The sequence below is a fragment of the Lissotriton helveticus genome, chromosome 11, assembly GCF_964261635.1.
Source record: "Lissotriton helveticus chromosome 11, aLisHel1.1, whole genome shotgun sequence".
Lineage (NCBI taxonomy): Eukaryota > Metazoa > Chordata > Amphibia > Caudata > Salamandridae > Lissotriton > Lissotriton helveticus.
In genome coordinates this window covers 1,030,030,630-1,031,036,657 of record NC_136072.1, presented here as the reverse complement: position 1 = coordinate 1,031,036,657, position 1,006,028 = coordinate 1,030,030,630, and the positions used below count along the sequence as shown (strand labels likewise).

Here is a 1,006,028-nt window from a genome sequence, read left to right as displayed (position 1 = left end):
GGAAAGTAGGATCTGTTTTTATAGTTACCCCCACTTTTTGCCTAATGCTATGCTGTTTCTGACTAGTCTGACTGGGATCATGCTAATTAGAACCCAAATCTCGGTGCTTCTTCCCTAAATTGGTTATGGTAAGTACGAATGTACCTCCTAGATTGGATACTGGTGTACCCTTATAAGTCCCTAGTATATGCTACTGAGGTACCCAGGGGATAGGTACCCCAGGGGTCCCCCATGGGCTGAAGCATGTATTATGCCATCCCTGGGAGACCACTCAAACTGTAACTACAGACCTGCCATTGCAGCCTGTATAAGCTGGTGCCAGCACCACTTACGAAAGATCTCGTTTTCCTATATCTGAAGTCACTGCACTTAAAATCTATGTCACCCCTAAAGCAGGCCTTCTAATCCTGAAGCAGGGTGCTCGGTTCTAAGTGTGAAGTGTACATGAGCAGGACACTCCTTCAACTTTCGGGGTCTATTCTCCCGGAAGTGCATCAGCCATTACGATACATAGAGTGGCCATGCGTCATTACGGTGATGAGACACAAGATAGAGTTTTAAATATTGACTTGCATAAATATTGAGCCACAAATATCGTGAGTGAGAAATATCGACAGCAAGAATATTATGGTCAAGAATATCAAAGTGTTTAATATCGTTGGCAAAAATAAACTTGCTAAAAATATCGATTTTTTAAATCAATCTTATGTATTTTAGTATATATTTTAAATTTATGTGATGTATGTTTTTTGGATATGAATTGTTTATATTTTTTAATATATGTTACATTTTTAGTAGTTATTAAAAATAATGTATTTGAATTTTGCGATTTTTTGTTCCTTAGCGGGTTGTGGGTTTATAGGGGAATAGGGTGGGAAGTAATTTGATTATATTAAATTAATGATTATTTTTTTATTTATTAATATTTATTTAATTGAGATGTTATAGTGTTAAATATGTGAATTAATTTATTATTAATTAACTTGTTTTTAGTATTAATTAATTGGTAATTAATTATTTATACAACAATTTATTAATTACACAACCGTCAAGTGAAAGGGCCGGAGAGACTAAACAGAGAGGAGTTATGCTTTAGAAAAGAGCCATGTTTTTAGGCTCTTTCTGAACTCAGGGAATTAATCTGTCTGATGCTCTGTGGCAGCTCATTCCAAAGATGAGCAGCAGCCACGCTGAAGGCCCTCGCCCCCATCCTAGAACGCTTGAATCTAGGAATTACCAGCAGGCTAGCACTAGAGGAACGAAGCTGCCTTTTAGGGAGATAACAAGCAAACCTTTCCTGTAATGGGACTGGGCCCAGTTCATGTACCACTCTATGCACCAAACAGAGTGATTTAAAATGAACCCTTTCCTTGATAGGCAGCCAGTGGAGATCTCTCAAAGCGAGCGTAGTACAGGAGCCGCGTTGCCTATTTAGCCCCAATTTTGCCGCTGCCGACTGGACTTTCTGCAACCCCTTAAAGATATACTGTGGAGCACCCAAATACAAGGAGTTGCAGTAGTCCAGTCTGCTCAGCACAGTGCTTCTTACTACAAAGGAACGCGAGTCCTTAGGTAGTATTGGAAGTATCCGACGCAACATACGCATCAGACCAAAGCACACGCTGGCTGTCTTGTTTGCCTGCGATTCCATTTGGGGATTCTTATCTATCAGTACCCTTAAATTACGTTAATTGTTATTAATTAAATTAAAATTAATTATGGTAATTGCGCAATTGATTTTAGGTGTGTGTTATAGTGTTTATAGGGGTTAAGGATGGGGAGTAATTTGTGTTTAATTCATATATAGTTAATTAATGTGAATTATTGGATTTTTATTTTGGCTAATTGTTTATTTTTTTGTGTGTTTTTACTTTCAAATGGTAACGGGTGGGTATTGAATACATTTTACTTACTTTATAATTAGTTGTTTAATAGAAATAGTGTGTAGTTTGAAAATAGGTTTTAATTGTGTAATTTATTATTTTACAGTTTAATTTAGTTGTATTGTGGGGATTATAGGGTTAAATTGATAATTAATTATGTTAATTATAGAAGTATATTTTTTTCCAAAATTTAGAAGTGTGTTGTGATTTGTGTGGTGTTATAGAGTAGGAAATAAAATAAATACATTAATGTTTTTGTTTGTAAATATTTTCTAGTTTAAAATATTTATTTTTAGGAATTTTTATTTTATATAATATTTGTAGGTATTTGTTATATGTAATTAATATTATAATATGTTTTCTTTTATATATTAAATATATTGGTATTTTAATTTTGAACTTATTTATTTATTAATTCTTATACTATATATATTTTTTACATTTTTTTTGTTTTTATCTTTGAACTGACTGAAGTATGAATAGTAATATTGTCTCTTTGCTATCCAACACTTTCTCTGCTGTTGCACTTATTGTAGTTGGTATAGTAGTTTTTACCCCTCTGCTATCCAACACTTTCCCTACTATTGCACTCACTGGAGTTGGAATAGTAAATGTAATCCCTCCACTGTACAAAACTTACCCTACTGTTGCATTCACTGGAGTGGGAATAGTAATTTTTACCCCTCCGCTATCCAACACTTTCCCTACTGTTGCACTCACTGGAGTTGGAATAGTAAATTTAATCCCTCCGCTATCCAACATTCAATCAATCAATCAATCAATCAGGACACTTGTAAAGCGCACTACATACCCGTGAGGGTCTCAAGGCGCTGGGGGGGGGGGGGAGCTGCTACTGATCGAAGAGCCAGGTCTTGAGTAGTCTTCTGAAGGCCAGTAGGTCTTGGGTCTGCCGGAGGTTGGTGGGGAGGGTATTCCAGGTCTTGGCGGCGAGGAGGGAGAAGGATCTGCCTCCGGCTGTCGTTCTTTGGATGCGGGGGACCGCGACGAGGTCGGATGAGCGGAGCTGGCTGGCTGGCTGTTGCAATCATTGGATTTGGAATAGTAATTTTTACCCCTTCGCTATCCAACACTTTCCCCACTGTTGTAGTTATTGAAGCGGGAATAATAGTTTTTACCTCTCCGCTATTCAGCACTTTTCCTACTTTGCACTAACTGTATTGGGAAATTTAAATGTGAATATTTTTTAATAGTTTAATGTTTTAATTTATCATAGAATGTTTTTTTCTTATATTTTGAATTATTAACATATATATTTTTTATATATATTTTTAATGTTTTAAAATGAATTAAAAATAAAAATAATAGTTTATTAATTGTTTTAAAGTAAAGTAAATATATATATATTTATATATAATTTATTATGTTTGTTGTTTATCTTTTTTTAATTACGTTTATTTGTTATATTTTGTTAAAATGTATATTAAAATTAATTTTAATATTTAATATATATTATTTACTAATATATATATATGGGCTCAGGAGTGGCATGTGAGCAGCTACTTGCCCATAGAACATGTGAGGAGACCCGGTTGATTATTGGATATAGTAATCAGCACAAAAGTATCCAAAAAATTATCAAGGATAACTGGTCCCTAATAGCTAGTGATCCTGTCATTGGTTCCACCATGCCCAAATATCCCAGTATCACATATCGCAAAGCACGCTCAATGCAAGACAGCTTGGTTTCCAGTAGCCCTGAGGTACCTATGGTTTCTTGGTTAGAAGGCAGCAAGGGATTCATTAGGTGTTCCACCTGTAAAGCTTGTAAACATGGTGTTAGTAAAAGTGAGTTTAACACACCACTTTCTCCTTTTCCTATTAAAATCAAACAGAAACTCAACTGTAAATCTGAGTTTGATGTGTATGTTTTAGAGTGCCCTTGTGGGCTTAGATATGTGGGCAGTACTAGGCCACAAGTCCACAAGCGAATTCTTCAACATCTGCGTGCTATCACCAATGCAGATGCGGCTTACCCAGTAGCCAGGCACTTCGAGAAAACACATGGGAAAGATGCTTCTCTATTAAAGTACTATGTGATAGATTGTGTTCCTCCCCAGAGGAGGGGAGGAGATAGAGAGTCCCTGTTACGCAGATTAGAGACCCGTTATATCATAACACTTGACACCAAGTCACCGCAGGGGCTCAACATTGGGGAGGACTGCCACACCTATCTGTAGTACTTTGTTTAATGCCAGGTACGCGCTTTGCACTTTTCTTATCAGTACTGTGATTGCTTTGTTTTGCACTGCATTTGGATCTGAGATATGAAATTGAAATTTTAACTTGCATCCTGGACCCTCCTTGACCTAAAGTTTATAAATTGATCTTTTTTTAGATCTATGAAATGACTTTTTTTGCACTTCTGTTTTTGGTAGCACTTTAATGCCACACAGTTAGTTTTTTGCACTCTTTGCTCATTTGCACATGATAGCAGGCACTTTTTCAACCTCAGTGTTAATACAATAGCTCATTTGAGCTTTAAACCTACTTAAGGTATTGAATCCATGACAACAGGGATTTAGAGATATGTTCTGGTGTAATTTCCGCAGATATTTGTTGTTAATTATATACATAACTGTGGCTTTTGGATTTTTAGGCATTAATATGATTATTTATATTTATTCGGCTTTTTAACTTTTATATGAATTTTTAGAAGTTTTCTCTAGCCGTTGCCATGAATATTTATTCAAATTACTCTTTATTCACTGGGGTTTCATAATTTGTGTCTGTAATATGTATTTCATTGATATTATACTATGACTGCTTTTGCTGTTATGTTGTATGTGCAAACACGGGCATTTATGCCGTGATTTTTAACCCCATGGCTGCTCAGCATATTCCCCTGCTGTGCTGAGAAATCTGAAATCCCACACAAGATGACGAGCTGGGCTCGTCATGAGCGTGTGAGGAGGCTACTTCATGACGAGCCCAGCTCGTCATGAGTGTGGAAGGGGTTAAGAGGCATTGAAATCAAGAGTATTTCTTTGATTTCTATGACATGTGATGGCACTCTTGCACTTTAAATGGGTGGTCAGCCCCTTTGACGCTGACATGTGATCAAGGCTATCCTTAGCCGAAACGCGTCATGGCGGACTGGTGCTGGGCTATATTTAAATAAAGAAAATTTTGCACCTTCGAGGGTCTCGCTGGTTCCTGCTTGCGTGCGTGGCTGCCTTGCTGCGTTTGCCGGTTTTGGGAATCCAACATACCTCATATATATATATATATATATTCACTGAAAAAACCATAGGTTATAGACCATATATAGTTAGGAATTAGCATTTAAAAAACCTTATTTTACTCACACAAAACCATTGAAATTCCATATATAGTTAGTTGCACTAACTATATATCGCGCACCCGCAATCCACTGCTGATCATGTCACATATTACATCATTCATGACATGGTCAGTGACATCACTGATGACATCACTGATGACATCTCAAATGACATCACTGATGACATCACTGATGACAACATCCAGTGACTGTATGTTTCTGTAAAGTTAAAATATGTCTTACATATTGAAGAATGAGTGGATGTATAAGTGTCTGGATGAAGGATTTAGTAGGTGCGTGACTGACTGTATGAGTGAGTGATTAAATGTGTCTCACTGAATGCATGGGTTAGTGACTAAACTGTCTTAATTTGTGCATCATTATGTCTGTTGTGATGTAAACTGCTGCATGTGTTGATCATTAGCTATACGAGAGGCTATATGTGTTATTCATTGGTTGCCCAAGTATTTCTATGGGAGATTGAGTTTGTGTGGGGGTGGCTGGAAGGTGTGTGACTCTATGCATAGATGTGTGAGCAGTTTATTCACTAGGTGTATGAGTTCAAGACTGCATGTGGCAACAGCTACATGGGCAGTTGACTGTGTGCATGAGTGTATTGATGAGTGAATGGATATCTCAATGCTACATGTCATAGTAAGTACATATGTTAAACACAGTACATGTGAGAGTTGGCATATATAAATAACTGTGCATGAGAGCCACTGAATGAGTGAGTGGTTGTATCGATCATTGTGAACTTGTATCAGGGATTGTATAAGAGAGTAAATATGTGTTAGTATATGTTTCAATAAGTAAGGTGTGTTTAACTGTATAGTTGAAGAAATGGAGGTGAGATTGTTTCTTTGCATGACTGACTGGGTGTGTGAGTAACTCCATGGATGAGTGGCAGTGTGTGAGTGTCTGTATACACTGAGTGTATCTAAGGTTATATTAGAGTCTGAAGAGGTTTATCGTATTAGCACAAGAATGATGTCAAATGAGATGTCATCAGTGATGTCATCAGTGATGTCATTTGAGATGTCATCAGTGATGTCATCAGTGATGTCACTGACCATGTCATGAATGATGTAATATGTGACATGATCAGCAGTGGATTGCGGGTGCGCGATATATAGTTAGTGCAACTAACTATATATGGAATTTCAATGGTTTTGTGTGAGTAAAATAAGGTTTTTTAAATGCTAATTCCTAACTATATATGGTCTATAACCTATGGTTTTTTCAGTGAATTTCAATGGTTTTTTAATAGCAAATATCATAAGCTGTCGAATGTCAAGTACGTGGTAAGTAAAAACATTTTCGTGTTTATGCACACTGATCTGCTTTGAATGCTGCCCCCCACCCCTCATTTCTATTAGGAGTACTCTCTCTTTGCAGATAGTGAAGGGTAGTTAACGCAGGCCTTTGCCCCCGTTGTAATCCGTCGTGCCTGCTTCTCTCTCCATTTGATTGATTGATTGTTCTCTTTGGTTCATTCTCTATTTACAAACAAGCACAGAGTCGCAATACTCTGTTTAGTCTTTGCAGATAGCGAAAAATCGTGTAAAAAAACAAAAGGAATCGAGCAAAATCAGTAGGCCACTAATGGGATCTCTTTTTGACCTCCCTAAAATAGAAACATTAGGAACAACCTGTTGATAATACCAATGTGTATGTACATAAGCGGCGTTCATTTGTGTTCACAGTACCCCTTGTTGATTGTTTGAATCGAGCATTGAATTGTTCGAAGTTGATTCTCTTAAGAATCTTCTCTGCCTGCAAACGAGGAAGAATAGGAATATTCTCTCTCCCTTTGCAGATAGTGAAGGGTAGGTAACGCAAACCTTTAACACGTCGTGCCTATTTCGTTCCTCATTGATTGATTGTTTCCCCAAACATTGACTGTTTGGGAATTGGTTCTTTTTGGAGGTATTCCCTGTTTGCAAATATACGTAGGAAAATCTTTGCAAATAGTGAAAGGGTACGTAATGCGGACCTTTCTCCCCCGTTGTAATCTGTCATGCCTATCTACTCCCCACTGATTGATGCACCTGTTTCACCCGGACCATTTACTAGAGATACGTCATCTGGCCCGACCAGAGAGCACCCCTAGTGAAAAGGACATATGCAATAATAACGAAGTGATCACTGTATCCTGTTAACAGAAACTTTAGCATGAAACAACCTGGAAAGAAAAGAATAGGAAAACGAAAATCAGTAGGCCACTGATGAACATGAACTTTTATTAAACAACGAACAAAGAAACGATAACATAACGTAATGATAAAACCTATTAATGTCCTAGAAACAAGAAAACGTTAAAATATGCCAGTGGTGAGAGACCAGAAAAACAGTAAGAGAAACCAAATCACCCCTCGCTGTCCCACCGCCTGCCACGCCAAAAAAATCGATAGACTAGGGAAAATGCAAGTCAGTAGAACATCCGCCCCCACTCTGGAAACTTCCAAGGTGGGGCAGGGTTGCGGCTACGCCCAGCCGGGGGCAGCCCATATAAGGCGGGTCCTGCTGCCACGCCTCGGCCAGGAGATCCTAACGTAGGGTGTAGCCGGAGGAGAGGCCGAGGCCAGCGGGACCCGGCCAGGGGATTGCCTTTACAACGCTGAACAGTTGCAGGGGGGGGGAATGTCTCCTCGACCCTCCCCTCTCTCTCCCAGTCCGGCCGCGGTGGCCCTTGACAGTTTCAGGTAGTCCCGCCACATGCTCTTCCGGTCCGGCCACCAACGGTCGGGGGGCCGAGGCCGACAGGATCCGGCTGCAGCCGATAAACCAAGAAACCTGTTCATAGGGCCAGAGCCAGGGGCGTCCGGCCGACATCTACCGGAAGCCCGGCCCGAAGACGGACGGGACACTTCTTCTTTCTTGAATAATGGCTGCGACAACACTGGGGGGGGATGTCTTGCACATGCCTCCGACCCCCCCCCCTCGTCCTCATCGCCTGGTCCGGCCATAACAAATCTCAAGCGAGACGCCGTGGGGTGCACTGGGAGGGAGAGACGGTGCGAACAGGCCTCTCCCGCCTCCCCAGGTGGAGGCTTCCCAGCTGCACCCTCAGCGCTCCAGGCGCCCGGAAAAGGGTTCTTCCACTGTGGCCATGCTGCAACGTCTCGCCCGGCAGGGTGGAGCCCGTCCGCTCATTTGACCCCGCGATCGCCAGTAGCTACCGAACTCTCAAAATGGCGGTCGACCTGGCAAGAGCGGGCCCAGCATAAAGAAATGGCCCGGTCACTGGTTGACTCCACCACCGTAGTCCTCCACGACCTTGAAGATTCTAGAGGAGCCGCGGGAGTCTCCGACCCCCGATGGGGAATGACTGCCATGATCGCCCGTGGAGTGACGAAACTGTATCCGCGGGACGTCGGCGCTCCCATGCTGGCGCCAGCCTCACTTTGAATTACTAGAATCCTGCAGACCTCAGTTCCGGTGAAAGCACAGTGTGACCCGGTAGGAAAAATTGTTGCACCCCCTCCCCTTTTTGACTGATAGTTCAAACCACCGATCCTTTCCTTTGCCCTTTTAACGGAACTTTGGACTGCCTCCCCCTCTTTTACATTTTCTAGAGAAAACAAAACATTAACCACTACATTAGCATAGCAGTTGACACCAGAACTGTATTCAAATTGAAAACCAACAACATCTTCAACAGAATCCTTTTTGTTTCTGCTGTGACCCTGCTACAGCACAGGCATTGTCCCCAGCAGTAATTCTGCAATGCCGGTAAGAATAGCTGTGGTGCCTACTGGACTCACTCACCCCCGCGGCGCCCCACGCCGTTATTTGCTGGGCGGCAACTTACTAGACATCACTTTCGTGCCATCTAGATTTCAGCGCGTTCTGCTGCCTTGGAACTATTCGCACAACAGACTGCTACTGACGACCCACCCCCAGGCAACATCTTCTGAATTTTCATAATTTGAAAGAACTAGTAACATGTCCTCATCAGGAATTCAAAAGAAATTGCCACGGTCTCTTCGTTGTTTAAATGTTTTTACTGTTTTTGTTTTGTATATATTTATGTTATTAAAGTTTTATATTCCTACTACTTTGTTGGAGTGCTATATATTTTTAATGTGACACATAATTGTAAAAACTTTGATGTACAAAGAGTCATTCCTGGAATCTTCCGCTTCAGGCTCGGTCCCCTCCCCAATCACAATACAGGATGGTTTTCAGATAGTAGGAACACGTGTGGTGTGACGGATCTCATCGGGTGTGGGCCTTGATCTACTATAACTCCTTTGAAGAGGGGTGATTCTTTACAGCTGGGGCCATAAACTACATCTGCAGGGCTAGGTGATAGCCTGGACAATCGGACACAGAGGAAGAGGAGTGTCAGAGGGTGCGGTAGTGAATAGGGCGAAAGGGAGGTGGCGGGCGGGCACAGAGTGTGATTTTCAGGGAAGAGCAGCGCAGATGGGGGGAGGTTTATTGCCGATGCATAAGACAGAGAGCGGGGGTGACCAGTGCCTGGGGAAGATGCTTGCGAGGGTGGGGAGCCATGCTACGAATCGACAGCGTGCAGAGAGTGGGTCTGGTCAAGGCATCTAAAATGGCTGCCGTGCACGACAAAAGTGTGGCATTTCAAAAAAGGCAAGATGGCGCAGACAATGTTTTTCAACACTTCCTCATTTCCTTCGAATCGAACGTTAACAGACGTTGGTGCATATTACCAAAGTTAAGCGATATTTATCGCTAACGATGCTTACCAACGAATTTTTTACCGCTAAGCATCGTCAGAAATTATCGAAGATAAACCTTGCTATTATCAAGGTTTATCGCAAATGCGATAATAAACGGCCGCAATGCATGAATATCGCTAAAAAGTCAGCGATATTCATGCATTACCGAGCTAATGCTCTTAGCCATGTTATCCACCTCCCATTGGATAACATGGCTAAGAACTGCTCAGGGCAGGTGTTACTTTTTGGAGATATTCGCGCTTAGCGCGAATATCTCAAAGTTGGTAATAGGAGATAGATATCTTGCATGTTGTAATGCAAATTATTGTGGTATATGGAACTCATACCATAATCTCTCAGGAAAGCAGAAACTGATCCTTTTGGGACCGCCTAAAAAGGCCTAGGGGGTGAGGGGTACTCTACTTTGCCCCCTTTTCACGTTCCGAACTATTTTATTTTACTCTCTTCTGTAATTACACAAAATAGCAGCGATAAGATGCATCGGAGACACACAGTGAGAGAAAGGAGGCCGGAGATGAAGAAGAGATGTCAAATACACATTGGAGATAATATAGTGGCAGAAGGGAAGTAAATATGAGTAAACTTACCATGTAACATAAAAATGTTGCACTCTATACTATAAGTCTCATTTTATACTACAATCACTTCGCTACAACCTCATAAATTAAAAATAAAAATGAATAATGTCTCAAACAATTTTTGATTTCTAAATATAAATTTATTCTTCAGAATTTTCTAAATTTGAAAGAACTAGTAACATGTCCTCATCAGCAATTTCCTCATGAAAAGTCTGCAATGATGATTCTTGTAACTCTATGGTCTCCAAACATTCGATAAATTCGCCGTCAACAGATTGATCAAAAAAATCATTCAAGTCATCTCCTCCTTGTGACAATATTTCATTATTGGTGCTGTCAATTTCAATCAATGTAGTGGAATCATTCAAGTCATCTCCTCGTGACAATATTTCATTATTGGTGCTCTCAATTTCAATCAATGTAGTGGAATCATTCAAGTCATCTCCTCCTTGTGACAATATTTCATTATTGGTGCTGTCCATTTCAATCAATCTAATGGAATCATACAAGCCATCTCCTCCTTGTGACAATATTTCATTATTGGTGCTCTCAATTTCAATCAATGTAGTGGAATCATTCAAGTCATCTCCTTGTGACAATATTTCATTATTGGTGCTGTCCATTTCAATCAATCTAATGGAATCATACAAGTCATCTCCTCCTTGTGACAATATTTCATTATTGGTGCTCTCAATTTCAATCAATGTAGTGGACAATTCAAAAGAAATTGCCACGGTCTCTTCATTGTGAGCCATTTTATTTTGAAATTGCTTGCTGTAAATTGCAGAAAAAAATAATCACTTTCATTTATCGTTTTTAGTAATACATAATATAAAACTAACTTTATCAAGTATTTAGTATAACAGAAGGACTGCAAATAAATAACAAAACATTTTTCAAATTATCTTCAAGTGTACAACATAGTTCCCCTTACAAATTAACAACTCACCTTTTTAAAAGTAGGAGAAGTGTTAGTACTGTGTAAATCAAACACCAGAAATTCACCACCAAAAATTCCTCACAAATGTACCTCAGACAGTAGTATCACAAAATGGCTGTGGTTTCCTCTCATTTGACATATATACATAACCAATTAACTTTCATCACACACAAATACAAAACCAAAGTAACATTTTAATTGGTTCTAAATTTCAACACTTTCAAATGTGTTTTCCCCATGCAATTTTCCATAGGACATTTACATACGTCTACAGCCTGAATGGCTGAACGGAATTACACCAAACTTGGCAAAATGGTACATCAAACCTAAGAGGTCAGGAAGGATCTACTATGCCCCCTTATGGTCATTTCCCCCTTCGCTTTGGCCTCCTCTTGTCTCTCAATCCTACCGAGAGACAAGATGGCGGCCGCTACGGACTGTTTGGAATGTTGACAGACGCCGGAGAACCAATCAGCTTCGCAAAGCTCCGTAACGCGAAAAGTACGCGAAGCGGAGCGCTGTTACAGATATATATCTTTTTTTGAACGTTAATTTCTCAAAATCCACTGGAGCACACATATTGAGACCTAGCAAAGGCACATCGGGCTACCAGTCCCTAATATTTGACCAAGTTTCGTGCAAATCCATTCAGCCGTTCTATTATTATTATTATTATTTTTTTTTGCCCCGCGGGGCCCTTTTAAAACCTCCACATCAAACCTAGGGGGTCAGCGAGGATCTACTATGCCCCCTTATGGTCATTTGCCCCTTCGCTTTGGCCTCCTCTTGTCTCTCGATCCTACCGAGAGACAAGATGGCGGCCGCTACGGACTGTTTGGAATGTTTACAGACGCCGGAGAACCAATCAGCTTCGCTTCACAAAGCTCCGTTGCGCGAAAAGTACGCGTACTGGAGCGCTGCCCGGTCCGCTGTTACAGATATATATCTTTTTTTAAACGTTAATTTCTCAAAATCCACTGTAGCACATATATTGAGACCTACAAAAGGCACATCGGGCTACCAGTCCCTACAATTTTGCCAAGTTTCGTGCAAATCCATTCAGCCGTTCGGGCTAAAAGTGAGGCCAACCGCCCTACGGAAAACTCAATGTTAAAAACACGTTTTGGGACCCCCCTTTTTTCTCGACCCCCCCTGGACGAACCCCCCCCCAATTTTCAGGGGCTGCTCAGAAACAAAATGTGCCATTTTCCTGAAAATTTCAGCCAATTCCGTCCACAAACGCCAAAGTTATTTGACATAGAAATTTCAAAAATCCCATAGAGAAAAAATCCTAACTATATATACCTACTGGCGACCTCCAGTAGGTAATATATATAGCTCAATATTCTCTACATCTATATTTTTTACATCGATGTTTGTGACATTGATTTAGTGTCAGTGAACCCGTCACTAAGCGATGACCATCTATAAGCTGGATGTAGCGAACCCTGTCATGTTTGGTATCAATGTAAAGATCCTCCGGGAGGCCCTCGGTGCTCCTGGTACCAGTCTTTTAGACCCGGACAGAACAACATGGCTGCTGCCAATAAGAATACATTTTACTTACTTTATAATTAGTTGTTTAATAGAAATAGTGTGTAATTTGAAAATAGGTTTTAATTGTGTAATTTATTATTTTACAGTTTAATTTAGTTGTATTGTGGGGATTATAGGGTTAAATTGATATTTAATTATGTTAATTATAGAAGTATATTTTTTTCCAACATTTAGAAGTGTGTTGTGATTTGTGTGGTGTTATAGAGTAGGAAATAAAATAAATACATTAATGTTTTTGTTTGTAAATATTTTCTAGTTTAAAATATTTATTTTTAGGAATTTTTATTTTATATAATATTTGTAGGTATTAGTTATATGTAATTAATATTATAATATGTTTTCTTTTATATATTAAATATATTGGTATTTTAATTTTGAACGTATTTATTTATTAATTCTTATACTATATATATTTTTTACATTTTTTTGTTTTTATCTTTGAACTGACTGAAGTATGAATAGTAATGTTGTCTCTTTGCTATCCAAAACTTTCTCTGCTGTTGCACTTATTGTAGTGGGTATAGTAGTTTTTACCCCTCTGCTATCCAACACTTTCCCTACTATTGCACTCACTGGAGTTGGAATAGTAAATGTAATCCCTCCACTGTACAAAACTTACCCTACGGTTGCATTCACTGGAGTGGGAATAGTAATTTTTACCCCTCCGCTATCCAACACTTTCCCTACTGTTGCACTCACTGGAGTTGGAATAGTAAATTTAATCCCTCCGCTATCCAACATTCAATCAATCAATCAATCAATCAGGACACTTGTAAAGAGCACTAAATACCCGTGAGGGTCTCAAGGCGCTGGGGGGGGGAGCTGCTACTGATCGAAGAGCCAGGTCTTGAGTAGTCTTCTGAAGGCCAGTAGGTCTTGGGTCTGCCGGAGGTTGGTGGGGAGGGTATTCCAGGTCTTGGCGGCGAGGTGGGAGAAGGATCTGCCTCCGGCTGTCGTTCTTTGGATGCGGGGGACCGTGACGAGGTCGGATGAGCGGAGCTGGCTGGCTGGCTGTTGCAATCATTGGATTTGGAATAGTAATTTTTACCCCTTCGCTATCCAACACTTTCCCCACTGTTGTAGTTATTGAAGCGGGAATAATAGTTTTTACCTCTCCGCTATTCAGCACTTTTCCTACTTTGCACTAAATGTATTGGGAAATTTAAATGTGAATATTTTTTAATAGTTTAATGTTTTAATTTATCATAGAATATTTTTTTTCTTATATTTTGAATTATTAACATATATATTTTTTATATATATTTTTAATGTTTTAAAATGAATTAAAAATAAAAATAATAGTTTAATTGTTTTAAAGTAAAGTAAATATATATATATATATTTATTTATATATAATTTATTATGTTTGTTGTTTATCTTTTTTTAATTACGTTTATGTTATATTTTGTTAAAATGTATATTAACATTAATTTTAATATTTAATATATATTATTTACTAATATATATATATATATATATATATATATATCAATATTCTCTACATCTATATTTTTTACATCGATGTTTGTAACATTGATTTAGTGTCAGTGAACCCGTCACTACACGATGACCATCTATAAGCTGGATGTAGCAAACCCTGTCATGTTTGGTATCAATGTAAAGATCCTCCGGGAGGCCCTCGGTGCTCCTGGTACCTTTTAGACCCGGACAGAACAACATGGCTGCTGCCAATCAGAAACACGATTCTGCCATCCTGCTGCTGCGCCAAGTTCGAGCTGGGGAAGGCAGAACAATAGGTATCCTGTCACAGGGAGGTGTGACCACCTCCCAGACAGGGTTTGGTGTATTGGGGCCAGGTGGGAGCGCTTGAGGGTCACATTTAGTGCCATCCTTGCATAGTCAAGTTCAAACCAGCTCAGAAAGGCTTAGCTCCCACTCTGGCGTGAAACTGGACAAAGCACATGGAAGTATCCTCCCCCCTGCCTGACCCCTCTCCTGGGAGGGAACCCTGAATCGTCCCAACCCTTTCCTTAGGGTACTTAAGGGCTTACCTGAGGGTGGGTCACTCGATTAATTTTGGGACAAGATTAATTTCAAGATGCCAATTCTTCTTCGACCGTCTGGGCACTCTGGACTTCGCTGGACTTCACTCTGGACATCAAGACTCCAACTGGAAAGACTCCTGCTGCTCCTGGTCTCGTTGCCATGCTCGCCTGCTGCAACGTCTGTGCCTGTGCTCCATACATGAACCTTCCAAAGCGTGTAGACATCCAAGACACCTGTAAGAATCGCCCTTGAAGTGAAGGAGTTACTTCCCTGCATCTGCAGGCACCACAGCAAAGCTGATTGGTCTACTGATCCTGGGCTCCCACGCACTCCGAAAGGCTCAGCAACACAGGTGGTGGTTCTTCACTTCCCTTGAGGCTTGCCCTGTCCCCTCACCAAGTTTGAGGCCTGCATCCCTCGTCGGATGCAAAAACAACAGTTGATGGACAGAATGCAGAACAATGTCATACATTCACCCCAGTACAGAGATCTGGGCCTAAATCCATCGTTTTTTTGCCCTCCATGTCCTTCCAGTTTGAACCCAGCCATATGCAAATCAGTCTTGACCCTGTACCCCATGGGAACAGTCCAGCCCGAACTGCTAAGCCAGGTCCTCCCTGGTCTGGAAACAAGCATCCTAGGACCGGTTTCGGGCTTTCAGCCCTCATCAGCCAGGATGTCTTGACCCTGTGCCCCATGGGAACAGTCCAGCCCGAACTGTCAAGCCAGGTCCTCATTGGACCAGAAACAAGCATTCTAGGGCCGGTTTCGGGCTTTCAGCCCTCATCAGCCAGGATAGCTTGATTCCAGTGGCATGGAGAGCACAGGAATCACGTCTGAGCATACCCGTCCCACTCGGGGTGACAAAGGCAAAAACAACAGTTGATGGACAGAATGCAGAACAATGTCATACATTCACCCCCGTACAGAGATCTGGGCCTAATTCCATCATTTCTTTGCTCGCCATGCCATTCCAGTTTGAACCCAGCCATATGCAAATCAGTCTTGACCCTGTGCCCTATGGGAACAGTCCAGCCCGAACTGCCAAGCCAGGTCCTCCCTGGACTGGAAACAAGCATCCTAGGACCAGTTTCGGGCTTTCAGCCCTCATCAGCCAGGATAGCTTGATTCCAGTGGCAATGAGAGCACGGGACTCACGTCTGAGCATACCTGTCCCACTCTGGGTGACAAATGCAAAAACAACAGTTGATGGACAGAATGCAGAACAATGTCATTCATTCACCCCAGTATGGAGCCGCAGGAACCGAACCCCGTGCACCTCATTGACTTGCTGTTGCAAAAGCTTTTTGGCTTCCTCCCTCGAAGATCTTCGGGTGCCAAGTAGCCCCAACCTCAAGCATCTCCTGTGACCAATATCTTCGTCCTCACTGCATTACTTGGATCGTGGGCCTACATCTTTGGTGAGTTGCTAGAGTTCCTCTTGTGACTCCAGTGCCTCCGGCCTGTGGGTTCTCTTGAGGGTCTTTTTTTATTTCAGTGGGCTCCCTAATTGCTCGGCGTGATCTGACTCCCCCGCTTGTGGTGAGTCACCAGGACCTTGCTGTTCCATACACTGCATCTTCTTTGCTTTCCATGTCGTTTGCAGTTGCCAAGGCTTGTTGGTGCCCCCAACGGACACAAACCCCTCAACTTTTGACATCCAACGTGGTATAGCTTGTGAACAGCTCCTGGCCTTTCACAGTATCGCCTGGTCCGCACAGCTGCAGCTCTAAGGTCATCGTCAGCTCTCCTGCAACACTCAACATCGGTGGGATTTCGTCTTCCATGCCTCGTATTCAGTCCTGAGTGGCATAGACTCTATCCCCTCTGCTTGCAGGTACTTCTCGTCTTTGGGTTCTAGCGGACACTTTCACCTTCTCCAGAAGGGGCATCTTCCTGAAGTTTTCCATTGAGTTTGACAGCAGTTTCCGATGCCGCTTTGCACCTATGGACCCAGCTTCCCTGGTGTAGGTGTCCTGGTTCCTGGGGTATCCACAGGTGAGGTGGCTCTCTAATCTTCTGTCTTCCACAGGGTTTCTTCAGGGTCCACTGGTAAGAGTCCATCTTCTTTAAAATCGCAACCGCAACTTACCCATTGACTTGTATTGAGCCAGCAGTCGGGTTTCCACTCGGCACACAGCCTCCGTGGGGTTCGTGGTTACTTCCATCAGAAGGTTAATTGGGACCACCACACTTCCATAAGCGAGCACCATATACTAAGCCAACTTCTCATACCATATATCAGGTAAACTTACCAAAAATACGTGAACAATGCTGAAGGGAAAAGTTGGCACCAATCTTGCTTCCAAAATGATGGAATATTTGGACAGAAAAATAACCAGTGCATGAGGTCAGAATCATTAACAGTACAAGACCTGCTTTTGCTAAGAATTTTTAAGTAAAAAGCAAACAATCATATCAAAAGTGTAATGTGTGAGTAGTAATTGCAGCTCTGGATGTTGTTAGTAATTTGGACCACATTTTGTCCCATAAGGAAACAAACCAAGAGGTATTGAGATACTTTTCCCAGGCTAGCTCTACTTCAGATTTATGTTTAACAGAATATGGAGTCACATGACATTTAGGAATAAGTAAGGCTTTAGGATTAGAGAATATCGGTAAACCGTTTTCCTCCTGTGAACTGTGAGAAGACTTGTTATTTAACAATAGAGAATAAGTCATTATTTTTGTTGAGAAAAAAAAAGTTTTGATTGGAAACTATTAGGGCAGTGTGATTTTTGATGAAAATAAAAAAAAGTTATAATATTAGAGTTTTGAATAAATTGATGGACCCCACAACACTTCTCTATTTTTCCAGGAGTGCCGGATAATGGATTTGTGGTTGATTTTGACATCTTAAATATACCAAGTGGATGAATGGAGGAAGAAATCTTTTGGTGATTTTCTATACTTCAAATAAAATTCAAGAAGTTAGCAGGCACATTTAAAATTAAAAGTAGAAAAACAAGGAGGCCTAGATGAAAAAGTTAAAACTTCTTCAAATGTAAATGGGTGAATAAAAGATTTTTCAATATCTACCCACAATGGGAAAAAAGGTGTGTGAGCATCGGCTAGCCAAATGAAAGCTTGTTTTAAAATGAAAGCCTTATGATATAAATGGAAATCTGGGAATTTAATGCCATCCAATGAGCGGTCTCTTTGGAGCTTTGCAATAGCAAGTCTGGGATTTTTTGTTATTCCATATTAACAGTGAGAGAATAGAATATATATTTTTGTAAATAAGGGGAAAGTATGTTAATTGGCAGCAAAGAGGTGCGGTACAAAATTAAAGGAAAAGGCATCATTTTAATTGAGGAACAAGGGATTCCAACTGCTGGTAAGGGATTCTGATCTTATAAAAAATGCTTTAAAGTTGATATGAACAGTTTCTTTAATCGTTTTGGCAATCTATAAACCTGAATATTTAATCCTATGGGGGCCCAACAAGAATTCGAGGAATCAAACATATCTTTGGTGCAGTATTTATTTAGTGGTAAAACTTCGGTTTTATCAGGGTTAAAACCAGTAAAAATTGGTTGATTTCTCAAATCAAAATAGAGGTAAAGTGGATTCAGTATGCGAGGTAAATAAAAGGATGTTGTCCATGTATGCGGCCAATTTTAACTGATTAGATCCATATTTAAAACCAGAAATGTGAAGATTGTCTCTTGAGTCTCAATAAAAAGGGCTCTAATACGATAAGGAATAGAGGAACAATGAATAGGTCTCACCTGCAACGAATTTGGGTTCGTTCTGTGGAACGGATGGTGATCAGGCGAACTGGTCATTCATTTGCAAGGAAGCGGATGTGGGCTTGTGAGTTCATTCGTTAGGTGAGTTCTTGTTTGCCGTTCGCGTATGCGGTTGTGGGTACGGTTCTACAGTCGGTGAAATATTGCGATCAAGATCAGAAGCAAGGAAGAGCTGTGGTCAGGTGTATTTGAGTCCAGATGCGCTGCTGGTTGTTGTTGGAGGCAGGAGAGAGGACCTGACGTCGCATTGCTGTGGGACTCCATGTCTCGGGGCCACAGGACACGCCCGCACCTGAGCCGCATTGCCCACTGCCTATTTAGTGCATCACCACCCACGCTTTGCGGGACGCGCGTGGGTGCGCGCCGGGCGAAGCTCGGGTGAAGGGCAGGCCCGTTTGAGCCCGTTCGAGCCTGTTCGAGACCGGTTGAGACTGGGCTGCCCCCCCCCCCCCCTTAGCTGTCCAGCTACCTAAGGTTAGTCTCCTTTATGCTTTGTGACATTTGGGCTGTCGGCAAACGATCCAAGAGCTATCGAGTTTTGTTTATAATGACTTCACGAGAGGGGAAGTGGCGGCCTGCCTTCACGGGTGAGAGTGTTGTCTGGACTTTGGACCAATTAATTCTGAGAGCTTCCTCGGTACTTGCTCATGAAATCGCCATGACTGAACGGCGGTTATCACTTGATCCCCAGCAAAATAAACGGTCATCATTGGGTGGTTTAATGCATGTACGCTCACCAGAAGGTTGCCTGACCATAGGCTCAGATTCACTGAATTCGGTAGGGGGTTGTAGCCAAATTCCCTCATTACCGCTGGATAATCCAACTACAGCGGAGCAACCAACTAGCTCTACCCCGCATGATCCGGTGCAATCGAGCCCAGCAATCCCCACAGTGCATCGAGTGACCACTAGGTCTGTGCCCCAATCAAAAACTCTAGTGTTGGAAAATTTACCAGAACCGGCCTCAAAGAAAACTGGTGGGTTGACGCCTTTATCAATACCACCTTTACCGGAGTCTCAGCCCACCACTTCTACAGCAGGGATTCAGAATGTGGCTACCCCCAGAACTTTGATGGGTGAAAATGAAGAGAGTCTATGGACTAGACTGGGGGCCTTTTTAACAGCATCATTCTCGCCAATTCTTGAAAAACTGACTGCAAAAGAGGAGAAAGTAACCAACCTTGAACTTTTAGTTGTTTCCAATCATGCGACGGCCATAGTTTTACTGGGGGAGAAAACTGGGCTACTGAAACTGGGTTTAATGTGATTACCAATCCTATAATCCCAAACTCACTACCTGATATTTCACAGCCATCTAACTCTATACCCACTATACGATCTAGTAATAGGGGGATGGCAACCGCTTCTGAAAACGCCATAGGGGTCCAGGAAGGTGGATGGAGTGAGGAAGTAAATACATCTGGGGAGTTTGCCCAGCTCATTCCATGTACACCTTGGGTGGAGGGAGATGGTACCCTTGGTAGGACTACTAGGCGCATTGTAGGTAATAAAGGCTGGATTAGACAACCAACTAATCCTTGCCCTTGGGATCAATAGACATGCCCCAACTGTACTCAATCATGAGCAGGGAAATAGTTTACCTAAACATGACCACAGGGTAGTAAACCTCCCTCCTGCTGCTGCACCACTGGTAGTAGTTTTGGGGAATGTACCTACTTTGCAGGAAGGCCAGGAGGAATCCACACAACAGTTAATGGCAAAAACTATGCACTGGCTGAATGTTAAACTGAAAAGGAGGGGGGGTTGGGGCTGGGACATCTGTAAACAACTTATAATGACTAGACGCTCCTCTTGGGTTGGTTACTCTTTGAAGAATGGAGGGGGAGATTGTGTGGTGGCTAATTTCAATAATGCGCGAGTAGTTAGACTTATATTGGACTGTCTGGGAGATAGGAATGAAGGATTTTGTTCTGCTAAAATCTCCATGCTCCCCCTAGGGTTTTTCTACAGTCCCTATCACAACTCCGTACTAGGAGCGAGGGCTAACAGTGACAATCATAGTAACCACTATGGAGCTTTGGCATATCCGCCTGGTCTTAATTTAGCAAATAGATTTGCTCCATTGTCTGGTCTAGATGGATGTGATTGACTGCCACTTGCTGTCACACGTATGAACGCAGAGACCCCTAATTCTTCTGACACCCTCCATCAGTTGGATTCACATCCTAATCCAATAAATCCCAATGGGGACCAGGGTACTGAGAATATGTCTATGTTTGGACAAAGGATGGACTTGGGCAAGTGTTCATCTACTATAATATCCTGGAATACTGCGGGCGGCTTATGAAGACCAGATCCGAGGACTGGTCTAACTTTATTGACAACCATGTCTCAACTTTATTGAGACATGGTTGCGTTCCAAGAAACCTGGGCTATGGATACGATCTTTCGGACAGGCTTTTTGGCATTCGGCAAGCCGGCAACTCCTCGTAGTAAAGGGCGCCCATCTGGTGGGTTACTGTTATGTGCAAGATAAGAAACTGGTATTCAGGTTAAGGAGTTAGTGATTGATAACCCAGACATCCAGGCTATCAGAATAACTTCTATGTATGAGTCTGAGTGTATACTTCTAAACATCTATGGCAGAGGGCAGGCAGGCGGAAAGTCCTCCTCGATCATTTCTAGATTGGATTCTTTTCTGAAAACCTTAAAGGGGTCCTCCAATAAGATAATTGCGGGGGATTTTAATTGCACGTTTGAGCCTCTTGGTTATGAGGACGGGAATCTAACCAGTGACGAAGATGCGGTTTGGGGCGTCCCGTCATTATCACTTGACCCAGTTAAGAAATGGACTGAAGCTGTGCTTCAGCTTAAAAGTCTTACAATGGAGTGTGGGCTCCGTGCAGTAAATGGTAGATCAAAAATTAGACACAAAAGGCAACTTCACCTTCAGTAATGGGGCAAGGAAAAGTAGGATTGATTATTTTCTCATTAATCTAGAACTCTAGCACAGGTTGAGGGATATGGAGGTCATGAACAGACCAGAGAGCGATCATGAACCTCTTTTTCTGACACTAGATGTGATCTGCACCCAGAACGGAAGTGGTATCCCGGACCCGGTACCATCAGATGTGATTATGTCCAATGACTCGCGCAGGTTAAAATGGGCGCAGGTCGCTGCGGATGAGGTCACTGTAACCCAAATCAAGCAAACGCTAGCAGATTCCTTGGTAGCCCTTTCCCAACTAGATCTTAATGAGGACACCTTATTAGCCCTTACAGCACATCATGAGGCCCTGTTCACCAAGCTTGGATCCTATCTGGTAAAACCTAGAGCGCGGAGCAATAGGGGCCCAGGGTATAAAGCAGCCAAATGGTACGAAGGGGCTTGCAGGAAGGCTTACAGGACTCTGTCCAGCACAATCATAGAAGACTCTGTCCAGGAGGTAAGGATTAGGAGGTCTGAATACAAGACTATCCAACATCGGGCAAAAAAGGCCCATGATGAGAATCGATGGAAGGACCTGTTAGTAGCATGTAATGGTAAAAACTGGTGTAGTTCCTGTCATTTAATTAAGTGACAATGCGGGCCCGGTTACATACTTTCAGTCCCAATTCTCCTCCAACATGCACGACTCAGAAAAGTTTAAGTGTATTGCTTCAGAGGAGATATTATCATTTACCCCGCTAGAAATAGAATGTGCACTTGATGGGGTGGCTGCAGGTAGACCCCCGGGGCTGGATGGCATTCCGGCAGACGTATTTAAATCTGACCTGGAGAATTGGCTGAAATACATCTTCATTCTTGCCAATGGCCTAGCTAGAGGTGCCCCATCCCAGAATCATGGCATGGGGCGGAGATTATCCCCATATACTAAAAAGGGGACCGAGCCTCCCCATCCAACTACCGGCCCATCAGTCTTATTGATACTATGCAAAAGTTGGTGGCTAGATTGGTGCGTAGTAGGGTAAATAGGTGGATTATTTTATTATTATTTTTTTTTTTTAAATCGGAAAACCTTAATTAGTAATTCGAAAGAATACAAGTATGGGCCTACAACCGCCAGGGCCGGCCGCTAATCAGGATACTTCTCAGCAATTCAGTCATGACCCGTCTCGGCAGCTCGTGAATCGGAGGCATTAAAGATTCAGTGAAAACTTGTTATTGAGTGCAACAACCAAATTACAGGATTCAAAAAAGGGCTCCATTTTATAATATAAGAATGAGAGGATCAGGTGCCATACAGTAAAGCAGTCACACGAAATGCGAACAGAATAGTAAAACACCCACAGTCAGAACGATCGCAATTAGAACAATGGCGCTAGTGCAGATGATTCAGGATAAGCAAGCATATAGCCACAGTTCGCACGAGTTAAGCGCCTGCCCATTGATACCGATAATACCGTAGGAAATACAAACATCGAAAAAATAACGATAATACACCCAAAGCGGGCCCACTACGCTGACCCGAAGAATGAAGAAACAAAAGAAAAGGAAGAGAAAGAAACAAATGAGAGAAAAAGGGCCATAGAAACAAAAAAAGGGCAAAACGAAAAATCCCTTCCCCCAACCCCCCTCCCTGCACCTCTGCAGATGGCTACGGCCAACCCCCCCTAGCAGCGTGCCTGACGCCCCAAATAACTGAAACCCGGAATATAGAGAGAGCTAAGAGATAGAAAAAATAACTAAAAACTAACAATAATGTATGGAGGAGGGCCTTCGTACAGGCTCCCGGCCCCTCCCCCGCCCGCTTAAAAGTAGGAAATGGAGGAGGGCCTTCGAACAGGCTCCCGGCCTCTCCCTCCCGCTAGCTCAGTGCTCCCCTGAGTGTACAAACCTAGAAACAAGCAGTCAATCAATCAAGAGTCAGGGGGATTCATTATTTGCCTATAGCACCTTTCGTTACCATCGTTATAAAGTGTGCCCCGCCTAGTCACCAGCCGAGTAAATGTCCTCAAATGATAAAGCAACCTCAGCCTTGGCCCGTCCGAGCAAGCATATGAATGGGTTCCAGCGAGATAGCTGCCGCAGAAGATGATATAGAGGGTCGGAATGACCAGGATAGGTTGTTCAGGTGCTCACCGAAGCCAGTTGGAAACAACAAAATACAAACAAACCCATTGTTACAGAGTCCAATCCACGGCCATAAGATCCCAAAACGTGACTTCCAATCCAGTTGTATAGGGTCCGGGAAGGGAAAGAGGGTCTCATTGCCAAGCCGCGTTTGAGTCATTGCATAGGTCATCGGGAGCACAGTACAGCGCAGAGTTCCCTCCGTCTGCGTAGATATTAAGCATATCGGTTCACCCGGGAGGTCCAATACTCGAATATCAGTAATTTTACGGTACGGAACATCCAGTGTGGCTAGCGTCTCGGGTTCAACCGCATTACTTTGTTTGGGTGGCAAATACGTCATTATGGCGTGTGATTGAAGAAAGGCTGGCCTCATCTGCTCCAGTGTAAACGTAATTGTGTCCAGTGTCTTCTCTAGGGCCCGGGCACGAACATCCAGGGAAGAAAATAGGTCACCGATAGCCACCATAAGATCACCGACGGTTGGTGTTGCCCTGGACTCTGCCTCCGCCTCACCCATCATTCCGACATGTAGTCCCACATTCAAAGACCCCTTAAAAAGGATATCTGGTCTCAAGTATTGCGCTTGATCTTTTCCCATCACTTCAGAGGAGTGGGACCGAGCCATACACAAGTCAATACTGGGTGCCATGTCGTCCCCTGCGGACACGATCTTTCCCTCGAATTTGTGGAAGCGGATCCAGTAAAACCATAAAATGACGACCCACCGTTGAGCTCGTCGGCGTGCGAGGATGTTCCGAGCGACGTTCCGGGAGATGCCGCAATCATAGAGTCGCGTTGTGAACAACACCCGAGCCGCTCACAGTCCAGGCTCCGACTAGTGCAGAAACGACTCAAATCCGCGGTGCCATCAACGCGCCCCACTTACGCCGCTAGGTGGTTCAGATGTTCACCGCAAGAAGCAAGCAGGGCAAAGTCCCTTCCATGCGGGTTGACCGACCCCTCTCGGACTCCAGTAGCCGATGTTGTTCAATTAGGAGCCGGCTGCTCCCGTACTCGGGTCCCCGGTTTCAGAGCCGAGACAGGCCGCAGACTGAAAGACGATGTTTCTCCTGCATCGTAGCAGGTGGAGCACTCGGGAACACACGATTCGGCATCATTTTGGTTCATCTTTGCGAGAACGTTGCGTAGGCACAGGATTAATGACAGGATTCCATAGCGGGATGAGGAGGTCTCCGGAGCCGGGAGCCTAAGCGGCCATCTTGGTTGCCAGCTTGGCTCCTCCCCTTAATAGGTGGATTATTGATAATGAGATACTATCCACCTATGAAGCAGGATTTTGTTCCCATGTCAGCACTATAGACCAAGTCTTTAGATTTATGATGTTATATTGGAACACTATGATCTTAGCTGGGGGCACCCTCTATGCAGCCTTTATAGATCTTAAGTCTGCATTTGACTTAGTGCCCCCTAATAAACTCTGGGACACTCTTAACAAAGCTGGGATGCCCGCAGAGATCCTCTCATTCATCATTAAACTACACGACTCTACTTATGCCCGAGTAAGATGGGGACAACAAGGGGAGACAATAGAAGAACGTTTTATGGTTAACAAGGGAGTGCAGCAGGGGTGCGTTTTAGCCCCTACCCTCTTCTCCCTGTTTATCAATAATGTGGTTTCATATTACTCTGACTATCCCAGGGATGCTCCGACTCTCGCTGGTTCGAGGGTTCCTCTATTAATGTTTGCGGACGATACTTTAATTCTGTCAAAAACTAAAGTTGGTCTGCAAAGAGCTCCCGATCGATTCATCTTGTTTTGCGATGACCATGAACTTATAGTTAATGTCACCATGACTAAATTCATGGTTTTGCATACAAGTAAATCAGTGAAAGCAAGAGTAGTAATGAATAATGTCCCCCTTGAACAAACTGATTCTTTTACCTATCTAGGGGTCACTTTGGGCAAAATATTGAATTGGAAGCCACAGATGGATCTACTGGTTGCAAAGCACAATCAACTAGCAGGGGCCCTCCTGAAAGAACATCGTCTATCCTTAACCAAACCAGTGGCTCCGGCAATGTCTATTTATCAAGGAAAGGTTAGAGCCTCAATAATCTATGGCGCAGAACTCTGGGGTTCGAATATTTATCTTTTTTAGTCCAAGCTCAGAACAAGTTCCTGAGGGCACTGACTGGTCTCCCAATGTCAACACCTTTAAAGCCGTTATTGATGGACCTTGGGTGTATTTCCCTTGAAGAGGAAGTGGGTGCCTATTGCTGACGGCTTTGGACCACCCCGGAGTTGGCAGACTATGCGCAGGCTCTCAAGAAAATTAGAGAGGCTGATGAATCCAAAAAGATTACATGGTTAAACAAGATTAAGGTGGTTCTTTCAAGTATGGGTCTTACCCATTTATGGCGGGACCCAGAAGGGAACTCGTTTCCCACAAAAGCGGAATTCAAGGGAGATGATCTGGCAGAAATCTTTTTCTCAGGTATACGGAGATTCCTTAACAGGCCTCTTTCTGTCCCACAAAATTGAGCATAGTATGGAGGCCTATTGGGACATGATTACTAGCTTTGGAGACAGGAAGCTTTACCACCAATTTAGAGTGGGAAGCCTCCCTATAAAATCATTTACTAAAAACTGGGGGCCTTTTCAAGACTCACTCTGTCACTCCTGTTTATGTGGGGAAGAGACTCTGTCGCATAGCTTAGTCGTCTGCCCTGCATACAGGGCGCCTCGTAAAAAATGTCTCAAGCCAGTTTGCAGCAAAATGGGAACAAGATCCTCCCAAATGGCTTTGCGTATTATAAAATCTGACACCATCGAAGTCGTAGTGGTGGCTATTGCAAAATTTTGGAGCTGGACAGGGGCCATAAGAAGGATCAGGATGCAGGGCACTACGTAACTATGTAATTATGTATTAATGTTATCACCTTAAAAGTGTATCTTCGAGGGGGCGTGGCCGAGACAGCGATGTGACCTGACGTGTCCCGAGTGAGCTCCGCCGCCCCGCTGCATTGATCGGCCTGTTACAGCGTAGTTCTTGGGGGGCATCCGCTCCTGGGGACCCCCCTGCTATCCTGACCCTGCTGGTGCTCTCTCAAGCGGCGATCCACGGCTGTGAGCACGCCCGCGGCCCCTGTTCCAAGCTCCGGGGCTCCCGGGCTCAACTGCTGGCCGCCATCTTTTGGCAGGATCCTCTGCCGCGCCGCCTGAACTGCCCGCCAAGAGGGGGACCACTGCTGCGGACTGGGAGAGGCTCTTCGTCGCTCCTCTACCTCCGGCGGCTGCACTCCATCGGCGGACTGTGACTGCAAGCGCGCCCGAGGCCCCTGCCCTGAGCTCCGGGGCTTCCGTGCTCTACTGTTGGCCGCCATCTTAGAGCCGGGCCCTCGGCCGCGCCGCCTGACCTGCCTGCCTGACCTGCCTGCCAGCCACGAGAGGGACCGCTGCAGCGGGCTGGGTGAGGCGCCACATCGCTGCTGCCCCTCCGGCGGCTGCATCACATCGGCGGAGCCCGGTTGACGTCGGCGGAGCCGTGCTGGAACTGCTGGGGTTGGGCGATCATCAGCGGCCTGGGTACTGCCCCTACGCGAGTCCCCGGCTTTGGAGGCGACGACGGGCCCCCGACCGGAGGGGTTGCTGAGGATCCCCCTGCCCGCGAGCCTGGGCCACGACTCCTCCGCCCACCGCTGGACGCCCTGGTGTGCCGAGGTGAGACGCCCCCCCTCCCCTGCCGCCTCTCTGCGGGGGCCCGGCGCCTGCGGGGCCTGCCTACTGACCGGCCCGCCATTTTGCCCTTCTGGTGGGGGGCAGCTTTCCGCGCTTTGGCGGCCGCCGCTTGAGCGCTCCCTGCAGCCTGGGGCGCGCGGGTGGAGACCTGGGGAGTGACCCTGAAGCTGCGTGTGGGTCGGTCCGGTACCCTGGGGGCCTGAACTTTGTTGGACGCATCCCCTGGCCGACCTGCCACCCCAGTCCAGAAGATCCTACTGAGCGCCGGCGTGGACACTAGGGGCTCCCGCCTTCTGCCCCCCCTGGCCCTGGGCTCTTCGCTGCTGGACGACTCGGGGGGACTCGCCTGGACGCGGCCCCCTGGACATCGCGCTGGGGGTGGATCCTAGCCCCGGCGGGACCACGAGACTGTGCCGGGCCTCCGCTTGTGGGATCTCTTCCCGACCTGCCGTGGAGCACCCGCGACCGTCACCTCCTTGACGCCTCCCCGGCCTACGCGCCACCTTGTCTTCCGGGCTAAGCCTCATCACGGCCCGGATCTCTGCTGGACAACAATTGCCTACACGCACCCCGTGCCCTGTCGGAGAACACACCGCCGACCCCGGCCCTGGGATCTTGTGCTACTGACCGTGGAACCTGGGCTTGATCACCGAGGCGCCAGCACACCCCCCCCTGCACTACCCCGCGCCGCTGACCAGGAGTTGTACACAGCGGCAGACGCAGGCCCCCGCTGCCCTTCGACGCCCTGAGTGGACCATGACCCGTGGTAAAGGGAACAGACCGGACCCCCCATCCACGACGACCAGGAGGGCGTCGGTGGCCTCCATGTGGGGCAAGGCGGGCTCGCCATCCTCCTCCGGGGGCCCCCCGCCGACATCCGAGGGGAAACCCCCAACGCAGGCTGACTCCCCCCCGGTGACGCAGGCCTTCATGTCCTCCTTCATGGCCGATCTGAAAACCGAGATTGGATCCCTCAGGACGGAGGTCCATACGTGCGTCACAGAGCTACGCAGAGAAGTCACCGACCTTGGCGACCGGGTCGACGGCCTGGAACGAACAGTGGATTCCCGCACCGAGGACCTGGAGCAGATCTGGCAGAGAGTGGCGACCCTTGAAGAGCAGCACATCCAGCTCCAGATTAAGCAGGAGGATTTGGAGAACAGAGGACGCCGCAACAACCTCCGCATTCGGGGCGTGCCACTCGGAGAAGAGGGGACTAATACCATGGCCTACGTGGCCCTACTCCTGCAAGAGGTGTGGGGCGAGGAGGACGCCCCCCCGCCGCGCCTTGACCGCGCGCACCGAGTCTTTGGAGCGGGAGGGAAAGCGGGCCTCCTTCCCGACATCGTCACTAGACTGCATTATTTTACTGAAAAAGAGGCCATCCTGAAGGCGGCTAGAGACAACCCTGACTTGCAGTACGAGGGTCACAAGATCCAGATCTTCCAGGATCTGGCCCCCACCACACTCCACAGGCGGAGGGTCTTCCGTCCGATCACAGAGAAGCTCCGGTCCCTGAACATTTCGTACCAGTGGGGCCACCCCTTCGCGCTCATCTTCAAATGGGAGGGCAAGCGCAGGGCCCTCCGGTCCTACCGAGAGGCGGCACAACTATTAGGCATGCCGGAATCCCCGGACCACAGCCCGGCTCGTCCTCCCCGCTCGGGGAAGGCACCTCCACGCCCGGAATGGTCCACTGTGCGCAGAAGTCGACGATCTCCTCCGGTGGACGCACTCACTGTCTCGCAGGCCAAGCAGGACATCATCGCCCACATCCGCTCCCTTGAGGGCGACCGCGAGGGGCAGGCCTCCCAGCTCCTCGCTTCTGGCTCGGAGGGTGGGGATCGCCCCTCAACGCCGGATGGCTGCTGATCGCTGCTGTTGTGTCCCGTGCTACCCTGGGCGTTTGCTTGCCGACTGGGCGCTTGGTCTCACCCTCTTCCATCACGGTGGCCTGACCCCACTGCCCTAGACATGGACACCACCTTTTGCTTCTTCCAGGCCGAGCACCGCATCGCCGAGCTCCAGCGCCCTGTGGGTGCCTGACCGGGCCGAATGGACCCCACGACCCGGCGCAACCCCCCCGAACTACCTTGAAGCAGCGGGGTAGGCGGGCTCTGAGACGTCTTGTTTGAACACTACCTTCCCAGATCTCCGCTCCCTCCCTTTGTCCCGTAGGAAGTGACATTCCTGAGTTCATCCTAACCCTCGGGTGGAGGATGTCCGATGCCTGGGACACTGTACACTGGGCCCGTTGGCCTGATTTGGTTCTCTTCCCCCTCTGCACCTTTTCTTCTTTCTTTCTCTCCTCTCTTCCTACTTCCCCCTTACACATCCCCCTCTTCCTGTTCCTTCCCCGCGCTTGCGGAGGGGTGGCAGGGTGGGTCCTGCGGGAGTTGCCGCGCTTGCGACGGGTTGCCGCTTCTGCTGTCCCGCTCGCGGGGAGGTCTACTAGGCCGGGATCTGTGCGACTCCAAACCCCCTTAGCACTATGACAGCAAACATCCCTGCGCCCTTGAAGGTCCTTTCCCTTAACGTCAAGGGGCTCAACTCTCCCAACAAGCGAAGACAGGTATGGCGCTATCTCCTGCACCACTCCCCCGACATTGTTCTCCTCCAGGAGACACACCTCCTCAGGGGAGACGTCAAACGCATGACACACCCTAGATACCCCACACAGTTCTGGGCATCCTCTGACACCAAGACAGCGGGGGTGGCGATCCTCTGTAGGGCTGGCATTAGGCGGGGACCCGTGAAACCCTTTAAAAGCACTGATGGGCGCTTCCTCCGAACCACGGTACAGATAGGCTGTACACAGTTCACTCTGGGGTGTGTGTACGCACCCAACCAGTCGCAGGACAAGTACCTCCAGACATTATTGCGGGAACACTTCCCACTGGGCGCCGCTAATACAATACTGGGCGGTGATTTCAATCTTGTTTGGGACCCCGAGCTGGACCGCGCGGGCGCCCCCTTTAACGGCGCGGGAGCGATGTCTTCTACCCTCAAGACGCAGCTTCTGGACTTGGGCCTCGTGGACATATGGCGCTACCATAACCCGGGGTCCCGAGATTACTCCTTTTACTCGCATTCCCACCGGACGTACTCCCGTATCGACTATCTGTTTACCTCTCTTGAACTGACCCGAGACTCCTTAGCAGCTGCTATATCCGACATCTCCCTGTCGGACCACGCCCACGTGGAGCTGTTACTGCAGGACCCCCAGGCTCGGGCCGCTCGCGAACGAAGGTGGGTGCTCCCGCCGGGAATCCTTCGAGACCCGGACGACGTTGCCAGCATCCGTGACGCCATAGACTCGTATTTCACCGTTAACGACACCCCCGACATGCCCTTTCACACAGTGTGGGACGCCTTCAAGGCCACCATTCGGGGCCACATCACTTCCTTGGCGGCGGCACGGAGGAAAGAGGTGTTCAAGTTGGAAACAGACCTGGCCAGCGAGATCAAGCTGGCGGAGGCCCAGGATCGAGACGCCCCCACTCGGGCGACTAAGAGAGCCCTTGCCAACCTTAGGGGACAACTTCGTGCACTGCGCACTAACAAGGCGGAATTCTCCTTGCTGGCGCTCAAGCAACGGTATTATGAGGGTGGGGACAAAGTGGGTCGCCTGCTGGCAGGCAGACTGCGGGCGCGAGCCGCTAGGGCCCACATCGCTAATGTCAGGCGGCAGGATGGCACTTGTGTCACCTCTGAGAGGGCCAAACAGGACGCGTTCCTTGAGTATTACTCCTCGCTCTACGCCGAGGCACCCACTTCTGCGGAGGCGCGGGAGGCCGTGCTCGCGGACTTTGAGGGTTCCCCACTGTCCCCGGCGTGTGCAGCCACGATGGAGGACCCCCTGCGGGAAGAGGAAGTGACAGAGGCCATAGGGGACCTCCCCGTGGGGAAAACCCCGGGGCCGGATGGCCTGCCGTTGGCCTTCTATCGCCTGTTCCTGACTCAGCTCCGCCCACATCTATTGCGCCTTTATGGATCCTTCTCTGATGCTACCGGCCCGTCCCCCGATATGGGCATGGCGGAAATAGCCTTGATCCCCAAACCTGGGAAGGACCCCGACTTGTGTGCTTCTTATCGCCCCATCGCCCTCCTTAACACTGATCTTAAGATTTATACTAAGATCCTGGCCAAGCGGCTGGATCCACATATGCCGGGCCTGGTGAACCCGGACCAGGTGGGTTTTATACGAGACCGCCAGGGGGCCGATAATGTTCGCAGGTTGGCACACTTGGTAGGAAAGGTCCACCATTGGAAAATCCCGGCCTGCCTCCTCTCGCTAGACGCGGAAAAGGCCTTCGACCGGGTCGACTGGACCTTCCTGAGGGCGGTCCTTGAGAAGCTGGGCCTTGGTCCTACCATGATCTCCAGGTGCATGGCCCCTTACATTGGACCGCAAGCTAGGATCCGGGTCAACGGCCAACTGTCACCACCGCTCTCGATCCACAGGGGTACGAGGCAGGGATGCCCGCTCTCGCCGCTCCTGTTCGCCCTGGCGGTCGAGCCGCTGGCGGAGTTGATTAGGCGTACCCCTGACATCCATGGCATCCCCCACGGGGGGCGTGCTAACAAAGTAGCGCTGTTTGCGGACGACCTGATCCTCACTCTCACGAACCCTCGAGTCTCGCTCCCAGCGGTACACGACGCCCTCGCACTGTTCGAGCGGGCGTCTGGCCTTAAAATTAACCACACCAAATCTTGGGCACTTAACCTCACCATCCCCGAGGAGGAGGTCTGCCTGCTGAGGGAGGACACGCCTTACCGTTGGGCGGATGACCACATCAAATATCTGGGTCTGGACCTCACTCCTCGCCTCGACTCGTGGTCCTCAAAAAACTGGGCTGCTTGCCGGAAGGATGCCCTGGCGGACCTGCGGAAATGGAAACCCTTGATGGTCTCCTGGTTAGGGCGGCTAAACGCGGTCAAGATGTCGATCCTCCCCCGCATTCTATATGTCTTCCAGTGCCTCCCCACCCCGATACCGACTCACTGCATCAAGACCCTCCAACGCGACCTCACGTCTTTCATATGGGGAGGCAAACGACCCCGGTTCTCACAAAAAGTCCTCATGGAGCCGAGGGACAGGGGCGGCCTAGCCTGCCCGAATCTTCTCCACTACTACTGGGCGGCGCATCTCCGGTTCGTGATAGAATGGGGTGCACGCGAAAGCGACAAGCACTGGTTCCACATGGACCGAACGGTTACGGGGCGCACCATATGGGACCTGCCCTGGTTGCCGCGGGTGGCGCGCTCCAGAAGTGCGTACATGGCGGTCCCCACGAGGACGGTTCTCGAAGTATGGGACAGAGTGGCAGTGTCCAAAGGGCTGACCACGTTCCCCTCTCCGCATACCCCCATTGCCGGCAATCCGCACTTTCCCCCTGCTGCTCAGACCCGGGCGTTCGAGAGCTGGACTCTAGGAGACTGCAGAGTTGCAGGGGATCTTTTTCTTTGCGGGTCGCCTAAATCGTGGCTGGACTGCAAAGAGGAGTTTAACCTCCCCTCGACTGCTAGCCTGCAGTACGCGCAGCTGCGCCACTGGACTTCGGGAGATGACATGCATCAGGCCGCCTCCAGGGCGCACACTCCATTTGAAAAGTTGGCACGCTCCCTCGGGGGACTGAAACGACTCATCTCCCAAATCTACAACATCTTGCAGCATCCCATCACTCCGCCTGCGCATCCCTACCAAAGGCAGTGGCAGACGGCAACTGGCACTGAGATCACGCCATCTCAGTGGTCTAGGCTCTGGAATGACATCCCCAAATCCTACCGCAGCATCCCGCAGAGGGAAAATGCATACAAGATGTTAACACAATGGTACTACACCCCCCTGCGTCTGAGCAAAATGTTCCCTGCCTCCTCACCGCTGTGCTGGAGGTGCGGCACTGCGACTGGCGATTTCATACACATCTGGTGGTCGTGTCCTGCCCTGGCTGTCTTTTGGAAGGAGGTCCTCAGTCACATTAAAGAGGTGTTGGGTTTTCCCCTCCCTGAGGAGGTTTGCACACTATTGCTGGGTATACGACCCCCCACACTTAAAGCACTCACGCGCAGCGACTGGATCCTCACCCTCCACATGCTAGGCGCTGCCAAACAACTCATTGCAGTATATTGGAAGCGGACTGAGGCACCGCCGATAGCCTCCTGGTTTGTGCGCCTCTGGCAGGTCCTGACCATGGAGCTGCTCACGGCACGGATACAATCAAGGGGGGTGCGATTCAAGGCAGTGTGGGAACCCCTCGTGCGTCACCTGTGCTCCATAAGATATGCCCGCCGCATGCCTCCCAGGCTTCGCGCTTTGCAATTGTTCGAGGATGCCCTCCTCCCCGCCGACCCAGGTAGACTAGGCTCATAGTCACTTCCCCGTCTTCTGCCTCTTGTGGGCGACCGCAGATACACCTCCCTGACCCCTCTCCACCTCTCCCCTGCTTTTCCCCTTCCGACTTTCTCTTTTTCCTTGTCTTGCCACTCTGGCTTTCGTCCCCCTTTTTGGGGCAGTTTGGCCCCTGTTGGGCCTTTGTTAATGTGACACCGCTGCTCTCCTTTCCATACGCGCCTCCCCCGTACTAAGGCACACTGCCAGCACATGGCCACCTCTTGCTTTCTACTCCCTTAGGCCACGCGGCCGGCCCCTTGGGGGTTGTAGGCAAGGCGCTGTGTTTAAGAATTCCACCCCACGTGGCTACCTACTCCTATTATTGGTTTCTATCTGCGCGGCCGGCCCCGATGAGGGGTTGTAGGCTTACCGCTGTGTTCACAATAAAAACAGATTTGAACAAAAAGTGTATCTTCTATCTTGTACCAGGGTGCTGAATTCGGTATTTCAGTACTCTTTAATATCAATAGGTTAATATGTGCTTATTCCTTGCGAATTTCCTGTTGCATTTAATTGTGGATCTATCTTTTGGTTTCGACCCTATTTACCCTTGACGGTAGAATTTTTTGTATATACTGAGATAAGATTTGAATATGGATTTTATTGATTTTATTCTTGATATTTTATGTTTTACCAGCCAATTTGTTTTTTTTAAATGTCTTTTTGTACATGTGTCTTTTATGATTGTTTATAATCGATTAAAGACTGATTGACCTGAAGTAATAGAGGAATAAAGGACAACCTTGACAGAGTCCTCTATGTAACAGAAAATAAGGGGACATCGGACCACTAACACAAACACATGCTCTTGGCGAATTATATTACAAAGAGGCTGAAGCGATACCATTTTAACGATGCAAAAATAAAATTCCCCTCAACTCTGTTAAAAGCTTTTTCTGCATCAATAGTAATAGGCGCCAAAGATTTTTGGAAAGATGCTTTAGTTAAAACATTAAGGAACAGGCTTGTGTTGTCAAACAATAATCTACCTTTAATATAACCTGATTGTTCATTTCCAATAAGCTTGAAATAAGAGAGGAACTGATCACAATGACAGAGTATTTGCAGATATTTTATAGTCAATATTACCTAGTGAAATGGGGCTATAATATTTACAAAGTGAGGGGTCTTTACCATCTTTGTGAAAAAGACAAATAATTACCTCTTGAAATGTACTGTTAAACATAACATGTGAATTTGTAAAGCACACATTCACCACTACGGATATCTTGGCGCTGAATAACAGATATTAAACGAACCACTGGAGAGAATATGTTGATATTGTTCCAATAATTTAGGAAGCAACATATCAGAACAGTTAGAGTAAAATTCCATAGTAAAACCATCTGGACCAGGTACCTTTGCTTTTTTAAAGAGAGAAATTGATCAGGCAATATCAGATATGGAGATATTATGTTCTAAAGAGGAGAAATCAACTTGGTCAGTAGAAGGCTTCCAAGTTGTGCCTAAAAATCTTTGCATATCTTCAGATAATTTCCTCATCTTAAAAAATAGAAGAGACCGAACTATCTAACAAAGTCTGTATTTTCATTTGTTCTTTTTTATGCTTCAGGTAGTTCACCAAAAGTATGCCAGCTCCATAATATCTAGCATTAGATTTAAGAATGTAAATTAGCAGCATTATGGGAATAAGACATGTTAAAGGCAATCTTTGCTTTAACCAAATCCTCTAACACCTGTTTGGAGCTTGATGTGAAAAATGTATGTTCTAAAGACTTTATTTTGTTTAAGGATAATTGAGAATCCAAAAGCATTTTCTTTTTCTGTTTGGAGACAAAATGCATTATAAAATTATGTGCTGATGCTTTAAATATATCCCATAATATGTGCATAACGGAACCAATGGATTCATGGATATTAACAATTCTGATATAAACTATGTAAAAGAAATAATAAATTGGGATTTTTCCAGTAAACCGTGTTTACAGCTCTATCAATTATATTATTTTTATATGTTATAAAATCTATATCTGTAATCACAGTGATATGGTCTGAAATCAGTATGTATCCAATCTCAGAACTAACTAAATGTTGTAGTAAAGGGAAGCTTTGAAAAATATAGTCCTGTCAGGAATGGGAATTATGAGTAGGGGGAAAAGGAATATTCTCTCAAGAGAGGATTATTGAGTCTCCAGGAGTCGGCTAGAGATAATTGATTGATGGCAGATCGAAACTGTGCATTTTGTTGGGAATAAAGTGCACCGTAGAAATTCTATCTGTGAAGGATCCATAACTTGATTGCAGGCACCCACCAGCAAGAAATATTTATTATTAAACTCTAAACACTTCTTAACTATATGCTGCCAGAAAGTGTGGTGAGGTTGTGTAAGAGCATGAACATTAAAAGCAGGTATAGGAATATTATTGAACAATAAGTCAGTTGCTATCCAGCATCCATCAGTATCTGTTTGTTGTGAAGTTACAGTAACATTTAAATGTTTATTACACAGTATAATGACTCAATTTTTCTTAGTAATTGCTGGGGAACCAAGAACTTTCACTACCCATTGTTTCTAATGGGGCCAATGTATGTGACTCCAAGTAAGATAAATGGGTTTCTTGAAGAAGAGCAAGATCTGGTTTAAGTCTGGCCAGATGAGACATGACTCTCTGTCTTTAAAAAGGATTGTTCAAACCTTTAACGTTTCATGAGACCACTCTGAATCATACAAATTCAAGTACTACAGATAGAAAGGTTGATTGGTAAATAACACACATGTAGAAAAACAGAGTATTGTTATAATAAGAGAAAGGAAACAGGAGGTAAATAGACCCAGGAAAAGATATGCAAGGAAAAAAGCAAGGAAATTATTAAAGAAAGTAGACAGACAGTACATACCAAGAGACTGGTAAAACGTACCTGAAGTAGAACATAAAGGTGGGGATTGAAATAGCACAGAACAAGAATGACACATCCATGGAGCTACAGGAGTGACAACATAATGGCACAATCTTACAGCACAACAAGGAATTGAACAGACAACACCTCAAAGGAAAAAAACACAAGTTACTATAAACTACAGTATCCACTTAGTAACTACATTAAAACCTAAAATAATAACTTTATTGTGAAGAAAAAGGCTTAGAGACATCCATTATTTCTTCCCTATGATCATCAATACATTTTTGAACTTCTCCAGATCCTCGTATGATATTGTCTTATCTTTAAAAGTTACTTTAAAGAAGCATGGATGGATCAGACCATATCAGGCATTCATCAAATAGAGAGGGTCAGAAAACCAGAAAGGCTGTATGTCTAGATGCAGTCTCCCCTGACATATCCTGGTTATGAAAGATACTGTGACCCATCCAAGTGAAGTTGCATTTTGGATCTTGCAGCATTGAGGACCTTAAGTAGACCAAGATATTCATGGAAAAAAGGATAACACCTCTTGCTTTAGAAGAAAGGAATCCTGTCCGAGGACCCAGGCTATGTGGTCTTTGAATATTGAGTTTTTGGAGGATTGCAAATCCAACAGCTTTGAAAGAAATGAGGAAAAGAATTAATTTAAGTCTGTGCCTTCAGAGTGTTCTGTTAGACTATAAATTCTTAAATTGTTTCTTCTATTCCTGTTTTCAAACTCCTCTTCAACCTGTCTAGCTTAGAAAGTTCTTGTTGCTTAGAGTCAATTCTAGCAATGGATTCCTAAAGATCACTGATTTGTTCCACTTCAGAAATCTGTTTATCAAGAAAATCTGCAGCCTTTTATTAGTCTTTTCCATATGAGGACAAAGAGCACGACTTTCATCAAGTTAAATCTCCATTGAGATAGAAGAAGAAGTTTTGGGTCCGATTAGGATGGCGGACGGAGGAAAACAACTATTTGATGGTCAAAATTAGTGAAGATTCTCCACTATGTTACATATTGGGGAATTTACTTATTATCATTGATGAGGTTCCTTAATGTGACTGAAGATTTTTCTTTTTAAATACTGGGACCCTAGTAGTAGCTTATTTCTGCCTGCTCAGGCAAGCTTAGAAGTGTTGCTTGGACCTGCTCAGGCTCTTTTGAGAGCAAGGTAGAGAAGGAGCAGTGATGTCTGCCACATCTGACCTAGTGCTTCAGCCTGGGCATCCATGACTAACAAAAGAGTTATGGGGAGATTAGCTGCCAGACCAAAGCATGTGACTGTAGCACAATCACCCATTCATCTTTGGAAATGAAAGGAGGAGACACTACAAGAATACAGAGATCAGATGTAGAGGCACCAGAGACTAGACACTTAGCCATAAAGTGATACTTGATTCTTGTAAGCTTAGCACCCTATGCACTCATATTTGCTTTGTGGCCATCTTTCAGAATGGGCAATCGCGAGACAACTTGGAATTCTAAAACCATTTTGCTGTTTGCATCCGTAAGAGATTTGAGATTTTCATGTGAGGAAAAGCAAGGTCTGTACACCTTTTTTTGATCTGGCTCTTGTGTGGAGGGACTGGTTTTCTAGGATGAAGGCCCTCTTCTATGGGGTACCCATTACCTGCCAGCTGACTCTTACACTGGGACTTATTTAAAGTTATTGATCACTCGAACGTACACCAGAGGTGGCTGTAGGACCACAGGTTTGCAGACTGTCACTGAACCTTAGTCTAAGGAATGTGTGTACCTCGACTGGAACCTGCTAGAAGTACCAGACCATTAGTCTTATTTCCGAGGTTCTCTCAGGATATTGCATACAGTTCATGGAGTTTTATGAGGGGTCGTCACAGTGTTTTTACTAGCATAAGCCTAAACTTGTCTCTGCTACTTTTTTTTCTTGTCCTGACTTAGACACCACATGACAAGATGGCTTCAACCTATTTTATTTTAGTGCTTTTGCAAAGCACTGATGTGACAAATGGAGACTACAGAGTGCCCTAGGGATACACAAGGAGAGTAAAAGCTGCATTCCAGTAAAGCTCATTAAAGTGAAACCCAGTGGTGAAAGAGGTGCCTATTTTGGCATTTCCAGAACGATCTGATGTTGTTACCTAGATGTGAGTCTGATGGAAGAGAGTTTCAGAGAGAGAAGCCTTGTTGGTGTATAGACTTTAACTACAACCATCAAAATGTAAAGGTTTTGGGAGAGAGACGGTGATATGATGCCAGCTTTAGGCATCTGGCCAGGTCGTAGAGTGATAGGATGGGGCTAAGTGTTGAAGGGCTTTACATACCAGGCCAAGGATTATACATGTAGTCTATTTTTTGACAGGCAGCCAGTCAAGACACTCTAAGGCTGTGGTGATGTGATCTAAGCCCTTCAAATTAATGAAACAAGCAGCACAGGTTTGTGATCATTGCAGATTAGTCAAGGTTTCGGTTGGGAGTTCAGAATGTACTCTGTTGCAGTACTGATGTTCCAGAGGCACACTGATATGTTGAGTAAAATATGATTATGAGTTTTTAGTGTGGGGAGGATCCAATGGAAGAGATGGGGGTAGAAGAAAATGCTTCAAGTGTCAGAATTTACTTAAGTGGGAAAGGATACCAAAATAACTTCGATTTGGATGTGGGAAGGAGGGCCTTAAGGGTTCGATTTGGTTAGCAGTCAATTAGTGTTGATTCCCAAGAAGGCCTCATTCTCTGAGTAAAACACACCCCAAAAAAGATCTTAGGAACAATATGAAAAAAAATCTGTTTGTGACTTATAGGCTGCATGGTGACTATCCCCTTTGCGTCCCCGGGTCCATCTGCTGAAGCGAAGCCTTGGTCACTAAGGACCTGTGGGTTGCCTTGGATGTCTCAGTAGACCAGACTTATTATTTGTGTCCCCCTATTATGTTTTGGCCCCTGAGACTGAACTTCAAAATGTCCATGCCGACCATGTGGTTGATGGTAAATCAAGTGGGTCCATTCTGAAACCCCAACATCTCATGAACATTTTCTGGGAACACAGCCAAACAAGGCCTCCTTCAAGATGATCTCTATCTGCAACTTTCAAATTTGCCGGGAATATTTTGGGGGGTTCTGTTGGGTTCTGGTTTTACAATTTGGGCGTGCACCTGCAAGCTGTCAGCTTCTTTCATCTTCTTTATGTTCTGGACTCTTTCCTCTAAAGTACTGGCAATCCTGTGGATTCTTCGTGAATCTGTGCCGGTCTCGATGCAATATCTGTTCGCTTCACAATTTTTAGATATACGTGAGGAGTCCAATTATGAATGGCTTCTTTGTCAAGTTCGTACCCAGGAGTATGTCCTTCTTCCCTCCATGGACTGACCCTTCCTGTGTACCATTCGGTGTAGAGTCCTCCTTGCTCCGTGAGCGACGCCATGGTCCCCTTTGGTCTTGTAGCAGCAGAACCATCAGCTGTGAAAAATGTGTTGTGTGTTATTCTGGGGTGAATGCTAAAGATTGTCTGTCAATATGTTTGATGTGGTTCATGATCCCTTTGCTGGAGTCTGAAGTGGATCTCTTAGTTTGCTTCTCTGGAGTATAACTAGCGTCTCTGGAAGGAGAAGGCATGGCCAAGGCAGATTGTGGCTCTGGTGGTGGGTTGGCCAGGATGGGCAGTGGTGCTCAAGACTGTCATCTTCCCAATCACATTGCTCCCCGGTGTTTTATAAGTAGGATATGTGCATTCACTGCTGAATATTATTTGTGTACATGTCTTCATTCATAAGGGTCATGTTCTGCCTTGATACACACTTATGGCGGACACACTAGTATGGCCCTTTTAATTCTGACAGGGTAGGAATCCATGCCCCCTAACAAATGGGCTATATTGGGTTGAAGACTAGAGTGACTGTTCCCTCATGCTATTTCCTGAGGCAGTGCTTGAGAGCTGTGGTGGATCAGAGGACTCTGGCTGTTTGGAACTTGAGTCTCTGTCTCTTCTGCAGGTTGTGAGATCATCTTCCCAGTGTCTCTGTGGTATGAGATTGGAGACCACCTTCACTTCTAGTCTCCTCTAGGATCACTTGAGTTAACCTGCTGACACCTAGCGAGCTAGCCCCACATTTTAGTTGCAGCCAGGGGACCCCCAGAATAAAGCGAATTCCGGTACCCCTTGCTACATTTTAAATCTCCCAATCACAATAACACACCATCCTGCCCACACACCCCCACCTCATCATAAGGCTGTTGGATAAAAAGATCTCCGCCAAAGAGCTCCTCTTTGAGGTGAGCCCGTCGGGGGTTGCACCGCCTCCCCGACGAGGAGCAAACGCCGATGATGAAGCATGACACCCTTCTGGGTGTGTGAGGCAAATACATCCAACATAATGGATGCCCTGGGGTGTCACACGAACACCTTTGGTCACGCCAGATAAAAACCTCCCTATCTCTCCATAGGAACAGTTCAGCAACCCCTCTTTTGCTTGCTCAGTAATTGGAGACTTCCACCCACAAATGGAACTGGCTGATATTGCTGCGCTTAGAGACATGGTTGGAGCAATATAGTGAGTGGGACTGCTTGCTAGAATACAAAGCAGCCTTGTTTATCAGTACATTGGAACTATAGAACTTAAGGGACAACTGCCCGATGGCCGCATTGCTCAAACTGTACCAAGCAAAAAGCGTGGCTGGTGCCTGCTATGGGAGTGAGCTTTGGGGTTACCGTAAGAGTAAAGACCTAGTGGTCACAGAAAATAACTTTCTAAAAAAGATCCTGAGACTTCCCAGGGGTATTGGGAACTTCTCGGTTCATGAGGAGCTAGGGATTCCCCACTTAGATGACAGAATAGCAGTAAGCCCTGTTATATGCTGGCTGAATTGCTGGCTGAACAATGATATTCCATTAACACATGCCATAATGAAAGAAGTCTTACAGCTTGATGGGAGGTTCAAAATACCGTGGGTGAAGTACATAAAGGACAGCCTAACGGCAATTGACCGACGGGATCTGTTTTATGCCCCAAATTTAATTACAAAAACAGATGTCAGCTTGGTTAAGAACGCTATATTACTGTTAAGAGGTACCGACAGAGAAGAGGTCGAGATGCAGAAGGCCAGTGTTAGGAAACATTTTCTACTAAAAACTTGCTTGAACACGGAACCTTACCTGACTTGGCCTATGTCCAGTTATGAAAGATTTCTGTTAATAAGGTTCCGCTTTGACCTCTTCCATCTTTTATTGGCAGTCCCCAGTGGGGCTCAACGGGGAGAAGTGTTGCCAGCTTGTGGCTGCGACGGAAAGTCTCCACAAGACCTGGCACACTTCCTTTTCATTTGCCCCTATTATTTGATCCCACGGAAATTATACCTCAAACCGTGCCTCAAAAAGCTGAGTTTTTCACAAATTAAACCTGCACTTTATTACTTACAACTACTGAATAGCGATTGCACTTTATTTGTTTGTAACTTTCTTAAAAAAGCCATCAGCTTTAGGAAAAGCATGGATGGCTAATTACACTGCATCTCTTTTAGGCGTTTTTAATACCACAGTTATTTATATTTTTAATCATATGTTGCCCATGCTCGTACTGCCTAATATATTGTACTGTATACTGTGTCTTTATTTGCCAACTGAAATGAATTGTTTTTAATGTTATTTTTATTGTGTGTTTAAAAATTGCACTTTTATGATTGTAAAACCTACAATCGAATAAAGATTTTGACTTGACTTGACTTAAGGGAAGAAGTTCATGACCAAAGAACTGGGTTTACTAAGAAGGGCAAGATTGTGGCGGGTGGGTAGTGAGTGCATCTCCAGGCGCTGAGAGTAGGTGTGTACTAATAGTCTGTTCTTGTTCCATGTCTACCCATGTTTTAGTTCCTCCTGTTGGCCCTGTCTAACCTTTCCCACTGGTTCTGTCACAGATTGCCTTGCAAATATCATAGGAACAGGGTCAGAGTCATTCATGGTGGCTTTTTTTTCCCCCTGAGATAAAGAATGACAGGGTCCTGACAATTTGGAAGGACTGAGCTGGGAAGAGCAGCTACTCGTTCTTGTGCTGGGGTCTTCATTGCAATAGAATCTCTTAAAGTTCTTAGACTGTGAGGCCAAATAACTACAATTGTCAACGAGTGGCTGAAGTAGCACCATCTACCAGTCATAATGGATTATTAGTACTTTCTCTGCGCTGGTATAGTGAGTGTACTGGGTTCCTCTGTGATCTCTACTGGGCATGAAATTGTTAGCGAGCAAGCAGAGAGCCTGTGGCAGGCAGCATTATATTGTATTTAACTGGGAAGGATTATGGGTAATCATCACAACTTGTGTCCCTTGCGCCAGCTTGGCACTAGCACCATGGGGCATTATTATCTGGGCTTTGTCCCCTGATTCTGCAAAGTACAACACATTACCAGTGGGGAATGACACAAATTTCGAAGGGATCCTGATTTGAGTCCAAATGTAAAGTTCAATAGCTATCATGACATTCCTGCAAAAATTGAATATTACTCTACAAGAGCCTCCAACGCATGCTGTACTGCAAACAATCTATACGATGGGTCGTGGGCACAAATTGATAACCTGGCTCTATACATCCCTACTTGAAGACACAGGCACCTCCCGGCAGGCCCTGGGGGACAAATGGGAGAAATTAGTGAGCCACGTATTCCATGAAAAGGAATGGCAAAGAGTGCTGGGAATACCCAATAAAGGTCTTGCGCAATATGCGATTTAGGTTTATCCAGTTCAACGTATTGTGTAAACCATATCTTATAGCCTTAGAGACCATTGTAGCAGGTTCTACTGGCCCTTTAAGGCCCAAGGGAGTGGGTCTTTAATGACCAATAGAGCCTGCTTCAGAGGGCTCTAAGGCTATTAGAACATTCTGGTCCTAAAGGGCAGAATTTTCTAATTTGTAAAACAAAGGCCTCACAGAGGCTGAGGGTGTTGACATCGCCTCGGCTCCGTGAGGCCTTTGTTCACAGCAACTTAGGGCCAGAATGTTCTAATTTGTAAAACAAAGGCCTCACAGAGCCTGAGGGGGTTGAAATCGCCTCTGCTCCGTGAGGCCTTTGTTCACAGCAACAACCGTGAACAAAAAATTGAATGTTGATGCTCTAAACTTCTACCGGCCATTAGAAGCAGAGCACTCCATTGTCTTCAAAGAAGCGCTCAACATTTCAATGTTCTAAAACACCTTATAAGATAAACAAAATCTACCCTAACGCAATGGCAGATTGCTCCAGATGTAGAACGGTAGCAGTCAACTTGCTACATACGATATGGGATTGTCCCATGTTACAGGAAAACTGGAGCGAGACTCAAGGGATTATTGAAAATGACCTATTAGGAATGAACTTCCGAGTGAGAAGACTAATGTAACCACAACATTTGCAGACCTAGCGTTGTTGTTAGCCACGTGAGTAATTACAATAAGGTGGAAGGCACACCGGCCGCCTACAGTAGAGGACTGGTCGCAAGACGTAGTATACTGGGCGAAGGCAGAAAGTAGAGCACTTAAGAGGGAGGGAAAAAAGAGAATTGAGGAAAGTGCCTATCTCAACCATGTGATAAAACATAGTATTTAGTAACTAGTTAGTAGCAATCATGGACTAAAGAAAAATAGAAAGTACTGAAGAGGTCAAAGTATAATAAATGGGGTAGCTCAAGTACCAGTGCTCCACACAGGCAATAATGCAAAATTTGTCCCATAATGCAGGAAATAAACTTAAATGAGGTAAGTAGTCCTCCGTGAGAACAACAAGGAGGCTCTAAGCTTGCAATAGTTGCAATGCAGATTCCAATGGTGAGTAAGTTCTTGGGTTTGAGGGGGATGATATTAAAGATAGTTGATGTGCTGATGTGGAACAAAGACAGTAACATGGCAGTGTAAACAGATTAGCGAACGTAAGACAGAAGTACCATGTGTTATGTAATATAATGGCAAATGACAGCATAAACCCTATACATGTAGACAAAAATCTGATGTTCAGAACTGCTAGATTGTGAAATACTTGAAAATGGCACTAAAATTGTTAAAAAAATATAGATAGCCAGCGTGATTCCCCGGCAGTTCGTCGATGCTCCATAAGTACTTTTCAGCATCCCTCACTGTTTCCTCTTTTGTCGTTGGTGTTCTCAGGGGTGAGGGTAAACACAGCCGCCCTGCTCCTGCAGAGAAAACCCAACTTCTGCCACAAAAGAACGCTCCCACTATCTTTCTAACGGAGCTCATTGGATATATTTCGGCCCATAAATCCCCCGCTTCTTTCAATGAACTTTTGTGAAATCAGGGGAGCATATTTATGAAATTTGTGGCGCAGGGCAGCACAGCAAGCTGCCCTATGTCACAGGGAAAGAGCAGTAATGCGCCAATTTTACTCAATACACCGCATTCCAGTCCTTTTCCCTTGACCTAGACCAGTGGTTCCCAAACTTTTGAATCCCGAGGACCCCCATTGAGTCACCACTGGAAGCTGGGGACCCCCAAGCAATTTGTAGGCGTTAAATTTCAAATATCAAAACAGTAATTCGAAAAAAATACACACGTGTGCACACAAGACAAATACTCAAAGTACGAAGGATTTTGGGGCCAGATGTACGACAATTTCATTTAGCGCCTCGCAATTGGCAACACATTGCGAGTGGCAAATTGCGAGTCGCTAAATGAAATGTACAACAGTGTGTTTAACACTGTTTGGGATTCCCAATGGGGTCGCAAATTGCGAGGTTCATTAATATTAATGAGCCTCTCTCAATTTGCGAACCCATTGGGAATGCTAGCCCTCCCAGGTATAGTGGCTTGATGGGCTCTGCAGGCCACCATGTCTGGGACTGCTTTTAAATAAAGCAGTTTAAAAAACAAATGCAGCCCGTTTACCATGCTTTTTAAAAAATAAAAAAATGAAACGTTTTTGTTTCATTTTCTAAGGACAGGCAGAGGTGCCTCGGACCACTGCCTGCCCTTAAAAAAATAATTTTGCATGCTTTTGCAAAGGGGAAGGGGTCCCCTGGGGACCTCTTCCCATTTGCGTATGCATTACCATCTACTTGAAGTAGGTGGTAATTGCGAGTGTTTTGTGACCGCAAAACATTTGTACGTGGTTTTGAGACGTGGTTTTGAACCTGTTTAGCGAGTCGCAAACAAATTGCGACTCGCAAAATAGGCAATGTACATGGCCCAATAGGTTTTTGCATGCACAAACGGGTTCGCAAACCCGTTTGCGCATATAAAAAACGGATCGTACATCTGGCCCTTAGTATTTTATATTGAAGCCCCTCTGTCATATGTATTTCACTTTATTTTATAGCACCTCTCATACCATTGTAGGATGTCAGAGCACTTTACATCACACACACATAGAGACATTGAATCATACATGTAAATCAGTGTGTATATAAAATGTTCAAAGAGTGCTTGGTCTGAAAAACACAAACTCAGGATTCAGAACATAACACAGTGGCTAGCACTGACTTAAACATAAAAAATGTATTTCCACCCAAGTAAATCTTTCTAGCAGCATCAGGATAATGAATAACTGGGAAAAAACATAAGTTACTAACTGGTACCATGCAGTTTGCAAGCAGCTATTTGATGACAGTTTATAGGTCCCTCTGCTACATTACGATTGTCACTTATGAAGTGCACAGTAACGAAAGAATCTCTGTGACAAAAGCAGTAACCACAAACCTATGCACATAAAATACTGCTTTTTAAAATGCATGTTACACGTTCTTTGCAGTAGGCACATTAACCCTCTGTGCTACATGAGTTAAGTCAAAGCTGCCACTGAACAAAACTCTCCTCTCGCTCCAGCAGGTACATTAATCACTGGTATTATCTTGACACTTTTATTGTTGCTGGAAAGCTGCTAATTATACAAGAAACGTTTCTGTGCTTTTACAACTGTTTCCTGCGGACCCCCTGGGAATGTGTCACGGACCCCTGGGGGTCCGCGGACCCCAGTTTGGGAAACACTGACCTAGACTATATTTTGGCAGCGCCAACGCAGGCACCTTTGCACCACACGGTGCACGGGTGCCTGTTTTGTATGCAGGATTGTTTCTGTGCCAGAAGGGGCACCTTCCTGTGCAAAAACAATCCTTACAGGAAGAGGAAATAATGAGAAGAAATCATGATATTGCTCCTTGTTGCAACTCACTAGGGGAGGCGTATCTTTTTGGTTTATTCCCAGGTTTACTAGGTCTTGTAAATCTGGGAATACATCAAAAACTATGGGAGTTGCCTCAGAACACCAACATAATGCCCATGGAATGCCTACCCAGGGCTTTACTCCAGATTTTTGGAGCCACTCAAATCCAGGCAAAGTGGGTTTGCATGGCGTCAAAAATCTGACTTCTGGTTTGCAACGCTCTTGCACTACATCGCGTGGTGCAAGAGCGACGTAAACCGGGTCATAAATATTGCCCCAAGTGTTTTTGTGCACATTTTAAGCGACAAACTGTTAAGGATTTTTTTTTGTCTCATTTCACCATCACACACCTGCGTAGAAGAGAAATCAACTTCTATTGGATTACAGAGGCTGGACCAGCAAACGCATCCACGCATTGGTCAAAGTTAGCCCATAGAATATTTTACTCATACTGTCACCTGCTGATAGTGGGCATATTGCGGGCTTCTCACCCCAGACATACTATCCTCCTTGCTGCCCTATCCACTGGCACTTCCCTTCGTCCCCCACAAAGGCCACTATACAAATGGTTGGTCTTCACTGTGTAGTTTTATTACTTCTCACATAATATCACCATTATTGTTGATGCACTATCAACATTAGACCAACTTTATTCATTTATTACATCAAACCAATACACATAGGTAAACATAGGGTTGTACAGTATTCATTTCGACCGCAAGTTATAATTGTATTTACAATTCAGTACCTCCGGCACCACATTGGATGTGTGTAGTGCCAGCAGGCAGCAACACCCATCTCCACTACCATTCTGTACTTCCACCACACCTGATGCGGGTTGTGCCAGCAGGCAGCAACACCCATCTGAATTGTTTCCATTCGGAGGTGACTACCCACCGTCTACCCCCTAGACTCAACCACTAGGGCACTGCCTTGCGCCTTGCTTACGCACTAGCTCTTACACCAATTGCTTCCTCCAAGCACCGGCATCGCGGGTAGGGCCAGAGGGTCCAGGACCACCAGCAGGACGGTCCCCTCTCCCGCCAGCCCGGTGCACCATTGACTGTCCTCCCTGCTCAAGGATCTGACAGTCCCCGCTACTAAGGAATCCCCTATCATTCCTCTTGGCCAGGACCCCACCACAGGGCAGAGAGCCCACTGGCTCCTTTGCCCTCCCCAACCCGCCCCTTCATGTTACACTCCCATAGCTATTGCTCCCAATATTGTGAGCACAAACAATTCCATGCCTGCGTGCAACAGATGTATCCCATCTGCCGAATACCATTCCGACTTAGACGCCTGTATCAGATTATGCCTGTTGACATGTATTGGTGAACATGCTAACAATTTCCTCACCTCTTGGGTCAACTTTCTAACTGACTTGTTCACTGTGCTCGGTGGCGCATTGGCACCCCAGACTTGGCGCCGGAAGAGCTTCCGACCAAAATATAGTGGGACCCAGCAAGGACTTCCTTAAACATGTAAGTGCAGAGAACAGAGTCTCCTTCACCACTCTCCTGCCCGTCGGTATCATGTTGTTACCCCCTGAATGAATCACCAGTACATCCGGAACTGGCAAGCCATCCTCCAGTGCCCCCATCAACTGGCCTGCGAGCTCCCCCAACCGTTTCCCTTCAAACCCTACCCAATGATGGTCCACTCCTTTATCTGTTTGTGCTGTTTCTTCACCAGATTCGACAAAGTACTACCCTGCTCTGCATATAAACGAATCACCACACCCACATATCTGCGTCCGATGCCTTGCCACCACTGGATAAACATGAAAGGGGGACAAAAGCAATAAAACAAATAAGGGAACACACCATTAGACCGCCGACAACTTAATTAAATTTAAAGCAGCTGTGGTCTGACATGACGTTCAAAACAAGATGAATGCCATCTGCCCACCCTCTTGATTGTGTCCGTAGATAGACCCAGGGTGGCCGCTGTCGTAGCCGCCCCAAAGCGGAATGAATGGGACGTGAAATGGGCAGTTTCCTCCCCTAGCAAACCTAAGGCACGTTTGCATAACCGTGTGAACTGAAATCTTGTCAAAGGCGTTCTGTCTGCATGCAATAACAGTCTAACGTCACCTTTGTCCGGCCGCATCCGCATGAAATTTACACACAAGGCCACTGGGCAATAAACCGCTCCATGCACTGCCCTTAGCTGGACCCAAACACCTTTGCCCAACACATCTGTCTTTGACCTCCTCACTATGACCTGGAGCAACTCGCCCAATAGGAACACATCCATCATGTTGATTCCTCCTCTCTCTACTGTTTTTGAGGCTGGAACCAGTTCTGATATGCGGAAGGCCCCGAAAAATCCCAAAGAGTAAGCTAATCTCAGCAGGTGCACTTCATATGATGATGAGCATACTTGTGGCAACACCCCCAATATGTTAGCCAGTCTACTGGCGTCTATGGGCCTTCGAAGGTCCTTGGCCCCCGGAAACATGAGCTCCCACCCTTTTATTGCACACCTGACCCGAGGGTCCTTAATTGGATCCGGCACCCCTTGCAACCCCGCAAAGAATGCAATTGCTGACAACTGCTGCCTAATCAGAGACAGTGACCGCCCCTCCTTCTGATGCACTATGAACATAAGCACCCCTTGTGGTGAGAATTCATCCACCTTCCCAGCTCCCTCTACGACCGTTACATATACCTGCCATGTCTTCTCATACATACACTTAGTCTTGGGTGAAATAGAAGCTGCTATCAGGTCAGGAGCAATGGGGCACCAATCCTCCACAGGTTTTCCGGGAAGGACGTCATCTGATCATCCGCTTGGGGCCATCTTGCCCTGACTTCTGTTAACTTAAAATGAGATAAGACGTCAGCTACCATGTTGTCCACCCCGGGTACGTGCTTTGCTACAAAATACACATTGCGTCTAAGACACTCCTTGACCAAGTCTTTAAGCAAACGCAACACCCATAGACATTTAGCCTTTTGATTGTTCACAGCCATTACTACTGCCATATTGTCTGACCAAAACACAATGCGCTTGTTTTCTAGCAGCGCACCCCACAAATGCACCGCCACAAGGATGGGGAATAATTCCAAAAACGTTATGCTGCCTGTCAAACCTGACTCCACCCACTCTTTTGGCCATTGCTGCATACACCACCCTGATCCTAGCACTGCCCTAAAACCCACACTGCCCACTGCGTCCGTGTGAAGCTTAAGTTCTATGCTTGTTTAAGGTGGTTGCTGCCAGATCACTGTCCCCTTGAACCTTGTCAGGAATTCCTTCCACGTACCCAAATCTTCCCTCACTTCAGCCGACAGCCTAGTGTGATGGTGTCTCGCTTTTAAACCTGACATTGCCCTGGCAATATTGCTGGAAAAGGCCCTGCCCATGGGAATAACCCGAAGTGCAAGTTAAGTTGCCCCACCAAGACTTGCAATTGGTGCAACGTGACCTTAAGTGCCGCTAAACACTGAGTTATAGTTGATTCAAAAGCTTTCACCTTCTCCACCGGGAGTCTGCACACCCCCTGCACCGTGTCAATCTCAATGCCAAGGAACGTTAATCAAATTGTTGGGCCCTCCGTTTTGTCTTCAGCGAGAGGTACTCCTAATTCCTCCGCCACCCGCTGGAAGCCCTGTAGGGTCTCCCTGCAAGCTGACGAGCTATGCAGACCCATAAACAGGAAATCATCCAAATAATGCACCACATCTTGTGTAGCCATCACGTCTTTCACTGCCCATTCCAAGAAGCGACTGAAAGTTTCAAACACTGCACATGCGATCGAACACCCCATCGGCATTCATAGGTCCACAAAGAAATTCCCCTCAAACGTAAAACCAGGCAACCTTATATCGTCCGGATACACCGGCAGGAGTCGAAAGGCAGCCTCTATATCAGATTTTGATTAGGGCTCCCTCTCCTAAACTCTGCAGCTTCTGAATGGCAGTATCAAAAGCGGTGTACTGTACTGCACATATCTCCCGATCTAAACCGTCATTGACGGACACTCCAGGCGGACTTGAAAGGTTATGAATCAGGCAAAATGTTCCCACTTCCTTCTTGGGCACCAGGCCCAACGGCGAACACACCAAGTCCTTCCTTGGTAAGTGTTGAAACGGCCCCGCCACCCTTCCCAAAGCTACTTCTTTCATGATGTTTTCCCTGGCCACCCCCGGATTCAGCAACACTGACCATTGATTGCGCGGGGGGCAATGGAGGTGGGGCACTAGACAGGACATGGAAGCCAAATTTAAGCCCTTGAAACAAGAAATGAGCCTCTTGCCGGTCATGATATCTGCTGAGAAGGCGGGCCAGCACATGCAAGCATATTAGAGTGGGCAAGTTGTTATGAGGACTGGGCCGGCCACGCCTTGCTCTGGGCACTAACCAGTGCGATGGTGCGCTGTTCCTTGGGTTTCCCTCCCTTACTATAACATTTGTTCTCTGTGTGACCTTGCTTTCCGCCGAAGGAACATATATGTCTGAATTTGCATGCTGCTCCCCTGCTGCATTTGTTCTTGTTGATCTGCCAGCACGCTTGCTTCTTGTCGCCTGCCACTTTGCCCCCCCGAAAGGAATGAGTAGGCTTGCTGATTGGCACCACCATATAGAACCCTGCATGCCATATATTGATCTCCCGCTGGTCCAAGCCACTTCCAACCTTACCGCCTTCATCTGCCTGAATTTGGTGTCATATTGCAACCAGACAGTGCCCTGCAACTCAGAATCTGCCCCATGAATCAATGACATGCAACTTATAAACTGTGCCGCCAGCGCTGGGAACCGCTCGACCATAATGGCCGCGTGAATAGCAAAACCTGTCACCCAGTTCTTAATTGAGCAATCCACCCAAACTTTCTTATGTTTCCATTCTCCCTCCTTGCTTGACCTGCTCTTCCCTGGAACCACCCCCGCATTGATCAGATCAAATACATCGACATACTCCCCCTTGAAAATCTTTTCCCGGGTTTCCGCTGGCACGTGCCATGTGATACTCGCTGACGGGGCCACTGCCAAAGATGCGGACCCATACAGTAAAGGGGTCTGTGAGATGGGAACTTGTCCTGCTGCCCTGACCCCTGAGATTATGGATGGCGCTGCTGTGGTAGACCCCCTCCAGTGAACCCATGTTATGGATTGGGCCCTGTGACGTGGCCGCCACGACCAATGGGGATTGCGCCACTCCTCCTGACTGCACCCATACCTGCGCCACCCCGCCGTCCATATGTGCTACCACTGGTACGGGAGCTTGTGTTGTGTGTGGCGCGGTGAACACTCCCGCCCCTGCACTGTTGTACATTGGTGCATATGTGCCACTGCCGGCATATTCAACCCAGTGGGAGCTTGTTGCAGATCCCCACCTGTGGCCAGTTCTACCTCTGTCTGAACATTGTGCACAGCAGCGCCAGCAACCGGGCCAATGTCTGTACACAACAGGGGCTGGCACAAGGCCACCGCCTCACCTGAAGTGCTTGTCTTTGGTACTGCAACCTGTTTGGTCTTCTCCTGTTGCCCATCCTTAAAACGATCGGGCACCCGCCTTGTGCGCTTAGCCAATGGGGCCTCCGGCTGAAGATTTGTTCCTGACCCTTGCGATAAGGTCTTCAGCGCCCAATCGATTCTGCCTTTCTGTGCCACCTCCCACAGTGCTGACAAGGATCGAAAGTCTTCTGCAGACGCCGGGGCCTTCTTGCCCCCCCTTGCCCGCTTTGGTTTCATCCTGCCAACTAGAGAGATAGAAATTAGCGTTAAAAGCTGGCCCCCGTTTCTCCTCGCACTGGGGCGACAGGACGTGTGACCGCGCGCCTCCTTTATCCCCATGCCATGCGTATATTCGTGTCAACCGCCGAGCAATAGGAATACTCACCACCCCATTGCCCCCTTGATAACTACGTCATGCAACATAAGCACCCCACCCCCCCCCCCGGACACCTAGCATACCTACTTAACTGACGTCCCAGTAAAACATGTTCACCAAAAACACACACCCCCAGAGACATGCGCATCCCCCCGCGACATTCAGCATACCTACTGACCGAATGTCCCGGCCAAACATGCTCCTCATGTTGTCCAGCCCACCCGCCCACATGCCATACTCCTCTTTGCCTCATGCATGCAGACATGTGTAAGCCCAACAATGTGAGTTCTGAAGTGGAAACATTTCACATGCAGGTAACATCATGCTCCCCCCTTTCTATGGAAAAGCATCAGGGCAGAAACAGTAGGGCACCCTGCGATACCTACCACCCACCGGGTAAATACACCACCTGTGACCACACTACAGGCAATATCGTGGGGCATCCTGCCATTCTCGGGGTGTAAATCGCTGCCGTAGCGCCGCATTTCCCCACCCATAAAAACTAAGGCAAGCGCGGTAAATGGCACCCGGCAGCTGAAGGCTCTGCATTTTAATTACCTGCAGCAGCCATGCCCTCTCGCTCGCCCATCAATGCGGGCCTCGCGCACTTCAAAGGCCTTTTGCGCCTACCGAGCGCTACCCTCAGGGGCCCGATATTCTGGATGGGCCATTACCATTTTCTCCGCTTCCATGCCGCCCCCGTCCCCGCCCCTGCGGGCCTCGTGTACTCGCAAGCTCATCTCCGAATACAGTGGTCCCAAACTTTTTCGACCTGTGGCTCCCTTGACCTAATTGGCAGTTGGCCGTGGCTCCCCATCATGTCACTTTTCTTACCAGTGGTAAAATTTCAAGGTAATGTCGCTTAAATGCTTTGTATGTGTGTTCTTCCTTGAATAGGATACAAGGTAGACCTAGGTGAAATTTAGATTTTGATGCCGTAATTTGCATAATTTTGAGAATTTCACGTTACATTTTTTACGTGAATATTCCAAAATGATGCCGCTTCTCATAATTATATGCCAGTTACTGTAAAACTTTACATGGAAGCAACAAAACGCGCCCAGCTGTTTATGGTGCTTTTGTGTTTTTTAGCGCAAAATGTGTTGTTGAGTCACAAATTGATGCGAGGAAGCGTTTTGCTAAACAATAGCACACAACTATGCATTTGCATGATTTTGAGTTGTTTTCTTGAGATTTCATTTAATTACATAAAAGCAAATAACCCAATGTTTGCACACCTCTTACATAAGGTGCAGCAGTTACTGGTTCTGCAGTTAGGATAGAAGCACCACGATTGTTTCCCTTAAGGCTGGGTAGGTATCTCTGTCACATGTATCACAAGTTGATCATGACATTTTCTCAATCTTGTTTACTGTATTGCCACCTAAACACACACAGTAGGAGTGCTTTGATAAGGAAAGAGGTTTAAGAAACACCAAGATTTTTTGAAGATATGTATCTTCTACCAGGTATGTCCCCCTTCATCATGCACTATGGTCATATTGTATTGTATTGTATTGTATTGTAATTGCATTTATATAGCGCTTACTACCCCTGACGAGGCGTCGAAGCGCTTTTTCGGCGGGTAGCACGCTACTCCGGGACCCACAGAGGATTAGTGTTGAATTAGTATAGTGAAACATGCAAGTAGATTTTAAGTGGTGGATAGGTTAGTCAGTTATTTGGATTTGGGATTATAGCAGAAGGATAGATGAAATATGAGGTAATTTCAGTGGTGTATATTAGTCTGTTACTTGGAGTGAGAAGGATAGCGGATGGATAAAAGGAGAAGAAAGATTTGCATTCATATAGCACTTGTTACCCCTGATGGGTGTTGAAGCGCTTTTTGGCGAGTAGCACGCCACTTCGGAACCCATAAAGGATTAGTGTTGAAAATTAGTATAGTATAAATATGAAGTAATTTGAGTAGTAGATATGTTAATCAGTTATTTGGGCAGTATATTAGTATAGTTGAATATGGAACATGGAATTTGAGAAGTGAACATGTTAGTCTGTTAATTTTTATAGAAAAAAAGGATAGTGGAGGGATAAAAGAGTGAAGGTTTTTTTTTATCAGAAAAAGGGCAGCATTTCTGTCCCTAGTCCCGATCAGTCTCGAACAGGCCCAAACAGGCAACTACCCTTGTCCTCTCCGCCCTTAACAGGCCCAAACAGGCAACTACCCTTGTCCTCTCCGCCCTCAACAGGCCCAAACAGGCAACTACCCTTGTCCTCTCCGCCCTTAGCCTCGACGCCCGGGCTGAGACGCCCTAAGCCTGGCCTTTTTTGTAGCCCTAGTAATCAGGTGACCCCTTCAGCCAATGGGAACCCTAGCCCTAACATTACCCAATCACAACATTAGCCCTAACTTCTAGAACCAATAGGAGACCAGGACCTTGCAGCCAATCTTAACCCTAGTCCAAGCACCCAATCAGTTCAAAAACCCTGATCTGTACGTCCAGTAAAGGCCCTAGCCCTACCACTAGTCCCAATCCAAGTCCAAGCAGCCAATGGTACAGGTAGCCCTAGTCTCTATTTCTAATAGCAAGCCTAACCCTACTCTTAGTCCCACACCTGGTCCAACAACCAATCACACCAGAAGCACTAAATAGCTACTTCCAATTGAAGGTCTAACCCTAGCCCTAGTCCCACCCTACTCCCAACAACCAATAACATAGGAAGCCCTAGTCCCTACTTCCTATAGAAATCCGAACCCTATCCCTAGTCCCAACCCTGCAATGATTGAATCACAGACCGAGAAACCAGTCAGAACCCTCAAATACCCAACCAATGAGGACATTAACCCTAACCCAATAGAAACACCAGATACAACCACCAATCAGTGTACACATGTGCCAACCACCAGCACACCATATAAGGTCCCAGCAACCTCAGACAAGGTTTGCTGGCCAGGGAGTTGGAAGCTGCTTGCTCCTGTTCAGAATCTCCTAGGAGACAGACAGGCTCAATCCACAACTTTGGACTTCAGCAGGTAAAGGCTTCACTAACTCGAAATCTAACAATACTGTTTGAATAAAGCTTTACTCCCCCTGCTGGCCAAAAAACGAAGTGCACAGGCCCCAGTAAATACAGCTCACAGAGGTTGGACTGCAAATCCCACAATTCAACACACTAAATGAAGGCAATCATGGGCAGGGAAAACCACACATTTAAAACACAACATAGGTGATAAAATATGCAATTACAGGCAGGATAAAACTACAATTTTTAACTGTAACAACCACAGGCATAGACAGTAAACACAGAAAGTGAAAATCGTTTTTTAAACAACTTTTTGTCTTGGGAAGAGACAGCACCAGTCTGTCTCCTTACCACTTCCTGGACTCTGCTCAAAGCAATCTGGGGCACATGTGGGCTGCAACTCACAAGATGGAGGAGATATGCTCTGTCTGTAGTGTAAAAAACGGGCCCTCTCTAGTAATTACCTCAAGCTGTCTACTTTACCAACATTTTGCATTTCATCTTCAATTTGCAACTTATCGCATTGATGTTTTCCTGGCTCTATGGGTGGCTTTGATGCATATCCCTCAAATTTGTCACCTAAAAAGCTTCTGACTCGAGTCCATCCTGAAGTTGGAGGGCATTCCCATGTTCTGTACTTTTTTTAAATTTCTTTTGTGTTTCCAAATACTGGGTAACAGGAGGAGCAAAGTATTCAGGTGAAATGAAAATCACTCCTTGCCAGACTGCTGTGCATAAGGGGAGGCTACTTGAAAGCTCGTCGTTAGCATGTCGTTCCAGATTTACAAAGGTGGCATTTGTAACTCCTCCTGCACCATGGGCGGCTGGGTGTTAAAAAGATTTACTGACTTCAAGCTGACCGCATCATTTGTTAATTGCGCACGTTAATTGCTACATTAGAAGCTCCCTCAGCAAAGTCACAGGCTATATTTCACACAACGTGCGCGACGCCCCTGGCTACTCCTAACGGCGCACTGGGGTGCCGCGGCGCACAGTTTGGGAACCACTGTCCGAATACAAGGCCCTCCACGCCTAACAAGCGATATCCCCGGAGGTCTGATATATGCTGGATGGGCCATTAACCATTATACCTGCTTCCATGCCGCACCCCCTGCGCGCCTCGCACCCTCGCAAGCTCATCGCCGAACACAATGCCCTTCGCGCCTAACGAGCGCTATCCTCAGAGGCCCGATGTCCTAGATGGGCCATTAACCCCTTCGCTGCGGCGGCAATTCTGCCGCAGCGCTAGGGGGGAGGGGATCCGCGCGGCGCTCACATGCTCGTGACGGAACCACTCCGTCACGAGGCTCGGGTGGGCTGTGCTTGTGACGGAGCGGTTCCGTCACAGCCCCGCCTGCTCAATAGAACGCGCCGCACAGGCGCATAATCAGCGCCACACAGGCGCATAATCAGCGCCACGCAGGCGGGCCGTGACGGAACTGCTCCGTCACCAGCACAGCCCACCCGAGGCTCGTGACGGAGCGGTTCCGTCACGAGCATGGGAGGGGTTAAACATTATCTCACCCCCTGCGGGCCTCGTGCACTCGCAGCTCATCGTGGCTAACAGCTGCACCCCAGGAAGCGCAAACCTAGCCCATAATAGCCAGCATACCAAGCGCCCCACTCACGTACGGAGCTCCTGTACTGTACGTAAATAACTCACCTGCTACTCTTCTACGCTGTGAGGCCCCCTCACCCCGGCACCCGAGGACACTCGCTTCTGGCTGCGTCCCGCTGGGCGCCCCGGGCGAGAGAACAAAGAGGGCTACCTCCTCGCGGCCAGGCCTTTTATCTCCTCCCTCGAGGGACCGCCCGTGCACCTCAGGGACGCTTGCATCTGGCATTCCTAGCGACCCCTCCCAGCCTTCTTCCATTACCGTGGCGTGGCACCATGGCTCGCGCCCGAAATGCCACTAGAGGCGCCCCGCCCCTTGGCGCGGGGGCGCCTTCTATCTTAATTGCACTATTACCTGTAGCAGTGTTGATGGTCAAGGCCACAATTGAGGAATGAAGGCACTATCTGATAGAAGCCATTAGGATGCATAATGACCACAGGAACCTTCAATTTCTCAAGGTGTCTGCGCACTGCTAAGAAGCTGCCTTAACCATTGTTTACGGAGGGACATTGATTTGTTATCATGTTTTGCCTCAGGATGAAACAAGGGTAAGATCAATACTTTGTCATACAAACATAAGTTAAGTCCTTGTTATTTGCAGGTAACTCATTAAATCGAAATCACACTATAGATTCACGCGAGTTGCTCACAGTGCTGATATTCCGTTGATTAATAAATTACAATGATTTATTGAAATGTATACAACATTATACCATAAGGCCAGGACTGAGAGACTTCTAAGGTAGTAGCCTCACACCAAGACCAGACCTTTATTAAAGAAATACTCTAGAAGGCCTTCCATGGTCAGTACAATAAAAACCTGCATCGAGAAATGCTCTCTCACCAATACCTGACGAATAAATGAGTCCTTTTTCAATTAACTTTATTACTGATATCCTGGTGCAATTTTAGTGTCACTCTGACAGTTGATGATAAGCCTACCAAGATGGATTGCTTCATCCCCTCGAAGGGCCTACACACAAACCAAAGCTTGCCTGTTCTCTGCCTATAGAGAATTTGTCAAATTATATGGATTACCACAGAAAAGTATCAAATTATATGGGTTGCCTGCCTCCAAAGTGTCAATTTAAGGACCATAGTTTGTTACAAACTTCCTGATAGTGAATTGTTCTTCATTGATAAATTAACCTCTGGGTGCCACAGTCAAAGGGTCACACAAACAAAACACATTTAGCAGGTAGTAGAACAGTAAATGATGTAGTTCATGGAGCTCCAGCAATGTCCACTTTGTTGTTGTGGTTTTAATTGTATATAAATTGTTCTTAAATCCTGCATAATTTTTAACGAACTTTTTATACCTTGTATATCTTGTTTTTTTAATTCCCTTTTCTACTGTATGTATGACAAAACGATACCTTTTCCTTTTATAACCCTGATGAATGAACTGTGTACACTTTTATGATATTTGTATATCGAATAAAGTCATACAACAACGAATTGTTCTTCATTGATAAATTGACCTCTAGGTCCTGATGAATGAACTGTGTACACTTTTATGATATTTGTATATCGAATAAAGTCATACAACAACGAATTGTTCTTCATTGATAAATTGACCTCTAGGTGCCACAGAAACAAAACACATTTAGCAGGTAGTAGAACAGTAAAAGGATCACTTTGCCTTATCATATAACCAGAATTGGGTAAGTCACTTGTGGTTTGGTGAGTTCTCTTCCAAGAATACACAAGTTATCTGTAGCTGTATGTGATTCTGGAAAACCTGAAGAATATTTATCAATTAACCTGTTTACTTGAATTGTTCTAATTGAACTTCATTTCCAAGATGTTGATTCCATTCCAACTTTGAAAACTATGAATGTCTTTCCATTTTATTTGCTGCAAAGACTTAGTATTGAACAGAGTTTGTCCTTGAAAGTTTAATGGTTATATTTGAAAGTTCCTTTATTTTTGATTTTCAAGCATGTATGTTTGTATGTGTGTGGTTTTTCTATAGCCAAACCTAGCGAAAAGGCAATAGAGCACTGTATAGGATCAAAGACAGCAAAAGGTCAGCGAGTGATGGGAGAGGTAGCAGATTTGTGGGCTGTTAATGAATTGTACAAACAAATCCTATCACACCAACATATGTATATTATGTCCAATTAGTATCATGTCATATCACATGTCATAGCGCTTTTGCTAGCATCCATACGTGGAGTAGAGCAATAATAAAATATACGATTTACGGATATCAATGCAATCTAGAATCTAAAATCGGATGATAAAATTTGAAGGATTTTTTCCGTGAAGATTACGGACGTTTTCTTCCACACTCTGGGGTAAGCCTATTTATCAAAATGTACGATAGGACATATAGTATGGTGCCATTATGACCAGATGAAACGTAGCGATATGCATGAATATAAGAGCATAAAGGAATAGCTCTCTGGTGATTAATGTTGAAATAACACCGTGGTTGCTCATAAATCTGATAGGTATCCCTACATATATTTTTTCTTTACAGAAATAACTGGGTTTAGGAAAGATAGAAATCGACAAGAATACATACCCAGCCATATTTAGGTTGGGTCGGAATTATAACCAACCAGAAGGTACGTGAATTAACCTTGGTAATCGGAATAGTAGAGGTATAAATCAACGTCATATGGATCACTAAAATGCATTAACCTCTTTTAGGCATATAAGAAGAGACAAAACCATACTAGGTAGGCCTGAGCAATGTGCTCAGTATATAACTATAATCGTGTTGTAATCACTCGTGGGCTTCCTACACATTGATTCCTGTGCACAGGTTTATCCTTGGAACAACTCTGGATGCTATGACATAGTGTGGAACAAACTCTTAGCTATATGAAACGTTCCTACCGATTAGGAGAATAATTTTGATATGTGATTTTAACCCTACACTTGACTAATGATATCCCCTACTCCACAAGGGACCTCTATTCCCATTCTATGCTCACCCTTTTTCTCTACGAACACTACCCTGATGGTGGTGGGATCTGAATATGTGATTCAGTCTTTTAAAGGAAGTTGTCACTTATGCATGGATTAGATCCACTATTATTAACCTGTTACAATACCCGATGTACTATGGGATTACATGATGTTTTTGTATACTTTGTTTCCCAGCCCTGAGGAAGTCGTGGGTTTTGATCCCTGACGACGAAACACGTGTTGGCAGGACCTGGAGAAGAATATTATAATTAAAATACTCTTGTTGTATTTAATATGTTCTACCTTTCTGTGATATGACATGATACTAATTGGACATAATATACATATGTTGGTGTGATAGGATTTGTTTGTACTATAGTGATCTGCGGATCAAATTTGGGGTTTTGAATGATTGCCTCTTCCTAAGCACCCAACGATTAGCATATTTGAAGTAGACACACAATTGCCGTGATATCTGTGAGCGCCATCTACATCCGAAAATAATCATTCCTTTTTTGTTAATGAATTGTGATGTTGATGTAGTATTCTCTAAACATGTGCGTCTTCAATTTGTTGCTAAATCGGAACACTGTTGGGGTGGTCTTGATGGATACGAAGATGCTGTTCCAGATCGTGGGTTCTCAATCTCAATAAAACAAGTAGCAAAACTCTGATCTAAATGTGCCCTAGAAGCTTCTATTCTTGAGAATTAAGTCCTGAATATTTCTAGATTCTCTATGCACTATGACTCTGCTCACGTACTTGTTTTTGTTACAGAAAGACAAAGAGTTCTTATGGATCCGAATCCCCAAAGTATAATGTCAGAAACAAGGACCCCCGGCTACTAATGTAGGTTCCTAGGGCAGGGATAATGCAATCATTGATGAAAAAATCCCTAGGCAACTCATTCAAATCCCCAAAGTCCTTGTGCTCTAGTTCTTCCTTTTCAACTCAGGAGCCAAAGTTTCATGCCTTCATGTGGATCTTGTAGGGATTTGGCTGATTTCCGTAAGATCTGTAAAATCTTGGTGCCTAGCTTCAGTACGTGCTAGAATGTGGTTTTAGGATAACTCTTAGTACACAGAAGTCCTCCTGGTGTTAGAAATAGCCATATGTAATGGCTTGCAATGACTAAGATAACCTCGTGTTGTGGTAGATTCCAGGCCTGAAAGGTAATGCCAAAACCTAGTCATGTAAACATGCCATCAGCAATTGGAATACCTAAGCATAGTGGTTATTAAAATAGGCCATTTATTTTCTAGCCCATGTGTGCTCATGAACCAACAGAGGTTCTACATTTATACAATCTTGCTCACCTGTTCCTTCACTGACTGGCTCTGGAGCACAACCTATTGCCATCCACTTTCTCAGGTGGGGGACACGTGTACCATGAACTTCAAGGTTGACAGTGTATCTTAAAATACACAATAGTTTACAATGCCCAATCTCCCCTCTCCTGTTCCTTCACTTCTTAGGGCAGTGTGATGCCTAGCTCATAACCTGTACTGTCGTCTAATGCAACCGATGGACAAACATCAAGGAAGTCAGGGCGGGGACAAGTGATCCATCAAGCCTTTGAAGTAACATATAAGTAACAAGCAAGTTGTTTGAAGGTCACAAGGAACAATAAGATTTCTTAAAGGTCTGTAAAAAGGCTTGGCTGAGTAAGATGTAACTGCTATTATGACAGTGGCCAAAAGGGAATAGATGTCCAGGAGGACTTCATACAAGAGATGTCTATCATATTGTGTTAAAGTACGTTGAAGGTTAAATGTAAATTTTCAAGCAACCTTTGTTGTAGACGAATCTAGGACTCTAGTTAAATATTCCCGATTCCTGCCCTTATGTGGTTATATCAAATCATATCCTTATATAGGCATAAGAATCATACCCATATTAAGACATAGCCAATGCAGTCCAAATACGGCAAGGCTACTCCCATAGACTCCTAGAAAGCACAAACCAAGCCTCCAGCAGCCCGGGAATTCCCCCTGCTTCTGTATTGATTTGTCCTAGAACTCCCGGAGTCCTGAAAGAACTGCGAGTTCTAAGTGACGTCTTATGTCCAACCTTACGTCAAACTCGGCACCTTCAAGGTATAAATATACCAGCATCTGCTCTAGCAAAACACACAGTGGTTTGGAGCAGATCGACTATCTATTTGCCTGACGCTCTGCTGCAGCAAGTGCCGAAGGAAGCCGACCCTCCCGCTGACGCACTGAGAGATACGCTGTCTTTTCTCAGAGAAATCCAGCTCCAGTGTTTCCCTGTCACCCTTGCGGGTTGCTGGGAGATCGAGTCCTGAGAGAGAGATACAAGACCTCCTTCATTCTATAAGCAAGGTACGGAGCTGATTAGACCCTTAGAGAATTATGGATTTAGATTCTTGGCAGAAACTATCTTAACTCAAACTACAGTTCACTTACTCCTTCCCTGTACTAGGCTTAGGTTAGGTACACCGGGGTAGGCGTATCTTAGAAGCACCAGTTGAGTACGTTTAGTCATGATTTTATCATTGTACATATGTGATCTATTTTAAACACCGTATGGCTCAGAAACCATACCATGCTTTTACAGTATTATTTTATAATACTTCTTTTAATGTACGCACTTTACTTTATGACAAGAATTGCGATTGTAGTAATTCACTTCTCTTGCATGAGAAAGAAGACTGTTCAATAAATAACCTCTTTTATTAAAAACGCCCGTCTCTCTGTTTCTCTGCACTTCTGGTGAAACTAAGCATGCAAGATTGACTGAGTAAAATAGCTATCTATTGTTTCCGCGACTCTGGAGGTATACTCCTTATTCTGGAGGGAGCAAAGTTGTCATGTTTATGCGGTTGTCAGAAACTAATCCCTTCTTGTGAATTCGAGAAAGTTTCTTGTGACCTCTGAGCTAGCTGGCATTCATAATTAAGTCTAACATATTCAATAGAGACCTAGTCGACCTATGTCCTACGTCTAAACTATCGTTTATGTTATTCCAATGCGCAGAGCCTATTGGGAATATAGGAACTACACTACACCTTAACTCTACCCAGTGGACGTACGTCACATAACATATTCAAAATGATATAATCAGGGGGATAGCCACATCCAGAGGAGACCATCTTCAGCCACCCACGTCTAACTCAATTGCAATGCATTAAGTTTCTTAATCTTTAGCAAGAAGAAAATATCAGGTCTGTGCTCAACCATGGAATTGCTGTTGGCTGCTGAGAATGCAGACATTTTGTGTTGGGGTTGTGCAAGGGTAGGATGAAAATAACATGACTCCACATGAGAAACTGTAATCAGTCAAGGGCGGTCAAGCTTGGATGGATGCCAAGAAATGCAGAATGAACCTAGAAGTCCTCAAAAGACAGTTAATTGAAAGGGTAAGAAACTCCAAGGGTGCATCTAAAATTATTGGAAAAGCTCTCTAGAAACTACATACAACTCCAGGTTACTCTTTCAGGCTAGACTGATTGAAATACAATAATTAATGCTTCACTTGCTAGTACTTTCTATCAAAAATATTCAGCATCACCATATGCTAATCAGCACCTATTCAACTGCGCATAGACACATTAGAAATTTCAATTGAAGTATTATGTCATCCTGATTTCACTAAAATCAGAAGGGTAGAAAGGGTAAATGAGAAGAAAAATTGGGACAACTACTACAGGATATAAAAGAAGACAAACGAAGATTGGATGAGTAAGAGAGGGTAAGATGCGGTAACTGTTGAATGGGGTAAGAGAAGAAATGGTAGGATGAATTAAAGAGTAAGAGAAAGGAAGGGTTAAACAAGTGCTTGAAGAGGTAAGAGAGTGACCAAGATGTGTGAGAAGTAATGATGGGGAAAGGAAAGTGTGGCAGGTGTTTAAAGAGAGACGAAATAATGGAAGGAAAGACAACTGTTGTCCGACAGAAGGGAAGGGTAGAAATATGTTGGAAAAACTAAAAGAAAAAGAAATGGATCGACATGTGATGGGATGGGTATGTAAGAAGGAAAGGTGAAACAAGAATTGGAAGATATAAAAGAGAATGGGATGGGGAATGAGGATTGGAACAGGTAAAAAATAAAGGGTATGAAGGAGTAAGAGAAAGTAAGAGTCATTAGGGATTGTAAGAGAAAAATGGGAAAAGAAGCCACGGACAAATATGAAAGGTTTGAGAGAAGGAAATTGATTGTTACAATCACTGTGTTGTTTAACGACGTGTGTCTTCAACTCTTTCCTATATTGGAGAAGAGTTGGGCGATGCTTTTAGGGGATGTTGTACCAGATCTTTTATTATGAAAAAGGCCCACGCCCTTGTAATTTGGTGAGAAAGTGCAGCAAGTTAAGGAACACCTGGGAAAAGGAAAGTGCTGCACAGTCGTCAGACGGAGTGAACGAGAAGGGGAAATGAGTTGACTGATGGACCTGGAGGATGTGAGGGGAAGGGTAGGACGACGCTAAAAGGGGTGAGATGGAAGTAGAAGGCAGAGTGGAACGTGTGACGTGAAAAGCAAGCACAAAGAGGATCAGGGCAAGTGTTGAAAGGGAAGAAAGACTGACACGGTGTAACACGTTTGGTAAGGTGTGGGACAACAGAAGTTGGGGCAAATGGAAGCTGTAAGAGAGAAGGGATTCTGAGAAATGTTGGAAGATGACAAGGGGAGAGGTTGGGGCGACAGAGTGGGGTTGGGTGCCACATATTTTGGTAAGCGTGAAGTGAGAACAGAACCAGTGATGAAAGAGGAGAGAGTCGGGGAGATGAAATAAGTGTTGGAAATGGTAGGGGCTATAAGGGGCTCTATCTGGAAGAGCTATGGTGAAAGAGAGGACGGACAAGCATTGGATAAGGCATTCCTCGGTCTGGCTTTGCGTCTCGCAAAACGTCAAATGGCAATGAATTGGAAAGCAGTGCGAGCCCTACGGTGCCTAAATGGGAAACCAAGCTTATCAAACGGACAACCTATGAATGGATAAATATTCTGAGGGGTGCCGGGAGAAGACAGGGATCGCCAGAGGGTGCAAGAGCCCTGCGGGCGATGAAGGCAGAATAAGAGCTGTAGGTATCTAGTTACCCCACATCCACCGTTCAAACGATAAGCCCCTGAGGATTCATAATAGGACTGGAGTCGCACCACACTGAATAAACTGATCAACCATTAATGTTATGTTTTCAGGTATGACCTGTATATTGTCAGAAAGCATGTGTTGTACCAGACTGTTCACGTCAAATGTAGCACGGCGGGGGAGGGTCTAACTACCCAGACATTGCATATCTACTGGAATATTAAGAATCGACTGTGAAAACCACTGCTGTGTGTGATGGGTCGAAAGTCTCACCTGCAGTAGCCCTTTTCCATGCTGCTCCTACTTTTCTCATTTTGGCAGAGTTGGCATGTTTTTGTGTGCTGAGGACTCGGGTCATATGACAAGTACTCGATGTGTTTTGCTCGTTGCCCACATAGTGCTAGACTTAAGGTGATAGGGATCAGCCCAACCTGGTACTGCTTTTATCATGGGTGGCCACCTTCACCAAGACCAGACAATGACATGTATTATGGTTTGGCTACTGATAAATAATTGGTCCCCTGTGTTGGATAGAGGCCATTTGCCTTTACTCTAGTGGTAAAACTGCCTACCAGCTCTCTCCGTATAAGTCTATTTAGTGTGTTATGACTGGGCCCCATGCTCCCACCTGATCATACTAGGTGTTTGAAGTAGTGCTTGGGTACATGAGTGGTGGAAACCCTTAGGTTGGGTTCCCCCTTCGTGTGCGTAGAACCTAATGCTGTGATGTACACCATAGAGCTTAGAGATGGCTAGAGCTGCTGTCTTCCTTCACTCTCCCCTCTCTAAGGGCCCGATGTAGGTCACCAAACACCGGTCGGTAACGGCTGAATTCGGCCGTTACCGACCGGTATTTGGTGATTGAGATGTAGGGGCCAATATTTTGCACAATCGGTAAATTTACCGATTCTATAAAATACCGAATCGATAATTTTACCGATTCGGTAAATTCCAGATGTAGGTTGCACTGTTTACAGTGCTACAGGCCTTCAGAATTCGGTATTTTACCACCCAATGCAATTGGGTGGTAAAATACCGAATCCAGGTGTGCATGCACATGTGTGCATGCACACCTATGCCATGTGACAGACAGACATGCCCTTAGGGCATGTCTGTGTGCCACATGGCACACATGCCTGGATTTGGGGTGCTAGAGGGTGTCAAAGTGACACCCCCTGCACCCTTGCTGCAATCGGTATTTACCGAATCGGTAAATACCGATTCGGTAATGCCCATTGATTCCTATGGGCTTCAATGCCCATAGGAATCAATGGGCATTACCGAATCGGTATTTACAGAATTGGTAAAAACCGAATCGCAACAATTCAGTATTTACAGATTCTGAAATACCTACATCCCCCCCCCTCCATTTCACCACTTCTTAAATACCAAATCGGTATGATTCGGTATTTAAGAAGTGGTAAAATTAAATTACCTACATCGGGCCCTTAGTGTGGAAACCACTGAAAGCTCAGTATGCCTGGTTTGAAACATTCAAGAAATAGGAAGGATCCTGTGTGTTCACCTTGCCTGGACCACACTCATTGCAGCAGGCTAGCATGGAGTTTGAAACGTGAAAACCCAGAAGAAATGATTGTGATGAAGGGCCTAGCCAAAGCTGCAGGCAATGGCCTTACGTTCCATCCTATGTCTCGCTCACCATGACCCACTGACGGTCCCTTATTGGACAGAAGTATTCTGTTTCCAAGTGAGACGTCACCTTTCTACTGGTAGTTATGGAGCTGCACCACACTTAAGGGTAATGCATTTTTGAACGTTTGGTTTCTTCCAAAAGGTTTAGGGCAACTTTAAATCCGAGTGATCACCACTTGGGTAGAGCCACTGCTTGGGTTCATTCAGAGACCACCTTTAGATCTGGTGTTCCTCAGGTTCACACCTGTGAAGAGAAAGGCTGGTATCAGAGGGGTTAAACTGGAGTTATCTCCCCTAAAGGAGTTGGAAACATACCTAATGTCTGACGAAAAGACACTGCTGCAATCTAAACAAAAGAAGGCGGCTCACTCGCGGGCATGGATAGAAACCTGCCTTGTCTCCTTTAATGCTATCCTGAGTCATGTCTCCTTCAATGCTTTCCTGAGTCATGTCTCCTTTAATGCTACCCTGAGTCATGTCTCCTTCAATGCTATCCTGAGACATGTCTCCTTTAATACTATCCTGAGTCAAGTCTCCTTTAATGCTACCCTGAGTCATGTTTCCTTTAATGCTATCCTGAGTCACGCCTACTTTAATGCTATCCTGAGTGATGTGTCCTTTAATGCTATCCTGAGTCATGCCTCCTTTAATGATACCCTGAGTCATGTCTCCATCAATGCTATCCTGAGACATGTTTCCTTTAATGCTATCCTGAGTCATGTCTCCTTTAATGGTATCCTGAGTCAAGTCTCCTTTAATGCTACCCTGAGTCATGTTTCCTTTAATGCTATCCTGAGTCACGCCTACTTTAATGCTATCCTGAGTGATGTGTCCTTTAATGCTATCCTGAGTCATGCCTCCTTTAATGATACCCTGAGTCATGTCTCCATCAATGCTATCCTGAGACATGTTTCCTTTAATGCTATCCTGAGTCATGTCTCCTTTAATGGTATCCTGAGTCAAGTCTCCTTTAATGCTACCCTGAGTCATGTTTCCTTTAATGCTATCCTGAGTCACGCCTACTTTAATGCTATCCTGAGTGATGTGTCCTTTAATGCTATGCTGAGTCATGTCTCCTTTAATGATACCCCGAGTCAAGTCTTCATCAATGCTATCCTGAGTCATGTCTCCTTTAATGCTGTCCTAAATCATGTCTCCTTTAATGTTATCCCCAGGACTAATAGCCTCTGGCCTGAACATGAGGGCCTATAAGTCATGTCTCCTTTAATACTACCCTGAGTCATGTCTCCTTTAATGCTATCTTGAGCCATGTCTCCTTTAATGCTGTTCCCCAATGAGAGGTGCTGAACTGATCGTGAGGATGTGCGCACCTCTGTGCCGGCAACCTTCCTACACCCCACTCAGCCCCATAGTCACACAACTTAACTCTGTGCCCTGCACCGACTTTGTCATGTGCGAGGACTGTTTGCATTGCTCATTGTCACGAAGTCTAAAGACTGCTTTCCTGGTCATCCCTGAAAAGAGGGAGAAAGAGATGCCTGCACAACACTGATAGTGTCCATACATTAGCGGCCTGCAGAAGAGTTCAGGAAGTGAGTTAAACTTGCATTTAATCTTGTACCCTTGCAACAAATGCAGGCAGAACCCTGCGATATGGTTTATCCACAACACATTGCTTAGGACATTTATTAATGCTGCGCGGCTTCCATAAGTTACTAAACATATTTCTACTTAACATGAATAAAATCTTGCTTCTTTTTCAGAAAGCATAACATCTGTTGCTCTCCTACGCGGTTCACATGATACTGAAGCCACCATTTACATATATGCAGCACCGCATGAACATTACATTTATTTGTCGTGGTACCAGTGGTAACTGAACTAGGCATTCCACCTCACGCCAACTACTTGAGTAAACCTTGAAAGATTGACCCTGATATGACTGAAAGCCAACGCCTAAAAAATGAGGGTGTTGGCAATTCAGTGAACTTGCAGTAGTAACTAGAATCTGTGGATCCAGGGTCAATGGCAGAACTTGTCACAAAGATTGAGATTGACCACATGCCTTTGAGTTCCAAAATGGAACTGTCTTGTTAGTGGGAAGGGCTGAAAAGTGAAGGAAGTATGTGAGAAGCAATGGGAGGTGAGAGAGAAGCAAAGTATTGACAGCTGCTGGAAAGGGTGAGACGGAAGGGTGAATTAGGTGTCAGAAACTGAGAGCGATGGGAAGGTGGGGGAGGTATTAAAAGGAGCAAAAGAGAAGAGGAATTTGGGGCAGGTTTTGGAAGGAACAAGAGATAGAAAAGATGGTGGGCAGTTGTTGAAAGGGGTAAGAAAATATGGAAGGCTGGAAAGGTGTTGGAAGATGTCAGAGAAGGGAAAGTTAAGATAGCTGCTAGAAGAGAGAAGAAGGCCAGATGAGTACTGGAAGGAGATGGGATAAAGAGATGGATGGCACAAAGGTTTAAATGGGTGCGATGTACATGAAGAGTGAATCAGTGTTGGAATGGGTGGGAGGTGAGGAGATGAGTCAAGTGGGAGAAGGAAAGAGTGGGACAAGTGTTGGAAGATGTAAGGGAGGATTAAGAACCCCATACACTCTTCTTCATCCATTTCAAGCTTGATTCATGCTGGTAAAGGATACTTAACATTTGATGTGTGGTTGCAGGTTGTTGGCAGCGGTGTCAAAGCATTGATCTCCCATTATCCCTCTGATGACTTTGCCACATTCGGTCACCCCCTTATTCTCCAGAGACTCACTTAGTATGGAATCCACGAAACGGATGTAAGCTTCTTCCAGTCTTTTTAGCCTGACCGATAGCAGTTTGTTATGCGGCCCCCATCTGAGTCTCCTCAAAGACCGATGTTATGGGGGTAGCTACAGGTTTCGGCACGTTATTGTACCATTATTACATCACTGATGGATCTTCTTCATTTTTATAATGCTAGGTTATTTACATATGGCAATGGTACGCGGGTTTGCATCAGTGTGAAATATATGTCTGGTGCATGACTTTCAATAATCGGATAATGAATGCCTACTAATTTTGAAAACCTCAATCCAAGTATGAAGAGAGTGCTATCCATCAACTTGTACAATGCGCCTTTAGGATGGCTCAGCTTGATTCAAACTAAAGAACATTGACTGATTTTTCAATTAATACTGGCTTTTTATAGAGAGAGTGCTCTATTGAACCATTGCTTTCTTCAATTAAAAGTAGTCAAAAACATATTTCTATACCTTGATTTACACAATTGCCTAATGGTGGCAAATACATATGTGCAGATCTGACGGCACTGTATCAATAGCATTTATTTAGCGACATCTTTTAAAGCAAGTCATTGGCTTCTTTGAGAACAAAATGCTACTGTTTACTAGTATTAGGGGCGGAAGAAGATTGACCATGATTCACCAGCCCTGTTATCTCTGCATTAGCTCCTTGAGGCAAAGACAGTTATCTTCAAATCCATCCTCTTGGTCTATAGGACACTTCATACAGATCTTTCATGATTCCTACAAATTAAATGTTGGTGGTATAAACTCCTCTGTGCCTAAAAATCTGAACTTTGAGATAAAATGTATGTGCCTTAGTCCAAACTAGTCTGAGTAACAGGGAAAGTCATCCGAGCGGCAGCAGTAGAACAAGAACATAACACCACAATTACTTACCAGGAATCTGTTTTACTTCAAGTCAAGATGCCCCTCATCACAGTCCTCTCCCAAAGTAAAGTGTACAGGCTGCTTTTTCACCTCCCTAACAATACATCTCGAGGTGAGATGAGGCTTGAATTTGGGTTCATGGACCAGCAGGTAGTACTGAAGGGCTGATTAATCAAGTACATTTTCGCTTTGGTAAATGCAAAGGATGGTAGACTTAAAGCATACATATAGAAAGAGATGCAGATTGGGACCTCACGAAATCCCTGGATTACAAAACTGCATCAGCTTTGAAAGACCTCAAAGTACATAACAAACGGTACCAATAGCAAGTATTTAACACTTTTAACTGATGGTAAATAGGCAATTAGATGGTACGTATTCCTGGGAGACAAAGAAAACTTCAGGTACAGAAGCCACACTTCAATGTCCATCAATTCATATATGCGACTTCAGCGTCAAAAATATCTAGCAGAAAGTTCAAATCGATATTTCAAAATAAGCTGATGCAATTATAATTTTTTTTTTTGGCTCACTAGACCTTTTAACAAAATGGGCGGATGCGCCGCTAGTGAACAGTTGCAGACTGTGGCCCTGATTTAGATCTTGTCTGGACTACCGTCGTCCTGCCGTAGTGGCAGTTCAAAGTACTCCATCAAGCAGACGGCAGTCCGCCTGCCGTATTTAGATGTTGCGACAGGCAGTCCGCCTGCCGTATTTAGATGTTGCGACAATAGACAGTTGACCACGGCGGTCTTCTCTGCTGGCTCACAGTACTCCAACGTCATCATGCTGGCGGGTTCGCTCTGACCCGATTTAAATGTTCCCATTGTGCTGGCGGTGGAGTCCTGACGGAGTGAGGCCATGGCGGTGTGGAGACAGGTAAGCACTAATAATTATTATTTTACTACATATATATGTTGTGAATGTGTCATAATGTATGTGTAGGTAATGTGAGATGCTCTTTTTTTTACATATAGCATTGCACACCAACGACATACACACACTATTGAAGGTACACCCACATGCATCTGCACCACAAGCCCAACACCCACATTCAGCACCACCCAAAAATATTTATTATGTGCGAATACAGCTGTGTTCATTTAACTATGATAATTTGTAGATGAACACTTTTATAAGTGAAAAATAACAAAATTGCATGTTAGAGCAATGTTAAAACATACAAGGCCAAATCACATGTTAGCACACAAATCATAGTGAGACAAGTGACATAGAAGCCTACCGTAGATTCTGGTGACAATGGGGTTGCTGAGCGTCACGGTGAAGTCACTGCAACACAGGAAGCACCTGGACAATGGGGTTCAAGACTGAAAACGGCAGTGGAAACTGAAAAGAGGTACTTTTTCACCTCTTTTTCTTCCATTACGCCAACTTGAGTTTGGAGGATTACGCGCCACAGTTGCCTCAACGGAAAGGCACAAGATAATCCGGACAGCAGGAATCTTGACTGGACTACTTCCGACAGCTGCTTCTGCCTCTGACATTGGAGAAAGATTCTGGCGGAGGCGGCAGGACTCTGATGAACTTTCCTCCAACATCTAAATAGAGCAGGTGGAGTACCAAGTCAGCGGGAGGGAAGACCATTGAAAAAGTGATGGCGGGAACCAACATCTAAATCAGGCCCTGTCTGCTTCAGCGGGAAACTGCCCTTATATCTTGCCAGAACGTAGATATTGGCTGCCGCCAGTATTTCTTCAGTTCGGTATAAAAACATGTTGTCACGCAATAATTTTCTGATTGAGAGGTGACTTTCCAATGGTGTCTGGCTATTATTGGAAAGGAGTCAGTCAGAAGTGGTGAAAGGAGACTGTGTAAATCACATACAGCTGAATTTTTTGATAGAAACATTTTACCCTGAAACTATATTTTATAACGCGCTGGATTGCATTTAAGTATTTTTTTTAACACAATCATATTAGTGGGCATGGCTAAAGACTGTCTCTAGGGTGTATGCCTAACCTTTGGGTTTCTTAGGCTGGTATCCTTCCTTTTCTGTAAAATATGAATTGAAGAAATGTAGATTGGATATTTTACAACCCTGTGGAAATCAGGGGAAAGACAGTTTTGGTGCCTCAAGGGGGCATGAACGCAATGAAGAGAGAATGCTTTTGTATTGTGGGTCAACTCTGGGGAGGGTTTTCCACATTTGCACATTTTAAATGTGGATGATTTTTATTATTTGAAAATAAATTACTTACTTCCAGTCTTTGCCATGTTAGGGTTAGCTGTCTAGGCACAGAAAATCAATAATGGTTGCCATGCCCTAATTTGGATATGAGAACTGTAACTGTGATCCAGCAGCCAATTGGCAGCCAGGCCACGAGGTCAAGGGTTTCTGTTGGTGTAAGCAGCTGAGACTCAACCAAAGTAAACCATTTCCATTTAGATATTCAGAAATCTTAGGAAACCCTCCGTCAAAGCATCAAACTTACAAGACCCTGGAGGAAGGTAGCCCCCTCCACTTTCCTCCATCTTCACTCCCCCTACCATAACGGACTATGAAGACAGCAATCCCGCTCTAAAAGCCTTTGAAGATTCTCTTACAAAGGCCTTAGCCACCACTGCCCCGTTAAAAAGATTAAAACTGAAAAGGGAACCACCCCGCCCCTGGTACTCTGAATCTCTAAAGAAGGAGAAATCCATAGTTAGGAAATCAGAACGTAAATGGAGGAAATCTAAATCAGAGGAGGGAAGACTTGCCTATAAAATAGCTCTAAGGAAATATTTACAATATTGTAACACTGCCAGAAGAACTCACATAGCTGAGAGAATTAATGAGCAAAAAACTCTTCTAAAGAGCTCTTTAAAATCCTTAAGGAACTCATGAACCGGAGCAGTTGCAATCTTATAATACCCTTTTTGCAAACACATTGCACAACCTCGCTGTACACTTTGAACAAAAGATTAATAATATCTCTGATTCTTTTGCAAATAATACGATATCTATGACTCTGGAACCTTAGAATGCCAAGGCTTACTCTTAGTCCTCCAACCTGGAATTTTTCACTCCTGTTACAGAGGATCAAATACAGGTTCGATTAAACCCTATAAAAACTGGTTCCCCGTCAGACCTTGCCCCCTCTTACATGATTACAACTCTGAATTCTATTTTGCTTACTCCAATCACAGATCTATGCAATCTTTCCTTACAGTCGGCCACCATTCCTCTAAAATGGAAGACAGCATGCATTAAACCCCTTCTAAAAAAAAGCAATGGCAGATCGCCTGGCTATGGTAAATTACAGACATATATCCGTACTTCCTTTCTTATCTAAAATCCTAGAGTCCTTAGTAAATTTCCAACTAGTCTCCTACCTTGAATCAAATCGCCTTCTGGACACCTCTGAGTCAGGTTTCCGTGCCTCTAATAGCATAGCATCTGCCTTAGTAGAGGTAACTGATACTGTCAAACTAGCTTTAGACCAGGGAACCTCAGCTATGCTGGTTCTCTTGGATCTGTCAGCAGCATTCAATACCATCTCCCATCAAATCTTAGTACAAAGATTGGGGGAGGTTGGTTTCACCGGTAAAGTTCTGGAATGGATGAAGAACTTCCTGTCGGAATGTACCCATTTGGTTCAGCTGGTCGACTATTCATCTACATCTATGGCCCTGGACAAAGGGGTGCCCCGGGTTCACTTCTGACCCCACCCTTTTTAATGTTTATGTGGCTCCCCTGGCAAAACTCATCAGGTCATGCGGTTTTGAAACCATCTCTTATGACGATGACACACAATTGGTCATCACTATGGACCATAACTCGACTCTTACCAAAGTTGAATTCAAGGACTGTTTGCAAAGAATTTCCACATGGATGGCCAAGATCTTTCTCCGGCTCTTTACAAATAAAACGGAAATCCTTTTATTCGGAAAAGCCCATTCAGTTTGGTCAGCCAACTGGTGGCAATCGGAGGTGGGTCCACCACCTACGCCTAAAAATATGTAAAGAACCTAGGAGTTCTCGTAGATGATAATCTCTCCATGAGTGAGCACGTCAAAACCATCTCCGGAACCTGTTTTGGCCTTATGCACATGCTCAAGAAAGTGTTCCAGTCGACCCCACTACAGGCCAGGAAAACCCTAGTTCAAGCCCTGACAATAAGTCTCATTGATTATGGGAATGCCTTATTGGTGGGAATGAATGCAATCCTCCTTGCTAGGCTCCAGGTGCTGCAAAATTTAGCTGCACGCCTTGCCCCGAACCTCCCTCCTCGTTCTCCATCGGAGTCCATGCTACGTTCCCTCCATTGGCTATGATCAAACAGCGCACCCTTTTTAAACTTCTTTGTCCAGTCTGTAAAAATCTTCATGGATATGGCCAGTTTTACCTTAGAAACAAATTACAGCCATACATTACTGTCCATCAGCTCATATCTAGTGATCTATTACTATTACGCTCCAAATGTATTCGAACAACCAGGTTTGGGCGAGCCGCTACTTCTCATTCTTGGCCCCTCCTCACTGGAATCAGCTGCCCTTGTCCATCCATGTCTGTTCTGATCTCACTCTCTTTAAAAAACTCTTGAAAACTTGGTTATTCACCTATAACTTTACCATTGTACAGTATAATATCCCCTGCTGCCAGGGCACCTAGAGATCCCCTCAGGGATGATTCGTGCGTCTAATAAATAAATAAACCCTCTGGTTCCCACGAGATTGGCAGATGGGGCATTCACCCCTTGTATCAGCTGTCTCATATCTGCCAACCTCCAAATGAGTTCCCTTCTTTTCTCAAAATGCTAGTGTTAGACCTGACAGCCTTGGGGTGATATTCCCTGAAACTGTTTGCCTGCTTCCCTCCAATTTTTGTTGAACTCTTTTTGTTGGCTTTAGGACTCCGAGCACTTTACCACTGCCAACCAGTGCTAAAGTGCATGTGCTTCTCCTCGAAAACATGGTTTGACTGACTTATCCACAATTGATATATTTAATTTACCTATAAGTAACTAGAAGAGTGCACTGCATGTGCCCAGGGCCTGTAAATTAAAAAACTACTAGTGGGCCGACAGCACAGATTGTGCCACCCACACAAGTAGCACTTTAAACATCTCTCAGGCTAGCCATTGCAGAGCCTCTGTGTTGTGTGTCCCAGGTACTTTTCAGTGGTCCAAGGCTGGTCCCTATATCTAACCCACGCTCTGTTGCGGTCAACCTGAACTTTTGGATTTACACCGGTTACGTGCGACCAGATGTCCCAGGTTGGGATTTAAGCTTTTAAGCACTATGGAGCATATTTACACGCCTCTTTCGCCACCAGAACGTTACTTATTTTGATGCCCGGATGACATAGCACCATTTTCAATATATTTACAAGGTGGCACTAAGCCACCTTGTAAATATGCCCCTTTATGCCGCAGTCCCCTGCGGCAAAGGGGCATGCACTGGGTGCTGCTGTGGATGTTCCACCGCAGTACCCATTGCTTTTTGACGCCGCCTCAGATTTACAAGGAGGTGTAAATCTGTGGCAGCGCCAAAAACTAAAGCCAAGAACAGGCGTTAGAATGGCACACGAGAGGAAATTGTTTTATTTCTCTTTGTTTTTGCTTTTTCCATGTGTTTTGCATTCTATAGCACACATAGTAAGCGCAAAAAGCCATTAATGATTGTTTATGTGCAGGAAGGTATCCCTTCCTGCATGTAAACAATCATTAAATAATGACAATTTACTACTTTTATGTGTGTTGCAGAATGCAGCTCATATAGAAGTAACAAATAGCCATTAAGGACACCTTCCTGCACATAAACAATCATTCCCTGAAACGTAGGCACATTTGCACTATGGTGCAAAGGTGCCTCTGTTGGTGCTATGTAATTCATTTTAGCACCAGGGCTATAGAAAACACAGGGGTGCGCGGTATTGTAGTAAATACGGCGCATCCCTATTCTTTGAAAATGTCAGAGCGCAGCACTGGAAAATTTGGTTTTGCTCCGCGCGCTGACATTTTCTAGTGAATATGCCCCTATATTTCCATTTATTCTTTAAAACATCATGTTATATTTGTTCAATTTTTGTTCTTTTGGTCTTATATTTTTCATTAAAATATGAGCTATTGTTCTAACTTGGTGTGGAGTCTTTTTGTGGCGTTTTCACTGTGTTACTGTTTGAAGACTAGCACAATATACTTTACGCATTGCCTCTTAAGTTAAGCCTGCTTACACTGTGCCAAGTTACCGGAGGGTGAGCACAGGTTAATTTAAGGTGTGCATCTGACTTACCCTGACTAGGATTGTGGTTCCTGCTTGGATAGGGTGCATACCTCTGCCAACCCGAAACCCAATTTCTAACAGCTAGGCATAAGCCGTTTTCTTTGTTTATATCTTCTATAATCCCTGCATATCCCTGGAACAGCTTGCCCTTTTGCTCGCACATATTTCGTACTCTGACAGGGATGCCCCAACAATGTGGCAATGCCACTACATTTAAGGAGAGAACTGCATATGAAAATTATGAAATGCTCAATACCTGGCTGTTTATGGTGTATTAGGAGCCAAAATATTGCTGTCCTGGCATAACATAATGCACCCTTAATATATCTAGTTCCAATAAACGTTGGTGAATGTACACTATTTTATGAATGTACAGTAAGATACAAGAGATGCGAAAGTGGGATAAGTGTTGGAAAGTTCGAAAGAGATGGGAAAGGTGCAAAATATTTTAGAATGAATTTTATTTAATGCAATTTTCTATAGCGAGAACATTACCCGAAGGTGTCAGAGCGCTTTACAAAAGAACTAGTTGCGATACATAAGGACTTAAGATTACATGAGTTACATAAAAGATACAAACAGGAACAAACATTGCAAATGTACAAGTTGTAAAGTCACTCAAGGAAGAGATACAAATGGATAAACTCTAAAAATCACATAGGAATGGTAGTGAGTACAAAGGTCTACTACATATACTAGTGGTTAGAGTTATCTCTATATACACATATATATATATATATATACATATATATATATACATATATATATACACATATATATATATATATATATATATACACACATATATATATATATATACACATATATATATATATATATATATATATATATATATATATATATATATATATATATATATATATATATATATATATATATATATATATATATATATATATAAAAAAATAAATAGTAGATTTTCCCAGGATTCCATTTTACCAGCGATTCGGCTTGGACAAGTATATATCACATATTTACAGAGTGAAAAGAGAAATAAAAATTAAAAAAATACAATAAAATTAAAATAAAAGGGGTAGAGAGTGGTATATGGGGGAGAAGAGTTGGAGGCAGAGATTGGTGAGAGGAGAGAGGAGGACCTGAGGGGGAGAAAGAGATAAGGCAGTCCAGCGTAAGAGAAATGTCTGAAGGTCAGCAGGATGGAATCCAAGGGACCAAAGGAAAGGACAAAAATCAACAAAATGGCAGACCCGGGTTGTGGGCATCGATGGAAACCATCTCAACATGGCAAGATGCACCCAGGGCAAGAGCAACAACAAGAGAGGGTACTAAAATGGCGGGGCGCACACAAGTTCCAGTCCAAAAGTTACGAGAGGCAAGTCCAAAGAAAGCCAGGGAGCCGACCCAACAGAGGAAGAACAAGAGGGGAAAAGGAGCCAGACAGTCAAAAGGAGGAGCATCTTCCGTATTTTCACCTCCTTTCACCACTGCTGCACACATATGATCCCTGGTCTAAATGCTCCCACGCTCCTGTACTGGGCACCACAGTCCACCCGTGTCAGTAGCTGGAGGGATGGTAAAACAAATCCCCAGGTCTCCACCCAGCTTTCATGCTCGACAAAAAGCTGATGTCTATCTTGGCTCTCCCAGGGGGGCGTTAGCGGCTTCGTCATATGTAGGAGGTGAGCGCTGTAATTAAAATCCTCTCCCGGTCGTGTAACCTCTCCCGCTAGTCCGCTGTGGCCATGGGCCCCCATCCACACACTGCGGGCCACACAGGCGGATGGAGGCTGCAGATCCGGCGATCACGGGCTGCACCAGCTGCGGGCGCCCGCCGGGGAAGATGATGTCACGGCCTCAGCATTGTTACCTCATAACGTGAGTCAGTTTCGCCGCGGCGTCAACCCTTGTACCTCCTTCACCTCAGGCGCCATCTTGAGGTGTTATCGCCATGGGTGGATATTGCCGATATCACGGCAGAGCATCCGCTGGAAGTATCGGCAGCCCCAGCGGCAGACGCTACAGATCGTCCGATTTCGGCATTTGTCCCTTACAGATAATTTAGTGGGGCTTGGAGGGCCACGTTAGGATGCTGTGCGTGGGTTTTCCACGGAGCTGAAGCTCCGGGCAGCCATGTTCTACAGCTCCCGCAAAGACAAACTTCCTCTTGTGCCGCTTCAAGAAACTCCACACGGACAGCATCTTCCGTGCGGCACAGAAGCAAAACCGGGATGAGGTTTGGGAGAAGTGACACAAAAGGGAATGGCGTAACTTGTGTTGCAAGAAATGGAAGAGTGAAAGATAAGTTGGAATGAGGGAGTGAAATGGAGGAACCAACTGTTGTTAGTAGGGACACAATAGTCCGGAAGGTGCAACAAGCATTGGAATGGCACCGGAAGGAGAAGAGTGGAGGGTGTAAAATATGTGGAAAGGTGTGACGGATTGCGACGTTGTGAGCTCAGTGGCAGAACCATGAAGCAGACCGAGACAGTGGGCATGTTGTTTGCATCTGATGGGTGAGACTAAGAAGGTGTTTTTTAATAGCTTTATTGCTCACATTCTATTGGACGTGGCTATTTATCAATTGTCCTTCAACCATTATGCCTCCTTGCCATAGAGACAAATAACATTAGTTATCACCTCTAATGATGTGTAACCAATGTTAACACTTTCCTCCCAATTACTGTCGAAATTGTCCAAACTGATACTGACTAATGTAATAGTGGGTCTGTTGTCCAAAATATGAATTTTATCCATGAGGACCAGAAAATCCAATCAGGGGGGTATTTATAACTAAGGATCGTACACAGGCAGACAACTCACCGTTTCGAGGAAAACATGTAATAATTTCTATTTTTACGAGCTTAGAGAGACAGTTGCCTGGACAATAATGTGGGCGAAGGAGGCATTGCCAGGAATAATTAAGTCATTTTGAACACCGCTCATTAGCAGGCAAACAATTAATATTTAACCTTCATGCTGTCGAGAACGAAAAAGCAAGCCAATTTATGTTGCTATTATTATAAATAGATTATATCAAAAACAAGGGTATACCGTGGGATAGATATGAACATGCGGTCGTTAAGTATTTTTCAGGGAACATTAAAAATATTTGCCAAGTAAGATGAAGTCATAAAATATTTATTTAATCCGTTCTTAAACTTTCCTATGCTTTGACAAAAGTGAAAGGTAACCTCAAAAAGAACATTACCTTGCCTGTGCAGTCTCGCTACAGACCGCTTCAGTTGTCTGTCACAGAAAGTATAGCATTAAATACTATACAGAGTGGGCTTTGGGTCAGTATCAAGCTTCTTAAAGGATGGATTACTTGTCTATCTGAGGGCCCTGTTCTTTATTGGATGGCTTTCCGCCCTATTCTTCAATGCCTTTTAGCCAAATGAAATATTTTCTAGCTTACGCGTCAATCATTTTTAATTGTATTAAGGACACAGAGCCAAAGATTATTCTTCTCTTTTCTTTACTACCAACATTTCTGAAGCTAATCACTATAAAATAAACAAAACTACATTGCCCATGTACCCGTGTACATCACATACCACATGCTCCAAGCATAGGCGAGCAACCCACATGAGTACAGATGCCACCATTTTGTGTCCTCTTTCTTTGTAATCTAAGATCATTAGTAAAGAACACTTCAACGGGAAACAAAGCAATAGTCACCAAAGTCCAAATAAATCTAAACGTGGACTTAACAGCTTCCAGATGATCCAACAGGGATGTTCAACAACCAATCAGGGCCAGTGACAGATCTCTCAACTGGACCTGCTGGAGTGAAGAAAGCAACAAGCCATACACAATTTCCTCTCAAGGGAACTCAGCCATCTCATCCACCTGGATAACATAGCTGAGGAAACTGGTCTAAAGGGATGTATGTCAGTACAACGCGATCTTTTAGATCGCGGTACTTAACAACGCGGTTATTACAACGGCTTGCGTTGGAGGGCGCGGATTGAGGAATATTATAATTTTATATTCCAACACCAGTCCACGTAACAGTAGGGAAGGTGTTGGAATATAAAATTACAATATTCCTTAACCAACAGCGCTATGCAGCGCAAGTCGTAGTAGCGACTTGCGTTGTAATGGCAGCGTGGTAAAGGTCGTGCGGTGTAAACACTGCGTTGTAAACAACGTTTACCATCTAAAGTGTTACTGTAAAGCAATGAGCAGTTGGCCATCAGACTTATGTCTCACATCACTAGTAAAAGCCTCATAGTCTTATAAACATTGAACAACACATAACTCTGTATTTTCTGGAAAATTTGGGTAGGTTATCAACCTGGAATTAGATTTGGTATGAACAGTGCTAGTGAATGTAACACCTTCTGGGGAAACAACCCTGCCTGCCAAATCCAGAGAATGAACATCAGATACCCTCACATGATATTAGGCATAACAGCATAGTGAGTTTAGCCAAAAGCTGTTTGCGCGAAAAATAACTGTTTGCCAGCCATTGCTCCAGGAATCCAAATGGATGAGTACTTGGGTCTTGGAGGATTGGACATACGAACGCCCCTAATTAATTTGCAGACTAAAGGGTGATCACCCACCGGTTTACTTTTGACCGGAAGTTGTCCTGCGGAAATCGCAGACCTAAAATTATTCTTAGTCCTGTATGCCAAACCAGAAGAAGCCAGATCAGAAAGGAAATGTATCACCATGCAACACTCTGCCTCCATGGGATCAGTACCCCATTTGTTGCATCAAGTACACCATCTCCTCCAAGCTGAGGGATACCGTTTGTGGGAGTTACTTGACCATGCTTGTCTGATGAAAACAGCAGCTTGTTGCAGAATGCTTAGAGTATACCATCTTTTCCTGAAACTATCCAAGCCATCAACTTCAGTTGACCGGACAGGACTAAGGGATGGGGCGCTGAGTGACAACAGAACATTACTCTGCCATCTCCTTTACCACCCACCAGGAAACACCTCCTCTTTCGGTGAACACCTCTCCGACCTGATAACTCAATGCTCACTCTGTGACTCCAACAATATTATTCTCAGCGATCTCAGTCTACACTGGAATGAGGAAAACAACATGCTAATCAAAACCTTAAATCTCACCCAACACTGCACAGAGAAAACTCACACCAGAGGATCAATCTTCAAAGCCATTATCGCTCAAACAGACTTGGTCTCCACTGTCCACACCTTGCCTGTTGACTGGTCTGATCACCATATCATTCTGTTCCACATGAACCAAAGGATTCAATCCCAGCCCCGCTCAAAGTACCCCCCCCACACACCCGCTGGGCGAGAAACCTAAGTCAGATTCCCCTTGCAGACCTGGAAGTAAAGGTAAGCTCCCTCTTCCCCATCCACACTGGTGAGCTCTCCAGTACAGAATGCACCTCTTACTAAAACACAACTATGACTTCCATTATGGACCAAATAGCACCCCTGAAACTGAAAAGAGTCAGGAACTTACCATCTATATTGTGGTTCAATACAGACATAAACGCTGAAAGAAGAGAACTAAGAGCGGCAGAAAGACTCTGGCAAAACAAAATGTCCTCAATCCTACGTGCTAGACTCAAATCAATACGAAGGAAATACAATATTCACATAAAGAATGAAAAAACTTCCTTTTTCTGTAAGGCCCTGGGCAACGCTAAAAACAGACCTAAAGAACTCTTCTCTCTCATCAGACAACAAGATAGAACTCTAATTAGACGTTCAAAACAGTCCCCAGACAGCAAATCACCCCCAGGGACAGAAGATGCCACACCCAAGCACGCCACAATTTATGGAAATCTTTCAATCCTATCTCTGAAGCTGAGGTCATCAAAATGATTTCCACCACCAAGCCCTCAGCATACGTCTTGGATCCCATACCTTCACAATGGCCAAAAAGCTCAAACTCTCCCTAGGCCCACACTGGACCAAGATCATTAACAGCTCCTTGAGTACCGGAGTCATGCCGGACTGTCTCAAAAGTGGCCAGGTCACACCTCTACTGATATAAAACGGGCTCAGACACTGACGATCTGAATAATTTCAGACCTGTCTCCAACCTCCATCTCCTAGTGAAAATCCTAGAAAGATGTGTTCTCCTCCAACTTACTCAACACCTGGACAGCATCAGCCTCCTAGACCCTCACCAATCAGGTTTCAGAAAAGGCTGCAGTACAGAGACAGCGATTCTAAATGTAATAGGTGACATGCACAAATCTCTTGATACAGGCCAATACTGCCTACTCGTACTCCTGGACTTATCGGCAGCCTTCGACACAGTCGACCAGAAACTGCTCTTTAAGGCACTTCAAGAAAGGGCCGGAACAGAAGAAATGGTATCACAGTGGTTCACCTCTTTTCTACAGAACCGCACCCAAAGTATAAAAATCAAAAACTTCTCGTCTGACATACTCCCCGTGAGCAGGGGTGCCCCCCAAGGATCAGTACTCTCCCTTCAACTTTTCAACATCTATATGGACCCCTTACCATCATACTCAAAAGATCCAACATTCCCTTCCACCTCTATGCAGACGACGCCCAGATCTATCTGGAAACCTCCTCCATTGAAGGCATTCAGAGACTAAACAATACTATAAGAGAAGTCCTACACTGGCTATCATGCAACCACCTAAAACTCAATCAAGACAAGATGGAAATCCTCCTCATCTCCAACGATGAGAAGAACCCCCAAATCACAGAATGGCTAAAAGCTATTGATGCGCTCAACTACAATCCCACCTTAGCTGATTCTGCAAAAATGCTGGGAATCACCCTGGACCCCAAATTAGACATGAGAAAACACATCAAGAACACCGCAAAGAACTCCTTCCTCAACCTTAAACTACTCAACAAAATAAAACCCTTCATCCCTCCAAATGACCTCAAACAAGCCATTTAATCCCTGGTGCTATCCAGACTGGACTATGGTATTGGAACCCTTATAGGAGCAGCAAAATCTCACCTAGCTCCCCTCAGATCAATTCTGAATGCAGCAGCCAGAATGGTCACCGGAGTAAAGAGATATGATCACATCTCCCCTGCACTCAGAGAGCTAAAATGGCTCCCAATCAAAATGCGGGCCAACTCCAGAACTGCCTGCCTCACGCACAAAGCTTTGCACACAGGAAAACCTGCCTACCTGGCCGCCAAACTCCAGAAGGCCGGTCAGACAAGAAGCCTAAGGAGTTCCAACCCCCTACTCCTTATCCCTCCGAGAACTCGCAAACAAAAAACCACATCCCGATCCTTCGCAGGAAATATTCCCAAAATGTGTAACTCCATACCAGTCCATATCAGGACTAACCCCTCATACCTACTATTCAAAAGCTAGCTCAAAGACCTCCTACACAATCGATCTCTCCTGAATGGATAGCAACAACCTAACCGCCTATGCCTACCCACAGCAGCACACAGACACGTTGACAATAACACCTCTACCTCAATCTCCTTTTGACTATCTCCTAAATCCCCCTCCCTGGTCCAATCTTGCAATGAATCATTGTGCCTTTTATGACGACACTTCGCGAAGATCCACAAGTCTTTGTACATACTACTATGATAACTTACCCCACGAGTGACAATATGTTCTCTACAATGATATTATGCGATGCTTCTTGAGTCATTGTACATACTAATATGTTTATGTATCTTACGAGTGATCATGTTGTAAAGTGCTCCAATACCTTTGGGTCTGGCTAGCACTATATAAAACTCTTAAATAAATAATAAATAAATAAATAAAGATCCGGACGGGCCAGAAGTTAAACCAAATGAGCACCTTCTAGAGATATGGCTATCGGGAACCAAGGCTGAACTGTCCAATTTAAAGTCACGAGAATGATCTCTGACATTTGAGTTGCGTCATGACTCTGGATATCATAAGGAATGGGGGAAAGGCGTAACCCTGAAACTGAGGCCAGTCCTGGGGGAACGCGTTGTGGCCTGGGCTTCCAGATCTGGTTGCCAACTGAAAACATTGCAAGTTGACGATTGAGTCGAGATCAAACAAGTCCAATCTACCCGAACCCCACAACATCTGAAGGCATTGGAACTCAGAGTGATTCTCAATCAATCAATCAATCAATTTATTCAAGTGTTCGGTCTTTTGAAAAACCATTATTCCAAAGCAACATGCTTTACAGCATAGAAACATCCTAATAAAAATCATTTAAAACAATAAATCCTTGTTCTACATTTGATGGACATTAAGTAAAATTTCTGTTAAAAATGAAAAAACACATCTCATAATAAAAGCAGCAAATAAGACTGTAATTCTATAACAGCTCATTATCTTTACAAGTTTTTGTTGTTTTCTGGTAATTTTGAAGATCTTTTTAGAATTCCACAGGATTTCGACCTAGTTCATTTAAATACAAATGTGAAAATTTTACCCCCCCCCCTATAAACTAGGGGGATTGAGGTCCCACCTAGCCAGGTAATTACGGCTTCTCTCCTTGTTCGAATGTTCATGTTGTTAAATATTCCTTTTGATAATAAATGTTTTTCTTTTAATAACTTTGGGCATGCACAGAAAATATTTTGGAGAGATTCATATTTATAATCACACAGTCTGCAGTCTCGGTTATGCCTTTGATCTTTCCAGGAAGGGATGAGCTCCTTTGTTTCCCACATGCCAAAATATAATCTCATAAATTGATGTTTTAAAGCCGCTGAAAAATAAGCTAATAAATATTCCCGGAGGCTTCCTTGTACCATATGAGCTGATCACCGTCCAGGAGTGACGTCTTTGTAGTAAAATGTTCTCGTCTGTTGAATGGGACAGAAGTTTTATTGTTGAGTTGATTGCATTGTTATAGGCCTTTTTCCCAATGTTGGAGTTCCAAATATCTTGAACGTACAGGTCCTCTATCACCTGGTTTAGATAACAACCCCAGGATCCTTGAATATTCTTTTCTTTTTTCCTTCCCATTTCTTTCCAGCACAGATTTTCGATAGAACCAGTTTCAGATGCACACAGCCTCTCACATAATTTAATGAATGCGCTTTCTTCCGGAATATTTGGTTGGACAAACCAAACTCAAGTCGGCATTGACAGGGGCGTAGCTAGAGCTTGTGGCGCCCGGGGCTACCCCTCAGAGTGCCGCCCGTTGGAGTGGGGGGGGGGGGTGCTGGGGAAAAAGGACTGTGAGCACTTGAAAGATGTCCGCTTTACAATTTGAGGCAAAGGTAACAAATCAGAACATTAGTCTAACATGGGGAATCTAATGGGCATTGAGATGTTTACACCCTTTGATAACCCCTGCTCAACCCTGTGGTAACGTAGCACGAGCAGCTAGGCTTATCTCAGAGGCAGTGTGTAAAGCATTTATGATCATACACAGTAACACAATGAAGAACACTACAAAGGGACACCACACAAGTAGTTATAAAAAAGACGTATCTTTATGCATAGACTTAACACAAGAACAATAACCATAAAAAGCCACAATACTGTAAACTAGGGATACTCTTGAGATGATGGAAAAATAGTTCAAAGTGTGCAAAAATTCACATACATGACACGGTCAAAGGCTAGACAGTTGAATAGACCGGTGACTGGCAGTACAAAAGAGAACACACAGACTGCATGATCTATCTGGGGACTCAGAAAAACCACATGTGACATCCATCAGAGAGCTGTGGGCATCAGAGCAAATGGACAAAAGAGCCTGCCAAGGGCGATAGCGATGACACATGATGAACCCCTCAAAAAAGTTGACAAGGCACCTCCCTACACAGCGCCTCTGGAGCCTGGCAAAGAAAAGGTATGAATGGGTCTGCAGGAAGATTAGGTCAACTTTCAAAACTAGGGGCCACGGTACATGGAGGAAATGTTTAGGAGCTCATTGTCCAGAGAAAAAAGTTTCTACCCTTAGTTAAGAAGCTGCCAGTGCATGGAAGGAACATGTATATCCAGGAGGCTTCAGGGTAGGTAAGTAAAAAGTACACTCAATTGACTACAGCCCAGAAGCCAACTATGCTGGGAAGCCTCTTACCCCTATTGATTACGGCCCAGTAGCCGACATAGAGAAATAGCGTTACCAATTACACCATTGACATGTCGAGAGCTGCACTGAAGACAATGGAGTGGCTCCGGGCCGATAGTGACTTGTATGGGCCTTTTGCTCCAACGTTTCTCCCTGCTCAATTTAAAACTTTCTACCCTCAGTGGTTGCAATGTTCCACTAGCATTATAGCCTCCTCGCTTCAGGCTATATCAGGTTGTTAAAGGCCCTCTCCTGTGTTATAAGCCCTCACCTGTGCCTCATATCTATAAATTGGGTAGGGGTTCTTTAGTGACTAGTATAGCCCTTCACAGCAGACCATAATGCTCTATTAAGGTTAGGGAGCTTGTGGGCAGAGAAGGAAGTTCCAGTCAGGATTCCACACAGATATGAGGAAGCCCCGTCCTCTACAGAGGCCGGAGTTCAGGATGCGAAGTACCATACCATTACTGACTGGGGTCACGTACCTCATAGTGACTGGAATTCAGAAGTTCACAGAGACTCAAAGACCCCCCCTGCTTGGCGAAGTCCAAACTGAACACTAATCTGAGTTTGTAAGATGGCTGCTTTTCCCATCATCATCTGCAGTATTGCAGGTTGTGCAAGCCTCAGAACTGTTGTAAACATTTAAAAATGTGTCTGGATGTTGTGGGTTCAAAATCTTGTGTCTGCTGCCTTTACAAGATGAAGACAGTATGGGAAACGTTTCGTGTACCATGTGCTGCAGAAAAAAATTACAAGCTTCATGTAGGAGTGAGAGGCGCACAACCAACCCTGTGGTGAATCGGTGGAAGCCCAGAGTGGTGTGAAAATGTGTTTTAAAATAAACAAAATAAAATTCAAAATGTGCAGGTCTGCACTCCAATGATCACAGACTTGTGCAACAAAATCAAATACATGCTTGTGAGTCGCAAAAATAATACTGTGATCACTGGCAGGTTACAAAAACGATTTGGATCAGTAGTTGGCCAGACAAAGAATGACTACAGCGAGTAATAGGTTGCCACAAGGTTACTGAATGCATCAGTAGTTGTTTATGAACTGTGCGGCGCCGTAAACCATTTAAGATTATTTCTGGTTGTGAACAATTCGCAAACTTCAAAAATGTTAATTTAAAAGTAGAGTACTAACCTAGCAGATTACTGAGGTGAGGAGGACAGGCCGATATAAAAGGCCACTTCCTCGGCGCTGTGCCAGCTGGCCACATGGCTACAGGCTGTGTTCAACGGTTACTTTGGGCAGGAGCCAAAGTTTATCATGAAAAATTAGAACAATTCACTGAAAAACCTTTGGCCAGGCGAAGATAGGAATAATTACTTAAAAGACAAAATATCGTGTGTAATAAAAATAATATTCTCACCTCAAATCAATTAGCTGTTTTATCGCCTGTCGAGCAGAGTGCCGCCCGCCTGCCCGCAGCCACAGCCAGCCCACAGAGAGACAGTACTGTAAAGCCAGCTGAGCAGCACAGGGCCAGGCAATAAGAATGGTGGTGGTCTCCTCCACACTCCTCGACAGGATGGGAGGGGCGCTGGGGCGGTGAGGTGAGCGCGCAGCGCGTAACGCGTCACACTACGGTGCGGCAGCAAGAGGGCTGGCACAAAAAATGTTACAGGGCCGTCATTGGTTAAGGCTGTGCGCACCGCGTACGCTACCACTGATTGACAGTCCTGTGAGCGAGGCTGGAAGGAGGTGGGGGCCCCCAACAACGGTAGGCTGCACACTAGTATGATTCGGAAGTCGGAACCGACATTTATAAATGATTTATTGTGTTCTTTGCTTATGCTTACTGCTTATCCTCCTTAGTGCTATAATCACTTAAGCGCCACGGCCACGGGCCACCACACCGCTGACCGCCCTACAACTCACTGTCCTGACTCACACGGGCCTCCGCGGCCGCAACGGGCCTCGGCCGGGCGGCCTCCTCAGCTCAGTCAGTCAGTCAGTCAGTCAGTCAGTGAGTGAGTGAGTGAGTAAGTGAGTGCCTGTGTCAGCTCGCCCACGCGGCCGCCTCAAAAAAGGTGCCACCTGGGGCGGACCGCCCCCCCAACCACCCCCACCCCCCCTAGCTACGCGGCTGGGCATTGAGCCGGTGATGCACATTGCTGAATGTGGAAGACATTTTTGTAAACTTTTGTTTGTAAATTGTTTTTTCAGAGCTGAGATTTCTCGACCGCTCATTATTTTTGTTCCATAGGTCACTGATGGCATTAGCTGTGCGAGCATAACGGATAGTAGGTTGCCATGGGATGGATAGCTTAGTTTCTTTTTTCGTAGTTTGAAGCCATATATAACATTTTGGGCTTTGGCCCGCATTGCTGTGAGCTGTGATTTATAACTCAGCTTTTGTTCAACCTTGAATCCGAGATATGTATATGAAGCAACTGCCTCTACTGCATCCAGTATGGTTCTGCACATGCTTGCTGTGGTGCTATTCAGAGCTATAGAAATTGGACTACACTTGTCCGAGACGGCTGTGGTCCACTCCCACTCCACTGAGGCTCACACTGGCATCAGAGGCAGTCGGCCTACATGCTGCCACAAGGAAGAAGAAGGTGTGGTTGCGGGTACTTACATCTCACGCTGCAGCTCACCCCTGTAAAAACACACAGCAGTGATTTGAGGCGTCCCAATCAGCCTCGTAATGCAGCAAAGCAGTCAGCGAAGAGTTTAAAAGACGTTCACACAGTGTCGGAGTAGCATAGCACAAGTAATGACCAGTAATTAACCACAATCATCAACCATAAAGAATAAAAGCTACTTATCTGGTTGCGAAGCAGCAAAGAAAGAGGACAGAAAATGGTGGCATCTGTACTTCTGTTGGCTGCTCGCCTATGATTGGAGCATGTGATATGTGACTTACAGGGGGGTACATGGGTGATGTTGTTTTGTTTATTTTAAGGTGATTGGCTGCTGACATTCTGGTAGTAAAGGAACGAGAATCATAATCGGAGCATTCGGTCCTGACATAGAATCTCGTTCTTTCCCTCACTCCTTCCAACTACTCCCACCCTCATTTTCTGTCCCACTTTCCTTCCGAGTTTTCTACTGGGATCACTGCTTTGGCTTTGTGTTGTCGCTGTCTCTCTCTCTGCCTTCCTCTACTTCTCTCTCTTCTCCTCCACATCTTTGCTGCCTCCCCCATCTTTCTCCGACCACCCCTCTCCCGTAGCCTCTCTTGCCTGCTCAATGCTGTCCGCCACTACTAGTGTTGCAATGTTGGATGCTTGTGAAATACACCAGCACTGGCATTGCCAATATTGGTGACTTGACATCTTGAAAGTGTATTTGTTATACCTTCGATTAGCCTCGACATTGCTGGACGCAGTAGGGTATGATACATTCTGAGGCCATCATGAAAGTACAGAAAATAATTTTTCCATTCTTTTAAGATGGTTGTGACATTTTGTAACACAACATGGCGTGATGCAATATTATTTTTTTATACTTTCAAGATGGCTGCCATTTGGCTTCACACCATGTTGCATCATGCAATGTAGTTGCTATATTAAAAGTATAGCAAAAACACTTTCATGTGGCCATCGTTGGCATTGCCATTCACAATTCATGTTAGAAGCATCCAGCATTGGAAAAACCAATAGCGGCGATCAAATAGCATTGGCAAAGCAAGACCAGTGCTTGTTTATGTAGTACTTCTTGCCACAGTTGTGCTGTACATTTATTATCCAATTTAATTTAATTGTACTCCATTTTTAAACCATGGAAAGATGAAGCACTTCTCAGAAACGAGCAGGTACTCTGGGTACCAGCACTTCTATTTTTCCAATTCAAGCACAGCTGGTGCCCCTTCACAGTTGCAAACAGAGCACTGATGCCCTTGTCACGTGGCCTCCTCTTCACTGAAAAGAAAGAGGGCGAAGTGGAGGACTGGCACAGGTAACAGCAGCATCAGTGTCCTCTTTGCAGTTGCAAAAGAGGTACTGGGCAGCTTTCGGTGACGTCCAACATTTTTTCCCCTCCAGGCTGTCTGTTTCTTTGGTTGAGGAAATTCTGCCCTTGGATATTTTCTCCCAATTCTTCACTTCCTCCAGAAACTGAAGTATGTTCTGTTACTATCCAACGCTGTCTCTCGCCTCTTAGTCTCTTGTTGGTTTTTAACACAGATGGTGTGAATGGCAAGTCCTGGCCTGTTTACTAAAGGTTTACTTAATTTCCTCTGGGCAATGGTGGGAAACGTGCCTAGGTTATAGTAACGATATACTTACCTTACAATGCAATAGCAGGTCGATGTAGTGGATGCATTGTTGTTGTTTTGTGATATATACCATGCGGTATAGTGATCCACCCCCGCCAATCACATTTTGCCAAATTTGTTCCCACAGAGATGCTCGTCATCTTCCCTACTGCAGCATCTTTATGCAGACTTATTATGTGCAGGCATGTGTGTGCTTGGGATATTTGCCGGGAGTATTGAAAAGATGCCGTGTTTGACTGCAGCACTGACCTAGTACGAGGCCTGTCTAAAGATTCCTACAAGTCGCCTAGATGGAATCCACTGCCTCTTTTTCTAAATAGCTCATGACTGCAGTTTGTGAAGTGCATTGAATCAGCCATAGTACGACCCTCCATTTCATTTGTTGCAGAAGTGGCCTTTAATCCCTGGAAGCTTGATTGTACAGTAACCTAGCAACCAGGACACAGACAGCAGTTCCAAGCCTCATGCTACAAGAAAGAGAAAGCCAACCACACAGACCCTTGTAATATGCAGATACCTAAGTAGGAACTCAGCAAGAGACTTAAATGAGGCCTTCTACACGCTGTGGCAGATAACAGAATGGCATATGTTCACTTACTGCCTCCTTTTCAAAAGTGGTCTCTGGAAACTGGTACACAACATAGCAGGGGCACTGGCATGTCCTAGATCACACCTGAGGTCATGTTAGCACCAGAACGACCTAATCGGTCCGAAACTATATTTAAAGGTTGTAGCCAATCACATGCCCGCAACCAAGGCCGGCTCTAACGCCTGTTGCCCCCTTCCCCCAATCATTTTTGGCCCCCGCTTTCCCCTCCCTCTGAATGACCTCCTTCTCCACTGATTCCCTAACTACCACCCTCCAAAATTGTCCATCATCTCTCCATAGGCCCTCTCTCACTTACATTTCATTTGTTTTATAGTGTTACTCATACCAATTTAGGTGTCAGAGCACTTTATATCACAGACACATTATACAGAGACAATGAATCATATATGTGTAATCAGTCTATAGGAAATGTATTTATTTATTTAATGCATTTTTATATAGCGCAGACTTTACCCAAAGGTGTTAGAGCACTTTACAATAGAACCAAGTACGTTACATGAGGAGAATATTACATATTTACACGTTACAGAAGCAGATGAGAAACAAGAAAAGGTAAAATAAAACAATAGATGGGATTCACACCAAAAACACAATAGGATGAAGATTGCATAGGCATAGGTTAAAAATGTACTATAATGATAGTACTTCCTTGAGGGAAATGAAAAGGGGTGTATTAGTTCTGGAAGAGATTTGAGGTCGAATTTGAAGGTCCCAGTAGAGGTGGTGAGACGGAGTAGTGGAGGAAGCGAGTTCCGGATTCTCACCGCATTGCCAGAGAAGGATTGAGCCATTGATCTTTCCCTTTTGAAGGTGGGGGCTCAAGCAGTAAATTTTCCACAGTACGAGACGGTCTAGAGCCTCCAGAAATGTTCAGTTTATTCACCAGGTATCGAGGGGAGGAAGTGTGCAAGGCTTTGTGAGCGATACAGGCAGTCTTGTAAATTGATCTTGCCTCGATGGGAAGCCATCGAAGAGAAGACAAAATGGGTGTGATGTGGTCACGTCTTTTGGCCCCAAATATAAAACGAGCCGCTGAATGGAGAACAGATTTAAGAGAGGAAAGGTGGGATTTGGGGAGGCCAGAAAGAAGAGAATTGTAATAGTCCAATCTAGAGAGAACCAGAGATTGGACCAAGGTGTTTAGGTCTTGCTCCGGAAAGAAACGTTGAATCCCCCAGGGAAGGCGCAGTTTGGTATTGTGCATTCTTTGCAATGGAATTGATGTGGGAGAGTAGATTGAGCCTCGATGCGATGCGACAATTCAGTGCGATGCGGCAAGATGGCGCCCTTGATGCGACGACGTGAAGACGATGCGCTCGCGCCTGCCGGCTGTGCGGCGAACTCTGTAGCTTTAGAGCCGCGACAGTCCCTGTGACACGCTTCTCCGGTGATACGACAGCGACCTTGCGGCGGCGACCTGCTTCTCCGGGGATGCGTCGGGTAACAGCTTTGACGAAGGCACGCTTCTCTGATGATGCGGCGGAGACCTCTGCGGCGTGACACGCTTCTCCGGTGATGCGACGGCAACAGCTGCGACTGCGACACGCTTCGCGCTTCCAGCTCCCAGTGATACGCAGGCTTCTGCAGACAGAATTCCCAGAAAGGAAATTCAGAGGGGATCTGGTGGTGAAGTCTTTTGTCCCTGAGACTTCAGCAGGAGGCAAGCACAAGTTCAAGCCCTTGGAGTAATATTCTGCAAGATGATGAAAGTTCTTTGAAAATTACTTCTTCTTTCCTTGGCAATAAAGAAACCACTGCAGGCCAACCCAGCAACACAGAACACTGGCAGGGGGGCAATCCAAACTCCTGCAGCTTCCTTGGTTCTTCTCCTTGGCAAAGGTTTGTCTTGTTGTTCCAGAAGTGATCTAAAATCTTGGGGTCTGGGTCCCCATATTTATACTGGAAAATCCTTTGTCCTCTGAAGGCAGAGGGGCCTTGGCCTAGTCCGAACCAGTTCTGGTCAGTCTTGGAGTACCTTGTTGACAAGACTCCTTCTTTCATTTCACAGTGTAGGCCAGGGACATCAGACACACAACAGGAGGTGGAGCCAGCATTGTGGAGGGAAGGCACATCCCTATTTAGGTCCCAGGTACAACTCCTCTCACCCATCTACATGTAGATCTCTCTATTCAGCCCTGTGCTGACTCACCCTGTCTCCTGGAATCCCCCAGCCCCTGTCACTCAAACTCCAGACAAGGAATACACAACCTAGCAGAGGCAGGCTTGGATAGTTAGGCAAGAAAATACCTAGTTTCTAAAAGTGGTATTTTCAACCACAGAATGTTAAAACCAACTTTTCTAAAAGTTGTATTTTATCTTTCAGGCATACTAAATTCGAATTTCTACCATGTTCCCTGAGTCAGTTAGGATTATAAGATGTTATAATCAAACTGCCCATTTTGGCCCATGGGGAACAGGTAGCCTTGCAATAGTGAAACATTAAAAGGGCATGTCCTACCTTATAATTACAATGCACCCTGCCGTTGGGCCTACCTTATGGGTGTCTGATATTAAGAAAAGGGAAGGTTTAGGAACTGGCAAGTGGGTGCAATTACCAATTCAACATGGCAGTACTAGACTGCACACAGGCTCTTCAATGGCAGGCTTGTGACACGCTTTACAAGCTGCTTCTGTGGGTGGCACAACCAGCGCTGCAAGCCCACTAGCAGCATTTGATTTACAAGCCCTGGGCACACATGGTGCACTGTACTAGGGTCTGACAAGTAAATCAAATAACCCAATCATGGAGTCACTAATCAATGCATTGATTTAACATAGGGAGCACTTGCACTGTGGCACTGAATAGCAGTGGCACAGTGCCCAAAGCATCTAACCAGCAAAACAGATCAAAAACAGAGGAGGCAATCAGTAAGAAATGGAAGGAAGACTCACGCCAATGATACCAGGTCTAACGGGGGGGGGGGGGGGGGGGGAGGGGGAAAGTATGAAAAGTTAACCGGGAGATCAGGTAGTAGAAAAGGTGGATTAAATAAGGGGGTGGTGGGCAGGGTTAGGGAGAAGAGGTAACATTGGAATACCGGGAAGGTGCTGAGTGGAAATAGAGAGTGTTAGCCAGAGGTATGGCTGACATGTTGAGGGGAAGTTCACATTGGGACGGGGGGAAGAATTGGAGAGGAGGTAGCAGGGGAAGGGGGGGCAGAGGGTCTGACTGCCTCCCGAGAGAGCGGCCTATTGGAGTATAGAGGGGTCAGGGGAGGAGATAGGGAGTAAAGGGTGGCGCTAGATGAAGAATCAAGTGAGATCACAGTTGCAGGCGTGGTGAGAAGGGAAGGGAAAGGTGGTCAAAGAGAGAGAGACAAGTGACTTTAGCTTCAATCTAGACAGTACCATTGTTATAAAGTGAAATAGTGAGAGAGCCATTAAAACAAGTCGAGGTGGAATTTTTTAGCTGCTGCCCATGTGGGATAGATGAGGAGGAGTTGACGTTCAAGGAGTTATAGAAGCTGGTGGACCAGGAAGGGATGTTGCGAGTGAAAAAAATTAAGTCATTTTTGAGCCTCCCATAACGACCGTTGTGGAATGTTACATGAGACAATGAGGTTTACAAGGTGTAGGAATCGCATGTCATCCTTACTAGTAGGCAGAATATTTGAAGAGGGTTTGTTCTGGTGAAGTACAAACTCAGAATTTAAAACATAACAAATTGATTGGCATTACTAATGAGAATGTTTTTCAAACCAAACAAACCATTTCTAGCAATATTAGGACAATTAAAGATGGGAAAAAAGATAACATTCTAACCTGTACCATGCAGTTTACATGAATGTCTTTGATGACAGTTCATAGGTCACAGTGCTATATTAGGATTGTAATTTATGAACTGCAAGTGACAGAATGGGGTTTCCCATATCTTAATGTTCAGGTGTAATCATTAACCCCTTCCATGCGTCGGACGCGCAGGAGCAGTCCGACGTATAAGTGCTCGTGCGTCAGACGGTTCCCGCGCGACCAAAGCCATGGCACTGGGAATCCCTCTGGCGGGGCACCAGAGGGTTTCCCTCAACCCACCCCCCCAACAGCCTCCGGAGCTGGGGAAGAGTTTTCCCAGCTCCAGAGGCTGTATTGTATTTTTGGCTTCTATGAAATGACGATCAGGGCAAACATCACACTGACTTCATTTCATAGAAACCGAAACTGAAATGAGCCGATAGGCTCATTTCAGTTTCACTTTCTATGTGCTCAGGGGGCTATCTCTGAGCACGTAGAAAGTCAGGAGAGGTATCGTTGGAAAGGGGAGAATCTCCCCTTTCCAATGGTTCCCTTCATTAGTGGATCCCTGTTTGGGGATTGCCCCAGGAGGGCAATCCTCAAGCAGGGATCCATCCACTAGCAACCAGGGATGGGGTAGCGGCCCCTTGGGCAAGGACCTTTGCTCTCCCCAATTACTTTTGGCATATTCAGTCTTTCTGCCCTCCCCCTGCATATGGGGGCAGTAGCCCCCAATCTGACTCCTGGGGGGGGGGGGGGCGCAAAGCCCACTAGATACCAGGGATTTTATTGGCATTTTGAATTAGGCGTGGGGGCTGCCCAATACGGGCATGCCAATGCCCCCACCGCTCACAAAATAAGTCTTTATGTGCCCCCCTTGGGGGGAAAAGGGCCAGTAACCCCCAATCTGCCCCCAGGGGGGCAGAAAGCCCATTAGATGAAAGGGATTTCCCCCCATTGAATTTAGGGCAGTAACCCCCAATCTGCCTCCCTAGGGGGGTAGAAAGCCCACTAGACGCCAGGGATTTTTTAAAAATTGAATTTAGGGTTGGGGGCTGCCATAAATAGGCAGGACAATGCCGCCCCCCCAAACTCCCACAGTCTTTCTGCCCCCTGAGGCAGATGGGGGCCCCTAGTCTGCCCCCCGGGGGCATAAAGCCCACTAGGCCTTAGGGATTGGTTTTTTTTATACATAGAGGTCGGGGCTGCCCAAAATGGGCATGTCAATGCCTCCACCCTCCCCCCAAAAGCTGCCACAGTCTTTTTGCCTCCCCAGGGAAGCTAAAGGGGGCAATAGTCCCTAATCTGCCCCCCCGGGGCGGAAAGCCCACTAGGAGCCAGGGATTTTGTTATTTTATTTATACATTGGGGCGCTTGGCTGGCGGTGTGTGTGGGTGGCGCTTGGCTGTCGGTGTGTATGGATGGCGCTTGGCTGGGGGTATGTGTGGATGGTTGTGTGCATGTACTGACTCTTAGCTGGTGGTGTGGCTTGCATGGGCCCCCCCAGTGTTTTCTTACCCAGAATCTCCTGAAAACCTCAGATTTACTTACAAAATCAAATTTCCTCACATTTCTGTGTGGGTAAGTTGTAAGATCACCGTGCAGGCACAAATTTCCTACTACCCAGCATTCCCCTTGGTCTCCCGAGAAAAATGATACCTCACTTGTTTGGATGCCTAAAATAGCGTCAACCGAAAAACATATAAACCAACTGCCCTTTTATACCTGCTTTGGGCCCCCCTCAATTTCTATACATTTTTGGGCCTTCTATGTCATAGGACTTGACCCATCGAAGAAAAGTAATATAAGAGTTTTACCGGGAGACTGAGAGGAATGCTGGGTAGTAGTAAATTTGTGCCGTGCGGTGATCTCACAGCTTTCCCATACAGATATTCAAAGAAAATTTGACATTTTAGCTAAATTTGAGGTTAGCAGCAAATTTTTGGAAGGAAAATGTTGGGGATCAACGTAAGCCACACCTCCCTGGATTGCCACGGTTGTCTAGTTTTCAGAAATGTCTAGGTTTTTTAGGTTCCCCTAGATGTCTGCAAACCCGTCGTTAAAATCTAGATTGCGACGTAAACATTATCGGCGCCATCTTGTCCCCTTTTAGCTCAAACATGCGCGTAAATAGCAGCCATTTTGAACACCATGGCCTCTCTGCCCACTACCGATAGCTCGCGCATCTCTCTCTCTCTCTGACCCCGCCAGCATCCCCCGCGCGCTGACAGCCCACGTTCTCACATGCTTGGGCCATAAACCACCCCTTCAGCGCGGCCTTGCCTCGGAGCCACATTCCGCACCCGACTAACACCTCCCACCGTCCCTTTAATGATCACGCATCCTTTGATGAACCCCCTTCCTCTGTGCCCGATTGTCCCGCCCGATCCCAGGCCATCACCTAGCCCCGCGGATACAGTTTATTGCCCCTTACAGTAGGAAGCTGTCCTTCTTCGAAGAATCTATGAATGATAAAGGCCCCCACCCCATGAGATCCGATCAGCCGCGCACATTCCGGGCGCCGGAGGGATATCCAGCTGCGCGATAGTCATCACCTACTGAGATCAGGGTGGGACTTTTACTGTAAACATGTGTGGGAACGGGTTTGGAGCAGAGATTCCGAGGATGCCTTTCCGTACATCAAAGCATTAACAAGAATGTGTTTTATGTAGTAAAGCAATAAACCTGTGTATAAGAGGCCAGGCCCCAAGGATGCGTTTAGAGCACCTCGAGAAGATACCCTGTTGTCTGATTTGACGTGTTCTGCTCCGTCGGAATAAACTCCTGTTTCCTGCCTTCTGTCTCCAGCGCCTGCCTCTTTGTTTGGTATTCTCGAATGGTATGAGAGGCGGCTAACGCCGGGCAAATACTGAAGGGTTCTTGGTCGAATACGGCCCTACCTTTCAGCACCGGGACCAAAAACACAGGTGCCCACCTATCTATCACAAAACTACCTGGTTTTTCAAGGGTGTCACCTGCGTTTTTGGTCTCGGGCTCAGCGGCCTACCAAACCCGCACATTTTTGAAAACAAGACACCCATGGGAGTCCTGGAAGGTATGGCTTGCCTGGACCCACCAAGGTTTTCCTACACAGAATCCCCTGCAAACCACAAATTTAGCTGAAAAAATGACTTTTTCTCAAATTTCTGTGTGGGAAAGTTGTGGGATCACTGGGCTGACACAAATTTCCTACCACCCAACATTCCCCCAGGTCTCTTGATAAAAATAGTACTTCACTCGTGTGGGTGGCCCAAGTACCCGTGACAGGCAAGGGTCCAAAACATATTGAGGAGACATCAAAATGACCTATCACAAAACGAGCTGGTTTTGTAATGGGGGTAACCTGGGTTTTTGGGCCTGGGCTCGGAGGCCATCCAGGGAAACTTACCAAACCCACACATTTCTGAAAACTAGACACCCAGGGGAGTCCAGGGAGATATGGTTTGCATGGACCCCCCCAACGTTTCCTACCCAACTGCTTTCAAACATCTTAGAAGAAGTTATAGGTGAAAACGTTGGCACAAATGGCTGCTTTTTTATCTCATTTTCAATTTGTCTGATTTTCAACTGTTGATTTCTATTAAAAAAAAAAACCTTGAAGGATCTACACAAATTACCCCTTGGTGCATTCAGAATTTTGTCTACTTTTCCAAAATGTATAGCTTTCCGGGATCCATTATTGCTTTCACATCCATTTCTACCTCTAACTGGAAGGAGGTTCAAAGCACAAAAAGTAAAAAAAAAAATGGCTATGTCCCAGTAAAATGCCAGAACTGTGTAAAAAGGTTTGGTTTTCTGACAAAAGTCTGTTGTCTCTGAAAGCTGGGAAGATGATGATTACAGCACCACAACCCCTTTTGTCAGACCCTCCAGGATATCGCGATTTCGAGATTTCGTGATTTGCAGCGAAATCGGCAATTTTGAAAAAATGCCGCAATTTTTACAAACGTGCCCGCGAAATCGGCATTTTTCTAGAAATCGCGGCATTTTTACAAAAGCCACTATATCCTGGTATCCTGGGGGGTCTGCTTTAAGTGGCTATCGCCTATGGATTGGGTAATTTACCGTAGCTGGCGTGTTTGTGGCTGTCTGGCTGCCTCTCCAGCCAACCTACAAGCCGTCACCACCGCCTGCTGGTTTGCACATTGGTCAAAGCTAAGGCCGCCTGCTGTTTCTGCACTGATGGCTCGAGCTAAGGACGCCTGCTCTTATCCCCCGGTACTGACGGCCAGGTGCTGGCTCTTTCGACAGGCCTTCCTTCCTTTCTTCGTGATGTTCACGAAGGGGGAGAGGTGCTGATCTCCGAGGCACATATGATACCCGCTAACTCCCTGATGGTTTTATGAGAAATATATACAGGGCTGTTATGTTTCTCGTTACAAGGTTTCAGAGAGATTAATCAAACGGCATTCTTAACACAAGGTTATAAATCAGTGGAGGGGGAGATCTTGAGGGGGCGGGGGCGTTGTGTAAACGACTCAATAAACAAACCCTTTTAGTGCCTCTTGAGCCTTGAGTAGTGATGTACTGTTATGCCACAGTGCCTCTCTTTGCAGGTGCCCAATTAAAAGCCTCTCTGGTAAACAATTAATTGTGCGGTGCATTTAATGTTAAAACCAAGCATTGATTGGTAAAGAATAACGATCTCATCTTTACGCTTTTGTTGAGGAGCAGCAATTTCTTTTTGGGATTCACTTGTTTTTGTTGAATTTTCTCAAACACAAATATTTAAAACTTTCTCGAGTGGTTTTCCACCGTTTCCTTCGTGACAACACTCTGCGATCTGCTGCACCACCAACTGTAGTGTGTTATCTAGGAAACCTGAATCGATATTCCTATTTCATGCCCTTGTCCGGCTATAATCAATAATATCCATACAACGGCATAATAATCATATCCAGAATTCAGTCGTAGCACATGCTGTCACATTAAGCAAGACTACTCCTCCAGCCCCCTAGTAAGCACACCGAGTTCTATAAACAAAACCAAGCCTCCAGCAACCTGGGAAATCCCCCTTGCTATTGTTTTGATTTCGTCCTAGAACTCCTGTAAAGCACTGTAAGAACGGCCAGTTCTCAGTGACATCTTTATTGACGTCTTATGTCCAACCTTACGTCAAACCCAGGCACCTTTCAGGTATAAATATACCAACGTTGCCTTAAGCAAACACACGGTGGTGAATCTGGAGCAGAGCAGCTATCTACTTCCGAGAGCCCAGCTGATGCGAGAGCCCAAGGACGATGCCCCTCCTCCTTGACGCGCTGAGAAAGACGCTGTCTTTTCTCCTGCCGAGAAATCCAGCTCCGGCGTTTCCAGCCTATCTTTGCGGGTTGCTGGGATATCGAGTCCCGAGAGAGAGATACCAGACCTCCTGCTTTCTATTACCCAGGTACGGAACTGACTAAACCCTTACAGAGAATTCTTGAGTCAGATTCTTGGCGAAACAAACTTAACTTAAACTGCTACTTACTTACTCCCTCCCACGTATTAGGCTTAGGTCAGGTATACCGGGGTAGGCGTATTTAGAAGCACCAGTTGAGTACGATTAGTCAATGTATGTATATATGTGTGTACATATTTTATCTATTTTTAAAGTATCATATGGCTAAGAAACCATATCAATGCTTTTACAGTATTATTTTATAATCCTCCTTTTACTGTACGCACTTTACTTTACCATGAGCATTACAATCGTGGCAATTCATTTCTCTTGTATGAGGAAGAAAACTGCTCAATAAATAACACCTTTTATTAAAAACGCCCGTCTCTCTTTTCTCTGCATTCTGTGAAACTAAGTACGCACATTTTGACTGAGTGAAATAGCTGTCTTTTGTTTTCACACGACTCTAGAGATATACTCTTAATCAGGGAGAGCAAAGTTGTCATGTTTTATGGTTGTCAGAAACTAAATCCCTTCTTGTCTATCCAGGGAGGTTAAACTCCTCCTCGCTTATTCGAGAAAGTTTCTAGTGACCTCTGAGCTAGCTGGCAAAAACTTAAGTCTAATATAGTCAGTAGAGACCTAGTTAACCTCAGTCCTACGTCTACACTGCTGAATATATTATTCCAATGCGCAGAGCCTATTGGGACTATAGGAACTACACTACATGGCGCCCAACGTTTGGTAAGGCGATAAATCTAACGCAAGACGTTAGAGTAACTCAGTCGTGCTTTTTCACACAGACCCTTTCTCCCGTAAATACTCCAAAGACGTCTGGAGTGGGTCAAAGGCAAAAATCCGCCGGAACTTAGAAGGAAGAGATTTCTATGTATAGTTTTTGGTTTATTCAACGTTGAAGGATACAGTGTTCCAAAATATTGTGCTACTAATCTTTGTTTCCTTGAAACCTGATCTGCAACAAAAACCTTTCTGTCAGTAAAAATGTCAGAAAATGAAGAAGAAAGGGAGACAGCTAGAATAGCAGCTCGACTCCTAGAGGATGACACAAGTCTCCTGCAGACCGACCCGAATGCAATACTCATTCCGATCAACATAAGAAAAACTATAACTCTTAAACTAATAGAGAATGGACTAACATCGAGAGGTGGTATAGTCGTATTTGTAATTGAGGCACATGAATATCGGCAGACAGAGGTATTCTATTCATGGATAAACTTTCCAGCAGCAAATACTGTCACACACGAATTCCACTATTACAAAATAGAGGAACCTCCGGATGAGTACACTCCTTTCGAGGAGGTGGAAATCCCATTAAAATACCAAGAGCACCTGCTCTGGTTTAAAGGCGCCCTAAAACACAATAATCACATCACCAGGCTCGGTCCACTAGGTAGACCAGGAGCAACGTGGCCGGCTCTAGCCAGCTACACACCACATCCAGACATTGAAAAAATGTCAATACCAGAACTTTTCAGAAAAGGGGGTGGTGATGAACAGAGTGTCTGAATTAAGCAGACCACTCTTACCCAGTCCAAAGATCAGGGCTTGATCCATCACCGTTATTTAGCTCACTGCCCCATCCCAGCTCAGAACCTGGCTATATGCAAATTAGTCTGTCCCTGGCCCAGTGCATCATGGGAACAGGGCAGACCAAACTACCAAGCCAATTCTTCACCAGAAAGGATACAAGCTTCCGGGGACCGGTTTCTGGCATTTCAGCCTCGTCGGCCCGGCTTGCTTGAATCCTGATGGAGCAGTGAGCAAGGGACTCATGTCTGAGTATACCCTGCCACACCTATAGTGGCCAAACACGATTCAGAAAAGGGGGTGGTGATGAACAGAGTGTCTGAATTAAGCAGACCACTCTTACGCAGTCCAAAGATCAGGGCTTGATCCATCACCATTATTTAGCTCACTGTCCCTTGCTCATTGCACCATCAGGATTCAAGCAAGCCGGGCCGACGACGCCTGAAATGGCAGAAACCGGTCCCCGGAAGCTTGTTTCCTTCCCAGTGTAAGAATTGGCTTGGTAGTTTGGTTTGCCCTGTTCCCATCATGCACTGGGACAGGAACAGACTAATTTGCATATAGCCAGGTTCTGAACTGGGATGGTGCAGTGAGCTAAAAAACGGTGTTGGATCTAGCCCTGATCTCTTGACTGGGTGAGAGTATTCTGCTTAATTCAGAAACTCGGTCCATCACCACCCCTTGTTGTTAAATATTTTGTCCACCCTAAGCATGGAAGGGTATACTCAGATGTGAGTCCCTTGCTCATTGCACCATCAGGATTCAAGCAAGCCGGGCCGACGACGCCTGAAATGGCAGAAACCGGTCCCCGGAAGCTTGTTTCCTTCCCAGTGTAAGAATTGGCTTGGTAGTTTGGTTTGCCCTGTTCCCATCATGCACTGGGACAGGAACAGACTAATTTGCATATAGCCAGGTTCTGAACTGGGATGGTGCAGTGAGCTAAAAAAAGGTGTTGGATCTAGCCCTGATCTCTTGACTGGGTGAGAGTATTCTGCTTAATTCAGAAACTCTGTCCATCACCACCCCTTGTTGTTAAATATTTTGTCCACCCTAAGCGTGGAAGGGTATACTCAGATGTGAGTCCCTTGCTCATTGCACCATCAGGATTCAAGCAAGCCGGGCCGACGACGCCTGAAATGGCAGAAACCGGTCCCCGGAAGCTTGTTTCCTTCCCAGTGTAAGAATTGGCTTGGTAGTTTGGTTTGCCCTGTTCCCATCATGCACTGGGACAGGAACAGACTAATTTGCATATAGCCAGGTTCTGAACTGGGATGGTGCAGTGAGCTAAAAAACGGTGTTGGATCTAGCCCTGATCTCTTGACTGGGTGAGAGTATTCTGCTTAATTCAGAAACTCTGTCCATCACCACCCCTTGTTGTTAAATATTTTGTCCACCCCAAGCGTGGAAGGGTATACTCAGATGTGAGTCCCTTGCTCATTGCACCATCAGGATTCAAGCAAGCCGGGCCGACGACGCCTGAAATGGCAGAAACCGGTCCCCGGAAGCTTGTTTCCTTCCCAGTGTAAGAATTGGCTTGGTAGTTTGGTTTGCCCTGTTCCCATCATGCACTGGGACAGGAACAGACTAATTTGCATATAGCCAGGTTCTGAACTGGGATGGTGCAGTGAGCTAAAAAACGGTGTTGGATCTAGCCCTGATCTCTTGACTGGGTGAGAGTATTCTGCTTAATTCAGAAACTCTGTCCATCACCACCCCTTGTTGTTAAATATTTTGTCCACCCTAAGCGTGGAAGGGTATACTCAGATGTGAGTCCCTTGCTCATTGCACCATCAGGATTCAAGCAAGCCGGGCCGACGACGCCTGAAATGGCAGAAACCGGTCCCCGGAAGCTTGTTTCCTTCCCAGTGTAAGAATTGGCTTGGTAGTTTGGTTTGCCCTGTTCCCATCATGCACTGGGACAGGAACAGACTAATTTGCATATAGCCAGGTTCTGAACTGGGATGGTGCAGTGAGCTAAAAAACGGTGTTGGATCTAGCCCTGATCTCTTGACTGGGTGAGAGTATTCTGCTTAATTCAGAAACTCTGTCCATCACCACCCCTTGTTGTTAAATATTTTGTCCACCCTAAGCGTGGAAGGGTATACTCAGATGTGAGTCCCTTGCTCATTGCACCATCAGGATTCAAGCAAGCCGGGCCGACGACGCCTGAAATGGCAGAAACCGGTCCCCGGAAGCTTGTTTCCTTCCCAGTGTAAGAATTGGCTTGGTAGTTTGGTTTGCCCTGTTCCCACCATGCACTGGGACAGGAACAGACTAATTTGCATATAGCCAGGTTCTGAACTGGGATGGTGCAGTGAGCTAAAAAACGGTGTTGGATCTAGCCCTGATCTCTTGACTGGGTGAGAGTATTCTGCTTAATTCAGAAACTCTGTCCATCACCACCCCTTGTTGTTAAATATTTTGTCCACCCTAAGCGTGGAAGGGTATACTCAGATGTGAGTCCCTTGCTCATTGCACCATCAGGATTCAAGCAAGCCGGGCCGACGACGCCTGAAATGGCAGAAACCGGTCCCCGGAAGCTTGTTTCCTTCCCAGTGTAAGAATTGGCTTGGTAGTTTGGTTTGCCCTGTTCCCATCATGCACTGGGACAGGAACAGACTAATTTGCATATAGCGAGGTTCTGAACTGGGATGGTGCAGTGAGCTAAAAAACGGTGTTGGATCTAGCCCTGATCTCTTGACTGGGTGAGAGTATTCTGCTTAATTCAGAAACTCTGTCCATCACCACCCCTTGTTGTTAAATATTTTGTCCACCCTAAGCGTGGAAGGGTATACTCAGATGTGAGTCCCTTGCTCATTGCACCATCAGGATTCAAGCAAGCCGGGCCGACGACGCCTGAAATGGCAGAAACCGGTCCCCGGAAGCTTGTTTCCTTCCCAGTGTAAGAATTGGCTTGGTAGTTTGGTTTGCCCTGTTCCCATCATGCACTGGGACAGGAACAGACTAATTTGCATATAGCCAGGTTCTGAACTGGGATGGTGCAGTGAGCTAAAAAACGGTGTTGGATCTAGCCCTGATCTCTTGACTGGGTGAGAGTATTCTGCTTAATTCAGAAACTCTGTCCATCACCACCCCTTGTTGTTAAATATTTTGTCCACCCTAAGCGTGGAAGGGTATACTCAGATGTGAGTCCCTTGCTCATTGCACCATCAGGATTCAAGCAAGCCGGGCCGACGACGCCTGAAATGGCAGAAACCGGTCCCCGGAAGCTTGTTTCCTTCCCAGTGTAAGAATTGGCTTGGTAGTTTGGTTTGCCCTGTTCCCATCATGCACTGGGACAGGAACAGACTAATTTGCATATAGCCAGGTTCTGAACTGGGATGGTGCAGTGAGCTAAAAAACGGTGTTGGATCTAGCCCTGATCTCTTGACTGGGTGAGAGTATTCTGCTTAATTCAGAAACTCTGTCCATCACCACCCCTTGTTGTTAAATATTTTGTCCACCCCAAGCGTGGAAGGGTATACTCAGATGTGAGTCCCTTGCTCATTGCACCATCAGGATTCAAGCAAGCCGGGCCGACGACGCCTGAAATGGCAGAAACCGGTCCCCGGAAGCTTGTTTCCTTCCCAGTGTAAGAATTGGCTTGGTAGTTTGGTTTGCCCTGTTCCCATCATGCACTGGGACAGGAACAGACTAATTTGCATATAGCCAGGTTCTGAACTGGGATGGTGCAGTGAGCTAAAAAACGGTGTTGGATCTAGCCCTGATCTCTTGACTGGGTGAGAGTATTCTGCTTAATTCAGAAACTCTGTCCATCACCACCCCTTGTTGTTAAATATTTTGTCCACCCTAAGCGTGGAAGGGTATACTCAGATGTGAGTCCCTTGCTCATTGCACCATCAGGATTCAAGCAAGCCGGGCCGACGACGCCTGAAATGGCAGAAACCGGTCCCCGGAAGCTTGTTTCCTTCCCAGTGTAAGAATTGGCTTGGTAGTTTGGTTTGCCCTGTTCCCATCATGCACTGGGACAGGAACAGACTAATTTGCATATAGCCAGGTTCTGAACTGGGATGGTGCAGTGAGCTAAAAAACGGTGTTGGATCTAGCCCTGATCTCTTGACTGGGTGAGAGTATTCTGCTTAATTCAGAAACTCTGTCCATCACCACCCCTTGTTGTTAAATATTTTGTCCACCCTAAGCGTGGAAGGGTATACTCAGATGTGAGTCCCTTGCTCATTGCACCATCAGGATTCAAGCAAGCCGGGCCGACGACGCCTGAAATGGCAGAAACCGGTCCCCGGAAGCTTGTTTCCTTCCCAGTGTAAGAATTGGCTTGGTAGTTTGGTTTGCCCTGTTCCCACCATGCACTGGGACAGGAACAGACTAATTTGCATATAGCCAGGTTCTGAACTGGGATGGTGCAGTGAGCTAAAAAACGGTGTTGGATCTAGCCCTGATCTCTTGACTGGGTGAGAGTATTCTGCTTAATTCAGAAACTCTGTCCATCACCACCCCTTGTTGTTAAATATTTTGTCCACCCTAAGCGTGGAAGGGTATACTCAGATGTGAGTCCCTTGCTCATTGCACCATCAGGATTCAAGCAAGCCGGGCCGACGACGCCTGAAATGGCAGAAACCGGTCCCCGGAAGCTTGTTTCCTTCCCAGTGTAAGAATTGGCTTGGTAGTTTGGTTTGCCCTGTTCCCATCATGCACTGGGACAGGAACAGACTAATTTGCATATAGCGAGGTTCTGAACTGGGATGGTGCAGTGAGCTAAAAAACGGTGTTGGATCTAGCCCTGATCTCTTGACTGGGTGAGAGTATTCTGCTTAATTCAGAAACTCTGTCCATCACCACCCCTTGTTGTTAAATATTTTGTCCACCCTAAGCGTGGAAGGGTATACTCAGATGTGAGTCCCTTGCTCATTGCACCATCAGGATTCAAGCAAGCCGGGCCGACGACGCCTGAAATGGCAGAAACCGGTCCCCGGAAGCTTGTTTCCTTCCCAGTGTAAGAATTGGCTTGGTAGTTTGGTTTGCCCTGTTCCCATCATGCACTGGGACAGGAACAGACTAATTTGCATATAGCCAGGTTCTGAACTGGGATGGTGCAGTGAGCTAAAAAACGGTGTTGGATCTAGCCCTGATCTCTTGACTGGGTGAGAGTATTCTGCTTAATTCAGAAACTCTGTCCATCACCACCCCTTGTTGTTAAATATTTTGTCCACCCTAAGCGTGGAAGGGTATACTCAGATGTGAGTCCCTTGCTCATTGCACCATCAGGATTCAAGCAAGCCGGGCCGACGACGCCTGAAATGGCAGAAACCGGTCCCCGGAAGCTTGTTTCCTTCCCAGTGTAAGAATTGGCTTGGTAGTTTGGTTTGCCCTGTTCCCATCATGCACTGGGACAGGAACAGACTAATTTGCATATAGCCAGGTTCTGAACTGGGATGGTGCAGTGAGCTAAAAAACGGTGTTGGATCTAGCCCTGATCTCTTGACTGGGTGAGAGTATTCTGCTTAATTCAGAAACTCTGTCCATCACCACCCCTTGTTGTTAAATATTTTGTCCACCCTAAGCGTGGAAGGGTATACTCAGATGTGAGTCCCTTGCTCATTGCACCATCAGGATTCAAGCAAGCCGGGACGACGACGCCTGAAATGGCAGAAACCGGTCCCCGGAAGCTTGTTTCCTTCCCAGTGTAAGAATTGGCTTGGTAGTTTGGTTTGCCCTGTTCCCACCATGCACTGGGACAGGAACAGACTAATTTGCATATAGCCAGGTTCTGAACTGGGATGGTGCAGTGAGCTAAAAAACGGTGTTGGATCTAGCCCTGATCTCTTGACTGGGTGAGAGTATTCTGCTTAATTCAGAAACTCTGTCCATCACCACCCCTTGTTGTTAAATATTTTGTCCACCCTAAGCGTGGAAGGGTATACTCAGATGTGAGTCCCTTGCTCATTGCACCATCAGGATTCAAGCAAGCCGGGCCGACGACGCCTGAAATGGCAGAAACCGGTCCCCGGAAGCTTGTTTCCTTCCCAGTGTAAGAATTGGCTTGGTAGTTTGGTTTGCCCTGTTCCCATCATGCACTGGGACAGGAACAGACTAATTTGCATATAGCGAGGTTCTGAACTGGGATGGTGCAGTGAGCTAAAAAACGGTGTTGGATCTAGCCCTGATCTCTTGACTGGGTGAGAGTATTCTGCTTAATTCAGAAACTCTGTCCATCACCACCCCTTGTTGTTAAATATTTTGTCCACCCTAAGCATGGAAGGGTATACTCAGATGTGAGTCCCTTGCTCATTGAACCATCAGGATTCAAGCAAGCCGGGCCGACGACGCCTGAAATGGCAGAAACCGGTCCCCGGAAGCTTGTTTCCTTCCCAGTGTAAGAATTGGCTTGGTAGTTTGGTTTGCCCTGTTCCCATCATGCACTGGGACAGGAACAGACTAATTTGCATATAGCCAGGTTCTGAACTGGGATGGTGCAGTGAGCTAAAAAACGGTGTTGGATCTAGCCCTGATCTCTTGACTGGGTGAGAGTATTCTGCTTAATTCAGAAACTCTGTCCATCACCACCCCTTGTTGTTAAATATTTTGTCCACCCTAAGCGTGGAAGGGTATACTCAGATGTGAGTCCCTTGCTCATTGCACCATCAGGATTCAAGCAAGCCGGGCCGACGACGCCTGAAATGGCAGAAACCGGTCCCCGGAAGCTTGTTTCCTTCCCAGTGTAAGAATTGGCTTGGTAGTTTGGTTTGCCCTGTTCCCATCATGCACTGGGACAGGAACAGACTAATTTGCATATAGCCAGGTTCTGAACTGGGATGGTGCAGTGAGCTAAAAAACGGTGTTGGATCTAGCCCTGATCTCTTGACTGGGTGAGAGTATTCTGCTTAATTCAGAAACTCTGTCCATCACCACCCCTTGTTGTTAAATATTTTGTCCACCCCAAGCGTGGAAGGGTATACTCAGATGTGAGTCCCTTGCTCATTGCACCATCAGGATTCAAGCAAGCCGGGCCGACGACGCCTGAAATGGCAGAAACCGGTCCCCGGAAGCTTGTTTCCTTCCCAGTGTAAGAATTGGCTTGGTAGTTTGGTTTGCCCTGTTCCCATCATGCACTGGGACAGGAACAGACTAATTTGCATATAGCCAGGTTCTGAACTGGGATGGTGCAGTGAGCTAAAAAACGGTGTTGGATCTAGCCCTGATCTCTTGACTGGGTGAGAGTATTCTGCTTAATTCAGAAACTCTGTCCATCACCACCCCTTGTTGTTAAATATTTTGTCCACCCTAAGCGTGGAAGGGTATACTCAGATGTGAGTCCCTTGCTCATTGCACCATCAGGATTCAAGCAAGCCGGGCCGACGACGCCTGAAATGGCAGAAACCGGTCCCCGGAAGCTTGTTTCCTTCCCAGTGTAAGAATTGGCTTGGTAGTTTGGTTTGCCCTGTTCCCATCATGCACTGGGACAGGAACAGACTAATTTGCATATAGCCAGGTTCTGAACTGGGATGGTGCAGTGAGCTAAAAAACGGTGTTGGATCTAGCCCTGATCTCTTGACTGGGTGAGAGTATTCTGCTTAATTCAGAAACTCTGTCCATCACCACCCCTTGTTGTTAAATATTTTGTCCACCCTAAGCGTGGAAGGGTATACTCAGATGTGAGTCCCTTGCTCATTGCACCATCAGGATTCAAGCAAGCCGGGCCGACGACGCCTGAAATGGCAGAAACCGGTCCCCGGAAGCTTGTTTCCTTCCCAGTGTAAGAATTGGCTTGGTAATTTGGTTTGCCCTGTTCCCATCATGCACTGGGACAGGAACAGACTAATTTGCATATAGCCAGGTTCTGAACTGGGATGGTGCAGTGAGCTAAAAAACGGTGTTGGATCTAGCCCTGATCTCTTGACTGGGTGAGAGTATTCTGCTTAATTCAGAAACTCTGTCCATCACCACCCCTTGTTGTTAAATATTTTGTCCACCCCAAGCGTGGAAGGGTATACTCAGATGTGAGTCCCTTGCTCATTGCACCATCAGGATTCAAGCAAGCCGGGCCGACGACGCCTGAAATGGCAGAAACCGGTCCCCGGAAGCTTGTTTCCTTCCCAGTGTAAGAATTGGCTTGGTAGTTTGGTTTGCCCTGTTCCCATCATGCACTGGGACAGGAACAGACTAATTTGCATATAGCCAGGTTCTGAACTGGGATGGTGCAGTGAGCTAAAAAACGGTGTTGGATCTAGCCCTGATCTCTTGACTGGGTGAGAGTATTCTGCTTAATTCAGAAACTCTGTCCATCACCACCCCTTGTTGTTAAATATTTTGTCCACCCTAAGCGTGGAAGGGTATACTCAGATGTGAGTCCCTTGCTCATTGCACCATCAGGATTCAAGCAAGCCGGGCCGACGACGCCTGAAATGGCAGAAACCGGTCCCCGGAAGCTTGTTTCCTTCCCAGTGTAAGAATTGGCTTGGTAGTTTGGTTTGCCCTGTTCCCATCATGCACTGGGACAGGAACGGACTAATTTGCATATAGCCAGGTTCTGAACTGGGATGGTGCAGTGAGCTAAAAAACGGTGTTGGATCTAGCCCTGATCTCTTGACTGGGTGAGAGTATTCTGCTTAATTCAGAAACTCTGTCCATCACCACCCCTTGTTGTTAAATATTTTGTCCACCCTAAGCGTGGAAGGGTATACTCAGATGTGAGTCCCTTGCTCATTGCACCATCAGGATTCAAGCAAGCCGGGCCGACGACGCCTGAAATGGCAGAAACCGGTTCCCGGAAGCTTGTTTCCTTCCCAGTGTAAGAATTGGCTTGGTAGTTTGGTTTGCCCTGTTCCCATCATGCACTGGGACAGGAACAGACTAATTTGCATATAGCCAGGTTCTGAACTGGGATGGTGCAGTGAGCTAAAAAACGGTGTTGGATCTAGCCCTGATCTCTTGACTGGGTGAGAGTATTCTGCTTAATTCAGAAACTCTGTCCATCACCACCCCTTGTTATTAAATATTTTGTCCACCCTAAGCGTGGAAGGGTATACTCAGATGTGAGTCCCCTGCTCATTGCACCATCAGGATTCAAGCAAGCCGGGCCGACGACGCCTGAAATGGCAGAAACCGGTCACCGGAAGCTTGTTTCCTTCCCAGTGTAAGAATTGGCTTGGTAGTTTGGTTTGCCCTGTTCCCATCATGCACTGGGACAGGAACAGACTAATTTGCATATAGCCAGGTTCTGAACTGGGATGGTGCAGTGAGCTAAAAACGGTGTTGGATCTAGCCCTGATCTCTTGACTGGGTGAGAGTATTCTGCTTAATTCAGAAACTCTGTCCATCACCACCCCTTGTTGTTAAATACCAGAACTTTTAGCACAGCTAAAACAACTGATTAAAATTCATAGACAATTAGTCCAATATGTAATGCGGACTTCAACAGTCCAACCAGCTATTAACATTCCACAGCTGACCCCTCATCAGGGGAACACAAACAAAATTACACCACAGAACATACAATCATGTCTGGGTAAAGTACCAATAAAACGGGAACAAATTCCATTCTGGTTAGCACAAAAAATCACTCAAATAGAGGCAGTATTTCCGGATACTACCCCTACTGAGAAACACAGAATTCTGACTATCTGTCTTCCAATGGGGATCGCACCACATGTAGAGGACTGTGACACTTGGGGCACAGTCTTTGCTTCCATTTACACAAAAACACATGGTGTTCCGTCCATGGCGGTTATACCAGATGTGCTAAGATAGATTCAAAATGAATATGGTCCAGAACCTGCTTTAACTCTGGGTATGAAATTACTGAAAGACTTCAAGCAGGTCTCAGCTTTATTATTATCCAACATAAAAGGGGAAGCAGCATCTGTGGCGATCCACCAGAAATTGAAAGAAACAGATATAGCAGAACAACCATTTGAACTTGCCAGAATCATAGAAAAATCCTATGAAGAACTAGGAAGAGATAGTTTGGGTGGGAAACCAGTAAAACACCAACTAACTGAAAATCCTGAAAAAATATTTATTAAAAATAATTTGAACACTCCAAAAAAGAGCTGGGATGGAAATAAACAATCCACTCCCAAAGAAAAAAAATTCCAGTCCAGAGGAAGGTCTCCTCGACGGAGAGAAAGATCTCCGGACCAAGGCCACAAGTCTCACCAGAGGGAGCCCTCTGAGAAAAGATACAACCTTAGAAATAGGGATAATCTGAAGAAACCTGATAGATATCAAGACATTGATACACGTCCCTCTCGATCTTTTCAGACTTCCTCGCAGAAATCAGAAAGAAGAGGACGGTCAGAACAAAGGGAAGAGCACCTCAAGTCCAAAGACAAAGAACCTGCTCATCAAAGTAAAAAATTACAATTTCAAAAAAAGAAGGTAGCCAGCATTAAAATAGTCAAACATGCCGAGGATCCTGAGGACACAGCTGAAAAACGGAGAGTGGGCCCAGACAGCGCTAGACAGCGCAGCAGAAGTGACCATAGCTCGCAAGATCCTGATGAATCATCTGGAGACAGTGGACACAAATGAATACATTCAAGTGGAAACTGCAGACAGCAGAGTTAGCAAACCTCATAAAATATATGAGATAACATTACGTATAGAGGGAGATAAGACTAGGAAAGTAAGGGGTCTATTTTGGGATAACCTTTCCAAAGGCTATGACATCCTTTTAGCTGAAAAGGACTGGCCACCAGAGTTTGTCAGGGAGTGCCCTCATGGCGAAGAAATGATTATGCCTGCCTTCTCAAATCACATTCCAATTCATAAAAAATATACACTTGCAAGAAAGTGCGCAGTAGCCCAATCTCCTGCATTATATAAAAATCATGTAGGATGGGATGAGGACTCTCCTCCTCACAAAATCCAGTTAAAATGTCAACCAACTGCACAAAGGCAGTACCCAATTAAGCAAGAAGCTAAAAAACAGGTCAGGGAGATCTTAGATCAACTTGAATACCAGGGGGTGATTGAAACATGCACCTCACAAATGAACAATTCTTTGTTTCCTGTCTCCAAGCCAGACGATTCATATCGTCTAGTTTTGGACTACAGACACCTTAAATTATGTTGCAAGACATTTGCAGTACAAAACTCACACAGTGCAGCACTAATGAATAACATCGTGCGCAAAAAATGCAAAACAACATTAGACATCTCTAATGGATTCTTTTGTCAAAGCATTGCACCTGAAAGCAGGTATTTGACCGCTTTCTCAATAATGGGCTCGCAGAAAATTTCTGTCGACTCCCACAGGGGTTCAAGAACAGTCCAGGATTATTCTCAGCAAGAGTAACAGAGTTACTACAACTGTATGATGATGAGGCATTATCTTATGTCGATGACATCTATCTAACAGATGATGACTTGGATACTCACTTGAAAAGAGTGAACACCATAATACTTGGGTTCGCAGCAGAGGGTTACAAATTCAACTTTAAAAAGTCACGAATTGCCCATCTAACTGTCCTGTTTTTAGGATATGAATTATCAAGTGAAGGCAAATGCCTAGCGGACCATTTCTTAGAGAAATGTGCTGTAACCCAAGCACCAAAAACGCTGAAAAACTTACAATCAATTGTAGGTTTCCTGAATTTCTGAAGAACTTACATTCTAAATTATGCAGAGAGGGTTAAACCTCTCTATGAATTAATAAAACCAGATTTTAAACCGATCAATTGGACTCAAAAACACACAGAAATTTTGAGATCATTGCAAACAGACATGTTAGCAAAAACAAAATTGCAAACTCGCGACAATACACGCAACCTTGTAATCCGAGTCATCCCAGGAAGATGCGGATTCACGTACCTGACCTCTAATGAGGGAGAAAAAGTACCAATAGCATACAAATCACACTTGTACTCATAAGCTGAAAAAACATTCAGTCTTGCGAAAAATGTTGTAAATGCGGTTCAAACAGCTGTAGCAAAAGAAAGTGCACAAGCCGAAGGCAGACGGATTACTGTCTTAACAGCAGAATCAGCCTTCGAGTCATTAACAAGCCCATGTAATTTAACTACCGTGGCATTAGATCCAAAATGGATACAATGGGAAAATTCTCTTGCTACAGGAAAAGTGAAATACTATTTTGACCCGGAATTTTTTTTTAAAATATCTAACATATGAGAAAGAATATCCTCTGTAAGTATCAATGGGGGCTAGTTAGCTTTAGAGGGGGAAGGTAAAGGGTGACTCAGGTACGTCAGACAATACAAGGAAAAAAGCAATATTTTCCTTTGAAAGCCCTCACCCACCGACCTAGTCGGTGGCATGCTTCATCATCGGGCCCACCACAGTGGCACCGAATGTGCCCCGGGTGTGCTGCAACGCCAGGAGACTGCGGAGCTGGTATATTGCTGCGTGTGCAGTGAAGGAGTGAGATGTGAAAGATTAAAAAGCTATACAGGCGGTCCCAGCACCCGAGGGTTAACAAGTATTTAATCAACTGGGCCTCCGTTAGCTGTTTAAAAAGGCGAATGGACAAAGTGGAGTAATTAATGATCTCCCATGTCCAGTGTGGTCTACATGTTTCTGCCAGTGCCTTTTCTATTATAAGCTGGCTTTCCTCAGGACCAAAGAGTTAAGTGAAAAAAGTGCAATTAAATAATAAGCTAGTAAACTATATTAAGTGATTGTGTTATTTGTTGGCTATGTGTCGCGCTCGCTAAGGCGCTGTAGCTGTTAGAGGGGGATTCCCTCAAGCTTTTCTACATAAAACACATAGGACAAAGACAGGACGTACAGGGGAGAGTCATATTAGGTTGGCATTTTTTAGAACTCATGGTGGCCGGCTCATAGGGTGGTGTACGACTTAAAACCGGCTAGGGTGAGCTCATAACGATTGTATGAGACTGGTGAGAGTATAAAAACAACCGTAGGTGGGTAGTGGTGGGCTAGAAAACGAAATCACAAGGTGAGGTACAGGAAAGTATTAGTTCTGGGTCCTCACTCTGTTATTTCTTTGTAAAAAGCCTCATGGGTCGCCTGGCAGAGAAAGAGACCCTGTGGAGATAAATGAGGTTCACAAGGCTGTCTAACCTGTAAGGAAAGAAGAGTTTTTGGCTTACCCCATGTTGTTGGACAAGCGGTTTTACTCACGAGTAGTTCGGTCAGGTTCCTCCTTGGACCTATTCGTCCTTCCGCGGCGCCCGGTGTGAGCTGACAGGGCCGCCTCGCTCTCTATTTATATGGTTTGGTAGACTCGATGCACCTGTTCAGGTTAGAAAGAGGGAGGGGTGCGCGGTAAACGCTGTCTCATGTAGAGTCTGCATGCGCATGTGCGGAGGAGTAGTGCGCATGGGTAGCGCATGCGCGGTAGGCTGCTGTAGCGGTCTAGAGATTGCGCATGCGCTGTAGCGGAAGCTCTTTCGAACTAGTTCTGAGGGTTGTAGGCTGCTGTAGCGGTCTAGAAATCGCGCATGCGCGGTAGCGGAAGCTCTTTCGAACTAGTTCTAAGGGTTGCCGATGCTCTGAAATGGCAATATTTAGCTGTATTAGCTTAGTTCAAGTGGCTGAGTCAGCAAAAGTATGTTACTGCCGCATGGGACAGTCTTTATTGGAGAAGAATGGGCTAGGGAGGTGGACGTTCATGTAGGAGCATGGTGGCACTGGTACCTCATGAGTTTGACAAGAGTGTCTAAGTGGCCAGACTGTTCCACGGGATGGAATCATTAAGGCCTATGGTATGGGTGGAAAGACGGTAAATCCAGCGTTGTTCTTTTTGTAATAGGCGTTTCTCATCCCTGAAGTTGTCAAATTTCTCAATGACGGTCCATGTGAAGTCATTGGGTGTGTGGTTGTGGGTCAGAAAGTGGTCTGTGAGCTTACTGATGTTTTTCCCACATCTTATGGTGCTTCTGTGTTCCGTCATTCTAGTGCGTACTTTTCTGGTCGTCATTCCAACGTACCGGAGGCCACATCTGCAGGTGATCAGGTATACTAGATTTGCGGAGTTACAGTTTGTAAACTGTCGTTGTGTCCAGGTCTTACCCGGTTCCAAGCTCAATGTTTTTGAGGGGGATGTCAGGTGGCATACACTGCAGTTGTTGCAGGGTTGGTGACCAGTAATCCTTGGCAAGCCCCATGCATTGGTGATGGTGTTGTCTTTATCTTGAGTTTTGGGGCGCGGTCTGGTACTCACAAGCTGGTCTCTTAGGTTGGTTGCTCTTTTGTAGGCAAAACGAGGCTTTTCCCACTGCCTGGTGCCAGAGTTTATAATTTTCCAATTACGGTTGATGATGTTAGACACTTGGTTAGATGCTGTGTTGTACGTTGTTACGCAGGTGAGTACAGGATCTTCTTTGGGTTTTTGGACTGTGTCTAGGAGAGCGTCCCTGTTTTGGTTTCTTGCTCTTTTACAGGTTTTGTTGATTATCCTTGAGGGATAACCACGGTCCCTTAGTTTGTGCACCAAGTCACTGGATTGTTGTTTGTAGTCTTTTATACTGCTACAGTTGCGCCTGATGCGCAGAAATTGCCCATAGGGCAAGTTTTCCCTCAGGTGTCGGGGGTGAAAACTATCAAACCTGAGCAGGGAGTTTCTTGCTGTGGGCTTGTAGAAGGTGGTGGTGGAGAGTCCTCCATTCTCTGGTCTGATGTTAAGGTCTAGGAAGGGTAGCTCCAGGGCACTGCTGGTGCATGTGAAGCGTAGGTGCGGGTCTAGTTGGTTGACCCATAGCATGAATCTGTCAAGTGACTCCTGGTTGCCATTCCATACAATGAGGATGTCGTCAATGTAGTGACGCCATACTCTAATGTTGGTGGAGAAGGGGTTGGTTGGGTGTTGTATGTGTGTCTCCTCGAAGTGGGCCACATAAAGTCCGGCCACACTGGGAGCAAAGACACTGCCCATCGATGTACCATTCGTCTGGAGGTAAAAGGTGCCCTCATATTCAAAATAGTTCTCTTTGAGAGCTAGTGCTGCGCAGTCTAAGATGAAGCTGCGGGGCGTGTTGTAAGTCCAAGTATTGGTCATGAGGACATCATGCAGTACCTTGAGCGTGGCGTCTTGTGGGAGGCTAGTGTATAGGGATTCTATGTCTAGTCCCACGAGTAATTCAGTACTTGGATCAAAGCTGATTTCCTTGATTACATTTAGTAAATGTTTAGTGTCCTTAAGGTAGGTAGGGGTCTTCTGGACTAGGGGATTGAGGAAGAAATCACAGAAACGTGATAGCGGTTCTAGCAAAGACTTGATACCCGACACAATGGGTCTCCCTGGTGGTGGAAAGGTGCCTTTGTGCACTTTGGGGACCGTGTAGAAGTAGGGAGTCTTTATTTCTTTGGGACATAAGTAGTCCGACTCTTGCTGTGATATATGATCATGGTCTTTGGCATGTTTTACCATTTGCGTGATGGTGGTCTGTAGTTGCTCAGTAGGGTCTCTTTGGAGGCGCTTATAATTCCTAGAGTCACTGAGGAGCCTCTTGCACTCCTGGTCATAGTCTGTCTTATTCATCAAGACTATGCCTCCACCTTTGTCCGCTGGTTTTATGACAAGTTTGGGATCATGTTGGAGGCGTTCTGTCCTTGTTGGACAGGTTGTTGAAAGTGTCTCTCTGTTGGAGTTGTTCTACTTCCGTGTAGACTGCCTGTTCGAAGGTCAGGATTTCTACCGGGATGCTACCTGGTGGGGGGGTGAAGGTAGATTTTGTCCTCATTCCCGTCTCATTGGGTGTTCCTTCCGCTTGTGTGGTGGTATTGTCCTTTTTCTCGAAGAAGGCCTTTAATTTGAGCTTTCTAAAGAATTCTGCCAATTCCACATGTAATTTAAACACGTCCAGTCTTGGCGTTGGGACAAATGAGAGGCCCTTATTCAGTACTCCCATTTCGTCTGGTGTAAGTTGTGTGTCGGACAGGTTAAACACGAGGGGGGTGGGTGGTGTCACTTGCTGGTTCCCGCTTGTTCCTTGGTTTTGTTTCTCGTGTTGGAGCTCACCGGTTCTGCTTCGGGTGCCCATTGCACTTGGCCTGGGTTCCGTCTCTTGCCCCTGCCTCTCCTGCCTTGGGATAAAAAAGGGTATTGCTGCTGTTGGTTTCCTTGAAAGGGGGGCATGTTGCCTTGAGGGTACATCTGTGGGTATCCGAAGTATGGGGGTGGTAAGTGCCCGAAAAAAGGCGGTGGTTGGCCAAAGTTGTGGTTCTGGGGACCTTGCCATGGTTGTTGCCAACGTTGTCCGCGCCTGCCTCTCCCTCTCGGGGTATTCGGTCCTGTGCTTGAGTTACTTGAAGCGCTTGAGATGGAGCTGTTGTCTGAATTGTCAGATGATTTCTTGGCGGGGGTGTAGTCGTCTTCTGAGTACGGGTAGGTTTTAGAGTAACTGAATCTCTTCAGATCCTTTTCAAATTTTTTGATTTTTGTCTGGGTTAAGTAGTCTTTGTATTCAGCTATTTCGCGATTCTGATCATCAAGTTTCTTTTTGATCCCCGTCACTGTGGTTTTAAAGTGTGACTCCGTTGCCTGGATTTCAATCAAAATTGCGTCTGATAGGCGCTTTGCAGTTTTAATGATAAGGACTAACCAGTCCCTGGTGCAATGCCAGGCGATCTGGGCCCAGTCCTTCCGGAATGCTGCATCATCTAAGAAGATCCTGGGGGCGTTGGTGACCAGGAGGCCAGTGGGGGCTGTGTTGGTTCGTAGGTATTGTGCCAGGATGACTCCATGTAGAACAGTCCGAATCCTGTTCCTCTTCTTCTCCGTGAGTGAATCCCAGTCAGTGGATTGGGCTACAGTTGCTGAAATGTTGAAATCTGCCAGGAGCGAGGGATCAGCTAGGATTTCGCTGATGTCCTCAGCAGTATAGGTTAGGCCCATATTCTCGGCCATATTGAGGGTAGTGGGAGCTCTCACAGCTGCGCGCTGCTTAGTATTATTCAGATCAAAGAGAGAGAGAGGACTAGGTAAGCTAGCCCGTATCCCCTGTGTTAATATGTAAGTATCAATGGGGGCTAGTTAGCTTTAGAGGGGGAAGGTAAAGGGTGACTCAGGTACGTCAGACAATACAAGGAAAAAAGCAATATTTTCCTTTGAAAGCCCTCACCCACCGACCTAGTCGGTGGCATGCTTCATCATCGGGCCCACCACAGTGGCACCGAATGTGCCCCGGGTGTGCTGCAACGCCAGGAGACTGCGGAGCTGGTATATTGCTGCGTGTGCAGTGAAGGAGTGAGATGTGAAAGATTAAAAAGCTATACAGGCGGTCCCAGCACCCGAGGGTTAACAAGTATTTAATCAACTGGGCCTCCGTTAGCTGTTTAAAAAGGCGAATGGACAAAGTGGAGTAATTAATGATCTCCCATGTCCAGTGTGGTCTACATGTTTCTGCCAGTGCCTTTTCTATTATAAGCTGGCTTTCCTCAGGACCAAAGAGTTAAGTGAAAAAAGTGCAATTAAATAATAAGCTAGTAAACTATATTAAGTGATTGTGTTATTTGTTGGCTATGTGTCGCGCTCGCTAAGGCGCTGTAGCTGTTAGAGGGGGATTCCCTCAAGCTTTTCTACATAAAACACATAGGACAAAGACAGGACGTACAGGGGAGAGTCATATTAGGTTGGCATTTTTTAGAACTCATAACGAGCTCACCCTAGCCGGTTTTAAGTCGTACACCACCCTATGAGCCGGCCACCATGAGTTCTAAAAAATTGTGGATCGCGAATTCCCGACACTAATAGTGTGCGATTTGCATTCCTGCGTCAAATCATACAACGAAGACTTGCAGAAATGGGTTGAAAACGATTACAAAGATGACATAGGTGCCACAATTAAGCAAAAATCGCTTTGGGGACAAGTAGTTCTTGTAAAGAAAGAACTACAAAAGACTCACGTGATACATACACTGAGTCATCAGCGTGATGGCGTTCACGCTGCAGGGAATTCATTGGCTGAAACAGCCACAGCGGAAGCAACTAAGCCGGCTTCCGTAGCCACAAAAAAGTGTTCAGAAAAATACATAGACGGGGAAACCATGCTGGCGGTAAAAACGTCTTCAAAAGGCGACTGTGCAGCATTACCCGTGAACTATCCACTCAATTATACATACTTAATCGATGCAAACTCCGTTCCTTTTGCTCGAATCCCTGGAGTGGGGGATAGAGTGATTCCAAACACGAACAGGAGAAACTTATTAATAGCAGACGCACACATGGGTGAAGGTCTAGGGCATCGAGGGATCTTGAAATCTCTAAGAGAATTACAATCAGAATACTGGTGGCCGGGAATGAGCCTGCAAAACTACAAATTTGCATTTAACTGTCAGAACTGCAACAGAGATCGCAGTGGCGAACTGCCCGGTGTATTGCCAGGACCCTTCTTTTAGATAAGAATATCAATACAAAAAACCCAGAAAAAAGCGTCCCATTAATATGATTTAAGACTAGATTCACTTAAAATGTAGACACCAGTGCTCGGCTGACGCCAATACTGTTATAAAAGATTTGCGAGTCTATATCGACACATACGCAATTGGCATGCTACATTCTGACCAGGGTCCTGCTTTTAGCTCTCGAGCTTATAAGGAGGCCATGACCAGCATGGGCATTGCATTGCGGTATTCTTGTCCCTTCCATCCTGAGGGAAACGGGATTGTGGAAAGAAAAAACCGAGACATAAAGCAATCTATAACGGCAAGGGTATTCGGTACGGGTACTGGGTGGGTCCAACATTTAACAAGTGTCCAACGTAGTCTTAACAATCTGCCAAGAAATTCTCTAAAAGGTTTCAGTCCGTATGAACTATTGTTCGGGACTAGAATGCATATTCAGGACCTCGATAGTCAGACTTCAGTGGTAGAAGAAAAATGCTTTGATATCAAAGATCGTTTGGCTATTTTACAGGACTTAAATGAAACAAGAAAAGACCTGAGCAACATAAAGCTAAAACAACAGCCAACAGCCACTGAAGAGAAACCACCTGTCCCAGCAAGGCCTGTCTGGATTCCAAAGATTGGGGATCTGGTCAGAGAGAAGATCGCGGTAAAGAAGGAATTTGGGCCTTCTTACAGAAAAGCAGTACCTGTCTTAGCTGTCAACGGAACAAGATCAGTTGTACTACCGCCCCTTGCTGGTAAAAAGGAGAACCGAGTTGTATCCATCGACCTGGTTAAACCACAATCATGTGGCCAATAATAAGTAGTAGGCCCAGTGGACTCCCAAGATGTAGCAGAAGACCAAACCTTGCTACAATCCAAGAGGTTCAAACTGAGAGACTAATCACATTTGAAGAACCTGCAGTGATTATTAAAGGACTATGCAATAATGCCATGGAACTTGTGCCTCTTGAAGCCCAAATTGCAACAGTTCGTCAAGAAACACCTGTCTACAACGATGTAGCCTCAGACTATGCTAATGAAACAAAGAAAATTCCAAAAGCAAATAAAAATCCGGAAGCAATTCCAACAATTGACAGAACTGCATCAGGCTACTTCATCAATTTCGATTACTTTTCTGAGGATCCAAGCGAACCTGTGGAACAGCCAACAGAAACAAATACTTTTAAAGACAAAGCAAAAGAACTCCTTCATCAACTCAAAGAAACCTATCTGATTTCTCCATGGATTGAATTTTGGATTGTGTTAGGTGTACTTTTCCTCCTGCTTTGGCTCATCATGCTTCTTTGTTTGGGAAAATTCATTGAGGGAAAATATAGTACAATGGACACAGCAAGTCAGAACATCAACTTGGTCCTAAAGCCACACAAGTCATCTCACATGGAGAAAAGAGAACTATCATCCGTGAATGTCACAGCCAATCCAATACCCGGTGGGGTAGCTTGGGACAAAACAGATTACGATATTTATGGCCCGGTCGAGCTATTGAAGTATCCACATCAATTCAAGGTTTCATTAAGTGACTTTGTAAAACCGAGCACATTCTCTGATGATTGGGACTTTGAAAGTATTCATGATATGATGTCAGATTTAGTTATGTCAGCAAAATTTACAGAACATGATTATTTACAGGGTTCATCTAATTATGAACAGATGTACTGCTACAATCACTATGCTAATCATTATTTGCATAAATCTGCTCAACCTAGAAATGTTTTTAATTATAATTAATGGGAACATTGTGCAACTCCACCAAAAGGCAGTTCAAAAACATTTTTTGATAAATTCCCATACTTCTCAGGGTTTAACACAAGTGATGCAGAAACGTTTTATTTCACACTGTTAAATAAGACAGGAATGAAAACCATACTGACAAACACTAAATTAATCTATTCAGAAACATTTTTTGAAAAAATTACTACATTTGGTTTTGATTTTTGGAAAAACAATATTGAAACAAAAACCGTCTGGGGTACCAACGATTGGCAGGTCCAAGGTATAGAATCATTATTTAGAGCCTGCATGATCCCAGAACAAATGATATTCTTGAATGATACCATTCAACAGACAACCTGTCTTGGCCTAGCCAAAATTAAAGACTTAAACAAACCGTCTATTCCAAAACCAACACCTGACAGTAACAGCACTACAGATGTTGAGATAGACGTATCCCAAAACAGAACACATCCTGATTGGAAGAAATGGTTGATCTGGCCCACAGACACAAATAACTGTCAAGATAGATTCCTGAACAAAATACAGGGGTTCAAATTGACCAGGCCAGACCCTAGATACTCCCAGAGACAACATCCAGGGATAGTAACAACATACAGTGTAGGAAAACTCTGCCTCGAATGGCTACAGACATCCACACTGGCAGAAATTAAGCAACACTTACTTGACTTTACTTAAAGAAGGTGCTGACTTGCGCGATTTCATAATGGGACCACACAAACAGCGTCAAAAACGTTTCATAGCGGCCAGTATATATGCGGCATACAACGAAGCTTGGAAAGAAACACAAATTGAAACAGCAGAAAAAATACGAGAAATTGACCGTATTCATTTGGAAAAATCTCTTTCTGTTGTGGACAATGGGTTAATGACTCTGTCTTCAAGAATATATTCACTGGACAGTATTGTATCATCTGCAATTGATATAATAGAACAGGACTTACTAATGCCACAACACGGTCAGTCCCAACTACGTTCTATTGTACAGCTTGGCTGGACGTTACAAAATCTGCGTTCAGGCTACGTGCCTTGGCGTTTAATCAACACAACGTCATTATTCTCTATCTTTAACCTTACTGATACACAAATCAGCTTGGCACAAAAAGGAGCGGAATATACAATTCTGAGCATTGAAAAACTTGAGAGATTACCATTGACAATGTCAGAACGACCTGTCATTGAATGGATAATACACGGAATCATAACTATTCCGATAACTACTTTCCAATTTAAATACTGCCAAGAGTATATACAAGCAGGCCAGTATGAAAGGTTGGGTAAAGAATACATTAAGTCATCATGGAAATTACCTTACACACACTCATGTTATAGTGAAAAAGGACAGAATGTATTTCTTAGTGGTGATAATTATAAAAGGTCACTAAGTGGTATACTTCTGTGTCAGGGTATAAACCTACATGGGGCCTGTGAGGGGACTTCAAATAACCTTTCATGCCACCAGCATGGCACACCTGCAACTCGAATAGAGCCATTTTTTAGACGGCTTTCTAACGGGAGCTACATTCTAATAGTGGACCACAGATGTTGTGGCTTGGTGCCAGGAAAAGCTTATCTAGTAAGCGTCTCTTCCATGGTCACTTGCTGTATGCAAGTATTGTTTCCGAACAACACTCCAGACAGGGAGGAAAACATTTGGCCCATTTTGAATATCTCTTCTATTCGAATTGATACTTTAAGCAGAATAAAGTTTGTCCTTTTGCAGACAAATGTGCCCTTGACGTCATCAAAAGAAACGTATGATCTGCAAGTTGCAAGGACAACGGCAGAGATACATAGCCTTTTATCAGCAAATTGCCCCCTACATTTTGCGGAAATGCTAAGCCAAATCCTAAACATGTCCGATACGAATGGTATCCCGCATGTATTTAAGACAATTTTTTCGGGACTGTTAACACCCTTCACAACAGTTCTGGGCATTTTTCCTAACTTTGTCCTTTCTGTCTTTGGCGGCCTACCACTCCTGTTGGGACTCATAGCAGGCATTTTATTTTTGATTCTCCTGCTTCGTTATGGCAAGCCATGTCACAGACAAGACTCCAGCAACAATGGAAGAAACGATCCTAGCTATACGCTATCGGGACCGCATAACTAAAGTCCTTGGATTAGCCCGGCTAAGAGATCTGAATATGACCTGGTTTCTTTCATTCAGACCCATCTGGCAGAAATGTATCTTACCTGTGTTAAGATGTATGCTGTGCGGAGAGGAATGCGTGTTAGACGTCTGTCTCACACTACAATCAGAAGTACCATTGGATACAGATACTTTGCTAAGTCCTGTAACGGCTCATGCATCGTGTTGTCCCCAGCGGTTACCCATCCTGATGACGGCATTCGTGGGGACTTCACCACTGCGATTAAAGGGTAGTGAAGTGCAAGATGAGAGCAGCATCAACCAGGTACGACCTTCAGTGAGCAATGCTGATCAATACATCGATGAAAGCAATCATTCTCACGACTGCACAGTTGCGGCATTTTCCAACTTGGTCGAACTTTTACCTGAAGCGGTAAACTGCTTTTTTGAAAGTCTGTCTGAAATGATGTTTTCCCCCGAGCAAAAAGAATAACTTTTAAGCAAACTAGTACACAGCGTTCCCTGAACTCTGAATTCGACCTTCGGCTTTGATAACAAAAGCTACTGAACATATTTGGAACAATATTTTTTTTTCTCTCTCCCCTGAAAGCTAAATTATTTTTTTTCCCCGATTCCAAAATATTTACCTTTTTTTGGCAAATGTACTCTGCTTGAAGTAGAACTATTCTTAGAGAACAGAGCTTCTATTTTAGGAACTCTAGAGACAATATATTACCACAGCCTCTAGCATATTTACAAATAACTGTATTTATATGTGATGGAATGGTCTCGACCCTTTTTTCTGTATTAAGAGCCATTTCATGTGTAAATTTCGCAAATCATTCATGCTGATATATATATGCATCCTTTTTTAATGAATGATTACACTGCTTGAAACGCGTACGGTACCTATTATCATTTTCATGTATTTTGCATACACCATTTCAAATGCAAAAATGTATTTTGGGGTGGGTTGAGATACACGTGCACCTTTTATGTTTTCTATTGCTTAGTTTTAGTAATGATGGACATTAATTTGTGGAGTGGGTGTAGTGTGTTATCTAGGAAACCTGAATCGATATTCCTATTTCATGCCCTTGTCCGGCTATAATCAATAATATCCATACAACGGCATAATACTCATATCCATAATTCAGTCGTAGCACATGCTGTCACATTAAGCAAGACTACTCCTCCGGCCCCCTAGTAAGCACACCGAGTTCTCTAAACAAAACCAAGCCTCCAGCAACCTGGGAAATCCCCCTTGCTATTGTTTTGATTTCGTCCTAGAACTCCTGTAAAGCACTGTAAGAACGGCCAGTTCTTAGTGACATCTTTATTGACGTCTTATGTCCAACCTTACGTCAAACCCAGGCACCTTTCAGGTATAAATATACCAACGTTGCCTTAAGCAAACACACGGTGGTGAATCTGGAGCAGAGCAGCTATCTACTTCCGAGAGCCCAGCTGATGCGAGAGCCCAAGGACGCTGCCCCTCCTCCTTGATGTGCTGAGAAAGACGCTGTCTTTTCTCCTGCCGAGAAATCCAGCTCCGGCGTTTCCAGCCTACCTTTGCGGGTTGCTGGGATATCGAGTCCCGAGAGAGAGATACCAGACCTCCTGCTTTCTATTACCCAGGTACGGAACTGACTAAACCCTTACAGAGAATTCTTGAGTCAGATTCTTGGCAAAACAAACTTAACTTAAACTGCTACTTACTTACTCCCTCCCACGTATTAGGCTTAGGTCAGGTACACCGGGGTAGGCGTATTTAGAAGCACCAGTTGAGGACGATTAGTCAATGTATATATGTATGTATATATTTTATCTATTTTAAAGTATCATATGGCTACGAAACCATATCAATGCTTTTACAGTATTATTTTATAATCCTCCTTTTACTGTACACACTTTACTTTACCATGAGCATTACAATCGTGGCAATTCATTTCTCTTGTATGAGGAAGAAGACTGCTCAATAAATAACACCTTTTATTGAAAACGCCCGTCTGTCTTTTCTCTGCATTCTGGTGAAACTAAGTACGCACATTTTGACTGAGTGAAATAGCTGTCTTTTGTTTTCACACGACTCTAGAGATATACTCTTAATCAGGGAGAGCAAAGTTGTCATGTTTTATGGTTGTCAGAAACTAAATCCCTTCTTGTCTATCCAGGGAGGTTAAACTCCTCCTCGCTTATTCTAGAAAGTTTCTAGTGACCTCTGAGCTAGCTGGCAAAAACTTAAGTCTAATATAGTCAGTAGAGACCTAGTTAACCTCAGTCCTACGTCTACACTGCTGAATATATTATTCCAATGCGCAGAGCCTATTGGGACTTTAGGAACTACACTACACAACAAGCAGTGTCCTCTGGAACAGAAAGTACGCGCTGGCGCCAAAATAATAGTGGCCTCTATTCGCAAATAAAACAGCATAACTGTCAAGGCTTCAGATTGCTATGTGTGACATACTTTCAGTGTGAATATGAGTTACATTTCAACGATTATGAATGACACTTTCTCACAAGCAAATCAAGCAATGAAGACGAGGGAAACATAAATATCAGAAATTACACCCATTTAAGCAATGAGAAACTTATGGGCCGATTCCCAAAGGTAATCTTAGACAAAGGTCTAACTTTATGACTTTTAGTATTTACAGAGATCGTTTGCGAGTCGTATCTTTACATCCGCAGTTGGGCCGGAATCTGTGCACATGGGCCGTACTATCCGCACCCTGGCCGTACTCTCCGGCGTCACGTTGTAAATACCCCGCACCATGGTGCATCTTTTGCGCCGCCGCTGCGTCACAAAAGTGACGCAACGGCGCCGTAAAAGCAGCGCAAGGGGTTTGTAAATCTGCCCCAAAGTGTCTACATTGTAAAGAAACCAAATATAAATAGCTTCATGTTGTTAAATAACTAAAAAAACTAAGATATCTGTGTTTGTTGTAGGAAAAATGGCCACATAAAATGCCGCAAAATTGCCGCTAAATTTCCATATTTGTGCTGCTAAATTTCCATTTTTGTGCCGCTAAATTTGCTAATCCATGCTGCTATATCCTGGGGGGTCTGAAAAATACCATTTGCAGTGGAAAAACCATATGCTTTCTTCTGCAGCCCTTTCCCCCCTTTTCCCCACAAAAAAACCAATTTAGCTGCCTTTTGGCTAATTTCTGGGTCCACTCCAGTGGAATCCACAAACCTGGATACCTTTAAAATTCCTATGATGTTGAAAGAAAAGGGTGCAAATTTGCTGTGGATACCTTATGTGTACAAAAAGTTGCACGGGCCTAAGCACGAACTACTCCAAATATTAAAAAAAGGCTAAGCACAGGGGGGTGGGGGGATGCCTAACAGCAAAGGGTTAAATAACCCCTGCCATTGGTGGTATGGACCTTTGTTTGTCAACAAGGAGAAGTTAAATTATCTACATCAAACCCATATCAATGATAAAACTATTTAAAGACTTAAGTTCAGTCAATAAAGAGAATTTGTGTGAGATGGACTTAAATGTTCAATATCATTAGAACATCAACATGCTCATGAAGGAAAATTAGGGTAAATGCATGTTCAACATCACTGGGTTGGTTTAGAGGTGGATTAAACTGCGCCTGATAGTAGGACAAATAGTGTTAATGAAGATGGTCATCCTTCCTAAACTGCTCTATCTTTTCCAGAATAGTCCCATCCCCCTCAATAAGACCTTCTTCAGACAACTGGACTCCATTGTACTCTGCACTACTGCCCAGGCATGTCTCCCCAAACAATGGAGTGCAACAAATGGGCATGGTCTAGAATATCCACACTAACAAACACCAATATATTGTACTCGCCACATACACTGCTAGTCCATCATTTGTGACTTCCAATGCCATTGAAACCTCGGATGATCAAATACCTGAAGACTTTGGGAGATCTATTTCCGATGGGCCACTTTCTATCATATGCTTAATTCCTTGTCGATAATCACAGCACTCTAACCGATTGAGAAGTGTTGATTGAGAGTGGTTCCCTATGAGGCCGAAACAGCCTCTCAAGTGGGAGCTACTCACTCTTATTATCACAACTCCCAGTAAAGCCCGCCTGGTCACAATAATGTATAACTGCAGGATAAATAGGTTACTCCAAGGTGAATTGATTATGAAGAGTAAATGGGAACAAGATTTCCGACACATCCATGGATGCCCAGTGGACGTGTTGCTGCAAACACATCAAATAAATTTCCCCTATGACAAATTCAGATTGATCCACCTGAAATTCATTCAAACAGCATGCTAGACACCTCACAACATGCTAAAATATTTATAACAAAAAAATTGCAAACTGCTGCAGATGTGTCACCCCTAATGCACACCTCCTACATATAGTGTGTCTCCGCCCCTCAAACCAAGCATATTGGATAAAGGTATGGAAAAGGGTTTGTGAAATCATGCACAATAAAATTCAGATTTCCCCTCCAAATCGTAATGCTAGGGTACGTAAAAGAAATCCCTACAACATTTGACTGCAATGGCGCTCCAATTCTGCAACCATAGAATGTCCATGAGGTAGCTGAATAAGCCTGCACCTACCTACCTACTGCTGGCTGGCGTGAATACTCAGCTCTATATAATGATATCTTGCCACGCCTGAGCAACATATGATCACCTTTGTATGATTACCTCGTAGATCTCACCTCATAACCCAATTCAATGTTGAATTGTACAAGGATTAACTTTGGATAATTTGTATTATGAGAGTTGGTGGGGGACGGGCAAGTCAAGGAATATCTCATGAATGATGCCTCAGTCTCACACTGTGTAATAACAGATTGTTATTCTATGATTACACTCATGTCATCTAACATACCACTTTGTTTGAGTTGGAAATTTTAAAATAAAGAAATAAAAATGATAAATAATGAATCATCAGAAACAACATCACATAGAGATAAGAAGTAATTGAAGAACATGCACATATCCAGGAAACAAGAGTTGTAGCTCAGTGTTGGGAAAAAGTGCCCTGACCCTACTTTACACTGGAATTCCACAAACATAGCTTGCTTCTTCTCTTTCCCAATGTTGTACTGCATAACTCCTATTTTATACTTGACTGACTTTTCCTGACACCCTTCTTTCCACACGTCATACCATTCACCATCCTCTGCTTTATCAGTAATTGGGCCAACACATTTCATGTTGCAAATGGAGCTCATCTAAACACCACATGTAGCTGAATGACAACTACCCTCCAACTGTGTTTCCGCGGGTAGACCTGATGGAGCAGATTTCATCTGCAGTCAGGCATTGTTTTATTGTTTGTGCATCAGACTGCATTTAAATTGCCACTCACATTTTGGTGCTAGTTAAAAACATGGCACATGAAAAACAATGAAAGTGAGGCCTATTCAGTCTGAAATGCTTTTGCTGAATTAACATGTGTTTTTTCCAATGTAGAGAAAAGTGGCCTTTTTACCTTTGAAGATTAATAGAATGTGTTTCTCTCTTCCCAGCTCATCCCATATTTCTGTCTTAAAGGACTTTGACTTGTTGCATATTTTGATAAATATTTTCAGTTAAATAACACCTCTTTTTATAATGTGTGTGAATTAACAAATGTGCCAAACACTACACAGGGGACTAAATGCTTTTTGCATGAAAAGCTATCTAAAACACTAATGCATGTTGCTGTGTGCACTATATTAATTGTGCGTGCTTTTAAATTTTACACTAAATGCATGAAAATGGTATGTTGCACATTTCACATTTATTTTGCATGTTGTCATAAATAATAGAAAAGCTGCTTTTCACTAATAGCTTGGCTAGGTAAACATTTATAAGGGGTATTAGTATGAGAGAGGGAAACATAATGGGCTGATTTACATGCAATTAATATTATCTTTGTGTTTGTTTTATTTTTGGGGCCTACAATTAAATGGCTGCCTGTGAATCCAGCAAGGCTATGGCTTCCATTAAAGAGAAGAGAGCATGCGCAGACTGTACCAGCTTTCCTAAAGGAGTTAAGGACACTTTGAACTTTGTACATTCTTGTGATTGTGCCAATGTACCAGTGTTAGTTAAAGTGTCCATCTGACTGCGCTGTGGAAGGAAGAGAATTAGAATGAAACATTTTTCCTAGTAAATGTTGCAAATGTTTATAAATGTAGTTATTCATGTATGCTTCTTTTGTTAAAACTGGTAAAGTCAGGATTTTAGAATGAGTCAGGGGAGTGACAACTCATGCCATCATGACTGACCAATCACGTACAGGTTTTCCTGAAAGATGCTACATCTTTGTGTAGTCTGCCAATAATTAGGGTATAAAATAATGTCCTCTCTGGATGGGGGCTGGCTTTCTCATCTCAGCTGGCTTCTGGGCTCATTAGGGGTTGTGTGAGCTCTTGAGAGAAGGAACAGATTAGGCCAGACATCCTATGGGTTAGGTACGAGATCGTCACGGGTGCAGCCTTGGGCGTCCGAGGAGATTCAGGGGGAGGTTTCTTGCTTCCACGTCATATCTTGGCACATCAGGCCACATTCCTTTGAGGTCTTGTGAAGGGCGGGCTGTCTCCCTCCTTTTTGCTCTTTAGACACAGAGATGCACATGAGCAGCAACAGATAGAAAGGCTCTTTAGATTTAGATGCTAAACTTTAAGTTTATGCTTTGTCTAATTAATTAGGTCTGAAAAGATTTATTTGACTTATGCATTTATTTCTCTTAATGGGAGATTTTTGCCAACTATTTAATCATTGATTAGCTTTGCAAGACTATTTTTCTTACAAACTCTTTAAGAATTGTGCGCCACATTTTCATAACTACATGTAATGCTTATATGCAGACTGTAATGTGTTCTGTATTATTGATATTTTTCCTGTTCTCCAAATTCTGTAACCTGATTGATATTTTACTAATGAATAAAGGGTCAGAGAAAAATTTACTTTTGAATAGAAAATAAAACCCTTTAAATACTCAACAACTCTCTTTATTGGCTTGAATAATAAATTGCATTTTTGACTGTTCAGGTTTATTTAAAGTCTCCTGAAGGTAATACATGGTGTGAAGGGCCCAACACCTTTTGAGCGGTAAATTAGAGGTAGCATGAAGGTTTTACATTGAGAAATTACCAGAAGAAATTACCGCCCCATCAGTTTTTGGTAAGCAGAGGATGGTCATTATTGATTAGTTTGGTGATTCATGATTATTGATTTCACCATCAACTATTCAACTAATGGATCATTGACCTTAAGAGGGGAGTAAAATAATTGCCCAAGTTAGATAAATGCCCAAGTCCTGATTCCTGACTCCAATGCTCAGAACCTGAAGACTGGCAAAGCAGTACTGGCAGGTGATGCAAGAAGTGGTGTGAGTATCAATAGGGTTGTGAAATGTTGTTAATATGCTAGCATGTATTTTTGAAGTGTTGAAAATATTAAGTTTTTTTATTGTTTGTGAAATATTCTCATTTTGAATTGATGGTGTTATTGATTATATTGGTAATTTCATAGGACATACTTTTTTTGGTTACTGATTACATGTTTTAACTCTTCATGTTAAGTTAGTGTCTTGTTCTATGTTGTCTGGAACACGCAGGTATGCACACCTGTGGAATCCCGGGAAGGAATAGCGGGTGGTAAATGGAAGCCACACTGCACTGAGGTTACTCGTCTGTTGGAATAACACTGAGAAGCTAGGTAGGGCTGGCAGTGTTAAATTAGGACTATTTCTGTGTGAGTGATTGATAGCAAAGAGTTCGCTGGTGAAACTTTGGTCTGATATCACATAGAAAGGGTCATACCAAAGGAGTAGCAGGTTCTTCTGAGCTTGATTGACAGCAAAAGGGTTCGCTGGTGAAACTTTGGCCTAAGATATATCCTGAAGGATAAGTCCAAAGGAGTAGCAGGTTTTTCTGAGCTTGTGTGAAAGGTAAGCGGAAGGGATTTACCTGTAGTGTTTTAAGAGTAAACGGAAGGTCTTACTTTGTGAAGGGTAAGCGGAATGTGTTACTCGCAGTGAATATAAATCTATCCTTTATTTAGCACAACAGACAGAGTAGCGAATGTATTTATGTTGTTACTAATAGAGTTATTGATTAAGAAAATATTGCAGTAAGGATTTGTGGAGGGTCAGTGGTAGGAGTGAAACTGACTAAAATTGAGACTGACAGCTTTGGAAAAAAGAAATTGCATTGAACTATTGCAAAAATGAAAATGTTTGAAGGTTTAAAGAAGCTGTTAGGAGGTAAAGTGAAAAAATCGTTTTTTATTGGTGATGCTCCTGAAGGAACACCTGTGCATTTTATGTCTACCAATTTGGGGCAAAATACATGTATGTGGGTTCAACAATGGTGCAAGATTACTGAAAAAGAAGGTGCTTTGAGGTTTCCAAAAGATGGTACTTTTGAATTGCAAATTATTGACAAATTAAGGGAAGTGTTATGTGAAATAAAGACACCATCTAAAGCTGCACAATTTGAGGCCTTAAGCATGTGGGAAAAGACAGCAAGAGAGAAAGCAAGTGAGGATAAAAAGGTAAAGCACCAGATACAAGAGAAGGGAATTAGTGATGATAAAGAGCTTCAAATAAATAATGATTCAGGGAATGAAATAATGGATGCATTGATAACTGAGTGTCCACCACTTTATGTGGTTCCCATGAAAAATACTGAAAATAGTGCACCAGTAAATACTACAGGGGCTACTGCCTCTGTTAAACAGAGAGAAACACAGATTGAGAAAACTGTGCAAACAATTGACCCATTACCTGTAGATTCAGTACTGACAGTGATACCTCCAGGGTGTCGATTCCGATCCGGTAAAAAGCGCTCCGAATTGCTGTTCGGAGCGTTTTTCCCCGTACGAATCGCACCTGTAGGCGTCCCCGTACGATTCAGCAAGTACGATCACAAAAGAAAGCGTCACTCCGTACGACTCGTAAAAAACACCGTACAAATCGGAAATCCATACGAATTGCAGTCGGCTGACGCACCACGCAGCTTCCGTACGTAAATAGACCGCGCCTTCCGACCCAGGAAGTACGATCCGTGTTGAACACACTCCGTACGGCTCTTTTGCTACGAGAGCTCCAAACTACCGTAAACCCACACTCCGGCAAAACCGGCACCCGGTACACGACAAGCAGGACATGAACGCCATCGTCCGTGTCATCCCTATCCTGTACGCCCACCACCTCGTATTTAGAAACTGACGACGGCGCAGAAGGTGAGTACAACGAACTCCAACATACCTGTACGTGTTGCCACACGGGCACATCTCCATTGCACGACTGTCATGTCTGGGTACGTTGCACCACACACTCCCGCACTCCACCAGTGTAATACGGAGACGTACCGCACCTACGTCATCGACTTCGGGGTACGGTACATCACCGCACTCCACCAGTGTTATACGTGCCGCATGTACGTCATCCAGCTCGGGGTACGGTACGTCACCGCACAACACCAGTGTAATACGGAGACGTACCGCACCTACGTCATCGACTTCGGGGTACGGTAAGTCACCGCACTCTACCAGTGTTATACGTGCCGCATGTACGTCATCCAGTTCAGGGTACGGTACGTCACCGCACAACACCAGTGTAATACGGAGACGTACCGCACCTACGTCATCGACTTCGGGGTACGGTACGTCACCGCACTCCACCAGTGTAATACGGAGACGTACCGCACCTACGTCATCGACTTCGGGGTACGGTACGTCACCGCACTCCACCAGTGTAATACGGAGACGTACCGCACCTACGTCATCGACTTCGGGGTACGGTAAGTCACCGCACTCCACCAGTGTTATACGTGCCGCATGTACGTCATCCAGCTCGGGGTACGGTACGTCACCGCACAACACCAGTGTAATACGGAGACGTACCGCACCTACGTCATCGACTTCGGGGTACGGTAAGTCACCGCACTCTACCAGTGTTATACGTGCCGCATGTACGTCATCCAGTTCGGGGTACGGTACGTCACCGCACAACACCAGTGTAATACGGAGACGTACCGCACCTACGTCATCGACTTCGGGGTACGGTAATGCACCGCATAACACCAGTGCCCAGCATCAGAGTGCCCACCAGTGCCCAGCATCAGAGTGCCCACCAGTGCCCAGCATCAGAGTGTGTGTGTGGCTAAGACCCCCACCAGTGCCCACCAGTGCCCAGCATCAGAGTGTGTGTGTGGCTAAGACCCCCACCAGTGCCCACCAGTGCCCAGCATCAGAGTGTGTGTGTGGCTGAGACCCCCACCAGTGCCCACCAGTGCCCAGCATCAGAGTGCCCACCAGTGCCCAGCATCAGTGTGTGTGTGGCTAAGACCCCCACCAGTGCCCAGCATCAGAGTGTGTGTGTGGCTAAGACCCCCACCAGTGCCCACCAGTGCCCACCAGTTCCCAGCATCAGAGTGTGTGTGTGGCTGAGACCCCCACCAGTGCCCACCAGTGCCCAGCATCAGAGTGCCCACCAGTGCCCAGCATCAGAGTGTGTGTGTGGCTAAGACCCCCACCAGTGCCCACCAGTGCCCACCAGTGCCCAGCATCAGAGTGTGTGTGTGGCTAAGACCCCCACCAGTGCCCACCAGTGCCCACCAGTGCCCAGCATCAGAGTGTGTGTGTGGCTGAGACCCCCACCAGTGCCCACCAGTGCCCAGCATCAGAGTGCCCACCAGTGCCCAGCATCAGAGTGCCCACCAGTGCCCAGCATCAGAGTGTGTGTGTGGCTGAGACCCCCACCAGTGCCCACCAGTGCCCACCAGTGCCCAGCATCAGAGTGTGTGTGTGGCTGAGACCCCCACCAGTGCCCACCAGTGCCCAGCATCAGAGTGCCCACCAGTGCCCAGCATCAGAGTGCCCACCAGTGCCCAGCATCAGAGTGTGTGTGTGTGGCTGAGACCCCCACCAGTGCCCACCAGTGCCCAGCATCAGAGTGTGTGTGTGGCTAAGACCCCCACCAGTGCCCACCAGTGCCCAGCATCAGAGTGTGTGTGTGGCTGAGACCCCCACCAGTGCCCACCAGTGCCCAGCATCAGAGTGCCCACCAGTGCCCAGCATCAGAGTGCCCACCAGTGCCCAGCATCAGAGTGCCCACCAGTGCCCAGCTCGTACATCAAAAACATACCATTGCAACCTCATTACCCTCAGGAGATAGACTCATTTTAGTAGACCTAAATGTGAACATCACACCAGCTCCCAGGCACCCAGCAGTCACAGACATCATCACACAAACTACAAATCTGAAAATGAAAATATTAGCTTTATTCAGCGGAATCACAAAAGAAAAGCAAATGAGAGTCCTCGCTCATTAAAGGCCAATGGCCAGTCCTATAGAGTCTCTGCAACAGTTTGTGCCTCCATGGGTGTCATCTCACCCAAACCTGCCTGCACATGGCGTTTAATCAGCTGTGCTGACTATGGGGGCACCATCTGTGGAATGCTCCGGCACCGCATGGACAGGAGAGGGAAGGACAGGTGGAGTGGGTGCAGGTGTAGTGGAATCATCCACACTGGTTGGGGCTTCGCCGAAAGTAGATTAAAAAACCTGGCTGCACACCTCAGCCAGGGCGGAAAAACTACCACCTGAACCCGGGGACACATTGGGGGTGGAGGTACAGGGCTGTGAGTCTGTCCTACTGGGTGTGTGGATGCGTGTGTGAGGTGTCTCCTCTCTCCCTGTGGGTGTGCCTACTTGCCCTTGAGACTGTGTGCATGGAGCTTTGAGCTTCTTATGCTGTGTGTGTGCGCTGGGTGTGTCTGACCTGTGGCGTGTGCGCGTATGCTGTGTAGGTATGTGAGAGGCAGAGGTGGATGGCTCTGAAGGAGGGGGGGGGGGGACAGATGCTGCTGGGTGTAGAGAGGTGCCGTCAGTGTTGATTCAATGGCAGCCACACTCCGACGCAGATCAGACATGGCTGATGACATGCCCTCCATGAACGACACCACCTGTGTCATCAGTTGTGTATGTCCATGGAGGACAGACAGCATGGATGTCTGACCTACAGCAATCTGCCGGAGTCTCAACACTGAGGGCAGCAGGGGACACAGGGGCAGGGGCTGCGGTGCCGGGAACAAAGGAGACACGGGGGCTAGCACGGACCCTAGGCACACCAAGGACTGGGAGGTTGGAGATGGGACTGGAGGAGGGGAGGGCAGCCGAAGATGAATGAGTGACCATTGCTGCATATTCCCCCCCCTCCTGAGAGTCTGTCTCGGATTCGTCGGCATGGTAAGATGTGTCAGTCACATGTCGTCCGGCCTGCAGACTCTCCTCCCACTCTGTGCCACTGCCTCCCTCTGACACCTCAAAGCAGGTGGCACTGTCGGTGTGTCCCTCCGCCTGGTCCGCGCCTGTGTCTCCTCCAGATTCAGATGATGATGCTGTGAGCAAGGAGAAGAATGAAAACATATCAGTCACCTGTACACATCAGACATATCAGCTGCAAATCATTTGGCCTCATTCCTCAACATGGCATGCATCATGAGTCACATGACACATAACTCTTCCTAATGACAATTCTACTTGTGGAGAAATGTCATAGACACAAAGCTCAATGTAAGGTAGGAGACAAGGTATAGGCAAGGAAAATACTTGTATGAGAGACACAATGATGATCCACTGCCTGACAACAGGATAGCTGATGATGCATAACAGTTCATTAGCCAACCCTGCCACCCAAATCAAGACCTGGTCATGTTTGATTCCCTTTGACTCTGTGCCACATTAGAAAAGTCCTGGGCGAACTGCCATGTGATGCCATCCTGGGACCTGAAACAAGTCTTCCATCACCTCACACTGCCATCACCGCTTTGTACATCCAAAGTCACATTGTGTGGCAAACCATCAATACTATGTACAAAGAACATGCCACAGATGTTGAGAATATGCACACACGCACTGCCCAGTGTGAGTATGCAGAAGCCCAAAATATAGCACATGTACATTGTGCACCTGTAGCTAACACAAGATAATTAGAAAGTGTACCATGGACAAAGGCCACTGAGGCTGACTTGTGCATAAAACACTTGTTGAGACTCAAGAACAGTGCCACAATATGAAGAGTCAAGCTAGCCGGGCTGAAGAGAGGTGTTACCTCGAAACCGGTCCGGTCCTCGGATGCTTGATTCCGGTCTGGGAAAGATATGGCTGTTGTAGTTCGGACTGGACTGTTCCCATGGGGCAACAGGGTCAGAGCTGATTTGCATAAAGCCATTATCTGACCCAGGGTGGTGTGGAGTGCAAAAAAACGATGGATTTGGGCCCAGATCTTTTGACTGGGGGAGTGTGTGACATTGATCCGCATTCAGTCCATCACTTGTTGTTTTTTGCAATTGCCGCCCTAAGTGCGCTGGGGATGCCCAGACGTGGGTCCCAGGCACTCCATACCACTTGGAGTCAAGCTAGCCGGGCTGAAGAGAGGTGTTACCTCGAAACCGGTCCGGTCCTCGGATGCTTGATTCCGGTCTGGGAAAGATATGGCTGTTGTAGTTCGGACTGGACTGTTCCCATGGGGCAACAGGGTCAGAGCTGATTTGCATAAAGCCATTATCTGACCCAGGGTGGTGTGGAGTGCAAAAAAACGATGGATTTGGGCCCAGATCTTTTGACTGGGGGAGTGTGTGACATTGATCCGCATTCAGTCCATCACTTGTTGTTTTTTGCAATTGCCGCCCTAAGTGCGCTGGGGATGCCCAGACGTGGGTCCCAGGCACTCCATACCACTTGGAGTCAAGCTAGCCGGGCTGAAGAGAGGTGTTACCTCGAAACCGGTCCGGTCCTCGGATGCTTGATTCCAGTCTGGGAAAGATATGGCTGTTGTAGTTCGGACTGGACTGTTCCCATGGGGCAACAGGGTCAGAGCTGATTTGCATAAAGCCATTATCTGACCCAGGGTGGTGTGGAGTGCAAAAAAACGATGGATTTGGGCCCAGATCTTTTGACTGGGGGAGTGTGTGACATTGATCCGCATTCAGTCCATCACTTGTTGTTTTTTGCAATTGCCGCCCTAAGTGCGCTGGGGATGCCCAGACGTGGGTCCCAGGCACTCCATACCACTTGGAGTCAAGCTAGCCGGGCTGAAGAGAGGTGTTACCTCGAAACCGGTCCGGTCCTCGGATGCTTGATTCCGGTCTGGGAAAGATATGGCTGTTGTAGTTCGGACTGGACTGTTCCCATGGGGCAACAGGGTCAGAGCTGATTTGCATAAAGCCATTATCTGACCCAGGGTGGTGTGGAGTGCAAAAAAACGATGGATTTGGGCCCAGATCTTTTGACTGGGGGAGTGTGTGACATTGATCCGCATTCAGTCCATCACTTGTTGTTTTTTACAATATGAAGAAGGGCAGACATAGTGCACATGTGGTGCTACATTTAAGGTACGAACAGGTGTCACATACCCCCCTACAACATGATGATGTGCAAAGGAAGATGCAATCTGAGACACTGCACCATAGGAGTACATGTCAAAAACAAGCATTAGCCAAAGCAAACCTCTACTGTGGAGTAGGGCAAGGCATGTAAAGAAGCAGCTGCTGACAGAGGGACAATCGAATTCCAATGCATGAACTGCCTGTCTGACCACACCACTCAAACTATGGGAGTGTGACCATGCCTTAGAGCTCTTCAGGTACCATTTCACACACACATGACTACAAACAGACATGTACCTACCCCCTTCGTGCTGCTGTCCCTCCTGCAACTGCCTATGGAGGTCTGGGAACACCACTTCCAGGACCCGGAGCATGTTGGGGGTGAGTTGGCGGCTGCCGCCATGCCGGCGTGGAGCTTCCAGCTTCAGCTGGACTCGGGCGATGCGGCGGCTCCAGCACCGGATGTCCTGCCACCTCTTCTTTATGTTTCGAAGCCTCCTGCGAGGCCCCCCCTCTCTCCGGACAGCCCTGGCGATGTCCACCCAGATTTCACCCTTCTCATAGGCAGATACCTGTCACAAATGTAAAGTTGCAGAACATCAGTATACCTGGTGCATGTTCCCAAGACACCCATATGTGCACAAAATACATGAGGACAACAGGGCAACGTATGGCACACACATTAGCATCATTGTCCAGGAGTATGTGGCCTGTGTGCTAACACAACTGCTTTGCATGACATTGAAAATCAACAGATTACATGAGGGTTGTAAAACACTATTTGAGCATGACACTCACTGAACAATATATGCTATATCTGGGTGCAATGCAGCACGTGACATGCTGTCACACACCACACTACAACAAATAACTCTCTTCTAACAACACTGTGCACCCTGGCACTCACTCACAACAAAATTGCATCTATCCACTATTACTACACAGTGGCTATGATGTCACACACACAACAGGTGCACACTCCAAGGTATTGCACACATCACTCACCTGATCCTCTGGTCTCCCATACAGCTTGCTGAAGTTTGGCAGGAGGGCATCCAGCAGGGCCTTGTTCTCACTATCAGTGAATGCAGGTGCCCTCTCCATGTTCAGCTGATCAGGGTCCAGAGGATTCAGAGACAGCAGCTGTGGTTAGCACACCAATGTTGTGCAGGCAAGTGCCCTCCCACAGCCACATGCAGCCTTATATCTGTGCTGCAGAGGGTATGTGAGTCCAAGGAGTAGTGTGTGATAGGCCACCATAATTTGCATCCTATGTTCCATCCAATCACATCACACCTAAGCCCATTACACACATATGCATGGTTTGAAAATAGAGCCAGAGCAGAACAACAACTTTCGCAACATTGTATACTTTTTGCTAACTGATTCTTCCAGGACACCTGTAGGAGTTTAAAAAAACTCTGTATCCATGACAACCTGGTTGCATTTTGAACAGTACACTGTTCCCCTAGTTGTTCTCTATGCATTTTTTAAAATCCACACACAAGTATGGTGACATTGCCATTGCCAATGCTACACATTGAATGGTGTAACGATGCGTACACACGCACGTACCATTGGGGTACGCTTAGCTCGCGTAGAGCCTAAAGGCGATAGGGAAACGATGCGTGCACACACACGTACCATTGGGGTACGCTTAGCTCGCGTAGAGCCTAAATGCGATAGGGAAACGATGCGTACACACGCACGTACCATTGGGGTACGCTTAGCTCGCGTAGAGCCTAAAGGCGATAGGGAAACGATGCGTGCACACACACGTACCATTGGGGTACGCTTAGCTCGCGTAGAGCCTAAATGCGATAGGGAAACGATGCGTACACACGCACGTACCATTGGGGTACGCTTAGCTCGCGTAGAGCCTAAAGGCGATAGGGAAACGATGCGTGCACACACACGTACCATTGGGGTACGCTTAGCTCGCGTAGAGCCTAAATGCGATAGGGAAACGATGCATACACACGCACATACCATTGGGGTACGCTTAGCTCGCGTAGAGCCTAAAGGCGATAGGGAAACGATGCGTACACACGCACGTACCATTGGGGTACGCTTAGCTCGCGTAGAGCCTAAAGGCGATAGGGAAACGATGCGTACACACGCACGTACCATTGGGGTACCTTAGCTCGCGTAGAGCCTAAATGCGATAGGGAAACGATGCGTACACACGCACGTACCATTGGGGTACGCTTAGCTCGCGTAGAGCCTAAAGGCGATAGGGAAACGATGCGTGCACACACACGTACCATTGGGGTACGCTTAGCTCGCGTAGAGCCTAAATGCGATAGGGAAACGATGCGTACACACGCACGTACCATTGGGGTACGCTTAGCTCGCGTAGAGCCTAAAGGCGATAGGGAAACGATGCGTGCACACACACGTACCATTGGGGTACGCTTAGCTCGCGTAGAGCCTAAATGCGATAGGGAAACGATGCATACACACGCACATACCATTGGGGTACGCTTAGCTCGCGTAGAGCCTAAAGGCGATAGGGAAACGATGCGTACACACGCACGTACCATTGGGGTACGCTTAGCTCGCGTAGAGCCTAAAGGCGATAGGGAAACGATGCGTACACACGCACGTACCATTGGGGTACCTTAGCTCGCGTAGAGCCTAAATGCGATAGGGAAAGGATGCGTACACACGCACGTACCATTGGGGTACGCTTAGCTCGCGTAGAGCCTAAAGGCGATAGGGAAACGATGCGTACACACGCACGTACCATTGGGGTACCTTAGCTCGCGTAGAGCCTAAATGCGATAGGGAAACGATGCGTACACACGCACGTACCATTGGGGTACGCTTAGCTCGCGTAGAGCCTAAAGGCGATAGGGAAACGATGCGTACACACGCACGTACCATTGGGGTACGCTTAGCTCGCGTAGAGCCTAAAGGCGATAGGGAAACGATGCGTACATTGCGTCAGACATGGTCAAGTGAACGATTGTGTAGGCTGCGTCCCTGTCCACCTTCATGTCACCATTGGGAGAGTCACACCAGGAAATCACACAGCAGGGATGTAGTCTACACTCATGTCAACCATGTGGATGCATACATCAGCATGGCACACATACATCAGTATGTGCCAGGTTTGGCAGACAGTGAAGAAGCACAGGGGTTGTGACCCTGTGCCTCAGTTGATGTGTGAATAGCTTGCACAACATGTCATCAATCATGATGCACATGTGCATCACATGCATTCAACAATTTCAACACGATTAACGTCTGCAACATGTAGCGAGGCACATGAACACTCAAATGGGCCACAATTCAGTACAGGGAACTGGCACATGATGACAGGAACATGCCCACTGTCACAGAGGTGTCATAGCCGCACAGCATGACCCTGTGTGACCACGTCATGTGTGTGCCATGTGCTACATTGTGCATGCTGTTAGCATATGCCATGAACAGGTCAGTAAAGTATTACTCACCTCATAATATCCCCACATGTCATCCTGGACATGGCAATTTCCGTAATACCGTACACTTGTGTGTTGGTGTGTAAATCCTCTGGCTCTGCAAGTATCCTTGGCGTTGTGTGTGCCCTGATGACGTTATCTGAGTAGTCATATGTCACCTCTGCGTCCACACGTCAGGTCCTCTGTCTGTTTCTCAACACCAACGCAGGTCCGGTCTAAGTTAAAGCTTACACATTTTGTACCCTAAATCATTGTACTAACACTTCTGAACATTTACCTTTTATTGTCATACTGTGGTATATAAATAAATAATACAGGATCTATTTTTGAATGAATAAATGAATAACAGATAGCTCAATAAATAAGAGTCAAGATTCGAGGTAGTAGGAGTTTCTGCAGGTTTATTACAGCATAAAGGACAGGAACAGGACAACCTGCATAGGAATAGGATGACAGGGCCCAGCAGCTGCTGGGGCTGGATCTGGGATGAGCGCGCTGACTTTTAATAACAATACATGAGCATATATACATAACGCAAACACATAGCATTACATTGCAGTAGGCGTAGCAGTGGGTGGAGCAGAAGGCGTGACGCGTAGCAGTCGCGAAAGATAAGGGTAAAAGTAGGTGTAACAGGGCGTATACATAGACATGTGATGCAAACGTAACAGAATATGTCATGAATGGGGCGGAAACCATGGAGGGGGCTACCCTAAGGAGCCGGGACCTCTAACCTGATGGTGCGCGCAAACTGGCAATGACGTGTTACTAGGAGAAGCTGGGGGCTATGAACTCTGTGCTAGGAGCAGAGACTGAAGTCTGGAGAGTCAGGGCGACATGTACCTAAACAGTATCTAGTATCTGATGTTTAGAGAACATGTTGATATAAACTAGAAGTTAGGGGAGGAAAGGCTAACTTGATTCTAAGACTGGACCATGCATTATTCTACATGTAGTGCGTGATGAAGAATATTAAATGACCATTAAATGCAGTATTTCTCTAACGTGGAGACGTGAAGGCTAGACAATGACGGAAACTATTGATGCAGTTCAGTAGCTTAGGAATGCAGAGAAGGAGGACTGAACTGATAACTGGAATCATAACATATTCTTGGCAGACTCAGAGACTGAGCCAGGCTGGGCCGGGCACTGCGAGACAGGAAGTAAGTGAAGGGTCGAGGATACAGGTGGGGGCTGTATCGCTCCTCAGCGAGGTTTCTGGAGACAGGAGCTGAATCTGGTGTCCAGGCCCTTCTGAGGCCTAGAAACGGGGACTTTATAATGGAATAACGTGCACACTGAGAAACGTGGCAACGTAGCTTTACATAGGCCTGATATTCGTAGTATTCACGAGGACTAGAAACTGGCATACTAGAGGTGGACACAACTATAATTGCGTCATTAATCGAACATGGGGAGTACATATGCATATTTAATCATGCACACATAACATATGATGGAGGAGGCGTAGGGACACAGAACATGGCAAAATTTACTTTTCCACATTCCCTCCTTGTCACTACGTTTCCATCAGGAAACATCAATATTCATGATACCATCTATCATTTCATACAGTATCATTTGCTCGTCTCGAATTATCCTGGAACGGGATTTAGAACGGGGCTTGGGACTAGGAATACAAGAGGTAGCACAAATGCCGCAAATCGCAGGGCCACATTGTATACAGAGACAGCAGCTGAATATGATCGCTACTGCAATACCTAGGAAGGACAATATTTTCCATCCCCATGCGGAAATTATATTCCAAAACCAACCGGACCATGTCCAGGTGCCTGGGTCTTGGTGTATCATATGGGCAATTTTATGGAGTCTGGTTATAGCTGAATAAACAGACGGCGCGTTATTTGGAATGAAAATGCAGCAACTAGATCCGATGACTCTACAGGCCCCGCCCCTATCGGCCAGTATGACGTCAAGGACGAGACGATTCTGTAAAACGACAAATCTCATAGCAGATTGCTCTTCGGTTAAGTTACCTAGAGCAGAGGCAGTCTCATTTACTACAGCTTCAAGGGTTCTGGTTAACCTACGGATCAGTTTACTATTCTGGATAGGTCCTATAAAGAAAAAGAAACCTCTGTTGAAATCTGTATACTGTTCTAGAGCAGTTTCAGTATAATCGACAATTGGGGACTCCCTTCTATGCCTAATGTGTACTAGATGTGTATTCCTATGATAATCAGGTGGGGCTAGGAAAACAGGTGGCAGTAGGAAGGCAATGTAACAGGTTCCCTCCCAATCGAGGGGCAGACGAACATATGCGGTTTGACCACAAATAAAATAAGAATGACGTGAAGCTTTAAAGACAGATTTCCCACTGTCACTATACTTGACAATAGTAGTACAATCACTATGTCCTACATGTACAGAACCATAATTACGGACACATAATTCGCCTTTGACTGGTAGTACTGAAATAGCAGGTAAGTCTGGAGTAGTATCAGACTGAACATTCAGGACCATAAAATTCGACGAATAATTACCTAAATTATACACTTCATTTTCTAGATCTAACCCGGTTCTGTGGGGAAGACCTTGCTTGTCTGGAAAACATGTACTGTTAAGAAAAGACATATCTGTTGAGGATGACGTTAACGTGGACCATGCTCCACACGAACCATTATGTGAGAATGGATAAGGAAAAAGTGGCAGAACTCCCTTCGGTGTCTGGAAAGGGGGGAGTCGACCACACACCCAACAATTAGTGGCATTGCTGGTCTGGTGTGAGTAATGTAACATACGGATAAATGAGTTATTTCGCATAGCGAGGCGGTAAGAGAGTTCATGAGGAGGCAGATCACTAAACGTGTGCTCTACTGTAGCATTAGCAGACTTATTTACATGAAGAACTGGGAAATACAGGAAAAATGCATAACTGGTGCAGGAAATCATAATGCTGAGAAACAATATGAAACATAGAAAAACGATACATCGGATTGAGTTTTGACTAACTCTCTCACTATGGGGGTCTATTTTATACATGTCAGAAACAGTCTAACCGTTTCACCTAGGGGAGGACTTAGACAATCAAACTGGCTGACTTATTTTACTAGACCGGAGTTTTAGCTTGTACTCCTGTTGCGGAGTTTTCTCTAACAGGGGAGGGGTTGTAGCAATGTCTTTTGCGGGACAGTCCTTGAGAACAATGCTTTGGCAATCCTTCAAATCCTGGGAAATGTTCTTTAAGACGGGTTTCAGTCCATTAAAAAGTTTAATATGAGAAAGGTGCACCCAGCCTTTGCGTCCTTCCAACTTCACGGCTGTACGGGTGGTGAGGAGGACCTGTCGGGGCTCTTTCCAACGAGGCTCCAGCGGACTTGATCTGTCAAAATTGCGGACCATCACCATGGATCCTGGAACGATTTCGTGCGGTGCCACCTCGGTATTGTCTGGAAATGCGGCAGCAACCTGTGAACGACATGAGTTGAGGGCAGACATCAAGGAAGCTAGGTAATCTGTCAGCATATTACTTGAAACATCGGTAATACTTCGGGGTCTAGGAGTACCCCACATATTTGGGGGGCGGCCGAAAACGACCTCATACGGGGACAGACCTGATCTGGAATGTGCGACCATGCGCATATAAAATAAAGCGACTGGTAGAGCTATTAGCCAGTCCACACCTTTTTCTTTACACACTTTTGCAATACGGATTTTCAGAGTCTGGTTAAGTCTCTCTACGAGACCGGCTGCTTCAGGATGGCGTACACAATGGAACTTCCACTGGTACCCTAGCAACAGGGAAACATGCTTCATGAGTTCAGATGAGAATGGCTGGCCGTTGTCAGAATATACGACTCTAGGGAGTCCATAACGGGGGAAGAACTCACGAACCAACTGCTTGGCAGTGGTCGCGGCTGTGTAATCTGGGACTGGATATGCTTCTGTCCACCTGGACAAAGCGCATACAACTACAAGGACATACTTGAAACCTCGACATCGCTCCATCTGAATATAATCCATCTGGAGGACTTCAAAAGGGTGGTCAGGGGGCTGGAATCCACCTTGTTCCACCGGGACACTTTTACCTGGATTAAACTGACAACATATCATACAGGTACGGACTTTCTGCTTGGCTGCAGCTCGTAAATGCTTGTTGAACCAAATGTTCTGGATACTGTCTAACATAGCTTTTTCTCCTAAATGTGCTGGACTATGTGCGGTATTAATAATGACTTGAACCATAGAGTCGGGGAGAAACCATGTGGCTCTACCCTTCGTTAACCATCCTTGATCTGTCTGGACCCCTCCTTGTTCGGACCATTTCTTGATTTCTTCGGGAGTAGCATGTAACTGTATGTCTATGACATCTTGTGTAGGGTCCTTAACTGTCATGCATGTAATCGGATCTGAAGTATGTGTCTGTGTCGGACTAACTTGAATGTTTGGAGTCTGTGCTGTAAGCTTGGCTGTGCGATCTGCTAGATCATTACCTTGGGAAATGGTGTCAGTAACTTTCGTATGTGCTTTGCACTTCATGATAGCGATAGATGTCGGCAAATGTATGGCATCTAACAGTGTAAAAGGCTTACTGTAGTTCGGTGTTGCTAGAACTGGAGCTTGGCATAGGGCTTTCTTTAACTCATTGAAACTAAGTGTATGTTCAGATGTCCAAGGGAGGACAGTCGATACGGCTGCCTCCTGTGTCGTTAACTGTATCAGTGGTTTGGCTAGAAATGCATACTGAGGAATCCATTGTCTGCAGTAAGAAGTAAGGCCGATAAAAGCACGTACCTCCTTCTGGGTCTTGGGCTGAGGAAGACTCACTATCAACTGGATACGGTCTGGTGTCAACTGCCTACCCCTCTTGGACAGTAAGTGTCCTAAGTAGACCACTTGCTGGACACAGAATTGAAGCTTAGAAGGGGACACCTTGTGCCCCATCTCGGCTAGGAAATACAAAACTGTAAGGGATGCTCGCTCGCAAGCACGTTCGGAACGGGCTGTGATCAGTAGATCATCGACATACTGGAGCAGGGCAGTGTCAGTTGGCATGTGAATGTTGTCTAGTTGTCTCTTGAGTGCTTGACTGTAAATACTAGGGCTTTCTGTGAAACCTTGAGGAGCTCGTGTGAACATATAGCTCCTTCCATTTAAACAAAATCCGAAAAGGAACTGGCTGTCTGGATGAATAGGAACACTGAAAAATGCGTTCTTGAGGTCTATGACAGTGAAGAACGTGGCTTCGGAATCAATGGCTGTCAATAGGGAAGAGATGTCTGGGACAACTGGGTACTGCGGAATAATACATTTATTAAGCTCTCGTAGGTCAATCACTAATCGATATACTGGGGGTGCATTCGGATCAGTACGTTTCATGACTGGAATGATCGGAGAATTGCATACATTGGAGTCAATTTCTACAACCACTCCTTGAGCCATGAGCTCGTCAATAATTTTGGATAAGGCTGCTACAGCCTCAGGTGGCAATCTGTACTGTCTGATTCGTGGTAACACTACACCTGGCTTGAGAGTCACACGATAGGGTGTGATTTGCATGTAACCTACATCAGTTGGACCTTGCGCCCATAAGTGCTGCGGAACATTAGACAGTCTTGAATCAAAATCTCGTAATACATAGTGACCCTTAAAGTCACGTAGGAACAGTCGTATTCCCTCTGGGGAACAGCATATAACTGCACCTAACTCTTTCAGTGTCTTAATGCCTAATAGGTTTTCTGGACATGACTTAGTAAGTAACAGATCAGTAGTGCGGGACAATGGACCTACTCCTAGAGTAACTGGCTTTGATATCTCATTTACGATAGGTTTTCCTGAAAATCCAAGGGAAACATTTCTTGAGCCTGAGAGCGGAGCCCCTGGAACTTCGGCGTGACTAATTGTGGTCCTACTTGCCCCTGTATCAATCAAAAACTTTCTGTCTTTCCCTAATACTTGACTGTGAACATAGGGACCTTCTTGATCTACAGGTATCTCGATGAGAGGCAAGCCTACCTCCCTCTCTAGGCTGTTTCATGAATACTGCTGGTACTCTGGATACTCAGACTGTGCATACTGGTACATCTGCGATGTAACATGCTGTGTTGCAGCAATAGGCTGCGGTGCTGTAACTGTCTGCGGTGCATTCTGTGGCTGAGGAATCTGTGAAACTTGTTCTTGTCTAGGCGGACGTGGTCTTTCTTTAGTCTTACCGGTAGCTATGTTGTGTTTCAGAACTGCACACTCATTTATAAAATGACCTGGCTGTTTACAATAATTGCAATTCCCTTTAACGGGAGCTGCAGGATGACTGGCTTGATTCGGACCCCTCTTCTGGCTGTCTTGAGGAACAGATTGTGCAACTAGTACTTTCATTTTCGTATCTTTCATACGTTTTCTTTCGTGTTCTTGTTCTTCTCTGATTCTATTCTGGTGGTATTGAAGCATCTGCAACATCTGGGACGGGGTATTAGCTTGCCAGGTACTTTCGACTTTCAAAACTCGATTTTTAATTTGTGGGCTTGAATTCTCGACTAATTTAGTAACAAAAAGGTGAGGGTATGATTCACTACTTGTCTTGAGGCCACTGTTGATACTAAAACATTTTTCAAATCTAGAATAAAAATCACTAATATCTTCGTCTTGCTTCTGTTTACAGGCTGAGATTGCATCCCAGTCTTCTTTTCTCGTTGTCAATAATCTGGGTAAAACTTGTATTAATAATTCCGGTAATTCTTTACATTTATCTCCAAGACCGGTACCTGGTACTCGTGCCTTGTCTTCAGCTTCTAGGACTGCCCAATCGATCTTTTTCTCTCCCACCTCCCATTCTTTTTCCTTGAGCTTTTCATACACCCCTGCGGGCAGCAGAACCTTTAACATTTTAATTATATCTGGATATGTGTATTCTCCCATACGGAGCATGTCTTTTAATTCTCTATGGAACCCTGCTGGATCTTTGTCATGACAGGGAATTAATTTCTTCATCTCGAGGAGTTCCATCTTTGTTATCGGAGTGTAAACAAACACTCGCTGCATTTCGCCACCCGTTCCTTTAACTGGGTGGACTTCTCGTAACGGATTCTGTCTCTCCATGTAAAATGGTTTACTTTCTGGGGGCGAGGCATGAACAAAATGCGGGTTCAGAAACGTTCTATATTTGTGACGCTGTTCTAGAATGACACTAATTAAGTCGGTACCTAGACCTTTCCATCTATACTGGAGTAACTCGTTCAGGACATCATGTAACGGGCCTGGATCAGAGTGCTGACCCTCATACAAAGTAATGAGGTGCTGAATCATATACATACCCACCAGTCGTTGTTCGGCTGGGGGCATTTTCAGAAACATTTGTGCCACTATTTCGTCTGGAAAAGTGGTAGAATCAGTAATCCATCGGACTGCTGATCGGGCTAGTTCTTGTTCATGCATGGTACTTAACTCACTGTAACCGATTCGTGATTTCAGAATGTGATCGGTAGCTTGGAATACTTGTTCTAGTGAACCTTGTTCTGGTGCTGGATGATGGAAAATAGACTTGTGTTCTAGGCGTAAATGGTGATCTGGAAATCTAGATTTTCCTACATACGCTATTCTGGCGGGATTCTCGTCCTCTACCTCTTCAGTATCAGAGTTACTTTCTTTCTCGCTTACTTGTGCTGCTTTACGTTGTTCGTGTATCTTTATTATTTCTCTACGGATTTTCTTGTACATACTTTCCACAGCACCGACGGTCTTGTGCTTACCCTCGGCTATATTATCACTCCACCTTGTCAGGGTTCTCATTTCGGCCGGATCTTTAGACGGGTAATCTTGTTCTCTTATTAGACAATTGATCAGAAACTTTAATATCATGAGCTGGATCTCGGCTTTCCTTTGAGACATGGCCTCGCTAATGCTTTCTGGATCATCCCCTGTACGGATGAAACGATATATTCTGTCTAGATCTTCTTTCATATTCGGTAAGGTGACTAGATACTCGGCCACCTTTCTTACGCGGAATGAATATAAAACCATATTATCCTCGCCTGGGACTGGATCATAGCCGCATTCGGCAAGGGATTTTCTTATTTCTGCTACAGTCTGATGTCTAGGCGTACGCTGTGATGCTTGTGCATGTAACTCGGCTGTCGTTAAACGCTTGTGTGGCGGCGGGGTTTGAGGAGTACCTCCCCCTGCGGCCCCTAAACTAGAGTCTAGGTCTACTGAGGCTCTTCGTCCTGGCAGAGTGGGAAATGGAAATGCAGGCTGGACTTGTATGGCGGGCTGGACCAGGGGTACGGTAACAGGTACTCCGGTGTCTGGAGGAGCGGGAAGTGCCTGATTTACAGGGACTGGCGGAGCGCGAACAGGATTTGCATATTCTGGGATTGTGTCATCCAAATAGGACGAAATAAAAATATCAGCTGCGTCCTGTTTGTGACGTAGCTTGGTCGGAACTAATGGTGGCGGGAAATTACTGGATGCCTCTGGGGTCGCTTTTGGCAAGCCCTCGGCAAGGAGAGGATACATACCCCTAATAAGGGCATGCCTCTGTCTGTCTGACTGTTCGGCTTTGACTTGTTCACCTATCTCGATTAGTTCTTTTTCTTGTGCTCGTTCTAAGGATTCTCTACTTAATTCTGACTTTCTGATTTCCTTTTCAGTTCTTTTATGAGCTTCTTTGCGCCATAACTCGATGGCATCTTTCTGTGACTGTCTGGCTTTCTTTTTCCATAATGCTTCTTCTACTCGCATGATGCATTCGGCATCCCATGTACCCGATACGGGCCATCTATACTTTTCTTCTAACTGTTTGGTATACTCTACCCATAAATCTAGATACAATATGGCGCTTATGCCATGCTTCTGATACATAAAGTGACCTGGGCTGTCCCTCGGCGGAACAGGAACTGCTTCTTCTAACAAACCCTTTCTAGTTCTTAGCTGACGTAATCTCGAAAAGAGAGACATTGTAAACTTGAATCGGAACACAATACAATACACGAGGAACAATAACAATTGGGAGAACAATTCAGGCATACCACGACATTGGAAATACATTGAACAACATCATAACATAACAGTTCGGACAGAATATTACCTGGAATACTGAAAAACAGAAACACAAGAATTTCTCGAGAACGGAACAGACTAGAGTTACTGGATGCACTGCTGAAACAGTACGGAACATACCGGTCCCATAAAGGGACGCATCAAGACCCGTATCCACCTAGGTGAACACTTCGTTTGTGAGTCTGTGTACCACCAACCCACGGACCAGAGTCAATTCAGATTGACCCTGTCTAGATACTACCCCAGTAATGGTACTCACCGGGCAGCAAGAACGGAAAGCTTCGGACTGGACTGGACTGCTACGACGACGGACGACGAACTTCGGACTTCAGTTACGGGTGGGCCTCCGGATACCTCGGACCTTGAACTCTCTGCTTGGGCTCTGGTCGGGACTCGCCGCGTTCCTCCACCGTCTCGTTTGGATGCTGGACCGCCTCCTCCGTCTCCTCCGGGGGCCTGAGGGATACTTGAAGCAGAAATATCTGCCGGTGCACAGAAGAGTTCCGTCACGACTGCAGAGGGTCAGGGGGTCGGCGTGGCTTCACCGACGCGTGGGGAAAGGGCAAGTCCCTATTCGGGCGCCATTATGTGGTATATAAATAAATAATACCGGATCTATTTTTGAATGAATAAATGAATAACAGATAGCTCAATAAATAAGAGTCAAGATTCGAGGTAGTAGGAGTTTCTGCAGGTTTATTACAGCATAAAGGACAGGAACAGGACAACCTGCATAGGAATAGGATGACAGGGCCCAGCAGCTGCTGGGGCTGGATCTGGGATGAGCGCGCTGACTTTTAATAACAATACATGAGCATATATACATAACGCAAACACATAGCATTACATTGCAGTAGGCGTAGCAGTGGGTGGAGCAGAAGGCGTGACGCGTAGCAGTCGCGAAAGATAAGGGTAAAAGTAGGTGTAACAGGGCGTATACATAGACATGTGATGCAAACGTAACAGAATATGTCATGAATGGGGCGGAAACCATGGAGGGGGCTACCCTAAGGAGCCGGGACCTCTAACCTGATGGTGCGCGCAAACTGGCAATGACGTGTTACTAGGAGAAGCTGGGGGCTATGAACTCTGTGCTAGGAGCAGAGACTGAAGTCTGGAGAGTCAGGGCGACATGTACCTAAACAGTATCTAGTATCTGATGTTTAGAGAACATGTTGATATAAACTAGAAGTTAGGGGAGGAAAGGCTAACTTGATTCTAAGACTGGACCATGCATTATTCTACATGTAGTGCGTGATGAAGAATATTAAATGACCATTAAATGCAGTATTTCTCTAACGTGGAGACGTGAAGGCTAGACAATGACGGAAACTATTGATGCAGTTCAGTAGCTTAGGAATGCAGAGAAGGAGGACTGAACTGATAACTGGAATCATAACATATTCTTGGCAGACTCAGAGACTGAGCCAGGCTGGGCCGGGCACTGCGAGACAGGAAGTAAGTGAAGGGTCGAGGATACAGGTGGGGGCTGTATCGCTCCTCAGCGAGGTTTCTGGAGACAGGAGCTGAATCTGGTGTCCAGGCCCTTCTGAGGCCTAGAAACGGGGACTTTATAATGGAATAACGTGCACACTGAGAAACGTGGCAACGTAGCTTTACATAGGCCTGATATTCGTAGTATTCACGAGGACTAGAAACTGGCATACTAGAGGTGGACACAACTATAATTGCGTCATTAATCGAACATGGGGAGTACATATGCATATTTAATCATGCACACATAACATATGATGGAGGAGGCGTAGGGACACAGAACATGGCAAAATTTACTTTTCCACAATACTCAAGACCGTGCCAATAGGGATGTCACTTACAAAGCCTGTGAGGAATGAAAAGGCCTCATGTTGGTGAGTGACCCTCACCGTCTGTGTCTCCACGGTTTTCACGTCAGGCACAACAACAAGAGCTGCTCCAATTGCGGGGACCTGACATATGAATCCAGGTGTGATATGTCCCACAAGCCACTCAGACTCCAGCAGTTGGCACAGCACCACAATAGCTCATGGTTGGGATGTAGGACCAGTGCATGTGTGTGGGTGTGGAGACATGTGAGCCCCTTATTAGTACATCATTCCCCAGGCCAAACTCGTCAGGTAAACAAAAGAAGTCAGAGATGTGTAATTGCATTAACAAATAACCACGATGCAAGTGCAATGCTGCATGGGATTAGGGTGACAGCGACCACACGGCTCCATCAGAATACCAGCCATCGTAGCCAGCACCACGACCTACGGTCCCAGCCCTGCATGTGACACAGGAGGAGTAAGTGCACTTCCTCATGTCCATGATGTCCCTCACCCCGCCCACTGACTCCGCATCAGCTTCTGGCCCACCGTACCCGTCAGGGGGCAGTTGCGCCTCTGTTGATATGCCCCTGACGCCATCACTCGCTGAGTGACGGACGCAGGCGGTGCATACGTCCCAGAACCACTGTGACAGACATGATCGGAATGTTCATCCTGATCCCCGCTGGTTCAACTCACAACCTCACTGCCAGATCTCCCCCAGGTGTCAGCCGTGGCGCCATTCTGGGGTGGTGCTGGCCCCGATACCACACACTGTACGGCTCCGCTGTGGTAACTGTGTGGCAGAACACCGCTCTTAATGCTGCATGGGAATGTAAACATCAATGAGCTGGCCACACCTCATTACAATTGGCGCAAATGAGTATTGGGAGGGTCAAGAAGACCCAGTGGCACGTGAGTGTCAGTCCCAAGACCACAGCACAGGTGGACTGGGGGATGCGAGTGTTGTGGACACCTAGCCAGACACAGGTGAGGTCTCAACTCAAAAGATGTATTTGGATGATTGGGCAACGTTCAGTGTAGTGTTTATGTGGGCGGTTGGAACCATGGCCCTTCATCTCCCTGTTGCTGCGGTGAGGACCAACTTGTCACTCAGGTCCTTCAACTACACTAACGCTACGCTGAGCCTCTGCAGGCCTATCTTGATGAAAGTACTGTATGTATATTGGCAAGCATGTACAGTCACGCAGCACGTTTGTCTGTACATAGGCACGTTGTCAGACCCCCACTGCCCTACCCGGACTGACCATGTTCCCTGTCCTACCACCCCATCCCAGGAAGCATCTGCATGCAGGCCTCAAAACCACAGAACACATTCCCGTTTGCTACGCTGTAGAGGGTATCCAAGAGGTACAGGCACTACGCAAAGATGTCACCATCCTCCCTGACTCTGGGAGTGATGTTTAGCTACTTGACATGCATCTTTGCCTGCTACCCACACTCTCTGTGGGATATGTTTGTGTAACAGCTGCCAGTGTATGCGTTGTAGGTACGGCCAAAACGTGGCCACGCACTTGTCGGATGCCAATCTACAACACTGGTTTTGTTCCGGTGTGGCCTGGATTGCCACCACTCACTGGTCAGATCGATGGCACCCAGGGAGGCTAATGAGTCCTAAGCTATGTATGTATTGAAATGTGATACTTTGCTACTGCCTACTGTTCCTTACAGATATTGGTTTACAAAAGGTAAGTAACTAGTCCTTGAAAGTACTGTGCATCTGCTGTAGGAGCATCTATGTTGTGTCCTTGTTGTGATGGCAGGGTGACTAATGTACACACACCATGCCACGTGTGTGAATGACCCGTTCACATGTGTGATGGCATCACAGACCATCAGTGACAAATGTAATTATCATGCTGTATGATGATGGTCATGTGATTGTCACTGAAAGTACACACCGCAACATGACTAAGGCTGAACAGTGCAAATGATTGCACTTGTGGTGTGTGTGTGTATTGCAGTCAGCCCTCTGGATGTGCAGACAACCTCCTACTGACATTGACATGACGTGTCTCACTGACATGATACATTGTCATGGTCACTAAGACCTTTACATCTGATCGTTTGTATGCATGTCACATCCATTCCACACACTACAGGTATTTACCTTTGCCACGGAGGAGTGTGTGGGAGCTGGCATCAGTGTGTATCCCACGCCACACTCCAAATTGTCTGCATTATTTGAAGCAGTGTTGCTTGTGCCATGTACATTGTTATAGTCTTAGTCAGACAGTTGAAGACATTTCCTTAAAATTGTGTCTTGCAGGGCACCCCCTCTGGAAAGGCCGTTGCCTGACTTGGAAGCCATGAGGGAGCGCAACTGCATCCGTCGATATAGGTTCGGGAGACAGTTGATCAAGGACCTGACGGGCAGGCTTGAGGCTCACCTACAACCACGCCACAGGTATCCTACTGCACTGACACCCAAGGCAAAGGTGATGGCAGCCCTCCATTTCTTTGCCACAGGTACCTTCCAATTTACCATAGCTGATGTGGGAGGGATGTCTCAGACCATGTTTAGCCGGGTATTGGGTGATGTTTTGGGAGCAATGTTGCTCCACCTTGATGAATTCATTACATTCCCTACTCCAGAAGAGTTGACAGATGTCAAGGGGGAATTCTATGCCCTGGGCCGCATGCCACATGTAATTGGTGCAATTGATGGTACACATGTTACTCTTGTCCCACCACAGGCTCAGGAGCAAGCGTATCGCAACAGGAAACACTACCACTCGATAAATGCCCTGGTGGTGTGTCTTGCCAACATGATTATCTCACATGTTTGTGCACATTATCCAGGATCGTGCCACGATGCTTTCATCATGAGGCGTAGCAGGGTACCACAGATGATGCTGCAGCTGCACAACCACCGGGCATGTCTAGTTGGTGAGTATACACTGTGAGCTCTGTATGTCAGTATGTCACAACTTCATGATCTGCATCATATGATTCACTCTTGTACATGATGTCAAATTGCAGGAGACGCTGGATATCCAAACATGCCGTGGCTAATGACTCCGCTACGCAACCCCAGGACAGCTGCAGACCAGCGTTACAACAATGCTCATGTGAAGACCAGGCAGGTGATCGAACGGACCTTTGGACTCCTGAAGAGCCGGTTCAGGTGCCTGGACAAGACAGGCGGAGCCCTCCAATACAGCCCACGCAAGGTGTGTGACATCTTCACCGTGTGCTGCATGCTACACAACATGGCAGTGGAGAAGGCTGTGCCACTCTACCTGGATCCTGATGAGCTGGAACATCCGCCCATTGAGGATGAAGGCCTTGGCCAGGATGCCAGTGACGAGGAGGGTGAAGATGATATCCGCGGTCACCTCATCCGCAACTTCTTTTCATGATGGTGAGTCATTTCATCTGTTATGTAAGAGATGGACTATAGAGTTGCATGGGTAGCATGCTGTGTATGCAACAGACTGTAAGCAAGATCACTTGGATGTGTGTTGTGCTGTGTCACATGTTCAGTTGTAATGCTACACACATACGTGCTATGTGTGCACTTGGAATGTACAGGTGTCATACTACATCTGGCTATTCAACAGACATTGACAAAATGACATTATACAGAACTTGACCCCTTGTGTGCCACTCTCATCCACAGCTCGCCCTGCCTGTTGTCCGTTGGGGTACATCGTGGTCATCCTGCTACTGCTCATTATGATTGCAACGTCAGCCACATCAACGGAGCATGCTTGGACATGTTGAGAAGTCAATTTGGGTAAGGACTCATATGAGGCTGTTTACCGTTGGTATGTGTAGAAACGTGTGGTACATGTTCATGTGCATGTAGTGTCACCTTGCATACATGCTACTCCATTATGTACCTTATGACATGTATGGCCACTCCCATGACAGGATAGTCACCCCTTCTGTCATCTGTTGTACTTTGATACTCTGGTGAATGCATCAATGTGTGTAGACATTGCCACAGCAACATTGCACATACCATGGCATGACATTGTGTCAGAGGTCACAACCACGGACTCTGTGGGGGATTGCAGCCTCACTGTGTGCATTAGAATGTGACTGGATCCTCACCTCCAGCTTGTGGGGCAGTCCAGTGTGATTACCATAAAACCATGTGGTGTTGGTGTTGCCCAGTGTATGTTCCACATCTTAAGACAACTGTCCTGTGAATCAGTTAACATGGATGCATTGCCCCTTGCAGCAGTATATCATGTCACTGTCATGTCGTTACCTCAGTGCCGGTTGAGAATACTGCTACGCCAGCCTTCACAGTGAGTAGCAGTGATGTTTAGATGCACATGATGCCATGTATGTTTATCATGACTAAGTAAAAAGTGTGAAAGATGCATATGTGAATTTTTGTGTTGCACCAGTGGAGTGCGGTCATTCACATGAATCTCTGGTCGCCGGCACCATTACTGTGCTATGGTAGGGTCTGATTATGTAGCTTGGATGGACATCACTTGCACTTAATATATATTGTACCTGCATATCATGTTTAGCATTGTGATGCATACTTGACACACCAAAAGACTGGCTACAGAGTGCCTTCATTGCATGTCGATCATTAGCTTCCTCATCATATGTGATACTAACAGCTGTAGTGGATTTGCTCAAGTTAGCCTACATGGCCCTTATGGCTATCCAATATCAGATACAGACTTTAGAGTTAGCGGTTGTTGGATTTCCATATGTTTCCATTTGTTACTGAGGTCCACCTCATCTGTGCCTGGGAATGTGTTTATACTACATAGATCTTTTAGCATGGGTGCTCACTTGTGAGCGTTATACATGACTCTAATGGATGACAGACTGTCCCAGTTTTTATGTGTCTGTGTCACAGCATCGTATCTGATGTGATGGCATGATTAATCATCATTATTTTTCACCAGACAGTACACTTCACAGGTGTGACTGGTACAGTGTAGCTAATGAGGTATTTGAAGTGTCTGTGACATGAGAATGTTGTCCTAATGCTTAATTGCCTCTGTTTCAGGTCTCCCTCCCAGCCGTTCCCATCCTCTCCTTCCCTCGCCTGATCACCCTTTTGTGTCTGTTGTTTGTACTCAGACCAATGGGCTATTTGGAGGTGGAACCCTTAGAGCATCACACCAGTCTGATGAAGAAAGGTACGGCCAGTCGTTGACAGCCTTGTAGGTATTCGTAAAGCGGCATTACAGGTGACATCATGATTAGTGTAAATTGGACTTATTGACAGTGCACATGTATGATTGTGAAAGCTCCATGGGCTCACAATGTAGATTATCATGTTGTGCATGACGTCAGACTCCTACAGAATATAGTGCCTGCTTGTGGCTCAACACACATGTCCGTCTAATGTGCACATATACAATTTTGAACGTAGTTACCTCATGCTTCTTAGGTGTGTAACTGTATATTGACCACACGCATGGGGTGGGTGAAGGCTAGAATACTATGTTGTGTGTGAGGTACATGTCTTTGTTGGTGCAGTTTTGATTTGAACATACTAGCTCTTGTATACACATGCTGACGCTGTGTGTCTTGTGCCCCACTTGACCGTAAGGGCCCTGATCCAGTGACTGTGATGTGTGGTGATTACTGTGCCATTTTGTTGTCAGTGATCCTGAGTGAGGCAGACACTCCTGCCTTCACATCCACATGTCACTTTGTGCATTGCGGGTGCCCTTGTGTTATGTGTTTGTTTAGCAATTAGTCACACCCCTCCTGCCGTCATGTCTTCACTCATTGCTGCAGCTGCATACACAGCCAACATGCAGCGCACACTATCCAGGAACACAGACACCTACAGGATGACCCTCCTTCCATCCATTAATAGAGCATGCTCCAGCCACCCTACACACAGACAACACCAGACATTCACCCTCGTGCTATAAAAATGCTTTGTACTCAGCCATAGCTGCTGCTATGCGTGTGTGTGCAACACATACTGGCACGACTATGCAGATTCACATGACATTGGGTCTACGTACCACCAGGTCATGTGGCGTGTCCAACACACACACACCTTACATAGGCACAATATTGTACAGTGTTAGCTTGTCAACACCACTAGATCAGAAAACAGTTAGCTTACAGTCACGTGCCAGAACACAACATGCTCACACCACTTCAACATTGCTGTCACAGTCAGTCAAGTTGGCACATGGGACACACACCATGACCCTGTCTCTTGGGTGTGGTGTGATTTGGCCGTTCCGGGGTTGGTATTTGTCTGATGTGTGTCGTTGTTCTGTATGCGTTGCTCCCATTACAGTAGTATAGTACTTGTAGCTCTATAGGGGTAGGTCACCTAATCAGGTGTGCTTGTCTAGAGTGCTCCAGCCCATTGCCCACAGTCTGTCCTGCCACCGTTATTCTGTGCGGCATTAATCACATACACAGTAATGCATCATGCTGATGGTAGCTCACATACCTGAGGACACAGTTGTAGGTACTCCCTACATGGACTACTACTTTTGTGACACTGACATGTACTCCTCAAAGTGACTCTCCTGGGCCTGCCTGTGCTAGCAGTATTGGGATTCAATCCCCCCTCCAGCATTGACTGTCCCACACAGGTGTGTCTTACCATCCATGTATGTAGTTTGTGGAAATTTCTGACCAATGTGTGTCCTCACTCAGATTCTGATCCAAGTGTGTGGATGACTGCTGTTTGTTGTATACCTTGCATTTATGACATTTGCAGACACATATACATGTATGCTGTTTCAAAGATTACTCACCAAATGCGTATGACGTTTACATTATTTATTGGGTGCTCTAGTGCATGAAACGTGAATAGGTGCTGTACAGAAAGGGGGGGAATCCAAAATTCACAGCTGGAGATGAGATGCCTTACTGTTTCAGTCAACAGAGTCCAGCCCACAGTGCCTGACATCATTGGGCAGACTGGGACCAGCAAGTCCATGTGGGAGAGTCTCATAGGGGATGCTGTTGCACCCAGGGGCTATATGCCAGGTCCAGTGTCCTGGGAGAAGTCCATGGGCCACAGGCCCTCAACGTCTTCGCCGTGGACGACCCACCTTCCTTGGGGGACCCTCATGTGCAGGCATGGACGGTGCATGGGACGCTACGTCAGAGGGTTCCTCCTCCTCCCTCTCTGTGGCTGGTGTTGCACTTTGCCGTGATGTTGCTGGCCTTGTGACACAGGGAGGGGGCTGCATGTTGGCAGCCATCTGACGTAGCACATGGACAATGTCCCTATGCACCATCAAGAGCTGAGCCTGGTGTGCCTCCACCCGTCCATAATGCAGGTCTTGCCTGGCTATTAGCTCTGCCTGCTGTTCTTTGACCTGGTTGAGGGTCTCCGCAAGCTGGCTTACCTCACTGGTGTCCCGCCGGTATGCCTCAAGGATGTTACCGAGTTCAGCCATACCGGTCCCTGCAGCTGACTGCCCAGATTCTCGCCTCCGCCTTGCGCCACTCCCACCACCCTGACCCACATGAGCACGGCCTGCGCTTGTGGGCACATTCGATCGACGGGCCCCCCGAGTGCTGGGAGGGTGGAGGTTGTCACCAACCTCAGGGGCGCCCGCCAAAGGGTGTCCCTCATTTTCAGACTGGCTCTCTTGTGAATCATGGGCAGGGCTCTGACCTGTCTGCTGGGATGTGGTGGGAATAGGTCCGGTGGTTGGCAGAGATGTAGCTGGTACAGTTGCTGCAGGGGTTTGGGATCCAGAGGAGCCAGGTTGGTTGGGGTCATCCACAGTGCGTTGAGGGACGGCGCTGCCGGTGGGGTCTGGGTCCTGCTGAGCCTGGGACTGGGATCCTTGGCCCCCCTGTCTGGGGGGGAGATCCGCACGTTGCCCTGTGTGTGGGAGAGACAGACACTGTTAAGGCAATATCAAGTGACATGTGGTTTGGTTATCCATTATCAGCATCACTGTTCCACAAGCTATACATTGTTGACATTGTACAGTTGTGTATTTAGTGGTAGAAAAAACAATTGTACAATGTGGTATTTACATTCTTCCAATCTCTTGACAATGACTGACACAGCCATTGCTGTGTCTTGTGTTGCCGGCACCACACGTGTAAAGCATTTGTAAGTTACACGCAACATCCTGGATATGGTGAAAATTCTTATGTGTGCGTCAAGCATGCACAGACTTTAGATGCAGCATGTTGATGTAAGAGACAGAGCATCATTATTTAGCATGTCAGCTACTACTATGGATGTCTTTTGCTGTTCCATGCTGTCCAAACAATGCCAACACCGCTGGACCTGTACACCCACTTCTAGATCATGGCTTTAGAACTTGGCACTTCTCTAAGACGCATCACCTTGTCAATACCCATGTCCATGTTGGTACTTATGTACATCCACAAAGGTAATGAGATGGGGCACAAGCTTTTTTAGAGGGGCACAATGGACTGGAGCTTCTGTTATGTGCATGTATGAGTTGTATGCATATTCATATGAGTACGTGTTTTGTTGTGGTACATGGCAATTGGGACAGTGTTGCAATACAACGCCTGTCCCCCGGGGATGAGTTTCTGTAAGGGGTGTGTACAACAGGCCATGCTATTACTTTGTTTGAGAATTGCAAGCGTCCATTGTTCATGATTTGGCTGTCCCCTCATGTGGCATGCTGCCATAATGGTGGCTTTGTGTTGGTGCACAGGATGTGTGACCTTGTCCTGATGTTTGTGTTAGCAATGAGCACAGGAGGGACTTGTGCTGCCTACACCTGTGCCCATTGTGTACTATAGAGCTTTCTGAAATGTGTGTCCTGACACAGTACAGTGTTGACAGCAAATGGTGGGTGTCTTACAGGCACATAGCAGATGTTTGCTGGTACTTGTGAGACATCCCTTAACATTCAGCTCTATGGAGTTTGTGAGGCCTGTGCAGTGCTTGTGTGCAACTGTGTGTGTGCCCCAGGGATGTGCGTTGAGGTGACCGAGGGACAAACACTGACTGATGGAGACAGAGGGAGAGGGCGACAGAGGGAGAGGGCGACAGACACAGAGGGAGACAGAGGGAGAGGGCGACAGAGGGAGAGGGCGACAGAGGGAGACAGAGACAGAGGGCGAGACAGGGATGGAGACAGGTAGATTGTGCTTGCTCTCTTGCTACACTGCCTTACTTTGTCACAAAATGATGCATCTCTGTAAGGTGTGTCAGCAAATAGTAAATATTTAGAAGATGTGGTGTTGTATCTTGTGTGATATTTACCTATCCCTGTGCATTGGTCATTATGCTTGTGTGTGTCCCTGGGACATATGGCATGAGAGCAGCCTCTTACCCTACACATTGCACCCTATGTGCCTCCCCCTTGCAACTACCACCATTTGGTTGTGTACTGCTTGGAGTCATGGCCACCCACCCCATGCTGCTGGGCACTGTTGTTAGTCTACCCATGTAACTTGTGTTTTTTGTACACTCACCAGACTCAATGGCTCCTTCTATTCCATGTACTCCCACCGCTGGCAGTAGGACCATGACCTTCTCCTCCCAGGGCTGGTATACAGGAGGTCTGCGGGGACCACCGCCTCCAGTGTGGTGTGCATTGGCGTAATCCTGTGCCATCTTTTTCTTCACCATCCTCCGCAGATCGTACCACCTGGACTGGCAATCATCCCTGGTGCGTCTGATGGGTGCAACAGCATTGACCCGGTCTACAATCCTCTCCCACAGGCGTGTTCTTTCTGCCACGCTGGTCTGTCTGACCAATGCGCCAAACAGCTGCGGCTCGACTCTGATGACTTCATCAGTAAGTATCTCCATCTCCGGGTTAGTGAATTTTGGATTCTTGGGTGTGGTCATGGTGTGAGGTGTATGTGATTGAGGGTGTGATGGTGTGTATGGATGAGGGTGTGTGTTTGTGATTGTGAAGGGGGTGGTGTTGGTGTAGATGTGATAGGGTGTCTGTGTGAAGGTATGTGGCTGCAATTGTTGGTGTGCTCTCTGTTTCCTCGCAAGAATGGGTATGTTGCAAAGGATGATGGGTTGTATGTGTGGTCCCTTTTATTGGTCAATTGGTGGGTGTGGCTTAATGTGAATTGTTGGGGTGGGTGTTATATGGGGTGGGTGTTGGTGTTGTCATCTGTTTGGCTGCTTGGCTGTGACCAGGACATTGATTGTCAAAGGTGTGTACACAGGAGACATGTTCAGTGTGGTAGTGAGACTCGTTAGCAAGGTCCTTGTGGTCGTTTTGGTGTTGGCGTTATGTGTGCTTGCGGTACTTGTGCGTGCGTTTGAGTAGTACGGGCCGTTGGCGGGTGGGGGTGTTTGCGTACGCTTGTTGGGGGGGTGTGCGTGTCGTACTTGTGCGTGCGAGTGAGTGGTACGGGCCGTTGGCGGGTGGGGGTGTTCGCGTAGGCTTGTTGGGGGGGTGTGCGTGTCGTACTTGTGCGTGCGAGTGAGTAGTACGGGCCGTTGGCGGGTGGGGGTGTTCGCGTAGGCTTGTTGGGGGGGTGTGCGTGTCGTACTTGTGCGTGCGAGTGAGTGGTACGGGCCGTTGGCGGGTGGGGGTGTTCGCGTAGGCTTGGCCGAGGGGTGTGCGTGTCGTACTTGTGCGTGCGAGTGAGTGGTACGGGCCGTTGGCGGGTGGGGGTGTTCGCGTACGCTTGTTGGGGGGGTGTGCGTGTCGTACTTGTGCGTGCGAGTGAGTGGTACGGGCCGTTGGCGGGTGGGGGTGTTCGCGTAGGCTTGTTGGGGGGGTGTGCGTGTCGTACTTGTGCGTGCGAGTGAGTAGTACGGGCCGTTGGCGGGTGGGGGTGTTCGCGTAGGCTTGTTGGGGAGGTGTGCGTGTCGTACTTGTGCGTGCGAGTGAGTGGTACGGGCCGTTGGCGGGTGGGGGTGTTCGCGTAGGCTTGGCCGAGGGGTGTGCGTGTCATACTTGTGCGTGCGAGTGAGTGGTACGGGCCGTTGGCGGGTGGGGGTGTTCGCGTACGCTTGTTGGGGGGGGTGTGCGTGTCGTACTTGTGCGTGCGAGTGAGTGGTACGGGCCGTTGGCGGGTGGGGGTGTTCGCGTACGCTTGTTGGGGGGGTGTGCGTGTCGTACTTGTGCGTGCGAGTGAGTAGTACGGGCCGTTGGCGGGTGGGGGTGTTCGCGTAGGCTTGTTGGGGGGGTGTGCGTGTCGTACTTGTGCGTGCGAGTGAGTGGTACGGGCCGTTGGCGGGTGGGGGTGTTCGCGTAGGCTTGTTGGGGGGGTGTGCGTGTCGTACTTGTGCGTGCGAGTGAGTAGTACGGGCCGTTGGCGGGTGGGGGTGTTCGCATAGGCTTGTTGGGGGGTGTGCGTGTCGTACTTGTGCGTGCGAGTGAGTGGTACGGGCCGTTGGCGGGTGGGGGTGTTCGTGTAGGCTTTGCCGAGGGGTGTGCGTGTCGTACTTGTGCGTGCGAGTGAGTGGTACGGGCTGTTGGCGGGTGGGGGTGTTCGCGTAGGCTTGTTGGGGGGGTGTGCGTGTCGTACTTGTGCGTGCGAGTGAGTGGTACGGGCCGTTGGCGGGTGGGGGTGTTCGCGTAGGCTTGGCCGAGGGGTGTGCGTGTCGTACTTGTGCGTGCGAGTGAGTGGTACGGGCCGTTGGCGGGTGGGGGTGTTCGCGTAGGCTTGGCCGAGGGGTGTGCGTGTCGTACTTGTGCGTGCGAGTGAGTGGTACGGGCCGTTGGCGGGTGGGGGTGTTCGCGTAGGCTTGGCCGAGGGGTGTGCGTGTAGTATGTATTGGTGGAGCGTGCAGTGAGGCGAATGTCCCGTACGAATCAATGTAGAAGCGTGAATACTTTGGCCCGTACGTATCTCGCTCAGGCATTTCGTTCCGAATCGGAATAGTGAGTTTGTACGGACTGATGACGATTCGTACGGTGGTCTGCACGAGGCTTATTCGTACGGGTAAACGAATGTCATTCGTACGGGTCGTTGCAAATCGTACGGAAATCAATGGAAACGGATCGGAATTCGCTGGTCGGACGGTAGTTTCCCATTCGTACGGAATCTGCTACGAATACGAATCGTACGCCGGATTATTTTACTGGATCGGAATCGACCCCTAGGTGTTACTGCTTCAAATGTGCCTGATTCAGTTCAAGAATTACAAACTGCAGATGCACAGATAATGCCTAGAAAAATTATGACTGTCCCAATTAATATGGTCCCTACTGAAAAGGCTCAAAGAGCTGCAGAATCAGTGATTATGGCAGGGTTTATTTCAGAAACTCAGAATACACAGATTATTGAACAGAAAGTACACCAAGCACTGAAAGGTGAGGGGAAAATGGTATTTACAACATCTGCAGCCCAGGATAAAATGAATATATTTGAAAATGGGATTTTTCAAACCTGCTTTGATGAAGCAGCAGTGATTAAAAAGATAGAAAACATGGGGGAACATATTAACACAGGCCCTGAAAAAGAGAAACAGCTTAATGTTTTACATTCAGCATTTGAACATGGGGAAAATTACAGTCCTTGCTGTTTAAATCATGAAAATGTGAACCAGTGTCAGGAAAAAGTATTAATTTCCCTGAGTAAGGAAACGGCTGCATGTGCATTAACTACACATAATGGACTGACAGATTTGGCTCAAAAATATGAAACTGATGTTTCAGGAAGTTTTCTATTTCAGAAAGGTTTCAGGGTACACATGCATGAGGAAGCAAATGAGAAAATGTGTTCTTCAGGAATGCAATTGCACATTGCAGAAATAAAATATATTTTCAAATACAATGAGTTTGAGAACTTAGGAGAGAAATGGGCAAGAAAACATGAGAAGAAAAAGAAACCACCAGACCTAGAAAGGAAACTGGATAAGGAAAAGAAGCCACCAGATATAATTGAGAAAAATAATAAACAGAATGAGGGAGAAGCTTTTGCTTACTCACTGAGAGAAAAGGTGGGAGAAGTGCATGTTCCTATGCCACAGAATAAAAGTGAACTTGCAGCATTTCTGAACTTAATCCCACAATTGAGAGACACATTTATGCTGTGGTACCCCCAAGTAGATGGATTTGATGACTTTTTAAAAGAGTTGTGCACTAATTTGGAAATGTTCTTTTATATTGCCATGCTGACTAAATTGTGGTTTGAATCTAAAGTTGTTGTTCAAGTGCCAGGTGAAGAGACAATGAAAAGGGTTTGCATGAATGCACCATCATTTTCTGTTGTTATGGAGGAAAATATAGCAGTGATTTATTTCCTAAAGGGCAGAGTGCCAGCAAAGGATGTTGATTGGGTACAGATTAAAAGAACACAGGATGGTAGTAAAGGTGTTTTGGGTAGTGCAAATTCAGGTATGGATGTTGTACTGCTGGAAAATGCGTCATTTTGCCATCTTCATAACAGATTTGAGCATTGGAAGAAGAAAAATAAATTTAAACATGATGCACAAAAACATGGAGAGATGCAGGTGCAAAATATGCCAGCTAAGCAAATGCAAATGTCAGTTCAGAAACAGGTACCTATGGCAGGAATTTTTCAAGCACAGATGGTCCCACAAAATATGGAAAATGCTAAAATTATTTTAAATAAGGTGTCCAGAGCAAATGTAAATTATTTCCAGAGACAAAAACAGAACCCAGTCCAACAGGTTACTATGTTTGCAAATGAGAGTTTTAACACTCACAATTCTGAATCTACCAAGTCCATTGTGAAGGCAGTGGAAAGTCCAGATTTAGTTGCAGAAGTTTTAAAGAAAGAAATTACAAACCCAGTTTTAGAAAAATGTGCACCAAAAATAGGCCCTTTTGAGGAAAATTGCAAAACTGTTGTCTGTGACTCAGGCCTAGCAGGAAAACAAGTATTTTGCAAATTAATCAGCACAGATTACTGTACATCAGATAATGTTCATTTTCAGATTCCTGAGGAGGATGTACATTTTAAAATGGCCCTACAAGAGACAGCTGTACCATTATTTTCAGAAACGACAGTTGAAAAATTACCTTCTGCTTTTGAAAAAATAATAAACACAGAAATAAGAGAGTTCACAGAGAAAGATGCCAGATTAATAAAATGTTCAGAACATGTCTTATTAAAATTAGAACCAGATGACATGTATTCAGGAATACCATCAGTTGCAGGAATTTTACCAATAAAAGGATTTTTGATGGAATTGATTGGAAGTTTGTGTAACTTTCTGATCACAGTTTCACAGAAAATAAATGAAAAGAATAGAATAGTGCAGGAGATTAAAAGCATATTTTTTCCATGTTGTCCTGTGGTACCGAATCCAGCCAATATATTTTTTCACATTCCATGTGCTGAAGAATGGCTTACATTTATTAATTTTTGCAAAAGTCATGTCACAGTGCCATTGCATGAGAATAGTCAGGAGTACTGTCAAAAAGAAGATGAATGTCTGGGACACAAAATTGGAAAGGGAGGTAGAAAGGTGTCACCAGAGAAGGTGGAAATAATTTCCAGGATGAATACACCTCAAATTCAGAAAGAAGTCAGGATATTTTTGGGAATGGTTAGCTACTGTAGAGAGTGGTTACTAAACCTTTCCCTAGTGGCTAAGCCTTTACTGAGGCTGACACACTCAGGTGTGTCTGATCCGCTTCCATTGGACAACAACTGCACAAAAGCATTCCTAGAGTTGAAAGAGAAAAATGTCGCGCCCCAGCACTAGGAATGAAAGTTTATTTGAAAGAAAATACACTAATTTGCAGTGAGAGGGAGGGCTGCGCTCTCTCATTGCCTATTGAAAAAGATGACTGCGTTCAAAGGTCTGTGATGTATTGCCCAATGACCTTTGACCCTAACTTCACAGAAATGTCAGCAAATGAATTGGATTGTGATGAAACTGAATATGAGTGTCTAAATATCATGAAAATATGCATAAAGCCAAATTCAGACTTTTTTTTTTTTTTTTTTTTTATTGGCAAATTCAAACGCAATACAAGTTCCCGAAGACAAATAGGATAAAAAAAAGAAGAAGAAAAAGAATTATCAATTCATGTCATAGCTTGAATAATACAAATAAAGTAAGAAGCATTTAAGATATCACTGGCAAAATAGCTGTATACAGGAGGGAAAAGCAGGGTAAACAGAAAAATATATCACATTAGTTAATCGCTGATAGATTCTGAATAACCCCTCTCATTGGTATACCATCTAACAATGGGGTCCCAAATCTGTGCTCCGACTACTCTTGCTTTTCTACCTCTAGAAGCATATATTGCAATTTCTTGTTTATAAATTGAAAGGAATCGACTTAGCCACATACGAAAAGTGGGGGGTTCCGGATCTTTCCAGCGAGCTGCCAGAATGATACGAAAAACAGCATATCCCAGAAAAACAACCGCTTGTTCCTCGCTATTATGATCCAGAGAGTCATCATGGCCTAATATATATAGAGTTAATGAATCTCTTATCTGATGTCCGAAGACCTGGGCCCAAAACTCCAGTATCATAGTCTTTAACCTTGTAAGTTCCGAGCATTCTGAAAACAAATGTACAAGGTTAGCCAGTGGTTGTTTACATCTTGGGCAGTTATCATCGGCCCGAAGGCCCCAAGTGAATAATTTTGCCGGTGTGTAGTATAAATTATATATGACTCTATAATATTGCGCTTTTAAATTGGAAGCTATAAAGTATTTTGCGGAAAGAGCAAGTGAAAGATCAATATCCACATTGGGGTTTGTTAGTTTTACAGCCCAGGATTGTTCGATTCGTTCAAGATCATCAGGGGTTTTATCCATCAGCATCTGATATAGAGCCCCTATTCTTGTAGTTTTTTTGCCTATAGTATCGAGAAGTGGCAAGTTATCTAATACTGTTGTTATTGGTATGACGTTACGAATGCTCAGCAATATTTGAAAATATTTGAGGAAATCATACGTGGGAATGGGGTATTTTTCTTGGAAAGATTCAAAAGAGATGGGGATATTATGTCCTAGAAAGTCACCGACTGTGTTGATGCCTAAACGCTCCCACCTCTGTGAGGTAGTATCATTAAGAGATGGGGAAATAATCTTACTATGCCACAAAGGGGTATATTTTGTAAAAGTGGGAATAGATAGGTATTTAGAGATAGCTTTCCACACAGCCCATTCATCTAGAACTGTCTTCAATTTAATTTTTTTGTAATACGATGACTCTACCTGCCTTAAAAATAAACCCTTGCACTTATCACCAAGGCTAAGCTCATAGATCGAAGGAATATATGAGTCTGGGGGCAGTGACGTAATTTTTTTACCAGTTAGTAGAGGGTCCATAGATTGAATTAATGTTGCCCACAGATATAGTTCTAGATTAGGAATAGCTAGTCCTCCCCTGTCCTGTGGTAGCGACATCCAACAGAGGGCTCTTCTTATCTTACCATAACTCCACATAAATTTAGAGATGGTAGAGTTAATGGTCTTAATGAAGTTAGCTTCAGCTAACAACGGAATTGCTCTAAAAAGATAGAGAACCCGCGGAAAGATATTCATTTTTATATAGTTTGCCCTTCCAATTATAGATAGATGTAGGTTGTCTATTCTTTTAAGATCTTTTTTAATTTTATCGATGAGGGGGGTATAATTTAGATAATTAATTTTATCCACTTCAGTAGTAAGACATATTCCTAGGTATTTAGCCTCTTTAACTTTAAGAGGACTCTCATATTGAATATTTTTAGTAGCTAACACCATAGTTTTATCATTATTTAGAGAGTATCCTGAATAGGTGCCAAAGGCCTGGGTAACTGATTCAATCTCACGGATTGCACTGGCAGGATTGATGGTTATGACGGCCACATCATCTGCGTATGCCATGACTTTGGTGGAATATGTGCCAACTTTAACTGGTTGGATTGAGGGTGACAAAAAGAGTTTTTGAATGAGGGGATCAATGTATAAGGCGAATAAAATCGGGGAACATGGACATCCCTGCCTTGTACCTCTTTGCACCTCAATAAATTCTGACTCAGCGCTGCCTATAGAAATTTTTGCCCTAGGGTTGGAATATATGGCTTGAATAAAGTTGTTCCCAAAGTTCTTTCGTTCCAAGATGTTCCATAGAAACTGCCATGATACTCGATCGAAAGCCTTTTCGGCGTCGAGGAGAATCATCGCCATCTCACCCCCCTTGGTGCCCATGATATCAAAAAGGGTAATGGCTCTCCGGGTATGATCTGTAGTGCCCTTTCCGGGGATAAAGCCATGTTGACACGGTGATACAAGTTGTTTGATGACCCTACTCAGCCGATTAGCTAGTATTTTGGCATACAGCTTTGAGTCAGAATTTATCAAGGATATCGGCCTATATGATGAGGGAAGATGAGATGGTTTTCCTTTTTTGTGAAAAATTACTATATTCGTTTGTTTCCAGGAGTCAGGTGGGACTGAGTGATACTGTACTCCGAGAAACAAATCTAATAAAAAGGGTAATATTTGACTACCTAAGATTTTATATAATTCTAGGGGAATTTTGTCAGGACCTGCCGCTTTACCATTGGCGAGTTCGGATAGGGCAATCTCCACCTCCGTAAGCGTAATTTCTCTGTCTAGGTTTGCTTTTACATTATCATCAATCATAGTACTTGAAGCTTGATCTGGGAGCCAACTGTTCAAAAATGTTGTGATATCAGCATCAGAATATAACACCTCACTATGATAGAGTTTCTGATAATATATTTGGAATACCTTTACAATATCCTGCGTGGATGTATATTCCTTGCCCTCGAATTCGATCATTTTTATGCTACTATATGATTGTTTTTGGCGTGTTCGTAAAGCTAGCTGCTTACCAACATTTTCCCCTGATTCGTATACCTTGGTTTTATTTGCCTGATAGGTTTCAGCGGCTTTCTGGATTAAGGAATTATTAATTTCATTCTTTAGAATCAGTATTTTCTTAATGGTTTCTGAAGTTGAGTCGCCCTGACCTATCTGGGTGGCATGATGGGTCTCGAGGTCAGAAAGTTCTTGCATCAGTTGTGCATTGATATTTTCTTCATTCTTCCTTTTATTGGCTACGAATGAGATAGTTTCTCCCCTTAATGAGGCTTTAAAACAGTCCCAGACCATTATTCTTGACGCACTGAACCGGTTACAGTCAAAATAACTTTGAGCCCAGCTTTTAATATGAGTTATATATCCCTGATTGACCAAGAGTCTCCTATCAAAGGTCCATTTGGTTTTTGGTTTTACTGAGCCAAATTCAGACTTTAAGGATCAATGTCTGAGTCAGCCCAACAATGTCCATTTTGTAGATGGCCCATGTTTGAAAGATGACACATTAAAAGCAGCACATACTGTGCTCCTTATGCATTATGTTGTCAAAGCTTCATGGCTTTCAGTAGTTACCCCAGCCCAAAATTCGAAATTGATTGCCCTTACCCTAACATGCAGTATATCTGCTCAATTGAGAGTCACTGTTGTCATGGGAGAGAGAAATGCTAATTCAGTTGCACAAAATTGTGTTCTGTTAGCATATACATTCAATGGAATCTTCACAGTTGAATTAAAAGAGGCTCAAGAAAATGTTTTTGAAGCAGCACAACAGGGTTGTATCAGAACTGTTTTTGAGAAAAGTGACAACTGAATAGTGGCAAATGTGTTATTGCAAAGACTGATGCCCAGGTATAGATTGCCAGTTTCTCTGAAATCAGATCATAATGTGGTCTCAAAGATAATGAGTGCAGAACAACAGATTGGACAAGGAATGGATTGTAGCTATCTGCCTGAAGTGTCAAGCATAATAAAGCAACACAATGGCAGCACAGAGTTACCTTTTGCAAAAGACTGTGTTTCAGCAACACTAAAGTGGCTTGAAAATGCATATGCAAATGCACTTGTGGAAAACACTGATGAAAACACTAGCCATTGCTGTGTAGGTATGGTTGATGTACAGTGTGCAGTTTCTCACCAGATTGCAGCTGCTACACCAGATCTGCATAATGAATGGTGCAACGGCTTTGATCTGAGAGATGCTGGGGTGAAACATCTGAATCTGAACAAAGTGAAAACAAGAGTGAAAGGCCTTGGTTGAAAAAGTGCAAAAGGATTGATGGTGCTCTGTCAGAATTTTTCAGCACCTAAGTAGTCTAATTTGCATGGAAAAAGTACAGAAAGCCACACTGTATGAGCCTTTCTGATGGCAAGCTGATGACAAAGAGCAAAGAAATGCTGAAACTGTCCTGTTGAATTCTCATTTTATTTTTTTAGTTACTTGTTTTAAAGAAGACTAACTGTTCCAAGAAGCTACTTATAGAACTCTGCACTAAAACATTTGAACTTGGCTATATATGATCTGATTACAGACCAGACTTGTGTTTGCCTTAGAAATAGAAGTAACATTGTTGTATGCTCAGCTTTTGCAATAAGAAATGTCACTAGTGAAATTAAATATGTGTGATGAGTTATAAATCATGTTATTATGATTTGAATCATCAGAAGGGTGGATTGATGGAGCAGATTTCATCTGCAGTCAGGCATTGTTTTATTGTTTGTGCATCAGACTGCATTTAAATTGCCACACACATTTTGGTGCTAGTTAAAAACATGGCACATGAAAAACAATGAAAGTGAGGCCTATTCAGTCTGAAATGCTTTTGCTGAATTAACATGTGTTTTTTCCAATGTAGAGAAAAGTGGCCTTTTTACCTTTGAAGATTAATAGAATGTGTTTCTCTCTTCCCAGCTCATCCCATATTTCTGTCTTAAAGGACTTTGACTTGTTGCATATTTTGATAAATATTTTCAGTTAAATAACACCTCTTTTTATAATGTGTGTGAATTAACAAATGTGCCAAACACTACACAGGGGACTAAATGCTTTTTGCATGAAAAGCTATCTAAAACACTAATGCATGTTGCTGTGTGCACTATATTAATTGTGCGTGCTTTAAAATTTTACACTAAATGCATGAAAATGGTATGTTGCACATTTCACATTTATTTTGCATGTTGTCATAAATAATAGAAAAGCTGCTTTTCACTAATAGCTTGGCTAGGTAAACATTTATAAGGGGTATTAGTATGAGAGAGGGAAACATAATGGGCTGATTTACATGAAATTAATATTATCTTTGTGTTTGTTTTATTTTTGGGGCCTACAATTAAATGGCTGCCTGTGAATCCAGCAAGGCTATGGCTTGCATTAAAGAGAAGAGAGCATGCGCAGACTGTACCAGCTTTCCTAAAGGAGTCAAGGACACTTTGAACTTTGTACATTCTTGTGATTGTGCCAATGTACCAGTGTTAGTTAAAGTGTCCATCTGACTGCGCTGTGGAAGGAAGAGAATTAGAATGAAACATTTTTCCTAGTAAATGTTGCAAATGTTTATAAATGTAGTTATTCATGTATGCTTCTTTTGTTAAAACTGGTAAAGTCAGGATTTTAGAATGAGTCAGGGGAGTGAAAACTCATGCCATCATGACTGACCAATCACGTACAGGTTTTCCTGAAAGATGCTACATCTTTGTGTAGTCTGCCAATAATTAGGGTAGAAAATAATGTCCTCTCTGGATGGGGGCTGGCTTTCTCATCTCAGCTGGCTTCTAGGCTCATTAGGGGGGTGTGTGAGCTCTTGAGAGAAGGAACAGATTAGGCCAGACATCCTATGGGTTAGGTACGAGATCGTCACGGGTGCAGCTTTGGGCGTCCGAGGAGATTCAGGGGGAGGTTTCTTGCTTCCACGTCATATCTTGGCACATCAGGCCACATTCCTTTGAGGTCTTGTGAAGGGCGGGCTGTCTCCCTCCTTTTTGCTCTTTAGACATAGAGATGCACATGAGCAGCAACAGATAGAAAGGCTCTTTAGATTTTAGATGCTAAACTTTAAGTTTATGCTTTGACTAATTAATTAGGTCTGAAAAGATTTATTTGACTTATGCATTTATTTCTCTTAATGGGAGATTTTTGCCAACTATTTAATCATTGATTAGCTTTGCAAGACTATTTTTCTTGCAAACTCTTTAAGAATTGTGCGCCACATTTTCATAACTACATGTAATGCTTATTTGCAGACTGTAATGTGTTCTGTATTATTGATATTTTTCCTGTTCTCCAAATTCTGTAACCTGATTGATATTTTACTAATGAATAAAGGGTCAGAGAAAAATTTACTTTTGAATAGAAAATAAAACCCTTTAAATACTCAACAACTCTCTTTATTGGCTTGAATAATAAATTGCATTTTTGACTGTTCAGGTTTATTTAAAGTCTCCTGAAGGTAATACATGGTGTGAAGGGCCCAACACCTTTTGAGCGGTAAATTAGAGGTAGCATGAAGGTTTTACATTGAGAAATTACCAGAAAAAATTACCGCCCCATCAGACCTACAGAGTGCCTATCCACCAGAACAGATGGCAACCTCCAAAAACTGTTATCAGCCATCCTTGTTTGCTTGGTGAAATATGTTCACATACAGTAGTGAGTAAAAAAGAGGTTTATTGGGTTTGGCCCAAGGAACTCCAGTTTCAACCAGAGCAATCATTCAACCTTTATGGTGTGGTTCCTGGGTGAGCAATAAAACACAGTGTCAACCATGTCATACGTTCCGTGAACGTGATGATGTAGTAAAGAGAGGAGGTGAAAGAGGTGTGCGTTTAGAAAGAAAAAGAAGCAGTCCCAGAGGCAACGGGAGTTTTTAACAATAAATTGATACACATGGTTCGACAAAAACTGTTCAATAGCCCATCGTAAATTGATGGCAGCATTGAAATCTAACCCTCCTGATAAAGCCAAAGTAGCCGTGTTCAGGAACTCATATAAATTGGCACAAAAAAAGCGGAAAAATTAAATCAGGGAGGAGGCCTGGAACGAGCTATTATTCATTGACGTAATCAAAAATAGTGCTACATTTTGGTCCGTGGTTAATAAGCCCTTCTTCCAGGAAAATTGCAACAGTGAGCTGGATTGTGGCATCCAGGAACAAGAATGGTACAGTCATTTTAAACATGTCTATGATAGAGAAGAAATGCCGGCAGGTCCAGTACTAAATATGGACAATTATACTCTGTCATTCACAGAGCTAGAGGTAATGCAAGCCATAATGCAAATGACGAGTAATAAGGCTCCGGGGCCAGATGGAGTCCCGGCAGACCTATTTAAAGCTGACCCAAAGACCTGGGCAAAGATACTGTATAATGTTTTTGTTAATGCCGGTCAATTGGGTTTGCCTCCTACATGGGCAAGATCTGTCATTATTCCAATATATAAGAAAGGGAATAGAGGTGACCCGAGTTGCTACCGCCCGATATCCTTAATTGACTCCTCAGTAAAAGTACTTGGTAGGGTGGTCTTAAGACAACTGACTAGTTGGCTTGAGGAAACGGCAGCACTTTCTGTAGCCCAGTACGGCTTCAGAAAAGGGATGGGCACAATAGATCAATGCCTAAACCTGCAACTATTGATAGGCAAATACACGGTAGCAAAGAAGGGAGCACTATTTTTGGCCTTTATGGACCTGTCCTCGGCTTTCGACTGAGTTAACAGGTCAAAGCTGTGGTCCAATCTTCTAGTCCTAGGCGTAGACAAAAACATCGTCTATTTTTTAGCGGACCTGCACAGGAATTTATCTGCAACAGTGAGGTATGATCATCGGGGTAATTGTACAGAAGGAATCCCCATTTCAAATGGAGTCAGACAGGGGTGCATTCTAGCACCACTGCTTTTTTCACTATATATTAACAACTTAGATACCACCCTAACTGCCTCCTGCAAAGATATCCCCCGTGCAGGGAAACGGATGATTCCCGCACTTTTATATGCGAATGACGCCGCTCTCTTAGCAAGAACTGCAGTGGGACTACAGTCACTACTAGATTTTTTTTCGGCCTTTATGAAGTCACTAGACTTAAGTGTAAACTTTTTTAAATCACACATAATGGCCATTGGTCAGAAATCTCTAAAGGTCAAAACCCTATATTGCGAGGGACATTTACTAACTAGGGTTTCATCATTCCCATACCTTGGAGTATTATTTGACGATCATGGATCCTGGGGCACCCAGATCACAGCAAAAAAAACTGTTTTGATCAGAGCTACATCCGCGGTGTTGGGTTTCGCCAGGAAGTTAGGAGCCAGGCCTATGAAGGCCTTGATTCAAATATACAGAGCAAAGTGCATTTCTCTTGCCATGTATGGGGCTGATCTGTGGGGTATTAAAAACACGAAGGCCATACAGATCATTGAAGATAGGTTTCTAAAGAACCTCCTAACCGTCCCTAAAACAACAGCAAATTACATTGTTCATCAGGAATGTGGTATTGGCTTTGTTGAAGACCCAATTGCTGTGGCACCCCTACAAAAATGGATAGCAACCTAGTTAAATCCTGATTTAGTGTTAAATCACGACATCTTGAAAGAGTGTATGTCACTTGACCATGGGCTGTCCATACCCTGGCTCAAATATGTTCAGAAGTTATCAGTTAGGCTAGGTAGACCAGAATTGTATAACTACCCAGAAACACTAGAGAAGGGAGATATAAAATGGTCCAAGGAAACATACCTACGTCTAGCTACCATGGATAGAGAAGAGAGAGAGCTGGTAAAGGTGACGGTAAGGGCCCACCAGCTATGTAAAACAAAGCTATCCATGGAACCATATTTAGGTTATGTAACAAATAGCAATCACCGTTTCCTACTGACCCGTTTCAGATTGAATCAATTTCACTTTCTTCTTGGTGAACAGAAGGGCTGGAAGAAGGTAGATGATCTTGGGCCCTGTACCTGCGACAGCTTTTCGGAACAGGATATTATACACTTCCTTTTTTTCTGTGAGCACCTTAACGTCATTAGGAAACGTTTTATCCATCCAATTTTAATTAACAAAGGTTTTATGCAAGTGAGACCTGCCTTTCACTATCTGCAAATGTTGACCGATGTATGGGAAACTGTCAATATTGCTAACTTTTTATCTGCAGCTGTGAGAATCCTGAGGAAAATAACCTAATATTTTAAAATCATGTACAGTTTTTGTGTGTTAAAATGAAATCACTTTTGTATTGCTTTTACCCATCGATGTTATATGTATTCATGAACTTTGATAGTGTTTTTTATAAATAAGGGACTTTCTGCTGTTGATATAATCTGTTTTTAGAATGCTTTTATGGTTTGCACATAAACCGAATAAAGATATTTGACTGACTGACTGATACACAAACAAGGAAATATGTAAGTGAGATAGTAGGAGAGGGAATGCCGAAATATCACACGTTTTGAGGAAAATGACAAGGCAGATGCACGCTACAGAGTGAGATACGTGATGACACCTTTACTCAGTCCTTTCCCTTAAGTATGTTTAACTGAGCGTGAATAAAAACCAAAAAGAAGCACTTCTATTTCCAACATAAGAACCGTTCCTCTACCTTTTTTCAATAATAAATATATTGTTCCATGACACTTCTACCAACAGGAAAAGTATAGACAGTCAGGAAGACACAGGACTTCATAGGGCTACATTTTCCTCATGTTCCGTCAACCACAGGAAAAAAGATCTAGCTATGCATAAGTAGTTAATTGTCACAGGAGGAGCGGAGGGCCAACTTTCTGTCTCCGCACCCATTTTTGACACGGGTGAGGTGACCAGATTGTCAAAACTACATTCATCAACATGGAAAAGGGAATTCAACGAGGCTTGCGAGCCTAAGATCTGCATTTTTCTGGTAATAACCAGTACTGGTAATAACACAGGGAAAGTTAATGCATATTTTACCCACAATCATATGTATTGTGTAAACTGCTTAGTAATTGAGCTGTTTATCCATCTGAGTTGTGTCCATGCATTACAAGGAAGCAGGCCCACTGTACAAAAATGATGTTTAAGCAGGGCATCATGGGCTGGAAACAAAAACAATATACAACTTAAATTAAGATAAACTGTGTCCGAATACCTGGACAATCTGGGCCATATCACTACAGCATCAGAAGGACTCTCAGGCAAGGCGATCAGGTGACCCTATCCAGTGCTTAATCTGTAAAAGGAATGAGTGAGAGGGCCCACAGCTGTGCTCCAAAGGCCTCAAATGGTGCTATTAAATGTCTATGCACTGAATACCAAGGCTGCGTAGTCCAGAATTAATCTCAGGTCTCTTTAATCTCCTCCCAGACACTACCTGCCTCTTTAGCTCACTGTTGTTGGTACCTGCATTCTCCCTTTGTCACTTTTTCCATATTTATTTGACTTCTCCTGTACCGTTTGTGAATTTTTCCTCTCATTTGCTCTCGCCGGGAGCCACTATGTCAATATCAAATGAGGAAAAGCAAGTGCCTGGTTCAAATTAAGCACTGTTATTTCACAGGAATATAACTTTTTCACCCTTTAACAGATCATGTTTATCAGGGTATGTTGGAAATCTAGTTCATACGCCCAGCTGACATTATTTATTTATTTATTTATTTATTGTAGAGTTTTGTATAGCGCTAGCCAGACCCGAGGGTATCGGAGCGCTTCACAACATGGGTTAAAGCAGCATCAATAGGAGGATATACATACATTGATTCAAGGCATAATAGGAGGTCTTAAGTGGTTAGAAATAAATACAGGTCAAGGAGCCACCAAGTCACAATAATGAGCATATGCCAGGAGGGAAAGAGGTAAACGTTTTGGTGAGGTGGTGATTCTGACCAGTCGAGTGCAGGATAGGGCTTTTCAGCCGAGATTAACCGTTCGGGAGAGACAAGTTAAGGAAGTAGTCTTTGAGTTGTCTTTTGAATTGTAAGAAGGAGGAAGTAGTTCTGATATGGACTTGGATGGAGTCCCAAATTGTGGGGGCATTTCCAGAGAAGGATCGTGACGCGGTTTTTTGTTTGCGGATTTTCGGCGGGATGAGGAGTAGAGTGTTGGAGCTTCTAAGGCATCTTGTCTAGCCTGCCTTCTTGAGTTTGGCGGCCAGGGAGGCTGGTTTTCCTGTGTGGAGGGCTTTGTGAGTGAGGCAGGCCGTTCTGAAATTAGCACGCATTTCAATTGGGAGCCATTTTAGCTCTTTGAGTGCTGGCGAGATGTGGTCAAACTTCTTTACTCCGGTGACCATTCTGGCTGCTGCGTTGAGTGTGGATCTGAGAGGTGCTAGGTGAGATTTTGCTGCACCTGTCAGGGCTGAATTATCGTAGTCTAGTCTTGAGAGCACCAGGGACTGAGTGGCTAGTTTGAGGTCGTTAGGCGGGATGAAGGGATTCATTATGTTGAGAAGCTTCAGGTTAAGGAAGGCGCTCTTGGCAGAGTTCTTAATGTGTTTGGTCATGTCAAGTTTGGGGTCGAGGGTGATTCTGAGCGATCCAGGTCACATCAAAAATTGATTGAAGGTTTGAATATTCTATATTCTTTATCATGCTCTCGATAAAATATGCCAAAGTATTGTAACAAACTCAAGAATGTGTCCTAGGTAAAACAAGGGCACTGTTAGCACTGACTGCATAAAAAGCAAAATTGAACTAAAACTAAACGTTGGAAACAAAAAACACATGTAACACCAACACCTTCTCTATCAGTTATGTAAAGAACTTCAAATAGGTCTATGGATATTGGGTATTTTACCCCTGTGGGGGACAGCAAAATGGGTGACAGAGGAAGATGTAAACTTCATATTTTGGGGGTTTCACTGCAGTGTGTGGTTAAACAACAGAACTGCTTTACTGGGGACGTTGAAGGGAGGGCAATAGTACTGATTTCCTATCCCACCCTGCAGTTTGATCAAGCAACTAAAGCAAATGTTCCTCTTCTCCGTTTCGATGCTGACCACTTGCCCAGGGTCACTATGAATCCTGCTTGCAGCTTCGGCGCACACTCTCCCCTTCACGGGCCCCAGTGCACCACTACCCCAGAGCTGCCAGTCTGTGCTATGGTCGCACCATCCAACCAGCTGTGTGGATGGCAGGGTTCGATGCTTACTTTGTGGGACAACCCCAGGGAGGAGAGGAGAATGCCAGCGAAGGAGACCAGTGACAGGACGGCTCCCAAGGGCCACTGGGGAGAACAGGTATTCAAATACTGAAATTTGACACGGATAAACAGTACTTCAGATGTAAGTCAAGGTATACATAGGCAAGAATACAGACGGAAAGGGGTTAAGGTCCTGCCCTTCCAGCCTCCTGACCCGGAGATTGCACACGCAACATGATTGCTCAGATTCGGTTCATACCAACCACCACGGTGACCACCTGAAGATAAAACAGTGTTGGTTTTTGTTACTTACTGGGTAACTGCCTTTAATAAGAAGAGGCCTGCTGCTGTACACTGCACGACATGCTGGCTGCTTCAAATACTAGTGATGTTGACGTCATTCTGAAGTGCCGGTGAGTTGTGACTCGTGTGTGTGCGCGTGCGCCGGAGCATAGAATTTAAAAAAGGTTACGCACGCTGCCACGGCTGCTGCAACCCCACAGAACCAAATCTAGCCCAGTCAGTGGCCCGATCACCAGTTACACTGACTTCACTGAAGTCAAATTGACATGGATGTATTATTGGCTCAGTGACAATCTTCACTGGGGACTGGGTAGACATATTGTGAATACTGCAGGCAATCATATTTTTTTGACACATGACGTGCAGTCGTTGATGTGCGTTGGCACTCAGGTGGACACCTGGCCCTGATAAATAAGTGCCAGTGCTGAGCAACGGAAAGCACTGGCACAAATTAAGCACTGCACCAGCCTATTTTTCTATGACATCAGCATCGTTATAGCTATAGCATGAAATATGTGATATTCCTGTAACTCGAAACTGTTGCATTATATGGAACCGCATCAATATAGAATACACCCCCTGTAAATCCAGATAGATGGGAGGGAAGTCATATTGGCAATATGTTAAGGGTGGGATAATCCTTGCCTCCACGTCCTTAACAGAATTGAAATTTTCCTTTATGTTAGCTAGAAAAATTTTCATTCTATTTCTGGACTGGAGGTGAGGATTTTGCATGTTCAAAGCTTACTCACTACCAGAGATGCGGCGTCATGAATTGGTTTGAAATAAAACCTTTTGAAAGTGGATTCCGAAGACCAATCCGCTGCATTCATAATGTCCTCCAGCCTGCTGCTTACCTGAACGGCCTTGGATGCCATAGCACCTCTGGTTGAGTGGGCTCTAAAAAGGTGAGGATAGATCAGGCTGCAGTCATAATCCATCTGACCCACCCGGCAATGGAATGAGATGAAACTGCCTTTAATGGTTTCTTGATGGCGATCAACAGTTGTGTCTCACTTGGTGGCCTAACCCCCTGCCGTCATCTCCGTGTAGGCATTAAGGCATCGCTCCACACAAAGCTTGGGAAAACGCTTAAAAGTTAGATGAGTCGCTGACCTGGGATTTGTTTTGGTTACTTCGAGGTATAGTGAAGGTAACCTCTTCATGGGGATAACATCGGAAACTCTCTTACAAGATATAACGCATAGCAATATGGCCAATTTCCCTGAAATCTCCTTCCTAGAGAGATACTGATTATCCTGCCAAATGGAGAGAAGTTGTAGAACCTGACTGACATCCCATGACCCAGAGTATCTGGGTTCCGGGGGCGAGACATTCTCATGCCCTTAAGCAGTTTACACAACTATGGGTGTTCCCTCACTGAGGTTTATTGATGGGGTGATGCCCCACTGAGATTGCAGATCAGAAAGAATTCACTGTGCAATAGGCATGCCCAAGCTAGACAGTTCTGTAAGAAGATTCAATATGTCGGTAACCGGCTACCCTACGGGATCCAGGTGTCTCCCCACACACCAATTAACCCATCTTCTCCAGGCCAATCTGTACTGTTTGGCTGTTCCTGAGACCCATGACTGCTGGATAAGTCTCTCTGCTTAGTCAGAAAGTCTAGAAGAAAACAAAGGAGGGAGTGGAGAGTTGGTGTTCTATACAAACACCTGGGGTGGATTCGGCCTCCCCTTACAATTACTAGTAAACAAAAACATCCACCCAAGGAGGATTGCAATTAAATGAAGGTTGATCATAGGACCAGTGTGTTTCCTACATTGGTAGGGAGCACATCGTGTTTCTTAAATACCCCTCACACACCAAAAGGGCCCTTGGTGTCATGCTTCATCATAGGGGTCTTCGCATCCCTCTACGGAACGCGGCGTGCTACTACCAATGAATATGTGGGAGCCCTGATGTAATCTCTATGTGTGGTGTGAGAGAGGTGGTGAGACGTAGGATCAGGAGTGAGTGGTAAGTGAATGTTTAAAAATACCTAGCATCATAGGAGTAAAAAAAAAAAATAAGCCTTGGTGGCGGTATTATTAAAATGGTGTGGAGTGGAGGTGTGTTGTATTAATGTACAAAACCTCCTGCGTGTGCCAACATGTTTCAAAGCATGCTGCTTCTTCTTCAGGACAGGTACACAGATCCCTACGCTACTCATATGTGTGGTGTGACAATGTCAACTGTACCACTATTATGTGTAAACTGAGGCTACAAAAAAGGGGACACAATGGTCTCAATATTATAAGTAAAAAGGAAATTCCTCATTCACAATTTGTTGTTTTAGAAGCCAATGGCCTCATGAGCCTTAAAATGAAAGGGACCCTGTGCACATTGCACTAAGTACCGAATTGCTGCCTCGCATGAAAGTCCCCTCGCGGCTCGGAGCAGCGTCAAAGGAGTCAGATTAACTAACTAATCTAACACCAGTTTAAGCAAAAGTGGAGCCCGTCGGCCAGTCAGAGGTGGCTCATAATCCCAAAAGGAGGGCCTTTCCGCCCTTGGGATTACGATGCATGGTTTCCGACATGGTTTCCAAGCCGGCTGTCCGACATGGAAACCATGTCGGAAATTGTGTTTGGGGATCCCCAGCAGGGCACCATTGTGCGTGTGGCCTCTGGTTGGGGGCCGAAGGGGCCCCTATGGTGCCCCACTGTTGATCCCTGCACCTTGAGGTGCCTGCCACTGGGTGCAGGGGTGAACAACACCCCTCATTTCTCAATGGGAACTTGTGTTGCGGCAGGTTTAAGGCCGTAACACAAGCTCCCATTGAGAAATGAAAGTATGCGACTGAACAGTGTTTGGTCGCATTGCAATTAGCTGGTCTGGACCACCGACCGGAGGTCGGTCAGTCCCAGGACAATGACGGTGTCAGGCAGACACAAGAGCACCCGGCATCGTAATCAGGCCCTAAATAGGATTCATCAACCTGTGTTATGGGAGGGGACATTAGGTACAGCTTTAGTGAGGATTTTAGTCAACTTGATTCCTCTCTCTCACACACAACCTTCGCTAAAAAGATTTCTTTAATTCTTGACTTGGACATAGTCAAACAAGTGGATGGGTTGGAATATAACTCTTCCAAACCCAAAGCTCTCCAAGTGCACTTCACATATTGCAACCAAGGAAACGTATGTGGGTGGAATAGGGATAGGCAGTCCCTGATGATATTTTGGGTCAGGTTGACAGTGTCCCTCTTCCAGATCAAGTGCCATAGCAATATGGGGGCTAACAGAAGAATATTCAGAAAGATGGGGGGCACCAAGTTCAATATGGCAATTATAATTTGTGCAGCCGCAAGAAAGAGTGAGTAGCCTTTTATAAAAATCATCCCCTACTTTTTGTAAAGGATCTATAGCCATCATCCCCCATACCCCTGCACCATACGTCGCAGTGGAAATGGTTAGATTCACTCAGCCTGGGAAGAAGGGAGCAGGCCCAGTCTTTCTTCTCAGAGAGAGCATGGCAGGCCTTCTTCTGTAGTGTCCACAGGTTCAGGAGTGTACTCCAGAGTTTGTCTGAGGGTCCAAATTTTTATACCCGGTGTCAGTGGGAGAAACTTCTAGATTTCCTCTCACATCTGATTTGGGAATTTCCTTCCTTCCCCAGCCCTGGCTCCAAGGGGTCTAGGGTGACAATAGACTAGAGTTAATTATTTTGTGGGTATGCTAAGGCAGCTCCTTTGAAGTGCAAATGGGGTGGGTGACAGCTCTGCTTCCACCCAGCCTGTCAGAGTGACCCATCTTGCCCACATCTTTGTGATAGTGTCTGGGAATAAAATGCCAACTTTCTAAAAGTGTCATTTTCAGAATTGAGACTTAAATACAACTTTACCATTAAAGAGTGTTTTAAATTACAATTTCTTTGAGTGTAAAAATGATATTTCTTCCTGTTCTCAATAAAAAATAATGATCACTTATTAAATGTAATAAAGTAACCGAATTTTACTCTAAGGGAGTGTAAAGCCTTATAGTAGCGAAAAACAAATGTAAGAGTTTTTCACTACCAGGACATGTAATACGTAAAAGTACCTGTCCAACTTTTTTAATACACTGCACCTTGTCCTATGGGCTGGTTATGGCCTGCATTAGGGGTGACTTATGTGTATTATAAAGGAAAATTATGGCCGGGCAAAAGGCTTATTTTACCAGGTCGAAATGGCAGTTTAAAACTACACACAGGCTGCAATGGCAGACCTGCGACATATTTAAGAAGGCTACTTATTACTATTATGGAGTGTGGATTACTTAATTTTCATTTAGATGCAACCTCCGAATAGAAGGCGGGCCGTTGAGGTTAGGGCCATATATTTTTAGTATTGTGATGCATGTGCGACCTAGGATTCTTTACATTAAGGTAACCCGCCCATGTGTGGCATCTTAGAATAAACATATCTCAACTGTTCACTTCTTCGGATCAATATGGCAACTCCTCCGGAACAAGTTAAAAAAAAAGTAGAAAAGTAACAGTAGGTACTTCAGTAGCCAGCCAAGCTACTGGATCTGGTAGAGAGGAGTAGTTGGGTTTCCTTAATTATTACAATGTCTATGGCATGTTGTTTTAAATAGGCTAATATTTGATGGGCTTTACATGTTATATATTTTTATTTTATTTATAAGTTTTGTATAGCGCAAGCTGGACCCAAGTACAATTATGCGCCTTACGGGCAAAGGCAGAATCCACAGCTTATAAACTTAAGAGCATTATATACATAATTACCATACAGTTCTTGTGGTCACACAGGAGGGTTGAAGCTGAGGGGTGTGATACAGAGGAATTAGTTTGCTGATAGTGAGAGGGGTGTCTATCAAACAGGACGAGGTATGGTGGGAGATCCCGGCGATTATAGTTCTAAGATGACTGTTTTTCGACCAAATCGAGGTTGTGGTACGGTGTCGAACTCTTTCCAGAGGATCTTGTGTTCTTCTCGTTAAGTTCCAGAGCGCTCTAGGAAGAGGGCTTTGAGTAAGATCTTGTATTTCGGGAAAGAGGTGGTCGTTGTAATGTGGGGGGGATGGAGTTCCAGATCTTAGGAGCATTTCCCGTAAAGGATTTAGTTGCGGTTTTGTGTTTCCGAGATTTCAATGGGATGAGAAGGAGCGAGTTGGAACCTCTGAGATTCCTGGACTGGCCGGCCCTTTTGAGTTTGGCGGCCAGGTATTCTGGTTTGCCTGTGTGAAGGGCTTTGTGCGTAAGGCATGCTGTTCGGAAGCTGGCTCGTTGTTCAATTGGGAGCCACTTAAGCTCCTTGAGTGCGGGAGAGATGTGCTTGAATTTCTTGGTTCTTGTGACCATTTTTGCTGCGGCATTGAGGGTGGTTTTCAGGGGACCTAGGTGAGATTTAGCTGTCCCGGTCAAGGCTGCGATTCCATAGTCAATTCTGGAGGGATGTATGACATTACAACGCATGCTTTTACCACGCATGCCTTTACAACGCGGTTTTTACAACGCAAACCTTTACAACGCATATCGCTTTGGGGTGCTGGACAGTGAATAGTTTAATTTACTATTCCTACTCCAGTCCCCGTGGACACTAGGGAAGGTGTTGGATAGTAAATTAAACTTATTCCCTATCCTAGAACGCCCCCCAGCGCAATGTGTTGTAATGGTTTGCGTTGTAAAAGTTGCGTCGTAAAGGCACTGCGTGGTAAAAGTTGCGTTGTAAAGGATGTTTCCCATTCTGGAGAGCACCAGTGCCTGGGTGGCCTGTTGAAAGTCTTTCTAGGGAAGGAAGGGTTTTATTTTGTATAGAAGTTTCAGATTGAGAACCGCGCTTTTGGCGGATCTTGAGATGTGTTTTTTCATGTCCAGTTTGGGTGATACCTAGAGATTTCACCGAGTCCGTTGGACTAGTCTGATCAATTTACAGTGTAAACTTTACAAAACATTCACATAAATTGATACCTCTTGGCATCTACTAAGTAGTTACTGCAGGAAGGCTGAGTAGGTTCAATCAACATTTGGGTGTAGGTGTGTCGAGTAGAGTACAACATTGAACGCTTGGTATGTAAGTACCCTGACAATCAGGCCCTATATGTATAAGTCTTAGTCCCAGAATTGTCAATAAGCAGCATATTGTTGCTGTGCTATTCAACTTCATCAAATTGCCTCACTGTAGAGGCAGGCGGGCCATCACTCTGCATCGACGTTCGCTTCATATAGGTGTTGGCATCTTCTGGTTGGGTGGAGACTCGTGCTTTGCCATTGTGCAAAAATCTAGCCTTGCGGGATACAACATAGCGTACTGGATGCCAAGATCTTTCAGTTTCTTTTTGGTTGGTAGAAATGTTCTCCTGGCCTCTTGGACAGCCAGTATAAAGTCTAAAAAAAGGAAACCGTGGCCCCAACATACTTTATCTGCGATTTGTCCCAAAGCCAGGTAAAGTACAGTATCTCTATCTCTGTAGATGAGCAGTTTAGTGAATATTGGGTGTGATAGGGCTCCCGAGACAGGTCCAGGTGCCAATGATCTATGCATTCCTTCAGTTAAAAATGCAAAGGACAAACTTTCCCGACCTAAATTGTCCAGAAACACTGACTCCTTGAATAATCCTTGGCACTCCCAATGTTTACTGACTCGTGGACCCCCACGATTCTAAAGTTATTGCAGCAAGAGCAAGCTTCAAAATTTTCATTTTCGAATTTCCCCTTTGCATGTTCAGAGTTCATGTCTTTAAAGGAGCTTGGTTTGTTGACTGGCATAATCGCCAATGTCTAATATGCGCCTTTCTGCTGCATCTATTCTTACATGTTGCCTATCCAGTTGGTATTTCATATCATTTAGCCGACTGGTGAGTGTGTTAATTTTAGCATCTATTGTGACTAAACTGCCCCTCACTTCCAGAAGTAATGTCTTCATATCAACATCCTCTAGGCCAGAAGTTGTTGCTGTTGTTTGGGGGTCAGAAGTCTCTGTACTCGAGTTGCTGTCTTGATCTAGGCTTCCCTTTTATTACAGTCAACCATGAATGTGGATTGTTTCACATCCGCCTTTCCCATTTTGAAGACGAGGGGGTACAGAAGGTAATTTGCATAGATGTGTCTGAGGAGCAACGCGCAGCCCCACCCATCGGCAGTCAACCACATGTCAATCTCAGTTACTCTTGGGTCTCTGCCAAGCACGAGTGATATATTTTGATGGTTTCAGTTCCAGAAAAAGAAATCATTGAACTACCCACTCACAGCTGTGTCAGGCTAAAAAAAGTCCAAGAATCACCACATGGGCGCCAGGCAGCACAACTCTACAACTAAGGGGCACGTGTATAGTATTAGAGCTCACTTAACATAACTGCAGATGTGAAAATGAGTATGCATCACCAGCCATCCAGATAATCAATGGCAGTACCCATGTACTAGGGGCTGTCATGTTTTGTGTGTGGCCCCAGCATTTTGCACCACTATGGTATGACTGTTATGGCACAGTGTTTAGCCCCCTACTTCTTGCACGCAGCAAGTTTGGCTATGTATGCTGGAGTCCCCAATCAATTACCGCCTTCTACACAAGACCTCCAGCAGCGGGTGGGCCTCAGAACGCTGTACACCCAACTGCTGAACTCAGGCTCGCATTTCCCACAGTCAGCATGGTGGTGCCAAGTTGTAAAATTGCCACAACACCATCCGATGTTTACGTCACAGTATCTCCAAATATCGGCAACCGCCAATTCCAGGCTGCAGCCTCTCCACCACTAGGTGCATCCTGGAACCAGCAGGGCTTTGAGTCTTAATGTTGGTACCTCTCCAGTTCCATTTTAGTGGTGCCGGTAGCACAGCATTATCAACCAGCCATTAACTATTGTAATCACAGCCTCAGATCTGGGGAATAGTGATCCCAGGTGCCCACCAATCAGTCCTCCAACCAACCCTCTCCCGCTGAAGTGCTGCCAAGCAGGTCCGCTGCAAGGTAGATTCCACGTATGCCCCAGGTGAATCGACAGCACTTGTGGGAATCAGCCGAGGATCACAGCATGGGCCATATATGTCTCTGACTGTTGTGCATGGCTGATGACCTCTGCCACTATCTTACCGACAGTCGTGCAGCTTACCCAGGAGTGGCAGTCAGTGTGGCACATCCCTGTCATATACATGACAATAGACCCGATTTAGGCAGGAACCTTGCATTTTTTTAATCCATAAATGTCTTTATTTTGACTGCCTACCGCCTGAAATTGTCTCTGCTTCAATGGAAGTCAATGCGGGAATATATTCTCCCAATTCTTTTTTTTTAAGCTCCCACTTTCCGCTTCTTCAATGTTGGCATGTATGGTGCGAGACCAGCTCTCCCTCACGCCTCAAGCCTGTCACACTCATGTAGCCATGGAGAGTTGCTGCCACCAAGACCAGGCCTGCCTCCGCTCTTCATCCTCCAGCGCAGTCTGTGCTTGATCATGGGCTCGCACACCTCAGCAATAAGGAGGTCATTGTGTTCACCAGAGTTTTCTGCACCAGATTTTGGTTAGCTTAGCTGCTGATGTATAATTTAAAAGGATAATTGTTAAAGATGTTAAGCTCCAGCCATTGGGGCTAAATGTTCAGGTGGCTTAATCGTCTTCCCCCGACCAGGAGAATGCAAATAAACACGCCATGCATGGAGCTCTGTAACAGACGTCTTTATTCCTCAGCATACAACTACACACTGCACGCATTGTGTCATAAGCCACACCTTAACACCTCCCCACAGATTATATAATTCTTGTATATTGCCCTCCCCCCGACAGATGCTGTATAAGAAGATGAAAATAATGTATTGGGTATTATGTATATACACACCTAATAGACGTTCCCATTTGTTTTATAAACTTGTCCAAATCCTTTGGGATTCTATCTGGTGCGAAGATTATTTTGAATGTTCGTTTTAATGTACTCTGTAGTGATAACATTAACAGGTTCTCTGTTATGCTCTTGGGTGGCTTAAATTCAATAGGTTTGTATATAACAAATCCTAGGCAATCACAACAGCAGCATGGGACAAGGTTGCAATAAAAGAAAACATGTATTCAATTAGATTTAAATAAATTGCCACTTTTTGATATTTACTAAGTGTTTTCAAATTGAAGTCTTGGTAATTTTGTTGTCCCATGCCATTATAGTTTTATTTTTATTGTATATTTATTAGTATGTATTATGTTATATGATTTATATTTGTAACATGGATGTTTATTAAAATACAACATACATTTTTATAATAGAGTGTATTCTTTCATGTCCCCTCCTTTTATTGCAACCTTGTCCCATGCTGCTGTTGTGATTGCCTAGGATTCTTATATACAAACTGTTTTTCCCTGTCCTATGAATTATATCAGTTCTCTATCAGGGGTTCCTTGTTGTTCTCATATTAAATCCAATAGGTAAATGTTTACAAAATGTGCTCAAGATTTCACAAGAATGATGTATGTAATACATGTAACCCACTGTGCATAATTTTTCTTAATGTCAGAACGATTAATAATTAAAAATAAGTCAGTTAATAGCTAGTGAATTGGTATTTACCATCATGGTAGTGTGACATTGCAACTGCTTCATGAAAAAGCAGTGAATCATTAATTGAAGTGGTGAAGAACACTGGACTGCTTGCATAATAGAGAATTGATTACATCCATCTCATACACAGCAAAGGACAGTCTGTAGATCTTTGGACATTGGAGGATTGGAGGATGCATATACGACCTGTAGGTGTCTATAAAGGTTATACTAATTTGTCTAGAAATAAATCAATTCGGAAATTCGAAAAATCAGTTGTAGAAAGGGTAGAAATTATACCTTATTGAAAATACTACTGAAATATACGGGCATTTGAAAAACTAAGAAATTAGCTGCATACATTATTATGTTTAGAGGTTGAAGTAAATGCTTTCTACAAACAATAGCTTTGCTGGGAAAAGGGAGAGAAATCTAGCAAGTGTCAGGAAATATGGCTGGAGACATCGCTTACAGCTTAAAACTCAGATGACTTGGAGGAGCGTATCTCCAAACCCACTTGTGCTGAGTCCATCTCAGGCAAGAAAATGCTGGTGGTTCATACAGAGTGTTAGAGCTGTCTCAAAAGAGGCTTTGTGTGTTTGTGGAGAACGAACATCCTGCCAGCAACCCGGTGACAAACTACATTTCCCAACAGCCCTGAACTCCAGGGTAGGTAGTAGATGGAGTAGCCCTCTTGGACTTTTGGTCGTAACTTTCCTGGCTCACTTAGTCATTTCTAGGCAATCATGATGCTATATGTTGCTGTTACCAGGACCTTGCTAGGTGGATCTAAGATTTCCTTTAGCAAGAACTGTTGCTTTCTTTTGCAGTTGTTTTGAAGCACATGAAGCTGCAGAGTAGTAGTCTGCAAGTCGCGCCATGTTATGAACACAAACGTTGAACTATTTTGAATATTTAAATTGAACTTTTCTAAAGATTGTGGGATTGTCATTTTACACTTAAGGTTATCCTGTGAAGGAACAGTAAGGATTAAGACATAACTATATCGCACATGCTGTGTTTTTATGATAATGTATAAGGTATTCAGAGTGTAAATACGTTTATACGATGCCAAGTTAGCAATCACAGGCTATAAATATTGTATAATTACTTTACACGTACATAAGAGTGAAAATTAACTTATTTTCCACAGAGAAATACATACCGATAAAGCTTGAGGCAGTCATTCTACTCATAGAAAGAAGTGTTGATGCACCTATACTTAAGGTCACCAATACCAAGTTCCACAGCACAGTATAGAAAGTTGGTCACACAGTTATTCACTGAGGTATATCCATTCACTAATACAGTTAACTTTAGGGCTTTTTATGGCCAGATACTAAAGATCTCTCTTATTGCCTTTAGGCAAGCCACTATGTTTTCCCTAATATTCCATTCCGCTTTCCCATTTCTTCAATCAGCTCTCGTATTCTTGTGCATTTGGTCACTGGTTGAAGAGGTGAGAGACATAAGTGTGCATTGCTCTCCTTGGATCCTGAGTACAATGTTAGGGCTCCCTGATAGTAAGGCTACAAACATATTAAAAACGCAAAGATATTAGGAACAAAGATAAATAATCATGTCTGGTTAGGATATGAATATTTTATTTGGTGAGTATTATAGCAGTATATATGATTGAGATTTACACACCTCAGAAGAGGATTTGTTATATGAGAATACTATAGTGTTTTAATATTTAAGGGGTAATTTGCAAACTTAAATGTAATACAACTCCAGGTCTATACAGTTTCACAACAGAGTTCTGCCAGACGTTTGCTTCAGAGCTAACTCCTATTTTGTGTATTGTTTAATAATACCTACATTCATGATGCCAGGGTGTTGTATTATATGCATGTATTCTATGGAGGAGGCTATAATCCCTGCCATAAAAAAACCCTCAAAAGGATACCTCCAATTGTGACAATTTCTGGTTGATTAGAGGGCTCACTGGTACTGATTATATATTTATCATCTGTTAAATATAATTGTTCTAAAAAAAAGGTAGCATGGTACCTAATGCTTTAATGTCTCGTGATTCAGAAAGAGTATTCAATAGTTAATGAGTGCTCTTTGAAATTTGTATTATGTAAATTTGTATTTGGTGAGAGTTTTCTAAAAGTACTTAAAACCTTGTATACAAACACTGGATTTCTGCCTACCGAATTATTTCAGATAGCTTTGACCTATAAAGCAGCATCAGGCAAAGATTCTGTCTATACCCTTTTTTTCTTCCATCTAGCCGTAAAGCCTTTATCATTCTCTATCCAACACAAGTACATTTATTCAATAATCTAAACAGACGCTTTTGTCTGGATGATATGTTGCTGGTATTTTGCAATCACAAACACACATGTTAGGACTGGCCATTGGAGTTGAAGAATCGTTTCGTCATGCTATCAGGGATGACTTCTTTACACAATGTGCAGGAATGCACCATCATACAAGGATTGTGGAAGGGAATAGAATGCACCGCCTTCGAGGTAATACGGAACAAGATCACACACTCTCATATTAGAGCATTTCGACATAAATAGACATCAATGCCTGTGTATAAGACTGGGACTGATATCAGCAAAACAAGACATCACACAAATGTGGAGAGCAGACGAAGGGTCACATCAAACTCAGTGGGAGAGAAGACTGAAACTATGTAGAATTATGGAGAAGCCAATATATAGCTCACAAGGATGTCTATGATAGAAGAGCCTGCATTTAAACTCATGGGGCAGGTTTAATGCAATTTAAATGAGTATGTTGCCTAAAATAAAGTTTCTCTTGCAAAACCTAGCACCGACATTAGTGATGGTTGTTTTCCAACCCTTTTCATATACTTATATTTATCAGCTAAATGCAAAAAATACTAAGTTCCATGGACTTTGGCAAACAGATAGAAAATGCAGAGTATTTTCGATTTCCTTCTCTTCAAACTCTCACAAAGCCTCTTTGATTAAAGGAAGATGGCTCCGCAATATCTTACTAATTCTATATTGAAGAACCCCCTCTAAATCATATCGTCAGTCAAATGTATTATTACTCCATGCTAATAAGTATTTTACTGCAACAATACTTCATTTTCTATGTATAAACATACTTTCTTATGGTACTATCCAGTAGTGAAAATGAACAACAAAGGCCTTATTTGGAAATCCTGGATGTTGGTGGGAATTTAAGTGACCAAAGATGTATGGCGACAAAAAACACAAGAGTTTCTGTAAAAATACCTGAAATGTAAATATAAGATCATGACGAAGGAGCTCACAAACTACAACGTTAGTTTCTTTTTATTTCCTGTATTTAATTATTGTGTTGTTTAGTATAAAACAAGTGTAAAAAAATAGCAGCTGTTTCTAAACCTGATTATGGCCCTTAGCTATATAATTCAGAAATGATGGAGCTGCGTTACACCTGAGGTGGACACTTGGTTGAAGAACTGGTGCATTGCAGAGAAAGTACAATATACAAGGAGAGAGGATGCTCAAAACATTTGGAAGAATAATAGGGATCATGGATCAATCACACTTATTTTTGGCTGAAGACCCCTTGAGTCACTTTCGGCATGCACTTCTGCCCACAAAATGTGGTGTCTATAATGGTTTCATTATATGTGGCCATGTTCTTTAAGATTGCAGTTGTTTCCTCCCATCTAGCTATGATTGTCAGATTACACTTTACTATTGTTGCTTGCTCTCACACTTGTTCTCACACTGCCATATATAGATTGTATATCTATAATTACTTGATCGTAGTTTGATGTTCTCTTTTTTTTATAGTTCTTTAAATTAAAACAAGGCTTCAAACAAAAGGACACAGTACAGAAGAGTCACATTATAATCTGCATTACAGTTTCAGAGGGGGGGAGAAGAACCAAATTCCATACATATCAGAGACATCACGGGGACGGGGGAACATCAAAAACTGAATCTTTAGGTGGCACACAGATCTCCCCTCTATATTTATTCCACAAACCCCAAATAGACGCCAATTTTCGAGGACGGCCTCTCGCAATATATACAGTCTTCTCTCGAAACATACTCCAGTCTAAATCGTTTTTTCCACTTCCTGAGGGTAGGAGGTAACTCGGAACCCCACTGCTGGGCAATATTCCTTTTCGCTATCATAAAGCCCAGCATGGTCCACTGTATCTGTGCAGAGTTAAGGTCAGTAGGTTCCCATATATTAAGAAGGCATCTCCGCGCCTCCGGTAGCAAGGAGACCCCCAAGACCTCGTGCATAGTGTTATGAATCTTACCCCAGTACTCGGCTATATATCGACACTCCCAGATGATATGAAGGAATGTACCCACAAGACCACATTTCCGTCTACACAATCCGACATCCAATAACCCCATCTGTACAAGGCGGGGCCAGTAATATAAACCCTGTGTAGTATTTTTAACTGGACAAGCCGCAGTCGTGCCGGAATGGCAACCACTTTTGGGGAGGACACAGCCGATTGCCAGTCCTCATCATCCAATTCTATTCCATCCCATGTCCACTTATCTCTCAACTCCCTAAGTAGATCTGCTCTATGATTAATTAGTTTCTTGTAAATCAGGGAGACCGTTTTTTCGGGGAGATGACCATCCAAGATTATATCCTCAAGGGGCGATGCCTCCGGCAAGTCTACTTCCTCAGGTAGGGCTGCCTGTAGAGAATGCCGAATCTGAGCATAGCGAAAGTACTCGGAGCTTGACAGCTTGAATTCGACCTGCATTTCTTCAAACGATTTAAGCCGCCCCTTGCCCCATATGTCTTTAATGGTTGAGATCCCTATCAGATCCCACTTATCAAATCCCTTTGTATTCCACAGCTTACCCAGTCGTTCCGAATCAAAAAGTGGGGTGGCTAGCGTCAATTTGTCCCTCCATCCTAAATAACTTGTGGCATCATGCCAAATCCTCACTGCATGTTTGGTCGGTCCTGTCAAGCCCAGTTTAAGTGGCTTAACCCCTTCCATGCTGATGACGGCCCCAGCTGTCATGCACTACATTGCTTGTGTGCTGATGACGGCTGGGGGCCGTCATGACCGCACCCGCGCTGAAATCTTCAGCACAGGAGCAGAATCGGCCCAGCATGGAAGGGGTTAAAATACAGTGCCCTGTTGTAACTACCCCCTGGGAGGAGCCACCTGTCCATAGCGTAGCCGGGATCGGCTACGGGCTCATACGTTCCATGGTTAATTGCAGCCAGCTGGGAAGCCCAGTTGTATCGTTTAATATCTGGGAGGGCAATACCTCCGTCATACCAAGGGAGCGTCAGCTTGGCTAGAGCAATACGTGGTCTTCCCTCCCATAACAGACTACGCTGCAACCCTTCCACTTCACGGCAATCTGAAGGGCGTAAAGGAAACGAAGGAAACGAGGCAGAGACGTCATTTTGAAGAGGGCCGCTCGCCCCAACAGGGGATATCGGGAGCCTCCTCTAGATTAGATTAGAATACTTGTAAAGTGCATGGCTGCCTCGGCAAGGAGGCGTCCCAGCACTGGAGCAGGACTAAGCGGGGAGTAAACGAGGAGTTAAAGCTGAGCGATAAGCCATATGTGCTAATATCCCAATAAAACATATTTGAAATAAATAAGGCAGTCACAAGGTATAAGACACTTGATGCTTCTACTCCACTTAATGTCTCCAGTGATCTGTTAAATCTTCTAAACTCTTTTATCGTATTTTCAAGGATAACCAGATCATTGGGTCACAACTGGCAGAATGTTCCCCTTCTTCTGAGTAAGGAGGTAAAGTCAATTAAATTTAAGACCAGGTGATAGGTTTTTTCGGTGGTCATCAGTGTATATATGGGAATTGACAGTTCTAAATTTGACTTAAATCTCAAATTCATATAACAGAAGCTAACATTCCATTTATATTTGAGACTAGTATGGATGGAACCTAGTGGGTTTATCTACTTTTCATCATTGCTCACCCAATACCACAGAACAAGAGTCCTCGTCCATAGAATTTGGAAATACATTAAAATTAAATAAGACTGATTTGGTTGTTAAGCAAACTTTAAATAGTTCTCTTATCTGTGCATTTATTGCCATTGTCTTTGGGTTTAGAAAGTGTTCAGTAATATTGCTTGTTCCATGGGTATTTGATTGGTAAAAAGTGACCTTTAAGCATTGGAAACTAAAGGCTTCCGTCTCTGCAGAGGATTCATCAAAGGTAGATAATTGTTGCCTAAACATGAACAGATTATATCATCTAATTTTACTCGTAAGAATTGGTATACTAATATATAGTGATTTCAGTGACAAATATGCTTATGTATTTTATTATATTTTAATAATGGGAGTTTTTTCCTCTATGGTTTCCTTTCTTACTCTTCCTTCTGTGCCTGTCTTTTTATTTATCAAATGTTCTTATTCATTGTAAAGTAGCTACATAACTAGAATTAGTTGCATTTAGGGCATTTTACTATGGTTTGTTGTATGCTGGGTGCTGCTTTATATGTAGCTAAAACTAGAAACAACCTATATGGTATCAATTTCTTCTGGTGGCTTAAGTGGAAAGGTTTTTGATAAACATGTTTAAAAAATAAAGGTGTAGTTTTACACTGGATAAGGCAAGGAATATTGAAATTGCAGCTCCTCAAGAATTGAATCTTGAGTCACACAAACTAATAACGGCTGTTATTATTTAACCCAAATTAGTTGTCTCTGTGATTGTCTTCCCTGGTCAATGCCTGGGACATCAATGGTTGGCTAAGCCTTTTGGTAGACCAGAGAGGCCTTAGCAAATATTTGGAATTACACTGGCTTCTTGGGGTTGGCATCGGTGCAGCAGTAATACAGGGTGACATGGGATACATATGTTACAGTCAAGCTCTGACTTCGCAAGCCCTAACTTATAGAAAACATTTCATACATTCTCCCTTAGGATATGGCATTTGTTTTACTCCAGTATTTGAACAGATAAATTATGACTGGACCAGTGCTTAATTTGTAAACAAAGAAGTGCCAAGGCTCATGCCAGGAGGCCACTGCAGCATGCACCACACGTTGCCCCTCCTATGCTGCCATGATAGCAACAACACAACTACTAACCATTACACTCCTACAAGTGTGACAATTCAAACAATTTTAGGCCCCCAACGCTATAAGAATGGCCTCGGCGGCAGGTAATAGTCCTTTTTAATTTATATATTGAATAAATAATTAACTGTTGTTGTGGTCATCTCCAAATTAGCCAGACAGCGCCACCTTTTGACAGACTGTCACAAGCGCTGGCATTGACAATTAAGTGCTGATGCCGAGCCCTGGAAACCACTGGCTGAAATTCAGCACTAGGCTAGACTCAAGAAGTACAGGATACCCCTCTACGATCCAAACATATTGGGAGACGTTTTAGCTTCAGATGAACAGAACTTGTAACCATCCATAAGTATCTCCAGAATAAATAAAAGAATATACCTATGAAAACCCAGAACAGGGTAAATACAACAAAACAGCAAGGATGTGCATGGCATGCAACACTATGTCAGAGAGAATCTTACAACCGAAGTAGTTCTAAGGCATAAATTCCATTTTATTGCCACTTCTTATGTTGCACAGGAAGGAAATATCCTAAGACCAGAGACCTGTTTTGCAGGTGGTCTGCAATTGGTTCTCCTCTGAAGATGACCCTAGGGAGACCCACCTTTTCAGTCCCAACCTCTTGTGAGGCCTTCTAGGGCCCACTTTGCTTCTCCGTTTTAGTTTTACAACCTAAACGTTTTAGGTTGACATCGTTTTAGCAATGTTCTTTTTACATGCTTTTGCTTGCACAATATTATTCTGAGAAGGCTCTGGGTGTGCTGCTTGTTATTAAAAGCCTTTCTCATCATATAATCTGCACAAGCTGTTCAAGACTAGGAACACAGACCAAAATATCCTAGTGCTTGTGTTCCCCATTCAGAGACAGCTTCTGACATCTAGATTCATTACAGTACACTGGCCTTCAGAGGTCAGAGAGGAGCACCCTGCTCACAACTGTCCTGGAATGAATTCTGTGTTTGACATGCAGCTCTGTTTACGCTGATGTTCTATCCTGCAGAGAGGGATTGCCAATCCTATTCCAGGCTGATTCACCGGTACAGCTATCCAGGTATGGGTGCTCAGGCTGAACTAAGAGATTAGACTGAGGGTACACCCACGATGCCCTCAGAGTAGGGGCACTGATAGGTAGAAATATATAGAAAGCCAACTGACATGGTTGGACGGTTTATTCTATTCAGTATGTTCATAATGCTGGTTACATTGCTTTGTTTTACCTGCCTAATATTCGCAGCTCATTCTTTCTATGCAAGACTACGATTGTTTTAATAAATTCACTGAACACTTTGTTTGTATTTTTCTTGTGTTTACCATAGGAATGCATAAGTAAACCACAAAAGTGGGAAAATCGGTTTCCACGATTCCCTTGGGTGTCATGTTTCAAATTCAGCCTGCCAACATCATCAGCCACCCCAGGAAGTTTAGGGGTAAGAGCGAGGCACTGTGGGCGAGCTAGGATTTGGGCCGAAAGTCTCCGATGGTGTAGATGGACTCAGTCCCTGCAATCTGAAATTCTGTTGTCCTAATATGCAGTCTTACTTTTTTTAGTGGGAACCGTATAACAAGAACGCACCTGCCCATTTTCTACAGTTTCCAACAAATCCCTTGCCTGCTTCCTAAGCATGTGTCTTTTCCTAAAGTTAGAAGTTGGGTGCCTTCATTGTTTACCCATTTCTGCCCTTTGTTTATTCCATGCCGTAATCCTTACATCATAGTCACGAGTGTCACAAGGCATATGTGGACATATAACCCTTAATTACAAGGATGCTGAGAATACTAATGCATGTCATTTTGCACTTCACTCAGGCTTCAATTGGAAGCCACTGAAGAATTTTCTGAACCAGGGTTATGTGACCAAACTATCTCTTCCCAAATAGTAGTCTTGCAGGCAAATGTAGCGCAGCTTTAAGGGATATCAATGTGGTTTACGGAGCCTGCTCAATGCTTCTTTTCCATAATATAGACGTGAAACCACGAGCAAAAGTAAAACTGAGTGAAAGTCTCTATAGAGTTTAGAAATGGTTTTAATGTTTTTATTGATTGTACTACAGCTGTGACACTTTTCAGCGAATGATGAATTTCGGCACAATATTAAAATACGGACTGTTCAATCAAAAAAAAAATACATTTTATCTTAAAAGAAAGGCTTAACGTGCAACCTTTTTCTTCAAGCTTTGAAGGCAGTACTAGGTTGAAGATTTGTTTAGTTAAAAGAAAAAATCCAGACTCTCTGGAAAAGACTGGGAAATGTAGCTGCCACCCCGTTCTGAAGCTTCTGAATGCATGATCTAGGTAAGTGAATATTGTAAATGGAGGCAATTTTCAATTTAATTTGAGTCTTGTCTACATATTGGTGGATGGAAGTAATGAACCCCTCCGTCAAGACCATCAGGTACTTGATTTACAAGTTGGACAGAGAATGGAATCCTAAGGGACACTGCATGTAGCCAGGGCTGGGTCACATGGAAGTTTCCCCATTCTTACAAGTTGTTCATGAGTAGAACATTGGTCCTGACAACCATGCACATTTCTGGAATATGCTGCAATACTTTGAAGGTTAACTATATTGAGGGCTGCTGAGAGCTACAGAAGACTCAGGAGGTAAGTGCCACATTTTCCCCAAAATGCAGTGAATCTCACCAAGCATTTTCAAAGTGTGGTATATTTTATGAAAACCAGACTGATAGGCGCTAGTAGTTCATTGCTTTTCAGGAAGCAGCTGAGCAGTTCCAAAATACATTTTCAATCACTTCACTTGGGGCCTAATTTATATGGTACTCAGTTGCTTTGGCGACAGAGTGCCCTTTCTGCCAAAATAGTGGTCTGCCCACCTGATTTAAATTCAGGTGGACCTTTGGTGTAATAAAGGAGGAGGCTACTCCATCTCCCTCGTGGTTATACCCCTCTGACAGCCTAATGGACTAAGGGTACTATTAGGTGGATGTATGTCCACCCACCTTATTTAGATGGGTGGATATACAGGTCAATTTCACTGCCTGTCACTTCCAGGAAAACCCTGGTGGTAAGGGACAGTGAAAACCACAAGATGCATCCCTCATCCCTTTGCAAGTTGTTTTTTATTGCTATTGCAGGGATGATGTCTATATAACAAAATGTTGGCGTGAATTGTTTGACTATCTTTGCTAACTGTTTTTCATTCATGTATAAGAAATTGTTGAGAAATTAGAGATCGGAGTGCATGGAGTACAGTGTGTCCCTTTGTTGTGTTTAATGGTTTCTTGGTGGAGATGGTTTTATTGAGAATCTTCAGCTTTATTTAGAATATACTGCATCTTCTCTTGAAGAAACTTAGACTTAGGGGAGAGAGTGTCTTACTTAAATGTTTTCCTGGCTGGCTTGAGGATTGTAGGACTTTTGCTTGATCTTCACTTTCTTTGCATGTTATGGAATATTCATGTTATTCCCCAAATATTTGTGATATGTGTGCTTTATTTGCAACCAATATATAGTACTTTCATCCTGACAAACTCGGAATCAGACCCTATTTAACTTCTGTGAAGGGTTCTTGGAGCTATTATGTATTTCCTATCAACAACTATCTTCAATATTATTCAACAATTACTTTCAACATGACTGGTATATAAATTGCAACATAATAAATGCACCTTAGTAATAGATTACCCACCTAACAACTAGCCACCATTTTCCCATCTAAATCAATACCTTAATACTATATATGTCTTGAAGGAAATCTTATCAAAGTATGTGCAAGATTAGAATCCTTTTCTCTCCTTTCATGGGTAAAAACAAGTGCAAACAGAGTCCATAATCCTGAAAGGATGACTCCTATGAATAATGTTTGATTGCACAGTTTAGGGGCCTGATTTAAAGTTTGGTCAACAAGGTACAGCACCACACATGTGGCCGAGTACCCTGTCTTCCAAACTGATGGTCCTCCCTACCCTATTTAGAGTAGAGCAGACTGTTATGTTTACTGGTGTTCCTGAACAGAAAAATAGCAGAATGACCCCCCTCCCAAACCTCGAAAGAAAACTCACAGGGTGTCAGGGTCATTTATTTTCTATTTGCAAAAACAAACTCCCAGATTGGGCGTTTGTTTTTGGAAAACAAAAATGTTTGGTGAGCGGCACCTGAAAGATGGCGACTGCTCACCAAACTTTCAGCGCCTTCAGAGAAGATGTACACACAACAGCTACTGTAAAGGCCCAGGGATCTCTACAGGGCCAGTCTCTTAAAATGGTGGTAGGTATTCCAGCCAGGGTGGCGGAGTAAAGACCTCTGCTAATCTCTCGGACTGTGGGCCGTTTGCCAAAGTATAAATCGGGCCCCAAATCCTTAAACACAAGTGCCCTAGAAAACTTTTCTTTATCCAGTTCAGTACACAAAGCTATGCATGGGCGAAATCTGCGAAACCGCGGTCCTCGAAATCGTGCGAAAGCGAATTCGCGATCCGCATCATTTGCGAATTTGTGCAAAATTGCGATTTTTTGGGTTTTTGCGTGTTCGCAGGGCTTTTTGCGTGTTCGCTGGACTTTTTGCGTGTTCGCGGGCCGCTTGCATGGCGAAGTTACCCATGCGGTCGTGTATGGGCACAGCACCCTCTGGTTCATCACTGCCACCCTCCGGTTCATCACTGCCACCCTCTGGTTCATCACAGCACCCTCTGGTTCACCACTGCCACCCTCCGGTCCACCACTGACACCCTCTGGTTCAGCACTGCCCCCCTCTGGTTCACCCCTGCCACCCTCAGTTTCAGCACTCACTACTGCCACCCTCTGGTTCATCACAGCACCCTCTGGTTCCCCCCTGCTGCCACCCTCTGGTTCAGCACTCACCACTGCCACCCTCTGGTTCATCACAGCACCCTCTGATTCACCACTGTCACCCTCTGGTTCACCACTACCACCCTCTTGTTCACCACTGCCACCCTCTGGTTCATCACTGCCACCCTCTGGTTCATTACTGCCACCCTCTGGTTCACCACTGCCACCCTCAGGATCATCACTGCCACCCTCTGGTTCATCACTGCCACCCTCTGGTTCACCACTGCCACCCTCTGGTTCACCACTGCCACCCTCTGGTTCATCGCAGCACCCTCTGGTTCACCACTGACACCCTCTGGTTCACCCCTGCCACCCTCAGGTTCAGCACTCACTACTGCCACCCTCTGGTTCATCAAAGCACCCTCTGGTTCACCACTGTCACCCTCTGGTTCACCACTACCACCCTCTTGTTCACCACTGCCACCCTCTGGTTCATCACTGCCACCCTCTGGTTCATTACTGCCACCCTCTGGTTCACCACTGCCACCCTCAGGATCATCACTGCCACCCTCTGGTTCATCACTGTCACCCTCTGGTTCACCACTGCCACCCTCTGGTTCACCACTGCCACCCTCTGGTTCATCACTGCCACCCTCTGGTTCATCACTGTCACCCTCTGGTTCACCACTGCCACCCTCTGGTTCACCACTGCCACCCTCTGGTTCATCACAGCACCCTCTGGTTCACCACTGACACCCTCTGGTTCACCCCTGCCACCCTCAGGTTCAGCACTCACTACTGCCACCCACTGGTTCATCACAGCACCCTCTGGTTCACCACTGTCACCCTCTGGTTCGCCACTGCCACCCCCAGGATCATCACTGCCACCCTCTGGTTCATCACTGTCACCCTCTGGTTCACCACTGCCACACTCTGGTTCACCACTGCCACCCTCTGGTTCATCACAGCACCCTCTGGTTCACCACTGACACCCTCTGGTTCACCCCTGCCACCCTCAGGTTCAGCACTCACTACTGTCACCCACTGGTTCATCACAGCACCCTCTGGTTCACCACTGTCACCCTCTGGTTCACCACTACCACCCTCTTGTTCATCACTGCCACCCTCTGGTTCATTACTGCCACCCTCTGGTTCGCCACTGCCACCCTCAGAATCATCACTGCCACCCTCTGGTTCACCACTGCCACCCTCTGGTTCACCACTGCCACCCTGGTTCATCACAGCACCCTCTGGTTCACCCCTGCTGCCACCCTCTGGTTCAGCACTCACCACTGCCACCCTCCTCTGGTTCATCACAACACCCTCTGGTTCACCACTGCCACCCTCTGGAACATTACTACCACCCTCTTGTTCACCACTGCCACCCTCTGGTTCATCACTGCCACCCTCTGGTTCATTACTGCCACCCTCTGGTTCGCCACTGCCACCCTCAGGATCATCACTGCCACCCTCTGGTTCATCACTGCCACCCTCTGGTTCACCACTACCATCTGGTTCACCACTGCCACCCTCTGGGTCATCACAGCACCCTCTGGTTCACCACTGACACCCTCTGGTTCACCCCTGCCACCCTCAGGTTCAGCACTCACTACTGCCACCCTCTGGTTCATCACAGCACCCTCTGGTTCACCACTGCTGCCACCCTCTGGTTCAGCACTCACGTCTGCCACCCTCTGGTTCATCACAGCACCCTCTGGTTCACCACTGTCACCCTCTGGTTCACCACTACCACCCTCTTGTTCACCACTGCCACCCTCTGGTTCATCACTGCCACCCTCTGGTTCGCCACTGCCACCCTCAGGATCATCACTGCCACCCTCTGGTTCATCACTGTCACCCTCTGGTTCACCACTGCCACCCTCTGGTTCACCACTGCCACCCTCTGGTTCATCACAGCACCCTCTGGTTCACCACTGACACCCTCTGATTCACCCCTGCCACCCTCAGGTTCAGCACTCACTACTGCCACCCACTGGTTCATCACAGCACCCTCTGGTTCACCACTGTCACCCTCTGGTTCACCATTACCACCCTCTTGTTCACCACTGCCACCCTCTGGTTCATCACTGCCACCCTCTGGTTCATTACTGCCACCCTCTGGTTCGCCACTGCCACCCTCAGGATCATCACTGCCACCCTCTGGTTCATCACTGCCACCCTCTGGTTCACCACTGCCACCCTCTGGTTCACCACTGCCACCCTCTGGTTCATCACAGCACCCTCTGGTTCACCCCTGCTGCCACCCTCTGGTTCAGCACTCACCACTGCCACCCTCTGGTTCATCACAGCACCCGCTGGTTCACCACTGCCTCCCTCTGGATCATCACTGTCCCCCTCTGGTTCATCACTGCCACCCTCTGGTTCATCACACCACCCTCAGGATCATCACTGCCACCCTCTGGTTCATCACTGCCACCCTCTGGTTCACCACTATGACCCTCTGGTTCACCCCTGCTGCCACCCTCTGGTTCAGCACTCACCACTGCCACCCTCTGGTTCATCACAGCACCCTCTGGTTCACCACTGCCACCCTCTGGATCATCACTGTCCCCCTCTGGTTTATCACTGCCACCCTCTGGTTCACCACTACCACCATCTTGTTCACCACTGTAGATTATGGGGGGAAAGCACACCTGCCCAGCCTCAACTTAGATGAATTAATTTGGGGCTGGTTAATGTGTCACTGAATTTGTGCTTCAAGTCTGGCACCTGCTTCCTTAGCTGTAAGTGCTTCCTGTTGCAGTTATTTTTTTTACAGGAGCATTGTGCCATACTTGTAACTATTCTCTGACCCTGCTTTGAGGGTCAGAGCAGGGTCAGAGAATAGTTGCAAGTAGGCAACTGAACTCTGGAGGGGCCCCTCAGGAAGCACTACAGGGAATGGTTACAAATTAGCTTGAACTTTTGCACCTGCTAAGTGCTTTCAGTTTTCCAAAATTCGTTTTTCTGCCATTTCGCAAGATTCGCGGCCTTTGCAAATTATTTACAGTGAGTGGCTCTAGGATAGGTGACAACGTGGTATCACACTACATAATTTTTTTTTGATTCGTTGTTGAGCCACAGGAATGGAGTACGCCAGTTAATACGCTGTTAGGTCGACGGCGTTTCGATCTCAGTAAATTTGGATCGTCATCAGGACTAGGTTGTCTGAATCAGGGAGTGCTACAACGAAGGAAAGAGGGAAGTCAATGGGAGGTGGAGGAGTGGGCAGGGGGGGGCGGAAAGGGGGAGGGGGTGGGGTGGTAGTGCCACGGTATTAGGTGCCATGGTGCGGTTAAGTATACCTTGGTATTTTCGTATGTGGGGAGCTCATACATGGTTATGGCTGTCCCATCCTTCGGTAGGGGGGCTTGTGGATCGCCCTAGTTCTCCGAGGTGGCCTGAAGGCACTGCAAGAGAAGAGGGGAAGAATGGTGTTGCCCGTAATGTTTGCCCAATTAGCGATGCATTAGCGTCAAATTGACCATGCTGCCGGTCAACTGTGGTTGAATTGAGCATACAGGGACATACCTGGTCTGTTCAATCCTTGGGGCGGCCGTCCGTGATACCACGGCTGATCAGGCCACCTCGGAGAACTAGGGCGATCCACAAGCCCATGGCACCTAATACCGTGGCACTACCACGAAACGCCGTCGACCTAACAGCGTATTAACTGGCGTACTCCATTCCTGTGGCTCAACAACGAATCAAAAAAAAATTCTGTAGTGTGATACCACGTTGTCACCTATCCTAGAGCCACTCACTGTAAATAATTTGCACTTTGTCACAGTGCGCCGTCCTTGCTGTTCACTCATTTCACTTGCGCCGCCACCTTCACTATATTCACTTACAAGCACCAAGTGTTTTTTGGTTGTCTTAAATTTATTTTATACAGTGCTGCCTTAACTGTATTTTCTATGACCATGACTTTTGTGATAATATAAAGATGATTAACTATCTTTGTTGAATCAATGTGGTTTCTCCTTCGTTCCCTTGCTAGTAATGCTGTTTGCATGCGCAACTAATTGTCCATACATTCTTACCTATCAGGACACTGTTTCTTTATGCACGCGTCATATGCAGCTCACGATTACGTGTTCGTGGGCGTTTTTGCGTGCTCGCTGGCGAAATATCACGCGAACTTACCCACGTGGTCCACTATGGGCGCGGCCATCTTGTTTTTCATTCACTGCTATGGTTTTGGGCATGCTACCTTTCTATCCATCTTACATCTTTGTAATCTATGTTTTTCTGACCTTTTTTTTGTTTTTTTTTGCTTATTATCTCTCTCTTCAATTTCCTACATCTATATTTTGTGTTTTTTTAAAACTTTTTGTTACTTTATTACCTACTTTATTTCTTTCGCTCTCTCTCTTATTTTTTTCACACCTATTCTTCTTTCCTTCTTCTTGTGCCCAGGACCATGGCTAAGGGAGGCGACAAGGGCAAGGGGAAGGGCCCAGCACCCCGTACCCGGCTCCCTTGCGGGTGTTTGAGGGGGGAGGAAGTAGGGAGGAAGTCCAGGCCAGGGAGATCTTTTCTGCAGTGGAGGTGGCCGCCTTGATGGTTTTTGTCCAAGTCCACCTCCCTAAGACCGTGGCAGCAGGTGGGCGGATTGCTTCCGGTTACGGCCTCCGGGAGCGTCGCCAGCTGTGGGAGAAGGTGTGCCGGCGCATGTATAAGGAGTCTGGGGTCCGGCGCACCTACCAGCAAGTGACGCACCGGTGGAGTGACATCTTGGACCGGGAGCATGACATGCTCGACCTGCTAGGATTGGAGATCCCTGGCCTTGGTAAGTAGCTGTTTAATAACTACTTTTTTTCATTCTGCTCTGTTATATTGCTAATCTATTTTTTTCCTGAAGAGTACGAATGCTGCTGATTCGATTACATTGCAGGTAAATTAATGTTTAAATAGCTTCTGTCATTGCAGGTGCTCGCCTGGTTATTGGCGTTGCTACTATGCTTACTTGTTTGCAACTTTTTAGTCATTTGAGAGCATTACTGCATAATGCTAGAGACAGTAGACTCAAGTCTAGTCCTTCTTTGTACTCCTGCTGCTGCCACTTTGAAGAGATAGTGGTGGATTGATACGTTGAGTATATTATTTATTACTTCTTATAGGACATTTGTTAGTGGTCTGCAAACATGATGACGGACTATGTCTGTCACACGAAGTCTCGTGCTGCTGAGTGATGGCAGTCGTAGTAGAACCTTTTTGTTGTTGATGTAGTTAGTGAATTACATAACTTTCCTATTAGACGGTCTGCGAATCCTGCAATACTGTACTACTATCCTCCTAGTTGACCAGATCAGATGCAATTGATGTTAATTTGTTTCCCCGACACAATTTGAGATTGAGTACAAAGAAATCAAATATTTCCCAAAAAACAATCATCCATGTTGTGTTTCTTTATTTCATGATCACCAGGACCTCCCAGGGGCAAGGCGCCGGCGGCGACAGAGACTCCGGTGGCAGAAGGTGGACAGGAGCAGTCCCTTGCAGGCTCTTCTGCTGGCCCCAGTAAGTTGTTCTACTGTTATATTAATACTTATACTTCCCTAACTTTTACAGCTCCTATTCATTACAAACTGGTTCCTAATAATTCTATGTTTTACAAAATAGTCTTTGATCTTCTTCTAATGTAGGCTACTTTCTACATTCTTATCCTGCCTCTACCATCACTCTCCGTGCTACTACTATTTACAATTATGAGTCGGTCTGTGTAGGTAGCTAAGCTTGCCCATTCGGCAAACGGTGTGAAACAAAACTCTGATACAGCAATAGCTCTAGGCACTGAGTGCAGTCCTCTGGGTTGCCCTTGCTGTCTATTCCAGTCTTCTTAATGTAAGTGCTTTGACAATTTCCAACAACAAAATGTCATTGTTTACACCAAGTAAAAGGTAGCAGTTGCCTTTTTGATTTGGTAGGAGCACATCCCATACCGCTAGTGTTTCAGGGACTATTCTGCACACAAAGAAGTATGGACAAGATAAATAAGACATTGTTGATGATAGGTGCAGTTCGACTTTCGACATACCTCAGTCCGAACAGAAGTTGAACCCCCAATCACCTGACCGACTATCTAGAATGTCTGACCAATGATTTTACGACCCAGAAGAACAGAAGAAGACTACCTCTGAGTCCCGGCCTATCTGAGTCACTGAAACATGACTGCCAAGTGCAGTAGTTCAAACCTTTCCGCTCATTTACTCGTAAACAAAAACCACACAGTGTTTGTTAGTTTTAAAGTTTTATTTTCAATTAAGAAATGAAAACATTATTTCTTTATTTTTAATAGCGTAGTATTCTGATGGATGAAGATGACGTTAAAGTTTAAACAACATTCCCATGAATGAAATTAGTATGACTCAAACTTAATAATAGTTAACAGACACATGAAATTATTAGAATAACTGTGCGGGAGCCCCCACCTTCTTTAAAGTACTTAAAGTACTGCTGGTGATGACTTACTAGTAGTTGGTGAATCATCTGGCAGAAGGGCAATGGAATCTTCTTTCTGTAATGAGAAAAATGGTGCACGTTAAGCAAGCATTCATCAGTTGTCATAAGAAGAAGTGTAGCATTGAATGGAATAAGCATATAAAAGGTTAACACCCTCCCCAAAACCGTTACTTTTTTTCAATCCCAGTAATAAAAAATGTGTTATGTAACATTTTCTTCCATTACGAGACAAAATAGGGGGTTGTGTATCGCATCTGAAAATATGACATGTTTTTCCTAGACGTCACAACATCTGATGCGGCACAGATGACCACCAGTGCCGGGGCCAGCAGTGCGGAGGGGTCCACTCTGGATGCGGTGGTGCCAATAGGAGGAGCTGGGGGGGAAGACTCAGCGGCGGCGGATGGTGGTAAGTTATTATACTCCTTACTTATTGAATTTTTTTTGAGTAGGCTCGCAAAGGAGTGTATGATGTACTGTACAGTAGTACACAGTACACTAGTATAAGTACACTGTACTGTCAAGAACATTTACTAATTTAGAACTACTTTTTGGGCTATCATGGAGAAGACAGTCAACCTTGACTTTTAATAGCATTAGCGGCGGTACTTCTCTGGTAACCAATGGCCCCCTCTATTTCACTTCAACTCAGCTGGCAAATTTTTATTGTGAAGCCAAGTCATATCAGATGTAGTTTAGGTATGTGAAGAACGAAAAGTTAAAGAAGGGTGAAACGAAGGACGAGCGAGTCTTAATATTTATGACTGTAAAGAATGGTTTTGTTGAATGCAATTCAATAGAAGAAAGAAGACGGTGGTTTCCAAAATATAATGAAAAGGGTGTTAGGTGGTTGTTGACAAAAATAAATGTTGGTACATTTGAGACATTAAGAAGAATCATAGACGTACTTTGGAAGCCTGGATGTTATCTTCTTTATCCTCCTCGTCGATAGCAGAGGTGTATGATGTAGTAGAGCAGACGCTGAGTAGATGAAGTATGGCCAGTGGCAGTGTCACCCCTATAGAAAAGTAAGACATTCCTATCCCCACCTGCATGTACTGCTTAAAGTACTGCGAGTCTGCATCATCATGGCCTGTGTCTGTATTTCTTGGGTGAAAGCTGAGTGAGCTGCCATTATGGCGGCTACCACAAGTTCACGTACCAGTAATTTCTTTTGCAAAACAAGAGAAAAAAAGTAAAAAAGGCCTTTTTTTAGTACTCTCTGACTATGTATGACCTTACAGGACTACAAATCCCAGAAGTCCTGGCGCTGCTAACTCCTCCCACTTAGGACGGACGACGCCCATGATCAAATAAATATGTGTTTGAACATTGTAAGGTGAACTTGGCATTTTCTTTCATCAGTCCATGATTAAGGGGCGTGTTCAGGCCCCGAAACGCGTCGGACTTATCTCTTCTACTTAGGAGGGAATCGAGGCTCTGCACTGGGTGCCACACAGAGGCCGGAGGCTCGGGCCGCTGTGGTGAGCCCTCATCAAAGCGCTTGCGCTCTTGCTGAAACATTTACTAAACGGCCCGCCATGGCCGGGATGAGGAGCTCCACTCCGAGGGCGGATCAAGGGTTCTCTGCCACTGGAGGCTGAGGCGAGGAAACGACAGTCGCCTGTCAGCACAACGACCCCTGAATTGATATCAGAGCTGGAGATTTCCTTCGCCACCTACTCAAGGTTTCAAAGGACAGCTAAACACGAAGGAATGCCAAACCTACTCAAGGGCATAACGCATTACTCACCTTACAGGACTACAAATCCCAGAAGTCCTGGCGCTGCTAACTCCTCCCACTTAGGGCGGACGACGCCCATGATCAAATAAATATGTGTTTGAACATTGTAAGGTGAACTTGGCATTTTCTTTCATCAGTCCATGATTAAGGGGCGTGTTCAGGCCCCGAAACGCGTCGGACTTATCTCTTCTACTTAGGAGGGAATCGAGGCTCTGCACTGGGTGCCACACAGAGGCCGGAGGCTCGGGCCGCTGTGGTGAGCCCTCATCAAAGCGCTTGCGCTCTTGCTGAAACATTTACTAAACGGCCCGCCATGGCCGGGATGAGGAGCTCCACTCCGAGGGCGGATCAAGGGTTCTCTGCCACTGGAGGCTGAGGCGAGGAAACGACAGTCGCCTGTCAGCACAACGACCCCTGAATTGATAGCAGAGCTGGAGATTTCCTTCGCCACCTACTCAAGGTTTCAAAGGACAGCTAAACACGAAGGAATGCCAAACCTACTCAAGGGCATAACGCATTACTCACCTTACAGGACTACAAATCCCAGAAGTCCTGGCGCTGCTAACTCCTCCCACTTAGGGCGGACGACGCCCATGATCAAATAAATATGTGTTTGAACATTGTAAGGTGAACTTGGCATTTTCTTTCATCAGTCCATGATTAAGGGGCGTGTTCAGGCCCCGAAACGCGTCGGACTTATCTCTTCTACTTAGGAGGGAATCGAGGCTCTGCACTGGGTGCCACACAGAGGCCGGAGGCTCGGGCCGCTGTGGTGAGCCCTCATCAAAGCGCTTGCGCTCTTGCTGAAACATTTACTAAACGGCCCGCCATGGCCGGGATGAGGAGCTCCACTCCGAGGGCGGATCAAGGGTTCTCTGCCACTGGAGGCTGAGGCGAGGAAACGACAGTCGCCTGTCAGCACAACGACCCCTGAATTGATAGCAGAGCTGGAGATTTCCTTCGCCACCTACTCAAGGTTTCAAAGGACAGCTAAACACGAAGGAATGCCAAACCTACTCAAGGGCATAACGCATTACTCACCTTACAGGACTACAAATCCCAGAAGTCCTGGCGCTGCTAACTCCTCCCACTTAGGGCGGACGACGCCCATGATCAAATAAATATGTGTTTGAACATTGTAAGGTGAACTTGGCATTTTCTTTCATCAGTCCATGATTAAGGGGCGTGTTCAGGCCCCGAAACGCGTCGGACTTATCTCTTCTACTTAGGAGGGAATCGAGGCTCTGCACTGGGTGCCACACAGAGGCCGGAGGCTCGGGCCGCTGTGGTGAGCCCTCATCAAAGCGCTTGCGCTCTTGCTGAAACGTATGTAGTAGTGAGTCCACCTATAGTGCTACTAGTGGAATTCCTGAAACTCACAGTGTCACAGGCTTACAAAGACGGCGGAAAGATAAATGCCAAAATGTTATACTGTGTTTGCTACTTGCTGGTGTTACTGAGTGTCAACCTTCCGTTTAATTATTTTGACTTTATGTTAAAAGTCCACATTTGTAAAGCGCACAATCACCCGTAAGGGTCTCTAGGCGCTGGGGGCCGTCGGGAAGATTAAGCGAGCTATTGCCCAGAGTCACATGGTGCTGGGCTAACCTGCCGCCGGAGCCGGGGATCGAACCCTGATCCCCAGATTCCAGCGTCAGTCGCCCTGGCCGCGGCGCCACACCTCTCCCCTATTATATATATATATATATATATATTATATATATATAAAGACTATTGGCTACAGTATTTTTCTTTCTTTCTTCATAGATGCTACTCCCAAAAAGCTCACCCGTAAGGAGATGGCTGTCCGGGCCAGGGCCCGTAAGCTGGAGGCTATTTGTGCCGAGTATCGGCGGTTGTGGGCTCGGGAGCATGAGGAGACATCAACATCTACATCCTCCTCCACTGCCCCCGGGTCCACCAGCCAGAAGCCTCAAGCCAAATGGAGCCGTGGCCCGACAGCCTCCCACCGCCGCCGCACAGCAGCAACAACATCAGCGCCCCCCCCCCCAGATCCTGGATGGTTCGTGTGCGCCGGCTACGCAGAAGAGTGAACTACCTGGAGCGGTTGGCCAAAAAACATCAGCGCCAGCTCCGGGACCTCCGTAAAGAGCAGCGGGACATGCAGCAACAGCTTGCCAAACTACGCCACCAGAGGAAGTGACTGTCCCTTGCCCCTTTTTTAAAGACTGTTGGGGGGTGGGAATTGGGTGTTTGGGAAAGGGGACTTTTGGACTTTTTGACATTGGTTGGGTTCGGGAGGGGGGGTGAGTTCGGGTAATTTATTTTATTGTTGTGCTGAAAAAAACACGAATATATACTTTTTAATAATTATTTTTCTTACAAAAACACAGTATACGCGTTCATATATTATTTTGTGTGGGGGTTGGCGGGGGTTACTGGACGTTTGTTTTCTTCAAACTTACCAGCATGAAGGAAACATCTAGTCCTGAAATGTACCAAAATGCAAGTAACCTAGTAGGTAAATTTAGTAGCCCTACTACTGTACTTTACTAGTAGTACTGTCAGGCTCTGCTCTCCTCCCAACTTAGTCCTCCTAGCCCATTATTCTACTACCTCTCCAATATGCTTATCTTACCTGTGATTTGTGTTTGAGAATCGGGGTAGCCCCATGGCTGGCTGCATTGCAAATGGTGATTAAGGTTGGTTGTTGACTTGAATCCTCGACGGATGCAATATCCTTGTGCTGGTAGCAGTAGTGGTACACACTGGCAGTATCACCATATGAAAAAAAGAGGAAATTAAACATTGAGTGGCCTGAGCGTAGCATTAGAAACAGTACAATAGATAGTACGGTACAGAACAGTGCCCTAAATTGTAGCCTAAGCAGTGCCAACGTAAGGTAAGCATTAAGCATTTGATTGTTCACGTCGTGTAGGAGGAGGATGTTCTTATCAATCCACGATGGCGCACATGAACTTCTGGTTGCTTTGACCTTATCCTCCCCAGCAAGTGTGTGGAATTTATTGTTGTTGTCAGTCACACCTCAATGAAATACCACACAGCCCGGGGGAAGAGGGTTAGGGTTTGAAAATTGGATGGGAATGTTTTTTTTTTGTAAAGTTTGGTAGAAAGGAAAAAAACACAGCATGGACAGTCAAATAACAAATGAAGAGAAACAAATCTTTGGATTTGAAGATATTGATAAATCTTTAAAGGGACATAAAGGAAGTGCACTACTGCATGCCACAAGTTGTTTACTAAATGGATGGTTAGCTTACTGAAAAGTAGTACTACTACTTACTGCAACTTACTAGTAACTACGAAGAAACAAGTTGACAGTACAGGGCTGCAGTCATTACGCAATTTCACTTGCCTCTCTGCCCTCAGAGAGAATAAACACTTAGGGCCAGATGTAGGAGCCAAAATACCGGTCGGTAACGGCCGAATTCGGCCGTTACCGACCGGTATTTGGGTTTTCAGATGTAGGGGCATATATTTTACAGAATCGGTAAATTTACCGATTCGGTAAATTTACAGATTCTGTAAAATACCGAATCGGTATTTTTACCGATTTGGTATATCCAAATGTAGGTGGCACTCCTGAGAGTGCCACAGGCCTTACAGATTCGGTATTTTACCACCCAATCCAATTGGGTGGTAAAATACCGAATCCAGGTGTGCATGCACATGTGTGCATGCACACCTAGCCATGTGACAGACAGACATGCCCTTAGGGCATGTCTGTGTGCCACATGGCTCACATGCCCGTCTTTGGGGTGCTAGAGGGTGTCAAAGTGACACCCCCTGCACCCTTGCTAAAATCGGAATTTACCGATTCTGTAATTACAGAATCGGTATTTCCCATTGATTCCTATGGGCTTCAAAGCCCATAGGAATCAATGGGAAATACCGAATCTGTAAATACAGAATCGGTAAATACCAAATCTTAACGATTCGGTATTTACAGAATCTGTAATACCTACATCTCCCCCTTCATATTTACCGACTCTTAAATACCGAATCGGTAAAATTCGGTATTTAAGAGTCGGTAAATATGAATTACCTACATCTGGCCCGTAGAACATTAAATTAGTGTTAAACATAGCAAAGACGTATCAAATAGCTGGAGGGATGAATTTGAAGCAGAGATCAAACAAACACACAGAGTCACACTCGTAGAAGTAAGTTCAAGTTCACAAGAATATCATTTAAAAGATAAGGAGAATTTTGGATACTGTTACTGTTTTTTGTCTTTGTCCCGTTGAATTTGTGAAGTTGATGCATCCAGCCATTCCTCTTATTCGCGGTACTCCTTCATTCCATCGGATGCTCCGTCGATCAATCCTGGTGACCAGGCACACTGTCCACTGCCTGCCTGATGCGGATTTGCGGATCGCTAATTGTAAGCCTGAGTAGTACATCGATGGCACAGGGTAAAAGCCTGCCTGTAATTGATGATGGAAAAACAGTAAGTGTTAAAGACACCTCGGAGAAAAAAATATATAAGGCACGCTGTGTAGTGCAAAAATTATACTGTCACTTTCAGAGATGACAATCCCCAAAATCTAGAACACCCCACATTACCCTCCCAAAAACGTGCGGAATACTGCTGCTACCTCGCAGAGGCCTAATTTCAAATTGTGCCAAAACGCACTCAGAAAGTATGCCCAAAACCCCCCTTTCCCACCATGGATTTTCTTCAAACCACTTGCAATCAAAATTAGACATTCCAACAAGTGTTCCAAGACCCCACCCAGTCGTAAAAATCTAGAACCCCCGCCCAAACACATGCAATACAATACTGCTAACCCTAACGAGCCCTAAGTTAAGAATAGTGGCAAACGCTTTCTTTAACTATGCCAAATCCCCCCTTTCCCACCATGGATTATCTTCAAACCACTTGCAACCAAAATTACACATTCCCACGGGTGCTCTAAGACCCCAGAACCCAGTTGCCAAAATCTAGAACACCCCAAACACATGCAATACTGCTGCTAACCCTAACAAGCCCTAAGTTTAAAAAAGTGCCAAAACGCTTTTCAGCATGGATTTTCTCCAAACCACTTTTATCCGGTATTAGACCTTCCCAGCAATGCCCCAAGACCCGCCAACCTACCCGCAAAAAAGCAGAACACCCCCAAACAGGCAAAAAGCAAAAAATGGAAAATCTCATACTTAGAATATTTTCGGCCTTCTTTCAATTCTGTCCAAACGCGCTGTGCAGCTAGGTCATAACTCCACTTTTCCACCTTGGATTTGCTGAAAAACAAATGCAATCAACATGCAAGACCCCAAAACCCACCCCCAAACACCTGGAACCTTCCCAAACAGCACCCCAAAGACAAGCAAGTGAGCAAAAACGCAAACACTTTTTCACCTCCGATTTTCTCCAAAACACTTTTATCCGGTATTAGACCTTCCCAGCAATGCCCCCAGACCCGTCAACCCAGGCGGAAACAAGTAGAAGACCCCCAAACAGCCAAAAAGCAAAAACTACAAAAAATGGGGACTTTGAAATTTGTAGGCACATTTCCATAATCACTCCGTGCACGCTCTGCAGCTAGGCCCTAACTGCCCTTTGCCACCATGGATTTGCTTCATACCTCTTGCAATCAAAAGTATTCATACCCAGCGTTGCTCCAATACACCAAAACCCACCCACAAACACCAGGAACCCCCCAAACAGGCCCCCGAAAACGCTAAAGTGACCGAAATGCCTGAAAACGCAAACACTTTTTCACCTCTGATTTGATCCAAACCACTTTTATCCGGTATTAGACCTTCCCAGCAATGCCCCCAGACCCGTCAACCCAGGCGGAAAAAAGTAGAAGACCCCCAAACAGGCAAAAAGCAAAACCGGAAAAACTCACACTTAGAAATATTTAGGCCTCATTCCAAAATGACTCCAAGCGTGCTGTGCAGCTAGGCCATAACTCCCGTTTTCCACCATGGATTTCCTGAAAAACAAATGCAATCAAAATTAGACTGTGCCAGCAGTGCTCCCAGACCCCAAAACCCACCCCCAAACACCAGGAACCCCCCCAAACAGCACCCCAAAGACAAGCAAGTGAGCAAAAACGCAAAAACTTTTTCACCTCCGATTTTCTCCAAACCACTTTTATCCGGTATTAGACCTTCCCAGCAATGCCCCCAGACCCGTCAACCCAGGCAGAAACAAGTAGAAGACCCCCAAACAGCTAAAAAGCAAAAATACAAAAATGGGGACTTAAAAATGTTTAGGCAAATTTCCAAAATCACTCCATGCGCGCTCTGCAGCTAGGCCCTAATTCTCCTTTGACACCATGGATTTTCTTCAAACCACTTGCAATCAAAAGTATCCATACCCAGCGTTGCTCCAAGCCCCCCCAACCACCCCCCCAAACACCAGGAACCCCCCAAGCAGGCCCCCGAAAACACAAAAGTGAGCAAAAACTCTGTAAAGTGAAAAACTTTTTCACCACGTATTTTATCCAAACCACTTTTATCCGGTATTAGACCTTCCCAGCAATGCCCCCAGACCCGTCAACCCAGGCGGAAAAAAGTAGAAGACCCCCAAACAGGCAAAAAGCAAAACCGGAAAAACTCACACTTACAAATATTTAAGCCTCATTCCAAAATCACTCCAAGCGTGCTGTGCAGCTAGGCCATAACTCCCGTTTTCCACCATGGATTTCCTGAAAAACAAATGCAATCAAAATTAGACTGTGCCAGCAGAGCTCCCAGACCCTAAAACCCACCCCCAAACACCAGGAACCCCCCCCCAAACAGCACCCCAAAGACCAGCAAGTGAGCAAAAACGCAAAAACTTTTTCACCTCCGATTTTCTCCAAACCACTTTTATCCGGTATTAGACCTTCCTAGCAATGCCCCCAGACCCGTCAACCCAGGCGGAAACAAGTTTAACACCCCCCAAACAGCCAAAAAGCAAAACCTTAAAAAGTGAGACTTAGCAAATTTCGGTCCAACCTGGAATTCAGTCCAAATGCGCTGTGCAGCTAGGCCCTAACTCCCCTTTTCCACCATGGATTTCCTGAAAAACAAATGCAATCAACATTAGACTGTGCCAGCAGTGCTCCCAGACCCCCCGACCCAGCACCGCAAATCTAGAACACCCCCAAAGAAACCCCCAAAAACCTGCAATACTGGTATATTTAAAACATGGCAAATTGCGCTGTTCACAAAAAACAAACAGCAATTGGTTTCAGCAGAGACAGACAGCCATTGCTGTCCACTGCATGCCATCTTCTCATTATTCATTACCTGTTCTACTTTTTGACCGCATCTTCTTCGGAAAGTGAGGGCCCACAGGGCAGCCTCTCCTGTAATTTTCAAAAGAGGTCTGTCAACAATCAGCAAGCATGTAGTCAGTCAGTTATTTCAGTCCCACTTGAGGGGACTCGTCTACGAAGACAAAGTTGTTTTTTCTCCATAATCCATCCATCTGCCTTGAGGGAAATGGATAGGGGGAGTCTGGAGGAGGAGGATAGAGGAGCATGATTGAGTTGTGAACTTGTGAACATCTGAATGCAGACTGCGGCACCTTCAAATCAATAAGGAAAATAAGATGAAGACAGTGCTGATGATGGACTTGTTGTGATTAGGTGATTAGAGTTTTGTTGTGGTAAAAGTAGAAAACAAAGTAAGACACACAGGAATAAAAGTGAATAAGTACGGAAAAAAAGGAAGTGATTTTCAGGCCTCGGTGTCAGGGAAGCAGAGCTCATCCTCCAAGTCTACGAATTGAGACGGGATTAGGTCTGGTGACCGAGAAGAACTTCCGTTGGTGTCACCTAAGTCGGTGTCCTCTTCTGCCTGCGTGCATTCACGTATTTTGTAATCGGTGGTATGAAGTGCTGATTCATCTTGATTATTGTTAACCTCTCCACATTTTTGGGCAAAAGGCGGGTCCTTTTTGAAGTAACAATGGCACCAGCAGCACTGAAAACACGTTCAGAAGACACGTTTGCGAGTGGGCAAGACAAATAATTTAGAGCCAGGTTGGTGATCAGTCGCCATACAGAGCTTTTCGTATACCAATATTCCAATGGGTTCTCATTATGACAGACCTCTGTTGGGTCATCTAGATAGGCCTGCACCACCGACTCAAGGTTCTCCAGGGTTGATCCACTTTGCGTACCATCTGCGACCTTTTCATCAGTGGACCGAGCAAACCCTTGCTGAGTTAGCCAATCCCCTTCCGACAATATTTGTTTGCCGCCTGGTGCAGGTGAGGATGATGATATGGTTGCTGGTGTCATTAACGGCTGTGAGGGAAAGTGACTCCCTTCAGCCACGGATTGAGAAGTGGAACTTGACGCCGGATGGCCTGCTGATTCAGTTGTACTTGTGCTGCCTCCTTGAAGGTTCTGCCGCTCTTTTTCGAACCGAGTGGCTGACACAGCTAGCCAATGTTTGGACTTTGAAACATCTGCTTCATCAAAAGGAATGAATGCTTTGCAAGCCACTGCCTTTTTGTACCGTGGATCCAGAATAGTGGCACAAATGTAATGTTGTTCTGTATGTATCTTTGTAAGCCTTTCATTGCGAAGTAGGCTCCTTAATAACTTCTCCGCCAAATCATATGCTTCTCGCTTTTCACCATCATCTCGGAACGTTGAAGACACTTCCTTCAGTTGGTGCTCTAGCATGCGCAACAATGGGATAGCTTTGCTCAAAGAACAGTCCTGCCTGCTGACTTCACGCGTGAAGAGCTCAAAAGGACGAAGCATGTCTGTAGGCTTGCAATTAGCTTCCATTCCTCCAACTCTAGCCTCATCTCTTTGTGAGTAGAACCCAGTTTATAGACATACTCATTTATTACCTCCCACTGCTCAGACAGACGCTCAAGCATGTAAAAGGTTGAGTGCCAACGTGTTGCCACCTCCTGGATTAGTCCTTTGACTGGCAGTTTACGTTCATATTGAAGGCTCCTCAGCTGCTTCTGGGCCTTAAAAGAATGGCTGAAATGTGTGCAGATTCTTCGGCAGATGGTCAGTAATTTGACAACTGGCGCTTCTGTTTTCAAGAAAGCTTGCACCACGATGTTAATACTGTGCGCCAAACAATGCACTCTAAAATAGCCACCGTGCTCCATGGCCTTAACTATATTAACCAACTGTGCGATTTCTTGGATGCAGCCATTCATTGACTTTCCTGTTAAACTCCTCCAAAAGATTAGGTGCAGTGTGAGATTTCTCCATGGCAAACATGCCTACTGTTGCATGTTTGCGAGTAGCTCAAAAAACTTCCTCCGTGTCAACATCTTTGTGTTTTAACTGTTTTTCGACCCCTGCAAAAGAGACCCAGTCTGCAGTGATGCACATGTAATCAAGGGCTTGGCAACTGGTCCACATGTCTGTTGTCATGTGGATAGTGTGAACAGCACTCTTCAGAATAGCTGCGCCAATCACCTCCAGCACATCTTGATGTAGTGCTGGAACAGCAACCCTTGCAAAATAGGACCGGCTAGGAACCTTCCATTTAGGGCAGACTGTTGCCACCAATTCACGAAAACCCACACCTTCCACGAAAGAGAAAGGGAGAAGCACTAGCATTTTAGCCAGCTTTGCGTTATACAGACGTACCGTTGGGTGGTTGCGTTCAAATGGTGCATCCGACCAAAACATGCTGCTAATGGTGGGCTGGACCGTTTTACGTGATGATGATGATGATGATGATGCAGACTTCAAACCAGTTAGGCTCATTGATTTAGTTTTTTGCATTGGTGCTGTCCCAGACTATTATTGTGCTTCATACATGTTGCAGGGGTAGAGGGTGTGGGCGCTACCACTGCAGTGCTGCTGCCAGGGGTACTGGGTGTACCAGAAAAAATGTCCGTCGCTTCTTCACTTCCCCCCTGCACGATCAGCCTCTCGTCATCATCAGATGCAATATCAAGGGATACATTTGGATTTGTTTTCGTTTTGGCTTCCTCGATCTCACTTAGGTGCTTATACCACTGGATAGGGTGGTGTTTTTTGAGATGACTTCTCTGGCCTCCGGTACCATAGTTGGTACCAAGCTTACCCCGACTAACTGATACTTTACAAATCGAACAAACGACCATGTTTTCCGCCTTTTTGCTAACAGTAAAGAAGTCCCAAACTGGGGACTGGAGATGTCTGCTGGTGGTGGAGGTGCTACTTTGATTTTCAATGCCAGATGAAGTAGAGGATGGGCGTGGCTGAATTTGTTTCTGTTGTTCACTTACAGCACCACTACTTGAGGTAATGGAGGTCGAGCTGGATGGAGATCCCTGCCGGCCCTTCTGACGAGAAAATATGGAAGCTGTAGGTCATTTTGGTGTTGTAGTTAACTGCGTTGGTGGTGGTACCAGTGCCACGCCGCCCACATGATCGTCCCGCTCAGCAGCCATTCGGGATAGGGTGAAAATGTTAGTCTGCTGCATGCCCGCTGGGGCTGGAGTGACGTCTGTGATGACTGGGTCGTCATCAGACTGTTCAGCAGCAGCAGAAGACACCACTTCTTGTTCGTCGTCATCACCCATAAGTCGAAGCCTTGCGGGAACCTTCCTTTTAGGCTTAGCTACCTTTGTCGGCTCATGGCGTGTGTTAGGCTAGTCCCCTTTTCATGACCATGCTCCTGATATCACATGACTTACCTGTGGAGATATAAGCTGGGTCCGCCCTTTCCACGGTGCTTGGTATCTTTCTATGTTGGTTTCAGGTCCCGGGCTCTGGCCGTTTTTTGGATCTAGTCAGCTGTTGCTCACGGGCTAGTGAGCATTTTCCTGGACATTTCCCTTGTTCCTGATTTCCCTGATCCTTCCTTGTTGGTCCCTCCTTCTTCCTCATTGTTCCTTGTGGTGTTTCCTGGCGTTACTCGTGGCGCTGCTGCGCTTGGACTGACAGGGGGTGCTGGGGCTCCAGTTCCCTCATTGTGCACGGGGACCTTGTATGTCAGACGAAATTGGAGTGCTTACTGTGGAGTACAGGGAATAGCACGATAGCACGAACTGAGACGCGCTTTACTTCCGCGTAGTTTTGGATCCTATCAGCTTTGTTGTGCCGGTTTGGACGTTTTCGGTACTTCCGGGTTGACACGGAGAACGCGCTGGGAGTCCCTTTCTTGCTGTGGCCTTGCTCCCTGCATTTCCGATTATTCTTTATTTCAAACAAAGTGTAAGGGTTTTTTATGTCGCTTATTCGACTTTTCCCCCTGATTGCGGGTTTTTGTCCTTATGGGAAGATTGCTTCTTGTTTATACTACTTTGAGTTGACCTTTCCTCTGGATATCGTGTTAACACATCGGATTCCTCCACAAGACGCATCCTGCATTGAAATTCGGTAAGGAGGTCATTGTGTAGTGGTGGGGCATGGTCATGGGTCAAGGTGGATGAGGGTTGATATAGCCTAAGAGCAGACAAGTAAAGGAGTGTCTTGTTTTATAGGTGCAGAGACGTTGAGGCAAAGAACCCCCTGGCCTTTCCTACTCGGGTGGAAGCAATCACTTTGTACTTTTCCCTTGTTATTTTTTCCCGCCCCCTCCCCTTTGCTCATGTGTTTACTCATTGTCTACCATCTAGTGAGTGACACTTGGGCAGGGGTAGTGGATTGGGCCATACATCGTTCCTGCAGTGTACGGGTATTGGAGGTGGAAACTAACAGCGTGCCTCACTGTCAGACTGCATTGATGGGTTCCAATCACGATCAAGGTCATCAGAATGAAGGGGGCTTGAAGAAGAACTTGTAGTAGTAGTAGTAGCAGCAGCCCTCCTTGACCTTTTTCTTGCTGGGGATCTGGAAGACAATGGTTCATCCTCAGGAGGAGTGGCTTCCTCGGATGATACCTCCACTGAAATATCAATTTCCTGATGTGCCCCTACTTCTGGAGAAACAAGCGTTGTAGGCAGTTGTGCCGCTCCATGAACCTCTAGTTGCACCTCTCCATGCACCTCTACTTGCGCCTCTCCTTGTGCATGTACTTGCGCCTCTCCTTGCCCATGTACTTGCGCCTCTCCTTGCAAATGTACCTGCGCCTCTCCTTGCCCATGTACTTGCGCCTTTCCTTGCCCATGTACTTGCGCCTCTCCTTGCCCATGTACTTGCGCCTCTCCTTGTCCATGTACTTGCGCCTCTCCTTGCCCATGTACTTTTTTTTTTTGAATTATTTTTATTGCCTCCGTTCGATCAAAGTAGCATAGTACATTCACAAAGTCCATATAAATACATCCGGAGATTTCTTGTCCAATAGATTGATTCCAGCTTACAAAAATTACTTTAATTCAATTAATTACATAATAGATAGCTCAGCAATTATTTCTCTATATAATCTTTAAGTGCCCCCATGTCAATAAACCAATCTTTTTTTTCCTTGCCCCTTTTAAAGCATATAAATTCCATTCTAATTCATATATATTAAATAATTTTCTTCTCCAAAACTCAAACATAGGTGCTCCAGGTTGTAGCCATTCAGTAGCAATACAGAGCCGAGCTATAATCATTAACACAAAAAAAAAAATCTTAAATTTACACAGATCCGCATTATCATTAATAGATTGGCTCACCCCAGTTAACATAAGAGCTGGGGATATTTTTAAAGGATAATGAATAACTTCAGCTATAAATCTTTCTATACTAGAAATGAAAGGCAGCAATTTGGAGCAGTTGTAAAAAATATGTATTATATCTGCCTCTTCCCCTCCACACCGGAAGCATTTTCCATCCTATTGTGGACCCCATGTGGCCATTCGTTTAGGAGTATAGTATAATCTGAACATAGTTTTATACACCTGTGCCTTCATGTTAGCTGACAAGCATAATTCTTTAGCCATCAAAATGGTATCTACGATATTCCAGTCATTTTCTGCCAGCTGATTCTGCCAATATGTATTATGTTTAATCAAATCATCAGGTTTGTATTCCAACAATAACCGATATATCAGGCCAATCTTTTTCTTTGATTGAATTGCCTCTATTAATCTATTGGAGGCCGGTTTATTTAATTTCTTTGAACAAAAATCTCTGAGTTGAAGGTATTTAAAGAAACTAAAGTGGAGTATTTGATATTTACTATTCATATAAGAAAAAGCTCTGAACGTTCCATCCGTCTCAAACAAATCTCCAATTCTAACCACCCCTTTCTTGTTCCATTCCTTGGCCACATGGTCCCAAAATATAGAGGGAAGTATCTTCTCAGCTGAAAACGGGGTATAGTATGTAATTTTCTCTAGCTTCATTAGGATCCTAACTTTTCTCCAAACTTTATATACTGAATCAATCACCTTAAATCGGGTATGCTTGTAATAGTTCTCTTCCAATTCTTTTAATAAACAGCCCGTTGAATGTTCTCCCAATAATAAATAAAATATTGAAGGGGACTCAGCCGGGTCCTCTATTTGTTCTCCAGTCAGGAAAATTTGCATTCTTTGTAAGAAACATACATAATAATAAAATAAAAAATCCGGGATCCCCCGTCCTCTTCTCACTATCGGGAGTGTTAGCCATTTCATAGCACGCCTAGTTTTCCCAGGTGCCCATAAAAATTTAGTACATAAATATTGCAGTTTAGATATGTGACTACTGGGAATTTCTAGGGGAATGCTACGAAATATGTATAATATTTTGACTAATACGTTCATCTTAATGATGTTGCCTCTACCGATTATGGAGAGTTGAAGTCGCCTCCACCTACCTAAGGATTGCTGAATTTGATTTATTGTACTAACCCAGTTAGATTCCACTATCTCTTTTGTATGTGATTTGATAATGATTCCTAAATATGTCACCTCCGATGTTACCCTATTATCCTTGCCCATGTACTTGCGCCTCTCCTTGCCCATGTACTTGCGCCTCTCCTTGCCCATGTACTTGCGCCTCTCCTTGCCCATGTACTTGCGCCTCTCCTTGCCCATGTACTTGCGCCTCTCCTTGCCCATGTACTTGCGCCTCTCCTTGTCCATGTACTTGCGCCTCTCCTTGCCCATGTACTTGCGCCTCTCCTTGCCCATGTACTTGCGCTTGTACTAGTTGCACTTGTGGTTGTCGTTGCGGCTGTGGTTGTTGAACACTCGTCAGCTGAGTTACACCCGGCGTTGATTGATGGTACTTTCTTGTGATGAGCCAACATCACTGGTCGATGGTGATTAAACAACCAAAGTGGCTGCCTTTGCGGCGCTCATGGGCTTGGGCCTAACTCGGCGTGGTGGCACTGAGCCCAATGAAGCGGAGGTGCTGCTTCCAGCTTGGTCCCCGGCGGACACCGCTGCTGCTGCAGGCGTAGTTTTTTTTCTCCCAAAAAAGGTGTCGGTGGGCACACCAGTCTCCTTGGTAGGTGGTGCCACTTGCTTCTTCTGCTCCTTCTTACTGGCAGTGGCACTGGCAACTTTCTTCGCTGAGGCGCTACGGCCACCTTTCTTTGGGCCCATCTTCTTCAGATGTCAGAACAGCAGGCCGCAGTTGCACGAGTTGCAGAGTTGTCTTGTCTGTGGCCACACGTGACAATGGCGTGACGTTGTGCTGCACACACCGCTGCAGGACTTCTTCCTGGCACTGGTGGTTCTCTTGTGCACCTAAAAGCAATGGAAGGCAGAGGAACATCAGTTATACACCCCAAAAAGTAAAAATACACATAGAAATCACCACAATCCCATGCCATCCATGCCCTCAATGATGTTTAAATTCAAGACACCCCACAGAAAGAGTAGGCCCATGCACCACTGAGTACCCCTGGGCATAATGGATCAAAGCTAGGCAAAATGGGTGCAGGCCTGAGCACACTGCCTGCCTTCAAAATGGCCCCTTGACACCCAGCACATGGCCAGGCCCTGCCTGTACCAGCACTCAAAATGGCCCCCACCCACATGGCCAGTCCCCAACAACACCCCAAAAAATCGAAAAACACATAACAATCACCACAATCCCATGCCATCCATGCCCTCAATGATGATTAAATTCAAGACACCCCACAGAAAGACTAGGCCCATGCACCACTGAGTACCCCTGGGCATAATGGATGGCTAGGCAAAATGGGTGCAGGCCTGAGCACACTGCCTGCCTTCAAAATGGCCCCTTGACCCCCAGCACATGGCCAGGTCCTGCCTGTACCAGCCCTCAAAATGGCCCCCATCCACATGGCCAGTCCCCAACAACACCCCAAAAAATCGAAAAACACATAAAAATCACCAAAATCCCATGTCATCCATGCCCTCAATGATGTTTAAAGTCAAGACACCCCACAGAAAGACTAGGCCCATGCACCACTGAGTACCCCTGGGCATAATGGATGAAAGCTAGGCAAAATGGGTGCAGGCCTGAGCACACTGCCTGCCTTCAAAATGGCCCCTTGACCCCCAGCACATGGCCAGGCCCTGCCTGTACCAGCCCTCAAAATGACCCCCACCCACATGGCCAGTCCCTAACAACACCCCCAAAAATCGAAAAACACATAAAAATCACCACAATCCCATGCCATCCATGCCCTCAATGATGTTTAAATTCAAGACACCCCACAGAAAGAGTAGGCCCATGCACCACTGAGTACCCCTGGGCATAATGGATGAAAGCTAGGCAAAATGGGTGCAGGCCTGAGCACACTGCCTGCCTTCAAAATGGCCCCTTGACCCCCAGCACATGGCCAGGCCCTGCCTGTACCAGCCCTCAAAATGGCCCCACCCACATGGCCAGTCCCCAACAACACGCCAAAAAAATCGAAAAACACATATAAATCACCACAATCCCATGCCATCCATGCCCTCAATGATGATTAAATTCAAGACACCCCACAGAAAGACTAGGCCCATGCACCACTGAGGACCCCTGGGCATAATGGATGAAAGCTAGGCAAAATGGGTGCCGGCCTGAGCACACTGCCTGCCTTCAAAATAGCCCCTTGACGCCCAGCACATGGCCAGGCCCTGCCTGTACCAGCCCTCAAAATGGCCCCCACCCACATGGCCAGTCCCCAACAACATCCCAAAAACATCGAAAAACACATAAAAATCACCACTATCCCATGCCATCCATGCCCTCAATGATGTTTAAATTCAAGACACCCCACAGAAAGACTTGGTCCATGCACCACTCACTACCCCTGGGCCTACTGGCTAGTGAGGCTTTACAGGCACCCCAAAATTTAAAAAAACACAACATATAACAGTGAGCTAAAATTCCATGACATAAATGAGAATTAAGTTTAAAAAAATCAGATAAACAGTTGTATCATGCACCCATGACTAACCCTGGGCCTACTGGATACTACCCACCACAATATATATTTTGTTAAAGTTGTGAAAAAAGTTTTAGAACTGGAGTTGCCTCAACTGCAATTCCCCAAACAAACAACACCAACTTACTTGTAAAATCTCAAGTCCAAAAGTGATCCAAACTCCAAAAAATCCTCAAATACAAAAATCCACCAGTGCAAGAAAAAGTAATCCTTCCAGCTACACAGCCAAATGAAAAGTGACCAGGACATGGACAAAGCACTGGGAGGAGCCTGCTGGACAGGAACATGAAGTTGGAGACTCTGGGGCACTTCCTTCCTCCCACCCCACCCCAAAAAAATGGATTCCTGCACCAAAAAGTGCAGCCAAATGTCAATCGGAGGAGTTATTCTGATCAAAATCATCATTTTCACAAGGTTTATGCTTCCTGCGGTGGATTTCTTGTGCAGAATTGCAATTTTTGCAATTTCGGGAACGCGAGCTGTTCAAACCTCCCCCCGGAAGTCAGCTGTGCGCCGTCGCGGGCATTTATGACGTACTCGCGTTGTCAAACTCTCGCCGTGCAAGATGGCAAGCCGCGATGACGTAATTGCGTTCGAAAAACTCTCGCGCGATCACGCAGCAAGATCGAAAATGGTGCTGTACACGCAAAACCGGGAGAAAAACAACTCGGCAGGCTGAGAGTAAACGCCGCGCGCGCGATATTGTATTTTTCAAGCGCGACCAAGCAAAATAATTCGTAGCTTGCGAATTTGCGGATTATTGGGCAATTTTGCGCGATTCGCGGATCGCGAAATCGTCAAAAATCCGGATTTTACGCCCACACTTACACAATGCATACTGATGGCATGGCCTTGACTTACACATTGAGAGAGCTTTAAAGTGATATACTAACAACTTTTTAGACTGCTAACTCTGCTATTTGTAAAACATTACAGAGTTTGCAAGTGCAAAATGAAATTTTAGTATCTTCTAAACCCCTTCTGCTATTCAGAAGAGCATTTCTGAATCACAAAAGTGGTTTTGCAACTAATTCCAAATCACCATTAGCTTCTGGGGCGTTTTCACCCCAAGTGCTGAGCCCTTTTCTTTTGCTATTTGGGGTAGTTCTTCCATACGCCTTCACAGCGTTTTTTCCACATAAGGTATTCACAGCAAATTTGAGTCCTTTCTTCGCACTATAATGGGGATTCTAGAGGTAGCCATGGTTTGGGGATTCCCCTGGAAGGAACAGAGAAAAAAGTCAAAATATAACTACATGTTGGGTTTTGGGGGGGGAAATGTGAAAAAGATGGTCTCCTAAAACTGTCTGGTTTCTTTCTCCTAAAAATGACACCAATGAAAGGTTTGCTGAGCTAAAATAACTATCTTTCCCAGCTTTCAGGATCATGCACAGTTGAATCAAAACATCTATTTGTTAACCACTGTTTTGGCATTTCCTATGAGGTAGCACAATTTTCCTAATTTTTTATGCTTTCACCCTACTTCCAGTTTGTGGTGGAAACAGGTGTGAACCCAAAGGTGATGCCAGAAAGCTATACGTTTCTTAAAAGTACACACAATTCAGAATTTAGCAAACGGCCATTTGTGTAAATTCCCTCAAGGTTTTCCCAAAGAAACTAACTATTGAAATAAAAACAACGAAAATTAACAGGAAAAAACAGACATGACAAATGTTTCATCTGCAACTTCTTGTCACAATGGCCAGTTTATTACAGCAATATAGCATTACTTCGATTTGATCCTCCTGGTCATGGGGATATATAAGGTTAGCAGGTTCTTCAAGAACCTGAGGTACCTAAAGCCAACAACTGAGCTGTACCTTACAATGGTTTTTTATTGTGTACCGAGTATAGAGAAATTCTTATAGGAAAATATAAAGAGTGAAAATGGGTATGAAGGTAACCTATGTACTTCTGAAATGTACACCAATTACTGAGTTTAGGAGCAATGGTTATTTGTACATTTCAGATTTTTTTTTATTGAGCATTTTTGTCACTACAACATTGAGTCTTACATACAAATTTCATACAACCCCATCGCGCAACAATAAAACTGTACTTTCAACTTGTAACATTTCTGAATCTATGGTTTCAAAACGAGCCTGTGATTCTGAGGACATTTTGCAAAAATGCCTTCTTTCTTGTACACTGGCTTATATTTGGAAGTTAAAAATGAAGAGAAATCCAATAGTTAATAACAAAGGTTCTACTATACGGTGTTCCAAAACATCTGGAAAAAATGGTTCCTCACTTGTGTGGTTGGGCCTAGCGCCTGCGACACAATGCACTGCAAAACGTGACTTGGATACATTATATTTTACGCAACAGAATCTATGTTTTTTCAAAATGGTTGTTGGGGAGGGAGGGAGGCTTGTATTTATTGATTCTCAGTTCGACACGAGTACGACCACAGCCAAAACATCCAGAAGGGTGAGTTAATGATTGAACACTCACGAACAGTTATTGAGTCACGTGCAATATTGGATAATGCGACATAGATTTGATGAGCGGATATTGGGTAATGGAACGACTATTCCCTATGGAGTGTGAAACACATCGCATACTCAATCTTTAGCTGAAACGGAAAAATATCTCCTGTGGGAGAGAGGATTTATTAATCCCAAAAGTAGTGTACAACACGTGGTATTTAAGAAAAACACCTTAGATAGCCAATCTGAATAAGTAAGAGGAAGGCTGTTGTTGTGATTTGTGCTTTTCTCTTATACAGAGTGTGACAACAGGGAGATGCTCCCACTTGCACTCCAATTTGAGTTATTTTTCCAATGAAACTTGGTGAGTGACAGCTTGATTATTTGTTTTATACCCTTTCGTAACAATCAGCAGTGATGCTTCACGTTCCTTTTAAATTGGTTTCTAATCATACCCTAGTGTGAGTAGTTTGGCATTGTGACCATGTTGCAGCTTGCTCTATAGATGATGGACATGGGATTTTCATGATACAGCTGACATAGGATTATGATTAATGATAACTGAGGGCCCTTTTTCCCTCCAAATTGATATACATATACATGATTAAATGTAAAGCTCCTGGGGGAACAAGAAAAAATGTATATGTGTGTTTTGGAAAACGTTTGGTAATGTATTTATGTTTAGTGTTTGTCTTTTCTGAAATACCCATAAGTGTCTACATAGAAAATGGCAAGCAATATGCAATAAGTCCTGGTTTTTTAACACAGTTTTTTTATAAATGTTTTCTGTACAATACAGCTTTGCATATTCCAGCTGTACATACATGTGGTCCAACCCCATGCTTCAATACTTTCACATCAAGAAATATATATCCATCCTCGCATCACACTGTATGTTTTTTTTTGCAGAGTTTTATATAGCGCGAACTAGACCCGAACCGAATCAGGTATCAGAGCGCTTTACATATTTTCCAGTTACGTTACATGAGGACACACTTTCATTTTAGGAACGGGGAGATTAATTGATTTGCCCAGAATCACAGGAGGTTTTGGCGTAGTTACCGAGACTCGAACCCAGATCCCCAGGTCTGAGGTCGAGCGCCCTAGCCATTAGGCCAACTCCTCTCCCAATGTGCATGTAAATATGTAAATGTGCATCAGCTTATTACAATATTTGTGATGCTCGTAGTACAGTACATGACATGGTTGATCAGTACGCATCAATTTTGCTCGCATATCTATCTAACATTACAATAAAAGCCTAAGCATCATATTGTGTTCATCCAAAAACAGGAGAAACAAAAACTGACCCAACTTCCCTATAACCCCTCCCTCTCCTTCCCTGGACTCTGATATTCAAGCATGTATCCTTGTTGGTCATCAGCCTTGTAGTTGATAGTTAGCAGCAAGACACAGCCTCAGTGGATAGGTCCTCTAAACAGTTCATACTGTATCACATCCCATGGCCTTCAACACTGCTATATAGCTATGCCAGCAATTGTAACACATTATTTATTGTACAAATCTAGACCTCTGTCGCAATGAATTCTTCTAGCAACACATTCCATTCCAGTGATATTAGCGTTTTCCTTAGTCCTCTACTCTCCTCCCTCTTTAATTCCTCACTTTCCGCTTTGCCCCACTTCACCACCTAATTGTTCCAATCTGCCACTCCAGGGGCTTTTGTGTTTTTCCACCGCATGGTGAGTGTGCGCTTAGCCAGTATAAGCAGTAGATTTGCAAAGCGTGCTATGTAGCTGCCTTTCTTATTCTGAATGTGAAGCCCCAGCATGCAGTATTCCAGTGGTTCGCCCCGTTTCCCTGGTGCCACTGTGTTTAACATCAATTGTACTGTCACCCAGTAGTGCGCTAGCCGCGGGCAGTTCCACAGCATGTGCAATAAATCCCCGTTAGGAGCATGACATCTAGGACATGTATCAGACGTGCCCGGAGACATCTTATGTAGCCTGCGGGGGTTAGGTAAGCGCGATGTACTATCATTAGTTGAATAAATTTAAATTTCGGGATCCGCGACACCTTCCTCGGGAATTCTGTGAGATGTGCCCATTCTTTATCAGTGAAGTCCCGACCCAGATCAGTATTCCATTTTACACGCAGCACTTGTATTGATGCTGCCGCATGCATGCAAATTCCCCTGTATAACCACTGAGTCAAGTAGCTACCGCCCCCCATTAAATACTACATGTGCACCAATTCATGTGTCAGAGGGTCCTCTCCATCCGGCGCCCATATGGATCGCACATATCTAATAACATTTGCATGTAGTAAAAATAAGTTATTGTACACTTCCTGTTCCCTTGCGGAGATGTAGTGTGTCATCATTGTTTTATCCAGGAATAGCATGCCTACTGTGGTTACTCCCGCTTCCACCCATACAGAAATGCCTCATAGCATAACCCTCCCACCGGTAAAGGTAGACCAAGATGGGGAATATTTGTGGCATATGGTTTTGTTATTTTCGTGTATCGCACCACCCCTCTCCAGTACCACAGCGCAGTTTTCAACAAAGGGGGCTGAGACATCGTGAGTCTACTATTAGGCAGCAGCATTGTATGAAGCACCCCTCTCTCCCAGTCACGTTGCGACAGTGCAATCTTGTGCAAGTTACGTCCAGCTATCCAGTACGCCAGCCACTGCAACTGACCTGCATAGCAATGTGCCTTAAAATCAGGAGCCCCAGCCCCCGTCACGTATCCAATTGAAGTTTTGCTAAGTCTATTCTCCTACGTCCCCTTCCCCATGTAAGTTCCTCTCTGAACAAGGGTGTCAGCGCTGCAGCTGACGTATCGAGTCGAGACATCTTGCAACATCGGAGAAGCTCGCTGCATCAAGAAGAAGATGCCATCTTTGTTTCTTTGCACCCGATCTTCAACGCATCACCATCCTTGCGTGCCAGGGACTACTTCCTAACCTTTCCTGCAACACTTTCGTTGCCCTGCGTGTTGCATCTTAAGGTACATTATAAATGTCGCATTTAAGATCTAACTAGAACCAAGCCAATTCTACCCTTTTAAGTACAGTATTGTGGATTTTTGTCATTTGTGGTCTTGTGTTAAATCTATATAAATAATACTTCTTTTCAATATACAACTGGTGTGGTGTCCATCAGTAGTGTTGTCACTGGATTACTGTATGTATTCACAAATGCTTTACACACTGCCTCTGAGATAAGCCTGTCTGCTTGTGCCAAGCTACCAAGGGGGTGAGCAGTGGTTATTTTAGGAGTGTACCCCCTTACCCTGACTAGACGCAAGGGTCCCTATTTGTCACAGGTACCTACCTATGCCAACTAGAGACCCCTAAATCTAACATTGGTGGTCAGAGGTGAGGATTCTGGAATTGCATTTGTGACTCATATACAGTGATTAGGGAACACTACTGAGTGAGTGCAGACCAAACGCAACCACACACTGTTTTTTAGGTCTCGTGACCTATCAATGCGCATGCGCATTGAGAGAAGCGAGACTATAGGGCTTTAAACAAAGTTTACCTAACTGTGGCGATTTGGTGCTGTGCCCGTGGCTTTTAGGCCAATGCGCAAGCGCATTGACCTAAAATGCGCGTGCACATCACCAAATCGCCGTCTGTTCCCTCAGCCGCACTCCTCCCACACCTTTGAAGTGAAGCTTAGCTTCACTTCAAAGGCCCCGGCTGCTTCACACCCTCATGCCGCTCTCCCCGCTCCGCCCCCTCCCCTGCCCGCCGTGTGCATTTCTCCTCCCCCCCCTCCCCACAGCAATGCCCTCCGTCTTGTTTCCTTTCTTGTTTTTCTTTCAGGTGAGATATCTTTTCCATCATTTGCGATAATACAGTTCTCATATGCATTTTTTAATTATTAGCAGCATATACACAGGCGCCCCTTCGGCGCTTTTGCTCTCAACCCTACTATCCTGTCAGCCGCATCTCTATAAGTTACTCGAGGCATGGCCTGACATGTGCACAGCTTATTCCGGCACCAGCATCCTGCCAGACGCTTCTGCTTTGTTCGCCCACCGCATGGCCCTATTTGTGCACATTTTACTTTCGTGCATACCCTTACCCGCAGCCTCTCCTTCCCCACTTCTGGCTTTTCGGGTCTCGCGCTCACCGCAGACCCCTTCACATGGCTCACACCCACCTTTTTTTCAGGTTACCATGCCATTCCCCACCTATCCCCCAGTCATTTCCGGGTAGGACGCGTGCACCCAGTGGACTCTCGGCCTTGGCCCGCTTATTCTGCCAGCCGCTTCTGCTTTGGTCGCCCACCGCATGGCCCCATTTGTGCACATTCACTTTCGTGCACACCCTTACCCGCAGCCTCTCCTTCCCGACTTCTGCCTTTTCGGGTCTCACACTCACCGCAGACCCCTTCACATGGCTCACACCCACATTTTTTTTGGTTACCATGCCAGGTTACCTCACTCACCCTCAACCCCTCACCCTCACTCACCCTCAACCCCTCACCCTCACCCTCACTCACCCTCACTCACCCTCAACCCCTCACCCTCAACCCCTCACCCTCACTCACCCTCAACCCCTCACCCTCACTCACCCTCAACCCCTCACCCTCACTCACCCTCAACCCCTCACCCTCACTCACCCTCAACCTCACTCACCCTCACTCACCCTCACCCTCATTCACCCTCACCCTCACTCACCCTCACCCTCAACCCCTCACCCTCACTCACCCTCAACCCCTCACCCTCACCCTCACTCACCCTCAACCCCTCACCCTCACTCACCCTCACCCTCACTCACCCTCAACCCCTCACCCTCACTCACCCTCAACCCCTCACCCTCACTCACCCTCACTCACCCTCACCCTCACTCACCCTCAACCCCTCACCCTCACTCACCCTCACCCTCACTCACCCTCACCCTCATTCACCCTCACCCTCACTCACCCTCACCCTCACTCACCCTCACCCTCATTCACCCTCACCCTCACTCACCCTCACTCACCCTCACCCTCACTCACCCTCACCCTCACTCACCCTCACCCTCACTCACCCTCACTCACCCTCACCCTCATTCACCCTCACCCACCCTCACTCACCCTCACCCTCACTCACCCTCACCCTCACTCACCCTCAACCCCTCACCCTCACTCACCCTCACCCTCACTCACCCTCACCCTCAACCCCTCACCCTCACTCACCCTCAACCCCTCACTCACCCTCAACCCCTCACCCTCAACCCCTCACTCACCCTCACTCTCACTCACCCTCACTCACCCTCAACCCCTCACCCTCACTCACCCTCACTCACCCTCACCCTCACTCACCCTCAACCCCTCACCCTCACTCACCCTCACCCTCACCCTCACTCACCCTCAACCCCTCACCCTCACCCTCCCTCAACCCCTCACCCTCAACCCCTCACCCTCACTCACCCTCACCCTCACTCACCCTCACCCTCACTCACCCTCACTCACCCTCACCCTCACTCACCCTCACCCCCTCACCCTAACTCACCCTCACTCACCCTCAACCCCTCACCCACCCTCAACCCCTCACCCTCAACCCCTCACCCTCACTCACCCTCACCCTCACTCACCCTCAACCCCTCACCCTCACTCACCCTCACTCACCCTCAACCCCTCACCCTCACCCTCTCACCCTCACTCACCCTCAACCCCTCACCCTCACTCACCCTCAACCCCTCACCCTCACTCACCCTCAACCCCTCACCCTCACTCACCCTCAACCCCTCACCCTCAACCCCTCACCCTCACTCACCCTCACCCACCCTCACTCACCCTCACTCACCCTCACCCTCACTCACCCTCACCCTCACTCACCCTCACCCACACTCACCCTCACTCACCCTCAACCCCTCACCCTCACTCACCCTCAACCCCTCACCCTCACTCACCCTCACCCACCCTCACCCTCACTCACCCTCAACCCCTCACCCTCACTCACCCTCAACCCCTCACCCTCACCCTCACTCACCCTCAACCCCTCACCCTCAACCCCTCACTCACCCTCACTCTCACTTACCCTCACTCACCCTCAACCCCTCACCCTCACTCACCCTCACCCTCACTCACCCTTAACCCCTCACCCTCACTCACCCTCAACCCCTCACCCTCAACCCCTCACCCTCACTCACCCTCAACCCCTCACCCTCAACCCTCACCCTCAACCCCTCACCCTTAACCCCTCACCCATAACCCCCCACCCTCAACCCCTCACCCTCAACCCCTCACCCTCAACCCCTCACCCTCACCCTCAACCCCTCACCCTCACTCACCCTCACCCTCACCCTCATTCACCCTCACCCTCACTCACCCTCACTCACCCTCACCCTCATTCACCCTCACCCTCACTCACCCTCACCCTCACTCACCCTCACTCACCCTCACCCTCACTCACCCTCACCCTCATTCACCCTCACCCACCCTCACTCACCCTCACTCACCCTCACCCTCACTCACCCTCAACCCCTCACCCTCACCCTCACTCACCCTCACCCTCAACCCCTCACCCTCACTCACCCTCAACCCCTCACCCTCACTCACCCTCAACCCCTCACCCTCAACCCCTCACTCACCCTCACTCTCACTCACCCTCACTCACCCTCAACCCCTCACTCACCCTCACCCTCACTCACCCTCACTCACCCTCAACCCCTCACCCTCACCCTCACTCACCCTCACCCTCACTCACCCTCAACCCCTCACCCTCACCCTCCCTCAACCCCTCACCCCCCCTCACCCTCACTCACCCTCAACCCCTCACCCTCACTCACCCTCACCCTCACTCACCCTCACTCACCCTCACCCACCCTCACCCTCACTCACCCTCACCCTCACTCACCCTCACTCACCCTCACCCTCACTCACCCTCACCCCCTCACCCTCACTCACCCTCACTCACCCTCAACCCCTCACCCACCCTCAACCCCTCACCCTCAACCCCTCACCCTCACCCTCACTCACCCTCACCCTCACTCACCCTCAACCCCTCACCCTCACTCACCCTCACTCACCCTCAACCCCTCACCCTCACCCACCCTCAACCCCTCACCCTCACTCACCCTCAACCCCTCACTCACCCTCAACCCCTCACCCTCACTCACCCCCTCACCCTCACTCACCCTCACCCACCCTCACTCACCCTCACCCTCACTCACCCTCACTCACCCTCACCCACACTCACCCTCACTCACCCTCAACCCCTCACCCTCACTCACCCTCACTCACCCTCAACCCCTCACCCTCACTCACCCTCAACCCCTCACCCTCACTCACCCTCAACCCCTCACTCACCCTCACTCTCACTCACCCTCACTCTCACTCACCCTCACTCACCCTCAACCCCTCACCCTCACTCACCCTCACCCTCACTCACCCTTAACCCCTCACCCTCACTCACCCTCAACCCCTCACCCTCAACCCCTCACCCTCACTCACCCTCAACCCCTCACCCTCACTCACCCTCAACCCCTCACCCTTAACCCCTCACCCATAACCCCTCACCCTCAACCCCTCACCCTCAACCCCTCACCCTCAACCCCTCACCCTCAACCCCTCACCCTCACTCACCCTCAACCCCTCACCCTCACTCACCCTCACTCACCCTCAACCCCTCACCCTCACTCACCCTCACTCACCCTCACCCACCCTCACCCACCCTCACCCACCCTCACTCACCCTCACTCACCCTCACCCTCACTCACCCTCACTCACCCTCACCCTCACTCACCCTCAACCCCTCACCCTCACTCACCCTCACTCACCCTCACCCTCACTCACCCTCAACCCCTCACCCTCACTCACCCTCAACCCCTCACCCTCACCCTCACTCACCCTCAACCCCTCACCCTCAACCCCTCACTCACCCTCACTCTCACTCACCCTCACCCTCACTCACCCTCACCCTCACTCACCCTCAACCCCTCACCCTCACTCACCCTCAACCCCTCACCCTCACTCACCCTCAACCCCTCACCCTCCCTCACCCTCACCCTCCCTCACCTTCCCTCACCCTCCCTCACCCTCAACCCCTCACCCTCACTCACCCTCACCCACCCTCACCCTCACTCGCCCTCAACCCCTCACCCTCAACCCCTCACCCTCAACCCCTCACCCTCAACCCCTCACTCACCCTCACTCTCACTCACCCTCAACCCCTCACCCTCACTCACCCTCACCCTCACTCACCCTCAACCCCTCACTCACCCTCACCCTCAACCCCTCACCCTCACTCACCCTCACCCTCACTCACCCTCAACCCCTCACCCTCAACCCCTCACCCTCACTCACCCTCAACCCCTCACCCTCAACCCCTCACCCTCACTCTCACTCACCCTCACTCACACTCAACCCCTCACTCACCCTCAACCCCTCACTCACCCTCACCCACCCTCACCCTCACTCACCCTCACCCTCACTCACCCTCACTCTCACTCACCCTCACTCACCCTCAACCTCACTCACCCTCAACCCCTCACCCTCACTCACCCTCAACCCCTCACCCTCACCCTCACTCACCCTCAACCCCTCACCCTCAACCCCTCACTCACCCTCACTCTCACTCACCCTCACTCACCCTCAACCCCTCACCCTCACTCACCCTCACTCACCCTCACTCACCCTCAACCCCTCACCCTCACTCACCCTCACCCTCACTCACCCTCAACCCCTCACTCACCCTCAACCCCTCACCCACCCTCACCCTCACTCACCCTCAACCCCTCACCCTCACTCACCCTCAACCCCTCACCCTCACTCACCCTCAACCCCTCACCCTCACTCACCCTCACCCTCACTCACCCTCACCCTCACTCACCCTCAACTCCTCACCCTCAACCCCTCATCCTCACTCACCCTCACCCTCACTCACCCTCAACCCCTCACCCTCACTCACCCTCAACCCCTCACCCTCACTCACCCTCACAACACATATTGTGTTACAATAGGTGTCACATTTGCGAAAGATAAAACTATTGGCATTGTAAATAACAAAGCTATTAATTTCGCTATTTTCAAAACAAGCACATAAATAAAAAATGTGTCCTTTACAATACCAATAGCTCAAACTTTCCTAATGCGAGACCTATTGCATTGCTGTGCTTCTCTCCCCTGCTGCACTCTCCTGCTCTCTAGAGATGTGGCCTAACGACCAGAGCTGCCATCTAAGTGACGTAAATACAAAACATGTTGCATTCCAAATGCTATAGGTGTCACATTCGCGAAAGTTATAACTATTGGCATTGTAAATGACAAAGCCATCAATTTAGCAATTTTAAAAACCAACAAATAAATAAAATATGTCATTTACAAGACCAATAACTCCAACTTTTCTAATGCGAGACCTATTGCATTTCCAATGCGTGTCTGTTTTATGGTGTCCTCCTGGAGGTATTTTTGATACCATGACTCTGGTTAGTGGTTGCAAAATGGAACTCGAGTTCTGGCACGCGTTTGTCTACACAATGAAGGAACTATGTGTGCTTTGCAAGGAAAAGAGGCTACCTGTGAAGAGATGGTCCAGGGAGGATCTAGAGGCATCCCTATGTCAGTATGAGTTACCCAGCTGGAAGGCTACACTACCAGTTGAGTCTGAGACGGAGGAATTCCCTAGAAGTGAGGGAGAAACAGAAAAGGGTAACTGGCTTCTGGCTCATAAGCAGAGGCTGAGAGAGTTTGATGAAGAGCTGAGAGTGCTTGAGGAGGCTCAGAGGGCCTTAGCCCAAGAAGAAGAAATTTGGGAAGCTCAGTAAGTGAGCTTTGCTGAGTTGGAGGTGGAGTCCAGCTCAGATGGTGGTAGCAAAAGTGAGTTATCTAGTGCTGAGGGAGTAGTACCCACACGCCTGACTTGAAAGAGGGGGTTGACATACACCAGGGGGGTTCTAGGATGTGAGGTAGCTCCAGTGATGCCCAGTGTCCCTGTTTTGGATTGGGCAGCTGGCACAGGGGTTCATAGTCCTAGTGGTGAGAGGGTCACTCTACTGACTCTAGATGAAAGGTGCAGGGAGAGGGGTTCCCCCAAGGTTGAAGTCCTGGTATGTGAGTGTGAAGTCCGCCCAGAAGAGTGTGGGTTGAATGACAGAGACAGTCAGATACTGACAGTCAGATACTGTCTTGCCAATCTCAGGAGAGTGGTGTGGAGTACGTGTGCGAGGCACTGGACGGTGAGGTGAAGAATAGTTTGGTTAACTCTGGTAGGGGGCTGTGTGATCCAATTGTGGGAGAGTATATTGTAAGCCCCTATTTTCCAGAGCTATGCCAACACCTGTTGGAGAGTGAGTTATCTGACCCCAGGGAGCTCACAATGGAGGCAGATCTTTTGGTGGATTCCAGAGGGTCTGGAGAAGCATTGGGGAGTGACCCTGTGGGGATTGGCTCAGGTATCTTCCAACCCAGAGCGGTGGAAGTGGTGCAGAGTAGCCCAGCTAGGTCCCGTTGTAGTGGGAGGGGTGTAGGGGCTCACGTCCTGTCTCAGTGGAGGAGTGAGTGTGGGGCTGCGTGTCCCAAGGTGCCTGAAACCCAGTCTCAGGGACTGGATGGTTCTTTAAGGGAACACCAGGTAGGGAGCCTAAGCTGTCCTGATGGGCCGCCCGTTGAGGGGGATCCCCTAGTGTCTGGTGAACTGGGAGTGTCTGTAAGCAGGCCTCCATTAGTTCTGGTGTCTGGCCGTGCTGCTCCTAAGTGGAAGGTACAGAGGTCCAGACTGAGGGGTGAGAGGGGGAGAGAGTCCCCAGTGGAAGAACCAGTGGATCAGGGGCCATCCAGAAGGGCTGAGTCACCAGTGAATGACCATGATGACACCACTTCTGTCCTGTGGGATCTTCGCGCACTGTCAGATGGACAGGGGTCGGGAGATCTGCGCCAGGCAGACTATCGCACAACACAGGAGTTATGTGTTGCCCTCAGGGGGGGCATGCGTGCTCCCAAGGAAGTCCTGGTGTGCCGGGCAAGTGCTCAACCGCGGGGCTTGGTCCCTGGGTGGAGAGCCAGGTTCAGGTGTTGTCTGACCTGGAGGGTGGGACAAATGTAATCAGGGTCCTGACCCATGTCACTTCTAGGGGTACCACTCCAGTTGGGAGGGTGCAGTGCTCGGGAAGGGAGTGCAGAGGGAGGGAGTCCTCGCCTCTGACCCGGTGCATCCCGAGGGTTTAGACTCTAGTTTGGAGGGCCAGGGTCAGGGTGTCCCCCCTGACCTGGAAGCCCAGTTGCAGGATAGAACCCCTGAACTGGTGGGCGAATTGTGCAGGACACCCGCTACAGGCACCCTGACAATTCTGGATGGGGGTACCACTCCAGGTGGGAGGGTACAGAGCCCCAAGGAAGAGGACTGGGTGTGGGAGAGGCCACCCCAGCCTCTGGTCCAGCCGCCGGGTACAGGCCTGGGCTGGTGGGTTAGTGTGTCATACCTGAACTGACAGGAGGGAGAGTGGACAAAGGGTGCTAAGCACCTGGGGCTACTGCCCCCGCTCTCTGACGCCGCAGACGTTTGAGAGCCCTGAGAGGCATATGGCCTGGCTCTCATCCCTGACTACCGTCAGTGGCCACTGTGGCTTGCTGTCTGTCTGTTGGGACACACCTTTGAGCAAGTTAAGGTTAGATACTGCACAGGTGGTGTCCACAGTGGAGGAGAAGGGTTCCCCATGGGTTAGCATGGTGGGCCCTGAGAGTATGGACAGAGGAATTGAAAAGGGTTCAGATTGGCGTAGAACTGGAATATGCCCCTGCTGTTGCGGGCCAGGTCCATGTTCTATCGCCCAAAGCAGGGAAGCCCATCAAGGTAGTGATTGGTCTACCCTGCATTTTGGCTGGAAGGGGGTTGTATTGGACTTGGCCCTTTTTTGCAGGGTCATCCCTGAACTTTTTGCCTTCCTCCTGTACTTTCTCTGACCTGTTTTTGTTGGTTTTATGACTCTGGGCACGTTACTACTGCTGATCAGTGCTAAAGTGCATATGCTATCCCTATTATTAATTGATGTATGGATTAGTGACTCCATGATTGGCTGGTTTGGTTTACCTGTCAGACCCTAGTACAGTGCACCAGGAGTGCCCAGGGCTGGTAATCAAAATGCTGCTGGTGGGCTTGCAGCACTGGTGGTGCCACCCACAGAGCAATCTGTAAAAGTGTGGCATAGTGGCACCACCAACTACCCAGGGCACCATCGCAGAATAGAACAGATTATTGGTGGTCACTCACAGCCGCAACAGTAGCAACTGCAGTCAAGATGCTCCTTGGAGTGAACGTCGCTGTTGGACTTTTGCAGGGTCATCCCTTAACTTTTTGCCTTCCTCCTGTACTTTCTCTGACCTGTTTTTGTTGTCCCTAAGCTGAAGTGCCGCTTGGAGGATTGGCCTGCAGTGGTTGCCTGACTGCCAAGGAAAGGAGAAAGGGACTTTGTGTACTTACATCAACTTGTAAGGATCTCCAAGGGCTTGAGAGAAGGGCTTGCCTCCTGCTGAAGTCTCAGGGACAACAAACTTCAACCACCAGCTCCCCAAAAGTTCTTTGGAAGTGCCTGCTGCAGTTTTGAGCCTTCTGAGGGACTGCGTGTCGCAAGGAGCTGGAAGCGCGACTCACGAAGAAGAAGCGTGTTGCCGTCGCATCTCTGAACAAGGGTGTCGCCGCAGTAGCTGACGCATTGCACCGCATCACAAGAAACGTCTTGCAACATCGAAGAAGTGTGTCGCCATCACAGCTGTCACATTTCTGAAAAAGGATGTCACCGCTGTAGCTGACGCATTGCATCGCAGAAGGGCCTCGCATCCATGGTGAAGTGTGCCGCTGTTGTCGCATCTCTGAACAAGGGTGTTGCTGCTGCAGCTGTCGCATCAAGCGGAAGCGTCTCGCATCGAGGGAGAAGTGTGTCGCCGCCAAAGCCGCTGTCGTCGCATCTCTGAACAAGGGTGCCGCCGCTGCAGCTGTCACATCGAGTGAAGACATCTCGCAACATCAGAGAAGCGCGCCGCATCAAGAAGAAGACGCCATCTTGGTTTCTTTGCACCCGATCTTCAACGCATCACCGTCCTTGCGTGCCAGGGACTACCACATCACCTTTCCTACAACACTTTTGTTGCCCTGAGTGTTGCATCTTAAGGTACATTGACTCAAAGTGTCACATTTTAAGATCTAAAGAGAACTAAGCCAATTCTACCCTTTTAAGTACAGTATTGTGGATTTTTGTCGTATGTGGTCTTGTGTTAAATTTATATAAAGAATACTTATTTTTAATATACAACTGGTGTGGTGTTCATCTGTAGTGTTGTCACTGGATTACTGTATGTGTTCACAAATGCTTTACACACTGCCTCTGAGATAAGCCTGTCTGCTCATGCCCAGCTACCAAGGGGGTGATCAGGGGTTATTTTAGGAGTGTACCCCTTTACCCTGACTAGACGCAAGGGTCCCTATTTGTCACAGGTACCTACCTATGCCACCTAGAGACCCCCAAATCTAACAGTCACACTTTATAAAAACACTCATTCATTCTTTTATTACTGTTACCAGGGTCCTGCTTCTATCCAACCCAATAAGTGTCAATTTTTTACTCATCATTTTATCAATTTAATAAGTATCAAAACGTTTTATCTTTTGTATTGTGCAAAAGTTTTTTTAAATCATGCAATAAAGGTTTTTTCTTTCTTTCTTAGTTTCTTTCACTCATTCATTCATTCATTCATTCACTTTGGACATTGAAACTGGCAGGCGGAATCAAGCCTCTGCTTCAGCGTAGACCAAGGGATAATACCTGTCACCTGTTCAATGCAGGCAACTGCATCTGGGGTCTGGAATACAAATTTTGACATGGGTGTTCACAGTGCGGGGGAGACCACCCCATCTTTTTGTGCAAAGCCCGTGCTAGACCTTCAAAGAGGGGTTCAAAATACCTTACTGTGGCCCTTTAGGCAAGAGGTCATCTAGAAACATTTGCTGAGCGGAGGAACTGCCAGACACGGTCGCTGAAAAGATAGGAAAGGAGCTGCAGTTGGACAGGATAGCAGGCCCTTTTGACACACCTCCCCTAAACAATGGTATCATCTCTCCACTAGGGATTGCCCCAAAAAAGGAGGCAGGTACATATTGAATGATCCATCACCTCTCTTATACCAAAGGCAACTCAGTCAATGACTGGCTGAGCCAGGGTATGTGTTCAGTCTCCTATGCTACATTTGATGAAGCAATTGAATTAGGCAGTGAGGCAGGGACAGAAGCCCTTGTGGCTAAAGCAGATCTTGAATCAGCTTTCAGGCTATTGCCAGTACATCCCGATAGCTTCCATTTGTTGGGGTTCCAGTTCAGGGGAAAGCTATAGTACGACAGGTGCACGCCCCTGGGATTTTCCATATCATGTGCTTATTTTGAGGCATTTAGTTTTTTTTTAGAGTGGGCAACAAACAGGTTACAGCTGGTGGGTGGCAAGCTCCATTATCTAGATGACTTCTTGTTCGTAGGTAAGGAAAACTCCCCTGAGTGTGCCCCAGCATTGCCAGCCTTCAAGGTCACTTCTCAAGGATTAGAAGTACCATTGGCAACAGAGAAAAACCCCCACAACTAGGTTAACATTTTTGGGGATCGAGTTGGATTCCTTGGAAGGGGTGTAACTCCTCCCAGATGCTAAGGTACAGGACTTTGCAGCAGCTATTCAAAGGGCAAACAGAAAGCAACATTAAGTTATATTCAAGAATTGGTTGGTAAGCTCAATTTTACCCCAGGGTCATTCAGGTGGTGAGAGTTTTTTCAAGAAGGTTGTCAGTTGCAACTGCAGGCATTTCTCAGAAACCTCATTTTGTAAGGTTGAGGGCGGGCCTGAAACAGGACTTGTGTATGTGACTATCCTTTCTGCAAGGTTTCAATGGAGTTAGAATATGACAAGCGCCATCGATAGCTAATGAGTGGTTGCAACTGTACACAGATGCTTCCAAGCGTGGTGGCTTTGGGGCAATATTGGGTTCAGCTTGGTGTGCAAGACGGTGGCCACATGCTTGGCACAAATCTGGCCTGAAAGGGAATATCACAGTATTAAAGCTCTTTCCCATTCTGGTGTCATTGTTACTCTGGTCGGATGCATTAGCCAACAAGTAACTGGGCATATGGTCAAACAACATGGCAGCAGTCCACACTATTAATATACAGACGGCATCATGCCCCATTGTATTAGGCTTGTTAAGGCATCTGGTGGAAACATGTCTCCAGTACAATATCGAGATAAGGGCAAAACATGTGCAAGGGGTTCAGGACAAGGCAGCTGATGCTCTTTCTCACCTGCAGTGGGAAAGGTTCCAGGCAGAATGGCCAGAGGCACAAGAGGAAATGATACCCTTCAAGGAGGAATACTGGAAACTAATGCGTTAGAACTTCAACTACAAAGTATGTCAGAAAAGGCTCTAGCTGTTGGAAGAACGCAACGGTACTGGCATTGTGTAGAGACTTTTGTGAACTTTACAGCTGAATTTTCCATTTTTACAAACAGTTTTCAGAAATTGGTGATGCGTGTCCAACAGTTTGTGGTGTGGGCCGGGGGGCAAGTAAATCCAGGTCATAGGTCTTGGCACATCTATCAGGAATATCATACCATTCAAAGCTGAAGGGTTTTGATGACCAAACTCAAGGATTTGTTCTTAGGGAAACCTTAAAAAGGATGGGCCACAGGGAGAACAAAATGCAGGATACCAAGTCCCCGATTGATTTTAAAACACTAAAAAGTCTAATTGACCACCTCCCTTTAGTGTGCCACTCTAACTTTGAGAGTATACTATTTAGTATGGCTCTCTCATTAGCCTTTTTTTTTTGTTAAACATTTTTATTAGCATTTTATTATGCAAACACATAACAAGCATGTCATTAATAATCATCGTGCCCCACTCTTCATCCCCCGCCCTCCTATTTCCAGTACTAAAAACAAATCACAGTCCTCCATTTCCGCCGGTGCAGTCAGACCTCCCTCCCAATCCCATTCCGATACAACATTAAAGCCTCTACTGCACTCCCCCCATGTGAGGCTGAAGGTCAGCTCACTCTCACCAGTTCAGAGTCCCCCATCCAAACCATGATAACGGCGCCATTGGCCCCATACTCTTCTAACCTTTTTAGGACATCCCCGTGCCTTATACGTGACCCTTTCGGCTGCCATGTAGATATCCATACCCCTCCGCCACTTTTCCAGTTGTGGCAGGGTGGGTACCCCCATCTCCTCGCCACATCTCTCTTGGCTACCACCAAGGCCAACACTAAGAAAATCAGCAGTGGGCGAGTCAAGCCTACGTCATTTGTCATCCCCAACAATACGAGCTTAGGGTCTAACGGCAAAGTAACCTCCAACACCTCTCCAAGCTCTCTTAGGACCCCTTCCCAGTATGTTTGAATTGCCGGGCATGCCCAAATGGTGTGGTAGAAGTCTCCCCTGTCTCGGCCACAGCGTAAGCAGCATGGGTCAATAGCCCTCCCCATCTTATGTAGGCATACTCTGTCGAAGTAGGTCCTATGGAGTACATTATATTGAATAAGACGTAGACGAGACTTAATCGCTACCTCTCTCGGGTGCATCAGGACCGTATCCCAATCCACCGTGTCCATCTGCCCTACCTACCGTTCCCATGTGCTTCTAAGGTGTTCCAGCCCATCCGGCATGTTATTCATCAAGGTTCTGTATGTCAGTGAAACCGCTCTACTCTGGATCTGTTCTTGTAAAAGGCTGCCTTCCAGTGGTGCATACTCCCGGAGCGATCCAGCCAGAGTCCCCTCTGCCCTCCAGGCGTGCCTCAGCTGTACATATTTAAAATATTGCATGTGATGTAAGCCATATTCCACCCTCAGTGATTGAAATGACTTCAGTTCCCCTTTTTCCAAGACATCCCCCAGCAACGAAATACCAATGTCATCCCAACTCCGAAAACCTCTCAACTTACTAAGTTCCCTTAACCAAGCACATCGCCACAGCGGTGTTTGCCTCATCGGTTTCCGGTCCCACCTCATGGCCTTTGTCGCCCTTTCCCATGACCCCAGCGTGACTCGGGTGGCCGGAAGCAAACTGCCTTTCCCCTTGCCTCCGTACAGGTAATGAATGCACATGCGTTTCTCCATGCCGTTCCACTCCAGCGCATAAGAGGGATGTGTCGCAGGGGCGTGTATCCATTCATTGATAGGTGCCAGATGTTCCGCCCAGTAGTATGCTTCTATATTAGGCAAGGAGATGCCCCCACTGTATTGATGCCTTTGTAGAGCCGTCAGCGCCACTCGGGGCTGCTTCCCCAACCACAGGAAGGCCCTCAATTCCGCATTAATGTACCGAAACACCCTGCAGGGGAGGGGGAAGTACTCATTCTGGAAGGCATAGAGAAACCTCGGGAGCGTCATCATCTTAAATAGGGCAGCACGGCCCAGTATCGTAAGGGGAAGCATTCTCCATCATGTCGCATCCTCCACAAAATTGTCTATTACTCGCTTAATGTTCCTGTCATAGGAAAGTTTAGGATCTCGCGTCACATAGATCCCAAGGTAGACAAATCCCTCAAATCCCTGAAGACTCCCTGGAAGATCTGGCCATATCTCCCGTCCCTGGGGATCGTAAAGAATCGACTTGTGCCAGTTTATCTGATAACCTGCCCGGGCTCCATAGCGGGCCATCTCTGAGAACAGTGCTACGATCGTGGTATCCGGGTGTGTGATATATAGAAGGATATCGTCGGCATACAACGATATTTTTTCCTCTTTAGTATCCGCCTGCCCTATTCTAAACCCCCTGATTTCTACATTCTGTTGGATCGCACAGGCCAAAACCTCTATTGTGAGAGCGAAGAGGAGAGGTGACAGCGGGCACCCCTGCCTGGTCCCCCGTCTTATTGGGAAATCCTCCGACAGCACTCCAATAACTCTAACTCTTGCCCTGGGGTCAGTATACAACAATTTCATCCATTTCCTGTATTTGGGCCCGAAGCCAAATCGCTCCAATACCCCTTCAACGAAAGGCCAGTGGACTGCATCAAATGCCTTTTCGGCGTCAAAACTTCGGATCCTGTCGTACGCTCACCTCCATTAGCCAATTATGGGTCCGCCTAAGATTTAACCTGGTGGCCCGGTCCGGGAGGAATCCTGTTTGGTCAAGATGAACGAGCCCTGATATCACTCGCCTCATTCGGAGGGCTAGAATCGTCTTGAGGAGCTTTACCTCCACATTTAAGAGGGAGATGCGGCGGTACGACGCACAGTCGTCCGCCGGTTTACCTTCCTTATATATCGGTATGATTGTGGCGAGACGAAGGTCTGGCGGGAGCTCACCCTCCTGCTCTGCGTCCTCAAAGAGCCCCAGGAAATGACGGACCAGTAGGTCCGCAGTTTTTTTTAAGAATTCCGCAGGGAATCCATTGGGGCCGGGGGACTTCCCCGCCCTAAGCTTGGCGAGGGCTCCCTTAATTTCATCCAGCGTAATGCCTGCATCCAAGTCACATTGGTCCTCCTCTGTTAGCACCGGAAGCTCAATATGGGCCATGTACTGCAGTGCATCGTCCCGTGACCCTAGATCCCTGGCGTCATAGAATACTCTGTAGTACTCCGCAAAGGTCCCGGCTATCTGTTCATCCATTCGCAGCACCCTCCCTTGTCCGTCCCTCACCTGCTCTACCCACCTCGCATCCCTTTCTTTCTGGCTAAGCCATGCCAACAGCCTCCCGGACTTGTCCCCCACGTCATACAAGCGATGCAGTGTCGCCAATGCCTGAGCCTTAGCCTCTCCCGTCACCATGCTTCTATATTGATGCTGCACATCCGAAAGTCTTCTGAAGACCCCCACATCTCTAGTGAGCTGGTGTGCCCGTTTCAGGGCCAGGATTTGGGCTTCTAGCGAGCAAACCTCCTCCAGCCCTTTCCTCTTTTCCCCCGCCAATCTATTCTGCGCTCTGTCCCGCAGGACCGCCTTCAGTGCTTCCTACAGCACAACCCAGGACGAGATTGTTCCTTCGTTTTCAGCAGTGTACACTTTTACGTACACTTTTACGTCGGCCCGGAGACCTTATGCCCTCAGTCTGAAGATCCCATGCCGTCAGTCTCCAGGTCTTGTGCCTCTTGCCCCCCCCCCACTACTACCAATAGGGGTGAGTGGTCTGAAATGCCTCTCGCCTGGTACACCGCCGTGTCCTGTACATGAAGCGCATGCCTAGCCATAAAGATGTAATCTAGTCTTGAGTATACCCTGTGTGCTCCAGAGAAGAGCGAGTATGTCCTCTCCCCCGGATGTAGCCACCGCCACACGTCCACCAGTCCCAGTGTGGTCATCGTCTTGTATAGCAGGGTTGGTGTCGGGGTCCTAGTCCTTTCCCCAGTCCTGTCCGCTACTGGGTCTATGACACTTTTAAGGTGTCTGCCGTGTTCAAGAGGATGTCAGTAACTGCCCTGAGAGTACCTGCTTGCAATTTGGGCGGTGCATAGGCTGAGATAAGTGTATACTCCCGCCTTCCCCAGTGCCCCCTCACCCCTACGTATGTCCCTTGTGGATCTATCCAGGTCTTCGCTATCAAAAAAGGAAGGTTCTTTTTTATCAGTATGGCTACCCCCCCCTAGAGCCCGTGGTAAACCCTGCATGTGCAAGTACTTTATATTGCCCCCTAGCCAGAAAAGTGCATTTAGTTCCCTGTAGGTGTGTTTCCTGCAGCAGCACTACGTCAGGTCCCACACTCTTCACACAATTGTGGACCAACCCCCGTTTAATTTTACTGCCGAGGCCATTAACATTCCATGTCAAAATCTTAGTCCCCTTCAGGGCCGAAGCCTCTTCCGCTGGGCTATCTGTCATCCTGCCTGGCATCACAATGTGGGTCGGTCAAAGACTGTGTAAGCGGGCCATCCAGGTCTCGGGCACGTATGACCATCTCGACATGCTGTAACAAACCTCCCCTCCCCCCGTTCCCATTCCAAGCAAAAAGGCTAACATGCACATTCAAGTCCCCCCATATGTCCCCATACAAAAACTACTATACATTCCCCCAACTCCCCCCTCCCCACCTCTCCCCCCCAACTGTCCCATCTGCGCAACAGACTACGTATAGGACTTCCGGGCGGAAAAGGTCTGTCGCCCTCCCTAAGAACCCCCCTAGTAACCTATCCCCAAAACGCTATCCACACAGCATATAACACTCCCTTCACCTGTAGTTACATACCAGAGGACAAATTACCCCACTTAGCAATAGAACAAAAAAGGTATAGGGGGTGTAACAACTTGCGTGTCGCCCGGCAATGAGCCGTAGATTATTCGTCCATTCAAGCCCCAGTTCAGGAATGTGCGTCCTGGATGTCATCTTGCGAGGCCCCAGCCTCCTTGGCCGACTACTGCTCCATCTCGTTGATTGCCGCTACCAGTGGGTGCATTGATTGCACCTCCTGACCCTCACTGTCAGTTGTGGCACCACCAGGTTCTTCCTCCCCTTCCGATCGGGCGTTTCCAGCCAGGCAGCGAAACCGAGAGCCTGCTTGATCTCCTAGACCAGGGGATGCTGAAATCCGCCGACTGCTCGAGCTCAGCGAGGGAGGGATACGGCGTCGTCTTCACCCTCCTGCTTCCCCTTGTTCTCCTCGTTCTTTGTGTCTTCAGTTGCTCTCACTGGGACCTGGTGTTAGACGAGTCCGTCACCATCCCACGTCTCCCCTCCTCAGGTCTCCGGAATGAGGGGCGCTCCTCCAGCCACTGCCATGCATCGTCTGGGTGGGTAAAGAAGTGAGTCTTTTCCTTATACATGACTTTCAGTTTCGCTGGGAAGAGCAGCATATACTGAATATGTAGATCCCTCAGTTTTGCCTTCACTGTGTCAAAGGAGCGTCTCCGTTTCTGCACCTCCTGACTGTAATCTGGGAAGATCATAATTTGCAAGTTCTCCATACGGATCTCTCCAAGCCTTCTGGCTTCTCTCAAGATCATGTCGCGGTCTGCAAAGTTCAGGAAACGGGCAATGACCGGCCTCGGCCTCGCCCCCACCAGTGGTTTCACTAGCAATGCCCTATGTGCTCTTTCAATCACAAAACAGTTCGAGAATTTCGCCGCCGGGAAGGTCTTCTGCAGCCAGGAGAGCAGGAAGTACGCCATGTTGGACCCCTCGATTCCTTCTCTAAATCCCACAAAGCGGAGGTTATTGCGGCGGGCCCTGTTTTCGGCGTCATCTACCTTCCATTGGAGTTGCTTATGTGAGGCCTCGAGCTCCGCTACGTCCTTCTTCAGGGTATGTATTGTATCTTCGGCCTCGCCCAGTCTGGTCTCCGCCGTGGTAGCCCTCTCTGTCAAGTTGCAAAAGTCCTGGGGCAGCAGAGTGACTTCTGAGCCCACCTCTCCGATCTTAACCTCTAGGGCTGCATGGGAGGCCTGTATATCTTCCCTCGACGCTTGTATGGCCCCCATCAATAGTGCCGTGTCCGAGCGGGGGCCCGGGAGTTCCGTATCTGTGGAGGGAGATGCCGTAGCATAGCGATCCAAGGTCCCCTGACGTGGGTTTCTGGTGGTCGGCTCTTTTTTCCCCATCGCGCACTCCCCAATGGGCTGGATACCGTCAATGACCCCCTTATCCGGCCTCCTCCTCCATTAGTCCGTTCACTAGCCTCCCACTTGCAAGTCAGGCCCTAAGCAGTCAGGCCCAATGCAGCTCCCCGGGCAGATCTCCCACGTGTGGCGTGTTGTTGGGCTGTCTTCTCGGTGGTAGCCCAGGCCGGGGACCCAGCCAGATGTCTCCTTGAAACGCGGAGGGGGGCCAGATCTCTCTCGTGTGGTGTGCGGTCTGGCTATCTTCACGGCGCCGCCGCTGGCCGTGGACCCAGCCCGGCGTGTCCCTGAAAAGCGGGGTCGGGGGATGGGGTGGGTGGGGTACCACCACCACGTTCCTTCTCCCGCCTCGAAACCCAGATATTAGGCCGCGCTCTGCCCCCTCGTCCCAATCCAGGTGACTGTGCTCCTGTCCAGTTCCGCCCCCGTATCCGCCCGGGCAATGCCCCAGTGTCCCACTCCGCAGCACCGTCTAGGCAGGAGGGGTAATTCAGGCCCTCGCACGGGCCAGGCGGCAGGGCGCGGCTCCAGCTGCCAGGCTTTCCTCCGCCGTTTCAGATCTCCCGGTCATACCGTCGGCTCCCGCGCAGGTCTCCTGGCCTCACCCCCGGACTGTCATCCCGCTCCGTCGCTGACCCCCAATTGCAGTGGCAGTGGTATCCGCCAGTGCTCCTGCCGTATCGGGCCAGTCCAGGCGCCTCCCCACTCCAGGTCTAGCTTGTCAGGCCGCTCATCTGGGCTCCCTCTGCCTCCAGCGTGCTCTTTCACAACGCTGTCCCGCAATCAGCCGCCAAAGCTCCGGCAGCGCCGCAGGCCGCCCCGGAGCGGACACGGGTCACCTCGCAGCACCAGTCCTCCTCACACCACGCCGCTTCCCAGATGCAGCGTCGGCCGGGACCGCTTTGCTTGCCTCAGTTTTATCGTCCGGGCGCCGCCATCTTGGGTCCGATTCCGCGATGCACCAAGACGGAACAATTCACAGATGTCGGGCGATTGTAGCGATACAGCGCTCACTTTGTCTGCGCCCCCAGGTTATGCTGGAACCTCCATAGTTCCTGCTGGGTCCAAAACGGGATTCCTGGACATCTTTTTCATGCCGGATTTCGATCGGCTCGCCGGAGCAACAAAGGCTCCCGACTTACTCGGCCATGCTGTTGGCCACGCCTCTCACTAGCCTTTTTTGGGGCTTTCCGCATTAGTAAGCTAGTAGCCAGAGCCAAGGATGATAAAAGCAGCAGGGCTTTTTTGGTTAAGGATATATGCTCAAGCCCACACAACGTGTCCGTACGGGTGAGGCAATCTAAGACAAGATCAGGTGGCAAGGGGACAGTGTATTACACTGAATAAGATGGCAAGGCACAGCCCATATTGCCCAGTTAAGCTTCTCTCAGGTTACATGAAGGAACGAGCAGGGGTCAACAGTGAGGCATACCTCCTCACCCACAAAGATGGGCCTCCTATGACACTTTATCAGTTTAAAAGGGTGTTAGTGGCAACAGTCAAATTGCAGGACTCCAAGGGCATCACTATACTACAAGTTCTTTTCGCATAGGGACAACTCCAGTCCAAGCTCCTGCCACCCCATCCTAGAAAGAAGAAGTCTGGCTGCACTGTACCGGAGACAGCCGAGCCCAGCGTGAGATTGCTGCCAGACACCAGCAACAATTTGGTAGGGAGCAGTGATAAATGTACAGGGCAATGGCTGGTGACAGCTAAGTAAGTACTTCAGAGATAGGAAAACTGTGGTGATTCATTTGGGTAATTCGTATTAATTGCAACACTAAAATACTAAACTAGTGTAAAATTTCTTTACAACAAAATTAATGTCTAACTTGCGAATCAAAGGGTATATGCAGGCCGACACTGAGATAAAACAGCTGTTAGTTGGTGTAGATTACCAGCTGTATTTTATTAAATACTACAAAAAAATATTACAGGACGGTATGGTACGGTGGGAAAGGGCGTGGGAACTTCAAAAATCACATAGTACCCCAGGTCAGGTGTGAGTTGTGTATTTAATCCTGGTACTACACTGCATTTACTAAAATGAGATTTTCGTTTTGTACCATACATTTCCTTAATCCACTGCTCCTTATGAAGTGTCCCTGAAGGTGTCACTAATGAGATGTGAATATCACTCCTAGGTGACTTGAAAACATAGAAATGTTACTCGTGAATACTGAAAACTTGGCAGCTATGTTTAGGCCGCGCCGGTGAAGGTCGTGAAGGAGATAGTGTCACTCATAGTCGTTGAAATGTCACTCACAATTACACTGAAATTATGAAAACGTCACACATAACAATCTGAAACCTTGGCAGCTATGCAATTATTCCATAAACGTGAAATCGGCGTGGTCTGAATTTTTGGAATCCGGGAGGGCCGAATAGGTGGGGGTGGGGGTGGGGGGGGGTGCTGCCGCTATGCCATTTTATGATTTACACGTATGTCCTACGCTCTGCTCTTTTACTGATTTAGTAGAACAGCATAGCTCTCATGTATCTCCGTATTTCGTATGAATCGGTCAAACATAACATGCCACCAGTTGGATGTGAAACGCCGTTGATTTTTTAAATGATGGAACTATCATATTATAAGCTCCTGTTACGCATCCAACTCGTTTCCTATTCCAAGATGGCCACCAGGTTGTTAACGTCTTGGAAGAATGAGTTTACCACGAAGCACGAACTAGCTTTTCAAAGATGGCCGCGTCTGTGCTCCCCAAGTAGCGAGTAGGCGAAGGTAACGGAAGCGTCTCTATGATGTAGTGATAACGTGTAGAGTTGAACACAAAGTTAACAACAGTAAAAATGTGTTTTCGATAATAAAATGTCCGTAATAATAGTTTCCCCAAAATAATACAGGTATAAAATGTGTTGTACTAGTGGCGTTTTTTTCAATAAAACGATCTTCTCTTTCAAACCGATGTTAGTACCTGAAAATAACTCAAGCCTTTTAGAAGTACAAACAAAACAAGTATAGCTCAAGGTGTAACTCTGAAAATATTTTTGTTGCGATGAAAGCAAACCACTCAATAGCGGGCACTTTGTTTCAAACCCATCTTCTTTGTCAGAAGCCGCTCACTATTCAGCTTTGTCTTCCTGCGCCTTGTACTCGGCTTTGATGAAGGGCCCCCATTTGAGGGTCCTCTTGTAGCATGTGTCCCGTTTTTAGCTGTCTCACATGGTGCCTGCTTGCATTCTGACATAACCCCTCTAGAGTGACGGGAAGTTCCAGGGCGTTAGGGCCCTGTTCTGCATTATACCTGCACGGTGTTCACCCTGTATCTTGCCGGCTTTGCTTTCTGGCCCGCAGACCGCTCGCTTTGTTGCCTCATCTTCGCGGGATGTGGGGCGGTCACCTAACCCGTGCGATCTGCCGGGTATGTGCAGTTCGGCAGTGACAGCCGGGTTTCTGTTGGTGGAGGTGCTCGTCAATGCACCTACAGTACCCCTGTCTTCGGCGGAGGTGTCCTTTGGCACCAGCCGAGTTCTTTACAACTTGTTGCAGTGCCCGCCTTCTAAGGCTGGGGCTTCTCCGCCCCCAGCGCACTCCCCTCGCCCCCTCTGTTCCCTCCCCCGTCCCTTTGAGTGTACACGGTGACGCCAGAGCAGGACGCGTCCCACTTTCCTCTTCACTCTCCCTGACTTCTCCGTGTCAGGGCACAGCTCTTCTCGTGTATGGGCTCTGTTAGCCCCCAGCCCCCTTCTGGCTGCCTGGGTCTTACCAGGCGCTTCGGGAGGGAGAGCGGAGGATGTCTCAAGAAAACGACATGGACAGGATGATGATCAAGGTAAGAGGCTTGGGAGGCACAGTCTAATGGGCACTCTAACCCTGCGAGAGGTAGGTGCATTCGTGGGAAGGCAGGGGTGAACACAAACTGGAGTTTTGCTGGTCAGCGATGTTCCCACTTTAAAGATTTGGGGGGAGGGGTTAGGCGATGGGCATACTGTGGATGTACCAGTGAGAAGTACACATTGGCTACGGCAGATTGAGAGAGGGAGTCTAAGGTAGTTGTACAGTTGTGGGTGGCGTCTGTGTCCTGTTTTCGTCTGTCAGATTCCTTCTGACAGTGGTGAGTTTTTGGATACCGAGGCAGTAGCCTCATTACTCCACATTCATTTCGAATTTTTTAGTCGCTGTTTAGGTTGTCTTATTGATGTGTGACGCTTTGTCACAGTTGAGGTTGTATCACATGGTCAGCTCAGTGATGGGCCGAGTTCTGGCGCTGGTGGGGTGCCTTTTTATAGTATTGTTCGTGATGACGTTAGAATATAACATTTGTGGTTGCATTATTGTTGGGGGGGGCATCAGTGGACACATTGGCGTGGATTGCAGTAGTGGACTACTGCAAGGCACAATTAAATTGGTTGGCAGAAGAAGCTGGTGACCATTCTTATGGTTTGTTATGGGGCAGTGGTAAGCCGTTGTGCAGGTTAAGATCGAGACGGGTGGTGGTGGTTGGGATGACCTACCCAACCTGGCACACAATGTGAGGTGGCCGTTGCGTGGACTCGGAGTGAGCTTCAGAGGAACAATAGTATGACACCTGGATGTTTTTGAGGTAGAGCACGCGATCTGCAGGAAACCGACTGGATTTTGCAGTTAAGTCTTTATTGTCAGCAGTGATGTCTTTAAGCTGTCCGTCGGCTGCATTTAATGATAGAACGTGCAGACTGCTGTCGAGTGAGATAGATCTCTGTAATGTGCCATGGAGAAGTTGGAAAGATGTTCACCGAACCTAGAATTTTTAAAAGTGATGGTGCTATTTCGGTTGCACTAAGATCGATAGTGTGTGTGTAAATAGCTTTTGTCTTTATGCGTGTTGTGCAGAGGTTCCATCTACTGTTCGCCAGTTACCACAGCTCTAGCACCAGTCACCGTGTAGTATATGTTTGTGCCTGTTTAACGTTGTGTTGTCTGTTTTGTGTATGCTTGTTTAAAAAGCAAAGGTTGGAACAAAAAAGAAAAAAGGCGCTTGTACATTACGAATCGTGCAAACGAACCTCTCCGTTGTTGACAAGTTCTTAAGGTGTCTATTTTATGAAAATACTTTACATTTTACAACCTTTTTTACTTTTGTGTGGCCATATTTACTGTTTGTCTAAGGGAGTAGTTTCTATTTATTTATTGAAGGAAAAATGTTTTCCGACTGCCACTAAAGGCTTCAATATTGTCTATCATGTAACCACTTTATTTAAAACATTGAAAATGATTTTCAATCAAGTGTATATGCGGTAACAGGCATTAACTAATTGGTGAGCTAGTAATGCTGCCGGCCTACATCTGTATTCAACCCAGTCATCTCCACGTTACATTGATCTCTGTCGGTGGTAGAATGTCTGCTTACCTGGATTGAGGGTGATTCCAACAGAGAGTTGGTGGTCAATGGGGTGTTTTCACAATCATGACAATTAAAGGCAAAAGCAGTAAAAACATTTATCTCTGTGAGAGTTTTGAGCAGTCCTACATGTGCTGTAATAGTGTCTCAAGGGAGTGTGCTGATGTCATGAAACATGACAACGAAGCTCGGGCGGTTTACAGACGTCAGCAGAATCCCCCAGATACAATTAATAACCTTCTTGTTTCAGCATGGCCATCTGGTGCCATGTGTATTGAGCAGATATTATCCTTTGCAATTAATGCACATGACATTGCCATAGTGAGGTGGCCAAATCCCATTTAAATGATTTGTTTTGTTTTTATTGTATATGTCTATTTAGGCATGTGTATGCTACTTATATATTTGTATACATCTGTACATTTTCATCAATGTAATGTTAATGTTTCGCGGTCAAATTTCAGTCGAAGCAAAAAGCCACCTTTTAGAAGAACAATGCGACAATGATCACCAAAGCTTTGCTGATGACCTAGAGTATAACATCATCCAGGACATTAAAAAATATATATGTTCTTTTCTGGGTTGTAATTTGTGTGAACTTTTCCATTCTTAGTTGCTCGTTCTAGACACCTTATTTCTAAATGATGCCCAGAATGCAGAAAGTTAATTCTAGATCAAGTTGTTTCTGTCCTCTCATACCAATAAACTCTGCTCTTCGTGTTTTCATTTGCTCATGCTACTCTGAAAGACGCTGCTGCTTCTCCTTTCCCAAGTCCAATATCAAGTGGTCCAAGCAACAGTTCAAAGCCTTTTGGGCTACTGCAGCGCCCAATTTCTGGGTTTCCCCACTTACATCTTTCGCTACTTAAACATTGTCAAAAAATGGCAGTCCACCTCGCTTTGAACTTTCATACCGGTTCATTCTTTTTTGGAAGCAATTAAAACATTATATTGGCTTCTCACATACACCCAGATTATTTTCTGATCCCTCTAAATTGTGTTCTGAGCTTTCAAAGGCCTTTTTTTCTGCTATTGCAAATTAAAATTTCTTCAGTATTATTCCTCCCACATGTTTAGATACAACACCGTCAGACTCTTAGTGGTTCCAAGATTCCTTCATCAACTCACTAGCGGGCTTGCCACTTCTTTCGCCGCAGCCAGGCTCTGGAACATGATCAGATTTTACCTTCCCAGAAAGCATTGTCTCTTTTCTAAATTCCACTCCTAAATCCCAGGTCACACTCTTAGAAATCATTGATAGTTTAACATCAGGACATCTTTTAGGTTATTTGTGCGCTTTACAGAACCCTTAACAAATTCATAAAGTGTGACTATGTGAGTGGGATTGGTCAGTTATGATACAACTTGAGTACAGCAGAAACCATGTGTCCTTGTCTGTTGTTTGTGCAATCCAAAGATAGATGTTGTGTGTAATCAAAAGTTCTACCTGCAACACTCCAGGATATTAGCAAATTATTTAACAAAATATTTATGAGGAACTGGATGCTGCAAAAGCTGTCCTCTTTGGTTTTGGTGTTGTGCCCTCACGGAATCCATTCCAGAATCTACAGTAGACAATCTTCAAGTGTCTCATACGGCCGGTACCTGTGGTGTTGCGTCTTTTAGCCTTCACACTCCAGTTATACTTTCTCTTGCGCTTAGCGGGATATCCGCACTTGCCACAGGTACATTTCTGGAGATAGTACGCTTTTGATCCACAACGACAACACAGTGTGTGCGTCTTGTTTCGGCGTTTGCCAAATGATGACGTACCCTTTGTCAACTTGCCACAATGGCCGATACGATATTAGCAAATTATCTCACGAGCAGTTCTGACCCTTACTCCATCTGCCTTGAATTTTATAATGGTTCCATATTGTATTGAGTGAAAAAAGCAGTCATGGATATGATCGGTAAGGTTTAGAATGAAAGATGGTAGGAATTATCTGACGGACTCCTAACATCGGGTGTAGATAATATATATTTTTTGTATCTTTTTGCATATATTGAACTCCGCTTTGCAGCTCAAGAAGGCATTGCCACAGCACAAATGCAAGATAATGTGTTGTGGTCTCATACTGCCTATGTATTTCCTAGAGTGTTTGAAAATATCACTGAACAGCCTAATCCCACTACTCTTCCACCAGAATTCACCCTGCTGACGTATTTCTGTGGAACTTGATCACTCTACCAAAGTGTTGTTGCCTCGTATAAATTTGAACTTTAAAGCTTTCAAGGTGTGACTTGGCAGTATCGTAATCAATTTCACAAGATGGAGGAGCACACAAACAGACGTTTTAGGCCTAACTTGATATTCCCAATATAACAAAATACATCAAATTCTATTATGCATCAAGTTCTCACTATTGAAATGCATTAAAAACCATAAGCACCCAGTCAGTATAATGTACAGGACAACATAAACATCAGTATATCGAATAAAAGGAGGAAAACATTTTGTTTTCTTTTTATTCATGCTCTGCAAGTGCGTAATACAAATTATCCTGACATAAGTCATGTACAGCCTACGCATTTCTTCCCTGTTTCACAGGACTTCTTCAGGGCTGTTGAAAAACACATACAAAAGACAACTTTTAAAAAGCAAGCCATAAAAAGGACAAACACTAACACAATGAACAAACTACACATTTAGTGCACTATATACCAGGGCTCGAAAATTCCAAAAAATGGTACTGGTCCTGCAGGACTAGTACCTTAAAAAATGTCCTCGACCTAACTGCAAACTACTTGACCTCCGTCTCTGAAAGTGGAGTAAATGTGACAAGATAACAAGATTTAAAGGCTTCTTTATTGCTCATTAACTTTGTGAGCAATAAAAATGCCTTTAAATCTTGTTATCTTGTCACATTTGCTCCATTTTCACAGACTGAGGACAAAAGTTGGTTTGTTTTCCTACTCGCCAGAAAGGGCGAGTAGGACCTAAAAACAGCTCAACCGTGTTAAATTTAGCTCGACTATGCGAGTGTTCGAGTGGAATTTTCGAGCCCTGTATACACATTACATTTGCAAACATTTAAAACCATGTTCATACAATTCACCAAAAGTGCCTAGTTTAGAACAAGAGAGAGAACTTTTTTCAAGGAAAATGTATTTATTAAATAGACTGTAGAATCTCATTTATAATGTTAACATTCGAAACAGTACATATTTCACAGTCTAGTAAAAGGCAAGTCCGTATCTTATTTAATCAAAAACTATACATGAAGCATTCTATATAAAAACTGTACCAATACATGGTTATCACCATTTATGCCCCAAGCCACCTCCTGATCCAAAGGTTAGCAAACAACCATTACTACTGTGTTTGGTCTCAGTCACCACTTGTGAAAAATGGATTTCCTCCTTTTCAAAACTTTTGGATCGGGAGGTGGCTTGGGGCACAAAATGGTGGTACCTTTTACTAGACTGTGAAATCTGTACTGTTTCGAATGTTCACATTATATATGAGATTCTACTGTATATTTATTATTATATACGTTTTATTTGAAAAAAGTTTTCTCCTGTTCTAAACTAGGCACTTTTGGTGAATTGTATGAAAATGGTTTTAAATGTTTTGTATATGTAATGTGTATATAGTGCACTAAATGTATATTTTGTTCATTGTATTAGTGTTTGTATTTGTTTTAGTCACTTTGGGCCTTTTTTTTTTGGCTTGCTTACTAACCCGTTTGCTGCTTCGAACGTTCAGCGCCAGTGCTGAACGTTCAAAGAAACGGGTGCGGCCGCGTCGCCCGTTGGACGTGCGCAGCACCAGGGAGGTAGCTCGGCCGACGGCAGCAGCAAACGGGTTAAAAGTTATCTTTTGTATGCGTTTTTAAACAGCCCTGAAGAAGTCCTGCAAAACAGGGACGAAAGGCGTAGGCTGTACACAACTTATTTCAGGATAATTTGTATTAAGCACTTGCAACGCATGAATAAAAAGAAAGAAAATATGAAAATCTTTGCTCCTTTTATTTGATATCTTGAAATTGATGTTGTTCTACACATTATACGGACTGGGTGCTTATGGCTTTTAATCCATTTCAATAGTGAGAACTTGATGCATAATGTTGTTGTTGTTGTATAGCTTTATTTCGAAATATTTATCATTTCTTAAAAGCATTACAGTACAAAAACAATTTTAAAATATAAAACAGTAGTGCAGTTCAACCAACTAATACAGAAAAGCATTACAGTACAGGACAATTTAAAATGTACAACAATTGTGCAATTCAACCATCTAGGATACACTATACAATAAACAGCAATATACCATCAATAGAAAGAGAAGAAAACACAGTGCCAAATAGCTAAAACCAGAAGAGTCAGGATGGATGACCTTCACTGGAGGAACAATTTCCTCACAGATCTTATCCTCCATGCCCATCCCAGAAATTTTGCCAGGCAACAAGCAAACAAGGGGTGAGTATCTGATCTTAGAATCTGTAAGGCCTCCAAGTGTGACCGGGTGCCCAGCCTCAAGCAAAGAGGTTTCAGCCATCTGCGGCGAGGTGCAACATACGCTGAACACTCAAACATTAGATGGGCGATGGACTCATCCCTGTTAACACAGAAAGGACAGGTCGCAGTGGTTTGCCAGGGTGGTTTCCAGCTCGCTGTCCATTTACCTAGGGGCAGAACTCCAACCCTAAATTTAAAGTACAGTGCCCTGTCCATCGGGTTGGAGATCAGGTCTAGGTAAGGTTCTCTGAGGGGGAGATCTTTAATAAGCAGAAATTCAGCAGCAGATCTACATAATTTGAAGTGGCTCGCTCTCTCATTTGCCACCCACGACCAGAATATTTTCTTTAACAGCTGTTTAGGTGGTGATGATCTGTTGGCCCAAGCGTCTCCCAGGCCCAGTTCGCAAAGGAGGCGCTTTACTTCCATGAGCCAACCGATCTTATACCAACCCGGGGTTGAGAGGAGTTCACGCAGGGCGTCTGCGTAGCTTGAGAGTTCAGGAACATTCCATATGCGGGCCCATAGTAGAAGAGGGCGTAGCTTTGCTTGCTCGGATATGGGGCGTGTGCCTGTATCAAGTAGGAGAGGGAGAGTGGGAGAGCTGTGGGGTAGCCTCATTAGATCTTTATGAAATTTTTTCTCGAGATGGGTCAGGGTATCAAATTTCTGCGTACCCCAGAGCTCTGCCCCATACAACGCCACACTCACTGCTTTTGCCCTATAAATATCTAATATCACCCGATGGGTTTAAGGGGTGAGGCACGATGTTCTTTTAATAATGCACCTGTGACCCTCCTATGAGTTAGAATGATTTTTTGATGGTGAGCCTTCCAACTCATAGAGTCACAGAGTCGGATGCCTAAATAATCAAATTCCCTTACCCTTTCGAGTGGGACTGAGTCAAGGGTTGGAGGGTGTACTGTCTTCCTAGGGGGGTTCAAAACCAGGAACTTAGTTTTGCTGATGTTAATGGCCAAGCCCCTGGAGTCACAAAACTCCTGGAACCTAGAGAGCAACGTTTGAAGGCCTAACGGGGATTTCGAGATCAACAGGGTATCATCTGCAAACAGGAGAGATGGTATCTTCCTGCCCGCCAGGGAGGGTGCATCTGCTGGTAGTTTAAGAAGGTGCTCCACCACTCCGTTTAGGTATAGTGAAAACAGAGTGGGGGCTAGCACACACCCCTGGCGGACGCCCCTGTCTACAGAGATGCGAGGTGTTTTTTGGCCCTGTGCGCCCCACCTAATTTGCGCAAAGTTGCTTTCGTGGAACTTAATGATCAATGCCAGCAGGTACGGGGGGATGCCCAAGCCCTCAAGAACAGCCCACAATTGGTTACGTGGAACTAGGTCAAAGGCAGTCCGCAGATCTATAAAAGCGAGATACAGACTGCCTTTGCCCAGCTTAACCACTTTCCAATAAAGCATTAGAAATCGGAATGTCTGCTCTATCGTGCCAGTTCCTGATCTAAAACCGGCCTGGAAGTCAGACAAGACCTGCTTTTCTTCGGCCCACTGCAAAATCCTCCCCAAAACTACTTTCCCTGCTACCTTCTGGGTAGAGTCAAGCAGGCTTATGGGGCGGTAGTTGGCAGGGTCGTCCCTACAACCTTTTTTAAAAATCGGGACGACTTCCGCACCCCTCCACGAGTCCGGGAGGCATCCACCAGACATGGCCTCATTCAAAAGTAGGGCAATGAGTGAGCTCCACACCCCGTGTTGGTCCGGAGCAAATCGCCAGGGACACCATCTGGACCTGCCGCCTTGTTAGGAACAAGACACCTAATTGCTTCTTCAACCTCCTTAGCTGCAAAGGTATGGTCTAAATCTGTAATGGCTACCGGCACGCTGTGTGTGGAACCCCTATTCTGTCCAGGAGCCCCTAATGGATTAGAGTAGAGCTTGGAGAAATGTGCCAACCAGGCCTCCCCTGTGATATTGCATGTCAGCAATGAGTCGACCGGCCTGTCCCTGCCTCTAAGCAAGGCCCAGAATCCCCTCGAATCCTTTTTGGAGCTGGCGTCCATTAGATCTCTCCAAAAATTTGTTTCATGGGTATCCTTTGCCACTGCTTGGGCTTTTTTATAATTTTTCCTGACGAGTGTAATCTGAACAGAGTCTTTCTTTCCAACCGCCCGGATGAGATCACCTTTGGCTGCACGACAGGCAGAGGAGTACCATTGGTCTCTACCCTTAATTGCCGATCTCCGAGGGGCTCTGGCCCTACCCTGAGGAACTATAAACAGGTTACTAAGGGAAGCGATGGTCTCTGTGAACGTCGTAAGAACGTCGTTATCGATATCCGACGCACCTAAAAGGTGCTTTAGTTTTAGCATTATGTTCTCAGCTTGGGCCATTCTCACTTCGTCCGCGGCAACTTTCGCCCATTTTAATCGCCTACCACAATTGGATGGTACAACTTCGTGGGATTATTTCCAATTGGAACGAGGCAAAGGAGGATTCCCTTCTTCCCACGGGAGGGCAAGGGTTAGGACCAAAGGATTATGATCGCTATCGATTGTGTGTTGGACTTCCATGTCATGGAAATACTGCCATAAGTTATGCTTTAGCAGTATATAGTCTATTCTAGAGGTGTAGCCCACCCTATTAAAGGTGTGTGCACCCCTAGAATCTGATTTAGATCGGCCATTAGTGGCCCTAAGGTCATGTTCTAAACAGAGAGAATTAATATCAATGACATTCTGGGTCCATTTTTTAATTGGATCAAGAGCGAGCAAAGGAATGCCTCTCTTAGCATCGTCTTCCCAAGTGTCCAAGATGTCTTCGCTGGCTAACGGTTCAAAACAGCAGTTGAAATCTCCAGCCAGGACAATGAGGGAGTCAATGTTGCAACCACTGAGCTCCTCTTCAACTCCAGTTGAAGATAGCAATGAATTCCCCACCCTGGCCCCCCTGAGATACAGATTGAACACCTCTAACTTCCTGCCCCCCGGGCACTGTATAGTGAGTCTCATGAGGTCAGGAGATTGGATGTTTATGTGTCTTATGGAAAGTCCCAGTGTGATACTGACCCAGATGAGAAGGCCACCAGAAGGGCGGCCTTTACTGCCCTGTGGTTTGGATGCTGGTACAGAGTAGGTCGTGAAACCCACCCTGTGGAAGGGCTCCAAGCACCAGGTTTCTTGAAGGAGGCAGATCCCAAAGGGGTCCACAAAAGAGTTCCAATCTGGTTTATCGAAATTTCGAGCAAGCCCTGCCACATTCCAACTTAAGATCTTGAGCTGGGGATTATCTATGGATCTACTGCGGATCGAGGAGGCAAGGGCAGGGGAGTCAGTGTTAGAGCCAAGAGGCTGGGAAGACTGAAGAGGAATTGTGGGGGACGACGAAGCAAAAACTATCTCACTCGCAATTGCAATGGCACTGATGGTACAATTGGTGTTAAGAGAATGCAGCGAGCCCTGTACAGGCAAGGCCTGAGTCCTGGTTTGGATAGGGGGAACAGGGCTAGTCCCAACAAGGGTAGTCGACAGGGGACAAAAACCAACTTCCACCAAAGGTGCATGAGGCTGAGTCGGTGGTGCCAGGTCAGGAGGCACAGGTAGTCAGTCAACATCCTCGAGACAGTCGTACCTATTTGAGGTTGTTATCCCGAGCCAACCTCTGGTTGGATTATGCTCTTTGGAGTAATACCCCCAACTGGGCTGATAGGGAACCATGGACCAATTGCCCCCGTGTGAGTATGCATCTCGAGGTGGATAGAAGAAAGACAATGGCCTCGGGGCAATAGATGAACCCCCATCCTCAACAGCCCAGGAACAAATATGGCTAGCCGTGTAAGGGTCTTCAAACGTCACGACTATACAATCGCCGGGAATGGATTTCCTTGTGGAACCCACCCACGGTACTCTGCGTACCATTTTAACTCTGCTCGTCCTGCCATTAGGGATCGGTCTGTACGTATTAAGCCAGTGCATGACCTTATTCTGTAAAGACCGGTGATATTCGTGGTGGCCATTCGCTGCCTCCGGCACGCCAGTCAGAACCACCACGTAATCATTGGCTTCTGGAGGGAGATCAATGTACCCCCCTCGGAAATTACTCTTGGTGTGAGGGCCCCCAGTAGGACGGAGGGAAGTTTTATTCTGGGAGACCTGAATAGGGCGGAGGGTGGAACTATTAGGATTCTGCCTCCTAGGAACAGCCATATTAGTGCGGGTGTATGTTTTTGAGGTGGAAGCATTTGGGATGATATCCCCGGGCGGGGGTGCAGAATTTGTAGTGACGACTCTCTTAGTACGTGGTTTAGGGATAGGCTGAGTGGGACAAGGCGCAATAGGGTGGGAAGTTAGGCCATGCGGGGCTGTAGGGGAAGGGATTAAAGCCTGAGGAGCAGTGTTATTCTCTATCAAACCTTGGTGTTCAAGACCTCTCAAGCCAAGTGTAGCCAAGGCTATAATGCTTTTCTCCATCTCTAAGAGATGGTTCTCGATTCGAGAGAGTCTTAAATCCAGGGGAGATAATAGGCTTTTTAGGGTTTCCCAAACTACTCCTATGAATTCCCCTTCCCTCCCCTCCTGGTCGTTTAGGAAGAGGTCTGCTTTCTCGGTAGATGTATTGCTTTTGATGGCAGCAGGAGCTACCCCATCATTATCAGTGCACCAAGGAGCCTGTGGTAAAGTGTGGAGCCTTCCCAAACTACCGTCAGCTAAGATGTTAACAGCGTTAGGTGAATGTGCCCCCATGGTTTTAGCCTTTTTAGGTCTCGCCTGTCGATGCGCATGCGCATCGAGCAAGCGAGACTATAGGGGCTCATCTACACTTTATCTAACTTGCAAGGAATCGTGGCGATTCCTTGCAGTGCCCGTGACTTTTAAGCTCAATGCGCATGTGCATTGAGCTTAAAAGCGCGTGCACAGCCGCCCGCATTCCTCCGACACCTTTGAAGTGAAGCTTAGCTTCACTTCAAAGGCCCGGCTTGTTCACACCCACATGCCGCTCTGCCCCGCTCCGCCCCCTCCCCTGAGTCATCCTGCCTGCCCCTTCCCGCCGTGTCGCATTTCTCCTCCCCCCTCCCCTCTCTTCCCTCCGTCTTGTTCTTCTTGCTCACTTGTCACTCTTTGCCCCTTACTTCTATCCCTTCCTTTCTATTCCCTCTCTGAACCTCCTTCTATGCCCATCTCCTGTTCCTTTCTTTTCTCCAACATTTGCCACGTCTGCTTTCCTCGTCTCCCCACACGTTTGCCTCCCTTTACCTCTGTTTCCTTAGCTCCTCGTTTCTCCCGCCTACTCTCACATCTTTCTCTTTTCTTTCTACCCTCTCGCCCCCACTTCTCTTCGTGCTCATCTGTTCTCCACACATTTCTCTCACTTAATTCTTCCTGCCTCAACTCTCCGCCTCCCGCCCCCTCCCCCTAGTTTTTTATTTTTTAATTAATTTCCTGCTGAAAGCCTGACGAGCGGTACATTTCCCGTCCCTTGAGCCGTCAGACCTCGATGTGCCGCCAATCATCTACTTAGCATCTGCATCGTTAGAAGTCATCCTGGCCACTTGCAAGCACCCTGGCAGCCTGCTCTGGCGTGGGGGAGGGGCGCCTGCTCTCATAGGAAAGCTGGCAAACAACCCAAGTGTAACTAGCGATAGCAGGAGCCAATTAAGATCAAAGCTGATATATGCAGCAATAAGCCTTCATCCCTTTAATATTCAACATTCTTTTTCACTTTGACACAGATCAAGAGGTGTTAATGCATATTCTTTCAAATGAGTCGAGCAGTGCTTTAAAGTGACAAAACTGTTATTTGTTCTTTCACAATCAATTAGTATCATGGTTCAGCCTACTCTGAATTGCTCTACAGCTGGGGTGAAACATGCATCCTTGTCGCTGCAGTGCCACAGTCTATTCGAGGCTATGTTCTGCTGCAGAATAGCTCGAAGGGGCCTATAAACAATAGACCGAGCACACCCTTGGAGGAGCACGCGGGGGTGCAGACATTTTGTTCAGTTCATAAACGATCTGACAGATGCTTGCAGGTATGCAGTCATTTTTAGCAGGAGTAAAACAATTAAAAATGTGCTTCGGGGTTTGAGGCGCTCCCATTTGCATCTGACAAAATGCATTTCTCCAAGCAGACAAAATGTCCTAATGTTAACACGTTCCGAACTGTGAATTCATTATTGAACAAGCAGGCTCTGAGCAGCAGATGCGAATGTAACGCTAGCCAATTCGAAGTAACAACACATCTTGTGACGATGGTGTGTTCGTGTGGAAAAGCACCCACGAGAACTCGTTATCCCTGCTATATAAAGAGGTCAGTTAGCAGTGATTGACTCTTTTCCAGGGTACTGGGTACTCGGCTATGTCACTGTATTCTTTTCTGTTGCACCTCTGTTGCAGTGGTGGACTGGGAGGAAACAGCAGCCCAGGAAATGTGTTTTTATCAGACCTATTGCATACCCAGAGAATGTAGGGAACGAGTCTGCCATCTACAGGCACCCTCACAACCCTCTCACCCTCACTCACTCTCACAACCCTCTCACCCTCACTCACTCTCACCCCCTCACTCACCTCACTCACTCTCACCCCTCACTCACCCCCTCACCTTCACTCACCCCCTCACTCACCCCCTCACCCCCTCACTCACCCCCCTCACCCCCTCACCCCCTCACTCACCCCCTCACCCTCACTCACCCTCTCACCCACCCTCTCACCCACCCTCTCACCCACCCCCTCACACGCCCTCACCCCCTCACACCGCCACCCCCCCACTCAGAATGCACACCCCCTCACCCTCACACGCCCTCACCCACTCACACCGCCACACTCCCTTAGAATGCACACCCCCTCACCCACCGCCTCACTCCCCCTCACCCCCCTCACCCTCTCCCTCACACCGCCACACCCCCTCAGAGCCCTCACTCTCACTCACCCTCACTCACTCACCCCTCACCCTCACTCACTCACCCTCACTCACCCTCACTCACCCTCACAACCCTCTCACCCTCACTCACTCTCACAACCCTCTCACCCTCACTCACTCTCACACCCTCACTCACCTGACTCACTCTCACCCCCTCACTCACCCCCTCACCCTCACTCACCCCCTCACTCACCCCCTCCCTCACCCCCTCACTCACCCCCTCCCTCACCCCCTCACTCACCCCCTCACCCTCACCCACCCTCTCACCCACCCTCTCACCCTCACACACACCCACCCTCTCACCCTTACACACACCCTCACACGCCCTCACCCCCTCACACCGCCACACACCCTCAGAATGCACACCCCCTCACCCTCACACGCCCTCACCCCCTCACACCGCCACACACCCTCAGAATGCACACCCCCTCACCCTCACACACCCCCTCCCTCCCCCTCACCCTCACACTCCTCACCCTCTCCCTCACACCGCCACACCCCCTCACACCCCCTCACTCTCACACCCCCTCGCTCTCACACCCCCTCGCTCTCACTCCCCCTCGCTCTCACTCCCCCTCACTCTCACTCCCCCTCACTCTCACTCCCCCTCACTCTCACTCCCCCTCACCCTCACTCCCCCTCACCCTCACCCCCCTCACCCTCACACCCCTCACCCTCACACCCCCTCACCCTCACACACCCTCCCCCTCCCACCCCCTCCCCCTCCCACCCCCTCACCCACACACCTCCTCACCCACACACCCCCTCACCCACACACCCCCTCACCCTCACACCCCCTCACCCACACACCCCCTCACTCACACCCCCTCACCCTCACACCCTCACACCCCCTCACCCTCACACCCCCACACCCCCTCAGACCCCCTCACCCTCACACCCCCTCACCCTCACACCCCCTCACACACCCTCACACACCCTCACACACCCTCACACACCCTCACACACCCTCACACACCCTCACCCTCCCTCACCCCTGCACGCCTCTCACCCCTGCACGCCTCTCACCCCTGCACGCCTCTCACCCCTGCACGCCTCTCACCCCTGCACGCCTCTCACCCCTGCACGCCTCTCACCCCTGCACGCCTCACACTGCTGCACGCCTCACACTGCTGCACGCCTCACACTGCTGCACGCCTCACACTGCTGCATGCCTCACACTGCTGCACGCCTCACACTGCTGCACCCCGCACACTGCTGCACGCCGCACAACACCACCATATCACTCTGGGACGGCGCCACATCACTCTGGGACGGCACATCCACCGCCACCACCACATCCACCGCCACATCCACCACATCCACCACCACTACATCCACCACCCCATCCACCACCACCACCCCATCCACCACCACCACCGCATCCACCACCACCACCACATCCACCATCAACACATCCACCGCATCCACCACCACATCCACCATCACCACCACATCCACCACCACATCCACCACCACATCCACCACCACCTCCACATCCACCATGACATCCACCGCCACATTCACCACCGCATCCACCACTGCATCCACCACCACATCCACCACCACCACATCCACCGCATCCACCACCACATCAACCACACCCACCACCACCACATCCACCACCATATCCACCACATCCACCACCACATCCACCGCATCCACCACCACCACATCCACCACATCCTCCACATCCTCCACCTCCGCATCCACCACCACATCCACCACCACATCCACCACCACATCCACCACCAACACATCCACCACATCCACCACCACATCCCACCACATCCACCGCATCCACATCCACCACCACATCCACCACCACATCCACCACCACATCCACCACCACCACATCCACCGAATCCACCACCACATCCACCACCACATCCACCATCACCTCCACATTCAATCGCTGACACACACAGCACGTTCCCATCTAATTGTGTGTATACAGTACAACATATTATATCCTATGTCTTCATTAACAATATAGTGTATCTGTACTGAATATATATCCAGCATTTCAGACTGCATTTCAGAGCTTTTAAAAATGTTTATGGCTTTTTTTTTTTGAAATTCTTTAGCATTGGCTACAGGAAACAAAAATGCTAAAGATTTACAAAAAAAACCCATAAACAATTCTAAAAGCACTAACTCTAATGCTGCGAGACCTATTGCATTTTCAATGCTTGTTATATGAGGAGGTCGATCTAGGAGTGCGTTTTCTTTTGTGTGGATTGTCCTGAATACTGTCGAGTCCACCGTAACAAGTGGACGCATCAGAAATATCTGGGGAATGAGAAGTGGGGGTAAGAAGATGATGAGGGCTAACCACAGGGTTGGACAAGCTTTCGGGCAGGGGTAGTGGACACAGGGGTGGCAAAGGGATAGGCAAAACTGGAGTGTCGTGAACATCGGCCATCGTTGTTACACACTGTTGATTGTGCGAACGCTTCGGAGTGATGGCTGATACTATGTGCCCTAGAGAAGATTTCTTGGTGTTAGCAAACTCTAGCGACAGTTTCCTAGCAGCCGCCAGGTCAAGGGGCACTCTTGTTTGGAGTTTGGTAATCTCCTGGTCTATGGCGATGTTTGTGCGTGTGATAAAATCATCCATAGGACCATTGTGAACCAACCCCCCCTTGGCAGCCCTATTGTGAGTAACACGAGTACACATAGTTACAAAAATACACTACCAGCCTAGACGGAGTTAATGGCCGATATCAGTTAGGGAGAAGGCAAGGCTATAGCATAAGAGAAGGGGCCCAGACCAGACCTCTCAGACCTCGAACGGCCTCAAACGGCCCGCTCTTAGCCCGGTCTTCGCCCCGAGCTGCGTCCCGCGCTGCGGGAGTCCCGTTCCTAGATGAAGAGACCGTTATGGGCAGTGGGCGGGCCACGGGGAGAGCGGACCGGAAGGTCTGGCAGGGTCATGCAGGGACTCCTGGGCAATGGAGTCCCTGCACACGCTCGCAGCCCCGCTGTGCCTCACACCCAAGCCCTACTCCACAACAGCGCCAGGTGCAGCACTCGAAGTCCAGCCCCCAGCCAAGGCGGCACCCGCGGAGCGGGTGCGGCGAGCTTCAGGCAGCAACAGGCAGCAAAATCCCAAGTAAGCGCCAGGAACAAGCGCTAGGAGTAATTGTGGCGTCCCAGGGAGCAGTTGGCAAAAGGAGATAAAGTACCCTCCTGTGGGCGGTGGGCGGGCCACGGGGAGAGCGGACCGGAAGGTCTGGCAGGGTCACGCAGGGACTCCTGGGCAATGGAGTCCCTGCACACGCTCGCAGCCCCGCTGTGCCTCACACCCAAGCCCTACTCCACAACAGCGCCAGGTGCAGCACTCGAAGTCCAGCCCCCAGCCAAGGAAGGCGAAGCGGCACCCGGCAGCAAAATCCCAAGTAAGCGCCAGGAACAAGCGCTAGGAGTAATTGTGGCGTCCCAGGGAGCAGTTGGCAAAAGGAGATAAAGTACCCTCCTGTGGGCGGTGGGCGGGCCACGGGGAGAGCGGACCGGAAGGTCTGGCAGGGTCACGCAGGGACTCCTGGGCAATGGAGTCCCTGCACACGCTCGCAGCCCCGCTGTGCCTCACACCCAAGCCCTACTCCACAACAGCGCCAGGTGCAGCACTCGAAGTCCAGCCCCCAGCCAAGGAAGGCGAGCTTCAGGCAGCAACAGGCAGCAAAATCCCAAGTAAGCGCCAGGAACAAGCGCTAGGAGTAATTGTGGCGTCCCAGGGAGCAGTTGGCAAAAGGAGATAAAGTACCCTCCTGTGGGCGGTGGGCGGGCCACGGGGAGAGCGGACCGGAAGGTCTGGCAGGGTCACGCAGGGACTCCTGGGCAATGGAGTCCCTGCACACGCTCGCAGCCCCGCTGTGCCTCACACCCAAGCCCTACTCCACAACAGCGCCAGGTGCAGCACTCGAAGTCCAGCCCCCAGCCAAGGAAGGCGAGCTTCAGGCAGCAACAGGCAGCAAAATCCCAAGTAAGCGCCAGGAACAAGCGCTAGGAGTAATTGTGGCTTGATGCATAATAGAATTTGATGTATTTTGTTATATTTGGAATAACAAGTTGGGACTCAAACATCTGTTTGTGTGCTCCTCCATCTTGTGAAATTGTTTAGCTAAAATTGTTTATTTTTGTGAAGGTTGGCCTTGTGAGTGAACACCATCATAGAATAAATAGGGTCGCCAGAGTGCAGGCAAGTTGCTGTTTTAGTATCGTAATCAACTTTAAAATCTTCTTTTTGAATATTATTTACACACTCTGGAAGGGAATCCTTCCTTCTGAATGAAACACAAAAAATTGTAGTTGTGTGGATGTACTGCTTTTAATTACGTTTCGCACTGTCAGTTGAGTCTTTATCCATGCAGCGTCATGTTCAGCCGTGTTTTACTAGTTACTTATAGCATTTTAAAGATGGTACTAAGACGGAACAAATTCTTCAGAGTAAGTTGAAAATTTGGTAAAACAGATAGTTGGAAAGGTTTATGTGAATAGTTTACCTGCCTTTTGACCTGTTTCTCTATGTTGGTGTCCACTCTTTCGACTTTTGAGATGATAGTTGCCCAAATAAGTCATTAGAGTAAAGCAATTGAACCCAAACGTTAGTATGTCCAAGTCACTTGTGTGTAATGAAACATGTCTGAGATTGAGTGACAAAGTTACCATGGTAAGCCTACCGTGGAGGGACCTCCGCATTTTGATTCCCTGGAGAAGGATGTCATTTTCATCATTTGATGTCTCTGGTCATGTTACAGCATGTGTATTGCAAGACTGAAGATAACTTACATATTTAAAGTCTAGGCAGTGAAAATCTCGAGCTGCATAGGAGTACCATTCATTATATTCTTTATTTGTGATCTCGCCCAATAAAAGCATTACATATGTAGGCCACTGTTTATCAGTTGTACGTTGGTGGGTGCAAGTCGATAAATACATCTCTTGTTGACCTTTGGCATGCATTTGAGATCTGTCACTGTAGCTGTTTCGGTGCCAAAAAAGTATGTTCTAGGGTTTCTGTAGTAGATGACTGAATATTTAATGTGTGGAGTATTAATGGTGCCTGAGTGGATATGTGTGTGTGTGTGTGTGTGTGTGTGTGTTCTCTCGTTGGATTGTAACACTTGCTTCCAGCGTGTTCTGTATTTGAATTCTTTTGAAATGCCATTTGTAAAGTTTTCCCTTGCTCTCAGAATCAAATGACTCTTTTTTTTACTGCTTGCTTTAGAAATCATTGCTGCATTAATGAGGGTTTTCTCAGTTTCACACCACCTTTCCCGTTTATGCTACAAATGTGTGATCTGCACTGAACATAGTGAGCTCAAATGGGATATATGCTGCATCTAGTAGATGTGTCAACGAAGCTGGCTAAATCTCTGGACATTAAGCAATGTTGGCTTAGTTCCTTTGGAAGTTGTATCATGAAAAGCAGAAATACAAACCCTTGCAATGCTATGTCCTTTACAATGAATGCATAATACATAGTACAGCACTACTGTGCTGCCCAAATGGTTATCTGTGATAAAAATGCTCCGTAGACATTTTAATTTTACATCAACTGTTCCTAATTCTTCTTGTATTTAGGAAGAGACACAGCATGGTAGGTGAGTTCTAGTGTTAACATAGTAGAATATTTGCGGCGAATGGTGATGGACTGGAGGTGTATGTTATGTTATATGACTTTTATATAGCGCAAATCACCTACAGGTCTCTAAGCGCTTCAAGAGAAGAATGAGCAAGTCACTGGGCAGAAATATAATGGCAGCCATGAAAGCAGAACTTATGCAGTATCTAACGCCTCTCTAAATAGAAGAGTTTGAAAAAGCTTTCTAAAGGTGAGCAGAGCCGGTTCCCTACGTAGGTACTCCAGCAGGTCATTCCAGATCTGCGGGAGGAAGACAGAGAACACTCTACCCCCTATGGATTTAGAGTTGTACCTGGGGAGGCTAACCTACAGGCCTCAGATGATCGCAGAGTCCCTCCAGGAACATATTTCACCAAGCGATGTTTTATGTACTTGGGTGCCTGAGCGTAGACTGCCTTATGGGCAATGCATGGACCCTTGAACTGCGCTCTCTGTTTAATGGGGAGCCAATGTAGTTTATGTAACAGCGGAGTAATGCATGTCTTTCTGGGAAGTCTAAAAATAAGCCTAGCAGCATCGTTCTGCACCACCTGCAATCTCCTAATGAACTACTGGGGGAGGCCAATGTAAAGGGCATTCCCATAATCCAGCATGGAGATGACGGTGGCGGAGACAATTGACTGTAGTGAGGATGTTGACAAGAGAGGAGCAAGCTTCCGTAGCTGCCTAAGTAAGCCAATACAGGTTCCCACTACTGTGGTAACCTGGCAAGACATAGATAGTTCCGAGTCAATTTTCAGCCCCAGGCTTTTTACAACCGGAACTGGTACTGGAGCTACCATGGGCTATTACTTGTTGGGATGACAAACAATTTTCAATGAATTGGCTGTCCTCCAGTTCACCATGAGTCTGACCAGCTTTTTGGCCGACTCCTGGGCTTGGTGGGAGTTGTTTAGCTGTATAAGAAGTTGAGTATCATCGGCGTAATTAAAGACCTGACAGTCCATGTGGGTCAGGGTCTCTACCAGGGGTTGCAGATAGATATTGAAAAGGAGTGGAGATAGTGGGGAACCCTGGGGTACCCTTTAGGCCAGGGAGCCAAGGTCCGATAACTGCTCACCCAGCTGAACTCTCTGAGTACGGTCAGACAGAAATTACTTTAGCCATTGATATGCTTGGCCGCAAATACCCAGATTGGTGAGACGGTTCAGCAAAATATTATGGCTGACCGTATCGAATGCCGCTGACAGATTAATAAAATCAGGGCACTCTGCTGTTTAGTGTCCACCATAACTCTGAGCTCATCCAGAACAGACACCACCACTCGCCCTGTACTATGATGAGCTCTGAAGTCCGCCTGTCTAGCTTGGCGTAGCTGGTGGTCCTCCAGATACTTCGAAAGTATCTTTAATACGTGCTGTTCCAGCACCTTAGCTAGAAAGGGGGGCTGAGAGATGGGTCTATAGTTATTTAAAGTCAGAGTATCCGCACCAGGTTTTTTCAACAGGGGAGTGACCCTGGCTTCTTTCAAATTTATTGGTAGATAGCCCAAATCCAAAGAATTATTTAATAATTCCAGGGCCTATTTCTCCAGCCCTGGCAGGGCCATTTGAAAGATCCTCGGAGGGCAGGGGTCTACTCGAGATCCTGATTTTGTGTGATTTGCTAATGATACCAAGGTAACAGAGTCAATTTTAGGAAAATTAGAAAGCTGACTGCTGAGGCAGGGGAGGGGGTGATCTGATGGAGGGAGCTGGGGTCGGTGGGGGTTCTAGCAATTTCCGAGGTGATGTCCTTCACTTTCTGAAGGAAGAAGCCCTGGAATGGATCACTGTCTAAAGATGCAACTGTGGATTTTTCTCAGCTTTTTGACTCCATTCCTTTAGAATAGCGAAGGTCTCTTTTTGTTTGTTCTCTGCCAGAACAATCCTTCCCTCCATAATATTCCGCTGTCCTAGCTAAAATGGCTGCTTTATAAGCGGAAAGAAGGGCTTTGTAGGCATTTAGCTCTGCTGGCTCATAGCTTTGTTGCCACCGCTTCTCAGCTTGGCAAAGAAGTTGTTTTTTCCCCCTCAGTGGTTCATTGAACCATGGGGCCCCCTTTCCTTTATCTCTGACTTTTTCTTTCCACTCTGGAGCCACTATAGCTATGGCCCATAAGACATATAATATTCAAAGAGGTGAATTAATTGGGTAAAAATAAACCCCCCCAAAATCAGTGTATCTGTTGTATACTTTGGCTCTTGTATTTTCATTGGAATATTTCAGTGTCACTTTTAATTTAGATTTGTAGTTTATAACATTGGCTAGTTAAGTTACTAAGCCATTCGCTACAGTGATACTTTTATCTCAGACTTTTCTGCATTGGTTTTGGATTTAGAAACACCAGGGAAAGAGTCTGTTATTCTTCTTGTTTTAACATCAGGAAAGCCTGTTTGCAAATATAAACCTAGTGTACATGGACAGAGCCTTCATGTGAGCAAGCTAGCATTAAAAACGTTGTTCTTTTCCCCTCCAACCGTCTTTCTTCTGGTCTTTCTTCTGGTAACATCCAAATAATAATAATAATAAATAATCCACATTTGTAAAGGGCGAACAATTACCCGTAAGGGTATCTAGACGCTGGGGGCTGTTGGGAAGATGAAGCAAGCTATTGCCCAGAGTCACATGGTGCTGGGCTAATCTGCCGCTGGGGATCGAACCGTGATCCTCAGATTCCATCGTCTGTCGCCCTGGCCACGGCGCCACACCGCTCCTTCTTCAAACATAGCAACTAGGGTAGAGAGTAGATGCACACAGTGGGAGCACCAAATTGTGTGCACTCTCTTATCCAGATAACAATTGGTCAGTTGCACTAGGCACACTGAATGCAGTGGTCACTGCTGTAGGTATTGTTCTTTTAATTCTGCAGGTATTTACTTGGAAAAAGTACTATCTTTCCCGTCGAAATTGAAACTATCTCTATGGGTATCTGTTGTCTTGACTTCCAAGCAAAAAGCACACATTTATGTAAATATGTTGTGGAAAGACAATAATTGCTGTTGGATATTTTGAAATTGTTAGAATTAGTGAAGATTTGCTTAGTAAACTGTAAGTGAGAACTTGCTCAAGGAAGCCGAGCACCTCAGTGTCCTAACTTATAGTTGTATATTTCCACGCTTAAGTAAACGTTTTGTGGTGTGATTGTAGGTCCTCAATGTGAAGAGCTTCTCTTTGGGTCTTTACCCCCAAAAAAATGAAAATCGATAAATCTAGTTTGAAAAACTTTATGGTTTAGTCTGATTCCCGTATACAGAGAATCTTTTAATGTAATTTGTTTTCCAGCTCGTAAGATCAATTTTGTACTGAACTTTAGAGTCCCTAGTATTCAAAAGTAATTGTAATTTGTAATTGGCTTTAATTTGAGTACTTGTAGCCAACACTTTTATTACTTCATTCAGGTTCATATTATTATTCATATTCCTTTTTGAGTCTTTTTTGCATTTTTTAATGTATATTAATTGTTTGGGGGTATTGGTGCTCAACTGTTTCAGGGCATCATTGGTTCATAGTGGTTCAAACAGGAGGACTAGGATCCCTCCTGCTCTTTAAGGTTAGTAGATTAGTCATAGGTGACACTAGCTGTTGATCGAAAGGAAATACGCACAAAAAATAATTGAAAAGTAAGCAACAAACACAAATGTGGGTAGTATGTTTCTAGAAAAGTGTTGTGGTACAGGATTACCACAATGTGGAATAACTTAATGACAGTGAATTTAAATGTAAACTGAGATCTATGATGGAAGACAAAAGGGAGTGGAACACATTTGCTAAATCTACAGTAATTATGCAAGGATTGTTACTAAGTGAAGGTATTCAGCCCTATCTACTTTGTTTCAACCTTGCAGCATCAATTTGAACTGATTAGGGTCGGTTTTAATTTGATACACTTCTTAGTAGCCTTTCCTGAAGTTGGCCAGGGGTTTAAAGATACTAGAATTTGTCCTTGAGATGGTATCTCCCTTCAAAGAAATATGCTCTTTATTTTTTTGTGTACATTTGTACAAGAGTATCCTATTTAAATCCTTTTATTCAAAACTTTAGGCAATGTAGACTTGCTCTTAACTATCTACAACAATTAGAATCTGTAACTATTTACGTGGGTGGCTGGATTTGTAGAAAATTATCATTTTCACATGTGTAAATTTGAACAATTTTAATTAAGATTGTTCTCAATTCTGCTTTTCTCAAAATTGAATGTGCAAACTTTGACAATCCTATGTATATTCGTTTATAGTTTTGATAAAAACCAAGTAGATAATTGATTGATTGAGTGACGGTGCTGGTTGTACAGAGTTTAGAAATGAACGTGTCCAAGCATACACTTACCTGATACCTCTATAACAGTTGACTCTTTGATAATTAAAGAAGCCATCTTTGGCCCAGTGGAGGTACTGATAGAGATCGGTTATGCCACAATAGGAATTTTGCCAATGAACCTCGTTACTAACATTTATTCAATCATGCATTCAGAAAACCCTAGTTAGTGCTTCCAGTTCTGCCTAACCCGCACCAACTTTCCTTGAAAGCCAGTGACCTCAAAACAAGTGGATTCTATTCACCACTCGCTATTCAATTCCCCGGGGATTTCCGACAACACATAAAACGTTATACAAATGAATGGATTAATACATATAACAGTATAATAACAAGAATAACGATTTTAAAACATTTCATAATTTTTAAAGCAAACACTTCAAGTGAGTGATCAAATCACTCGAATTGTCTACTCTCATTAGCAGCATCCAACTTAGTTAATCTTAACTAGTCCTACCTAACCTTTAGCTATTCCCTAACCATCCTCGATGCTACCAGAAAATTACTGATAGAGATCGCAGGTCACCCGACCAATATTTTCACCACTTAGGTTTCGGGCCCATATATTTCATTTCACCATATACATTGATCAGATGACCATACAATCTACTACCAATAATTGTGAGTCCCTTCCTGCTATTTCTAGTGTACCCGACTTACCATCCACCGATACGGGTACCTATAACCACGATGGGTCAGGGAGCTAGCTGTAAAAGGAAAGGCAGCAAAATACAAAACCCAACATAAAAATGATTTCAATATTTCATCAAATGACCACGGACAACTGGGAAGTTTTAAGATTCTTTATCTAAAAGTCAGTGTTTGGAAAAATCATAACGTTTACAGTAAAAACCCAGTCAATAATCGGAATTTTTACTATGGAAACAGTTTTCATGAATATGAATGGGAAATTAGGAATCCTAACAGCTATAGTAAGGGTGTAATGTGAAACACGATATAACTCTAGTAAAGTACTTCAGTTAAATGTTAAGAGAAAATTATAGGCCACATCAGGAGATTATAAACTGCAATGTAGAAAATGATTTCTAAAAGGTAGGGTAACATAGGAACACGCTATGAAAGTAAATGCAAATAACTTTATGATATGCAATGGTTTCGGAAAACATGGAAAATTATCATATGCAAAGTTATGTCTTTATTGAAGCAAAGACAGAAAAATAGAAAGGTGCAGTTTAGAGTTTTCGGCAAGATATTTACCTAGACTGGTGTGAAAACCAACCCTGGCCACGGGTCAGTTAAGGACCGGAAATACCCCAAGGAATAGCAGTCATCAATGGGACAGCAGGTGCAGTATGGACACCTCAGGACAGGACAGGAAACCCAGATTAGGATCAGGACAGGACCACCAGGATACGACCAGCACCCGCAGTTCGGAAGCAACGCCTGCGCTCCACCCTCTCTGCAGCTATCAGTCAGAACCCCGATTGGGTTAGCGAATTCCCCAGCAAAGTGCTCCGCCAGCACTTAAGGTTTAGTAAAACCTTAGTCTATGGTCAAAATTCGGACAGAGTGCTCCGCAGCTCTCTGTATATTCAGTCACCTATTGAGTGCGTTGGGTCAGTGACAGGTCAGCTATTCGGACAAGTCGGACAATTTCTCTAGCTAAATCTAGGCTAGATATACTCTTTTGGGTCAGTGTACCACCCCCCAATGTTGCAAAGTGTCAGAATCCCCAATTTCGATTGGTCCTAAGGTAGGATTTGGTTAACACACCAATCAGAACAGACTATTGTAAGACTTGTTTTGCATGTTAAGGTACCGCCTAGCAAGATTGGGGTTCCCATGAGAAGTCGCACGGAATACAATAGGAAAAATGTCATTGTATCAGTTTGAGGACAGTTAACTCCATCTTGCTGGGTCAGAGGTGGCGTTCACATGAGCATCTTGACTGTGGCTGCCAGCTGGCTGAGTTCCACCGTTCAAGGCTACGGCTGCCTGGGCTGCGCGGTCATGCGCAGAAAGGACCCTCAAGATGGCTCTCGACCCAGTTGGACCCCCCGTTTACCATGGTACATGAAAAGTAAGTGAAAACAAATTAAAACATAGAAATAAATGAATAAACTACATAACATGAGTGTGTACTTGTGAATTATCATTATAAAATATACTATGCAATTATTTATTAGTGCAACAGACAGAATCACAAAAGCAACGGTGCAAGCTTCACCTCGCTATTAGAAAGCGCGGCCATTTTATTGGCTGTTACGCATGCGCACCCTTTCCCTCCAAATGTGACTGCGTCGTGTCACGTGATTATGCCTAACGCATGTGCAGAATAAAATTTCGAGCAGCTTCCATGTTTAAAAGACAAGGGTTATTCGTATTAGTAAAACACATAGGCAAGCATCACTATGATACACATGCACCTTCAAATTTCATAAATTTAGTAAAACAAACAATTGGAATTACGGGATTATAACAACTTTTCGAGGTTCTTGACTCTAGCAAGTCGCGATGCGAAATCTTGCTCTATCAGTACCACATAGTGCTGTTAAAAGAATAATTAAGAACACAGACTTAAAGTGCATGGTACTCACATGAGCTTTCATTACTCTTTTCCAAAAATATTTTTATTGATTTTTTCTGCACAGTGTAAACCAACCATAAACAATCAAGGTATGCAATAAAGTCAGTCAATCGCGCTGAATACATTACATCGCCATCAGACCCATTTCGTACAGCAGGAATTACACGGAGTGTCTGCCCAGCAAGACCCCAGCCCGCTTCAATTCCTACATCAGTCGTGTCTTGGTCCCTCAAGCCCTCTCGTTGGTTAGTGGGAGTGCCTCTACGCTGTGCCTCAGCCTAACGGTGCCTGTACATCTATCTGGGATCGTTGATCTACCTCCCCATCTATGCCATAATATGTTCTCCAATTTCCCCATACTTTTTTTAATTTCTTGGGACAACCCCTAGCTTTATACGTGACCCTCTCTGCTGCCATGTATAGATCCATCCCCGTCTTCCACTCCTCTATTTGTGGTCCCTGTGCAGAACCCCACTTCCTGGCGATGTCCCTCTTCGCTACAACCAGGGCCAGGGCTGCGAAGACGAAGTGAGGACGGCTTAGATCTACATCTCCTGGTATGCTCAGGAGGATACATTTTGGGTCTAGTGGTAGGGTTTCGTTCAGCACCTTTCCCAATTCCAACGTCACTTTCTCCCAATATACCTGAATAAGGGGGCACCCCCATATAGTGTGGTAAAAGTCTCCTTGGTCATGGCCACATCGCAGGCAACATGGGTCGCTCGCTCTACCCATCCTGTGCAATCGGGCCCTATCGTAGTAGGTCCTATGTCGGATTTTATATTGTATTAGTCTTAACCTGGACTTGATGGCCACTTCCCGGGGATGCATAAGTGCCGATTCCCAGTCCGTGGTGTCAAAGGGCCCCAGATTACTTTACCATGTCTCCCTCAGTTTTGTCAGACGGTCTGGGGCATTATTAATCAAAGTTCTATAGGTTTAGGACACTGCTTGTTCTTGTAGGTGGTCCTGCAGCAGCCGTCCCTCTAGTGGTGCATAGTCTTGTAGTGGGGAGGGGAAGGGGCCTTCCGCCTTCCACGCATGTTTCAGTTGTATATACCTATAGTGTTGTGTGGCGCTAAGTCCGAAATCTGCTCGCAGTGTCTGAAACGTTTTGAAGGAGGTGGCCGGAGCTTTCATTACTCTTAAGCATATTGTTAGAACGAAGGCAGATTGAGCTACATTAAGTAACCAAAAGTTGCTAATATGAAAAATTCTATTATTGCTATTTGCCACTTTATTTCCCCCCTAAAAGCTGTGCTATTAAATGCGTGTTTATTGTATTTGTTCCAAATTCGCAGCGAATTGTTTAAGGGCGAGATTATTTCTGATAGTTTGCGTGCATGATTATTTTGCGACACCTTGAAAGACAATCGTCACAATGGTGTGAAGTTACCCATTTACTCTGTGAGGCGGCTTAACTTTCCGTGACTTCGTTATGCAAGGCGCTCACAAATATCGTGTCAAGGCTTGCTTTGATGTGTAATGGCATCCAAAAGTTACACTCTGCCTGCATTTGTTTTCTAAATAAGATTGTCGACGGGCTGTTAAACAATGTCCTCGTTCGGCTATCTCTGCTCCCACTCTGTAGACTATCCGATTTTACCTTATGCTTATCAGCTCTTCTTTTCAATCCCTGTGTCGCACATAAATGGCATTTATGAAAAGCCACGGCCCTATTCGTAAATCTACAACTCTAGGTTAACACCTACATTTGGGCTACTTTTGTTTTTTTTAGGACTTCCTGGACAGGGTTTGGGAATCTGGATTATCTGCAGTTTTCCAGTGATGCTTTAATGAACCAGGTAAACACGTACATTTGTACACGATTTACAGTTGCAGTCGCACGTGTAAGGCTCGGCAAAAAGTGCAATTGCATGTGCTGACTTTTTTTTCCCCGTCCGCAAGGAAATGTGTCCACGTGGAGAAAGAAACCCCCTTGCCCTACACCAGTATATTTCTTTTGTGTGGGGGAGGTGACCTACATTTCCACCCTGGAGAGCGATTACTCCTGACCTCCAACTATATCTTGCTTGGGAATTTAATTTGGAAATGATTGTCAACACCCCAAACTCACAAATTTCCATGGCACCCCTCTCTTGAGCACCACTCCTTCCCACGGAAGCAAATTTACTCCACTGCAAAATTACACCGTACTGGTTAAATATTGTGTGAGTGTAAATCAATCTGCAAGTGCAGATGACTTGGTGAATTGGGCCTATACTGTTTAAATCAATGGGCTGCACACACATTGACGAGATCTGTCGCAGTCACTTAATCTGTGGGATCTATGTAAAAGTAAAAATTATTCTGCTCTCATACTTTAAGTCCTTGCCCTCTTTGAAGCTACAGCTAACAACAAGCATTTGCAATGAAATAGGTCTTGCATTAATGAAAGAAAGTTCGGACTATTGGCGTTGCTAATAATAATTAAGGCTACCTGTTCTCCGTTTTTATTGATTTTCACAGATAAATACACACAAAATAACATTTTATTTTCTTGTCTGTATTTATTTTTAAATGTGGATAAAAACGGAAATTGGGTGATTCTAAAGGCACTTTGCCATGACTGCCAGGCCAATAACTGTGAGGATTGATAGGTAAGGGTGTTAAAAAGAAAGGAATTTTAGTAAAGAGGCTTAAACAGCAGTAAATATGCAGAAGGCTGATACTGCAATGTGCATATTTTCATATAAGTGAATTGATTTTCCTGGCAGGCATTCAAACATGACTGCATATTTATTGGTTAAATAAATGTGGACATTTACCAGTTTCAGTTTTATTTTTTTCACAAAACCATAATAAATAGGGATAAATACAGATAAAGTTGACAAAAAATAAATATGGGTAAATACAAACGGAAATGTCCCAAAAATAAATACCATAAAACCGGGAGCCCTAATAATGCAACAACGGCAATAGCTCAAACTTTCAGTAATGCTATACCTAATGCATTGTAAATGATTAAAAAGTCAATAAATAGGGGGGGGGAAGCAATCGTGGTGCCCGCGCTTTAGCTTAAGACGTTTAAAGCTAAATTGTGGAAATAGAAAAAAGGCATGCAGCTGATTTATTTATTTTTTTTCTATTTATTGACTCTTGAAGCAATTGAGACACCCATGCTTTAGCTTAAGGTGTTTAAAGCTAAAGAGCAGGTGTCGCCATTGCTACAAAAGTAAACAACGGAAAAAGAAATGGTGGCTGCATGCTTTTTTGTTATATTTATTTACTTTAGTTACAAATCGCGGCACACAGGTGCTGCGATTGCTTCAAAAGTAAATAAATAGGAAAAAAAGGCACGCAGCTGCATTTACTTTCTATTTATTTACTTTTGATGCAATTACGGCACCCGCGCTTTAGTTTAAGATGTTTAACCGCTTCGCTGCTAGGCCTTTTCCCCCCTGTGCCACGCCTTTTTTTGGTTATTTGGAGTAGTTCGCTCTTAGGCCCCTGTAACATTTTGTCCAGATAAGGTATCCACACCAAATTTGATCCCTTTTCTTCCAACATCTTGAGGATTCTAAAGGTACCCAGGCTTTGGGGACCAAGAAATTAGCCAAAATACAGCTACATTGTTTTTGTTGAAAATAATGCTGCAGAAAAACAAGTCTGTTTTTTTTCCCTGCCAATCAACAACGGGTTTGTGGTGCTGAAATCACCCTTGTCTCTGCTTTCAGGGACATGCAGACTTTAGTCAGAAAACCAACATTTTCTACAGTTTTGGCATTTTACTGGGACATAGCCTATTTTTGCTTTTTTTGTGTGCTTTCAACCTCCTTCCAGGTAGTGGTAGAAATGGGTGTGAAAGCAATAATGGATTCCGGAAAGCTATTAGTTTCTGAAAAGTAGACTAAATTCTGAATTCAGCAAGGGGTCGTTTGTGTAGATCCTTCAAGTTTTTTTTAATAGAAACTAACAGTGGAAAATATAAAATATTGAAATTGAGTTGAAAAAACATCCATTTGTGCCAACGTTTTCACCTGTAATTTCTTCTAAGTATGACAGACTTTTTAAAGCAATATATCATTACATCGCTGGGCCCTTCTGGTTGCGGGGATATATAGGACCTGTAGGTTCACCAAGAACCAGAGGAACCCAGATACAGTAACTGAGCTGCATCTTGCAATGCTTTCTCATTGTATACTGGGTACATAGCAATTCATTTGGTAAAATATAGAGTGAAAAATAGGTACCAAGGAAATCTATATATTTTCGAAATGGGAACAAAATATAGAGTGTAGAAGCAGCAGTTATTTGCACACCTCCAAAATTGTGGGTACCCATACAAGCTAGTGAATTAGAGGCTGTTTTTCAAAATGACATTTCTTTTACAAATTGACTTGCATTTGGATGGCAGAAATGCAAAGAAATTCAATTGGTAATAACATTTGTTCTACTGTTGTGTGTTCTCCCAAGTCTCTCAATAAAAATGCTACCTCACTTGTGTGGTGACGCTCGTGCCTGCGGCAGGAAGCTGCCCAACACACAACATGGACACCTCACATTTTTCCACTGAAAACTGCCCCCTTTTAGGTCTCGCCTAGAGTTGCTGCGCACATGCACAGCTCGCTTGGCGAGATTTAATGCAAATTAGTACTTTTAGAAAAGAGCTTTAATCTCCCCCCCCCCCCTTATTTCCATTGGCTGGCATCACCGTTTATGCTAAACGATGGCCTGTCTTTGGAAATAAGCTATCTGTGTTGCCTCCCTTTGGCTTTTTGGTCCGGCCCCTTTGGACTCGGTGGCTTGCTTTACGTGTGTCATGACGACTTTTCTTATCAGTCACGCGTGAAGCATGCAGCAGTAGGCTTTCTGATTGGTTGAGCCAATAGGTCTCGCCGTGGTGCACGTGCGACTCGCATGCTTGTTTACCTAATTACTGTTCATTTCGTCTCGCTTGTTTTTTTTACTGAGCACAGGGAGCCTGCAACAAAGCAAATTTCAGGGCCGTGTGCTCGGGATTAACACGTCGCCCTCAAGGTGAGCCAGCCTTTTACATACTTGTTCAGTTTCCTTGGCCGTTTCATGAAGCCGACTGCAGAGTGATGACAATGCTTACCAGTGTCCACCGAGCTCCCTCCGAGACCGAAGCCCCCTCCTGCAGTCTGTGCTCTGAGCCTTACATCACCACAACTTTTAGTCAAGTGGAATATGATCATCTATTTTAGAAAAAAAATAAGTTGCGTGCTCATCTCTCGGTCACTGTGACGTGTGCTTACTGTTCTTTCGTAGTGATGTCACACGTGGCAAAGGTGGAGCGCCGAGATCACGGAAGTCTCACCTCAGCATGGGCGCGCTTGGTTTACATGCAGTCTTTTTCCCCTGCATTACTTTTCACTCGGAACTACTCTTGTACTGATGCTTGCAGTTTGCCCAAGATCAAACAGCGTGGCAAAGGTGGAGTGCCGAGATCACGGAAGTCTCATCGATCCTGAATTACCAACAATTCTGTTCACTCCTCCCGCCGTGGTGGTCTTGTGTCTACCAATTTCGTACCTTATTGTGAGGGTGTGTTAAGATGATGCTCTATTATCTGCGTGATGTGTTGTGCTTGACAGTGTCGTGGTTTGGCCTGGCTTTGGGGGCGGGAGTGGGGTAGCTCTGGGCCGGGTTAGCACATGCATGTATAAACCGCTGGTCACTGGATCAGAGTCTCTCTTGATACACAAGTGACGATAAGCAAACACCCAGAAAGCAGCTGTTACCGCTGTTTCACTAAAGCGCTGCCCCCCTGCCTTCTTTACTATGATTTACACATGGATCCATCGCCGGTCAACAACCAGTGCCCTTTGTATACCCAGCTGTTTGTGCTTTTGCAGCGATGTCGTTTGTAGTCTCATTGGCTCACTCCAGTGTTACAGAAAGGGACATACATACAACACGTATCCAGGCTCTCACTACGATGACGTCATTATTTATGCCTCAGTGAAATGTGCAGCAATATTTTCACTTCTAAGATGTCATCACGGAATCGCTATTAATTATGTAAATACCGTTTTTTTAACCCGGGGCTACAACAATAATACAGGTTTTGATGCTTTCTCTGACACCGTCAGTGAGTCACGTGACATCTACTTCCAAGTTGGTGAGTCATCAGTGATGTCACATAGACACGGACATTAACTCTGTAGTGCTGTGATGTCATAGTGGAGCAGATAGGACGGTTATCATTTCAGATGTCATCAGTGGTGCCACAGTGAAATACGTTAATGTTCACTTTAGTGAGGTCATAAGTAAAAAATATATCTGTGATTTCCCTGCACTAATTTTCGAATTACGTCATCAGTTCCATTACATTTGGTCAAAGTAACAACATTTTTAATGTAATGTCATCAATGAGTTTATCAGGGATTTTTCTCAGTGATGTCATCGGGTATATATATATAATTGTTTTATTTTGGTGATGCAGTCTGTGATGTCACATTGCAATATGTAACGACATCTGCATTTGGTGATGTATCAGTGATGTTATGCAATCTGAATCACACCAATACCTGTCATTTGGTAAAGTTGCACCATAACCATAAAAAAGACAAAATATTTTCAAAACTACATCATGAATAAGCAACAGGTAACAATTAGACCAGCGACTAGAGATGGCATACCATACCTTGTGATTTAAAATGGTGTCACTTACTTATGCGTGTACATAAATCTTTCTGCTGTATTGCAATTGGCTTTCTTATCTTTGCATCACTTCTTATAGATTGATCATGCGGTTTATATAAAAATTCATATTACCCATAGTTGCCATGCTATCTAAAGTGCTCAAGAATTTTTTTCAGGTGGAACAATTGCATGTGAATCTCAGTTTGAGGGTGGGAGTGTCGTGCTTATTGATTGAAAAGTGGGGTTGGCAGTGCCTTCAGAGGGCTGGGATGCGTGGAGCCTCTTGTGATCCTGGGCAAATCACTTAATCTCCCCGTGCCTAAAAAAAGGAATGTGTCCTTGTGTAGTGTAATTGTTGCTCATTTATAGCACAACAGACCTTCAGGTCAAGTTCACACTACGCTAAATAAAATTGCAACAAAAAGACAACAAGCGGGGGCGTGGCCAAGATGGCGGTGCGATAGAACGTGAGTCAGTGTCTTTCCGGCGCCGCCGACCTTCAGCCTTGTTATAGCCCCGTTCCTCGGAGCCCTCTACCCTTGCCTTGAGCTGCGGAGGATCCCGGGGGTGTACAGAATCCCTGTGAGTGTTCGGCGGCAACCTACGGAGGCCTGGAAGCAGACTGCGAGCCCCGTCCCCCATGCGGCCTACTTACCGGGCCTGGAGGTGAGCGAGTGGCGCTGGGCTCGCTAGTCGTGGGGGAAGGGCAGCCCCATGTCGCGCGCTGGGCGGCCAGCTGGAGCAGCGATCAGCAGCAGGGGTCCGTGGAGAGACCCGGCGACCCCGCTCCCTTCTGCTGCTGGGGCCGCATGGAGAGGCTTGTGACATTGGGCCTCCTGTGATTGCAGTCGGACCGGGGCCTGCTGCGCGGGACGGCTCCGGGGGCCAGCCCTTCTTCCCCCGAGTGGCTGATCGGGAGACACCGCGGCCTGTAGTGCCTGAGGGCGGCAGATTGGAGCCCGAGCTGAGGACCTGGTGTGCCACGTGGCCAGTGGGGCCTAACCAACCCAGAGCTGTTTTTGGGCCTGGAGCTGGCTGGCTTGGACCTGCAGCGATACGTGGGGCGCATAGCGGTGCAGCACCTGAGGCGCTATATTCTCTCGGTCCACAGCTCGGTGGACGGCGAACACGTGGTGAAGGTTGGAGCATAGATGCGGATGGGCCTCTGGTCAGGTAGCCCTTACCGAGTCTGAGGTGGTGGTCAGTGGGCTGTGTGGAGGATGTTTGGAGTGGCTTTCAGCGCGACTGTGAGGCCCCGGGGCCTCTGCCCATCCCGGTCCGCGTTTTGGCGGACGGTGCGCCTGCGGCCTCGGTGAAGGATGGTGGGGGTCTAGGGCATCGCTCCGCGATCTGCCGAGAGGAGGTAGAGTGGCCATCTTAGACATTCCCCTGGGAGCGCCCAACTCTGAGCGTGCCTACAAGGGGGACAGTGATTGACCAGGCCCCATTCCTGCGGGCTACGGGGGCGAAAGCAACTACGCTAGTTCAGCGGGGAGTGGAGCGGCACCCAGCACAGGTCCAGGGGGCGCTTCTTGGAGTAGAAGGCACCCTTCTAGTGTGGTAGCACTCTAATCCTGGTGAGACCATCCGGCGATAGGGAGTTGTTGCCAGGCCTGTCTAGCAACTTACCGCAGCTATCTACTGCAAGCAGTTTGAACGGCGACCTGGTCCCCATCGACCTCGCTAACGGTAGCTGTGTACCTGAGTGGGGGTCCGAGATGGCAGCAGCACAGACACGCAAGGAGATGTCCCTGCAAGATCTTCTTTGGAAATAACCTGAGCAGCCCGGCGCCCAGGGAGAGAAGGATTCTGGCCAGTTGGAAGGGGATGATTTCCCCGCGACCAAGGCTTTCATGCTGGAACTTTTCACTGCTGTAAAGGATGCCATTCGGGAGTTGAAATCCCAGCTGGCAGCAGATCTTCGGGAGGTGCGACGTGACGTGGACGAAATAGGGGAAAGGGTTGCCACTCTAGAGGTGCACGACGTAAGTAGAGATGAAGACATCCACCTACTGCAACAAGATGTACTACGCCTCCGTGAACAGAATGTCGACCTCCAAGCTCATGCAGAGGATCCAGAAAATCGTTCAAGACGAAATAACGCATGAATCAGAGGTGTTCCATGGAAGGAGGAATTTCAGCAGATCCTTGGAGAAGACGAACACACAGACATACAGATGGACAGGGTCCACCGAGTGGGCCTCCACCGTGGCAACAAAGCGCCTCCCCCGGACACCTTAGTGTGTGTTCATGACTTCCAGTTGAAAGAACGTATTATCCGGAAAACCTGGGAGGCGCAACCCCATCACTTTCGTGGCCACCAACCTGCAATCTTCCACGACCTTGTGGCCTCCACGCTAGTCAAGCGGCGAGCATTTAGGCCTGTCACTAGCTACCTCCGTGAGAAGGGCATTCCCTACTCATGGGGTCACCCATTTCGAATCATATTCAAGCATCATGGAAAGCTCCTGCAACTTCGGTCCCTAGAAGAAGCACTGGAGACGCTGGGCATCGAAGGGGACCAGCCAGTGGAGTCCTCGGATCGGGTTCAGCCTTGGCGAGCCCGTCGTAGTACTGGATGACAGCGGGTGGGGCGGGCATCTCCCATTAAGAAACCTGACCAGTCTGAACGAGCGAAAGAGAGAGACGTAGTACTTTCCTTCTTGTCGCAATCTACTTTGACCCAGGCTCCTCCATGACATTGCTGTCCGATGAGAGGGATACTGTGCAGTGCCGGGGGAACAGTTGGGACTGACTGACTTGTGGAGTTATGTCCCCCCTGGCGTTCTGTGACTTTTGGACGACCGTTACGAACTGGTCATTGATTGCAGCCATGATCCCCCAACTTATTTTTACTGTGACGAACTGTAGTCATACCTTTCTTCTTGTTCTTTCTTCTTTCGAGTTTCTACTGTTTTACTACTTTTGGGGCTGGGGCTTCTTTTGGGTTCTTGAGGGAGGGTCTCCGCATCAGTTCTTAGGAAGGGAACAAGGGTGGCCGGGAGCAATAGGCCTTTGTGCGAATCTTCTATGTCGCCCAGCCAGGGCTTAACGACTCACGGATTGTCTCTGAAACACTCCAATGGGTAGGGGTTTGAAGGTAAATAGTTTAAATGTTCGGGGTCTGAATAACCCTGTGAAGCGAGCTGCGGTGCTCTCCATCTTGGAAAACTCGGATAGTGATCTTTGCCTTCTCCAAGAGACGCATCTCCTATCTAAAGACACTGCGCGCATGAGAGACAAGCGCTTCCCGCAGCAATTCTGGTCTGCTGGACCGGCTAAAAGGAATGGAGTGGCTATTTTAGTAATGTAATGTAATGTAATTAGTGTTTGTATAGCGCGGGGTTCACTCCAGGGAGCATCTTAGCGAGTGCGCGCTGTCCGTGCAAAGTGGTGTCTACTGTAGTAGAAATAAAGGTGAGGCTGTTAGCCATTAAGAGTACAGTGGGGTGACTCCTACCTTACGCTGGGCTCTTTGTACGCGCCTAATGAGAAACAAGAACCCTTTTTGTTGACCGCCCTTTCGGAAGTTCTCACTTCCCCGGACGCAGCAGTTCTGGTAGGGGAGCGACCTCAATCTGGTTATGAATGCAGAGCTAGATAGGTTGGGGCAGTGCTCTCACAACACTGGGCTATATCTTCGACAGGGATAAAATGGCTGTAAGACAGTGGGCTGCATGACGTGTGGCGAGCGATGCATCCAGGTGACCGAGATTATACATATTACTCCGCAACACGTAAAACTTATGCGCGCCTCAACCACTTCTTGGCATCTACCTCACTCATGAAAAGCCTTCACTCCTCAGAGATTGTCCCACGCTCTCTTTCTGACCATGCCCTTATCTCGGTGCTTGTGCCGGCGCCCCAAGCGCGAACCTGCCCCCCTGGCTGGAGGCTGCGTGATAGTCTGCTGCATTCTGAAGTGGTGGTACAGCGGGTGCGCGATGCCATAGTGCAGTATTTCCGGGTGAACGACAATGGGTCCACTTCACTTTCTGCGGTTTGGGAGGCCCTGAAACTGGTGGTGCGCGACAAATTATTAGCAGTTGCGGCGACGTACAACGCTATGCGCAGGGCCAAGCGTTCGCAGTTAGAAAGAGAGGTGGGAGAGCTAGAGGCGATTCATAGGCGTACAGGCGCTCCCCGGGTCTGGCGCGAGCTGGAAAACCGCAGGCGCATGCTAAAGCATCTCGACATAGATGGGGTAGAACACACCCTTATCCGATTGCGTCATAAGTCTTTCCTTAGTAGTGATAAATGCAGGAAAATGTTAGCACATCGACTGCGGGCCCAAACGCAGGCATCTATTATCCACTCAGTGCAGGACCACTCCGGCGCAGATCAGACAGCAGATGATAGAATAGTTGACACCTTTCGCTGCTTTTACCAACTGCTTTATGTTATGTTATGTTATGTTATGTTAAGCTGTTTTATAGCGCGCACAATTACTGCCGGAGTATCCTGGCGCGAAAGAAGGAAAACAAAGGAGGTATAGCAGCCAAGCACTGAAGTAACATAACAATTTACACAGCTAATCTAAACTAGAGAGGGACCCTGCCCCACGTGACCCAACAGCATTTCTTGGTACCTGTGATATTACTCCCCTTCTTAAATCTGTCTCAGACGATTTAGACGCGGTAATTCGCATTGACGAGGTGATTTCGGCTATCTCTAAGCTGAAAGTCGCCAAATCGCCGGGCCCGGACGGCTTCTCGGCCATCTTTTGTAAAACATCCTGCGTGGAGCTGGTCCCTTTCCTCACCCAGTTATTTAACTCCTTTCTTGAAACGGGGAAGGTGACGCCTTTGATTTTAGAGATGGTGATTTCAGTTATACTAAAACCTGGGAATGATCCGCGCGTTTGTGGGTCCTATTGCCCTATTTCACTCCTCAACATCGACGCAAAGCTCTTTGCGGGCATTCAGATGACGCGTCTTATCCCCCTCATGCCAGATCTCGTCAATCCCGACCAATCAGGTTTTATTCCTACTAGGCAAGGAGGTGACCACTCCAAAAGATTGCTTCACCTCATCGACAGTATCCACTGCTCCCGTAAGACGGTCTTTCTTCAGTCCATTGACGCCGAAAAGGCCTTCGACCGCCTCAGTTGGGATTATTTGTTTGCGGTTTTGCATGGGTATGTCATTTGGCGTTAACTTTCTCCGGTGGATACAGTGCCTCTATTCCTCCCCTGAGGCTTTCGTCCGGGTGAATGGCTGCAGGTCAGCCCTCTTCCCCATTGCCCGAGGGACACGTCGGGGGTGCCCTCTCTCCCCACTACTATTTGCGCTCTACCCGGAGCCTTTCGTGCAGCGGATCAGGGCGAATCCGGACGTGGTAGGCCTCAAATTCGTTGCGAATGTCCACAAACTTAAATTGTAGGCAGATGACGTGATACACTAGCTTACTCAACCGCGGAGGTTCCTGCGGGCGTTGCGGGATGAGTTTGCGGCCTTTGGGGGCCTCTCAGGTTTTAAAGTGAACATGACGAAATCCCAGATCTTAAACCTCTCTGTCCCTCCGGCTGAGGTGGCAGCGTTGCAGCGGGACTTCTCCTTCCAGTTGGTGCAATTGGATATCGATTACTTAGGGTTCAAAGTGGCACTGACTATAGCACAAACGGTCTCACGGAATTACTCCTGGCTGTTGGAACATACGGCCAAAACGCTGGATGCCTGGTCTCTCCTCAAACTGGCCTGGTTTGGGCGGTTTGCGGCTACCTCGCATCTTGTACATTTTTCAGATGCTTCCGCTAATACCGCCTCCCGGGGCCTTTAAGAAACTGCAATCACTTATTACCTGATTTGTGTGGGAGGGTAAGAAACCAAGCCTCTCTCTAGTGCAAATGACGACTCCGAAGGTGCAAGGGGGACTGGGTCTCCCACTAATTAGAGCCTACTAACAAGCGGCGTGTTTGCGCTTTATAGTGGAATGGAACAGACCATGGTCCAGCAAGCACTGGAATGGAGTGAACATATGGCGGGAGCTATTGCTACCCCGTAGGCACAGAGCATGGGGATTATATTCTTCCCCGGTCACCTTGCCAACCCTTAAAATCTGGGACAGTGTAGCCGTAAAGAAAGGGTGGACTTCTTTTCCCTCACCGATGACCCTTATTGTCGACAACCCAGATTTCCCTGCGGGACAAGTGTCGGTTGTGTTTCACAGATGGCGGGAGGAGGGGTGCAATAGGGTGGGATCCCTTTTTGATACTGAGGATTTGATCTTGTTTGTCCAACTGCGGAAGGACTATTACTTACCACCCTCGGATGCATTCTCCTATAGCCAGGTTGTGCATTGGGTCACTACGCCAGCGAACTATTCCCGCATGTCCCGACCTCTCACACCATTTGAAAAATGGCTTGTATGCAAGAAAGACGACCGCAGACATATTTCAGACTTGTACGCCATGCTCATAGCACGCTCCCTGCGTCTTCGCACTAATGCCCAGGTGTGATGGGCGACTGAATTGGGCAGACCATTGACTCTCAAGGAGTGGGACCATATAATATATAGAGCACATCATACCGCCCATAGTACAGCGGGGACAGAATCTGCCTTTAGAGTAGTTACCTATTGGCACTACACTCCGGCTCGGATACACTCCTGGGACAAAAGCAAAACCGATCTCTGCTGGCGGGGATGTGGTGCAACGGGAACCTTGGTGCATCTGTTATGGCATTGTCCGAAACTGGTACGCTATTGGGAGGCGGTCCTTGTAGACATTGATGCTGCTTTTCAGATTGCGCTGCCTTGTTCTCCAGAAAATACACTGCTAGACCTTCCCCATCCCAAAACTTTCCCGCTCAAATCTATTAGAGGTAGACAGATTGCGTTGGCATTGCTAGCGGCAAGGCAAGTTATATTGGAAAAATGGGGCTCGTCAACAACTCCGGAGACCCTGGTTTGGGTGCATCGTTTGTGGCAACTGCTGGCTATGGAGCGTATGTTGATGAGTGTGGATGGCAAGGGCAAGGACTTCGTGAAACTCTGGGCACCCTACTTACAAATACTCACGAAGGATATGAGGGAGGTGACTTGCCCAAAATACTTGCAAATACTTAAGCTCATACCATTAGAACCCCTTACTAGCGACTAGATTATACTGTGCACTGATTGAGCCCAAACCGACCCCTTGCTTTTGGAGAAGGATTTAGAGAATGGGCAGAACTGATGCAGAGAAAGGGGAGGGGAAGGGAGATGGGTTTTCAGTGTCTACTTTTTGTTGTGTTGTTCTTACTCCTTAAAAGGGTAACGGTACAGTTGCAATGAGAGATTGCTCCCCACGCGGGCGGCCCCTGGGTTGTTGGCCAGAAAGCTGTGTATCATCGTAAGCAATTCGCACTGCCGGCCTTGGGATGTGGGCAGAACAGCTGTGTTTTCCTCTACTGTGACCTGCTTAATAAAAATTATTGATTCTAAAAAAAAAAAACCACAACAAGCACTACAAATGCAATAGGCCTCGACTTTGATTAAGCTAAACCTATTTGCTTTGCTATACAATACCATTAGCAAAGCAAATGGCTTTAACTTAATCAAAGGCGAGACCTATTTCATTTTCAATGCTTGTTTTGTAACGTGCCTAGCTGTGGATTTTGTACACTAACTCAGCCGGCACCTAGGGAAACTTAGCAAACCTATACATTTTTGAAAACTAGACACACAGGGGAATCCAGGATGGGGTGACTTGTGTGGCTCTCACCAGCTTCTGTTACCCAGAATCCCTTGCAAACCTCAAACTTTGTCCCAAAAACACCTTTTCCTCACATTTCTGTGATGGAAGGTTCTGGAATCTGCGGGGAGGCACAAACTTCCACCCACCCAGCATTCCCCAAAGTCTCCTGATAAAAGTGGTACCTCACTGTTGTAGGTAGGCCTAGTGCCAGCGAAAGGAAACATCCCAAAACGCAATGTGTACACATTTATTTTTTTCCAGTGAAAATGGACCCTTTTTATTTCTCGCTTGGCGATAGCAGCGCATGCGCTGCGCTCGTCATGCGATTACCTTTTGCAATCAATTCTCCCAAAGGCATACATGCACGCATCGGCATGGTCCAAAGATGGCTGCTCTCGCCATTTGTCCAAAGCAAACAGCATGCGCGTGTCCGTAGGCCATCTTGTTGTCATAGCAACGAAAATGACGCTTCACTTATGCAGCTTGCCGTGGACAGTCCGCCGCCATCTTGTGAAGCTTGCTTTGTTGTTCCTGCATCTCATTCCCCTTCCTGGCGTGCCCATGCCTCCCACCACCTCACTCCCCCCTGTACTCTTCCCCCCCGTCCTCATGTGTTTGAACTTCGTCTTAAAAGCATTTTTAAAAGTGTTCCATTCGATAAAACCGTCCCGCTCACAAAGAGCGTCATGTTATCTGAATAGTATTAATGGAAACATGAGCAATTACTGTGGATGTGCGGACTGTTCTGTAAGTGGAAACTGTCCTGCAGCTCAGACCTGGTCTGTGACCTCCGGTGCTTACTGCCGCGGCTGCCATCGCGGGGGACGTCACATCCTGCTACGGAGCACAACGAGTTTGTTTTGAGCGCTAAAAGGCAATTGGCTAGTTTGCGCCGTGGTGAGCAGCGCAGCATATCATGGCCGGAAGTAATGCTACATATTACAGTGGCCAAAGGAAGCGCTGCATATTACCGTGGCCGAAACGTTGCGAATAATCATAGCCGGAGCGCTACAAGTAGTTATCTTGGTGCTGGCCGCGACACTCGCAACACCTCCTGCAGCAGCTCACCCAGGCCGCCGTACGCTATCAGTTGTTGTTATTGCCCACCCCCTGCTGAATTCAATATTTTACAGCAGTCAAGGAAGACTGAGGCTGGACAGCCTCACCTGGGACTCACAGGAGTCAGGATGGTACATCGTCCTGGACGGCTATCACTGGAGGCGGGCCTAGGGGCAAACTTGAATTGCCATGGCCTGCGGTGGCTCGCAGCCTTAGCCTGCCTGCAGCCAGCCTTGTAGACCAGAGTCTACCTGCAATTAAAGGCCAGAATTGGTTAAGAGGGTTATAGGAGCCCGGAACCAATGCACTGCTTCTGAAGGTGCCCGGCGTCTCGTGAGCAGGCATTTGACATGTATACATGGATAATGGTAAGACAGTTTTTTCTGAAGTTGATATTGTGCGGTTAATAGTGAGATATGCTAACCACGAGCTTTGCGAGGGACAGGTTGGTGTTTTTACTGATTAGAGGTCCCAAGTACAGTGACCGTTTCCTAAATTCGTTTAAAGCAAGATCTGTATTATATTTTATTAGCTCTTCTGGTTTTGCATTCACAATCCTGAAAATTTTGATTTGCATTAGTGTAGTTAAGCAATATAATTTGAAAAGTTATTCTTGCTAAATACATGCACAAGAAACTCTAACTCCAGGTGTTACAATAAGATTAGGGTTCGTAAGTTTGAATCTCCACAGGAGAGAGGACCTTTGCCTGTGTGTTTGAAAGCCCATCACGAGGGTAATCCAACTGGTGAATTAACTTGAGTGTTAATGTACCTGCAGCAGAAAATGTTGTTCAGCCGACAGGTTACAGTTTTGATTCTTGGCTGGGGAAATGTATCATTCCACCCCTATCATTTGGTATGGGAACAAGAAACATGGCCAATACTTTAGGGCCTCATCAGGGAATCCGAGCTACACCGCATTTAGCATTGTTGTTGCTCTTGATGCACCGCTGAACGTGGCAGTGGGTATGAAGTATTGTTTTAGAAACGGCACCTTAATTTCATGCGGAAGTGGTGTAGGTATGATTTGCAACGCCAAAGTAATCTGATCTGGCAGAAGTGCCCCTTCAGACATATGATGGTTTATTGGTTACATTTCTGTCCTATAAGATTCAACAGATCGAGACAGAAAACTAGCAGTAAAACCTTTAAATGTAACATGCATAGAAACATCATGCATTTTCAGAGGCATCAGTTTTGTTTCAAGCGGGACAGTTTTAGACTCCGTGCAGCGACTCTGGACGTTTTTGGCTCTGTGTAGGGTCAGACTGGCCTCTATACTATTGTAATTAAGTTGCTGCTGATAGCTTGCTCGGTGTATGAACTGGTGAGTCAGGGAATGCTGCTGAACAGGGACAGTGGTGTTCTAGCATATGGGCCTGTGGCCTGTTAACACACTCTGAGCATCTCCTGTCCTTGCATCCCTCATCTCCCTGCGCAGAAAATAGCGGGTTTTCTTGGCATTTAAAAAGATACCTGCGGCTTTCAAGATGCCCATGCATTTGGGTAGCTGTGAGGCAACTCTGTTGGTAAATGCTTCCAAAGCTTTGCTGGAGGTGCCAATACCTCAAAATCTTGCAAATGCGAGACCTATTGGATTGCAAATGCTTGTTTGTCAAGGTGCCTAGCTGTGGATTTTGGACCCTGGCCCCCAGAGGGGACAGAGACTGATTAGGCCACTTTTTTCTGGGGGGAGCAAAGGCCCGTGCCCCAGTGCCTAGTGGGTGGATCCCTGCTTGGCGATCACCCTCCTGGGGCGTTCCCCAAGCAGGGATCCACTATGGAAGGGTACCATTAGAAAGAGTAGATTCTCCCCTTTCCAACAATACCTCTCCCATGTAAATTGGTGCTGGGGGGGGGCTGAGATAGCCCCACGAGCACCAGAACAATGAATCTGAAATAATGTTTCATTTTCAGTCTAAAGAAGTCCGCGCGCCATGCGCGGATCGTCATTACATTGAAAAAAAAATCCTCAGGAGGTTAGGGAAGCTCTTCCCCGATTTTGGTACAAAACGGGGTGGTGGTGGGGGTGGTAAAAAAGGGGGTGGTGGCAAAAAAAGGCAATCCCTCTGGTGTTTGCAGGTAAGGGATTTTGTGCACCTGTGCATATGACAAAATGGTTCTGTCTTGAGCACAGGAGCACTGGTGCTCATGAGGGAACTATTCCGCCATGAGCACCGAAGGGGTTAAAGCTAAAGGGGAGTTTGCCACAACCGTACCAAAAGTAAAGAAATAGGAAAAATAAATGCGTGCAGCCGAGTTTGGCGAGCTGCAAATAAGAAAAGAAAATTGCAGCCGGCATTATTACAGCTGAGGCATGCTGCGTTGGTTAAAAAAATAAATTGTTGCGGAACAGCGCGTCCTGTCTGCAACTGCATGCAGGAGAAAGTGCTTTAAGAAAATAGTGTTCATAGGCTGTAATTAAAAGATGTACAGTAACAACACATTGAAGAGGTCCAATCTTCATGGGAGGTTATAAAAGTAGAAAAGGAGGTACCAAGGAGGGACTACCAAGCGTGTTCACGAATGAAAAGCAACCATTTACAAAGGACAGTCACAGGAGCCAATTGAAACAAGCATTAGAAATGCAATAGGTCTCGCAGCATTAGAGTTAGTGCTTTTAGAATTGTTAATGGTTTTTTTTGTAAATCTTTAGCATGAGGTTGAGGGTGAGTGAGGGTGAGTGAGGGTGAGGGGTTGAGGGTGAGTGAGGGTGAGGCTGAGGGTGAGGGTGAGGGTGGGTGAGGGGTTGAGGGTGAGGGGTTGAGGGTGAGGGGTTGAGGGTGGGTGAGGGGTTGAGGGTGAGTGAGGGTGAGGGGTTGAGGGTGAGTGAGGGTGAGGGTGAGTGAGGGTGAGGGGTTGAGGGTGAATGAGGGTGAGGGAGGGTGAGGGGTTGAGGGTGAGGGGTTGAGGGTGAGTGGGGGTGAGTGAGGGTGACACAAAAGGTACGAGAAAAAGAACGACGACAGGCTGCTATGGTATTAGGCGCACATACATATAAGACCATGAGCACACAAAACACGCCCATTGTGGGAGAAGACGTGCAGTAACACTTCCAGCCCACATAACTAACAGCATGAAACCATGTGCTGCCTTGCAGCACACTGCTCAATGTCAATCTTTTATGTATGCGTCTACATGCGACTCAGTCATGATACCAAGAACGAAGGAACTTCAAAATTCTGATGTCACGATACTGTTCAAAATAGTATGAAGGCGAAAAGTTTGTTCAAATCTGCAATCATAGAACAGAGCACTCTAAATGTAAAATGCTGTTGCATGTTGTACACAACGCGTTTCTCACTTGCATCTACGTGAAATTTCAGTACACAACTCATCGAAGGTGTAGGGCACAGGCGAATCCCTTTAAAAACGCTGTATGTTCATTCTTAAACCAGTTCCGTAAAAAGACCGTAATACTGTGAGTGTGTCTGCTGTAAGACTTGGTGATATCAACATCTGTTCTCGAATGCGTTTCTCAATTAGAGTTACCAAAAATCGTAAAACAGACTCACCAAAGATGAAAGGTAGCGTGGGGTTCCTTTCAACACGATCTTTATTCATTGAGTAACACGCTCTGTAAAAAGACCGTAAATGCGATAAGTTTACCCGCACTAAAACTTGGAGATGCCTGCCGAGTTCCCAGTCAAGAGTAAGCACTTCTAGAATCCTCTACTCACCAGTCGAAAGCAGCCTGTGGTGTTGTCTCCTGAACACGAAAAGCACGGAAACGAAAATCCGCGGGTGACTGAATTTAATTAGCCTGTACCTCCTGAATGCGCTTCCTGCATGCGCATGAAAAGAGGACTAAGCTTATGCGCCATATTGAATGGGTAACTAGACCGTAATCTACGCTAAAAAACGGTCCATATAAGAAAACTGCATACAGCCGAGACACAATTAAACAACTCAATGCAATGGTCTGAATGTAAAAAGAATCCAGCTAGAGGGTGCCCAGATCTCCACAACAAGGCGAAATGCTTATGAAATTCGGTGGTTTGAGCAGTTTAAAAAGTGCCTGGACTATCCGCTAGATACTGTGATTTAAATTCATAATGAAATGTAAACGTCAGGAACAATATACTCGTTGCTTATTTAAAAAGTTCCTGGAAGTTTGTGTGTTTGAATGCTAATTCATGAAGTGAACGGACGGAGGAGAGGGGAGGGGGGAGGAGAAATGCGACACGGCGGGAAGGGCAGGGCTTTGCATTGGACTTACCGGAGGACTTCGACTGCGAGGAAGACCGCTCACAAGACTGCTCAGCAAGTAGGGATGTGCAACCTTTTCCCCTTTCGACCTTCGTGTAATTTGAACTAATGCGGTTAGCACCCGCAAACTGAAGTTTACGCGCTTTCACGTTAAAAGTAGGAATTTCATGTCCCTCTGAATTTTGGTTTGAGAAAAAGATCACCAATATCGACCCACTTCCAACGTTGCAAGGAAAATGGTTTCAAAGTGTCTTTTAACATGTTTAGCTTATTGGCGGAGCGGGGGTGTGGGAGAAGTGCGGCTGGCTGCCTGATGGAGTGGAGAGCGGGCGGGCAGAGAGAGTGAGGGGGCGGAGCGGGGGTGTGGGAGGATTGCGGGAACAGACGGGAGGGGAGGAGAGTAGGAGGAGGAGTAGGGGAGGCACGGCCTAGCGGCCGTGCAATCAAGAAGTGAGGGGGCGGGAGAGTAGGCAAGGCAGGCGGCTGGGGCCATGTGCACGCGCTTTTAAGCTCAATGCGCATGCGCATTGAGCTTAAAAGTCACGGGCACTGCAAGGAATCGCCACGATTCCTTGCAAGTTAGATAAAGAGTCGATGAGCCCCTATAGTCTCGCTTGCTCGATGCGCATGCGCATCGACAGGCGAGACCTAAAAATGGGCGGCATGTCTCGAAGAGACAATGGAAGCGCTGCCTAGGCGAAACCATAAAAATGCTGTTACGGGATGAATTGTAATGTTGCTTTCTGTATTTACAGTTCAATCTAGTGCCAGCATGATCATCAAGTATGTTTTTAATATATAGTGTTGGAAAACTGGCCTGTACAAGTTTACACAGCTTTTATGAGTAGGGTGGCTGGGAGTGGCCAGGAGGGCAAGAACAGCGTGCTATATGCACTCACCCTGGTCAGTCTGAAGCACGTGGGGGAGAAATGGGTGTCCCAAAAAGATGGCGTTAATTAACTTATCTGAAAGAAACAGGTTAGTATTAGATTCCTTACCTTAGAATACCCCCAGGCTTCAGACTGGATCCGGAAACATTTGTGTAGCAGTACCCTTGCGCGTCGGTAGGCGTCGTCTGTGGCTCTGCGTCCGTCGTCGGCGGCGCCGGGATGACGTCGCTGGAGTACGTAGACGCTGCCCTCGCGCGCTGACGTCCGTTCCTATTTTTTCCGCGCCAGCAAGCACCGATCCGGGAACAGTGGTACCCTTTAGTCATTTAAACCCTGCGTCGACTGCAACCGACTGATGTCGGTTACCGACCTCCATCTCCGGTGTCTTCATTGCCTGGGGCCCGACCACGATGACCAGTCGTGCCCCGACTGCCGGGCCTTGACGTCGAAGGCTAGGCGGGAGCAGTCCCGCAAGCGCCTCGAGCTCCGGCAGTCGGCCACGCGCCGTTCGAGGTCCCGGTCCGGACGGAGGTCGAGGGACCGGTCACGGGGCCGGAGTCATCAAGGCTCGGAGGATCAACACCACTCCTCGAGCTCCAAGTCCTCAGGTAAGAGGCACAAGAAGTTGAAGAGGCGACATCGCTCTTCCGACTCCACCTGACGCTTGCGCAATGCGGCCGGGGGTTCGGGTGACACCGCCCACGCTGCTCCATCGGAGCCGCAGGCGTCGCGGCCTGCTCCATACCCGCTGGTTCCTGGGCAGAACGCGGCTCCTTCGGGCCCCGTGGGCCCGACTGGGAGCCCAAGCGGGCCGGGTGCTTCGGCCCTGGCGCCGTCGGGTGCTTCGGCCCTGGCGCCGTCGGCGGCTTCGGTCCCGACACCGCAGGACTCCACCGGATCCGGGCCCGGGTCCGGGTCGTCGCCGGTCGACCTTACGACTGCGCCGGCTCCTAGGGTGTTGACCAGGGTCGACGCCGTCCCCAGTTCCCCCCTCGGTCCGGTTCCGGTCCCGGAGCGGCATCGCTCGACGCCGCATTCGACGCCGATGGGAGATTTTTACTTCTATGATCCGGCCCCATCTTTTGACCCTGAATACCAAGAGATGGGTGGTGAGGCGGATTGGGAGGGGTCTGAGGACCCTCTGGCACGTGAGTGCCAGCCTTATCAGGACTGGGCAGGTGAGCTAGGGGACGCCAGTGGTCTGGACACCTCACCAGACACTGGCTTCGTCTCCCCTCCTACCGTGGCTACGGAGGAGGGGGCAGCCTATAGTGTGGTGTTGACGCGGGCGGCCAAGGCCTTATCCCTTGAGCTCCCCGTCGCGGCCGTGAGGACTAACGTCCTCACTGAAGTCCTTAAACCGCAAACAAGCTCTTGGGAGCCTCTGTTGCCGTTTAATGAGGCCTTGTCTGATGTTCTTCTGGGCACCTGGTCCAGGCCCGCTACAGGTCCTCCTGTAGATAGGAGCGTGGCCAGACGCCACCGCCCGGCTCCGGGCGACCCTTGCTACCAGTCCACCCACCGCAATCTGCTGGTTTTCGCCCCTTTTGTGGCCAAAGAAGGGGCGCCCCCACACGTCCTGCCAGCCATGGGCCGCAGACCAACATCCAGCATGGTGGCGGACGTGGTAACCGCCGTGGCAGTGCCCGGGGACAATGGCGCGGCCACCCCCGCAGCATCCGCCTCAAAGCCCTCCTAGTCCAAGCTTTCTGGCCCACATGACGCCAGTGTGGGGCACGGTTCGCCATCACCTCCTCCACTGGCACGACATCACATCGCACAGGTGGGTGCTACAAATCGTCCGAAGGGGCTACTCCCTCCCCTTCGAGGCGGCCCCTCCAGCCATGCCACCGCAGTACCACCGCGTGTCGGGGGATCACTTGAATCTTCTGCGAGAGGAAGTTGTGGCCCTCTTGGCCAAGGGGGCAATCAAGCGCATTCCTGGGCCATAAGTAGGGTGTGGTTGTTACTCCCACTACTTTCTGGTTCCCAAGAAGGGCAAAGGGGGCCTATGCCCATGCCCTATCTTGGACCTGCGGAACGTCAACGGCTTCCTCCGGAAGGAGAGGTTCAAGATGCTGACACTGGCTCAGGTCTTAGCTGCCCTGGACCCAGGAGACTGCATGGTAGCGTTGGACTTGCAGGACGCTTATTTCCACATCCCCGTCCAGCCGGTCCACCGGCGCTACCTGCGGTTCACAGTAGGCCACGAGCACTTTCAGTTTACCGTGCTCCCCTTCGACCTTGCCAGCGCCCCACGGGTGTTCACGAAAGTGATGGCGGTGGTCGCAGCTCATCTGCGCAGGTTAGGGGTTTCAGTCTTCCCCTACCTCGACGACTGGTTGTTGAAGGCTGGCTCACCCCAGACAGTCGTCAGCCACCTCCAGACTACGGCCGACCTCCTGCACCTGCTGGGGTTCTCCATCAATGTGCCGAAGTTGCACCTGTGTCCCTCTCAGAAGCGCCTGTTCATCGGAGCGGTTCTAGACTCGGTGCAGTCTCGGGTTTATCCTCCCGAACAGCGGGTTCGGGATATTCAGGTTCTGATTCCTATCTTTCAGCCTTTATCCCGAGTCTCGGTCAGGTTGACGCTGCGGCTTCTGGGGCTGATGGCCTCCTGCATCCTTCTGGTGCATCATGCCAGGTGGCGGATGCGGGCTCTGCAGTGGGACCTGAAGTTTCAGTGGGCCCAGTATCAGGGCAACTTGTCCGACCATGTCTTGATCTCGGAGGGCACTGCAAGACAGGTGCAGTGGTGGCTCAAGGACCGCAATTGGGTCAGCGGCAGATCCCTCTCCCTACCCCAATCGGAGCACGTAGTTGTGATGGACGCGTCCGTCCAGGGCTGGGGTGGCCACATGGGAGAGGCGCAGAACAGAGGTCTCTGGTCTCCGGCGGAGTCCCAGCTCCATATCAAACTTCTGAAGCTGCGGGCGATCCGACTTGCACTGAAGGCATTCCTCTCCTCTGTCCGGGGGAGTGTAGTGCAGGTGTTCACGGACAACACCACCGCCATGTGGTACTGCAACAAACATGGCGGGTGGGGTCGTGGACCCTATGCCAGGAGGCTCTGAGCATCTGGCAGTGGCTGGAACATCAGGGCGTGACCCTGGTGGTTCAACACCTGACAGGTTCCCTGAATGCCAGGGTGTACGAACTCAGCCGTCGGTGCATGATGGATCACGAATGGCGTCTGAACTCGGACGTGGCGCTAGGCCTCTTTCAGCAGTGGGGAGAACCTTGGTTAGATCTATTCGCCACAGAAGAGAACGCGCAATGTCATCAGTTCTGCGTGTTGGAATTTCCAAGGCGGCACTCGCTCGGAGACGCTTTTCGTCGCGAGTGGAGTTGCGGTCTATTGTACGCCTTTCCGCCTATACCACTTCTGCCCAGAGTGCTGAAGAAGATCAGGCGCGACTGGGCCCAAGTCATCCTTGTGGCTCCAGACTGGGCACTGAGGTTCTGGTATCCCGAGCTACTCAGCCTGTCTGTCGATCCCCCGATTCTTCTGCCTCTTCAGGAGGACCTTCTGTCGCAGCAGCAGGGGACGGTCCTCCACCCGAACCTGTCCAGTCTCCACTTACATGCGTGGAGATTGAGCTGCGGCAGTTGAGGCCATTTGCTTTGCCTCCTGAAGTCTGTAATATCATTCTGGCAGCCAGGCGTCCCTCCACAAAATCGGTATACGCCTGCAGGTGGAACAAGTTTGTGGCATTGTGAACAGCAAAGGCTGTGGATCCCCTTTCTGCCCCTCTTTCAGAGGTTCTCCTCTTTCTTCTTTCTCATGCCCAGCAGGGCTGTGCTCTGGGCACTCTGAAGGGCTACCTCTCGGCATTTCCGCCTTCTTAAGGCTACCTGATCAGCCCTCTTTGTTCAAGTCCCCGATTGTAAATGGGTTCTTGAAGGGCATCACGCATATGTTTCCTCCAGTTCCTTTTGTGATGCCTCAGTGGGACTTGAACCTTGTTCTCACTTTTCTGATGTGCGCTCCCTTTGAGCCACTTCATAACTGTCCTCTTCGCCTCCCTACTCTGAAGACCGCTTTCCTGGTTGCCATCACCTCTGCCAGGAGAGTGAGTGAACTACAGGCCCTTTCCTCTAAGCCTCCTTTCTTTCAGTCCATCCAGACAAAGTTGTGTTGCGGACGCGACCCTCTTTCCTGCCCAAGGTAGTCACAGCCTTTCACATCGGGCAGTCCATCACTTTGCCCACCTTCTTTCCGCCTCCGCATCCCTCGAAAGAGTAAGAGAGGCTCCACCGTCTGGACCCAAAACGTGCGCTATCATTCTATTTGGATCACACACGCCAGTTCTGGGTGGATAACCAACTCTTCGTTGGTTACATGGGCTCTAAGAAGGAACAGGCGGTGCACAAACAAACCATTTCTCGATGGGTCGTCTTGTGCATCAAGGCTTGTTACTCTTTTGCTCGAAAAGAGCCCCCTGTGGGGCTTCGTGCCCATTCCACATGGGCCACGGCGGCAACTACTGCCCTGGGCTGGGGAGTCCCCTTGCAGGACATCTGTCAGGCAGCTACGTGGGCCTCGCTGCACACATTCGCAAGACACTACTGCCTGGACAGCCAAGTCCGGAGAGATGGCTTTTTCGGCCGTCACGTTTTCCAGGACTTTCTGGTGTGATTATTGGTTCGCAGACCCACCACCGGGCTTGATATTGCTGGGGTATCTATTCTAAGGTAAGAAATCTGATACTAACCTGTTTCTTTCAGATGCACAAGTTACTTACCTTCGGTAACGATATATCTGTAAGAAACAGTAGTTAGTATTAGATTTCTTACCACCCCACCCATCCTCCCCGTTCTGCGAACCAATATCTAGGGTTAAGGTCATCCCCTTTCAGGTCCCTAGTTTTTATGGCACCAGTGTTGGTTTTTATCATGGCTCTGCGTTTTCTGGCGCGGAAAAGCTGTGTATACGAACTGACGTCAGCGCTCGAGGGCGGCGTCTAAGTACTCCGGCGACGTCATCCCGGCGCCAACGACACCGATGGATGCGGAGCCGCAGACGACGCCTACCGACGCGCCAGGGTACTGCTACGCAAAAGTTTCCGGATCCAGTCTGACGTCTGGGGGTATTCTAAGTTAAGGAATCTAATACTAACTACTGTTTCTTACAGATATATTGTTACCGAAGGTAAGTAACTTGTGCTTTAGCGTGCTGAGCAAGCGATCGATCACTTGTTTTGTGAAGTGATTCTTGAGGTAGTGTTTGCTACATAATTTCATGGTGCAGTTAGAAGGACTTGGAAGCAAGTTTTTTGGGGGGCAAAGTTCAGTTTCCACTTTGGACCCAAATGGGATAGCTTAGGAAAAAGACACACACGTAGAGACTGCCTGTCAAGATTTGGTTTGACTCCCCTCGCCCCGCTTTTCTCTGTTCCTCCTCTCGACCATTTCTTTATTACATCCCAGGTGTTACCGCCCACTGAGTAGATGATGAGTAATCTGTCATTGTCCTTTCTCTCAGCATCCACATTGCACCTAATTTATGCTTCTTTAAAACGTAATCCTATGAATCAGACTGCCTATTGTTAGAAACAGAACAAAGGGCAAGGGAAAGATAACTGCAGAAAAGTTAGAGACGGAACCTGACCATAACTACTGCCTCTTCACTTTGTCTTACTCCCCAACATAGTGTGTCCAGCAGAGTTGTTTCTGGGCACTGGCAAACCAGAAGATAAGTTTTTTTAGGTTGAGCATTCAGAACCTCTTTTATATACTTTAGTGTATACTTATACTTTTATGTGTGTACTTTGTGGCTCTGGAGATTAACCCTAGGACTTGTCTGCTTCCGCTTATGGACTTTTTAGCTGTTCAACTGCCTTTATTTAACTGTCATGATAAAAAACGACCAGCAGAGGTCGGTAAAATACCAGAATTGCTTTCTGCTGAGGGACTTTATTTTTCTTAAAATTTTCTGGCAACGGCCTCTATTTAACTTTCTTAATAGAAAACGACCAGCAGAGGTCAGTAAAATACCAGACTCACTTTAGCTTTCTCTAGATTCCAGGCCATAGAAATTGTCTTCCACGAGCACCCGTAGACAATAATATTTTTTTCAAATCTTGTATTTTCAGTGATATGACCACCGAAGGCCCTGTTTTAATATTAAAAACATAGCTTTGGACTATACCATTTCCCGCTGAAAGGCTATATTTCTCTCCATGTGTTACTATACCTGGCGTGTCACGCAGTTGGTGCTTACTTTCCCTCAAAGTTAAAGGACAGTAGATGTTTCAGCACCCAGGCTAATGTGCTGCATAGCTAAATACATATAAGGTCCCACAGGCGAGACCGATTGCATTGCAAATGCTTGTTCCTTACATTGAACATCGGCACAGTGGAAGAATTGAATCTTTGGCATGTAACTTCACTTCTGCTGATAAATGGGTATGCTGTTTTTGTGCATATACTTGAGTAGACTTTTGGAGATGATTAGCATGAAAAAATACCAAGAGGGAGCGTGTTAAATGAGGCTGTCTTCCGCTGTGATAACTTGGGAATGCATCACCATCCACAGTTCCTCTACAGCCAATGGTCATAAAAGATCAGAACCACAAAATAACCTTATCCTGTTTCTTCTTATTTGCACTTATCCACGTAGCCCGTTGCAGGATGGAGTGCCAAAACCCGTGTATGTGCAAGTGAACAGAGAGCTAAGATTGTGTCGGGAGGTTCCCAGGGAACAGAACTCTTTGATTCCCACTGAAATTGATGTCCTGCTGCTTCAGGGGCAGGACGTGGACGGTCCCTTTAAGACTTCTTGGAAGCAACAGGAGGAGGGAATAGGAGGCGTGACGTCAACCTCATGCTTCCTATCGGAGGAAGACGCCGAGGACAAGAAGGAAGTAGCCGTGTGTACGAGAGAACAGGCCGAGGAGACAACGGAGAACAGCGAGGAAGAGGCGTTGTGGAGTTCATCCGGCTGCTGATGACCCCAAAGTCACACCGAAGGAGTTGACGCTAGGAGGCCAACGATACCGCTCTTCGCCCGCCACTCTCCAGGAGGAGCGTGGCTGGAGCAGGTATGTCGTCATCTACAGGGGCTCTCCAAAGCACTGGGAGGGAACGGGTAGCTCTTTGGGGTGGACACCGCTCTAGCCTTCTTTGCTAGATTTCACATGGTGGCGGCGCTCGGTGGTCCCACGCACTCCCTTCCCTATATTCAGGTCTCCTGTGAATTGCCCAATGACCCATGGCTTGTTTTTATTTTCTTTCCATACGTCTTCCCGACTCCCCGGAGGACAATGAAACTCTGTATTGAAAAACAAGGTCATCCCTGAACCAGTGAAGAACAGGAACCACTCCCACAAAATCGGACTCTCATTGTATTTGAATTCCTAATAAAAAACAACCCTAAGCCATAACAAGTGTCTAACTGCCAGGCATGTCTCTAATGATATTTTGTAACGCGTATCAGCTAATGTAGGCCGTACCACATCTGATCGACTGTTTACAATTATTGTATGCTGCACATGTTTTAGACATAGATGTTTTAAGTATTTTATCTGACAAGTGTTTTTATTCTCTTCAGGTTTGATCTATTTGTAATTGTTTTAATTAACTGAACAATAAAGGTTACAATTACAACATATTGCCCATCGTTTCTAGGCCCGCTGTTGAAAAGAACGAGTTTGCTTACCTCCTGTGTGTTCGAGGTGGCTGAATGGTGTCCTAAGGGCAGCCCGGGCATATAGCGGTAGTGTTTGGCCTCCCGTTCCTAGTGTTTTCCAGACTGTTGTGGTGCAGTGAATGGTATTAATTTCTGTTCTAGGCACATCTATTCGCTTGTGTAGTAATATGGCATTAAGCGGGATGGGGCGTGTACCAGTAATGTGCAAATTGCTCTTGCCCGCATTGGCGGGTGGGGCGAATCCCTCTTGTGCGTATGGAAGTGTCATGATCATCCAGCTAATTCACGGTTGCTTACCTGCTCACGCCAGTGTTATGTGCTTGCGAACTGCTCTAAAAAGGGACCCTTTCAACACTATGGGGATATTGTTATATAGGTAGAGAAACCAACGGAGTACAGTCATCTTCATCATTGCAACTCGGTCGGCCAGTGACAGTGGTATTCTGGACCTTCTTGCTACCTTTCCTTTCAGTTGCGATGCTGCTCTCCCATTGTTCTCGCAGACCACCAGATAGGGGTTTCTTTCGATCCAGATTCCCAAGTATTTGATGGGGTCTCTGCTCCATTCTAATGGGTATTGTAACGCATGTGGGCGCATGGCCGAGGTCAGGGGGAAGCACAGCCCATTTCGTTGTTTGTGCCCAGTCCAGAATGTTGTTCACATTGAATATCTTCCTGGAGTAACAGCGCTAAGGAAAATGTTGGCGTGCGGACATTGAGAGATATACCAGTTGGTTTCATTCAGAATCTTAATGCAGAGGATGCATGTTTTTGGCGCATCACGCATCCTAAAGCTTCCAGAGCGAGCATGAATAAAATTGGAGACAGGGGTCATCTCTGTCATGTGCCTCAATATAAAGGCAGCAGTGCTGATGTGTCCTTTGATGCACACACTGGCCACCGGTTCAGTGTACAATAGGCGCATCCACTTCAAAGAAGCCCCAGTTACTCCCATTTGATGAAGAATTGTGAACATGCATGTCTTCTCGATGGAGTCGAAGGGTTTAGCTGCCGCCACCCCCATGTCTGGATCAAGTTGGTATTATAACCCAAATAATGTGCGCAGGTTATATGTAGGCAAATTAGTCAAGTGAGTCGGGATAAAGCCTGATTTGGTATGGGTGCACTAGGTATATTGGCAACGGCTGGAGCCTGACTGCTAGTATTTTCACTAATAGGCTCATGCATCGCCTCCTCCATTATAGGGTGTGTCAGATATTCTCGCTGTTCAAGGGATTATCACACTAGGGTGATATCACTTAGATACTCTGCGGTTTCTGCTTTCGTGGCCGAACTGTGAGCGTGTAGGGGCGTGTGTAAAAATCCAAAAAAGCGGATAAAAGTTGCAGCGTATCATATCTGTCTCTCCCACTCAGTTATTTTAACCACATGGCTTTGTGCCCAGGTGTGTTTTTAATCGAGTGGCCAAGCTACGGTCTGGGTGGCCTCCCTCTACGCATGTTCATGCCGCTGGGATTTATATATGCAGCGTTCTGTCTGCCGTCTTGTAATTTATTTGTTCTTTAATACAGGCTAATGTATCAGGTTGGTGCGTTGTTTCATTGTCACGTTCTAGTGCCTGCAATGTTTTCTCTGTTTTGTAATTGCATGCATATATCTTTCAGGATCCCAATGTACGGGCTTATGCCGATCCCTCGTTTTGATTACTTTAAAAGCTTGCCAAAGTGGGTCAACCCCACTCAAAGTACCCCCGTATTTTCAAAGTATTCGAGAATAGCTGATCGCAGGATTTCTCTGTACACCTGGTCTGAGTGCAGTTGCAGCAAATTTCCATGCGTATTGTGTAGAAACGTGTGGTTATTGAGATGTCTAACTAGACTGGTTTGTGGTCTGATAGTGTTCTTGCAAGATGTTGTATGGCTAAGGTCCAGGCACATACCTCCTTTGTCGTTAGCCAATAAATAATCTATCCTCTAACACAAATTATGCACCGATGAAATGAAGCTGCCCTCTCGCCCATCAGGATTTCGGAGCCCCAATAGGTCTATCAGACGATAGTCTTCCGTACCCTCCCGTAATATCTTAGCAGATTGTCTGTCCATGCCATACTGCTCGTGCTGAACGGACTTGTAATTGGTCAAGGTACGTGGTCAAACCCCCACCCCATAAGATAGCAGATGGTGGCATGGATTGTCGTTTGTTCCACAGTTGAATTCTGGGTCACCTATGCTCGGCCAAGAAGTGTTTACTATGGTTACCAACGTGCCTCCAAGGTTACCTTGCATAGTGGCATGTCTGCCATGGTCATCTGTCGCCGGGTGAGTAATGTGAAGGGGACTCACTTTTTAATGAATTAAGACTCCCCTTGAGTATGAGGAGTAAGACCAGACCAGACCAGTCTGGCCACTGCCCATCTGTCTGTGGTGGAGATGCGGTGCTCTGCTGCCTAGTTTGGTTGTTAGATGGTCCATGTGTAGATTTAGGGTGTCGATCTTCCCATCTATTGATTGCAACTCTGCTGCATTGCAAGCGAAGTGCTCTCTAGCACCATGGCGCCTTGGCTTGGGATGCCTATTTTTTATTTCACGGTCCGCTTTTGTGGGGTTGTAGTGCTTCTTTGCCCCTCAAAGTTGGGCTCTCTGGTGCCCCCTTGCAATCAAACTTCTCTACGATGGAAACACGTCATCCATCCGATATGGATGATGTTGATAACTTTTTACGTGCCTTATATCTCCATGTGCCAGTATGTGGTGGGCAAAACCCAGCAATCATGCTGTTTACTAATGATTTAATTTGTAAACAAACTTTATTAGGTATTTACGTTATACATAACAACACAGTAGGATCTTTGAAATGAGCATGTGAAACAACTCTAGCCCTCTGTTAGTGAATATACAGCTTATCACTATTTTAGTGATTCTCATAGTGAGCCGATAGTTTTTCAGGAGGTTAATTTACAACCAAGTTCACAGGTCGAAGTGATACGTAGCGCTATTAACAGAAACTAGCCCCTAACCACAACTTAGCAACCCCTCGTTCTGCCTTCCCCCGTCCCTCCAGGCGTGCCGCGGAGTCCTATGTTCGGGGACCCTTCCCAGAGCTACTACTCTCTTGTAATTACCATCCTGCTAATGTAGCATCCATGGGTTCCAATCCATTGCCAATAGAGGAGCACTCCATTGCCTCCCCCCCTCTGCTCCCATGCGTCCCCCAGTAGAGCCCACAAACCATCTGTCTATGGGGCATATCTGTTACTCCCATCTGTGATGTCATTTAGCTGCTTAAGGTGGAGCGTCAAAGCTTCCCAAGCCCTCGCGGCATCCAGCGTCTTCTCCCTCCCATTGTGCCTAGCATCTCTCAGCCGTGCCCTACCCTCGCTGCCTGCCCATCGCTCAAACTCCCTTCTCCACCTACCTATGTTAGGACCTCCCCTTGCCTTCCAATGACTCGCGAAATCCCGCTTCGCTAGTATCAGTCCCAGGTCTTGAAACTTACTAGTGACTTCATTCCTTGCAGTGTGTGGAAATCTGTGAAGTAAGCAATATCCCGGAGTCAAGTGCACCTCCTTTTCAGTAATTTTGGCTAACACCTCTGTTACCTCCCTCTAGAAATGTTATATTTCTGGGCAATTCCAGATCATGTGGAGGAACTCTGCACCTATTTCTCCACATCTGGGGCAAGCCGCCGTCACCATATTAAAGTACTTGTTGAGGCGCCCAGGGGAGAGATGCGTTCTATGGAAGACGTAAAAATTTACCAGCTGGAACCTAGCATTTGTGGAAACCTTACTAAGCCTCTCCGTAAGTTCCGCCGGCCCTTTTTCCTCTATGGGCTCTCCGAAATCCTCCTCCCACTTCTGTTGCTGAAATGGTAGGAGCGTTGCCCTGTTCAGCCTTCTATATAGACATGTGAGCGCTTTAAATGTCCCTGCTGCCAACACCATGTATTGACACCCTTCATTTAAAGGAGTTGCTGTTTGCTAATGAGGCTGTCCTTTTGTCCCGTACTCAGATTGCCATGCACAAACTTCTTAATTGTTTTTAGGATTTCTGTAATGTAAAGAAGCTCTGGATCAACACTTTGATAGCAAAGTATACAATTCTAAATAGCAGGGCTAACACGGAAATGTATTTAAAATCATCCACAGAACGCAATTGGAGCACAAGGAGAACTGTGGTTGTGTGGGGTTACAATTTGACGCAAAGATGTGTTAGTCCCTTTATCGTCTAAAAAGTCAAGCTTCACTGAGCCAATATGCCAAAACTGTTTTAAGATTCTCTTACAAATGGAGGAGCAGATTAATCGACCCTGCCTTTGAGGCATATCGAGCTTAAGCAGCAGTGGCTGGGCCCTATGGGGTCGAGTTGTGGGCCTGTAAGAAGGTTGCATGCTGATAAGATCTGAGAACTGGTTTTTATGTTGTCTCATTCCCCTTGGCCAAGGGACCTTAATAGATGCCCTTAGGTTGGACTTCAACCCCCTTTTTTCTGAATTAGAATATGGATCAAGTCTGAACTGAGTAATTATTGGAAAATCGTGCTCAAGGTATGGCAATGGGCAGAATCACGAGCTTCCCTGCTATAACTATTTATGATGGCAATCTGGACAAAATATGCTTTTCCTGGTATAGGTACAACCTAAATCGTATTGCAACATTTTAGTCTTAAGATGAGCGATATGTTGCATACTTGACATTTTTACCATTCAAAATATGTACTCGGGGTTTATGATCCATCTGGAGAACAGATCTTCTTCACCACACATAACATCTCAACTTTTCTATGGCCCAGAAGCAAGCTAAGAGCTCTTTTTCTATGACTGGATAATTCAACTTAGATTCTCTCAGAACTCTGGAAGCACAACTAATAGAGAACCCATCTTTGACCATTTTCTGGGTAAGTACCACACCTAAACCATACTTTCTAGCATCTATTGTAACAACACATAGAAAAGTCGGGTTGTATGACCTAAGTGCTTTTGCATTTGTCATTTCTACTTTGACCCAATGAAATGTTTCCTGGCACTCTTCATCCCACACAAACTGAATAGTTATTTTTTTTTAAAACAAATTTATGAAGCACATCATTTTAGATTCATAGCCTAGTATCTAGAATAGAATTCACAGACCAATGAATGAACAAGTTAATCTTTGTTCTTTGGGTTAGGACAATCAACAACAGCTTTGGCCAGGCCAGGCCTAATACCCTCACTTGAAATTTGATGTCCAAAAAATTCTGTGTTTTTGTTCCTGGTCTAACGCTTTTTGCCTTTTAACAATAACCGCTCTTTCAGAAACAAATTTAAGAACAGCCCTAAGTATCCTATCATGTTTTTCTTGATTTTTTACAGAAATAAGCACATTGTCCTGGAACACCACCACCCCATGAACATCGGCCAGAAATTGATCCATGATGCGCTGGAACACTGGAGCAGTAGATACGAGCTCAATTGGCATGCAATTCAATTGGAAAGTACCAAATGGTGAATTGAAAGCAGTGTAATGCTTGAAAGAGTCCTCCAGGCCTACCTGATGGTACACAGAAGCCAGCTCAATGTTTGAAAACCAATCAGCCCCACTCAATTTTTCCAGCAGCTCATTGATTCTGAACAGCAGATGAGAAACTACCCAATTCACCTTGATGCATCTCTGTAAATCTGCACAGAGCCTCATATGCCCATTGCTTTTATGGGCTACTTCTAAAGGAGACAACCATAAAGATGACTACACAGTAATCCTCGATCCAGAGTTCACCAAAACATGTAAACTCTTACCACCCACTAAAACATCTGTATACTGGACTTTATATTGACGGGATTACCTCTAATAGTATTATCATCTGACACAACAATCATTTCTTGAAATTCATTGAATTGTTGGACTGACCTCTTTTGTCCCACTGGCTAGCTTGAGAGACATTATTGCGATCACTTGAACATATTTTGCAAATTGACCCACTTTTGAACACTTACAGCATGTTAAATTCCTAGCAGGATACATTTTACCTACTCTATCATGTGGGTTGTTGCCATACCAGAAAGCAACATTACTCAAATTAAACCTTTGTCATTCGGTTTCATGTCTTTCCTCACGGGTGCCTTGTTCTGGACAACATTAACACTATATTTTTGGGCTGCAGGTTCATTCACTTGTTTTAACTAAATCTGTGACTATTCTATACTTTTAGCCACCTTAATGACACATGCTAAAGTTGAAACACCCATTGTGAGCAGCTTCTGTTGAAAGTGCTTGTCAGCACAATGCACAATCTACTGCCCTTTGACATGTAAGATTTTCAAATTCTCATGGAGAGCTCAGTTATTGAAAAACACTTGTATGTGTCTACATTCTCCTATTGTTCTTGCGTTTGCTTAAAGAAATCTTGTCGCAGAACTAACAAGCTGTGTTGTACATCAGACCTATTTTCTAATTTCTTAAACACTGTTTGGTATTTATCCAACTTCTCCTCTGGTACTTCCAGCTCTGGAGGATGTTTAAACACCTCCCTTCCTTTAAAGCCCACTGACTGAAGTAACTAAAATGTTTTCCTTTCAACTCTGAAATGTGATGCATCTATTGCACTGAGGCACACTTCAAATGCATCGTACCATTGTTTCCACTGAATGGCAGGATTTCTTGTAATTAAAAAAATAAAGGTGAAGGATTAACAGATTTCCTGGATACCCTTTCTGGTCATGAGTGCGCTAAGCAAATCAATATAATATAACCTAAACTATGGAGCTAAAAATAGTTTTTTTAAGGACTCGCAAACTTAGTGAAAAAGAAAAGCGACACTGTATCAAAACACTTTACCTGCCGCACAATGTGCAGATCTGTCTGTGTTCTGATAAAATATTAGTGAACTTCACAATGAGGGAGTCAAGAATATGTGTGTGTCACCATTACAAGTCTTTGCAGGACGCATTTGTTGCTTTGAAGCTAGTAATGGCTTTCCCAGGCAGTTCTAAGCTGAGTGTGTCCTAGTTTACCACTGACACCCGAAATATGCTCTTACATGCGCTGGATCATATACCTTGAAAACATGACATAACCAACAAATTGTATCCATTGAGTTCTCATTCTTCTGACACTGTTTTAAAGAGACTTGAATCCAAAGCCTCAAAGATGGGCGTCCAACATTGTTTCATACAATTGATTTGCGAGTATATCAATCTAAAAAAGGTTGCACAGTGTATTCTATGGGCTGTTGCGCTCCTGAACAATGAACCACTCTGTTATGGGGAGCTTGGATTTGTATTCAGAACATAGCCGAATCTCCCAAAATTGCAGCCAAGCACTGTTTTCTACTGGAAGTTGCACTCGTAAGCTACACGCACGCTCCACGCCAATGAAGACTTTCACTCCAGCTAAAAAACGCAAACAAAAGTCTGGGACCCGATGGAGCCGAGACGAGCTCTGCTGAGGGTGAATACTATTCAGCCCAGGTGCAGTGTCTTGCAACCTTTATGGTGGAACCCATTTGGCTCCTAACAGACTCCGTAGAGCTGTGAAGTAGGTGTCTGAGCGGAATGCAATAAAAGCTTGTTTTAGAATGTTGAGTTTGCTGTTACATGCAGGCGAATAAAGACATGTAAAAGTAATCTCAGTGTGTGGCGTAGTCCTTGGTGGGTACCCAGGCTGGGGAGGAAACTACAACTGGCAACGAGATAGGGTATGAGTAACCCAAAAAACAACCATGCTCTCCCAGAGAGTTTGCTGTGGTCCAAGCAAATTGCAGGTACGTGCCACGTGTGTCGCGGTCAAAATACAGAGTCAATGCTTCTTAGATGTGGTGGTAAAGACAAAGGAAACATTGCTAAGAATCTACATGTCAAGGACCGAGAACCTGCTGGTCAGGCCATACAGAAAGGTATCACACTGCCACACAAGTTGAAGTTGTACATTATACAGTGAGTTAACGCTGAAGGTGGATTCAACCCAGTTTACGAAGTGCAGTCGCTGATAATCATAACTTGCAATATAACATTCGAACTGAAGCGCTGCAAGACTGGGATCAACCAGGTGTCAGAAAATGCAAATTGACATTTAGAAAAGAAGAAATACATGACTTACTGAATACACAAATAAAGTTATTGTATCACTGCACTTTGTTAAGTTGGCGCAAGGAGAAGTGCTTGGTGCTGTGCTTACGGAGCCGGTCATACCTGAAGCGGTTCTTTCATACATTTGCGGGTTGGGGTCAGAACAACTTCATAGGTCATCGAAGAATAAAGAGCCAAGAGCAACTCTCGGAATATTGAAATATTTCAGATGATAGCGAAGAAAGTCATGTTTCAGAGTATCATTAAAGATGATCCAGAGGCCAGCACATGGCAAGGTCTCACAGGTGAGTTGCTGAATCAAGTCACAGTGATTCACCAGCGGTGTCCGTAAGTTCCACAGTGGTCTACAGTGCTGCTGCGTTTCTGAAACCACCACCACTTTTCGATACCACCAAAAAGCTCAATATTGGCGATTGATGGACTGCTTGGATAGAGACATTTGATGGTTTCATTGATGCACTTGAAGAGACTGATAAGATTATAAAGCATCTCAAAAATCTTGCTGGTGTGCAAGACGTCCTAAAGAAAATGCCACAAAATGAAGAAATCACATACTGTCAGGTTAAAGAAACTCTGAATCTCGAGTTCAATCTAGTACCAAATATTGATTACAAAAGATATATTTTTAGTCAAGAACTCCAAAAAATTAGTATAACCATTGATGAATATGTGGAGAGACTTGATAGTCTAATCATGCACTAAGTTCAATTAATTTAATGATGAAGCTATGCGACTCAGTTATTGATGGATGCTTGTCACATTCATTCAGATGACGAATGCTGAGAGAAACTCTTAGTCTGGAGCGAGTCTTGATGGCTGCTAGAGCTGAAGAGCGTATGAAAGACCAGCTGCTGACATGGAGGCTGGAGGTGCCGAGAGTGACTCCGTCAGGAGTATATAAAGTAAGAAAAGCAAAATACTGAAGGACACAAAGTGATGTCTGCATGTAAAATTAAGTTATGCTTTAGATGTGGATTTTTGTTTCTGCACGAAGGTAAATATCCCACCATTGGACAGATATTTAAAAGCTGTGGGGAAAGAGAAACATTTTGTGACGTTTTGTAAAGCAAAGGCAAAAAGTAAGTGGGTCACGATGCAAAGACAAAATGACTGCCAGAACCTTTGAGCAGCAACTTTCGATGCACACACCTTGTTTGAAGATTACATTGAAAAGAAATGGTTGCTCGATACCTTCAAAGCACCTTGTTTGAAGAATACATTAACGATAAATGGTTGCTCAATACCTTCCATCATCAACAACGGTGCATCAATGAACATAATGCCTAAAGAAAAATACAATGAATTATCTTCATTGTCCCGACTTATACCATTGAAAACCAAAGTGTCCACATGGGTTGCATCAACGCCCATAAAAATTCAAGGTTCATTTGAAGCGACAATAAAACATAAGAAAATGAAGGCCAAGCACTCATTCATGTGCTTCAAGGTACAGCGTCATGTGCCTGTCTGCTCCGTTTCAGTTCAGCTGCTCATATGGGACTGATTTCTGTAAATGGCAACATAAATGCTCCCCACGAAATAGAAAGTGAATTCCCTTTATTGTTTCATGGTTTAGGAAAGCTTAAGACTATGACCGTAAAGGTGCATATTAATGAAGATGTCCGTCATGTTGCTCAGAGACATAGACAAAGTGCTTTTTATTTACAAGAAGCTGTTGTAAAAGAACTTGAATCGTTACTTAAGTGTGACATTATTGAACGTTCAACTGGTCCAACGTCTTGGGTTTCTCCCATAGTGGTAGTGCCTAAAAAGGACAGTAAAGCATCAGAAGAGTACACTTGTGTGGCTCTAGGCCAATAGAATCATTGGCCTGTAGTAATAGTGTTTATACAAGACTTATTGTATCATTTCCAGCCCTGAAGAAATTGGGGAGGAGGGGTGTATTTCCCCAAAGCGACAAAACACGTGTTGGCTGGATGCTTTTGGTTGTTTGAATAAAAGGCAAGGAAAAGCCATCATGAGACTTTATCAACATTTGTGCTCCAATTACATGATGAACAGTTAATAAACACTCACAGCGTGTGCATAGGATCCTTGGCTAAGGTATTAAATTGTGAGCTCTCTGAATTTTCAGACAGTAGGACAAGTTGGTCGTCATTCAGGTATGCCATTTTTCATGTATACGGAATTCACATCGGCACTATAATACCTTGCTTTCTGCCGGGAATATATGCACCCTTTATAATATTGAGCAGCTCTATGGGGGCCCAGTAATTTAAGCACATTTCCTCTTGTGTACGAGTATGTAGTCATTTTACGTGCTGTTTTTCGTGTAATTTGAACTTGAATTCTCGGTCTTTTAAATGGTGTACATTTGTAAACTGAAACAATAACATGGACTGATTGCTTTTATTGGGTCTTCTGCAGCACCTTGTTTGCTCCTTTACATGAAAACTAAATTAGTTATTTGTTTACTAACTGATACATTTTAGCCCGATCTGAACCCAGGCCCTTGGCACTCGCACGTGTTGAGTTTTCCAGTTGCTGTAAGGCCACTTTTTAGGTCGAAGTCTACCAGACGCTGGACATAGTGAAAAAGACATGATGTGGTCGGTTCTAGTAGTGATTACGGCCACAAACAGAGGTGAACTAGAACAGAAACTGAACAGGACTGAGGCTAGACTAATTGATAGATACCACACCTCTACAAATGGACTTAATGACCGGGACGAGCTGTGGGCACTGATTTAATATATGCTGTTGATTTCGTTTCGGATGCCCCTTTTGTAAGACGCACCCAGGGAGGGCCCTCCTTGTAGGTGGTTCTTGAGTCTCAGGATTTTTTCCTGAGCATTGATGTATGCTGCTAGTACCTTTTAAGTAGCTTCTTTTTACTGCTATATATCATTCTGTGTATTGGGTGGGAGACGTTCTTTCAGTTTTAGTTTTAGATTGTAAACCCTTGTGTGGTTATGCAGTGCCTGAGATTCTCTGCCCATGTCTTTTGGTGATGGGTAGGTTCATTCACTTTTGTTTATTGTTTATTATTTATTATCTTCACAGTTTTTTGCTTTTTTACATTGGTGTAGCTTTGGAGGGTTTTAGTTTTCCCCGCATTTAGATCAGTGTAGGTGGCTATTTTGGCTTCTGTTTCGGCCACCTGTGTGATGCCCCTATAGTGCCAGCGAGGGACGCAGGAAGATGTGAGGCTGTCCGTTGTTTATTTTTGTTGCCCGACATTTGAGCAGAGTAGTCCCTTCTCTATGTCTAGGGCGCTGTGGACGCGCCTGCGCGACGTCCCAGTTCGGTTTCTACATAATGGCGAATGTGAGTCGCCCGAGTAAACGCGGTGATGCCCCTATAGTGCCAGCGAGGGACGCAGGAAGATGTGAGGCTGTCCGTTTATATTTATTTTTGTTGCCCGACATTTGAGCAGAGTAGTCCCTTCTCTATGTCTAGGGCGCTGTGGACGCGCCTGCGCGACGTCCCAGTCCGGTTTCTACATAATGGCGAATGTGAGTCGCCCGAGTAAACGCGGATGTTGGTCTCCGGTTTACAGACGTGGATGGACCATGGATTAACGTTGGCCTCCCATTTTGGTAGGTACCGTATTTTAAGATATCTCTGAGTGTCATGTGTGCTGTAGCTTTATTTGTAGATCCTCCGGGGTGCTTCAGATTGATAACGGAGTTCTTCTTTATTATTATTTTTTCCTTTACCCAGGAGCGAGTGTTTCAGCCTCGACCATTGCTTTGGATTTGTATCTTAGCTTTATTGACGCCCCCAAACAATAAGTGGGAACGGCGGCTTGTCCCGTAAAGGTACTTTCTTGGTGTTTTTTATCTGCTTCTGAGTGGCATTTGTTATCTCCACTGGTTTATAGCGACTTTGTATATTGATATTTTGGTTTTAGTGTTCCCCGGGCGCTGTGGCCCAGCGGACCAATATAACCCCCTTTTCCCTGGGTTACCACTACATTGATGAGCGCTATTTCCAGTTTTCAGGTACCTATACCCAATGATGTGTGGTGGTTTGTAGTTTGCTCTGCACTATCCCTTATGGTGGGGTTATTCATTTTGTGAACTGTGCCTCAGTAATATTGATATTTATTATCTCCCTTTGAACATTTTGGTTTGTTCTCTGGTGTCGGTGCTCTCCCCCTGTCTCTTTCCTCTCTTTTTTTCACTATAGGCTCACCCGGGTCCTATTTTAGTAATATTCTTTCTTTGTGAGGAGTCAGGTGGTTCTAAGCACTTTCTATTGGGCACGAGTGGCACTGCATCTCTTCAGACGGGTGAGAAAATAGATACGGCAATGTATTAGTTTATTTGATTTTGTTTTGATTTAATGTGTTTCATAATATTATTGTTGTAGTACCCTTGTCCTGATGAAGCCATAAAGATTCAACTGGCGGAAACGCGACCGCGACTGCGTCGACATCATTGTGATTAGGAGTCCCTTTTCAGTTTATCTGTGTTTGTATATTCAAGCGCCTTATATAAAAGAATGTTTTGAGAGAAGTTGCATCTTAGGCGCATTTGGGATCTCCAATATAGATTTATACCACTCGAAATTAGGAGTGTATAGTGTGTGATAGGTCGTTTGTTGAGATCTGTCTATGGGTACACTTTGTATATGTATTGTATATATTGTATTTGTGATTTGTATATATTGCATTGTATTGTGTATATAGTCGACTTTGCCTTCTTTATATATAGTTGTTATGCGCCATCTCTTATTTGTACATGTTTATATGTCCTTAGAATTTTGCAAATGATTCGTTACATATTTAGTTGTATAGAACAGGATAATTAATCTTTTCATGTTCTTAATTAAAAGTTGAATTAATCCCTCAATACCATTTTGTTCTACTTTTTCATCTTTTTGATGCTCCTTGTCCAGGTATGGGAGGGTAATTTGGGCAGAACCCCGGTTATTGTTTCAGAAGTCTACCAGACAGCGCAGCCGTCTGACTTGCTTACAACTTCTTGGGGACATTCAGAAAGCTTCCCTGGGAATACATTCCACACATTGCTTACCATTCGCTTTGTGGTTTGTAACGCAAATTTGCTTGCTTTCAGTTTGCTGGCTTTATTTGTTTTAAGCTGTCTGGCTTGAGATCATCCCTTAAAAAATATTTTATTATTACTGTATCCTTCCAAGTGCTCCCTTTATGCAAACAGGTATTTTAATCTTGTTCTTATCTTGTCACATTTGCTATGCTTTCAAAGATAAAGGTCAAATGTACGGCTCTGTCGTCCAGGGTGCTTGATGCGAGAGAATATGTGACGCTCAGGCTGGCTACTGATGGTGTGGAAGAGGAAGGCTGCACAGTGTTGTTTCTTTTTTCTAGCACAGAACAAATGTAAATGTCTGTAAATGAACTGTGCAGATATTTCAGAATATTTCAGAATTAGGGGAGCACAAATAAAGCAAATTGTTAAGTAATTCTGAAGTTTGGTGGAAACATATTTTAATATGATCAAAACAAATCAATATATAGGTGATGACATTTCCACACATCATTTGTGCGCTGTATACTATACTCAGTAACACTGTATGTCTGTGCAAATATAGTCAAATCAAGTCAATTAATTTATATAGCGCGCTACATACCCAGAGGGTCTCAAGGCGCTTGAAGAAGGGGGAGGAATTACATGTTGAATATCCAAGTTTTAAGTTGCTTTCTGAATGCTAGGTGGTTCTGAGTGAGGCGAAGGTGAATGGGGAGTGAGTTCCAGGTTTTAGCCGCCAGGTAGGAGAAGGATCTTCCTCCCATGGTGGTTTGGTTGATGCGAGGTACAGCAGCAAGGGCTTGGTTGGAAGAGCGAAGCTGGCGGGAGGGGGTGTAGAAGGAAAGTCGTGTGTTGAGGCATTCGGGTCCAAGTTCGTAAAGTGCTTTGTGTGCGTGGGTTAGGAGGCGGAATGTTATCCTCTTATTGACTGGGAGCCAGTGGAGGTTTTTCAGGTGAACCGAAATGTGGTCTTTACGCGGGATGTCTAGTATGAGTCTGGCTGATGCGTTCTGGATGCGTTGGAGTTTTTTCTGAAGGTTTGCGTTGGTACCAGCGTATAGGGTGTTTCCGTAGTCCAGGCGGCTTGTAACCAGTGCGTGGGTGACCGTTTTTCTAGTTTCGGTGGGGATCCAGCGAAATGTTTTTTTGAGCATGCGAAGAATGTTGAAGCAAGATGATGAAACGGCGTTGACTTGTCTGGTCATAGAGAGTGAGGAGTCCAGGATGACGCCCAGGTTCCGTGTGTGGTCCATCGGGATGGGTGCTTTTCCAAGGTCCTCTGGCCACCAAGAGTCGTCCCAGGCGGAGGGGGAGGTGCCTAAGATAAGGACTTCTGTTTTGTCTGAATTCAGTTTCAGACGGCTGTGCTTCATCCACTCGGCTACTTCTTTCATTCCTTCATGTAGGTTGGTTTTGGCGGTGTTAGGGTCTTTGGTGAGTGAGAGGATCAGTTGAGTGTCATCATCGTAGGAGATGATGTTGAGGTTGTGTTGTCGTGCGATGGCCGCGAGGGGGCTCATGTATACGTTGAAGAGGGTGGGGCTGAGTGAAGATCCTTGTGGCACGCCGCAAATGACTTCAGTGGCCTCTGACTTGAATGGTGGGAGGCGGACTCTCTGAGTTCTTCCGGCAAGGAACGAGGTGATCCATTCCAGTGCTTTTCCTTGGATTCCGATGTTTCTGAGGCGTTGTAACAGTGTGCTGTGATAGACTATGTCGAAGGCTGCGGAGAGGTCGAGGAGGATGAGGGCGACTGTGTCTCCATTGTCCAGTAGAGTTCGAATGTCGTCTGTTGCTGCGATGAGTGCGGTCTCAGTGCTGTGTTTGGCTCGGAAGCCGGACTGTGAGGAGTCGAGGGATTTGTTGGTTTCGAGGAAGGCAGCGAGCTGGTTGTTGACAGCTTTCTCGATGACTTTGGCCGGGAATGGGAGGAGCGAGATGGGGCGGTAGTTTTTGAGTTCGGTGGGGTCAGCTGTGGGTTTTTTCAGAAGGGCGCTGAGTTCGGCGTGTTTCCAGCTTTCCGGGAAGGTGGCGGAGTTGAGTGAGCAGTTGATGACGTCTCGGAGGTGTGGTGCTATGATGGAGTCTGCTTTGTTGAAGATGTGGTGAGGGCATGGGTCTGTTGGGGATCCTGAGTGGATAGAGTTCATCAGGCGGATGGTGTCCTCAGTGGAGATTGGGTTCCAGTCATTAAGGATGTTCAAGGGGGTGAAGGTACGGCAGAAGGTTTGGTGGGTTGGTCTCCAAGTTGGTTGTCGAAGCTGTTGTGGATGTCTGCGATTTTGTCGTGGAAGAACGAAGCTAGGGAGTCGCAAAGGGTTTGAGAGGGAGTGATGTCGTTGGAGTTGGCAGTGGGGTTGGTAAATTCTTTGACGATGTTGAATAATTCCTTGCTGTTGTGAGCGTTGTTGTCTAGTCGGTCTTTGAATGCGGCTTTCTTGGCAGTCCGGATCAGTTGGTGGTGAATGCGGGTGGCGTTTTTGAAGGCGTCCTTGGTGCTGGAGTTTGGGTCTTTTTTCCAGGCCTTCTCAAGGGAGCGACAGAGTTTCTTGGATTTCTTAAGATCATCGTTGAACCAGGGGGCGTTTTTGCTGCCTAGTTTGATTTGACGTTTTTTCAGAGGTGCTAGGTTGTCGGCGCTGTTGGTTAGCCATTGAGTGAGGTTAATGGCTGCTTGGTTGGGGTTCGAAGAGTGGGCAGGGGGGTTTTGAAGAAGCGATGAGGAGATCTGGTCGATGGTGATTTTGTTCCAGTTTCTTCGCAGAGTGGGTTGAGGATGGTTGTGGTCTTTTTGTAGACAAAGTGAACGCAGCTGTGGTCCGTCCAATGGAGAACTGTGGTGTGACTGAAGGAGATATGTTTGCTGGAGGTGAAGATAGGGTCGAGTGTGTGACCTGCGTAGTGAGTGGGGGTATTAACCACTTGGATGCTAAGGGTATTTGCTCTTCTTCATGTAATTTCCATTGAAATCAATGGAAACTCCATGACGAGTTACCCTTGTCATTAGCACTGAAGGGGTTAACAAGTTGTTTAAGTCCGAGGTTGGCGAGATTGTCCAGAAGGGTGGTGGCGTTGCTGTCGTTGCTCTTTTCCAGGTGGAAATTGAGGTCTCCCAATAGAATGTAATCCTCGGAGGGGAGGGCGTGTGGGGTGATAAAGTCAGTGATGTCTTCGCTGAATTGTGCACGGGGTCCTGGTGGCCTGTAGAGGAGGGTGCCTCTGAGTGTGGTCTTGGGGTCGGTGTGGATCTGGAAGTGAAGGTGTTCGGCGCTAGCGAGGTTGACGTCTGAGCTGGTTGAGATGCGGATGGAATTCTTATGGACGATAGCGATGCCTCCTCCCGTTTGGTAGGTGCGGTCTTTTCGGATGATCTTGTAGCCTTCCGGGATGGCAATGGTGATGTCTGGGGCTGAGGAGGCGTTCATCCATGTTTCTGTTAGAAAGGCGACGTCCGGAGAGATGGTGTCTAGTAGATTCCAAAGGTCGATGGCGTGTCTGTGGACCGAGCGGGTGTTGAGCAGGATGCATTTTAGGTGGTTGGTGTCAGATCTCCGTTTGGTGTTAGTGGGTGAGGAGTTGGTCTTGGTGCCGTCATACTTGCAGGAGTTGATTGTGAAGGGTCCATGGGTGTGTCCAGGAGTGGCTTGGGCGCAGTTGGGTTGTCGACCGGGGTTTAGGGCTAAGAGGGTGGAGGCGTCGTATGTAATGCGGGTGGGGTGGGTGGAACGGGGGCCCGGGGGTCTGGCGCTGGGCGCGGGCTTGGCGTGGACGGGCGTAGACGGGCTTACCTTTTGCGCACCTTCGGCGCAGCTGGGGCGCGACCGCTGCGCGTGGACGCTGCGCGCAAGTGCATCTGTCATATGTGGATAGTGGAAGGGGAGGGGCGAGGGAGGGTCAGCAGGGAGGCGGGGTGGAGATCGGGGGAAGGAGGCACAAACAACAAACAAAATGGCAGCAAGCAGTCGAACTGCAAACAACACTGGGGCACAGAGTAGGCGATCGCGATGATAATGGCGGTCAGGCAGGTACACAATGCAATAACTGGCGCAGGTCAAATACAGGCAGAGATGTGCAAAATAACAGTCTAACTAGCGCACTGAATTAGTCAATCGTTATGAGTTAGATGGCCTCGCCAAATGTAAACAATGCTGCTCGGCGGGCGGGGCAATGTAGCCCTACGCTCTGGCTGCAATGAAGTTGAAATGTGCAGGATCTTAAATAAGGTAGATCTTATATTAGGTAACGATACCGCTTTAGAGAGGCTTCTGGGAGGCTGGGAGCTGCGTTTGGAGCGACCGCTTCTGCTGAAAGCAGGACGGTCACCATAATGGTCATTTCAATTGAAAATGTATTGTCTGTAATGTCAGTCAGCTACCACACCATGCATACTCCACTTTATTCCACTCTGCACCACGCCTCTGCACTCTACGCCACTCCATGTCTCTCCACACTGCGCCACTGCTCTCTACTCTTCACCACTCCACTCTAAGCCACTTCTCTCTATGCCTCTACTCTATTCTGCTCCACTCTATTCTGCTAATTCCCTCTACCCAACCCCACACTACTATGCACCACTTCATTCTTCGCCGCTGCTCTCTATACCACTGCAGTCATCGCCACGCCTCTCTATTTTGCTCCCCTCCACTCTACAACCCAGCACTCTATGCCACCTCACTATACGCTGTACCACTCCATGCCAATCCACTTGCTCTAGGCCACTCTAATGTTCTCTGCCCCACTGCATTCTACTGGGCATCACTCCACTCTACTGTGCACCACCGCAATCTATACTACTATACTTTACAACACTATATGCCACTGCGCTTGACACCATTGTTCTCTACGTCACTGCAAGCCACTCTGTTCTACTCTGCACCACTGTACTCTACGCCACTGCTCTCAATGGCAATACACCCTGTCACTGCACTCAGCGCTGTTCTACTCTGCATCCCTCATCACTCAACTCCACTCCCTTCACACCACTCAGCTATACTCTACGCCATTCCACGAATCTCTATACCACTCCATGACTTTCTACTTTATGACACTCCGCACCACTGTCCTTTACGCTGTTAACTTTAAGCGATGCTGAACACGAGCCACGCAGGTGTGCAACATGGCTAAAACATATTGACAAATCCGATAGCTCTTGCATAAGCGAGACCTATTGGCTTTGCCAGTGCTTAATCATTACTACCACAGGCTGCTATAGCTGTTTTCCAGATCTTTTGTTCTGGCTTCTCTAAAAAATATTGGTAGATGGGTTTCGGTTCCTCCGCCTTCAACGGCTGCTTTGGTACAGTCAGTCACATCTTGGATCACTAGAGATGAGTATTTCTCTCTTGCCGTCATGCTACTGACCTTTAGTTTTATTATTCCACCTCCCGAGGAGTCCTGGCATTGCAGTGCATGAAATGTGTCTGTTTCAGAGGCAGTAGCTGGTAAGGTCCATATGATAAGTCTAGAAGCCACGATGAAGAGATGACTCTCCCCCTCCCGCCCCCACACTGAAAGTAAAACATTGTGCATTTTAACCAATCAGAATGATCTAGATAAATATTTCAGTGACAGTAATGTTTTTCACTAAACTTTTTTTGTGAGCAAACCGGACATCGAAAGAAAAAAAAAAATCTTGAAAAGTAAACTGAAGAAGTATTTTAGTGGTTTGGTTGACTTTTTTACATGATACTTCCTGTAAGTATTTTTTCTTAATGCAGATTATATTTGGTTTAATGAAGTAAGCTGTCTAACAGAGAGGGCTGACTCGTGGCATTCTTTGCCATTTTAGGTTAATCCTAGACAGTGCTTCCATTTGTTTCTTTCAGTGTCCTTTAAAAATCCTTGCTTCTTTACTATTTGTCCCGCCTTTTCGGCGGTTGTTCTCTTCCAGGGAGCAGTATCCCATTACTTGTAGACTTCCACTTGTCCCATTTTAGGATCCGTTTAAGGACTACTTTTCCATTCCTCTAAGAGCATTTCACATGCGTGCTTGGTGTTTTCAGTGGCTCAGAGTTCTGTAGACAGTGCTATAATTGTTGTTCTCATCTCCTCACGTATAATGTCAGACGCTGCTTTCGAGGGACCACTTTAATTTACTTTCTCTAACTTTAGAGTTAGAGGATTTCTTCATCCCACAACCCCTTCCCACTTAGCTGCTTTAGCAGTCCCACCACCTCCTCCCATACAATCATTTGATTTGAATACCTCTTCATTGGAAGCTTCCTGGTGCCTCAACTTCTTCTGCAGGAGGACATCAGCATGCATTATTTCCCCTCTGAAGATGACGTCCTGGAGAGCGAACAGTTCATTGAGAGGGACATCCATGAGTTGTGCAGCAAAATCTCCTTGGTCCAGTCACCGTATAAGAACACTTGCCATGCGACAAAACACAGACTGATCAGAAAAGCCACATAATGCACACTAAATTCAGATGGCACAGTAAAAAATATAAATGACCCACAGCCCACATAGATGTCACACAACATGCGAAAATACAGCATACCAAGATACACAACTTAGATTACACCCACTGCCCATTAAAACCTCTACAAGGACCACACATCCTATGTAATCATATAGCGCACAGAAAATTTATGTGCCGAACAGTCAAACACAATAGTGATAAGGACATATTGCAGAAAAAAACTTTAGACAAATCTGATAATGTAGAACATACCTTACTGCTTACCACACTAAAAGTGACCTCATCTGGAACCTCTATATGCCGAATTAGTCAAAGAAGTGTACACACCCATAGATTATCGCACAATAACAGCAAAAAAAGACATTCTTGCCAACCTGCTGCATAGACGCAGGGCAGCACCTTCTCTTTCCTTCAGGGCCCAGCCACAAAGAAACACTGTTCTATCTAACCTCCTTGCATCTCAAAGCCTGCAGGAGCAGCAATTGCCTATCCTCCTGCTGAGTTGGTTCGTGCCCCAACCACAGTGAGCCAAACACCAGCCAGTGTGACTGGTGCATCTGGAAGAAACCCGCCCAACGTCCTTCACCTGTGTGATTCATGATCTGACAGGCTGGAGCCACATAGTCTGTGCTAAATGGAAATGACATAGACCCAAATGATTCCTGTCTAGTTGGGCGGGTAAGTGATGCCAGCAAATAACCCATACTTATTTCTGAGCTCCCTGCTTGCCTTTAGTGTGCACACTTGCTCTCATGCCTGAAAGCAGTCATGGAGACTGAATATTTGCAACTAATTTCAGGAGTTTGTGACAAATGCCTAAATTGAGTTTGTGGACTATTTTTAGAAACCGGTCACAGCCTCTTTTTCACATACCCACTCATTTATGAAATTCTGTTGAACTCTAATCCTGTCCACCACAGTCTTCCTGTTATGTTAGTAAAGGAAGGGTTGTACCTTTCCAAAATACAGAGCCACCAACTTAAAGAACCACCAAGCACCTTTTCTCTTTGTCATTTGTTTTAAGTGGCAATTGGCAGCTATCTTTCTTGTGTCCTCAGCTGTATTTCAGTTTGATAGCAAAAGAATGCAAAATATCTTGCAGCATTTTCACAGTATCAAGGAGAGAAACATGGCTACTGAGTGACCCCCCACACCTTTTTTTTTAACCTTGTAACTTGTAAGTATTGTCTAAAAACCTGCTCATGCGAAGTGCTGTTATTGCCAAAAAGCAAAAACTGCTTAAGATGTCAAATGTCACAAGTGACATGTGGCTTATAGTGTTGCTTCCTAGTGATCAAAAGTCATCCAAGATTTCTTTTATCACAGAAATACAAGGTAATCAGCTAGTTCTGCTGGACATGTTCAACCCTGAACAGTTTATATAGAAGTCCAAAGGAAAAATTGGCTAAACCAATGTGGCTGACTTTAATGTGCTGTCTCAATCAAACAGTTTCTGTGCGTGGTTGAGTTTGCTAATGCTAGCAGATTAATGCCTGCGTCATTGCGATTAGCTTTGCTAATGCTGGTTTTTCTTTACTAATGCTTTCTTTGATGGATGACTGTTTTAACACAAAATTGAAACATTCCAAATTGAACAAGGAAGAAAAGACATGAGAAACAATCATAAATGTACCTTTGTTTCAGCTCGTCAAAACAAGAGTGTTCTCTTTTAAGTCCTGCTTGCATTCTTTGTAAAACACTTCTATATATCATTTTTATCTTACACAACATTGAACATGCGCAGAGTTTCCAGGACCAAGATCTAAATGTGATGCAGTTGAACTGCAAGTGCTACTTTATTGGACGTCCCAACAACAAGCCTTATTTTAGATAGATCACACAGGCACATGTCCTAGGTGTCATTGCGAGAAGCACCATTCTTAAACTTCTACAATATTTGAAAGACATGGATGTTTTATATTTTAAGACAGTGCTGTGTTACTTGTGAGCAGAGAATAAAATACGCACTGTATCAGATTAAAATAAATGACCGTTCTCTTGTTCGCAAGTGAGCAGTTTGTTAGCAGTAAGACGAATGTAATTCTTGAGCGTGATGAATGGTTACTGTTTAAGAAATTTTTATAAAATTTTTAGTACATTGTGGAAACATTTGGCATGGTTAGTCATGTACATGTGATGTAAAGCATGGATTCCATTCAAACCATTTATTGGTTCATAACTAGATCATTAAGCTGCTTGAGAGATTCAGATATCATTGCATTTTCCTATACCGTCTGTACTTAGTGGCATTTCACTAGTGTATGCCACTCCAGTATTATAATTACCAGTATGAGGCTGCACTGTTAGTATGTGCTTAAGACGTTGTGCTACCAGGAAGAGAGTCCTGTTTCCTATCCTCTTCATTCATGCATGTGCCCTCCCTTAGCAGCACACCTATGTTTTTTTTGTGTTCTGACAAGTCAGTTGTACCATATGCCACGCCAGGTGTTGGGTACTTATCATGACTTACTCACAACACATGTAGCGAAGGTGTCACATACTTCCTATGGTCATTCAAGGTGGCTTACCATCATCATACTTCCTGTCCTTCATTTTCATGAGTATTGTATCCTAACCAGACCTATGGGCAAGCTGCATTGATAGGGTCATGTTGTCTGCCCATGCCCCTTTGTGAAGTTCTTTCTCCCAGGGTTGTCTGACTTACACTACATGGCAATCTGCCTTTTGTCCAACAGTAGGACCAATTCGGTTGAATCTTGTTCTCTTATGAACGGGTAATATGTCCTAGAAGTCACCAATCAGAAACGTTATCTTCTATGTGATGTTTGTCCTGTGTTGCGTTACACCAGTCCAAGTCCAGAACATGTGCATTCTGCAGGTTGCTCGCGTGTCATCGAAAGTATTCATCCAAGAATAGTGGGAACATCTTGTGTAGCCTATAGGGAGTTAAGTAAATGTGATGTAATATGTTAAATAGGATAATTTCTAACCTGCCATTTGGAGATACAGGTGTCCAATGCCATCTGCATCCTCAGTCATGCCTTCCTCTGTGTTCAGACGATAACCAGGGCGACACCTTCCTAGTGATGCCAAACTGGAGCATTGATCCTAGCATGGTGAGTGTTTAAGGGACTTACCCAAGGCCAGGTTCATTTGATAATGCTGATCATGACGTGATGAATACATAATTTCAGTTTCTTTTTTTAAACTTTTTTGTTTTTTTGTAGCTCACACCGAAGTAATGGATTTGCTTATGAAAAGGGCAATACCGTTTTCTGTGTATTCATGCAGAGTTGCTTCTGAACTTTTCTCATTGGTTATGTAGTGGCCGACTTTTTTTTTAACTTTGCCTCCTGGCCCTGTTTTTGCTTTGGTAATAAATGTCCCCTCCATGTTTACTGTCCTAAGCATAGAATATATTGTCTATGTAATGTGTTGTTTGATAGAATATTGATGGGTGCTTTGCTGCTAATCCAAACTCTGGGTGTTTCTTGGGAGGTGAGGCAGTGATTAATTTGGTAATCTTCAACCAAGCTTGTGGGCATGTAAATTTGGCAGAGGTTGTGAATGGGAAGACTGTTGCCCGTCTGGTGTGTGAGCTTTCCAAGAATCTGTGTTATGAGTAATCTTCGCTATGTAAGTTTTGAAGGAGAGATTGGACTTTGGGCCCTTTCTCCGAAACCAGCCTTTCATCCATGTGTCATCTGTCATGTGGATGCTCTTAACATTTTGCTTGTGTGTCACTTGGGGTGGTGTGCTTTACTGCCTGTCCATTGTTTTGTTGGTGAAGCTTGTTAGACTTAAGAGAAGTTGGGTTTGTATGGTATGTTGTGTGACTCATTGTCTTGGACTGCGATTCTGCATTAGGCTTTGCAGCCATATTAATATTCATCATGCATTTAAGTCTCATATTTGTTGATTTTTCTATAAATTGACCTCAATGGCCTCTGTGTACATTAATTTTATTTTCCCTTTTTGAGAAACCTCTAGTACATCTTGGTGTTGAATACCTGCGTGTGTACTAGATAGGAAATATTGATGGCTATCCACAGGAGTAGGATTCAAATATGCCACACAAACATAATAAAACAGTTAAGACCATACATCTATTGTATGTCTGACACAGCATTGATGGACCAGACAATCATCTGTTGTACCCCTTATAACAACACTAGCCCTAAGCAGACATCTAGAACGGAAATGCACAACATATAGAAAAAAATGGCGCACACACTCTACACAGCTTAGACTTGTTGCAGCTACAAACACTCTTAAGTCCAGGGCAACTGGGCATGCCTCTAACCAAAAACAATTGCAAGCAAACGCAAATCCTTCTGACCTCATCACCTAAACTAAATCATGCTCTTTGTCTTCAGAACAAGCAGTGGGGTTAACTGTTTCGAGATGGACCAGAATACTGTCCTCAAACATAAAATCTTTTGAAGAGTGAGTCCTCCATCTGCAAGGAAACATTGGAACTGTATGGAAACAGAGTATTATGAGGCTATGTTTGTAGCAGAAGACCGTTATGTAAATGGTCATACATTTCCGGGAGCTTCTTTCTGACATCCTACAAAGGCAAAGCCATTCGAACCACACACCCTACTCAGTGTAGCATGCTGGCTATGTAGGCAATCACTTCAGTGCCCCACATTGGCAGTAGGTGTTCTATACTTTTGAAATATACTTAAATAACTCGTAGAGCTTTCCTTTATTTTCAGGGCATTAATATTGAAATGGTGGACAGGGAATGGGAGGGGAATATTCTCAAATTTAACTTCCTTTTTAGAATTAGCTGTTTGTGTTTCTTGTCTTTTGATCTCTTGCAGTATTGTCTTCACAGTTGTACCTCAGTTTTCAACACCTTTGTTCCCTCGGTGCCTTAGTACTACACACTACTAATTCTCAGTGGAAATCTTAAGACCTGTATTGTGAATCCTTTTCATTTGATAGTATCCACATTCAAAGTACACCCAGAACTACAATATGGGATACTGAACCAGAGTGGTATATTGTGGGGACTAATTATCTAATACGGATCTATTACACAAATTAGTTACAGAAAAAGTTTATCTATTTAACACCAATAAAGGTTTATTATTCACTATAGGACAAACTCAATAGCTGTTACTCTTGATTCTGATACCTGAGGAAACTAGACATAAAAACATATTTTCATATATACACATTAAGACATAAGGCACCACAATTTTAACAGATGATCTAAACCGGACCACGCTTAATTTTCTTGTTTGAAATTTGCAAGTAAGAAATTGCAGGTATAAAGATAGCAGAACTTCACTTCAATCTTCCATTTATTTTGAACTTATGTGTCTGTCTTCAAAAGTAAGTCCACATTAGGATGTAGTTTTTAGAGAGGGAATCACATATTGTGGACCAACTAGTCCTCTGTTACTTTAGTGTGCATCGAAGAAAAGATTGTAAAGAATTTCAATTTTGAAGGCTCCTCCAAAGAAAATGTCGCCGCGTCTCAGACCTTTCATATTTGGACCTCATCAGGGCATTGGAAGGGTAAAAGTGCATAAGCTGTACTGGTGTGACGGTGCTGCGGCGGAGAGACTTGCGCGGAGTAATTTTTAAGTCCAGCGTCAGAAAGCGCCTGTGCCAAGGTCCTATTGATAAGGAACGCATAGGGCAGGGTGAGCACGTTGCCTGAGGGGGTGTAAGATTTGTTATCAGTGCCACCGTGGTACAAAGGGGTTCACCACTTATGTCTAGGTTTGCTGGAAATCAGCACGTCACCGAGGCCTATGACAACTCCCTCCTGTCGGACTTTCTAACCAGGAATAACACGCTGGACCCCTCCCAGAATGGTTTCTGACCAGGTCATACCACAGTCTGCTCTCCTGACTGTGACAGGACATCTCTGGTCAGCACTGGACGCCGGTCAAACGTCGGTGCTGATCCTTTTGGATCGAAGTACCACGTTTGACACAGTGTCCCATGCCATACGGCTGCGCCGCCTGGAGGAGGCCGGAATCACTGGTCCGGCATTGGAGTGGTTTGCCTCTTTCCTTCATGAGAGGTCGTTCGTGGTAACAGTCCCCCGGTATGCCTCAGGCGAACACCTCATCAAACAAGGGGTGCCACAGGGTTCCTCCCTCAGCCCCCTGCTATTCAATCTCTATGTCCAACCCCTAGCAGCAGTAGCTAAGAGCAGAGGACTGACCATGGTCTACTACGCCGGCGATACACAGTTGGTGGTGGCGCTCTCAAATAACACCGAGTGGGACGCCCTTAAGTTTCAGGGCGACCTAGCGGCAGCCAGCAAGTCTGAGGTGCTGCTGGTGGGGAAGGACCAGGGTCATTGGAGTGAACGCTGGTGGCCCGCAAGCCTTGGTAGTGCCCCTCCCCTACCCCCCAAGCAGGCTATGAAAAATCTGGGGTTGTGGCTAGACTCATCTCTCAACTTCCGAGTCTAAACCAAAAAATTGTTGGGGACCTGCTTCGGACTACTTCGGGGGCTCTGTCCCCTATTGGGTTTCTTCGATACCCCCACACGACAGATCATCATTCAGGTGTCTGCAATATCAAGACTGGACTATGCCTGCTCTCGGTATCTATGGTCCAATAAGGCTGAAATTCGGAGGCTAAAAAGGGCACAGAACGCGGCAGCAAGAACCCTTTAGGTCTGCACAGGTCCTGCCCAGTGTCCAACGCCATTCGGCGTCTTCACTGGTTGACTGTAGCCAGGCAAATTGAATTCAAGGCTTTATGCATCGCCCTCAAAGCCTTGATACGGTCCACCCCTAACATCTTGGCCAAAATCCTCTTGCCATATGTTCAGTCACGCCATCTCCGCTCACTGGGTCAACACCTGGTAGTGGTCCCCCAAACACAGAGAGTCCACGCTGGAGGTCGCTCCTTCCGCAGTAGAGCGGCCCTCCGCTGGAATGCACTTCCAGTTCACATCGGGGCCCAACTATTTAGAATTCAGGAAGGCCATTAAAACTCACCTTTTCCCTGCACCATAGTCCTACTCTCAGGTCCACCCGTATATGTCAGTTGCTCTGCTGTCAGCGCCAGGACGTCCCTTTGCTGGGGTAGCTGTTGCGCTATACAAGTTGTAATAACATAACATAACTAAGCGGTAAAAGACTCACAACTTGAAAAAAGTCTATGATGGCCAGCAAAGCGGATGTCGACCAGTCGGCAACATCCCACTTCTGAAAGGGACGCAGTACATGGACTGTTTTCAAGTTCCGCTATCATTAAACCTGTAATCCCTTGCCTACACATTTCTAACAAGAGAATTAAGTGTTTTGTTTATGATCTGTTAAAATTGTGTTGTCTGTCATGTATTACTGTGCATATATGACCGTTTGTTTTTGTGTTAAGTTTCCTCGGGTACCAGTATTGAGTACCAACTAGTGAGCTTGTCCTTAGTGAATAAATACCTTTATTGGTGTTCAATAGACACATTTTTTTCTGTGGCTAATTTGTTTTCACTGTAAAAGGGCTGTGTTTGCTAATTATTCCCCATTATATACCACTCTTCTGAGAGTTTCCTCTCAGAACTATAGTGTGAGCTGTATGACCTCGTGGTTCCTGTGCACCTAGAGTAATTTGGAATGCAAACATTTGTTTAAAGTGCCCTTCACGGTTTCTGCCATTGATATGCTGTTGTCAACTTCTGCGGGTCCACAAAAAAACGACTTATTATGAAGTGGCATTAGTGGCTTGAGATACGATCTAGTTTGTCTCTACATTTTTTTTTTACATTGTGTAATTTTTTCCCCTTGATATTTGTGTGATGGCGGGCCGATTTAGTCTTGATTCGAATTGGGTTTAATCCAGATTGAGAGCAATACTGCCTCTTGACAAGTAGTTAGAAAATGTTTTTTAGCTGGGATTGCCAAGTCCTGGTTACATTATGCTTTCTCATTGCTGTGTGTGTGTCACACAGAAAGATTCGTCAGTCTATACTTGAAAATGGAGACACCTGGCATGCCTCTTGTTTACAGCCAGGCTCTTTAATGATTTACAATGGAAAAGGATAGAATGTAATGTAATGTAAAGGAAAATAACTATTCTTTCCATCCTCCATCTCTATGCAAGGCGAGACACTGGTGTGCCTTCTATCTAAACCGCGCCCCCCAGCTCCTATAGCTTTTCACCTAATGGAGAAATTCTATTGAGACCCTGCAGTTTAACACTGCTTGGGTCGAGTGTCAGTTAATCCCTAGTGGTGTATAGAGTGCTTTTTCACCTCAGTGTGGCAGAGTACTCTTTACTCTGCAATGTTATTTGGTTGGTTTTGAAATCTGCATTAGCATTGTAATGCTGAGACAAAATGGAGTAGCAGGAGGACTGTCATACAAAGGTGAGGTGCCATGTAAATGTGAGGTTCTGCTGACATTTTGGTATGGTTTTATGAAGGCTCCTTTGTATACTGTAGTATGCTTTGTCTTTCACAAATGATGTAGATTTCTTTCTATAGAGGTCTCTTTTGATATTGTACCAGCCTAAAATACTCCTTTGACATAGTAGGTTTGGAAGCATAGAATGTGTTTGCTTACTGACCTACTCTTTCTCAAGAGGGAGTTGTCTGTGCAGTGAAACACACACACGCATGCCAACTCCTTATTTGGGAGCACCTGCTGTCCTGTTGAGCAGCACTGTAGTTGGAATTAACTTTTGTATTGGTGTCACGGGGAGTGGGCAAATGATTAGGGAGTTACACTATGCTTCCTATTTTCTGTGTCCTGTTTGTAGTCCTCATGCCGTTGTATCATATTGCTGCAAACATGGTGCACTGATCAGCCGTGCAGAGGGGTGCTGCTGTGTGATTCGCTTGTACATAGGCTATTGTTGACCTCCGTTTAGGGCTGCATGGCTCAGATGTATTGGTGTTGCAATCTTGGGTTTGAAGTTTACTCATTTTGCCTGTGGTCCTGAAGGGATTAGTGAGCCGTGTCACTCCCAATAGGACACTACAGAGGTAGTGGCATTCAACCCACTAGCTTTTCGCTGAGAAATTTACCTCCAGAACTTATAACCCCAGGCTGGGATCTAGTATTGTGAGCCCCGTTCCAAGGCCTGACCCTCCCACCTGAGAGCACTCCCCCTGCCTTGGCGGGCACAATTGTCTAAAGAAATGAGTCAGAGAGTCGGAGTGTCTCCTTGATACCTGCCCATATAACTTCTGCTCTTTGGGACTGATATTCTTCACTCCTTGCAGTCCTTTTCCATGTTGCTTTGTCCTTGTTAACCTTGCTTTGCACTCCTCCTGAGCATAGCTAGCCAGTAACACTGCATCTCTTCTCCATCATTTCTAGTTGACTTCAGGTCTCCCATTAATGATGACTCACTCCTGAGATGTGAGACTGAGGCTCAGTCGTTCCTGTCTTGCACACCAATTGGTGCCACACAGGAAGCCATGGGTCGGTAGCCTTTTACTGTAGCTTTTACTGTTTACTCGTGTGAGGCTCATTCTGTTATTCGACAGTCTTGATGTTTTTTTTACTTTTTTCCAAAATATTTTATTTTGTTTTTTCATAGCACAGCATCGAGCATTGCCATAATATACAGTGTAAAGCAGAAAACCGAAAAATGGTGAAAAAGTACTCACGTTTTATACAAAAATGTAATAACTCATGCGCATCCTAAACAGTTGCTGTGTAGATGCAACCTAAACACCACCTATCAAAAGGCTACTGTAACCTTTTTCAGAAGTACGGGCCCTTTTTAGGTCTCGGCTAGCGTAGGCTGCGCACATGCGCAGTCTCGCTGGCGAGATTTAATGATTTGGAGTAGCGAGGTTAAGCCCCGCCCCTCTTCTCCGTTGGCTGGCCTCCTAAACGGTGGCCAGCCATTGGAGAAGAGGTCCTAGTGACGTTCTTCTTTATATCTAAGCCCTGTCCTTTTTGGATTGGGGGCGTGTTTTTGACTTTCTTTCTTACATTCTTTGATGTAATAAACAACAGTCAAAAACACGCCCCCGAGTCTGAAAAGGACGGGGCTTACCGTTGGGGCGGACCGTGGAGAAAGTTTCGGCTCTGCCTGCGCCGTCCTCCCTGCCGTCCCTACCCTTCCACTGGCTGAGCCCGGCCCGGCTAGCTCTGATTGGGCGGCGGTCGGGCGTCACGTGACGCCTCCTCGTGAGCCCAGAGGTCCCGCAGTTCACCATATCTGCCTCAGAGTGCGCGGTGCGAGAGCGGGCGCAGCGGAGGAGGTGAGTGGGGATAACTGCAAACGGAGGCTGAACGCTGATGACAGAAACGGGGCTGGCTCACCGGGTGTGCGCAGCGGTCCAGGTATTCGAATGGTCTGGAATGGTATTGTCTAATGTGTGAGAGAGACGGGTATTTTGTCTGGGGTTGGGTGTGAGTATTTGGACTCAGAAGGACGCATTGAATCCCTGGGGCTCTGAGTAAGTTAGTTGTACATTTTAAAAGCGGGCACTTAACTGCAAAAAGCTATATGCAAAACACCTAAAGAGTTGACCAAAATCTTACTTCACCGTTAGCCCTCGAGTTAATCGAAGGGATACAACTAACAACATGTGGAGTCAGATAATTTTTCTTTTAGTACCAGGATGAGTATTCTTTAGGGTTTGTGGCGTAAGTTGAGGTTAAGTGGCCAAGAGAAGTGCAGTTGTGTTTTTTTATCCTGTATTAATCTGTTGGATTCTAGTGTTCAGGAAAACGTTTTGGATGTTGGCTGTCGTCGAAGCGAAAATGAGCAATTTATCTTGGACTGGTAATATCCCCCCTCCCCTGTTATCGCCCAAACGTGGCATTTTTCACATTTATTTCTAAACATTTTTTAAATTACTTAAAATATTCTAAATTCTCTTTCGAAGTTATTCGGCCATCTACAGTGAAAGTAGCCATGCTTAGTTTTTGTGTAGCAGTTTGTTTTCTAGGTGCGACCCTATCTCTTCCGCCCGAGGCCTAACCCTTATTAAGGATAATCCCGAAATACCCCACAAGCACATGCCTGGAAGTGACTCGAGTGGCAAGCGAGGTTTTCCAGAGATACCGACCCCTTTATTCCCCTAAGAGACCGGAGTGTTTTCTTTGAGATCAGGCGCTTTTCTATCCGAACCTCGTTAATTTTCTGCTAGATTGATTCATGCTCTGCTCCTGCCCCCAGTAAGCCTGTCGAGGTTTTCTGTGTGTAATTGATTGGGGAGGGCTCTGTTTAAAATCCCCCTAGTAAAACATTTTTGTGAGGGAAACCCCGTCTGAACCGGAATGACCTGTTTCCAGAGTTTGGTGCCCTGAGGTACTGAATGTCACCCTTCGTAGAGATTGACTGTAGGGGGGTTGTTTGTTTGCCCTGTTATCGGATTGTTGACTGTTGGGAATACTTTAGAGGCTGGCGTGGGCCACACTACAAAAGCGCCACTTTGTTTTCGTTTACACTGTGGCTAGAAACAGGAAGGTGAACTTTTTACCCACCCCCCAGTGGGGCATCTGAGGAGACTTTGCAGGACCTCTCAGCTACCTTTTGTCAGTTTGTGGTAAATAAATAAATAATACCCTATTTTTGACTAGACTTATAGCATAACAGATAGCTCAATAAAATAAGAGTCAAGATTCGAGGTAGTAGGAGTTTCTGCAGGTTTATTACAGCATAAGGACAGGATCAGGACAACCTGCATGGGAATAGGATAATAAGGCCCGGCAGCTGCCGGGGCTGGGTCTGGGATGAGCGCGCTAACATTCAATAACAAAACATTGACTTATATACATAGCGCAAACACATAGCATTTCATTGCAGTAGGCGTAGCAGTGGGTGGAGCAGAAGGCGTAACGCGTAGCAGTCGCGAGAGATAACAGTAAAAAGAGGTGTAACTGGGCGTATACATAGACATGTGGTGCAAACGTAACAGAATATGTCATGAATGGACGGAAATTTTGGAGGGGGCTACCTAAGGAGCCGGGACCTCTAACCTAATGGTGCGCGAAAACTGGCAATGACGTATTACTAGGAGAAGCTGGGGGCTATGAACTCTGTGCTAGGAGCAGAGACTAGAGTCTGAAGGGTCGGAGCGACATGTACCTAAACCCTATCTGGTATCTGATGTTTAGGGAACATGTGATATAAACTAGAAGTCATGAGGGGAAAAGCTAACTTGATTCTAGGACTGGACCATGCATTATTCTACATGTAGTGCGTGATGAAGAATATTAAATGACCATTAAATACAGTATTTCTCTAACATGGAGACGAGAAGGCTAGACAATGACGGAAACTATTGATGCAGTTCAGTAGCTTAGGAATGCAGAAGAGGAGGACTGAACTGATAACTGGAACTATAACATACTTTTGGCAGACTAAGAGGCAGAGCCAAGCTGTACCGGGCACTGCGAGGCAGGAAGTAAGTGAAGGGTCGAGGATACAGGTGGGGGCTGTATCGCTCCTTAGCGAGGCTTTCAGGAGACAGGAGCTGAATCTGTGGTCTGGGCCCTTTTGAGGCCTAGAAACGGGGATATTATAATGGAATAACGTGCACACTAAGAATCGTGGCAACATTACTTTACATAGGCCTGATATTCGTAGTATTCACGAAGACTGGGAAATGGCATACTAGAGGTGGACACAACTGTAATTGCGTCATTAATCAGGCATGGGGAATAACATATGCATATTGGTCATGCACACATAACATATGATGGATGAAGCGTAGGGACACAGAACATGGCAAAATTTACTTTTCCACATTCCCTCCTTGTCACTACGTTTCCATCAGGAAACATCAATTTTCATGATACCGTCTATCATTTCATACAGTACCACTTGCTCGTCTCGAATTGTCTTGGAACGGGATTTAGAACGGGGCTTGGGACTAGGAATACAAGAGGTAGCACACATGCTGCAAATCGCAGGGCCACATTGTATACAGAGGCAGCAGCTAAATATAATCGCTACTGCAATACCTAAAAAGGACAGGACTTTCCATCCCCATGCGGAAATTACATTCCAGAACCAACCGGACCATGTCCAGGTGCCTGGATCTTGGTGTAACAGATGGGCAATTTTATGGAGTCTGGTTATAGCTGAATAAACAGACGGCGCGTTATTTGGAATGAAAATGCAGCAACTAGATCCGATGACTCTACAGGCCCCGCCCCTATCGGCCAGTATGACGTCAAGGACGAGACGATTTTGCAAAACGACAAATCTCATAGCAGATTGTTCTTCGGTTAGGTTACCTAGAGCAGAGGCAGTCTCATCTACTACTGCTTCAAGGGTTCTTGTTAGCCTACGGATTAGCTTACTGTTTACAACTGTGCCTAAATAAGGGAACACACCTTTATCAATATCAATGAATTGCTCTGCAGCAGTTTCAGTATAATCGACAATCGGGAGATTTCTCTTGTGTCTGGTATGTACTAGGAAGGAATTCCTATAATAGTCAGGTGGGGCTAGGAAAACAGGTGGCAGTAGGAAGGCAATGTAACAGGTTCCCTCCCAATCGAGGGGCAGACGGACATATGCAGTTTGACCACAAATAAAATAAGAATGACGTGAAGCTTTGAAAATAGATTTCCCACTGTCACTATACTTGATAACAGTAGTACATTCACTATGACCTACATGTACGGAACCATAACTACGGACACATAATTCGCCTTTGACAGGTAGTACTGAAATAGCAGGTAAGTCTGGAGTAGTATCAGACTGAACATTCAGGACCATGAAATTCGACGAATAATTACCTAAATTATATACTTCATTTTCTAGATCTAAACTTGTTCTGTGGGGGAGACCTTGCTTGTCTGGAAAACATGTACTGTTAAGAAAAGACATATCTGTTGAGGATGACGTTAACGTGGACCATGCTCCACACGAACCATTGTGTGAGAATGGATAAGGAAAAAGTGGCAGAACTCCCTTCGGTGTCTGGAAAGGGGGGAGTCGACCACACACCCAACAATTAGTGGCATTGCTGGTCTGGTGTGAGTAATGTAACATACGGATAAATGAGTTGTTGCGCATAGCGAGGCGGTATGAATATTCGTGAGGAGGCAGATCACTAAACGTGTGCTCTACTGTAGCATTAGCAGACATATTTACATGAGGAACTGGAAAACACAGGAAAAGTGCGTAGCTGGTGCAGGAAATCATTATGCTGAGAAATAATACGAAACTCAGAAAAACGATACATTTGATTGAACTTTGACTGACTCTCTCACTATGGTGGTCTATTTTATACATGTCAGAAACAATTTAACCGTTTCACCTAGGGGAGGACTTATACAATCAAACTGACTGACTTATTTTACTAGACCTGAGCTTCAACTTATACTCCTGCTGCGGAGTTTTCTCTAACAAGGGAGGGGTTGTAATAATGTCTTGTGCGGGACAGTCCTTAAGAGCAATATTTTGGCAGTCCTTTGAATCCTGGAAATCCTTGGAAATGTTTTTGGAGACTGATTTCAATGGATTGAAAAGTTTTACATGAGAAAGGTGGACCCACCCCTTCCTGCCTTCCAACTTGACGGCAGTACGGGTGGTCAAGAGGACCTGGCGTGGCTCTTTCCAACGTGGTTCCAGCGGACTTGATCTGTCGAAATTTCTGATCATCACAAGGGAGCCTGGAACGATCTCGTGCGGTGCCACCTCGGTATTGTCTGGAAATGCGGCGGCAACCTGTGAACGACATGAGTTGAGGGCAGACATCAAGGAAGCTAGGTAATCTGTCAGCATATTACATGAAACATCGGTAATACTTCGGGGTCTAGGAGTACCCCACATGTTAGGGGGGCGGCCGAATACAACCTCGTACGGGGACAGACCTGATCTGGAATGTGCGACCATACGCATATAAAATAAAGCGACTGGCAGAGCTATTAACCAGTCCACACCTTTGTCCTTACAGACTTTTGCAATGCGGATTTTCAGAGTCTGATTATGCCTTTCGACTAGTCCAGCTGCTTCTGGATGGCGTACACAATGAAACTTCCACTGGTACCCTAACAACAGGGAAACGTGCTTCATTAACTCTGAGGAGAATGGCTGACCGTTATCAGAATATACGACTCTAGGGAGTCCATATCTAGGGAAAAATTCACGAACCAACTGCTTGGCAGTGGTCGCGGCTGTGTAATCTGGGACTGGATATGCTTCTGTCCACCTGGACAAAGCGCATACAACTACAAGGACATACTTGAAACCTCGACATCGCTCCATCTGAATATAATCCATCTGGAGGACCTCAAAAGGGTGGTCAGGGGGCTGGAAACCACCTTGTTCCACCGGGACACTTTTACCTGGATTAAACTGACAACATATCATACAGGTACGGACTTTCTGCTTGGCTGCAGCTCGTAAATGCTTGTTGAACCAAATGTTCTGGATACTGTCTAACATAGCTTTTTCTCCTAAATGTGCTGGACTATGTGCGGTATTGATAATGACTTGAACCATAGAATCGGGGAGAAACCATGTGGCTCTACCCTTCGTTAACCATCCTTGATCTGTCTGAACCCCTCCTTGTTCAGACCATTTCTTGATTTCATCGGGAGTAGCATGTAACTGTATATCTATGACATCTTGTGTAGGGTCCTTAACTGTCATGCATGTAATCGGATCTGGAGTAGGGCTTGAATAAGGAGACCATGCTGAATCTTGGTTCCATGAGAAGTCATGAAAGCCCATAAATGCTGTGGAACATTAGACAATCTTGAATCAAAATCTCGTAATACATAGTGACCCTTAAAGTCACGTAGGAACAGACGTATTCCCTCTGGGGAACAGCAAATAACTGCACCTAACTCTTTCAGTGTCTTAATACCTAATAGGTTTTCTGGACATGACTTAGTAAGTAACAGATCAGTAGTACGGGACAATGGACCTACTTCTAGAGTAACTGGCTTAGATATTTCATTAACTATTGGCTTTCCTGAAAATCCAAGGGAAACATTTCTTGAGCCTGAGAGCGGAGCCCCTGGAACTTCGGCATGACTAATTGTGGTCCTACTTGCCCCTGTATCGATCAAGAACTTTCTGTCTTTCCCTAATACTTGACTGTGAACATAGGGACCTTCTTGATCTACAGGTATCTCGATGAGAGGCAAGCCTACCTCCCTCTCTAGGCTGTTTCATGAATATGACTGGTACTCTGGATACTCAGACTGTGCATACTGGTACATCTGCGATGTAACATGCTGTGTTGCAGCAATAGGCTGCGGTACAGTAACTGTCTGTGGTGCATTCTGTGACTGAGGAGTCTGTGAAACTTGTTCTTGTCTCGGCGGACGTGGTCTTTCTTTAGTCTTACCAGTAGCTATGTTGTGTTTCAGAACTGCACACTCGTTTATAAAATGACCTGGCTGTTTACAATAATTGCAGTTCCCTTTAACGGGAGCTGCAGGATGACTGGCTTGATTCGGACCCCTCTTCTGACTGTCTTGAGGAATAGATTGTGCAACTAGCACTTTCATTTTCGTGTCTTTCATACGTTTTCTCTCGTGTTCTTGCTCTTCCCTGATTCTATTCTGGTGATACTGGAGCATCTGGAGCATCTGGGACGGAGTATTAGCTTGCCAGGTGCTTTCGACTTTCAAAACTCGGTTTTTAATTTGTGGACTTGAATTCTCGACTAATTTAGTAACGAAAAGGTGAGGGTATGACTCACTACTTGTCTTGAGACCACTGTTAATACTGAAACATTCCTCAAATCTAGAATAAAAATCACTAATATCTTCATCTTGTTTCTGTTTACAGGCTGAGATTGCATCCCAGTCTTCCTTCCTAGTTGTCAATAATCTGGGTAAAACTTGAATCAATAATTCTGGTAAATCTTTACATTTATCTCCAAGACCGGTACCTGGTACTCGTGCCTTGTCTTCAGCTTCTAGAACTGCCCAATCGATCTTTTTCTCTCCCACCTCCCATTCTTTTTCCTTTAACTTTTCATACACCCCTGCGGGTAACAGGACCTTTAACATTTTAATGATATCTGGGTAAGTGTATTCTCCCATACGGAGCATGTCTTTTAATTCTCTATGGAACCCTGCTGGATCTTTGTCATGACAGGGAATTAGTTTCTTCATTTCAAGAAGTTCCATCTTTGAAATCGGAGTGTATACAAACACTCGTTGCATTACGCCACCCGCCCCTTGGACTGGGTGGACTTCTCGTAACGGATTCTGTCTGTCTATGTAGAATGATTTACTTTCTGGGGGTGAGACATGAACAAAATGCGGGTTCAAAAACGTTCTATACTTGTGACGCTGTTCTAGAATGACACTAACTAAATCGGTACCTAGACCTCTCCATCTATACTGGAGTAACTCGTTCAGGATATCGTGCAACGGGCCTGGATCAGAATGTTGACCCTCATACAGAGTAATGAGGTGCTGGATCATATACATACCCACCAGTCGTTGCTCGGCTGGGGGCAATTTCAGAAACACTTGTGCCACTATTTCGTCTGGAAAAGTGGTAGAATCAGTAATCCATCGGACTGCTGATCGGGCTAGTTCTTGTTCATGCATGGTACTTAACTCGCTATAACCGATTCGTGATTTCAGAATGTGATCGGTAGCTTGAAATACTTGTTCTAGGGAACCTTGTTCTGGTGCTAGATGTTGAAAAATAGACTTGGGTTCTAGACGTAAATGGCGATCTGGAAATCTGGATTTTCCTACATACGCTATTCTGGCGGGATTCTCGTTCTCTTCCTCATCAGGATCAGAGATACTTTCTTTCTCGCTTACTTGTGCTGCTTTACGCTGGTCGTGTAACCTTATTATTTCTTTACGAATTTTCTTGTACATACTCTCCATGGCACTGACGGTCTTGTGCTTACCCTCGGCTATATTATCACTCCACCTTGTCAGGATTCTCATTTCGGCGGGATCTTTAGACGGGTAATCTTGTTCTCTTATTAGACAATTGATCAGGAACTTTAATATCATGAGCTGAATCTCGGCTTTCCTTTGAGACATAATCTCGCCAATACTTTCTGGATCATCCCCTGTACGGATGAAACGATATATTCTGTCTAGATCTTCTTTCATATTCGGCAAGGTGACTAGATACTCGGTCACTCTCCTTACACGTAAGGAATATAAAACCATAGTATATTCGCCTGGAACTGGATCATAGACACATTCGTTAAGGGCTTGCCTGATTTCTGTGACAGACTTATTACTTTTAGGCGTACGCTGTGATGCTTGTGCATGTAATTCGAGTGCCGATAAACGCTTGTGTGGCGGCGGGGTTTGAGGAGTAGCTCCTCCTGCGGCCCCTAAACTGGAGTCGTCTACTGAGGCTCTACGTCCTGGCAGAGTGGGAAATGGAACTGTAGACTGGACCGGGGTTACCGTAACAGGTACTCCGGTGTCTGAAGAAGCGGGAAGTGCCTGATTTACAGGGACTGGCGGAGCACGAACAGGATTTGCATATTCGGGAACTGTGTCGTCCAAATAGGACGAAATAAAAATATCAGCTGCGGTCGGTTTGTGACGTAGCTTGGTCGGAATTAATGGTGGCGGGAAATTACTGGATGCCTCTGGGGTCGCTTTTGGCACTCCTTCGGCAAGAAGAGGGTACATACCCTTAATAAGGGCATGCCTCTGTCTGTCTGACTGTTCGGCTTTGACTTGTTCACCTATCTCGATTAATTCTCTTTCTTGGGCTCGTTCTTGGGATTCTCTACTTAACTCTGACTTTCTGACTTCCTTTTCCGTTCTTTTATGAGCTTCCTTGCGCCATAACTCGATGGCATCTTTCTGTGACTGTCTGGCTTTCTTTTTCCATAATGCTTCTTCTACTCGCATGATACATTCGGCATCCCATGTACCCGATACGGGCCATCTATACTTTTCTTCTAACTGTTTGGTATACTCTACCCACAAATCTAGATACATTATGGCGCTTATGCCATGTTTCTGATACATAAAATGACCTGGACTGTCCCTAGGCGGGACAGGAACTGCTTCCTCTAACAGACCCTTTCTAGTTTTTAACTGACGTAACTTGGAAAAGAGCGGCATTCTAAACTTGAATCGGAACACAATACAATACACGAAAAACAATAACAATTGGGAAAACAATTCAGGCATACCACGACATTGGAAATACATTAAACAATATCATAACATAACAGTTCGAACAGAATACTACCTGAAAATACTGAAAACAGAAACAGAACAGAATTCTCGAGAACGGAACAGACTAGAGTTACTGGATGCGCTGCTGTAACAGTACGGAACATACCGGTCCCATAAAGGAACGCATCAAGACCCGTATCCACCTAGGTGAACACTTCGTTTGTGGGCTTGGGTACCACCAACCCACGGACCAGGAGTCAATTTAGATTGGTCCTGTCTAGATACTACCCCAGCAATGGTACTCACCGGGCAGCACGGAACGGAAAGCCTCGGACGGGACTGGACTACGACGGACTTCGGACTTCGGACTTCAGTTACGGGTGGGCCTCCGGATACCTCGGACCTTGGACTCTCGGCTTGGGCTCTGGTCGGGACTCGCCGCGTTCCTCCACCGTCTCGTTTGGATGCTGGACCGCCTCCTCCGTCTCCTCCGTGGGCCTGAGGGATACTTGGAGCAGAAATATCTGCCAGTGCACGGTATGGTTCCGTCACGACTGCAGAGGGTCAGGGGGTCGGCGTGGCTTCACCGACGCGTGGGGAAAGGGCAAGTCCCTGTTCGGGCGCCATTATGTGGTAAATAAATAAATAATACCCTATTTTTGACTAGACTTATAGCATAACAGATAGCTCAATAAAATAAGAGTCAAGATTCGAGGTAGTAGGAGTTTCTGCAGGTTTATTACAGCATAAGGACAGGATCAGGACAACCTGCATGGGAATAGGATAATAAGGCCCGGCAGCTGCCGGGGCTGGGTCTGGGATGAGCGCGCTAACATTCAATAACAAAACATTGACTTATATACATAGCGCAAACACATAGCATTTCATTGCAGTAGGCGTAGCAGTGGGTGGAGCAGAAGGCGTAACGCGTAGCAGTCGCGAGAGATAACAGTAAAAAGAGGTGTAACTGGGCGTATACATAGACATGTGGTGCAAACGTAACAGAATATGTCATGAATGGACGGAAATTTTGGAGGGGGCTACCTAAGGAGCCGGGACCTCTAACCTAATGGTGCGCGAAAACTGGCAATGACGTATTACTAGGAGAAGCTGGGGGCTATGAACTCTGTGCTAGGAGCAGAGACTAGAGTCTGAAGGGTCGGAGCGACATGTACCTAAACCCTATCTGGTATCTGATGTTTAGGGAACATGTTGATATAAACTAGAAGTCATGAGGGGAAAAGCTAACTTGATTCTAGGACTGGACCATGCATTATTCTACATGTAGTGCGTGATGAAGAATATTAAATGACCATTAAATACAGTATTTCTCTAACATGGAGACGAGAAGGCTAGACAATGACGGAAACTATTGATGCAGTTCAGTAGCTTAGGAATGCAGAAGAGGAGGACTGAACTGATAACTGGAACTATAACATACTTTTGGCAGACTAAGAGGCAGAGCCAAGCTGTACCGGGCACTGCGAGGCAGGAAGTAAGTGAAGGGTCGAGGATACAGGTGGGGGCTGTATCGCTCCTTAGCGAGGCTTTCAGGAGACAGGAGCTGAATCTGTGGTCTGGGCCCTTTTGAGGCCTAGAAACGGGGATATTATAATGGAATAACGTGCACACTAAGAATCGTGGCAACATTACTTTACATAGGCCTGATATTCGTAGTATTCACGAAGACTGGGAAATGGCATACTAGAGGTGGACACAACTGTAATTGCGTCATTAATCAGGCATGGGGAATAACATATGCATATTGGTCATGCACACATAACATATGATGGATGAAGCGTAGGGACACAGAACATGGCAAAATTTACTTTTCCACAAGTTGACCAACCCATGATCATAACCATTGAATGGGATTCATCCATGTCCTTTACCGGCGATGCTCCTACCTTTCCAATGGGTACCTGTTCTGTGCACATGGAAACCTTCAGATCACAAAAGATCCATATCACCAGTGGCGTCACAAGGAGGGGGGGTCAATCCCCCCCGTCCCACAGCACAGTACCCTGACCTGAGAGAAAGCCCTAAGCGGGCCCCTTCATGTAAGTTGCAGGGGGGCCACATCAAGTTTCATTACGCAACTGTCTATCACCTGCAGAGCCTCCCACACGTTCAGTGTGGTCTCATCTTCGGCCTGGGCATGGAGCCACACGGTGCCCCATTCAGATAATTTCAAGTTTCGCCGCTATGCACACAAGTCGCAACTCGGCTTGAAAGTTTCCTCTGCTTCAGACATCCAAAGCCTCAAGCCCTGCACACCGTCCAGGCCTGGATGCCCCGGACCCACCTGAGGAGCTGCCCAACCAATACAGAATGTTTTACTTTTCCAAGAACAAGAAGCAAGGTACAGACTTGGCTTAATGGCGGCAACGTTGACTGCTTTAAGCATCAATTTTCACTGATTGCCATGTCCCTGGGATTGGACCTTAACACCAACCTCGCCCTAAAGGGACATACTGGCAAAAAAGGCAGCCTGGTACATGCTCTATATTAAAGTGAAACCGATCCTTCCAGAAAGAGCCTGCAGAAGTGCTGTTAAAGCCCACATACTCAAAAGTGTGAATGAAAAGAAAAAAGACAATATGCCTTTTCCAACCATGCATCCAGGACCCGGAACCGATGCCCCTCCCATTAAGTACTCAAACGATCCACCCTTAGCAGTCGTTCACTTAATGCTTGTCTTGGCTCCTCTATAGCGATCTGCTGCTGTTTGCTATGGCTAGATTTGCCAAATAGAAATACCACTTATATACATACTTTCGCTTTAGGTTGAATGGCAGAACTTGCACCTGGGCCTTCGCTGCACCCCTGGCCTCGCCCACTGGTTCGGCTGTGACTGGATTTGGGGGAGCGTCAAGGCCTGGTGCCCCTCTGCTTATTACCTTATCAGTATCCAGGGTGGCCGAGAGTTCAGGGCCGGGGTGGCGCAGATGGTTGTGATGCTAGTGTTTAATGGGAGCCTCTATTTTGAGGGTTCAGGGGGTATTGAAATGATTTGAAGTAGTAAGGCGAGTGATCAGTGAATAGTAGTGAGCTGTATTGAAATGAGGGATGGATGCAGTCACTGCTGGAAGGAGAGAGGAAAGCGGGGGCTCTTAGAAGGGACTTCAGGCGGAGTTGTTGAGGAGGTGTTAAATGGTCTGCGTGGCAACCCACTGCCAGAGTTCTTCAAACTGGGGGCTTAAGTGTTCCCAGGGGGAGGCAGCAGGCTCTGGACAAGAGAAGCACCATGCTTTCGTTAAACATTGCCAATGTAACAGGATAATTGAGGGGTGTGTGACTTTTTTTTACAAGGGGGTGTGGGTTCGACGTTTGAAGACCACTGCTGTTGGCGATATCTGTGATCGAATTAAGTGGTGTCACGGAGGAAGAGCCTGCACCGCCACATCCACCACCACCACATCCACCACCACCACATCCACCACCACATCCACATCCACCACATCCACATCCTCCACATCCACATCCACCACATCCACCACCACATCCACCACATCCACCACCAACACATCCTCTACCAACACATCATCCACCACCACCACAACCACCACTACCACCACACCCACCACTACCACCACTACCACCACCCCACCACTACCACCACCACCCCACCACTACCACCACACCCACCACCACACCCCCATCCACCACCACACCCCCATCCACCACCACACCCCCATCCACCACCACCCACACATCCACATCCACCCCCACCCCCAACCCCACCCCCAACCCCAACCCCACATCCACCACCACCCCCACATCCACCACCACCCCCACATCCACCACCACCCCCACATCCACCACCACCCCCACATCCACCACCACCCCCACATCCACCACCACCACCACATCCACCACCACCACCACATCCTCCACTACCACCACATCCTCCACTACCACCACATCCTCCACTACACCCACATCCTCCACTACCACCACATCCACCACATCCACCACATCCACCACATCCACCACATCCACCACATCCACCACCACCACATCCACCACCACCACATCCACCACCACCACATCCACCACCACATCCACCACCACCACATCCACCACCACCACATCCACCACCACCACATCCACCACCACATCCCATCCACCACCACCTCCACCACCACATCCACCACCACATCCACCACCACCTCCACCACCACCACCTCCACACCCACCACCTCCACACCCACCACCTCCACACCCACCACCTCCACACCCACCACCTCCACACCCACCACCTCCACACCCACCACCACCACATCCACCACCACCACATCCACCACCACCACATCCACCACCACCACATCCACCACCACCACATCCACCACATCCACCACCACCACATCCACCACCACCACCACATCCACCACCACATCCACCACCACATCCACCACCACATCCACCACCACATCCACCACCACATCCACCACCACATCCACCACCACCACATCCACCACCACATCCACCACCACATCCACCACATCCACATCCACCACAGCCACCACCACATCCACCTCCACCACAGCCACCACCACCACATCCACCACCACCACATCCACCACCACATCCACCACCACCACATTCACCACCACCACATTCACCACCACCACATTCACCACCACCACATTCACCACCACCACATTCACCACCACCACATTCACCACCACCACATTCACCACCACCACATCCACCACCCCCACATCCACCACCCCCACATCCACCAGCCCCACATCCACCACCCCCACATCCACCACCCCCACATCCACCAGCCCCACATCCACCAGCCCCACATCCACCAGCCCCACATCCACCAGCCCCACATCCACCAGCCCCACATCCACCAGCCCCACATCCACCGCCCCCACATCCACCGCCCCCACATCCACCGCCCCCACATCCACCGCCCCCACATCCACCGCCCCCACATCCACCGCCCCCACATCCACCGCCCCCACATCCACCGCCCCCACATCCACCGCCCCCACATCCACCGCCCCCACATCCACCGCCCCCACATCCACCGCCACCACATCCACCGCCACCACATCCACCGCCACCACATCCACCGCCACCACATCCACCGCCACCACATCCACCACCACCACCACATCCACCGCCACCACATCCACCACCACCACATCCACCACCACCACATCCACCACCACCACATCCACCACCACCACATCCACCACCACCACATCCACCACCACATCCACCACCACATCCACCACCACATCCACCACCACATCCACCACCACATCCACCACCACATCCACCACCACATCCACCACCACATCCACCACCACATCCACCACCACATCCACCACCACATCCACCACCACCACATCCACCACCACATCCACCACCACATCCACATCCACCACAGCCACCACATCCACCACCACCACATCCACCACCACCACATCCACCACCACATCCACCACCACATCCACCACCACCACCACATCCACCACCAACACATTCACCACCACCACCACATCCACCACCAACACATTCACCACCACCACCACATCCACCACCAACACATTCACCACATCCACCACCACACCCAACAGATCCACCACCACCACATCTGTGTGTGTGTGTGTGTGTGTGTGTGTGTGTGTGTGTGTGTGTGTGTGTGTGTGTGTGTGTGTGTGTGTGTAAATGCAATAGGTCTCGCATTTGCGAGAGATTAAGCTATTGGCATTGTAAATGACTGCCATTTATTTATCTGTTTTCAAAACCAACACTTAAATAAAAAATGTGATTTACAATGCCAATAGCTCTAACTTTTGCAAAGGCGAGACCGTTTGTAAATGCTTGTTGATGTGTTGTACTTTGTATCATTCAAATATGCTTTTTTGAGCAACACCATGAAGCAAAGTAAGCATTATACAGTACTTAAGCTTTGCTTATTACACACAATTAAATTTCAATAGAAGATACACTCTGAATCGTAGGGGAACATAATAGGTGAAAGGAAGGAGAAGGCATAAAAGGGAAACCAAAACAATTCTCCTAACAATGAAACCTTTGATTAGATGAGCAAAAAGAAAACCTGTCCACTTAACACTTCTATGTCACCAATTCATGTTGCTCTTGCATATGTATTAATGTGTTTTTGTGACTAGACCCTAAGGATCAGAGCTAGGATGGGTCTTGCACTTAAACTCAAGGTATTCACGGGCAGATTGGACCTATGTAAAGATGCAGATCTTGTCTCCTTTGACGCACAGCTGTGCTGGCTGCCACAATTAAACCTTTAGATACAAACAAGAGAGTCTATCTTCAGATCAGGATGTAACACTTTCACCTCCACCGTACACATCGTAGACTAGGCCCTCTTGACCTCATGAAGATGACCCCTACCGCCTGATATTGCGGGACCTCTCAGCTATCTTTGGCAGAGTCAGCCATCCCAATCTCATACGTACCCTAGAGTTGCAAATAGGATTGATCATCCGCGTTTTTCACTGGTTCTCCCTTACCTTTCCAACTAACACCAGTTTTTTCACATAGCAATGGTTTGTGACTGGGAGGTGCCTTTCCCGGGTGGAGTCCCCCAGGGTTCAATACAAGCTCCAGTCCGCTTCAACCTTTACATTTAGCCTCTCGATACCCTAGTGACAAACAACAACAAGTTTCAACTATATGCAAATAATACACGACTCTGCTTCAGACATCTAATGCCTCAAACATTGCATGCACATCGCCTAGATGTCCAGCATTTCCCAGAAGCTCAACCCAACCAAAAAGAATTCCTGTTATTCCTCAAGAACCACAAACAAGATAAGGTACAAACCTGGCTCAATGGCATCAATCTTGACTGCTTTGAACCCAGCTTTCATTGAATGCTAAATAACATGGATTCACCCTGGAGACCAGTCGCTCCCTCAAGTAACATTGCCAAAAAACAGACAGACTGGTACACGTTCTGTCTTCTAAAGACCGTTTCTTCCAAAAAGTGACTTCAGAACTGCTGTTCAAACCCTTGTACTAGCACATCTGAATGGTGGTAATGCCCTACTACATGGCCTCTTAGACATCACACTGGCACCCCTTGGGGCGTCCTTTGTGCTGCAGCATATCACATCCAGAAATGTTATTGTACCTCCCTCCATCCTGATGGAACTCCATTACCTCTCCTTGCCAGCCTGCCATCTTCAAAACCTACTGCATTATTTACAAAGCCATCACGACCAGCACCCTCGTTTATCTTGCAGATAAGCTCACCAACTTTTATGTTTTTGGCACATCTACATCCATAACAACATCAAACTGCAGACTAAGACGTGTAAAAAAAAAAACACAAGACAACAGTCCTTTACACTCTATGCACTTAGGATCTGGGACAACGTCCTTGTATTCATCGGGACAGCCCCAAGGCTGCTTTAATCTAGGAAAGAGTTGAAGACTCGCATATTAAAAGAACATTACATCATAATGCATTATTAGTCTACGCCTCTGCTTCATTCCCCTTTTACCTGTTGACTTTAGCTTGCCTTTGTCCCTGTGCAGTGCTCCGCTACCTTCTGGCTAGGTTCACACTATTGAAATACCATACATATACCTACCTACATACATACATGCATACACATTGCCATCTCTATTGTGCAACTAACATCAAACTTCAACTCCTTAAGTTTAGCAATATCTCCAGTACCTAGGCTTCTTTGCGAGGCATCACCAAGAGAAAGTGAGGCTCCTACATCGGCATTCACGGATCAAAACCTAGTTATCTTCACCTTCCCAGAGCAGTGTGAATCCAAGAATTTGTTGACTACAGTCCCTGTACCCTCTTCGCCATACTCTCAATGTCCGCTTCCATGTATGGCTTAGCTGCTGTCACTGTGCGTCTGAAAGACTCTTTCAGCCTCCTGAAAATAGTTTTTGATAGTCGCTTTAGTAGCTCCCACGTTCCGGGTTCCATCTTCATCTATTCTTGTGGCTAGATCTTTCAGATGGGTCTCCATTTCTGAAACCTTGTAGCATGTGTTCCCAGTAGTAGTGATCAGTTATGCCCAGCCGTAAGGATTTGCCATGGTCAAATGGGCCTCAGGGGTTTCCCCCCAGTGGAGGGCTGCCTCACTGTTCTTTCTGGGCACTTTTATTTATTTCAAAGCCACAGCGTGATCGCTCGATATAAAGCAGTCCTTTCCAGTCCACCCACATAGACCACCAACTACAAAAAAAGTCAACACTCCTACATGAATGTGGCCTCTGAAGTGCACCTTTAGAGCTCTGTCCCGCAGGGTCCCATTGCAGTTCCTGGGAACTTTCCATTGCTACACTGGAACGGGTGCAGGGAATGCCCCACGATGCCAGTACAACTTAGGGTTGTCATACTTGGATCCAGCATCCACTTCTACACCTGTACTTGCTTTGTGGATTGCTGATGCCACACCAGTCCCCTCTTCAAAGCCGAAATTACAACTCCGATGATGCTGTCATCCTCCTTGCGGTGATACAAAAGGGGATGATGGACGGAGCGTTTGAGCAAATCAAACACTCACCCCCAGTCAACTGATCTGGGTTTAATCCATCACCATTCTTTAGCCCACTCAGCCACCCCATTTCAGACATGGCCATATGCAAATCAGTCTGACCCTGTGCCTCATGGGAACAGTCCAGCCCGAACTGCCAAGCCATGTCTTCCATGGACCGGAAACAAGCATCCTGGGACCGGTTTCGGATTCATAATCCTCATCAGCCAGGCTATCTTGAATCCAGTGGCCAAGTGAGCAAGGGACTCACGTCTGAGCATACCCTGCCACACTTAGGGCGAACAAAGCGATACAAAAGGGGATGATGGACGGAGCGTTTGAGCAAATCAAACACTCACCCCCAGTCAACTGTTGTCATGTTGAAGTGAGCCATGAGGAGCAGCAGATAGGGCCTCTATGACCAGTATTAATTTTTTAACAAACATCTGGGTGCTCTCGCTGCTTTACTATGGTCTACAGCCAGTCATTTGGGTGGAGGAAATGCCAAACTGTGCCTTACTGTATCAAGTTGGCTATCTGTCTGCTTTCTGCTCTAGTTGCCTAACAACCAGAGTCCAAGGCTGGGCAACTCTTTAGTCTAGGTGGCTGAGAATCCAGTACCAAATACCCCAAAGGCCATCACTTATATCGATCACAGGTCAGATAGTTTACTAAATCTTGTTTAATTGGATAATGGATGTCTGATATTTAGTATTCACAATGAGTGTTCCTGAATTACTTCTCCAAGCCCTCGAACATTGGTGACTCTTAAGTCTTGATTATCATTGTCTCAGATTATTTCAAGCATTCTCCCTCAACTGTTTGTTGTTCTCAGTACCTGCTCTGATTGCCCCAGGGCAGCCTGCACTTCTGCATGTGACATATCTGTGTTTATGTAAGAGGGACGCTGGTGTTTGATATCTTCTCGGCTGTAAGCAATTTGTGTGTGCAAGAGAATCTTAACTACCTTTGCCCATGCCTTAAATGCTTGTGTCTGTCTCCTAATGTGGTAGCTACCTGTGATGTGGGAGTAAGGAAAATGTTATGGCTCCTGGCTTTCTGCACAGGTTTTGTGTTTAAGGGGATAATTCAATTCAATTAAGCTTTATTCGATTTAAGTTGCAAAATCATAAAAGCATACATTCCTTCATGTATTTACATTTTAAAACTATATATTTAAAATACAGTATTACACTTTAAAAACCCATATACTATTCGAGGATATCTTTCCGCACAATTCATTTTATATGGCCTCTATGAAAAATTAAAAAAGGAGTGGAACGAGTAAATATACATCTTCAATTTAAAAATATTTACAATTTATATACAATCTTTAAGGTCTTTCCACATATAAAAGGATAGATCCGGCCTCGAGGAGATATTCCTTGTCTAGGGTTATTGCAACTTATGATGCTTAATTGAGACACTTCATAACATAAGTCAAATATAAAACTTTGAAGTCGAGGGTAGAACAAAGAGCATAGAGAAATAGGGAGCAACAGTCTATTACATGGGAGAAAAACAGTGGACCACAAATGAATGAGTATATTGGAGGTTTTAATATCATTTGATCACTCTAAATTGGTTCTATGACGGACAATACACTTCAAGAAACTAGCAATTGTAATGACCAGCCTTTCTCCTTCCAGAAGCTGTAAGAAGAGAAATGCAGGGCGACACCTTCTAAAACCCATTAGCTTTAACAGTGGTATAAGCCATTTCTTTCTGATGTCACTGTAAAACTTACAGAAAAGGATAGTATGTATGGTAGACTGGGTGGAGATGTCGTCGCAAGGACAGGGGGGAAGATCTTTTGCCCAATTCTTTCTTGTTGGAAAGACAAGCAGTTGATGAAAAAAATTCAGCCTAAACCTCACCAAAAGAAAACGTTCATAGGTGGTGGTATTATAGGTTAGGTAGGGCGGAATATCAAATGTAGTTTGGATACCCAAACTGTGTCTAACCGATGATTTAATGACCTCACTCGTAAGACGCAGTTCCTCGAGGTGGTTGAGCTATTTTGTCTGGAAAACTTTCCTTGGTACCTCACGGACTAAAAGGGGATCCTGAAAAAACCTTTTCACATATGACAGCCATCTAGATTTGTGTGCGTTTTCCATGGCCATGCAGTCAGAAATTATCATTTGTGAAAAGGTTGTTTTTTTCGACGACCAGATTCGACGCCACAATAAAAGTGGTTGGATTTTCGCTATGTCCATCATATGGGAAAGTCCCAGCTCCATGTGACAGGGGAAAGTAGCCGTGCTCTTGGGTACTGAAAGAAGATACCTCAAAAAGGTATTTTCGGGGCGTGGCTAAGACGGCGATGTGAGCGGGCGCATCTCGAGTGAGCTCCGTCGCCCCGCTGCCTAAATAAGCCTTCATAAGCGAAATTCGGGGGGCTTCTTGGGGGGGCCCCGTCTCCTACCTGAGCCCTGGACACGAGGTGACCCTCGAAGGGATCACTCCGGTGCGGGAGACCCAGCTGGGGGCGACTAGGGACCTGAACGCTTTGCTGCCGGAGCATCACCGCCATTTTGTCACCGCGTCTGGCGGCCGGCGCCTTGGCCTCGCTTCCCCTGCGGACAGTACCCAGCGCTGAGGGGGCGACCGGAAGCACAAGCGGATCCTCCGAGGCGGACCCCCGGCTGCGGACTGAGCGTTGCGAGACCAGGGGACGGAGCTGCCGGCGTCGGGGCGACCCCCAGGCAGGGGCGTTGCGGGCGCTCGGCTGCAGACCCTACGAGAGGACCCGGCTTTGGTGGAGACGCAAGGCCGCACTAGACGCGGGAAAGCCGCCGGCTGGCCTACTGTTGGGAGACCTTGCTGCGGGACCACAGGCTGCCGCAGGGACGCCCTGGTGAACTGCCCCCATTGCATCCCCCCCCCCTGCCTACCGACTGGTGCCTCGGGAGCGCCCTGGGCTACTGAGTCACGACCGGGCCCATTGCAGGTACCTTGCCGCCCCGGCCTGGGCCTTACCCGCCATCTTGACTGCTCTTACCGGCGCCTTCACCCTGGGTGCCCGACCCTGCTGAACATCGGGGCTCCCGGGGAGTGTGACGGGGCCCTGCCTTGAGGGGTGCTCACTGGCCTCGGCCCTGCTCCGCTGTCCAGCCCCGCTGTCCTGGCCTGCGAACCCACGCTGGACCTGAACCTCTGCACCCCAGCCACAGAATGGACCTCGGAGCGAACAACACTGCCCGGGAGGCTGCGGAGGCGGCTCGAGCGCTTTTCCCCTCACCGGTGGGTCGGACTGGGCCTGCCTGCTTGACAAGTGCTGCGGGAGTTGTGTGGCCCGGCCCCCCCTGCTTGGAGAGAACATCGCAGTCGGCTGGCTGGGCGGCCCGCTCCACCCGCTGGTGTCTGCACCCCGCGGCCTGGCTAGCCGACCCGGAGCAAGGGGGAGAACCTACTGAAGACGCGTGAGTACCCCTTCATTTGCTCTGGGACCCCGGGGTGACTTGTGCGCAGCTCATTTGCCCTCTGAGAAGAACGATATTGGTGAGGGAACGGGGATGCGCCTCAGCTGCCCTCGAGAGGAGCCGCCACATACTGCGGGGGAGAGCGGTGCAGCGTCTTTGGCTCAAAGAGAGGGCTGAGCCCCATAGCGGATCTCTCACACACTGGTGACACCTTACGGCCTCCTGAGGGCTCAGGCCTGAAATCCACTTGCCGGGCGAAGCGGGTCTACATGCGAGAAGGTGCTTGAGAGGGGAGAGGACTACTGGTGGTGTACTAAATTACCCCCACGCTACTGCAGCGACATAGAGGAATCGCGCCCACGGCGACAGGCGACACATCGGGTGGCTGGGCACTACGCTCCGGATTGACAATGACCCGCGGCAGAGGGGGCAAGGCGGACCCGGCGGCAGCGCCTAAGGGCACATCGGTGGTTGCCATGTGGGGCAAAGCAGGAACGTCAGCGCCAACTGAAGAAGTGCCGCCACCTGTTGCTGACTCCCCTCCGGTGACCCAGGCCTTCATGTCCTCTTTCATGGCAGACCTGAAGTCGGAGATAGGGTCCCTGAGATCGGAGGTGCACTCGTGCGTCAAAGAGCTGCGCAAGGAAGTGACCGAGCTGGGAGACAGGGTTGATGGAGTCGAGAAAATTGTTGATACACGCACAGAAGATATGGAGCAGCTGTGGCAGAGGGTGGCGACCCTGGAGGAGCAAAACATCGAGCTCCAGGTCAAGCAGGAGGACCTTGAAAATAGGGGGCGCCGCAACAACCTCCGTATACGGGGTGTGCCACTCGGGGAGGAAGGGACTGACACCATGGCCTATGTGGCTCAACTCCTACACGAGGTGTGGGGCAACGAAGAAGCCCCCCACCGCTCTTGGACTGTGCCCATCGAATCTTCTGTGCGGGAGGCAAGACGGGCCTCCTCCCGGACATTATAACCCGAGTGCACTACTTCATGGAGAAGGAGGCCATACTGAAAGCGGCGAGGGACAAGCAGGACCTACGCTACGGAGGGCACAAGATCCAAATCTTCCAAGACTTGGCCCCCAACACGCTGCATAGAAGGAAAGTCTTCCGCCCGGTGACGGAGAAGCTGCGGGCCCTCGATATTCCCTACCAGTGGGGACATCCCTTTGCCCTCATCTTTCGCTGGGAAGACAAGCGCAGAGTCATCCGCTCCTACCGCGAGGCGGCACAATTGCTTAGACTCTCGGAATCCCCGGAGCGCAGCCCCTCCCGCTCCAAGCGCCAAGAGAGACTCCCGGCCCGACCGGACTGGACCACGGTAATTCAACGTCGCCGAACCCCCCCAATGGATGACTGCTCCACGTCTCAGGCCAAGCAGGATATCATAGAGCACATTCGCTCCCTTGAGGATGACCGCGAGGGGCATCTCTCGAAGCCTCGCACTCCGTGAAATGAAGAAGACCGGCTCCCGACCTTAGGTGGTCAACGGCCAGCGAGGAGAACACCGCCACAATCCCTGATACTGTAATGGACAACCCTCGCGGCCTTGCGCACCCCGAAAGGCGATAGGACGACCCCTGCACTTCTGCGGCCCCTATGAGATTACATTCCCTGACAACGTAGGCGGAGTACACTCCTAGAGCTGAGCCCGCCGCACCAATGCGTGGTGACAGCTGGGCACTGGAGGAGACCCTGATGAGTCAACAGCGAGAAAAGGGGCTCAAGTGGAACAACATGGGGTGCCGCTGCTCCCCTAAAGGTGGTCATGTGGGTCGGTCCCTGTGGCCTTACAGTTCAGGAGTGGACTCCTCACCGTTGGGACCCGACGCTTCTGAGCCGACTGCTATGGCACACCTGCCTTTGTGATGAACTTGCGTTAATTACCCCCGAATCCGCCCTGGGCAGCGGGGCAGACGGGCCTCGGGGCAACCGGGACCCATATCTTCAGCAGAACACCCCCCACTTTGTCCCATAGGAAGTGACATTCCTGAGACCATCCAAACCCTCGGGTAGAGGATGCCCGGAACCTGGAACATTATACTAAGGCCATGTTGGCCTGTTGTGGTTATGTACCTTCTATGTACTTTCTTTTTTCCTACTCGTTCTACTCTTCCTACTTCTCATCTGAGTTTTCCCTGTACTTGGCCCCTTCTCCCTTTGTGTAGTGTGGTGGTCCGGAGACTATTAAAGGTGTCTGCGCGACTGCGGTGGGTGGGGGAGGCTAATCCCCTTCGCTCCGCAGGGTGGAGGATACTGGGCGATGAGGCGGCTCTAACCCCCTTAGTGTCATGGCGGTGAATGTTCCTAAACCCCTAAAGGTCCTGATGCTCAATGTCAAAGGACTTAACTCCCCCAATAAGCGGAATCAGGTATGGCGCTATCTTCTCCATCATTCCCCTGACATTATCTTCCTTCAGGAGACACATCTTTTGCGGGGGGACACTAGCCACATGGCGCATCCCAGATACCCCACACAATTCTGGGCATCGGCTGACACTAAAACGGCGGGGGTGGCAATTCTGTGCAGAGCTGGCTTTAGGCGGGGATCCACAAAACCCTACAAGAGTGGAGATGGACGCTTCCTTCGGGCCACGGTACAGGTGGGAGGGATACAGTTCACTTTAGGTAATGTATATGCACCCAACCAGTCGCAAGATAAATATCTCCCGTCGCTCCTACGGGAATAGTTTAAGACCAGCGAACCGCGTACAATACTGGGCGGGGATTTCAATCTAGTATGGGACCCAGACATAGACTGCGGGGACAATGCGTTTAGCGGCGTGGGCGCGATGTCATCCACGCTAAGGGAGCAGATTACGGACCTAGGGCTCGTCGATGCGTGGCGCTACCATAACCCAGGAATCCGTGACTACACTTTTTACTCGCACTCCCACCGAACCTACTCGTGCATCGACCACTTCTTTACCTCTTTAGACCTGACCCGGGACACGCTGAAGGTTGCCATCTCGGATATCTCGCTATCGGACCACGCACATGTGGAACTAATGCTGCAGGATCCACTAGCGCGCACCCCCCGGGAACGACGTTGGACCCTCCCGCCGAGCATCCTTCGGGACCCGGAGGATGTTAACAGCATCCGAGAAGCCATAGACTCGTACTTCGCTATCAACGATATCTCGGAAACGCCATTCCCGGTGGTGTGGGATGCCTATAAAGCCACCATACGGGGTCACATTACCTCCCTGGCAATAGCAAGGAGAAGGGCGGCCTATAAACTGGAGGCTGACCTAACGGGTGAGATCAAACAGGCGGAGGCGCAGGACAGAGACCGGCCTTCCCTGGCGTCCAGGAGGAAGTTAGCTAACCTTAGGGGACAACTTCGACTCCTGCGCACCAACAAGGCGGAACCCTCTCTACTAGCACTAAAGTAAAAATACTATGAGGGGGGGGGATAAAGTGGGACGCCTGCTGGCAGGAAGGCTGAGGGCGAGAGCAGCCAGAGCCCATATCGCTAATATACAACCCCAGGATGGTTCTAGTGCCGTCACTGAAAGAGCCAAGCAGGACGCCTTTATAGCCTACTATACCTCCCTGTACGCGGGGGAACCTACATCAGTGGAAGCGCGAGTGGCCGTCCTCGCTGACTACGAGGGGACTCCGTTACCGCCGGTATGCGCGACGGAGCTGGAAGAGCCCATACTGGAAGATGAGGTCTCTGCGGCTCTTACAGATCTCCCCACGGGGAAAACCCCGGGCCAGATGACTTGCCACTGACCTTCTACCGAATCTTTCAGACTCAACTTCGTCCCTATTTACTGAGGCTGTTCCACTCTTTTTCGGACGCATCTGGTCCGTCCCCTGATATGGGAATGGCGGAGATTGCATTGATACCGAAACCAGGGAAGGATCCTGCGCTATGTGCCTCCTACCGTCCTATCGCCCTCCTGAACACCGACCTAAAGATCTATACCAAGATACTGGCTAAACGACTCGACCCATACATGCCAGGGTTGGTGAACCCGGACCAGGTGGGGTTCATCCGAGACCGGCAGGGGGCTGATAATGTACGCAGACTGGCACACCTGGTAGGCAAAGTGCGGCATTGGGACATCCCGGCTTGTCTTCTCTCGCTCGACGCGGAGAAGGCCTTTGACCGGGTGGACTGGGCCTTCCTGAAAGAGGTCCTCCAGAAAGTCGGTCTAGGCCCAAAAATGATAGCGAGTATCATGGCCCCATACCTAGGGCCACAAGCCAGAATCAGGGTAAATGGCCAGCTAACACCACCACTGACGATACACAGAGGCACGAGGCAGGGGTGCCCACTTTCGCCGCTCTTGTTCGCCCTTGCAGTGGAACCACTCGCGGCAATGATAAGACGCGATCCTAGAATACATGGAATAGCCCATGGGGGGAGAGACAACAAGGTGGCACTATTCGCGGACGACCTGATCCTCACCATTACGCACCCTCGTGAATCCCTGCCAGCGGTCCATGAGGTGCTCTGTCTATATGAACAGGCGTCGGGCCTTAAAATAAATCATACTAAATCTTGGGCGCTCAACCTCACTGTACCTGCGGAGGAAATCCCATCCTTGAAGAAGGCCGTGCCCTACCAATGGGCGGAGAACCACATCAGGTACTTGGGCCTTGCCCTGACCCCCCACTTAGACTCCTGGTCCCCGGTAAACTGGACGGAGTGTCGCAAAGCGGTGCTAGAGGACCTTCGGAAGTGGAAGCCTCTGATGATCTCATGGCTGGGGCGCCTCAACGCAGTTAAAATGTCGATCCTCCCTAGAATTCTATACGTATTCCAATGTCTGCCCACCCCTATTCCGCTCCACTGCATTCGGAGCCTTCAGCGCGAGATCACGTCCTTCATCTGGGGCGGGAAGCGCCCCCGATTCTCGCAGAAGGTTCTTATGGAACCAAGGGATAGAGGCGGCCTGGCATGTCCCAACTTGGTGCACTACTACTGGGCAGCGCACCTCCGCTTCGTGGTGGAGTGGGGCTCACGCGAAAGCGACAAGCATTGGTTCCATATGACCGAGCGGTCACAGGACGTACCATATTTGACCTACCCTGGCTCCCGCGGACGGCACGCTCCAGAAGTGCTTACCTGGCAGTCCCCACAAAAACGGTCCTGGATATCTGGGATAGTGTAGCTGTGTCTAGGGGTCTCGCTATGTTTCCATCCCCGCACACCCCGATAGCGGCGAACCCGCAGTTCCCCCGGCTCACCGGACTCGGGCGTTTGACAAATGGACTCAAGGGGACTGCAGAGTTGTTGGGGACCTTTTCCTTGGGGGCTTGCCCAAAACTTGGAAGGACTGCAGGGAGGAATTTAGGGTGCCGCTGACGGCTGGCTTACAGCACGCCCAGCTACGCCACTGGACTGAGGGTGAAGACATGTACCAAGCGGCCACCCGAGCGTACACGCCCTTCGAGAAGTTGGCACGTTCCCTTGGGGGGCTGAAGAGGCTAATCTCGCAAATATACTACATACTGCAGCACCCTGCATCGACGCCTGCACACCCCTATCAGAGACAATGGCAATTAGCGGCAGAAACAGACATTGACCTCTCCCAATGGAACAGACTGTGGCGAGATATACCCAAGGTATACCGCAGTGTCCCGCAGAGGGAAAACGCCTATAAACTGCTCACGCAATGGTACTACACCCCGCTGCGCCATAGCAAGATGTTCCCCAATGCCTCGCCGATGTGCTGGAGATGTGGCTCTGCGACTGGTGACTTTGTGCATATATGGTGGACGTGTCCGACCCTGGCTGTTTTCTGGAAGGAGGTGCTTAGCCATATCAAAGGGGTGCTGGGTTTCCCCCTGCCTGAGGAAGTGAGCACGATCCTACTCGGCATTCACCCTACCGCACTCAAGGCACTCACCCGCAGCGACTGGATCCTTACGCTCCAAATGCTGGGTACAGCTAAACAACTCATCGCCTTATACTGGAAGCGAACGGAGGCGCCGCCCATTGCTTCCTGGTTTGTGCGCCTTTGGCAGGTCCTGGCGATGGAGCTCCTCACGGCAAGGTTGCAGGCGCGGGACACACGCTTCAAGGCGGTTTGGGAGCCCTTAGTGCGGCACCTCTGCTCTATAGAATATGCGCGACATATGCCCACTAGGCTCCGCGCTCTGCACCTCTCCGAGGATGCAATCGTTCCTGCGGACCCGGCCAGGCTGTGCCCTTGACTACCATACACATTACAGCTGCTGCTGCTATCACACACGCCCCCCTGTACTTTGCTCCCCAGCACGCCGCACGCACCCACCACCCTCTCTCCCTCTTTCTGCCTACTCTTAGGCTCCTTTGTCTCACCTACTTCCCTTCCTCCTACTTGCCACTCTGGCCCTCGTCTCTCTATGAGACAGTTGCGCCCTGTTGGGCAGTTTGTGACAGTTGGGCTAGTTGCCCGCCATATGCCCCACTTTCAAAGCGGATATACGCTCGCATGCGACAAGTCACTGCGAAATTCACCCCTAAGCCACGCGGCCGTCCCTTCCTGGAGGGTTGTAGGCAAGGCGCTGTGTTAAAGCTCCTCTCCCGTCCCAGCTGGCGCTGAAACACGAGAGCTATCACATACGCGGCCGGCCTCGACACGAGGTTGTAGGCTTAACGCTGTGTTCAAAATAAAACAGATTTGAACTAAAAAGGTATTTTCTACCCTCTGTAACATGTCCATTGCTACGTGGCCCCAAACACCCGCCCCGTACAATGCCACCGAGAGACATTTGGCTTTGTAGATCTTAGCAAGTTCCAAGGGGGGTCTCTTCCCCAAAATCCTTGAGAAATTGACCAGAGCTGTGGTGGTTCTTATAAAAAGGAGTTTCCTTGTTTCAGTTGCCGGTTTCCAGGACAGTTTATTGTCAAATCATTATTCCTAGGTAGGGGTATTTTTGTGTGGTCGCTAGTTTGTCCTGGTTTAAATAAATATTCCTCGTTTTACCTTTGTAACCAGGCCCTGCCTTCATGACAAATGTTTTCCCAATGTTGATGTTTAGGGCCAAACCTGCCATGAAAGCGGAATATCTATTCAATGCCTTTTGAAGTTCAAAGTGGGTACGGGTTAGTATCACCGCGTCGTCCGCGTAGAGCAACGCAGGGATCGGGCGGTTGTTTACTATAGGAAGGTCCTGGCACCCCTTAATCATCTCCCTCTCCAATCCATTGGTATCGAGTGTGAAGAGAAAGGGGGCCAGGACACAACCTTGCCTGACTCCTTTCTCCACTGCGAACGAAGCGGTTAACTCTACCCCAAGCCCAAACCTCACCCTTGCAGTCGCATTTGAATATAATTCCCTCAGGAAAGTTACCAGGTTCAATTGTACCCCCATCTCTGAAAGGACTGACCATAATTTGGCGTGGGACACACAGTCAAACGCGGCTTATAAGTCCACGTAGACCATGTAGAGGGCTCCTCCTTAAATGTTTACGTACTTGTCTATCAGCAGTGACAGGTTTAGGGCTTGATCGATGGTCCCCAGCTCCTTGCGGAACCCATATTGAAGGTCTGATATAATCCTACCATCGTCCGCCCAATCCTGAAGACACTCAAGGATTACGCGGCCTGCCACTTTACCATGGGAGTCTAACAGGGAGATTGGACGATAGCAAGTTACAGACCCCCGGTCCACTTTTTTAACAAGCATTTACAATGCAATGGTCTCGGCATTGTTAAAGTTAGAGCCATTGGCATTGCTCATGACATTATTTTTATTTATGTTTTTGTTTTGAAAACATAAATAAATGACGTTGTCATTTACAATGCCTATAGCTTAATCGCTCGCAAATGTGAGACCTATTGCATTTGCACCCACACAGTCATTCACATACAGCCACCCCACACAGAGCCACCTACACACAGACCGAGCCACCCACGCACACACAGACAGAGCCACCCACGCACACACAGACAGAGCCACCTACGCACACACAGACAGAGCCACCCACGCACACACAGACAGACACACACAGACAGACAGAGCCACCCACACACACACACACACACAGACAGAGCCACCCACACACACACAGACAGAGCCACCCACGCACGCACACACAGACAGACAGAGCCACCCACGCGCACACAGACAGAGCCACCCACGCGCACACAGACAGAGCCACCCACGGCGCACACAGACAGAGCCACCCACGGCGCACACAGACAGAGCCACCCACGCGCACACAGACAGAGCCACCCACGGGCACACAGACAGACAGAGCCACCCACGGGCACACAGACAGACAGAGCCACCCACGGGCACACAGACAGAGCCACCCACGGGCACACAGACAGAGCCACCCACGCGCACACAGACAGAGCCACCCACGCGCACACAGACAGAGCCACCCACGCGCACACAGACAGAGCCACCCACGCGCACACAGACAGAGCCACCCACGCGCACACAGACAGAGCCACCCACGCGCACACAGACAGAGCCACCCACGCGCACACAGACGGAGCCACCCACGCGCACACAGACGGAGCCACCCACGCGCACACAGACGGAGCCACCCACGCGCACACAGACGGAGCCACCCACGCGCACACAGACGGAGCCACCCACGCGCACACAGACGGAGCCACCCACGCGCACACAGACGGAGCCACCCACGCGCACACAGACGGAGCCACCCACGCGCACACAGACGGAGCCACCCACGCGCACACAGACGGAGCCACCCACGCGCACACAGACGGAGCCACCCACGCGCACACAGACGGAGCCACCCACGCGCACACAGACGGAGCCACCCACGCGCACACAGACGGAGCCACCCACGCGCACACAGACGGAGCCACCCACGCGCACACAGACGGAGCCACCCACGCGCACACAGACGGAGCCACCCACGCGCACACAGACGGAGCCACCCACGCGCACACAGACGGAGCCACCCACGCGCACACAGACGGAGCCACCCACGCGCACACAGACGGAGCCACCCACGCGCACACAGACGGAGCCACCCACGCGCACACAGACAGAGCCACCCACGCGCACACACACAGACAGACAGAGCCACCCACGCGCACACAGACAGAGCCACCCACGCGCACACAGACAGACAGAGCCACCCACGCGCACACAGACAGACAGAGCCACCCACGCGCACACAGACAGACAGAGCCACCCACGCGCGCACACACACACACAGAGCCTTTTGTGCATATCGTAGCAGGGGGAGCTGCGGCAGCCTGACGATATCTCGCCTGCGCCCGTCAATTCTACGGTACAACAAAGGAAAGGCAATGAAAGCCCGCAGAAAGCTGTGCAACACTGTCAACAACAGCGGCTCCGCAGATTACCCCAAATGTTCCGACACAGATGCGTGCGCGGGAGCACTGTCCCTTTAATAGGAAAGTTCCTCGCTGTACAGTGTTGGGGGTCAAACTTTAAATATCATTATTGCATTGTGCGGTGTCTGTACTGAGCGGGATTATGTAACCTGTGCAGGGAGCAACAGATGGTCGCTTTGTCCAATGATGGGAGGGCCATCCCTTCATTTTCACAGGCATTGGCTCTACCCAGCTGACATGCCATGCAGTGTCTGCAGGGAGCGGCAGGGCGAGAGCTGGGGAGGCCGGGGCATGCTGGCAGGCCTGGACCCAGGGGCTCAGGAGCTCCCCCCCCCCCCTCTCCCCTCCCCTCTCTGCCAGCCTCGGCTCGGCTTCCCCGTCAGACACGCACCCGCCTCCCCTGCAAGAAGGAGAAGAAAAAAAAATACCGGACTGACAAAAGGAGACACGGACAGCGGGAGGGGGGGCGGGAACGGAGACAAGGACAGCGGGAGGGGGGGGGCGGGAACCGGCACAATCGGAAGGCAAGACAAGCATGCTCCTCTGAGAACAGTTGGGAGCTAGGGGGAATGGCGAGGATCGGCTGAAAGCACAAGTTGCAAGTGCTGGTGTTTTCAGCTGATCCTTGTTAGTGTGCAACCACGCTGAAAACACAAACACAATTTAAATAAATAAACACACACCTTTTCCCCTGCCAGAGTCAAAGTGGTGAAGGCGGGTCTGTGGTAGTTGCTGGAGCAATGAGTGCAACCGGAGGAGACGCAGCGCCATGTGTGCTGCAGAGGCGGGGACGGATTTCCCAACAGCGTCGTGACATTTCTTCATGAGGAAGTATCCAATGGGGGCTGTGCTCAAGAGGGGGAGGAAGACTGAAAGGAAATTGCAAAACAGAGCTGCTCCAGCAACAGGAGGGAGTAGGCCACTCAGGGAAGCTGTTATCAGCGCCGCGCGCCTCTCTGCAGACTCCCCCTGCATTCCAGAGAGGCGCGCGACGCGATCCGGACTGCCGTGCAATGCTGTGAAGACAAGACCGGGCCGCGCGCACAACGTTATCCTATGGAAAAACGCTGCGCGCGGCCAGGTCTTATCTCACTTCGGTGTTCTCAGACTGCTGAGACGCCGACAATAGTTCTCTGGCGAGAACGCGCTTTTCAGCGCGTTATAGCCGAGACCTAAAAATGGGGACCAGTATTGATTTGGTCCATGACTCCATAAGGCCTGTCGCACAGGATGCGTTCAAAACCCTAGTCAGAAGAGGGGCCCAAAGATCAATCTGGGTTTTAAAAAAGTCTAAAGGCACCCCGTCTGGGCCCGGGGCCTTCCCACTTTTACTTGCTCTTCACGCTCAAGCGACCTGGTCGACTGAGAATTCCAAGTCAATGGGATAAGGGGTATGTATTTGATCGCAAGAATTTGTTTCATAAATATTTACGACCCCAGTGATATTAGAAAAGATCTTGGAAAAGTGGTCGACCCAATCCTTTTCATCAATTGCCACCTCCATTCTTGGGGAGTTAGCATTATCGTTCAAAAAGGGGGACTTAACCACTAACCAGAAGGCAGCACTGTTTTTGTGAGTGCAGCTTTCATGAAGTTGATCCCAGAGTTGTTGCTTTAGCTCAGTTTTCCTAACCTTTATTGCGGAGTTATATAGTTTTCTTAAAGTGGGGATCTCATGAGGGACCCTAACTGTCTTCCGTAAAGCCTGTTTTAAGTTTGAATAGGCTACCGTGCAGCTGTGGTTAAACCAACCCTTCCTCTTCTTTGTTGATTGATTTACTTTCACCCACAGTGCTTCATTTATAGCTTTTATTACCACACCAAAGTTGGCGATAACTTCTACGTCTAGTCTATCCATATCTAAGCATTTTTTAATTGGAAGGAGGGTGTTTGATATCACTGTTTTAGCTATTACTGTGGGGTCCACCTTTCCACCACTTTAACGAGTAGACATTAAGCCTGTCCAACGACATATTATTTTGTGCCAGGGTACTAACAAGGTTACATTTGAAATTTTGTGTCAGGGGCACGATGATACTAAGGTGGTAGTGATCACTCAGAGCGTTTGCATGTGTGGTGAGTAATGTATCTATGTTCTTCACTCCGTTCGAAACAAGGATGTGGTCTATAGTACTTTGAGAACCTCTCCCATGATAAGTGGTAGCCATTACTGTATCTGAGCTGGTCAGTTTATTCTCCACTGCCAAGTCCTGATCGAACATAATTTCATTTAAACTGCTACCTAAAGTCGTGTGCCTGAAGTGTAGAATAGGATTATCGCTCTCGTCATGGATGCCACATATATTTCGATTACTATCCTGACATGGACCCAGATTAAAATCTCCACCCCAGATAATTATGACCTCTTTTGCTGACCTCCTTATTCTGGCTAGTAATAATGAGCGAATGAGGCATACTAAGCTCACTGATTCTCCCTCAGAGAGGTTATTCTAAAAATTCACCAAAAGGAAAGTATCCATTTTGTTTATACGGATGTAAAGAACCTGAAAATTGGGTTCCAATTTAATAGATGTTATTTCAGCTACTTGGAGTAGGTTTGATATATAAATCGTTAAACCTCCCTTTGCTCTACCAGAGGTACTTCGTTTGAGCAGGTGAAAAATAGGTTTTATACCCTTCCAAGTGGATCTCTTCTACCGCCCAGGTCTCCTGAAAACATAGAGTTTTAAATTTTTGAATACAATTGAGCCAGACATCATTTGTTAACTTAGAGCGCTGGCCTGCGATGTTCCAGAACAAAACAACAATTTGAGGGTTACTTCCCTCCCTGTTGCATCCCACCGTACCTGATGATGATGTGGCGACTAGTTCTACATTAGATGCCGTTGATGCCCCAGAGAGAAGGGGCAACGGGTTCAACCCCGTGTCCCATGCCTTGATCTTGAACCTGTATGGACTTAAAATGATATGTGACAGATTTGAGACAGGCATTAGGATCATTGGTAGTATATGTTTCCCTCCCCTTGCTATCTATAGTCCCCATCAAGCCTCTCAGGCAAGGGAGTCAATCTACTCCCTCCAGGCCCGAAAGGGCAACAAAACTGTTATGGGTAAGGATGTTAAACGTGGGGCCTTGCGTGTAGGGTAAAGACGAAGCCCAGGAAATCAGGGGATTAGTTAGCAGAGCCCGAGGGTAAAAGTAGGTTAGATCGTATGGTGTAATACCACTACTTCCTTTCTCTCTAAACCAATCAGTAATGTATGAGACTGCCCTACGGTCTCTAAAGTTGATAATAATAATGTCTCCCAGGATTTCTTTTGGTCTGTATCCCACCCAGTCTACTCGCCGTACGTGAAGGATTGCCCCGTTGATGTTTGGGGGAAGTGGTCTATTTTGTCGTAACCAATAGAGGACTTTGTTCTTTAATTGATTATAATAGCCTTCTCTTTTTCCATCCTCTAGGACTAGGACCCCTGCGAGTACCACAACAAGCGGCACCGCCTCCTGTGGCAGATCAATTTGTAGCTTTTTTGCCCCATCCATCTTTCCAGGAACAGGGCTTCCAAATGGTTTGGTCTGGGGGGTCTCAGAAGGATAAAGTTGCACTCCTATCTCTGCCTCCTTATTCTTTGTCTCAATTATTTCCTCCCGCCTCTGTGCCATAATATTGACCAAAGGTGGATCGTTGTTAGTCACTGATTTAGTAGGAAATGCTTCTATGTGTGTATTTAATTTTGTTGGAATGACACTAGTTGAGTGTGGTATACTGGGCTTGGATAATTTCTTAATTAAGCCGGTGTTGTTTGCAGTCTCCTTTTCCAGTGACCCCAGTTGTTGGGCTACTCTCTTCATTCTCTCAATGAGTGGCAATAGAAGTGATCTAAGTAATTGCTCTATGCTTCCCAATAAATCCTTAGTTGGTGTGTTTGTTAAAGAATCCTGTTTGGATTGGGCTGATCTACAAGTTACAGTTGGTACTTTTGAGGTGCCCGTAGAGGTTGGTGTTTTAGCACATTTGCTAAAGTGACTGCCCCCCCACCCCCCCTTTTTCTTTTTTTCGGTGGGGGACCTTGGGCTGATCTTTTATTTTTGGACTTCTTGGCCTCATTTTGTGAGGGCTTTGCCATTGATGTGGAATTTCCTAATAAGACTATCACTGCTGATGGAGAATTAGAACGGGAGCTAGAGGCATCCATACTTTGATCACTATGTGTTTTAATTGATGGTGTTCTGTCTTGTAATAGAAGTGGAATACTATTGTCGCATGTTGAATTGTTAACTAAGAAATCTGTTGTTTAGTGGTGCGTGGTGAAGTCACCAGCTGAATTGAGCCCAGAGACGAACGCTTGTTGTTAAGATGTTCTGCAGACAGGCGTCGCTCTGCTAAGACTATTTTCCTTTCTAATACTGAGGTAGCCCTAGTGATAAAATTATCCAGAGTCCCTCTAATTGACCCTCCCACTAGAGAGGGTCTGCCTTTGGGAGGGCAGGACGCCATGATATGATATATTCAAAAGCACAGATAAACACACCATAAACCACAATATGGGAAAAACATGCAGCGATATCCTTAAAACAGGTAGAATGGATTATGAGAGGGAAGTCAAGAGTCAATAATAGGGAGTAACGCCTTACTGTATAAGTCCGGGACAGCTCAATAAAGCGACTGGGCCCAGCCCAGCCTCAGTCAGCCAAGGATGGCCACAGACGGCCCGCCCTTTGCCCGGGCTTAGCCCGGCACGGCCCGCGCGCGACCTCGCGGGGCGAGGGACCAGGCGTGGTTTTATGCGCCTCCTGGCGCGCGATGAGCGATCGTCCTGCCCCAAAGGATCCTGGTAGTTGTTGTCCTAAGCGGGGCCGGCGGAGCCAAGCCCGGCCGGACAACAAGCTGGAGCTGGGATGTGAGGTGAAGGTGAAGGGGCGGAGCCAAGCCCGGCAGCGGAAACAACAGCGGGAGATTCAAAGGAGCTTAACACAAGCCCGACCACAAGAAAACAGGTCAAAAATCGTTCCACCTTGGGCTCAGCACCAGGCGTGGTTTTATGCGCCTCCTGGCGCGGGATGAGCGATCGTCCTGCCCCAAAGGATCCTGGTAGTTGTTGTCCTCAGCGGGGCCGGCGGAGCCAAGCCCGGCCGGACAACAAGCTGGAGCTGGGATGTGAGGTGAAGGTGAAGGGGCGGAGCCAAGCCCGGCCGCGGAAAGAACAGCGGGAGATTCAAAGGAGCTTAACACAAGCCCGGCCACAAGAAAACAGGTAAAAAATCGTTCAGGGGACAAGAATACTTGTCACTGATGTTTTGTACCTGTTGTGTGTTAGAGAAGCCTTAGGTTAGCTTTTCACTGAACAAATTAAAAAACGATTGGTTTGGTCATTGACAGTCTATCGTCAGCCTAATTCGGGATCTCTTATTTTTAGGTCTCGCCTAGCGAATGCAGTGCATGCGAGACTATTGTTGTCGGTTTGGTGTGCGAAGGGAGACCAAATAGGTGCGCGCCCGGACGAGCGATGTGCACGCATAGGCTGGCTCTTTCAGCACAACTCGTGCATGGCATGCTTGTGCTTTCACTTTCTCTCCCTCCCTCCCCCGCAGCTCCGACACAGGCACCCCCTCCCTGTCTCCTGCTTCTCGGGCCTGCCCAGACAAGAGTTGAGCACGTGCACGGCGTCTCTTTGGCTCACGGTGCCTGAGGTTCCCCTGCAGCAGACTCTCCGATCTGGAACCAGGCAGGGCCCTCTCACCCCTGCACGTCTTCGGACTCCGGCCCACTGCCTGCTCTGTGACTTCTCACCGCCAATGTGCCCTCAGGACCACTGCAGTATTGCTGCAGCTCACTCAGACGGGAGCGGGCAACAGTGGCTCTGGAGTGCGGCTCAGAGTCTGTGCGGGGAGCCTCTTCGGCAGCCGGGGTTGGGCAGGCTGGAGACAGCTCACTGAACCCTGGCTTGCACGAGTTATTCCGTCTGACCTTCCTTACAGCCATCTGTCTTCTTTCTTTCAATTTAAACCTCCCCATCCTTTCCTCCCCTCCTCCCGTTTCCACTCCTGCTCTGAAAGCGTTGTAGAATATATATCTCTCTCTCATTAAGTCTCCTTTTGCGCCTCTGTTCCGCTTCTTCTTTTTCTGTAGTGAATGTTTAGTCCCCCACCCCCATTACACCTGCAATTCTCTCAATAACTGTGAGCACTCGCAACACCTACTCCCTCCCTCTCGCCTTCTTGTTCCTTCCACACACCCTTCCCTTTCTCTCTGCTTCCAACTTCTCCTGTAAAGAGCACACTTGTCCTTTTCCACATGAGCAACCCACTCAGTGTTTCTATGTTGTGATTCTGGTATTCGTAGTTCTGCTTTTATAATGAGCGTACTAAATGTGACTAAAACAGAACTTACAGTCAAAATGTGGGATTTGGACTTGTGGACATGTAGAGCCAAGCTTCACTCACAGCAGAGGCACATAGATCATCAGCAATGCAAGCGTGTTTCACATGCACAGGGCACTTAGTGCATGGGCAGCAAGAAGGCAATATTTCCGACGCAGTGGACCCACTTGGTCCATGTCCACGGGGCAAGGGCGGACAACGCTCCCCAGCACCACAGCTCAGGAGGCAGGTTTCTTCGGGGCTCTGGCAGCGGCACAGACCGGCCCCCTCGATGTTGGCCACAGCACGTGCTGGATGGTCAGCCGGGGTTGTCCTCACTCCACTGGGGGCCACAGCTGCCCCCCTAATTCGCACCCAAACTGCACTGTGCAACAGCCTGTGACAGTGATCACCAAGGCAGGGGAGCCGGTATCTTCTCTCCACCACCGCCACCAATGAGGCTCAGGCCGTCCCCACAGACCGCCACTTGAAATGGTGGCCATCAGGCGTCCAGAGAAACTCCGCTGGTTCAGGTCTGTGTCCGCTATCGGCCAGAAGTGTTTTATGCTGATTACAGGATGTGAACAGCAGGATTAGGTAGGATTACAGGATCTGGCCAGCTGAAAGATTAAGGGCTGTCAGCCTTGTTGCCTGGCCACGCCCCCATGTCTTAACCTTTTTACTTTTTATTCAAGCATGTCCTCATTCAGAGGATTAGAACAAGCAATGGCAAAGCAAATTGTTCTGGCTTAAAATTCAAAATGCAAGCAAGGTCTATTGCTTTTGCCATTGCTTTAGATTGAATTAGGGTCCAGTGTTCTCTTGCCTCTTGACACAAGGGAAGGGTTGATGCTCTGATGTTCTGGGACAGCAGTCAAATTGAAGGACTGTTGTGAGCACTGTGGCAGTTTTCATTTAGGCAGTTTATTTTCATGCAGTTAGCCTTTCCTCTATCTCAATTAGAGAGTGAAGTTCCTCAAGCACATGCAAAATAAAAGATGATCTCATCATGGCCAACAACCTGTAGTCTGACATTTTTGTTCAGGTTAATGGATGTAGCAATTTGAAGATGGCCCCTTACATAGTAAGCTTCTTGTTTACAAAGTTTGAGGCTCAATGTCACCATTTGGTTGGTGCTGATGCATTTTACATCATGTTAGTTTAGTTTTAGAAAAGATTTACTGTCTTCAAACTCGGTTTTATTTTGTAACTATGAGATTCAATTAGTGGTTAATGGTAAATGAACCCCAGGATTTGACTAGTGATTAGGAGAGGTTTTCATGCTAGAATTATCGCCAGAGTTCACACCATATTGCCAAATAGACCACTCTTAAATGGGGAACTGATTACAGATACTGTGCAGAAAGTGTCCTTCACCGAGAGCACACACCCTGCTTCTGCAGCAGAGCTCTGAATCTGCAGCCAGCTATTCAAAGCATATTTACTGTGTGACCCATCCTAAAAAACGTGTATGGCAGGTTTGCTAATTCATGCTTTGGATGAGGTTTAGCATAGTACTTAGGAATAGCTTTAGTGTGTTAGGATCTCAGAAATTCTAGAACCATGTTACAAATATTTTTCTTGCTTTTCCTGAGCGTTACATGGTTAAGCACGAGACTAAAGATTTTAAAATAAACATTTTGAACTACATCTCAATCAATCAATCAAGAATGCTTTATTCGATTTTAGTAAGAGTATAAAATCATAAAAGCGACAATAAAAAAGAAGTAATCCAATATATACAAAATGATCATAAAAATATAGCATTCTATACAATAGGATACTATACATTTGCAACATTAATAAATATTTAATATAAGAAAGTGTCCCTTATCTCTAGCTATACAATGGCTAATACATTATTGCTTTTCGTCTCTTCAAAATGCTCTTTAAAAAGCCGGTCATTATTATGGTACAGTATTCATTTTCTAATTGTTGTAAAAAGAGATAAGCTGGGCGATATTGTCGCTTTAAATACTGCTTAATCCACTTTACACGATCTTCAATGTAATATTTGCAAAATAGTACAACATGTATGGTAGATTGCTGAGAAGTGTTATCACAGGGGCATACCGCCAGTTCCCTCGACCAGTCATTTTTCATTGGATGAGTTACCAACCGGTGAAAGGAATCAAATCTAAACCGCGTTAGAATATAATAATAATAATAATAATAATAATACTGATATTTGTAAAGCGCGAACAGGTACCTCACAAGGAGGTGTCCCGGCGCTAAATGAACATTTCTTGTTAGGCAGAATAAGCAAAAAGGCGGGAGAGTGCTTAGCTTTTCTGGGCAAAGAGCCAAGTCTTTAGTAGCTTCTTGAAACTGGATTCTGTTGTGGCAGCTTGGATGGTGGCAGGCAGGGCATTCCAAAGCATTGCCGTGCCAACAGAAAAGGACCTGCCTCCAAGTCTAGCTTTTTTGGCGCGTGGGACGAGGAGCTGAAGCAGAGAGTTGGAACGCAGGTACCTCTCCTGGTGATACCTGGGGAGTCTGAGTTTTAAGTAATTGGGACAGGACCCCTTAAGTGCTCTAAATGCCAAGGTTAGAGCTTTGAACTTTATTCTGCTAGCCACAGGGAGCCAGTGCAGATCGTGTAGATGCGGAGAGACATGCTGTCTAAAAGGGATGTGTTTTAGCAATCTCGCAGCCGCATTCTGCACGATCTGTAGGCGATGTACCAAGTATTTGGGTAGGCCAAGATATAGGCCATTCGTGTAGTCCAATCTGGATGTAACTGTTGCATGGACTACCATTTTACGGCAGTCTGCTGGCAAAAGAGCAAGGAACTTTCGAAGGTTCCTAAGTTTGAAAAGACAGCCAGTTGTGACCTGTTGTATATGTGAAGAAAAGGCGAGACCCTCGTCCCATCTTACGCTTAAATTCTTCGCATTGGTATATATCTATCATAGCCACTCGAGCAATAACACAGATACGGTTGAATCGTAAAGCTACATCTAATTTCTTAGGTTGAGTGTCTTATTCATAAACAAAAGACTGTTTGGATTGCCACTGTATCTCTGAACTCGTCTAACAAGCATTTGCAATGCAATAGGTCTCGCATTTGCAAAAGTTTGAGCTATTGGCATTCTAAATGACAATGCCTTTTATTTGTGTTTTGAAAACCTGCAAGCGCTGCGTAAACACGTACTTTGTACTTCTAGTCGTTACCTACCAGAAGCAAGGCTGGCAGTAACTGCGCCTCTTTTACTGCCAGCCTTGCTTCTTGAAAGCAAGGACTATATGTACGCTTGCAGGTTTTAAAACCTATAGATAAAATGCAATGTCATGTACAATACCATTTGCATAAACTCTCGCAATTGCGAGACCTGTTGCATTGCAAGTGCTTGTTGAACCGGTCAGTGATGTGCATGTGTGTGGTGGGCACCAGACCATGGGTAACTGGATTGAGACCAGAACACTCATGTCAGCCGATAGAATGACTATGCGAGCTGTGTGTGGCTTGTTGTCACTGCATGACATACTGTTGGATAAAAACGTACCATTGATTTTCTTGACTGTAACTTTTTGATGGCCCAGAGTTTGAAAGATTAAATATCATGACTAATCGACCAACTCCCAGACGAGAATAAGCTTGACATGTTACTTACGAATCACAACTTAAGTTTTGTTTCTTTCATTGATATGTTGTTGATTTTCCATGGTAAAATGGGCCTCAGAGGTGTTTCTTTTATCATTTTGTTTCTATTTTGTGTGTTCTGACCATATTTATGGTATACCTTTCACCGAAGGTGAAGACCCAGCTGCACTGTGCACTAGCGGTGTCTTTATTTTTTGAGATAAAGATGAGTTATGTACATCTCACTTTGGCTTTGAAGCTTGTTCTCGGATCGAATGTGTCATAGAATTCTTGGAAAACAAGATGTTGGACAGCATGCTTGATTCCTTTGTTTTGGAGGTTTCTGATAAATATGCTTATTTTTTTATCCTGCTGCGGAGTGATTCATCGAACTGTCTGACACCAGTATTAACAGAGCAATATTCTGCCAAAGCACTTAGCAGGGGCCTGTCTTTAAGACCGCTCATTAGAAGCTTTCTGTTTCTTTATTTTGTCTGTAATCGTTATTTCACAAACATATTAAACTGGATTATAACAAGGGAGTTAATCGAAAATAAACGCTGTATAAAGTCCACCGCCACGCTTGGTCATTGTTAACACCCTGCACTTGATGCTTTGTTTAGCAGTTTAGGGCCCTGTGCTATAAAATACAGAGAGCAGCCTTCCTTCGCTTTTGGCCTCTATAGGTGTGGCAGGGTATACTCAGACATGAGTCCCTTGCTCACTGCTCCATCAGGATTCAAGCAAGCCGGGCCGACGAGGCTGAAATGCCAAAAACCGGTCCCCGGTAGCTTGTCTCCTTTCTGGTGAAGAATTGGCTTGGTAGTTTGGTCTGCCCTGTTCCCATGATGCACTGGGCCAGGGACAGACTAATTTGCATATAGCCAGGTTCTGAGCTGGGATGGGGCAGTGAGCTAAATAACGGTGATGGATCAAGCCCTGATCTTTGGACTGGGTAAGAGTGGTCTGCTTAATTCAGACACTCTGTTCATCACCACCCCCTTTTCTGAATCGCTTTTGGCCACTATAGGTGTGGCAGGGTATACTCAGACATGAGTCCCTTGCTCACTGCTCCATCAGGATTCAAGCAAGCCGGGCCGACGAGGCTGAAATGCCAGAAACCGGTCCCCGGTAGCTTGTCTCCTTTCTGGTGAAGAATTGGCTTGGTAGTTTGGTCTGCCCTGTTCCCATGATGCACTGGGCCAGGGACAGACTAATTTGCATATAGCCAGGTTCTGAGCTGGGATGGGGCAGTGAGCTAAATAACGGTGATGGATCAAGCCCTGATCTTTGGACTGGGTAAGAGTGGTCTGCTTAATTCAGACACTCTGTTCATCACCACCCCCTTTTCTGAATCGCTTTTGGCCACTATAGGTGTGGCAGGGTATACTCAGACATGAGTCCCTTGCTCACTGCTCCATCAGGATTCAAGCAAGCCGGGCCGACGAGGCTGAAATGCCAGAAACCGGTCCCCGGTAGCTTGTCTCCTTTCTGGTGAAGAATTGGCTTGGTAGTTTGGTCTGCCCTGTTCCCATGATGCACTGGGCCAGGGACAGACTAATTTGCATATAGCCAGGTTCTGAGCTGGGATGGGGCAGTGAGCTAAATAACGGTGATGGATCAAGCCCTGATCTTTGGACTGGGTAAGAGTGGTCTGCTTAATTCAGACACTCTGTTCATCACCACCCCCTTTTCTGAATCGCTTTTGGCCACTATAGGTGTGGCAGGGTATACTCAGACATGAGTCCCTTGCTCACTGCTCCATCAGGATTCAAGCAAGCCGGGCCGACGAGGCTGAAATGCCAGAAACCGGTCCCCGGTAGCTTGTCTCCTTTCTGGTGAAGAATTGGCTTGGTAGTTTGGTCTGCCCTGTTCCCATGATGCACTGGGCCAGGGACAGACTAATTAGCATATAGCCAGGTTCTGAGCTGGGATGGGGCAGTGAGCTAAATAACGGTGATGGATCAAGCCCTGATCTTTGGACTGGGTAAGAGTGGTCTGCTTAATTCAGACACTCTGTTCATCACCACCCCCTTTTCTGAATCGCTTTTGGCCACTATAGGTGTGGCAGGGTATACTCAGACATGAGTCCCTTGCTCACTGCTCCATCAGGATTCAAGCAAGCCGGGCCGACGAGGCTGAAATGCCAGAAACCGGTCCCCGGTAGCTTGTCTCCTTTCTGGTGAAGAATTGGCTTGGTAGTTTGGTCTGCCCTGTTCCCATGATGCACTGGGCCAGGGACAGACTAATTTGCATATAGCCAGGTTCTGAGCTGGGATGGGGCAGTGAGCTAAATAACGGTGATGGATCAAGCCCTGATCTTTGGACTGGGTAAGAGTGGTCTGCTTAATTTAGACACTCTGTTCATCACCACCCCCTTTTCTGAATTCCTTCTCTGACAGACTGTTCTTAAAGAAATCTTTCATAAGTATCTGTCTGCTTTGCTTCAAACCAACTGTAAGTCAATTTGGCGGCTTGATCGTTGTAATTGGTCAGCTGGATGCCTATACAAGTATCGAACTTTGAGGGGGGTTGTAATACTTAGTTGATATATTGACTGTACTGCACTCCTTATATAAATCCACTCTACAGGCGAAGCTTTTTGTCCTGCTCTCCCTGCCAGATGGACATTACTCCTGATGTGATTAAAGCATTCTCGTTCTTGGCACCTAATTACTGGAACCAACTCCCGCTGGACTTACGGAAAACGACAACCTACAATGTTTTTAGAAAACAGTTGAAAGCACATCTGTTTAAATCTTGGCCAGTTCTACTTGCTCTCCTATCTACCTCTAGGCTATATGTCTATGCCCCAGGGTGATGTGAGCGCTCTATAAACCATTAACAACAACATGTGCTGGTGCAACACAAAAGCCTCGGTAGTGCGAGACAACCCGGTCGCCAAGATCTCTGATCGGTCTTTACTGGATCTCAGAGATGGAGATTTGGAAATAGAGGGGTATTTATGGCCTTGATGGGGTCTTCAGTACTAAGGGTCTGATCCAGTGTTTCAGGGCAGGTGCAAGGACCCTTCAAAGATCAATGAATCCTGCGCGTCTGGAGTGTCAGATTCATGATTTTGTGTATGATTGTTGGGGGAGGGGGGTGGATCTCCACTGCTTTCCTGCAAAAGGCTGGCCAAGTGTCTTCCAGAAAATCACAAATGTCTCCACCCCAAAAGCTGCAACCTGTTCATGCCCTATAGCATGGAACAGTGCATTTATAAGGCAGCTGGACTTCTTTTCCCTTGTGCTTAACCTGGTTTGTTAGCACAACAACCGGCATTGCCTTAAAATGAGTCTTCACGTCCACACTGCCGCAAGTGCTCCGCCCCAATGCCTCCACCTCCCTTATGTACCCAGGACCAGAACCCGCCCTGCCCCATCACCAGCAGTCTGGGCTTTCTCTGCTGGAGATATTCCTTTAGATTGCTTCCCTTGCCCATGATGTTTTGGCTCCAGGGTGGAAGTGAGGAATCGTGCATTCTAGTGGAGGACAAATGATCTGAGGGATTGCGTATATTGGGGTGAGAACTGTTCATAACTTGCTTTTTTTCAGGCACACTAAACCCTGGACCAGATGCGTGCATGGGTCAACAGTCACCTGGGCAACCCACTTCAATTACTTTTTTGCCACTGATCAAAAAAGGAAGGGGAGCACTGAGATTACACTGTGAAAGTAGAATGGCTTTCTCTCAGCCAGGTAAATTCCACCACATTCTGGCTCCGTCCAACCAACTAGGACCAAGTGAGTTTGGTGACCCAACTTCGATTAGTTATGTGGACTCTGTACACCTCCTGCAGCCACGCATGATAACAGCTGCAGTAGGCTTCGTCATGGTTCTGTCACGCAAGGAAACCTTGTGCTACTCGGAGGGTTACAGACCTCCCATGATTGTTTGTTCCACCAGAGTCTTCCTTAGATACTCATTTCTACGAGGCCTTCTTTAGCTCCAGCCCATCCATACGAAAAATGGTTCTTCCTCCTTTCAAACTGACCAACCAGGCAGATCTAGTTTAGTGTGAGCTTTCAATTTGAAACGAAAAGAATTATTTCCAAATTAGTTTGTTTGAAGCAGTATTGTGGTGCTGTCGTTGACATGCGCTCTAGTGTAATTTCATAATCTGCATTACCCTTTCCATTGTCGGCCTGTTTAGTCCTCCCTCCTCCCTTTATTTAATCTGTTTCGCTACATGCTACTGCCTGTGCCCATGTCTCTTATATCCCTATGTCTCCTCCTGCCTATGAAGCTGCATCAGTACATAAAAGTGCCTCAGTGTAGCCTTCCAGGCTTTTTTTTCGTGTCTCACTATGTAGTTTATATTAGCTGCTTCTGCACTCTCCAGAGCATTCAACACAATTGGTTGTTCTTACTCCAGAAACTGTCTGAGCAGAATATTTTTGATTGGGAGTATCTAAATAGTTTAAATCGCATTTTGGCATGAGCCTGGCATCAGCTTGTAACGTTTCTTTGTGATGTTAAATTGTCAGCCTTTGGAATTCTGCAGGACTGGCAACTGTCTTGTTTGAGCATTAAACTGATATAGGTTCTTCACACTATATCCTATCGATTCTCTTTAGTCTACAATTTACTCTCTTCTTTGGTCCAACTCATCAGTGACCAAGGGAGGCTTTTGAAAGTCTGTATGCTGGTGTGGCCCATCCATTGTCAGGGTGGTGCTGCCAGCAATTTTTTCAAGTTTAGATTGCGCCTATGTCTTTTATTTGAGCTCTCCTGTAGATTGTGTCGGGTAGTTGCAAAGCCTGCAGAGTTCAGAGACACAGGTACAAACCAAAGGGATCGGGTGTTCCACTGTAAGGTCTTGTTCGAGGCATATGAGCTGCAGATTGTATACTTTTGCATTGATCGCCATCTGGTGTTGGCTTGGATGTTTGCACTTTGTTTTTGTCTTGGAAGAAGTCTTTGTAGTCACGAGGTAGGGGACTCCTCCCTAGGACGACAGTGTGCATGGGCATCGACTCCATCCTTAAATAGTTTTTTGCGCCATCGGGTTCGGATGTGAATTGCTGTGCTCCGGATATGTGTTTTGAATCCCCCTTTGACGCGCAATCCCTCTCCACTTTACGGTATTGTCTCGACCGCGTTTCTCTTTCGACGCGCATCTTAAAACAAACCTCTCGGTCTTCAACGCTGGCCGTTGGGCCTCTCTGCGCCGACCACGCCTACAGTCAATTTAAAGGACTCCTTTTAAAAAATGCCACAGGTGTGGTGCTTAGTTCCCACACATAATTGCACGAGGTGTGCAATGTCTGCCTCTCCCCGGAGCACGAAGATAAAAGGACAGTCACCCCGGTTCAGCTGTCCCTGCGTACCGAAACCCCGGCAACATGTTTCAGATGCCTCGGGCCCGGCTATGAAACCTAAACATAAGCCTTCTGACTCTGGCTCAAGCTAACCCCATTCCGGCACCGGAAAGTCCTCCTCGGCACCGAAGCAACAAGTCAAACACTTGTCCACGCGGAAGACAGCCTCTACGTCAGAACCCTCGGAGATATAGCAAGGACAAACATTTGGAACGGAAATCTTCGGAGCCGAAAAAGACTTCTGACTCGAAAAACTTGCCAGAGCCGGAGAAAGTTTCAGAGCCGCAAAAAGCTAAAGGGTCGAAGACCCCACGGAAAACCTCACAATCTGCCTCCAAAGGAGGGCCGGACCCAAAATCTTAGCCACCGAACAAAGACTATTTGCCCACGCAGCCTGCACCTGATTTAGCAGATCCAAAGCAAAAAAACCTGTTTATTGATCCATACACGGGCAAACTAGTCACCAAGCCTCCAAAGAGGAAACTGAACACTGCAGAAGAACCTGCTATACCTCTCAAACAACAGGACATGGGCACTAACACGTCCCCACCTGTTTCATCCCCTCCAATTAATCCACATCTATTGATTTCTCCACCACACTCCCACAACCTATATTTTCACCTCCACCATCAGATAGTGAGGATGACACAGATGGAGATATAGATCCACGTGGGGATGATTCACTTAACATCCCACATGACGTAGACACTTGGGGTGACTACAATAAAGATCATGACCCACATAATGAAAGTGCTAGCAACCATGCTCTGTGGTTGTTTTATGTTTTTTGTTTGTAAAACGCGTTTCTAACTAAATGCTTTTAAAATTAATAGTTATACACCTCAGATTTATTTGTCTAGCTTTCATTGTAAAAGACGGGTGTAATTAATTGGTCTTGATAAAACATGATATTCATCAGCTGCCCACCCTGGGATCTTTGAAAGTCCTGCATATCAAGAATTGACTCAATTAAGAAAATAGATAAGCAACTGCCAGGAGATTTCATTCAAACGGCCGCATAAATGACACAGGTGGTCAGTGCGTAGCAAGGGTGCATACGGCCCTAATGCAAGTAAGGAAAACCATCCTCCTGATTACAGGTTGAGTAGTCAAATGCAGCCATTGTACAGTGCAGTGGGCCCCTCACGCCCCTGGGCACTAGTTCCACTGCACTGGCTCCACCAATGATAGCTGTGCTCCTGAGCCTGGTTAAGTCCTCTAGTGCTCTTACAGCCGGCATTGCATACTGCTTGTTTAATGATGGCTCAGGCCTTCGATACATTTTTGGGAAGGTCACTCCATGGCAACAGGAATGCAATTGTCCACCTTTAATGTTTGATTTAACGACCTAAGCAATTCCTAGCGTTTTCTTTTATCATATCAATTGACGCTGAAAGAAATGATCTGTATACGCTACAGATGCATCGTGAGCTTTGTGACTGGATCAACTAGCAACTTTACCCTTTTGTGAAATTCTGATAAAGTTTGTAGGTACTGTCATTGGTTGGCATTCAAAGAATCATCCTGCATTTTGCGTTTTTTGCTGTTTTAGGACCTTTCTTTAATGTCTTCTACTGTTACATGCCCATTCATCTGGGGAAGCTGGTTTGATTTGAGGTGTGCTAAGACCTGTATGTTAAAATAGTGCACCCCCTGCCACCATTTTGTGTTCACAAGCCAGTGAAACCAACCCCCCCCCCTCCCCCCCACGCCAGAAACGGGGATTTTCTACATCAGAGGGTGCTTCTGTGAGCTGTTTAAACTGTGTTTACTAAGGACCGTGCACTTCGTTTTTTTGGCAAGGAGAGGGAGTAAAGTTTTATTCATCAGTATTGTTAGATTTCAAGTTAGTGAGGCCTTTACCTGCCGAAGTCCAAAGTGTGGATTGAGCCTGTCTGTCTCCTAGGAGATTCTGAACAGGAGAAGCAGCTTCCAACTCCCTGGACAGCAAACCTTGTCTGAGGTCTCTAGGACCTTATATGGTCTGCTAGTGGTTGGTACATGTGTACACTGATTGGTGGTTATAGCTGGTGTTTCTATTGGATGAGGCTTAATGCCCTCATTGGTTGGGTATTTGAGGGTTCTGATTAGTTTCTGTGTCTGTGATTCAATCTTTTCACCACCACTCTGCAAACACTCCTGGTGCACTGTTAGTTGGGGTATAAAGTCCTGTAGTATCTTCATGTTATGTTAATAGTGTTCCCCATTGCATTGTAACTAGCTGCTCAGCCCGTGTGAGTGTTCTGGGTGGAATATTGATATGAGTTGAATGCTTTGGTGCCTGGTGTGAGTGAGACAATTGGGAAGATGGGCTGAGCAGCTAGAAGGCTACTATCCCTGTTACTATGGATGTTAAGAATTGAATAAACCTCTTAAAGACATATCTAGGCTACGTCTGCATTGTCACCTCTACGCTTGGAACCAGCTTATTACAAGTCCCCTTGGCTCCTGGGGGTCTTTGGGGGCCCACTAGTCCTCCTGTTATCTCCAGTAAGTTCCACCCAGCAGGATTGATGAGAGTTCGTTATAGGCCATGTCCCCTTTTTCCACCACTTTGCAAACATACCTCCTGGCGCTCTACTTTGTGGGCGATGAAGTCCCCTTGGATGCTGGCTGTCCTTTGGGGACAAGAACACCTCCTGTTACTTCCAATAAGTCCCACACAGCGGGATTGCTGAGAGGTTTTCAGATGCCCGGCCCTTTCTCCCCCACTCTGCAAATGCGCCTCCTAGCACACTACCCTGTTATTAAAATAAATAAAGAACTGCTGCATAGATCTGGGAGTGTGACCGTAGTAACATAGCGGTTACGTTTCAGTTTTTTCCAGTCATTGAAAAGTAACCGCTCATTTGAGAGCAAATTTTCCTCTAGATTGCCGCCATATTGTCTTAAAAGCAGTCATTATATTGCCTAAAGACCACTTTGCAGTGGGCGTTTTGGGATACCCCTTCAAAGCACGATGTAAAACGAGCATTACAAATGCAATTGGTCTTGCATTTGTTGGAATTGGAGTTATTGGCATTATAAATGCCAATGCTTTTTACATAGTACACAAAGGAAGGTATTGGGTCCTACCACTGGCTAGCCTGGACCTCAACAAGTATTAAACAGAACAAAGGTGGCTAGTCAGGTTTGTTTTGTAGTGAATTACAGCCCCGCAACCAGTTTATGTTGCGTGAACCAGACACTTTTTTTTTGTCACAAAATGATTTATTTTCATTTAAAATGAAGTTTCATTAATCAGTCCATATGTTTTCAAAGGAAACTCATGTCAAAACAGTCGAATCAATAACATACAATAATGTGCGCAATATATACAAATGTGCAGGGGTTCATAGTGGATACTCAAAATTCATGACACCAAAAATAACTTTTTACATGACAAGTACATTCAAAGTAAATTGCAACATCAAAAACATTTCAACAAAGAAAACTGATACACATAGGAAACCCCCAGCCTGTGACAAGGAAGAAGGGTGCAGCTAGGATTGACTAATACCACTCTGGTGGAACCCGCTGTTAATCCTTAAATTAATAAACACGTCACAGGTGTTGTGAGATAGGCAGGCAGTCCAATTCCATCCCCACTTCCGCCTGTCCACTGGTATTTGAATGAAAGGACTGGTTTCCTATGTGTATCAGTTTTCTTTGTTGAAATGTTTTGAATGTTGCAATTTACTTTGAATGTACTTGTTTAATGCTTTTTACATAGCCATGTTGCATGGTGCAGTACCATATGAGACCTATTGCATTAGTAATGCTTGTTTTGTTAGTTTGCATCTTTGAACAATAATTTCAACTATAGAGAAAGCAGTTGTAGGAAGTAAGTTCACTGCCTCAAGAAATGCAAGACACAGGATTATGTATTAATGTCTCTTTGAACTGCTGTTCTGCTACAATTTTTAAATTTGAGGGAACACTTATTAACCCCTTGCGAGCCACGGTGGTGCTGTGCTAGTGATGGAATGGTTCCGTCACGGCCCGGCTGCCGCGCCTGCGCGGCGCTGGTTTTGCTCCTGCGCTGAGCGTTCTATTAGGCGGGCGGGGCCGTGACGGAAAAATTCCGTCACAAGCACAGCGTCACCGCGGCTCATGACGGAGTGGTTCCGTCACGAGCATGGCGGCGCCGCGCAGCCCCCTCTCCCCCCTCGCGCCGCGGCGGAATTACCGCCGCTGCCAAGGGGTTAATGGTATTATTTCAGTGGAGTAGATCCCTCTAGGTGACATTTGCGACCACCACTCCTGGTCAGTGCAGATGAACCTTTGGTCCAGGGTCTTTGTACTTTAGTAAAGTTGGAATTATGAATCCACAATACCCTCAAAGTAGGCAATCCCATTATTCAGTCTTTGTTTCAATCCAGTGTTCTAGAACAAATGACTGATTGTATAGAATAATGAGAAGTGAGAACTGACAAAATGCTGACTAATAATACAAAGAACAAGAGAAGTCTCTGTAGGCTTTTGAGCAGAGAACCTCACAGCTTGGCGAAATGGAGATATTGATCAAGAGCACATGCAAGACCGCATTCATTGTTGAAGATCATCTTCCATGAAACTTCTCGCAACAAACAAACAATTATGAGGCCATTGAATATGCCTTTTCAAGCTTGAGTGAATAATGGCACCTTGGAAGCTTAAAGACAAATTTAATTTTTGTTAATCATCCTGCTCCGGTGTAAGAATGTAAAGATTTTTTTTACGTGTTTCTCTCTCATTTCACTAAACATATGTGAATTATAGTACTGAATTAAATTGTTGCTGTTGCTTGTGGAAGATAATTAAAATCTTGCCCTTTCACTTGATAAGCGTTTTTCATAGTGAAGTCTGTGTCAGCCAAAAGTAAATAATGATTTTCATTTGTCATTCAATTTTCATACTTTTAGTCTGAGTCAGTCAACTCCTTAAATCTGAACATTTGGTACTTCTACTTTTATTTGTATTAGTGCATTCCATTTAGCAAAGCATCTTACTGTACTTTATGGCTATGTGATAAAGTTTTCTTTAGGCAAGGCTTCCTAAGTTGGCTTGACATGATATTAAAATGTTATGTTAATGAGCTTTTAAAGCATGCGATTACCATGAAGCGTCTTGGTCCTAATGTCATTATCCCTGTCATGTAGTTCCTATAAACCTATATAGAATCTGCACATTTAGACAACATATACTGTAGGATTGGAGTCAGACTGATTCTAGACACCCCTACCGAATATGTTAGCCTGTATACCAGCTAGCTCACAGTGCCACTGGAATCTCCTCTTACCAAGGAAAGAATAGTTAATGGCAACCATCGAACATGACAACCCTGATTCCTCAGAAATGTGGAAACAGTATACTACTTTTCGCTCAGTCACTCGTGCTCACTTCGTCTCAGAGATACACAGAATAAACGGTGGGGACCTGTTTCAATACGTATTTATTGAACCCGCGTCATTCTAGTGTAAAATAGGTGTGCTGGAACAACCATAAGACAGTAACAGATATAAATGATTATAAGCACTAACAGCGTAAAAGGATGGTAGATTTCTACCATTGTGCTAAAACAATGAATACAGGCAAGTATATAAAATACATGACAGTAAAATGCGTACTTCTACGATGCGTCCCTAACTAGATGTACCTGAATGTACCTAGAATGTATGTGGGTGTAAAGCCAAGAATCCCTCTAGGATAAAGTTGACTCCATTACCTGAAGTGAGAGACTGTGGGAGCCCGTCTTTGTCTCAAGATGGACACCCCGCAAGGGATGTCAGACCACTGCGAGCTGGAGTGTCTGCGTGCAGGAGCCTCAGCGTCTCACATCAGTGTGTCGGCATGGAATGTCTTTTTCTCCTCTGACTATCTCAGCAAGAGATGATGTATATATACCCAAAGTGGGGTGAGTGTTTGATTTGCTCCAGGGGGTGAGTGTTTGATTTGCTCCAGCGCTCCGTCCATCATCCCCTTTGGTATCGCTTTATATACTCAAAGTGATAACCCCTGGGGATATACCTTGCTCTGTCATGTCGGACTGGGATGATGGAAGGAATGACCCTTGTACATAGTTATTATGCAGGAGATGGTAGGCCTGCTGTCCTGCTGTGATTCCAAAAATCTTCATGCATAATAAATTAAGCTTAAGCTTTTTGGAGAAAACCCATGTCATCTTTGGACATTACCGTAACTAGGTAAAGGGTCCGTACTAAGCACTGTTAAGTAGTGTAATGGTAGGCAGAATATAGGTGAAAGGTTAGGTGACTACCTGAGCCTATAATAGGGTACCTATATGGAACATAACATCTCCATCTAAAAACATTTCCGTAAAAAGGTCTGCCGGTACTGAGTTTAACCGGGATGTTTATTGGAATATTTGACGGAAAAGATATGTTTTCAAGTCCTTCCTGAATCTTAAGAGATTAAACTTCTCCTTGAGATGGAGGGGGAGGGAATTCCACCAATAAGAGGAGGAATGAGAGAAGCTTAAACCAATGTGATCTTTTAATTCTAAGAAAACAGACTTGCCTGGCGGTACTGAATCGTAAGGAGCATGAGGGCATGTACCAGTTAGTGTTAGCCTGTAGGAAACCCGGGCCAAAGTTACGCAACAAAGGGCCTTAAACTTGATACTTGCCCTGATAGGCAGTCAGTTCAGATCTCTAATTGCTTTGGATGCTGAACAGAATTTAGGGAGGTTATTAAGAGCTCTGGTTGCCGCATTCTGAATGGTTTGAAGTTTAGGTTTAAATCTTTTTATTATTGGAAGACAGTGCAACGTGGTACAAAAAGTAGGGTGGGTACACCAGGTATGAGTGGCAATACTCAGCGGATGCATGAAATGCAAGGCTACATTGGTAATAACAGCAATGTCCAACCTGTCGGGGACAAGAATGCACTGAACCAAGAACATATTAGAACCGAAATAAGCCAAGAAAACCTTCCCCCGCCCTTAACCCAACCTCCCCTTCCAAACCCTTCCCTTCCCTCCCACCCCCACCCAGTCCAGAGCTCCCAACAGTCTCTCTACCGCTCATTTGCACAGTTTCTGGGCTTCTCATGCTTCGAGTACCTAAGGGTCTGTAGCTATAGGCGCTGTCAGGCGCAACAATCTGAGATATCTGGGATACGTTAATTCCGTGAATTCAGTCAGCAGAAGGGCCCTGAAAGGTTGCCAGAGTTCCTCAAATTGGTCCCCCTTCCCTGCTGCGGTGAGCGACAGCTTCTCCATACCCAACACGTGCCACATCCGTGGTTTGAAGTTTACTCGGAATGCAAGCCTGAGCACCAACATAATGGGCATTGAAATAGTCCAGCTTGGAAATGTCAGGAGCTAATATAACTGGTTTCATGAGATCTATAGGAATGAAAGGTAGGATTTTCTTCAGAAATTTTAGTTTCCGGAAACAGGAGGAGGTGTTTGGAGTGGTCAAGGAAAGTAAGATTAGAGTAAAAAATGACTCCCAAATTATTAGTCTTTTGAACTGGACTGGGGAGGGGTCCAAGGCTTGACTGCCACCAGGAAGCGTTTCAGAAGAGTGGTCTCTGTCGAATAAATGGACTTCTGTCTTGTCAGAATTGATTTTTAGGAAGTTCTTCTGCATCCTCTAAACAATCATCAATTTGGGTGTCCGAAACAACAGAGAACCCAAAAGAGCTCACCAATCGCTCAAAGGAATGATGTAAGCATTAAATAATGTAGGGCTGAGTGAGGATTCCTGTGGGTCCTCACATAGTAGTGAAAAGTAGTTTGATGTGAAGCTGTCTAGTTTTATAACCTGTTATCGATTTGACAAAAAAGATTTCAACTATCCAAGGGCCCCATCCGCCTGTGCTTTCTAAACAGTGTATCAGGAAAGCATGATCCAACGTATCGAAGTGGCTGAGAGATGTAGCAGGATCAGGGCTGCGTTATCTCCTTTCCCCACTATCGATCTGATGGCTTCTGTTGCAGCTAGTAAGGTGGATTCCGTGCAGTAATGTGACCCAAATCCATGTTGAGCAGGGTCCAGGCTGTTAGAATTTTCAAGGAATAAAGAGATGTCATGATTCATGTTTCCTTCTAGAATTTTAGCTGGGAGTGGCAGACTTGAAATGGGTCTGTTATCTTTTACGTCTAAAGGACAGAGGAATGGTTTCTTTAATAAAGGCAAGATGCATGCCTTTTCCCAGACCTCTGGAAAAATGCCCGACTCCAGTGCCATGTTGAGTAAGGGGGTGAGGTAGGTGGAAATTTCGGCTGAGAACAGATATAGCACCTGCGGAGGACATGGGTCTCCAGGGGCTCCCGACTTAGTGGAGATAATCAGGTGAGAAACTTTCTCCTGAGAGAGAGAGGAAACTGATCTCAGCGTAGAAGTCAAAGGGCCGACATCCGGGCCCTGATTCTCATCCTCTCCTGCAACCCTTGTAACAGGATCAGGACAGTTGGGGGCTGTCGTAAAGTCCTTGTAAATATCAGTAACAAAAATGCTGATCACCACCTCCTGTCGTAGCGCAGTGTAGCAGAGAAATACTGCACCAGGGACAGTCGTGAACAGTTACCACTTTCCTCACAGTTTTGACATTTGCAAACAATACTCGTTGAATGCTATTTAACTAGAAAACGTGCAGATTGTCTGTCATACTAAAATATTTTCAAGGTAAATGTGGGTTTATGATTTCTCTCTTTTCTTGGATGAATAGCTTATTATAGCTGCATTCAAAACTTGGGAATACATTAAAAGAACGTATACTGGAACAAGAACATTACTTTATTGTAACACTGTGCTCTGCCTTTAGCATTTTTAATTTCACTCTTATAATCCTTTACTTTAATTTTTCATTATTGTGGTGTTTGGCTGAGCTGCGATTTTATGAAGCATTTTTGTGTCATGGGCCTAAAACTAATTTTACCTCTAATGGTAGGTTTAAAAAGTCTAAATGTTTTAAAGTATTGTTCTGGAAACAAAAGAGAATGATAGAGCCACAATTACCATCAAATACCGTTTTGTTTGTGGTTGTTTGAACAACTGATATCTGTTAATTCTGTGCAGGAAAGAGTTCATGTAGTCTAAATTCAGACTCCAAGTTTGCCTACACATAGATGGAGGACTGTGCAGAAGGTTGTAGATGTCGGTAGGGCATAGACAGTGGTATTCTCAGCACAGCTTTCCAAACCATAAAATTACCGGAGTAAAAGCTCTCAAAAACTTGAGCACCATATATTTTGTCATACAAAGGCACACCTGCAAATTTTAAGGGATGAGTGGTTCACATTCCTGTAGCTTGGAGTAACCTTGAACAGAAGTTATTGTAACTTAATATGCTCGCAGGGATAATGGCAGTTAACAAAGATCTTGTAAAAATAACGTTGAAAAACTTGCACTGTTAGTTTGCCATATCCCATAAAATGTTAATATTAAAAGAAGTGAGAACATTTTAACCTAAGTTAATCTGTTTTATTTTAAATAAATATTTCCACTTTCTTTTCCCAGGAAACCTCCATTTTAGAAGAGTATAATATTAACTGGAGTCAGAAGCTTGGAGCTGGGATCAGTGGTCCAGTTAGGTAAGTTTTTTTTTAATTTAAACTTTATTGAGAATAAAACATGTTATAATTATGCATTCAAATATTATATAGTTTGACATCTAGACCTTGGCGGAGTGTTGTCATAATAGCGGCACGTTAAAGATACATGGCAACTCGACTCTTTTTCTGGCATGCAATTATCGTTTTACTCTGGCATATACACTAGGTGTGGTATCACCCCGTCATACATTTGTAGGTCTGTCACTAGCGGGGATTTAGTTGACGTCCAGGGCCACAGGGCCTGAGGTTTGGTCAGGGAGTTCCTCAGTATCAGCTGATTGGCGAAGGTATGTCACCAGGGGAGCCAAATGTCGTGTGGCCTACTTGCCAGGGACATTAAATTCCAATATTCACTTAAGTGTGTCTGGCAGTGCCCTGCATCTGCTAGCCAGTGTTTAGACAGTGGTGCCTGTTTGCGGCCCCAATGAATCATCTCCCAGTTAGGTAAGTTATGTGTTTGTTGATTGTAGCATGTCAAGGTGGTGCAACAGGTTAGAAAATGGAGGAATATGCGTTGGGAACATTTGACAGAAGTTTTTTTTGTTATGAATCAGATCACTCAGTTTGCTGTAACTGTGCATTTTCGGATGCCATTATCTTTCTCCTGCACACTCACTGGTAGGGTACTCTGAAATTACTGTAAAGAAACCTAGTGGTAATATATAAAACTCATAAAAAGCAACTTGAACCTCTTCGGCTAGGACAAATTCCTCTCCCATGATTCTTTGCAGTTTAGGTTAGAACACAGCCCTGACCTTTTAATTTGTTGCTTTATGCAGCTTAGGTCAAGCATAGATCCCTAGGTTTACATTGTAGACGAAATATTGCCTCTGTGCCACAAAAGGTAAAAAGGTCAACTCTTATGGGCTTTGTGGTGTTTTTTTCTGCAGTTTCCATGCATGAATCTTAGTAAATTAATCTGAGTGCCCCTTAAGGTATGCCCTCTGAGCACCTCTTTTATTTATATCCTTGTTTCAAGCTCAACATATAGTTTGGTTCCAGTCACTCAGTGTGCACGGGGACCCACGTCTGGGCATACCCGTCCCACTTATGGCGATGCAGTATAGTATACAAAAAAGTGATGGATGCAATGCTTGATTTATTCTCAGCTACTGGCAAATACTTAAAGCCGCATTCCAGTCCATCATTGTTTTGCAACAGTTTGGACCCAGCCATATGGAAATCGGTCTTGGCCCTGTTCATTGTGCCCCAGGATTCAAGCTATATCTCCTTGATGAGCGCTAATCAATGCAAAACTACCCCTAGGTTGCTTGTGTTCTGGTTCAGGGAGGACATTGCCTGGCAGTTTGGGCTGGACAGTTCCCATTGAAGCAGGGTTAAAACTGATTTGCTTACGGCTGGGTCTAAACTGAGGTAGCATGCTGGGCGAAAAACAGTAAACTTGGAGGCTTCGCTCAGCGATTGGCAGTGGGTGAGATTAATTCAAGAATTTCATCCATCACTTTGTTGTAGATTGTTCTAGAGACACAATTGAAAAATAACATTTCTCCCTTGTAGGATGTGTTTAACTCTAGTATATAAATGTGCTCTTTCTTTTACTATCAGTCAGTTGTTCTCATAAACTGTCTGCCAGCGCTCATGATAATTTTTGGACTATTTTGTTAGTGAAGCATCCTAGATCTCTGCCCAGCAGCAGAATTTTCTGGAAATGCAACTAGCACTAGCACCTACTGGGGGATATTCACTTGAAAGTTATAAACCTGAACCAACTACTGAATTTGTTGGCTGTGTCAACTCTTTGTGAACTCTCCCTTTTCAAGTGAAACGTGTGCACCATGTTTATTTCTTCCAGACCAGTATGTGCTTTTTGTGGGTTACCTGGGTTCGTGGCCATGGACTTAATTCTACATCACCTCATAGCTACTGTCTCTATGTTGGTTGGATGCAGATAATACCTGCTTTACTCAAATCCAAAAGACTGGACTCCTTTTCACATGGCCATTACCAATTATTAGGATGCAAATGTGTTTGGATACCTCTGAGATGCTCAATTATATGTGTAACTAGGCCCCTTGCTTTTCCCTACCCTTCCAACCATGCCCCTCACTTTGCAGTTGAATGTTTGTTGAAATAGAGTCCAAGAGAATTATAACCCAAAGATCAAGGGGTAGCACCATGATCACACTTGTGTGCCAGAAAGATACAGATCCAAAACCTCACTACTGATGTTTTGTTGAATTGTGCACACCATTGCATTCACATGTCCACCCAAGTAGATGCTATGAAACTATCTTGATAAATGTGTCTTTTGCTATTCTGTTATATGACCAGAGGACGCACTCCCAGTTCCACAGTTAAACATGCAAAATAAAGAAAATAAGTTCTTCCCTGTTGAAGGTATGATATCACTGGAGATATAATCTATAGAACAAGAGTCTACGTCCAATTAATGTGGCTAGTTCCCCTTGCCTTTTCCATGCCCTAAAACCAACGAAGTGAGACCTTTGCATGTATACCATTGTAAGAAAGTGGAATATTATTTGGGGTGGGCGACTGGATAGTACCTCATTGTCACGAAATTACCCTGAGCTTAGTCCGCTGCTTGCTATGTCACTGATCAGATAGTCTTATCTTAAGGCAATGTATAAAGTATTTATGCAGTACCAAAACCGTAATAAAGTCAAAACAACAAGCAATAAACATCCCAAACCGAAATACAAAAATAGACAAACAACTAATAAATAAAATGACACCAAAACTAGAAAAATCCAATTAGTGTAACCAGAGTTAAAACTTTATAAAGTTTTTAGTAGAAATTACATCAAAAACACAAAGAGCCAATGATAGTCAATGGGTGTGGTAGACTGGGACCTAGGTGGGATTTGAGGCCAACCACGATGAATCCCTGGTCCGATACAACAAGCGGACTAGTCCAGGTTAAAAGTATGGAAGTCAAAAGGTTCAAAAAGGTTTTTAAGTCCCAATTAAGAAAGGGACTTTCTCCCTTTTTATTAGAAGAAAACATGATCGCTGAAATTGTTGCTGCTTCAGTGGACGTGAAGACCCGATACTTGAAGCTGGTTGGTCCCTCTTGAGCTTTGGAAAATTTTTGGACGTTTTTTTTAAGATCCCACTGAAGAATGGTACTTGGAGGTTTTCTTGGATATACTGGGAGCCTTGACTGGGATAAAGCTCAAATTCAGTCTGATGCCATGAAACTGCTAGCCGGATACTTTTTGCAGCAGGTCCCCCTAGAGCAAATGTTTTCAAGTTTCCAAACAGTCTTCAGGTTGGCCCTCTTTTAAGACTCCCGGGACCTCAGAGGAAAGCGTTTGGAGACTCTCAAGTTCAATTGGCACTGGTCAACTGGGCACTTCAGGGAAAAGCCGTCTTTAGCTTGTTGTGTCCCTGTAGCTACACAGGAGGTCAGCCAACTGGCCCTTGAAGTCAACATCTTTGTCTAGGATACAAGGGAGAATAGAACAAGTCCTTCAGGGATCCTTTCAGGTCACAGGCAGCAGGTCTAGTCCTCTTCTAATCTTCTGCATGTCTATAAAGTTTTTTAAGGATGGTGCTTGCTGATGCCGCATTTATCAATCGCACAAAAGGTGATGGGACCAATGCTTGCAAAAAATCTAACTACTTGCAGCCAAATTCACTTTATTTCGGTTACAAAAGTAGCCATAAAAGAAGATACAAAAATCATAAATATACACCCAGCACTCCATTACATTAAAATGTGAGGTAGGAGTAAATAAAGTGCATGTATCCTTCCTTCTTCCCTATGAGGTAGTAGCAAGTAAAGTGCAAATATTAGCAGACATAAAAACTCATGAGGCCCAAGGCACATTGCCAATAATAATGATAATTAAGAAAAGAGTAAAAAGACCACATGGTCGGGCTGGTATCTTTTCATAAATGACCAACAGTCACAGCAGGTTCCTCAAAGAGTTAGGTGTTACAACCCGCTCAAAAGGTACCATCCCATTAAAACATCAGTGGTTTCCTTCTGCTAATTGCACATTTTCAAAAGGAGCAAATATTCATGCGGTTAGATGGGGAATCAAGTTGCTGACAATAAACCAGGACCTATCCAGTGTTTCTGATTCCCTGCTTCTTATTAATAGGAATTGGAAACCTACTGGCAGTCTCTCAAGGTAGCATTACAGACAATTGTTTTCACCCACTGTGCCATTGTAGACAAAGGCCCTCTTTATGCAAATCATCATTGTCCTTGCTCCTCATGGGAACACTTCATTACGAATTGCCAAACATGCCCCCCCAGAAGGGCACACAAGCAACACCCATCCCAAATTCATCAGTTATGTAATAGCTTGAATCCTATGGCACAGTGAGCAAGAGGCCTATGTCTGGGCATACCCTTGGCCACTTATGGCTTAACAGCAGCCACACAACAAGTGATGGGAGGAATGTTTGCAAAATGTTTAACTACTGGCAATAGCTCGGGTATCACTCAAACCAATTATTTTTCTCCCACTTTGCCACTCTAGACAAAGGCCTGCCTTATGCACATCAGTATTCTTATAAACAACCAAATATATGGTGTGTAATCCCTATAAATCGACCAGACCAAGAATAACTGCTATGTGAAAGAGACTGTAGTTCTAGATTCCTTACCTTTAGAATTACCCCCAGGCATCAGACTGAATCCAGAGATTTTTCTTTAGCAGTAGCCCTGCATGTCGGTAGATGGCGTCTGTCGACTCCGCGTCACTGTCGTGTTCACTGTGTCTATTTAGATGCCACCCCTGCACGCTGCTATTGGAGAGCCTGCCCCTTAGTTACTTTTTGACTAACTTTTGTCGACATCTATTTGAGACTTCGACTCCTGGTAGCACGAGAGATTTCACATCGCCAAACCGGATTCAAGCCGTGCGAGTCCTGTAACCACCTTATGTCGGTTACAGACCTCATGTGCCTCTGGTGCCTGGAGCGCGACCACGACCCGAAGTCATGCTCCAACTGCCGGGCCATGAATCCAAAGTCTTTGCGGGAGCGGTCCCGAAATCTGTTGGAGGCTTGGCAGTCAGCTCTGGACGTTCGAGGTCCCGGTTGAGTGGAAGGTCTTGGAAACAGTCGAGTAGCCACCATCACCATTCGTCATTGAAGTCTTCGCACTCCTCTGGTAAGTTGAAGCTCAAGAAGAAGGCGAAGAAGCACCGTCGTTCTTCGCCTTCTCCCCGTCCGTCGCCCAACGCGACGCGGGACTCGGAGCTTCATCGCTCTCCAACTCCGTCTTCAGGGACTGCTTCTGGGATGGCTTCGCGCTTCCCTCCTTTTCCCGGAGCCAGTGCGTCCCCTGGCCAGCTTCGAGCTTTTTATGAAGTGCTTCATGGCATCTTTCTGCAGCCTAACTCCGCCGGGTGCCTTCTCGCCCAGTGAACTTAGTTGGAGGCCCTGGGGCTTCGATGCTGGTGGCAGAGGGCCCCAGAGGATCCAGGCCTGGAGGCGGATCGACACCGGTCGACCTCCCGGTACTTTCCCTGACGCCAAATCCAGTGATGTGCCGGTCGTGCTCCCGACTGGCGCCGACCCCAGTCTCCCCGACTGGTACACGGCACCAGACCGACCTCGCTTAACTCCAGTACCGGCACCGTAGTGCACGTTCGTGCCTCTGTTCGTCCCTGGCCTGAATGGCAACCAGAGGGGGGTGAGGAGGACTGGGAGGTGTCTGTGGACCCTTTGGCTGACCAGATTGATGAGCCGGACTGGCGAGAGGAACTGGGTGATGCCAGTGGTTTGGATACCTCCCCAGACCTTGGTATGCTCTCCCCCCAACTGTGGCTACGGAGGAGGGAGCTTCATATGCAGTGGTGTTGCGTAGGGTGGCTGTGGCCTTGGGCTTGCAGCTTCCTACCGTGGCAGTCAGGATTAACCTCCTGACAGAGGTGCTTCAATCAGCATCAGCCTCTCCGGAGCCCCTTGTGCCTTTTAATGAAGCCCCCACTAACGTCCTTCTGGGCACTCGGTCCAAGGCCAGCACAGGGGCGCCATTGCCCGGCCCCAGACGACCCACTTTTCCTCTCCCAACACCCTACCCCGAGACCTTGGTGGTCAAAGCCTCTTCCTTAAAGGGTGCATTCCCTACTGCTCCCCCAGATAGGGAATCAAAAAAGCTGGACCAACTGGGGAAGAAAATGTATCCTTACACCACCTTAGCGCTGCAGTCTGTGAACACTGCATGCCTCTTGGGCCGTTATACTCATACAGTGTTGGATACGGTTGCGCAAGTGCTGCCACAATGCCCGGTGGAGGCCCGGCCGTTCTCACCCATGCAGTAGCAGAGGGTCGAGACACAGCTAAGTTCACCATTAGATGTGGGCTGGACACCGCCGTGTCTCTGGGCAGAATGGCTTCCACGTCAGTAGCCTTGAGGTGCTAAGTCTGCTTGAGGAGGTCTGGTTTGTCTGGTGATGTCCAATCCACCCTTCTGGACATGCCCTTTGATGGCCGTTGCCTGTTTGGTGGCAAGGTGGACTCTGTATTTGAGCGCTTCAAGGATTCTAGGGCTACAGCAAGGTCCTTGGGCCTTTCAGCATCTTCTCGTCCCACGTAGTCTGCTTTTCGCCCTTTCGTGGCTACGTGAGAGGTGCCCCACAACGTTCGGCCCAGTCTAGCCACGAGTCACGCAAGCTGCCCAACCTATGCGTGGCCGCGAACGTGGGACCCATCAACGCGAGGCATGCCAGTCCACCCATAACCCCCCTACAGCAGCCTCCAAACCCTCCTTGTCCGACTTTCAGGGCCACCAGAGGCCAGTGGGTGGCAGGATTCGTCATCATCTCCCCCCTCCCTACCCCCACCCCTCCACTGGCTGACCATCACGTCGGACTAGTCGGTTTTGCAGATAGTCCAAACAGGCCACTCCCTCCCTTTCAAGACTACCCCTCCCTCCGTTCCACCAGCCTTTCATCTCATGTCGGAGGATCATTTGGCCATTTTCTGCCTGGAATTTGCAGCCGTCTTGGCCAAGGGAGCTATCAAAAGGGTCTCTGTGCCAGAAATAGGTTGTGGTTGCTACTCCCACTACTTTCTGGTACCCAAGAAAGACAAAGGCCTGCGTCCTATCTTAGACCTTAGGGCCCTCAACCGCTTCCTTCGGAAGGAGAAATTTAAAATGCTCACGTTGGCTCAGGTCCTGTCTGCCCTTGACCCCGGAGACTGGATGGTAGCTTTGGACTAGCGGGAGGCATATTTCCATATCCCTGTTTTGCCAGCCCACAGGTGTTACCTGCTGTTCACGGTAGGCCACAAGCATTTTCAGTTTACTGTGCTCCCCTTCCGCCTTACCAGCGCCCCATAGGTGTTCACTAAAGTGATGGCGGTGGTCACAGCTCATCTGTGCAGATCAGGGGTTTGTTTTCCTCTATCTTGGCGACTGGCTGTTGAAGGCGGGCTCGCCACAGGCTGTCTTATCCCACCTCCAGACTACGGCCGACCTCCTGCATTCACTGGGGTTCACTATCAACATTCCAAAGTCACAACTGACTCCTTCTCAGAAGCTCCCTTTCATCGGAGCAATTTTGGATACAGCACAGTTTCTGGCTTCTCCCGAGCAGCGAGTCTGGGATATTCATGCTATGATCAAGATGTTTGAGCCTCTATCCCAGATTTCGATGGGATTGATTCTGAGGCTGCTGGGCCTCCTGGCCTCCTGTATCCTCCTGGTGGATCATGCCAGGTGGCATATGCAGGCTCTTGAGTGGGACCTGAAGTTCCAGTGGGCGCAGCATCAGGGGAATCTTTCCTATGTCGTCCAGATCTCGGAGGTGACTGTACGTCAATTGGAGTGGTGGCTCACAAACCAGGATTGGATCAGCGGCAGATCCCTCTCCCTTCCCCAACCAGAGTGCACGGTAGTGATGGATGCGTCTCTCCTGGGATGAGGGGGCCACCTGGGAGAGGCAGAGATCAGGGATCTATTCTCTCTGGCGGAGTCCGGACTCCACGTGAACCTTTTGGCGCTCCGGGCACTCCGTCTTGCACTGAAGGCATTCCTTCCTTATGTTAAGGGAAGAGTAGTACAGGTGTTCACGGACAACACCAACGCCATGCGGTACTGCAACAAACATCGCGGGGTGGGGTCCTGGACCTTATGTCAAGAGGATCTTTGCCTTTAGACATGGCTGGAACATCAGGGCATATCCCTGGTGGTTCAACACCTGGCAGGTTTTCTGAACGCCAGGGCGGACAAGCTCAGCAGTCTGTACATGATTGATCACGATGGCGTCTTCACTCGGAGGTGGTGTAAGGTCTCTTTCAGCAGTGGGGAGCAACTAGGTGGTAATTTTCACTTCAGTTTCAGTACTGGATATTTTGGGAGCTGAATGTCTGGCCCTATGGTAAATGTCCCTCCCCTCCTTTTGGGTTAGTTAGCTGCGGATTTCGTATTGAATGGAATAGGGCCTTCTTTGTCAAATATGATCTGCACTCCAGTTTTTTGCCTGGTCTCAAACTTTTTGTGATTCAACCCTGGTGTGAAAGCTGGGTTCCCGACTATGGCGGTCAAGGGGGACGGAAACGTTGTGTAGCCCCTCTTCACTCCAACTGCGTCCCAGACCCTAATCGTGGGAGACGGATTTGTGTGAATAGTTGTATGACATATGCCTCGATATTGTCCCCTTTTGCGTTCCTGGGTGCTCCCCTAATGCGCATGTTGTTCCTCACGGATCGAGTCTCCAAATCCTCTGCATGGGCCTGGAGGTCTAGTTGTTGCTCCGACAGACATATGATTTCCTGCTGTAATTGTTCGATTTCCTCATCGTGTGAGTAGACTTGTTGCTAGAGGGTGTGTAATCGTTGCCTGTCATCTGTCGCCTCTTTTCGCACCGCTTGTAATTCACTCGCTAGGTTGCGTTTGATTGCCACTAGGTCTTCCCTCAAACTTGAGAATAGGGTCTCCAGATAAGACCGCGTGACCGGTGCTCCTGAATCTTCCAGCGATGGGGAATGGGCTCTACTTTGTCCTCCTTTATTCTTGATCTCCTGGGTCCATCCCATTTTAGCAAACAAATCTTTAATGGAGCACCCTTTCTTCGTCCTGCCAGTTGCCATTATGCAGTGTTTTGAGTGTTGTCTTCCAAACTCTCGCGGTGGTAGGCAGCGATCAGTCTTCTAAGCAGGTTCCCCACCCTCTGAGGCCCCCGCAGCGTGTTTCTGGCACACACCCACGCTTGCACCCCTTGCTGCCACTGGGCGATCGATTTGGAAAGGCGATGTGACAGACCCCCTGCTCCTTTTGTGGGGGCCTCTGGGGTGTCTCAGGAGGCCGTGATTAATCGCTATATGTTCCTCACCTTCCCAGCAAGCCACGCGTAGATTCTGCAGCTATGACAGGGGCTGATCTTATCGGCTCGTTGCAGGCACCCGGTTTGGGAAATGCGTCAAGTTGCTATGTTGAGGTCTCTCTGTTGTCTGCTCCGCTTGTTACACCTGCAGGCTCCGACCGTGACCCAGGCCCCAGGCCCCAGGCCCCAGGACCGTCGTACCCGGAGGTGTGGGCTGGCCTCTGCGTTATAGGTAGGCCCGGATCCGGCTGAAGAGCTCCGTTTGTCTCTGTGATTGTTATGGCTAAATAGCCTACACGGGCTCACGCGCGCTGCAGATACAAATGTCACGGATCTCCGAGGCCTATCTTCACTTAAGACCCATCTTTACTTGAGGTCCAACACCAGGGCTTGAGTCGGGGTACCACGCGGGTGGACGGCGTCCCCCCACTTATTTTACCGGGTGGACGCCGTCCCCCTGCCAAACAGCTGGACTTCACTCTTTGGCCTCTCTGGGATGAAGAGCTCTGAGCTCAAAGCACGCTGCTCAAGCGCTGACTTCTCAGATGCAATCTCATCTAAGGGATGAGCGAGGGGAGGCAATGAGCCCGATGGTGCAAGCCACCTTTCGCGACGTCACTTCCTGTCGTGACGTCACTTCCGGTGACAGCGTCCCCCCACTTCTTTTTAGGTCTCGCACCTGGCGATGCAGCGCGAAGCGCTGTCGCCAGCGAGATCTATTGTCTCGGACTTGGCTCTCAAGGGAGACAGGAAATGGGCACACGCAGGCCGGACTAGAAATGTGAACGCGCGCGTTGAGCCACGCGGTGTGCACATCTCCTGTCCCGCTTCAGTCTACCAAGCAAGCTGCATGTAGTAACTGCGCCAAAACACACATGTGCAAAAAAAACACACACACACATCCCTCGCGCCGCCAGTACACGCGTACTTGTCTTCCTCAACAACAAGCATGGTGTGCTTTCCTTCATGGCGGATGGACGGAGGAACCTGATATGTGGGCTATAGAAATGTGCAGCGTTTTCATCTAACCTATGGTCGGCTTAACCATACTCGGCCTTGGTTGGAGTGTGGGGTCCGTTTATCGAATGGCATTACTATGGGCTCGGTGTTTGTGCTCCCCGGGTTCTCCCTGCGGACGGCGAGTAGTGCCCCTTCCCCACAAGATGTCTACCTCTGTGAATGTGGTAAACAGCCCAGACCCCCACCTCGCGGGCTCCACGAGCTCACTAGGAGAGGAAGTGAGGCAGGCGGATCTGACCGGTTCCTGTCCGTGCCGCGCGCCGCAGTCGGAGGCAGGGTGATGGAGGCACAGCTTTAGTGGAGCTTCCCTCCCGCAACCATGCGGTACTCATACGGCTTAAGTAGGTGAAAACAGCGTTTTCTAATAGAATTAGAATTGTTTTCCCAGTGTCTTAAGTTGGTCTGTTCGACGCCCGCCCCAGGTTGAAGGAGCTCATTGTGTGAAGGTTCAACTCTAGCCGGTCCTTTTTGGGGGGGAGGGGGTTTCAATGTACGTAAAGCGGAACATCGCCTGAAGGTACGTGTGCGCCGTAGCTGTCATCTCTGATTGATCCACATATGAGGTTAACTCATTCTACATGGGTTCCCCATGCTGAGGGTTGCTTTTAAGGGTGGATGTTGTTGAAAAGGGGCACTAAGCCTCGCTTGAGGGGTTGACGGGTATGGTACCCTACGTGTGTAGGCTGCAGTTGCCTTGTACCTGTGTTAAGGAGTCCCTATCCACTCACATCTGTGGAAACATTGCTGGTGTTAAGTTGGCATGTAAGTGGCGACTCCGGCTTAGATGTGTGTTGGGGAGAGGGGGTGGGGGGTTATTGGGCTTGTATATTGGCCGTTTTGTGTTGGCGCTGATCAAAGTGGCAGCACTTGCTTTGCCAATGGCAGGTGAACAATGGATTCCTGTTTTCCCTAGGATGAATATTCAATAGTAAGCATGTGTTGCAACGGTATATGTATTTGCCGTTTTCACGGGCAGCAGACAAATGAATTTTAGGGTATACATGTACCACCCTTTACGTTCGTATTTGTGTCCACCTAATAGCGGGTGTCTATTCCGCAGAGATACTCACTCTACAATTTACAGAAACCAAAGCGGTGCGTCATGCTCTCAGGTGGGGGGCAGGGGCTTCACATGGGTTCCGAGTGTGCACAATAGACCAGACCATGCTCTTGGTGGGGGAAGGGGCTTTTCATGGGGTCTGACACAATGCAAAAAACATCGGCATTTACAATACTGCCCTATACCGACCAGAGCCTTCCAACCTTTGAAATGGTCTGTGGTGACGAACAGAGCGGGCACTAATGGACCAGGCCTTACCGGGCACTAATGCACCAGGACTTACAGGGCAGAGCAGGTGCTAATGCACCAGGACTTACCGGACAGAGCGGGCACTAATGCACCAGTACTTACTCTGCACTAATACACCAGAACTTATCGGGCACTAATGCACCAGGACTTATCGGTCACTAATGCACCAGAACTTACCGGGCACTAATGCACCAGGACTCACCGGACAGAGCGGGCACTAATACACCAGGACTTACCGGGCACTAATGCACCAGGGCATATCGGAAAGAGCGGGCATTAATGCACCAGAACTTACTGGGCATTAATGCACCACGATCTACCGGACAGAGCGTGCCTTAATGCACCAGGACTGGCCGGGCAGTGCATTAAGACGGGCAGAGTGGACACTAATGCACAAGGACAGTGCGGTCAGAGCGGGCACTAATATACCGGGAGTGAACGGGCAGAGTACCAAAGGAGCGGGCCGGGCAGAGATGGCGATAGTGCCCCAGGACTGACCGGGCAGAGCACTATGACGGGTAGAGCGGGCACTAATGCACCAGGGCTGACAGGGCAGAGCTCCAGAGGACCAGGATGCACAGGGCAGTATCGGGACAGGAAGGCCCGCACCATGGCCAGGGTGACCGGAGCCAGACTGGCACTGCTGCTTCTCCTCGCCGTACCCCACACAAGCTGGGGCAGAGCCAGGCACGTTTTGAGGGTTGAGGCAAAGGGAGCCAGCATTATTGTAGCGCCTCTGAAAGGCTGCACAGGGGCGTATCTACTGTTCCTCTGAAGGCTGGGAGGGCTGGGGCAGAGTCAGACAGACTGCTCTGACCTGGTTTCCTGGTAGGCCAGTCAGAGCTTGAGGGGAATCCCAGGCCTCGGGTTCCCCCTCCAGGGCTCACACTTCCGGGTCCCTTTATTTCCGCCTCCCTCTGTGACAAGCAAACACATCCTTTTCTTTTTTTAAAATGCTTTTCGTACTTTCTAGTTGTAAAAGCTCATTGTTTATTCGCAAACGTGATGTAATTGTTACATCGTAAACACGATGGTCAGTTTAAGCACTTGCACTTACGTGAGTTAATTAACCGTGTGTCTTTAATGCTGTAGGATTTTTTTATTTTTAAAGAGAAGACCGGTAGTGCAGGCTTGGCCTGCGATGTAGGGTTTTCATAGTATTGTCTGATCATCCATTTACTTACATCATATACCCTGTCCGAACCATGTTTTCAGCTTACTGCCTTAAAGATATACTCCCAAAGACGCATTTTTATTAACCATATGTTATGCCACTATGGGCCCAGGAGCATCCTACTTTGATATTTCTGGTAATTACCAACACTACCTATGGCTTAGAAGGTTTGTCTGAGGTGCATCTTTACTGTTTGTGCTTCCTAAACAAGGCAATCCATTTTGTCTGCTTGATTTGATAACATCTGCTGTGTTCATGAGCACTCCTATTTAAAGTCTCCCTTGCTGAAATCCTCCATCACCATTGACAAGGATCATTTAATAACAAGCATTTGCAATGCTATAGGTCTAGCATTTACGCGAGTTTGAGCTGTTGACATTGCAAACAACAATGCCTTTTATTTCTGTTTTCGTTTTTAAAACATAAATAAAAGGCATTGTCATTTACAATGTCAATAGCTTTTAAACTTGTGTAAATGCGAGACCTATTGCATTGCAAATGCTTGTTTTAGTTCTTGTGCCCTGTCCAACACTGTACCTGGGGCTCCACCCCCAAGCGTCCGACCCCTCTGATCTCGATTCTATATCTGACGAGCCACGGCCTGCAGGCCCCCGGGACGATCCGGGCCCCCGCCAGGCCTGATGTGTCTACGGGGAGGTCCTATCTCGGGACCAGCACCGGAGGCCCCGTTGGTAATGACTCGAGTCCAACTCACCGCAGGGTCCCAGCGTGACACCCTGGAGGTCCCCGCCATTCCAATCTCACACGGCCATGCCTCGTCTGCCTCTGCGTGTGTGTTGGCCCGGGGGCCTACGTCTGAGCCCGGCGTCACCTCTGCTTCACGGCGAGGGTCCCTGTTCGGAGCCGGCCCCATTGATCATGATCTCCCTCTGCTCCTCCAGACGCCTCCAAACACCCAGCATCAGGCCTGGCTGCACCACTCCCTCCACTCGGCCCGAGACTGTTCACCTCCCTTCAGTTGCACCATGCCTCTTCCCTCTGCAGCGTGGTCCTGGATGTCGACCGGGTCCCCCCAACTTCAGTTCCGGTCGAGGCTAAAGCTGAACAAAGGCGGGACGAGGCCTCAGCTCAGTTGAGAGTGAGCGGAGGAGAGATGCGACTCACTCCGTCGCAATCTTGGCCACGACCAATAATACATCTTTAGAGCAGGTTTTGGATTTCATTTATTTGGGTGTTATCCTGTCGCAAAATTGCAGTTGGAAGGCTGAAACAAGTAAAAGTGCTTTGAAATTGCTGCAGGAGGCTGGGGCTCTCCTAAGGATGGCAAGAAGGCTGAAAACAGCGAGCTTAGCACCTGCACTAGAGATGTACAAGATTAGGGCAAGAAGTGCCACCCTCTATGGTGCAGAACTCTGGTGCTTCACATCTTACTAGCGAGCTATCCGTAAACGAGAATACGTTTCTCAAACATTTAACAAATCTCCCATATAGTTCCCCAACCCTCCCATTAATGCAATATATGGGCTTGTACCCCATTTTATTTACCATCCAGTCGAGGCCATTATTATTTTGGCATAGATTGTGGACACCACCAGAGCTTGAACCCTATAGAGCACCCCTCAGACAGATTCTGAAATCAGCTGGAGACTTGAGGATTTCATGATTGTCTCATGTAAGGAAAACATTTCAGTCTTTAACCTTTTGAGAGTCTCTTAGATTTCTCAGATGACTCTCATTTGATATCAAGGCAACTGATAAGAGATCGATTATAGAGAATATTTCTGGGAAGAAACAGCCAAGCACTGTAAATCGGGGAGTTTGAGAGACCAGTTTCTCGACCACAAGCTTGTGCCACTCTATGAACCTATGTTAGATGTCATCTAGGGCTCTCTCCCTAGACAGTTATACTTAGTTTAGGTATGGGATCTTGCCTACGCTACATTTCATAGCTAGATGGGCAAAAACTACTAATTCTAACATTGTTTGCCTCGCTTGTGACCGTGCTTCGATTCATTAGTATATCTTGTATTCTTTTGTGAGGCCTACAAATTCCCAAGAAGAAAGTGGATCATCCCCTTATGCCAAATACCAGGCATATCCAGCCGTTAGGATTTTAAAAATAGGTACACCGGAGGTGATTGTCAGTTTAGCTAAATTCTTGTATGCTGCATGGATACTTCGCAGTCAGCGTAAAAAGCTGAATTTGGGATTTCATTTGTAGTCTATCGCAAATCATTTGAAATTTTGGAAGAATTTTGTTTAAACTGTGTGTTTAAAATGTGATTTAGTCACTATAAATTACTATTGTCCTCTTGGCGTTTAGTCTTATAAAGTGCAATAATAAGCCAGAAGGGATAATGCTCATTTTATATTTGTAAGCTTTTATTTAATACTGTATGGAAAGTTTTTCTGTAGGAACCCAAAATATGAATTGCTGTGTACAGCTAGGTTGTGGCATCATCGACCGCATGAGAACGTATACATTTTTTTTAATAAGAACGATGGCTTTGAATACTACTTCAAACGGTTGCCAGTGGTTAGACTAATTACATGCATTCCTCCCATGACTTTTTGTGTTTTAAAATAACTCCCTATATGGCCTAAGGTATGCCCAAACATGTGTACCTTTGTTCACTGTGCCAGTGGAACCAAACTATACCTAACTGAAGAGGCAACATCAGGCTCAAACTGGGTTTGGGTTACTTGTATGCTGCTTTGAAGAATACCTGGCTTGGCAGTTCGGGCTGGATTGTTCCTTTTGGAGCAGGACCCAGACTGATTTGAAATTGGCCGGGTTTCAAGTGAGGTGGCAGAGCAGGCAAAATAACAGTGGTTTGGAATACTACCCCATGTGATTTGCCTGTGGTTGTAAGCATTCTTCACTCATCAGCTTTTGTTTGGTTGTTGCCACATTTAGGCCTTGCACCAGCTAATGGGCGGGGATGAGTCCCGCGCTCCCTAACCAATGGGTTAAAGGTTCCCAGGGGCTACTGTGCCCACAGCAGTTCCTGTTTATCCTACTGCAAACAATACCATAGTGCCCGCTCACTCTCAAAATTCAAAAGGAGTAAACTTTTTTGCCCTTGCGCAAAGCCTGTGTGTCCACCCACAGGTGCGACCATGGCAGTGAGCAGTCCCCTCCTCTGTGGTCACTCAATACTGGTTCTAGGGGTAGCTTTCATCCCACTGGGTTTGGTGCAAGCCTGTCTATGGGGACGAAGACAGAGCCTGTCCAAGTTTCACCTAACGTTCTCTTGTGACAGGGCCTTTGAAGTTAATTAAGTTTCTGGGTCCTACCCAACTCAAATCCCTTTAGGCCAAGCACAGACTGGGCAGTGGCTGGAGAGCTAATGCTAATTTTTAAAAAAATTTTTTTTTTTTTAAAACCTTTATTAGCATTAAGCAGTTACATTCAGAGTATACCAACCGTCACGGTTGAACATAGGTATAGAGGTAGAGTATGCAAATAATGTAAAACAGGAGCAATGCAAAGGTACACCTCACAAATCTATGCTGTAACTCAGGAGAACTCAGTACCGATATGGCCACAGGATTAGGGAAGGTTTGTTTTTTAAATTAAAGTTAAAGAAGAGCAGGATCTGATACCGCACAATTAGACCTTTCCAAAGCCAGGGTTACACATGAAATAGGATATTCACAGCAGGACCATCGTAGGCAGGATATTCATGTCAGGACGTAGAAACAGGATATTCAATAAACATTACATGTCCCCACCTAGACCGTGTCCGCCCGCCGTGTAATAAAGCATTAAAAAAAAAAACATACACCATTTATCTGAACCAGGAAAACGCACGGAGAGTCACCTCTAATCAGACCCGCAAGAAAGAGAAAAGAAGAAAGAAAGGAAAGCAAAAATTAAAAGGAAGAATAAAGGCCATAGAACAGAAGAGAAAAATAAAAAACAAAAATACCCCACCCCCATCGCCCCACCCTGCACCCCTGCATATGGCTACGGCCTACCCCCTTAGCAGCGTGCCTGTCGCCCCGTATCTAAACCCGAAATATAGAGAAGAGAGACAACGAGGAGAGAAAGAGACAATATTCCACACAAAGATTTAAAAAAAAGGAAAGAAAACCCCACGATAGGGAAAGATGAAGACATGGAGGGTCCCCAGTACAGGCCCCCGGCCCCCCCCCTCCCCCGCCGCCTCACATCATTACAATGATACCAGAGTGAATAATAAAGCGTCAAGGAGCAACAGGTTCAGAATCACAATTGCAGCCCAGCCCCTCAAGCTACCCGAGCAAGATGGAAATCTCCCCATGCTGATACAAAGGAACAGAGTGACATTGATGCACACGACTCATGTAGCCCCAAACATAAGTATGCCGCAAATATTAGGAAGCGGAAAAAGGCAAGTAGAATATCGCACTAAACAGGCAGGCCAGATCAGAAAAGAATAGGAAGCCTTGCAATGTTCCAGGTAACTGCGCCGTCAAAGTTCATCCGCCGCCATTTTAGCCGTCCACGATCCGGAGAACAATATGTAGCACAACATGGACAGCCATTTTGTAGTTTCCTGCACCCACAGCAAGACTCGTCACCAGGAGATGCGCGCGAGAGGGAGAAGAATAAAACATAGCCGGTGGTCGCTCCAATGAGACGATGTACCCCTGGAATCGGATGTCCATGAAGCAATCAATTAAAAACAAACAGGGAGTCTTCAAGGAGCGAACCTCCCCTCTCGCCGCCAATAGAGTCAAAGCAAGGTCTCACCACAGTGCCTGCACAACAAGGCCGAGCAGGGGCCACATAAACAATGTCTCACAATAAGGATACCGGCGGCAGGTTGCTTTCCCCATTCCAGTGATACCGGGCTCACCCCTGTAGCGATCCGGATCCAATTCCGCCCTTCCAGCGCACGGGAGGTATATGATCCCTCTCCCCTCGATCTATTGTGCGCGCTGCCAACGTCATTTGCGGATACACCACATTACAACACTACTCACAGGAGGGACCCCCAACAGAACGCCGCATCGACCAGTGTCAGGGCCGCCCGCCCTAGGTTCCAGGAAAGGGGGGATGGTGTCAACAGTTCCCCAACGTTGGTACACTATAGAGGCATCGCCCCCACTTCGTGGCGTGTGAGCACATACGAGCCCCCGCAGTCAGGATGGTGCAACAGCGGTAAAGCTCCGCAACCAGCTCCAAGTAACTGTGATGCGGAGTTGATGCGGAGTGTAGGCAGCGCATTTCGGGCCAAGCAAAGTTCCAGCAGAGTAGCAAAAGCAGTTGGTAAACGACCAACTTCATCGGGGGGGGGACACCAAACCAGCGCTGAAGGACAGCATGCGTCTTGCCCTCACGTTCCACGGGGCAGCGCTAAAGCCAAGTTCTCGGGGGCGGGCTGACCTGCATAGCGGTTCACCGGTACCTTCTGGGTCCGTGCGGCCGTTGTTGGTGCACTCTCAGGCGGCCGCGAGATCACTCGGGGATCCGGCTTCAAGGCTTGTGCAGGCCAAAATCACGGAGGTCCGTAGCTTCGCTTTCAGGGCACGGAAATCCCTCGGAGTCGGACGCATCTGCTTAGCGCCCCATCCGACACACGGGAGCACCGGAGCTGTGCGGGGTGGGCGATGGAATCAGGCGGCGGGAGAGGAGAGCCGGCGGAGCCGGGAGCCCGGGCGACCATCTTGGCCGCCGGTCTGGCTCCGCCGAGCTAATGCTAATTAATCTCCAGCAGCATTAGGTAGGGTAAAGGTAACATTCTAAAAGTTACATTTCCAGTATATTTAATAACATGAAATACTTTATACCCCTATTAATAAAAATCCAAACTAATGGTAAGCTTGTAGCAGGTAAATGTCAAAAGTTAAAGATTAAAGTATATAATCTCTACTTTGACTTTTCCTATGTACCAGGTACAGTCTAACCAGCAACGTTGTCTTTTTGGGTCTAGTCACAGGGGGAACATGCCATTTCTAATGTCACACTTGTCTCACTCTTAAATATTATGCACCCCACCTTTAGGCAGCCAGGTGCAATTAGTGGTGACGTATTTAATATTAAAAATTAAGTTTTCCTACCTGTCAAGCTGCTGCTGTCAGGCTATACACGATTAGGCCTGATGCCGTGTTTTTACTGCCACCATTGTGAATGGTGCAGTAGATGCTACAATCTACAGGTGGCATTTAATTTCAGAAATTAGGGTAAGCAGTACATACATGGAGAATACAGCCACCTAACGCCTGTTTAGCAGGGGTAAAGTGCAGAGTTCTAACGCCAGCAAAAATAGGGTCCAGAAAAAGGCAAAAGTATCTGTAGTGACCACACACTCAGATTTCCTAGAACCATTTACTGGAATTTCATCACCTCTGCATGTAGACTATAGTACCTACACCTGCCGGAGCAGCGGCAGAAACATTAGACCCAGCAGCTTGTAAGATAAAAGTGAAAGACCCTTCTGCTGCTCCCTGAACCTGTACACTGCAACATTGAGGCCTTTGAAGTATTATTTGTCTTTTTCACACCATGTGCAAATTTGTTACCATTTCTTTAGAGTGGTCAAAACATTTTAAAAACAAAGTACCAGTGTCTGCTAACAGTGTTGTGTTTAGCTTTTGCATGACCTCAAAATAATACATGTGTTGCTGTGGTTGTACTAAACAGTTATCACAGCCACTCTATAAATTAGAAACAGCCAACTTCCTGTTCAGGTTGTCGGTTGGTGGCAACGCAGTGTTAGTCGGACCCGTCATTGATAACACTTTCAGTTCTGGCACCAAACCTAGAGCTGCCTTCTAAGGTACAATTCTACAGACATACAAAATTCTGCCCTTTCTTTTTAAAAAAAACAAACTTTTTTTATTAGCATTTTATTGTACAAAAACACAACCAGCATGTCAGCCTTAATCAACACATCCCGCCCATCCTCCCCCCCCTCCCTCCTTGATTCATCTTTAAAAACAATCCACTCTCTGGTGCCACATACCGCCCCAATCGGTTTGGTCTCTGTCCCTCTCTTATTGCCTAACAGGGTCTCGCGGCATCTTTTCTCATGTCTCGTGTATGATACTTTGGGGCTTTTATCGGCTCAGAGTCCTCCATCCAGTCCATGATATTTGCGCCATTTGCCCCACACTCTCCCGAACTTTTTTGGGCAACCCCTTGCCTTATATGTGACCCTTTCAGCCGCCATGTAGAGGTCCATACGCCTTCTCCATTCCTCCAGCTGTGGCAGCCCCACACTTCCTTGCCACATCTCTCTTAGCCACCACAAAGGCTAGTACGAGAAAGATCAACTGCGGGCGGGCAAGGTCCACGTCGTTAGTCATACCCAATAAAACCAGTTTTGGGTCTAGCGGTAATGTGATCTCCAGTACCTCCCCCAATTCTCTCAGGAGTTCACCCCAGTAGCTTTGAATTTCGGAACATGACCAAATGATATGGAAGAAATCTCCACCCTCCCTACCACAGCGCAGGCAGTTCAGGTCAGTGGCCCTTCCCATTCTGTGCAGGCGCACTCTGTCCAGGTAAGTCCTATGGAGGATGTTGAATTGGATGAGCCGTAAGCGGGACTTTATAGCCACCTCTCTCGGATGCATCAGGACTGTGTTCCAGTCCACCTTGTCCATGTCCCCCACATCTGCCTCCCATTTCCTTTTAAGATTCACTAACCCGTCCGGGAAGTTATTCATCACCGTTCTATATGTCAGGGAGACTGCCCTATTTGGTATGTGCTCCTGCAACAGGCGACCCTACAATGGTGCATATTCTGGAAGTGTGCCTTTCAATGACTCCTCCGCCTGTCATGCATGCCTCAGCTGTCTATACTTAAAATATTGTGTGTTATCTAGTCCATATTCTACCCTAAGGGCCTGAAAGGATTTCAGCTCCCCCCTCTTCATTACATCATCTACTGTCGATATTCCTATATCATCTCTGGAACCCTGTTAGCTGATTCACTTCCCATAGCCATGCACACCTCCACAACGGCGTCTGTCTCGTCGGCTTTCGTTCCCAGTCTATTCCTTTCGTCGCCCGTATCCAAAGGTCTAGTGTAACTTTAGTTGCTGGAAGCAGTCTAGCTTTCCCCTTGCCCCCATAGAGATAATGGAGAAATGTGCGTTTCTCCATACCGTGCCATTCCAGTGCATAAGTAGGATGTGTAGCTGGGGCATGTATCCATTCGTTAATGGGCACCAGGTGTTCCGCCCAGTAATAGGCCTCTATATTAGGTAATGAGATTGCGCCGCTGTATTGATGCCTTTGGAGGGTCGTCAGAGCCACCCGGGGGTGCTTACCCAGCCACAAGAAGGCCCTAAGTTCCGTGTTAATGTCTCGGAACACCTGCCTTGAGATGGGGTAATATTCATTTTGTAGTGCCTATAAGTATCTAGGGGAGCGTCATCATTTTGAACAAGGCCGTGCGACCCAGGAGCGTGAGGGAGAGCATCCTCCACCCCGCCGCATCTTCCGCAAAGTTATTCGAGATTCTTTTAATGTTCCTGTCATAGGAAAGTGTCTTATCCAGTGTCACATATATTCCCAAAAATACAAACCCTACCCCTGTCGTCTGCAGCCTTCCCGGTAGATCGTCCGTTCGTCTCGGTCCCTGGGATCATAGAGGATCGACTTATGCCTATTGATTTGATACCCGGCGCGAGCCCCATATCGATCCAATTCTAGGAAGAGAGCCCCTATTGTTGTATCAGGGTGCGTTATATACAGGAGGATATCATCCGCATACAGTGATATCTTTTCCTCTACCGCGTCATTCTGTCCTATTCTGAACCCCCGAATGTCCTTATTTTGTCTGACTGCACATGCCAGGACCCCAATTGTAAGGGCAAAGAGCAGGGGGGACAGGGGGCATCCCTGCCTAGTCCCCCGTCTCACCGGGAAGTCGCTGGACAATGTCCCATTGACTTTAACTCTTGCCCTGGGGTCAGTGTAGAGCAACTTCACCCAGGCCTGAAACTTGGGGCCAAAACCAAAGCGCAGTAGTACCTCCTCCAAGAACGGCGAATGGACCGTGTCAAACGCTTTTTCTGCATCTAGGGACAAAAACCAGTGCGGGTCTTGCCTCGTGCTCACCTCCTGTAACCAATTGTGAGTCCTACGTAGATTTAATCTCGTGGCCCTATCTGGAAGAAAGCCTGTTTGATCAAGGTGTACTAGTCCCGTTATTACCCGCCGCAACCGGGGAGCGAGTACCGTCGCAAGAAGTTTCGCTTCCACATTTAAGAGGGAGCTGGGACGATACGACGCACAGTCATCTACTGGCTTACCCTCTTTGTATATCGGTACTATCGTGGCCAGGCGGAGGTCCAGAGGTAATGTTCCCTCATGAGTCGCCTCCTTAAAGAGTGCCATAATGTGACGCAGCAATCAAAATTCTGCCCTTTCTAATGAAATATTGCAAGTGCTTTTTCAGAGACTTAACCATGTAGTGAATCCTGTGTGGCTGTGCAGTAACAAGAATAAAAATAAGCATTTGCAATACAATAGGTCTCGCATTTATGAGAGTTTGAGCTATTGACATTGCAAATGACAATGCCTTTTATTTTTGTTTTTGTTTTTAAAACATAAATAAAAGGCATTGTTAGCTGATTGTTATTTATAATGACAATAGCTAAAACGCATGTAAATGTGAGACCTAGTTGCATTGCAAATGCTTGTTTACAAGGCAAGTAAGGCACCATTTTGTTGATGTGCGTTTGCGAGAGTGCTGCCTGTAGATTCCCTTTCTGGTCTGGTACCGTCATGATACTTGGTGCATTCCTGCTGCCACCGTTTACCAGCCAGGGTACGGCCAGGTTTATAAACAGACAAGGTCAATCTAACAGACAGTGACTATGCCTTACATTTATTATTTGCTGTTCTATATAGCGAGAACTTGGACCAAGGGCTTCTGAGCGCTTTACATGAGCACTAAAGTATTCACACGCGGTCAAATGCATATGTGTAGGCTCCGGGAGAATACGTGGTTTGCCCAGAATCACACAATGTGGAGCCGACGCAGGGTCTTGAACCTGTTTACTCTGTTCCAAACTTGAGCAATTTGCATGAGCACTTGTAACGTTTCACATAGACACATTCATGTTTGGTAGGCAGGGGGAGATTCAGTGATTTGCCCAGAATGACAGGATGTTGGTTGCGTCTGCCGAGACCCGAACCCAATTCCCCAGGTTTTAGGTCGACCAGCTCTAGCTGTTAGGCCACATCCTCTCCCCTTCGCAAGCTGTTATGTTTAGCAAAGTTATTGGGAGGTGTTTGCGGGTGTTAACAGTCCAAACTTTAGATGGTAGAGCGGGCCTCTAAAAATGGATATCTGTGCATAAGACCGCTGTTTTTTTTTGTCAAATGTGTTTTTATTGACAGATAAAGACAAAAGAAAAACATGCGACAGTCCCGCACAACTTCCCACGCAGGGGGGCAAAATGAAGGCAAGGTGGAAGGAGGACCTCTAATCCCGGAGCGATGCCACGGGTATCTCCAGTAGGTCTTTCTCAACCGAAAAGCAGTAGTGGCACGTCCAGGCCTTCTGCTAGGGAAAGACAAGAACTACAACATGGAAAGGGTTGAGGAGCAATGACCAGTACTTAAGCATGTAGAAAAGTGCGGCCGCCTCTCGTGGGGAAAGCACCGCAAGATCCTAGAGATGGGGACTCTGCTCAAACAAAAACATAAACCCCCCCCCTCCCCCCCCTCCCCCCCCCCCCCTCCCAGTGGTGGTAGCGAATTGTCTTGGAAGGATAAAACTAAAAAGATGGTGGTAATCACAGCTGGAACAAGTGAAGCGCTCGCACACTAGATGGACAGACTGCGGAAGGAAGACCCTTGGAAAGAAACTGAACCAGGGGGCCCCAGCGAAATATAACGTTTTTAAAATTGTCTCGGAATATGTCAGTCATTCTCTCCACACTTAGCAACTTCCATAGCCTTGCATGCCAGATGGAAATCGCAGGGGCATCTTTCTGCTTCCAGGCCGCTGCCAGGACGAGTTTAGCTGCCCCCACACAGAGCCACATTATGCTCTTATCAGCCTTAGTTTGATGTTCGAGCCCTGGATCTCGAAGGCCCAGCAATATATGAGCCATGGAGTCCTCGATTGGGTAGCCTAGTATCTCTTTAATGTGGGATAAGATTTCCGCCCAGTAAGGCCGGATGATGGGGCAGTCCCACCAAATATGGCGGACGTCCCCCAGCAGGCCACAGCCCCTCCAGCATCTATCTGAGGAGCTCGGGAAGATCCGTCGCAACTTGGCTGGGTAGAGATACCAGTCCATTATCGTTTTGAGGTGAGCTTCCCGTAGCTCTATCGAATGGTTGTGTTTCGCTACATCAGACCACAGACGGGACCACTCTACCTCAGTGATGTCTCGATCCAGCACTCCCTCCCACATGGACATGTACCGGGGTCTGGGGGACATGGTAGTGGATAGAAGAAGGTTATAAAGGAAGGAGATCGTCCCCCGCATGGTGGAGGTCCTCAAAAGGAAGGACTTAAATGGTGTCGGTGGTCTGGTGGCTGCATCCCTCACCGGGGGGGATAGGGCCCAATGTAATAGCTGGGTGTGGGGGTACCTCTCAGAGCGTTGGACACCATAGTCCCGCATGCAATTGTCAAATGTGAGAGGCGCGTAGCCATGGAATAGGTGTGTCAGGGCTAGGCATCCTCCCTCCCTCCATTTGTCAAAGGGTCCCTCGACAGCCGCCGGGGGGAAGGCTGGGTTAAAGTGTATAGGAGTAAAGGGGGAAGGGAATGTCGTCCAACGGTCATCACCAGAGATCGAGTCCCAAACCTTAAGTGTGGTGCTTGTGGGGGTGCTAATGTAGGCATTCCTGGGCCTGTCGCTTTTTGGTTTCCACACCAGATCCCATATCGACCTCCCCGCTACGCTTCTGTCCATATGCAGCCAATGCTTTTTCGATTCTCGCTGGGTCCACTCTACCAATACACGGAGTTGTGCCGCCTTGAAATACAAGTGCATGTCGGGAAGGCCCGTTCCCCCCTCCCTCCCTGGGCGACGCAGGGTAGCATAGGAGAACCGGGCTCTCCCACCCTGCCAGATAAAGCGTAGCATCTGCGTTTTAACCCGCCGAAAGAAGTCTCCATCAGGAGTGATGGGCAGAGCTTGAAAGAGGTACAATAGCTTAGGGAGAAGGGTCATCTTGATCGCATGTATGCGCCCAAGCCAAGAGATAAACATCGGTTTCCACCGAGCTAGGGTCTTCTGAATTGACGCAAGCAGCGGTGGAAAATTAGCGGGGTAGAGCTTCTCGACCGTGGGGGTCAGTTGGATCCCCAAATACTGTATAGAGGTGTGAGACCACGATAATGCCGTGGAAGATTGAAGACGCGACACCTCCGTTGGGGGCAAAGTGAGATTTTCGACAAAGGACTTCCCATAGTTGATCTTAAAGCCTGCTACCCCTTCAAAGCGGAGCAGAGCATCTTGAACGTGGGGTAAGGAATGGGCGGGGTCCGAGAGGGAGAGCAGGACATCATCCGCAAACAGGGTAATTTTGTGTGATTCCCCAGTGAAGGGAAGACCTCGGATGTCTGGATCTTCTCTCACTGCTACTGCTAATGGCTCTATACTCAGGGCGAAAAGCAGGGGGGAGAGGGGGCAACCCTGGCGCGTGCCTCGGGAGTGTGGGAAGGGTGCGGACACGTGGCCATTGACTATCACCCTAGAGCGGGGAGCGCTGAAGTTAGCCTTAAGCATCGTTAAGAATTTGGGGGAAAAGCCGAAGGCTGCCAGGGTCAGAAACAGGAAGCCCCAATCCACCCTGTCAAACGCTTATTCAGCGTCTAAGCCCACTAGGACGGCAGGGATCTTGAACTTGTTAGCTATCTCGATGAGATGTATTACCCGTCTGGTGTTTTCATGGGTTTGGGGGCCTTTGATGAAACCGGACTGGTCCGGGAGGATAAGAGCTGGCATCAAGTCATTCAGCCTGCCTGCCAGTATGGACGAGTAAAGCTTGGCGTCTAGATTGAGCAGGGCTATCGGTCTGTACGATGAGCACGACGATGGGTCCTTCCCAGGCTTGGGGATAACTGAGATTAACGCTTCTGCCATGGACCCGGGAGACACCCCTTCGTCAGCCATACAGTTAAATAATTGGACCAGGAAGTGGCTCAGTTCCGAGGCAAAAGTTTTGTAAAAGGTCGCGGTAAATCCGTCGGACCCCGGGGACGTATGAGGCTTCAGGGCCTTGATGACTGCTAGGGCCTCCTCCCTGGTGTAGGGGGCGGCTAGTTGGTCATTCCACTTAGCCGACACTTGAGGGAGCGGGAATGTTCTCAAGTATGCCTCCTGCGCCCTGGTATTGGGGGAGTCCCCGGTGTAGAGAGCTTCATAGAAGTCTCCGAAGAGCCCCGCCTTGGAGCTATCATGATGGGTGACGGTGCCTCTCGTATGCCCCCAATATATTCTTTCTCCCTCTTGTCACGGAGTTGGCGGGCCAAATGTTTCCCCACCTTATTACCTTGGGAATACGAGAGGTGCCGTAGTTTCAGCAGCGTGAGTTCCGCTCTGTTATTTTAGTGAGCTCTGAGTTTCCCCCTAACCGCCGCTAGCTGCCGCTCTGCCCGCCGGGAGGGGTTCTGCTTGTGGGGGAGTTCAAGCGAGGAAAGATCTTCCTCTAACTGTTCCCGCTCTTTCTTTCTCAGTTTGTTGAGGGCAGCGTTGAGGGCTATACAGCTGCCACGGATAGAAGCTTTAAAAGCGTCCCACGTGTTGTATATCAACGCCTATAGCGTTAAGTTCAAAGAATCCGGTTATAGCTTTTCTCAGCTCCTGGCAGGAGGATGTATCTCGAGCCAGAGAGGCAGGGAAGTACCACCTACGGTAGGCGGCATCGACCGTGTCCCATTTATTTATTCAGAGTTTTATATAGCGCGAACAAGATCTTTACAGATATCAGAGCGCTTCACAGAAACAGGGGGTGACGATAGCATGAGGGTGACGCAACATAATATTGGGTGCAAATATAAACTTCAGTAGCATAGTCGGATAGCAGTCAAGTTCTAATAGAATGACAGTAAACAATCAGGCGAAAATAAAAGACAATACTGAGTCTTACATACAACTACGATAAAAATCAGGAGAACTTATGCTATAAGTACCTATAAGTTACAGGGGGCAAGGGGAGGGGTCTCGATATACAGTAGGCTAACATGAATAGTCTAATAATAGATATTTAGTGAGTAGCATAAAAGGATCGACTGACCATCATGTAATTGTGGCAAACAAGAGGAATAAACAAATCTAGATCATGCAAATATGACATTATTTGACATTAGACAAACATGAAACCAGTAATACCCAAGCGGCACGAAAGTCACTGAGGAACCGACATTAAAGTTCAGGTGAACTTAGCCATGAGGATGGCTTTCACCTCTTTCTTAAAGAAGGCCGTGGAGGAGATAAGCCTGGTTTTGGGAGGGAGAGCGTTCCAGATCCTCGGCGCCATTCCTGAGAAGGAGCGTTTGTATGTTTTTTCCTTCCGGAATCTGCGAGGTTTCAAGAGTAGATTTTTTGAACTTCTATTGGATCTCGATCCTCCTGATATAGTTAGCTTTTGAGTGAGGTAGTTAGGTGCATTGTGGTGTACAGCCGCGTGTGTCATCACAGCAATTTTCAGTTGTATTCTGGCATCAAAGGGCAGCCATTTCAGAGATTTCAAGTCAGGGTTTATATGAGAGTGTTTTCTGGAGCCCGTAATGAGTCTCGCGGCAGCGTTCAAAGAGGCTCTTAGGGGTGCAGTTGTTGCTAAAGGGAGACCACTGAGGGTCACAATTCCATAGTCTATGCGGGGGATGACGAGGGCTTGTACTGCATTTTGGAAGTCTTTGGCTGGGAGGAAGGGTTTCAACTTTCTCAATGTGTTGATTTGGAAATTAGCTCCTTTCGTTGCTTTGCTAATGTGCTGTTGCATGTTGAGCTTTGCGTCAAGTGTGATACCTAAGGATTTCGCGGAGTCCACGATGGTCGGCCGGACATTGAGTGCTGTTAAGTGGTTGAGCCAAAGTTGGGTGGTGGTAGATTTCGCAGGGGGTGCTATCAAAAGGAACTCAGTTTTCAGAGCATTTAGTTTGAGGTGGTTGTCGGCCAACCACGATTGGGTCTTTGTGAGAGTGTAGTTCAGGAGTTTGATATCATCCGGGGATTGTACCTTTAGGTAGAGTTGAGTGTCATCGGCATACATATGGAAGTGTACATTGGATGCTTGGAGCAAGGAGGCAAGTGGTTCCATTATTAGGTTGAACAGTGTGGGGGAAAGGGAGGATCCTTGTGGAACGCCTAAGTCGACTGGCACAGGCGATGATAACACATTGTTGATCTTGAACTTCTGAGACCAATTATGTAGGAAGGAAGTGAACCATTTGAGAACAGTCCCGGATAAACCCATTCTAGTGTTTAGCAGCTCTAGGAGGTTCTCATGTTTGACCGTGTCAAAAGCTGAGGAAAGGTCGAGGAGGATGAGGAGGCATGAATCATTGCGATCAAGGATTTGGTGGGCGTCATCAATTATGTGAGTCATGTCCGTTTCCGTGCTGTGTTTCGCTCGGAAGCCTGATTGATGGGGGTTGAGGAGATCAAACTTGTCAATGTGTTTTGTTAGTTGAAGCTGTACACATTTTTCCAGCAGTTTGGCCAAGGTTGGGATGTTTGTGATGGGACGGTAGTTGTTTAGGTCAGACGGGTCAGCTGTGGGTTTCTTGAGTATGGGCGTGACTTGCCCCACCTTGAGTGAGTCAGGGATGAGACCTTGTTGAAGGGAGCTGATGATGATTTTAGTCCAGAGTGGGAGGAGCATGGTGGTGAAGTATTTAACCGCGTTAGCAGGCAGGGGGTCTGTGAGGTGATTAGAGGGCTTCAGGGTACCGAGCAGTTTGAGTATTGCATCTTCTGAGTAGATGTCAAAGGAAGCCCACGATGCGCTATTTTTTGGCTGAGCGTTAGACATTCTGATGTGCACAGGGTGTTGGCTTACATCATTGAGGAGATCATTTCTTATGTTGTCAGTCTTTAGCTTGAAGAAGGCGGAAAAGTCTTCACTGTGTGGGATATCGCTTGTTGGGTTGTTTGATTGTAGGGGTTGCGGCTTTGTTTGACTTTTGACTAGATCGAACAATTTTCTTGGTCGGTTTTTCGCTTGGTCAAGCTGGAGGCGAAAGAAGTCGGATTTTGCACGCTTGATTTTCCTAAAGTAGGCATTTCTCTTGTTCTTAAGCTTTTTGCGATGTAGTGATGAGGGATCAGTTCTCCAAGTGCGCTCTGCCGATCGCATAGCTCGCCTGTCTTCGTTGAGTCTGCCGTCATACCAGGGGTTCGAACTCTTGGTGGAAACTCTCTTTAGTTGCAGTGGGGCGGCTTCGTTGATTATAGAGGTCATGGAGTCGAGGTAGAGGTCTGTCAATGTTTGAACATCAGAGACGCCAGCAGGGGGAAGGAGGAGCCTGTAGGTGTGGGGAGGTAGGGAGTTAGGGTTGAGATTCTTCATGTCCCTTTTCCAGATCTTGCATTTGGTGGGTTGAGCCAGGGAGAGTTTGATTTTTTCATTGATAAAGAAGGTGATGATGTGGTGATCTGACCAATCACAGGGTTGGATTGACCCCAGTTGGGTAGAGTCCTCTTTGGCGATGATGAGATCGAGTATCGAACCTTTATCGTGTGTTGGGCTGTTGCATATTTGGGTGAGGTCAAGCGCATTAAGGAAAGATTTAAGACTATTCACCACTGTGTCTTTCTGATCGTTCCAGTGGAGATTAAAGTCACCCAGGTAGATATGAGTGATCTGCCGACCGGCGTTGGAAGTAATAGTGTCCATGAGTTGTTGAGAGAAGATGAGGTTATCACCCGGCGGGTGATAGGTGAGGTGTAGAGCACATACTGGTTTACCCTCACTGAAGATATCGAGGCAGAAGAGTTCACAGGAGGTGAGGGAGGGGGAGGTTACTTTGGTGACGGATAGGTTGCTCCTGAAAATGCATGCTATTCCCCCGCCCGTCTTGACGGTCCTGTCGAGTCTGATGATGTGGTAATTGGGGGGAACTAATATATCCATAATGGGCGTGGAGGCTTCAGTTAGCCAGGTTTCCGTCAATATGGCTAGGTCAAGATCCAATGATGTGACGAGATCTGCAATGTCGGAGGAGTGTCTCTGGGCCGATCTGCAGTTGAGAAGGATGCATTTGAGTCTGGGGGTGGGAAGGGAGGTCGTGTGTTCTTGCGATAGGGGGACTCTTCTGAGGTTGTTTGGGACAGAGCTTCTGATGTTTAGTGTTGGGTGCCTAAGGGGATTTGGGAGAATAGTAGGTATGGGGAGGTGAGTGGGGGTTATGTGTTTTACCGGTCCCGGGCCAAAAGAGCGGAGGAGTGGTCCGACAGGGGGTTAAGGGCACGCCGGGGACGGTGGGTGTTGTTGCGTACGGGGATAGAAGGCCAGTGTAGAGAGCGTTGAGTACGAGGGACTGTGGGGAGAGTGCGTCGTTTGTTGGATACGTTGGTGGTCGTTGTGGGTCTAAGTTGTCTGGAAGGTGTGTGAAGAAACTCTTTGATGGTGCGGAGCTCGTCTTTGAGTTGTAGAAGGGTGGATAGAATCAGGTCGAGAGGTGTCTTGGTGTTAGTGTTCGTGATGTGGGCCATGGGCGAGGCGTTGAGAGGGGAGTTGGTGGGCGCATTTGGGGCGGGGAGGTGGGGTATGCTAGCATTAGTGGAGGGCTCTGCTGTTAAAGAGGGTGGGGTGGTATTCGGTGGGTGCGATGAATTGTAGGTGAGGGGTGTAGTTGAAGTAGGTGGTGGGTGGGAAGTAGTGGTGGGGGCGTTGGTGGGGGGTGGTGCCGGTGAGTTGAGGGATGAGTGAAGGTCGAAGATAATAGGGGTGGTAAGAATGAAGCGGGGGCTGAGTAATGGGGGGGAGAGGTGGGGGGTGTTATTGTAAGGGAGGACGCAAGTTCTGGGGTGCTAGTTGGGAGTGTGAGGGAGTGAGGGGTGAGAATGGGGGGGGGGTTGAGAGGGAAGAAGATCTGCCACGGGGGGGGGAGATATACTCCGGGTGATGTTGTGTTCAGCGAGATTCATGTGAGGTGTGAGATGGGGGGAAGGGTGGGTGGGGGTAAGTTGGGTGTGCAAGGGGGAATGAACTACGTCTGTGGGTGAGGGGAGCGGGGGGGTAACGTCAGGTGTGATCCTAACTATGACACTGGGGGGATGGGAGGGGTGTATGTCATTCTGAAGTTGCAGTGGGCAAGGCGGGTTATTTTGAGTATTGGTGTTGGGGGGAGTTGTGAAGCTTGATGTGTGCGGAATGGAGGTCCGCCGTTTGGCGATGTGTTCTAAGAAGGTAGGTAATAGATTGTCTAGTCGGTCAAGGTTCCTATCATTGGCTTGGAGTAGAATGGTCCCATTGTTGTAGATGGTGATTGTGGCTCTGCCTGGGAAGACTAGGGATGGAGTGATAGAAAGAGTTAGGCCATGAGCGGATTTATTGGTGGTGTGAATAGTGAGAGTGGGGAGGAACGCTTTCCTCCATTGTGCTCTCCGTGTAGTGTAAAAGATGATATCGTTGTTTGTGTCTCCGTTGATCAACGAGAAGTAGGTGTCCACACACGGTAATTCGGGGTGTGCCTTTAGAAAATTATGTTTGTAACGTTTGGCGTTTTTTTTGGTGAGCTCAGGTGGGTAAATGATTTTGTAGGTGTGCTCGCCCAAGCGTTCCATGGCGGAAGAGGCGTGGGTAGAAGAGGTGGGGAGCTTGTGTGGTTGCGGGGCAATAAGCCTAAATGGTAGAATGTGGGCAATAAGTATGGACACCATCACAATGGGGGTATTCTTTAACCCCCAAAACCAGTGGCACAGCCTGTATTGCATTTGCAAATGTCCATTTTCCTTTTTTTCGGTTTACTCATATTCACTTTTTCAATTCCAAGCTTAATTCGCTGTTCTCCTTTGATTGATTCATCCTCATGCAAGTATCTGCAATTTCCCAAAGTTTCTCATGTTAAAGTAGGCCATCCGAACCTCTTCTTCAATAACACGTACAAAAGCAATTTTCATCACAAGCAGTTTTATTCGTATCCAATGCATTTCAAGCCTCGAGGGCCCTTCATCAGGGATAACTGCTGTTTGAAAAACTCGTCCTCCTCACATCGTATACCGGTATACGATGTGAGGAGGATGAGTTCCACAACGGCCCCCCGCGGGATGCCTGGCTTTCACCTTGGGGATGCCCTGTTGGGGCTATCTCACAGGGAAAAGCCAGGACGGGTTCCCAAGGCAAAGCGCTTAGAGACCCCTGGGTTATAAGCGCTATATAAATCAAAAAAAACATACATACATACATTCCATGGGGCCTACGGGCTCATCCAGCCTCCCACCCCTTAGCCAAAAACGAACATCCATCCGTCCTGCCTCAGTCAACCGTTCTGTGTTCTCCACCCATGCCGTGTCTCAATATCAAAGGAAATAACGACAAACCCCCCCAGCTACCACCACTACCCCCCTCCCCCCCAAACCCCTACAACCCCCCTTCGCCTCCCCCCGCCCCAAAGACCATCCGGCATAGCCAATTAGCCCCCTCACAAGAGGACCATGAAAGTGACCATAAGGGTCGAGTCTTCTGAACTTTGTCAGCTGCAGGCCTGAAGTCTCTACTGGGTCGTGTCTCTGGGAAAGACATAAAGTACCTGTTGGAACAGACGATTCCGCGTCCCTCCGACGCCGGCCTCACCTTCGCCCCAGGGTCTCACTCGGCTGAAGGTTCGTCTTGAGGGGTTGCCTCCGTCACCAATGCCACAGAGGCGACTGCTGCCCCTCTCAACTGGAGGCTAGCCGACGGATCCGGTTTCCCCCCGGGCACGGCCGGCCAACCCTCTACCAGGCCGGGGAGCGCTGATGTCGTCGTGCAGGGGAGCCGCTGTCCCTGGGGGTTGCAGCCGAGTCCTCTAGGCCCAGTAGTTCCATGGCTGCCATGAGAGATCTGGCCTGGACAAGCTTGTTCTTCCAGCGAAAGATAAGGCGAAAGGGGTGGCCCCAAGAGTAGGCCACCTTCTGGTCTCGTAGGAAAGTGGTGACTGGACGGAACTCTCTGTGCTTCTGCAACGTCGACGCCGCTAGATCTTGGAATAGTTGGGGATGGTGTTCACGGAACTGCAGGGGTCCGCCCTCCCGAGCTTTCCGGAGTATGCGCTCCTTGAGTTGAAAGTCGTGGACACAGACCAGTATGTCGGGGGTGGCGCCTTTGGACCTCTAGGCAGACCAACCCGGTGGACTCTGTCCATGCGTATGGCCGGAAGATCTTCTTCGCCCAAGACGTGTTTAAAAAGGCCTTCCACGTATTCCCGCAGATCTGTGCCTTCACCCGACCAGGGCACCGCCCGAATACGAATGTTGTTCCGGCGGGAACGGTTCTCTAGGTCTTCGGCATGCGCCTGGAGGTCTAGGTTCTGCTCCGTGAGTCGGAGCACATCTTGCTGTAGTCGGTGTACGTCTTCCGCCATCCCTAAGTCGTGTTCCTCCAAAGTCGCCACCCGTTCACCACGTCGTCCACATCCCTCCGCACCTCACGGAGATCCGCGTCAGTGTCGAGCGTAATTCTGAAATGTCCTCCTTGATGGCAGTAAACAGTTCAACCTTGAAGGCCTTTGTTGCCGGCGCGTCCTCGTCCCCTCAGGGGGCCGACTTGCTCGGCCCCAGGGGCGTAGCAGGCAACGCTCCCTTGGACAGGCCTTCCTTGCTGGGTTTGTCTTTACGGCAAAAAACACTACGGTAGGGGGGGACCTTAGGGGAGTTTAAAGACCAAGCTCTGAGTACAATCCCCAAGAACCTATAAACAACAGAAGTAACAGAGGGTCTCAAAATAAAGTGCCCAAATTGTCTTTACGGCGTCTGCCCGCCATATCTCCTGCGGCCTGGGACGCATAGAGCAGGCATGACCTCTCCTTTCCGGCCTCCACTGACCGCGTTCAAGTCGACTCTGGGCCACCACTCTCAGGCCGCCAAGTGGAGGGGCCGCACCAACTGGACCTCTCACTGCGCTCCCCGGTCCCTGCACCACCAGGCCCTGCAGTCCGCGCTAGGAAGGCACTACCGAGGCCGGATGTGCAGTGCCAGGCGACAGCCTCGTCAGGTAGCAATCAGGGCTGCAGCCAATCCCCCCCAAGTCGATCCTAAGGCTTACTCACAGTTGCCGGGGGCCCCACAGAAAGCTGGTTGCGCAGGCAGGACTGCGAATCCCGTCGGTCCCACCGCACCTCCTCCGGCGGCGCTAGGCCCCAGGGCGCTCCCTCATGGGACCTCACTCCAAGGCGGCGTCACGTCGTATAGGGGAAGCCCAGTGGTCTCCCGGGCCCAAGCAGTGCTCCTCCCCCACTGTGTAGGCTCCTCTAAGCAAATCGTGTGCAGCTTGGTGGTAGGGGGGGAGTCCTTGCTCCACAACCAGGTGCTAGGCCGTCCCCAAACCTGCCTCCCCGGGCCAGGATCCTTCTGTCACCGCCCCTCACCACCACAGCGTGGGCCCCTGCAACCTGCTCTCTCTTGGGGCCACAAATCACCGCCGCAGACCGCCTTGAGCCCGCTCCAGGGGCGGTGAACAGCCCGGAGACGGGCCCCGGGCCGTCGGGCGCAGTCGTTCGGCTCCCGCCTGCAGGCTGCCTCCCGGCGGTGCGTGATCGAGTCGCGGCCTACCTAGGCCTCGGAGCCCCGGTCCTCTCCTGAGGCTGCGGCCGAGTTGCCGCCAAATGGTCCCGGGCTCGCGGGATGCAGGGGCGGCTCCCTCGCCGGCACAGCACACTCCGATTGAGGAAATTCGGAGCAAGGCCCCCCTAGGCCCTGGATCTCGATCCTCCCCTTTTCTCGCGGCCGAGCCGCAGCCGCAAGGTCCGGGCGCCCGCCCTCTGCACCCGCCTCTCACCGGTGGTCGGGATAGTGTCGTCGTGTCTCCCGCTAGCTCAGCCCCCAGCACACCGGGCAGACCGCCGCAACCAGCCGAGTTCCAGGGGGCGCCGGTCACTCCAGTCCCGCTTGGCTCCGCTCCCCGAGTCACACCTCCCACAGGTGCCGATGGGTCCTGCGCGCGCTCACCGCTCGGTAGGCCGCGGCTGTAAACTCCGTCTCTGGGCAAAACAAAAGCCCCGGACCTCTCCAGTCGACTCCAGAGCCCAGGCAGCACAGAGGGTGATGAGCAGGAGCACCCGGGGTAAGCTAAACAATGCTAAGAAGGCTCGTGGCGCCGGAGGGAATCTCAAGCACGTCTCACTCCGTCGCCATCTTGGCCACGCCCCAAGACTGCAGTTTTAACCAGTCACTTCCAACTCAAACCCTGAGAGTTCCATGCTTTATTTGCCGCTGTTGCTAGCAGTTTTCAAGATCACACAATGTATGTTTAAATTTCCGATTTCAAACCCTAGGCTGGTAATGTGTACCAGCACAATAACAATAAACGAGAAATGGCAGGGGACCTAAGCGTACTTACTTAATAAACATTGAGTGCTGTCGGCAGACAGTGCTTAATTTGAGCCAGTGATAACCGGCACCGGCACATATCTTTTGTGACAGACACTTGTTTCACCGCATCAGATAATTGACCACGTGCTAGAGAAGGAAAAAGCGCAGAGTTTGGAAAGACGAGGAATGAAAAATGGGAAAACCGTCACAAAGGAAGGAAACAGAGACTTGCACGAGTGACAAAAAGGGGCAGGGAGTGTCCGGCAGTGGATTCACGAAGCCCTGCCTTGGTATTGGCGCACGCCCCTGGCTCCTGGGAAGCGCCTCGACACCGGCACTCTTTCTGTCACAAATTAAATGCAGTTGCAGGACCCCTGGAGACAGCAACAACAGTCAAACGGAGGGCTGGCATGCTTTATTGGTGCACTATAAAAGTATAACTAACCGGCAGCTGAGGAAACCGCTGCAAGTGCAAGGCTACCTCGGACAATTCTCAATGCACAGAGTTCGCTCACGCCTCCCGCGTAGGGCAGCTCGAGCTCCTAGATACGCATTCTTGAAAAAGAGGCGCGCTAAAGGGAGTACAGATCTGATAGTTAAAGTCGGTGCCGATCAGTGCGAGACAGTGCTGCTGTTTGAAACCCGAGACTGCTATGCTTTGTGTGTAACGCTCTCTTCTGTCTACAGAAATCTCTTGTGAGGTCACTGGGGCTTCAGAGACAGCTCTGCTATATACAGCTAAAGTCGGAATATTCCGACCCCCTTTAGGTGCAGCAGCTCTGAGAAGCCTGAGCCTGCTGTCTAAAGACAAAAGTGTGCATGTTGGGAGGCCGCTTCACAGGGGTGTGCATTAGGCGGCCTGCTAGTGAACTCCAGGTATGCCACGCCCTAGTAGAATACCCTGCGTAGGGGCGGGGGCTAAGGTTTGTTTACGCCACTGGGAAGAAAAGTGTAAATTATTTCTTCATTGTGATTGCACAATGGTGGTCATTTATGATGTACTGTTGACATTTGCAGCTATGCCTGTAGTAGGCTACTACACGCATGAAACAGGTGTGCTGCTGGTTAATTGTCCATGCAGCATTAAGATTAATTGCACAGTGCCTCTTTCTGATACTTTTGCCCCTAAAAATATTCATTGGAGATCTTCGACTATCTGCCAGTCCCGGGAAGCACGCAAAGGAGGAAACGCTTCAACATCTAAAGTACACCATCGGCACAACACGTCTCAGGTAACACAGAACCTACACTGCCTGGCTTTGGTGTGACACAGAAACAGCGTGGCCCACATTTACTAAGGCTTTGCTTTTTTCCAATGTGACATGCATAGGTTTTCACTTTGTAGCGCAAGTAATGTTTTGCGCTGGGAAAGTGCCCTTTTATGAGTGAGAAAGAGCTTTGCACTGCTTTACATCACTTTGGTTATTTGGGCGGATCAGTGCAAGCGCCCACAGGTTTTTAAAACTTCACCTGCTACATTACCAGACTTGAATATACATCAAAAAATAACACCAGACTTGAAGCAGGTGTTAACAAGGTGAAATGTGTTAATATCTCGGAAACACCCATGCGTGCTGAAGTGCACAACACACGTCAACGCCCCGATGTCCCTCGATTACAGTCGGTGATATTTAAATTCTCAAAAATAAATAAAGTAATACATCAGCAATAAAGAACAGCAATGCTGGGAATACATAACAAGAGCCGCAGCAATGGAGGGGGGCTGTTTACTAACAAGAAGCAGTTCAGAAAAGGGAACGTCTTCAGTCAGTTTTTTTATTCTATAGACCGGGTTCTCTGTTTAAGGGGAAATAAGAAATGTTTAAAACCTTTTTTTTTTTTTTTTTTAATTCCGAGGAGGAAGAAATAATTCCTGGAGGATGGGAAGAACCATAAATATTGTCGAATCTATTTGATTATAGAATTAACAAGCATTACGGGCACTCTATTAAATAAATAACAAGTCAGATATTGAGAAACTCACCGCCGCAGCCCGGCTTGGACAGGAAGCCAGGCAACCTGTGTTGGGACGGGGGCGGGCCGCAAAAAGACAGGAAGCAGACGGGAGCCTACCCCGCGCTCCTGTGTCCGTGAAGCCAGCCGGAAGTGAGCGTGTGAGCTAGCGGGGCTCCCGTGCTCATAGAGAGCCCCGCCTGCTGCCGAGACTGACCCGCTGCCGAGGGAGAGAGGGACACGTGGAAAGAGCCCGGTGAGTGGGGTGGGGGGATGTGTGCACGTGTGTCTGCATCTGTGCGCGTGTGTCTGTGTCTGTGTATGATGTAAATGATACATCTATTGTCTCAGAACTCCTGGTTGTGCTTTTACGTTGCCCTTTTGCCTTTACAGGAGTAGACAACCAATCCAAACCTGCCCCCAAAGGATCAGTCTTAACGGGTAGGTCCCTCTGTATAGAAGAACAAAGTTAAAGATGCATTCCCGCTGCATCTGACCGCATTAGTAAGTTCCCACTTGAGTCTCTAGGCATGATGAGCAGGAGGCCCATGCCAAAACAAGTCCAATAGTTCAAATGAGCAAAACATTGATGGAAATCCTTCAAGTTTATCCCTATTGGTTTAGAAGCCCTAGCATTTCTACCTCATGATTGATATTCTCTTCCAAACTTAAATAGTTCAGTATTCTAACCCAGAACATTATCACCACATAGCAGCATTAAAGCATGTATTATTACATGCTATCCTTAGGCATATTATGAAGACTAGTCCTACAAATTGCAATGTCTTAATTTTGCTGCCCGTAGCTTGCTTTACCCCAGGATAACCGGCAATTATTCGTTCAGCCTCTATCTTCTTGTACTCTTGCATTTGAAATCTCTTTGTTCTCTGTAAATATTTTTGCCATCTGTTTAGGTTTCAGCTGCAGCGCTGTCTCTTCGAGACATGTTTTTTTTTGTTTGAATATGTTTATTGCATTTTATTTTTTATCATCATACAAATGCGGTCGTATCAGGTAATCAGCGCTAACACACATGACAGGTAGGCCTAGGGTTCACAGATCGTCACCTCCCTGCAGAGGGATAACAGTAAAGGGGCTAATGATTAGATGTGTAGCTAAATAGCATGACAGTGTCATATAACTCCAGCATATGTACAATACATAAACGTTCAGTGGTGACAGTGCCTAGCGTCGGTGCGAAGGAACTCTGTATATAGGCTGCATTGCCCAGTCTCATTCCATACAGCTCTCAATGTATACCTTGACCGGAGAAACAGGTCAATTGTTCGCACTGCAAAGATACTATGCATTCAAAATTGCATAAACCAATAGAAAAGAAAAGCTATTAACCATAAAGAACAAGTCTAGACATATAAAAAGAAAAAAAAAATCAGAAACCAGGCGATACCTAACTATAATCCCGTGTGTATGTGTGGAGCTTGTGTTACTCAATGGGGCGCAACCTGTGGCAACGTGTCAGTGGGAACATGGTGATCCCGGTGGTCGTCTCACGTATACCGGGACATGTGGGAAATGCTGAGGCGAGAAAAGAAGGGGGGGGGGGGAAGGGCCGGTCAGGGAGGGAGGCAGCAGAGGCGGGAGGGGGGGGGGGGTGGGGGAAACGTGGGAGAGCAATACTGGCAGGGGCACCGGAGAGAACGTGGATCGAGCTCACGTAATTCCTTCCTGCAAACACACCTGATGATAGGACGACAGGATACCATCCCATTCCAGCGCAATAGGATACATCCGGAGCCCCGCTGTCTCCTCTCGGTGCAGTGCCACACTCTCAGCCCTCGCCCAATTATCCAACGAGTGTCGCCACTGCACCGTTTGGGGGGGTACACGATGCTTCCAACGCCTAGTAATAAGGCGCTTCGCCGTTATCAGCCCCAGATCCCAAAATCTCGCTTGCACCTTTGTTTGTTTCGTTCTTCTAAACAATCCCAACAAGCAAGCCTCCCACGTATTTGGCAAGGTTCCCCCCGTCGCCTTCGCCAATGCGGAAGATACTGCTGTCCAGTAGGGCCGCAGCAAAGCGCAGGACCAGAGGACGTGCAAAAATTGAGCATCCACCAGGCCGCATTTGGGGCAGGCTGTCGCAGTGAGACCAAAGTACCGATTAATTTTGTCCGGGGACAGGTATGCTCGGTGGATCACGAAGTATTGTATGATCTTAAAGCGTGCATTGCGCGGGATATGCCGTGACCCAGCCAGCACCCCCGCCCACTCCTTGTCAGTCCAGTCCCGTCCTCTATCCGTCGCCCACTTGTCCCGTAGACGTTGAGGAGAGAATTGCGTATGCGTGTGCAACGCTTGGGCAATCCAGTGTACAAGATGGGAGCCGTGGCCCATCACGTGTAAGTATTGGATAAGCAGATGGATCGGTGGTTCCTCCGCCAATGCACCCCAAGCCCCCGACAAAGTATGTAATAGTTTCGCATGCGTTAGGAATTGTCCTGCCGGTAACCCCGTGCCTTCCGCAAGTGCCTCGAAGGAAAGCAGTGCTCCCTCCTCAAAGAGGTCTCCTAAGCTTTCTAAGTCGACCGCACTCCAACTGTCCAGTAGAGGAGCCGCGAGAATCCCGGATCCCCAGGGTGTACCCAATAAGGGCAAATTGGGTGCGTACGGCTTTACCGCTGCTGTGAGTTTCAGACCCCTGACGAAGAACTTCCGTGCCACCTCAAGGTGGAGCTGATTCTGAACATGGGGCCTAGCCAGGGGATGGAACAGCGCATGAATCTGTGAGACCGACATAATTGTCTCCGCAGTGGCGGTGTCACTCAGGTTACGCCCGCTCAGCCAGTAAGCCACCCACTACAGCTGCGCAGCCAGATAATACAGCTCGTGGTTCGGGACCGACAGCCCACCACTTTCGGTCGCGGCATAAAGGGTTCTCAACGCCACTCTGGGACGGCCTTTGTTCCAAATCAGCCGCCTTTGCAGAGTGTCTAGCTCGCGAAATGTGCGAGCTGGGACAAAGACTGGCAGGTTCGTATAGTAGTACAGTAGCCGAGGCAATACGATCGCCTTCGCCAGAGCTATACGGCTGGGCACATTCAGTGGAAGAGTGTTCCAGAAGGAAACTTGCGCAGTAAGCGAGGTGATCGCCCTCGTGAGGTTGCCATCCAGCTGGTCCGCTGGCTCGCGGTAAATCCGAATCCCCAGATATCGGAATACTGTGGGGTACCACAGGAGTTGCTCACCCATTACTCTAACATCGCACTCAGGGGCGTCTGCCGCAAATGAGTACACTCCCGACTTTGCCCAATTGACACGTAGTCCCGACATTTCGCTAAAAGTTCTGAATATGTCCGTCAGCGCTCGCGGGAAGCAGGACAGGTCCCTGACATAGAGCAACAGGTCATCAGCATAAAGCGACACCGAGTGCATCCCATCCATCAGCCGGATCCCCCATTCCTCGCCAGAGGCTCTCAGCAGCGCCGCTAATGGTTCCATCACGAGCGCGAAGATCAGTGGGGAGAGAGGAAACCCTTGTCTCGTGCCTCTACGGACGCGAATTGGGTCTGAGAAGAGCTTGTTCGTCTTAATCCGCACCACAGGAGCAGTGTAGAGGAGTTCTACCACCTGGAGGTAAGCCGCACCCAGTCCAAACTTCTCCAGCACTAGCGCTAGATAGGGCCATTCCACTGAGTCGAATGCCTTCTCAAGATCGAGAATCACACACCCCGAACGTGGCCACTGGGCCACAGCCTGACTCTGCACACGAAAGAGTCGCCTAATATTGTAAGACGTATTGCGGGTAGGGACAAATCCGTTCTGATCTGCGTGTACTAATGTAGGGACCAAGGGCGCCAATCTCTGGGCCAGCGCCGATGCTAGGATCTTATAATCCGTGTTTAGGAGGGCCAGCGGCCGGTAAGATCCCATGTTCAACGCATCTTTGTCAGGTTTCAATAGGGAGACCACATTAGCTTCGTTCAGGGACGTATCGCCGCCGCATACACTCGCAGTAATTCAGGAATCAGAATGGTGGAGTATGCCTTATAAAACTCTGCCGGCAGGCCATCGGGCCCGGGGGACTTTCCATTCGAAAGTGAGTATATGACTGACCGAAGTTCCTCTGCAGTGAACGGCGCTCCCAGTTCCTCACACTGCGCCGCAGTGGCTATTGGCAGAGGAAGGTCCGACAAGTACTCCGTGATCTCCGCGGCAGTCACCCGCAAGCGAGAGCAGTACAAGGCCCCGTAGTGATCCGAAAACGCTTCATGTATAGCTCTCTGAGTGGAGACCACCACTCCCCGCGTCGTGCGGATCGACATCACAGGGAGTGTTTGGGTGTCTCTCCTGATTAGCCAAGTCAGGAGTTTGCCCACTTTATCTCCAGCATGATGCATTCGCGCCGAATGGGCTGCATAATTCAAGAGTCGTCCCCCTCTACCGCTTCCCGTTCGCCCGACAGTAGTTCCGTCTCTATTTGCGTCAGTTCCCTGTCTACCTGTTGTCGCATTCCCGCCTGCGCCCCCAGACAGCAGCCCCTCACCACCACCTTGAATGCATCCCATTCAATTTGCGGGGTAGACGCGGTGTCATTGTTTTCATCAAAATACTGCAGGATACGGCTCGGTAGGAGCTCCCGGAAAGGAGCATCTAACAGTACATCAGGCTGGAGTCGCCACGTGGGTATCGGTGGGTGCGGGCGCTCCCAGGCAAAGTCAAGCGTGTGTGGATTGTGATCCGAATGAGTGCGACCCAAGTAGTGAGTGTCTGTGACTAACGGTAAGAGATCGCTGGTTAACATAAATCTGTTGAATCTGACATGCAGTGCATGGGCGCCAGAATAGTACGAGTAAGTCCGTGTCGTCGGATTACGGCAGCGCCAAGCATCGGCAAGATCCCATTGCGCCGCCCAGTCAGCCAACGCGCGCGACGTACCAAGCGTCGTCGCATTTGGCAAAGGAGGGGCGGATCTATCCAACCCCACATCCAGGACACAATTATAGTCGCCTCCCAGTAGGAGCGGCACTCCCGGCCACGCTGCAAGCGCTGTCGACAGGTGTGTGAGAAAGCGGCCCTGGTCAATGTTAGGAGCGTATATGGACACCAGGACTATGTGTTGGCCATCTAGATTGCCCTGTAGCAGCACATATCTACCTTCCTCATCTATGTGGCAATGCGTCATAGCAAAGGGGACCCCAGGGCGAATCCATATGAGAGCCCCGTGCGCGTAAGCAGAGTAACCTGTAGCATATATTTGCCCTCTCCAGCGGCGACGCAGTGTATGTGTCTCTGGTCCTGTCAGGTGCGTCTCCTGCAATAGCGCTATCTGTACCTGGTGCCGCTTAAGATACGAGTACACCTGATAGCGACGTGAGGGGGTGTGCATACCACGTATATTCCAGGTGCAAAATTTAACCACAGCCATTAGAGCATTTCTTTACCATTACCCCGGATCCCCACCCACCCGCCCCACAGTAAATTACGACCCACCCATGTAATCCATCACTTAACATCAAATACATTGCCCACCAATCCGCTCCAAGTCCCCTACACACATTAAAGGGATAGGAAAATTGTATCAGTCCTGTAACTATGAAACAGTGAATAACAATGCCAAAAGGGCAACTGCAAAACATGCCGTCGCCCAAACGCTCTAGTGAGCACTAACTGTTCGTACTTTCCAAAAGAATGAAAGGGGGGTTTTACTAAGCACGCAAAATATGTGCACTCAGATTACATGCAAGGATGACATGGGTTCTCCCCCCATGCCACAGGCTTCTCATCTCGTAGCGCCCAATGACAGTAGAGGCGCATTGATCCTATCACTGGCTAGGTAGTGACAGGCCTATAGAGTCTGCAGATGGGACATCTGCAAGGACTTACCATCAGGGGGCGGTACGCCCATTACCCCCCACAATACCCATCAACAACAGGGCTGTCCCGTTTTACTGAGCCAACAGTTCGCTCAGCGCTCGAGTCGCCAAGTTCTGGTCGCACCCCAGTGTTTCTCGAGGTGGCACTGCAGGCTTCCCGTGTAGCAGTATTGTGAAGACTCGGAAGGCACGGGCAGATGGAGGCCCCCTCTCACCAGTCATCAGTGAGCTCACTGTGCTGTCAGTTGAGGAAATCTGCGGTCTGCGGCGTGACATCTGGAAGCTCAACAGACACCTGCGAATCCGGTAGGCCATATATGTAGTCATCATCGCTCCCCGTAGCGCCAGGGCTGGCATCAATGACCGGGGCTTCTTGCTGTGACCCGCTGATCTCCGCCACTCTGCGGATCGCTTCCTGTTGCTCCTCCTGTCGGTGTTCCGGAGTAGGACCAATGGTCGCCTCTTGGCGCACCAGGCTCGCCGCCGAGTGTCTCCTGCGCCGGCGTCGACGCGCTCCTCCTCCGCGGCGGGATCTCGGGGGTGGGCCACCTGGGTCCTGAACTGTTCCCGAGTCAAGCCAGGTCTCAGCTGCCTCAGGTGTGTTGAAGAAATACGTTTTGTCTTGAGCCACAACACGCAGGCGGGCAGGGAAGAGCAAGGAGTACTTGAGTGCCATGCGGCGGAGTCGCTGTTTAACGTCCATGAAGGAGTGGCGTTGCCTTTGCACTTGTATTGTATAGTCCGGGAAGAACATGATCGTGGCATTGTCTACTCTGACCCCCTCTAACTTCCTAACCGCTTGCAGGATGGTATCGCGGTCTCGATAGTTCAGTACTCGGATGAGCATGGGCCGAGGGTTAGAGCCCTCAGGGGGAGGTTTAGACGGCACCCGATGGGCGCGCTCCACTACAAAGTGCTGCGAGAGGGTGCCTTCCGGAAGAATGTCTCTGAGACACTGCTCCACGTGTTCCGAGGCCTCCCGGGGTTCCCATCTCTCCGGTAGTCCCACGATTCGGAAGTTGTTCCGTCTCGCCCTCCCTTCCGCGCGATCCTCCAGGAACTCCACCCTGTTGAGAAGGCTCTGCACATTCTTGTCCATCTGGGTTATCTTGGGAGTCAGGTCCGACGCCGCGGTCTCCAGCGTCGTCGTCCTCTCGGATAGTTTTTTGTGGTCAGCTCGAAGATGCGTCATATCTATTGCCACGCTGTCGATCTTGGATTCTAATGAGGCCCGGGTCTGTTGCATCGATTCTTCAAGGCGTTCCATGGCCGCCAACATAGAGTCCAGCTTGGAGGACGTATGATCTACCTCCATCTGCTTCGCCATTTTCCCCTTCACCTGCGCGTTGCTCGTGACAGCCCTCGTTTTAGGTCCCCCCGACATGAGCAATGGCGTCGCGGCTGGTCAATGGCCCAGTGTAATAAGTCTCTCTATGGCTCGGGTGGCTGGTGGTCTCCCAGCAGGGGGGGGGCAGTGTTAGTCCAAGTAATCCAGACTGGCGTGTTCTCCAAGTCCCCCCAGCTCCCACACGTGTCGCGCAGGGATCACCGCCCGGGCAAGGCAGAGTAGGGCCGTAGTGTGTTGTCCCGTGTGCAAGCTTGCGGCTGCGGCAGGCAAATTGCGGTCCGGGGCTGCCAATGTCTCCTTGCCTCTGCTCAGTGGGGAGGGTACTTCATTCTCAGCTCCAGCACCCAGTGCTAGGTCAGTGTATAGGTGGCCATGCGCGGGTAGAGGGACACCCCCGCAGCAGCGCTGATCGTCCCGGGACAGCAGGATGTTGCCCACGTCCAGTCCCCACTGCAGTGCGCGCAGTCCGTGGAATCCGGCAGGGCGCCGTGTTCGTCGTGATGCGGAGGGGGGGGAGGGGGGGAAGCAAGCTGCACAGCGGTGCGTTAACTGCCCTCTTCGTTGCCCCTGTGTTGAGGCGATGGCTCTGGGTGCTCCGCACGAAGAAAAAGAAAAGGGGGGGGGGAAGCGCCCCACCGCACTCCTCACCTCACTCAATCCGGCGTGTGCAGTATCGCCTCCAGGCCCAGGTGGGGTCGCCTGTCCAGCGGTAGAGGCCCCGGGCAGCAGTCACTCAGCAGTACCCCCTAGAGAGCCAGCGCTGCACCCGCCAGGCCCAGAGAGGTCGCGGGTCAATCCGCCCAGGTACCGCCGCAAGTGTGGTGCGCCTCCAGGTCGGCCCGGTCACTCGACCCCTCCTCACTCTTGGGCCAGCAGGGGCCAGCCGCTCTCCGCTGCTCCGGCCTCTCCGAAAAGCCCCACGGAGGTGTTTCCGGCAGCGCTCCGGGGCGAAAGGCAGCAGGTCTCGCCGGCGGGCCCACCAGGCCGACTGGATCCCCGGCCTCGCGTGGATCCTCACGCCGCTCCGCTAACAAGCGCAGGTCGGGCCAGCAGCTCCCGCGTTTGTCAAAGTAGGTGCGAGTGTCCCAGCCGTCTCAAACTTCGGCAGCCAGCAGAGAAGCTTCCGGCAGGCACTCGGTAGCAATTTCAAGCCGTCATCGGGCAAAATGACGGAGTATAGGCCTGTGGCAGGGGAGTCTCACACGGAGCTCTACCCAGGCACTTCTGCTGCCATTGCGTGCTTAGCCACGCCCCCCGTCTCTTCGAGACATGTTGTATATACTTTGTGGGCTTACAGCCCCCCATTGCCTTTTTATGCGTTCCTTCCATTTCCCTTTAAAAATGCTTACTTGCTAGCAGTGTTCCCTGCAAGGTGCACGCGCACACACCCTCCTTGCCCCCACCACGCAGACACTACTGACTCTTCTGCTACGTCACTTCCTGTATCACGTGAGGGTGTGAAACCGGTCGTTGTCAGTGCTGTGTTTAAAAACAAACATCGCAAACACATGGTCACTCTCTTTGCGGCAGAGCAGGACAAAAAGCGGCTGTCTATGCATCAGCGGCAGTACAGCGCAGCGCTCTCTTCCATGGTCAGCACTGAGCCCTGGGTTGCCGCTACATGCGGAGCCCCCAGGTAACCGCTTCACTCTGCACCGGCGTCTGCATGTGCACATGGCAGAGCACTGGCAGGGCACTGGGGTCGGCACTCTCAATGGCCATGTGCTTAGGGGAGAAGTACTTGCTTGAGTTGTGGTGCCTGTGAATGCCAGGTTTTAGAGATGAAGGTCTTGTTTTTGTCAGGGCATTCAATGCTCTCTTTGCTCTGGCAGATAAGCTGCTCCGTTAGATCTACTTTCTGTGTGCTCAGAAAAAGCCTTGCAGGGACAGGATCAGCGAACTGCCAAGAGAGCAGCTTTATGCTTTCTAATAACCAAACTGACGACCTACTCCACCGATATGTGCATGCTCATTCCAGACACAGAGGTTTGCATCCGCCGCACCTAATCTGTTTGCTCATACACACAGGGACAAAATAGGGTGCTGAGCAGTGCATGTTTCCTGTGACATTCCTGTTACTCGGCAGAAGCTACATAAACATACACACAAGCATTACTTAACGATGTATTCTATTCTTGCAAACAGTGTTTACATTTTGTTTCAAAGGCAAGCACGTTTCTTTTACTGTTCTCTTGTGTACACTTGTGCCATGCATGCTTGTATATAAACTGTTGTACTTTGTGAGTATTGCCACTATTATATCTTACATTCTTCTTATATGGTGCAGTTGTACATGCTATTGAGTCCTATATCTTTTGTTGTACAGGGCAGTTGTGCACATTACAACACGCTTTCATTGTACACACTGTTATGCCATGTTTCTATGGACAGTTGTGCAAGTACTCTTTCTCCCACTCCTATACACGTTCCCACAGCATGTCTGCTCCTGATACCATGCTGTTGAGCACAAGACTGTGTTTGCATGCTGTACAGTACAGCAGTACACACACAGGTGATCCACGCATAACTTTTACACAGTATAATTGTATGAGCACAGGCATGCATAGTGCGCCCCCTTTCTACCTATCTATAGCAAAATTAGTACCGCAAACAAAAGATTTCATTTGTGTAGAAATCAATTCTTTTTATTTATTATTTATTTATTTTAGACATTTATAAAGCGCGTCTGTCACCGTTGCAGGCATCCTGGCGCTGAAAGATCAGAAGAGACAGGAGTGAGAGTGGGCTAACAAGGGAATAGCCAAGTTTCAATCTTCCTTCTGAAGGGGAGGAGTTCATTGATGTGCCTAATCTCGATAGGGAGAGTATTCCATAATCTGGCGGCAGTCAGTTCGAAGGATCTGCCACCGGCTCTGATCTTCCTGAATCTAGGTACAACTACCAGTTTGGCGTCGGAGGATCGAAGCTGTCTGGTTGGGGTGTACCAGGCAAATTTAGATTGCAGGGGAGCTGGGCCAGATCCATGGAGAGCCTTAAAGACTATACAGAGGACCTTAAATTGAATCCTCTGCCTTATGGGAAGCCAGTGCAGTTTTGCCAGTGCGGACGCTCCATGAGAGCTTCTCGGCAACCCCAGAGCCAGTTTAGCAGCAGCTGATTGGACCCTCTGGAGCCTGTCCAGCAGGAACTCAGGGGACCCGAGCAGGAGGGCATTACAATAGTCCAACCTGCTAAGGATGGTACATCTGACCACTTGGGCACGGGCATAGGTAGGTAAGAGGGGCAAAACTTTCCTTAGGGAGCGAAGGATGGAAAACAACAGGCAGATGTTTTTTGAACATGCGTCTCCATGCTAAGCCTCTGATCCAACATGACCCCTAGGTTGCGAACTGAGTCTACCGGCCGTACATTGGACCCAGTTTCCGGGGGCCAAAAATTGATTGGAAATGGTTGGGGAATCCTAGTACCTGCACTGAAGAGCACCTCCGTCTTCCCTGCGTTGAACTGAAGGGAGTTATCCTTCAGCCACCTAGACGTGTCACGCAGACAGTTGTGTAGAGCCTCCACGGAAGTTGAGTCCTCGCCTTCCAGGGAGAGGATCATCTGCGTGTCGTCGGGGTAGTTTACAATCCTGATGCCGAAGCTTTTGATGAGAGAAATCAGAGGTCTGAGGTATATATTAAAAAGAATTGGGCTGATTGCCGAGCCCTGAGGGACTCCGTGTGTTACCAGGGAAAAGGCTGACTGGAAAGGTGGCATGGATACTGCCTGCTGCCTATCCTGCAGAAATGAATGAAACCATTGCAGCGCGGTGTCTCTCACTCCCGCCTCCCACAGCCGCCGCATTAGAATCTTATGGTTCACCGTGTCAAAGGCGGCAGACATGTCGAGCAGGATCAGGAACGCTGCCTGTCTTCTGTCTGCACGCCTTTGAAGCTCATCCATAGCGGTGATAAGGGCTGTTTCGGTCCCATGGGCAGGCCGAAAACCGAATTGGTCCCCATCTAGTAATAGATGACGTTCTAGATGGTTGGAGAGAGTGTTGCTGAACAGACGCTCAACTATCTTGGCGGGGAAAGGCAGCAGGGAGATAGGCCTATAGTTCTTAGAGCAGTCAGGGTCTAAGGAGGGCTTTTTTAACAGAGGAGAAACTAACGCCCATTTCCAATGAGCTGGGACAGTACCAGTCACCAGGGATTGGTTACAGATTAGGTGAAGAGGGGGGAGTAGTTCATCCTCAAATTCCTTCCAAATTTTGGGAGGCACCGGATCCATAGGAGAGCCGGAGACGATCCCTCTAGCTAACTCAATGAAAGCCTCAAAGGTAAGTGGAGGGAACTCGAGTAGCGTTTCCATCGTAGCCGAGGCAAGGCCAGCCAATCGGTCCACCGGAAAAACAGGACTCAGGACAGGAGAGGGGACGAGCTCCGGAGGCATGTCCAAGTCTTTAAGGATGAGTTCGATTTTTTCCTTAAAAAATGCGGCAAGGTTGTCACAAAGGTCTTGGAACGGGACAATCGCATTCTTGGAACACTCCGGGTTGGTGACACTGTTAAGTATATTAAAAATACTCCTGGAGTTGTTGGTGGTGTTGCAGATCAGCGAGGAATAGTATTCAGCTTTAGATTTTTTAATCAGATTCTTATAAGAAAAGACCTTAGTTTTCCACAGCTCTTTTGAGGTGTTATTATAATTATTAAAGAGAACCCCCAATCATGGTGTTAAATTTTAAATTCTGAGTTTGTGCTTCTTCAGACGTGGCACCTCCTACAATCCATGTATGTGTTGTGTATGAACATTTCTCATCCTGCCTCTTGGCAGGAGCATCATGGCATTTATCGGAAAGAAACAGTTAGCTATAGATTGCTTGCTTTAGAATATCCCCCAGGCGTCAGACTGGATCCAGAAAGTTTTTTGTCCGCAGTTCCCCTGAGTGTTGGTAGGTGGCGTCAGTCGAATCCGCGTCCTTCGTGGTTGCCGGGATGACGTTGCGGAAGTTACTTAGACGCCGCAGTTGCGCGCTGACGTCAGTTCTTTCTTTTTCCGCACCAGCAAGCGCAGATCCGGAGAGAGCGATACCCGCAGTCATTTTTTGACTGACTTTTTGTGACTTTTGTCGACTTATTTTAGAGTCGTACATCGACTCCTGGTGCACGAGGATGCCCGGTTTCGAGGCCTGCGGTTCCTGTACTCGAATGATGTCGGTGACGGATCTGCACGGCGTGTGCCTTTATTTCCCGGAGCGCATCCCCGACCCAAGTCGTGCTCCGACTGCCGGACCATGGTCCCGAAGTCTTTGTGGGAGTAATCCCGAAAGCTCCTCGAGGCCCGCCGGTGCGCTTTCGGTTCCTGCGTACTCTTCAAGAGGCCCTAGGTTTTCGATGCCGACTGCTTCAACCTTGGCTCCGCAGGGCCCCCTTGGATCCAGGCCTGGATCCGGATCGGTGCTGGTCGACCTCATAACACCTCCACCGGCGCTGATTCCACCAGCAACACGTCCGCAGCCGTCTGGACCTCCAGCCGGTGTCGACCCGGCTTCCAACCCGATGTGGATACGGAACCGGACTGGAGTCGACCGACACCGGATCTGGGCTGATGGGTACTTTTGTGCCTGTATTCCACCCTGGCCATTTTCAGCCAGTTTGGCAGCCAGAGGAGGGTGAGGAAGACTGGGAGGGGTCTGAGGGCCCTCTTACTGCTCAGCTGGAATACGATCTGGAGTGGAGAGAGGAACCTGGGGATGCCAGTGGTTTGGACACCTCACCAGACAGTGGCATGTTGTCTCCTCCTACCGTTGCTATGGATGAGGGAGCGTCTTGCGCAGTGGTGTTGCGAAGGGCGGCTGAGGCCCTACACCTCGAGCTACCTGCTGTGGCAGTCAGGATTAACCTCCTGAAGCCCTCACCGACATCCTTTTGGGCACCTGGTCAAGGCCCACCACAGGGGCTCCTGTGTATAGGATGGTTGCCCACCGCCCGGCCCCGGGCGACCCCCACTTTCCTCTCCCCACACCCCTCCCCCGAGAGCTTGGTTGTCCAAGCCTCAGTGTCCCAAAGCGCATTCCCTAACGCACCACCGGACAGGGAATCCAAGAAGCTGGATCAGTTTGGGAAGAAGTTATTTTCTTCCTCCAGCTTAGGGCTACAGTCGGTGAACACTGCATGCCTCTTGGGTCGTTATTCTCACTTCGTATGTGATGCGGTGGCACAAGTGCTCCCTCTGTGTCTGGAGGAGGCCCGGGCGGGCTCTCCCGTGCTGTTGCCGAGGGGAGGGATGCAGCAAAGTTCGCTATCCGCTGTGGACTGGACACTGCCGACTCACTGGGTAGGACCATTTCACTGTCAGTGGCATTCGCCGTCACTCCTGGTTGAGAATGACTGGCTTTTCTTGGGATCCCCAGAACACCTTGATGGACATGCCCTTTGATGTTAATGCACAACAAGTATCTAGGAGTCAAAAAAGAAAAGGACTCTATTCAAAGAAAACCAATGACATGGCAACTGTTAATTATAGTAGGTGGAAACCACGAGGTCTATTAAGTGTGATAGAATTAAGTCTAATATGCATGGTCATGTAAAACTGGGAAAGAAAAACCTCAAGGGTAGGTTGAAATTTTCCCATCAGTTGCCGATCTGTTCCGCCATTTTTTACATCATGTGGGTTCTCCTTACCCAGGAGACAGGACTTTCACAGTCGAAGGGATATTTTGAGGACTGGGGGGACCCTGTAACTCCAATACCAGTTAATTGGTGGTACAGATAAAGAATAAATGTAAGTAGACAACTGAAAAAAGCAGTGCAAAAAAGTGTGAGTAGTGATAAGATAAAATTGGATAAAGCTGAGTAGAGGTATGATTTTTAATGTTTTCTCTCAGCTTCTCCAAATCTAAAATGAAGTGAAATAGAAACAGATTTAACAAAATATCTGTTCAGCAATTAATGGCCGACATGTTTTTGCATAGGTGGGTAATGTACCACTGCATTCGTCAGGACCTAGATGTTGCTACTGCTGTAGCATAAGTGAAAAAGAGTAGCAAGCATTGGAAATGCAATAGGTCTCGCATTAGAAAAGTTGTAGCTATTGGTCTTGTAAATGAAAATTTTCATTTGTGTTGGTTTTTAAAATAGCTAAATTGATAGCTTTGTCATTTACAATGCCAATAGTTATAACTTTCGCAAATGTGACACCTATAGCATTAGTAATGCAACATGTTTTGAATTTACGTGACTTAGATGGCAGCTCTGGTCGTTAGGCCACATCTGCGGTTTACCTGCAGCACAGAGTACTACTACATTAAGTGGTGTGACAAGCAGAAGTAAAAGAACTCCAGTTTCATTCTAGCCATTTCACATGAAGCTAATTAAGGCTGATATACAAACCACATGATTTAGTTAAGCACAGCAGAAGTTGCCATCAACAACTGACGCAGATGATCGACGGGCTTATTACAGAAACATGTCTTCACATTACGGTGTCAATCCCACCGAAAGGCCTTGTACATAGTACCTGGGGGAAGCACACACCATACTATGGCTGGCTTCGGACAAATGTAATTTGCCAGCAATCTGCCAAGGTTATCAATGTGACAGCACTCTTCATAAGAGCAGGCTGGCTACACGTGCCCTGGTTAATTTTACCATTAACATCATGCCAGTTTTCAAAACTATAATTCAACATAAAATCAGAAATGTCACTCGAGACCTTGCCACACATTTGGCCAGTCTGCACTTATTTCGCTCGAGCCATAGTGTTAGGCTTGTTTACTAGCCAAGAAAATGCTCTTACGTATAACTCATAAGTGCTAGCTTTTTGCCTCATTTATGTATTTTCCAAAACATTAGTAAGAAAAAAATACTACCTGTACCTTTCACATGTACAGTTACTGAAACCTAGAAACAATCCAGACAATAGCAGGAAATGAAGAAAAACGCCCTGGCCATTTGATGTTAAAAAAAGGCTGATTGATTAACGAAAATGACCAAGCAAAACTCACCCGTCCCTTTCAGAGAGCTACCTTCGACCTCGTCTTATTTTTAGGTGCTTTACGTTGCACACAGCATCACATGACATGATGCAACTGCTAGAATGAAAACTGCCTCTTGAAATCAGAAGCACGCTAAAGGGGAAACAGTAGTGAAAGGACACGTGCTCGGTGTGTAAAATTTATTTAGGACTCGATGCGTATATATTTAAAAAAAAAAAAATCACAACATCTGTGCTTAATTCTCAGTTGTTTACATACAAAAAAGGAGCAAAACTGAGTGAAGTTGGGCTTCAATACTACACATTTTCCGTTACTTGGAAATTTTAGAATATGTAAAAATATAAGCCAGCTTGCCATTCCCTCTTCCCCGCCACCACGTATGTTATGAAAACTGAGACTGGTATAAAAAATCGGAGCATTCAGTGGAGGCTGGTAGGGGACAGGGGGGTGGGGGGTGGGAGGGTGCTAGGAAAACAAGACGGAGGGAAGGAAGAGAAGGGGAGAGGGGAGGAGAAAAGCGACACGGCGGGCAGGGGAGGGGGCGGAGCGGGGAGAGCCAAAATTACAGAAATGCAGCTTTCCAAAAGCAATAGACGAAGCGCTGCAGAACTGGAAGCTGCCGGAGCCGCACTCAATGCACATTAGGACTGGAAGGAGAAAAGCGTAACTTCTCACGAGCCCAGTTACTTTCACAGAAAAATCGGAACATTCAGTGGAGGCTGGTAAGGGACAGGGGGGTGGGGGTGGGGGGTGGGAGGGTGCTAGGAAAACATGACGGAGGGAAGGCAGAGAAGGGGAGGGGGGAGGAGAAATGCGACACGGCGGGCAGGGGAGGGGGCGGAGCGGGGAGAGCGGCGATGAGGGTGTGAAGCAGCAGGGGCCTTTGAAGTGAAGCTAAGCTTCACTTCAAAGATGTGGGAGGAGTGCTGCTGGGGAACAGATGGCGATTTGATGATGTGCACGCGCATTTTAGGTCAATGCGCTTGCGCATTGACCTAAAAGCGCACGGGCACAGCATCAAATCGCCAGTCTAGGTAAAGCTTATTTAAGCCCCTATAGTCTCGCTCTGCTCAATGCGCATGCGCATTGAGAGGCGAGACCTAAAAAGAGGTATTATATCACCTGCATTTCAGGATGAATTTTCCACCAAACTCCCTATGTTTGTGGAAGTGGCGCCTCACCCCACCTGGCTGCAGCTCAGGTAATGAAGAGCACCCCTCTATCCGTCGGTGTCTCCCAGCGTTCCTCTGAGCTATCTGGGGAGGCCCTTTGATGGCTGTCGCTTGTTAGATGATAAGGCAGACTGTGCGCTAGAGTGCTTCAAGGACTCTTGGGCTACAGCCAAGTCCTTGGGCCTCTCCACCACGCTTCCTGTACGGTCTGCTTTTTGCCCCTTTTGTGGCCACGGATGGGGTGCCCCAACACGTTCCTTTCAGAGCCACAGGCCAGCGCAAGCTGTTCAACCTCAGAGCGGCCGGGGATGTGGGAACCACCGATGTGCTTCTGGGGGCCAGCGGACGGGCCAGTCCACCGCAGCCCCCTCTGCAGCAGCTGCCAAACCTTCCTAGTACAACCTTTCAGGCCCATCAAACGCCAGTGGGTGGCTGGATTTGCCATCACCTCCGCCACTGGGGCACAATCATGTTGGACAGGTGGGTTTTGCAGGTAGTCTGAAGGGGCTACTCCCTCTCCTTCAAGACTCCCTCCAGCCATGCCACCCATATCGGGGATCATCTGGTCCTTCTCCAACAGGAAGTTATGGCTCTCTTGGCCAAGGGAGCCATAGAGCGCGTTCCTGCCCCAGAAGTAGGTTGTGGTTATTCCCACTACTTTCTGGTGCCCAAGAAGGACAAGGGCCTGCGTCCTATCTTGGATCTCAGGGAGGTCAACTGCTTCCTCCAGAAGAAGTTCAAAATGTTGACCCTGCCTCAGTTCTTGTCTGCCCTCGACCCTGGAGACTGGATGGTAGCGTTGGACTTGCAGGACGCGTATCTTCACATCCCCGTCCTGCCGGCCCACAGCGTTGCCTGTGGTTCACGGTAGGCCACGAGCACTTTCAGTTTACCAGCGCCCCTCGGGTGTTCACGAAAGTAATGACGGTGGTCGCAATTCATCTGCGCAGATCAGGGGTTCCAGTCTTCCCCTATCTCGATGACTGGTTGTTGAAGGCAGGCTCGCCCCAGGCAGTCATCTCCTACCTCCAGACAATGGCCGACCTCCTGCATTCGCTGGGGTTCTCCATCAGCGTGCCGATGTCGCATCTGACCCCCCTCTCAGAAGCTCCTGTTCATCGGACCGGTTCTGGACACAACACAGTTTCGGTTTTATCCTCCCGAACAGCGAGACCAGGATATTTCGGCTATGATTCTGATCTTTCAGCCTCTAATCTGGGTTTCGGGCAGGATGACTGTGAGGCTGCTGGGCCTCATGGCCTCCTGCATCCTGCTGGTCGATCATGCCAGGTGGCATATGCGGGCTCTACAGTGGGGCCTGAAGTTCCAGTGGGTGCAGCATCAGGGGAATCTGTCAGATTGTGTCTAGATCTCAGAGGGCACTGCACGACAATTGCAGTGGTGGCTCACTAACCAGGATTGGGTCAACGGCAGATCCCTCTCCCTTCCCTAACCAGAACAGTGGTGACCGTCGCAGCCCTTCTGAGATGGGGCAGCCACATGGGAGAGGCGGAGATCATAGGCCTCTGGTCTCTGGCGGGGTCCGAGCTGCACATCAACCTTCTGGAGCTCTGGGCTATCCGTCTTGCACTAAAAGCTTTCCTTCCCTCCGTCCGGGGAAGAGTAGTGCAGGTGTTTTCTGACAACACCACCGCCATGTGGTACTGCAACAAACAAGGCTGGTGGGGTCGTGGATCCTATGTCAAGAGGCCCTCCGTCTCTGGACATGGCTGGAACATCAGGGCATATCCCTGGTGGTTCAACATCTGGCAGGTTCACTGAACGCCAGGGCGGACAAACTCAGCGGCAGGTGCATGATAGATAACAAATGGTGTCTTCACTCGAAGGAGGTGCGAGGTCTGTTTTAACAGTGGGGAGAGCCTTGGTTAGATCTATTCGCCACCGAAGAGAGAATGCCCAATGTCAGCAATTCTGTGCGTCGGAATTTCCAAGGCAGCACTAGCTGCGAGTGGAGTAGCGGTATTCTATACACCTTTCCGCCTATACCACTTTTGCCTAGAGTGCTGAAGAAGATCGAGCATGTCCGGGCCCAAGTAATTCTTGTGTCTCCGGACGTGGCATGATGAGTCTGGTATCCCGAGCTGCTCAACATGGCCATCGATCCCCCGATCCGACTTTGGGAGGATCTTCTGTCGCAGCATCAGGGTACGGTCCTCCACTCAAACCCGAATCTCCTTGCATGGATATTGAGCGGCAGCAGTTGATGTCATTTGACTTGCCTCCTGAAGTCTGTGATGTAATCTTGGCAGCCAGGCGTACCTCCACCAAGACGGTATACGCCTGTAGATGGAATACGTTTGTGGCATGGTGCACAGCAAGGGCTGTAGATCCCCTTTCTGCCTCTCTTTCTGATGTTCTCTCATTCTTCCTTTCTTTGGCCCAGCAGGGCTCTGCTCTGGGCACTCTGAAGGGCTACCTCCAGGCCTTTTCAGCCTTTCTCAGGCTTCTTGATGAGCCTTCTCTTTTCAAGCCTGTTGTTGTAAATAGATTTCTTACGGGCATTACTCATCTATTTCCTCCTGTTCCTTTCGTAATGCCTCAGTGGGACTTGAACTTGGTGTTAACCTATTTTTTGTGCGCCCCCTTCGTACTGCTACATAACTGTCCTCTCAGACTCTTACTCTTAACTCTCAAAACTGCTTTTCTGGTGGCCATCAGCATCCCTTTCTGGCTGTTCATCCGTACACGGTCGTCCTCGGAACTCGACCTTCCTTTTTTCCAAAGGTGGTCACTTCTTTTCATATTGGCCAAGCCATCACTTTGCCCACCTTCTTTCTGCTTCTGCTTCATTCAAAAGAGGAAGAGAGGCTCCACCATTTGGATCGCACCAAACAATTCCGGGTGGACGACCAGCTCTTTCTTGGTTCGGGCCGTGCATCAAAGCCTGTTGCTCTTTGGCTTAGCAGGAGCCTCCAGTGGGGCTGCATGCCCATTCTACCAGGGTAACGGCAGGTAATGCTGCTTTGGGATGGGGACTCCCCCTAAATGACATCTGTTAGGCAGCTACATTGGCATCGCTGCACACGTTTACGAGACACTACTGCCTGGTCAGCCAAGGCCGGAGAAACCGCTTCTTTGGCTGTTCTGGTCTCCAGGACTTTCTGGTGTGATCTTGGTAGCAGTCCCACCTCCGGGGTTGGTATTGCTGGGGTATCTATTCTAAGTTAAGGAATATATAACTAATACTTTCTTTCAGATGAACAAGTTACTTACCTTCGGTAACGATATATCTGTAAGAAACATGGGTTAGTTATAGATTCCTTACCGCCCCACCCATCCTCCCTGTTCTGCAAACTGATTTCTAGGGTTAAGGACATCCTTTCAGGGCCCTAGTTTTGTGCACCAGTGGTCAGTATCTTGCATGGCTCTGTGTTCCTGGCACGGACAGTCGTCTACAGAACTGACGTCAGCGCTCGAGGACGGCTTCTAAGTAAGTTCTGCGACATCATCCCTGCGACCACGACACTGACGACGGATGCGGAATCGACTGACGCCACCTACTGACGAGCAGGGGTACTGCTGACGAAAAACTTTCCAGATCCAGTCTGACGCCAGGGGGATATTTTAAGGTAAGGAATCTATAACGAACGTATGTTTCTTACAGATATATCGTTACCGAAGGTAAATAACTTGTTCATCAGTAGTATAATGTAGGAACAAACTCCCTGAGCGACTATAATTATTAACAGCAACTGATATATATATGTGTCAACAGACACAATACTTGGAATACAATTTATATATTTTTTAATTTTTTTACTCTTTTTGCTTAGTCTATAAAAAATATCTTGGTACCAAAGTATGAATAAATGAATGAATGTGGTCTTATAAAGCGCAACTTAGCCCATGGGCATCAAGGCGCTAGAGTGGATCACCCAACACACAAACAGAGGGGACAGCTTTACAAATATGCCTCAGAAAAAATCCAGGTTTTTAAGGCCTTACGGAACAAAGGGAGAGAGGGCTGCCCTGATAGCTCTGGAGGGAGAGAATTCCACAATCTGGGCGCCACAATGGAAAACGCTCTACCACCCCATTTTGCCTTGGCAAACCTAGGAACCGCAAAAAAGTTTTTGTTGGAAGAACGAAGAGATCTACTGGGGGTATAAAGATGAACAAGTGACTTGATGCCCTCCGGGCTTCGTGGGACAAACATAGGATTTTAAAGGTGATCCTACAGTGCATCGGAAGCTAGTGTAAGTTCTTAAGTGCAGCCGAGGCTGAGGCATATCTAGGGAGGTTTAACACCATCCTCGCCGCAGCATTCTGAACCATTTGGAGACGAAGAATGAGACTCTTGTTAATGCCCAAATAAAGGGCATTACAATAGTCCAGTCTGGAAGAGACTAATGCCAGCGTGGCCTGTTTCCGAGCGTCTGGAGAAAGATAATGGGAGATCTTTCTGAGGATCCTAATGATCCCACAACAGGTGGAGACGGTAAAAAAATATAATTATTAATATAACATCAAATGACAAATTTACACATAATATTCGTTCCATCACTCAGACATACAACATGACAATGATTTAAAGAATAAATACACACACACTTGCATGATTAGACATACATTTTAAATGCAAATTAATGTCACAACATAATCATTAAACAACATTATACGTAGCTTTAGAATGTTGATGAACCTTTAACAAATTATAATGTTATGTAATTGTACAACTTGCTCTGTTTGATGTGCGCGGCCCTCTGGTACACTCCATGAGTGGAGGTAAAGTTTCATAATGGTTCAGCCTCCTGATTTCTGTTTTCTCTAACTTGGGTGTAAGTGTTACTTAACAGGTCATTACCATGCGGTGTGCTACTAGGTCACAAAACTACCTTAATGCCATATCACATGTAGCAATGATTGTAAAAAATTTACTTTTTTCCTTTACTTGTAAATCATTAGTATGGAGTGGCAAATGCAACTGATCTTGGTAGTTGAGTGCTACACTCACATGAATGATCTATTTCTTGGCGTACATACCTATGGTTGCAGCGTACAGAGACCTTACACTGCCGCACACAGTGGGAAAAACATTAGAGAGAACATTACTTTCTAGTATTCAATTCTTCTTTGTCCATTCTTTCTGTGTTTTGTTTCATGCCACAGAGCCCTGCCCAAGTACTGTGTCTTTACGCTTTGGTTGTTTGTGTTCGTTTTGTGGGACACATTTATTCTTTATTCCCTGGCTTGTGTCACACGCCAGTCTTTGTTTGGCAATCCTTCTCTTGTCACATTTGCTGAGCATTCAAAGACCACATCAAATGTCAGAAGTTGTTTTCCCGAGGGCGTCCGTACCCCTCTTCTCATTGTTTTCTTTGTTTTATTTTAATAACGAGCAGCGTTTGAGACACGCAGCGAGTTATCTACTTTTTATTGAGTCTGCACTTTCATGGGAAGTGCTCGTTTTTTATTATTTCTTTACTGGTTTGTGTTTACAGCCAGTTGGTGATCTAAATGAACTTGTTATCTTCAGGTCTCGTCTCTTCCTGCCTCTTTCAGGTGCCAGCTCGCCTATTTGAAGGGGGCTGTAAATGTTCTGTTGACGCCCGCGTGATATGAGGATCACATTTATTTGCGGTGCATTTTCATTGCTTTCAAGTCAGCCTTCTACAGTGTGCCTACGGGTGGGAGGAGTAAGGTGGCGAAGGCAGTTTTTTTTAAATAGCACTGGGTAAGTAAACGGGGCCTCTTTTATCTCCCTCAGGTGATGTTTAAACATGACCTTATGATCCCTGAGGTACCAAATTACGTTGTAATGAACTATGTTTTTATCTGTAGGAAGCCAGCAAATTTGAACTGCTTGGCTTTCAATAAATTAGTGAAGTGGTACCCAATTATTTCCAATAAAAGGAGTAGTGTAAATGTAAAAGGAGTTTGCCCTTCGCCTTCCATTTCTAATGCTTCCTTTGCACGTTGTAGCCTGGATCCCTGCATACCTCGTATGCAAATACTTTCCCTGAATTTGATGCAGTTCATTCAAGAAGCAGTCTAATGTAGAAGCTGCAACATTTTTCACCTACGTCTTGGTGAACATGTTTATGCCACTTCCAGTCAGACGTGTATTTCTTTCATTTATAGGTATGTGCACATTCATGCGTGTCTGGAACTAACTTCTAGCTCCAAAATATAAGGTATCAACAGCAAAAAGAGAAGAAAGCCACTCAACCTTATGATTTGTCAAAGCACTGGTCAAATTAACAGTGTATACATAAGCTGTCTAGATGCAATTTGCTGAAAGCCTATGCATGCAGTCGAGAAGCAAAGGGGCTTAGTGAGAGATAGAATCTCGGCCATCTTTGTCTTCAGGCAGTGACATGTTTAAGATAAAACCGAAACCATTCTCAGTTAAACCTCAGCCAATCACATTGCTCTTGTGACACATACTGTCATGCTGAATTTTCAGAGAGAGTCTTGCCAATATTTTGTGAACGAAAAAAATCCGAAAAGAATTGTAAATATTTAATTGAGGTTGTAATTTGGCTGCCTAGTTAACATCTGAGTTCAAAAATGCTAATTCGTCTGTATGCAGAATATCTCATATATTTGGCTCTATCTAATAGATGTAGTCACTTGTAGATGTATGATTACACAAAGTTTGAGTTGCAAATTCTTGCATCACTAGTCCCGAGGAAGATTCCCCCCAAACCTCCCAAAAAAGAAATGAGAATTTCGGAAACTTCGTTTCAGCATGCAAAAGAATGAAATACAATCTTTTGTATTTTAAGGTCCCCAGAAACACCATCATAACCACTGAAATATCAGACCTCACAAAAAGTTCTAGACAAAATATAGTGTTCGACACCAGTTATCAACAATCACAGACCCTCCCCAAACAGTGCATACAGTATTGGACTGAGACTGCTAGTGCTCCATCCAGAGGTCAGCCCTCAAAGTAACTATCCTTCTTACTCTAAAAACCAGTCCTGGTTTGAACTCTTTGATGTGAGCTCACTCTTTGTCCTTGTTTATGTAATTATCCTGGTGTTTTTGTTAAGCACTAACTTGCTGCTTTTTGTGACATCAGAGTTGTGTATGAACAAACAGGACCCTATTGACTAAATAGTTCTACGGTCTTTTCATAATATCGTAAAAAGTACTAAAAATATACTCCTACTTCTTGTGAATGTTTTCTCTTTGAACCTGTTCAAACTTTCTTTTACGCCTTTCATGTACAGTTCAGAATTGAGAACACAGTATTGTAAATCAGTCTGACTAGAAATGTGGTAAAATAACTTGCAGCTGGCAGTCCCAGGCGCCTTGCATTTGTTAGTTGTCTGTCTGTCTGTATCTATCATCTGTATATAATCTATTTATATCTATCTAGATCTAGCTTAATCTATATGCATCTCTCTGTCTAGCTGTCTGTCTATATCTGTTATCTGTAACCTATCTCTTTAACCTATCTATCTTTAACCTATCTTTTATCTATGTACTCATTTTGTATTCATTTAAGCACTTACTGTTTCATATTCTCCAAGTTTTCAGCAGCTTAAAACATAGTCCAAAAGTTAACTGTTCGGACTAAGGCTAAACATGGGTAAAATACATTGATATTGCCAATGCAAATTCCTCTGGGATTGCTAAAACCAGTTGGCTTTGACAATGCTTGTTTTCCTGTTGTTTTAACATAACTGTTACCTAAACATTTATTCTAGTTTTCTACATAAAGTATGATTGTTCTTCAAGTTTCTCCTCTAGATGTTTAGCCACAGGAACCATACTTAAGGATTTATTAGCAAACAATGAAACCGCACATGCCTCCCCGTTGTCTTCTAATGCTGCTTTGAGCACTTTTGCACTGTTCAACGATTTGACGTTTTTGGGATATGTTTCTTGTAGATTCTGATGGTTAACTACCTTGTAATTCTCAATTTCTCACTAGATAGAGTAACATTCACATCCAAACAGTGCTACCACTACAACTTCATACGTCTGCAGGTATCTAACATTAAAGCAGACAAATAAAGTAAATACTTATTTTTCTCCCTTAGCTCCTGGAATGCTTTTTGTTCCTGAACACATTGAAATTTACAAAGAATTCAAAGTTAAGTTTGGTGCCTGAGAGCGCAATTAGATTGCTTCCTGACTTCCTCATCCTGATGAAAAATGAACCTTTCTTTGACCCAGTGACTTAAAAGTTCTATTGCCTTAAGATTGAGAAGCATGAAATCCGTCCTGGCTGGCTACTCTGGCATACACTTGTGCCTTGATTTCTTGGTTCTAGATTGCTGTGAGGCATATTTGTTTGCCACTACATAAATGCAGCATGCTACTACGTAAATGTGACGGGTGCTTTCATCCCTCTTTCTTTTCTTTGCCATAATTAACTTTAAATTTATTGGGATCTAATCACTTTTTGTATGACAGTTGGATCATCATTTTATGTAAAAGTTTAGAACTAAGACTACCTGGGATTATAAAAATTTGTTGTATTCATATTAGGATGATAAAGATCAAACCTATAGGAAAGGCCCATAATTTCATCACTTAACATAAACCTAATAAGGTGAACCTTTTCAATCATGAAGTTGAAGCTTATTCAGGATGGGTTGTTTGATATGCAAACATTATTTCTTCTTTTGGGGTGCTTTTCTGTTTCATGAAATATAAAATTGTTTGTTGCAGAATGGTGTGACACTGTATTTTATCAAGAAATGTACTTAAAGCATCGCACTACAAAAGAAAACTTAGTTCAGACATTTTTTTCCCAAGTCTCTTTGAAGTGATGTGAACTAACCATTTCAAATGTGTTCATTTTTTTTTACTTTAGAGTATGTGTGAAGAAATCTACATTAGAACGGTTTGCACTGAAAATTCTTCTTGATCGTCCAAAAGCTAGAAATGAGGTATAGAATTCTTACTTTTCTCCCCATCCCCCAAATTAACCTTTGCAATATGAAATCTTGTAACAAAGATAAAAGGTGCATTGGTGTAGTTTCCCCAGTTTCATGTGCAGTTAGTTTTTGCAAGGAGTATCATACTATTGTTCAGGACTTTTTATTTTTTTTATTTTAAATGCTATTTCTATATTGAGAAATGATGTCTTCTGGTGTGGTACAAAATCTATTGTGTGAAGGAAAAACAGATTCTTATGACACTGGGCAAAGCATACATTTAGGCATTTAAACAATTTGCTCGAATTGCTTTGACGATTTAGCTGTACAAGTTTGAATATTATATTATGGACTGCAAAATAAATGTACAGTTACAGCGTACCACTGATAAATTCTATGACTTGAAGAATTTGGTTTTATCTTAGCTTTCCATATTGTAATGATTTGATTCTTGGGCATCATAAGCTACCTAATACCTTCTTTGGTAATCATTCTACATTAACCATAGTTGGATTTTGCAAAGAGTAGCTCAATGCAAGATCAGTTCTATCAAATGCCAGGCCCCTCCCAAATGTTTTAATTGTGTGCATTTCCAGAGGATTTGAATCAATATACTGTTGTCTTGTTTGAATGCCTGCCTTCTATTGAAAATTATAAGAGATCATTTTTCATCTACGAGGCACTCGTCCGGTATGCCCTTCTGCAAGAAGACTAAAAATGCAGTCATTATCCTTAGAGCAATAGACAAGCTGAGTTTCTAATATTCTAATAATTTATTTGGTGCAAAGGGGCATGTGCATGTCCTGAACAGTAGTATTAGTGATTTAAACAAAAAAAATATTTAAAGAGACACAGATATAATGAAACATAATTTTTTTTTTTGCATATCTGTTTATTATTTTTAAAAGGCGGTAAACAATCCTAACATAAACAAGAGGGCTTCGATTTCAAGAGAGCAGCATTGCACAAATACACATCAACACAAACATAATGCATACAGCAGGAATACATAGTACATCTTTAGTATTATAGGTACCTGTGCAGAGGGAACTGGAAAGAAGCAGACCCCAAATTTTCTGCAGTTTGCTGGGGCAGCCTCTCCACTCAGAAATTTCCTTCATGCTTTGCGGTAGTAATCCATCCTCAGAATCCACAAAGACAGCGGAGGGGGTGTGTATGATCTCCACTATCTAGCAATATCTCTTGTGACCATATGGTAGCCAGTGGCAACCAATAATCTTTAGCATTGTGAGGGCACTAAACCCTCCATGACACCCAACAGCATCATCTTAGGGTTCAGGGCGGTGGGCATGTTGAATTTAGAATGACCTGGTGCCTGAACTTGCTGAGAGTGGGAGGAGACACCAAGCACAAACTAATAGTGTGACAAATGGCCCACTTCCCCGGATCGCCGCAGCTTGCGCATTCAGCGCTAGGGAATTTCCCCATTTTCCACCTATTTTCCACAGCCTATCTGAGCTATAATAGATTTGGTGGAAATAATTAAATTGTATCAATCTGAGGATATATGGAATGGTGAGCATGCACAAGGCCATCTACGCCTCCCACCAGTCATCATCGTCATTCACTCACACATCCTTTTCCCAATCGTGTCGCAACTTCCGGAGTGAGTAGGTCTGGGGTATTAAGGAGGAGAGATTTTTGAAGTCTGGTAATGGCCTGACGTCGCAATGAGCCTAGCATTAGTTTGGCCTAGAGGGGATTAAAATCCGCCACTGCCTCTACATTTTTCTTGTGTGTCCAGGGCGTGGTGATGAATATTACAAAAAGAGAGAGATGGCAAGTAAGGGATGAAAAAAGGAACATTGCATATGGGGCCAACATAATTTTTTTTTGCGCAATGGCAAATAATTACAAGCATGGTTGTTTAGCCCAGAACATTAGAGCAATATTTTGAATCGCGCTACTCACCTGAAGTTACTTTTTCCCATGCGTGCTCTCAAGAGGAAATACGGCCTGCCTTTTAAAAACCACGCGGGCATTTTAAAAATAGAGAGACTTTTCCCGTGACCAAGGCTTGTTGAGCTGAAACACGTAGGGATTGTGAGCCTCTTTCCCTGCATGTTTCATGGAATAGACCAGTTTGTACACACAGCCTGCGCCAGTGTACTTCTTGCCAAGAACAAAGGAGAAGGTGTGTGTGTGTGTAGGTGTAGGTGTGTGTGTGTGTGTGTGTAGGTTTGTGTAGGTGTGTGTGTAGGTTTGTGCAGGTGTGTGTGTAGGTTTTTTTCCAACGAGTCCATAGGTACCTGGTTGCCCCCCTCTCCCAGCCACTCTTGACACTTCCCGATTTTGCATCGGACAGAAGATCTTGCACAATTTTATATTTCTATCAAACACTCCTTGTGGAATTAGGTAATGAGGCTCTGAAATCAATACCATTTGTGAATATGTTGGTAAACGGGTTCTAATGTTCGTCTGTGCCTTTTCTGAATTTATGGATTGAATTTAGGCTCTCAGTGTTCCTTGTATTTTGGACATTATCCCAGCATTTGTAACAAAATATCTGTTCCAAATGTTTGCATGAATGTAAAAAGTTCCATTAGAGTATAGAAGCTCACTCATTCCGTCCTCAGTATGAGTTTCCTTACATTGGTTGGTGTTTTCTCATGGATGCTTCTAGCTCCAGATGCCCAACCTGGTGAATCTCCCCGGGTCCCAGTCTGGATATAGAAACTTTTGCAACAACCCATGCATGCTAGCAGTTGGTGATGTCTTCCTCTGGTACAACTCTAAAAAGTACAAGTGATGGTCGGAATGCAGAACAATGTCATACATTCACCCCAGTACAGAGCTCTGGGCTTAAATCCATTGTTCTGTAGTAGGGGATCTCTGTGTATAGTCATAATCTAGTGAATAGTCCCGCCCATGTGCGTGGACCCCGGCAATCAAAAATAATCTCTTAAGTTGTCAAAAAATTGCAGAACTGCAAAGACACTTAAGAGAAAATTTAAAGACAAATAATGCAGCCTATATCCACAGGCTACACTGTCCAGTACTTCAACTAGAAATTCCACCAAAAATCCACAAACAGCAAAGCCTGTCCAGATTTCCCTTGCTTTTACTGCAAAAACCCCTCAGAAATGATAGAGAGGAAGGCCTGGACAGACAAGCCCCATAGGCTGCCATTATGTGGCTTAAACAGGATACTGTGCCTTTAAGGAAACCTTCTAGAACCTTCTCCCAGTATCCCAGAATGCATAGCAGGTCCCACTGACTTCAGTTCTTTTTTCCGGCTCCTGCTTACAGGACCCTGGCATTGAGCTCTCCCTTGTTTCAAGGGGTTATTGCATGTTTTGGCACTTTTGTATACTAAAAGTGTTGCAGTTTACTTTCTTGGCTTTCTCTTCTCTTCTGTGTGCTGCTTCAGGTGTTTTAGGGCTCTAAAATGCCTGGACTCTTTGTGAAGTGTCCAGCATGTGAGAGGAAGAAGGCCAGAGGTGATCCCCATGATGTCTGCATCGTCTGCCTCCCTGAAGATCATGTCCCTGAGGAGTGTGTCATCTGCCAGCAGTTTACAACTCGCACTCTGAAGGAAAGGGCGAAGATCAGGCTGTCTGGCCTTGAGGAGAGGCGCCTGCAGGCTGCAGGTGGGTCTGGGCAGTCAGGGAAGGTTCCCTCTGCCTCTGCTGAGGCCTCTGGGGGGCTCCCCAGAGGCAGGAAGCCCAGCAAGCGATCCCGGTCTCCGTCGACGTCGATAGCCTCGACGACGACGTCGAGAGGGATGACGGCGGTGTGCTCCCCTTCTCCCCGGGGCTCCGGGACGAGACATCGGGACGACTCGACGTCGAAGCCACCGCGGACGAAGCCGCCGTCGACGTCGTCTTCGGCGTCGACGTCGAGGGCTTCTTACCGACGTCGTAGACATCGGCGCTCGCCGTCGAGGCGACACCGCCGGTCGACGTCGAGGGGATCCTCGACGTCGAGAACATCCAGACGACGTCGGCGACGCTCATCGTCGAGGAAGGACCGTTCGGCGTCGAGGAGACGTGCGACGTCGAGGAGAGAGAGGTCGACGTCGAGAAGAAAGAGGTCGACGTCGAGAAGAAAGAGGTCGACGCCGAGGGATCGGCGCTTGACGTCGAGGGATCGGCGTTCGACGCCGAGGAAGGAGAGGTCGACGTCGCGGAGGCGGCGTTCGACGCCGGAGTCAAGGAAACGCCCTTTGACGCCGGAAAAGCGACGCTCGACGTCGAGCAGACGGAGGTCGACGTCTAGGAGTCGGTCAGGCTCTCCGAAGCGTCGCAAGAGGGATTCTAGTCCCAGGAGTCACACTGCTTCCAGCGGGGGACGTAAGAGGAAGCGGTCTCCGGCTGAAGGGGCGGGCTCTCAGCCCTCTTCGCCTAAAGGATCACAGGGCACGGTGTACTCTGCGGTGTACACTCCTTCTCGGCCTCGGTCGACGCATGCACCTGGTCCGAAGGCGGTCACTCCTCCTCCTCCTCCTCTGCCTCGAGAGGACCCGCCGACGCTGCCTCCACTTCCAGCGGACGACCCGCCTCCACCGGTTCCTCCGCGTGGGCCGGCACCGCAGCCGGAGGTTCCTCCTCCGAGGTCCACTTCGCTGCCGTTTTTGCCTGTACCTCCTAAGGGGACCCCGAAACCTGCGCCCAAGGAGGCTCCGAGGAAGACTCCGCCACGGAAACCGGTGGGGAGGCCACGGACTGGCAGGTCTCGCTCTCGCTCTCGCTCGGGGAGACGGGACAGGTCGCGGCACAGATCGTCCTCGCGGTCGAGACGCCGCCATAGGAGGCGCGAGTCTCGCTCCCGCACGGGATCCTCTGGCTCCAGGGATCGTTCTCCTACCCTGTCGGGATCACCGGATACGAGGGTGTCCCCAATTGATGACCTGGTGGCGTTCCAGGATGTCCTCTTGAGGGGCGCTGCGAAGCTGGGCATTCCCCTGACAGTGCCCACGCCGAAGACGTCCGTAATCTTTGAGACGTTGCGCCAAAAACACTCGTCTCGCCCTCTCCTTCCTCTGGTACCGGGCCTGGAGGAACCAGCTATGGACCTTTTCCTCACCCCAGCGGTGACAAAGGCGGCACCATCTAGGTTGCTGAGGAAGTACCGGGCCCCGGACTCGGACCCGGCTTTTCTGAGAGCGGAACCACCTCCGGACTCCGTCATTGTGACGGCGGCACGCAAACAACATGCCTCAGCTCCGTCATCCACGGTTCCCCCGGATAAGGAGTCCAGGTGGATGGATTCGGCAGGGAGAAAGGTCTGTGGAACTGCCGCCACCTCCATGAAGGCTGCGAGTGCCACGGCTCTGCTGGGTCGGTACGCCCGCTCCCTCTGGGACTCCCTGGAGCGGTTTGCGGAGCACTTGCCTCGTGAACAGCGTGAGGATTTTCAGGAAGTGCTGAGTGAAGGGATGCTGGTGGCCAACCAGATCATCAGTGCGGCAGCGGATTCTTCCCTGTTGGCTGCTCATGGTTTTTGCCATGGGGTCAACCAGAGGCGCCACGCCTGGCTCCGTCTTACGTCCCTGAAACCGGACGCACAGCAGAGGGTGGCCAACCTGCCGTTCTCCGGCAAGTCTCTTTTTGGGCAGCATGCGGACGACGAGATGGCCCGCATGAAGGCGGAGGCCGAGACGCTCACGGCGGTGGGCCTCGAGAAGCCTAAGGAGACGAAGAAGCCGTACCGCTCATTCCAACGGCGGTCCGGTGGACAAGGCCGTGGACGTGGCCAGGCTTCGGGACATTCGCAACAGCAACAACAGTTCCGTAAGCCGTTCCAGAAACGCCAGAGGGGCAGGGGAGGCCAGCAGTCGGCTCCAACGCCCAAGGGCCAGGCTGGGTCTAGGCCCTAGGAACTTACTTCCCCCGGATCCGTTACCCACTCCGGTAGGGGGAAGCATCCAATTTTTTCCGGCAGAGTGGAGAAACATTACTCAGGACAAGTGGGTGCTGAATATTGTTTGCAATGGATACAGTCTTCGGTTCACCAGCCCGCCTCCATCGATTCCTCCGGTCAGCTCGCGGTTTCAGCTGCTCGAGCTCCAGGTGGAGGCCGATACCCTGTTAAGGAAAAGGGCGATAGAAGACGTGCCTCTGTCCCAGAGGGGACGAGGCCTGTACTCCCGGTTCTTCCTGGTTCGCAAGAAGGACAAGAACGAGTTCAGGCCCATTCTGGACTTGCGACAGGCAAACAAGTGGATTCGCAGGGAAAAGTTTCGCATGCTGTCGTTGCATCAGATTTATCCTCAGTTGCAACAAGGGGACTGGCTCTGTGCCATAGACCTACAGGATGCATACTTCCATGTGCCCATTGCGCGCAAACACAGGAAGTTCCTGCGGTTCCAAGTCGGCACCAATCATTATCAGTACACAGTACTCCCATTCGGACTGAAGTCTGCGCCGAGAACATTCTCGAAGTGCATGGCGGTGGTGGCGGCGCACCTGCGGAAGAACAAGGTGTTTGTCTACCCGTACCTGGACGATTGGTTGATCAAGGCATCCTCCTTCTCGGAAGCGCGAGCACACTTCCAGAAGACGTGCGTTCTCTTGGACAAGCTGGGGTTGCACATCAACATGGCCAAGTCGGTCCCGACTCCGGTCCAATGCATACAGTACTTGGGAGCCTCCATCGATACGCTGTCAGCAAGCGTGTCTCCTTCGGAAGAGCGACGATTATCTCTCCTTCGGAAGGCTCAGGCTCTTATGTCGACTCCATCTACAACAGTGAGGACGGTGTCTTCTCTACTGGGTTCGATGGCCTCTTGTATCTTCCTGACGCCGCACGCACGACTGCACATGAGACCGCTGCAGGAGTGCTTGGAGGACCAGTGGGATCAGAGGACAGGATCCTGGGACGACAGGATACGACTGTCTCTGCATGCTCTTCAGTCTCTGAAGTGGTGGTGTTCAGCGGAGAATCTCCTCAGAGGGGTTCCTTTTCACAAGGACATTCCCAGGCAGACTGTCGTGACGGATGCTTCTCTCCTGGGATGGGGAGCGCACTCCGGGACTCTACAGATTCAGGGAACGTGGTCACCAGTGGAGGCCACGTATCACATCAACTTCCTGGAACTCAGAGCTGTTCACTTGGCGCTGAAGGCCTTTCTTCCGTCCTTCCAGACCAGCTCCCTGCTTGTGCAAACGGACAACACTACCACGATGTACTACCTCAACAAGCAGGGGGGCTCGAGATCACGCACTCTGTCACAGGAGGCGCAGGCGATCTGGCACTGGCTCCTGGCCAGAGGACTGACGGTCACGGCTACCCATCTGCCAGGTGTGCAGAATGTTCAGGCGGACGAACTCAGCAGACTCATTCAGGAAAACCACGAATGGGTCATAAACGACGAAGTGCTGGGAGAAGTCTTCGCAAGGTGGGGAACTCCAGACGTAGATCTGTTCGCCACCGCCGAAAACAGCAAATGCCGAGACTTCGCCTCCAGGTACTACCAGCCGGGGTCGCTGGGGAATGCGCTATGGATCAGCTGGTCGAACAGCTTTCTGTACGCTTTTCCTCCCATTCCCCTGATTCCGGCGGTACTCATCAAGCTGACCCGGTCCAGGGCTCGGATGATTCTCATTGCCCCGGAGTGGCCCAGGCAGTGGTGGTTCACGGACCTGCTTCACCGTTCTCTCCTTCCTCACATTCGGTTGCCGTGCAGGCCGGACCTTCTCACGAAGTTCGGGGGGCGGATGTTGCACCCCAGCCTCTCGTCTTTGAGTTTGGCGGCATGGCTCCTGAGATAGTGCAGTATGGACATCTGAATCTGCCCGCGGATTGCATGGACATACTGAAGGAGTCTAAGAGACCTTCCACTAGGACTTCATATGCTTACAAGTGGAAGAGGTTTTGTATCTGGTGCCAGTCTAGGAACCATGACCCTACGACCTGCAAGGAAGATGTCATCCTTCCTTACCTTTTACGTTTGGCGCAGTCTGGCCTTAATGTTCATTCCATTAGGGTTCATCTTGCTGCATTGACTGCCTACAGGAAATGCCCTTCACAGACTTCTTTTTTCCAGATCCCTGTGATCAAAGACTTTCTGGAAGGATTGAAGAAGGTGTTCCCTCCTGTCAGGCTTCCCTCGCCTTCATGGGAATTGAATGTGGTGCTGTCCAGATTGATGAAGGAGCCTTTTGAACCCATTCACAAGGCTTCGTTGCAGCACCTGTCCTGGAAGGCGGCGTTCCTCGTGGCCATTACATCGGCCCGCAGGGTGAGTGAAATTCAGGCGTTGTGTTGTACTGAACCTTATACTGTATTTCATGCTGCTAAGGTTGTGATGCGTACTCACCCTAAATTTCTTCCCAAGGTTATTTCTGATTTTCATGTCAACCAGACCATAACTTTACCTACGTTTTTTCAGAATCCTTCCTCTCCGGCGGAACGTTCTTTGCATTCCCTGGATGTTAGGAGGGTGTTGAAATTTTATCTGGATAAGACCAAAGATATTCGTAGGTCAGACCAATTGTTTGTCAATTATGGATCAGTCAGGACGGGTCTTGCTACCTCTAAGCAGTCCATTTCTAGGTGGATTGTGTCCTGCATTCAATTGTGTTACCAAAAAGCTAATAAGACCTTAGGAGGTAAGCCTAAGGCTCATTCCACCAGGGGCAAAGCTGCCACGACAGCCTTGCTCCATAATGTGCCGATTGCAGAAATCTGCAAGGCCGCCACTTGGAAGTCGGTTCATACCTTTGCTAAGCATTACTGCCTGGACTCTGATGCCAGGGCAGACGCTCAGGTTGGGCAGGCTTCGCTGCGGAATTTGTTCGCACAGTAGTGGCATCATGTTTTTTCTCCACCGCCGCTTTGGTGTGGGGATGGGCTTGCCATTCTATTCACTAGATTATGACTATACACAGAGATCCCCTACTACAGAAGGAGTAGTTTCTGTTCTGTAACTCCAGTTCTGTAGTAGGGGTATCTCTGTTATAGTCATAAGCGCCCGCCCTCCTCCCCGGTGGAGAATTGTTCATGTACTTAATGCTACAGGTCTGGCGTTTTTACGCCTTCAAAAAGAACTGAAGTCAGTGGGACCTGCTATGCATTCTGGGATACTGGGAGAAGGTTCTAGAAGGTTTCCTTAAAGGCACAGTATCCTGTTTAAGCCACATAATGGCAGCCTATGGGGCTTGTCTGTCCAGGCCTTCCTCTCTATCATTTCTGAGGGGTTTTTGCAGTAAAAGCAAGGGAAATCTGGACAGGCTTTGCTGTTTGTGGATTTTTGGTGGAATTTCTAGTTGAAGTACTGGACAGTGTAGCCTGTGGATATAGGCTGCATTATTTGTCTTTAAATTTTCTCTTAAGTGTCTTTGCAGTTCTGCAATTTTTTGACAACTTAAGAGATTATTTTTGATTGCCGGGGTCCACGCACATGGGCGGGACTATTCACTAGATTATGACTATAACAGAGATACCCCTACTACAGAACTGGAGTTACAGAACAGAAACTACTCCTTTTTTGCTCTCCATGCCATTCCAGTTTGAATCCAGCCATATGCAAATCAGTCTTGAACCTGCGCCCAATGGGAACAATCCAGCCCAAATTGCCATTCCAGGTCCTCCCTGGATTGGAAACAGGCATCCTAGGACCGGTTTGGGGGTTTCACCCCTCATCTGCCAGGATAGCTTGACTCAGTGGCATGGAGAGCACGGGACCGACGTCTGGGTATACCCGTCCCACTCTCGGTGACAAATGCAAAAAGAACAATCGATGGACAGAATGCAGCACAATGTCATACATTCACCCCAGTACAGAGATCTGGGCCTAAATCCATCGTTTTTTTGCTTCCCAAGCCATTTCAGTTTGAGTCCATCCATTGCAAATCAGTCTTGACCCTGCACCCTTGAAACACAGGGTCAAGACTGATTTTCACATAGTTGGGTCTGAACTGAGGTGGTGAAGTGAGCTAAAGAGTGATGATGTCTTCAACCTAGATCTGTGACTGGCGGTGAGTGTCTGAAAAGTTTCAGCGCTCTGTCCATCATCTCTTTGTGTTTGCTCTGTTACAACTCTATCACACCTCTAAACTCCGTGTGATGGAACAGTTTTTCTCCTGAATTTTTGTACAGCATAGTCTTCTTTCGCTCTGAATGGTACTTAGAATAAGTTATGGAAGGATGTCACCTCGAAGCTGCTGGTTCAAAAAGTTTTACATATCACAAGCAGATGTTTGTCACAGACCCGCACGATGTCTGACTTTAGTTCTTATGTACCAAACATGTTTCAGTTCGTGTGATAAATGCTCCCTGATTCACCTAGTGGACACCACAGAGTGAGAATCATAACTGTGTTGGCAAGCAAAATAAATGGCGCCAGTCCCACTCCAAGTCACAAGACTCCCACTCAACCATCTTTGGGTAAGTCCAGAAAGAAGTCGAAAGACAAGCTGAAAAGAAAAGTCTACACAAAACTCTTCACATTCTCTGTGCTCCCAGGGAGCAGTCTCGTAGTAGTGCTCAAAAGGCCTGAATCCCTCTTAGATATCATACACTAATCTAATTCTTTTTTTCGGGAGTTGTTGCCTCCAAATTACCTAAGCCATTGCTGGATTCCCAGTAATTTGCTATCTTCAAGGATACCATGCTGCTAAGAGTCTTCCTTTTTTCAATATAGTCTTTATTACATTTTCATAGGGTATAAAATACAGAATCATTGAAAATTAGGGCCAGGGTTCACTATAATGTCATACCCAACATATCCAAAGATTTAAACAGTAACAATTCCCCAACAACCCCCTCTCTCCTCTGATCTCTTGAGTCAGTCTTCTGCTGGCTGGTCCTCCCCAAAGCCAACTGACCCCTTCTAAGCTCGGCCTGCTTCTGGCTTTGTGTCATGCCTTCACTCCCTTGCCCTTGGTTCCTGAGGCACCAATATTGGATCCAGCTCCAACTCAGATTTCAGACCTGGAACCATCTTTGGAGAGGACATATCCCATTTAATGCTATTTCAATAAATGAGGTCATTATTTAGATTGAGGAAGACTCCCTTCCTGTTCCCTTGCTTCAGAGATAGAATTTCAGGAGGATGAAGGCCTTCTTTGGCACTGGTTGTGATGCTTTTTAAGGCTTTGAGCATGTTTACAACAGTGAAGACAATAAGGAGGTTGAACACTTGCTCTTCTCTAATTACACGGATACTGGCTTGTACTTTGATGTATAAAATTTCAGTGCTTTGGAAATTTCACCAGAGACACTAGTGATTTTGCCCTTGTGGTGCCCTACAAAAGAGAGTGCTATTTTTGCAGTGGTGTTATGCAGAGCTGTGGAGGTCCTAGATTTGCAGCTTCCTGCAATAGACTAAGGCCAAACCCCTGGCTGAAATTTTGCAGCCAATGTGGAGGCATGCATCTACCCCAGGGAGGTGGCGATAAGGGTAAACTTTAAGTTAATCCAGCTCAAAATTCTCCTTAGTGCGTACTTCACTAGAACACGGCTTTCGCTATGAATAGATGCCAGTCAGACAGATAATGTAGGGTATGTACACACACAGGCACATTACTTCACACACTGGGAGTGTACCAGGCTGGGTCCATTTTGGGTGGGTATCAGATCCAGGGTATCTGGGATCCTTGAAACCCCATTGGAACACACACCCATACTAATAATGCTTGGCATCTGGGGAGAAAAATCATCTGGTAAATACACCTGTGTATTTTGTAACATGGGTATAATAGTGGCCAGAAGCGACGTAATCCAGAAATGGAACAGCTTCAGTGTTCCGAGGGTGGCAGACTGCGAAGATAATAAGGATGGGTGAATAAGAGCGGAAGAACAGGTATATAAGGCTTCGGCCTGGACGTGCAATTTCACAAAAATAGGTGCATGTAGAGCCTGGATGGAGGGCATGAGTTGACATTCTGGAGGGTTGGTGGAGGTCTGGTGCTTCAGGATTGACCATGGAGACGATTCCCCGGGAGGACAGTGAGAAAGTTGGACTGGATAGCCAGCCAAGACTGAGTGAATGTGGGACAACTGTCCAATGTCTGGAGAACAATGTGCGACAATTGGGAGAAAACGTGATTGCCGGCCAATAGTTCTTATAGCTCGGAGGGGTGGATGGTGGGAGGATAGTTTGATGTAAATGTATTGCGACTTATATAGCGCACGTATCACCCGAAGGTATCAAGGCGCTTGCTTAGGGAACCCGTCCTGGTATTCCCCTGTGAGATACCCCGGCAGGGTATCCACAAGGTGAAAGCCAGGCATCCCGCCGCGAGGGGCCATTGTGGAGATTAAGCAAGCTATTGCCCAGAGTCGCAGAGTGTGACCCCGTGAGTCGAGTAGGCACCGGAGCGAGAATTGTCGAGTCCGTGGAATTTTTGAGCCCGAGACCCGCCGAGGCGGGGAATCGAACCCTGGTCCACGGCCGATTTCAGCTTTCGGGTCTGCCGCCTCTAACCACTGAGCCACACTTCTCCACTTCTGATGTATTTGAAAAAGCAATACAAATATATTTAAAAAAATAAATACAATCTTGCAGCCAAGTCCGGTACTTTGGTGCCTTATACCATTTAATGAAGCCTTGACTGTGGTCCAAGCCTTGCTTGATCCTGTAAGTGAGTTGGCTATACTGCTAGATGGCACAGACTTGCTCCAGATGATCAACTTTACTGACACCCAATTCTACTTCTTGAAGCCTTGTAGCTCAAGCCTCCTCGAGCACAGTTAATCTGTATTCAATTCCTGCTGCTACACCAGACAGAGTTGATGAAAATAGACTCTATGGTCAAAGGAGTCTCCATCAACTAGCCTAGCACGCCTTTCTTCGAATGCCACCCGTTTAGGATGTTAAGTGTGGGACTTTGCTTCTATTTTCTTGACGTTTCTGTATATCCTTTGCCTAGGAAGTACAGACTGGCCAGAATGGGTGCTTGGGGGGGGTTGGGGTGGGGGGGAATATATTTTGATGTCTTGCTTGGATACTACAGATTGTGTTTCACAAGTATGTGCTCACTGTTGTTGTCAGCCTTTTCCTGGTTCCGTGGGAAAAAGTGGTGGTAGGGGAAAAGAGGCCAACAGTAGTCCTCCTCTGGGCTTCTTTAGTTTCCTCTTTGTCAGCAGTTCATCACCAGTTGAGGGGGGAGGGGAGCAAATCCAAATAATCATATCAGTACGTCCTTTCAGTTCTTCGACTACATTACCTTCCCATTCCTACCTCACATTTCTTCAGTTTTACTCGGACACCAGAGGATTACACCGCAATTCTTTTCCAAGAGGTGGTAATGTTGTTAGCCAGAGAAGCGATTTAAATCATACCCTAAGTGGAGAGGGGCCTGTGTTGCTCTTCAAGGTACTTCCTGTTTTCCTAGGTGTCCGAGGGTCTAAATCACATTTTGGGCTTAAAAGTCTTGAATTCTTTCCTCAAGAAGAAGTTCGAATTGATACTTGCTAAGGTTCTGCAGGCCTTGGATCCTCAGGACTGAATTATGCAGGATCCAAACTAATTTCTAGGGGAGGCGAGTGGGTCTTTCCTTCTGGTAAGATACAATAATACTGAATCTTTTAGGGGAAAAGATAAATCTATCTCTCGTGAACCATACAGTGTTTTGCAGAAATTAAACAGTGTTGTTTGTAAAACAATAATCTAGCACATTAAATATCTGCTGGGCTTTAGAGTTCCTTGGTCTCAGTGGCAAATAGTGGTGATAGCACTGCCTCAAAAAGGTAAGCACACATTTATTATGGGCAAGCTGTACTCCAAAGATGTTCTAATAGCTGCAATAGGCCAATGGAATTATTTGTACAAATGGCTACTTTCACTGCCCAGTTAGTAAGAACATTGGGAAGTGAACTGGCTTTCAGAAGTGCAATGAAGAGGGCCATAATGTTGCCTGACCGTTCTCTTTAACAGCATCAATGCGGCGGCTTTTGCCACTGTACGCGGCAATTTTGAAATTACCGCGTTACATGACGAGCTCAGCTCATCATCAGCGCACGGCAGGTTACGCTCATGACTAGCTGAGCTCGTCATCAGCCCCGAAGGGGTTAATTGAAATTGGAAACAGCTCGGTTGAAGCCTCTGCCCACCAAGCTGATAATCCTTTCTCAGCCAGAATTTCAGGCTGTGCTTTAGTGGGTAAATGGCTCTGTACGCTCATGAAGTGTAACCTCCAGCAAAAAGGTTGCACATTAACCGTATCCTGAAGTGGGAGAGGAGAAGGCCTGAAGCATGATGGGTAGTAGGGGTGCATCACATTTCGTCAGAATCAGACCTTTTGCCTCAACATCTGTGACTCCCAAAGATGATCCTTTGTCATGCTGTCCTCCTGAAGAAATGGAGAGAGGAAGGCAAGATCAGATTTTCAGCAGTTAAAAAAATAATTAACATTGAGTTTCCTTCAGTTCTCCAGTATTGGATGTATCTGACAGAGACTACTAACCGCAGATTCCTTAACGTAGAACTATCCCCAGGCGTAAGACTGGATCCAGAAAACATTTTGCCACAGCATCCCTGCGCGCCGGAGGACGGCACCACGCGACTCCCACCTGACATCCTCCGCGTCCGTGACACCCGCGAGGATACATAAGCCCCACCCTGGCGCGCCTGCGTCCGTTTTTTTTCTTTTCCGCGTGCAACGCGGATCCGGATTGTGTCCTGGTCTGTTTTCAGGCCTTCTATTCTCTTACACGCTTTGGCGTTAAAGTGGAACTTGTGCGAATGCCTTCGGGCTTCAAAATGTGTACCTCACCATGTCGGCGACGGGCCCTCACCCGATTTTCCTGTGGTGCCTGGGTGAGCACCAGGACTCTGAGAGCTGCGACGCCTGCCAGCACCTTAAGCCTAAGTCACGGCGGGAGCACCGGATGAAGTTGCTGTCGGCACGCTTGTCCAGGTCGGTGTCATCCCAGCATCTGTTCCCTACTTCTGAAGCGAGGAGCCGCTGGTTTCGTCTGCGACATCGTCTTTTGCCTCAAGCGCGTGGCTCACCGGCTGGTAGGTCCTTCAGTCTATCTCCGAGGCCTTGTCCTCCTTTTGCGGTGGGCGGCTGCTCTCCGCGGACATGCGCCCCCGCCTGTCACCTTCCTACCTTCCTAGGGCCCAAATGACAGCCTATGCGGTGGTGCTGCAGGCTTCTTTGGCCCTTCCTCCACCTCCTGAGACGTCTGTGGATCCTTTGGCTTGCGTGGGTCTCCCGTGGAGTCACCGGCGGCTCCGGCGCCGGACTTTCCGGCTCCAGGTTGTAGGAGAGTGGTGTCATCGAGGTGCGGTCCTTTGGGGCTCCCCTCTTCGGCGTCTGGCGTCACTGCCTCGCTGCAAATCCCTACGGCGCTCCCCGTGGCGTCGCAGGAGACCGCTGGGACTCTGGCTTGTCCCCGAGTCCCCCTCGGTCCTCTGAGCAGGCAGCTGCCTCACCAGAGGTCGAGCCGGCGCCGCTTCGGCGCCAGGGGCCCTACTCCCCGGATCCGGTGGAGTCACGGGTAGAGGCAGGGACCTGGGGTGCTTTCTCGAGTCCCCCTTGGCGCGGGCTGCTGCCCTGTCTGAGGCCGGGCCAGCGCCGTTTTGGCGCCGATCCCTCGCTGTTCCCTCACCGTTCTGGCGTTGACCCCCGCCCCACCCTCATGGTGAGCATGTGGTGGCAGGAGTCAGACCGCTGCCACGAGTGCCCACTCCAGCGCCACCTGACGCCATCAGGTGCCAGTGGCAGGCTCCATGGAGCCACGCCGGCGTTGGGTTTTGGATTCTTCCCCTGAGGTCCCTTCTTCTCCAGAGGTCGGCCATCTGTTGGTGTGTTCTTCCCCGGAGACAGGGCGCTGTGTTGTTGCCTTTTCACCGGCATATTCCAGTGAGGGCTCCTCGCCGTCCCCACGGCCTAAATCCTCAAACCCGTCTTTCCGTGGCTCACGGGTGGCTTTTTCCCCGGCCTCTCTGCCTTCTGGTGCTCCTCAGGTTCTTCATTCATCTGTTGATCCCCCACTATTCCGGTGCTGGCCGCTTCCCCCTGGACATGGGGACGGGGGGCTCAGCCTGCAGCCGTTTCCCACGTAGGAATTACTTTCTCCTCCGCGGCGCCCTACGGAGGCTAGTGTTCGGGCCATTTCCACAGCCACTGGTATTCTGCAGATGGGTGAACCTGTCACTCCTTTTCCTACGGACAACCTTTTGGAAGTTCTCCACCAGGGCTCTGGTGGACGGGAGTTGTTCCACTCCACAAATCTCTTATTGGGGCTTGGGGGCGCCCTGCTATGGGTGATCTAGTGCCTCAGGCACTTTTGCATCGTCACCGCCCTGCTCCCCAAGACCCTGTTTGTCTTTCTTTCCACCCTTCTACTCAAGGCTCTATTCTGTGGATTGCCTTTCCATGTTTGCCTGTGGTGTTGTTTCCTCCGTCTCAGGATTCATGGTGGAGTAATGTCTTCGCTTCTGCTAGCGCTGCCTTGCGGGTGCTTAACACTTTGTGTGTATTGACCAGGGCTACTTCCAGTCTATGGGACTCTGTGGAGTCCCTTGGTTCTCATGTCTCTCATGAGGGTGCATATGCTGACCTACGGAGCAATGTGTTGGATGGTAGGGAGTTGGCCGCATTTACTCTTCGTGCGGCCTTGGCTGTGGCCTATGCATTAGGCCGTGCTAAGGCCACTTCTGTGGCTATACGTCGCCATGCCTGGCTGCGTGATGCTGTTTTTACTGCAAATATCAGGGTACGTCTGGTTGATCTACCCTTTGACGGGGACCTTCTGTTTAACACTCATGCGGACTCTGCCATTCAGCGTCTTCTTGCGGGGCTTCGTCCTCCTCTTAAGTAGTTGGTTTTGTTGTTCCTCAGGGTCTTAGTGGGAGGTGTTATTCCACTGCTCCTGGAATCTGGTGTTTGGGTGAACGTTACACTTTCTGTGAGATACTGTGCCCTCGAGGTCCCGAGTTGGCCTACCTCTTCAGTTGGCTGCTGGTTCAGCCCCTTTTGGCTAAGAGTGTTCTTTTTGGCTGCTTACTAAGCCTTCTGTGGTTTCTGCCGCACGTTTTCTAATTTGTTCTCTGATGCATGATTTCTTCCCTAACAGTGGTCCCATTCTTCTTGGGCCGTGTCCTACCCTACGTGGGGTATTCTTAGCTATTGGATAGCGCTGCTTTATACTGGGAAGGTGTGGACTCCCCTTTGTGGGTTCCTTGCCTCCCTGGTGGTGGTGTATGCCTCTGGTGCGTTTTCTTGGCCAGCTGCGTCGATAGGCTGCAGTGTTTTTTGCCTATTTGTTTGCTGTTTGGCATGGTCCTCTGTCTGGGGTCCAGAAGGGTTATTTTCCTGGGTTGACGACTTGGCTAGTCCTTTTTGTTTCTCCTCTTATTTTCCGGATGGTGGCTGGTTGGCACCCAGCTGCGCCTGCCGATTCTTCAAGGGGCCTTGAAGGGAGGCCTGGCACCCCTGCTTCTGGTTTTTCGGGAACCATCTCGGACTAATTTCTTTCTCTTCCACCTGCCTTTTTACTGAGACGCTGTCCTGTCTTGCCTGTTGACGTCTAGCTGGGTTGAGTTTGGCCGCCCTCTTGACTGGGTGTGTTCCCGGTGGAGGGTTCTTGCCCTGGTTTCTGCTCTTCTCCTTGGAGTCTCTGGGTTGCTCTTTTTCCTTGGTGCTTCCCTGCATTGCCTGTACCTGGGGCTTTCAGGGGTATTTCCTGGTCCTTTAGCTGCTGGCCTTCTTTTGCATTGCCTGTATCTGGGGCTTCCGGTGGAGGTCCCTGGTACATTGGCTTCTGACCTTCTTTCCTTTTGTTTTGCCTGTACCTGGGGCTTCTGCTGGAGGTCCCTGGTACATTGACTGCTGGCCTCCTTTCGTATTACCTGTACCTGGGGCTACTGCTGGAGGGTCTTGGTACATTGGCTTATGGCCTCCCTTCTTGTTGCCTGTAGCTGGGGCTTCTGATGGAGGTCCCTGGTACATTCGCTTCTGGTCTCCTTTCGTCTTGCCTGTAACTGGGGCTTCCGGTGGTCTCCTTTAATGTTACCTGTACCTGGGGCTTCTTGTGGACTCCTTTCCTATTGTCCTTCCTTCTCCTGTATGGTGAGGGCGGGACTGCCACTGGTCATTGTGACACATCCCCTGTGGGGCAGTGTTCTTTGCGACACTGAGGTTTCCCCCCTGCTTTGAGGGGGGACTGGGCTCTTTCCCCTGTCCCTGTGGCTCATCCTCTGTTAGGGAGGACTGGGTTTTTCCCCCGGTCCCGGCGATTGCTCCCTGTCTTGGGTTCGCCTGAGCTGGGAAGGCCCTCTTGTTGACCCTCCTTCCCCTTGGGTATGGCTAGGGTATCTATTCTCCGTTAAGGAATCTGCGGCTAGTAGTCTCTATCAGATGAACGAGTTACTTAACTTCGATAACGATGTATCTGGTACAGCCGATTCTAGCCGCAGATTCCTTCACGACCCACCCTTCCTCCCCGTTCTGCGAGGGCCCTCTGGGTCTTCTGCACTCGCCTGCCTTTTGCGAGTGTCTTTTTTTTATTTATTTTTTTATAACACTTTTTATTGCAAAAGGTATAGCATACACAGCTGGTTAATGCCTACAACCCTGGGGCCGGCAGCGAGTGTCTTTCTTAATCCCTCCTTCAGGGAACGCTCGCCTTGTTGTTGTTCCATTCTTGACTTTATAGGCACTTCCGCGCCCCTACACCCTGGTCTCCTGTGTGGGGTTCGCTCGGGCTTCTTCTTTCCTTTGTTGCTTTGAACTTCTGCCTTTGGCTGTCCTTGGGGTTGCGGTGCCTTGGCTGGTCTCGACTTTAGCTTTCGGGAGTCTTTCTCCCTGCTGGAGTGGTCTGAGGTTGAATGGTAAATGCTCTCCGTTCTGTCCTTATTGTCCCTTTCTATTCCGGGCGATGGCTGCAGACTTCTATGTCCGCTGCGTATTTTTCATGCCTCTGCCCCGGGGTGGCTGTTGTATTTGTTGCAGACTGCTTTTCAGTAGTGGTGTCCTATTCTTTCATTCCAGATCTTGGTTCCTCAGTGCCTGGCTCTATTCTGGATGGTTCTGTTCCTCACCATTGTTTCTTTCCCTTCTGTTTAGCAGGGTTTTCTCACTCACTGTTCCAGTATTCTCACAGTTTTTGTTAGGGATGGCTCCGCTTTGTGGGACTTATGTATCCTCGCTGACGTCACGGATGGGCGAGGACGTCAGGGCGGAGTAGCTTGGTGCCGGCCCGCAGGGATGCTGTGGCAAAAAGTTTTCCGGATCCAGTCTTACGCCTGGGGAGAATTCTACGTTAAAGAATCTGCGGCTAGAATCGTCTCTACCAGATACATCGTTAGCGAAGGTAAGTAACTCGTACTTCATTGATTCACTTGCTTGAATCATTTACTGTTGTCGTGGGAGTCCCACAGTGCCATAGTAAAGCTGTATGTAATAGCATTGTATGATATAATGTCGTTGCAAAGTCTCTTTAATAGCCTATGTCCTTTTTAAAAAAAGGACCAAACTTGAACTATAACCAGTCAGGCGATAGCACCCTCTAGAACACTCCAAACAAAGGGTTAGTCCCTCAGATTTTCTACTGCACATCGTGTGAAGAGTCTCCCTGAGCTCTCAAGTTTTTCCATTATAACTCAAATGTTCTACACCTACAATGTCTGATTCTTCTAAAAAAAGGCCTCTTCAGATCCTGCAAGTCCTGTGGGAAGAAAAGGCTGCATGTGGATGATCCACACAAAGACAGATAAAGGAGTACAAGATCTGTCACACTTTCTCTACTAAAACACTAAAAGACAGAGAGGGAAGGCTACTTGTGTGGCTACAGAAGTCTAAATCCCAGAAATCTAGCTCTTCTGAGAAGAACAACCATTTGTCTGACAGGCCCCCAAAAAGGTCAAGATCCTCTGACCATGGGGCTTCTGAGGGGAGTAGAAAGCCTTGAAGATGCACCATAAAGAACTCAGACGAAAGGAGAAACTCTAACTCATCTCCACAGGAGCGGCCTCCTCCTAACCTGCTACTCCATCCGAGAAAAAGGCGTGACAAAAATGTTCTCCCTCCTCAGAACCGTCGACTGCTCAGAAAGCAGATGATGATGACGACGACCGCACCGGCGACGCTGGTATCAACAAAGACCGCAACCATCACCGCAGTTTTGTGAACAAAGCCATCATTGCCGAGGACTTTGTCAGCTATCAATACTCCCATTTAATCCACTGAGGCGATTTCCTCCTCTATAAATCAACGTCGCATTTGAGTTTCAAATTGACGTAGACCAAGACACCGCCGACAGCAGAACTGTTAACTAACACCAATGACAATAACACAGACAATGGAAGCTCCAACCTCAGCACCGTCAATGACAATACCATCGACACTGCCACCGTCATGACAGCATCGTCTGACAGTTCTGTTGATGAAGGAACTCTTCTCGTCGACGCCTCAGTTCACTTTTACGTTCTCGATAGTCATTTTAATCTTAGTCGACAGTCTCATTGACGAAGACAGCCTTAAGACCTGAAGTTCTCTTTCCTAGTTAGGTCTCACCTTTACTTCCTAGCCATTTACTGGATGTGAATGAGTCTGATGACGACAGAACCTTTGGGGATGCACACAGTGCTTTGGAGATCCATGTCAAGTAACAGGAGGAAGATTCCGAGGATGAAGAACAATACTACCACTCTTATTATTCACATCCTAGGCGCCATTGAGATGAATGGGACGATTACTACTCCATCCCCTGTGCCACCTCATCCTGCAGACTCACTCTCCCCCCCCCCCCCCACCTCACAGAGGACTTCAGGGGCTTTCATAATCTGATGGACCGAGCTGCAGAACAATTCCATCTACCAACGTCAGTCCCACAGTTTTTTGCATGACTTTAAGGAGCAAGCCAGAAAGTCTGCAAGAGCCATCCCCATCAAAGACTACAGCTATAGTGAGGGAATAAAAATCAAGAAAACTCTGGCTACGGTAGCACCAGTACCACCTTGCATCGCCATAAAATACAATGCCACTGATGATTTCCCTGGTTGCCTCATCGGTCTTCCCAAGCCTGATTCGGTCACCTCTCAAATTGCACAAAGGTGCTACAAAAATCCTTCCACACCAGTATCCGCACCACCAAAGTCTGCCATCACCATTCGGGCAGCCAACTCACTAGCGATCTTGGGGCTCCGACCGCCATATGTGGCCAGATGTAAGCAGCCTGCTTGATTTGATTCCTGAAGACAGGCAGGCTAAGGTAAAGAAAATCTTACAGGAAGATGAGCCCACTTCCTCGGAAATTGACTGTGCTCTCAACATCACCTCCACAGGCTTTCGTCTGTCGGCCGGAGCATCAGTCTTAAGGCGCCAAGGATGGCTTAAGGCTACCTCCTTTAGACCGGAGGTCTAATCAAAGATACTAGACATGGGCTATGACGGCGAGAATTTGTTTGGGAAACATATTGATGGAGCCTTATTAGCCATTAAGACAGACACCGCCAAATCTCTTGGCATGCTCCAGTTCAAGAAACTGCCCTTCCGAGGAGCTAGAGGAAGAGGTTTCTCAACCTTTAGAGGCGGCTACCAGCAACTTCAACATTATCAACCTCTGCCCCAATATAGACCTACCTACCATCAGGCTTGCCACCTGCTACCTTCAGCAGCCTACACCAAGCAAGGCCCCCTAGGGTCGCAATACTGGCTGCAAACAGTGTCCTGGGCCTGGTTCTGGCTACATCCGCTCCTTCCAACCATGCGAGTGGGAATATCTCCAACTACCTCCCCCAATGGAAGGAGATAACCTCGGACAAATGGGTGTTGGAATTAGTAACCTACAGGCATACCCTAGAGTTTGTGCAGAGACCACCAAACAGTCCTCCAAAAGAAACACACCCACCTTGTCTTCACTTACTAAAGAAAGAAGCTCTAATAATGCTGGCCAAGGGTGCCATAGAAAGGATTCCTTGGTCTCAAAAGGGCATGGTAGTCTACTCCTGTTTTTTCCTTATTATGAAGAAATCAGGAAAGTGGAGACCCATCCTGGACCTCAGGAGACTGAACAAATTTCTGTGCAAACGATCTTTCCGAATGATTACTCTTTCCAACATTCTCCACCTATTAAAGAGCGGAGACTACATGACCTCCCTAGGTTTGCAAGATGCTTATTTCCACATACCCATACCTCCAAAGAATCGCAAGTATCTGTTTCACCATAGCTGGTACCCATTGCCAGTTCACGGTCCTATCCTTTGGACTCAAGTCTGCTCCTCGGAATTTCATAAAATATCTTGCCACAGCAGCAGCCACACTTCGCAAGCAAGGTTATCAGGTATTCCCTTACCTAGACGACGGGCTGTTAAATGCTTGTACACCGCAGCATGTTTTCAGGTCTAACAAGGCCAGACTTTCACTTTTCCACAGACTAGGCCTCACAGTAAATTACCCAAAATGCTCCACCTTCCCAAGTAAGAAAAGGATATTTCTGGTGCCAACCTCGATACCATCAGAAACCAGGTTTATCTGTCACAAGACAGACAACCGAGATTATCAAACCTGGTTCTAAAGATCTTGAAAAGGAGGTTTGTTTCAGTGTGGATGTTCAAGTTGCTCCTCTGCATAATCTTCTCTGCAATAGCCCTGGTGTTACCGCTGGCATGGCTGAAAATGAGACCATTACAAGAAAAGCTCCAGTTGCAATGGGTGCAAAGCAATGCTCCTTCAAAGATTTGACCGCATTACCTCAAAGATGAGACGGGCACCAGCGTGGTGGTCACAATAATCTCATCTATCATAGGCCTCACATTCCCGACTTCGATCCTAGACCATATCATCAACACCGATGCCTCCATGGCAGGCTGGGGCGGACATTTGCCGAACCATTAAATCCAAGCCTTCCTTCCTTGCATAGCAGGAACCTCTGTGCTGGTCTGTGCAGACAATCCAATGAGCATGTTTTATATAAAAAACAGGGGGTCGGGGACAAAGTACCTGTCAAGACCTTTGGAATTGGGTGGCAGCCCACAACCTAACTTTGATAGCTGAGCGTGTCAGAAGTAAACAACACCTTAGTGGATACTCTCAGCAGAATCACGGACAGTTGCCACAAGTGGGAATTGGATCAGCTGGTGTTAGACAGGGTTCTTCTCATGCTTTGGTAAGCCAGCACTGGATCTTTTCGTGACAAACAAGAGCGCCAAATGCTAGTTTTACGCCATTCGATACCTGCTCCCAGGGTAGTGGGGGAAATGCCCTTTCAATGGTCCTAACCCTTTAAATGGTCCAGGATTACACTTCTCCCCCCTTCCCTCTCATACCAAGGATTCTCACTAAGATGAAGATGGTGAGCTGATGCCTCATTCTAATAGCTCCCAAATGGCACAGACTGCATTGGTTTATTGATCTCCTGCTGCTCTCGGAGACCAGTCCCATTCCCATACGCAGGATTCTCACCCTCCTGATGAGGAACAGTGGCCAGATTCTGCAATCAGAACCAGCCTCTCTCCAATTACACACATGGCTCATGAATTCAATGAATTCCGGGATGTAAATCTTTCTCATGACTGCAGAGACATTCTGACCAAAGCGGGAGCTGAATCATCAAACAAAACATACAGATTTAAGTGGAAAAGATTTTGCTTATGGTGTCGGCAATCTAATCTCCATCCTTTGGAAGCCACACCTGAACAAATTCTGCCATAGCTACTCTGTCTCTTGCTAGATCAGGATTGTTACACACGTCTGTAAAAGTTCACCTGGCTGCAATTTCAAGATTCATGCTGTCCTCTCAATCTCCCTCTCTCTGTTCCACTAGGATATTCAAAAAAATTCATGAAGGGGTTGTTTAGAGTTATCCCTCCAGTAAGGTCTCCTCCCCCAGAATGGTATCTCAGTGTAGTTCTGTCGCCTCTTATGAAGCCGCCATTCTAGCCCATTCACAGGTCAGATCTCAAATTTCTCACCTGGAAGGACGCTCTATTATTGTCTCTCACGCCTACTAAAAGGGTGAGTGAAATTCAGGCGTTTACAATTCAGGAACCTTTCTTACACTTCAGTGATGACTGTACTTCTCAGAACAAGCCCAAAGTTCATCCCCAAGGTTTCATCACAATTTCATTTCAGTCATCCTATTATACTGCGCACTTTCTTTCCAAATCCATAGTCTCCAGCTGAAAGGTCTCTCCACACTTTGGACATTAAACATTGTCTCAAATTTTATCTACATCGTAACAAGCAATTCAGAAAATTTGATCAGCTGTTGCATTGGTCTTTTACAGACTTTCTCATGAGGGTTCGGCATTCACAAAAGTTACCATCGCCAGATGGATCTCTGCTGCCATCCAGTTCTGTCACAGCAAGGCTGGTAGACCACTGTTAGCTAGAGCAAAGGCACACTCCACAAGAGCAGTATCTATCTCAGCTGCCCTCTTTGCAGCCATCCTGTGAGAGAAAATCTGCTATGCTGCAAAATTGAAGAGTGCACATACATTTAGGCAGCACTACTGTCTGGAATCAGCCCAGAGAACTGATGCAGCCGTAGGACAGATGGTTTTGCGTCAGCTGTTCTAATGAGGTGAGCCTCTGTAAATACAAGTAATGTGGATATATCTTTGCTAGTTATATCACAGCACTTTATACTGAATTATTTTCTTTTTTAATAGAGATTAGTTATGTTAAGTATGCATCCTTGTTTCATATGTATATATAGATACATTTTATGGATTTACATTTATGTGTTTAAGGATATCTGCTAAACTGTTATCCACCATAGTCTAGGGAACATTTAGATATATTTAACTACAACACTGCTTGTTATTCTGATTCAAGCATGTGAATCTATGAAAGATCCAATACAGGAGAAGAAAATATGTTACTTACCTGATATCTTTCATAGGTTGACATGAGGCCCACCCTTCTCCCCTTAGAGGCTCCCCTCTCAGATCGGAATTATTTATTCCTACTTGTGCTTGAAAATCTGGGGGACTCGGCCTCTGTTTGGAGTGCTCTAGAGGGTGCTTTCGCCTGATTGGTTATAGTACACGTTTGGTCCTTGTTTAAAAAGAACATAAATGGGCTATTGAAGTGACTTGCATTGCCATTATAGCCTATTATACAATTATGAAATGAAATGAAATGAAATGAATGATGAAATGATTACGCACTTGTATAGCGCAAGACTACCCGTAGGCAACTCGGCGCTTGTACGAATACCGCCGAGGAACCCTTCCTGGCCTTTTCCCTGTGAGGAGCCCACTCCTGGGCACCCCCAAGCTTAAGTCAGGCATCCTCAGCGTTGTTGGGGCCGTTGTAGAGATTAAGCAAGCTATTGCCCAGAGGTGCAGAGTGGGACTCATGATTAGAATAGGCACCGAGGCGAGAATGATCAGGTCCAAGGAAATTGAGCCCGAGACCCACCGAGGCGGGAAGTGAACCCTGGTCCCGGCCAGACTACTGCATCAGTGTCTGCCGCTCTAATCATTGAGCCACACTTCTCTACAAACTGCTTTCTGTGGTACCGTTGGACTCCCACTTTGACGACAGGGAATGATTCAAGCATGAGAATGTATGAAAAGATACCAATACTGGAGAACTGCAGTTACAGGTAAGTAGCTAACACATTTTCTTACTAAAGTTTACAGTTGGTTGGAAAATATGGTTAGCAATAATCAGTAGCATCAGATGATGGAAGTCCTTTCGATCCAGTGAACAAGAAGAAGGTGGAGATGGGAAACAATGACTTTTTATATTATTTTTAATTACAATTAATTGAGTATGCTGCATTTACCTTCAGTAGCTGCACTAATACTTTCTGCATCTCGTTGAAAGACTATGGTTTACCTTGTTAACGACCTGTACTAGCAAGTCTGAGTTTGTTTTTCGTTTGTCCTCTGTTCTGCCCCAGTAGCTTAGTTTTCAGCACTTACAGTTAGCCACTATGTTTGGAAGATTATCGAAATTTCTAAAGCTCAGAAGAGCCGTAAGGCTTACATTTAATTTCTCATTGGTTTAATCTCTTTGGGAGTCCATTGAATAGCAAGGGTGAGGGAATTGGGGCTGGATTGGACAAGTGTGTTCCTGTTCATGAGTTAATCTCATTGGAGATCCACTTATACAACTGTAGGCTAAGTTCTAGACTGCCTATTCATGGGAAACTGTGATTTTAGGGGGCCTTCTAGTCTGATAAATTTGAACGCCGGAACAGCTTTGGTCTCCACCACCAGCTGAGGAATTACCATTCCAGGCACAACCATGCTTGGCTCAACTGTAAGTGACTTTTGCCAGGTGCTGGGAGAAGGGGCTACCTGCATTACTTCTTGGAGCTGGTAGGCTCTTCCATATTAGCCATGTGCTAACTTCACATATTCAGACAAGGCCACTTCATTTACCATTGTTACCAAGGTGGCATATCAAGAGAAGTGCATTTCTAAAAGCATACCAGTGTTACTACAGAAAACATTCAAAGCATTGACTGATGAAAGAAGGCAACATACTTCATTCCATTCCTAATACTGAAACCAACAAGGGGAATCTCTTCTATTTGTGGAATGGAATTATATTTTTTTACTGCCCCATTAAAAATGTCATGCTGCAATCAAATATTCCGCTAACCAACCCTCAGACTTTCTACAATTGTTAGGTCTCTGTGATGTGTCTCTCAATGGTCCCAAGCATGTAGATCACCATGGTTTTGTTGCTGACATTACAGATTCAAACTTCTGTATTTTGGCCTAGCACATGTGCAGAGGAGTTTTACTAAGTCATTGTCCCTGTTTGTTGGAAATCTTCATCAGCAATGGTGATGCTGCTAAGAATTGGTGATTTATTTATGTGCCCATGAATGAGTGACTGAATTATAAAGTGTCAAAAGGCAGCATGTATGGTACAGGGTGAAGGGCCCTGAAACAAAAACATGTCTTTGAGTGAATAGAGCTGAATTGTAAAAATTGGGTATAATATGGGCAAATCTTCTTTAGTCAAATCAGTTATTCATGGTTAATTACCGACTGAGCTAAGCAGCCCGATACACATGTCTTGTACCCCAGATTCACGCATACTCTATAAATCTGTTGAGCAGAGCTGAGAGTTTCCTGATCATATTATTTCTTGAGTAGCATGCACTGGGGCTGCAGTGCCCCACACTGACCCTAAAGTGAAGCAGTTGCATTAACTGTCAAAGTATGAACGGATGGAACACAAACACAATGATTCCCTTGTGATCATTGGGAATGTAATGTAAGTGTTCTAAATCTTAGGGCTGCTGCTGATTTTTAAAGTGAAGAAAGAAGGCATAATCCTCGACTCTGTTCCCGACACAGAATAAAGAAGTAGAGACTATAACTAGTACTTCCAGAAAAAGTGCATTACCTTGCAATGCTTATTAACTTCCTGCATATTTAATAATAGAAGAGAAGAAATTATAGGGAACAAATGATTACGTTCATCCTGGGATACATAGGAAAGAAGAACTGCTTGATGTGGGTTTAAAGAGCCCAATGTAACATTCTATCATTCAGAATACTTGAAAGCAAATTAGACAATCTTCAGTGACTTAAAGAAACCGGTTAGCTAAAATAATTTGTCAGTGAGCCTTAGTATGGTCAATGTGACACAAAAAAGGTTTACTCATTAAACATTGGATCATCAAAGTAGAGGGTTGGATGTAAAACACTAAACATTTCTAAATTGTCCTCGTGCCAGCTCCCCTTCCGACAGTTCTCCTGTCCATCTTGCCCATAGTTCGCTACCCTCTGCTGCCTTCGGTTTGTTCCTCATATGCTCATTTTCTGCATGTTTTTCTGTCACCTTTTTTGCTTATTTTCTACCTTTTTAGGTCTCGCCTAGGCAGCGTGCAAGCGCTGCTCTAGGAGGGCCTTTAGCCATTGGTCTTCACTTTTCAAGCACTGCACTCGTGGTGGCATCCACCTTGCGGGAGCGAGCAGCGGCGCGCCACAAGCACGAGTGGAGTGCTTGAAAAGGGAAGACTGCTCTCCCAAGCGCGTGCGCACCTCTCGCGGGCTTACCTCCTGCTCCCCTTCTCTCTCATAACTCTTCCTCGTCCTAAATCACTCCCTCCTCCTGGAACCCGACTTATTTCTCCGTTTCCCCAACCATGCACCCCTCCGCCTCTCTCTCCCCCTCTGACGTCCCTACTGCTGCAGCCTGTAAGATTCTCCCCTACCATTAAGGTATCCTCCTCTTTCACCTGTTGCTTTTTATTCTACTATCTGCCTCTCTCGCTGAGCCTTTCTTCTGCACTCACCCATTCACTCGCTATGTGGCTGAAAGTGTAGAGCGCTACAATGCCCTTGCTTTTGCGGTCAGCCATTATTTCAGCTAGGATATTATTTATCCTGCGCGTGGCAGTCGCTTCACAGTTGCCTGCGAAGTTTGTATTTATAGGGGTTCTGTAACACGATTTTCCGCAGACATATCATGTGTGTAAATTATTTTCGTTTGTTGAGCGCCTGTTGAAGACCGAGTCTCCGGCTTATCAGTGCTTTATGAATCCACACAAATGCACATGTGTACGCCCCATGTTCAACTCCGTCTTCCTTCCATCTGAGCTCAATGAAGTAAGCTGCATGGCGTGACATCATGTGCACCTCCTACTATTACATCTAACTTTAGTTTTATATGGTACTTTAAACCCCAAACTTGCCCTTTTTTAGCGCTGTAACTGATGCTCCACGGTTTACCAGGGTTTGTTCTCTTTCTACGCACCTCCACTTCCTGCTGCTAAAACCGAGGCACAGGCGACCGTCCAGGATTGGGCACCATATACTAATTTTTTTTATAACTCTTTTTATTGAAAAAGCATCAGTTAAATCATATTACAGAGGGTCAAATAAAGCAGCCGGGTATACATCAGGGGGCAAAGGTTTAAACAATGTTCATGATTATATGGGAACTTCAAGGAGAAGAGGGGTCGTCCAAAGTGGCAGACAGGGGTGGTGTATAAATTCCCCCTCTGTAGCTATTCCAAGGCCCCCAAATCAAATACCATTTTCGAGGGCATCCCCACGCAAGATATGCAGTTTTCTCCCTAAACATGCACCAGTCCAAATTGTTTTCCCACACTTCCAGGGTGGGAGGTTGGCCAGCCCCCCACAATTGAGCCATATTTAGTTTAGCAATCATTAATCCCAAAGTAGCCCATTGCGTCTGTGAGGTATTCAAATCAGTAGGCTCCCAGATATTAAGTAAGCACCTCCTCGCCTCTAGTGAAAGAGAGACCCCAAGTACTTTATGTATGGTATCGTGTATATTGCGCCAATATGTATTGATGAGCTCACATTCCCAGATGATATGTATAAAGGTGCCCACTTGACCACATTGTTGTTTGCATAGCCCCCTGTCTGAGAGTCCCATATGCACCAGCCTCGGTCCCGTGATGTAGATCCTATGGAGAATCTTAAGCTGAACCAATCGCAAGCGGGCAGGAATTGCGAATTCCTTAGGGGAGGACACTGCTGTCTGCCAATCTTCCTCATCCAGCTCTATTCCATCCTGCATCCATTTATCTCAGCACCTCCAGAGGGTCAGACTTGTGATTGATCAATTTCTTATAAATCAAGGAGATAGTTTTGTCAGGTAGGTGCCCGTCTAGTATCCTGTCCTTCAGGGGGGACGCCTCTGGTGGCTCCGATTCCCCGGTAAGCACATAGAGAAGGGAGTGACAAATCTGTCCATAACGGAAGTACTATGACTCCGCAAGTTTATATTCTACCTGCATGTCCTTGACTGATTTAATTCCCCCCCTGCCCCAGATATCTTTAATCGTGGAAATTCCTATGAGATCCCACTTGTCAAAGCCTTTCGTCTTCCAGAGCGAGCCTAATTGTTCCGAATCCCACAGCGGGGTGGCCATAGTCAGCTTGTTCTTCCAGCCCAATGCACCCGTGGCCACATGCCAAACCTTGACCGAGTGTTTAGTCGGCCCTGTCAATGCCAGTCTATTAGGTCGAGAATATAGGGCTCTGCTATACCTACCCCCAGGGAGAAACCATTTATCCATGGCATATCCAGGGTCGTCAATCCGGCCATAAGTGCCATGATTGATTGCGGCCATCATATCTCTTGATACCCGGGAGAGAAATGCCTCCGTCATACCAGGAGTGTGTTAATTTGTGTAGAGCAATACGGGGCCTGCCCTCCCACAACAAATTCCACTGTAGGCTCTTTATCTCACCAAAGTATCTAGATGGCACGACATCCAGGGTGTTTTGCAGGACATGGAGAAATCGGGGGAGAGCCATCATTTTAAAGAGGGCTGCCCTACCCAACAGTGAGAGAGGAAGCTTCTTCCAATTGGAAACATCACTCTTGAGTCTTTGGAGAGGAGGAAGAAGGTTTCGAGTATACCTAAGCGAGGAATCCAGTGAAACAAAAATCCCCAAATATTTAAACCCTTCTTTATTAACCTGTATGGGATTGTTTCTTGGCGGGACAGGGGGGGTCCCCCTTCAATACGAACAGCAAGGATTTCTCCCAGTTGATGGAAAGCGCCGAGTTTTTCCCGAAGGAAGCCAGGACATCAAAACCCACACTGAGAGATTTACACGGAGAGGTCAGATAAAGCAGTATATCGTCTGCGTACAGTGATACCCGGTCCTCCCATTCAGGGGTCCACTGCAGACCTCTGATCGAAGGCTCCCAGCGTATCCAGGCGGCCAAAGGCTCAAGATCCAGAGAGAAAAGAAGGGTAGACAGCTGGCAGCCCTGACGGGTGCCCCGTCCCAGCAAGAAGGGAGCCGAAGCTCTATTATTCACTACTACTTGAGCCAGTGGCTCCGAGTACACAGACGCACCATTCCGATAAACCCAGGGCCGAACCCAAACTTCGCCAAAACTGCCCACATGTAAGGCCATTCTATCGTGTCAAATGCCATTGTTGCGTCAAGTGACGCAATTATAGATGGCTCCTGTAGAGTGTGAGCCCTGGCCAACACCCTGTGCAGTCTGCGCAAATTTAAGGCAGTGTTCCTATGGGGCATAAAGCCCGATTGTTCGGGGTGTACCAGACCGCTGATGACTTTTACCAGTCTATTTGCCAGGAGCTTGGCCAAAATCTTCGTCTCGGCGTTGAGGAGTGAAATGGGCCTGTAGGAGGCACAGCTTGTTTTAATCTTGCCCTCCTTATGGATCACTTCTATTGACGCAATTCTCTGATCTATAGGGAGAATCCCTGCGTCCCTGGACTCTATGAACATTTCCTAAGGCACGAGTTTATCAGGGTTGAGCTTATAAAGTTCGATAGGCAGCCCATTGGGGCCCAGTGTCCTACCGGAGTTCAACGAACGGATGGCCAGGGCAATCTCGTCGCACTGTCCATAAACTGCCGATCATCAAGGGAAAGACACGGGAGTTGTATATCCCGGAGCAATAAGTGGGAATCAGCTTCCGGGCAGGAGGAAGCCAATGTATATACAGCCTGGAAGTGCGCCGCGAATGCATTTACTATCTCCTGCGATTCAGTAAGTCGCTTCCCCCCCTTCGTCAGGAGCTCAGGGACCAACCGGCTAGCCCAATCTCTCTTATCCAGCCATGCAATAAGCTTCCCTGCCTTGTTCCCCAGCTCGTACAATCTACCTTGTTGCTCCCTACCAAGAGTCTTAGCTCCATTGGTGACCAATGCCCTGTAGTCATGCTGCTTTAGGCTCAGCTGGTGAAGTTTAGCCCGCGTCACTTCCTGCTACAGTTCACCCTCCAGTTTGCTGATATTAGTTTCCAACTCCACAACTTCCCTCTGCTTCTCCTTCTTAGTTCCCGCTATCACAGACAGGGCATAGCCCCGGATAACTGCCTTAAAGGCCTCCCATAGGGATCCAGGCAAAGACACTGAACCCACATTGTTGGCAAAGTAGTCATCTAGCTTCGAGAGGAGGTCTTTGCGGGTCTTGGGATTGCGCAAATACCATGGATTTATTGGAGCCACCCTTCCCGTCGTGCCCCGGGTTATGACAATGTGAATCCAAAGTGGAGAGTGATCTGATAGGCCTCTGGCTAAATGTGTAACCTCCGCTATGTTTGAAGCTTGTACAGCGGGGACCAAACAGTAGTCCAGGTGTGAGAGACTATCATGTGCCCCCGAGTGGAAAGTATACTGTTTTTGATCTGTGTGGAGTAACCTCCCAACTATCGACCAGCCCCATTGCGTCTATAAAGTCAGGCAGCCACCGCATCGTCCTCCCTGTTTCCCGTGGGGGATACCTGTCCATCATACCAGATACGACTGCATTAAAGTCGCCTCCCAAGTGTAATAACCCCTCAGGGAGCGAAAGTAGGACCGTCCCCAGATCTGCCAGTGTTGTGCCTTGTAACCCCAGGGGAACATAGACAGACAAAAATTTTATATGTTGTCCCTCCCACATGCCTGTGACTCCAATATACCTGCCCCTTCCATCTTCCCATGTGGATGACACTGCCAGTGGAAATGTTTTACGAATCAAGATACCCACTCCCCTTGAGCCTGACGTAAACCCGGAGTGTGTGATCAACTTGTACCCCATTCAGTGCAGAGCATTGCACGAGTTCCCAATAAGATGCGTCTCTTGAAGGAGGACCACATCCGGAGCCTGTTGTTTAAGGAATTGAAGAACTACACTTCGTTTGATCTTATCCCCTAACCCGTTAACGTTCCAGCTTAATACTTTTATTTCACTACCCACAATCGTCAACCCGGTACTTCCAGTGCGCCCCCTCATTTTGTCTATTGAAACAGGATTTTGTGTTGATGCAACAAACAAACCAATCAACATATAAACCAACCCCCCCCTAAAAAAATATCACCCGCTGCCCTGCCCGCTGGGCTTCAAACTGCCCATTGAAGATGCAGAGTGCCTGTCGCCCCTAACGATTCAAAGAAAGAAAAAAAGGAGGGAAGGTTCGGCTTCACCGCCCCCATCCCAGACCCCTTCCTAATATAAATGAATCCCCCCCCCCCCCCCCAAGCGCCTACTCCCAATAACACACCAAACCACCATAGAGTCTCACGGCAGTTCTATGGCCCTACGGTCACTGATACCTGACAGATTCAAGTCAAACATCAAAATTGTAAACAGTACTATTCACGTTCCACTGTCTCTTGCTCTTCTGATTGGTCTCGTATTCCCGTTCTGTCTCGAGGGAGATTGTCTATCCAATCTGTCACAGTATCTGGGTTGTCAAAAAACCAGACCCTCCCATTGAGCTCCACCCTTAGACGTGCCGGGAACATCATGGCGTATGTCAACCCCTTCTCTCTCAGTTTCCTCTTAACAGCCAAAAAGTTACGTCACTGCTTCTGGACCGCCTGCGTAAAATCCGGGAAAAAGGAAAGGGTAGCATTTTCATACTGGATAGGTTCCCCGGATCTTGCAGCTTGCAGGATAGTGTCTCTATCTCTGAAGTTTAGGACCCTGGCGATCATGGGGCACGGCGGGGCTCCAGGCCTTGGCCTCCCCCCTGTGGGCACGCTCGATGGTGAAAAACTTGCTGAAGGCCTTTAGGTTGGAGATGTTTGAGGACAAGGTCTTCCACAAATAGATCCGGAGCGGGGCACCCCTAAAATACGAACGTTATTTCACCGGGCCCTACTTTCGTATTCGTTCAGCTTGCGTTCTGTTAGATCATGGGAGGATTTAAGCACACGTACGTCTTGTTGCAGTTGGGCCACTTCATCTACCAGGCTGGAAGTTTTAATATCAAGTGATTTGACCTTCTCATTAACTTTAGTGAGGTCTGCTCTTATGAGGTTAACTTCAATGGAGACTGTGTCCAGCTTGGCGTCCAGTGTTACCATTTGCTGTCCCAGGGAGGATTTAGCACCATCTATGGCAGCCATAATGTCATGCAGCGTGACATCCCCCCCGCCTGATCCGGGGACCCCTCAGCTGTGACAGTCGAGGACCCCAGACCGGCCGGCGAACCGTTCGGTAGAGTATAACGGTCAAGCTTGTTTGACTGTACCGTTTTAGTGACTTTGCCCCCCCCCCTAGAGGAGTGCCTCTCCCCATCTTGCTTGGACCCCATTGCATGTAATGTGCACAGGACAACTTGGTTTTTAGTCCAGTCCACCTTTGCCAGCGAGCACGCTGCTCCAGGGTCCCAGGTACGATACACCCCTCAGCAGGTTATTTCAAATAAGTCCCCCACCAGGGGGGAGTCATCCGCACACTCCGCCGCCCAGTTCCAATCAATCGCCACCAACACCAGGGCACCTCCACCTATGAGCGCTCTCAAGGGCCGATTATACACACAATGCTGGATGTGCCACCGCACTTCCGTCTGCTCCCAGCCAAACGACTCATTCACCCGGCATGCCCGCTTGCCGCAGTGTCCCGTTCAGCATATTAGCAAGGGAACCGGGACCTCTGATTCACACAGGGTGGCTCCCAAAATACCTGGTCTCTCCCAGTTGCTTGCTACACAGTGGCCTCGATAGAAAGTTCGGGGGGGGGGGAGGGGGGGAGGGGGAGGCACTGCACGCGCCCCCGATCATCACTCACCCCCCCCGCCCCCCCTTGTAGACCAGGATGTTGTCCGCCCGCCTCCGGTGATCCAGAGGGCCCCGCAGGACCCGGGCCCCCAGCCTCTCCTCTTGCGTGTTATCCAGCAGCCGCCGCGGCTCTCTATACGGCTGCCTGCCTTCGCCGTGATTTCCACTCTGGCGGACCTGGCCGGTGACTTCCGGTTCGGGCCACCGTTGTTGCGTTCAGGAGCGGCCTGGTCTCAAACCCCAGTCCCCGGCTCCAGCGTCCACACAGGCCCAAACTCGCGGCAGGCGCCACTCCGGCTCACGACGCCCCCGGGACTCCGGAGATGGCTGTACGCGCTCCGCTCAACCTCCGGTGTCAGCTGCGAGGCTTGGGGGTCAGGATAGATAAGAGGATGATGGGGCCGGCAGACAGTCTCGGCGGAGCCGAGGGTCTACGCGGCCATCTTCGTTAGGCCCGTGGACACCATATACTAATCAAATCCAGTTCTCCTGTTCCCACGGTTGACATCTGCACCACAAGACCCCGTATTCTCAGTGCGTGCCGCGCAGGTAAATGCATGGCACCCATTACAGAAGTGCCACGACGCAGTCAGTTTGTGAAACTGTGCTTCATAAATTACCAATGTTACTTAGTAAGCAGCCATCTATTACACCTCATGAACGATGTTTTTAAATCCATGTTGTGCTTTTGGGGGCAGTGGTGTTTCTGTGAGCGTGGTTTGCTGGAATGTATAATCTTTTGCGCGCTCCCTTGGCACACACCTGCAGACACCCTTCAGTGGTTGAAGTGATTAAGCGCCAATTAATGCAACCACAGCGCTTCTGAGGGGTAGGGCTCTTCCAGAGTGCTCATAATTTTTGACAAATGAAGTTATTTTGGAAAACGCATTACAGTTCAGTGCCCACGGTCGCACAATTAATCGAATGAGGAAATACAAGATTAAAACTCAAGTCTTCATTTTGAGCAGGCAAGAACTGTGGAGTCCAATCACAAAATTGATTTTATCATCTACGCAAATGCAACAGAAGCGTACTGCAGCATTATACCTGCCCCAGCCTACATTGTTAATCAGCATTGGCATAGCCAAGAGGTCTCGCCTTCGGGACCTTATAACCTTATAAGTGTTTAGCCATGCAACAGTTGATGTTGTTGCATCAAGGATATTGTGCTGGATAACTAAACACTTATAAGGTCCCAAAGGCGAGACCTATTGGCTATGCCAGTGCTTGTTTCTGCTTGTTTCGGAATTCTATTTTGCCTTTCTGCTCGTTTTGACATCTATTCTGCCTTTCTGCTCTTTTCTGACCTTTATTTTGCCTTTTCTGCTCGTTTCTGACCTCTATTTTGCATCTTTCTGAGCTCTATTTGACCTCTTTCTGCTCGTTTCTGACCTTTATTTTGCCTTTCTTCTCTTTTCTGACCTCTGTTTTGCCTTTTCTGCTAGTTTCTGACCTTTATTTTCCTCTTTCTGCTAGTTTGATTATTTTGCCTCCTTCTGCTCGTTTCTTCCCTCTTCCCACCGTTCCCCTCCTCCCGCAGTTTCCCTCCTCTCACCACCCAGCGTCTCTGCCCTCTCCGCAGGACACCGATAACTCAAGACCTGTCTCTTTGACCGAGATGTCTCATCCACAGCGCCCTGATACCCCAAGGGGTGACAGTGCTGCGCTATACAAATGCTAATTGATTGAAATGTTGGATGACATGCAAAGGGGATAAGTGATTATATATTCCTTATACTTGCCAGTTTGGGCAGGCAAGTGGTCACGTTAAGTGGCTCCTATGTTTAAATTATATGGTTAATATTCTGATAAAAAAGAACCAGAAATGGAGTATGTTTCAATGGCTGTACCTTCTCTATATGTAGTTGCTTATGTGTTTGTGCACTTTTGTCGGGCATGACTTCTGGCCTATGAATATAAGGTAGATCCTTGGAGATAGTTTTTTTTGTGTGCATACTGCTTGCAGCCCCAATGTTCCTCGCGAGTATTAATTTGGTATGCTAAAAAGGGTAATGTTCAGACACCACTATGACATTACTGCATGTTTGACATCCATACCTGCCGTCTGTATAACTTCCACCTGGTGGTCAGTCTACATTGAATGCCATTACTAGTGCTCAGTTTGGACTGAATGGTCTGTTAAATGCATTTTGTAATCTGAGCATGAGGACATTTGACCAGAATGTTTGGGGAAGTTGTTAGCTCTATGTATTTTGTGCAGAGCGTGTCTTAAAATTGGTAATCGAAAGCAGTTTTTGACAAATTAGACAATTATCAATTGCTGGTGCTATGACGTATGTCCCTGCAACCCAAAGGCTTCAGTTTGATTGCTAGTGTAGATGGTGGGATTGTCATTGTTTATTAGATCAGTTTCTAATATTCTGCATGGTACAAGGGACAAATCGGACTAGTAGTGGCCATTAATAATCATACCAGTTATCCGCACCTTTTTTGTGCATTAACACAATGAATGGAAGGACATCTGGTTAGTTTTGTTCCTCCATTTAGGTAATTTTGTTTTAGCCACTTTCTGTTCATAGCCAAGCTACATCTTGACTTTAAACTTGATTACTGTTGCAGTCTTTGTTTCTTGCCACTTTTCCGCATTCTGGTGTTTTGGCTCCCCTTTCCTATTTTGTATGCCTTTTATCTATTACATTTTTATTAAGTTATTCTCTTGATCAGTTTCCCCTACTTGTATCCAACGTTTGATCCATAACTGTTCTTAGTCTGCCCTGAAGTAGTATCAGTCACCTCACTTGAGTCTACAGTACAAACCAGAGTATTATCAGTCCTCAACAAGGCCTTTGCTCACAAGATCTATAGCTTTGTAAGATAGCCAACAATAGACTCCAGATTCGCATCTCTTGGAATACAAACCGAAATTTACAGTGGCAGTTGCCGGATTTTTTCATTTTTAACTTTTTTGCGGAATGTTAAATGCATCATAAGCCTTGAACATGTTGGTGTTAACAAAATTTTCAAATAAGATAACATAACCATACAAAAATATACTTTTATTAAAAATTATTGCAAATGCTAACGTTGAAGGATGATCAAGATATCAGTTTTTCCTCCACAATAAAAAAGGCAAAAAGAAAATGCCACACATTTTTGTTTTTTCTACTGATTTGAAGTTAAAAAAAGAAAGAAACCAATGTTCATTGTTCTGCCTTAATGTTTTCTGATAAGTAAAATTCCCCATTTCGCTTGGGTCCTGAATTGCTTCCAGTCCACTAGTCTGCTTGTTCCTTTATTTTCCATATTAATGCTTTAAAATGCCATTTTAAATGTCTTTGTATTTTACTTCTTTGATTGTCCACGGCTACTACAATTATATTAAAATGAAGGTGAAATCGTATGGGCTGACAGTTGAAAAGGTTGTTTCTTGCTCTGCATCTTGTACAGTAACCTTTCTTCCATTTTCTTTAAGGTACGTCTGCATATGATGTGTGCCACTCATTCAAATATTGTTCAAATTATTGACGTTTATGCTAACAGTGTGCAGTTTCCCCACGAATCTAGTCCAAGGTAAGGTTGCGTGGGCAGATTTAGTCCACCTTTTTTGTTTTTGTTGATATGCCAAGGTCTAGAGGGCCTATGGGCTCGGCACTAGCCATACCATAATTGTTTTAATTTCTTTAGATTGTCATTCAGATCCGTTTTAATTTGATCTTAAAATAAATTGAATGTTCAGAATAACTGTGCAACCCAAAGATTTAACAGCAGAATAGTATTTGTGTTGCAACATGCTAGTTATTTATCCTAGATCAGATTGTTTGCCAAGCCTTTTTTATTGCTGCCATCCATTTTTTAAAGTAATTCTAAAAGCACATCTAAGTTATTTTCACTTTTTGTGAAGATTACATTCACTCATTTTACAATCGGTTGTGCATTGGCTTTGCTTGAGTTTGTAGTTAGAGGTGCAGTGTACTTTGAAATAGACTATTAAACACATATTAAGACTTAGAAACGAATCTACGTACAAAGGATCTACAGCATCATCAATATGAACTTGCAGCACAAACTCAGACTGGTGGACTTAAAGAAAACGAAAAGGCGCTTTTGCCAGAATGTTAAACAACAGCTGGCACGCAGTGATTCAAACTGATACAATGCATGAGTTGCTTTGTTAGTCTTTTCTTTAATGAGAGCCCGAGCAGTAGAACATGCTAATTGGGTGCTTGGATTCCCTAGAGATTCTTAATTAGGAACATTTGTTTTCGTACTGCTTTCAGCAGTTTGTAATTTCAAAATAAATGTTTGCTTCATGAGATAGTTGTTACTCAGTATCTCCAAATGCGACAATCCCTTTTTTTCCCAATCACTCTGGTACTCTCCCGAAATACAAACCTTTTGACATTTATTTGAACCAGAGAAGCACTGGAAGCTTTTTCAGTTAGTGTGTGTAGCATATATCGTTGCTAAGCTTACCGAGGAACTCATTGCAGCAGCATTATGGACCAAGAAAGAAAAGGTGTGCAATCCATTAGGTTCATTGCTGAAATATTTATCATCCGTTGGGCGGTTTTATTAAATACCCATGGATAGGATAGTACATTGGATCTATAAAGATAGAGGTGCTGTCTCAAATTTCACTACCAAATTCTGGTGTTGTGAGCACACTGTTTCAGCAGTTCTTTGTGGTCCTTTTGCGGAAGAGATTACTGGAACCATAGACAACTGTTTTAGTTGAAATTTTAGTGCCAGGAAAAATAGATTGTACTTTTGTAGTTGCTAATTCATGATATGTTAAGCTGTTGAACATAGATGTGCTCTAATTTGTAGTATTTCCAATCTAGTCCCTCCTTAGAGTGCCACACAGTCACTTTTTTGTTATTCCAGTTGGCAGACTTGGTAAAACTTCCGACATGGGCTTTTAAGGCACCATGAATGAAGGTGTACCATGACTATGTTCTACTGCCTATTTGCTTGAAACACACCGTGAAGATGCAGAAGACCTTGTTTTTTTTCCAAAGCAAATTAGGCACCTTCCTGCAGTGTTAACAATCAATGTACATTTTTTTAGAGTAGTAACAGCCATCACATTTTCAATTTATTTTTCAAAATTGACGTAGTTAAATGCTTTTGAACAGGGCCCGACTACTAATTGTAATGGAGATGATGGAAGGGGGAGAACTGTTTCACAGAATCAGCCAGCACCGGCACTTTACTGAGAAGCAAGCAAGCCAAGTAACAAAGCAGGCAAGTTACACTACTGCTCCTTTTCTTAAAAATATGCCTGTTGGGGGTAAGCACACAAATAATTAATACATGAAAGCGAAAAACCAACATTGATTCTTGTAGGGTGTTTTTATTGCCTGCTTTGTTATAATCCTCCGATTGAGCTGAATTTCCTTCTTTAAAGAAGCCCTGATGTAGCATGGTGAACCTGACTGATGACCCTCTTTAAGAGACCTTGGATGTTAAGCCACTGTTTGTCAACTTTATTTATTTGAGCATTGTTTTTGCTTATTGTTGATATAAGCTTTTTGCAGTATTAGTGAAATGAAGTAACCTTTTCTCCTCTGACATCCTGAGTGAAATTGTAAAGGTAAATACGCGAGTTACATTAAAGTTGGACCTTTCCTTTGCATGCTGAGTTTCTCTGCACAAAATGCCCTCGGTTATTAACTAAGAACCTCAAAATGTTTCATGGCTAAAACTACTATTATGTGATGCCTCATGAACACATCAACTCTCATTCTGCCTTTGCTAGTCTTTTTTCTGGTGGCTTGTGAAGATGTGCTTTTTACGTTTATTGTTTATTTCTGTACTGATTTTTAGTAAGGAGTGGTTGGGGGGAGGGAAGGGGTGATTTTATGACAATCAAACCTTTAGGCATCTTTGTGTAAAATAGTCAGTGTCCATTCACATTCAAGTGTGGAAAGGATATCCTTTACCAAAAGCTTACAAGAATAGATAGTTTTGCAGCGTGAATCTTTCTGGATTCACTATGCTGTGCATTATTCCGCGGTCTTGTGGTTGGGTCCGGAATCGTAGTCTTTTCTTTGTTTTTTTTTTTGTAGCCCAGGTGGGCGTCGGCGTCACCCCTCTGTGGGTGTATTTCCGGTGACGTCGGCATGCTTCCTGCGGAAGCTCCCACTCTTGGGCGCCATCTTCAGATTCTTTTTTCCGCGGTCGGGTCTGGATCGTTCCCGTTTGGGCTCCAGACATTTTTTGGGGAAAGTAGACGACGAATACAGAAATTGGACGGAAAACAACTCGGAAGACTTCAAGAGACTTCATCAACCAAGGGCCGACGAAGGAGAAGGAGAAAACTTCGCGAACTTCGACGCCCGTCGACGAACGCACAACCAGGGGGCCCCCTGAGCGCTCAAGATGGACAACACGCCCTTCAAGTTCTGCCGTAACTGCCACCACAAGTACGCGCAGAAGGACGAGCACCCGGTTTGCAACCTTTGCCTACCGGTCGACCACGGGAGCAGGGACTGCAACGCCTAATACGTCTTCACCCCGAAGACCCTTCGTGTGAGAGCGAGGCAGAGGGTAGCGCACGCCACCCTGCAGGGCAAAGCCCCGACTCCATCCCTCATGACGAAGACGACGGCTACACGGTCGTAGAGACCGATAATACCAAGACTTCTGATAGGTAGGAGACTCTACGGCCCCTAAACACCCGAGAGACTCTGAGTCTCGAAAGAACGAGGGCAAGACCTCGAAAGCGCCGGCGCCGAAAACTTCGGCGGCTGCTGCTGTATCCAGGCCCAGCGGACCCTCTGAGAAGGAGTCCCCGGCGCCGAGGGCTGTTGAACAGCGAAAGTCGTCGAAAAACGTTCCCGAAAAGGATCGTTCGACGTCGAGGGAGATGGACCCTAAGGCACCTTCGAGGTCGACGCCCACCAGAGACACGAAATCCAGTTCGGCGACGAAGCCTTCGACACCGAGGATCAGCTCGGCGCCGAGCCAACCACCGAAAAGAGCGGCCGAGCCATCCGACGCGGAACACGCGGCCGAGATGGAGAAAAAGAAAAGGCGCCTCGAGGCCCAATTGGAAAGCATCTTGCAGCGGGAGAAGGAATTCGACGCCAAGATGAAGGTCTACACAATCCCCCACAAAACCAAGGCACAGGTTGTAGAAGTGGTCGAGGAGGAAGACTATGACGCCGAGGAACAGGCAGCTGACGTCGAGGAAATAAACCAGGAAGAGGAAGAGAGTCCCTACTATAGTTACGACTATGAGGAGGAAGAGGACAGCAGGACGGACCCCGGGTCTGCTCCCTCTGAAACACAAGATGTGGATTATCTGGATGTCGACACCTTAAGCCCAGAGGAGGCCATCGACACATATCCCTCGAGGCCCTCGCCGCCGGACGACATCGGGGCATACAACTCGGTGATAAAGACTGCCGCAGCGGCATTCAGGCTAAAGCTCGACGAAGAGCAGCAGAAGGCAGACTTCCTTCTAGAGACACTGCTCCCCACCGAAACGAAGAGCCAGTACCTCCCCATGCTCGACAGCGTCTTGGCTCAGGGAAGGGAAGCATTCAAGGAGCCCGCAACATGCAAGGCGGTCACCCCCAGGACGGAGAAAAAATACAAACATTCGTCAAAGGGCCCACCCTACATTCAGGGCACGGTCTCAGCAGACTCCATCATCACAGCCACAGCAAGGAAGAGGACAAACGTGCCCACTACTTCTGGGCCACCTACAGATAAGGAAAGCAAGAGGATGGACCTGGTGGGCAGAAGGATTGAACGGAATGCCGCAACCCACTGGCGCATGGCGAATTCCAACGCCCTGATCAACAGGCACATGTACCAGATCATGGAGGAGCTCGGTCAGTTGGTGAAAGACCTGCCCCAAGATTCCAGGCAAAAGGGCGAGAAATTGGTGGAGGAAGGGAAGAACGCGGCAAATTCCTGCCTCAAGACTGCCCTGGATGGAGCAGACACCTCCAGCAGGCTCATGATGATGGGCATCACTGAGAGGAGACACGCCTGGCTCAGGATTTCATGTTTCAAGCCCGAGGTGCAGCACAGTATCCTGAACACACCGTTCAATGGCGAAACCTTGTTTGGAGCACCAGTTGATGAGAAGCTCAGCCAACTGAAAAAGGATAACGAAACGGCAAGGTCCATGGGAGCATTGCAGTTCAGAGGTGGCAAAAGGGCACCCCGTCACGAAGACCCGGCGGGAGAGGTGGAAACCAGCCAAGTATATCACACCAGGCTTTCCAACAAACGCACCAGGCAGACACACAAGTTCAGCATGGTCAGCATAAGCAGTCCTGGCAGTACCAGCCAAGAGGCCAGTCCTTTCGAGGGAGAGGAAATGGACATGGACAGAATAAAAGAGGGGGTCAGCAGCCCGCCTCTAAGTGACTTCAAAAAACTCCGTGTGCCCACCCACAGAAAAGATCCCAGGGTGCAGCATGTACAGAGGGATCAAGCGTTAAACAAACTAATAACTTACGACCACATAACACCAGTGGGAGGAAGATTAAGATTTTACCTCCAAAAATGGAGAGAAATCACATCAGACAAATGGATTCTCAACATCATCCAATTCGGATACTGCATAGAGTTGGAGGGGAGGCCAACAAGCAGAAAACCAAAAAGAAGACCACTAGCAAACAAACAACTAGAGTGTCTTCAGGAAGAAGCAAAGGAGCTCCTGCAGAAGCAGGCCATAGAACCAGTACCCTTCAGGGAAAGGAACAAAGGTGTATACTCAGCGTACTTCCTGGTACCAAAAGTAGATGAAACTATGAGACCCATTCTGGACCTAAGGTTCCTGAACAGATTCATAAGAACGCAAAAGTTCAAAATGACCGCCCTGCAAGAGGTGCTCCCGCAATTGCAAATCGGGGACTTCATGGTCACAATAGACCTCAAGGATGCCTACCTACACATCCCAATGAAAAGAAAGCACAAGCATATGCTCAGATTCACCATCGGAGAAAACCACTACCAGTTCATAACACTAGTCTTCGGGCTAAAATCAGCACCACGGGTCTTCACAAAGTGCCTCGCAGCGGTCGCAGCACACCTACGAAGGAAAGGAATACACGTATATCCTTACCTGGACGACTGGCTAGTAAAAGCAAACTCATACCAGAGATGCAAGCGGCACGCACAAACAGTGACGACCACGCTCATAAACCTGGGGTTCTCCATCCATTGGAAGAAATCCTCAATGGAACCGGAACAAGTGAAGATTTTCCTGGGAGCACAGATCAACACCTTACAGGGCAAGGTGGTCCCCAGCGAGAAGAGGGCGAGAGCGCTAGTGAAAGAAACTCGGCTCTACCAGAAGGGGCAAGCTCGGACAGTGAGGACTGCGAGCAAGATCATGGGCATGATGGCATCATGCATCCACCTAGTACCAAATGTACGGCTCCACATGAGACCCATTCAAGAATGGCTACAGGAGCAATGGTCACAAGCTACAGGTCGTTGGGAAGATCTAGTGGTTGTAACGCACTCAGTGCAGAAGGAAATGACATGGTGGAACATGGAGAACATAACATGGGGAAAGCCTCTAACGCCCCCAACACCAACAGTGACCATCACCACAGACGCATCCCTGAAAGGATGGGGCGCTCACATGGAGGAACTCAAAGTGAGATGACTGTGGACGCCAGCAGATGCGACCAAGCACATCAATTACCTGGAATTGAAGACAATCTTCCTTGCATTGAAAGCTTTTCAAGCGAGGCTGTACAAACACAAGGTATTGATACAAACCGACAACACCACAGCAATGTTCTACATCAACAAGCAGGGTGGGACACAGTCAACCATGCTTTCAAAGTTAGCACAGGCGATATGGAGATGGGCCATCCCACTCAAGATAGACCTGCTAGCCATACACCTACCAGGGAAGGACAACGTACAAGCAGATTGGCTCAGCAGACAGACATCGGCATCCCACGAGTGGAAGCTCAATGCACAAGAGACAAGGTGGCTGTTCAACAGATGGGGAACACCGTCAGTGGACCTTTTTGCCACACGCCAGAATGCAAAATGCCAAAACTTCGCATCCAGACAGCCCGAGGAGGGATCCCTGGGGAATGCCCTATGGATAGATTGGTCCGGGACATTTGCTTACGCTTTTCCCCCGATACCGCTGATGCACAGAGTGCTCAGCAAATGCAGAACGAGCAACATGACCCTGATACTGGTCGCACCGCAGTGGGCCAGACAGACATGGTACTCGCAGATCATGGAGATGACAGTGTGCACCCCACAGATTCGGCAAAAGAAAAGACCTACTCTCCATGCAGAACGGAGAAGTGCTGCACCCAGAACCAGAGAGCCTGAGCCTGGTGGCATGGCTCCTGAGGACATAGAGTTTGCACATTTAAAACTACCAGAAAGCACCCTGAGGGTTCTTCGGGAGGCACGAAAACCCAGCAATCGGGAGGGCTATGTTGCGAAGTGGAAAAGATTCACAATGTGGTGCAGAAGAGAAAAGATTCACAATAAAATGAAGGACTCCACAGTGCTAAGGTACCTCACGCACCTGCTGGAGAGGAACCTTAGTTCATCCTCGCTAAGAGTTCACTTGGCAGCGATAGTCGCTTACACAAGAGGAGAAACGTGCAAGAGTTTCTTCACAACACAAGTGGTGAAAAGATTCCTGGAAGGAGCGAAGAGGATCGCACCACCAAAACGGGTGCCACCACCTGCATGGAACTTGAACATAGTCCTAACGGAACTCATGAAAGAGCCTTTTGAACCACTTCACAAAGCCACCCTAGAGATGCTAACAATGAAAACAGCTTTCCTGGTTGCAATAACGTCCTTACGCAGAGTAAGCGAACTTCAGGCACTAACGCTACAAGAACCCTACATACAAATACACAATGATAGGGTTGTGATGAGAACAGACCCACACTTCATGCCAAAGGTGGTGTCCAAGTTCCACATGAACCAGTCTATACAGATACCGATCTTTTTCCAAAAACCAGCCACTAGCGCAGAGCGAGCTCTGCACATCCTGGACGCCAGAAGGGCAGTCATGCACTACAATGAGAGAACGAAGGGACACAGGAAAACAAAACAGTTCTTTGTGTCATTCGCCAACAATTTCATGGGAAAAGCAGTAACTAAAGAGTCCATTGCACGATGGATCGCACAAACAATACAGCTCTGACACAAGCGAGCAGGACAAGAACTAGCAGAGGGGACACGTGCCCACTCCACTAGGAAAAAGGGTGCCACAATAGCCTTCCTGGCTAACACACCCATAGAAGACATATGCCTGGCGGCAACATGGGCTTCGGTGCACACGTTCACGAAGCACTACTGCGTGGATATACAGATGAACAGGGAAGCACAAGTCGGACAAAAGGTGCTTCAACACATATTCAATAACCAACGCTCATCTTCCACCCAGCCGCCACAGAAATGAGAAACCGCTACAAAATCTATGCACAGCATAGTGAATCCAGAAAGATTCACGCTGCAAAACGAATAGTTTTCTTACCTGTTGGTATAGTTTTGCAGCTTGAAGATCTTTCTGGATTCACTAGCGAACCCACCCACCTCCGCCAGAAAGATGAGGCTGGAGAGAGAAATGGTGGTAAAAACAGAGACAAATACTAAAACTAAACACCTTAAAGGTTAAAAGTAACAATGACTTAATGGAACATTGCCATAACTTCAGAAACAGAACAAACACGGAAAAAAGAATCCGAAGATGGCGCCCAAGAGTGGGAGCTTCCGCAGGAAGCATGCCGACGTCACCGGAAATACACCCACAGAGGGGTGACGCCGACACCCACCTGGGCTACAAAAAAAACCAAAGAAAAGACTACGATTCCGGACCCAACCACCTTGCCAGCCATGTGGAAATTCAGACTTTGCAGTCAGTGGTCTTCAAAGAATGATCTAGTTAAGGAGCTCAGTATTGGAAATCATAGCTGCGAGTCTGCTCCTTAAACTTTCTGGAAATATAGAAGTGCGAGTGATGGAAGAGAACTGTGTAAACCGAGCCATATACAGGGAAATTACCTGCGGTCAAATAATTGTAAAAAAAATCTTCCAACATGACAGTGTAGCTAAGATGGAAAGAAACTGTTTTCATTGTGTTTCGATTAATGCTTATTCTTTGGTCAAATTTAAGACTGAAATCCATAAGCAGAGAAAGAATCTATGTATTATGAAGTCATGGATTAACACTGCCTTTCACCCAGATATAGCAGACACTTGCCCACAGGGCTACAACGCTTGTCATTTATCACCCCCTAAGAAAGGAGGAAGCGGGTTGGCTAGAATTTAAAAGGAACATTATTTTATAAAATGGATAGCTCTAAGCTCTTTCTCTCATGCTGAGCTCATGGGCTTTTCTGTAGTTCTTTTTTTCAAGTCAAGTCAAAATTCTTTATTCGATTTTAGGCATAAGATCATAAAGACATAACAAAAATAGCCTCATAAATCCAGATATAAAAAGAATGCTAGCAGCCAATTTATCATAAAATCCATTTCATCTCATTATGTACAATAAAAATATAATAAGCCATCCTATTACATCTTATGGGCCCCGCTGATTTCTCTTTTTCAAACATGCTAAAAAAAATGAAGCTAGAGAAAAACAGTAATAGAAGATCTGCAGGGATGTAAGAGAAAACAGGGCTACACGGCAAAATCTAAAATGATATCGCTTACAAATTGGTACAATAAATTTGTCTCTCTTTATTCATTTTACGTTATTGTAGGTATCCTTTATTACCGTCCACTGAAAACTTGCCCTAATTTTGGCGATTTGTTGCCTGATTATCATTCATGAGCATCATTAGGCCTGGTACAACATTTTTATAGTGGTACACATCAAGCAAGTCATCATCTATACTTAATTGTTTTCTCCAGTGAGGACAATTAAATATGGGAATATTACACGTTACCTGGTCAGATCACTTTCTCATCCACTTTAGGTTTATTACTTCAAATCCTGTGAAGACTTCAACTCTTTCTGGACTAACACTATGGAGGAGCTAGAAGCTATAATTAAGTAAGAACCCTCAGCCTCCTAAACTATCTGAAGTAATTACACTATAGAGGGTAAACGTATCTTTTTTAATCCAGTTATGTTCCACAAGATTGTTGGGTGGCCCATAGTATATTTATTCAGAGTGTGAGATCAACACCTGCGTGAATCAGTGTAATCAGCACATCTCTGAGATATTTTGTTGGGTCCTCACCCACAGGTACTACCGGTGTCCTGCATCATCGGACCCACACTCTACTGACCTACTGTGGGTGGGTGGGCATGCTACTTGATTCCCCGGAACTCAATATGGGGTTACGGGGTATGAAGTAGGTGTGTTCGTGGATGTAGTCCCTTGATGAATGTGTGACTACAGGGACTGTCTCACCCCCTAACAGATATATAGCCCATTTAAGACCATAAGTAGGGAAAACAAGCATTGGCATAACCAATCGGTCTCGCCTTTGGGACCTTATAAGTGTCAAGCCATGCAACAGTTGAAGTTGTTGCACCAAGGATATTGTGCTGGATAACTAAACACTTATAAGATCCTAAAAGCTAGACCTATTGGCTATGCCAATGCTTGTTATTTCAAAGGCTTTATAAAAAGCTTGCAAATATTGAAGCAGTGTCTTCATGGTTCCCTAGCATGTTAACACGCCGAGCTTCCAAAATGTCTGCCAGAGAAACCATGGCTAGTTGAAGGATGAGGTTTACAAATAAAATAGCCCTGGATTTTGGGAAGCAGAAACAAATATGCAGTAGGCCCGGCTTTTGTCATAGACAGATAGTTCTCTGGGTAACAGGCCCAGGAGTATTTAGAACATCCCGGCAAAGTCCAATGGAGTGTCAGCCCGAGCATGGCGCATTATCACTTATGGCCGGCTGGAATCGTCATCACTTGCATCCATCACCGCAAAAAATTCCTGATAATTGATACTGACGGCAAAGATGATTATGCTTGCAACAAGCTTAATTAAAATAATTAAGTACTTTTGCGCATTGCTTGCTTCTTGCGCCAGCAGGACAATGTATAAGAAGAGCAAAGAAGTCACCAGTCTACCGCGTGCTCATATTTCATCAGTGACACAGCTGGGGAAGTTAGTAAAGCATTGTGTTGTGGGAGACATCAAGTATTTAATCAACCAGCAGCACATATCTTGTATCAAATACCTAGTGTAGAAATGGGATACACTGCAGTAACTGTGAGAGGCAAAGTGGCCATGGATCCCCAGTGCTAATGATAGACTTTAAGGCATGCATGTATACGAGGAATCCGAATACCAGGGCATAACATTCCGTGTCCATATGGGTTAATGCCTTGTGATTGGTAATGCAGTGTTTTTTAAAGAGATGAATTTTCAACTCTTACCAAAACTGGTGCAAAGTTGGTGGCTGATATGCTTTCCCCATCAAATGCCGTTCCCATTCTCTGGATACCACAAGCAAAGAACTGGGGTTTAAATTAAAATTGACAAATTCACAGAAAAAAACCTGGACTGGAGCAGGCATCAGCATGGACCTATGCAACTTGGCAGCGCAGTTCGTGTTAGAACAGTGTCTTTGGTCCCTGAGGTAAAAACATATATATATTCATATATGTATTTTTTTTTTGTTTACAAGTGACAAAAATCCCATGCAGAAGAACTAAACCCATCAAGTAAAAGACTCAATAAAGGAAGGGTGGACCAGAGCACAGAATAACGAGATCGGCAGGACGGCTCCTGTTTCTAGGAAGGAGACACATGTTGAAGGCTTACTTTGAGCGAGAGTAGCCGAAAGTATGACTACAAGAAGTGGAAGTCTGGGCCGCATTCTTTCTGCCAAGAAATGCTGCAAACGTTTAATCAGTGTGGAGGGCACTGGAGCCTGGCTTCATTCAGGACTTTTCTTCCGCTCCTGCTAGTCAGCTGTCATTATCCGACGTTAGTTTGAGCCCAGAAGCAGATTGAATGAAATATCAACAGCAGTAAAGGTGGAACGGAGACGTTCCAGTAAACACCAGCCATGTCCAGAGCCTGCATGACACAGATAAGAGAAGTGCCGTGGAGGGGCTGGAGACCGGCTTCCGGGCACAGGGAAGGTAATGCCAGGAACCAACGAACTCTATACCACAGGCCCTGATCCACGCCTACCGGCTCCAACTGCATCTCGGATAGGGTTCCTGCCAGGAGATGGGCCGTATTCGGGCTCAAAGTCCTTTCTTTCATCAACGCGGAAGGGAATAAGGGGCCCGTAAGGCACGGGCTGGGAGCATCATTAATCCGAAAGAAGATAATAAACATGGTGCTAGGCCAAGAATGTGGGCGAGGTGTGGGGCAGAGCGGAAGGGAGAAGGGCCTGCACTACAGGCCCCCATTGTCCTCCGAGATGTAATCTCTAACCACAACATTGTTATCGCAAAAAGCTAACAGACGCAAAAGGACCCCCCAACTGCGCTAATTGTGAGCAGCGGCGCCAACTGCTTCTAGCAGGACTGGATAATTAGCTCCGTGGGTTCAAGGCCTCCTGTGGAGATATTTCTGCTACATATGTTAATGCTTCCAGGAAACGTGCGGCGTGGCATCTGATCCAGCGCTCCTATTGAAAAACTGTCTCAATATCACCACCTATTACCTCAATACTCACTATTAATCATGAAACACATTTGTAGGCCCATAACACCAATGAGACAATTTTTGAGCGACTGAATCAGGTGGCCTGATTAATTAAACTATCTACATATTATTTACAAAAATATATACAACTGCAGTTTATCTATTTTTACCATGGTTTGAACATATAACAATTATTTATCAAGCCACTAAGGCGATTGAATCAACTGATGGTAACTAGATCATGAATAAACAAGACCAGCTTGTCATTTCAAATCTATTTTTATTAATTTTATTATTCAGAAAGGTAAAGTCATTTACGTTTAAAATCTTTATTTTATAAGCAATCAAGAAAGCAGCATTTTAGTGAGGAAAAGAATTAATAAACCGACACTTTAAAGAAAGTTCAAAATCATGAATTAATAGCAAAATAACAGTTTCCATTCCCTAAATCTATTTCCCTGACTAATTCTCTCTCCACCTAGAAAGGAAAAATCATTTAAGTCTGCTGTCCTCACGTGCGCCAAAAGTCCAACAGCATGTCACGTCAATCAGGAATGGCAAGCCGCAAGAGTTTTTGCTCCACTCCAAAGGTCAGGTTTTATACCTTTCTTTCTAACTAAACTAACAACTTTTGCATTCCTTCATGAAAATCCGATCCTGTCATTGGCTGAGCCATGTCAGTCCACTGTTAGGTCACCTCCGATTTTGACCAAGTTCAGGCTTCACATAAGCCCTATTGTCTCTCACTTTAACGTCTTCTAGCTTCCTCAGGATTGATACTTTTTCCTGGAGTTTCAAAATTCACTTCCTAGCCTTGGCAGTCATAACAAGTTCCTGTCCTTGAGCTTTTCTCCGAGCGCACATTTAATTCAGCTGAATGTCTGCTTTTCCAAATTATGATGACTATGCAGTAAAAGTCTTCACAGCTGCGCATGTGCAAAGCATTGCTCTGGACAAGTTTTCAACTGCGACTCTTTTTGCCAAACCACTTCTAGGCCTCACTTCAGAAACTATTATTAAACAAACACAAAACATCAATTAATAAAAGAATTGAAACCCATTCTGTTACCCACCCCCTTTGCTAATTAACCCCATTAATTATGTTACCTAGCTGAAGCACAAATAAGCAGCTTTATATCTACCATTCCTCTTAGGAACTCTTTTATGCATTTTGTCACAGAAAAGACGCAACATAAGCACACAAAATAAGCACATACCATTAGTTTAACAGCCGCATTTAATATTGACAAAGACAATAGACAAGGTTAATTTATTATTTCTTCTTTGCGTTTGCGACATGAAAGCACATTAGTTAACCCGCGTGTTCTGTTGCAAAAATTTCTTATACTATGTTGATTAGTATTTTCACCACATGCTTGTTAATTCTGTTATAATTATGAGAGATTAACTTCGCAAGTTTGAACAAAATATTGTTCTCTACCTTGCTTCATCACATCCAATTCAAAGGCAACTGACACGGCCTGCATCCCATACACACATAGTGTTTCCCTTGCGGGAGTGAGCAGTAGCACCATCTGTTTGCAAGATAATTAAACAGATGTCGCCAAAGCTCGCTCCCGCAAGGGAAACGCCAAACGTGCACACGTTGCAATTCAAAGCAATGCAAAACGTGCAAGTTTTTGCCCAAAAAGCTGATCGATTCTACAAGGTCCCCTCCTAAGCAGCGCATGCGCGCTGTGTAGGCGAGACCTAATCAGTGTTCTGCATAGTTGTTTGCATGCTTTACTGAATTTATGTATGAAGACCTGTACGATTGTTTGAAATTAGCAGCCCCACCACATAGGGATTATTACACTTACCGGTCAGGAAGCAAGCCGACTAGCCCACTGGGCATTAAAACGGCTGAAATGTGTCTACCTAAGATGTCTAGGGCCATTCTTCTCCGGTGGCATCTCACTGTTTTTAACCTTGCCAGAGGACCTTCTGATTAAACAAGAGATTCAGATCCAGCAGGCAATTTTTAACTCACACTTAGACCCTGGGCAGTACTATAAGCGCTACTCTTACAAACGTGTCCAGCCCACCTACACTAGGTGAGTATGGTGTGGGTCCAATGATGAAGCAGGCCACTGGTGGTACCTGTGGGTGAGGACCCAACAAAATATCAGAGAGTTGATCTGATCACACTGGTTCACCTGGGTGTTGATCTCACACACTGAAGAAATATACTATGGGCATACAACAATCTGGCAGAACATAATGGGATTTAAAAAGATAGGTTAACCCTCTATAGTATAATTACTTCAACTCTTTCTGGTCAGAAATTATCTACCCCAAGAGCCTGGTCTAAGCTTTTTGCAGAGTCTGCCGACAGCTTTTAACAGTCTGGAATAACCAGTGTTTAACTCTACTATTGACTGAGAACTTGATTAGTTGACTTTCTCACAGGATTAACAGAGCTCTTCCCATGTCCCCATCCTTTGTCTACACCTACACCTACACCTACACCTACACCTACACCTACACCTACACCTACACCTACACCTACACCTACACCTACACCTACACCTACACCTACACCTACACCTACACCTACACCTACACACACACACACACACACACACACACACACACACACACACACACACACACACACACACACACACACACACACACACACACACACACACACACACACACACACACACACACACACACACACACACACACGTTTATATCACTCTATGAAGACCAGTGAAAAAAACCTACATTATGAGGGCCACCCTTTCTGATCATCAGAGAATCAAAATGATCATACATTTTATGTTTATACTTTAATGACAGTATGAAAGTTATATCAGATTTTCAAAAAACGATTATGGGAATAGTTTTGAGACTTTCTGACATAACCCCCTTATGAGGACCGCACATGTCCCGTATCCAAGAGTTATGAAGACCATTTTTACACACTACATAAAGACAGCAAACAGCTTTACGAGGACCGGTGTGTGTTTTTTTACAAGTCTGTTTATGAGGACCAGATTATATTTTACATATAGTGTCTTCCTATTTGGCACAGTATATATTTGTAAAAAAAACCAGTCTTTATTTGGATCCCTTTCGTATGTGACTGACAATGTATTACAGAATACATATGCATTTAGCAAACACTGCTTTCTTATTTCATCCAGCGAATATTTAACTGACCATACTGGATTTAAAATAGTGTATTATTTAGACAATACCTTTAAAAAATAGTTCCTAACTGCTAAATATCCATCTTTTCACTGTGTTTCCCTTTGAATTTGTGTAGTTCTGCATCCTCAATTCAGTTGGTATTTTGAACATTTGCGAAGTGAAGAGCTGCTTTTCAGTTTCCAGCCACATGTGCTATTTTCTTAAAGTAGTAAAAAATGTAGGGCCCGGATTAAGCATTGTAGCACTTGTAAAACTGCAGACGGGATCTCCATCTCGTTTGTGAAGGTGTATTCCATTCGTCCAACTCTAATTATGGCATTTGACAATTTGTAAGTAAATTCTGTCCATAAATTGTGAAAATCTGGTTAAACGTCAACTTCAACATAAGAACTTGAGGTCGCTCAGATAAGACCTGGAAGGCAAGAGTAGAGCTGAACCTATTTTGATCTTTAAAATGGGGAAACATAGGCGTTTGTCTTTCAGTAGCTATGAGTTTTACACATGTTTAGGTGCCTGATATGTCTGTGCTTCTATTGCCATCATATGGATCATATCTTAGTGTGTGTCAAAAAAGTGTGATCTGTTATCCATCACAACAAGGACCATATGATATTGTGTGTTAAACATCTGACCCTATTCTCATAACAATTACCTCACCATTAGGTCTGATGCAAATTTGTGCTGTTATCAATGCTACTGCTATCAAGCATGAATTTCTTTTCTATTCAATAAGGACTATATCACTAGTATATTACAATTGCATGTGGTTGTACCATTCACACTGAGAAACAGATAATATGGCATGCTACAAGATTTTGTTCTTTCATACATCACATTGAGGGCCACATCAAGGTGTTTGTTAGTAATATGAGCGTGTGCCTATTCATCACAGAGGACATTTTCATACTGTCAGGGCTCGACAAATCCGAAAAATGGTACTAGTCCTGAAGGTCTGGTGCCATGGAAAATCCCCTCGACCTGACTGCAACCCACTTGACCTCCGTCTCTGAAAACGGAGCAAAAGTGACAAGATAACAAGATTTAAAGGCATCTTTATTGCTCAATCCCTTTGTGAGCAATAAAAATGCCTTCAAATCGTGTTATCTTGTCACTTTTGCTCTGTTTTCAAAGACATAGGACAAAAGTTAGTTTGATTTCCTACTCGCCAGAAAGGGCGAGTAGGACCTAAAAATAGCTCGTCCTCATCCATTCTCACTCGCAAATGCGAGTGGGCGAGTGGATTTGTCGAGTCCTGTGTGTATTGCAGGGTTGTGCATGCTTTAAACATCACCAGGAGAAAAATATTATGGAGTGTGTTACAAGTCAATGCTTGTTAGACCAGTCAGCCTTAGGGTGATCATCCCCAAAGCTTATTGCCTTCACCCCCACTATATTTATGAATTTGCTTTTGTTGGCCTTAGGACTGCTAACCAGTGCTAAAGTGCTTGTTCCCATTCCCTAAAACATGATAAAATTGGGCTACAGACCCCATTGTCACATTTAATTTATTTGCAAGTACCTAGTAAAGTGATATTGCATGTACACCCACAGCCTGTAAATTAAATGCTATTAGTGTCCCTACAGCACTTTTTGAGCCACCCACTTAAGTAGACTTTTTTTAACCTGTCCCTGGTCTGCCACTGCAGCTTGTGGGTGCAATTGTAAACTGCCATTTCCACATGTCAAAATAAACTTTTTACCAAGCATAAACCAATCTGTTGAGTACATATAAGTCACCTAAAGGGTAGGCCCTCAAAAGCACATAGGGCAAGGTGCAGTTTACTTTAAAAAGTTGGACATGTAGTTTTTAATCTGACATGTCCTGGTAGTCACTATTGCAAGGCCTGCCTCTTTCATAGCATACCATTGGGTACCTTATTACATTTAATAAGTGTTAATTTTTGATTGGGAGCAGGTAGGAAAGTCATGAATGGTATCAGAGTAATTTAAAACCATCTTGAATGGTAAATTCATATTTCAATCCTCAATTTTAAAAATGCCACTTTTTAGAAAGTTGGAAACAAGAAAAAGGTCTGGACGTACATTTTGGAATAAATACATTCATAAATAACCACCTTAGATTCTCAAGTAGTTATATTGTTTTCATTACACTTGTTATTTGTTCATTTATTTGTGGAACAAACAAGATGGATATTTCTTTCATGTCTTAAAGAAGAACAATTAGTACAAACATATATCAACAACACAATGGTAACAGTACTTTGGACATATAACAAATACTTAGGAAATGGCCAAACATGACAAAACAATAGACCCGTCCTTATTTTAACATAAAGAACAATGGCGGTACAATTCAGTTATGTGTTTCACTACATACACCTGCCATAACCAGCGACGCAGTTAAACAGTTACACCAGGCCTAAATGTCCTGTTTGTACTCGGTATGGGTCGGTTGATTGGTGGTGATTATTGCTGGCTGGGTGGGGTCGACACATTTCAGAACCCTATTTGATTTCAGGGTTCTCCTCAGGACCAGGACCTGGTCATTCACATTTGAGGTGAGGGAATTCTCACGGGTGATGATGCCTTATGAACTCAAGGGGTGTGGTCCTTTTTCTCTTGTGTCCAGAAACGACCGCGGCGGTTGCTGGTGCTTCAATATGATATTCACACTTCAAAATAATTAGATGATGACAGGGGGGACTTGTTAATGGCTTTCAAGCTGTAGCTTTGTGAATGGTTCTCATGGGGGCCTCACATGGTTCTTCTCCTCATGTACGATGTACATCCCATGTGAAGCGTATGATTTCTGGCAGAACCCGTGATGCATTGACATTTTTGTGCAGTGTAATGCGGGCGGTGGGGAACACAAGTATTTCAAGGACTTCCGCATTGTTGGCATACCAGGGAGAGACGAGGCAGCAGAGGAGGACCTCGATCGGGAACTTATAATTGAAGGAGCTGAGCCCTTCATTGAAAGACTCGCGTTCCCCACCGCCGGCATTTCACTGCACAAAAATTTCATAAGGCTGCCTTAAGATGCTTGATAGAGGTAGGACTGTACCCGATTCTGAGTGCACTCCTGACAGAGATTGTTCCCCTTAGGTGCTGATAAGCAGGAGTTGTTTTTGATAGTTTAGTCCATTAAAATGATTATATCACATTTCATATTGCAACATTGTGCGCTATTAAATCCTTTATTGAAAAAGCATCATGAATCACAGCAGGGTCATGGTTGCGGGGCGGCGTGGCGGCTGCGCATGGTGTGCTGGGATGACAGGCATTGGATTTGTTATTTTCGGGTGGCGTTTCTCAATGTACCCGTGTCGAGTATGTGCTTTTCATTAATTATACAAGTTTAGAAACTTAGTAGAACTTAAATGTTTATCTGTTATTAAGATAAATATTTATATATATTTTTGATGACCCTATATATTGTGATCATGTGAAAGCATAAGGTAAATCATGCACTTGTGTTAATTTATTTACGTTGCCTAGACCTATTTATATCAGGCCTTCTTCCAAAGGTTCTGGGCATCGTACAAGGTCCAACAAAGTCTTTTCACTATGTTTACTCATATGTGAGCTTGGTGTTTATAGGTGATAGGGTATAATCACCACGTATGTATTGGCTTTGAGAAAGACCAGTTTGGTTGAAACGCGTCAGCCGAATAAAACTTTCTTTGGAAACCTTAAAAAAAAAAAGAACCAGCAGGGTCACAATCATAACCTTGCCAGTGGTTTGCTCCTGCCCTCTAAAATGACCATAGCTTTGAGTGTTACAGATGTGTTGGTATGTTATATATGTGAGCTACTATTATCATACTTTGGATCAAGTCATGTTGTGCATCACAGCAGTTTGATTTTATCCATCACAATGAGGACCGCATGATGTTGTGTGTTACACAACTGAGCTTTTTCCTATCACTGTGATGACCACACGACTAGGTCTGTTGCAAAATTGTGCTAGTACCTAAAGTACTGTTACTAAGAATTAACTTCTTTCCATAACAAATAGGAATATATCTCATTGTATGTAACAAATTAATTTGTGTTTATCAAGTGCAATGAGCGCTAGATGCCATGACAGATTTCAAGATCCCTTGCTTTGATACATCACATTAAGGAGCACATCATGCTATCTGTTACAACATGAGAGATTGTCTATTTATCATAGAAGGCAATTTCATATAGTTTTACATGGATGTGCATGTTTTAAATATTACAAGGAGGGCAATATCATGCAGTGCACTACAACTGCATGTTGGTTTATTTCTTCATTTGTAATTAATCGCAGAGACTTTGTGATGTGCTGGCATACAATAACAAGGCTACCATAGGATTCTTAATAGAAATAGACCAATTCCTCATTACAACTGTATTCATGTGAGATTGGTCCCATCTGGTGTCAATAAATATGATTTGTTTAAGACTTTTAGTCCATCAAACTCATAACGAGATCACAGTGCATGTTTTAACTCTCTGTGATATTACACCACACTCTGATTAAAAAAAAAAACTCTTGCGTGTTTTTATCCATCAAAATGAGGACTACATTGTGGTATGCAATTCAGATGACCATGTGTGTAAATTGTGAGGTTTTATACATTGCAAAAAGGAGCATAGCAAAGCACATGTTACAGTTTTCTTTTGTGTTTCTAACATGTAATAGACACTGCCGCAACTTTACATGTGTATCAAGCATATGAACCTTTCTTATGGACACAGAAAACCATTTCATATTTTGTGTATCACAAGAAGGTGCTCTTTTATGCGTTACAATTACTCCTATATAAAGGTGGCTTATGCTCCTATGTGCACTTATAGGTCAAACTGAGGACCATGTTAAATTGTGTGAGACAGGGTTGTGTACCTTTATCTGCCACAATTAATATTGTGGTACCTATTACAGAGGTTGGCGTTTTTATCTATCACAATGAAGACTGTATCAAGATGTGTGTCACAATTGTGTGTTTTTATCCAACACAATGAGGACCACACTTTGGTTCATTTTAGACATGTGTGCTTCTGCTAACACAGAGTCACATCATGTTGCATTGAACACGTTCATGTTAATGTAGCTTCATTAGAAGTACTACATTAATGCGATTTAGTTTTATTGCACATTCCATTAACAGTAAGCTTCTTTAACATTATGTTGGGTATTAGTAAAGCGTTTTTATCCATCACAATGAGGACTGTATCAAGATGTGTATAACAACTGTGTGTTTTTATCCAACACAATGAGGACACATTTTGGTGCAGTTTAGACAAGTGGGTTTCTTCTATCACACAGTCACATCATGTTGAATTGAACAAGTTCATGTTAATTTAGCCATCATTAAAAGTACGACATTAATGTGAATTAGTGTTATCACATATTCCTTTAACAGAAAGCTCCTATGACATTATGCTGTGTATTAGTAATGTGTATGATCTTAAGTAACTAAAAGAATCTATATTGTATTGTATCTTGGAAATGTGTGCACTCATCCATCGCAATGAGGGCTCTATACAGGCCTGGTCCCTAGGACATGCATCATCCAGCCAATCGACCATCATAAAAAAGCACAGGTGCTAATGTGCACAGGTATACATTTACACTTGCAAAGAGATGACTAGTGAATGTGAGTAAATACTTCTGTGTGTGGGGTTAGTGATTTTTCAGAGGGCTTTGTTGTTCTGCAAAGTATTTGTGTGCCTGCAAATGTGCTACTTTGTAACTGTCCACAAACATTTCTTCAGCCCATTCCAACCCAGGGAACAATCTGAGATTCACTTCTAACACGTGCCAGATTAAATCTGTTTACAGGGTTGGAAGTGGAAGCAATCAGACAAAAAAATGGAAATTGCATAGATGAAGGGATTATTCCATAGGGGAAAATGTTTTTAAAATGTTATTACTTCTACTTGCTTCAGAATATTTCCCAAAATCTAAGCATGCAAACTTGTTCAAGGGAAAATGGAATTCTCAAAAGAAAATGAAGACTACCCCTTGAAATACATCCTCTGTAGCTGTATGCTAACTGTCCCCAAGACAACCTTTGTGAATTAAAAAGCAGCTTGCTCATGTAATCCAAAATTATAATAAATGTAGCACTTGGTGTAGTGAATTGAGTAAATGTAAATGTAAATGTATAGTATTTAAATAGCGCACTTCTACCCAGAGGCCTCGTAGCTCTGTATTCATACCGCTGTGGAACCCATCCTGGCTTTCCTGTGAAATGTCCACTCCTGGGCACCCCCAAGGTGAAGCCAGGCATCCAAGCGCTGCTGGGGCTGTTGTGGAGATTAAGCAAGCTATTGCCCAGAGTCACAGAGTGGGACCCATGATTAGACTAGGCACCGAGGCGAGAATTATCAGGTCCGGGGAAATTGAACCCTGGTCCCGGGCCAGACCTCTGCATCAGGGTCTGCCGCTCTAACCATTGAGCCACGCTTCTCCAGTAAATGATAAAGGGGTATAATGGTGTTTGTCTATATGAATCACAGCAGGGTCACAATCACAATCTTTCCAGTGGTTTGCTCATACCCTGCACAATGACCATAGCTTGGAGTGTTACAGGTGTTTTGGGGTGTTATATAAGTGAGCTACTATTATACTTTGAATCGAGTCTTGGTGTGCATCACAATTGTTTGTTTTTATCCATCACAACGAGGACCATATGATGTGTGTTATACATCTGAGCTTTTGTATATCACTGTGAGGACCACCCCACTAGGTCTGTTGCACAGTTGTGCTATTATCTAAGCTATTGTTACCAAGAATGAACTTATTTCCATGACAAATAGAATTATACTACATTGTATGTTACAAATTAATTCGGGTTTATTAAGTGCAATGATCACTAGATGCCTTGAAGTGTTACACGATTGTTTGCCTTGATACATCACATTAAGAAGCACATCATGCTGTCTGTTAGTAATATGACACAATATCTATGTATAACAATAGACAATCTCATACAGTGTTTTACAAAGATGTGCATGCTTAACCATCACCAGTGGGGCAATATCATGCAGTGCACTAAAACTGCATGTTGATTTACCTCTTCATTTGTAAATCATTGCAGAGAATTTGTGATGTGCTTGCCTAGCATCATAAGGCTGTCTTAAGATACTTCATAGAAACAGACCTGTTCCTCATTAAGACTGTATTCCAGTGAGAGACTGGTCCTCCCTGGTGTCAATAAATATGAATTGTTTAAGAACTGTAGTCCATCAAACTCATTACAGCATCACACTGCATGTTTTAACTCGGTGTGCTATTATACTGCACTCTAAAACAAAAACACAACAGTGTTTTCATCGATCAGAACGACGACTACATTGTGGTAGGCAATTCATGTGACCATGTGTATAGCATGTAAGCTTTTATGTAATGAAAAAAAGGGCACATCATGGCGCGTGTTACAGAATTGTGTTGAGATTTTTAACATATTATAAATTCTGCCACAACTTTATAAGTGTATCAATCATTTGAACATCTGTTCAGGACACTAAAAACAACTTCATATTGTGTGTCACAACATTGTGTTCATTTATGGTTTGCAATTGCTCCTATATATATGGGGCTTATGCTCCTATGTGCACTTTATAGGTTAAACTGAGAATCATTTTACATTGTGTGAGACAGGTTTGTGTGCATTTGTCTGCCAGAGGAAATATGCTGCCTATTGGAGAGGTTGGTGTTTTTATCCATCACAATGAGGACCATATCAAGATGTGTGTCACAATTGTATGTTTTTATACAACACAATGAGGACCATATTTTGGGGCATTTTAGACAAGTGTGTTTCTATCACAGAGAAATATCATGTTGCATTGAGCAAGTTCATGATAATGGAGCTATCATTAAAAATACCACATTAATGTGATTTATAGTTTTCGCATATTCCTTTAACAGAAAGCTCCTTTAACAGTAAGATGCTTTAACAATATGCTGTTTAGTTGTCATGTGTATGATCTTAGGTAACTCAGAAAACTATATTGTATTTTATCTTGGAAATGAATGCATTTTTCCATCACACTGACTGCTCTATGCAGGCCTGGTCCGTAGGAAAGCAATTTATCACCATCACAACAAAACCCAAGGGCTAATGTTGTGTGCCTTTATCTGCCACAGGAAATAATATGCTGCCTATTACAGAGGTTAGTGTTTTTATCCATCACAATGAGGACCGTATCAAGATGTCTGTCACAACTGTGTGTTTTTGTCCAACACAATGAGGACACATTTTGGTGCATTTTAGACAAGTGTGCTTCTTCTATCACAGAGTAACATAATATTGTATTGAAAAAGTTCATGTTAATTTAGCCATCATTAAAAGTACCACATTAATGTGAATTAGTGTTATCACTTATTCCTTTAACAGAAAGCATGTATAACATTATGCTGTGTATTAGTAAAATGTTTGAGCTTGAGTAACAAAAAAAACTATATTGTATTGTACCTTGGAAATGCATGCACTTATACGACACAATGACGGTTCTATACAGCCTGGTCCATAGGACATGCATCATCCATCGAACGATCCATCACAAAAAAGCACAGAGGCTAATGTGAACAAGTACATATGTACTCTTGGAAAAAGATGACTATTGAATGTGAGCAAACATTTTTTGTGTGTGGATAGTGATCTTCACAGGGCTTTGTTGCTCTGTATAGTATTTGTGTGCCTCCAAATGTGTTACTTAGTAACTGTCCACAAACAATTCTTGAACCCATTCCCACCCAGGGAACAATCTGAGATTCACTTCTGACAAGTGCCGGATTAAATCTGTTTCCAGGATGGGAAGTGAAAGGAATCAGACTAAAAATTGAAGATGGCATAGGTGAAGGGATTACTTGACAGGGGAAAAGGTTTTTCGATTGTTATTACTTCTACTTGCTTTGTAATATTTCCAGAAATGTAAGCATGTAAACGTGTTCAAAGGAAAATGGAATTCTCAAAAGAAAATGAAGGGTACTCCTTGAAATACATCCTCCTTCGGAAAAGCAAGCGATGCGGCTTGGAGGCAAGATGGCGGCCTAGACGCTAGGCTGACTGCAGCACTCTACTGAGCTCCGAGGATGTGATTAATTGGATCGCTCTTGTGACGGATTCTACACGGAGAACTCGTAAATTATATAGTGTGCTCTAAGAAATGTTTACATGACTCGAGAAAGAAGGCTTGAAGAAAGGAGAGTATCGGAAAACCCCTGATTGTTTGGCTGAGTTAAACTGAGAAGAGACGCTGACATTCTGGCACGCCGACAGCTGAAAACTCTGGGCGCCATGGGAAAAGTCATTCAATGAAAGCGCCGCTTTTTTTCTACACAGAATTGTAATCGACATGTCTAAACTGGGGGTAAGATACAGTTGCAAGTTCCTGCAGCAGCACGATAATGCGATACTGTTACAACGCACTAAAAGCCTTCAAACACTTTGATATACTTGATACACTTACTCTCTGGTGGAACCCGGCTCCTTTACGCGGCGTCTCCAGGGAAACAGTGTATACACAGTCAGTAGCTCTACGGAAGCCGTGTCAGCGACAGGAATTAGCGCGGCAAAACGCCGGCTCCACTGCTGGCTCCACTGTGCATGGCTCAGTTTGGCGTTTAGAGAAGCTTTTGCGGAGGAAGGCTCCGAGGGAGAAGGACATAGTGATGCCGCCAAAAAGCGCCTCAGCCACCAGAGCCAGGATTGCGAAAGCGGCAAGGGTGCTGCGGAAGGAGGCAGAGAGACAGCAACGAGAAGGACTGATGGATGATGAAGACCAGCTACAGGTAAAAACAGCAAAAGCTAAAAAGCAAGTAGCTGCAACTGGTTCTCCCCTGGGGTCTTCAAGGCAGGAAATTTTAGCAACTCGTAGAAGAATAAGCAGTGCTGGAGGGAGGACTGTGCTTGAGCTAATGCTTAGAAAGACCCCAAATCAGAACAATTCACAATTAGAGACTGAGCTTGAGACCGAGACTGTATCTATTCCAGTAATGAATGGGGATCAGAGTCTTTCAACTGAGGGGCAACAGAATGCTATTTCTGACCCAGAGGAGGGAACATCCAACTCCCTTATTAACCCTGAAAACCCCGAAAACATAACAATTACTGATGTTTTGAATGTGGAGACTCCCAATATGAATAACATTATAATTGATGAGGTTTCCAAAAACAACTTAATTGATGGATCTAAAGTAATAGTGTTGAATGAGGAAAAGCAACCTGAGGCGGGCCGGGCAATGTCTTTTTCGGGTCCTGGGGGCAATATTCTAGGGGTGCAAAATGAACAGACTAATCCTGTGCCTGAAGAGTCTTTTCCTACAATAAACAATAACCAGATCGAGCCTAGCGTAATGGTAACAACCCCAGGATTAGACAAGATAATTACTACTACGGAGGAGGTACCAAGTGTATCCGAGGCACCCCAACGTGTAGTTTCTAAACAAACTATAGCAAATAAAGATGCCAATGATTTGCTTCCAAGTATCACGTTACAATTGCCTGCACAACCAGGACAGCTGCAAGAGGGGGAAAAAGACTTCACTGAGTTCTATTCTTTTTCCGATGACACTGAAGAGGTTAGAGCTGACAATTTAGGAGATTGGTCCGAGAGCCTTGAATCGTCTGAGGATGAAGATGAATCAGAAACACATATATATTCCTCAGAAGACAGCTATGACGAGGGGAGGCAAATGGCTAATACTGTGAAAACTAAGCCTAAAGGTAATACAAGAACTGTATCAAAGAAAATAACAACAGGTCAACTTGAATATAATCAGGCTACTTCCTCAGACATGCCAGGTGATTCAGAGATAACCCCCTCTGCAGTGGAGACCATCCTCCAGGCTATAGCAGCTCACAGGGAAGAGACTGCCCAGGACAGCAAAAGATCTCGTATAGCCTTGCGTAAAATGCAGGGGGTGGTAAAGAAACTTTCTAAGACATGCACACGGATTGGGGAGCGTGTAACTGAGATGGAACAAAGGGTAATGGCAGCAGAGAAGGACTCTTCTGAAAATTGTGAGAAAATTAAACTACAGGAAACAGAACTGATGGACATCAAATGGAAGCTTGAAGCTTTCGAAAACAGGCAACGCCGTAATAATCTTCGCATCCTGGGAATACCAGAGAAAGTTGAGGGAGAAAATATACGAGCCTTTATTATTAAACTTTTCAGTGAAGCTATGCCTGAACTACAGAGCTGGAACTGGGAAGCTGAAATTCAAAGGGTACATCGTTTCCCTTTTAATCCTCCACCGAAACCAGGGTTATATCCAAGAGCTGTTCTAGTGTACTTTGGTAATTTCCTACTAAGGCAGGCGGTAGCAGAGAAAGCGAGACCAGACCGGAAAATAGCCTGTAATGGTTTTTCTTTCTTTTCGAGACCTGATTTTTGTCACGTAACCGTAGAAAGACGATGGAGGTTACGAATGCTGATTAAATCTTTTCAAGAGAAAGGTGCTCTGGCCTATCTGAACAACCCTGCTACTCTTAAGATTGTCCACCGTGGTCAGACAAAGTTTTTTCAGTCAGGAATAAAGGCAAAAGCATACTTAGATGAAATATCGTAGATAGAATTTAAATCACTTGGGTCATAATACTTTAATAACCTAAGTGAGATATGTCCTTTTCTTTATCTTCTTGACGGGTGAATTAAGTGTGCTCTTCCTTTTTGAGACAGTAACAAAGCAATGGAGCTATAATCCAGGGATGTATGGCATAGACTGTACATAGCTTTGAGATATAATATGATATACTTGAATGTGATGCAGAATCCTTTGTAGAATCCTTTGTCTTTTTTTTTTTTTTTTCTCTTTTATGACACTTTTCTTTAAAAAATTTGTTAAGGTAGCTCAGTAGAAGTGCAGCAACTTCATCACACAGACTCTGGGTGAGTCTGGAAGCCTCAGCAAGAAGGGAGGGAGTGGAGCAGGGGCGGGCAAGAGGGAGGGACGACGAAGAGGGAGGGGGGAAGGAAAAGGAGAAAATGGGAAAAAATCAGGCATAATAGTAGGAACAGAGTTAATTTTGGAAAATATAAAGCAGGGTATGTACAGGGAATATGACTTGAGTAACATTAATCGACAAAACTACCATATGAATAATGGGTAAGCTTAATATACAAACCTGGAATATAGGAGGTTTACTGACTAGAGATAAACGTGTACGACTTGAAGAATTATTAAAGCTATACCCGGTAGACATTCTATGCCTGCAGGAAACCCATATTCCATGGAGCAAAAGAGCGCTATTAAGACTGAGGGGATATAATCTGATAGTAGCTTCATCTCAAACGACAAACATAAGGGGGGTTGCAATATTGGCTAAGAGTTGTCATGGACAAGGAATACGTTGTGAGTCAGATTCATATGAAAGATGGGCAATTGCTAAATTAGGTAGTGGAATTACGATATGCACTGTCTATGGATCTAATCAGGATGATCCTATAATTTTTGAAAAATTAGAAGCAGAATTAGCCATTTGGCAAGGTCCACTAATTTTTTGCGGCGATCTTAACATTTCTTTAATACCATCCTTGTCACCGTATGTAACTAGATTAAAATATATTGGCCGGAAACCAAAAGTGTATCGGGCTATTAGTAATTTAATTTGTAGCCTTGGGCTAACTGATATTTGGATGCAAAATAGCCCAACAGATTCTGGCTACACGTATTACTCACACCCCCATCAAAAATATGTACGGATAGATTACATTTTTACATCTAAAGATTTAACATCCTCTTCACATATAAGGAAACTTCCAAAAACACTATCAGACCATAATCCCCAATTATTATCAATTGACTATAATACTAATTATATTCAAAAAACAACATGGTCCTTTGATAGGAAATTACTATGTAACCAAGAATATATTGATTTTATTAAAGCCTGGACTGAGGAATTTTTTAGCATGAATCGATTTAGTGTCTCAAGAAATATTGTTTGGGATACTTATAAAGCCGCTCTAAGAGGGGAAACCATGAAGTACCAATCTAAAATTAGGAACGGGGAAAAACAAGAATTTGAAGTAAAAATAGTTGCGCTAGCTAAAGCCGAAGAAGAACATATCAGTAAAATTAGGCAAAGACAAGATACAAGTCAGGTGATGATGCAGGTAGCTATACTAAAATCAGAACTAAACTCTAAACTAAGTCAGAAAGCTGCTGAGACATATCAATCACACAGGAAGCAAGTCTATGAAAGTGGAGAGAAAGTGGGCAGACAATTGGCACTTAGTACGCGTCAGAAAATTACAAGAAGGGACATAGTTACTATAATAGAAAACGGGCAGACCTTTACTCATGCAGCTGAAATTAATTCCCAGTTTCAGAGGTATTATCAGAAGCTATATACAGAGGATACTAAGAGGTCTGAGATAGAAACAAAAGTTTTCATAAACAATTTTCTTAGTAACTCCGAAGCTACGAAAACATTGGACAATGATACAAGGGAGGATCTTGAAAAAGAAATAACAATTGCAGAAGTTAGGACCGCATTATCATTATTAGCCTCAGGCAAAGCAGCAGGTCCAGATAAGATACCGATTGAGCTATTTAGGATACTTAGCCATCAGTTACTACCGATTCTACATGATTTGTTTCTTGGAATACAATTTAATGGTGTACCTCCAATTTCTTGGGAGGAAGCTAATATAATCGTCTTTCCAAAAAAGGGAAAATCCCCAGAACTTCTCACGTCATATCGTCCTATATCCCTTATCAATTCGGACTCCAAATTATATGCAAAAATCTTAGCACTCAGGCTCAGTGGGGTCATTGAACAGCTCGCTTCCCCATGGCAACATGGTTTCATCCCTGGCAAGGGAACCACTGATCACATCCGTAGGGCAATCGCCTTATTTGACGCCACGATAGCCAGGGGGGAGCGTATGTCAATGATTCTACTGGATGCTGAGAAAGCGTTCGATCGTGTCACCTGGAAATTTCTATGGGAAGTTATGATACGTAATAATTTTGGCCCCAAATTTATTAACTCAATAAAATCAATGTATCACCGCCCCAAAGCCAAAGTTCTCGCGGCCGGACTATTTTCTGAATACATTAATATAACAAGAGGTACTAGGCAAGGCTGTCCGTGCTCGCCTCTGCTATTTGCTCTATATATCAACCCTCTTATCTTGAAACTATTAGAGAGCACTAATATTAAACCGGTTGTCAGTCATCAGTTTGAAACGAAAGTACTGGCATATGCTGACGACATTGCGATCGTCACACCCGATCCAACAGAAACTATTCATGAAATAGAGGTAATTACTTCCGAATTTGGGACTTATTCTGGGTACTCTCTCAACAAAGGAAAGACGATTATAATAAGTACACCCGACACAGTTTGTATGGATCCACGAAGAGTTGAAAAAGCTACTTACCTGGGCATTGAACTCTGTGCAAACACTAAGTTAATCTCACAAATTAATTTGGATCCATTACTGAAAAAAATTAAGAATGATTTTGAAAGGGTCAATAGCCTTCATCTATCCATTATAGGGAGAGTTAATTATGTTAAAATGAATACGCTACCCAGATGTCTCTATTTATTTAGAGCAATACCACTAGCCATTAAAAAGGAGATTTTAATATTGATTAATTCACTTATATCTAAGTTTGTGTGGCAGAATGGGAAAATTAGGAGATCTATTGAACTATTGTCTCTTCCTATTGATAAAGGCGGCCTTGCTATACCTAATATGGTATTATATTATTGGGCAGCACAACTAAAACAGTTTACACCTTTGTTTAAAGGATATAGCGAAGAGAATTCAGAGGGCCGTGTTGAAATACCGTCAATATATGAACTTATAGTCGGTCGGGAGGCAAAAGGCTTGTTATTGCGAAAAACTGAGACAAGAAATTATAAAGATTTTAAAGGTGAAATTATGATTGATGCCTGGAAAATTTGGAGTAAAATTTCTAAATATAGTCAAGTTGAGAAAATTAATCGTTATACACCACTTTTTCATTCTAATCTTATTCAAGGACAGGATTCAGATGCCTTTTTAAAACAATGGGCCAAGATAGGAATTAAGACAATAGGTGATTTTCTAATAAATGACTATGACACAACTTTTCTAGATGTGAAAATTAAATATAAACTACCGAATGGGGATTTTCTGAAGTTTGCACAGATATTTGCTACACTAAAAGCTAAGGAATCACTAATCTGCTTGCATAAGTATGAAATTATGGATGTAATATTTAGAACAAACACTAGAATTGGAACCCTATATAATATTCTTTTAAGCATGAAGAATGATAATCTCGATAAAACGGAAAAAAAATGGTGTTTAAAATTGAATAATCCAAATGTGGATCTAAACCAGGTGTTAAATATGAGTCAAAAGTTATTGATGGCAAGTAATCTTAAGGCACAATTGTACAAAACTATCTTTGACCTTTACTTTACCCCTGCTAAACTATTTACTTGGGGCAAACGTGAGAATGATTTATGCCCAAGATGCACTCAAGGGCCGGCAACCCTTACCCATATGTTCTATACTTGTCCTAATTTGGCATTAGTTAAAAGTATGATAAATTCCTTTTGGGAGGAAATTTTTGGACATATAATATCAGAATCCGAAACCTTATTTCTCTTTGGCCATGACCATACCTTAAATCTGAAAAAATCTGAAGAAAGATTAGTTTTTATTGGCATGGCTGTTTTCAGGATACTTCTATCTGCGAGATGGAAAGATGTAGAGCCTCCAAGTTTTCAGATGTGGTTAGCACGCTTTTTGGCAGCTTATAGATATGAATCTGCAATATTTAAAACAAGAGGGATAAGATCTAAATTACGAGGAGATATGCTTTGGTGTCCAATAACTGAATGGAAAAGTCGCATTGTCCCTGGTGGTATCGGATGATTGGTGACTATAATTATAATTGACTTTAGAGTTTGTTTATATTGTTGTATAATCTTTATCTTTCTAAAATGTTATTTATGTTGATTTTTAAATCATTTCTGTGAATCTCAAACCCTGCGATTTATTTATTCATAATACTGTATTATTTGAGTTAATTCTGTATTGATGTACTATTGCAATGATATCCTACTTATTATGCCTGAATAAAAAAATTAAAAAAAAAAAAAAAGAAATACATCCTCCTTAGTTATAAGCTAACAGTCCACAAGACAACCTTTGTGAATTAAAAAGCAGCTTGCTCTGTATCCCAAAATGATGATAATAAACGAAGCACTTGGTGTTGTGAATTGAGCCAATGATTAAAGGGTATGAAGCTGTTTGTCTACATGAATCGCAGCAGGGTCACAATCACAATCTTTCCAGTGGATTGCTCATACCCTGCACAATGACCATAGCTTGGAATGTTACAGGTGTTTTGGGGTGTTATATAAGTGAGCTACTATTATACTTTGAATCAAGTGTTCATGTGCATCACAATTGTTTGTTTTTATCCATCGCAACGAGGACCGTATGATATTGTGTGTTACATATCTGAGCTTTTTCCTAGCACTGTGAGGACGACACCACTACGCCTGTTGCAGAGTTGTGCTATTTTCTAAACTACTGTTACCAAGAATGAACTTCTTTCCATCACATATAGGATTATATAACATTGTATATTACAAATTAATGTGGGTTTATTAAGTACAATGTTCACTAGATGCCTTTAAGTGTTACAAGATTGTTTCCCTTGATACATCACATTACGTAGCACATCATGATGTCTGTTAGTAATATGAGACAGTAGCTATGTATAACAGAGGACAATCTCATGCACTGTTTTACAAAGATGTGCATGCTTTAACCATCACCAAGAGGGCAATATCATGCAGTGCACTAAAACTGCCTGATGGTTTACCTCTTCATTTCTAATTCATTGCAGAGAATTTGTGATGTACTTGCATACCATCATAAGGCTGCCTTAAGATACTTCATAGAAACAGACCTGTTCCTCATTAAGACTGCATTCCAGTGAGAGACTGGTCCCCTCTGGTGTCAGCAAATATGAATTGTTTATGATTAGTAGTCCGTCAAACTCATAACAGCATCACACTGCATGTTTTAACTCTGTGTGCAATTACACTGCACTCTGAAAGAAAAAAAATCACATGCATGTTTTTATGCATCAGAATGAGGACTACATCGTGGGAGGCGAATATTTATGGGACCATGTGTATAGCATGTGAGCTTTTATGTATTGCAAAAAAGGGCACATCATGACGCATGTTACAGAATTGTGTTGAGATATTGAGATTATGCTCCTATGTGTACTTTAAGGGTTAAACCGAGGACCATATTAAATTGTGTGAGACAGGTTTGAGTGCCTTTATCTGCCAGAGGAAATATGCTGCCTATTAGAGAGGTTGGTGTTTTTATCCATCACAATGAGGACCTTATCAAGATGTGTGTCACAATTGTATGTTTTTGTCCAATGCAATGAGGACCATATTTTGGGGCATTTTAGGCATGTGTGCTTCTATCACAGAGAAATATCATGTTGCATTGAGCAAGTTCATGATAATGTAGCTATCATTAAAAATACCACATTAATGTGATTTATAGTTTTTGCATATTCCTTTAACAGAAAGATGCTTGAACAATATGCTGTTTAGTTGTCATGTGTATGATCTTAGGTAACTCAGAAAACTATATTGTATTTTATCTTGGAAATGAATGCATTTTTCCATCACACTGACTGCTCTATGCAGGCCTGGTCCATAGGACATGAATTTATCACCATCACAAAAAATCCCAAGGGCTAATGTTGTGTGCCTTTATCTGCCACAGGAAATAATATGCTGCCTATTACAGAGGTTAGTGTTTTTATCCATCACAATGAGGACCGTATCAAGATGTGTGTCACAACTGTGTGTTTTTATCCAACACAATGAGGACACATTTTGGTGCATATTAGACAAGTGTGCTTCTTCTATCACAGAGTAACATAATATTGTATTGAAACAGTTCATGTTAATTTAGCCATCATTAAAAGTACCACATAAATGTGAATTAGTGTTATCACTTGTTCCTTTAACAGAAAGCATGTATAACATTATGCTGTGTATTAGTAAAATGTATGAGCTTGAGTAACAAAAAAAACTATATTGTATTGTACCTTGGAAATGCATGCACTTATACGACACAATGACGGTTCTATACAGCCTGGTCCATAGAACATGCATCATCCATCGAACGATCCATCACAAAAAAGCACAGAGGCTAATGTGAACAAGTATATATGTACACTTGGAAAAAGATGACTATTGAATGTGAGCAAACATTTTTTGTGTGTGGATAGTGATCTTCACAGGGCTTTGTTGCTCTGTATAGTATTTGTGTGCCTCCATATGTGTTACTTAGTAACTGTCCACAAACAATTCTTGAACCCATTCCCACCCAGGGAACAATCTGAGATTCACTTCTGACAAGTGCCGGATTAAATCTGTTTCCAGGATGGGAAGTGAAAGGAATCAGACTAAAAATTGAAGATGGCATAGGTGAAGGGATTACTTGACAGGGGAAAATGTTTTTCAAATGTTATTACTTCTACTTGCTTTGTAATATTTCCAGAAATGTAAGCATGTAAACGTGTTCAAAGGAAAATGGAATTCTCAAAAGAAAATGAAGGGTACTCCTTGAAATACATCCTCCTTAGCTATAAGCTAACAGTCCACAAGACAACCTTTGTGAATTAAAAAGCAGCTTGCTCTGTATCCCAAAATGATGATAATAAACGAAGCACTTGGTGTTGTGAATTGAGCCAATGATTAAAGGGTATGACGCTGTTTGTCTACATGAATCGCAGCAGGGTCACAATCACAATCTTTCCAGTGGATTGCTCATACCCTGCACAATGACCATAGCTTGGAATGTTACAGGTGTTTTGGGGTGTTATATCAGTGAGCTACTATTATACTTTGAATCAAGTGTTCGTGTGCATCACAATTGTTTGTTTTTATCCATCGCAACGAGGACCGTATGATATTGTGTGTTACATATCTGAGCTTTTTTCTAGCACTGCGAGGACGACACCACTACGCCTGTTGCAGAGTTGTGCTATTTTCTAAACTACTGTTACCAAGAATGAACTTCTTTCCATCACATATAGGATTATATTACATTGTATATTACAAATTAATGTGCGTTTATTAAGTACAATGTTCACTAGATGCCTTTAAGTGTTACAAGATTGTTTCCCTTGATACATCACATGACGTAGCACATCATGATGTCTGTTAGTAATATGAGACAGTAGCTATGTATAACAGAGGACAATCTCATGCACTGTTTTACAAAGATGTGCATGCTTTAACCATCACCAAGAGGGCAATATCATGCAGTGCACTAAAACTGCCTGATGGTTTACCTCTTCATTTCTAATTCATTGCAGAGAAGTTGTGATGTACTTGCATACCATCATAAGGCTGCCTTAAGATACTTCATAGAAACAGACCTGTTCCTCATTAAGACTGCATTCCAGTGAGAGACTGGTCCCCTCTGGTGTCAGTAAATATGAATTGTTTATGATTAGTAGTCCGTCAAACTCATAACAGCATCACACTGCATGTTTTAACTCTGTGTGCAATTACACTGCACTCTGAAAGAAAAAAAAATCACATGCATGTTTTTATGCATCAGAATGAGGACTACATCGTGGGAGGCGAATATTCATGGGACCATGTGTATAGCATGTGAGCTTTTATGTATTGCAAAAAAGGGCACATCATGACGCATGTTACAGAATTGTGTTGAGATATTGAGATTATGCTCCTATGTGCACTTTAAGGGTTAAACCGAGGACCATATTAAATTGTGTGAGACAGGTTTGAGTGCCTTTATCTGCCAGAGGAAATATGCTGCCTATTAGAGAGGTTGGTGTTTTTATCCATCACAATGAGGACCTTATCAAGATGTGTGTCACAATTGTATGTTTTTGTCCAATGCAATGAGGACCATATTTTGGGGCATTTTAGGCATGTGTGCTTCTATCACAGAGAAATATCATGTTGCATTGAGCAAGTTCATGATAATGTAGCTATCATTAAAAATACCACATTAATGTGATTTATAGTTTTTGCATATTCCTTTAACAGAAAGATGCTTTAACAATATGCTGTTTAGTTGTCATGTGTATGATCTTAGGTAACTCAGAAAACTATATTGCATTTTATCTTGGAAATGAATGCATTTTTCCATCACACTGACTGCTCTATGCAGGCCTGGTCCATAGGACATGAATTTATCACCATCACAAAAAATCCCAAGGGCTAATGTTGTGTGCCTTTATCTGCCACAGGAAATAATATGCTGCCTATTACAGAGGTTAGTGTTTTTATCCATCACAATGAGGACCGTATCAAGATGTGTGTCACAACTGTGTGTTTTTATCCAACACAATGAGGACACATTTTGGTGCATTTTAGACAAGTGTGCTTCTTCTATCACAGAGTAACATAATATTGTATTGAAACAGTTCATGTTAATTTAGCCATCATTAAAAGTACCACATAAATGTGAATTAGTGTTATCACTTATTCCTTTAACAGAAAGCATGTATAACATTATGCTGTGTATTAGTAAAATGTATGAGCTTGAGTAACAAAAAAAACTATATTGTATTGTACCTTGGAAATGCATGCACTTATACGTCACAATGACGGTTCTATACAGCCTGGTCCATAGAACATGCATCATCCATCGAACGATCCATCACAAAAAAGCACAGAGGCTAATGTGAACAAGTACATGTGTACTCTTGGAAAAAGATGACTATTGAATGTGAGCAAACATTTTTGTGTGTGTGGATAGTGATCTTCACAGGGCTTTGTTGCTCTGCAAAGTATTTGTGTGCCTCCAAATGTGTTACTTTGTAACTGTCCCCAAACAATTCTTCAGCCCATTCCCACCCAGGGAACAATCTGAGATTCACTTCAAACAAGTGCCGGATTAAATCTGTTTCATGGATGGAAAGTGAAAGGAATCAGACTAAAAATTGGAAATGGCATAGCTGAAGGGATTACGTGACAGGGGAAAATGTTTTTCAAATGTTATTACTTCTACTTGCTTTGTAATATTTTCAGAAATGTAAGCATGTAAACTTGTTCAAGGGAAAATGGAATTCTCAAAAGAAAATGAAGACTACTCCTTGAAATACATCCTCTGTAGCTATAAGCTAATAGTCCACAAGTCAACCTTTGTGAATTAAAAAGCAGCTTGCTCTGTAATCCAAAATGATGATACTAAACAAAGCACTTGGGGCCATATGTAGGTATAGAAATACCGGTCGGTAACGGCCGATTTCGGCCGTTACCGACCGGTATTTGGCTTTTGAGATGTAGGTGGGTCTGAATTTACAGAATCGGTATATTTACCGATTCGGTAAATTTACCACTTCGGTATTTTACCGAATCGGTAAATATACCGATTCTGTAAATTCATATGTAGGTGACACTCCAAAGAGTGCCACAGGCCCTTCAGAGTCGGTATTTTACCACCCTATCCTATTGGGTGGTAAAATACCGAATTCAGGTGTGCATGCACATCTGTGCATGCACACCTGTGCAATGTGACACACAGACATCCCCCTAGGGCATGTATGTGTGCCACATGTCACACATGCCTGTATTTGGGGTGCTAGAGGGTGTCAAAGTGACACCCCCTGCACCCTTGCAAGATTCGGTATTTACCGATTCTGTAAATACCGATTCGGTATTTCACATTGATTCCTATGGGCTTCAAGGCCCATAGGAATCAATGTGAAATACCGATTCGGTATTTACAGAATCGGTAAATACAGACTCTTACAGAATCGGTAATTTTTTACCTACATCTGCCTTCTTCCAATTTACCGTTTCTTAAATACCGATTCGGTATGAGTCGGTATTTAAGAGTCGTTAAATCGGAATTACCTACATCTGGCCCAAGGTGTTGTGAATTGAGCCAATGATGAAGGGGTATAAAGGTGTTTATCTACATGAATCACAGCAGGGTCACAATCACAATCTTTCCAGTGCTTTGCTCATACCCTGCACAATAACCATAGCTTGGAATGTTACAGGTGTTTTAGGCTGTTATATAAGTGAGCTACTATTTTACTTTGAATCAAGTCTTGGTGTGCATCACAATTGTTTGTTTTTATAGATCGCAACGAGGACCGTATGATATTGTGTGTTACATATCTGAGCTTTTTCCTAGCACTGTGAGGACGACACCACTAGGCCTGTTGCAGAGATGTGCTATTATCTAAACTACTGTTACCAAGAATGAACTTCTTTCCATCACATATAGGATTTTATTACATTGTATATTACAATTTATTGTGGGTTTATTAAGTACAATGATCACTAGATACCTTGAAGTTACAAGATTGTTTGCCTTGATACATCACATTAAGTAGCACATCATGCTGTCTGTTAGCAATATGAGACAGTATCTATGTATAACAGAGGACAATCTCATGCACTGTTTTACAAAGATGTGCCTGCTTTAACCATCACCAAGAGGGCAATATCATTCAGTGTACTAAAACTGCCTGATGGTTTACCTCTTCATTTGTAATTCATTGCAGAGAATTTGTGATGTGCTTGCATACCATCATAAGGCTGCCTTAAGATACTTCATAGAAACAGACCTGTTCCTCATTAAGACCGCATTCCAGTGAGAGACTGGTCCCCTCTGGTGTCAGTAAATATGAATTGTTTAGGAATTGTAGTACATCAAACTCATTGCAGCATCACACTGCATGTTTTAACTCTGTGTGCTATTATACTGCACTCTGAAAGAAAAAAATCACATGCATGATTTTATCCATCAGAATGAGGACTACATCGTGGTAGGCGAATATTCATGTGACCATGTGTATAGCATGTGAGCTTTTATGTATTGCAAAAAAGGGCACATTTTTATTTTTATTTTATTTTATTTTTAGAGTTTTCTATAGTGCGGAGCAGACCCAGCGAAGGTTATCAGAGCGCTTTACAATGGGGGCACAATACGAAATAGGACAGATTGCAAAACGAATAGCATACATAAGATCGACTTATTTTACAAAGTTCGTAATGTCGCAGGCTTAACAGTATTTCTAGCAACGAGTCGAGAGCAGCGAAGGTGTCTTTCGAGGGAAAGAGGGGGCAACTATACGGAGTACATCTGGAAAAGGTCCATGTGATAGTTTATGGGAGGAATTGAACACATAAGGAATGATTTTGCTTCTTTTTTTAACAGAAAAGTAGAGGAGATTTTTCTGATATGGGGAGGAAGCGAGTACCATATTCTTGATGCTGCTCCGGAGAATGCTCTGTCAGGGTTTTTTTTCTTTCTGAAGCATGAGGGTTTCAGGAGTAGATTGTTAGCACTCCTAGAACGTCTGAATCCTCCAGATAAGGTCAGTTTTTACGATAGGTACGGGGGAGTATTGTGGTGAAGTGCTTTGTGAGTGATGCATCCCATTTTTAGGTGGATTCTAGCTTCAAAGGGAAGCCAGTTGAGTGTTTTCAGGTGTGGTGATATGTGGTAAAATTTTCTGGATCCTGTTAGGAGTCTAGCTGCGGCGTTGATACAGGCTTTTAATGGGGCGGTTGAGATTTTGGGAAGTCCCACGAGGGTGGTGCATCCGTACTCCAGCCTTGATATGACTAAGGACTAAACAGCAGTTTTGAGGTCCGGGTTCTCGATGAAAGGTTTCATTTTCCTGAGATAGTTGAGGTGAAAGCTTGCGTTTTTAGCTAACAGGTTGATGTGTGCTTGCATTTTAAGGTTCTTATCAAGTGTAATTCCAAGTGATTTGGTGGAGTCGACCAGAGTTGGCATGCAGTTAAGTGCAGTGATCAACTTGAACGATTCCTTTTTCTCCTGGGAATTATTAGGGGGGAGATTAGAAGAAATTCTGTTTTTTGTGAGTTTAGCTTGAGGAAGTTGGTTGTTAGCCAGTGGACGGTCTTTTTGAGTGCCATGTTCATTGATATTATGTCTTCAATGGAGGAGATCTTGATGTAGAGTTGAGTGTCATCCGCGTACATGTGGTAGGCTATGTTTGCCTGCTGTAGTAGTTTGGTTAGCGGTTCGACATATAGGTTGAATAGGGTGGGGGATAGGGTAGAGCCTTGTGGTACACCCAGAGGGTTCGGTGAGGAGCACGATAGATTTTAGTTCACCATGAAAGATTGCGTTCTGTTTTCCAGAAAGGATTTGAACCATTGAAGGACTGAGCCTATTTTCCAGTCTTTTTAGATTTTTTTTGTCGTCCACTATTTGTAAAATGGCTGTTTCTGTGCTATGGCCGGGTCTGAAACCCGATTGGTGGGTGTTCAGAAGGTTGAAGTCCGTGATGTGTTGGTTCAGTTGTTGTTGAACACATTTTTCCAGGACCTTGGCTAGCATGGGAATGTTGGTTATGGGCCGAATTTGTTTGGGGTCGGAAGAGTTAGCTGTTGGTTTCTTTAGTATAGGGGTGACCTGGCCTGTTTTTAGGCAGTCCTGTATGTGCCCTTGCACTAGCGAGGCATTGATTATTTTGGTCCAGAGAGGGGAGATGACTTGGTAGATGTGGGGAAGGCAACTTGAGGGGACTGGGTCATTGAAATGGTTGTTGAGTTTGGTGGTTGCTAATGTTTTGGTGATGTCATTAGGATCGTAGAGTTTGAAAGTGGAGCAGTGAAGGGTGGAACTGAGGACCATATTAAATTGAGTGAGACAGGTTTGAGTGCCTTCATCTGCCAGAGGAAATATGCTGCCTATTATAAGTGAGCTACTATTATACTTTGAATCAAGTCTTGGTGTGCATCACAATTGTTTGTTTTTATCCATCGCAACGAGGACCGTATGATATTGTGTGTTACATATCTGAGCTTTTTCCTAGCACTGCGAGGACGATACCACTAGGCCTGTTGCAGAGTTGTGCTATTATCTAAACTACTGTTACCAAGAATGAACTTCTTTCCATCACATATAGGATTATATTACATAGTATATTACAATTTAATGTGGTTTATTAAGTACAATGATCACTAGATGCCTTGAAGTGTTACAAGATTGTTTGCCTTGATACATCACATTAAGTAGCACATCATGCTGTCTGTTAGTAATATGAGACAGTATCTATGTATAACAGAGGACAATCTCATGCACTGTTTTACAAAGATGCATGCTTTAACCATCACCAAGAGGGCAATATCATTCAGTGCACTAAAACTGCCTGATGGTTTACCTCTTCATTTGTAATTCATTGACGAGAATTTGTGATGTGCTTGCATACCATCATAAGGCTGCCTTAAGATACTTCATAGAAACAGACCTGTTCCTCATTAAGACTGCATTCCAGTGAGAGACTGGTTCCCTATGTTGTCGGTAAATATGAATTGTTTATGAATTGTAGTCCATCAAACTCATTACAGCATCACACTGCATGTTTTAACTCTGTGTGATATTACACTGCACTCTGAAAGAAAAAAATCAAGTGCATGTTTTTATCCATCAGAATGAGGACTACATCATGGTAGGTGAATATTCATGTGACCATGTGTATAGCATGTGAGCTTTTATGTATTGCAGTAAAAGGGCACATCATGGCGCATGTTACAGAATTGTGTTGAGATTTTGAGATTATGCTCCTATGTTCACTTTTTCTTTTTGTTTTTTAAACTTTATTTCCAATTTTGTAAAATACAAAAGACAAAACCCCCCACCCCCCACGCAGGCATCATTAAAAACAGTTGTATACGGATCGCCTGACTCATTATGGCACATCACGGAATAGGACAACATCTGAAAACAAGGAAGTACATATAGCATATTGAGCAGCATATTACGAGACTCGTGAGGAATACAGGCCAGGTCTCATGTCATGCACCCCGCAGGCAACTCCTCAGTGGTATTCACCCCCATCTCCCTCAGCCTATGTTCACTTTAAGGGTTAAACTGAGGACCATATTAAATTGTGTGAGACAGGTTTGAGTGCCTTTGTCTGCCAGAGGAAATATGCTGCCTATTACTATGGTTGGTTTTTTTCTCCATCACAAGGAGGAGCATATCAAGTTTTGTGTCACAATTGTGTGTTTTTATCCAACACAATGAGGACCACATTTTAGTGTATTTTAGGCTTGTGTGCTTCTTCTATCACAGAGTCATACCATGTTGCATTGATCAAGTTCATGTTAATGTAGCTATCATTAAAACACTACATTAATGTGATTTAGTGTTATTGCATATTCCTTTAACAGAAAGCTCCTTTAACAGTAAGCTGCTTTAACATTATGCTGTGTTTTTGTAGGGTGCATCATCTTGGGTAGCTCAAAAAAAAACTACATTGTATTTTATCTTGGAAATGTGTGTACTTATCCACTTATCCATCACAATTATGGCTCTATACAGACCTGTTACATAGGACATGAATTTATCTCCATAACAAAAAGGCCCTAGGGCTAATGTTGTGTGCCTTTATCTGACACAGGAACTATTATGGAGCCTATTACAGAGGTAAGTGCTTTTATTCATCACAATGAGGACCGTATCAAGATGTGTGTCACAATTGTGTCTTTTATCAAACGCAGTGAGGACCACATTTTGGGCCATTCTAGACATGTGTGCTGCTTCTATCGCAGTAATATCATGTTGTACTGAACAGGTTCATGTTATTTTAGACATCGTAAAAAGTACCACATTAATGTGATTTAGTATTATCACTTATTACTTTAACAGAAAGCTCCTATAACATAATGCTGTATATTACCAATGTGTATGATCTTATGGATCTTATGGAACTAAATAAAATTACATTGTATTGTATCATAGAAATGTGGACACTTATCCATCACAATGACGGCTATATATAGGCCTGGTCAATAGAAAAGCATTTATCTCCAGTACTGAATAGCCCAAGGGCTAATATGCACAAATATACATGTACAATTTGAAAAAGACGACTATTGTATGTGAGTAAATATTTGTGTGTGTGTGGATAGTGATCTTCATGGGCTTTAGTGCTCTGCAAAGTACTTGTGTGCCTGCAAATGTGTTACTTTGTAACTGTCCACAAACATTTCTTCAGCCCATTCCCACCCAGGGAACAGTCTGAGATTCACTTCTAATAAGTGCCGGAATAATGGGGTTTCAGAGTGGGAAGCGGAAGGAATCAGAATAAAAATTGGAGATGGCATAGATGTAGGGATCACTCAACAGGCAAATATGCAGAAAGGAAATATTTAACTACTTCTACTTGATTCTGAATAGTTAACATTTTTTTTACATTTATGCTTATTCAAGGAAAAATTATGTTCTCAAAAGAAAATGAGAAATAATGAAATACTGCTACTGCAGAAGCATATTAAGAATAATCAAGAGAACCTTTGCAAATTAAAAAAACAGCATGCTCGTGTAATCCAAGCACACTAATAATCAATGACAATAAATATAGCACTTTGTATTGTGAATTGAAGAGGATCTAGAAGCCTTAAGGTATGTTGCTATTTGTATCACATCAGGGTCACAATCCCAATCATGCCAGTAGATTGCTCATATCCTGCATAATGACCTTAGTTTTGAGTGTTACAGGTTTTTTTGTGTTATATAAGTGTGCTACTATTATTTTACTTGGGATCACATTGTAGTGTGTGTCACGAATGGTTTTTGCTATTCATCACAACGAGGACCGTGTAATGTTGTGTATTACATATCTTAGCTTTTTCCCATCACAGCAATGACCATGCCACTGGGTCTGTTGCAAAGTTGTGCTATTATCTAAACTACTGTTGCCAAGAATAAACTTCTTTCAATCACAAATAGGATTATATTACATTATATTTTTGTCACCGGGTCGTCAAGGAAGGGGTTAAGCCCCGGTAGGAATCAACGTGCGACTTGGTTCTTTTATCCCTTTTATTAGGTATGGTTTGAATATGTTTTTATTTTTCACGTCCTAGTGCATCTGTTTACACAGCTAGTAGAGGTTAGGTATGAATACTGCTTCTGTTCTTCCTCTTATGAGGCCACCAGGTCAGTCATGGACTTGTATGTCCCTCGGTAAGAAAATAAGAAAACCACCGGTGAACGTCGGGACATCGACAATATGTAGAAGTGTAGAGGGCCAGTGCAGGGACTATCACCACACTCAAAGAAGCCACCACCACCAAGTGTAGTCCGGTTAACCCATCGGTTTAGCAGAGGTGTGCCCTCTACTTACTTTGCTGCCTTCCAGCCCAGTGCCCGTGAGCAGCCCGCAGCCGGACTGTATCTTGTTCAGTCACATTCCTCCTAGAGCGTGGCAGAGCGAAGCGTGAAACGGTTGGCCTCCTGGCGACTCCTCCTCTGCAGGGGTTACCTCCCCACTTGTTGCAGGCGATGAGGTCCCATTTCTCCTCCAAGCGCTCTGGTTCACCTGGCTCTCTCCGCGTTCTTCAGGTCTCACTTCTTCCTCAGCATCCGTTCCAACATCCATTTCCGCTTTCATCAGCGGGGCTCTCTCTTTCCATTGGTAAGGGGCAGAGACGTCATCCGGACTTGCTGACCGCCTTCTTCTTGGGTGTCAGAGTCTTGTTCCTTAAAGGGACAGACCGGAGAAAAAGCCTGCACACAGAGGAAGAGTGGCTCATTCACCCTAGTCACCGGGGAGTATGGAATCTCCTCCAATAAGTCATCCTCGACCCTGTGACACAGCTACAAATTCATTTGAGTTCATCATGTGCATCAAGCACTAGATGTCTTAAGATACCTAATAGAAACAAACCTGGTCCTCATTGCATGTGCATTCCTGTGAGAGACTGGTCCCCTCTGTTGTCAATGAATATGAATTACATCACAGTGCGTGTTTTAACTCTGCGCTATAACACCTCACTCTGAAAACAACATCTCACACATATTTTCATCCATCACAATGAAGACTGCATCGTGTTATGCAATTCATGTGACCATGTGTATAGCATGTGAGCTTTTATCCATTGCAAAAAGGAGCACATCATGACGCATGTTACAGTTTTGTGTTGATATTTTAAACGTGTAATACACACTGCCACGACTTTATATGTTTCAAGCATATGAACGTTTGTTCTGGACACTGAAAACCATTTCATACTGTGTGTCACAAGATTGTGCTCTTTGGTGCTTTACAAAAGCTCCTATTTAAATGTGACCTATGGTCCGATAGGCAGTGGTGTAACTAAGAACCATATTAAATTCTGTACAACAGGTTTGTGTGCCTTTATCTATCACAAGAAATATTATGCTGCCTATTACAGAGATTGGTGTTTTTCCCATCACAATGAGGATTGTATAAAGATGTGTGTCACAATTGTGTGTTTTTATCCAACACAATGAGGACCACATTTTGGTGCATTTTGGACATGTGTGCTTCTTCTATCACAGAGTCACATCAATCAATCAATCAATCAATCATTTGTAATGCGTACTACATACCTGTGAGGGTCTGAAGGCGCTGGGGGGGCGCTACTGATCGAACAGCCAGGTCTTAAGTACCCTCCTGAAGGTCAGCAGGTCTTGGGTCTGTCGTAGGTTCGGTGGGAGGGTATTCCATGTCTTGGCGGCGAGGTGGGAGAAGGATCTCTCACCGGTGGTTGTTCTTTGGATGCGCGGGATGATGGCGAGTGAGAGGTCGGCTGAGCGGAGCTGGTGGTTAAGGTAGTAGAAGGAGAGCCGTCTGTTGAGGTAGGCTGGGCCGGTCTTGTGGAGTGCCTTGTGTGCGTGGATGAGGAGCTTGAAGGATATCCTCTTGTTGACGGGGAGCCAGTGCAGGTTTCTCAGGTGGGGAGTGATGTGACCGTTGCGTGGTACGTCAAGGATCAGTTGTGCCGAGGCATTTTGGATACGTTGTAGTCGTTTGATGAGCTTGGTCAGGGCTCCCATGTAGAGGGCGTTTCCGTAATCGAGTCTGCTGCTGACGAGGGCCTGGGTGACTGTCTTTCTTGCATCTGTCGGGATCCATCCGTAGATCTTGAGGAGCATGCAGAGGGTGTTGAAGCAGGAGGAGGAGCCGGCGTTGACTTGCTTGGTCATTGACAGCGTTGAGTGGTGGATGATTCCCAGCTTGCGTGCGTGGTCCGTGGGTGTCGGGGCTGCCCCCAGTGCCGTCAACCACCAGGAGTCGTCCCAGCTGAAGGGTTGGAGCTGAGGATGAGGACCTCCGTCTTGTCCGAGTTCAGCTTCAGACGGCTGGTCTTCATCCAGTCGGCGACGGCCTTCATTCCTTCGTGGAGGTTGGCTTTGGCGGTGATGGGGTCCTTGGTGAGGGAGAGGATCAGCTGAGTGTCGTCGGCGTAGGAGATTATGTTGAGGTCGTGCTGTCGGGCTACGTGTGCGAGCGGAACCATGTAAATGTTGAACAGCGTCGGGCTGAGGGAGGATCCCTGGGGTACACCGCAGATGATCTCGGAGTATTTGGAATGGAATGGGGGGAGGCGGACGCTCTGGGTTCTGCAGGAGAGGAAGGAGGTGATCCAATCCAGAGCCTTGTCTCGGATCCCTGCGGCGTGGAGGCGTGCGCGTAGTGTGCGATGGCAGACGGTGTCGAAGGCGGCAGAAAGGTCTAGGAGGATGAGTGCTGTGGTCTCGCCATTGTCCAGTAGGGTCCTGATGTCGTCGGTGGCGGCGATGAGGGCAGTCTCTGTGCTGTGGTTGCTGCGGAACCCTCACTGGGAAGGGTCCGGATTCTGTTTTCTTCGAGGTATCGGGTTAGCTGCCTGTTGACGGCTTTCTCGATGACCTTGGCTGGGAAGGGGCACAGAGAGATGGGCCGGAAGTTCTTGAGGTCTCTTGGGTCTGCCTTAGGTTTTTAGGTCTCGCCTGCCAATGCGCTTGCGCATTGCTGGCGAGAATTATAGTAATTGGAAAAGAAAAGTCTACCAAACGGCTGCGGATCCCATACAGTTCATGTGAGACAGGCGCGTGCACGTCAGCCACATAACACACCACCATTTGTCTGTGCCTCGGCATCAGACATCAAAGGCTGCCGCTCCCCCTCCCCCCCTCGTGCACATCGCGCACCACCATTTGTCTGTGCCTAGGCATCAGACTTCAGAGCATCAGAGCTTGTTATCTCATTCCCTTCCGCACATACTCTTAAATACGTTTCAACTTAAATCTTTGCCTACCCATATCAATTCAGCTCTTTAAGGCTCTCAACATCTGTCACAAGGCTTCCTCCTACACTCACCATTAGGAATCACTACCTTCCTTTTATTTATTTATTTTATGCGTTTTTATATAGCGCGGACCCATTTGCTGCCATTAGTCAATGCCCTCCTCCTCCCCTTCACCTCTTAACTCGCCAGCCACTGGGAGTTGGGATGGGAACAGCGTGACAGCGCTTCTCTTTGTCGGCAAAGCCAACCGTTTACCTTTAATGTGCTATTATTGCATGCACTCATTATTTCTGCATGTTTGTCTGTATATGCGCTAGGACACGTAATGCCATACCTGCTTTTTTCTTATTAATAAGGCGGACGAAAGGTACGGACCGTGCAAATCAGCTCATACGAACGTAAAGTGTTTAAAACAAGCGCAAACAGCTTGAAAGGGACGAGCAGCATCCCTATTCATGCAGTAGTTACAAGCAGTGCAAATCTACTCGTACGCACATAACATGGAAAGCATCCAGCGTAACTCGCTTCAAATGATGGAGCAGGGAAGCCCAATGGCTCAAAATCTAGCTCAGCGCGTTAAGAGTTCACTACTGAAATCAGTGTGCAACCTGCACGTCTTGGGTTCATATGTATCCTCCCTACTCTTGCTCTGCCTTTCATCTCCCTCAAGCCTATAAAAGAAGTACCATTATTTTGGACAACAGTGACCGCTACTACTAGTAGTGTTATGAGAGCAAGCACTACACGTATTATTATTATTAATGATTAGGTGTGCAAACTGAACACGGGACGTATTACACACTTGTCAGTTTTCCTTATCTTGATTTAAATATAAATTGACGCCAGTGATACGTGCTATTTTTATCACTTTTATAAGGATGTCTGCTTCAATCCTTTGAATACCCCGCCCCCCCCCCCATGACCCACTGTTAGCAAACTTCTTAGTGTGTCATTGACCCCCAGGGCCCAATGTTAGCACCCTTCTTAGTGTCACATTGACCCACAGTATGAGATTTTTTCCCTTGTGTCTGCTCCATAACCTTTGAATGCCCCCCCCACCCCCTGACTCACTGTTATCACCCTTTTTAGTGTCAAATTGACACCCAGGGGCACAGCTCTCTACACCCCTCTCTCTACACCCCTCTGTCTACACCCTCTCTCTTTACACCCCTCTCTCTCTCTACACCCCCCTCTCTCTCTCTCTACACCCCTCTCTCTCTCTCTACACCCTCTCTCTCTACACCCCTCTCTCTCTACACCCCTCTCTCTACACCCCTCTCTCTCTCTACACCCCTCTCTCTCTACACCCCCTCTCTCTCTGCTCGCCTCTCTCTGCCCCCTCTCTCTACACCCCTTTCTCTCTACACCCCTTTCTCTCTACACCCCTTTCTCTCTTCCCCCCTCCCTCTCTACACCCCTCTCTCTCTACACCCCCCTATCTCTACACCACTCTCTCTCTATACCCTCTTTCTACACCCCTCTCTCTCTACACCCCTCTCTCTACACCCCCTCTCTACACCCCTCTCTCTCTGCACCCCTCTCTCTACACCCCTCTCTCTACACCCCTTTCTCTACAGCCCTCTCTCTGCACCCCACTCTCTCTGCACCACACTCTCTCTGCACCACACTCTCTCTGCACCACACTCTCTCTGCACCCCACTCTCTCTGCAGCCCTCTCTCTATACCCCACTCTCTCTACACCCCTCTCTCTCTACACCCCTCTCTCTCTCTACACCCCTATCTCTACACCCCTCTCTATCTCTACACCTCTCTCTCTACACACCCCTCTCTCTATCAACCTCACTCTATCTATCTATCTATCTATCTGCCTCACTCTATCGCCCTCACTCTATCTATCTATCTATCTCTCTCTCTCTCTCACTCTATCGCCCTCACTCTATCTATCACCCTCACTCTATCTATCACCCTCACTCTATCTATTACCCTCACTATCGATCTGTTGCCCTCACTCTATCTGTCTATCGCCTTCACTCTATCTATCTTTCGCCCTCACTCTATCTATCTATCTATCTATCTATCTATCTATCTATCTATCTATCTATCTATCTATCTATCTATCTATCTATCTATCTATCTATCGCACTCACTCTATCTATCTATCGCCCTCACTCTATATATCGCCCTCACTCTATCTATCTATCTATCTATCTATCTATCTATCTATCTATCTATCTATCTATCTATCTATCTATCTATCTATCTATCTATCGCCCTCACTCTATCTATCTATCTATTTATCACCCTCACTCTATCTATCTATCTATTTATCACCCTCACTCTCTCTATCGCCCTCACTCTATCTATCGCCCTCTATCTATCTATCACCCTCACTCTATCTATCTATCGACCTCACTCTATCTATCAACCTCACTCTATCCATTGTCCAGTTCGCGCAATATAAAACTTTATAAATAAATAAAATATCTATCTATCGCCCTGTGGTAAATAAATAAATAATACCTCTATTTTTGACTGGATATAACAATAACAGATAGCTCAATAAATAAGAGTCAAGATTCGAGGTAGTAGGAGTTTGCAGGTTTAATACAGCATAAAGGACAGGAACAGGACAACCTGCACGGGCAAGATCTGGGATGGCTAGCCAACAGGGGGGCCCCGACAGCTGTCGGGCAGGATCTGGAATGAGCGCGCTGGCTTTTAATAACAATACACAAGTATATATACTAAAACAATTGCATTACAGTACATACAGTAGGTGTGACAGTGGGTGTAACAGGAGGCGTATACATAGACATGTGATGTAGACGTAACAGAATATGTCATAAATGGGGCGGAAACATGGAGGGGGCTACCTAAGGAGCCGGGACCTCTAACCTAGTGGTGCGCGCAAGCTGGCAATGACGTGTTACTAGGGAGAAGCTGGGGCTATGACTTCTGAGCTAGAAGAAGAGACTGAAGTCTGGAGAGTCAGAGCGACATGTACCTAAACACTATCTAGTATCTGATGTTTAGAGAACATGTTGATGGAATCCAAAAGTTATCAGGGTAAAGGCTAACAGACACTAAGACTGGTGCATGCATTATTCTACATGTAGTGTGTGTTGAGGAATATTAAATGACCATAAATACAGTATTTCTCTTACATGGAGACGTAAAGGCTAGACGATGACTGAAACTATTGATGCGATTCAGTAGCTTAGGAATGCAGAGAAGGAGGGCTGGACTGATAACTAGAATCATAACATACTCTTGGCAGACTGGCAGGCAGAGCCAGGACGAGCCGGGCACTGTGAGGCAGGAAGTAAGTGAAGGGTCAGGGATACAGGTGGGGGCTGTATCGCTCCTCAGCGAGGGTTCGGAAAACAGGAGCTGAATCTGAGTCCGGGCCCTTTTGAGGCCTAGAAAACAGGGACTTTACAATGAAATAACGTGCCCACTGAGAAACGTGGCAACGTAGCTTTACATAGGCCTAATACTCGTAGCTTTCACGAGAACTGGAAACTGGCATACTAGTGATGGACACAACTGTAATTGCGTCTTTAATCGATCATGGGGAATACATATGCATATTAATCATGCACATACAACATAAGATGGGGAACACGTAGGGACACAGAACATGGCAAAATTTACTTTTCCACATTCCCTCCTTGTCACTACGTTTCCATCAGGAAACATCAATATTCATGATACCATCTATCATTTCATACAGTATCATTTGCTCGTCTCGAATTATCTTGGAACGGGATTTAGGACGGGACTTGGGACTAGGAATACAAGAGGTAGCACAAATGCCGCAAATCGCAGGGCCACATTGTATACAGAGGCAGCAACTGAATATGATCGCTACTGCAATACCTAGAAAGGACAATACTTTCCATCCCCAGGCAGAAATTATACTCCAAAACCAACCGGACCATGTCCAGGTGCCTGGATTCTGGTGTAACTGATGGGCGATTTTATGAAGTCTGGTTATAGCTGAATAAACAGACGGCGCGTTATTAGGAATGAAAATGCAGCAACTAGATCCGATGACTCTACATGCTCCTCCTCTATCGGCCAGTATGACGTCAAGAACGAGACGATTTTGGAGCACGACAAATCTCATAGCAGATTGTTCTTCGGTTAAGTTACCTAGGGCAGAAGCAGTCTCATTCACTACTGCTTCAAGGGTTCTGGTCAATCTACGTATTGACTTACTATTCTGGATAGGTCCTATAAAGAAGAAGAAACCTTTATTGAAATCTGTATACTGTTCTAGAGCAGTTTCAGTTTGGTCGACAATCGGGGACTCGATCTCCCTTCTATGTCTAATGTGTACTAGATGTGTGTTTCTGTGATAATCAGATGGGGCTAGGAAAACTGGTGGCAGTAGGAAGGCAATGTAACAGGTTCCCTCCCAATCGAGGGGCAGACGAACATATGCGGTCTGACCACAAACAAAATAAGAATGACGTGAAGCTTTGAAAATAGATTTCCCACTGTCTCTATACTCGACAATAGTAGTACAATCACTATGTCCTACATGTACGGAACCATTATTTCTGACATAATTCGCCTTTGACTGGTAATACTGAAATAGCAGGTAAGTCTGGAGTAGGATCAGACTGAACATTCAGGACCATGAAATTCGAAGAATAATTACCCAAATTATAAACTTCATTTTCTAGATCTAACCCTGTTCTGTGGGGAAGACCTTGCTTGTCTGGAAAACATGTACTGTTCAGAAGGGACATATCTGTTGTGGATGACGTTAACATGGACCAGGCTCCACATGAGCCATTATGTGAAAACGGATAAGGAAAGAGTGGCAGAACTCCCTTTGGTGTCTGGAAAGGGGGGAGTCGACCACACACCCAACAATTAGTGGCATTGCTGGTCTGGTGTGAATAGTGTAACATACGGATAAATGTGTTATTGCGCATAGCAAGACGATAGGATAGTTCATGAGGAGGTAGATCACTAAACGTGTGCTCTACTGTAGCATTAGAAAACTTATTTACATGAGAAATTGGAAAACATAAATGAAATGCATAACTCGTGCAGGTAACCATCAGGCTGAGAAACAATATAAAACTTAGAAAAACGATACATCGGATTGAGTTTTGACTAACTCTCTCACTATGGGGGTCTATTTCATACATGTCAGATACCTGTCTAACCATTTCACCTAGGGGAGGACTTAGACAATTAAACTGGCTGACTTATTTTACTAGACCGTAGCTTACTTTTATACTCCTGCTGCGGAGTTTTCTCTAACAGGGAGGGCTTGATATCAATGTCATTTGCGGGACAGTCCTTAAGAATAGTATCTTGGCAGTCTTTAAAATCGTGACAATCCTTGGAAAGTTCTTGGAAACAGTTTGTAGTCTGGATCCGTGAAATTTCTTAACATGAGACAAATGGACCCACCCCTTCCTGCCTTCCAACTTGACGGCAGTACGGGTGGTTAAGAGGACCAACTTCGGCTCCTTCCAGCGAGGCTCCAGCGGACTTGAACGATCAAAATTCCGGACAAGAACCAAGCTTCCTGGAACAATTTCATGCGGTTTCACCTCGGTATTGTCTGGAAATGCGGCGGCAACCTGTGAACGACAAGAGTGTAGGGCAGACATCAAGGAAGCTAGGTAATCTGTCAGCATATTACTGGAAACATCTGTAATACTTCGGGGTCTGGGTGTACCCCACACATTCGGGGGACGGCCGAATACGACCTCATAAGGGGACAGACCTGATCTGGAGTGTGCGACCATGCGCATATAAAATAGGGCGACTGGCAAGGCAACTAACCAGTCTACACCTTTCTCTTTACAAACTTTGGCAATGCGGATTTTTAGGGTCTGGTTATGTCTCTCTACGAGACCGGCTGCTTCTGGATGGCGTACACAATGGAACTTCCACTGGTACCCTAGTAAAAGGGAAACGTGCTTCATTAATTCAGATGAGAATGGCTGGCCGTTATCAGAATATACGACCCTTGGGAGTCCATAGCGGGGGAAATATTCACGAACCAGCTGCTTGGCAGTGGTCGCGGCTGTGTAATCTGGGACTGGATATGCTTCTGTCCACCTGGACAAAGCGCATACAACTACAAGGACATACTTGAAACCTCGACATCGCTCCATCTGAATATAATCCATCTGGAGGACTTCAAAAGGGTGGTCAGGGGGTTGGAATCCACCTTGTTCCACCGGGACACTTTTACCTGGATTGAATTGACAACATATCATACAGGTACGGACTTTCTGCTTGGCTGCAGCTCGTAAATGCTTGTTAAACCAAATGTTCTGGATACTGTCTAACATGGCTTTTTCTCCTAAGTGTGCAGGACTATGTGCGGTATTAATAATGACTTGAACCATAGAGTCGGGGAGAAACCATGTGGCTTTTCCCTTCGTCAACCATCCTTGGTCTGTCTGGACCCCTCCTTGTTCGGACCATTTCTTAATTTCCTTGGGGGTAGCATGTAACTGGATATCTATGACATCTTGAGTAGGGTCCTTAACTGTCATACAAGTAGTCTGTTCTAGGGTGGATGTCGGTGTCTTGTTAACTGGTATGTCTGGTGTCTGTGCTGTAAGCTTGGCTGTTCGATCTGCTAGATCATTTCCTTGGGAAATAATGTCAGTAACTTTCGTATGTGCCTTGCACTTCATGATAGCGATAGATGTCGGTAAATGTATTGCATCTAACAGAGCTTGAATAAGGAGACCATGCTGAATCTTGGTTCCATGAGAAGTCATGAAACCTCTCTCCTGCCAGAGCACTCCGAAGTCGTGTACAACTCCGAATGCGTAGCGTGAATCTGTGTAAATATTAACTTTCAGGTTCTTGGCGTGTATGCAGGCTTGTGTCAGAGCAACTAGCTCTGCTGCTTGAGCAGACAGGGTGTCAATACGATGTGTTTCAATAACTTCAGTGTCAGTAGTCACTGCATACGCGGCTACTAGTTCTCCTGTACTTGTTCTCATACATGAACCATCCACATAAAGGGTCAGGTCGGGATCTGGTAATGGAATATCTGTCAGATCTTGTCTTGGCTTAGTCATAGTGTTAACAACTTCCACACAGTCATGTGTGGCAGGATTTGAAGTAACTGACGGTAACAGTGTAGCAGGATTTAGAACGTTGCAGCGTCTGATTTCTATGTGTGGCTGGAACAGTGTCAGTTCATAACCTGTTAAACGTGCAATTGTCAAGTGCTGAGTCTGTGTTCGGTTTAAAAGAACTTCCACGGAGTGTGGAACTTGTACTGTCAAGGAATGTCCTAATACTATGGAATCACTTTGTCTGATAGCTAGTGCTGTGGCTGCAACTGACTTGAGGCACACAGGCAGAGCCTGGGCTACTGGATCTAGTGTGCTCGAAAAATAAGCACAGGGCTTGTATTGTCCGGCTTGATCTTGTGTGAGAACAGATAATGCTGTACCATTACGTTCTGTGACAAAAAGTGTAAAAGGCTTATTGTAGTTCGGTGTAGCTAGGACAGGAGCTTGGCATAAGGCTTTCTTTAACTCATTGAAACTAAGTGTATGTTCAGATGTCCAAGGGAGAACAGTCGATACGGCTGCCTCCTGTGTCGTTAACTGTATCAGTGGCTTAGCTAGAAATGCATACTGAGGAATCCATTGTCTGCAATAGGAAGTGAGGCCGATAAAAGCACGTACCTCCTTCTGGGTCTTGGGCTGAGGAAGACTCGCTATTAACTGGATGCGATCAGGTGTCAACTGCCTACCCCACTTGGACAGTAAGTGGCCTAAGTAGATCACTTGCTGGACACAGAATTGAAGCTTTGAAGGAGACACCTTGTGCCCCATCTCGGCTAGGAAATACAGGACTGTAAGCGATGCTCGCTCGCAAGTATGTTCAGAACGGGCTGTGGTCAGTAGATAATCGACATACTGGAGCAGGGCAGTGTCAGTTGGCATGTGAATATTGTCTAGTTGTCTCTTAAGTGCTTGACTGTAAATGCTAGGACTTTCTGTGAAACCTTGAGGAGCTCGTGTGAATTTATAGCTCCTTCCATTTAAACAAAAACCGAAAAGGTACTGGCTGTCTGGATGAATTGGAACACTGAAAAATGCATTCTTGAGGTCGATTACTGTAAAAAATATTGCCTCAGAATCAATGGCTGTCAATAGAGATGAGATATCTGGGACAACTGGATACTGGGGAATGATACATTTATTGAGTTCTCGAAGGTCAATCACTAATCGATATGCTGGGGGTGCATTTGGATCAGTACGTTTCATGACTGGAATGATAGGAGAATTACATACATTGGAGTCAGTTTCTACAACTACTCCCTGAGCAATGAGCTCGTCAATAATTTTGGATAAGGCTGCTACAGCCTCAGGTGGCAATCTGTACTGTCTGATTCGTGGTAGCACTACACCTTGCTTGAGAGTCACACGATGAGGTGTGATTTGCATGAAGCCAACATCAGTTGGACCTTGCGCCCATAGATGCTGCGGAACATTAGACAATCTCGGATCAAAATCTCGTAATACATAGTGACCCTTGAAGTCACGTAAAAACAAACGTATTCCCTCTGGGGAACAGCAAATAACTGCACCTAATTCTTTCAGTGTCTTAATGCCTAACAAATTTTCTGGACATGACTTCGTAAGCAATAGATCAGTAGTTCGGGACAATGGACCTACTTCTAGAGTAACTGGTTTGGAAATCTCGTTAACAATTGGCTTTCCTGAAAATCCAAGGGAAACATTTCTAGAGCCTGAGAGCGGAGCCCCTGGAACCTCGTTGTGACTAATGGTAGTCCTACTTGCCCCTGTATCAATCAGAAACTTTCTGTCTTTCCCTAATACTTGACTATGTACATAGGGACCTTCTTGATCTACAGGAATCTCGATGAGAGGCAAGCCTACCTCCCTCTCTAGGCTGTTTCATGAATACGCTTGATACTCTGGATACTCTGTCTGGGCATACTGGTACATCTGCTGTGTAACATGCTGTGTTGCAGCTATAGGCTGCGGTGCTGGAACTGTCTGTTGTGCATTCTGTGGCTGAGAAGTCTGTGAAACTTGTTCTTGTCTAGGCGGACGTGGTCTTTCTTTAGTCTTACCAGTGGCTATGTTGTGTTTCCGAACTGCACACTCGTTTATAAAATGACCTGGCTGTTTACAATAATTGCATGTCCCTTTAACGGGAGCTGCAGGATGACTGGCTTGATTCGGACCCCTCTTCTGACTGTCTTGAGGAACAGATTGTGCAACTAGTACTTTCATTTTCGTGTCTTTCATACGTTTCCTTTCGTGTTCTTGCTCTTCTCTGATTCTATTCTGGTGGTACTGGAGCATCTGTAACATCTGGGACGGAGTACTAGCTTGCCATGTACTTTCGACTTTCAAAACTCGATTCTTAACTTGTGGACTTGAATTCTCGACTAATTTAGTAACAAAAAGATGAGGGTATGACTCACTACTCGTCTTCAAACCACTGTTGATGCTAAAACATTTCTCAAATCTGGAATAAAAATCACTAGTATCTTCGTCTTGTTTCTGTTTACAGGCTGAGATTGCATCCCAGTCTTCCTTTTTAGTGGCTAATAATCTAGGCAAAACTTGTATTAACAATTCAGGTAATTCTTTACATTTGTCTCCAAGACCGGTACCTGGTACTCGTATCTTATCTTCAGCTTCTAGAGCTGTCCAATCGATCTTTTTCTCTCCCACCTCCCAATCTTTTTCCTTGAGTTTTTCGTATATGCCCGCAGGCAACAGGACTTTTAGCATTTTAATAATATCTGGATACGTGTATTCTCCCATACGGAGCATGTCTTTTAATTCACGGTGGAACCCTGCTGGATCTTTGTCGTGACAGGGAATTAATTTCTTCATCTCTAAGAGTTCCATCTTTGTAACTGGGGTGTAAACAAATACTCGTTGCATTTCACCATCTGGTGTCCTAACTGGGTGTACTTCTCGTAACGGATGCTGTCTATCTATGTAAAACGGTTTACTTTCTGGAGGTGAGACATGAACAAAATGCGGGTTCAAAAACGTTCTGTATTTGTGACGCTGTTCTAGAATGACACTAATTAAATCGGTACCTAAACCTTTCCATCTATACTGGAGTAGCTCGTTCAGGATATCATGTAACGGACCTGGATCAGAATGTTGACCCTCATACAGCGTAATGAGGTGCTGGATCATATACATACCCACCAGTCGTTGCTCGGCTGGGGGCAGTTTCAGAAACATTTGTGCCACTATTTCGTCTGGAAAAGTGGTAGAATCAGTAATCCATCGGACTGCTGATCGGGCTAGTTCTTGTTCATGCATAGTACTTAATTCACTATAACCGATTCGTGATTTCAGAATTTGATCGGTAGCTTGAAATACTTGTTCTAGAGAACCTTGTTCTGGTGCTGGAAGATGAAAGACTTTCTTGTGTTCTAGGCGTAAATGTCGGTCTGGAAATCTAGATTTACCTACATACGCTATTCTGGCGGTATTCTCGTCGTCTACCTCTTCAGTAGAAGAGTCATTTTCTTTCTCGCTTACTTGTGCTTCTTTGCGTTGTTCGTGTAACCTTATTATTTCTTTACGTATTTTCTTGTACATACTCTCTATACTATTGAGTGTCTTGTGCTTACCCTCGGCTATATTATCACTCCACTTTGTCAGAATTTTCATTTCGGTCGGATCTTTAGTCGGGGAATCTTGTTCCCTTATTAAACAATTGATCTGGAACTTTAACAGCATGAACTGGATCTCAGATTTTCTGTGAGACATGACTTCACCAATACTTTCTGGATCTTGTCCTGTACGAATGAAACGATACATTCTGTCTAGATCTTCTTTCATATTCGGTAGGGTGACCAAATACTCGGACACCTGCCTTATACGTACGGAATATATAACCATACTATCCTCGCCTGGGACTGGATCATAACAGCATTCAGTAAGAAGTCGCCTGATTTCTGCAATGGACTTATATTTGGGCGTACGCTGTAACGCACGTTCATGTAACTCGACTGCTCCTAAACGTCTATTTGGCGGCGGGGTACCAGGAGGACCTCCTCCCGCGGCCCCTATACTGGAATCGTCGACTGATACTCTTCGTGCTGGCAATGTGACTGATGTGGCGGGAATTTGTACTACGGGCTGGACCGGGGGTACCGTAACAGGTACTGCAACAGGTGCCCCGGTGACTGGAGGAGCAGGATTTACATTATTTACAGGAGCTGGTGGAACAGGATTTGCATATTCTGGGACTGTGTCGTCCAAATAAGACGAGAGAAAAATATCAGCTGCGGTCGGTTTGTGACGTAGCTTGGTCGGAACTAAGGGTGGCGGAAAATTACATGGTGCTTCCGGGGTTGCTTTTGGCAAGCCCTCGGCAAGAAGAGGATACATACCCTTAATGAGGGCATTCCTCTGTCTGTCTGACTGTTCGGTTTTAACTCGTTCACCTATTTCGATTAATTCCCTTTCTTGGGCTCTTTCTAAGGATTCTCTACTTAATTCTGACTTTCTGATTTCTTTTTCGGTTCTTTTATGAGATTCTTTGCGCCATAACTCGATGGCATCTTTCTGTGACTGTCTGGCTTTCTTTTTCCATAATACTTCTTCTACTCGCATGATGCACTCGGCATCCCATGTACCCGATACGGGCCATCTATACTTTTCTTCTAACTGTTTGGTGTACTCCACCCATAAATCTAGATATAATATGGCACTTATGCCATGCTTTTGATACATAAAATGACCTGGACTGTCCCTAGGCGGGACAGGAACTGCTTCTTCTAACAGACCTTTTCTAGTTTTTAACCGACGTAACTTGGAAAACAATGGCATGACTGGGCTGGAGTCTAGACACAATACAATACACAATGAACACGATAATTACACCACTTTCATACCACGACATTGAAATACATGAATGACATTTAAAATAACAGTTTTGACAAAATACTACCTGGAATACTGAAAACAGAATACATGAATTTCTCGAGAACAGAACGGACTAGAACAGAAACTAGATGCACTGCTGAAACAGTACGAAACTTACCGGTCTCATAAAGAGACACGTCAGGACCCGCATCCACCTAAGTGGACACTTCGTGTTGGATCTGTGTACCCCAAACCCACGGACCAGAGACAATGCAATTGACCCTGTCTAGATACTACCCCAGCAACGGTATTCACCGGGCAGCAAGAACGGAAGGCCTCGGACTGGACTGGACTGCTTCGACGCCGGACGGACGAACTTCGGGCTTTTGTTACGGGTGGGCCTCCGGATACCTCGGACCTTGGACTCTCGGCTTGGGCTCTGGTCGGGACTCGCCGCGTTCCTCCACCGCCTCGTCTGGATGCTGGACCGCAACCTCCGTCTCCTCCGTGGGCCTGAGGGATACTTGAAGCAGAAATATCTGCACGTGCACGGTATGGTTCCGTCACGGCTGCAGAGGATCAGGGGGCTTGCGTGGCTTCTCCGGCGCGTGGGGAAAGGGCAAGTCCCTATTCGGGTGCCATTATGTGGTAAATAAATAAATAATACCTCTATTTTTGACTGGATATAACAATAACAGATAGCTCAATAAATAAGAGTCAAGATTCGAGGTAGTAGGAGTTTGCAGGTTTAATACAGCATAAAGGACAGGAACAGGACAACCTGCACGGGCAAGATCTGGGATGGCTAGCCAACAGGGGGGCCCCGACAGCTGTCGGGCAGGATCTGGAATGAGCGCGCTGGCTTTTAATAACAATACACAAGTATATATACTAAAACAATTGCATTACAGTACATACAGTAGGTGTGACAGTGGGTGTAACAGGAGGCGTATACATAGACATGTGATGTAGACGTAACAGAATATGTCATAAATGGGGCGGAAACATGGAGGGGGCTACCTAAGGAGCCGGGACCTCTAACCTAGTGGTGCGCACAAGCTGGCAATGACGTGTTACTAGGGAGAAGCTGGGGCTATGACTTCTGAGCTAGAAGAAGAGACTGAAGTCTGGAGAGTCAGAGCGACATGTACCTAAACACTATCTAGTATCTGATGTTTAGAGAACATGTTGATGGAATCCAAAAGTTATCAGGGTAAAGGCTAACAGACACTAAGACTGGTGCATGCATTATTCTACATGTAGTGTGTGTTGAGGAATATTAAATGACCATAAATACAGTATTTCTCTTACATGGAGACGTAAAGGCTAGACGATGACTGAAACTATTGATGCGATTCAGTAGCTTAGGAATGCAGAGAAGGAGGGCTGGACTGATAACTAGAATCATAACATACTCTTGGCAGACTGGCAGGCAGAGCCAGGACGAGCCGGGCACTGTGAGGCAGGAAGTAAGTGAAGGGTCAGGGATACAGGTGGGGCTGTATCGCTCCTCAGCGAGGGTTCAGAAAACAGGAGCTGAATCTGAGTCCGGGCCCTTTTGAGGCCTAGAAAACAGGGACTTTACAATGAAATAACGTGCACACTGAGAAACGTGGCAACGTAGCTTTACATAGGCCTAATACTCGTAGCTTTCACGAGAACTGGAAACTGGCATACTAGTGATGGACACAACTGTAATTGCATCTTTAATCGATCATGGGGAATACATATGCATATTAATCATGCACATACAACATAAGATGGGGAACACGTAGGGACACAGAACATGGCAAAATTTACTTTTCCACAGCCCTCCCTCTATCTATCTGTCTATCGCCCTCACTCTATCTATCGCCCTCCCTCACTCTATCTATCGCCCTCCCTCTATCTATCTATCGCCCTCCCTCTATCTATCTATCTATCTATCGCCCTCCCACTATCACCCTCCCTGCTTCTATCTATTGCCCTCCCTCCCTTTATCTATTGCCCTCCCTCTATCTATCGCACTCACTCTATCTATCGCATCACTCAGCACCCCCCTGATGCATCATCACTCAGGGATACCGCAACATCACTATGCGCTAACACAGCATCAATCTGTGCAACCATTCAACAACAACTGGTTCAAATATGTTCTCTCCATGTTTCAAGCTTTATTACAAATGTTACAAATGTCACAAACATATTCTTCACAAGTTATTTACACAAGTTTAAGCTATTGCCATTATAAATTACAATAACTTTTATTTAAGTATTAATTATTTTAAAAAAAAATGCCTTTGTTATTTGTAATTTCAATACATCTAAGTCACGTAAATACAGCACATATTGCATTACAAATGCTATAGGTGTCACATTTGCGAAAGCTAAAACTATTGGCATTGTAAATGACAAAGCTATTAATTTAGCTATTTTCAAAACCAACACATAAATACAAAATTTGTCATTTACAATACCAATAGCTCAAACTTTCCTAATGCGAGACCTATTGCATTGCAAATGCTTGTTTGATTAGGTCGTTGTTCTCGGCGTGCTTCCAGATCTCTGGGAAGGTAGCGGTCTCAAGGGAGAGATTGATGACGTTGCGCAGGTGGGGTGCGATGAAGCTGCTTGCTCTGTTGAAGGCGTGATGCGGGAATGGGTCTGACGGAGAGCCTGAGTGGATTGTGTGCATGGTCTTGATGGTGTCATCGATGCTCACGTCATGTTGTATTGAAAAAGTTCATGTTAATTTATCCATCATTAAGAGTACCATAATATCATTATTCCTTTAACACTAAGTGCCTTTCAGATTAAGCACTATATTACAAATGTGTAACTCAAAGAGAACTACATTGCATTTTATCTTGGAAATATGTGTACCTATCCATCACAAATATGGCTATGTAATGGCCTGGTCTATATGGCATACATTTATCTCAATTCCAAGAAAGACAAAGTGCTAATGCGCACAAAGTACATGTGTACACTTGGAAAAAGATTTAAAAACTTACAGATATCTATGTGAATAAATATTTTTATGTGGGTATGTAGAGAAATTTTAAGGGCTTTATTGCCTTACAAAGTTTACGTGTGCCTGCAAACTTGTGAGTTTGTAACTGTCCACAAACACTTTCTCTGCCGATCACCACTCGGGGAACAATTTAAGATACACTTCTAACAAGAGGTGCAATACATTTTATTTCCAGAGTGGGAATAGGAAGGAATTTCGGAGATGGCATAGATGAGATTACTCAACAGTGAAACATGTTTTTCAAATGTTACTTCTTCCACTTGCTTTACAATATTTCCAAACATTTAAACATGTTCAAGGAAAAATGGGATTCTCAAAAGAAAATGAGTAAGGAAACCCTAGTGCTACTGTGCATAAAGTATATGTGTAGACTTAGAAAAGATTGACTAGCATGTAGATTTCTATGTGAGTACATTTACTGGACTTTAGAGCCCACGCTGCTTTGCCTGATTACCGTGCCAAGAGGCGCCGCCGCCATTCTCTCGCACCCGGAGGTGCATAAAGGTGCTCGCGGCTCCCGCTTCGCAGGAACCGCTTTACTGGACTTCAGAGCCCACACTGCTTTGCCTGATTACCCCGCCAGGAGGCGCCGCCGCCATTCTCTCGCGCCCGGAGGCGCATAAAGGTGCTTGCGGCTCCCTCTTAGCGGGCGCGGGCCAGGCCAAGGGCGGGCCTGTTTGAGCCCGTTAGAGACCGGATGAGGCCAGGCTCACTCACAAAAGCCAGTCATAATCAGAAGGTCATTTCAATTTGACATACGGTTGGTCTAGGGAAAAGTGTTATTAATTGGGAAGGTGGAATTTATTAAGTTGTTTTTTTGACCTCCCATCATTTCAGAAGCTTAGTGAGGATGAATTGGCGTGAGGGCAAGGGAAGATCTGCACAGCCCTCAGGCAGCGTGGTGGGGACTTTGGATCAGTTTTTAATTAGAGCCATCTCTGTCCTTGCTCAGGAGATAGCACTGACAGAGCGTCGTGAGTCTCTTGATCTACAAACAGCTAAACGATCCTCTCTGGGCGCCCTGGCTTGTGCTCGTACCCCTGATTGCTCCTTGGTTGCAGTTCCTGATTCTCCCGTCATTGTAAGTGACCCTGGATTGTCTCAAAATGAACCATCGGAAAAACAAGGCGGACAGGGAACACATAATATTACGCCATCTGTTGAACTGGTTGAGACGGTTACTGTAAATACCCGAAGCAGTCCACCCCCAAGTATTGCTACAAGATCTGGACCTCATGGTAAAACTAACTCCTCTGCCGTACCCTCAGACTCTTCACAAAAGAGGAAGCGGGGAGGGGGCCCACAGAGACAAACTGGCAAAAATTAAAAAGATTAATAAAAATGGAGAAACTGTAGCATCGCCATCTCTAACAACGGTGTTTTCACAGCCAAGTTTGCCACCGGACTCGACTTTAGATCTTCGAGGCGATTCCCCTGACAAAGTCAATGATGTTATGTGGTCCAAATTGGGTAATTTAATTGCATCATCTCTGTCTCCAATAATGCATAGGCTCTCTAAAATTGAGGAAGGATTAACCGATTTTGAACTGAAGGTTATGAATAACCTTTCTAACCTAGAGGGTTTTTTAGCCTCTAGAAATAGGTTAATGGTTAATACATCTAATGAGCTAAGCAACGTGGTACTTGGGAACTCCATTCCTCCTAAATCCCTCGTAGCGAGGCAAATACCCTCAACATCGTTGGTACCTGGGATGAATGAGGATGTTGTGGGTAATCATGATGTTGGTTTAGTGCATGTGGGTGTTAAAAGGGTTGAGCAAGGGGTTAATCTTAGTGGCCCTACTCAGGCTAGCTTTTGTAGTCAGGAAGGGGAGGAAAGTGGTCCATGTGTGGGGACTGTGGGTGATGAAGCACCAAGCTTGATATCGGGGCCTCAGCGTCGAAAACCGCAGCAGACGTTTGAGGGTGTGGATAATAGTATAGCCTTGGAGGGCTCTCAGGTCTTGCATCTTCCTCCAGCTGCTGCCCCTTTGGCAGTGATCTTGCGGAATATCCCAGTTTCACAGGAAGGACAGTTAGAAACTACAGATCAGCTGATGGCCAAAACTATGTACTGGCTCACAACTAAATTGGAGCATGTCGGGGTTTGGGATTAGAACATCTGTAATCAGATGATCATGGCTAGATGTTATGCTTGGATAGGACATTCTAGGAAGGACTTGAGAGGGGACTGCATAGTTGCCAACTTTAATAACGAGCAGGTTGTGAGATTTCTGCTGGACCGTATAGGGAGTATTAATTTAGAGGATCATTTCAGTAAGATCTCTCTTTTGCCATTAGGGCTTTTTTATAGACGCCATTTTATTTGGAAAGGGTGGACAACCGGATTTACCGGAGAGCACTGTAGGGTCCTACCAAGAGACCACCCTTTCTAAATCTAGTTAACAGATTTGCCACATTGTCCGGTCTAGATGGTTGTGATTGACTACAACCTCTAAGTCCCCCACTGTTGGAGAACATCATCGATCGGTCTCCCTCTTCTCCTGCGATTAACTTGCCTACCCAGCTAGATACATTAAACTATGCAGGGAGGAGTATGAGTCAGATAACTAAAGCTAGGGAGGCTAGCACTGATAGTTGCAAGAAAGGGTCTGTCACAGAAGTTGAGACGGATCCTTCTAGCTATCCTCAGAACGAATGTCTCCATATAATGACATAGAATGTTGATGGGGCTAGGCATAAACTGCAGGATGTAAATTGGCTTACAAGCATCCAACTCTGCGATGTGGTTTTATTACAAGAGACTTGGCTCACAGATAATTTCATCGTAAACGGGTTTAAGACGATTTCAACAAATGCTATCCCCTCAAAGGCAGGTAGGGCTATAAAAGGAGCGGACGTGAGGATAGGGGTAATATTTACACCTTTGAAGGAGTAAGATCATCCTCATGTATTGATCACTTTATCACCTCAATAAGCCTTCGGTCCCTAATAGCTGAATTTTTTGTCTCCCCAAGTTTATTGAATGATCATCATCCTGTGCTGATAACCTTAAAATCTCCCTTTTTAAAACAACCGGAAGCAAGTACCCATGCTATGGATATAAAGACACAGGGCGAGAATGGGATCTCAATCAAATGGGCTGCCGTTGACCCAGAAGCTTTTACAAATAGGATCCTATTAAAAATTAATGATCATGTTTTAACCTGCCCTGATAATTCCTCAAATAGTATGGACATAGTTAAGGCTTTTTAAAGTATTTCTACTGCAATTTCTGATAATTTGCGAAAGAATCCTAAAACAGATGTTTCGCATTCCCCAAGATGGTTTGATAATCAATGCTCTAGATTAAATAGAGATTTAAAGTCTGCAATAAAAACATCTGGCGTAATATGGAGGAGGACAGTATCCTACGGAAGTCATATAAAGAAGCCCTTACCCGAAGAAACTCGGAGATTAGGGATAATGATTGGGAGAATCTGATCAAAGCTGCCGATCTTAAAGATTCGGCCCTTTTTTGGAAAACATTGGATCAACCTTTCTTTAAAGATGTCCAATCAGTAAAAATTGATATGGTAGTGACCCCAGCGGATTGGTTAATCCACTTTGAAGCAATTTTTTATGAAACTGATCAGGGTTTTTTAAATAAAGAGGATAAATCCGTCATAATCTTAAAAAACACCAAAATAGGGAGTATCAGTCAAGATGAAATTGTAACAGCCCTTAAGAATAGCGCTAGTGGCAAAGCGGCTGGCCCCGACGGAGTCCCAATTGATATATTTAAATCTAATATGGATTTTTGGGGTTGTGTACAAATTTTTTAATGCAACAATTGATGGGGTGGTACCTGCCACTTGGGCAGAGAGTCTGATAGTCCCCATTTTCAAAAAGTGGAATAGGAGTAGTGCCAATTGCTATTGCCCAATACCTTTGCTTGACTCTACTTCTAAAGTAATGGCAAGAATGCTGTTGACCAGCCTAGAGCAATGGGTAGAAGAAAAGAACATCTTATCTGTAGCTCAGTATGGCTTCAGACGAGGTGTTGGGGAGGTCGAACAGTTTCTGAACTTAGAACTAATAGGGGAACTTTACCTGTTGCTTTACCTGTTGCTTGTACTTGCTCCTGAGGGCCGGGCATTGCTCTGCTTCATCATCTTGGCCGGGCTTGGCTGCGCCGAGCCCCGCATTCCTGTGGCAGCACCTGTGGGCCAGGCTTTGCTCCGCTTACTCCTCCGGCCGGGCTTGGCACCGCCGGGCCCCTTCCACTCCTGTGACTACATCTCCCAGCAGCCCCACTAGCGGCCAGGGCGCTGCGGACATCACACGGAAGCGCCAGGAGGCACATAAAGGCTCACTTGGTGCTGAGTCCGGGGGGAACTTTACCTGCTGCTTGTACTCGCTCCTGAGGGCCTGGCATTGCTCTGCTTCATCATCTTGGCCGGGCTTGGCTCCACCGAGCCCCGCATTCCTGTGGCAGCACCTGTGGGCCGGGCTTTGCTCCGCTCGCTCCTCCGGCCGGGCTTGGCTCCGCCGGGCCCCCTCCACTCCTGTGACTACACCTCCCAGCAGCCCCACTAGCGGCCAGGACGCCGGGGACATCACACGGAAGCACCAGGAGGAGCATGAAGGCTCCCTTGGTGCCGAGTCCGGGGGGAACTTTACCTGTTGCTTGTACTCACTCCTGAGGCCCGGGCAATGCTCTGCTTCATCATCTTGGCTGGGCTTGGCCCCGCCGAGCCCCGCATTCCTGTGGCAGCACTTGTGGGCCGGGCTTTGCTCCACTCGCTCCTCCGGCCGCGCTTGGCTCCGCCGGGCCCCTTCCACTCCTGTGACTACACCTCCCAGCAGCCCCACTAGCGGCCAGGACGCCGTGGACGTCACACGGAAGCGCCAGGACGCGCATAAAGACTCCCTTGGTGCTTAGTCCGGGGGAACTTTACCTGTTGCTTGTACTCGCTCCTGAGGGCCGGGCATTGCCCTGCTTCATCATCTTGGCCGGGCTTGGCTCCGCCGAGCCCCGCATTCCTGTAGCAGCACCTGTGGGTCGGGCTTTACTCCGCTCGCTCCTCCGACCAGGCTTGGCTCCGCCGGGCCCCTTCCACTCCTGTGACTACACCTCCCAGCAGCCCCACTAGAGGCCAGGACGCCGCAGACATCACACGGAAGCACCAGGAGGCGCATAAAGGATCCCTTGGAACCTCGTCCCGCGGGACGCGCACGGGAGCGCGCCGGGAGAAGACCGGGACAAGGGTGGGGCCGTCTGCAGCCGTCCTAGGCAGATCGAGGCAGGGCAGGGCCCCGCCCCTTACATGTGAGAACTAGAACCACCCATATCAACAAAAAAAAAGGTACTGTGCTCATTCGTCAAGTTGACTGTTCCCTGATACACAAGATGGTGTTGGGCCACCTTCGAGTTGTTGGATATTATCCCATTTACCAGGGAAAGTTGTAGCTAGCAATGGGTAAAAGGAAGGTAATGGAGGGGGGGGGAGCCCTTGCCATTACAACAAAAAAAAGGAAGAAGTCAAAAAGTCGCTACATGCTGCCGCTAATGGCGTTATGTCAAGCATCAAATCTATTGTTGAAGATTGTGAGGACATTCTATTGACGGCTCCTACCTTAAGTAATGTGGAAAATCCTGATCCCCTGGTCGACGGTTTACTGCAGATAAAGAGCAAAGTGATCCTAGCTATTTTTTCTAAAAGATCAAAATCCAAGTGCTCAGTAGATGATATGCATTCTAACCCTGCTAGCCCCATTGAGGTAAATGTTACAGAGGCATTAAGAGGGGCAAACATGAGTGCTAATGCCGAACTTCCAGCTATATCAACTGGGAATATAGACAGGTCCTCGCAGGTGATTGCATGTGAAATGGGCATCACTTGTACTAATCGCTTTTCAGTGTTGGAATGGGAATCAAGGGAATTAAGTGAGGTCTTATCACAAGGGCTGGGGGGGACTGTGGAGGCTGTGAATAGTCCAGGTGAATGCTCCAGATGTTTGAATTTTAATAATTTAATCATGATGAAAATGGAAAGCCTGGTAAGGGATATATATCTATTATTAAGAAATTCATGATGGACTTTACAAAACGGGAGGAACTACACATAACAAACACTCTACACCCAGTGTTAGTGTCCAACCCGGTAAAAGGAAGCCCCTATCTTGCGATCGGCCCCACCAAACCAAACAGCAGGAGCGGCCCTATCTAAACCCAATACACAAACAGCCCCATTATGTGTCTCCAAAACTGTAGTAGAGTTACGACCCAAAATCCCAGCTCATAACCCCCTAGCTAAAATACCCGCCAGGCAAAACACCTCGGGCTCATATGCCGAAGTAGCAAAATTGAGGGGGTCAATATCACAATGCAGGGTCCTGCAGGGGGATAATAAATATTATAGTGACATGGCTGAAACAACTAATTGGAGTAACAAACAGATAAACACACCATACAGATCCCCTTGTGTTATTGTCTACATGACCGGGGTCACCAAGCTTGGAGCTGCTAACACTTATGAGAACAGTGAATTCATACGCAATAAAGCCATTGCGCAGATCAGTCATTATGGAGGATATGTTTAATGTTAAAAGAATTTCCTTGCCTAGTTCATCAACAGACTGTATTGAGATATAGTTTGGTAACACAGCAATTGCAGAGAACCTAGTAGCCCTACAGTATAGGACATGCCCCCCCTAGGAATTGTAACATACAAATCAGACACGCACCTCTATGGTCTAAATCTAGGCCCGAGGACGCATCGGGTCTAAACAACATAGACTGACCATTAAAGGATAACTATCTGAATAGTGTAACACAAACACACAATATGTGGAAGCCCGAACGTCAGACCAATTTCACCACAAGCCTTATAGATAGGCTATAAAGATTAATGATGAGGTTGTTCCTCGGGGGGAAGAAAGGTCTAATGAAGTGGTCAACGCTCAATATCCCCTAACAACAGCAGTTGGAAGACTAGCTTCAGAAGTAGTTCACACAGAGAGGGTTACAAACACAAACATGATTAAATTGCTTTCCTGGAACATAGCTGGGCGTCATAAAAATATGGCAAATCCAGAATGGAAAGAATTCATAGATAGGTTTGACATCTGTATGTTCCAGGAAACATGGAGCATGTCTCCCCTATATAGATGCGGATATTCCACCCACTTTATTCCGGCAATTAGTTCAGGGAGAGGTCGCCCATCGGGAGGACTGCACGTATGGTTTAGTGTGGCTTTGAATTGGGCACTTACTGCGCATACTTTACAGTCGCAGGACATACTACATATCTCCACTAAGGGCTCCCATATTGGAAGCTCGATGGAGCTGTTTAATGTTTATGCTATAGGTTCCCCAGGAGGTCAAACTTCACCCACTATAGCCTTACTCGAGGTGGCGCTAGCAGGTATCCCCCCATTGCCTAGCATTATTGTAGGGGGAGATTTTAACTATACATATGAACCCTTAAGTAAAGAAGATCTCCTGGGACTTAACGAAGAGGATTCTAGACAGTCCATCCCGCCTCTAACCATAGCGCCAATCAGAAAATGGACGCCAAGAGCGATCCAAATAAATTCCCTAACACTAGAATATAACCTACGTACCCTGAACGGTAGGACAACCTCAGACCCAAATGGTATGATGACCTATAACAGATTTAGTTGTCCATCCCGTATTGATTACATTCTGCTCGATACCGGTTCCTGGAACAGACTAGTTGACATGGAAGTCAGACAGTCACAGGATAGCAATCATAATCCACTTTGCATGGAAATAAGATGGGGTAATGAGAGGCAAGCATTAAATGGCCCACTTATGATCACAAAAGAAGTAGTTCCATCTAATTGCAAACGCAGATTAAAGTGGAACAGGGTGATGTGCCAAGAAGATATTTTGATCCGTATTAAAGAACTAGTAGAGGCAGAAACTAGGGAACTCCTATCCCATACCTCCGCCCAGTCAACCGAACAAAGTCGGAATTTTATAGACTCCTACAAGAGTCTAATAGAGAAAATTGGTTAATTCTTCACTATAAGAGATACTAGTGGACCAAGGAAGAAGAATCCACCAAAAAGTGGCACCCTATGGTATACAACAGGTTGTAGGGAAAAGAGAAGGGCTATAGCAAACGCCATTAGGAGAAAGGACGCTATAGCAGTTAGGACGGCTAGAAGGGAATATAGCGATTGCATTAAAAGTGCAAAGAAGGACTGGGAGGAAGAATATTGGCAACAACTTAAGATCGCTGCCAGTTCGAAGAACTCTACCCTGTTTTGGAACTTGATAAACAAACTTGACAGGAGGGGAGTAGAGCCCCTCCCTAACCATATAACTGAGCAACAATGGCATTCCCATTTTTCAAATCTGTATTGTGGCGAAGATGATTTAGTTCAATTATGGAGGGTACAAAATGACTTTATTAATGAGGAACTTACACCTGTAGAACAATTTGTAGACCGAGAAGTTTCTGATGCTATCAGGAGCATAACCCCCCTCTAAAGCGGCAGGCCCGGATGGGTTACCGGGCGATCTATACATACATGACCCTAAGCTGTGGTCTGATTTTATTGCTCCTCTAATGAATAGAATCCTTCATGGATCCTTCATGGTCCCTGACTCGTGGAGGGGCACTGAAGTTGTTACTATCCATAAGAAAGGCGATAGGGAGGACCCTGCCAACTACAGGCCGATTAGTTTAATCGACGCTGCTTAGAAAATAATTGGCAGGATCATTATAAATAGAGTAGGTATGTGGCTGAAGGAGGGGAATATACTGTCCCACTTCCAGGCGGGTTTCCGCCAGAATGTGGGTACTATGGACCAGGTTTTCAGGTTTTGGGCAATATACTAGAAATCAGTAACCATTATGAAGGGGAATTTATATCTGGCCTTCATAGACCTCAAAAGGGCCTTTCATTTGGTGCCTCGTGATAAACTCTGGAGGGTGCTGCTGGAAATGGGGTTCCCGCGTTACCTCCTGGAGTTTATAGTTAAACTTCACGTAGATAATTATGCTAGAATTAGATGGCGGAATCAGAGACAGCTAACAGGGAAGGGTGCCTGTGGATAGGGGGGTACGCCAGGGCTGTGTGATGGCCCCGACATTGTTCTCCCTCTTTATCAATGGGGTGGTAGACCATTTGAGGGAGGACAATGCCGATGCCCCTGTCCTGGCGGGGGAGAAAACACCAACCCTCCTCTTCGCAGATGACACCCTCCTGTTGTCCAAAACCCCTTCGGGGCTGCAGAAACTACTGGACAGATTCAGTCTATTTTGCGATGAACGCAGGCTGACCATTAATACATCCAAAACCAAGTTAATGGTGCTTCCCCCTTCAAAAAAAGCAAAGAAAATTAATATCACCCTTAATGGGTCGCCTCTTGAGGTGGTGGAGGATTTTGACTACCTGGGAATCAGGATTAACAATAGAATGAAATGGAACTCCCATGTTGCCAAGATGCTGCTAAACCTCAAGAGAGTCTCTGGAGCCAGTCTGAGGAGTCAGCGTATGTCAGTCAGCAGGCCTATAGCCCGGGCTCTAGCTGTATATGAAGGGAAGGTGCTGTCCTCCGCAGTCTATGGGTTGGAACTGTGGGGCTGCGAAAATGTCACCGTTTTGGCTAGAGCAGAGAATACGTTTATAAGGGACTTAGTTGCCGTTCCTATCTCAACCCCATTGAAGCCCCTTTTTCATGATATGGGCAAACGCTCGATTTTAGACATAGTACTCCTTCGCCCTGTGCTGTTCTGGGTGCGCCTGAGAAGGACCCCAGAACTAGCAAATTACGCCCTGGTGATGGACGAACTGATAGCCTTGAATAGTGCGAATAAGATCCAGTGGCTAAACAAATTGAGGCAAATGGTCATGAAGCTGGGATTGGCTGAATCCTGGACCTCACAGTCCCCTCCTCCAAAGCAAGTTGTTAAGAAAATCTACTGGGAGTGGGTACACACTGAGGAACAGAAGAGTACAAAATTGGAAGCTCTAACCACACAATTTTTGGAGCATAAGCCCACTAGGAGGTTTGAACCATTATTAGATTTCATCCAAATACCAAAAGACAGATCATTTTTTTTTTAAATGAGGTATGGGACACTACCCCTTAACAAATTTATTAGGGGATGGAAAGGAACACGGGTCTCAAATGGCACCTGTCCAAGCTCTCCATGTGAGACCGAATCCCTACCACACTTTCTGTTTGGTTGCAAAGCATACAAGAGGGCGAGATCGCGATGGTTGAAGCCAGTATGCAGGGAGTTGGGGGTTAGAGATTTTAGGGTCGCCCTCCGCATTCTCTTAACCGATACAACATCTTTATTTGTTGTATGCGGAGTTGCAAAGTACCTATCAAGTGCATGGCTCACTCGCACCAGATTGCTAAATACTAATAAAGTATAGATCCTGCATGTACAGAAAGCCCATATGTATATTACCGTTGTTGCACTTTAGTACCGCTATCAGAGTTGTTTTAAAAGTGTAAATAATATTTTTATTGGTTTTTATCTTATGAATTGTACATTTTTATCATGTATGCCATTAACTTGAATGTTTGTACTTTTATGATATGATTATATCGAATAAAGTATTACAACAATAATAGGAAAATACACCTTCGCTAGGGAAGGATGCTTGCACCTTTGCTTTGTAGATTTGTCAAGTGCATTTTATGGGAGACGTTGGGAGGGATGGGAGCCCCGGAGGATATTATTAGTTTCTTATCTAAAATCTATGCTCGTCTGTCCGCAAAGATACGTTATGGAATACATGGGGAATGCAAAAAGCACTTTAATATTACACATGGAATAAGACAAGGGTGCACACTTGCACCTCTTCTGTTTTCACTTCATATAAATGGCGTTGATATTTTACTACAGAATTTGGGGGTAGATGTCCCAATGATCGGTAAGCGGGCAACACTCCTATTATTGTACGTCGATGATGCTGTCCTAATTTCAAGGACAGCGAACGGATTACAGTCCCTGATGGACAATTTTACTAGATTTATGACGGAAAACATTTAAAAATTAACCTGAGTAAGACTTTGGTTATGTCCTGCGGTAAAAGGAATATTAAAACAAAATCACATTATATTAACGCTACATTAATAGAGAGAACGTTTACATGTTCTTACTTAGGGATTCCTTTTAACAGTAAAGGTACTTGGAATACACATATAACTCTATGCAAGTTGAAATTTGTGAAATTGGGGGAGGCTATTTTTAGATTCTCCCAAAAAATTGGTAGAAAACCTGTACGGGAGATTCTCAAGCTATACGGAGCAAAGTGCATCACCGGGGAGCACTATGGGGCCAGACGGATACTTTGCCATTACAAATTCTTGCAAACAACTTTTTAAGACGTTTGTTAGCCGTACCGGCCTCTACCCCTTTCATTATCTTGCATAGAAAAACCGGAACACCATATATACACGATTTGATTACCATAGCCGCCTTAAATTTGTGGCACCATATCTGGACTAGGGAAGAAACTCGCTTTACGAGGGATATTATTTTAGACTGTTTGTCCCCAGACCGATGCAAGAAAATACCTTGGTTAAGTATATTAGTGGTCTCTTAGAAGAATGCAACTTGCCCCTGAATGGAAATCAACCTGAAGACATACAACACATCAGTAAGGTTGATTTGAAAAGGAGTCTCCTGAATGTTAGGACAGCCTTAAGAGATGAGGTTTCAGGTTCTAAGAAAATTGCTATATCTTATCTTAAGGGACCAATCGCCATGGGTCTGCAGCCATACCTCGTTTTTATAGCTAATGTACAGCATAGATTCTACCTAACCAGATACGGATGAATACATTACACCATCTTTTTGCTTTTCCTAAAAGGGGCAAGTGGTGTGCTAATCTTCCAAACTGCCCGTGTGATGGTAGATCCAAACAAAGCACCCTTCACTTTTGACTCTTTTGTAATTTGTATATAGAAATTAGAAAAATGTATCTCCGTCCAATTTTTAAAGATAATTGCCTGTAATCCTATAAAACTTCTTTTAATTATTTACATAATTTGGAAAGAATACCAGTCTGCAATGCAGTAATTTGTTAAATAATGTCAGCAAAAAAACAAAGGAATTACCTTGTTCACTTAGAAAAATTGAACTAAGAATTACTATAGGTATACATGCATAATGATTGTGGTTATTTTAATTATGTTAAGATAATGCTTCTTTTGCATAGTATTGGTTATAAATGGATTTTATTGTATTTCATAGAATGCGTTTATGGACATTTTGTATGATCCGAATAAAGCTTGATTTGATTGATTGATTGAGTACATAATTCTGTGTGGGTGGATAGAGAAATTTCCAGGGCGTATTTGCTCTACTTGCAGATTCGTCACCTTTTGAATAAATTCCCCCAATAGTCACGAGACAAGGTGTGGGTGCATGGCTGTTTTTACCAAGAACTTCTCAAGGAACCAGCGAGCAAAGTGACTTTCCATTCTCCCTTCTGAGTTCAAATGGTAATGCTACGCAAAAGTGTAGAGGGACACCCAACTCACCACTTTGCAGATGTGTGCTATCGGAACTCCTGTTGCCATTGCAGAAGTACAAAACTTGCTCTGGTGGAATGAGCTTGAATACTTTCTGATGGCTCTTTGTTAGCCAGAGCACTGCACATTGTAATTCATAGGGTTATCCATCTTGATAATGTCCTCTTATGCACTTTTTTGCCTTTCACCTTCTCCATATAGCCCACAAACAGCTGATCATCTAGCCTTAACTCGCATGTTCTGTCCACATAGAAGCTAACTGCTCTCTTATGAGCAAGACGATGCAGTCTCTGTTCTTACTTGGTTGCCTGTGGATGAGTGAAGAAGGTTGGGAGTCTGTTTGGCAGGAAGGCAGCCTTGGTTTTAACACCAATCTGTTAGGACTGAAAGAAATGAATATATGTTTGGCACTAAACGCTTGCAACTTGCTAACACGTCTAGCTGGTGTGTTAGTGATCAGGAAGACTGCCTTAAATGTGAGTAACGTAAAGGACAACTATGTAATAGTTCAAAAGGGGAAAATAAAAGAAACACGAGAACCAAGTTGTAGCCCCATTGAGGCATCCTAAAAGGGATTGGTGGAAACTTGTTAATTGTCCCTTTAGGAACCTCATAACTATGGATGGTTTGAAAAGGGACAGCCGGTCAGGTAAACAAAGAAAAGCCGAAAAGTCTGATAAGTGAGCTTTAGCAGTACCCACTGCGCCCCACTGCTGAGCTAGTGAAAGGACAATCCTAAGATGTTAGACAGATGAACCTGAAGAGGGTCTACTAAGCTGTCTACATATCAATTGGTAAATGAATTCCATCTGCCTCAGTACACTATCTTGGGGACATGACTGTGGGCACACAAATTAATATCCACACCTTCAGAAGGTAAAGAAAGAGATCTCATGTTGCCCGTTAAATCTCTAGAAATACAGGTGGAGGCTTTAGCAGTTGGGATGAAGAACCCGCCATGTGACTGCAACAAGAGGTCTACTCTGTGAGGGAGACAGAGCGGAGGGCACAGGGAGAAGCGAATAAGGTCTACATTTTACACCCTTTGTGGCAAATCTGGGGGCAATGAGGATTACTTGGGCCTGATCAAGAAAACTTTTCCTTAGAATTCGAGCATTCAAGGGAATGGAAGGAAACACATAATGAAGCGAAAAGTTCAACTTCAACTGAAACATATCCCCCAATGCTCCCTGCATCGGAAACTAGAGGTCACAGAATTTCAGGAATTGAGCGTTCTCGTGAGTGGCACACAGGTCAATATCAGGAGTCCTCCAGAGCTGGAATATGTCCTGGATTACTTCCGATTCCAGATGCCACTTGTGGTTGGCAAGATGAATCTTACTGAAACTATCCACTAGCACATTGAGCATACATGCAAGGTGATGTGCCACCCGGCAAATCTAATGTTCCTGAACCCAAGACTAGAGTCTCAGAGCTTCTTGGTAGAGAAGTATGACCCTACTCACCCCTGCTTGATGATATACTACATAGTTTATTGTCCATCAAGATCTGAAAACACTGATCACTGAGGGAAGTGAGGAAGACCTTGAGTGCCAAAATTATGACCTGTAATTCCTAGAGGTTAATGAGCAATCTCCGTTCATCTAGGGACCAGGGGCTTCTGATCTCACATTCTTCCAGATATATTACCCACTCTAGAGTGGAGGCATCAGTGATACCTGTTGCCACCGGAGGGATAGAGTGAAATGGACTTACTTGGGATAGATTGCTGTCCATCCTCTACCACTGTAAGGCCACTAAAGTGTTATAAAAATGTGCTTGAACCACTGCCTGCAAAGACATCATTGGAGTGCCCTCATGTGTCAGCATGCATAGGTGACCAGAAGGATGAAGGAGGATTGCAGATCGAAGAGGCATAAGACCATCAGGACTGGAACAATCACTCCATTTTGAAACATCACAATCATAGCCTGGATGTTGTGAACCTTCTGAGAAGAAGGGAAGGCTAATTTTGCAATGGTATGCCATCCCGTCCCTTCCAATTTATCACGTCTTCAAGCAAAGCATTGCTGCAAGATACCTTGCTGCGCTGCACAAAAGGGAGAGAGCAGGAATGTGCCATATTTAACATTATTTGGCATATTCCTGTCCTCTGTTTGTGATGGCGCAACATGTACTGCTTGCACCAGAGGAGGCACCCTTGCACAGGGGTGCAGTATTGTTTTTGTGCAGGAAGGGTCATCTTCCTGCACAAACACAACGCTGAAAGACACTTCCCTCAACTAAGTGTGTTGCAGAATGCCGAACACTTAGAAAGCGGAAACAATGAAAATATATAGACACATTTCTCCTCGCTGTACCTCCCCTGGGAAGGTGTAGAATGTTGACACATTCCCAGATTTATTCGGGGAATGCACCAAAATCAATGGATGGATGCATAGAAATATCCACCTATGGAACGCCTTGTCAGGGCAGAGTAGCGCAAGGCAATGACTTGCGCAGCCTTTTGTTAATCCAGCCAGGCTTGGTAAATCTCATTCTAGGTTTTGTGTAGCCCTGCACTGCCTTGCGCGGGTAAAGGGCAATGCAAAACATTGATAAATATGCCTCTGGATGCACTGTAATGTAACTAGGGGAGACGTAGAATTGTTGATGGAAAAGTTCATATTGACCGACAACTTGTCAGTTGTGTGCAAATGGTAGGACACATCCCTGGTGAGTTGGCTTTTAGGAGCCAGTTATCCCGGTAAAGGAATTCTGGAATTAATTGTCATCTGTGATGGTCTGAATCTACCACCACCACCTTTGTGAAGACTGGAGGAGCAAAGTGAGGTCAAATGGGAGAACAGCAAACTAATAGTGTTCGGATCGGACCGTGAAGCCTAGAAAATTCCTGTGTATCTGCAGGATAGGAAGGTGGAAGTAGATATCTTGCAGGTCAACAGACACAATCTAGACTTCCATTTCCAGTGCTAGAAGAACCAGAGCTAGGGACAGGATCACTAGCCCCTCTCCTGCTCTGGAACACACTCCAGAGTACCCATTACTAGTAAGGTCAGAACCTCTTGCTGAAGGACAGTCAGATGGTCTGGCAGGAGTACTGGTAACTGGAAGAGATGGTTGAGGGTTCTGCTGGAAGGGTAGGGCATACCCCTTCCCACAATCTACAAGACCCAAAGGTCTGGAATCCTCAAAACTTGTGAAAGGTCTGAAGTCCTCCAAACGTGTGAAAATGGGATGTCTGTCCCCAAAATGACTGTGTGTGTTCGGACAAGGGTAACTATGGCTGTTTCCCTGTAGTGGTTGGGGAAGAAGAGGAGGAAGGAGAAAGGGGTAGAGCATCTGCTCTTCCCTTGCTTTGTCCTCTGTACTATTTGTAGAGGGAAGATCCCCTGTTGTTGGGGCTGCTGTTGGGTGTATTGCTGATGGTCCCAAAAGTAAATCCCCTGCAGAAACCTCAGATTATGTTGTGGGAAAGGCACCAGGTGTTAGCTTGGGTAGAGAGACAAAATATCGAAATAAAAATATTGAGATACAATAATATTGATGTTTTAATTTCGATGGTACAGAATATCGAAGTGCAAAATATCGACAGACAGAATATCGTTTTTAAGGTATGTATGTTACTAATATCGAAATTTACTAATATCGAAATTTTATTTAGTGTTATGTATTTTATTATGTTGTTTATATGTTTGTTAAATATGTTTTTTAATGTATGTTTTGAAATTAGTAATTTTGTTTACATTTTGCGTTTTAGTATCAGAGCGGGTTATGGGTTTATAGGGGAATAGGGTGGGAAGTAATTTAATAATAATGAATGAATTAATAATTTAAAAAAAATAGTTGTAATTAATAATTAATTGGTAATTAATTATTATTAATTAGTTATTTGAATTAATTACAGTTAATATTGTAGTATATACCATTGTTTGTTATTGTTAATTAATAATTAATTGTTAATTAATTAGTATTAATTAGTTAATTTAATTAATTAGAGTTAATGTGCTAATATATTTATTTTTTGTTATTGTTAATTAATAATTAATTGTTAATTAATTATTATTAATTAGTTAATTAAATTAATTATAGTTAATGTTCTAATATAAATAATGTTTTGTTATTGTTAATTAATAATTATTTGGTAATTAATTATTATTAAGTGATTAAATGATGTGATTTATTTATGTGTAGTGGGTTGTGTGATTATAGGGGAATAGGGTGTTATATAATTACATTTAACTAATTAAAGAGATTGTATTTATTTATTTGTATTTATTGTTAATAAAATGGCAATTAATATGTGTTAATTAGGTCATTTATAATTGCATCAATTTAATAATATTAATTGTTATTAATTGATTTAATTGATATTTATATTAATTGTGTTTTTGTATGTGTAGTGTGTTGTGTGTTAAAGGGGGAGTAGTGTGGGAAGTAATTTTTACCAATAATTAATGATGGGAAAGGCACTCCTTGGTTTAGATAACAATACTCAATATTAACTTTTTTTTAAAAAAACAAAATCTGTCATGCGTGCTACAGAAGGAGATGCTGTGTCCAAACTGCATCAATGAAATAAACATACAAAGAAATCAAGCGTGACCGCTTGCCCTCTGTGCACTGTTGCGAGTCCACAATGGGAACTTATTCACTGTATTTCTCAAATTGTAACACATATTATATACAAGAAACACTACAAATTTTTTTGAGTTATCATCTTCATATCTTTACTGACAAGTCATTAATAATCCTCATGACACACACTTCATGTACAAAAACCATTAGTACATAAATAAATTCAAGCAACTGTTTTTCAACGTGAAAGTTTGTTTTACAACAAAAAACTGGTCATTTTTCCTGCCCAATGCATTTCGGGCCACCCGGCCCTTCGTCAGGGGCGGTACCTAAAAAACAAAAGAATGATTTCTATCACTGAAATGAATGTGGTTCTTCAAAAATGCATAGTTCATAGCATGTCACTGTGTGCATTGGTTGTAAGTGCTATCTGGTGGTTTGAACCAATCTATGAATTAATCAACACCTTTTTTTTGCATCATACTCACTTCAAGCCCAAAAGTAGTATGAAAGAATGGACGTGTTCAGGTGTGCCAGTGTAGAAAACTTAATCCGTCGCTCTATGAGAAGAAATGGTACGCCTAAGTCATGTTTATAACAATATCTTTGCGGAGACAAGAAACGCAACATTTTTACCCTCACTACTTACTAGAAGAATATGTACACCGGTGGGGGATACGAATCCTATCATTGACTGTTTGTCTAGCTGAGAATAGCGAATCACACGGGAACTGTTTTGTGTTTCACTGTGCCCGGAGGGAGAACTCGGAGAAACCCATCTAGAAAACAAAACAAGATGGACGTGCGCTATAATCACTGTTTGTTCCCTCAGGCAAGGACATTTCCAATAGACCACTAGTTCTTGCATGTCCAAAAAGCACAAAGGTAAAATACGGTTTCTACATGAAAAAAGCGAAACGCACCTCTTAAAATGCTGCTGCAAGCAACAACGGTTGACGAAATTACAGCGTAACTATACCAAACCGGGTGGCGAAGTCAACTGCAACAAACAAACAATACAACAACAAACAACATCATCAAAATGGCTGAGCGTCGTGGATCAAAGCGATGTCTAGTTTATCATGGTTCTGGCAATATCTACCTTTCTCTACCCTGCAACGCGCTTGAAAATTCGCCGGTCGAATCTCTCTCCTTCCTCGTAATCCCCGATACTCGGTGAGCAAAGACATCAGAACGCCACCTCTAATACAACTAGTCGCGGTGATGACGTGATTGCTACGCGCAACAAGGATTAAAATAAACGACGGACTGTTAGGCAAGACGTGTCATTGCATGTATGCGCACTCAAGACGCCATGTTGGTGTGATGAAAAATGTGGGCATAAACATTACAAAAATGATCTTAGAAGGAACACAATGCAATATGAAGCTGTAAATTCAAATGATTTTCATGAAAAAGAAAGTGACAAGTGAAAATGAGCCTCGAGCGTTCTCAGTTGTGCTAATATCAAAGAAAACAAATAAAGTCTACTCGATCATTGATCCCTTTGGGATCTTGTGTCTGTAACTTCCTAATCCAGTAGATTTCTCTCTGTAATAATGTCTTAGTGAGATATTTTCCGGGTGTTGGGGTAACCATTTCTAGTATCTGGAATTTTAACTGGGCGATAGTATGTCTGTTTTTGTCCCAATGTACTGCCAGGCTGCTGTTTGCATTCTTATTACGAATAGTGCTCTTGTGTTCTGATATTCGTATTTTTACTTTTCTCTCCGTTTTTCCCACATACAATAGTCCGCAAGGACATTTGATGGCATATATTACTTTTGTAGAGTTACAATCAGCATTAATCTTAATGGGGATGGTTTCGCCCGTGTGTGGGTGTTTTACTGAATCAGTTACAATCACATTATTGCAATGAATGCAATTTTGGCATTTTCTCATTCCTCTGAAGTTTCCTGCAGTTTTCAAGGTTTTTGCCTTCAGTAATTCCTTAATGTTGCGAGACCTTTTATAGGCAAAAATGGGTTTGTGTATGAACAACCCTTTAAAGTCTGTCTCATTACTTAACAGTTCCCAATGAGAATTGATGATTTTCTTGATTTCTTGTGAACAAGTTGAATATTTGGAAACAAAAACCTGGCGGTGTGGTTGATCTCTGGTTTTTTTGAGCAACAGTGTTTCCCTTGGTAATTTATCAACCTTTTCCTTAGCTGTCTGCAATATAGTAACCGGGTACTTTTTGGATACATATTTACTGTAAATGGTATTTATGTTTGTCTGTAGGGTCTCCTCTTGAGAACAAATTCTTTTCGCTCTTAGCATCAAAGAAAATGGCAAGTTGTCTATCAAATTCTTAGAATGAAAGCTGTTATATGCAAGAGCAGTGTTTTTATCTGTGGCCTTGTGGTATACCTCAGTTTCCAAAGTGTCATCACCCAATTTCACTAATACATCCAAGAATGGAATGGTCTTGTTGTCAATATTATACGTGAATTAAATGTTCTCATCATATGAGTTCAACTCTGTTATTTTCTGTTCCAACAATGTTGTGGAGTTCTGCCAGATCAAAAATATGTCGTCTATGTAACGGCAGTAAAGGACTGTGTTGTCAGTCCAGTCTCTGTCAGTCATCAAAAATTGGTCCTCGAATCTTGCCATATATGTATTCGCATAGGCTGGGGCCCCCGAAAAGCCCATGGAGGTACCTTTGTTTTGCAGATAGAATGCATTGTTCCATTGAAAATAGCTATGGTGGAGGCTGAAATGAAGAAGTTCCAATAGAAAAACTTTGCTCACTGGTAAGTTCTCTTGTTTCAACAATGCCCATTCAACTGCCTCAATTCCCTCAGAATGTGGAATGGAGGTGTAAAGGGCTTTGACATCTAAAGTACATAAACACATCCCTGGTTTGATGACAACTTTTGTTAATTTTTGTAAGAAATGTGTTGTGTCTTTCGTGTATGAATACCACGCCTGTGCAAAAGGCTGCAAAAAACGATCAATGAACTGCCCCAGAGGTTCGAAAATGGTGCCACACCCAGTTACAATTGGACGGAATGGTGGGTTGAGAAGATTTTTATGGACTTTTGGTAGCATGTAAAGACCCGGTTGTTTAGGGAATGAAACTGTAAGAAACTGTCTGGTTTTGGTGTTGATCCATTTCATTTCCTCAGCTGTATCCAGAATTTTCTCAAGAGTTTCTTGCAATTCCTTAATTGGATCTTTGTCAAGTTTCAAATAGGTATGAATATCAGATATATGCTCATTGACTTTGGTTTCGTAAAATGTCTGATCCATCACCACTATGGCGCCGCCTTTATCAGCTTGTTGGATGAGTATCTTGGGGTTTTCTGACAGTTCTTTTAACGTGTCTCTCTCATATTTGGATAGATTCCGGTAACATTTTTTGTTGGTTTTGATGTTTTTCAAGTCTTTCAACACTAGATTCTCAAAAGCATCCAAAATCTTATGTGATGTCGGTGCCTGGAAGGTGGATTTTGGTCTAAACTCCAAAAACTCTGGAGGATCTGAAACTATTTCTTGGTCTGGAAGATTGGAAAAAAAGTATCTTAGACGCAAAATTCTCATGAACTTAAAAAAATCAATTTCAACTTCAAGTGAGTTTGTTTGATAGGTAGGAACAAAGTTCAATCCTTTATTGAGAACTTTGGTCTGTTGTGCTGTGAGATCCTGTGTGGAAATATTAATCACTAGGTTGGTCGGGTACTCCTCAAGTTGGGTTTTGTTACCTCCTTTGCCTCTCCTGATTTTCCTTTGGTTTTTCCCGGTGGTTGGGTGGTCTCCGCGTCCTGGGCGGAAAAAGACGTTTTGGAAGAGGCTGCTCCTTCACTTTCTGTGACGTTTGATACACTTGGTGTTGTTGTTACTATTGTTGGAGGTGCCCTGTTGATGTTGGTATCTCCCTCTGTGGCTACACTTTCTTGAGAAGACGTATTAGGAGTGCGTCTTGTGAAAGTTCTCCTCTGCGCGTACACCTCCGCCCATGTGTACACCTCATTCAACTTATAGTCGAGAGTATCTCGCTTATATTTCCTGAGTTTACCCTCTTGAATCTCTTTAGAGTGTTTCTCCATCCTAGCGTTCATTTCTTCCAAAAATTTAGACCAATCTTCAGAGTCCATTCTGGTTTGTAAATCTGATTCAATAAGAGATATTTCGTCTGTAATATCCTTAATTACTACTGCTAGTTCCTCCAATAGTAGGAGGATCAAGTCCAAAGAACATTTGTTCAACACTGCGTACCAGCGGTCCATAAAATCTTTTTTCATGTGGAAACGAAAAAGCATGGGTTTAATGGGCATTCTGATTATTTTTACCCCCATGCTATCCAACGCTTTCTCTACTGTTGCACCCTCTGGAGTGGGAATAGTAATTTTTTACCCTACGCTATCCAACGCTTTCCCTACTGTTGCACCCTTTGGAGTGGGAATAGTAATTTTTACCCCTACGCTATAAAACGCTTTCCCTACTGTTGCACCCTCTGGAGTGGGAATAGTAATTTTTACCCCTACGCTATCCAACGCTTTCCCTACTGTTCCACCCTCTGGAGTGGGAATAGTAATTTTTACCCCTACGCTATCCAACGCTTTCCCTACTGTTCCACCCTCTGGAGTGTGAATAGTAATTTTTACCCCTACGCTATCCAACGCTTTCCCTACTGTTGCACCCTCTGGAGTGGAAATAGTAATTTTTATCCCTACGCTATCCAACGCTTTTCCTACTGTTGCAATATGTGGTGTAAGTATATATATTCATTTATATGTAGAGTTTTTAATTTATTTTAAACGTATATGTATTAGTTATTATTTTTTAAATATGTTTTAATGTTTTTATTTAATATTTGAAAAATTATATGTATTTTTAAAAAATGTTTACATTATTATTAATACATTTAAAAAAACGATATTTTTAATTTCGATATTTTTGTACTAAGATATTTTTTTTCGATATTTTTGTACTTACCTTTATGAAGATATAACTCCGATATTTGTGATGTCGATATTTTTGTGTCGATATTTTTGTATGTAGATATTTTGTCTGTCGATATTATGTCAGATTCGCGACATTGAATGTGGCAAAGTCAGGGTTGTGGAGACTTACTTCTTGAAGTATGTCGGAGAGACGCATGCCTCTTCTATAATTTTTTCTTTTTTCTTTGGTGACTTTGATGAAGATGGCTACTGCAGCAACTTCAATCACTGTCTCGATTTTGACGTCCCCAATGCTTGTCTTGTGCTAGGCCATAAACATCTTGGCCTCTTGTTCTTTAATCACCGTTGTATGCATACACTAACATGATTTGCAGGCCTGCGGGTCGTGGTCAAATCCCAGGCACCAAAGGCACATGTTGCAGGATTTCTGATGGAGATTTGGCCATTACAATCTCTGTATGGTTTAAAGCCATACCGCTCGGCTGGTATCATCGTGAGGTAACTGTAACCAAACTTTTTATATTTTTTAAGAAATCGCCCATGACATCAAGACTCCTGAGAAGAGTTTGTAGTGCTCCAGAATGTGCAGGTGTAGCACAAAGAAGGAAACTGATGTCAGCACTCCTAAAGGTGAATTTTATGGCTCTAATGACTTCGCAGTGATGCCATGTATGGCAATGAAGTGGAGCCAGCACATTATATTTGCATAGGAGAGCTATTGAAGAGTTTCCCGATCCTGATTGGCACTGGGGATATTCAAAAAGATGAGGAATTTGCAGGTAGAAGTATCCATCAGAAAGTAAAGATCTGTGAGATGTTGTCAGAGTTAAGAGCATGAGAGAGACAGAGGAGTAAGTTGAGTGAGTAGAGAAGATAATGAGGAAGAATGAGTGAAGAAATGTATAAACTAACAAGGATTAAATGAGGTGAGTGAGGAAAGTGACATAATGAGCAATCAGTTAGTTATAGTTAGTGAATAACTGTGTAAGTGAGGAGTACGTTACAAAATGGCCCCAGGTTATTTGTCACTGACAAACAGCTCTATTTTGTAACCACCAGCACTTTGAAGTTTGAGTGAAGTCAACAACCATACAAGTATCAGAATCCAGACAAAATGGACTCATGCTATACATATTAGGCCTTTGGCTCTAATCCGTCCCCAAATGGCCATTATAATACCACTTTCAATAATTTTGTTTCTGGTGCACTCAATATAGGCAATAATTTATGACCGAAAGGATTTTAGCTCTGGGAATGGTCAATGTAGATTAGAAGCATAAAAAGATAGAGGTATTCACAGATCTTCAATAGCACTGGATATCAGATTATCAGCAACAGAGCAGCACAGGGGAAACAGCATTCTTGTTCCTCTGAGGAAGAGCAACCCAAACATACTTTTCATTGCTTTTTTAAAAATGTTTTTTTTTTTTTTTTTTTTTTTTATTGAGAGTTCAATTATAGCAATACAATACAATAGAAATCCAATTAACACAGTACGCGGAGGAAAAAAGCTGAAACACATTCATACAAATTGTCATTTTAACCTTTTAAGTTATAAAGTGCACATTTGTGTAAGAGCAGACAATTAATAAACTGGTTCAAATAGCCAAAAGATTTTGTTTAGAATTGAAAGAATACATAACATACATATACAGTAAATGTTCTCATGTTTTCATGTTTTCACATTTAATATTCCAAAGCTAAGTTCAAAAGTGCAGTGTGCGGAGATAGAACCATCAAACTAGACTAATAAATATTTTCGATAGAGCATAAATAAGGTTAAGTAATGAGCAACCCAAACATACTTTCATTGCTGATGAAAAAACAACATGAAATGTATAAGGGGTGAAGAATTTGATTAAATGCTCATAAGACAGCACATGCCATACTTAAATTCAAGGTTTAAAGACCTAAAGGATCAATATCTGATAAGGTACTTTAGAGGGCGGATTTGGGTGCTAGGTAGGAAGCTATTTGTAGAAAAGCTAATTTGGGGCTTTCACTCTACCATTTTTGATTATTTCTCATAAAGCAAGCCCACCATTGTTTTCAGTGTAAACAATATTCTGGAGACAACCACAGACCTATAATTACCAGCATCTTGAATTGCAATAATCAGTACTCACTTCTTAGTGCTCCCAGGGAAAGTGTAAAAATCACCTTATGATTATTATTTAGACATTTCACAACTTGTGGCAGGCAAAGAAAACATTCTCCCCTGGAAAAAATATACCTGAGAGAAAAAGTTAGCTCTTTCGCTCTGATTGCTATATTTCTTTTAAGTCAAAACAGTTTATGATCTGTGATGAGATAGTGGCACGAAGGAGATGTGATCTTGGTGTGATGAACACCTAGTCAAACTGTTTGAATTTATATCAGGAAAAAACTTGTGTTGGCAACTATTAAGTACAAATTACCTAGAAATAAAGGGTGTATTAAGTGACTGCAGCAACCTGATAACTGAATGCCCTCATTATAGGTGATTATGAAAGTATGTAGTAAATGGACAAATTGCTAAGAAGTATAAAAAAAGAAAGCTGCAGGGGGCACTATGTGATGCTCAGGATTTAAGTTGATATGAGTATTAGTACTATTAAAAATTTCACACCCTAAAGAAGGGGTTATAGTAACACATAACAATAAAGATGTGTTGGGTTTAGTTTTTAAATCATTAAGCACTTAGGAAAGATGAATGTATCGTGAACATAATGTTTTGTAAATTGATTGGGAACTAATCTAAAAGTTGTGTTAGTAAATGTGATACAGAAAAAATTCCCTGAGTAACACACAAGAAACTAAATTAAAAATTAGATGTTACTACTATAACTTTCATATAAATACAATGTTGAAAATATTCATTTAATAACAATAGTGTTATGGTTATTTATACTCCCCTTCAGAATTATGCATTTCAAGTTTTGGATCCTATTATGAAAAAACCCTCTGTTAATCAGTTAACATCCCATTTGAAAAATTGGTGAGATTTTAATCATTTGTGGCCACAATTACTATCACACGTGATTGATTCATAACAATCAGTCAATCAGAAATATAAGGCTTCAAAGGGAAGGACCATCTGCTCTCAGATGTTTGTATTTAAATGAAACCTTTACGCAGACATTATCAGATCTTCCCCAAGTTAGGATGATGTGTTCATTTGTTTGATATCTACATCAACCTCAAGACACAGGCCGTAGGCATCAGGTGTAGTGGTTGTTCTAGGCGTCAGGTTTCTTTGTCCTCAGCAGGCTCTGAGTATTTCTTTAGTGATTCTTTTGAACAGAGCTGCTGGAGATCCGGTCTTCGTTGAAGGGAGTCAGTCCTTACAGGAGTTCAGGAGATTACTGGCTGCAGGACAAGGCCCTCTTTGGCGCAGAATCTCAGGAAACTGCAGGCGGGCCAGTAGGGCTGGGGCCAAGCCAGTTCTTCTCTGCATTCTCCTCTGCTGGCCATCTTCTTTCATCCTTCTTCTTTGTAGGTATTATGAATCTGCCTCCTGGGTTCAGGGCTGCCCCCTAAATACTGCATTTAGGGGGCATTTTATGGGTCTCTGCTTCAGGTACCAATACAATTCTGACCTTAGGGTGACTACACCCTTGGTGTGCTCACCCTATGTGGGAGAGGGGGCACAATCCCTAACACTGATTGGAGAGTGCCTGCCATCTGCAAGATGGTGGGCACTGAAGGGTGAGCTTCACCTCGCCTCTCCCACCTGAGGGGTGGGGTTGGCATAGGTGGGCACACCTTTTGGGTTGTTCTAATTTTTCCTGCCTGTCCTCCCACCGAAAAGGGGGAGAGACAGGAAGAGGGCCAGCTCCTGATAGCAGGAGAGGCTCGGGTCATGTTACAAAGGCGGCAAGGCCTTTGAAGCTCCCCTACCACAGATAACCTGGGGGGGCTGTGACCACCTCTGCCCAGGAAAGGCTTAGTTTTTGGGCTGAGGAAGCAAAGGCTCCCATCCCATTGGTCCAGAAACATGTCTTGTGATGGCAGGCTGGTGGTTACCAGTTGGGGAACCCACCAGAGGCTGTTCTCTTTTTCAGGGTGTATCTCTAAGATTCCCTCTGAGTGCATGGTATAATAAATCCCAACACTGCCATCAGTGTGGGTTTATTATGCTGAGAAGTTTGATACCTAACTTCCCAGAATTCAGTAAAGCCATTATGGTGCGGTGGAGTTCGTAATGAAAAACTCCCAGACTATATAATCTATATGGCTTCACTGCACTTAAAATGTCTAAGAATGGACTTAAACACTGTAGGGGTACAGTGCTCATGCAACTGTACTCTCACCAGTGGTATAGTGTACCCAGCTAGAGGGGTGGCTGACCTGTACCATAGGCAGTGGGATGCAGGCATGGCACACAGGTATGTGTGCCATGTCGACTCTTCACTTTTCTCTGCACCAAAACACACAGCCTGCAATGGCAGTGTGTGTGTGTTAAGGTACAGGGCCTTTAAGGGTGGCTCAATATGTGCTGCAGACCATAGAGGGCTTCCCTGGGCACAGTGTCCTTGGTACCCATTGTACTTTTTCTAAGGGACTTACATGTGGCCAGAGAGGTGACAATTGGGGGCAAAAGGGTACCATTTTGGGAGAGAGTATAGTGCCCTGGAAACCTGATTGGCAGGGACACAGGGTACATCAAGTCAAAGTGCATCAGAAACCTGGCAAATAGTGTGTAGGTGGATTACTGCAACCAGAAACCCACTTTTCTACAAGAGAGTGTTCCTAATAGCCTGGAGTGAAGTGGGCACTGTTTCTCACACTATTTACCTCTGCTTACCGCAACATACTGCTGTGCACACAGTGATAAAAAGGTGCATACAAATATTGCGATCCAACATACAGAGGAAAACTAGCACAGGAAACATTGCTTATGAGTGTCTCTATACTTGAGGGAGCGAGCCATGAATAAGAAGTGAGGACAGATGAGTGAACAGCGAATAATGAAAGGCAAGTGAGCAAATTAATGACATAGGTATCTATTGGTGCCACCTGACCACTTTTATAGCAGCATTCTAAAGAGGATTGGTGGTAGTGTTTCCCCATCAAAGGAGAAAACGTCCGCACATAATGTCAATACATATCTCAAAAGATCATTTAACGTGAAGTATTTTAGACAAATTTGTGTTTATATCATTCAAAGTGGTGCTATTATCGCCTGAAATACATCCACCACCTATGATGTTAAAATGCACAAAATGTGCCAATATCAAGAAAAAAGAAATAGGATCATACAGCACTCCCAAATGCTTGTTACGTTACATCTATTGTTGTAAAATATCTTAAACTAGTTTCTTGGATTTGTCAATCAATGATATTGTATTTTGAATTTTTTCCTTATTCATTAGTATATAACAATTTATCACAACAGACTCCAAATTATGGATCCAGACCCGATATTAGACTTCCAAATCTTTATTTTCATAGATATAAAAACTTTCCAGCTCACACCGCCGACACGCGTTTCGTCTCAAGGAGACTTTTTCAAGGCAAAACGTATAGTTAAGAATCTTGATCAATTGACCCGTGTCGCACAAAAAAGGGGTAAGAGTATGGCAATACTGGTGACGTCTGCCACCTGGGTGCAATCCCAAGAATAATGGGTCAAGACGTAGTATTAGGAATCTTGATCAAAATGACCCGTATCGCTGAAAAAAAGGGAAAACATGGTAAGGATGGTCCCGTCTACCACCTGGGTGTAATCCCACAAGTATCTGGGCAAGACGGACTTGTATTCGGCTACCACAAATCACCTACTAGATATGAACTTGACACTTTGTAATCAAGGTCAAAATTCTCAGTTTTTATAAGTGAATCACTATTACTGCGTGGAGGTTGCTCTGCTGTATTGCGAAGAAAATCCGAGACCCTGATAAGTCTCTTTTAATCGGCCGACCGTCTATGGACCTCCACTGCTTGTAGCCCTTTTATAGCAGCATGACAGGTACAAAAGTATGAAAAAATCACCTAAAGACTGTATTTATTCCCTCTTTCAATACATACTTAAAACAATAAATGTAGGATGAAAACAATTTAAATGTGTTCTATTACTGCCCTTGAGGCCTTCCCTGGTCACAGTGCCCTTGGTACCCATGGTACCTTTTGCAAGGGACTTACATGTTGCCAGAGAGGTGCCAATTGGGGGTACAAAGGTAAAGTTTGGGAAAAGAACACACACAGGCCCTGGGAACCTGATTGGGCGGGACCCAGGGCACATCAAGAAGTCTGGCAAAGAGTGGGGGAGGGGAGGGGTACTGCAACAGAAACCCATTTTCCTACACAAGAACCCCCCACCTTCCAAAGCTCCAAAGGCCAGGAGACTCAGTCAAACCTGGGATAGTCTTCCTAGTCTTTGAGGCGAGGAAGTGTAGTGGAAGTGGTTTGCAAGTTACAGGGCCTACTCTGCCTCGCATCCTTTTTCCCAAATCAGTCCCTTTGGGGAGCTGGCCTACCTCAACAGTTTCGGGACCTACTTCCCAATGCTCCATTCCTAGCTCTTTAGTTTCTTTACCCCATCTTTTTATCTTGGGCTCACAGGTGCCTACCTCTGCAAAAGTCTAACATAGCTAGGGCAAGTCCCAGCTTACCCAAAGAGGTTACCCACAGCTTGAGTAACCCCACCATGACCAATAGGGTCAGGGTACCTAACTTGCTATTTGGCAGGGGGTTAGACCACCAGGCCGAGGACAGTGCTGCCATGAAGGTTAACACACAGCAGAGGCCACTGACAGCTGCCAGCACCCAGAACCACACCTTTAGCTCTGAAGGGGCTTACGTACAGACTTCTTTGAGTTCTGGTTGTCTGTCTGCTGTTTTAGGGTAGGGGGTCACTTCACTATGTAGTGAACACCCTTCTTCCACCCTCTGTTGTTCCATCTGAGGAGCCACCAACTCAGGCTGGACAGTTGCCTGACTAGTCAGGTCTTTTTGTGAGCTAAGGAGGACTACACCAGTTCCAAGTTGGAGGTCTACCTTACTAGGATAGAATCTCCCTGACCCACTGGAACTGTGGCTAACAGTTGTCCACCTTCTGTACACTGTCTTCTTTTTCTTTTGGGGCTTCTATGCACTAGCTGTACGTTCAGCCCCTCCCCCCCAGTCCTTGCATGAGGTCTGGCACTGGACCAGTACCTCACTGTGGCTACGACCAACCTCTGAGTGGTCACTCCCAAGGAGACAATCAAGGGGAGGGTGTTTGTTAACTACCACCTTTCTCGAAATAAAAGACCCATCCATTTCTAGGGGTACTATAGCCACAGCCACAGTGGCCTCCCCTGAGGGAGCCCTTACTCTTTTTGTTTTTCCTGGGACATACTGGTTGGCGAGCACCAACCTGTCATGCACCACTGTGTGACTGGCACATGTATCTCTCAGGACACGGGCTGGGATTCCATTCACCAGTAGGTAGTGGAAGTTTCAACTCCCCTCTGGAATCTCCAACTACCCTTTTGTGTCCATTTTCCAGTTGAAGGCTAGAAGGACTTCCTCATCTGAGAAACCACCCTCAGAGACTACACTGGCAACCTCTGGAGCTGCACTAGGGGGCTCTGCTTTGAGGACAGCTAGGGTCCTTGGTGTGGTGACCTGTCTTTTGACAGTTGTGACACCATACCTGTTGGAATCCCAACTCTTACCTTAGTACCCAGTTTTAGGTTGTGAGGTGTCTATCAATCAATCAATCAAGCCATTTGTATAGCGCGCTACTCACCCGGAAGGGTCTCAAGGCGCTGGGGTAGGGGATACTTTACTGCACGAACAGCCAGGTCTTGAGTTGCTTCCTGAAGGAAAGGTGGTCCTGGGTCAGCCGAAGGTGGATGGGGAGGGAGTTCCACGTCTTGGCTGCCAGGTAGGAGAAGCATCTTCCTCCGGCGGTGGCTCTGCGGATGCGTGGTATGGCGGCGAGGGCAAGGCTGGACGATCGTAGCTGGCGGGTGGGCGTGTAGAAGGTCAGGCGGTCTTTGAGGTACTTGGGGCCTAGGTCGTGGAGAGCCTTGTGTGCGTGGGTGAGGAGCCTGAACGTGATCCTCTTGCTGACGGGGAGCCAGTGCAGGTCTCTCGTGGCCGGAGATGTGGCTGTGACGGGGGATGTCCAGAACGAGTCGTGCGTAGGCGTTCTGGATGCGTTGGAGTCTTTTCTGCAGTTTGGCTATGGTTCCGGCGTAGAGGGTGTTCCCGTAGTCCAGTCGGCTGGTGACGAGTGCCTGGGTGACCGTCTTCCTGGTCTCGGTGGGGATCCAGCGGAAGATCTTACGGAGCATACGCAGGGTGCTGAAGCACGATGAGGAGACGGCGTTGACTTGTCTGGTCCATCGAGAGGGAGGAGTCCAGGATGAAGCCCAGGTTGCGTGCGTGGTCCGTTGGCTTGGGAGTGGAGCCCAGGGCAGGGGGGCCACCAGGAATTGTCCCAGGCGGAGTGCGATGATCCCAGAATGAGGACTTCTGTCTTGTCTGAGTTCAGTTTCAGGCGGCTGTTCTTCATCCACTCGGCGACGTCTTTCATCCCTTTGTGTAGGCTAGCTCTGGCGGTGGCGGGGTCGTTGGTGAGGGAGAGGATCAGCAGGGTGTCGTCGGCGTAGGAGATGATGTTGAGGTTGTGTTGTCGTGCGATAGCTGCAAGGGGGCTCATGTAGACGTTGAAGAGGGTTGGGCTGAGTGATGATACTTGTGGTACGCCGCAGATTACTTCGGTGGCCTCAGATCTGAACGGGGGGAGGCGGACTCTCTGGGTTCTTCCGGCGAGGAACGAGATGATCCACTCCAGGGCCTTCTCTTGGATTCCGATGTTGCTGAGGCGCTGTATTAGGGTGCAGTGGCAAACAGTATCGAACGCTGCGGAGAGGTCCAGGAGGATGAGGGCTGCTGTTTCCCCGTTGTCAAGCAGGCATCTGATGTCATCTGTGACTGCGATGAGGGCGGTCTCGGTGCTGTGGTTGGCTCTGAAGCCGGACTGCGAAGGGGCAAGGATCCATTTGTCTCGAGGAAGACTGCGAGCTGTCTGTTGACGGTCTTCTTAATGACTTTGGCAGGAAAAGGGAGGAGCGAGATGGGGCGGAAGTTCTTGAGGTCGGTGGGGTCCGCTGTGGGTTTCTTCAGGAGGGCATTGAGCTCGGCGTACTTCCAGCTCTCCGGGAAGGTGGCGGTGTGGAAGGAGGCATTGATGATGTCCCGCAGATGGGGTGCGATGATGGAGTCGGCCTTGTTTAAGACGTGGTGGGGGCAAGGGTCGGTTGGACATCCGGAGTGGATGGTGTTCATCGTGCGGATGGTGTCTTCGGTGCTGATCGGGGTCCAGTTGCAGAGGGTGGTGATAGGGGGTGCTGGTTCGGTGGGCCGACCCTCCTGGACAGGTTTTTTAGGGGGCTACCTGGGACTCCTTACTTTTATCTTTAGGAGGCTCACTGTCTTTCCTCTGGGGAGGTTTTTTAACCACTTTCTTTTGGTCACCCCCAGTGGACGTCCTGGTCACCCTTGTCTAACCAGTGGTCCGCATTCTTTCCCAATGCTTAGAGAGAAATTGGACCTATGCCTACCAGATACTGATGCAACTTTTCCTTAATATGTGTTGTTTCATAAACAAATTATAAAGACCATCATAATATTGCACTTTACTTCCAGTCAACCAGTCACCTAGTGTCTTCATTGAGCAGTCTACAATTTCCACGCAGGGCTTACTCTTGGTTTTATGAGACCCCCTGAATCTAATTCTATTCTCCTCAAAAGGGAGGCCAAATCCCTCAATCAGGGTGACCTTTATGAGTTCATAGGACTCTGCTTCTGCCCCATTGAGGGCACTTACCAGAGAAAAGTTCCCAAAGCAGTGCTCACCACTGAGTTTTCTTCCCTTTTCTGGCTACACAATCCCTCTTTTAGGCTGTGCACCACCTGGCGATATCATCACCATCCTCAAATATAGGGATTTGGGGCTATTTATTAAGTTGCTGTCACCATTGATGGGAGCTAGTCTCATCTCTGCTCTTTCCTTTTCTAGAGCCAGGAGTCTGGTCTCTAGGTCCAATCTTTTGGCCAACGTCACTAAGAGGTTGCTCTCCTCATTGAGGCAGTCCTTAATGGACTCAGAAGCACCAGACCCACCTGTGTGGGATCTAGGTGCCTTGAGTTGTATTTTTGGAGTCAGGGGCACAGGGGCCTTCTCCTCCATAGGAAGTAAGGGGGGTTAGAAGTTATCCTCATCCCCTATATCTTCTTCCCCATCTGAGAGGTCTTCACCTTGCCAACAGCTCCTGCAGCTTTTGTTTGGAGGGTTGGGACCCCGTGACAATGTTTTTCAGTTTGCATAGAGACCTTAACTCCCTAAATACTAGATGGAGGTAAGGGGTGAGGTCGAGCTCCTCAACCATGTTCGCTATGCCATTTGGTAGGTTTTCACTAACAGTTGAGGTCTTGTTAAGAGACATTCTGAAACAAAACTAAACCCTCTTACCCCTAAATATGGTAAGTTTTTATTTTTCTAAAACATTCTAAAGGAGTTAACCAAGGCCCTAAAAAGACTTTGTAGTTTTGAAAAAAATTGCCAATTTAAAAAAAAAAAACAGAATTCTAAAGTAATTTTAGGAATTCAGTCATGTGGTCAGATGTTGACCAAGTCAGTTAAACAAATGCAAAGTTCTGATTCTGTATATACTATACCAAATGAAGGTATAGTGTGAGTCCAGTGGATCCAGCAAAGGCTTACAGAGGTTAAAGTAAATAGCAACTTACTCTCTATTTGTGGTAGTGTGGGCGAGCAGTAAGGCTTAATCAGAGGGTAGTTTAACCCCTTCCACGCTCATGACGAGCTGGGCTCGTCATGAAGTAGCCTCCTCGCACGCTCATGACGAGCCCAGCTCGTCATGAAACATGGGAATCAACAAATCTCAGCACAGGAGGGGAATATGCTGAGCATCCATGGGGTTAAAGGATGTATTGTACACACTAAGGCAACAAATGATTTCATACACTGAAAGACTGAACTCCTCCCAATTGTTTTGTATAAAAAAAATTCTTTATTGTATTTTATTTTTAGGACCAAGCCAGACTTGGTGCAGGTATGTAAAATTAGTACCTTTCTAATAATACAGTTGAATGCAGTTGAACATAGATACAGGTAGGCCAAATGTTCAGGAACAATTGAAATTACTTTTAGATTACTTTGCAATTACTTTTTAGATTACTTTTCAGATTACCTTTTCTACTCCGTGTGATATGCCTACATATCACACTGGCACATTTCCTAACTCAAAGGTAAGTAAGTCAGTTTTTGTAAATACACAGTTTCTAGGTTCTCATACAATTTCCAACTCCGCATAACTTTTTTCACAGAAAAGCAGTCAATGCGTTCCTATAGGAGGAAATGAATAAATGTAAGTACTTGGTTGGTAGAGTTGTGTTTCTGGGTTAGAATCAGGGTTCCCCCAGGGTCAAGGATGCATTCAGAGAACACCCTCAGCGGCACTAGGGCCGCCGGGTACAGAGAGCTGAGTCCCAATGTTATCCATTGGGGAATTGGGGGCCTTCTGTTGGTGGCTGCTCATGGGCAGGCCACAAGGTTGTGGGAGCCAGGCTCCTAAGGTTCAGCTCAGGGCAAAGGATTAGATTTCGTGAACAAGGTGCACCCACAGCAGCACATGGGCGGCCAGGTGCAGTGTGCTGGCTTGGCGTTGGTTGACTCGTTGTTTTCAATGGATGTTGCCGGTTTTGGGCTTTGACTGCATGCTCGGTCCAGGAAGTCTTCCAGGAGGAAACAACAGCTAAGCAGGTAAGTTGGAGGGCTCAGGGACATAGGTGCACCTCAGGTCCTCTTCTACAGGGTGCAGGGCGGCCGGACAGAGGGGGCCGTTTTGAGGTCAGATTCCACCGAATCGGGTTACTCACGGTTAGGAGTTCTCCGTGCAGAGGCTGCAGGCAACGTCGGGGAGTCTTGGAGGGGTCAACCCACAGTGGTCTCGGACTCTGGAGCACTGGTGGACCTTGCTGGAACCGGTGGGAAACTTGGACTCGGGCCATAGGCGTTGGGTGCAGTGGTGGTTCCAGGCATGGAGTTTCTTTTGCCTCAGTTGACTCAGAGTCTGTCTTTGGAGTTTCTTTTGAACAGAGCTGCTGTTCACAGGAGATCCGGTCTTTGTTCAAGGCTGTCAGTCCTCCCGGGGTTCTGGAGGTAGCTGGCTGCAAGACAAGGCCATTTTTGGCGCATCATTTCCAGAAACTACAGACGGGCCGGTAGGGCTGGGGCGAAGTCAGTTCTTCTCTGCAGTCTTTTCTGCTGGGCATCTTCTTTTCTACCAAACGTCCCAGAATTCAGTAAAGCCATTATGGTGCTGTGATGTTTGTAATGACAGACTCCCAGACCATATACTCTTTGTGGCTTTACTGCTCTTACAATGTCTCAGAATGTCTCACCTGTACTCTCATCAATGGTATAGTGCACCCAGTTAGAGGGGTGATTTATCTATGCAATAGGCAATGGGTTGCAGGCATGGCGCACGGGTATGTGTGTCATGTTGACTTTTCACTTTTCTCTGCACCAAAACACGCAGCCTGCAATGGCAGTGTGTATCTCTTAAAGGTACAGGACCTATAAGGGTTGCCCAATATGTGCTGCAGCCCTTAGAGGCCTTCCCTGGTCACAGAGCCTTTGGTACTTATGGTACCCTTTACAGGGTACTTGCATGTGGCCAGAGAGGTGCCAATTGGGGGTACAAAGGTACAGTTTTGGGAGAGAATACAGGCCCTGGGAACCTGATTGGCAGTGCCCCAGGGCACATCATGTCAAAGTGCATCAGAATTCTAGCAAAAGGTGGGGGGGGGTTACTGCAACAATAACCCACTTTTCTACAAGAGTAGAACATTGCAATCCACATACAGAGGAAAACTAGCACAGGAAACAATGCTTGTAATTGTGTTAATACATGGGGGAGCGAGCAATGAATAAGAAGTGAGGACAGATGAGAGAACATGGAATTCGTAGTGAAAAGCAAGTGAGCAAATTAAATACTAGGTATCTTTTCGTGCCACCTGGCCACTTTTATAGCAGCATGACAGGTAAAATCACCTAAAGAATGTATTTATTCCTCCTCGCACTACATATTTGAAAGAGTAAATGTAGGAAGAAAACACTTTAAATGTGTTCTATAGCTGCCCTAATAACCCCTGACAGGTAACTAAAGTAAAAAAAGTCAGAAAGGCAATGTTAAAAAAGAATAGATATTTTCATTTTAAGATCTACTTAAGAAACATGTCCAGGCCATTGCAGAATGTTGAAAATGAAGAGATACCCAGTATGTTTCTCTCAGAAAGGTGGGAACAATACCTGGTGTTTGTAATGAATATGAAGTGAGTGAAGTGTGGGACAGGGACAACCTGGAGAGTGTTGGGTAAGGTTGTTGTAAGGTTCAATCATTTGGCCAAAGCAAGAGTGACAGGAGCCAGAACCGATCTCTGTATCTACAGCTTCTGTCACTTTTCATGTTCCTCTCTGAGAAGGGTGCTTGAAGCGGGGGCTGGGCAGGAAAGCTTTAGAATGTTGGCACAGAATACTGACACAGGGCATTCTTCTCTCAGAATGTCCATGCCAGCCTCTGCCCTGGTGGCAGAAGAGGTCAAAAGTTCAATTCAGCTGATAGAGATACCACTCAAAGTGTGTGCCCTCTTTCAGCCAGACTGCTGGATAAACTGCATATTACTTTTTGGCAATAACTGGGGCCTCCTAACAAGCAAAATACTTCTACAGTCTTCAACTAGTTCAGCCGGGAAACAACCTTTACATAGCAGTCATTACAACGCACTACCTACACAGCGCAGTCATTACAACGCAGCTGCCCTTACATCACATACCAGCACAACGCATGCCAATACAACGCATGTCACTACAACGCATGCCATTACAATGAATATCATTACAATGCATGCCATTACAACGCATTATGAGGTAAGTAATGGGGAATTTTTTGTTTTAGGGTGGGTATGGGTTCTGGGGTAAATGGGGATAGTATTTTTATCCCTACACTATCCAACACTTACCCAACTGTTGCACTCACTACAGTGGGAATAGAAATGTGTACCCCTACACTATCCCACACTTACCGTACTGTTGCACTCACTGGAGTGGGAATAGTAGTTTTTACCCCTACACTATCCAACACTTACACTACTCTTGCCATAAAAGTATTGCGCGTTGTAATGGCATGCGTTGTAATGGTATGTGTTGTAATGGAATGCGTTGTAAATGTAGTTTCTAAAAATGCGTTGTGATGGCATGCGTTGTAAAATCATGCATTGTAATGGATGCTGCGATGTAAAAATCGCGTTGTAAAGGCATGCGTTGTAATTGTTTGCGTTGTAACATCATATATTCAGTTCAGCCTCATTCAGACATGTCAACATTTTAAAAGTAGATATTTTGAAAACAAATTAGGGGGAATGTATTTTGCTAATTGAAATACAATAAAGAAGTAGCAATTTCAGGTCAGAATTCTGCAGTCTTCAACTAGTTCAGCCGGGAAACAACCTTTACATAGCAGTCATTACAACGCACTACCTTCACAACGCAGTCATTACAACGCAGCTGCCCTTACATCACATACCATTACAATGCATGCCATTACAACGCATGTCACTACAACGCATGCCACTACAATGAATATCATTACAACGCATGCCATTACAACGCATTATAAGGTAAGTAATGGGGATCTTTTAGTTTTAGGGTGGGTATGGGTTCTGGGGTACATGGGGATAGTATTTGTATCCCTACACTATCCAACACTATCCAACTTACCCCACTGTTGCACTCACAGGAGTGGGAATAGACATTTTTACCTCTACACTATCCAACACTTACCCTATTGTTGCACTCACTGGAGTGGGAATAGCAATTTTTACCCCTACGCTATCCAACCCTTACACTACTCTTGCCCTAAAAGTATTGCGTGTTGTAATGGCATGCGTTGTAAAGTATGCGTTGTAGTGGAATGCGTTGTAAATGTAGTTTCTAAAAATGCGTTGTGATGGCATGCGTTGTAAAATCATGCGTTGTAATGGATGCTGCGATGTAAAAACCGCGTTGTAAAGGCATGCGTTGTAATTGTTTGTGTTATAGCATCATATATTCAGTTCAGCCTCATTCAGACATGTCAACATTTTAAAAGTAGATATTTTGAAAACTAATTAGGGGAATGTATTTTGCCAATTGAAATACATTAAAGAAGAAGCAATTTCAGGTCAGAAACAGAAAAAGCCATTTTGGCTTAAACATTGGTAGTCTCAAGCTTCAATCAGGTGTGTTTGTCATATATGCTCATTGAAGAGAGTTTCAGTGTTCACATTTATAGGTGGGCACCTATTGTCACAAAAGCATTTTACCCTACTCCCCTGAACCATAATAAAGCCAAAAGTGGACTCCCATTGTCTCAATACAGGATAGACAAATAATAGCTGTATGTTGTATGAATTCTTTTTCTAAATAGGAAAGGCCAAGTAAAGTAAAGCAAAGCTGGCCAGGTGATCAATGCAACAGTGCAGTACAGTGAGAAAACCACAGTCCAATAAAGTGTATCTAATATAACCAAAGGAATACATTTTTTCTGACTGGATTTGTAAATGAAAAGAATGTTTACAACTATACATTTAGTTTTTTGCGTGTGTGAGAACCACAAAAACTGCCTGCTATGCTGAGGATAAAAGGTGTGATGCCACAGCAATACCTAAAAGAATATGAATGAAAATTAATGTTTTTATGAAAATTATGTTATGTATTTGATGGCAACAAACAGGTTGTTAAAAAAGCAAATGTTTAGTGAGGGAAATGTGAATCAGCTGTGCTATCATTTGTGAAAGATAAAAGTGTGTTTTCACTGAAAACACTATTCTTTGTTTACGATTCTTTAGCCTAAAATTAAAGAATTGAAGCTCACAACTGTTTGTAAATTTGGAAATGGGTGCACTGAAGAACAACCTCCATTTTGTGTGAACTGAGACTTAATGCAGGCAGAGGCAGTCCAAGATGGCCGCCGTGTTGAGGGAAATCTCACAGAGGCGACTCTCTTTCTCTCACGGAGAACCAGCATAGGAAATAAATGTGCAAGGCAAATGAATGCAACAAGGGGGTGTGGATAGTAAACAATTTAGGAATGAATAGGAAAGGGAACAATACCGGGTGTATGTAATGAATATGAAGTGAGTGAAGTGTGGGACAGGGACAACCTGGAGAGTGTTGGGTAAGGTTGTTGTAAGGTTCAATCATTTGGCCAAAGCAAGAGTGACATGAGCCAGAACCGATCTGTGTATCTACAGCTTCTGTCACTTTTCATGTTCCTCTCTGAGAAGGGTGCTTGAAGCGGGGGCTGGGCAGGAAAGCTTTAGAATGTTGGCACAGAATACTGACACAGGGCATTCTTCTCTCAGAATGTCCATGCCAGCCTCTGCCCTGGTGGCAGAAGAGGTCAAAAGTTCAATTCAGCTGATAGAGATACCACTCAAAGTGTGTGCCCTCTTTCAGCCAGACTGCTGGATAAACTGCATATTACTTTTTGGCAATAACTGGGGCCTCCTAACAAGCAAAATACTTCTACAGTCTTCAACTAGTTCAGCCGGGAAACAACCTTTACATAGCAGTCATTACAACGCACTACCTACACAGCGCAGTCATTACAACGCAGCTGCCCTTACATCACATACCAGCACAACGCATGCCAATACAACGCATGTCACTACAACGCATGCCATTACAATGAATATCATTACAATGCATGCCATTACAACGCATTATGAGGTAAGTAATGGGGATTTTTTTGTTTTAGGGTGGGTATGGGTTCTGGGGTAAATGGGGATAGTATTTTTATCCCTACACTATCCAACACTTACCCAACTGTTGCACTCACTACAGTGGGAATAGAAATGTGTACCCCTACACTATCCCACACTTACCGTACTGTTGCACTCACTGGAGTGGGAATAGTAGTTTTTACCCCTACACTATCCAACACTTACACTACTCTTGCCATAAAAGTATTGCGCGTTGTAATGGCATGCGTTGTAATGGTATGTGTTGTAATGGAATGCGTTGTAAATGTAGTTTCTAAAAATGCGTTGTGATGGCATGCGTTGTAAAATCATGCATTGTAATGGATGCTGCGATGTAAAAAACGCGTTGTAAAGGCATGCGTTGTAATTGTTTGCGTTGTAACATCATATATTCAGTTCAGCCTCATTCAGACATGTCAACATTTTAAAAGTAGATATTTTGAAAACAAATTAGGGGGAATGTATTTTGCTAATTGAAATACAATAAAGAAGTAGCAATTTCAGGTCAGAATTCTGCAGTCTTCAACTAGTTCAGCCGGGAAACAACCTTTACATAGCAGTCATTACAACGCACTACCTTCACAACGCAGTCATTACAACGCAGCTGCCCTTACATCACATACCATTACAATGCATGCCATTACAACGCATGTCACTACAACGCATGCCACTACAATGAATATCATTACAACGCATGCCATTACAACGCATTATAAGGTAAGTAATGGGGATCTTTTAGTTTTAGGGTGGGTATGGGTTCTGGGGTACATGGGGATAGTATTTGTATCCCTACACTATCCAACACTATCCAACTTACCCCACTGTTGCACTCACAGGAGTGGGAATAGACATTTTTACCTCTACACTATCCAACACTTACCCTATTGTTGCACTCACTGGAGTGGGAATAGCAATTTTTACCCCTACGCTATCCAACCCTTACACTACTCTTGCCCTAAAAGTATTGCGTGTTGTAATGGCATGCGTTGTAAAGTATGCGTTGTAGTGGAATGCGTTGTAAATGTAGTTTCTAAAAATGCGTTGTGATGGCATGCGTTGTAAAATCATGCGTTGTAATGGATGCTGCGATGTAAAAACCGCGTTGTAAAGGCATGCGTTGTAATTGTTTGTGTTATAGCATCATATATTCAGTTCAGCCTCATTCAGACATGTCAACATTTTAAAAGTAGATATTTTGAAAACTAATTAGGGGAATGTATTTTGCCAATTGAAATACATTAAAGAAGAAGCAATTTCAGGTCAGAAACAGAAAAAGCCATTTTGGCTTAAACATTGGTAGTCTCAAGCTTCAATCAGGTGTGTTGTCATATATGCTCATTGAAGAGAGTTTCAGTGTTCACATTTATAGGTGGGCACCTATTGTCACAAAAGCATTTTACCCTACTCCCCTGAACCATAATAAAGCCAAAAGTGGACTCCCATTGTCTCAATACAGGATAGACAAATAATAGCTGTATGTTGTATGAATTCTTTTTCTAAATAGGAAAGGCCAAGTAAAGTAAAGCAAAGCTGGCCAGGTGATCAATGCAACAGTGCAGTACAGTGAGAAAACCACAGTCCAATAAAGTGTATCTAATATAACCAAAGGAATACATTTTTTCTGACTGGATTTGTAAATGAAAAGAATGTTTACAACTATACATTTAGTTTTTTGCGTGTGTGAGAACCACAAAAACTGCCTGCTATGCTGAGGATAAAAGGTGTGATGCCACAGCAATACCTAAAAGAATATGAATGAAAATTAATGTTTTTATGAAAATTATGTTATGTATTTGATGGCAACAAACAGGTTGTTAAAAAAGCAAATGTTTAGTGAGGGAAATGTGAATCAGCTGTGCTATCATTTGTGAAAGATAAAAGTGTGTTTTCACTGAAAACACTATTCTTTGTTTACGATTCTTTAGCCTAAAATTAAAGAATTGAAGCTCACAACTGTTTGTAAATTTGGAAATGGGTGCACTGAAGAACAACCTCCATTTTGTGTGAACTGAGACTTAATGTAGGCAGAGGCAGTCCAAGATGGCCGCCGTGTTGAGGGAAATCTCACAGAGGCGACTCTCTTTCTCTCACGGAGAACCAGCATAGGAAATAAATGTGCAAGGCAAATGAATGCAACAAGGGGGTGTGGATAGTAAACAATTTAGGAATGAATAGGAAAGGGAACAATACCGGGTGTATGTAATGAATATGAAGTGAGTGAAGTGTGGGACAGGGACAACCTGGAGAGTGTTGGGTAAGGTTGTTGTAAGGTTCAATCATTTGGCCAAAGCAAGAGTGACAGGAGCCAGAACCGATCTCTGTATCTAAAGCTTCTGTCACTTTTCATGTTCCTCTCTGAGAAGGGTGCTTGAAGTGGGGGCTGGGCAGGGAAGCTTTAGAATGTTGGCACAGAATACTGACACAGGGCATTCTTCTCTCAGAATGTCCATGCCAGCCTCTGTCCTGGTGGCAGAAGAGGTCAAAAGTTCAACTCAGGTGATAGAGATACCACTCAAAGTGTGTGCCCTCTTTCAGCCAGACTGCTGGATAAACTGCATATTACTTTTTGGCAATAACTGGGCCCTCCTAACAAGCAAAATACTTCTACAGTCTTCAACTAGTTCAGCCGGGAAACAACCTTTACATAGCAATCATTACATTGCACTACCTACACAACGCAGTCATTACAACGCAGCTGCCCTTACATCACATACCATTACAACGCATGCCATTACAACGCATGTCACTACAACGCATGCCATTACAATGAATATCATTACAACGCATGCCATTACAACGCATTATAAGGTAAGTAATGGGGATTTTTTGTTTTAGGGTGGGTATGGGTTCTGGGCTTCATGGGGATAGTATTTTTATCCCTACACTATCCAACACTTACCCCACTGTTTCACTCACTAGAGTGGGAATAGAAATGTGTACCCCTACACTATCCAACACTTACCCTACTGTTGCACTCACTAGAGTGGGAATAGAAATGTGTACCCCTAGACTATCCAACACTTACCCTACTGTTGCACTCACTGGAGTGGGAATAGTAATTTTTACGCCTACGCTATCCAACACTTACACTACTCTTGCCCTAAAAGTATTGCCCGTTGTAATGGCATGCGTTGTAATTGTATGCGTTGTAATGGAATGCATTGTATATGTAGTTTCTAAAAAATGCGTTGTGATGGCATGCGTTGTAAAATCATGCATTGTAATGGATGCTGCGATGTAAAAACCGCGTTGTAAAGGCATGCATTGAACTTGTTTGCGTTGTAACATCATATATTCAGTTCAGCCTCATTCAGACATGTCAACATTTTAAAAGTAGATATTTTGAAAGCAAATCAGGGGGAATGTATTTTGCCAATTGAAATACATTAAAGAAGAAGCAATTTCAGGTCAGAATTCTACAGTCTTCAACTAGTTCAGCTAGGAAACAATCTTTACATAGCAGTCATTACAACGCACTACCTTCACAACGCAGTCATTACAACGCAGCTGCCCTTACATCACATACCATTACAACGCATGCCAAACCAACGCATGTCACTACAACGCATGCCATTACAATGAATATCATTACAACGCATGCCATTAAAACGCATTATAAGGTAAGTAATGGGGATTTTTTTGTTTTAGGGTGGGTATGGGTTCTGGGGTACATGGGGATAGTATTTTTATCCCTACACTATCCAACACTATCCAACTTAGCCTACTGTTGCACTCACAGGAGTGGGAATAGACATGTTTACCCCTACACTATCCAACACTTACCCTACTGTTGCACTCACTAAAGTGTGAATAGCAATTTTTACTCCTACGCTATCCAACACTTACACTACTCTTGCCCTAAAAGTATTGCGAGTTGTAATGGCATGCGTTGTAAAGTATGCGTTGTAGTGGAATGCGTTGTAAATGTAGTTTCTAAAAATGCTTTGTGATGGCATGCGTTGTAAAATCATGCGTTGTAATGGATGCTGCGATGTAAAAACCGCGTTGTAAAGGCATGCGTTGTAATTGTTTGTGTTGTAACATCATATATTCAGTTCAGCCTCATTCAGACATGTCAACATTTTAAAAGTAGATATTTTGAAAACTAATTAGGGGGAATGTATTTTGCCAATTGAAATACATTAAAGAAGAAGCAATTTCAGGTCAGAAACAGAAAGTCATTTTGGCTTAAACATTGGTAGTCTCAAGCTTGAATCAGGTATGTTGGCATGTATGCTCATTGAAGAGAGTTTCAGTGTTCACATTTATAGGTGGGCACCTATTGTCACAAAAGCCTTTTACCCTACTCCCCTGAACCATACTAAAGCCAAAAGTGGACTCCCATTGTCTCAATACAGGGTAGACAAACAATAACTGTATGTTGTATGAAGTCATTTATTAAATAGGAAAGGTCAAGTAAAACAAAGCTGGCCAGGTGATCAATGCAACAGTGCAGTACAGTGAGAAAACCACAGTCCAATAAAGTGTATCTAATATAACCAAAGGAACACATTTTATCTGACTGGATTTGTAAATGAAAAGAATGTTTACAAATATACATTTAGTTTTTTGCCTGTGTGAGAACCACAAAAACTGCCTGCTATGCTGAGGATAAAAGGTGTGATGCCACAGCAATACCTAAAAGAACATGAATGAAAATTAATGTTTTTATGAAAATCATGTTATGTATTTGATGGCAACAAACATATTGTTAAAAAAGCAAATGTTTAGTGAGGGAATTGTGAATCAGCTGTGCTATCATTTGTGAAAGATAAAAGTGTGTTTTCACTGAAAACACAAATTTTTTGTTTACGATTCTTTAGCCTAAAATTAAAGAATTGAATCTCACAACTGTTTGTAAATTCGTATATGGGTGCACTGAAGAACAACCTCCATTTTGTGTGAACTGAGACTTAATGCAGTCAGAGACAGTCCAAGATGGCCGCCGTGTTGAGGGAAATCTCACCGAGGCCACTCTCTTACTCTCACAGAGAACCAGCATAGGAAATAAATGTGCAAGGCAAATGAATGCAACAAGGGGTGTGGATAGTAAATCATTTAGGAATGAATAGAAAAGGGAACAATACCGGGTGTATGTAATGAATATGAAGTGAGTGAAGTGAGGGACAGGGATAACCTGGAGAGTGTTGGGTAAGGTTGTTGTAAGGTTCAATCATTTTGCCAAAGCAAGAGTGACATGAGCCAGAACCGATCTCTGTATCTAAAGCTTCTGTCACTTTTCATGTTCCTCTCTGAGAAGGGTGCTTGAAGTGGGGGCTGGGCAGGGAAGCTTTAGATTGTTGGCACAGAATACTGACACAGGGCATTCTTCTCTCAGAATGTTCATGCCAGCCTCTGCCCTGGTGGGAGAAGAGGTCAAAAGTTCAACTCAGCTGATAGAGATACCACTCAAAGTGTGTGCCCACTTTCAGCCAGACTGCTGGATAAACTGCATATTACTTTTTGGCAATAACTGGGCCCTCCTAACAAGCAAAATATTTCTACAGTCTTCAACTAGTACAGCCGGGAATCAAACTTTACATAGCAGTCATTACATTGCACTACCTACACAACGCAGTTATTACAACGCAGCTGCCCTTACATCACATACCATTACAACGCATGCCATTACAACGCATGTCACTACAATGCATGCCATTACAATGAATATCATTACAACACATGCCATTACAACACATTATAAGGTAAGTAATGGGGATTTTTTTGTTTTAGGGTGGGTATGGGTTCTGGGGTACATGGGGATAGTATTTTTATCCCTACACTATCCAACCCTTACCCTACTGTTGCACTCACTGGAGTGGGAATAGAAATTTTTACACCTACACTATCCAACACATACCCTACTGTTGCACTCACTGGAGTGGGAATAGCAATTTTTACCCCTAGGCTATCCAACACTTACACTACTCTTGCCCTAAAAGTATTGCGTGTTGTAATGGCATGCGTTGTAAAGGTATGCGATGTACTGGAATGTGTTGTAAATGTAGTTTCTAAAAATGCGTTGTGATGTCATGCATTGTAAAACCATGCATTGTAATGGATGCTGCGATGTAAAAACCGCGTTGTAAAGGCATGCGTTGTAATTGTTTGCGTTGTAACATCATATATTCAGTTCAGCCTCATTCAGACATGTCAACATTTTAAAAGTAGATATTTTGAAAGCAAATTAGGGGGAATATATTTTGCCAATTGAAATACATTAAAGAAGAAACAATTTCAGGTCAGAATTCTACAGTCTTCAACTAGCTCAGCTGGGAAACAACCTTTACATAGCAGTCATTACAACGCACTACCTGCACAACGAAGTCATTACAACGCAGCTGCCCTTACAACACATACCATTATAACGCATGCCATTACAACGCATGTCACTACAATGCATGCCATTACAATGAATATCATTACAACGCATGACATTACAACGCATTATAGGGTAAGTAATGGGGATTTTTTAGTTTTAGGGTGGGTATGGGTTCTGGGGTACATGAAGATAGTATTTGTATCCCTACACTATCCAACACTATCCAACTTACCCTACAGTTGCACTCACTGGAGTGGGAATATACATTTTTACCCCTACACTATCCAACACTTACCCCATTGTTTCACTCACTAGAGTGGGAATAGAAATTTTTACCCCTACACTATCCAACACTTACCCTACTGTTGCACTCACTAGAGTGGGAATAGACATTTTTACCCCTACACTATCCAACACTTACCCTACTGTTGCACTCACTGGAGTGGGAATAGCAATTTTTACCCCTACGCTATCCAACACTTACACTACTCTTGCCCTAAAAGTATTGCGTGTTGTAATGGCATGCGTTGTAAAGGTATGCGTTGTAATGGAATGCATTGTAAATGTAGTTTCTAAAAATGCGTTGTGATGGCATGCGTTGTAAAATCATGCATTGTAATGGATGCTGCGATGTAAAAACCGCGTTGTAAAGGCATGCGTTGTAATTGTTTGCGTTGTAACATCATATATTCAGTTCAGCCTCATTCAGTCATGTCAACATTTTAAAAGTAGATATTGTGAAAGCAAATTAGGGGGAATGTATTTTGCCAATTGAAATACATTAAAGAAGAAGCAATTTCAGGTCAGAATTCTACAGTCTTCAACTAGTTCAGCCGGGAAACAACCTTTACATAGCAGTCATTACAAGGCACTACCTTCACAACGCAGTCATTACAACGCAGCTGCCCTTACATCACATACCATTACAACGCATGCCATTACAATGCATGTCACTACAACGCATGCCATTACAATGAATATCATTACAACGCATGCCATTACAACGCATTATAAGGTAAGTAATGGGGATTTTTTTGTATTAGGGTGGGTATGGGTTCTGGGGTACATGGGGATAGTATTTTAAAACCCTACACTATCCAACACTATCCAACTTACCCTACTGTTGCACTCACTGGAGTGGGAATAGAAATTTTTACCCCTACACTATCCAACACTTACCCTACTGTTGCACTCACTGGAGTGGGAATAGCAATTTTTAAACCTACGCTACCCAACACTTACACTACTCTTGCCCTAAAGGTATTGCGTGTTGTAATGGCATGCGTTGTAAAGCTATGCGTTGTAATGGAATGCATTGTAAATGAATTTTCTAAAAATGCGTTGATGGCATGCGTTGTAAAATCATGCATTTTAATGATGCTGCGATGTAAAAACCGCGTTGTAAAGGCATGCATTGTAATTGTTTGCGTTGTAACATCATATATTCAGTTCAGCCTCATTCAGACATGTCAACATTTTAAAAGTAGATATTTTGAAAACAAATTAGGGGGAATGTATTTTGCCAATTGAAATACATTATAGAAGAAGCAATTTCAGGTCAGAAACAGAAAAAGCCATTTTGGATTAAACATTGGTAGTCTCAAGCTTGAATCCGGTATGTTGGCATGTATGCTCATTGAAGAGAGTTTCAGTGTACATATTTATAGGTGGGCACCTATTGTCACAAACGCCTTTTACCCTACTCCCCTGAATCATAATAAAACCAAAAGTGGACTCCCATTGTCTCAATACAGGGTAGACAAACAATAACTGTATGTTGTATGAAGTCATTTATTAAATAGGAAAGGCCAATTAAAACAAAGCTGGCCAGGTGATCAATGAAACAGTGCAGTACAGTGAGAAAACCACAGTCCAATAAAGTGTATCTAATATAACCAAAGGAACACATTTTTTCTGACTGGATTTGTAAATGAAAAGAATGTTTACAACTATACATTTAGTTTTTTGCCTGTGTGAGAAACCACAAAAACTGCCTGCTATGCTGAGGATAAAAGGTGTGATGCCACAGCAATACCTAAAAGAATATGAATGAAAATTAATGTTTTTATGAAAATCGTGTTATGTATTTGATGGCAACAAACATATTGTTAAAAAAGCAAATGTTTAGTGAGGGAAATGTGAATCAGCTGTGCTATCTTTTGTGAAAGATAAAAGTGTGTTTTTACTGAAAACACTATTCTTTGTTTACGATTCTTTAGCCTAAAATAAAGAATTGAAGCTCACAACTGTTTGTAAATTTAGATATGGGTGAACTGAAGAACAACCTCCATTTTGTGTGAACTGAGACTTAAAGCAGTTAGAGGCAGTCCAAGATGGCTGCCGTGCTGAGGGAAATCTCACTGAGGCCACACTATTTCTCTCACAGAGAACCAGCATAGGAAATAAATGTGCAAGGCAAATGAATGTAACAAGGGGGTGTGGATAGTAAACAATTTAGGAATGAATATTAAAGTGAACAATACCGGGTGTATGTAATGAATATGAAGTGAGTGAAGTGAGGGACAGGGATAACCTGGAGAGTGTTGGGTAAGGTTGTTGTAAGGTTCAATCATTTGGCCAAAGCAAGAGTGACATGAGCCAGAACCGATCTCTGTATCTAAAGCTTCTGCCACTTTTCATGTTCCTCTCTGAGAAGGGTGCTTGAAGCGGGGGCTGGGCAGGGAAGCTTTAGAATGTTGGCACAGAATACTGACACAGGGCATTCTTCTCTCAGAATGTTCATGCCAGCCTCTGCCCTGGTGGCAGAAGAGGTCAAAAGTTCAACTCAGCTGATAGAGATACCACTCAAAGTGTGTGCCCTCTTTCAGCCAGACTGCTGGATAAACTGCATATTACTTTTTGGCAATAACTGGGGCCTCCAAACAAGCAAAATACTTCTACAGTCTTCAACTAGTTCAGCCAGGAAACAACCTTTACATAGTAGTCATTACATTGCACTATCTACACAATGCAGTTATTACAACGCAGCTGCCCTTACATCACATACCAGCTCAACGCATGCCAATACAACGCATGTCACTACAACGCATGCCATTACAATGAATATCATTACAACGCATTCCATTACAACGCATTATAAGGTAAGTAATGGGGATTTATTTGTTTTAGGGTGGGTATGGGTTCTGGGGTACATGGGGATAGTATTTTTATCCCAACACTATCCAACACTTACCCTACTGTTGCACTCACTGGAGTGGGAATAGAAATGTTTACCCCTACACTATCCAACACTTACCCTACTGTTGCACTCACTGGAGTGGGAATAGCAATTATTACCCCTACGCTATCCAACACTTACACTACTCTTGCCCTAAAAGTATTGTGTTTTGTAATGGCATGCGTTGTAAAGGTATGCGATGTAATGGAAAGTGTTGTAAATGTAGTTTCTAAAAATAGGTTGTGATGGCATGCGTTGTAAAACCATGCATTGTAATGGATGCTGCGATGTAAAAACCGCGTTGTAAAGGCATGCGTTGTAATTGTTTGCGTTGTAACATCATATATTCAGTTCAGCCTCATTCAGACATGTCAACATTTTAAAAGTAGATATTTCGAAAGCAAATTAGGGGGAATGTATTTTGCCTATTGAAATACATTAAAGAAGAAACAATTTCAGGTCAGAATTCTACAGTCTTCAACTAATTCAGCCGGGAAACAACCTTTACATAGCAGTCATTACAAGGCACTACCTTCACAATGCAGTCATTACAACGCAGCTGCCCTTACAACGCACACCATTATAACGCATGCCATTACAACGTATGTCACTACAACGCAAGCCATTACAATGAATATCATTACAACGCATGCCATTACAACGCATTATATGGTAAGTAGTGGGGATTTTTTAGTTTTAGGGTGGGTATGGGTTTTGGGGTTCATGGGGATAGTATTCTTATCCCTACACTATCTAATACTTACCCTCCTGTTGCACTCACTGGAGTGGGAATAGAAATGTGTACCCCTACACTGTCCAACACTTACCCTACTGTTGCACTCACTAGAGTGGGAATAGAAATGTGTACCCCTACACTATCCAACACTTACCCTACTGTTGCACTCACTGGAGTGGGAATAGTAATTTTTACCTCTACGCTATCTAACACTTACCCTACTCTTGCCCTAAAAGTATTGTGCGTTGTAATGGCATGCGTTGTAATGGCATGCGTTGTAATGGCATGCGTTGTAAATTTAGTTTCTAAAAAAGCGTTGTGAGGGCAGGCGTTGTAAAATCATGCGTTGTAATGGATGCTGCGATGTAAAAGGCACGTTCTAAAGGAATGCATTGAAACTGTTTGCGTTGTAACATCATATATTCAGTTCAGCCTCATTCAGACATGTCAACATTTTAAAAGTAGATATTTTGAAAGCAAATTAGGGGGAATGTATTTTGCCAATTGAAATACATTAAAGAAGAAGTAATTTCAGGTCAGAATTCTACAGTCTTCAACTAGTTCAGCCGGGAAACAACCTTTACATAGCAGTCATTACAACGCACTACCTACACAACGCAGTCATTACAACGAAGCTGCCCTTACTATAAATACCATTACAACGCATGCCATTACAACGCATGTCACTACAACGCATGCCATTACAATGAATATCATTACAACGCATGCCATTACAACGCATTATAAGGTAAGTAATGGGGATTTTTTTAGTTTTAGGGTGGGTATGGGTTCTGGGGTACATGAAGATAGTATTTTTATCCCTACACTATCCAACACTATCCAACTTACCCTACAGTTGCACTCAATGGAGTGGTAATAGAAATTTTTACCCCTACTCTATCCAACACTTACCCTACTGTTGCACTCACTAGAGTGGGAATAGACATTTTTACCCCTACACTATCCAACACTTACCCTACTGTTGCACTCACTGGAGTGGGTATAGCAATTTTTACCCCTACGCTATCCAACACTTACACTACTCTTGCCCTAAAAGTATTGCATGTTGTAATGGCATGCGTTGTAAAGGTATGCGTTGTAATGGAATGCATTGTAAATGTAGTTTCTAAAAATGCGTTGTGATGGCATGCGTTGTAAAATCATGCATTGTAATGGATGCTGCGATGTAAAAACCGCGTTGTAAAGGCATGCATTGTAATTGTTTGCGTTGTAACATCATATATTCAGTTCAGCCTCATTCAGACATGTCAACATTTTAAAAGTAGATATTGTGAAAGCAAATTAGGGGGAATGTATTTTGCCAATTGAAATACATTAAAGAAGAAGCAATTTCAGGTCAGAATTCTACAGTCTTCAACTAGTTCAGCCGGGAAACAACCTTTACATAGCAGTCATTACAACGCACTACCTTCACAACGCAGTCATTACAACGCAGCTGCCCTTACATCACATACCATTACAACGCATGCCATTACAATGCATGTCACTACAACGCATGCCATTACAATGAATATCATTACAACGCATGCCATTACAACGCATTATAAGGTAAGTAATGGGGATTTTTTTGTATTAGGGTGGATATGGGTTCTGGGGTACATGGGGATAGTATTTTAAAACCCTACACTATCCAACACTATCCAACTTACCCTACTGTTGCACTCACTGGAGTGGGAATAGAAATTTTTACCCCTACACTATCCAACACTTACCCTACTGTTGCACTCACTGGAGTGGGAATAGCAATTTTTACCCCTACGCTATCCAACACTTACACTACTCTTGCCCTAAAAGTATTGCGTGTTGTAATGGCATGCGTTGTAAAGCTATGCGTTGTAATGGAATGCATTGTAAATGTATTTTCTAAAAATGCGTTGTGATGGCATGCGTTGTAAAATCATGCATTTTAATGATGCTGCGATGTAAAAACTGCGTTGTAAAGGCATGCGTTGTAATTGTTTGCGTTGTAACATCATATATTCAGTTCAGCCTCATTCAGACATGTCAACATTTTAAAAGTAGATATTTTGAAAACGAATTAGGGGGAATGTATTTTGCCAATTGAAATACATTAAAGAAGAAGCAATTTCAGGTCAGAATCAGAAAAAGCCATTTTGGATTAAACATTGGTAGTCTCAAGCTTGAATCCGGTATGTTGGCATGTATGCTCATTGAAGAGAGTTTCAGTGTACACATTTATAGGTGGGCACCTATTGTCACAAAAGCCTTTTACCCTACTCCCCTGAATCATAATAAAGCCAAAAGTGGACTCCCATTGTCTCAATACAGGGTAGGCAAACAATAACTGTATGTTGTATGAAGTCATTTATTAAATAGGAAAGGCCAATTAAAACAAAGCTGGCCAGGTGATCAATGAAACAGTGCAGTACAGTGAGAAAACCACAGTCCAATAAAGTGTATCTAATATAACCAAAGGAACACATTTTTTCTGACTGGATTTGTAAACGAAAAGAATGTTTACAACTATACATTTAGTTTTTTGCCTGTGTGAGAAACCACAAAAACTGCCTGCTATGCTGAGGATAAAAGGTGTGATGCCACAGCAATACCTAAAAGAATATGAATGAAAATTAATGTTTTTATGAAAATCGTGTTATGTATTTGATGGCAAGAAACATATTGTTAAAAAAGCAAATGTTTAGTGAGGGAAATGTGAATCAGCTGTGCTATCTTTTGTGAAAGATAAAAGTGTGTTTTCACTGAAAACACTATTCTTGGTTTACTATTCTTTAGCCTAAAATTAATGAATTGAATCTCACAACTGTTTGTAAATTTAGATATGGGTGCACTGAAGAACAACTCCATTTTGTGTGAACTGAGACTTAATGCAGTCAGAGGCAGTCCAAGATGGCTGCCGTGCTGAGGGAAATCTCACTGAGGCCACTCTATTTCTCTCACAGAGAACCAGCATAGGAAATAAATGTGCAAGGCAAATGAATGTAACAAGGGATGTGGATAGTAAATCATTTAGGAATGAATAGAAAAGGGAACAATACCGGGTGTATGTAACGAATCGGAAGTGAGTGAAGTGAGGGACAGGGATAACCTGGAGAGTGTTGGGTAAGGTTGTTGTAAGGTTCAATCATTTGGCCAAAGCAAGAGTGACAGGAGCCAGAACCGATCTCTGTATCTAAAGCTTCTGTCACTTTTCATGTTCCTCTCTGAGAAGGGTGCTTGAAGCGGGGGCTGGGCAGGGAAGCTTTAGAATGTTGGCACAGAATACTGACACAGGGCATTCTTCTCTCAGAATGTCCATGCCAGCCTCTGCCCTGGTGGCAGAAGAGGTCAAAAGTTCAACTCAGCTGATAGAGATACCACTCAAAGTGTGTGCCCTCTTTCAGCCAGACTGCTGGATAAACTGAATATTACTTTTTGGCAATAACTGGGCCCTCCTAACAAGCAAAATACTTCTACAGTCTTCAACTAGTTCAGCTGGGAAACAACCTTTACATAGCAGTCATCACATTGCACTAACTACACAACGCAGTCATTACAACGCAGCTGCCCTTACATCAAATACCATTACAACGCATGCCATTACAACGCATGTCACTACAACGCATGCCATTACAATGAATATCATTACAACACATGCCATTACAACGCATTATAAGGTAAATAATGGGGATTTTTTTGTTTTAGGGTGGGTATGGGTTCTGGGGTACATGGGGATAGTATTTTTATCCCTACACTATCCAACACTTACCCCATTGTTGCACTCACTAGAGTGGGAATAGAAATGTGTACCCCTACACTGCCCAACACTTACCCTACTGTTGCACTCACTGGAGTGGAAATAGAAATGTGTACCCCTACACTATCCAACACTTACCCTACTGTTGCACTCACTGGAGTGGAAATAGAAATGTGTACCCCTACGCTATCCAACACTTACACTACTCTTGCCCTAAAAGTATTGCGCGTTGTTATGGCATGCGTTGTAATGGTATGCGTTGTAATGGAATGCATTGTAAATGTAGTTTCTAAAAATGTGTTGTGATGGCATGTGTTGTAAAATCATGCATTGTAATGGATGCTGCGATGTAAAAACCACGTTGTAAAGGCATGCGTTGTAATTGTTTGCGTTGTAACATCATATATTTAGTTCAGCCTCATTCAGACATGTCAACATTTTAAAAGTAGATATTTTGAAAGCAAATTAGGGGGAATGTATTTTGCCAATTGAAATATATTAAAGAAGAAGCAATTTCAGGTCAGAATTCTACAGTCTTCAACTAGTTCAGCCGGGAAACAACCTTTACATAGCAGTCATTACAACGCACTACCTTCACAGCGCAGTCATTACAACGCAGCTGCCCTTACAGCACATACCATTACAACGCATGCCATTACAACGCATGTCACTACAACGCATGCCATTACAATGAATATCATTACAACGCATGCCATTACAACGCATTATAAGGTAAGTAATGGGGATTTTTTTGTTTTAGGGTGGGTATGGGTTCTGGCGTACATGGGGATAGTATTTTTATCCCTACACTATCCTACACTATCCAACTTACCCTACAGTTGCACTTACTGGAGTGGGAATAGACATTTTTACACCTATACTATCCAACACTTACCCTACTGTTGCACTCACTGGAGTGGGAATAGCAATTTTTACCCCTACGCTATCCAACACTTACGCTACTCTTGTCCTAAAAGTATTGCGTGTTGTAATGGTATGCGTTGTAAAGGTATGCGTTGTAATGGAATGCATTGTAAATGTAGTTTCTAAAAATGCGTTGTGATGGCATGTTTTGTAAAATCATGCATTGTAATGGATGCTGCGATGTAAAAAACCTTGTTGTAAAGGCATGCGTTGTAATTGTTTGCGTTGTAACATCATATATTCAGTTCAGCCTGATTCAGTCATGTCAACATTTTAAAAGTAGATATTGTGAAAGCAAATTAGGGGGAATGTATTTTGCCAATTGAAATACATTAAAGAAGAAGCAATTTCAGGTCAGAATTCTACAGTCTTCAACTAGTTCAGCCGGGAAACAACCTTTACATAGCAGTCATTACAACGCACTACCTTCACAACGCAGTCATTACAACGCAGCTGCGCTTACAACACATACCATTATAACGCATGCCATTACAAAGTATGTCACTACAACGCATGCCATTACAATGAATATCATTACAATGCATGCCATTACAACGCATTATAAGGTAAGTCGTGGGGATTTTTTAGTTTTAGGGTGGGTATGGGTTTTGGGGTTCATGGAGATAGTATTCTTATCCCTACACTATCCAATACTTACACTCCTGTTGCACTCACTGGAGTGGGAATAGAAATGTATACCCCTACACTACCTAAAACTTACCCTACTGTTGCACTCACTGGAGTGGGAATAGTAATTTTTACCCCTACGCTATCTAACACTTACCCTACTCTTGCCCTAAAAGTATTGCGTGTTGTAATGGTATGCGTTGTAAAGGTATGCGTTGTAATGGAATGCATTGTAAATGTAGTTTCTAAAAATGCGTTGTGATGGCATGTTTTGTAAAATCATGCATTGTAATGGATGCTGCGATGTAAAAAACCTTGTTGTAAAGGCATGCGTTGTAATTGTTTGCGTTGTAACATCATATATTCAGTTCAGCCTGATTCAGTCATGTCAACATTTTAAAAGTAGATATTGTGAAAGCAAATTAGGGGGAATGTATTTTGCCAATTGAAATACATTAAAGAAGAAGCAATTTCAGGTCAGAATTCTACAGTCTTCAACTAGTTCAGCCGGGAAACAACCTTTACATAGCAGTCATTACAACGCACTACCTTCACAACGCAGTCATTACAACGCAGCTGCGCTTACAACACATACCATTATAACGCATGCCATTACAAAGTATGTCACTACAACGCATGCCATTACAATGAATATCATTACAATGCATGCCATTACAACGCATTATAAGGTAAGTCGTGGGGATTTTTTAGTTTTAGGGTGGGTATGGGTTTTGGGGTTCATGGAGATAGTATTCTTATCCCTACACTATCCAATACTTACACTCCTGTTGCACTCACTGGAGTGGGAATAGAAATGTATACCCCTACACTACCTAAAACTTACCCTACTGTTGCACTCACTGGATTGGGAATAGTAATTTTTACCCCTACGCTATCTAACACTTACCCTACTCTTGCCCTAAAAGTATTGTGCGTTGTAATGGCATGCATTGTAATGGTATGCGTTGTAATGGAATGCGTTGTAAATTTAGTTTCTAAAAATGCGTTGTCAGGGCATGCGTTGTAAAATCATGCGTTGTAATGGATGCTGCGATGTAAAAGGCACGTTCTAAAGGCATGCGTTGTAACTGTTTGCGTTGTAACATCAGATATTTGGTTCAGCCTCATTCAGACATGTCAACATTTTAAAAGTAGATATTTTGGAATCAAATTAGGGGGAATGCATTTTGCCAATTGATAAAAATTAAAGAAGAAGCAATGTCAGGTCGGAAACAGGTAAAGCCATTTTGGCTTAAACATTAGTAGTCTCAAGCTTGAACCAGGTATGTTGGCATGTAGGCTCATTGAAGAGAGTTTAAGTGTTCGCATTTATAGGACGGCACCTATCATCACAAAAGCCTTTTACCCTACTCCCCTGAACCACAATAAAGCCAAAAGTGGACTCCCATTGTCTCAATACAGGGTAGGCAAACAAAAGCTGTATCTTGTATGAAGTCATTTATTAAATAGGAAAGGCGAAGTAAAACAAATCTGGCTAGGTGATCAATGCAACATTGCAGAACAGTGAGAAAACCACAGTCCAATAATTTGTATCTAATATAACCAAAGGAACACGTTTTTTCTGACTGGATTTGTAAATGAAAAGCATGTTTACAACCATACATTTTGGTTTTTTGCCTGTGTGAGAACCACAAAAACTCCCTGCTATGCTGAGGATAAAAGGTGTGATGCCACAGCAATACCTAAAAGAACATGAATGAAAATTAATGTTTTTATGAAAAGCATGTTATGTATTTGATGGCAACAAACATATTGTTAAAAAAGCAAATGTTTAGTGAGGGAAATGTGAATCAGCTGTGCTATTATTTGTGAAAGATAAAAGTGTGTTTTCTCTGAAAACACTATTCTTTGTTTACGATTCTTTAGCCTAAAATTAAAGAATTGAAGCTCACAACTGTTTGTAAATTTGGAAATGGGTGCATTAAAGAACAACCTCCATTTTGTGTGAACTGAGACTTAATGCAGTCAGAGGCAGTCCAAGATGGCCGCTGTGTTGAGGGAAATCTTACTGAGGCCACTCTCTTTCTCTCACAGAGAACCAGCATAGGAAATAAATGTGCAAGGCAAATGAATGCAACAAGGGGTGTGGATAGTAAATAATTTAGGAATGAATAGAAAAGGGAACAATACCGGGTGTATGTAATGAATATGACGTGAGTGAAGTGAGGGACAGGGATAACCTGGAGAGTGTTGGGTAAGGTTGTTGTAAGGTTCAATCATTTGGCCAAAGCAAGAGTGACATGAGCCAGAACCGATCTCTGTATCTAAAGCTTCTGTCACTTTTCATGTTCCTCTCTGAGAAGGGTGCTTGAAGCGGGGGCTGGGCAGGGAAGCTTTAGAATGTTGGCACAGAATACTGACACAGGGCATTCTTCTCTCAGAATGTCCATGCCAGCCTCTGTCCTGGTGGCAGAAGAGGTCAAAAGTTCAACTCAGCTGATAGAGATACCACTCAAAGTGTGTGCCCTCTTTCAGCCAGACTGCTGGATAAACTGCATATTACTTTTTGGCAATAACTGGGCCCTCCTAACAAGCAAAATACTTCTACAGTCTTCAACTAGTTCAGCCGGGAAACAACCTTTACATAGCAGTCATTACATTGCACTACCTACACAACGCAGTCATTACAACGCAGCTGCCCTTACATCACATACCATTACAACGCATGCCATTACAACGCATGTCACTACAACGCATGCCATTACAATGAATATCATTACAACGCATATCATTACAACGCATTATAAGGTAAGTAATGGGGATTTTTTTGTTTTAGGGTGGGTATGGGTTCTGGGGTACATGGGGATAGTATTTTTATCCCTACACTATCCAACACTTACCCCACTGTTGCACTCAGTAGAGTGGGAATAGAAATGTGTACCCCTACACTATCCAACACTTACCCTACTGTTGCACTCACTAGAGTGGAAATAGAAATGTGTACCCCTACACTATCCAACACTTACCCTACTGTTGCACTCACTGGAGTGGGAATAGTAATTTTTACCCCTACGCTATCCAACACTTACACTACTCTTGCCCTAAAAGTATTGCGCGTTGTAATGGCATGCGTTGTAATGGTATGCGTTGTAATGGAATGCGTTGCAAATGTAGTTTCTAAAAATGCGTTGTGATGGCATGTGTTGTAAAATCATGCATTGTAATGGATGCTGCGATGTAAAAACCACGTTGTAAAGGCATGCGTTGTAATTGTTTGCGTTGTAACAGCATATATTCAGTTCAGCCTCATTCAGACATGTCAACATTTTAAAACTAGATATTTTGAAAGCAAATTAGGGGGAATGTATTTTGCCAATTGAAATACATTAAAGAAGAAGCAATTTCAGGTCAGAATTCTACAGTCTTCAACTAGTTCAGCCGGGAAACAACCTTTACATAGCAGTCATTACAACGCACTACCTTCACAGCGCAGTCATTACAACGCAGCTGCCGTAACATCACATACCATTACAACGCATGCCATTACAACGCATGTCACTACAACGCATGCCATTACAATGAATATCATTACAACGCATGCCATTACAACGCATTATAAGGTAAGTAATGGGGATTTTTTTGTTTTAGGGTGGGTATGGGTTCTGGGGTACATGGGGATAGTATTTTTATCCCTACACTATCCTACACTATCCAACTTACCCTACAGTTGCACTTACTGGAGTCGGAATATACATTTTTAGCCCTACACTATCCAATACTTACCCTACTGTTGCACTCACTGGAGTGGGAATAGACATTTTTACACCTACACTATCCAACACTTACACTACTCTTGCCCTAAAAGTATTGCGTGTTGTAATGGCATGCGTTGTAAAGGTATGCGTTGTAATGGAATGCTTTGTAAATGTAGTTTCTAAAAATGCGTTGTGATGGCATGTTTTGTAAAATCATGCATTGTAATGGATGCTGCGATGTAAAAACCGCGTTGTAAAGGCATGCGTTGTAATTGTTTGCGTTGTAACATTATATATTCAGTTCAGCCTCATTCAGTCATGTCAACATTTTAAAAGTAGATATTGTGAAAGCAAATTAGGGGGAATGTATTTTGCCAATTGAAATACATTAAAGAAGAAGCAATTTCAGGTCAGAATTCTAAAGTCTTCAACTAGTTCAGCCGGGAAACAACCTCTACATAGCAGTCATTACAACGCACTACCTTCACAACGCAGTCATTACAACGCAGCTGCCCTTACATCACATACCATTACAACGCATGCAATTACAATGCATGTCACTACAACGCATGCCATTACAATGAATATCATTACAACGCATGCCATTACAACGCATTATAAGGTAAGTAATGGGGATTTTTTTGTTTTAGGGTGGGTATGGGTTCTGGGGTACATGGGGCTAGTATTTTAAAACCCTACACTATCCAACACTATCCAACTTACCCTACTGTTGCACTCACTGGAGTGGGAATATACATTTTTACCCCTACACTATCCACCACTTACCCTACTGTTGCACTCACTGGAGTGGGAATAATAATTTTTACCCCTACGCTATCTAACACTTACACTACTCTTGCCCTAAAAGTATTGTGCATTGTAATGGTATGCGTTGTAATGGAATGCGTTGCAAATGTAGTTTCTAAAAATGCGTTGTGATGGCATGCGTTGTAAAATCATGTGTTGTAATGGATGCTGCGATGTAAAAGCCACGTTGTAAAGGCATGCGTTGTAACTGTTTGCGTTGTAACATCATATATTCGGTTCAGCCTCATTCAGACATGTCAACATTTTAAAAGTAGATATTTTGGAAACAAACTAGGGGGAATGTATTTTGCCAATTGATATACATTAAAGAAGGAGCAATTTCAGGTTGGAAACAGATAAAGCCATTTAGGCTTAAACATTGGTAGTCTCAAGCTTGAACCAGGTATGTTGGCATGTATGCTCATTGAAGAGAGTTTAAGTGTTCGCATTTATAGGATGGCACCTCTCGTCACAAAATCCTTTTACCCTACTCCCCTGAACCACAATAAAGCCAAAAGTGGACTCCCATTGTCTCAATACAGGGTAGGCAAACAAAAGCTGTATCTTGTATGAAGTCATTTATTAAATAGGAAAGGCCAAGAACAACAAATCTGGCCAGGTGATCAATGCAACAGTGCAGAACAGTGAGAAAACCACAGTCCAATAATTTGTATCTAATATAACCAAAGGAACACGTTTTTTCTGACTGGATGTGTAAATGAAAAGCATGTTTACAACTATACATTTTGGTTTTCGCCTGTGTGAGAACCACAATAACTGCCTCCTATGCTGAGGATAAAAGGTGTGATGCCACAGCAATACCTAAAAGAATATGAATGAAAATTAATGTTTTTATGAAAATCATGTTATGTATTTGATGGCAACAAAAACATTGTTAAAAAAGCAAATGTTTAGTGAGGGAAATGTGAATCAGCTGTGCTATCATTTGTGAAAGATAAAAGTGTGTTTTCACTGAAAACACTAACCTTTGTTTACGATTCTTTAGCTAAAATTAAAGAATTGAAGCTCACAGATGTTTGTAAATTTGTATATGGGTGCACTGAAGACCAACCTCCATTTTGTGTGAACTGAGACTTAATGCAGTCAGAGGCAGTCCAAGATGGCCGCCGTGCTGAGGGAAATCTCACTGAGGCCACTCTCTTTCTCTCACAGAGAACCAGCATAGGAAATAAATGGGCAAGGCAAATGAATGCAACAAGGGGGTGTGAATAGTAAACCATTTAGGAATGAATAGAAAAGGGAACAAAAAGAGGCTTAATAGAAGGATGGGCAGTTAATAGGTGAGATTATCAAAAGGAGAGGATGAGAGAATTGATAAATATGTAAGCAAATGGACAACAACTGAGTCAGTATGATGCAATATGAAACTTGGCAATTAAGAGAAATATATCCAGACACCAAACTGAGCAAAAAAGGCCATGGAATAGAATCAGTACCTGACACAACACTTTTAAATGTGCTGCATATGAAGAACATTGCACCACTATGTGCAGTGCAGACCTTAACGGGTAGATGACTACAACTGAGACAAAGAAAGGGCATGAACAAAACAATAAAATGTGTGCATTGACAGACAATGACTAAATGGTACAACAGAAAACATTCAAAATTGAAACAAAGTGAAGAGATTTCCATGGAGATGTCCAGTCTAAACCTGAAACAAGAATGACAACAAAATGAACAGTTTCTGTAAGTCTTAATGCCAGGGACCAGTGAAGAGACCAGACTTTTAGGGGTTAAGACACCAACTTTGCTTTTATCTACCACCGTTACTCAAGGAAAACACTTCTAAGAAGGGGAACACATGTGACAGTGGCATTCACAACTCAAAATTAGCACAAGCACAGACACCAATGGCCACAACTGTAAATAGGATTATGGATCTGGTAAACAACATATTATTTAGCAACAATAGTGTATCACTGACAACTTTGCTTTGGAAAGCTGCTGTAAGGAAATTGCCTTAGCCTGTCTTGCATCTACACTGACCTGCAGCAACAACATTCCCTTAACCAAACTACTTATTACAATATCCAGGGAAAATCCTTTTGGGGTTGTAAACGTGCAAGGTACACTCGCACACAAGTCAACTGGTATTTTACATTTCTCATTATGAGTGGTTAAGTTGGTGTTAATGGTGTGCCTGCTTGTGCCTGAAGCTTATGCTGAATAGACATGAGCTGTCTTGCACAAGGTGGGAATCCACAGTGACACTTGGAGTTCATTTACCAAAAAGTAGAGCTTATCTGTGTGATAGAGACAATAATCAATATTTGTCTATGTATTGATAATCATTACTGAACAGTGCATAACAGGGGCCTAGTTAGACCCTCTTGTATGACCTGTAACGGGATGCTTTGCTAGGTCACGATATTGGCTTCAATGCACTGCCTTTAGATCTACTCCTGCAGCAACTATGATTGAAGGACAACTAGACTGATGCCAGCTTGTAGAGGCCAACCAGTTGTGCCTATGTTACATGTAGTCAGCGGCAAACTGAGTTCTAAAGTTGTATTTGGGTATCTGGCTCTGTATGGTTATACAAAGTGCCTCTCTAACTCTGTCTTCTGAGTCACTGTGATTTTAGACAAGCCCATTGTAAGCGTGAGCACGATGTTCATGGGTCAGATCAAGCCAAGGAATCACAAGCATGAGTGTAGCTGTATCACAAGGTGGACAAGAGCCACCTCAACCCGATTGTGAAGCTTGAAGGAGGACGTCTGAAGCAGGGCCCCTAGCTCAGAAGGGGAAATCCTCACAGATCCACGGGGTAGGAGGGAATAATGTGTAATGCTGCTTACTGCTTACAGGCTCTGTTAAAAAATCAAGCCTTGACCCTTCAGACCTGGGAAACTATCGCCCTATCTTGTTGCTCCCTGGAGTTAGTAAAATTACTGAAAAATATATATTTTTAATTTAATACTATGAAAAAAAGGTACAGTGTGGGGACCAGCAAGGTCCAAGTGACTTGCCACAAGAAGAAAAGTCAGAGTAGGCCCAGGCAAACAGGGGAGCCCACTGGAATGAAAGAAGACCCTCAAGAGGACCCGCAGGCTGGGAGGCACTGGAGTCGTAAGAGGACCTCAAGCAGCTCACCAAAGATGCAGGCCCACGGTGCAAGAGATGCGGTGAGGACAAAGATCTTAGTCACAGCCGATGCTTGTGGTTGATGACTACTTGGAGCCTGAAGATCTCTGAGGAAGAGAGCTAACAAGCCTTTGCAACGACAAGTCAACCCGGTGCACAGGGGTTTGGTTCCTGCAGTTCCGACGAGGGATACTGGCCTCAAACTCGTGGAGAAGACAGGGCAGGCCTCAAGGGAGTTGTAGAACCACCACCTGTGTTGCTGAGCCTTCTGGAGTCCTTGGGAGCCCAGGAGCAGCAGACCGGTTAGATTAGTTGTGGTGCTTGCAGATGCAGGGAAGTGACTCTTTCACTTCAAGGGATAAACCTTCAGGTGTATTGGATGTCCACAGGCCTTGGAAGGTTCCTGTATGGAGCACAGGCACAGACGTTACAGTGGATGAGCAGGACAACGAGACCAGCAGCAGCAGAAGTCTTCCCAGCTGCAGTCTCGATGTCCAGAGCAAACGTCCATCGAAGTACAGAGTGCCCAGACGGTTAAAGATGAAGTGGTGTCTGATCTGAATCTTGTCCCACAATGAATCTAGGGGCCCACCCATAGGTAAGCTCTTACGTACCCTAAGGAAAGGGTTGGGACGATTCAGGGGTCCCTCCCATAGGAGGGGCTGCACAATGGGGCAGATACTCCCATATCCTTTGTCCAGTTTATCGCCAGAGTGGCAGCCAACGGCTCCCTGAACTGGTTTGAAGTGGACTATGCAAAGAGGGCACCAAGTGTGCCCTTCAAGTAGTCTTAGTGGCACTGGCAAGCGCCCCTACCCTGTCCCAATATACTAAGCCCTGTCTGGGAGGAGGTCACACCTCCCTGTGACAAGATATCTATTGTTCTGCCTTCCCCTGCTCGAGCTTGGCTCAGCAGCATTAAGGCAGAAACATGTCTCTGGTCGGCAGCAGCCCTAGCATGCTGTCCGGTTCTGAAAGACTGGTACAGGGAGCACTGAGGGCCTCCCGGAGGAGATTCACAGTACATGGAGTCATATCTCTCACACAAACAGTGTGGGGGTATGATTCCAACATGTTTGATACCAAACACAGCATGGTTTGTTCTGGATAATTTGGAGATGGTCATTGTGTAATGACGCATGGCCACTCTATATATAATAATGGCTGATGTACTTACAACTCGGTGAATGGACTCAAAAGGTTGTAGGGGTGTCCTGCTCATGCAGGGGTACCCTCACACTTAGAACCAAGCACCCTGCCTTCGGGATTGAAAGGCATGCCTAAGGGGGTGACTTATATGTTTCAAGTGCAGTGACCTCAGATATAGAGAAACACAGGCTGCAATGGCAGGTCTACAGTCACACTTTGAGTGTTCTCTCATGAGTGGCATAATACATGATTCAACCCATGGGAGGCCCCTAGTGTGCCTATGCCTTGGGTACCTCAGTGCCATATATTTGGGACTTACAAGTGTACACCAGTAGCCAATCTGGGATGTACCCAAGTCCTCACCATATCCAATTCAGGGGAAAAAATCACAGAGACTGGGGTCTTGATTAGCAGATCCCAGTCAGACTTGGCAGAAACATCAAAGATCTTAGTCACAGCCGATGCTTGTGGTTGATGACTACTTGGAGCCTGAAGATCTCTGAGGAAGAGAGCTAACAAGCCTTTGCAACGACAAGTCAACCCGGTGCACAGGGGTTTGGTTCCTGCAGTTCCGACGAGGGATACTGGCCTCAAACTCGTGGAGAAGACAGGGCAGGCCTCAAGGGAGTTGTAGAACCACCACCTGTGTTGCTGAGTCTTCTGGAGTCCTTGGGAGCCCAGGAGCAGCAGACCGGTTAGATTAGTTGTGGTGCTTGCAGATGCAGGGAAGTGACTCTTTCACTTCAAGGGATAATCCTTCAGGTGTATTGGATGTCCACAGGCCTTGGAAGGATCCTGTATGGAGCACAGGCACAGACGTTACAGTGGATGAGCAGGACAACGAGACCAGCAGCAGCAGAAGTCTTCCCAGCTGCAGTCTCGATGTCCAGAGCAAACGTCCATCGAAGTACAGAGTGCCCAGACGGTTAAAGATGAAGTGGTGTCTGATCTGAATCTTGTCCCACAATGAATCTAGGGGCCCACCCATAGGTAAGCTCTTACGTACCCTAAGGAAAGGGTTGGGACGATTCAGGGGTCCCTCCCATAGGAGGGGCTGCACAATGGGGAGGATACTCCCATATCCTTTGTCCAGTTTTGCACCAGAGTGGCAGCCAACGGCTCCCTGAACTGGTTTGAAGTGGACTATGCAAAGAGGGCACCAAGTGTGCCCTTCAAGTAGTCTTAGTGGCACTGGCAAGCGCCCCTACCCTGTCCCAATATACTAAGCCCTGTCTGGGAGGAGGTCACACCCCCCTGTGACAAGATATCTATTGTTCTGCCTTCCCCTGCTCGAGCTTGGCTCAGCAGCATGAGGGCAGAAACATGTCTCTGGCCGGCAGCAGCCCTAGCATGCTGTCCGGTTCTGAAAGACTGGTACAGGGAGCACTGAGGGCCTCCCGGAGGAGATTCACAGTACATGGAGTCATATCTCTCACACAAACAGTGTGGGGGTATGATTCCAACATGTTTGATACCAAACACAGCATGGTTTCTTCTGGATAATTTGGAGATGGTCATTGTGTAATGACGCATGGCCACTCTATATATAATAATGGCTGATGTACTTACAACTCGGTGAATGGACTCAAAAGGTTGTAGGGGTGTCCTGCACATGCAGGGGTACCCTCACACTTAGAACCAAGCACCCTGCCTTCGGGATTGAAAGGCATGCCTAAGGGGGTGACTTATAGGTTTCAAGTGCAGTGACCTCAGATATAGAGAAACACAGGCTGCAATGGCAGGTCTACAGTCACACTTTGAGTGTTCTCTCATGAGTGGCATAATACATGATTCAGCCCATGGGAGGCCCCTAGTGTGCCTATTCCTTGGGAACCTCAGTGCCATATATTTGGGACTTACAAGTGTACACCAGTAGCCAATCTGGGATGTACCCAAGTCCTCACCATATCCAATTCAGGGGAAAAAATCACAGAGACTGGGGTCTTGATTAGCAGATCCCAGTCAGACTTGGCAGAAACAGCATAACACCAAGCGAAAAGTGGGGGTAAGCATAAACCCAGATCCTACTTTCCTACAAGTATGAGTGGGAATAGCTGTGAATGAGTAAGAAGTTAGCAAAAGATGATATTATATGGAAGAAATAAGTGAGACAGAGGTGTGTGCTGTATGTGTGAAGAGCAAATACATTATCTGTGACTTTTGAGTGACTAAGGACTGATTCATGTGGCTTTGAGTATTAAGTAAGGATAAGTATAGATTGTCACTGTGGAGTGAGCTAATGGATATGTGAGGGACAGAATTACCAATAAGCACAATGTTATCAGTTACCTAACGACACTTGAGTTGTTCTATACAATACCATTTTGATTTATAGTTCTGGTCCTATATATATCATAATTTGGGAAAGCAACAGCAAGGGTAGTAGAATCCAAACTCCTGGTAGGTAAAAAGGCAGGACTAGCCAGAAAAGAATGGCGATGTGGAGCTAATTGACAACTCTGGTGCAATGTGTGCATGTTAAAGGAGTGAGTAAGGAGAAATGAAACGAGTGAGTATTTATTGAAGCTTAAGAGATGGAGTTTATGTTAGTAAGCAGAGAAACTTGCGAGTATGTCAATACATGAGTAGACAAGCAAGGAATAAGAAATGAGAGCAGACAAGTGAACAGTGAGCTTATAGTGAAAAGCAAATGAGTGGGTGAATGACGTGGGCATGGGTTGGTGTATTGAACAAGGTGTGAGCTTGTATATAGTGCTTATATGAGGCACTACTCCCTTACTTCCGGGGAAGGGCAGAGCCAGCACAGAGCCACACGGTTCCACATAGCAGCCTGCAGGTGCACTGCTGAAAACATTTCTGGATGCAGTCTGGTGCTTTCAAAAGGGAGGAATCTACACTTGGAAGTATCCACATTTTTATTTTGTACTTCTTAACTCTCTCCTTGGTCATCATATCTGCCTCATAGGCCAGCCCCTCTCTCCATTAGGAAAAGGTTGATAAGGGTGCACATTATCCTCAGGGAAGGACCTCTAATTCTTACAAAAGTGTCTTTCCCAAGCTTAGAACTCTCTGCACACAGTAAAGGATATATTCAATGGTAAAATACTTCGGCATCTTATATCAAGCACTATCTCTTTCTATGGTTTCCTGCCCCTTGCATCAGAAACCAGCACCTACTTTCTCTACCCTACAAAAAGGTAAACTCTGCCTTTCATATTAAGATCTGCCCGTATAGGTTCCCTGTTAAGAGATCTCATCCCAGATTAAGCCCCTATTCATGTCACATCAGGATCTCACTGTGTGTTAGAGGTTTCTTTCCATTATTCTAGGTTCCGCCTTCAAGTTTGGTGGCCTATATATTAAGATCAGCTTCCAGGTTAGAGTTATCTGACTCACGTATCGTGATCTATTCTGATCTCCCTGTAGCACCTGTAGTCCTTGGTTCTGGTCCTCTCCCTATTATTTCAGGTTCTTTCTCAGGTTATAGCTCTCACTACCATTTATGTTATATACACTCTACTCCTAGGTGATGACTCTATGCATCTGGCATGAGTGTCTGACCTAAGGTTAGGTGTTTCCAGGAAACCCCAATATTCTCTACAGATTGGGGTTTTCTGTCCTTCATATTAGGATCAGCTAGTAGATGTTAGAGATCTCTGACTTTATATTAGAATCTGACTTTGTGCCCTTGGTCTTTACATCAAAATCTGCCTGCAGATTAGGGCTCTCTGGCCCTTATACAGGGTTATTTTACTACACTAGGGCAATCTGTTCTTAAACGAGATTTTGCCCTCAAGTTATGCCTTTCAATAAAGGTTTACATAAATAACCTTATGATTAATGTTATAGTGGTAACCTCAACCTCTATTGCTGCAGAATAAGATGTGAAATACTGAAGGATGTGGTAGGAATCGGATACTAATATCTATAATCTAATGCACACACATGTAATCTCATTTGTGAGATGAAAAGTGTACAGCCCTATTCAAACCAAGGCCATTTGAATTATGTGAGTCAGAAGCTCCAGCGTCTTCTGCATAGTTATGGATTCAAAGCATTTGTACATAATCCATTATCTGGTGCATGTTTGCAGATTTTAACAAAAAATAATAGTGTGAAAACGCGTGCTTCTGCACATTGAAATGCAAGTTGCAAAGACTGGTCACCATTCAGTTGCTAACTGCTGATTCTAAGTATTAAATTGGTAGTTCTGAGATGAAAACGTCGGTAAGACACTTTTAAAATGTATTAAATATTACAAAAGTCAAAATAAAATTGCCTTACAATGTGCCATACTATGCCACATAATTTGTATCTTCTTGCCACATAATTTAGCCAACCATGCCAGATAATTTGGCCCCTCCCTGCCACAGAATTTCAGTGCCCTGATGAAAAACATACCAGAGGTTGACAAATTACTCATTTTAGGCACTTTGTACTTTAATGGTCTTGATTATTCCTTTCATTATAGTTTTACCGCAAAGTTTAAATAATGACATCCAAATTATCTTTCTGTAAAGGGAGGTTTAGGTTCTATATATCATTTGACTGTGGGCTAAGGAATGGGTTATGTCAGTGACAGCTAAACAGTACTACCTAATGAGCATCAACACAGAATGTTCCATCTGCTGTGATTGGCTGAGGAACACAGCCAAGTCCTAGCGACAGAGCTCTGACAAACGCACAGAAGAGCACCATCCAAGCGACGGTGATCAATGCTGAGGTAAGAGTGCTCCCAGATTTCTAGCATGAAAGAGGAACAGGAAAGAAATACACAATTTAAATAAAACACACTTCTGACAAATTATGACTGATCTATTTTATGGTAGACATTTACTTATGCGCTTTGAGTTTTAGTTTACAAGTGTATTTTCACATGAATAAAAAGATAAGCCCACTAGCGGCAAAAATATGTTTTGTAAAAGCAGGTCAAGAACTTGGCAGCCCAGAGAATCTGGAATGATTCCTAAATTATTTCATTATTATTAACTTATTTTAAAAAGGTTGAGGCTTGTCGGGTTTGCATGGCATAATATGGAGGACTTTTGTAAAGTAACCTGCACAAAAGATGCAACCAGAGATTGCAATACAATTTACCTATCATATGTTTGAATCAAAATATCACTGCTTTGTAGTCACTTTGAGAAGAAATACTGCATGTCACTTTAGTTTGAGACATCTGCACCCATGGCTGAATTGTAACTTCCAAAATATTTGACTACTTTTAAAATGAATTACACTCGAGTTCTGCAACATGGTCCCTGCAACCATAAACTGCAACCATCAACTTGCACCTTGAAATCATGCTATGAGTGTGCCTCAACAGCTGTGCTGCAGTCTCTAAATTCCAGCACTTGCAATACAAATCAACACAACTGCTTCCTCAAAACTTAAAGCACAGGCATGAATAACTACTGAAACCTGCACTCAAATCTGTACCCACAGCAAAATTCACAATCCTGCACTCTGTATCAAAAGCTAGGTATTCTTCAAACATATATATAAAGATTTCTATCTTTGAGGACAAATAAATAAAAAATGAAACATGCACTCACTGTACAATGGAGCTTAAATCCAGGTTGTGCCTCAACAGCAGTGCTGCAGTCTCTACATTCCTGCACTTGCAATACAAATCAATACAACTGTTTCCTCAAAACTTAAAGCACATGCTAGATTCACTTCTGAAACCTGCACTCAAATCTGAACCCACAGCAAAATTCACTATCCTGCACTCTGCATCAAAAACTCAGCTAGGTGTTCTAGGTGTTTTTTGACCTGAGTCTCCTGAGGCGGAAAGCCGGGAGTGAAACCTTGCTAAATCTGTGACATTGATTTTAAAAACTGTGATAACTTTGTATTTTAATCGCGTTGCGCACTCCCCCCCCAGCACTGACCTCATATCCCCCTAGACAGTCGATTTTAACACTGTCAGGACAGGATTCCACTCGCACGCCGCCATGACCGGCCGCGAGGAGCCACGGACATGCCCACCTCTCGTGGCCACGCCCACCCCTCCAACGCTCATTCTCCTTCCATAAATTATGTGTCAGTTCAGGCAGCGCAGCGGACGGGCGCAGCGGGCGCGCCGTCAGCGCGCCGAAGGCGCGCCAAAGGCAAGCCCGTCTGGGCCCGTCCGGGCCCAGACGGACCCAGGCCCAGAGACTCTGTCGGATGTCCGTCATGACCGGGTGGTGTATACTGGAGACATGCTCCGCGCACTTCAACCTAAGAAAATCCTGGCCTGCTACCATACGCACACTGAAGGTAAACCCTTCTCTAATTGTATGCGCTGCAATCCGACTCCCTTGGGCTCAGCAAAACCCGGACTGAAGATGGGACTTCTCAACTGCCGCTCCCTTCCCAAACATGCGCTCGAAACATACCTGTTAATCCAAGATCATGATTTCGATCTGCTGTTTTTAACGGAAACGTGGCTATCAGACAATTCCGACTCGGACATCGTCACGGCCCTTCCCCCAGGGTACCTCTGTCAAGCCTTACACAGACCCGAGGGGAGGGGGGTGGCCATAATCTTCAGGGAACAATTCACCTGTAGAACTTCCAACGCCCATATCGAGGATTGCGAAAGCTGTCAATTCTCCATCCAAATCTCCCCAGCTCACTCCCTGTCAGGGCTATTGATCTACCGCCCCCCAAGTGCCCCTGGGAACTTCCTCAATGCCGTTACTGAATCTGCTTCACAATTAGCATCTTCTGCCTCCAACTTTCTTATTCTAGGCGACCTGAACCTTCATTTCATGGACCCTACTGACCGGATAGCCTCCGACCTCCTCCAAGACCTATTGTCACTCAATATCCGACTGGTCAATAATGAGCCTACCCATGAGAAGGGACACCTACTGGATCCCATCCTTACTAATGTGGCAACCATCACCACCAGGCCACCCTTGACCCTTCCATGGACGGACCATTCTCTGGTCCCTATCTCCTGGGAAACACCCACCATGATCCCTCAAACTACTAAAATTCAGGTCACCGATAGACGGTGGAAGAAACTCATACCCGGGGAATGGGCCACTGCCCTCGCAGACTCCATCCCTGAGCTATCCACCGATCCTGCCACGGCCGATAAGCAGTTCAATGAGTGGATCACCTCCTCTCTTGTTACACTCCTCCCCAAAACTGCCTCCTTTAAACATCCCAAAAGAGTATCGTCCGCTTCATGGTACACTCCAGAGCTTAAAGCTCTGCGCCAAGAGTGCAAGAGAACGGAACGCTCTTGGAGAAAAAACAAATCGGAAACAAACAAAGATGCTTATTCTATTTCTCTCTCAATGTATAAAACTACGATTCGAAAAACTAAAAGTGCTTTCTTCCAGGAAAGAATAGAGAAAGCGGTATACTCAAGTAAGGAATCCTACGCCATCCTAAAAGAACTTCTGAAAACCCCAGAACCTGGACCGAGACACCCCACAGACCCCAAAGCCGATCAGGAAAAATGCCAACAACTGGCCAATTTCTTTCATGAAATAATTCAAAAAAATTTTGATTCAATTCCCACCGCGAATCCGTGCGAGGAAAACGATCTTCCGCACTCCCTAACACCCAGTTGTCTCTCCTCTTGGGGTCACGTTACGATCGAAGAAGTAGGAAACACGTTAAAATCCATAAAAAGCGGATCCCCCAGGGACCCCGCCCCACTTCGGATCCTCAAGGAGGTAGCTCCCACGATTATTCCCCCCCTGACTCATCTGATCAACGCCTCATTCCAACAGGGAGTCGTACCCCCGAGCTGGAAGACGGCAGTCGTGAAAGCTCTATTAAAGAAACCTTACCTCGACCCTGAAAATTTTGCTAATTACAGGCCCCTCTCCCTACTCCCAGGAATCAGCAAGATTGCTGAAAAACTGGTTAATAAAAAACTCTCCCAGTTCCTGGAGGTCAACAACAAGCTAAAAAGTTCCCAGACGGGCTTTCGCCCAGGGCAGGGCACTGACATCGCCCTCCTGGCAGCGGTAGAGGAGGCCAGAGCACTATTGGACGGAGGAGGATCAGTGGCAGTGATCCTCCTCGACCTAAGCGCGGCCTTTGATACCGTCAACCACCAACTTCTCATTAAAAGACTCAAGAGAGTTGGTGTGGAAGGCTTGGCCCTATCCTGGCTCTCATCCTTTCTGGCCCAACGGAACTATCAGATCTGGGAGAAGAACGCCCGCTCCTCCGAAACTCCCCTCCAATGTGGTGTGCCTCAGGGCTCCTCCCTGAGCCCCACATTATTTAATATCTACATGTCCACATTGGAGGAGGTCATCACCCCGTTCGGAGTGAGCGTCGTCAGCTATGCTGACGACACACCACTAGTGGTGTCACTATCTCACCCCAGACAACAATCAGCAGATTTATTTAACTGCCTTACGCAGGTCCACTGCTGGATGAACAGCTCAGCCTTAAAATTAAACGGGACAAAAACCGAGGTTCTGCTCCTTGGCCCGAAAGGACTTACACTCTCCCCGAACATCTGGCCAGCCTGTCTGGGCCCCCCCCTGACCCAAAAGAAGAAGTAAAAAGCCTTGGTGTGTGGCTCGACACAGACCTCTCGTTCACTGTACAGGCAAAGAAAGTAGCCGGGACCTGCTTCGGGCTCCTGAAATCGCTGAGGAAAGTCCTGCCCCTCTTGCCCTCCAACTCCCAAAAATTGCTAATTCAAGGCCTAATACTCTCAAAGCTTGATTACAGCAATGTGATCTACCTGGGCGCCCCCGAAGCGACGCTCAACAAGCTTCAGAGAATCCAGAACACTGCGGCTCGGATTCTCACAAATACCCCGGCCAGAGCCTCGGCTAAACCTGCCCTAAAACTCCTCCACTGGCTTCCGATAAGGGAGCGGGTCAAATTCAAGGCCCTGTGCCTAGCCCACAAACTGCTACAAAATCAAGGCCCCCTTGTTCTCAGGAAATTCATCATACCCTATAAATCCACAAGACCCCTCCGCTCGGACACGGAAAACTTCATCACTATCCCCAGATTCAAGAAAGCCCGCTCAGGAGGAAGACGTTTTTCAGTCCATACTGCACGTCTCTGGAACTCACTCCCCCGCGACCTGCGACTTGAACTACAATACCTTCACTTCAGGAAGCGGCTCAAGACTCACCTCTTTCCCCAATGAATCATGCTCGCCCGTAACCCTGATCGTCTGCCCCCTTCCCCCTTCGTTTCTCCCCTGTCCACCGAACTTAGGAGATAGGGTCTGCTAGCGCTGGGATACCTCATGGTGACTACGCGCTCTATAAAAAATAAATAATAATAAATAATAAATAAATAAAGATTTCTATCTTTGAGGACAAATAAATAAAAATGAAACATGCACTCACTGTACAATGGAGCTGTAACAACTGTAGAATCTCTCACAAGTCAGTACAACAACTGAATGTCTTCTGCTTCTGGAAAATTCTACAACATCAGTAAATACAGAAAGGACTACCAAATGGCTCCCATTGCTGGACAAAAGGGGCGGCCATCTTGAAATCAAGCACTAGATGTTTCCAAAAACCTAATGTGACAACAGAATAATATTTTGCTTTTGAATTTTCAGTCCCAATCCGTAAACGGTAAAGTGTTTTAACATAACATACGTAAGGCTACACGTTTATAGCTTTTTTTTTTTACAGCTAATGTTGTATTGCTTCTCTTAAAAAGGGGCAAAAGCATAATGAATCTTTGTTTTTTAGAGCACACCTACACACAAGATGGCTTAAAAGTGTGTATCTGCTTGGACTGGAAGTGTTTTATGTAGCCAAAAAGCAGTGAGGTACCGCCTGTGCAAGTGGCTAAGCTAAACTATTTTAAATGTGGCATTCATCTGAAATGAAATGAAATGAAAATGCATTTTGTAAAGCGTGAATAGCTGCCCGGAGGCGTCCAAGCGCTGTGACTAAAAAGGTGTTCTTACAGTTGGGCGGATGACACAGAGGTTGAAAGGGACCTATTTATTGAACAAAAAAGTTTTCAAGTGTTTCCTGAAGGAAGTTAGATCTGGATTGGACCTTAAGTGGAGGGGTAAAGTGTTCCACAGCCTGGCAACATTCAGGGTGAAAGAACGGCCTCCCAATCTGGTCCGTTTAACCGTGGGCACGACAGCAAGAAACGCGTTGGCGGAACGTAGCTGTCTGCTGGGGAGGTAGGGGGTGATTAAAGGACGATTGATTGCTGGACCAGTTTCCCAGAATGACTGATGGGCAATACAGAGGGACTTGAAACTAATCCTGTCCCTGACAGGGAGCCAGTGCAGTGTTATTAGTCCAGGTTTGGCGGAGAGCCTACGGGGAATTTGAAGTAGGGTGCGGGCCGCACAGTTTTGAATAACTTGCAGTTTCCGCAGTGTGAAGTCAGGAGCTCCAAGATAGAGTGCATTTCCAAAATCCAGCCTAGAATGGATCAATCCCTGTACGACAGTTTGTTTGGCCTTGAATGGTAGCAGGGGGAGAATCCTCCTTAACATTCTGAGAAGGCCAAAACAGGTGGCAGATAGCTTGACAGCCTGATAGTCTAACGTTAGGGACCTATCCAGCCAGATGCCCAGGCTCTTAATGGCATTCTTGGGGGCTGGAGGGGGACCCAGACAGGCTGGCCAAATCGAGCCCACCGAGGATGGGGCCAAGCGGCCCAGCAGCATGGCCTCTGTCTTGTCCCCATTAAGTTTGAGACAAGACAGGGTCATCCAGCTGTTTACTTCGCTTAGGCAGCCCGCCAGATCTACCGTGGCCGCAGAGCCCTCTGTCCGAATCAGAGAGACCACCAGCTGGGTACCGTCCGCATAGGTAACGATCTTAATACCATATGGACGGACGATCCCAGCCAGCGGCCTCATATAAACGTTAAACAACGTTGGGCTAAGCGAGGAGCCCTGTGGGACTCCACAGCCCAGAGGTCTGCTAGTGGAGGTGGTATTTCCCTCAAAGACCTGAACAGTTCTATCACTCAGGAATGACCTGAGCCACTTCAACCCTCCTCCCTGAATCCAGATGTCATAGAGACGCTGCAATAAGATTTCATGATTTACAGTGTCAAAACGGCACTCAGATCGAGGAGAATGACTGCCACCGATCCCCCCATGATCTAAGATACCTCTAGTTTCCTCCAGAACTGCCAGCAAGGCAGATTCCGTCCCATGTTTGGGGCGGAAACCCATTTGTGAAGGGTCAAGCAACTGATTATTTTCTAGAAAATTAGTCACAAGACTGTTGATGTATTTCTCCAATATCTTGCTGACACAAGGGAGCAGGGAAATGGGACAGTAATTACTGAAGTTATTAATGTCCATGTTGGGTTTCTTCACGAGTGCCCTCATCCTAGCCTCTTTCCATGCTGGTGGGACCGTGTTAGTGGAGATTGAGGCATTAAGTACCTCCAACATGACAGGAAGGATAGTGTGGCCAACGGCCTTTAAAGAGCTCGGAGGAGCAGGATCACAGGTGGAGCCTGATTTAACCTGCGCCATTAAAGTGGCCAGTAGGTCCGAGTGTAGCAAAGGGAACTCAGCCAGCACAGATGACAAGTTGCCTATTGTATCCTGCTTAGAATACGCCAAGATGTCTACTGAAGCGTTTGGAATGGTGGTTGAAAAGGATGAGTAGATGAGATCCACTTTGTTATAAAAAAAAGTCCGCTAGATCATTACAGCGAGCTTGTAAGTCTTCACTATTTACGGGGAGCTAGGGAAGTTTAGTGAGACTTTTTACAATCAGATAGATCTCCTTAGAGTTGAAGCTGGCTTCGGAAATCTTTTGTGTATAGTACAGGGCTTGTGCTTTCTTTATTTCCTTCTTGTAGTCCCTGATGGATTTTCTGTACAAGGTTTTATCTGGGTCAGTATAACCCAGGCGCCATTTCCTCTCTAACCTTTGGCACTTGCGTTTAATATCCCTGAACTCCTCAGAATACCAGGGGGCCGAGGTCCTAGATCTCTTTACCAAGGTTTTCTTAACTGGGAGTATGATATTCAGCGATTTGGTTATCCAGTTGTTGAATTCATCATTAGCTACTACGGGATCTACGTTAATAGATGGTGTTGTGGCTTGTAGCTCATCGGCCCACTTATCTAAAGTTCGGACCAGTTTTGTGCGTCCCGTAATCCTGGCATCAGAGCAGGGGGTTTATGAGTGTTCCAAAATCGAGGGACTAGCCAGTGGTCAGTCCACAGGAGCGCAGGGAACCTGCTTTGCATGTTTGCCCCATTTTTGATCAGTAATATAATAAGGTCCCAGAAGAAAAATATTGCTCTTTTATTTATGTTGCCAGATTCTAGTATGGCATGGAGCTGATAATTAAATATGATTTTCTGTTAATTTGTTAGCTTGGCAACACTGAGAGTGCGCTGGTAATAATTTAGGAATAGATAGCTCTAAAATTCTTTTGAAGTGTTTTCTTCATATATTTGTTTTTTGATATGTACAGTGAATTGGGAAAAATATCTGTTTTGTTGATTTTCTCATTATTCTCAACAACCTCAGCATAAAAAAAAGGCAGCTACATCAGTAATATGCTCGGAAGATGGAAACTGCATTTGTGCTTCCTTAAGTCTAGTATTTATTTTCCCAGTACTTTATAAGTAGGATGTCCTGGATTTGCCAGAACAGTCCCGATTTCTGCCCCATGTCACAGCAGATTTTAGTAAATTTAGCACATGCCCCAAATCGGGTCAACTGAAAATAAGGGAGTGAAGTTTTCACGCCATGCTTATCAGAAAGCAATTCAATTAACGCACATGGTACTGGATTTAAAAGTTGCATTTAATTTATTCCCTTAGGGGGACATGCATCAAGCCTGGCCGATTTGCAGAATTGGCCCGTTTGCGAATGGAAAAAGGCCTTTTCCAATGCAGGTACCTTTTGTCATTTGCTATTTTGGTAATCAGATTTATCTAAATTGCGAATGCATTTAGGGAATCGCAACTTGCGATTCCGTAATGCCAAGGCGTTTATGCCTTTCCTAAATACGAACTGTGCAATTAGGAAACGCTAATTACTATCAACTTCAAGTTGATGGCAATTTGTGCATGCTTCGAAAAATGCACAAAAATGCATTGTTCGAAGCATGCCATGTAGCGCACTTTGCTTCATATGCGCACACTTACTTTTTTTGGGGGGGTGCTTCAGGGGGGCCTTAGGCCCCCGACACCCTTGGATTTCCATTTGCAATTTACGATTACCAATTTGGTAATTGCAGTTTGCAAATGCATTACCATTCATTCCTATGGGCCTGCAGGCCCATAGGAAATAAAGGAGTCACATTAGCTAATAGCGATTCGCAACTTCCGAATCGCTATTAGCCAATGTTAAGGAATCACACATTTGATTCCAATTCCTACATGCATAGGCATTTGCACATGACTAGCATTAGGAGGACCAGGACAAAGGAGACCAGGAATATCACTATGGAGCCCAGGAGGAGCAGGCCCAGGAAGTCTCACACCAAGGCAAAGAAAACCAGATGACCAGGGGAATCAGAACAAAGAGGACATGAAAATCCGAGATCAGAAAAGCACAAAAGGTAATGAAAATAATGTTCTGTCTAATCACTTTTGCCCACAATGCCATCCCAGTTTGGACCCAGCCATTTGCAACCCAAGACCGGTTTCACCATGTTTGGGGCTCTTCAGTCATCTTTAGCTTGACTCCAGTGCGCCATGAGAGAGGACCCATGACTGAGCATACATATAGCCACTTGGACCATTACAACAAACTCACAAAAGGTGATGAGAGGATGCTTGCAATATATCTAACCACTGGCAATTGTTCTGGATAGCTTTCCAACCCATTGTTCTTTTGCCCACCATGCCACCTGCAAATCAATCTTGACCCTGCTTCAATAGGAACAGCACAATAGGTACTTATTGCTTCCTTACCTTTTCTAGTTATACACCCCAGAGAAGGTGTACAACATTTTTCGGCAACTATCACTAGTGAAAGAGTAGGTGATCCTGCCTATAATGACTGAATCTGTAATGTTACCTTAAATGTGCAAGATTTTAAAACCCAAGGGCAAGTTTGCACTGGCATGATATGATGATGCTTTCCTGCCAGCAAGATTGCTTATGGTGTCTGGTTTGCCAAATGACCATGGCCTATATTCTGAGTTGCCTAATTTCTGCTGTGCCATGATAAAAAAAAGCTTACTGAGTATTGCAGTCAGCCTATTTTATTGATGTTGTCATTGCACCAGTGTGAGACTCATATTGTAGGTTTCCTGGAGTCTGCTGACCAGGACAAGGGATATAAAAACAGCATACCATTTCAGAGTTCAAAGTAATGTCCTTTAATCCTGACGCGTTTCAGAGCACTATGGCTCCTTCATCAGAGGAAAATGGTGTTCAACAGCTTAAACGGCTTGAAAGTATTTATGCACATGCACTCATTTCATGGCTCACAGGTGTGCGGTTCTCCCGGCATGCTGGTACTTGTAGTCACTGATAGCAAGTCACGTATTTTCAATAGGCACCGTTGACAAACACCATCTGTTCAAAACATAACACTCATACCCATGTGGGCCTCCGGGCCGGAATGCTGCTTCTAATCAAGTCCTGTCCACTGTACCCTATTGCAAACACAAAACTTTTCATGTCAAAGGCCCCGCTCCTGCTGTGTCATCTTCCCTGCGGAAGGGCATACGTGACATACATATGCATTGCCCGCATGTGTGGGGGGTGCCGGGCGTGTAAGCGTCCGTAGAATACTGCTATGATACGATTTAATTTTTAAATGTGGATGTCTAACACGTTTCCATATGTACACGTTCGTGGTCTTTGGACCGTGATTTACAAGTTGTGTGGATATCTAGGTGTGTACATACATGTGCGTGTCTATGTACAAATACCAGATTACTTCACGTCTCTACGTGTGCTAGTTCCCTGTGCAGTGTTCATGCACGGTGTCTGTTTTAACATACGGACGCAGTTTGTACCCGTGTGCATACCATCACACAGTTCTGTACAAAGCTCTTCTGCACCTAAACAGAAGTAGGGAGCGCTATCCAATGTGACAGCAGCGTACATGCGGGCAGGGCACACTGTGCATGGATAGGTTTGTGTCTGTCTGTCAGTGCGTCTACTTTGTGTGCCTGCACAGAGAGTGCTGCGCTGCTGCTGTGGGTCCCTGCGAAGGGCGCCTGCGGTTCATTTGTAGTTTTGTAAGTGCAGCGACAATTTCAGAGCGAGGAAGGCTAAAAAGCTGGCAAGTGTTGAATACCCCGTGCACACAACTCCTCAAAGTGTCTGCCTTCTCTGATGCGCAGTTTACCTCACCCGGGCACCCAGACATTAGAGGCCGAGTAGACACAGAGATCTCAGAGGTCTGGGCAGGCAGAGCGCAAGCAGATGAGCAGGGTGGCTGAAGCAGGCAGCAGAGAGGGCAGATGAAGGAGCAGGCAGAGTGCTGAGCAGGCAGGGAGCCCACGCGGAAGAGTAGGGTTGATGGATCAGGCAGCAGGGAGGACAGAAGCCTGAACAGGCAGGGTCCAATTTCTTGGTTTTGTTTATTTTTTATAAAAACACCCTGTATGAACGTTGTAACATCATACTTTGTCAATTAGCCAGGATATAGAGTCATGCAGGGATGTTTACAGTATGAGCTGGGGTTTCATTTCCTGGTATATAGGAATTTCAGTGCAAATAGTTTTTGTCCTAAGAGGTAGGAGGTTTCTCAATTTATGATTAAGCCAGTGGTGAGCACATTTCAAGGGAGAATTTCTAAGCAAGAAAAACTGGTTGATGATATTAATGAATCTTATATTGCCTAGTGGACCCAAGAAGCATGGACTGCCATTACCAATGATGGATGGTGTGTCTGTCATTACCAATAATGGGTAGTCTGTTTACCATTACCAATGGTTGATAGCGTGTCTTCCATTGTCACTGTTTGATAGTGTGTCTGCCATTGCCAGCGGTTGGTAGTGTGTCTGCCATTATCGTTGGTTGATAGTGTGTCTGCCATTACCATTAGTTGACAGCGTGTCTGCCATTACCTTTGGTTGATAGAGTGTTTGCCATTACCGTTGATTGACAGCGTGTCTGCCATTACCGTTGGGTGACAGCGTGTCTGCCATTACCTTTGGTTGATAGCGCGTCTGCCATTACCGTTGGTTGACAGCGTGTCTGCCATTACCGTTGGTTGACAGCGTGTCTGCCATTACCGTTGGTTGACAGAGTGTCTGCCATTACCGTTGGTTGACAGCGTGTCTGCCATTACCGTTGGTTGACAGCGTGTCTGCCATTACCGTAGGTTGACAGCGTGTCTGCCATTACCTTTGGTTGACAGAGTGTCTGCCATTACCGTTGGTTGACAGCGTGTCTGCCATTACCTTTGGTTGACAGAGTGTCTGCCATCACTGTTGGTTGACAGCGTGTCTGCCATTAACGTTGGTTGACAACGTGTCTGCCATTACCTTTGGTTGACAGCGTGTCTGCATTACCGTTGGTTGACAGCGTGTCTGCATTACCGTTGGTTGACAGCGTGTCTGCCATTACCGTTGGTTGACAGCGTGTCTGCCATTACCGTTGGTTGACAGTGTGTCTGCCATTATCTTTGGTTAACAGCGTGTCTGCCATTACCTTTGGTCGACAGCATGTCTGCCATTACCGTTGGTTGACAGCGTGTCTGTCATTACCTTTGGTTGACAGAGTGTCTGCCATTATCGTTGGTTGACAGCGTGTCTGCCATTACCGTTGGTTGACAATGTGTCTGCCACTACCTTTGGTTGACAGCATGTCTGCCATTACCTTTGGTTGACAGCGTGTCTGCCAGTACCTTTGGTTGATAGAGTGTCTGCCATTTCCGTTGGTTGACAGCGTGTCTGCCATTACCGTTGGTTGACAGCGTGTCTGCCATTACCGTTGGTTGACAGCGTGTCTGCCATTACCTTTGGTTGATAGCATGTCTGCCATTACCGTTGGTTGATAGCGTGTCTGCCATTTCCAACAGTGGGCAGTGTGCCTGCTATAAGCAATGATTTCCAGTGTGTCTGCTGACTGTGTGGTGGAAGTCTGTTTACCACAATAGCGTTGGTTAACAGCTTGTCTGCCATTACCTTTGGTTGACAGCATGCCTGCCATTACCGTTGGTTGACAGAGTGTCTGCCATTACCGTTGGTTGACAGTGTGTCTGCCATTACCGTTGGTTGACAGCGTGTCTGCCATTACCGTTGGTTGACAGCGTGTCTGCCATTACCGTTGGTTGACAGCGTGTCTGCCATTACCGTTGGTTGACAGCATGTCTGCCACTACCTTTGGTTGACAGCGTGTCTGCCATTACCTTTGGTCGATAGCGTGTCTGCCATTACCTTTGGTTGACAGTGTGTCTGCCATTACCCTTGGTTGACAGAGTGTCTGCCATTACCGTTGGTTGACAGCGTGTTTGCCATTACCGTTGGTTGACAGCGTGTCTGCCATTACCGTTGGTTGACAGTGTGTCTGCCATTACCTTTGGTCGATAGCGTGTCTGCCATTACCATTGGTTGATAGCGTGTCTGCCATTTCCAACAGTGGGCAGTGTGCCTGCTATAAGCAATGATTTCTAGTGTGTCTGCTGACAGTGTGGTGGAAGTCTATTTACCACAGTAGCAGGGAGACCCCGATTCCTAGGGTTGGAGCTGGGCCTGAAGACGAAGTTGCTGTCTGGAAGATTTCCAGCGACTGTCATGTTTGAGATTTCCGCTGGAAGGGAAGGTGTTTGATGATGCTGTCATGGGAAGCTCATTTGGATAAAGTGTTTTTTTTTTGTGAAAATCTTTTTATTGATTTTTAGAAAACAACCATAAACGTGGTACACATGTTGTCATATACATACAGCTATTTCAATGTGTCATAAACATACATTTAGTGTTCGTCTTGCAAATCAATTATTTCCTGTTACATTGTTCAACATTGTTATATCAGAGCAAACCAGTCAGATAAATTACACACCCATTACAAAAGAAATGAAACAATAGAAACCCAGGGACTAGAACAGGTCATATTGAGGAAAGGGTAGGTGGGCAAGGGGGCACCTCCACCACAACCCAACAGGTCAACCACTAGTGAGGCAGCTAGCACCCAAACCCTCCCTCAGGTCTAGTCCAGCTGGTGTAACCAACTCCTGATAGTCCACATTGACATTTAATAGTTCCTGCTCTCGAACAGGCTTACTCCGCCCCGGAAGGACTGCTCGGAGAGTGGGACAATAGATAACATTGCAGTGGTACCCAAATATCGCGGGGGCCTTGATGTAGGTGGCAGAAGTTCCGCATAGATCGTCTGCTGTTCCTGACAATATATTAGATCATGAAGCCACAGCTTAAACTTGGGTGCTCTCCCTCTTCCCCAGTGGCATGCCACTCCCCTTTTAGCTTGAAGCAACGCCAAGGCCACAAATTTACAATGTTCCGCCCTTAGCCGCTCCACTTACCCCCAATAAAGCCATCAGTGGGGACATGTCAATCCGGGCATTAATCATAGTGGACAGAGCCTGAAAAATCTGCGCCGAATACTTATATATCTCCGGACAGCCTCATGCCAAGTGCAGGAAGTCAGCGCCTTCAACATGACACCTTTCACACGAGTCGGTATCCCTCAATTTGTATCTATACATTCTGGCTGGGCTGCCTATGAGGCAAAGAACATCTTTCAAAATGCTGTGCATCGCCCATAAAACTTTGCATAATACTGGTCCTTACATCCTGCGGAACAGAATCAAGCTCTATGCCCCAGTTCGGAACTTACGTTCACAAGCCACAGCTAAAGCAGTCACCACACGAATAAAATTATCCAGGATGGGTGGACGTGCCTTTTCGCACCTTGCCGCTAAGTGTTGGAATGACTTGCCTATCGTTACCTCACTTTCAGAAAAAAACTAAAAACTGCATTATTCCCTAAATAGAATGATAGTAGTCCCTGGAAATTTGCTTATGGTTTACTGTTCAATTTTAGCGCCGTGATATCCTTGTTGGATGAGTGTCGCGCTTTAGAAGTACATATAACAATAACAATAACAATAACAATAATACAGTCTTTGTAGGAATTTATAGTGGATAATCCTAAACCTACTGCTAGCTGAAATTCGCTCAGTCTGCAGCTAGCAGAATTCCCACTGTTTATCCGTCAGAGTTATACCCAGTTCGAGGTCCCACCTTTCCCTTGCCTTTGCAGGTTGCTCAATCTTCTGTGTGTGTACTGCTTTGTATAGTATTGACACCAGCCGTTTAGCCTTCTCGTTCCGAAGTGTCAGCTGTAGCGGTGTAAAAGTCGGTGGCTCTGAAGGGAAATCAGGAGTAATAGAGCGAATTCCCTGCCGCTGGCGAATGTATAGGAAGGTTTCTAGGGGTGTCTGTGTTATATTCTGGAACACGTGTGCCACTGTGCGGAATAACCCCTCTTGATACATGTCCCCCCAGTTGTGTATCCTGGTGCGATCTTTAAACTTGTGGAAAAGTGTCTCCTGAAGAAGAGGCATGGTGGGATGATATACCAGCGGTAACAATGGCGAGTAAAGCATAGGCGCATCCAACATCTTACTCACATGTGCCCAGGCCACCACCGTGCAACTCACTGTGGTCGGCGTCTTATCCCGCGTGGGGGTCGGAATGTACACCGCCGCCTCAATGGGGACGGGAAGAGTGAGCCAATGCTCCGCCGCCACCTGGGCCATATAACGTGGTTGATGCACCCAAAAATGGGCATAATGCGCATGTGCGCTGTAATAGTTTAATTCAAAATTAGGTACACCAAATCCACCCTGAGAATAGGGCCTCGTCAATACATCCCACCGTAATCTTGCGGTTTTACCCCCCCCACACTAATCGCGTCAGTTCTGACCGCAACTGTTTAAAAAAGAATGACCCCGGGTGAAAGGGTATATTAAGAAACATATACAATAGTTGAAATAATATAACCATCTTTACCAAAGACACACGCCCGCCATGGAGAGAGGAGGGTAATCCATTTTGATATATTATCCGCAATTCGAACCATAGCGGTCCCGTAATTAAGACGCATCAATTCATCTCTATCCCTCGTCATACGGATGCCTAAATATTTCAGTTCATCCTCGCACCATGCCATCTGATAGTCCAAGGGAAAGCGACTCATTGCATCAGTAAGTGGAAAGATACTGGACTTACCCCAGTTTATCTGGACCCCTGAAAGCAATCCAAACACTATAAATTTTCGAAGGAAAATATTTAAGTTCTGTTGGGGGTTTCGTATGTAGAGTGTAATGTCGTCCGCATAGAGGGAAACCAATATCTGCCTCATGTTGCATTGCAATGCTCTGTCACGGTGGTGCTGACGCAATTTAGCCACCAGTCGTTCCACCGCGATCGCGAACAACAGGGGAGACAGGGGGCAACCCTGCCTCGTACCTCTCGTTATTGAATAACCCTCAGAAGTTTTGCCATTAATCACTATTCTAGCTGTAGGTGAGCAATACAACAAACGTATCCAGGAAAGGAAAAGGGTGGGAATCCCATTCGGGACATCACACCAAATAAATAGTCCCACTCAATGGAGTCTAAAGCCTTTGTGGCATCCAGGAAAACTGCTGCCAAAGGTAACTCCGAAGAAACGTTATTCAATATTGTGAATAGGGTCCGCAAGTTATGGGATGTTGCATGCCCGGGCACAAATCCCGACTGGTCAGGCAGTATTAAATGTTCCATGAGTAGACTGAGACGATTAGCTATGAGCTTAGCTAATATTTTAACATCACAATTGAGCAGTGACAGGGGCCTATACGAATCACAGTGGTGCGGTGTTTTCCCTGGTTTTAATAGTGAGACGATGATCGCCTCTCTCATGGAAGGGGGAAGACGCCCTACCTCCAGTGCATCCTCATAGACCTCACACAGTATAGGTTTTATAAAACTCGACTGGGATACCATCCGACCCCGTGGGCTTACCCAACTGCTTATGCATGATGGCTTCCCTGACCTCGTCAAGCTCGAACGGGGCACACACAAATGTGCGCTGTGTATCGTTCAACCACCCCAGCGATATATCGTCCAAATATGCATCTAGGTTCAATTTTCCCATCCTAGTGGTTGTATACAATGCCGTGTAGTGCTCAGTGAAGGCATTAAGTATGGTCACAGTGTACATATATACAATGCCGTCCAACCCTTCCAATTCTAGGATTACATTAGAGCCTCATGACCTCCGAATCGTCTCTGCCAGTGCCTTCGCAGGCCTCTCCCCCTCGCCATAGCGGCGGGCCCTCCAATACTTCCCTCAAAATCTCGCCTCTCTGCGAGCCTCATACATGTAGGCTGTGAGTTTCGATCTAAACTGAGATTGTGTTATGCCATCCGGCCTAGTAACTAATCTGCTCTCCAATGACTTAAGCTCGGTCTCAAGTGTACGTAACGTGTTCAAAATATCTTTAAGCATCCCAGCACCCTTTGCTATGCAAAAGCCTTGTAACGGCACTTTGAAAGCTTCCCAGATAATTTCTACGCTATCTACCGAATCCTTATTACGTATGAAAAAATCTTTGATCTCCACTCTGAGCTCCTCCTGAAACACAGTGTCTAGTAGTATGGTAGGTTGCAACCTCCAGCTGCTTCTGGGAGGACCATAATCTGTGGAGGACAATGTAAGCCATACCGGTGCATGATCCGAGTAAGTCCTGGCTAAGTGTTGCACTTGTAAAATCGCCGGACACAGCCCGACACTCAAGAAAATATAGTCCAGTCTCGGCCATGTCACCGCCTGCGCAGTAAAGTGGGTACCCTCTAGGTCGTTAGGGTGCAAGTGTCTCCACGCATCTATCAGATTGTGGTCCGTGAGTGTGGAATGCAGCATGGCACAGGCTTTTGTGTAATGATGGGGAGCTGGTTGGGACCTATCAATATCCAGACTCCGCGCAATGTTAAAGTCACCTCCCCACACAATATGGTTGGACCCAATGTCCACAATCTATGCCCATAGTTCTGTAAAGTAGTGGGGGCCGTCCACATTAGGACCATAACAGCAGGCCAGGGTAACAGAATCAGACCCCAACCTCCCCCAAGTCAGGCAATATCTCCCCTGGGCAACCCACGTGGCTCCTGCTAGTGTGAACGGAGTGCCCCTCTTAACCAGAATCGCCACACCTCTCGCATAGGAAGAGAAAGAAGAAAAGATCCTGTGTGCCGCCCATTTACAAGCAATTGTGATGTTACGTCTTGGGTTGAAGTGTGTCTCCTGCAGCATTGCTACGTATACCTGGTGTCTGTCAAGATAGGATAGTATTTGGCGTCTCTTACGCGGGTCACGCAGCCCCCGTACGTTCCATGTAATTATGTTTAGTTTAGTGCTATCAATGAGGGTCATGAGCTAGGCCTTGTACATCTCTACAGTGCTCCATCGGATAGCATTGCCGCTGTTCCAGATCAACCACCTTTAGTCGCTCAACAACTGCGGCTCCAGTACAACAAGGACATTTCAAAGTAATATTAATCTTTGTGTACGACCATACAGTAAATCCCTTAGATGTGCTTATTGACAACCACATGTACCAAATAACCCCCTCGAACAAAACCCCCACAGACCTACGTATAATCAACAAGAACTGCAAATTCCCTCCCCCCACACACTGAAGCAACCCAATGTTGCCAGAATCCCACGTCCACCCTCCCACCCTGCCTCCAAATTGGAACCCCACTTCCGTTACCCTCCCCTCATAGTTCAAAACTTGTACTTCCATGGGGTAATACCCATAGGGGGACCTTCTAAACAGCTACGCAGTCTCCTCGCTCCCCTTAAGTTCTCCTCCGACGGCGCTGCCGGCCCTATCATGAGGAGGGGGAGCATGCCTTGAACCACAAAAACATGTAAACAATTGAGCCATACTGGAAGGATCTCACCTCGCATCAGCTAGATTGTCCGACCCAGCCTACCAATCCGTAATAGTTCTCTTGGATGTGTGCAGATTACTTTGCTGGAGTCAGTCATTCCAGATCCTCATTTTCATTCATGTCACCATTCCGCTGCGAGGCCTCCAGTCACACTCCACCCCGGTTTGCTCGTTTCAATGTTCAGAGGAAGTCTTCGACTTGCTGGGGAGACGTGAAGAATCGCTGCTTCCCTTGGTGCGTCACTCTGAGTTTTGCTGGGTAGAGGAGTGCGTAATCAATTTGCTCCGATCGCAACTTCCGCTTGACTACCACAAGCACTGCGGCGCTCTTCTTGCACGATAGGTGTGAAGTCTGGATATATGGAAAAGGTGTTACCATCATATGTCAACTTCTGCTTGTTTCTCGCAGCTCTGAGGGCTACATCCCGGTCTCTATACTTAAGTAATCGTGCAATTATAGGTCGTGGGGGGCTTCCCGGCACCGGATGTGGACCGAGGGTTCTGTGTGCCCTTTCCACTATGAACTGCGAGGAAAAGGCGTCTTTGCCTATGGACTCCAGCAGTAGTTTTTCTATATAGTCCTCCATTCTACCAGTATTTGTCGATTCTGGTATGCCTATGACGCGTATGTTGTCGCGCCGACTGCGCGCTTCCAAGTCCTCGTTTTTTGTGGCTATGACGGGTAGCAGTTTATCTATTCTCGTAAGTTGCACTCTATGGGTTGCAGTGACGTCATCTGATTCTGATATGTGTCCTACCGCCTCCTTAATGCAGTCTTCGTGGCCATCTAGCTTATGTGCAATGGCATCCATCCTAGAGGACATCCGGTCCACCTTGTCCACCACTGTTGCAAATCCTTGCCGCATCTCTTGTAGTATATTGGCCATGTCCAAGGCCTGTGAATTGGCTCCCCCTCCAGCGCGCTCAGCCAAGTCCTGCTCCTGGTCGTCAGCAGTAGATTTGCTTCCCTTTTTGCAGCTTCGAAATTTAGTTTTGGTTGACGAGTGTCGGGCTTCCCCATATTTAAGCAGGAGTGCGACGCCTTCTGCGTATGTATCAGGAGTAATCAAGGCAACCACCAGTCTAGGGTGAAGTGTGAGGGCCAGCCCGAGTCACCACGTGGCCCTTTCGTCGTCAGCAGCTGATCCTGCCCCGTACTCTTGTCGCGTCAGCTTGCTCTGTCCAGTGCTTCTCAGCTGCTCTGACCTCACTGGGTCAGCTACTTGCCCAAGACTGTGTCCCGCTGAAGCATCACCTCATAATCGCCAGCTGCCTTCTCCACCAATGTATGGCGATTCACGGAGCTACTTGAGCCCCTTCCAAAGCCCTGTAGGGCACAACGGCAGCAGGTTGCTAAGTCCGTAAAACCGCAGCAGCGTGCGACATCCAGCACCCACAATATGGTGGGGGGAGTTCAAGTGACGGCCCGGCAGTCACAGTCCCCGTCAAACCACCGCCCAATGCTCTGCCGCTCCAAGGGGGTTTATCGCGCCTCTCGCAGGTCGCTTTAGGTGCTCCGCACCGGCCAGTAAGGGTCTCACTCCTCTTGCACTCTCGTCTCAGCCGGCTATCCACGCACTGCCACTGCCCATCTCCCCTCTCGCCACGGGCATCACACAGACTGTTCCATACCGTAACCGAGGCGTGTAGGGGAAGAACACTGCTCAGTATCTTCGCGAAGCCTGTCTCCACACCTCAGAACGGCTCTCCTGCCAAAGGCGCTTTCCCCGCAGCCGCCGTGGGATGTCCGGCCTCCTCAGTATATTTATTATCCTGCCCCGGTGTTCACTAGATCTTCACAGTGGGGGGGGGACACGCGCCAATCCTCCACCGCTGCGCAATGTGGGCTCCCCACAAATTCAGCTACACAGTCCTCGCCACCTCCGTCAGTATGTCCGCATCCATCAATCACATCGCAACACCATTATGGCTCTCAGCGAAGTCTCTCGGGCAGTGGCCTCATGGAAACCTGCGCCGCCACCCCCAGCAGTACTATCTCCATAAATGCCTCCTTGGCGTCATGTTGCACGGGCAGTCCGCCTCTGCGCCGTGACTCGGTCGTTAGCGATAACACTAACTCACTGTGTTGTTGCCGGACGCGCGGCCTGGTTGCCTCGTGGTAATCCCCGACCTTTCCCAGCCACTGCAGCCGAGTCACAGCTCCATGCAGGTCAGGCGGGCGGCGCGGCTCAGATTTCAGGAGCCCGCTGCTCTGGTTGTCCGCCGCCGATCCTTCCGCACTTCACTCCACTTGTAGCCGCAGGGTAGCGCCACCGATCTCTCAACAATTTAGCCCAATTAGCGCCCAATTGTTCAGGATAAGTGGAGGATATCAGTTCCAGGAAGCAGGAGCCTCACATCAGTGTGGCCATGCTGCTTGCGCGCTCTCTAGCGCCCCCCTCATTGGGGTAAAGTGTGGATTTTTTTGTTAGGGCTCATTTGACCTTTGCTAAGAAAATGTAAGTGATGTCCAAGATGGTTGTTGTGGCCTCAGGATGCATTAATGGTGTATTTTCTACTGAGGCCATTGTCAATGGTGATTAACATCTGAAGGATGAAAGGCTTAGATGGCCATGCTGGGATTCCAGGTCGATCTGCTGATTCCAGCTATCAGCAGTGAGGGCTTAACTTATTTCCCTTTTTTAAAAATCATTGTTATCTGTAGCCTCTGCTTTGACTTAAAGAGCACGCTTTAGTGCCCTGACTTCAGAATCCGTTAGAGTCTTTGAACTACCAGCCACCAAGAACCCTTTTTGTATGCGTGTAGTTGACTTACAAACCTGTGAAGGTGGGCAAAAAATAGTCACTACGAAACACTATTGTCAGGAAAGCACGGCCAACAGGGTGGCTACTGATGTGGCGCTTTCTGTACTGGATGGATGCAGTTGCTGCTTGTTCCAGCAGTCTCTCTCATCTCACCTGGTGGTACCACACGTCCTCCTCATATTTTGAAAGCCCTTGTGTAGCAAACACACCATGGACCATCTGTTTCTATTGGACAGAAACCATTGAGTGGTGATGCGCTAGCACCTTTTTGGTTGGTACTATCACTTCGTCTGCTTTATCTTCCTTGCAGTTTTCACAGTCATTAGGCTGGTGGACAGCCGGAAAACTGTCACTTTTGAAAAGTTCAATATTATGGAAATGTTCATGTGTATGTTTGTTTAATTTCCAGCTGTTGTTTGGGATTGGTCTGTGTGGAATCCTTGTACACGCATTAGTCTGGTCCTCCTATGACTACTGCCTCCATAGTGTATGATCTTCAGCCTGTTTTTGGTTTCCGCGCCATTGTTCAATTAGGTAGACTAGTATTCTTGGAACATCCCATATTCACGAGAACATCAGAATACATCAGCTCTGCATGCAGCCATTGGACCTCGATGGAGCGAGTCGATGAGACGAGGTCCATGTGCCATCACGGGCTCAGCCTAGACTTGTCCAATTGAGATCCATGGTTCAGTGCGCAAACTGGGCTTTTGGCTTCTTCTCACATATTGACCCCACCAGTTGATCCAACTCACAGTAGGGCTGTGGTTCTGATGCACTGGATGATCGTCCTCCTCCAAGCCTCACAGACGCATTGCCTTTAATCCCACCTGTCTGCTCGCCATTTCACTACTGAAGCGTGAAGGAGAGCGCTGTCTAGATATGTGAATTTTACCTGTCTCCAGAAAAAAATTGATTTAGCAATTTTACCACTCTCTCCTTTTCTCATGAAGGCAGAATGTTCCAGGAGAGTTGTGGTCACTTCAGCAGGGTCTCTTATCTGGCAGTCGAGTGCTCGTAAAATTCCTTTGGCACATGATTGCAAAGTCCCTATCTCTATCTTCACGTCACTGGCTCAGATCTGGCAGGAGTCATCACTTTGCACGGGCCAATTTTCTTCTTCTTACTTTCATTTTTATGTTGAGCCTGCAGCAGCGCACATGCCCTGCACTGGCGAGACTTTTAGTAAGGGGCTTTGAAAAGCTCACCAGAGGCTCGTGCGTGTGTGGCCTATTGCTTGCCGTTACCCACACATGCGCCATATGTTTTGAATTATCGTGCCCAGACACAGGTGCGATAATTCAAAACATATGGTCTGGTGCTCGCTCTTGCGCGCGCGCCACTCACTCCATCATCATGGCTCATTAAGCGCATGGCTCGCTGGCACTCTTATAGCGCGCGCACATGGGCTGCGCGCCACTTCTCCTGCTAGTTTATAAGAATAAAGAGTGACCCGTTCAGTTTCTATGTGGTTGAACCGAAGTCTGTGCTCTTTACATGCTGTTTTAATTTAGCATCTCCTAACCTTCATGCTTCCGTCCTCCTCAATCATTTTCTGTCCACTCGCCATGTTGGGAGAGATGGCTCCATTTCATTTTTACCTCTGCCACTGCGACCTTCACATATGTTTTGGAATTGTTAATGAAGCAGCCTAAATATGCAAAGGGAACCCATGGTAATTAATTAATGTCTAAATAAAATAGTTTCCCTCGAATACAGCAGTCTTCAAGCACAACAAATCCATGTTCTATACTCGAACAATGGTGAAAGCTGCGGCGCTGGAAGACTTAATGGCCTGCATTTCTTGTACGATTTAAGTGCAGAACTTTTCGTTTACATTTTGAGGATGGTATGGTGAGTGACTAGAATGCCTTGCCAAAACACCTGCATAGACACTGCTCATAAATGGATAAACATATTCAAGCATCAGTCTCCTCAAGTGTCCCTTCTGTCGCTCTTCTCCATTGAGGAGCAGAACATGTGGTGCATTTGGACCAGTCAACGCATGTGCTGTGTTTACTTACTTATTGCCTTTTTTAGAAACTTCTGAATGTGGGTTGAATGGGAGTATTTTTCTGTTTTTTCACTTATTTGTCCTACAGACACCACCCCAGACTTTAGCTCAGAAATCTGAATAGCAAGTGTAGCATTTAGGATTTTCCTTTTTAAATATTCAGGTTTTTTTTTATCATATATTAAGGATGCATGCAAGGGCAAAAAAAAAAAGAAATAGCTCACCTAGCACATGTCAAACATAACTTTTGTTACAAGTCCACTATTCACAGATTAAAAGGGTACGATGGGGAGTGGTACATGCATCATAAGAACAAGCCTTCCTCTGCCATTTCTGATGTGAGATTCATCACCTTCATACTCTTCAGGCGCCAGACTGGATAATCTCTCTCTCTCTCTTTCTCTCTCTCTCTAAATCTCTCTCTCTAAATCTCTCTAAATCACTCTCTCTTTAAATCTATTTTTCTCTCTCTCTCTAAATCTCTGTCTCTCTCTCTCTCTCTCTAAATCTCTCTCTAAATCAATCTCTAAATCTCTCTCTCTCTCTCTCTCTCTCTCTCTGAACCTCTGTAAAACTCTCTCTCTAAATCTATCTCTCTCTCTAAATCTCTCCCTAAATCTCTCTTGCTCTAAATCTCTATCTCTCTCTCTCTCTCTCTCTCTCTCTCTCTAAATCTCTAAATCTCTCTCTCTCTCTAAATCTCTTGTTCACTATAAACCTCTATCCCTAAATCTCTCTCTCTCTATCTATCTCTCTCTCTCTATATATATATATATATCTCTCTCTAAAGCTCTCGCTCTCTAAATCGCTCTCTCTCTCCCCCCCCCCCCTCAGCTCCCCCCTCTTCTCAATCTTTCCTCCCCCTGTCGGCATTTTCTCGCTTTTAAACTCATCCAGAATCTTACATTATTTTCCAACTAGCACTTTGAAACCCGCAAGTCCTCTCCCAATCTCTCTCTCTCTCTCTAAATCTCTCAATCTTTCTCAATCTCTCTCTCTAAATCTCTCTCTCTAAATCTCTCTCTAAATCTCTTGCTCTCTCTCTCTAAATTGCTCTCTAAATCTCTCTCTCTCTAAATCTCTCTAAATCTCTTGCTCTCTCTCTAAATATCTCACTCTCTAAATGTCTCACTCTCTAAATCTCTCTCTCTCTAAATCTCTCTCTCTCTTTAAATCTCTCTCCAGACTCTCCTTGGGCTACAGAAGTTTATGTTCAGTTTTGGCATAGAATGAATAGCCACATGTGTAATGAGTGTACAGTGGGGGTTTAGCTTCCCTTGGCATAGCCATTAGATCTCGCCTTTGGGACCTTATAAGTGTTTAGTTATCCAGCACAATATCCTTGGTGCAACAACATCAACTGTTGCATGGCTAAACACTTATAAGGTCCCAAAGACGAGACCTATTGGCTATGCCAATGCTTGTTTTCGCTCAGTTACAGCATTAATATGTGGGGAAAATGCATAAGGACAATTTTCTCCCTGCGTCTAGGCCTCCTCAAAATCATTGCATATCCGGACTCTGCTTCTGTCTGAGTTTTTTGATTCTTGATTAAAATGTTTACTGAGACTTGGAATTAGCCTGATTTGTAATTGAAAGTAAAAGTTTGCAGGTCGAGCACTTTGGTGATAGAGATGAATTTGGAAAGAAAGATTTCAACTTGAAACACTCCCCTCACTGTTTATTGCGCCATTTACTGCTACCTGGCTCACTGTCATCAGTACTTAGTCCAGTTGATGATGATACACATAACTATTACAAATGGGTGATGGATGTGTAATGAGTGCAAAGTGATATCTGATACCCTAGGGCAAGTTTGCATTGAATGATATGATGATGCTTTCCTGCCTGCAAGATTGCTTATGGTATCTGGTTTGCCAAATAGCTATGGGTTATATATAAGCTGAGTTGCTTATTTTCTGCTGTGACATGATAAAAAACACCTTACTGAGGATTGCAGTCAGCCTATTTTATTGATGTTGTCATCGCACCATTGTGAGACTCATATTGTAAGTTTCCTGGACTCTGCTGACCAGGACAAAAGATATATATATTTGCAGTTTATGTCCCAAACGTACAGGTAGCATACAAGACTGGACTACCCCCGTACAAGTTATCACCAGATCCACTGGAGGGGGGGGGGGTGTTTGCTGGGGGTTATATTGCTTATGGTTTGGAATAATGGCTACACCTCAAATGTCAGCCTATTACAACATGGAGGTCTACTGTATGTCCTTGGACTGAATGTCTATGTGGTGTGTGAGCCAGAGTCATAGACATCCTTCCTACTGTCTTCTGTGCTCCTCATCTATAAACTGTTATAATTCTGACAGCTCTCTTCTACCTCTGACAGATCATCCCAGTCTCTGACAGAACATCCCAGATCTATCCTCAATTCTAAGCACTTTCAGATCACGTCAAGCTCTAGTACTTTCCTCTCTTTCTACAGCTGCGCAGAGGTGAGCACCGCTATAGTAAGGAGATGAAAGAATGTGAGCACTGGCCGGACAGAATTCATCCTTGGAACTGAATAGCAAAACAGTGAAACCACTGAGACGTTTCCACATCACATTGTTGTGTGCAGAATCGAGCCTGTGCTTTTAATTTTCACATTTTTTGTTTTTGACACACCAAAACGTTTGGCAGGTGCTTTCCAGTGAGAAAATAGCACTTGAATTGAAATTCTGAAGCGTGTACACCTTCAGCTATCTCACTGTAGGAGGGACATTCCCAGTCCCAATTTTGAGAAGTTGAAATGACTATTTATAATACATATCTTTTTTTATGGTTGGTCCTATGTTAGTACTTTTCATAAAAAACACACATCATTGGAGTCTTCAAAACCCCTTCTTCTTCCGAGCCTGTCACACAAAAAAATCCCCCTTTTTAAACTCTGGCTGTTAGGATTTATAATGTTTAGAGCTGGGTTTCCAGCTATAAAAATGTTTTTTTTTTTTTGCAAAAGTGATAAATTAAAATACACTTTCTGAAGGTTAGAAGGATATATTAAAACTCTCCTAGACTTCTACTGACAGTATGGGAACCTGCAACATCACACACACTTTAAGACTTCTATTGATATTATGAGGACCAGGAAGACACACCCCTGATCTGATTGGTTGCTTTCTGTCCTTAGCAACTGCACTGTCTGTGTGTGTAGAGAGAGAATATTTTTGTGTGTATAGGAGGGTATTCATCACACACACTGTCTGAAAAATAGGAATTATGAAGCCCTCTCCAAAATTTCACTCAGACAGCTGAGAGAGCTCCCCTCAGTATGTAAGCACTGTAAACGTTATGAGGACCGGCTTTCCGGTCCTCATAGCGCACTGGTCCTCATAGCGTTGGTGTGCAAACATGTTCTGGTCCTCATAAATATAGATATACAAACACACACACACACACACACACACACACACACACACACACACACACACACACACACACACACACACACACACACACACACACACACCACACACACACACACACACACACACACACACACACACACACACACACACACACACACACACACACACACACACACACACACACACACACACACACACACACACACACACACACACACACACACACACACACACACACACACACACACACACACACACACACACACACACACACACACACACACACACACACACACACACACACACACACACACACACACACACACACACACACACACACACACACACACACACACACACACACACACACACACACACACACACACACACACACACACACACACACACACACACACACACACACACACACACACACACACACACACACACACACACACACACACACACACACACACACACACACACACACACACACACACACACACACACACACACACACACACACACACACACACACACACACACACACACACACACACACACACACACACACACACACACACACACACACACACACACACACACACACACACACACACACACACACACACACACACACACACACACACACACACACACACACACACACACACACACACACACACACACACACACACACACACACACACACACACACACACACACACACACACACACACACACCTACACACACCTACACACACCTACACCTACACCTACACCTACACCTACACCTACACCTACACCTACACCTACACCTACACCTACACCTACACACACCTACACCTACACACACCTACACCTACACACACCTACACCTACACACACCTACACCTACACACACCTACACCTACACACACCTACACCTACACACACCTACACCTACACACACCTACACACACCTACACCTACACACACCTACACCTACACACACCTACACACACACACACACACACCCCCCCCCCCCCCCCCCGGTCCCCGCACTGTCGCTCCTCTCGGTAGGTCTCAGGACCCTGACTCCTCTTCTTAGCCTTGTTGTTTTACTGTCTTTATTTTGGATATCAAATAAACCATTCATAGAAAGGGCAATGTTACACTGCCAATAGCTGAATTAAAAATATTGGAAGGCACTGCAATAGTAGATCACGTAATACACCCAGTGGACAAACCGTGAGGCCGTTTTACTACGCTAATTTCTACGCTTTATTTCTAATGCTGTTGTAATATGCTTTGGCAGTGCGCAATTAAAGGGGTCATCCATCGTTGTCACAGATATTCAAAACCCAAGCAGACCTCACCAAACAAAAGAACTTTCTCGGCTATCTGTTGTTGGTGATAAGCAGTGACGCACGAGTGGGTAAAGGCGAGTGTCTGTTTTTTTCTTCAAAACTGGATGGCCCTTTTAAAGCTTACGTTTACTTTATGCTACCTCTGGCCGCAGCGACACTCGCTACCGCTGTCCCTGTACCGCCTCCCTACCTCTGTCCCTGGGGAGGCGGCGCTATCAGCAGATCTGTCCCGGCTTGGCTTTCACAGCTTAAGGAAAGGTTGCTATGCACGTTGAAACCCAGACCTGAAGCCACGCATCTTATGTTCCCTTACAAAACGGCAAGTGCAGGAGCTGCAGGCCGGCGCGCGGGACGCTCCTGGGCCGTGCCCCTCTGCGACCTTTTTTTCCTATTAAAGAAAGACAAGTGCTGTCCCTGGGAGCTTAGGAGGTATTAACTCGAGCTCACTAATAGACTAACTTGGACGATGTTGAGAAAACAGTCCTCGTTCGCAATCATCTGATACCCAGTTTTAGTGCTTTCTCTGCTGATAATGCACCTCGATGGAGCACAGTGATGTTTTGGTGAACATGCGTGAAGATCATGGCTTTCACGTTCGCTACAGGTAAGATGCCTTTTGCAGTTTAGCACTCCTTTTCTACTGCTTGCATTACAGTTGTGCATAGCATGGGGACCGGCTATTCTTTTAAACGGGCTCGAGCAAGGGTGTGACTGGCTCTGGTTTCGTAGGTGTCGGTGTGTACAGGGCTGTGTGTACTAGCGCTTGTGTCAGCCCTGGTGTGTTTGCACAGGCTCTGCTCACTGGCCCCAGGCCCAGAGGTCGGCCTTTGACCCGGTGCCCTCGAGTAAAAGATGCCTCTGCCTGTCTCTTCCTGCAGCCAGCCTGGGCAGAGGGGATTGTTCATCCTTTCTGTGGCCCCGCTGGCACGTCAGGACAGGGATGCTGGTCTCAGAGGGCGCCCTCCGCTCACTGCACTGGTACTCACTGGCACTCACTCACTGGAGTGAGGTACGAATGTGCTGCACACACTGGTGCACACACTGAGCCTGCAAACCCCCCCCCCCCCCAATTCGCTGCAGACGAGCCGAGCCTGTCTTCCTCCAGAGGCAAACACCTTCCTGACTTACGAGCCCCGTAGGCTCATTCACCCAAGGAGTGCTGCATCTGTAAAAACCTTTTTCGGGTCGGGGACAATCGATATTTGCCCGGCGGTATGGCCTCTGTGACCCTCTAGTTATTTAATCAAATGAAGAGGCAGGCGCTGGAGACTGGAAAGCAGGAAACAAGGTTTTTATTCTCTCCGGAGGAGAACACAACGAAACGGACAGAAGGTATCGTTCTGAGGTGCTCTAACTTACGTTTGAGGCCTGGCCCCTTATATACAGTGTTTGTGGTTTTTATTATAGTTTACATACATGTGACAAAGCTTTGATATACGGAAAGACATTCCCGGAATCCCCCTTTGGGGCCCGTTCCCACACACATTTACAGTTGAAATCCCCACCCTAGTCATAACAGGTGATGAGTATCACGCAGCTGGATATTCCGCTGATTCACGGAATGTGGGGGGTTTGATCGGGTCTCATGGAGTGGGGGCTTTGATCAACCCGGGGATCCTTTGATGGGGGATGCTTTCTATTGTACGGGGAGGGGCAAGGAATGGTATCGGCAGAGCTGGGTGTCGGCCTGGGAACGGGGAAGACAAAACGGGCACACGGGGAAAAGGGGGTTTGCATCTAAGGGCCGGAGATCATGAAAGGGAAGCAGGGAGGTGTCGCGCTGGGAACAGGATGGGGGCCTGGGGCAGAGCAGCGCCGAAGAGGGGTTTATGACTCAAGGCAGGTGCAAGCAGGGGGTGGTCAGCGTGCAGGCTTAGTGAAGGCGAAGGGCTATGTCAGGGGCCAGCGGCATGCAAAAGGGTTCGTTCTGATCGGGGCATCTTAAAAAAATGGCGGGCGCGCACGACAAAAGTGTGGCATCAGGGGAAGAGGCAAGATGGCGCAGATAATGTTCACCAAAACGTACTAATTTTCAACAGTCCTCCCTTTAACATATTCAAGACATCTTGCTGGTTCATTTTCTACTCGGTTCTTTTGTGATGGGCATGAGAAAGGAAACGGTAGGAACCCTAGAGGAAAAGAGTTGTAAACAATACATTTTAACATTTCTGGTTTTTAGGAGGTGGGCCTATTTGATAAACTTTGATCAATTTGTTTTAGCAGGAAAGTCATAGAAATGCAATACAAAAAATGATTCTGTAGCGTGAGCAGCAAGCATATTTCATACTGGCAGGTTATTACATATATATCAGGTTCGGATTGGAGCATGATCAATACAATGGCGGCTGGGAGAGAAATGAGGTCTAGCAGAAACGGCGATTGGGGATGTCAAATGTTCGAAGTTAACGAGTTCTCATTATTCTTTGTTGTCTTTCGTTGGCGCTGTTGAGCACCGGCGGTGGAGCTACGAGTCCAGCTCTGTTCTAAGTTCTGCGTTGCAGGGCACAACCCTTTCCTCGCGTTTTTGGTCGGAAAGGTCCTTTTCGCCCTGTGTCCTTTGAGGTGATTGTCAGAAAGTTCAGATGGAAGAGGAGAGTACAAAACAGTCCATAGGGTAGGTCAGAGGAAAAGGGGGATGGAGCAAGGCCAAATTAGGAACAAACTAGGGGAACGAGAGACTTCAAATAGGCGGGCGTGTGACCGAATTCAGAGAGCGGGGACTTGTCGACAGACACTGGACATCGAGCAGGGGCATCAGATCGACCCTTTCTTCTCATGTTGTCGAAAACAGTGCCTCGTCCTGCAGCTCTTTTCTGTCGTGGTCTCGCCTTGGCTAATGTCGCAGGTGTTCCATAGTCTGCAGTCAGGCCTCGTGCTCCCACATCCGGTCCTTCTCTCCTCCAACGGTAGTACCCTTAAACAAGTTTGAAAAGACAGTCTTTAGTGAATTTGCAGATGAAGATAATCAAAAAGTCTATTTCTCTCCCAGCTCCAGGCAAAGAATGAAAAATGCCCGTTATGTTAGTGTTTACAACTGGCATATGAATGACCGGTGACGGGTTTGTTGGATTTACTATGACTTTCCTTTACAATTAGTTACTACACAGGTATTTTGCTGAGGGACGAACATGGCTGAACATTTCCTTTCTATTGATGCATCCTGCTTTTCAACTACTACGGGGTTCATTTTGATGATTTCTTTACCTTGGACTAGTCTGTTAACCTTGTAAAACATCATTCTGGGTCCTACGTAACCTTTTATAGCCTGATTACTTAATTAGGAAGGACAGGGGTTTTATGGGAAACAACCAGGGACATAGGAAACTTGTGGTAAGGGCACAAATCGACCCATCTCTCACAACCGGAAATGGGGGGGTAGTTTCATAATTCCAGTTTTGGGCGGCTGATACAGGGGAGGTAACAGGGGTGATCATTCTTTCGGTTTGGGTATTGCGACGATTCGGGGAGGGGAGGGTCGCGTATTCTGAGGTCCTTGTTTTATACTATAGGAGCCGTTGACATGTAGTTCCCTTATTTTCGGGTCAGATTAGGGAACTTCTGTCGTCTTACCTGTCCTTTCCCTTACGGCCCAACCTTGGTTCATTAACTTCTAGCGGAAAAGGAGAGGTAACGACGCGGCCTCAGGGTGATTGTATTAAAGACAAGTTTTTGTGCAAATACTGACGGTATTTGAAGCCAATTAGGTGGTGTGCTAGGGGTGGCAGTCTGCCAATTTCGGGGCTAATCACTCGGAAGAGTGGGAGTGCAAAAAGAGAGAGAGAGAGAGAGAGAGAGAGAGAGAGAGAGAGAGAGAGAGAGAGAGAGAGAGAGAGAGAGAGAGAGAGAGAGAGAGAGAGAGAGAGAGAGAGAGAGAGAGAGAGAGAGAGAGAGAGAGAGAGAGAGAGAGAGAGAGAGAGAGAGAGAGAGAGAGAGAGAGAGAGAGAGAGAGAGAGAGAGAGAGAGAGAGAGAGAGAGAGAGAGAGAGAGAGAGAGAGAGAGAGAGAGAGAGAGAGAGAGCGCGCAACGGCAGACTAAATAGTACACGTGCAACAGAGAGGGTGGCAGTGTATTCAAGAAAGGCTATTTAGTGCATTACACAGTAAAAGGCATTCACGGGTCTGCGTTAGAATCTTGTAATCATGCAGTTTGAGCATTAGACAGGGTAGAGGGGACGTGCTTTGAGAAAAAAGGGAAAGAAGAAAGGAGGTACCATTTTGTCGCACATCTCGCATTCTCGGTCCTTCGACCAGTTGGGTCAACGCCTCAGTCACACACACACATTCCCTCATAGTTTCGCATCATACGTGACATGGGTTCATTCGTCCGGTCTGGTTTAAGGGTGATCACTTTTTATCAGGTTGTGCTAATTTCTTTCGGGTTTGTTCGATACGTGAGTAGTTTGCAGGCGTGCTTAGACACCACCTTGCGGCGCCAGTCCGCTTCGTGTATTAGACATGGCGAGGCTTCAGATCTTCGCCACACCTCGGCTGTAATCTCTGATGTAACCTGCAGAGGGAGGGAAAAAGGGGGGTGGGGGAGACAGCATTCGCGCGCATTCAAATACATGGATTCATAAGTCCTTTACTTACCTCTTACTCGTCTTTCCTCCTTGGGGCAGGGTCCCCGGGGATATGGTTTCTGGAGTCGAGGGGGGGGGTAGTGTGTCCATATAGGTCGTGTGCGGGGAAACGTAAAAAGGAAACCAGAGGTGCCTAGTGCGAGGTATCTAGTCAAAGGATGCATCTCACTATCGGGGTCCTTAAACCTCTTTCAACGCTGTGGCGTTCTAAGGTTCTTCGGTTCTTGGGTCCCTGATACTTTGGAACGTGGTACTTTATAACATTTATATTATTTCATTTCACCCTCCTTTTATATTCCCTCATTTACACCGTTCGTTTTACCCATCCTTGGAAGTCAAGGTCTTCCTCTACGCGAGAGTTCATGGGTCAGTCGCGTACTTTGAAGGCGGAGTGTCGTGTTGTCGATCCGATCCGTCCTCCGGGGCTGGGCAACCATCTTCTTTTAACCTTAAAGAGAGAGCAGAGTAGGGTGCACAGAAAAGAACTTTCCCACCGATCCCATATTTTTAAAATAAAGCATGCAATACCCGTCCATAGTTTCAAAAACTTTATTTTGTAAAATTATTTCAGCATGTGGATTATGAGGGTGCGGTCGTATTTGGCCGGTCGTGGTAACGGCTAAAGTGCTTACAGTGGGGGGGTGTCGCTTGCAGCAAAAAACATCGGAAAGTTTTACTCATTTCATTTGTAAGAAACTAAAACGTCTATTAATTGGCTGGGGGTTCGGGGGCATTTATTTTCATAATTTAGAAGCATAATCACAATAGTTGTAATCAGATTTCCTATATGCATACCGTACGTGTGCGTCGTAAATGAGGTTTACATCAATTATAAAAATATAATACATTGTACATTTGTAATCAACATTTGTAACGGGGATCCTTTCATACTGTTCGTCGAGTGAGTTCTCCTTGTCTTTTCTAGCCAAGTGTACAAAGGATCACATAAAATCTCAGAACATCAAGTTTATATTAGTGAGAAGGAACACCACGAGGTGTTCGTAAGTTCCGATTGATACCAGCGCCATTTTGGGCGGGGCCGGCTCAGTCCGGAAGCAGCATCAGGGGAAATGTTTCCCATTACTGGCAGTTTGGACCAGAGTCCTTTTCGGCAGTTCTAGAATTCATGCTAACAGAAGGAGTGGCAATGTCATGTTTGTTTCGTTGGCGATCAAGGCAGCCGTCCCTTACCGGAAACCTGCAAAGGCCGAAGGTTCCGTCGGGGACCTTTGTAGGATCTTCAAGGCTGCGGAGATGCTGTCGGAGATGGGGGTTCGTGCTCCAGGGGGCAAATGTCCGAGTTATATGGCTGGTCAAAGTTACTCTAGTGGCCGGGGCCCGTCTTCCAGCGGACCCAGACGCCATCTTGAGGCCCTACCGGGGCCACTCTCGTCGAGTTTGCAAGAGTGGAAGAGACCCTTCGGAGTGAAAGGAAGAGGTCCCTGTTTTGTGAAAGCGGGACGTTCGGCTGGGGTGCAGCTGTGATGCCCCCACCTGGGGGGCGAGGGAGACTGGTTCGCATCGTCTCCTTCTCCCGGTGCACTCCATGCCGCTCCTTTTCATCGCCCCGCATGAAGGTTTCTCCACATCCGGTGTTCCCCAAGTCCTGTGCTCGGTGCTGTGGGAGTATGGCCACCATTGCACGTTCGGTGCTGCGCAAGTACTGGGGTGCCACCATGGTGTGTTCGGTGCTGTGGAAGTATGGGCACCATCGCCTGACTGGGGGTGTTCGGCGTCGGGCCGGGGGCTGGGAAACCTCCTACCGGTGGAGGTGGGAGAGGCTCGTCCGCGTCGCCTCTCCCTCCCAGCCCAACTTGGACAAATTGTTGTGGAGGTACGTGCAGGACATCCCGCCGTCCAGAGCTGCTGCGGCTGTTACGGAAGAGAAAAGGAAAAAAGGTGCCTCGTTCTCCTCTGGACATGTGGCGGGACTACCTACAACAGCCCGGGCTGCTGGCTCCTGCCTCTCCTCCGGCTCCCCCATACGTTAAGATTTCCTGACCAAGAGTTGGCGGCCGGGCCCGCCTTATATGGGTTGCCGTTGGTTGGGCGTAGCCGTAACCCTGCCCAACTTTGGAAGGTTCCAGAATGGGGGGGGGGCGAATGTTCTGTTTGACTTTCATTTTTCTACAGTTTTACCGTTATTATTCCTTGTTTGTTGTGCTAAATTAAAAGTTCAAGTTCATTAATGGTCTACGGATTTTGTTTTACCATTTCTTTCTTTCAAGGTTGCTTTTATGCTAAGTTTCTGCTAACAGAGGTTGAGTAACACGGAAACACGTGTAGAGGGATGACGCAGATTTGTACATTACATACACACAAACTCAAACGGGGGACAGTACAAGTACGACATACAAAGACCCAAGACGAATATAAAACAGTTATTGGTCATAATTATCTCTTTCCGTCTGTGAATTTGAAACGAGGCTGGGTTCCTGTCTTGACATTGCCCGACCTAGGAGAACTTGAGCATGCCGCTGAGATTTTCCTGGCGAAATCTGTGCCATCGGGCATAATCAAACGTGGTGGTTCTGTCTGGTCTGTCTATGTAAGTCGGGTTCTTCTTTGTCTCGCGCTTTTTCCCGTACTGCCGGTCTGTCGTTCCTGTCGGCCCTTTGCCTTTACTCACGCTCAGTAGAGTCGGGCATTGGGCTTTCCAGTGTCCGACATACCTACAGAAAGCGCATTGGTCTGGCCCTAAGTCTAGTCGTCTTTTGCACAGTGTCGGGGGATAAGTTGTGGGTAGCGGTGTCCTGGGGTTGTCCTGTCGGTATATTTCTCTACTTGGTTTGTCCTCGTCTTTTCTCTGTCGTTTCGTAGCCTCTCTGCGCCACATACCGAGACTGTCGAGCATAATTGGCGTTGTCTTATTATTTCGAAGGGCTATTTCTAACGTTTCTATTTTATCAAGGTCAAAGGATCCTGCCAGTGGCCACTGTTTGTCTTGGCTCTCTTCGGTATACCTGTGCCACAATTTATTATAGGCTATGGTGACTAATCCATAGTTTATGAACATGTCCTTATTAGGGGTGCCTTCTAGTGGAGCTATATGGTCCACCTCTAATACGCGGTCCGGGCTAAACAGGCTATTTATCAGTGGGGAGAAGACAGACATGACGGCTCGTAACGAGGGACTAAAAAGTCAGCACTGCCTATCTTATCACTAGGTGCAAAGACCGTACAGAATATTTCTATTCGACGTTGTTTGCAGGCAGTGAATACCTCATGGATCAAAAAAAATGATAATAAAAACCAAACGACCAATAAATAACAATGGGGAGAATGAGTAGGTCCGCAAAGATCTGCGTTACCTACCCTTTTCACTATCTGCAAAAAGGGTGGTCTCTTCCCTGTTTGCAGACAGGGAATCTCCAGGAAACAATAGTTTTGCGAACAACAGTTCAGTTTCAAGTAATTATTGCGTGGGGGAGAAAAAATAAGCACGGTTGCTGCCCTACCTATCCTCCACTGCTTGCAAAGAGAGAGAGCCCGTTGTTTCTCCGTTTGCAGACAGTGAATCTCCAAACAAATAAAAAAGAGCAATACTAGTATTTTTAAACAAACAAGCAATCAAGCAATTTTTCGCAACTTGTCGTGGTAACACGACCTTACCCGGACCGTATGGACAGTTTCTTGTCTTCCGAATCCAGCGCCCGATCGTCCTCTTTTTCTCGTATTTCTCACGGCACTCCTGATGGTTCCCAGTCAGGACCGTAGATCACTCGAGAGAGGTCTGTTCGGAACTAGTGAAGTTCGGATGATCGGCTGCCAGACGAGGGTCTATTGGGCAAGAGCTCTCCCGATCGTTGCAGTCGTTCACTCTGTCGTCGGGACCTCTCCCACTGGATCCACGAGTCGCTGATGGGCCCCACGCTTGGGACGCCAATTGTAAAAACCTTTTTCGGGTCGGGGACAATCGATATTTGCCCGGCGGTATGGCCTCTGTGACCCTCTAGTTATTTAATCAAATGAAGAGGCAGGCGCTGGAGACTGGAAAGCAGGAAACAAGGTTTTTATTCTCTCCGGAGGAGAACACAACGAAACGGACAGAAGGTATCGTTCTGAGGTGCTCTAACTTACGTTTGAGGCCTGGCCCCTTATATACAGTGTTTGTGGTTTTTATTATAGTTTACATACATGTGACAAAGCTTTGATATACGGAAAGACATTCCCGGAATCCCCCTTTGGGGCCCGTTCCCACACACATTTACAGTTGAAATCCCCACCCTAGTCATAACAGGTGATGAGTATCACGCAGCTGGATATTCCGCTGATTCACGGAATGTGGGGGGTTTGATCGGGTCTCATGGAGTGGGGGCTTTGATCAACCCGGGGATCCTTTGATGGGGGACGCTTTCTATTGTACGGGGAGGGGCAAGGAATGGTATCGGCAGAGCTGGGTGTCGGCCTGGGAACGGGGAAGACAAAACGGGCACACGGGGAAAAGGGGGTTTGCATCTAAGGGCCGGAGATCATGAAAGGGAAGCAGGGAGGTGTCGCGCTGGGAACAGGATGGGGGCCTGGGGCAGAGCAGCGCCGAAGAGGGGTTTATGACTCAAGGCAGGTGCAAGCAGGGGGTGGTCAGCGTGCAGGCTTAGTGAAGGCGAAGGGCTATGTCAGGGGCCAGCGGCATGCAAAAGGGTTCGTTCTGATCGGGGCATCTTAAAAAAATGGCGGGCGCGCACGACAAAAGTGTGGCATCAGGGGAAGAGGCAAGATGGCGCAGATAATGTTCACCAAAACGTACTAATTTTCAACACATCCCCCGGGTACCAGACGGACGTGTGCCAGCCGGACTCAGGTTAAAGGTGGCCGTGGGGAGGCCCCATCCGACCTCAGCTTTAAAATGTAATACTGCACCCCTGGAGGGTTGCACAACCCTGCACCCGAGCTCCTAAACAGGCTCATCTGAAACGGAAGCGGACGAACTGCCGTGTGAATGGCGCCTGCAAGTCAGCTGAGCACCTCTTACAAAACAAAACCTAACTCGTCGGTGGCTCCACCTTCGAATCTCTGCGGTGTACAGGTTTATTCATTCAAAGCGGCCCTTCTATAATACGCCGTTCCTGCCCGTTATGTGGCTTCGGGAACCTCTTAGCTGCAGTTCCAGTATCTCTCTTCTTATTTGTGAAAGGTGACCTGCCTGTTATACCGAACCCCGGATGAAATCTGAAGCAAAGGCAGATGTATATTCAGATTTTAAACTCTTAAATGTAAGATACCTTTATTCCGTAATTGACCTGTACACGGGAAACGCAAGCGTAACAATGTCTTATTTTGGTCACTTACATGTCTGTCTTTTGTCGTTCAACACATTGTGTGATGGCAGAGCGCTGTCTCCCAGATGCTGGGGTCAGATTGTGCTTAAGTCGTACGTGTGTCCTCGCCGATGCTGTGCAGATTGTGATTTAATTGGACTTTTAGGCAGGGGACGAAGAGAGAAAGGAAGACACAGACCAAGGCACAAACACTTACTGAAAGGCAGATGGGAAGATAGATTGCGAATGATCCAAAGGCAATAAAGGTACATGGACATACAATCTGGTAATGATGGATAGTTCATAATTAGATGTATTAAAGCGTCCTTAGAAGTCCAGTGTGTGCCCATCTCTCCATTTCTTTCCTGTGCTCTACCTGTCTTTGTAGTGTCCATCGCTGCTCCTCTCTTTTCTTTCTCAGTCTGTCCTTCTTGCTCTGTTTTTTCTTCCTGTAGCGCTCTCTTGTTGGCTCTTAGTATGTCTCTCCCTGTCTCTTTCTCCATATTTCTCCCGTCTGGACTCTGTCTTTCTTAGTATCTGTCTTTCTTTTGCTTTCTCATTCTATGCTTCTCTGCCTCCCTTTCTCTCCTCATCTTTCTCTAGCCATCTGTCATTCTGACGCTCTCTACTTGTCTCTCCGCCTGTCTTTCTCTGCCACTTCCTGTCTGTCTTCTTTTTCCCTCTCTCTGTTTCTTTGTGTATCCTTGTCTCTGACTTTCTATTTTCTCCCTATCTTTGAATTTCGTCCTGCACTGCCTGTCTCTCATTACCTCTCTCTCTCTGTCCTTCTCTGGAATTCGTAATTTCTGTCCCTAATTTTCTTTCTTTCTACATCTTCCGCTCCCTCCTGTTTATTTCTCTCTCTTCCAGGCACCGAGCTATGGGTGTTCTTAATGTCCTGGACAAACTACAATGTTTGGTGGTAAGTGTTATTTTTATGGTGCACGTATAATAAACAAGCATTTGCAATGCAATAGGTCTCGCATTTGCGAGAGTTGAAACTATTAGCATTGTAAATTGCAATGCCTTTTATTCATTTGTTGTGAAAACCTGCAAGCAGTGCATAAACACGCACTTTGTACCTATAATCCTTGATTACGAGAAGCAAGGCTATAAGTAAAAGTCTGCCAGCTTTGCTTCTCATAAGCAAGGACTATAAGTACAAAGTGCTTGTTTACGTACAGCTTGCATGTTTTCAAATGCATAAATAAAAGGCATTGTCATTTACAATGCCAATAGCTCAAACTCTCGCAAATGCGAGACCTATTGCATTGCAAATGCTTGTCCTCCCTCTGATGGTTTTTGGATTTTTGCATTAGGGAAAATTCCATCTCCTGTTCCAGTTGTATATCAATCATCTGTCCATAACATGTTGTTACTACTTGAGTCTGTTGGGAAGAATTCTTCCGGATCTTTCAGCCAAAACTCGTCCTTTAGTGGGACAGGCTACAGTTCTTAGCCGACTACAGAACTGAAGAAGAGGCGCCAATGTGTCCAGAACATGACCGCAAAAATGGCCCTTCCGGTTCCTCGCGCTAGTCTGCTTCCACAGCGCTGAACTCTTTGCCTTGGTCAGTCCCCAAAAGGTTTGTTTTTAAGTCATTCTGTTTAGTTTTTAAAGCATTTCATGAACTAAGCCCCACTTATTTACAAGATATGTTTTGTCATTATTAACCCACATATCCATTTTGGTCTAGATATGCCAAATTTCTTGTGATTTCCTGAGTCAAAAGGCCTAGAATTGGAGGCCAAGAATTTTTCTTCTCAAGGCTACAAGTCATTACTTCGAATTTGTTTTCTATACCGCCGCTCTTCCCTTTGAGAAAGGCTCTGAAAGCATGGCTTTATACCCAAAATAGAAACTTTGATTAATAGATCTTCCTCATAGACACTTCAAACTGAAAATCTCCATGTAGTTATTAACTCCAGAATGCCTTAAAAGGCAACAAGACGCTTTTTAAAGTTCGTTTTACATTCTATTACTTTACGTACATTCAAAGGTCTATGGACCCAAGATTAGGTGATTGCACATTTTACTTACCTTCCAGATCTTAAGGGGCTCGTCTAGGACTTTGTTCCAGACTTCAAACTGCAGTTACAAAGTGTGGGTTTTTTGGAGTCCCAGACGGCGCAACTGGCCCTGGTCCTAAGGCTTTCATTACTTCTGTATTTCCCATCTAACTGTCAACCTCTAGTGAAAGGTTGATTCTAATTTAGAGAGGGCAGTCTTGACCTATCAGGAGCAGCAGGATGTTGAGTTACCTCTACCATCCCTATTCCCCTCAGATTCAAGTGTATGTTGTACTTCCATGTTGTCTTTCATTCTTAACTCAAATGTTCTCCTAAATACTCTGCCTGCAAATCTGAGGGGCTATGATAACGGACCCAGCCCTCCTTCCTCAGATTGTAGTGTTTAGGGTATAGTTTCTATTGTACTTGATGCAACTATCAACACTTGAGAGGCAGTACCAGACACTAGGCACCCTGCCTCAGCTGACGGCAATCAGTATCAATTTTAAGAGTGATGGTTTAAGACATATCTGCTTGTCTAAGGGTTACCAAATATGGATGCGACACACTTAATAAGATACAGAAAAGAAATTGCTGCTAACTGCCAGCTACTCTGATTCAAGCATGTGAATCTATGAAATAAGTTACTTACCTGTAACTGTAGTTCTCGAGTATTGGAACCTTTCATAGATTCACATACGGCTCACCCTTCTCCCCCGAGAGGCTCACATTTGGATTTTTGCAGGTGTACCTTTTGCACTTGTGCCTTGAAAATCTGAGCGTTATGGTTCTCTCAGGAGTGTTCTAGAGGGTGAGAGTTCCTGATTGACTTGGTCTCTTTTACAAAACAATAGAAATAAGTTAGAAAAATGAAATGTGCCTAGGCCTGCGTTGTATTAGCTTTGCATTGCTATTTTGATGTTCTAGTGACTCCCTTCTCGACTACGGGGAATTATTCAAGCAGGTGAATCTATGAAAGATTCCAATACTAGAGAACTACAGTTACAGATAAGTATCTTATTTTCTTCCCAAAGACAGTCTAGTCTTTATCTCTAGGAACCCCTGGGTTCAGTCGGTTATGCTGAGATGCATGCTACACTTGTGGTAAACATTTTACAAGTGCACCGCCTTGCTCCAAGACAACGTCCAGGAGATGCATATGTCCCAGAATCTCATTGACACAGCCACCATGAACCTAAACAGTTATGTCTGTGGATTGATATGCATGCAGTTTTTCAGGGCTATTTTTAAGGGGCTCAAGAAAAATTATTTGACCTGTCATTTAATGGGCAGAATCCAGTTACTCCCTCCATTGGATAGGTCCTCCAGAAGTACACCGCCATCTTGGTCATGTCTGTGAGACCCAACCTTTCCATTAGGTTCTGCGGCACAGTAGAAATGGATGCATTGCAGGGGGAGCAACAGGGACAAATAAAGTACCTAGCATGTCAGCATGACATGTGGTCGCATTATTCACAACACTAACTGCTCAGTGGAGATGGAAGGTGATGAATAATCTGCAGGAAGTTTATAAATCCATCAGAACTCTTGTTACTGAAGGTATTTAACTAACTGGGGATAACAAGCCCACGTTCCCTTCCTCTGCATTTCCTTATTGGGGTTTCACTATCCTCTTTGTATGTCCCACTCCGTTAAATCGGTAGTAGGAAATTAGCCTTTTCCTCACGACGCACCTGCGTGCCGGTTCGGACATCGAGGCCTTTGACAGTTGCTTGGCGGCCTTCTCTTCCACCCCTAACTATTTTCTCTACTGATGAGGGAAGTTATCCCGAAACCCGAGCCATGTCTCGGGCGATATCCAAAAACCCGGGACATGTATCGGGTCTAGAGATCATCAGTTCTACAAGTACCTACTTGCACCCACTGGGGTGAACCACTCCAGAACTCCATGTACCAGAGTCCCTAGGGGCGATCCGGAGGAGGGGCTAGCGGTGTGCGGTCCATTGTGATTGTGTCTAGCCTTTTCCTCAACAACCAGGACTAGACCCAGATTACCACTGATGTCTCTAGGTGGAATGGAACAGTTATGGTATACAGCCCTACCCGCTCCCTCCATCTAGACATACTCTGCCCCAGTCTGCCTTTTTCACCAGCGTGTTTTATTCAATTTCATTTTATTTTTCAATAAAGTACCATAACATCCAAAATACACGGTACTTGTAACCCATTTCCCGACCACTGTATTTCTCAACTTTTTTCCCACAGTCGACTAACACTCTACAAAGATCGGCATCACTCAGAGTCCTTCTTTATTTTCACTCGTTCCTTAACGTTCGGGCACGCACAGTGAAGCACGTTTAAATACGTAACTTTTGTAGCACGGAACACTTCAAGCTCCGCAACGAAGGAAACTTTTTAGCAAAGACTTGGGTAAGCGAAACTCTTGTGCCACTCAATACTTTACTGCCAAATTCTCTTTAATGTGTTGGACAACGGCATCAAATGTATCTGCCTGTGTCGCGCACAGTTCAAATGGTGATCTAGTGGGGGCTTAGCAGTGCAATTATCCAGCTCATCATACATCTCTCCTTCCCCGGCACTTTTCCTCCCTCAGTGAGGCAAGTTAGCTCACAGGCTCCTTGGACTTCTGAGGTCACTTCCGGGGTGTGGTGGGCGGCAGCATGGCGAGTCTATCTATAATTGAGCTCACCGGGCTTCCTCTTCTACGGTATGTTGGCTGGTTTGTTTCATTCTCTGAAATCTGCTGGGCAACGGCATTAAATGAGGTGCTCACGCCCCTTGCAGTTCCGGCTTCGACAGCGACAAATGTGATTTAGAACAGAGGGGACACACAAGCTGCCAGCTCATTATTTTAGGTCTTGCTGTTTTACCACTGCTTAACAAAAACAGCTTTGCTTTTTATGAGACTAAAATATTGCTTTATATGACATTTCTCCGGTTCAGTTACTTTATCCCCGCAACGAACAACATATTCAAATTTCGGCTGAGTATAACAGAGCTGTTAATTTAATTTTTCTCCTCTAACACAGGGAAGATGCATGTCTGGTTGCGTTTAGCCTTCTTACCTGTGAGTTGAAGGATCACTGATTCAGCACATTAAATGGCTGCTATGGAATCGCATGCAGGCATATGCAACCATACAGATGAAAGCTACTGAAAGGAAATAAATAACTCGATCCTAGTCTTTGCTGGGTTTGTTAAGCGCAACTGTACTGCAATGTTAAATATGCCTAGTGTAGTACATTGATTTAGCCCACTTCAGAAAGCTAACTGTGCAGCTTCAAGCATATAGCATTTATGACTCATGAGCTCAGAATAGTATATTACCTAGTTAAAAAAACCAACTGTTGAGACCTGTACCTATTGGGCTCTGCATATTTGTCCTCGCCCTAGGGTTAAAAAAAAATTCTTAACTCTGCAGCAGTGCCACCCTTCACTGTCTTTGATGCATCTCCAAAGAGAATCGTTTTAGTTCTTTCACAGTCTCATCATTTCAGAACTGAAGCATTTTCATTATTATATCCAACAAAGGTATAGTTGTTGATTATTTATCTTATGCAACTAACAACCATTGACAAAGCCAATAGTGCTGGGTTGTTGTAGGTGTAATGTTACTTATTGCAGTATATATCTAGATGCAACGACAGTATCAGCAAAAAAACAGTCAGGTGGCCCACTATGCTAAGCCCAGGTTTTTAGCTTGCATGTTCTCAAGGCACGACCTTAATTACATGGGCCACGCCCCTTTGAGAGACCTATTGCATTGCAAATGCTTGTTGTGATGAGCCTCTTGGCTGTCGTCCTACCCAGGTCTAGAAATATAGAGGTGGTTCTAGTGTTTTGTGTCCTACGGAATATGTGCAGCACGTAGGTTGGCCAATCAAAGGGTATCTCTCTATCGGTGCAGGTGCGGAGTGTGGATGCTACCACCTCCAAATATTCGCTCAGCCCGACACAGCCCCAGAGCATGTGCACCAAGTCTGCATCTACGGCAGCACACCTGGGGCAGGCTGAGTCAGCGCGGTGAAAATATCTGTTGATGTTAGCTGTTGTGAGGTATGCCCTTTGTGTTATCTAGTACTGGATTTGTCAAAATCTAGAGTTCCTGGGAATCTGCACCGGGCGGGCCAGCACCAGCTCCCATTCTTTATCCGATAATTGTCGGCCCAGGTCGTGCTCCCATTTATGACTGAAGGGGCCTAGACTTTCCACTGCATGTTGCCGCAGGGAGGCCGTTAACCACCACTTCAAATACCTACCGCGCTCCATGGCATGTATATATTGCACAGTGAGGTGTATTTGCGGTTCAGTGGTGAGATCTCCCCATTTCTCAGAGAGCGTAGCTATCAGAGAACAGTGCAGGCAGAGAACAATGCAGGTGGAATTGCCCTGCAGAAAGCCCTTCGTCGGTCACTAGTGTGGTGTAGGGAACAAGCGTGCCCTCACGGTAGAGATCACCCAGACTGTGCACACCCGCGGCATGCCAGTGCTGAAGTTTGATGGCCGGCAGGGGCACCCTTCCAGGGGAAGTGCAGGTGCATAGGGTATTGAGCCCTGGGTGAGGTAAAGGCTTCTACGGTAGCACCTGTAGGCTACATTCAGAAATGAGGGCTCGGGCGCACCCATGTGCCGGGGTGAAAGAGCACAAGGATCTGGGAGAGCGTGTACGAGGGGCTCGTGGTTGCTGTGTCGTCGTGCTGGTGGTCTGCCATTCATTTCGCGATCCACTGGAGTTGGGCTGCCAGGTAGTAGTGCTCAAAGCAGGGCGCCGCCACGCCTCCCTGATCAACAGGTAGGTATCTTTTTTTAATCGCCACCCGTGACGGTTGGGGCCCCAGATAATGTCCCTGGCCATCTTCAGTGTGACAAAAAAGGAGGCAGGAACATAGATGGGCAGGTTCGTAAAATAGTACAGGAATCACGGCAGGGCCACCATTTTGAGCAGTGCCACTCTACCAACCGCTGTGAGAGGGAGCGTGCTCCAGAATTGCATCTGAGATCTCACCGCCACCAACGCCCTACCTAAGTTTCCGTCAAACAGGTCCAGTGGTTGGCGATATACGTGTATGCCTAGGGATCGGAATGTATCAGTGCTCCATTGTACTCTCACACCATTGAGTATAAGACCTGGATCACAGCTATTCTCATTAAAGGCATATAATTTAGATTTAGCAACATTTACTTGCAGCCCAGACATAAATGCAAAGTCCCGAAGGATTTGGGATAGTCGTTCTGGTATCCGAGTAATGTCTTTTAGGTAGATCAACAGATCGCCTGCATACAGTCACACCACTTGGGTGCTGTCGCCTAGCGGTATACTATCTTGTAACTGTGTTCTTAGTGAGTCCGCCAGTGGCTCCATTGCGAGCGCGAAAAAGAGAGGGGAAAACGGGCAGCCCTGACTCGTTCCCCATCGGGATGGCAGCCGAAAACGTATGGTCCCAGTTTCACTCTCACCACAGGGTTTGCGTAGAGTAGGCAGGTTAACTGTAAGAAACCGGGGCCCAGTTTGTATTTCTCAAGCATTGCAAACATGTAGTTCCAATCAAGGGAATTGAATGCTTTTTCGAGATCGAGAACGAGGCAGCCCGCTCGCGGCCAGTCGCACACAGAATAGGCTGCAACTCGAAAAAAACGACGCAGAGTGAGTGAGGTGTTTCGGGATGGCACAAAGCCATTTTGATCCGTGTGTTCCAAATCAGGGACTGCCTGTTCCAAACGATCCACCAGGAGTTTCGCCAAGATTTTATAATCCGTTTTGAGCATGGGTAGAGGGCGATATGAGCCCATGTCCGTTGGATCTCTTTCAGGCTTGGGCAATGAAATCAGATGCGCCTCACAGAGTGGTGGGGAGCCCCCCTTCATTTACTGCAGCGGCGTAAAGGGCGCACAACCGCGGGACCAGCAATATTTGATATGCCTTGTAGTATTCTGCCGGAAGCCTGCCGGGTACCGGGGTCTTCCCCGTGGCCAGGGACATAATTGCTACTCAGATCTCCTCTCCAGAGATCCTGGCGTCCAATATCTCATTGTGCATCTGCGACACCTCAGTACTTGCACCTGTTCTAAATAAGACAAGAGTGTGTGTGGAGCCTGGCGACTAAGGGATTGGTACAATCGCTGGTAGTGCTGCGTTAGGGCCTCGTGGATGTCCCGCTGCGTGTGCACGAGGAGCTCTGTCATCTCGCAGCACAGCTATCGGCTGGCTGTGTGTGTGGCATAGTTATGGCAACAAAGGCGTTCCATCGACTCTGCATGTTGTGTGCACAGTTCCCCCAGGTGATGACTATGTCTACCTTCACCCTCCCCTTCCGATTCATGGCGCTGCAGCTCCGACTCTTATTTTGTTGAGACTGGAGGTGAGAGTTTTACGTATGCTCCATGTTGCACCCATACAGTGTCCCCGCATCGTGACTTTGTAGGCATCCCAGGAAAAAAGAAGAACAGAACCCTGCCAGGGCTTGTCTAGGTCCTACAAGAGGATCCTTCAGATAGAGACTGAGGTGACCAATTAATGAACATCAGAGCCAATTACTACTCAACAGTCATTCATTTCCTTTTTAGGTCGAGCTGACGTTAGCATTCATGCGAAGCATGAATGCTGTCAGCTCGACAACTAATGTGATCCGTTTTTAGGAGAGTGGACACCAAAGTGTTACGAGCGTGTTCAGTGCCGGATTTCACCTCGGGAGCGCGCAGCATTGTCTGCAGTGGCAGTGTCAGTTTCGCTTTTGTATTACTTTCGTTTTTTCCGAGGCTGGCTGAGGGTAGCTTGAAATGAACAGGCTTGCTTTGAACATCATGAGTAATTATTTCTAGCCGTCTTGTAATGAACATGCACGCTGGTATTCTTTTTAAAACACTTCTTTGTAAAGGCACATTTTTAATTATCGGAAGCATCACAGTGAATAAATGGGTCAAGCTGCTGGTTTATTTATTTATTATTTTGGCGTCATATTTACTTTTACATTTAAATGAGTGGCCCCCACCCCTCTGCATGCACGCACGCACACACAGGCGCACACACATACACACTGCCGCCCTGCACCCCCTGCATACACACAGACACGCAAGCACGGAGCCCCACTCACCCGGACTTCTACTCGTCCCGCTCCGGGCTGCTCCCTCCGGCGTCAACGGGCACAGGGACACTGGCACTCCGCTCCTTGGCTTCCCGGGCGGACGCCGGCTGCATGCAGGGCTCTCCTCTCTCTGCTCCGGAGCCTTGCGCCAGCCATTGCAGCCTGCCTCCTGGGAAGCTCCGGTCGCGGTCGACTTCCTGCTTCTGGTCAGGCCCCGCCTCTGTCTCGAGGAGGGCTGCCTGACTTCCGCCCAGCCCGGCCTGCTTTCGCTGGAACAGCCGCTGGACGATCAGAGCCATCAGACGAGCACAAGAGGTTTACGGTAAATGTCTTTTTAATTTTTTTTTTTATAAACACTATTACTAGCCTATGCACTGATTCTCTTATCCCATACCCGCATATGCTATCTCTCATCACGCATCTCACTATATGAGTGACATTTTGATAACGTATGAAACTTTTTGAGAGGCACTTCACTGCGAGTAGAAGGCGGCAGTTATGTCGTTGTAATAAAATGAATATAAGAAATAGATTCCTTTGTGCGTTACAGTAGGCACTTAGCTTTGTTCCCATTCAAGCATGGGTTTCCCCGGTCCAACATACAAGTGGCGATGACTAAAAATACAGGACTGCCTGAACAAATAAACTTTCAAACAACACAATGATTTTGGACTTTAAGCAAAAAAAACCTGATAGATTAGTTTTGTATAGCCCACTGTTAAACAGCGCCTTCACTGAGTGAATTTAATTGTCCTGGTGGCAGACACTCACGAAAGCTACACAAATGAAGCCTTTTTTCCTACATATTGCCCCTTTGTTTCTCTCTTCTCTGCTTTATATCAACCGCCTCAATACAATTTCTTTTCCCCTCTGCCTTTCTCTTCAACTCTTCTCTCATCTCCCTGCTCTCGCTCTCCCTCCCTACTTACACCCTCCCCTCTATCCACACCCTGTGATGTCGGCTTACAGGCCCTCTTGCCGCACATGGAATCTACCCGTCTCTCACTGAGAGTGACTATTTTAAGTGAAAGTCGATGACATTATGTAAGCCACTGGTTTTTAAATGCCGCAAACTTTTATCCCCCTCCTGTGATGTGAACCTTCTTTCGGGACGTGGTCGCCTATCGCCACCTGCAGGCCAAAACTGCAGGCCTCACACCCTCACTCACCCTCACTCACCCTCACACCTCCTCACCCTCACACCTCCTCACCCTCACACCTCCTCACCCTCACACCGCCTCACCCTACCCTCACTCATCCTCACTCATCCTCACTCACACACCCTCACACACCCTCACACACCTTCAGACACCTTCAGACCGTCACACCCCCTCACCCCCCTCACCCTTATCCTCACACACCCTCACTCACCCTCACCCCCTCACTCGCCTTCGCCCCTCACCCACCCTCACTCACACCCTCACCCACCTTCATACCCTCACACACCCTCATCCTCACTCACCCTCACACCTCCTTACCATCACACACCCTCACATCCTCACCCACCAACACACCCTCACCAACACACCCTTACCCTCACTCACACCCTAACACCCCCTCACCCCCTCATCCCCTCATCCTCATTCACCCTCACACCTCCTCACCATCACACCCCCTCACCCACCCTCACACACCCTCATTCACCCTCACACACCCTCACTCACTTTGACACCCCCCCACCCTCACACCCTCACCCCCTCATCCTCACTCACCCTCACACCTCCTCACCATCGCATACCCTCACATCCTCGCACCCTCACCAACCCTCACACACCATCACTCACCTTCACACCCCCTCACCCCCTCATCCTCACACACCCCTCACCCTCACAACCCTCACACCCGCACTCACCCTCACCCCTCACTCACCTTCACACCCTCACACCCCCTCACCCTCACACACCCTCACCCCCTCACCCCCTCATCCTCATACACCATCCCTCACCCTCACACCCTCACTCACCCTTACACCCTCACACACCCTCACTCACCCTCACCCCCCTCACTCTCCCTCACACCCTCAGCCTCACCCCCCCATCACTCACCCTCACACCCCATCACCCTCACACCCCCACTCACCTTCACACCCCCTCACCTTCACCCCTCACCCCCTCATCCTCCTACACCCGCACTCACCCTCACACACCCGCACTCACCCTCACACACCCGCACTCCCCCTCCCACCCTCACTCACCCTCCCACCCTCACTCACCCTCACACCCTCTCACCTTCACCCCTCACACACCCTCACTCACCCTCACTCACCCTCACCCTCACACCCTCCGCCTCACACACCATCACTCACCCTCGTCACCCTCACACCCTCATTCACCCACCCTCACTCACATCACACCTCCTCACCTTCACACACCCTCACATCCTCACGCCCTCACTCACACCCTCACCCACCCTCTCACCCCTCACCCCCTCATCCTCACCCACCCTCACACCCCTCACCCACCCTCACACCCTCACTCACCTTCACACCCTCACACACACTCACCCTCACACCTCCTCACCATCACACCTTCACATCCTCACCCACCCTCGCACCCTCACCCACCCTCGCACCCTCAGCCACCCTCACTCACCTTCACCCCCTCATCCTCACTCACCCTCAAACCCTCATCCTCACTCACCCTCACACCTCACTCACCCTCACACCTCCTCACCCCTCCTCACCCTCACACCTCCTCACCCTCACACCTCCTCACCCTCACACCTCCTCACCCTCACACCTCCTCACCCTCACACCTCCTCACCCTCACACCTCCTCACCCTCACACCTCCTCACCCTCACACCTCCTCACCCTCACACCTCCTCACCCTCACACCTCCTCACCCTCACACCTCCTCACCATCACACCTCCTCACCATCACACCTCCTCACCATCACACCTCCTCACCATCACACCTCCTCACCATCACACCTCCTCACCATCACACACCCTCACATCCTCACACCCTCACTCACACCATCACACCCCCACACACACTCACCTTCACACCCCCTCACACCCTCATCCTCACTCACCCTCACACCTCACCATCACACACCCTCACAGCCTCATCCTCACCCACCCTCACACCTCACCATCACACACCCTCACTCACACCCTCACACACATACAACCACGCACACACATACAACCACGCACACACACACAACCACGCACACAACCACGCACACAACCACGCACACAACCACGCCCAACCACACACCCAACCACACACATACAACCACACACATACAACCACACACATACAACCACACACATACAACCACACACATACAACCGCACACACACAACCGCACACATACAACCGCACACACACAACCGCACACATCTATCTATCGCCCTGACCCTATCTATCGCCCTGACCCTATCTATCGCCCTGACCCTATCTATCGCCCTGACCCTATCTATCGCCCTGACCCTATCTATCGCCCTCACTCAATCTATGGCACCACCACAGCATCACTCAGGGGCACCACAGCATCACTCAGGGGCACCACAGCATCACTCAGGGGCACCATAACATCACTAAACGCCACACCATCACTCAGCGCCACCACAGTATCAATCTGTGCAACCATTCAACAACAACTGGTTCAAATATGTTCTCTCAATGTTTCAAGCTTTATTACAAATGTCACAAAAAGTTGGTAATATTTCACTTCTGTTCTTGGATTTTCATCACAATAAAATACACTGAACATATTCTTCACAAAAGTTATTTACAAAAGTTTAAGATATTGCCATTATAAGTTACAATAACTTTTATTTAAGTATTAATTATTGAAAAAAATTAAAACCCTAACACCCCCTCACCCCCTCATCCCCTCATCCCCTCATCCTCATTCACCCTCACACCTCCTCACCATCACACCCCCTCACCCACCCTCACACACCCTCATTCACCCTCACACACCCTCACTCACTTTGACACCCCCCACCCTCACACCCTCACCCCCTCATCCTCACTCACCCTCACACCTCCTCACCATCGCATACCCTCACATCCTCGCACCCTCACCAACCCTCACACACCATCACTCACCTTCACACCCCCTCACCCCCTCATCCTCACACACCCCTCACCCCCTCATCCTCACACACCCCTCACCCTCACAACCCTCACACCCGCACTCACCCTCACCCCTCACTCACCTTCACACCCTCACACCCCCTCACCCTCACACACCCTCACCCCCTCACCCCCTCATCCTCATACACCATCCCTCACCCTCACACCCTCACTCACCCTTACACCCTCACACACCCTCACTCACCCTCACCCCCCCTCACTCTCCCTCACACCCTCAGCCTCACCCCCCCATCACTCACCCTCACACCCCATCACCCTCACACCCCCACTCACCTTCACACCCCCTCACCTTCACCCCTCACCCCCTCATCCTCCTACACCCGCACTCACCCTCACACACCCGCACTCACCCTCACACACCCGCACTCCCCCTCCCACCCTCACTCACCCTCCCACCCTCACTCACCCTCACACCCTCTCACCTTCACCCCTCACACACCCTCACTCACCCTCACTCACCCTCACCCTCACACCCTCCGCCTCACACACCATCACTCACCCTCGTCACCCTCACACCCTCATTCACCCACCCTCACTCACATCACACCTCCTCACCTTCACACACCCTCACATCCTCACGCCCTCACTCACACCCTCACCCACCCTCTCACCCCTCACCCCCTCATCCTCACCCACCCTCACACCCCTCACCCACCCTCACACCCTCACCCACCCTCACACCCTCACTCACCTTCACACCCTCACACACACTCACCCTCACACCTCCTCACCATCACACCTTCACATCCTCACCCGCCCTCGCACCCTCACCCACCCTCGCACCCTCACCCACCCTCACTCACCTTCACCCCCTCATCCTCACTCACCCTCAAACCCTCATCCTCACTCACCCTCACACCTCACTCACCCTCACACCTCCTCACCCCTCCTCACCCTCACACCTCCTCACCCTCACACCTCCTCACCCTCACACCTCCTCACCCTCACACCTCCTCACCCTCACACCTCCTCACCCTCACACCTCCTCACCCTCACACCTCCTCACCCTCACACCTCCTCACCCTCACACCTCCTCACCATCACACCTCCTCACCATCACACCTCCTCACCATCACACCTCCTCACCATCACACCTCCTCACCATCACACCTCCTCACCATCACACCTCCTCACCATCACACCTCCTCACCATCACACACCCTCACATCCTCACACCCTCACTCACACCATCACACCCCCACACACACTCACCTTCACACCCCCTCACACCCTCATCCTCACTCACCCTCACACCTCACCATCACACACCCTCACAGCCTCATCCTCACCCACCCTCACACCTCACCATAACACACCCTCACTCACACCCTCACACACATACAACCACGCACACACACACAACCACGCACACAACCACGCACACAACCACGCACACAACCACGCACACAACCACGCCCAACCACACGCCCAACCACACGCCCAACCACACACATACAACCACACACATACAACCACACACATACAACCACACACATACAACCGCACACACACAACCGCACACATACAACCGCACACACACAACCGCACACATCTATCTATCGCCCTGACCCTATCTATCGCCCTGACCCTATCTATCGCCCTGACCCTATCTATCGCCCTGACCCTATCTATCGCCCTGACCCTATCTATCGCCCTCACTCAATCTATGGCACCACCACAGTATCACTCAGGGGCACCACAGCATCACTCAGGGGCACCACAGCATCACTCAGGGGCACCATAACATCACTAAACGCCACACCATCACTCAGCGCCACCACAGTATCAATCTGTGCAACCATTCAACAACAACTGGTTCAAATATGTTCTCTCAATGTTTCAAGCTTTATTACAAATGTCACAAAAAGTTGGTAATATTTCACTTCTGTTCTTGGATTTTCATCACAATAAAATACACTGAACATATTCTTCACAAAAGTTATTTACAAAAGTTTAAGATATTGCCATTATAAGTTACAATAACTTTTATTTAAGTATTAATTATTGAAAAAAATTAAAAGCCATTGTTATTTGTAATATCAATACATCTAAGTCACGTAAATACAAAACATGTTGCATTACAAATGCCTATAGGTGTCACAATTACAAAAGATAAAAGTATTGGCATTGAAAATGACAAAGCTATTAATTTCGCTATTTTGAAAACAAACACATAAATAAAAAATGTGTCATTTACAAGACCAATAGCTCAAACTTTCCTAATGCGAGACCTATTGCATTGCAAATGCTTGTTTTAAAAAATATATGTTTATTGATTTGTCAAACACATTTATTGGACATAGATACACTTAATGTTATGATAATAAATAGACAAGTTTTTTTCTCATATTAATTCCAGAGAAACTGTTTTAGGCATGTGGGCGTCCCATACACTCCCGATCATCACAACAAAATACAGACTGTTACACACCATAAATAGATACCAATCATTCATACTCAGTCAGTACAACACTATCACTTTCATACTGGTACAACAGGGCCTACAGTCAGAATGGAGATAGGGCTGTATGGAAAAAGATCTTTCAAGGAAGGTGAGATGGCAAAGACAGAATGACAATATTTAAGCCAGAATGACACAGCTTCTGCCGCTCACAGGAACAACGCCAACGCGCGTTTTGGTGTGAGGCTCTTTTCAGGCCACACCTTCATCAGGGCGATGATGTACCAAGGGGTGGGGGACACACAACAATAGATGTCTGCCAACAAGGCAGGACATTTTTTCCAGGTTTAGATCACCTGTTTGTAGATGCCCAGGATGCAACGGCGCCAAGATACTCTAGAATGATTCCTGTTGGACCCGGCCTCGTGGCGTGGTCCTACCCCTCCCGCGTGGCAGGCCCCGGACGACATCGGCCCTCCACAGAGCCCCGGGCGGCCCCTTCCGCCGAATCCTGCACACACCAACACTATCGGTCCGGTTACCACCACGGGCCACCACACCGGCCTTACTCCATCATGGGCCCATCACGTCCTGAGCACGATGCCTCGCCCGACTCCATCTTGGGACCACCACGTCACGAACACGTGGCCTCGGCCCCGGCCCAGGCCCCAGCGAAGCCCCGACATCGAGGCGCCAAGATCTACCCAGGTGGTCGAGTGGCCACTCAACAGATCCCAGAGGAGGGAAGTTTCGATGGGCCTCCAACCCTCCCCGGACGCCGGGTATCGATCGCCCCCGGCATCCCTGGGTGCTGGCTCCGCCCCCCTGCTGGGTGTCTGGACACCATCTTCCCGGCCCCTCTGGCCCCCAGGCGCGAGGGTCCGGACATCAAAGGACTTCAGTCCTATATCTGGGCCAGCCCCGGAGTAGGACGGGAGTTGTATCCTGGACTGGAAAGCCCTACTGACGCTGTCACGGCCGACACCAGAAGAACTCATTGTCCCTGTAACCCGAGGATACCCTGAGAGCCTGCTGGCGCTGCCGCGGCCCACCTTTGCCGAACCATCTTGAGCCTGCTGGCGCTGCCGCGGCCCACCTTTGCCGAACCATCTTGAGAGCCTGCTGGCGCTGCCGCGGCCCACCTTTGCCAAACCATCTGGAGAGCCTGCTGGCGCTGCCGCGGCCCACCTTTGCCGAACCATCTTGAGAGCCTGCTGGCGCTGCCGCGGCCCACCTTTGCCGAACCATCTTGAGAGCCTGCTGGCGCTGCCGCGGCCCACCTTTGCCGAACCATCTTGAGAGCCTGCTGGCGCTGCCGCGGCCCACCTTTGCCGAACCATCTTGAGAGCCTGCTGGCGCTGCCGCGGCCCACCTTGGCCGAACCATCTTGAGAGCCTGCTGGCGCTGCCGCGGCCCACCTTGGCCGAACCATCTTGAGAGCCTGCTGGCGCTGCCGCGGCCCACCTTTGCCGAACCATCTTGAGAGCCTGCTGGCGCTGCCGCGGCCCACCTTTGCCGAACCATCTTGAGAGCCTGCTGGCGCTGCCGCGGCCCACCTTGGCCGAACCATCTTGAGAGCCTGCTGGCGCTGCCGCGGCCCACCTTTGCCGAACCATCTTGAGAGCCTGCTGGCGCTGCCGCGGCCCACTTTTGCCGAATCATCTGGAGAGCCTGCTGGCGCTGCCGCGGCTCGACCTCTCGGAACCCCCCGGCTCGAGGATTGAGAGCTGTGCGTAGGGTATCCCGTCCTACACCCCAACCGAGACTGTCCCGCTACCCTGACCCCCTTTTACGAGACTTTAAAGACCCCTCTAACTACTTGTACATAGCGCTGAGAACCAGCAGCCTTTATTTCCTGATAAAGCTTACGAACTCGACCTCTGGTGTGGTGTCCATTTGTAGTGTTGTGGTTACTCTGCTGTACGATCCTAGGAGAGGGCCCTCACCCAGGAGGCCTCTCAGTAACGCTCGGCTACTTCTTGACGGAGAGGTGGACCTAGGGGTGGTCAGTCAGACATCTTCTGCCTCCCCCGGGGTCGCCTTTCTAACAATTCCTTAATGATTATCGGTCGGGGGGAAAAAGATGTAGCGGAGATCAACCGAGGCGGTTCAGGGAGTAGAATGCTGTCCCGTAGTCGAGGGGGTGATGGATTACCACAGCAAATAGAGGGTTAATGTATCTGCCAGCTAGGTAGTTCTCTGTGTGCTCACTGTCGGGATCTCTATCAGCCTGCCCAGAGCGGGGGAGAAAACGGTAGCCGATATCCACCTCAAATGGACCGAGTCAGTACAGGGTTGGTAAATCCATCAGGGTAGAAACGCACAGTGTTCTCCAGAGGTAGTAATAGCCTCCAGATGACGAGCCCTCTCTTGTTTAAATACTCAGCAATTAGGCGTGCTTGTCAGACATTACGCTGGTGGCGTTGAGGCTCACTCGATGGAGAAAGAAGCGACCTGCGAGGTGGGGACCTTGCTCATACACCCGGGCGACCGAAAAAGCTCCTGGGAACCAACTATAATCGCTGGTAGTGCTGCGTTAGGGCCTCGTGGATGTCCCGCTGCGTGTGCACGAGGAGCTCTGTGTCATCTCGCAGCACAGCTATCGGCTGGCTGTGTGTGTGGCATAGTTATGGCAACAAAGGCGTTCCATCAACTCTGCATGTTGTGTGCACAGTTCCCCCAGGTGAACCCTCCTACCTTCACCCTCCCCTTCCGATTCATGGCGCTGCAGCTCTGACTCTTATTTTGTTGAGACTGGAGGTGAGACTTTTACGTATGCTCCATGTTGCACCCATGCAGTGTCCCCGCATCGTGACTTTGTGGGCATCCCACTCTATCAGAGTGTCGCCTGCTGTATCCTCATTAAGTTCAAAATATGCAATGATTGCCATGCCGAGGGAGGAGCGGAAAGGTGGATCTTCGAGTGCAGCTGTTTGGAGTCTCCACGTGGGAGCATGGGGGTGCTCAGTATCTGCGGGTTGTAATCAGAGTGCGTACGGCCTAAATAGTCTATGTGGTTGGCGTAAGGAAGCAGTGCGGGGATCCCACTATTCTATCTAGACGTACGTGTAGGCGGTGTACCGATGAATAGTATGAGTAGAGCCGGGCCTCTGGATTGGTGGTGCGCCATATGTCTAATAACTCCCAGTGTGCCAACCAGTCCGTGACAGCCTGCGCGTTGGATGTTGCTGTCGTCCTAGACAGTGGTGGGAACGATCTATCCTGGTCCACACTTAGTACAGAGTTGAAGTCTCCCCCTAGGAGCCAGGGGACTCCGCTCCACACTGATAAGACTTTTGTGAGTTCTGCAAGGAATGTGGGCAGGCTGACATTCCGGCCGGAAATGGATCCAATAAGGATCGGTTGACCATTAAGTCTCCCGCTTGCAAGCTCATATCTGCCTTGGGGTCGATGAGCGTCTTTTCGCATGCGAACGGTACCCCTGCTCGTACCCAAATCAGTGCGCCTCTCGCCTGCACTGAGTAGCTAGTGGCATGTATTTGGCCCCTCCATCGGTGACGGAGGTGCCCCAATTCCGCATGGGACATATGCGTTTCTTGGAACCGCGCTATATCGGTGGCTCTGCGACGTAGGTAGGCGTAAATAGAATATCTGCGTAATGGGGTGTGTATACCGCGCACGTTCCATGTAACTACTTTAACTTGTGTCATGTCTCTGTTTTGCACTGATTAGGTCGCATTGGGGGGGGCGCATAGAGTCACAGATCCTTTGCTGCAGTTACGTGCTCCAGCTCAGCTCTATGAAAAACCGGGAGGGACGTGGGTGAATTAAACTGTGTAAAACCATGAGGGCGAGCTCCAAGTGGAGGTTCGTCCAAACTGTGTTTCCCAACCGCGGGCTACAAACTTTTTGTCAGACTGACGTGTGGCATGGATATGTGTAGTGTGTCGGCAGCAAAGAGTGATGCGCCCCTTGTTGGCATGTTTCGGTCATGCATCCCCACTGCCCATCCGCAGCACATAGGAGAAAAGTGCTGGCTTCGTGCGTCCCTTGACTTAATGCTAAGCATGTGTTGGACATGGCCATGCATGGGGCTGCGCCACGCTGTGGGAAAAGAGACAGTGGCATAATCAATTTTTCATGCAACATTACATAACATTAGCTGGTACAGCGGGTACTTGCGTGAGAGCCTTCTGCCTGCTTGGCAGGATCCTGCATGAGTTAAGTTCAACAGTTCACAGGCTGCCTTGGGAAGAGTCATATAATGTCATCGCCTGTTTGCGGTGTAACCTCCGGCATTGGTAACTCTTCAGGGTCCTCGAGTCTGGATGGCATGGAGTCCCCAGTAGTCGAGGACCTAGTCAGGCTTAAGTGGCTGTTCGACTGGTGTGTCGTGGTTCGCAGCGTTGCAACCATCTGTAGTGCCCCTCGTCTATCTGCCTCTCTCTGTGCCGGGTCTGGGGCCTTGGTGGTGGCAGCGGTCTCTGAGAGGCGCCTGCTGCATCTTTTCCGCCGGCTTCGGTTCCTGTTGGACTTTCTAGGTTCCACTTCTGCAGGCGTCCTGGGACCCGTCAATGTCCCCGATTCTTCTAGCCAGTCCCAAACCTCTGCGGGCGAATCAAAGAAGTGTGCTGATTCTTTTACTACGACACAGAGCCTGGCCAAAAATAGCAGTGAGTAAGGTAGACCAAGGTCGCAGAGCTGCCTTTTCACCTCCGCGTATGCGCCTCTGCGATGCTGAACCTGCGCCGTGTAATCTGGACAGACCATGACATGGCTGCTTCCTACCTGTATGTTTGCCAGTTTACGGGTTTCGCTGAGGATCGAGTCTCTGTCCCTGTAGTTGAGGACTTTAAAAAGGAATGGGCGTGGGCGGGTTCCCGGTGGTGGCTTTTGCGCCGGGATGTGGTGTGCTCTCTCGACTACAAAGTGAGGGGACAGGGTGCCAGCTGGGAGTAAGTCTTTGATCCACCGTTCAGCATAGATCTCCGGCTGTTGTCCCCCCTCCCCCTCTGGAAGACCCACAGCGTGAATGTTGTTGTGATGTGAGCGCCCCTCTGCATATTGCATTTTGTCTTCAAGCTCATACACCTGGTCTATCAAGTCTTGGAGGGCTGCAGTGTGATTACCTGTGACTGGCATGAGTTCCGCAAGTGTTTGGTTCTGAAGATGTACTTTGTCTCCAAGTTTGTGGTTGTCAGCTTTCAGGAGGGTGAAATCAGAGGTGACTTTGTCTATTTTGGACTCCAACGAGGAGCGGGTTTGGTACAGCGCCGATCCTATCCTCTCCACAGCTGCCAGAACAGAGTCCAGTTTGGGAGCAAGCGTTGCTCGGGGCATTTCCGTGTTTGTGTCGCTGTCCGCCGCTGTCTGCTCTGAGCCCCCAGCTCGTGCGCCCAGATGCTGGGTGATGGTACGTAGGCGGTCCATTACTAGCTGCTGCGCTGTCTGCATTCGTCTCAGGGCTGTGATGGTGTCGCCAGGGCAAATTAGGGACCCCGCCGGTGTGACAGGCCCAGCAGCACAGAGAAACCGCCACGCAGCGTATGAGGTTGGCAGCTGCTGGGGCGCATGTGGATAACTTGCACTCCCGTGTGTTATCACCGAGTCACCACTGCCGCCCAGAGTCGGCGCAGGGAAGGTCTTGGCGGCAGGTTTCTCCGACACTGTGGCGCTGCGTGAATCATCACGGCACGGGCGTACAATGTCTCCTCACGTTCGTGCTTGGGCACCGGATGGCAAGCACGCCTATTACCTTCGCAAGCAGATAGCCTAGGCCCGATCCGACCTCCGGGCAAATCACGTCTGGTCAGGTTCTGCACTGGTTGGGCCCCCGCTCCGTCCACACAAGTAAGGCCCAGGTCAGCTACGCAATGCAGCCCAGACGGCAGCAGTTCGCCCCCCAGCAGTGTGCATCATCTTCTAGGAGCGGTTCTGGATACTTGGGGATTGGAGACCCCAGTATTGCTGCAATTCAGGCAAGGGGAAAGGGGGTTCGAAGGTGGGCCACCTGCTTCAGTATCCGTAATCTCTCCCTTTTAGACCTACAGCCCAGGCCCCCTGTGTTGGTTGTGTGTCTCCGGAGCCCCCGGGCAGTCCGTGGTGTCTCTCACACCACCTCAATGGTGCACTGGCAATTTGGTCGCGCAGCGGCAGTGGTAACCTTATCCTCCCGACTGCAACACAGGGGAGCGCCGCCAATTGCAAAGCCGGAGGGGGGGAGGGACGGGATCACATTGATACGATCACAGTCCCAGGAGGTGTAGGCCCACACCACGTGGTGGTCTCAGTAGGCCCTCGCTTCTCTGCAGCGCTTCGCAGGGTCCCAGCAGGCCTTAGGCTTCCGATGCTTCGTCGCCTCCACCGGCGGTCCCAGTGTGGCTTAGGATGCCCCCAGCACCCTGCAGGTATCAATTGAGGACCAAATATGGGGAGCAGGCCGCACTTTCCTGCGTGCTTGCTGCAAGCCTGCCTCGCAGGCCGGTGGGCCGCCGGGCTTCCTCAACAGCCTCTCTTCCCCAGTCGCAGAGCAGCCCACGCCGGCAAGCACCTGCGCGCCACTGCTCAGTTTATCAGTGCGGTGAGGCCTCCCAGTAGCCCGCCGCCTCCTAACTTCTTCTCCGGCGATCCTCGCATACCTGCAGGGTCTCACCCCATGGGCCGCCTCAGTGGGCCGCAACAATGCAGCTCGCGCGCCTCACCGCTGGGCTTCCGCGGGGCGCGTTTTCCCTTCAGTGTTCCGCAAGTCTCGCCGGATGTGCCTCACAGACCGCAGTCATCAGTGGTCCCTTTCTCAGGACACCTGTCAATGAGGGAAGGCGGGCGCCTCGCAGCCACCAGTCGCGACCCGGAGGTGATCAGCGGCGCGCTCCCCAGCGCCGGGTCTCCTCAGGTCCCAATCGTGCCTTCTCCACTCTCAAATCTGCGCTATCACTGCACAGGCGCTGCTGTGGGGGCTGGATGCACCCGGATGGCGGGGGATATAAATGTTATACAGGATAATTGGTGCAGAAGGACAGAGCGCTAGTAAAGCACGTCCTCCATGCTTCGCTGGCTGGCCACGCCCCTCCATAAACCTTTTCTTAGAGACTTCTTTATAATCAAGACACTTTCTACTCTGCATCTTACTGTGCTCTGATGTCAGGAGTGTCTAAAGCAATCCACTGTTTTTGTTTACGAAAATCCGTATCCAGTTAGTTTTTCACATTGCCTCGGCAAGCCATCTGTTCTTTTTATATGCATTTGAGCTGGGCGTCACTGTCTTTTTACATTTTGTGCGAATGTTTTGTATTTCAGTCTTATTTAGAGAGAGGTACTTTGAGGGGAGAGGTTGTCATGCTCTGACAAACTTGTTGAGATACCAAGATTTTTGTGTCCGGCTTTTCTTATGATCAAATTTCCTTTCCCAATCAATGATGCAGTCTGACTGTGCTGACCATTCCATAATTTGAGCCTCTTTAAGAATTTCAAATTGCTCGTCAAAATTATACTTTGACCTACCTTTTGGGTTATCCAGGCTGACACGTTACTCTTGAGTGCGAATTTGACTCCACATTCATTATTGCAAAACTATTCTTTATTAGGATTTTTTGTACCATGTCACAAATTTCTGAGTTCCCGAAAAGAACACTTTCAATTGTCTTTTTCTCTTTCCAAGGTGGTTAGTACTCTTTCTAATTCCTTTGGGTTTTGGGCCTCTAAGCCACCCGTTTATATTCTTATTCTCTGCTGCCGGGGGCAGGGGGTTGGCAGGGGAGTCTAGTTTAATATCTGTATGGACAATTGTGATCAGAGTTCCTGACGCTCTCTAGTAGTATGTAACCGAACACATTGGATTGGCCCCTCAAATTGTTGTTGATGTTCGCAGGCCCTAATTAGTAGAAATTGTAGGAGTGTCTGGAGATTGTTTGAACTGCACGTGACACCTTTACAAATGTCTGCATTACATTCCAGAGCCTAGATATGTTGGCTGTCTTTCCCCTAGTGGGATGAGTTCTTGGTCTTCCTTTGAGAGTTTTCTCCACTAATTGATAACATAAGGATATGCACACCAGAATCCACCTGTCAATGAATTGTGTTGATGTGGCTAGGCCATTTCGTACATCAACACAGTTAACAAATAACCTAATGTACTTACTGAATGACTTGGTTTTTGTCTAAGTAAAACTGAAGTACCCTTCTTAGAGTATGCAGGGAGCATTCTGCTTGTCTGGATGGACTGGGAAAAAGGTAATGGTTTCATTAATATGACATTCTGATACAATCTTGGAAAGAAAGGATGGCGTAATTCTCATTATCACACCTAATTCTGTTTGGTTCCACAACAGGAAGAGGTTTGATTTCACAGACCCTTTGAGCAGTATCACTATTGAGAACATGTTTTTCTAGGATAGAGGCTGCAATGTAGCCTTGTGCATAGGCTCAAATGGAACGTCATAATATCACTAAGTTCAGTCCTCATGGAGGAGAAGTGATGTGATTGAAGGGAAACCCTTCTTTAGGCTTTCATAAAAATTCTTATATCATGGGGATCTTGATGAAGGGCACTTGATTTGGCATAATTCTGTTGATTGTAATTGAAGCAAGATGGACTTTATAGACGAAAATTGCAGATTTGATTTGGTCAAGCACAAGAGGTTTCAGATCATGACGACATCCTGTTGACATTTGATTCGATCATGCTATTTTGTTTATACCAAATACAGAATCTTTTCCATTTTTGGAGCCTAGCATGTCCTCGTAGGTGTGTGCTTGGCCTACTTCATGATTTCCATACATTCTGGTGGCAAGTTTATGTGCCAATAAGATCTGATCTCTGTAGCTATATTGCCATATTCAGTTATGTCCAGTTGGGATCGTCCATTTGTCCCTGTAGTCTGGTTAGTAATTTGGCCTGCTTAGCTTCCTCCTGTGTGGCTTGATTGACATTTGGGGGAGATCTGGATATTGGACTTGTCTTGTTCAGTCTGGTGCTGTTAGACTCCTCGGCACCTTAGATTTGCATAATTTCAACATGACAGAAGGATGAGCGAAATTGCTGGAAAGGCATATAGTAATGTTATTAACCAGTTGATCAAAATTGCATTTCCCACAGTCCTGGCTTGGAAACTCAGAACGCAATGTCTAAGTCCCCACTCTTCAAATTTGTCTTGCACAACTTCATTGCCAGAACTCACTGGTGATTTTTCTCCTCAAAGTGACTGAGGAAGCCTGTGTGCTGTTTTTAGTGTGCTCCGGTGTGCACTGCATCAGGGTGGCACCTGAGGCTGATGCCTATGTTATGTTATTGGAGCTTTTAAAGCGCACTCATACCCAATGGTGTCCTGGCGCTGAATGCTGTCTCACTGCTTCCATAGGTAAATGGCTTCAGCCCCTTTCTAAAGAAGAGGAGCTCGGTGGCATTCCTAAGATGCCCTGGCAGGTTATTCCAGGCTATTGTGGCCAAAAAGGAGAAGCAGCTGCTGCCGCCCCAGATGGCTTTTTTTATTCGGGGATCAGTCACTTGTTTTCCTCCGAGGAGCGCAGCATTTGAGCGTCTGCTCAGATTTTCAGGACAATTGCCCATCAGAGATTTAAAAACCGTGCACAGTGCTTTGAATTGTGCAAGTTTAACTCCTGGGAGCCAATGTAATTGACGCACACCCTGTCTACACCCTGTCTGAGACAAACCTTGGTATGCCTGTTAGCAACATAGCCGCCACATTTTGCACTAGCTGGAGTCTTTAGAGATGTTTTTTTTCTAATACTCAGGTACAGACTGTTGCAATAATCCAGCCGTGACAAAATGAGGGCTGACACTGCAGTCCTAAAACTGTCCTCTGGTAAAAAGAAATTTATTTTCCTCAAAAAAGAAGGAAAAAACTTGATGAAACAACTACACTGACCTGATCTCCACAAGCCAGTTTGTTGTCCATAATAACTCCCAGGTTCTTCGCTTTGAACGTGGGGGCTGGAATCTTACCCCTTTCTTCAGGCCATAGGTCAGGTGACCGGAGGTTGTGGTTATTTCCAAATATAATGACCGCGCTTTTGCCTGCATTAAGTTTCAGGCAATTCAAGGCCATCCAGCCTGATATGTTTTTCAGACAGTCATGGCATCTTGTAGCCATTTCCTCTTCTTTACCTCGTTGCACGGACAACACAATTTGTGTGTCGTCCGCAGACGATGTGAGTTGAAGCCCGTAGGATCTTATCAGTGCTGCCAGCGGACTGACATACACATTGAAAAGCGTGAGGCTAAGGGAGGACCCCTGAGGCACCCCGCATGGGAGGGAGAAGGGCTTGGATCTATCCCTCCCCAGATCCACCGTCTGTGTTATATTGGTCAGAAGTGATTTCAGGAGGCTCCAGGTCCTGCACATAACCCCTGCCTTCGATAAGGCCTTCAGCCAGATCTGTTCTTCAAGCGAGAGCATTCTTAACCTTGTGCCTCCCTGCTTGTTTAGTTAGTGCACGGTCGTGGTCTGAATCAGTTTTAAAAAATATATATAAATTTGAAAAGTTTTATAGAGCGCAAACGGCCCAAAAGGGTATCGGAGCGCTGTACAGAGTTAGCATCAGCAAGTATACAAAACCTAAATCAGGTGTGAAGTTACAACCTGTGGGAAAACATTAAACAATTAAAGAGTATAGTGTTTCGGAGGTGCCATAGAGCGCTCCTAGTCAAACATCATACAATAGAAACAACCCAAGATGTGCAATGTGCCAAAAAGAATTTTAGCAGAAAGAAGGAACTAGCTAAATCAAACAGTCCAATGCAGTTAAATGAGCTATCTAGGCCTTGAACTAAAAGAGTGTAGCAGGGACCTCATGGTCCATACCGTTAAAACAGCTAAGAGAATTTGTCAAAAAGAACAGGAAGAAATCGAGGCACTAATCAAGGCAATAGAAGATAACCACACTGTGACAGAAGCAAAAGCTCTACTTGAAAAAATTGATAAGGAAATCGCAACATTTAGAGATAACACCATCAACTTTAGGTCCAACAAATTTGATAAAGACGTTAAGGCCTTTAAAATTGAGTCAGTTTACCCATACCTAAAAGAGGATTACTACACCCAAATAGAATCACGACGAGCATTATCACAATACCAAGGGAGGTCCAAAAATAAGTTCACAACTTTTTCTGAGAGTTCATCTTCAGAATCTGCAAGTGATTCAGACCCAAGGGAGGGCCCGTCCAAACGTAACAATCCTTTTTTAGAGAAAGGCGAAGGCAGAGGCAGAGTCAGATTCAAACCACAGCCCCAACCATGTGAAATGAGAACACGAAGAACTCAGTACAAGACGTAAACCTCACCTCCATAGTAAATATATCGAACAAAGAATTAACTATACATGAAAAGTCTGTTCTAGAATTAGGTCTCAAGTTTGTGCCAACAACCAATACCGACCTAACGAATTTGAAAATAGAAGCACTAGAGTTTTGCCGTAAACTGAGATTAAAGGCATTTTTCCATAACAGAGAGGACACTAGAGTAGCAGAACCCTCGAATCTTTCTAACAAATCTACATTCGTTCCCCCCACATACACAATACCAAAGGAAATAATAGCCTTTGAACAGATCGTTCTATCCTCCATCACACAGTTAAGTCAACAAAAAGTGTTTCTGAAGAGGAACATTACCGGAGAGCAACAAACAGCATTGAACAATCTCCGCAATGATGATTCCATAGTGGTAAAACCCGCCGACAAGGGGGGCGCACTGGTGGTCTGGGCTAAGGAAAAATACATTGCTGAAGCGAATAGCCATATTAAGAACACTGAGTGGTACAGAGAAGTAAAAGAAGACCCAACCTCACAAATAAGAGCTGAGATTCAAACAAAACTCATAGAGGGTCGTGATAAGGGGATATTAGGAACAAAGGAGTTTCAATATCTGGACAAACAAAGTTCACGCATTCCAGTGATTTATTTTCTACCGAAAATACACAAGAACTTAATCGAACCACCCGGAAGACCTATAGTCTCCGGGTGTGATTCCTTATTAGAACCACTGGCCAAATATGTGGATGTGTTCCTAAAACCTTTCCTGCCGAAAGTGATATCGTACCTCAAAGATACTACGGACTTTATCAACAAGGTTGAAGGGGTCCCATTTGATGACATTCAAGAACTGATGGTATCCTTCGATGTCACCTCCCTTTACACCCAAATCCCTCAGGAAGAGGGATTGGAAGCAATGGAGTATTACTTGGATACACGCCCCCGACCACAAAGAGTCCCCACGGACTTTATCATTGACTTAGCGAGGATCGCCCTCAAAAGAAACTATTTTCGGTTCATGGACGCGTTCTACGTGCAGGTGAAGGGGACCGCCATGGGGTGTCCTTATGCCCCAGAAATGGCGGTCCTCTTCATGGCCCTGTATGAGGAGCGCTTCATCTACCACAACAACCCATTTAAACAAAATATAACAACATGGTATCGTTTCATTGACGACATCTGGTGTCAATGGAAAGGGTCTGAAGAAATGCTTGCCCAATTCCATCAGTGGCTCAACACCAGACACCCAGACATAAAGTTCACAATGACACGGAGCAGAACATCCCTCACCTTTCTTGACGTAGTAGTTTTTCCCAATGAAAACAAATTGACAACTACTTTACATCGAAAAAACACGGACAAAAACACCATCTTACATTATGCAAGTTATCACCCCAAAAGTTTAAAATCCAATTTACCGTATGGACAAATGTTGAGAATTCGTCGTAACTGTTCTCGAAAGGAAGACTTCATAATACACTCCCAAATACTCAGTGAACAATTAAGGGATAGAGGTTATCCCTCGAAATTATTGAAACATTCAACCACACGGGCTTGGTATACGCCACGAGAAGAACTATTGAGAAGGAAAGAGACCAAACCCTTTGAAAGGCCGGTCTGTGTCACAACATTCGGGCCATACACGAACAAACTGAAGTCCATCATCTTAAAGAACTGGCACTTGATCACGAATTCGGAAGTTCCAATGGAGAAACCATTGTTCGCTCTAAAGAAGAACAAAAGTATTGCTCAATACATTGTAAGAGCTGATCTGGGAGTCAGCCAAGCCAAAGCGGACTTGCGCACGCTATGGAAATTACCACCAATAACGGGTCATCACAAATGTGGCTCGTGCGTGTCCTGCCCTAACACACTGGAAGGGGAGGTATTCCAATTCAACACAATGCGTTGGACGCATAAAGAATTCTCTAATTGCAAAACAAGTAACGTAATATATGCAATTATGTGCCCGTGTCCCAAGCTGTATATTGGGAAAACTACTCAAAAAGTAAATCAGCGAGTAGCACAACACAGATCCAGAATCAGACACAAAGTGTTGACTGCCCCAATGGTACAACACTTTGTGGAACAACAACACACTGAGACAGATTTTAAATGGACAGTACTATCAGCCATGAAAGTTCCCCCCCGAGGAGGAAACATTGATGCCATGTTGTTGAAAAAAGAAGCTTATTTAATTTTAAAATTCAACTGTGTGGGGGATGGGTTGAACGAAATGTCGGAATTACAAAGATCCAATTACTGAGCCCCCTGTTAAACCACCCCCTGCCAACATGCACTATTCCGCAATAGATTGTGCCAGTCACTGCGTTAACACAACGTTTTTCAGCACTGCACACCGCAAGACACAGAACACTACAAGTCCCACAATGCTTAGCAGAATATTTAAACAGGAAATGAGTTCTGCTGGGTGTTGGCAAACCACATTCGACTTTCAGCGAAGGGAACGACTTACATTTGGCTCCACGGAGATTTTCGCAACTGATTAGAGAGCTAGCGGCAAAGGTAAGAAGCTCTAAACAAGCGCACCCAGTTAACCAAAACCAGGACCGCTTCTAGAAAACATACTTAAAGGTCGCTTTAATTCCACAGAACCTCGAACCGCTAGGAAGAAAGGACGCAACAAACAAGTATATACGCGACCCCCAGCAGAAAGTGGAGCCATAAACGAGATTTTTTCCTCGTCACACAAATGTAAGTCCCACTGCTTTAGACCGGGCAATTAATAATTTGGTCATCGGAATGTTGTACTGATTCAAACCTTCATTCCAGCAGATTTTAACACCGCAGAACTCCCAAAGAATTCTACTAACGGGTACCATAACCCAGTGGGTGATCTGAATCACAAAACAAGTAAGTGCTGGCATAGCGTAAATACGGACACGAGATGTATAAAGATACATTACAAGACAAAAAAACTTACAAGAACACCATCCTTTAATTTCATCGTTTAGGAAAGGGTGACAACTAAGAATAACCAGATGCCCTGTGTTCAAAAAATCACAGTGAACATCAACACATAATAAGAGGTAAATCTCGCACGTTTTATTTTTGCAATATGTTGGTCAAATGAACATTTGAGAATAGGAGATACTAAATGTCCCCCAATCTTACACCATAGGTACACAGCTCAGCCCTGAGGAAGAACACTATTAACTGAACAAAGGGTTTGGAAACGCGTCGGCTGTTCGGCTGTTTCAAAGGCAACCTAAATTTCAAGGGTTTGCACACGATCATAGGGCGATTTAACCAAAGTCACATGGCCCAATGTGTTTGGTCCTAACAATTAGATTTGCTTGGTCACAAGGACCTGTACCAGAACATTTCAAGGTGTACAAAATTGAGTTTGTTTTCCTGTTTAAATAGTGAAAGTGCAACTATTAATGAATGTGATGATTTGTCCCTTTTTGAAAGTATTGTTATTTATGACTTATGTTTGTATCGTTTTGACTGTTTAAGGAATGTTTAATCCTCTGTATCATATACAAAATGTAAATAATTTTGAAATTTGAAAATGTTGAAATGAAAATACAAACCTTCGGAATCGATGAAAAGAAGGTACACACCAGCTAAATAAAAAGCGGTTGTGAGTTGAACTCGAGCCCTGGCACTCTTGTTTGTTGATACTTGAACTAAAAGAGAGCAAACACATATAATGGAATATTAGTGAAAAAAATTCAAGGTTTTGGTTCTTGACAAAACACACGAGCATGATCAACTCGTTAACATTAGTTCATTAGTAGCCTTTTGACCAGTTTTTTTAAAGGAAGTCGTGGATGGATTGGATGGATTGGATCTGATCTTGGGTGGCAACGAGTTCCAGATTCTCTGAGCAAGACCGGTGAACACACAGTTGTATGATTTTTTTTTCTTTTTGAATCTTGGAGGTTTCAAGAGAAGGGTGGATGTACTTCTGAGGTTCCAGCTGGAGCCCAATAGCTCAAGTTTATTTGCAAGGTAGTGTGGGGTATTGTGGTGAATGGCTTTTAGTATGTTCTTTGCCTTCAGAGATGGAAGGAAAGGCTTGAGAGCTGGATGAACCTCTCTTAAATCTAAGTAGATGTTGTGGGAAGAGCTCTCATTGTGAGCCTAACAGCCTTACACTGACAGATATTCTCGATGAGCTCCCCATTCCGTAAGTGATGCACATGTGCTGTAATAGTCTGTAATGGAGTTTCCGGTTGGAAAATGACTCCTTGCTGAAAATCCCTTAGTCTGCAACACTAAGCGAGTGAATGTTTAGCTGGAAGTATCCATTTGTCTTATGTTTATGAACATTACTTTTTTATGCGCTGCTGCAGGTGTCTTGTATGCAGCCTTGCATCTAAGCCAATGTAGATCCAGGCTGCCGTAGAACCGAGAAGGGAGGAGATTTGTTGAGTTGTTGGTTTGTTTTTGTTCAACATGAGATGGCATTTGTCTCGTATAGATGATACAGTCTCCTCCGAAGGATAAGCTTTTCCTTCAACTCTGTCTGTTTTGGCCCCTAAGTGGGATTTACCTGGTAAAGGAGCTAAAATGTACTATTGTAGATTGATCTGAAAACCATATCTGTGTAGCAGCATAGTTCTTCTGAAATCCTGCTTCATATTCAAATGACTGTGAGCCTGGAGTAGCATTGGTCTAAGTAAGGATAGATTGATAGCCCCTGTTTCCTTAGAGGAACAGCCACTACAGTCATGCATTTGTAGAATGCGCAGGTGTCTGAATTGCGGCCAAATGGTAGCCCTTTATATTGGAAGTGTGAGTTTCCCTTTATAACCTTAGATACGTTTTGTGATGCTTTGTTCTCGATACGGAAATATGCATCTTGCAGGTCTATCACAAGCATCCAGTCGCGTTTTGTTTCAAATATGGTAAATCTCATTTAGACCTAGCAGTAGAAACTTTTCTTTTCTGATGCACTTGGTGAAGCACGGATCTAGTATTAGCCTGCACTCTTATTACAGACCTTTCGTTTGAATCCATATCCTCTTTGCTCAGATGGTATCAATTCGATTGCATGTTTTAAAAAAAAAAATAGAATAGATGTTTCCTTCCTCAAGATAGAAATGCAGTGCTTTCATATTTGTTTTGGAGGAAAAGGTGGCGGTTTGGTCTTGAAAATAGAGTAGGCATGTTTCCCAATATTTAGCACCCACTTGTCTGTTGTGATTGCCTCCCTCTCTTCCACATGTTGGATACCACTCCCCCCATTAGAGTGGCAAAGGAAAGGGGACATGGGATAAGGCTGTCACTGTCTATTTTCAGAAGATTGCCTTCCAGATGTTTGGAGGCCTAGGTGGTGTTGATTATTTGTAATTTGACAGCTTCCTCTGATAGTGGTACCCCAGGCCTTACTTCTGGTAGTGTGCTGCTGATGTGCTGTGAGGAGATTGAGCCTTTTGTGGGTAGTATTGGTGCTCCCTTGATTTGTACTGTGTTTGAAAACCTCTTTCTTCTCAAACCCTACCATCTTTAAGGTCTGGGCTTTGATTTTCATTTTTGTAATCATCTCCTACATGAGCTGACCAAATGAGGAGGATCTATAGAAAGGAACAACTCATTATTTCCGACTGTCAGGCATGAGTGCTCATCAGATGAAGCCAAGTTGACGTCCTGTGACAATAACCAGTAGCAGTTAACGCAGCAGAATCTTTTGCAGTACTAACATCCCGTTTAGAGACCAGGGTGCCCTCCTTCGCCTTGAGTCTTGTTCTCTATGTCGAGGGAGGACCGCTAAGATATCCTTACTTCCCAGTTTTTTTAATGGTTTTTTCCCAGAAGAGATGTGACACTGGCATTCTTTAATCCTATTGCATCTCTTGTGCTCACCTGCCTTCCTGTAGGATCTGTGAGCTTACTTTCCCTCTCTGGTTTTGCTCTAGTATCTGTGGCTGAAACATATCGACGTCTGAAGTTGTTGTAGAATATGGTCTCTGCTGAGATTTCAACCATTCACCTACTGAGGTGGTGGATATTTCTTGGGCAAGCATCATGTTGCAGTCTTTACCTTTGCTTGGGTTAGGAACTTCTCCACAATCTCCAGAAGACCGGGGAGTACGTGCAAAAGAGGCCTTTGCGTTGCATTTGTCTGGGGAGTCCTCAGTCTCTGATTGTGAATGTGATCGAGACACTGAAGGGGATCTTTGTCATTTACATCCTTCTGGATTGTGCAAAGATTTTTCTTTACTCCTAGGAGACGTTGGTGGAGAAGACTTCATTGAAGTTTTTGTAACAACAGTTCCTGAGGGAATTGCTCAAACTTTCTGAATGGAGACATTGAGGTAGATATTGAAATCACCCTGGTGGTGAAGGCAAGTCTAGATGACGTAGTGGAAGCTTGAGCAGGTCATCAGGTGGGATGACAAACCTTTGAGGGTGGAAAGGAAGTGTCCTGGGTTCCTCAGGTGTAAGTCTGACTCTCCTAGGTGCAGATGACACTGGCAGCTGCGAAATGCTTGGGGTTGATCTCTGCAGTGTCGAGAAATGGTGTGTAGGTGAGACAAGCCTCGGAGTGTAACGGCAACATTGAGTGGACTGACTACATCAGTAGGTAGCAAAGGAGACTCCACCATGTCCCTCGTGGCTTCAGCATCTTAGATGAAGGTGATGCCATTTGTGTAGTGCTGTCATCGTTTTGAATCTATTTGACTGTGAGGGAAAGTGGGTTGCTTTAATTCTGTAATGTAATGATGCTAAAGACTTGGGTGACCTTGGATGGTGGAAATGTATTGGCGTCGGGCCAACTTTTAACTGTGAGCCCATCAAGCTGAAGTCTACAAGGGTGAGCTCTTTGACGTCAGCCTAGAATGTCACTTTCTTCCTCTAGATCTCTGTCTGTGGGAGTCTTTTTAAGGTGCTCTCTCTTTCTCTGAGGCTGCTAGGCTAGAGGACCCCTCTACATTTCTTCGTTTTTATTTCCTCGTCAGCTCTCATGTCCTCTAAATTTACTTCTTAGCCTGATGCCTTCCTGGTGGTTCTTCAGTGTCCTTTTCACAGTTTCATGGCGAATTCCCATTCTTTAGTTAATGTGTAGATTGAAACCCGTGTCTCCCACTGGAGGGGCATTTGACACCCAAGGAAGGCACACCAATCTCTGCTAAAATTGGAGAAAATAGTTTCACTCAACAGAAAGATGTTTAAAGCATCAAGTAAAGCTAGGAAAACAAGACTGTAGAGTGAAACTTCAGTTGTGTTCTGGATTCCCACTTACTTGAGCCGGAAAAACTGACTGTGATGCAACTGCCAGTACAATGCATCGTGGGTAGTGGAAGCTCCCAGAGCCTTGAAGGGACAGAAGTTTTTTTTCCATAGTTTTTATTATAAGCCTGCAGACTGCACTTTACCCTCAGTGGTACAGATTTTCAACATTTTGCACCCGATATGTTGCAATGCAGTCTTGAAAGATTTTTATTCTGGAGGCTTATCTTAGATAGGCTTTTGAAGGTTGTTGCTGATTATGGACAAATGCATTAAAATGAAGTGTCCAGGATCGACACATGCAGCAGGGAATTATTCTAACATTTGTGACTTCAAAAAAGGTTCTTGTAATGCAGAATCAGTACTGTAACCACTGCTTACTTCTTTTGAACACTAGTCTGTCCACATTGCTTATAGAATATGTACCCTCTATTGAGCCCTTTACACTTTTTTGCTGTCAGTGCATTAGAGGTTCATGCATTTACTTTTTTCCACAAATCTATACACCGTGCTCCACATCTGTAAGGGAAAACTTAGTTTTTATGACTAAAAAGTGTATATTTTAAACACAAGCCTGAATTTTGTGTTTTAGATTAATCTGATAGAGACTGTTAGTCGCAGATTTCTTACCGTAGAATATTCCCTAGGCGTTACACTGGATCCGGAATTTTGTGAGCAGTACCTCTGCACATTGATAGGCGGTGTTGATTGGATCTGCGCTGTGCGAGCCAAATGTGACTAGCGCATTGCCAAAAACACAAATGGGTATCCCTTTACCTAAGCAAGGTTTATGTGTATCTCATGGAACACCACTAGCTCGAGGAAAAAGAAAAAGGAAACATTTTATTTTTATATAAAACCTTCACCCACTTAAATAGTGGCATGCTTCATCATCAGCTTCTCTTAACTGGCTCATAATAGATGTCACAACATTAGCATTTTTAAGTGCGGGCTGTGCCTCATGTAATTAGTGCAAGGGAGACCTGTGGGAAAAACCAAGACACTCATTCTGTGACTATTATTTTCCATGTAGTCACTGCAAACCATGTGATCAATAATATTATGAGTAGTTGTGACAGGGATGACATTAACAGATAAAGCATGCATACATTATTTAAGGTTAAATTCACTACCCACTGCGGGTCAAAACATGTCGCCCTTTATGTATCAGTGAATTAAATTATAAAAATAACAACGCAGGTGTCTGGAGGCATTCATTCGCAAATGATCTTAGAGGACTCGCAAAATCTGTATGGCTATTGCTGCATGGGACTACTGTCCCTGTTAGACCTGGCATCATTGGTGTGGTTTCCCCAGTCTTTTTGCCTCTGCCTCCTGTCGGTTTTGCTGGTCTAGGTCCTTTGGGCACTTTGCCACTGCTGATCAGTGCCAAAGGGCAAGCGCTTCTATGCAAGTTATGGTTATGGGTTAGTGTTTCCATGATTAGCTTATTTGATTTATCTTTAAGACTCTAGTACAGTGCACTGTGTCTGCCCAGGGCCTGCAGCAGTGCACTGTACAGTGCACTGTGTCTGCTAGTGGTCCTGCAACACTGGTTGTGCCACCCACACAAGCTGCCCTACAAAGGGTTCTCGGACCTGCCACTGTTGTCCCTGCACACAGTTGTTACTGCCATTTCGACCTGGCAAGTGCACCCCTTGCCTGGCCTTAACCGTCCCTTTTTCTTACATATAAGACGCCCCTCAGGTAGGCCCAAGGTACCTCTGTGGGCAGGATGCAGTGTATGTGAAAGGTAGGACATGTACATATGTGTGACATGTCCTGGTAGTGAAATACAGTGCATTTCGTTTTTCGCTGCTGAAAGGCTATCTGTCCCCATAGGATAGAATGGGAGATACTTTGCAACATCTTACAAGTAGAACTTCCCATAGGGACAAGATGGCAAGATGGAGTTTAGGTTCTCTGAAATCAGAATTTAATAACACCTCTTTTAGTAAAGATGGTTTTTAAATTGTGTTTGAAAATGACACTTTTAGAAAGTCAGTATTTTCTTGCTAAGCCATCCTGTGTGCCTCTGCTGGTTTGTGGTTTGACTGACTGGCTTTGGAGTGACGGGGTTTGGGGGTTTGCATTCTATTCAGACAGACACTGGGAATGGGTGGGGGGTTGGTGTGTGACCTGCATTTCCTGGATGAGTCAGGGCTGGGCTGAAAAGACCTGGTCTGCATTTAGAGTAGGGGGAGGAGATTTCCATGCAACTGAAAAGGCCTGGTCTACCTTACACAATACTGTCTCCAGCTTCTGCTGAGAAGCTGGACCAGAGAGGACAGAACTGGTTTGAATTGAACACAGAGCCTCTCTGCCATAAAAGAACAAAGAGAAATGTTGTATACATATTGGGGCCCAAACCTCCGGACTTTAGATTACTTCTGTGCTCAAGAGGAACCTCTGCCAAGGAAAAATGCAGTGAAAGCTGAAGTAGAAGTAGTGCCCTTTTGCTGTGTGCTGTCTGGGGTTGGCCTACGGTGGCTGTTTTTGCCACGGAGAGGAACTGTGTGTGTATTTTGCTTGAAGAAGATCTCCATGGGCTTGAAGCAGAGCTTCCCTCCTGTTCTGAAGTCTTGGAGACATAAAGACTTCACCCCCAGCTCCCCTGACCTCTGCTGCTGAGTGTTCTGACCTGCCAGCAGATGCCATTTATTTATTTATTTTATTTATTTTCGATTTATATAGCGCATAATCACCCCGGGGTCTCTAAGCGCTTTGTCGGGTATATACCAAAATTCTACAGCCAATCATCAAATTACAACACACCCCATGCTTGCTGGAAAAGCACTGTTTTTAGTTTTTTGCGAAAAGGCAGCACGTTGGATTCTTTGCGCAGTTCGATTGGTAGGCTATTCCAGATAGCTGGAAAGATGTTGGAGAATGCACAACCACCCAAGGTGGATAATCTAAAGCGCGGTTGAGTGAGGAGGGTGGCTTCCGAAGAACGCAACACCCTGCCAGGCCTGTATGGGGCCAAGCGGGCTTTCAAATAGCTTGGCGCCTTTCCATACAGGACTTTATGCGTAATGCAAAGCCCTTTGAACAGTACCCTCTGTTTAACAGGCAACCAATGGAGTTCACGCAGAAGAGGGGAGGCATGCGTTCTCCTCGGTTTTTTGAAAATCAGTCTTGCAGCGTCATTCATGACGATTTGCAATCTGTTCAGATGTTTTTGAGGAAGCCCTGCATATAGCGAATTGCCATAGTCCATCCTGGCTAGGATCATAGCAGATACCGCGCGCCTCAAGGTGGCAAAGGACAAAAGCGGGGAGATTTTCCTTAGTTGTCGAAGAAGGCCCACGCAAGTGCCCACCACCCCCGAGACTTGCTTCTGCATCGTCAAATTGCCATCCACAGACATGCCCAGGCTTTTTACTGCTACTGCAGGTTCAGGGGGCGCCCCTAGTTCTGTTGGCCAGAACAGATCATTCCAGGGGTTGCCCATGATGGTGATTGGCAACACCTCGGTCTTATCTGGATTAATTTTTAGGGAATTCGCCGACATCCAATTAGCTGTATATCTAAGGATATTCTGCATTCTTGCATGTGCGCCCGGACGATCTTCCATTTGGATGATGATCTGGGTGTCGTCGGCGTAGTTGTAGATTTGACAGTCCATCTGGTTGAGGGCCGAAATCAGGGGTTGTAAATAAACATTACATAAAAGAGGGGAAAGGGCAGAGCCCTGTGGCACACCACAAGTAATTGGCGCTGTGGTTGAAACTAAGTCTGCCAGCTGCACTCTCTGAGTTCTCCCTTGGAGAAAGGAGGAGAGCCAGACATGTACTGTGCCCTGGATGCCTAGATCCCTCAACCGCGACAACAATTGACTGTGACAAACTGTGTCAAACGCCGCGGAGAGGTCTAATAACACCAGGGCACCAGGGATTTTCTTGTCTGCTCTACGCCCTAACTCATCCAGGATAGAAAGCATCACTAGCTCCGTGCTGTGATGCGCACGAAACCCTGTCTGGTTTTGTTCGAGTAAGGCATTGTTCTCCAAATAATCGGAGAGATAGGTAAGGACGTGCTGCTCCAGAACTTTGGCCAAGAATGGTAGTTGAGAGATAGGCCTAAAGTTCTTTAGAGTCTTTGCGTCCGCCCCAGTTTTTTTCAGCAGGAGGATCAGCCGTGCCTCCTTAAAGGAAGATGGAACTTGCCCTGTTTGTAGTGATTTGTTGAGGAGAGTCAAGACATCTTCCTCAATACCTGGCATAGCTAACTTAAAAACCCCCGGGGGGCAAGGGTCCGCCTGGGAGCCCGATTTAACCCGCCCCACGAGGGGCCCTTTTGGGCCTCTGAAGGTTTTTCCTGCTGCTGGGAGCTGAGAGAACTTGAAACAACTAAAGAAGTGTGACACATCTGCACCTGTTTCCAACGCAACACCGCTTGCGGGAAGAATTCTCACGCATCTCCGCCGTGCCGCCCAAGAAACTGGCGAGTCTTGTGCACCGATATCTGAAGTCCGAGATCACAGCACCGAGCCAGGATCCAATGCATCTTGAGACCACGGCTGGAGAGATCGATGCAACGCCGTTGCTGCGACTGATGCCGTCGGAAGCCCGCGCAACTCATCAGGACATGAAGTCCACACCAACGCCTGGGCCACAGTAAGAAACCAACGCATCACCTCCCCACACAGTAAGAAACTGACTCATCACCTCCCCTCTCCAGTAAGGAACCGACTCATCATATCTCCTGGAGCAAGGAGTCGAGGTATCACCTTCTGTGCGTGTAAGGAACGGACGCATCAACTTCCCTGTGGCAGTTTTTGCTTATGTTTTTGACACATCCACAGTACTTTGTGTGGAAAGTGTTGTATCTATAGTTTGTAAAATGGACAGAACTGTTTTTACCCTTTAAAAGTTATATCTTGATAACTGTTAGATTTTTGACGTTTTTATCTTGTGTGGTTTCGATATAGATTACTTATTTTTCTATACTGGTTTTCACTGTATTACTGTATGTGCGCACAAATGCTTTATACACTGCCTCTGAGATAAGCCTGTCTGCTTGTGCCAAGCTACCAAGGGGTGAGCAGGGGTTGTAGTAGGGGTTGTCTACAGGACGTAACTCCCTTACCTTGACTAGAAGCAAGGATCCCTACTAGGACAAAGGTGCACACCATTGCCACCCAGAGACCCCCATTTCTTAACAGTCCCGATACTCACATCGTCAATGGTCCCAAGAACCTCCTGTGTACCTATTCAATTCTGCTTTCACCCAGGTTTCTGTAACAGGAGCGCAGACCTGACCTGAGTTTTCTCTTCCCCAAGCCTCCATCGGCTGGGAAGAATTCTGGCCACGGGGTGGGTCGCCTCTTGCGTGACCGGGGGTGATGGGAGATGAAGTCACTTTGTCTCTTGTACAAGTCTCTGGAGCTAAAGTGTGTAAGCGGCTTTTTACATCGCCATGGAAAGACACAGTAAATAAATTATATTATTATTTGAGGTAATTTGCCTCAACTTTGGTAAATATCGATTTGTCAGTGTTAGGAGATTGTTGGTGGTAAATGTGGAAAATAAGCAGTTCATCTGGAATTTAGTTGGTTCCAAGGGATTTCATCATTGAGTCCGATTCTATTCTCAAGGGTTCTTGTAGTGACTTCTGTCTGTTGGGTTAATCTTTCAATGACCGTCCAATACAAGTCGCTGTCACTGTGTTTTTTTCAAGGTAGCAAATGGTAGATGCTCTTTTACGCAAAATAGTGTTTACGTGTTCACCTATCCTGACCTTAATTTTTCTAGATGTCATTCCTGTGTAGCGCAGTTTGCATGGCCAGACTATAAGACACACTACATTGTTTCTGTTACAGTTAGTGATATTCGTTGTTCTCATTGTTTGGATGAGCCAAGTTTTAAAGTTTGAGTGTTTGGTTAGGTAACAAACCAAGCAGTGTACGCAAGGGTAGTGACCTGAGAGAGCTACCTTGTCTTTATTTTTGGACAACTTTTTTCAACTCAGTCGAACTTTTTGTGCTGGTCTCCCAGTGTGTTTAGGCTGGTGCCTAGAACCGGGCTCCAACTTCAAGGCTTGTGAAGACTGTCAATCATTCAATCAGTACATTTGTAAAGTGCACTACTCCCCTGTGAGAGTCTCAACGCGCTTGGGGGGGAGTGGGGAAGTTGCTACTGCTCGAATAGCCAGGTCTTGAGTAGCCTCCTGAAGGTAAGTATGTCCTGGGTCTACCATAGGAGGAAGGGGAGGGTGTTCCAGGTTTTAGCGGCAAGGTGGGAGAAAGATCTGCTGCTGGAGGTCGCTCTTTGGATGCGGGGGATTGTGGCGAGGGTGAGGTCGGCGTAGCGGAGCTGGCGGTTTGGGGTTTAGAAGGTGAGTCGTCTGTTGAGGTAAGCTAGTCCGGTGTTGTGGAGTGCTTTGTGTGCGTTGGTGAGGAGCTTGAAGGTGATCCTCTTCTTGACTGGAAGCCAGAGCAGGTCTCTCAGGTGGGGTGTGATGTGGCTGCGGCGAGGGATATCGAGGATCCAGCGTGCAGAGGCGTTCTGTATGCGTTGGAGTCGTTTCAGGAGTTTGGCCGAGGCTCCTGCGTAGAGGGCATAACCTGCTGCTGATGAGAGCCTGGGTGACCGTTCTTCTTGTTTCGGTGTGGATCCACCTGTAGTTCCTGCGGAGCATGAGGAGGGTGTTGAAGCAGGAGGACGAGACGGCGTTGACTTGCTTGGTCATGGAGAGTGTTGAGTCGAGGATGAGCCCTAGGTTGCGTGCATGATCGGTGGGTGTTGGTGCTGCTCCCAGTGTGGTCGGCAACCAGGAGTCATCCCAAGCTGAGGAGGTGGAGCTGAGGATGAGGACTTCCGTCTTGTCTGAGTACAGCTTCAGACAACTGTTCTTCATCCACTCAGCGACGGCTTTAATTCCTTCGTGTAGGTTGCTTTTGGCGATGAGTGGTTCCTTGAGGGAGAGGATCAGCTGGGTGTCGTCGGTGTAGGAGATGAGTTTGAGGTCGTGCAGTCGGGTGACGTGGGCGAGTGGTGCCATGTAGATGTTGAACAATGTTGGGCTGAGGGATGATCCTTGGGGTTCGCCGCAGATTATCTTGGTGGCTTCAGAGCGTAAAGGGGGGAGGCGGATGCTCTGGGTTCTCGAGGTGAGGAAGGAGGTGGTCCAGTCCAGTGCTTTGTCTCGGATCCCTGCATTGTGGAGGCGTGTGTGTAGGGTGCGGTGGCAGACCGTGTTGAAGGCGGCTGACCGGTCCAGGAGGATGAAGGCAGCGGTTTCGCCGTTGTCCAGCAGGGCCCTGATGTCATCGGTGGCGGCGATGAGGGCAGTTTCAGTGCTCTGGTTGTTGCGGAATCCGGACTGGGACGGGCCCAGGGTGCTGTTTTCCTCGAGATAGCGGGTCAGTTGTCTGTTGATGGTCTTCTCGATGACCTTCGCCGGAAATGGGAGCAGAGAGATGGGTCGGAAGTTCTTGAGGTCCTTTGGATCGGCCTTGGATTTTTTGAGTAATGCGTTGATCTCGGCGTGCTTCCAGCTCTCCAGGAAGGTTGCGGTCTCGAAGGAGATGTTGATGGCCTTGCGGAGATGGGGTGCGATGGTGGCTCTGGCTTTGTTAAAGATGTTGTGTGGGCAAGGGTCTGACGGAGAGCCGGAGTGGATGGTGTTCATGATTTCGATGGTGTCTTCGTCGTTTTTGCTGGTCCAGGTCAGCAGGGGTTCGTGTGGATGATGGCCTTGAGGTCGGAGGTCTCAGTGGCTGTCGGGGCGGCCAGGGTGTCGAAGCTGTCGTGGATGTCTGCGATCTTGCGATAGAAGAAGGTGGCGAGGAAGTCGCACAGGTCTTGCGAAGGTGGGATGTCGTTGGTGTTGGAGCTGGGGTTGGAGAGTTCCTTCACGATGTTTTGCTGTTGTGTATGTTGTTGTCTAGGCGGTCTTTGAAGAAGGCCCTTCTGGCGGATCTGATGACTGGGACGGGCCCAGGGTGCTGTTTTCCTCGAGATAGCGGGTCCGTTGTCTGTTGATGGTCTTCTCGATGACCTTCGCCGGGAATGGGAGCAGAGAGATGGGTCGGAAGTTCTTGAGGTCCTTTGGATCGGCCTTGGATTTTTTGAGTAATGCGTTGATCTCGGCGTGCTTCCAGCTCTCCGGGAAGGTTGCGGTCTCGAAGGAGATGTTGATGGCCTTGCGGAGATGGGGTGCGATGGTGGCTCTGGCTTTGTTAAAGATGTTGTGTGGGCAAGGGTCTGACGGAGAGCCGGAGTGGATGGTGTTCATGATTTCGATGGTGTTTTCGTCGTTTATGCTGGTCCAGGTCAGCAGGGGTTCGGTGTGGATGGTGGCCTTGAGGTCGGAGGTCTCAGTGGCTGTCAGGGCGGCCAGGGTGTTGAAGCTGTCGTGGATGTCTGCAAACTTGCGATAGAAGAAGGTGGCGAGAAAGTCGCACAGGTCTTGCGAAGGTGGGATGTCGTTGGTGTTGGAGCTGGGGTTGGAGAGTTCCTTCACGATGTTTTGCTGTTGTGTATGTTGTTGTCTAGGCGGTCTTTGAAGAAGGCCCTTCTGGCGGATCTGATGAGGTGATGGTGTCTGCGGATGGTGTTCCTGTGTCGCCATGTATCCCAAAGGCGGTATGGGAGCTTCCTGGAGACTCCTGATTGCCCGACTCCAGTCGACTCTGCGAAGCTCCAGGTCCTGGTCACACGGAAAATTCAGAACCCGTTTGATGAGTAGTTCCCACTGGTTGTCATCTTGCTCGAAGTCGGCTGGTAAGTCTCACATAAAATCTAAGAACTTGAAGTGTTATTCGACTTTGCTGGTCCAAGTTTTCGGATGGGGCGTGGGAATGATACTACATATTTAGGCCCTGCTTCCACAAGTCAACCTTGGATTCTGAGTCCCTCTGCGCATCCCAGAGTTTCCCTGAGTGCCCCCGCCCAACTAAATGAGTTCTATGAAGCCATGCACTTCATATTTGGGCAGGTCAACCCCCTCTGGAGTAACTTTGGGTTTGTGATAGCCCCCACTGGATTCCCACCAGCGGGTCCGAACTAGGTACCAGTCAGCCCCGCCCTAGGTAAATCTGCTCTGGTCCCAAAACCGCAAACTTTCCCATAATCTTTTCCAGTGTTGTCATTACTGGCAATGCCAACCCAATTGTCATTCCAGACTTGGATACGGAGCCGGACTGGCGTCGCCCAATGTAGACTCCAGCATCGGACGGAACAAACGGTTGCCTTGGGTGAATGAGAACTGCAAGATATCATGATGCTCCGTGCAGATTTTTTCGTGATGTACTGACTACATGCTATCCCTATAAACCAATTAAAACATGCTTTTTTAAATCCTCCAGAATATTCAGGCTATGATTCCGATGTTTAAGCTGCTGTTTTGGATTTCGGTGAGAATGACGCTGAGGGCGTTTGGACTTTGTGGCCTCCTGCATCATGCTGGTAAAGCATGCCCGTTGGCATATGCAGGCTCTGTAGTGGAAAATGAAATCTCAGTGAGCGCAGCATCAGGATAATTTTCTGCCTTAGTCCAGATATCAGAGGAAACTGTGAAAGATCAGCAGTGGTGTCTAACAGACCAGCCTTGTGCCATCCTCACCCAGAGCTGCCAGTGGTGACAGATGTGTCACTAATGAGTTGGGGTGGCTATCTTGGGGAAGTGGAGTTCCAAAAATAGCTTTCCAGCATAGTATCAGCTCCACATAAACCTGTTGGAGTTGAGAGCGATTTCCCTGGCATTGAAAGACTCTTTTTCCCTTCTATCAAAGGAAGGCTGGTTCAGGTGTTCAACAACGACACTACCACCATGTGGTACTGCAACAAGCAGAGTGGACTGCACCCCACCTGACCTGCGTCTCTGGACATGATTAGGACTTCAGGAAATTTTCCAGGCCGTACAACACCTAGCTGTATCTCTGACCACCAGGGCAGGCAAAATCAACTGCTGATGCCTTGCAGATCCCAAGTGATATCTCCACCTAGAGGTGGTGCACGGTCTCTTTCGACGTTAGGGAGAACTTAGGCTAGATTAATTTGCTGCCGCTGAGAAAGCGCAATGTCAGCACTTCTGCACACTGGAGTTTCCAAGGTGGCTCTCGCTCTGAGACGCATTTCTCTGCTAGTGATATTCAGACCACCTTTTTTCTGATACCACTCCTGCCCAGAGTTCTCAAGAAGATCAGGAGGGATTAGGCCAGATTCATACTTGTGACTCTGGAGCGGACATGGAGAGTATGGTATCCCGAACTCCAACACTCAAAACATTTCTGTTTGCACAATTTTGTTCGGATTTTAGGAAGGGCATTTGCTGAAGACTGTATGAAAACAATTATCTGACATGGAAGTGCATTTGGAAAACAGCCAGGCCCCCTTCAAAAAGCCTTCTTTCTACAACGCAATCTGCCAAGCAATGGGGGCCGCATGATCATTTGAAGTCCGTGACGGAGCGAAATAAACAAGTGGGAGGGAAGGGGGGGGGGGGGGAGTGCGGCCGATAGCACGGACTGGGGCAGGCAAATTGGGAATCCTAAAGGCGTGTCCGTGACAGCTGCGGGCGAGTGCAGCGACACGCAGCATTAAGTTTACAATTTTTTTTATATTTAGAAACTATTGGCCTCCTTTAAAAGTCTGTAAGTCTTATTTCTACAACGCAATCTGCAGAGCAATGGGGGCTGCATGTTCATTTGAAATGTTTACAGAGACTGCTGTTTGGAGAGAAGAGGCAAACAGCTGCTATGTGTTGTAAGAGGCACACTTCCGTAAACAAGCATTGGCAATCCAAATTAGCCAGGCGTTAATGTACTAACATACAAGCTTAATTTTTTTTTATATTTACAAACTACTGGCCTCATTTAAAAATCCGTGACGGCACGAAATTAACAAGTGGGAGGGGTGGGGTGAGTGCGGCCGAGAGCAGGAACTGGGGCAGGCAGATTGGCAATCTGGAAGGCTTGTCCGTGACGGCGGCGGGCGAGTGTGTAGACACTGAGGGCATGTCTGGAGTTTACCTTGCGGTAGCGAGCAGCAGCAGGCGTGATAATTGCTAATAGATTGCGCCGCCGCTCGCTCCTGCAAGGTAAATGCCAGACATGCACGAGGACTAATAGCAAACAGTGCAAAATATGCACAAGTTTCAAGAAAAGCCCTGTGCGATTCCAAAGGGTCTCCAATGCAGCGCTTGCGCACTGCGTAGGCGAGACCTAAAAAAATAAAGAACAGAATTGTGATACGGCTAGTGCTACCACGTCATAGCACTTTCCCCCCCAACCCTTCCTCTGTCGCCCCCCAACTACGTCCTCCCTCTGTGTTGACGCCCGCCCTGCCCAATAAAATAAAAAGGTGGTATGAGGTGGATAGTACTGGCTGCGTCATGGCCCCCACACCTGAAATAAAGTTTTTTTTAAAAAGTCATGTAAATACGACTCTAGAATGTCTTGTATTGCTCCCTGGAAAATTTTAATTAGTATCTTCTGCCCCTGCCAGCTATTTGCTGAGTCTTCCATCACTGCAGCTTAAAGAAAAAATGCAAATTATATCAAATTGAGCTTGTGGATCAGGGATCTCTCAGCCCTCATAAGGTCCATCAACTATCGATCCCTAGTAGTAGGATATAATCTCAGAGATCAATGGAGCCAAGGGGCTCCTGCCATTGAGAGATGACTTGCCACTCATCTGCTCTGATGGAAGGGCTGCAGGGAATGCTGTGTTGGTTAAGGCATATCACTCAGTTCCTCCTCACTCTTATGGTTTCTTCTGGTAGTGTCACTTATAAGCGCTGAAGTCCGCCCTGCCTTGGTAATTGCTTTACCTGCAGCAACTGCCAGCTGCGGTACCTCATGTCTCCCCCTAGTGCTCAGCTGTGGGTCAGTCACTACTTCAGACCTTGACCTTCAATTGTCGGAGGCAACGGGTGCATCTTCTTTTTGAAGATCCCCGTGCAACATGGTCCTATAACCAATGTGTTGCTTCACATTTAATCTTGTTAAAGCAACTGGTATGTCCTTGTAGGGTCATTGGTTGGAGCTAAAAAATTAAACAAAGTAGCATATAAAACTTACAGGCCGCCATGATATCGAAGGTACAGTATTGTAGAGGAACCTGGCACTCGTAAAATCCCGGACCAGTGTAGATGAGTGCAGTATACTGCTGGAGCAGGCTTCTAGGATATGATGCATGCCTAGAGGAGATGGCGCAGGCTTCAAGGGATTTGGCACAGGCTTCTGGCAAATGGCTTGGGCGTTAAAGAAACCAGTAGTAGGTAACCAGAATGGTGAAATTCAGCACTAAAGTTCCTGAAGATGGTACTGATTGTGTGAGCTCCTTATATAAGAAGAAACAGCAGGTGACGTCCAGGATGGTACAATACCATAATGAATTGTGATAATACCCCACATGACACAGATGGTAGAAGTCATGCTGGTTTGGTCAGGGCAAATATGTTTCTTCTAATTTTGGGTGAAGGAGAAACAACAGTAAGGGGGCTATCTTAGTTAAGGTATGATGACCCTTAAAAGTAACAGTAATGCCTTTATGCTGTAAGGTAAGTGAACATTCCCTCTAAAAAGCCCCAGAGAGAAAAGGTACAGATATTACACAAGAACATGCCTGCAAGGCTTGTCCCAGTCCAGCAAACCATACAGTAAGGTAAGTTCGAGATGGTGTGGGTGAAGAGGTAATGCACTATGCAATTTGCAACTCCGGAGCAATAGAAGTGCCATGGAGAGGATGCACTTGGCGATCAGGATATGTCCACAGACTCACCAATTGAATGACACAACACACACTACATCTTATGACTGGTCTGTATTGTGGAGAAACCAGTTCACCCACACAGCAGATGAGGGATTCTTCTGCAATCAGGCACCACCACCTCCTTTTCTTTTTGCTCACTTTGCTGCCGGCTTTAGTTGGATGGACTTTTCAGCAGTTGCCTCCTGTGCCCGTCTTCTCACAGGTCCCGGGCTTTACATGTGACAAATCGCCATAGCCACACAGTTGTTCCGCCATCTGCACTCAACCTCCAGTACCAAAGGAGTGCCACAATTATTGCTGAATATCATCCTAAGTAGCGGGCTTATTATGACATTACAGAAGAGCTCTGTGAAAATAAATCTACTCACTGGGCCATATGGACTCTATTCAACCCGCGACCAACTTTTAATGGTAAATGAGTGAGGATTTGCAGATATCTTGCAGAATGCCTAAGAGCCTTAGCCGAGGTAAGAGACTGCAGGGCAGTGACCTGCATCAGATGAAAAGTGGAAGGAACTTTGGGAATAAAACGTTGCCCAGACACAACCTTGCTGGATAAAACTTACCAAACCAGGGCCTGGTTCTCCCAGCCCTCGTCCTCATAAAATGCTAAGTAGCGGAGATGTTTTTACAGTGAAAAACTTAAAAGGACTATTGAGCTACAGAGAATTGTTTGAAGAGAATAAGTGCAAATCCCAGGTTGGGACAAGGGAGTGACATGGATTTTCAACATTGTTAATCAGATGTAATGCCAATGATTCGATCTGAGTTCTCACTCAAGCTCTCCATGAAGGCCCTTACTCTGATGTTTGAACTTCCTTCCCTTACTGTATTTTTGGATTTTTTTAAATACTTGCGTAGAAAAGGAGACCACCTAAAAAACGCTTGCAGAAATATTCTTATTGTGGTCAATTGCCTGTAAGTTTGAGGCATAAACATTTGTTTTTGAAAAATGTTAACCATACTATGAAGCATACCCATCCTCTGTGCCGCTTTGCTCTCATTAGTCTATAAATTGTTCTACACAAGATGACCTATGCTCTTTTTTTTCTTTTTCAGATTGCTTCAGCTTTGAAGCACTGCCATTGTTTAAACATCGCCCACAGGGACCTGAAGCCTGAGAATCTTCTCTTTAAGGACAATTCTTTGGTAAGATTGTACCTGTCTTGCTTTTATGTATCCTTATGGTTAATTTCTGTGACTACATTTGGCCCATTGAAGGTTTGTAGCTAGCCCTAAAAAAGATCGAGGTGAATACTTCAATAATTTCTGAAAGAAATTGTTTGGAGCACATGCTGAGTTTGGTAAAACCAAGCTCAACACGACCTGGGGTTGTAGCTGTTATACAAGGCCATATAACATATGCTTGGCATTAGAATATTATGGAATATCTGGGTGCTTTCTGGACTGACAATTAGTAGAGACAGAAATGACAATATTACTTGAAATTTTTGGGCATAGTTTGCTTTGAAAAGAATAGCTTAAAAGCCACTGGGAGGGACTGTGATTCTGATTAAGATTTTCGTTTTGGAAAACAATCTGTCCTGTGGTAAAACAGCTGAAATTGTATCCCAAAATAACACTTTACATGTTTGGGCCCTTGGAGCTGCTACTCTACATAGCAACAATAGAAACATGATTTTAAATAAATACCTTTAAACACTTTGCTTTCCAGGAAGCTCCGGTGAAATTGTGTGATTTTGGCTTTGCCAAAATCGACCAAGGTGACCTGATGACACCACAGTTCACGCCATACTATGTAGCACCTCAGGTAATATAGCAGCATTGTGTATAATACCTCTTGTTAATGCTTGAGCTGTAATTGTTTGATGTCTAAAAGAAAACTTGTGTTTGAGACGTGAGCTGTTGATCACATGCTTTGCATACTCCTGCCATCTATTGTTGGGTCCGGATGTTTGCAAGTTGTTTTTCTTCAAATAAGTCTTTTCCAGTCACAAGGTAAGTGACTCCTCCTTTTGGTGATAGTGCGCATGGGCATCGACTCCATTGTTAGATTGTTTTTTTCCACCATCTGGTTGGGACGTGTATTGCTGCTCTCCGACACTGCTTCTCCAGTTTTCCTCAGTGCTTAATACACTCACCCTCAACGGTATTGTTTTCGATCGCGTAACTCCATTCTCCGCGTATCTTATTTACTGAAAAGTCCCTCTTTCGATCTGGTAGCTCGTGGAAGGCCGTTGGGCCTCCCCGCGTCTGTCCACCTCGCAGTAGATGGAACCGACTCCATTTAAATCTGCCCTCTGTGCCACGCAAACGTTCCACGCACCTACTCACACGAAGTCTGCAACCTGTGCTTGTCTCCGGAGCACAGAGAACAGGACTGCGATGCATGTAAGGCTTTCCGACCAAAGAAAACGCTTTGCGACCATCTGGCTCAACGTCGCGACATGCAGAGCCAACACACCGGTCCATTCCGAACCTCTTTGGAGAAGATTTGGAACAAGAGACCACAGACCCCATGGGAGCAGAGGAAGAACGAGACCTGATCTCCATCTCTGACTACGGCTCCAAGGGGAATGAAGACATCCCGCAAGGGCAGCGTACAATGAGTACAGATCCTCCTTGGCCCAAAAGTCCACCTCACACCAAAAAGAAGGCTACAGTCCAACCCCTGCTTCCGGGCCACGGTCGTGTTTCCAACGCCCCGCCTTCCGGCTTGGCACCGAAACATACCCAAACCCTTCCATCTCCTAACAGAGCTGTTCTAAATCGGGCGCCGAGCCAAAACCTTTGGGATCGGAGCCAAAGTCAGGCTCCGACCCACCCCTTTCGACACCGAAAACACCTTTGGATCTGAAATCCTTGGCATCCAGAACCCCAGCACCCAAAACACAGGCACCGAAGCCTTCGACACCGGAACAAACGGATGTGCAGATTCCAACAAAAGAGCACCATTTCGATGTTCTGATCTCCAAATCACTCGCTTCCAGCTTGAGTGTATATGCAACTACTGAGAATGATGTCATCTTGCATCATGATCGTTCCCCATGCCAGGCTTCACATGCGTCCCCTATAGGAATGCTTAGCAAGTCAGTGAAACCTATCACAGGGTCTGCTAACCGATCTAGTGTTGGTAAGCGACCATACTCATTGCTCTCTGCAGTGGTGAAACACACACAATTTATCAAAAGGATTGCCTTTCATAGACCCAGTTCCAAAGACGATGCTATCAGCGGACGCATCCCTCACTGGTTGGGGGGGGGCTCATCTTCAACACCATAAAGTGCATGGCCTGTGGAGTCAACAGCAAAAAACTCTCCACATAAACCATCTGGAGCTGCTAACAGTGTTTCTAGCACTCAAAGCATTTCAGACTCACCTGTTTGGCAAAGCTGTCCTAGTTCGTACCGACAACATGACAGCAATGTATTACATACAAAAACTGGGGGGGATGGACACACACTCTCAAACTGTCGCACTTGGCCCAAGACATTTGGAGGTGGGCCATTCACAACAAAATCTATCTCCTAGCTTATCATCTTCCAGGAGTGAACAGTCAGATTGCGATCTCAACAGACAGAGACCGCAAATACATGAATGGGAACTTCAACCTCAAGTTCTCCTCCCATTTTTTCAAAGTTGGGGAGTCCCTCAACTAGACTTTTTGCGACACACCAAAACACAAAATACTCAAACTTTGCCTCCAGGTAGCCACACCCGCTCTCTAAAGGCAATGCACTAGGGATGAACTGGTCAGGGATATTTTCCTTTGCTTTTCCACCTCTCCCACTCATTCCATCAGTGTTTCGGAAACTAAGACAAACATCCCTCACTCTGATCCTAGTTGCTCCCACATGGGCCCATCCACTGTGGTTCACAACCCTGTTGGAACTGTTCTTAGTTCCACATCAAAAGCTACGCCTCACATCCAGTCTCCTCACACAGAGCCTTGGAGAAATCACACACCCAGATCCCAAACAACTGAACGTCGCGATCTGGCTCCTGAAATCATAGAGTTTGGTTATCTAAATCTACCACCAGACTGTATGAACATCATCCGAGAGGCCAGAAAGCCTGCTACATGAGCCTGTTATGCAGCTAAATGGAAAAGTTTTGTTATCCATTGCAATACCAACATCAATCATCTTGATGCTTCAATACAGAATATCATTTGTTATCTGTTACACTTGCAGCAGTCAGGATTAGCTTCCACTTCTATCTGCCTACATCTCGCTGCAATAGCTGCATATTTACAAAATAGGCAACATTTATCAATTTTCAGCGTGCCAGTAATCAAAGCTTTCATGGAAGGACTTAAAAGAGTTATACCACCAAGACTTCCACCTGCCCCACTGTGAAACTTAATATAGTCCCTACAAGATTAAAGGGCCCACCTTTTGAACCCATGAATAAATGTGAGCCACAGTTTCTCTCCTGGGAGACTGCTTTCCTCATTTCAATCACTTCACTGAGGAGAGTGGGTGAACTGCAGGCACTAACCCTAGAAGAACCTTTTTTCCAAATTCAGACACAAAGTGGTTCTTCGTACTAACCCCAAGTTTCTACCTAAGGTAGTTTCTGCCTTTCACATCAATCAGTTGATTGAATTTCCAGGATTATTTCCTCAACCTGATTCAGAGGGAGAACGAGCTCTACACACCTTAGATGTCAGAAGAGCCCTTTTTATATTGCATTGAAAGGACAAAATCATTTCGTAAAACTAGACAACTTTTTGTTGTTTTTGCACCACCACACAAGGGTAACCCCATATCCAAGTCAGGTATTGCCAGGTGGATTGTTAAATGCATTCAAACTTGTTATGCAAAACCAAAAATAACTTTTAACTATACCCACTAGAGTTCAATCCACTCGCAAAATTGGGGCTACTATGGCTTTCTTAGGAAACATCCCCATATTGACATTTGTAAAGCTGAAACATGGTCTACACCGCACACATTCACCAAACTTTATTGTGTAGATGTTTTAGCGAGACAACAAGCTAATCTAGGCCAGGCAGTGCTTAGAACACAGTTTCAGACAACTCCAATAGCTACAGGTTAGCTACCGCTTAGGGAGGGTACTGCTGTATAATCTTTGCAAAGCATGTGATCTACAGCTCACATGCCTCGAACGGATGTTACTTACCCAGTAAACATTTGTTCTTGGCATGTCTAGCTGTAGGTTCACATTGCCCCAACCGCCTCCCTGGGTACCTGTAACTGTTGCAGTTCTCTATCTTATTCTACATACATACCCATGGACATCTCTATTCTTTACTTACTTACTCCATTCTCACCCTCTGCAGGAAATCACTCTAACAATGGAGTTGATGCCCATGCGCACTATCACCGAAAGGAGTCACCAACCTTGTGACTGGAAAAGACTTCTTCAAAGAAAAACAACTTGCAAACATCTGGACCCAACACTAGATGGCAGGAGTATGCAAAGCATGTGAATCTACAGCTGTACATGCCAAGAACAGATGTTTACTGGGTAAGTAACATTATCCTCAGCTAGTAAACTAAAATGTTTTTTAATGTCTTAAATAATCTAACTTGGTTTGCTGTAGAGTTTTATTTTTTGAAGCATGTTAGCTTGGAAATGGTTCATAGCTTGTTTGACCCACACATCCATAAAAGAAAATAATTGGTATGAATGGCAAATTATTTATTTAGGTGCCTTGTACCAGCCTTTAGCCTATGTTCGAGGCATGTTGGCTGCTGAATTCATTTCTTGTGCACAGATCGCCGCCTAGTGTTGGGTCCGGATGAGTGCACTTTCTTGTCCTGGAAGAGTCTTCGAAGTATCACGAGATAGGTGACTCCTCCCCTGGACTACAGTGCGAATGGGCATCTTCTCCATCCTCAGATTGTTTTTTTCCGCCATTGGGTTCGGATGTTATTCCTTTACTCCAACTTCGGAAACCAAAACTAAACTACTTTAAAGGCCAAAATGCCTTCGACTTCGACGGTATTCTCCTCGTTCGGTACTTCTTGACTCGACCAACCTTTCCATCTTGATCCGGTCGTCGACGCGGGCCGTTGGGCCTTTCGACACCACGAGGGCCTGCTGTCGATGGAAAGGAGCCCGTTCAAAAGGTGCCCACAATGCCACTCCAAAATCCCGCATACTGACAAGCATACAGTATGCAACAAGTGCTTATCACCAGAGCACAAAGAAGAAAATTGACCAGCGTGTGCCCAATTCCGTTCGAAGAAGACCATCCGGATTCGACGGGCCGCTAGGCAAGAGATGCAGCGACTGGCACCAGAATCACACAACATCTTCGACGATGAACACGACCTCCCAGAAGCGGCAGACTCGGATCTAGAAATCGTCACCGTTGAGGACCAGTCGGACTCCGATGACGAGATCCCGCCGGGGCAAACAGTGAGTACACAGCCTCCAACACCGCTCATCCCGAAACCAAAGGCTCCGGTCGAACCATTGCCTAAAGGCCTTAGCTGAGATCGAAAAACCCCTTCAGAAGCCCCGCCTTCTGGCTCGGCTTCGAAGACCAAAACAAAGCCTTCCGAGAGCCCAGGACCAAGTAACATTCCCCCAAGAAGGTCGTCGAACCCAAGAGGGTCGTCGAACCGAAGGTCGTCGAGCCAAAAAAGGCCGTTGAGCCTAAAGTCGTCGAACCGAAGAAGGCCGTTGAGCCAAAGGTTGTCGAACAAAAAATGGTCGACAAGCCAAAGGGCGTCGAGCCGAAGAAGGTGGTCGAACCAAAGAAGGTCGTCCAACCCAAAAAGGTTATCGAGTCAAAAGCTATCGAGCCAAAGAAAAGCCTCGAACCTAAACAGGTCGTCGATCCGAAAACAGTACCCGATCCTAAAAATTGTGCAAATAAGCCAAAGCCAGTCGAACCGAAAAAGGTCATCGACTTGACCAAAAACACTGACCCTAAAAAAGGCGTAGAGCACAAAAAGAGGATCGATCCGAAACAGGTCGTCGACCCAAACAAAGTCGCCGAACCAAAAAAGACTGCCAAACCAATAAAAGACGTCGAACCAAAAAAGGTTACCGACCCCAAACCGACAGTCGAGCCGAAAAAGACTCCAGAACCAAAGGCCCTCGAGCCAAAAGGTCACAAGCAAGTCAGTAAGCCAAAAACATCGGCGCCAAAGCCACGGACAGTGGAGGAGGAACTCTTCCATCCTGATCCAGAATTGGAGGAACAATCAAAACTGTATATAAACCTTGAAACCGTCAAGGTTACCATCTATTACCGGAAAAAGAGACCGTTGGACACGGACACTACTTGCCCTGTACCACCGAAGAAAAAGGACTTCGGGACATCTCCCTCTAGGCCTTTTACTCCTCCTCCTTTCTATCCTAATTATGCCTTTGGTGCCCTACTCTTCTACACACTCAGACTACAATGATGAGGATAACATAGGGGAAGATCCTCAGGAAGATTTTAATGACCCAGAGGATCCACAGGCTCAGGATGACACATGGGATGATCAGAATAATCCATATGACACACAACCCATCCCTTACACCTCCCCATACCCTACAAAGCCGTCGCCTACCGACGACACCATTGTTTTTAACCAACTGCTAGATAGGGCAGCAAAATACCACAAGGTCGACATGCACACTGACCCAATAGAAGAAGATTTTCTATTTGACACTTTTCCAACCTCCAAGAAAAATGTCAGGACACTTCCTATGCTAAAAGGGGTACTAACACACGCGCCAGGTATATTCAAAGATCCAGCCAGGGCACGGGGGCTCAATCCCAGGATTGAGAAAAAATATAAGGCGGCCCCTACAGACCCTACTTACATTAAATCCCAGTTGCCTCTAGACTCACTGGTAGTAGCAAACACTCGCAAAAGGGCCAACTCGCAAGCAACAGGAGACGCTCCACCTCCTGACAAAGAGTCTAAAATATTGGAGGCCTCAGGCAAAAGAGTGGCCTCACAGGCTGCTAATTCATGGCGGATCGCAAACACACAGGCTCTCCTAGCTCGCTATGATAGAGCGCACTACGACCAGCTTGAAGGTTTACTGCAACACCTGCCAGAACCTTTCAAAGCTCAGGCTAGCGACCTCTTACAGGAAGGCAAATTTATAACTAATGCTTCCATTAAATGTGCACTTGACGCAACCAACACAGCAGCCAGATCAGTTAACACTAATGTGTTACTACGCAGACACGCGTGGCTTCACATCTCTGTTTTAAGAACGAGGTGCAATCCACCATCCTCAACCAACCAGTTAATCAAGACTTCCTGTTTGGTCCTACAGTAGATACCATTTTAGACAAAATGAAGAAAGATACTGAAACTGCCAAATCTATGGGCGCGCTGCAGTTTCAACAACATAGAGGTTCATTTCGTCGGTCCTCCTACAGAGGCACTGCATGAGGCAACACTTCACAGACTTCCTCTGCATACAAAAGCAACACCCAAAGCTCCTTTAATAAAGGCTCCAACAGGGAAGGTTACAGGGGCAATAATAACAAAGGCAGAGGACGTGGCGGCAATAACACCAGAGCCTCCACTGCCGCCAAACAGTGACTTCATCACACTCCCTCCAGACCATCAAACACCAGTCGGAGGCAGAGTCAAACAGTTCCTACCAGTCTGGAATGCAATTACCACAGACAGGTGGGTGAGACAAATTATCCAGTATGGTTATTGCCTGGAACTCGCTTTTACTCCACCCAACATACCTCCCAAACACCGTCCTATGTCCAAAGAACACATCACCCTGCTACAACAAGAGGTCAAATCCATGCTAGAAAAGGGAGCCATAGAACCAGTCCCTTTTCAACACCAAGGAACAGGAGTATACTCACTATACTTCCTTATTTCCAAAAAGGACGGGTCCCTCAGACCAATATTGGACCTCAGGCCTCTAAACCAATACATACTCTTGGAGCACTTCCATATGATCACTCTACAACAAGTACTCCCGTTACTCCAGCAAGGAGACTTCCTAGCAACATTAGACCTCAAGGACGCATATTTTCACATACCTAAACATCCAGCTCACAGGAAATACCTCAGGTTCACAATAGGTCAACATTATCAGTTCAAGGTTCTCCCCTTCGGGGTAACCAGAGCCCCAAGAGTGTTCACAAAATGTTTAGCACTAGTAGTTGAACACCTCAGAAGGCAACACATCCACGTGTTTCCATACCTGGACGATTGGCTCATAAAGGCAAACTCGTACGCGCAGTGTGCAAGCCATACGTCTCAGACACTCCAGCTGCTACACAGCCTGGGTTTTTCCATCAACTACCCAAAATCACATCTACAGCCCTCCCACATACAACAATATCTGGGGGCTACAATAAATACCTCTGTAGCAAAAGCATATCCAAATCAAGCAAGGATAGCCAGCATGCAGACTCTCATCCAGAAATTTCAGCCACAACACTCTTTGCCAGCTCGAGTATTCATGCAGCTCATAGGCATGATGGCCTCCTGTATATTCATTGTCCCCCATGCCCGACTTCAAATGTGTCCACTACAGGAATGCCTAGCACGGCAGTAGAACCAAGCTCAGGGACACCTAAAAGACCTAGTGTTGGTAGACAGTTGTGCTTACAACTCTCAGCAGTGGTGGAACCCACAAAACCTTTCCAAGGGGCGACTGTTCCAAGAGCCGGGTCCACAAGTAGTACTAACAGCGGACGCATCACTGACAGGTTGGGGAGCCCATTTACTTCAATACACAGTCCAAGAGCTCTGGAAAATCAAACAAAGGAGACTGCATATCAACCAACTAGAGTTGCTAGCAATATTTCTGGCACTAAAAGCATTCCAGAACAAGCATTTACAATGCAACGGTCTCGGCATTGCAAAAGTTAGAGCTATTAGCATTGTAAATTAACGCGAGTTTAAGGTCTTGACATTGTAAATGACAAGGTCATTTATTTATGTTTTAAAAACAAAAATATAAATAAAAGTCATTGTCATTTACAATGCCAATAGCTTAAAGTCACGTAATGTGTATGGCTAACTACAGTAGCCTCCTGACGAGTGCCCTTTCACGTAATTAACGCTTACTTACAGGTAATATTTCTTGCTGTGTGGGATTGGTTGATGGGAGACATCCCTCAGAAAACGGAACTCTTCAGATTAGGGAAAATTAGCGCACCACCTTGACCTAAAATACTACCTTCCAAGGGTAATGGCGGAAACTAGTATAGCAGGAGTGTCCAACATAGGTCCAGGAGGGCCAGATTCACACCGGATTTATAAGATAGCCATGGTTTAAGTAGGTGAGTTTCACTGGGTTACACTATATGTACATTTATTTTACATGGATACCCTGAACTTCTGGCAAAGAGGAGGCCTTTGTGGACCTTCACTGGGCACCAAGGGGCTAGTGGAAAGGATTATGGAAAAAGGCAAAGCAGGGGAAACAAAGATCGCCCTCTCTTCACACCTATTACTCTGAGTAAGTCAAAGAGCAGCAAAGATAGGGGGGCAGGTGGAGGTGACGGAAGCCTGACTGAGCCGAGACCTAAAAATGAATGTATCCTTCTATAACGAAACTGGTACTATGTAAAGCGCCCTGATACCCGATGGCTCGGGCCTAGTTCGCGCTATATAAAACACAAAATAAAAATGTGAACTTGGAACCACAGACAGATCACTGCAAATGTTAGTAGCCCTGGCCAGGTTATTTTTGTATTCATTAACAGCATGGACACTGGTTTGATACATACTGTGCTGTGGCCAGTTGGAAAGATCCGTCTAGTTGAAAAGGCTCTAGACTCAAGGGCCCCACCAAGTGAGAGAGCTGGAGGGTGTAAGGTCCAGCAGATCAAGGTGTGAACCCCCTCCCATTTCATATGTGGTTTGACCCAGAATCATTTCCCATTCAGTAGGCAATGGCCGCTCATTGCAGATGCAAGTGGGTGTTGTCTAGGGTGACCTAGGTGAAATTTTCGAATTGTAGAATGCAGCCCTTTGGAATCAATATATCCAAAATTTCACTTTGGGGACTGGGCAAAATGCAAAAAAATACCTATTTGATTAGAATGTAACGATTTTTCATGTAAATGAAAAAACTGTGTTGATTACCAATTTGTTCAAGCCGGTCAAAAAATTGAATATGAACCAAAATTCGTAAATTACGACTATTGAACTGAATAAATAATTTACAAAGAAGAATATTCGATGAAAAAATGGTCATGGCGGCCTATCTTCGGACGCCTTCGGGTAAAGTCCGCGCTATATAAAAACGCATAAATAACTAAATAAACCCTGGAGGAGGAACAAAGGTCATGTGGAGGAATAACAAAGAAAGGACAGCGTGACCTGGTAGAAGAAGCCCAAGGGAAGTAACTTATGAAAACGGGATCTGGAACACACATAGAGAAGGGACCGCAATATACAAGGACGGAGGAGAGAAGAACATTGGTGTGGATGAGGGGGGTGAAGAAGGTGGAATCTAGGCATGGATGCTCGTGCCATCATACAGAACACCAAGAGGAACTAGAGGAGGAGCATGGGTGTCATTCCATGGGCAGGTAAACAGGGGTAGGAAAGAGATCAAGTCAGAGGGTGGTAAAGAGCAAGCGAGGCTCGGAAAAGACGCAATAAAATGTGCACACAAAAGTGGGGATTACACGAGAGTCACTGCAACGAAACAATAAATCACTGAAGTACGAGGAACCAAGGCGGCAATGAAAGTGCACTCAAAAGTGGGGATTACACAGGAGTCACTACAACAAAAAAATTAATTAAAAAAGTATGAGGTACAGAAAAGCGGCAATGAAATGTGCACACAAACTTGCGTATTACGTGGGAGTCACTGTAACAAAAAAATAAACAAAAAAGTGCGAGGCCCTGAATAGTTGGAATGAAATGTGCACACCAATGTGCGTCTTACACAGGAATCACTTAAAAAATAAAAAAATAAGTACGAGACCCAGAAAAGCGGAAATGAACGTGCACACAAAACTAAATTGGGGATTACACAAGTCACTGCAACAACAAAAAATAAGTTTAAAAAAGTACGGGGCCCAGAAAAGCGGCTATGAAAGTGCACACAGAAGTGGGGCTTACATGAGAGTCACTGCATAAAAAAAAAAGTAAGAGACCCAGAAAAGTGGCAATGAAATGTGCACACAAAAGTGGCGATTACCCGGGAGTCACCTCAATAACAAAACAACAAAAATGTAAAGACCCAAAAAAGCGACAATGAAATATTCACACACGTGGAGATTAAATGGGAGTTACTGCAACAAAAAAATTAAGTAAAAAATTTACGAGGCACAGAAAAGCGGCAATGAAAGTGCACAAACAAGTGGGGATTAAATGGGACACAATGCAAAAAAAATAATTAAAAAGATGTACGAGGCACAGAAAAGCGACATTGAATTGTGCACAGAAAAGTGGGGTACACGGGAGTCACTTCAACAAAAAATTTAAAAAGTACGAAACCCAGAAAAGCGCCAATGAACTATTAACACCAAGAGAGCGGTATTGAAATGTGCACACAAAAGTGGGGCTCACATGGGAGTCAGTGCAAAAAAAATAATAGAACGAAGCACAGAAAAGCTTCAATGAAAAATGCACACAAAAGTGGGACTTAAATGGGGGGCGCTGCGAGAAAAGGGAAGAAAAGGTCTGTGTGAGCCATTGGAGAGCACAAACATACCGACGTATTTTTGGATTAAAAAGGTGATCGCTAGATTGGTTCAACAAACTAGTGATGTCACGATTCATGCCGAAACAATGTAGAAATGGTTATTTATATAAGATTCACCAGAGTGGATTTCCGCATTTCGGGTTTCTGCTAGTTCCACCACAACCATCCGAGATCTGTCAGTCAGTATGAGCTATGCACAGGGCTACAGAAATTATGCGATTTTACTACGGCAGCGTTTTCTGAATAATCATGAACGTGTGCTAGGGGCTTGGAGTCATGGTTCGGGACAGGTCGTTTGTCATTTGAGGTTCAGGTAGCAGGCCGGAGTTCATGGAAGGGGTCATGGTGAGAGAACCACATATGCGGGCTGCTGCCTGTGTTGGGCGTGGTTATAATTCAGATGCTGTCAGCAAACAAATAAAGTTATTATATATATTTATATATATATGCTTCCGCGATGTCTCCGGAAGTCAGGCAAAGTCGCCTGTGACGGGGGCGGGGCTGCGTCTGCACCGGAAAAGAAGGCAGGCGGAGTGAAAGTGTCTCGCGACGCCAGAAGTAGAGCGGAGTCCATGACCTGGGGGGAGCACGCTCGGAGCCATGAGCTGGTGGGCTTCGCGGAGGATGAAGCGCAGACGGGAGACCTTTCCTCTGGGCCACCAGGCGAGGCAGCGCACCCCTTCCCGCCTAGACTGGACATCCTCGCGTGCACCTCCTGCCCCTCCTACGTCATGTGCGCCTCGCTCACATCTGGGGAGTGGTCTGTGCACCCTACCTTCGTTCTGGCCAACTTAATACTTTCTGATAGTCGGCCCAGGTAGTACGGGGTGAGGATGAGGTGCGCTTTTGGGGTGTTTATGGCTTTTACGGGTGCCCTCTGTACTGTACGCTCTCACGCCCAAGAGAGGTTAAGACGGAGTTTGTACCAGTTGAATAACATTGCGAGAGAGAAAGCGGTCGTTTCCACTGTACCCACTGCAGTGGCTTTGCGAGGGGCGCCTCTTTCCAAAAGCCATCTGGTAATCATTAATGCAATATCATTCATCCGGGTTAAACACGGTGTAATTGTTCACGTTGCTGTTAACCTTCGGTGTAAGATGCGGTGTGAACAACGAGAGCTAACAGCTTTACTTACTCCCTCAGTCGCTGCTTTTTTCGTGTTTGTTTCGTAAGTCAAAACATTGAAACGCACATGCAGCATTGTTCCTGCAACTTTGCCCCAGTTTGAAAGTCGTCTCGTTGGTAACGTGCCCCTTCCAAACAGAGGCAACAGCGAAGAATTATAGGAGAGAATCGCACTTGTATTGCGAGTAACTAGGAAAGTTGTTGAGAAGCAATTAGAATAGGAAAGACTGGCCTGAGAGGACTGCTCCTGTTTGGCGTTTAAAAGCCTACCCTGTTGATATGATGGTTATAGGAGAGAATCGCACTTGTATTGCGAGTAACTAGGAAAGTTGTCGAGAAGCAATTAGAATAGGAAAGACTGGCCTGAGAGGACTGCTCCTGTTTGGCGTTTAAAAGCCTACGCTGTTGATATGATGGTAATTAGGGAGAGGGGGGGGCGGTAAAGTTTGGAAACGGTGAGGGAAGAGAGCGCCGAGGGAGTTAGTGTCGGCAGAGAAACGGAGAGAATGAAGGAAAGATGAGTATTTCAGAGACGACCAGAGAAAGAGAGTGAGTGAGTTTGACGGTGACACAAATAATGGGTAAAAAAGAGAGAACTTCAGATTGACAGCGAAAGAGTGTGTCGGAAGACGGAGACGGGCATAGAGAACGAAAGGGGAAATGCACAGAAAAGAAAGCAACAGTGAGGTGCACAGAGCGGTGACAAAACCTTTGTGCGCTTGTGTGTGTGTATGCGCACGCGTGTGTGCTTCCCAGGAGACAGCGCCTGGCCACAGCGCTCGTTCGCGTGCGCGTGTCAGTTTGAAATCGCCTCCAAGGCGATGCGCGCGGTCAGGATTGTCTCCTGGGAAGCTCACACGCCGACAAAAGGTTCTCGGCGGAGACGCGCTTCGCGCGGCTAGCCGAGACCTAAAAACCTGTGCAACTAGGCTGTGTTGATCCGGACGGACAACATGACAGCCATGTACTATATTCAGAAACAAGGAGGGACACACTCTCCACAACTGTCCCACTTAGCACAAAACATATGGACGTGGGCAATTCCAAGAAACATTTTTCTCCTAGCAGACCACCTGCCAGGAAAAGACAATCAAGTAGCGGATCTGTTAAGCAGACACAGTCAACAGCTACACGAATGGGAGATTCACCCTCAAGTTCTCTAACCATTCTTCCAAAAATGGGGGCATCCAGAGATAGATCTGTTTGCCACAAACGAAAACTCAAATGCCAGTACTTGGCCGCCAGGTTCCCACATCCGTTGTCACAGGACAATGCGATATGGATGAACTGGTCAGGCAGATTTGCGTACGCTTTTCCACCTGCTCCACGGATTCCGCTGGTGGCACGCAAACTACGTCAGCAGTCACTCACAATGATCCTGGTTGCTCCCACATGGGCAAGACAGCCATGGTACACAACGTTCCTGGACCTTTCAGTAGTTCCCTACCAAAGACTGCGCCTCTCGCCCCATCTTTTAACTCGGAACCATGGAGAAATCAGGCACCCAGATCCCAATCAGATGAACCTAGCGATCTGGCTCCTGAGGTCTTAAAGTTCGGATACCTTATCTTACCTCCTGATTGCATGAACATTATCAAGGAGGCAAGACGGCCAACTACTAGAGCAGGCTATGCAGCTAAATGGAAAAGATTTGTAATTTACTGCAACAATAACCAAATCAATCCATTAGATGCTTCCATCCAAAACATTCTGTTACCTCTTGCACCTTCAAAGATGCAATCTAGCATACTCTTCTATAAGGCTACATCTTGCTGCTATAGCAGCAAATCTCCAGAACAGACAACACCTGTCCCTGTTTAGATTACCCCCCAGTCAAAGCTTTTATGGAAGGTTTTAAAAGAATAATCCCTCCAAAGCACCCACCTTCACCAGTCTGGAACTTAAATATAGTACTTACCAGACTTATGGGACCTCCTTTCGAACCACTCCATTCATGTGAACTACAATTTCTAACATGGAAGGTGGCATTTTTGATTGCCATTACCTCCCTCAGGCGAGTAAGTGAGCTACAGGCACTAACCATCCAAGAACCTTTCATGCAAATACACGCAAATAAGGTAGTACTTCGGACTAACCCTAAGTTCATGCCAAAAGTCATATCCACTTTCCATATCAATCAATCCATAGAATTGCCAGTTTTCTTTCAAAACCCACAGTCAGTGGCTGAAAGAGCCCTACACACACTAGATGTAAGGAGAGCTCTGCTATATTATGTGGACAGGACTAAGGGCCAGATGTAGGTAGAACTTATTTACCGATTCTTAATTACCGAATTTTACCGATTCGGTAATTAAGAATCGGTAAATAAGAAGGGGGGGTATGTAGGAACATCCAGATGTTCCATTTACCGAATCGGTAAATATCTGTATTTACCGATTCGGTAAATACCGACCGGTAATGCTCCATTCATTCCTATGGGCTTTGAAGCCCATAGGAATGAATGGGGCATTACCGGTCGGTATTTACCGAATCGGTAAATACCGATTTTGACAAGGGTGCAGGGGGTGTCACTTTGACACCCTCTAGCACCCCCACAAAAGGTTCGGGGGCCATGTGGCAGGCATACCTGCCCTAAGGGCAGGTCTGCCTGTCATATGGCACAGGTGTGCATGCACACATGTGCATGCACACCTGAATCGGTATTTTACCATCAAATTGATTTGATGGTAAAATACCGAATTTGTAGGTCTTGTGGGTTTCAGAAGAGTCCCACCTACATCTCAATTTTACCGATTCTGTAAAAATACCGGTCGGTAAATTTACCGACCGGTATATTTACCGAATCGGTAAAATTACCGAAATGGCCTGTTGCAATCCCCCTACATCTCAAAAGCCAAATACCGGTCGGTAACGGCCGAAATCGGCCGTTACCGACCGGTATTTGGCTACCTACATCTGGGCCTAAATCATTTAGGAAAACAAAGCAACTGTTTGTTGCTTTTTCCCCACAACATAAAGGTTATCCCATTTCAAAATCAGGAATAGCCAGGTGGATAGTTAAATGCATCCAAATATGCTATCAAAAAGCTAAACACACTCTAACAGTTCCCCCAAAAGCACACTCTACGCGTAAAATGGGGGCATCCATGGCTTTCCTAGGGAATATTCCCCTTGAAGACATATGTAGGGCAGCTACATGGTCTACCATACACACTTTTACTAAACACTATTGTGTAGACGTGCAATCAAAGCAGCAAGCTGCGGTAGGCCAGGCTGTCCGTGAAACTCTTTATCAGACTGCTGCAGCTGGTACAGGTGACCACCGCTAGAGGAGATACTGCTATACAGTCTATGCACAAGATATGAATTCAGCAGCCCACATGCCTCGAACGGAATATGCTACTTACCAGTATGCATCTGTTCTTGGCATGTAGGGCTGCTGACATTCATATCACCCACCCTCCTCCCCGGTGCCTGTTGCAGCTGCAGGGTTCTCTTTTGCATGGCCATCTCTTACTTACTATACTCCATCTTTGCCACAATGGCAAAAAACAATCTGAGGATGGAGAAGATGCCCATGCGCACTGTAGTCCAGGGGAGGAGTCACCTATCTTGTGATACTTCGAAGACTCTTCCAGGACAACAAAGTGCAATCATCCGGACCCAACACTAGGTGGCGATCTATGTACAAGATATGAATGTCAGCAGCCCTACATGCCAAGAACAGATGCATACTGGTAAGTAGCATATTCCTTCTAAGTGCTCCATGTTTTGGCAGATGTCGTTTATGAATTGGGAATGGAGATAATTTGCCCATGATCATGCAGTATGGTGTTTTTGGTGTAATCTGATTAGAATCCTGGCACTTTGCCACTATAACTCTTTGGGTTTTACCCCATTGTTGATTCATATGGTTCTATGTAGAAGTGATGAGTACGAACCATTTTCTCATGCAACTCAGATGAAATGATCATGGCCTACCTAGCTTTAGAGGAGGGAGTTGCCCCCAGCAGTTTGAAACCAGTGGTGTCCACAAGAGGACGTTTGGAGGAAAGGGGGCCTTTTCCTCGACCACACTATAATATGCTAGGCAGGATAGCCTTGCACTCTTCTTATAAGTGATATGAGCATACGTTTGCCCAAAGCCACATTTTGAGCCAGTTGCTTGTTTTGATTTAAAGGTTTTGGGGTAGGAGTGGGAAGCAATGAGATAACTACCAGACTTACTGCCTCAAGCCAAACATTGAGCACTCTGTACGTAGGGGTGATCCTCTAGCTACGATTGGAGTGATGAATGGTATACACTTTTTCTGGCCCTGGTACCTAGTATTACAGGATCAGATGTCAAGAAACATTAATTTTCCCATCATGAATCTTTTCTGGATGCACATGGTATGCATTATTCCGCCATCTAGTGATTGGGTCCTGAATTGTAGTATTTCTTCTCTTCTCTTTTGTTGTTGTTGGTGGGCGTCAACATACCACCATTTGGTGTCCTTCTGTGACGTCGACTCGCTTCCTCCGGAAGCTCTCACCTTTGGTCGCCTTCAGATTCTTTTCTTCCGCTGTTGGGTCTGGATCAATACGGAAAGAGCTTCGATGATTGGAGCGAAGAATCGACGAAAAGAAATTAAAAAACCAGTAGGACATCTTTATCGACTTTCAACACAAGACAACTGGAGTTCGCTGAAGGGTCGAAAAACAAGATCTTCAACGACGATCGGAGTATGCCCATGCAGTGGGCTCCCTGTGCGTGGTAAGGGACAAGACACTGTTCAAGTTTTGCAAGAACTGTCACCACAAGTATGCACAGAAGAATCAGCACCCGGTCTGCAATCTGTGCATGCATCTAGATCATCAGTGATCAGCAGAGTGACGACTGTAACACCTGCTCTCCGAAGACGTTGAGGGTGAGAGAAAGGCAGCGACCAGCCAACTACAATATACAAGACCAAGAACCACCAACTTCGCTGCGAGACCTGTGAGGAGAAAGATAACGTCGCGGAACGACTAGAGGGCGACGAGGACAGAGAGGTTTTGGTCATGGAGGTCAAGAAGAAGACTTTAAAGGAGGTAAGAGAGTCCTTGACCTCGAAAAAACTAGAAGAGTCTCGAAAATCAGACTCAAGACTTCAAAAGGGAGCCTCGGCTTCGAAACATTCGGCGACTGCAGCTGCACCCAAACAAAAACACACCATAGGATCCTTGGATAAGAACTCCGGAACGGCAAAGGTCCTCGAAAAGACAAAGACGTCGAAGAACAGTTCGGAAAAGGATGCCTCGGCGTCGAAAAAAGAGAGGCCCAAACAAACATCGACGACTGGTTCGGCCTTGACAGCCGAAAAACAAAAAGCCGAAAATCTCGACACTGATACACACGCGGCTGAGATAGAGAAAAAGGCTAGAAGCCGAGATGGCTAATATTTTACAACGTAAAAAAGACCTAAATGAAAGATTGAAGCTATTCAAGATACTGCCAAAGGCAAAAAATACAGAAGGCGAGAAGGTCGTTGAAGATCTAATATCGCCGACAACTCCTGAACCGTTTGAAGAGGAAGAGTCATTCTTTTTCAAAGAAGACGTCGAGGGGGACGAGCAGACATATGCGGAATCGGCAATTTCGGAGAATCGAGACTTACAATGGCAAGATCTCGACGCCGAATCACCTGAGGAGGCTGTGGCAACATATCCTTCAAGGACATCACCCCCAGATGACATTGGCATGTCTAATCAGATGATTAAAAAAGCTGCTTAAACTTATGGTGTTCAACTTGAGGAAGAAAAACCACAATCATGTTTTTAGGTCTCACATACGCAGCGGGCATGTGCTGCATAGGAGGGGACCTCTTGGAATCGATTTGCTTTTTCGCCCAAAAATATGTACGCTTTGCATTGCTTTTAATTGCAACGCGTGCATGTTTGCCGATTCTCTTGCGGCAGCGAGCTTTGGCGACATCTGTTTGTAATAACCTTGCAAACAGATGGTGCCCCTGCTCGCTCCCGCAAGGGAAACACTGTGTATGTCTGGTCCACCCTGTCTTCTCCGTACACACCCTGATCCTGTTTCCTTTCTTACCCGCTCACACAGCAAGCCCAATGGTTCTGGAGGAAGGGGTGTGAATTGGAGGGTTCCTTGCGGAGGTCAAATGCTTTCCAAACTATCCTCGTGCCAGTGAGCCTCTCCGTCCGGTCAGCAGCCCCCAAACAGTTTACGATCCAAGTTTTCATGTCCCGCTGCTGCATTCCTTGCTTGTATGAGGGTCCGGCTTTTATTTTGACTTTGCACCACCCCCGCTTTCCCAGTGGAGAATCCTCTCAATGCCGCTTCCCCGTGCCTCAGTTGTCCGCTGCTATCCTTCTCTTCAAATAACATAAAACCGAGTCCCTAGAACTCACTGCTCGATATGAGCTCCCCACTGTTTCATTGCTGAGACTGCCCCCACATCAGAACTGTATCCACCCTAACACCAACCACCCTCCGTCACTGCCGAACCCTTTGCAGTCCTGCAGCTCCCTTCATCTAATTTTCAGATCCCTTTTCTAAGAGCCCCCCTGCCCTACAGCACATCTACTAGCGCAGTTCGAGATCTCTAGGCTGTGTCCGGGGAGAACACCTCGCCTGTTCTGTCACACTATCGAACATCCTTCACCCCAGACCCACACTCTCTGAGGCGAAGCATCTTGCTGCTATGTACGTATGAGCAGATAGCACTTGCACCCCTTTAAATACTCGCTTAGTTTACCGTAATGTTACCGTTTTTGGAGTTCAGAGCTTAATACCGAACTGTTGTCATTTCAATGTGCTCTAAATACTATAGATAATTCTCCACTATCCTGCAGCACCCCCTGCTGTTTGTTTTCTGGTCTCGTCCACTCAAGTCCGAGGAAACACTTCATATCGACCCGAGCCTACAGTTCCGCTCGCCTCAACCCAGGTCAGCTTGTACTGCCCCACCGCCATTTTTGGGAGATCCTTCTTATGTTTAAACCCCAACAGTGTAATCAATATAGAGCCTGTAGGAGTGCAAAGAATGTGTTTACTGGAGAATTCTTCTGGACGCCAGTTGCTCATCGAAGTCACTGTTAGCGCATTCCTCTGTGGCTGGCCAGCGCTTCTTGCATCTGACTCCCATCTGACTGGGGTACTGAGGTGTCCATCTCGGGCACGGCTGGGCTTGCCTTGCTTCGGCACCGGGTGGGCTCACCTCTGCGTCTCACCGGGAAGGGGCATCAGGCAGCCGATAGGGTCGGGGGCTCCGAGTGGGTCTGTGTCTGCAGCCAAGCAGTGTCATAATCGACCCATAAATAAGACCTATTGTTAATAAAAATAAGCTGCTTTCTGCGTCAAGCCTGTATTTGGTGACGTATTTGGTAATCATTGTTAAAATCCTAACCAACCAATCATATAAAGCTTGCGCCCATCGGAAACTGTGATTATTTCTTAAAAACGTGTTGCACACATGAAATAATAAAGCACTGTCGGAGCCCCACTTGCCCTGAACCTCTTTTAAAAGCAGCTCCATATCTAGGCCGGGGTGGAGACCTGGGAGGGCGAGGGCAGCCCGTGCATGCGCGGTACATGGATCTTTTTGCCCACATTCACACATCGAGTCAGCCTGGCAGCGCACGGCCCAGGGAGAGGGCCGCCAAAGCGCCCAAGGCAAAATAAATTAAAACAAGCAGTAGATGGAAGTCCGGCGGGGGCCCACCCCGCTTTCGTGAATGCCGCATGATGCGGCCAAAGCAGGATTTCAGGCGGGACTCCTGTGAGCAAGACTGAGCCCCGCGTGTTGCTGCGCCTGTGACCGGGTGAAGAGGCGAGTCCCCCTTGCCATTGAGGAGCCCAGCCTGGTGAGTGGGGTTGGGTGGAGGCATGCTGGACGCCGCGCCTGGACAGGACAGGACAGGACACGACATGTGCACACGTATGGTGCGAGCAGGAGTTGTGATAAAGACGCAAGCCGTACGCGTGCACATCTCCTGTCTGTTAAGATTCAGCACAGACCTTCGATGTGCACATGCATGGCTTGCGGTGTTATTACAACTCCTGCTCGCACCATACGCGTGCACATCTCCTGTCCACGTCTTGTGGTACGCTTACACCTGTCCTGTCCTGCATGCTAAGCAAGTCGGCAACAATAGATCTCGCCTAAGGCGGGCAGCCCATAGCGCTGTATCGCTAGGCGAGACTTAAAAAGACCTAGCCACTTCGTGGAAGAGGGTAAAAACATTGCAAATACATGTTTAAAATCTGCTGCAGAAACATCAAGCAGACAAATGTTATCTGATAGAGACATCCAGCCGTAGATTCCTTAACTTAGAATATCCCCAGGCGTCAGACTGGATCTGGATTTTTTTTTAGCAGCAGCACCTCTGCGTGCCGGGGGACGGCGACACACGCCGCCGCCTTGAGGTCGTCCACGTATGTAACGGCAGCGAGGTCATATAAGTCCCTCCCGGCGCACTGACGTCAGTTTCCTTCTTTTCCGCGTGCAACGCGGATCCAGAGTAAGTGGTTCCTCTGGCCTGTTTTCAGGCCCCTTTTAGACGCTACTCATCTGGAACAGTGTGCGATGCCTTCAGGCTTTAAAACTTGTACTTCTTGTTAGCGGCAGATGCCCGAGACTGACCCACATCTTATCTGTATGTGGTGTCTGGGTAAGCACCACGACTCCACGGACTGAGACGCCTGCCAACACCTTAAGCCGAAGTTCCGGCGGGAGCGCCGGATGAGGCTTCTTTCGGCACAGCTGTCCCGTCGGAGTCGTCTCGTCCCCCAGCCTCTTCAACGCCGGCAGGCTCCTCTGCTTTCCAGTTCCGCAGTCGATCGCCCTCTGGGGCCCGGGGCTGTCGTTCGCCACTTGTTGGTAAGTCGCAGCGCATGTCGCCGAGGTCCTCGATCTCACTTTCTTTTGTTGTCGGGGGCATTGGTTCCCGGAACAATCCAGAAGTGCGCCTCCGACAGTCATTCCCCCTCTATCCGCCCCCCCCCCTCTATCCGCCCTATACGGGTGCGTGGGCGACTCGGGCCCAAATGGAAGTCTATGCCACGGCTTTGCAGGCCTCCCTTAGGTCCTCTCCCGTTCCTGGGGCGTCTTCGGGCCTCCATTACTTGCGGGGTCTCCAACGGACTCGCCAGTGGGTTAGCCCCCGGCGCCGAATGAGCCCTTGAACCCCAGGGACGTCGGAGATGTGGTGTCGTCAGGGCGCGGCCCGCCTGGGTCCCCCTCTACAATCCACATGGCGTTGTCGGAGCATGGCCCGGCTGGGTCCCCCTCTACGACCCACTGCAACCCTGCCGCGTCAAGTAGTCCTGTGCGGCTCCCTGTGGCGTCGCAGGTGGTTGCCGGTGCTCAAAGCCACCCCAGCCTTCCGGGCAGGCGGCCACCTGTCCGGCACCGTAAACCGGCTCCGCTTCTTTCTTCGGATTCAGAGCCTGCTGTGGTTGAGGCAGAGTGGTCGCCGGTGCGGCGCCGGGGGCTTGCCTCCCTGGCTCCGGCGCCTTCTCCTTCTTTGGAAGAGTAGCTTATCGTGGCTTCAGCGCCAGATGGGCCGACTCCACGGCGGATGGAGTCGCGTCAGCGCCTGACGAGGCACGATTGGCGCCGTCAATTGTTGGTTTGGCACTGCATCGACGCAGAGTTGTAGACTCTTCTCCGGAGGCCTCTGGAGAAAGTTTGACGTCGCCTTACGCCCGGCAGCGCCAGATGTATTATTGCCTGTGCCCCCCTTAGAATGTGTGGACCCGGCAGGATCCCCACCTCCTCAGGAGCCCCCGGGCCCGGCAGGCTCCTCGCCTCCTCAAGAGCCCCGTCAGGACCCTCATTCTTCAATAGGGCTCCCTTCGGTTGGGCATTGGTCGCACCCTCAGTGTCTTGGGAGGGTTACCTTACAGCCCTCCCTTAGATGAGCTGCTGTCCCCTCCACAGAGGGCTACCGAGGCTGGTGTGGCTTTTCTGAGAGTTGTCACCCTGGCCACTCGCATTTTGAACATGAAACCCCCTTTAGCCCCCTTGTCTGAGGACCCTCTGCTTGAGGTCCTTCACCGTGGGTCCAGGAAGGTGGAGCCGCTTCTGCCTTTTAAAGCTTCTCTTTATGATACCTGGGTTCGGGCAGCTTCGGGTGATCCAGTAGATCGTTCTGTTTTTTACCGCCTCCGTCCTGCTCCACATGATCCGGTTTGCCTTTTTGTGCATCCTGACGTGCAGGGGTTTGTTTTGCAAACTGCCTTCCCTTCCCTGCCCCGACTAATGCTTCCTCCCTCCCGGGCTTGAGTCATGGGGTCAGAACATCTTTGCCTCCACCATTGCTGCTCTACGGTCCCTAAATACAGTGTGTGTTCTGGCTCGGGCTACCTCTGCCCTGTGGGACTCTGCAAAGTCTTTGCTTTCTGCCACCTCTGAAGGCGCTCGTGTTGACCTCCATCATCTCCTCCGGGATGACCGTGACCTTGCTGAATTCACAATCCGCTCAGCCTTGGATACTGCAGATTCTTTAGGTCGGGCTATGGCTGGTTCAGTTGCCTTGCAGCGCCATGCTTGGTTGCGGGATAGCCTCTTTCCGGAGAATATCCAGAAGCGACTTGTTGATTTCCCCTTTGATGGGGTTTTGTTGTTTGATGCTCACGTCGAATCGGCTGTTCAGTGCCTCCTTGCGGGCTTTCGCCCTCCTCCTTAGGCCTGTCTTCCTCAAGCGTTTGTTCTGGGGTGGTACCTTTTCATTTAGCATCCTTTAGATGCGTTATGTGTTTTTAGGCTGGCAGTAAGCCTTACGTCCCCTTTTCACATAGTCGGGGGGCATTACCCTTTAATTTAGCATCCTTTGGATGCATTATGCTTTTTGGCTGGCAGTTGGCCTGCTGTGGCAGTGTTCCACAGATTGCTGTGTCTGGTCTTCTGACTGTGGTTTATCCTAAGAGGTGTTCCCCGCTGTTGGGGTGTGCATACTCCATTTGGGGTACTTGTATGCTATTATATAGCTCTGCTTATATCAACTGGGCCTAGAGATCCCTTGGGCTCTATGCGTCACCTGGTGCTGTTATGATCCGTTGTACGGTGCTCAATGTTGTGCCTTGCCGCCATCTTCTGTACGCCATGGGTCGTGTTGCTTTTTGCCTCATTCTCCTCTTTCGAAAGGTTTCATGGTGTTTCTCCCACTTCAATGGCGGCTACCGCCTGCCGTTAATGCACTAGGTGAGTTCCTTAGAACCATGTTGCATAGTCGGGGGTTTGGTCTTGAATTCTGAGATTTTGCCACAGTTTCTATGCCTTGGGGCTTTCGTGCTTCTACTGCCACTTCCTTTGGATGTGCATCTTTCCGAGGTATCATCCTACTATTGTATCAGCTGGGCCTGAGGGACAGCTCTTTTGATGGCAGTTGTCCTAGGCCTACACCCTGCATTCTGTATTCGTGAGTTAATTCTCACTTTAGCCTTCAAACTGGCTGGTCGGGCAGTTTTATGCTTCTTTTAGCTACGCCACCTAGTGGTCTCTGTGGCTGTTTGCTCTGTGCATGTTTCTGTGGTGGACTGCTTCAGCGGACTTTAGATTGTTGCTGTTTGCCCCTGTTCCTCCTTTTGGGCCTGGGTGTGCAGTTGGCGTGTTTCTTGTTCCCGCCTCGTTGCTCAGTTTCTACCTCTTGCCCTTTGGTTCTTGACTGTAGCCTCTCCAGCCTTCCTTCCGTGGGCTAGCCTGGGAGACTCTGGCTGCATCCCTTCATGTTTCTTCTCATCCTTTGGTCGGTGTCCACATAGTGCATCACTAAGCTGAGAGTGGTCCTTCGTCCTCTCTTTCTTTTCAGCTGGTATATGGCTGTTGGCGTTTCTACCTGTCATTTTTATACGGGTATGGTGTACAGCCATTCTGGCATTTTTGGGATGTTTTTCATCCAGTTATCTTTTGCTCTTCCCAGCTACTTGGGTTGTTGTCTGGCTGTTCCGCCACAGCCTCCTCATTTGCCCATCACTCTGTTGCCGGCTTAAGTGCTTGACGCTTTCTGTTGTTCTATCGCAGACCCACCTCCCCTTTGGGGTATGGCTGTGGTATCTATTCTAAGTTAAAGAATCTGCGGCTAGATGTCTCTAGCAAATGTACGAGTTACTTACCTTCGGGAACAACGTATCTGGTAGAGATGTTGTCTAGCTGCAGATTCCTTAACTCCCACCCACACTCCCTGTTCTGCGAGGACCTTGCCAAGTGGTGTTCTCCACTGGCCTATTTCAATTGCCATTGGTTTTTCTCTCACGGGTGCTCAAATTGTTGCGCCCCTTTGAGAATTGCCATATACCTTGGGGCTTCTTTCCTTTTGATTCACCTTCACCAGGAGATTAATTGTATTCTCCTGTTGCCTTCCCTTCTTTCAGCCTTCTCTATTGACTCCAGCATACTACACCAGTAGGAGGCAGACTAAGTTTTTTCCTACAAAAATGGAGGGAAATAACCACAGACAAATGAATTTTAAACGTAATGCAGTACGGTTACTGCATAGAGATAACAAAACAGCCTCCAAACAAGAGGCCAAAACAAAAAAGGCATTCAAAAGAAGAATTATCTCACCTAGTCAAAGAGGTGCAGGAACTTCAGGAAAAACATGCAATAGAGCATGTACCACACAGAGAAAGGAACGACAGAGCATATTCATCATACTTCCTAATTTCAAAGGTGGACGGAACACTAAGGCCAGTCTTAGACCTGAGGTTTCTGAACACATTTATAAAGACACAAAGATTCAAAATGACTACACTGCAAAAAGTGCTACCTGAATTGCAGAAGGAAGACTACATGGCAACAATAGACTTAAAAGATGCATATTTACACATCCCAGTAAACAACAGACACAAGAGGCTGTTAAGATTTGTATTGGATAAAAAACACTACCAATTCAAAGTACTCACTTTCGGACTAAAATCAGCACCAAGAGTGTTTACAAAGTGCCTAGCAGCAGTAGCAGCACATCTCAGAAGGCATGGGATTCATGTTTACTCCTACTTGGGCGATTGGTTAGTAAGAGCAAGTTCTTACAGTCTATGCAAACAGTATATATAACAAGTGATAGAGACACTAGTTCAGCTGGGCTTCTCCACACACTGGGAAAAATCATCAATAGAACCAGAACTCATAAAGGTGTTCTTAGTAGCAGAAATAAATACAGTGCTAGGGAGAGCATTCCCAAGCGAGAAGAGATCAGCCCTATTGAAAGAGACTCATCTATACCAGAGGGGGCATCATCTGACAGTGAGGACAGTGGGAAAATTACTAGGAATGATGGCCTCATGCATTCATTAAATTCCCAACATTCGTCTACACATGAGTTTTGTAACAGAAGTTGTGCTGTCATGATATGTAGACCAGGAGCCAGAGATGTAGTTAAGTAGATTTATTAGTTCATGTAACATGGTACAATTATGCATCTCAACACTGGTAGCATGTAGTAGCAAATATCAGCCAATAAAGCGTTTTGACTAGTGAAACTCCTCTTCAGGGAAAGTCCAACAACAGCAGTGCTGATAAGTATCAGGACATCAGGCACACAATGTCAAACACTCATAGGTTGTTTATCTTCACGTTGCAAATGTCAACACCAGTTCTGAAGCTGACTGAAAGCTGAAACGTTTGAGCCACAATGTCCAAAACATTCAAAGTAGACAGTCAGTAGGCAGACAGGTTTCAAGCCACTCGAGTCACACAATGTCCAACGCCCTACACATACCTCTGTGGACTGTCTGTTGGAAAAGACACCGGTGGGGCATCCAAGGCGTTGCACAGGCTTAATTTTCAGGCTTCTTTTCAGACTCTGGCCATCTTCTTATAGTTTCTTGTGTAATTTCGTGGCTCTTCACGCGTGGTTCTTTTCAAAATAGTTGCCACTTTTGTAACGGAAGTTGTGCTGTCATGATATGTAGACCAGGAGCCAGAGATGTAGTTAAATAGATTTATTACTTCATGTAAGATGGTACAGGGTGCCCCACCAGGAGCAGCATCCTGCTGCTCAGCCCCACTAAATCTAACCGATCACTCATTCAAATCATACACACACACCCAACATTCTATGACATCACACTCATGCAGGCTGAGCAGCCAGGACTAGGAAGTATAGGATATAACAATGAGACCATTTCAGCAATGCCTACAGACACAGTGGTCACAGTCAACAGGGAGTTGGGAGGATCTAGTGGTTGTCGCATACCGAGTTCATCAAGAGATGGCATGGTAGAACACAACAAACATAGCACAGAGGAGACTTTTCACACCACCAACTCCAAGAGTGACCATAACAGATACATCCCTAATAGGATGGGGAGCACACATGAACAACCTCTAGGTAAGAGGATTGTGGACATAGGATGCAGTGAAACACATCAATATCTTGGAACTAAAAACAGTATTCTTAGCCTTCAAAGCCTTTAAGAAAGAGCTCTATGGGAAAAGGGTGTTTATACAAACAGACAGCACAACAACAATGTTTTACATAAACAAGAAGGGTCTCAGTCAGTAGCACTCCCAATGCTAGCACAAGAGATATGGAGATGGTCAATCCCAAGTGGAATAGACATTTTAGCAATACACCTACCAGGAAAAGACAATATAGAAGCAGACAAACAACATCATCCCACGAGTGGGAGTTGAACGAAACAGAAGTGCAAAAAGATTTCACAAAATGGCGGACACCTCAAATAGACCTATTTGCAACACCCCACAATGCAAAATGCCAAGACCTTGCAATCAGTCCCTAGGGAAGGCGCTATGGATAGACTGGTCAGGGATATTTGCTTACGCTTTTCCCCCAATACCATATTGAACAAAGTGATCAGCAAATGCAGGATCGGCAAAATGACAATGATACTCATCGCCATACAGTGGGCCAGACAAACTTGGTTCTCAGAAATAATGGAAATGTGTCAAGGAACAATGAACAAACTTCCAAAAAGAAAAGATTTGCTAACAATGCAAAGCGGGAAAGTGCTTCATCCAGAACTAGAGAGCTTAGGCCTAGCGGCATGGCTCCTGAGGACTTAGAATTTGCACATCTAAGACTAGCAGAAGCACAATGGCTATCCTGAGAAAAGCTAGGAAACCAAGAACAAGAAAATGTTATACAAAGAAATGGAATAGATCCACACAACCTGACCCCTGACCCTGTTCACATGCCAGGTCACTCCCCACGCCGCACAGCGCCACCAGTTGTGCCCGTGCCTTCTCCCCTGCTGCCTCCTGCCTCGCAAGTTCACCGCTGCCGTAGCCCTGCTTGGCCGACTTGTGTCTTCTGCTGCATTTTGATGGGTATTCTGATTGTACTGTCACTGTATTTTGCTGTTTTCTGTACTGCTGTGCCCCTGTATCCAGTTCCCCCCCTTTTGCTGACTTCTGTACCCCTCGCCGTTTCTCCGCTCCCCGCCGCTGCTCCTCTGCGGCCCGCCCCCTTTTCCTTCTGTGTCCCGCTATTCGCCGCCACGCTCCCGCCTCCCAGCTGCTCCTCCCTCCCACCTCACATTAAATGGGGGCCTGCTGCGCGGTGTTGAGAGCGACCCCTGACCACGTTCACAGGCCAGGTCGCTCCCCACGCCGCACAGTGCCACCAGTTGTGCCCGTGCCTTCTCCCCTGCTGCCTCCTGCCTCGCAAGTTCGCCGCTGGCGTAACCCTGCTCGGCTGACTCACGTCTTCTGCTGTATTTTGCTGGGTATTCTCTGATTGTACTGTCACTGTATTTTGCAGTTTTCTGTACTGCTATGCCCCTGTGTCCCGTTCCCCCCTTTTGCTGACTTCTGTACCCCTCGCCGATTCCCCGCTCCCCGCCCCCTTTTCCTTCTGTATCCCGCTATTCGCCGCCCCGCTCCCGCCTCCCAGCTGCTCCTCCCTCCCACCTCACATTAAATGGCGACCGCTGCGCGGTGATGAGAGCGACCCCTGACCCTGTTCACAGGCCAGTTCGCTCCCCACGCCGCACAGCGCCATCAGTTGTGCCCGTGCCTTCTCCCCTGCTGCCCCCTGCCTCGCAAGTTCGCCGCTGCCGTAGCCCTGCTTGGCTGACTCGTGTCTTCTGCTGCATTTTGCTGGATATTCTCTGATTGTACTGTCACTATATTCTGCCGTTTTCTGTACTGCTGTGTCCCGTTCCCCCCCTTTTGCTGACTTCTGTACCCCCCGCCGCTTCCCCGCTCCCCGCCGCTGCTCCCCTGCGGCCCACCCCCTTTTCCTTCTTTATCCCGCTATTCGCCACCCCGCTCCCGCCTCCCAGCTGCTCCTCCCTCCCACCTCACATTAAGTGGAAAGCCCATCTGCGCCCGCCCGCGCCTGGACCGCGCCCAGGGCCAGGACGCCTGGTCCCCGCAAGCACCACGACGCCAGACTCCGCTACGACGCCAGCACTCTCCTCGCTCTCAACGCCAGCTGAGACCACCACTGCTTCCAGGCCGCCCGAAACGCACCCACGGACCCTTCGCCTGCCGCTCCTGCAGCTTCACCCTGCGACAGATCCACCAAACCCCCCAGGCCGGGACACAACCAGCTCTGTTGCATACTCCTCAACACCCGCTCCGCACGCAAGCATGCCGTCGAGCTCTGGGACCTGATCGATTCCTCTGCCCCAGACGTTGCCTTCCTGACCAAGACCTGGTGGAACGACTCCTTAGCACACGACATCGCCATAGCCATCCTGGACGGCTACAAGGTCACCCGAAGGGACCGCGCCAACGGAATCGGAGGAGAAATAGCCATCGTCCACAAATCCACCCTCAAGGTCTCCACCCACGCAGACACCCTCAACACCGCCGAACACATGCACTTTCAGATCCACACCGACGCCAACACCAACCTGAGAGGTACTCTTGTCTACAGACCCCCGGACCCAGACCGCAGTTCAGCGACGCCATCGCCGACCTCGCCAGCACCCACTCCCTCACTTCCACGGACTACATCCTCCTCGGGGACCTGAACTTCCACCTCGAGAACAACAACGACACCAACACCGCCACCCTGACCGACAACCTCGCCAACCTCGGCCTCAGCCAACTCATCACCACTCGCACCCATGCCGCCGGACACACGCTTGACCCCATCTTCTTCACCAGCTATCACATCGCCTTCAACCACACCACCGATCTACACTGGACCGACCACCAATGCATCCACTTCACCTTCAAGAAACCAACCTCACACCACCGCACCCAAGCTCCCCCGCTGCTGCTAGGGCAAAGTCACCGATGACCAACTGACCACCACCCTCGCCAAGAACCCACCCACCGACCCAGACACCGCCGCTCGCAACCTCAGACAGTGGATCGACGACTGCGCCAACTCCCTCGCCCCGCTCAAGAACCCATCCAACAGCAACACCAGCAAGAAGGCCACCTGGTTCACCGACGAGCTCCAGACCTCCAAACGTGCATGCCGGAAACTGGAGAAGAAATGGCCTCACGACCGCACACCAGATAACCACACAGCCCACAAGGACGCCACCCGCAACATCACCTGCTCATCAGACTGACCAAGAGATCTTCCTTCAAAGACCGCCTGGACAACAATGCACACGACAGCAAAGAGCTCTTCAGCATCGTGAAAGAACTCTCCAACCCCAGCGCCAACGACATCCTGCCCTCTCAAGACCTGTGCGACTCTCTGGCCACCTTCTTCCACCGCAAGATCGCCGACATCCACGAGAGCTTCAACACCACGACCACCCCAACCACGCCTGACACCACCCCTCCTACAAACGCCAATCGCCTGACCTCCTGGTCCAACGTCACCGACAACGAGACACGCAAGGTCATGATCTCCATCCACTCAGGATCTCAGTCAGACCCATGCCCACACCACGTATTCAACAAAGCAGATGCAGTCATCGCACCCCAGCTGCGGAAGATCATCAACATCTCATTCGAGACAGCAACATTTCCGGATAGCTGGGAACACGCCAAAATCAACGCCCTCCTCAAGAAGCCCAAGGCAGACCCCATGGACCTCAAGAACTTCCGGCCCATCTCCCTGCTCCCGTTCCCGGCGAAGGTCGTCGAGAAAGTAGTCGACATGCATCTGGCCTGCCACCTCGAAGACATAAACATCCTAGACCCTTCCTAGTCCGGATTCAGACGAAACCACAGCACCGAGACAGCCCTCATCACCGCCACAGACGACATCAGACGCCAACTGGACAACGACGAAACAACAGCCCTGATCCTCCTGGACCTGTCAGCCGCCTTCGACACAGTCTGCCACCGCACCCTAAAAACACGCCTCCAAGAAGCCGGAATCCAAGAGAAGGCCTTCGACTGGACCTCGTCCTTACTCTCCAGCCGAACCCAGAGAGTCCACCTCCCACCCTTCCGATCCGAACCCACCATCATCATCTGCGGCGTCCCCCAAGGCTCATCCCGACGCTGTTCAACATCTACATGGCCCCCCTCGCACAAGTGGCCTGCAAATACGACCTCAACATCATCTCCTACGCCGACGACACCCAGCTCATCCTCTCCCTCACGAAGGACCCGCACACCGCCAAAACAAACCACCACGAGGGATTGAAGGCCGTCGCCGACTGGATGAGAAGCAGCCGTCTGAAGCTGAACTCAGACAAAACCGAGGTCCTCATCCTCGGACCAACCCCCTCAGCCTGGGACGACTCCTGGTGGCCGACCTCACTGGGAGCAGCACCGACAACCACCGACCACGCACGCAACCTAGGATTCGTCCTCGACTCTTCCCTCTCCATGTCGAAGCAGGTCAGCGCCGTCTCCTCCTCCTGCTACAACACCCTCCACATGCTTTGCAGGATCTCCAAGTGGATCCCAACTGAAACAAGAAGAACGGTAACACAAGCCCTCGTCAGCAGCAGACTGGACTACGGCAACGCACTCTACGCAGGAATCCCAGCCAAGCACCTGCGCCGACTACAACGCATTCAAAACGCCTCCGCCCGACTGATCCTCAACATCCCTCGCCACAGCCACATCTCCCCCCACCTGAGAGACCTACACTGGCTCCCCGTCGAGAAGAGGATCACCTTCAAGCTCCTCACTGACGCACTCAAAGTACTCCACAACGCTGGACCACACTACCTGAACAACAGACTCAACTTCTACACACCAACCCGCCAGCTCCGTTCCGCCGCCCTCTCCCTCGCCCCCCGCATCCAACGAACAACCTCCGGCGGCAGATCCTTCTCTTACCTCGCCGCCAAGACCTGGAACGCCCTTCCTACCCACCTTCGGCAAACCCAGGACCTACTCACCTTCAGAAGACTCCTCAAGACCTGGCTCTTCGAGCAGTAGCCCCGCTCCCCCAGAGCCTTGAGACCCTTGCCGGTGAGTAGTGCGCTCTATACATTTTCTGATTGATTGACAATAGTGCCATAAAAAAGCGTCTTTCAAAAAAGATTACAAAAGAAAGAACTGTGCTAAAGTATTTGACACATTTACGACAAAGTAAATTAGGTTTCACTTGTCTAAAAGTACACTTAGCAGCAATTGCAATTGTAGCGTATACAAGAGGTGAAACCGGGAAGAGTTTCTTCACTTCACATGTGGTCAAACGGTTCCTTGAAGGAGCAAAAGGAATTCCACCCCCAAAAATGGTACCAGCACAAACATGGAATCTGAACATAGTTCTAGTGCAAATGATGAAAGCACCATTCGCACCACTACACAAAGCAATGCCACAAATGCTCACGCTAAAATCTGCCTTTTTAGTGGCAATAACATGCCTACATAGAGTTAGCGAACTGCAGGCACTAACACTACAGGAACCCTACTTCCAAATACATAGTAACAGGATTGTCATGAGGACAGATCCTCAATTCATACCAAAGGTGGTATCAAAATTCCTAATAAATCAGTATTCAGACACCAAGTTTCTTTCAAAATCCAAAGACCAAAGCGGAAAGAGCTTTGCACACACTTGACGCAAGAAGAGCAGTCATTTATTACATTGAAAGAACTAAGGAATACAGGAAAATAAAAGTTATTTGTATCCTTCGCAAAAAGTTTTCTGGGAAGACCAGTAACCAAGAACACAATTGCAAAATGGATAGCCATACAATTATGCCACAGGCAAGCTGGACAAACGTTACAAGGTGCGCCACGGGCACACTCAACAAGGAAGAAAGGAGTAACTATTGCTTTTCTAGCTAACACTCCAATTCAAAATATCTGCATGGCTGCAACATGGTCTTCTGTTCACACATTCACAAAGCATTACTGTGTGGACATTCACATGAACAAAGAAGCACAAGTAGGACAGAAGGTCTTGCAGCATCTATTTACAAACCAAAGTTCTTCCACCCTGCCACCACAAGACTAGCAAATCGCTACAAAGTCTATGCACAGCATGTGAATCCAGAACAGATTCACGCTGCAAAACGAATAGTTTCTTACCTGTCGGTGTAGTTTTGCAGCTTGAAGAATATTCTGGATTCACTAGCGAATCCACCCTCCTCTGCCTAGGAAGAGAACAATAAGGAGGAGAGACAAAAAAAAAAAAATACGAAGATGGCGACCAAAGGTGGGAGCTTCTCGAGAAAACATGTCAACATCACAGAAGGACACCAATAGTGGGATGTTGACGCCCACCAACAACAAAAACAAGCATTTACAATGCAATAGGTCTCGCAATGCCATTGTTTTGATCTATTGGCATTGAAAATGTTATTGTTTTTTTTTCCCCTCCGTGAAGCATGAATCAAGTAATGGCGTTGTAAATGGCTGTCTTTTACCCCGTATTGATCCCCGCAAAGCTCATCAGCATGTGCCCGTCATAAATAGGAATATCTGACAATCGCATCTTAAACATTTTGCAACAATTCTATAGTTTCACAGCGGTTCTAAATTAAATTGTAAAATAAAATGTATATTCTCATAATACTAGCACATTGAATGCATTCAAATAAGATTTACAATGCAAAGCAAAATTAGTCACTCGTTCGGAACGCTGCTACTGTATTAGTATAAATTCACATCAAGCATGATTTTTAGATACACATAGATCAAAAGTTGTATTTTTTAGAAAATAGTTTGATAAGAGTGAGAACCAAAAAAGACATTTTAAACAGTGAAGAAACACATTATGGCACAAAATAGTTTTCTGTTAGATAGATTACTTACTTCTGTATATATTGATGTGGTGAAACAAACATGGCATGACAGCAAACAAGGTCCATAATTGAGATGCATTTTAAATAATACAGAACACAGCCACCAGCACAGTGCCAAATCGCCAGGTGTGTGTAGGTATGAAAGTTACAAACACAATGAATCACTGAGAAAAACAAATGATTCTGTGCCACTTATACAACGTGCTCAAGCACCACTCAAAACCAATGCTTTCTGCAAAAACAAGCCTTCCAAATAAACCAAACTGCTACACTTACGAGACTGAGAGAGTGTCACTTGGTAACGAGGAGCTAGATTATGGAGCGGCACATATGTTGCAGAAAGGGTGGGGGCAGTGACACTGGAGCCGATAAGAGAAATGTCAGAGCCAGGAAATAGGAACCAATGATAGGGAATAGATGGAGCACAAACCACTGCTGAGGATAGTGCAGAAAGAAATACTTCGGGTGAGAAGGGCAGCTGGGGGACTTTAGTGGGGGTGGGTGAAGTGGGGTAAACACTAAGGAAGAACTCTGACTCCCAGGAATGTGAGACTGAGCGCTCATGGGGGTGAGCACTTACGTGGACACAGCAGTGCCGTCGACCAAGTCAGCATGGCAACTACTCTTCAGTGACTGTTTCTCTTTGAAGTCGAACAGATAGATTTTCTCAACTTGATAAAAACTTTTCCGCTCTCTTCACTGCAAGAAAAATAGCTAAATGCGAACTCCGCATTTCAACCTTTACCCCCTCTTATATTTATCAGCACAGTGGCATGAGTATGGCATATATCGGTGTGCCCGGGGCAGCAACTACAAGCGGGAGGAGTTTGCAAGCAGCATTAACTGTGGCTGAGGCGCAGACATCTCTCCTGGGGACTGCAAGCATCCCCCCTGGAGTGGAAGGAGCTATAGTGCCTGTCAGGATAATTAGGGGAAGGGATGTGGAGCAGGCTTAGAAAGCGTCCGCCATTTTGGGCAGTTAGCCACGCCCCGCAAAATCACCACACTTCATCAGCAACAACTTCCTCATGAATGAAAAGGCTGCCACTCCAAAATGGCGATGTAAAAGTTCACATTATAGATAAAAATCCTTCCATTGAGCTTACACCAGTGTTCTTTGCTTCCCTCTCCTTGGCACAGCAAGGCTGTGAAATCTCCACTTACTTCCTGTACCTCAAAAGAATTCGGTAGTACCACTGAAAGGTATCAAGCTAGCGGCATTAAAACACCACTACATCAAAATGCTACCCTGAACATGTGGTAACTTCTAAATAGTGAATTAGTCATGTGATATATTTTTTCAAGTTGGTCGGACTGCAAATATGATAGTTTCAACCCCCTAATACTATTTAAGTAGTTGTGAGATCAGCTTTTGTTCTCTAGGATTTCAAAATAAATGGCATGACTAGGCTTAGAAAATTAAAGACAATTTGACAAGCTCTGAAGGAGGTAGTGTGGTAGGCCATGTTTTGGAATTTGTGTTGTTGCGGAGATCACAGGGCAAAAAAAGATAGATATTGCTAAGCTTGATGACATCTATGAACAGAGTGATCTTGGTTACAGGTGCTAGAATCTGGTTTCAGTGAAGACGACCTTGGAGAGTGTGATGCGATGCAGACGTTATACCTCTGCCAGAGTGGCATTCGCCACTGTGCAATTAAGGTTTGAACAGTATTTCCTCTGAAAAGGCCTTTTTTGGATCCATCTATAATTTTTGACCCCATAAGAATATTTTGGCAATCAGCTTACTTGGCTAATTTACGGAGTACCAAGTTTTTCGATGATCAGTCCTACGGGGAAATAGAGGTAAATGGAAAAACTACAGATTTCTCTCTTTAGCTCCCACAGGAAATTGTCCTCATATCTGCGTCCAATCCCCACTGAAGAATTGCAGAGTATTGGAGTGAGCGATCTTTGCCTCCCGGGTATAGGTTATCATTGTTTAGCCCATAATTAAAGTGGTTGACAAACGGTAAGATGTCCACCCTGACGCAGCCCAGAGTTTACGGTACACCCTTCTATTGTCTCCCACACACTTTCTCCAGCACCTTGGACGCATCGTTTCTGGCCAACCCATTCTGAATCATGTCTATAAACTTCAGGGGCCATTCTACATCAAGTCCCGTCCCTCCCTCACCTGCCACCCTCACCGTGGCTTTTGTGGTGAGCAGCAACGCGTCCTGGTTGATGTTGGAAACCTCTGGGGAACTTTTCATGATGACACCCATGCGGGACATTGGCAGCAACATCAACTGGTTCTCACCACCGGTACCATTCATCTTTTTCCTTTGACCAGTAAAGCGAGCAGGCGCAGTGCAGCGGTCGTAACATCACACCTTAGCCAATCAGCAGAATACCGTGAGCATTGTGAGCTCATCAACACAATAGAACAAACTCTATGGGCTACAAGCTTTAGAGTTAAAACCCGTCACGTTATAAACCTGAGCACTAACCGTTAAAAGCAACCATCTCTGGTGTGCTGCAACGTATGAATGTCAAATAGATGCAAGGCAGGTTATACATGCAATATGGCGTCACAGAATTAGAGACTTGCGGCCTAGATTTCTGGAAGGGCTGGTGTTTTCAACCCGTAAACGAGGAAGAGGTGGTTTGTTTTGGTCTCTACAAATCCAGAAGTAAGACATTGTGGATAGATCTTTCAATGAAGAAAGAAGAAGAAAATAGAAACCAAAAGGGCACTGAAACCGACAACTATTGTGTAGGTTGCATAAATCCTTGCAACCGCTTTTCGCTTGGCGAAGGAAAACAATAACGTTTCTGTGGACCTTTAGATCGAATTCTGTACCTAGGATGTAATCGCCTTTTTTACCTGGCTTTTTTATGCATATATTTTAAAGTACGTTGCAAACCTATCAAAATTAACTTTTGAGCAGTTCTTTCCCAAAATCCTATTTTTATTAACATTTTATAACACAAAATTAAATATATGTACCATTAAAAGATGGCTTCCTTTTTATCACATGATTGACAAGAGGGACCAGAGGGAGCAGCTGGTTTCTGCAGCCGGTGCCAGTTGATCGGAAGGGACAGCAAGCGCTCGCCATTGCGGAAAGGCAGCGCTGTTTATTTTAGCATTGCGCTTTCACTTTAAAGTGAAAGCGCGATGCAAAAATAAACACGCGGCGCCCTGCCTCCTTTTGAGACGGCCCATCCGGACTGGATCGCATGGCTTGTTTATACAACATGCCTCCTTGCGATAAGAAACTGCTTCACTACAGCCGTGAAGCAGGCGATACAGTCCGGGAGGGCCGGAACAAAAAGCCAAAGGGAGGCAACCCAGAAAGCTCATTTCCAATGGCAGGCCACCATTTAGCATAAACGATGACGCCAGCCAATGGAAATGAGGGTAGGGGCTTCAAGCCCTCTTCTCAAAGACCCCTCTCACAAAATCTCTTGTGGAGGTGGAGCAGCGCTTTGCGCTGCAACTTCACGCGAGACCTAAAAAGAGAAGAAATACAATTCCGGATCCAAACACTAGATGGCGGAATAATGCACAGCATGTGAGTCCAGAAAATTCTTCAAGCTGCAAAACTACACCGACAGGTAAAGCTAAAACAATAATAGGATGCCTTAGTACATTTAATAAAACATTTGAAAATGTCTTTCTGCACCCTCAGGTAGCACCATACAACATAAAAGTTACACTATATGTTAAATATGAGGCAGTCCTGCTACTGAACAGATATAAGCGCCCTTGTTAGGATACCTGGTAGCACTCAGCGGTGGCATACTTTACAATCCTGAGACTTGCACCCTTAACTTGGTTTACACTACTTAATAGTATTACATGGGGAGGACATACATAAAGATTGTAACAAAATCCCCATCTTTTCTTTATTGTGTTTAGGGTTTGCGTTTACGCCAGCAAAGACTTGGTTGCTGGCAATAGGGACTCACCTAGCCTCCAAAGAGTGGTTTTACTATCCACATTGTCATTCTTCATGATGGATTTATGATTAATACACACAAGATCCACACTTAAGGTATGTGGAACTTCCTGTTGTCAGTTACAAATAGGGCGATATCAAACCCTTACTTGAGTGGGGTGTACTCACAATTGTAACAGGGATTTTTCTGTCTGCCTTTCTTGTTTATCCCCAGAAAAGAATTCTGGAATACACTAAATCTTGGACACAGTAATCACTGTTGTCCTTTACTGTGCAAATACCACTGGAGTACTAGAACCCATTCTGGGTCGCAAATACAACTGGAACTGAGGTTGGTTGCCCTACAATATCTTTCCACAATTATCACTATTCAGCAGTCCTAGTGGATTCATTATTTTAACACCACATTATTTTCTTCCCTTGTACCTTTTCTCCATATAGGATCCATACAAAGAGATTAGAGGTACTTCTTAGATTATAAATATAATTTGTCTTGACCTGAGGGGGTGCAGTGTTTCTTAAATCACTTTAGAAGAGTCACTGCTAAATGTTCGGAGATTGGATGTCACTAAATAAGTCAGCAGAAATGGTCTTATTTTCATTTGCTGACATTTTTTTTTGGGAATAGCGATAATCTTTCAATTGCACAAATCTGTCCAGAGACTGCAATGGTGATATGTTTTAGTCAAACAGCATGGGTTTCCACAGGCTCGAGAATTATACTTGAGCCACTCTTTGTGATAAACATACTGTCACAAAGGGTAACGGACATCTGATGTTGATGATGGATATCTTTTACTCCCAACTTCTATACACTTGTTCTGTTTCTTGGCCCTGAAGAAGTTATCCTTCTTGAGTCATGTGTGTAATTTATTAATCAATGTTTTGCACTACTGTGTTCAGCCTAAGGCAGCTCGACCACACTTCGCCCTAATTGAGCACTTTGGGATTGCATAGCATGCCCCTGTCCTCTGGTAAGGGAACCTCTGTACTCTTTGCATGGTATATCAGATTATTGATAAATCACTTCCTGTGGGTGTGGTGGGGGAAGTTATTGGGGTTCATACTGAGGTTTGTTATGGGGTTCTCGGGTTTAGGTTTGCTGTACTGAGCGGTGACATGCTGGTGAAACTTTCTTGCATTTGAGCACTTTTTGCCTTGCTATTTTTAAACGTACTCAGTCTGAGACGCGGGCTGCCCTGCTCCATTCTCGCGGCAGAGGTGCTCTCTTTTGTCCTCACGCCAACGCCTCACCCAGGTGGGACTCGGATTCCCAGGGTGCACCACAGCAATCTAACAAGCTTTAGCTGTCGTGGGGGGAGGTGTGACCATCGTGCTATAAAGCGCTGCCGCGACCTCGCGGTGTGGGACGCGCCTGGGCAAAGCCCGGGCCCGCCTGCGCCCGTCGGAGACCGTAAGAGGCCGGGCTGGGCCACCTCCTTAAGGACCTGGCCACGGGGACATTTCTGTGTTTTGTGTTTTAGCTTGGTATTGTTTGGTTAACATTATATCATTTGGATTACCCCAGTGATTATGAGTAAACGCAATATCTGAAAGAGACACGTTAGTATTAGATTCCTTACCTTAGAATATCCCCAGGCGTCAGACTGGATCCGGAAACTTTTGCGTAGCAGTACCCTTGCGCGTCGGTAGGCGTCGTCTACGGCTCCGCGTCCGTCGTCGGCGTTTTGGGCGCCGTGATGACGTCGTCGGAGTACTTAGACGCCGCCTCCGCGTGCTGACGTCAGTTCTTCTTTTTTCTGCGACAGCAAGCGCAGATCTGGAAAAAGCAGTAACCCTAGTCAATTTTTGACTAACTTTTTTGATCGCTTTTGATCATTTTTCGTAGTCTTTCGACTCCGATTGGTGCCGTAGGGATGCCCGGCTTTAAGCACTGCGAGGATTGCGACCGCCTGATGTCGGTGACGGATCCTCACCACCTGTGTTTAACGTGTCTAGGCGTCGATCACGACGACCAGGCCTGCTCCGACTGCCGGGCCCTCTCTTCGAAAGCCAGGCGGGAGCGGTCCAGCAGGCGACTCGAACTCCGGCAGTCGGTCCCGCGCCGCGAGAGGTCTCGGTCCCACGGGAGGTCGAGGGACAGGTCGCGGGCTCTGAGCCACCACAGCTCCGAGGGTAGGCCGCACTCCTCCAGGTCGAAGTCGTCGTCCGGTAAGAGGCACAAGAAGTCCAAGAGGCGTCATCGCTCTGCGGACTCTCCCCCCCCCCCCCCCCCCCCCCCCCCCCCCCCGACGCTCGCGCGATGCGGCCGGGGGTTCGGGTGACACCGCCCACGCGGCTCCGTCGGAGTCGCGGGCGCCGCGTTCAGCCCCACACCCTCCGGTCCCTGGGCTCAACGCGACGCCAGAGGAGATCGAACGCTTCCTCATGGCCATGAGGAAACTCTCTCCTCCGACGGGCTCCGCGGCGCCTTCGGGCCCAGCGGACCCGTCTGGTACCCCTAGCGGGTCGGAGGTTTCTGCCCCGACGCCGTCGGGTGCTTCGGCCCCGACGCCACCGACGCCGCAGGTTCCCCCTCTCCCAACAGCGCCGGCGCCTTCGGGCCCGGCGCCGCGGGGTCCAGTTGTCCCGGCGCCTTCGGGCCCGGCGCCGCGGGACGCCGCTAGACCTTCTTCGGGTTCTGGATCGTCGCCGGTGGACCTTACGACCTCCCCGGCGTCGGACCATCAGGTGTCGCCTCCGGCGCCGTCCTTGGGCGCCGCTGTCCCCGGTGCCCCCTTCATTCCTGTTCCGACGTCGGGACGGCCCCGATGGGCGCCGCTCCAGACGTCGTTGGGGAGTTTCACTTCTATGAACAGGCCCCATTAGTTGAGAACCCTGAGTTTCAGGAGATGGGTGATGAAGAGGATTGGGAGGGGTCTGAGGACCCTCTGACCAGAGAGTGTCAGTCTCATGAGGACTGGCCAGGAGACCTTGGGGAGGCCAGTGGCCTGGACACCTCTCCAGACACTGGTTATGTCTCCCCTCCTACCGTGGCTTCGGAGGAGGGGGCAACCTACAGTGTGGTGTTGATGAGGGCTGCCAAGGCCTTGGGCCTTGAGCTCCCCGTCGCGTCCGTGAGGACTAATCTCCTCACTGAGGTCCTTAAACCGCAGTCAAGCTCGGCCGAGCCTCTGCTGCCCTTTAATGAGGCCTTGACCGACGTTCTTCTGGGCACTTGGTCCAAGCCCGCTATGGGTTCGCCCGTAGAGAGGAACGTGGCCAGACGCCACCGCCCCGGGCGACCCATGTTTCCTGTCCACCCACCCTACCCCCGAGAGCCTGGTCATCCAGGCCTCTAATTCCCAGACCGCATTCCCGTCGGCACCGCCGGACAGGGAATCCAAGAGGTACGAGCAGTACGGCAAAAAGATCTTTTCGTCCCTTAGTCTGGGACTGCGGTCTTCCAACACCGCATACCTCTTGGGCCGCTACACCCACTCTTTGTGGGATACGGCAACACCGTATGCCTCTTGGGCCGCTACACCCACTCTCTGTGGGATACGGTCGCGGACGTGCTGCCAGAGTGTCCGTTGGAGGTACGGGCCAAACTCGGCCAAGCCCTTGTGGAGGGCCGGGATGCAGTCAAATATTCCATTCGGTGTGGGCTGGATACCACCGACTCACTGGTTAGAGCGATGGCAACGACAGAACACATTGATGGACATGCCGTTCGATGGCCGTCGCCTCTTTGGCGACAAGGCAGACCATGCGCTCGAGCGCTTTAAGGACTCCAGGGATACGGCCAAGTCCTTGGACCTCTCGGCCCCGCGCCAGCAATCGGCTGCCTTTCATTCCTTTCGTGGCCACGGAAGGGGTGTACCCACACGTGCTGCCAGCCACGCTCCGCAGGGTAATACCCAACGCGGTGGCGGCCGTGGGAACCGGCGGTCGGGGACAACGGCGAGGTCAGTCCACACCTTCCCCCGCAGCATCCGCCTCAAAACCCTCCTAGTCCGTGCTTTCAGGCCCATGTGACGCCAGTGGGGGGCAGGGTTCGCCATCACCACCTCCACTGGCGCGCCGTCACTTCGGACAGGTGGGTGCTGCAGATCGTCCGAAGGGGCTACACCCTCCCCTTCGAGGCGACTCCTCCAGCCATGCCACCGCAGAACCACCGTGTATCCGGGGGATCATTTGCGACTTCTGCAGGAGGAAGTTACGGCCCTCTTGGCCAAGGGGGCCATCGAGCGCGTTCCTGGGCCAGAAGTAGGGTGTGGTTGCTACTCCCACTACTTTCTGGTACCCAAGAAGGGCAAAGGGGGCCTACGCCCTATCTTGGACCTATGGAACGTCAACGGCTTCCTCCGGAAGGAGAAGTTCAAGATGCTGACACTGCCTCAGGTCCTAGCTGCCCTGGACCCAGGAGACTGGATGGTAGCGTTGGACTTCCAGGACGCCTATTTCCACGTCCCCGTCCTGCCGGCCCTCCGGCGTTACCTGCGGTTCACGGTTGGCGACGAGCACTTTCAGTTTACCGTGCTCCCCTTCGGCCTTACCAGCGCCCCACGGGTGTTCACAAAGGTGATGGCTGTGGTCGCAGCTCATCTGCGCAGGTTAGGGGTTTCAGTCTTCCCCTACCTCGACGACTGGTTGTTGAAGGCAGCCTCGCCTCAGACAGTCGTCAGCCACCTCCAGACTACGGCAGACCTCCTGCATCGGCTGGGGTTCTCAATCAATGTGCCAAAGTCACACCTGTGCCCCTCTCAGAAGCTCCTTTTCATCGGAGCGGTTCTCGACTCGGCGCAGTTTCGGGTTTATCCACCCGAGCGGCGGGTCCGGGATATTCAGGCTCTGATTCCCATCTTTCAGCCGTTATCCCGGGTCTCGGTCAGGTTGACGCTGCGGCTTCTGGGGCTGATGGCCTCCTGCATCCTGCTGGTGCATCATGCCAGGTGGCGGATGCGGGCTCTGCAGTGGGACCTGAAGTTTCAGTGGGCCCAGCATCAGGACAACCTATCCGACCACGTCCTGGTCCCGGAGGGCACTGCGAGACAGCTGCAGTGGTGGCTCACAGACCGCGATTGGGTCAGCGGCAGATCCCTCTCCCTTCCCCAACCGGAGCACGTGGTTGTGATGGATGCGTCCCTCCAGGGCTGGGGTGGCCACATGGGAGAGGCGGAGATCAGAGGCCTCTGGTCTCCGGCGGAGGCCCGGCTCCACATCAACCTGTTGGAGTTACGGGCGATTCGTCTAGCACTGAAAGCATTACTCCCCTCTGTCCGGGGGAGTGTAGTGCAGGTGTTCATGGACAACACCACCGCCATGTGATACTGCAACAAACAGGGAGGGGTGGGGTCGTGGACCCTTTGCCAGGAGGCTCTGCGCCTCTGGCAATGGCTGGAACGCCAGGGCGTGACCCTGGTGGCTCAACACGTGGCAGGTTCTCTGAACGCCAGGGCGGACGAGCTCAGCTGTCGGTGCATGATGGATCACGAATGGCGTCTGAACTCGGACGTGGCGCAAGGCCTCTTTCAGCTATGGGGAGAGCCTTGGTTAGATCTATTCACCACCGAAGAGAACGCGCAATGTCATCAGTTCTGCGCGTTGGAATTTCCAAGGCGGCACTCGCTCGGAGACGCTTTTCGCCGCGAGTGGAGCTGCGGTCTACTGTACGCCTTTCCCCCTATACCACTTCTGCCCAGAGTGCTGAAGAAGATCAGGCGCGACCGGGCCCAAGTCATCCTTGTGGCTCCGGACTGGCCTCGAAGGTACTGGTATACAGAGCTACTCAGCATGTCAGTCGATCCCCGGTTCGTCTGCCTCTTCAGGAGGACCTTCTGTCGCAGCAGCAGGGGACGGTCCTCCACCCGAACCTGTCCAGTCTCCACCTCCATGCTTGGAGATTGAGCGGCGACAGTTGAGGCCATTTGACTTGCCTCCTGAAGTCTGTAACGTCATTCTGGCAGCCAGGTGTCCCTCCACAAAGTCGGTATACGCCTGCAGGTGGACCAGATTTGTGGCATGGTGCACAGCAAAGGCTGTGGATCCTCTCGCTGCCCCTCTCTCTGAGGTTCTTCTCTTCCTTCTTTCTCTTGCCCAGCAGGGCTCTGCTCTGGGCACTGTCAAGGGCTACCTTTCTGCCCATTCAGCCTTTCTGAGGCTGCCTGATCAGCCTTCTTTGTTCAAGTCCCCTATTGTAAATAGATTTCTTAAGGGCATCACACACACGTTTCCTCCTGTTCCGTTTGTGATGCCTCAGTGGGACTTGAACCTGGTTCTTACATTTCTGATGTGCGCTCCCTTTGAGCCACTTCACAATTGTCCTCTACGCCTTCTAACTCTGAAGACTGCTTTCCTAGTTGCCATCACCTCTGCCAGGAGAGTGAGTGAGCTCCAGGCCCTTTCTTGTACTCCACCTTTCCTTTCTGTCCATCCGGACAAAGTGGTGTTGCGTACTAAGCCATCTTTCCTGCCCAAGGTTGTCACGGCCTTCCACATCGGGCAGTCTATCACCTTGCCACCCTTCTTCCCGCCACCGCATCCCTCTAAAGAGGAAGAGCGGCTCCACCGTCTGGACCCAAAACGTGCGCTCTCATTTTACTTGGATCACACACGCCAGTTCCGGGTGGATGACCAACTCTTTGTTGGTTACGTGGGCACGAAGAAGGGGAAAGCGGTGCACAAGAGGACCATCTCCCGGTGGATCATCTTGTGTATCCAGGCATGCTACTCCTTGGCTAAAAAGGAGCCCCCTGTTGGATTACGGGCTCACTCTACCCGAGCCACGGCGACTACGACTGCCCTGGGCCGGGGAGTGCCCTTACAAGACATCTGTCAAGCAGCTACGTGGGCATCGCTGCACACGTTTGCAAGACACTACTGCCTGGACAGCCAAGTCCGGAGGGATGGCTTCTTTGGCCGTTCTGTCCTCCAGGACTTTCTGGTGTGATTATTGGTTCGCAGACCCACCACCGGGGTTGGTATTGCTGGGGTATCTATTCTAAGGTAAGGAATCTAATACTAACGTGTCTCTTTCAGATGCACAAGTTACTACTTGTGTAACGATATATCTGTAAGAGACATTAGTTAGTATTAGATTCCTTACCGACCCACCCATCCTCCCCGTTCTGCGACCCGATATCTAGGGTTAGGGTTTACCCCTTTCAGGGCCCTAGTTTCAATGGCACCAGTGTTGGTTTTTTGACATGGCTCTGCGTTTCTGGCGCGGAAAAGCTGTGTCTAACAACTGACGTCAGCACGCGGAGGCGGCGTCTAAGTACTCCGACGACGTCATCACGGCGCCCACGACGACGGACGCAGAGCCGCAGACGACGCCTACCGACGCGCAAGGGTATTGCTACGCAAAAGTTTCCGGATCCAGTCTGACGCCTGGGGATATTCTAAGGTAAGGAATCTAATACTAACTAATGTCTCTTACAGATATATTGTTACACAAGTAGTAACTTGTGCTTTAGTACAGGCAAGGGTGTGGTAGGGACGCTAGATGCTTTCTTACTTAGGGCAGAATCAGCCCTCATTAATGAGATTAAGCTTACAGAACGAAGGCTATCCCTAGAGCCATTATCTGCCCAGAATAGACTTTCTTTAACTCCTGCTCTTATTGAAACCTCTGTGGCGATCAATCATGAAGTTACTCCTCGGATAAGCCTGTCATCACATGTTGTATTAGACCCAGTGACAGAGATTTTCTCCTTTTCATGTACTGACTCAGAATCTAGTCCCATCAGACCTAAAGTCACCACTAGAGGGCAGAAAGCCAAACTCCGGTCGGAATGCACCACTGAACCCCTCCCAAATAAAAGAAAGAGTAGAGGCATACAGAAACAGAATAAACCCGCCCAAAGAATAAATGGAAAGAAAGCAAAACCTGTCATTAATATAAATGAACCCAGTGAGGGTCCCTTCAACTTTCCTCCTCATTTTGCGGTAGAGAAGCCTGTTGATAGTGTACAAGAGGGGATTTTTTGGGGCAGACTTGAAACCATGATGTCAACATTGCTGGAACCTATTCTGCGGAACATAAGTACTGTTGAAGCCAGACTAATTAAAGTGGCGGAACTGGTTAGCTGGAACTCTTCTGCTATTCCGGCCGTTATCTCCAAACACAACATAAATCCACTAAATACTATGAGGACAGATACGAGGGCCGGCCAGCCAGTTAGCATTACTGTAAACAGACAGGTACAAGACAAGTGCGGTTCTGATAACATCGTACCTAGTGTAGCTAACATCCCCTCTTGTACTGACCAGATTCCACCTGGAGTAGAACTCTCGGTAGAAACAACTAATAGCTTAGCTAGTACAGAGAGAGGAGCCCTAGGGGCCAGAATACATGGCAGAAATGAGGAGCTGGGGAGAGGGACAAACTTCCAAGAACAGCCTCCTAGTTCCTCAAGACATTTAAATCTGCCCCCAGAAGAAACTCTGTACACTGTCGCCTTGGCTAATGTCCCTTCTTTACCCCCCAATGTCTTTGAACACTGGTCGACTTTAAGGAACAAGTCAAAACACCATCTAAGCTCAAAGACCGGCATTAAAAACTCGTTTTTCTCAGAATTTAAAATGGCTCTGAGAATAGGGTGGGTGGGCCCCTCAGCCAAATCACTCTGTGGAGATTGTGTAGTCTTAACTTTTAGATCCCCTTTTCTGGTGCATGAAATCCTAGAGAGAGGAAATAATGGGTACATCAATTTTAATGAGATAAATGTACTTCCACTTAGTTATTTTTATCAACCACCTAATCCTCCTAGTTTCTGAGGGCACATGTACACAGGAGGCAACCCTATGAGGACTAAGGAGCTCAGATTTTCGGTCCCGGTGCGTAACCGTTTCGATGTCCTGAATCCCTTGAAAGACATCGACTGACTGAACTTAAAGATGCCTGCTTGCCCCTGTCCCGAAGCTAGTAGGCCCACTGATGTGGGCCACTCTGGACTGACCTCAACTGGTAACGTCGACCCATTGCCCACATATAATAGCAAAAGTGATATAGGTGTGGTCATCGTGACCACAGACTTAGAGCTGGCAGTCCAAGCTGATCCCCATGGTTTTATAATTGCTTCTCTTCCATGTAGCAATATAATTGAGGATGGTCCTTTAACTGCTTCTACATGTAGCAATGGAATTGAGGATCCACCTTGGATCGCAATTCCCACTAATCCTTTGGATAACGGCAAACCCGCCCTTTGTAATATCACTTCATGGGATATTGCGGGCATCTCCTCCAAATTAGGTAGTCACCTATGGTGGGACTTTATTTCACAGTTTGAGGCTATGTGCCTCCAAGAAACATGGATCAAGGAGGCAACTCATCTAAATGGGTTCAGGACGTTTCAAACCCCAGCATTTGACGGTCTGAGTGGTAGGGCTAAGGGTGGGTTGAGTACAAATATATCGTGCAGCATGAACATAGAGAAGATAACGATGCTTGCTAGTGACCATTATTCCCAATTGGTTAAACTGGATATAGATGCTAAACACTCTATAGTCCTGACCAACTTTTATAATAACATCACTTCAGAGCAAGTACGAACTGTTGTTAAAAATGTGCTGCAATTACTGAAATCTGTAAGAGATACGATGTTAATATTTGCCGGGGACTTTAACTGTGCATTATGTGCTAATGTTGGGGATAATTTATGCGGAGCCCTAAACGAAGAAGGGGCATGCGTATCACATTTGCGGCACTCAATTTTAGGGGAGAATTTTAATGAACTAACCTTTAGCCTTGATTTGGGTTTTGTTAACAAATTATGCCCCGCACCTATCCCCATGCGCTGGACATTCAATGACAGAGGTCTCTATTCCACTATTGACTAGGTTTTAACATCTAGCTGTCATGCACACAGGCTCCATTCCTTCTATGTCTCAGACAACTCGCTTAGTGACCACTTTCCTCTATGCCTGGCTATTACACTACCTTCTAGCAAAATCACTGTGTCTAAAAATAAAGATGTGTGAGAAGAGAGAGGTACCCCTTAAAGAACTCTAGGGAATTGAGGTTAAACCACCTAAATGAGAAAAAAGCCCCTTGATACCTATTGTATTGTATTGTATGGCATGTTTATATAGCGCTAAACTATCACCCATAGGGTATCCTAGCGCTTGACTTGGTCAGCCATACGTAACTTTATGCTGCCTTATAACTTTACACCAACCTGGGAAAAAGGTATGTTTTCAAACCTTTTTTGAAAGAGGAAAGGTCCTCTTTACTTCTCAAGGGCAAAGGTAAAGCATTCCACAATTTGGCTGCAGAGAACCTAAAGGAACGCCCACCCATCCGCAACCTTAGCAATGTACAAACAATGCAAAAAAAATAGGAAAACATATATCTTTGTGTTATTTATTACAAATGCAATCTCATACATATGAAGTTAAAAATACAAATAATGTATATCATAAAATCAAAATACAAATACACTATGTAAAAAAATCACAAGTAAAATATAGCCAATACATAATCAATTATGACCCGCATAACTAAAACGACAGACAGAAACATGTACAACATAACATTTGTTTGATACTAAATGTACATTCGAAATCTTATATCACCACTTGGTTATACACAAAGATGAAATCTGTATTACAACATCAGTGCCGGATCCTTGAATTGTATGAAATGAGAGCGTTGACGCGTTTCGATGAACACAGCAGTTTATACTATCTTTATCAAGACTTGTAGATATTCTGTCATATCAAGGGGGTCAACTGAAAATTCACACCCTACAATGAATACATATGTAATTAGTAATTATATGGGAAGTCAGATTAATAAAAAATTTTACAATGTTGTACAATAATGGATATTGCGGGATATTCCTGTATTGTGAACAAAATCATTTAATTCATTCAGCCCAGATATAAGAGTCTATTTTCTATTCATTTCTCATTCACTCCCTCATAGTACCATAGAACCAGGGAAATGAATTACTCTGTCCCCCCTGGTTGATTGGACTGGTACCCAGGTCTGTTGACACTCAAAGGACCAACCGTATCCTCTTATAAGTAGCCTACTAGGGTAATGCGCATAATATAGATGTCTATTAAGTAGTATCACTGTATACTCGGTAAGTCTGCATCCACTGAAACAATCTAAAGATTCGTACTCTTTATCTAGAAATGGTGCAAGAAAACAAATTGAATGTACAATTGTACTACCTTACCCTTGCTGGTATTGCTTTCTACAAGAATGTGTGCAATTTCTTAACAGGAGGCTTTGATAGCTAGCGGTACGCCCTTGTTCACCGCAAATCTCTCACGGTTCTGTAAAAAGCTGGGGAAGAATGGAGCGCCGATTACTAACATGTCCTCCTGTGTAATGTACCGAACTATCCCAATGAGGCTATATCTAATTACACCCAACGCAAGAGGCACGCTATCGACGGTCAATATTGGTAGATGTACCTTTAAAAAAGGTCCGATACGTATGGACAGGCCCGTGTTCCCGCTCGAAGAGGTGCTGTTAATTTGGTCCACTTCGTTATGTTCTAGTCCCGGTATTCTATTGGTACAAGGATCTGTTCGAGACATGTTGGGGAAATGTTATCTTAGCGGCTGAGCTAGCACGTGATGCTGAACATAGTAACAATCCATGATGGCCGTATATACATCTACCAATATTTACCGCCGATAGCGTGCCTCTTGCGTTGGGTGTAATTAGATATAGCCTCATTGGGATAGTTCGGTACATTACACAGGAGGACATGTTAGTAATCGGCGCTCCATTCTCCCCCAGCTTTCTACAAAACTGTGAGAGATTTGCGGTCATCCAGGGCGTACCGCTAGCTATCAAAGCCTCCCGTTAAGAAATTGCCCACATTCTTGTAGAAAGCAATACCAGCAAGGGTAAGGTAGTACAATTGTACATTCAATTTGTTTTCTTGCACCATTTCTAGATAAAGAGTATCAATCTTTAGATTGTTTCAGTGGATGCAGACTTACCGAATATACAGTGATACTACTTAATAGACATCTATATTATGCGCATTACCCTAGTAAGCTACGTATAAGAGGATACGGTTGGTCCTTTGAGTGTCAACAGACCTGGGTACCAGTCCAATCAACCAGGGGGGACAGAGTAATTCATTTCCCTGGTTCTATGGTACTATGAGGGAGTGAATGAGAAATGAATAGAAAATAGACTCTTATATCTAGGCTGAATGTATTAAATGATTTTGTTCACAATACAGGAATATCCAGCAATATCCATTATTGTACAACATTGTAACATTATTATTAAGCTGACTTCCCATATAATTACTAAATACATATGTATTTATTGAAGGGTGTGAATTTTCAGTTGACCCCCTTGATATGACAGAATATCTACAAGTCTTGATAAAGATAGTATAAACTGCTGTATCCATCGAAACGCGTAGACGCTCTCATTTCGTACAATTCAAGGATCCGGCACTGATGTTGTTATGCAGATTTCATCTTTGTATATAACCAAGTGGTGATATAAGATTTCGAATGTACATTTAGTATCAAACAAATGTTATGTTGTACATGTTTCTGTCTGTCGTTTTAATTATGCGGGTCATAATTGATTATGTATTGGCTATATTTTACTTGTGATTTTTTTACATTATGTATTTGTATTTTGATTTTAGGATATACATTATTTGTATTTTTAACTTCATATGTATGAAATTGTATTTGTAATAAATAACACAAAGATATAAGTTTTCCTATATATTTTTTGCATTGTTAGAAACCCTAGCCATTGGGAGGGTTAACGGGTATTCCCTGCGCTGGAATATGATAAACCAAATAGCACTAATTGCAGGAGTGGTGGGCACGTGTAAACTTGCTATAGAGACAAGTTTGAGTGAATCAGCCGCTCCAGCTAATATCTTAGCCTCATTCTCTATGATTTCCAATGCAATAAGAGAGAGTCCCTCCTTAGACGCAAAAGTAGTAATAGGAATCCAAAGGGAATGGTTTGACTCTAGGTGTGCACAAGCCTACTCCCACCTAAAAAAAAAAGAGCTACATAAGATCCAGAGAAATTTAACTAAGATAAGGTTGGCCAGAGTGGAATATATGTAATGATCAATGTTAAGGGAAAAAGAAGCTATGATCCATTCAGCTTCCAGAGGTTACATTAATAATCAGGGGGAGAATGGACCACTTGTCCTGTGAAATCAGGGTCTTTGCTAAATTGGAGCCATAAAAAAATCCCTCATAAAACGTACACAGGCCGGTGGCGGTATATCTTGATTCTCCGCCTTAGTGTAACGTTACAGCATCATCATAGGGTTATTAGATTGTGGTAAATAAAATATTACCCTGGCAGAATTTCTAGGCATTAACAAAGTATCATGCATCAAATGAGAGACCGGATCCGTGGTGTCCAAGTTAAAATGGGCTTTATTCCAATAACTCGAGTCAAAGGGAGAATATGTTCCATCACCACTGAGGTTCAGGAAGAGTAATCTAACATGTAATAACAATGAACAGAATATATACATTTTACTCCTTGTACATAGGGAGGAGCGCTCCAGGCAGAGCAAGAAAGAAAGAGATAAGAGCATGTGGGCGTGTATGAGGGTGTACACTTGATGAGTCATAGGTAGGTGATAGGTAGGTGTCATAGGTGGGTGGGTACTTAGAGGAGGAGTTTGCATGACCAGCTGGAACTCTGCCCTAATTGTGCAACTTGAGCATGGCCTGCAATTGACGTGTAACTGGGAGGAGAGCTGACTTCCAGCCTAGCAGAGAAATCTCTTGTGTCAGGGCGAAAAGCACATCTTGTACAATCTGATATGATAGGGGATGTATTGTCTGAAGCAAAAGGTTGTTCACCACTAAGAATCAGAAAAAGCATATATTTCTCCGTTCATTGCATGGGGGCTGAGACAGAGAGTTAGGCCCTATCTGTCGCGGACGGGTTCTGTTTACTTTTCCTCACCGGGCAGGGATGCCACTCTGTACTGAAAACAGATAACTGTTATTCATAACACTGTCTTGGCAGGCTTCTTGCTGACGTGACTGCAGTTTTCAGTGTGCCAGGAGTCATGAAAACAATATTTCAGAAAGTGGTTTCAGGCTCAACCACAAAATAAAAGGTTCAGTACGATATTTATTTTAAAAGTGCACAATGCAAAATGCAAAAACATGGGCCTTCATGTTAGCTTAATGTTTGGGAGACTTGATGACTTGCAGGACATGTTTGCAGAGGCCTAGTGATTCAGGCCACTACGAGAAATATGCATGGGTGACATGCACATGTATGTAACATAGGGTGTATGTAGTGGACATTTTGGTCAGGCAAAATATCATTTTCCTCAAGATTGTTCGCATGCTGTCCTCCACCCGGAGGTAGACCAACTGATTTTCCAGTAGTGTCCAGAGATATAATAACAGTGAATAAGGTGCTAGTGCTCAAGTGCTGTGAGTTCAAATTCTCTACATCACTATTGCGCAAATGTTTATTCTTAAAGAGGTGATGTGAGAAAATAAAAACAGATTGAGTGCGATCGTAGACCCAGTTACCAGTCTACCACACTATTGGGTCAACATGTTTCAGCCTTCTTGTAACTTCTAGAGGCTTTCTTCAGGACCGTGATTCTTAGGTGACTTGTTGCAGCCCCAATTGTAGTGGTTAACTTACCACTCACATTATGAATTCAGATCTGTAGTATCTGGAATTGTAAAAAGAAAAGATATGATTGTATCATAGTTCTTGCGTCGGTACCCTATATGTCAAAGGTAATCAATTTAGTACCACTAATGTATCGATAATGCTGTTGCGTTTGATCATGCAGATTTAAGCGAAAAAAACTTATTGAATACACCTTATTGGTTTCAATTATGAAGGTGCGGAAGGTAGCAGAGCTATTAGAAACTAAATAGTATGGCAGATAATAGAATGGTATATGTATATATGTGTTGTTATGCATTCACAAGTCTAGCTAACATTAGAGTAGGATTCGTCTAGTTGGGTAATTCACATTCTGCTTGTAGCGTGCATTAGTTAATTGCTGAAGTGTGCGCCCTCTCGGGTACGGCTCCATTAATTTAAAACTGAGTTTGAGCCCAGAGGGCGGCCATACTAATGTTGTCACTCGTTCGTGGCGTTTATCACTAAAGCGTCCGTAAGGACAGATGTGCATAGTAATCCGGTGCAAACAGTTTCTATATTCAGTCACAATGATTTCATGCAGTTATAAACAATGTTAGGCGTGTGACAAGGATCGGCAATACTAAATAGCGGTGATAAATGGAAGTTTACCTTTATCATTTGCTAATACTTCATTCTTCAGGATGCCGCCGAGCAGTAGGGGCCTTGTCCTGAAATAGGCATGAATTGTAAAGCCATATGTCTTACCTTGGTTGGTACATCATTCATAGGTGGGATGCACTCCTCCAAGTATTTCATATTATCATGTTTGTCCTTAAATTTTGCAAAGCGTGCTGTCTGGTTACGTGCCCAGCCCCTGTGGCACGTGGAACAAGTACTAGCAACATTGGGACACTGTGTAGCGCCCCCAAACCATCGCACAATTGCTGCTGCGTGTGCAACATGTAAACCAATATTCATCATTTTAAACCTTTCCATTCCGTTTTTTTAAACATTTTCTTTCCTTTCATTCATTCACCATTTTCGATCCACATGTAGGGTAATGCCAATTTTCTGAGTTTCAAATATTCCTGATGGGCCATCCGAACCTCTTCATTCAAGAATATGCACTGAAGCAGATTTCATTAAAATAGCAGTTTATTTGCAAACCCAATGCATTTCGGGCCTCCATGGGCCCTTCGTCTGGGGTAACTAGAAAATCAATTAAATGGGTGTTACAATACATTTCTCTATAACATTTATGCATTTTTACATTTCTCACATTTCTCCATTGTTAACTAATCCACCAACGTCATCAAGCGGTACACTAATACATCATGCTGGCCTTTGACCTCTTGCTAATCCTTTTGTTTATAACTTACATTAATCGCTCCACTCGTGTTCACTAAATCTCTATTAAACATAGCGTTCGCAACATCCCCGTGTATATCTAAGGTGTTCTCACTATTAATAACCCTCCTCGGTACACAACTTAAATCTGTGTGCTAAATGTCATAACTCATTAAATAAAACACTTTTTCCATGGCCTGCTATACTTTTATTTGCTAACAAACCGTCTACCCGCCCCGAGTAATTGCAGATTAAGTCATGCCTAGACATTCTACTTCGGTGTTTGTTTAACCTGACCTCCACCTTAGAAATTACAAAAGATTGCTCAATGTTTTAACTGCATTCTTATGTGCTTATGGAACATATTGCTGAATCCCATTCTTTCTAATTCTAAACCCGTGCCTGTTCCACGTACCTGCTAGCTCATAGCCGGACTGCTCTTAAAATGCCAAACGAGTCTCCCTCAGTTTTCCTCAGATCTTTAAAACCACCTCACGTCCCTCCTCCCAATTACACCCACCTGTGACGCACAGGTGGGTAACCATTAAGGGGTCATAATCAGCCGCTTACCGATACCGACAATTTGCTGACTTGTTTTGGCTCTGCGCGGCGTCCCGGTAGATGCGGGGCCACGTAGAAAGCCCATTTACATAGTGTTAGCTGTAGAAATGGTAGTAGAACTGATGAACCTGTGTTGGTTGGCAGTCTCGGTTGGCATATGAAGAGACTAGTCTAGTTAAAGCGATATGATCGCTCAAACGGTCTAAATCATGGTTTGTGTGTCAATACAATTAACTTCCTAAAGGGTCACAACATGATTATAAGGATGATATTATTCATTCATTGATGTCTATTATCGGTAGTAGCCTTGTATCTTAATTGACCACAAGTTGAAGACATGGTGTGTATTTTCATAGAGCTGATTCTGTGTCGGTTTATCATAACACTTTATTTGATTACATGCTAGATGTTTCAGTTAGTCACATGTTAGTAACATAGTGTATATGTTCATAGAACTGATTCTGTGTCAGTTTCTCATGACCCTTTTTTCAACTACTTGGTGGATACAGTTTGTAGTGGCCAAGTAATTTGCAAATGGCTTCTTGTCATTAAGTCCCACCCTACTTTCATAGAACCGATTCTGTGTCAGCTTGTCATATCACTTTTTTGGATTACGTGGTGGATACAGTTTGTAGTGGCCAATTGACATGCAAATGATTTTACAGCGTGTGCCACGGGATTGTGTCGTTCAGTCCCTCGATGTCTGTCTTCAAACGGTGAACCCAACGTTTGTTCCTTCTCAAAAAGGACACGTTCTTCATTATGGGTCTTGATGTACAGAGTCTCCAGGACCACCCATTTTAGATCTTCAGCCGAATTATCTTTTACAATGTAATGTCTGCTCATCTTCGTAGTAGGTCGTTTGCAGTTGATGTTACTCATGTGTTCCCAATGCGTAGTTTTACTTTGTGACAAGTCATTCCTATATATCTGCTATTACAAGGACATGTGATCATGTATATCACATGGCTTGTATTGCAGTTAGTATGTTGGCGCAATTGGGCAGTTGCAATAGTTGCAATTCTTTGGTGGTCTTTGTCAGTTTGCACACTTCGCAGGAACCGCATGGATAGTGGCCCACAACAGGGCTCAGGTTCCAAGCTGCTGTCTGGCTCTCTTTGTTGTTTACCGGTGGTGGTCTTGTGTGCACCAGATGGTCCTTAATATTTTGAGTCCTTCTGTTTGCAAATCTCGGTTTAGGCCATTGGAGAGTATTTGATGTGAGAATTCTCCAGTTCCTGTTAACGATCTTCTTTATCTCATTTGTTGACGTATTGTAAGTTGTTACACAAGTGAGTACATCGGCTGGAGTTTCTCGTGATGTAGTTTCTAACAAGCTCTCCCTTGGTTGATTGCAAGCTCGTTTTTGGCATCTTCTGATGGTCTTGACAGGGTAGCTTCTCTTTTCTAACTTGTATTCCAAGTCTTTGGATTGTTCTTTATAATCCTTAAGAGTGCTACAGTTGCGTCTTAGGCGTAAAAAGTGGCTGTATGGTACGTTTTCTCTCAAGGGTCGAGGGTGGAAGCTGTTATAAGATGGGATGCTATTCCTAGCTGTAGGTTTATAGAAGATCTTCGTCTGAAGAGTGTCATTCTCAGTGTAAATAGTGATATCCAAAAAATCCAGTTGTTTCTTGTCTGATACTCAGGTGAACTCAAGGGATTCATCCCTGTTGTTTATCCAGATCAAGAATTCTTGTAGAGCTTCTTGGGAGTCCTCCCATATCATGATGACATCATCGATATAGCGTCGCCAGAATCGTACATGTGGCAGGAAAGGGTTGATCTGATCTTGTATGTATTGTTGTTCAAAATTACTCACATACAGCCCTGCCACACTGGGGGCAAAGGTACTTCCCTTGGAAGTACCATGGCATTGTTCATAGAGCGTCCCGTTGAATTCAAAGTAGTTTTCAGTGAGTGCTAGCCTGCAACATTCGAGCACAAAATGCCTCGGTGTATTGTAGGTTAATTCACCAGAGAACATGATGTTCTCCAGGGTGTCCAGAGTTTTCTGTTGAGGGAGGCTCGTGTAGAGACTCTCTACATCAAGCCCCACTAAGTACATGGTTCTTTCATCATATGTTTGTTGTTGTAGTTGGTTCAGGAGATCCTGTGTGTCTTTCAGATACGTTGGAGTACTCTGCACTAGCGGTTTCAGGAACTGGTCTGCAAATTGAGATAAGGGTTCTAGTACAGAACCAATCCCTGAAACGATCGGACTTATTGGAGGTGGTGTGCTATTTTTATGGATTTTGGGTAGAGAGTAGAAATACGGGACATGGGGTAACTTAGTTCTCAAAAAGTCAGCTTCATGTTTAGAGATCCACCGGTTCACTTCTGCCTCTTCTACTATCAAGTCGATTGTTCTTTGCAATCTACTCGTGGGGTCGATGGTTATTTTCTTGTAGAACCTGTAGTCAGTTAGTAGGTCTAGACACTGTTGTTTGTATCCCTGTTTGCTAAGGAGGACAATAGCTCCCCCTTTATCTGCTGGTTTGATCACTAGATTGTCATCTTTACATAGTTCTTCCATTACTTTCTGTTCTTGTCTCGTCATGTTCACCAAAGGTCTTTTGGCTATATATTTTATATTTTCCACATCTCTCATAAAGGCTTGTTCAAAGGCCTGAACTTCCACAGGTACCATGTGGGATGGTGGGCAGAAAGTTGACTTTGGTCTAAGGTTGGTGTCACTCTCAGGGACCTCATATTCCTTATTCGTAAAGAAGGCTTTAAGTTTGACATTTTTGCAAAATTCAGCCAGTTCGCAACTTGTTTTAAAGATGTCAAGTGGGGGAGTTGGAACAAATCCTAGGCCTTTGTTTAATACGTTCTCTTGAGCAGTAGTGAGAGTGAGAGTGGAATATAAGCAAGCAATTGGGGACAGAAAAAACAGTCCGAAAAAGGAGGCTTGGGAGGCATTACACACAGCTCTGTAGCTAAAGATAGTACAGCATTTTGGAAAGCAGTCAAGGCACCATTTGTGTACAGTGAGGTTGGCCCTTCCCTTGAAATTGCAATTAGTGAGGAACAATGGATTAACCATTTCTTACAAGTATATAATGGTGAGGTAAACCCGGTTGAGACGGATAACCATGTACGAGAGGATTACAGCTTGAAGCCCTCACCCCAGCATCACAACCTGCTGTTCACTCTGGACGAGGTGGAGCAGGCACTCTGTCAGTAAGGGTGGCAAGGCCCCTGGACCAGACTGAATTCCTATAGTCTTGTTCAAAGCAAATCATTCTCTGTGGGGGCCTATCATAGTTCAGGTGCTTAACGCTAGCTGCAGCACTGCTTTTTTATCTACTTGTGTAGAATCCACGATTGTACCCATTTTTAAAAAGGGTGATAGACCCAGGGGTGCTATAGGCCAATTTCCTTATTAGGTGCAATAACTAAAGTAGCGGGCAGAAACATTTTAGAACGCCTCCAGTGTAGTGTAGCTCCTATTTTCCCAATAGGCTCTGCGCATTGGAATAATACCTACAGCAGTAAAGGCCTAGGCCAGACGTTAACTAGGTCTACTACTGTCGATACTAGACTTAATTTTTGGGTTTGCCAGCTAAGCTCAGAGTTCGCTAGAAACTTTCTCGAATGTTCAAGGAAGGAATTAACTCCCCTGATTAGACAAGAAGGGATTTAATTTCTGACAACCATAGAACATGACAACTTTGCTCTCCCCTAATCAAGAGTCAATCTCGAGAGTCGTGTGAGCACAAGGCAATTATTTTACTCAGTCAGTACGTGCATTCTTAGTCTCATCAGAATGTAGAGAAAAGGAAGAGACGGGCGTGTTCAATAAGAAGGTGTTATTTATTGATCAGTCTCTTGTCTCATACATGAGAAATGGATCGATATTATTGCAATACTTATAGTTAAGTAAAGTGCATACATTAAAAGCAATAGTATAAAATAATACTGTAAAAACATTGATATGGTTTCTGAGCCATATGATGTTTAAAATGATTAAAATATATTTACATACACATATACATTTGACTAAACGTACTCAACTGGTGTTTCTAAATACGCCTACCCCGTGTACCTGACCTAAGTCTAATGCGTGGGCGGGAATAGAAAGTTACAGTTTAAGTTAAGTTTGTTTTTGCCAAGTGAATAACTAAAGAATTCTCTGTGAGGGGTTATTCAGTTCTGTACCTAGAATTTAGGATGGATGAGGAATAGTATCTCTTTCTCTGCTCTCGATATTCCAGGCTGCCTGCGAGGGCTGCCCGAAAGCGCCGGTGCTGGGTCTCTCGGCTTGAGATAGCAGCGCGTCAGGAAGGCGGGGCTGCTGCCAGCGGGGTCTGCTTCTGCTCTCGGCTTCGGCAAGTATGGCTGCTCCGTCTTGTCACCACGCGTGTGTTTGCATAGGGCAAGGTCGGCAATATTTATACCTTAAAGGTGCCGAGATTGACGTAAGGATGGACATAGATACGTCAATAAAGATGTCATACGACTTGCTCGTTAGCACATTCTTTACTAAAGTTCTCTGTGAAATCAAAACAATGGCCGCACGTATTATCCAGGTTGTCATAGGTTTGATTTGTTATGAGAACGTCGTATGCCTTATCAGGGGCTGGAGGAATGTCGCTTGTCTAATTAGATCTCAAGCGTTATGACCTAATCAGATAACACGTTCCTGTGCCGTAGTGTGACTGCGTCAGATAACGGTATCTGCATCATGGGGGTTTTCTTGCCTCATGGGCTGACTGTTAGTTAACTTGATAGTTAGTTTAACCAGAATAGGGTCAGGAATAGGGGGACTGATTCAGAACCTATAGAAATACACGACACCCACTCCACGCTAACTATGGTCATATCTACTAATCTATGCATAGTATAACATAGTACAACATACTATAGAGTATAGTGTATACCTTACCACCCCAAAATACATAAATGCATTTCGAAATTTTCAAATATACTGAAAAATTGCAGTCATATATATTGTATGCACTTAAGCTATGAATTAAATGCAAAAGTAAACACGCATTTTTATGCATTATTGCTTATTGGTATATGAGAAATACACATGAAATGGCTCTTAATATGGCTATACAGAAAGGAAGTTCGAGACCATTTCATCACATAATAAAATATTTGTGAACATCCCAGCGAGCAGCTAAAGTCTATAAAGTATCTAAAAATAGAAATTTTAGTTCTCTAGGAATAGTTTCTTACTTTAAGCAGAAGATCAGTGTCCCGGGGAAAAAAATATGTAGAAAAATATTTTAAGGGGCTTGCTGAAAAATATCGCTGTCCGTGAGCTGGAGTGAAATTGTTCATGTGACTTTATTTTTAAAGTTGAAGGCCGAATTCAGGGAACGCCGTGTGCGAGTTTACTCAAAAGTCTCTATTTCTGTTCTGGAGAGAACATCATATCATTCAGGCTTTCGAAAAAACTGTCAACAGCTTCATGGGAAAGTTCCACTAAGTCGGAAATAGGGGTAACCATGCATTCGTGCGCATGATTGTCTCCATTGACATTCTGATTCGCATTGCTGACAGAAGGTCGTACCTGTTCAATGCTGCTTTTATCTTGAACTTCACTACTCTTCAATCGTAGTGGTGAAGATTCCAGGAATGCCGTCATCAGGATTGGCAGCCTTTGAGGGCAGCACAAAGCGTGAACCTTGGGAGGAACCAACAGTGTATCTGCATCCAATGGCGCATCCGATTGTAGCGTCAGACAGGTGTCTAACACGCATTCTTCTCCGCATAGCAGACATCTCAATACAGGTAAAACACATCTTTGCCACATTGGTCGAAATGATAGAAACCAGGTCATGTTTAGGTCTCTAAGCCGGGATAGTCCCAGGATTTTTGATATCCAGTATCCAATGGCTAGGATCGTGTCTTCCATTGTCGCGAGAGTTTGATCTGTGACATGGGTCGCCATAACGAAAAATAAGGACTAGGAATAGGATTCCTGCAATTAGTCCCAGGATCAGGGGAAGTCCGCCAAAAATCGAATGGACGAAATCTGGAAAAATACCCAGTATGGCTTTGAATGGTGTTAATACCATCGAAAATACTGTCTTAAATACCCCTGAGATCCCATTGGTATCAGAAATATTTAAGATTTCGCTCAGGATTTCCGCGAAATGTACGGGGGAATTAGTTGATAATAATGTATGTATCTCTGCAGTCGTCCTTGCGACTTGTAGATCATACGTTTCTTTTGATGACGTGAGCCTTGTAGGCGTCTGAAGAAGCACTGTTTTCATTCTGCTTAAAGTATCTATTCGAATAGAAGTAATTTTCAAATTGGGCCATGCCCTTGCCTCCCTGTCTGGAAAGGAGCTGGGGAACAAAGAACGTCCACAGCACTTGACCTTCGCCGTTGTAGTTACTAGATATAGAGTCTTTGAAAGAATGGTTCTATTTCAGTTGCAGGTGCGCCTTGCTGGTGACATGAAAGGTTGTATGAATTCCCTTCACAGGCTCCATGCAAACTAATTCCGTTACACAGAAGCGTGCCGCTTAGTGACATAGCACAATTGTTGCCACTAAGAAACACTTTCTGTCCTTTATTACTGACACATGCATGTGAATAGGGCAGGTTCCAAGTTGTTTTAAGGTACCCCTTTCCCAATTTCTCGTACATGCCAGCCTGTATATATTTTTGGCAGTATTGAAACCTGAAGGTTGAGATTGGAATATTTATGATTCCGTGTATTATCCATTCACTGACAGGTCGTTCTGACATTGTCATTGGTAATCTTTCTAGTTTTTCAATGCTCAAGATTGTATCATCAGCACCCTTTTGCGCCATACCGATTTGTCTATCAGTAAGGTTAAAGATTTGGAATAGTGACGTTGTGTTGATTAAACGCCAAGGCACATAGCCTGAACGCAGATTTTGTAACGTCCAGCCAAGCTGTACAATAGAACGCAATTGTGACTGACCATGTTGTAATAACAGTAAGTCTTGCGATAATATATCGATTGCTGAAGACACAATGCTGTCCAATGAAAAAATTCTGGAGGACAGAGTCATTAACCCATTGTCCACTACAGAAAGTGATTTTTCCAAATTGATACGGTCAATTTCCCGTATTCTTTCTGCTGTTTCAATTTGAGTAACCTTCCAGGCCTCATTGTATGCTGCATATACAGAGGCTGCTATGAAACGCTTTTGACGCTGTTTGCGTGGTCCCAGTATGAAATCACGCAAGTCAGCACCATCAGTAAGTAAAGTTAGGTGTTGCTTAATTTCAGGCAGTGTGGAAGTTTGAAGCCATTGAAGGCATAATTTGCCCACACTGTAGGTTGTTATTATCCCTGGGTGATGTCTTTGGGGATATCTAGGGTCTGGCCTGGTCATTTTGAAACCCTGTGTTTTATTCAGGAATCTATCTTGACAGTGATTTGTATCTGTGGGCCAGATCAACCATTGTTTCCAATCAGGATGTGTTCTGTTTTGGTTTAATATATGGTTTACGTCTATCTCTTCATCTGTATCAGAGCTATTGCTAAACATTGTTGGCTTCGGAATAGATGGTTTAATTAAATCTTTGATTTTGGCTAAGCCAAGACAGGTGGTTTGTTGAACAGTGTCATTTAAAAATATCATTTGTTCTGGGATCATGCAGGCTCTAAACAAAGCTTCTAAACCCTGTACTTGCCATTCTTTTGTACCCCAAACACTTTTCAAATCAACATTTTTGTCCCAATAATCAAATCCAAATGTATTCATTTTTTCAAAGAATGAATCTGAGTATATCAATTTTGTGTTGGTTATCATGGTTTTCATCCCTGTCTTGTTTGACAATTTAAAATAAAATGTTTCAGCATTACTTATGTTAAAACCTGAAAAATATGAATATTTGTCATATACGGTTCTAGAGCTTCCTTTTGGAGGTGTAGCACAATGTTCCCATTGATTATAACTTAAAACATTTCTAGGTTGTGCAGATTTATGTAAAAAATGGTTACCATAATGGTTATAGCAATACATACTATCATAATTTGTAGAACCTTGCAAATAATCATGTTTTGTAAATTTAGCAGACATTACTAAGTCAGACATCATGTTGTTAATACTTTCGAAGTCCCAATCATCAGCAAATGAGTTTGGTTTTGCAAAGTCACTCAAGGAGATCTTGATTTGGTGTGGATATTTCAGGATCTCGACCGGACCATAAATTTCATAGTCAGTGTTGACCCAGGCTACCCCACCAGGTATAGGATTGGCTGAGAAGTTGGCTGAAGAAAGTTCTGAAGAAAGTTCTCTTTTCTCGACGTGTGAAGATGTGTGTGGTTTGAGGATCAAGTTGATGTTCTGACTTGCTGTGTCCATTTTAGCATATTTTCCCTCAATGAAGCGTCCCAAAGTAAATACCATGATGAGCCAAAGTATGAGGATAAATGCACCAAAACCCACCCAAAATTCAATCCATGGAGAAACCAGATATGTTTCTTTCAGATGTTTCAAAAGTTCCTTCGCTTTGTCTTTAAAGGATTTTGATGATGGCTGTGTCTTTGATTCACTCAGGCTTTCAGAGGAATCATCGAAGTTGATGAAGTAACCGGATGCAGTTCTGTCAATTGTTCCAATTGGTTCAGGATTTCTGTTTTTTGCATTTTCACTTGGTACTTCAGTATAGATCGGTGTGTCTCTGCTAAATGTCTTTATTTGGGTTTTCAGAGGTCTGAGTTCTATTGCATTGTTGCATAGTCCTTCTTGTTCTTCTGCAGGCGTTTCGAATGTGATGAGCCTTTTTGTTAGGACCTCTGTACTGGTAGCAAACCTTGGTGTTCTGCTACTTATTGGGAGTCCACTTGGCCTACTGTTTGTTATCGGCCACATGTTGTGGTTTTACCAGGTCGATGGATACAACTCGGTTCTCCTTTTTACCAGCGAGTGGCGGTAGTACAACTGATCTTGTCCCGTTGACAGACAAGACAGGAACTGCTTTTCTGTAAGAAGGCCCAAATTCCTTCTTTACCGCGATCTTCTCCCTGACTAGATCCCCGACTTTTGGAATCCAGACAGGTCTTGCCGGGACAGGTGGTGATTCTTCAGTGGTTGTTGGCTGTTGTTTCAACTGTATGTTGCTCAGGTCTTTTCTTGTTTTGTTTAAGTCCTGCAAAATAGCCAAACGGTCTTTGACATCAAAGGTTTTTTCTATTACCACTGAAGTCTGACTATCAAGGTCAGAGATCAACATCCTAGTTCCGAATAATAATTCGTACGGACTGAATCCCTTCAGAGAATTTCTTGGCAAGTTATTTAGACTACGTTGGACACTTATTAGATGTTTGACCCACCCAGCTCCCGAACCTAATATCCTTTCTATTATAGATTGCTTTCTGCCTTGGTTTTTTCTTTACACCATCCCGTACCCTCAGGAAGGAAGTGAGAAGATTCCCGCTGGGCTGTGCTCATTTGGCCATGTTTCCCCCCCAGGCTGGATTGCCTGAGTGAAAACAATGGTCGAACGTAGCATGCTCTTAGCGTATATGCCATTTAGACTCGCAAATCTTGTATAATAGTCCGGACGTCAGCCGAGTGCTGGTGATCTACATTATAAGTGGAAACTAGCCTGTATATGTTAATCGCAAGCCATTCTTTTTGCTGGTAATATTATCTGCCTTGATACGACGAGGTATTAAACTGCTTCTCTCCCCACTACGATCTCTGTTGCAGTTTGGGCAGTTTTTTACAAACATGGTGTAGTGCAGGCTCATGCCTGGCCACCAGTACCGTGATTGTAATTCTTCCAGAGAATCTTTTAATTTAAGGTGTCTGAGACCCTCGCCCATGTGTGCGTCTGCGATTAACAAGTTTCTCCTGTCCATGTTTGGAATCACTCTATCCCCCACTCCAGGGATTCGAGCAAAAGGGACGGAGTTTGCATCGATTATGTATGTATAATTGAGTGGATAGTTGATCGGTAGTGCTGAGCAGTCGCCGTTTGATGACGTTTTCACCGCCAGCAATGTTTCACCGTCAATGTATTTTAATGTACGCTTTTTTCGATCTACGGGAGCCGGTTTAGTGGCTGCCGCTGCGGCTGCTTCAGCCAATGAATTCCCCACAACGTGAACGCCATCACGTTGATGACTCAGTGAGTGAGTCACGTGAGTCTTTGGTAGTTCTTTTTTCAAAAGAGCTACTTGTTCCCAGAGCAGTTTCTGCTTTATTGGTGCATCTGTGTCATCTTTGTAACCGTTCTGAATCCATGTCTGCAAATCCTTGTTATATGCTTTGACGCAGTAATATGAATCTGACACTATAAGTGTCGGGAATTCGCGATCCGCATTATCCAGCGCCATTTTTAATGCTATTATTTCAGTTTGTAGTTCTGAATTAGTTTCTACTGAGTGTGATTTTGTTAATAGAGGTCTTAGTTTACCTCCGCGCCACACTTCTTTTGTAATCTCACATGTGGGATTGTATGCATGTTCTCCCCAAACGGAGGGTTGAGCATGTCCGTCTGTATAGATTACACAGGCGTAATGTCGTAGAGGCAGAATGTCGATTGGCAGAGGATACGTCTTTTCATATTTTAGATTTTTTAATTCTTCTAGTTCTTAGAAAATTGTCAACCAGGCTATACTTGATAATTCATATCCTACGTACAAGACTGTCAGATGGGCAATTCTGGATTTTTTAAAGTTGAATTTGTAACCCTCTGCAGCGAACCCAAGTATTATGGTGTTCACCCTTTTCAAGTGAGTCTCCAAGTCATCATCTGTTAAGTAAATGTCATCGACATAAGATAATGCTTCATCATCATATAGTTGTAGTAATTCTGTTACTCTCGCTGAGAATACCCCCGGGCTGTTCTTGTACCCCTGGGCTAACCGACAGAATTGTTTTTGAGTGCCATTTACTGAGAATGCAGTTAAATATCTGCTCTCTGGTGCTATGTTTTGACAAAAGAATCCATTGGAGATGTCCAGGGTTGTTTTGTATTTTTTGCGCACTATGTTATTCATTAGTGCAGCACTGTGTGAGTTTTGCACTGCAAAGGTTTTGCAACATGTGTTAAGGTGTCGGTAATCCAAAACTAGACGATATGAATTGTCTGGTTTGGAGACCGGAAACAAAGGATTGTTCATTTGTGAGGTGCAAGTTTCAATCACCCCCTGGTATTCTAGCTGATCTAGTATTTCATTTACTTGTTTTTTAGCTTCTTGCTTAATTGGGTACTGCCTTTGTGCAGTAGGTTGTGATTTTAACTGGATTTTGTGAGGAGGAGAATCCTCATCCCATCCTACATGATTTTTATATAAAGCAGGTGCTAAGGCCACTGCCCACTTTCTAGCAAGTGTGTATTTTTTATGAATCGGTATTTGATTCGAGAAGGCAGGCATAATTACTTCTTCGCCATGAGGGCACTCCCTGACAAACTCTGGTGGCCAGTCTTTTTCAGCTAGAAGGATGTCATAGCCTTTGGAGAGGTTATCCCAAAATAGTCCCCTTATTTTCCTAGTCTTATCTCCCTCTATACGTAATGTTATCTCGTATATCTTGTGGGGCTTGCTAACTCTGGTGTCTGCAGTTTCCACTTGAAGGTATTCATTCGTGTCCACTGTCTCCAGATGATTCATAAGGACTTTGCGAGCTATGCTCACCTCTGCTGCGCTGTCTAGCATTGTCTGAGCCCACTCTCCGTTTTTCAGTTGTGTCCTCAGTATTCTCGGCATTGTTAACTACCTTGATACTGGCTACCTTCTTTTTTGGAAATTGTAATTTCTTTTTTTGTTGAGCAGGTTCCTTGTCTTTGGACTTGGCGTGCTCTTCTGATCGTCCTCTTCTTTCCGATTTCTGCGAGGAATTCTGAAAAGATTGAGAGGGACGTGTATCAATGTCTTGATATCTATCAGGTTTTTTAATATTATCCCTATTTCTAAGGTTATATCTATTCCCTGAGGGGTCACTCTGCGGTGACCTCTGTCTTTGGTTTGGAGATTTCTCTCTTCGCCTAGGAGACCTTCCTCGGGACTGGAATTTCTTTTCTTTAGGATTGGATTGTTTGTTTCCATCCCAGTTCTTTTTTGGTGAATTATTATTATTAAAAAATATTTTTTCTGGACTTGTAGTCAGTTGCGGTTTTACTGGTATTCCACCTAGACTATCTCTGCCTAGTTCTTCATAGGATTTTTCTATGATTCTGGCAATTTCAGCTGGTTGGTCTGCTATATCTGTCTCTTTTAACCTCTGGCGGATCGCCACGTTTGCTGCTTCACCTTTTATGTTGGCTAGTAATATAGCCGAGACCTGCTTGAAGTCTTTCAGTAATTTCATACCAAGAGTTAAAGCAGGTTCTGGACCGTATTCATCTTGAATTTGTTTTAGCACATCTGGTATTACCGAAATGGATGGAACACCGTGCGTTTTTGTGTAGATGGAAGCAAAGACTGTACCCCAAGTGTCACAGTCCTCAATGTGTGGTGCGATTCCCATTGGGAGACATATAGTCAGAATCCTGTGTTTTTCTAATGGGGTGGTGTCAGGAAACACCGCCTCTATTTGGGTAATTTTCTGTGCCAACCAGAATGGTATCTGTTCCCGTTTAGCTAGAACTTTACCTAGGCAGGATTGGATGTTCTGTGGTGTAATTTTATTTGTGTTCCCCTGGTGAGGGGTCAGCTGTGGAAGTTTAATCGCTGGCTGAATTGTTGAAGTCCGCATTACATACTGAACTAATTGCCTATGAATTTTTAGTAGTTGTTTTAGCTGTATTAACAGCTCTGCTGCAGGCATTCTTTCGATGTCTGGATGTGGTGTGTATCCGGCTAAGACCGGCCACGTTGCTCCTGGTCTTCCTAAAGGACCGAGCCTTGTAATGTGATTGTTATGTATTAGGGCGCCATCAAATAAGAGCAAATGCTCTTGGAATTTGAGTGGTACTTCCACCTCCTCGAAAGGAGTGTATGTTTCAGGAGGTTCCTCTACTTTGTAATAGTGGAAGTACTTTGTTACAGCATTTGCTGCCGGAAAATGTATCCATGAATAGTATACCTCTGTCTGCCGATATTCGTGTGCCTCAATTACGAATATGACTGTGCCACCTCTAGGTGTCAGTCCATTTTCTATAAGTTTTAAGGTTATAGATCTCCTTTTAATGACCGGAATGAGTGTTATATTCGGGTCTGCTGCTTGCATGGTAGCATCAGCATCTGCGAGTTCAGTTGCTAATCTAACTGCCTCTCTTTCATCATCACTCTCTGCCATTTTACAGACAGGATGGTATTATGTTTGTTTGCAGATCAGGTTTCTTTATGGAACAAAGATTAGATGCACAATATTTTGGAACTGTTTATCCTTCAACGTTGACTTGACCAAGAACCATACATAGGAGTTCCCTCCTGCGAGGTTTTGGAGGATATAACCTTTCACCCACTCCAGACGTCTTTGGAGTATTTGGGAAAAGGGGTCTGAGTGAGAAAGCACGACTGAGTTACTCTAAATGTCTTACATTAGTTTTATCGCCCTTTCCAAACGCGTTGGGCGCCATGTAGTGTAGCTCCTATTTTCCCAATAGGCTCTGCGCATTGGAATAATACCTACAGCAGTAAAGGCCTAGGCCAGACGTTAACTAGGTCTACTACTGTCGATACTAGACTTAATTTTTGGGTTTGCCAGCTAAGCTCAGAGTTCGCTAGAAACTTTCTCGAATGTTCAAGGAAGGAATTAACTCCCCTGATTAGACAAGAAGGGATTTAGTTTCTGACAACCATAGAACATGACAACTTTGCTCTCCCCTAATCAAGAGTCAATCTCGAGAGTCGTGTGAGCACAAGGCAATTATTTTACTCAGTCAGTACGTGCATTCTTAGTCTCATCAGAATGTAGAGAAAAGGAAGAGACGGGCGTGTTCAATAAGAAGGTGTTATTTATTGATCAGTCTCTTTTCTCATACATGAGAAATGGATCGATATTATTGCAATACTTATAGTTAAGTAAAGTGCATACATTAAAAGCAATAGTATAAAATAATACTGTAAAAACATTGATATGGTTTCTGAGCCATATGATGTTTAAAATGATTAAAATATATTTACATACACATATACATTTGACTAAACGTACTCAACTGGTGTTTCTAAATACGCCTACCCCGTGTACCTGACCTAAGTCTAATGCGTGGGCGGGAATAGAAAGTTACAGTTTAAGTTAAGTTTGTTTTTGCCAAGTGAATAACTAAAGAATTCTCTGTGAGGGGTTATTCAGTTCTGTACCTGGAATTTAGGATGGATGAGGAATAGTATCTCTTTCTCTGCTCTCGATATTCCAGGCTGCCTGCGAGGGCTGCCCGAAAGCGCCTGTGCTGGGTCTCTCGGCTTGAGATAGCAGCGCGTCTCTCAGCGCGTCAGGAAGGCGGGGCTGCTGCCAGCGGGGTCTGCTTCTGCTCTCGGCTTCGGCAAGTATGGCTGCTCCGTCTTGTCACCACGCGTGTGTTTGCATAGGGCAAGGTCGGCAATATTTATACCTTAAAGGTGCCGAGATTGACGTAAGGATGGACATAGATACGTCAATAAAGATGTCATACGACTTGCTCGTTAGCACATTCTTTACTAAAGTTCTCTGTGAAATCAAAACAATGGCCGCACGGATTATCCAGGTTGTCATAGGTTTGATTTGTTATGAGAACGTCGTATGCCTTATCAGGGGCTGGAGGAATGTCGCTTGTCTAATTAGATCTCAAGCGTTATGACCTAATCAGATAACACGTTCCTGTGCCGTAGTGTGACTGCGTCAGATAACGGTATCTGCATCATGGGGGTTTTCTTGCCTCATGGGCTGACTGTTAGTTAACTCGATAGTTAGTTTAACCAGAATAGGGTCAGGAATAGGGGGACTGATTCAGAACCTATAGAAATACACGACACCAGGATTGGGCAGAGGAAAACTCTGTTCTATCTGACCTGCAATATGGCTTTCGAGCCGGCCTAGGGACGGTGGAGCAGGGCTTAAATTTGTCCATCCTGGTGGGGAAATACACTAGGGCTAAGAAGGGGAACCTGTTTTTAGCATTTGTTGACCTCATGGCCGTGTTAAACTGTGTGGTTCATAGTAAGCTCTGTAGGAAAGTGGGTTTCTGCTGCAGTAACCCCCCCACTTTTTGCCAGACTACTGATGCACTTTTCCTTGGTGTGCCCTGGGTCCCTGCCAATCAGGTTCCCAGGGCCTGTGTTCTACCCCCAAAAACTAACCCAATTGACATCAGCCCCTGGTAAGTGGTACCACAGGTACCCAGGGCACTGTGACCAGGGAAGACCGCTATGGGCTGAGCACTTATTGTGCCACCCTTAGAGACCATGCACCCTGACACTCGCACACTGCCTTGGCAGGCTGCGTGTCTTGGTGCAAAACAAAGTGAATAGTCGACATGGCACACATCCCTGTGTGCCATTCCCACTAAACACCGTCCTGGCATACATCGGTCACCCCTCTAGCTGGGGGCCCTATACCAGTGGTGAGGGTACAGGTGCATGAGCCCTGTACCCTTACAGTACCCAGGTCCATTCCTGGGCACTTTAAGTGCAGTGCTGCCATTAAGAGTATATGGTGCTGGAAGTTTGTCATTACGAACTCCACAGCACCATAATGGCCGCACTGAAGACTGGGAAGTTTGGTGTCAAACTTCTCCGCACATTAAACCCACACTGATGCCAGTGTGGGATTTAATGTCAAGTGCATGACAGAGGGTGTCTTAGAGATGCCCCCTGAAACCCGACCAACTCCTAGTGACCTGACTGAGTGGTTGCCTAGGCTGTCACCACCAGACATGTTTCTGGACCCCTGGGTCGGGAACTTGCTGCTCTCGGGGGCCTGAACAATGCACATCCGGGGACGAGGTGCCAAGTCTCCTCCTCAGGATAGGCAGGTTTCATAAAGGAGAAGCTTCAAAGACATATACCGCCTTTGTGAGCCTCTCCAGACCACTTGCTGGACTCAGCAACTGGTCCCCACTGGTTCTACCCACCCCACTTTGGGTGGGAGAACCAGCGGGAAAAACAAGTGAGGAAGAGAGGTGTTGCCCGCCTCTGCCACCTCCATCCCTAAGGTGGGGGAGGTGAGGTGAAGCACAACCTCGAGTCCCTGCCACCTTGAAGATGGGGGGGAACCCAGCCAACTAGGGACAGGCTCCTGCCCCTCTCCCACTGAAGAGTGGCAGAATAGTGGGTGTACCCACCCAGGAAAGGGACCCATTGGTCCCTGACCTTTACCTAGCTGTAACGCCCCTACATTTAGTATTTGGGGCACCCTGAACCTTCCTCAGATCTAGCAACAACAAGAAACAAAGAAGGACGAGAAGCCATGCAGAGCTAACAAGAGGACGACGCCCACTGACTTGGCCCCAGCACTACAGGCCTGTCTCCCCTCGAACCTGCTCCTGCGAAACCCCGGCTTGTCCAGCGGCCAGCAACCTCAAAAACCCAGGAGGTCCTGCCTGCATTCACTTTCCAAGCTGTTTCTTCCGTGAACACCAGGCATGTTTAAACTGCAGCTTCTGGTGTCAGCCAGGAACTGCGAATCCAGCACACTCTGCACCCGCCGAGCCCGGCCCATGTTTGAGTGAACAAACACCACGAGGAGGTCCCCCCGGTGTTCCGTACCCAATATCCAGCGACCCCTGACCTGACTCAAGCCTCCAGACAACACCTGCAGCCTCAATCCAAAGGACCCCCCCCTACCGCGGATAGAGCCGGTTAGAAAATCCGACGTCCAAAGGCACCCCTGCACCCGATGCCCCACGGCCTTGTGTGCCCAACCCAGCGCTGCCTAACCATCCCTCTACATCCCAACTTACCCCTCGAAGTGGTGGTCACTGTCCCGGAGAATCTCCATTAAAATCAACAGGGCACCCGACCTCAAAACAGCACCCTGCACCCGGCTGCCCTAGCGCCACTGAGGGTGCCCCTTTGGTGCTGACTCGGTCCCCAACTTGCCCTGAGCTTATCCCTAGGAGCTTTGCACCCACAACCCCGTGGCCTGCTTGCCTGCCTCCACCAACTGGAGCCCCCCCCCCCTATCCTTCATAGGATAATATTGGGTCTCAACACTCTGCACCCGGCCGCCCAAGTGCCTCTGAGGGTGCAACAACAGTGCCTCACTGACCCTGGGAGACCCTTGAGTCTAACCCCAGAACCCTAACTCAAAAGACCGATTACTTACCATGAAACCCAAAACTAATTTTTCCTCTTAGGATAACATTGACACTTTTTCTCCCAAAAAGTGTTGACTTTTGAAAACTACAAATATTCCTTAAAAATCAGCCAAATAACCAAAACGCATTTTCTCAACTGTTTTCAAGAAATGTCCCAGTGCTGAATCCAGGATCCAGCACTGAGTAAGAAAAAGTATTGATAACATAACTTACCTACTAAGTGAATTTCCTCCCATAGGTTACACTGCAATTTTGAACTGTGTTCATATAAGTAATTTACTACTTAAAAGTATTTTTATGCTTACCTGTACCAGGTTTGCTTGGTTCTAGAAATAAAACAGTATATTTTTTTATACATAACAATTGGCCTAGAGTTCAGTTCTTGAGTGTGTGAATTCATTTGTTGACTGAGTGTGTACATCAAATGCTTATCACTGTCCTCTGATACTGCCTTACTGCTCGACCAAGCTACCACTTTAGAGAGTAAGGCTCTATCTAACTTTAGCCTCTGCCAAACATCTGTAGACCCTGGGACTCAATACACACTGTACCTCACTTTGGTGCAGTGTATATAGAGCCAGTTTCTTACAAGCTTTGGTCATTTTTAGAAGTCATGGGAGTTGATATTCAGATTATTTATTTTTTAAAACACTTTTATAACGCTGCCAAGGCACGCGTGCGCTACGGTTTGTAAGGCGAGCGCTCAGCCGCTTTTCCAATTAGGAGCGATGTCAGGCAAGGCTGAGTCCTGGACCCGTTACTTTTTAATTTTTACATCAATGGATTGGGGGAGGCTCTTCTTAAAGATAACCATCACTCTCCTCAAGTGGCCGGACGTCCAATACCAGCACTCCTGCATGCGGACGATGCGGTGCTGATGTCCCACACATAAGTAGGTCCTCAGAGAGTGCTTGATAGTTTTTCTCTATTTATGAATGATCTTGGTTTAAGAATAAATTCCTCCAAGACTTTCATTTTGCATTGCCGCCTTGGTATCAAGAAATCTAGAGATATGTTTGTGTCCAGACAGAAAATTGGGGTAACTAAGAGGTTCGCATATCTGGGTATTCTGTTTGACCATAACGATAACTGGGCACATTTAGTTGCAGCGAAAAAACTGGTCCTCCTACGCACAACATCTGCCCTCACCAGGAAATTGGGCAAAAAAATACCTGAGGAGCTCAATGCAATGTATAAGTCAAAGTGTGTTTCAAAGGCAAAGTGTGGTTTAGCTGTAGTTTATGGGGCAGGAGTTTTGGGGTTTACCGATCTGCTCCCTATCCAACAAGCAGATTTTTTTTCCCTAAGATGCATCCTAGCTGTCCCTAATGGTACTTCAACGTGTATATGCCATGCAGAGTTGGAACTCCCCTTTATCTCTGATTTAATAAAGCTTGAGCCTGTGCTATTATGGCATAGGCTCTGGACCAAAGAAGAGGCAACATTAAACAGAGATATTCTTTTGGATACTTTGAAATTAGAAGGGGCTTTGAGGATCACTTGGATAAGATATGTCCGCAATTTCCTAAAAGATCTGGGCCATTTAGAATTTTTTACTAATCCAAGTACTATTCGGTCAACAACTAGGAGGGAATTAAGAAAATAAGGTATTCTGCTGTTGGACACCATTAGAATGTCAACCGAGATATTAAAACCCACAGTCCTGCACAACCAAATGATTGTAATTTCTTTTAATAGTCAACCCTATTTAACTTTTGTACCAGTTGCTCCTGACGGGTTTCTATTAACCCGATTTAGGTTGGGGTTTTTCATAGATTAGTTACCCTTCCTAAGATGAATGACTGGTCTCATGACCTCCAACCATGTCCCTGCGATAATATTACTGCCCAATCCACGATTCATGTTGTCCTTTTTTGTAAACTTTATTCCCATGCGAGGAGCAAGTACCTAGTACCCGTTTAAAGTGGTTCGGACTTCGCAGTGTCAACCTGCTTTTTTGGCACTACAACATCTGGAAAATGAGCATAGTGTTGTTAGGATAGCAATCGTTTTGAGGAAAGTGATGAGCCAAAGGAAATGTAGGCTCACTTAACTGTTTCATATGAATGAGGGCTATGCCAGTTTAATATTGTTTTAATTAATATTTTAACTGAATTATTATTTTGTGTAATGAATAATGTATTTTTTGTAATGTGCTTTTATGATTGTCTGATATAACAATCTAATAATGCCTTCTTTTTATTTGATTTGAGCGGTGACATGTCACTTTGTGTACAAGATCAGAGTGGCTGTGGGAGGGTCGGGAATACTCATGGAGACGGGCATAATAAGAACTGCAATATGTGATACTGGATGGAACCTAAATGGAAGTTCCTAATGTGGAATGTTCGTGGCTTGGGAGAGATTACCAAGTGGTGTGGAGTGTATTTATGTCTGAGGAGCTATGGGGTCTCAGTGGCTCTCCACCAGGAGATGCATGTATTGGTGGATGATTGTATTGGACATTTGAGACGTGGGTGGAGGGGGAAGTTATTTACGTCAGGCTCTCCTAACTTCGCCCTAGGGGCGTTAATCTCGGTGGCGTCAGGGACGCCGTTCTCCACCACAGGGGTAAATTTGGACGCTGAGGGAAGGTATGTGCTTGTAACTGGAACACTAGATGCTAGGGACATCTGTGTTGTGAATATTTATGCACCCAACGTGGATGAGGCTGACTTTCATGGGACAGTGTTAAGAGCAGCTGCTGATTATTTAGGTTATGAGTTAATGGTAGCGGGGGATCTAAACTGCGTGTTGGACGGTGCGGTAGATCGTCCTCCACCTAGGCCAGCCATGACATGTGCCCTCCGGGAGGACTTGGGTTGCAGAATGTGTGGAGGGTTTGTCATCCTCTGGACCATGCTTATCTGTGTTCTACCCAGCGTCAGAGAACCATAGTCAATAAGATTACGGTTTGATGCCCGGTAGTATGGTTCAGAGTGTGGTCAATATATCATATTTGGCACAATAATTGTCAGATCATTCCCCCCCTGTTAATCACTTATAGTGTGGGTAAGATAACCCCCAGGATCCTGCTTTGGAAGTTAAGGGTGGGTGCATTGTCGAGCCCTGTTTTTGCACACACTGTTTCTGAAGTGCTGGACCATTATTTCGAGGATAACTTTAACAGTGCAGCTACTAGAGCCACTGGTTAGAGTGCCATTAAGGTGGTTTTACGGGGGCTGTGTATGAAGGTAATGTGTGGTGCTAAGATGCAGCTTTTGCGGACTCTGGTTGTGGAGTAGAGGAGTTTGGGCTCCTTGGAAGAGCGTTTGGCTGCGCAACCGAAGTAGATAGTGGAATGGAAGAAATGTAATAGGGAATTGTTGGAGACGTGGGACCGGGTGGATACGTTGTTATATATCAGCTATAGACAGGGACTCCATGTGGAGGGGGACAACGGAGGTAAGATACTTGCTGCCCTCCTACTCAACGAAGTCTAGATAGTTCCCATTACCGCAGTGCGGGACACTGAGGGGAGGGAGGTACACATGCATCAAGATATTGTGGAGGTCTTTGCTTCACATTTTTAGAAAGTGTATGCCGCTCCTGTCAAGGACCCTAATGGAGGAGGGGGAGACATACTTGTCCGGATTGCTGATGGTCCATCTTTCAGAGGAGGGAAGGGAACGGTTAGACATACCCATCATGAGGGAAAAAATTGTATCGCCGATCTGGGCCTTGAAGAAGTCTAAGGCCCCTTGGGGGTGGGAATGGTCGTCCAGCTGAGTTATATCAGAAGAGAGCAGGATCCTTCGCAGACCATTTATTGGCAGTTTAGAACAGGGCCTATGAATGAGGTCTGTTACCTGAATCGGTGAAGGAGGCACTCACAGTAATGTTGCTTAAACCTTATAAGTTTGTTAAGGAGGTTTCATCCTATCGCCACCTCTCAATGCTGAAAACCCTATCTTGCACAAACAGTTTTGAGGATCTTGATCTTCAAAGGATCCGTATCACTATAATTAATCCTTCAAAGCCCACTCAGCACCCTTAAATATAGCAAAAACTACTGAATGGATATATACCAAACCTTTCACACTAGTTTGGTGTAATTCATTTCTGAGGTTTTTGTTGTAGTGGAGAGCAAAGTTTCCTATGGAAGCTAACATGAAAAACTGTCATTTTTAACACCTTCCACCTGCCCTGACAGATGTGTGAAACTTGACAATGCAAAACTTACCCATGAAAGTTGGTTTATTAAAAGGCTTTGTGCAGGTTAACAAAAATTATAACCAAGCAAAAATCAAAAGAAATTTTGACCTAAATTTAACTACACAGTCGCTATTGGCAATTGGGAAAGGTTGAGAGACCAGGGGACACAGATGCACAGGGACATACAAATACGTGCACCCGCTCACAGAGGTACATAGAGGGACACACACAATGAGGCAGGGACCCACCCAGACAGACTTAGATGCAGAGGAAGAACGAGAGGCAAAGACAGACAGGGAGGCAGACTGACTGACTGACTCACTCACTCACTCACTCACTCACTCACAATGTCAGCCTCGAACCCCTGCAAATAAGTTTAAACCACCTTAAATTGATGCTACATCAAATGCAGTTACTTCTGTATTGTAAATTATACATAATTAACATGTCCCTGTTTATGTAATTTGTTTAACTGTTTTTACTTATAAGAAAGTACATTGGTTTAATTACAGTACAGGCATGATGATTTGTCCGTAGCAGAAAATAATAGTTTGGCATCAGGTCAATGTATACATTGTGCAAAACACTATCTACATTCCTCTCTCAAAGTGTTTATGTACTTTTAATGTTTTTCTTTTTGTTAATCTGATGTAACATGCAATAAACATATTGAACATTGAAATTATATATCAGTAAGTAACATGTTTATTGCACCTTTGCTTGCACAGTATGTTGAGTGATCCAGCATGACAACACTCACACTAATCCAGCATTAATGCATCATTGAGGGGTTTGGACATAATTCCAAATTTCAGAGTAGAAATGCAGTCTAGATCGAGCATACAGGAATATTATACTTTAACACACTACTTAGTTGTCCTAAAATCTGGTTGCAAAAGTAGCACTATAGGTCTTCTAATAGCGTTTTCAACACTGCTCTTGTCAGTGTAAGTCTAAAATGTTGTGAAGTCTATTTCTTGTTTTTGTAATTTGTTTACAGGTATTGGAGGCACAGAGAAGGCACCAGAAAGAAAAATCTGGAATTATTCCTACCTCGCCTACACCATACACATATAACAAGGTATGGTCATGATGAGAATTTATGCATGGTTCATATATTTTTCGTGGTGTATAAATGACTATTTAATGTTGCGGTATTACCACGCAAACTCTTGTTATGTATTATGAGCCACAGTGAATAATAATTTAGGGATCCCTTATACTAACTCTTTTATAAAGTGCAACATGTGTTCTGTTTGTCCAATTTAGTGGTAATTATACATCTTTAAACCTGAAAATCTAATAAACGTACCTTTGAGTGAATATTCAAAGTAGTTGTTGTACATAGTTTAACTAAAATGTTCACATATTCCATGCTAATCTATTGGAAAATATAGATACTATTAAAGACCAAGCGGCAACTACTGTGCTACCAGTTCAGCTGCAAACACATTGAAAAGGAGAGAATTTACAGCTTTTGTGAATACTGGAGGAAGCTGCTATATTTTTAAACATGACACTTTAATAGGACTATATGCCCCATCCTCCCATTTGCTCTTGCTCTTATCATCAAGCCAAACGTTCAATCGGTTTCTCCTCATCCTCCTGACCTCTTAGTCTGAAACAGCCAGCCTGGCAATCTCCAGTCAACTCAGTTCATGCTCCAGGTCTTCTCATGATAGCCTTTGATCTGACTAGCCATAATCACAGCAATCAACCATTACACATTAAAAGATGCCATATACACATTCCTTTCACTAGCCTTTACTAATTTGCGCTTACATTGTGTAGGAAGCTGGCTCTGTGTATACTATACCAAAGTGAGGTATAGTGTGCACAGTGTCCAGTGGAACCCCAAAGGTAGGCAGAGATAAAGTTAGATAGAACCTTACTCTGTTTGTGACAGTGTGGTAGGGCAGTAAGGCAGTATCAGAGGACAGTGTTAAGCATTTGTTGTACACACTCAACAAATGAATTCACACACTCAAAGACTGAACTCCAGACCAATTGTTTTTGTATAAAAATATTTTAGTTATTTTACTTTCTAGAACCAAGCAAGCCTGGCACAGGTAAGCAATAAGTACTTTACAGTAGTAATGCAATTGAGATACAGTTTGAATGATAATTGTATATGCACTTTGATTTGATTTACAGTATGGATGCAGAGAAATGCAGTACTTAGTAGATGCAGTACATAGACTTGAATAGGCTTTTCAGTAAAATAGCAGGTAAGTAACTTTTGAGATTAATAGGCTTACACAGAGTAGTATTCTTGGATACTACTCTGGGACATTTCCTGAAAACAGGTAAATAAAATCGTTTTTGTTAGATTATGCAATTGTAGAGAATTTCTTTAGTTTCTCAAACTCCACACTTCGAAACTTTTCACAGACAAAAAGTCAATGTTATCCTATGCAGGAAAATAGTGTTAACGGTTTTGAGGTAAGTATTTGGTAGTGGGAGTTGAGGTTCTGGGGTCGACTCAGGGGTCCCCCAGGGTCAAGGATGCACTCTTGTTACACCCTCAGCGGCACTAGGACGGCTGGGTGCAGAGTGCTAAGACCCAACGTTATCCAATAGGGGATAGGTGGCCTCTGGTTGGTGGCTGCTGACAAGCAGGCCACTGGGTTGTGGGAGCAAAACGCCTGTACTTTAGCTTAGTGCAAATGGGTAAACAAATTAGCACCAAAGGTGTACCCTCAGCGGCACTAGGGCGGCCGGGTGCAGGGTGCTGTTTCGACGTGGGACGCCATGTTGGTTTCAATGTAGAACCTCTGGTTTGCAAAAGCACTGCAGGCGGGGAGATGAAGGTCTACTGGGTGTGACCACCACTTTGTGATGTAAGTTGGGAAGTTAGGGGTTGGTTAGGCACTGTCAGTTTGGGCACCCAAAGCCGTGGGGCGTCGGGTGCAGGGCTGCCTTTTGGGGTCGGATCTTCTTACCAGCTCCTGGTCGCAGCTAGGGGGGCCTTCTGGATTTAGTCTGCAGGCGTCGGCTGGTATGCATATGTCTGAGTGTTGTGAAGTTGATATCTAGCTTGGAGGGTACTAAAGGATGCCAACACTCCATGATCCAGGACATCGTCTATTTTAGAAATACCTACCAGATCCCACTGCCTAAAACCACAAAGTTTTACAATCTTTCAGCCGAGTCCCTTCCCACAATGGGGTTTCTCTGGTACATTTGTGATCCCACTGCATTTGTCGCTCTGCTCTCTTCCGTGCCTCCAGCGTCCTATGGATCGCTTGGAGCAATCTACTACATCTCTTACCGCCGTAGATATAATGAAGATAAGTACGGTCTCTAAACTGTAACGTTTCAAGCCTATAACTGTGTGTGAATCCATTCGTTAATTGCGATAAGATGGGCTGCTCTATAATAAAGTCTAATGTCTGACAAAAACCCCCCATTGTACCGATTCCTCTGCAATGTTGGTAGTGCGATGTGCAGATGCGCCCCATCCCATAGGAGTTAACGCAATTCACTGTCGATACTGTTAAAAATCGTATCTGGAATCTTTCATAGGTGTTTTGTATTACATAGAGGTACTGCGGGAGCATTACCATTTTATACATGGAAGCCCTTCCCATAATGGTGAAGGAAAGTCTCCTCCATCTCTTAACGTTCTCTTGAAAATTTAAGAAGACCCACCTAATGTTACGAATTAGGCTAGTTGCCGCATAAGTCATGGTTCTCTTGGCCAAGGGAGCCATAGGGAGGGCTCCGGGCCAGAAGTAGGCTGTGGTTGCTATTCCCACTACTTTCTGGTCTGAAAAGGACAAGAGCCTTCGTTCTATCCCAGTCCTCCAAGCCCGCAACTTCTTTCTCAAAATGGAGAAATCCAAGATTCTTGCGCTAGCTCATGTCTTGTCTGCCCTAGACCCAGGAGACTGGATAGTAGCGATGAAAATGCAGGACGCCTATTTCCACATTCCCATCCTGCCTGTCCACCAGCGCGATCTGCGGTTTACAGTAGATCACAAACATTTTCAGTTCACCATGCTCCCCTTTAGCCTTCGCAGCACTCCTCAGATGTTCACCAAGGTGATGGCAGTGGGTGCAGCTCATCTACGGAGAACAGGGTTGCCAGTCTTCCTCTATCTTGACTAGTGGCTGTTGCAGGCGGGCTCGCCCCAGGCTGTCGTCTCCCACCCCAGACTATGGGGACCGCCTGCATTTCCCGGTGTTCACTATCAACCTGCCGAAGTCACACCTGACTCCCTCTCAGATGCTCCCTTTCACCTGAACTGTTCCGGACACAGTGCAGTTCCGGCTTATCCTCCCAAGTGAAGAGTCCAGGTTATTAAGGCTATGATACCAATGTTTCAGCTTCTATGCTGGGTCTCATTGAAACTGACTTTTACCAAAGCCCTGTGGCAGAGGGCAGAGGTTTAGCGCGCTGAGCGCTGTGAAGCTTTGTATTTTTAACTTTGTTCTGCTTGCTTCTCTGCTGCTGAGTGCTAGCAGCTTTAAAACTTCATTTCCCTCGCTGACTACTAGCGGTGAGTGGCACACCTTGTGTTTTAACTTTCCTCCCCCACCCCGCCCTCCGACTCCTCCCCCTCGGCGTCATCGCCTATTTAGGCTCCGCCCACTTTTGCCTCGCGATTTACCAAAGCCCTGTGGCAGAGGGCAGAGGTTTAGCGCGCTGAGCGCTGTGAAGCCTTGTATTTTTAACTTTGTTCTGCCTGCCTCTCTGCTGCTGAGTGCTAGCAGCTTTAAAACTTCATTTCCCTCGCTGACTACTAGCGGTGAGTGGCACACCTTGTGTTTTAACTTTCCTCCCCCACCCCGCCCTCCTGACTCCTCCCCCTCGGCGTCATCGCCTATTTAGGCTCCGCCCACTTTTGCCTCGCGATTTACCAAAGCCCTGTGGCAGAGGGCAGAGGTTTAGCGCGCTGAGCGCTGTGAAGCCTTGTATTTTTAACTTTGTTCTGCTTGCCTCTCTGCTGCTGAGTGCTAGCAGCTTTAAAACTTCATTTCCCTCGCTGACTACTAGCGGTGAGTGGCACACCTTGTGTTTTAACTTTCCTCCCCCACCCCGCCCTCCTGACTCCTCCCCCTCGGCGTCATCGCCTATTTAGACGGGCCCCATGCGTCTGCGCAGCGGACGAGCGCAGCGGGCGCGACGTAGGCGCGCCGGAGTCGCACCAGAGTCAAGCCCGTCTGCGCCCGTCCGCGCCAGGACGGGCCTAGGGCCTAGGGATGTAGATACTACCATCTCCTACTCATCCCCCGCCCTGATGCACCTTCGAGCTGCTGACTGCCCCCTATCGTTTGACACCTGGACGCGGATCACTACTTTAGGAATCACTGGTAATCTACCCCCCCACCTTGGCCCACTCACTCCTCCCACTTCCCTCACTATTCCTGAGTCGCAGATCCGCCTACTATATTTGAACACTCGTTCTTTAGTCAGGCATCAAACTGATATTTTCCATCTACTTACGACTGAAAGACCTGACGTTCTTCTACTTTCTGAGACCTGGCTTACAGACGACTCCCTCCCGGACATATTGGCAGCATTACCTCCTGACTACTGCCTGCTTAACACCAACCGCCATGGGGGTCGCCCTGGAAGAGGGGTCGCGGCGGTAATACGTAAGGATATTCAGGTTATCACCCCCACTTCCATGATTTTTCCCGATGTAGATAATCTTGTCTTCAGTCTTGGAACTGAGGTGGGCGCTGTTACCTTTATGGTACTTTACCGCCCCCCACAATCCATGCCCTCTTTCCCCGCACTGTTTATTGAGCAGCTTGCTAGCATTGCTACCTCTTCTCCTCGCATAGTTATTGCTGGGGACTTTAATTATTGGTTTCAGCACAGGGACGCTGGCCCCCACGCCCTCGAATTGTTTGAAGGTCTCTCGAGCCTGAACTTCAGCCAGCTAGTCACCTCCCCCACCCATAGTGGTGGCCATATACTTGATCATATCTGGGTCTATGGGGTGAAGCCCTCCCACCCGCTTATTACACCTTGCGTGTGGTCGGACCACCGCCTTATCGATACCACCATCTCGATGGCTGGTCAGGTCAGGATCCCTTCGCGGGAGGGTGGCATGGCTCGTAAGTGGAAGGCCGTCGACTCTTCCAAACTGTTAACTCATCTGTCTCACACTCGTCCGCCTCCCCCCAATAACCCTGACATTAATGAGCTAGATGGGCAAGTCTCTAACTGGCTCATATCAGCCAGCGATATCTTTGCCCCACTAATCAAGTTCCCTCGCTCTCGTCATAACCATTCTCATAAATGGTTTACTCCACTCCTCAAAACTTTACAGTTAGAACTTCGTCAATTCGAACGCAGATGGAGAAGAGACTACTGGCCGTCAAGTAGAGATATCTATGTGGCAGCTCGTAATAGGTACAAATCTGCTATCTCTGCAGCCAAGAAAGCCTATGTCTCCGAGCGTATCCTGTCAGCTCCCTGTAAGTCGAAGGAGATCTTTAGAGTTCTGGACGAGTTCACGTCTGACGCCTGAACGCTTTTGTCCCAGGCCCCTACCCAGGAATCTTGCAATGCACTTAGCTCCTTTTTTTTACAGAAGATTGTTTTGATTAAGGGCACTATCCCGGTCACTTCATTGGATGCTGTTCCCATCACACCCCCTCATAATGCTTTCTCTATCACCCAGCTTCCCCCACTAGACGCTAGATCTCTAGCCAACCTGGCTGCCCGGATCAAGTCTGGCTCCCCTGACGACCACTGTCCACCTTCCATACTTTGCGACATCTGCCATTCTCTACCCGACTGTATCCTTCCTCTGCTCAATTCTTCTCTTCTTTCCGGGACGGTACCCAGCTCCTTCAAGGAGGCCGTTCTAGTGCCTCTGTTGAAGAAGCCTGGAGTCGACCCTGCCGTCCCGGCAAACTATCGTCCTATCTCTCTTTTACCTTTTTTCTCAAAAATCTTGGAAGCCCATGTCACTGCCTGTCTCTCGGGGTTCATCGAGAGTTCCATCTTTCTCGAGGCCAACCAGGCCGGCTTCCGCCCTGGTCATTCTACGGAGGCTGTGATCCTGGCTGTCCTAGACACCTTGAGAGACGGAGCTGACAAGGGTACCTCCCAGGCCCTGGTTTTACTAGATCTGTCGGCCGCTTTCCACACGGTGGACCATAACATCCTTCTCCACCGTGTCGAACAGGCCGGCATCCAGGGCCTGGCGCTGGCCTGGGTGAAATCTTTCCTTATGGGGAGATCCCAGTCCCTCAGCCTAGGTACATTTAGGGCCCCTAGGGAACATCTGCCTTGTGGGGTCCCTCAGGGCTCCTCTCTATCCCCTCTTCTTTTCAATCTCTATCTTCGCCCTCTTCTCTCTTCTCTGAGGCAGTGGGACGTCCGCGTCTTCAATTACGCGGACGACCTACAACTCATTTTCTCTCTTAACTCTCCCTCTTCTATTCCTACTTTTCAGGCAGTCATGTCCCATATCTTTCAGTGGATGTGTCAGAACCAGCTGAAATTGAACCCCGGTAAGACGGAGCTCCTCCTGCCGGGTAGGAGCGCCGTCCACTGGGGTCCACATTTCTGGCCGACAGAGCTTGGCTCTCCTCCCTCCCCGGTAACCTCGGTGAAAAGCCTCGGGGTCACTATTGACGCTGGGCTCTCTCTGGGGCCGCAGGTGGGGACAGTGGTTTCCTCCTGCATGTTCCAACTGCGCAGGATCAGGAAGGTGGCCTACCTTCTTACTCCCGATGCCTTGCTTCAAGTCATCATGGCCCTTGTTCTCTCCCGCCTGGATTTTTCAAATTCCATCTATCACGGCTTGCCCAAATGCTCCATCAATAGGTTGCAAGTCATTCAAAACCAGGCGGCGAGACTGGCCCTCGGGATTCCGAAGTGGCAGTCCGCCAAACCCCTCCTTATCAAGCTACATTGGCTCCCGGTTAGCCTAAGGGCTGCCTTCAAGGTTGGCTGTCTTATTTTCAAATCTCTCTCTGGTTCCTGTCCCGCCTTTCTGAAATCCCTTATCTGCCCCTACTGTCCCTCACGTAACCTTATATCACTTCACTTACATCTTCTGGTGGTCCCTCCTTTCAAACTCTGTAGATCTGGGGGTCGAAGATTTGCCTTTCTCGGCCCCAAACTTTGGAACTCTCTTCCCCTCTCAGTTAGGACTTCCGGTACTCTCATTCAATTTCGCAAATCACTAAAAACCTGGCTTTTCCCACAATCCCGCTAAATTCCCTCTGTTTCCTCAGCACCCTTTCAGCGCCATGATACCTCCGGTGACAGTGCGCTATACAAAATCCCCTTAACATAACATAACATAACATAACTGAGCTGCTGGGCCTCATGGCCTCCTGCATCCTCCTGGTGACACATGTCAGATGGCATTTGCGGGCTCTGCATTGGGACCTGAAGTTACAGTAGGTGCAGCATCTCTCTGACTCGGTCCAGATCTCGTAGGGAACTGCAAAGGATCTGCAGTGGTGGCCAGCCATGATTGAGTCAGAGGCAGACCCCTCTCCCTTAGTCAACCATATCTGACAGTAGTGACAGATGTGTCATTCCTGGGATGGGACTACTATCTAGGAGAGGTGGAGATCAGAGGACTTCATATCAACATACTAGAGCTCCTGGCAATCCGACTGGCATTGAAAGCCTTTCTATCTATCAAGGTACGGCTAGTACAGGTGTTCATCGAGAGTACAATGTGGTACTGCAACAAATAGGGCAGGTTGGGTCCTGCGCCCTTTGTGAAGAGGCCCTGCATCACTGGACAGGGCTGGAATAGCAGGGCATTTCCATGGTGGTTCAACACCTGGCAATTTCGTTAAACGCCAGGGCGGACAAACTCAGCTGTCGATGCCTAGCAGGTCACAAATGACGTTTCCATCTGGAGGTGGCAGAAGGTCTCTTTCAGCAGTGGGGAGAGCCTTGGTTATATCAGTAATGTAATGTCAGCAGTTTTGCACGCAGGAGTTTCCAAGGCAGTTCTTGCTCAGAGACTCTTTTAGAGATCGTGCCTCCTGTACCCCTTCCACCCATACTACTCCTGCCCAGAGTTCTCAAGAAAATCAGGAACAAACCGGACCCAGGTCATCTTGTGGCTTCGGACTCAGCATGAGGAGAGTCTGGTATCCCGAGCTACTGAGCATGGCCATTGATCCTCCGATCAGGCTGCCCCTTCGGGAGGATCATGTGTTGTAGGAGATGGGGAGGGTTCTCCACCCGAACCTGTCTACTCTCTGCCTTTTTGCGTGGAGATTGAGCGGTGGCAGTTGACAGCTTTTGACCTTCATCTCAAAGAATTTAATGTGATTCTGGAAACCAGACGTTCCTCCACCAAGACTGTATATGCCTGCCGTTGGAAACAAATTGTGTCATGGTGTGCAGAAAAGTTCATTGATCCCCTTTCTCCCCCTCTTTCTGAGGTTTTACTTGTTGCTCTTACCCTTGCCCAGCAGGGCTTTGCACTGGGCACCATTAAGGGATATTTTTCTGCTGTGTCTACCGTCTTGTGACTGCCTGACCATCCCTCCTTGTTTAAATCCCCCATTGTACATAGGTTTTTGAAAGGTCTCGTCCACCTTTTTTCCCCCCATTCACCATTCATTTTGTCTCCGTGGGACCTTAATTTGCTTCTGACATTTTTGATGTGTGCTTCGTTTACACAACTGTCCACTCAGGCTTCTCACACATTCAAAACAGCCTTCCTGGTGTCCATTACATCCGCTCGTAGAGTGAGTGAGCTGCAGATATTTTCCTCCTAGCTGCCATATCTCTCTAACCACACTGACAAAGTGGTGCGTAGCACAAGAACCTCTTTTCTGCCTAAAGTGGTCACACCATTCCATGTAGGACAGTCCATCGCCCAACCTGCCTTCTATGCTCCTCCACATCCCTCTAAAGAAGAGGAGGAACTCCTCCATCTGGACCCAAAAAGAGCATTGTCGTTCTATCTTGACCACACACAGGAGTTCCGGGTGGACGACTAACTCTTTGTGTGGTATGTTGGTGCGGAAAAGGTTGTTCTTTGCATCAAAATGTGCTACACTTTGGCAAAGAAGCAACCTCCTGAAGGCTTTTGAGCTCATTCTACAAGAGCTGAAGCTGCGACCACTCCGTTAGCTTGCAGAGTTCCAGTTCTGGATATCTGCCAGGCAGCAGTGTGTGCTTCCCTGCACACAATCACCAAACATTAATGTCTCTACAGTCAGGTCCGTAGATATGGGCACTTCACCCGTTTCATCCTGCAGGACTTCCTACTCTGCTTGGGAATTTATTCGACTAGAAGTCTCTTTCAGATGAGCAAGTTACATACCTTCGGTAACTCCTTATCTGGTAGAGACTATATATAGCCACAGATTCCTTACCAACGAACCCATCTTCCCCGCTACACAGATAGATTTCTAGGGTCAGGGCTGCTCCTTTTCAGGGCCCTAGTTTTGACACATCAGTGTCAATGCACTTCATCGCTCCGCGTTTCTGGTGTGGAAAGTCGGGAAAAGTAACTGACGTCAGTGCACCTGGGTGGTGCCTATATAAGTGCCGCGTTTGTCCCCTTCGGTGCAGACTACACCGCCATGCGGGGCCAATCGTGCCACCTACCAGGGTGCAGGGGTACTGCTCACAAAAAATCTTCCAGATCCAGTCTGACCCCTGGGGAAATTCAGAGGTAAGGAATCTGCTGCTAGATATAGTCTCTACCATATCAGGCTTTACTGAAGGTTAAGTAACTTGTCTTTACTTCTGTTAAAGCGGTGGTATGTCCTTTGTTCATTCGACTTCGAAATGCAGAGTTTCATATCTTCTTACTTATTCAAAGCATATTGCCTGCAACTAACAGTGGGAATTTAGCTGTTTTAGTTACAAAATTGTTGCTTTTGCCATCTACCTTGAGAGTCTTAACATGCCTAGTGCAGTTAACGCCTGCCTACAAAGAGGCAGTTACTTATAACTTTGAATACGTTCCTCACACCCTCTTGCTAATTGCAATTTTGGGCTGTAAATCTGCATCACCAGTGGGGGCTGGTGAGATGTTTAACTCACGAGAATGTCTCCATCCAGGACATCTTGGGCTTCTTTAACGTAGCACCTATTGTGTGAGATAAGTCACTTTTGCACTATTTCTTGTAATGTTTTGCAGTTACTGTTTTATAGACTGAAATACGTTTGTTCTTACTTTCAGAGCTGTGACCTCTGGTCCCTTGGTGTTATCATTTATGTCATGCTGTGTGGATACCCTCCGTTCTACTCCAAACACCACAGTCGGACAATACCAAAAGACATGCGGAAAAAGATCATGACAGGGAGTTTTGAATTTCCAGAGGAAGAATGGAGCCAGATCTCAGAGATGGCAAAAGACGTTGTTCGAAAGTGAGTTGGTGTAGGAGCCATCCTTATCTATTTAAATGTGTTTAATATTCTTTGAAATGGTTTAAATATTTACATTATTAAGCTTGGACCTCAGAAACCTGTAGATTTTAGAACATATGCGGTGTAAAACAAAGTGAAATAGGGATTGAGATTTAATAAGATTGTAGCATGAGCATATTTAAGAGAGTTTAATCCACATACTAGCTGCCTGCTCTTGTGTTATATGGGAGAGGGAGAAGGAAAAAATCATTCTCCCAACTCCAGTTATGCATTCTGTTCCATTAGTAAGGTGAGGTCCACAGTGCTCGGAGCTATTTTCCAAAACAGTGCTGCTAGCGGGGTAGTGAGGTGCAGCTTAGTGTTGGGGGGGGGGGGGGGAGAGGGTGCAGTCAGATTCACTAGATTACGACCAGCACCTGTGTTCAGGAGACCGCTAAAATTAAAAGAAATTAAATAGTAATGGTATGTTGTTGTTTATTCATCTTTACAGAACAATACATTTTCTGCACTAACATTACAAAGATACCTGGCAGATAAAATGAATTTCTTATGTAAAAACTGAATTGAACTTGAATAAGTTGATTTTTCTTAGTGGATTTTTTCTGCATACCTCAAACACTGCACAATTAAGCACTGCATTTTAAATGATTCTACTGTGCTGCTTTGTTAGAACAATGTGAGTGAATTATGCATGGGCGCGTTTTGCGTGTATGTAGGGGTGTGTGATCCACTAGCATGTAGGGACTGAATATCATAGTGTAATGCCTGTATAATGTTTTATGACATTTTTCTAATACTTCGTGATTTTGTTATAAAATATTTTTAAAATATAAGGAATGCACTAGGCATCAATTTAAGTTGTCCATAGAAGATTTGTTGGATGTAATAAGTCACAATTTATAGAAGTAAAATCTATAACGTGGGGTTGATGAAGGAAGAATAAATCAATAGATATGTATGCATTAAAGTAGATGTGTGGGTTTTAGTGGGTGGAGAGACCCTTCCCATAAGTATGACTATGGTATTTTTAAAGTGAAGTCTTTTTATATATGGATCATCCTTTCCTAAAGTCCTAAAGATCTTCTCCTGACCTTCTACATAGACTCGCTGCGTAAACTCTATTTACATCAAGGCTGATTATGGAAAATAAACAACATCAAGGATTTTGGCTCCCTTGGTGTCTAGGAACTACTTCACACTATTACCTAGTAAAATAGCTCCAACTTCAATCAGGAGAATATCACATTTTTACACCTGATCTCATGTTGGCGAAACTAATTAAAGAAGAATACAGATAAGAGAGATCCTATGACCGGAATGACCTTGGATACTTTAGGTGTTCGAATAAAACTGCTAAGAAGGAGCTGAATAGGAAATCCATCTTCTCTCTTAACTCTTGCACACTCTAATGAAGAACACTGCGCACCAAAGAGGATTTTGGATCTTGGCAGTCCGAAAATGAAAGGATTCTGCTTGAGTCCAATAATGTTGTTTCATGTACCAGAGAACTTTTTCTGTGCATCTCTCTCAGGCCTTTTATTATTTTGTTTAACTATTTTTATTGGAGCTTTTACATTGCACACAGTCCACATTTGCAATAGCAGAACATTTGAATCAGTAGCGTTAAGTTTCAGTTCTCCCATTGCTGACCCTCCTGGTCCCCTCACTCAGGCCTCATCTTTGATACCAACTGCATTGACTCCCAGCAGCAGCTTAAGTTCCAGCGAGAATGGCATCTAAACAACCTGCACCATGCCCACTTAATAGGCCATGAGTTATTTATAATAACACTCCTGCTTCTCCATGTCTGTGCCACAGGACCCCCTTCGAAAGAGTCAGGTTGGTCACTTGAATGTTCTCCGATGCAGGTTCTGCGTCATGATGGTGAGGATAATAGAGACCTTCACTTTGGAGAAATTGATTGTGTTCTGCTAAACATTTGACGACTTTTAGTCTCCAAACACCCAAGTGAAGCTGAAGTCTTCAGGTTTTTTTTTTTTGTGGGGGGTGGGGGCGGTCTTGCCTGGTTCCAAGATGGTTGCGATGTAGCGAGGCTCCGGCGAACCAGCCTACAATTCGGCATCATCCTGCTATAAAAATTTGGCGTAAAACGTAGCAACAGCTTGCTATTCAGCTCTGGAAGAGACTGCCAATCATACATCTGAAAAAATGGAAGCTGGAAGCAGTATGAAGTCCGACAATGGTGAGGCCCGCGAACAAATAGCAGCCCGGTGTGATTGCGGAGTGGCAAATGCAGCAACAGTGCTCACACCATCAGACTTTCTGGCGGGCAACCCTAAAAGACCTTCGGGACCCAGAAGAGAATGAGGGCGGTGCCAGACCTCTTCCGCCTCTTCTTACCAGCGAGTGCGTTTCTACGAGGGTCGGGCGAAGAGACTGGCAATCCCGTTCACATCCGGGAACTGTGTTCCGGAATAGGGGGGATAGATGGTCCTGGTTGTGGCATCTAGAGCAACCAAACGAGGCTCTGGCTGGAGCGGCCTCGGGCAGACTTCAGACACGAAGACACAGATGATCACCGCGCTAAGCCACAATCTGTCCCAGAGACAGGTACAGTGATCCGCGATGCGGGCTCAGCAACAGGCCTTGCCATCGCAGTGACCTGCAAAAGTAAGGAAGTGTTAATGACGCCCTAACACATGCATAAACTGAACAGCTGACTGCGACATAGGAATTGGAGTGGTGGGGCCTACATGGGCCTACAGCTCTCTGGGATACAGATAGGCGGGAGACGGTCTGACACAGCCCGTGGGGGTGAGAGTGGCTGCTGAGGCAGACACCTGGCACAGCGGAACAAGCGATAATCCCACTAGGCTGCCCTTAATCCTTGAGACATGTGCGTTAACCCAAGGGGAGAAATCGGAGATGTTCACAGCTACCAAGTAGCTAATTAGACTGATGAAATATTGGGAACACCCCACGGCTGCATTAAGTGGAGAAACACGCAGGCACTGATCGAAGAGGCTCCAGACATTTAAATACAGGAGTTGAGATAGTGGGGCCTGCTCAAGCCGGTGACTCACTGTGCCACAGGTTGCCTGACAGTCGCCTTCGACTTGAGGGTGAGATAGTGAGCCCCGAGACCCCTGGAGATACGGAAACATATGTAGAGGTGCTCTGAAAACCTGTGCAGGAGAGATGGTGAGATCCCTGGCTCCGCGGCTTGAGCACCTGCATGCAGACCCCCAACGCCCTGTAGCATACACTGGGGCTGCATTCAGCAGGTCATAATACAACCTAGGAGTAGTGGCCTTGTGTCCCCTGCACGTGAATCTCAAAACAATAGGCCAGAGGAACGATACGCAAGGAAGACAACTGGGTGAGGCGGACAGCTGCCCCATTGTAGACCCCTGACATGGGCAAATCAGACAAGCTGCAATCCAAACTGCAGTTCAAGACCCTCAAGACTTGCAGACAAAGATAGGCTGATATGAATACGGTGGATTGGAAGCTGCTGATGTGTCAACCGACTCGAAGCTAAAACAAATCCTAACCACTATGCAGAAGAGCCTAACAAAAATAGATGGCATGATCGATGCGCTTACATTTAGGACGGTTCGGATGACTGAGCGCTCAGATAAACACACTGAGCGGTTGTATACAGTAGAAAAAAAGTGTTGTGGGCGCAGAAGATGTATTAACTGAGGAATCTGCTAAGACCAAAAAGCTGGATAAGCTTTTCCACGCCCTACAATTAGACAGAGGATTTGGAAGTGCGCTCTCGGAGGAATAACGTTCATATTGTAGGAGTGGCGTAGTCTACCAACTTAGAAAATAATGGAAAAATATATGGTGAACCTCCTTACTGTACTTCTCGGGAGAGACACCTTCTCTGAGATTTTTGTTGTGGAATGTACCCATCGCTGACTGGCGCCCGGACCAGTGCCAGACGCCAACCCTCGCCAATTATAGCGCAACACCTAAACTATAGGTACTGTGATGCTGCATTACACAAATTACGAGAACTGAAATTACTGCGCTATGAGGGCTTTGAGAACACCTATACCCAGATTTCGCCCAGCCAGTCCAGGAGGCGCAGAGTCTCTTCCTACCAGCCAAGAGACAACTACGTGAACTCCAGCTGGAGTACAGCATGCTATTCCTAGCCAAGCTTCAGGTGATGGCGGACGAGAAAACGTATTTCTTCAAAGATCACAGATGGGTCTCGCACTTCCTTAAACAAGGGAGAACACTGGTGCTCAGCAAAAATTCCCTTGAGTGAAAGCGGATTCACACAAGACACAGAAGAACAGTAGACAATTGGTTGTATTGCTAGACTATGAAAGGACAAGTAATGGCGTTTATCAATCTGCGAGATCACGTCGAGTTAATGCTGGGTATGCTACTAAGAATGACTGACAGCGGAAATCACCACCAATAATCCCTCTGTGGTGAAGGAGTGCAAGCATAGAAGAAGAACATCACACCGAGCTGCTCGTAAGACTGTTCAAGTCTAAATCACGATAGGTCAATCACTGCTGTTAAGATTCTGAGGACCATCATACAGCATGCATTTTGTAGAGTGATCTATGAGATGTTATGTATAATAACTGTTGCATATGTAGATGGGCATTTAGAGCACTCTAAAGGGGGGAGTGACCTACACTTTCCCCTGTCTACTAAGATGCAGGCTACATTAGTCTTGCTCTGGTTTCCAAGAGCCACTGTAAGATGGGCCGGCTCAGAAGGTAGCCTGGTGGCAGGCTACCTCCACCCGTCATGTGATTTTTATTTCTTCACTTTTTTTTTTATACTCCATTTTATTAAATTTAACAAGATCATGACGTCATTTCCATGTGATTCATCAATTACTGTACACATATTCATCCCAATTCCTACACCAAATCTAGGCCCTCCCTCTCTGCGCCCTAGTTCAGCACACCCAACCATTTGCCCCATACTTTCTTGTGTTTTGCCAGGCATCCCCAGGCTTCGTACACCGGCTTCTCTTGAGCAGCACTCCAGTCTAATCCCCTATGCCATTGAGGGATTGTAGGCGGGCGGGAGTCCTTCCATTTGGTTGCAATGTTTTTGGCCACCATGGTGGCTGTTCCTAAAAAGTCCTGTACGCCCTTGTGCCTTACACCTTCCCACACCAACCCCATGTGTTTACCACTGAATGTTTCTTATTGGTGTTAGTTTTGTTTTGTAAAGGGTGCACAGGGAAGGAAGGGGGTGGGACGAAGTTCAGCCAAGCAGAGTTCGATTGCTACTGGCATGGGAGGGGTTTCTTTGATAGGGTTGTGGGAAATACAGGAAAGGGAGGGGTTGGGACGAAGCTCATTCAAAGTTCAATAGCTGCTGGCATGTGAGGAACACTAATGGGGACTTTATCAAGTTGCACTTTACCAAAACTTATAGAAATATCCTACCTGACTGGAAATGACCCAGTGTTACAGATTACGACTTCATGCAGAACGACGTGAGAAAACATGGGAACGCATGAGGCCAATACGCAAATACGATTTCTCAAGTGGAATATGAGAGGACTTAACGATTATAGAAAAGTCCGTAAGGTGGTGGCATGCCTCAAAAGGCATGCTGTTCAAGTGGCTATTCCACAGGAGACACCTATCACACACAGCAGCACTTGTACTGCCTTTTCTGTGCCGCAGAATTTACATCACACGCCCGTGGGGTATTGATCTGGATGAACTGTAAATCAAATATACAGCTAAAGGAATTCTGTGTTGATCCGGGTGGTAGGTATGTAGTGGCAATCTGTCTCATAGGCCACTCGGAGGTGGTACTTGTGGGAGTGTATGGCCCAAACTACAATGACCAGGAATTTTACCAAGCACTGGGCACATGACTGTTGCAATGGGGCAATTTACCCTAAAACAGGGGAGAAGTTTTTAATTGCATACTGAATCCCGAGCTTCATCGCTGTAAGGCCCCCCCCCCCCCCCCCCCCCCCCAGAATCCCTCTGCGGCCGTGTGTGCTGTTAGTGATACTGCAGGCGTTTTAGACCTGGTAGATTTGTGAAGGTATCAACCCACAAGGAACGGGATTTACCCAATACTCCGCTGCACATGACACACTTGTATAGACTACTGGCTAGTAAAAGCCTTGAAACTCGGGCCTGCGAACCACTACAGCGCACCTACTCTGATCATTCACCTATAGTTAGGCTTTCCTGTTTTCAGTTTCTATTTTTGGTGAATTCTGGTGGTGTTTTTTCAGTGGTTTCCAGTGATTTCAATACATCAAAAAAACAGTGCTTTCAGGTGGTTACTCATTTTTGCGCAATAATAAACAACTGAAACGGTGTTTTACCGGTGTTTAGGGAACGCTTTGCTTTTATTATTGCGTCATTTCTTCATTGATGCATGGTATATAGACCGTGTACGTATAGTGAATATGAGGTCCAAATAAATTTTTACAAGTCGAAGGTTAAGTCAGCACTTTCTGAAATTTGCCTGAAAAGGGTGACTGTGCAAGGCACACCTCTTGAACTGCGGGGTACAGAGATAACTTTTGGGAAATGAGAGATTTCTGGGGGTGTTGGGCGTTGTAGGCAAGGCAGGCAGTTCTCATAGTTCATTTAGAATCCATGTGTTGTCATTTGAAGAAAGTGAGAGCTGGGCACTCTTCACAAATCACGTGGCATGATGGCACGGCTATGAGTAAAGCTAGGCTGGTTTTCACTGCTGTTTTTATTCCCCTCTGAGATTTATATAATGCTAACTCGACCTGAATGTATTGAAGCGCTTCACATGAGCACCTGTTGCGTTACACAAGGGCACATTCATTTTTGTTAGGGACTGGTAGATTACGTGAGTTACCCAGAACCACAATCATTTTAATAATACAATTGGTGACAAATATACTATAGCATTTGGATTTGACTGAGTATGTTATTAACAGTTAAGCGGACGTTTTCGTGTAGGGACATTTAATTGGCTAATATTGGCTCTGGGTTCTTTACATGTAGAGGCGCCTGTGGTCAAAAGAAAATGACGGGAGAGGGAGAAAATATGTTGTCTTATTTCTTAATGAAATGTCACGGTCATTTTAGTTTAGTAAGTCTATCGCAGACAGTCTTTTCGTTTCAAAGAGGAATTGTTTTCTTTTTCTTTGCCTGTGTATAAAATGCAACTCTTTTCAACTAGGTGAAGTTTTAAGGGTTTCTTTTAACTTTCTAAACAAACGAAGTTTGCTTCTCTTTGGGGTTTACCGGGAGCCAGGTCATGGGGCTTCTGTTGCCCTGCCACTTATTGTGACACAGACACGGAGTTTTCGGATCCGCATATCATATACAATCCAACTCCAGAGTGTGTAGGAGACATGCCAGGGACTTGTAAAAGAATGTTAGGGGACCGTAAAGACAACCATGGGGACAGCTCATTGCCACTCATGTAAGGAGGAGTCAAATGGGAATAACACCACTACTTGGACACTGTGTGGAAAAAAGGGATTGAAGCCAGATTAGTGCACGGTCACAAGGGCCAATGTTGTCTACGACATACACATATTGGAAGCAACATATAACCTTGCAACAGAAAAAAAATCTATATAGGACAGCACTTTTATTTAAATTACGAACGCTAACGCACTTTTAGTAGCTCCTGTGCTGAAGCACCATTACTGTCCGTGTGCATGTATCCAGAAAAGAAAAACCAGGTAAAACAAACTGATATGCAGCAGTGATAAAGCATAGCAGATTTAGGTTTGGTGCAAGAATTACAAATCTAGCCATAGGAAAAACGGCTAAAATAAAGGAACAGCAAAATGAAATAACAAACTGTAGATCACCCACCTCGACTTCGTAGACCCGAACTGGTGTCCTGCACACACTGAAAGGGCATTAATTAACTGAGCTCAGCTGATACTTTCGAACTCCGAGCTCATGCACTGTGAAAGCCATGCGCAAGCGGGAGAACAGCACACATAGGCGTTCGGTTTGTCATGGGCAGCACGAAGTTAGTCCTTTGACTAACTTCTCTGCTGGACTTGAGCAGCCTGCACTAGGGAAGAGAAAAGGCACGGCTAAAGCAGCGCTGTCAAGTTTTTAGATTGCACAGATTCTGTTTGAATTTTGATGACATGTGTGACACTCCCATGATTTCTGTGTACTAATGAGTGACATTCAACAATCAAATGAGTGACATTTATAGTGACACTTTCTCCCAAGTAAAACCAAGCTATGAAGTGACTGGAAACAGACTACCTTTTGAGCAATGAAAAGCTCTATAAAGATGTTTAAATGCGTCAGAACCCCTGAAATGAAAGGTCACTAACCTACTGTCCTTCCAGCCAGGCAGGGTCAAGTGTGACAGAGTTTGAAAGAGAGGCTCTGCAGCAGCCTAGCGCTGCAAGGTGCCCCAGAGAGCAGCTCAGTGCTACAAGTCAAGCTTCGCCCTGGGCTCTTTGGTGAATGCAGCCAGGCAGCCTTGGATGCACAAACAGGAAATTATTAATTTGTTAAACTAGCAGTGAAACTAAAAGGGCAAATCCACTATATAACCCCGTCACTGGTAGCAGAGAAGCCAAATATTAAATAAAAATAACCCTGCATCCGGAGTGTTGTTAAACAGCTGTGCACACCATGTGCCCTGGTGAGCCGTTCACAAGTGCGGTTTCTCCTAGTGCTAATAACAGGACACACCATGTGTGTCATATGGCAATACAATGAACAAAGTTATACATCACCATTATAGGTCAGTCCTTTAAATGCACACTGTCAGGGAGAGCCAAAGGAGGTTCATACTGGATTAGGTATTTCAGTCCGGGTCCAAGAATGGAGAGTGAGATCTGGAGCGCTCCCGACCTTTCAGAAGTAGCCTTGCGGTGTCTTTTAAGATAGTCGTCAACCTGTTGCGGCTTCTGAAAATAGTGTTGTTTCCCATGATGAGTGATCTTCAATTTCACCGGATACAGCATGGCATAGGGAATTTCTTGCGCTTGTAGCTTTTTCTTGATTGCTGAGAATTTCCGTCTAGCGCCCTGCACAGACTGTGTGAAATCCGGAAAAAACAACAGTATTGTGTTCTCGTAGTGAACTTATTTCTTTTCACGAGCCCTGTGCAGGACAGTATCCCTATCACAATAGTTTAAAAAACGGGCTATCACCGGTCGCGGTGTCGCCCCCGGAGGAGGGGTCCGCCAGGGATCTATGCGCCCTTTCCACCGTGAGGTGTGCTGAGAAGGATTCCCTGCCAAACAGGTCAACTACCAGTTTCTCGATAAAACTTCCATCCGGCCCACATTGGTAGACTCCGCCAGGCCTAGTATGTGTGCTTTGTTTCTTCTGGAGCGAGCCTTCAAATCCTCGTTTTTCTCTGCGATAATCCTAAACGGCTTATCCATTTGTGTGATGTGCCCTTTGCTGGTAGCAGCACCTTCCTCCAGATCTGACACTCTGGTCTCCGCTTCCTTAATCCACAACTCATGTTGATCAAGTTTGTTGACCACAGCCTCCATTCGCAAATTCATCGTGTCCATTTCGGCCTCTATAGATGTAAGACTGTGCTTCATTCCAAGTAGGAGCGCTTTCCAGTCCTCTTCCGGCAATTCCGCAGTGTCAGATTCCGCTTGTTCCGATGATTGAGACGCACTTCGAATGGGATCTTAGTTTGCTTGGCGCACAAGCACCACCCAATATGTCGAGATATGGATCGAGAGTAATTCCCACGCGGGGGTCGAGACAAGTTGATCCAGCAATCCTGTGTGACAATATGATTCCTCCTGGTCCCCCCGGAGTTCACACTGAAGTTAGGTACTAGCACTTGCATGCAGCGTCCCCAAAAAATGCCAATGCAGAGGTAAAGTCTGGCGTGTGCAACCCTGAACAGACGCGTTGAGTTCCAAAGGCGCCCGGGAGAACCCCAATATTTAGGCAGTTGAGTGAAGGTGACTAAGGAGCATCAAGATGTAAGCGTTAGAGGACCCCGTTAAATCCTCGAGTTCACAGCAGCGTGCCTCCCCTGCTGCCGAGCGCCACCGCCAGAGGATCCCCCACGCTCACTTCGAAATGGCCGCCAAAATCAGGGAGTGCAGCCAAGTATGACAAAGCGTAGGAGTAGTGCTCAGCACCTATAAAAATGTGTTGTAGGGTGAGTCAGTCACTTGACACTGTCCATATGCTGTCAGCGGTCGAGCCCGGATTCAAAGGTGTTGAAACTGTGCCCCGGGTGTAATTGCAATGGCGAGACAAAATGGCGGCCGCTCCTTTCCACAACAATGACAGGGTATGATAGGGAAACCAGCGCAAAGTTAAAGGACATGCGTCCCAGGCGGCACCACTAGTCCAAGACACGCACCCCTAAGTTCAATTCCGGGTCCCCCTGAGCAACAGCGCTTCACCGTTGTCTACTGCTGCAATGTTCCGCCGACCGCCCTCTCCGGGCCTCCGAGCGTCTCCGGTCCACCGCACAGCCTCCAGCAGCGCTGCGCGCAGCTCCAGGAGATCAGCCCACATGCTGGTGTCCCCCCCCTTCCAAGCGCATTCGCTCACCTTGCTCAATCAGGCATGCAATAGCAGGAGAGACGGAAAGCCACCCCCACAACGTAAGTCACCACCTCTCGCTATCCGGTGGCCTCGGTCTATCCCAGCGAGTGCAGGCACGTTCCCGCTTCCGCGCTGGGCCGCAGCAGTCCACTGCAGGTTGTGGCATCTGAATCAGTAGCTGTCCGCCAGTCCAGGAAATTGGTATCACCGGAATCAGCAGAGGTTCATGCTTCTCAGGCTGAAGTCAGATGTTCGCATTAGCCATCAAGGATGAGGGTGAAGGATGTTTTTCAGCTCGGCCAGGCTAGAGCCTCACTGGTGCGCGGCCATCTTGGTCGTGCGCCACCTAGCACCCCCCCCCACTAATGAAAACAATTTGAAAAAATGCTTTGTTTTCTCAAACACAACCTGGAGGATGTGTCCAAATATCCTTGCTCTGTACCCATTCTGTCTTGTGTGGGCATTATCTGATGACTTTCTGAATATGCTGATAGCCAAACTGGAGTGAAAAACTCAAGGCCTCAAACTCCAGCCCCTCTTTCTGTCTGGTCTCATTTTAGTTGGAAAGTAGGTGCCTCAATTTAAGAATATCTGTAGAGGAAAGGCTGGATGCCTTCAGAAAGTAACTGCCTGGCACAGCTTATACACCGGTGTGGCTGTAGGACCTACCTTGTGGAACTCTTTACCGTTCTCACTTCGTGAGGAAACCATTTACGGCTTATTCCGTAAAAGTGTGAAGACTTGGCCCTTCAACCCTTCGTTCTTCTGAAAGTTTTCTCAGCTCTCCTATCAGGCTGGCACCGGGAAACCCCTTGGGGTAGCTGTGCGCCTTACAAAATCAGAATACAAATACAATACAAATTTGTTTCATTCCTACTTGGGGAAATCTGGTGTGCTTGCCATTAAAACAAAGGTGCTTGTAGCAACATGCCAAACTTCAAGATGGCCATACTCATGCACACCTAAGGCCGCAAACCAATACAACAGTGTTGCAGAAACAGGAATGGCTGAAGTCCAATGACTTGCAGCCAGTTCAGTTGTTACAAAACCAATATATACTAGTCTGCAAGAAGGACGTATTTGACAAGACGTTAGTTATTACAGTCCAGGTAAAAGATGCTGCAAAATCGTGGCTGTGCCAAGCCCTTTTTAGGTCTCGCTGATCCAACGCGCATGCGAGAGTTAAGTAAGGGCTCTCGAAAATGCTCCCAAAGTCTGCAGGCGGATCGGGTACAGTGCATGTGTGCCGGGCGCACGCACCATTTGTCCGCCTGCAGCCTTTGGGAGGACTTTCGCGGCCTTTTTGATCTCCATGAGCTGCGTGGCCACTGAGAACATCAAAGCGGGCAAAAGTGCTCAGCATTTGCCACCCCCTCCCTTATCCCACTTCCTGCTTGTTTAAAAAAGATATTTCTCACTGCTGTAATGACTTGTTACTGTTCCCCAATCTGTCATTCTTCTCTTAAGGAAACCTTTCTAAAAAATATCCTAGTAAGAGCGATTTTGCTTTATTCAAAACTGTAAATTTCTTTATTATCAGTAAAATCTTTAGTCATGTTAGTTCTTACATGTGTTGTCAACTGGCGACAGTTACCTCGATGGAATGAGGCAACAGAAGAGGTTTCATAGAAGTGACTGAGACTTTGTAATGGAGCTTTTTCAGGGGTGTGTGATTTAATAAAATATCTACTTGTCCATGGGGCAGGCTGCTTAATAAATCTACTTGTCCTGAAACAAAATCCGCTTGTCCCCTTTGTGCCATGTAATGTGGCAACAAATTACGCAACAATCTCATTATATAGGAGTTCTGATATAGCCTCTCTGATTATGCCAGGGTTCATACCATAGTAGTGTTTGAATACTAGCAATTCCCTTATGCTGCTATGTTTCTGCAGGTCTACATATGTTGGGCTGAAGGTAGCGGTAAGCAATAGTTCCAGGGTTGGAATGCCCTTTTTAGTCTGTGCAAACCGACCAACGTGCATGTTTTAAGGGTTTTCACCAATTCTTCTCTAATCATTTCCCATACTGATAACGGTTGGAAATTTACTACTGACAGTGGCAGTCTTAAAACTTCTTCCAGGGTTGGGAAAAAAGTGGTTGGAGGAAAAGTTAACTTGAAAACATTCAGATTTTCACATGGGCAAATCAACACCTGCATATTTGCCCCTGCTAAAATGCAGTTCACAAATATTTTCTGGGAGTACTATTTCTTGGCCTACTTCTGTAAATTCTTGTGAATTCATGGTAACTGTATATATGCACTTAATGAAAGGATATATACCATGGATGCACTTGTGAGACTTTCTTTAAAAATGGACCTCTAATTAGGCCTGGCGTTAACCATAACCTATTGTTTTGTTTTTTATTCTGTCTCTCTGTCTGTCTATCAGCTGTCGACCCTGTAAGTGACAGTATTTTGCTCTTTAGAAGGAGCATATTGGCACACAAAGTAGTTTTGTTTAGTGCCCAGAACCGCTGTGGCAATGTGTGCTGAGACCAACATTTTTTTGTTTTGCTTTTGCCAATGCTTGTTAGAATGGTGAGGACCCAGTAGCTCCCACGCTCAAGGTTTTACAAAACCATGCCTAAACAAGTCACGCCTTGACAAAACCAAAAGGCTGACAACAATTTCAGACCCACTAGCTTTGCCAATGCTTGTTTATTTTTGTTTTCCATATTCGTATTTAAACTGGTTACACTGATATTCCATTCTGAATATTTTTGGGAAATACTAACATACATCAACATGTTACGAAATGATGCTACAAAGATACGGTACCTAAAATCTTACAGTAGTTTAGCTGAATGTTTTCTTTTCTTACATGCATTTTTTTGTGAACGTTTTATTTTGAGAACAAAGAATCATCACTCTTGCTTTCAAGCTTCTGCAAATATTTGCATATAATCAGAGAGCATTCTGGGTGCATTATACAAAGCCTCAAATTACTAAACTTTGAAAATGTGTGTACACTTTTATACTGGAACCACCGTCAGTAGTGCAGGCTGAGCTTAAAACAATTACTTCTAGTGCTCACCCTAATAATAAAGGCTTTGCGTTAATGAATCATATATACAAGTTTGAACAGCATTAACACACAAATTACATATAACACACACTTTACCTTAATTGTAGAGAATTCCCTTCCCTGATCCACAATGTGGTACTGTAAACTGGCAGCCAAAGGGTTTGTGCTGCAGGGGGTTGGGCCTACTTGTTCTAAGAACAAAATGCACATTAAAACTGGTTGCCCTTGACCCCAAACAATATGTCCCGGGCGTCAGGCTATAGGAATTCCACATCCCTGTTTTTAACTGTAGATTTATTTAGGTGGTTTTCCATTCTACCGTTTTCAGTTAAATGGTCCAAGCATACACAAATCATTCTTGGCCCACCAATAAGAGAAAAAGTTTATACTAATTCGCATATTAGTTTCTGTAAGTGCTGTTGTGCAGGGAATGGGGTAGAAGAAATATCAGTGCTCTAGATCGGATATGGTATTGCCTCAAAGATTAAAATATATCTTTCCTGGTCTAATTTCAATACTTGTTGCTCATCCATAAGTTAACCTGCTCAGAGTTGCTCTGTTGCCATTCTAGATCTGTTTGGAAATGCTGACATAGTAACTGTGGACCATATGTCGGTGGTTTTCCAGTATTCTAGTCAATATGTGCATCCGGGTACTTCTGGAAGATGTATGTGAAAGCAGTATTCTTGTGGAAGGCACCTATATGTTTTAACTCGATGCATATAGTCCTTTTCTGATAGATACATCTGCCTTGTGGATTCCTCACCTTGTGAATATCCCCCTTGCGTCAGCAACGTTCGGAAAATTCTTTGTAGCACGCCGGCGTGGACGACGTCATGGGAGCACGGCATCGCGCGCGACTCAGTCTAACGTCACCGACTCCTTATTAGACCCATGTCGGTGTGATGACGTCGGTTCCCTTTTTTCCGCGTCATCGACGCGAACGGTTTCTGGGATCTTCTGTGATTCAGATAGTAACTTGTTGCTATTTTGTGTTACTGTTTCTCTGTCGAGTGTCTCTTTTTCGCCGAGGATGTCGTCGAGGAAGACGGGGTTCAAGCAGTGCGGATCATGTGCCCGAATGATGTCAATTACCGATCCGCATGACGATTGTTTGTGGTGTCTTGGATCTGACCATGATGTTAAAAACTGTCGATCCTGCTTCAAGATGAACCCTAAGGCCTTGCGAGAGCGGGAGGCTAAGCTTCTGCTTGCGAAGGTGAAAGGAAGAGAGGCTGGAAGGTCTTCGAGGTCGACGTCTAGACGGTCGAGGCAGAAGTCGCGATCGAAGTCGAGGTCGGGATCGGCTTCGAGATAGAGGTCCAGAGCGAGGTCGAGGTCCAGAGAGAGGTCGAGGTCCGGATCCAAGTCGGCTTCGGGTCATGCTTCGGGCTCCTCGAAGAAAAAGCACAAGAGGAGGAAGCATAGCTCTAGACATCACTCTGGCAAGGAGTCTTCGGATTCGAAGAGGAAGTCTCAAACATCACAAAGACTTCGTTTCTCCTTCTCCTTTGCAGTCTCTTGGAGGTTCCCCTGTTCCGGAGCAAGAACCGGATCCGGAGTCGCACCATTCTTCGGAGCATGAAGGAGATGAGGAGATTCCTCGGGCTCCGACTCCGTTGGAAGTCCCTGAGAATCTAGAGGGCCAGGATGAACCGATGCCGGAGCAGCCTCCTTCGGAGCGGCCGACGGGTTCGTCCCCTCCCTTTCCTGGTCCTGGACAGGACCCCTTGCATTTCCTTAATGCGAGGGCAATGTACCCCACTGGTGCACCGGCTGGTCCCATGGGTCCATTGTCTTATAGCTTGGGCGTCCCTCATACTTACGCCCTGGCACCTTTTCATGCCGACGCCTTATACACCTTGGCTCGGTACGGCGCCGCCGAGGTCGTCGACTCCGCATACGGCTTCGCCGACTCCGGAACGACCTCGTGTGTTTGATCGAGGTGCCACGCCGGTTCGTGAGTCGCGTCCTCCAGCTGCCCCGCCGCATACGGCTTCGCCGACTCCGGAACGACCTCGTGTGTTGGATCGAGGTGCCACGCCGGTTCGTGAGTCGCGTCCTCCAGCTGCCCCGGCTCCTCATTCGACACCGGTTCCGGCTCCGTCGGAGTCTTTACCGGATCCGTTGACTTCGGTTCGTCTGGAGTGGTCGAGGCGCAGGGCTCAGCGCCTCTTGGAAGAAAAAGAGTATGAAGATCCTGAAGTAGAGGAAGGAGAACCTCTGGATCAAGGGGATTGTTTTGAGGACCTGCATAGTGTTAGTGGCCTGGAACTCTCCTGAGTGGGGTTTGCCATCAGTTTCTGAGGCACCATCTAAGGACGTGGCACCCTACCGTGTTGTAATTAGGAATGCTGCGGATCTGCTCAATCTGACTTTGCCTACTGTTGAGTACAAGCCTAACATCCTCACGGAGGTTTTACATTCGCCTTCATCTATTATAGAGCCTACACTCCCATTTACTGAGGCTTTGACTGAGCCAATAATGGAGGTCTGGAAGAGACCTTTGACTGCTCCTGCGGTTTCCAGGTCGGTGGCAAGACGTTACAGGGTGGCACCTGGTGACCCTGAGTTTCTCTCTTCACATCCTTCTCCGGAAAGTCTGGTTGTGCAGGCCGCTTGTTCCAACAGGTCTGCAGGTTCTTTTCCACAGGTGCCAGCGGATAAAGACTCTAAAAAAATTGGATCAGTCTGCAAAAAAGATTTTCTCCTCGTGTAGCATGGCTCTAAAATCTACCAATGCTACTTGCCTGCTAGTGAGATATGTTCATGCATTGATGGACTCTGTGAAGCAGTTGTCAGCTAAGCTTCCAGAGGAAGATAGAAAGAACTTCAATGAGGTAGTCTCTGATACTCAGGCTGCAGCCCGCATGGTAATTCAGAGTGGCATGGACACGGCGGACTCTGTGGCCAGGATTATGGGCTCTACTGTTGCCACCAGAAGGGCCGCATGGCTGAAATCTTCTGATTTTTCGGCAGATGTACAATCTACTTTATTGGACTTGCCATTTGACGGAACAGGCCTCTTTGGGAAAAGGTGGATGTAGCGTTGGAGAAATTCAAAGATAGCCGGGCAACGGCAAGGTCTTTGGGCCTGCAGACTAGAGGTTCTACCACTAGGAAGTTTAGGGGATTTGGTAGATCCACTTTTCGTTCCTATAAAGAAGGCCAGCAGCAGCAGCAGAACCCTTTGTATAGATCATACAGAGGTAAACAAAGGGGTCGTGCTCGTGGACGCCAAGCCTGCTCCTCCTCTACTTCCTCCTCTAATAATCAACCCCCACCCTCAGCAGCAAAGTAGCCCTAGATCCGCCATTCCGGATCATGCGGGTCCGGTAGGGGGTCGGCTTACTCATTTTCTTCGGGATTGGGAATCGGTTACATCAGATCTTTGGGTTCTCAATCTCGTAGAAAATGGGTATGCACTTCCTTTTCAGGAGTTTCCTCCCAATTACCCTCCTTGCCAAGGTTATTGTTCGGCTGACCACCTGCTTCTCCTGCAGGAAGAAGTTCTGGCACTGTTCCGAAAAGGTGCGATAGAGGTGGTTCCAGTGCAGGAAAGGGGTCAGGGATGCTACTCCCGGTATTTCCTGATTCCCAAGAAAGATGGCAGGTTACGTCCTATCCTGCACCTCAGGATTTTGAACCTCTATCTCAAGCAAGAGAAGTTCAAAATGCTCACACTTGCACAGGTTCTTCAGGCGCTGATGGAAGAAGACTGGATGGTGTCGATCGACTTGCAGGATGCGTATTTTCACATCCCCATTCTGAAGTCGCACAGAAAGTATCTCCGTTTTACGGTGGGATCGCAGCACTACCAGTTTGCGGCCCTTCCGTTTGGGCTTACTACTGCGCCTCGAGTTTTCACCAAGATGATGGCAGTGGTGGCTGCGCATCTCAGGAGGTCGGGAATACCTGTATTCCCGTATCTGGACGACTGGCTAATCAAGGCGGAGTCGCCAGAGAAGGTGCTCCATCATATGCAAGAGACAACTCAGTTGTTGCACAGGTTGTTTTTTTTTCGATAAATGTACCCAAGTCTCACCTGGTGCCCTCCCAGCGCAACCTGTTCATAGGTGCGGTACTGGACACCTCTGTATGTCATGCATTCCCTCCACCTCAAAGGATTCGCGTCATACAGGAAATGATTCCTTTATTCTGCAATGGAGCGGTTGTTCCAGTCCCTAAGGTCCTTCGTCTGCTCGGTCTGATGGCTTCCTGCATTCTGTTGGTCAACCATGCACGCTGGCACATGAGGGCACTCCAGTGGTGCCTCCGCAGGCAGTGGTTTCAGCACAACGGAGATCTCAGGGAATCTGTGAGGATCTCCAGAGAAACTGCAGCGGATCTGTCATGATGGAGCGTGGAAGGCAATCTGTCTCAAGGAAAGCCTTTCCAGCTACCTCCATCGGTTGCCACAGTGATAACGGATGCATCCACTCTCGGGTGGGGTGCTCATCTGGGGGATCTGAAGATCAAAGTTCTTTGGTCTCCAGAGGAAAGGTTGCTTCATATCAACCTTCTAGAGTTGCGGGCGATACGTCTGGCGCTCAAGGCCTTCCTCCCTTCCCTTCGCGGTCAGTCGGTTCAAGTCCTGACGGACAACACGACTGCGATGTGGTATATCAACAAGCAGGGAGGTGTGGGGTCGCAGTGTCTCTGCAGAGAGGCTCTGCGTCTCTGGTCCTGGGTTCAGGACCATCAGATTTGTCTGATGGCAAATCATCTGGCCGGAGTTCTGAACGTTCGTGCAGACGTTCTCAGTCGGCAGTTCTCTGCCGATCACGAGTGGAGGCTCCATCCGGAGGTTGTTCACGACATCTTTCAGATGTGGGGGACTCCTCGGGTGGACCTGTTCGCCACTCGCGAGAATGCTCATTGCCCGTAATTCTGCAGTCTCCAGTATCCGATGCAAGGAGCCTTGGGGGACGCGTTTCAGTTGAGTTGGGCAAATCATCTCCTTTACGCGTTTCCTCCCATACCCTTGATTCCTCTGGTTTTGAGGAAGATTCGCCAGGACAGGGCCCAAGTCATATTGGTCGCCCCGGATTGGCCAAGAAGGATGTGGTACACGGACCTTCTCCACCTCTCCTCTCACCCGCCGCTCCGTCTCCCTCTCAGGGCAGACCTCGTCTCTCAGATGGAGGGGCAAGTTCTACACCCCCACCTCCAGACATTACACCTTCATGCTTGGAGATTGAATGGAGCAACTTGAATTCCATTTCTCTCCCTCACGATGTGGTGGATGTAATTTTTTCTGCCAGGCGTGACTCCACTAAGTCCATCTATTCTTATAGGTGGTCTAAATTTGTCTCTTGGTGTGGGGAGAGGGCTGTTGACCCTTTGAAGGCTCATTTGTCTGACATTTTACAGTTTGCTCTTTCTCTGGCGCATCAAGGATTTGCTGTTGCCACAGTCAAGGGGTATTTTTCGGCCTTATCTGCATTTCTTTGTTTGCCGGATCAGCCTTCTCTTTTTAAGTCTCCTGTGGTTGTAAGATTTTTGAAGGGTCTCACTAATAAGTTCCCTCCTACAAGTGGAGAAGCGTGGCTCAGTGGTTAGAGGCTATTTACAACAAGGGGTGGTGATGGACAGAGTCTCTGAATTAAGCAGAGTACTCTCACCCAGTCAAGAGATCAGGGCTAGATCCAACACCGTTTTTTAGCTCATTGCACCATCCCAGTTTCAGAACCTGGCTGTATGCAAATTAGTCTGTCCCTGGCCCAGTGCATCATGGGAACAGGGCAGACCAGACTACAAAAGCCAATTCTTACACTGGGATTTTTTTTTTTTTTTTTTTTTTTTTTTTTTTTTGGTGCAATGAGCAAGGGACTCACATCTGAGTATACCCTTCCACGCTTAGGGTGGACAAAATTATTTACAACAAGGGGTGGTGATGGACAGAGTCTCTGAATTAAGCAGAGTACTCTCACCCAGTCAAGAGATCAGGGCTAGATCCAACACCGTTTTTTAGCTCATTGCACCATCCCAGTTTCAGAACCTGGCTGTATGCAAATTAGTCTGTCCCTGGCCCAGTGCATCATGGGAACAGGGCAGACCAGACTACAAAAGCCAATTCTTACACTGGGAAAGTGGTTAGAGGCGGCAGACCCGGAATCTGAGATCGGCCGTGGACCAGGGTTCGATTCCCCGCCTCGGCGGGGCTCGGGCTCAAAATTCCACGGACTCGACAATTCTCGCTCCGGTGCCTACTCGACTCACGGGGTCACACTCTGCGACTCTGGGCAATAGCTTGCTTAATCTCCACTACGGCCCCTCGCGGCGGGATGCCTGGCTTTCACCTTGTGGATACCCTGCCGGGGTATCTCACAGGGGAATACCAGGACGGGTTCCCTAAGCAAGCGCCTTGATACCTTCGGGTGATACGTGCGCTATATAAGTCGCAATACATTTACAATACAATACATTTACTCCTTTTGTAGTTCCTCATTGGGATTTGAATCTTGTGTTAACCTATTTGATGGGTTCTCCTTTCGAACCCTTGCACACGTGTCCCATGAGGCTTCTTTCTTTTAAAACGGTCTTTTTGGTTGCAATTACCTCGGCAAGGAGGGTAAGCGAGCTTCAGGCTGTTAGTTCCAAGCCCCCATTCTTGACCATTCTTGCTGAAAGAATGGTTCTCAGGAACAGGGCTGCTTTTCTTCCTAAGGTGGTAACTCCCTTCCATCTAGGACAATCCATTACCCTCCCTACCTTTTATCCTCCCCCTCACCCTTCCAAGGAGGAGGAGAGACTTCATCGCTTGGACCCAAAGAGAGCAGTCAGTTTCTATCTCGATAGGACTAGAGACTATCGTGTTGATGATCGACTCTTCGTGGGTTTTGCTGGCTGCAAAAAGGGCAGAGCTGTGCACAAGCGCACACTTTCCAGATGGATAATCCTGTGCATCAAGATTTGCTACTCTCTGGCCGGTAAGGACCCTCCTGAGGGTATTAGAGCACATTCAACTAGAGCAAAGTTTGCAACATCCGCTTTGTCTAGAGGTGTTCCTGTTGAGGACATTTGCAGAGCCGCGACTTGGGCCTCCCTCCACACTTTCGCGAAGCACAACTGCTTGGATACCGAGGTGAGGAGGGACGGCCACTTCGCGCGCTCTGTCCTCCAAGATTTTCTAGTATAGCAGAGTGGACACCCTCCTCCGGGAGTGGGGACTGCTGTGGGACTCTATTCACAAGGTGAGGAATCCACAAGGCAGATGTATCTATCAGAAGAACAAGTTACTTACCTTCGGTAACGCTTTTTCTGGTAGATACAGTATCTGCCTGTGGATTCCTCACATGCCCACCCGCCTCCCCGTTGTCTACTCTGCTATACCTGGTTTTATGTATTTATGTTTTCTGGTTTTTGATACTTTTGCTGCGCACTTTGTGTGCAGTTTTGATTTGTATGTACTGTGTACACTGTATACATGTATATTTACTGTCGTTGGTCCGTCCGGGTGCCTCGAAGGCACGGAAAAAAGGGCGGAACTGACGTCATCACGCCGACGTGGGTCTAATAAGGAGTCGGTGACGTCAGACGGAGTAGCGCGCGATGCCGTGCTCCCATGACGTCGTCCACGCCGGCGTGCTACAAAGAATTTTCCGAACGTTGCTGACGCAAGGGGGATATTCACAAGGTGAGGAATCCACAGGCAGATACTGTATCTACCAGAAAAAGCGTTACCGAAGGTAAGTAACTTGTTCTTTAGGTCTTGCTGAGCCAACCCCCCCCACACACACACACACGCACACACCCACACACACACACACAACTGCACGCACACACACACACAACCACACACACAACCACACACACAACCACACACAACCTCCCCACACACACAACCTCCCCACACACACAACCTCCCCACACACACAACCTCCCCACACACACAACCTCCCCACACACACAACCTCCCCACACACACAACCTCCCCACACACACAACCTCCCCACACACATAACCTCCCCACACACACAACCTCCCCACACACACAACCTCCCCACACACACAACCTCCCCACACACACAACCTCCCCACACACACAACCTCCCCACACATACAACCCCCCACACACACAACCCCCCACACACACAACCCCCCACACACACAACCCCCCACACACACAACCCCCCACACACACAACCCCCCACACACACAACCCCCCACACACAGCCCCCCACACAGACAACCCCCACACACACAACCCCCACACACACAACCCCCACACACACAACCCCCACACACACAACCCCCACACACACAACCCTCACACACACAACCCTACACACACACAACCCTACACACACACAACCCTACACACACACACAACCCCACACACGCACCCAGATCCCCACACACACAACCCCCCCCACACACAACCCCCCCCCACACACAACCCCCCCCACACACACACAACCCTACACACAACCCCACACACACAACCCCACACACACAACCCCACACACAACCCCACACACAACCCCACACACACACAACCCCACACACACAACCCCACACCCCCCCCACACACCCCCCCACACATACTCCCACCCACACATACACCCACCCACACATACACCCACCCACACCCCACCCACACATACCCACACACACCCCACCCACACACCCCACCCACACCCACACACGTCACACCCCCACACACCCCACACACACACACCCCACACACACACACCCCACACACACAAACCCCCCACACACCCCCACACACACACACCCACACCCAACCCCCCACACACACAACCCCACTCACAACCCCCCCACACACACAACCCCCCTCCACAGACACAACCCCCCTCCACACACACAACCCCCTCCACACACACAACCCCCTCCACACACACAACCACCCCACACACACAACCCCTCCACACACACAAACCCCCAAACACAACCCCCCCAAACATACAACCCCCCAAACATACAACCCCCAAACACACAACCCCCCACACACACAACCCCCACAAACACAACCCCCACACACAAACCCCACACACACACAACCCCCACAAACACAACCCCCACACACAAACCCCACACACACACAACCCCACAGACAACCCCACACACACACAACCCCCCACACACACAACCCCCCACACACACAACCCCCCACACACCCAACCCCCCACACACCCAACCCCCCACACACCCAACCCCCCACACACCCAACCCCCCACACACCCAACCCCCCACACACCCAACCCCCCTCACACCCAACCCCCACAAACACAACCCACCACACACACAACCTCCCCACACCAAGAACCCCACACACACAACCCCACACACACAACCCCACTCACACAACCCCCCACTCACACAACCCCCCACTCACACAACCCCCCAATCGCACACAACCCCCCAATCGCACACAACCCCCCCACACACAACCCCCCCACACACAACCCCCCACACACAACCCCCCACACACAACCCCCCACACACAACCCCCCACACACAACCCCCCACACACACAACCCCCCCACACACACAACCCCCCCCACACACAACCCACCACACACACAACCCACCACACACACCCCACCACACACACAACCTCCCCACACACAGAACCCCACACACAGAACCCCACACACACAACCCCACACACACAACCCCCCACTCACACAACCCCCCACACACACAACCCCCCCACACACAACCCCCCACACACACAACCCCCCACACACACAACCCCACACACACAACCCCACACACACAACCCCACACACACAACCCCAAACAAACGCCCACACACACACACAACGCCCACACACACAACGCCCACACACACAACGCCCACACACACAACCCCCCCCCCACACACAACCCCCCCACACACACAACCCCCCCACTGACAACCCCACACACACAACCCACAACCACACACAACCATACACACAACAATCTATCGCCCTCACTCTATCTATCGCCCTCACTCTATCTATCGCCCTCACTCTATCTATCGCCCTCACTCTATCTATCGCCCTCACTCTATCTATCGCCCTCACTCTATCTATCGCCCTCACTCTATCTATCGCCCCTCACTCTATCTATCGCCCCTCACTCTATCTATCGCCCCTCACTCTATCTATCGCCCCTCACTCTATCTATCGCCCCTCACTCTATCTATCGCCCCTCACTCTATCTATCGCCCCTCACGCTATCTATCGCCCCTCACGCTATCTATCGCCCCTCACGCTATCTATCGCCCCTCACGCTATCTATCGCCCCTCACGCTATCTATCGCCCCTCACGCTATCTATCGCCCCTCACGCTATCTATCGCCCCTCACGCTATCTATCGCCCCTCACGCTATCTATCGCCCCTCACGCTATCTATCGCCCCTCACGCTATCTATCGCCCCTCACGCTATCTATCGCCCCTCACGCTATCTATCGCCCCTCACGCTATCTATCGCCCCTCACGCTATCTATCGCCCCTCACGCTATCTATCGCCCCTCACGCTATCTATCGCCCCTCACGCTATCTTCGCCCCTCACGCTATCTATCGCCCCTCACGCTATCTATCGCCCCTCACGCTATCTATCGCCCCTCACGCTATCTATCGCCCCTCACGCTATCTATCGCCCCTCACGCTATCTATCGCCCCTCACGCTATCTATCGCCCCTCACGCTATCTATCGCCCCTCACGCTATCTATCGCCCCTCACGCTATCTATCGCCCCTCACGCTATCTATCGCCCCTCACGCTATCTATCGCCCCTCACGCTATCTATCGCCCCTCACGCTATCTATCGCCCCTCACGCTATCTATCGCCCCTCACGCTATCTATCGCCCCTCACGCTATCTATCGCCCCTCACGCTATCTATCGCCCCTCACGCTATCTATCGCCCCTCACGCTATCTATCGCCCCTCACGCTATCTGTCGCCCCTCACGCTATCTGTCGCCCCTCACGCTATCCGTCGCCCCTCACGCTATCCGTCGCCCCTCACGCTATCCGTCGCCCCTCACGCTATCCGTCGCCCCTCACGCTATCCATCGCCCCTCACGCTATCCATCGCCCCTCACGCTATCCATCGCCCCTCACGCTATCCATCGCCCCTCACGCTATCCATCGCCCCTCACGCTATCCATCGCCCCTCACGCTATCCATCGCCCCTCACGCTATCCATCGCCCCTCACGCTATCCATCGCCCCTCACGCTATCCATCGCCCCTCACGCTATCCATCGCCCCTCACGCTATCCATCGCCCCTCACGCTATCCATCGCCCCTCACGCTATCCATCGCCCCTCACGCTATCCATCGCCCCTCACGCTATCCATCGCCCCTCACGCTATCCATCGCCCCTCACGCTATCCATCGCCCCTCACGCTATCCATCGCCCCTCACGCTATCCATCGCCCCTCACGCTATCCATCGCCCCTCACGCTATCCATCGCCCCTCACGCTCTCCATCGCCCCTCACGCTCTCCATCGCCCCTCACGCTCTCCATCGCCCCTCACGCTCTCCATCGCCCCTCACGCTCTCCATCGCCCCTCACGCTCTCCATCGCCCCTCACGCTCTCCATCGCCCCTCACGCTCTCCATCGCCCCTCACGCTCTCCATCGCCCCTCACGCTCTCCATCGCCCCTCACGCTCTCCATCGCCCCTCACGCTCTCCATCGCCCCTCACGCTCTCCATCGCCCCTCACGCTCTCCATCGCCCCTCACGCTCTCCATCGCCCCTCACGCTCTCCATCGCCCCTCACGCTCTCCATCGCCCCTCACGCTCTCCATCGCCCCTCACGCTCTCCATCGCCCCTCACGCTCTCCATCGCCCCTCACGCTCTCCATCGCCCCTCACGCTCTCCATCGCCCCTCACGCTCTCCATCGCCCCTCACGCTCTCCATCGCCCCTCACGCTCTCCATCGCCCCTCACGCTCTCCATCGCCCCTCACGCTCTCCATCGCCCCTCACGCTCTCCATCGCCCCTCACGCTATCCATCGCCCCTCACGCTATCCATCGCCCCTCACGCTATCCATCGCCCCTCACGCTATCCATCGCCCCTCACGCTATCCATCGCCCCTCACGCTATCCATCGCCCCTCACGCTATCCATCGCCCCTCACGCTATCCATCGCCCCTCACGCTATCCATCGCCCCTCACGCTCTCCATCGCCCCTCACGCTCTCCATCGCCCCTCACGCTCTCCATCGCCCCTCACGCTCTCCATCGCCCCTCACGCTCTCCATCGCCCCTCACGCTCTCCATCGCCCCTCACGCTCTCCATCGCCCCTCACGCTCTCCATCGCCCCTCACGCTCTCCATCGCCCCTCACGCTCTCCATCGCCCCTCACGCTCTCCATCGCCCCTCACGCTCTCCATCGCCCCTCACGCTCTCCATCGCCCCTCACGCTCTCCATCGCCCCTCACGCTCTCCATCGCCCCTCACGCTCTCCATCGCCCCTCACGCTCTCCATCGCCCCTCACGCTCTCCATCGCCCCTCACGCTCTCCATCGCCCTCACTCTATCGCCCTCACTCTATCTGTCTATCTATCGCCCTCACTCTATCTGTCTATCTATCGCCCTCACTCTATCTGTCTATCTATCGCCCTCACTCTATCTGTCTATCTATCGCCCTCACTCTATCTGTCTATCTATCGCCCTCACTCTATCTGTCTATCTATCGCCCTCACTCTATCTGTCTATCTATCGCCCTCACTCTATCTGTCTATCTATCGCCCTCACTCTATCTGTCTATCTATCGCCCTCACTCTATCTGTCTATCTATCGCCCTCACTCTATCTGTCTATCTATCGCCCTCACTCTATCTGTCTATCTATCGCCCTCACTCTATCTGTCTATCTATCGCCCTCACTCTATCTATCGCCCTCACTCTATCTATCGCCCTCACTCTATCTATCGCCCTCACTCTATCGCCCTCACTCTATCTGTCTATCTATCGCCCTCACTCTATCTGTCTATCTATCGCCCTCACTCTATCTGTCCTATCGCCCTCACTCTATCTGTCTATCTATCGCCCTCACTCTATCTGTCTATCTATCGCCCTCACTCTATCTGTCTATCTATCGCCCTCACTCTATCTATCGCCCTCACTCTATCTGTCTATCTATCGCCCTCACTCATCTGTCTATCTATCGCCCTCACTCTATCTGTCTATCTATCGCCCTCACTCTATCTGTCTATCGCCCTCACTCTATCTGTCTATCGCCCTCACTCTATCTGTCTATCGCCCTCACTCTATCTGTCTATCGCCCTCACTCTATCGCCCTCACTCTATCGCCCTCACTCTATCGCCCTCACTCTATCGCCCTCACTCTATCGCCCTCACTCTATCGCCCTCACTCTATCGCCCTCACTCTATCGCCCTCACTCTATCGCCCTCACTCTATCGCCCTCACTCTATCGCCCTCACTCTATCGCCCTCACTCTATCGCCCTCACTCTATCGCTGTTAGACGGACCGGGAGGGTCGGCCGAGGATAAGGGGAGAGGTCTCCGTGGAGATCCGTCTCCAGCAATCGTACAGACAAATAACTTCCCCCCCACTGACGTACACCACACAAGGATAAGGTTCAACGTTACTTTATAAGCAATTCTGTAAGTACGGTGAGGTGGTACAAGGAGGTCTGGACTCCGGGGTCCCCTCTATTCTAGTCTCTTGGTTGGGTAAGGGGGTAGCGGGACAGTCTCGTTACCACTCTGGGGGATGTGGTTGTAGATGAATTAGCTCACAATCCTCGAGCTCGGCGTTCTAGATGATCGGGCCGCGGCGGAGCCAGCAGGTCCCGGGATGGTTGAAGGTAGTGACGGTCCGCGGCGGAGCCAGCAGGTCCCGATGAAGATGGGTGCAGAGAGCCGCGGCAGCGCCAGCAGGCAGGTCGGTAGTTCGCAAGGCAGGGCTACGGCAGCGCCAGTAGTCCGTCAAGGATGAGTTCTTCACTGCGTCTCTCGACTCCAGGATACAACTGCCTTCCTGCTCTGGAGCTGCGCCAGTTATAGGTCTGGCGCCCTTTGATGTCCGGACCCTCGCACTGGGAGGTCGGGAGGTCCGGGATGAGGGAGTCCAGACACCCAGCAGGGGGGTGGAGCCAGCGCCTGGGGGAGCTGGGGGCGATCGGCACCTGGCGGGGGAGAGCCATCGACACCTCTTTCTCCCATTGACCTGCCAAGTAGTCCGCTCACCTCCTGGGTGGATGGTGGTGCCGGGATGTCGGGGCCTGGCCAGGCCCAGGGCTAGGGTTGATCGGAGGCCACGCGGCCTCGTGGTGCCGTGTCCAAGATGGCGCCCAGGCCGGGCGAGAGAGCCGGTAGGGAATCGGGCCCACGATGTGGAGATGTTCAGGGGCAGGGGCCCTATAGGAGACGGGAAACGGGTTGTTGTTGCGTGTAACGCCTGAGGAGCGGGGCTCGGGCCTGGTCGTGCGGGGAGGGAGCAAGCCTTACACGTGGCCTGTCCAACATGCGTCCCCCCCAGCTGAAGGCGGGGAGAGTCACCCATCCTCTTGGGGACTCTCCTCGTCGAGGCGGAAAAAGCGTGACAGGCCATCTGCGTTGGCGTGGTCTTGCCCGGGTCGATGTTCCACAGTGAAGTCCATCCCCTGCAGGGAGATGGACCAACGTAGTAGTTTCGGGTTTTCCCCCCGCATCTGCATTAGCCATTGCAGGGGTCGATGATCGGTCTGGACCCTGAAGTGGGTGCCGAAGAGATAAGGCCGGAGCTTTTTGAGGGCCCACACCACGGCGAAGGCCTCCCTCTCGATGGTGCTCCAGCGTTGTTCTCGGGCCAGGAGCCGTCTGCTGATGAAAGCCACTGGCTGGTCAAGTCCTTCGGGGTTCAGCTGGGAAAGGACTGCCCCAACGCCATGGTCGGAGGCATCTGTTTGGACGATAAATTCCCGACTGTAGTCGGGGGCCTGGAGCACCGGGGCGGAGCACATGGCGGCCTTCAGCTTCTCGAAGGCCGCTTGACAGTCTGGGGTCCAGTTGACCTTCTTGGGTTGGTTTTTGGATGTGAGTTCCGTGAGGGGCCCTACAATGCTGCCATAGTCCCTCACGAACCGCCGGTAGTAGCCTGTGAGTCCCAAGAAGGCGCGGACCTCGGTCTGGGTGATGGGGGGCTGCCACGACTGGATGGCAGCGATCTTGAGTTGCAAAGGGGCCACCAGACCGCTTCCCACCTGGTGCCCGAGATAGGTCACGGACCCCTGGCCAATTTGGCATTTGCTGGCCTTGATCGTGAGGCCAGCTCGTTGGAGGGCCTGTAGCACCTCTCGGAGGTGGTGGAGGTGGTCGGACCAGTGGCGGCTGTACACAGCGATATCGTCCAGGTAGGCGGCGCTGAATTCTTCGAGTCCTGCCAGGACCTGGTTCACTAGCCGCTGAAATGTTGCTGGGGCATTCTTCATGCCGAATGGCATGACCTTGAAGTGATAGTGGCCATCAGGAGTGGAGAATGCAGATCGTTCTTGGGCCCGGGGTGTGAGACCGATCTGCCAGTAGCCCGCTGTCAGGTCGAAGATGCTGAGGTAGCGGGCAGCTCCCATGCGGTCGATTAGTTCATCTGCTCGGGGGATGGGGTGTGCGTCTGTTCTGGTGACCGCATTCAAGCCCCGGTAGTCGACGCAGAACCGAAGCTCCGGCGTGGCGCCGGGGGCGGCCGCTTTGGGGACCAGTACCACTGGGCTGGCCCAGGGGCTGTCTGAGGGCTCGATGACCCCGAGCGTGAGCATCTTGGCCACCTCCTCTTGGATGCAGGCCCGTACCCGATCTGGTACGCGGTAGGCCCGATGGCGGACAGGGGGACTGTCTCCAGTGTCCACGTCGTGTAAGCACCAGGGGGTGACCCCTGGGGTGAGGGAGAACAGGGTGGCGAACTGCAGCAGGAGGTCTCGGCAGCCTTGGCGCTGTTCCAGGGTGAGGGCCTCCGAGAGTCGGACCCCGTCCACGGAGCCGTCCTTCTCCCGAGACCGTAGGAGGTCAGGGAGGGGTTCGGAGTCCTCCTCGGTTCCATTGTCGGTTGCCATCAAGAGGCTGAGCTCTGAGCGTACAAAGTGGGGTTTAAGTCTATTAGCGTGGAGGACCCGGAGAGGGTTTCGTGAAGATTCCATATCGATGAGATAGGTGACAGGGCTCTTGCGCTCGATTACTTTGAAGGGCCCCGTCCATTTGTCTTGCAGGGCGCATGGTTCGGTGGGAGACATTACCCACACTTGTTGGCCGGGTTCAAATTCGATGGAGGATGCATTCTGATCGTACCACCTTTTCATGTCCTCCTGACTGGCCTCCAGGTTTGCTTTTGCCATCTCTCTGAACCGTCTGGTCTGGTTGCGGAGGGTTAGGAGGTACTTGAAAACATCTGGAGGGTTCTTTAGAGGGGGCATTTCCCAGCCCTCTTTGACTATGCTGAGCGGCCCCCGCACCGGGTGCCCATACAAGAGTTCGAACGGGCTGAAGCCGAGGGACTTCTGGGGGACTTCTCGGTAGGCAAAGAGAAGGCACGGTAGTAGCACATCCCACTGGCGACGGAGGGGCTCTTCCAACCCCCCAATCATCCCTTTGAGCGTGCGGTTGAACCGCTCAACCAGTCCGTTTCCTTGAGGGTGATAGGGGGTCGTGAATCGGTAGGTGACCCCACACTGTTGCCAGAGGGACTTCATGTATTTTGAAATAAAGTTCGTGCCCCGGTCGCTGACGACTTCTCGGGGGAAGCCCACCCGGGAGAAGATCCCCATCAAGGCCCGGCCGACTACCGGGGCTGTCACAGTTCGCAGGGGAACAGCCTCGGGGTAGCGGGTGGCGTGGTCCACCAGTACTAGGATGAACCGATGTCCTTGTGCTGTACGGGGGTCCAGGGGTCCCACAATGTCTATCCCCACCCTCTCGAACGGGGTGGTGACCACTGGAAAAGGTTGCAGAGGTGCTTTAAGCTTGCGGCCGCTCTTCCCGCTGGCCTGGCACGTGGGGCAAGATCGGCAGTGTTGGAGTACGTCGTTCCTCATCTTGGGCCAGAAAAAGTGGGTCACCAGGCGACTGTAGGTTTTATCCTGACCCAGGTGGCCAGCCAGGGGGACATCGTGGGCCAGGTTTAGCAAGAAGTCTCTAAAGCGGAGGGGCACCACTAGTACTCGACTGGCCCCTAACTCTGCGATTCTCTGTTCGCTGTACAACAGGTCATTGTCCCAATAGACCCAATGGGTTCCGGAGGTATCCCCTGCACTCTGGGCGAGGGCTTGTTGGCGGAGTCCCTCGAGGGAGGGACAGGTCTTCTGCTCGTGGCGAAACTGTTCTTGGGTGGGCCCCCCCTCCTGACGCCACTGATCCAGGCCGGGAAGGTCCTGAGGCTGAACGAGCCCCTCGGGAGTTGGTTCTGGGGGGACGGCACGGTCGGTGTCTGGAGCGACCGGGGGAGGAGGTGCCGGCCATTCAGGTTCTTCGGGTCGGGGGATGGCACGGGCAGCCATGGACCGGGTGGTTACGCACACCCAATCCGGGATGCCCAACATCCCTAGGTGCTCTCTCCTCTCTACGGCGGCCCACGGGGAACTCTCAAGATCATTTCCCAGGAGACAGTCTACGGGGGCATCATCTCGGACCGTCACTTCCAACATGCCGGAGACTCCTCCCCACTCGAAGGGGACGCAAGCCATCCGACATAGACTCTCCGAATTGTCGGCTGAACGGACCGGGCAGAGGACGTTCGGCAGAATCTGTTCTGGGGTCACCAGGTGACATCGGACGGCCGTTACACTGGCCCCGGTGTCACGTAGGGCTTCGGCCCGGCGTCCATTAATGTTCACCCATTGACTGTACTTCCGGGTGTTGGCGGGTAGGGGGACCCGCGGGACCATGTCTCTTCCCCCTAGGCACGCTAGAACCATGGCGGCTGGTTCCCATTCCTGGCGTTCTTGCTCACATTCCTGATGTTCTTCGTAGGTTTGTTCTTCCCCCAGGGCGGCGGCAGCCATCTGGCGGGGTCTCGGAGTCTGGCTCTGTGGACAATTCGGGTCGTTGGCGTAGTGGCCGACTCGCTGGCATCGGTGACACGTGACATTGGCTCTGTATCCCGGCCGCGCCGGGGTGTTGCCCCGGTTGGCCGGGGGTGGGGTGCTGGTAGCGGAAGCGGCCGGGGCGTTGTCTCTCCCTCGTCCCTGGCCCCCTCCTCCTCCTCGGGGACGGTGCTGACCGTGGTTGTTCCGGGTCGGTTCATGGGGCCCAGTCCGGCCCACTCGGGTAATTTCCCACCGGTCAGCCTCGGCGGCAAGCTGTCGTGGATCAGTTAATTTACTGTCGAGGAGGTGCTGCCTGAGCTCGACGAAGCAGTTGTTCGATAGATGCTCCCATACCATGAGATTGAAGAGTTGCTCGTAAGTCGTTACGTTGCTTCCCTTGATCCACCCCTCGAAGGCCCGGCTAAAATAGTTCACGTATTCCACCCAAGTTGTGCCCGGGATCCGAGTGCAGTTTCGGAACCTCTGGCGGTACATTTCGGGTGTGAGCCCATAGCGGGTGAGGAGGGTAGCTTTCATGTGGTCATAGGAGGTCATCAGATGGTCTGGGAGCTGTAGCAGGGCATCGCGGCCCTCATTGACGAACCTCCCCCATAGACCGGCTCCCCAGTCGCTTCGATCGATCCGGTGGGAGGTCATAGCGATCTCGTAGGCCTTGAACCATTGCTGTATGTCGTCCTCTCGGAAATATTCTCGAACGACATCCTTGGGGATGTGTACCTTCCTTTCTGTCACCCCCGGGGGGCGCGGTTGCTCGGGCACTCCTAATTCTTTGTTCTGCTTGCGTAAGTCTATCTCAGCTAGTTTGCGTTCGTGTTCGTACGCCAGTCTCTTCTCTTCAAGCTCTCTTTGTCTCTGTTACTCTTCCCGTTCTTCTCGGAGCCGCAGATGTTCCAGATTTAGTTTTTGTTCGGCTAATTTGAGTTCGCCATCCATTTTGAGCCGGGCCATCTCTAGCTCATGTAGTCGGTTTCTTTCTCGTTCTTGGATCTCATCTTGCGAGAGACCCGTTCTTCGCTCCTCGGGAGCCGTGGTGTCTTTCTCTGCTGTTGCGAGATTTTGGTCCGGGGGTCTGACGGCCCCGGTTTCTGCCCATGACTCAATGGCGTGCTTGAAATCGTCTTTAGTATTCAGACCGGTGGTAGCGATACCTAGTTCAATGCAGAATTGTTTCAACTCACGATGGCTGTATTCTTCCAATTTCTCAATCTGGAATTTTTCGGTGGATCCGCTTTCTTTGGTTGACATTGTGGTTTTGTCGTGGGGTGAGCTACTCTCTGTACGATTACGCGTTGATTCGGATCCCGTCGCTGGCCACCAATGTTAGACGGACCGGGAGGGTCGGCCGAGGATAAGGGGAGAGGTCTCCGGGGAGATCCGTCTCCAGCAATCGTACAGACAAATAACTTCCCCCCCACTGACGTACACCACACAAGGATAAGGTTCAACGTTACTTTATAAGCAATTCTTTAAGTACGGTGAGGTGGTACAAGGAGGTCTGGACTCCGGGGTCCCCTCTATTCTAGTCTCTTGGTTGGGTAAGGGGGTAGCGGGACAGTCTCGTTACCACTCTGGGGGATGTGGTTGTAGATGAATTAGCTCACAATCCTCGAGCTCGGCGTTCTAGATGATCGGGCCGCGGCGGAGCCAGCAGGTCCCGGGATGGTTGAAGGTAGTGACGGTCCGCGGCGGAGCCAGCAGGTCCCGATGAAGATGGGTGCAGAGAGCCGCGGCAGCGCCAGCAGGCAGGTCGGTAGTTCGCAAGGCAGGGCTACGGCAGCGCCAGTAGTCTGTCAAGGATGAGTTCTTCACTGCGTCTCTCGACTCCAGGATACAACTGCCTTCCTGCTCTGGAGCTGCGCCAGTTATAGGTCTGGCGCCCTTTGATGTCCGGACCCTCGCACTGGGAGGTCGGGAGGTCCGGGATGAGGGAGTCCAGACACCCAGCAGGGGGGTGGAGCCAGCGCCTGGGGGAGCTGGGGGCGATCGGCACCTGGCGGGGGAGAGCCATCGACACCTCTTTCTCCCATTGACCTGCCAAGTAGTCCGCTCACCTCCTGGGTGGATGGTGGTGCCGGGATGTCGGGGCCTGGCCAGGCCCAGGGCTAGGGTTGATCGGAGGCCACGCGGCCTCGTGGTGCCGTGTCCAAGATGGCGCCCAGGCCGGGCGAGAGAGCCGGTAGGGAATCGGGCCCACGATGTGGAGATGTTCAGGGGCAGGGGCCCTATAGGAGACGGGAAACGGGTTGTTGTTGCGTGTAACGCCTGAGGAGCGGGGCTCGGGCCTGGTCGTGCGGGGAGGGAGCAAGCCTTACACGTGGCCTGTCCAACAATCGCCCTCACTCTATCGCCCTCACTCTATCGCCCTCACTCTATCGCCCTCACTCTATCGCCCTCACTCTATCGCCCTCACTCTATCGCCCTCACTCTATCGCCCTCACTCTATCGCCCTCACTCTATCGCCCTCACTCTATCGCCCTCACTCTATCGCCCTCACTCTATCGCCCTCACTCTATCGCCCTCACTCTATCGCCCTCACTCTATCGCCCTCACTCTATCGCCCTCACTCTATCGCCCTCACTCTATCGCCCTCACTCTATCGCCCCTCACGCTATCGCCCCTCACGCTATCGCCCCTCACGCTATCTATCGCCCCTCACGCTATCTATCGCCCCTCACGCTATCTATCGCCCCTCACGCTATCTATCGCCCCTCACGCTATCTATCGCCCCTCACGCTATCTATCGCCCCTCACGCTATCTATCGCCCCTCACGCTATCTATCGCCCCTCACGCTATCTATCGCCCCTCACGCTATCTATCGCCCCTCACGCTATCTATCGCCCCTCACGCTATCTATCGCCCCTCACGCTATCTATCGCCCCTCACGCTATCTATCGCCCCTCACGCTATCTATCGCCCCTCACGCTATCTATCGCCCCTCACGCTATCTATCGCCCCTCACGCTATCCATCGCCCCTCACGCTATCCATCGCCCCTCACGCTATCCATCGCCCCTCACGCTATCCATCGCCCCTCACGCTATCCATCGCCCCTCACGCTATCCATCGCCCCTCACGCTATCCATCGCCCCTCACGCTATCCATCGCCCCTCACGCTATCTATCGCCCCTCACGCTATCTATCGCCCCTCACGCTATCGATCACCCCTCACGCTATCGATCACCCTCACTCTATCTGTCTATCGCCCTCACTCTGTCTGTCTATCGCCCTCACTCTGTCTAGCTATCGCCCTCACTCTGTCTAGCTATCGCCCTCACTCTGTCTAGCTATCGCCCTCACTCTGTCTAGCTATCGCCCTCACTCTGTCTAGCTATCGCCCTCACTCTATCTGTCTAGCTATCGCCCTCACTCTATCTGTCTATCTATCGCCCTCACTCTATCTGTCTATCGCCCTCACTCTATCTATCGCCCTCACTCTATCTATCGCCCTCACTCTATCTATCGCCCTCACTCTATCGCCCTCACTCTATCTGTCTATCGCCCTCACTCTATCTATCGCCCTCACTCTATCTGTCTATCTATCGCCCTCACTCTATCTGTCTATCTATCGCCCTCACTCTATCTGTCTATCGCCCTCACTCTATCGCCCTCACTCTATCTGTCTATCGCCCTCACTCTATCTGTCTATCGCCCTCACTCTATCTGTCTATCGCCCTCACTCTATCTGTCTATCGCCCTCACTCTATCTGTATATCGCCCTCACTCTATCTGTCTATCTATCGCCCTCACTCTATCTGTCTATCTATCGCCCTCACTCTATCTGTCTATCGCCCTCACTCTATCTGTCTATCTATCGTCCTCACTCTATCTATCGCCCTCACTCTATCGCCCTCACTCTATCTGTCTATCTATCGCCCTCACTCTATCTGTCTATCTATCGCCCTCACTCTATCTGTCTATCTATCGCCCTCACTCTATCTATCGCCCTCACTCTATCGCCCTCACTCTATCTATCTATCGCCCTCACTCTATCTATCGCCCTCACTCTATAGCCCTCACTCTATCTGTCTATCTATCGCCCTCACTCTATCTGTCTATCGCCCTCACTCTATCTGTCTATCTATCGCCCTCACTCTATCTGTCTATCTATCGCCCTCACTCTATCGCCCTCACTCTATCGCCCTCACTCTATCGCCCTCACTCTATCGCCCTCACTCTATCGCCCTCACTCTATCGCCCTCACTCTATCGCCCTCACTCTATCGCCCTCACTCTATCGCCCTCACTCTATCGCCCTCACTCTATCGCCCTCACTCTATCGCCCTCACTCTATCGCCCTCACTCTATCGCCCTCACTCTATCGCCCTCACTCTATCGCCCTCACTCTATCGCCCTCACTCTATCGCCCTCACTCTATCGCCCTCACTCTATCGCCCTCACTCTATCGCCCTCACTCTATCTGTCTATCTATCGCCCTCACTCTATCTATCGCCCCTCACGCTATCTATCGCCCCTCACGCTATCTATCGCCCTCACTCTATCTGTCGCCCCTCACGCTATCGATCACCCTCACTCTATCTGTCTATCGCCCTCACTCTATCTGTCTATCGTCCTCACTCTGTCTAGCTATCGCCCTCACTCTGTCTAGCTATCGCCCTCACTCTGTCTAGCTATCGCCCTCACTCTGTCTAGCTATCGCCCTCACTCTGTCTAGCTATCGCCCTCACTCTGTCTAGCTATCGCCCTCACTCTGTCTAGCTATCGCCCTCACTCTGTCTAGCTATCGCCCTCACTCTATCTGTCGCCCCTCACGCTATCGATCACCCTCACTCTATCTGTCTATCGCCCTCACTCTATCTGTCTATCGTCCTCACTCTGTCTAGCTATCGCCCTCACTCTGTCTAGCTATCGCCCTCACTCTGTCTAGCTATCGCCCTCACTCTATCTGTCGCCCCTCACGCTATCGATCACCCTCACTCTATCTGTCTATCGCCCTCACTCTATCTGTCTATCGTCCTCACTCTGTCTAGCTATCGCCCTCACTCTGTCTAGCTATCGCCCTCACTCTGTCTAGCTATCGCCCTCACTCTGTCTAGCTATCGCCCTCACTCTATCTGTCGCCCCTCACGCTATCGATCACCCTCACTCTATCTGTCTATCGCCCTCACTCTGTCTATCGTCCTCACTCTGTCTAGCTATCGCCCTCACTCTGTCTAGCTATCGCCCTCACTCTGTCTAGCTATCGCCCTCACTCTATCTGTCGCCCCTCACGCTATCGATCACCCTCACTCTATCTGTCTATCGCCCTCACTCTATCTGTCTATCGTCCTCACTCTGTCTAGCTATCGCCCTCACTCTGTCTAGCTATCGCCCTCACTCTGTCTAGCTATCGCCCTCACTCTATCTGTCTATCTATCGCCCTCACTCTATCGCCCTCACTCTATCTGTCTATCTATCGCCCTCACTCTATCGCCCTCACTCTATCTGTCTATCTATCGCCCTCACTCTATCTATCGCCCTCACTCTATCGCCCTCACTCTATCTGTCTATCTATCGCCCTCACTCTATCTGTCTATCTATCGCCCTCACTCTATCGCCCTCACTCTATCTGTCTATCGCCCTCACTCTATCTGTCTATCGCCCTCACTCTATCTGTCTATCGCCCTCACTCTATCTGTCTATCGCCCTCACTCTATCTGTCTATCGCCCTCACTCTATCTGTCTATCGCCCTCACTCTATCTGTCTATCGCCCTCACTCTATCTGTCTATCGCCCTCACTCTATCTGTATATCGCCCTCACTCTATCTGTCTATCTATCGCCCTCACTCTATCTGTCTATCGCCCTCACTCTATCTGTCTATCTATCGCCCTCACTCTATCTATCGCCCTCACTCTATCGCCCTCACTCTATCTGTCTATCTATCGCCCTCACTCTATCTGTCTATCGCCCTCACTCTATCTATCTATCTATCGCCCTCACTCTATCTATCGCCCTCACTCTATCGCCCTCACTCTGTCTATCTATCGCCCTCACTCTATCTGTCTATCGCCCTCACTCTATCTGTCTATCTATCGCCCTCACTCTATCTATCGCCCTCACTCTATCTGTCTATCTATCGCCCTCACTCTATCTGTCTATCGCCCTCACTCTATCTGTCTATCTATCGCCCTCACTCTATCTGTCTATCTATCGCCCTCACTCTATCTGTCTATCGCCCTCACTCTATCGCCCTCACTCTATCGCCCTCACTCTATCGCCCTCACTCTATCGCCCTCACTCTATCGCCCTCACTCTATCGCCCTCACTCTATCGCCCTCACTCTATCGCCCTCACTCTATCGCCCTCACTCTATCGCCCTCACTCTATCGCCCTCACTCTATCGCCCTCACTCTATCGCCCTCACTCTATCGCCCTCACTCTATCGCCCTCACTCTATCGCCCTCACTCTATCGCCCTCACTCTATCGCCCTCACTCTATCGCTCGCCCTCACTCTATCTGTCTATCTATCGCCCTCACTCTATCGCCCCTCACGCTATCTATCGCCCCTCACGCTATCTATCGCCCCTCACGCTATCTATCGCCCCTCACGCTATCTATAGCCCCTCACGCTATCTATCGCCCTCACTCTATCTGTCTATCGCCCTCACTCTGTCTGTCTATCGTCCTCACTCTGTCTAGCTATCGCCCTCACTCTGTCTAGCTATCGCCCTCACTCTGTCTAGCTATCGCCCTCACTCTATCTGTCGCCCCTCACGCTATCGATCACCCTCACTCTATCTGTCTATCGCCCTCACTCTATCTGTCTATCGTCCTCACTCTGTCTAGCTATCGCCCTCACTCTGTCTAGCTATCGCCCTCACTCTATCTGTCGCCCCTCACGCTATCGATCACCCTCACTCTATCTGTCTATCGCCCTCACTCTATCTGTCTATCGTCCTCACTCTGTCTAGCTATCGCCCTCACTCTATCTGTCTATCGCCCTCACTCTATCTGTCTATCTATCGCCCTCACTCTATCTATCGCCCTCACTCTATCGCCCTCACTCTATCTGTCTATCTATCGCCCTCACTCTATCTGTCTATCGCCCTCACTCTATCTATCTATCTATCGCCCCTCACGCTATCTATCGCCCCTCACTCTATCTGTCTATCGCCCTCACTCTATCTGTCTATCGCCCTCACTCTATCTGTCTATCGTCCTCACTCTGTCTAGCTATCGCCCTCACTCTGTCTAGCTATCGCCCTCACTCTATCTGTCTATCTATCGCCCTCACTCACTCTATCGCCCTCACTCTATCGCCCTCACTCTATCGCCCTCACTCTATCGCCCTCACTCTATCGCCCTCACTCTATCGCCCTCACTCTATCGCCCTCACTCTATCGCCCTCACGCTATCTATCGCCCCTCACGCTATCTATCGCCCCTCACTCTATCTGTCTATCGCCCTCACTCTATCTGTCTATCGCCCTCACTCTATCTGTCTATCGTCCTCACTCTGTCTAGCTATCGCCCTCACTCTGTCTAGCTATCGCCCTCACTCTATCTGTCTATCTATCGCCCTCACTCTATCTATCGCCCTCACTCTATCGCCCTCACTCTATCGCCCTCACTCTATCGCCCTCACTCTATCGCCCTCACTCTATCGCCCTCACTCTATCTATCGCCCTCACTCTCTCTATCGCCCTCACTCTCTCTATCGCCCTCTCTCTATCGCTCTCTCTCTATCGCCCTCTCTCTATCTATCTATCTATCTATCTATCTGTCTATCGCCCTCACTCTGTCTAGCTATCGCCCTCACTCTGTCTAGCTATCGCCCTCACTCTGTCTAGCTATCGCCCTCACTCTGTCTAGCTATCGCCCTCACTCTGTCTAGCTATCGCTCTCACTCTGTCTAGCTATCGCTCTCACTCTGTCTAGCTATCGCCCTCACTCTATCGCCCTCACTCTATCGCCCTCACTCTATCGCTCGCCCTCACTCTATCTGTCTATCTATCGCCCTCACTCTATCGCCCTCACGCTATCTATCGCCCCTCACGCTATCTATCGCCCCTCACGCTATCTATCGCCCCTCACTCTATCTGTCGCCCCTCACGCTATCGATCACCCTCACTCTATCTGTCTATCGCCCTCACTCTATCTGTCTATCGTCCTCACTCTGTCTAGCTATCGCCCTCACTCTGTCTAGCTATCGCCCTCACTCTATCTGTCGCCCCTCACGCTATCGATCACCCTCACTCTATCTGTCTATCGCCCTCACTCTATCTGTCTATCGTCCTCACTCTGTCTAGCTATCGCCCTCACTCTGTCTAGCTATCGCCCTCACTCTATCTGTCGCCCCTCACGCTATCGATCACCCTCACTCTATCTGTCTATCGCCCTCACTCTATCTGTCTATCGTCCTCACTCTGTCTAGCTATCGCCCTCACTCTGTCTAGCTATCGCCCTCACTCTATCTGTCTATCTATCGCCCTCACTCTATCTATCGCCCTCACTCTATCGCCCTCACTCTATCGCCCTCACTCTATCGCCCTCACTCTATCGCCCTCACTCTATCGCCCTCACGCTATCTATCGCCCCTCACGCTATCTATCGCCCTCACTCTATCTGTCGCCCCTCACGCTATCGATCACCCTCACTCTATCTGTCTATCGCCCTCACTCTATCTGTCTATCGTCCTCACTCTGTCTAGCTATCGCCCTCACTCTGTCTAGCTATCGCCCTCACTCTATCTGTCTATCTATCGCCCTCACTCTATCTATCGCCCTCACTCTATCGCCCTCACTCTATCGCCCTCACTCTATCGCCCTCACGCTATCTATCGCCCCTCACGCTATCTATCGCCCTCACTCTATCTGTCGCCCCTCACGCTATCGATCACCCTCACTCTCTCTATCGCCCTCACTCTCTCTATCGCCCTCTCTCTATCGCCCTCTCTCTATCGCCCTCTCTCTATCGCCCTCTCTCTATCGCCCTCTCTCTATCGCCCTCTCTCTATCGCCCTCTCTCTCCCTCTCTCTATCGCTCTCTCTCTATCGCCCTCTCTCTATCTATCTATCTATCTATCTGTCTATCGCCCTCACTCTGTCTAGCTATCGCCCTCACTCTGTCTAGCTATCGCCCTCACTCTGTCTAGCTATCGCCCTCACTCTGTCTAGCTATCGCTCTCACTCTGTCTAGCTATCGCTCTCACTCTGTCTAGCTATCGCCCTCACTCTGTCTAGCTATCGCCCTCACTCTGTCTAGCTATCGCCCTCACTCTGTCTAGCTATCGCCCTCACTCTGTCTAGCTATCGCCCTCACTCTGTCTAGCTATCGCCCTCACTCTGTCTAGCTATCGCCCTCACTCTGTCTAGCTATCGCCCTCACTCTGTCTAGCTATCGCCCTCACTCTGTCTAGCTATCGCCCTCACTCTACCTGTCTATCTGTCACCCTCACTCTGTCTGTCTATCTTTCGCCCTCACTCTGTCGTCATCACTCTATCGCCCACCCTCCATCTATCGCCCACCCTCCATCTATCGCCCTCCCTCCATCTATCGCCCTCCCTCCATCTATCGCCCTCCCTCCATCTATCGCCCTCCCTCCATCTATCGCCCTCCCTCCATCTATCGCACTCACTCTATCTATCTATCGCTTCACCACAGCATCACTCAGCACCACCACTGCATCACTCAGGGGCACCACAACATCACTATGCGCTACCACAGCATCACTGAATGCCACAGCATCACTCGTCACCACCACAACATCACTCAGCGCCACAACAGCATCACTCGGCGCCACCACAGCATCAATCTGTGCAACCATTCAACAACTGGCTCAAATATGTTCTATCAATGTTTCAAGCTTTATTACAAATGTCACAAAATGATGTTAATATTTCACTTCTGTTCTTGGATTTTCGTCACAATGAAATACACTGAACATAATCTTCACAAAAGTTATTTACAAAAGTTTATGCTATTGCCATTATAAATTACAATAACTTTTATTTAAGTATTAATTATTTAAAAAAATAAAAGCCATTGTTATTTGTAATATCAATACATTTAAGTCATGTAAATACAACACATATTGCATTACAAATGCTATAGGTGTCACATTTGCGAAAGTTATAACTATTGGCATTGTAAATGACAAAGCTATTAATTTTGCTATTTTCAAAACCAACACATAAATAAAAAAAATGTCATTTACAATACCAGTAGCTCAAACTTTCCTAATGCGAGACCTATTGCATTGCAAATGCTTGTTTAGTATTTCTGATGATACAAGGCAAAGGGCATGCAAACTGATTCACATCTTCCTACTGCAGTCAGATTGCAAAGCTTTTGCATCTCAGGACATTAGCTACCAAACAAACATGACTTTCAAAGACGCCTTCTGACATTTTTGTTTAATCTCATTGGGAGGGAAAGCAGCTAGCTTCCAGTCAGAATAGGAAGCCATAGTATTGCTAAAATGTCACTCTGGCCCGATCCTAGAGCTCATTAACTAACCTCCCGTAGAAAGGGGGCAAGACATAACATCATGAAACTCTGTGAAAAGAGTTTCACACCTCATTCTGAAGCAGGTCAAGAAGGGAGGTATCGAACGAGAAGAGGAAGGAATGTGTTTACCTGGTTAACAGTTAGTTAGGAGATGGCATCTAATCCTAGATCCCAAAACATGAAAGTATATCTGAAAGAAAACAATCAAGTGGTCTATGCTGCAGGGGTTCGTTCGTTATGATTTGTCAGGGAGACTGTTTTTGTCATCTGGAAAACATTCTTTGTAGCACCTCCTTAATAAATTTATCATATTCTGGGATGAGTGGGTTTAGTCTGATTCTTGACTCTTGGCTCCAACAGCCCAGACGTTTTACTAACTGCCTAGCATCTGCTTTAGTTCTGCAACAAGGCAGTCCTCACTAAAGAGCCAAAGGAAAGTGATCCCAGATGAGTGCGGAAGCCTCAGATCAAACCAACTAAAACCAGCTTTGCCAATATTGATTTGCCATTCACTTGTGCATATAAAAGTATACTGTTTCTAATTGTAGACAGTTCATTCATAATTTAAGTTGACCCATTTGGTCCTTTAATGTTTGACCTTGTCTTCAAGATGTTTTTTCTTAATTATAAACTGTCAGATCTTTGGGCCAGATGTAGTATTTTTGCAACCAGTAAAGAATTTGGAGTGTTGGTAAAAATTAAATGTTTTGCAACCAGATTTCACTTGCAAAACTTGAATACTTATGATACTGATTTGAAATGTATACGCAACACCCTCAACACACCCCTGCCAGATACCAAATTGGTATTCATTTGGAACCGCATTTGAGCAGTTGGAAAAACTTTTCTGACTCCAAAAATATAATTTGTATGTAGAAAAAAACATTGTACCGTTTGCCAACGCCTAATTGAAGAGTTTGCAACAGTTAAACATGCTTAATATATCTGGCCTTTCATTCTGGCACAATAATATATATTTTTTCCCTTTTCTTTTTTTCCACTTTATCTCCTGCGACATTTTGAAATAAAGTATAATATCATTTTCAAACCTACTGTGTGCACCTCTAATATTTGAGTGACTTGGAAGATATACTCTTGATGTGTATGCGTCGTATCTGTAATCTTCCAGAAATATGATAATTGTCTGAGTAACGGGTTTAAAATAGTCTTCATAAAGGATGGCATTTTACCAAGTGATGCCAGCTTCATTAGTATTTGTTATTTCAAAATAGGTTTTGAGATAGGAGATGGTGTTGGATGAGCAGAAGGTAGTTATTTCTGTAGGATTAGTCATGCTGCCTATGTTGTCTGTAAAAGAATGGAAAAATTTGTCTTCCAGTGATATTCTTCCAGCAAAGAGTTCCAAATAAGCAGTTTTCTTAAGAATCTACACGTTACATTTTGGGAAGCTGGCTGTACAGTGCAGTTTTTCATCTCTGAATAGGCCATTTGGGATGATTTGTATTTGCTATTGGGTACAATACTTGTATGATTTCTGCTGCTTTCTCTATTCCTTCTGTACATTCTTTATTTAAGTAAGTGAGAAACGATGTCTCCTGGAAAACATTTTTTATTTATCCAAAAAACATGGTACCAGATGTTCATGCTAATGTAGCGAAACGGTAAACAGACATAATATCGACTACAAACTATCGAATGGACATAATATCGAGTACAAAATATAGGCTGGACAAAATATCGAATGGACAGAATATAGACATCAAAAATATCGTTTTGAAGGTAAGTAATGTAATATTGAATGTTAAAAATATAGAAAGTTAAAATATCGAAGTATATAATATAGGTTATTAAAAATATCGAATTTGTAATAATATCGAATTTCTTATAGTGTTATGTTATTATATGTGTGAAAAGTGTGTATTTATGTTATAATTAATTTTAATTAAGGAATTTTGTTTTTTTAATTTTTGCGTAATTTAATTCTGTAGCGGGTTGTGGGTTTATAGGGGAATAGGGTGGGAAGTAATTTAATTATAATTAAATAAATATGTAAATTTATATATTGGTATTCATTTTTAATTAATTGTTAATTTATATTTGGTCATTAATTAAATTTTAATTGGCAATTAATTTTAATTAATTGATTAATTGCTAATGATAATTTTACAGATTTATTTTCTGTTGTGGGTTATAGGGGAATTGGGTGGGAAGTAATTTATTTACAATTAATTAAAAATGTAAAAATATTTATTGGTATTTTTTTAGAATTAATTAATTACATTTTTATGGGTAAATAATTAAATTTTAATTGCCAATTAATTGATTAATTGCTAATTATGTTAATTTTACTAATTTATTTTCTGTAGCGGGTTGTGAGTTTATAGGGGAATAGGGTGGGAAGTAATTTATTCATAATTAATTAAATAATTCGATTTATTTAATTGTTTTTAAATTGAATTAATTGTTAATTAATTTGTAATTGTTAATTAAATAATTGTTAATTTGTAATTAATTTGAATAGGTTACTAATAGTAAAAATTAATTGTAATTTGTAATTTTAATTGAGTAATTATATTATATTAAATTGGTAATTACTTTTAATAAATTTTTTATAGATATTAATTTATACTGTTTTTAAATAATATAGGAAGTATTTACTTTCCCCACTGTTGCACTCTCTGGAGTGGGAATAGTAATTTTTACCCCTACGCTATCCAACACTTTCCCTACTGTTGCACTCTTTGGAGTGGGAATAGTAATTTTTACCCCTACGCTATCAACGCTTTCCCTACTGTTGCACCCACTGGAGTGGGAATAGTAATTTTTACCCCTACGCTATCCAACGCTTTCTCTACTGTTGCACTCTTTGGAGTGGGAATAGTAATTTTTACCCCTACGCTATCTAACGCTTTCCCAACTGTTGCACCCACTGGAGTGGGAATAGTAATTTTTACCCCTACGCTATCCAATGCTTCCCCTACTGTTGCACTCACTGGAGGGGGAATAGTAATTTTAACCCCTACGCTATCCAACGCTTTCCCTACTGTTGCACTCTTTGGAGTGGGAATAGTAATTTTTACCCCTACGCTATCCAACGCTTTCCCTACTGTTTCACCCACTGGAGTGGGAATAGTAATTTTTACCCCTACGCTATCCAATGCTTTCCCTACTGTTGCACTCTCTAGAGTGGGAATAGTAATTTTTACCCCTACGCTATCCAACGCTTTCCATACTGTTGCACCCACTGGAGTGGGAATAGTAATTTTTACCTCTACTCTATCCAACGCTTTCCCTACTGTTGCACTCTTTGGAGTGGGAATAGTAATTTTTATCCCTACGCTATCCAACGCTTTCCCTACTGTTGCACCCACTGGAGTGGGAATAGTAATTTTTACCCCTACGCTATCCAACTCTTTCCCTACTGTTGCACTCTCTGGAGTAGGAATAGTAATTTTTACACTTCTGCTATCCTACGGTAATAATATTGGATAATATTTAATTATATTATGTTACTATATATATATACATATGTTTTAACAAATATGATTGTAATTTTTTTTATAACTTTCATTAATTATTTAATTATAAGGTAATTTAAGTACTTTTAAGTATATTTTAGTAATTAATTTTTAATATTAATTTAATTTAACATTGTTTTTAATAAAGTCGATATTTTTATAAACTATATTTTTGTAAACTATATTTTTGACTCGATATTTTTGTACTTACCTGTTTGTAGATACAAAGTCGATATTCTGTCTGTCGATATTTTGTCAACGATATTTTTGATAGTCGATATTATGTCCCTCGATATTATGTCAGTGATCCGTAGCGAAACATAGTATAATAGGACGTTTAGCTAGGCAACAACAGTTGCATTCTTGTTGTTTTAATTCTTGCCGCTAAAAATTAAATTCTCTTAACTGGGACAGAAAGGAATAGATATCAGAAAACAAACTTCTATCTATGAAACAGTTTTTTCAGCATTTCCATCCACCAATCTTTCACACCAGTAATTAAAAATAATAATAATAAACCGGGCTATGATCCGATGTTTGAACTAGCAGCGTGTGTTTGTGAGGTAAGCTCTGAGGCTTCTTGGCCTACTGTATCCTACTTGTGGACCACGCCAGGTAGCATATGTGAGTTTTACATTGGAATCTGAAGTCCTAGAGAGGAACTTTAGGTTTTCTATTGTTTCTTTTTGTTGGAAAAGAAGCTCAAGACTGGTCTCAAAACAATGGCTATCCACAGGATAAATCTCTTACTCTGCAATGGTCGTTCAATGTGTTGATTTCTAAACTGAGGATTCGATGTATGCAATCAAGGCAAAAGTTGATTAATCGTACTTCTATATAATAACCTCACAGTGGACCTTTTTAAGGTTTCTAGCTAGAGTATCTACAACCAGCATATGTTGAGCTCTGCACCTCTAGTTCATCAAGTTGAAGGTAATGAAGACCATTTAATTAAATTTGTTAGGAGATGCATTTACGTACACTTATGATTGCCCATCTGGGGTCCATCCCTCACAAGCTCTCTAGATTTCTCTACAATTGGATTGTCTATGCCCAACACAGTCTCTTCTCTGCCAGATATCTTGGTGGCAGACGCTCGGGTAGGAATAGGCTTTCTTGAATTTTTCACTGCCATCCGATGAGGGTTCAGGTCTGAAATCATGCCTGACCCAAGTTACACATCCAATAATCAAGCATGGCATTCTGTTTTAAGAGCCCTTTGCTTTATGGCTTCCTGTGTTCAAGGAATGCCGCTGGGATAACGGTGAGAAGAATATAGATGCATCTGGTGATGAATCGCACTTATTTAGTCCGTCCTGGTCCCTGTTTTGTACACTACCCAGAAAGATGGGTTGGTTTAAGACACCTACAATAAGTCTTATTTTGCAGCGCACCTTTTAACCAATGTGTGTGTTTCCAATGGAAAGATATTTGGGTGTATACATGCTTTTTCACCTCTGGAACACAGTGAAATTACTCCCAGCATCATCACTCACTTTTCAAGAAAAAGTAAACTCTTCAGTGATGTTAAACTGTTAATATAAAATACTCTTTTTAGTTGACTGCAGCTTGAACTTCGCTTGCTGGGTGAGCAAGCTACACTGTAGGCTAAGAGGATCCCTTATACTGACTATCACAAGGATAAGCTTGAACTGAGTGGTGTTTCTTCCTGAGGTCCGTTATGATTCAGTTAGACTTTTTTTTAAATCCTACTTTCTCTTCGGATGCTGTATAATTCCACAGTGTTCTGCATGAAAGTAGGGTTCTGTTTCTCTTATGAGAGGAGCATATAGGTTCTTTAGGTGGCTCGTACCTTTGGGCTTGGGGGTTCCTTCCCAATAAGGAAAGATATTCCATACGCCCTCCATTTCTCTGCTGTTACATATTTTCCCTGAGGAAGGGCAGTTGCAGATTTGTGGTGTTACTGTGCCATGTAATTACTATTCCTGAATCTAATCTGTAAATTGCATATTTTAAAAACGAATCCTTATGTATTTCCTCTTGAAGATAGTTTACTTTTGTTTACTTCTTGCAGGTTGCTGAAAGTCAAACCTGAAGAAAGGCTCACCATTGAAGGAGTTTTGGACCATCCCTGGTTGAATTGCACAGAGGCTCTTGATAATATTTTGCCATCTGCTCAAATGATGATGGACAAGGTTTACACACAATTATTTTTACACAATTTTTGTTTCAAAGAATTTCTCAAAAACTTTGCTTTTAAACATTACTTTATGTCAAAGTTAACATCATTATCTAATTCATGTTTTATGCCTTCTTATGGAAGCTATAGAGTATTGAAACCTACGTCTGTGCTTGATTGATGGAAAGATAGATGATAATCTAGTTTGTTGGTATCTTTCTCTTGAACCACATCACCACCTTACCCATATCCCTGTAATGTTGTTTTAGTCTATTTTTTTGATGCGCCCACAATTACATCATGGTACAGTACTCACTAAACCTCAACTTCTTCATTGCTTGTAAAGTCTCATTATAAGCTATGAAAAAAATGTGCATAATAGAAATTTGTATGAATCAACCAATTAATTTTTTTAAACATAGTTGAGATGTAGAATATTTGAGTAACCCTATTACCTCTTCTCTCTATCAGAGCAGTATCTGCTCAGCAAGGCTATCCCAATATTGTTTTGCCATTAGTGTGTGTAGCCTCCTAACAAGATGTAAAGGCGCTGCATTCCCTAATTGTCCTAATGAAAGGAAATTAATGCAATGATGTCTTAGTTCATAGTGTTATTAGTGGTGGCTTGGAATTCACATGCACAAAGGACCTAATTAAGCAATAAATGTAGCATTTTCCATTGACAGGCAGTAGTTGCTGGGATACAGCAAGCTCATGCAGAACAGCTTGCGAACATGAGAATACAAGATCTAAAAGTCAGCCTCAAACCTTTAAATACGGTCAATAATCCAATTTTACGTAAAAGAAAGTTATTAGGGTAAGTTATGTTTCTTGGTATTTAATTAAACAGTGTATTTAAATTGTGGGTAAATTCTCATTCATGCCTTTCTTTATTGTATTTCAGTGCGGTAATCTACAGCCTTCAAATCTGATTTCTAACATTTATATATTTGTGATGGCCTTTTTGATGTTCCCTGTAACAAAGAACTCTATACAGGTTTAGTGCTGCTAATAGGGCGGTCACCTGCAAAGAAAATGTGTCTTAAGCTCATAGGTTAAATATCTTGAGGATAGACAGTTGGTTATGTGGCCTACTTCCTGTAGGCATTTTCGTTTTGGAGTGTTCCAAGACTTTTTTTTTGTATAGATGGCCTTCAATATATCTGTAAATCTATCCGTAAAACCCCCTTTGACTTCCTATTTGGTGGTTTCTGCTGGAACAGTGTCACATGTCTCTCCACCGGCCTACATTATAATGGCTAAAAACTAGTGATACTCCATTTTACTTGCTTAGTCTTCCATCAGTCACTTTGAAATGGTAAGTAGAAATACTTCTAGAAGCAATGTTTATCTTTCTTTATCTTGTATATTCCTCTTCAGACTTTTTGCTCTTCAGAATATTGCTTAGTGTACTTTAATTTTCCCCTTGACTCCTGCATATAAAGATCAAGTCCTCTGGAGTGTTTCAAGTCAAACATTTTGGGCTCTTTACAGTGAAGTTAGTTACAGATCCACAACCAAGGAACTTTACCTGTTCAGCTTCTGCTGATGTACTTTAGCCATTGAAAAACGACCCATCTGACATACAATCTTGAAGGTTAGCTTGTCCTGATGGCAACCTGTCCAATTAACATCACACAATGAGTTTGGCATATGTTCCTTCCTTTTGCTGATATTGTGTAAACACAGGCTCTTGCCCACCAAATTTCTTGCATTCCTCTATTCCTGTAGTAGTCCTTTGAAAATTGTCTATGTAAATATTATTCACTCTCAGAAGAAAATTAATCTGTTCTTGAATTAGGCTGAATGTTGTTTATTGATAGATTATCACCCTATCTCTTAATGAAGCATTTTTTTTAAATCTTGCAAGACAAACCTAAAGATAGATTTATTTGTACCAAATGTATTTTTATTTTGAATACATTGACTAACACATCTTAAGTTTTATGCAAATATTCCCCACAATGATACACAAGGAAATAAGGAACCACACTTTTAAGAGCATTATTGTACTTAATTGGCCCATCTGAAATAGAATTCACTCTTGATGATTGTATTGCATGTTATTGTTTTTTTATAATGCTATCCCACCCCTTGCATGACCCTAAATACTTTATGGGCGGTCAAGTAAGCAGCTACTGCATTTGTACCATTTATATTGTGCTTCATACCCTTGACAAGCTTATGAAAAGCTCAGGTATGCATTGAGTTCCTGGGCGTCCTTTAGAGTAAACTATGCCAGCAACAACTTGGGTCACATCTCTGTAACAAACATATTAAACCACAAGAATATTAATTTTAATGCAGTATGTTGGTTGCACTACATATGTCATACAATGTACTGCTGACATAAATGTTCTTGAGAGTAACTGTATACTAACAAATGCACATTCACACAGTTATTACTGCATTGCAAAGTCAATATTCGTCGCATGTGTTGGCTGCAGATACACACGCTATGCATACTCCTGGCATCTAGTGTTGGGCCCAGATTCTGCAAGTTGGTTTTCTGTCTTCATCAAGGAATTTATATGGTTTGCGTCATATCTCCTCCTCCTCCTCAAGGCATTGCGGATTTTTTAACAGTTCCCTATTTTTTGTTCTGCCATCGGGCTTGGACAGACTGCATCGTAAATCTTCAGGTTTTAACACCTACGTGGCCTCCTAGAAAAAATAATAACCTACACCATTTGGTTTAAAGTATGCAGTGACCAACGTCAGCACCAGTAAAGAATGTCTGTCTCCAGGTGATGGAGATGAAAAAAGAAAGTCTATTTCGCAAGTGCACTTAGTGCGGGACAAAATATGCTCACTTGGACACGAGGGTAAATTGTGTTCATCACCTGAGCATAAGGAACAAGAGTGCGCAGCATGTAACTGGTTAAAAATTAAAAAGAAGCTGCGGAATAGAAGAGATCGGCTCCTAGTGCACAATATGGAAATGGCAGCCGTGGCCGAGTTCTCCCACAATGAATCGCAGAGCGAAAGGGAGCGACCCTTGACCTGCTGGTAGATCGCTCCCCCACCTCACAGCTCCGTCTGTGTGCCCTGACGCTGCTGGAAGTTGAGGCCCTCCTCCACCCGCAGGCTACCACCTGCACCTCATCCCTGGTGGCCAGTGGTAGGCCCTAGGTTTGTATCTTGAAGCCCGTTTTTGCCTATGTCTCCCCCTTGCTGCCATTGTTTTGGCCACTGTTTTTTTCCTTCTGCTCGATTTGGTATCTCGTGCCCGTTTTGCCTTCCGTCTCCCCCTCACTGCCATTGCCTTGCCCATTTTTCTTCTGTTTGATTTTTGTATCTTGTGCCCATTTTTCTCCTCTGTCTCCCTCTCGCTGCCCCGTTCCCGCCGCTGCGGCCCCGCACCCCCTCTCTGCCATTCGCTACCCCTGCCTCCCAGCTGTTCCTCCCTCCCACATCCTCATGTATGGCGGCGCTGTTCGGCTGGCGCGCCAAAGGCAAGCCCGTCTGCGCCCATCCGCGCCTTGACCGTGCCCATCGCCAGAACCCCTGGACACGCCACGACTACCACCGCTACGACGCCTGCACACTCCACGCCCTCAACCCCGGAAGGACCCACACCTGCTTCAAGGCCGCCGCGAAACGCACACACGGTCCCGTCACCTGCCGGAACTGCAGCTACCATTAGATTAATGGGGTGTTCACCCACAAAATCAAAAAGGACCTGGGTATTTATGGTATAATAACAGTGGTCCTTGACTATAGATTTAAAATGAAATCATCAGTAAACCAATATACATTCCGTAATGCGAATCAATCTGCATTTATCAAGACTAAATCTGTATGGGAGAAAAAAGACTTTTTTTATAAGCTCTCTGTATGGCCTACAGAGACAGTACCCAAGGGGAACAACTAAATTTACAAGGAAATGAACCAAACAATAATGGTATAGTCTCAATTTCAAATTTTATCAGCAAAAAAACGAACAATCACATTTATTTACAGTACCAACAGGGACAGTGCTGTTGATATCCGGCGCAAGTGCTAGAAAAGAAGGAGAGAAAAAGGGGTGCTCAAGTGTTTTAAGTGAGAAATGAAGAAATCATGCTAAAAAACAGTTCCAATATTTACAACAATATACACAAGCGATAGCTTTCCGCAATTAATAATACAACCAAAAAAGCCTGTTCACTTCCTTCCAGGAAGAATAATGGAAGGGGGGGGGGGGGTTGGGAGAAACTATGATACAGGCGGTTTACAAATTGGGCGTCGACGTTTCGACCCTATTGCACGTGGGGAGTTTACTACCTCGGCGGCGGGTCTTCTTCAGGACAATAAGGGGGAGGGGGGGGGGGGGGGAGGACAGAAGGGCTTGGCCACAATTCACTAGGATTCTGGATAGTCACCAATTAGTCTTATTTGGTCCAGATTCCGTCAATTGGAGTGGGTCACCTGTCTGTGAGGCAGTTTAATTGTCGGTGAGTGGACTCGGGCAGTCTGGGGGTCCAGTCAATATATTTTTCTAGTAGGCTGTAGATTACCGGCGCCCCCACGGGCCGTCCGGTAAAGATTTAGACAGATCACGCCTTTGTTTCAGATCAGGTTGCAGCGTGTACTCGCTGGTTGAATGGCCGTCGTGTTTCAGCACGAGCCGATATCTAAATTCAGGCTCTCTCCGAGAAATGGCCCAAGTCGAGGATTATTATTTCCCAAACGGGACGAGTCAAGCGTCCAGATTCTGTAGTCACTACCGCGTAGTGGTGATAACGCGTGACTTTGGAACTGCAGCTACACCAGCATCAGAGCCACCGAACAACCGGCCAAGAATGACCTCATCCACCTCCGATGCATCCTGAACACCCTCTCCACACGCAAACACGCAGTCGAGCTCTGGGAGCTGCTCGACACAACATTCCCGGACGTCGCCTTCCTCACAGAGACCTGAATGAACGACTCCTCTGCACCCGTCATAGCCATAGCCATCCCTTCTGGCTACAAGATCACCCGCAGTCGAAGGAGGAATTGCAATCGTCCACAAGAACAGTATCAGGGCCTTGACCAGCACCAACGACACTCCCAGCTCGGCCGAACACCTGCATTTCCAGATCCACACAGATCCCAAATCCACCCTCAGAGGCACCCTCATCTACAGACCCCCTCAGACCCCAACCCCAGTTCAGCAACTCCATCAGCATGCACGCCCTGACCTCCACCGACTAATCCTCCTGAGACCTGAACTTTCTCCTAGAGAACAACAACGACAGCAACTCGACAACCCTGATCAATAACCTCGCCAACCTCGGACTGAGACAACTCGTCACAACGCCCACCCACTCCGCAGGCCACACGCTTGACCCAATCTTCTCCGCAAGCCCGCACGTCGCCTTCAGCCACACCACCGAACTCTTCTGGACGACCACCTCTGCATCCACTTCTCCTTCCAGAAACCCACCATACACCACCGCACCCAACAGATCCCCGCCGTTGCTGGAGAAAAATCACCGAAGACCAATGTAAACCAAACCTTGCTCTCAGCCCACCCACCGAACCCCACAACACCGACGACGCTGCCCGCAACCTCAGACGCTGGATCGACAACTGCGCTAACACCCTCGCCCTGCTGAAGAAACCCCCCCCAATACCAGCAAGAGGGCCAGCTGGTCCACCCCAGAACTCCTAGCCTATAAGCAAGCCTGCCGAAAGCTAGAGAAGAAATAGCACAGCGAACAGACCCCGGACAGCCACGCAGCCCACAAGTACGCCGCCCGCTACCACCACCACCTCATCAGGACGACCAAGAAGACCTCCTTCAAGGACCGCCTCAACAACAACGCACACAATAGCAAGGAGCTCTTTAACATCGTGAAGGAACTTTCCAACCCCAGCTCCAACACCAACGATATCCCGGCGTCGCAAGCCCTGTGCGACTCCCTCGCCATTTTCTTCCACCGCAAGATAGCAGACATCCACAACAGCTTCAACACCCAGACAGCCCCAACAGACAGCAACACAACAGTCTCTCCGCACACCATTGACCATGACCCCCTGCTAGCCTGGACCAGCGTAAGCATCGATGACCTCATCAAGACCATTAGCACAATCCACTCCGGCTCCCCATCAGACCCACTTCCCCACCACATCTTTAACAAAGCCAGCAGCTCCATCGCACCCCACCTGCGCAACGTCATCAATCTCTCCCTCGAGACCGCGACCTTCCCAGAAAGCTGGAAACACGCCGAGATCATCGCCCTACTCAAAAAACCCAAGGCTGACCCTAAAGACCTCAAGAACTTCCGGCCCAAATCTCTGCTCCCGTTCCCGGCCAAGGTCATCGAGAAGATCGTCAACAGACAGCTTACCCGATAACTCGAAGAAAACCGAATCCTGGACCCTTCTTAGTCAGGATTCCGCAGCAACCACAGCACCGAGACTGCCCTAATCGCTGCCACCGACATCAGGAAACTGCTGGACAACGGTGAGACTCCAGCCCTCATCCTCCTGGACCTCTCCGCCGCCTTCGACACCTTCTGCCACCGCACAGGCCTCCACGCCGTAGGGATCCGAGACAGAGCCCTGGAATGGACCACCTCCTTCCTCTCCGGTCGAACCCAGAGCATCCGCCTCCCCCATTCCGATCCGAAGCTTCCGAGATTATCTGCGGCGTACCCAAGGGCTCCTCCCTCAGCCCAACACTGTTCAACATTTACATGGCCCTGCTCGCACACGTCGCCCGATAGCACGACCTCAACATAGTCTCCTACGCTGACAACACTCAACTGATCCCCTCCCTCACCAAGGACCCCATCACAGCCAAAGCCAACCTCTAGGAAAGAATGAAGGCTGTCGCCGACTAGAAGAGGGTCAGCCGACTGAAGCTGAACACGGACAAAACGGAAGTCCTCTTCCTCTGCTCCAACCCCTCACCCTGGGACAACTCCTGGTGGCCAACGGCACTTGGGGTAGCCCCGACACCCGCCGACCACGCACGCAACCTAGTAATCATCCTCGACTCAACGCTCTCCATGACCAAGCAAGTCAACGCCATCTCCTCCTCCTGTTTCAACACCCTCCGCATTCTCCACAAAATCTACAGGTGGATCCCGACAGAAACAAGAAGAACAGTCACCCAGGCCCTTGTCAGTAGCAGACTCGACTACGGAAACGCCCTCTCATCAAACAAATGCAACGCATCCAAAACTCCTCGGCACAACTGATCCTTGACGTACCACGACACAGCCACATCACCCCCCACCTGAGAAACCTGCACTGGCTACCCATCAACAAGAGGATATCCTTCATGCTCCTCATCCACGCACACAAGGCACTCCAGAAGACCGGCCCAGCCTACCTCAACAGTTTTTCCTTCTACACCCCCAACCGTCCGCTCCGCTGACCTCGCACTCGCCACCATCCCGCACTTCTGAAAGAAAACCACTGGCGGGAGGTCCTTCTCCCACCTCGCCGCCAAGACCTGGAACACCCTCCCACTGAACCTACGACAGACCCAAGACCTGCTGACCTTCAGGAGGCTACTCAAGACCTGGCTGTTCGATCAGTAGCTGCCCCCCAGCGCCTGGAGACCCTCACAGGTATTTAGTACACTCTTCAAATATTGTTGACTAGCAGCCCGTCCCGACCTTGTCCGGGAGCAATCAGGCTTCCCCGACCCCCGCCCGCCCCGACATTGTCCAGCAGCCCGGGACCCCGCCCGCCCCGACATTGTCCAGCAGCCCGGGCCCCCGCCTGCCCCGTCCACCGCCTGCCCCGACATAGTCCGTGGGTCCCCCGGAGCCTTACCTCAGCCGCCGCTCCTCCCCCGTGCTCCTCAGTTCACCGCTCCTCGCCGCTCGTCACCGCTCCTCCCGCCTGTCCACTGGTCCTCACCGCCTGTCCGCCGCTCGTCACCTTCTCCTCCCCCGTGCCATGTCCGCCGCTCCTGACGTCAGCACGCAGGTCGCGGCCGGCGCTACTTCGAAGGGACTACTTTTTTTTTTTAAGGTACATATTTTAAATAACGCATATTTTTATAGTTTATATAGCCTATGTCAATCTGCACACCCTGACGATTACAATGATGTATCGGGTGTGTGGATTGGCGCTGTGGTTCCCGAGTTTACCCGCCTCGAAGGTTCAAAGTTCTTGCTTTATAATAGTAGTATAGATTGATTGATTGAAGGGGAGATCGAAGTCAATACGGCAACACAATGTGGGTTAGTTATTGCAGGCCCCCACTATTTTGCTTATGGAGAGTCCAGTGGGGATATGAAGGGACCCTAATCCACATGGAGGACCCCACACCGAAGCCTCCGGTATCGGGTCAGGACTGAAAACAAAAATTATGCCAAGAACTGTGGGTAATATCGTTCCCCTGCCCACGTTCTAAATAAATCTTGCACACACTTCCCCCCTCCACGCCACGGTACGCCACAGCCTTTGAGCTCAGGTCGCCCCCGCGAGCATGCCCCGGAGCCAAGAAGGGGCGAGAAAGTTCTCAATTTCTTTAGGGCGAAACATGAGGATTGCACAGACAACACCAGCACCAAAGCATAAATCTACATAGAAGAATACTTCGGAATCAACAAACACCAAACATGCCTGCACGTATGATCCGATGAAGCGATCGGGGTCGAGCCATTCAGGCTCCAAAAATGCATCGACTCCGAGAAAGGAGAAGGATCAAAGAAAAGCCATGTTTCCATGACAGTGAAGTCCTTGGCATATTCCACAGCCATACCACTGGCAACAGGGAAGAACAAGACACATACCCAAATACATGAGGAACAGGGTAATGGGTTTGAAGGACTGCATACTATGTGCATCAAAAACACAAAGACTCTTCAAAAAGGCAGGGCCAAGACGTACAGCCGCCACCAAAAAGAGTTCTCATTAAACATAGGGCCACAAGGCCCATATCATTTAGTCAACCTGAATCCCCAGAACCACAATCACCCTCACCAACACAGGAAGAGGAGGAGGGGGATATACCTCAACAGGATTATGATGCTGATGATTCTCAAGAAAATCAACAGCACAGCACAGCCCAGACCCATGGCATGATTATGATGTGGTTCTACCTGATGCTGATATCGAATCACGAGTCCCATCAAAAGTGTCAGAGTCAGATGACACATCATCTGATCATAGTGTCATCCAGAGGGCTGCAGAATACCACAAACTTCCTATGCACACCACAGAAGAAGAAACTGATTTTTTGGTAGAGACCCCACAGAACGCACAATGCAATACCTTCCTATGATTGGCTCTGTCTTGCAAGTCTCCAAAGACATTTTTAAGGACCTGTTAAAATCAAGGGGACTTATGCCACGCATCGAAAGAAAGTACAGCCTTTCACCAACTGACCCAATATATAAGGGATATCAGCTGACAGCCTAGTGGTTACAACTGCTAGAAAAAGAACAGCATCACAGGCCACTGGAGATATGCCACCGCCTAATAAGGGAGAGTGAACGGATCAACACAAAAGAAAAAAGGGTTGCTACAGGACACGCAAACCACTGGAAAATTGCTAACTCAGTCGGATTGCTATCTCGTTATAATAGAGCAACATGGGATGAGATGCAGGAACTGATTCAACATCTCCCAGAGGAATATAAACAAGCATTAACAATGCAATAGGTCTCGCAGCATTAACGTTTGAGTTACTGGCATTGTAAATGACAATGCTTTTGCATAAAAAAAAAGAATTTATTTGCAATTGGTATATAAACATTGTTTGTGAATGGTTAGCTGTTGCTTATGCTAAGCAAAGTTGGCAGTGATATAGAGTGCTAGTCTTGCTTGTTATAAGCATGCTGATTTAAAGCGCTCTGATACCTGCGGGTAAAGTTTGCGCTATATAAAAGTGAAAACTAATAAATAAATAAATAAAATAAGCCTACCTGTATCACGTCCGTTCTTATTCTGCGATGCCACATATCTTTGGGTCCCTGTATTTATTAACTGCACCCAGCTGTGGGAAACCTCCATGGCAGGAACAACGTGTTGCGGGGCAGACACAGGCAATGTAGCCACTGTCCTGTGGCTGCACCGCAGGGTAACAGTGTAGGGGCAGGAAGGGAGGCAGTTGGTAGTGCTGTGCCATAGCAGTGTAGTTCTCTGAGTATGCTGGGCATGGGGGTTGCTATTAGCTGACAAGAAGTGGTGAGGAGGTGCCGGTTCGGTGTGCCTGCTTCCTGATCTTGGGCAGGCGACAGGTAAAAACAAGCATTAGAAATGCAATCGGGCTCGGATTTATTTGAGTTTGAGCTAAAGGCATTGTAAATGCCAATGTATTGTTGCTATGTGTTATGGAGTGCGTTCATGTGGTGTGTACTGCCAGTGATCTCCTTGTGAGTGTGAGAATATTGCACGGTTACTGCCTGTGATGTCATTCTTGCGAGTGTGAGAAGCTTGCACCTCTGCTGCCTGTGGTCTCCTTGTGAGTGTAAGAAGCTTGCACTGCTGCTGCCTGTGATGTCGTTCTTGTGAGTGTGAGAAGCTTGCACCGCTGCTGCTTGTGATGTCCTTGTGAGTGGGAGAAGCTTGCACCTCAGCTGCCCGTGGTCTCCTTGTGAGTGTAAGAAGCTTGCACAGCTGCTGCCTGTGATGTCCTTCTTGTGAGTGTGAGAAGCTTGCACCGCTGCTGCCTGTGAGTATGAGAAGATTGCATTGTGCATCTCTGTGCTGTGCCTGTTCTTTGTAAGGGACTCTTGCTCTGTTGCTGCTGCTGCCTTGGCACAGTACCTGCTGTGAGTGTGTGAGGGAAGCTTGCACCACTGCTGCTTGTGATGTCGTTCTTGCCAGTGTGAGAAGCTTGCACCTCTGCTGCCTGTGGTCTCCTTGTGAGTGTAAGAAGCTTGCACTGCTGCTGCCTGTGATGTCGTTCTTGTGAGTGTGAGAAGCTTGCACCGCTGCTGCTTGTGATGTCCTTCTTGTGAGTGGGAGAAGCTTGCACCTCAGCTGCCTGTGGTCTCCTTGTGAGTGTAAGAAGCTTGCACAGCTGCTGCCTGTGATGTCCTACTTACTACTCTACTCACTACTCTACTCACTACTCTGCACTCACTACTCACTACTCTGCACTCACTACTCACTACTCTACTCACTACTCTACTCACTACTCTACTCACTACTCTACTCGCTACTCTACGCACTACTCTACGCACTACTCTACTCACTACTCTACGCACTACTCTACTCACTACTCTACTCACTACTCACTACTCTGCACTCACTACTCTACTCACTACTCTACTCACTACTCTACTCTCCACTCACTACTCGACTCACTACTCGACTACTCTACTCACTACTCTACTCACTACTCACTACTCTACTCACTACTCTACTCACTACTCTACTCACTACTCTACTCACTACTCTACTCACTACTCTGCACTCACTACTTTACTCACTACTCTACTCACCTCACTACTCTACTCACCTCACTACTCTACTCACTACTCTGCACTCACTACTCACTACTCTGCACTCACTACTCTGCACTCACTACTCTGCACTCACTACTCTGCACTCACTACTCACCTCACTACTCTACTCACCTCACTACTCACTACTCTACTCACTACTCTACTCACTACTCACTACTCTACTCACTACTCACTACTCACTACTCTACTCACTACTCTGCACTCACTACTCTGCACTCACTACTCTGCACTCACTACTCGCTACTCTGCACTCACTACTCTGCACTCACTACTCTGCACTCACTACTCACTACTCTGCACACTCACTCTGCACTCACTACTCACTACTCTGCACTCACTACTCTACTCACTACTCTGCACTCACTACTCACTACTCTACTCACTACTCTACTCACTACTCACTACTCTACTCACTACTCTACTCACTACTCTACTCACTACTCAACTCACTACTCAACTCACTACTCAACTCACTACTCTACTCACTACTCTACTCACTACTCTACTCACTACTCACTACTCTACTCACTACTCTACTCACCTCACTACTCACTACTCTACTCACCTCACTACTCTACTCACTATACTCACTACTCTACTCACTACTCTACTCACTACTCACTACTCTACTCACTACTCTACTCACTACTCTACTCACTACTCTACTCACTACTCACTACTCTACTCACTACTCTACTCACTACTCTACTCACTACTCACTACTCTACTCACTACTCTCTACTCACTATTCTACTCACTACTCACTACTCTACTCACTACTCTACTCACTACTCACTACGCTGCACTCACTACTCACTACTCTACTCACTACTCTACTCACTACTCTACTCACTACTCTGCACTCACTACTCTGCACTCACTACTCTGCACTCACTACTCTACTCACTACTCTACTCACTACTCTACTCACTACTCTACTCACTATTCTACTAACTACTCACTACTCTACTCACTACTCTACTCACTACTCTACTCACTACTCACTACTCTGCACTCACTACTCTACTCACTACTCTACTCACTACTCTGCACTCACTACTCTGCACTCACTACTCTGCACTCACTACTCTGCACTCACTACTCTGCACTCTCTACTCACTACTCTACTCACTACTCTACTCACTACTCTACACTCACTACTCTGCACTCACTACTCTGCACTCACTACTCTGCACTCACTACTCTGCACTACTCTTCTGCACTACTCTTCTGCACTACTCTTCTGCACTACTCTTCTGCACTACTCTTCTGCACTACTCTTCTGCACTACTCTTCTGCACTACTCTACTCTGCACTACTCTACTCTGCACTACTCTACTCTGCACTACTCTACTCTGCACTACTCTACTCACTACTCTACTCACGACTCTACTCACTACTCTACTCACTACTCTACTCACTACTCTACTCACTACTCTGCACTCACTACTCTACTCACTACTCACAGTACTGGTGGTGGTGGTAGTGGTAGTACTGGTGGTGGTGGTGGTACTGGTAGTACTGGTGGTAGTGGTACTGGTAGTACTGGTAGTGGTAGTACTGGTAGTGGTAGTACTGGTAGTGGTAGTACTGGTAGTACTAGTGGTGGTGGTGGTAGTGGTGGTGGTAGTGGTAGTACTGGTGGCTGTACTAGTGGTAGTACTGGTGGCTGTAGTAGTGATAGTACGGCTGGTGGTAGTACTGGTAGGACTGATGGTGGTAGTACTGGTAGTAGTGATGGTGGTTGTGGTACTGCTAGTACTGGTAGTGGTTGTACTGGTAGTGGTAGTACTGGTGGTGGTGGTACTGGTAGTACTGGTGGTGGTGGTAGTGGTAGTACTGGTGGCTGTAGTAGTAGTAGTACTGGTGGCAGTAGTAGTGGTAGTACTGGTGGTGGTAGTACTGGTAGTATTGATGGTGGTAGTACTGGTAGTACTGGTGGTGGTGGTGGTACTGGTAGTTGTAGTACTGGTGGTGGTGGTAGTGGTAGTACTGGTGGCTGTAGTAGTGGTAGTACTGGTGGCTGTAGTAGTGGTAGTACTGGTGGTGGTAGTACTGGTAGTACTGATGGTGGTAGTACTGGTAGTAGTGGTGGTGGTGGTGGTACTGGTAGTGGTAGTACTGGTGGTGGTGGTACTGGTAGTGGTAGTACTGGTGGCTGTAGTAGTGGTAGTACTGGTGGCTGTAGTAGTGGTAGTACTGGTGGTGGTAGTACTGATGGTGGTAGTACTGGTAGTAGTGGTGGTGGTTGTGGTACTGGTAGTGGTAGTACTGGTGGTGGTGGTACTGGTAGTACTGGTGGTGGTGGTAGTATTGGTGGTGGTGTAAAACATAGTGTCATGTACAATAAACAACATTCGATTGGAATTCATAACTACACCAGGTGAGAGTGTACATTTAAAGCGACATAACTTGCCTTGCTTTAAATTATGCTTAGGTGCATATCAGGGTAAGCATTGTACCGCTTTGCATAAAAAAAATGATACACTGCCGTACTAGAACATAAGCAACATGTTCCTTCCAACGGGATAAAAAACAATTTTCCGACTCAAGTCCTTTTCCCTTGTCGTTCACACTGCTCTGACTTAGGGGTTTGCTCTTGTGTGGGTGGTGGTAAATTCAGGGGACGGGGTTGAGTGCTGGCTGTGTCCTGATACTCCCGTTATTTTCCTCTCCATCAACATATATGTGACCTTTGTGCTTCACTGAGCAATGCAAATAGTTACCCTGAAGGACTGTTTACACCTGAAAATTAGCTCGTCATGGTAGGTGGACTGCACAGGACGTTTGAATTTTTAACTAGTTGGTAACGGCAACTGGCTACTTGAAGCACCCCCTAATTTTCTTCCAACTAAACAGCTTCATGTTTTGTTGCTTTTATGTATTAAATCTTTTATTGAGCATAGGCAAACAGAATGCACCTCCGAAACATTTGTAGGGGCCGTCACCACTCCGGGGAGGCCTAAGTCAGCAACCCCTCTGACCCCTATCATAAGGCCAGCGGGCATATCGTCCGTTAACACAGCAAGCCGCCTACAACCCAACTGGGCCGGCCGCGTCATAAGAGGTGCTACAACGGTGCAAGCTGAGCAGTACTAGTGCAACCTGAGGAAACAAAGAACTGTAAACAACCCCCCTACCCTTCCCACCCCAACCCTCCCCTCTCCTTGTCCATTTCCGGAGGTAATCTATCGGTTGTGGTCTATCATTAACGGTCAGGTGGTGCTACGTGCGCAGGGCCTGTGCGCTTACGGGTGCGTGTCTTGGGTTCTGGGAGAGGTGTTTCTGCTAGGCGTAGCAGTCGCAGGTAGCGTGGGCAGCTCACCTCACGAAACTCCCCAGTAAGCAGGGCGAGAAATGGTCGCCAGAGTTCCGCAAAGTCCGCCCCCCTCCCCGCTGCTGCCAGTGATAGTTTCTCCATCCCCAGGATCGCCCAAAGCCGGTGGAGCCACCCCAATTGTTGCGGAGCCTGAACCGCTCTCCAGTGGGCCACAATGTTTTGGACCGCTGCCCCAAGCGCAAGCGCGATCAAACGCCCCCTCCAGGACTTCAGAGGGTACATGAGGGCGTTCGGGAGGCCTAGAATAATGTATGCTGGGAAGCGCGGCAGTTGTGTGTCTAGATGCGCGTCTATAAGGTCCAGGATAGGGTTCCAATAGGGGCGCAGCGCCTCACAGCTCCATAGCAAGTGTTCCAGTGTCCCTAGTTCCCCGCACCCCCTCCAGCATCTGTCGCTTACTCGGGCATCCCAGTGGTGTAGTCTCTCAGGGGTGTGGTACCAGTATGTGGCTACTTTAGTTAGTGTCTCGGTGAGCCCGGTGTGGTGCGCCGAGTGTCTGGCCCTGTGGTACACCCCCTCCCATTCTTTCCTAGTGAGCTGCCGCCCTAGGTCCCTTTCCCACCTGACTTGGCCCGCGTTGTATGTGTGCGCCTGGGTGAGAAGTAGCTGCTGATAAAGATCCGAAATCAATTTCTTGTCCGAGGTGCGCGTCAGCAGCCACCTTTCGTAGGGCGTGAGGTGCCGTTGGGCCCCGGGCTGGATCGAAGGGTGGAGCACCCAATGGCGCACCTGCAGGTACTGCAGGCGTTCCGATTCGGCCACGCCGTAGTCCGCCTTGACCTGCTGGAACGGGAGGACCCCCTTGAGGTCGAACATGTGCCCCGCCGCTCTACAGGGCGTCGTCCGCCAAGTCATGAATGCTCCGGCATCCAAGCCCGGCGAGAAGTCCGGATTCTCAAAGATGGGGGTCATGGGCGAGGGGAAGGTGGTCAGTCCCTTGGCCACGGCCACTCTGTCCCACACGCGTAGGGCGGTGCTTGTGATGTCAGAGGCGTACAGGTTAGGGGGTCGGTGTCGACGTGGCAGGAAAGGCACGCCTTGGAGGGCACGGCCGGCCACCGCCTGGTCCAGGAAGAGCCAGTGTTTGCCGGACTCCAGTTTAAACCATTCCACGAAAGTGCGCAGCTGCGCAGCCTGGAAGTACAGGGTGAGGTCGGGCACACCGACCCCCCCGTTCGCTGGGGGCAGAGTGGCGAGAGCGTGCTTGAACCTAGGGCGCCGGCCGTTCCAAATAAACCGTGACAATTCCGATTGAGTTTGCTGAAGCCAACCCTTCGGGGGATTCAAGGGGAGCGTCTGAAACAGATACAAGATCTGCGGTAGCAGTGTCATTTTAACTGCGGCAATTCTGCCTAGCCATGACAACGTGAGCGGCTTCCAACGCCGGAGCTGCTCCCGGAGTTTGAGTGTGAGTGCCTCATAATTGACTCGCGCAGTACCCCGGACAGTAGGAGCCAGGCGCACGCCCAGGTATGGAACGGCTGCATCTGACCATTGTATTTTGAATTCTGACTTAATCTCGGCCACCACTTCTGGGCGTAGGGAGATGTTCAGGGCTTCAGATTTGGCTTCATTGATTTTAAAACCCGACGCCAGGGCAAAGGTGTGAAGCTCTACAAAGAGAGCACGCAGGGATTGCATCGGGTCGGTAAGGGACAGCAAGACGTCGTCAGCGTGTTTTGTTGCTTTTAGTGGCAACCACGCGAGCTGCCGTTCTTTAATGTTCACCAGTATTGTGCGATTCATTTGCTGTGCACCAGCTCCGGTGACCGATCCTTCTACCAATATGCACACCTAGCCTTTAATTACATAAAACCAAAAATGAACAGCATCATTTCCATCCTAGGAACAGGTCTCCGACTCTTAAGACATAACCAGGAGCTCTCCCCAACCTCTGGCAGAGGTGATGGAGCACACGCTGTTCCCTCGAAGTTGAAGTCTCAGTCCTTCGTCTCAATCATAGTCTGCATTATTTGCTTAGCACTGCTGAATGCCAGGGAAAGCTGCACTGCATGCGAGCTTCTATCTCACATGCACGGTGTCCTGGCACTGAAGCCTAATCTGTGCTGTGGACGAGCACGTATGAGTCATCTTCTGTGAGCCTCGCCTGCTGCCTCACCTCTCGTAATTTTCATTGAACGCGCTCACCGCTCAGACCATCTGGATTGCATTACATGGGCACTCTGACAGCACCTAATTAAAATTAATGGTCTGCTGTGCGCATAACCGCACACAATATGCCAAAAATGGCCGCCGACCATTACATATACCCTATGGCATCAAGACTACTAAAGAAACAGCACCGCGACGACCAATCACTATTAAGATAATAAAAAAGCGCACTGAAAATGCACGAGCAAAGAAAAATGTATCCAGCATGAACGAAAAAGCCGCTACAATACGGCTCGCAGCTCCTCCCCACTTCTGACGAAGTGGTGACGTCGCCGAGCCCGTAAAGAAGGAGGCGGAGGACATGACACCCAGTGGAATTAAGGTACAGCATGCACACTAACCCCATTTTGAAGAATCTCTGGAAAGGCACTACATTGGAAACATCGACTGAGCATATTCATTTCCCAAGTAGTTAAGTGGTCTGAAAAAGGCTCAGGTGCTATAGGTGCTTTACAAAAAAGCATCACTTAAATAAATGCATAAATACACTATAGGCACAATGCTATGAATGACGAACATCACTTAATGTGAACCCTTTTCCTGCCGTTCCATCCAGCACTAATCCCATAACATAAGGGAATCTAACGTAGGTCTAGGAGGGCCTGGTGTATTTCAGGATATGCACATAAATTATATTTGCATGCGTTGAATATCAATAGAAAACATTACACAGTCTGTTGTTGTCCTCAAAAATTGGCATGTAACTGGCCCTTGGATATCTATATTATCACTAAAGGTACCTCAATGACTTAATAACATAGGATTTGTTGAACAATTAAGGGTTTTCATTTAGATGTAGAAACACACATTCAAACTGCTGTCTCGGACTGTACATGCATACAGGCATGTATGCAAGACATGCATCACTCTTCTGGACGAAATGTCCTGATATTTTGTGAAACGGGCACATGCCAAATGCGTGATGTGTGGCGCTGATCAGTGAGACACAACACCACAACTTAAAGCAGTGTTCACAACAAGTGCTCACTTCCACTCAATTGACAAACAGGCATGTCTAATTCGATATCAGCACTTTGCTATTGTTCACGTGCTCCTGAAAAGTAAAGTTCTTTTCACATGCTGTGTTTGCTTTTCCTGTAGCGCGGTACTTGTTAAAGCATATAGCACACCTTTGTTAGCGGAACTTGAATTTCAACACACAGCATTTGCTGTTCGTAATACCTGCATTCATGATTATGTAAACATCTTTAAAATGCTGTTGCACCTTACAGTTATCTGAAAAAAATCACATCAATAAATCATTTAAATACAAAGTACCCTAAATGTTTTTCGAGTGGGTCAATTACATGGTTTAATTTGAATTCACCTGCACCTAGCGCCGCGATGCCATCCAAACGGCTACATCAATTAGAGAAACTATTTCACTTTACAGACATTTCTTCTGTGCGAAAAGTTTGTTTGAGACCAACAAGAAGTAACAGCTGCCTGCGACGAGAGCATGTTTAAACCGTACCAAACATGAAAAGACTATGGGGCTATACAAATAAAAACAAATTAAAATAAACAACACGCAATTCCTTTCCCGAATTAAAACACCGCCCAGCCGATAAGAAAGTCAAAAGCACCCAACTCCAATGATATTCTAACTTCACAGGAGCCAACAGGAAACGAAAGAAAACTGCTGCAGAGAAGCTCTTCAAACTGTACAAAAGCCAGACACCTACCTAGGAGCGCGGAAACGCTGCATCCATCGGCGTCAAGGCGAAGGAAAAGTTAATCACTGCCAAGTTCAAGTTCACAGCTGCTCTGCATGCACTGCCTCAGCGCAGCTCCTCGCGGCAACTTTTACAGAACACAAGTAACACGCGTGCCACAGGCAGCCAGGAACTGGGGCTTGGCTGCCTCACCGTCCATTGAAAAGATAACTCACATTCCCGGATGATGTAGGAAAAAAGGAAAAACACCCACCACTAGTGAATAAAAAACCAAGGGGCTTCCAGCAGACTGCAGGGAGAAGCTTCCCGACTCTCTTCTGTTTGCAGAAGCTTGGGATGAGGGGGTGGGGGGATGTCGCCCTGGCAGGGATGACAAATGCAGCACGATAGGCTAGCAGGCCTGGGGGATCGCTTTTACTTCCACACACATCCTCTAATGCACGCACTCCCACTCAGCCTCTCTCGCAGGAATTTTGTTACACATTTTTTCCACCAGCTCTAAATCCCCGGCTGCAGTGTGAATCAGAAATCAATAGAGCTGCTCTAATGGCGGCTCCCCTCAGCGTGCAGCCGCAGTCAACGTCATCTGGCGTCGGAGGAGGGGGCGAGGGAGGGCTACTGTGACGTCAGCCTCGTTCTCGGAGTCCATTGGCCCCGGCCTGGGATGTTCCGCGTGCTGGAGGGTGGCGCGGGGCTCCCATGGCCGAGGAAGAGCCCCGCGGAGGCTACAGAACACCGGATTGGCGGTAAGTGGGACTTAGTTGGGGGGCGGCGCGCTCGTGTGTGTATGTGTGCACGCGTGTGTGTGTGTATGTGTGCGACGGCGGGGGGTGTCTCTGTATGTGTGCGTGTGTGTATGTGCGCTCCTGTGTGTGTGTGTCTCTGTGTGTGCGCATGCGTGCAGGGGGAGGTGTGCCTGTGTCTGTTTGCGCTTCCCAGGAGACAGGAGATGGCCACGGCGAGCGCGCGCGGCCTGCTCCAATCGCCTTTTGCAAGATGCGCGCGGCCAGCTCCTGTCTCCTGGGAAGCTGTGTCGCTGACGAAAGGTCTCTGGCGAGACCGCGCTTTCGCGCGGTTAACGCCACAGGACCTAAAAATGAGGACAAGAGTTAGTGATGAGTGCAGACAAACTGTAAACGCTACCATTAGATGTGCACTTGATGGAACAGGCACTGCTGCAAGAGGCATCATCAGTTCAATACTGCTGGATAGACGTGTAACTACGCATTTCTGGGTTTAAGCCTGAGGTGCAACAGAACATTCTGAACATTCCATTAGATGGGGAACATCTATTTGGCCTAAAAGTGGATACGCAGCTAGAGAAAATAAAAAAAGATACAGACACTGCAAAATCAATGTGTGCTTTGCAAGTCACACCACAAAAGCAGCAGTACTTTCAGCATTATCAAGTCAGAGGGGCCTTCAAAAGTCCTAACACAGGAAACATGCTACCAGAGGCAACAAAAACAGTACCACCAACAAGCAAGTTGAGGGTACTGTAGAGGTGGTTACAAGAATAGAGGAAGAGGTAAAGACACACCCACAAGAGAACAGTTCCATCAATTGTAGGTGCTACAAATCGTCAGGCAGGGACCACGAAAACGCAAACTAAATCCACAGCATCTACATCTGCCAAAGGAAGAAGAAAAGCATTACTACAGAAAGGGGCTATAGAACAGGTCCCATTCAAACATCACAACAAAGGAGCATATTCTCTTTACTTTCTAAAACCAAAAAGGATGGGTTGCTACGTCCCATACCAGACTTATGGCCACTAAATCAATACATACAATCTGAACACTTTCATATGGCAATGCTTCAAGACGTAATGCCATTGCTTCAAGAAGGTGACTTAATTAGTGCATTAGATCTGAAAGATGAGGAAAACTGAAAAACAACTTGCAGAGTCCGGACCCAACACTAGATGGCAGGAGTTTGCATAGTATGTGAATCTGTAGCACTACATGCTACGAATGGATGCTTCCAGAGTAAGTAACATATTTCTTCTCTGTTATCATGCAGCAACATTGACACGGGAAAGACAATGTTAATATTGGGGAACAACTATTACATCTGTAAGGCTTCTTCAAAGTGATCTTCCCTCTTTGGATCCGGTATCTTTTTACAAAGCTTTATTTAAAATGAATATTTACGAAGAACTTCATTGCATAAACTTTACATGTAGATGGACGGAGTGCAATATTGATATTTAGGGCTTCATGTCTTGTGAGTCGTGGCGTGTTCCATTCTCAGCAATGGTAATAAATTGCACACTCTACATCTGCATAAATATTATATAATATAACCATTAAACATGAAGTTGAAGTTAAAACATTTATAACATGGTTAAAATGAAGCTATTTTTACTAAACAAAAATGGAAACCCCCAGAAATTGTCCCCTCATGGATTTGCTAGGGTTTGCTAAACAAATAATAACTCACCCCCCAGCTAATCAAATATAACTCGCACCCCAAATGCAGTGATCATTACGTAATCCATGATGTGGCATATGGCATCACAATAGACTTCAGTGACATTTCATACAGTGTCATTTCTTTGTTTCAGTATTTGTTGGTATTTAACGATGTGTTCATTCCTGTTATTTATTGTTATCGCATTTCTATTCCTGCACATTGCATTGCAACTGAAATTAAGTAACTCCAGTGTAACAGCTACGTAAATTACTTCTTTTTATTTATGTTCATCACTTGACCTTTTGATGTTACTTATAAAGCTTTCCCAGAAATTTGAGAATGCCAGGATAAGAATAGCACTTACTAAAGACAGGCTCACTGTAGCGTTTCATTTCACAGATTTTATAGCTTTTGCTCTTTATCCCAGAGTTTTTAGATGTTGTTTTTTATTTTTTATTCATTTTGTCACAACATCCGAATGATTTTCAGTGCTGTATTATCTGTAAAGTAAATATGTTTAGTAATGAATGGATTTAAAGAAAGCACTTGAAACTCAAGTTTAGTGAATCATCAAGCTACAAGCTGATATCTGTATTTGATATGGGAATAAGAACTTTCTGTCTGTTCTCTGTCACATTGAACTCGTTAAATCTTGGAACCAAAACTTAATGTTCACCATTCCAAAAGGGAGTTTGCACCCGACACATGTACAGCTGGTGCAAAAATACTGCATTTTCCCCTAATAAAATTTTGCCAGGTAAAAATGGTGGCATTTTTGCAAGAAAACACAACAGCAATCTGAATTTTGCAACATAGGATAATAACACATTTTCCCATTTTCTTAGGTAGGGAACTCTCAATTGATAAGTATTACCCTATCCAATATATTCTACGACCTGTGATGTGTGCATTTTGTCTGGTGAGGTATTACCTTCCAAACTAATGGGCCTCTCAGAATGAGACTCAGTAGAGATTATTAAGTAGCAATAGGTGGTCCTTTTCACCTTCTGATTTGATCAACCTATTTGTCCATTATTGCAGTGCCAACTTTTGAAATGTATGTTCACTTCCCAAAGGATACTAATTTTGTCTTTAAGAAGTTGTCATTAATGTCCTATCTGTCTTTTGTTTTAATGGGGCATACATGTTTTGGAGAATAACAGCTACCTAAAATGTCTTGTTCACTCATTTAACAACCTAATTTATTTATAGATGTGCATATTGGAAGACCAAAAAATTGTCCCCTAACACATTTGAGAATGTTCTACTTAATTCTACAAATTTAATATAGAAAAAAGCCCTTTGATGTTTTTGTGCCAGAATCAGTGGAAATTGAACCTAAATGAGCCAATTTCTGTGAAACATCTGTGCTTTTTGGCCCAGTATAGCACTATCTATATAGTGTATGTCCAGGAGCAATAATCTTCTCCCTTATCTCGTTACCAGCTGGTAACAAAAATACAAAGTTACACCATGCTACTTTATTTACAAATTGGTTCTCAGAGGAATTGTTACAGGTAAAAACATTGTAAGAGAGTGTGGTAAAGAGACTATGGGGCTGATGACAAAGGTGTATTCAACAACTCTTCCCACTTACAAAAAGCTGATCAGAGTGGCAAAAAGTCTTATCTTAAACCTTGAATTACTGCCTCCTCTAATTTGACAAAGGAGATCTTTAAAATTGTAGACTCCTGTATTAATCCCAGCTGTCTCTCTTGGAATATTGATGATACTCAAGAGATTAGTAATATGATTGCCTACCTCCTTTTGAGATAATAACCAAGATCTGTTCTGGTCTTGATAAGCCTGTAAATTTGCCACAATTAAAAGTACTGCACACTGTCTGAATCCAAATGGTAATGGTCTTAGATCCGGTTCTATCAGGGTTTAGGCTAATGCACAATACAGAATTAGCTTTGATTGTTGTAGCGAATAAGTTGCGATGGGTGTTGGATCAAGATGTCTTTGTGGACCTTATTCTTCTAAACCATTTGACCACCTTCAACACCATTTTGCCTGAAGTGCTGCCCTTTGGGATACAAGAAATCAATGTTGGGGCAAGCCCTACAATTGTTGTCATTGTATCTTAGAGGCCAGACAAAGAATCAAGATCGCTTCTTCATTGTTTCAGTGGTTTGTCCTGTGAATCAATGAGTGCCCCGGGGTCATCACTGATATTTATGGAACTGATGTGACCTGCCCTCACCCCTTCACCCCAAGTTGCCTGGTCAGATATCTAACTCCATGGCTCAAGGAATTTGTCAATGCACAAATACAAATTAGAAATCCAGTTTGACTGCAACCATACTCCTCCCACTGAGCAATACTACACAGGTTTACTGTAAGCTATCAGTCCCACAACATGAGTTCAGGGACACAGTGGAACTTCAAACCCTCTTTCCTGAATGAATAACATCTAAAATAGCATTAAGAAACAGGAAATGTATTTTCAAATTATTATTTTGTAATCTTAACCTACTGCATAGCATATGAATGATAACCCCACACAATGCAAAAATGAATGCAGTGAAACCTGTCATGATTATGAGTCATTTGATGACTCATTTTCTGAAGAGAATGTGTTAGAAACGTCCATTTGATGGGAATTACAGTTATCAAAATGCAACAAGTGAATAAGACAAGACAAGTCTCTGCACTGAAAAACATAGTAATCCCAACAACTCCTTTGATCAAACTCATTCTATCTTTTAGGTATTATTTTATGATGGGTACTGATGATACTCTGCTTATTAGTCGCCAAGGTGGTGATCAAGAGCAGAATACCATTGTCTGTGAGCAGTTCCCAACTAGATACTAAATAGTGTAGCTGGGTTATTGATCAAGTTGTCTTGCCTAGAATGTGACCATAATTTTAAAGTGAAATGCTTGGGCTCGAGTCTTGTTAACATTCTTAGCTGGCCAGATATTGCTTGCTGCTGGAGACTTTTTTTTCTTCCACAAATTAAACGTATTCTTGACAAATCATCCTGTCGGATATATGAAACTCTGTTGACAAGTTTTACTTGTTATCCGTCATAATGAATGCAGCCGGTCTTATATTTTTGGCCAATCAGTCCTGGCCCCACACATGGCTTTAGAACTGTAATCAAGAATCTAAGTCTGTACTAAATCCTGTCACTGTCTTTTCAGGTTTTTAATGTTGTTTTGCATCTCAAAATTGCTGCAGAAAATATATCCCTTTCTTCCTCAGGAAGGTTGTAGACTAGTGGCACAGGCTTTCATCTTCTCAAGGATTGACTATTGGACCAGCCTGTTTTCGGGTGCTCCGAAGTCTCTTCCCAGAAGGCTCAAATTACTTCCGAACATGGCAATTCATATGATTTCGGACTTAAAAGACAGTTGCAGATTGGCATGCTCTTCATTTGCTTGCAGTGGAAAACAGAATTCGATTTCAAACCCTCTGCCTGGTGCATCTGGCAGTGTATAAAAGGGGTTCTCTCTTCCTACAGAGATACTACAAAACTCACTGCTTTCAAACTGCTGCAGACTATATTTTAAGGCTCCCTCTTTTCAAGAAATCTCACTGTGGCAGTCGAGCCTTTGGCTGTTTAGCGGCCAAATTTTAGAATGCCTTCCCTCGCTCCTTGAAATCTTTTAGCATTTTTCTCCCCTTTAGACCTATTAACCTAAAATAATATATTGCATTGTCTTTTGCCAAATACTAGTGATTCCAGAATAGACATACATGTTGGTCATATCAGTCTGTGGATTTGTTTACCTAACTTCTTATGATCATCATCTTCCTAATTCTACTTGTCCTGACTATCCACTGCTTAACACTTAAGGAATAAACATTCTATTCTTTTATATTGTGAATTTTAATGAAAATTATTTGAGCAATGAAAAGGCTAGCTGTGTTAACCAATTTTTCAGTTGTGTCCCTTGATTAAATTCATAAATACCTTGCCAGCTTCTCTCAGTAAAGCCCATGGAGTAGATACAAAGCAAGTGGTTAAGGTACTTTTGCTTAGCTAGCTGTTAGAATGGAAGGTTGGGTGATGCTGCAGTGTATCGTGGGCTCCCGAGAGCAGTTTGTATACTTTAATTGGCGTTCTTAAATTCTACTTCATTGAGGTTTCTGCTCATCTTACCCTTTTTGTTAGTTTTTTGCTTTGTAAAAGAATTTGAAAACAGCCCCTAATGCCTGTTTAAGTAAAGTTTTAATCATGTGGATTCCGTATGTTGTTCAAATCTCCAATGTTTTAACCATTCTCGAAAGATATTTTCCCTATTTTAAGTATTCCAGAAGTCTGTATATAGGTGAAGAAAGTATTGTGTTTTTGTAATTAATGAAAACGTTGATGTAAAGTAAATAAGCCTGACGTCCGTTTGCTTTTGTGTACTGTTTTAAGAGCACTATTGGAATTTATTATTTTCTATAACAGGTCAATTTTCTCTTCAAATAATTATAGCACTAAACCTAAAGATGGAGTTTATATCCATGACCCTGAAAATGGGACGGAAGACTCGAATATAGCTTTGGAAAAGCTACGAGACGTGATTGCTCAGTGCATTCTACCACAGGCTGGTAAAGGTTCTGACATTTAAGTCCTCTCAAGTGTTGTATTAGTGTGTGTGTTTGTAGTATGTACAACTGAATTCTTTGGCAAGCATGCAAATGTTTTTTGAAGAATAAAGTTCATGTGGTGGAAAGAGATGAAGTGAAAATGCAAAGGCCTAAAAGAAATACGAGTGTGGATCATTGTCCTCTAAAGGAATGGCTAAATCTTTTCCAGCAGTGCGAGGTTAATTGCCTTCAAAGTCCCTCAAAGATCATGCCATTTCTTGAAGGATGCCAATAGAAGAAATAAATGAATTTGGAAAACATCTGTTTATTTAAAATTTCATGCACCATATCCTTTATTCACTTGTCCATAACATATAGTTATTTTCATCTATTACATACATTTGTCAGCAAAAGCCCATAAACCAGTTAGAGCTCTCTTGGTATTCATTGTTATAATATAGTCTGGTCATCGGGAACAGCCAAAACCCTTGGACTTTTTGGAATCTGAAGATCTATGTAGTAGTTTTTGGCTATAAATCTCCTCTGCCATGTCGGGCCTTCCTTATAGCTAGTATTCAACATTACATTTTGTACGTTAAAAACAGAAACTGCAATCTTGATTGCTTTTACAACACTACATTCCTTATTGCTTTTTGTTCCTTGGCTGCCTATGTATCATTAAATGTAATTTCTTGCTTGTCTGATGTTGAAATAGTTTAAAGCAGAGAATGTAAATACTTGCTTGATATTTAGCGCAGTAAGAAAATATTGACAAGCTGAGTCTGAAAATTTCGAATGAAGAAGTTGTTGCCTGAGAGTACTAATATAACAATATTTTGCTAGGTGAGAACGAAGATGAGAAATTGAATGAACTGATGCAGGAAGCATGGCAGTATAACAAAGACTGTAAACTATTACGAGATACCCTACAGAGCTTCAGTTGGAATGGTAAGAGATCCGATCAGTTTGACACTTTCTTATTAAGTGAATGCCTGCCACCAATGGTTGTGAATGTTTAAATGTGTTGATATAAGAACAATTTTATGTATTACACTTTAATCATTGTTAGTCTAATTATTGAATTTATCTAAAGTGCTGGACAAGACAGAAAACGAGTGATACAAAATATTAGATGAAAACATCAGTAAAAAAAAAACAAATTTCAGCCTTTAAAGATTAGTTGATTTATTTAAGAAAGTGGGCTTTCAGCAAGCTTTTAATTAAGGGTATGCTTGATTGATTCATACCTGATTTAAACTGATTGGTTCTTTAGTTTTGGTGCAAGAAGGCCAGAAGAGTAAGAACAAGTGCAAGACAAGCACATGGGTTCAGTTTATAAATAAGTGTCATGGATGTTGAACAAGGAGTCTCACAGTGCACAATGAGAGCATAGTTAGCCATCAAAGTTGAAGACAATGGGAGATGTCTGACTGCTGTGAAAGACCGAATATAAGACAAACGCAAGAATTGTGAGAACTCTGAAGCAGAACAGTAAATTACTTATGAATACCTACATAAATAATGTCAATGTAATTAGGAAGGGAAATACATAGAGTTTGTAGCAATAGTTTTCAGAGAAACAAAAAGAAAGATATGATCTGATGTTCTTGATGTTATATAGATGAAGCTGAGAGAATTTGTTTCCAAAGGAGCTTACATTAAGAAAGCTAAGGGGGAAAGCCCTACTGAACACACAAATTTACAAGCGGAAAGGTCAATTAACAGAAGTTGTGCTTTAGATCTGAGTTTCCGAGTAGGAAGATCTGGTTGGAGATTCTCTTGAAGATAGAATGGGCCCTTAGCAACTAAAGATTTGTGAACCAGGCACAAGAGTTTGATTAAAGAACATTTTCTCACAGGAAGCCAGTGAAGAAATTTCTGTGGGCTCTGATGGGCAGCAGTGAGGAAGTTTGCAAACCTACAGAGCATTGGTATTCTAACCACTTGCAACCTTTGAGAACAACGACTTATTAGCCGCTAGGAGGGCGTTTCCGTAAGCCAGCCGGCTTACAATAAGTGCCAGAGTGAGAGTTCTTCTAGTATGTAAATGGAGCCACTGAAAAACGTTTCTAAGCATATGCATGATCCCATAACAGGCACCGCAGGTGGATCTTATCTGCCGTCTCATAGAGAGGTTCTCGTCCACCAGGATACCAAATTATTTTACCACCTTTTTAGGGTGGGAGATCGAGCTTAACTGAGAAGGCCACCAGTCATTCAACCAATATGCATGGGCCTTGCCAAACAGCAGAATCTCAGTCTTATCTCTGTTCAGCTGTAGGCAATTCAAGGTCAACCAAGAGGCAATTTTCCTCATGCATTCACCAAATCTGCTTTTGGTGGATTAAGGATTGGGTCCCATAGAATTCTCCAACCCCAGCGCCACGACGTCCCGCTGTGCGACTCATTGGCCACCTTCTTCCACCCGAAGATCGCTGACATCAACGACAGCTTCAACACCCCGACCACTCCTGCGAACTCCACCCGGTCCAACCACCTGTCCTCCTGGACCAACGTCGACGAGACACACAAGGTCATGAATTCCATCCACTCAGGTTCACCGTCAGACCCATGCCCACACCACGTATTCAACAAAGCCGGAGCAACCATCGCACCCCAACTACGGAAGGTCATCGACACCTCCTTCGAAACAGCGACATTCCCGGAAAGCTGGAAGCACGCCGAAATCAACGCCCTCCTCAAGAAGCCCAAGGCGGACCCCAAGGACCTCAAGAAATTCCGACCCATCTCCCTGCTCCCGTTCCCGGCAAAGGTCATCGAGAAAACCATCAACACGCAACTGGCCCGCCACCTCGAAGACAACAACATCCTGGACCTGTCCCAGTCCGGATTCAGACGAAACCACAGCACTGAGACAGCCCTCATCACCGCCACAGACGACATCAGGCGCCAACTAGACAACGGCGAAACATCAGCCCTCATCCTCCTGGACTTGTCAGCCGCCTTCGACACTGTCTGCCACCGCACTCTAAAAGCACTCCTCCAAGAAGCCGGAATCCAAGAGAAGGCCCTCGACTGGACCACGTCCTTCCTCTCCGGCAGAACCCAGAGAGTCCGCCTCCCACCCTTGCGTTCCGAACCCACCAACATCTGCGGCGTCCCCCAGGGCTCATCCCTCAGCCCGACGCTATTCAACATCTACATGGCCCCCCTCGCACAAGTGGCCCGCCAACATGACCTCAACATCATCTCCTACGCCGACGACACCCAGCTCATCCTCTCCCTCACCAAGGACCCGCACAACGCCAAAACCAACCTCCACGAGGGAATGAAGGCTGTCGCCGACTGGATGAGGAGCAGCCGTCTGAAACTGAACTCGGACAAGACGGAGGTCCTCATCCTCGGACCCACCCTCTCTGCCTGGGACGACTCGTGGTGGCTGACCACGCTAGAAACAACACCGACTGACCACACACACAACCTAGGATTTGTCCTCGACTCCTCCCTCTCCATGTCGAAGTAGGTCAACTCCGTCTCCTCCTCCTGCTACAACACCCTCCTCATGCTCCGCAGGATCTACAAGTGGATCCCGACCGAGACAAGAAAAACGGTGACACAGGCCCTCGTCAGCAGCAGGCTAGACTACGGCAGCGCATTCTATGCAGGAATCCTAGCCAGACACCTGCGTCGACTGGAACGCATCCAAAACGCCTCCGCCCGACTGATCTTCAACAAGCCCCGCCGCAGCCACACCACCCTCCTCCTGAGAGACCTGCACTGGCTCCCTGTTGACAAGAGAATCAGTTTCAAGCTCCTCACCCACGCACAAGGCACTCCACAATGCCGGACCAGCCTATCTCAACAGCAGACTCAGCTTCTACACCTCCACCCGCCAGCTCCGCTCCACCAGCCTCGCCGTTGTCCCCCGCATCCAACGAAAGATCTCCGGAGGCAGATCCTTCTCCTACCTCGCCCCCAAGACCTGGAACACCCTCCCGACCCACCTACGGCAGATCCAAGACCTACTCACCTTCAGAAGATTCCTGAAGACCTGGCTCTTCGTGCAGTAATGGCACCCCCCTCCCCTCAGCGCCTTGAGATCCTCACGGGTAAGTAGCGCGCTTTACAAGTTATTTGATTGATTGATTGATAGAGATGATCAACTGAGTGTCATCTGCATATGAGATGACTTCAGAGCCACATGATCTTACCACTTGGGCTAGGGGGGCTGCAAAGATTTTAAAGAGTGTAGGGCTCAGAGAAGAGCCTTGCAGAACCCCCTTATCTTAGTTCATAGTGTGCAATTTGAAACATTCAAGGTGCGCTGTCTGAGTCTGGTTGCTAAGAAACATTTTGAGCCATTTCAAAACTTTTCCGCAAACACCAATCTCGAGTCTCTGGAAGATTGAATGAGAGATAGTATCAAATAAAGCAGATAGATCGAATAACACCAACATAGCTGGAAAACCATCGTCAAGGGACAGCCTAACAGTGCCAACTACTGCCCGCAACAATATTTCTGCACTATAGGAAACTAAAACCCAACTGAGCGGTGATCAAGAGGAAATGGGCTTTCAAGTAAGGGCAAAGTTGTATGTTTAGTAAAGATTTTGCTAAGATGAGATACAACTGATATGGGTCGGTAGTTGGCGGGCTCAAGGGGATGAGCATTAGATTTGTTTAAAAATAGGCATGACTTGTGCTGCTTTCCAGACCAATGACCGAGAAGGAAAGCTGAAAGAGAGATTAAACAGCGAAGTAATGATAGGAAGGAATATGGTTGTTGCATCACCATAATGTACAGAGGGGAAAGATCAGAAGGGGAGCCTGATTTCATTCTACTCATCATGTTGGAAACATGCGCTGAGGTAACCGGTTCAAACTCTTCCAGTGAGACAGGAAGGTTGGTAACAGGGGAGATAATAGAGAGGGCTTCCGTCCATATTGTGCAGTTAGAAAGGTTCCAATAGATTAATAAGATATTCTCCTCAAAATGATCTGCGATAGCATCGCAAAATGGCTGAGAGGCCGAAATAGTGGATGCACAGGTAGCATACTTAATAAACTATTTTAACACTTTAAACAATTCTCTGGCCGAGTTCCCAGCATTATCAAGACTATTAATAATGTGGAACCTATGAGTGTCTCTAATCTTTTTGTGATAGGTCCCTAGTGCAAGTTCGTAAGCAGATTTATCAGGAAGAGATTTTGTGATGCGCCATCTTCCCTCCAATTTTCTGCAAGCCAATTTCTCCTGTTTAAGTTCCTCCTAGTACCAGGGGGAATGAGACCTAACCGAATTGGAGCGGCTTTGTTTTAAGAGAGCAACTGTATCTAGGGCCTGAGAGAGTTTTCTGGAAATCCATAAGGGTGCTGTTAACATTAGGAGTTTTAATAGTTTATTGGGTGGGAAAAGAAGACGAGGAGGATGGCCTTGCGTTCTAAGGCCTTCTTTCATGCGGCCAGAAAGTTCTCCTTAGATAGGGATTTGAAAGCGAGTGGAATAATGGCCTGTCAAAACTAAAGGAAGAAGAGGGTCAAACTGAAGGTTTGTGAAGTTAGAAAAGACAAGATCAAGTGTTGCTCGCTGTGTGCGTAAGGCCAATTACTTTCTGATGTAAACCCAGCAGCTCTAAAACAAAAGTACTGTCTCCGGGCCAGAGTCTAGTTCTCCATAGTAAATAAAATCACCCACCAACAGATAATTGCCTGAGGCTAGCACATGGGGTGCTAGTCTTTCTGTCAGCCTATGGCTAAAGTCTTTCTTAGGCCCAGGAAGGTGATAAATTAGAGTATTCTTCCATGAATCACCAGACGGGGTCTCCAGTTTGAAAATGCAGAGCTCCACCCAGTCCTTGAGAAGGGAGTCCACCATTGTGACTTTAGCGGGGTCAGCAGCAACTCCACCCCCTATTTTTGTCTCCATGTTACATAGGATTTTGACGATGTAAAACCTCACTCAGCCAGTCTTTTCATTGGAGATTTGTGTAATATTTCAGAAACTTTTTTTAATGGATTAATGTGTCTGAGTAAACAATTTTGAGAATATTATATGCCATCTATTAGATGCCATATCATTAACATCCCTGTGAAAGTAAACACTCATTACTTAGATTTAATTACCAAGAAACAATAAGTGCGCTTTTTTCACTGTTTTACCTTTGCTGTTATTTCTGGGGGGAACTCTCTCACCCCCATCCCCACCCCTGCTCATGTTTAATTCTAGTCATGACTGAGAACCTATTCTCATGCCTCCTTTTTCCACGCTTCCCTCGAGATGTTATCTTTGGTTTTCCTTTCTTTTTTATTTATTTTTTTGTATTAAGTTTTTTGGATTTATTGGTGTTCTTTTAAAGCCTTTCAATGTTTGAGAAAGATATTTAACATAACCAGTCTGTAATAAGTGGGAGACTGTCCTCTCCCAATAAACTCCAGGATTTTATTTTCTGATTTCAGGCATCTTCTGACATCAGAATGTGCTGGTAATACGAACGTGGGGACACTGCTTTCTTGTTACAGCATATTTAAAGCGACTAGTGAGTTAATGGTTCCACCTCATGTAGGTTAGCCTTCTCCGGCACCTCACCTATAGGTGCATAATCATGTTACCTAGGAGCAAAACAGTAACCCATCTTCTCCCAATGCTTGCTTGAGTAACAATCTCCCACCCATGTACTTGCCTACTGGTACCCACATTGGACCCTTTCTTTCTCTCTGCATCTAACTGAAAATAGCCTGCACAGCTGGTTAGCTCAGAAGTGATTTCGCTCTCACCACAATTGTGCGTCTTAAACTTCCATTCGTTACCGACACTAGATAACTCGCAACGAATGAGTTGCTGCTTTTGGTACATTAATTGTGTGCGCCTTCCGCTAAAATAGAATTCCTCTAGATATACTTGAAGGTATTAATTCTTCCCATTAGGATTTGGGTCTTTGAAGCAGAGCATATCGAAAAGTCACATCTCCTAACACATTACTGTAAATATTTGAATGCTTTTTTTCCTATATTTTTCTGGTGATTTTGTTAACCCCTTCGGTGATGTGCAAATTCTCCCGCTATGCAGAAGAATTAATATGTGGGTGGGTTTCGGACAGCCCCCGGCCGTCCTTAGCCCACGCCCACCGTTACGTCGGACGGCCGGGGGCCGTCCTGAGCTCCGAAGAGGTTAAATTGGATGTCCATTGACGTTGCACAAACCAGTGTATAGTTCTTCAGTTTTCCAGTTTAAATTGTTTGTTCAGATCGTTGAAACATCTATGAAAGTATGGGAACATGATGCATTAAAATCTAAGTCAAGGCACATAACATCTTCTAACATGTAGCTTAATATGGTATCTCAGAGGCTCAAATTAATTGTTTGATTTTGCAAAGTACGTTGACTACAGTACTAATATAGTACAGTGGCAATTAAAAATTGAATAGGAATTCCATAGAGTCCCAACAAAACCCTCTCTTAGCAGGTACTCTCGCTAAATTGAAATTGATTATGGCTTTTTCGCTTAGCTTTAATGGTACACATTTTTAGAGCAGATCCTTCAGATTGAAATTAGTTCTCTGCAGTCAAGTGTTTATTTCATCATTTGGAACTCCTAAGAAGCCAACATAAAAAGAAAAAGTACATAAAATACTAAGATAGGCAGCATAATATTAATACAATAAAGCCACTTGCCCCCTACAGTGTATTCAGTAAACATGATCAGAGAACAGAACTTTCCTGAGTCATTCAATACCAACTTAAAAAACATTTTAAAAAGTTGAATACAAAACATTTCATTTGATGGGTTGAACAGTAAATGTATAGCTTCAGCAGTCGTTCAGACACATTTTTTCTTTTAAACAGAGTTCTCAACAGCTAACAGCGATAGAACAATAAGGCTGGACAAATAAATAACATGTTTCGAATCTTGATCTCTATTGTTACAAATGTTACATGTGCTTGATGTTCTGTTAAAACTTTTACGGGTACGATGTTTTATTGCATTATTGTCCAGAAATTTCTGACTCCTATGGGCCATATTCCATATCATTTTTAGCCTGATTCAGGGTGGCGTTTGTACTGCTCACATTAATCGTTGCTGGAAGCTCCGCACTGGCGATCTTTTCTCCTTTATGAGTTTCTGTGCTGCAACTTCGGAAATTTGTTGAGCCTTGTGTTTTTAAAGAAACCTGAGCGGGATCCTGTGCAATTAAGTTCTGGTTCTTACTTACTTCTTTCTTAAGATCCTCTATTAATGTGGTCATGATATTTGGGAGTTTTTCTAAGCTGTGCAGGATTGGGCTACAGCTGCATGACTCTGGCTTGAAGTATGTGCTGTCCTGTGCTCTGCGGATCAGGGAATTCAAGTGATCCAGTTTGGAGTCGCTCCCAGAGATCAGGTTTGCGACAGTTTGTAATATGTTAATCTGGGCGTCAAGCTTGTCTGCGTGCATTATTGCTGCACCTGTCATTGAAATGAGTGCCTCGTTGATCAGTGATAAATGATCTGTAATCGCTGGGGGCTTCTCCCCCTTATCCGTGTGGCTACTCACTGATGTTGATGGCTGAGCCGTTTTATCTTGTGCTCCATCTCAACAGGTTCAGTGACTGATTTTGAAGGGCGGCCGATGATTCTGGGATTCCTCCTTCGTTGGATACATGAGTGCTATTAGGCACGTCGGGCAAGTGCGCTCCGTTTGCCAAGGCTCTTCTTTCGTTTTCAGAATGTATGCTGTTAGGTGCATCGAAAGTAGATGCTCCGTTTAAGGTCGGGCTTAGTTGAAAGTCTTCCAGTTGTTGGTAGGTCGGAGCTGTGGTTCTAGAGTGAGCGGACCTGGGTACAACCCTATCTAATGTCTCTAGTTTGGGGGTTTTTCCACCCTGGAGCGTGGTTATTGTTGGTGAAAGAGGTATGCCTGGTGCCTGGATGACTATGGGGCTTGGGATCTGCCCGTCCTCCAATGCTTTATTAGGCGGTGAGCAATTTGAAGTCCTGAGGGGTTCGGCTAAGCTAGTTACTTTGGGGCACAGAAAGCTTCTTATATCTCTGTTCCCTGCGGTCCCATTAGTGTTTTCTTTAGTGCCAGGCCGAGGCCTGTGGGGAATTGACTTAAGCGGGCTATGGGTCTTCCCCGATGGAGCTGCTGGGGTCGGGGCTGGGATCGGTGTCAGTGCTAGAAGCTCGATAGGAGGTCCCGGGGACGTCGGCGCTGCTCCGGTAGTTCCGGAAGACCCTGAAAGTTCCCCGTCCCAATGTCCCAGCCCTGGGTACGAGCCCCCAGCTCCTGGGGGATAGAAAAGCTTCGCCTTCCGTCTCCTAGCTGATCTGTGGGGGCGGGGCTTTTCCTGTGATTGTATTAAGGTCGAGTTTCTGGTCCTCATTATTTGCCCAGATGAGTTGTCTTTCCCGGTTCGATCAGGAGGCGTGCCCACTGCGGTGGTGGGGCGGCTGAGGTCAACGTGTTCTCCTACGGGGGGTGACCTACAGCCTTAATGTGGCAGGTGAAGTTGTCCCTGCCCTCGCCGCACACTGCTACTGTTCCTGCTGCTGTGCAGCTCCTACTCAGTCCTGCTTAATGCTGCACAGGACCGCTGCCTCTGTCCCAAAAGCTGCCCGGGGGATTGAGGCTCTAGCTTTGCTGCATATGCCCCCCCCAGCCCAGGCCTACGCCAAGCTCCGTGCTTTGCTGCCTTGGCGCTGACTCACCGGCTCGCAAGTCCTCCTGTCTCCCGGCTCCTGGCTTTCCCCGGGGTTTCTCAGTTCGTAACGCCTCGGCGTTGGAGCTGGTGGGGGGCTGGGTGCCCTAAGGCAGGGCACAGCAGTAACTCCCCCCTCCTGCTGCAGCGGTGTTGTTTTTGCAGCGCTTAACACACTCAACTCAGCGCTCACACCCGCCTGCAGCAGCCGCTCCTCACACGTCGCTCCTCACACGCGGCGTGGCCCGTCGGCTATACAGCTGCTTCCAGCGGTGCGCAAAACGGCTTCAGCGGCCCAAATAGCTTCTCGGCCAGGCAGATAGGCAGTAGATGGAAGCCGGCAGCCCGTAGCCGGTAGCCCGTTTTTTCGCTGCAGCCGTTTTTCCGTTTTCCTCCGTGGCTGAGCAGCATCCGTAGTGGTCTGGCGTTCTGTCGATTTGCAGCTCTGGCCAGTGCCACCAGCACCACAGCAACCAGGGAAGAACCAACGAAAGACTGGCTGTAGCCTGGCCAGTCAGGAAATCAGAGGGGCTTATTTTAATTTCACCCTCAACCTTTGCGCCCAATCTGTTTTTCCCCATCAGCAGGAGCAGAATCAGTAGGGGTCTCAACAGACCTAAGTGGTCACCAACAGTACTCTCAAACATAACCCTCACTTGTACGCTGGCCGCAGCGCAGGCTAACATAACCTCACCATTCTCCTGTGTCAATTTCTGTTGGATATGGGCTGAGGTGAGCATTAAGAGGTCGTGCTTCTCTGCTTGAACAAGCCGCACCTGCCAAACTCCAGCCGCCTCCGTTCACCGCTGGGAGCCTAGTGCACTTACCAACTGCGTCTCCACGGCTGACCGGCAAACACACGCCTTCAGGGTACTCGTCCCTCACCAGCAATTCCACGGGCTCCAGGTGACCGCAGTGGCACTCCACTACAAGCTCTGCCCCTCAAGTTTGCTCGGTGTCCGTGTCTGTTTGCAGCTCCTACCGCTACCCTGCTTGCGCCATGCAGGCCACAGCACACACTTTTGCAGCTTTCAGCGGCTCCCGGCCTGGAGTGTGCCGTTCTGTGTAGGCTATCTGCTGCTGCTGCCCTGCTTGCGGGATGTGCGCTGCGGCAGACATTGTTTGTGGTTTTCAGCTTGCAGCTACACCCGGTTTGCATCCTGGATGTGCGCCTTGACCTCTAGCTCATCTGCTACCGCTGACAGCACGTGAGCCGCAGCATATCTTTTTTGCGTTTTTTGGCTCCCAGGTTGCAGCCTGGAACTCGCTGTGCCACCTAGCTCGTCTGCCTGTCCGTCCTCTGCAGTCATATTTTTCTCTTTGTCGGAACACTCCTTCTATAATGGTATCATGGTCTCTTTTAAAGCACCAGAGTAGTGACTGTCTGCAAAAAGGGTTCCGATTTCTAGGTGAGCCACTTCTTACTTCTGAAATTCTCCTTCAGAGGACTTGCCTTTCTGTCATAACTTAGTGCCTTCTGTCATTATACATTCTGTTGAGAGTGAGAGCAGGCCTATTAAGTGTAAATCTGCACTTGCCATGTCATACGTATATCATAATGACAAACACTGCTCTCTCCGCCCCTCCTCACCTCACCCCCCCTTTTTAAACCTAAAGTAAAGGCTTACTAAACACAGTGACATCCAGTTCTGTGTTCAGGACTTGTAATCAAAATATTATGCTGTTTCCGGGACTAACCAAAAACCTAGAGTGAAGCTGGGGGGACTCAAGACAAAGATAAATTTTGGGATCCAGTGTTTTCCCTCATCGGGATGTGTAGGAAGCTGGCTTTTTATGTAATGTACTTTAAATTAATAATCCCAAATGCTGTCTTTAGTGGTAGTGTGGGCAAGCAATTTTGGCTTACTTGTTAAATTTACTTTATACATTCACAATTTTTACAGTTGAAAATGACAGCTGTCAGATTTGAGGTATAAGCCTCGAACGCGGTAATGTTATCCTATGGGAGAAACATTCTCTTCATAGGGTCACTTAAAGAACTGTTCTTCTGGACTTCGAGGTAAGTAGGGGCCAAGGTCCAAGAAACCACCAGCTGTTTAATTTACTCTCTCCCGGTGTGTCCTGTTGCAGAGGTGCTGGTCGCGATCGTAGCCTCAAGTGCTAACCGCTAAAGTCAATAGGAAACAGTACCTATACATTTTTTTTTTTAAAGAGGCTGCTAGTGGGATCTGGGTGACCAGTCTAGCAAAACCCACCAGGGGCTCGGTTTCTTAGGGTCACTGGGGCACAGGGACGCTGTCGGCTTCCAGGGACTCTGGCTGTGAGGCTCAGGTGCATAGGTGTTTTGTCATAGGTGTTTTGTCAGGCGGGGTCACTCTGTGTCAGAGACCTGGTAAAGGGGGGGCAAACAGGGAAGCAGGGCCACACTGGCATCTTGAATCCTGATGTCTCTCAACCGTAGGTTGGCGTTGATGAAGTCTGGACTGGACACCCAACAAGCCTTGGTTTCAGCAACTGCTCCGGTACCGAGGGTATTGTTGCAGGGTGGCTTCTGGGAGTCCTGGCATCTCCAAACTCGCTGGGGAGATGGATCTCACCTCCTGGAGAGCGAAGACCATTTGCTGGGGTGCTGCTTCCTCTGTGGGCCCGGCGGGAGGGTGAACTTTAGATCAGGCAGCTGCAGTTGCTTGCAGGTGTAGGAAAGTGGCCCCTCCACTCTAAGGGAGATATTTTCCAGTTGGTGAAGTGTTGGACGGTTCTCCAAGGGTTTAGGGAGAGTGTCCAGCTCTTTGTGAAGTTGGCTTCAGCGATTAGCGAAGTACAAGTAACCTGCAGGGTTGGGCGCCAGTCTTTGGTGCAGGTCCTCTGTTCTCACTCTGATGGTCCATCTTCAACTTCTTCAGTTCCCAGTAGTCAAAGCCTTGACTTGATCTGATTTCCTGGTCTCAGGGGGCCACCCAAATATTCAATTTAGGCGCGTTAAGGGGAGTATAGGGTAGTAGCCAGTGAGTCACTACACCCCCTTAGATGACCTCTTCCTGGGAGGAGTGTGCATCACCTTGTTCCAGAGTTCCTAATGTCACCATAAACAAAATCGTAATTCTTTTTTGGTTGTTCACTTCCTTGCTGCCCTCCCCTAAGCTGATAGCGCAATACGCCGCCTGACTATCTAATTTCCTGCCTTTCCTGGTGCCAAATGGACCTAAGAGCAGGGGGTGGCATTCTCGAAGTCTGAATGAACCCGGGGGTCGCATATCCAAAGCTGATGAGGCTTTGAAGCTCCTGGCCTTGGAATGCAGCTCCTGTCCTTGGAATGCCGCTTCACTATCCATCCTGCTGGAGGAGGTGATAACACCAGAGCAGGCATTGTTCCTGACCTCCTGAGAGCGTAGGATCTCACCTGCAGGGGGTGGCATACTGGAAGAATCCAGTCAGCTAGCACACTAGAAGACTAGGAAGGTTTCAGGGGGGCCGCCAAGGTGCTCTTTGGGTGCATGTCTTAATAAATCAAGTACTGGCATCAGTATAGATTTATTATGGCAAGGTGTTTGATACCAAACACCATAGGTTTCAGTAAATGACGCAGTATTCAAGGGCAGTGTGCATGCAATTTGTGAGGGTCCCATAGGGTGGCTTAAGACATTCTGGAGCCGTTAGGGACCCCTAGGTCACAGGTGCACCATTTGCTAGGGACTTATAGGGGTGCTAAAGGCCTTGCCAATTGGATTACAATTAGGCTTTAACTTGTTTTAGGGGAAGGAGCACTCATACTGACGTCTGGTTAGCAGGCCACAGTATACTGTCAGAGTTGAAAACCAGCATCTAGCAGTCAAAAATGGGGGGAAAAAATGGTTGTTATTTATCAAAGGAGGGAGGGGAATAGATCAATTGATCAACGGACACAGATTACCACTCTGAGGGGTGGAAGGTCCAGTATCAGCAAGTGTCCGTTTCAGGTACAACTGGCGCAATAAAGGGGTTGCTGAACTGTTCCTATAGACAGACTAGGGGGATTTGACTGGCGTGACCAAGGTGTGGAAAGAGACACCCTAGGGCATCCATTTTGTTGGATTTAGTTGCCTCACACACCCAGAAGGGTGTCATGCTTCATCATCGGCGTTTGCTCCTCGTCGGGGAGGCGGTGCAATCCCCGACGGGCTCACCTCAAAGAGGGGCTCTTTGGCGGAGATCTTTTTATCCAACAGCCTTATGGTGAAGTGGGGGTGTGTGGGCAGGATGTAGTGTTGTGTAGCGAAAATATTAAAATGTAGCAAGGGGTACCGGAATTAACTTTATTCTGAGGGTCCCCTGGCTGCTATTAAAAGGTGAAACTAGCTCGCTAGGTATCAGCCAGTTAGGTCGAGTGACTCGAGCTCGGCGGAGATGGGTAGGTTTTTCCACGCGGACACGGGCAGAGTGAGCTGCATTCAATAGACTCACCCCCGATGTACTGACCCGCCGACCCCTCATGTGGCAAGTAGTCCCTGACCATTAGGCATAGGAGCTTCCACAGAGGTATTGTAGACCACACACATGACACAAGCATGTTGTTGTAATTCTTTTTCTTCTTTACACTTTTTATAAGGTCCTGATGAATCGCGGGTGACTTTACCCTGAGCGAGAAACATGTCGACCAGTCTCACTTCTAGCCCTCTCTAGGGTCACTCGACCTAACTGGCTGATACCTAGCGAGCTAGTTTCACCTTTTAATAGCAGCCAGGGGACCCTCAGAATAAAGTTAATTCCGGTACCCCTTGCTACATTTTAATATTTTCGCTACACAACACTACATCCTGCCCACACACCCCCACTTCACCATAAGGCTGTTGGATAAAAAGATCTCCGCCAAAGAGCCCCTCTTTGAGGTGAGCCCGTCGGGGATTGCACCGCCTCCCCGACGAGGAGCAAACGCCGATGATGAAGCATGACACCCTTCTGGGTGTGTGAGGCAACTAAATCCAACAAAATGGATGCCCTAGGGTGTCTCTTTCCACACCTTGGTCACGCCAGTCAAATCCCCCTAGTCTGTCTATAGGAACAGTTCAGCAACCCCTTTATTGCGCCAAAAAATGGTTGTTAACACTTATGTTGAATTACAAACTCTTGTATGTTTTATCCTCCTGTTAATATACTTTTTTTTTTTTTTGCAGGCAGAGGATTTACGGAAAAAGTAGATCGGCTAAAGCTTGCAGAAGTTGTTAAACAGGTTATTGAAGAGCAGACAAACTCTCCCGATTCACAATAGCTGAAGCTTCTATTTTTTTTATCATTTGAGTCATTCTTAAATTGTACAGTAATTTTATGTAAATTAATAAATATTTCATTAAATCGGGACACTGCTTGAAAAGGGTATATAGCTGTAGATAACAATCATTGGTACTGTAATATTTTTCAGCACTCCGTTATAGAATTCAGTTCTTGCATACTGTTAAGTCATGAGACTATGGCAAGGGGCATATTTAACATCTGTAGCCTCAATATAGGATCCGCAAAAAGAAATGCAAATCCGTGCTTTTCATTCCATCACTACATCCCTTCAGGCTGCAATAAGTTCCCGGCTTGTGGAAGACTGCTTCAGTCCTTTTGTTTTTACTTTGCTCTCAAATACTTGAAAACCTTCTCTGGAATGTAACTTTATAGGTACAATGGTACCCATTTCCTCAAGAATTAGCAGCAATAGAAGAGCCACTTTCTGCTGTTTTCACCAGCTGCTCCAGAGGTGCCAATACAGTTCAAATAGAAATATGTACACTACAGACTGTGATGTTAAAATCATGTTTTGTATTGCATTTTTAGTTTCATTCAGATCATTTATTTCCGGTAGGAGTTTACTTTCCAATGTTCCATTTACTATAGTTTGCCTTAGATGTTGTGCGTTGGCATTGGAATCTAGCTCGATTTGATCACAAAGCTTTCTGAGTGATCCATTCACTTTTGTGAATTGTAAATCTATCATTAGAAGCACCATTGACCAGAATCTCCTAATTTTAGTTTTGCCAATGATGAGTGTCTAAGAATCGTATATTTTTAAATTATTTGTATTTATTTTATTCTTAGATATTTTAGTTTGAGATTTTTGGTGCCTGTGCAGGCACTGGTAATTGAACCATAAATGCTGCAAACTTAAGTGCCAATTTAGGATTTTTAGGAACAGGTACTCTTCAACGCTTTGTTACTAAATGGCTTAGTGTAGCTTGTTATGTTTTGGTTTGTGTATTGAACCAACACTGGAAAGCACACTGCAGGAACATTTAAGGCCAAAGTGCTCTTAACATTTCTGTAACGTTTTTTACATTTAGAAACTGAAAACCGGGCTGTACTTTGTGTTTATGGCTTGAAGTTGTCGAAGTTTACCCAGCACCTGGTATACTGTACTTTAAGATATGCTGTACTTTAAATACTGTATATTCTTCTTTGTTTTCCATCAGAATAGAAGAAACATTTCACCTGTCTTTTAGCGATTAATGTAATAATGTTAGTATTCGCATGTGACACAAATGTTCAAGTCCTAAATTTTAACCTGACCAGCCTCTTCCTGAGCACTAGGTATTTGCCAGGTCACTTATTCTTAACTTTCCTTCCTATCTCAATTCAGAATGTGCCTCAGTGTTGAATAGGAATGTCCCAATCTAATTGGTTGTTCTACTTTCTGAAATGTGCATACTGTGAGCATGCCACATCCTTGGGTGTGTTTGGGAATATAAACATATAACAGTAACAGCAAATGTATACGATTATAACAGTGTATAAAATGGAAGACGGACGAACATAGATTAAAGGTGGAAATCAAATATTCTGGTGACCAGTAAAGTGAAATTTGAATCGAGGTGTGAATCTCTAGATGCAAATAGTTGAATTTGTGTTAGTACCAACATTGCCCATCACTGTGTTTAATTCAAATTATGAAATATCATTTAATGTCTGTTTTTCACTCAAAGTATATACCTTTTCTTTGAGTGTTTTTTCCATCTGTGTGCCCGATGGTATATGTAATACATATAATTTCACGTTATGGGTTTTTAAATGACACTCAAGAATGTTTGATACTGACTGCATACATGATGCCATGGAAAGTATTTTTAATTTGTTAATATAGAAGAACTCATGATTTTGCCTACACACTCCACTGGAAGATTATTAATTAACATGGAAATTGAAATAATTTTATTTGGTGTCAGAAGGATTGTTGGCAAGATATTTTTGGGGAGTCCAGCCAACCATGTTCTGAACTTTAGATACAAAGACCTTCATATTGTAAGAATGGCATCCCAATGCTTACTTATTTAATGGTGTGTTTTCTTGTCCAAGTTGAGTAAATCAATGTAATAATGCTTTGGATTACATTTACTTTATTGTGGCATAAATTCGGTTAATCATTCCAGGCATTTTCACCAGTCATACCTATGATTTTTAGTATTAAATTGATTTATTTAATTTTTACTTGAGTGCACCTTTTTTCAATTAGCTTTTTTTATCATGCACATTATTAAACTAGAATGCTCTGACTCTTTTGACAAACAATGCTTTTAGCTCTCCTGCGGTTATATAGGAGCAGCAGTAAAACAAAGTCTAATTGTAAATGCTAATGCCTGGTAAGTTTTATCGGGAATGCATTGCAAGCGTATCAGGACATTTCAGTCATTTAGAACACAGCCAATATGCCTTTTTGAATGCAACTTTGGATCACAAGAAAACTATTGCTTAATATTTTTCAACTTATTATGTTCAAATCATTTTCAGGTCTGTTAAATATCACACTTATTTAAATTTCGCATGCCAGTAGCCATAGATAGGTTCGCTGGCTAAAGAACAGAATGCAACCTAAAAAATGGTTAGTACCAGAATCACTCCATTAGCTGAGCTAAGAAATAACCGTTACATTTACCTTTGCAGCATGCTAAAGTTAAAGGGTTCCTTCTGTTTTCATAGAAACAGGATTTCCTTGGCATGAAATAAGTTCTGAAGGTGTTATCACTTTTACATAATGCATTTTGTGTAGATAAAGAATCAGTGGCTATTTTCTGCAAACAGGTTATGAAAAGACATAAATATGAGATTTTAACTTGGCACAAACTGACACTTTAATTTAATTCTTGATTAAACATTCTAAAACATGTTTTAAAGTGCTTCACTCTAAGTTGTCACTAGATTAATTTTTGACTGACTCCACACGTCTCAGTATTGTTTATCGACAATGAAACGGTTGCCTATGTTTGTGTTAGAAACGTTCATTATACTGTTCAATTTTTAAACCTTTAAATGCGTCTTGGGAAAACATTTAGGATAATTTACTTCGACTGAAGTTCAATGTTTTTGTATATTTCTTGTGTTTAATTTAACAATATAATACTTTGCAAGTAACTTAAATTATTGACAGATATCCTTATTTAATACATTCTGATTATAATTTAAGCCAATAACTATATTTAATCACTCTGAAAATATGGTTGTGGCGCACTGCCAGCCATTAGGTTGTCCTTTGCTAAATACCTTTCTACTTAATTTTGCTTTTCCATATGCTACTTTATTGAACTTTTAATTATTAAATCGTAATGATTTACATCTTTTGCTTCCCTTTTTATATAGGTTTCATCAGTTTGCCTTATGATTAAAAATTACACAGTTACTCTTGTATCGCTAAGCATGATTTTAGGAAGTCCACAAGATAGCCTCCATGTCACACTGGGATCGCTTTGCATATAGTGAAAAGGACCCAGTGATGAAATCTGCAAAATAAAGCAGTAGTGAAAAATTAAAAAGCAATGCATTTTAAATTAAAATTAAAAAAAATCAGGTACTAGTAAAAATACTTGCTGTTACCTTGGATACCTTCTTATTTATTATTGATGTAAAATCATTTGGCCTCTAAAAATGTATGTACTTGTGATTTCTTTTTTATTAAAATGTATGTTCCTGCTGGCAACTAAGAAAGCAAACAAAAGAGCAACCAAAAAGTCTTGTTTATTTGTTTAGTAATGTTCAGTATTTACACCTGTAAATGACAACCGGTTTCCAACTGTTTATTTTATTAACATTTCTATGCCATATTTCGTGTATTAAGAAACCTATTTTTGTCATCTTTTTATTGTTATGTCATTTTTTGGGTATCTTTTTGAGCAGTATTATATTGTAAATAGGCATCAATGTACATAAATTGATTTTACTAAAATTATTTTGTCTTGTTTGTTTACTTGAAGATTGTTACCTGCCAAACAGACTCTTGCTGAAGAAGTTCGAGTATAATCACTCATCACCTTTACATTATTTTAACCATTGCCTTAATGTTTAACAATATCACAATTGCAAGTTGAGGCATTATGTGGCCACGCACGTCAGTGGAAAGGGATGTATAATAAATTCTGATTTTGTTTACTTAATTTGAAAAAATCCTAACATTTTACAAGAAGATGTTTTATAGTAGAACAGATATGGCACAAGTTTGTGGGTTCGGAAAGATGATTGGAAGTAAGGCAGGTATGATTTCAGGAGCTGAGAATGTTGGCTAGTGTTGCAGACTTTCACATTCAGTTCAGCAAACGGGAAAGGAATACATTTACATTGAGAATATACTTTTTTGTTTCATGCTGACCAACGGTTAAAGTGATGTTGTAGTTAGGCCTTGTAATAATATCAAAAGAATCGTTTTAAAACAAAAAACACTGAAATTCACCAGTTGTAGTTTACTGAGCTTACTACAACTTGCACCCTGCCATGTACTGCTTATGACCTCACATCACTCATGACGTGTTAAGTGACATAATTGATGGCATCACAGATTAATGAGATCACCTATGGCTGTGCGTGGCGTGGCTTTGGGCGCAGTGCCAGCCTACTGGAACAGGGTGTCTTCTTGAACTTATTTCCAACAGAACTTCGGTGAAATTTTATATGAAATATGACCGTAGTCTACACAATTATGAAAGTTAATTGTGCTATGATGTTCACATACCTACTAATTCTTTAGTATGTATTTTATGTCTCTTAGTTCCTTTGTGGAGCATTGCTGTGTTTATATGACTCCAAGCCGTGACCCACTCTCTCTCGAGCACCTTTGCTATCTTAGAATGGGGCAGGCATCTACTTATGTCAGTGCACATTTATTAAGCACGCTTTACTTTCTCCCATCATTGGCGCTGTAAAGAACAAGTGAGCATATTATACTGCACTGTCAATAGCTTTTGTGCACTAAAAAGGACTTGAAATCATTCTGATTATAGTGTGTGCATGAAAAGAAATTGTCCTACTGCCAGTTTTGACTTTGTGAAACCTCAGAATTGTGAGAAAAAAAGTGACTAGTGGAATGCAGAGCTTTAATTAGGTTTATTTTCTTCAGAATCATGAGGCCATAGCAGGTGGGGGCATGGGAGCAACATCGTGGGGGATCGAAAAAGACAGAGGGTGTAGGTGGGGGTAAGCAACACAGAGGATGCAAATGGGAGTGAGGGAGAGCAGCAAGGGGAGGGGAGAAGAACACGGGTGATAAAGCAACATGGGTAGTAAGATCACCTGGGGCAAGCACATCATGGGGGAGTGACAAAGAGATTATGAAAGAGAGAAACACGGCGAGGGGAGAAGAAGCTCAGTAGCGAGACAGATAAATGCATGCATGCATGCATTCTTAAGAGGTGCTTAGGCAAAAAGAATCAAGCATTGGTAAATGCATTAGGTTTTGCCTATGTGTTTATTAATGGGTTTTTTGGTTTTTAAGTTTTAGCTTGGTTGGCAGTTGAACAATATAAATTAAAGAAAGCATGAATCGGGTGGGAGGAGATGGGAGTGATGGTGGTTAGAAACACTGGAGCACAGGAAGTGGCGGGGAGGAAGGCGAGGTGGGCTAAAAACATCGGTGGAGTTCAAATAAAGAGACTGCCGGAACATGCACTCTCTACAAGTACACGGTTCTAATAAAAATAAAGAGTACCTGCATTCATTAATTCAATGAAATCATACATATGAACGCCTCATGCGCAATCTTTAGTTATCGGGTGGCGAGTGCTTAAATATGTGAAGCACGGACGCCTGCATCTGCGGCAATGCCCAGCTTGTGTACAGTGAGAAGAATTCCAACCACTAGAGCCTGTTGAACCAAAATGGCACCTCTGTTGTGGAATCAGTAAAAATAAGGACAGTCCATGTGCTGTGCACCGGAGAGCAGGAGCGGGGTAGGCGAAGGAGACTGCGGGGACATGCACTATCTACGAGTGCAGGGCTGAAATGTAAACAATAAAAAAAAGTACATGCAGCTAGTAATTCAGTAAAATTAAACATGTGAGCGCCTCTTGCACAACCTTTACTTAAATAGGTGAAGCACGGTATGATCACGTCACATGGAAAGATAACAAAATGTAAACCGCAAACGGTATGCAGTATTACCCAAGAAAAAAAGTTTGAACCCCCACTGTGGAAGTGAATGAGTAGCTAGGCCACGGGAAACTGATAAGAGAGACACAGAAGTGAGAACAGGCATGGAAACAGAGGATAATAAACTAGCAAGCACAATAAGAAGTGAAGATGTGATGCAAGGCCCTTTTACGATACATTAAAAACAATAAATTTCAATTGCAAGCACAACCTAAAAATAGCTCATGAAAAAGAGAGCCAAAAGGGGAGACACGAGGAAGAAAAGCCCACATACACTAAGGAATAAGACCACAAGCAAACTGGTGACAATGAAGCTTCCAATGGTAAACAATGGTCGGGCTCTAAACCCACTGTAAGCTAATAATACCTCTTGCAGCAGACAGCGCTTTATAGTAGCCGAGACCTAAAAAGAGGGGAAGCCCTGCAATATACAGTAGCAGCAGTATTGAAAGCAAATAAAAAATATTCGCAAATGGCATAGGTTGCCAGAAGACTGATAAACTAACATAAAACAGTAGGTTGCATTAGCTGTGGGGGTGGCTTCGCTAATCAAACACTATTCAGCGAAGGTGGCAGAATTAATGAAATGAAAAACTGGCGAGAAAAAGCAGCTACTCGTCCCTCATTCCCATCTCTATGCCGAATAGAGCGATAAACTGCAAAATTCTGGCAGCATGCCTTCTAACACTTTGTTGGGCCTCTCTTTTAATCAAATTTTTGCCTTAAACAGAGAGTCTCGCTTGTTATCTGGATAGTGTCATTAATCTCCCTGGCGTGTGCCAGAAGTGACCTAGCGTTAAGATGCCAACTTGAAAGAGGTCTGAGATCGGATCAGTGCGGGATTACGGAGAAGCTCTTACTTAGAATGGCAATATTGAGATTCTGTAGGTGTAAAGCGTCTGGTAGATAACCTCCAGTCCGACTAATGGCAGACAGTTCTGCAATAGAAAGGGGGAAATAGGGCAATTCACAGAAAACAATGTGGCAGTTAATTAACAACTGCCGCACTTGGCACAATAGTTTTTAATACGTCTTTACTGTTTTCATAAATACATGTTTCAAGTGCAGGTTTCACCTGTATACAAGAACAACTCGTATCAATTCAATGAAGCATCCTAAATATGTGACGTCCTCTGATCCCTCACCGGATTTGGAGTTTACCACCACCCTCATGTGGTCGAGCTGTAGGCTCGCAGTGGGTGGGGCCTGCCCCTCCGCCTGCATCCACCTCTACAGGTCACAGAGCCATGAGTTGAACTGCGGAGGGGGAGATGAGGGATATGCAAGGCGGATTTTCAGGACATTGTCACGTGCTGTTTGAACAACATAAGACATTATTTAGGCCCAACAGACACAATTATGCGGCTATGCACAGAGCCCTCCCAGCCACCTCGGACAACGCCTGTCTCCCCCCCCCCCCCCCCCCCCTCCACCTCCAGCCATGCTCCTGCACTCCCACACCAGGTGCTAAAAATGAGTGTCTACCTGTCCACACCTGAGGCATTGTGATGAGACGGAAGGTACAAGAGCCCTGTGCGCTTTGGTGTGCGGTAGGTTTGATGGAGGAAAAGGACCTGAGTGAATTTCAACCCAGGGTTCACGGGACACCTTTTTAATGAATTCAGTGGAGGTGGTCAATTTCTTCTCCAAAAGTATTTGGCCCGAGTTGGTCGTCCATTTGTATCTGACTATTACCCACGAAGCCAGTGCACTGTACCAGAGCGATACAGCTCGACGCCCATTCCCGTATGTCAGAAGGAACTGAATGAACTGCAAAAGTGCAGATGTACTGGGCTCGGCTGGCCCCCATAAAAGTTTCAAAACAGCTTCCACGGTGTAATTCGTAAGGAAGTTACCCGGACTAATCCCACATTCACCAACCAGCTCCTGAAAGCACCCAGGCTTACCCTGGTCATATAGGCAGGGCCACTAGAATTATGCGATGCCATGGCTTTTTTTATCCATAGTTCTGTATTTGTCACATAATCCACCATCTGCCTCATAATCTACTGATTTCAACAAAAATCTTGGTTCTAGCTCAAACGGATCAAAAGTTACTAAAATCGTGGTGCCGGGAGTACACGTGGAATGGAAGGCCCCTCACGCAGGACTGGTCATCTTGCGTTGTTTTTTCTGGATTTGGTTGTTAAACAGGCACTAATAAGGTGAAATCTTTGCCAAGACAGTATTACCATGTGTAAAAATGACAAAATAGTGAAGCAGTAGTATCAAAAAATGTGCAGCACTATGTCACATAATGTGCCTTTTCTTGCAGCATAATTCCAGTGGCCTTGAATATCTCTAGAATCCTTGCATCAACCCAGGGATGTTTGTCGTACCTCAAACTCGCAGAATGTTGGCACCACTCACAATGACAGCTGCGGTACATAAGGGAGACAGCCTGGAGATTGAACATACTTCGGCCAGAAGTCTTGGCCGTTACAGTCCCTTCCTACTTGTGAAGAACCGGAGACAATAACCCCTCAAGAACAGTCTCACCTGCCAGGTGACGTGATATATCGGAGCCCTCCTGAAGGAATCTCCAACACCTCCCTCCCCCAAACCAGCGCCACTGTAATTGGCCCAATGATTAAAATAATGATCTAACAAAATTGTTTGATCACGCAGGGTCAGAATCCCCAGCCGAAACGAGGTAAGCAATAAAGGTGTAAATAAAACCCCCTCCCCTTAATCCTCTTCCGAATTTTACTGAGCCAAGTGCCGCACAGTGTTCAATAGCAATAGAGTGCGTTTCAGCAATAACTAAAATAGAAAAAACGAATCATAAAAAGGATGACTCTGCAGGCCCAGCTCCAGAGCCAGAAGACCCCCATTACTTCAACTCATGGCCTACATGTTAGTAGTGGTTCTTTGAAGTTACACTCCCTTGGGGAACCTACATTGGTGCATGAAAGGTGTTTGGTTCTCTGGAGTAGTATTTATTTGTTGATTAATTAAAATCATTACAAACAAAGATAGATAAAAGCAACCAACATAGACAAACATATACTAAGCACAAAGTTATTATCATCTTAAAATGATCATCTAAAAATGCATTAATACAGTCAATTCCATAATAATATCAAAACATTTACACAGTGATTAAAATACAGGTATTAACTAAAGTACAATATATTAGCAGCAATCACTATTATAGCAGCATTTAACTAAAGTGACAGATGTTAGCAGTAGGAAATACAAGTATAAATACATTTTTTTGCTGTTTTCCATTTGCAAGCTATAATAAAGTGCAGTGTGCATAACTATAGTAAATTATACTAATAGACCCTTCAACTGGCATACATTTTGATTCAAACAATTCTTAAAATAAATTTCTTTAAGTATTTTATATCACGAAAAATGGTTATTTACTTGTTCTTCGTTTTTAAGTTTCTTCTCAGCAATAGTGATGAACTTAACAAAGTGATAAATAAGTTTTATATTCGCCCCACTCAAACAGGTAATAATCGCTTGCCTGCATGTTCTAATTCCTAGTTCATTAAAAATTGGTTTTAGGATCAACTTCCGAGCCTCTACCAAAACTGGGTATAAGGTTACTATGTGTGTTAATGTTTCCTCCCTTTGACTACAAAGCCTGCAAATGCTCGATGACCATTGATTTTCCCATTTTGGTATACCATCCTTTGTCGGATATCTTCCCAGCCTTAAATACATGAATTTATTCTTAAGCCTAGGTTTTAAATAATAGGACAAGTAAGATTGAGGTGACAGCCTACCGAAAGAGTTAGCAACTGTCCAGAAATGACTTATTTTCCTTAATTCCTCCTTGTCCGCTATAGTCGTTAATAATGCGGCCATTTGATTCATTTCTTTTTTTAAAACTATCCTGCTCCTCATTTCATCAGCCAAATTAGAGCAGTCAAAGTTACTTATACATTCATTAAAATACAGCTGCCAATTTTTTGAACATTCCCCTTCTGAGATTTCAAGCCAGCATAACTTTGCCAATGATCCTTCCTCCGAACGCACTAATGTTAAGAGTCTTCAAGAATGTAGATTGACGCGCCAGAGATTGGTTTTTCAAACCAAATTCCAGTCTTATGTTTGCTCGACTAATATATTTGGGGATTTTAAAAACAGTTTTATATATTCTAATTTCTATATCGTCGAGCACTTTAGCGTCTTTGCCCCCTCGAGATAATTGAGCAATATTCCAAAGATGGCATTAATTTTGCTCACATCACCTTTATCAAATGGTCGTAGTTGGGGCATAATAGTTTGTCTCTTAATTTTCTAAAAGCAAATGCAAGTGAGCAACCCCTGGCTTCAAGATTATTAAAATGTTGTCTAAAAATCAGACCGTCGTCAAACGTGATTCCAAGGTATTTGTATAATTTCACATTTTCGATCACCATACCGTTAATATTCCTCTCTTTACTCCTAGGCTTCCCTTTTCCCATAGTCATTATCTTTGTCTTTTTTATATTAATTTTCAGACCATTTTGTGTAACATAACCGTTAAGAGTTAATTAACCTCTTTAATCCTATTTCTGTTTGTCTCATTAAAAATCGTGTCATCTGCATATTGCATATATTTGATTCCCTGACCATGAATAAAAGGCGAATGCGAATTTATATTTTTTAAATGGGCTGGTAAATCAGCCATAAAAAGATTAAAAAGGCAAGGAGCCAAAACACAGCCTTGTTTTAGTCCCACATTCGTAGCTAAACGTTGTCATATGTTTACCATCGCCTATTTTGATTTGCACCCAGGTGTTGGAGTATAACAGTATAATCATTTTTAATAGAGACTCTGGAATACCACAATTCCGTAGCTTCCCCCAAAGAATATTTTGTGGCACAGAATCCAAAGCGGCTTTTAAATAAATAAAACAAACATATAATCTTTGCTTCCTAGTTTTGGCTCTCTCACCTAATAACGTTAATAAAATCAAATTCGTATGGGTTGATTCGCCCCTTCTAAACCCAGTTTGAAATTTAGGAATCAGCTCCTCCTGTGAGGCCCAAGTCTCTAACTCATCCAGCAAGCAACTAGCAAATATTTTTGCCTCTACATCAGTGAGTGTAAATAAACGGTAGTTAGCCGGATTATCCTGCGGGCCACTTTTGTAAATCGGCTGTATGATACTCCCGTGCCAGGATAACGGAAGAAAACCTGATTTAAGAATTTCATTAAATAAAAGCATTAATAACTCCGGCCAATTACTCAATTCAGCCTTAAATATTGCATTCGGGATACCATTTGGACCCGGTGCTCCGTTGGATTTGATCCTTTTTATCGCTTTTTTTACTTTGTCGAGCGACCAGGGTTCCATATCTACTCTACATTGAGGTGGAGAGATGCCACCCCCACTCCCCGCATCTTTTACTTTATGCATATTAACTAAACTATTATTACTACATTTATAATTATCTAAGTAATCTGTATCAATTTTTTCATTAAAAAAGCTCACCCAACCCACTTCATCAACATTAGCACTGCTGCCTCTATTATTACCATTCTCAATGTCATTAATGATGCTCCAGAATAACCGAAGATCTTTGGATTTAAATGCATGATGGACTTTTGCCCAAGTTGATTCATAATAGGCTTGTTTTGCTATCCATATTTCCTTCTTGTATCTCTGTTTTAACTCTGATTTTACATGATATATTGAGACGCGGGAGCCTGTTATTGTTCCTGTGAAGTAATCTTATTTCTTTATTAAGTTTTCTTTTTTGATATACTAGGTGGAAAGAATACCATCTTGGTCTCCTGGGATTTAGTGTTATACCCTTACAGGACTCGTCTAGCAAATTTAGCTACTAATTTATCACACAGATGGGACCAAAGCTCAACCATAGACTGCCCTTCAGCATAAGCAGAATGCGTAACCTGAATTAGACAGCCAAGAACGCCCAAGATTCTATCCTCAGTTTTCCATTCCATGTTAACATTTTAAGATTAAAGGCCGTTGGAGCTTTTATCAAAGTCCTAGTTTCTGGCAGGTACTCCGGATAAATGTCAAGGAGAATGACTTTTGGATTGTGATCGCTTTCGATCCTTGGGACAATCTCGTAATTTTTTACTAAATTATATAATTTCCCAGACAGTATAGTAGAGTCTATTACAGAGGAACAGTCAGCTTTGACAAATGTAGGAGTATTATTCAAATCCTGCAAAATCTTTAGGTTATATTTTTTTAACTTATTTTCTGTCCATTGAGCTAACCGTTTTAAGTCAAGAGTCTGCCTATTAAAAGGAACAAAGTCCATATTAAAATCACCTGAAATAATAAATACTGAATCCAAATGCTCATAATATAAAGTTTTTACCATTCCCCATAGCAGGATTATTTGAGAGGATCTAACTTTCTTTTTGCAACTTAAATACACATTTAATAAGATAATTGAATGACTGGCTATTAGTTTAACACACTGGAGCCATTTTACATGGAGGTCAATTTCAAAGTGAGATGCTTTAAGGTTTGTAGAAATATATATAGAAAGACCACCACATGGGCGACCCGAATTGGCTTCATGAGTTGCATTATTACAGTATTCAATATAGCCAATAAGGGGTTCATTAGACATCGACCAGGTTTCCTGCAACATTATTATACTAGAAGCTTTCAGGAAATCCATTACCCCTTGATCTTCAATTAGCGATTTTAAGCCAATGGTGTTCCAGGAACAAAGAGTCAGAGGATTTGACCAGCATCAATCCTTCTTTTCAAGATTTTGCTTAGTTAATATTCCTGGGAGCCAACTCCAATCGTCTTGTAACTCTGGGACTTTCTTCAATGCTTCACAGGTTCGCAAACCAGACTGGCTACTCCTTATCTTGATACCGTATGCTATGTTTAATTCCTTAGATGCGCCTGATGCATTTTTTTAAACTAACCTGTTCTATTCTGGCTGTTTTTCTATCATCTCGTTTTTGACTAGCAATACATATTTTATTATCATCACCTTTTTGCTGCATTATATCAAGAGGCTTGTTTGGAATCAACACCATTGGATAACAAGATGCTTGTGGTCGCCAAACTTTAATACCCCATTTCTCAAATACGCTAACATTCGTCATTATTTTGTCAGCAATGTTCCTGTTTTATCAAGTTGTAATTGTTATCTCCTTATCGGGGTATTCATCTTCTTTCTTAAATTCCATTACATCCAGATCCGTAGTTACCACATCTTTAAGATCTGTAATAACAGGTAGTAATTTCAAGATATTACCACGGTTTAAAATATCGTGCGGGCTTCTAGATATATATTGGGGGCTGAAGGCTACTTTCCTTGTTTCGGGCGACAGGTTTAAATACTCAATATTCTCTTTCTCGATAATAACAGGGGGGCATGTATTTTCCATAACTGGCGACCCATCTCTTTCCGTCAGCAAATTCAATTCTTCGCCTTCCTTGATTAATCGCTCTTGTGTCCCTAAATGGGCCCCATGAATGGTTCTATTATCACCTTGCTGGTCAGTGTGATTTGCTAGTATCTGATTAACAATGTTGTTTTGAGCTCCTTGGTCGACCACTAGTTCATTACTTGATATCCGACTTAATTCAATCCCTAGTTCATTACTCAGGCTTGTTAAATGACTGTTAGACTTAGCTGGATTCTTAATTTGCCCAGATTGCAAATTGTGGACTTCTGCCCTTACACTTATCATTTGATCAGATACTTTTTCCTTTGTTATTATTGGCACTTCCCCTATGGGGACAGAACCGGATGTGCCCTCTACCTCCCCTGGTTTTTTTGAACAACACTCCGATAATTGGTTTACATTTACAATTAGTCCTGATTTCTTATTGGGGCCAAAGATCGGAAAGTATGAATTTATTTCAGATCCCTTTACTTTCACTGAATTACGATCTACACTCACTTCTTTACTAAGAGTTTGTAGTTCATATGCTTTTTTATTGTGAGTTTTCCTTAACCTTTTCCTAGCCCTTTTTGACAGATTTGTCAGTTTTGATGAAACCCTTATTTCTTTGCTTTGTTTCGAACATGCCTTTTGCAAATTACTTGAGTCATTGATTCCACCAGAAACATCACTGCTCCCCCCTTCTATTGCCAAGCTATCTTCTAAAGAATCTAAATGAGGGACTTCAGTGTGAGCTTGTGTATTACTAGCATCTTTTACAGATTGAGGTTTTACATCATCACTCGGACTGCCTAAAATATTCGATGGTGCAGTCATTTCATCCCCACCTTGCCCATTTCTACCCGACAACGATTTTACTTCTTGCACCATGGAACTTACTACTGAAGGCAGATCCGAGATCTTATCAATCAACTGTGCACAGGTACAGGTTATATATGAAGTATCCTTATCTGCTTGAACTTTCATAATGAGATTGGTTAGATGCAAGAGTTTTATGTCAATACCCGCCACATGGGTTGCTAGATTGTTTAAAATATCCACCTGAACATCCAATTTGTCTGAATGGAAATTTAACGCATTAGTGATTGAGCCCATGGTATGTATTAGACAATCCCATAAACCCTGCTCTGTGCTAACCTCACTCTTTTTTTGGTTGACCTCCGCTTTAGATGATGACGGTATATTCTCTTTGAGGTCTGAGCTTCATTTATCGTTTGTACTAAAAGTCTTCTCAGAGCTACCAACATCTTGATCGAACAATGATTTATTAATAGTGAAGCTATTAAAGCTATTCTCCATTGCTATACTTGATTGATCCAGATTAATCAGGCTAACATTACCATCTTTAATTAAACAACTATTTGGGACAGGCTGTAAGTCCTCTGTAACTAGAATGGATTCGCTGGATCCATCTTTGAAAGCTGGAATTGCAACTTCAACTCCATCTCCAGCTTCAGCTACTTGTACATACGTATTATCAAACACACTATCATATTTATTTTCATTCAGTGCCTTCAGCGGAGACAAATCACTCCCTACATCCAACCCCTCAAAACCCAACTCTTGACTGGCAATTTGAGAATCGTTAGCCGGCCGAGGCCCCACCTGCGCTGTAGTGTCAGACGTGAATTTGCGCCTGAGCTTGTAACCGCCCTGCTACAATTAAGGGATGGAATGAGGGTGCGAGTGTGGGTGTCAGCGCTTTATCTGTCACAACCTCTTCGACTAAAATCTTCCTGTCCTGCTTAACCGATACAACATCCACTTTTACAGGCAGCTTAGTTTGGGTCAGATCATTAGCAGGGCAACTTTCTTTTTCTTTTTTACACAATGCGGAGGACAGGGGAGAAGACAATATGCACTCACTAAACCCCCCGCTAGGTTCGTCCCTCTCAGAGAACTTTTTTATGGTTTTCTTTGTGAATATCTTTATTTGACTGTATTTGATGGTACTTAAAGAAGTAGTTCTTTATAGACGACTGCGCCACACATGGAGACTTCATATGAACATAGTCTTTACTTAAAGAAGTGGATAAAGCCCTTTCCTCAGCTGGGATAAATAGATTCTCCTCTGAACAGGCGCTTCTTCCGTTAATTAACACGTCTCCCTCCTGTTCTCCATTTCCCTTATCTCGGCTAGGTCCGGCTGGGTATTTTCCAATCTCTACCATCACTTCTGATTTCTCCTCAATCGACTGGATTCGTTTAGATTTTTGCGGGGCTCCACGCTGGAGACCAGACCTCATCATGAAACGCACAAGATCCTCAATGACCACTCCGCTCAGCACCACCTCTTCTCTTTTAAGATCTTTTGAGTTCGTGAGCTTGCGTAGGATTTTGCAGTTCTCTTGCATACTCTCACTAACAACCTGATGATTCCTAGTTTCTGTAAGCGCAACACCTCAACACCTCCGCTCTATTCCCACTCCGCCTCCCAAGCCTGTCTTCCCCCTCTGGGTTGGAGCAGCTGCCGTCAGGGAGGAACAGCGGGGTTGTTGCGTATGTGGCGACTACTCACTGGCGTTAAAAAGCGCTTGTTTTTTTTGTTTTTTTTTTTAAATTATGCTAGGGATTTAATGGAGTTCTATTCCAATGGTGTGAGCCTGTTTAACACACTGCTGACAGATTCTTGGCTTGTATATCGGGCAATTGATGTATCAATTGGCTCGGCTACTGTCGGCTACTGTCTTGCTCCTGCTGCTAAGGATGACCAAGGCACCCGTGGTGGGTTGTTGTTCCTGATTATATAGATTCTTACTCCGGTGCCACTTACTGAAATGCACTGCCTTACCAGTGAAATGTCAGTGTTGCGGGGATGGCGGAGTTCACTTTCCGATTCTCAGTCCGTAAACGCTAATCACTATGCACCGTGCCTACCTCCAGCTACCTCCAGCTTCCTCCAGCTTCCTCCGGCCTCCTCCCCCCTACTGCACTGCCAGTGGCGCGGATGGGGAGGGTGGGATGACAGATCCAATCCAGAGGCACACCCCTCCTGATAACCCCCGATGCCACTGCCCACCGTCGCGTGCCCCTCCCGAGGCTCCGTAGCTGCCCCCCAGCGAAGCACAGCACAGACCGGTTTGGCGTGGCGTAGCTCGGCTGATCAAAGGCAGAAAGGTGCTTAGCAGATGAAGCAGTCGGGGGAAATTTGCACACTACGGCCGCGGTTGTGGGCTAGAAGTTCATCCGCTATCTGTCAGCTCGCGGGGGTTTCCGTGGACCCCGTAGGCTTCGAAGGGGCTTCAAGGGACCTCCTCAGGGCAGCACGGATTCGGCAGATTTGGCGGGCACGGATTCGGCAAACTGATTTCACGTCTCTTCAGCAGCACGCTTGGAATGGCGCTCTGGAGTCTTCCGGAGTCTACTGGCGATCTGCAACTCTCTGGCTCCCTCTCCTGGACAACAAAAAGTCTCACATTTGATAAACCTTGAAATAATTTGTCTGGATTCTTCTCATCTCTATTTACTCAGCTTACTTCCTTTGGTTCTCTGATGCCCTCCTGTTAGAGAAGATTGTGCGCGTGTTCCCTTCACAGAAGTGAAAGTGACCTTCACGAAAAAGACCGGTCTTTGAAGTAAAGTTTCAGTCCGCAAAATTGATATCTATGAAAGCATTATTTATTGTGTTCTAAAATAACTGCTACATTGTTCAGATCTGCACGGGCATACATTTACTATAAGCCCAAAAATTGCTATATTTTTTTTACTTCTCTATTTAAGCGATTAGATGTTCCACAATCGGCAAGTGTCAATTTGAAAAGAAACCTCAGTGACACGTTTTCAGCATTCCATACAGATCAAGTCACAAGACAGTGAGAGCAACTTCTTAGGTGTTCCATTGCTTTTTCTTTGCTGCTGCATATACGTATATGGGCTCCCAGACATAAATGGGCCACTGGGGAGACGTGGAGTTACTTAATTTCCCTGAAGCTTGTAGTTTTCTTCTTGGCAGTTCCTTCTATAAGGGTTCCAACGCCTCCTAACACAACACAACATTTGCATTCAGCATCGCTCGTTACCACACAGCGTTTGCATTCAGCATCGCTCGTTACCACGCAGCGCTTGCATTCAGCATCGCTCGTTACCACACATCGTTTGCATTCAGCATCGCTCGTTACCACACGTTTGCATTCAGCATCGCTCATTACCATACAGCGTTTGCATTCTGCATCGCTCGTTACCACGCAGCGCTTGCATTCAGCATCGCTCGTTACCACACAGCGTTTGCTTTCAGCATCGCATTTTACCACACAGCATTTGCATTCAGCATCGCATGTTACCAGTGTTTGCATTTAGCATCACATGCTACCACACAGCGTTTCCATTTACACCGCTCGTTACAATACAGCATTGCATTCAGCATCGCTCATTACCACACATCGCTTGTATTCAGCTTCGCTAATTACCACATAGTGTTAGCATTCAGCATCGCTCGTTACTACCCAGCGTTTGCATTCAGTATCGCTGGTTACCAGTGCTAAGTTGATGAAGACTGTGTAGCTCTAGTTGAACTAGAGTATAGTCCAACTCTCTTACAGATCTATATGCTGCATGTAACACCCCACCAGGAGAGCCCTCTTAGCCCATTACCTCATGAGCGCCACCAACAGTGCCTGTTGCAATAACTAGCACAGTATTGGACATGCATCATCCTAGAGCAAGACAATGACATCATCAAGTAGCCTGCAACAAAGGACTAAGACCAAACACAACCAAAATTCACCTGCACAATACTGCCACATAATGTGTTAAGCTCAGGGTTTTTCCCCATCCGTAGCTGGAACAGGAAATGGCTATTGGTTCCCAGGGCTTACTGTTCCCTTCCTTCAGGTGGTAATAGAGTGACCAACTGGAATGGGTGCAAATTCAGGATGGTGAGTGTAAAAATTCAGGACTAAGGGTCAAAATTCAGGACAGAAGGTCAAAAATTCAGGACAAAAGGTAAGTTTTACAGATACATCAGTGCCATTGTGAGATGTAAAGCGGCATGCATAGGATGTAGCTAATTGGGACCTGTAGTGCAGTCTTCCGAGTGGCCAGCTTTATGTGTCAGATTGCTTCAAGCATTCATTTCTGTTCAGCTGGTGATGACTTGCATATGGGCTGGTACAGTACTGAGTAATGGATAAGGCCCATAGCAGACAGGTCTTGTGTGAGGGTAAGAGCATTAAGCAGGAAAAGGGAACTATTTTTCCAGCCTGCATGAGCTAAAATGGGCTGCACACTGCTGAGCGTTATGGTATTATTGCGGGACAGAGTGGTTAGATAGGAGTTGACATTATATAATGACCTAGCTAGTGGCTAGCCATAAAACAGCCCTCCTTATTTCACCTGCATATTGGTAATAGTATACTGCATGGGCTGTTTCATTTCTGTGAGCTGTAAACTGCAGATTCTCATTGATGCACAGAAGTGTGCTACCAACTAGAAACTGTATACACCGTTAAGGCATAATTGTAGGACAGAAGGAGGCACTGTCTTTTACATACAGAACATTTTCTATTGCATGGAAGCAAAATGCCAACATGCAGTTTTACTGATAACACTATATAGCGCACAAATACTAAGGTGTGTAAATGTGGTTACGGCAAATATGTATCATTTGAACTTCACCAAGTAAAGTGTCTTGATTGTTTTGATCCTATTAAAACTCTGTTTCCAGCACACTTCCGAATTACAAACAAGTGGTCCATTTATGGTTTCCTAACTGATGATAAGTTTTGAAACATATGCGCAATTCATTTGCAACTATTCAAAGGTTGTGTGTTACAAACAAACTCACAGCTATCAGTCTTTGTTTTCCCACCCCAAAGAAAATTTGGGAAAACATGGTGCCTTCTACAACACATTTTTCATTATATATCAGTTGTTTTACCATTTAAAGTAGAGTAAATGTTGACTTTACTGTGCACCAGGATATAACTATGTTTGATGATGCTCTTCAATGATTCCCTCACTGTCGCCAACAGTGCCTCCCGCTCATGAATATCCTTTGATTTATAACGCTTTTCCTACCAGTGTAGGGTGCCAGAGCACTTTACATCACACATACAGTGAATCAAAGGTGTGTAAATCAGTGTATAGAAATTGTTACATAAGGCAACGAGAACTACAAGGTGTAGGATGCACGTCACCCATACTGGTAGGCATTTTGTAAGAGTGATTGGTCTGAAGAAGCTCAAACACAGGATTCAGAACATAACACAGTAGTTAAAGTTAACTGTAATGATAGGAATTTATTACTACCCAAACAAACCATTTTTAGCAACATTAGGATAAAGAAAAACTGGGAAGGAAACATGACTTTGTAACCTGTACCATGCAGCTTGAATTCAACTCTTTGATGGCAGTTCACTCTGCTAGATTACGTATGTAACTTATGAACTGCACAGTAATAAAAGAATCTCAGTGACAAAAGCAGTAACCCACTGAGCTCCGCACATAAAATACTGTTCGTTGATATGCATGGTACACATTCTTTGCAGCAAGCATATTAACCCTCTGTGCTACCTTAGATGATTCAAAACTCCAATCCCTCTCCAGCAGGTTTATTAGCCACCAGAGTTATTGTGGCACTTTTCTTTTATTATTGCCTGAAAACTGCTGGATATACAATGAACTTTGCAGGGCCAGCCCCCAGGAACAAATCACCCACTTGCCCCCTTCCAGCCTTCCAGGGAAACACCCGATGCGGGTACAGTGAGTCCAGCCTTGCTACCATCTTCTAATGGTGCCCCTCATCTTCACATAGACCCTCTCTCATGTGTACTTAATTTCTTTTATAGTGCTACTCATCCTAAGTATGTACGCCAGGGTGTCGGAGTGTGTTACATCACACACATATTCTATAGAGACAATGACTCCTAAATGTGAAAGTCAATGTAGAGGAAATGTTACTTAAGATATTGAGGACTACAAGGTGGAACAGTCAGATGTCATCCATACTGGTAGGCAGTGGAGTAGCATGGGCAGTTGCCCGGGTGCAATTTTTTAAAACAAAAACACTTTGTGGTGGAAGGGACTCGTGTCACATCAGCACTGTTGTCTGCAAGTGGAGGTTATGTTGTCTTGCTCGACTTTCCCCGCAGAAGGCCTGCACGGAGCTGTGCCCTCATGCATCTCTCATGGCCTCAGGGCACGAGGAGGGCTGCTTGCGCTGTTTCCCAGTGACGTGGGAGCAGCTCCGCCCAGTGGCACAACACCGGAGCGTCTCTTGTCGTACCATGGTGCCATTCAAGGAATTGGTTCCTGCTTTTTGGCAGGCAGAAGGAACAATTCAAGCCCGAGTTCCGCACTTGCTGCCTGACGTCATGTGTCAGTTTGGGATGGCGGGTGGAGTCACCCGGGTGTGGCATCCATTCATTCTTTCATCCATCATTCAGTCTTTCACCATTCATTCTGTCCTTCGGTGAGCCCATCCATATCCAAACCTATTCAAGCATTTCCAAACCTATCCATCCTTCCATCATTTCACTCATCCATCCACACTTCCAACCATTTACTCATCCTTTCAACCATTTGCCCTTTCACCCATCCAGCCATCTTTTCACTTGCTCATCCATCCATTCACCCAGTCACTCGTTCGTCCATCCATTCATCATTTCACTCATCCATCCATCCTTACTTCTAGCTCTTCACCCTCTCCTTCACTCATCTATTCATTATTTCACTCATCCATCCTTCTTTTCATTCATCCATGCACCCCTTCGCCCATCCATACTTTCACTCATCTATCCATCCTCCCTTTCTCTCGCCATCCCCATTTCCCCCATCCACCCACTCATGAATCCATCCATTGACCCTATCACTCATCCATCCTTTCACTGATCCATCCATCCTTTCTCTCATCTATATCCTTTCTCTCATCCATCCTTTCACTGATCCATCCTTTCTCATTCTTTTGCCCATCTACCCTCCCTTTCACATGCTCATCCATCCTTGCATCCACCCTTTCACTCATCTGTCCATCCATTCACCCTTTCACTTATCAATTCATCAATCCATCATTCCACTCATCTATCCATCCTTTCACTCTCTATCCATCCTTTCACTCATCTATCAATCCTTTCACTCATACATACATCCTTTTACCCATACATCCACCATTCCACCCATGCATCGATTTATTTACACTTTCTCTCATCCATCCATACTCTCACTCATCCATCCATCCTTTCTCTCATTAGCTATCCATTCACCCTTTCACTTATCCATCCAGCCATTCACCCATTCTTTCACTTACTTACTCACCCACCTTTTCGCATTAAATATGAGCTGAGCCTTTGTCTGCAGAGTTGCAGACAGCAGAGGCCCATCAGGAACTCCATCCTCGCTGTAGTGCCTAAAGCAAGGGGTGGGACAGGGTAGGGTTCACTATGCCTCTACACATAGGCAATCTGAAAACTTGGAAGTCATGAGTCATGCATGATGCACAGTGCCAGGAAGGTGAGGCAACTGTGAAATGGTGTTGTTTCAAGGGCTTTAAGTGGGTTGAAATAATTTGGGGGTCTCTCCTAAGGGCGTGTCCAATGTAATTAAGGGCGTGGCTTAAAAATACATAAGCTAAAAATCTGTTCTTAGCATAGTGTGCAGCCCGACTGGTATTCTGCTACTTCTGTTATTGCATCCAGATATATAATACATTACACCTACAACAAGCCAGGACTTTTGGCTTTGTCAATGGTTGTTAGTTGCATAAAATAGAAAGTAGCAACTATGGCTTCGTTGTATATAATGTTAAAAATGCTTCAGTTCTAAGATGATGAGACTGTTATATTATGTTATAATATTTGTATAGCGCATGGCTGCCCCAACATCGGGGAGTCCCAGCACTGAAGTTAAATGCATAGTGAGGAGACAGAGAGAAAATTAACAGTGGGAAAAAAGCCAGGTCTTCACCAGCTTTCTGAAGGTCAGGTGCTCAGGGTAACTGCCGATGTGGAAAGGGAAGAAGTTCCATAGGGTGGGAGCCAACAACTTGAAAGAGCGACCACCCACTCTGGCCCTCCGTATCCGGGAGACTCTGACCAGGTGCAGATCTGCCGAGCGCAGGTCTCGTGTGGGTACATAGTAGGAGCATAGATCAATCAAGATTCCTGGGCCGATGCCTAAGAGGATCCTATGAGTTATACACAATGTTTTGAAACGTACTCTCTGTTCTGAGGGGGAGCCAGTGTAGGCGACAAAGGATGTTGGAGACATGACAGTGTTTAGGAAGAGCGAAGATAGCGAGGGCTGCAGCGTTCTGAACGCGTTGCAACCTTTTGATCACAGATTTGTTAAATCCCAGGAGTAGCACGTTGCAAGGTTGTATGACATCACAACGCATGGCATTACCCCGCATGCTGTTACAACGCATACTTTTACCCCGACTTGCTGTCGGGGTGCGCTGGAAGTTGGAATAGTATAATTTACTATTCCAACTCCAGTGTGTGCAACAGTAATAATAATAATACGGACACTTGTGAAGCACAACAGCTACCTCAAACAGAGGTGTCCCGGCGCTGAAGAGATCAGAAGTGCAGCGGCAGAAGGAAACAGACCAGATTTCCGGATCCTAGTCCACCTCAAAAAGCCAGGTTTTAACCATTTTCCTGAAAAGGGTCTCAGTTTCTATGGAGCGGAAGTTATAGGGCAGAGAATTCAACAGTTTTGCTGCTCCCAGCATGAAAGACCTGCCCCCCCATGCTTGCTTTCTTGAAGCGGGGAATACACAGTAACAATTGTGAGTTGGACCTCGAGGATCTAACCTGCTTATAACCACGTAATCTTTGTTTTAGATAATTCTGGCATGTTTCATGCAGAGCTCGGAATGCCAGAGTCAAGGCCTTGAATTCAATTCTCCTGGCTATTGGAAGCCAGTGAAGTGCATTTAGATGCAGAGAGACATGTTCGCGAATTGGTACTCGCCTGATCAGCCTCGCAGCCGCGTTTTGCACCATCTGCAGGCGCTTGATCAAATACTCTGGTTGGCCCAGATAGAGGCCATTGGCATAGTCCAGCCTCGATGTCACTGAGGCATGTACTATGCTTTTCTGGTATTTCTCTGGCAGCAAATGCAGGAATTTCTTTAAATTCCTCAATTTGCTAAAGCAGGTAGCAGTCACCTGGCATATCTGTGCCGAAAATGAGAGGTCAGCCTCCCACTTCACTCCGAAGTTTTTTTATACAATCCACCAGGGAAGGGGGAGGGCCCATTTCTGTCGGCCACCAGAGGCCCGGAGCAGGGGGAGGTTCCTTACCAAAGAATAGCACCTCTGTCTTACCCGAGTTTAGCTTAAGTTTATTGCTATTCATCCATTGCGCAATATCCCTTAAGCATCCCCTGACATTCTCAAAAGCGGCCTCAGTCTGCTCCTTGAAAGTGAAGACCAACTGGGTGTCATCTGCGTAGGAGATCGCTTTGACCTCCCAGTTGGCTATCAAAGAGAACAAAGGGGCCAGGTACAGATTGAACAGAAGGGGCTCAGGGCTGATCCCTGAGGAACTCCGCACCAGAGCTGTTTTGGATTGGACAAAAATGGTTGGAGAGCAACCTTCTGTGTACGGTTACCCAAAAAGGATTTCAGGCAGGCCAATACTGTACCACCAATGCCCAATTCCAGCAATCTCCCAGCCAGCAGGGAATGGTCAACGGTATCGAATGCCGCTGACAAATCCAGGAGCACCAGCATCGTGGAAGCCCTGAGTCAGCCGCCTGTCTGACCAGCTCAGCTACCTCTAAGAGAGCAGTCTCTGTACTAAAACCGGCCCTAAAACCCGATTGAGTGTCATGTAAAAGTCCCTCCCTTTCAATAAAACAGGTCAGCTGCCACTGCACCAGTTTTTCCAGCATCTTAGCCGGAGCTGGTAGCAGGGAGATCAGAGATGGGCCCAGTAGGGAAGGTGTTAGAGTTAAATCCAACACCTTCTACCCCCTGCAGTGAAGACCACCTGCAGCGAGCCCTTCACGTTGTAATAACATGCGGGGTAATGGCATGTGCTGTAACGCATGCATTGTAACGGTTGTTTCCCCGTTGCAATAATCCAATCTAGCCATGATGGACAACTGGATGATCAGCTGCCAGGTTTGAGAATCGGAGACATAGTATTGGCGTTAGGTCACGCTGCAGTCCGAAACATTTCCCTGCCACTGATTTGGCGTGGGCCTCAAAGGTGAGATCTTTGTCCACCATTATTCCTAAGTTCTTCACCACAGGTTTGGGTATAGGGGGCACTCAAAGAGCAGGAGGCCACCACTGATTGCCCCAGAAACCCTGCCTACCAGAAGGATCTCGGATTTGGCTGAATTTAGCTGCAAATAATTAACAGACATCCACTCCGAGATGGCCGCTAGATCCTCTTTGAGTTTTGCAAAGTCCTGGCTAGGATTGTTGGAAAAGGTGCTCACCAGCTGGGTGTCATCTGCACATGGCACCATGGAGATGCCCCGGGCTTTGGCCAGCAGAGCCAATGGTCTAAAATAGACGTTAAATAAGGTTGGGCTCAATGCTGACCCCTGGGGAACACCACATTATAATGTGTGTAGACGGGAAGAAAAAGGAGGGGTAATTACTTGGAAGGTCTGACCGGCCAGAAAGGACAAAAACCAGGAGAGGCCTTTGTCATCGACACCGATCTCCGCTAGGCGATGGAGCAGGATCTTGTGGGAGCCCGTGTCAAAGGTCGTACTCGGATCCAGCAGAGTTAATGCTGTAGATCTGCCTGCATCCAAGGAGGTCCGTAGCTGTTCTATGACCGCCAGGAGAGCGGACTCGGTACTATGCCGAAACCGGAACCCGTTTTGAGATGTGTCCAGTATGGAGTTCATTTCCAGGTAATGAGTTAGGATCGTATTGACGTGTGATTCCATGATTTTGGATAGGACCGGGAGCAGCGAGATCGGTCTGAAGTTTTCCAGCTTGGACATGCCTAATGTTGGGTTTTTCAGTAGAGGGACCACCATGGCGTGCTTCCAGGACTTGGGAGCACCGCCGAGGATAGGGATAGATTAATCAGCTCCACGCACTTAGGCAGCAGACACTATTGGAGTATTCTTAAAGAGTCTGGTTTCATGTGGCTGTCTGGAGACCCTGATTTTACTTTAACAAACAGTGCTTCCATAGCTTTAAGAGAGATAGGAGGGAGCGAGGCGAGAGAATATGTCTCAGAGCCCACGGACACGCTCCTCCCCGTGCCACGGAAGGTGTCACCTGGGCGGAAGGCTACTATAGATACGTTCCACCTTCTCCATAAAGAATTTGACCAGTACTTTGCATTGCAGACTAGAGGATATGATACTGTCTGAGGCAGAGGGGGGCTTTACCAGGTCCTTCAAAAGAGAGAATATGGTTTTAGTAGGGTTATTGCTTGTGGTTATCAGGTTGGTGTAGTGTGCCACCCTAGTCTTGCGGACCAGTTTATGGTATGGCTTGGTCGCACTTCTGTACTGTGCTTTAGCCAGAGGGTCATAGGACCACCTCCAGGCTCACTCTAGGACCTTGCAGTTCTTCCTGGCTAGGGTCAGAGACTTATTAAACCAAATGTTAGCCCGTACGCTTTTTGGGTGGGTGAGTTTAAACAGGATAGAGGTGTCCAAGGCTTGGGTAACCCACCCCGCAAAGAGCATATTTGCCTCTTCAATATTAGTGGACATTTTGGGGAGCTGAATGCTTAAGGCCGCAAGGAAGGCGGCATGATCCAGTTATGTCAGGGGCGTTTGAGTGTGTGGTTGTGGAGCGACTGTAGTTTGGGGCCAGCTACCGATAGCCGCATAGAAATGAGAGAGTGATCTGTCCAGGGCATAGGAAGGGGTGCCTGCACCTCCAGGAACTGGAGATTTGAGAAGATTGGGTCAAGGAGATGACTTGCAATGTGGGTTGATCCTAGGACCAATTGGAACATTTGGCATGCTGCCATGTCCCCAAGAAAGTTGAAAATGTCGGGGACGCCCTGCAACTCTCGGTGAAGATTCAGGTCACCTATAACATTGAAGTTGGCTGTCTGATGAGCTAATGTAGTGATAGCATTGGCCAGGACGTTGAAAAAACTATAACCCTTTCTTTTTAACTTCTTTCACTGGCCCATTGTCATTCTGGATGTGACAATCAGCCGGCAGACAGAATGACAATGGACTGGGTGCGGCTGCTCCTGTGCTCAGAGGAAGAGTGCCAGGCGGCCCCATCAGGGATTTAAGTCTACTCACAGAAGAACAGTGCTGTTCCCCAATGGGCAAAATTATGGACAAAAGGCATCTGAATTATCACGGACAACCGATGTGAGATCCAAATCACGGACGGTCCGTGAAATTTACAGACGGTTCGTCACCCCAGGTGGTAATGGCAATATGGCAGCGGTAGATTGCAGCCACATATACCTACCTACCATCCCACCTTCAACTGAGACTGCACCATTGCACAGCCCCATACCTGTCAGCATGATTGACACCCCAATCCCCAAGACACCATCCTCACTTAACCCTTTCACTCATCAGTACATGCTCTAATGACAGACATGCCTCAGAATAAGTGCAGGTCATCGGTCGGACCATCAGACACCACCCCATTGTTAGCTTTTATATATGCTACTACCACCTCCTCACTGTTCTTCAAAGAACGAAGAGGTTTAACAAGCATCCACCAAAATCACACATTCAAATCCTTGCTGGAATCTTACACATCACAATGCAGCTCTCAGCACTCGCTATAACCAGGATCACAGATGTCCTGTTTACCCCTGTTACTTCTCAGTGTTAGTCATTATAGTGCAAGTCAGTATTCCTACTTTTCCATGCACTTTAATGGTGATCAAACGGTAATTTATCCTGCTGTTTTGTATAATTGTAATTTATTGGTGTTATTTTGAGTTTATATGTAATGGTACTATACGTTGCAAGAGGTACATGAAATTCTTCTATGTTTATTATGACGTGTATTATTTAAATGTCAAAAACAAAGATGGAGTGGTTTGCGGTTTGAGAAAGGCTCTTACCGAAACGCATCAGTGCGTTCGTGTGGAATAAACCGTTTTCTTCTTCGCATCCTGTAGTGCCTATCTTTGATTAGGGATTCGGGATATCATCAGAATTTGGAGCATATATATATATATATATATATAAATATATATATATATATATATTCCCTGAAAAAAACATAGGTTTCAGGCCTTATATAGTTAGGAATTAGCATTTAAAAAAACCTTTGAGATTCACTGAAAAAACCATAGGTTTCAGGAGTTATATAGTTAGGAATTCGTTTTTAAAAAACCTTTGAAATTCACTCAAAAAACTATAAGTTTTAGTGGTGTTATAGTTAGCTGGACATTTTACTCATACAAAACCAATGAAATTGCTCCTATATAGTTAGTTGTACTAACTATATTTCGCGCACCCGCAATCCACTGCTGATGATGTCACATATTAGATCATTCATGACATGGTCAGTGACATCACTGATGACATCTCAAATGACATCACTGATGACATCACTGATGACATCATCCAGTGAATGTGGTTTGCTTCGTTATTTAAATATGCATTATATATATAGCAATTTACATTGAAGAATGAGTGGATATATATATAAATAAATATTTGGATGGAGGATTTAGTAGCAGTGTAATTGACTGTTTACTTGACCAATTTATAATGTCTCACTAAATATAGTGGATAGTGACTAAACTGTGTGAATATCTGTATCACTTTGTCAGTTGTTGTGTATACTGATTCTACAGTTGGTTACTAGCTATGTGAAAGTCTATATTAGTTATTGATTAGTTAACTGAGTATTTGTATGGGAGTGTGAAAGTGTGTGTGGTTCGGTGGGGGGTGTGTGACTGTCCAAAGATGTGTGAATAGTTGATTCAGTAGATATATGAAGTTAAAACTACATGTTCTAACAGTTTGGGTGAGGGAATCTCTTTATGGGTGTGGTGATGAGCAAATATATTTCTCAAAGGTACAGGTCCAACAAACTAGAAAAATAAAAGGCAGTGTATGTGTCAGTTGTTGTATATAAATAAGTATATATAAGACACAATGATTGTGTGAGTGACTGTATGGATAACTGTATACTTGTAATAATGATTTTATAATTCACTAAGTATGACTTACTATCTAAATGAATAGAAGAAGTGGTGTTTGTATACGTGTTTTGCTAAGTAAATATGTAAGTATGATCCATTGTTTGCATAAGTGAGTAGAATGACTTCATATGTGAATAGGATGCGTGCTGTTGTTTAATGTCGATATAGATGTATAAGTATTTTTGATAGTGTTCTATTGTTCATTGACAGCATGTATGAGTGAATCCATAGGTAAGTGATTAGATGTGTGTATACATCTATGAATCACTGAGTGGATTTTTAGATACTTGTATTGCTGTGACAATGGATTTAAATATGATACTCTGTATTTTACAAACAGTGATGAAAAATTGTAATAGTGTATGAAAAGGTGTATGTGATTGTCACGTGGATGATGTCATTTGAGATGTCATCAGTGATGTCATTTGAGATGTCATCAGTGATGTCACTGACCATGTCATGAATGATCTAATATGTGACATCATCAGCAGTGGATTGCGGGTGCGCGAAATATAGTTAGTACAACTAACTATATAGGAGCAATTTCATTGGTTTTGTATGAGTAAAATGTCCAGCTAACTATAACACCACTAAAACTTATAGTTTTTTGAGTGAATTTCAAAGGTTTTTTAAAAACTAATTCCTAACTATATAACTCCTGAAACCTATGTTTTTTTCAGTGAATTTCAAAGGTTTTTTTAAATGCTAATTCCTAACTATATAAGGCCTGAAACCTATGGTTTTGTCAGTGAATTTCAAAGGTTTTTTAAATGCTAATTCCTAACTATATAAGGCCTGAAACCTATGTTTTTTTCAGTGAATTTCAAAGGTTTTTTTAAATGCTAATTCCTAACTATATAAGGCCTGAAACCTATGGTTTTGTCAGTGAATTTCAAAGGTTTTTTAAATGCTAATTCCTAACTATATAAGGCCTGAAACCTAAGTTTTTTTCAGTGAATTTCAAAGGTTTTTTAAATGCTAATTCCTAACTATATAAGGCCTGAAACCTATGGTTTTTTCAGTGTTTTTTAAAAAAAATTGATTGGTTAACTGGCTTATTAAGTGTATCTTAGTGAATACATATATTAGCGAGTAATGTTTAAATATTTAAATATATGCATGAGTGATGTAATATGTGACGTCATCAGCAGTGCATTGCAGACGTGCAAGTTATAGTGAGTCCAACTAACTATAACGTGGGAATTTCAATGGTTTTATGCAAGTAAAATTTCCAGCTAACTATAACTGGTGTGAAACCTATGGTTTTTTCAGTGAATTTCAAAGGTTTTTTAAATGCTAATTCCTAACTATAACTGGTGTGTAACCTATGGTTTTTTCAGTGAATATATATATATATATATATATATATATATATATATATATATATATATATATATATATATATATAAAATTTCTATGGCAAAATGAAACCCCTCATTTTGTTCCTTTTCAAATTAAATGTATTAAGTGTTACCACTTTATTTCAATCCAGATGACTTCAGGTGTGCCATACTTATGTCATAAGTAAGACTGTTAGCGTTCTAGTTGTTCTTTAGAACACTCTGGGACATTCTGTCATTGGGCTATAGTTGGGCTACATCTGGCTGATATTTGGGCTACATTTGGGCTCTTTTGTCTCTGGTGGCCATCTTGGGAGACTGCATATCAGAATTTTTTTAATGAAATATAAGAGGATTTGAGAAGTCACTCAAAATGTGCCCTAATTTTTCTTTCTTCAGCACTAATCATAATTTCTATGGCAAAATGAACCCCCTCATTTTGTTCCTTTGCAAATTAAATGTTTTAAGTGTTAACACTTTGTTCCAATCAAGATGACTTCAGGTGTGCCATACGTTTGTCATAAGTAAGACTGTTAGCGCTCTAGTTGTTCTTTAGAACACTCTGGGACATTCTGTCATTGGGCTATAGTTGGGCTACATCTGGCTGATATTTGGGCTACATTTGGTTTTTTTTGTCTCTGGTGGCCATCTTTGGGCTACATTGGGCTACTTTCGGGCTCTAACATATATATAGCCCAATGTAGCCCAATATATATTTTTTCAAAGTTAATTTTCGTAAAAACCACTGGAGCACATATCTTGAGACATAGCAAAGGCACATCGGGCTACCAGTCCCTACAATTTTGCCAAGTTTGGTGGAAAACCATTCAGCTGTTCGGGCAAATTAACATGGGGAAAACACGTTTTGGGACCCTCCTTGCCTTGCTCACTACGTCTGGCATCATTACTGTGTACTTATATATGTTCAAACTTGTGGCACAAACGAGGATGGTTGTCACAGCAAACGGGCGGTGGCAAAGAACATAGAGTTTAAAAAAATGCATGTCATGTTACACATTTACTGAAAAGTTCCTTTCAACAAAATTATAAACATGTAACTTATTTGTTCATGAAGCACAAAAAGACACACACACACACACACACACACTCACACACTCACACACTCACACACTCACACTCTCTCTCTCTCTCTCTCTCTCTCTCTCTCGACGGCTGAAACGCGTTATGGCAGGAGAAGACAAAAGAATTTAATCACGTACTTGAGGTTTGTACTCAATCTTTCCGACGTGAAAGGTGTGACGTGGTGATGAAATATATATATATATATATATACATACATACATACATGCATTATATATATATATTGAACACCCAGTCCTGCTCCCAAAGAAGAAGGCACGCACACGAAGCTGTCAGGATATGGCTTATTTATTGCATGGGTCTCCCTCGACCCTGAACTCAGAGAGACGCGTTTCGCCTTCGCAGAAGGCTTTCTCAATCTAATTGGCGCCAAAAATGCATAGGTATTTAAAGCCCTTCTCACCAAGCGCAGGCATCAAAATAGAAAAAATACTCTTGCAAAGAGATCTTTACATTAATATATATATATATATACACACACACATACATAGATATACATATGTGCCTAAACAAATACATATTACTCTATAGATATATATATATACATACACACACATACATAGATATACATATGTGCCTAAACCAATACATATTACTCTATAGATAAATGCATCTTGAGGGTGTAAGAAAAAATGAGGAAAAATATATAGGGCTTGGAATTTGCAGATGCATATATAGGGGGTTGTAAGTTTACCCCTAAGTAAAGAAAAATATGCAGAACGGGGAGCTTTAGAGGTCTTATGTCCCACCCATTTAAATATATATACACACACATCTTAACAGTGAGAGGTTGTGAGTTAGCCCCCCTCCCCACCACCAAAATTAGGAGAAGTAAAATATGTTTCTTCAGTATTGGCTCGTTTGTAGATACACATACTTAAATTATCCCTGTCATCAAACTGAGAGTCTGTAAGAAGCTGGCTCTGTATATACTGTATCAAAGCAAAGTATAGTGTGTAGACCCCAAAGGTATAGCAGGGGCTAAATTAGGTAAATACTAACAGCTTTCTTTGTGGTAGTGTGGGCGAGCATTTAGGCTTATCCAGGCAGCGTGTTAAGCATTTATTGTATATACTCACTCAAGACTGATGGCACAAACTCAGTCTGAATCCAGACCAATTAGGTAAGTATAACAATGGTATACTTATGTTTTATTTTCTAGAAACAAGCAGTTCTTGGTATAGGTAGGTAAAATATACTTTCAATCATAGAACATTTCAAGAAGTGCAATTGGGAATTGATTTGCAATCATTACAGGTTTGTATTGGTTCAAAAAGCAGTTTAATTTACACAGAAATTACTTTTGAAATACTTTTGGATTACTTTTACATTACATCGAGGGAGGACTTGCATGGCTGGAAGGTGACGAGACGAATCACGAGACTTCACTGCTGAGCGGCGCGGAGCAGAGGAGCGCAGGAGCCTCACGGAGATTAACGGCCCGCGGCCACCCGCAACCCTGCTAACGGGCCAACAACTGTGGGGGGGCCTTGCGGCTGATGAGCGTGGTCGAGGCTCAGCCAGGTAATCGGCGGCGAGAGCTAGCGGAGGGCTTCAGAGCCTCAGCTCCACCCGACCCCGAGGCAGAGGCGGCTGACTGGAATCTGTGGGTGTGTTCCCTCGCTAGCTGCTTTCTCTTTCCTCGCCTCAATCGGGCTTGATCTGAGGGGCCGAGGTTTGCCCCACATTTGCCTTGCCTTGCCCTATTTTCTTGCCCCGAGAACGCCTCGAGATTGCTCGTGCTTGGTAGCGCCTGGCTGGCTGCCAGGCTCAGTTCAGAGACCGGAGTTCTTCTGGTGGGGAATACAGCGCGAAAACAGTGCGAAGGGCGACCGGTCTACCTGGAAACATCAGAGAAGGGAAAAAAGATAAAGAAAGGAAATTCCAACTGGGTAAACACAGTTTTGTTTTTAAATTTTTTTTTTTTTGTTTTTTGTGCTTTTTCTCCTTTTACCTTTTGTGGAGTGGCCCACTAGTTGCCGCGGCGGTGCAACTAAATCAAAGTTCGCCAGCCATAGCCACTGCAATTAAAGCCTTATCTCTAACCTAAACTACCGCCATAAACATAGTCATAACTACAGGTCCTGCAGCTCTATCACAGATACACTAAGTGAAACCTTTTTATGGCCGCTCTAAATGGCTTCCCCCGAGGTGCAGTCCACCAAGAGAAACCACTACCCTTACAGCTCAGCAAAAGTCCTTAATCATGAAGCCACTAGGAGACCATACACCTTCAAGGATGGAAACTATCTCGTAGAATATTTCACCAACTCCGAGCCAAAGCCATGGAAAAAAGGAAGGACCAAAAACCCCAGTCACACAGGCTAAGTCAAAAATCAGTCAAAACAACTGAAGAGCTAACGACAACCCATGACGTATCTTGCATGCCCTCCTCTTATGGCGCAGAGTCTAATCTCAATCAGAACAAGATAAATCACTCGACCTCAGAGATCTTGGTAGCCTCAAAGTCTATCAAAGACACAGCCAGTGTAACAACATTAACACCAAAACTTAAACACACATCAGGAGCTAGTGCCCACACGGATAGCAAAAGGGCCAGATACAAGAGTAGCAGAAGTATCTCAGAAATCAAAAGGAAAAATTCAATAACAGATTACTTTAAAAAAAAAATCTTCCCAGTCAGTACACTTCGACTTCTTAGACACCCTCTCGAAGTCTGCGGACTTAAAAATCATTAAGTCCACCTCGCCACAAAGAGCACTGGCACTATCATACAATAACGACAGCCAAGTTGGCCTTCAGGCCCAATCATATCTCAATTGCACAATTGGAAAAGCCTGCCTGATCCAAATTCTGGCAGCAAGGATGTTGGCTTTTCATATTAAAGACTTCAACCCTACCTGGCCAATGCTTTCCAAGATAGTCAAGTGTAGTCTTTGTGGCTACAAATCTGAAACTTTTTTACATCTACTCTGCAGTTACCTGACGTTGCTCGTGCCCCGGCGAACATTATTAAAGCCTCTCTTTTTAACCCATGGTATAAGAACATGCAAAACGCAATGAACTGGATTTTTAGTACCATAGTTCCCCTTGAACTGGCAAGAATAGGCACATTTTTCAAAGCCGTGCAGGACCGTCTTAAAAACACACAATTAAGCAAAGAGATGCTAGTGGATTGACATATTTACTTTACTTTGCGGTTGATTAAAAAAAAAAAAAAATTTATTTTTTGTTTAAATAATTGAAACTAGCTTTCTTATAACAGTTTTTAAATACTCAAATATCTTAAATTTAAACTGTCTCATACCTTGAATGTTACATTTGGGCACCACGTGCCAGCCACTGCACGGACCCATCATTCTTCTTTTTTCTTAGCCTAATATGCATTTTAATGTTTTATATTGTTTTGGTTTTAAGTAATTTACACAAACTTTGTATTGACTTGACTTGACATTACATAGACTACTCGGGTGGTATGCCTAGATACCAGGCGGGGGATCTCACAATACAAGTTAAGAACTTTCAAAGCTTGCAGTTTAGTTAGTTTTTCTTTCATACATAGTTCAGCACAACAGACATTTTTAGGAACAAAACTCGTAACATGGCTTCCTATGGGAAAAAAAGTGTTAGCAGTTACTCAGGGAAGTAAGCGACTTACAAGTGGGAGTTTCAGTTGTTAGGACCAAGGTTCTCCGCGGTCTAGGTAGGCACTCAAGTTACACCACTAGCAGCACTGGGGCGGCCGTGTGCAGCGTCCCAGTGTTAGCCAATCGGGCTAAAGGAGCCTTCGGTCACAGACTGTTCACGAACAGGCCTCTCTGGTGTGGGAGCAAAGCGCCTGCGGTTAAGGTCAGCACTGCAGGGGCCAACAATCAGCACAGGAGATGCACCACCAGCAGCACTGGGGAGGCTGGGTGCAGATAGCCAAGAAGGCGTTGGGGACCCTGTAGATGCCAAACAAGACCTTTGGTTTGGTAAAGATGCTGCAAGCTAGGGTAGAAAGACTACCTGGAGGTGACCACTGGCTGGAGATGTAAGTTGGGTGTTTGGGAGATGTCTGCACACAGTAGGTTGGGCCACCCAAGGCAGTGGGGCGTCTGGTGCAGGGGTGTCTTTTGGCATCTGTTTCTTCTTACCAGCTCCGGTCGGGGGGGCCTTCAGGTTGAGGCTGCAGGCGTCGTCTAGAAGCTTAACGGAGGTCAGGGATCACCAGATACCAGGTCAGGATTGCTGGGAGACGACCTCGTGGTGTTGGGCCACTCGAACTCTGGCAGTGGACGTCAGGTGCAGAGTGATGCAGAATTGCGCAGCCGCCTGAATCCGGTTTCTGTGGGTAAGTGTTGGCTTGAGCAAATCTGGTGCTTACGGGAGACAGTGTCTGTTAGATGAGTGCAGGGCAGATCCTCCGGGCTCTGGGGATTGCTGGACTCCCTAGGGTTCTCGCTATAGGCAGGTTGAAGGCGTGACAGGCCGGTAGGACTGGGGCCAAAGCAGTAGGTGACCTTTTCTTCTGGGTTCAGCACAGCTCTTCAGTCCTTGTTTTTTCCTCGAACCTGAGGAGGCAAGGTTCAAAGTCGCCCCTAAATACTAAATTTAACGGCGTAAAACGGGATATGCAGGTCGGGACCAATGGGGTCTCGTCCTTGAGGTGGGTATACCCCCTATTATGCCACCCTGCAGTAGGAGAGGGGAATGAGCCTCTCCCTAACTGGCTGGGTCCCCTCTTTTTTAAGGTGGGGGGACCGAGATGCATGCTTCACTTCACCTCCCCCACCAAGGGGTGGGGTTGGCAAAGGTGGGCACACCTCTCAGCCTAGCTTGGTTTTCCTGCTGATTCTCCTGCCTAAGGTGGGGGGGGGAGGAACAGAACCGGCTGGAGCCAGTGGCTGGGAGCAAAAAAAGACATGCCTTTGAAGCTTAACCTTCGTGGACCCCGCCCATCCAGGGGGAGGAGGCATGACACCTCTGCCCAGGATGGGCTTTGTTTCTACCCGGGGGTCCAGAAACCTTTCTGGTGGTGGCAAATGATGGATATCCATTTAGGAACCACACGAGGGCTGGTCGTTGTTCAGGCGGCATCTCTAAGATGCCCTCTGGGTGCATTCTACATTAAATCCCACACTGGCATCAGTGTGTGTTTAATATGCTGAGAAGTTTGCTACCAAACTTCCCAGGTTTTAGCAAAGCCATTATAGAGCTGTGGAGTTTTTCAAGACAAAGGTCCCAGGCCATATACTCTTTATGCTTTTACTACACTTACAATGTCTAAGAATGGACTTTGACACTGTAGGGGTACAGGGCTCATTCCACTGTACCCTCACCTCAGGGCTAGTGCATCCTGCTAGAGGGGTGACTTACCTAGGCCTCGGGCAGTAGATTGCAGGCATGGCACGGCACACAGGCAGGTGTGCCTTGTTAATTCTTCACTTTTCTCTGCACCACAACACGCAGCCTGCAATGGCAGTTAGTGGGTGTTAAGCTACAGGGTATCTTAGGGTGGCACAATACGTGCTGCAGCGCTTAGAGGCCTTACCCTGTCACAGTGCCCTTGGTACCCACGGTATCTTTTACAAGGGGCTTCCCTGGGGCCAGAAATGTGCTAATTGTGGGTACAAAAGTACAATTTTGGGAAAGAACACAGGCCCTTGGAACCTGATTGGCAGGGACCCATGGCCACATCAAGTCACGTTGCATCAGATGTCAGGCAACACGTGGGGGGTAACCATGCAAATAGGGGAACTTTCATACAGAGTTCCACTGTGCGTTTGTGCAAATTAGGTGGAATTCTGTTCAGCTGTTTCTTCTGTATCAGAAAGAAAATGCTCCTATGGTAGTTAAAATGGGAAATTGAATTTTTGGTACCCCACCCACCCTGCTTTTTCTTATCCCCTGCTTGACCCATCAGCACAAAACTTTCCATGAAGGAGCCTAGTGGGTCAACTTTTGTTTTGGAAAGTCTTCCACAAATTCGTTAAACTGTGCCTAAGTTATTAAGAAAACAAAAAATGTCTTTCCTATGAAAAGTCTGACATAACTAGAAGTATGCTGCACCAGTGCGGCCAGTGATGTATATATGTGTGTGTCGAGGTCGTCGACTTCGCATGGCTCGAAGAGAAGACTCAAGAAAAAGAAGAGATATGGGTCTCGACACCATTCGTCGAAGCCTAGAGCTTCGAAGTCGCCTTCTCCGGCTCCTCGGCATCGTGTTAAGAAATTTGTCTCAGCTTCACCATCTGAGTCTCTGCAGGCGACTCCAGACCATTCTCCTTATATGGGTACTCCGGTGCAGTCTCTGGCATCGGGAGGCTCTCCGGCTCTGGATGGTACATTGAATCCGGTTGATGATGAGACACCTGCTGCTCCTATGGCTCCACCTGTGACCCCAGTGGTTCCGACTCCGGGGGTTCCTTGTACAGAAGTCGAACCGGCGCAGTATCCTTTGTTCCCAGCTCCGGGTTCGGATCTATCGCATTTTTTGAATGCGATGTATGGCGTCTTCACCAGACCCTCATGCCCCTCTGGTGCACCTTTGGGTCCCATGGGTCCATTGGCGTTTAATTTGGGTGTGCCTCATCATTACCCTCAGGCTCCCTTTATGCCATATATGCCGATTGCGCCATCATGGCATATACCGGCGCCGAGGATGTCGACGCCATATGGGCAGTCCCCGGCTCCAACTGGCGTGCCTTCGTCACAGATTCGATCGACGCAGGTTGCTGTTAAGGATCCCCCTTCGACGCCGCTACCGGAGCCGTTGACGCCGCGTATGGCCTTACCGACGCTGCAGCCGAAGATGCGGCGTATGGATAGAAACGCAGAGGTTGATTAAAGAAGAGCAATACCAGGCTGGTGACATTGAGGAAGGCGATATATATGAGTCTGAGGACTTGCTTGAAGACTTGTGTGAGGCAAGTGGGCTAGACACTTCTCCGGAAGGGGATTTTGCATCACAGAAAGCTTCTCCTTCAAAGGTTGTCGCACCTTATCATTTGGGTATCAAGAAGGCAGCTGAACTTCTGGATTTACAGCTCCCTATGGCTGAATACAAGCCTTATCTGCTTACAGAGGTGCTTCATTCGCCGTCCTCTGTGGTTGAGCCCCTCTTGCCCTTCAATGATGCCCTGACACCCTGATGGAACCGATACTTGAGGTTTGGCACAATCCACTTTCTGCTTCTCCAGAGGAGACCCTGATTTTCTTTCTTCTCATCCTTCACCTCAGAGTTTGGTGGTGGAGGCTTCATGTTCAAAGCGTGGGCTCCTTTCCTCAAGCTCCGGCTGACCGAGATTCTAAGAAGCTTGAGCAGTCTGCAAAGAAAGTCTTTTCGTCAGCTAGTATGGCTTTGAAGTCCACCAATGCAACCTGTTTGTTGGGTAGATACATTTGCGCTCTTATTTTCTCTGCCAAGCAGATTCCTTCTAAATTATCCAAAGAAGACTGGGTAATTTAAGTGAAGTTTTGGCGGACTCTCAGGCTGCTGCTCGCCAAGTTATCCAGTCGGGCTTGGACACTGTAGATTCAGTGGCAAAGGTAATGGGTTCATCTGTTGCTACTAGGAGACATGCATGGTTGAGGTCTTCTGAATTTTTACCGGATGTGCAAGCTGCTCTTTTTGATCTTCCCTTTGATGGCTCTAAGCTTTTTGGGAAAAGCCAGACTCTGCTTTGCAAAGATTTAAGGCCAGTAGGGCCACAGCGAAATCCTTAGGATTACAGTCTCAGGCAAGAAGCTATGGTTTCAGAAGATACCGTGGTTTTGGGAAATCTTCCTTTCGTTTCCGTCAGCTGCAACAGCAGAACCCTTTGTATAAATCCTACAGACGTAAAGGCAGAGGTCACCTTTGTGGAGCTGGACGGCAGCCTGTCTTCCTCCTCCTCCTTTACCTCCCCCACCCCTCCCGGCAATGCAGGAAAGCAGCCCTAGATCTGCCATCCTGGATCATGTGGGTCCTGTGGGAGGTCGGCTTACCCATTTTCTACAAGACTGGAAATTAATCACTTTGAACCTTTGGGTTTTAGATCTTGTAGAAAATGGGTACGCTCTTCCCTTCAGGGAATTTACCCCTCCTTGCCAGGGGTTTTGCACGGAGGATCATTTGCTTCCCCTTCAGAAGGAGGTTCTTACCCTGTTACAGAATGGTGCAATAAGAGGTGGTTCTGGAGCAGGAAAGGGGTCAGGGGTGCTACTCCCGGTATTTCCTGATTCCCAAGAAGGATGGCAGGTTACGACCCATCCTGGATCCCAGAATCTTGAATCTGTTTTTCAAGCAGGAGAGGTTCAAGATGCTCACCCTAGCGCAGGTTCTTCAGGCGCTGCAACAAGAGGACTAGATGGTGTCAATCAACTTACAGGATGCGTATTTTCACATCCCAATTCTGAAGTTGCACAGGAAGTATCTTCGTTTTACAGTTGGGTCGCAACATTACCAGTTTGTAGTCCTTCCATTTGGTCTTACTACAGCACCTCGAGTCTTCACCAAGGTGATGGCAGTGGTGGCTGCTCATCTCAGGAGGTTGGGGATCACAGTTTTCCCCTACCTGGACGACTGGCTCTTGAAATAAGAGTCACTGGAGATGGTGCGTCATCATCTGCAGGTTACAACCCAGCTGTTGTACAAATTTGTTTTTTCAATAAATGTACCCAAGTCTCACCTGGTGCCCTCTCAGCGCAACCTGTTCATAGGGGCAGTACTGGTTACCACTGTGTGTCGAGCTTTCCCACCTGCGTAAAGGATTCTCGACATTCAGGAAATGATTCCTCTGTTTTACAATGGAGCGGTTGTACCAGTTCTTAAGGTCCTTCGCCTGCTCGGTCTGTTCACTTCCTTCATCCTGTTGGTCAACCATGTATGCTGGTACATGAGGACGATCCAGTGGTGCCTCCGCAGGCAGTGGTATCAGCACAACGGAGATCTCAGGCAGTCAGTCAGGATCTCCAGAGAAGCTGTAGTGGATCTGTCTTGGTGGAGCGTGGAGGGCAATCTGTCTCAAGGAAAGCCCTTTCATCTTCCTCCATTGGTTGCCACAGTGATAAGGGATGCCTCTACCCTAAGTGGGGTGCTCATCTGGGGGATCTGGAGATCAAGGGTATTTGGTCTCCAGAGGAAAGGCTGTTTCACATCAACGTTCTGGATTTGCGGACGATACGTTTGGCACTCAAGGCCTTTCTCCCTTCCCTTCGCGGTCAGTCACTTCCAAGTCCTGAGGGACAACACTGCCATGATGTGGTATGTCAACAAGCAGGGAGGAGTAGGGTCATACCGTCTCTGCAGGGAGGCTTTGCAGCTCTGCTCCTGGGCTCAGGAACAGCGGATTTGCTTGATGGCAAATCATCTGGCCGGGTTGCTGAACGTGCATGCGGACAGTCTCAGTCAACAGTTCTCCGCCGACCACGAGTGGAGTATTCATCCGGAGATAGTTCGATACATCTTCCAATCGTGGGGAACGCCTCGGGTGGACCTGTTTGGCACTCTCGAGAATGCGCACTGCCCGGCTTTCTGCAGCCTCCAGTTTCGGAGGCAGGGAGCGTTGGGGGACGCGTTTCAGTTGAGTTGGAGCTCACACTCCAGGGAGTAGCCGTGCACTTTATAAATATGTGTTAACATAACAACTCCTTTATGCGTTTCCCCCCATACCCTTTATTCCTCGGGTTCTAAGGAAGATTCGCCAAGACCGGGCCCAAGTTATATTGATCGCCTCGGATTGGCCAAGAAGAGTGTGGTACACGGATCTTCTTCACCTCTCGTCGCACCCTCCGCTCCCTCTCCCTCTCAGGGAAGACCTCCTTTCTCAGATGGAGGGGCAGGTTCTACACCCCCACCTCCAGAGCCTGCACCTTCATGCCTGGAGATTGAACGGAGCAACCTGAATTCTTTTCCTCTCCCGCCTGACGTGGTGGATGTTATACTATCGGCCAGGCGACACTCCACCAAGTCTATCTATTCTTACAGGTGGTCAAAATTTGTTAAATGGTGCGGAGAGAAATCTATTGATCCCTTAAAAGCTCATCTTTCTGATGTTCTTTGTTTTTCACTTCATTTGGCTTAGCAGGGTTGTGCTGTGGCCACTGTTAAAGGATATTTGTTGGCTTTGTCGGCATTTCTTTGTTTGCCTGATCAGCCTTCTTTATTTAAGTCTCCAATAGTCTTAAGGTTCATTAAGGGGCTGACAAACCTGTTTCCTCCCACTTCTTTCATTATGCACCAGTGGGATTCGAATCTGGTGTTAACTTTTTTTTAATGGGTTCTACGTTCGAACCTATGCATAGTTGTCCGTTGAGGCTGTTGACATTTAAAACGGTCTTTCTGGTGGCTATCACTTCGGCTAGGAGGGTGAGTGAGCTCCAGGCTTTGGGTTCAAAGCCTCATTTTCAGACCATACATGCTGAAAAGATGGTTCTCGGAACCAGGGCTGCTTTTCTGCCTAAGGTGGTAACTCCCTTCCACCTAGGTCAGTCCATTACCTTTCCTGTTTTCTATCCTTCCCCCTCACCCATCCAAAGAGGAGGAGAGACTTCATCGTTTGGATCCAAAGAGGGCAATTAGTTTCTATTTGGATAGAACAAAGGACTTCTGTCAAGATGACCAACTCTTTGTTGGATATGCTGGTCGTATGAAGGGCAAGGCAGTGCACGAGTGCACTTTATCCAGATGGATCATCTTGTGCATCAAGATATGCGACTCCCTGGCTGGTAAGGAGCCTCCTGTAGGCATTAGAGCTCATTCTACCAGGGCTAAATCATCTACGTCTGCCTTGTCTAGAAGTGTTCCTGTGTTCGACATATGTAAAGGTGCAACTTGAGCCTCCCTCCACACTTTCGCGAGGCATTACTGCTTAGAATCCGAGGTGAGGAGGGACGGCCATTTTGCGCGCTCTGTTTTACAGGACTTTTTGGTATAAAAGGGTAAACATCCTCCTCCGGGGGTTGGACTGCTGTGGGATTCTATTGATAAGGTGAGGAATCCACAGGCAGATGTATCCATCAAAAGAACAAGTTACTTACCTTCGGTAACACTTTTTCTGGTGGATACTGTATCTGCCTGTGGATTCCTCACTGACCCACCCTCCTCCCTGTTGTCCACCCTTTTATACCTTAAAGGATGAGGTATTGGTTGTTTGATGTTTTTGTATACTCAAGACTTTATTACCTCTATTTGTATATTGTTGACTTATTTGAAATGTAAGTTTTCTTATACACTGAGTGTATTTGTGTGAATACTGTGTACTATGTGTACTATGTACTATGTATACATTGTCTCAGTGACCGAGAGATGAGCACGCAATCGGTCCGCCCGTTTTGCCTCGGTGGCACAGAAAAAATGGGTGGATCTGACATCATCAGGCCGACGTGGTCTTCTTATGTCCCCTGTGATGTCATGTGGAGCCGCGTGCAGAGCCATGACGCTATGACGACCTCGTCGACGCGGAGAGCTAGGAAAAATTTCCGCAGAATGCTGGAGCAGGGGATATTCATAAGGTGAGGAATCCACAGGCAGGTACTGCATCCACCAGAAAAAGCTTTACTGAAGGTAAGTAACTTGTTCTTCCCTAGCATTGGCATGTTTCATAGATTCACATCGGACCCACCCTACTCCCCTCTGGAGGCTTCCCTAAATTTATAATCTTTCAGACAAGTGCTACGAAATCTGAGCGATGGTGACTTCTGCAGAGCGTGAGCTTCGTTCTGCTTGAACCTGATTAGCTGAAGTGTTTTTTTTTTTTATGCGAGTAGGCGGCTCAAGTAACAGTGTTTACAGCCTCTTGGCTATGTTTTAAACTTCTGTTGTAAAGGTACCTTAGGACTCCCATATCAACAACGAGGATAATCAAGCATGTTAATATATGAAAGATACCAATACTGGAGAACTACAATTACAGGTAAATAACTTCTCATACTCATTAAAAAAACACAGGTAAAAGGTTAGGTATGGCTCTGTGATTGTGAATCCAAAAAGAATGTTTGAAAATCGCTAGTCTTTTTACAATATTTCACCTACTAACAAACAAAATGTCTCCATAGACTTTACTGGGTTCACTCAATTTTTTAAAACCTTGAACCCCCTCCAAATAGTGTTTGTTCTTTACTCTCCTTAATGGGATAATCCTCTTGAAGATTTCATGTGACCCACAATTTTAAGTCCAGAGGATGACGGATATACATTAACCACTGATAAGACATTTTCAGCCGGGCGCAATGGAAAACTCTCTATAGTTGACTAAAATACAGCACACATATTCCTAAAATGAGCACAACCTTGAAGCAATGCTTACAACCGCACTGAGTTAACTATCTCTAATTAGATCACCCTTACATTTTATATTATTCAACAATCTGTAAGGCCTCAAAATAGTCAGTGAAGTTGTGGAAGTAAACGCCTGCACTGTATAAATGTACTGTGCTCACTGTGCCACTGAAACCAAGTTGCATCTGACTGTAGAGGCCCAAGTAGGCTGAAACCGGCCTTCAGTTGCTTTTTTTCCATTCAAAGAGGACCTGGCTTGGGAGTTCATGCTAGACTGTTCCTATTGGAGCAGGACTAAGGCTGATTTGCATTCAGCTGGGACTAATCTGAGGTGACAACGTGGTCAGAAAAAACAATGGGTTATAATGCTGAACTGAGAAATTTCCAGTGGTTAGGTTATTCGCAAGCATTCCTCCTGTCACCTTTTGTGTGTCGAACTGAGAGCTGGGCCAGTTATTGGGAAGGGTGACAGAATGTCTCTAGAGAGGACTTTGATGAAAGATGAGAGCAAGAAATTTTATAGGTGGAGCATCTACACAGCCTGGGTACCCAACCATGACTACGCCACACATGGAGCTTAGTATTATACATCTTTATTCTGCTGCATGTAACTGTGAAATCAACAGTTTAAAACCAGCATAAATGGCATTGCGCTTTGATACCTGATTTTTAAAAATGTTATTTGTTTTGTGATTTTGAATGAAACCACACAGAACATACAAGTCAAGAGCTCAGCGAGTGAAAATATTGTCAAAGCAAGGCATTAGGTCATCTTACACATGATGTGACTGAAGAGCACTTGTAACACAACTTCCTCTCTCAACCACCCCCTCCAACAGGGGTGTGCAGTAATCATGCAATTGTTGGTCACAAACCGCCCCCTCTCCCCACCGTATATACTTCCCCCATCGATTCTCCCTTTTAGCTCTTTGTAGTATCTACCCTGCTTCTAAGGTAAGTGGTGAGTGGCTCCCAAATATCGAGTGGTCTGGAGCGTGCAGGCATGAGCTTCCAATATACATCAAGCTGCTCCTGGCAATGTGCTGCATCCGACAGCCACGCTGCATGTGCCGGCACAGACCTCCCTCCCCAGTGTATAGCTGCCCTGTGCCTGGCCAACAGCAGCAGTATTGCCGCAAGGTGCTGGCTCGCTCTTGGTATTTTTGTAATGTCCCCCAGCAGGCATGTTACAGGGTGCAGCTCTAGATTAGTACAGGAGTCATAGTATCACAGACCCGTATCCAAAAATTCACCACTGCCTGGCAGTTCCAGGCCGGGTGCAGGAAGGAGGCCCCCTCGTCGAACAGCGGCAGCAATTCGAGTTGTCCCGCAGCCCCATTCTATGCAGCTGAGCAGGTGTGCGGTACATCTTATGTAGGTACTTGAAATGGATGAAGCACAGCTTATAGTTAGGGGAAAGTTTTTCTGTTGCCCGCAGCAAAATGCCCAGCTTTTCTCTGTAATCTCACTGCTAAATTCCCACTCCGTCCGCACTCTAGACGTGCCATCCTGAGTTAGTTTTATAGAAGTGGAGTAAATTCCTGTGACTAGCTTCTGCAGCGTAGCCGCGCCGTATAGCTGTTTCAGCGTCTCAAGCACCGGGGTGGCGCCGGGAAAGTATTGTACTCCGCCCTACAGATTGCATGTAATTGGTAATAGAGCAGAGTGTCAAGCGCTGTAGTTACTCTTGTGTTGGGAAGCGAGGGTGTGTGACGGAATTGACTGTCCGGAAAGAGACGGCAATGGTCTTGATCCCCAAATCGGCCGCTCTGTTTGCCGCCCCTTTATAGCACAGCGGAGGAAACTGTGGGTTCCCTGCCAGTGGAGCAGATGGGGCGTGCAGCACCAGAATATTCGTCCTACGCCGGAGGCATCCCACGCCCACCACATACATTTAATCGGGTCAATTTCACCTTGTGGTGCTTTGTATTTGTCAAACACGGCCTTTGCCAGTGGCCAGGGAGGTGCCCAGTCCTGCTCAACCGCAACATGCGGCTGGAAGTGGTGGGGTGTAGCCAATCATGAAGGAAGCTCGCCTGCGCACAGAGGGCATGTAGCTTCATGTCTGGTGCCCCCAGCACCCCCTCTCCAAGAGCAGCATTAATGTCTCATACCGGATTCTAGGTTGCCTGCCTGTCCAAACCAATGTGACCAGGTTGGATCTCATCCTTTTGAAGAAGCATTCAGTAAGCGGTACCAGGATGTTTAAAAGCGGTAGAAGAACTTGGGGAGGACCACCATCTTCCCAATCGCAATGCGGCCGGCCATGGATAGCAGCAATTTGGACCACGCTGACACTCTCGTTTCTAACCAGTCCGTAGCGCAGCCGTAATTTGCTCTCCATAGCGTGTCAGTGTCCCGGCTCAGCCATATGCAGAGGTATTTAACTGGCTCCGTAGCCCATCTGTAAGGGTCGTCCAAGGGGCAAGTAACTGTGGAGTCAGTCAGCGGAAAGAGTACCATCTTGCTGCAGTTGATTTGTACACCTGAGTGTCCGCCGAATTTTATAACCTCTCTCGTTATAGGGCCTAGATAAACACTGGGGTCTCGCACATACAGAGTGATGTCATCTGCATACATTGAAACCACCAGGCCCCGGGTGGGGAACCCAATTCCCCTCTCCGCATGATGTTGTCGGAGCCTAGCTGCCAGGGGTTCCAAGGCAGCTAGGCCCCCTATCCCCCCCTCCTCATAGGAGGGGGGACAGGGGGCAGCCCTGCCTAGTTTCTCTGGTAATGCTGAAACTTTCAGAGATCTGCCCGTTCAGACGCACCTGCGCTGTCTGTTGGGAATATAAGAGCTGAATCTTGGTGCCAAACGAGGTTTATTGAATATTTGGGAGCCATCAGATTTAAATAGTAAAGAGAGACCATGGTTGACCTTGGGTCAGATGGTTGCTAAAAGAAATATTGCTAGACTCTGGGGGGCACAAGAAATCCCGACACTAAGTGCATGGAAAAAAGATATGGGCTGGTGTATGTTTAAAGAAAAAACAGTATATGTCTCCAGACGATGCCCGAAAAAATGGATACAACCTTGAAGAAATGGAACGTGTACAGATGAAATATCCGTGCGCCGCAGCATCTTCCCCCTGCCCCCCCCTCCCTGCAGGAAGCTGAGTAAATTGTAAGGTGTAGTAAACAAGCTGTGTACTGTATACGTAATCAGGAAAATGTATGTATTACGGATAAATAATCATCGTTATGTGTAATGTTGGAAATTGTCATCAATAAAAAGAGTTATAAAAAAAAAAAGTCTGAATCTTTTTAATAAAGCCCAAACTGAACCCCAGTCTGGCTAACAATGGGAAGAGGAACGACGACTCTAACGTATCAAACGCTTTAGTGGCATCGAGAAGGGCCATCACGATCTGCTGTGACAGGTTCACGTAATACATAATCGAGAAAAGGGTGCGCAGACTGTGCAAGGTCCCACGACCGGGAATGAATCTGGACTAATCCGGACGTGCCACCAAAGGCATGAGTGGTAGTAAGCCGTCAGCCAAAAGTTTGGCATATATTTTAGCGTCCGTGTTTGTCAGTGATAGAGGGCGATAAGAGTCTCATTGTTCGGGGGGCTTGTCTGGCTTAAGTATCATCACTACGAGGGCGTCTTGCAGTGATGGAGGAAGCTTCCCTAATTGCAGTGACTCATGATACATTTCACTAGATTTAGGCGCTTTGATACCTGCTTGATCGCTCTACTGAGTCCATTAGGAGCCAAAAGGGTTCCATTATAGAATGTCACAAGACACTACATCTCCCCCTTTGTTAAATAAAAAATTACAATGTTTTACATAACGGCAGATATATATATATATGTCAAAACGAAATCCCAAAGTATACAAGCAGCAGCGGCGCAACACCAGGGCACAGACTCCAATAGCGAGGTTATAGACGTGGTACTTTATTCACACATCAAAGTCCAAGTGCACTTTGAAAATTCCTTTACCTTTAGTAGGTTTCAGTGCTGTAGCAAAATGTTCATTTAATGAAAATGCCAGTTTCCTTTTATTAAAAGAATCCTTGGAATTCATCTGCTTTTTGAGTGTGTCTTCAACTGGGGATGTTTTGTTTAAAGATTTATGACCGACAGTCCAGCCGGAAGACTGCACAACCCCTCAAGGTCAAGGTTAGGGGGCCACAAAGACATGGTACTACTCAGAATCTTCCTTAGTGGAAAAGCAGAAAAGAAAAAATAAACTGAACGTTTTCATCTCGGAGGACCACTGGAGGGTTTTTAAATTAAATGAACATTTTGCTACAGCACAGAAACCTACTGAAGGTAAAGGAATTTTGAAAGTACACTACTGATACCAGCATGCAACACTTAGTTGAACTCACCTGTGAGGCCCTCTGAGGGCTAATTAAATGGACATGCAGAGGGGAGTGCCGTTTCACCATTTCTGTGCAGTATCATGGAGCCTGTGAACAAGGAGTTGTGCTCTGAAACGCGTAAGGCAATGAAATGCATCTGAATGAAAATGCCAGTTTACTTTAATTAAAAGAATCATTGGGATTCATCTGCTTTTTGAGTGTGTCTTCAAATGCAGAAGTTTTATTTAAAGATATATATTTACACACAATTAAATTTCTTCAATCAACCTTCTTGGCGCTTTAATTACGCGACCTGATCCAGTTACTGGGAGCTGTCATCTTCACTGTCAGAGATTTTCGAAGATGGTGAAGAAGTAACCACAGTAAGCTGAGTTTTCAGGTTCAGTCTTCCTTTCACCATCTTGATCAGAAGGCCGATGAATCAAATGCCGAAAGTGAGAAGAGTATAGGGTAACAGACTTCCCAGGATGCTGGGCAGTCACCATATGTCCTTTGGTGGACACAACCTGGAAAGTTGCAGCATTATATGGAGCAACTGATTTTCTCCTTCTGCAGTTGGCAGGCAATTACTAGATCTCCGGTCTTAAACTCAATGTTATTTGCATGGCACCTCTTATCTGCATAGGCCTTTGCCTTTCCTTATTAACCAAGTCCTTCATCCAAATTGTATTCTCACTTCCCTCTCTTTTGTTGGTCCCTTGAGGTAACTTGCTTGTCATTCCTCTCCCGAACATCAAAGTCACAGGACTTTCACCTGTGGTCACGTGAGGTGTTGAATGATAGGCTCCTATAGTGGAATTCAAACCAGTTTTTAAACTGAGCCTCTCAAGAGTTGCACACTACAGCTCTCTTTAGCGTATTCATAAAATACTCAATGAGTCTGTTGTCCAGTGGCCACAAAGGTGATGCGTTATGTTCAGATGCTCGACTGTTGAATAGCGGGCCATTAGCAGACTTCAAAATGGCTGGAACGCCCCATTTTGCAAAAATGGCATCAAGACTTTCAGTGACTTGCTCGTAAATTGTGGATGAGAGAGCCTATATTAACGGAAAAAAGGAATACTCATCCACAATTACCATTTCATTATGTTAACAATGGATTGACCTAAAGAAATCAATGGCTATTTTCTCCCATACCTGCTTAGGGCGTTCTGACATGGTAAGAGTATGTTGAGTAATGTTTGTAGAAAGGCACCTACATAGATGACAGGCCTTAAGTTCTTTTTCAACCCTCTCATCTAAATATGGAAATCAAAATCCATCTCTGAGAGCTCTCTTGGTGGCAACAATACCACGATGTCTTTTGTAAGCCACTTCAATTATTGTGTGTCAAACTCTCCGGAATTAAGATTCTCAACCATCGCAGTATAGCTCTTTCCTGAGTTATAGACAGTACATCTTCAAAGTTTTTGTACTTTTGGTATTCACCATCACTGGTGAGAGATCAAGCGTGTCAGTTCCATGACCAATGTGTAATTATATCTTTCATCCTTAGAATGTCACTATCATGGCTCGTGGCAGTGATGATCTGGGATACCGATATGACAGCTGGTGTACTTTACTTTACAATGAAATTGATATAGCGTTCAGTCATCTTGGATAGAGTACCTTGACCTTGTGTATTCACCCTGGCAAAGCAGTCAGTAGAGTTTTGATCCTTCCCTGGACAATGCACAATGGTATAATCATAATCTTGTTATCGTAGTCCCCAATGTTCATTGCAAGGAGGCATGTTGGCTTTTGGATTGCCAAGGATAGTCAATAAAGTGTGATGATCAGTTACCATTGCAAAAGGCTTTCAATACAGGAATACATGGAAATGTTCACAAGTCCATACCACGGCCAAACTTTTTCCCAGGTTGTGAGTAAGCACGTTTTGTCTGGGACAAACTTCTGTTGGCTTATGCCACAATATGCCTTTCGAGCATGTGGGTGTCTGCAGTGCTGTGCCAGTGTAGCGGCTAACCCGACTGGACTAGCCTCAACAGCAACTTTTGTATGAAGCTATGGATTGAAATAGGCCATTTTAGTACCAGTTTCAATGGCTTGTTTGATTTTCTTGAAACTTCACTCACACTCTTGTGACCTCTTGAATAACTCTTGTAAGTGAGCACTTATGGCAGCAAAGTCTCGCATATATCTTGAACAGTAACTGCCCATGCGAAGAAAGGAACGTATCATAGAAACATCTTGTGGGGGATCAGCATTTGACAGGACTTGTACTTTGGCAGGATCCAGTCATACCACCATCTAAAAAGATATGGCTGAAGAATTTTAACTTTGTCTTATGAAACTCACCCTTTTCTGCATTCAAAGTCAGGCCTGCATTAGAGAACAGAAACAGACCAGCATGTGTAGAAAATGTTGCAATATACCTGCAATCTTCTTAGTGTTCCAACAGATGCTAACCTTTATTTAAATCAAAGCAAGAGAAGACCTTTGCCCCATTTAATTGCATTATCATGTCAGCTAAATGTGGACTTGGATGTCGTTCTCGTTCAGTTGCCTTGTTTCCTTAGCGCATATCAACGCAAATGTATACAGCTACTTTAGTGTCCTTTTTGAGCACTACCACTTTGGGAGAAACCCATGGCATCGGAGCAGTTGAACACTCAATAATGTAATGCTTAAGTAAAGATTCAAGTTCTTTTTCAACAGCTTCTGGTAAATGAAACGCAACTTCTCAGTGTTTCTGAACAACAGGACGAACATTGTCATTAATATGTAGTTTTACTTTCATAGTTTTAAGCTTTCCCAAACCATAAAACAATGAAGGAAATTGACTATTTTGTGGTGAGCACTCATATTGTAATTCACAAAAAACAGTCCCATATCAGCAGCTCTACTGAGACTGAGCGCCAGGCACTTGCAGGCGTACCTTGAAGCAAATGGACGGGTGCTTGCATCTTCGTTTTCTTGTGTTTCAGTGTCGCTACAAATGAACCTTCACTTTTTATGGATGTCAATGCAGCCCAGGTGTACACTTTGGTTTTCGAAGGCTTAAGTCAAGGTAATGCAGAAAATTCATTGTATTTCTCTTCAGATATTATATTTATCAATGTACCACTGTCGATGATGAAAGGTATAGAGCAATCATTTATTTTCAGTGTAATTTTCGTACATTGTTGTAATGACATTGGTGCATGTCGACTTTTCTTTGACTTGGATTTTTCCTTATATGCTGCCAGTTCTGCATGCACACGTTTCTCTGTGGTAAGAATCGACATAGGGCAACACTCTTCCTCACTTCCACTTGATGTTGAGGCAGACAAACGGACGAGGATGCAGATGACAATTGATGTCGTTCAGTGTCAATTTGCCTCAGCTGATGTCGCCGCTTGGCCTTGTGGGGGTGAGTCGAGTTGCCTCGAGAATGTTCTGGCATCCATTTTGTCTTCGCACTATGATGCACTTACTTTTCCTTCATTTTACAAACTGTCACATAGGTTTTTCCCACAGCCTTTACAGATCTGTCCAATGGTAGATCATTTACCTTTGTGTGAAAACGAAAATCCACATCTACAACATATCTTCTTTTTACGCGTAGACATCACTTAGTGTCCTTCAGTCTTTTGCTTTGGCTTACTTTTTATACTCATGACTGATTCACTCTTGGCACCTTTGCCCTCTATGTCAGCGGCTTGTCTTTCAGCACTCTCCTCAGTCTGGAGCGAGTGCTGATGGCTACCAGAGCTAAGAGTTTCTCTCGGATGTATGACGTTACAACGCATACTTTTACTCCGCATACCATTACAACGCGGTATTTACAACGAATACCGTTACAACGCATAGCGCTTAGAGGTGCTGGATAGTGGTAAGTATAATTTTCTATTCCAACTCCAGTCCCCGTGGACACTAGGGAAGGTGTTGGATAGAAAATTAAACTTATTCCCTATCCTAGAGCGCCCCCCAGCGCAATGCGTTGTAATAGTATGCGGAGTAATGGTCGCGTTGTAGTGGTAGTGCGGAGTAAAAATTGCGTTGTAACAGGTGTATACCGTTTCTCTCAGCATTCGTAATCGGAATAAATATGACAAGAACCTATCAAAAATTCTAAGTCGCACAGCTTCTTCATCATTAAATTAATTGAACTTACAGTGTTTGATGAGCGTATCAAGTCTCTCCACAATTTCATCAATGGTTTCACCAACATTTTGGAGTTCTTAACTGAAAATGTATCTTTCGTAATCAAGAGTGTGGTACAGGATTGAATGTGAGATTCTGTGATTCTTTAATCTGACAGTACGTAATTCCTTCGTCAGTTCGCAGCGTTTTCTTTGTGGCTTCTTTCACACCATGACCAGAAAGATTTTTGAGATACTTGATAATCTTTTTGTTATCTGTCTCTGCAAGTCCAAAGAAGAAATCATCAAATGTCTCTATCCATGCAGTCCATCCATTGCCAATATTTACCCTATTGGTGATATTGAAAGGTGGTGGTTTCAGGAACACAGCAGCATTTTAGACCAGTGTGAAACTTACTGACACCTCGGGTGGATCCCAGTGATTTGGTGTCTGCAACTCGCCTGCGAGACCTTGCGACGTGCTGGCCTCTGACTCCTCTTTAATGAGAGCTGCAAACATGACTTTCTTCACAGCCATCTGAAAAATGTCACTATTCCGAGAGACGTTCTTGGTTCCCTATTTTCTGAAGACCTGGGTCGTTCTGAGCTCCACTTGGCAACTTTGTGAATGAACCATTTCAGTTCTGGACGGCTCCTTAAGCACAACCCGAACATTTCTCCTTGAGCCAACTTCACCAAGTGCTGTAGTACTATGACTCTCTTTTGTGTATTCGGGAAGTCATTTATTTTCTTCTAAATGTCAATTTACATTTTCTAACACCTGGTTGATCTCTGACTTGCAGCGCTTCTGTTCGCAGCATTATTTTGCAAGTTATGATTATCAGGGACTGCACTTTGTAAACCTGGTTGAATCTCCTTCCAGCATTAACACTCCTTATAACGTACAATTTTATCTTGCGTACCTTTATGTATGGCCTAACTAGCACGTTCTTGGTCAATAACATGTAGATTCTTTGCAACTCTTTAATTGTCTTCAACTGCTTTACAGCTGTGGCAACTGTGCTTTGACTCCACGTGCATGAAGTGTCAATTTCGTTCTTCGGCAGCAGCGCATGTGGCATGCACAACCAGTTTTCTTGAACCACAGCAAACACTCTGGGAGAGCACAATCATTCTTCGGTTAACATCCCCCATCTTGTTGCCATTTGTAGCATTTTCCCAGGCTGGGTACCTGCCAATGACTACGCCACACACAGAACTTAGAATTACAGGTCTTATTCTGCTGTGTGTAACTGCAAACTCAACATTCTAAAATCAGCTTTCATGGCATCGCGCTCAGACACCTACGTCATAGCACTGTAGAGTCCGTTATGAGCCGAAGGGTTCTGTGATAGAAACTCACAAGACAAGGTAGTGGCTTTGAGGACATTGAGGATGACAGAAAGGTCTTTGAGAAACGAGTTTAAAATATGACCATTGTGGGATCCATCAAGGAGGAGTGAGTGTCAGAGGAGGAACCAGTTTGATGATGATGATGATAGACTTTTTTGAAGAAGTGGTGGATGGCATTTCACTTGTCCGTACAGTGTGGGATAGGAGGGGCAGGTTAGGGGAGGTGAAATGATGGAGCATAGGATTTGTTTTGAAGGGTGTTCTACTTCTTTTGGTAACTTAATTGATTATGTTGGTATCCTACCTGGCTTTGACTGATTTGGTTAGAGGGCCTTACCTAGACTCACGGTGGGCTGCTTGAAGACGCCGCTTAGCTTTTAATTAAGGAAACGCTGCTAATTTTTTAACGCTGACGTTTGAAAGTCATTCTTAGACTGTTACTTGTAAATATGTGTATTTGCACCTGAAATCCCCGCATCTCGCTCCCAGCGCCCCCTCATTTCCGCTTTCTGCACTTCCTGGCAGTGTCATGGTCTAGTGCTCGGAACAGGCAGCCGCTGCACAGCAGGGCTGAGTGGTGGTTGGGAGGAGTCACGGGCATATAATCATTGCTGGAGCAAGCGCGCTGGTTAGAGGGCCTTACCTAGACTCACGGTGGGCTGCTTGAAAACGCTGCTAAACTTTTAATTAAGGAAACACTGCTAATTTTTTAACGCTGTCGTTTGAAAGTCATTTTTAAACTGTTACCTGTAAATCTGTGTATTTGCACCTGAAATCCCCGCATCTCGCTCCCAGCGCCCCCTCACTTCTGCTTTCTGCACTTCCTGGCAGTGTCACGGTCTAGTGCTCGGAACAGGCAGCCGCTGCACAGCAGGGCTGAGTGGTGGGTGGGAGGAGTCACCGGCATATAATCAATGTCTGTGCAAGCGCGCAGTGCGCGCGTGCGCAGTGGGCGTGCCACAGGCGGGCTGAAGGCACGCCTAAGGCAAGCCCGTCTGCGCCCGTCCATGCCCTGCCGGGTCCAGGGGCCAGGACACCTGGTCCCCGCCGTACATACTCCATGCAGGATCTCCTGTCCTTAGGCCAAGGTGGGCCACCGCTGCATAACACACCTACAGCCAAGCTCAGGAGGGAAGGGCTGCTGAAACCACAAGCAAGTGCCACGACTATAAACAACATCACACATCCACCTCGGCCGGCAAGGCCGGCGAGTTCGCAAGTGTGTAGCTTTGCCTTGCCTTGCTCAACACCCGGTCATTACAGAAGCACAACCTCATAGTCTTTACGCTCCTCCGAGAGGACAACCTGGACATTCTAGGTATCACGGAAAGTGGCTGGAAGAGTCCTCAACCCCAGACCTGATAGCCGCGTTCCCACCAAATTTCACATCTATCCACCACAACAGATCTAGTAGCTCGAAAGGGGGGGGGTTGCCATCCTCTACAATGCTCACTCAAGACAGAAACCCTCTGCGCAGAAAGCATTGGGGGTGCTGATGTGCTGGGGGTTAAGTTTTGTTCCCCAACGGACTGTTTTATAATACTAATTGTCTACCGCCCACCACGCATGCCGCTTGGGTTCATGGAACCCTTCCTGGAATTAGTCCACGATCTCCGCTCTCGCTATCAAGGAGTGGTGGTGAAGACAGCCAGGCAAAGCAGCTGGAAGAGGTCCTAACCTCTCTAGAACAATGCCAAATGGTAGTGGGTCCGACGCATGAGAAGGGCCACACACTTGATCTGGTTTGGTCATCTCACCTACTGTCCAGCCCCATTGTCATCTCCCCTTGCTCCTGGTCGGACCATCATCTAATCCAGGACCGACTCTCCCCTCCCAAGGGAGCGTCAAACGCTCGGCTGTTGTGGAAAGTACTGGGGAGCTGGAACAAGATTAATGCAGATGATTTAGTAGCCACCCTACTCCACTATGACCCATCACCAACATTGAAGGGAAATTTAGAAGTTGATAGTGCCACCCTTTCACGAAGGCTCAAGGACGCCATAGATGTTGTGGCACCAGCCCGCAGGGTCACAATCATGAACAAAGGGAAAGGGGCACCATGGTTCAACGAGGCACTCAGGGAAATGAAACAAGCACTTCGCCAGTGCGAGAGAGCCTGGCGCAAAGTTTACGAACCCAGCACCCAGACAGGCTATGTATCAATGTTCGCCTCCTACAAGAAGGCCATCATATTACGGAAGGCTGAATTCTACGAGACTAAGATTGCTGCAGCCGTCAATCCCCAGAAAGAAACCTTCAGGGTGCTGAATGAATTAAGAAAGGACAAGGGGCAAAAACCCTCCTTGAGCCAGGAAGACTGTCATAAATTCCAGTCCTTCTTTTCGGGGAAAGTAAAGGACCTTTTGACCAAAAAAGATCGCAATCCAATGCTTCCCTGTCTTACAGGCCCTACCGTCCCACCCCCGACGTTCGCTAATCCCCTAACCACCCTGCCACTACTCACTAAGGAGTCCCTGACCACGCTCACTAGGTGGGTGAAATCAGGCTCACCAGCGGACCCCTGTCCACCTTAGATTTTCAAATTGGCCTTTCCGGGAATCGAGGATGAGGTGCTCTCTCTCCTTAGTCAATCCCTGGAATCAGGGCTGGTCCCAGTTAGTTTCAAGGAGGCCCGTGTTATCCTGCTCTTAAAGAAACCGGGCTCAGACACCACAAATCTGAAAATTTTTATGCCAATCTCACAGCTGCCTTTTCTGGCCAAAATACTTGAACAGCACGTTCTACAATCCCTCTCTCACCATCTTGAAGACAATCACCTCCTAGAATTTAATCAGGCCCACCACAGCACGGAATTAGTCATTCTTTCCGTGCTGGATGATCTGAGACTCTGGGTCGATAAAAAAAATGCCATGTCCCCTGGTATTGTTAGACCTATCCGCGGCATTTGACATGGTCAATCATGACCAACTACTGTCGCGGATTACGGATCTGGGAATCCAGGCCACAGCTTTTGTCTGGCTCACCTCCTTTCTTAAAGACCGTTCCCAGAGAGTCCAGCTTGCCAACCTGGTTTCCGATCCGGCCACCCTTTCATGCGGAGTACCTCAGGGCTCAGCACTATCCCCCCTTCTTTTCAACGCTTATTTACAGCCCCTGATCTCCGCACTGAATCAGATGGCGTGTCGGATTTATAACTACGCCGACGATACCCAAATCATTGTCCAGATTGACAGTTCACCATCAGCTCACCTAAAGATGCAAAACATTCTAAAATGTACTGTCAACTGGATGGCGGCAAACTCTCAAGATAAAACCCGATAAAACAGAGGTATTGGCGGTCACCACAGCCTCCAACCCATGGAACGACCTCTTCTGGCCAAAAGAACTTGGGCCTTTCCCAGAACCAGCCGTGGCCGTGAAAAGCCTAGGCATCAAAATCAATGCCAAGCAATCCATGGCACAACAGGTGTCAGCAGTCGTAGGAACCTGCGTTGGACTGCTGAGACAGCTGCGAAAACTGTCCTCACTCCTCACCTTTGCCACTCTTAGACAGGCGATCTCAGCCATGATACTGTCGCGTCTGGACTATGGCAACTCTTTGTACTCTGGCATCCCACAACAACTACTGGCCAGACTACTGGTTGTCATGAATGACAGAGCCAGACTGATTTATAAAAAGCCGAGACGGGTACATGCCACGCCTCTACTACGCGACTTACATTGGCTCCCGGTCAGGCAGAGAATCATGTTCAGAGGTCTCTGCATCACACATAAAACCCGGTATGGCCAAGCCCCAAGATACATCAACGACCGCCTAACCAACTACGTCCCCAGGAGGGCGCTTTGGTCAGCAGAGGCCAGCCTATTGGTATGCCCCTGCTTCAATCTGCCCTCTATGGGCGGGAGAGCGTTCTCGACATCAATTCCCCAGGTGTGGAACAGACTCCTGGCAAAACTTCGTAAGGAAGCAAACCTTCTTCCGTTTAGGAAGAAGTTGAAGACGTTGCTTTTCTTAGAGGCTTTGGGCAATATTTAGGCAGCCATCTGCCCATTCCTTCTGGCTCAGGTGCGCCCTCTAAACAGCGCTTAGAGACCTCTGGGTGATAATGCGCTTTATAAACCTAAATTACAATTACAATTTGACAAGTCTGTATGGTACATGGAGGGACTTCTGTAGCAAAATGTCAGGGGTTCTGTTTTTTTACATTTTCTTTGCTGAATTCTGATGGAGTGTTTGTTGTTGGCGTTACTTTGGAGTACCAGGGTGCTGAAGGATTTGACTTGCACATTCATATTTTAGTTGGATCATAGATGTTTACAGTTTTTTTCCCAGAATTGTGTTGAAGTCATTTAGAAGACCGTTGATGTCAGGGTGAGAGGAGTTCCAGCTTTTGGCTGCTTATGGAGACCTCTTTAAAGGATCTGAAGGTTTTTTGTTCTCTTTTGTGTTGCTCGAAAAATGAGCAGGGCAGTTAGGATGGTAACGTAGTCTGTCTAGTATTGGGGTATGAGACTTGGTTAGGTTCAGAAAATGAGGTCCATCCCCAAGATATACTACAACCATCCTGTATATGTCGGTCGAGTCTGTGTCCCCTAATGTGATAAGATGTGTTGAAGTGCTGCCCCCAAGGCCAGCCCTATCTGTTTCCCCTGTCTAGATTTCAAAGGATACGTTAGTGGGTTAAGCAGCCCCAACACCACATAAACCGGAAACCGTGGTATTTCCCTCTTGAACTGTTGATCAATATCCTCTAGTATCCGAGTCCAGTAACTCGTCAGTTCCTTACAGTCCCATAGGAGGTGTACTAGTGTGCCCTCTTCTCCGCATCCTCGCCAACAAGTCTGACCACGGTCCAGATTCCCCTTATTCAGACGGTCTGGCGTCAAGTACCAGTAGGTGGCTATCTTGACCGCAGCTTCCCTGCTAGCAGTGTTGCGTGCCGTATGATTGACCCTATATGTCCCTCCACTCTTCCACTGTAAGCTCCCTCCCTAGTTCTCTCGTCTATCATTTCTGGCCAGCAGAGGGGTGCAAAGGGACTAGTGGGCTCAGCATGTCATACAATTCAGAGATCATTTTCTTATTGTTTGTTTCGTCACTAACCATTTTTCGTATTTTGTGTGTCCTGCTCACTTTTGGCCGTATCTCTGACTGTAGAAGCCAATGGCGGAGTTGGAAGTACTGGAACCGATCCGATTCCGGAATGGTATAAATTTGTCGCACCTCTGAAAATGAAAGAATCCCATCCAGATCAAATAAGTGCCCTGCCGCTTTGCAGTCCGACTCCCACCACGCCAAGAACACACTTTCATCCGTCCCCGGGCTGAACGCCCAATTATCAAATAAGGGAGTCATGGGGGAGGGGAAGGACATTAGCCCCCTTCTAGTGGCCACTCCATCCCACACTCTCAGCAAGGAATTTGTTATGGGCGAGCCCCTGAGGTTTAAAGGCCTATCAGCCTTCTTCATGAATGGGACTTTCCATTGGGAGAGTTTCGCCAGCGCCCTGTCCAGAAACAGCCACCTCTTGTCTGATTCCGGGCGGCTCCACTCCACTAAATATCTTAGCTGCTCCGCTCTAGAATATTCCAACATGTTCAGAATCATTAGCCCTCCCTCCTCCTGAGGCCTTTGACTGAAATCTCTGCGCATGCGAGGTCGTGCCCCAGCCAATACAAACTGCTTTATCGCCTGTTGTAACTTATGGATAGTTCCCGCTTGGGGCCAAACCTGTAGTGTCTGGAATAAGTACAGAGCCCTGGGGAGAATGGACATTTTGATCGCTGCGACCGACCTCAGCAGCGACAGGTGGTGATGTTTCCATTGCTGGAGTTCCCTCGTGATCTGAGCGAGTAACTTGGAGTAATTTAGCATGCCCGTCTGTGATATGGACGGGGCCAGATCCAGCCCCAGATATGGGACCGAAACTCAGACCTGTATCCCCCCCGAAGGGCACTATTCCCACATCCGACTGCTCCCCCCGCAGGCCCAACCAAAGAGCCATGGACTGCCCTACGTTTACCCGAAAACCAGATACTTGGCCAAAGGCCTCCAATTCCCGTAAAAATGCCGGTACCGATTGCTCTGACTTCTCCAGTGTCGCAAGGATATCATCAGCATAGAGGCTCACAGAGTGTCTCTCCCCACCAAAGGGAATGCCCAGAATCTCAGGGTTGTCCCTTATCTTCTGTGCCAATGGTTCAATATAAAGTGCAAAGAGGAGGGGCGATAGTGGCCACCCCTGCCTTGATTCCCATTGAATCTAAAAAGGACTAGACGATATCCCATTGACCCGAATTGTCACTGTGGGCGCACTGTAACAGCTCGCCACCCAAGCCCTGAACTGGTTTCCGAGACCAAAGTGGGCTAGAGTCTTATCCGGCTAGTTCCTGTCCACCCGGTCGAATGCCTTCTCGGCGTCGACAGACAGCAAGAGAGCATCCATCTTTGTTCGGTGGGCTTTATTAATGAGATGTAGAATGTGTTTGGTATTGTCACTATTCTGTCGGATATGGATAAAACCGGATTGATCCGGTTCAATGATGCCCAGCATCAGTGGACCTAGCCTGGCCGCCAAGACCCCAGTAAACAGCTTCAGGTTGATGTTGAGGAGGGACACCGGGCGGTATGAGCCGCATTGGGTTTTATCCTTCCCGGGCTTGGGAAGCACCACTATAGCGGCGCTAACATATCAGGAGGGATTGTCCCGGACCCCGTAAAGGACTTAAAAAGCAGCATCAGAACCGGATCTAAAAGCTGACAAAAGGTCTTATAAAAGCCGACTGAAAAACCACCTGGCGCCAGCGATTTCAAAAGCTTGAAGGGGGAAATCACCCCTATCACTTCTTCTAACCTGATCGGTGCCGCTAAGGCATCCATCCTGTCCTTATTTAGTGCGGTCGTGTGCACTCCCTGTAAATATGAATCCATAGGGGGCCCAGGGGGCGATCCCTCCGATAAAGGGAAGAGTAGAATTCCTCAAAGTCCCCAGCAATCTCAGCATCTTCTTCCACCATCTCCCCTTTTGCGTTCTGGAGAGCATGGACTTTTAACTGCTGGGTGAGAGCCTGAGCTGACTCGCCAACATACTTGTCCCCCCTGATATAGTAGGAGTGCTTGAGCCGGAGGGCTGCATATTCGGCCCTTTCTAAATCGAGCCCCGCTAGTTGTGCCCTTGCCGCCTTCAGTTGGCGCCAAACCCTAGGTGCGCATGTCCTGCCGTGTACCCTTTCCAGTTCCAGAACTTGAGCCGTGAGTTGATCCCGATTTTCTTTACGCTCCCTATTTTCGGCCGCTGAGATGGCTATCAATTCCCCCTGCACCACTGCCGTGAGTGCCCCCCACAAAGTAGGTAGGGAAGTGTCAGGGGTGTCGTTCAACGTCAAGTAGTCCGTAATGCCTTTTGAAGCTGTTGTGTCACTCCCTTCCTGCACAGCATGTTTTCTCGAAGGTGCCAACACCCTTTCTACCTATGAATTGTGGGCACCCTAATATTCACCGTCACTGAGTCATGATCCGACAGTCCTGCAGGGGTGATGTTCACTACGTCCACTAACTCATTCAGTTTCATGGTGCCTAATAGGTAGTCAAGTCGGGCATAAGTGCGATGTGCATGCGAATAGAAAAAAATTGTGAGGAATGTGGATGAGCTACCCCTTGATTACAGCCATTCCTTCCCTGCCATTGACAAGGCTCCCGTTTGGCCGTAGCGCTGGCTGGACCTGTCTATCTCAGTGTCCATGACAAGATTCAGATCCCTCCCCACCAATAGCCGCCGTTTTTGTGAGCTCAGGACCTCGGAGAGACATGCTATCAGGAAGCGCTCGTGGCCCGAATTGGGTGCATATATAGATCCCACCACCAGGGGCGAGCCCCCTATCCACAGCCTATAAGCTAAGAGGTGACCCTGCACTTCCGCCACTTTGTCCCCTACTTTTCCCGCCAATCGTTTGCTGACTAATATGGACACCCCCACTTTTTTGTTTGTTGTGGAAGAAAAGAATAGATGGGGAAATGCCCGGGATTTCATCCGATGCCAATCTTTGGGGAGGAGATGGGTCTCCTGAATGAGACACACATCAGCCCCAAAGTTCTCCATATAGTACAATACGGATTTTCGTTTAATGGGGTTAAGCCCCCTCACATTGACGGTGACTACCTGAAGGATGGAATGTGACATGGGACCAAATGTGTAACCTGCCTGCATCGTCCGGGTGCTCTAGATCTCCTCACGTGCAAACATGTCCCCTGTTGCCGCTGCGCTAAGTGACCCTGACCCACCCACCTGTTTCCTCACCCATTTCCTCAGCACACCAGTTCCCCACAACCCCAACACAGAATCCCCAACCCCCCAAGATTTTCCATTGCCTGCTATCCGAAGTCGCAGGCACTTGGAGAAAAAAGAAATAGGGAGCATTTGTGGTCCAAGTTTCCCGGCCCCCCGCCCCCAGCAGCCCCCGGCCCGCTTAACAACAGTGCATATGTTTGCCCCTGTTAAAGTCACAAGCCGTTTTGGGATGCTGTGTCCTTGAGGACAGTTTCTAGAGCCGCCTGTCTCTCCTGCGCTATAGTGTTAGTGTCCGGCCCCATCTCATGATTAGGCGAGCGTCTTCTCCCAACTCTCCTCCACCGCTCCCCAGATGGCCTCTGTTTCCGGCCAGCCGCCTCCTCCGGGCCATGGTGCTCCAAACCTAGGAGCTTGCATGCTTCTTGGACGGATCAGATCTGGTAGAGCTTGCCATTCCATTTGCAAATCAAGCAAAAGGGATGGCCCCAAGAATAAGCCACTCCTTGTTCTCTCAGGTGTGGGGTCATCCCTTTAAACTCTCTCCTTTTCTGCAGAGTGATGGAGGCCAGGTCTTGGTAGAGAGTGAAGGAGTACCCTTGGTATTTGACCAGCTGCTTCGCCCTGGCCTCTATTAGGATGCGCTCCTTGAGAGGGAAATCTGGAAGGAAGGCTAAGATGTCTGGTGGAGGGGCAGGAGCCCATCGTCTCAAGCCCACTCTGTGCGCCCGGTCAATACGGATTTCAAAGTCCAGCGGGGTTCCCAGGGTGTCTCGGAACAGCCCTTACAGGTATTGAGTCGTATCGGAACCCTCTTTGTTCAGAGGAACTCCCCGCACCAGGATGGTTTTCGAGGTCCTTGTGTGCGCCTGCTGGTCAATCTGTTGATCCCTTAAGCGAATCACCTCTTGCTGAAGCTGCTCCACTTCCTCATCCCAGGTCTGCTCATGTTCCTCTATGGCAGCTACTCTTTCGCCAATTGCATCCACATCGCACCGTATCTCCTTCACTTCCCCCGCCACCTCGATTTTGAGCTTCTGGAAGTCCTCCCTCAAGTTGTTAAAGAGCGACTCCAGGAAGGATCGAGAATATCGGAACATCTGCTCCCTCCACATCCACCTGGTGCCGGGGATGACCAGCCCCCCTTCTCCCCCGATAGGGCGCCTTTCGAGATCATCTCCTTCAATGTCCGGTCTTTCTTCCCTCTCACCGAGAACATTACTGTATTCTGAGGCCGGGCTCCAGGAAAGGGCCACTCCTCCTCACCTCCTGAGCCAGCGCAGGCCCCTCGCACAACTCGACTTCCCGGTCCTCATACCCGCCCGTGCCCGCCAGCAGATGTGTCTGGCCGAAGGGTCGTTTCTCTCGTTGCGGCGCTTGTTGCCCTCCGAGCCAGTCCTTGCCATGGTAGAACCTTCGGCCCCCACCTTTGCGCCCCAGCACTGTCAGGAATTCCTCCTGGGTCTTTATCTTCGGAAGGTCAGAATCGGCCTTGCAGTGTTGTACTCCATCAGTGTTCTACCAGGGAAGTGCGTTCAAGCCCAGCTAAGCGGCCACCCTCCAGACTCCCCGGGCCGCCGTGCGCCAGACAATTACCCTGGCCGACTGCCGTGAGGTGGGGCCCTAGCCGTGGGGGTCGCCGCGCTGGTCCTCTGTGCCAGTTTATCTGCTTGTGCTGCTGGGCCCCCCTCTCGTTGCCGGTCGCCACGGGTTTGGAGCGCAGTGCCTGAGGTCTCAGGCCTTCCCACCACAAGCTATCACTTTGGAGGCTCAGCCTCCCCGCTCACTTCCTCCATGCTGCGCTGATCTGGATCCCGCCGACTCACCCCAGTACTCTGCCTCTGCCAGGCTGCCACCGCAATGCCCCCTTCTTGGCGGGTGAGCCAGACGGTATACCTTGGACCTGGAGGGGGGCACCGGGCCCGAAGATGCCCCCCGCCCAGGTGAGGCTGGGCCAAGACAGGCCCCTTCTACGTTGTGTCCACTCCAAATGAGAGGAGCGCTCCTCTCCACCTGGCAGAATCGGGCAGGGGAGGGTCCAGCAACAGCCCCCAGTCACGGTCCTATCGGTGGCCCCTCTGTGGCTCCCAGGCCTCGTGTCGGGGAAGCACCCCGCTGAGACCAGGAGGTGGGGCCGCCTCCTCGCTTGGGCTCCCTGTGTCCCCCTGGGTTGCTCTAGGTCGGTGCTGCTTCTCCCGACGGGCCTTGGCCCTATGCTTGGCGCAGGAATGCGTCCCTTTGCACCTGCCAGGTGAAATCCCTGGGAGAGTACCAGCCACCTCCACTCACCGCGCAGCCGCTCTGCCCCCTGCTGCCTCACCGTGGGGTCCTCTGCTGCACTCGCGGCCACTCCGTCACCGATGACTGCCGGGGTTGCGAGGCCCCCCCCGGCCCCACCAGCCGCTGGTGCTGACACCGGGCTCACCAGCGCGCCCTGCCATCATCGCTCACCGCAGCCTCATGCCTATTCAGTCACCTCCTGATTTGCAGTCTGTTTGGAGGGCCAGGCCACCGCGCTCCCGTGCACGATTAGCTGCGGCAGCAGGCCCGACCAAGACTGGGCCCCATTTTCTCGCCCCGCTGCCTACTCCTCCGGGCCTGCTGTCTCCGGCAACCGGGCACCCAGCCCCGTATTTCACTCCTCGAAGGGTGCCCACGAGCGGATGCCTCCTTTTCTGCCAGCGGTGTCGTCCCTCATGGGGTCCAAGGTGCTAATGTGGTTGATTGAGGCAGCCAGGAGCGGGGAGCCGCAGGGAAATGCGTCTCACAGCCCGCCATCTTGGCCACGCCCCCCTGAGGACTAATTTATGAAGTATATTTTATGTGCAGGAGGCTTGTAGATTAGTTGCAGTGGTGGACTGAGTTGTAGGAAGTCCATTACAAATTAATGAGGAAACCCAAATATAGTCACAGGACTTGGGTACAGTATGCTATGAAAAACAATAGGTCCTAAAGCTAATTACGTCACAACGTGAAAAATTTAACAAGCTTTTTAATTGATGCTGGCTAAATGGTCAACAACTAGTAATCAATACATTAATGATCATGAATTGGTCCTTAGTTAACACCCTGAAAGAGAAAAAGACAACAAAGACAAAACCACACCCACACTTAGTTTAGTCAAAGGTTTGATTAGGGCAACCTATTCCTGGTGCCGAGGATGGGCTGACCAGGTTGCTATTCCAATAGGTAAATATTCCGCACAGTGCGGTTTGTGAAGAATAATTGGTTCAATGTAAGACTGCACAGCAACTCAGAAATAAGTTTTCAGCCTGGGTAAGAAATCCCCAAAGTGAAGGAATTAATCCATTCTCTGTATTCGTCTTACGCCGCTCACAAGAAATCAACCGCTTTCACGTCCTAAGAAGGGAATAGGTTGCCCTTCCCCCTTGTCCTGATGAAGACCCGCGAGCGGAGGTCTTAAATCACCCTCTATGCATAAGTCGGATCGAAACGTCGACGCATACCCCCAGCAAGAACCTGTATCATAATATATCACCCTGCCCTTTGCGTTTGACGGTGCATCTCTGCCAGATATATAAAAAAGATAATATAATTGTGGACTGTATTTGAATATAGACAGGTCTCATTATACTGGTTTGTGTTGCATTTAAGATCCAGTACCTACATCAAATAGATAACTAAGTTGATTATCTACAGCCTTTTTTCTCCCTTTCTTCTATTTTAAGCACACGCACCTTCCTCTCCTTACACTTTTCTCTTTTTAGCAACCTACTCAAATTTCCCAATTATATGTGGTAATGTCTTTACCAAACCTTATTGCATTTAGAAATATCGAAGTAAAAAAAAAAACCTTTGACTAAACTAAATGTGGGTGTGGTTTTGTCTTTGTTGTCTTTTTCGCTTTCAGGGTGCTAAGGACCAATTCATGATCATTGATTACTACCTGTTGACCATTTAGCCAGCACCAATTAAAAAGCTTGTTAGATTTTTTGCGTTGTAACGTAATTAGGTCTAGGACCATTTGTTTTTCACAGCAAGTTGTAGGAAATTGCATGAAAGGAGGTCCATGGAGTTGTCTTGCCTGCTTACCTATGATGCAAGGATGGGACGGTAAGTCTTCCTCACTTCTTAAAAGGAAGTTCCAAACACTGGATACTGTAGCCTGTGGGAAGAAGGCCATCTAGGATATGTGGGGTGATGCATGTTTCTGCGATGAAGAGTGCACATATGTGTTAATTGATGAGGACTGTGCTGTCTAGAGCATGGAGTACGGTGAACAGACATCGATGAGCATGAGATGGGTTATGTGCATGATATTTTGAGGGTCTGTGATGGTTAGTCTGGGGATGCTATGCAAATGTGTGATCTGGGTGTGCATGCAGAAATTGGCGGTGTGGTGTGCTCGGTGAGGCACATGATGAGTTTTTCCTAGTAGATTGCTGTGGTTTGTGCCGACAGCTCTTCCTGAAACCGACAGCTCAACCAGAAGATATCCTTACCAGTATCTGCCTGGGTGGTACGATGCAATAAGGAGAGGATTGAAGTAGGGTGAAGGCAGGAAGTAATGCAACTTCCTGCGGAATAGAAACACAAACAGCTGTAGTTGTTAACCACACCATTCTCAAAGTAATTAACTGCACAAAAACACGGAAACTATATGATAATGGCGAGGCATCACCAGATCAATTAACCCATGGTACTGAGTTCCATGAATTTCACATCAGAAAGAAAGTCCATATCAAAGAAAGAGAAGCAGTCCGGTATTCTAATCTGTGATTAAAATCCTTTATTTTTTTACTTGCTAAATAAATCTAGGCATACCAAACGCGTCAAGTTCTTACTAGAGCAAAGCTTCCTCAGGGCTGTATCAATAGAATAAAACAAAATAACAAAAACAAATAATACATTACACTGTTTAAAAGCTATGTGTACATTCAGAATCCAAAGTTGTAACACTTCCGAATGACTGATGAACCAAGACCCCATGCAGTATTCATTATCATAGGTAACAAAGATATCATGATTATTCAAATCCCAAACAATTATGACTTGCGAGTCCTAACAGTGTATGCCGTGCAAGAGGATGTATTGTTCTGTAGTAGGGGATCTCTGTGTATAGTCATAATCTAGTGAATAGTCCCGCCCATGTGCGTGGACCCCGGAGCAATCAAAAATAATCTCTTACAGTGTCAAAAAATGCAGAACTGCACAGACACTTAAGAGAGAATTTAAAGACAGATAATGCAGCCTAAAAAGGCTACACTGTCCAGTACTTCAACTAGAAATTCCACCACAAAAAAAATCCACAAAACAGCAAAGCCTGTACAGATTTCCCTTGCTTTAACAGCAAAATCCCTCAGGAATGATAGAGAGAAGAACCTGGACAGACAAGCCACATAGGCTGCCATTATGTGGCTCAGAACAGGATACTGTGCCTTTAAGAGAACTTTCCAGAACTTCACAGTATCCCAGAATACACTGCAGGTCCCAGTTACTTTCAGTTCTTTTTTCCGGCTCCTGCAAGCAGGACCCTGGAGCATTGAGCTCTCCCTTTTCAAGGGTTTATTGGTGTTTTTTCACTGTAAAATCGATTAGAGTGCTTTCTAAGTACTTTTAGGCTTTTCTTCTTGGTGTTTTGCACTCTTTTGATGTCAAATATGCCTGCATTATTTGACAAATGCCCGGAGTGCTCCAGGAAGAAGGCAAAGTCAGACCCTCATGAGGTGTGTATCCTCTGCCTGCCCTCTTCCCATGTTCCAGAGGAGTGTGAGATCTGTCAAGGCTTCTCTGGCAGGACCCTGAAGGACAGAATGAAGATCAGGCTTCAGGGCCTCGAGGAAAGGAGGCTGAAGGCGCAAGGTGGGTCTGGAAGGGCTTCCTCTGCCCATGCTGAGGCCTCTGGGGGGCTCCCCAGGGGCAGGAAGTCCAGCAAGCGTCCACATTCTCCGTCTGGGTCGGTAGCACTGACCACGACGTCGAGAGGGAGGTCCACGGCCAGCTCCCGGTCTCCCCAGGGCACTGGGTCGAGAAAACGTCGCCCGTCGACGTCGAGGGACTTACACAGGCCGCCGTCGAACCCAGTGACGATTTCTTCATCGTCGTCTTCGGCATCGACGTCGAGTGATCGGCGTCGACGGGCCCGGCGTCGGCGCTCGCCTTCGAGGCGACGCCGTCGACGGACAGGACATCGTCGTCGTCGTCGTCGAGGGGATACTCGTCGTCGAGGCCGCCGTCGAAACGGAAGAGGTCGCCGTCGAGGCAGAAGAGATCTCCGGCGAGGAAGAAGTCGCCGTCAAGGCGGTCGAAGTCGCCGTCGAGGCGGACGAGGTCGCCGTCAAGACGTTCGAAGAGGTCGCCGTCGAGGCGGTCGAGGTCGCCGTCGAGGTGCGAGAGATCGCCGTCGAGGCATAAGGGATCGTCGTCGAGATGGTCAGGTTCGACGTCGAGGCATGGAGGCCGTTCGACGCCGAAGCATAAAAGACGGTCAACGCCGAAGGGGCGCTCGACGTCGAGGGACCTACGTTCGACGCCTGGTCACCGTTCTTCGGCGTCGAGGGGTCATGCTGACAGGCCTAGGACTGTGGGGGGCTCCCCTCAGTCCGGAAAGGATGGCGGGTCACCGGGTCGGTGCGCTCGGAGGTGTATACCCCGAAGAAGGTTGTTCCACCTCCTCCTCCGTTGCCAGGAGGTCTACCTCCGAGGGCGTCCGCCCCTCCTCCGTTGCCTCCTCTGCCTCCACGGCCAACGAGACCTGGGACCCCCGTGCCACGGTCGGTCTCGTTGCCCAGGCTTCCGACCCCTCCCAAGAAGACTCCTAAGTCTAAGGAACCTCCCAAGCCCAAGGCGTCCGCCCCGGGGAAACCGGCAGAACGCCCCAGACCTAGGAGGTCGAGGTCGCGCTCCAGGCGGAGAGACAGATCGAGGAACCGACACAGGTCCTCCACCAGATCTAGACATCGCCACAGGAGGCATAGATCCAGATCCCGTACGGCATCGTCTAGGACCCGTTCCTATTCGCCTACTCTATCGGATTCTCCGGAGACTAGGGTGTCCCGGTCGACGACATTGGCACGTTCCAGGAGGTGCTACTGAGGGGGGCTGCGAAGTTGGGTATCACGGTGACGGCTCCTACACCTACGACGTCCGTGATATTCGAGATGCTTCACAAAAAGCACCTGTCTCGCCCTCTTCTACCGTTGGTCCCAGGACTGGTCGAACCGGCGGAAGTGCTGTTCCTTACTCCGGCGGTGGTGAAGGCTGCTCCCTCAAGACTCCTGAAAAAGTACTGAGCCCCTGACTCGGACCCGGCCTTCATACGTGTGGACCCGGTGCCCGACTCGGTGATAGTGACGGCGGCCAGGAAGTTGCATTCTACCTCCCCGTCCTCCACAGTGCCACCGGACAAGGAGAGCCGCTGGATTGATTCGGCTGGTAGGAAAGCCTGTGGGACTTCTTCCACCACTATGAAAGCCTCCAGCGATTCGGCTTTGCTAGTGCGGTACAACTGTGCGCTATGGGACTCCCTGGAACAGTTTGCGGACCTTGTGCCACGCGACAGGAGGGAGGACTTCCTGGAAATTGTCTCGGAAGGGATGCTGGTTTCCAACCAGGCCATCAGTGCCGCTGCGGACATAGCGCTGTTGGCCGCCCATGGCTACTGTCACGGGGTCAACCAGCGCCGCCATGCTTGGCTCAGGCTTACGTCACTCAAGCCTGAGGCGCAACAGCGGGTGGCCAATCTGCCATTTTTCGGTGCAACGCTCTTCGGAAAACATGCCAACGACGAAATGGCCCGGATGAAGGCCGAGGCTGAAACCCTGACGGCTGTGGGTCTGGAGAAACCCAAGGACAAAAAGCCTTACCGCCAGTTCCAATGGCAGTTCGGCTCGCAGGGGAAAGGAAGAGGACAGTCTTCTGGACAACAGCAGCAGCAACAACAGCAGCAGTTCCGAAGACCCTTCCAAAAACGTCAGAGGGGTAGAGGTGGACAGCAGTCCTCTACCACGACCAAAGGCCCGGGAGGGTCTCGCCCCTGAGCGGTCACTTCCCCTTCATCCGTTACCCGCTCCGGTGGGGGGAAGCGTTCAATTTTTTCTGGCAGAGTGGAGAAAAATTACTCAGGACAAGTGGGTGCTGAATATTGTTTGCAATGGATACAGTCTTCGGTTCATCAGCCCTCCTCCATCGATTCCTCCGGTCAGCTCGCAGTATCAGCTGCGCGAGCTCCAGGCGGAGGCCGATATCCTGTTAAGGAAAAGGGTGATAGAAGATGTACCTCTGTCTCAAAGGGGAAGAGGTCTGTACTCCCGGTTCTTTCTGGTCCGCAAGAAGGACAAGAACGAGTTCAGGCCCATTCTGGACTTGCGACGGGCAAACAAGTGGATTCGCAGAGAAAAGTTTCGCATGCTGTCGTTGCATCAGATTTATCCTCAGTTGCAACGGGGAGACTGGCTATGTGCCATAGACCTACAGGATGCATACTTCCATGTGCCCATTGCACACAAACACAGGAAGTTCCTGCGATTTCAAGTCGGCACCAATCACTATCAGTACACGGTACTTCCGTTCGGGCTGAAGTCTGCGCCCAGGACGTTCTCGAAGTGCATGGCAGTGGTAGCGGCACACCTGAGGAAGAACAAGGTGTTTGTCTACTCGTACCTGAACGATTGGTTGATCAAGGCCTCCTCCTTCTCGGAAGCTCAAGCACACTTCCAGAAGACGTGCGTTCTGTTGAACAAGCTGGGGTTGCACATCAACATGTCCAAGTCTGTTCCGACTCCGGTCCAGTGCATTCAGTACTTGGGGGCCTCCATCGATACGCTGTCAGCAAGCGTGTCTCCTTCGGAGGAGCGACGATTATCCCTCCTTCGGAAGGCTCAGGCTCTCATGTCCACTCCATCTACGACAGTAAGGACGGTGTCTTCTCTACTGGGATCGATGGCCTCTTGTATCTTCCTGACGCCACATGCGCGGCTGCACATGAGACCGCTGCAGGAGTGCTTAGAGGATCAGTGGGACCAGAGGAGAGGTTCTTGGGACGACAAAATACGACTGTCTCTGCATGCTCTTCAGTCTCTGAAGTGGTGGTGTTCAGCGGAGAATCTCCTCAGAGGGGTTCCCTTCCACAAGGACATTCCCACACAGACTATCGTTACGGATGATTCTCTCCAGGGATGGGGAGCGCACTCCGGAGACTTACAGATTCAAGGGACGTGGTCCCCGACGGAGTCCACGTACCACATCAATTTCCTGGAACTCAGAGCTGTTCACTTAGCGCTGAAGGCTTTTCACCCGTCCTTCCGGACCAACTCTCTGCTTGTACAGACGGACAATACGACTACGATGTATTACCTCAACAAGCAGGGGGGCTCGAGATCCCGCACTATGTCGCAGGAGGCGCAGGCGATCTGGCACTGGCTTCTGGCCCGAGGACTGTCGATAACGGCCACTCATCTGCCAGGTGTGCAGAATGTTCAGGCAGACGAGCTGAGCAGACTGATTCAGGAAAACCACGAATGGGTCATAAACGACGAAGTACTAGGAGAAGTCTTCGCACGGTGGGGAACTCCAGACGTAGATCTGTTCGCCACCGCCGACAACAGCAAATGCCGAGACTTCGCCTCCAGGTACTACCAGCCAGGGACGCTGGGGAACGCGTTATGGATCAACTGGTCGAACAGCTTTCTGTACGCTTTTCCACCCATTCCCCTGATCCCAACGGTTCTCATCAAGCTGTCCCAATCCAGGGCGAGGATGATTCTGATTGCCCCGAAATGGCCCAGACAGTGGTGGTTCATGGACCTGCTTCACCGGTCTCTCCTTCCTCACATGAAGCTGCCGTGCAGGCCGGACCTTCTCACGAAGTTCGGGGGGCGAATGGTGCACCCCAACCTCTCGTCTTTGAGTTTGGCGGCATGGCTTCTGAAATAGTGCAATATGGCCATCTGAATCTCCCAGAGGATTGTATGGACATACTGAAGGAGGCTAAGCGACCTTCCAGTAGGACTTCTTATGCTTACAAGTGGAAGAGGTTTTGCATTTGGTGCAAGTCTAAGAACTACGACCCTACGACATGCAAGGAGGATGTCATCCTTCCATATCTGCTACATCTGGCGCAGTCTGGCCTTAATGTCCATTCCATTAAGTTTCATCTGGCTGCTTTGACTGCCTGCAGGAAATGCCCTTCACAGACTTCCTTCTTCCAGATCCCTGTGATCAAAGATTTTCTGGAAGGCTTGAAGAAAGTATTCCCTCCTGTCAGGCTTCCTTCGCCTTCATGGGACTTGAATGTGGTGCTGTCCAGGTTGATGAAGGAGCCTTTTGAACCTATTCATAAGGCTTCGTTGCAGCACCTGTCCTGGAAGGCGGCGTTCCTCGTGGCCATTAAATCGGCCCGCAGGGTGAGTGAAATTCAGGCGTTGTGTTGCCAAGAACCTTATACTGTATTTCATGCTGCTATGGTTGTTATGCGTACTCACCCTAAATTTCTTCCCAAGGTTATTTCTGATTTTCATATCAACCAGACTATAACTTTACCTACGTTCTTTCAGAATCCTTCATCTCCAGCGGAAAGGTCCTTGCATTCCCTGGATGTTAGGAGGGTGCTGAAATTTTATCTGGATAAAACCAAAGATATTCGTAGGTCAGACCAATTGTTCATCAATTATGGATCAGTCAGGACGGGTCTTGCTACCTCTAAACAGTCCATCTCGAAGTGGATTGTGTCCTGCATACAATTGTGTTACCAACAAGCTAATAAGACCTTAGGGGGGAAACCTAAGGCTCATTCCACCAGGGGCAAAGCCGCCACAACGGCTTTGCTTCGTAACGTGCCAATTGCGGAAATCTGCAAGGCGGCCACTTGGAAGTCGGTCCATACCTTTGCTAAGCATTACTGCCTGGACTCTGATGCCAGGGCAGACGCTCAGGTTGGGCAGGCTTCGCTGCGAAATCTGTTCGCACAATAGTGGTGTTATTTCTCGTTTTTCCACCGCCGCTTTGGTGTGGGGATGGGCTTGCCATTCTATTCACTAGATTATGACTATACACAGAGATCCCCTACTACAGAAGGAGTAGTTTCTGTCCTGTAACTCCAGTTCTGTAGTAGGGGTATCTCTGTTATAGTCATAAGCGCCCGCCCTCCTCCCCGGTGGAGAGAGAGAGATATTCATGTACGGAATGCTACAGGTCTGGCGTGTTACGCCTTCAAAAAAAAACTGAAAGTAACTTGGACCTGCAGTGCATTCTGGGATACTGTGAAGTTCTGGAAAGTTCTCTTAAAGGCACAGTATCCTGTTCTGAGCCACATAATGGCAGCCTATGGGGCATGTCTGTCCAGGTTCTTCTCTCTATCATTCCTGAGGGATTTTGCTGTTAAAGCAAGGGAAATCTGTACAGGCTTTGCTGTTTTGTGGATTTTTTTTTGTGGTGGAATTTCTAGTTGAAGTACTGGACAGTGTAGCCTTTTTAGGCTGCATTATCTGTCTTTAAATTCTCTCTTAAGTGTCTGTGCAGTTCTGCATTTTTTGACACTGTAAGAGATTATTTTTGATTGCTCCGGGGTCCACGCACATGGGCGGGACTATTCACTAGATTATGACTATAACAGAGATACCCCTACTACAGAACTGGAGTTACAGGACAGAAACTACTCCTTAAAGAGGATGACAAAAATGTGTAACATATTATATGTACAATAGTAAATGACCACAAGTATCATGATACCATAAGTACACATAAGTCCAGAGTTTATGACCATAAAAATTGCATTAACGCTCCTGATTACAGCTAATGTTTAAAAATGAGGGAGATAAACTATGGTATTCTGTAAGTTGTTTAACATCTTGTTCCTAGCCATTGTTGATCATCCGAATGTATACAATATACGGTGAGTAGATGCATAATGGAAACAAATGCCAGATTCTATTTTCAACTTTAGTTTAAGGACATTTAAAGATCCCTTCAAGCGAAACAAGTCAGCAATCCCCCAAAACAAAAACGCTAACCACTTTAATCTCGGGATCCGGTATTCAGTTTCATAGCCATTCATTCTACTCAAAAGAGCCAATCTACTTGCACATGCTACAAAAGCAAGCTGAAATACCAGGTAGACTCAAACCCCTAATATGGCGACTTCAAAACAGAGGCAAACTAAAATCCGTACTAAGTATCACGCATCAGGGAATAGATTAACGCATTTTAGCATAATGTCCGCATCACCGCACTAAAATGCATTAGTCAGACATTTATAACACCTTGACCACCCATGTGATGCATGCTCGACAGAGCGCTACCTTTAAGCAATGAGCAATGCTCTTCCAGCGTGTGCGCTGTGATCTGCCTACTGCTGTCTGGAATACACTGCGGTAGACCTCTTAAATAAAATAAGATATGCGCACAGCGAGAACAGATTGAAGTGTTTTAATTTTAGTGCTGTGGGCCCAATGCCACGTTGTCTCACTCTGAGCGTGGTGTAAACACCCGGCAGTGACTTCCTTTAAGTGGCTTCGTAGGCAGCGCCTTGCCGATTGCTGTCTGGCAAGGCGCCACCCATTCTGGTACCAGGCTGGTGTCCAATTGGTCACTGAGGCGACAGGGGGCAGCTATGGTTTTCCTTACAGCACCCACCTCCACCAGTGGCACCTTGTGTGATCCACACACAACCTCTGTGCTGCTTAATAGTGCAGAAGAGGTTACGCTCTGGCCCCAGGCAAGATCGTGTGTCCCTCGCCCGTTGGATGAGAGCGAGTGGAAAATCCCCTGATGCCCTTTTTGTGTTTTGGGAGTCAGGAGACAGATAGCCTGGTGCAGGTGAGCCTTCGAGGCTCTAAAAGGTGCAGTTCCACAGACCAGCCTGTGTCTGGTATAACTGTAATGAGCTCAGGACTGTCGAATGGAGACTCAACTGCAGCAGCATTAGAACCCCCGAGAGGCTCACAGCTACCAGTGTGATGCAGTCTTCGTCCACCAGCCTCCCACACTTCAAGTAAGTGTGAGCCTGGGCCCCTGTTCACTTGTGTGCGTGTGTGCAGTTAGTATGTGTATCAGTGCATCAGGCCATCAGCACTGCTTTTTTTCAAATGGCATCCTGCCTGGTGGCTAGCTGCAACTTAAAACACTGATGCCAATGCTGTCAAATAATTTCAACTTGTCCCTTCATAAACAAAAAGCCCTTACGAGCTCCATTTCGGGTAATGCCCCAAGAATCTGGAGCTCCCTCCCAGTTCATCTCAGATCAAACCACTCCTTCATGAACTTCAAAAGTCAATAAAGGGATCTTCTCCTCAACTGACACTTCAACCCTTCGGACACTAACGCCTAGCCCAAAACTTGACCACTTTCCTCATATTCGCTATAGGTAGGTTTCCTCCCCATCATCTACTGTTATCCAACCCTCAACGAGTTGATATTTTGCAATCTATGCCCCCCCACTCAGCCCTGTTCTATGTCTATGTATGTAAAGCACTCTGATACCCTGTGGGGCTTTTAGCGCTATATACAACTGTTGAAATAAAAATAAAGTATATGATACCTTCAAAGTGTAGTAGCTAAACATACATTCTTATTCTGCTCACTGGTGAGTTCTTGTGAACAAAATCAATCAAGTGACTTGTAAAGCACGACTCCTCACCCATAAGGGTATCAAGGCGCTAGGATGAAGTTAAGGGGGGGGTCTGCTGATTTGCAGAAGGCGCTGTGGTTCAATCAAAGAGCCAGGTCTTGAGGTCCTTCCTGAATTGAGGCAGTGACTGTGATTGCCTGAGGTGGAGCGGCAAGGTGTTCATCCCGTTGTGAAAGTTATTATTGGCCACTGTTGGATCATCAGTGAGGGAGGGGATCAGCTGGGTGTCATCAGCGTAGGAGACTATGTTGAGTCTGTGGTTCCGGGCGATGGCTCCGAGTGGGGCCATCTAGATGTTGAAGAGAGTGGTGCTCAGGGAGGAGCCTGAAGCACTCTGCAGCTGATCTCTGTGGGTTCAGAGTAGAATGGAGGTAGTTTGACACACTGTGTTCGGCCGGTGAGGAAGGAACGGATCCATTACATGGCTTTGTCGCGGATGCTGGCATTGTGGAGTCTTGTGCATAGGGTACGTTGGGAGACTGTGTCGAAGGCAGTCGAGAGGGCTGCAGTTTGGCAACGGTTGAGGAGGGTACGGACGTCATCTGTGGCAGTGAGGAGTGAGGTCTTGGTGCTGTCGTTGCTTCGGAAGCCAGATCGGGAGAGGTCCACGATGTGGTGCACTTCGACGAACTCAGAAATTTGGGCATTTATGGCCTTCTAAATGACCTTGGCTGAAAAGGGGAGCAGAGAGATGGGTCTGAAGTTCTTGAGGTCCGTTGGGTCAGCAGAGGGTTTCTTCAGCAAGGGATTGATCTCTGCATGTTTTCAGTCTTCCAAGAGGGTGGCGGAGTTGATGGCAGAGTTCGGGGGCGAACACTATTTATTCCAAAGATGTTAGCCTAATGAAAACATTACACCTCATCCTCTTAAAATATTATGCAAACTTGTGAAACCAATGATGTGCCGTCAACTTAATTCAGCCTGCGAACTGGTGAGCACAAACAAGACATACTTATCCCCGTAATGCATTTAATGCACATGGTTGCTTGGCGGTGTCTTGGGTCAAGTATATATACACCCTAGAAGTCCATAGGCATCAACGACCGACTCATTAACAACTGCAAAACGAGTCAACTCTCCAATGGCATTGCCATTTTGTTTTGAAGCAGGCAAACTTCCACCCCCCCCCATCTCTTAGGTTGACACTGAAATAGATCCACAATCAAAGTGTAGAGGGCCCCTAAAAGCTCTGGTGCCTTTTGCCACTCCACCTGCTGCAATATCGATAGCTATGCCTCTGCTTCCCTGGCTCCGCAGTATCTTTCTAGGACTTCTTGCATAGCTCTGAACTGCATTCATCCTTGTGACGTTCAGGAAACAAATGAAAATACATCTACATCTGAACAATCAGGCCCCAAACTAACTCCATGACAAATTCAATGTGAGCTCTTAGATTCCAGTTAATTCCCTGCCGTTCTACTTCATTTTAATACCAGTTTTTCTCTATTCTCATAGTTCTCTGTAGAGCACACTAACACCTCACATCTAAGAAGTGGTATAAAGTATGTACAATAAATAAATATAATGTATAATCCTAACTGCTCCATATTAGTATGGGATTACATATTTCTCAGTTTTCTGCATGTCAATTTCAGTTTAGTGATTGAAAATATGTTCTCAGTTTCCTCTTTATGTCTTGCTTGTAGGTGTCTGTTGTCAAAAGACGTTTTGTGTACAACACCAATACTTACAGTGGGCAGCTCCAGCTTTTCTTTGGATGACTTTCTAGTCAATCTCAGGTGCTTGCTTATTACTCAACGCCTTGAGACCCCCACGGGTGAGTAGAGCGCTTTATAAATGCAAATGATTGATTGATTGATTGCCTCTTCTGGTCTTTGTCCCATACCTGGAGCATAGCTTCTTTTCTAACCTTTACATTGGGTGTCTTGTGTGCTTCCACAACTGACATCAGGGAACTACCATTGCCTTTTGTTCATACACTCCAAGGGAATGCGACTTGTTTTTCTTGCTCTCTCCCTCATAGCCACGCCCACTGTGCTGCTACCTCCCAACTGGTTTATTGTTTCCCCCAACCCACCTCATGCCACTTGGCTTTTTTTTTCTTCTTTCTATGCTCTAGCCCCTTTGTTGCTCTCTGCCACTTGCCAGTGTTGACCATTCACACACTGATCCCCTACCCTCCCCATTGCGGTTTCATCTTTTAGGTTTAAATGTGTTTAGCTGTAACACCTCCAACTTCACCTTCCTCTACACTACATTCAATCAAGATTCAGAAAGAACCACAGCACCGAAACAGCACTCATTGTGGCCACTGGCGACATTCAAATCATCCTGGGCTGAGGAGAAACAGCAGCCCTCATTCTGTACGACCTCTCCGCGGTTTTCGACACTGTCTCCCACAACACCCTCATCAGAAGACTCCACGAGATTGGCATACCAGGATCCGCTCTCAAATGGATCTGTTCCTTCCTCACGGGAAGAACCCAAAGGGTCAAGCTGCCACCCTTCACATCAAAGACCAAGTAATTGATATGGGAAGTCCCACAGGGATGATCCCTCAGCTCCACCCTTTTCAATTCAATTCAAAGATGCTTTATTCGGTTTGTAAAAAAAATACAACCATATAGCAGCATACATTTAAAAGAAATTTGACACAATACTAAATTTAGGCTATCCAAAAGAAATAAAAAGGAATACAATCTTACATAATAGCACTCATAATGGGACATTTTAGCAGTATCAATAGAGCATAGTCATTGGGTCGTACAATTATTGGTTTAAGATTTTAGCAGTCCTACGACCGTTAATTATGTGCAATATGCGATTTAAAGTGCTAAAAATTGTCTCTAGATTTAGTAAATGTGCAAATTGGCAATTCTAAAGTGCATATGCGAATAGCAGCACATAGTCTGACCAGTAACTAAGCCAATAATAAAATACATGTGATAAGCCAACCCTATGGAAAATATAATAGAAGCAGCAGTGAGTCCAACGGACATATGTGTGCAAAATACAAATACGTGATATAGCAGCATCGATTTTAAAGTGCATAATACATTTAGCAGCTAGAGGAACTCATATAATCATTGATTTTCTTGCAGAGATACATTTTAAAATATAAGTAGCCACATAAAAGCATACATCTGGGGACTCTAGATTAAACACTAGCGTCATTGCTGTTTGTAGATGATGCGTATTATATTTTAAAAAGATGGGTTTCAAGTAATATTTCCTTAAAAAAGTATAAAAAGTACAAGACAGCATAAAGTGACACGTGCCCTGTTTGGATTTGCCATCACAAGGGCATACACAAGTTCCGGGTTTTTTAGGCTCAGGAAAAGCCACAAGGTGATGCACAATTCCTAGGCGGAGACGGGTTAAAACAAATCGATGGGAAGGAATACTAACTGTTGCGAAATGAGAATGAAAGCCTACATTCATATTATATTGCTGGTAAAAAATGAATGTACTCTGTTTATTATATTTTTCCATCCTGGTCTCTTCTGTATGTTTCATAAACGAGACCTTCAGCTCCCGCTTTGATAAAATGGGGTCCATTATTAATTCATTGTAAATGTCCAATCCATATAAAGTTTTATACCAGTGGTGTATATGCTTCAACCAGGGAATGTTCGAACGGCGATCAAGTTTGATACAGTCTGTTATTATGTCCTGCGTGAACTTGGTTTCCTCTTTTGCCCATATTGAGCGCCACAAGGATAGAGGACGAAGGGCAATTAGATCATTGATGTAGTACATATCTAATTCCTTGTGTATTAGCTCCGTTGAAGCCGTAACTGGAGCACTGATTAATCTTTTTAAAAACACATTCTCCCTCACCTGGATAGATCTGGTACACTGTGCATCATATCCCCATATTCCAGCTCCGTATATAGCTGAGGAGATGCATCTGGCTTTAAAAAGGGTTAACATTTCACGAATTCTGCGATCCCCTAACTTAGCAGCAAATCTAAAAATACAGTTTGTATTCCGGGCCATTTTAAAAAGGACACTATTTTGTTCATTAATCCATTTCCCATTTCCCGAGAAGGTAACTCCTAAATAACAAAAACTATTAACAGATTCTAGTTTCTGTCCTTCTAGGAAAAAGGATTTATTTTTCCTATTGTTCTTACCACAAACCATAGTAACAGTCTTTCCTTTATTAATTTTCAAGTTTCTGTTTTTAGTAAAAATATGGAATTGGTCAATTAATTGTTGTAGTCCATTATGTGTCCTAGAAAGGAGGACCGCGTCATCCGCGTATAAAAGAACGGGGACGGGGTTACCATTTATAGTTGGAGCATCAGATTTAATCAATTTTAAAAATGTATCCACATGATTAATAAAAAGTGAAAATAGTAAAGGGGCAAGTACGCATCCTTGACGCATGCCTCTCTTAACTTCAAAAAAGGGGGTGCACTCACCATCTGTTCCAAACCTTACTTTGCATGATAAATTACTATACAGGCGAGCTAGCCCATTGATAGTAATATGGGCCAGAGCAGTGCGTGTTCCACCAGATCGAACGTGGAACTCAAGTCGGCAAAGCATAAAAAAAGGTTACCAGATTTGGCTTTAGTATACTTGCCGACTATGAGTTCCAGGTTCACGCACTGCTCCATTGTTCCCAGTCCCCTGCGAAACCCATACTGCACTGGGGACAAAATGTTGTTCTCCTCGACCCAGGCTTCCAACCTCACTAAGAGGACTCGACTAAGGATTTTAACTGTCGAGTCCAAAAGAGAGATTGGACGATAATTCCTTGCCTCTGACCTTGATCCTTTTTTATAAAGGAGTATAATAATTGATTGGCCCCATATCAGGGGTAGTTTATCTTCCACCGCTGCATTAAAGTAACGAGTTAGGATTGGGGCCCATAATGTTATTTCATGCTTAAAAAAGTCGATGGGTACCCCATCGGGCCCGGGTGCTTTACCACCCTTACTATTTTTAATTGCATCTGTCACTTCATTTAAGGTTAAAAACAAGTGCATTTTCTTCCAATTAAAACATAGAGTAAACCCATCAGATTTAAGATCTGAATTAAAAATCTCAGAAAAATGTGCAATCCATGCAAGACAGCTGACATGGGAACTGACCTCAGGGGTATTTTCATTCTATAGGAATGGGCCATTAATAGTTTCCCAAAAGAGTTTATGGTTTTTAGTTACAGCGGCCATGTCAAGTTTATTCCAGGCCTCGTCCTGTAGCTCCCTTTTCCTACTTGCCAGGGCCAGTTTATAATTAGTACGTTCTTCTCTGACTCTTTCTTTGTTTCTTGGTTTAGTATTAAGTACACTTTTTAATTTATTCAGGGTCTCGGCACAATGTTTATCAAACCACGCAGTTTTGTTTCTTTTACCACTTCTGTTTTTTCTTAACAGGGAATTTTCAACTGTGCATGTAATTTTCATAAAATTGGAGAGAACCTCAGGTGCTATCACATTAGGTGCAAGGCAGTATTCAACCTCTCTGGTACATTTACCAAGAATATCCTTTGTAAGTTTATTAGGGTCAATCTTAATCCACTTGATTCTTGTACCATTTGGTCTTTCGGCGGAAATCCCGTGAACTGCTTTACCTTTCACAACACTTTTTTGACCCCATCCCATTAACTCCACAGAGATGCTATTATGATCACTCACAGGCTGCTCTATTACCCAGACATTTGTGAAAATGAAACCACTGGACACCAAGATGTGATCAATATTAGTATGAGCATCTCTCCCCCTAAAAGTTGGACAAATTTCATTATTGTTGTTTTTTGTACAATCGAGCAATTCCAGATTAAATTTGGCTATTAAATTATTCAGTGCGCTGCCATAGTTACTATGCGGAAAGTGATTGGCATAAATAATGCCACCCTCTTCATAATCCTCGTGGTGACCACATATCCCCTTCCGGGCATATCTGCAGGCTTTTTTTCAACATCTACATCACACAGTTCACCAACATTATCTGATCACAAGACATGACCGTCATCTCCTATGCTGATAACACCCAACTCATCCTCTCCCTGACGGGCAAGACAACCACCACCAGAACCAACTTCACCAACTGCATGACCATGGTAGCAGACTGGATGCAAATCAACTGCCTGAAGCTCACCTCAGACAAGACGGAAGTACTGGTCTTCGGCAACAAGACCTGCCCATGGGACTCCAACTGGTGGCTGTCTTAGTTAAGACCAACACACACAGACCACGTATGAAATATATTGATTATCCTAGGCAACAAGTTCAACATGAAGGATCAAGTCAACGCAGTGTTCACTTCCTGCTTCCACATCCTACGCATGCTGCGAAAGATCTTCAAATGGTTGCTTCAGAACAGCAGCAATAGATCTTCAAATAGTTGACTCAGAACACTAGATGGATCGTCATGCAGACACTCGTAAGCAGGCTGGACTACGACACCATTCTCTACACTAGAATCTCCAGAGAACTCCCACACAGACTCCAGACCATCCAGAACACCACACCGCCACAAGACTCATACTTGACCTCCCATGCCGTACCCATATCACACCACATGTCAGGAAGCTTCACTGGCTCACCATTTGCAAGCACAGCCAATAAAAACTTCTTGCACACAAATCAAAAGCTCTACACAACACAGGACTAGAATACCTGACCATCTGCAAACACTTTCACTAACTCACCAGACACCTATGCTCTGCCTCACCCTCACCCTCACTCGCATACACTCCCCGCAACCGCAAAAGCAAAACTGGAGGGTCATTCTCCTACATCGCACCCAGGACCTTGAATGGCCTCACTGAACTCATCACAGCCTCCTCCTCACTACTTGAGTTCCAGAAGAAGCTGAACACCTGGATCTTCGTATAAGCACCGCTAGGGGGGTGGTGGGGCCGCGCGGCATTCCCATGCTCATGATGGAACCGCTACGTCACGAGCCTTGGGTGCGCTGTGCTGATGACGGAGCGGTTCCGTCACAGGCCCGCCCGCTCAACAGAACGTCCAGCGCAGGCGCGGAATCCGCGCCGCGCAGGCGCGCCGAGCGGGCCATGACGGAACCGCTCCGTCATCAGCACAGCGCGTCCATGGCTGGTGACAGAGCGGTTCCGTCACCAGCATGGGAGGGGTTAATAATCAAGTACCCGACAGCTGGCAAGGATCGATTATAACCCCCATTTAAAAAGGAGGAGATAGAATAAACCCAACTAATTACTAGCTAATTGCCCTACAGGATGTAGAAGCTAAATACTTTGCCTCATTAATTCTTGAAGATCTGGTCAACTGGTCTGGGGAATGTAATCTGATCCCAATCAATCAAACAAGTTTTAGAAATGTAACAGTGAGAAACAGGACTTGCATCTGTGTTTCATAGATTTAAAAGTTGCTTTTGACAGCGTGAAATTACTGTGAGCAAAGTTGAAAGCATGGGAAGTACCGGTGAGAATATTGAGGGGTTTGTTATTATTCTATACAGATACCTGGATTCAAGTGAAACTTGGGGATGGCGCTAGAATCTCAAGAAAAGTGTATACAACTATCGGCTTGAAACAGGGATGCGTGCTAGCCCCGCATCTATTCAACTTATTCATATCAGATCTTTCTGGAAAACTTGATAATACCAACTCACATTCTCCGAAATTAGGCAATTTACAGCTCTCTCATATTGCCTATGCAGATGACATTGTCCTCTTGAGCCTAACTAAAGTTGGTCTGACAAGGCTCCTAACTGAACTCTCAGATTTTCTGTCTACAAATAAGTTGGAACTTAATTAGTCTAAAACGAAAACCATGCTCATCACCACTCGACTAGCCCCACAACACAACATCTGGCTAGAAGGCAAACAATTGGAAAATGTATCCAGCTATAAGTACTTGGGATTCTACATAGATGATAAGTTATCCCTACATGACCAGACAAATTACATGACGCAGAGATTGGGGGGCCTTAATATCTGCATCCAGGTCATTGGCAAAGAAGTTGGTAGGGCCAACCCTAAGGCCGCTCCAGACGATTATTTCTGGCAAAGCACTGCCAACCTTGTCATATGCCAGTGCGGCCATGCATGGATAGGACTCGGAAATTCTTAATAAATTAATAACAAGAATCTATAAAAAGGTTTTTCTAATTCACATGAACGCTTCACCTGCGCAAATGCAATTAGAATTTGGACTGATGAACGAATCACTGGGCAGATTTTATACATATATAAAGGTGTGGTATCGAATTAAGCAAAACGTAGAGGAAAATAGCCTCAACAAATTGTTATGGCTGGAATTGGAAATGCAAAAAAAATCGCAGGCCAACCAATTTTTGACCAGTGCATTGAAGGCAACCTGTTATACTAATCTTTGGAATAAAAATATGCCTTTCTCATCATTTAAGCTGGCTCTAAACAAAGCAGCAACATTTCATTCATTGATAACAGATAAAGGCATTTTTTCTCATTGTTCTCATTCGTGGACAGTAATTAACAACTACATAACCCTTAAACCGGCGGCCTACCTAGACTCTACGTTCTCTATCTACATTAAAAGACAACTGATGGCATTCCGTTTTGGCAAATTTCCTACCCTAGCCGACCAGCCACATTGGAAGCACATTGAGTCAAAAAAATGCTGTCTTTGCGGCTATCAAAAGGACAACTTAATTCATCTTATATGTCATTGCAAGAAGCCGCAACCAGAGAATGTCACTTTTTTAAAGAAAGCCTTCTTGGATAGAGGAATAAGCTTGTGTAAAACACTATCATTAGAGGATTGGATCCAACTGACTCCTAAATGAATTGTAAAATGATAACGTTTTTACAAGCTCATGGTCAACTATTGAAAGCAGCAGCACTTTAAACCGTTGACCGCGGCTGGAATTCTGCCGCGGTGTGGTGATTTATGACTGGGCCTGGTCAGGCCGGCCCCCGGCCGTCCTCCGCACATGCCCACCGTGACGTCGGCACGGAATGGTTAATGAGATAATCTCAATAATGGACGAAAGCGTCAAAATAAGGAGGAGACAATTACTTACTACTTGAGTTAAATACATCCCCTTTTGAACAATTGCCAATAATATTTTTCAGACTCAGAACTAGGAGCCTAATGGATGTATTTTTGGCCAAAAAAGGAAGCAAATAATAGATTGAAGCAGATAATGTCCAGTTCCATATATTCACATAATATGTTCTTTTATAAGTTTGTGGAATGTGTAAATACTGACTGAATTGTCTTTTATACGTTTTATGATGAGTTGTTGTTTTTTATGGAAAATGGTAATTATTTTAAATTAATGCTCGCAGAATGATGTTCTATGTAAATTGCTACGGTTTTGACTAACAATGGGCATACCCTTCCCACATAGAGTGAACAGCAAAACGCACAAGATGATGGACGGAAGTTGCACAATGGCAAAACATTCACCCCAGTCACAGATCTGGGTTTAATCCATCGTTATTTTGCTCACCAAGCCACCCCAGTTCAGACATGGCCATATGCAAATCAGTCTTTACCCTGTGCCTCATGGGAACAGTGCAGATCGAACTACCAAGCCATGTCTTCCCTGGACCGGAATCAAGCATCCTAGGACCGGTTTCTGGCCATGTCTGCACTGGGGTGGTGTGGAGTGCAAAAAACGATGGATTTAGGCCCAGATCTCTGTACTGGGGTGAATGTATGACATTGTTCTGCATTCTGCCCATCAACTGTTGTCTTTGCATTTGTCACCCCGAGTGGGACGGGTATGCTCATACGTGAGTCCTGTGCTCTCCACACCACTGGAGTCAAGCTATCCTGGCAGATGATGGCTGATAGCCAGAAACCGGTCCTAGGATGCTTGATTCCGGTCCAGGGAAGACATTGCTTGGCAGTTCGGGCTGGACTGTTCCCATGAGGCACAGGGTCAAGGCTGATTTGCATATGGCCATGTCTGAACTGGGGTGGTGTGGAGTGAAAAAAAACGATGGATTTAGGCCCAGATCTCTGTACTGGGGTGAATGTATGACATTGTTCTGCATTCTGTCCATCAACTGTTGTTTTAGCATTTGTCACCCCAAGTGGGATAGGTATGCTCAGACATGAGTCCCGTGCTCTCCACACCACTGGAGTCAAGCTATCCTTCCTGATGGCGGCTGATAGCCAGAAACCGTTCCTAGGATGCTTGATTCCGGTCCACGGAAGACATGGCTTGGTAGTTCGGTCTGGACTGTTCCCATGAGGCACAGGGTCAAGACTGATTTGCATATGGCCATGTCTGAACTGGGGTGGCTTGGTGAGCAAAATAACGATGGATTAAACCCAGATCTGTGACTGGGGGTGAATGTTTTGCCATTGTGCAACATTCCGTCCATCATCTTGTGTGTTTTGCTGTTCACCCTATGTGGGAAGGTTACGCCCAGACGTGGGTCCCGTGCTCACTACCCCACTGGAGTCAAGCTATCCTAGCTGATGAAGGCTGATAGCCAGAAACCGGTCCTAGGATGCTTGATTCCGGTCCAGGGAAGACATGGCATGGTAGTTCGGTCTGGACTATTCCCATGAGGCACAGGGTCAAGACTGATTTGCATATGGCCATGTCTGAACTGGGGTGGCTTGGTGAGCAAAATAACGATGGATTAAACCCAGATCTGTGACTGGGGGTGAATGTTTTGCAATTGTGCAACATTCCGTCCATCATCTTGTGTGTTTTGCTGTTCACCCTATGTGGGAAGGGTATGCCCAGACGTGGGTCCCGTGCTCACTACGCCACTGGAGTCAAGCTATCCTGGCTGATGAAGGCTGATAGCCAGAAACCGGTCCTAGGATGCTTGATTCCGGTCCAGGGTACCATCCACGCCGTTACTTTGATGCAGAATAGGAATTCCTGTTGGGTTCACTACCTTTGAACCATTATCTATACATGGAAGAAGAAACGAATATGATCTTCTTCACCTGAATCTTAAACATCGGAGCGTGACGTTTCTCTAATAGGGGAATTCTCTTATTCATCCTGTGAGCCCTGAAGAAACTCCTTGGTAGGGAGTGAAACGCGTTGGCTGACTCTGTTGCAAATTGCATTGTGACTGCTTTTTTTTAAAAAGAATGAATAATATTAAATAAAGAGAATTTTTCATACATTCAAAACTGACAGCTCGTTTTTAGACTTCTTTCCTGTGCGCCCCCATATGAGCTTAATAAAATACCTATGATCTGGATAACACAGCGACGCCAATTAGCAGCTGACGTCGAGGGTGGCCGCACAGAAACATTACAAGAGACTTTTTGGAACTGGGTTTTAGGTGCCGCATTGTAAGGTCCGCTGCTACATCTTTGGTGCATCTCAAAGACATGGCTTGGTAGTTCGGTCTGGACTGTTCCCATGAGGCACAGGGTCAAGACTGATTTGCATATGGCCATGTCTGAACTGGGGTGGCTTGGTGGGCAAAATAACGATGGATTAAACCCAGTTTTGTGACTGGGGTGAATGTTTTCCCATTGTGCAACATTCGGTCCATCATCTTGTGCGTTTTGCTGTTCACCCTATGTGGGAAGGGTATGCCCAGACATGGGTCCCGTGCTCACTACGCCACTGGAGTCAAGCTATCCTGGCTGATGAAGGCTGATAGCCAGAAACCGGTCCTAGGATGCTGGATTCCGGTCCAGGGAAGACATGGCTTGGTATTTCGGTCTGGACTGTTCCCATGAAGCACAGGGTCAAGACTGATTTGCATATGGCCATGTCTGAACTGGGTTGGCTTGGTGAGCAAAATAACAATGGATTAACCCCTTCCACGCTCATGACGAGCTGGGCTCGTCATGAGGTAGCCTCCTCGCACGCTCATGACGAGCCCAGCTCGTCATGAAACATGGGAATCAACAAATCTCAGCACAGGAGGGGAATACCATCAGCATTGATGTGGTTAAACCCAGATCTGTGACTGGGGGTGAATGTTTTGCCATTGTGCAACATTCCGTCCATCATTTTGTGTGTTTAACCTACCCACAGTGAACATAGCATTTGGGGACGTGTCACTGTAAGGACATGTTAACTTTAAATTTCTACATGTCCCTCTTTTAAAAACCTTGCACCCTGCCTTATGGGCTATATTGGGTGACTTATTAATATTTAAAAGGAAGGTTTTACTAGTCAAAAGGGTTTACTTTGACAAGCTGCAGTGCATATTTTACACTGTTATGGTCATACTACAATTGCAGGTCTGAAGCCATGTTTGCACTGACTCTACAGTGGTTGGCGCAATCGTTGCTGCATTCAACCAGTGACATTGATCTTCCAGGCCATGAACTTCCAGTCCCTGGGTACATTTTGTATCATATACTAGGGACTAATAAGCAAGCTAAATATAGCAATTAGGAGTATGAAAATGTGACCACGGTAAAAGGGGGAACACAGTCATGTTACAATTGGATAGCAGGAGTAATGTGCACAGAGTTCTAAAGCCAGGCAAAACATAGGGCACAGAAAAAGGTGACCACCCTGAAAAGGTGGATTTTTTACACCTTGATTCCTGCACCTTCAGCTCTGTTCTTGGTGTGTGGCTCTCCGATTCATTGGCCCGGCCGTCTGTCGAGTTCGGCGAGCACTCCAGTGTAAGTAACCTGTTTGTCAGATCTCTAGTTTCCCCACAACAAAGAAACACAATTGTGCCATCTGATTCAATCTTCTCAACTCAATAGGTTTGTAGGGCCTCAATTACCTGTCAGAGCCTCTGCTCTGATCCCGACAGCTGTAGCACTTCCGGGGGCTCCTTCACATTTTCTCTTCTAGCTTTTCTCAAAGCTTTTTCTTTCAGTTTAAAAAAAAAAGTCTTCCAAAACTGTCTTTTATGGCACCCTGGTCTATTTTAAATGTGATCGTGTAGTCACAGTCAGGTGAAAGAGGGAGCTGCAAGCCCAGTGTATCTACTATAACCATAATACGTTATTTGATTCAATTAATTAAAACTGTGACAAAAGTGTCTTAACACATAAAATTAGAATGAAACCACATTCGTTGCCCGATGTTCCTTAAAAAGTTTCAGGCATTATCATGTGTGCCGTAAAATAGAACCGCAACACAGGTGAAATAAAATACCTTCTATATGTACAGTGTAAAAACTTGTCGATGAAAACTACCAATAAACGATGACAGCCGATAGGCGCCCTCTGGGTTCTTTAACAGGCCGCCTCTGAAGTGCAAGAATTTGTAAAATATAAAGTGCAGGTGCTGAAATGTTTGTCGGAGGCCACGCCCACTTTTTCTGGCTCCACTCACTCCCTCCACTGGCTCCACCCACTTCCTCTATTAGCTCCACCCACATCTTCAAGTGGCACTGCTAAAAGTCAAATATAATACCTGATCTTAATTTCAGAAAGGGAGCCTTCGTAAGGTTTTGATAGGAGGTTCCCCGTGAACCATTTTGAAAAAGATTAAAGCAAATGTGCATCTAAAGCACAAGTTTTGAATAAATTAGCTAAAACCACTAATACATTGAAAAGGGACAATGTCAGTGCTCTGTGTGCTGATTTGGGGAAAGGACAATACTGGGAGGGTAGGGCATGCCATTTTTAACAGAGTCTATGATTTCAAAGGTACAAAGGGATGGGAGGAGTTCCTGCTTACTGGAAAAGTAAGTACCAACTTTTGGGATGCTAGAGGAGGGAGGGATGAGGTTAGAAGGGTGGCGAATGTGGTGAGTGATGCACAGGAAGAAACAGTAGGCAGTTTGCTCTGCAAGTCCAATGTTTTGTTAAGGCCATCTAACCATGCTTAATTCTCTCTGAATAGCTACCCTTAATGTTAAGGGTCTACATACATGACAAAAACAATACAAAATCAAAGAGAAGCTTGCAAACGTAAAACCCAGTATTGCTGGTACCCAAAACACTAGAGTTCAATATAAAGACTGCACTTTTTCAAGCCTGGAGTGGAGACTAAATCATTTTATGTTACCTCTCAAAATCCAACAGGAGCAGCTTCTCTTAGAATCTCAATGGCTATTTGTAGGTATTCAAACAGACACAGAAGAATTACACGTATGATCCTTATACAATTCTAACAAAGATCCTCCTCTACAATACACTTAGGTTCAAAGTAAACTGCAAATCACCTCTGGCAGTTTATTATAGTGGGAAATTGTAACTGCATCATGCGTTTTTTGGAGACACAACCAATACACACTGGGGCACATGGGTTGCAAGGTTCTGACAGACAATTTCAGTATTAATGTACTCATTAGATATAATTTACCCATCGTGATTAAGACACCAGCAGAAAAGCGCTTTCTAGTCTTCAGTCCATCGCCAATATTTAATGATAGATTTCTTTTTAATTAGCCACGCCCTGACAGAATGATCAAAGGCCATCTATCTATCACTTAACCTGGGTTTCGTGCCACGTTCCGGTTACATTCAAATTAGGAGCACTGAGAAGTGAACAAGAGCTGGCACAATGGACATTTCATTATGCCCTACTGAGACGAAGTATATATTATAAAAATTTAGATTTCTATAAGGAAATTCTTCAATACCATCATTCATTCAACAGCTGATAGCATAGCATGAAATGCGATGAAATGTGGTAATCAGAGTTTTTCTCTGTAGTAAACCTCCCAACAACGCCACACAGAACATAAAGATGAGTCACTACTGAGGAGCAAGGTGGAAGATGCTGAAAAAAAGAATATTCTAGCAAATAATACAATCTAAGCATCAATACCAAAAAGTTATCTGATGTGATCTGGCTCCTATTCCATCCTGACTCCATTCTTAAAACACAACACAGCAGCTTCAAACCTCCAGATATTTCCACTTTAAATAGGGGAACACAGCAGGATTATTTTGTGCTACCCAGGCCATGGATAGTCCATCTTGATACACTAATTTAGAGATTATGGAACATTACAGGACACACTGTTCTACGCCTACTAAGACCATTGCTGCTTTTTCCCCTTTTTGTACAAAACTCACACTGCCTCATTAGGTAGCCATATTGGAAAGTATGCCTGCAAGCCTTTCCTTTTTTTTAAGTATTTTTATTACAATTTTAAGCATATATAAAGATTAGTGCCAGAACCCACCTGACAGTTTCATTATATTACTCTTTACAGATTTCAATCCCAGATTCGGGACATCTCGTTCATAAAAATGCTTCTAGTCCCTTCTCAGTAATGCCTCACTCCTTAAGGAAATGCATAAGTTCTTCTTTTGCGTCTACTCAATTCAAGGACAGGTGGTCTGTTATTGGGAGGATCAGATATCTTCATCAGCATATCCATTTATTTGGCCAGGTCCTCCGTCATCTTGTTATCTGTTGGGGATAACGTCATATGGCGTTTGTCTGCTAGGGGCAATTCAAATAAATGATTTTTCCACCTCGCTAACCCTGAGGCCCTGGAGAGACCAAATGTTTAGTGATGTGCCTTTTCACCAAGACCATTTCTAATGCTCACATTAACCGCATCATTTTGCAATGTTTTAGTTTCAGTCTAGCAAACTCATTTTACAGACTTATCCATAACCATGCCCGTCACTATGTTCATACGTTGCTACATCACTCCAGAAGCACTCCGCTCTTCGACACACCCTTGTCATATGCAAGAAGTCGGCCTTCGGGGCACTATATCTACCATACAGGGATGACATCTCCGGATAAATCAGAGCCAACTAACGGGTAAACCAATGAACTCCATGCTGCAGTTTCGCTGCTACTACAATATATCAGTGTGGCCTAAACCGAACGCCCCTCCACCCAAGGGAGTTGATGACTCTCCCCGGTTGCCTGCACCGTGACCTTATGCTCTCGGTTCGGTGTCTGTGTCTCGATGGTGACGGCATTCAGCATAAATTGGCTGCAGTGCGGCATCCCTAGTTAGCTCAGCTGGCTTCGCTTACCTAGTTAGTTAGTATACATACAATTTAAATTACAATTATTTCAATTACTGCTGCAGACCTTAACTAAACTTTAGGTGCTTAACTCAATTTCTATATCTTCACTTCTTACCGTTATTCGTGGTGGGCCGGTCGGCAGGACACGCACTGCTGCTAGCTTAGCTAGCGCTGCTGCACTGTCTCACTGCACTGACTGCTCACGTCACGCTCAGTGGTACTTCTGCTGTCGTGCTGCCTGCTTGCTACCAGGCAGCCACCGCAGTCTGCAGTGCCAGACCGTCCTGACCAGAGGGAGGCTGGCTGTGTGACACTGGTGTAGTAGATACTAGGCTGCCTGGCTGCCACACCAAGCAAACTGCCACCACCAGACCAGTAGTTACAGCCAGGACAGCCCAGGCAGCACTCGTCGTAGTTGTTGGTCGCGTCGGGCCAGGGCCACACCGGCTAACTTAATGTGCATGCAGGATGACTCGTGGCGTGGGCCGTCCGTCCGTGGTGTGGGTAGCTGCCGCACGATTTGCCGAATGTAACTGCGCAGTTTATGCTGGGGCGTGGCAACTGGCAGCCTGCCTGAGCCAAAGTGAAAAAAAATCACAGCCCCTGCCTACCCCCATCAGTCATCAGAACCTCCAGCCCGCCATAATACATTTGTGCGCGTTCTGAAATTCCGCGGCCCGCCCACCCTCTGGCAAACTCAAACAGAAACAGAAACTGTCAACAAGTTGCGTCTGCCATGATGAAACGAAACTTGGCTGCTGCCTGGCACATATTTTATATTTATATTATCAGTAGTACTAATACTTACTATTTTTCCACTCTCTTAACCTGGGCAGGGGCAGCAGGGCGCTTGTGCTACTACTACTTCACGTGCAGAAGAAATGTGAGTAGCGGCGGCGGACGGGGGGGGCAGGGGCACTCACTCGACTCGCGCAACTAAACTCATCTTGCACTCGCAAAACCGCCGGGGATGACAGACTCACTCACACTGCTATGATGACGTGAAAAAACACGCTGCGGCCGCCGACCGGGCCTGGGGCTGCACTGCTGCAGATAGTACAAGTACATTAGAGAATAAAGTTATATACTGATACCATATATTTATTTTTACAAAACCTAATCAACTATGTGGGTGTGCACGCAGTAGACCGGCCCTGACATTTAAGTGCCGGTGCTAAGCACCGGAAAGCACCGGCACAAATTAAGCACTCAGGCCACCCAAGTCTGTCGAGTGGGTGCTGTGCTTTTGAGTCTTTTAAGATCTGTGTGACAACCAGTCCAAATCTATCAAGTGACTGCTGTGCTTTTGAGTCTTTCGAGCAGCCAGCGGGGTGCACAGAGACTTGTGTTGGAGGACGTGTTTAAAGTGCACAGAACCTGGTAGCAACTGTTTCAGAAATTATAAGTTGCAGCACATGGAAAGTTATTTGTGCTGAGGCTGATTTATCATGTGGGACGAATGCAGCCGCTTAAAGTGCAAGGTGATAGGTGTAGAAGCATAGTCCTGAATTCACCTGTGATGTTACAGAGTTCTAAGACCTTCAGGGCTATACAATGGGTTAAAGTGCAGAGTGCTAGTTGTGGGAGCGTAGTCCTGATTTCACTTGTGAAATTGAGGGATTCTAAATCCTTCTCATTGAGAAGAATTGGCGTATGAGTGATTGTTCGTGCTTAATCGGGTTTATTTTAAGGTGCAAACGCAGCCGTGGCTTAATGTGCCAGTTCTAAGAGCAGAGTCCCATTTACACTTCTAAGATATCAGTATGCCCGATCCTTCCGAGTTTAAATGTATTATTAGCTGCAGTCGCGGCTGCATAGTTCGCGGTGGGGGCCAGGATGTTGTACCTCGAGGCCAGGTCCCACATCTTCTGTGCTCCTCCTCTCCGACCTGAGCCGACTGGATGAGGAGCAACTTCCTGAAGCTGAACTCGGACAAGACGGAGGTACTCATCCTCGGACCCACTCCCTCAGCCTGGGACGACTCCTGGTGACCGACCACATTGGGAACAGCACCAACACCCACCGACCATGCACGCAACCTAGGATTCATCCTCGACTCCTCCCTCTCCATGGCTAAGCAGGTCAACGTCGTCTCCTACTCCTGCTACAACACCCTCCGCATGCTCCGCAGGATCTACAAGTGGATCCCGACCGAAACAAGAAGAAGGGTGACACAGGCCATCGTCAGCAGCAGACTGCACTACGGCAACGCACTCTACACAGGAATCCCAGCCAAACACCTATGATGACTACAATGCATCCAAAACGCCTCCGCCCGACTGATCGTCAACGTACCCTGCCGCAGCCACATCACCCCCCACCTGAGAGACCTACACTGGCTCCCCGTTGACAAGAGGATCACCTTCAAGCTCCTTACCCACGCACACAAGGCACTCCACAACGCCGGACCAGCCTACTTTAACAGCAGACTCAGCTTCTACACCCCACCCGCCAGCTCCGCTCCGCCAGCCTCGCCCTCGCCGCTGTCCCCCGCATCCAACGAACGACCTCCGGCGGCAGATCCTTCTCCTCCTCACGGGTAAGTAGCACGCTCTACAAGTACTCTGATTGATTGTTTGAAAAGGCAGGCAGCCAGGCTCTCTTACTTAAGCCAATCACAATGCTGCAATGCAGCATTGTGATTGGTCTGAGCGCCGTGATATGGCGATCAGCCAGGTGCTGGAGGGGTGGGCATGTTCTTCATGCAGGCTGTCATGCAGCCTGCATGGAGAACAGGGGAGTGTGCACTTAGGAGTGGGCAAACCACTCCGCTTCTGCCCTGCCCGGAGAGCAGAGCAGCCCGCCCACCCGCCTGCCACAAATCAGCAGGACAGGAAACATATAATAGCAATGGGGAGAGGATGTGGACTCACGGCTAGAGCTGCTAACTTTGGAGCTGGGAAACCAAGGTTTGAGCCTCGGGCCGACTCCACATCCTGTGATTCTGGACAAATCACTTAATCTCCCAGTGCCTATCAAAACAAGCATTTGCAATGCAATAGGTATCGCAGTTACGAGATTTTAAGCTATTGGCATTGTAAATGACAATGCTTTTTATTTATCTGTTTTGATAATTAGCACATAAATAAAAGGCTTTGTCATTTACAATGCCTACAGCTCAAACGCTTGTAAATGCGAGACCAATTTAATTTAAAATAAGCAGCCACCATTGTCCCGGGCTGCTTGGAAAGTGAAAGCGTGCATGGCGCGATTAATGTTGCAGGAAAGCATGTGCCTGCAGTAGGAGAAACTCAATAAAGAAAATAGTGGTTACCGACCAAATAAGACAGTGTGTAACAGAAGTAAAAGGGCCAGTCTTACTGGGAGGTTAAAAATTAAGACAAGGTGGTACTAAGAATGAACTAACAAGCCTCTTATCGAATCAGAAGCCAGCATTTACGAAGGACACTGAAACAAGCCAATGACAAATAAAGGCAGAGTGGGCGGGGCTTCAAGTCTGTAATACAGCATGCCTCGCAGAGCAGCGCATGCGCTGCCCAGGCTTGACCCAAAAAAAAAAAAATGTAGTGGCAGAAGGGAACGTTTTACCTTTTGACAGCAGAAGCATCTGAAGACGTAGGGCCATATGTATCAACATTCCGTTTTGCGATTTCTAAATAGCAATTTTTAAGGAATCGCTATTTAGAAATCGCAAAATGGTATGTATGTAGAAAATCGCTTTTTTTTTGCGATTTCTTAAAATTCCTTAATTGCGATTAGCAAATTGCTAATCGCAATTAAGGAATAATTTCCCATTCATTTCTACGGGCCAGGAGGCCCATAGGAATGAAGGGGAAATTTGTGATTTGCAATTTGCTAATCGCAAATTGAGAATATTTTCAAGGGTGCAGGGGTGTCCAAAGGACACCCTGTTGCACCCCTGAAATCTGCATGGGTGCACATGTGGCGCACATACATGCCCTAAGGGCATGTATGTGCGTGACATAGCACTTTGAAAAATAAAAAAATACGCATTTTGAAAGGAATTCGTAACGTGGTAATTTGCGATTCCTTAAGTCCAATTAGCGATTTTTTTGGCTTCTTAGATTGCATTTAAGGAACCACAAAATTTGCGATTCCTTAAATGCAATCGCAAGATAAGGAATCGCAATTTTTGCGATTCCTTATTTTTCAAGCAGATTTCCTTGATACATACCATTAGTCCAAATTGCATTCGCAAACGCCGAAATTCTGCGATTTTCGGCGTGTGCGAAGTCAATTTGGCTTGATACATATGGCCCGTAGTGCCTTAGAACCGAGGGGATAAACACAGTTTTTTTTAACAGAACATTTCCATCTGGCCAGGATGACAGAAGTTTAAGTAGAGGGGAGCATGTCTTACTCTAACTGCCACTCAGCCCATTGCTGGTGCGGCCGTGATCTGCTCAGAGGTGACAGATCCCACAAACTCATGGGCCATTTTTTGCAGGCACACTGCACAGTGAAATAAGACTTCCGATCCTATGCTGGGTAGGCGAGCCCTGCCAACTGCCTAATCACAACGCTCAAACAGAAGGCAGGATTAGCTGAGTTAACAAGAGATAGTGCCACAGTGAGTGTGGAAACGGTCCCCAAAATGCGGTGCGCTAACTAAATGAATCTAGCAGCCAAGTTTCAGTGTGCATGAGTGACATTTCCATGTCTGCATTTGGATTATGAGTGAAACTTCAGTGCCTCGCGAGCAACAATAAAGAAAGCAACCTCAGAGCTCCATATTTAAACTTAAACACTCCTCCTGATAACATTAAAAAAACGCTGAATTTTAAACTAGTAAGGAATTAAATCAGAACCCTTATATAAAATTTAGGGTAAACATGGTTTTACACTCTATGGTTTGAGGAAACAAATATGTTTTATTGGGCAAAGTGTAAAACGTTTAATTTTGCAAATGGGAAAAATAAAACAGAATGCCAAATATAATGTTTTCTTAAAACGCATTGCGCGATATATAGAGGAGCCGAATCCCAGTGAAAATAACACAAGCTTTGTTTATTTAATCACCATAGTGCTGGGAAAGTTTTAGTAAGGTGGGGGTCTAATGAGCTTTGTGTAACCAACATGTTTTATGGCTGCAGTCCATATGATCTGCGAGCCGAACTCATGTTTGCAGTGACCAGGCCATCTTTAGCAGCACGTCTGCAGGTCTGGTTATGTGGCATATGGTTTACTATCGTTATGTGGCATATGGTTTACTATCGGCATGTCTCAGCCAAATACAGTCGGGTCCGGGGTCTCACCTGTGACTTCACTGAAGCTCACAGCAGCCACGATCGAGAATAGAAGTGCACACCAATTCCCAGGGAGGCTTCTCGGCAGAACAAAATCACAACCTGAAGCTTTCTCTGCTTCCAAGAAATGCTCACCTTGAGATGGAGGTGCAAGAGAGGAAGGGGCAAGAGGACAAGAGCCGCTACTGTCCGGAGCGGGGTGAATGCTGTCAGCAACAACAAGCACTGAAACACAAGTGCGGCCCCGCGGCTGCGACAGTTAATAGTGAAAGAGGGGGAGCAGGTGAGTCAGTGAGTGGTGCCCACGCGTGCACTGGGGAGAGCAGTCTGCTCTTTTTGGAAGCACATACTCATGCTTGTGGTGCGCCCCTGCGCGCTCCCACAAGGTGTATGCCTCCACAAGCACAAGTATGTGCTTTGAAAAACAGCAGGACGATGGCTAAAGGTCTCCTATGCAGCGCATGTGTGCTGTGTAGGCGAGACCTCAAAATGAATGTGTCCTTGTGTAACGTAACTGGTGCTCTCGTAAAGCGCTCCTATACCTTCGGGTTGAGTTTGCGTTATATATATCTGCAAAAAAAATAGTTCTGGGAAAGTTTTAGTAAGGTGGGGGTCTAATGAGCTTTGTGTAACCAACATGTTTTATGGCTGCAGTCCATATGCTCTGCGAGCCGAACTCATGTTTGCAGTGACCAGGCCATCTTTAGCAGCACGTCTGCAGGTCTGGTTATGTGGCATATGGTTTACTATCGTTATGTGGCATATGGTTTACTATCGGCATGTCTCAGCCAAATCCAGTCGGGTCCGGGGTCTCACCTGTGACTTCACTGAAGCTCACAGCAGCCACGATCGAGAATAGAAGTGCACACCAATTCCCAGGGAGGCTTCTCGGCAGAACAACATCACAAACTGAAGCTTTCTCTGCTTCCAAGAAATGCTCACCGCTGAGATGGAGGTGCAGGAGAGGAAGGGGCAAGAGGACAAGGGCCGCTACTGTCCGGAGCGGGGTGAATGCTGTCAGCAACAACAAGCACTGAAACACAAGTGCGGCCCCGCGGCTGCGACAGTTAATTGTGAGAAAGGGGGAGCAGGTGAGTCAGTGAGTGGTGCCCACGCGTGCACTGGGGAGAGCAGTCTGCTCTTTTTGGAAGCACATACTCATGCTTGTGGTGCGCCCCTGCGCGCTCCCGCAAGGTGTATACCTCCACAAGCACAAGTATGTGCTTTGAAAAACAACATGACGACGGCTAAAGGTCTCCTATGCAGCGCATGTGTGCTGTGTAGGCTAGACCTCAAAATGAATGTGTCCTTGTGTAATGTAACTGGTGCTCTCGTAAAGCGCTCCAATACCTTCGGGTTGAGTTTGCGTTATATATATCTGCAAAAAAAATAATAACTAAGTTATTGTAATTTTATGTTTCTCACTGCTTAAAAGCAGAGGGGCGACACTCCTTCGCAATAGTGCAGGAACCGCCCCTGATGGACCGTCAATGTTTGTAAGTGCATTGTCGGTTAGCAGCTTTTGAGTTAGTTAAGTTAATAAATGTTGCAAATGTTGCCAGCTCCGCAGGGGTTTCCAGGTTAAAGAGCAGCTCTTTTGCTTCCCTGCATGAGTGTCTCTACTAGAATGCGTCCATTCATGCGATCTCCCTGCTTCAATGTTCTAGGGAACACCTCCACTGGGCACACTCTCCAGACCATCCACCTGTTGCACCTTTCTTCTGCAGCTGTCTCTCGCCTTCCTCTGGGCCCGGCATTTTTATGTACTTTTTTTTTTATTTTTCGGTCCAAAAATGGCATCTGCCATATTGGAGTGGTAAATTAGGAGTAAAAAAAAATAGTTGTTGTAGCGTCATCAGGCATACGCCTTCATGAATGTGCATGACAGTGCAAAGTCATGACAGTGGGACAAGCCTTTTTACCTTACTATTGTTAGCTTTTGCTGCAGATGTTGTTCAGCTTCAGAACAATCTTTAGCAGGGGACGTAGTTTGGATGCGGAGGAAGATGGGTACGTGAGTGCTCAACTCCGCTCCGGAGTAACACACTATTCCTATTTTTAGCAGTGGTTTGGGTCGCAAGCAGTGCTTTAAATGGAAAAAAATAAGTGCAGGTAGTCCCCAAAAATACCTCACTTAACTTGGAGCACAGGGGGAAGAAAATGAAGGAGGAGACTGCTCCCCACTCAAAGGCCTATATAAACAACAAGTGACTCCTCCTTCAAGACACAACTTTTGATTTTTCACGAGGGGTGTTTGTGTTAATTTGTGTACGAGTGGGAGTTACTATTCTTTGTGTCTCCTGAGTGGTGAAATTATTTTGTTGATTTCGCTTTCTTCTCTTTCCTCTTCCTTTCACGAGTTAGAGAGAGTTACCAATGATGATAAGTGGGTAAACTGGTAATCATCAGCCAGTAACCCCTTGTGGCGGTTCTTCCGTGAGGTGCTCTCTCTTCCTCCTCACATTTTTTCATTGTACGAAAAGTGGGGTGTGCTGGTGGCAGTTGACGTGTGGTTTCTTATTTATGAATTTGACACAGTGACGTATATGAATAATTCAAATTCATATAAACAGGGAATGAAAGCAAGTTTACTTTTCCAAAATGTCACGTTTACAATGAAAGTTGTGTCTTGAAGGAGGAGTCACTTGTTGTTTATATACTCCCCAAAAATAAGCAGTGGATTGGGGGTGGAGTTTGGGGGCGGTACAGGGGGCGGTGCTGTGTTTTTTTACCTTTCTAAGCTTTGTATGCAAAAAATATGCATGCATTGTAAAAATGTCTAACCATTTACATAGTACGTACATAAGTTTATGGTTATGAAACAAATGTTTATCAATAAATGACACAGACGAAAAAGTACTAGTGCTGCAGTTTTGAAAAAAAGCATGAATGCATTGATTCAATCTAGAGGGCTGGGATTTTATTTCATGCAAATCCCTTTCATTTAAATTGTTGATGGAGGAAGATTTGCGGGCATTTAAAACAATGGGCATGTTAACAAGTTGCATGCCCTGAACAATGTGGCCCCCACTCACACCCATCAGGTTTTTAGTCACCTTCTAACCCCCACTGAAAGGCACCCTGCAGGGATACTCCACCTTTCACTCCAGAAAGGCACACGCAACTCTGTGTTCTACTGAAGCTGAGCTGCTGTGCTGGCGCTTATGAACCAGTGCAGCCCAGGCTTCAGCTCCATTTGAAAGGCACTTTAACCCATTGCAGGCGTGCAGAATGAGCTGCCAAGGATGGAGCTCAGGAGCGGAGCACCAACCACATTAAAACCCGGACCGTCATGAGTACCGGTACTCTCCTTTTCCGAGTAAAGGTCCCGGTACTCAAGGGGAGAAAATATTAAAGTGCCGGTACTCAGTACCGGTGAGTACCGGCCCATTTAAAGCACTGGTCGCAAGCCCATGGAAAAGGAGAGCCCGTCTACAAGAATGCAGCATGACATCATCTGAGCCGTATTGCACTCCAGAAGACTAAGGATTCCGGCAGATTGTGTACGCCCCCAGCTCAGCACTGGAGGTAGGGCCGCAATCACAGCAACCCATGTGTCCCTGAGCTTACCCTCATATTCACATTCCCACTGAATTTGCACCAAAAGCAAGACGATCTAAGCAAAACGCTCACATTCCCTGAAAAAACGGTTCCTCCGATCTCGTTTTTTTCACTTACAGTACTAAAATTTGGAGGTAAAAAGCTTACCGGAGGTCTTTCAGCTCAGGCACCTACACCCAAAATGGTGGCCGCGTACCATCGCAGCCGCACTTAAATCCAGGCATAAGTGCTCACACAATCTCTGACGGTGCTTTGACTCTGATTTAATCAACTCTGGTAACTCAGGCATTCAGAGGCATTTCAAATGCGGGGAAATGTTTGGCGCCTAGCTTACCGGAGTCCCACCGGCGGGCTACCTGCTCCCAAATGGCGACCCGCTAGCAATGTGTGCTTGAAGTCACTCCATTCCGCCGTTTGAAATACAAATGCCCACTTTGTCTACTGCTGCGTTGGGTCCTCGATCTTGACTTGTGCCACAATATCATAGTAAGCACTATTCTCAGTGAAGGCTTCGGTGGTCTGCCTATTGAATGCTGGCTGACTGCCTGGCCTCAAAATGGCGGCTGTTTAGCAGCGCGCACCCGCATCTCATCCATCCCTGACTCAACATCCTAAAAGGATCACCACTGAAGGCCACGGGGAAAGAGCAAGACAAATTTGTTCATCGCGGCATCTCTTGCTATGACCTCCACCGGCAGTATATCTTGTGCACAATTGTAGATGCCTGACCTTAAGATGGTGCTTACTTAACTGCAGACTTCAAGGTACAAAGTGATCTGTTTACAAAATGGTGGAGGTTTGACTGCCTGGGCTAATCTGCTCATTTTTCCAATCGACTGCTTCACCTCTCCTACAGCCTCGCTAGAAATCCAAGCCACAGAAGCTGTCACAAGAGACCAGAGACCGGAGACAAGAGACCACCGGAGCGAACAAGAGACCACCAAAGCGTACATAATCCTGCCCCATCAGCGCTGCCTAAAACTGTCATTGTCTATCACTGACTGCACACCAGGTCAAACACTGGATCAAATACCTGTGTTTCTATTCTGGGTACCTACTATGGGCACTCCTCTTTATAAGGACGCCCAGATAAGTCCTGTCTTAAAGAAACAGTCTGCTCCCAATAAAACTATCTCTCTGACCAGCCTACGGTTCGGTCCAGTGCATCTAATAAATACTTGGGATCTGGAATCTGCGTCACTATACTGAGGCAGCGGAAAGTCTGGGAATTGTCTGTATCTACTCCCTTGATCAGTCACAGCTTCAATCACAGTCCCATTCATGCTTGTCTATAGCTCTAACATCTCCAGCCATACTGCTGCTGCCAAAATGGCAGATAAGGACAACAAACAGTCACTAAAAAGAGTGAAAGTGGACCCGCCGCATCCTGTATCCCCAACAAAAGGGAAACAGGACATTAACGAGACAATGGAAATGATCCTAAAGAATAGACTAGCGGATGTCCACGACTTAGCCAAACCCACACAAACAAACACTGACATTATGCTAAATGAAATAGCAGCCATCTGCCAAGACATGAAGGAAACAAGTTCCAGAATTGCAGAGGCCGTAAACAGGATCAGCCAACTGGAAGACAATGGCAATATAGTGAAAAAATCCATTCAAAATCTCCATAATGCCTCACGTTCCTTTGCAAAAGAATTATCAGAATTAGAAGTTAGGAACAGACAAGGCAACCTACGTATCTTTGGCATGCCTGAAGGAGAAGAGGACTCTGCCCACTCATGCATTGCCTTCCTGGAGAAATGGTTCACCCAGGCCACCAACTTAAACTTTGACAAAGAGCTGGAATTTGACAGTACCCTCAGGGTCCCAGCATGAATTTCTCCAAATCACAAGGCATTCCAGTCCGTAGTATGCAAACCTCTAAAGTATCAACATGTAGAACTTATCCTGAGCCACATGAGGAAGCACAACCATATACTATGGAAAGGCATGAAAATGTTCCTCTCTCATGACGTCTCAAAGCTAACTGTCGACACACGTAAAGGTTTCTTAAACCTTCAACCTAAAATTAAATCCGCTGATCTACAAGGCTAGTTTGTTGCCCCGGCAAGATTCAAGATCATCTCACAAGTCATCCCTCACATTTTCACTGACCCAGGCTTGCTCAACACATTCTTGCACGAGAAAAGTGAAACACAAATGGACATGTCAGTCCCCAAAGACTCGATCACTACTTCCTCCCAAGATTGCTCTAGTGCTGGACTCTGAGGGTGGCTTTTGGTTCCGGCCTCCTACAGATCCTATTTCTAACAAGTATGGCCTAAAACTGTACGCTACTAGGCAACATCTATGACTAAAATCTCTTTCATATCTTAACCCCTTCATGAGCGTTGGTATTCTTTCATCTTGCTACTTGCCACTCTGACTCACACGCAGTCTTGGCTTCATTATGTTATAGGACATGACTCAGGCCCGACCACTGATGACTCAGGCCTGACTCAGGCCTGACCATCACTGACCATTACTGGCTACTCAGAACACATCTGTTCACACTAAAGTTCACACTAGGGGTTTATGAACATTCACTCACGAGTTGTTCTCCCCTAGGGAGTACTCAAACACCGCTCCGTTGCACATTTTCTCACATTATAACTCACACATTATTTAGAGCTACATAAGTACTTCCTCTCACACACTGTTACATGCATTATTATGATCATTGTTAATAGGGAACTTTTACAATATGTTAGATCCCATTTGTATTTGCAGGGTTTAGACAGAATTCATTGATGTTCTTAATAATTGTTCCACCGGAGGAGCTACATTCCTCTTATCGCTATGCCCGCTGGTGAAAATGGGGGGTGGCAGGGTGGGGGGGTGGGTCGATAGGGGTTGGGTTCTATGTTTGTATTATTGTACATTCCATTGGCTTCCTGGCCTACCTATTTGCTTTTTGATTTGTGTCCCACATGTCTTGTGTCAAAATGTCACACACAAGGGGAAGTCTCTATCCCAGATATGGCCCCGGTCATCGCCACCTCACACAAGGGTGACACTGGACTACAGAACTCTCCTCTCAAACATCATATGACTGGTCTGAACCAATGCATTAAGGTTGTCTCCTTAAATGTGAAAGGACTGAATCATCCAGTAAAGAGGAGAAATATGGTAGAATACCCGAATATGCTTAAGGGGGATATAATTCTCCTTCAAGAAACAAAATTAGATGACACACTATCCAAGAGTTTTGCGAATTGTCACTCTTTAGATAGGGCATACCCAGCAGCTGTAGGGAAGAAAAACTTACACAGATTAAAAAAAAAGCAAGAATCAACTTACTCTCAAAATCTTCTTACTCACAAGGCAGATGGGTCATCTCAAAGCTTACCAAAGATAAGGTTGAGTTTTATGTAGCTAACATTTATGCACCCACTAAGGACGATCCACCCTTTTGGCATGATCTATACTCACAATTAGAAAAAATCCCTGATACAGCTACCATTATCCTAGTGGGTGACTTCAACCTACCTCTTGATCCACATTTGGACAAAAACTCAAGATTCCCATTTCACCCAAATAAATCACATAAAGGCCTGAGGAAAATCTGCTAGAAATTCAATTTAGTTGACACCTGGAGAATCCAAAACCCTGCAGAAAGGGATTATACATTTTACTCCTTTCCTCACAAGTCGTATTCACGAATAGACTATATCTTGATTTCCAACAACACGCTTGGGAAAGTGGACCAAACAACAATTGAACCCAGAGTGATCTCATACCATTCCTGTATCACACTATCTATCTCTGACCCGTGCCACACAAAAAACAAACAAACTGGCGATTCAACGATAAGATACTAGATGAACAAGGCAATCTCCAGGCAATTAAAGATATAATGCATAATTTTCTAGCTGAAAACGAGGCTGGTGAGACATCTGATCTGACAAGATGGGAGGCCCTAAAAGCTACAGTAAGAAAGGAAATAATCAGGATTCGATCAAAAATGAACAAAACAGCTAACTCAAACTTACTTAAATTAGAGAAAGAAATTGTGGACGTAGAAAAATACATATCATTAATAAAGAAGATACCCTTAATAAAATCCTCAATAAGAAATACGAATATAATAAAATCATCAGCCACAGGGCGGGGATATGGATCAATAAACAAAAAAGCATCAAATTATGTGAATCAAATAGAGCAGGCAAATCCCTTGCTTCCTATCTAAAATTTAAAATACAAAGATACGCCATTAACGCCATAAAGGATAAGGAAGGGAATATTATTACTAACCCACAAAAAATAGCCAACACTTTGAAGGACTTCTATAAAGACTTATACGAGGAAAATACTAATGTTAATCACTCAAAGTGTCATAAATATCTAAGCAGTATCACTCACCCATGTCTTACAGATAAAACAAATCATCAATTAATGGTCCGATCACAGAAAATGAGATATTAATGGTGATCAATAAATTGAAAACGGGTAATGCCCCAGGCCCGATGGGTTTAATACCAAATTCTTCAAATCCTTCTCTCCGTCCTTACTGCCACCACTTTTAAAGAAACTGGCCAAGTCACTGGCACACCAGCGGAAGCAACCCTAACCGTTCTGCCCAAGGAAGGTAAAGATCCCCTCTCACCTAAAAGCTACAGTACAATAGCATTAATAAATCTTGTTTGAAAAATGTACGCAACAATCCTCTCAAATAGAATTCAACAACACATCTCTAAATTAATACACCCATCTCAGGTGGGATTCTTAAAATACAGGCTCTCCAGTGACAACACACGTCTGTTATGTCATACCATAGAAAAGGCTAGACTCAATGAATCTCCCACTGTTGCCATCACATTAGACGCAGAAAAAGCCTTTGATAAGGTTGATTGGATATACCTAATGGCTACTCTGGAGAGGTTCAAGTTGGGCGATAACATGATCAAAATGATAATGGCTCTCCACCACAAACCCACTGCTAAGGTCAGAGCTGGAGGTATAGTTTCCACTGCATTTAACCTGAACCAAGGGACACGACAGGGCTGTCCTGGCTCGCCCCCCCTTTTTCTCCTGGCTTTGGAGTCTTTCCTTCAACATATCAGGGAAAACAAAGATGTTAGTGGTGTCTCCTTTGGTGATTTCAAAGTTAGGCTTGCTGCATATGCAAACGTTGTATTAATTTTCACTGAAGAAGCCTCCACTGCAATCCCAGCACTGATGAATACCACACACTCATTCTCAGAAATGTCTGGATATTCCCTCAACAATGACAAATCCGAGGTAAAACTCCTCAGTCGTTGCGGTGATAAAAGCATTCTAGGCTTGTGACGACTAACCTGGCAACAGGACTTTATCAAATACCTAGGTCTCGAGTTCACAAATGAGCTAATCACTACGGTACATACTAACAAAAAAATTCTGTCCCAAAAAATAGACTCACTTCTAGATAACTGGTCTCCTAAATTTCTATCATGGTGGGGAAGAGCAGAGACTCTGAAGATGATGATAACCCCTCTCGTCAATTATTTTATTAGCATGCTGCCCATGTTAATATCAGAAGACTTTTTTTCTAAAAACATTGACAAAACCTTTAGCAAATTCCTGTGGCAGTGCAAAAAGCCCAGAATATCTTTGAAAAAGCTTAAGCTGTCCAAGGACAAAGGAGGCCTCTCCCTACCCACCTTCAGAAACTATCAAACAGCCTTTTTCTGGAAGCAGGGTGCAAATTGGTTTATTGATAACCCAACATATGAACCACCCTGCATGGGGATAGAAAAGTCCCTCTTACAGAGCATCCCTCTCGACGCATTACCCACTATGGACATAACCCGTCTTCCACACTCTAGAAACATTATACAGAATACCAAAAGAGTCATCCTGCTCCTTGACTCACACCTGGAGGTCAAGATACAACACTCTCACCTATCCTCCCCATGGTATAATCACACACTCAAAATTCCTAATTTTCTGGACAGTCTGGTCACGTAAGGGCATTAACCTAGTGCTAGACATCTTTGAAGATACCTCTCCTCTACCATTCTCAACCTTGCAGAATCGGTTCAATCTTGCTAACCTGGATTTTTTTTACAAATTCCTGCAGCTTAAAGTAGGGCTTGACAAAAAAAATAATCTCTTGGGTGCTAGTCCTTCTATCAATACCCTCCTAAGCCACCTATCCAAGGTAGGACACATGGTCCCTGGCATACACAAAATTCTCTTGCCGAGCCAAAACAAAACTATCTCGTAATCAACGGAAATGGGAAGCTGACTCTATCAAGATAGATATTGCTTTTAATTGAGTCGCCATCAACAAATCCCCCTTTCCACATAAAATCTCACCTATCCTATCACAAACTAAATATATGTTAATATATAGGCCATACTGGACTCCCGCAAGACTCTTCAAGGTCGGCCTTACAAAAGATCCTAACTGTTGGTGCTGCGGCAAACAAGAGGGCTCCCTTGTTCACATGCTCTTCTAGTGCCCCCTCCTCCAAGACTTTTGGAATAAAGTTTTTGACTGCATTACACATACTCCAAATAATTCTTCCCACAAGAGATTTCCCATACATTATTCTGGGTCCTTTGGATCCCCAACTCAAAAAAGACAACAATCGTTTCTTAATGGACTTAATGCTCAATCTAACCTGCAAACAAATTCTAAACAACTGGAAACATTTCAAAGCAGTCTCTTTTTTAAGTAGCAAGAGTGGTTATGTTTCCTCAGAGGCGCCGATAACATTGCTCTTAAATTCTCCCCGTGGAGATCTCCAAGCTGCTCAATTTGGAATGCGCTAGACACAAGAGCCTTTATCTATAAACCACCATGATCTCTCCCACAGGTAAACTCACCTCCCCTTCAAATTTCGCCTTTCAAGCCGGATATAAGCCGTCCACACAACTTCTTCCACACCAGGCCCTGTAGCTACTCGTGTCACCTTCTTCCCTCAAACATGTGTAACAAAATAATTTTATTCACCCCTATGCATACCAATGTGTCATAGACTTCAATGTATTTCATTCAATTTGTATATAACCCTCAAGGTCATCTAAAAGTTTTTGCATAACATGTATGAACTTAATTGCAATCTCAAGTATTCGAATTGTAATGATCTTCTACGACTCCATTGTGGTATTTCATGCCTACCTGACTATGTATCAACTCAAATGCAAATTACTGATCCTCTACCATCAACGATTGTTTGCTATATCACCATATGCACAGGCTCTACCCCTCCCCCTTGTGCTGCCTTTCTCACTGTATATTTATTTCGTTGACCACTGTCTATCATTGGTTGTAAAATCAAATAAAACACTTTGAACTTTAAAAAAATGAACAATCTTTGGCAAAGCCAAGACGTCAGATAATGTTTTTTTTAAAGCCGGGACCTATTGGCCAGTGCTTGTTTATTCTTCTATGTGTTGGGATTGTGTGACGGAGGAAACGATTTTTCTAATGCGCCGTATGGATTTCTCTCCGCCCACCCATAGATGGCAGCAAAGCCCGATAATCATAATACCTGCATTGTACTGCAGAATAGCATTCTAGTTAGTTGTTGAGAAATACTGAATTCCCCGCACCCTCGAATGTTGCTATTTTCACTTGTAAAGGTAAGCACTTCGTGGAATCCGCACCGGGTAATGGGTCAGCACTTCGTTGTCCTCTTTCTGAGAACCCATAACGACTAAATGGAAAAACGACTTCAGGAAAAATTGGAGGTTAAGATGCAGGAGAAGAAAGAGAGTTTGTCCGAGTGCTGAGGGCCATGATAAACCGAAACTGACAGTCAAGTTATGCATTTAAATTTTAAAAACGTTCACAAAAAAATGTCGCCACAGGCAAATGAGGCAATAACGCGGTTTTGGTTTATTTAATTGATCACAAACAGACTGCATTTAAAAAAATAATCTGAACAGGTTAGGGCACTTGATGCAGAGATCTTTATCTGCCCAGAAATGTTCAGGTGATAATATCAGCAAGGTAACTCTGGTGGTTAATACACTTGCTGGCGAGACCTGTGTTTTGTCTAGTCACAGTTTTAACTCCTAAAATAGCACAGAGGGGTAATGTGCATGCTTCAAAGCACAACATGTAACATGCAGATCACACATTTTTATTTTGTGTAGATTGTTCAGTGGGTTACTGATTTTGACAGACATCCATTTGTTACTTGCAGTTCTGAATTGCAATCCTTCAATAGCACCGTGAGCTAGAAACTGGCATCGAGGAGCTGCGTGTAAACGGCAAGGCACAGGTTTAGAGCCTTATTGTTTTTTCCCCTCAGTCATTCTTTTTTTCTAAGGTTGAAAAATGGTTTCTTTGTTTAGATATAAAGTCTTAATAGTACAGACAACCCAAATCACTGAGTTATGTTTTAAATCCTCACATTGAGTTTCTCTTTATCAAGCACTCTTACAATATAATGCTTGCCAATATGGATGATATGTGAATCTTATGCCTTATAGTCATTGTCTTAAGTAATATTTCATCTACATTGATTTACACGCTTGTATTATTCATTGTGTCTGTATGTGTGTGTGATGTAAAGTACTCTGACACACTACGAGATGAGTAGCACTAGAAAATAAATGTAAAAATATAAATATACAGACACTTCTGACATACTTAGAGTGCATGCATGTCTCTTACATACAGGGTTGAGCAAAGTCTAAAACCTGCCTCCAATTCCTAGTTTCTCTTAAGCACTTGTGAACTGATAACCAGCCCAGTGCTCTTGTTTCTCTCCATTACATTAGTATCTAGGTGCTAGGCTGCAGGTAGCTGCAAGCCAGGATGAGACTCCAATAAAACGAGGGTTGATGGCCCTTTAAGTGAGGGTTTTGCTTGGCGTCGAGCTGGAGCCGAAACTAAAACAAAACTCTGACGGCCTGTAGGTTGCTGCTCTGAACGCAAAGCAGACAACGCTCTTGGGCTGCTGAATGATGTGTTCCATGTTGGCTAATTACACCAGGACAAATTCAGCATATTTCACTGGGGCCAGCCCGGATCCTGCTCAGCGATAGCTGCTGGCTCCAGGATGTAGCTGCAGCGTCCTCATTTGCGGAACTGGCTGCAAGTCAAATGCAGACCCGTTTTAATGATTTTATCAGAGTTCAATGGAGTTCTAGATAGGGAGCTGAGGAGAAAATTCAAGCATCATTTTTATTTCTAAAAATTAGTTATGCAATTTAATTTAATTCTCAAATAGTGATCAGGTTTTGAGAGGCTAAGGTTGGGACAAGTGCTCAACCCTGTGATTGTCATGGTGGTGGGTCAAAGGGTGCATGATTTCACTTCAATTACCCCAGCCATTTTGGTGACTCAAAGCTCATGCACAACCTGACTCCAAGTCATATTAGCCCCTTATTTCTATTTCTGCCCTTTTCATTAACAAATCAGTGCATTCTGGGAGTTGTGGTCTTGTTCAGTGGAATGATTTGCAACAAGCAATGGCGACGCCCCAGCCGCCACAGGACCACCCAGCGACGCCCTAGCCGCCACAGGGCCGCCGCCGAGCCCCCAGGCTTCCTGCCGGGTCCCACGAGACCCCGCCCCCCCGGCCGCCGATTGGTTCCCGCGCTCCCCGCCTCCCCGCAGACCCTCCATACCGGATCCCCTCTTATGACGCCCCCAGAGCGACCGCGCAGCGGACGCGCGCAGCGGGAGCACCGATTGAGCGCCAAAGGTGCGCCAAAGGTAAGCCCGTCTACGCCCGTCCGCGCCCGGACCGCGCCCAGCGCCAGGACCCCTGGCCCGCGCAGACCCCAGCCCACCCGCCGGACGTACGACGCCACCACCCTCAACGCACTCAACGCCGGCCGAACCCCTGGATGCTACCGAGCCACCCCGAGACGCACCCACGGACCCTTCACCTGCCAGTCCTGCAAGTTCTCCTGCATCCGGACCTGCACGGCACCAGCATCCACCAAACCGAACACCAGCAGCAACCACCTGAAGTGCATCCTGCTCAACACCCGCTCCGTCCACAGACACGCCGTCCAACTTTGGAACCTCCTCGACACCACAGCTCCTGACGTTGCCTTCCTCACGGAAACCTGGATGAACGACTCCTCAGCGCCCGACATCGCCATCGCCATCCCAGAGGGCTACAAGATCATCAGGAGAGACCGCGACAAGCAGACTGGAGGGGGCATCGCCATCATCCACAGGAACAGCATCCGCATCTCGACCAACACCGACGACACCCTGACAATCGCCGAACACCTGCACTTCCAGATCCACACCGACCCCAAGACCACCCTCAGGGGCACCCTGATCTACCGACCCGCGGGACCACGCACTCAATTCAGCGAAGACATCGCTGACTTCATCAGCCCGCACGCCCTCCCCTCCGCTGACTACATCCTCCTCGGGGACATCAACTTCCACCTGGAGAACAACAACGACCGCAACACCACCACCCTGCTTGACAACCTCGCCACCCTCGGACTCAAGCAGCTGGTGACCACCCCCACCCACCTCGCCGGACACACACTCGACGCCGTCTTCTCGTCCAGCAAAGACATCGCCTTCAGCCACGCAACTGGACTCCACTGGACGGACCACAGCTGCATCCACTTCACCTTCAGAAGGACCACGGTCCACCACCACCAGCAACAGGCTGCACGAAGAAGCTGGAACAAGATCACAGCCGACCAACTCGCCGCATCCCTAAACCAGCACCCTCCCGCCAGCTCAGCGAACCCCAGCCAAGCCGCCGACAACCTCACGAAATGGATCTGCACCTGCGCGGATGAACTCGCCCCTCTGAGGACCCCGCCCAGCAGACCCGGAAGCAAGAAGGCCCCGTGGTTCACCGACGAACTCAAGAGCTCCAAGAAGAACTGCTGTGCCCTCGAGAAAGCCTGGAGAAAAGACCCTACACCGGACAACATGACGACCCTCAAGCTCGCCACCCGAAAGCACCACCAACTGATCCACGCCACCAAGAAAACAGCATTCAAGGACCGGCTGGACAACAACGCACACAACAGCAAGGAACTCTTCAACATCGTGAGAGAGCTCTCCAACCCCAACGCCGGAACCAACGACATCACCCCATCGCAAGACCTCTGCAACTCCCTCGCCTCCTACTTCCACAACAATATCGCTGGCATACACAACAGCTTCAACACACAAACAACGCTCCCCACGACCACACCAACGCCCCCCACCACCACCCTCAACGCCTGGACACCGATCAACCTCGAAGACACCATCAGCACGATGAACTCCATCCACTCCGGATCTCCAACCGACCCCTGCCCCCACCACGTCTTCAACAAGGCCGACGCTGTCATCGCACCCCACCTGCGGGACATCATCAACACCTCCTTCGACACCGCTACCTTCCCTGAGAGCTGGAAGCACGCCGAACTCAGCGCTCTACTAAAGAAACCTACGGCGGACCCCACCGAACTCAAGAACTACCGCCCCATCTCGCTCCTCCCGTTTCCAGCCAAAGTCATCGAGAAGACCGTCAACAAGCAACTGGCAGCCTTCCTCGAGACGACTGGATCCCTCGACCCATCTCAGTCAGGCTTCCGGGCCAACCACAGCACCGAGACCGCCCTCATCGCTGCCACTGACGACATCCGAACCCTGCTGGACAACGGAGAAACAGCGGCCCTCATCCTCCTGGACCTCTCCGCGGCATTCGACACTGTCTGCCACCGCACCCTAGTACAGCGCCTCGGCAACGTCGGAATCGAGGAGAAGGCACTGGAATGGATCATCTCCTTCCTCGCCGGAAGGACACAGAGAGTCCGCCTCCCCCGTTCAGATCAGAAGCCACGGAAGTCATCTGCGGCGTCCCTCAGGGCTCCTCGCTCAGCCCCACCCTCTTCAATGTCTACATGAGCCCCCTTGCGGCCATCGCACGCCAACACAACCTGAACATCATCTCCTACGCCGATGACACCCAGCTGATCCTCTCCCTGACCAACGACCCCGCCGCCGCCAGAGCACCTACACGAAGGGATGAAAGATGTGGCCGAGTGGATGACAACCAGCCGCCTGAAACTGAACACAGACAAGACGGAAGTCCTCATCCTGGGCTCCTCACCCTCCGCCTGGGACGACTCCTGGTGGCCCCGCGCCCTGGGCAACGCACCCAAACCGACAGACCACGCACGCAACCTGGGCTTCATCCTGGACTCCTCCCTCTCCATGACCAGACAAGTCAACGCCGTCTCCTCGTCCTGTTTCAACATCCTGCGCATGCTACGTAAGATCTTCCGGTGGATCCCCACCGAGACCAGGAAGACGGTCACCCAGGCCCTCATCACCAGCCGTCTGGACTACGGCAACGCCCTCTATGCCGGAACCACCGCCAAGCTCCAGAAGAGACTCCAGCGTATCCAGAACGCCTCGGCGAGACTCATCCTCGACGTCCCCAGACGAAGCCACATCTCCAGACACCTGAGAGACCTGCACTGGCTCCCGATCAACAAGAGAATCACCTTCCGGCTCCTCACCCACGCACACAAAGCCCTGCACAACCAAGGCCCGACTTACCTCAACAGCCGCCTCAACTTCTACGCTCCCAAACGCCATCTCCGCTCGACCAGTCACGCCCTCGCCGCCGTCCCCCGCATCCGAAGAGCGACAACAGGAGGAAGGTCCTTCTCCCACCTGGCCGCCAAGACCTGGAACTCCCTCCCGACCGACCTACGCTTGACCCAAGACCACCTCTCCTTCAGGAAGAAGCTCAAGACCTGGCTGTTCGAGCAGTAGCGGACCCCCCCCCCTCTAGCGCCTTGAGACCCTCCGGGTGAGTAGTGCGCGGTATAAATGCCTATGATTGATTGATTGATTGATTGATTAATGGCCAGAGCGGCCGACTTTGTAGCTGGGGTACCAGGTTCGAGTCTGAAGGGAGGTTCAAGCATCCTGTGATTCTGGGCAAATCATTTAAGCTCCTTGTACCTAAAAACAAAAAAGGAATGTTTCCATCTGTAATGCAACTGGTGCTCATGTAAAGCACTATGATACCGTCGGGTTGAGTTTGCTATGCAAAAAAACAAAAAACTAAAACGTTGATTTGTCAAATGATGGTCTAAGACTAGAACAAGATGCCCCTCTGACATGGAGTCATATGGTAATCGTGCACCATTTGACCCCTCAATGGCGTCATGAAGTTGTCCCGTTCTAAGCTCCCAAGTAGCCCCCTGTTTACTGCAGAGGGTTTAGAATAATGCATAGGAATGGTAAATACTGGAAGAAAAGTTACTTTTTCTTGGGCCATCCTACCTTCCTTCCTCTGAGACCAGGATTAGCAAGGAGGATTAAGGGTAGAAGTTGCTATCCCTGGCTATCCATAATTGATATCTATGGCTGAAATCCTTTCTTTCCAAGTATTCTCTTTATTCATTACAGCTATAACAATTTCCCTACATCCTAATGTTATACCAGCCACATGCTGCTACTGCTGACAATCTCCTGTCCCGAACATCCCATTGAGACTGAGGTGGCATGGTGTGCAATATAGCAATGGACTGGTATGCGGCACGACCAATTACCTCTGGCTGAGAATAACTGAAGCACTCCATCTATCACTTTTTTGTATACTTTAGTGGGCTTGACGTGATGTAGGCTCAGTGGTGGCTGGTGACATTTGAAAGTGGTGGGATGTAAAAGTTTGTGATGAGTCTCGTCACCGGTGGCGAGTGAGCGAGTCCGACTTTCAAAAGGTGGGTTGCTGAGGGGTTTTTGCCCCGAGAAAGTGTTGAAAAAAACAATGGGCAAATGGTGCAATTTTGAGAAAGCCAGAAGGTTAATAGAGCAATTGTGAAGTTGTAGTTATGACATCAATAAAGAGATTTCATATGACAATGATGTAGGTAGACAAATGGGAAGGCCTTAAATTAGAGGAACAGATAGGCAAAGACTGGTACAGCGACTTTGCAGTAATTTTGACGGACTGGGACCTTTGGCCCATCTTCCTTTCACTAATTCCACAACCACTGCCTCATCCAGTTGAACCATTTTACTGGTTCTTAAAATATTCTGGAAAACTTAAAGCCTATACTGGGCTTTCTGTCCAGCCAGGAGGATACAGGCAAGGTTACTACTCGATGCTCTGCTTACTTCCTTGTTTTTAGAGCTAGGTGCACAGAATGCAGCCAATTGCCAATGGAGCTGAAAGTACAGAAGATCTTCAAAGAAATCAAACGCTGAATTAAATCGAAAAGTCAGTAACCACCAAGAAGTGCTAATAAGTGCAGCATTTTAAACAATATTAGTTTATCACCAATCACAATGCCAGGGACCCAGATAAGAGGGCAGTGGGGCAGATAACTGTGCTTGCACTACTTGACAGGTTGTCAGTTGTGTTGCCCAGGCCTGAGAAGGCAACTGACCCTTTGAGTCCTATGTTTTTCCCATCTCTGGTTAAGAGATTGTTTCACAGGTTTGTCCTTTACAACACGTGAGAACCTCTAGTATGAAGGTGTTATTCATTCAGTAAACAAGGAAGGGTGATTAGGTATTGGGTGCCCTTAATAACTACAGTTGTATGCCAAATGCTGATATATAGGCATGTTTCCATACTGGACCTAGCAGAGGCTTATTAACTTGGTAGGGTGGCATAACCCCCATTCCAACACTTTAGCAGCTTAAGTGTGTTAATTAAAAACCTTTCTAAATGTTGTTTATGACATTATTGACTTTGATGGAAGACCATCATAAATAGGACTGCAAAAGACTGGTATGATGAAACTATGGATTAGGGGAACAAATGCAACAGAACAACACTAAAGGAAGAAATGGAGAGAAGGATGGAGCTAAGGATGGAAGGAGAGCAAGATGGATGGACCCGGAGTTCTGATTAGGAGAAAGATGGGGGGATGAATGGAAGGAAGGGCGAGAGATTGGTGGAGTGATGGGTGGATGGATCAGAAATGAATGTATTTGTAAAGGATCATTGGATGAATGTGGAGAAGGATGGATAGGTGCATGAAGTGAGGAAAGGTGGATGGAGAGTAGGAAGAATGGGGAAGGATGGGTTGAAGACCAAATTCATGAGAATGTAGGTGCAAAATATACCATTTAGCACCATTAGTGTAAGAATTCCCTCACTGTGGCAGGTGACTGAATACCGGGTCGCCTCTTTCACTCCTTTTACTGTCATTCGGGATATGGTGTAAAGTGGAACTTTAGTTTATTTTTGTGCCTATTCTTTTAAATCTTGGTGATTAGGCAGAGGCGCTCGCTAGAAGTATAGTTGCAGGGGTGCTGCAACACGCCCAAAATAAAAACACTGGAGTTTAGAAGATGAATGAGTAATAAAGATGCCTTCAAATTTTGTTTTTATCCTGTCACATTCAGAGACGTTTTAAAGCATGCGCAGAGTGGGCTGTGGCCCAGGGCCCCAGCCTTTCAAGGGGGCCCCCTGATAGACCCAGCTCTGTTCTGCACAGTCTTTCCCTGATGTCCTTGAATAATTCTTTTTTTTTTGTTCCTCATTTTCCACCTTGGTTTCATGTGTAAAAGGTCTAACAAATCCTTTTCGCTGTCTCAGTATATAACTGGCAAGGGTTATACAATGTTTCTGTTCCGTCACCCTTCAGCAAGAAGAGGCATATTCCAAGACCTTCGCATCAAAACCAAATAAGCATGGACAGTGCTGCCATCATACCCGGGATTCCAACCTAAGTATAGGCAAAAAACAAGAGAAATAAACTACAGCAGCATAATCATTGGACCAGGGAAAAAAACCAAAAATAAAAAAAACCCCCGGTAAGTTAATTCCATTTAAGCAAATGCCAAAAAGATCTTTTCTTTCGGTTCCCAGACCTTGCCAGGTCAAGCTTTGACACTTGTAAGACTGAGACTCGCCAGTCTAAAAGTGTAGGTGGATGATGGTCCTTCCACCTTTTCCAGATCTCTCTTCTAGCCAATAAGATGGAGTAAAAGAGAAGGTTCTTTGCCAGGCTCCGAGCTCCATCCGTTACTCCAAAAATTGCAAGAGGGAGATCAATCGAAATTTGAAGACCCAAAGATGACGTGAGTAGATTGCTGATAGAGTCCCAGAAAGCTGAGACAAAGGGGCATTCAAAGAACATATGGGCATCAGTGGCAGCTATTAAACCACATCTGGCACACGCTACCGAGGAGCCCTGGACGAATTTTGTCACCCTTTGTGGCGAATAATATGCTCTGTGAAGTGTATAAAGGTGATTCCTACGCAACCATGCGGGCTTCACAATATCCCACAGGACCTTGAATGATGCAAGCCACCGGTCTTGTAAGTTACGACAGGCAAGGGAAGAGCCCCACAACAACTCAGGTAGCTGAAATTCCCCGTCAGACTCCTCTTGTATCAGATTATACCATAAAGATATCTCCTTTTTGCCAGATGGTTTATCCAGAAGGAGAGTCTCAAGCTCGTTGCCACCCTCGACTGGGGCTTTATTTCTAGATGAGGCTTGTGCGGTATAGGAGTGTGCCCAACTAGCAATCTGAATATACTTAAATTTGGAAAGGTTTGATCCTATCTTCCCTTTTAAGACTTCTCATGGCAACAGGCATCCTTCCACAAATATATCTCCCCATACCTCCAGCCCTGCATCCCGCAAAGGAGCAGCTAGACTATCTTCCAGCCACCCAGGGTTCCCAGGTGATCCCCACAACGGGGCCCTACTAGAGAGGTATCCGAGCTTTATTGAGATCCTCACCTTAGCCCACATTTTTGCCATCCCCTGTAATACCTTTAATTTGATTTTTTTAAAGAACTTCGCATCTCCGAATTTGAACAAAAAACCTGACTGAGCTACTCCTTCACCTTTGAGCAAGGCTGAGAACATACTTCCGACCCCATGATCTGCGGGCATCTTTAACAACATTCGAGCATGGGAAAGTTTGAACGCCCACGCGTAGATTTGTAGATCAGGAGCTGCTAGGCCACCCTTCTCCTTGCGACGCCTGAGCTTCTTCCATGCAATCCTTGGAATATGTTTATCCCAAATAAAAGACGTTATATCTCCCTGTAACTTAGATATGGCTAACGGATCAAAAAAGAGAGGAATAGTATTGAATAAAAATGACACTTTAGGTAGGATAGTCATCTTAACTAAATTAACTCGCCCCAACAAAGATAAAGGAAGATGTGACCAAGATTGCATGAGTTTACAGCATTCCTTCGCGACAGCAGCGAAATTGGTTACGGCAATTTTGTTAATGTCTTTGACAATATTCAGTCCCAGATAGCGCAAGCTTGGAGAAAGCTGAAACTCCATGCCACAATCTCCGTCATTCCAAACCATTACCTCGGTCTTTGAGGCATTGACCTCATATCCAGATATTTCCCCAAACTCTAAAGCCAACTTAATAGCTGCTGGAAAAGCTGTACGTATGTCTGAGGAAAATATCAAAATATCGTCAGCGTACAGAGCCACTTTTCTTTCCCAACCCTCATATACAAATGACTTAATAGACTCCCCCTCCCTCAAAAGCTGGGCGAAGGGTTCTATGTACAGATCAAACAGTAAAGGGGAAAGGGGGCAGTCCTGACGCGTTCCCCTTGTAATGGGAAAGGAATCAGATAGTTCACCATTCACTAATACACTAGCTGATGGATTCGAATATAGAAGTCTGACTGCTCGACGAAAGCTATCCCCAATATTGAACTTAACCAAGACCCCCGACAGGTATGCCCAATTCACCCTGTCGAAGGCCTTGGTTGCATCGAGTGTCAGAACTGCCAGTGGGAGGGAGTCAGTTGTTGCCATATCTATGGCTCCTATCAAGTCATAGGTCAATTCATATAATTGACGGCCTTTCACGAACCCCTTCTGGTCGCGATGTAAGATGTCAGGTGCTACTATGCTTAACCTCTTCGCCAGAACCGTGGCAAAGATCTTGTAATCCACGTTTAAGATGGAAATAGGCCTGTATGACCCGCAGGACAATGCTGACTTCCCTGGTTTTAAAATAAAGGTAATTGAAGCACTATCCCAGGAAACAGGAGGAGATAACCCATCCTGCAAAATTTGATTAAATAGCATAGTTAGAAAAGGTACAATCGCTTGTTCCAGGGCCCTATAGATCTCAGCTGGGAGGCCGTCTGGTCGGGCCGCCTTCCCTTTCTTACTGTTAAGGATAGCAGCCGTGACCTGCTCTTCTGTAATAGTACTATCCAGGGAGGCCCGTTGCTCCGAGGATAAGGAAGGGAGAGACACCTCTTTCAGCCAGCTATCAATATGTTTCTGTAAATGTAAATGTAAATGTATTGCGACTTATATAGCGCACGTATCACCCGAAGGCATCAAGGCGCTTGCCTTGGGAACCCGTCCTGGCTTTTCCCTGTGAGATAACCCCTACTGGGTATCCCCAGGGTGAAAGCCAGGCATCCCGCAGCGGGTGGGCCGCCGTAGTGGAGATTAAGCAACTATTGCCCAGAGTTGCAGCGTGGGACCCCATGATTAGAATAGGCACAGAGGCGAGAATTATCGAGTCCGTGGACATTTTGGGCTCAGGACCCTGCCACGTCGGGAATTGAACCCTGGTCCCGGGCCAGACCTCTGCATCAGGGTCTGCCGCTCTAATCAGTGAGCCACACTCCTCCTGATCCAAAGTTTTATCTTCCTGGTAAATGGTTTGGAAGAATTCTCTAAAAATTCTTCTGATGTCGCCATCCGATGAATGGGATACATTATTATACGATATGGACTCGATGGTAATACGGACCTGGTCGGTTTTAGCTTTCCAGGCCAAGAGTTTCCCCGCTCCCTCACCAAATTGGAAATGGGCTATCTTACTAGCCTCCCATTTCTCAAGCAGTCGTTGATTTAAAACCGAACCCAGCGGACCTTTTAAAGATAATAACTTATTACAACGTGCTTGTGTAGAAATCCCGGGTAGAGCTCGATCAATCTCATCTTGGGTTTCCAACATCTCAGCTTCTATAGAAGCTACTTCTTCCCTATATTGCTTCCTCCGGTATGAGACCGTATTGGTAATGTGGCCTCTTAAAAAGGCCTTAAAGGAGTTCCACACGATCCCAGGAGCAGCCGAACCCAGGTTGGTCTGAATAAAACACTGGGTTTCCGAAATAAGGAAAGAAATGTCATCCGCTGCTGATAAGAGCGAGCGGTCAAATGTCCAGGATCTACAAACCTTCGGGAACCCCTTAAGTTCCATGAATACTGCCGCATGGTCTGATAGATGAGATGGGAGGTAGCAAACATTTTTTACCAAATTCTGCCAATCTATGATTAACATAAAGTAAATTCCAGATGGGTGGTGGTATTTCTGATTGCGAAAAGAAACCCCCTGCTTCTTGCCGGCCCTATCCCTCACTGTGGCAGGTGACTGAATACCGGCTCGCCTCTTTCACTCCTTTTACTGTCATTCAGTATATGGTGTAAAGTGAAGCTTTAGTTTATTTTTCTGCCTACTCTTTTAAATCTTGGTGTTTAGGCAGAGGCGCTCGCTGGAAGTATGGTTGCAGGGGTGCTGCAGCACGCCCAAAATAAAGTTTAGAAGATGAATGAGTAATAAAGATGCCTTCAAATTTTGTTTTTATCCTGTCACATTCAGAAACATTTTAAATCATGGGCAAAGTGGGCTCTGTCCCAGGGCCCCAGCCTTTCAAGGGGGCCCCCTGATGGACCCAGCTCTGTTCTGCACAGTCTTTCCCTGATGACCTTGAATAATTCTTAAACAGATTGTAATAGACTCTCACACATCACCCATATTTAAAATAAATGAAAGGAGAATGGTATTTGAAACAGACATTTTGCAGAGAAATGTTGAGTTTATGTTTTATTCTTTCAGATCAAAGCAGAACGTCACATATTCATATGTCACAGAGATTATTGGCAGTAATTTTGGTGAGCTGCTGCTGTGTTACAATTTTGAAAACACACTTCACTATCCCTAAATATTAGATGTAAACACATTTAGAATCTTGACTAGTGTGCCTGTGCACTCTCAGTGACCTGGCCAAAGAGGGCATGAAAGAGCTGAAACTGGATCATGAATTCAAAGCTGTTCCGAACAGGGACCGCCAAAAGAAGTTTGGTCCAGGGCTCCGAAAATCCTTAAGATGTCCCAGATTTCTGTGCGTTCTAAGAGGACAAATGTCAGGGGGGCGTGGCTTGCGCGCCGCTTTGACATGGCGTGCCGTGCTTGAGCTCCAGGGAAACGGAGACGGTCGGGTCGTTTTTACGATCCCATCGTAAATATTTCATCTCCTGCTGCTGCCATGTGATGTTGGAAGGTGCCGTGGACGCTTCCCTGTTTACTGCCACAGTGTCCGAAGCCTGGAACTGCCTTTCCTTTCATCTGCAGTCTTCATTCTGGGCACTTCAGTGAGCGGCCGCCATTTTGTTTTGGCGTGGCGTCCCTCGTTTTTTCTGTGAGATGAGACCCTCGCCTTTCAGCGCAACATGCTCAGACGGATATCTTGAGGTGATATTTATTACTTTTTTATTTTTATGGTCCTCTGCAGTCGCTTTATGCCTACCTGACGCTATTTCTGCTGGCTACTTTTTATGGATTACTGACTGCCTTTCTCACCTCAGTTGACCTTTTTATGATGGCTCCCTGACTTCCCTGAGGGGCTTGTGCTTTGTAACCTGATTGCTAGTGATAGAGCAAGCTTCGCATCGCGACTTACTCGAGTCATGAACCTCGCCCGTGTGTAATCAATTAATAAAATTTGTACGTCTTACTAACCTTTTATTTTTATATTCGAACGAAGTAGAGGAAGCTTGCGTACGTGTATTTCTAATACAACTAATCCGTGTTCCTAAACATGGCCGCCGCTTGGTAAATGGCTTCTGCGCATGCGTCAGTCACACTCACGTGACCTGACGTAGTTATAAGTTTGGTTGGAAAGGGTGCGCATGCGTAATACACAGCTCTCGTGAATAACGTGGTGATGCTTTTGTGAATGTGTATATGTTGCTAACATTTAAACTGCATAGTATATTTTTATAATGATAAGTTTAAAGTACACAACCCATGATGTGTTTTTCATACCGTCACTTCTATGTTTTAATTTGTTTTCGCTTACTTTTCATGTATCCTCGACTCGGAGGGGTGCTGGGCTGGGGAGTCCATCTTGGAGGGTATTTCTGCGCAGAATCACTAGAGGCTGCCACGGCATTGAACTCAGGCCAAAGAAGGTTGATGCCAGAGCCACCCTGGGAAAGAGCACCTTCACCCAGCAAAAGCATCATGATTATGTTCTATTGTATCGAAATGTATTCTTTCCATTGTATTCTCTGCGACTTCTCGTGGGAACCCCAATCTCGCTAGGCGGTGCCCAGAGATGCAAAGTAAGCCTCCAAATAGTCTATTCTGATTGGTGTGTTACCCAGACCCTACCTTAGGACCAATCCAAATTGAGGGATTCTGACACTTTGCAACATTGGGGGGTGGTACACCGTCCCAAAACAGTATATCTACCCTGGGTTCACCTAGGGAAATTGTTCGACTTGTCTGGTTTAGCTGACCTGTCACTGACCCAACGCACTCAATAGGTGACTGAAGATACAGAGAGCTGCGGAGCACTCTGTCCGAAATTTGACCATAGACTAAGGTTTTACTAAACCTTAAAGTGCTGGCGGAGCACTTTGCTGGGAGTTCGCTGACCCAATCGGGGTCTTGATCGATAGCTGCAGAGAGGGTGGAGCGCAGGCGTTGCTTCCGAACTGCGGGTGCTGGTCCTGTCCTGAGGGTCCTGTCCTGAGGGTCCTGTCCTGATTCCTAATCTGAGGGTTTCCTGTCCTGTCCTGGGTGTCCATTCTGCACCTGCTGTCCATTGAGGGGTATCCTTCCTTGAGGGTTTCCTGTCCTTAACTGACCCGTGGCCAGGGTTTGGTTTCCACACCAGTCTAGGTAAATATTCCTCTGAAAACTCTGAATCTTGCACCTTTCTAAATTTCCTGTCTTTTGCTTCAATAAAGACATACCTTTGCATATGTTATTTTTCCATGTTTTTCGCAACCATTGAATCATAAAGTTATTCGCTTCGGTTTCATAACGTGTGCATATGTTACCTTACCTGTTAGAAATTATATTCTGCATTGCAGTTTGTCACTTTCTCATATGGTCTAGAACCTCCTTACTTAAATTGTCTAAGGAACTTTTGCCTTGATGCATAGCGTGTCTCTCTCCATAGACTCTCCTATAGTTATATAAATGTCCCGAACTCCTGTCTCATTTTTCTCTGAGATAATTCTAGAATACTAGTCCTAATCAAAGCCTATCCCAAATTTAGTGATTCATCTTAAACGCTCTAATTCCTGATCCTTCATTTTGAATGTGTCCTGGTTCCATTAGTTTATAAATGGTTGCACTGACTTATTTGCTATTTAGCTATGTACTTTCTGTTATTCTAATTATCGATTGCTTAATTAATGTGAATTTGATGATTTCTGAATTTTACTAAATTAGATAAAGACTTTAAAAACTTCCAGTTGTCCGTGGTCATTTTACAAAGAGTATTGAATGTTATTTGTTGGGTTTGTATTTTGCTGCCTTTCCTTTTACAGCTAGCTCCCTGATCCATTGTGGTCATAGGTACCCGCATCGGTGGATGGTAAGTCGGGTATTCTGAAGAATAACGAAAGGAACTCACAAATATTTGATAGCAGACCGTGAGGTCATCCGATCAATGTATGTGGTGATTTGAAATATATGGGCCCGAAGCCGGAAGTGGCGAAATTATTGGTCGGGTGACCCGCGCGCTCTATCACTAGGTTGCTTGCAATATACCGAACTTCGTTTTTGGCGCTTCAGGGTCTTTTTCGCTTCTTTTTATACTCCAGCTGCTTTGCTCCGCCATTTTGTGCGCTGGTGTTTCGGCCATAGTCTACACTTCTGGTGTTTTATTATCAGTGACAGTTGGTGAATTATTATTTGTATGATTCCTGGCCCTTGCTCATTTACTTTGTGTCCAGTGCCTTTAGTGGTGGCGTTTTTGAGCTGTCTACTGTGTCCTGTTCCTATGGCGGACACCATGGGGCCTTCCCCTAGGGCGAAAGACTCTAAAGGGACTTTGAAACGTTCTAAGCAGCAGTTCCCCTCTCCGGAGTCCTCTCACCCCACTTTGGATGCTATTCTGACGCGTCTCAATGCCGTTCATGATATTGCGCAGTCTACTAAAACTAATACCGACTTATTGCAAGTTGAGGTGGCTGCTATCAGGAAAGACTTATCTGTCAGAGTTACAAATGCTGAATCTCGTATCAGTGGAGTGGAGGACTCTTCTCACCAGCATTCGAGATCTCTTCTCCAACTAGAACGTTCGATGGCTGCCTTACGTAAAGATTTTACAGAGCAGGAGGATCGTAACCGGAGGAGCAACCTGCGTATTTTTGGCCTTCCTGAAGATGCAGAGCAGTCCGCTTCCTCAATGATCGACTTCCTCTCCAAATGGATTCCTTCTACCCTACAAATCTCTTTTCAAAAAGACTTTGAAATTGAGAGAGCTCATCTGGTGCCTGTGTTCAAGCCTAAAAACTCCACTTCTCCCAGAGCAGTAATCCTTAAACCACTGCACCATCAACATTCGGAACAGATTTTGGCCCATATGAGGAAAGTCAAGTCGGTGTCTTGGGAGGGCCATCGGATTACTATCTCCCAGGATTTTGCCAGAGACACTGTAATTCGCAGGAAGGGATTTCTCAATCTGCGGAAACGTCTGTTGGACATGCATATTCCCTTTTCCTTTGCTGGTCCATCCAAGTTTCGTATCACTTTCAAAGGCCGCTATCGGATTTTTGATGAACCTGCTGATCTTTCCTCTTTTTTGGATAACCAACTTGAGTCTCAGATGGATTCTTCTTCAGCTCCTGGCTCTTCTGGGACTTGAATTTTTGTCTCTGTTGTTTTCACGTGGTTTAGTGAGTCTTGCGGTTAGCGCTCCAGCTCTCCACTTCACAGGGCTATTTAGGCAGCGAGGAGGCACCGGACACTTGCGGTAAGGGACGACGGTGGCAGCATCTCCCGACCCCGCTTGGCGCCTACTTACATAGTTGAGCGGAAGCGCTGCTGCAGATTGTTCTAGCGCATGATTGAAATTGAATTGATAATTTTAAATGTCCCAGCACTGACCCCGCACTGATCGTGTTTGTTTAAAATTGATTGGAGAATTTTAAAAGTCCCAGCACTAACCCGAATAGTCCGTGCTTTAAAATTGATCTGCTAATTTTAAAAGTCCATAGCGCTAAGTGTGTGATTATTGACTTACTGTTGTTGCACTCGCACTTTGACGGGGCTCAGAGAGGCTCCCACGGCATCACCGGCTGTCTGTGCCCAATATTCAAGCCTGCCCGCCCCGGTCCGACACGGTAGCCTATACCGTTGAGCGGAGGGCGGGGCAGGTAAGAGCAAGACACGCCCAGGAAGGCGAGCGGTTAGCGCTCCAGCTCTCCACTTAACAGGACTATTTAGCCCCTCGTCGGCCCTAGCGCACAGCGGGTATGCGCAGGGGGGCGCCTGAGCCAGCGCCGAAGACAAGCCAAAGACCAGCCCGTCTGCGCCCGTCCGCGACAGGACGGGGCCAGGGGCCGGAGGCTATGGCGCTACCCTCTCATTTACGAAGAACCTATTCCTCGCAGGTATTATTAGGGATTCAAAGCCTTCTACCTATGGGGTGTAACAACAGGGTCCATTTACCTGCCGCTGCTGCAAAACTCAATTCCAGAAAGTCGCTGGGGTCAGATACACCTCTGATATTCACCTTGAGCGGTGCTCACATGATAAGGCGATACTAGCTTACAACCCCACCCCGATAAACAATAAGGTCACCAGTACACCACAGAGAAATAAAAACTTACTTTGTAACATCAGATCACTAGCCAAACACGCCATAGAGGTATGGGATCTAATCTCTTCAGAGGAACCCGACCTATGCTTCCTGACGGAAACATGGCTTAAACCCCACTCAGCTCCGGCCATAACCTTGGGAATCCCAGTGGGTTACAATATTATTAGGCTAGATCGCCCCACTAAAATTGGAGGTGGGATCGCGATTGTCCATAAACAATCAATTAATATTACTGTGCTGGATGAGCTGTGCACCCCCGAGTTAGAACTCCTGATTTTTAAAATCCATATTTCATCTAAAAAGAGTAGAAAGGGAGCACTGATCTACCGCCCCCCGGTCCATGCTCCAATCTATCTGTTACGTTGGTAGAGTCATTGGCACCCCATGTACACGACAATTCCGACTTCCTACTCTTAGGAGATTTTAATGTCCACAGTGAGGTAGAAAATTGTAACGAGGTGCAAACACTAATGGCAGACCTTAACTCACTGGGTCTAAGGCAAATAAACACCGGCCCAACTCATCAGGCGGGACACACGTTAGACTTAGTTTTAACCAACTCCCTACAGGTTAACTGTCTACCCCCCTATCAGGTGGAATGGACAGACCATTTTATTATTGAATTTTATACTCCCACTCCCATTTTGCATAGTATAGGACAGATTGCCCTTCCCAGCAAAAGAAGACCATGGCACAAACTGACCCAGGAAGCCTTTAACAAAAGATACGTAGCTCCTACTCTCAGCGCCAGTGAGAGCATTGAAAATGCCCTAAGCAAATATGAGGAGATGGTACTCAAAACTATAGATGAGATTATTCCATTAAAAACCTTTAAGCCCAGACCTGCACACAAACAGGAAATTTGGTTTTCGGAGCATCTAAGGTCGCTCAAACAAGTCACTAGAAAATTAGAGAAGAAATGGAGGGCTTCCCGCCAAGACAGAGACAAACAATTTTATAGGAATTCCTTGACAGCATACCATAAAGCTATTCGCGCTGCACGAAAAAACCATATCACATCACAATTATCTGCGGCTGGCAATAACCCCAAAGTACTGTATCATATCTTACATACATTTACGAAACCAGCAGCATGTGAAAGCCCAGAAGTGGCTTCACAGCAATTATGCGATAATACCTCTCTGTGCTTTACACAAAAAATTGATGCAATTTATGACAAAATTATTCATTCTAACCAAACCAGCAGGAATGATAATGCCCCAATTTTAACTATGGAAGTACAGCCTCTTGCTATGCACTCTCTCTCTGTATTCCCCCCTATCTCGATTAAGGAAGTATTATCACTTATCACTCAGATAAAGAGTGGCTGTCCAAAGGATAATATCCCTGCGCGTATTATGCCCATACTTGCAAATGAACTGGGACCTGTGATCCAGAGGCTGGTAAACCTCTCGCTTAGCACAGGAGAGGTTCCGCTAGGATGGAAGAAGGCGTTTGTTAGGCCGCTCAGGAAAAACACAGCGATTCCCTGGAATGAGCTAGCCAACCTTAGGCCTATATCCCTGCTCCCATTTCTAGGCAAAGTTATTGAAAAGTATGTTAATAGACATTTGTCTAAATACATCGAAGCTGTAGGAGGGCTAGACTATTCACAATAGGGCTTCAGGCCTAAACATAGTACCGAGACTGCCCTTTTGTCTGTCGCAGACGATCTACATATGTACCAGGATAGGGGTCACTCCGTTATCCTGGTGCTGTTGGATCTGTCTGCGGCATTTGATACCTTGTCACATTCCATCCTGACTGCCAGGCTAGCTAACATCGGCCTGAAGCATGAAGCACTGGCATGGTTGAGGAGTTTTCTAACAAACCGCACCCAGCAAGTAACAATGGGTGCGTATCGGTCAGAGGAAGTTGAAATTTCGAAAGGGGTGCCACAGGGCTCATGTTTGAGCCCTACGCTTTTTAACATCTATGTGGCACCCCTGGCTAACATCATGAGAACCTATGGATTCATCCCGGTATCTTA

General features: G+C 46.2%; 2 protein-coding genes across 5 annotated transcripts; one reads left to right on the top strand and one right to left on the bottom strand.

Annotated features, from left to right (window-relative positions):
• The first annotated feature begins 252,708 nt into the window (after positions 1 to 252,708).
• On the top strand, positions 252,709 to 883,878 carry MAPKAPK5 (MAPK activated protein kinase 5). Of its 4 annotated transcripts, none has more exons than XM_078667433.1 (14): positions 252,709 to 253,322; positions 391,112 to 391,185; positions 453,411 to 453,486; positions 491,252 to 491,349; positions 492,915 to 493,023; positions 705,340 to 705,429; positions 705,956 to 706,051; positions 781,673 to 781,753; positions 791,811 to 791,998; positions 839,471 to 839,591; positions 840,262 to 840,392; positions 865,017 to 865,132; positions 865,955 to 866,059; positions 879,860 to 883,878. In XM_078667433.1, exons 1-14 carry the CDS (start codon positions 253,284 to 253,286, stop codon positions 879,952 to 879,954), a joined length of 1,419 nt encoding a protein of 472 aa, XP_078523559.1. In that variant the 5' UTR covers positions 252,709 to 253,283; the 3' UTR covers positions 879,955 to 883,878. The 4 variants fall into 4 exon arrangements, with proteins under 4 accessions (XP_078523559.1, XP_078523561.1, XP_078523560.1 ...); XM_078667432.1 differs by having other exon boundaries at positions 252,889 to 253,322; positions 865,017 to 865,138; XM_078667435.1 differs by lacking the exon at positions 491,252 to 491,349 and having other exon boundaries at positions 252,773 to 253,322.
• Positions 256,360 to 276,210, bottom strand: LOC144792057 (large ribosomal subunit protein eL37-like). Its single transcript, XM_078666912.1, has 3 exons — positions 276,165 to 276,210; positions 257,400 to 257,434; positions 256,360 to 256,653 (listed from the first exon to the last, which is right to left on the bottom strand). Exons 1-3 carry the CDS (start codon positions 276,208 to 276,210, stop codon positions 256,360 to 256,362), a joined length of 375 nt encoding a protein of 124 aa, XP_078523038.1.
• Positions 883,879 to 1,006,028: the final 122,150 nt, after the last annotated feature.

Excerpts from the sequence above, each read along its gene's own strand:
- LOC144792057 (XM_078666912.1), bottom strand. The coding sequence starts at position 276,210 with ATGGCTTCTTTAATTATCAAAGAGTCAACTGTTATAGAGGTATCAG. Across the intron at positions 257,435-276,164 it reads AACTGTTATAGAGGTATCAG|CCCTGAAGAAGTCCTGTGAA; the intron begins GTAAGTGTATGC and ends GTTTTTCAACAG. Across the intron at positions 256,654-257,399 it reads GTGAAACAGGGAAGAAATGC|TTGACAAAGGGTACGTCATC; the intron begins GTAGGCTGTACA and ends CATTGTGGCAAG.
- MAPKAPK5 (XM_078667432.1), top strand. The coding sequence starts at position 253,284 with ATGTCTCAAGAAAACGACATGGACAGGATGATGATCAAG. Across the intron at positions 391,186-453,410 it reads GGGATCAGTGGTCCAGTTAG|AGTATGTGTGAAGAAATCTA; the intron begins GTAAGTTTTTTT and ends TTTTTACTTTAG. Across the intron at positions 840,393-865,016 it reads CGTAAAAGAAAGTTATTAGG|CACTAAACCTAAAGATGGAG; the intron begins GTAAGTTATGTT and ends AAATAATTATAG.